Source organism: Equus caballus, chromosome 16, assembly GCF_041296265.1.
Source record: "Equus caballus isolate H_3958 breed thoroughbred chromosome 16, TB-T2T, whole genome shotgun sequence".
Lineage (NCBI taxonomy): Eukaryota > Metazoa > Chordata > Mammalia > Perissodactyla > Equidae > Equus > Equus caballus.
Window position 1 is genome coordinate 47252803 of NC_091699.1, and position 1145285 is coordinate 48398087.

At 46.1% G+C, this 1145285-nt stretch overlaps 24 protein-coding genes, 3 long non-coding RNA genes, 1 other non-coding gene and 1 pseudogene across 158 annotated transcripts; 16 read left to right on the plus strand and 13 right to left on the minus strand.

Moving 5' to 3' along the window:
• Positions 1-21150: 21150 nt before the first annotated feature.
• GRM2 (glutamate metabotropic receptor 2) lies at positions 21151-32671 on the minus strand. 4 transcript variants are annotated; one of them, XM_070237555.1, is made up of 7 exons: positions 31625-31751; positions 29369-29949; positions 26042-26879; positions 24175-25250; positions 22876-23030; positions 21970-22150; positions 21165-21736 (listed from the first exon to the last, which is right to left on the minus strand). In XM_070237555.1, the coding sequence occupies exons 2-7, from the start codon at positions 29816-29818 to the stop codon at positions 21641-21643; spliced, it is 2796 nt and encodes a 931-aa protein (XP_070093656.1). In that variant the 5' UTR covers positions 29819-29949; positions 31625-31751; the 3' UTR covers positions 21165-21640. The 4 variants fall into 4 exon arrangements, with proteins under 4 accessions (XP_005600664.1, XP_070093656.1, XP_070093657.1 ...); XM_070237556.1 differs by having other exon boundaries at positions 29369-29852; positions 31625-31737; XM_005600607.4 differs by lacking the exon at positions 22876-23030 and having other exon boundaries at positions 21151-21736; positions 31625-32671.
• Positions 32672-34550: 1879 nt separating this feature from the next.
• Positions 34551-210771, minus strand: RAD54L2 (RAD54 like 2). Of its 14 annotated transcripts, XM_023621233.2 has the most exons (28): positions 193503-193680; positions 155039-155231; positions 101226-101306; positions 95402-95603; positions 94303-94442; positions 93734-93850; positions 93180-93406; positions 91964-92146; positions 91689-91822; positions 90319-90515; positions 88912-89254; positions 88011-88188; positions 86538-86789; positions 86197-86315; positions 84925-85043; positions 83052-83151; positions 82119-82324; positions 81516-81688; positions 80791-80987; positions 78138-78337; positions 76937-77026; positions 74579-74671; positions 72677-73127; positions 63610-63685; positions 61141-61431; positions 51786-52007; positions 38633-38801; positions 34551-35143 (listed from the first exon to the last, which is right to left on the minus strand). In XM_023621233.2, exons 2-28 carry the CDS (start codon positions 155175-155177, stop codon positions 34851-34853), a joined length of 4992 nt encoding a protein of 1663 aa, XP_023477001.2. In that variant the 5' UTR covers positions 155178-155231; positions 193503-193680; the 3' UTR covers positions 34551-34850. The 14 variants fall into 14 exon arrangements, with proteins under 14 accessions (XP_023477001.2, XP_070093645.1, XP_070093644.1 ...); XM_070237544.1 differs by lacking the exons at positions 101226-101306; positions 193503-193680 and adding an exon at positions 210601-210771; XM_070237543.1 differs by lacking the exon at positions 101226-101306 and having other exon boundaries at positions 193503-194200.
• DCAF1 (DDB1 and CUL4 associated factor 1) lies at positions 209919-288279 on the plus strand. 3 transcript variants are annotated; one of them, XM_070237553.1, is made up of 24 exons: positions 209919-210044; positions 221827-221944; positions 227674-227750; positions 230313-230386; positions 232417-232530; positions 243855-243992; positions 245523-246035; positions 246346-246447; positions 250090-250248; positions 251547-251726; positions 252203-252412; positions 253378-253547; positions 256284-256408; positions 257796-259059; positions 259649-259847; positions 260844-260926; positions 261482-261566; positions 264090-264323; positions 264895-264988; positions 265531-265635; positions 265801-265874; positions 266412-266513; positions 282482-282734; positions 287314-288279. In XM_070237553.1, exons 2-24 carry the CDS (start codon positions 221835-221837, stop codon positions 287370-287372), a joined length of 4524 nt encoding a protein of 1507 aa, XP_070093654.1. In that variant the 5' UTR covers positions 209919-210044; positions 221827-221834; the 3' UTR covers positions 287373-288279. The 3 variants fall into 3 exon arrangements, with proteins under 3 accessions (XP_070093654.1, XP_070093655.1, XP_070093653.1); XM_070237554.1 differs by lacking the exon at positions 209919-210044 and adding an exon at positions 214519-214712; XM_070237552.1 differs by lacking the exon at positions 209919-210044 and adding an exon at positions 214689-214854.
• Positions 288280-291883: 3604 nt separating this feature from the next.
• RBM15B (RNA binding motif protein 15B) lies at positions 291884-295085 on the minus strand. The gene has a single exon (XM_023621239.2). It carries the CDS (start codon positions 294899-294901, stop codon positions 292214-292216), a length of 2688 nt encoding a protein of 895 aa, XP_023477007.1. The 5' UTR covers positions 294902-295085; the 3' UTR covers positions 291884-292213.
• A 2223-nt stretch (positions 295086-297308) lies between these two features.
• On the minus strand, positions 297309-321570 carry MANF (mesencephalic astrocyte derived neurotrophic factor). 2 transcript variants are annotated; one of them, NM_001197315.2, is given in 5 exon segments: positions 297309-297785; positions 299010-299151; positions 299925-300052; positions 300805-300897; positions 321550-321570. In NM_001197315.2, coding segments are annotated over 4 exon segments (540 nt in total). In that variant the 5' UTR covers positions 300890-300897; positions 321550-321570; the 3' UTR covers positions 297309-297600.
• LOC111768466 (uncharacterized) lies at positions 301172-313383 on the plus strand. Its single transcript, XR_002800866.2, has 2 exons — positions 301172-301710; positions 312952-313383. It is a non-coding gene; the product is annotated as an uncharacterized lncRNA (long non-coding RNA).
• Positions 302011-739912, minus strand: DOCK3 (dedicator of cytokinesis 3). 38 transcript variants are annotated; one of them, XM_070237521.1, is made up of 55 exons: positions 739319-739707; positions 675536-675619; positions 668639-668702; positions 636856-636896; positions 612473-612528; positions 603992-604088; positions 526432-526580; positions 516400-516484; positions 505465-505506; positions 504693-504847; positions 437828-437909; positions 432440-432500; positions 431013-431160; positions 410649-410737; positions 405463-405588; positions 394833-394957; positions 393165-393327; positions 392541-392647; positions 391793-391964; positions 391355-391452; positions 389007-389090; positions 387828-387928; positions 382271-382352; positions 377825-377995; positions 375166-375358; positions 372072-372199; positions 369516-369662; positions 367436-367534; positions 357000-357094; positions 354973-355048; positions 354354-354454; positions 354032-354090; positions 351546-351694; positions 344796-344881; positions 342360-342386; positions 342128-342223; positions 337595-337655; positions 336975-337068; positions 334516-334664; positions 330010-330096; positions 328533-328637; positions 324705-324846; positions 323485-323651; positions 323245-323331; positions 322591-322770; positions 321902-321985; positions 321662-321778; positions 319130-319251; positions 317749-317887; positions 317065-317212; positions 311230-311348; positions 310599-310686; positions 306526-306648; positions 305889-305971; positions 302011-305050 (listed from the first exon to the last, which is right to left on the minus strand). In XM_070237521.1, the coding sequence occupies exons 3-55, from the start codon at positions 668643-668645 to the stop codon at positions 304541-304543; spliced, it is 6102 nt and encodes a 2033-aa protein (XP_070093622.1). In that variant the 5' UTR covers positions 668646-668702; positions 675536-675619; positions 739319-739707; the 3' UTR covers positions 302011-304540. The 38 variants fall into 38 exon arrangements, 34 of the variants coding, with proteins under 34 accessions (XP_070093622.1, XP_023476987.2, XP_023476989.2 ...); XR_011426886.1 differs by lacking the exon at positions 668639-668702 and having other exon boundaries at positions 311230-312735; positions 317065-317146; positions 739319-739895; XR_011426885.1 differs by lacking the exon at positions 668639-668702 and having other exon boundaries at positions 311230-312735; positions 739319-739895.
• LOC111768501 (U6 spliceosomal RNA) lies at positions 651722-651828 on the plus strand. The gene has a single exon (XR_002800901.1). It is a non-coding gene; the product is annotated as a U6 spliceosomal RNA (small nuclear RNA).
• Positions 721258-722619, plus strand: LOC100061446 (protein SET-like; annotated as a pseudogene).
• Positions 739913-763778: 23866 nt separating the features above from the next.
• MAPKAPK3 (MAPK activated protein kinase 3) lies at positions 763779-793406 on the minus strand. 4 transcript variants are annotated; one of them, XM_005600613.4, is made up of 11 exons: positions 793187-793406; positions 792637-792913; positions 772339-772478; positions 771017-771081; positions 770479-770558; positions 768546-768669; positions 767262-767337; positions 766797-766921; positions 766244-766329; positions 765889-765969; positions 763779-765154 (listed from the first exon to the last, which is right to left on the minus strand). In XM_005600613.4, the coding sequence occupies exons 2-11, from the start codon at positions 792859-792861 to the stop codon at positions 765002-765004; spliced, it is 1155 nt and encodes a 384-aa protein (XP_005600670.1). In that variant the 5' UTR covers positions 792862-792913; positions 793187-793406; the 3' UTR covers positions 763779-765001. The 4 variants fall into 4 exon arrangements, with proteins under 4 accessions (XP_005600670.1, XP_070094918.1, XP_070094919.1 ...); XM_070238817.1 differs by having other exon boundaries at positions 793172-793328; XM_070238818.1 differs by lacking the exon at positions 765889-765969 and having other exon boundaries at positions 793187-793361.
• A 664-nt stretch (positions 793407-794070) lies between these two features.
• LOC111768485 (uncharacterized) lies at positions 794071-798943 on the minus strand. Its single transcript, XR_002800885.2, has 4 exons — positions 798300-798943; positions 797158-797214; positions 795431-795543; positions 794071-794658 (listed from the first exon to the last, which is right to left on the minus strand). It is a non-coding gene; the product is annotated as an uncharacterized lncRNA (long non-coding RNA).
• Positions 798944-799089: 146 nt separating this feature from the next.
• CISH (cytokine inducible SH2 containing protein) lies at positions 799090-804665 on the plus strand. Of its 3 annotated transcripts, none has more exons than XM_001493420.6 (3): positions 799090-799449; positions 802620-802840; positions 803071-804665. In XM_001493420.6, the coding sequence occupies exons 1-3, from the start codon at positions 799430-799432 to the stop codon at positions 803601-803603; spliced, it is 774 nt and encodes a 257-aa protein (XP_001493470.2). In that variant the 5' UTR covers positions 799090-799429; the 3' UTR covers positions 803604-804665. The 3 variants fall into 3 exon arrangements, with proteins under 3 accessions (XP_001493470.2, XP_005600672.1, XP_005600673.1); XM_005600615.4 differs by having other exon boundaries at positions 799091-799674; XM_005600616.4 differs by lacking the exon at positions 799090-799449 and adding an exon at positions 800630-800877 and having other exon boundaries at positions 802616-802840.
• A 24248-nt stretch (positions 804666-828913) lies between these two features.
• On the minus strand, positions 828914-839642 carry HEMK1 (HemK methyltransferase family member 1). 8 transcript variants are annotated; one of them, XM_001493448.5, is made up of 11 exons: positions 839260-839642; positions 837864-838241; positions 837481-837572; positions 837064-837157; positions 832471-832605; positions 832076-832140; positions 831774-831823; positions 830735-830843; positions 829763-829858; positions 829478-829591; positions 828914-829322 (listed from the first exon to the last, which is right to left on the minus strand). In XM_001493448.5, the coding sequence occupies exons 2-11, from the start codon at positions 838086-838088 to the stop codon at positions 829229-829231; spliced, it is 1074 nt and encodes a 357-aa protein (XP_001493498.3). In that variant the 5' UTR covers positions 838089-838241; positions 839260-839642; the 3' UTR covers positions 828914-829228. The 8 variants fall into 8 exon arrangements, with proteins under 8 accessions (XP_001493498.3, XP_005600674.3, XP_005600675.3 ...); XM_005600617.4 differs by having other exon boundaries at positions 839074-839524; XM_005600618.4 differs by having other exon boundaries at positions 838372-839524.
• A 13-nt stretch (positions 839643-839655) lies between these two features.
• C16H3orf18 (chromosome 16 C3orf18 homolog) lies at positions 839656-849669 on the plus strand. Of its 7 annotated transcripts, none has more exons than XM_023620366.2 (6): positions 839656-841127; positions 842749-843136; positions 843619-843705; positions 846115-846140; positions 846669-846816; positions 848082-849669. In XM_023620366.2, exons 2-6 carry the CDS (start codon positions 842903-842905, stop codon positions 848160-848162), a joined length of 576 nt encoding a protein of 191 aa, XP_023476134.1. In that variant the 5' UTR covers positions 839656-841127; positions 842749-842902; the 3' UTR covers positions 848163-849669. The 7 variants fall into 7 exon arrangements, with proteins under 7 accessions (XP_023476134.1, XP_070094928.1, XP_070094925.1 ...); XM_023620370.2 differs by having other exon boundaries at positions 840842-841127; positions 842884-843136; XM_023620369.2 differs by having other exon boundaries at positions 840880-841127; positions 842873-843136.
• Positions 849670-898353: 48684 nt separating this feature from the next.
• On the plus strand, positions 898354-1039541 carry CACNA2D2 (calcium voltage-gated channel auxiliary subunit alpha2delta 2). 8 transcript variants are annotated; one of them, XM_070238833.1, is made up of 39 exons: positions 898354-898816; positions 925739-925820; positions 970577-970693; positions 1006607-1006666; positions 1014566-1014610; positions 1018379-1018520; positions 1021703-1021834; positions 1022034-1022091; positions 1022808-1022858; positions 1022985-1023084; positions 1023198-1023356; positions 1023589-1023696; positions 1023795-1023873; positions 1024470-1024519; positions 1024706-1024795; positions 1025003-1025074; positions 1025287-1025361; positions 1026609-1026683; positions 1026763-1026834; positions 1026922-1026993; positions 1027078-1027139; positions 1028027-1028103; positions 1029135-1029155; positions 1031875-1031935; positions 1034030-1034127; positions 1034353-1034443; positions 1034552-1034614; positions 1034763-1034866; positions 1035155-1035253; positions 1035346-1035434; positions 1035627-1035677; positions 1035911-1035982; positions 1036086-1036238; positions 1036387-1036439; positions 1036560-1036615; positions 1036773-1036899; positions 1037079-1037187; positions 1037281-1037370; positions 1037488-1039541. In XM_070238833.1, the coding sequence occupies exons 1-39, from the start codon at positions 898602-898604 to the stop codon at positions 1037626-1037628; spliced, it is 3471 nt and encodes a 1156-aa protein (XP_070094934.1). In that variant the 5' UTR covers positions 898354-898601; the 3' UTR covers positions 1037629-1039541. The 8 variants fall into 8 exon arrangements, with proteins under 8 accessions (XP_070094934.1, XP_070094930.1, XP_070094929.1 ...); XM_070238829.1 differs by having other exon boundaries at positions 898535-898816; positions 1037079-1037188; positions 1037288-1037370; XM_070238828.1 differs by having other exon boundaries at positions 898536-898816; positions 1035630-1035677.
• On the minus strand, positions 989944-1041703 carry LOC138918228 (uncharacterized). Of its 2 annotated transcripts, none has more exons than XR_011427281.1 (3): positions 1041583-1041703; positions 1025772-1025861; positions 989944-994830 (listed from the first exon to the last, which is right to left on the minus strand). It is a non-coding gene; the product is annotated as an uncharacterized lncRNA (long non-coding RNA). The 2 variants fall into 2 exon arrangements; XR_011427282.1 differs by lacking the exon at positions 989944-994830 and adding an exon at positions 997213-997348.
• On the plus strand, positions 1041441-1046685 carry TMEM115 (transmembrane protein 115). The gene is made up of 2 exons (XM_023620384.2): positions 1041441-1043211; positions 1045902-1046685. The coding sequence occupies exons 1-2, from the start codon at positions 1042361-1042363 to the stop codon at positions 1046104-1046106; spliced, it is 1056 nt and encodes a 351-aa protein (XP_023476152.1). The 5' UTR covers positions 1041441-1042360; the 3' UTR covers positions 1046107-1046685.
• A 645-nt stretch (positions 1046686-1047330) lies between these two features.
• CYB561D2 (cytochrome b561 family member D2) lies at positions 1047331-1054414 on the minus strand. Of its 5 annotated transcripts, none has more exons than XM_070238854.1 (6): positions 1053415-1054414; positions 1051265-1051450; positions 1050249-1050454; positions 1049364-1049515; positions 1048853-1048890; positions 1047331-1048178 (listed from the first exon to the last, which is right to left on the minus strand). In XM_070238854.1, exons 3-6 carry the CDS (start codon positions 1050293-1050295, stop codon positions 1047675-1047677), a joined length of 741 nt encoding a protein of 246 aa, XP_070094955.1. In that variant the 5' UTR covers positions 1050296-1050454; positions 1051265-1051450; positions 1053415-1054414; the 3' UTR covers positions 1047331-1047674. The 5 variants fall into 5 exon arrangements, with proteins under 5 accessions (XP_070094955.1, XP_070094954.1, XP_023476158.1 ...); XM_070238853.1 differs by lacking the exon at positions 1053415-1054414 and adding an exon at positions 1051714-1051880; XM_023620390.2 differs by lacking the exon at positions 1053415-1054414 and having other exon boundaries at positions 1050249-1051450.
• On the plus strand, positions 1050075-1053413 carry NPRL2 (NPR2 like, GATOR1 complex subunit). Its single transcript, XM_023620381.2, has 11 exons — positions 1050075-1050344; positions 1050836-1050927; positions 1051028-1051196; positions 1051328-1051436; positions 1051802-1051938; positions 1052029-1052126; positions 1052249-1052285; positions 1052404-1052497; positions 1052573-1052690; positions 1052969-1053111; positions 1053197-1053413. Exons 1-11 carry the CDS (start codon positions 1050267-1050269, stop codon positions 1053262-1053264), a joined length of 1143 nt encoding a protein of 380 aa, XP_023476149.1. The 5' UTR covers positions 1050075-1050266; the 3' UTR covers positions 1053265-1053413.
• On the plus strand, positions 1053464-1058611 carry ZMYND10 (zinc finger MYND-type containing 10). Of its 11 annotated transcripts, none has more exons than XM_070238843.1 (12): positions 1053464-1053600; positions 1054987-1055095; positions 1055913-1056029; positions 1056151-1056204; positions 1056325-1056462; positions 1056563-1056651; positions 1056744-1056844; positions 1057162-1057334; positions 1057566-1057691; positions 1057779-1057900; positions 1058021-1058146; positions 1058235-1058611. In XM_070238843.1, the coding sequence occupies exons 2-12, from the start codon at positions 1055024-1055026 to the stop codon at positions 1058308-1058310; spliced, it is 1194 nt and encodes a 397-aa protein (XP_070094944.1). In that variant the 5' UTR covers positions 1053464-1053600; positions 1054987-1055023; the 3' UTR covers positions 1058311-1058611. The 11 variants fall into 11 exon arrangements, with proteins under 11 accessions (XP_070094944.1, XP_070094939.1, XP_070094943.1 ...); XM_070238838.1 differs by having other exon boundaries at positions 1053526-1053641; positions 1057141-1057334; XM_070238842.1 differs by having other exon boundaries at positions 1053529-1053641.
• A 77-nt stretch (positions 1058612-1058688) lies between these two features.
• Positions 1058689-1067841, plus strand: RASSF1 (Ras association domain family member 1). Of its 6 annotated transcripts, none has more exons than XM_070238848.1 (7): positions 1058719-1059120; positions 1061028-1061134; positions 1061584-1061873; positions 1065398-1065502; positions 1065687-1065984; positions 1066109-1066224; positions 1066897-1067841. In XM_070238848.1, exons 2-7 carry the CDS (start codon positions 1061053-1061055, stop codon positions 1067041-1067043), a joined length of 1038 nt encoding a protein of 345 aa, XP_070094949.1. In that variant the 5' UTR covers positions 1058719-1059120; positions 1061028-1061052; the 3' UTR covers positions 1067044-1067841. The 6 variants fall into 6 exon arrangements, with proteins under 6 accessions (XP_014587141.2, XP_070094949.1, XP_070094951.1 ...); XM_070238850.1 differs by having other exon boundaries at positions 1058839-1059120; positions 1061584-1062514; XM_070238849.1 differs by lacking the exon at positions 1058719-1059120 and adding an exon at positions 1060747-1060887.
• An 812-nt stretch (positions 1067842-1068653) lies between these two features.
• Positions 1068654-1071699, plus strand: TUSC2 (tumor suppressor 2, mitochondrial calcium regulator). The gene is made up of 3 exons (XM_001496048.7): positions 1068654-1068985; positions 1070126-1070246; positions 1070418-1071699. Exons 1-3 carry the CDS (start codon positions 1068840-1068842, stop codon positions 1070481-1070483), a joined length of 333 nt encoding a protein of 110 aa, XP_001496098.4. The 5' UTR covers positions 1068654-1068839; the 3' UTR covers positions 1070484-1071699.
• A 1990-nt stretch (positions 1071700-1073689) lies between these two features.
• Positions 1073690-1085837, plus strand: HYAL2 (hyaluronidase 2). 8 transcript variants are annotated; one of them, XM_005600629.4, is made up of 6 exons: positions 1073785-1073920; positions 1076011-1076993; positions 1077486-1077575; positions 1083153-1084076; positions 1084421-1084510; positions 1084689-1085837. In XM_005600629.4, the coding sequence occupies exons 2-6, from the start codon at positions 1076061-1076063 to the stop codon at positions 1085004-1085006; spliced, it is 2355 nt and encodes a 784-aa protein (XP_005600686.1). In that variant the 5' UTR covers positions 1073785-1073920; positions 1076011-1076060; the 3' UTR covers positions 1085007-1085837. The 8 variants fall into 8 exon arrangements, with proteins under 8 accessions (XP_070094935.1, XP_005600686.1, XP_023476144.1 ...); XM_005600628.4 differs by lacking the exon at positions 1073785-1073920 and adding an exon at positions 1074795-1075162; XM_005600630.4 differs by lacking the exon at positions 1073785-1073920 and adding an exon at positions 1075102-1075632.
• On the plus strand, positions 1084422-1089282 carry NAA80 (N-alpha-acetyltransferase 80, NatH catalytic subunit). Of its 4 annotated transcripts, XM_070238852.1 has the most exons (3): positions 1086372-1086504; positions 1087010-1087067; positions 1087978-1089282. In XM_070238852.1, the coding sequence occupies exon 3, from the start codon at positions 1088072-1088074 to the stop codon at positions 1089071-1089073; it is 1002 nt and encodes a 333-aa protein (XP_070094953.1). In that variant the 5' UTR covers positions 1086372-1086504; positions 1087010-1087067; positions 1087978-1088071; the 3' UTR covers positions 1089074-1089282. The 4 variants fall into 4 exon arrangements, with proteins under 4 accessions (XP_023476156.1, XP_014587144.1, XP_070094953.1 ...); XM_023620388.2 differs by lacking the exons at positions 1086372-1086504; positions 1087010-1087067 and adding an exon at positions 1084422-1084510; XM_014731658.3 differs by lacking the exon at positions 1087010-1087067 and having other exon boundaries at positions 1086365-1086504.
• On the plus strand, positions 1086060-1092196 carry HYAL3 (hyaluronidase 3). Of its 5 annotated transcripts, none has more exons than XM_070238846.1 (5): positions 1086372-1086504; positions 1087010-1087067; positions 1090030-1090940; positions 1091335-1091424; positions 1091540-1092196. In XM_070238846.1, the coding sequence occupies exons 3-5, from the start codon at positions 1090047-1090049 to the stop codon at positions 1091801-1091803; spliced, it is 1248 nt and encodes a 415-aa protein (XP_070094947.1). In that variant the 5' UTR covers positions 1086372-1086504; positions 1087010-1087067; positions 1090030-1090046; the 3' UTR covers positions 1091804-1092196. The 5 variants fall into 5 exon arrangements, with proteins under 5 accessions (XP_005600684.1, XP_001493753.3, XP_070094947.1 ...); XM_070238847.1 differs by lacking the exon at positions 1086372-1086504 and adding an exon at positions 1086896-1086924; XM_005600627.4 differs by lacking the exon at positions 1087010-1087067 and having other exon boundaries at positions 1086060-1086504; positions 1090796-1090940.
• Positions 1092197-1092426: 230 nt separating this feature from the next.
• Positions 1092427-1097628, plus strand: IFRD2 (interferon related developmental regulator 2). Of its 2 annotated transcripts, XM_005600638.4 has the most exons (12): positions 1092427-1092801; positions 1094689-1094808; positions 1094895-1094979; positions 1095087-1095211; positions 1095296-1095453; positions 1095616-1095666; positions 1095751-1095929; positions 1096016-1096121; positions 1096449-1096586; positions 1096675-1096803; positions 1096883-1096978; positions 1097116-1097628. In XM_005600638.4, exons 1-12 carry the CDS (start codon positions 1092744-1092746, stop codon positions 1097194-1097196), a joined length of 1326 nt encoding a protein of 441 aa, XP_005600695.2. In that variant the 5' UTR covers positions 1092427-1092743; the 3' UTR covers positions 1097197-1097628. The 2 variants fall into 2 exon arrangements, with proteins under 2 accessions (XP_005600695.2, XP_005600694.2); XM_005600637.4 differs by having other exon boundaries at positions 1092568-1092801; positions 1096883-1097628.
• Positions 1097270-1101289, minus strand: LSMEM2 (leucine rich single-pass membrane protein 2). Of its 2 annotated transcripts, none has more exons than XM_005600636.4 (4): positions 1101133-1101289; positions 1098799-1098909; positions 1098519-1098704; positions 1097270-1098305 (listed from the first exon to the last, which is right to left on the minus strand). In XM_005600636.4, exons 1-4 carry the CDS (start codon positions 1101152-1101154, stop codon positions 1098172-1098174), a joined length of 453 nt encoding a protein of 150 aa, XP_005600693.1. In that variant the 5' UTR covers positions 1101155-1101289; the 3' UTR covers positions 1097270-1098171. The 2 variants fall into 2 exon arrangements, with proteins under 2 accessions (XP_005600693.1, XP_070094977.1); XM_070238876.1 differs by having other exon boundaries at positions 1098799-1098970; positions 1101133-1101263.
• A 1112-nt stretch (positions 1101290-1102401) lies between these two features.
• Positions 1102402-1114167, minus strand: SEMA3B (semaphorin 3B). 14 transcript variants are annotated; one of them, XM_070238855.1, is made up of 20 exons: positions 1114080-1114148; positions 1112534-1112765; positions 1112107-1112322; positions 1109733-1109919; positions 1108867-1109024; positions 1108638-1108700; positions 1108114-1108233; positions 1107940-1108033; positions 1107617-1107736; positions 1106302-1106447; positions 1106099-1106210; positions 1105913-1105982; positions 1105690-1105834; positions 1105142-1105361; positions 1104789-1104880; positions 1104671-1104712; positions 1104273-1104430; positions 1104123-1104178; positions 1103892-1104031; positions 1102402-1103367 (listed from the first exon to the last, which is right to left on the minus strand). In XM_070238855.1, the coding sequence occupies exons 4-20, from the start codon at positions 1109839-1109841 to the stop codon at positions 1102969-1102971; spliced, it is 2244 nt and encodes a 747-aa protein (XP_070094956.1). In that variant the 5' UTR covers positions 1109842-1109919; positions 1112107-1112322; positions 1112534-1112765; positions 1114080-1114148; the 3' UTR covers positions 1102402-1102968. The 14 variants fall into 14 exon arrangements, 11 of the variants coding, with proteins under 11 accessions (XP_070094956.1, XP_070094961.1, XP_070094960.1 ...); XM_070238860.1 differs by having other exon boundaries at positions 1112107-1112268; positions 1112534-1112769; positions 1114080-1114143; XM_070238859.1 differs by having other exon boundaries at positions 1112534-1112769; positions 1114080-1114142.
• Positions 1114168-1118886: 4719 nt separating this feature from the next.
• GNAI2 (G protein subunit alpha i2) lies at positions 1118887-1140550 on the minus strand. The gene is made up of 9 exons (XM_023620383.2): positions 1140248-1140550; positions 1125384-1125426; positions 1124977-1125118; positions 1124645-1124805; positions 1121867-1121995; positions 1121377-1121506; positions 1121139-1121292; positions 1120545-1120759; positions 1118887-1119874 (listed from the first exon to the last, which is right to left on the minus strand). The coding sequence occupies exons 1-8, from the start codon at positions 1140363-1140365 to the stop codon at positions 1120569-1120571; spliced, it is 1068 nt and encodes a 355-aa protein (XP_023476151.1). The 5' UTR covers positions 1140366-1140550; the 3' UTR covers positions 1118887-1119874; positions 1120545-1120568.
• Positions 1140551-1145285: the final 4735 nt, after the last annotated feature.

Here is a 1145285-nt window from a genome sequence, read left to right on the forward strand (position 1 = left end):
TCAGAGACTCTTTCCTCAGCCATGTCCAGTCTACTAATGAGTCATCAAAAGCATTCTTTATTTGTTACATTTTTAAACCTCTTTTCCTTTTTATTGCTTCTTAGAATTTTCATCTCTCTGTTTACATTATCTATCTATTCTTGGATGTTGTCTACTTTTTCCATTAAATCTCTTAGCATATTAATCATAGATTTAAAAAAATTCTTCATCTGATAATTCCAACCTTTCTGCCACATCTGCATATCTGACTCTGGTTCTGATGCTTGTTTGATATCTTCACATTGTTTTGTTTTTGTTTAGGCTTTTTTTTGCTTTTAGTATGCCTTTTAATTTTTCCTGAAAGGTTAACATGATGTACTAGGAAAAGGAATTATGATAAACAGGCCTTTAGTAACATAGTGGTAAGATATGGCGAGGGTCAAAGTACTCTACAGTTTTGCGATTATGTCTCAGCCTTTTGGCGATTCTGTGCCCCTGTGATACTGACCCTGGTATCAGTTTCCCCACCTTAAACCCAGCATATATGGGGTTAAAACCAAAACACTCATTCCCTGCTTACTCTCTGGCTTCCTGCCTCCAGAATCCGCTATCCTCCATGGAGACAGACAACGTCAAGGACAAGCACCTGGACCATCTCCTCCCCACAAAGAGATACGAGCTGGTGGGAAAGGTGCTGACCAGCAAGGTCACAAGCTCCCTCCTCTCTGCAAGTGTCTCAAGGCCAAAGACAGGCTGGTGGGAAAGCTCCGACCAGCAAGGCCGTATGCTCCCCCTCCCCTACCTAAAGCCCCAAATAAAAACTCTTCCTTTTAGCTTTTCGGGGAGTTTGGGATTTGAGCATTAGCTGCCCTCTCTCCTTGCTCAGTGCTGTGCAAAAATAAAGTTCCTACTTTCTTCCACCACACCCGATGTCAGAGATTGGCTTGCTGCGCAACGGGTGAGCAAACTCACTTCAGGTTCGGTAACACCTGGACTGTGAACTTCACCAGTGCTTCTCAGCCTTTTTCCCTCCATGGCTGGGGCAGAATGGTTGGAGGGACTGGGGTTGTGTATTTGTCCTCCCCACGTGGAAAGCAAAAGCAAACTGGAGTTGAGTATTTCTCTTCCCCTGGAAGATTAGGCTGTGATATAACTCCAGCAGGTTAGGCTTTGGTAAAATAGTTTCTTCTGGAGGCAGACCTTGTTAAAAAGAAAAGAATGCTCTTACATATTTCAGAAATGATTCCTTTCCCCTCCTCCTGTCACAAGCACGGGATATATTTCTCTGATATTTACTGTGAAGATCTAGTAGAGCTTCTGGAGGTTAAACCCACAGAGCGTGAAGGTCCATGCACAGCTGGGTCCCCCTGGAGCTTTTATCTTTTGTGCTTGTCCACACTGAGCCTCCAGTGATTCACCAATCATAGCTCAGGTTTTCCAACTCGGGCACTGGTTAACATGGAAGTTTCTGCTCTGATAAATTGTGATTCTCTGTATCCACCTGTCTGCCTCTCCAATTTTGGGGGCAATGGTTTGCCCTGTGATCTCACTTCTCTGACAGAATAAGAATAGTTGATTTTTCAGTTTGTTCAGCTTTTGACTTGTTAGGATGGAGTGAAGACTTCTAAACTCCTTACATGCTCGGCTGGAAACCAAAAATACTATCATTAATTTTTTGTTACAGTTATTATATTTTTTCATTTCTATAAGTTTCATTTGATTTATTTCCAAATCTGCTTATTATTTACAATTTCTTGTTTCTTGGTTAATATTTTATGTTTGTCTTTCACTTATTTAAACTTATTGCATATAGTGACTTTATTTCTGGGCTTGACAAACTCACTATCTGAAGTCTTTGCAGATTCATTCCTGCTAGTTCTCATTTGCGGTGCCTTCTCTCTTTGTGTGTTTAGTAGGTTTTTTTTAATGTGAACTGTTCATTTTTTTAATTTTTAAAATTTAATTAATTAATTATTTAAAAGATTTTATTTTTCCTTTTTCTCCCCCAAACTCCCCCCCCCAGTACACAGTTGTATATTTTTAGTTGTGGGTCCTTCTAGTTTGGCATGTGGGATGCCACCTCAGCAAGGCCTGATGAGCAGTGCCATGTTCGCGCCCAGGATTCGAACCAGTGAAACCCTGGGCCACCAAAGCGGAGTGCACGAACTTAACCACTCGGCCACGGGGCTGGCCCCCTATTTATTTTTGAATAAGATGATTAACACTGAGCTGACATCTGCCGCCAATCCTCCTCTTTTTACTGAGGAAGACTGGCCCTGAGCTAACATCTGTGCCCATCTTATTCTACTTTATCAGGGATGCCTGCCACAGCATGGCTTGACAAGCAGTGGGTATGTCTACACCCGGGATCTGAACCAGCGCACCCTGGGCCGCCAAAGCAGAATTTGCAAATTTAACCACTGCACCACCAGGCTGGCCCTGATCTGTTCATTTTACCTGTGGGAATTACCTGCTTCCTGGGATGCATATAGGTTCCTTCAGAGAGGATTTTGTTGCCTCTTTCAGATGCCCGGGCAGACCATTAGTCCAGAAGGACTGCAAACTAAAATCTCAGCTTGAGTGCTTCTGGACAATCTATGTAGCATGAATTTTGGCTGAAAACCTGCAGCACGGATGGCTTTGGTTGTAAGCCCTCAGGAGTTATTTTTCTTCCTTTGCCCAGTAACAAAAATCTGCTTAGAAATGTTCTCTGCAGTTTTCAAGGATTTGGGGGTCCCAGCCTTATGGGAGAGGATTGCCTAATTGACTTTCCACCTTGGGCATGTCCTCTTGCTCCCTGAGCCCCATAATGCCATGACAAACAGAGCTCAAGTTCACATGTCCTCAAGACAAAATGTCCTCAAGAAAAAAATTAACTTCACAACTCCAGTACCTGTCTGAATTCCCACCTTGATTTGGTTTTGAGCCTGAGTATTCCTTTCTATCTTACCATATTATCAATGCTTTTAAAATGTAGTTTTTAAATTTTATCCAACATTTTTTGTTGTTTTCAGCATGGAGATTATTTAGGATTCCTAGGCCACTAAGTTGCTGGAAACCTAATTGCCTAATGGACATGCTTTTCAAACCCAATTTGACCAGGTCTGTAGCCCTTTCTAATAGACATATCTTGGTCTGCAGACACTCAGATGCAAATATCTGTGTTCTGTGCTATATCTTCTCATACTGATCAAAGCCCATTAAACCTGATCTATTACAAGATGGTATGGCATGAAAAACCTCTGCCCAACAAAGAAGATCTGGATCAGTAAGACTCTCATGAGCTAGAATTTCCCTGGAAATATGGAGAAAATCATTAAACAGCATGTACTGAGGCTGCACATGTCTTAGATTTCATCAAATAGAGGGCAGGCCATGAGCACTCTGAGAAAACCAAAGCTATGAAGTAGAGAAAGTCCATAGAGAGAAGATGAGGACACTACTTAGTTGGTAGGAGGAGACGGTAACAGAAGTTTTTTCTTTTTCCTCTTTTGGGAGTCAGACATTAAAGACTAGGACATTCAAAAGCAACTGTGTATATGGAGAAAATTAGAAAATGACTGTGCTTGCCCAGGGAAAGTTGCAGGCTTAGAAAAGACCTGAGAATACTTAACTTTACACACAGAGATAGCTTACAATAATAATAATAAAAAAACAGAAACAACAACAAAAAAACAGCAAACCCTGGGGAAGGAGGAGAATCTGATTTCTAGAGATACCACATTATTAGATTCGAATGTCCAGTTTTCAACAAAAATTCACAAGGCATACAGAGAAACAGGAAAGGATGACCCATTCAAAGGAAAAAAATAAAGCAACAGAAACTGTTCCTTGAAGAATACCTGATGGCAGATCTACTAGACAAAGACTTTAAAACAAGCACCTTAAAGATGCTCAAAGAACCAAAGGAAGTTGTAGAGAAAGTCAAGAAAATGATGTATGAACAAAATGGATACATCAATAGAGATAGAAAGCCCAAAAATAAATTCTGGACCTGAAAAGTACAATAATTGAAATTAAAAATTCACTAGAGAGATTCAAAGTCAGATTTGAACAGGCAGAAGGAAGAATCAGCTTGAAGATGGACAATGGAAATTATGAAGTTTAAGGAACAGAAATAAAAATGATTCAAGAAAAGTGAACAGAGTGTAAGGGATCTATGGGACACCATCAAGAAGACAACATACACATTACACATATTAGGAATCCCAGAAGGAAAAGAGAGAGAAAAAAAGAAAGAAGCAGAGAGAATATTTGAGGAAATAATGGCTGAAACTTCCAAAATTTGAGAAAAACATGAATATAAACATCCAAGATGATCAATGAACTCCAAGTAGGATGAACACATCAAGATACATTATAATCAAACTGTCTAAAGACAAAGACAAAGAGAGAAAAGAGGGATTCTCAAAAGCAGCAAGAGAGAAGTGACTCATCACATATAAGGGATCTTCAATAACATTATGAGCAGATTTCTTATCAGAAACATTGGAGCCCAGAAGGCAATAAGATGATATATTCAAAGTGCTAAAAAAAAAAAAAAAACCCACAAAAACACAAAAACCTGTCAACCAAGAATCCTATATCCAGCAAAACTGTCCTCCAGAAATGAGGGAGACATTAAAACATTCCTAAATAAACAAAAATATTACCACTACATCTTCTTTGCTAGAAATGCTAAAAGGAGTCCTGCAGGTTGAAATGAAAGGATACTGGACAGTAACTCAAAACTGTATGAAGAAATAAAGATCTTGATAAAGTTAATACAAGGATATTATACACCATACTCAATGGTGAAAGGTTGAAAGCTTTTCCTTTAAGATCAGGAACAAAATAGGGGTACCCACTCTTACCACTCATATTCAACATTGTACTGGAGTCTTAGACAGAGCAATCAGGCAAAAAAAAAAACAAAAAACAAACAAAAAAAAAAAAACAAGAGAGAGATAAAAGACATACAAATTGGATAGAAAGAGTAAAATTATTTCTGTTTCCTGATGACGTGATTTTATATGTAGATTAAGACTCCACAAAAAAACTGTTAGAACTAATAAACAAATTGAGCAAGGTTTCAGGATACAAAATTGACACACAAAAATCAGTTGCAATTCTATACACTAACAATGAGCGATCTGAAAGGAAATTATGAAAACATTCCATTTACAATAGCATCAAGGAGAAAGAGAATAAAATACGTAGGAATTAACACAATCAAGGGCATAAAAGACTTATACAATGAAAACTACAAGACATTGCTAAAAAAATTAGAGCAGTATAAATAAATGGAAACATATCCTATGGTCATGCAGTGGAAGACTTGATATTGGAAAGATGACAATATTAATCAAAGCGATCTACAGATTCAATGTAATACCTACCAAAATCCCAATGACATTCTTTGCAGAAACAGAAAAAGAAATCCATCCTAAAATTCATACAGAATCTCAAGGGCCCCTGAATAGCAAAAACAATCTTGAAAAAGAACAAAGTTGGAGGACTACACTTTCTGCTTTCAAAACTTACTACGAAGCTAGTAATCAAAGCAGTATGGTACTGGCATAAAGACAGACAGATAGACCAAAGGAATAGAAAAGAAAGCCCAGAAATAAACCCTCACATGTATAGTCAAGTGATTTTTGACAAAGGTGCTAAGACTATTCAATAGGGAAAGTACAGTCTTTTCAACCCAGGAAGCTGGGAAAACTGGATATCCACATGCCAAAAAATGAAGTTAGACCCCTACCTAAAACTATATACAAAATTTAACTCTAAATGAATCAAAGACCTAAATATAAGAACAAAAACTACAAAACTCTTAGAAGACTACAAATGAGAAGAGCTTCATAATATTGGATTTGGCCATGGTTTCTTGGAGAAGACAACAAAGGCACAGGCAACAAAAGAAAAAATAGAAAAATTGGACATCGTGAAAACTAAAAACTTTCGTGTGTCAAAGGACACTATCAACAGGGTAAAAAAAAGCAGCTCATGTAATGGGAGAAAATATTTGCAGATCATATATCTGATAAGGGATTAGTATCCAGAATATATAGAAAACACCTAAAATTCAACAACAGAAGAACAAACTGATTCAAAAATGGGCAAAGTCTTGAATTGACGTTTCTCCACAGAAGATATATGAATGGCCAATAAGCTTGAAAAGATGCTCAACTTTACTAATCATTAGGTAAATGCAAATCAAAATACAATGAGATACCACTCACAACCTATCAAAAACATAGAAAATAGCAATCGTTGGCAAGAATGTGGAGAAATTACAGCATTTGTGCATTACTGGTAGGAATGCAAAATGGTAGAGCTGCTGCAGAAAACAGCATGAAAATTCCTCAAAAAAATTAAAAATAGAATTACCATATGACCCGGCAATTCCTCTTCTGGGAATATACCTAAAAGAATTGAAAGCAGACCCTCAAAGAGATATTTCACACCCATATTCATGGCATCATCATTCACAATAGCTAAAACATGGAAGCAATCCACATGTCCCTTGACAGATGAATGAAAAAGAAAAATGTGATACATATGATGGAATATTATTCAGCCTTAAAAACAAAGGAAATTCTGACACATGCTACAACATGTATGAACCTTGAGGACATTATACTAAATGAAAAAGAAAGTCAATCATAAAAATTCAAATACTATATAATTCCACTTATATGAGGTACTTAGTCAAAATCATAGAAACAGAAAATAGAATGGTGGCTGCCAGGGGCTGGGGGGAGGAGGGAATGAAGAGTTACTGTTTAATGGGTATAGAGTTTCAGTTTTGCATGATGAAAAGAATTCTGGAGATGCATGGTGGTGATGATTGCACAACAACAGGAATTAATACCACTGAACTGTTCATTTAAAAATGATTAGGATAGTAAAATTTATGTTACAAGTACTTTACCATAATAAAAAATATGGGGGAAACAGTGAAGGAGAGGGAATACGTAAGTAGGTTGGAAGTCAACACTCCATCCCAGCAGCAAGTAAAAAAATGAACAAACTGAAACAACAATTTTTTGTAGATCTATCAGAGAATCAAGCTCACAGGGCAAACTGATGCCCCCCAAACTGGAGAGACAGGCAGAAACAGAGAATCACAACTTACCAGAGCACAAATCTCTACATGAGCCAGTACAGGGGCAGAAAAACCTAAACTGGAATTGACAAATTACTGGAGGCTCAGTGTAGACAAGTCTAAGAGAAAAAACTCCAAGGAGGCCAACGCTAAGGGAGTATGCCCACATTTTTGTGTTTTACCTGCAAGAGCTCTACTAGGCTCTCACAGTGAAGATGAGAGAAAAATCATCTCATGCTTCTGACAGGGTTAGGGAACAGTAACCATTTTGTAAGATACCACAGCATTCTCTTCTTAACAAAGCCTAATTTTCAGGGAAACTACTTTACCAGAGCCTAGCTTACTGAGGTTTTTTGCTAGATTAACCAACCTAGGGTAAGAAAAAATACCCTACTCCAGCCCCCTCTAGCCTTCCTGCCCCACCTAAAGGGAAAAAAACTGAGCACTTATGAAGTTCATAGTCCATGGACATAGGCTCCTCAAAAACTGAGACCTAATCATGGGGCTACAGTACACTTTGTAACCATCATAGGCCAATTGTACTGACCTTCTTGTATCTTCTTGTATCAATAACAATGTTGTATCAAAAGTTGTTTTTCAAGGGTAATGAGCAAAAACTGCAAGTCATGTAGCTAAACCATGCTCACAAGATGGAAATCTTGTCCTCAGATGGCCTTGAGCTGCCTAGGAACCCGAAGTTCCCCAACTACAGAACTGATTGTAAAGAGAAAGTGGAATGGGGGAGCTGATAAGAAGCGAGGGGTCCCTTGATTTGTGGCACATCGGACTTATAAGGCTGTTAAATTCCCACCCTCCAATCAGTTCCACCAAGTTAGCATTTTTGTATAACCCCTCCCACTCCCAACTCCTTAAAACTCTGTCCCCACTTTGGCTATGGGAGACAGATTTGAGCCTTACCTCCTGTCTCCTTACTGGTCAGCCATGCAATCAAGTTCTTTCTTCTGTCAAAAGCCACTGCTGTAGTATTGGTTTCCATGCACATCAGGCAGTGAGCCTTTGCTCAGTAACAGCTTCACACACACACACACCTTACAACTACATTACTGAAGACCTATTTGTTGCAGTTACTTTTACCCAGTATATTATGTTTACCATTCAACAAAAAATTACGAGTCATATTAAAAGGCAAAAAACAGGGGCCAGCCCCGTGGCCAAGTGGTTAACTTTGCACACTCCTCTTCGGCGGCCCAGGGTTTCACTGATTTGGATCCTGGTGCAGACACAGCACCACTCATCAGGCCATGCTGAGGCAGCATCCCACATAGCACAACCAGAGGCACTCACAACTAGGATACACAACTACATACTGGGGAGAAGAAGAAGAAGGGGGAGGAGGAGAAGGGGGAGGGGGGAGACAGGAGAGATGGGGGAGAGGAGGCAGAGGAGGGAGAAAAGATTGGCAACAGATGTGAGCTCGGGTGCCAATCTTTAAAAAAAAAAGGCAAAAACAGTTAGAAGAGACTGAACAGGCATCATAGCTGGCATCAGCTATGGTAGGGATGTTGGAATTATCAGACTGGGAATTTAAGATAATTATAATTAATATAAGGGCTTTAATGGAAAAAGTGGACAACATGCAAGAGCGTATGGATAATGTAAACAGAGAGATGGACATTCTAAGAAAGAAAAAAGAAAGCGCTAGAGATCAAAAACAATATAACAGAAATTAAGAATGTCTGATGAGTTGATTAACATACTGGACACAGCTGAGGAAAGAATCTCTGAGTTTGAAGTATGTCAATAGGAACTTCCAAAACTGAAAAGCAATGAAAAGAAAACCGAAAAAAAGGAACAGAATATGCAAGAACCATAGGACAGCAGCAAAAAGTGTAACATATGTGTAATGGGAATACCAAAAGCAAAAAAACAGAGACAGGAACAGAAGCAATAATTACTGAGAACTTCTTCTAGGTTAATGTCAGACACCAAACTGCAGATCCAGGAAACTCAGAGAATGCCAAGCAAGATAAATGCCAAAAAACTACATCTAGGCATTTCATATTCAAACTGCAGAAATGCAAAAATTAAGAAAAAATCTGTTAAGAAGCCAGAGGAAAAAAATAGCTAACCTATAGAGGAGCAAAAATAAGATTATATTCGACTTCTCCTCAGAAACTATGCAAGCAAGAGGAAAGTGGAGTGAGATATTTAAAGTGCTGAGAGAAAAAATACCCAACCTAGAATTATGTATCCTGAAAAATTATCCCTCAAAAGTGAAGGAGAAATACTTCCTCGGACAAACAAAAGTTGAGAGAATTTATTGCCAATGGACCTGACTCAAAGAAATGTTAACTGAAGTTCTTCAGCGAGAAGGAAAATTATGCAGGTTGGAAACATGAATCTGCATAAAGAAAGGAAGAATATTAGAGAAAAGTAAGTGAAGGTAAAATAACTTTTATTCTTTAATTAATTCTTAATTGATCTAAGATAAAAATTTGTTCAAAGTAATAATAATGACAAAGTATTCAATGATTATAGCTTATGTATAAGTGAAATTAGTGACAGCAATGATACAAGGGATGAGAAGGAGGAATTAGGAATATGTTGTCATTAAAAGGTACTTGTGCCACCTGTGAAGCAGTACAGTGTCATTTGAAAGTGGACTTGGATTGGTTGTATATGTATATTGCAAACTCTAGAGCAACCACTAAAAAAAGGTTTTTTAAATGTATAACTGTGTTAAAAAATGAGAGATTTTGAATCATATAAAATGCTTAATTAAAAACACAAAAGGCAGAAAAAAGTGTAAGAAAAATAGGGACAAAGAACAAGAGCAACAAACAGAAAACAGTAAAAAATTTGATAGATATTAATCCATCCATATAATAATCACTTTAAATGTCTTGTTTAAATACACCAATTAAAAGACAGAGACTGTCAGTGTGCACCAAAAAACGAGATCCAACTATATGTTGTCTGCAAGAAACTCACTTTAGAGACAAAGACAGAATAAAAATAAAGGAATGCGGGGAAGGAGGGATGAATAAGTGAAGCAAAAAGGGTTTTTAGGACAGTGAAACTACTCTACATGATAACATAATGATGGATACATGTCATCATACATTTGTCCATACCCATAGAATGCACAACACCAAGAGTGAACCATGATATAAACTATGGACTTTGGGTGATTAAGATGTATCAATGTAGGTTCATCAGTTGTAACAAATATACCAGTCTGGTGGGGGATATGAATAATGAGGGAGGCTATGCATGTTGGGAGGCTGGGAGTATATGGGAAATCTCAGTGCCTTCCTTTCAATGTTGCTATAAACTTAAAATTGTTCTGAAAAAATAAGGTCTAATTGTAAAAAAGTAATGGGATGGAGAAAGATATACCATGCTAACACTAATATAAAGAAAGGGATTAGCTATAATTTCAGACAGAGCAGACTTCAGAGCAGGGAAATATACCAGGGATAAAGAGAGGCATTACATAGTGATAAAGGGGTCAATACTCCAAGGAGATATGACAACTTTTAATGTGCATACACCTAACAACTGAGTGTCAAAATATGTAAACCAAAAACTGATAGAACTGCAAGAAGAAATAGATGAATTCATTATTATATTGGAAACTTTAACACTTCTCCATCAGAAATGGACAGAACCAACAGGCCAGAAAATCAGTAAGGATGTGGTTGAACTCAACAGCACCATCAATCAACTGGATATAATTGACATCTATAGTCATCCAAGAATACATTCTTCTTAAGCTCGCATGGAACATTCACCAAGATAGACCACATTCTGGGCCATAAAACACACCTTAACAAATTTAAAAGACTATAAATCATACATTGTCTTCTCTGAGACCATGGTGGAATTAAACTAGAAATCATTGACAGAACAATAGCTGGAAAATCCCAAAATAAGTGAAGAATAAACAACACACAATATGGGTCAATGATAAATCCCAAGATAAATTTAAAAATATTTTCAATTAAATGAAAATAAAGATACAACTTATAGAAATTTGTGGGACACAGCAATAGCAGTGTTTAGAGGTAAATTTATAGCATTGAATGCAAATTAGTAAAAAGGAAGATCTGAAATCAATAATCTAAGCATTAATTTTAGGAAACTAGAAGAAAAGAAAATCAAATCAAAAGTAAACAGAAAAAAATAAATAATAAAATTAAAGCAGAAATCAGTGAAAATGAAAACAGGAAATCATTAGAGAAAATCAACCAAACCAAACTGGCTCTTTGAAAAGATTAATAAAATCAATAAGCTTCCGAGTCTTTGAAGGCAGAGCAAAATGGCGGGGTGAGCTGACCCGGGATTCTCTCCCCTCCAAAATACAACAAAAGATTGGAAGAACTGAATTTCAGAGAATAAACAGAATGCCAGCTCGTTAGAGACCTACAATACCAAGAAGGTGGAGATCGTAACCTTGCTTACACCTTTGGAGGCGCTGGAACGGTGGGAGAGAACATCGCTCCCTTCCCCAAAAGTCTGCAATCGCTGCGGCGTGGGTGGGGAAGGAGTGGGGGAGGGGCCGCGTGACGGGGGATCATCCAGGACTCCTGCCGCTGATTCAGTGGAGACCCGCTGAGGGGAAAGCTTCTGTCCGCGGGGACCCCATAAATCAAGGGCCTTGGGAGACCAGAGAACAGAACTGATCTGAACCCAGACCGGCACCTGTGAGTAACAGCCCCTCCCCCTCCCCCCTTCCCCGCCCCGCAAAGCCAGTGGGCGCAGCCATCTTGCCCCAAGGCGGAGAGCTCGTAACACGCGGCTCTTGACCCCCATCTAGTGGCGACAGGCTGTAACTGCAACTGAATTCTACCACCATGCGAAAAAACCGCTCCTCTACCATCCAGCAATTTATAAAAGCCCCAGACCAGAAGGAAAACAATAAAAACATAGAATTAAGTCCTGAGGACTTGGAAGTAGGTAAACTAAGTGATAATGAGTTCAGAGCAGCTATAATCAAAAAACTCAATGAGGTAGAGAGAAAGATAGAGAAACAAGCTGAGTTCTGGAGTTACTTCACAAAAGAGATTGAAATCGTAAAGAAGAATCAAACAGAATTACTTGAGATGAAAAACACAATGGACCAGATAAAACAGAATACGGATTCCCTGAATGCCCGTGTAGACAACACAGAGGAGCAAATTAGCATAGTCAAAGATAGACAGGCTGAATGGCGCCAGACAGAGGAAGAAAGAGAACTAAGAATTTTAAAAAATGAGGAAAATCTCCGAGAGATAATGGATTCAATGAGGAGTAAGAACATAAGGATCATAGGAATTCCCGAGAATATGGAAAAGGAAAATGGAGCAGAAAATGTGCTTAACGAAATTATTGAAAAGAACTTCCCAAATCTAGGGATCGACGGAGGAATGTGTGTAGAGGAGGGTTTTAGATCTCCTAGATTTGTCAATGTAAAAAGACCTACTGCAAGGCACATAGTAGTAAAGTTGGCAAAAAGGAAAGATAAGGAAAGAATACTCAGGGAAGTAAGAAAAAAAAAGAGAATAACCTATAAAGGAGCCCCTATCAGACTGTCAGCGGATTTCTCTACAGAAACCCTACAAGCTAGGAGAGAATGGAGTGACATATTCAAAGCTTTAAAGGATAAAAATCTTCAGCCAAGAATACTCTATCCAGCAAGAATTTCCGTCAGATATGAGGGAGAAATTAAATCTTTTCCAGACAAACAAAAGTTAAGGGAATTTGTAACCAAAAGCCCTCCATTACAAGAAATCCTCAAGAAGGCTCTCATACCTGAAAAAAGAAAAAAGGGAGAAAGGGGACACAATCCACAGACTACGGAGACCGATGGATAGAACCAGAACAGGATAGCAAATATTCAATTATAGCATTAGGGTAAAGGTAAGGAAACTACCAAAATAAGGACTATCTTAGCACTCTAACTACCAATTAATAAGACGAGTTGGAATAAAAAATGAAAATAATTATTTAGGAGGGGAAGAGCAAAGGGTCTAAATCAGTATTGGTCAAGTAAGTAAGAGACCACCAGAGAATAGACTATATTATACACGAGATTCTAAATACAAACTTCAAGGTAGACACTAAAATAAAGTACAGAACAGAGTCACAAATCATAAATAAGGAAAAATCTAAGAAACCCAGCATAAGAAATTGCAGTATTAAATGGGTAGTCTAAAGCACACAGGAAAAGAAACACAGGAAAACAAGATAATGAGCGACAGATTAATAGCACTAAGTCCACATGCATCAATAATCACTCTCAACGTGAACGGATTGAACTCTCCAATAAAAAGACACAGAGTGGCAAAATGGATTAAAGAACACGATCCAACAATTTGTTGCCTCCAGGAAACACACCTCAGCCCCAAGGACAAACACAGACTCAGGGTGAAGGGGTGGAGGACAATACTTCAAGCAAATAGCAAGGAAAAAAAGGCAGGTGTTGCAATTCTCATATCAGACCAAGTGGATTTCAAAATAAGACAGGTAAAGAGAGACACAGAGGGACAATATATAATGATCAAAGGGACACTTCATCAAGAAGAAATAACGCTTATAAATATCTATGCACCCAACACAGGAGCACCAAGATTCATAAAGCAACTATTAACAGACCTAAAGGAAGATGTTAAAATCAATAAGCTTCCAACTAAGCTAACTGAGAAAAAAGAGAGAAGAGACAAATTGCTAACATCAGAAATGACAGGGGAGACATCATTATAGATCCCATGGTCATTAAAAGCATAATAAAGGAATACTTTGAACGACTCTATGCCCGCAAATTTGAACCTAGATGAAATGAGCTAATTCTTTGAAAGATGCAATCTGGCAAAGCACACACAGGAAGAAATAGACAATCTGAGTAGGCCTATATCTATTAAATGCAAATCAAAACTACACTAAGATATCACCTTACACCCATTAGAATGACAAAAATAACTAAAACAAGTAGTAACAAATGTTGGAGAGGTTGTGGAGAAAAAGGAACCCTCATACACTGCTGGTGGGAATGCAAACTGGTGCAGCCACTATGGAAAACAGTATGGCGATTCCTCAAAAAATTAAAAATAGAACTACCATATGACCCAGCCATCCCACTACTGGGTATCTATCCAAAGAGCTTGAAGTCACCAGTTCCAAAAGTCCCATGCACCCCAATGTTCATTGCAGCATTATTTACAATAGTCAAGACGTGGAAGCAACCTAAGTGCCCATCAACAGATGATTGGATAAAGAAGATAAATACACACACACACACACACACACACACACACACGCACACACAATGGAATACTAGTCAGCCATAAAAAAGGATAAAATCGTCCCATTCACAACAACATGGATGGACCTTGAGGGAATTATGTTAAGTGAAATAAGCCAGATAGAGAAGGACAATATCTGTATGACTCCACTCATATGAGGAATTTAAACATGTGGACAAAGAGAACAGATTAGTGGCTACCAGGGGACAGGAGGGTGGGGGGTGGGCACAAAGGGTGAAGGGTTGCACCTACAACATGACTGACAGACAATAATGTACAACTGAAATTTCACAAGATTGTAACCTATCATTAACTCAATAAAAAATTTAAAAAAAAAGAAAAAACAAATCCAAAAAATAAGTAAATAAATAAGTACTAGAGATGTAACTTACAACATGATGACTGTAGTTAACATTTCTACTTGGTATATATGAAAGTTGTTAAGAGAGCACATCGTAAGAGTTCTCATCACAAGGAAAACAAATTTTTTTCTTTTTTTTCTTGTGAGGAAGATTGCCCCTGAGCTAACATCTGTTGCCAGTTTCCTCTTTTCGCTTGAAGAAGATTGTCCCTGAGCTAACATCTGTGCCAGTCTTCCTCTATTTTGTATGTGGGTCACTGCCACAGCATGGCCACAGATGAGTGGTGTAGGGATGTGCTGGGGAACCAAACCCGGGCAGCTGAAGTGGAGTGCAAAAACCTTAACCACCAGGCCATGGGCTGGTCCCGCTTTTTCTTTCTATTGTATCTATATGAGATGATGTGTGCTAACTAAACTTACTGTGGTAATCATTTCACAATATATGTAAGTCAAACCATTATGCTGTACACCTTAAACTTATACAGTGATGTATGTCAATTATGTTTTAATAAAACTGGGGGAAAAAAGAGATATATAAAAAAATTTTTAAAAGAGGAGCCTACTGGTTGGCAAACTGGCCCCATACACAGAAGACAAGGAGAGACTGAAGAAAAGAAGCAGACCACTCCAGATTGGGAGGTGGCAGTTTTAACAAGCAAGGGAACCTACGAGGTTTATCTTGGGCAGCCACAGAGGAGTAGACCTCTGCGCCTGCCTGCCAGAATCTACGATGTTTACTTAGAGGCCTTAACTGGGTTCAGTCATGTAAACCAGCCAGATGGTCTCGACAACACATTGCTCTCTCAAGGCTGCATCCTTAAAAGAGCTTCCACTGTGGGAATGGTGGGCGGAATGTACATTCCAAGGACAGAGGAGTGAAGGAAGAGCCTCCGATTGCCTGACTTGAGCTCTCGGGTCGACCGGTGTTCAAGTCCTCTCAATGACCTCCTCCAGAAGAGCCTAAGGAGACACGATGACTAACTATCCTGTGGGAGCCTGGAACAGGAAAAGGATGTTAGGCAAAAACTAGGATATCTGAATAAACGAAGGATTTTTAGTTAATAATAATGTATCAATATTTGTCCATTAATTGTAACAAATGTACTATTTGTTATTAATTTACTAACATAAGATGTCAATAAGGGAGGAATCTGGGTGTGGGATATGTGGGAACTCTCTGTACTATCTTTACAATTTTCCTATAAACCAAAAACTGTTTAAAACTTTTAAATAATAATAAAAATAAAATAATACAAAAATTTTTTTTAAAAGAGCGTGGATCCAAAAATACTAAAACCAGCCAATAATTTATTCAAGCAAAAAGTCAAGAGGTTTATCACTAATCTGGATCATGTTTAAATGGTGTATTCACTTTGTGGAAAAAATTCATTGAGATTTATCTCCATGAACTGTGTGTATTTTTCAATAAAAAAATATTTAATATCTGCATAATAGATATATTAATAGAATATATCTAATATGGCTATTGGATTAAATGAAATGATCTAAGTACAATACTCACAATAACATAAATATATAGTAACAGTGTGCAGAACACGGAAAATGCTCAATAAATGCTACATACTATTGTAATTAAAAGGATAAGAGTATCACCCCTAATTTACACTTCAAAAATCCTGGAGGAGATGGGAAGAAAAGAATGGGGGTATATATGAAAGAAATATTAGCCAGAGGTTGATAATTCTAAAGGTGGCTAATCAGTTCATGGAGGTATTCTACTGTTTTATATATAAGTAACATTTTCATGATAAAAAGGAGAAGTAATAATTGGAGGCAAGGGGATCTTTTTATTAAGATGAGTTGTATTAAAATTTGATAAAATAAACTAATAAAGCCAAATCTTTGTAATAACATACACGGCAAAAGGGGGAAAGAGTATTGTCAAATATAAAATAACTCAGAATATGGGTACCATGAGCCCTTCATGAAAAATAAAAACTACTTAACAAAATGCCAATGATTGAAAGTAAATCAAAAGTCAGAACTCAGGAATGGAGAAGCTGAAGTAAAAGGACTGGTAGTGACCAGTGAATACGTTAGATATAGAATGAACATTAAAAAACGAAGTAAATTACTGCTACAGAACAGAATTTAAATGTGAAAAGACTGGCCAATGTGAAACTACTAATAATGCTAATATTCACAATTTCTCAACAAGGAATCAATCAGTATGGTCTACAATGAAAATATGGTTAATACAAAAACATAACGAGGCTGCAAGACCACTGGAGTGAGTTTCAGGTTTTGTGACTCAAACTCAGAAGACACACGAGGCTGTTTCAGCACTAGTTTATTTTGCTTGGAGAAAGCATGCAGAACAAGGAAGCTAGCAGCCCAGGGCCCTCTCAGAGACCCAGACGCAGCTTCTTATGCTGCCATCCCTGCGGGTTTCCTGCGGGAACCGACATGAGTGCACACCACAAGAGCACAGAGAAGCTGCAGGGCCACGGGTCACTCTGCTGAAACACCTTGCTAGCCACCTGGCGCCTGAAGGTGTCTGCCTGCCTCCCTCTGTTGAGTATGGGTACTATTGCGCGAATGACAGGTTAGACAGTCAACAAGTCCCAGGACCAGAAGCAGTGTGTGACAGGCAGGGCTTGAATCACGGGTCAAACTCTCCTCAGATTCCCTGAGACTAAAGGAATGTTTACCTCTAAATGCCACTTCTGTCTCTTTTCTTAAACTTACAGGGAACTTTCAGGGAGAAAAAATATCTTTTTTGGTGAAGAAATGTATGTGAAGTTCAAGAATTTCTTCAGTTTCACTTCAGATTCATATTCTTCAATTAGAATCAAGTAAAATTAAATCTTCACCAAAAAAATAGACATATGGCATGATCCCATTTTTATGAAAGTATTTCTATTTCTCCTTCTATCTGTAAAAATGCATAGAAATAAGTCTAGGATGCTGTACCAGAAATGTTAATGATGGTTATAATTGAATGATGAAACTTGGGGTAACACTTTTCTTTTTCTACTTTTTTGCAATGCTTAAACTGTTTATAGAGAGGATATATTGTTTTCATGGAAAGAACAAAGTAATTTTTCTTTAAAAAAAACAAAAATCCAAAATCCTGACATCTTGGCAAGAGCGCTCAGGGTTCAAAGCTTCCATGTTTCACTGTCTTCCTCCTGCTCCTCTTCCCGGCTCCCACGTCTCCCCCCATGTCTCCTCCATTTCCCTCCTCCCTTCCTTTTTGCCCTCCCAGCTTTTCACTTCCCTTTAACTTCCACCTTTTTCCTTCCCGTGCTTCCTCCAGATTTAGCCGCTCTCCGCCATCTTCAGTGCTTAATGCCCCGCTGGTCCAGGGAGGGTAGGAGTGGCAGGCTCCTTTCCTTTGGCTGTACAAGGTTGGGGTGCAGACGAGGGATTTGAGACCTTCAGTGACCCTTCCTTTCTCCTCTGCCTCCCATGGCCCCCACACCTGGAGAAGAGGCTAGAGCAGCCAGAGTGGGATGGGAGGAATGGAGAGAGAGCTCTGGCATGAATGTAGCTCTGGGGCATGGTTTCCCACAGGATTCAGGGATGTGGAAGAGCTTGAACCTTATTCCTGGCTCTATGCCATCCTTTCAGCTCCATTTCTTGTTCCCAAAACCTTTGCTCCATACATCACCGACTTCTTATTGGATTGCGATTTTGTATCTCAAGGGTCTACTGGTGGAGAGAGCTCACTCCTCCTGACCCCATGCCAGGACGCGGGGAGCAGTGAGTAGGTGAGGCCTGAACCACCCTCACCCAAGCCACAGGGATTCATGGCTGAGTGAGAAAGCCCAGGCCCAGCCAGACAGGCTGAGGGCTACTGTGTAGTTTGCACAGGACCAGTGCAAGGGACAGGTGAAAAGATGGAAGTGGGGTGGGAGGGTCTTTGAACAAAGCCATGGGGAGAAACAACCATGACCCAGGGTAAACTCTGGCTACCCAAGCAAGGCAAACTGGTTTAAAAATTAATACATAAAAGGAAAACATTTAAAATGGAGTCAGGAAGCCCTGTAGCAGGAGCTCTCATGTACACACAGTCTTTTGCAGCTTACTTTACAATTTTGGGTAGAAGTGCAACTACTTTACTACTCCAGTAGGAGGAAGAAAGATATTCTTGCCCAGCAACAGCCCAGCCAATGAGAAATGCCACAGCTCAGCCAATGAGAAGCTGTAGCCATCCTGAACTCTTAATTTCCTCCAATGAACTTTCGTTTAGAACAGCCTTTCCCAATTCCGCCCCCCTCCCCCTTTCTCTATAAAAGCAAGCTCCTTTCCTTTGTTCTCTACATTTGCTTCTGGTCCACCATAGCTGGCATTCCTGAATTGCAATTCCTCTGGCTATTCCTGAATAAACTAATTTTGCTGGTAAGGTAACTAGCTGTTTTACTTTCAAGTTGACCCTGGGGATTATGCTCAAAGACATTCAATTCACCAGGATGGGCAGCTCCCTAGGGTGGGAGAGAACCTCAAATGCTTGGCCTCTCTGCTCTTCGGTCTCCAGAAAGGGCAGGGGTCTCTTTTGAGGACTCCAAGTCTCACATAAGCAAGGTCAGCCCAGCAGGGACCCCTGAGCCCCACCCCCTTCCCAGGCAGAGGGATCAGGCTTTGTGTCAGAGACATGGATGTGGTATTGGAGAGGAGAGCAAAGACATAAACTCAGGCCACTCAGGACTAGGAGAAGAACTGGGGGCAAGGGGAGCTGGAGGGGCCTGATCTTAGTAATACGTGATGAGGATTGAGATTTGAGGAGTGAAGGCCAAGAGATTCTCCACCTACAACACTGTTGGGGATGGGGTAGAGTAGGGATGGCAAGGGAGGGAGAATGAGGCCAGCAGAAGGAAAAAGATGTGGCTGACAGACGAGAGGACTGGCCCTTAGGGATTCTTCACCTACCTCCTGCCCTCTCTCCCGACCCCCAGACCTCTGGATCCCTCCCCATAGATGTGTGGCAGGGATACAAGGAGATTCTTCACTGAATACCTTTTGTACCTTTTTAGCTGTTAATTACATGTTAATTACTACCTTTTAAAAATTAGTATTCTTATTACATTTTAAGGAAATTGCCCCTGAGCCATGCGAAGGAGGGTTGCTTTTCAGGTGCAAGGGGATCAGAGCCCTGTCTTGGCCTGTCCAGGGGCTTGGAGGGTGGGCAAATGTTCCCTGGGTCCAGTTTGGTAGGAAGGCCCAGAAAAGGCCACCCCGGAAGCAGGGAACATCATTGCAGTTCCCATGGGGTGCAGTGCCCTGGTGTCCAGCTGCTAGGGGCTGCATCCAGGCCTGGGTCATTTGGGGCCAGGGATCTGGAACTGACAACCCAATAGGGTTGCTAAAATTAGCAAATGAAAATATAGGATGCCCAGTTAAATTTGAATGTCAGATAAACAACAAAAATATTTAGTATAAGTATGTCCCAAATATTGCATGGGATACACTTATACTAAAAAATTATTCATTGTTTATATGACATTCAAATTTAACTGGGTATTCTGTGTTTTATTTGGCATCCCTACACCCCAAATATTGGCTGGAGAGGAAGAGCCATTCCTTCAATTTTCTTTTTCCAGTTTCCTGTTTTCATTTTTTTAATAACCTAAATTTCCATAACCTCACCGACCTGTAGATGCAAATGAGTTCACTTAAAAATAACAAATGTCCCTGGCCTGCCTGTCTCCCAACCCAGGACCTTGCCTCTCTGAGATAGGCAGTCTAGGGGTTCCCCTGAAGCTTCCAGGTTCTTATGCTCCTGTTTGGGTTCAGTGCCCACTGCCCCCTAGGCCACTGGAGGGCAGCAGATGCCTGGCTGAGCTGAGTGGCTGCGACCGTGTCTCTGCACCCTCTCCTGGTAAGACCCAGACGGCAAACGCAGGGCATGTTCAAGGGGCGCTGGGCTTCACAACACAGTCATGGGCCAGAGCTCCTCCAGGGACTGGAGAAAAGCCCCCTTCTCCCACCTTCACCAAGCCAGACAGCAGCTGACCTCTCCAACTGCCCAGCCTCTGCCCTGCCTCCTTCATTTTCTCCCTCCTCACGAGCTCTTTCTGGCTTAGTATGTGCCACGTGAACAGGCGAAGTTCGGCCCTGTGCCTCGTCTTGGTTCCCTCCATACCAAATGCTCAGACTGGTTCTGTGCTGACCAAGGCTCCTCCAAGTGCCAGGCATGCTAGCTATGGAAAAGCCCACAGTTCTCAGGGGTCACAGTCAGCTGCCCCATTTTCCACACCATCCAGGTCCTCCTCGGACTGCCAGATGAGCTTGTATCCATTTAAACCTCCTGCCCTCACCCCAGTAGTGCCTTGGCCAGTCTGCAGTGGCTCCTTTTAAGAAAGGATGGCTTATTCATTTTCTGTCTCCCATCAGGCAGGGCTGGGTCTGTCTTGGTGGTTGCCAGGTCCTAGCAGGCGGCACAGAGCAGAGTCAACAAATACTGGCAAAATCAAGTTTGGGAGACTGTGGCGGGCATGAGGGGCCTCCCTGGATCAAGAGCAAGGAATGATTTTTTTAATAAAGACACTTTATTTACAGATAATACAAAATAAACCACAGGACAAACTACTGCGCAGGGGGAGGAATGGCCCCCACAACAATCCCCCTCTCATCCCACAATAACTTATATAAAAAATTAAAAAGGTCCTAGGAGGAGGGAGGGGCAGGACTGGAAGCACCTTTGCTGATTGGGGGTTGGGGCCTGAAGTCCTCAGCCACTCTGTTCCAGGGCAGAGTGGACCCTGGCTTGCTCCCTTCCGAGTCCTGGGCCTGGCAAGGAAGGGACACGCTGCAAGAACAGTTGGCAGCTGTTGCGGAGGCTCCTGGGCCAAGGACGCTGACTTCTGACTCTGAAGGGTTGGAGCAAGACAGTAGGTAAGTGGCTCTGAGGGTGGGAATAGGGTTGGTGTTATTGCAGTGTTCCAGCCAACTTCCTCCTGGCCCTGGATGTGGGTCTGCAATGGGTTCCAGGGAGCAGCCAAGTCAGGGCAGGAGTGTGGGGTCCTCAAAGCGATGATGTTGTTGAGTCCACCACCTCACGGCCATTGCAAACAGTGGGGACAAACTGGGAGCCAGACCCTATGGAAAGGAAACCAGAGGTTGGGGCCAATGCCGAGGTCCTCCATGGAGGGCAGGCAACAGGGGAAACAAGCTCTCATCCACTCTGCCATTCCTGTCCGGCCTCATCTAGGAAGCAGTCTGCCCCTAGTCAAGGAATCTCAGCAACCAGGAGTGGCCCCCATGCTGAGGAGCTGAGGCAGGGAGAGAGGGCAGGGCACAGGCGGAAAGGGGTGCTTATGGTATATGCTGACCTTGGCCAAGGCTGGAGCTGGCCCTGGCGGCGGTGCTGCCAAAGCGGCTGGTGGGCGCACGGTGGCTAACCACATTCTTCTGTGGCTGGAAGAGGATGATGTGCAGCTTGGGTGCGAAGAGACAGCCAAGGACCACAGAGCCGCTGAGGCTGACTGACACACACATGGTAGTGGTCTGCACCTGCGATGGGTGAGGTCAATGATGAGTCTGGCCCAAAGGCCTGACACCCTGCCTGAGCTGCAGGGTAGGAAATGGGGTAAGCATCCAACACTGGGCCTTGGTCCATTTGCCAAGCCCCAAAGAATTTCTAGGATGGTTGGGCACAGTCCCAGCGTCAGCCCCAGTGGACCATCCTTCCAGGGAGACCAAAATTGCAGCTGTGGGGGTTGATCATGCAGGAGTGCATGTATGCATGGGAATGTGTGTGAGTATGCAGGCATATGTGTGTGTGTGTGGAGAGGTGCGGGTATGGAGTACATGCACGTAAATGAGTGTATATCTGTGTGGGTGTGGGTACATAGGGGTGGTGAGTGTGTGCAAGTGTACGTGAGTGTAGATGCATGTGTATGGATGTGTGTGTAGGTGGGAAGATCTGTGTGTGTACCAGGCATGCTGGTGTGTGTGCACGTGTGTGTGCATGTGGGGATACACGTATGTGTGTATCTGCATGCATATACACGCAGGTAAGTGTGTGCACATGGATGCTTGTATGGGTCTGTGTGTGTGTCCCAACCGAGTGCTTAGCTGCCTATGATTGGCATGCAAATGCAAATAATATGCAAATGCAGGCTGAATCAGAGCAGAGTCCCTCCCCAGCCCCAGCCTCCACTACCAAGCAGGTGGCCCAGCAGGTGCAAGAGCAGCCAAGCCCAGCCGTCCCTGACCCCCAGCACTGCACACCATACCTCTGTCCTGGGGGAAAGGGCCTTTGCAGGGGCTCTTGTCTCGATTTTCCTGCTCCTTTAATTGTTAAGATTGTCAGTTCAGACCCTGCTCTACACTCCCAAGCTGAGTGAACATAGGCAAGCGATTGAACCTCCCTGAGTCTCCGTTTCTTCATCTGTAAAATGGGGAGAGCCATGGAGTTTACTCCAGAGTCATGAGGATTCACCAAGATGATCCTCTCCCCTTTCAGAACTCAGCTCATCTGTCACCTCCTCAGAGAGGTCTTCTCTGACCACTCCATCTGAAGCAGCTACTGCCCCTTGAAGCTGAGGAGACCCATTGAGACACTCAGCGCCACTTGGAACTTTGCTTGGAAGCCACCAACTAGGGTACAGTTTTCACCTGCTTTAACCTTCTTCAACCCTACACCCCAGATCTCCTGCCCCTCTTTGTTCCATCTTTCCTGCCTTCCCTGGTTTCATCTTTCAACCTCAGAGTTGCATGGCTCCAGTGGGCACCACGCCACACTGCAGAGCTCTGCATCAGAGCGTGGTACCCTCTGGAGCTGTGTGGCTCAATAGCTCTGCCACATTCACATTCCAGCTTTCCACCTTCACTTCTACCTGCCTTTCCACCATTTATGCCTTCCCTCCTCAGCATGGGAGGCCAATGCATACCCTCTGCTCTAATCAGCCTCGTATTGGCTGCCCTCCCCAGTCTCCTCCACCCTACCTATTCAAATCTGCCTGTTCTGCAGAGCCCAGTTCAAGGACTCCTCTTCCAAGAAGCCCTTCCTGATTCTCTACACATATACACACACATGCACACGCCCCACCACCACCATCACCGCATACACATCTCCCTCTTCTGCACTCTCACTGGGGCCTTTTGTCAACCTAAACGAGTCAGCAGCATTTCCTGACTTAGCTCTTTGGTACGTCACCCAGCTAGCCCAGTAGCTCCCCCAGAGCAGAGGCAAGTCCCCTTCTGCAGCCAACCCCTCAGTGGAGCAGGGCAGAGGCTCTGCTCATTTGGACTTATTTTGGCACCCTCATCTCCTCCCAGGTTAGGGGATGACATGTGAGTCCTGAAATTTCTTCTCAGCTCTAATTCCTCCACCTCTCTGGCTATTTCCCCAGGTCCCACTCAGCTTTCCCATCTTCCCCTGGGGTCCAGTCCCAACTGGGCCACTACAAGCTGTGTGCCCCTGGGTGTGCATTTAACCGGTTGGAGTCTCAGAGTTATCAGAAGATTAAATGAGATACCAGAAACAGAAGGTCCAGTGTCCCACCCTCCAACCTCTATAGCAGGTGGCTCACCCGGTAGTCACTGGAGGTGACATAGAAGATGGGCAGGAAGGCCAGCCAGATGATGCAGGTGGTGTACATGGTGAAGCCGATGAACTTGGCCTCATTGAAGTTCTCAGGGCATTTGCGGGTCTTGAAGGCGTACAGCGTGCAGAGCGCGATGAGGAGCACGTTGTAGGCCAGTGAGCCCAGCATGCTTGCATCGCGATGGTTGCAGCGCAATGTCACCACCTCCCGCCGCTCAGGGGCTGTCTCCTTGCCTGTGCCTGGTGCCTCCACCACCAGCCAGGTGGCCACGATGAGCAGTTGGCCCGAGATAAGTGCCAGGCAGATGGCCACCTGCGACGCGGGACTGATGAAGCGTGGCCGCTGGGCTCCCTCCCGGGCCCCACCGAAGATGCGTGCAATGCGGTTGGTCTTGGTGAGCAGGGCTGAGTAGCAGACTGAGAAGGCGGTGCCCAAACCGAGGCGCCGTAAGGTGCACACCACTGTGGATGGCTTGGCAATAAAGATGAAGGTCATGCAGTAGCAGAGGAAGACGCCACCCAACAGGATGTAGCAGAGCTCCCGGCCTGAGGCCTTGACCACTGGTGTGGCATTGTGCCGCACAAAGACACCCAGCACAAAAAGGGTGGCCAGGGCGCCTAGGCAGGCGATGGTGACAGGTCCCACGGCCCAGGCATCGCCCCAACGGATATACTCCTGGGGCAGCTCAAAGCAGCCAGTCAGGCTGGCATTGGGCCAGTAGCCCAGGCCACAGTCAGCACAGGTGAACTCATCCAGCCGGTACTCGTAGGGCTGGCAGGGGATGCAGAGCCAGCAGCAGACCTCCCCTGGCTGTACGCTCTTCACCTCATTCTGGAGGCAGGGCTCACTGCAGCGAGAGGCGGGCAGGGGGCCAGCTGAAGGCGAGGCCCATGGGATGAGGCTAGTGTCCAGGGTCAGGCCTTCCGCCCAGTAGCCCACCTTCTGGTAGCGATAGTGCCCACTGCCTGCCCGCAGATAGGTGAAGATGTTATAGCGACCAATGCCATCACCAAAGCGGTCGAAGCGGACTTCACTGTGGGTGTCAGCTGGGCGGAAGGGGGCTGGGGTGGGGGATGGAAGGAAGAGAGGGTAGGATTGGTGGGTCATCCTGATGTGACCTCAACCTTCACCCTAACATGGAACCCAAACCAAGAACTGGGGCCACTCCTCATCCTTCCGATCCTTACCTAACACTAAAGCCGGCCTTATCCCCAACCATTTTCCTAAATGACAGGCTACAACAAACTTCAACCCTAAACCCCAAATAGAACCCCAACCTTAAATCCAAGACATCTCCACAAACCTAAAGACCACACCATGTGCTTCCTGAAGCACAGTGATGATTCTGAGGCATTCATTTTTCTTAAAGCTGGAACTTTTATTAAAATAACTTTTGCTTTGAAGAGACTGTGGCCACCTTGAGTGGAAAAAAGAGATTAGCAATAGAAATTTTCCCGGAAAATTGTCATCCTGATGTTCGCTCTCAACCCACCCTTATTCTTATTCTCACTGATGTTCTGCTGCCTGAGAACTGGCTTGAGGACCCCTGGTTCCTACTCCCTGCATAATAAAGAGACAGGAAAGAGAGGACAAGGCCCAGGCAGGAACCAGACACCCTCAAAGTGCAGGACCAGGCCAGAGTCTACTCTCTGGAAGGGTCTCAGCAAGTGGAACCTCAGTCCTGGCTCCAGTTGGAGTCCTCTCTGCCTGGCCATCCTTGTCCTGGCTCTGACACCAGTCCCCTTACTTGCTGTAGGCTATGTTTTCTTAGCCAAGTAATGGAACCTGAGGGCCTGCTCCCTCTCACCCTCCGAAGGCCAGCAGCCTGGTGGACACTGGCCAGCACCATTACCATCGAACTTGACATTGAGCACGAAGTCCTTGTAGAGACGGCGCCCGTTGACAGGTTGCATTGCGTCACAGAGGCGGGTGGTGTTGGGGCAGAGGGCTCGGTGCATGTTGTGCAGTGCATGGGCCATGGCATATACTGCATTAACCACAAACATGATCTTGGACTCTTGCTCAAAGGGCACGGCCTGAAGCGAGTGGGCTGCACAGTCTCGCTGCCGGAAGCTGCAGCGGAACCTCTGCTCCCAGAACTCACGGAACCAGGGGTTCCGGCTGTTGTTCCAGGGGTCCAGGCTCCGGAAGTAGGAGGCAAAGTCACTGATGGGATAGGAGGCCAGCTCGATGGTGATGGCACCCTCAGCAGCCCCCTCACTGCCTGCCACCACACTCTCCAGGGCCCCCCAGCCATCACTGGCCACCCAGGTGAAGCTGGCATTGAGGCGCTGGGTGGCAGCAAGGAGCTCGCGGGCATCCTCGGAACGGGTGAACAGGACGGCCACGCGGGCACTGGGCTTCTGCAGCAGGGCTCGCACCACACCCTCGAAAGCCGCACGGTTCATGGCGCGGCCCACCTTCTCTGAGGTGGCCACGCAGATGTTGCGGGCGCGGGCCTCTAGCTCAAAGGCTTCAATGCCTGTCTCACCATAGTCACCCTCAGACGCTACGGTGGACACATAGGTCCAGTTAAAGAAGCGGAGAATCTCGGCCATGGCCTTGGCTTGGAAGAAGTCAGGGGGCACTGTGCGGGCAAAGTAGTCATAGCGGGTCTTGTCACTCAGCTTGGCACTGGTGGAGGCATAGCTGATCTGTGGAATCTGAAATAGCCGCAGGAGATTGGCCACCTGGGGGAGGGGTAGAAAGGGCAAAGATCAGACACCAAGTCAAACACTTGTGTCCCCCACAGCTATCTGACATTGGAATCCAGCATCCACATGGTCAGCCCTGAGGTCTCTGTCTCCCAAAAGACCTATATCCTATCTTGATGTGTCTTCCTCTTGGGGGCAGGGAGCTTTCTACCCCTTTCCAAGGACTGGGAGAGAGAAGACCCAGGGCTGAGGCACCAGGGCCTGAGCCACACCTGAACTCCTCTGCTGTCCCTGTCAGACACATGGGAGTAGGAGAAGTAGGGAGCCAAGAGCAGACCCAAGTCCTAGGGTGGAGCAAGGTTGGCACTTAGCTGCATAGGGGAGAGGGAGGCACTAGACGGCATCTGGGATGCTCAGGGCTCTTAAGCTCTCTACCTGTTTGGGGCGGGAACCCTTTCCCAGAGTCAATCCTATGGAAAAATGGAAAAAGAAGGAAAAGGCTCCCGCAGGAAGGAAGACTCAGATCTGAGGGCACCCACAGCCCTGAGAGCCCAAGGGTTGGTCTTGGTTGGATGCCTGAGCCTGAAATAAACAAGGCGTCCTGCTTACCACTGGCTGCCTGGTAGCCCTTCTCCCATCCTTAGGTCCCGGGGCCTGCCCCCAAGAGTAGGGTCCAGCCAAGGACCCGGTGGGATGGTGAGTAGGTGAGAGCAGGGCATGGTCCAGGCTCCACAGGAGGTCGCTAGGTCCTGTATTTTCAACTGGGACATGGGCTCTTATGCAGACAGTCTCAATGCCCTCTTCTCCCCTACCTTCAACTCTGTGTCCCTAGGCAAGTTAGCAAACCCTCTTGAGCCTCAGTTTCTCATTCCTGCCTTACAAGGCTGCTGAGAAGATAAAAATGATGATGCGCGAGAGACCACAGTACCTGGCATATGGAAGCTGAAAGGAATTTGGGCAAGAGAGAAGGGACAGAAATGAGACAGAATCATTAACAGGCAGGTGTAGCCTAAGGATTAAGGGCTGGGCCTTGTTTTGACCCAGACAAGGAAAAGGCAGACCGACCTTGAGGTGTAGGCCCTGCTATAAGAGGCAGGCAACTTGGGGTGAAAGGGAGGTAACTGGGCTCCTAGAGATGAATGCATGAGGCCCTGAAGAGAATTGTGGAGAGCGGGTTGCTGGAGAGCACCCTAGAGGCCCCTAAAGACATCATCAAGTGGGAGGCTGCCCGCTCATCCCTGCCCCCAGCCAGGGCTGCAGATGTGGGTGCAGGCACAGCCACACCTATCCAAACCACTACTGGCCACCTCCAGTTGCTGGGACTAGCAGGACTAATAATTCACTCCCTGCAGTAGGGGGATGAGCAGGCCTCCCCGACTCCAGGCCAGAAGCTGACTCCATGGTTCAGATTCCTGCTTCATTTCTCCTGAACAAACATTTCAGGTCAGGGGTCCTGGCACTGCCTCTGATGGCAATACCCTCAGCCAGCCTCCTAATGGAAGCTGAGGCCCCAGTCAAAGCCCTCCTGGCAACCCCCAACCCTGATCCCAGTTCTGGACTCATCTTCTAGCAGCCTATGCTGGGCACCAGGCTGGTAAGTGTCTAGGTGAGAGGTGGGGCCCAGTCAGGTAGCAGGAGGATCCTACCTGGGCTAAAGGAGCCAGGCATGCCCAGGGACATCAGCTGGGCCAGTATCCTCTTGCTGACCCATTGTGGGAGAACAGGAGAAGGGAGGGCCTGGTTTCCTCACCTTCCCACCCCTTCAAATCTTGCAGCCCCTGGAGACCCTAGGGGACCCTCCCATACGCATTCTGCTTCTCTTCCTCCTGAGTCCTCCACCCCTGTTTCTCTTCTCTGGGGTGCTCCTATTTTCCACCCCTTTCCAATCCATGGAGAAATGATCTGACAGACCTGGAGGCCGTTGGCCAAAAGCCCTAGGTTCACATCTCCACTTTGCAGGTGCCTTGACTTGTGGCCTGCCTCTCTCCAAGTCTCAGTTTCCTCATCTATAAAATGGGTTAACAATAATAGCTGCTAATTTTGATTATGCCCTTACGAGTTGTGAGGCCCCTGATATATGCTTTTCATGTATTACCATTAAATTTCCACACAACCCTAGAAGTAGCAAGTGTTGGAGTCCTTTTAAGGAGGAAACTGAAGCACAGAAGAGAGAAATAATGCCCAGAGTCATACAGTAACTAAGGGAGCCTGTATTCAAACCTGGAGTTCTGGCTCAAGAGGCCTGGCTATTAAGCTTCTCAGAGCTGTTTAACATCAGGTGTGTGTGTGGTGTGTGTGCCTGTGTGTCTGTGTTGGAAGTGGGATGCTTTCCTTGCACAGTCTCTAAAAGTTGACCCCCATTATGTGACAGGGGCACTGTCTTAGTCTTCTGTAAAAAGCGACTCAAAGGAAGCTTCTAATTTCTCTTCCAATGCATGGCATCCCAGAGACCCTGCTCTGTGGGAATTCCAGGTCCCCACCTCCAGCCTCCCTCCACAGCCCCCATTTGGGCAGCTCCCATGTACCTGGATGGAGACGTCACTGTAGGAGCCGCCAATGACACCAGTGATTGCAGTGGGAGCATCACCATGGGTGGCATAAGAGCCATCGGGGCAGATGTGGCGTGAACCATCGGCGCCACGGCTGAGCGAGGCACGCACGAAGTCAAGTGCCTGCTCCAGCGCGTGTGTGTCCTTGGAGCAGCTGTCGAGTATGTGAGCACCCAGGCGCACGCCTGGCAGCAGGCGGGGGTCGCTGTTGATGCGGTCCAGTGCAAAAAGCATGGCCTCCAAGCGCTGGATGCCACGATGCTCATTGACAGGACCACACTCCTCTGCTGAGCCCCCCTTCTGGTGTACCGGGAACAGCCCACCCAGCACCAGGTCCCCATCCAGGGTCAGCACCTTCTTGGCCGGGCCCTCAGCCACAGCGCCCCACAGCAGCAGCAGTGCCAGGAGGGCAAGCAGTGATCCCATGGCCCCAGAGGGGATGGATGGGCCCAGCAGATGCCTTCAGCAGATGAGGTAGAAGCAGCAAAGGCAAAGAGAGGAGGAAACAGGGACCAGGAAAGGACAGACAGGAAGAGAGATGAGAAGGGACCCAGCTCCTGCAGAGAGAGACAGACAAACAAACGGACAGGGAGAAGTGGAACTGAGAGCAGCTACCCCTCCTGATTCTACCTCCCCCAAACCCCTTTCCCAGGGACTCAGGATTCAGGAGAGGTGGTGTCACTAACTAGGCTGAGAAGCTCTTGGAACACTCCTTTGGCCTGTCTCTCAGCCCTGCCCTGCTCTGGGTCTGGAGATGGGCCCTGTGCCCATCCCAAACTCAGCAGAGAGAGAGGGAGGCAGAGAGTAGAGGCCCAGACAGAAGTCAGCAGAACGCAGCCAACATCTATCCCACTGTGAATCAGAGTGTCCAAGACACTGAACAAACCTCCCAGAACCCCAAGGTCAACAGCCTTGCAGCAGAGGCCAGGTCAGAGTTACAAACTTGGGGGTCCAGTCTCCATCTTGAGCCTTGGATTTCCAGAAAGGGGCCATTGCTGGCTTAGAACCCACCAGGGAAGAGGGAAGGAAGAATCTCTAAAGCGTAGCCTCCAACACCAAGGGAGACTGGAGCCCAAGTGAGCTCCCAAGGTTCCCAGCCTCTGGTTCTTAAAAAGCCATCCCCAGACACCCCCTGACTGAGGAAGTAATAGAGACTCTAGGCCCTGGGAGTTAGACAGCAAGGTGGATAGGCTGGCCCCAGGGAGGGACACCAAAGCGGTCACAGGTCCTAAGTCAACAGGGAAAGTAGCTGTGAGTGTATGTGTGTGTCAGGGGTGGGGGGAAGTTCATCTGATCAAAATCTCAAAATAATGCTCAAGGTGAGACTTTTGGACATCTTAGCTCTACATAGAATGCTATTTAAGAATTTTTGCCTCTGTTTTCTCTTCAGCTCAGAACCAAGCAGAGAAAATCACCATCTCCAATCTCCTCATCCTAAGCCTCAAGGCCCTGTCCACCCCCTCCCTGGCCCTCAGAGACCACTCCCTCCCTCTTCCACTCTGCACCCCATCATTTGTGCCCAGCTGCCCTCCCAGATACCCACTCCACACAGGCTCTCACAATCATGCAGACTTGGGCAGGCTAGGAGAGAAAAACCAAGCCTGAAGAAGGGGAGCAACTAGTTCAAGGACCCCATGTCCTGGCCACAGAGACTGGGGCTCTTCACTTTGACCCCTCAGCTCCCTAGGGTTAATCTCCCTCTGGGGCCAAGGCAGGGGGATTGGGATCCTCCGGGTATCCTGACAGAAGCAGCTCAACCAGACAAACAGGAGAGGCAAGCATGAAGACCAACACAGATGCGGATGGGGACTCAGATGGGGGCTGAGGCCCACAGTGGTCAAGACCACGAACCTCCCACAGGGGCGGCCAGGACCAAAGCTGGGACAGACACAGAACCCCAGAGGCAAGCAGCCCGGGAGCCTGGGCCACAAAATCCAGGCAGGGAGAGATTGAGCCCGAGAGGGTGAGACAAAGACAGACAGAAAGACGGACCAAAGGACAGAGGAGCAGGAGGAAAGAGGGAGAGCGATGCAGGGCTTGCGTTCTCTGGGGAAGAAAGGCGGGACTCCTGGAGCTGTATTCCCCTTTCCCCGAGCTCCTGGCGAGCGCTGTCTGGACGCCCCGGCCCGTCCCTGCCCAGGCGCCCCACAACTCGAGGGCCCGTGGGACTCGGGACGTGGGGTCAGGAACGATAAGGTCGGCGGTGGCCGCCGCACCACGGGCTTACCCTACCTGGCGCGCCCGGCTCTGGCGCGGAGAGAAACGGAGAAGAGCCGGGGGCGCGGGGATCCAGCTCCCGCTCGCTCGCTTCGCTCAGCGGCTCTGCGCTCTCTGCCCGCCCGCTCGCCCCGCTGCTTTCAATCGCGGCCTGCCCCGCCCCCGGCCCCGGCCCGCCCCCAGCCCCTCCTCCGTTCCTCCCCACTCCCGATCTTCCGTTCCCAGCCGGGCCTCCGCCTCTCTCCAGACTCCACCGCTCCTCGCCCTGCGCCTCCGGCTCCCGTTCTTCGCAGGGCCGCTGGCCTGGAGCTGTCCGCCGCGTGGTGCTGAATCCTCCGACACTCCCGCTCTGAGCCGGAGCAGGAGCCTGAGGGAGCCCCCTCCACCCCGCGGTCTGACTGCGTTCCAGAGAGCAGCCGCCAGCATGGGGCACAGGGCTTGGAAGGTCACTGAGCCCCGGCAGGTGCGCACAGTGCTATGGATTCCCATCTATGAGAGAGGCGGCGCTGGCCCTAGGGTCGCAGGGTGCCACTGGGGGATAGGTAAGGGGGCACGTGGGAGATAGGTGGACTGCTTAGCCTGCTGCGACAAGTCTGTCCCTGTATTCACATCCACTCTCCCTACCCATGGACTGCAGTTCAGTCCACAAGCCAGGTCTGGGGCGGGGTCATGTGTCTTTGGCCCCATGCAAGAGTTGGGGCCTGAGTCACCAGGAAGAAGAGACTGGGGGGGGGGGGGGGGTCAGAGGAGGATGGGACCTCCTCTTCCTTCCTTCAGATGACCTGTATATCTGCTACCTTCTTCCACGCACACCCAGTCCTGACCTCCCCCACTCCTGCCCTCCAGTAATCCCCACTCTCACATGCAAAGGACATTTATGGTAAAGAGATATCAACCCGGGGTGGGGGGCTGCAGGGTCAGGGACTAGGGTCAATCCTGAGGGACATGCTGGGGCTGGCAGAGGGAGCTGGGAGAGGAGGGGGCTGGGGAAGAGGCTCCTGAAACTGACTGCTGCGTAGGAGGGAGCAGGAGCTGGAGTCCAAGCAGAGGGAGGACAGCTCTGAGAAGATGCTCTTGACTCTTCTTCCCTCCTGCAGCAATGGGGAAGGACGCCTCTGGGTAGGGAGTGGTAGATAAACTGTAGCAGCAGACTGTGGTGAAGGATTTGAGGAGGGGGCCTACACCCAGCTTTAGCCCCACAGCCTGTCAGCCTGTGCTATCTCCTCCCAGCATGCACAGACACTAACAAGTGCTAAGAAGCATGGCATCCCTACGTACGTCCCCCTGGTGCTGCCCGTTCTTCCCCAGGTATCAGGAGAGGCAAAGCCAGCTCAGACACATGCTAACGAACACATGCCAAGCCCAAGCCCCTTTGGTACACACAGCTACATGTGCATGTGACAGCTGGGGGAGGTGTCACCGAGGAAGAACAGGCTTTTTCCTTGGACACAGAAACCCGATAACCCACTGCTCTGGAAAGAGAATAGCTGTGAAACAGACAAACACATCAAACTCAAAAAAACAAACTCCATCACTAACGGGAGGCAATGCGGCAGCAGAATGAGGGTTCACAGCTGTCAGACAAGGCTGGAGAGACAGACATGCTGTCTTCCAGCTCTGGCTGCTCTCACTCTCTCACTGCCTCTGAGCAACTGTTCCCTGGAGCAGGTGAGTGATGGACTGAGGCCCTGGAGTAGAGGGGTTGACAGCAGCAGGGTGCTGAGGAGAGAAGAGCTGCCCAGCAATCCCAGCCCATTCACCAAGGCAGCCTCACAGAAGAAACTGGGCTTTAAACAAGGTCAGCCCGAGAGGCCCATTATGTGGCTAGTAGCAGGTGGGCTGCACAGTCCCACTGCAGCACACGGACATGCAGGTACACACCCAGCTATGCAGCCACCACTCCCAGCTGTGCACACAAAGACATATGGCCAGCTTTACCCATAGAACTGTACATGTGGACATGGCCACACACATAGCAATACATGTAAACAACCACACACACAGCCGTGCACACTCAAACAGTCATAATACATAGCTTTACATGTGGACACACACACAGAGCTGTACAAATGGACACACAGTCACATACATATAGCTGTACACATGGACATGTCCACACATAAAGAGCTGTACTCATGGTCACACAGCTGCACAGACCTATAGCTTTACATATGGACACAAGGAAAAACACATAGCTTTACACATGAATACACAATCACGCTCACCCAGCTGTGACACATAGCCACACACAGATAGTTGTATATGGACAAAGATCCTAGCTTTCCAGACTCACATCCCAATAATACAAGCTCATAAAGTTAGACACATAAAGTACAGCAACATGTGCACATAGCCACATAGCCATCCACACAAATACAGCCATGACCAACCACAATCACATCCTGATGTCCACATGGGCATAGTCTCACCCAGGACCACTACCAGCAGACCATCCATGGTTACGCTGAACCAAAGGCATGTGCATGTGCGCACACAGACACACATACAGGCACACAAGCACTGGCAAGCACAGCAGAGACGTCCTCACCTGCTGGGCAGATAGCAGCATGAGCACAGGCACACTCGAGCCTCAGATACAAAGGCATCCCTTGGAGGCAGACAAAGGCAGGCTGTGAGCTCCCCACTCCTGAGCCCTGGAGGGCACCCCATGCTCAGCTGTCACACCCTTTGCCTTGCTCTGCCTGCTCTCATGCAGCCTGAGGGAGTCCCTGGAGCTGCTGCAATGGAGGGGCAGCTGTCAATTGAGGCCACAGAGCAGGGAGGGCAGGGCCTCAAATACACCCTTCCTCCCCCAACCCGAGGATACCTAGCCACATTCCCTCCTCTCCTTGGGCTTGGGGTGCTCCTGCCCACTCCACGCCTATCTGCACAGGGCTCCCCAAGGTGGAACAAACAAACAAATGCACAGCCCAAATCCAGGTGAAACAACAAAATCATTTGCTTTATTCTGGGTCCTGGAAGCTCCAATGTAAATCTGAAAAAAATGTAACAGGGGTGGCAGCCCAGGAGGCTGGGTGCAGAAAACAGTCCTTGGCTCCTTTGGCCCTGGGAGCTGAACCGGCAATGAGGAGAAGGCTTGGCTAGAGGCCCAGGGCCGTGGAAGTCAGATCTCCCTGAGATCCCTGGCTCCAGCCTGGGCATGGGAGGTGAAGGAGAAAGAGGGCTGGAGAATCTGCTCAGTTCCTTAGTAAGCACACCACACAAGGGTGTGGGCCTTGGGTTACTCCTCACCCTTCTCAGGGGTACTAGGCTCCCAGGGCCACTTGGCAGTCCCCAGGGGCTCGGCCTCAGGGCTCAGCCTTGGCTCCCCCGGGGGTCCGTCACCCTCCATGTCCAGCTCCTCAAAGGACGAGCCGCTGGCACCCGACTCGCTATAGCTGTGCTCACTGCGGGTGTCACCGTCGTCCCAGCCACGGCTGCTCACCCCAGGGGAGAGTGTGGCAGCGGAAGTCTCTCGGCTGCCAGGACCCACCTCCAGGCTTACAGAACTTGTGTCACTCATCGTGTCAGCTCCTGGGCCAGGAAGAGGGAGCACAGGTTAGCTAGGACCCCTGCCCCCTCCTTCTGGGAGAAGACAGAAGCTCCACCACCATCCAATCAACTCAGCATACACAGTGTGCTCATGAATAATAAAGCTGCCCCTGGCTCAGGAGGCTCATTCCAGCTGCCCTCTGCCCCTGGCTCAGGAGGCTCATTCCAGCTGCCCTCTGCCCTCTGCCCTGATTGGGGCTGCACTGACAGGGCAGAGGGAGAGAGCGGGGAGGGAAGGAAGGAGGGTAGCCTGCTGTGCATTCCTCTCCTTACCCCGAATTAGCCTCAGCTCCCTGCACTCCCACAAAGCCTGCTGCCCACCAACCCCCTCCCCCGCCAACAGTCCATTAAGGACCACTCAGCCCAGAGGTGAGGAGCTGAGGGAAGAACAAAGAGACTCAAGTAGTGTCCCCTCCTCCACTGCCCATTTCAGGCTTGGAGAGAGGTTTGTGCAAGGTCAGCTACAGAACATTGCCCATAAGGCATGAGGATGGAAAAAATGGACCAGGAGGCCTACTCTCCTGCCCACCTCCCTCCATGCAGGGCTCCCCAAGGAACATCCATATCCAGGAAGTCAGCTGGCCCTTGCTTCTGGCTGAGCCCTGATCTGAGGAGGAGGCTGGGGCAGGAGTGGGTTGGAGAAGTCCTGAGAAATGCTCAACCAGTTGCACAGGAGGAGGGTGCTGGGATGAAGCATCTTGGGGGCTTTCTTACCCTGTGCCTGGGTCACCCCAGAGGAGCCCTTACCCTGCCCAACCAATGGTGGTTCCTGAGCCACAAAGTAGCAGAGGGGACCATGAGAGCACTCTGCTGGCAGCTGGAGAGCCCTGAGATGGTCCTGAGCTGGGCTGAGAGTCCAGATCCCTCCCAGCCTGCTCCTTCGACCCCCAACATGTCCACCAGACAAGCAGCCCCCTCATCTCCCCTATTCAGGAGCAACTCCTCAATTCATCTCCCCAGATCAGAGGCACTGACAGCAGTTGAGGGGTGACAATGAGGGGCAAAGAGCTCAGGCCCACTGTGTAGGAATCCAGACTGAGAGAAGGCTGATATGCCTCTCTTCCTGTGTGAGACAGAGGGGGGCAGCTGTTGAATATCACAGAAGGTGAAGGGTGGGCCAGCTTCCCCAAATCCTGTCTCCATGGTGATAGAGTCCTGAGCCAGGCGCAGCTGGGGACTGCTTGGCATTTGGACTTGGCCTGGAACTTTTACTGAGCCTCAGCTGGAGCCTACGGCAGGGGTGGAGGGATTTGGGGTCTGCCCCCTGGATCCCCTTGGCCCCAAGAAGATGTCCTCTGGGTCCTACTGGCAGGGGTATGTTGAGCTCTGGAAGTGCCAGGCTGTTGACCCAGGGCTCTCTTCTCGCTGGGGCTCCAGTCATGGCTCCCAGGGTGGAGGCATTCAAGGAGAGGCCGAGCAATGCCCTGAGTAATACGTAGTTCCCTCTGATTCTGGGGCAGGACTCCAGCCCCTCATTTGCTCCTTAAATGATCAGTGCCCCAGGAGCTGCAGGCCTGAAAGGAACATAGCAAGGGGATAGTTTTTCCCTGGCCTCCTTTAACTGTCATGTTCTACCCACCCACCCACTCACTGGCTCTCTTGGGACTCAGCTGTGGGAATCTGCCTGCTTGCTTCCTCCCTCTCCCAGCTCCTGGGCTAGGAGTGATCAGAGGAAGGAGCCCAGGGGTGCCCCTTCAGGCCAGGGCCCACCAGGCTGGGATGGGGACAGCCCCTAGGGACATGTGGACACTTTCTGGCAAAGGAGTCCAAAGCAGGGAAGTGGCATCCCTCCAGCCCCACCAAGGTCTGCATAGGAGGAAGTCCCAGAGTCCTGGGCCTGAGTCCCAGGGCAGAAGAGGACAAGCAAGGCAGGGCAGCACCTAAATTCCAGGACTGCTGGGGCAGGGAATGAAGCTGCCACCATCACCCCAGTCCCTCCCTCCTCCACTGCCCACAGCCAGTGCAAAGAGATCAAATATTCATCGCCTCTCTGGAGCTAAATAATACATCAATGTAATAACAGGCACAAGGCAGCTAATCATCCCCTTTCACCTCCCAGCCCAAGAGGGGCCTCAGCGGGGAGGCAGGCAGGGTCAGGCCAAGCCTTGGGTGGACAGGCGCCCACCACACACTGCCACACAAGTGGCATGCACCTGGCAGGCAGACACCCGGAGTCCACCCTGGGTGTCAGAGCAGACCCTGTCAGAGGTGGGCAGACCCCTCCGCCCAACAGGGACTGGGCAGGCAGGCTGCTGGGAAGGACAGGCCAAAGAGCTGGGGGCGTGGGAGCTTCAGCTGCAGCCAGCTGTAGTGGATGCCAAGCAGTCCTTCAACACCTCTGGCAGGCAGTGTTTGGGAGGGAAGTTGGGTGGGTGGTCCATGGAGGGGGACGCAGGCAGCAGAGAGAGGTTGAAGGAAGGTCACAGCATTTCCCATTCCTGCCCAGGGGACTGCCTGGGCCTGCTGACCTTGTGCCACGTCCTGTACCCACAGTACAGGCGCTGAAGAGTGTCTGCCGGGCACTACCAGGCGGGTGGGAACAGTGCTCCATGGAGGTAATTAAGTGGCAGATGAAGTTAACTGTGTTAGACATGGCCCTTAGGGAGTGGAGACTGCCTCCCAGTACCCCCCTGCCCCTGCCAACACATGCTTCTCTAGCGTGACCTTGACTGTTGAAGACTGGATGGACAGAGGGAGCTTCCTAAAGGAGGTGAAGAGGGACAGCCGCTTTCCTCCCAGCCCTGTGCCACTCCCACAGGTCATGGACTTCCAGAGTCACACAAGGCTTCACCAGCAGGGCCAAGGGTTGGAGCCCTTTGGACTACTTGGGATGTTACCAGAAGGCCCCCTCATCCTTGGGGACAGCCTAGGGTCACAAGAGGTCATGGCAGGGGGGTGGGCTGAGAGCAGGCAAGCAACTGGCCTGGCCCTGGGGTATGAAAGCTGCACTGGTGGAAGGGCCCTAATCTGGCTCCCCTCTGCAAGCTCCCTGGTTGCTCTCTGGCAGGGCAAAAGCAGCTGGTTCTGGGCAGGGCCCCATACTGGAAAACATCTTGTTCCCTCTTTACCTTCCAGATCCAGTGCCAATCTTATTTCCTGATGAGCCCAACCCAAGTGATACCTTTCCTGTGAAGCCTCAGCCCCCTCCCACGAGCACGTGGAAGCTGTCTGTGATCTGTGTTTCCAAGGGTACTCCTGTTGCATCTGAGGGGGATCTGGACATGGTCTTTGTATCTGTATTGCCAGGGGTAATATGCGTGAATCTACATCTACATGGATTCACATGTCTGGAATAGGCATCTGCATGTGGGGCCTGGGGTAGGCAGGTCTCCTTCCTCCATCTCTGCCAAGCTTAGCCTGGACACCCACAGTGCCAACTCAGCCAGGGAGAAGCCTCCTCAACCATACCCAGCAAGTCCAGAGAGAAGGACTCCAGGCAGGGCCCCACCCTGATTCTCCCATCCTACATACCTGTGCCATCCATCTGGGCATCACTGGCTTCCACAGGCATCCGGCTTTTCCGCTCTGTCTCCTTCATCTCAGGCACATAGAAGTCTCCCTGCCGTGCCAGTGGGCACATGAAATAGATCTGGTCTTGCTGGTAGATCTCCAGTCGAGGGTGGGCACACAGCTTCCGTTCCTTGTCAGAGTGGCAAAAGGTAGAACGAGCCCTATAGGGCCTCTGACCCACTTGTCCCTGAGTGGTCCCAGGAACTGTCTATTGTTTATTCCCTTCCTGGGGGCTGGCTTTGCCTCCTACCCCAATCTCCCTCAAGGAGGGAGGCACACATAGAGCACCCTAAGGGAAGGGCCCCACATTCTAGGTGGCAGTGGTCTGAGGACTCAGAAGTCCTTGGGACAACACCCTAGGACAGGTACTAAAAGAACCCAGGAGCCTGGCATTGCTAATCCTATGTGTATGTCTGGGACCAAAAGGCTGTTCCAGAAAGCCCTGGTCTCATGGAACCATGAAGCTTAGCACCCTGGACTACTCGAGGACAGGGACCCCATGAACTATGGCCCCAGGCACCCAAGCCAAGGCAAGGTCTGATCTGCCAGACTTTCCATCCCAGGATCCCCTGATTGTGACTTCCTCTGCACCCCAAACAACGCTGAGTGACCCACAGATATCAGGAGAGGTCAGTGCCCCTGACCCTGCCCTTGCAGACATGTTACTGAAGAAGCCTGGACAGGGGCTCCAGGCCAGCTAAATCCCTCTTCCACTATTATCCCCCTGCTAATTCAGGTCTACACCAACCTCTAAGACTATCAGATGTGGTTGGTTCCCATCCCTTCTCGCACCTGGGCCCATAGTTTCAGCCAAGGGGGAGGAGGCAGACCCTAGACTGGAAGGGCAAGCAGGACAAGCAGATCTAACACTGGACATTATCCCAACTCCCCAGTGGGCTGAAGTACCAGCTTATGGGACCCCAAGTTCTGAGACAGACACTCCACTCCCCTCAGCCTGGACATAGAACCCAAAGCTCCCCATCCCCCAATGTGTGTGGAAGAGGGCACAGACATATGCCAGAGCTGTGCTGAGGCAGGCAGGAACAATCAGAAAGGGGTCAAGAGCATCTTGCTCCCGAGCCCATCCCCCTTTCTTGTGATGGAGTGCAATTACCCACTAAGATGACTGTGAGGCCCCTGCCCTGTCACTGCTCACCCGCCAACCTTCACAACATGGCTATTTATAGCACCCGCCCGGCTCTCACCACGAGCTCTGAAATGAGCCTTCCACTCATCGGTAATGAGAGACTTATTGCCTGGTGGGGAGAAGTCACTCCAGGACTCTACTTGTCTGCCTGCCTGGCCAACCTTAGAGTTCAGGAACCCCCTCCAATTAAACCAAGTGAAAAGGGGTAAAAATGAACCCCTCAGGGAAAGAGAGAAGGAGGGGTAAGCCTGAAAGGTTTATCTAGCCAGGGCCCTCAGCAGCCGGCTGGAGGCAGGGTGCATCTAGGAGGCCACGTTGGGGGTGGATGGCCCGGCCCAAGGTCTAGCTGCCAGCTCAGCCTCTGACTCCATGAGTGACCCAGGGAAGGCCTTTCATCCTAAGTCTCTGTGTGCTCAAATGCAGAGTGGGACAGCCTAGCCCTGACACCTCCAGGGTCATGAAGGAAAGTTATTATTTTTTAATAGTTTGAGTCCAATCTTTTTTGCCAACCTGGGTGATCTTTGGGGCATCTCATGAGTCCATGCCTCCAGCTCCTCCTATCTTTGAAGAAACCAATGGCTGCCTCTGCTTCTCCATCTGCCCACACACTCACCCCAACCTTGGTGCTCAAGAGGAGTCTAACGTCAGGAAGCAGGAGCCACCAGGTTCTGGGGCTCCTCTAACGCCAGCACTTGTAGGCAGGCATCTGCCAAACTTGAGCTCCACTCAGTGAATTGGGCCAGGTCACTAAGACCAGGGTCAGGGAGGCTCCCTGAAGAAGGTCCAGGTCCTACCCTGGCAGCTAAATGGAAGAAAAGGGCCCCGAAACCCAATCGGGGCATGGCCTTCACCAGCATCCCCACGCTCTGGGCATTCAAAAGGTCCACAAAGGGAAGCCACTGAGCGGCCATCAGCTACCTGGAGGCCCATCTCTCAAGAGCTGTAGACAACTGGCTTTTGGGGATGCTCCCAGGCACCAGAGAGCCTGTGCCTACCCAGAAATTCCAAGGACAATGGGGCCCTACCCCAACCCTGTCAACACTCAGGCCACACACCTAGCTTCCCTTCTAGAAGTAACAGGGATGATAACAGCAATAGTGCTTTCCACCCTCTGCTCTAAGCCGGGCATCAGGGTGGGCAGCACCAGGCAGGCACCCTTGCCACCTGCTCTGCCAGCCCCCTCACTGGCAGGCGGGAGGCAGCTCTGCGGCTGCTCTGCGCATCTGCCTCCTCCAGAGAGCCCGGCTCTGAAGTTGCCTGGCTGTGGACAGCCCCGTTGCCAAGGAAACTACATCCTCCATCCTTGCCGTCGCCTTCATCTCAAAGCCATCGGGGAGAACAGAGGAACAGAGGAGACAGAAGAGGGAGAGAAAACTGTGGCCTGGCTACACAGCCCTTCCTTCTCTGCCCAGTCCTCCCTCCTCACACTATCCCACACGGGGAGCGCCAGCTGCCCAAGCCTGTCCCCCAAGCCCCTGGAGGGGCAGCTTCATACCAGAGCCCAGCCGGGTCCTACCCCTGCCACCTGGGGGCCCCTGGCCCTCCCTGTTGAAGGGAAGCACAGAGCTAATTAAAATCACATTGATGGCTCAGCCCCAAATCATTTTAACACATGCTGGGTCCTGTCAAAATTCAGACTCAGGGGCAGAGGAGAAGGGGCAGGAAGAAGGCAAAGGCATGAACTTCCAATCCAGGCCCATAGGCAGAGGAGGGGCTTGTAGTTGTCCCTGCAGCCTCTCCTGGGAGACCCCTCTCCAAGCTCTTCCCACTGAGCTATGAGTCTAGTGGGGGCTGGGGATAGAGGGTGAGGGGCAGGACTAGCCATATGCCCTGTCCCTAAGAGATCAGGCAGAGAGGACAAGCCCTTTCCCTCCCAGCCAGGTGCAGCCTCTGAGGGAAGCGAGGGTAGCCAGGGGCCAGCTCTCAGGTCCTTGCTCCACAGCAGGAGCTGCAGACTGGGCAACATGTCGATGAGCTGGTAAATATTGGAAAATCATCGGAGGAAGGCAAGGCCAGCTGCCTCTTCCTCAGCTAGCCCCAGGGAGACCTTGGAGAGCACATTGCCAAGGGCCAAGGACACCAGGTCAATGCCATGCTGGGCTGGTACTGCTAGGGAAAGGGGCCTGCGTGAGCCTGGAGGCCTCCCAGACCTGGGCACACCCTCTCCCACAGCCCAGACAGTGAGAGGCTTCTGAAAGCAGCACCAGGACAGAGAATCTGCTCTGGCACTGAAGCCACAGGCTATCTGATGAGGCCACAACCCAGAGCAACTGACTCCCACACACAGACTCAAGGGGACCACAAGGCCCCTCTCCAAGGTGGGAGAGATGCAGACATCTACAACCCTCCCCACCTAACAGGGAGAAGTCAGCTAATCATGCCAAGGTGCCACCAGGAACTGCTAGAAACTGGATTCAGGAATTCTAGTCCCTCTGACACACCCCTAAGTCTTCCCTCCCACCTAGGCCTTCCACAAGCAGACACAAGAGGGGACTTGGGACACCATCTATAATGCAGAGATTTCCAGGAGACCTTAGTCGCCAGCACTTCCTCCACCACCACTCCATGCTGGCGGACAAAGGAAGGAGCAGCACACACAAGGCTGCCATGGTGCCACTGCCTCAGATACCTTGAGGACACAACCCCACACTACCCTCCACACATCAGGTTGAGCTCACCTCCCGGGTGAGGGGCAAGCATTTGGCCCAAACACAGCTCAGAGTTCCTGCAAAGGGGCTAGATTGACATGCTGGGCCAAGGTTTCCCCATAGGACCCACAGTGCCTCTCCTGACTGAATATTTTTACTGAATTAGGGGAGGGGAGGAGGAAGGAAAGAGAGAGGACCTGAACTACCCTTGTTTGGTGTTCTGCTCTCAAAGCATCAACCTACGCCCTAGCTTCAGGTAGGGGTGGGCAGGGTGTGGGAAACAGAAGAGGTCAGGCCCAGATGGAGACTGAGAGTGGATCCCACTCCCAGGCTGCCCAGAGGCTGGGTTTGCTCAGATCTAGGTGGCCTCAAATCCCTAAAAGGGCAAGGCAATGGGTATGGGTCAAGGCAATGGGTCACATATCTCCTACATGAGTTCTAGGCCCAGAAAGGGATGAGATCTGTTCTGTCCGTGTTTACCCTATCACAGGCCCTTACCCTCCTAGGAGGAGGGGCACTTGTCCTGCCTGTCACCCTGAGCTGCCCAGTCTGATCCATCCCTCCATCCGGACAGCCAGGCAGCCACACAGCCAGCAAAGAGCTGTTGCATCCCACCCGAGGTGGTGGCTTCTCCTCACTGGGTGAAGTGAGGCATGCTCATTTTTAATTACACAGACACCAACGTGCACCCGCCTGCACACAGCAGTCCCTGCAAGCGGGGGCTCAGACCCTAGAGGCCCCTTAGGCAGCTGGTCTGCATTGCAAGTGCAAAGTGATGGGGGAGGCGCAGCAGGGGCTGTGGCTGGCATGTGGCACATTGTTATTATTTTGCCCAGGAAACTTCTGTCAAACTCCCTCCCCCTGGCTCCCTCTCATCCCCACTGGGCCTCCCAACAGCCTCTGGCCCAGAACCTAAACCTGACTGTGGGGTGGGAGGTGACAGCAGGAGACAGCTCTGGGGGCCTTGCAGTGCGAGGAGGGAGAGCCTGCAGAAGGGTTGGTGAGCACCCTCCCCCCTCACAGCAGGAGGGCCCGAAGCTCTAAAAATGATAGGCAAAGGAGACAAGAAATGAGGTGAGACTTGCCAGGGAGGGGAGAGAAGGAACAGGAAGTGGTAGAGAGAACTTCAAGCAGGAGCCCAGAGCCTTGGTCTAGATATTGACAAACGGGTGGCTTCTATTCTCTGGGTCTCAATTTCCCCAACTGAAAAATAAAGAGATTGGAATCGATGATCTCAGAAGAAGTGAGGAGTTGGAAAAGATAAATAGAAACACCATCACTTAAATTAAGACAATTATATACTTGAAAAACCCAAAAAGAATCAATGGAGAAACTGCCACAAACATGAAGGTCACAAATGAACAAAAAGCACAGCCCATGTCTCTGTGCCTAGTCAGCCAGTTGGCAAACATAATGGAAGCAAGAGATAAAGGCCCTCCTCGGGCTGGGGCTAGCCCAGGGCTGATCTGGGAGCCCCCCTGAATGGCAGTGGAGGGGATGGCAGAGGAGCCAGGTCTGGGCAGGAACTTGGGGAAGACTGCAGAAAGGGGAAGGTGTGAGAGAGAGTGGGGCAGTGAGGCGGGGCACTGTGCCTGGCACCCCAGCCTGCTGTGCCTCCTGCTGCCATTGCCTGAAGACTTTTCATTTTCACCTCACAGCCGACAGCTTGCCACGCAATTTACACCTCTGCTCATATTCCTGTGCACCCAGGCCCTGGCTTCCTGGGTGGGCCATGGTGGGGGCGGGGGGCGGGGGGGGTAGTGGCACTTGGCAGCAATGGAGACCAGGGTGGGCTGGGGCATTGAGGAGCAAGAGAGGGTGATTTCTTCTAAGCAGGCACAGGGGACACAGGACCTGAAGAACCCTAGTACCTGGGTGGACTGGGAAGCCCCTGACTCTACAGCCCTGCCCAGCCTTTCCTTCCCCAGGGCCCAGATAAGCCAATATCCAACCTCAGCTCAGCCCTGCTCTGGCCTTCCTGTGCCCTTGTGGAGCAAAACCAGTGGGGTGGGGAGTGTGGGACTGAGTGCCCCATAGGGAGCTGGAGGGTCAGTCCTCAGATCCCACCACTCTCCCTTCCAAATCAAGGAGGGGAGCCACGGCCTCCCAGATGCTGCTGCTACCATGGCAGGCTCCACAATCCACCCCCCTCCAAGATCCAGCCACTCTTTGCAGGATCTGTGCAGTCAAGGACCTTGAGCCCTGACCGGCTCAAAAGCTGAAGAAAATGTTGCTGATTGATTACCCAGCAGCAGGAAGGCTGCTCATTGCAGATGGAGCCATGAAGCCAAGCACCTGGGAGCCAGAGGAATCAGGAAGTGCCAGAGGGGAAGGACAGGTGGGCAGGTGAGGATGGAGAGAAGAAGAGGGAAAGGAGAGAAGGTAGGGGAGGAGAAGGCCCTGAATTTGTCATCTCCGACCGGCACCTCTGTCCTCTGCTCGCCCCTCAGGGAAGCCCTTGCCTCTGGAGCCTTAGGCTTCCTGTCTTTAACTCTGTCAAAGGGCAGAGTTTTTCAGCTCTGGAGGGCAAGCCCCCTCCTCAGAATCTCTCTCTCTTCCTCGTTCCCAGAATCTCAAGCTTTCTGGAGAAGAGCAACAGAATTCTTCCTTGGTAAGTCCCATCTGCCTGGGGAAGAAGGCTCCCTCTGGATTGGTGATGGCCCAAACCCCACAGCACTATCCAGACAAGCCTCAGCCCCCAGGGTCCTGCAGGGCTGCCAAGCTACCATATTCAAGCTGGTATTTCGAGAGTGGTGGCTCCCACGCCCGCCTCAGCAAAGGCTGGCTTTGTGCTTTGAGTCCTGGGCTAGAGGAGTGAGGATAGGTGAAGCCGGAGAGGCTGAGGAACAGGTTCCAGGGCCTAGGCCAGCGGAGGGGAAAGGGCGGGCCTCCTGTGGGTCCCCCACACTTCAACATCCAGGGGAAGCTCCCTATGGGGAGTCACGGAAGCCAAGCCCTGGCATGGCGTGGGGGGGCGGGGGGGGAGGGTGGTCTCCTTTTGGCTTGGGGGTATTTGGGACTGGAGAGTCACTGTTATTCTCAGTTATCTTGTTACCCTCATTCAGAGTTCAGCTGTGGCCCTCAGCTCTTCCTCCCCATCTCCCCATGTTTAAAAGCCCAGCCTGGATGCTGTCACCCATCTGCTCACATACCATCAGTGGCTCCCTAGAGCCTGCAAGAAGCAACCTCATCTCTTGGGCCCAAACCCTTGCTCCCCACCTGCACTCCAGCCACAATGGATACACAAGCCATGCCCAGGTGAGTGCCTCTGCCTGACCTGCCTTCCCACTTAGAGAACATTACCCATCCTTCAAGGCTCAGCCTAAATGCCACAACCCCCAAGTCTTCTTTGTCTTTCCCCGTGAATCCATCCCTCCCCTCCCGACCTTACTCCTGTTAGGCATGGCTAAGCCCTGGGGCTGGGGAAAATGGGGAAGAAAAGAGTTATGGGGGCTTGTCACTCAGCCCCAGGTCCTGGTGCCGCTGAGACTGCCCTCCTCTCTGAGCTGGGGCAGGCCAATTAGCAGGTGGCAGCATTGGCAGACGAGCTGGCCCTGGAGCCCCAGTGAGGGAAGCCTAGGAACGGAGCTGTCTCCACCTGAGTGAGGGTGAGGATATGAGGCCCAATAAGGCACCTGCAGCAGCTGCCAAGGCCTCTCTTAACAAGTGCCTGCTGGGCAATGGGCAGCTGGGCTCTTCCTGGCCTTTGCTTCTTGCTCCCCTAGCAGTCTCCCAGACTGGCAGCCTCAGCCCCCGATTCTGCCTACTAGGGCTGGGGACAGAGGGTCAAGTGCTTGTTGGGCCAGAGTGCTGCCATCACAGGCCCACCCTGGGCACCATCCCAAGTGTATCCCAAGTTCATGACAAGTCCTCAGCCTCTTAGGCCCAGCCCCACTAACAGACAGAGCAGAGTGGCAAAAGGCATGTAGCTACCAGAATGATCCTCAGCCCAGGGAACCCAGTCTGGACTCAGCCACTGCTTCATCCCTTGACCCTGGGTAATCTCCCCTTCCCAGGCCTCAGTGTCCCCTTTTGTAAAATCATAGGGATGCTGGCTTTGATTAGGACCCTATGACTGCCTCCTAGCTGGGTCCCCCATGTTCCGAACAATGCCACACAAAAGAGGGTCAGTAAATAACTGGTAAGTAAGTGACTGAGCTGAAGTGCCAGAAGGGCCTTCCTTATTAAAAACAAAGCTTGGAATCCTCCCACATTAGCTTGCAAAGGTGACGGGCAGGGAGAGAGAGATGACCGCAAATTTCACATCCTGTTGGTGCCTCCTCACCTGGATTCCCACTGCCAGGGCCATGCTGCTCCCCACTGGTGTTCTGGCCCCAGTGTGGACTCAAACCATCTCTACCACTGACTCCCTCAAAGTCGTCCAGGCAGGTTAAGGGGAAACAAATACAAGAGATTCTGAGCCACTGGATAGGACCATGCTGCTAGGAGCCTCCAGCAGAACTGGAGAGAATTGCGCTGCTGGAAGGCACAATTAGGCTCAACAGGCTGACCTACTTCCGCAAACACCTTGCTGAAGCCCCTGTTCCTTAGCTCCCAGCTGGCTGCCCCATGACACTGCCATTCTATCACCCACCACTTGAGAGTTCAGTCACAATCACCCCAGGGAGATCTCCACTCTGAGATTCCCAGGGCTCCCTCCAGGTCCAGCTTCCAATCAGTCATGCTCCCCCAGAAACAGCTGCTTCTTCTGGGAGCCCCCACCCCCACCTGCACAAGGGTTGAGCCCTGGTGCCTCCCAGCTCCACTCAGACTGCAGCTGCTGCCACAGCAACCTCAAGATTTGACAACAGACACGCAGTTGGCCAGGGGTGGAGGGAGCAGCTGTCCAGTTGCGCACCACCCTTAGGAAAGAGGTTTTCAAACCAGATAAGTCTTAAATGTCCTCCTCCAAACAAAAGCTCATGAAGTCATCTCGTGTGTAAAACCCAGAGGCAGAGCTACTCTAGTTGGAGCAGGTAAGGGTCCAAGTGCAGCCCTCCTACCCCTGGCTGCCAGCTACGGGGGGACCTCAACACAGTCCCTAGGCTCCTCCCCAGAGCAATCTGAGATCTATGATCTGTGGTCCCCACCCACTCTAAACCCCTGGTAGGACAACTCCATCAACCCAGCCATCCCAGAACTCTAACACCAAGGTTTCCCCACGCTGGCTCACTACACTCACCCTACCCCCAATCGCCCAGCTTCTCTCCAATTCTATGGAGAAAGAGTCAGTGTTTGACTTCCAGGCCCTGTCTATACTTCCTAGCCAGCCAGCCTCCATTCAGACAATGCCCTGTGTCTCCCTGAGCTCAGGAGAAGATGCCCAAACATTTCACAAAGACTCTCCACTGAAAACTCCTGGAAAGCAGACTCTAGGGAAGGGGGTTTATGAAAAAGGTTATGGATCCTGTTGAGAGGAAGTCATGCACAGGGGAGCTCGGCTGGCCAGTCTAACACTCTCAATGACCTCCCCTGCCAATTGCTACAGAGAGATATGAGCCAAGTACTGAGCTTGGGAACCTCTCACACACAATCCCACACATGGGATCCCCAGGCCTCTCACTCAGTCCTGGTCTGCTCTATGTGCCTCAAGCTTTCCCTGGATACTCATTAAAAGGTTCTACCCTGCGGTGAATTTTGGGGCCTTTGCCTATTGCTCTGAGCCGACATCTGGGCCCATCTCCTCTGTGGCCTTACAATTTCAAGGAAGCTCAGTTCCTTCCTGCAGCTGCCAGAAGACCCCCCTTTCTGGGGTTCAGGGAGTGAAGTCTCCTCCTGCCCTGGAGGTCATCTCCTTGAACTCTGGTGGAGAAGCTTGACAAAGCTGGGGCATCTTCCACATAGACTGACAGCCACACAGTACTCAGGGATCCCTCACACACACGCTGTCCCAGAGTGCTCAGCCTGTGGGTCTCCAGTGGTTTACACGAAGAAAGGCAGAATTCCAGCCCCTATAGTTCAGCTTGCCAGGCTGCCAAGATGGGGGAGGCTGGCCAGAGAGCCAGTGGCTGTCACACAGATCAGAAAGCTGGGACCCAGACATCCTTTGCAGAATCCCCACAGATGCCTGACAAATGCTTCTCTTCAGGTTCCTCACAGTGACCCCCATGACCCTTGCTGTCCCATGAGACCAATCCTGCCCTAGGCTCAGGCACATCTGCAACTGCCAGGACAGCAGCTGCTCTCCCTTCCCTCCCCAAAGCTCTAAGACCACTCACCTCCACCACTAGCCCCAGCCTGCCAGGCTCTCCCTTCCTCCTCCTGGCAGCAGGGCTACTGGCCTCCCTCACCCCTCCTGAGAAAGAAAGCCAATGGCTGCTGTCATTCCATTTGAAGCACCTCCACAGTACTCAGCTCAGATCCAGAGAGCAGTCAGAAAGGTGGAGAAAAAGAAGGGCGCATGTACACACACACATACAGTTAAAGGCAGCCAGCTGTCAGGGCTGGGAGAGTCAGAAGAGCCCGAGTCTCATTAGCAGCCCCCTTTCTCTGGTGCCAGGGCATTGGGGAAGAGGGCAGGTGTGGGAGGAAGCCTTATATTCTCTTCTGTCTCTTGGGCTCAGAGAGACACAGGGTCACCTCCCTGTCTACTGCAAGCTGAGATCAACAAAGAGAGGCAGCCCCTTCCTCATCTTTCACTGGCTTTGTTCCCTAGGATGTAAGATCAGGCTAAACACAGGGGCAGAGGTGACCCCTGCCTCCAAGCACCAGCAGAGTACCCTGGGACATGACTCCTCATGGGCAGCCTGGCATCTCTCTCACTCTCTCAGTTGGTGGCCAAGCCCACACCAGCAGGCTCACAGACATGCCTGGAGAAGCCCCTTGCTACCCCCTGACTTCCTCATCCCAGGCAGGAAAGAGGATGGTACTCCCCTTGCTCCAGCCCCCACCCCAGGAGAATTAAGCCCAGAGCACAGCTGACAGGCTCCCATGGGAAGAGGACGAAGGAGGAGGGTTTTCATCAAAGAGGTGACGTCAAAACCAGGCAACCTGTGAAGCTGTCAGGGGCCGGGAAATTTGGACAAAGGTGTCTAAAAATAATCCCCTGAAGCCAGGAAAAGGCTTTGGTGACTGAGCTGCTCACCACCACACCACATGCCACATGTCCTATTCTGAGGTCTGGAACCCAGAGAGTCTCTTCCCAGGAGTGCTCCTCCAGATAGGCCCTTGAGGTTGAGGATGGCACAGACAGGACCAGAGACACCACACACCAGCCCTTCTGTGGGTGAAATGGGTGAGGCCCCCTCAGGAGGCATGTTGAGCAGACCTTGGGCACTGATGTCTCCTTTCCTGCCCTCACTACCAGGCAGCTCCCCAACCTCCTGCCTCACCCGCCCCTCAGCTTCCAGCCCAATCCCACTCCCAGGCAAGCACATCCTCTCTAGCACCCTTCTGGCTGCCACCCTCCAGCTCACAAAGGAAATCCACCTCTATCTTCCCTGTGCCCCTGCCCTACCACGAGAGCCCTCCTGTTTCTTCTGTTCCTGTCCCTGACCACAAAGGCCACAGCTGGTGACTCAGGGATCCATTTATTCATTCCCCAGTTCTAACACCACTCTTACACCTCCTTAACCAGGACCTGTCTGAGTTCCCACTTCCATCATCAAGGCCCTGTCCCTCTCCCCAAGCTGCTCTGGAGAACAAAGACACCAGGTTCCTCCAAATCTGCCAAGTTTACATTCCTGCAGACTTTCTTCTCCTGTTCCCTGACCCCAGCCACACTGGCCACGCCCTCTGTGCAGCCTTTTCTGCCACACGCCATCCCCCAGGGCAAATACTGTCAATAGGCTCATGTCCCCTAACATATCCACCAGCCCAATCTTCTCTAAGCTCCAGACTAAACATGTCATTGCCGACGCCACACCCCAACTTGGAAGTCTCTCAGCCAGCTCTCCTGACACAGCCCAGAGGTAGGTGCCCCCCAAACCCGGTCGTCCCTCAGCTCTCCATATCTCAGTGAAAAGAACCACTACACGCTCACCCACCTGCCCAGGCCAGAGGGGACAGGAGCCTGCTGTGCTCCTCCCACTCTCTCCCTCTCCAACATCCAATCCACCCACAAGTCCATCAGTTCTACCTCCAAAATAGATTGTAAATCTCCATCCTTGTCTGCATCTCTACAGCCACTGCTCCATCCAAGCCGCTGCCATTCACACCAGGATTTATGACAGTTTCCTAAGCACCTCCAACTAGTCCCTCGGATCCATGATCCAGTCCCCCTCTGCCCAGGGATGAAATAGCATATACTTGTACAGGCACGGCCCAGCTTGTGTTACTTTCCTGGCTGGAATACTGCAGTGACTTCCCACTGCCTTTAGATCAAACCCAAGCTCTCACTCTGCTCTGCCTAGAACCTTCTTAGCCCTTCTCCAACGACTCTTCTAGGGTTCTGCCTGAGAGGCTACCTCCTCCTAGAGGCTATCCTCAACCACTCTGCCCCAGTTGGCCCCCTGCCTTTTCTCATCCTGTTCTTTTCTAGCACATCCCATTTTTGTCTGACTTCATTACCTATCTCCACCACCTCATTGCAAATGCTTATTTTACACACCAACATCTCACATTGTGTCTAGCACAGCACCTGGTGCACAGACATTCAGTAAATACAAGTTGAATAGATGACTAAACAATCACTTCCAAGCCCAAACAGGGGTCACTTCCCTAGCACCCAAGCCTACAAAATGTTTTAGAGGAGGAGGGATATGCAACAGAGAAAGTTTGACAAAATCTTTGTGGACGCTGTCAGATCTCCTGGTATCTTGCTCTCTTGCTCCCTCCAGGCAGGCCAGTCTGCCAGCATTGCCAATGACTAGATTAGGAACCGAAGGAGACAGGGCCTGCCTTTGCTGCCCCAGTCCTGGGCTCAGGGAGCAGGTACATAAGCCATGCAGAGGTAGGACCAAGGGCAACACAGGGACACCTGGGGCCTGCCAGCCACTGGGAGCCTCAGGCCCCATGTTCTGTAGGCCTCCATCAGGATGGTGTCAGGGTGGGCCTGTCCATCCATCTGAGCCCAGAGAGGGGTCTGAGCACTAAGGATGTCTCTGGTCCAGGCCAGAGCTGAACTGACCAGGCTAGATTTCTGAACAAGCTCCCCATGCTCCTGGTAAGTACCCTGGTGGCTCACAAGATCTCAGGCCTCTGGAAGAGATGCAAGCAGCCTCTGCCCATCTTCCTAGCTCCACAAGCACCTGCTCCACGAGGGCCCCAGTGTGCTGCCATCCCCAAACCACCTTTTCCTCCCAGCCTGGGCAGCTGTCCCTGGCTCCCACCCAAAGAACTGGCTGTCCCCCAACAACACACACACCAGCCTGTGTCTCACCTTGATGTAGGCATCCAAGGCAGGATGGACACGGCGGGTAGCCAGCCAGATGGACAGGGTGGTGGTGTAGGGGAAGGTGGCTGTCACCACATGGCTGGGTGCCGGGAAGGAGAACACCTTGAAGCCAAATTTCTGATAGAGGTGGATGAGTTCAGGGGAGGGTGACTCCTCACCTTCACTCAGAATGCTGCCCACCGCACAGCGGCATTTCTCAGGGAGCACCTGGGGAGGCAAAGCAGGAGTGTCAGGGTTGGGCAAAGGAAGGAGACCCTTAAATCTCTTGCCTCATGGGTCCTGTGCCAGCTCAGGCCTGGCAGAACCACCAGCTCCAACAGGCCACACAGCCCTAGAAACCAGGATGGAGAGGATTATTTTCCTGCTGGAACCTATTTGTGGCCCCAGCCTGTGGCAACCTGCTGCAGGACTCATCCATCCCTTCATTTATTCCTCCAATAAACAGGCCCTGTGCTGGCTGTGAGTGGCTGTGGGAAGCACTGGTCAGGAAGTGAGATGGCATCAGACTCTGCTGATGAAACTGTGTGAGAGATCCTCTTCCCCAGTCCCTCAGGCAGGGCCAGCCACCATCACCAGGGCCTCCAGACCTCCTCTCCAACCCATGCCCCATCCCAGGCCCTGCCCCACTTCCCAAGTCCCTTCTGGGCTAACCCAGAGACTGCTGGTTCCCCTCCAAGTCTCTCTGGGCCCCTAGTACCATCACTTCACTGCACTCTGTTCTCCCTAGCTGCCCTCCCTCCCCTGGCTCCCACAAACTCCAGCTAGGTGGGGCCCCTATGTAAGTCTCCAACACTTGCTAGGCATGACCCCAGAGCTGCAAGGCCCAGCACTCACTTCTCCTCCTGGCATCAAGGGGCCCCAGTTTGTCTCACCTCCTGCTGCCTAAGTCTGTACGAGTCCTCAAGCTGGGCCCCTAGGAGTACTGGTTTCTAAATCCAAGAGGCTCACCACAAACCTCGTGCTCTCAATCCCGGGTTTTCCTCAATCTGAAGGTCCCTTTCTTCCTCTACCCAGGGCCCACTAACTTCTGAATTTAAATTTCTTCTGCCTCCACGTGCTCCTCTCCCTAGCCCATCTTCGTAGCACCATGAAGTCATTTTTACCTGTTCTTGTCTCTGCCCTCCCATTCTGGCCTTTTCCAAGCCCTGTCAACAATCTTCCAGGGGTTTCTAAGCCCTGCTCTGGCTCTCTACTCTGGCCAACCCAGCCCTGTCCTTGGAGTCTCACTTCGCCTGGGACTGGGGCATTGACTCCAGGCTCTTACCTCTGTGTAGCCCCTGGGGTAACCCCCAGCTCTTTGGGGCTCTGGCCCCCTTGCTGCTCCCTTGAATCCTATGTCATTAAGCCTAGCTCAGGGTTTTAGTGGCAGGCAATATGGTTTAGTGGTCAGGACCACAACTTCTGGAAAGAGACAGGCCTGGGTGTCAATCTTGAGTTGTGTGATTCTGGACAAGTCCCTTGGTTTCTTGGAGCCCCAGTTCCTTGATACCCACTTACAGAATTGTCATATTAAACAAGATACCTCACATGAGGCCTTACCTGGTCCAGCACTCAGCAAGGACTCCACAATTGTTGTTAGTTATTAGTAGCTATAGACACAGACCAAACAAGTGACCCCTGGCCTAGAATGCCCATCCACCCAAATATCTGAACATGCAGCTCCACCCTTTCCACCCTTCAGGTTCAAACATCCTCTTGGGGAGTCTTTCAGGGTGGCTCTGTGGTACCCCTACATACGCACACCAACATTTTGCTGTAAACTCTTGCCCACATCAAGTCTACCTTACAGCACAGTCACTTCTCTCTGCCTGACGCTCCTCCCACCCTACCCAGGCAGAGGCACTGGAGGAGCTCACTGCAGTACCACCTCTTGTCTCTAGGTGGTGCAACTGCCCCATTCACACCCCAAGACTTGAGAAAGGCCAGAAAGGCAGGAGGTTCCAGCAGGCACAGACCAAGGGACAGTGCCTGCTGCCACAAAGCTCGTCTTTCTGTTCCTGACCCTAGCAAACTATACTGTACAAAAGAAACATCCAATATAGGTTAGATGGAGAAATGGATGGAAGGTCATTTGATCTCTCCAACCCCTGCCCTGCCTGGGTTTAGGTCCCAGGGTCTTTCCTGGGATTACTTCAGCAGCTCAACATCCTCCTGAGACCCTAAAAGGCACCAGAACACCTGTGATCATCCTGCTTATAACCTCTCAATGGATCCCAATTCACCTCTAAGATGACATGCCCAAGCCCAGCATGCAAGGCTGTCTTAAGTGGCCCATACACGACTGCCTAGATTTGTCCATACACTCACCTAGCACTCCTTTTCTGCATCCCCAGGCCCCAGCAGGGGCTCGGACCCAGGTGGGCAGGTGCCCACTAAGCATCTGAGTGGCAGAGGGAGGACAAACCCAGGCTCTGGCCCAGCCCACCTTGCCAGCCTCCCACCGCCCCTGCACACCCACGTGCAACTATTTCCCTTTTCGTAAGCTACATCCTCTGCCTGGAATGTCCTTCTTCACTCTTCTCTAGAGTCCCTTGTGCCTGGGAAGCTCATGCCTCTCCTTCAAGACTCAGCTCAACCTTCCTCCTCAAAGCCTTCTGTTGCTCCCTGCTAAGCAGCCTCTATTCTCTGATCCCCAATGCCCACCCGAGGGAGTGGGTCTTGTGCTGCACTGTAACTCATGGCCTCTCCATCTCTCCCCATCACTCCAGGACCCTAGGCAGAAAAATCCAGGCACACAGAAAGTTCTTCAGGTGCGCTCAGTGACAGTACATGCATGCACACATGGGCCCTGCACCATGAGCAAATCTACTCTCCCTCCACCTTGAAAAAGGAGGAGCTTCTGTCACAGGGCAGGGAAGCAGCTAATAAGGAGACAGAGCTCCTGAGCTCCCAGAGGTGTGTGCGGCACAGGTACTCCCTTGCCTGCCTGAGCAACTCTCAATTCCACAAGTGAGGGTACTTCCTGCCCCCACCCCTGCCCTGGCCAGTGGCTAAGGGGCAGCCTAGGATGTTACTCAGGCAGCCCACCACCTGCTAAGCAGCCCTGTACTAAGCTGGAGCCAGAGGGCAGCTGAAACAGGCACCAGCAAGGAGAAGATGGGATAGGCCCTAAGACAAGCCAGGAAGTGACAAGACTGGTCTAGGAGCAGGGGAAGGCTTCCCTGGAGTCCAAGAAGAGCCCAGGCCTACCTCCAGGGGAATGGCCCACTGAGGCTGTCAAAGGCCTATAAGGTGGGAGTGTCCTGATAGCTAGAAACCCCACCCACCTTGGTTCAATGTAACGTTTTTATTGGATCTGACCCTAGGAGGTCAGCCTGGCTCTCCCAGTTCCATCTGCCTGCTCCCTTTCCTCCCGATATCAATTATTCTCTCAGCACCTGTGCCCAGAACAAGAGCTGGACCAGAACTACCACCAGCAAGGAGCCACACCAGGAAGACAGGGCAGTGGTCGGACTTACCACCACTTTGGGTAAAAGCAGGCCAGAATCTGCCCTCAAAGCAAGAGAACTAGGAAAGAGATATCAGAGCACTTCCTTCAGGCTATGAGGATTCCTGAGGTAGACTGCTTGAAACCTAAAGCTTCCAGGTATGAGCTGGCCCCACTGCCCGTTCTGGAGAAACCTCACAGTACCCTGCTGACCCTGTTGTGTGAGACCATAGTGAAGAGAGGGTTCTTGCCTGGCCAAGACTCCCTGAGTCTGGAAACTGGACAAGATCGGTATCTCCCAGGATCCAGGAAGAAAAAATGGTGTCAGCCAGCCCAGACCAAATCCAGCCCTCGGGCTCAATAGAAATGGCCAGCCCCAAGTCCATAATCTCCATAACGTGACAGGGACAGCTGCACTGTCTGCCAATCCCAGGCCAGACTTGACTCCTCCCTGGCCAGTCTATCCAGTTGCCCAAGGAAAGGGGAAAAGGAGGGGAAGTGCCCTTTGCTTGCACTGGTGCCCCCCAGGGGAACAGAGCAGCCACACCTGCCCTTTACTGGAGGGTGAACAGTGGGGCCGGCACTAACCAGGACGTGGGCAACGCAGATGCCCATGCCAGAGGACAAGACCCATATATCAGGCTAAGGGGGAAAGAAGTCAGTAGGTTATCAACCTCCAAAGCGGGGATCCAGGGGCTTTCTGGGAGCGCCCATCTAGAAGTCTTTAAGGGCCTTCCTCTTTTCACACCTAAGCATAATCCTAGCAACAACAGCTGGTATCTGACAAGGTACTCACCACCTGCCCCAGTTATTGCTTTCCACACATCAGCTCATTAAATCCAAACAGTAATGTGCAGTGGGTACTGTAACCAACTCTGAGACCCAGAAACAGCAAAGGTCAAACAGCAAGGCAGTGTTGGAGTCAGGATTCGAACCCAGGCAGACTGGCTCCACACAACCCACAGTCACTTGGGACCCGGAGAAATACGCCCTGGCCAGGAACGGCCTGGAAAATAGCTTCTTCCTATGCTGCACCTCCTCCCACAGCCCAGGAAACCTGCAGGAGGCTAGGCCAGAGGCAGGCAGGCAGGGTTCCTGAAAGTACAAAGTCCCAGTGGGACAACGCCCTCAGAGGCAAGGGTGGATGCCAAAAGGGCTAAGCACCTATTAGGGGCTGGGCATTGGGCTTTATCCTTACTATTTAGTCCCCAGAGAAACAAAAACCTCGAGGTAGGGATTCTCAGAGAGGCCAAGTGTCTTGCTCAGAGTCACACACTGGTAAGTAGTAGAGCCTTGATTCAAACTGAAGAGGAGCCCAAAGCCCTCTCCTCCCACACCTATCCCTTCTCCCTTCCAAAGGTAGCTCTGCTGGGCAAAGAGGGGCTTGCTTTCCCAGGGCTGCCCCATGCAATTAACCTGCTGTGGAGCAAAAGCCTGAACTCCATCTGGCAGAAAATCATCACAGGAAAATCATCCTGGGGGAAAATCATCCCTCAGGAAACATCAGCCCAGCCCACACCCCCATTGCCCTTGTGAAGAGGTCAATCCAGGGAAATCCTTCTCTCTCACCTTTTCCTAGGCTCCATGTAACCTCAGTGCTTCCAGGAAGGGGAGGGAGGCCCCATCCCACACACACTTAAGTGGAAGGGGAAGTATGGCACAGGCCTAAGTCATAACTCTCACCAGCCTCAGCTCCTGCAGACTTGGTGGCCCTGGGCCAACTCTCAGTGGACTAAGGGAAAAAAAGAGCTTCTATGCGGTCCAGCTTACTAAAAGTAGCACCCAAGTGTCATCAGTCCCCCCACCCACTCCATGCCTGTGGCAAGCACCCCCTCCTAGACCTTGGCCAGGTAAACTGAACCAGCTGCCATGCCCCACTTGCTTCAGCCAGGCTCCCCACAAGGGCAGACAGGCAGGTTGCTCAAGCCCCAAACAGCAGTGGAGACAGTGGCAGCAGAGGGTGGGGCACGAGGTGGAAGGCCAGGCTGGCAGACAGAATAGACCCATGGGCACAGTGACAGCAGCCCAACCACTAGAGCCTGTCCACAGGCCAGAGCTGGCCAGGATCAAGTGAGGTGTTCAGGTGTCCAGCTCCTTCCCTCTCCCCAACACCCAAGGCTCCCAGAGAGATCAGGCCCAGATGGGTAGGCTAAAGTCACTATCCAAACCCCCAGGCCCCACCTCAGAAGCAGGGCTAAGAGCAGAGCAGTTCTGACCCTTCTCCAGCTATACAAGGGCAAAGCAGAACTGGATCTGTGTATCTGTGTGCATGTGTGTGCTGGGGAGCAGGGGGTGGGGGGGATGCGCAGAATCAGTGACTGACTCCGGAACTCACCCCCCTCCATCGGTACTTAGAAGAGGAAATGGCCATACACCATGAATGCCCGGCCCTGGAGAGAAGAGGGACACCTATGAACCACTGCCAGGGTCTGTCCATTTGCTGCCATATGCTCCTTCCTTCCTCCCCTCACTCCACCAAGGCCCTCAGGGATGGAAAACAGAATGCTTCCTCCTGCCTCACATGAACCACTTGCCCAGACTTTGCAGTCTCCTCCCATACAGAACTCCAGGATACAGGGCTGACATACATACATTAATCCATATCTATCTATCTCCAGGATATATATACTCAAGCAGCATCTGATATGAAAGGGTCCACAGCAATTGCCACAATCTTGCCTTGCTGGTGCCCTTTCCTGTGTCACTTCCTAGGCCCACAGCCAGACCAGGTGAGGCCTCACCAGGCCTCTCTCAGGAAGCAGCCTCCCCTTGCCTAGGAAGGAGAGTGGCTAGGGACCTGTCATCCCATGCCTCATGGGGGTGAGCAGCATCCATGGCAGGTGGCTGCCTCTCCCCTGCCCCACTCACATAGCCTGAAATAGCCTTACTTCCTCCCCACACTCACAGAGAAACAGGTTATAGCTCCTGTTGTGCTGAGCTGAAGAGGGAGAGGAGGGATGGGACACTCAGCTCAGTTTATCTTTTCCCTTCCTTCTGTGAACCACATATGCAGGGCCCCATGCTGGACACTGCTGGGGGAGGCAACCTACGGAGCAGAAAGCTTGGGTTCTTAGCCTTCTCCAGGACTGGATGGGGCCTCTCCTTCAGGCTCTCGACACCTCCACACGGAGAAGTCCTGAGGGCTGGGTCCCTTGATCCCCACAGTGCCCCAGTGCTCAGCAGAGAGTGGAAGGAATCAGGTGCTCAAATATTTGTTGAATGAAAACAAAAAAGCATGAGTGAACTGTGTGAAATTAGTACCTCAACTCCTGCTATCTAATCCTCAGTCTCCTCCTCTATAACACCAGCAGTGTGAACCCAGAAGTCTCAGGTCCTTATGGACCAAAGAGTCTGTGATAGCCATGAGCACCTGAAGCCTAGGGTCCATGGTTCACTGAACTTTTAGGATCTCTACCAGGAAGGGAATACACTACCCAGCTCCCAGAGTAGGTGGGGACTAAATATCCCTGAGCCATCCCTGATATCAGGATATGACCTAGCCCTGAATGGGGACACAAGTGTCTTCTGGAGTGACCCAGGACTGGGAGGGACAGGATCAGAGGGGCCACTTTGACCTATACGTTCATCCTCTGTGCCAACCAGATGTCCACAGCCAGGCCAAGGGTCTAGGCCCAGGTCATGAGTACTCAGCCTAACCCTCATCACACCTAATTAGCATGAGTGTTTTTTCTACCGTTTTGTTTGTTGTTGTTAAACATCTACTGAGGAGCAAGTGCTGAGGTGAATGTCTCACCTATGTCACTTAATTTAACCCTTGCCAGCCTACCTATGAAGCAGGTATTTTAACACTACTCAGCAGATGAGGAAATGAGGCTCAGAGAGATTATGTGATACGCCCAAGATCACACAGCAGAACAGTGACAAGACAGAATCAGAACCCAGGACTACCAGCCTCAAGGCTGTAGTCTCAGGCCATGGCCCCCCACAGTGGCACCCAAGTCAGGCTGTGCCCAGCCAACCCTAGACACTCAAGGCCCTCCCCATAGGGTCCACCATACCTCTAGGAGAGCTGTATGGTGGGCTGCCTGGAGGCAGTGGCTGGGCCAGTAGGCCATGGGGAGAACACATCATGCCGGGGTTCTTCACTTTTCCATGGACCAGCCTCCAGCACTGACCCTAAGGTATCCTGCTACCTTACCCTTTTCTCACCCTGGAATTAGCACCCAAGAGGCAACATGCTGCTTCTGGAAGAGGCAGACATGCCAACGAGGAAAGAGGCAGCTGCAAGGGCACTCCTCCCTCCTACTGAGGCCTTCAACTAGACCAGGTATGGGAGAGGCAGGGACTTAAACAATAGACCCTTGCAGGGCTAGGGGTTGGGCATCTGGTCTAAAGGCTTCCCACAGGCAAGCACCTGCCACATCCCACTTGGGCCCCAGTGCTCTCAACTCCCACTTACTGCCATCTCCCAGCCATGTGACCTCAAAATCTCCATAGCTACTCTCCCCTCAACTGAGCCATAGCACCTCTCACCTGGGCCCAGCCTAATCTCCTCTTCGATGGCCTCCCTGCCTCATCTCCTTCCCTCTTCCACCTGCCATCTGGTTAGCTCCCTAAATCACAGGTGGCAAACTGTGCCACACCTCTCCTCCCAACCACTGTACCTCCCACCACCTGGCCCAGTGAACACTTCTACTTCTTTCTCCCTCCACTGTATGTCCACTGGCCACACTTCCCATGTCATCTCATGTCTCCAGGCCTTTGCTGTTGCAGTTCTCTTAGCCAGGAGGCCCTTCCCAGCAGAGCAAAATTCTACTCACGGAAGAAGGTCCAGCTGAAATCTACCTCCTCACTGAGCCTCCTCAGCAGACTTGAGGCACCCTCCCCAAACCCACAGCTCAAAGCTCTGTGGGCACTGAGCACAGTTCCTTGTTGGAGATTCATTTGTGGGGCTGACTTGCCAACTACCTAAGCTTCCTGAGGGCAGGGCCAGGTCTGCTGATCTCCAGAGTGCAGGTGTCAAGCAGAACCTGGCAGAGAGACAGAGTCAGCATACCCTTGTTTCAACTGAGTGCCCCATTGAGGCCTGGTCAGCAAACAGTGGGTAGGCTATAGGCCTTGCCTACTTGAGCTCTCCAGGCAAGGAAACCAGAGCCGGGGATTCCAAACGCCTGGTCTGCCAAGGCTCAGAGGTGGAGGCTGAAGAACCCTTGGCAGGGCTGCCAGCCCATGCAGCTGTGGGCAGCACCACCCCCATGGCAAGGCAAGAGGCAACATTGGTAAGCCCTGACTCACCACAGGCTGTGAGTGAAGCCAGACGCCCACAGGGTGCCAGTGATGCTGGGTTAGGCTCTGAACCCAGCATCCTAGGCGGCTCATCTGGTGGTACTTGCTTCACGCCCCCCAACCCCCCTCCCCTATCAGGCAGCTTGACATCCAAAGAAATGCCTTATCACTGGGCCAGGGGCCACCATAATGGCCAAAGAGGTTGGATTCTACCTTCTTTCAGCAGGAGAGCTGAAAGAGGGAAGCACAGAAAAAACAAGATATGACCCCAAAGAGAGGGGAGAATCTGAGCAGCCTGGCCTTAGAGCACTGGCCTCAAGTGGGGATGGAAGAGGGAGGGACAGCAAGAAGGGGACGCAGGGGACCAAAGCCCCGGCAGAGGCTAGGGACTCACAGTGGTATGGCCCCCTGCACTTAGAAGTCCATGGGTAGCCATGAGCCAGGGGAACCAGTCCTGGGCAAGTAGAAAGCCAGCATATGGATGCCTGGGGCAGAAGTCCAGGATAAATCTGGAAGGAGCTTCAGGCTCAGAGAGGAGATGGTCTGCAGGCCCAGCTCAAAAATTTTCCCTCCATTCCTCAGAAACCAAAACACTGCTCCCCACACAAGCTCTGCCCTCTGTCTATCCATGGTGGAACCCCAGCCAGGGCACAGGAGGCTCCTTACCATGTGAGGGTTGTCATAGTAGATGGCGATGGAGCGGAGCTTGGGGGAGACACTGCAGCTCTCAGTGAAAAGCCGCCCAATCTCGCCGTAGGGTCCCATGTGGAACTTGTAGGCCATAGTGACGTTGCGGATGGGGGGTGAGCCAGCACTCACTGCCACCCCAGCCAGCAGCCCTGAGTACCCGGCAAAGGCCAACAGTGTCAGCAGCAGCAGCAGAGTCAGTCCCCCAATCAGGCCCAGTAGTAGCAGGTCCGACATGGCTCTGTGCCTCCACACCGCACCCCAAGGCAGCTGCAAAGGAGACAGAAGGGAGAGGAGGCTATTAGCCTGCTCTGACCAACGTGCCCACCTGCCCGCCAGCCAGTTCTGGCCCAACCTCAGCCCGGGGTGCTCTAACCCAGGAAGGGGAGGGACCAGAGGTGTTTACATATAGAGTGACCTAGAAGGGAGCCACAAAGGATGACTGAAGCCACAAGCCTCTTTATTTCTTAATCACAATTGTTGAGGCTCTCAGAGCAGCTCTGTCAGATGGCAGCCTTGGTCACACCTGGGGAAACTGAGTCATAGAGGGGGATAGGAGTGAATCAGCCAGGGACATACTCCCAGCCCTGACCAGCCTCCCCCAGGATGGGCCAGTCAGCCAGCCTGCCTTTTCCCCACATCGCCTCTTCCTTCCCATAGCTGAGCCACACTGCTCACCCAGCCTCCCCAAGCCTCATGGATCAGTGCCAGGGGGAGGACAGGCAAGCGGCAGGGTCCAAATGCTTATTAACAAACAAGGAAACCATGAGGAACAAAACCCCACTGTGAAAATGTGCCACAGAAGAGATTCTCATAGGAAACTCTCCTATGCTAAGCACCCTTGACCCGCAGAATCTCCCTATCCAGCAAGCTCACCCATCCAGAACCAGAGGAGACCAGATCAAAACAGCCTGAGCAGCCAGAACAAAGTCCAGCACTATGCTTCCCAGACTTGAGCTACTGGTGCTAACAAGCTTCATCCCACTTTTCCAGCCCATAGATTAGAAACTGCAAGGAGGAGGAGGAAAAGGCTGCTAGAAGTTGAGACACACAGCAGGGAGAAGAAGAGTTACTGTACCTGGCCTGAACATTTCATCCAATCGGGGAGGGCAACTCCAGGTATTCAGAATTTAGTTTTTGTGGTTTTGATCTCCCCACCCCACTTCCTGTACTAGGTAGTTCACAAGAAGGCATCCTGGGGTGAAGTGGGGGGAGATCGTTTTTCCTTTTTGTGTGTGTATGTCATTTATCTGACAATTTTCCCTCCTCCCCACTGGCCTTTCCCCATTCCTACAAACAATAAAAGCATTCGTTTCAGGGAAAAAAAAAAAAGCAGAGAAGCTATCCAAGAGCAGGTCCAGGAATACAACACAGAGGCTGGTGTGTGAGCCATTCAAGGCAGACCACCCAGCCCTCCATGAAGCTTGGGACTAGAAGCCTAAGCCTCTTATACAGAGGGCTTGACCTGAGTCACCCAGGAAAAAAAAAAATCACAGCCCAGAAAAGACTGTTTAAAGAGGAAGGGAAGCATGTGACCCACTGGAGGAACATTCCCACCCAAAGCATTTAAAATTAATATTTAAAATTTAAAAGGTTTGGTTGCTGAAAGTCAACACTTCAGCCCTAAGGAAACTTTAGCTCTATGGAATGATTTGTTCCCTGTGGGTTCTGGGTGTCAAAATTTTTTGCTGAAAATTGTCTTTGGAGTCATTGCACACAGCGTTTGCCCCACAAAGAGGCAAAGCAAACTTCTAAACCTTTGGTGTTCTGACACTGACGTGCCTCACACTGGTCTTCTCACCCATCCATGTTCCAGCCCCACAGCTGCACTATCTTTTTTTTTGGACGCATTCCCTGTCCCACTCATCTTGCCTCCAGTTAGTTTCATTCCGTCTTCTCTGATGATAAATCTTTCACTGAGTACTTACTATGGGCCAGGTACTGTCTAAATGTTGAAACACAGCTACTTGATTAATCCTCAAAACAACGTAGGTATGGATCAAGAAACAAATGGTTAGAGGTTAAGAGATTTGCCCAAGGTCACACAGGTATTAAGTAGAGCCGCTTGGACCAGAATGCAGGCAATAGGAACCTAGGCAGTTTGACTCCAGGCCCCCATTTCCACTTTCTCCTCCCTGGTGACAGGGTTTCTAGAAAGCCCAAGCATTGGACATCTCTGAACTGAAGGTTCTCAGCATCTAGGTTTCTCACTTGCCTTGGGAGTGACCAGCCCTCACTCTGACCTTCCCTTCTTGGCTGCACACTCCCTGTCCCCTCAAAAGAATTTAGTTCCCACCTTTCTCTTCCTCTCACTTCCTAAACTACTCAGAACAGTGGTGAAATGACCTGGGGGGTCCCAGAGCTTTGGTTGACACAGGAAGGAGGCCAGGCACTGTGAATTTCCCCAAACTCAAGAAAAAAGGAAGGAGAAGGGCTAGAAAAGCTCACCTGAAAAGCCAGGCTCACTTTTAGCAACTCATGGCATCCAGCGAGGCAGGGACCAAGTGCTCCAAGCGCTCCAGTGCTGGTGGCAGAAAGAAAATAACCACTGAGCCAGGCACCATATCCTGATTGTTCCCTTTTCAGGGAAAGCCCACCAGGGCCTCTACAAGAACTCCCTCCTCGCCATAACGTTGCACCTCCACCACGTTCTCAGACTCCTTCGAGAAATCAGAAGCCAAACCTGGCCTCACAATGTCAACTCTTGACTGGGGCCCTGCTCACGCCCCCGTTCTTGGAAAGCCCTCTTCCTGGAGGGGTCCAGCCACCGCACCTGGCCCTGAAACAGCCCTTGCTGCTGCCCTTGGGCAGGCTGTGCCGCCTCTCAGGCCTCGGTTTCTCCTCTGGTCAGACGCCCGGCGTGGTGGCCTCCGGCAGGGAGCAGGCGAGCTTCAAGGCGGGCTGCCCCGCGCCGGCTTCCTGGAGCCGCTCACGTGCGCCGGGGCGACAGGCCTGGTCTTAAAGGGCCCTGCCGCAGGCAAAACTCGAGCGCTGGCGGGGAGCGGGAAGACCGGGGATGCGACGGGCCTGGGCCGGGAGGAGGGAACATCGCCTCCCATTCTCGGCTCCTAGCCCCTGCTCACCCGCGCCTCGCCTATTTATCAGCCCCCTTCTTTCCAGCCACGACCTCACGAGGCCCCACGCACCTTCGCAACTTAAGGGACGCTAAACTTTGCAGCCACGGCTGTGAGGCGCGGCCTCAGGGAACGGGGGCGGAGTTAAAGTGCGGTTCCTGCCTCGATGTCGTTCCCCACCCCGCCAACCTGGGCTCCACTGCCTCGGGGCGTGCCCTGCACCCGCAGCCGAGGCCGGGGACGGCCTGGGGTGGAAGGGCTGGTTCAAGGTCGCGTTCGGGCCCTTGGACCCGGCCGGGACCAGCTGTGGACAGAGACGAGTTGCAAAGAGTGGCCTGGGCCGCGGGGACCACTGAGGGGACGCCGGGGGCCCGGAGGTCACGCCCGGGTGGATGGAGGTCCTAGGCCCTCGGTGCGCGCGGGGCCGTCCCGACGGGGACACCCAGCCTCCAGCCTGGCCCTCACCTCAGCGGCCGCTCGCCGCGGACGCCGACCCCAGCAGGCGGCCCAAGGCTCGGTCGCGGAGCCTGCGCGCGCCCGCTGCTCACGCTCGCTCCGCCCCCTCTCGCGGCGGGACGTGGCCGTGGCCGTGGGCGCTTGCGCGCCGGGCCCGAAGGGCGGAGGCCTGCCCCACCCCGTCTCCATGACAACCGAGCGTGCTCCTATCCCCCGGAGCTGTCAGGGGCTGAACCCACCGGGCAGCTTCCTGCCTCCCACAAACTTCTGGGATGCCAAGGGTGACTTAGCAACAACACCTTGGCATCTGGGTTGGCGAGAGCACCACGCCTGCCTGGCCCCAGGCGTGGGGAGAAGTCAGCCTGGTGGCCCGCAGCAGAGAGCCAAGCTGGGTCGAGGAAGCCAGCGCCAGAGAGAAGTGTTTGAAGAGGTTTGGGAAGTGCAGCACAGCAGTATCAGCCTCTGGCATTTGTACCACCCTTAGTCCTGCCACTTTCTCTCACTGAGGATTCGCGACAAACCTGCAAACCGAGCAAGGCAGGGCCACTCGCTCCTGTTTTACAGCTCCCGTTTTACAATTGAGGAAACTGAAGCCCAATCTGGGCTCAGGGAAGAAGCTAGTGGATCCAATCTCTGGGCAGTGCAAATATCAGCTTCCTGCCTTAAACGCTCCACCCCACCCCACCCCAAACCAGAACACAGGGGTGATCATTCAACACTTATTGAGTACCACTTCCTGCCAGGACAATTCTAGAGGCTGAAGATGCTGAGTGAACAAAACCGAGGCCCTTTCCAGGCTCCTCCCTCAGTTCCCTGGATGTGGCTGGGATGTGGGAGAAGGAGTTCTAGCTTAAGGTATTCTAGGTAACTCTCAGGTCAGGTGTAAGCTCCTTGAAGACAGGTTCAACCTCCAGCTCATATTTCTGAAGACCTACAAACTACAAAGCACTCTTCTAGAGTCCCAAAGATAAAATCTTGCCTTCGTGGGAGGCCCAGTCTTGCAGTGGAGGGGGTTTGGGAAGGGACAACTATGCTCACAAGCTTGGCTACAAGACAGGCTGGGCCAAGAGCTACCTTGGTGCTCCTAACATGGAGGATTGATGTTTGGGTGGGGAGTCATCTTACTGTGGAGCCCACTACTGCACTAGCAAAGGACAGACTGGGCACACAGAGGCATTCATAATTCTGATTTCCTTTCCTCTACTTCGCATTGTTCCTTCCACAGGCAGGGAAGATTGAACCTCATCCATAGGGCCAAGCCTGTCCCAACCCTCTAGGCAGACTGGCAGAATGGGCAGTTGGCCCCTCACAGGCACTCAGGACTGGGCTGGCAATTCTGATCAGGCACTTGATCAAAACCTTTGCGTGCCCAAGGCAAGTGACCTATACACTTGGAAGCATTTCCTGTGAGACAGGGAAGGGCCACTACACTGGCACAGAGACAGACAGCCTCTGCCTGCAGGGTTTGCACGGTTAGTTCTGCTTCTTAGAAGCTGATGTGCTTCTCCCAGGAAACCGTTGTCCAGAGCTGCCCTTTCCTCATCTTTTCCTCTCTGCTCACTTCCTTTAGCCTGGTTGGGGAACTCCAGAGTCCCAAATCAGAGTTCAGCGTGTGCCTTAGGAGCTTCAGCACCTCTGTCATGAAAGGAGTCAGGCTGTGACTGGGGCAGCTGGCCATCAGCCTTCGTGGCTTCATCTCAGGCTGTTCCCAAAAAGGCAAGCCCCGCCCTTGGCAAGATCCCTGCAAGGCCTCTGCTGGCCACCAGGAGGCAGCAATCAAGGCACGTTCCTCTCCCCCTTGTAGCAAGTCTGAGCAGACCTGCTCACCTAGCTAGCCATCTGCCCCACTTACGCTCCACTCCCAGTCCTATCTCCCAATAGTACATATTCTCCTCTAATGAGCCCAGATTTCACCTTTGTTTCCTCATGTCTTCCCTTTGTCCAATGAATCCCCACAGAGGTTCTCTAATTCACCCTCAGTAAATTTCCAGAGAATGTTTCCCCAGGGTTCCTCCTCTCAAAGGGACCAAACTTTGGGAGCCAAAGAGTGGACTGTCCCCTCCTTCCCCCACCTCTTCACATTCCAAAGCCCTGGTTAGTTCTCTGTGAGGCAGTGGCTAGATCCTCTAATTCAGATGGCAAACAGAGAATGCACATGCAGTGTATGATGCTCTGCAAACCCTGCCACCAGCCATCTCTCACCTTCTGAAGGCACTGATGTTGCACCCAATCCCCAGCCACTCACAAGCCCAGTCAGCTTTCCCTGCAGGACTTGCCATGAGTGAGAACCAGCTAGCCTCAAGTCACTTTGAGTCAGCTTTGCTGTTTCCTCTAGAGCCTATACATGTGGTCCTCTTCAGGTGAGCAAAAGCAGAAAAAAACTAGTGAACCCCACTGCAACAAAGAGACTGCCAGTAGTGTGCCCTCTGTTCCCACCTCCCTCTGCCCCAGGTGCCATCCCAGTGCCCACTATGCTCTAAGTTATATCCCTTTCACCTGGTCAAATGGCTATTCAGACAAATTCCTTGATCAAACAATGCTGCCTTCTTGAGTTTAAATTTTATTTTACAAAAAGAGAAATAAAGAAAACTGATAGGCAGTTATACTGACTTACAATTGTTCTGTTTGCTTTTTTAAAAAAGTGACATGAAACACAAGTAAAAATAAATACGTCATAGAAACAGCCAGTTGCCCAATCTCTGGGGCAGGAGCACCTGCCCTGTGGAGAGAGGAGGGAAGCCCATGATCACACCAGCAGCTGGAGCACCCAGCCACAGATGCTCCTCAAAGCCAGGTGCAGGTCCGAGGCCTCAGGGGGCGTCCTGAGGAAAGAAGATGGAAAACCAAAGCCAGGTGCCAGGTCCCTGGGGCCACCTCATCTCCCCCCACTCCTCCTGGCAGCAGTGTGGCCTTAGTGGTTATCCACTGCAACCCCCTCAACCCACCTGGACCCCCTTTTCCCTTACCCTTCTGGAGAGGGTACAGGAAAAAACCAGTCTTGGGTAGGCTGAGGGGATTCTTCCGGTGAGTCCCCAGCCCACCCTGAGTAACACAACCAGATAAGTCAGTTTACACCCACATGCACATGAGCACACATGTGCATACACACACTCTGTGTCACACTCACACTCACATTCTCACACACACACACACATATATCTGGGCTGAGCTCTCTTCCAGGGGAGAGTCCTGGGTCAGGTCACAGTATGAGGTCCCCTCTCTTTTGAGTGTCATCCCAGTAGTGGTAACAGAGAGTACCCAAGTTTCCCCCAGCCCTCTGCACTACAGACTCTGCAGCCTGCTTGGCTACTTCTCCCCAATGCACTAGATTACTATATAAATAGACCTGCAAGAGAGGAAATGGGCAGATTCAGGTCCCTGAAGAGCAAAGAAGTTGGACACTGCCTGCTCAGGAAGTTCATCGTAAGACTCGGGTATTCATAAAAGGCCTAGGGCCAAGCTACTGGCACAAAACAGACGTTAAGGAGTCACACAGGAATACACAGGGCAAGAGAGAAGTCAGTAGAAGGGGAATGGAGCCTGAAGGTGACCAATGGAGAGAACAGCATTCTCAGACAGGCCTTGAGGTGTGGATTTCTTGGAAATATTCAGCAGAGGGCCAGAATGTCACCTGGTGGCCCACTGGGGGAAGGAGCTCTTCTCTCAGGCATTTTGGTGGGGGAAAAGCCACTTAGCTGGGTGCACAGGAGGCCCTGGCTCAGAAGAGAGAGACTGGTCTTCTGAGAGATCACAGGGAACTGGGAAGTAGGAAGAAGAGGGTCATGGCCAGGATCACCAGGAACAAGGAACATAAAGCCCCCAGAAGACCTTCCCCAGTGGATGAGGACTCAGTTCCAGAGCAATGCCAGGCTTGAACAGACTGAAGCAGAGGGCCTTGCTCTGCTGACAGCTTTGGGAGTGACAGGCCCACCCACACCACTAAAGTTTGGTTGAATGTTTCAACCTATCAGCAAAACTTTACCCCAGTTTCACGCCCTGAAGTGGGAAATTTCATATTTAGTTGTAAATCACAAGTATATAGAGATTCTACACACTAATTCCTAGGGAAGAGAGTTCCAAGGACCAGACAGAATTATCCTTAAGTCAGGGGATGACGAGATAGATGCTTAAGCAGCACAGCTCAAGGGGGTGAGGACTTTGCAGATATCTAATCTGAAGAAACAGATCTGATCCAACATGGTTCACTTACTTTCTTACTTAAATGACTACTCTGTCTCTGTTGATTTTTACCCACAAAGATATTAAGAAAAGGAAATCAAGCATTACCACAAATGGTAATTCTGAAATCATCAAGTAATACTATATTCCCTAGGCTGAGGATTTAGGCTACCCCAGATGGATGTGGCTTGAGAAGCCACTGAAAACATTCTGTGGAAGACAATATTGAAGGAAAATGCCTAGGCCTGATCTTCCGCCCTCCCTCATATCACCATCCTTCCCTCACTCAGGCCTGGATGGTGGGTGGAAGTGACCACCAAGTATTCTTGATCAAAGAAGCTGTAAAACATAGTTCTTAGGCTCTGAGACATTTCCTGCTTCCCTCACATACATGCTCATGTTTGGTGTGCAAGCACACTTGCCTACCACCACACATAAAGAGGCAGCAGAAAAGTGAGAGAAGTGTTTTCAGGCTCATTAAAAAAAAAAAAAAATGAAACTGGTAGCACTCCAATTTCCCATGATCCCAACCCCAACCCCCTATACAATATAAGCTGCGCATATCAAAGAAAGCCTTCTCTAGCTAGGTCAGCCTCCCAAAACTAAGGCCCCTCCCGAGTTGAAGCAAGACCCAGCCCCTGGAACCACTGGGTAGGGAGCAGGCATGGGCTGTCTCTCAGAATACCCATTCACTTCCTGGTACCTTCAAAAGCCCATCCCTCCAGTGACTAGTTTCAATTCCTTGCTGGGATAGTTTCTGGATTCTCAGAGCCTGCTGCTGTGATTTCCTATAGGTGAACACACAAATACCCCTCCTTCCATGACCACACACACACACACACACACACACGCACACGCAGGCGCACAAGCATTCTGGGATCCCAGTGCTCTCAGGCCTTAGAAACATCAGTTGTAGACCAGGTTGCGAGTATGCTCTGCAAATCGGAGATCTAGGCTAGCTCACTCCCGTTGTACTAGCCTCAACCTGAGAGCCCACACCAACTCAGTCACTTCACCATCCATTCTTGGGATGCATCTGAAAGAGAAAGCACTGGTTGGAACTGCTATTTTTAAATTATCAAAATAATTTGCATAGCTAAATTGTAGATCTAAGGCTTCTATGAGTAGGAGAATTAAGTGTCTGACAGGGTGCTTATGAAAACAGAGAAAGAAAGCTCCTTACGTTCCACTTTTGGTATAACTGGACAGCACACAAACATACATGCACGCACCCCCATCAGCCATCTCCTTGTCTCTTCTCTGGGGACAACACCCAGAGTGTTTGCAGGCCCTCCAACAATGGAAACAGGCTGGTCAGAAGAGCTGCAGAAGCTACTACTTGGGGTGACCTGGCTAAGCTGCTTCCAGGGCTGGGAAGAGGCAGGTGCAGCAGCTGCACAGTGAGGAGGGACCCATGGGCAGATGGTAAAGCTCTAAAGCCAGACAAAGTTTGTTCATCATAAAGAACTGCCTAGCAAGGTCTTAGTAGCGGGGGTGGGAAAAGCCAATAGGAAGACAGCCAGTGTTGATGCTTAAAGACTAGACGCCCCCTCCCTTGGCATTGGCAACAAGAAAGGGGAGACCCAGAATGACTGATGTGTTCTTTTAAGACAAAAGCCAGACTTAAGGCTTCTACAGAGGAAGGGCTCCTCCATGTTCCTTCAAAGAGGATGGAGGTAGCAGATACCAGGCCCGCACTGATCATCTGATAAGCTGGGGAAGCCAAGACATTTCCCAAAAGGAAATCAAGAGTCTGTTCCATCAACCAGCAGCCACCAATACAAAGCTCCACTATTCAGCATAGAGAGCCCGCCTCTAAGGCCATCCCAGGAGAAACAGCTCCAAATTTAGGGCCACTTACTTCCCAATAGCAAATTACATGATCCTAAGTTTTAATCTCTATGGAATAAGTCTCACTCTCACTAACTATCCAGTCACAGGATTCCCTGATCTTCCCAAGAGGCCATTTTCTGAAAACATAGTTGTTTCATATAAACCTTGGTCAAGCCTAACTCCCTTTCCTTGGTCAATTCACCATCCACCTGGCATTTATTCACCAGCAGCTATGGGGTCTGGAATATCTTAACATTTCCCTTCCCATTTCCTACCCTCCTTACCCCTAACCTCCCCTTCCACCCCCCAGAACAAAACAAAAAAAAAATAAGACACATGAAAAGTCCAAATAATAAATAATTGCCCATAAGAAATAAATTAACATGGAGCTCTCTAACGGGGAAGGAAAGGAAAGGCCACCAGGATAGGCAGCTGGGGGCTCAGTTCCATCCTTGTGAAGAATGTCTTTTCTGGCCACAACTCCATGACCTCTCACTCACACACTGTAGCACTTCTCCCTCCCAGCCTCGGCACACAGACAATCTCACACTCTGGAAAGGGAGAGCTGCTTAAAGACGGCCACTGGGGAAAGAGACAGAGATTGGTAATGCCCATTTTCTCTCATAATTTCCCCCAAATTCTAAAATAAATGTGGCTGTGAAAACCAGGGACTCAGGTTAGCTGGGCCTTCTCTTCACCCAACTAGAGGAAACTTGTGGTTTCCATGGCTCTTCTCCTGGGCTTACCCTGATGTTCATACTAATAGTTGCCATGAACCACCACACTCTGATTTCTATTTTTAAAAGATAAATTCATTTTTTAGTTTCCCCTATAGTCCCTCCCTCCCTCCATTCCCTCCCACCTTCAACCCTGCTCTGTTACATACATAAGCATACATACATAAACACACACACACACACAAACACACATACCTGGTCTGCTTCTTTCCCACCCTCTAAAAAGACTCCACTTCACATGGAATCTCAGTCTGCTCTTCCTGCCCACCCTCCTTCTCCTACCCTCCCTCCCTCCCCTCCCCTCTCCAGGCCAAGCTAAGTCACCCAGTAAGGCAGCTCTCTTGGGAGAGAATGTTCCCAAAGACAGAAATGGGATATGAGCTTCCACACTCAGATGGGCAAGCAAGCAAGCAGACAGCATAAGCAAGGCAGGCAGGAGGAGAGGCAGGCTGCCCTGCCCCTCTATTCCTGTTGTGGGTCCCTGATTTCCTGCTATTGCTGCTCCGTTGGATTTTTTTTGCCTCTTTCATTAAACAGCAACAGAGCCCTGCCACTATGGTCAACAGCCTTTCTTTGTCCTCTTCCTTTCCCCTCCTGCCAAGTGCCCTATTCTCAGAAAGCCCAGATCACTGCCTTCCAGCTTGGTGGGCAACCTGCTGGAGGCCCCACTGAGGTGGAGAGGAGCTCCCCAGCTATTTCCCAGTGACCTCTATCACATCATCGTCTTTATCCTCATCATCATTGGAGCTGAATCCCACCTCAGAAACCTCATGAGAGTCAAATGGAGGCACCTGGGACCGGAGGAGGCCACCAGCTGGGTAGCCTGCATGTGGGGACATGTAGCCTGGGTAGAGAGACATGCCCCGTGAAAGGTTGCTGGGCAAGACAGGGGAAGGAAAAGGCGCAAACATCCTCGGCTCGGACAGGAGTGGCTGTGAGAATGGGAGTGAGTAGCTGGGTAATATCCCTGGTACAGAGGGGTTGAGCATGAAGGAGGGGTTGCTGGCAGTGACTGAGGTAGCCGTGGAAGAGGAACTGACGGGGCCTGCTGGCACCAGAGGGTCAGTAGTCACTGGAAACACCAGGCGGGCATCTGCCAGCAAATTGGACAGCTGGTAGTAGGAGGGGGTACTGCCCATAAAGAGGGAGTTCTCCCCAGCCTGGGAGGTGAAGGGGGTGGTGAGGTTATGGTTTAAGGAGACGGGTGGCATGGCAAACCCGCCAGAAACTGGATACCCGTGTTCATACGGCTGCACGGGGGCTGGCAGATGGCCCTTCCTGGACCGCCGGCGGGCTGACTCCTGGGCAGCAGATGGTGTGGCCAACTTTCGCTTGTGGCCCCTTAAGTCCAACACCGGGTGCCTGTCACCACAGGGCTGGCCGGTCACCAAGAGGGAACTATTGAGGCAATGACCCCCATGTCGCGGTTCAGTCCCGAGAGCTGTCCCAGGAACAGCACTGCTGTCCACAAGTTGGGCCGGGGGGCCAGGCAAGGCGGCATTGGAGCTTGGGGAGTTCTGACGGGATTCCCGGGCAGCAGCCACATCTGCATACTGCTGGAGCTCACTGATGATCTCTGGGCTGTCTGGAGAGACGGGCCTGGCCAGCCCCTCAGGGTCGGGGGCTTTGGGTGATGAGGCACTGTGTCTGCCGTTGCTTGTGGACTCGAGAGAAGGCCCCTGGGAACCTGGGGACAAAATGTAGGTAACTGAGAACCAGAATGCCCAGGGAAAGAAGGAGGGTATAGGAAAAAATTCCATTAAAAAAAAATCCTGCCCTGTGGTCCCCAAAATTCAAATTGTTTGACGTCCAAACAACATCACTCAGTCAACTTTTCCCAGTCACAAAGAAAGAAATCCTCTGATCTGGTAAACAAGTCTATCGGTGACAAGACACGTAACTTTCCTTACCCTAGTCCTCAATTTGTAGAACTCCACCAAGGTGAATCCTATGAGATAATGGACATGAAACGCTAAGAGATCATTCTTATAATGAGTCAGACTCTTTCTGGGGGCAAAGACACTCAATGACCAGGATGGGAGGAAAGAGGAAGACGAAGTTTAAAAAGCAGTCCATCCTGTTTTAAAAACACAACAAAATCCATGGCCATGAAAGACAAGTGGGACAACTGGGAAATCTGAATATGGCCTGGATAGTAGGTAATATTGTGGAATTGTTAACTGTTTTTTAGTGTGATAATGGTGTTGTGACTAGAAGAAGAATGTTCTTAATCTTAGGAGATGTGTGCTGAAGTATTTAGAGGCAAAATGACATGAGGACTTCAACTTAGAAATAGTTCAAATATTAGGAAGGGAGAGAGAGACAGAAGAAAGTTTATGAGAACAGTAATAGTCACTGGATCTAGATGCAAAGTATATGAGTGCTCACAGTGCTGTTCTTTCAACTTGTCTATATGTGTGAAAATTTCCATAATAAAAGCTGGGAACAAGAGCAGTCTAGCTCTCATACCTCATGGTGGGAGGATAAAGGAGAACCATTCCCATACAGGGGAACTTGGCAAGACTTCCTAACGTTGTTAATGTGCCACACATACACTCTTTGACTTGGCAATCCCACTTCTAGGAATTTATCCTATAGATACACCCACATGACTGTGAACCAGTACTGTAACAGTGGAGTAAAACAATCTAAACCACCAAGGACAGGGAACTAGGAATGCGCTGTGTTATACCCATCTAATGGCATCCTATGCAAACCTTCAATGAGGCACATCTAAAGAAATGATAAGGAACAAGCACTGAGATACACTGATGAGTGAAAAAAGGAGTAAACAGTATCTTATAGTAAGTTAGCATTTGTTTTAGAAATACAAAGAAAAGTTATATACGTATATTTTTTATACACACACATACATGTGCACACACACATCCCTGTACCATGTATATGTATAGAATATCTCTGAAAAAAAACAAATGAGAGCAGCACCTCCAGGAAGGAGCAATGGATGGCAGGGAGTATGGGGAGAGAAAAACTTACTTTTCACTTTACCCTTTTTTGTACCATTTGAATTGTGAACCATGTACACATTATCTATTCAAAAAATAAATTAATTACAAACCACACCAAACCAAACAAAAAAATGCTGCATGGGTCAATGGAAAGTAGAAGCCACTATACCTGAGGCAGCCATCCGACTATCTTCAGGGGCCTTTGGTTTGCTAGTCGCCCGGACAGCAAAGATCCGCCCATCGCTGGTGCGGATGTACGTCCCTAAGACGAAACATGAGGAAGACTGTTAGGAGCAGACATGTAATACAGCTAACCCTGGAAAACTCCAGGCCTAGGCACTGTGGGCTGTGAAACAGCAATAAAATTAGGTCTCACACCCTCTCCCAAGACCCCTGAATGAGAAGTGGAGTGACTGAACTGTGGACCCAATATTATTCATTTATTCCACAAACACTGATTGCATGACTACTAGACACTGTTCCAGACACTGAAGTATATAAGACAGAAAAGGATCTTGCCTCATGGAGCTTACCCCTAGAGGGCAAGACAGACAATTATGCCAGAAAATATCAGGAAAGGTTAAACACACTGGAGGAAATAAATGAGGTACTGTGAAAGAGAATAAGGTGAGTCCCTCTGGTCTGGACCAGGGACTCTGGCCCGGGTTCCTCCTCTTGACCTGGGAGGAAGGAGGCTTATTGCCTCAATACTCTCTCCCTTGGGAGGAATAATTCAAGACCTGCATTCTATTCCCACAGGGCACTAATCTACCTTCTGTTCAGTTGCATATGTCTTTTGATCAATTTCCTGGAATATCAGGGCTGCCTCTAGGCCAGATGTCAGCAAACTTTTTCTTAAAGGGCCAATTAGTAAATATTTTTGGCTTTGTGAGCCATAAGGCCTCTATTGCAACTACTCAACTCTGCTGCTGTAGCATGAAAACAGCTGGGCATGGCTGTGCTCCAAAGATCTTCATTTATGGACAGTGTAAATGTGAATTTCATACAATTTTCATATCACAAAATATTATTCTTTTGATTTTTTTTCAACCAATTGAAAATGTAAAACCCATTCTTAGCTCACAGGTAAAGTAAAAGGAAGCAGGCTGGATTTGGCCTGTGGGCTGCAGTTTGCCAACCCCTGCTCTAGGCTAGGAAGAGCCCAGTAAGGGGCTAGGTACATCTTCTCTGTGCATCATGTATTTCATGGCATCTTTTCCCTGAACCTAATGGTACTTTGACCTACCAGAGGCTGGCATAAAATCTCCTTACTAAACAAAGAGCCTCAGGGAGCCTCACACAGTAAAGGCTGATATGAAAGATAGGCTTGGATTGTGTCCCGACACAGTCTAGCCCAGATTTTTCACTCCAGCAATCTCACCTCTCTCTGTAAGGAGGCCAGAGGCAGTGGACTTTTTAAATTACTACACTCGAAAATTCTGTGGTGTAATCCATGTATACTAATTCATCCACCTAATACATTTCCTAGTTAGAGATTTCTACCCCACTCCTAGCAAGTAGGTAAGACAACACGATAACATACATGTTGGCTTATAACCCATTCCACAGCTCTTTCCCTCCAATTCTGGTCTCCTTGTGTGTAGTGTAAGTGCCAGACATCAAGCTTCTGATTACCGAAGTATCCATTTCAAAGATACCCATCTTGAACAAATTGCCAGCTGTATGACACAGCTACTAGCTAAAGAACTAGACAAGGAACCAGGTTGCCCCCACCCATGAAGTTTCCCTTTTAGAAAGCCCAGGGTGACCTAGATAACTGACCCTTGAGTGACCCTGCTTTTCCCTTGCCATGCCCTAATTCCTGCTCTTAGGTTTTAAATTTGCCAATATACAGTGAACCAGCAAAACCCTAGCCATCTCACTCTTGGACCCTAACAAAGGCAGAGACCCAGGGCTGCACTCGTTTGCTCGCTCTCTCACCCCACCCCACCATGACCTCCCTGTGTGGCCCTTAAGTATGCCGTGCTGTGCCAAGTAATAAACCTTGCTTTTTCTAGGACCTGTCAAGTAATAAACCTTGCCTTTTCTAAGTCCCTTAACAGTTGTTGCTGAGGTGCATCTTATAATCATAATAAGAAGCACAAGGGCCCGCCTACCCACAACATTAGCTCCAAGGAAATGTCTGTGGGAGCTCGCCACAAATAATATGGGACCACATGAGTGCCTCAAACATTTCTAGTTGATAGGCATCACTATAGATAGATTGAGACTGACACAAAATACTGTGTCTATCCAAATGCACCCCAAGATTCTCCATAAAAATGATGGCAAAATACAGGAATGCAGAGACTCTAACTCCTTTGTTTTAAGCCACTGACAGATATCCTTTGGGCCCATCCCAACTCTGCTAAGCTCCTAGAAATGTCATTTTCTCATGCTTCCCCACATGTGACACTTATAGGATGATTCCTATCCCTCTTCTAGCTCAAGCCATATGTATTCTGCTTCCCAGCCCAGCACTCTCAACCAAAAAGGTAGGGGATGGGCCCGTTGTTCAGGCTCTCACCTTTCGTCCCACGGATGATGTGGATGCTCTCACCAGCATTAATTCTTGCCTGTACATCTGTGGAGCTGTTGAGTCCAGGAATAACAATATCTAGTGAAGACAGAGACCTTAGATTTAGATTACACAGGGCCTGACTGAAGGAGGGAAAGAAAAATGCAGAGTTCACATCCAGCCCATTCCTCAAGGGATTCCCTAAAGCCTCTCAGTGGAGCAGAGGTCAGAACCAAGGAAGGTGAAGCAAGGCAGGACCTTTCACAATTGTCTAAATAAAGAATATTGTGAAAACAAGAAACATTTTAGAAATCTGACGATCTTTCTGATCAATTTCCCTTGATCTAATTAAGAATTCATAGAGCTTTTGTTTTGCAAAAAGTTTTAGTTAAAATGGTTATTTCTATGTATTTTTTTTTCTCCTCCCTAAGCTATTTGAATGTTTCTGCCCCACATTACTTTAGGCTCCAAAAGTGGCCTCATCCTCTTCCTTGCTGGCATTACTCCATACCTAACTAAAGAATGAAAAGAAGAGTATTTTCAAGAATCAGCAGAGAAGCAGGATTACAAGAGTCTCTCTTTTTGTTTTTACTCGTTTCAAATTTTTTTTTTACAATGGACATGTATTATTTTCATACTCAAAAAAATCAATTAAGATATTTTCATTAAAATTTATATATCATGAACATTTCCGGTTAACGAGATGAAAAATATCATCATGAAATGCTTTCCTTCTCAATTATCCTGAATCACAGAACCAATTGTAGGGATGGATGGGCTGCCCACCTCCTACCACCAGCCTACCATGCTCGATCCACATCAAACTCACAAAGAAAGAAGCAAGCAACATTCAGGAAGGTTGACAGCTGTCCCTTATATCCAACTGACCGTAGAGTCAGGCCGGACTCAACACATTCACACCTCTCTCAGAAGACCCTGTGTCCCAGTGATATTTCCACAATCTCTACAGTGATCAGAGTCTATCCCACCCACCACATTAAAGAAAACCCAGTTCTGTGTCATTATTCTTAAGATATTTCATTAGAATGCAGCTCTTCAAGATCAGGGATTGCTGTCCTCTCCATTTTTACCTATGGTATCAATGTAGTAAGGCCTAGATACAAAAGGTGTTTGATAAATACTTCCTGAACAAACAAAGTAACTTTAAAAGGGACAGCACACCTACAAGAGAACCCAGGGAGTTCCCAACCTGTTGTGGTGACCACCTTCTGCACAAGGACTCCTGCACGCTGCAGGTAGTTGATTGGGAAGTTCATAGCTGGATTTGTGCTGGAGGCAGAGCTTACGGTGCCTCCCAGTGGGACATGCCGGGGCATCATGGGGATGGGGGTGGACTGTACAGGACGAACACTGGCCACAGGCTTCTCATCACTCTTCAGTGTTGGCTGCCTGTAAGAGAAAGACAAGCATACTAAAAGAGTTCGGCAGAACAGCCCTTACTTACCTTTCTGCAAAGGCTGCAGAGCCTCTCCAGACTTCCCCCTTTCTATAGCCTCAGTTGCTGCTAAGAGAAGGATCAGAAGAACCTGCAGGGTATGGTCAATTCAAAAGGAGACTAGAGGAAGGACTGAGACAGAGCAGAGACAGGGATGCAGTGAGGGATAAAGCCTCTGAGAGTCTAAGAAGAACCATATATCAGTGGAATAATACCTTTTTGGAGATATGAAGCAACATCTGCTCTTCTAGAATTTGGACTGTCTACATACATTAGTAATTAGTCCTTAGAGGGAAGTTAGGAAGAGGCAAAGATGCAATCAGAGGAAAAGTTCTTCAAAACACAATGTATGCTAAATTGAAGACAAATGGGTGGAATTCTCTCATTCACCCAAGGAAAAAGGGCCATGTGATGCCACATGTTCCGGTGATCTTGAGAGACTGTCCAACTTTAACCATCTTTACTCTCTGAAACCTCAAGTTTCAATAAATAATGCAGATACCTCTCTCTCTCCTTTGCATTACTTTTCACTGGGCTCCTGCTGGGGCCAGTCTCCAAAGTGCCCCTCTAGTCTTGACGACCAAAAAAGCAGCAGCAGCCAAAATGCTGTGCACAGAAGCCGGGCTTTTAAATGGCATATGACTGTGACCAGCCTAAGCAATGGCTGTGCAACTCTTACTACCAAAATGCCAAAATGTTACCCCCTGGTGAATGATGTATTCCTGCCCCTTGATTTTCCTTTCAATTGGATATTGGTACCTTGAGAAAGCTACTCTTGATTTAAGATTTTTGAAATTAAGTTCCTGTCTATAAGCTTTCTAAAGTCTGCATCTTTAGTCTTTAGTCCTGGGAAAGAGACGTCCTTGGACTGGTGTGTTCTTCCTCATCCTTCTGAAGATTGGCACATAAAAGAAAACTTTTACACCACTTGCTGTTGGAGTTGGTCAGCATGACTCCTCAATCACACTGCTCTCAGGTTGCTACAGGCCCCCTTGGGCAGCTGCCTGGGCCCTATGGACTCCCAAATTCCCAAATAGGCCAGATAGCACAACAAGCTCACTAGGTCTGGGGCCCATTTCCTCAATGTCTGCCCAAGATGGCTTTTGCAGGAGCTAGGGGCCCCTGCAATGTCAATGGGACTCTTCTCAGGATCAAAAGTTAGAAGTGTAACAGAAACCTAGCCAAAGCTCCATATTCTGCAGGGGCTAACGCAAGGAATTTGGGCAGGAAGCCTCCTCATATGTACCCAGACAGGATAAGAAATCAGTAGGATCATGGTATGGCTCAACAAATCCTGTGAGAGGACCATGCCTCCCAAAGGGTGAGAGTTGGGCCAGAAAAGGAACTGACATCCCCTCACAGCCTAGCCCATTTGTCATATCTTCCCCCCACATGGCTTTTCTCCCCATGGGTGCAGGCTTAGGCCATTTCTGCTGTTACATGGAAAAGCCCAGAAAAGAGAAAAAAAGGAGTAGAGGACAAAAGAGAAGAACATCCCAAGCAACAGTATCTTGGAAAACAACACAGAAATAAAGTATGAAGGCTTTGAAATAGAGTGACTTTCTACTTGAAAGCATCTTGTACATAAAAAGTAGCAAAGTTACTCACCAAAAATTAGAGTCTCACATAAAATTTCACATGGTTTTAGTTCCTTTAGAATCTCATTTGGCAAGTTTTTTTTTTTTTTTACATGGAATCTTCATAAGAAAAAAGTTCTAAATCTACCCTCCTCGTATTAAATAACTATCTTTAATTCAAGATAATCAAACAACTTAAAAATGCAAACCACCCAATCAGGCAGCTGATCTGGTAAGGGCTATGAGGCACTCTGTCTTGAAATAGAAAAAAAAAAATTAAACGTAGATAACTGTTCTTAATTGTAATCTTACAAAGAGCCTCTCTCTCTGCTTAGCACTTGGCTTTCATCCTGTTCATATTCTGAACAGTTCTAGAAGTTGTACTCAAGAAAAAGATCTTTTGCTCAGCATCATGGCACAGCCACAGAATGAAATCCCATTAGGAGCGACAGAATTCCCTGGCTGCAATCCAAAACCCATGGAGGACCTGACCTTTACCCTTGAATTTCACTGCTAAGCCAAGTCTAGGACCAAGGTGCTATGGATAGGAGGCAGCTGTACAGGACGGCTAGGCCTCTGTGTTTTGGGAAGCTGCATCTCCCTGGGAGTCCAGAAGGACTCTCCTGAGTCACAAGGCCAGCAGCTCACTCTTCCAGCCACAGCCACGTAAAACACCAGGGCTGCTTCAGCACCTTGTCCAAGAGCAGAACCTGTCAGTTCATAGCAGCCAAAGAGCAAGTTGTAGGCTCTCCCTTTATCTAAAAAAGGAACCAATTGAAAGATCTGGGCCTGGCCCAGCAGCAGACCTTCCTCTCCTTTCAGTGACTCACCAGTTTCTCTGACTGAAGGCGGGGATGTTGGTCAGGCTCTGGTCACTGGCAGGGTAATACTGTGCATACGACGGGCGGGTGTAGGGGACCGATGTGCGTTTGTCTTCCTCATAGCTTTTCTTTGCTGCTTTTTTCTCAGCCTTGGTCAGCCTGTGATCCTTTCGGTTAAGGAGCAATGACTCATGCTCAAAAGGCTCCTGGGGACACAGAAGGATGTTGATTTAATTACCAGTCTTTGTGCCAACATGACTGATATACAATGAGCCTTACTTTGAAACTAAGAAAGGGCTGGCTGTCTCCAGCACTAGCAAAGAAGCTGCCCACAGACACACAGGCAGGTTTACTGTCTTTCTGTCAAGAGTGTAATTCACATTTCTAACCTACTAGCTTTAGACAACCCATCTGCCTTCTATATCAAAAGGATGAGAGTGTTCAGAGAATTAACAGACTACATTTTCAGAACTTTTGCCCTCTCTTTCTGCTAGGGAAACTCGCAATGGCCAAATTATTCCACCTATCTCAGCTCAGGACTTCGAAGACCAGAGTAGGGGTGGGGGTAGGTGGTTGGGGGTGGAGAGTGGACTGCATGGAGCAAGGAAAAGATCCAGTTGAGTCTAAGTCATCTGAATGAAAAAAAACTTCAGAGGAAGGAAACAAGCTTGCCAGACAAGCCTCCTTTGATGGAGACTGCTGTACCAGGGATTGCATGCATACCAGGCTCTTACCTTGGTGATGAGGTGAGGGTACTTCAAACAGGCAAGTTGCAGGACTGGCTCCTTGATCCCCCTTACGTTCAAGGATGCTTGGGGAGCTGGCTCCTTCTCAACAAAGTGCAGCAGGTTCTCTACCTCCTTCCGGGTAAAGTTTAGCATTGGATTGAGATCATCCACCACCCGATCTAGAAGGGAGAAGACATGAAGAAAGTCAGTACATGGCAAAGAAGACTGCAAAAGCAAATCTACAAAGACATGCAGAGAGAAAAAAGAGAGGTTGTGGTGGCATAATTGTCACTAGTATCTAAACCACCTCAGGCCATCCCATATCTAAAAGTCAAAGACCAGGTCTGAGGCCCTAGTGAAATGGAAATATCCTAAGAGAAACCTGAATAACTAGCTCAGCTCTTATCATTAAACTCAGCTTCAACAAGTTGAGGTCAATCCTCACTTAAGCAATTATTTGAATCAGAACAAGATAGGAGAACCTGCTGGCTTTCTATCATTGAAAGCCTGCCTATGTTCCCACAACATGCCCCTCTCCTCCCACCCTTAATACAATAAGGATAGTAGCCTGTATAAATGTGCCTCTTCTGAGCCTGGAAGATGGCCCACCTGACATGCCCTGCTTGGAAATCTGACGGTCATAGATCTTCTTTTCGAGGGTGAAATCAGCCACAAGACGATAGATGTGACAGGGCTTTTTCTGGCCATAACGATATACCCGACATACTGCCTGGGCATCATGGCAAGGGTTCCAGGAAGCATCAAACACGACCACTCGGTTTGCACCAATCAGATTCACGCCCAAGCACCCGGCCCTTTAAAACACAAGCCGATAATCACAGAGCTTTTAAAGATGGTTTTCAAATTGGTTTATGCTCTGTGACTCCTACCCCAATATCACCTTCTTTTTCCTAAGCACAACATACTGGAGAATTCTGCTGTCCGGTTGATGAACAGTACATTCTTCAAGCACTGAAAAGTATGCCTTGAAAATCCAACATGCTCAGAAAGAAAACCTACTCTCCGCCCCTCTGTGATGAGTAAAGCTCCCACATCCTGGCCCTAAAGTGATGTCACTTGGTGAGGGCAAAACGTCTGCATAGATGTTTCTGGTGTGCTTAGTTTAACAGCTTAGGAGAATGACCGGTTCATACCCAAAGGCATTCTGAAGGCAGAAAGCAGCACAGCCGTCAAGCTGCTTGGCATGAGATAAATAATGCCATCAGCCTTTTACAGTTAGATTGCACTTTCTAATTTTTAAGGCACTTTTACACTCATCACACTGTTTAAGCCTCAGAACACTCCTGAGAGAAAAGTTAATTATGACCAATGTTAATGAAGGTCTCAGAGAACTTCATGACACTATCACAATTGCCCTTCTAACACAGCTGCCTTTTGGGGTCCTCTCTCTGACCCCAAAAATAAGTCACAAACCTGAGCAGATGTCTTCTGACAGAACTTGAATGAGCCTTTGGGGACCTGCTCATGTGGCCAATTGCCCTGAACACAGCCCTCTGACCTCCCCTCTCAAGATCCACTCACCTTGTGGAGAGAAGGAACAGCCAGGTGGTGAGGTTGCTGGGATCATTGAACTGATTAATGAGCCGTTCCCTCTCAAAGGCAGGGGTGCTACCATCTAGCCCTAGGACAGAAGGAAAACCACAAGAAATGGACAGGGGTAGACAGATGAGGGCAGGGGTACACAGCAAAATCACTGGGCAAGTGTGTTTTGAAAACAAAACAAACACACATACACTACGGTGCTCAGATTCCACCCCCTGAACATTCCATGGGTCTACCATGAGACCCAGGTATCTATAACTTAAAAATACTCCCAAGATGATTCTCATGCGCAACAAGGATTATAACTATGTTTCTCCCTCTAGTATCTTGGGCTAATTCTAAGGCCAAGGTTCCTAGACTTGAGAGTGTACTCAGAATCACCCTAAATATGGAAGCTTGGTAACCAGAACTGCCCTCAGTCCTGTGAATCCTGGTGAGTGCAGAAGGACTAAGGGTTTCGTGTTTTGATATTGATGATGTTCCTCCACCAGCAATCTGCATTGTTAACATGCTCCTAAAGCTAAGAACTTGCCATAAGGAGACATAAAAGGAATAGATCTGGAGCACTGAGATGGAACACATGAATGAAAAGAAGGAAGCTCAAAAGTAGGAGAAAAAGTAAGCTTTTTTAAGTTAAGAAGAAGCATGAATAAGAGAGGAGGGGCTATATTTACCACCTCAGGTAAAACAGAGAAAAGGGAAAACTAAGGGCATGAAACACCACATGGAGAACTGAATTACTACTGATGTAGGAAGCATTAGTTTAATTACCTGGTATTAGAGGCCCTCTCAATCAGCACCCCAACCTACCTTTCCAACCTGAGTTCCCACAATTCTGAGCACAGCTCAGCACTGACTCATTGGGCAAGCCTACAATCAACACAAGGCTCAAGGTCAGACCCTGTGCTAGAGGTCTCCTCACCACTGCCTGAATCTCCATTTCTCTAAATCCTTCCTTTAGGCCAGTGCTTCTTAATAAGTGTGATTTTCCCACCCTCTCATCCAATGGGAGACATTTGGCAAAGTCTGGAGACATTCTTGGTAGTTATAATGGGTGGATGCTACTGCCATCTAGTGAGTAGAGACCAGGGATGCTGCTAAATACCCTACAATGCACAGCACCGCCCCTACAACAAAGAATTATTGGATCCAAATGTCAATGTCTGGTAAGTGCCTGAGGTCAATATTTCTCAACTTTTTTTCATTCCACTCCCTTAAGGAGCCTTTTTACTACATTCTTTTTTTCCAATCACCATGCCCCCCGTGAAATTTTAATGCCACAGACATACTGTATATGTTTATTTACTGTATGCAATTTGCACTTTATACGTTTTAAAAGTTAAGATATTTTTTGTCCCCTCAAGAACCAATTTTCACCCCTTTAGGCTTGTGTTCACTCTGCTCCTTCCACCTATAATGATCTTTGGGCAACACCAGCTCTGTATGTTCAAATTCTCCCCATCTTTGCTAATCTAGTCCAAGTTCTACCTCCTCCAGGAAGCCTTCTCCAACCAGCCTCACCACAATGATTCTGTCCTCCTTAGAACCCCAGTTAGGGCACTTGAGCAGTGCTACTTTGTATTTGTCCTCAAGTTTTCACATCTCAGATGAAGACAAGGCCTATGCCTTCTACTTCTCTGCACTCCCCTTATCTCACCTAAGCTCCCCAGCCCCTAGTACGGTGCCTGACACACAGCAGCTCGCTCTCAGTACCTCCCTGTTCCTTGGCTAATCATAGATATTCCTAAGCATTTGATGGAGAAGGGAGTAGGAGAAGAGAAAAAAGAGTAGAAAAGGAAACCCTTAAGCAGACCTTGTCAAGGCTCCAGGAACAAAGCAGCAATGAACTCACGGAAGTAGCTGACATTTCGAACCCACTTCTGTACTCCTTGCCCCTCAGCACCAGGTAGACAGGGTACTTCTCGTTTCCCTAGGAACTCCTCGATGAGAGCCAAGGTGGAAAGGCTCTGGCTGAAAGGGACAACATTTGATTCAGAAGACTCCCAGACCCAAGGGAATCTTTTTCCCCACCATGACCACAATCACACAGCCTTCTGACAGTGGGAGTTCTCACAACCTACTCCCCGTAAGAGATAATCCCATGAAGAACCACCAAGGATTTTCTCTCTAGCTCATAATGGGAGCAGAGTCAGCCACACTTATTACCACCACCTCACTAAAAATTTCTCTATCCTATTACTTCCTTAATTGAAAAATTCTAGGGTTTAGCTCAGTGCATAGTAACAAATAGCATCAGCATTAAAAACCAACACTGCATGAATATACATTAGATCTAATTATAGGCCACAGGCAACATTATGGGTCTTACTAGGAAGACAGAACTACTTGGCTGCTTCCAAGTTATGCAGAGAGCCAGCCTCCTCAGAAGTGATCCATTAGGCTCTTCCCAAGTTAGAATCACTATTGTCCTCTCAAAGTGTGTCACACATGGAAACCCTCAATCTGAGGCGCCTAAGCCAGACTCCTGCAACTTAGCTATCACTAGAGCATAAGCTAGTCAGAAAAAGGAGAAGAAATCTACTTTATGTCTTCTTCTCTGAGGAGTCAGGACTTGAGGGGACTCAAAGCTCTAGCCAGACTGAGAACGTGACTCTGGAACAAAGCACATTACTTATTTGGCCTTACATACAAAACTCAAAAAAAAAAAAAAGGCTGGGGAGGTATAGAAGCAGATTAGCAAATGTGTTCTGTAAAGGGCCAGATAGTAAATATTTTTAGGCTTTGCAGATCACATACAGTCTCTGTTGTATATTCTTTTCTTTTTTTCTTTTTAAACACTTTAAAAACATAAAAACTAGTTCTCAGGCTATAAAAAAAAATAGGCCACAGGTCAGATTTGGCGTGGGCCACAATTTGAAGGATTACACTATGATCTCCAATGTTAGCCTAGAGTTTTGAATTGTTCTCTGCAGAGAAATCAGATTGGGCAAAGAAAGAAATTCCAAGAAAGAAACGAAATGCAAGGTTTTCACAAGAAACCCTGGGTTGCAGAGGCATGGAGAGGAAAAAGGGGCTGGTGTGACCCCAGACAGTCTCCCTCTACGGGGGCTGTGTTACTCTTTACCAAAGACACACAGCATCACTTGGGAATTTCTCTTCCTACCTGAACACAAGGATCTTGTCTCCAAGCTTCACACTTTCCTCAATCAGGTGGAAAAGCAGCACCATCTTGGGAGAGTTCTCTAAGACTCCAGTCTGGTAATTAGTCAAAAGGTCCTTGGCCTGCAAGAGAGAAATGAGGCAGCTTGGAGCAGGTCCACGGCCAGATCACTAGAAATAAAATTCTTTCCCTCCAAGGCAGCAGTTCACGAGCAACCTTTATACTTCCCTGCAGAGACCTTGGCAATAGTGCACTGTGTACCCCCTCACCCTCTCCCCATGTAGGTTTTGCACCATCCATTCTCAGTACTGGTTTATGGCCACAGAAGGAACTGCTTGACTCACCCATTCATATGTGACAATGTTGTTGCCTCGCTCCTGGAAAGGGTTGAAGCCGACCCCTTGCAAGAACTTGCTGTTGGTTGCCTCTCCCATTGAGGAGGCCAAGGCGCTGTCTTCTCCCTTGCCTTTTGTTCCCTGTGATGGGCAGCGGGCACTAGTTCCTGCTGAGCCAAGCTCTTCCACGTCTAGGTCCTGCTCATTGGCTAGGCTCTCCTTCTGAAGGGCTTCATACAGCACATCGGGGTGATTCCAAATCTGATGTTCAAGTGAAAGGAGAGGTGGCATAGGGCAGAGAACAATCTAAAGGTGTCCCAGGGAGTCTGGAGACATGTACCTGCTCAAATATGCAACCCCCACAGCACACACTGTCACACCAGAAATTAAAGTCTCCCAACTCCCTCATAGCCAAAGAGCCTGCACATTCGTTTTCACTAACTAACTCTGATCACCATGACACATGAATGGGAGAGTCCATACCAGAAGGCATGCCAATATGTTTGGTATATTATCAAAAACACCGTGTCCCAAGCATTGCATTCCTATTCAAATAAGAATACAGTCAACTACTTTATGAAACTATGAAACAAAACCAATCTCTCCCTATGGACAAATGTATCTGACTTATAGACGATCAACCACAAGTCATTTCAGGGACTATTCCTGGTAGGAGTTGAGAATTCCCAGGGAGGGAAGTGGGCAGGTAGGAAGGGTATGCTGGCACTGCAGCATCCTCACAGACCTTGTCTGCTTTGGCTTCCTGGCCCTGGTCTAGGACTACGGCTACAAAAGAAATATTTTGAAACCCCACCGGTCCCCAGACACACACCTTCAGCTGACTTATAAAGCAGTGGTCAATTGGGAGTAATACCTAATGGGTCAGCTGACAGATGTCAAAGAAACAGGTCCCTCATGAGGCAACAGGGAGCACTTCGCCAGATCAAAGACAAGTCAGGGTTCATCAACCTGTTCACAAGTCTTAGTGCTAAAGATACCTGGGCCTTGCTATCCACAAACCATCTCAAGTATTATCAGGACGAAAGAGCTCTCAATCTAAGTATAGAATCAAATAGAAGGTACCCTAATAACTTGTCTAAGCTATATATTTCTTGAATCTTGATTATGCTAGCAGTCAAAAGCTCTGCCCCACAATGTTCTCCCTCACCTCCTTTTTCCAAGTGAAAAAACTGGTGAGAAAGAAAGCGATTTCTCAAGTTTGGTATAACAAGTTGTGCAGCTGAGTTGCACAACTGCAAGAGACACCACTTACATTACAGTCTCTGAGTGGCACCCCCAGGAATTGTGCAGTACACAAGCAGCACATTTCTCTTTGGCGCCCCCAATCCTCCAATGCAGTGAATCAAGGTGGCCCCTCTCACTTTATTCTCCCTTTATCAAGGACTCCCAGCAGGAGTAATTCCCTTGGGACCATGTGCATCCTTACTCTGTACCTCAGTATTCCCTAAGACTTCAACACACCTTGCAGCACACACAGAAAGCCTTGAGGGGGTTCAGCCCCAGCCAGCCACTGCTACCACAGTCCCGGAAGCGGTCCATGAACTGTGTGTACAAATCTCGCTGGATCTTGGAGAGCCGCACCAGGATCACATTTTCTTCCTTGGCAGGGAGATGAATCTTCAGCACAGTGTGGCCTCTCCTACAAAGGTAAAGATCAGAACTGACATGGCAGTGTGGCCAGGAGGTGTCAGTGCAGGATAAAAACAGAACCCTGCACTTCTGCCACACTTTCCTCTCGAGGATCTCAACATTCACAGCAGCCTTGCAAAAATAAGGATTGGTTCACCAACAATACAGAAGAAACTCATTTTAAGGATGAAAACTAAGGCAAAGAGGCAGCGTGACGTGTCTTAGGTCACTGACTGGGTGAGAGAAACCAGGGGAACTCCAGGTTCTTACCCTGATCTAGGGCTTCTTCTTTAATCTTTCTCCCATATGCCACGTTAACAAGGGAAAACGAGGGGAATGCTTTAGATTAGCCTAAGCTACATCTATTGAAATGCTGAAACTGGCAAGGCCATATCCCCTAGAACCACCACTTCTATTCTTTCACCCAAGTCAACAGAATGCTAGCTCTCTCTTGCTTCTCTCAACAAGGCAGGTATCCCTAGCAACTGCAAAGATTAACTTCTGAGAGAAGCATTTCTAGGCCAAACTTTCACAGGATTAAAACAGTAGTTACCCATCAACCGCTAGTTATTCAGGAAAAGCGATTCAGGAAAAGCAAAATTTTACTATTGCCCCACTAGGAAGGGGCCCTCTCACTGTTAAGAACATTCTCCTTCAGGATAGCCTTGGCATGCTGTTGTTACACCACGGGATCTCTAAGGATTCAGAAAGCAGAGCCCTGAGGATGGCTCACCTCTGCACAAAACCCTCCAGGAGGCTGTGCAGGACATGGCTCCGGTACCGCATGAGACGGACATCCTGAGGTGTGCTGTCAATACACTGCCCATTCAGGATGGGGCGTTCAAACATGTTGCTGAACTCCTGCCGGGTGCCGAGGAAGTCTGGGCGCACAAAGTCCACCATACACCAGTACTCAATAAGGTTGTTCTGCAGGGGGTACCCGGTCAGCACCACCCGACGGCGAGAGCGAATGTTCTTCAGGGCCTGCGAGGTGCTGGCCTGGCAGTTTTTGATGCGGTGTCCCTCGTCACAGATCACCACATCAGGGCCAGGGCGGCATAAGGCCTTCTCAAACTCTAGGGAGGGAAGAGGATCCGGAGTCAGAGGGTGAGAGGGCCTGCTCTTAGTCAACAATATGAGAAGTAGGGGTGCACCCTGGAGGAGACAGAAGAAATGAAGGAAGCAGGAAAGCAAGAGTCAGCCCCCATTGGTGAAAGGGAGCCAGCCATCCAAGCTCCTGCACATTTGGTATGAGACATTAACTTGGCCTGTTGACTCTTGCAGTAAATATCCCTTTTCTCCCTTTCCTTTCTCTATTTTTTTTTCCTTTAGGCTAAGAGCAAAACTGACTTGCATTCTTAGGGCTTACACTAAGTGGGCAGCAGAAAGCATGACCTTACAGAGTACCAGCCTAGGATTAAAAATGAGTCTAGATGAAACTGATAGGAATAATCCAGACACTTTAGTCGGCTCTCACCATTGGCAGCATCGTGGTGCCACCTGAGGGCCAGCTGGTGTGAGCTAGCTAAAAGACAAGATCTTCTTGGAGTTACTCGCCAGTCATTGCTAAATGGCAAATTCATCCCAGCTCTACCACAGAAACAAACCTAGAACAAACAATCTCATAGATGAAGAGACCTATAAAACGAAACAGCTTGTGAACTCTAAAAAAACGTTTCTTGCCCAAATAGGCAAAGGCCCCTTAGAAGAGCAAGTAGAACTAGAACTATGAGATGAATGGCTTTCACTCAAAAAAAAAACCTGGGATAAATTCTTTTTTTATAAATTCACAAATAATATTATTACTACTCTGTATATTAATGATTTAAATATTTTATAAATACTTTCCAAATGCTATCTCAGAATATCTCTAGGAAGTGGTAAAAGAAGCTGTTACTCTCCCAAGTGTTTTGTGAGAGAAACAGGGCCAGACAGGCAGGGTAGTCTTCCCTGAGCCAGTCTGTGGCCTGGCCTAATCAGAATTCCACTGCCTGCAGAGAAAGCATCCCACTTATCTTGGGGATCAAGATTTCTGTTTCATAACAACACAACTCACATCAATAATGCTTCACTTTTGACTAGGTCCTATTTTTTTTTTCCTGAAACACGCCTAAGAGTACTCCCGGGATAGGTTGCCCACCTCTCCGAAACTCCTGTTGTCTATCTTCCTCATCCAGATCAATGATGACCGGGTGAGAACGTTTCTTGGTTTTCTTCGGTCTACCTGTGGCAAAGGATTTCTTCAGGGTGAGGAGTCTGTACATTTCATACCCCATCAGCAGCACCCCACCCTCTGACACCCAATCAGCCATCACTTTAGCACGAGCTGCCATTGTCCTGCAAGAGTGAACAGAGAGAAAATATTATTACTTCCACTGCTCCCCAGGAAGAATTTCTCACAATCAAAGCTGCTTTGATGTATATTCAGAACTTCTTATTGCCAAATACTTCATGTGGCAGCAGCACAGGGCTAGTCAGCTGCCCAAGAACTCTCCCAGTATCCTAAAGATACAATTGCTCTAAGGATGAACTGGGTCACTGATGAGGGTTAAACAGCAAAAAACAGAAATTCAATGGCACAAGGCAAACAAAAGCGACAACCTCCTTGGATGTACACACATGACTACAATTCTACATTTGAGGGAGAATTTCAAGTCATTCCTATAATAAATACAAGGTAGTAAAAGCAAAGGCAACATTCTGCATTTAACCTGCCCAAGCTGCAGTAAATAAAGAGCCGAAGATAAGCAGTGAAGGAGTTAGAGTAGCAGAGACCAGATTGACATTCAGCACAGTCCCTCTACTCCTCAACAACTGAGCCCTGGCTGTCTTTCATTAACTGCATGAGGACTAACAGTCCTGAAATCTAGGAAAGAAGAGCAGGTGATCAACCACCTTTGGGGCCACTCACACTCTCCTCATTTTGATGTGTGTGACCAATCATCACAAAAGGCAGCCTTTGAAGAAAAGAAAGTCTACCTTCTCAATTATCCATTGAGGTTAGATTTTTGGAAGTCAGGTTGAACTTATGGAATGGAAAAGAAGTTTATTTAAATCCAAAACAAACAAAGGTTTGCACCTTTCAAAGCTTGGAAGTTGTACCATTAAAGGTCAACTGTAGATTGGTGCTTAAAAGAAGAGACTGATGATTAGGTTTCTAAGAAAAGAGAAATGTAAAAGGTGAAAAGTTAGAAAATGGAAACTTTCACTTTATCACGTTGAATTTTATTACTATATACATGGGAAAATGTGACCATGCACACATATATTTCAGGGTATAAAAGCTGCTTCAAGCAGAACACAAGAAATTTCACAAGCTACTTAACTTTGACTTTACTGAGAAGCTAGGTTGAGAAAAAAATGAGTAGCAAGAAGAAAGAGAGGGACACATCAAGAAACCAAAAGGAATCTTGGAGGACAGGGCACATATCCAAACAAACTGCCATGACATCAGGATCCCGGAAGAAGTCTAAAAGGAAAGGGGCAGAGAGGAGGGGGCAAGCCACCTACTTGTGCTCATCATTCAAGATGTGAACTTTAAAGAACCGAGGCTGAACTTCTTCAGGCTTGTTGTCAGCTGGAAGGGCTTCAGGAGCTGGCAGCCACATGTTGAACTCTGCCAGCCAATTCTGAAGAGTATTAACCTGTCAGAAGGCCAAGTCCAAAAAAGAGAGTTTTAAAGAACAAGCTGAGAGCTGAGCTCATCAAGTTTTTCAGTGCCCAGTAAGGCATTAACCCAGAGCTCTTCAGAGGGGTGACTAAGTGGTGCCTTCCCAAACTCTTACCGGCACAATGGCAAGGACAGTTTTGGCTGGTGTGTGGCGGAAGAGGACATCGATGAAGGAGATCACTTGCAAAGTTTTCCCCAGACCCATGCTGTGGGCCAGGATACAGCCAAAGCCACTACTGGTCTTAAACCTCTCCAGGGACTCAACCAGGTTATCATACAGAAACCGGATCCCACCAATCTGACAAGGGACAAACACAGACAAATGTCAGAGGGACTGGCAAAGACCATGGCTCTAGTTTTACTCACTTTGGAACTAGTAGGAATTAAGTAAATAAGCAGACATTATACTAGACAGCTGATGTGGACAGCTATAGAAGTTTCCCTGTACCCTTACTAGTCTATTGGCTGGTGATAATCTTCTTGGAGAAAACACAGAGAAGCAGTCACCTGGTACAACGGCCCATCTGAAACAAGAATCTGTAGTACCAAATTCCTAACAGGGTCTTCTATTCAGCCTTGGGCTGGCTGCCTTTGGCTGCTCATCTTGAGGTAGCCCATTCCATGAGGAGCAATTCTTATTGTCAGAGTTCTTATATTGAGTCAACCTCTGTGTTCATGAAATTTTCACTCACTGGTTCTGGTTCCAGGCTCTGGGTCAACACCAAATACTCTGTTCCCTCCTATCAGAAAGTCCCTCAGACTTCTGACTCTCACAAGTCTTCTGGAGCCACAACTTCCTAATCAAAGCACTGCTCTCCAGAGAGCATCTCAGTCAATCTTGCATATTTCACAGAAGGAGGATCAAGATTATTAAGCAAAGGGGCTGGCCCCGTGGCCAGGTGGTTAAGTTCACACACTCTGCTGCAGGCAGCCCAGGGTTTTGTCAGTTCAGATCCTGGGCACAGATATGGCACTGCTCATCAAGCCATGCTGAGGCAGCATCCCACATGCCACAACTAGGACCCACAACTAAAAATATACAACTATGTACCGGGGGGCTTTGGGGAGAAAAAGGAAAAATAAAATCTTAAAAAAAAAAAAAAAAAAGATTATTAAGCCAAGAGATCCAGTGCCTTCTACATGATAGGGCAAATCTGAGGCTTGACCCTTCCCATTCATTAGGAATCCTAAAGCAACAACTGCTAGAAGGAAGGATCAGGCCTTTCCAATAGCTGCTTGTGGTACCAACAAGTACTTCACAGGCTGCAAAGTAACAACTACCAGCAGGTGATGTCCGCTGAAAAGGACAGGAGAGTCAAGATTTGCAGTACCTGGTGAGGTTTCACTGCCCGTGCCAACTGTGGGGCCAGGAAGACATTCTCCTCCTCCGGAGGGTGGTTCAGGTTGACAAGGACCCGCCCCAGGGCATCACGCTGGTTTAAGACATCATTCACATGGGTGCCACCCTTCTCCTCTTCCTCATCCTCCTCACTGACGGACTCACTGCTGTCCACAATGTGCAGAGTGTCCTCCTCTCCAGAGCTCAGTTCAATCACCTCTGAGGCAACCAACAAAATAAAACAAAATAAAACCCAGGGAGCAAAGATAATTTACTGTCCATTGTTAAAGCAAAAGAGCATGGAAACAAAGTTAGAACTTGTCATCAGTTAGGAAAAATTTGATTTTTATTATTTCTCTCTTTCAACTTCAAGCTAAGACAAGGGAAAAACTTACATTTACCAAGGAGACTCAGGGAAATTTGTCACAGTCAGACCCCAAACTGAATGAGGAAGAACTGAACTCTTTTCTATTCAAAGGTATAGCCAATCTCTCAGGGTGAACATTGGGTCAAGAGGAAGCAGAGGCACCTCTGGCTCAATCTTACCATCTCGACTGCTTTCTTCATCTTCACTGCCACTGCTACTGTCCAAACAAATGACTTCTTGGGCCAAGACCCGAGGAGGCAGTTGGGGACCATCATTTGCTCTTAAGACAATTTCCTCTAGGAAAAGAAAGATGGAAGGGAATGTCAAAACCATATTTAGCTCAAACATATTTCCAAAATTGATTCACCACCCCTCCTCCTTTCTTGCTCTCAGGGGGACTGTCCCCTGAGGAGAGAAGTAGAGGACATCTCAGAAACCTCAGCCCTCATTCCAAATTTACTTCCTGGTATCCACCTGATCACTAGAAAAGGTCCTAATCCTTTAGCATATTAAGATTCAAAGTTACGGGGGGAAAAACCTAAATAAGATCAATTTCAGGCGTATATTTTTATCCCTCTTAACTTTTTAAATGAGACCCTTCTGATTGGGTGCTCCCAAGAAGCTGAATGACACAAAAGGATTCCTGAGAGACCATGATCTTATTCCAGATCTGTCCTTGACCACTGTACATGCCAAGGGCCTCTTCTCCCTGTTCTTCAGGGCCCTTCCTGCCACCTCTACTACCTACCAGGAAGGAATTCCAGGGGAACAGTGGGAATGGGGGCTGCGTAATCCTTCCTCTGCTGCTCCAGGCGTTTCCTTCTTTCCAACTCTTCCTGTTGTGCTGCTTTGGTAACTGGCTCCAATTGATCCTCCCGTAGTAGCTTTCTAAACATTAAAATAAGAGAGAACACTGCGATTCACTTGAGATTTGGACAATGTAATGTCAGGCTAAATAGGGAAATCATCAGTACTGAGCTCAGAGAGCTGAGGTGAGAAGAGAAAAGGAGAAGCCACATCACTCACACTACACCCATGCAATGGGCAAGGTTAAAAAAAAAAAAAAGATACTTTAAGACTCAGGTGGTTCTGGGCTAACATATTTTTCATATTATTTAACTTCCTGACAGATGCTCCTGCCTACTCATCTCTGCACATAACAGATCAAGAATAAACTAGAGTAATGTGAGATTTGTAAAGCTGAAAAGCAGTATTAAATAATAGATTTGTTACATAGGAAAGTAGGATTACGGATTCTACATCCTTATTTCCCAAACTTAGAGTAATATTTTCAAGTTGTCATTATGTTTAAAAACAAAAAAAGATGAGGGTAGAAACAGAAAAAGATATCATTTATCTTCTTTCAGCAGCAAAATTATTTGGTAGAAGGAAGGACTGTTGGGGATTTGGATAGTTAAGGAAGTTCACATCTGCTGATTTCTTAGCTCAAGGAAGAAGCTCTGCTTTGGACCATAGTCCCTGGCCAACTAAAGTTGAGTTCCAAGAAGATGAACTCCTCTTGTTTTGACATAAGGAAAAAATAAAGGAAGAAACGAGTCCAACCAGAGCATCCTATCATCCCTGGGCTGCTTCCCAGGGCCTCCATAGAGTGAGACATTCCCTAGCAGTATTTGAGTGCCATCCACATCCACCACGCATCCTCTGACACTCCCAGACCAGTGATCCTGAGCTGCATTTTCACTATTATTTGGGGCACACAGCTTATACTTTTCTCCTTTGGGAAGAAGAGTCTCCTCCTCATACTAGTCCTTCTGCTACTGACAGCCTTCAAATGAAGGTAATACCTCTATTCTCTCTCTTCTCCTCTTACCCAGAGCACAGCTCACCGTATGTTTCTCCTCATGTGGGAGGGTTTCTGAGCTCTCTTCTTTTTGGGGTCCTCAGAGGCTAGGCTCTTGCCTTGGTGGCGCTTAAGCTGCTCTGAAGGCTCAGACTGAGATGAGGTAGTTGAAGTGCACCGCGGTGGCTGCTGCCCATCTTCCTCCAGCTGGGCACACTCAGTGCCACACATGTCTTCCAGGGATGGGTCTGAAAAGACAAGGGGAAAGAGGTACCAGGGACCAACCTGCACTGGGGGAAAAAATGGGTTCTGATGCCAGACACACCTGGGTCCAAATCTCAATTCAGCAATTTACTAACTGATGATCTAAGGGAAGTTACTTACCACTCTGAACCTCAATGGACTTATCTATAAAATGATGGTAGTGATGCCCATACATCAGAGCTGTTGACAGGACTAAATAGTGTGCATGCCTAGAACCCAGCCTGTCCCAGAGTAGGCTCACAATAAATGATAGCCATCACGCTTGCTATAATTTAGCACTATGATCAGAGTGGCGAAGCTTCTTGGCCTGAGACTGCTCAGAAAGGGACAGCTGGGTTCCAAATACAGCTCACACTCACTTGTGTGACTCCAAGCAAGTCTCATCAGCAAACAGGGAGAATACTCCTCCTTTCAGTGTCTTAAAATGTTCACTCATTCAATTCAGCAATCATTTAATGAGGGCTTACAACATGGCAAGCACTGTCCTAGATGCTTCAAGGGATATTTATAAGACTCCTTCCCTTCAAGGAGGTTGTTTTCTAGACATAATAAAGCAAAGTGTGCTAAACAGGAGGGGTAGGCCAACTGACCTAAAGAGCTTAAAAGTTTAAGATACCACTTTCAGCCAGAGGTAATTAGCTAAACCAAGAATAACTGTGTTAGGGTCATAGGAATATGAAAGAGACTATTTCGTGGGATGATCACACAAGAAACTATAGGGGAGGTAAAATGGGAGTGAGGCCTTGAAAGCTAAGCAGGATGTCTAAAGAAACTGCACTAGGGACAGGGGGAAAAAGGGAAGAAATTCCTGGCAGAGGGAATGTCATTTGTGACATCAAACACCAGCAAGGACTGGGGTTGGAGTAGGAAAGTCGAGTGCACATCCCTCTCCTAAGTCAGCTGAGCAGCATTCTGTTCACTAGATGGGCAGGCTTTGAGTCACACAGACCATAAGCCTGTCCCCAAATCCACCAAAGCCTCCCAGATACACACACTATACAACCAAAAGGTCTTTCCCAAAGGTAAGAAGAATTCAAAACTAGAACATAAATGCTATAACTCAGGTGCTCTAGTCAATGCCACTTGGCTCTCAGTCAGGAAGGACTCGGGAAGTTTGGGGGTTTTTGTTTGTTCATTTGTTTTTTTTATTGAGTTCATAAGAGTTTACAACATTGTGAAATTTCAGTTGTACATTATTACTTGTCTGTCACCATATAAGTGTTCCCCTTCACTCCCTGTGGCAGCCCCCTTCCCCTGGTAACCACTGAACTGTTCTCTTTGTCCGTGTGTTCATCTTCCACAAATGAGTGGAATCATATGGTGTTTGTCTTTCTCTGTCTTGCTTATTTCATTTAATGTAATTCCCTCCAGGTCCATGTTGTTGCTAATGAGATGATTTTGACTTTTTTATGGCTGAGTAGTATTCCATTGTGTATATATACCACATCATCTTTTTTTATTTTTTAAGATTTTTATTTTTCCTTTTTCTCCCCAAAGCCCCCCAGTACACAGTTGTGCATTTTTAGTTGTGGGTCCTTCTACTTGTGGCATGTGGGATGCCACCACAGCGTGGCCTGATGAGTGGTGCCATGTCCGTGCCCAGGATCTGAACCGGCAAAACCCTGAGCTGCCAAAGTAGAACGCTTGAACTTAACCAGTCGGCCACAGGGCCGGCCCCTATACCACATCTTCTTTATCCTGTCATCAGCCAATGGACACTTGGGTTGCTTCCACGTCTTGGCTATTGTGAATAATGCTGCAATGAACATACGAGTGCATAAGTCATTTTGAATTGTTGATTTCAAGTTCTTGGGGAAAATACCCAGCAGTGGGATAGCTGGTTCATACGGTATTCCTATTTTTAGTTTTTTGAGAAATCTCCATACTGTCTTCCACAGTAGCTGCACCAGTTTGCGTTCCCACCAGCAGGGTATGAGGGTTCCCTTTTCTCCACAACCTCTCCGATATTTTTTATTTTTTGAGTTGGTGGTTATAGCCATTTTAACAGGCATAAGGTGACACCTTAGCATAGTTTTGATTTGCATTTCCCTGATTATTTGTGGTGTTGAACATCTTTTGATGTGCCTATTGGCCATCTGTATATCTTTTTGGAGAAATGTCTGTTGATATCCTCTGCCTGTTTTTTGATCGGGTTGTTTTTTGTTGTTGTTATTGTGTGAGTTCTTTATATATTATAGAGATTAACCCCTTGTCAGATATATGATTTGCAAATATCAATTGGTGGGCTGTCTTTTTGTTTTGATCTTGGTTTCCTTTGCCTTGCAGAAGCTCTTTAGTCTGATGAAGTCGCATTTGTTTTTCTTTTGTTTCCCTTGTCTGAGAAGACATGGTATTCGAAAAGATCCTTTAAGATCAACGTCAAAGACTATACTATCTATATTTTCTTCTAGGAGTTTTATGGTTTCAAGTCTTTGATTCATTTTGAGTTTATTTTTGTGTATGGCGAAAGATAATGGTCTACTTTCATTCTTTCGTGTGTGGCTGTCCAGTTTTCCCAATATCATTTATTGAAGAGACTATCTTTTCTCCATTGTATGTTCTTAGCACCTTTGTCAAAGATTAGCTGTCTGGAGACGTGTGTTTTATTTCTGGGCTTTCAATTCTGCTCCATTGATCTGTGTGCCTGTTTTTGTACCAGTACCATGCTGTTTTGATTATTATAGCTTTGTAGTACATTTTGAAGTCATGGATCATGATACCTCCAGCTTTGTTCTTTTTTCTCAGGATTGCTTTAGCTATTTGGGGTGTTGTGTTGCCCCATATAAATTTTAGGATTCTGTGTTCTATTTCCGTGAAGAATGTCACTGGGATTCTGATTGAGACTGCACTGTTGAATCTGTAGATTGCTTTGGGTAGTATGAACATTTTAACCATGTTTATTCTTCCAATCCATGTGCATGGAATATCTTTCCATCTCTTTATGTCATCATTGATTTCTTTCAATAATGTCTTACATTTTTCATTGTATAGCTCTTTCACCTCCTTGGTTAAATTTATTCCTAGATATTTTATCTTTTTGTTGTGATTGTAAATGGGATTGTATTCTTGAGTTCTCTTTTTGTTAGTTCATTATTAGAGTATAGAAATGCAACCGATTTTTATAAGTAGACTTTGTACCCTGCAACTTTCCTGTAGTTGTTGATTATTTCCATAGTTTCCCAATGGATTCTTTAGAGTTTTCTATAATATAAAATCATGTCTGCAAACAGTGAGAGTTTCACTTCATTTCTTATTTGGATTCTTTTTATTCCTTTTTCTTGCCTAATGCTCTGGCCAAAACCTCTAGTACAATATTGAATAAGAGTGGTGAGAGTGGGCATCCTTGTCTTGTTCCTGTTCTCAGAGGGACAGCATTCAGTTTTTCCCCAATGAGTGTAGTGTTGGCTGTGGGTTTGTCATATATGGCCTTTAATATGTTGAGATGCTTTCCTTCTATACCAATTTTATTGAGAGTTTTTATCATAAATAGATGTTGGATCTTGTCAAATGCTTTCTCTCCATCTATTGAGATGATCATGTGGTTTTTATTCCTCATTTTGTCAATGGGGGGGTATCACATTGATTGATTTTCAGATGATGAACCATTCCTGTGTCCCTGGTAGAAATCCCACTCAATCATGGTGTATGATCTTTTTGATGTATTGCTGTATTCAGGTTGCCAATATTTTGTTGAGGATTTTTGCATATATGTTCATCAGTGATATTGGCCTGTAGTTTTCCTTTTTTTTTTGTTTTTAAAGATTTTATTTTTTCCTTTTTCTCCCCAAAGCCCCCCCAGTACATAGTTGCATATTCTTCGTTGTGGGTCCTTCTAGTTGTGGTATGTGGGACGCTGCCTCAGCGTGGTTTGATGAGCAGTGCCATGTCTGTGCCCAGGATTCGAACCAACGAAACACTGGGCCGCCTGCAGTGGAGCACACGAACTTAACCACTCGGCCACGGGGCCAGCCCCTCCTTTTTTTTTTTTTTTTAAAGATTTCATTTTTTTCCTTTTTCTCCCCAAAGCCCCCCAGTACATAGCTGTATATTCTTCGTTGTGGGTCCTTCTAGTTGTGGCATGTGGGATGCTGCCTCAGCATGGTTTGATGAGCAGTGCCATGTCCACGCCCAGGATTCGAACCAACGAAATACTGGGCTGCCCGCAGCGGAGCGCTCGAACTTAACCACTCGGCCACGGGGCCAGCCCCTGTAGTTCTCCTTTTTTGTGTTGTCCTTGTCAGGCTTTAGTATCAGGGTGATGTTGGCCTCGTACAATGTGCTAGGAAGTATTCTTTCTTTCCTAATTTTCTGGAATAGTTTGAGAAGAATAGGTACTAAATTCTCTTTGAAGGTTTGGTAGAATTCTCCAGGGAAGCTGTCTAGTCCTGGACTTTTATTTTTTGGGATGTTTTTGATTACTGTTTCAATCTCTTTACTTGTGATTGGTCTGTTCAAATTATCCATTTCTTCTTGATTCAGCTTTGGGAGGTTGTAAGAGTCTAAGAATTTATCCATTTCTTCTACATGGTCCAATTTATTGGTTAGGAAGTATGGTGTTTTTGGTGGGATTATTTTTGTTTGTTTTTAAGTAAACTTTCAAGTTTATTTGGATTTCACCAGTTTTCCACGAACATCCTTTTACTGTTACAGGATCCTATCCAGGATATCATTTTGCATTTAGTTGTCATGTCTCCTTAGTGTTCCCTAAATTGTGGCAGTTTCTCAGCCTATTCTTGTCTTTCATAAGCTTGACACTTTTTTTGAAGAGTACTGGTGAGATGTTTTGTACTGTCCCCCAGTCTGGGTTTGTTTGATGCTTTCTAATGATTAGATTAGGGTTACGGTTTTGGGGGAAGAATACTACAGCAGTAAAGTGCCTTCTCATCACATCACATGATAGCAGCAAGACTTAGTACTGGTAATACTAAACTTAATCGCTTGCTTAAAGTGGTGTCTGCCAGATTTCTCCACTGTAAAATTACTATTGTTCCTCTTTCTATATTTTACTCATTAGAAGCAAATCACTAAGCCCAGCCCACAGTCAGGGGGAAGAGAATTAAGCTCTAGTTCCTGGAGGAAAGGGCATCAAAGAATTCCTGGATTTATATTAAAACCATGTACAAAAAATTGTTTGGTAAGGCAGGACTTTGAGGCTTTGAGGATGCAAATATCCTGTTTCTTAAAAGGTTCCTCTACTAATGTTAACATTCATCAGTGGATCTTACCTGCAACAATTATTACTACGGTATTGTAATGGTGATTTTCTATTACACTCTTTGCTTTTTACATTTATTACTTGGAAGTCTTCTGTAAGGGAAATTTGTCCCTTCTCCCTCATTTATATATTCAACATTTATGTCAGTATGCATTGAAGTGTCAGTGGGGTGAGAAACACTCAATTCTGTAGGCTTTGATAAAGTGAGGCAGGGTTGCCACAGATCTCAATGAGTGAACCAGTAAACTCATGTCCCCAAACTGAAAGAAAGACGTAAGAAAAGACCTCATCCTAGGCATGCAACCAACAAAAAATAACAAATGGGCCGTCTCACCAGTCAGTGGCCGAGTCAGGGAATCATGAATATACCAGACATTCCGTTACTTCTCACCTTCTGTGGCTTGGTGTGGCCCCCTCCTCGACCTATTATCATTCTGGTTCCTTATGATCTTTTCCATACTGATGCCAGATTCTAGAACAGCATGGAGATGGAAACCAAGAGATAACAGAGCATAAGGGTTCAGTATGGACACTGAAGCCAGATCGCTAGGGTGTGAACACTAGCTCTGTCCCTTACTATATACCTTTCTGTTCCTCAATTATGAAAAGAGAATAACAACTGTACTATTATTACTCAGCCTCGGAGGGCTGTGGTGATGATTATATGAGATAGCCTAAATAAAGTGCTAAAACAATGACTACATACAACAGCTGCTGCTTTTACTATGATTTCTGGTTTCTTATTTCTTTTCTTCCTTACAATAACAGTACAAGGTGAGTTCTGCTCCCCTCATTTTAAATACGAAAAACCAAAGCCGTAAAAAGTTAAAAAGACTTGCCTATGGGTATATAGGAAATAAATGGGGAAACAGGAGCAGACAGTTAAGAGAACAAGCTTTGTAGTCAGGCAGCCCTGGTGTGGAATCCTTGCGTTGAAGCCTCTCTGTCACTTACTAGCTCTGTGTTCATGGGTTCAACTTCTCTGAGCCATAGTTTCCACATCCGTAAAATGGGGATGTCAATAGCACTTTCATGGAAAATATTATTCTTAAACCCAGGTCTGCCTAACTCCATACTCCCAACCACTATGAACAATCTGGGAGCACACAAAGCTCTGGGGCTTAGTCAGCCATACTGGGTAGCAGTATTTATTTGTATAGAGAACTAAGACTTCAATTATATACCCTAATCAAAGATCGGAAATAAGAAAGGAAAGGGGGAAGCCGAAATGACATGTGCAAACTGCATTTTGTTGTCAAAAAATGAGTGTTTCTTACAAACATACACATGCACACTCCACATGAGGCTGCAGACCACAGCTTTATTCTAAACCTCTCCACATGAGATTGCCACAAACCAGCTACTGTTGACTCTCCTATCCCCTGCTTTTCGTTTAGACTAACACACATTTGAGCATCTGTTATATACCAGGCCCTGTGCTAAGGCACAATGGAACAGTCCACACAGGGAAACACGTATACAGTGTGGTGAGTGCCTAAGAGCAACAACACTTTGGGAAAGGATACCTAACCCACCCTTGCCTAGGGCTGGGCATGGAGGCACTTCCTTGGGAAAGGTGAAACATGGATTTAATCTAACAGAATGGGTAGACACCAGCTAGTAAAGAAGGAACATACTAGGCAGATATAGGAGCATAAGCAAAAGGAATAGAGACTTTAAATACGGTGGAATGATTGAGAAAATACGTGCAGTTCAATACCGGCTAAAATGAATTAAGCACAGCAGCAGCACGAGGGGCCTTCCAACCCAATAAACCAACTTGAGTGTAGACTCAAGATCCTTCCTGGATGCTGGCACAGAAGTCAACCCCTGTCCCAGGGAAGACTACTTCCAAGGCCTTTTCTTCCTAGTATTCTACATTCCACTACTTGGTGTTTGGATGGAGAGGGAAGCTAATGTGGCCATTGTAAAAGTGGGTGGTAGAAGGGGATACATGGGTGTGAAGATGTGTGCACACATGCACACACACTCATAGGTGAACGCCGAAGGTGATTCACTCCCCCTGCAGCAGCACTGGAAGCATCTTCCTTGGCTCTTACACTGAGAGACGACTGAAGGTTTCAGGTAGATAACCTTTGCTTTTTGCAGAGCAAAGGGGAAATGGTCAAGGGAGGCACCAGACAGGAATGCTCATGATAGGACACTACAATACCATTAACATGAGGAAGAGGTTAAAACACCCTAGTCCCCTCTCTGTTATCACTGGATCCACATAGGCCTTTTATAAAAGACCTCCCAAAGACAGTAGAGTCCAGAGTGGTAACAAGCATTGGGAATGCAATAAGAGCATGTTCCATCTGCTAGGGAAGCAAGGTGCCACTGCTCACGTGTCCAGCCAGACATGGACACAAAAGCACAGCTTTTGTGGAGACATAAAAGAGAAGCTCCAAAGAGGAGCTCCAAGTCTGACTAGTTTCCCTCCCAGATTCATAACCCTCTTCAAACAGCCCTCTCTCATTTCCATCTGAAGCACTACAGGAGGAAAGTTCAGCAATTCTGTTTTCCTTAAGAAGAACTATCATTCCTTCAGGCCACCCATCCCTCCAAAGAGCTAATACTTCCACGGCATTGTCACATTATACTAATATCACCTTTCTCCTAACTCACAGCCCTGAGTTCTTCCCTCCTAAAAGGGGAAGCCATCAAATTCCCCTCCTCCCAAAGAATAGGTGGCTGGACAGCAGACTCTCTAAGAGGGGATATCCATTGCTAAATGGCCACTTCCACCAACACTGCAGCTTGGCCTACACACCAACTACATTTGGGGCTGGATTAGCACACTTCAACTTGGTGTTTTGCTGGGTCCTCTGACCTGGTCTGATAATGACCTTTGATGCTCTCCTGGCCTTAAGGTCTTTTGTTTTGCTTCTATTTCACAAGCAAATTTATTGAGTAATCACTTGGAGGAATAGTTAGAGGCAAGGGTAGAGAGCAGACAGACAGGACAAAGTCAGAGCATAGAGAGCAGGCTGTGAATGTCAGGCCAAGGGGTTTGAACTTGATCTGTCGGGCAGTGGGAACTGGTTGCCAACTGTTATATTTCTTTCTTCTGGTTTCTGCCTCACAGAGAAGGTTGTTCTTGAGAGAAGGAAGAACAGAACCTGATAGTCTTTCAATATCACAGACAAATTCACTACCAAACATGCCAACTTGTGAGTCCTGGCTATGAATTCCTGTCTGGCAGGGGTTGAATGTGGCCAAGTGCAGTAGCAATGTTAAAATGATCAGACACAATATATACAATTCTCATGCACACTTAGTTCAGACACAAGTTTCCCCTTTCCTTTATATAAAAGACACAGGTCTAAACCAGCTTCTTACCACCCAGCATTCTTGGAATGAATCCTCAGCTCTGGGTTTAACAACTACTGCTTGCTTGCTAAAAAGCTTTAGTTTACAGATGCACTAATATTTAAAGTTTGTTGTCAGGTTTTTACAAGTGCTCCATTGCTGCTTCATGATGCTCATTATGAAGTTTCTGGTTTACAAATAACATTTTAATATATCCCACATCTTAAACAATTCTTTTTTTTTTTTTGAGGAAGATTAGCCCTGAGCTAATATCTGCTGCCCATCCTCCTCTTTTTGCTGAAGACGACTGGCCCTGAGCTAACATCCGTGCCCATCTTCCTCTACTTTAAACGTGGGACGCCTACCACAGCAAGGCTTTTGCCAAGCGGTGCCATGTCCGCACCTGGGATCTGAACCGACGAAGCCTGGGCCGCCAAAATGGAACGTGTGCACTTAACCACTGCACCATCGGGCTGGCCCCTTAAACTATTCTTAATAATAAAATTATTTCAAAATTTCTATAATTTTTTAAGTCAAAATGTAACTTTTTACTACATGCTCTTTTGTACCTTCTGAATACTGAAACGTGAATTTATAACCTAATCCAAATAATTCATCTAACTTTCAAAGAACAGCTCTTCCCCAAATCCTAGAATATAATCCACCAAAAGCCACTGAGGAAAAAAGAGAAAAAGTTCAACAAGGAGGTAAAGAGACATGTATTCTGACAGACAACAAAGGGAAATTAGTGTCTGCATGATTTAAAAGTCAATGACTAACAAAATGAATAAAAATCACATGATCATCTCAACAGATGCAGAGAAAGCATTTACAAGATACAGCATCCATTTATGATAAAGACTCTGAATAAAACAGGTATAGAAGGAAAGTACCTCAACATAATAAAGACCATATATGACAAACCCACAGCTAATATCATTCTCAATGGAGAAAAACTGAAAGCTATCTCTCTAAGAAGAGGAACCAGACAAAGATGCCCACTTTCACCACTCTTATTTAACAGAGTATTAGAAGGCTTAGCCAGAGCAATCAGACAAGAAAAAGAAATAACAGGGAGCCAAACTGGAAAGGAAGAAGTGAAACTGTCATTATTTGCAGATGACATGATTTTGCATATAGAAAATCCTAAAGAATCCACTAAAGAACTTTTAGAGATAATAAATGAGGGGCCAGCCCCATGACTGAGTGGTTAAGTTCACGTGTTCTGCTTCAGCGGCCCAGGGCTTCACTGGTCCAGAACCTAGACACAGACATGGCACTGCTCATCAGGCCATGCTGAGGCAGCATCCCACATGCCACAACTAGAAGGACTCACAACTAAAAGTATGCAACTATGTACTGAGGGACTTTGGGGAGAAAAAGGAAAAATAAATCTTAAAAAAAAAAAGAAGAACTAATGAATAGGGCAAGTCGCAGGATACAAAATCAACATACAAAAATCAGTTGCGTTTCTATACACTAACAACGAAGTAGCAGAAAGAGAAATTTAGAATACAATCCCATTTACAACTGCAATAAAAAGAATAAAATATCTAGGAATAAACTTAACCAAAGAGGTGGGAGATCTGTACACTGAAAACTATAACACATTGTTGAAAAAATCAAAGAAGACACAAAGAAATGGAAAGATATTCTGTGCTCTTAGATTGGAAGAATTAACATAGTTAAAATGTCCGTACTCCCTAAAGCAATCTATAGATTCAATGCAATCCCTATCAAACTTCCAACAACATTTTTCACAGAAACAGAACAAAGAATCCTAAAAGTTATACAGAACAACAAAAGACTGCAAATAGCGAAAAGAATCCTGAGAAAAAAAGAAAAAAGCTGAAGGTAAGACACTCCCTGATTTCAAAATATACTACAAACCTGTAGTAATCAAAACAGCGTGGTATTGGCACAAAAACAGACACAAGATCAATGGAAAAGAATTGAGAGCCCAGAAATAAACCCACACATCTATGAACAGCTAATTTTTGACAAGGAAGCCAAGAACATACAATGGAGAACGCAAAGTCTGAATAAATGATGTTGGGAAAACTGGACAACCATATGCAAAAGAATGAAAGTAAACCATTATCTTACACCGTACACAAAAATTAACTCAAAATGGATTAAAGACTTGAATGTAAGACCTGGAACCATGAAACTTCTAAAAGAAAACATAGGCAGTACTCTTTTCGACATCAGTCTTAGCGGCATATTTTCAAGTACCATGTCTGACTGGGCAAGAGAAACAACAGAAAAAAATAAACAAATGGGACTACATCAAACTAAAAAGCTTCTGCACAGCAAGGAAACCATCAACAGAAAGAAAAGAACCTAACAACTGGGAGAAGATCTTATATATCTGATAAGAGGTTAATATCCAAAATATACAAAGAACTCATACATTTCAACAACAAAAAAACTAACAACCCAATTAAGAAATGGACAAAAGATCTGAACAGAGATTTCTCCAAAGAAGATATATGGATGGGTAATAGGCACATGAAAAGATCATGTTCAACACCGTTAACTATCAGGGAAATGCAAATCAAAACTACAATGAGATATCACCTCACTCCTGTCAGAATGGCTATAATTAACAAAACGGAAGCAATAAGTGTAGGAGAGGATGCAGAGAGAAGGGAATGCCATACACTGCTGGTGGGGGTGCAAACTGGTGCAGCCACTATGGAAACCAGTATGCTGATTCCTCAAAAAATTAAAAATAGTTTAATTTTTTAAATTAAAAATTTAATTTTTAATTTAAAATTAAAGAGGGAGGAGGCGGAGCAAAAGGGTGGGGTGAGCTGACCCAGGACTCTCCCCTCCAAAATACAACAAAGAATTGGAAACAAACTGAATTTCAGCTAATAAACCTAATGCCAGACCATCAGAGACCTACAGTACCAAAAAGACAGAGGACGGAGAGGCTGCAGCCGGCCTCGGAGGAGCTGGAACAGGGTAAGAGAGAATTTCGCTCCCTCCCCTAGAGACTGTGATCACTGCCGCGGGTGCAGGAAGGAGCAGGGAAGGGGCCGCATGACCAGGGGATCATCCAGGACTCCCGCCGCCGGTACAGTGGAAACCCGCTGACGGGGGAAAGCTTCTGTGTGAGGGGACCCCATAAAGCCAGGGGCCTGGGAGACCAGAGAACAGAGCTGATCTGAATCCAGATAGGCGTGCAAGAAAAACAGCACCTCCCTCCCAGCAAAGCGCACTGGGCACTGCCATCTTGCCCAAAGGCGGAAAACTCAGAACATGGGGCTCTCAACCCCCATCTAGTGGCGAGAGGCTGTAAATGCAACAGAATTCTATCATCATGTGCAAAAACCGCTCCTCTACGATCCAGCAGTTTATAAAAGCTCCAGAGCAGAAGGAAAACAATAAAAACACAGAATTAAGTCCTGAGGACTTGGAAATAGGTAAACTAAGTGAAAATGAGTTCAGAGTAGCTATAATCAAAAAACTCAATGTGGTACAGAGAAAGATAAGAGAAACAAGCTAACGAGTTCTGGAGTTACTTCACAAAAGAGATTGAAATTATAAAGAAGAATCAAACAGAATTACTAGAGATGAAAAACACAATGGACCACATAAAACAGAATACGGATTCCCTGAATGCCCGTGTAGACACCATAGAGGAGCAAATTAGCATAATCGAAGATAGACAGGCTGAATGGCTCCAGACAGAAGAAAGAGAACTAAGAATTTTAAAAAATGAGGAAAATATCCAAGAGATAGCAGATTCAATGAGGAGAAAGAATTTAAGGATCATAGGAGTTCCGGAGAACGTGGAAAAGGAAAATGGAGCAGAAAGTGTGCTTAATGAAATTATAGAAGAGAACTTCCTAAATCTAGGGATTGAGGGAGAAATGTGTGCAGAGGAAGCTTTCAGATCTCCTAGATTTGTCAATGTAAAAAGACGTACTGCAAGGCATATAGTAGTAAAAATGGCAAAAATGAAAGACAAAGAAAGAATACTCAGGGCAGCAAGAGATAAGAAAATAACCTACAAAGGAACCCCTATCAGACTTTCAGCGGGTTTCTCTACAGAAACTTTACAAGCTAGGGGAGAATGGAGTGACATATTCAAAACTTTAAAAGATAAAAATCTTCAGCCAAGAATACTCTATCCAGCAACAATATCCTTCAGATATGAGGGAGAAATGAAATCTTTTCCAGACAAACAAAAGTTAAGGGAAGTTGTAACCAAAAGTCCTCCACTACAAGAAATCCTCAAGAAGGCTCTCATACCTGAAAAAAGAAAAAAGGGAGAAAGGGGTCATAAAACACAGAGTAGGGAGACAGATAGATAGAACCAGAATAGGATAGCAAATATTCAACTATAGCATTAGGATAAAGGTAAGGAAACTACCAAAGCAAAGACAATCTTATCACTCGAACTACAAACTCATAACACGAGTTGGAATAAGAATTGAAAATAATAATTTAGGAGGGGAAGAGCAAAAGGTCTAAATCAGTATTGGTCAAGTAAGTAAGAGACCACCAGAGAACAGACCATATTATACACGAGATTCTAAATACAAACTTCAGGGTAGCCACTAAACTAAAAATCAGAACAGAGCCACAAAACATAAATAAGGAAAAATCTAATAAACCCAGCATAAGAAATTTCAGTAGTCAATGGGTAGGCTAAAGCACACAGGACGAGAAACAAAGGTAATGCAGGAAATCCAGATAACGAGCCACAGATTGACAGCATTAAGTCCACATGCATCAATAATCACCCTCAGGGCTGGCCCTGTGGCTGAGTGGTTAAGTTCGAGTGCTCCGCTATAGGCGGCCCAGTGTTTTGTTGGTTCGAATCCTGGGCACAGACATGGCACTGCTCATCAAACCACACTGAGGCGGCGTCCCACATGCCACAACTAGAAGGACCCACAACGAAGAATATACAACCATGTATGGGGGGCTTCGGGGAGAAAAAGGAAAAAAATTAAATCTTTAAAAAAAAATAATAATAATCACCCTCAATGTAAACAGATTGAACTCTCCAATAAAAAGACACAGAGTGGCAAAATGGATTAAAGAACAAGATCCAACAATTTGTTGCCTCCAGGAAACACACCTCAGGCCCAAGGACAAACATAGGCTCAGAGCGAAGGGGTGGAGGACAATACTTCAAGCTAATAGCAAGCAAAGGAAAGCAGGTGTTGCAATTCTTATATAAGACAAAACGGATTTCAAAATAAGGCAGGTAAAGAGAGACACAGAGGGACACTATATAATGATCAAAGGGACACTTCATCAAGAAGAAATAACGCTTATAAATATCTATGCACCCAACATAGGAGCACCAAAGTTCATAAAGCAACTGTTAACAGACCTAAAGGAAGATGTTAAAAACAACACAATAATAGTAGGGGACCTCAACACCCCACTAACATCAATGGACAGATCATCCAGACAGAAAATCAACAAGGAAATAGTGGAGGTAAATGAAAAACTAAAACAATTAGACTTAATAGACATATACAGATCACTTCATCCTAAAACAGCAGAATACATATTCTTCTCAAGTGCACATGGAGCATTCTCAAAGATAGACCATATGTTGGGAAACAAGACAAGCCTCTAAAAATTTTAAAAAATTGAAATAATAACAAACATCTTCTCTGATCATAATGCTATAAGGCTAGAAATTAATTACAAGAAAAAAGCTGAGAAAGGCACAAGGATGTGGAGACTAAACAATACGGTACTGAACAAGCAATGGATCATTGAAGAAATTAAAGAAGCAATCAAAAAATACCTGGAAACAAATGAAAATGATAACATGCCATACCAACTCATATGGGATACAGCAAAAGCTGTATTAAGAGGAAAATTCATCGCAATACAGGCACATCTTAACAAACAAGAAAAATACCAAGTAAGCAATCTTAAACTACACCTAACTGAACTAGAGAAAGAAGAACAAACAAAGCCCAAAGTCAGCAGAAGGAGAGAAATAATAAAAATCAGAGCAGAAATAAATACTATTGAAACGAAAAAGGCGGTAGAAAGGATCAATGAAACAAAGAGCTGGTTCTTTGAGAAGATAAATAAAATTGACAAACCCCTAGCCAGACTTACAAAGAAAAAAAGGGAGAAAGCTCAAATAAACAAAATGAGAAATGAAAGAGGAGAAATAACAACAGACTGCAGAAATACAACGGATTATAAGAGAATACTACAAAAAACTACATGCCAACAAAATGGATAACCTAGAGGACATGGATAAATTCTTGGACTCCTACAATCTCCCAAAGCTCACTCAAGAAGAAGCAGACAATTTGAACAGACCAATCACAAGGAAAGAGATTGAAACAGCAATCAAAAACATCCCAAAGAATACAACCCCAGGACCAGATGGCTTTCCTGAGGAATTCTACCAAACTTCCAGAGAGGACTTAATACCTATCCTTTTCAAGCTAGTCCAAAAAATTATGGAGGATGGAACACTTCCTAACACATTCTATGAGGCCAACATCACGCTGATACCAAAGCCTGACAAGGACACCATGAAAAAGGAGAACTGCAGGCCAATATCGCTGACGAACATAGATGCAAAAATTCTAAACAAAATTTTGGCAACCAGAATTCAGCAATTCATCAAAAGGATCATACATCATGATCAGGTGGGATTCCTACCAGGGACACAGTGATGGTTCAACATCCGCAAATCAATCAACGTGATACACCACATCAACAAACTGAGGAATAAAAACCACACGATCATCTCAATAGATGCAGAGAAAGCATTTGACAAGATCCAACAGCCATTTATGATAAAAACTCTGAATAAAATGGGCATACAAGGGAACTACCTCAACACAATAAAGGCGATATATGACAAACCCACAGCCAACATCATACTCAATGGGCAAAAACTGAGCGCCATCCCCCTGAAAACAGGAAGGAGACAAGGATGCCCTCTATCACCACTCTTATTTAACATAGTACTGGAGGTCCTGGCCAGAGCAATCAGGCAAGGAAAAGGAATAAAAGGAATCTAAATAGGGAGGGAAGAAGTGAAATTCTCGCTGTTTGCAGACGACATGATCTTATATATAGAAAACTCCAAAGAATCCATTGGAAAACTCTTAGAAGTAATCAACAACTACAGCAAAGTTGCAGGGTATAAAATCAATTTGCATAAATCAGTAGCATTTCTATATTCTAATAATGAACTAACAGAAAAAGAACTCAAGAATACAATACCATTCACAATCGCAACAAAAAGAATAAAATACCTTGGGGTAAATTTAACTAAGGAAGTGAAGGACCTATATAATGAAAATTACAAGGCCTTTCTGAGAGAATTGGATGATGACATAAGGAGATGGAAAGACATTCCATGGAATGTACATGGATTGGAAGAATAAACATAGTTAAAATGTCTGTTCTACCTGAAGCAATCTACAGATTCAATGCTATCCCAATCAGAATCCCAATGACATTTTTTACAGAATTAGAACAAAGAATCCTAAAATTCATATGGGGCAACAAAAGACCTCAAATTGCTAAAGCAATCCTGAGAAAAAAGAACAAAACGGGAGGCATCGCAATCCCTGATTTCAAAACATACTACAAAGCTACAGTAATCAAAACAGCATGGTACTGGTATAAAAAACAGGTGTACAGATCAATGGAACAGAATTGAAAGCCCAGAAATAAAACCACACATCTATGGACAGCTAATCTTTGACAAAGGAGCTGAGGGCATACAATGGAGAAAAGAAAGTCTTTTCAACAAATGGTGCTGGGAAAACTGGACAGCTATATGTAAAAGAATGAAAATTGACCATTCTTTTTCACCATTTGCCAAAATAAACTCAAAATGGATCAAAGACCTAAAGGTGAGACCTGAAACCATAAGGCTTCTAGAAGAAAACGTAGGCAGTACACTCTTTGACATCAGTATTAAAAGGATCTTTTTGGACACCATGTCTTCTCAGACAAGGGAAACAACAGAAAGAATAAACAAATGGGACTTCATCAGACTAAAGAGCTTCTTTAAGGCAAATGAAAACAGGATTGAAATAAAAAAACAACCCACTAACTGGGAAAAAATATTTGCAAGTCATATATCTGACAAAGGCTTAATATCCATAATATATAAAGAACTCTCACAACTCAACAACAAAAAATCAAACAACCTGATCAAAAAATGGGCTGGAGACATGAACAGACATTTCTCCAAAGAAGATATATGGATGGCCAATAGGCACATGAAAAGATGTTCATCATCGCTGATCATCAGGGAAATGCAAATCAAAACTACACTAAGATATCACCTTACACGCATTAGAATAACAAAAATATCTAAAACTAATAGTAACAAATGTTGGAGAGGTTGTGGAGAAAAAGGAACCCTCATACACTGCTGGTGGGAACGCAAACTGGTGCAGCCACTATGGAAAACAGTATGGAGATTCCTCAAAAAATTAAAAATAGAACTACCATACGACCCAGCTATTCCACTACTGGGTATCTATCCAAAGAGCTTGAAGTCAGTAATTCCAAAAGTCCTATGCAGCCCAATGTTCGCAGCATTATTTACAATACCCAAGACATGGAAGCAACCTAAGTGCCCATCAGCAGATGAATGGATGAAGAAGATGTGGTATATATATACAATGGAATACTACTCAGCTGTAAAACAGAACAAAATCATTCCATTTACAATAACATGGATGGACCTTGAGGGAATTATGTTAAGTGAAATAAGCCAGTTAGAGAAGGATAATCTCTGTATGACTCCACTCATATGAGGAATTTACAAATGTGGACAAAGAGAACAGATTAGTGGCTACCAGGGGAAAGGTGGGGTGGGGGGGTGGGCACAAAGGGTGAAGTGGTGCACCTACAACACAAATGACAACCATTAATGTACAACTGAAATTTCACAAGATTGTAACCTATCATTAACTCAATAAAAAAAAATTAAAAATAGATCTACCATATGATCCAGCTATTCCACTGGTGGGTATTTATCAAAAGAACATGAAAACATGAATGCATAAAGGTCCATGCATCCCTATGTTCATCGCAGCCTTATTCACAATAGCCAAGACTTGGAAGCAACCCAGGTGCCCATCAAAGGATGAACGGATAAAACATGTGGTATATACACACAATGAAATACTACTCAGCCATAAGAAATGACAAAATCTGGCCATTTGTGACAACATGGATGGACCTTGAGGGTATTATGCTAAATGAAAGATGTCAGAGGGAGAAAATCACACACCATATGATCTCACTCATAAGTAGAAGATAAAAACAACAGCAAACACACAGCAACAGAGATTGGATTGGTGGTTAGCAGAGGGGAGAGGGGAGGAAGAAGGGTGCAAAGGGTGATTAGGCATGTGTGTGGTGATGGATTGTAATTAGTCTTTGGGTGGTGAACATGATGTACTCTACACAGAAACTGAAATATATAACAATGTACAACTGAAATTTATATAATGTTATAAACCAATGTTACAACAATAAAAAAGAAAAAAAAAGAACTGGAAGGCTGAGATGGAATTTGCCTACTTCAGAATTTTGCATAAGGCTAATTATCCTGCCTAAACACATGACTTTGAAGTCATACACACGTGACAACAAAAATGTCCTAATGCTTAAAAAAAAAAGTCAATGACTATAACCACCCAAGTTCAGGATCACAGAATCAGATCCAGTCACAAATACCCCTGAACTTTCCCCTTCACGTGAGCCAGCTACGGGCAGTAATCACCAGAGTTACATAACTATCAATGAACACTTACATAAGCTTCTCAGGAATGAGTTATGAACATCACCATGACAAATACGACTAGGCAAATGAGTAGCTTTGAAAGAAAAAGCCCTACATTTCATTCATCGGGTGTACAGAGTACAAACAGTCCCAGGGCCCTTTCTCCAGCTGTTCCATCTCTTCTTCTTCCTTAATCTCATCTGTATAAACGAAGATCAGTGAATTCCAGTCTTCCACATGCCTCCTGACACGATGTGATAGGATGTATACACCACAACCTATGATGTATGTATGCCAAAATACTGAATCTGAAACTGAACACACCTTGATACCTCACTCCCAATTTGCAAAAATACAGGGGACAAAGGACTATGTTAAACATGTTAAACAAGACCACAGGGATACAATCAGCAAAATCTAGAAATGTGTGAATACAGAACAAGCGAATCCTTTTCTTCTACAAATAAGTTGCAAGTAAAAAAAGAAAACGAAAAAGTTAGAGAAAGTTTATAAATTGAAGAGATTTAAAAGACAAATCAACTAACTGTGGACCTTGTAGGGGTTTTAATAGCCAACCCTGGTGGTCTAGTGATTAAGATTTGGCGCCGTAACTCCCATGGCCCAGGTTCATTCCCCAGCCAGGGAACCACATCACCCATCTGTCAGTTGTCATACTGTGGTGGCTGAGTGTTGCTGTGATGCTAAAAGCTAAAAGCTCACCAGTATTTCAAATACCAGCAGGGTCACCCATGGTGGACAGGTTTCAGTGGAGCTTCCAGACTAAGACTAGGAAGAAGGACCTGGCCACTCACTTTCAAAAAAATGGGCCATGAAAATTCTATGAATAGCAGCAGAGCCTGGTCTGATATAGTGCCAGAAGTGAGAGGTTGGCACAAAAAGACCAGGCAGGGTTCAGCTCTCCTGTACACAGGGTCGCTAGGAGTCGGAATCAACTCAACAGCACTAACAACAACAAAAGGGATTTTAATAAATTAATAGTAAAAATAAATGTTTTAAGATAATCAGGGATTATCTGGATATATTATGGCATAATGAATTATTGATTTAAAAAATTTAGGTGTGATAATGGTATTGTGTTTGTTTTGGTTTTTGTTTCTCTGGGACTTTAAAGATTTTTATTTTTTTTCCCTTTTTCTACCCAAAGCCCCCGGGTACATAGTTGTATATACTTCGTTGTAGGTCCTTCTAGTTGTGGCATGTGGGATGCCACCTCAGCGTGGTTTGATGAGCAGTGCCATGTCCATGCCCAGGATCCGAACCAACGAAACACTGGGCTGCCTGCAGCGGAGCACGCGTACTTAACCACTCGGCCACGGGGCCAGCCCCATTCTCTGAGACTTTAGATGTTAGAGAATAAATACACTCTGAAGTTTTTACAGATAAAATGCGACAATGTTAAGAATCTACTTCCAAATAATACAAGGTTGGAGAGAATAAATAAAACAAGACTAGCCCTGTATTCCCAACTATTGAAGACAGTATTGAGAACACAGGGTTCATTTACCCTTGTCTCTGTTTTTTTTAATCATGTTTGAAATTTTCCAGCACGAGAAATTCACTTTTTAAATTTTAGAAGTTTTAATGAAAAATAAAATGTAACAAGCACTAATCTCTAAACCATTTAGAGCTCAACTTTTCTACATTTGTTAACATATATTTGCACAAATTACACTAGTAATCAATGAATACACATCATTTTATGTTCTGCTTTTGGTCACTTGTTAGATACAAATATTTTTCTGACATAGTCCACATAATTGTCATTTTAATGGCAGAATATCAGTATATCACAGAATGCTTTTTCTTTTCTCCTCCTTGAAATCCTTCCATCACTTAGTTTTCAGCTCAGTAAATTCTACTCTTTTTATGATTGTTCTGTTATTGTTTTATGTATTTTTCTGAACTTACTGGCCTTTCCTTCTCTCCCTCTGTTGCTGACTTCTACTTTTCTCCCAAACCTTTCAGCATTAGTTTTGACCCAGGATGTAGTTCTTGGACTTTTGATCTCAGCAACTCATCCCCTCACTGACCTTATCCAATCTTGTGGCACTTTTTTTTTTTTACTGGATTTTAGTCTTGGAGCACTGACTTTGTACCCTACACATGGTGATCTAGGCCCGCTAAATACATATTTGTTAGATAAATGAATGGAAAATAGACCTGGTAGGAAATATCAAGAAGTATAGACTCTAATCATCGGATAAGATAAGGAAGAGTGTGATCAAAGCTATAAGAGCAGTAAAAATAAACTGGTATTAGGTTCAGAAGAAGAACAGAAAATCTGTACTTTAGACCAACGTGGTGAAAGCTATAAGAGCAGTAAAAATAAATTGCTATTGGCTTGAGAGGAAGAACAGAAGATGTGTACTTTAGACCAAGCTGGTCAAACTCATTGACCACCAACACATAACTGGGACAAAGAATCCTCATCACATATTGATGGCAGAAGCATTGGCAATAGCAGAAGCGCAATTTGTCTTTTTGTGGGGTTTTTTTTTTTTTGGTGAGGAAGATTGGCCCTGAACTAACATTTGTACTAATCTTCCTCTATTTTGTACATGGGATGCTGCCACAGCATGGTTTGATGAGTGATGTGTAGGTCTGTGCCCAGGATCTGAACCCTGAAACTCTTGGCCACCAAAGCAGAGCCCATGAATTTAACCACTACGCCACTGGGCTGACCCGATTAGCATCTTTATTAAAGGGAAAATTTTTCTAAATTCAAAATATACTTCCATGGGAGAAAAAATAGAATTTTAGTACGAGCTACTGTCCCTTTTTATTGATAATTAAAAATACCTCATTTTTATAAAGGTAGTTTACTCCATCAATCAAGATACTTCCATCAATATTTGGCAATTTATCTGACACTTCAGCATATTAATCTATTATTGCTTGGTACATACTTTTACAGATTTTAGACTTACGTATAAGGTAATTGTGCAAGTATTTATTTCTCTTTTGATAAGCAATCTGAAAAGATACCAGAACACAAGAAGCATGATTTGCTTACTATATATTCACTTCTCCATGCTTAAAAATATTTTAGGGGCCAGCCTGGTGGCATAGTGGTTAAGTTTGCATGCTCCATTTCAGTGGCCTGGGGTTCACAGGTTTGTATCCCAGGCAAGGACTTGCACACCCTTCATCAAGCCATGCTGTGGTGGCATCCCACATATAAAAAATAGAGGAAGACTGGCACAGATATTAGCTCAGGGACAACCTTCCTCATGGAAAACAAAAAAAAAATTTTAAGGGAAATAGTACATAAATTTTGCAGTGTGGCTTATAATTTCTTAAAATGAAACAAAGTTTACATAAAGATCAAGATTAGTATTTGAATATTGATACTGAATCACATGTCAGCTGATTTCTACAAAGTTATTTAATGTAACATTCTATTTTTTAAAGATAAACTTATTAGAACCATACATTGCTATTTAAAATTAATTTCCTCTCTATAATTGACAGTTTATTTTGTGATTTTAAATTCTCCCTAGTTTCAATGATGGTGGTATAAAGTTCAAAGTCTTTTTTAAAGCTGTGTGTTATTGATATTTAAGAAAACACACTGTATTCAAGTGTCAATATATTTTAGTTTCTGCAGCACTAGCAAGTCTTTATAAAATTGCTGAAAGTAGTTACATGTTTGCAGTTTTTGACATACTTTTTTGAACAGAAAGTTATAGACAAAGCTAGAATAAAGTGCAATATTCAATGCTGGTGTAGCATGATAACTTATGAAGTAACAGTCTGTTCATGAAATTTAACTACACTGAACAAGAACTTCTGGGCTTATAAACTGCAAGTTTTTATTTTTATTAAAAAAATTGAGGGGCTGGCCTGGTGGTGTAGTGGTTGCGTTCACAGGCTCTGCTTCAGTGGCCCGGGGTTCACAGGTTCAGATCCCAGGCACAGACTTGCACACCGCTCATCAAGCCATGCCATGGTGGCATCCCACATATAAAAAATAGAGGAAGATTGGCACAGATGTCAGCTCAGGGACAATCTTCCTCAAGCACAAAGAGGAAGATTGGTAACAGACGTTAGCTCAGGGCCAATATTCCTCACCAAAAAAAAAAAAAAATTGCTTCATTTTGTTGTTGTTGCTCAGTAACACACCATAGTACCATATATACTTTTTTCTTTTTACCTTTTGATCCCCTTCACCCATTTCTCCTATCCCCCAACCCTGTCTCTGGCAATCACCAATCTGTTCTCTGTGCCCATGAGCTTGTTTTTTTTTTTTTAAAGATTCTACATATAAGATTCCACATGCTATTTGTCTTTCTCTGACTTATTTCACTTAGCATAATGCCCTCAAGGTCCATCCATGTTGTCACAAATAGCAAGATTTCGTTCATTTTTATGGCTGTATAATATTCCTGTGTGTGCGTGTGTGCGTGTGTGTGTGTGTACACACATACCACAATTTCTTTATCCATGCATTCATCGATGGACACTCACAGAATGCTTCATCATTACTGTTGCTGGGCATTTGGGCTGTTATTTTTCATTTGCATCTATAGTGGCATAAGTATCTTTCTACAAATTATTTTTCCTTTTGACTTCTTATTTGTGGCACAATCTATGAGCAAAGAGTTTCTTTTTTTTCGATTGGTACCTGACCTAACACCTGTTGCCAATCTTCCTTTTTTCCCCCTCTTCTTCTTCTCCCCAAAACCCCCCAACACATAGTTATATATTCTAGTTGCATATTCCTTCTGGTTGTGCTATGTGGGACGCTGCCTCAGCATGGCCTGATGAGTAGTACCATGTCTGCGCCCAGGATCTGAACCGGCAAAACCCTGGGCTGCTCAAGCAGAGCCTGCGAACTTAACCACTTGGCCATGGGGCTGGCACTGAGCAAAGAGTTTTAATATTCAGGGCTTGGCAAACTTGTTTTCTGTAGACGACCAGATAGTAAATACTTTAGGTTTTGTGGGCCATAAGGTCTCTGTTGCAACTACTCAACTTTGCCATCATACCTCAAAAGCAACCATATACAAACAAATGAGTGAACAAGCATAGCTGTGTTCCAGAAAAACTTTATTTACAGAAACAGGCAAAAACAATTTTGAAAAAGAGGAAAGTTGGAGGACTCACACTTCCTGATTTCAAAACTCACTACAAAGCTATAGTAAACAAAGCAGTGTTGTACTGGCATAAAGACAGACATATAGACTAATGGAATACAATAGAAAGCCCAGAAATAAACTCTCACATATATGGTCAAGTGGTTTTCAACAAGAGTGCCAATACCATCAATAGGAAAAGAACAATCTCTTTAGCAAATGATGCTGGGCAAACCAGATATCCACATGCAAAAGAATAAAACTGGACCCTTACCTTATACCATATACAAAAGTTAACTCAAAAGGATCAAAGACCTAGATGTAAAACCTAAAATTATAAAATTCTTAGAAGAAAACACAGGGGAAAAGCTTCACAACATTGGATAATTTCTTGGATATGACACCAAAGGCACAGGCAATAAAAAGAAAAAAAACAGGACTTCATGAAAATTTAAAAATTTTGTGCATCAAAAGACACTATCAACAGAGTGAAAAGGGAAACCCATGGGAGAAAATATTTGCAAATCATATATCTGATGAGAGATTAATATCCAGAATATATGGAGAACTTCTAAAATTCAACAGCAAAAAACAAACTGAATAAAAAACGGGCAAAGGATATGAATAGATATTTCTCCAAAGAAAATATAAAAACAGCCAATAAGCACAGATGCTCACTATCACAAATCATTAGGGAAATGCAAATCCAAACTACAATAACATACCACCTCACACCCACTAGGATGGCTACTATCAAAAAAACAAAAAACAAGTGTTAGCAAGGACGTGGATAAATTGGAACCCTTGTGCACTGTTGGTAGGAATGTAAAATGGCACAGCTGCTATGAAAAACAGTATGGTGACTCCTCAAAAAATTAAACATAAAATTACCATATGATCCAGCCATTCTACTTCTCAGTGTATATGTAAAAGAACTGAAAGTAGGGTCTCAAAGAAATATTTATACACCCATGTTCATAGCAGCATTATTCACAATAGCTAAAACGTGGAGGCCACCCAAGTATCCATTAACAGATAAAAGAATAAGAAAAACGTGATATATACATACAATGGATTAGTATTCAGACTTAAAAAGGAAGGAAATTCTCACACATGCTACAACATGGATGAATCTTAAGGACATTACGCTAAGTGAAATAAGCCAGTCACAGAAAGACAAATATTGTACGATTCCACTTACATGTGGTACTTAGCAACTTAAAATCAAAGAGACAGAGACTAGAATGGTGATTCTCAAGGGATGTGGGGAGGAGGGAATGGGGAGTAACTGTTTAATGGATACAGAGTTTCAGTATGGGATGATGAAAAAAATTCTGGTAATAAATAGTAGTGACAGTTGTACAACAATGTGAATATACTTAATACCACTGAAGTAAAAATGGCTAAAATGGTAAATTTTATGTTACATATATGTTACCACACACACACACTTGGCTTAGTCTTTTTTTTTTTTTTTGCTGAGGAAGATTCACCCTGAGCTAACATCTGCTGCCAATCATCCTATTTTTTTTTGGTATGTGGGCTGCCACCACAGCATGGCCACTGACAGATGAGTGGTGTAGGTCTGTGCCCAAGAACTGAACCCAGGCCTGTGAAACGGAGCATGCCGAACTTAGGCCACTGAGGCTGGCCTTTGGCTTAGTCATTATGCTAAATTAAAGAAGTCAGACACAAGATGCCACATAATGTATGATTTCATTTGTAGAAATGCCCAAAACAGGTAAATCTATATAGACAAAAAGTATGATAGTGGTTGCCAGGGACTGGGGAAGAGGGTAATGAGAATGACTGCTTATGGGTAACAGGGTTTCCTTTTGAGGTGAAGAAAATGTTCTGAAATTACACAGTGGTGATGGTTGCACAACCTTGTGAATATACTAAAAACCACTGAACTGTACACTTTAAAATCATGAATAATATCTCAGTAAGAACATATATATATTTTAAAGTTGGCTTAGTGCTTCTAGCTAAGATGAAATAGCTTGAGGCAAACCAATGCTGACACAAACAACAGCTAGAAATAAGTTATCAAATTTAAAAAGACAAACAACAAAAAAATATTTTGAAGACATTGAAGACATGCTGACACAACCAGAAGGTGAAGGGACAAGATTCCAGAGAAGAGGAAATTGAGAAGAGGTAAGCCAACAGTCTACAGCCATTTTTTTCCCCTTTTGCAAGTCTGGGTGCTGGGGCAAGAAGCTGAGAATCTAAGTCACCCAAACAGAGGCCTATTACTAAGAAGCAAAGAAACCAGAAGAATTCTTGACAATTTCATGGTGCTAAAAGGATAAAAGCTGGAGACACCAGGAGCCAAGATCCTGGTGAGAAGGGAAAGGCAGAACTGAGCCAAACCCTCAGCTCATTTTCTGTTAAAGTCATTTGCAGGGGCAGCCCGGTGGCTCAGCAGTTAAGTGTACACATTCTGCTTCGGCGGCCCAAGGTTCCCAGTTCAGATCCCGGGTGCGGACATGGCACTGCTTGGCAAGCCATGCTGTGGTAGGCATCCCACATATAAAGCAGAGGAAGATGGGCACGGATGTTAGCTCAGGGCCAGTCTTCTTCAGCAAAAAGAGGGAGATTGGCAGCAGTTAGCTCAGGGCTAATCTTCCTCAAAAAAAATAAATAAATAAAGTCATTTGCTTCATTCTAAAGCTGAATAAGATAGGAGGCTAACAAGCTAAGGAGAAAACCACTGAAAAGCAGAGCAGATATTTCTGCAATCTCCAGGTGCAGAGAAGACAAGGATTAGTATTTAGGGCCCCCCAGAGCAGAAGGGCCCAGTGAACACCTTGGCTCTCAATTGTAACTGGTAGGACGGCTGCATCCTGGAAGTAGGGGTGTGTAGTATTAGACAAAGACATAAACTACGATCCAGCTTTTATTCAGCTCTGTCCAACTGGATTAAGGTGATCAGCCCCAATGTATCTGCCTAGGAGAGGAAAGGGAAACCCTCCCTAAAAATATCATCCATGGTCTCTACAATTTTATATACAATGCCCAGTATTCAATGAAAAATTAGCAGGTATGCCAGAAGGCAAGATCAACTGATCAAAAACAAAGAGGGATAAACAGACAACAGAACTAGAATCAGTGGTGATCCAGATACGAAAAATAACTCTGATAAAGTGTGCAAGAAAACAAAGAAAGAAATGGAGAAAATAAATGAAAGGATGGAGAATGTTACCAGGTAATCAGAATATATAAAAAAGAGAACCAAAGGGAAATTCTAGAAACAAAATATATAATAACTAGAACCAAGAAGCTCTGTGAATGCTAGGTAGGATAAACACCAAAAAAACCATTCCTAGGGAGATTACAGCAAAACTGTTGAAAACTATAAACAAAGAGAAAATTGTACCAGCAGTCATGGATGCGGGAGATCACATTACCTTCAAAGGAGCAACAATAAGAATGACAATAGATTCCTGAGACATGAAAGACACTAGAAGACAGTGGAAAATCTTCTAAGTGTTGGAAGAAAATAACTGGCAACCTAGAATTTTGTACCAGGTAATTTATCATTCAAATATGAGGACAAAATAGGGGGCCAGCCCAGTGATGCAGTGGTTAAGTGCGCATGGTCTGCTTTGGCGGCCCAGGGTTCGCTGGTTTGGATCCAAGGTGCAGACATGGCACCGCTTGGCAAGCCATGCTGTGGCAGGTGTCCCGCATATAAAGTGGAGGAAGATGGGCATGGATATTGGCTCAGGGCCAGTCTTCCTCAGCAAAAAGAGGAGGACTGGCAGCAGATGTTAGCTCAGGGCTAGTCTTCCTCAAAAAAAAAAAAAAAGGGACAAAATAAAGACACTTTCAGGCAACCAAATACACAGAATTAAGTTTGTTGCCAGAAAAATGCACACAAAAATAAATACCAGAGGGAGTCCTTCAGACACAAAAGAAAATTATCTCAGACAGAAAACAGAAATGAAGAACAACAAAAAAAGACATACGTGTGGAAAATACAAATGAATATTGACTACAGAAAAACAACGTTTTATGGTATTTAATATACATAGAATTAAAATGCATAAGAATAATAACATAGGGGCTGGCCCCATGGCCGACTGGTTAAATTCACGTGCTCTGCTTCAGCAGCCCAGGGTTTCGCCAGTTTGGATTCTGGGTGCGGACATGGCACTGCTCGTCAAGCCATGTTGAGGTGGCATCACACATGCCACAACTAGAAGAACCCACAACTAAAAATATACAACTACGTACCGGGGGCTTTGAGGAGGAAAAGGAAAAATAAAATCTTAAAAAAAAAAAGGGGAGATCTTGTCAGGATGGCAGCGTAAGCAACTCTGAACTCATCTCCTCCCACAAACACAACCAGGTTACAACTATTTTCGGAAAAATTACCCTGGAGAGAAAAGTGAAAACTGGATAAAAAGAACTCCCACAACAAGGGACAGTCCTGACTAAGGCAGAAGAGGCAGAAATTCCTGCTGGAGAGGAAAAACGCCACCTTTGGGAGCATCGGAGCTTCTCAGCTGGCCAGGCAGGGTCCACCCTAAGGTATGCAGCCCTCCCTGAAGGAGTGAGGACCAGAGCAGGGGAGCCGATACTGCTATAAGCATCCTTCAGACTCAGCCCAACTGACACGGGGGTCTTACTGTCAGGCTTTGCTGGCTATCAACTGCAGCGAGGATACTCCCAGAAAAGCTAATGGATGAAAGCTGAAAAGACCTAGGTCTTAAAGGGACCATGCACAAACTCACTCATTGCAGCAACCTAAAATCACCAGAGAGAAAGCTGACAGTCTTTTGGTGAAATGAGACTCACCTGGTGGGTTCTGGGGGCATCTTGGTGAGAGGAGGGACCTCTCCGGAGACTGAGACATTGGTGGAGGCCATTGTTCTGAGCTGGTCCAGGCGTGCTGACACAGACCCCGGTGGGCACCATTGAGGTTCATCCCTTGGCCTGTTAGCCCAGGGGTCTGCCATGCCCACTAGAGCACAGATTTAATCCAGTTCAGCCAGGGCAGGCAACCCACCCTAGGGACTGGCCCCACCTAATAGCAAGCCCTCAGGCTACTTTTCAACCTGCATTGACTGGGTGCCTTGATCCTCTACAGGCAGGCAAGGGTGTCTACCTCTGTGGGGCAGGGGCCTGTGTGAGAATCAGGTGAACTGTGGGGGTCATTGGTGGAGAGGTGGGGGGCCTCTGCAATGTGGCATCAGGGTATGCTCCAGGGGGTTGAGAAGTGTGCAGGACCAGGACTGTGCTGATGGTGTGTGTGGTCCTGTGGGGGGTGAGGCTTATCAGTGGCAGAAGACCTGTGCTTCACAAATAGCCATAAAAAGGATCAGCCCCACCTCCCAGAGCCTGAAAACAACTGAGTGCCTAGGCCAGCCCCACTCAGCTGCACTCCTAAGAGAACTGACAACAGCCTTGTAGGCCTGAGGCCTACAGCAACTATAAGCCCCTGAGCCTAGCAACCAGTTACACTGGGCACCAATGCAATTAAGAGGAAAACTGCAATAGGAGTCTGCTGATAGACTTTGTAGCCAACAGTGCTGAGGTTCCCCAAACCGGATTTACAAACAGCTTGCCAGGGAAGGAAAGACTAGACTCCCTGGGTTCTTGCAGTGGGAGCGACCCTGCCACAGCAGAAAGACACAAGTAGCCCACAAAGGGGTCACTCCTGGATTTTCTGGACTGGTGACAAGAGGGAAGCACATGCTGGGCCTCGTAAGGCATCTCATACATAAGACCACTTCTCCAAGATCGGGAGACAGAGCCGACTCACCTAATACAGAGAAATAAGCACAGAGAACGAGGCATAATGAGGAGACAAAGGAATACTTTCCAAGCAAGGGAACAGGACAAAATCCCAGAAAAAGGACTAAATGAAACAGAAACAAGTGACCTACTCGACAAACAGTTCAAACAAAATATCATGAGGATGCTCACAGATATGGGGAGAAGACTGGATGAACACAGTGAGCACATCAGCAAAGAACTGGAAGACATAAAAAAAAATCAGAAATGAAGAATACAATACTGGAAATGAGAAATTCACTAGAGAGACTCAACAGCAGAGTAGAGAATGCAGAAGAACGGATCAGTGAGCTAGATGATAGACTAGAGGAAATCACCCAAGCAGAACAGAAAAAAGTAAAAAGAATTAGACAGAATGAGAACAGTCTAAGGGAACTCTAGGACAATACCAAGCAACTACAACTACGGGAAGAAAACCAGAAAAGCCACAAAAATGTGGAGATTAAACAAAATGCTACTGAACAACGATTGGCTCAATGAAGAAATCAAAGGAGAAATCAAGAAATTCCTGGAGACAAATGAAAATGAAAATATGACATGCCAAAATCTGTGGGATACAGCAAAAGCAGTTCTAAAAGGGAAGTTCATAGCAATTCAGGCCTACCTCAACAAAGAAGACAACTCCCAAATAGACAATCTAAAAGCGCATCTAAAGGTACTGGAAAAACAACAAAAAACAAAGCCCAAAATCAGCAGAAGGAAGGAAATAATAAAAATCAGAGCAGAAATAAACAAAATAGAGACTAAAAAACAATAGAAAAAATTAACGAAACCAAGAGATGGTTCTTTGAAAAGATAAACAAAGTTGACAAACCTACAGCTAGACTCACCAAGAAAAAAAGAAAGAAGGCTCAAATAAATAAAATCAGAAATGAAAGAGGAGAGATTACAATGGACACCTCAGAAATACAAAAGATAATAAGAGAATACTATGAAAAGCTGTATGCTAACAAATTGGATAATCTGGAAGAAATGGATAAATTCTTAGAAACATACAGCCTTCTAAAACTGGACCAAGAAGAAGCAGAAAATATGAATAGAGAGATCACCAGTAAGGAGATCGAAACAGCAATCAAAAACCTCCCAAAAATAAAAGAACAGGACCAGGTGGCTTCCCTGGTGAATTCTACCAAACATTCAAAGAAGACTTAATACCTATCCTTCTAAAACTCTTTCAAAAAGTTGAAGAGGAGGCAACGCTTCCAAACTCATTCTATGAAGCCAACATTATCCTGATACCAACACCAGACAAGGACAACACAAAAAAAGAAAATTACAGGCCAATATCACTGATGAACATTGATGCAAAAATCCTCAACAAAATACTAGCAAATCGAATACAACAATACATTACAAAGATCATACATCATGATCAAGTGGGTCTCATTCCAGGGACACATGGATGGTTCAACATGCGCAAATCTATCAACATGATACACCACATTAACAAAAGGAAGAATAAAAATCACATGATCATCTCAATAGACGCAGAGAAAGCATTTGACAAGATACAGCATCCATTTATGATAAAAACTCTAGAGGAAATGGCTATAGAAGGAAAATGCCTCAACATAATAAAGATCATATATGACAAACCCACAGCAAATATCATTCTCAATGGAAAAAAACTGAAAGCTATCCCTTTAAGAACAGGAACCAGACAAGGATGCCCACTGTCACCACTTTTATTTAACATAGTATTGAAAGTCCTAGCCAGAGCAATCAGACAAGAAAAAGAAATAAACGGGATCCACATTGGAAAAGAAGTGAAACTGTCCCTCTTTGCAGACAACATGACTTTATATCTAGAAAACCCTAAAGAATCCACTAAAAAACTTTTAGAAACAATAAAGGAATACAGTCAAGTCGCAGGATATAAAATCAATGTATAAAAATTGGTTGTGTTTCTATACACTAACAATGAAGTAGCAGAAAGAGAAATTTAGAATACAATCCCATTTACAATTGCAACAAAAAGAATAAAATAACTAGGAATAAACTTAACCAAAGAGGTGAAAGATCTGTACACCGAAAACTATAAAACATTGTTGAAAGAAATCGAAGAAGACACAAAAAAATGGAAAGATCTTCCATGCTGTTGGAGTGGAAGAATTAACATTGTTAAAATGTCCATACTTCCTAAAGCAATCTATAGATTCAACGCAATCCCTATCCAAGTTCCAACAACATTTTTCACAGAAATAGAACAAAGAATCCTAAAATTTATATGGAACAACAAAAGACCCCAAATAGCCAAAGGATTCCTGAGAAGAAAGAACAAAGCTGGAGGTATCGCACTCCCTAATTTCAAAATATACTAAAAAGCCATAGTAACCAAAACAGCATGGTACTGGCACGGAAACAGACAGACAGATCAATGGAACAGAATCGAGAGCCCAAAAATAAACCCACACATCTATCAACAGCTAATATTCCACAAGGGAGCCAAGAGCATACAATGGAGAAAGGAGACTCTCTTCAATAAATGGTGTTGGGAAAACTGGACAGCCACATGCAAAAGAATGAAAGTAAACCATTATCTTATACCATACACAAAAATTAATTCAAAATGGATTAAAGACTTGAATGTAAGACCTGAAACCATGAAACTTCCAGAAGAAAACATAGGCAGTACACTCTTTGACATTGGTCTTGGCAGCATTTTTTCAAGTCTCATGTCTGACCGGGCAAGGGAAACAAAAGAAAAAATAAACAAATGGGACTACATCAAACTAAAAAGCTCTGCACAGCAAAGGAAACCATCAACAAAACGAAAAGACAACATAACAATTGGGAGAAGATATTTGCAAACCATATATCAGATAAGCGGTTATCCAAAATATACAAAGAACTCATAAAACTCAACAACAAAAAAACCGACTCAATTAAAAAATGGGCAAAGGATCTGAACAGAGATTTCTCCAAAGAAGATATACGGATGGCCAACAGGCATATGAAAAGATGCTCAACATCATTAGCTATCAGGGAAATGCAAATCATAACTACAATGACGTATCACCTCACTCTGGTCAGAATGGCTATAATTAACAAGACAGGAAACAACAAATGTTGGAGAGGATGTGGAGAGATGGGAACCCTTGTACACTGCTGGTGGGAGGGCAAACTGGTGCCGACACTATGGAAAGCAGTATGGAGTATCCTCAGAAAAGTAAGAATAGATCTACCATATGATCCAGCTATCCCACTGCTGGGTATTTATCCAAAGAACCTGATAATGCAAAGGCATAAAGATACCTGCACCCCTATGTTCACTGCAGCATTATACACAACAGCCAAGACTTGGAAGCAACCTAGGTGCCCATCAAGGGACGAATGGATAAAGAAGATGTGGTATTTATGCACAATGGAATACTACTCAGCCATAAGAAATGATGAAATCCAGCCATTTATGACAACATAGATGGACCTTGAGGGTATCATGCTGAGTGAAATAAGTCAGAGGGAGAAAGTCAAATACCGTATGATCTCACTCATAAGTAGAAGATAAAAACAACAGCAAACAAACACATAGCAACAGAGATTGGATTGGTGGTTATCAAGGGGGAAGGGGGGAGGACAAAAGGGTTGATTAGGCTCACATGTGAGGGGATGGACTATAATTAGTTTTCGGGTGGTGAACATGATGTAATCTACACAGAATTCGAAATATATTATGATGTACATCCAAAAGCTATATAATGTTATAATCCAATGTTCCTGCAATTAAAAATAAATAAATAAATACAATTTAAAAGTTAAAAAAAAATAACATAAAAGAAGAAAGTGGTAAACGAATTTAAAGTGTTCTAAGGTCCTAATATAGTTGGGGAAGTAATAAAAGCAATAATTTATATTAGACAAGGATACATACTGTAATCTAAGATAACCACTAAAAGTACAGTAAAAGATTGTATAACAATCCAGTAGGGAGAAAAGTGAATCATTTAAAAATAAGAAAAAACCTTGGGGCTGGCCCAGTGGCCTAGTGGTTAAGTGTGCCTGCTCCACTTTGGCAGCTGGGGGTTCACAAGTTCGGATCCCAGGTGCAGACTATATACTGCTCATCAAGCAGGATGCTGTGGCAGCATCCCACATACAAAAAACAGAGAAAGATTGGCACAGATATTAGCACAGGGACAATCTTCCTCACCAACACATGCATATGTACATACATATATAAAGCTTGATGAATCCAAAAGAAGAGAAAGAACAAAGATGAAACAGAAAATAAAAAGTAATATGGTAAATTTTAACACAACTATATCAATAATTACGTTAAATATAAATGAACCAAATATTCCAATTAAAAGACTAAAACTGTTAGACTGGATTAAAAGAACAAAACCCAACTATCTTGTGCTAGCAGGTGAAACAACTTAAGAACAGAAAAAAAGTTTCAAGTAAAAGAATAAACACTAACTGAAAGCTGGTATCAAGTGAAAGAGACATTAGGGTAAGAAGCATTACTAGAAATAAAAAGGCATAATGACAAAGGGGTCAATATACAAAGAACATACAGTGACAGCAAGTCTATATGCACACAATACCTTAGCTTCAAAATATATTAAAACTGACCAAACTAAAAGGAGAAATACACAAATCTATGATCATAATGAGAGATTAACATATCTCTTTTGATAACTAATAACAGCCAACAGACAAAAAAACCACAGTAGGGCTATATAAGAGCTGAACAAAACACTTAACAAACCTGAATTAACTAACATATTTAGAACACTTCACTCAACGATGACAAAACACACATCCTTTTCAACAGCTCATGCATCATTTATCAAAACTGTCCATACGCTGGACTATAAAGCAAACTTCAACAAATTTCAAACAACTAAAATCATTCATAGTATATATCTGACCACAGTGGAATTAAGCTAGAAATAAAAAACAAAAATATAACCAAAAAATTCCCAACTGCATCTATATACTTTTGAGTAATCCATACACTTCTAAATGATCCATAGGTCAAAAAAGAAATATCAATGGAAATTAGAACATAATTATATAACATTATAGAAACTTGAGGAATAAACTTCCTCTTCCGGCCATGAGAGAGTTAACGGGTCCTGAACTAGCCTTCTGCAGTGACTTTCCTCTTAAATGGTTGCAAATTCTTTGACTCTTCTAACAAGAGCTGGGGTGCCCTCCCCTACCCCACCCCCAAGTCTGGATGAACTCATGACTTCTTAACCCAAAAGAGTACAACAGAAGCGACACTATGCAACCTCCGAGACTAGGTCATAAAAGTCAATGCAAAAGATGCCTCGTGATCTGGAACACTGCATTTTGAACCCTCAGCTACCATGTAAAAAGTCTTAACACTCTTGAGGGTGCCATGCTGTATGAAGGCCCAGGTCACATGGAGTGACTACATGTGGGCACTCCAGTAGACAGAGTCAGCTGAGTTCTCCACCAACAAGCAGCATTAACTGTCAGCTCTGTGAGTAAATTTGGATGTCTAGCCTAGTCGAGCCTTCAGATAACTGCAACTGCATGAGAGAGCCCAAGTGAAAGCTGCCCAGCCACTGTCTTCCAGAATTCCTGACTCACAAAATCATGAGCGGAATACAATGACTGTTTAAGCTGGTAAGTTTTAAGATATATTTTTTATGTAATAATAGTAACTGGAACACCCTCCCTCTGTAAACAATGATAAAATTGGACAAAATATTTAAGGAAGGTAATTTCAGGCAGTGTCAAACAAGCAGTGTAAGACTGCAAATGCTGAAAAGGGAAAACTCACAAGCTAAGTTCTTACCACTGTGGCCCGGGATCATTTCTCAGTCAGGGAACCACACCACCCATCTGTCGATTGTCATACTGTGTCAGTTGCACGTTGCCGTGATGTTGAAAACTATATGGTATCTCAAATACCAGCAGGGTCACCCACAGTGGACAGGTTTCAGTAGAGCTTCCAGACTAAGACAGACTAGGAGGAAGGACCTGGCCACTCACTTCTGAAAAAACTGGCCCTGAAAACTCTATGAATAGCAGAGGAGGACAGCTTGATAAAGCACCAGAAGGTGAGAGGATGGCACAAAAGACTGGGCAGGGTTCCACTCTGCTGTACAGTGGGTCGGTAGGAGTTGGAATCAATTCAATGGCACTAACAACAACATGAGATGAGTCCACGATCATCCAGCACTCTGCCTGGGGACAATTTCCTACTGCAGCATAAACAGCTGGAGCCCAAGTAAAGCACCACTAAGCTGAGGAGGTAGAGATCAGAGTTTGGGGCAGCTTAAATGGCTGAAATTTGGGGGGACGGCGCTGGAAGGAAGAGAATTATGCAAAGAAGGGGGCCCCAGAAGTCCAAATGAAGGACTCCCTGAGTCTATGATACAGGCTTGGCTGTAAATGCACAGGGTGAGACAACCCTAGGCTTACCAGATAGCAGCAGTTACTGGGGTGAGAGCAGAATAGAGATACTAGAAGTCCAGCAGTGCCAGGGGAATTTGGGAGTTCCAGACCTATCAGAGTGGAAAGATTTCATTAACATCTTATTAACCATTAGCCTACCATCCAGCTGAGACAAGAGAAAGGCTGTCCCTAGAAATAAGAACCATACTCTAGAGTAAGACCTATATTAGATCCTCCCTAACAAAGCCTAAAACCAAGCCCTAACAAGATCTGCAGGGATACAGAATTTAGAGGCTGAGTCCTGCCAAATTAGATTTGGGAAACATCTTGGGCTTTTCACAGATTGGTAATGAAAAAGCATAAAACCAAGGCTTCACAAATTCAAAGTGATCAATCAGTAATTGAACTGACTGCCAAAATTAGAATGAACACTCTTCAGAGGAAGATGATAGAACGCAGAGTCTTACAATGTATTATGCACAAAGACCACTATTTAATAAAAAATCACCAGATGTGCAAAGAAATGGGAAAATATGATCCACAGTCAAGAAGAATTCAATCAAGAGAAATCTATATGGTCTGGAGGTTAGACTGCCAGCAAATCCCTTCCTGAATAGCTTACCCACAGTAACCATGAGAAATAATAAAATGAATGCTATTGTTTTAAATCACTAAGTTTTGGGGAGACTTATGACACAGTAATAGTAACTGAAACAGAAACTTGATATCTAGGGTGCTGTCACAATAAAAAATTAAACCATGGCATTGTGTTTGGGATCAAGTGGTGAGCAGAAGCTGGAAGGGCCATGAGGAGACTGGTAGTGAAAGCCTGAACAGCCTCAAGGAGATTACTGATGAAGGCTTAAAGGAAAATGTTATAGGAAGCTAAAGAAAAGGAGACACTGCATCAGAAAGTTTAGCAATTCTGTCACCTGCAGCAACATGGAAAATAGAGCTCAAATCCAGGGTAGACCTGTAAGATCCTTTGTTATAATCTCACAAATATTTAAGGTAGTACCCTCATAGACCTTTTCAAACAGAGAAAAGGCCTCATAAAGATCTTAAAGGCATGCCTAGCAGATCTTCTCCGTTAAACAACAAAACTTAGAAAAATCTTAGAGTATTGTCCCATAGCATCCTCCTAGCAAGGCCAAGTAGAAAAGAGATTATCTCAAAGAGATTTGCGGGTGTGGCTTTTGTCTAATGAAGCGGATTTTATACTGATCCATAGGGTTATAAAGGAATTGTATGAGCCTAAACTGCAAGGGATAGAGACAGTACAAAGTGAAAAAAGGGTTTGGGCCCTCAAACTTCTAGAGGCAGTCAGCAGGCTGAGATTCAGCTGTAATCCAGGCTACTTTTTGTGAAATAGAAGAATTACTCAGAGGGCAGAACTAAGAGCCCAGAGGATAAAGCCAAAAGTCCTGGAGAAATATTGAGTTCCCAGTGAGTAATATCAAATTATGATTAACAACTGCTGTGTGCCTCTCATTCCCTTCTCTTTTCCCCCATACCCTGCTCCACCTTTTGAATAACACTATCTATCTTATCCCTGTACCAACATCTTATATTGGTGGAGAGGCAGATAACTTGTCTCTTTAGTCATAAAAGTCTTCAGATAAGAGAAAATGTACTTAGAAAGTGAACTTAAGAAACTATACCTGAAAGGCACATCTACACATGGATCTGAGTTAGGTGACAAGATCTTGGACTTTGAGCTGATACTGTAATGTGATGAGACTTTAGGGGTCTTAAGGAGAGGGAGCAGTGTATTTTGCAGATGAGAGATGTCAATTACTTTGGCTAGAGGGTGAAATGTGGCAGACTGTTTTTTTCAAAGATGAATCCAACAACATCTTCTATCCCACATGCTTTTTTCTACAGTATGATCTTGACACTCCTCCTATTGAAAAGTAGATCTAATTTCTTTCCCTTGAATCTGGGTGGGCTATGACTTGTTTATAACCAAAAGAATAAGACAAAAGTGACACTGTGTAATTTCCAAGGCTAGATCATAAAAGGCAATGTAGCTTCTACCTTGTTTGCTATTTCAGCTGTGGCCACTATCTGACTGCAAGAGAAATTAACAAGCTCTAAAATTTTCATGAAAATGCAAAGGTCCTAAAATAATAAAGAGAATTTTTAAAAAGAACGACAAAGTTGGAATTCTTGCACTACCTGATTCCAACTACAGTAACTATGGTTTTGCATAAGGACAGACATAGTGATTAATGGAAGAGTCCAGAATTAGACCACACATTTATGGTCAATTGATCCTTTACAAAGGCACCAAAATAATTCAATGGAGAAACACAATCTTTTCAACACACCGTTTGCGATAGATATCCTTATAGAAAAACAATGAAGCTCAATCTTCACCTCAATCCACATCATATACAAACAACAATTCAAAATAGATCAAAGACGTAAATGTAAAAGCTTAAACTATAAAACTTCTAGTAAAAAATCTGATAATATTTGCCACTTTGGAGTAGGCAAAGATGTCTTAAGCAGGACACAAAAAGCTGGAACCACAAGGGAAGAAACTAATAAAGTGTACCTCATCAAAATTAAAAACTTCTGCTCTCCAAAAAAAGAAACTTAAAAAAGAAAAGTCAGGGGGCTGGCCCCGTGGCCGAGTGGTTAAGTTCGCGTGCTCCACTGCAGGCAGCCCAGTGTTTCGTTGGTTCGAATCCTGGGCGCGGACACGGCACTGCTCATCAAACCACACTGAGGCAGCGTCCCACATGCCACAATTAGAAGGTCCCACAACGAAGAATATACAACTATGTACTGGGGGGCTTTGGGGAGAAAAAGGAAAAAAATAAAATCTTTAAAAAAAAAAAAGAAAAGAAAAGTCAAGTCACAGTCTTGTAGAAAACATTAGCAATACATATATCTAACAAAAGACATATCTAGACTATATTTTAAAAAACTTTCATAACTCAACAGGATGAGAAACAACCCAATAAAGAAGAGCAAATGGGGAAGAACAGATACTTCACAAAAAAGACATGTACATATGGCCAATGAACACATGAAAAGATGTTCAATATCATTAGGGAAATGCAAATTTAAACTATAGTCAGATACCACTTGACACCCACTAGAATGGCTAAAATTAATAAGATTGACCATACCAAGTGCTGACAAAGATGTGGGGCACCTGGAACTCTCATGTACTGCTGGCAGGAGTGGAAAGTGGTGCAATCACTTTGGAAAACATTTTGGTCGTTTCTGGGGTTTTTTTTCCCCTTTTCCCCTTCTTCTTCTCCCCAAAGCGCCCCCACTCCATAGTTGTATATTCTAGTTGTAGGTCCTTCTGGTTGTGCTATGTGGGACACTGCCTCAGCATGGCTTGATGAGCAGCGCCATGTCCACACCCAGGATCCAAACCAGTGAAACCTTGGGCCACTGAAGTGGAGCACATGAACTTAACCACTCGGCCATGGGGCCAGCCTCATCAGTTTCTTATAAAGTTAAACATATACCTACCATATGACCCAGCAATTCACTTCTAGGTATTTTATCCAAGAGAATTGAAATCGTATCTCTAATTTTAAAAAAAAATCAACAAATCAACTTTACAGGAATGTTCAGAGTGGCTTTATTCAAAAGATTAAATGTCCATCAACAGGTGAATGGATAAACAAGTTGTAGCATATTCATGCAACAGACTACTACTCAGCAATCAAAAGGAACAAACTAAGAACACATGCAAAAACACAGAAGAATCTCACAGACATTATGCTGAGCAAGAGGCCAAACACAAAAGCACATGCATTGTATAATACCATTCATATGAGATTCTAGAACAGGCAATGCTAATCTGTAATAATAGAAATCAGTTTAGTGGTTGCCTAGAAAATTGACTACAAAGGGGTATGAGAGAACTTTCTGGGAAAAGGGATATTTTCTATATCTTGATTTAGGATGGTAAACACATGGGTGCACACATTTGTCAACAGTCATCTGTACACGTAAAAGATGTGAATTTTACTGTATGTAAGTTACATAATGACATCTATTTTTTAAAATTTTGTGATACTGCTAAAGTTACGCTTAAAGAGAAATTGATAGCTTTAAATTAATATGTCAAAAATAATAGTGTGGGGCTGGCCCGGTGGCAGTGGTCAAGTTTATGTGCTCTGCTTCAGCAACCTGGGGATCACGGGTTCGGATCCTGGGCATAGACCTACACACTACTTGTCAGGCCATGCTGTGGCGGCGTCCCACATACAAAATAAGAGGAAGATTGGCACAGACGTTAGCTCAGGGACAATCTTCCTCACCAAAAAATAATAATAATAATAATAATAATAATGATAAAGAGTGAAAATCAATGATGTAAATTTTCTTCTCACAAAACTAGAAAAAGGACAGGAAATTAAACCCAAAGAAAGTAGTAGGAAGAAAACAATAAGAGCAGATTAATGAAATAGAGAAAAACTACTTTAAGGCAAAAACAAAACCAAAACTTGACTCTTTGAAAAGAAAAGCATAAATGCTACATCCTCAGAGAGCCTACCACCACCACTGCCACTACTCTTGCTAAAACAGGCCCTTCCTCCCTGAGGCTCATTCTCTTCCTTTATTGTCTACATGGTTCTTATCAAGATTAGAAGCTATTTTAGTAATTTGATTCTCTCCTTGTAGAACGTAGCTCCTTGAGGACAGGGATTCTGTCCATCTCTTTCAGGCCTGTTATCTAAAGCCTAACAAAACTGTCTGCCACATAACAGACGCTCGATAAACGTCTGTTGAATTTTTTTAATGAGTTTGATTTTATAAAAATTGCCAATAGAGAAAAATACATATGAATAAAAAAATCCACTGAAGTATATCAGATCTTATTCAATGTTTATTTACCATTTGTAAGCACATACTGATGTTCTCTGTGGACCAAGCTTTCCCTGACTCTATAAATGTCATGGAAAGCCAACATATTTGCCAATAGGCCTAAAAAAGTTAAAAACTCATGCAAACCTAAATGTGATTCACCTTCAAAATAGTCATTAAAGACAGTTTGAGGGAGAAAAAAAATCCTGATCATAGTTGTTCCTCAGGAAGAAATAATTCTTTGTAGCATTAATACTAAAAAGCATTTGTGGATTCCAAATTAAACATATCTTTAAAAACGAGATCTGAGAGCAAGGCGACCAATACCATTCTGACTAACTCATGAAACAACATAAGACATGAAGAAAAGAAACAGCCAGCCTTCTCACTTAGCTCTCACAGGGGAGGGGAACAACTGCAAACCATTTTTAAAAGATACCAAGTCTACGACATGTTTCTCAACCTCAGCACTAATGACATTTTGGACTGGATAATATTTGGTTGTGGGAGGCTGTCTTGAGTGCCATAAGATTTTTAGCAGCATCCCAGGCCTCTATCCACTAGATTCTAATAGCACCTTCCCAGTTGTGACAACCCAAGTTTCCCCATTCATTGCCAAATGTCACCTCGGGGCAAAATCACTCCCTGTTGAGAACCACTACTTTTAGCACAATCAAGGCTAAAATAGTAAAGAAACAATCATTTGTAAACACAACCACATATCTTTTCAACTCATTTGAAATTCTAGTCCTGTGCTGCAGACAGTATAGTGTGTGTGTAAATATACTTTATAAATAACACATATAACAACTGTCTAAATAACAAAGGATTAGTATATCCAGAATATAATAACATTTACAAATACGAAAAACATCACCACCTCTAATAACCAAAATTGACATAATTACTTCAGAAATTTGAGTTGGTTCTAATTTGAGCTAGGAAAGTAATCCCCAACTTTCTCCAACCACTCAACTTTACTATACATCAGCTGTGAGAAAACATCCACTAACTTTGTCTCTCCTTAAGCGAAGTCTTTATGCCAAACATGAATGCCAAGTCACAAACTCAGCTTGATTTCCCCAATTCCTTCCATCTTCCAGAATTCCAGAGGCAACCAACCCTACACCTAGCCATCACTTACACATTAAGGAAGGGAAACCTCATTGCCAACAGAGCAAAAGGTGGAGAAAGAGCCAAATCTATCTAGAAATGGCTGCAGCTCATCCAAGAGCAACACAAGACCCACACCTGGTGACTGTGGCACCTGCTGAGCCGCAGCCAGCTTCCTGTGGGAAGAGTCCTTCCTTCCAGACTTTGCCAAAGGCCTGAAGTGACAATAAGCTGTCCACTCTTTCCTCAAGAGTTCCCCTCCCAATTTAACCTCCAAGAATCTCTCACCTCTCTAGTAAAGTTTTTTTAAAAAGGAATGGGTTAGGGATCTGAATGGGAAAAGAGGCAATGGAATGTTTTCTTGCTTGTTTCCCAAAGTACAGTTGATCCAAACACAGGAGAAATAAAAATAGAATTAAAGACTCAAGCAAATTATTCCTGGAAACTTCAGAATCACTAAAGGGCCAGCGCTTCCTCCACCTGCCATCCACACTAGAGGGAATTAAAGTGATTCTGGACACTGCAAGCTGCTTGATGTCATATAAATAGAGAGAGGTGTTTGGACTAGAGCTGGTTCAAAGGCCTCCAACTGGCAGCCTCTCTCAAGGAGTGAGCCTGAGAGATGAGAGTTAGAGGGGCAAACACAACCTCCACATACCCAAAGTGGAGATTTTAAAAGAAGAATGAAGAGAACAAGCCTGTTTGCAGCCTCGGAGGATTGTGGCCCTTCCCTCTGGAGCTTAGGCAGATAAAGCCCCACATTGCTGGTCCAGTCACACCCATTTTCCTGCCTGGAAATCCATTTTAAATGGTGGCAAAGGCACAGAATAATATACAAATCTTTCCATAACATGCAAACTCCAGGGGCCAGTCCAGTGGCGCAGTGGTTAAGTGCGCACATTCTGCTTAGACGGCCTGGAGATTGCTGGTTCGGATCCCGGGTGCGGACATGGCACCACTTGGCAAGCCATGCTGTGGTAGGCATCCCACATATAAAGTAGAGGAAGATGGGCACGGATGTGAGCGCAGGGCCAGTCTTCCTCAGAAAACAACAAAAAATTTAAAAATTTTAAAATTTAAAAAATTTTTAAAAACATGCAAACTCCACTAGGGGTTTGGACACGGTGTAAGAGTGTCCGCAATAAGCAAGAGGAAACTAGGAGGGCACAAGTGCTGCCCCTTTTAAGACGGAATGGGCAAAGAAAAACACCAACAGCTCATTCTGCTTCTTTTATTTGAGCGAGGACTTAGGTACACACACTAAGGTGATAATCCTCCAAAATGTGTTACTATTGTGTCAACCTAAGAGAGTAGAAGACAGTAAAACCAGTTCATGGACAAACAAAAGCATGGTAGTAACCTGTGTGTGTGTGTTGGGGGTGATCAACAGAAGTCAGTTTACATTTCCATTCTACTGATGATCACTCTGAAGCACTTACTTAGGCTAACCACATAAAAATAAAATCACAAAATTCCCGGAAGTATTGAGCAGTTGAGAAAGGGCTGTGAACAAAGACAGGTTTCACAGGCAGAGCAACAGTCTTTACAGTAGACATCATGCTGGGAAAGCACAGCTGGCAAGAGAGGAAGTAAAACACCTTTGCAAAATCCCAAAATGTAGAGAATACTGCTACAGCACATAATTTCCTCCACAAAATGCATTCACATATAACTGAAACATTTAAATGATCCCTTCAGACTCTTAATGCTGATAAGAATTTCTGATTTGAGAGCAAAGAACAGGGCCAATTGAGGAGCAGATGCTGTGGAGGGCATGGCTCAATGATCAGTTCCCACACCCCAGTCTAAAGATAGCATCATTTAAAGTCATACCTAGGCAAAATAATAAATTTGGATGTCAAAGACCTTCTGAACTGTCTCATTAGTTGAAACCTTAAATGTTAACTCTTTGAATGTGAAAGGCTGAAGAGTATACTCTGGTCAGAGAAAGACAGGTAAAGCCATTTCTGACAGACCATGTTAAAAATAAAACAACACCAATGACACTCCTCAAGGAAACAGAACAAAGAATCCTAAAATTCACATGGGGCAAAGACCCCAAATACCTAAAGCAATCCTGACAAAAAAGAATAAAGCTGGAGGCATCACAATCCCTGACTTCAAAATATACTACAAAGCTGTAGTAATCAAAACACCATGGTACTAGTACAAAAACAGGCACACAGATCAATGGAACAGAACCGAAAGCCCAGAAATAAAACCACACATCTACAGACAGCTAATCTTCGACAAAGGAGCCAAGAACATACAATGGAGAAAGGAAAGTCACCGCAATAAATGGTCTTGGGAAAACTGGATAGCCACATGCAAAGAATGAAAGTAGACCATTATCTTTCACTATATACAAAAATTAACTCAAAATGGATTAAAGACTTGAAGATAAGACATGAAACCATAAAACTCCTAGAAGAAAATATAGTCAGTACACTCTTTGACATCGGTCTTAGAAGGATCTTTTCAAATATCACGTCTACCTGGGCAAGGGAAACAAAAGAAAAAATAAACAAATGGGACTTCATCAGACTAAAGAGCTTCTACGAGGCAAAGGAAACTGGGAAGAAAACAAAAAAATAGTCACCAACTGGGAGAAAATATTTGCTAATTATATATCCGACAAGGGGTTAATTTCCAAAATATATAAAGAACTCAGACAACTCAACAACAAAAAAACAAACAACCCGATCAAAAAATGGGCAGAGGACATGAACAAACATTTTTCCAAAGAAGATATACAGATAGCCAACAGGCACAGGAATAGATGTTCAAGATCACTAATCATTAGGGAAATACAAATCAAAACTACAATGAGATACGACCTGATACCTGTTAAAATGGCTATCATCACCAAGACAGAAAACAACAAATGTTGGAGAGGATGTGGAGAAATGGGAACCCTCATACACTGCTGGTGGGAATGCCAACTGGTGCAGCCACCCTGGAAGACAATTTCTCAAAAAATTAAAAATTGAAATACCATAGGACCCAGCTACCCCACTCCTGGGTATTTAGCCAAAGAACTTGAAATCAACAATTCAAAGAGACTTATGCACTTATGTTCACTGCAGCATTATTCACAATGGCCAAGACATGGAAGCAACCCAAGTGCCCATCGACTGATGAATGGATAAAGAAGATGTGGTATATGTATACAATGGAATACTACTCAGCTATAAAAAAAAAAAGACAAAATTGTCCCATATGCAACAACATGGATGGATCTTGAGGGTATTATGTTAAGCAAAACAATGTAGACAGAGAATGACAAACACCGTATGAGTTCACTCTTATGTGGAAGATAAACAAATACATGGACAAAGAGAACAGATTAGTGGTTACCAAAGGGGAATGGGGCTGAGGACTGCACATAAGGGGTAAAGGAGCACATATATAGGGTGACTGACAAATAACAAAGTACAACTGAAATTTCACAATGTTATAGACTACTATGACCTCAATAAAATAAAAAAATAAAACAACAAACCTTTTCCTTGGGACCACAGAAAATGCAAAGAAAATATCTATCTATCTGAGAGCACACTGCAGCTTTGCTTCCTGATGGGTAAAAGGAACAATTAAAAGAAGAGGGGCTAGAACATAAGTACAAAGTCTCTAAGCTGAAAGAGCATTCAGCAGTGGCTCTCCCAGGACGTTGCAATCTATAGACCTCTACCACATTTGGGCACCATCAACGAAAAAAAATCTCATCCATGGCTTCTCACCTCTCCTCATGTTCAATCACGAATTCTGTGCCGGAAGAAGGCACCTAAATATCCCACTCTTCTCATCTCCATACTACTTTACTACCTGGTCTGGATCCCTGCACCAACCTCCAAAGGGTCTCCCTGCCTCTTGATTGCTCCCCCTCCAGTTCACACTGCAGTAAGAGTGAGCTTGCTGAATATGATCATGTCACAGTCTCTACCCCTCCAGGATCTTTTAAAACACTTTAAAACTGTCTCTTCTGCCCTTAGGATAAAATCTAAAATGTTTAAGGCCTTTTCTGTTTCCTAGCCTCAGCCTTCTGTCTGACTACCAAGTACCTCCCTTCAATCACCTCCAACCACACACCCTCTGCTCCATGCTCTCCAGCCTCAAAAGCACAGGCCTCTCAGGGTCTCTGGCCTTTGCTGATGCTGTGTCCCTTTCCCCCCATCTCTTCAGCTAACAACTTTGTGTTAGATTCTAATGACTTAATTCGAACTCATACTCTCTTTCAGGTCTCCACTTAAAGGTTAGCCTCCAGAAAGTCTTCTCTAGGTTTCTTCCTTTTTATTTCGGCATGTGCCCAACATTGCTAAGCTGCAGTGCCTGTCAATATAGCCACAAAGAGAAAGTTAATAGCTGTTGCTGTCTCTCTTGCTTTGCTGTTTGAGGAATTTCATTCAAACCTGGCACAACCTGCTTCTGTATTCTAAATTGGACCAAAGACTATTTGAAGACTTCAGAAGATGATTCAGAAAATACTTAAAGACTTTCCCTTCAGGAGAGTTGCTGGGTAACTCTGAAGTCAGGACAGGCACAGCAACTGATGAACAGCTGCAGCCCCAGCACCAGGTCTACAATGAGCCCTGCTACATACAGACCCCACCCAATCCCCAGTCATGTCCAAGGCCACCTAACAACTGTTCCAGTCACTAGCTCTGCTCCCGGAAGCACTGGGGTGCAGCCCACCACCAATACTCATTTTCCTTCTTCAGGTGGATTTATTCATGTGACAAATATTAACTCATTCAGTCTTCAAAACAGCCATATTAAGTAGATGACACTATAATTATTCCCATTTTACAGATGAGGAAATTTTCCTCACAAAGCTATAAGTAGTAAAAACAGGATTTGAACCCAGGTGGTTGATCTGGCTTCAGAGTTCATGCTCTTAGCCACCACATTACACAATCTCCCCTCTTCTCCCATTTCCCTGAAAGTTATGTGGCAAAAAAACAGAGTTCAGAAACAGAGCCACATATGTATAGTGACTTGAGTTACAACAAAGGGTACAACAAAAAGGAAATGCAGAGTGCTGGATCAATTAAATAATCATATTGGGGAAAAGGGGGATGAACCCTGACCCCTACCTCACACCATACAAAAATCAATTCCAGATGGATCACAAACCCAAATGTGAAAGTAAAACATTAAAGCTTCTAGAAGATAACAGGAGAATATCTTCATGACCTTGGGATAGACAAAGATTTCTTAAACAAGGCAAAAAAAAAGCACTAAACGTAAAGGCAAAAAATGATAAATTCAATTTCATTAAAATTAAAACATCTAGGGCCGGCCCTGTGGAGTAGTGGTTAAGTTCGGCATGCTCCACTTTAGTAGCCCAGGTTCACAGCTTCAGATCCCAGGCATGGACCTATACCACTCGTCAGCCATGCTGTGACGGTGACCCACATATAATATGGAGGAAGACTGGCATGGATGTTAGCCCAGGGCTAACCTTCCTCAAGCAAAAAAAAGAGGAAGCTTGGCATCAGATGTTAGTTCAGGGATCAAACAAAAAAAAATTAGAACATCTATTCACCAAAATTACAATTTAAAAAAGCATAAAACTGCAAAAAAACACCCCACAATTAAGAAGGTGAAAAAATCAAGAAATATAGAAGGGAAAGATGTGTATATCTGTGTGTGTGTGTGCATATGTGTGTGTGCACCCAACAAAAGACTTCGTATCCAGATATAAAGAATTCCTATAAGTCAATAAGAAATGGATGAAAAAAAGAAAAATGGTCAAAAGAATGTGCTCAGGCATTTCACAAAAGTGAAAATGATCATAAGCATGTGGAAAAGGGTTCAACATCTTAAGTAATTAGTGAAATGCAAATTAAACCCAAAATCAAGCTCCCACCCCCTGGATTATTCAGGAGTGTTAACAATCCTACAAGGTCACTCTGAATAACCGGGGCAACATTAGACTTGCTTTTCTGATGCAAGTTTACAAAACAATTTTCTGTTCCCAGCACACCCAAACTCTCTGCCCCTTTGTGTCTCTAAGCCTGGCACACAGAAAAGAACAGAACTAGTATCAAAATTGGCGCTACTTCATTTCTAACAAGGAGGTCACCATAAACTCTGACTTGGGCTGTTCTGAAAAATCAGTCCAACAACAGATATTCACGTTGTCTCAGGAAAAGGTGATACAACTTTCTGGGGAAGGGGAGAAGGAAAATAGGACAAACACAGAATAAAAAGATCTGGCTTGAATCTGTAATTTAAGGAATGCTGTTGGTCATCTAAGTAGAGAAGAAAATACTGAAATGCAATAGAGAGCTATTAACACCGTCTTGTCCAAATGCACTCAGTCATATGGCCTAACTGCTCCCCAAGGCTGATTCACAGCCCTTTTCTCTGCTTTGGTGATTCCTTTTTGTTCCTAAAAAGATGCCCATCCTTCCTGTATTCATCTGGAACAAGAGAACAACAGATCTAGAGTTCAGGTGACAGACTTTGCATTTTATGGAAGAGAACCAAAGGACTTGGCCAAGATCACAAAAGTTTAGATGAAGATGGTTGGCTTGCCCTGAGGGATGTTCCTCTCTCTATCTATTACACACTAAGGCACTGAGACAAAGGCTCTCCCAGGCCACAGTTGCAGCATGGCTTGAGCCAATATGGACTGCCCTCAATCTCTCCTGCATTATCAATTTCTCCCTCCCTACCTGATCAATTCCACTGGCAAAAAGTTAAAAGGATAAAATCTTTTAACTTTTAAAAAAAAGCCTTTCCCTGCTCTCAACTACCCTGTCATTTACTGCCTCTTTTTTCTGTTTCCTTACATAGCAAAACTCCTCAAGAGTTGTCTTTTCTTGGGGTCTCCAATTTTCAGCTGTTCTTGTTTGAGGCCCTATCACTGCCCTGAAACCACTCATCAAGAGCACCAACGACCCTCACAACACTGTTAAATCCAATGTTCAACTCTTAGTCTCGGACTACCAGGGCTATCAGTAGCCTTTGATTAACACAGTTGATCACTTCCTCTTTGAAATGATTTTTTTTTTTTAAGATTTTATTTTTTTCCTCTTTCTCCCCAAAGCCCCCCGGTACATAGCTGTATATTCTTCCTTGTGGGTCCTTCTAGTTGTGGCATGTGGGATGCTGCCTCAGCGTGGCTTGACGAGCAGTGCCATGTCCAAGCCTAGGATTTGAAGTGACGAAACGCTGGGCCGCCTGCAGCGGAGCACGCGAACTTAACCACTCGGCCACGGGGCCAGCCCCAATGATTTTTTTTTTTTTTTTTTAATTTGGCTTCCTTAGTATCTTTCTCTTGGGTTTCCTACTACCTCGTGGCCATGTCTTCTCAGTCTTCTTTCCTAGATCATCCTCATCCCCTCCACATCTCTGAGTGCCCAGTGCTTAGTTGCTCAGATCATTTCTCTTACTCCTGGGATGATCTCATTCCGCCCTATGATTTAAGCACCATTTATATACAGATATATCCCATGTCTTTATCTCCAATGGAGAGTTCTCCTTTGAACTTCAGCTTTGTAGTCAAACTGCCTTCTGGACTTGAAGGTATAAGACATGTCAAAATTAACATGTCTCCAAAACTGAACTCCTATCTGCCCCCAATCTGTGCCTCTCCCACAACCTTCCCAAGGTCAGAAAATGGCATCTTCAAGTTATTCAATCCAAAAACCTTGGAATCCATCCTAATCTTCCCTCTTTCTCTCTCACAATCTACATCCGTTTCATCAACAAATTCTATCGGCTCTATCTTTAAAACATACCTAGAATCCAAGTACTTCTACCTCCTCCTCCACAAAGCCACTATCACCTCCTGTCTGGATTTTTGCAATATCCTAATTAAGCTCCCTGCTTTTGCCCTTATCTCCCTTACAGCTTGTTCCTTACATATTAGCAAGAGTGATCTTTTAAAAACCTAAGTCAAATCATTTCATTCCTCTTCTCAAACCTTTCAATGGCTCCCACCTCACAGAATAAAGCCCAGCACGGTCTGACCCCATGGCCTCTCTTCCACCACCCTCATCCTGGTATACTCTGCTTCAGCTACCCTGGCTCCCTGGTATTCCTCCTACACACCAAGAAAGCTCCTGTCTTTGGATCTTTGCTCTTGCTATCCTACCTGCCTGGAATGCTCTTTCCCTAGACAACCACCAGGGTAGCCCCCCTTACTTCCTTCATGGCTCAACTCAAAAGTCACTTAATCTAGTGAGGTTGTTCTTGACCGTTCTACATAAAATAGCATCACCCCTCATTCAAACTTTACCTAGTCCCCCTTTCTTCATAGCATTTAACATCTTCTGACATACTGTTTATATACTTACTTATCATCTATCTCCGGCTACTAAAATGAAAATCCCCATGAGGAGAGGCATTTTTATTCCCTGCTGTATTCTCAATGCCTATGACAATGCCTAGCAAAGAGTAGATGCTCAGTAAATATTATTGAATGAATGCATCCCTCTCCCCTTTGCCACGCTCACACATTGTATTGTTCTCCTGACACCCCTGCTCTCTTTGAGACCTGCCACTCTTTTAGGCACTGATACTCACTGGGTTACACAACTTTCAAGCAATTTTGACTCCTAACAGACTCTATTAGGTACCTTTCTAACAAGAACTTGATTTCAACTAAAGTATTTTACAATGTTTACTCTGATAATCTTGTAAATAGATGGTGGTCTGTAGGCTGGAGAATAGTCACTTGGATTCACAGACAGATGAATAATCTTATTCACTGAATGAATGAGTTAATGGTTCAACGGTACATCTAAAGGGAAGTTTCTAGCAAAAGGTCACCAGGTTCTATTCTCAGTTCTATCCAATTCCATGTTCCCACATACTTGGATAGCCAATAGAGGTGACAGAATCCACTATCCAAGAAAAATGAAAGCATATGTCTACACAAAGGTTTGTACATGAATGTTCATAGTGGCTTTATTTGTAATAGTTAAAAAAAAAAAAGGGAGGATACTACCTCCCCCCCAAAAAAACAAGGAATAGATAAACAAATTGGGGTATATCCATACAACGGAATACTATTCAGTGATGAAGAGGAATGAAGAATTGACGTACATACACAACATGGATGAATCTTAAAATAATTACACTGAGTGAAAGAAGCCAGACCCCTGGAAAGACAATGAATATACTACGTGGTTCCATTTATACAAAAGTTACGGAAAATATAAACTAATCAATAACGACAGAAAACAGATTAGTGGTTCCCTAGGGACAGAGTTAGAGGGCAGGGAGGGGAGGGAGGGACTTCAAAGGGGCATAAAGAAACTTTCAGAGGTAATGGATATGCTCATTATCTTGATTTTGATGATGGTTTCAGGGTTATATACATAGCATACAATTAAATCTCAATAAAGCTAAGGAAAAAACATGGAAAAAAAGGAATAAAATCGGGACCGGCCCAGTGGCGCAGTGGTTAAGTGTGCACGTTCCGCTTCAGTGGCCGGGGGTTTGCTGGTTCAGATTCCAGGCGCAGACACTGCACCGCTTGGAAAGCCATGCTGTGGCAGGTGTCCCATGTACAAAGTAGAGGAAGATGGGCACAGATGTTAGCTCAGGGCCAGTCTTCCTCAGCAAAAAGAGGAGGACTGGCAGCAGATGTTAGCTCAGGGCTAATCTTCCTCAAAAAAAAAGGAAAAAATTCCAGGTAACTTTTGAACTATAGAGTACTCTGAATATACACACAGCCTCAGTGGGACATATTAAAAGGAAAGAAAAACTTGAACTTTACTTAGATCATTGTTTGTAGTGGAACTATTTGAAACTATTTTGAGTATACTGTAGGACTGAGCAAATGAGTAAACACAATGATGCTGCTGGAAGCCAGGTTCTCACTATGGAAGAAGGGAGATAACAGATGTGGAACGGAAAAAGAATTAAAATTAAGAATATTGTTATGAATACATGATGTTTAAAATAAATGTATTTCCTAGCTCTACCCACCAGAAGAGCCTACAACCAATAATACCTCAGAGGTAGTGAGCACATGTACAGCCCAGATCTTGGTTTCTAAATAACATTCCCCTCTAAAAGAAACCAGGATTCCTTGGAGAAAAGGCCAATTCCCAGGTTGAAACAGAGAAATATAAGCTGGCCTGGAACATATTATTGTGCCAGAAAGAAAAGGAAGTGCTCACAAATTGTAAGGGATATGTCAAAGGAACACAGAAGTCAGCTGGAAGGGGCTCCCACTAGCTAAATCTGGGACAATATGAGCATCAAAATAAATAACAGGAATGGATTCTACCACATTAAATTTTTTTTTAAAGAATCTGGGACCCTACTGATGTTAAAAAAAAAAAAAAAAAAGTGGGGAAGGAAGTTCATCTACCAAAAAATGCAAATAAATGTAGAAGGTATATAGAATCAGTAAAAAAAATCACAACTTATTACTATTAATATTAATTAATATTAATAACTGATTCAGGCAAGAATCATAAATGAAAGCTGAAAACACTGGGTGAAAGACTGAAGGCACAAAACATTCCCATAGATTTAGGTTCACAGCAAAACTGAGAGGAAGGTACAGAGCTTTTCCATATACCCCCTCCCCCTACACAGGCATAGCCTCCCTCATTATCAATACTCCCCACCGGAGTAGTACATTTGTTACAATGGATGAACCCACACTGACACATCATTATTCTCCAAAGCCCATACTTTACATTAGGGTTCACTCTTGGTGTTGTACATTTTATGGGTTTGGACAAATATATAATGACATGTATCCACCATTATGGTATCATAAGAGTAGCTCCACTGCCCTAAAAATCCTCTGCATGCCGATTCATCCTTCCCTTCCTGCTATACCCCTGGCAACTACTGATCCTTTTATTTTTTTATTTGCTAAAAATAAAAACTTAGAAAAGTAAACATAAATGACATGCCATGAAATTACAAAACAATTTTGATTTTGAAGAATTTTAAATGACACCTGCAAGAACAGATACACAATAGGATTCCAGTTTTGTAAAAATAATGTTTGCATAGAAAAGAGACTCGAAAAAATATAAGAAAATATCAGCACTCTTGCTATTTCTGGCTGATGATATTATGAATAATTTTTGTGTCCTTCATAATCTGTATTTTTCCAAAATTTACTTAATAAGCACATATTACTCATAATCAGAAAGTTATTGCTAAATAGTAAAGTCAACAAGTAGTTTGGCACTATAGATTTTTAAATATTATGCAAATTCCAGACACATTCTCCAAAGGAGGATCCAGGACATTAGACAATCACAGGGTTTGTAATATTAATTTAAAACTATTCTTAGAAGAGGAAGAAATCTAGGCTCAAAATAGGGATGTCTAATACGACAGAAATACCATAATAAATGGTGAAAACTACAACCTCCATAACCTACACTGCCTTGTGAAGGGCCCTGGGGGCTTCCACAGGAGGGAGAAAACATTGGCTGGGATTCCCTTTAGACTGCTGAAACTTCTCCTCCCAGGCGCAATTCTTTATGAAACAAAAACCACCCACTCTGATCTTAGTTAAAAACTCTGGAGGCTCCCCTACACTTCCACTTCCAGCTGCTCAGAGAGCATGACTTTTCCTGCAGACTGCTGCTATTTACTGATCTGTCCAGAACTCACGGTGAGAGTCTGAAAATAGCATCTGTTAGAATCCAAGCAAATAAATCCAGGGTTCCAGGTACATCTCAACCTGCCACCACTGGCCCTACACACGCTCAGGCCCCTGCCTATCTCATCCCAGACCACTCTGCCCTTTGCTCTCTACCTCCAGCTGCCATGGCCTCTACCTTTCTGATTCTTAAACAAGCAAATGTGTTCCCACCCCAGAGCCTTTGCCTTGGCCCTCTGCACAGAACACTTTACCCCTGATTCTTTATATTGCAAGCAAAGAGGACAAATAGAAGAGTTCAGAGAGAAAGCAAAAAGCAAACTCCTTGCAGGAGAGTCAGAGACCCAGGAGTGGAGAAGGAGACCAGCTTTCCTTGACCGGTGGTCCAAGGTGAAGGGGGTCAGTCTGAGGCCAAAATCAACATCCAGGAGGCTAGCTTTCTGCCAACAACATGGCTATGAAGCAGGTTCCAGAATGGACTAAGCATGCTATGCATCTAATTGCAATTCCAAGATCCTAGTATCCTGATACGCCATGTGAAATAGACAAGAATAAAACAGGAAGAAAAAAAACAGCCTATATGTTCTAAAGAGATGTGTCCATCAAGTCAGTCTGTGTCCAGATCTTGATTAACTTAAATCAGGGCTTTCCCACTGAAGGGTTCTAAGTGACTGCAGAGCCAAACAGTTTAGATGAGCAGAGTGCTCTCAGAACAAAAGGGTAGTGGTGGCTCCAGGACCCCTGCTGGACAACCAGGTAAAGCCCAGAGAAATCGGCACAGGTAATGAGGTAATACCAAAGGAAAAGAAATGGGGCATCTAGCTTTTCCTTGCAAATACTCCACAAGAATAAGGGTAGCCTAAAAGAAGTGCTAGTGGTAAGGGAAGAGGGAATCGCATTATTAACTAAGCTTTATTCCACACCTGGAGAACAACTGAAATTGCAGAGTGAAACCAGGAATTGGATCCATTAATCCAGATGAATGTTAACAAGAAAGACATGAAGTTCTAGTTAAATAAATATTAAATTCTAAGCACCTTCCCCACCCCCCAACCTCTAGCACATATTTAGGCCCAGGTTTCTCGTTATTTTTCTCCCATGTCTCCCTGCTGCAGGAGGACAAGACTACCTTGGGGAAACAACGTTAGGATATTTGCCATTTGTACAGACAGAAAAACCCTTGAAAATACCTCTTGATCCAGATTCCTTATCACCTATAGTTGCGAAGACCATGAAAGGAAGAACCTACTGTAGGTTTAAAGAGTGGAGGGGCCAGCCTGGTGGCGCAGCGGTTAAGTTCACATGTTCTGCATCAGCAGCCCAGGGTTTGCCAAGTTCAGATCCCGGGTGCGGACACGGCACCACTTGGCAAGCCATGCTGTGGCAGGCGTCCCACATATAAAGTGGATGAAGATGGGCACGGATGTTAGCTCAGGGCCAGTCTTCCTCAGTAAAAAGAGGAGGACTGGCGGCAGATGTTAGCTCAGGGCTAATCGTCCTCAAAAAAAAAAAAAAAAAAAAAAAGTGGAATGAGTGGCCTGCCCAGTGGCATAGTGGTTAAGTTCACATGCTCTGCTTCGGGGGCCCAGGGTTCATGGGTTCGGATCCCAACCTACCACTGTTCATCAAGCCATGCTGTGGTGGCATTCCACATATAAAATAGAGGAAGACTGCCATAGATGTTAGTTCAGCAACAATCTTCTTCAAGCAAAAAAAGGAAGATTGGCAAGGGATGTTAGCTCAGGGCGAATCTTCCTCACCAAAAAAAAAAAGAAAGAGTGGAATGACATTGAGAAAAACGAATGTGTCAATGAACCATCAAGGCACAGGAAAATCTCCTTACACAGCCATGAAAACATAAGACTCTGTGACATGCATCAGTCATGCCACACTTTCACATCCACTGGATCACATTAAGCAGCAAGTGAAAACCAACTTTTTCTGTAAAGCTAGATTATTCTAGGAATTCCCTTCATCTAAATATTTCAAAGTGCCTTATCTGGGGCAAAAGAGTAGACCTGAAGCTGAGCTAGAAGAAAATACTGAGCCGGAAAAACCACTGCACATGGAAAGCCAATTCAAAGGCAGCAGGTTTTGAACCTCTGCCTCTAATAACAACAGACCCCAAAGGTGCTGACACCCAACTTTCGCCACCATTCCAAACGAACTGAGAAAGCCCAGCACAGACATCAAGAGAAAAGAACAACAGGGGAATGAAAAACCAATCCAAAATGTCTCACAACACACCATAGGTCTCCTAAAGTGTTATAAACAGAAAGTACTGTCTTCTCCACGCTTTTTTGAAGACAAATTCATGGTGCTGTTCCCCAAAAGCCAAAGCGTCCATATTCTATCACAGTCAGTTCTCAGACTAATATCCTACAAGTTAACATTCAAAGGTCAGTGCCAAGGAGGAGACAATGCCCAAATTTAATGTAGCAAAAGTAAATATATCTTTAACTCCTCCATCCACTCCCTATCCTATTCTTCCCATTTCTGTAAAAGTTTCATCATCCTCCCAGGCTTTACCTATTCCATCTTCAACCTGACACACATATCCAATAAGTCACCAAGTCCTATAAACTCTACTGCAACAAACCTGACCATTTACTCCTTCAGTGCAGGTCAACTGACCCAACAGTTCAAATCCTCATTAACTCTTCCCATAAAGTTCTACCACAGACCTAACTGGTCTTCCCTATCTACAGGTCATCTCTTCTATACACTGCTAGAATAACATTCCTAAAGTCAAAAGCCTAATGAATGCTCCTCAGTCTTTTTCATCAATTTCATGCTACCTATAAAAAAAATTCTTGGGGCTGGCTCCATGGCCAAGTGGTTAAGTTCGTGCGCTCTGCTGAGGTGGCCCAGGGTTTGGATCCTGGGCGCGGACATGGCACCACTTGTCAGGCCACGTTGAGGTGGCATCCCACATCCCACAACTAGAAGGACCTACAACTACGATATACAACTATGTGAGGGGGTGGGGGTTAGGAAATAAAGCAGGAAAAGAAAAAAAAAAAAAAAGACTGGCAACAGTTGTTAGCCCAGGTGCCAATCCTTAAAAAAACAAAAAATTTCTAAACTCCTCTATGATCTGACCACAGGCTCCAGTCATCCCCCTATTGCGTTCAGTTCTATAGCAAATAGGACAGCTCTAACTGTCCTAAACTCTCTAGCATATGCCATACTTTCCTTTCTACTTTGCCTTTATTCATGCTATTTCTTCTTTTTTTTCAGATTGGCACCTGCGCTAATATCTGTTGCCAATCTTTTTTGTTTTCCTTCTTCTCCCCAAAGGCCCTGCCCTCACCCCGCCAGGTACATAGTTGTATATTCTAGTTGTGAGTGCCTCTGGTTGTGCTATATGGGACACAGCCTCAACATGACCTGACAAGCGGTGCCATGTCTGTGCCCAGGATCCGAACCGGTGAAACCCTGGGCCACCGAAGCAGAGTGTGTGAATCCAACCACTCAGCCACAGGGCCAACCCCCATGCTATTTCTTCTGATTGTTCTCTCACCTCTGGTCAACAATATCACCAATCAACTTCTTCCCTCAAAGCACAAATGAAGAAAGAAAGCAAACACATCACAGGCAAGGGAATTATATGAATCTATGATCTCAGAGGCAGCATGGGTTTGTAAAAGGAGCATCACCTTAAAAACCAAAAGTGCAGCTTTGCTACTTTCTTGCTAAGTTACACTGAGTAAGCCATTCATCTTTCCGAGCCTCAGTTTCCTCATCTGTAAAATGTATCTGCCCTACCTAACACATACAATTATCAAGATAATCACGTAAGATAAAGTGTGTCAAAATACTTGTGAGGAGATGAAGCTAAAGCAGTAGAGGGAAATTTATAGTTTTAAATGCTTTTATTAGGGGAAAAATGGCTGAAATGAGGTAAGCACACTCTTAAGAAGCTTGGAAGTAATGTGAAATAAACCCAAAAGTAGAAGGAAGAATATCATAAAGTAGAAATTACAAAGAAAACACAATAGAGGGGATTACCAAAGTCAAAAGGCAGTTTTTTGAAAAGGTTACTAAGATGGTTCAGATGTTTGTGTAAACTATGAAGAAGCACTATAAAAGTGAGCTACTGTTATTCAATAGAGACAAAACTTCAAATAAAAGGGCTGAAGTAACAGTTTCCCTTTAGAAAGTGTTTCTCAACCTCAGAACTATTGACAATTTGCGGCCAGATAATCATTGTTTAGGAGGGAGTTGTCCTATGCAATGTAGGATGTTTAGCAGCATCCCTGGTCTCTACCCACAAGATGCCAGTAGCATTCCTACCCCACCCCCCAGGAGTCCTGAAAACTAAAAACGTTTCAAACGTAAACTGTTTCCTGAGAGGCAAAATCATCCCAGGTTGAGAACCACTGCGCTAAGAAAACAAAAGGACTACATTACACTATACCAGCTAAAACAAGATTATTCATAGCTATTACTAATTTTAGCCAGCCCTGGTGGTCTAGTGGTTAAGATTTGGTGCTCTCACTGCCAGCGGCCGGAGTTCGTTTCCTGCTCAGAGAACCAGATCATCTATCTGTTGGTTGTCATACTGCGGCAGCTGCGTGTTACTATGATACTGAAAGCTGTGCCAGCAGTATTTCAAATATCAGCAGGGTCACCCATGGTGGACAAGTGTCAGCAGAGCTTCCAGACTAAGACTAGGAGAAGGACCTGGCCACCCACTTTCAAAGAAATTGGCCAAGGAAACCCTATGAATAACAGTGGAGCGCTGTCTGATATAGTTCCAGCAGATTAGAGGATGGCGCAAAAAGACTGGGCAGGGTTCCGCTCTGTTGTACACAGGGTCACTAGGAGGCAGAACTGACTCAACAGCACTAATAACAACAAATTCCCAATTTTAGAAAGCTGGCTGCTCTGCCCATTAGTACAGTGGGATGACCAGAGGGAAGACCATATATATATATATATATATATATATATATATATATATATATATATATGTTATACTCACCAGCAGCATCTAAAATGCAATCTAAACCTCACAGGAGTTCTAGGGGTGTCTGAAAATATAATTCTGAGGACCCAAATGATAAAAAGCAAGCGGTGATGCAGATACCTGGGGACTCTAATGCCATCTTAGAAACCATGAGAGCCAAGCAAGATAGTCTGAGGGTGCACCCTCACATCACTCTCTTCCATTATTTCTACTCATTCTACTTTACAGAAAGGATCTACAGAACCAGCTTTGGGGAGACTCCAACTGAATAAGCTAGCAGTAGACAGCAAACAATGCTGTCAGGGAAAAAAAGGTGAAATGGTAATTTCCCTGCCAGAGGTGACGTGGAAAAGGGGCAGAGACTTCTAGACAGTATAAATGAGAGAAAATTGATCCCTGAACCATATGGCAGCTGTTAGGATGAATGAGAACTGAACATACTAACATCAGCAAAGAAAGAGAATCAATGTTCATCCTCCTGGAATGTGGAGAATGGCAGGAGCACATTTTCCTATGCTCCTTCAGATCTAAGCAATGATGATCTAATACAATGTTAAGTTCAACTAGGGTGATCTGTTATAAACAAACAAAAACTTTATTCCTCAGTCAACAGGAAGCTTACAAACAACCAAATCCTATACCATGAAAGGCTGGAATTAATTGAGAAGCCCTGTGGCTGGCCAGATGACCTAATATTAGACTGAAGATGAAAAGAAAAAGTCCAATGTCCCTTCAACAAGTTGGGAGCTAAGGAAGGGGTGAGCCAAGCAAACCAAACTGGAGTCCAAAGGAGGTCTATCAGAACAATTTATAGTCATTGGCTGGAAGGCAGAGCAGCACTGCAGGAGAAGCAATAAGCTTTCTGGAGTGGTGAACCTATCTGAGAATCTCTCCCCAGATAATTTCCTCAAGTTCACACAAGCAAAATTGTGAGTGTAACTTCAGGAAACTCACAGACCACTCAAAATTACCCCTATGCCTATCTGTGGCCACCTGATGGTTCCGTGACCCCCAGACCACAAAGTCTCACCACAGGGACTCTGCCACTGATTCCTTCATGACTTGGACAAGTATGCTCCACTCTCAAATCTTTGGACCCGAGTCTGCATGTCTGTCAAATATGAGCTAAATGCTAAAGGTCCTTCCAGCTCTAAGGTGAGGCTTATGTAGAGAGCTTCCTGAGAAGGAGCATACACGTTCATTGTTGCTGTGTTCACAGTCTCTGCCTTCTCATGATGGATGATCTAAGAAATCCAAGTGGAAACACCATGCTCTCCCAGCAAAAATTCCATTAGAAGAAAAGATAAGGAAACCTCTGTCACTCACTAGAGCCACTCACCATCCAGCAGGTCTTCCTCGTCATCCCTGCCATGCCCCTCCACTGCCACCTCCTCCTCCTCCTCCTCCTCTTCCGCATCCTCCAGCTCCACGTCCGGGTCCAGGTCTGGATCGCTCCCTGAGGCGGATTCGTCTGACATGGCTCCCAGAGGTCCTCAGTGGGCATTACCGACTCATGGCCCACTGTAGGGGTTCTAAAAGGAGGACAAGAGGGATTAGAATCACCAAGGACTTCACTTAGGAGCATGAATCTTTCAAAGACAAAATGCCAAGGATGAATTCCCAGGGCAAGCTAACCATACCCAAACCTCAACCTTCTCCACAAGAACACTGGCCCTGAGATATGTTTTGGTGGCTTTCTGCCCAGCTGAAGCTTCTCCTAGCTGCTTGCACAGAAAATATCTTAAAGCAACCAAACAAATAAACACACTATATATCTCAGAATTTCCATTTGATCATTCCTTCATGTATCAACTATTTCCTGAGCACCAACTTTCTATATCTATAGAGAGAGAAACACATATCTATACATATATGGATATATAATCACGGGCACTATACTAGGCTTTGGGGACACAGTAGGAAGCAAAACACAGCATATTGGGGAGTTCTAGGAGACTGGTTTGTCCCCAAAGAAGCTGCTATTTTATATGGTGGCTGGGGGTGGGGGGTGGGGGGTCAGGGAAGTTCTCACTGAGCAGAGGCCAGAAGGAGAAGGGAGCCACATAGATATCTGGAGGGAGTGTGTTCCAGGCGAGTAAGAAGCAAGGGCAGAGCCCTGGAGTGGGAATAACTGGGAGTACTCAGGGAATGGGGAGTGGGTCTTGCTTTGAAGCACTACAAGGAAGACAGTCCACTCTCTAATCACCCAGTGAAGGGCATCCAGTGGGCAGCTGGCTACTCACCACACTGTCACTTCTCTCAAGCATGTCAGGAGTTTCAGGCTCCTCATGGCTCAGAATGACCCTGTGCCCAGCTCTGCTCTCAGGCTCTGCCCTACCTTTTGGCCCTGTTCCAGCTCTCTTTCTTCCAAGAAGCCCTTGTCAACTCACCCTATCTTCTGGGATCATATTCCCTCTTCTGAACTCCAGTAGCCATGCTGAACACGTTGACCTTCACTGAAGGCTTCATATGGGCTACCTGGCAAAGCGGTTTGCCTTCTTTGGTTTCTCACCTCCTGACCCAATAGTAAAGGAATTATCTGGGAGTTGTTTCTTTGTATCTTGGAGCTAGAAGCATGTCCTATTCAGATCATTCATTCATTCACATTCACCCCTCATTTGCCAACCTGCTCTACTATGCCTACTGCATGCCAGGCACTGTGCATGTCTCTCTGTCTGTCTCTCTCCACTTTACTGTTAGCTATACAGGTCATTTCTTCTTGAGGGGGGAAAAAAACAAGGTAAAGAGAAAACTAGATGGCTATAGTAACCGAAACAGTACAGTACTGGCATAAAAACAGACACATAGATCAATGGGACAGAATAGAGAACCCAGAAATAAACCCATGCATATATGGTCAATTAATTTATGACAAAGGAGCCAAGAATATACAACAGGGAAAGGACAGTCTCTTCAATAAATGGTGTTGAGAAAACTGGACAGCCATAAGCAAAAGAATGAAACCAGAACACTATCTTACTCCATACACAAAACTTAACTCAAAATGAATTGAAGACTTAAATGTAATAAGACCTGAAACCATAAAACTCCTAGGAGAAAACATAGGCAGTAGGTTCCTTGACATAGGTCTTGAGGATGAGTTTTTGGATTTGACACCAAAAGCAAAGGCAACAAAAGCAAAAATAAACAAGTGGGACTAAAAACTAAAAAGCTTCTGCACAGAAAGGAAACCATCAACAAAATGAAAAGGCAACCTACTGAATGGGAGAAAATAATTGCAAATCATCTATCTGGTAAGGGATTAATATCCAAAATATATAAAGAACTCATACAACTTAATAGCAAAAAATTCAATTAAAAAATGGGCAGAGAATCTGAATAGACATTTTTCTAAAGAAGACACATAGATGGCCAACAGGTAAAGATGCTCAACATCACTAATCGTCAAAGTAACGCAAATTAAAACCACCATGAGATATCACCTCACACCTGTTAGTATGGCTATTATCAAAAAGACAAGAAATAACATGTATTGGCGAGGATGTAGAGAAAAGAGAACTCTTGTGCACTGTAGTGGGAATGTAAATTGGTGCAGCCACTATGGAAAATAGCAGGAAGATTCCTCAAAAAATTAAAAATAGAACTACCATATGACCCAGCAATTCCACTTTTAGGTATGTATCTGAAGAAAATGAAAACACTAACTCAAAAAGATATATACACCCTCATGTTAATTGCATTATTATTTACAATAGCCAAGATATGGGAACAACCTAAGTGTCCATCGATGGATGAATGGATAAAGAAAATGTGGCATATGGATACACCACGGAATATTATTCGGCCATAAAAAAGAAGGAAATCTTGCCATTTGCGACAATGTGGATGGACCTTGAGGGCATTATGCTAAGTGAAATAAGACAGAGAAAGACAAATACCATATGATCTCATTTACATGCAGAATCTAAAAAAAAAAAAAAGCTCAAAGATACAGAGGACAAACTGGTGGTTGCCAGAGGCAAGGCATGGGAGAGTGGGCAAAATGGGTAAAGAGAGTCAAAAGGTACAAACTTCCAGTTATAAAATAAATAAGTCATGGGGATGTAATATATAGCATAGTGACTATAGTTAATAATACTATATTGCATATTTGAAAGTTCCTAAGAGTAAATCTTAAAAGTTCTCATCGCAAGAAAAAAATATTCTGCAACTATGTATGGTGACAAATGTTAACTAGACTTATTGGGGTGATCATTTCACAATATATACAAATATCGAATCATTATGTTGTTCACCTGAAACTAACATAAGATTATGTGTCAATTATACCTCAATTTAAAAAAAGCTAGATGGATTGCTCTATGATACAGCAAATACAGCAAAATGTTAATACAAAGAGTCACTGACCAATTCTTTCAATTTTTCTGTACATTTCAAATTTTTCATAATAAAATGTGGGGAAAGGGCACAAGATAAATAATTTTTGTTTGTTTGTTTGAGGAAGATTAGCCCTGAGCTAACTACTGCCAATCCTCCTCTTTTTGCTGAGGAAGACTGGCCCTGAGCTAACATCCATGCCCATCTTCCTCTACTTTATACATGGGACGCCTACCACCGCATGGCTTTTGCCAAGCGGTGCCACGTCCACGCCCAGGATCTGAACCGATGAACCCCAGGCCACTGAGAAGTAGAACGTGCGAACTTAACTGCTGTGCCACCGGGCCGGCCCCGACAAATAATCTTTTACAAAACAAACGGTTGCAGACAACCACATTAACAATCAGGTCATCTTAAAATTCCTCCCATCTCCCAAAATAAAAACTGAAAACACAACACAAAAACTATTCCAGAACTGAAATCTCTCATTAAGGTCTAGACACAATTTGAAACAGAACTTCTATGTTCTCCTGAACAGAAAGAGAAACGAAATGAAGGAAAGTGGATCCTCTAGAGTTTTGGAAAACTAGAACTTAAGACTGCTCAATTAAAAACCACAGGAATTATGAGTGTGTGTCCCAGTGAGTCACATACTTAGCCCCTCAAGACAATTAAAACAAAGAACAGCTGTGAAATGTTTAGTAATAAAATTTAAACTTTTGCATTAATAATACACCTCCAAAAACATCTACAACGGGCATTAAGGCACAGGGAATAAAGGTGATCCACAAATACAAATTAATATAACTAATGCTGAGCTACCATTCACTGAGTGACAAAGCAGATTCCAGATCTCTGAGGTAATGACTATCCTATGTTTTTAGTTCATTAGGTTATAGAAAGGAAGTAGTAAATCAATTAGACAGCAGTTTCGGAAGTGAAATTTCTGGACATTCATGGTGAAATCTGTTTCTGAACACTAGTATAATGATAATTCATCAGCAACTCCTCTGTGTTTGGAAGTCAGTGTTCATGATCTGCATAACCCCTGTTTCATCCTAGACTGCTTGAGATAAGTTTTTGCTTAGAGTGTGCTTGGCAGATTATAGAGTGGCTTTTAGAGAACAGTTTTCAATTAGCAAGTACCTCTAAGTAATCTGAATGTCATTTTAGAGAAGAAGTTGTGTAGTGATGGAAGAATGACAATCACTTAGAGGTAAGCAGTAACAAGCAAAAGCCTCCTGTAAACCCTCAGTTAACAAACATCTTCAAAATAACATCAGGGGCCAGCCCAGTGGTGTACTGGCTAAGTTCATGCGCTCCACTTCGGCAGCCTGGGGTTCGCCGGTTCGGATCCCAGGTGGGGACCTACATACTGCTCATCAAGCCACGCTGTGGTAGGCGTCCCACATATTAAAAAAAAAAAGAGGAAGATGGGACAGATGTTAGCTCAGGGCCAATCTTCCTCAAAAAAAAAAAAAAACTCAGCTCCTGACAGACAGAAGCAAACATTAATTAAACATCCAACAACCACACATACTATAAGAATACGGGAAACATTGATCCAGCCCCCTACTCAACACATTTTAAAAACAGACACTTTAAAATAGTACCTAGGCCATCAGACACCCATAACAGAGAAGAAACTGCAAAGTGATAGATTTTTTAAGTCCTATCAAATTGGGGTTTTCTCTTTCCCTCCCTTCCATGAGCCACTAAATTTCTTTACAGAGATGACACAATGAATGCTGTTCTCAGCTCTTTAGAACCATACCAACTACTTAAGGGGCAGGTTTTGCTGTTACTGATCTCATTCAAAACAGCAACAAAGGGAAAATGGCAGGAGAAAAGCTGATTTTAGGGGCAGCAGCACAGTCAATTACACTCTGTCTCTAAGGGGCTCCACCCACACACAGACACTTCTATGTGGGTACAGCCTTTCAGAACACAGGAAAGGCAACCCTGATTCAAGAAATTAGCTCTTAGTAGAACTATCAGACAGACATATGGGAAAAAGTTGATAAGGGAAAAATGCATCTCCCCCATGTGCTCCTCATCACACGTGAAACACTGCTTCAATCTCCAATGAAGAGGAGTTCTGCCTCTAACACAGAGAAACTAGGAGAGTGATTATGGCTGTGCTGTGCCTTACTGAGGACCTGTATTCCTACAAAGCCAATTCTGGGAATCAAATTCTGTTTTCATGAAACTGGAGAACTAGCTATTTAAAGGAACTCTAAAGAAAACCACTCTGAAAAGCAAATATTCAATCCCTAAGTTATATGTTAATGTCTAGAGTTTAATATATTGGATTTGCTAAAAGGAAGCTACAGTTATGTAGAAACCCACAGCCAATCCCAGTCCAGCTCCTCACAGCAATCTTGAGAGTAAAGGAAAAGGTTCTTCTGCCCTGCTAAGTTCAAAGACAATGACACCCATCTATAGAGTGGTGCCTAGCCAAGAATCAGCAGAATTAATCATGTGGGCAGTCTCTAGACACACCCCTGGGTGGAAGAATAAACAGGAGGAAAAATCTACACAAAGACACACAAACACACTATCAAAACTTTTATTTACAAAGCACACCATGCTTGGAAAGTTTACAGTGAAAATCACAAAACTGCGGACATCCATACTGCCTCACCACTGCGGGGCAGCCCATGCAAACTCAGAGATGTCTCTGTGGTCCTCAGCAGCATCCTGATCCAACTCTAATATAAAACAATCCATTCCAAACTGCCATGTCCTCATTAATTTTGGTGACCTTGAGTAGTAGCATATCTCCTCAAATGATCTCAAAGCAATTCCACAGCAAGAGCCACTCACTTTTTTTTCCACTAAGAATATAAACAAAATCACACATTTACACTAATTTACAAAGGGGAAAAAAAGTCTTTTAAGAGCATGAAAACACTCAATCCAAAACTTTAGGCAATATCCCTTCGAAGAAACCCATTAGTGAAAGAATTTATATAATTCAAAGATTTAAAAAAAAAAAAAAAGAGTTCAGTCCACATATAGTATAGTACTAATTGGGTACCCAACAAGATTCTTCCAGTTTGCTGAAGAGATCCACTGCGAGTCTCTAAAGTTATTTCAAAACACCTCTCCTGTGCAATACAAAGACTTGATGTTTACTTCAAACTTCCCTGTAGCCCAAACGCCTTTCGATTATCTGTCAGTTACTTAAAAACACATTTAATACATACAAAGCACCACAGAGCTAAACTGACACAACTCAAAATATTTTACTTGGAAATCTAATGACAATTTGGAACGTAAGACAAAATAAGAAGGAAAGGTGAACAAACACATTCAGGACTCCAAGGAGCAGGGCCACAAGAGACAACTCTCTCCACAAGGCAATGCAGTGGGGCCAGGCCCAGGGGGACTCAGCACCAAGCACAGCAGAGGCACTGGAGCCATGTTTACACAATCAGTCAAGAAACCTAAATTCTAGCCACAGCTCTATGGGAAACTAGCTACATGACCTTGGGCAAATCAGTTCTCCCTCAGCTTCCATGACCCCTCTTATTCTAGCCCAGAAGAAAGATGGGCCTGAGTTCATCTTCAAGATCTCTTCCAGAGTCTATGACAGCAGTTCTCAAAGGGTGGTCCAGGGACCCCTGGGGGTCCTCAAGATTCTTTCAAGGGAGCCACAAAGTCAAAAACATGCATGAGTTAAAGAGACATTCAAAGTGCAAGATAGCCAATGGATTTTAATGTAACAATACAAAAAGTTCCTTGATATAGTTTCAAATTCCATATTACAATTAATCTTGAAGAAACTACCACTTGTCAGAGTTTTGGTATAGTATCAAAGAATATACAAAATTATCTGAAAAGGCTAGTAAAACAGTCCTCCCTTTTCCAACTACATTCTTCATGTACTTCAGCAATATAATAAATCAACAACAAAACAATGTCACAACAGACTAAACGCAGAAGCAGATCTGAGAATCCAGCTATCTCTATTCAGCCAGATATTTTCAAATTTTCAAATGTGTAAAACAATTCTACTCTTCTAATTTTTTTGTTCTGGAAATTATAGTTATTTTTCATTTAAAAAATTTTTAACATATAATGAGTTCATTATTTTTAAAAGAGTATTTTTTTATTTCTCAGTTAATTTCTAATACAGCAAATATTGACCAACATAACCCATATAAACAAAAGCACTTTGGGGTCTTCAATAATTTTTAGGAGTATAAAAGGATCTTAAGACCAAAAAGTTTGAGAACTACTGTTCTAAGATCTAGGGTCTCTTCCCCTAAATTTCAGGTATCAAAAGAAAGAAAAATCAGCATTTTTAAAATGTTCACACTACATGAACATCCTAAAATATTTGAACAGTTCTATACTGCATTCAAATAAAAAATTACAAGATTAATCTGATATATAAACGATATACACCGATTACTTTATAAATGTAATTAACCATCAAGAGCAAACTTTCTCAATGACTGAAGTTAATACTATATTTGCAGTCAAAGTTTTACTTTTACCACTGAATCTCTGCTATTCACACCCCCTTTTATTTTTTTTAAAGATTGGCACCTGAGCTAACAACTGTTGTCAATCTTCTTTTTTTCTGGTTTTTCTTCCCCAAATCCCCCCAGTACACATTGTATATTTTTTAGTTGCGGTTGCTCTAGTTGCAGCATGTGGGACACCGCTTCAATGCAGCCTGATGAGCGGTGCCATATCTGCACTCAGGATCCGAACCAGTGAAACCCTGGGCCACTGTAGTGGAGCACGCAAACTCAACCACTGGGCCACAGGGCCGGCCCTATACACCCCCTTGACATCAGTTTCCCTACATTAAACCCAGCATATATGGAGTTAAAACCAAAACACTCATTCCCTGCTTACTCTCTGGCTTCCTGGCTCCAGAATCCACTATCCTCCATGGAGACAGACACTGCCAAGGACAAGCACCTGCAGTCACTATCTCCTCCCTGCCAAGGAGATACAGGCTGGTGGGAAAACTGCCGACCAGCAAGGCCATATGCCCCCCCTTCCCTACCTAAAACCCCAAATAAAAACCCTTCCTTTTAGCTTTTCGGGGAGTTTGGGATTTCAGCGTTAGCTGCCCTCTCTCCTTGCTCAGCGCTGTGCAGTAATAAAATTCCTACTTTCTTCCACCACACCCGGTGTCAGAGATTGGCTTGCTGCACAACGAGTGAGTGAACTCACTTCAGGTTTGGTATCACCCCCTTTTAAATGGCCAAGGGCTGAGGCTTCTTGTGTTCCCCCTTAAAATTCTCCCGACTTAGGCCCTTCATCCAAGAAGTCACTGAGCAACACATCGCTGCAGGGTCAGTCCCAGGCATTTTGAATAAGTAGGCGTAAAAGTACTAGAAGGCCACTGCTGAGGGGAGCAAATCAAAGACTCATTTCATTCTCCATGGAGTCAGCTGGGAAAAAAAAAACAAGAAGAGAGGGGGGATGGGGGAAGAGAAAGGGAGAGGAAGGGAGGGAGAGAAAAAAAGAAAGAAGGGTAGGGAGAGAGAGAGAGAAGAGAGAGAAGGAGAGTTGGGAAGATATGAGCTAAAGCAGGGATGACAGCTTTGGCTATGAAAAGCCTGTGTAACACAGCCACTGCTCCCCAGAGAAATCTGGGCACTGAAAAATTCTCTCCCTCTCACACCCCCCCCCCACACACACACATATATTAAAACATCAGATCAGTGTAATCTGAGGGTGGTATAAAAAAGAAAGTAAGTAAGGTCCCCAGATCTCTGGACACAAGGGATGCTGCAGAAGTAAAAGCAATTCTGGCTAAACATACTACCATTCAACTTATGAGCCTTGTATCTCTTTCCATACAACTCTAACTTCTTAAAATGGGAATTACAGAGATAAGGGCCCACATGTCAGGGGTGTGGATGACCCCCTTTCCCTAGGCTTCCTGGAGCTCAAGCCAGCCCTGAGCCCAGATCAGCCTAAAAGCAGATCAGATTTATCTAAGACAATGAGACTGAAGAAGCTTGGAGAGAAGCCAAATCATGGTGTCCTCTCTCAAACTCCCCCATCACCATCACCTCCACTCCCCCTCACCAGACCCTTCCCAAAGCCCAAGCCCTCTGAGGCTCTTCCTTCACCTAAGGATTCTATCACAAAGCCATGGAGCTCAATCTGGGTCCCTTCAAACCTAGATAAATACAAGCTGTGCACAGAAGGGATGGTTTGCCCTTCATAGCCCTACAAACATTCAGCATGAACTGTGGTAAAGACTTCTCTGTATCTAGTCAACCTACCCATCAGACACAATTCTGAAAAGCTCTGTGCAAGCAGGATTTCAACAAATCGAACCTTTTAAAAATAAGACTATAGCAGGGACTCTACATGAATCCCTCTATAATACAAAAAATAACCACTAATTTTCTGAGTTGATGCTGATAACTTTAGATTTTCAATTATTCCTTTTAAAAACAGCTCTACATACATGGTATACAGGTTGTATACTGTGGTTTTTCCTGCACTGGTATCTAGTTTATTTATAATTGTTTATAGTAACAAAAGTTTTAGTAGATAACTACTCTTTTGTAACATATATTCAAATTTTCAAAATATTCTAGAAGGAAAATATAATATACTAATATAATTGTATTTATATGGTTACTCAAAGTTTTCACGTTGGCTTTGCCAGTGACTTGGACACTCTGTGCACCTAGCTCTTTAAAGACAGAGATAAACTCTCCTGGCTCCACTTCTCACAGTTCTAAAATGAATGGTAATACTAGTCAGGTGCTGACCCCTTATGATGCCTGTGGTACAATACAAAAATATATTTGGTCCTTGCCCCTGGTTCCTGGCACAAAGCTCCCAAAACTCTTGGAATTTTCTGAGTAACAGGAGTGTCTTTTGCTATTCATATCAAGACTCTTTTGATCACACCTAAATTTATGCTAATGAAGTGACAGGGTGGGGCCCCTAGATAGCCTAGGATGGGACTGGTCACCAGAAAGACCAAGTGACTAGAAGGTTGGAACTTTCAGCTCTACCCACCAACCTCCAAGATGGGGACAGGGAGCTGGAGATTAAGTTCTATAAAAACTCCTGAACATTGAGATTCGGAGAGCTTCTGCATCAGCGAACACATCAAGGTACTAGGAGGGTGACATACCTGGAAAGGGCATTGAAGTTCAATGCCATTCCCACACCCATTCCTTGCACTATATACATCTCTTCCATTTGGCTGTTTCTGAGTTGAATCCTTCAAAATAAACCAGTAAAGATAAGTAAAATATGTTCCTCAGGGTCTAGCCTGGTGGTGCAGTGGTTAAGTGCGCACATTCTGCTTCGGCAGCCCAGGGTTCGCTGCTTCAGATCCCAGGTGCGGACAGACATGGCACCGCTTGGCAAGCCATGCTGTGGTAGGTGTCCCACATACAAAGTAGAGGAAAATGGGCACGGATGTTAGCTCAGGGCCAGTCTTCCTCAGCAAAAAAGAGGAAGATTAGCAGCAGATGTTAGCTCAGGGCTAATCTTCCTCAAAAAAAAAAGTCTTCCTCAGTTCTTTGAGTCTTTCTTGCAAATTACTGAATCTAAGGAGGGAGTCATGGGAACCCCTGACTTAGGCTCAGTCAGTCAGAAGTACGCGTAGTCAAGGACTTATAACTGGTATCTGAAGTAGGGGCAGTCTTGTGGGACTGAATCCTTAACCTGTAGGGTCTACACTAACTCTAGGTAGTGTCAGAACTGAATTGTTGAACACTCAATTGCTATCTGGAGAATCAGAGAATTGGTTACTGGTGCTAGAGAACATCCCAGTGCCACAAAGATTTAAGTGGCAAATCATGGTAAAAAGTTTACATCTGAAAAGTGCAACAAAAAGTCTGAAGATCCAGTATTTCTTGACTTCCCATGTGCAAAAACAAATTGTGGGATTTACTTCAATGCAACAGGTGAGCTGCACCTGTAAACTACTAAATGTGACATTTCCAGGTGACTTAAATCAGTAATTAAATGGTACAGGGATTTGTAAATGGGAATCCATAGTGGTTTACCTCCTCAAATCACAAAGGAAGAAAAGAAGCACAGATCAACCAAATCTGTTTCAGATGCACTGTTTTCAGTATTTCCAATAAAATATAAATAAAAACTGATTATGAGACTTAGGAGTCTACCAGAACCAATGAGGATCATTAGCAATCTAAGCAGTTCAAAATACATAGTCTAACCCAACACCTGGCCATTAGACACCTCCCCTCCCTTGGCCAACAAATCCCCTTAGACTACCCAAAACTATTACTAGCTGCTAAAATGTGGAAGAATTGAAGTACACAAATGAGTTCCATTCAAACACAATCCCTTTCCTCTCAAGGTGGTACTTTTCTCTAGAATTCCATGAGGAAGTCAGGATGAGAAGGAGAATTAGAAGATAAGAATCCTGAGACTGTGTACACCCCATCATACATGTAAAATAATTCTCTAGGAACTGTTTCAGATTAGAGGAGACTGAATGCAATGCCGGATCCTGGGTTAGATGGTGGACCTGGGGAAGAAAACAGCTATAAAAGCCAATAGTGAGGACAACAGTTAATGCAATTGAATATGAACTGTGGATTACACAATAGTATTGTGTCAATATTATATTTCCTGATTTTGAGAATTGTTTTGTGGTTATGTCAGAAAATGTCCTTAAGAATACACGAAGAGGGGCCGGCCCCGTGGCCGAGTGGTTAAGTTCGTGCGCTGCGCTTTAGCAGCCCAGGGTTTCGCTGGTTCAGATCCTAGGCGCGGACATGGCACCACTCATCAGGCCATGCTGAGGCAGCATCCCACATGCCACAACTAGAATGACCCACAACTAAAAATACACAACTATGTACCGGGGGTGCGTTGGGGAGAAAAAGGAAAAATAAAATCTTAAAAAAAAAAAAAAAGAAATACACGAAGAAGTATTTCATGGTAAAAATAAATAAATAACCTTCTAAAAGACAGTTAACAAGAAAGAATAAAATCATCTGTTCTGAGTTCTCCAAAGATTTAAACACTTGAAAACAAAAATATCTCAAAGTACAGATTTGAAACATTACCTAGCTGACCATTCTCTATAGTTGATTAGTAACAAATTAGTAACAAACTTCCCTTCCTTTAAGACCCAGTAACTTAGGGTTAAAAAGGCTAATTAAGCCTCCCAGCATCCCTATAAACAGACAGGATGTCCTCTTTCTAGGGGATAGGCCTCTCTCTCTCTTCCCCTGAGCCCAGCAGGAACACAAACCACCTCTGAGGCAAGTCTCAATTGGGTTCCCTCTGGAAAGCTCTGGGTCTGATCAGTGTCATAAACAAATAACACCCCACAGGCAGGTAGAAAGGTAGAAATTGGACTCGAAAGCTTGCCCTCCCTTCTTTGTGTAGATGTGGCCCAGTTCCAAACAGTCTTCTAAGAAGACTTATGTAATCTATCTAGATTGCATATTTCACTGTTACTTTATGGCCAAAGTTATTCAATCTGTGTCCAGTTCTTAGGTTGTTACACACACACACACACACACACACACACACACACACACAGACACTTCAGCATTGTAGAAATAAGTAGTCTAACACTGGACATAAATACTGAAGAATACAGTGACATCTGGATACTAGCAAAAATAAGTGGGAAACAAAGTGTGCACTTGACCTAAAAACAATAGAGTGAAGTAGGAAAAACGCTTCTTCTTTCAAACTAATACTTCTATAACTTCTCTGGGGAAAAGCATATGGATACTGGACAAAATTCAGGCTATAGATTTTGCAAGTAAGAAGAGGACCTGCAGGAAAGTCTCACTTCTAAAAACAGAAAATTACAGATTTTAACCCTTGGGAAGAAGAGCCATCTGTCAAAGACTGGAACATGGCCTGTGTACGCGCACACAGCTATCTGTGTCTACCTCCTGTCACTCTTCAGATAAAGATACTATACTATGGAGACAAGGCCAAACTTCATTATAACAAATGGGAGGTACAGAGACCAAAATAATTCACACAGGGACCGTATGGCCAGGAGATTTTGTTATGGTAGAGAGGACAAAGGGCAAAGGTTGAGATGAACTAAAAGCTTAAGGAAATATTTTAAAGAAAAAAGTGGGAGATAATTATTTTGGAGAAAGAATGGTCAAACGGAAAGGCAGAAAAGCTACTAATTTATTCAGTCCAAAGCCTAGGTACTTTCTACGACAAAGACACTGTGCCAGGCACTGTGGGAGTGATACAAATACATGCCTCAAAGAAGAAAACTTAGAGGCAGAGCAAGAAGCCATAGGACTATCTGACTCCAAAACAGAAAGAATCAACAAAAATGCCATTTGGGGACACCAAAGACGTCTGTAACATTTGAATAAATATCAAATCCAATCATAATTTAAATTGATATCCCTAATACAAAAATGACAAATGACATTATTATCCCACTAGGAAATTTACAATGCATTTTCTCCCCTAATTACACTAAACATCTACCCTAAACACATCCACACTCTCTTACTTGGTCCCCTGGTGCCCAAGGATACTCAATCACCCTAGTGCAGTCAAGGGTACAGTATGGGGCTGCATGGTTTCTCTCTAACCATGGTGAAGCTGTACCCTAGAATTAAACCTCAAACCTCTGCTTCATCAGTGCTCACTATGCCAACTTTACAACAGTTGGCAACCACCATCCAAGACAATCTAGTTGACTGAGAGTAAAGAATAAAAGTGGAACACCTAGAGACAACTGCAAAATCTCAAAGACAGACTACAGGCCTGCATTTGAGCAAGCAAGTTAATGAAGTTCCAATCTTCAGGTCATTCAGTCAACAAGTAGTTATTAAAGATTCTTGTGACCTGTCTCAGGTGGACATTGCCCCAGCACTGCAGCCAAAATAAAAATGCCCCCCAAAAAAGAAGGGGATGGAGTGACAGTAAAAGGACTGGATGAAAAGCTAATCCTCCCTCCTGCTCACCACAGCATACAAGAATGAGGAGCACAACTCACTGTCACAGAACAGTGAAGCTAAAAAAAACGCCCAGCTAAGTCAACAGTGGCATCTACAGGGCATTATAAAACCATGGCTAGAGGCTGCCACTCATCCGTGCTGATCGATAAACTACTGAACACCCCACATCACAGCCATATCCACAATCTCCTCACCTCTCCTATTAACTAAGCACAAAAAACCCTGACTTCCGGGGGCCAGCCCCATGGCATAGTAGTTAAGTTTGGCGTGCTCCACTTTGGCAGCCCAGGTTCACAAGTTTGGATCCTGGGCACAGACCTACACCACTCGTCAGCCATGCTGTGGCAGTGACTCACATATAAAATAGAGGAAGATTGGCACAAATGTTAGCTTAGGGCTAATCTTCCTCAGCAAAAACAAAACAAAACAAAACCCTGCCTTCCATAAACAATTCTGACAGGCAGGCCTCTTAACATTCAAATGTCCCCATTTTAATACAGTCCTGCTCTTAAGTTATTTTTGTACTAGCTTGGATATGACATATGAGGCAGGCCTCTACTTAGATTTTTGACGTGATATTAGCATTATTCAAACTGTATTTTAATCTTTACAATAATCAAAATATTGAAATTATAAGAATAATTACCTATTTTAAGCTCGGATGGAATTGTAAAAAATGTCACTCACATAAGAGGATGGAAAGGACCCATGCAGTTTTACAAATACCTTTAGTGCTGCTATTTGGATCAAGAACTATGCAATATGCTCCATTTCAAATCTCAGAATTAACTCAAACCAAGATTAAGGGATGCCATTTTATAGCTCCCCCACTGATTCCACTTTTGCAGCAAAAGCCTATAAAATTATTATCTCCAAAAGAAATTAACTGACAGACAGTACTTGAATATTGGGTATACCAGAGTCATAAAGGCAGGACAGCACCAGAGGAAGATTCCAGGTCAATAGTTTTAGAAACTATCCAGTGGAAACCAACAAGATAGCACCACAATGAGCAAGGTACTTCTAACAAGTTGGACAAAGACTTCCTGCCTGGCACCTTGGCAAATGGAAGACTGAAATTCTCCCACTGCAAAACACCTAGAAATATGAATAAAATTATAATAAGTATCCATTTTGAATGCACAGCTGTTTTCACAAAAAACGTAAGAGAAATCATCAAGGACCAAAAATGACAGGCAAACTGAAAACACAGATGAATACTCCTGAGAGCAAACACTAATAGCAGTCCTAGGGGAAGAGAAGGGTGCCAATCTTGGGAAAAGGAAGGGAGAAAAGAGACAATGCCTTGGGCTCAAAGAAGCTAAAAAGGAAGGACTGCAACCTCCACATAAAGCCAGGATCTTGGAGAGCTCTACTCTCGTGACAGAGCAGTCTAAAAAAAATCTGACCACCAACAGAGAAAATAACATAAAAGCTTGTATCAACCTAGGTTGGAGGAGGGAAAAAAGGTATCCAATGGGAGTCTGTAACTATGACTCTGCCCTTGAAATGTATACTCACCTACATGGTCCAAGAAATTAACCATAAGTAAAGTAGTCCCAGACAAGCGATACACCTTGCTTGCCTAGAAGGAAATGCAAAACATCTCTGGAACATACCTCAACATGGGCCATATAAGATTCCCACAGATAAAGCCTTACTGAAGATGAGCTCATAATCAAAATACAAACACATGAGGGACTCATCAAACAAAAGCGAGAGACAACAGGGTCAGTCTCCTAAAAACTTCTGACAATACAACTACCAGATTAAAGGAAATAAACTGCATACTATCTCAAAAGATGCAGGAAAAGCTTTCATAAAATTCAAAATCTATTCATGATTACAAAAGCAAACAAACTCTTAGCAAACTAGAAGAACACTTCTTTCACTGGACAAAGGGAGTCTACCAAAAGCAACCACCATGTTTAGTATGAGGCACTGGGAGCACACTCTTTAAATTCAGAAACAAGACATGGTTGCATACTATCAATATTTCCATCAATATCAACTTAGAGATTCTAACCAACAAATAAGACACACACACCCACAAAAAGCACAGGGATTGGAAAAAAAAAGGAAAATTGTCAACAGTCAAGGATTATATTATTTCAACATAGAAAATCTATAGGTAAACTATTAGAAATACAGGAGAGCTCAGTCAGGTGGTTGAATGAAAGATCAATACAGAAAAATCAGTTTTATTTCTATACAGTCAACACCCATTTAGAAAGTATAATGTTAAAAACAGTATTATTTATAATAGCAACAATAACCATATGGTATCTAGTAATAAATCTAGGGAAAGATATGTAAGACCTTTGTGGAAAAAGTATAACACTTCACTTAAAGATATTAAAAAGAGACCTAAATAATCAGAAAGATGTGACATATTCATGGATGGGAAGAGACTATTAAAAAACGTCGTTTCCCTATAAACTGAATGCACTTCTCATCAAAATCCAAAGGCACAAAATGTACAAACTACAAAGGAAAAGATCAACTTCACTACATCAAAAATGAAAATGTCTGCACAAGAAAATACCATAAATAAAGCAAAAACCAGCCAGAGTCTAGGGGATATCTGCAAACACAGAACCAAAGGATTAGCATCCACAACATATGAGAAACTCTTAAAAACCAGTAAGAAAAAGATAAACCTTAGAGAAAACTAGTCAAAGGATATGACTAGGTAACTCAGAAGAGAAAACTCAAATGGCAAAAAAATGTTTCACACACATTAGATAAAGTTTATGCCAAAGTTTGACAGTACAAAGTACTAGAAAAGCTGCTAAGCAAGGGAGATTCATACATACAACTGTGGGAGTACAAGTTGATACTTTGAATAATTAGGACCATCTAGCAAGTTTAAAAATGCCCATGCCCTACAATTCAGAAATTTTACTCCTAGAGAAATTCTAGAACAAGTACACAAGGAATTTTAAATTAACATTGTATCATTGCAAGGATCAGTGAAAAATAAAAAGCAATCTAAATATTCGTTAATAAGAAAATTATACCTATATTGTACCCCACTCATCCAATGGAATATTACATGACTTGAAATAAATACCTATAGTATAACACAAATCAACATGGATAAACTTCAATGACATAATATTAAGTGAAAAAAAAAAGTTGCAGAAAGATAAATACAAGATGATAACCATTTATAGTTTTAAAATATACAAAATAACACCCAATGCTGTAAGGAAACATACATATAGTAAAAGAAGAAAAACATGCAAACACGCATGGGAATAATATGTAATTCAGAATAGTGTTACCTCTGGGGGGAGGGAAGAAAATGGGACTGAGAAGTTAAATATCTTCATTCTGTGTGTGTGTGTTTTTTTAAGTATAAATATCTGAAGCAAAATTATGGTACAATGCTGAGATATGACAAAGCTGGAGGGCCATGAACATGTATTTGTTATATTATTCTGAATACTGTTCTATATGTTTGAAATAAAATAGATAACAAACAACCCTCACCCAACATAGTAAAATAAAAGTTCTAAAAGGCAGCCACCCCAAAATGCCATTTTGGGGCATTAAAAATTAGTTAAAAAAAAATCAGTTCCAGCTCTACGATGGAAACTTGGATAAGTGGGGGTTTATCACAACATTCCAGCTGGTGACCCAACCCTAAATCACCGTTGTCAATTACTCAGGACACATGCTTGTGACATTTTGATCTGCTGAACAGAGTTCCACAGGAATGCTATGTTTCGCAAATTGTATAACTTCGTAAAATTCTCACACTAGTTCTAACTGGATTAATATGTAATGATGGTTTTTAAAAAGTAACAAGAATCAACATTTGATGGACATAAACACACTGTGAAGGAAGAACATCCTTGGAGGGATGAAACAGAAGGACAGCAAGCTCTCCTCTACCTGTGCTGTAGCCTGTGCTAGATGGGTGATGGGCTAGGAGTGGGAGGACATTATTCCCGGCAAAGGACAGTCACCTGCCCAGGAAATTGACAGTGCTGCTGCTGCAAAGCCTCTTTTCCTTAAAAACAAGAGAAGTGGGGCTTGTGGGCAGTGGTGTTAAGCCACTCTAAAGACAAAAGGTCCTAATCTCAATGAGAAAAGAATCTGAGAGACTGAGGAGGTTCAATATATATACATGTTCCTGAAGCTCAATACTGGCAACTTATATAGGCTTCCCAAAGCATCTGAGACTGACAATTGGACTGAGTAGTGTACAGGAGTGGAAAGACCTCTTTGTTCTCATCTCTAGACACTGCCTGCAGGAGTCCCATACCCTCCAGTGTCATCAACAAAATGGGAAGTAATAAAGCTTCTCTCATTTGGATTTGTAGAGAGGAATCAAACACATGATCCTCAAATGAAATGCTGTTTCTTAACAGCATCTTATTATAAACATATAAATAACATGCACTACACACTCCCACAAAGTTGAACTGCCCTCTTCCAGCACTTTTTTTCCCCCTATTATTCATCATTTCTGGGCTAGTTTCTTTAACAGGCTATATCTGGTTTAGCCAAGAATCCAATATCTATGCTTTACTGAATCCTAATAATATCAATTAGCCCTTTCTTTAGAGGATTAAAGGAAAGGGCGGACCACAAGAGCCTCTCTTATATCTCTTATCTAGTCCCTCTACTTCTAATTCCACATTCTATGTTTACATCAGGTTAGGCATCCTAGATAACAAATCTCACATCTTCAGTTATGTGTAATGGAGGACCCCAAACCTACCGAATTCTGCTAATTGTGGCTCATGGTCAGTATTTGTTGCTTTCCTGGCAGAGACAAATTGCTTCACTGCTTTGGGGAAGATACTCCTGGGTCTGTGGATGTCCTAAGTCCTTACCACACCCTGGCAGCAGCTTCAAACACTTCAGAAGGCTTATATCTATACAACGCATTAACAGCAGGATAAAGAGGCTATAGCCAGGTGACTGGAAACCCTGAAAAGCCGATCGGTAGCTGAATCAATTATATAATTCTGCTTTCCAAAAGTCTCCCTCTGGGCTGCCTCTATACTTGACAGGAAGTAAGTGATTTTTAAGGAAGATGTGAAAATAACCACAGCCTGTTTAGGGAATTATTTGAGAGGAACTTCAGTGAAAGGAAAGGGATTATGATCTGTGGAGGACAAGCTGATACTCTGGATACTCTACCACCTAGTAACTAATCCTCCCACACCTAGGCCTTTTCCTGTGTCACGGAAAGTCAATACTTTCATTATCCGCAGATATAACAATCAGTTACAACTCACTAAATGTACTACCAAATGCTTACACACAGAAAAGGGTTAAAAAGAAATAAACCGTTATTAGCAAAATGATAAAGACATTGCTATGGCATTACTACATTCTAACTGCTGACCCTGGTGATTTTTGAAAAACACACTGCAGGGGAAGGCATGGAGACCATGACTTACAAACCAAGAGGTTCTTTTACTAAAATGCGTATTCTGTGAACCCTGACATAAAGAGCTTCTGAGATCTTGGATCAGGCTATTCTATTCAGAGAAAGAACACAAGTGATAACTGAGAACCAATACTTGGAAAGCTTATAACCATATGAAACCAAAGCTGTTACTTAAGGACACAGCCTCCTAGGGTACCAGTCAACAAAAAATTCTGAATAGCAGTGAAGGTCCAATTTAAAAAAGAAGGAAAAAGATGGTTATACAAAGATAGTTCTAACACATCCAAATGCTAAAATCAGAAAAACCTCAGGCTCTGTCTTTAATAACAGGTTACCTCCCTCATGTCTGAAATTAACCCTTACCTACTTCAAGTTAGTAAAATTAGCAAAACAACTGACCACTGTGGAAGCTTTGGTGGTCTCTGAAATGTCTCTTTCTAGAGAGTCACATCTCCAAAAGTTCCGTTCAGCTCAACAAAACCTCATTAAACAGGGGCTGGCCCCGTGGCCGAGTGGTTAACTTCGCACACTCTGCTGCATGCGGCCCAGTGTTTCGTTGGTTCCAATCCTGGGCGTGGACATGGCACTGCTCATCAAACCACGCTGAGGCAGCGTCCCACATGCCACAACTAGAAGGACCCACAATGAAGAATATACAACTATGTACCGGAGGGGCTTTGGGGAGAAAAAGGAAAAAATAAAATCTTAAAAAAAAAAAAAAGAACTCATTAAACAATGAACATCTATTGGGCACAGAAAGATAAAGAACAAAGACAGGTCAGGTCAAGCGTTAAGAGGAGTGAGGCCTGGGGCTGGCCCCATGGCCGAGTGGTTAACTTTGCCCACTCCACTTCGGTGGCCCAGGGTTTCACCAGTTCAAATCCTGGGCGCAGACACGGTGCCACTCATAATGCCATGCTGAGGCGACATCCCACATGCCACAACTAGAACGGACCCACAACTAAAAATACACAACTGTGTACCAGGGGGCTTTGGCAGAAAAAGGAAAAAGTAAAACCTTTAAAAAAAAAAAAAAAAGCAGTGAGGCCCAAATTGAGTTTTGAAGAAAGAGTTGCACAGAGTTAGATAAAGTCGGGGGTTGGGGGGAGGAGAGAGGACTAGAGGTATGGACTGGAGATGACTGGAGAAGAGGAGGGAAGAGTTCAAAGACAGGGAACTATGAACAACGGTTCAGAGGTGAGAAAGAGCAGAATAAGTTAAAGGAAATCCAAGAAGTTTGTATTACTGGAGCATAAAGCAGAAAGTATGATGAAAGAGTAAAAAATGAGCCTGGAGAAGTAACAGGGCCAAGATTATGGAGCACCCTGAATAAATGCTAAGGAGAATGGATGTTATCCTGCAAGGAGGATTAGAATGACATGATCAGATCTTTTATAAAGATTACTCTGGGGGCCGGCCCTGCGGCCGAGTGGTTAAGTTCACGCACTCTGCTTCAGCAGCCCAGGGTTTCACCAGTTCGAATCCTGGACCAGACATGGCACTGCTCATCAGGCCATGCTGAGGTGGCATCCCACATGCCACAACTGGAAGGACTCACAGCTAAAAATACAAAACTATGTACCAGGGGGCTTTGGGGAGAAAAAGGAAAAATAAAATCTTTAAAAAAAAAAAGATTACTCTGTACTATTGAATGTTGGATAAAAGCATAGGTATATGCAGTTCCAAACGGAAAACAAATCCCAGCTCATTTTTCAGTGTGACCTTGGGCAAGTCACTTAATCTCTCTGGGCCACAGTTTCCTTATCTATAAAATGGAGGTAACTCCTACCTTCACGGATTATTAAGAGAATCAGGTGATGAATGAATATAAATGTAAATTGTACTAAGAAGAGACACAGCTCAGTATTTAGCACATTATAAGTATTCATAACATGGTCTGGAAGAAAAATTTGCTGGAAGAAATGTGGAAGATGGAATAAGGGGAAGGGAAACAGTAGCCAGTTAACATGCCAGAGGAAAGGCCAGATTTGAGAATTAGCTAGGAGGTAAAATAAACAGGGCTAGTGGAGTATTGTTCTGTAAGCCTCAATGAAAGAGTGAAAGACACATGAGATTTCTCTTCCAGGTTTCCCTAACCAGGACCTATGGTGATGCTGTCACCTCCTCCCCCATAGACACCAGCCCAGGCTGGAGACCAGATGCCATGAATTTCCCAGCTTTTACTATCAGCCCTGCTGAAGAGGCAATGTAGTGGGAGCTCTTTAGTGTCAGAGAGGCCCAGGTTAATGGCACCAATTAACTGGAGCAAATTACTTACGTAGTCTTCATCTGGAATAATGACACCTATACGTCAGGTGCTATAAGAGTTCACAGAGCATATGACCCAGCAACATAATAAGCATGCCATAACATAGTACAACACAAATAAACCCTCCATAGATGTGAAACTTATTTTACAGTGTCTCTCATGAAAAACTATAGCCTTATCACAGCACCATCCCATTTGGAAGCCTCAGAAACTGAGACTGCCCAGTATACACTGGTATGTTGGTTCTCACCTAGGCAACCAATGTTCCATTTAGAGAGAGCCTGTTTTTATTTCCAATATGTATGTAACATCTTCCATCATAATATGCGTTATCTGGTTTCCAAGTAAATAAAACTTGTTGTGGAGAGCTCACCTCTGGAAACAGCAGTGGGGATACTATACAGTTTTACCCAAAAGTTAAGTAAAAAATTGGCCCCAAGCCCAGAAAACAGGCATTCCTCCCAGACAAAACTGGTTAAACCAAGTCTACAAACAACGAGTGGATAAAACAGTAAGGAAGGGAAGAGAACACGGAGACAGCCAAAATAATGCATACTTAAAGGCCCACCAACGGTCAAGAAAGCAACCAAACAGGGCTCTGGAATCTATCAGTTCAGATCTGAAGAAAGCCAGGTGAGGCAAAAGTTCCCAAGTATAAGACACCAAAGTTACTAAATGAAAAATATCTGGGACATAGATGTCCTCCCTGTTAAGCCAGGGATAATATTTATGGAAGCAATAAGAACCAAATGCTCTATCCACATTAAGATTCAGGACTCCTTATGAGAGGTTAGGCACCTGGAGAGATATAACCTGGGGAAGGAAGAATATCTGTGGAGACAAAATTTAAACACACTACATGTGAAAGGGTAACAGTTTCCATTTCAGTAGAATATTTTATTCATACTGCTATTTTATAGATTCGATTTCTCATAAGGAATGTATTGATTGTATACTTCACAAAGCATTCTTTTCTACTTTCACTTATAGAATAGTAAGAGAAGTGAATCTTCAAGGGAGAAAAACTTGCCAAAATATCCTCGACATGGAACTGTTAAGATGCTGCTAAAGCAGATGGTTTTGATTGTAAAAAATCAAATCTTCCTCTAAATATCTAAAATGTTTTTAAAAACATTTAATCGGAAATATCCACTGCAGAGTTGGTAGATGGAGAGCAAGTCTAACAGAGGTGATCTGACAAATGAGACCAGATCACAAGTCTCTGATGGAGGAATTTCGGCTGAGAGCACCGACTAGGTCAATCAGTGAATTCTAATTTGCCCTAACCAGAGCTTGCAAAGCAGACCTGGTGAAGTTCATGAACAAATCTACCAATATACGAAACAGATGGCTCTATCAAAGAGGTTTCTAACCTCTTAGAGGAAGAGTCTTTCTCAGAACATAAAATAGATACAGTAGAGCAAATTTCAGGGGAAGATTTTCAAGATTATTTTTACAATATAATGTATAAAGAGCACAAAAAAAACAATATTTAGATCCCAATTTAAAAAATAAAATTACACATGTCCAAATATTTATATATGCATACGGGAAAAAAAAGAAAGACAAGAATGAAATGTACCAAAAAGTTAACTGTTTTTTATCACTGGATGGTAGTTTTATCAAAAAAAAGTTATTATTTTCTTCTTTATTCTTTTGTTTTGCAACAAATATGACTTTATAATTGTAAAAGCAGCATTTTATCTTTATACATGTATTCTCTCTCTGTAAAGTCAAGCCATCAGCAAACAAATCCTGCTTGGCCTCATCATCATCCTTAGCAGCATCATATTTTTCAGGCTGTGACTACCCCTATCCACATCCACATCCAGTGACCAATCAGGGCAAGCTCTCATAGTACCATAGTGTTCTCAAAAGTGGCAACTTTTGCCATAGTGCCAAAGGTCACTGGGTGTCTACAACAAGGGCCCTGTTTTAGCTAGGGCTCACAGGAGGGTCTAAAATCAGCATGTGAAAAAAAATCATCAATATTTAAAGTCACCCTTGAAAAAGGCTTTTCAATTGCCCACGTAAATATAGTATAAATAGTTTTATGTATGTATTCCTATAGCTATATACACCAAAAATAATTCCAAAAGGGTGTAACATTCAGAAATCAAACCCCTCATGTGTTTTGCTGCTTGGATCAGACCAGCAATTTTACGAAGATTTCAGCTTGTAGGCTTTCCCTAGTCATCCTCTTCCCTATCATTTCCAACAAATCTTTGTGAGTCAATAATTCTTTATGGTCCTCAATTCTTCTTATTTATTTATTTTTTTGGTAGAATACTTACCAATCCATCAACACGCCACCTAAACAATTTCTCTTCTGCCAATGAAAGAATTCTTTAAATGTACAGGTCTTGTCAATCATACTAACTGTAACAATGTTGACTGCATCCACGGCCTGTGTGTACTCACTGAGTGAGTAGAAATTACCTCACCATTCAAATCATCATTCTTTGTTCTTGCTCTTTTTCCTTTTGCAAAGCGTATAGTTGAATTTAAGTAAGGTAAAATGTTAGCAGTAATTCCACTACATATTTTTATTGGGAGCGCAAAAAGGGACTCTTAGTGTTCATGGGCTTACTATCAATCTAGTTAAGGACACAGTTAAGACTACATTTATAAAGTGCCAAATGAATGACAGCGACCCTAGATGTACCAGAATTCAGAGAAGAAAGTAATAGAGTCTGAGATTTGGATGCTGTTGGAAGACCTCCTGAAGGAGGCAGACCTTCAGACAATCCCTGAAGCAGGGAAGAATTAGACAAGTGAGGAGGGGAAGAGAGGATATTCCACACAGGAATCGTGACTTGGATCTGAGGAACGCTGAAAGGGCAGAAGTGTCAGGTTTTCTGGAAAGGGAGATAAAATGATTCATCAATAAATACTCATTAAGCACCTACTATTGACCAGTACTGGTAGCCACTGAAGATACACAGATGAGAGAACTCTGGTCATAGAGTGATAATTGGAGCCCTCCAGGGATCATCCAGTCAACTGACACAGATATGTAAATGTATACCATGGGCAATCTTATTAAATATAACAAATGACTAAAGTTCTTCATCAAATCACAATGGATAAACAAAATGTAACATATCCATAGAATGGAATAGTATTCAGCAATAAATAAAGTACGGATACATGCTAATACATGAACGAACCTTAAAAACATTACGCTAAGTGAAACAGGCCAGTCACAGAAGGCCACATTTTGTATGATTCCATTTATCTGAAATGCTCAGAATAGGCAAATCCATAGAAACAGAAAGTAGATTAGTGGCTACCAGGGGATAGGGGGAAGAGAGAATAGGGAGTGGCTGTTTAATGAGCACAGGTTTCTTTTTGTAGTAATGAAATGTTCTGGAATTAGACAGTGGTGATGGTTTCATAATCTTGTGAACATACTAAAAACCACTGAGCTGAACACTTTAAAACAGGGAAATTTATAGTACATGAATAATATTTCAGAAGAAAGAAAGAAAAGAAAAATCAAACCAAGGTTCCATAGGACAGAGAAGAAAATAATTTTGCCTGGAAAAGCTGTTGAAGGTTTCCCAGAGGAGGCAACAAACCTAAATGTTAAAGGACAAACAGAGCTTTCCTTAAGAAGAGAAGGATGAAGTCATTTAGAGAGAGGGAATGACGCATGCAGAAGTATAGCTCCACAGGACTAGAGGTTGGAGGCAATAAATGAGGAGATTGCAAGAGATAAGAAGTGGACGGGCCAGATCATGATCCGGCAGTGTCCTCAGGAACTTACTAGGGAGTCTGAACTTTATCCTATACAAGGATTGGCAAATATACGAGCTGGCACCACTTCCCTGTCTGCACCTCTGCAGACATAACTATTATCCATTGAGCCCTTCTCTGCTGAGCTCAGAAGTGGATTCAATATTCATCCCCATGCAATCCTCTCCACAGTCCCTGTGCCTCCAGTGGGAGCCACTGAGGGATCTCAAGCAGGGAAGTGGCACATCTGAATTCCCAATTTAAAAAGAATATTCTGGTGGCTGTGTAGGGGCAAGGAGATTCAATAGGAAGCCATTGTAACAGTCTGTGCAAAAGGTGATGAGACCATGACCTACGGTAGAGGCAAAGAGAAGGAAGAAAAGAGGAAATATTAGAGACCGAGCAGGCAAAACCAGTAAGACTTCAGTAGCCAACTGGAGCCCCATGAGGGCAGCCTTGCTCACCACTATCTCCCCAGCATCCATCGCAGTACTTGGTACATAGGAAGGGCTCCATAAATATTAACCAAATTGTTAAGTGTTTTATCTACATTCTTTCATTGAATCTTCACAATACCATGAGGAAAGTAATGTTACCCCCATCACACAAATAAGGAATCTAAGGTTTAGAGAGGTTAAGTGACCTGCCGCAAATATACCCAGCTAGAGAGTGGTAGACTTCAATTCCAACCCAGACTTCTAATTCCAGATGCCAAGCTCTTATCCATGGCCCAGGTTTCCAGCTTGAACAACAGGGTAAGTAATAGTGTTGTTAATGGTGAAATGTCAGAAAGAGCTGGAAAATGGATTGAGGTCAGAGATACAGATTTGAGTGTTCCTGCCACATTCAGGTAGCTGAAGCCTCAAATACGGAAGATGCTCGAGAATGTATGTGTAGTGGGGGAAGTGTAGCCAAGATGGGACAAATCATGAGGGAGTGGGGAAAAGGAGCGTACGTAGAGAGTCAGAAAGGCAGGGAAAGAACCAGCCACGGAAGTATGATATCAGGGCATTAGCAAGGTGGGCATGATCAACAGAGTCAAGTGCTACAGAAATTTCAGACCCAATGGATGAAGGGGTCACTGGAACTACAGAAAAAGACAGCATGGGAGGAGGGGGGATTCTAAAAAGAGTTGAAAGCTGCCTGGTGTTTTCTAAACCTGTCATGGCATCAGAATCTAGAGAGCTTGTTAAAAATACAAAGATCCCCAGTTCCAACTAATAGTGATCTTAGGCAGGTGACTCAGCCTCTTTAAGCCTCTGTTTTCTCATCTCTAAACTGGAAATAATAGTGTTACTGTGAGGACTTACATGCTTTAAAGAAGCTCCCCAGGTGACTGTGACATTTGAAAACTGGCTTTTAGGAACCGCAGTACAAGAACCACAGAAGGATTTTTAACTGGAGAGAGATGGGTGAAAGGCAATCCTTTCAAAGGACTGCAAAGATGAAGAGAATTGCGGAAGGAAAATCAACTGTCATAATCCAGGACTAGACCTGGAGAGCCTGGATTAAGAGGAAGGCAAAGTAACCAGAGAGAATGGAGCAGGTGTAAGACATTACCAAGGAAAACTCAGCAGAATCTTCTCTACAGGAACGAAAGAGAGGAATTAAATACGACTCTAAGGCTTGAAGTCTGGGTGACTGCAAAAACAATCGCATACCCTTCACAAAATCAGAAAGAACAATAGAGGGCTAGCTGGTTGGGGGGGGCGGGGGGAGGTGGACAAAGAAATCCATGCAAGATATTTGATGAGGGATAAGTCTAGAAAATAAACATATAAAAGAGCTACTGACAATAAACATGTTTTGGACAGGAAAGCACTACACCAGTTAAGAACACAGACTCTGGGATGAGATAGCCTGGGTCAGACTCCCAGCATTGCCACTTTCTATCTATGGAACACTAAACAAGATAGTTTCTCTAAACCTAAGTTTCTTTATTTATAAAATGAGAATAATAATAATGCATATCTCATATAAGATTATTTTCTACGTTAAGTGAAAAAATAAAGCAATTGGCACAGTGTCTAGCATATGGTAAGTTAGCTTTCAGTAACGTTGACAATTACCTTTAGCTACTTCACGATGACAATAATATTACCAGCAATGCCTTGGAGAAGCTAAATCATATTATCCAAAAGAGTTAGAAAATCTTCCCAACTCTGAGACAGGAAAGCAGAGGATTCTTTGAATTTTGAGATCAAGGAATTAGTATCTGAATTAGTACCACTGGTACCATTTCACAAGCTAGGCCTTCTTCATTTTTTTTTAAAGATTGGCACCTGGGCTAACAACTGTTGCCAATCTTTTTTTTTTTTTTCTGCTCTATCTCCCCAAACCCCCCAATACATAGTTGTATATCTTAGTTGCGGGTCCTTCTAGTTGTGGCATGTGGGACGCTGCCTCAACGTGGCCTGACAAGCAGTGCCATGTCCGCGCCCAGGATCCAAACCCTAGGCCACCGCAGAGGAGCGCGCAAACTTAACCACTCGGCCACGGAGCCGGCCCCTAGGCCTTTTTCATTTTTGACTATGCAATCATCACATCCTTAGAACACCTGGGTTTAAAAAATTTCCATAGATGTTTTAAGTTGAAGCAAAGTCTGCTTTAGTTCAGTCACTTATTCAATAGGTGTTTATTGAAAAACTATTAGTATAAAGAATTGTGCTAGACACTGTAGGGTGCAAAATTACACCCAACGTAAATGTGGTACTCGAGGAGCTTACAAACTAGAAGGCAAGAAAAACTTATGCATACAAATATCCGAAGTACCAGGTATATTGTGAAATGTCACTGATGCACTGCTAGGGAATCAGAAGAGGGAGGACTCACCTCCAATACAGATGAAGCTGTCACCTGAACTCAGCCTAGAAAGACAGCACATAATTTCAACTGGCCGGAACACATGCTCAGGGGAAACGTGAATACAGATGCAAATCTGAAAAGGACCAAAGGTCTGTTCCCAGAAGAGCCAGGAGTCAGGATTAACTGAGAACAAGCCATGTGGTAAGTGGCCTAGTGTTGAGGACAAATGAGAGGAAAGAGCCATAGAATGAAGCCTGGATTCCGAGAGAGGCCAGGCAGGGGAAGTCAGAAACTTGTTTGGGGAGCAGAATGGTGAATGTGGTTCCACATATGCTAAGTAGGACATTACTGAAACCATCTTCTCACAGCTGACAGGCTTTTACAACTGGATAGGACTTCAGACTCTAATCCAGCCCTTCCATCTTTCTGACCGAGGAAATCAAGACCAAGAGAGGTGACTGAATTGTACAAGCCATTAAGTTAGTGGTTGAGACTGAGCTGCAGCCCTAGTCTACAGACTCAGCTCAATGCACTTTATACTCATCCTTCTGGCCAGAGAGAAATGTCCAAAAGCCAGGATGAAATTTGGGTTTGTTGCTTGGTAAAGGAACCAGGGTTACAAAATTGAGTCACTCAGATAGCTTGAAGTGGTGGGAGTAAAAGAACTAGACCTCTGAGGGCCAGACTATGGAGAGAACAGAAGAGGAAAACAACAAACCTGGGTTACATCCACATCCAAGGGGAGCAAAAGGGAGGGATTTTAAAAAGGTACATCTGAGAGGTAGACAGAGAATCAAGATAGGGCAGAATCCTAGAAGCCAAGGTCAGTATCTCCTCTTCAGTTGACACAAACACGTTCAATAATATCTGCTGAATGAATGGATGGATGCATGGATGAATACAGAGTAAAGACAAAAAATGTTTGAGCCTCCACATAGGTAAAGCACTTTGCTAAGCACTTTATGTGGGAGTAAATGAGATAACCTCACAACAACCCTATGAGGTGGCATTATCCACATTATCCTCACCACATTTCAATACAAGAAAACAAGTATATAAATTACCCACATTAAACAGCAGGTATTAGAGCCAGGATTAAAAATCAGGTCCTCGGGGCCGGCCTGGTGGCACAGCAGTTAAGTTCGCACATTCTGCTTCGGCAGCCTGGGGTTCACCAGTTTGGATCCCAGATGCAGACATGGCACCGCTTGGCAAGCCATGCTGTGGCAGGCGTCCCACATATGAAGTAGAGTAAGATGGGCACAGATGTTAGCTCAGAGCCAGTCTTCCTCAGCAAAAAGAGGATTGGCAGCAGTTAGCTCAGGACTAATCTTCCTAAAAGAAAAAAATCATGTCCTCACTATTAAGGAAACATTAAATTTTATTAGGGTAGAAAACGGTAAGGTAATGATGTTATAATAAAAAGTTCTTATTGGAGACTCACTCAGTGACAATTTCTGAGATTTAGCTTTAAAACATGCCAACAATAACAAAAAAGTGGGGAGGATAATTGAAAGAAAAAATTGGGGAAATGTTGGTAATTGTTGAAATTGAGTACATGGGGTTCATTATACTATACTCCCTACTGTTGTACATGTTTGAAATTTTCCATAATATAAAGTCCACTCATGTGTAGCTTCCCTCCCTGAAAAGATGGTGAGGAGTGAGGAGTTAGTCAAAACAAGGAAGAACAAGTAACAAGGAAAAAATCATTGTCCAGGCAACAAGGAATTCACCTCAGAGATACTGTTCAGGATAAATATAGGACCCGAATCCAACCTACAAAGGATTAAGAGATATAGATAAAGCATGTGGTGAGGAAATGGTAATAAAACTGGATTTTAGATAAAAGAGAGGGAAAGGAAGGAGAGGGCTAGGGTAGCACAAGAAGCTCAGAGCTAAGCAAAATTACCTGGTTCTACCTTGTATGTAGGTAAAAACAAAAAGGGGAGGGGAGAGAAGATAGGAAGATGCAAGAAAGGAGATAACTGATTAATCAATTAATTGATTGATCAATTAATATATACGAAATAAACACATGAAAAGATGCTTGCTCTCCAGTAGGAAATATAAATAAAAATTACTTTATCTAGGCTTCAAATTGGCAAAGATTAAAAATTTGATTATGCTCAGCGCTAGAGGAGAAATATAAATTGATACAATCTTTTGAAAGTTATTTGGTAATATCTAGCAAAATTTCAAACATTCATAGCCTTTAACACAGAAATTCCACTTGTAGGAATTTATCCTAAGAAGTATACAAAGTATAGAAAGATGTATACAATGTATACAAAGAGGTATACAAAGATACAGATATACAAAGACGCTTGCAACAGCAAAGAAGCAGAAACAAATATCTATCACCAGAGGACTAGAAAAATTGATACAAATATACAACATAATGTTATATAACTATTAAAAGACAGGATCCATATGTGTCCTAAACATGGGAAAATGCCCAAGATAAAAGCATTAAAAAAAAAAGTTACAGAAGAGTAGATTTAGTGAGATCTCATTTCTGCAAAAAGGAATTACTTTATCTCACACATACACACAATTAGCATACACAGTGGGAAAAAAAATCTAGATAAATATAGACCAAATTCTTAATGGTGGTTAACACTGAGGCAAGGGATTATGGGTTCCTTTCCTTATTTAAAAAAGTCTAAATTTTACTGTGCTCATATATTACTTGTACAATCAGGAAAAACAGTCAAAAAGTCAAAAACTTTCCAAAAGCAAGAGACTCTGAGTGATGAAAGCATCACGAGAGAAAGGAAAGGGGAAAAAAATTAGGGAGCACAATTCCTAACGTGAAGTCACAGGTCAAGAATGAGAGGGTTGGAGAGCAGGTCTAGGGCCTGAGGGAAAAAAAAAGAGCCTTGGGAAACATTCAAGTGGCTGCTGTGGGAAATGGGACCCTGAGAAGGCAGCATAGGGGCACCGTGAGGGACAGAGAACTCAAGTGAGGCAATGGGAACTGCTGCCAAGACAAGCAAGACAGCCCATTTTCCTGACTCCCCAGAAACACTGGACAACCTAGGGTCAGCAAAAGAAGCCAAGGGAGAGAATTTAGGGATGACAACTGGCAGAGGGACAGAGCACAAAGTCAGGCAGGCAAAGGGTTCTCAGACCTAGGGAGGGCAGCACTGAAACTGTGGACCACAACAAACCCGCATTGAAGCTAAGGTGGGAGGGGGAAAGAGAGGGGAAGAGAAAGGTGAAGAGATGAGGTGGGGAGACAGTGGGACTGGAAGGTACAATAAGAGCAAAGAGCCTGAGCTCAAGCCAGAATCACACCTAAAGGATTCTTTCCCAAACTTCCAATTTTCTTCCAATTTCTATAATTACATTAGGTGGAAGACCCCTACTTGTGTCACTGGGTCTCAAGTACGAAAACATCTTCACCTGGTTCTGTCTTGACCACTAAGTGACCTGTGAGGAAGGTGGGGCTCCCGCTATGTTCCTCCCCCAGGCAGCTCTTCCAAAATTAATGGGCTGCTGTTAACGGAGCAGAAACTCTACTCCCTGTGGGGCACTAACTTCTTTGTGTGTATCTTCTACTGGCCAGAAGCCTGGAATAAGGGGTGACTGGCACCCCAAACTGAAGCCCTAAAAGTATCCTATAGGACATAAAAAAGGCTGTAAATTTAGAATCAGAAAACTCAGCATCAAGTCCTAGTTTTTTTTCTTCTTCTTCTTCTTTTTTTTGGTGAGGAAGATTGGCCCTGAGCTAACATCTATTGCCAATCTTCCTCTTTTTGCTTGAGGAAGACTGTCTCTGAGCTAACATCTATGGCAATCTTCCTCTATTTTATGTAGGATGCCACCACAGCATGGCTTGACAAGCAGTGCTAGGTCCATGCCTGGGATTTGAAAATCCCAGGCCACCAAAGTGGAGCATGCAAACTTAACCACTACGCCACCGGGTCAGTCCCTAGCTTTTCTTTTTACTGGTTTTGTGCACTTGAAAGCAAGCCACTTCACCTTTTTGTGTTTGCTTCCTCATCTGTAACATGGGGATATCTTCCTCACAGGGTTGTTGGAAGAGTAAACGTATATGAAAGTGCTTTATAAACTATAGTATCATACATACACAAGGTATATTTATCATAGTAAAGCAAACATTTTTCATTTCTGCCTACATATAACTTTCATCAATGGTGCTAATAAAGCCCTAAGTGGGCAGAAGTACCTCCAAGGTGCCTATACTGCCTGAAATTGTCCACTTTTTTTAAAAATAAAGATTTCCAGGACCGGCCTGGTGGCACAGCAGTTAAGTTCACATGTTCTGCTTCGGCGGCTTGGGGTTCACCAGTTCAGATCCCAGGTGCGGTCATGGCACCACTTGGCAAGCCATGCTGTAGCAGGTGTCTCATGTATAAAATAGAGGAAGATGGGCACGGATGCTAGCTCAGGGCCAGTCTTCCTCAGCAAAAAGAAGAAGATTGGCAGCAGTTAGCTCAGTGCTAATCTTCCTAAAAAAAAAAGAAAAAAAAAAGGTTGGCACCTGAGCTAACAACTGTTGTCAATCTTCTTTTTTTTTTCTTTATTCTTCTCCCCAAAGCCCTCCCAGTACATAGCTATATATTCTAGCTATAGGTCCCTCTGGTTGTGCTATGTGGGACACTGCCTCAACATGGCCTGATGAGCAGTACCATGTCCTCGCCCAGAATCCAAACCAGGAAAACCCTGGGTGCCGAAGCAGAACGCGCGAACTTAACCCCTCGACCATGGGGCCGGTCCCTGAAACTGTCCACGTTTTTACTGCTTATAACCTATATTATAACAATTTCCTTCTCACCATCTCAATACTGCTCTCAAAATGTTTTCAATTTAAGAGTTGCTTGCCACATTAAAGAGCCTTATGCTTTGTCTCAGTTTTCCTTTTTATCTCAGATCAATTTCTATCTTTTATCTTTATCTAACTACAGTTACTTTTCCTGCTTTCCTTTTCTGCAGTCTGTTATGTTTGTCACCTGCATGAAAGAACAACTGCATAATGTAGGCTTCAGTGAGGTTCCTCACACCTAGCCTTCAGTGGAATTCCTATATGATCTGATCAACCATGAAAACTAAATCAAAGTAATTAGATAGTATACTCTCAAGTTATTTTACCACTAAGAAGATCGAAGGGGGTGACTAAAAGAATCAAAATTCCATAATTTCTAGGTTAATAACTCAGAATACACAGCCACCAAACAAAGAATTAATTATCAGTTTCAGTGTTAGTACAGTATTAGGCTGAGCAAAGAACTAGTACAGATGACTTCTATAGTTGTTGAGTTCAAACTCCCAAATAAAGTTTGGGCAAATAATCTTACATCCTAAGTATGGTGCCACTGGGCTCAGCTGGGTCTCCAAAAGGTCCATCAGCCTACAAACGTCACAACATCCCTAGTGTTAAATCCATTACCTACTCCCAGGCTGGCCAGTAGCTGTCTGCAGAACCTGTGGCCCAAATTGACTAGTCAGTTTTCTTTACATGAGGACAAAGTGCTCAGAGCAGTAGATGGCCGATGAGGATCTAGATGACAGTAATGAAGAACTGCAACATTCTCGTCTAAGGGAAACGCTAGCAAGACCCAAGGTGACCGAGAAATGGCCCCCCAGCCTCAAAACCATGAACATACGGAATAAGCAACACATTTTCACGGCAAAATAAACTACTGCTTTTAGCAACCTGGAAATACAAAAGCAGAAGCACTGCTTCAGCCAGGATCAGATCAGCCATAAGATCAGAACTCTCATCACACCACCAGCTCCACAAGGAATGATTTCCTGCTATTTCATATGCAGAGGTCATTCATTTGTTCACCCAACAAACATTTACTGAGTAGCTACTCTGCGTCAGAAATGGTTAGGTACTGGGATATAAAGATAAACAAGACAAAGTCCTGCCCTCAAGTAGGTCACAACCTAGGCATGGAAAACACACAAAAATACCAAAAGATGAGTACTGTGTGATTATGAAAGAAGCTTACACAGATTGCAATGGCCATACAGAGAAGAGGCATTTAGCTTATCTGGAAAGAATCAAGGAAAATTTTTAAGAGATGGTGGTACCTGAAATCCTGGTAAATTCAAGCCTAAGAGTCAGACAAGCACTAGAATGGAGAGGAAAATAGCAAGAGGAATAATCTGAGCATGCTAGGCCCTACAAGGAGTCCACGGAACCTCAAGTACCCAAGGAATTACAGCAGACAAGGGCCTAGAAAGGAAGATACCAAAGAGCCTGGGTCATAATGGTCCTTGTGAGATGTTGAAGTAGAGACATACCAGAATCTATATATTCATGGCATTTTGAGGCCAGAAGAATATTATTTACTTTTAGCTGGAATTAAAGACCACTGGAATAGAGGGGGGATTGGACCAAGGAAGATTAGAAGAGATTTAGGGTCAGTTATTTTGAATCACTTCTATCTGGTTCATACTTATTTTTCTCTTGACTTTTTTTTTCTCTCACAGGGAAAAAATAAAACTGAACAATTCTATAACAAAGCCTGTGAACCTTCTGTTCATCAAAAACATTTCTGAACAGAATGCTAGATTCTATCAAAGTAGCCCAAATTAGAGAAAGATAACAAATCTCTCCAGCATCTGGAGCATTTCAGGCAAAAAGACCAAAGTTAGGTCTCTAATGCCAACAGAAGAAAGCTAGAGAACATTCTGATAAAGGGCTACACAGAACACGATGCTGCCTGGCATACTCTAGCACTCTGTCAATGGGAATGCCCACTGTTTGCAAAACAAGGACATGCCAGTTACCTCCTGGCTTCCCCATTGGAAGTGCCAGGAAAAAAACCTTCCAGTGCCAGGAATGACCTTGGACTTTATAGCATGGACTCCTGCCCACCAATACTAGATAAAGACTGCCTCAACAATTCTCTCACCTGTCCAGGATGCCAACACGTGCAGAGAGCAGGCTGTGCTCATCACTAGAAAAGGAAACTGAGCCACTCATCCATGCATAGCACCCATCTACACTCCTACCACTAATCCTGCTGAGAACAGTGCCCCCATATAATATCACACACTAACTACTACTAACAGCAAGCACTGTCCCCACAAAGCACTAGGCTTTCATCTCCAGTCATCGCTACAACCTGCAGAGAAGGTTATATTAGCCCCATTTTAAAGGAAAAAAATAAAATAAAAAACAAGGCTCAGAGAGGTTAATAGCTTACCCAGGTCAAAAAGCAAGCAAGAGGTAGAGGTGGGATGACTCCAAAGACCATGCTCTTCCCATTGTACTAGGATCCTCAGAATTTTTCTAAAGAAATCAAAAACTCGAAGCCTTCTTTCCAAGAGTTTCTGAATTTGATCCATTTGACTAAGAGTTAGTCAGAAACATTTCTTCCAGCAATCACTTTGCCTTCAAAGCAACAAACAAACCAGTTTTGTTTTCTTTGATCAAGGGAATATTCCAGATGGAAAATGAGAGACATTTCAAAGAATTCATTTATTATCTAAGTACCTTGATTTTAAACTTCTTCATTTATTTTTGGCCAAAATATATACACAGAGAGATATAGAGAAGAGAGAAAGGACAAAATTTCATTATACTAGGTCAGAAGGGAGAATAACAATTAAAGCAAAAAAAAATTCAAAACCTAATTTATATTATATTCCATGCAGTAAAAATTAAGAGGCAAGCAATTTCAAATAGACTGAGCCTTACCTCAATCTTATTCCTCCTGTTCTAGGGACAACACTCCAAGCAATCAGCAGACACTCCCAGCCTACATACAGTGAACCAGACAAAGGGGATAAGAAATGCCTTCACGCTCCCAAAACCACAGTGGGAAGGAAAGTGTGATGGCTTCCTGGGAACCTGAGCATATATACAGTATTTGTAAACACCGTTCATCCAGACACACAGAAACAAAATGTTTACCCTGTGGTTTATCTACAGGAGTACTTAAAGTTAACCGGTGTATTTAAACAAAATAATGCAAAAACAAGCCCATACCAATCTGAGACACCATAGACAAACCTTTTACATGGAAACATATAAAGATAATCAATTGTCACTAGTCAAAATTAATCTTTATAAAAACTTTATTCAATGGCTTTACTGATTAAAAGCTTGATATACCTGAATCACTTCTTTCATAGATCTACAGCCACTTTTAAAGATTTTATTTTTCCTTTTTCTCCCCAAAGCCCCCTGGCACATAGGTGTACATTTTTTTAGTTGTGGGTCCTTCTAGTTGTGGCATGTGGGACACCACCTCAGCATGGCTTGATGAGCAGTGCCATGTCCATGCCCAGGATCCGAACCGGCGAAATCCTGGGCTGGTGAAGCAGAGCACACGAACTTAACCACTCGGCTACGGGGCCAGCCCCAACAGCCACTTTTGAACTAAGAACTACAACTATTAAAATGTCAAAAATACCACCATTGTGGAGGTGGCCAACACAGTGCCTAGTGTAATTCAACAGATACTGGTTTATGAAAGAACGAACTACTTAGGATAGAAAATTTAAAAGAGAGAAAAAGAAACAGAAAGAATACAAGGGAAATACACGATTTTTTTAAAGATTAAGGGAGAACACAATCCCCAGAACTACCAGTACAACTAAAAATAGTCAGAATTACCCCACATCTCACCTGAAAATTTATACTCTAGTATACTAACTAGGCAGTATCTCCTCACACTCTGAATAAACTCAGAAATTGCAATGATCCTGATACTGTTTTCTTCATACAGGGTTTGATATCTCATCTACAGACAACACACCAACTTTTGTCTGAATACTACACAGAGAGCTCTCGTGCACAGCTGCAGGCCTCAGATTCGAAGTTTGCACACTGTCTTTCAATGTACAGATGACACACAGTGTACAGACCAAATTCACTGAAAATGGCTAACACTTCTAGTGAAGACAATGTCCTATGAGAGCTGAAATGACAGTCACTAAGATTTAACAGATTCAATGTAATGACTTCATGGCAGTAGGAGAAAATGAAGTTTCATGGATTTAGGAATATAAAGAACTTTTAAACAAACTGTTAGGGTTTTCGTCTCCCTCTCTAGAGTTGCCACATTAAACAATGACACACAAATTAGTGAAAACAGCCTCTTAAATTAATTTACATTTATAAGGATTGGACTGAAAACGCCTAGAATTTACATATATTATGGTGTCTAAGTTGTCCATCATTACAAACAATAGCCACAGTGCTGAAAAGAAAGTATGAGTCACAATTCAAAAACAAAGCAGAAAAAAAATGAACAGAGGAAAGCTTTGGATCCAAATACCACAAAGAAATTCTTTACTTAAAATATTATCAATGACAGCTACCATCCTGATTGGAGTAAGAAGGAAGGGTCCACACTGTCTTCTACTCAGGAAGTAACTCATTCAGCCCCCAAATGCCCCTTCCAGCTCCAACTACCTCAGTGCCCAGCCAACAATACGGTCAGCCATATCCATGAGCAAGGGACAGGAATTCTAGCAGATCTGAGTCACCCACACCTCCGCAGTAAGAGGTCATTCTCTATCATGAAGCCCACTCTGCAAAGTTCCCTTGTTCATCTCCCAGGCTGCCACCACCATGGCCCAAATAAAGCTAATTCTCCAACCTCAGCAGCCTATCAACTCTCTTTTACACTCCCCAAATCACAACCCTGGCCTCACCCTAACACCAAGGTAGCCAAGACTACTCACCGTCACACTCTTGTGACAAGTTCCCCACCTGAGAACCACTCAAAGGCAGGATGCATCTGGGCCCCAGAGAATCCAGCTCCTTGCTCAACTCCCCTAAGCCCAGCTGAGCTCCTGCCTCTCCAGGAACTAATCACCAGTTACTCCAGAGAAGCTTAACTCTCAATGTCCTTTCTCCCCAGCCAGACCCCAGTCTGCCAAGTTCACAGACCTGGGGGCGGGGGTAAGGCATCCTGATGCGCCTTAGGGACCAGGCACACTGAGGCCCCTAGAATTCCAAACGCGATCCCCCCCCCAACCCCCACCCCGCCATGGTCAGCCTCCTGGTCGTCTGCATCAAGCGCTAAGAACTCATGCCACTAGAGTTAAGTCCCCCTGCCTCTTTGACTCCCTTCTCCGGCTACAAAAATCCTAAATATCAAGCCACCGAGGCCCCGAGTCAAGGACAAAACCCCCACCAAGCCTCCGGCCACTGGAGTTTCCCAGGTCGGATCCAGTGCCCCCAGGCCCGGGTTGCCGGGACCGGCTTGCTGCCCCAGGCCGCTGAGAGCCAGGGGCCCGGGCCGCGTTCCCACTCGGGCTCCATTGTTGCGGGTCCCGGCGGCCCGAGCGGGGAGCCGGGGCCGGCACCGGCACTCACCTCCCGCGCCGCGGCTCCGGGCCGTGCCGGGCCGGGCAGGGCCGAGTGGCCGCGGGTTCTGCTGCGCCCGCCTCGGCGGTGTCTGCGGCGGCGGGGGTGGCGGGTGAGGCGGGAAGCAGCCAGCCAGGCCCGGACGCCGCGGGCTGGCTCCGGCCGAGCGTCGGTCTTCTCCGGCGGCGGCGCTCGCAGCCTCCGCTCGCGGTCCGCGCCAGAAAGCGTCCCCCTCCCGGCCCGCGCGCCGGGCAGACCGGACGGGAACACGCGCCGCCGACAGAAAAGTTCCGCTGAGAGCCAAGCAGAGGCCGTTCTTCCCCGGCGCCAGGTGGACCGCGATTCCTCCCTGGATAGATACTTCTGTGCTATAGGTGACCGTTTGGAGAATTAATGCAGCACGGAAATTCCAGGCCGGAATCCACCTGGGAATGGTTCCAGGGTGGGTCCGACGGAATGGGTTTGCGCCCCGCCAGCCAGCAGAGAGGCAAGCCGGTCACTTAGTGTTTCAACTGAGCCTCTGTTCCTCCTCGTTCCTCATTTGGGGATAACCTCAGAGCCTTGTTAGGATTGAATGGGATGATGCAAGTGTCTGGTGCAGGGATATGGGGCTCAACTTGGGGGCACGGTCATTGCTGATGCTGCCGGTGATGATTGCAGCTCCTCCATCGCCGCCAACAGAGGTTGTGCGCAGTCCTCAAGGATGCCTGAAATTGATGCGCACCTGTAACGCTAGGTTTTCACTCCTCCTCCCTCCCCCCTTCCCCCTCCTGTCCCAGTTCCTGTTGACCGAAGCTGTCTTCGGAATTCCCTGGAAAAAAAGCAGGGACAAGAAAAGGCTTTCTTGATCACTGACTCTCAGGGGGAGGTTGAGGACGCAGATTCTCCTCTCTCAAATTGGGAATTACTGACGTGGGCTCCAATTAAGAGGAAAGTGTTTTTCTGTCAGCTCTCTCCACTACAACCCCAAGTTCTTTCCTCATACCCCTCCTCCTCTTTGTCCTCCTCCTCCTCCAACACTGGCGAGATAAGGAAAAAATTCTGAAAGATTTTTTTTTAATATTTTGTTCTGTTTTCTTCATAAAATCAAGAGGATAAAAAATCCTTTCTCCTCCCCATCTCCCTTTTCTTCTGGGCCTTCACACCTCTAGATATCAGACATAGTTATTTTCAGGTTATAAAAATACAAGGGTGTGTACTCAAACTATCGATGGGAATTTAGATCTACAGAAGGTACTCCAAAAAGAATCACAGCTTTTACATGTTCTTAAATTTTCCATTCTCACTTAGTCCCTTGTCTTCTGAGACTCAGGAAATTTTACCTTGATACCCTTCCCTCTTGTCTGAAGAGACTTTCCAAAAGGCTCTGATATCAGTCACTTGCACCTGAGTGAAATTTTGTCACTGTCACACACAAACTCACATGGATTTCCATTTAGATTGTCCTCTTGAACTAAGGAAATAGTTCTGCCTGTCTGAAGGCTTTTTGTTAACCATCTGGAAATGGCAGACTCATGGGTTAGAAAGCAGCATCCTCAAAACCTCTGGAGGCTCTCTACTCCTGCAAGTAAGGGGACTTCATCCTACATACTTAGAGGACAAAACGTGCCTCAAAAGCTGGTTCACTTCTCTCACCATGCCAATGTCAGATCAGCACTCTGACCCCTCTTTGCTCCAGGCCTTGCATTTTCCCCAATTGACCTCTTAGCTTGGACTAACTGTGTGACACATAAAGCAGTTCTGATCTCAAGGTCGAAGCAGGTTCAGATGAGATAACCAAAGGAAGGAGAAAGAGACCAGTGAAGCTGAGCAGAGACTTGAGAAAAGAGTCTGATTGTTTATCTCCCTACCCCCCCTCAAAAGACCCAATACGCAATCATCAAAGACACCCACACTTACCTTCCTCCTCTGTCATTGAGGTTGGAGAAACTAGGGCCAGGGCTGGCTCCCCTGGTGATGGAAGCCCCTTCCATTCTCTCCTCCCAACATGCCATTGCCCTTCTCTGACATCATTCCTCCCTACCCTCCAGGAGCTTCCCTGACAACTTGGATGATGTTATGCCCTCGCAACCACCTTTGAAGATCATGGCACCCCCCCCCCCCAATTCACCTGTAGGAAAATGGGTTCTATTAGGAGGGAAATTCCTAGAATGATTTACACACACACCTGCCTATTGATAGCTCTGCCTTTAAGAGAGGTTAAAAACTCTGGAATCTTCCTGCTGGGATTAGACAAGACTCGCCAGCAACTTGTTAATCAATTAGAAACTAGAACTAAGCCTTCTCTATCACTGTGAACTCACACTTGGAAAAACACCCTCTTCCTTTCGCCTGTTTCACCTCCTCATTCCATGAAAGCCAGCTCAGTCCTTTATCCACCAGCAACACTTCTAGCCCACCCCTACTTCTGGATGCCAAAGCCATGATCATTCTGAACCAGGTTCCAAGGTGGCAAATAGCTGTATTTCTTTCTTCAACAGCCATGCTTTTCTTGGGATTTGTTTAACTTTCTGCTTGTACACTACTTCTCTCATACTAGATTATAATCTCTGGGAGGCTTTAAAAAAAAAATCCACCACAGTGTCTAATGAAGGCCTGGCAAACTTGCTGCACCATAACATTCCCCACTCAGCAATTTTTTACTGGGTAACTACCTTACCAGGTACTGTACTGCATACTGAGGAATAGTAATAAGACATGTCAAGCATAACTGTAAGCATTTGACAGGTATTAAAGCCTTTAATCCTCACATTGATATTGTGAGGTACGTACAATTACTATCCCACTTCAAAGACAGAAAAATTGAAGCTGGGAGGTTGGGTTTGAGCACAGGATACTTAGGTCCAGAGCCTACTCATAACCATGCACTGAAGTGAGTGAAGAACTATGCTCAAATTTGAATTTGAAGGACTCTGGTCCAGAATCCTTCTATAATTGTAACTAATGAAGTGTAACTAATAAAAACTTGTCCCGTGTGGAAGTTCATTGACCAGATACTTATTGTCCCCAAACTGTGCTTCAGATGCTGATCCAGGCCCTGGGGAGCACAGCACTGAACAGGAGAAAACAGGTCTCCACCCTAAAGTAGCTCACCTCTAATCAAGGGAGACAAATAGTACAAAATAATTTCAAATTTTAATGAGTGCTGAAAAGAACATAAAACAGGGGCCGGCCTGGTGGCTCAGCAGTTAAGTGTGCACGTTCCGCTTCGGTGGCCCGGAGTTCGCTGGTTCAGATCCCTGGTGCAGACCTGGCATGACTTGGCAAGCCATACTGTGGTAGGTGTCCCACATATAAAGTAGAGGAGGATGGGCACAGATCTTAGCTCAGGGCCAGTCTTCCTCAGCAAAAAGGAGGAGGATTGGCGGTGGATGTTGGCTCAGGGCTGATCTTCCTCAAAAAAAAAGGAAAAAAAACATAAAACAGAGGCCTGTATGGAAGAGAGGCTATCAGGAGAGGGGAGGCATTGGGTAAGAACACACTGATGAGGTGACATGTTAGCAGACAGCTGAATGCCAAGAATGCTAAAGAGAAGCATGTGAAGGCTCAGGGAAGGAGAATTCCAGGCAGAAGGACCAGCGCTCAGGCGCAGCATGGCGTGTAGAGAGAACTCCCAGATGACTGCCCTGGAGAGTGGAGAAGTGGCCTTTAGCCCTTCTCCCAGATTTCATGGTCTTGAAGTGGTCACTTTTCAGGCTGGCCCTGGGGAAAGCGTGAAAGATGCTGTTGATCAACTCCTAGGGGAAAAGCACAGATTAATGTACCTGATAAATAACCATGTACATTTGCCAAGGCAATAGATAGATGTCATAGACAGTTGCTTTTTAAAAGTCCTATAGAGAATAATGCCATTCAGTTCCATCAGCTTCCTCAGAGAAGCCCTCCATGACTACCTTACCCAATCTTAAGTAGCTGCCCAGTCACCATTACACCACCATTTTCTAGATCTGCAGAGACCTTAATGCTATCTGATATTTTTCTTTATCTGTTTTTCATCTCTCTCCCCTCAAGATTGTGAGGTCCATGGAACAAAGATCTTGTCAATCTTACTAAGATCCTCAAAATCTAGAATAGTTACAGAAGAGCTCGACAAATATGCTTAACAAATTGGAATGTCTTGGGCCCATTCTTGAAGCAGGCCTGTGAGGCACTGGGAATGAAAGGGAAGGGGTGAGGGTCCCTTGGAGATTTTGGCATGCCTGGGAAAGTTTACCTGAATTGTGATACCCTACAGAATGAGGTCATTTCTTGAAGGATGGTATCAATGAGGGGCCATGGGAAAATGGAGGGAAGAGCTCCCTTGCACAAGGTAGGGGTGTAGTACAAAAGAAGACTTGCTAAAGAAGGATCTTTAAGAATAAGGAGGCCTGGGGCCGGCCTGGTGGCTCAGCGGTTAAGTGCACACATTATGCTTCTCGGTGGCCCGGGGTTCGCTGGTTCGCTGGTTCGCTGGTTCGGATCCCGGGTGCCGACGTGGCACCGCTTGGCAAAAGCCATGCTGTGGTAGGCATCCCACGTATAAAGTAGAGGAAGATGGGCATGGATGTTAGCTCAGGGCCAGTCTTCCTCAGCAAAAAGAGGAGGATTGGCAGCAGTTAGCTCAGGGCTAATCTTCCTCAAAAAAAGAAAGAAAGAATGAGGCCTTAGACAGCAGAACAGCATGGGAAAGGGCATGGATATAGGAAAGACAAGAAAGAGGTAGTCCTAGCTGGACTTCAGGGTTTAGCTAGGCAAGCTGGGATGGGTCATTCCCAGCCTCTCAGTGTAACTGCTGACAGCTCAGTCAGTGGTCACTCCCAGATCAGTTTATAGCCAAAGTTTTGGTGGTTCAGGTTCCATTTAACCAGCTTCATGTGAAGGCTGGGTGGGAAATGTGAGGAGTCCTGGGCTCCAGGGCCGTGAGAATCTGCCCACCCTCACCACATACGCATACTCCCAGAAGCAAGGTTGGCTTTCATGATAAAAACACTCAGAAAACTAGGACAGAAGGTAACTTCCTTAACACGATAAAGGTATTTATAAAAAATCCACAGCTAATATTGTTCTCAGTGGTGAAACACTGAAAGCTTTGAAAGCTTTCTCCTTAAGACCAGGAACAAGACAAGGATGCCTGCCTTCACCACTGCTATTTAAGACTGCATTGGAAGTTCTAGCCAGAGCAAATACACAAGAAAAATATGAAAGCCATCCAAATTGGCCCTTTCCTGATTAAAAAAAAATTCAACAAACTAGGAGTAGAAGGAGACAACCTCAACACAATAAAGGCTATATATGAAAAGCCATAGCTAACATCATATTCAATGGTGGGAAATTTGAGGGAACTTTTTCCTCTAAGATCAGAATAAGACAAAGATGCCCACTTTCACCACTTCTGTTCGACATAGTTCTGAAAGTCCTAGCCAGAGCAAGTAGGCAAGAAAAAGAAATAAAGGCATACAAATTGGAAAAAAAGTAAAATGATTTCTGTTCACAGATGATATGATCTTACATGTAGAAAATTCTAAAGATTCCACAACAACAAAAAAGATCAGAGCTATTAAATGATTTCAACAAAGTTGCAGGATACAAAACCAACACACAAAAATCAGTTGCATTTCCATATACTAACATTGAACAATCTGAAAAGGAAATTAAGGAAACAATTTCATTTACACTAGCATCAAAAAGAATAAAATACTTAGGAATAAACTTAACCAAAGAGACAAAAGACTTGTACACAGAAAACTATAAGACATTGCTAAAAGAAATTAAATAATATACAAATAAATGGAAGGACATCCTGTGTTCATGAATTGTTAAGATGTCAATAGTACCCAAAGCACTATATAGATTTGATGCAACGTCTATCAAATAGAAATACAAATAGTTTTTTCAGGAATAGAAAAATCCATCCTAAAATTCGTGTGGAATCTCAAGGGACCCCCAAATAGTCAAAAAAATCTTGAAGAAGAAGAACAAAACTGAAGGACTCATACTTCCTAGTTTCAAAACCTACTACAGGGGCCAGCCCAGTGGCGCAGTAGTTAAGTTCACAGGTTTTGCTTTGGCGGCCCGGGGTTCATCGGTTCAGATCCTGGGTACACAGGGCACTGCTTGGCAAGCCATGCTGTGGTAGGTGTCCCACATATAAAGTAGAGGAAGATGGACATGGGTGTTAGCTCAGGGCCAGTCTTCCTCAGCAAAAAGAGGAGGATTGGCAGCAGTTAGCTCAGGGCTAATCTTCCTCAAAAAAAACCCAAAAAACCTACTACAAAGGTACAGCTATCAAGAGTATGGTACTGGCAGTAAAGTATGGTTGCTCATAAAATTAAACATAGAATTATGATATGACCCAGCAATTTCACTCCTAGGTATTTACCCAAAAACATTGAAACCAGGGACTCACACAGATACTTGTATGCCGGTGTTCATTGTACCATTATTCACAATAGCCAAAAGGTGGAGACCACCCAAGTGTTCATCAACAGATGAATGGATAAACAAAATGTGGTATATCCATACAATAGAATGTTATTTAGCCATAAAAAGGAATGAAGTACTGATACATACTATAAAATGAAGCATATTGAAAACAATATAAGTGAAATAAGCCAGACACAAAAGGTCACATATTACATGAAATATCCATAATAGGTAAATCCAGAGAGACAGAAAGCAGTTGATGGCTGCCAGGGGCTGAAGGAGGTGGGGGGTGGACAATGGTGAGTAACTGCTTAATGGGTACAGGGTTTTATTTCAGGGTGATGAAAATGTTTGAAACTAGATAGAAGTGGTGATTCCATAACATTGTGAATGTATTAAATGCCACTGGATTTTTCATTTTAAATGGTTAATTTTCTGTTATGTGAATTTTACCTCAATTAAAAAAAAAGAAAAACCTGAAGCTCAGAGAGTTCAAGTTACATAAGATCTCACAGCCAGTAACTGGTGGAGCCAGAATTTGAACCCAGATCTAAGAATTCATACATATATATGTTGCACAGTGAGAAGGTAGGAGTATTTACTTACTTTAGAGGTAAATGACTATTATGCTAGTGCTTTTCTGAGAGCAGGTTTCAATAAGGGAGGAGGGATGAGACCTTCTGCATAGTAGGTTATCAATACCTGTTTTTCTGAGTACGGGAGAAAGAATTGTCCCCACTTATAGACTCTAAGATCTGGAGAAAATCTGAAGTATCTGGGAGGGGCTGTAACTCCCTCCAAGAAGGGAAAGATTCTTCCTCAGGGATGGGGGGGGGGCAGTGGGGACCAGATCCTCTCACACGCTGTCTGAAAATCACTAAAATCACTAAATCACTAAACCTCCCTGAAATGGGTTCTTCATCTGTCAAATGGGATAATATGCTTGCAATGGTGAGAAAGAAATGGAAAGTGGCTGCAAACAGTGTTTGAAAGAGCTAAAGACATGTGCAGGTTAATTTAGTTCAAAGATAATTAGGCTAACATCTTTGCTGTTTTAAGTCAATTCTACCAGGATTGGTAGAGGATTATAGGTTCTTACTCACTCTACATGAGATTGGCTGGGATTCCCCAGACTTAGCTGCACTTTTGCAATTATCTTAGTTATAAATAGCATCTATCTCATTCTTATTGGAATTGTGTCTGACTTCCCCAGATGGGACCAGGTTGGTCCATATCAGTAGCCTCAAAGTCTAGGACAGGATTGGGTTCCTTGAGCATGTATTGAACAGAATATTAGGGTTGTCCACAGCCCCCATTTGCCTTGAGGGGATTCAGTTTCATTCAAAAGACCCTGGGGATTTGTTAGACAAAGACAAAAAGCACACAGCCCCTGAGACTCCTGGGGGACACAGGCACATAAACATAATTATAATACAGCCTTAACTCCTATGAGAACAAACTATCAGCAGCTGTTCAAAGGAGGAAATATCTGGTTAAGACACTCCAGGAGTCCCAACTTCCCTTCAGCTACTCCTCACTCATTTCCAAGTCTTACCCTGTTCTCATAGCTGTCACCCAATGTGTTGTTAATCATTGAGTGCTCAGTAACGTGTGGTTGGACTAATTCAAGCCACAGAGCCACCATCCCCTCTTGCTGAACCTGTCCTCCCAGTTAGGAAACTCAATCTGCTTTAATGCCTGGCCCAAATGTCAGTTCTTCTGTGATGCCTCTGTGCACCTGAAGGCCAGTCCTTTTCTGGGCTTTCTTGGCACTTCATCCCACAAATATTTATTGGGCACATTCTGTTTCATCCCTGGAGACAGAGTTATACAACTTGTCCTCTATCCTAAGAGCTCATGTCCACTGGGGGAGGCAGACCAGTAGCAGGCAGTTACCCCACTACAAGAGGAAAGCACAAGATAAATACCCTAAGAGTTTCAAGAGACATCTTTCGGGTCTACTTAGCCCATACTCCCCTTTGCAAAACTGCCGACCCATTCAGTAGTGAGGCCTGGAGAGTATGTTTGTGCTGTGTCTCAGTACCCTACCAGTAGCTGATGGGCCCAAGGAGAATACATAATTATAGATGGTTCAATTAGATTCTATATGCCAAGAATTTGGAGCCAAGTTTCAAAGATGCAAAGAGCTATGAAGCAACCAGTCAGAAGACACTGGGCTGAGAATCCCAGAGGAGAGAAGGAAGGAAGGACCAGGATTCCTTTCAGTGGAGTCCAAAAGATACTTCCTCTTCTCCTTACAGTCAGTTCATCTTTTGCTTAAAGGAGCTTCATGTGGCTTGGATATTATCAAAATGGCCCTAATGGAGGCAGGTGTGACCAGGCAAGCTCCCAACCTAGACTGGGGTGAGAGGAGAGAAGGGGGCAGGAACAGGAATGGGAGTCGGGTGAAAGATGGGGAGGAAGATTTTCAGTAAAGGAAGAGCAGAGGTAAGTCAAGAGGTGGGAACTGCATGAGTAAGATGTGAAGAAATGAGGCTGGAGATATGACCAGGGCCACGGTCACACCGGCCCTTGTAAACCACAAAAGTCTAAGACAACTTGCATTTCAAATTGCACCAAGACTGGAGGCTAGGAGATCATGCCTGGGGGTAGGGAGAAATCTACAATCGTCCAAGCAGGAGATGTTGGTGGACTAAACTGAAAGGAGGAAGGCACAAATGGACAAATGGAGTCAAAGTTATTTAGGAAATGATATTGTCAGGTCTTGGTAACTGAAAGTGTAGTTAAGGGAAGGGAGGAGTCAGGGTGACACTGCCTACCTGGGGATGCCTTTTATGGAGAGGGAAACTTAGCTGAGAATCAGAGCTAGAGAGGATGTGGTTGTTTAGAGCCTCATTCCTCAAAGTGTGGACCAGAACCAATAGCTCTGGCCTTACCGGGAGCTTGTTAGAAGTGTAGATACTCAGGACCCAACCCAATCTACCACAATAAAATTCAAGAGGCTTTCACTGATTCAGCGCCTGATGAGTTATCAGTGCTGGGCCCCTTCCTTTGCCTGTGCCTTGCTCTCTACCCAGTTTAACCTTTCAGGGACCACTGGGAATTTTAAGCCCTTCAGCACCAAAATTTGTAAACAGAGACCTTTGAGTTTTAGGGGTCTGTGAAGACCCTGAATATGTATACAGACTTTGATGTGTATGGGCAGTTTTCTGGGGAGAGTATCCCTAGCAAGTTAAGGACCAAAAGATAAATGAAATGGAGAAAGTTAGTGAAACCAAAAGTTGGTTCTTGGAAAAGATCAATAAAATCGACAAACCTTTAGCTCAGCTGATCAAGAAAAAAGAGAAGATTCAAATTACTAAAATCAGAAATGAAAGTGGGGGGCTGGCCCCATGGCCAAGTGGTTAAGTTTGCACGCTCCACTGCAGTGGCCCAGGGTTTCGCTGGTTCAGATCCTGGGCACAGACATGGCACCACTTGTCAGGCCATGTTGAGGCGGTGTCCCACATGCCACAACTAGAAGGACCCACAACTAAATAATACAACTATGCACTGGGGGGATTTGGGGAGAAAAAGCAGAAAGAAAAAAAAAAAGATTGGCAACAGTTGTTAGCTCAGGTGCCAATCTTAAAAAAAAAAAAGATGAAAGTGGGGACATTACTACCAGTTCTACAGAAATCAAAAGGATTATAAGAGATTACTATGAAGAATTGTATGCCAACAAATTGGATAACCTAGTTGAAATGGACAAACTCCTTTTAGAAATGCAAAACCTACCAAGACTAAATCATTAAGAAGTAGAAAATTTGAATAGACCTCTAACTAGAAGGAGACTGAATCAATAATCAAAAATCTCCCAACAAAGAAAAGCCCTGGACATGATAGCTTCACTGGTGAATTCTACCAAGCATTTAAAGGAGAACTAATACTAATCCTTCTCAAACTTTTCCAAAAATTTGAAGAGGAGGGAACACATGCTAATCTCATTCAATAAGATCAGCGTTACCCTGATACCAAAGCTAAATAAAGACACTACAAGAAAAGAAAACTATATATACCTTTAACCCTTATGAACATTGATGCAAAAATCCTCAACAAAATACTAGCAAACAATTTAGCAGCATATTAAAAGGATTATATACCACAACCAAGTGTGATTTATTCTTGGAATGCAAGGATAGTTCATCATACTAAAATTGATGTCATGTACTATATTAACAGAATGAAGGAGAAAAAAACACGTGATCATCTCAATTGAGGCAGAAAAGGCATTTGACAAAACTAAACACATTTTCATGATAAAAGCATATGACAGGGCTGGCCCGTGCCATGCTGTGGCAGCAACCCACATATAAAGTGGAGGGAGATTGGCACAGATGTTAGCTCAGGCCTAATCTTCCTCAAGCTAAAAACAAAAAGGAAGATTAGCAACAGATGATAGCTTGGGGCTAATCTTCCTCAGCAAAAACAAACAAACAAACAAACAAACAAACAAAAACCCCATTCAACAAATAGAGAAGAAGGAAACTACTTCTACTTCAACATAATACAAGTCATACATGAAAAATCCACAGCAAAAACCATATGCAATAGTGAAAGTCTGAAAGCTTTTCCTCTACCATCAGGAAAAAAGCAATGATGCCTGCTTTTGCCACTTCTATTCAACATAGTAGTGAAATTTCTAGCTAGAGCAATTAGGCAAGAAAAAGAAATTAAAGTCATCCAAATTGGAAAGGAACGAGTAAAATAATCTGTGTTTGCAGATAATAGGGTCTTATATGTAGAAAACCCTAAAGATTTCACACAAAAAAACCTGTTAGAACTAATGAATTCAGCAAAGTAGCAGGATACAAACTCAACACACAAAAATCAGTTGCATTTCTATACATTAGCAATGAAGTAAAAATAACACGTGTTCGTGACAATGTGGAGAAATTGGAACTCTTGTGCACTGTTGATAGGAATGTAAAATGGTAGAGCTTCTGCTCAAAAAATTAAAAATGGAAATACCACATGATCCAGCAATTCCACTTCTGAGTATGTACTCCAAAGAATTGAAAGCAGAGTCTCAAAGAGATATTTGTACATCCACGTTCACAGCAGGATTGTTCACAATAGCTAAAATGTGGAAGCAACCCAAGTGTCCATCGACAGATGAATGGATAAACAAAATATGATATATATATATATATACACACACACAATGGAATGTTATTCAGCCTTTAAAAAGGAAGGACATTCTGACATATTCTACAGCATGGATGAAACTTGAGGACATTATGCTAATAACTCAGTCACATTATGGACACATAATGGACATTAAGGACACATAATGTCCTTGAGGACATTATGAAACAACTCAGTCACAGAAAGACAAATACAATTCCACTTATACGAGGTATCTAAAGTAGTCAAATTCATGGAACAGAAAGCAGAATCGTGGTTGCCAGGGGCAAGGGTGAGTGAAGAATGAGGAGTTATTGTTTAATGGTTATAGAGTTTCAGTTTTACACAATAAAAAGTGTTAAGAAGATGGATGGTGGCGATGGCTGCACAACATTATGAATGTGTTTAATACCACTGACCTGTACACTTAAAATGGGTAAGATGGTAAATTTTATGTTATGTGTACTTTATCACAATTTAAAAAATGGAAAAAAACATTAGCTAAGAACCACTGGGACCCAGAAAAATGTTTTTACAGGTGGATGTGGGGCTCATAAGCACAACATTGAAGCATTGTGTAAGAGCAAAGTAAATATTTTTTCCTATAAAAAGCATTTATTTCCTACGTAAGCATATCTAGGGTTAGGAAACATAGATTTGGCCTTTAAAGAGCTACATGTCAACTGTTCTGGATGCTCTGACCCTCTTAAGTAGCCTTTGGGGTCCCAGAACATGTTCTTTGCAGCCTTTGTCACACTATATGGCTATTTGTGTAGCTGTCTCCTCTAGGAGCTTGTGAACATGAGGCAGAATGCAATTTCCTGCCCAGCACATGGTGCTCAATGAATGAAGGAAGGAAGGAGCAAAAGAGTAACCAGCAGGAGAGAGATGCACCTGCAGTTCTAAGAAGGCTGAGGGAAATCCCAGTTTGGGTTCTTACTGTGGTCCCCTTCATTTATTTCTTTCCTCTCCTTTGCAGCCTGTCCCTCAACCCACCTGCAGAAAGCCTTCCCAGATTGCGCCCAGGTACCACATTGAAGGTCTGGGCCTGCAGAAGAGCTCTTCGTCCCCATCTCCCTCTCACCTGGAGAAGGATGCAAGCAGGGGGTTCACAAAAAGAGACATGAGCTATCTAAAAAGAGTAGGGTAGGCTAGGGAAGGGAAGATGAGGAATGAGAGCCCCTGCTCCAGCACCTCCAACCCCAGATTCCAAAGGAGGGGGGCTTAGATGCTTCCTCATCCCTCCTCAGAGCAGGTGTCAACAGACCTGGTGGAGTCTGCTGGGCTGCTCCAGGCCCTCTGGGAAGAAGATGTCGTCCTTCAAGATGGCATCTTCATTAGGCTGCTGGGAGGGGGGTGAGTGCTTCAGGCCAAGTAGTCCCTGGGGTGCTGGCTGAATGCTCACCTCCTGTGCCTCCTTTCCTGATGGAGGAGAGAGCAGGAGCTCTGGACTTTATCCTTAGAGCTGAGCAGCCTTGGACAAGTTAGTTAACTTCTCTGAACTGCAGCTTCCTCATTTGTTGAAATGGAGCATGATGCCTACCTTGTAGGACTGTGAGAGAACACTTTGAAGGGCTGAGCATAAGACCTTGGACAAAGTAGGTGCTCAGTGCCTGTTAGGAGTCTGGATTGAATGCAGAACTCAAGCCCCAACAGAGGCTAATCACTGTCACAAGAGGCCTGGCTGTAGCATCACCAGTTAAACCATGTGACTGAGCTAGTGACAAAGCCTCTGGTGCCTCAGCATCCTGAGATAAAGGGCAGGAAGGGCCATCTCCCTCCCATGAGTGGCAGCTGGGAAGGAACCATGAGACAGAGATGGCTTTAGAATAAAACACAAAAATCAACTTATATTGAGCAATCACCTGTCTGTTAGCTCATATAATCCTTGCAAATATCATAGGGAGGGTACTATTCTCTGCATATGTCAGTTTTTATTTATTTTTTAAAATTTATAAATAGACTATTTTTTAGAGCAGTTTTAGGTTCACAGCAAAATTGAGCAGAAAGTACCGGGTTCCTCAAAACCGTCTGCCCCCCCAGCCTCCCCGACTATAAACATCCTCCACAAGAGTGGTACATTAGTCACAATCAATGAATCTACGTTGACACATCATTATCACCCAAAGTTCATAGTTTACATTAGGGTTCACTCTTGGTATTATACATTCTGTGGGTTTTGACAGATGCATAATGATACGTATAGCTCTATTTTTCAATACAATTTTTTAAAGTATTTTTGCTCCTGAGGAGCTTTTTTTTTTTCCCTGCTTTTTCTCCCCAAATTCCCCCAGTACATAGTTGTATATTTTAGTTGTGGGTCCTCCTAGTTGTGGCATGTGGGATGCCACCTCAGAATGGCCTGATGAGTGGTGCCATGTCCGCACCCAGGATCTGAACTGGTGAAACCCTGGGCCGCCGAAGTGGAGCGCACAAACTTAACCACTCAGCCATGGAGCTGGCCCTTCAACACAATTTTATTTTTATCAAAATAGTACATTCTTAGTGGCTACAAAGTTTGAGTACAAAAAAGGCTTATATGGAAAACCAACCATGCCTCTTTCCTGCCATCCCCACCCTTCCTAACCCCAGGTCCAGGCCCCAGGGGTCAGAGTGTCATCCTTTTTCTGTTGTCATCAGCCTCAGGGGGCCGCAACTTTGGCACTGAGGTAAGGAACCTTCTTCTCTGGATCAGGAACATCAAAAGGGACTGAGGATAAACGGCCAATGGGGCCAATTGGCCAGACTGGCTGAACACACCCTCTACCCCAAGGGTCAACCGGGCATAGCAAATAAGACATTCTAAAGGTATTTTAAAATCTCTGCTTGCTTCTTTAGAAGCACCAGTAATTATTTTCAGAGTTTTGCTGGATGAGAAGAGTGGACAGCTAAAGCCCAATAAAGGAAGGCTGCTGAGATGTGAAGCTGCCTGCGTGGAGGGAGATTTGGGTTCCGGCTGGCTGCATGGCCTGGGAAAACTCCTCCCCTCTGGACTTTGAGGTCCTTGCGTGAAAAACCAGGGGCTTGGACAGGTGATCACTAGTGCCCTGACTGTGATGATAGAGGGAGTCTGGGCTGCTGCATTTGCTAGCAGCCCCATCTCTGGAGCTCTTCCTGTGAGTTAGGTGTTTCCTTGGAAACTAACCTCAAAGTAGGCAATATTGCCCCATTTTACTGATGAGGAATTGAGACTCAGAAGGGTTGCCAGGGCCACACAGCTAGAGAAGGGCAGGGTCAAGATTCTAAACCAGAGTGTATGCTCTCCTTGCCTGAGGCTGGATCCCTGAGCCTTCTATCCTTCTTTCCCTGCAATAAGTACTCTGGAGTATGTGGGTGGGTGGGTGGGTAGATAGGCAGCTGGGGAAGAGGGGGATCCCATGGCTTCCAGTAGGAGCAGGGCCCAGCTTACTTGGCCCCCAGGATTTCACACCTCTAGGCCCCACCTCAGGGTGAAGACCCTCATGCCCATATTCTGTTTAATACCAATCTCTCCTCCTAGACCAGTGGTTCTCTGCCTTGGCTGTGAATTAATCGCCTGGGGAACTTTGGAAAACAATGATGCCTGTGTCTCACCTGTGGACCTTGCACCATTACTCTGCTCTTCTGAATTTGTTGTCCTTCTTAGAGTAGGCAAGGCTCTGATGTTTCTCATGGATTCTTTCAAACAAAAGCCCCTGGAATCCAGATCTGCCTGGCATGTAGGGTGGGGAACCCACCTTGCCCAAGTCCCCTCTGCTCTGCATCTTAGGGGAAATGAAATGGGGAGGACAGAGTTTGTTCTCCACCAGGCTTCCCTGGGCATCTTCTGGCTCCTAGGTGAGGCTGGCAGGCCCATGAAATCAAATATGTCCTGCATTCAAAGAAGGACAAAGACAGGCCTGCCCCAATGGCCTAGTAGTTAAGTTTGGGGCCCTCTGCTTTGGTGGCCCAGGTTCAGTACCCGGATAAGGACCTACACCACTCACCTGTCAGTGCCCATGCTGTGGTGGCAGCTCACATTCGAAAAGAGGAAGATTGACAACGGATGCTAGCTCAGGGCAAACCTTCCTCAGCAAAACAACAAAAAAAGGGGACAATTCTAGAGGCTACAAGGGTCTCAGAAGAGAATCAGGCAAAGCTGAATGTTACCTGGAGCAGTCCAACAGGTGAGGGCACTCCAAGGCCATCAGGGCTGCTTATCAATGCAGCAGAATTTGGCAGCATGGAATATTCAAGTAGATAACCATGGACAGGTTGCGTAGAGGGGAAGATCTGGTGCCCGACTTGTGGGTCTTAACCTCTCTTTGCAATGGAACACCCAGAATATCAGTGATCGGAGCTGGCCCCGTGGCCGAGTAGTTAAGTTCGCGCACTCTACTGCAGGCCGCCCAGTGTTTCGTTGGTTCGAATCCTGGGCGCGGACATGGCACTGCTCATCAAACCACACTGAGGCAGCATCCCACGTGCCACAACTAGAAGGACCCACAACGAAGAATGTACAACTATGTACTGGGGGGCTTTGGGGAGAAAAAGGAAAAAAATAAAAATCTTAAAAAAAAAAAGAATATCAGTGATCAGGACCTTTATATATACTCAGTTGGGGCAGGCCCCCCACCCCCTTTGCCACCCCCTGGGTCTCAAGGGATAGGCCCATGGCCAAAGACCACAGACCCAAGCCCCAGCTTTCTTACCTCCTGGCAATGACCAAGACCTGAGAAACTGTCCTCATCACCAGGTCTCCAACAGACCCCCTCACTCTCAACAACCTGAGCATCTCTAAACTTCACATGCCTCTCCAGAGTCCAAAGGCCACTTCTGAAACCCTCTGTCCACCCAAGTCATGCCCACTAGTCCCTGGTTGTCCTGGTCCCTGTTCCTGTGGGGAGGCAGCTAGCTTTTGTGACTTCACAAAAGGCTATCTTGTGACAAGTTTGGGCCTAATGAAACAAGAGCTGGGCAGAGGGGCTCCCCCCAGGAACATCATGTGACTTTTCATGGAGAGACAGCCCCATCTCTGAGAGAATGAAGAGGAACCGCCTCTTAGTAAGAACCCAGGACATATTCTACACTTAGAAACATATTTCCTTGATGACTTCAGCTCCCAGGCCTAACTGGGCACTCCTGGCTATATCAGGCAATATCTCTGGGGGGGGGGGGGGGGGTCCAGGCCCATTGCAGCCAGGTTTGGGGAGGAGCAGGAGGTCGTTACTCCAGGTGGTGGTGGTGGGTCTCTGACCTCTGAATCTGGGGTCAGACCAGCCTTCTCCCATTAGACAAAGCCATTCTTCTCTAGGCTTTTCAAAGTGAAAGAACTGACAGAGTGGTAAGCTTTATCTGACCTAAGTCTTCATCAGGGTGTGCCCCAGTAGCCCCCAGAGTACTTTCAAAGGGGTCAGGCCAGAGATCCCTGAAGCCTGTAGAAAGGTCTTGTGGCTACAGACGGGCATTGCCAAAAATCCAAAGGCTTCTCTCTCCAATGCTGACTCCACTGTTGTTTCCTCCCAGAAGGATTTACAATTCCAGGAACCTGAGACAAAAGAGACTGGGGGCTCTTTCTCCTTACCTTCCCTGCCTCTGTCTCCCTACCTCTAACACTTACCTGGAGCATAGCCTCCGAGAAGGCAGGGCCCCAGGAGTCAGATGATAACTGGCAGTCAGGCTGGGGGATCTGACAGGTCCTGGGGTTATCTGCAGGGCAGAGCTTGGCACTCTTTATGCTACAGCCCCTGTTTGTGCTGGGCAGGTCCATTGTGAGGGTCGCCCAGAGTATGCAACCTCTGGCGACCCCCTCTGGCCTCTACTTTGATTGTGACATCACTATCCTGCCAGAGGACCCCAGGGAAGGAAGTGGGTGTTCTCTGTGTAGGGTTTCCAGATGCGGGTTTCATCCCAGGAGGGAGGCAGGGTCCATGGGCTGGTTTGGGGAGCTTCCCATCCAAGGGGCTCCTTGGCCTTGACTGCTTCACCCTTGATCATTGATAGCCCGCACAGGCATGAGGAGGCCTGGGAGCAGATCCTCTTAAAAGCACCCTCTTCTCTGCTGGGACAGAGAGTGAATAGGTGATCCCCAAGAGTGGCTACTCCACTATTTCCCAGTGCTTCTGAAAATGTGCCCTAGGATTTTTCTGGTAAGCAGCTCATTTCTCATGTAAACAAGGAAAACCTGAGCTCTTCCAGCAGGTAGTACTGGGGGAAAGAGGAACCAGGAAGAGATGAGCTGGTCCTGAAGAAGTGCACTGGAACACCACAGGCTGAGAATAATCCAAAGAGGAATCGCCATCACGTAGCTGACACTTAGTGTGTGCCAGGCCCCAAGCTAAGCACTTTACATGCATTATCACATTTAATCCTCATAACAATGCTAGAAAGGAGGTATCATTACTCCCATTTTCCAGCCAGGGAAACTGAAGCTTGAGAGGTGAAATAATTAGGCCAAGCTCCCACAGCCGGTAAATGGGAGCACCAGTATTAGGATGCAGGTCTGTTTGCCTCCAAAGCTGGACTCAGCTTCTGACCTGTCTCCTGCAAACTCTTCCCAATAAAGAGGAAAAACTATTTTATTATCCCTGATGATCAGGGATAGGGTTAAAGAGAGAAGGGTAGAAAGGAATTTGAGCTTGATATTACCCAGATCATCAGCTTTTAGATAAGGGAGCCTTGACTACTTGGCCTGTCTAATTTTTAATGAGACCTATTGGGAGGCAGTTCTGATTTGCTTCCAGTCATTTTACAGATGATTTAAGTGAGGCCTTGGGGGCCACAGAGGGGAGTGCTTGGGGTCTGTGGCTGAGCAGTGGTTCTGAGGTGGGGTTGCCAGATAAAATATAAGATGACTAGTGCAACTTTAATTTCAGATAAACAATAATTTTGAAAATATAAGTATGTCTTAAATATTGCATGGAGCTCTTCTTGGGGCTCCTTGCTCTAGCTGGGTCCCTGGTATGTGGAAGCTGGGGTGTGGCTGAGGGTCATTGCTTCATTTATCACTTGAGCCTCAGGCCCCTCCATGAAGTTGTGTTGGTGGGAGCAGGAGAGATTGATTTCTGGAGATTGCAGCTGCTGTGACCACTGGACAAGGTGGAGGCTTAAACTGTGTGGAGCCTCAATTTTTCCCTCTGTAAAAAGAGAGTGGTGGGTGTGGATGTAGTCATAGAGGAGTGGTTGCTTTGTACACCTCTTGGATAATGAGCGTAACGTTCCACTTTTCTAGGAGGCTGTTGGGGCTTCTAGGTAGGGAGAGGTCACCCAGTAAATGATTAGAATTTCCTCTTTGTCCAGGCTGGGGTCCCCAGAGCATGGCAGGCCTGAGTCTCTCCTTGGTAGCTCCTGTGACTCCTGGACACTTGCAGTAGCAGTCTTGTTCAGCCAACAGGAGAGTGAAAGTGGATGTGGGACAGTTGGCCTTGCCTCCCGACCCTGTGGAGTTGTAGGTGGAGGCACAGGAGTTATGGTGGCACCAGGGTAGGGATGGGCTGGTTGGGAGCATGTGGGTCTGGGGAGACTGTGAAGTAGGTGATGGGAGAGAAGGGGTGGTGGTAGGGTGAAGAGGGGGAGAAAGGTGAGTAGCATCCTGAGGCCTAGAGGACTTGATGCCATTGATTTTCCTACCTCAGTGCATGGGCATGTTTGAGGGCAAAAGTGAGTAGAGCACCTAAGTCTGTAGCCCTTGGGGTCAGGGCTGGGCAGCTTTTGCCCCCTGCCATTGGGTACTCCTGCAAGCATTACTGCTTGCCCTTTTGATGGTGGCTGCTGCTTTCTGAGGCACATCACAGGGTGGGTGGGCACAGGCAGAGCAAGAGGGACAGAGTCCAGAGATATTCTTCAAAAAGGCCAAGGAATATCTTTCCAAAGATTCAGAGTGGGACTCCCAGAGTGGGAGTCTGGGAGTGCCTGCAAGTGTGCGGCTGTGGGTGTGGGTGTTGGCAGGGATGCGGGCACCTCAGGAGTTACAGAGTAGAGATTCTGGAAGGAGGAGCTGCTAGGCAGGTGCTCTATAGCTTCTACTTTGCTTCTCAGCTTCCTGCGCCCTGGCTTCTCCAAAGCCCTTTGCTGCCTTTACTCAACCAGTGCCCCAGGCTGGGTTTCTAAAGGAGAGTAGTGCCATCTGGTGGCAGGATGAGGTTGTGCCAGGAGCAGGTGAGCTGGATCCTAGGTTCCCACTTTCAGGACCAGCGGTGAAATTCACCATGGCGCTGGCTACACCATGGACATAAGGAGGGTATTTAAGGCTTGAACACTCTATTCTCAAGCATTTTGGGTTCACGGCCTGGGGAGGCGTGGCAGGAAAGTCAGCTGAAGCAGTGCTGTAAGTCAAGCATAGGAAAGTTAACAAGTCCAGCCTCTGGATCCACAAACCTCGTCCCCATTCCTTGGGCTACCTCTCTGCGCTCAGATTTCTCATCTGTATAGGTGGCTAACTGTATCTACCCTGTGGGATGGTAGTGAGGGTTATATGAAAAAGTGTGAGTAAAAAGCTTGGCTTAGAGCTGAGCCTGCTGTAAAGTCAAAGGAAATGGTAGCGGCCATTACTGATATAGGCAAAGTTCCAGAACCATGGAGAGCCCTGTGTCGTGGCAGATGAAAAGGCTGCAGAGATGCGACATGTTTGTGGCGCTGCCACCCCACATTCTGGAATTTTGTGCCTGAGCAGCTGCTCCAAGTTATACACTTAAGTGAAGGAAGGAGATCTCTTTTCTGGAAAGAAGGGGAATGGAGTCTGGCCAGTGGGGAATGGAATCAAGCATCCAGCAACTAGGCGCTGGTTAGTTTCTTACTAGCAGCCAAAGCTGAGCATGGCAGCAGGCTTGCTGTGTCCTCTGTTCCCTCTGTAAAAGCGTTGGCTGTGAGGACTCTATAGAAATGCACAGAAACTTGCTCAGGACTTCCAGGGAGACAAAAGCTGGATAGGATACCGTCAAGGAGAGAGTCTGTTAAGCTGTGGAGTCACGTTTATCTTTCATGTCCCTAAAAAGGGATCCCTGAATCAGAATCGGGAATGATTCCGGTTCTGCAGCTAAGCTAATAGTTGTGTGATGTTACGCAAGTCTCTCATTCTCTCCGGGCCTCATTTTTCCCAGCCGCAAAATAAAGGAATTCAATTAGATGACCTCTCAGGTTAGCCCTGCCTTTTGATTTTTTCCTTTTCTCTGCCTCACATATAACACCTAGGATAAATATTTATTGATCCTACGGGCTAGGTCTTGAACAGAAAGACAAAGAAAAACCAGTGCCTTCTGTTTAAAGAGCGCTGTGATTTCTGATACGCTCGTGAAAAGTATTTTCTCAGATCCTGGTATGTTCTAGATATAATGGGGCAAACGGGAGAATAAAACAAAAGCTCTCCTCTGCCACACAAGGCAGAAGAAGGTACTGAAAAGGTATCAAGCGGTTATAGCCCTAGCTTGGGAGGATCTGGGGACTCGCTTTTCACTTCCGCCTGCCGAAGCAGCCAATGAGTACACTGCAGTTCGCCTTTATCCCTAAAAACTACAAATTCTAGAAGTCAATGCGCGGGGGCGAAGTGCTCATGCGCCAATCAAGATTAGTGGGCCCCGTCCCTAAAAGCGGAACTTCATTTCCCGGCGGCCCCGGGGCTCGTCAATATTCCTCAGTTCGTGCTGGCGTTCTCCTCCCGCCTCCCACTTCCCACCACCAAGCCTCGCGCCAAGTCGGGACGCGCGCGCGCGCGCGCGCGCGCTGGGCACGTAGCACGTGAGTGACGCATAATATGTGTGCCGCGCTGGAGCCGTGGTCGCGCTGTGAGTGAGGGAGAGTGAGTGCGGGACCTGAGGCGGTGTGTGTGAACTGTGGCCGCTGGCGGGGTCAGGGGGGAGCGGCGGAGCCGCCCGGGAAGGTGAGTGGGGAAGGGAAGGAGATGGGTTTCTGGGAGGGGCGCGAGGAGATAAGGCGCGTGGCAGAGCGGGCGGGAGAGTGGGCGCCGGGCTGGGGGAGGGGCGGCACCTGCCTGGGCCGCGGGCGGGGAGGGGGCGGGCCGGGCTGCTGGGGAGGCTGGGCTGGGGGCCTGACAGGACTTTTCCTCCTCCTGATTCTTGGCTCGGGGGCGGGGCCTCCACGTTCTTCCTCCAGTCCGCAAAAGAAGCTTCCCGAGAGTAACTCTTCCGCCCGGAGTCGGGGGTAGGAGGTGTCACCCCTACCTGGAGGAGGGGCGTCTCTTATACCCCTCGTCGCCTTTTTCTTCCCAATCCTCCTAGTCTCTGTTCCGTACGAGCTGAGGGGCTCCATCTTCCTTGCCGTACGGCGGCCCCTTTCCCAGACTCTGTCTCCGCCTCCAGTTCCAGTCACCTGGGCGGGCTCTCCGCTTCCTCGGCCTCGTGCCACCTCCCTCTGCACCGCCCGGCTCTCGGACCGCGGGTGGGGGGGGTGGAGCTTTCCGGGCACTCCTCCCACACCCATGGTGGAGAGAGGTGTGAGGGTCCTGCAGAGTGGAGCCAATCCTCCCACTTCCCAGGACCCTATTCTTGGGGGTTATACTTGTTTTTAGCTGGGATTTCAGAGGCGTTTGCTCAACTCTTTTCTTCCTAGACGATTTTCGTCTCACTTCCTCATATTGCTGTGTTAGCGCTCGGGTTTCGCATTTGTTGAAGTAGTTGTGGAGTGTTTGTAGTAGTTATTTTTGAGTCCCAAATGACTTGTCCTTGTCCTAGTCATGTTGACCTCAGTTTTTCCTTACTCTTTCTTTTCAATGAACACTTTTAGTCTACATGTTTTAGTTATTAATTTGTATTAGCAGCATCTTTCTGTTCTCAACGTTTTGAAAGGTACAGAGTGAGGTTCATTGGCAGTGTCATCCTGTAATTTTCTTTTTCCAGCTTACTGGAGTTTACCTTTAAGGTTTATATAAGCTCGTATATTTAGACTCTTTAGAAATCAACTTGGTATTTTTTTGCTTGATGCTGTCAAGATTTGGGTTTTGTATATAGCAGTTATTCATTATCTATTTTTGAGTGGTGATATATTTTTGGATGTTAAGGAGATAATAGATACAGAATTTGGAGAATATAAAGAAAATCACTTTGCTCAAAATCTCTTGAGTGGTTGCTGAGCAGTGTTTTTACTGTTCTACCTGTTGTACAGTTGTTAAATTTACTAAAGGGAGGATCTGGTAGAATGAACCACATGTTAGTTTGAAGTGATTGAAGTTGGTTTATTACCAATTTTGTTACATTGTTTTTGTAAGGGAGATGGTCATGGACAGTAATAGAAAATAGTTACACATGATCTTATATGTGATACTAATTATTGGATAAATTTTATTTGAAGCTCCAAACTTGGATTTTTTTCCCCTGGTTTTTTTTTGTTTGTTTGTTTTTAGATAAGGAAGAATACTTTCAGACATTTGTTTCAGGATTATAACCTTATGAGAATCTGTCCTTAACATGGACTTTATTTTAGACTTTGGGATAGTTTCTGCCAAATGCCATTCAGTATTGTATGTTAGAAGAGGACAGATTTGTGGTTTAATTAAAAAGTTACAAAAGGTTACAAAATAGTGGAAAAATTGTAGAGCTAGGGTGATAGTGTATAGTGAAAAGTGTTTCTGCTATCTTTATCCCTCAGAAAGTCAATTACCTGTGCAAAGTGATAGATATTATCCTTGTGTATTCTTCCAGGGATATTTTCTTCCAGGGACACACCCCCCCCACACACTCTCTCACACACACACTTTACTTTTCTCACTTGACAGTGTATTTGAGAGTTGGTCCAAATTAGGAAAGGAAATTATTTTCTAACTTTTTAGTATGAAAATTTTCAAACGTTAAAAAGTTGAAAAAATGGTAAAATGAACACTTGTTTATCCATCCAGATTCAACAGTTGTTAATATTTTGCCATATTTTCTCTATTTATAGGTGTGGTGTGTATTTCTTTATTTTGTGGAACCGTTTCAAAATAGGTTGCAGAAACATCGTACCCCTAAATACCTTGGCAGCCGTCCTTTAGAAGAAAAACATTGTGCATATTTTTTGTAGGCCTTTATATTATTCCATTGTATGGACAGTATTATCATTTTACCCTCATGAGTACCATTTCCATTTTACAGATAAGGAAATTGAGATTTGGAGAAGCTAAATAACTTGGCCAAGATCTCACAGGTTTGTCTGCAGAGTTGGGATTTGAATGCTTGAAACCCTTTTCTACCAAGTAACAGTTGATTGGTTTTGGGACCTCTCTGAGCCCATTTCCTCATTTGTGAAAAAGGGTAGGGTGGTTGTGAAAATTCAGAATAACAAGTGAATTGCTTAGCCAAATGTCTGTTCCATACTAATATTTGTTAATTGGTAACTATAGTGTCACTATAGGGCAAGCCATAAATTCTGCATACCACTTAAAGCTCTCGCTTTAAAACATGGTGAATTAAGTGATGCATCTTCATTATCCTGTGCATAGCAAGATGACTGCACTTTTTACATTTTTTGTTAATAGTTTTTCATTGATAGTAAAATGAATTATCATTGATACTGTTACTTTAATTTATTGTAAGTTTATATTTTCCCTGCACAAGTGATTATTCCCAAAGTTATAGTTATTCTCAGGCATAATTAATTGGAAGTTTTGAAAATGACACCAGAAGTATATATATGTCTAAATTGCACTTGAAAATTTTAGTATTTTACTGCCTTGAGTTGACCTTTATTAGAGGTAGTGTTTTCTTTAAGCTTTGCCTTTGTATGTTCCACTAGGCTGATTGCTTAAGTTACCCAAAAGGCATTCTCTCCTGGACCTTTTTTTTTAACCATTAGAAAAATATTGTGGTAAAATCCACATATCATAAATTAACCATGAACCATTTTGAAGTATACAGTTCACTGTCATTTAGTAGATTAATGTTGTGCAACCATAACCTCTTTTAGTTCCAAGACATTTTCATCATCCCAAAAGGAGACTGCTTACTCGTTAAGAAGTCCTTCCCTGTTTCCTCCTCCCCCAGGCCCCTGGCCACACTAGGCAGCTTTCTATATAGATTTACCTATTCTGGATGTTTCATGTAAATAGATCATAAAATATGTGACCTTTTGTGTCTGGCTTTTTTCACTTAGCGTATTGTTTTCAAGATTCATCCACAGCTGTAACGTATATCAGTACTTCATTCTTTTCTATGGCGGAATACTATTGCATTGTATGAATATAACCATATTTTGTTTATCCATTCATCTTTTGATGGACATCTGGGGTTGTTTCCACCTTTTGCCTATTGTAAATATGATGCTTTGAACGTTTGTATGGAAGTATTTATTTGAATATCTTTTCAGTTCTTTTCGGGATATACCTTGGAGTAGAATTGTTGGGTCATATGGTAATTCTATGTTTAACTTTAAAAAAAATCTTTTTGAAGAGCCACCAAGCTGTTTTCCTTAATTGCTGTACCATTTTACATTCTCATTATCAGTGTACGTTCCAGTTTCTCCACATCCTTGCCAACGCTTGTTATTTTCTGATTTTTTGGTTATAGTCATCATAATAGGTATTAGTGGTATCTGATTGTGGTTTTGATTTTCGTTACCCTAATGGCTCATGATGTTGAGCATCTTTTCATGTGCTTGTTAGCCATATGTAATATCTTCTTTGGAGAAATGTCTGTTCAAGTCCTTTGCCCGTTTTTGAATCAGGTTTTTTGTTGTTGTTGAGTTGTAGGAGTTCTTTATGTATTCTGGAAACTAAATCCTTATCAGATATATGATTTGCAGATATTCTCTCCCATTCCATGGGTTGTCTTTTCACTTTCTTTGTACTGTCCTTTAATGCATAAAAATTTTAAATTGTGAAGTCCACTTTATCTGTTTGTTCTTTTGTTGCTTATGCTTTTAATGTCATAAATAAAAATCCCTTGCCAGTTTCAAGGTCATAAAGATTTTCCCCTGTGTTTACCTCTAGGAGTTTTATAGTTTCAGCTCTTACATTTAGATCTTTGATCCTTTTGAGTTAATTTTTGTATATGATGTTAGACAAGGATCCACCTTCATTCTTTTGCACGTGGATGTCCAGTTGTCTCAGTACAATTTGTCTAATGGTGTTTCAACAAATTCTTTCCCTATTAATGGTCTTGGCACACTTGTTGAAAATCAGTTGACCATAAATGTGAGAATTTATTTCTGGACTCTCAATTCTATTGCATTGGTACACATCAAAACAGTACGACACTGTTTTGATTACTGTAGCTTTATAGCAAGTTTTGAAATCAGAAGTATGAATTCTCCAATTCTCCAAGAATTCCAAAATTCTGTTTCAGGATTGTTTTGGCTATTCAGGGTCCCTTGCAATTACATATGAATTTTAGGTTCAGTGTTTCCATTTTTGCCCAAAAGGTCATTAGGATTTTGACTGTTGACCATTTTGGAGAGTATTGCCATCTTAACATTAAATCTTCTAATCTATGAACATAGGATGTCTTTCTGTTCTCTAACTTCTTTCATCAGTGTTTTATAGTTTTCACTGTATAAGTCTTGTGCCTTTTTGGGTTAAATATATTCCTTAATATTTTATTCTTTTTGATGCTGTTGTAAATGGTGTTGTTTTCTTAATTTTATATTTGGGTTGTTCATTGCTAGTGTATAGCAATACAACTGATTTTTTTTTTTTTTTTTTGAGGAAGATTAGCCCTGAGCTAACATCTGCCGCCAATCCTCCTCTTTTTGCTGAGGAAGACTGGCCCTGAGCTAACATCTGTGCCCATCTTCCTCCACTTTATATGTGGGATGCCTACCACAGCATTGGCTTGCCAAGTGGTGCCATGTCTGCACCTGGGATCCGAACCGGTGAACCCCGGGCCGCTGAAGTGGAACGTGTGCGCTTAACTGCTGCGCCACCCGGCCAGCCCCTGTAGTTTTCTTGTGATGTTTTTATCTGGGCTTGGTATCAGGGTAATGCTGGCTTCATGGAATAAGTTAGGAAGTGTCCCTCCTCTTCTGTTTTTTGGAAGAATTTGAGGATTGATGTTAATTATTCTTCAAATGTTTGGTAGAATTTACCAGTAAAACCATCTCTCTCTCACACTTTTAGGATGTGTCTTAAGAGATTAATTTTGCTGTTATTGTATGTTACTACTTTACCCAGTCTCTAGAGCTTTCACTTTAGAATAAAACTTTACCAATGAAAAAAATTCGTTGAATTATTGCTCCATTCTGCCCTCCTGGCTGGTACTTCTCAAGATTGTCAAGGTAATGAAAAACAAGGAAAGACTCAAAAACTGGCACAGATTAGAGAACACTAGGAAGTTATGACAACTAAATGCAATGTAGTATCCTGAATGAGATCTTGGAACAGAAAAAGGACATGAATGGAAAAACTGGTGAAGTCTGAATCAAGTCTGGAGATAAGTGTTCCAATGTTGGATTTCTTAATTTTGACAGTGTACCACTATAAAATAAGGTGGTAGCATTGAACTGGGTGAAGGGTAAATGGGAATTCCCTCTACTATGTTAGCAACTTTTTTGTAAATCTAAAATTAATCCAAGTAAGTTTACTTAAAAAATGCATGTATCGTTAGTAGATTGTAGTAAAAAGTACAGCCAGGGTTTTCTCAAGTTAAGGTCAGAAGTCCATGTTAGTTGGTCACACCTGTAGCATTTCCTTTTTGTGACTTTGGTTAGAAAGTCTGAAAATGTGGATTCTTCTCTGCAGAAAAGAAGCCTTTTAATTTTGTTTCTTTGGAAATACTCTTCTTTGGAGTTATGGGTAGCCCAGGTGGCGTGAATTACTGTCTACTAACTATTAGTATTGACTCTACTTCATTAAAACAAATATTTTACATTTTAGAGGTGGTGTCATCTTTTACATATATTTATTTTGGTCTTATGTTAGATATCTTTAGAAGAGTGAAAAATAATCCTAGATCAGCTAGTAATCCTTTTCTGGTGTGAAACTGTTTTTGTAGAACAGTTTTTGTTTTTGTGAAAATGTACATTTTGCATTCCAGGATCTGGCATTTTGATCGTAAAGCTCCTTTGGCAAAGAATTTGAGCTGTAAATCATCTAAACATTCTGGTCTCATTTATCTCTTCTGGAGTCTGTTATAAACCTCTCTTCCCCATGTGTATGCCTCCTGCGGTTCCTGTAAAGCCTGTCTCAGCTCCCTGTCCCTGTATACTCCTGGGCCAACCAGTTAATCCAGCAGATTTCTCTGTCTCTCTCCAGGCCTGTTATCTTCCTTCCAGGAAATCAGTTGAGAGAGAGGTTAGGAAGCCTGAAGGACAAATGGATTATAATACTCCTTCCCAAGTTTCATGTTGGTAATGATATCTACTTCAGGTCTCAGCCTTTTGTTAAGAATTAATGTGTTGTTTATCTTTCATAGAACTTTCCCTCAAAGACTTAGAAGAGCAAAATATTTTGGGGAGTAGTTTTTGCTACATTTTGTATCTTAAAAAAAGAAATGTTACCCTCAGAGTTTTGGACCTCAGAGATCTAGACCTGGAATTATTCTATGTATGGTATGTAGGTATTTGCATTTTTTGAGGGGTGAAAGGGACCACAACTTCTGTCTGATTCTCAAAGGGGTTCTTGATCCTAGAAAGGTTAAGAATCATTATTTTGATCCCATTCCCTGTTTCATTTGGCAGTTGGGTAAACTGAGATTGAGAGAGGTGACAGGAGTTGTTCATCATCACTTGATGAGGCTCCCAATCCCAGGTTTCCCACTGTACCACAAATAAAATTATCTATAGGGTCCAAGGGTTAAATTTTCTTTGCTTTTAGTTATTTTCCTTGCTTTCTCATCCCTTTTTCCCCCTTCCTCACTTTTCCTTTTGTATGAAGTATATCAGGTTTATTTTCCTGTGGTCATTTATTGTTCTTTTTTTGCTTCCTTAGGCCAAGCCATGACTACAGTAGCGGTACATGTAGACTCCAAAGCTGAGCTCACTACCCTGCTGGAGCAGTGGGAAAAGGAACATGGCAGTGGGCAGGACATGGTACCTATCCTTACCAGGTATGAACAATTACGTTTTTTTAAAAATTAGTTTTAAAAAGAGGAAAAATTGGAGAATAGTATAGGAACGTTTTCATCTGTGAAATGTTCTGAATGCTGTGAATTCTAAATCCATTTTCTTTCCCTTTCAGAACTAGTCTTTATCTCCCTACTTCTTGAAGCTCTTTAAGTTTCTTACATTTCCTTTCAGGCCCTTTGTCCTCATTCTCCTTCGTAGTTGTTCTCTTGCCTGTGTTATAACCCCAGGGTTTTGTGTGTGGTTCTTTTCTCTATTCACCCTAAATATTCTACCTAGATAGTTTTTTCCCTGTCCATGATTTAAAACATTATTCTTAAATTAACTTTCAGATTGCTATATCTGCTTGAGATCCCTCTTTCTAAAAATTTCAGATCCATTTCTCAGCTGCTTGGTGTATACATCTTTACCTGGCTATTCCACAAACACCTGAAGCATACCATGTCCAAAATAGGGCTTATTGTCTTCATCCTCCCTCCCTCCCTATTCACAACTTGTGCTTTTGTATTCCCTGCCTTGGTGTATATGATTTTAAATGAAAAAAACTGAAAACCAGCCTCCCCAGTGTATTCCTCTACCAGCACAATTTAGTCACCAAGCTCTGAGGATTTCTGCTTCCTCCTCTTCCCCATCCCTAATACCACTTCCTTCATTAGATAGCGATCTTGTCTTGACTGGCCCTTTAGGCAGTGTGCATTATCCCTCTGTCTCCAGTTTACCCTCTTCTAATACATCCTCCCCTTTGCTGAAAGATTCATCTTTCTGCCACACGAATCTGATTGTCATACCTCTGCTCATAATTCTTCCCTGGCTCCCTTTTTCCTACAGAAAAAAATGTAAACTTTTTCAGTGGCCTATGCGGCCATTTATGATTTGCCCCACCTCCTTTTTCTGCCTTATTGTGTTGGTCTTTTTCAGTAAGGAATAGTATTATATTTTCTAATATCTGTATGCCTTTACATTTGCTGTTTCTTTGGCCTAAAATGCCTTACCTTGGTAAGCTCTAGTCCTTTCAAGAAGCAGTTCAAGAATCATGTCTGTGAAACTTTCTCTGGCTTTGATGTCCCTAGGTAGGTTTGGGCACTCCTTTTTTTTTTTTCTGTTAAATATTCCTGTCATTCATATATATATTATTATTTCTCCCATTTTAACTCTTACCACATTGTACTATAGTTGTCTTTTTACATATGTCTCCTCACTAAATTGTAAGCTTTTTGAAGCAGGTACTATATCTTTTTATTGGTATCTCCTCAGACAATGACTTGCCCTCTCCCTGGTACGTAGTAACTGTGCGGGACATAATTTTATTGAATGAATGTGTTAAGGAGGAGAAAAAGTGAAAAATAAAGGCTGGGGAGGGGGTGCTCATTGTTTTTCTAAGCAGGAGATCACTGGAACACGGGGATCTTTAACATCTAATCTTTGATATTCTAACAGTGAAAACTTTTTGTTTTTGCAATTATCTATTCTTTAGAGATAAAGAGAACTATGATCCTATAAAAGTTTAAACAGAAATAAATGCTTTGTTCATAACTGCTCTTGATACATGGGGAGCGTGTGAAAGTACAGTTTTTTTTTAGGGACAGGACTGTTGCTGACTGGTGGAAAGTGCATTTTGTAGAGACATTGGAGATTGAAAACTACTAATTGCAAGATTCTTGAAATGCAGCCACAGTCAATTAAAGAATCTAAGTATTGTGCAGTTAACGTGTGGGTTATTGATGTAACTGAAAGTAGGAGAGTCATAAATGGGGATGATGATGTTAGTCGTGTATTTACTTAATTGCTCAAAAAATATTTATTTGCATGTATACTAAAAATACTCAGTTTATTTTCAAGGCTATTTTTACATTATCCTATTTGACCTTCGTCTTTGTCGCTATGCTGTGATATTCAGCAATGCAAAGCCTAAGATAGAGGGGCCCTGTCTTCAAGGAGATAACCATCTGAGAGGCAACTAACAGATAAGAAACACTGCAGAGTAGTACGAAATAATATATAATGAAGTGCTAACTTGGACAATATGGTTCATAAATATTTTAGGGGTTATGAAAATGGAAAGAACTTGAATGAGGGCCAGCACCGGTGGCCTAGTGGTTAAGTTTAGTGCACTCCGCTCCAGTGGCCCACTTTGCTTCCTGGGCACGGACCTACACCGCTTTCTGTTTGTAGCCCTGCAGTGCTGGCAGCCCACATAGTAAAAAACAGAGGAAGATTTGCAGGGATGTTAGCCCAGGGTGAATCTGCCTCAGCCAAAAGAGAAGAACTTGAGTGAGTCAGTTTCTTTTATCCACTCAACGAATATTTGAGGACCTTTTGTGTATCAGAACTCTACGGGAGACTTGTCTGAACTCAACTTGCTCATCTGTCACTAAAAGTATCACTGAGAGCTACAGTGTTAGAGATAGCCACCATCAGAGCTACTTGCAAAAGACTGCATAGCCAGGCAGTGGAAAGCTAAGGTGGTTTTTTGTTTTTTGTTGTTGTTGTTGAGGAAGATTGGCCCTGAGCTAATATCTGTTGCCAGTCTTTCTCTTTTTCTTGAGGAAGATTGTTGCTGAGCTAACATCTGTGCCAGTTTTCCTCTATCTTGTATGCCGGATGCTACCACAGCGTGGCATGATGAGCAGTGTGTAGGTCTGCACCCAGGATCTGAAACCGTGAACCCTGGGCTGCTGAAGGGGAGCATGCAAACTTCACCACTATGCCACTGGGCCTGCCCTAAGATTGTTTTTTTTTTTTTTTTTAAAGATTTTTATCTTTTCCTGTTTCTCCCCAAAGTCCCCCGGTACATAGTTGTATAGTCTTCTTTGTTGGTCCTTCTAGTTGTGGTATGTGGGACGCTGCCTCAGCGTGGTTTGATGAGCAGTGCCATGTCCGCGCCCAGGATTTGAACCAACGAAACACTGGGCCGCCTGCAGCGGAGCGCGCAAACTTAACCACTCGGCCATGGGGCCAGCCCTGTAAGATTGGGTTTTAACTCCAACTCCAGTGGGCTTTCCAGTATAGGATGTGGTAATAGTTCCTTGGAACAGGGACTTGAAAGATGGTAGAATGATAGCTTGATGAAAATCAGAGAGACAAGGTTTTCTAGGAAAAGTGAAAAATGTGACTGAAAAAGACATTAAGGGGAGAAGGAACTGGGGCATGTTTTTGCAGCAGTGAAGAAATGGGCCCCACCAGAGTGGAGGGTGAATATAAGGTAGGAATGGAAAATAAAGTTGTATGGCACAAGATCTTAAAAAGATCTCCAAGGTTAGAGAGTTTAAGAGACAGCAGGATGAATTCAAAGTGTAGTTTATTTTATTATAGATAAGAGCAACTTCCGCCATCCTCCAAATTGTTGAGTCTTTTAGTTCACTGGATATTTCCTGAACTACCTTCACAGTCCCCCTTCCCCCACAACTGGCTGCAGTTTTGAGTGTTTTAGTATATTCTATGGGAAGCAAATATCAATTTCAGGCCTACCTACACTTTTATTGACCGCTATTTTTATGCTCTTTGGGTAGTTTTCCTAAGAAAAAATGTACAACTGTTTATAACTTTAGTTGTCTTTTTATTATACATACACTTTTTTTATTATAATTGAGGCTTTGTCTTGATTCTGTGAAAAGGAACTGGCATTGGGCCAAGCTATGTGAGCTTCACCTAGGTACTGTATTTTTTTTTTTTGATATTTTTGAGATATAATTTATTACTGATATTTTTGAGACATAGTTTATTGTTTTACTTGTAAAACCATCACTCAGAGCCAGCTTGATGGCCTAGTGATTAAAGTTCAACGCTCTCACCACTTTGGCTGTCGAGGTTTGGTTACCAGTCGCGGAGCCACACCATTCATCTGTCAGTAGCCATACTGTGGCGGCAGCTTACAAAGAAGATCTAGAAGGATTTACTACTAGAATGTGCAGCTTTGCACTGGGGCTTTGGGGAGGAGGAAAAAAAAAAAAGATTGATAACAGATGTTAACTCAGGGTGAATCTTCCCCAGCAAAAAAAACCCCACAAAAAACCAAACAAACACACAAAGAAATCACTCAGATCAAGTTATAGAACTTCAGTACCACCTCGAGAAGGCTTCCTCCTGCCCCATCCCACTCAATATCTCTCCTAATTTGTTTTTTCTTTTAGTTATTTTTGACTCCCAGTTTTCATAACAATACCACCTAAATAGCTCTCACATGTCAGACTTTGTTCTAAGCAGAGTACATAACTTAAACCTCAGGGAAGCTATACAGTAGGGACTGTTATCCTCATTTTACAGCTGAGGCACAGAGAGGTTAAGTAGGTTGACCAAAGTCACACATTGTGGAAGAAGTATGATTTGAACCCTGGCCATGTAACTCCAGAATCCATATTTTTAAACCTATACTGTGTGAGATTGCTTAATTTCAACTGAAGATATTAGTAGATTGTACTTAATTCTAAATATTTTTTGTGTGATTGCCGTTTGTGACAAAGAGAATTTTCAGAGTTGAGAGGGAAAAGTAGAAAAAGTAGAAGTACTCTTGAGGCTTGATGGACAAAATATACCAGAGTGAGCAAGAATTTTTGCAGGGAGCTTAACCCTTAAGGCTAGGAAATATGGTTCTGTGAAAATAAAGCATATAGGAGAGTTTGTGTTAGGACAGAGCATGCTAGATATTGGAGAGTGTGATAGCCTTGTATTTGATTGTCACTATAATGATTAAAATGTCAGTCTTGCTTAGGATACTCAAAAAGTGAGTTTTCTTGTTTTGAAAAGAATGCATAAATAAAAAGGAACTATTGATACATACAGCGACATGGATGACTCAAAACATGCTGAGCGAAAGTAGCAAGACATAAAACGAGTATATATGATTCCGTTTATATGAAATTCTAGAATAGGCAAAACTAGCCTGTAGTGAGAGAAAGCAGATGAGTGGCTGCTTGGGGCAAGAGTGGGAACTTAGGTGGGGGAAGAATGTTACAGGCTGGGTTAACAGCACATGGAAAGGCCATAAAGCGGTTATAAACCTGAATTCTTTGAAGAGCAGAGAAGGCCATGTGACTGAAGCTTAATGAAGGATGAGTGGAGCTGTAGAACGGGTCAGAGATGCAGGCTGAGGCCAGATTATTGTGAGCCATGGTAGTACTTGGGTTTAATTCAAATTGCTGTGGTAAGTCATTGGAAGTTGGAGAATGAATTGTGTCAGATCAGGCATGGCAGCAAGAAGCAAGGAGACTAGGGAAAAGGTTACTGCAAGTAGTCCAGGCAGTTCATGATGGTAGTCTGAACAAGGATAGGAATGGTCAAGATTTAGAGAAATGTCAAGAGATATTTTATATTAGAACACTAATCTGTTCTTCTTATCCATGTGAATAAACAAACTTATTGATGTTTGCTTTAGTGTCTTGTTAGCTAAAGTATTCATTGTTAACAGAGCTAACAGGAATTATTATTGTGGAGGATGAGGAGAAAAGGAACGTTTTATTGATGACTCCTAGGTATTTGGCTTCTGAGGGAATGGTAGTGCTGTATTTTGAGACAGGAAAGTAGAGAGAAGAATGAGTTTGGAATTGGAAATTGTTTTATGAGATGGTTGTTTAGATCTTTGTGTTCATCAGGAAAATACCCTTTTTCTAACTTTCTGCTTTTATTTTATACTTTGCTTGTTGAATTGACTATTGTAGATGGTGGTACATTTTTTTCTGTCTTGTTTAGAGTTGACCCTGTCTTCCCTTTGTGCTAGGATGTCTGAATTGATTGAAAAAGAAACTGAAGAATATCGTAAAGGGGATCCAGACCCATTTGATGATCGACACCCTGGTGAGACCTGTGTTCTCTTAAGCCTGGCTCTAATTTTCTTACAAAAGAAAATTGCTTAGTAGGAATACTTTTCAATTGAAATAGCATCTTTCATGCTAAGTTTTAAGACCTTTTATTTGTTAAAGTATTGCTCAAGGTGGGGGCAGTGAGGAAAAATTGAAGTATTTGTAATATTTACTGATCACATAGAATGTAATTAATTTAAAGGAACTAAATTATATAAGTATACCTTATTGACTCAGTTGGTATGAGTACAAAGACTTAAAAAGAGAAAAATGTTCTCCCTGTCTGACTTTTAAACCAAAAAGTGTTATCCTTTGTGCCTTTATCTTTTTTTGGTGAGGAAAATTGGTCCTGAGCTAACATCTGTACCAGTCTTCCTCTATTTTGTGTAGGATGCCACCACAGTGTGGCTTTACAAGTGGTGCTAGGTCCATGCCCAGGATCCAAACCTGCGAACCCCAGGCCACTGAAGCGGAGCGTGTGAACTTAACCACTACGCCACTGGGCCAGCCCCTCTATACCTTTATCTTTTTAACAACGATAATTATTCTTTTACTGATGAGGGAAATGTAGTTGAGAGTGCATTCAGTGCTTTGCTTTTAGCTGTGAAGTTGATACTTGGAACCTTGAATAATAGACAGACTTCTTTGTTAAAAAAATTTTATTTTTTATTTATTTTGTTGAGGTCATATTGGCTTATAACTGTAATTTCAGGTGTACATTATTATATATCAATTTCTGTATGGTCTGTATCATGCTTACCATCAATAGTCTGGTTTTTATCCATCACCATACACATGTGTCCCTTTCTCCCTTTTGCTCTACCCTCCCTTTCCCCTCTGGTAATCACTAATCTGTTCTCCTTATTCATGTGGAAAACAGACTTCATGATGTCTCTCTTAGTGTCTCATCAGCTAAAGTATGCCGTCTCATGTTAATTTGGTTTTATTTTGGGCTGATTTAATTAGAGCCATGACAACCCAGCCTGCTTTGGCATGGAATTTGTTATATGATACAGAACTATATGGGACTTGAGACTTTGCCATTTTATGTTCTCTCTAAGGTAGATTACCAATGGGCAAAGCTTAAGTCATGTATGGGCCCACACTGCATGTAAACTCTCTCTCTAAAGCCAAAAGCAGTCCTTTGTGGAGAGGAGAGTCTAGGATATTGTATGTGGAGAGAGAGTGAGCATGAGTGGGAGTTAGAAAAATAAGAACATTGTATATCCACCTAATGTTCCAGGATTTATTTTTATTTCTTACACATTTGTTCTCAAATGTAAGGAAGCTAGGCGTTTCAGATGGTGTCTAGTTGTTTATATGATGTTACCTGCTGCTCTTGTCCTAGACATCCCCACTTGTGACTTCAGAGGACTATTCACCTATTTAACCCACATCTTCAGTAAAGCAGTCAGAACATGAAGTACGAAAGTGAATGTGAAATAAAAAATTAAGTTAATGCATTATGAAAGGAATTAAAAGAGAGATGATCATGCTTAGTACATTGCCTTGGAATGAAATGGTAATGAGGAAGAAGGGAGAGACAGAAATGATATGCCTTTTTTTAGTAGAAATTTAAAGATAATTTTTTCCTCCCTACCTCCTAATGTTAAGCAGTATTTGTCATTGGGCATAATTTCTGTTAATTTTTATTATGGGTCTCTTTCATCATTTATAAACAGAAAGTTAGGTAGTCGGACTCCTCATTTGTTTTTATTATACTGTTCTCTAACTTTTCTTTTTGTGAATTACTTTGGGATACTAATTAGAGCTTAGTAAAAACTTCTTAGCGGCTTACATCTTTTCTTCATCCGAAATTGTATCGTTTACTAAATTTGCCACTCCAATGCTATGAAAAGAAAATTAAATAAAGTAGATGGTATCTGTTTTAAAAACAAACCAATAATTCTTTCAACCATTAACTAATTTGACTTTAGGCTGTATGTTGAGTAGATCCTAGGTTCCTGGCCTCCTTTCTTTCCCCAGGAGCTCAGAAGTTAAAATGGCCAAGGTTACTGTATCTGTAGAGTTGGTGATTGCTTAGTGGGATTCCCTCCCAATCTGGGGTGTCATTACAGGTTTGAGGATGCATTTCTGCTGCTGTTGGCATTTTAGTTGAAAGAGACATTGGACTTGGAGCCTATCTTCTCCAGGCCGCTCATCAAAAGAAGTTGTGCTTCCTACCTTTTTCTGGTTGGGAAATCAAGAGTTTCCTTTCTTTTAGGCTCCTTTATGATTCTTTTTTAGACCTGTATACTCTTAGTGATGCTGGTCTGGGTCTAGTGCTCATTTAATTCAGCATTCCTGTGTAGGCTACATGCCGGGGACGTGGAAGTTTACAGAGCATTGTCTCAGTTTTATATTGTTACTTTTAATCTTCAACAGTGTGTGTTATGAAATCTAATTCATCAAAAGAATCTTTTCTGTGTTTATGTTTATTTTTGCTGGCATTTTAATAGTACTTATAAAAATCCAGGTGCTTTTCCAGAGGTCTAAGTTGCTTGACTGGGATGACTTACTCATTCCTTTGTTTTTTCCTCCCCTCTTCTTTTGTTAGGTCGAGCTGATCCAGAATGTATGCTGGGCCACTTGCTGAGAATACTCTTCAAGAATGATGATTTCATGAATGCAGTAGGTTTGCTTCTTTCTTTTCTCCAGAGATTATCATCAGCAGATGTTGTACCTTTATTGTTTTTTGTAGTTTGCTTTCTGCTGAGGCCTTGACAAAGTTGGAAATAGAGTGGGTAGATGTTTTCATTTGGTATTGGTTCAATGAGATAAAGAGTAAACGTGAACTACTTTCTTACCAAAGTCCTGGTTGTGGCCAAGGTATTTTTCTTTGGTGTGTACTTCCTCAGTTGAATATTGGTGAGGGCTCCCAAGGTATCTGCTCATCCTTGGGCAAGATAATTTTGAGTTTGGGAATATAGGAGTCCTGTTGGGTTCCTGAGTAGAAAAATAAGAGTGGTGTATGTGGCATGATTCTGCACTGACAACTGTGGTGTGTGCATTGGGCATATGGAGGGAGAGAAAGGTGCTTTCTCGAACTCAGGGCTGTTGAAGAGTAAATGAGCCGGGGAGTAAATATGTATAGCACTCATAGCTCCTGAACATAGTAGTAGAGTAGTTGCTCAATAAATTGCTGCTGTTAGGTTTGTTTTTGGAGGTGGAATGGCATGATGCTTGAGTATGGGGTTTGGGATCCATGTTTGGGATCCAAATGTGCCTCCACTGTTCACTGACAGTTTCATCTTTAGACAACTTAAACCTCTTCAGGCTTTATTTTCCTAATCTACAAAATAGAGATGATAGTTCTTACCTTAAAATGTTTTTGTAATCCTTGAATGAAATTATGCATGAAAGGTGCTTAGCACAGAACCTGGCACATGAGGGCTCAGTAGGTATTAGCTATTATTATTATCTGTATTGTGTTAACTCCCAAATTTATTTCTCTATCACCAGTGTCTTTTCTCAGCTTCACATCACTTCCATCTGCCTTCTAGACATTTCCACCTGGATATCACCCACAGGCACCTTGAATTCCATGTAGCTAATTGTTTGCTCTACAGTGTGTTCTCTAGCTCAGTAATGGTGTGCTTGGTCTAGCCAGCTAGAAGTTATCCTTTATTCCTTCAAGCTATCTTATTCAGTGAACTTATAGGTCTTATCATTCCCTATCCCTTAATCTTCACAAATCCCTCCACTTCTTTCTGCTCTTATTGCCAGACCTTAGTTTAGCCACTACCATCTCATGCTTGGTTACTGCAATAGCCTCTTCACTGGTTTCTCATCTTGTCTTTCTCCAACCCTCTCTTTACTTTATAGCCCAGAAATCTTTCTAAAATGCAAAAAGTGATCATGGCACCCTCTTGCTTAGTTTAGTATATAAATCCAATCTGTCTCTGGCCTTTGTTCTTTCAATTTTCAGTTCTTGCCCTTTGGCCCACCTCTTTTCTCCATGCCTCCATAGCTACTACCCCTTGTCCTTTACGTTCTGGCTTGGAATCCCTTCCTTTCTAAAGCCTTCTCTGATTCCTCTGCAGGGGTTGTGTGGCCTCCTATAGGCTCTGTAGCATCCTGTACTCATGATATTTGTTTTCCCAGCTGTCACCTCTGTTGGATTAGAAATCCTTTGATGGGGGAACGTGTCTTATTCACTGTTGTATACTTAGCACAGAACGCAGTGCCACGTAGTAGTAGAGATTCAGTAAATATTTGATGAGTGCTAAAAGGAAAATTTTATTAATACATTTATTTATATATTATATATATGAAAATACAAAATTCAAGGTTTTCATTTATCGTTGTCAAGAATGTGGAGTGGGGGGCTTATCTTGCCCTGCTTTATCCTTCTGAGAAGTGTATGTGAGGATGGGGGTGATTTCTTGGTGATACCCCTTGAGCTTTAAGTTTTTTATGGTTGCTGAGTTGTTGTTTTGGGGGGATTTGACTTTAAAGCTATAGAAGAAATTATATGTGCTATTATCATGGTTCAGCAGGATCATAACTATAATAATAAAAGGTTTAATTATTAATTGTTATGTACAGTCTTCTTTAATACTCTTTAGATGAGTGATGGGAATTTATTAAGGATTTATTAGACTTCATTAATTTGACAGTGTTAAGTTTCAGATGAAAAGTATTCCTTCTTTTCTTTACAGCTAGTGAATGCATATGTGATGACAAGCCGAGAACCCCCTTTGAATACTGCGGCTTGCAGACTCCTGCTGGACATCATGCCAGGGCTGGAAACTGCTGTTGTCTTTCAAGAAAAGGTACTTACTAAAAAGAAAAGTCATTCTACTTTTTAATTGAATGGTGATCTGTTTGATTGATTTGTCTTTGTTAAAATAATTATTAGTTTTTTTTATACGATAGTAATATATGTTATAGAAATTTAAGAAATCAAGATAAGAGAAATTTAAAAATAACTATTTTAATGAGTACTCACTGCTTGAGTGCTGTAGTATTTTTTATAATTTTAGTATCATATGTTTTTAGAATGGATTTATAATCTTATCCAAACTCTTATTGATGATGAGTGGTGTTCCCCAGTGATAAAGGACTTTCTATTCTGAGGAAGCCCATCCTCTTCTTGATGGTATTTAATATTCCCTTTACTTAATATTTGAAGACCTGTTTTGTGCTGTGTTTTATGCTAGGTGCTGGGAATATTTTATCAGCAAGGTGGGAGCTTACCTTCATATATGTGTTTGGGAGGGCAGATACAAATAAGCTGATAATTTCCACTAAGGATAAGTGCTGTGAAGACCAGAATATGGTCTTAGTTGATAGTGACTGTATGTGTATACTTGAACTGTCAAAAATTAGTTGCTCTATTTTTAGAAATAATATAGGTATTTTGTCTCCTAACATTAAGAATTTGCAGGATGAATTGCGTATGCCATATAGTTTTCCTTGTTTCTAAAGATACTAAAAATTTTCTTCTAAACAATCTGGAAGTATTAGTATAGTTCAGTGTATAAACCAAATGAAAGATCTGGAAATAGATTTTCATTTAACCTTTAAAAAAATTTTATTACAGAATTGTGTCACATAAAATATTTTACAGTATAACATTGTAATTAGGGGCCAGCCAGGTGGCGTAGTGGTTAAGTTTGTGCGGTCTGCTTCAGCAACCCGGGGTTTGCTGGTTTGGATCCCAGGTGTGGACCTACACACCGCTCATCAAGCTGTGCTGTGATGGCATCCCATGTACAAAATAGAGGACGATTGGTACAGATGTTAGCTCAGTGACAATCTTCCTCAAGCAAAAAGAGGAAGATTGGCAGTATGTTAGCTCGGGGCCAATCTGCTTCACCCAAAAAAAAAAAAAAAGTAAAAAACCCATTAATTAATGCTGTAATTTGCAGTATTGTATACAGACTAGATTTGAAAATTTCAAATTAGCTACCACTATGGGAGACCCAAAAAAGTCTATATTATTGTCAAAAATATGTTAATATGAATTCTTTTGAAAACCAGGATGATAAACGAAGTATTTATAACAGGATATTTGATTACTGATTCAATTTCTTTATTAGTTATAGGTCTATTTGGTTTTTTTGTTCATGAATCAGATTTGGTAGATTGTGGTTCTAAGAATTTGTCCGTTTTGTCTAACTCAATTTGTTGGCATATAGTTGCTCGTAGTATTATAATCCTTTTTATTTTTGTAAAATTGGTGGTAATGTCCTCTCTTTCATTTTTGATTCTAGTAGTTTGAGTCTTCTCTCTTTTTTCCTTGGTCACTCTAACTAAGGTCTTGTCAATTTTGTTGATCTTTTCAAAGAAACAACTTTTGGTTTATCTTTTTGTATTTTTCTATTCACAGTTTTATTTATCTCCACTCTAATGTTTATTATTTCCTTACTTCTGGTAGGTTTGGGTTTTCTTTGCTCTTTTTCTAGTTCTTTAAAGTTCATGGTTAGGTTATTGGGTTGAGATATTTCTTTTTTAATTGTATGTGTTTACAGCTATAAATTTCCTTCTTAGCACTGCTTTGGCTATATCCCATAAATTTTAGTACATTGTGGTTTTGTTCTCATTCATATTTTCTAATATCCCGTGTGATTTCTTCTTTGATCTGTTGGTTGTTTAAGAGTGTGTTGTTTTAGTTTCCACATGTGAATTTTCCAGTTTTCCTTGGGTTGTTGACTTCTCGTTTCATTCCATTGTTATTGGAAAAGATTATTTGTAAGAGTTCTGTCATTTTTAATTAACGCTTGTTTGGGCTAACATATGATCTCTTCTGGAAAATGTTCCATGTGTTCTTGAGAAGCATCTGTATTCTCTTGTTGGGTTGAGTTTTCTTTATATGTCTATTAGGTCTAATTGGTTTATAGTGTTGTTCAACTCCTCTGTTTCCTTATTGATCTTCTGTTTGGTTGTTCTATCCATTATTGAAAGTATAGGGGTACAGAATTTCTGTTTGGGATACTGAAGACGTTTTGAAGATAGTTAGTGGTAGTGGTTACACAACATTGTGAATGTACTTAATCTCACTGAATCGTACACTTAAAAATGGTTAAAAATTATTGGATGTAAACACATCAGAACTCTAAGAAAAGTTCAATATGCTGGAAAAAAATGGCCATTTGGAAAATGAACCAAAGAACTATTGGAAATGAAAATTACAATATTGAATTTAAAAACTTAATAGATGAGTTAGAGTGAAGTTTAGACACAGCTGAAGATAGAATTAATCAACTGGAAGATCTGACAAGATAACCAGTAACCAAGTTCCTAAAAATAAGATGAAAAATATGAAAGAAGTTCAGATATGGAGACTAGAATTAGAAATTTCAAACTATCTAAGAAGAGTATTAGAAGGAGAGAACAGATAAGGGAAAGGCAATATTTGGAGAGGTGAGGGTAGGATTTTACAAGTAAGTGAAACACATGGCCACTCAGATTCACGAAGCCCAATGAAGAATAACAAAGATTTTGAAAGCAGCCAGAGTAAAAAAGTTCCAGCAAATGATTAACCAGAGCAGACTTCACCAGTGCAGCAAGAGAAGCCAGATAATAATAGAAAATGTCCTCAGAGTACTCCTGTAAACCTAGCAATATTGACCAAAATAAACAATTTGGAGGGCAAAATGGAGAACAAAAATTCTGAGTAACTTGTAAATGGAAGGGGGGGATGGTTGGAGGTAGTCTTTTAAGTTTCTTTATACCATTTGGAAAGAGAGAACAATAAAAGACATTTAAAATAGAAGATATGGGGCTGGCCCTGTGGCCAACTGGTTAAGTTCACATGCTCCACTTCAGCGGCCTGGGGTTCACTGGTTCAGATCCTTGGTGCAGACCAACACCACTCATCAAGCCATGCTGTGGCAGCATCCTACATAGAGGAACTAGAAGAACCTGCAAGTATGGTATACAACCATGTCCTGGGGGGGTGCTTTGGGGAGTTAAAAATAAAAGAGAGGAAGATTGTCAACAGATGTTAGCTCAGGGCCAATCTTCCTCACACACACACGCAAAGTTAGAATTAGTTAAGCCAACAAAATAGAAGCAAAATAAGGAGGTGAAGAGCATCTGGAGGTACACTGCCTGGATCAGACCCCAGCTCTGCCACTTACTAGTTTTGTGACTTTTAGTAAGTTACTTAACCTCATCGTGACTCAGTTTCCTCTTCTGCAAATATAAAACTAACCCACTCGTATAGGGTTGATAGGAGGATTGAATAAGTTATTATTTGTAAAGCCTTTCTTATGTTGATTGTTAAAATTAGGTGTGGCAATTTCATATAACAATATAGATGAATGTTAAAAACATAATATTGAGTACAAGTTGCAGGAAAATATATAAAGTGCCACGCAATTTATACAGTTCAAAGCATATAATATTTAACAAAAGTTTAACAAGGAAATTGTTAAAATTTAGGAATGTAAGTACCCTTTGTGAAAGGAGGAGGCAGGTAGTACAGGGAGGGACACAGAGGAGGTTTCTTTTTCTTAAGCTCAGTTGTAGATCTTAGGTAATTTTCATTTTATTGACTGGACATGTTTTATATGTATTATATTTCATAAAAAAATACATTCGGGATATATGGAGTTAAATACTTCTTTGATGGAGGATTTCTCAGAGCATTAATAATGTTAATTGTTGTGCATTGTGAACTTTAAAGAGGGACATAGAATTTTTAGCACTCCTCACTTAGTCATAGAACGTTTGGGTCTTAACATCTAAAGTAGGACTGTATTACGTGATTGTTGATCTGTAGCTTGAGTTTTTTAAAAAAAATTATTGAGATTGTAATAATTTATAACATTGTGAAATTCCAGTTGTACATTATTATTTGTCTGTCACCATACATATGTGCTCCTTTACCCTTTATGCCCACCCCTCAACCCCCTTCCCTTCTGGTGACCGCTGATCTGTTCTCTTTGTCCGTGTGTTTATCTTCCACATATGAGTGAAGCCATATAGTGTTTGTCTTTCTCTGGCTTATTTCTCTTAACATCATACCTTCAAGGTCCATCCATGTTCTTGTGAATGGGACAGTTTTGTCTTTTTTTTATGGTTGAGTAGTATTCCATTGTATACATCTTCTTTATCCATTCATCAGTTAATGGGCACTTGGGTTGCTTCCAGGTCTTGGCTATTGTGAATAATGCTGCAGTGAACATAAGGGTGCGTAAGTCACTTTGAATTGTTGATTTCAGATTTTTTGGATAAATATCCAGTAGTGGTATAGCTGGGTCAAATGGCAGTTCTATTTTTAGGTTTTTGAGAAACCTTAAGTCACTTTGAATTGTTGATTTCAAGTTCTTTGGATACCCAGTAGTGGGATACCTGGGTCGAATGGTATTTCTATTTTTAATTTTTTGAGAAATCGTCATACTTTTTTCCATAGTGGCTGCGCCAGTTTACATTCCTCACCAGCAGTGTATGAGGGTTCCCTTTTCTCCACATCCTCTCCAGCATTTGTTATTTTTTGGTGATTATAGCCATTCTAACAGGTGTAAGATTGGTATCTCATTGTACTTTTGATTTGCACTTCCATGATGACTAGTCATGTGGAACATCTTTTCATGTGCCTGTTGGCCATCTCTATATCTTCTTTAGAAGAATGTCATATCCTCTTCCTATTTTTTGATTGGGTTATTTCTTTTTTTGTTATTGAGTTGTGTGAGTGTTTTATATATTTTGGAGATTGACCCCTTGTCGGATATGATGTGCAAATATTTTCTCCCAGTTGGTGGGTTGTTTTTTCATTTTGTTCCTGGTTTTCTTTGCCTTGCAGAAGCTCTTTAGTCTGATAAAATCCCATTTATTTATTTTTTCTTTTGTTTCCCTTGATATTTGAAAAGATTATTTCCCATGATATTTGAAAAGATCCTTCTAAGACCAACGTCAAAGAGTGTACTGCCTATATTTTTTTCTAGGAGTTTTATGGTTTCATGTCTTACCTTCAGGTCTTTAATCCCTTGTGAGTTAATTTTTGCGTATGGTGAAAGATAATGGTCTACTTTCATTCTTTTGTATGTGGCTGTCCAGTTTTCCCAGCACCATTTATTGAAGAGACTTTGCTTTCTCCATTGTATATTCTTAGCTTTTTGTTGAAGATTAGCTGTCCGCAGATGTGTGTGTTTTTATTTCTGGGCTTTCACTTCTGTTCCATTGATCTGTGTGTCTGTTTTTGTAAGAATACCATACTGTTTTGATTACTATAGCTTTGTAGGATATTGTGACTGTGATGCCTCCAGCTTTATTTTTTTTTCTGAGGATTGCTTTAGCTGTTCTGGGTCTTTTGTTGTCCCATATGAATTTTAGGATTCTGTCTTCTATTTCCCTGAAGAATGTTATTGGGATTCTGATTGGGATTGCATTGAATCTGTAGATTGCTTTAGGTAGTATGGACATTTTAACTTTGTTTATTCTTCCAATCCATGTACCTGGAATAGCTTTCCATTTCTTTATGTCATCATTGATTTCTCTCAATAATGTCTTATAGTTTTCATTGTATAGGTCTTTCAGCTGCTTGGTAGACTTATTCCTAGATATTTTATTATTTTGTTGTGATTATAAGTGGGATTGTATTCTTGTTTTTCATTATTTTTATTTTTTTGGTGAGGAAGATTCACTCTAATATCTGTGCCTTTCCCTCTGTTTTGTATGTGGGATGCCTCCACAGCATGGCTGATGAATGGAGTAGGTCCGCAACTGGGATCTGAACCCACAAACCGTGTGTGCTGAAGTGGAACACGCAGAACTTTAACCACTTGGCCCAGACCCTGGGATTGTATTCTTGAATTCTCTTTCTGTTAGTTCATTATTAGAGTATAGAAATGCAACTGATATTTACAAGTTGATTTGTATACTGTAACTTTGCTGTAGTTTTTTTATTATTTCTGGTAGTTTTCTGATGGATTCTTTAGGGTTGCTGTATATAAAATCATAGTGTCTCCAGGGACCTGGCCTCATGGCTTAGTGCTTAAGTTCGGCACAATGAACTTCAGCAGCCCAGGTTTGGTTTCCAAGCGTGGACCTACACCACTCATCAGCAGCCATGTTGTGGTGGCGACCCACATACATAATAGAGGAAGATTGTCACAGATGTTAGCTCAGGGTGAATATTTCTCAAGCGGAAAGAACAATGGCAACACATGTTAGCTTAGGGTGACTCATCCTCAGCAGAAAAAAAAAAATCCTGTCTTCAAACAGTGAGAGTTTCACTTCTTTGCCAATTTGGATACCTTTTACTTCTTTTTCTTGCCTGATTGCTCTGGCCAAAATCTCTAGTATTATGTTGAATAAGAGTGGTGAGACCCTTGCCTTGTTCCTGTTCTCAGAGGTGTGGCTTTCAGTTTTTCCCCATTGAGTATGATGTTGGCTGTGGGTTTGTCATATGTGGCCTTTATTATCTTGAGGTACTTTCCTTCTATACCCATTTTATTCAGAGTTTTTATCGTAAATGGATGTTGGATTTTGTCAAATGCTTTCTCTGCGACTATTGAGATGATCATGTGGTTTTTATTCCACATTTTCTTAATGTGTTATATCACATTGATTGATTTGTGGATGTTGAACCATCCCTGTGTCCCTGGTATAAATCCCACTTGATTATGGAATATGATCCTTTTAATGTATTCGGTTTGCCAATATTTTGTTGAGGATTTTTGCATTTATGTTCATCAGTGATACTGGCCTGTAATTTTCCTTCTTTGTGTTGTCCTTGTCTTAGGATCAGGGTGATGCTGGTTTTGTAGAATGAGTTAGGAAGTCTTCTGTCATCTTCAATTTTTTGGAATAGTTTGAGAAGGATAGATGTTAAGTCTTCTTTGACTGTTTGGTTGAATTCTCCAGAAAAGCCATCTGGTCCTGGACTTTTACTTTTTTGGGAGGGTTTTGATTACTGTTTCAATCTCTTCACTAGTGATTGGTCTATTCAGATTCTCTATTTCTTCTTGATTCAGTTTTGGGAGGTTGTATGAGTCTGAGAATTTATCCAGGGGCCGGCCCTGTGGTTGAGTGGTTAAATTCACACTCTCCACCTTAGCAGCCCGGGGTTTTGCTGATTCAGATCCCCGGTGCAGACCTAGCACAGCTTATCAAGCCATGCTGATGTGGCGTCCATGTAGCAGAACTAGAAGGACCTACAAGTAAAACATACAACTATGTACTGGGGGGTTTTGGGGAGAAGAAGAAGAAGAAAAAAAGATTGGCAACAGGTGTTAGCTCAGGGCTAGTCTTTAAAAAGACAAACAACAAGAATTTATCAGTTTCTTCTGGATTGTCTGATTTGTTGGCATATAGTTTTTCATAGTATTCTCGTATAATCCTTTGTATTTCTGTGTTATCCATGGTAATTTCTCCTTTTCATTTGTAATTTTATTTGAGCCTTCTCTCTTTTTTCTAAGTCTGGCTAAGTGTTTGTCAGTTTTGTTTATCTTCTCAAAGAAGCAGCTCTTAGTTTCAGTAATCCTTTCTACTGTTTTTTTGGTTTCAATTTCATTTATTTCTCCCCTAATTTTTATTATTTCCCACCTTCTGCTGACTTTGGGCTTTGTTTGTTCTTCTTTTTCTACTTCTGTTAGGTGTAGTTTAAGATTGCTTATTTGAGATTTTTCTTGTTTGTTAAGGTGGGCCTGAATTGCTATGAATTTCCCTCTTAGGACTGGTTTTGCTGCGTCCCGTGTGAATTGGTATGGTGTGTTTTCATTTTCAGTTGTCTTCAGATATTTTTTTATTTCTCCTTTAATTTCTTCATTGATGCATTGGTTGTTCAGTAGCATGTTGTCTAGTCTCCACATATTTGTCACTTTCCCAGCTTTTTTCTTGTAGTTGATTGCTAGTTCTGTAGCATTATGGTTGGAAAAGATGCTTGATATGATTTCAGTCTTCTTAAATTGATTGAGGCTTGCCTTGTTCCCCCAACATATGGTCTGTCCTTGAGAATGTTCCATGTGCAATTGAGACAAATGTGTATTCTGCTGTTTTTGTATGGAATGTTCTATATATATCTATCAAGTCCATCTGGTCTAGTTTTTTCATTTAATTCCACTATTTCCATGTTGACTTTCTGTCTGGATGATCTTCCCATTGATGTAAGTGGGGTGTTGAGGTCTCCTACTAATAGTGCGTTGCTGTTAATTTGTCCTTTTGGGTCTGTTAATAGTTGCTTTATTTACTTTGGTGCTCCTGTGTTAGGTGCATTTGTAAGTGTTATGTCCTCTTGGTGGAATGCCCCTTTTATCATTATATACTACCCCTCTTTGTCTCTCCTTGCCTTTTTTATCTTGAAGTCTACTTTGTCTGATATAAGTGTGGCAACACCTGCTGCCTTTTGTTTGCCATTAGCTGGAAGTATCATCTTTCATCCCTTCACTGTGAGCCTCTGTTTGTCTTTAGAACTGAGATGTGTTTTCTGGAGGCAGCGTATTCTTGGGTCTTGCTTTTTAATCCATCCAGCTGCTCTGTGTCTTTTGATTGGATAATTCAAGCTGTTTACATTTAGAGTGATTATTGATATATGAGGGCTTACTACTGCCATTTTATCATTTGTTTTCTGGTTATTCTGTATTTCCCTTGTTTCTTGTCCTGTGTATTTCAGACTGCCAATTCAGCTTGGTGATTCTTATGATAGTTTTCTATTTTCTCTTTATTTATTGTTTGTGACTCTGTTCTGATTATTTGTTTAGTGGTTACCATGAGGTTTGTATGAAAGATCTTGTAGATGAGACAGTCCATTTTCTGATAGCCTCTTATTTCCTTAGTCTAAGCAAGTTCTCTTCCTTTCCTCTTCCCCCTCTAAATTATTGTTGTCACAAATTATTCTGTTTTGTGTTGTCATTAAAATGAAGTGATTATAGTTATTTTTGAGCCTTTCCTTTATCTGTAATATTATAATTGTTTGCTAACTTGTTTTGATGGAGAGCTGCACTTTTCTGATTTTGTCTTTTTATCTCCTTGCTCAGGGCTTTGTAAACCCCACCTTCTTTTTTTTTTTCAGGTATCAGGGCCTTCTTGATCATTTTTTGTAGGGGGAGACTTGTGGCGACAAACTCCCTCAGCTTTTATCTATCTGGGGAAGTTTTTATTTCTCCATGGTATCTTAAAGATAGTTTCACTGGATAGAGTATTCTTGGCTGAAAGTTTTTGTCTTTCAGAATTTTGAATATATTATTCCACTCTCTCCTAGTCTGTAAGGTTTCTGGTGAGAAATCCGCTGAAAGCATGATAGGGATTTCTTTGTAGGTTATTTTCTTCTGTCTTGCTGCCCTTAATATTTTTTCTTTGTCATTGATTTTTGCCAGTTCTAGTAATATATTCCTTGGAGAAGGTCTGTTTACGTTGATGTAATTAGGAGTTAATTTCACTTCTTTTACTTGTAATTCCAGCTCCTTCCCCAGTTATGGGAAGTTCTCAGCTATTATTTCTTTGAATAAGCTCTCTGCTCCTTTCTGCCTCTCTTCTCCCTCTGGGAGCCCTATAATCCTTATGTTACGTTTCCTAATTGCGTTGGATATTTCTCAGAGAATTTCTTCATTTCTTTTTAGTCTTAGTTCTCTCTCTTCTTCCTTCTGAAGCATTTCTGTATTTCTGTCCTCTAAATTACTAATTCTGTCCTTCATAATATCAGCTCTGTTTTTTATGGATTCCCGGTTTTACTTTATCTCATTCATTATGTGTTTCATCTCCAACTTTTTTTTTTAACTTTTAAAAATTTTTCCTTCTTCTCCCCAAAGACCCCCAGCACATAGTTGTGTATTCTAGTTGTGGGTCCTTCCAGTTGTGGCATGTGGGACGCCACCTCAGCATGGCCTGATGAGCAGTGCCATGTCTGCGCCTAGGATTGGAACTGGCGAAACCCTGGGCTGCCCAATTGGAGTGCGTGAACTTAACCACTCTGCCACGAGGCCCGCCCCCTCATTTCCACATTTCTGATTGGTCTTTTTTTATAGTTTCAATCTCTTTTGTGAAGAATTCTCTCTTTTTATTAATTTTATTCTTGTGTTCATTGAATTATCTTTCTGAGTTTACTTGTAATTCATTGAGTTTATTTATGATAACTATTTTGAATTCTCTGTCAGATTGTAAATTTCTGTGACTTCGGGATTGATTTCTGGGAACTTTTCATTTTTCTTTTGGTCTAGAGTTTTAATAAACTTCCTCATGCTATTTGATGTGGTCGACTTCTGCCGTCACACAGCAGTAGTATCCGGTTGCAGTTTCCACCTGCCACCACTGGGGAGGACAGGAGCTGTGTTTTCTGAGCATGCTGCAACCCCTGGCAGATGTGCCTGTCCGTTGGAAGCTGTGCTGACAGGGCCTGTCTGCATTTGCCTGCTGGCTGCTGCTGCTTTACACATGTAGGCACAGGTGTTGTGGCAGAGATCCCCTGCTCTGGCTGACTGGCCAAGCTGGTGCGGCAGGGTGGGGGGGGGGGGTTTCTTTTGCTTGTGCAATTCTGTGTGTTACTGTTCTGCAGTCACTATCTGCCCACTTTGGGCTGCTCAGCTTGGTGGAGATGCCCCCATGATTGCACCCCTATGATTGTGTGGAGCATTCCTTCAGGTTGGGGGCTAACTCCGAGAGTGAAAGTGTTCCTGTGAGAGCTGCCTTTTCTCCTTTCTCCTCTCAGTGTCTTGTGTTGGCTGCTGCGTGAGGTCCCATGCCCTAGATTGCTGCCTGCTACCACTGCGGGAGGGAGAGGAAGTCTGCTTACTTCCTTCCACTGCCTCCTCGGGGGGTCTAGCACCCCCACCTTTAGACATATGGCTGCATGGCTCTCTCAGACATCTGTTGTGTCATGTGAATGTCTTCTGTTGGTTTATGAATGTCCTTTTCATTGTATCTTAGTGAGGAGAGACTAAGGGAATAGTTCACTCTGCCATGATGCTGACGTCACTCCTTATAGCTTGAATTTTAATGGCTAAATAGGATCCTATTTCACAAAAGCACGAATATTTTATTAACTAAACCACCTAATATTGGACAGTTAGTTTACCTACATTTTTTAATCTTAGGAGCAGTGTTGAAATACTTGTTTAAAAATTTTTTTCATGAGACTGAAGTCTTGCCTTATATATTTAATTATGAAAATGGGTTTCTTTTGAATTGTGCTATTTCATTTCCTTTAATATAGGAAGGAATTGTTGAGAATCTGTTCAAATGGGCCAGAGAGGCTGATCAGCCACTGAGAACATATTCTACTGGACTATTAGGAGGTGCTATGGAAAATCAAGACATTGCTGCCAACTACCGGGATGAAAATTCACAGCTGGTAAGGACCATGTTACAATGAAGTTTTTCATAAGATGGGAGAGTATTTACAAGTTCTTTCTTGCTACCTGAACTCAAATAGGTAGATCTTATTACTTTGTACTAGATTGTAGCTATAATTTCAACATATCAAGATTATTTTTCATAAGAGTTGTTTTTTTTTTAAAGATTGGCACCTGAGCTAACATCTGTTGCTAATCTTTTTTTTTTTCCTGTTCTTCCCCAAAGCCCCCCAGTACATAGTTGTATATTCTAGTTCTAGGTTCTTCTGGTTCTGCTATGTGGGATGCCGCCTCAGCATGGGTTGATGAGCGCTGCTAGGTCCACACCCAGGATCTGAACTGGCAAAACCCTGGGCCGCTGAAGCAGAGCAGGCAAACTTAACACTCGGCCACAGGGCCAGCCACGGTTGTAAGAGTTTTGATTTTACTTTTTCTTTTTTTTTCTTTTGGTGAGGAAGATTGGCCTTGAGCAAACATCTGTTGCCAGTCTTCCTCTTTTCTTGAGGAAGATTATTGCTGAACTAACATCTGTGCCCGTCTTCCTCTCTCTTGTGTGTGGGACACTGCCACACCAGGCTTGATGAGCAGTGTGTAGGTCTGTGCCCAGGATCTGAACCTGTGAACCTTGGGCTGCTGAAGCAGAGAATGCAAACTCAACCACTATGCCACCTGGCCGGCCCCTACTTTTTTTTCTTTTTTAGCATGAAAATAGCTCTTTTTCATCTTGTCAAGGATCATGATAATTTATACTAGATGTAGAATAGTACCATTCCCTTTCCCTTCTCAACATTTGGATTATGAAAATTTTCAAACATAGAGCAAAAGGGAAAGAATTTTACAGTGAAGAGCTGTATACACACCACTTAAATTGGTTGTGAACATTTTATTATACTTATTTTATTACAGATCCATCCATCCATCCACCCTTCCTTCTGTACATTCACCATTCTTTTTCTTTAATGCAGTTCAAAGTAAATTGTAGACATAACCTCTCTTTAAAACTAAGCATAATACTACATTTTAGTGTTGGCCCAAAAAATAAGTACTTTAAAAGTAAAAAATAAATAGTGAACTTGAAAAATAGATTATGTAATTACATGTAACATAGATGACGGTATCTAACAGAATACAACTTACAACATATTCAAGTTTGAGAAACTTTCATGCTCGATTTTCAAAGATGATTTTAAAATATCATGAATATCTCTAGTGTCCGCCTCTCTAGGTATGATGGTCCTCCCCAGTTTAATGCAAACAGATCAATTGTGAATGATGTGTTTTATGTGCAAATCTTCTGGTTTTGGGTTCTTTGGTAAATTTCATGGGGAATGATACTTTTAGCCATTGCTTATTTCATCAATCTGTAGGAATCAAGTCAAAGTATTTATCAAATCTTTACTTTCACCAGGCATTGGGATAATTGTGTATCCAGTTCTCCTTAAGTGGAAATCAGAATTATTTATTAAGAATCATTTAAATTATGATGCAGACACTAAGACAACCCCTTTTATTCCAATATCTGTTGATAGGTGGCAATAGTACTGCGAAGACTGAGGGAGCTACAGCTTCAGGAAGTGGCTCTGCGGCAAGAAAACAAGCGTCCCAGCCCACGAAAGCTCTCCTCTGAACCCCTTTTGCCTCTGGATGAAGAAGCTGTGGATATGGACTATGGCGACATGGCTGTAGATGTAGTGGATGGTGAACAAGAGGAAGCCTCTGGAGACATGGAGATCTCCTTTCATCTTGATTCAGGCCACAAGACCAGTAGCAGAGTGAACTCAGCAACCAAACCTGAGGAAGGAGGATTGAGGAAAAATAAGTTGGCCAAACAGGGTGACAGAGAGAGCTTTAGGAAAGCCAAGCAAAAGTTGGGCTTTTCATCATCTGATCCAGATCGCATGTTTGTGGAGCTGTCTAATAGCAGCTGGTCAGAAATGTCCCCTTGGGTGATTGGCACCAATTATACCCTTTATCCTATGACTCCTGCTATTGAGCAGCGACTTATTCTCCAGTATTTGACTCCCTTAGGAGAATATCAGGAGGTAAGCTTATTTGGAAGATTACTGTTCATTCTTTAAGACTACTGTATTTATTTCTGAGGTATTTTATGGTAACATTTTATACATTGATGTGTTTTTACTCTGACAGAAATGTCTTTGCTCCAAACTGTTAAAGTCTTATGCAGGTCACTTCTGATAAGGCCTGTTTGATCAAAGTGTGTTTGTGTATTTATCTTCATAAAGGAGAGGGGAAGAGGCACTCCATTTCTTTACTGTTCTCTCCTCATAATGGAATAGGAAATATGTGAAAGTAAAGCCAAAGGTTAAGACTTGGTTTTGGTTTTCATTTCAGTTACTTCCCATATTCATGCAGCTTGGATCACGGGAGTTGATGATGTTCTATATTGACCTGAAACAGACTAATGATGTCCTGCTTACGTTTGAGGCACTAAAGGTAAAGTTCTTAAAAATATTAGGTCACTTGAGTATTTTATTGAGGTGGATGTGCCTATGTGCTTTAGTATATAGCATCTCTGGGTTTTATTGCTCAGGACTTTCTCTTGCCAGATGTGTCAAAATAGTGAAATAAAAAATTCTTATGTAGATAGAAGAGATGAGGCTTACCAGGTGCCTCCACATAAATTCGGGGTCAGCCCTTAAGGGTTGAATGTTAAGGTAGAAATTGGTTCTAGACCTAGGAGTGGCCTCAGTTATTGTTACTGAATAGGAATGGAAAACTGTGTGTAGTACTTTATGTCATACTGCCATTTAGATATTCCCTGTGTCAGCCGACACTTTTTCTAAATTTTTGACTATAGGTATATCGTATGATGGTAGACTATCTAGGACAAACAAAATATAAACCAGAAAATAAGTGAAGAAACAGAGGGAGACCCAAATTCAGTAAAGGTAATTGATTTCCTAGGTTGCAAAGTGGCTAAATACAGGAGAGCTGTTAAGTCTAGCCCACCAAATCCATACCTATCGATCGTAATTAGGATAATCTGAGTGGAGAGAGATAAGTTGAATGAATAACATTGTAGGTGTCTTACAGTTCTACCCAAAAGGTAACTAATGAATAAAGTACCATTCTGTGATGTTTACAATATTAAACAAATAAATCAGGTCTCTGCTCTTTATGGTTTGGTTAAGAAAGACAGGCATGTAAACCTATGATTTCTTTTAGATATTACAGATGTTTTGTGAAAAAAGTGTGACACAAAGGAAGAAGTAGTCTATTCTTGCTGAGTTTCCAGAAGGGACTTCTGAATAGAGATGATGCTCTCTCTGGGTCTTTAAAATCACAACTTCCTTTTTTGTATTCAAGAGCTATGCTGTCCAATAGAACTTTCTGTGATAATGGAAGTGTTCTGTGTCTGTGCTGTTCAACACAGTGGCTCCTAGCCATATGTGAGCACTTAAAATGTAGCCAGTGCCACAGAGGCACCAAATTTTTAACTTAATTTTAGTTTATTTAGCCATATGTGACCAATGACTACTGCACTGGACAGCATAGTTCCAGAGTATGTTAAAATGAAATAGAAATGAGGAAATTTGCCTTTCAGACTCCAGAAATTTTGAATTTGGAGGAGGTCAGACATATATTGGAGTAACATGTCCCTATGTGTGGGATACGTTTTTTTGTGTGTGTATGTGAAAACTCATGATTATGCTTTGAACATGGGACAAAGCTGGAGGTCAAAGTTGTCTCTAGTGGCCCAAACGTATTGCTTTCAGAAAGATGCAGCATCTAGTCCTGCACAGGATATAGTGGAAGAAGAGATTTGGGCAGTTACTCTTTCTGTAGGTTTTTGTATGAGGAATAATAATGTTTATTATTATTCAACTGTTTCATTGCAAAGTCATATAGAGGATTAAAGAAAATAGGAATGAACAGGGGAAAATCACAAAAGAGATCCTTTTTATGGGGAATAAAAATGTAGAAAGTTATGTGTACTGTTTTATTAAATAAAAGACTGAGTTGTGTAGGAGAAGGGACAGCTGTTGAAGTTAGTAGTAACAAAATGGGTTAAAATAATAAATTGAAGAATTAGGCCTTATATTGAGATACAATGTAAAGAGAAAATGGAATCTGTGTTCACATGAGTGAGGTGAGCCAGGTTCTAGTCTGGGTTGGGCCAAATGGAATTAAGGTTCTCAGTAGAGGTTGAGCCTGCTTGGTCTCTGGTTCCCCACCTACCTATCTGGACAGTGGAACTGCCACTTTGTGGTAGTACGTTGTGAGAAAAACCATATGCAGTGGCATAAGTGTTAGAGGGGGACCATATATGGGTTAGCTGTTTTTGGAGGAAGGACTGGGTGGGAGTGTGGTAGAGGCTTGTGTAACAGAGAAAAAATAGAATAAAGAAGGAAAGGATTTGAATTATAAGCATTAGTCTGAGTCTGGGTGTTGGGAGAACTTCTGAAGAGGGTACATGCCTATTGTTTTTGCCATTGATTTTGGTGAGATCCACACAGGTATCAAATCATGTACAGTAGTCTCCCCTTATCTGTGGGGGGTATGTTCCAAGATCCCAGTGGATACCTGAAGTGCAGATAATACCAAACCCTACATATACTATGTTTTTTCCTATACGTACATACCTATGATAAAGTTTAATTTATAAATTAGGCACAGTAAGAGATTAACAAAAGTAACTAATAATAAAATAGAACAATTATAACAGCATACTGTAATAAAAGGTACTGTAGATCTTAGCAACCTCAGCATATGATTTTTTTTCCCTAAGTCAGGAACTTTCATCTTTTCACTTAAAGGAAGCACTTTATGGCTTCTCTTTGGCATATCTGAATTGCCAGCATCACTACACCTGCATTTTGGGGCCATTATTACATAAAACAAGGGTTACTTGAACACAAGCACTGTGATACCATGACAGTCAATCTGATAACCAAGATGTCTGCTAAATGAGACTAATGGGAGGGCAGCGTATACAATGTGAATATGCTGGACAAAGGATGGTTCATGTCCTGGGCGGGGTAGAGCAGGATGGCCCAAGATTTCATCATGCTACTCAGAATGGTGTGCAATTTAAAACTTATGAATTGTTTATTTCTGGAATTTTCCACTTAATATTTTCAGACCTTGGTTGCCTGTGAGTAACTGAAGCCCTGAAAAGCAAAACCGCTGATGAGGGGAGACTACTGTAATTGTAAATCTGTGTTGTATTGTCTCTACCTTGTGCCTGCGTCATCAGCTGGAAGACACCTTGCCATGAGAAACAGGAGGGGGAGCTCTAGCTCTCTCAAGGCCCTGTCCACATTGGCTTGGGTTCAGAGTCATCCAGCAGCCTGCTGCTTGCATTGCACTCCCTGCCTTTAAAATTGCCCAGGAGATAGGATCCACCCAGAGGGGCTAGTGGGAATTGAACAGGAAGTTAACAAAACTTAAAAGATAACAAACTTTTAAAGATCTATTTAAAGCGTATTTTGATTAGTTCTAAAAATTTACTGGTTTTGATAATTTGCTGAAGATTGTTCTTTGGGGGTATATTGAGGATCACTTTAAAAGAAGGCAAAATTTGAGATCTGTGCTAATCTTCCTCTATTTTGTAGTATGTGGGCACCCAGCACAGCATAGCCACTAACAGAGCGGTGTAGGTCCACGCCTGGGAGCTGAACCTGGGCTGCTGAAGCGTAGCATACTGAACTTAACCACTAGGCCACTGGGGCTGGCCCCAAAATTTGAGAGTTTATTATATGATGAGTTAGTGGCTGAGCCAAAGCTAGAACATAGAGCTGATTATGTTAAAAGGAATAAAATGGGAAGTTTAACAAAAATCTTTTAGGGAAGCTATGTAATAAAAAAATGGTTGTAGGATAATGTCATTATGTATAGCAGTATTTTTCATTTCTTGTTTTTCACCTTCATGAAAACCTTTTGTGTTGGAAGGGAATGTTATGGAATCTTAGTTTTTTTTTTGTTTCCTTTAAGCAGTATTGGTTTTAATTCTGTAATGAGGGAGCTGTTTTCTACTTCAGAGGATTCCTTGTATTTAGCCAGTTTAATATTTTGTGAAGAGATTGTGTGATTATTCTAGATTATTCCACAGTAACATGTGTCCTCTTTGTTTAGCACCTAGCATCTCTCCTGCTTCATAACAAGTTTGCCACAGAATTTGTTGCACATGGTGGAGTACAGAAATTACTGGAAATTCCTCGTCCTTCCATGGCTGCAACTGGTGTATCCATGTGCTTGTATTACCTGTCCTACAACCAGGATGCCATGGAAAGAGTAAGTCCGTTTCATTCAGGTATATGGTAATGGGATTGGGTGGAGGCATGGTCTAGCACATTCACAGGATGACTTTTGGATAAGAAAAAATGAATAGTTGGAGTAAATTTTGTTGGAAGAAGCAAGCAGCATGAATGTCTGGTCTTCACAAAGTATTTTAAAAATTTAAAATTGTTTAGGAAAGGTGTTTTTTCTTCCTGGCTTTATGAAAAAAAAAAAAAGGTGGATTGGGGTCTGGGAGCTTTGTTTAGTTTTTGCCATTTCGGTTGCATTAGGATTAGTCTTCAGGCTTTTTTCAAATGTCCCTCAGTGGAGTTATAGTTTGCATTTTTTTAGTCAATCTGTTACAAAAACAACAGATGATGCTTTGTGTATGTTAACAAATAGTTTGTGGTGGAGATAGTAAAATCATTCCAGTTGTTCTCAGGGCTTCAGAGGTTCCCTGTCTAGTTCTTCTCTTTTACAAGTTAAGATGCTTTTATTTAGTGATTTAAAAAAGGCTTAGATGGGTTGTATGTTTGGAAAGTAATGGATACCCAGAAACCCATAGGAAAGCTCTTGTCATTTCTTTCCCTGGAACATTTTTGTAATATTCTGTGTAATGTGGCTTTTCTGGTAGAGTGAAGTTGGTAAATTCTTTTTGGGCTATGTCTTTATTCATCTTTGCATATTTATTAATAAGATAATGTTTTAATTTTTTTTCTCTTTGAGATCAACATTATGCAGGGATATGTAGTTTTTTGAGAATAGTAACCTAATCTGTGTGCATATATACAAAATCAGTTATGGCTAAGATAGAGGAAAAGGTACCAGGCAAACCTGGGGAATGTTTTGGAATTCGTTGTCTGACTCATAGGAAGCATCAAAATATGCATGAATGAATCAGAGAGCGAATGGATACTAAACTTGTAGACTTTAGTATCAGATTGCTCAGGCATTTTTATCACCTTGGAGAAGTCCCTTACCTCTCTGAGCCTCTTTCTTGTCTGTAGGAATCCTAATACCTATGTAACAGAGCATTGTGAGCATTAAAAGATGGAAACATTTGCAAAATTTGGCACTCACTAAGTGTAGGTCAAATTTAAATAGTTATATAAGTTTAGGTTGTTTTCAGATTTGAAATGGATTGTTGCAAAATTTCATTTGTAACTTAAGCTTTAAACTCAGATTGACTTGACCAGGAATGATTGTTGTATTCTGCAAAAATCTTTATCTTTGCTGGTGAGTTTTTTCATCCCTTTCAAAGGTTCTTTTACTCCCAATTTTTAAAAACTTTGTTGTATTTTTATTTTTTGCAGGTTTGCATGCATCCCCACAATGTTCTGTCTGATGTGGTGAACTATACCCTGTGGTTAATGGAATGTTCTCATGCCTCAGGCTGCTGCCATGCTACCATGTTTTTCTCAATCTGCTTCTCCTTTCGGGCCGTGTTGGAGCTCTTTGACCGCTATGATGGTCTTCGTCGTCTGGTGAACTTGGTAAGGTTCTTCAGTGGCTTCTCTTTGCAAGGAGTGGGGGTCCTGCTTGTCTTGGCTGCTTCTGACTGGAGGAATTTGGCTGTCATTCTTCGTGCATGAAATGTCTTTTTCCCCTTCATTCACAAGTTTCTCTTTCTCTTAGGTAGTTAGGGGACTCTGCCATTGTAGACATGCCTTGAATAAAGTAATCTTACAGGGGGAATTGCTGTCAATAATCTTGATCTTTCTAAGAGCAATGGATTTCTGCCTGTATGGATTACAACATGATTGAAAGCTCTGTACTTCTTCAATATGCATTTTCAATTTGCTTTCATATGGCTGCTCTTATCATGTTGTATAGACAGATGTACTTTGATGTTTGTCAGTCTTGTTGAGCATAAAAGTTTACTGAAATCTTTTTCCTCCTCTTAATTTTCTGTTCTTGTATGTTTCCCCCCAACCCCTTTTGCTCCATTCTTTTGCTGCTTTCTTAATAGATCAGTACTTTGGAGATTCTAAATTTAGAAGATCAGGGTGCACTTCTGAGTGATGATGAAATATTTGCTAGCCGACAAACTGGGAAGCATACCTGCATGGCCCTGCGCAAGTACTTTGAGGCTCACCTGGCCATTAAATTGGAACAAGTGAAGCAGTCACTTCAGAGGACTGAGGGAGGCATTCTTGTCCATCCTCAACCCCCGTACAAGGTGAGAGGGCTTTCTCTTAAAAGGGAAAGTTGTTAATACTCTTTATAGCAATCTCGGGCCTGACACATTCAGATCAGTGGAGTCTATGTGAGATGTACATTGTTGGATTATACTTGCCCTGTGTGGAGGCAGAATGCTTAAAAATGGGTGTAACAGGTGAATTTCAAGAGCTTATTTTATTCCCAGTTGTAAGTTGCTACTTCCCTGGGATACTAGAAGTAAAAGATGACCTGAAGTGTATGCAAAAGGCTTTCTTTTATGAAAAATACTAGATATCCTACCCTCTGTGTAGAATTTCTTTTCTAAAAGGGTATGTCTAAAACTCCACTTCTCTCTCATTTTTGAACTTAAGTCAGTATGGTTTGGGATGAAGATTAGTATCTGCATTTTTTCCCCCCTAGGAAAGATTTGTCCTGAGCTAACATTTGGTGCCAATTTTCCTTTCTCTCTCTCTTTTTTTTTTCCCACTCCAGAGCCCTAGTACCTAGTTGTATATTCTAGTTGTAAGTTCTTCTGTGTGAACTGCTGCCACAGCATGGCTACTGACAGACTAGTGGTATGGTTCCATGCCCGGGAACCAAACCTGGGCCGCAAAAGAGGAGCGCATCAAACTTTAACCACTAGGCCATCAGGGCTGGCTCCGCATGTTTTAAAAATCACAAATTGAAAAGGAACCAATTATTTTACATGCTGCTGCTTTCTCTTCTTAAGCTGTGAGGTATATGCACCAACACATTGAACATTTTGTTACCTTTTTGGGCAAAATGTATTGTGGGTCTAGTTATAAATAAAAGATTAAGCATATATTCATTTTTTCACATGTGGGCTAATGTGAAAAAAATTGTGGAATTTGAAAGCTATTATTACTTAGCTTTATTATTAAAACCTATTGGCCATTGAGCTATACAGGAGAAGGTAGCAGGCAGGTGGTAGAGTTCTTTAATAATACATGTTTTTCCTTATAGGCATGTTCGTATACTCATGAACAGATTGTGGAAATGATGGAGTTTTTGATAGAATATGGCCCAGCACAGCTATACTGGGAACCAGCTGAAGTCTTCCTCAAACTTTCTTGTGTCCAACTCTTATTGCAGCTTATTTCAATTGCCTGCAATTGGAAGACCTACTATGCAAGGTGGGACCAGAGGGAAGTTTCAAATGAAGTTAGATTCTGCTTTTTGCTAAAGTTGATGTTGGTTTGTACATAGAGTACACTTAAACGTTTGTTGAACTGAGGTGAAATTTTGGGCTTGAATCTGAGAAACTAAATTAAGCATGATAGCACTTTTAATTCACAGAGTATTTGTTTATGTTTATGGTCTGGTGACTATAAATACACAATAGGCAGGGATCAACATCTGTACTCTTAGAGAAGTTATATAATTTACGTGGCTACAGCTGCAGAGATGGGGTTGAAGTCCTGTCTCAAGACTGGAGTAGAGTATTCTTTCATACTTAGACTTTAAATGTCTCTCTACTGCTTGGCCACCATATATAATGCTTATCGTACCTTCATATAAAGCTATATTTTTTGCCCTGTGATTTTCACAGTTCAGTTAAAAGCAGAGTAGAGCAGGATGAGGCTCAGAAAAGAACAACTGATAGAATCAGGAGGTTGAGTGGGTTCTATGTGAGGATGATGTAAAAAGAATTAAAACTATTTTGGAAGAGATGGAATCTAAAGAGAAGATAGTATTAAAGTTTGTGTACAGTGGTTCTTGACCTTCTTTCTCTGTCCACCCATTGCCATAAGGACAGGAGGGGCTTATTTAGGGTGCATGTAGCTTGTTTGCTAAATCCCAGGATATTCAATCTAGGGGGATACTTTTGGAGCAGCCATTCTCAAGCTTTTTGGTCTTAGGACCACTTTACTGTGTTAAAAATTATTGAGAACCCCAAAGAGCTTTGTTTTTGTGTTATAAACATTTACTGATATTTACCATATTGAAAATTAAAACTTAGAAATATAAAAATATTTATGAATTTATTTAAAAATAATATGAACCCATTGCATGCTAACATTCTTTATGAAGAATTTCCAAAATAAAACTAGATGATTTCAGCAAGTTTTTAAAGCATCCAGCTTTAATATCTCATATCTGCTTCTGTATTCAGTCTTTTGTGACATCACACATGACAGCCTCTGGAAAGCTCCACTATACACTCATGAGAGAATGAGAGTGAGAAAGGCGAAGAATATCTTAGTGTTGTTATGAAAATAGCTTTTACATCACAGAACCTCTGAAAAGGTCTCAGAGAGACACAGGGGTTCCCTAACCACACTTTGAGAACCACTCTTCTAGAGTATTGAAAGGATATTTTGTCTACTTGGCGAACTTTGCTTATCAGATGATGGAAACTCAGAAGATAACTAGGAAGGTTAGATACATTTTTCAGACAGGTACATCCGTGTTTGGATTATTAAGAAAATATAAGTATGTTTGGAATATGTTCTTTAAAAGTTTATTTATAAAAATAAAATATTTGTTTCTGCTTAGGAGATACAGAACCTTATAAAGAGAGAGGAAAATTACTTGTAACTATTGTTAGTTTCTTCCCAGTTTTTTCCCCACAGTGGATGTAAGTTACATGATTGAGATTATAGTATTTAATCAAATTCATCTTTTTTATGAAATATTTCAAAATACAGAAAGGTACAGAGAATAATATGACTACTACTACATACCCAGAGTTGGCATCTTGCTGTATTTGCTTCTTTCTCAGTTCCTTTCCTTTTTCTGCCTCTCTAGACTGACTAATCTTCTGAATTTGGAGTGCATTTTTTCCTTCATGTTTTTCTACTCCAACATTTGTGTGTGTACATAAACAATAATATAATAGTCTTTTGTATGTTTTTAAGTTATATAAATATTATCTTATATGCATTTTTTTTGCGACTTTTTTCACCCTTATATTCTTGAGATGTATGTGTGTTGATATTTATTTGAACCATTATGTTTTTATACTATAGTTTATTCTCCTATTGATAGATGTTTGGTGGTGGTTTTGTGTTTTATTTTTGCTATCAAATGAATGGCACCATGAACTTCCTTTTGGAGTCTGTCTTGAGGGTATGATATGTACAACCTGGGTTGTAGAGGGTTTGCATTTCTTCTTTATTGGATATTGCTGAATTGCTTGGAAAATGACCATACCGTTTTCTTCTCCCACCAGCAGTATATGGGAGTTTTCATTTCTCTACCTTCTTGCCAATACTTGGTATTGTCAGATTTTAAATTTTATATCTTACTTTTTCTATTTCATTAATGTTATGTTTTGAGTCTTTTTCCCACATCCTTTAGAGTTCTTTGAAAACAATTGTCAGTAGCTGCAGAATAGTTGATCATATGAGTGTACAATAACTTAACACGTGTATTTCTGTTGTCTCTGTAGATTTTTTACTTCTTTTGCTATTTTAAACGAAGTGATAATGGGCATCTTAATACATAAATACTTGTTTATACTTCTGATTATTTCCTTAGGGCAGATTCCTAGAGGTGAAATTTCCAGGCCAAAGGTTATGAACATTTTAAGAATCTTGTTTCATGTTTCCAGATTGTTTTCTAAAAAAAGTATCCTAGTTTCCACCCCCACCAAAAGTTTGAGAGCATTCCTCTCTATACATCCTTACCAGCATTGAGGATTATCCTTTGTTTTTAATCTTAGCAGTTTGATAGGTGAAAATTCCATTCCCACGTATTTTGAAAGTAATGTCATGGTGACTTACAAATCCTCTTGATGCCATCCATGGATAGGGACAGAGCCACACAGGTAGTGGTGTTCTGATCCATTGTATCTCTCTCTCTCTTTAACTGTTGTTTTTTGTGGTTTTATCCTAGTTTCTTTATGACTAATTCTTCTTCCTGTCCAGGAATGACACTGTGCGCTTTGCTCTGGATGTCCTGGCTATTCTTACTGTTGTGCCAAAAATCCAGCTCCAGTTGGCAGAATCAGTGGATGTGCTGGATGAGGCTGGCTCCACTGTCTCCACTGTAGGTAGGTTGTGCCTTGCTATTTTTTTTTTTTTTCCTTTTTCTCCCCAAAGCCCCCCAGTACATAGTTGTATATTCTTCGTTGTGGGTCCTTCTAGTTGTGGCATGTGGGACGCTGCCTCAGCGTGGTCTGACGAGCAGTGCCATGTCCGCGCCCAGGATTCGAACCGACGAAACACTGGGCCGCCTGCAGCGGAGCGTGCGAACTTAACCACTCGGCCACGGGGCCAGCCCCTGTGCCTTGCTATTTTTGTTATTGCTTGGTCTGAATTTGTTTTCCTTTGCTATTCTGGTCATGGTAACTTACCTAATTTTGCGATATTAGAATAGAAGATAGCAGAAGGGAGTACCTTGTCTGTCCCTTCTAAGTCATGCCATGCAGTTTCCCATAAGGGAGACATGTTAGTAAACTCAGGTTTTCTGAGTGGTACAGGTATTTCTACTATAATGGCACATGTGCATTCCTGAAAACCTTGTACTCTGCAGGGTCTTGTGTTAAAAATAGGATTTATAGGAAAAATGGACTGGGACAGACAGTAAACAACTCACGCAACTTGGTAATCTGGGCTCTAAAAAAATCTTATTTGGCAAGCAGCTCAGAACGAATAGAAGCTATCATACAGAAAAACAAAAGGATGATAGACTTTGCTTGAAAATATATTTTATTAAGAGCAGGGCTGATGAGGGCTGCTGCTAAGGCGAACGTGGAAAGTAGTGTGACTGGCTGTGGGTCCTGGGGTGCACCACTCTGGGGAGAAAGTCCAAGGCATAGCCACTTGTTTTTAACGTACTTCATGTATAGCAGAAAGGTTACTGCTGCCACTGTAGCAGCCAGGCTGAGGGCTTTTTCCTTTCTTGCTGAAGGTTTTAATTTATTCCCAGTATTTTTGCTTGTTCCTTACCTAGGAAAAATTGCACACGAAACCTTGGTGACTTCCACATAATATTGACATCATTCCCCTATTTAACAACTTCATATGAGGTATTGCATCATAAAGATACATTGTTGTAGAACTGACTGTATTTTATAAAAACAATTCCTTGTACAGTCATGCCTTGCTTAAGGGTGAGGATATGTTCTGAGAAATGCGTCGTTAGGTGATTTTGTCTTTCTTTGAACATCATAGAGTGTACTTACACAAACCTAGATGCTATAGCCCACCGTACACCTAGGCTTTAGGGTACTAACCTTATGGGACCACCGTTGTATATGTGGTCTGTTGTTGACTGAAACGTTGTTATGCGGTGCATGACTGTAGTTTTACCAAAAGTGTGGTATTTTTTTCAAGTGGAACAAAATGAATAGAATTCTAAATTTTGACTCTGGAACAACTGTTGAAGTTGGCCATTAGTTTTATGAGGAATAATATAATATTTTTTTTCCCCAATAGGTATCAGCATTATTTTGGGAGTGGCTGAGGGTGAGTTCTTTATCCATGATGCTGAAATTCAGAAGTCAGCACTTCAGATTATCATCAATTGTGTATGTGGCCCAGATAACCGAATTTCCAGTATTGGCAAATTTATTTCTGGAACTCCTCGGAGAAAGCTGCCTCAGACTCCCAAAAGCAGCGAGCACACCCTGGCCAAGATGTGGAATGTGGTCCAGTCCAACAATGGCATCAAGGTGCTCCTATCCTTACTCTCCATCAAGATGCCCATCACAGATGCAGACCAGATCCGGGCCCTGGCCTGCAAGGCCCTAGTGGGCCTGTCTCGCAGTAGCACTGTCCGGCAGATCATCAGCAAACTGCCCCTTTTCAGCAGCTGCCAGATCCAACAGCTGATGAAGGAGCCTGTGCTGCAGGACAAGCGCAGTGATCATGTCAAGTTCTGCAAGTATGCCGCTGAGCTCATTGAACGGGTGTCAGGAAAGCCACTTCTCATTGGCACTGATGTGTCCCTGGCACGACTACAGAAAGCAGATGTTGTTGCCCAGTCAAGGATCTCCTTCCCTGAGAAAGAGCTGCTTCTGTTGATACGAAACCATCTCATTTCAAAAGGGCTTGGGGAGACAGCAACCGTGCTGACGAAAGAGGCTGACCTACCCATGACTGCTGCCTCCCATTCTTCTGCCTTCACCCCAGTCACTGCTGCTGCTTCTCCTGTCTCTCTTCCCCGAACCCCTCGCATCGCCAATGGCATTGCAACTCGACTGGGCAGCCATCCTGCTGTGGGTGCCGCTGCCCCTTCTGCTCCCACTGCTCATCCTCAGCCACGACCCCCCCAGGGTTCACTAGCTCTGCCTGGCCCGTCTTATGCAGGCAACTCCCCTTTGATTGGTAGGATCAGTTTTATCAGAGAGAGGCCATCACCTTGCAATGGCAGGAAAATCAGAGTGTTGCGGCAGAAGTCGGACCATGGCGCCTATAGCCAAAGCCCAGCCATAAAAAAGCAGTTGGACAGACATCTTCCTTCCCCACCTACGCTGGACAGTATCATCACAGAATATCTTAGAGAGCAGCATGCGCGCTGCAAGAACCCAGTTGCCACCTGCCCACCTTTCTCTCTCTTTACTCCTCACCAATGTCCTGAGCCAAAACAGAGGCGGCAAGCGCCAATAAACTTTACCTCAAGGCTAAACCGCAGGGCATCATTTCCAAAGTATGGAGGGGTGGATGGCGGATGCTTTGATAGGCACCTTATCTTTAGCAGGTAAGGAGAGGCCACCTCACTCCCTGGGAATTGGAATGATTCTTCTATTTAAATCAAAGTGCTTGGGTAATATCAACATAGACTTATTAGTTCAGAAAGCCATTTCTTGGCCTGAAATACCAGTGAGTGTCACTTTGTGTGAATATATGAGTGTTGGTGTGACTGTACCCCGTTTTGTCAACTATAGATTGCTTGTGTGATCATCGGCAATATATTGATGTGATACTCTGTTTTCTTGTTAAATTAGTGTGTTTTTTAGAACCCATGCAACCTGCTGTCTCTAACTGGGTTCCCAAACTTGTTTCTGTGCTGGTCCAAGTTGTGTCCTATTCTGATTCTTTACAAATCTTACATGAAGATTATGGGATCACAAGTTTTAAACATGGGAATTGTTGTTGTATAAATTTGGAAGTGGAGCTCCTTTTCTCATTTAAAATGAAAATGACCACTGAAGGTCACTGTGATATTTTGTAAGAACCCATTTGAAACATAAATGCTCTGTTTTTTCTTTCACCCTTCTAGCAAAGTTTTCTTTTCTGATTCCCTGCATGTTCTTTGTCTCTGGTTCTCTTTTTTTATTTTTGCTTAGGTTTCGTCCTATTTCAGTGTTCCGGGAAGCCAATGAAGATGAGAGTGGCTTCACCTGCTGTGCATTTTCAGCACGGGAGCGATTCCTGATGCTTGGCACCTGCACTGGGCAGTTGAAGTTGTATAATGTGTTTAGTGGACAGGAGGAGGCTAGCTATAACTGTCACAACTCGGCTATCACACACCTTGAACCTTCCAGGGTAAGGGTCCCTTCCTAGGTTGTTCTCAATCATTCTTCTCAGATGGGTTGATGAAGTATAGGCCTGTGGGCGGGCTGGCTGGCTGGTTGCCTGTATTTGGACATAAAATTTTATTTGAACACAGCTGTTCTCGTACATTTATGTGTTGTCTGCGGTTGCTTCTGTGCTACAGCAGCAGAATTGAGTAGTTGTAACACAGACCATATGGCCCGCAAAGCCCAAAGTATTTACTCTTTGGCCCTTTATGTGAAAGTTTGCCATCTGCTGTTCTAAGACCTAGAGATATATATATATATAGACACACATATATACATACACACACATATACATTTGCAATTTTTTAAAAATTTGCCTGAGTTGGAAACAGAGATTATCACTTATGACCACAAAAGTTTTCTTTCTATGTCAGAAAGAAATCTCAAAGTACTGTGAATTTTTAGGAAAACAAGCATTATATGATTCCAGTGAGTTGTAGTTTATTAATACTGTTCTGTGGATGGAATTGACACCTTTGCTATTTCTAAAAGTCAGGACTATTAAGATGATGGATAATTTTCTTGATTTTAGAGTAAAGAAGGCTCACCCTTTATTGGGCTTTCTCTTTGAAAAACATTTAAGAGTTCTTAGCCAGAAAGTCTAACAAATGCTTTCAGTTTTCTGATATTTCCTATGAAGGAGACTGAGGAATATGGCCAAATATTAAGAAATGAGGAATCATCTTTGTCATCGTTCCAGGTTTTTTTTTCCCCTTACCCTTGGAACTATTGTATTTTATGTTCCTAGTTCAGGAGGATTAAATTTAGTTATTTTTTAGGACAGCACGGATGCACGTACTTAAATCCTAGCAGCCTCTGAGCATTTCTTGGTTCTTGGTAGTTTTCCTATTTTCTTTATAATCCAACAATATTTTTAAGCTTTATTTTAAAATGCCAATGGCAAATAGCAATGTCTGCATTTATTTAAACATGTGGTTATCCATCTCGGGTCTCCTTTTAGGATGGATCCTTGCTACTGACATCTGCTACTTGGAGCCAGCCTCTGTCTGCACTTTGGGGAATGAAATCAGTATTTGATATGAAGTATGTATCTACTTTTACAACCTACTCCCTCTGTTTTACAGTTTACCTGATTTACACTCCCCTTCATGTGATGCTTAGACTTGAAGACTTTTGGGAAAAGAAGAATGCTGTGAATTATTGTTAACTTATCTTTTCCTCACCTGTGGCTCATGTTTAGTAAGATTTTATCTTTCTTAATTCCTGGATATTCTTATCAGGTATATGTATTCTCATCACACAGCAGACTCTTCACTAATTCAAAATGGCACATCTGTATTTTCTCTTGTTCACATATGACAGCTGCACTCTTTGCAGGGCCATATTGCAAAGACACACGCACCCTGTTAGCTATTTCTTTAGCCAGGTAATTCCCATTAATTATTTTGGATCTGCTTGGATAAACTGTTGAGAGAATTTTCTTTTTAATCTTAAGTGTACAATTTTTTCCTCTTTGGGAGCTGAGAATCTTCAGGCGAGTGTCGTTGGGCAAGAGCCTGAGGATCACCTTTATCTTCAGTCACTTGAATGGGTATGTCCTGAAGGTCCATCATCAGTAGTTCTGTTGTTTGTCCATAGGCATTCCTTCACAGAAGATCACTATGTTGAGTTCAGTAAGCACTCTCAGGATCGAGTCATAGGCACAAAAGGAGACATTGCCCACGTAAGTACTTAATGGACTGGTTTGTGCTCATTTGTTTGTACTGAAATCTTCTGGACTGAATGTGAAGACTTAAGTCCTGTGGGCAACTAGAAATTACTCAGTGATATTCTTTACAGTTAGAATTTAGAAGTGTAATAAAGTAGTTCTAAGCTATATGGGAAAAATGTAAAAGGACTGAACATAAACTTAATCTTGCAATTTGAGAATGCTATCACTAGCATAGTAGATATTTTCAAATACTAACTTTTAGATGAAATAAAATCCCTGCCTTTATGGAGCCTCCTTGGGGAGATAGTAAATAAAGAAGCAAATATATTAGTGCTGCCGAGGAAAAGAAAACAGTGTAAGAGGTAGGAAGCGCTTGGTGGTGGTATGGGATACTTCTGTTTTATTTAGGACAGTCACTGTCACTGATTGGGTAATGTTTCAGCAGCATCTTGAAGGAAGTGTGGCTGTAATGCAGAATGGCAAGGGGGTAAGCTCTTACTTGGGAGGTGGAAGGAGAGGAGAGGGTAAGAGCTGAGGTCAGTGTTGGGGACCATACCATGTAGTATCTTGCAGGCTATTGTTAGGACCTTTGGCTTTACCTCTGAGTGAGATGAGGACACTGGAGGGTGAGCAGAAGACACATGACTGGATGTAAAGTTCCTGAAGTGTGAGTCTGGTTTCTGTGAGAGAAGCAAGAGCAAGCTTTCCAGTTAGGAGGGTGTTCTGCAAGCTCACATGTGAGAGCCGCAGTGGAGCTAGGCCCAGGTAGACATGGTGGAGGTGATGACAACTGATAGGGCTGGGCCCTGGGGTTTTGGAAACATGAAGTTTGTGATTCTGTTAGACATTCAAATAGGGAATGGGCAATTGAGTATACAAATTGAGAGTTCAAATGAGAGATCTTGGATGGGAAACACAAATATAGGATTGTCTATATGTTGATAGTATTTAGAGTCATGAACCTGGATGAGATCATTAACGAGGCTAGAGAAGGGAAGAAGTGTGGGGACAGAGTCCTGGCATGTGTCAATATTTAGAAGTTGCCAAGTGAGGGGGAACTTGGGAAGGAGACCAAAGCAAGTAGCCAGTAAGGCAGCAGGAGACCCCAGGAAAAAGATGTGCTCTAGAAGGTAAGGAATGACTCTTTTGAGAAAGGATCAGTCACCTGGGTCAGAAAGTGCTGATGAGGTGCATAAGATGAGAATTGAGAGGTGACCTTTGATTTAACAGTGTGGGGGTCATTGTTCACCATGTCAGGAGCTAGTTCCATACACTTGGGTAAAAATTTAATTAGAGTGGGTTCATAAGAGAACAGAAGGAGAGAAGTGGAGAAACTGTGTATAGCTGTCTTCTGAAGTGTTTTGTTGAAAAACAAAGCAGAGAAGTGAGGTAGTAGGTTGAGGGGGTGGATATGGGGTAATGAAGGGAGGGTTTCTCCTGAACTTTTCATTTGAAATGTTAAAATATATAGAAGAGTTGAAAGAATAGTACATATACCTACCACCTAGATTCATCAATTTAATATTTTCCCATATTTTCTTTCTGTGTAAATGTGTATTTTTCTGAATCATTTGAAAGTAAGTTGCAAATGTCATAACATTTTGTCCCTAAGTCTTATAGCATGTATAGCCTAACCGTAAGGACTTTTTATCACATAATCACACTCTATTATCAAATTTGAGAAAACTTATAGTAATTCCCAAATATCATCTAATAACCATTCCATACTCACTTTTCCCAATTGTTCCTGATGTGTTTAGTTTCAAGTGTTTTTTTTTTTTGAACCAGGATCCAGGCAAGAGTCACATATTGCATTTGGTCATTAGGTCTCACTAATGTTTTAAAGCCAAGAATCATTTCTCCAGTTTTCATGACATTGACTTTTGAAGACACCAGGCTAGTTGTCTTGTCCCATTATCTGGATTTGTCTGATTGTTTCCTTGTGGTGTCTCCTTATTTGTTCCTATATTAGAGGAGGATTTTTTTTAAAGACTGGAAATATTACAGCATGTCTGTAAGCTGATGGGAAAGATCTGGTCTCTGCGTGGGTTGGACATTGTAGACTTTGGAACTTTTTAGTATTGTAGGGCTAAAATATGTGTATTAGGAGATTTTAAGGAGAAAAGGGTATTTCATTGATGCCTGTCTCCAAAAATTAACCCTTAAGAGTATTCTGTGGGTAATTGTTGGTTCATCCACATGGAGAATTTCTCAGTTTCAATCTTGGAAACGTTTTCTGTTTCTTGAAAGGGGGAGAGGAAGAAGAGAGTTTTCTTATCCCTTTTGCAGTCTCACTTCTCATTGTCTTACTTGTGGGAAAGAGACTTTTCAAACTTTGAATGGGAACTAAAACACTTCAGCTTTGGTTGGATGGGTGTGGTATTCCTACTTTCCGGTTATTTTATAATATGAGAGCTTTTGTAATTTTGGTGGGATTTGGAAAGCACGGGACAGATATTTTACAAAACATCTCTTTGAATTTGTCAATGGATGGATTGGTCTGATTTTTCTCTTCCCACCCCTTCTTCTCTAAAGATTTATGATATTCAGACTGGCAACAAGCTGTTGACTCTGTTTAACCCAGATCTTGCCAACAACTACAAGAGGAACTGTGCCACGTTTAATCCTACAGATGATCTTGTGTTAAACGATGGCGTCCTCTGGGATGTCCGCTCTGCACAGGCCATCCACAAGTTTGACAAGTTCAACATGAACATCAGTGGCGTTTTCCATCCGAATGGGCTGGAGGTCATCATTAATACTGAGATTGTATTCTTTACACCCGTCACTTACTTTCCATTTGTTATCTAGTTTGTCATGCAGAAATAATTGATCTTTCTATTAATACCTGGCTAAAGGTTAAAGTATCCACTCAGATAATAATCTGGTGTCTCTCCTTTGATTTGAAGTGTTAGTGAACTCTGGATGATGTTGGTAATTACTGATGACTTTCACTAGCACTTTTCTTTGTACTGGAAAGAGTGACCAGATTCCTCCCTCTCACTTCCGTGAATAGTGAATTGACTTTTATCTTTCTTCAGAAGGATTTTACTTTTGCTCTATAAAACTCAATTGCTAGACATAACAGTAAAATAAAGTGCTACTGTTGAGAGGAAGGGAGCTCGTGTAGCTTTTATGTGTATAAGGATAGCATAGAAGATTTTCAGAAACATATTTAATAATATATATTCTATGCGTTTTTGTTTTACCTTGATCTCATTCACTTTTAAAGCATTAATATCTAGCAGAAGGGAAAAGAAGTGTTATTTCAGAATTTCCCCCATGATGTTAGATAAGAAGTTTTCTGTAAAATAGTTTTCCTTGACCACTCCTCTCCTAGTGGGACCTTCGCACTTTCCATCTTTTACACACAGTTCCTGCTCTGGATCAGTGTCGTGTGGTGTTCAACCACACAGGGACAGTGATGTATGGAGGTAATAAACTTTTTATTTTTCTTCATCATTCTCTTTCTCCCTTTTCTCCCTCCTCACTTAATTTGATACTTCCTTTTTGGACATATCTCTCAAATGTGAATTGGAAAGTTGTAATGTAAAAGATAAAATGATAGTACAAATGGTGACAAAAGAAAAGATGAAAATAATGTTAAGGGTAAAAGGCCACTAGCTTTGAAGATAACAAGTAAATCTTGTATAGAAAGAAAGTTCATGCAGTAATTTCCCAAGTGTATCATTTTGAACTTAAAAACCTTTTCATTGTTGTCTTGCAGTGTTGTCAGCCTTCAGCTGTAATACTTGTTGGGAGCTAGATGAGAGGTTGAGGACATTGTCTATCACAATCATTGGCATATGCAAGGAACTAACTAGAGGCAGAGTGAATTTAGTACGGGGGTGGGGGCCGGGGAAGTGGGGATAGACTCACTGAAGTCTTGATTGCCCATTAACATTTTCTGCACTTGTGAATAGGGGATGTTTGTGATTCCAGTAGTATTTCACTTCCCCCCTTCCTTCCCAACCAGCTATGTTGCAGCCAGACGATGAAGATGAGTTAATAGAAGAGAGGATGAAAAGCCCTTTTGGATCATCTTTCCGAACATTTAATGCAACTGACTACAAACCTATAGGTAAGCATGAAGGGGCAGACCTTATTTAAGGTAATTTTTTATTGAAAAGCAGAGGAGTTACGGAAATATTTGTGAACAGTCACTTTGAATTCCTTTAGAGGAAAAGTTGGTTGTAAGGTCACAGCCATAGTCCAATCCCGAGTCTTGTCATATTCTGTTTTCCAGCAACCATTGATGTGAAACGGAACATCTTTGACTTGTGTACAGACACCAAAGACTGCTATCTTGCTGTCATTGAGGTAAAGGGAGCTAGCAGAAACCCTGTTGTTTTGTTCTGATGTTTAGGATCATTTTCAAGTTATACTACAGACATCTTGTCTGATGTAAGATGGGTTCTAAAATTGATGCATTTCTGATGGTAGATTATTGATAACCTACTCATTTGATGGGATTTGAGAGATATACAGTAGGAGAGAAATAATAAGAAAATCCCAATATAAAACAGCATGGAGAGCCCTGTCTCCTATTATTCTGGACTCACACTATCATCCCTTTCTTAGAAGAGTCTGGATCTCTCACCAGAGCAAGACAGGTTTGTTCCAAGGATGGTGGTCTCTCTTGTGCCTATATCCCTCGTTGCCCAAGACTTCTCATCCTGTTTTTCTTTCCCCCTCTGTGTCCTACGTGTAACATTTTCAGAGTCAGTTCAAGAATTTTGGGTATTGAAGCTTTGATAGTTATAGGGTCAAGGTACATGGGTGCCACTAAGAGCTGAGGTGTGGATGTGGGCCTTCTGAAAACTAACTGCTACTTATGGACTGGATGTTCTGTTTCAGAACCAAGGCAGCATGGATGCTCTGAACATGGATACAGTGTGCAGGCTATATGAAGTGGGCAGGCAGCGTCTGGCAGAGGATGAGGATGAAGAGGAGGACCAGGTCAGTGGTCTTTGAGATTTCTTTCTGCTGAACAATGCTTTATGGAGCTTATGCTCATCTGCTTTTTGCTAAAGGGTGTTTTTAAGATCAGCGTTTGCTACCTATTGACATATTGTGAAGGCCTGTCATGTGCCCTTGATCACTGATACTCAGAAGAAAGCAGATTTTTATTGTTAGTAAACTTTAACCAGTACCTGATGGTCCTGTGAGTTCCATTTGTAGATTAATTTGCAGTTTAGCAATCTCTGATTATTTTTTAGATATTTCCTTGAGCTCACCCTCAGCATCAGTGCCCTGTCTGGCTTTCAGCCTAAGCAGCTGCCATACTCCCAATGTCAATACAAAATGGAAGTCACTCTGCTGAGATAGATCATAGAAATGGCTTAACCTTTATAAAGTCCTGGTTTCCATTTTCTCAGCTTTATGGCATAGTCTATTTTCAGAGTAATAGAGTGGAACTTATAGGTAAAGAGAATATTTTGATGTTTTTGAAAGAGTAAACATTTGTAAAATGTGGATAGATAGTATCCTGTCTCTTAAAGTCTTAGGTCTTCCTTTTTCATAGGGGGTTTTAATTTATGGTCATGTTATGCCAGGTGCTTGCCTGTGTGGTGTGTCAGTATTAGTTCTGAAGAGTTTGAGTAGATCTTTCCTGTTTACTGGGCTCATATCACGTTCTTTTTCCAAGCACACACTCTCCAGGCCAGATTCTTTTGTCTAATCTGAGAAATATTTATTGCTGGATGAGTAACATAAGGTTGAAAATGAATGACCAGCATTTTACTTTCTTGTTGCAGATATTAGAACAGATGAAATGTCTTTTCCACATCTTGGGTTCATTTCTATTTTTTCTTCGTCTTGGTGCTTTGTCTCCTCCTTAAGGGCACAGAGATAACTCTGGGTGATGGGCGGGGCGACCATAGGACAAGAGGAATCACACCTTCCTCTGTTTGCTCTGCCATCGCTCCTACCCTCATTCCTCCCCTGCTTTTTGGTAAATCATGCTCAGTGGTTAGGGCTAATGGAATAGCTTTCTGTTAGCATTCTTCCCAAACAGCTTGTACTTAAGATTTAAAAGAGTTTTTAAAAGCAAAAAATTTTGAAAATGGTAATTTTAAAAGTATTTTTTTGGATGCAAGTCTAATACTATGGTTGAATGAATCATGTTTTTCTCTGACAAGACTTAGTACTGACAAAGCAAGGGTCTTTTGTTCTGCCAGTTTGAGATTTAGATGTGTGTTCCACTGTTGGACTTTACAGGTTATGAACCTGCAGTTTGTTCTCTAAATGGAATCCTTGAATACTCTGTCACCTGGGGTCAAAAAACAAAAACAGAAACTCACCTAACAGTCCCCTGTGTTTGCTCTCTTGATCTCCACTGTCTCTGGTGGAATGTTCTGACTACCTAAGCATGCATTTTATTAAAGCTTAGAGATGATTCACAATCCCCAGAAATGGGTTTCTGAGCAGAGCGAGGAAAGGAGATTCTTGTATGTATTTGGGGTTAGTAGTCACTGTGGGAGCAGCGCAGTGCCTTCTTCAGGGCTGGCTTCTTCACACAGAGGCACCATGCTTTCGGTGCTTCCTTCTTTGGGAGGGGCAGTTTCCCAACTCTGTTTTCTCTCTCCCCTCACACACATGACACGAATATAGTCATGATCCTTGTTGGATACCATAATAATATTATTTTATAAAGCACTTTACTGAAAATGACATCCTCAGGACAATAGTTTTTGTTTTTTCTTGAATAGACTATTTTTTAGAGCAGTTTTAGGTTCACAGCAAGATTGAGCAGAAGGTACAGAGATTTCCCATATATTCCCTATCCCCACATGCATAGCCTCCCCTGTTGTCAACATCCCACATCAGAGTGGTACATTTGTTAGAATTGATGAACCTACATTGACACATCATCATCCAGAGTCCATAGTTTCATTAGGGTTCACTCTTGGTGTTGTACATTCTGTGGGTTTGGACAAATGTATAATGACATGTATCCAGCATTATAGTATCATACAGAATAGTTTCACTGCCTTAAAAAGCCTCTGTGCTCTGTATATTCATCCCTCTCTTCCTTCTCCTCCTGAAAACCACTGATCTTTTTACTGTTTCCATAGTTTTGCCTTTTCCAGAGTGTCATGTAATTGGAATCATACAGTATGTAGCCATTTCAGATTGGCTTGTTTCATTTAGTACTATGCATTTAAGTTTGTCCCATGTCTTTTCATGATTTGATAGCTCATTTCATTTTAGTGCTGAATAATATTCCATTGTCTGGATACACTACAGTTTATTTGTCCCTTCAGCTACTGATCGACATCTTACTTGTGATTTTGAATAGTTTTCGGCAGTTATGTTTTGGCATAATTTTGAATAAAATTTTGGCAATTATGAATAAAGCTCCTATAAACATCCATGTGCAGGTTTTTGTGTGGACATAAGTTTTTAATTCCTTTGGGCAAATACCAAGGATCACTATTGCTGGATCGTATGGTAAGAGTATGTTTAGTTTTGTAAGAGACTGCTATAAGAGTGGCTCTACCATTTTGTATTCCATCATCAGTGAGTGAGAATTCCTGTTGCTCCACATCCTCATCAGCGTTTTGGATTTTGGCCATTCTAATAGGTGTATAGTGGTATTCTATTATTAATTAAAAAATTAATAGACATTTATTTCTTTAGTTGAACAACATCTACACACAATCAAAATGTATAGTTTAAGATCTTTTTTAGTAGAAAGGAGTTTAGGTCTTGAAGTTTTATTAGCCTACTACAAATGTGTTTTTGAAAATCATTTAACTGAGCCTTTTTGAGACCCCTCTTGATGGCTGCTCAAGACCAAAAAGAAGGATACTTTCTCCTACAATCCCTTTTGGGCTTCTCCTCCTCTTCAGGGAGTTTTTTTCTAATAGAAGTCTCTCTCATTGTTTCAATTTGCATTTCCCTGATGACATATGATGTGGAGCATCTTTTCGTCTGCCTATTTGCCCTCTGTATATCTTTGGTGAGGTGTCTGTTGAAAGTCTTTGGCCCATTTTTAAATTGGGTTGCTTGTGTTTTTATTGAGTTTTCAGAGTTCTTTGACTATTTTGGCTAACAGTCCTTTATCTGATATGTCATTTGCAAATATTTTCTCCTAGTCTGTAGCTTGTTCTTCTCATTCTCTTGACACTGTCTTCTGCAGAGAAGTTTTTATTTTAATGAAGACCAGCTTATCAATTATTTCTTTTATGGATTGTGCCTTTGGGGTTGCGTCTAAAAAGTTATTGCCAACCTCAAGGTCATCTAGATTTTCTTATTTTATCTCTAGGAGTGTTATAGTTTTGCGTTTTACATTTAGGTCTATGATCCATTTTGAGTAATTTTTGTGAAGGATATGAAGTCTGTGTCTAGATTCATCTTTTTGCATGTAGATATCCAGTTGTTCAAACATGATTTATTGATAAAACTTTTTTCCCTTGTTTTGCCTGTGCTCCTTCGTTGAGGATCATTTGACTATATTTATGTGAGTCTATTTCTGGGCTTTCTCTTCTGTTCCACTAACTTATTTGTCTATTTTTTCTCAATACCCCATTGTCTCGATTACTGTTGCTTTATAGTAAATTTTGAAGTTGGATAGTTTTGGTCCTCCAACTTTGTTCTTCTCTTTCAGTATTGTCTTGGCTGTTCTATGTCATTTGCCTCTCCCTGTAAACTTTTGAATCAGTTTGTTGATATCCGCAAAATAACTTTCTGTGACTTTGAACGGGATTGCATTGAATCTATATATCAAGTGAGGAATATCTGACATCTTGACAAAATTGAGTTTTCCTGTCCACAAACATGGAATATCTCTCCATTTATTTAGTTCTTTGATTTCTTTCATCAGAATTTTATACTTTTCCTCATGTAGATCTTGTACATATTTTGTTAGGTTTATACCTAAGTGCTTCATTTTTTTGGATGCTAATGTAAATGACACTATAATTTTAATTTCAGCATGTTCATTGCTCGTATATAGGAAAGCAGCTATACTGGTGTACCTCTTTTTATTGTACTTTGCTATACTGCCTTTTGCAGATACTCTTTTTCTTTCTTCCTTTTTTTTTTTAAACAAGACCCTCCACCAGCAAAAAGATTATGACTCTCTGAAGGCTTAGATGATGGTTAGCATTTTTTAGCAGTAAAGTATTTTTAAATTAAGGTATGTGCATTGTTTTTTAGAAATAACGCTATTGCACACTTAATAGACTACGGTATAGTGTAAACATAAGTTTTACATGCACCGGGAAACCAAAAAATTTGTGTGACTTGTTTTATTGTGGAGTTTTTTGCATTATTAAGTATGATGTTTGCTGTGGTTTTTTGTAGATGTTCTTTGTCTAGTTGAAGTAGTTCCCCTTCATTGCTATTTTGCTGAGAGTTTTTAATCATGGGTGTTGGGTTTTGTTAAAGTCTTTTTCCACATCTATTGATATGATCCTGTGATTTTTCTTCTTTAGCCTGTTGAAATAACGAATTACATTAATTGATTTTTAAAATGTGAACCAGCCTTGCACAGCTGGAATACATCCTGCTTGGTTGTGGTGTATAGTTCTTTTTGAACATTATGGGATTTGTTTTGCTAATATTTTGTTGAAGATTTTTACATCTATGTTCATGAGAAATGTTGGTCTTTAGTTTTCATTTCTTGTAATGAGTTTGTCTGGCTTTGGTATTAGGGTAATGCTGGCCTCTTAAAATGAATTAGGAAGTATTCTGTCTGCTTCTGTCTTCTAGAAGAGATTTTAGAGAATAGATATAATTTTTTTTTTTAAATGCTTGGTAGAATTCAGCAGTGAACCCATCTGAGCCTGGTGTTTTCTGTTTTGGAAAGTTAATATTGATTCAATTTCTTTAATAGATATAGGCCTATTCAGATTGTCTGTTTTTCTTGTGTGCATTTTGGCAAAATGTGTCTTTTAAGGAATTGATCCATTTCATCTAGGTTATCAAATTTGTGGGCATAGAGTTGTTTATAGTATTCCTTTATTATCTTTTTAGTGTCCATGAACTCTGTAAGTGATGTTCCCTCTTTCATTTCTGATATTACTAATTTGTGTCCTCTCTCTTTTTTTCAGTAAGCCTGGCTAGAGGCTTTATTGATTTTTATTGATCTTTTCAAAGAACTAGCTTTTGACTTCATTATTTTTTTTCTCTATTAATTTCCTGTTATCAATTTCATTGATTTCTGCTCTGATTTCTGTTACTTCTTTTCCTCTGCTTTAGATTTAATTTGCTCTTTTTCTAGTTTCCTAAGATGGAAACTTAGGTGATTGATTTTAGATCTATCTTCTTTTCTATGTGCATTCAGTGCTATACATTTTCCTCTATTTGCTGCTTTTGCTGCATCCCACGCATTTTTATGTTGTGTTTTTATTTTCATTTGGTTCAAAGTATTTTTTAATTTGAGATTTCTTTTTTGACCTATGTGTTTTTGAGAAGTGTGTTGTTTAACCTCCAAGTATGTTGAGATTTTCTAGCTATCCTTCTGTTAGTGATTTCTAGTTTAATTCCATTGTGGTCTGAGAGCAGACATTATGATTCTCTTCTTTTAAATTTGTTAAGGTGTGTTTTATGGCCCAGAATGTGGTCTGCCTTGGTGAAATGTTTCATGTGAGCTTGAGAAGAATGTGTGTTCAGTTGTTGTTAATCACATAGTCTATAGATGTCCATTGTATCCACCTGGTTGATGATGTTGGTGAGTTAGCTATCTCCTTAATGATTTTCCACCTGCTGTATCTATTTCTGCTAGAGGGGTGTTGAAGTCCCCAGTTAGGATAGTGGGTTCATTTATTTCTCCTTGCAGTTCTGTCAGTTTTTGCCTCTCATATTTTGAGGCTCTCTTGTTAGGTGCATACATGTTAAGGATTGTTATGTCTTCTTGGAGAACTGACTCCTTTATCCTTATATAATGTCCTTCTTTATCCTTGATATCTTTCCTTCGTCTGAAGTGTGCTTTGTCTTGAAATTAATCTACCTGTCCCAGCTTTCTTTTGATTTATGTTAGCCTGGTATATATGTCTTCATTCATTTTTCTATGTGTGTCTTTATATTTAAAGTGGATTTCTTATAGACAACATGTAGTTGGATCTTGTTTCTTGTTCTACTCTGATACATGTCTCTTTTAATTGATGCATTTGGGACATTGATATTCAAAGTAGTTACTGATATAGTTGGATTAATATCTGTCATATTTGTTACTGTTTTCTATTTGTTGCCCTTGTGCTTTGTTCCTGTTTTTGTCTTCCACTCTTTTTCTGCTTTCTGTGGATTTAGTTGAGCATTTATAGGATTCTGCTCTCTCCTTCATTAGCTTATTAGTTATACTTCTTTTTTTAACTTTTTTTAGTGGTTGCTCTAGAGGTTTCAATATATATTTACACCTAATCCAAGTCCACTTTAAAATAACAATCTGCCTCTTCATAGGTAGTTCAAGTACTTTCTGATATGAAAATAATCCTAATGTCTTCCTTCTTGTCCCTTGTTTCATTGCTTTCATTAATTTCACTTATAAGCATACATAAGCATGTGTGTATAGACACACACATACATACACACATCCCACACTTATACATAATTGAATATAGTTGTTGCTGTTATTATTTTGAACAAATAATAACTATTAGATCAGTTAAGATAAGAAAAATAAAATTTTTATTCTACCTTCACTTATTCCTTCTTTAATGCCCTTTATATAGATCACTTTCTGACCTTGATCATTTTCCTTCTCTCTGAAGAATTTCTTTTAATGTTTCTTGCACGGTAAATCTACTGACAACAAATTCCCTGAATTTTTGTTTGTCTGAAAAAGTTTATTTCTCCTTCACTTTTGAAGGATAATTTCACAGGGTACAGAATTCTAGGTTGGTAGTTTTTGTCTCTCAGTTTTTTAAATATTTCACTCTGCTCTCTTCTTGCTTGCATGGTTTCTGAGAAGTGGGATATAATTCTTTTCTTTGTTTCTCTATAGGTAAGGTGGTTTTTTTCCCCCTATGGTTTCTTTCAGGATTTTTTTCTTTGTCTTTGATTTTCTGTAGTTTGAAAATGATATGCCTAGGTGTGGTGTTCTTTTTGGCATTTATCCTGCTCAGTGTTCTTAGAGCTTCTTGAATCTGTAGTTTGGTGTCTGACATTAATTTGGGGGGAAATTTTCAGTCATTGTTGTTTCAAATATTTCTTCTGTTCCTTTTTCCCTTCTCTTCCTGAAATTCTCATTACGTGTATGTTATGGTTTTTGTAGTTATCCCGCAGTTTTTGGATATTCTAGTCTGTGTTTTTCAGTTTTTGTTCTGTGCTTTCAGTTTTGGTGGTCTGTTGAGATATCTTCAAGCTCAGAGATGGTTTCCTTAACTGTGTCCAGTCTACTAATAAAGCCTATCAAAGTCATTCTTTATTTCTGTCACAGTGGTTTTGATCACTAGCATTTCTTTTTGGTTCTTAGAATTTCCATCTCTCTGCTTTCATTGCCCTTCTGTTCTTGCATGCTGTCTGCTTTATCCATTAAGAGCCCTTAGCGTCTTAATCATAATTGTTTTAAATTCCTCGTCTGATAATCCCTGCCATGTCTGAGTCTGGTTCTGATGCTTCCTCTGTCTCTTTAAACTGTGCTTTTTTCCCTTTTAGTATGTCTTGTAATTTTTCTTGATAGCTGGACATGATGTGCTGGGTAGACGGAACTGCTGTAAATAGGTCTTTAGTATTGTGGTGGTGAGGTGGGGGAGAAGGGGAAGTGCTTAATAGTTATATGAGTAGGTCTCAGTCTTTTAATGAGTCTATACCTCTGTACCATGAACTTCACATCTGCTTCTCAGTTTTTTCCATCCTCTTTTGGTGGGACAGGATGGCTAGAGTGGGCTGGAGTTGGGTATTTCCCTTCCCCCATGTCAGTTAGGCTCTGGTTAAATAGTTTCTCCTCTGGGCAGGCCTTATTAAGAAGAACAGAATGCTCTGGATGTGTTTCAAAATGGTCCCTTTTCCCTTCCCCCTGTCAGAAGCACAAGGGGATTTTTCTCTGATATTCAACATAAGAACTTGGTCAAGCTCCTGGAGGTAAAACTCAAAAAAGCTTGGAAGTCCTGGTGACTGTTTATCCCTGGAGTTTTTCTGTCTCAGACATTCCTCAGAATTGTCTCCAGCAATTGATCAGTTATAGTTTGGGTTTCCATACCTTAGCACTGGTTCCCATGGAGGTTTGTGTTCCTGGGGTTCTGCTCTGGCAGGTTACAGTTGTCTGTATTTGCCTGTTGTTCTCTCCAATTTTGGGAGTGGTGCTTTGCCCTATGACCCTGCCTGTCTGTTGATTCTAAGAAGAATTGTTGATTTTTCAGTTTGTTCAGCTTTTTACTTATTGTTAGGGTAGAGTGGCGGCTTCCAACTTCTTACATGCCAGACTGGAAACCAGAAGCAGTACCATAGTTTTTTAAACACTGTATTTATTATAAAGGACAGTTAGGCTTCAGAGTTTAAACCACTTCACCAAAACCTGCCAGAGATTCCCTGGTATAGAAAGGATTCCTTTAATGCTCTCTAGCTGCATGGTCTGTAGGGTCCTCAGTGATCACATGGTTTCATGGATGAGGAGCTGGCAATGTTTTAAGCTCATTTAGTTTATGAGATATGGGTAAAAGGGAGAGGTCTTCAGGTGGATACTTGAAATCTTTGATTTATTTGTGACATTGATCTTCATGTTTTCTTGAGTGCCGTACTATTTAACTTTTACATGTTGATAGTCTGTCTTGGTACTAGAGTTCGCAAGTGGTATTAGATCCTCCTAACGTCATGTGGTTGCCTTGGGTTGGTTTCTTAATAGTGTCTGTTCTTTTATTCTTATGGCCTTTTGCTACCTTAGACACCTATCTCTCCCTTAACGCATGCTCTTTTCCACTTTAGCTGTCATGAAATAGGATGTAGTTTATCCTTGAGTAGATATAGAAGGTGATGTTGTCAAGCTGTTTGTCGGTATATTTCAGTGGTACAGGTGGCTGCAGACTGTCTCCTCCTCCATGAATACATTCATCACTACCCCTATCACTACAGATCACTACCTGGATACCAGTTCTGTGTCATGTTTCTTGGATATTACATGTTGAACTGTAAATCTGAAGCAAAAACTGGGTTTATTTTAAGTTATTCATCATTATCATTATCTCTACCCTCCCACATCCTTGCAGTTTATGAGTAGTGGGCAGAAGTGATTGTCAGCTGGGTCCGTGTGATATCTGGTGTCGTGTCTAAGAGGAGGAGGTCAAGAAAAAAGAAGCTAGCATTGCCCTAGACATCTTGGGAGCTGGAGGGCTATTCTCAGGGTTGGCCTCATTCTTGCAGATGTGGAGTGGTGAGAGGAGACTCTTCGGTGCCTGGCTGTGGAATCAAGCGACCACTATAAAGGAACAACTCAAGTGCTTCTCTCTTCCTATCCTACCCTTTCCAGGGAGGCTTGGGTCAGAGGAAAGGCTGATTCTTCTTCTGTGGTTCTGTTTAACTTTCCTTTTGAGAGATTAAGAGAGAAAGATATTCGAAAGGGGGTTAGGGTGGTTGTTAGGATTTATGACTCTGGTACAGGAAGGAAAAATAGAGGCTTTCTTTGCGTGGCCAGCCAAGGTTGAGAGGGGCAGTCTCAAGAGGATCCTGATGAGTGGCCCCAAAGCCCAGTCTGCAGAAGAGCCTGAAAGCTTTCTAGCTGGGAGAGGATTAGTTGTGTGGGTAGGTGTGCAGTATGGATGAGTTAGCATTGCTTCTGGATTTCCCAGGATCGAGGCACATTTCACTACATATTGATACCACAGTCCTTATGGATCATCTGGTGCATTTCATATTTCAAGGACATCCATTAGAGAACTGTTTTTACGTGTAAGCCCTTGGTATTTTGATTTTTGTTTTAGAGATGTCTTAGTGGGATAATACCATATCTATTTAAGCAAGTTTCCTTTATAACTTTAATTCTGTTGATTCACATGTCCTCCTGGAATCTTGCATTAGTGTTTTGCTATATTTGCCCCCTCTCCATCAGATGTCTCCTCACCACCTCTTTCCTGTGCCAGCTTGATTTTTTTTTAACTCACTTTTCTTAGTGTGCCTAACCTGATTTTAAAACTGGAGACTTCATTTTCATATGAGTCATTTTCTATTCAAAGTTTTGTTGTAGTCTAGATATCTGCTCTCAGGTCTTCTCATATGTTCCAAGTATGACTTACATGGCTCAGGGATGCAGGCACCTGTGACTGATACCTTTTGAATTTGCCTTTTCACCTTAGCAAAATAAACTCAGAAGCCTGATTAGTCAGCTGCCATTTGATAAAATGGTCCAGCATAAAGAGCCTATATATATGTATAAATGGTTGTTATTTATTTATTTAAAAAGTTTTATTGAGTTATAATTTACATACCATAAAAATGGTTGTCTTTTGCCCTTATGTTTAAATAAGTTTGGAGTTTAACAAGAAGAGATGAACTGTACTCCTATATTGTTGAATGAAAACATATACTATGTATTTGACAGCCACAACTGTTTGGTTCCTGGGGCTGCTAGTCTTGGGCATTTGATGAAAGCAGAGATAAACTAGTCACTTATCAAAGCTCATATTATCCATTAGAATTTTGGTATCTGTGTTGTTTTTAAAAATCAATTTCTATCAACTTTGATGTTGGCCTTTAGGAAAATTATAAAACAGAAGATTAGCAATTGAACTTTGTTCCTAGATTTTGAAAAGCCAATACATTTCAACTAGTTATAGTTAACCTTAAATTTATTTTAAAAACCCAAAAAACCAAGGGAATAGTAATGCTCTCTTTTCTCCACTCCATTTTGAAATCTGGGACACACTGTGTGCTGTGCTTCCTGTGTGTTTTCCACTGCCTAGAAGCGGATGGTAAGAGTCTTTACTGATGACACACCTGCTGTAAGCCTGGTCAGTGATTCCTGAAAGACCTTTTTTTTTTTGTCTAAAAAGTTTAAAATGTACGTAAGTTAGATTCTGCCAGTGAGGAGAGAAAAACACAAGCAGTTACAACCCTGAAATGAACCTAGAGCTTTTAAGGATAGTTAACACCAGGAACAAGTGTCAAAGGAGAAAGGAGTTTAAATTTTGCAAAATATGACCTGTTGAAGTGTCAAGACTGTAGGCTCAGGTTTTAATGACATTTTTTGAAAAGCTATCCTAGTTTTTAGGTTAACTGTTCTTAAAGTATGATCAGAGGTTTGGTTTTCTGAAATTGGTTATATTTTTTAAGGCAGCATAGGCTAAAAGCTATTTCTCTTGAAAAAAGAAGAATTTTGAATAGTCTAGAAACAAATTTAAAAAGTCAAATTGTTTAAGTCCTAGACAGCAAGACAGTTTGATGTAGCCAAGAAGGTCAATGGATTCACCTTTTTGGTTCTGTCTCTGGGAGTCTGTGGATAGGGTATATATTATTACAGAAAAGTAGAACTTGAGAACTGGGAGATACTTCAGAGGTCATCTTATGCCTAAGTGGTTCTTCATTACAGATGCATTTCACAATTCCAGAGGAACCTTTCCAAAACCCACCTGTGTGAGTTTCATTTGTAAAGATTGGTTCTATCAGCCTGGACCCTGTATGGGATTTATGCATGTGTATTTTGGAAAATGTTTTCCTAGGTGATTCTGATGGTCACACCCAGTAGGAGCCCCTGATTGAATTAAATCACCTACTTTAACAAGAAATTGAGATTCAGAGAAGTTACCGTTAGATAGATGTCAAGTAAATGGTTATTGCTCCTGTTGTAATTCTGTAATGTGGGCAGCATTATAGAGCTCCTAGGGGTTTTTGATCTGGGAAGGGATAAGACCATAGAGAGATAGAGAGATGAGATGGGTAGGAGGAGGAAGAATGCAGTACATGAGTGCAATGAGAGTGGATAGGAGGGAGTACTGGGGATCCCAGATTTGTGGGTATGAAGCTACAGAGGTTGGAGAATTGAAAGACATTTGATATTTTCATCTGGTAATTTGGAGAAGTGTGGAAAAGGTGCTAGGTGTAGGGGTGCTTTGAGTTCAGTTTTAGAATTTAGAGATTTAAAATTTCTGTGGTACAGATGTATAGAGCTATATAATGAGAGTTCAAGATTTATGAATGAGAGGAAAGATGAAGGCAGAAATAAAAGTTGTAGGAACCCTTATGCCTAGAAGAGGAGATCTGGAAGAGACCAGGTAAAGATCAGTCCAGCAGCCCAGTATGGAGGCCAGGATACATTAGTGTCAGTCACTGTAGAGAAGGCCTGTGGTTGGCCATTCAGGCCTTTGTATTCCTTTAGGAAGGGTTCAGTCATTGTAACAGGAACAGCAAATGAACACTTGTCGAACCCTTAATGTATGACAGGCACTTTCCAAAGAGCTTATATACATATGCGTATACCTGTTTTTTTTCCCTTTTAAATGCTGGTAACAACCCCATGAGGTTAAGCAAATTGTCCCAAAGTCAATCACAGTGCCAGTAGGATTTGGATTCAGTGGAGGCAGCCTGGCTCCAGAGTACACACCATTAACTGCTACACTATGGAGTGATATGGGCAGAAGCCAAACTGTCAAGTGTTAGAGGAAGAGAGACAGAGTGAATGAACGAGTGAGCAAGTTGATGGCTGAGTACCTGGCGGCCAGGAATAGAGTTTAGGTCACTCTTTTCAAAAGTCTATAGGTGGAAGGAATTTGAAGCCTGTGTAGATTGAGAAATTGTTAGGTTTGGGGAGGCTGAACCTCTTCAGAGAAGGTGAGAAGGCAGTGGAGATGTGTGAGGGTAGACTCTGAGTGGGGTGGGGATGAGAAAAGTATAACTGTGGTCATGAGGTCCTGGGGTGGACTGAGGTCCCGAGCAGGAGTGAAAGGCTTGCTTCTTCTTCAGACCAGGGTTGAAGTCAGGTTTAGATGTGAAGAGGGAACCAGAGGGCAGCTGAGGGAGTTCATGCCGGTTGACCTATTCTCTGTACAGGAGGAGAGTGGATTGGTTTATCTGCAGGGGTTTAGGGCTTTGGGTAGCCATGAAATTGACTTAAGGTGGAATTGAGAAGAGTTTTGGAATTCTTTCTGTAGGGAAATTTATTAGTAGTTTAGCCTGGCCCTGGAGTCCTCTAATTCTGTTTCCAAGCCCTTAAAGAGAAATCTTATTAGAGAATTAAAAAAACAATATTCCTAGATCTAATACCTTATCTAAATATTGCCGGAGTTGAGTCAGGTTCTAGCAAGATTTGCTTTTTTCATTAAGTAATTTTTAGTTTTTACTTTTTTTGACCATTAATTAATGGAAGCTTTATTCTTTAGATATGAAGGAGAGGGGCTCATGTTACCAACCAAGTACTTAACCCAGGAAAGAGTGTTCCTAAAATTGCTTCCTAGACTCTCTTTTGGGTTCAACCACATAATTAGATTCTACCACAGCATTTTGGACACATCTCGTGAGCCTCTGTTTCATGATCCAGTTTTCAGATTTAAAATTTAGAAGGTGAGTTTATGGCCATGTCCATGGGTAACAAAATACCCGTTAAACCAGTGTTAGTCATTAAACACAGAGTATAAATCACGAAGTGATGTGTTTTACATGAGATTGAGGTAGATGATCTCTTCCTTCTCATTTCCCTTCCCCTGTCACGGTCACAATATGTCTTCATGGCCGTCTGGGATGAGTAAACTATTTCTTCCGCTGCAAGATTAAATAAAGCTTGGGTTTGTAGGCTCCTGGAAGAATTTGGAATGGTGTCTGTACTTCAAAGCTTAGACCCTGGTTAACATATTTTCTAGGATTGCTCTTGATTTTGGAGCTTTTTCCTTCAGTTCTCCTGGATCAGCTAAGCTTTGATGTTTTTAGAAATGAAAGAGAACAGTCTTCCTAAATTTGCTGGTGAAGAGATGCCTATTTGAACAGTTTAGCCTTTTATATACCCACTCAACAGTAGACCTTTAAAAAGTTATGCTATCCTGAGACACTGAAAATGTATGTAAATCGCCCAAGTTCACACAACATGTAGTTGGCAGAGCCAGGATTCTAACCCTGGGTGTTTGATCCCAAAGCCTAGGCATTTTCTCCTGTCCCATACTCTTCAAACAATGATGAATGTGCATATCAATAACTATGTATTAAGTTAATTTCAGAGTCAGAAATTTAAAAAAGTTAAGATATCTTAAATTTTAAATGTAATTATTCTGTTCCATAGAGGCTTAAGAAACACAGGGCCCTGGATACTGTCTTTTTTAATGTATTTGTTTTTAACTGTGACTTTATTAATGGATTAGAACTAACTTTAGTCGTCAAGGCCATGAAAATATGCCTGGAAAAAAGAGGCAAAAGTTGTAATCTGGTAAGCACTTTGGGTTATTTCCCTGAATTTTGACCCTTCTCCCCTTTCCCAGTTATTTGTATGAGCTGATGTGCTCGTAGGGGCTAGGAGCTTGTCTGTACCTCAGCTTATCGTTACTGCCTTCAAGTACTCTCAGCTCCTTTCAAGTGAGTGGATGCTTAGTAGCTGTCCATGTGGAGGTAATGGGCGGCCAAAGCTGTGGAACGGTCGTCTCAGGTCCTCATCTGTGTGCGTTCACACATGTACACACACGCAAACTCTGGTGTAGAACAAACAGACATTTGTACAGGCATTAGGATTACTAGGTATTTAAAGGGGTCAGTTTTTCCCATATAGCTACTAGATAGAAATTGTTGAAAAGTGTAAATCACTGGGTCAAACAGCATATCAAAAAATCTCTAAATAGTGGTTCCAGAATTATCAAAAGTTCATAAAGCAGAGCTACTCTGCTGATGTGAGCCTAGTTTTACATTACAGCTGATGGACACTAGAGGCTGGATAAGCACAAAGTATTTGGTTTTCAAGTGATTGGCATGCAGCAACACTTTGAAAAATGGTTTTTTAAAATATTTTTTCTCCTTATGTTAGGCTTGTTCTGTCTTGACTTTCATTAGGCTGATGTATTAAATGAATTTTATATTTTATTATTGCAGGAATTAGAATCCTTTTGCTACTGGCAAGGCTGACAGTTGATGTTTGAGCAGAAGGATAAGTGATTGAATGTTGGTCACATTTACTTGGGAGTAGCTGTCATCCTTAGCAAAGAGGTGTCTTTGTGTCTTTTCCTGCTTGAAAGCAAACAATTTGGATTCTAGTGCAAAGTTGAAATCTGTGGCAGATGCCAGAATGTATCATTTACAAAGCCCAGGGTACCTAGAATCAAGTATTTAAATAGTTTTCTGGTAATTTTTCTGCTTTTGGGAAGTTCTCTTAAGAACAGAAGGATAGACAGTTTTTCTAGCATACTTCGTGTGTGTGTGTGTGTGTGTGTGTGTTTGTGGCTTGAAACAGAAAATGTGGATATCCATCAATGTTCTATATTGTAAAAGTCTTTTGTTGGATGTTCAGATCATCGGATGCTTATGATAGCATTGTCAGAGGTTTACTGAAATCCTTGGTTATAAGGTCAAGGGCAAGAACTTGAAGGGCTTAGGAGCTGATGACTCAGCTGCTTTGTTCTTCCTGTGTTTTGTTAAAGCATTGCTTTTTAGGTTCCAGGTAGAAGCTTTTGTTTCAGTGCCTCAGCTGATTTCTCTTGGTTTGGTTGATGCAGCAGAGAGAGAAGAGCCCTCTTGGGTTTGTTATTAATTAGTTAGGAACCTAAAATATTGATGGCAGGGACCTCTGTGAGGTGAGCTGTTTCCTTGGATAAAGGCTGCATGACTAGTCAATGCCTTTGTGGAGTGACCAGTAATCCTTGTCTGAGGGGTGCTTTGAGTGTCCTGGGGGACATATATGTGCCTGTCTCAGCCTTCATTGACAAGTGTGGCTGGCCCATGAAGTCTTTGCTAACCTAGACTACCACTCTCTCTACTGACACTTTCCTCCTCTGTCCTTTGGGCAGGAGGGAAAGACTCCCCATGGGGCCCACATGGGTTAGGCCTTTGTATTTGCCCTAATGGACCTCGTGCTCTCTTACCAGGAAGAGGAAGAACAGGAGGAAGAAGATGATGATGAAGATGATGACGACACTGATGATCTAGATGAGCTTGACACTGACCAGTTGCTGGAGGCGGAGTTGGAGGAGGATGACAACAACGAGAACGCAGGGGAGGATGGGGACAATGACTTTTCTCCTTCTGATGAGGAGCTAGCAAATCTTCTAGAGGAGGGAGAGGACGGGGAGGACGAAGACTCTGATGCAGACGAGGAAGTGGAACTGATCCTGGGGGACAGTAAGTCTAGGGCCAACCATAAGCCTGAGCCTTGGTACCCAGAGAAAGGTCCCTTCCCTGTGCCAGCCCAGCAGGCAAGCCACACCAGGGTTCTGTGCCCCAGAAGTGTAGATTGGCCACTCTAGCCTCTTGAGGAAAAGCAGTTTCACGTCCCTGATCATCTGCTCTGTCATCAGACTATATAACCAAATGGCTGTTACCTCTTATCTTTAAAACAGAGGTTGGCAAACTTTTTCTGTAAAGGCCGGACAGTAAATATCTTATGCTTTGTGGGCCATATGGTCTCTGTTGCAGCTACTCACCTCAGCTGTTGTAGTATGAAAGCAGCCAGAGATGAGATGTAAATTAATGATTGTGGCTGTGTTCTAATAAAACTTTATTTATGGCGCCAGCCTGGTGGTGCAGTGGTTAAGTTCACATGTTTCGCTTTGGCAGCCCGGGGTTCGCCAGTTCAGATCCTGGGTGTGGACATGGCACTGTTTGTCAAGCCATGCTGTGGCAGGCATCCCACATATAAAGTAGAGGAAGATGGGCACTGATGTTAGCTCAGGGCCAGTCTTCCTCAGCAAAAACAGGAGGATTGGCAGCAGATGTTAGCTCAGGGCTAATCTTCCTCAAAAAACAAAAACAGAAACAAAAAACTTTATTTACAAAAATAGGTGATGGGCATGATTTGGCCCATGGGCTGTAGTTTATTGACCCCTGCCTTAGAGGATTAGCCTTAGAATGGAAAGCCAAAGTGTAGTTCTTCCCGAAGGGCAGAGCTGGAATTGTCAGAGGCAGCTGCTAATGGGATGCTGTGCCTGCTCCTTTCTGAAGTTACGAAACAATAAAAGCCCTCTCATGGAGGAGCCCTTTCCTGTCTGCTTTTGCCTAATTGCTCTTAAAGGCCAGGGGACGATGTTTCTCTTAGCTTCTGTTTTGTTCCTTTTTTTAAATCTTTCTTATTCTAAGTTATGAAGAAGAAGATTTCTGAAGTCATGTTGTCTCCTGACTATGCTAACAAATCCTAAATAAATCAACTAATAATAGTTCTAAGAGTCTGCTAGTTCTGCAGCTGTACTCTGTGTGTTTCAAGAAGACTTATTTGGCATCACTGTGATATGTGTCACTGTTGACAAACTCATGCTTGCTGTGGTCCTGGTTCTTCCTAGTGCTGCCCTGCCTGGTTAGGGAGTAATCCCTGTGATACCCAGCTATTTTTCTTGTAGCTAACCCAGCCAGCATTCTCACAACCACGGTAGGTATTATGCCTAATATGGAAGTTGCTAGCCACATGTGGCCGTTAAAATTTTAATTAAATTAAAAATTTACTTCCTCATTTTCATGCTCACATTTCAAGTGCTCGGTAGCCACATGTGGCTACCATATTGAACAGCACAGATATAGAACATTTGCATCATTACAGAAAATTCTGTTGTGCTGGCCTAGGCCCAACAAATGCCAAGCCTCTTCATGGCAGATTCCTGGTTTTTATAATCATTGGTGGTAGGAGAAAGAGTATGTGTGTGTATGGTAGGGGAGGGTGGGTGGCAGTATATAGTTAAGCATATATATGAAAGATTCTCCTATTCCACAGTTATCTGAATCCATTTTCTTTGGGATAAATCTTATATGTGCTTCTAGCCCTCAAGATAGAAGGCAGTTTGCTTAGGGGAGACTGTCTTTTTTACATAAGTCCTCCTGCCAAAGTTGTATTTTGAGGAAGCTCTGGGGGGCGCTGGGAGGGAGTGCCTTAAATCTGCCCATCTGCTGTGTACCAGCTTCCATTTTTCCATACTTGGAGGTTGAGGTGATTCAGTGGAGAAGGACTTGCCTTAGTCCCTAGCCATGGTCAGAGAGCCAGGTAAGAGGGACTAAGGGGCAAGGGACACATGACAGTATTGATAGGAATAAAAGGGCAAGTTTTACTGATCCTTTCTGTCTTCTGTGAATAGTGACACATAGGGCACAGGTTGTATTTTCCTTCAACTACGAGTAGTAAGGTAGACTAGGGGAGCAGCAGGTGGTGGTGCCCCTGACATAAGAGAGTATCACTAATTATTCCATTCTTAATTTGAATATAAAGCCACTAAATTTGTATTTGGCCTGTAAAATTATTAGTCTTTAACTGCTTAGGAAGTTCCTTCTTTTAAGCCTAATAGGTAATCTGGAAAACTTTAATTCTATTAGCAATAAGAATGAATTTTACTTGAACTTGGTGGGAATATTTATGATGTGAAATGCTGTAATAGATGATAACTTGAGGACATTTCAGTTTGGGTTGTAGAACCAAGGTGGTGATGTAAAGGTGGCATCTGTGGCGTGTACTCCATGCTCTTCCTCTGTTTTATAGAGGCCCACAGCAGCTCACAACAGAGCAGACAAAGGGAGCATTCTCTGTACTCTTGGTTTGCCGGTGTTTTGCCTCACACTAATCCTCTAGAGCAGTAGCTCTTAACCTTTTTGGGCTTATGGAGCCCTTTTAGGATATGATGAAAATCATCGTGGCCATAGAAAACCACATCCATGTGCCCCCACATAACTTTGTATAGGCCTTGGATTCCCTGGATAGCCAGTGATTGATTCCACATGCAGAACCCCAGCCCTACAAAGAGAAACACCTTGATTCTCAGGTCTTGGTGTTTCTCTGTTCTGCCTCCCCAAAAGGCCTGTATGTTGTAGAGCAACAGATTAAACATTGCAGGGATTGATTATATCTGGACTGTCTTTGCCTCAGAGGGCCTTTCAGAAAGAGAGGTCCTGACTAGCATCTGGGATTGGATCTCTTCAACACTTGGAGGATGAGAAAAGCCTAAGAAAGGTAGAGAAAGGAGTCCTGCCACCTGACCACCAGGAGAGGAGTCAGTGCCCAAGCCCTGAAGGTTCTCTCTCAAACTCTGCTCCTGACGGTTATTTGCTTAAAGAAGATTGTGCTATGATCCTCGTCCAGCTGCATTTACAGTCCTTAGATGTGAAGCAGAGTTGTTAAGATTGTTAGCTATACAGCTGATGAGCAGACAGGTCTCAGGTAGGTGGGTTTGGCATTGTTGGATCTTAGATCACGTGAGCACTGGAGGATTCTTCGAAGGTCTACCACGGCCCGGCACACAGTGCAGTGCTTGGCTCTGGGCAGCAGGCCCTACTCTTCCCTGCTGGCACTTCCTCCTGGAGCGCTTGCAGCAAGGAAGTTGATGAGGCTCTTTGGTTCAGCTCTGTCAGGTATTGGTTCTTTGATCTCTCCATCCTGTTTTCCCTACTCCTCACCAATAGAATCAGGCCATGCTTGCACCCTTTTAGACCCAGGAACACTGGTTTTTCCAGCCATTTCTTTTGTTTACCGTCAGGACTTTCTTGTATCACAGCCACGCTTTTCTTGGTTTTACTTTACTCACTTCAGTTGTCTTCCTAAAGGAGATTGCAGTGAATGAAGGAAGGTTTGGGAACATGTATTGTTCTTCCTCAGCTTTCCTGAGAGTTGATTCTCTTGTGTATCCTTGGGAAAGGCTGATGAGAGATTCTCCGGAACCAGTGCCTGTCCCTCTCTACATGAGAACGCCAGAGCCTATGGGCATTTGCAGGGCTCCAGCTCAGCATTGCTTTGTCTGCTCACTTCCCTGATGACCTTGTTAAAATCATTTCACAGCTTTCTGAGCTGTGAGAATCAAAATGGGCACTAAGACCTTTCCCTTACTGTCACTCAGCAAATATTAGAGTCCTTGTAAGCTAGGTACTCTGTTTCTCTCCATTTTTGACATGGCATGTTTACCTCATTTTGAGGGTTCCTTTTGCTACTGACAGTTTCACCCCTTGATAGGTCTTTCCAGAGGTGTTAATGTGGTTTGTTCACTGCCCAAGAAGGCAGATGGTCAAGCAGAGGGCTCCTTGTGTGCCAGACATACTGCCACCTTCCAGGGCATCATACTTATTCCCTGCTGGCCTCTAGCCTAGAGTTTCTAGGCTCTCTTTCTCTGGTATTGCTGCAAGCTGGCCAGTAACTTTTTGGGAATTTGTTCCCTGCAGATTATATTCAGAAACTGCAGAGGAATGAATCCTAGGTTGACTATCTCTGCCTTTAAGAGGTCTTCTGAGAAGAGAGAGGCTAAGGAGTTTAAGGAAAGATAAATCTCACTTTTGATGGGGCTCAGCCTACCCTTTTAGTGGTCCTTGGGGTGAGGCAAACCTGTACTCATCACTGAAGGACTCCAGAGGCAAAGGGCTGTGGGGGCTCACTCATTGCTCCCCTCACCCTGCCCCTTTGCAGCCATTCAGGGGTCATGGGTGGAAGCTTCAGAGAGGGCTAGCCTGGTTCCTTTAGGGCCTCCCAGGCAGGAAGAACCTCTAGGAAGCAGAGGGCACTGCATCCAGCCCCTTTGAAAGGTAAGAGAGCAAGAGGTCCCGGGGGTGACCACTGTTGCCAACAACAAGTATATTCTCCAGAGCCAGCTCCAAGGAGTTAATTGATGTGTTTTCTTCTTTCTGAAAACTGGTAATTAGCCTTGCTCAGGCATAAATGTATGTTGTATGCAGGTGCTTCCTTCCTGAAAGCTTCCTATAAGCCTAGTGCATAATCTAGTCTCTCCCTTTTCTTACCTTTCAGCCGACAGCTCTGACAACTCTGATTTGGAAGATGACATCATCTTATCTCTGAATGAGTGAGGAGCCATCACCACATGGAAGCGATTCTTGGCAGGCGAGAAACAGTCAAATGAATTCAGAACACCTTCCCTTCCCTTTCTCCCAGGGCTGTCTGTCTTTTAAGGAATTGCATGCCCTGCATTCAGAGGATTATGGCTTTAGAGAATCTCATTGGACTCTGAGGGTCCTTCCAAAAACAATAACAACCACAAGAAAGACAACAGAGGTTAGGCCCTATTCTGCTTCCCCCTTCTCGTAGGATGGACATATCTTTCCTCAAGGGAAAAAAAAAAAACATGTCTCTGGGGTTATTTCACAATATATTTTCTTTGTATAATGTTCTTTACTTAAAGAACAAGAAGTAGTTTTTTATAAAACTTAAAAAAAAAAAAAACAGGCATTTATAACTGAGGGTATGAACTTATATCCACCAGGTCTCTTGTCCCTGCACTTCATTTTCTATGGAAGAAAATGATGTCTAAAGAACAATACAGAGGCATTTTTACATACGTATTTAAATGAAAAGGAAAATCGTGGTTTCTTAAATTGATAAGGATTAAGAATATTTTATTATAAATATAATATATGATTTTTTAACCTGTTTTGTTGCCTCATATGCTGTCAGGTCAATTTGTTTTTCTTCATGCCAGAGGTGGGGAGGAAGGCACTGCTTATTTGCTGAGTAAATGCCTAGCTTCGCCCACCTTCATGGTTTAGGGGCAGCAAGGTCGCTGTGGATATTGGTTTTGTGGAGTTGAGGGAACTTAGGATATAGGTTCACTCCCTCTATTTTTCTTTGTGATTCAGTTTTTCAAAATCTTTTTTTCTTCCCTTTCTCCCCAATGTGGAAATTACAAATCAAAGGCCTTTTTCTTTAATGTAAAGTGTATTTATTTAAAAAAAATACAAAATAAACTACAAGTCTGTCTTTGTTTGTTTATGGCCTTTCCCTATTCTCTTTTACCAAAGTGGGGTCTGTCCCTTTTGTTGCAGCTCTAGCCAGGCACTAGAGAAGACGCCTTCCAAGAGAGGCAGTCCAGGACGGTGGTGAGAACACGTTCTGCCCAAATAAAGCACTCTGGGGAGGAAAGCAGCTTAGTCACAGTGTCTAACCCTGGTCTGCAGCTCTCCCCCAGAGGGAGTATCTGTTTTTGTAAGAGTACCACACAGCGGGTGGAGGGAGGCGCTCAGGGCATTGTCCACTGTGGACCCATCTCTCTATCCCCAGGTTCTGAATCAAGAAGGCAGCTCCAGAGTACAGATTTGGTGGAGTCAGAAAGTTAGGGTTCCTAAGACGTTTTGAAGGAACGAGCTGGCAAAGCTAAGGAGTGAAAGCATTTTGGCTATACCTGAAGTTGAGCGACTGTCATTACTGTTTCCTGAAAGGGAGTGTAACAGCGGACTTGAGCAGTTCTTCAGTTTTGGCAGTTTAGGGGCAGCTGGGGCTTGGTCAGGCCGGGTTGGCAGACACTTCACAGGCCTCTAAAACTGGCCTGTGGTTAAAGTGCTACTGCTACAGGGAAAGTACCAGGTGCTCTTACCTTTTCGTTCACCCCACCCCTTCTCACCCCCTTTCCTTCCCATAATAAATAGGAGACCCTAGTCTTTCTTCCTTTGAGCTTGCCTAAGTAACAGCTTCTTGGTTTCTACTATATAGGCATTATAATAGCTAAAAAGACTTTTCTCCCCTTGCTGAGAGAAAAAGGGACAAATTTGGTTGTGCAGTAAACAGGTGAGACAAGACGGCTAAAACTCACTAGGGGCTGGTAAAGCCCTGCTGGGCTTCGGAGCACCATACAGTTTATCTCACACAATGAAGTGGACCTGTGTTACAGGTACCTCTTGGTCCTCTTAGAGAGCAGAGATCTCAGCTCTTAAGTTGCTTCATGCCTCGGCTTAAGTGGGTTGCTAACACCTACCCAGTGGAATAGTCTTGACTGCTGGTGCTGAATACATTAGAAGAAAACAGGTTAAAAGTCAAGAAGTAGTAAAAGCGCTATACTAGTCATTAGCTGAGCCACTGGTCTCCCTGAACTCTGCCAGGAGCTCTTGGGAGCACCCACAGGTCTCGGGGGGAAATGGGGACCTCCAATAGGAAAGCAGAAGTCTGGTTGACGGGACAACATACCCTTAGGGAAGAACACTAAGAGGCTAAGGAAACATGAGCCCTCTTTCTTATTCTACTAGGGCTCAAGATCTGAGTCACTTAGGCAGAAACATGTAGAACAACAGCAAACCACCAATGAGACAAATTTCGCCTTAGGTTGGTTTTTGCCTTTGATACCTCAGACAGGACCTAAAATGCAAGTTGGAGGCACTGGACACCTAGTTAAATAGTTTTCTCTCTGAGGGCAGTCTCATAAATTAACCGGGGCCTTGACCACCTGACCTACCCTCACTAGTGCTCGCCAAGGCCTTTCTGAGAGAAGGTCACAGAACTTGCTGTGTCTTAAGAGCCAAAGGAAGGAAGTGGTTGAGAAGAGGGTTCAAGGAAGAGGAGGAGGAAGGCCACTCAGTGGTCTGTGGTTCTTCACCAAAACTCTGTAGCTCTTCTTAGGGCCAGAGAGCACCTATCCCTGAAGAAGGGTGGACAAGGCAAGGGTTGAATTGTCTTCTCCAACCAGATTTTCTAGCAGGTTTCTGTCTGGGATAGCTAGGAGGCATGTTATTCTGAGCACCCACTCTATGAAGAAACAGCCCAGGGGAGTTTTGGACTTCACACGGCAAGGCAGCTCTGGCCTGTGACCTAGGCATTTGTTGAACATTTGCAGGAAACCCTGCAACAACGTGCCTTCAAGCCACCCTACCTCATTTGCTCTAAATAAGAGGAGGCCCACTCCTGCTTCTGGCAGTACCAGCTGCCTCCTGTCCCCCCCCACCCCAACGAACCTGCTTAGATACCTGGCGGTCGTGGCCACAGTTCAGGTACAAACAGACAAACACATTTAACACTTCCTTGTGTTGATGTTTCTGTTACAAACATCTTGTTTCTCTCATGAGCGCCAGCTGAAGCCCAGTGAGCAGGACGTCCCCAGGCACCTTCTGTTCATTTTAAATCTCCAAGGTCTCAAAAAGACACTCTTCACTGTCCTGTGGAGAAGTGTATATTCTCCATGTAGTCTGCAGTGAGCCCAGCCTCCACCTCATGAATTCTCTCTCTCAAAACATCCAGCTGTCACGTGCACAGCAGCCTGATGCCAGTTGGGCTAGTGGACCAGACCTGGAGAGAGGATGGCATGGCCAACAGAACTTGGAGTTCTTGGTCATTTGGGGGCTCATTTCTCTCACTGAAGCTTCTGTTCTCCCTCAGCCCTGAAATCCTTTTAGAACATCCAGCTGCCACACAAACACCTTGAAGAAAGGTGTTTGGGCTGTGTTCTATGGTGACAATTGCTGTATGACTCTGGTTTCCCTCCCTGGTCCCTGACACTGCTGGCTTTATTTGCCAATGCTGGCCATACTACCTTATTAGAGACAAGTGTGGACAGAATTTAAGGCCCCTTCAAGCCATCCTTCTCTCCCAGGTTGAGGATGCTTCCACATTTCCTCCCCTGCGTGGCTTCAACAGTTTACAGCTCTAGCACTACCCAACACCTTAGTGAGTGTGACCTCGCTTGCCCTCAGAAGCACCTACATCACAGTGGTCTCCACCTCCTCAGTATCAGGGCAAGAGGCCTAGGCACATGTTTTCACCCTGCACCTGGGAAACAGTCATGTCAGTTAAAAAGAACATCTTCCTAACCCGCTGCACTCCCATGCAGCATTGCAAAAATTCTTCAGTCCTGGGATTCAGTGTTCCCCACAAAGCTCTAGCGACTGGGCACTAGCCCACTCCATTGACACATCAGCCCCGACCAACCAAAGGCAGAGCCAGAATTCACAAACACCAGGCAAAGTTCAAGAATTAACCAAGGAAAGCTGTCTCCCGCCCTCCATTCCAGGATTTGGCCTCCAGTGTCCCCGGGAGCCTGAGGCAGCTCTGGCTCCAACTGAGTATCCCAGAGCCGCTGCATTAAGGCTAGAAGGGAGGCAGAATGAGAGAGGGAGCCCACACGGATCCGTGGCACCAAGACCCCTGGCACTAATATTGCACTGCTCCTCCCATGACTACAAGACCACACAACTGCTAGGCTTCCTGCTTTCAAAAAGGCCTTAATATTGGGTGCTTTGTCCAGTATCTACAGCTCAAACTGATGGACACACAAGTTGTTTGGGGCAGGATGACAAACCAAAAAGTACCACAGCTGCTGGCTACAGACCTTAGCCTCACCCCTTTCCTTTGCATGGGCTCTGCTCGGGGTGGTATGGCAGGATCCAGAGCCCAAATTGAAGCCTACTTGCTTTCAAGATGAACAACAAATGTGAACACAGTTCTGACTTAGCCCAGAAAGCTGAGGGGCTGAGAGCCATCAGTGGAGCAGGACTCTGAGATATACCAGTGCTGGAAAGGTGACATACAGCATTTTTGTACATGCAGGGGGGAAACGCTTCCATTGAGGAAAAACTTGATTAAACCAGGACTCTGAACAGGATTAAAAATCCATCCTCTGACAAAGGCTTTACTGACAACTTTCCATACAATTAGTCAAAAAATAAAAAAATACAGAACACAGCAGACAGTATCTTGTACACTAGAAATCAACATGACAGGATTCCCTTCTCATCGCTGTAAAAAAAAACACCCCCAAACCTAAGACCTTAGTTTTGGTGGGGAACAGGACTTTGGTCACCCACCAAATGAACCAAAATAACCCAGCAGAGAATTCAAACCAAGGGGATAGGATGGGGGCAGGGGGGAAGATCAGATTTTAAAATAACTGCTTTTGTGACACAAACATGGAGCTGGAAAAGACAGGTTTGGGCTAGGCAGTGTCTCTTACTATCACTATCACCATGTGTTCTTCTTCTAGCTTGCCCAATGTCCTTAGTGCTGACTGGAGGTACTGCTGTGAAAAGTCACAGGGCGGGAAGGCATAGAGCATGCCTGTGCTGTCTCTGCCCTTGGACCCCCCCACTGGCAGGCTGATCACCCCTGCTGCCTGCTTCTGTTTCAAGTAGGAGACTAGGTTCCTGAGAAGCCGCCTCTGTAGGCCTGGCTCCACCGAGGGCATCCCCTCAGTGCTAGGCCCACTGGGAGTTGCCTGGGTGGCTAGGAGCACCGCATAGCCATTCGGGCTCCCCTGCTTGATGCGCCGTGTGACCTCGTCGAGCTTGGGTTGGTCCAGTCGAAGGCGCTGGGCAATCTTCAGCTGGGTCAGCTTACTCCCAGAAGTGTGGTCTTTGAGGAGACCGCTGATAACCCCCTGATCCCCCTCTAGGATGTGCATAGATGTTGGGAAGCAGCTGTTTTTCAACACTAGAAGCCCATTCCAACCCAGCTGCAGTGTCTGGGCATACTCCGAAAGATTCTTGAGCTTTTTGGTCTCGTGTTTTGGCTCTTCAAGAGCCTTGGGCTCAGCCTCAGTGGTCCGATGATTGCGCTCGCTCTCTCGTGTCTTCTTCCCGTGGGAAGAATCTGGAACTTCATGGTGGTGGTGGTGGCTCCGCTCCTCAGCAACATGTCTGCTGTTGCTGAGGGAGTTGCTGCTCAACTCCTTGGTCCCTTCACTGGAGTGGTTTTCCTTGCGGCTGCGCTCAGGGGTGCGGTCAGAGCCTCGGTCTGCCTGCTGCCCACCACCCTTGGTCCTGGTCCGTTCCTCGTAAGGGGAGTGGGTTGTCCTCCCGCGGTCACTGGAAAGGCTCCTCCGCTTCCGCCTCTCCTCCCAGGGCTTGGGTAAGGCCCGGTCCCCATCTCCTCCCCAGCGCTCACCACTCCGGCTGCGCACTGAGCGGCTGTAGCCCTCCAGGCTGTTTCGGCGGTCAGAGCTTTTACTGGGGCTGGTCCAGTCCCCTTCCAAAAAGGTCCGGTCTCGGTCTGAGTACAAGAGGTGTGGGGGGGTCCTATCCCGCACCCGCAAGTCCGCATCCAGGTTTCGGTGCCGGGTATATCCATCTGGGAGAAGCTCGTAATGCACAGGAAGGGGTGAGGGCTGGTACTGCTGGGGATACCGAGTCTCCTCTGCTTTGGCAAAATCCACGCGCAGTCTGCGGTCTGGACCACCCAAGGGAAAGCCCCTCATTTTAGCACAAGCAGCCTGGGCTGCGTCCAAGCTCTCATATTGGATGTAGGCAAAACTATCTCCTTTGACATGATCAATGGTCCGAATGCTCCCAAAGCGATCAAACTCCCGGGCCAGAGCCGCCAATGAGGTGTTAGGTCCCAGGCCACCCACCCAGAGGCGAGTGGTGGGGTTGGCCTTGCCATAACCTATTTTAATGGGGTTGCGGCCAATCACCCGGCCCGACATGGCCACCTTGGCCCTGTGGGCCATGTCCAGGTTCTGGAACTTGAGGAAGGCATATGCCCCGCCCTGGCCACGGGCAGGTCTCTTGATGACCACCTCCTCAATGATGCCGTACTTCTCGAAGGCCCGTCGCAGCTCCACCTCAGACACACTATGATCCAAGTTCCCGATAAAGAGGTTGCGCGTGGCCCGCTGGTCGTCCTCAGGCATCAGGTCCTCCTCACACACGGCGGGGTAGCCGTAGGGACGCCCGCGGTCGTCGTACAGCCCGTAGTAGTCCAGGGCCCGCTCCCGAGATAGTCCTACGGCGGCGGCGGCAGCGGCGGCATCGAGGGCAAAGGCTGCAGCGGCGTGGCGGGCGCGGGGCTCCCGCAGTGGCGGGGCGGCCACAGGGGACAGCGAGCGCTGCTTGTACTGGTAGCCGCCGTGCAGCGGCAGGTAGCCCAGCGGGTCGGTGGGTGCGGGTGGCCCGGGGGGCGGCGTGGAGGCGGCGGCGCTGCTGCTGCTGCTTCGCCGGCTGCTCCCGCCGCCGCCGCCGCCGCCGCCACGCAGGTACACGGGCTCCACCTTGAGCGGGCGGTCGTAGAGCAGCAGCTGGCGGGCTAGAGCGTGCTGGCGGGCCTCGCGCGCGTCCTGCGGGTGCCGGAAGTTCACGTAGGCCACGCGGCCCAGCTCAGGCGTGTGCGACAGGCGCAGGCTGATCTCTCCGAAGCGCTTGAACTGATGGAAAAGCCGGTCCTCGAGGTGCTCGGCGGGCAGCGCAGGGCTCAGGCTGCTGATGAGCAGCGTCTTGTACTCGGGCGCGGCCGCTGACGAACCGGGACCCGCGGGCTCGGCCCCGGGCGGCGGCGGCGGTGGCGGCAGAGGAGATGCGCGGGGCGAAGCACCTGAGGCGCCCGGGTCCCCCGAGGCCTTGCCGCCGCGTCCCCCGCCGCCAGCGCCCGAGCCCGAGGAGCGGCCGCTGCTCACACGGTGATTCGCGTCCCCGGCGCCGCGGCCGTCGCGATGCCCACCCCCGCCGCCCCCGGTACCGCGGGGTTTGTCGCGGGTCCGCGTTGGAACGGGGTGCTTGGCGCCGCCCGAGGCCTTGTGCGCCGCCCGCCGCCCGCCCGCCTCCGCCTCCCGTTCGCGCTCTCGCGGCCGCTTGGCCGACGATGACGAGCCGCGCCCGCTCGGGCTCGAGTCTCGCTCGCTCTGCCTCTTCATGGCGCCGGCGCGGCGGGCGGGCGGGCGGCCCGCAGGCCCCTCACAGCGGCGGCGGCGGCGGCTGAAGAGGCAGCGCCCCCGGCGCCGCCATCTTGGACAAAAGGACTCGGCGCGGTAGCGGCGGGGCGGGGCGGGAGCAGCGACCAGGGGCCGGGCGTCGCGTTATCTAGCTGCGCCGGCCGCGCCACGTGACCCCGCGGCAGACGGGGCGAGAAGGGCGCTGCGCGTACGTCATCGAACTGCGCCGCCCCGCGCCACGTGACCCCACAGCAGGCGGGCAAGCGCGGCCCAGCGGTGAGCTCTGGCGCCACCGCGCGGCCTCAGCTACGCGGAGAGATCGGAGCCCTCTAGAGATGCGGGCTGGCTCGCACCGTCCATGACTCTAGCAGGCTGGGCGGGACCTAGGCCTGCCACTCCTGGCAGGGATCCACGCTGATGGAGCAGGAATGGCAGGGAGTGTCCTTGGGTGCCCCGGTCCCGGGCCTTGACCCAGCGGCCTCTTTACGTGGTATCCCCCCAATTCCAGGACTAGGCTTGGGTGACTCCCATCCTTCGGCCAGGGCACCTCCTGACCGGAGTCTGGGGTTGACAATCCGGAGCACAGAAGCACACCGCTCCCTAGGCCCCGTCCGGGCATCCTCTGGTTCAGGTTCATTTGCAGCAGTCCCCTGAAAGGCCATGAGGACCATGACTACGCATGCACAAGACAAGACCCGTCCAGGCCCAAGCAGAGAAACCTGAGACAACAAATCTGCAGTTTATGGATGGGAATAGGCTCCTTGGCCCCACGGGGCCCCACTCTCTGCTATGGGCATCCAAGCAGACAGCGGGCTGTTAAGGGCAGGGCCACGGAGCCAAGGACGAACAGAAAGCCAAACCCAGCAGTTCCCACAGCTTGACACACTTACCTTTCGGTGCCCGGTGCCCTCTTATCCACCTCCAGAGGCAGCACCTCTTCTTCGGAAGTGAGGTGAAGTGGGGCGAGGGGGAATCCTGCCCAGGTTCCCAGGCCCCTTGGGGAAGCTTGCTTTCTTCAGGGAGAGTTGCTAGAGCATCGCAGAACTTGACCCAGCGTCAGCCACAGAAACCGTGGGATGGGGAAAAGCGCACCATAGCTCTTCCCTCCTCCCACAAGCAGAAAGCAGCTCCTGAAGCAACTAAGGCAGGTGCAAGGGGAGAGGTCTTAGAAAATACACCAGTAACATTGCACGACCTCTTGAAATCTGTTTCCAGAAATAAGGGAGTTAACCTCTCCGTAGATAACCTTGGGAGTCAGCCCTAGAGCAGTAGTAGTTGGGCTGTTTTCCCTGTTCCCCTGTTCCGCGTGGGCTGGAGGACATGGGCGCCATGGGAACATAGACTAGGGTGGTAAGCTGAGACAGCTCCATCTCCTAAGACTTCCGGCTCCAGCCATGGATTTTCCCAGCACCTTTCAGTTTAGGACACTGTACTTGTCAGATCTTAACAGCCCGTCCAATTCCCCCAAATGGGAAAGTCTTGGCCTGCGAAGTGGTTCAACCTTCTTGCTTTCCTCAGAAGTAGCGCTGCAGAGGTGCAAAATGTGGGACTGCTGCCGCCAAGCATTACCAGACTCCACAGTGGGCTGTGCGGTCCCTTCCATAGGCACTGAATTTAGGAACTGCACAAATGATGTGATCTGAGGTCAGAGCAATTCCTCGGAAAGCACTGCTTCTTAGTCCTTCCTTTCAGGTGGTGTCTGCAGGCCCAAGGAGCAGAGGTGTCTCCATCAAGCCGCAGCTCACGCTGACAACTGGGTTTCCCAAGCACCAACCCCACAGAGAGCAACTAACAACCAGACTCTGGGGACAAACCCTCAGGACCTCAACTGTTAGACTTACCTTGGGTAAAAAAGGCAAAAGGCAGCCTCTCACTGGCTCTTTGTGCAAACCGACTCCTGCCAGTCTTGGAAAACCCCAATTAGGCATCAGAGGCTTGAGACTAACACTAGACCACAAACTCAGATGAGTGAGTAGGTGGCCAGATTTGGACAGTGTTTGGTGGAGGTAGCCAGGCCAAGCATCTTTAGAAATATGACAGCACTCAACATACAGTTATTGAAGTCATCATCCCAGAAAACCACAGTCAACACGCCCTGTGCTGCTGGTACCGAGCCCCGAGGTAAGCCCCTCCCTTGTACATCAGACTCAATCTCCTGCGCTTAGCAAGAAGCTGTGCAGCCTCCAGTCCCTCCTGTGGGTGAGACAGTCACTGCAGGGTTGGGTATCAAGCCCAGCCTTCTCCCAGGCTCCCCCGAGTCCTGCACAACCCCACAGGCCTCAGCCCCTGGTCCAGCCCTGGTATCTTCAGCACTGGCAGTTGAGGGACAAATGTGAATATACCTGAAAACTCTTTGTAAACTGCGACGCATAAACCGGTGGGATCTTCATCAGAGGTAAAACCCTGTTTGAGTATTCACTTTAATTCTCCAAGGACAGCTAGAAATTTTCTTCCTTTAATAAAAAAATCCCAGACACACTTTGAAGTCCTAGAGTAAACCAGCAACAGAACGAAGTGAATCCCCCCACGGGGGCGCTGTGGAGCCAGCATCATCAGGAAAGCTCCAGGCTTCACACCTGACATTGTCAGGAGCCGGCCTAAAAAATAAATTACAAAATGGCTGTTTGGGGAAGACCCAGATGAACTGTTTTTTCCCTCAGGTGCAGCAGGGGTCAGGCAGACTACAAATCAGTCCGGGAACTGGCTGCCTTAGGGGCGTATTTAGGCATCAGTTCATTAATCTTCCGGATGTAGTCAGACTTCTCTGCACAGCCTTTGCACGTCTCCCCCCAGTCATCCAGGATCTTCTTTAGCTCTTTAACTCGGAGCTTCTTCAGGTCCACTGTGCTCAGGTCGATCTGCTTGTCTGGAGGAGAGAAAAGGGAGAGCAAAGAGCTGGGTGGGAGCGGCCATGGACCCCCAACAGTCCCAGGTTGGATCACCCCTGCACAGCCACATCACCCCTTAAAACAAGCAGCCCTAGTGGTCGTACGGGGGGAGAGACACATCCAGACACACCTAGGTGTGTTAGTGTCCACTGCCCCCAATACGGGGAACTGGCCCAGGAACCTTCACCAGGGGGGTGGGTCTCATGCTGGCGGTGTCCACCAGAGATACGCAGTGTCGACAGGGATGAAGGCCGCAAGGAACCTTACAAGAGGAATGTAGCTCCTACTCCCTCAAGTGCCTCTTAAAATAGTCACAGTAGAGGTCAAGTGACTGTAGAATGACAACTCCAGGGTGACACAGCAGACAGACCCCTAGCCCCAATTTCCCAACACAGGTCCTGGTCAGGCCCTTGAGCCAGGAGCTTACTCTCCATAACCAGTTGTGACTAGAGAGACCTCGAGCCAACTGTACCTGTCCCAGGATCACTCTCAGAAGCCCGGGCATCCTTGACACAAGTGGGGGAGCGCAGGCTCCTGGACACTCAAGTCACAATAAAATATGTTGGTGCTGTTTACATTTTACAGAAGAGGACAACTATTTCTGGCCCTGACTCCTTCTGAAGACCTGGACTATTTTTTCCACTAGAGACCTATTCAGCCAGAGAGATGCTGCAGTGCCCAAAACTCTCAAGCTTGCCTGTCTGGACACAGCATTTCTTTTCAAAATAATAAAGATTGCTGGGCCTTGAGAGCTTGCAGCCAGGACAAGAGTGTTAAACCCAAGTCAGACCACATCCATTCTCTGCTCAAAAACTAACGTTCCCAACTTCACTCAGACTAAAAGCCAAATCTTCACCAATCTGCAAGGCCCTCTGTGACCTGCCTGCCCAGCTGTCACGCCCCTGGCTGCCTTTGCACTGCCTACTTCCTCTGCCTGGAATGCTTTTCCATTAAATGTCCTCTTGGCTAATCTCCTTCCTCCTTCAAAGTTTGAGGCCTATTTTGACCTCTACCCACCATGGTGCCAGATCTGTGCTCCGGCTCCCCCTCCTGCCCCTTTTTAGCACTATCTACCATGCTATATAACTCACTCCTGACGGCTTTAGTTTATCCCCTGCCTCTCTCAGCTGGAAAGTAAATGCCATAATGCCTGAGCACAGAGGGGGCACAATGTGTGTTAAATAAGGCCTGGCCACACGCACCATACTTTAGCTCACAGATCTGGCTGTCCTTCTTCTTGAGCTTCTCACAGATCTTCTCCACAGGGATGTGGTGGGCCAGGGGCTTTGACACCTCATTGATGATCTTGGTGGCTGCATCATCTGTGGCCCCAATGTAGTAGCACTGCAGCAAGAAAGGACAGTGGCTTCAGGAGGTTCCACTCGCGAGCCATCTCCTCCCAAACATACTGACATCTCAAAACATCTTCCTTCTCTGCCAGGGCCTCGTTTTTCCATGCCCTGCCTGTACTGGCCATCAGATTCAATCAGTGTAAACCCTGGGCTCTTAATACATGCTTAGTCCCAGAGCTGACAGCTACAAGATGAGTTTGAGAGTCACCAGGGTTCAAACCTTTAAACAGAGACAGACAAACCAGAGACTGCCAGGAAATTAAAGCTACAAAAGCCACCATTTCATTAGGGTTCTTGTCCGCAGTTGAGCCCTGGACTGCTCTGTGCACACTTATCTTCGTCTGTCCTCACACATGCCAAACTCATTCTGGCCCTGGGCACTCACACCGGCTGTTCCCTCTGCCTGGGACTCTTTCCCCACCACAATGATGGCCCTTCCTCAGAGAAATTCTTGACTACTCTGTCTAAATCAGCACCTGCCCTCTCTACCATACCATCTGGGTCCATTTTTTCGTGTCACCCATCCCACTGCATCTTTTGTCTGTCCGACTGTCATTTCTCTCTCCTAATACTCCCAGTGCCCAGCACACAGTATGTGCTTAATCAATACTAACAGAATGAAAGACATCACAACTGCAGAATATATGAAAGCACTTTAGTCCCACATTAGTTCACTGACAGACAGCTGGCCTCCTGAATAGACAAGAGGGCAGTACTTTTTATACAGGGACCAAGGCCAGCTGGGGAGGGTCACCAGCTACTCACCAACCGATTCTCTTTGCCTCTTGCTTCACGGCAGAACTTTGTAAGTTCTTTTTCAACAGAAGCTGGTGAGAATGTGACATCTCTGTTTTTGAGGTCCTGGTAAAACCTTCCCAGGTAGGAAATACACACTGGAAAAGAAAGGGAAGGAAGATGCTCAGCAATCACCAAGTTGCACCCCAATCCACCAGGAGGGAACTCCGTCAGCAAATATAATAGGAGACACAGAGAGAGGTGAGTTTTTCCATCACCGGTTTTTCTCAGGTGCCCAGAGGTGGACAGAACCTAGCTCCAGGTTGCTGTGGTTCCCTGGTACACCCAGGGCATGCGGGGAACGAGCATCACCCAATGACCCACAAACCCCTCCCTGCTCCTTCCATAAAGTTTCAGCCAAGACTGAACACGTGTCCTTGAGATGGACTCACTGTGACCTCATAAAGAGACAAACTGGAGGCCAAAGAGAAAAACGATCCAAATGCTGCCCATTTCCAAATATAACATCGAACCCCGACGTGCGGCTTCGCAACCCGACCAGACCCGTAGCGGTGCCCACGGCCGGCCCTCAGGATTGCCGACCCGGGCCAGGGCCGCTCCCGAGAGCCTCTGCCCAGTGATGGGAAGGGACAAAAACTCCGGCGTTATCTCAATTTCCGGCCAAGTTTTCAGCATCACCTAGTCCCGACTTTTCCTCGTCGGACCAATGTTTTCTAGGCCCAGGAAACGTCTTCTGGGCCCGGCCTCTGGCCCTCATCGGACGGACCCCGCGGGGGACAGCCGCCGCCCCCGCCCGCTCCAGCCCCGGCCTCTCGGCCGCTCCGGGCTTGGTTGGGCTCAGCGCCGCCGCCACGCCAACCACAGCGCGCGGACCCCGGCCCCACCGCACCTTCGCAGTCGCCGGGTCGCAGCGACCGACTGCCCGGCAGCACGCTCAACGCCACCGCCACCGCCAGCCCGTGCGTGGCCCACATCCTCCACCGCCGCCGCCGCCGCCCGACTGAACCGCGCCCGCCGCGCTGCGTTGCCTCCAGGCCCCGGCCGCGCGCCGTAGCGCCCCATTGGCGGGAGAGCCCCGCACCCTCCCACACGCCGCACCCTCATTGGTCCACGCGCCCCAGAGCCCAGACGGCCGGCTCCACGCTGCCCTCCCCCATTGGCTGGTGGCGTCACCGCCCCGGGCCCTAGACAGTTGTCGGCCGCGGATTGAACCAGGGCCGGCCGCAGGAAGCGGCAGCTGAGGCGGCGGAAGCGGTAAGGCCCGCCATCTTGGGTAGGGGCAGCAGCTTTGGCCGTGGCCGGGCGCCGCGGGCTGGAGTGGTATTGCGACGCTGCCCGCGCATGTTGAATTGTCCCGCGTGTCCGCCGTTGCGGGCCCCACACCTGTCCGCAAAACCCCGCCCAGGGCCCCGCCCCGGAAGGGTGAGGGGTGCTGGGGCCAGCCGCGACCCAACAGGGCCGGCAGGGTGGGCGGCCGGCCGCAGGCAAAGCTCCGGAGAGGTTTCTCTCCTTTTTCTTTTTTTAAACGATTACGTGGGCGGGGGGAACCAGCCCTGGAGGAGCGTCTGCGAGGCTTGCTGACCCGGCCCGGACTTTCCCATCAGCTCAGGCGCCCACCCGCTTGAACCCCGGCTGACAGGAGCTCGTCTGGCACGGGAGGAGACCTGCAGGCTCTGGGCTGGAGGACCTCCCACCGGAAGGGCTCACGTCCGTGCTGCCCTCCTAGACCCAGGGAAGCGCCCGGGCTAGGTGCCGTGGCTGTGGGATCAGAGCCGTCCCGCCTCGCAGTGGGGAGGTAAGGGGGTTTAGGTTTTTCCCCTACTCTTGGAAGAGTCCCACATTTCCTCACAAGCTCCGGAAGCCTCGCCGAGTTGGCTGGCCCGCCGCCTCCTGCCTCCCAGCTGAGCGCTCGGGGCCTTTGGCTGCCTTCCTTTCAAGTGCAAGGCTTAGCTTCCTGTCCCGGAAGGTAGAACGTGGGAAAGGCTGGCTGGGCTCAGTGTAGAAAAGATTTCTATGGGGCTAAAAGGGCTTGGAGCCCAGCGACCAGGGTTGGAGAGGGGCACCTGTGCTGTTCCCATTCAGTGAATTCAGTGGATCAGTGTCAAGTATTCATCTTTAATTCACATCACAGCAGTCAAAGGAGTGGGGAAAGTGGGAAAAATCAAGTGGCAGATATTTACATCTAAAATTCACATTATTTGTTGGATTTAGAACATGCTAGCACAATATATACAGTAAAATACCTCTTGGGACACTAGTACAAATTTTTTTAACTTTGCTTTCTGGTACAGGTAAGATCATTTTTAAATCACTTTTTTTTAAAACATAAATACACAAAAGAAATGGTTAGAAGTTTTCTTATTTTAAATAAGCACAGAATGCCAGAGGTTAAAAACACATTTATAGGGCTGAATACCAATTGGACATCACACTCTATACATTTTTTGCTCAAATTCCTGTACAAATACACAGCATTCAAATAGGTATTTACAAATAAGCTTGAAAGAATGAAAATCAGTATTTCACCATCTTTTCAGAGGACTCTTATCTCTGGCCTCCCACTTCCCCTCAGACTGGCTGATTCTCCAACAAAAGGGATTTGGAGGATGTCTTTTTCATCTAGGTAGGGAAAATGAACCTGGCTCACCTTGCTTAAAGCAAGGCCAGAGGAACCTACACTCCCCTCCCTACCCTCCAGAGCCACCAGGTGGAGAAGGGAGATGTTCTTATGTGATGACTGCCTTGTCCAGGGCTTGAGGTTCAGAAGTGCCCTAAAATCTAAATGTGCCCTTCTACCTAACAATCAAATCCAAAGCTAGCCCCAGACCCTCTGACACTTGTGAATACCAGATAGTCCAGGCCTGTCCTCCGAGGCTGGTGCTGCCAAGACTGATCCACTCTGCCTGGAGTCAACATTACAGTATAGAAATGACCCCCAAATACTAGTGATAAATGCCCCCAGATGCCCTGAAAGTAATGTGGTCCTCCATCTTCCCTAATTGGTCACTTGCTGGCATTCCTGTTAAACAAGCTGGCATTTCTTTTCAAGAGAAAAACACCTTGACCATGGCCTTGTCTGTTTGGAAAGGGGGGTGTGGGAAAGGGCTGGGGGATCAGGTCCCAGGGCCTGGCCGTGGAGCTCAGACAGGCCAGCAGAAGAGGAACTAGGGGAGAACATACCAGCTCAACAAGGAGAAGCCAGTCTTGTGACCATCAAAATTATGAACTCACGCAAATGGAAGAAAAAAATATTTTGTAGACTTTTTTTAAAGTAACCTAGAAGCACCCTGGTAAAAGACCATTACTACCCCACTCTGTTCTCCCAAATAATAAACCAAGAGGAAAATCAGTGCCCTGATCTGAAAAAGTTTCCTATAAAGACACCACTGCGCTCTGCCCAACAGACTGGGGAAGCTGGAGAAACTGCCCTCCTGCCTGCCCTGAACCCTGAGTGGTGGTCCCACAGGCCTGGAGAGGGGCCTCTGCACTTGGCCACTTGGAAAGGATAATTCAACTGGTGTGGCTCTCTGCTTCCAAAAGGAGAAACTCCTTACTCTCTTTACCCAGGAGCTTGCTGACCCTGACCACAAGTCCTCAGGGCTTGGTAGCCTGGCTGGGCAGCCAACCCCACTGCTCGGAGGTAGTGCTGAAAATCCCTGATTCAGGAGCTGCATGACAGGCATTCTGGCCACTTCTGAAAGCTCAGAGGATTTCTGGCCCCTGCCACACCCCAGCCTCACTCCTATACCAGCTCATCTCTCAACACATAGCCTCCTGGGCCCTGGGGAAAAGGTGGTTAAGGTAGTCCCTCTGGCTCTACACCCTCACTCAAACCCCACAGGATGGGAGATAACCTTTGCAGATCCATTTGCCAAGGAGGCTCCTGCAGGACGTGAGGTGTATTGAGAGTGGGGGAGCAAATGGTCAGAAATAAAAGTGATGGAGGGAAAAATCCAAGGTAGAGTAGGAGGCAGGGCTGGCCCATGGAAGCCTGGCAGTGTGCCCTGGGCGTGCAGCTAGGCCAGGTCACATGCTTGAGCTGGCAGGTTGGCCCAGCCATCCCCTCAGTTGCACACACCTGGATGGAAGAGTGGGCAGGTGGGCATTTGTGCAAAAAGGCTCGTAGTCCCCTTGTCCACCTGTGACATGTAGTCCACATGGGCCTTGCAATCCCTGAATACAACCATGAGCTCTTGTCCACATAGCAAAGGAAGAGGTCCCTAGTGCAATTTCCATTCTTCTGTGCATCTCTACCCTGGAGGCAGGGCTTGGGCTCCTACCCCCAGGCCCTGCAGAGCTGCAAAGCAATTCTGTCTGTGCAATATCTCCATATAGCTCCACGTGGTCTGGAACTGCAGGAGGAAGAAAGCATCTACTGCACGAAAGAAAGAAAACTCATAGAAATAGGTAGAAAATGAAATAAAAAGAAGCCACAACCCTTCATGCTGCTGAGGCCTCTGGACACGGCAACACATGAGTTCACGGCAGTAGAACGTAGACTCGGGGTGGTTCTCTCCTGAGTGCCAGGCCTCTTCTGGCTCCCTGGGGGGGGACTTGGATTTCAGACCTGGAGTAGTTGGGCAAGCTGCTCACCGAGGGCGGCATCCCAGCCGCCTCTCTGCCCCTCACTGTTCTCCTCGGCCATGTTCCCAGGCCATGCGGGCCTGCTCTTCCTTGACGCTCCCAGGAGGCAGTGAGGCCTTGCGGTGCAGGCCCCGAGGCCTCTCGGCCTCTTCCCGCAGCAGCACACCCTCGTCGTGCTCCAGGGCCGGCAGGCGGGGATGGTAGGGCTTGGGTGGCAGCGCAGGTGGGTCCATAGGGTCCTGAGGGATGACGCATCCTGGGGCTGAGTGGCTTCGACACGGCTGGGCCTTGATGGAGTCAAGGACGGCAGACTCAGAGAGGCTGTAGTGGACAGGGAGGTAGGGTGGCTCAAGATCTTCATCAGCGTTCCAGGCCTGGCTTGGCATGGAGTCCATGGTGTCGGTGCGAGGTGGGGCCTCCGAGGAATGCCCAAAGTTACTCTCGCTCAGGGAGGACACACCACTGCTAGCACTGCCGGACAGTGTAGAGTTACTGCCGTCCAGGCCCGACTGGGGGCTCGTGGGGGAGGCTGGGATAGGATGGAGGGGAGACTGCAAAAGAAAGGGTAGGCATGTTAGAATCTTTCTCTCCAGATAGGCTGACTGGCCCACCATGCAAAGAGAAGACCAGGATTCTGCTTATTAATGAACTTTAACTCTCATCAACCGCATGGTTCTTGTTTATTCAGCAGCAGCCCCTTACCTTCCTGCGGTCCCCAGCAAGCCAGTGGAGCCCCAGAATCACCTGCATTTCTATGGGCCAATAAATGGCCCTGCCCTGGCTGCTGGGCATTTATGCCCCCTGGAACCAGGTCCCAGGCTGTTGGATGTGGCTCTAGGGTACTGACAGAAGGGCTGGGTCGTCAGGCCAGAAAGTACGCTAGTGGGCCATGGGCCAGATGAGTGCATTTTGCTGCTAAAATCTGTGATAGAGTCAGTCTTTTCCAATTTGCAGAAGAATTAATAAGTTTTTCATTATTTAAGCTTTGGTGCCTGATACTTCGTACTTGACTGGACTCTAGTTTAAAATGCTCTATACTGGACCACAGGACTGTATCTTTACCTCTTGAACTGTGGTGTGTTGATACCTCATGGCGTTGGCAGAGTCCCCCGGCTTCCCACTGCTTATTGCCTACACACTCCAGGTGCTGTGTGTTGTTGTCTCCAGGACCCTCTGACCTCCCTGTCCCCATTGCATTTGTTGCAGGACACATTGGTCATCTGCATCCCAAGTGAGGTTCTGGCCACCCCCAGCTTCTGCTTGGCTTGGCTCTCAGGGACAGAGGAACAGGGGAGGGCTCAGGTTCTTTCTGTAGACCCCAGGGGTGATTCCAGAGCAGACAAGATGGCTCATCTCACAGCTTGTTGGGGTGTCACTTCAGTACATTACCTTGCGCAGGGTCCGGGCAGGGAGGGCCGGGGGGGTGTCACCCAAGGGGTGGTGGAAGGCGTCAAAGTGTAAGGAGTAATGACCTGCAAAGGGAACAGAACCAGAGCCTAAGCTGGGGCCACTCTTGGGCTGCATGCCAGCACATTTTGCTGAGCCAACTGGGCAGGTGTGGGAAGAGTCTCCTGGGGACCTCTCAGCATTGAAGGCCACAGAAAAACCTCTCTTCATCAAAGTTCTCCAAAACATAGGCTGCTGGAGTAAAAGACACCTACGCCACACAGAAGGTCAAGAAAGTTGAGTGCATCAGAGCCCATGGAACAACAGGTCACAGGCAGTGGTGGCTCTCTAGCCCGCTGCTGGGCGATGACAGGCTGATGAGTATTGGGCTTGGCACAGTCAGTTCTGTTGTCTTCAGCCTCCCTGGTTGGGAGGGCCTCACTGAGTTTACCTGCTGTACTCAGAAACCTCACTGACCCCAAAGCCCAGCAGGATCCTTTCTGTGGCTGGGATGTATTTTCCTTCACTGAGTCAGCCCAGAGAATGGCCCATCTTCTCAGCCTTGAGGGCTGCTGCCCTTGCCCCTGAGCAGAGTCTGAGACCAGGGACTATCTGGGGGACCCGCTGGAGGTCTTCTTACCATGCAGCAGGCTTCGGGGAGGCACTGGGGGGGCCAGGATGCACCCCGTGTGGGCAGACAGGAAGGGCTGGGCCTCTCGGGCTCCGCTATCCAGGCTCCAGCTGCTGGGGGCTGCTGGCACCGCTGAAGGGTGGAAACAGATGGCATGAAGGGAGGTTACTTCTTGAGCCACCCTCTGGGAGAAGCCCATTCTATGGGCTTCTCCATATGCTTCTCCATAGCATATGGCTTCTCCAGGTGTGCACTATGTACCCAGAACATGTGGGGGTGGCATGCCAGCCTGTAGGACAGAAAAACATTGGCTAAGCAAGACACTGTGACCCACAGTGGAGAGTGGCCAGGGATAGAAGCCGCTTAAGAGGATGGCAACAGAGTGAACTGATGTTGAAGAGTACTCAGGATGAGGCAAGCTGACAAAGTGCAGCAAGGAGTAAACATCTGCAGCCTCCAGAATTTGCCAGGAGGAGAAGAGAACAGAAGAGGTGAAAAGAGGAGAGTGGAACAGGTTGATGAGACTGAGAATACAGAGAGAGCACAGGCCACAGAGGTTTTCACCAAAGTCAAGAGTCAGGGCCCTCCTACTGCCCCAGCCCAATGGGAAAAGCAGAGAGCAGGATGGGCAGGAGGCAGAGACTGCCTCCTAGAGCTGGTGCATGGCCAGGGAATGGGCAGAAGCTGCCCTGACAAAGGGCCTGTGGTAACATACAATCTTCGCCTATTTCCATTTCTTCTGTGCCCACTGGCTGGGTTTGGGATACACAGGGGGTTTTTCTAGGTGAGGACTCTTATTCGCTTTGCCCACTGGAGAAAAGAGTATAAAGCCCAGATGTTGTGGTCCAGGTCCAGCTGGACCTGCTACTTCCCAAGAGGAGGCAGGGCTGTGAAGCCCATGGGTGCTTTTGGGCATGTAGAGAGGCCCAGTTCCTAGGATTCACATATCATGGATGCAGGGTAGAGGGGGTCCTGGACAAAGGGGAACATGGAGTGTCCACCTATGCTAAGGAAAGAGTCCAGTGCCAGAATACTGGCCCCTTGGCCAAAGCTGGGGTAAGCTACTTTGCAGGAGGGGACAGGAGAGGAAGAATGGCTGGACTTTGGGATATGAGGGTGCCACTGCAGGAGCAGCAGGGGACATGTGAATCCTGTTGGCCAACTCCTCCTGGAGAACAAATACCACCAAGAAGAAATACGCCCTTTCTCTGATGAACTAGGCAAGCAAAACTCCTTTTTGGGCTGTCAGCAGCAGGGAAGCAGCTCACAATCCAGGGGCCTAGCCGTATTCCGAGGCAGTCATAGTTAAAGAGAGCCTGAGAAGGCTGGGGTTTGGGTTCTTTCTGCTCCAGGTACTGAGTGGGGAATGCCAGGGCCTAATGGGACCTGAGAGGCTCTGGAAGGGGAGAAGCTGGAGTCTAGCCTTTGAGGAGGATGTGGCCAGGAGGGGCTGGGCCCCACATGGTCCAGGTGACGAAGATGTGACGTCCATCCTCTTCCTCCTCATTGGTCAGGAACTGGCGTGGGCTTGCAGCAGAAAATATGGTAGAACTCCACTATCTAAACAGTCTCAATTCTAAGGAAGATTGCTCAGTCTCATGGGATGGTTGATGGCTGGTGACAGGAGGGAGGGTGTAGCAGTGATTGGGTGGGCAGGCACTCAGCTGTCATCTGAAGTGAGGAAAGAATTCTGAATCTGATAAGCATCAGGTGGATTCCAACAGAAGGCCTCCTCAGAGAGCCTGAGCCACCCCAAGATCAGGACAGGTCCACTCTCATGCAGGCTTTCCTCAAGATGTGGCATGAGCTGCCTGGTCCTCAGCACTGAAGCTTCCCCTCTCCAAAAAGAAAAGGTCCATCTCCATAAAAAGCCACCAAATTTCAGGGAATAAGAAGCTAGGAGGTAGGTTTGGGCAGCTTCCCCAAAGGGGTTCTGACAGCTCAAGATCTCACCTGCACATTTAGGCCCTAGAAGAATTGTGGGGCTGCAAAAGTTTACCCACAAGGGACCAAAGGAACTTGCAGGCAGGAAGGCTATGGTGGAAGAAAGCTGACAAGGCTGCACTGGTTTACAGAGGGTGCCTGCCTGAGCCACTCCATGTGAACCAGAAATCATCAAGCTCGCCCCACAGCCTGATGTTTGTGAGCAGTGTGGCTGGTGGACCTTTGCAATGCAGCACAAGTGCATTGGGGCTAAGGGAAAATATAAGATAGAGTGACTTATTCTAGGAGAAGAGGGGCAATCCCCACTGTGTTCTGGCCATTTCTCTCTCTCTGTTTACAATGGCCCAGCACTGGCCTGAGGTCCCTAGTGCATAGCCCATAGCCCTGAGGGCAGGCTTGCCTGGTCTAGGAATCACTGCCTGGCAAAGAAAGATACTTGCAAATAAGAAGTAGAGTCCTTGTGGAACTCAGGATCCTGATAACAAGAGAATGGTGACAAGTATGTACAGTTCCTGTCCTGAAGGATCCAGGTAGAGACTTAGGGAGTTATTACTCTGGCCTATGTGTTCCCACTATGTAAATGTCTAATTTGCTGCCCACTAAAGCACTGGCCTTGTCGTGTGGACATGCTTGCTCTGGGCTCAGCTTCTGTTCTGAGACAACTGTCTTTCCTTCGACACCTGGGGGTGCGTGTCCAGCTTCTTGCTGCAACGTGGTCTGTGGCCTGAGGCTCTTCTGTGTCCAGTTGGCTTAGGGTCCTGGTCTGGTCACCAGCACCCACTGGAGCTCTGAGCCTGTCTGTGCTCTTGGCTGGTTTTCAGATTGCTCCACATCTCAGGTGAAGAAAAGCCACGGATGATTCTGGCCCTTGAGGCTAAAAGGGCACTTTGTTTGGGGGCACAGGTGCAGGGGGGTCCAGGTAAGCCACATGTTTTTGGGATGTGCAATCTTGAGGCTAGGAAAGCATCTTCAGTCAGAATTTCCATGCCCTTTGTGGTTGAGCACCCGGCACCAATGCCGACTAGGCACTGAGGTCATGCACTCAGTATTTGGTCTCGTAAAGAGGATACAGAGACACGTCCTCTGTAATGAGCAAGGGAGGAACAGTGACAGTGGGGACAGCACACAGCACTTAGTGAGGAGATGCAATGACAACAGCTTGGAGGGACATGTTGGTATGGGAACATGGGAGCAGGTTCCCATGCCCTTGGTGGGCAGTTCCCATATGTTCTTATGGGAACAGGTCGCATTGTTGGGGACTGAGTGTACCCTAAACTCCAACAGATGGAAGAGAGGCGAGAGGAACCTACAAGGAGAGGGAATGATACGGGACCAGGTTCTGGTGTGGCAGATAGGTTTAGCATAGTCCCATATAGGTATTGCTCTGTGTTAAAATTAACTCAGGTCTCCATGTCTGGGTCTTTGGGTCTGAGCCTGGTTCTTCCATCAGCTTGTTGGAGCAGAACATAGGGTAAACTCCACTATCCAAACAGCCTCTGTTCTAAGGATTGCCCAGTCTCATGGTATAGTTGGATGGGCTGGCAATGTATAAGATGGACTCAAAGCAGCTGCTGGCCAGAGTGAATAGAGGAGGACTGGACTCCCTTAGGGGTACCCAGGACTTCCCTTGGAGAGGACCGTCTCTGGGAAATTCACTTTGCCATGGCCTGTCCTTCCCATTCTTCTTGGGGCTTGCTGGGCAGCAGACCTGTTCTGAACAACAAGGAGAGGTCCCTGAGGGCTCAAGTTGACAAAGACCAAAGGGGCCACAGGGCCTGCTGAATTCTGGGGCTGGTTGGGAGGATCCCAGGGGAGTAGTTGCCCACGGTTTGCACATAGCAGCCTGAGTTTTCATAAAGGTGGGCTCGGGGCAGGTGGCAGCTGGGGCCTCTCTGAGGGTGGGTCCTGGGAGGGAGAGATACAAACTAGGATCCAAACTAACAGGATCCAAACCTCGGCATCAAGCCAGATGTGGGTTTAGCAGTGAGCATAGGAATTGGTCAGGACTCTGGACAGATAGACAGGCCTAGGTATTGGAGTATGGCTCAGCCTTGGCTAGCTGGTGCCCAGGGACAAGGGTCAGATGCTCAGGATGGGGACAGACATGGGGGAAGGCTGCCAGGGAAGGGGAACAATACCTTTTTCAGCCACAGACAGATTGGGATCACTGCAGGGTTTGCAGGCTCCGACCACTTGCTGGAACAGGGCCCGCTGGAAATTTGGCAGCTGAGGAAAGGAGAAAACATCAAAGAGGGTTAAAACAACCAGTTACACCTTGGGGGCAGTGTTGTGGGCTACAGGAGGCAGGACATTCCAAGATCAGATGGGGAACTCAAAGCAGCGGTACGGCTCATGCGTGAGATGTGTTGAGAACTTCAGGCCAGCTGTAGGAAGACTGTCCAGATGGTCCAAGAAGGCCATCCTCCAGACCCATGCCCAGCACTGCTTTCTCAGGACAGGAAAGAACTAATTTCCTTTGCCAGACTGTTTAGGGATGCAGAGTCCAGGAGGCTGACCAGAAGGACAGAGAGCCACACAGGCAATGTGCTTCCAACTCTGCTGCCATTCTACCCACAACTGTACTCTGTCTGGATTGCTGGTCCTCAGATTCAGTGCAGTCCCCATCTGGGAACTCAGCAGCCTTCTGAGGGTCTTATGGCAGAATGAGAGAGGGATGTAAGACAATGCAGAAAGCCTAGCAAATGCAATGAGGGAAGTCTAGGCCAACACACTTGCAGCAGAGGGCAGCCAGTAGGCTGGGTGTACTACCTGACCATTCTCCAGGATGGCTGCTGGATACATGGCACTGCTTGGGCGGTCCCGGTGTGTGGGCAGCAGCAACATCATTTCCCGGGCGTGGCGGTACTTATCTGGCAGAGAGGGAGAGCCTGTAACCAAGTGAGAACAATCACGCACAGATGACAAGCCACAGATGGAGAGCCCAACGGGCAAGCATCCTCGGGGCCAGGGAGCCAGGTTAGGTGTTCCCTTGCAGTTGGGGTGAGGATGAGCTTGGCAAGCACAGGAGGAATGAAGCAGAGCCTGGTGGTTAGATGGTTGTGGGGGCTGCACCTGGTGTCCCAGCCAAGGCAGACATACTGCAGACTGGGGTGATGCACACCCACTGACAGAGTCCCCTCACCATGCTCAGAGGCAGATCATGAGGAGAGTTGAGGAGTGGAACCAGGCTCTAGCGGCCCCCTGCACCCAGCACTATTGGGAGATGGGTATGGCCTGGATGCTGGGCTCTCTCAGGAGGCCCAGGCATGGGCACAGACCAGCTTGCAAAGAAGCCATCACAGAAACAGAAACACTCAGATAACATAGCAGCACAGTTCTTACTTGACACTTTGTCTCTACACACTTACCTTCTCCAGACACCACTGGCCTTGTTCTCAGTTGGCCCCATACCACCTTTTCCCAGAGGTTTCTCCCTCCCAGATTCCAGGCCCCCAGAACCTGGCCTCTGTCTTCCTGGCCATCCTACTGTAGCCCTAGAGCTAGAGAGGCTGGGGGCCTAGGGCCCTGCATATAGGTGGCTCTACAGGGTTTCTCACTCTGAGACTTGCCCTTCAGTAAACTCGGGGGTCATGGCACTAGTCTGGGAGTTCTGGGTCTTTAACCCAGGCTCTTGAGTTGACTTGGTTCATATTCTTCTCTTGTGAGGCCTCTGCGGTGACTTCCTCTGGTCTAAGAAGCTGTTATGGAGGCCAGACCACGCCACATATGGTATGGCCCAGTCCCCATCAAAGTAAACCATAGCTATAGGCCCAGGAACCTGTCAATCCATGGTCCTTGAGGGGACCTTCCACAGAAGGAGTGAGAATAACTTACTGGCTTTCGCTGGGAATGGATAATTTGGAACGCACTCCAAATGGGCACTAGTCATTGTGCCAGACACCAGATTGTGCATGAAAAACTAGTGGGGTCTTCTGGACCCCTCATGCAAGGGTTACCTAAACCCTAGTGCCCCCTATTTGTCCACTGGCAGCCTCTCGCTGGCTCAAGTGGTTGAAACCTCTCTCTGTGGCGTGCTCTTAGTGAGGCTGGGCTCCATCTGAGAGGTGAACTTGCAGCTCCGGAGGCTCTGTGGCCCTGAAACCCAGGGTCTCTGGGGTCTTCCTTTGACTGTGCAGTGCAGGCTCTATCAGAGCACAACTAAAAAGATATTCTGCAGCCAGCTTGCCCAGGAGTCCTTGAGAGATTCCTCTGGTACTCATTGTAGTCCAAGAAGATGAGGCTTAAATACTTTGAAGAAGTCAGTATAATAAAAACCTGTAATGCAATTATTATTTATGTAAACTTCTTCTACAGCTGGTCTAAGCGATCCTGTTTGCAGAACCTCAGGGCTGGCTTTAAGGTCTTTTTAAGACCTAGTCATAAAAATATCCTTCATTCATAAGGGAATGAGTAAAGTATGCTTTTTTGAAAAACTAGGTTTGAATTGCTACTATGGTAATTTTCTTTACAGATTTCAATGTTTTCTTTTAGAACTTTTGCTCTCAGGGAACATCAAGAGAATGACTGTATAAAGAAAAAAAGAAAAGAGCTCCTAATCCAACTGATTTCTATAGTGCCTTCCCAGCAAGAAACTCCAAATGTTCCCTGAGCCCTGCAAGTCACAGCTCTGGACCGGGATATCCTCCACTTAGCATGCACAGAAACAGGCAAAGAAAGAGATACATCGGGGCCAGCCCTGTGGCCGAGTGGTTAAGTTCCTGTGCTCTGCTTTGGCAGCCCAGCGTTTCACCGGTTCAGATCCTGGGTGTGGACATGGCACCGCTCATCAGGCCATGCTGAGGCAGCATCCCACATGCCACAACTAGAAGGACCCACAACTAAAAATATACAACTATGTACCGGGGGGCTTTGAGGAGAAAAAGGAAAAATAAAATCTTTTAAAAAAAGAAACAAAAAAAGAAAGAGATACAGCACCTTTACACAAACTCAGTTACATCAAACTCATATCTAATACCCGTTCCATACCAGGCACGCAGTTGGAACATGGTATACTGCCTTGCTTAGGTTGGCCATAGTCCCTGACCTCACGAAGCTCACAGCCGGGCTCACTAGGCCAACCTCAGATCTGTGTACCCAATATCCTGATACATATTTGGGGGCTAGGATGGAGGGACAGCAACTTGCAGGCCCCAGGGGCTCTGCTGAGGATGTGCGTCTGTCACAGAAGGCCCTCTGGTGCTATAACAAAGGGATTGTGAATTTTCCAACTCTACCATCTCACTTCCCTTCCACTGCCCTCTGCCCTGGGCAGCCAATCCCATGGTTGGAGAGAATGATGACTACTTTTCATGAAAACACTTCACCAACCACAAGAGCTTTTGTGTCACAGGACTTCTGAACTACTTGAGTTGTAGTCTGGTAAACCCCAGAGCCACCAAATCTCAGATGACTGTTATTCTAGGAGGATCAATCACAATCCCTGTGTTTCCTGGCCCGGATCAGTCTTTTGACCACCAGAGGGAGCTGCCAACATACAAGAGTTTAAGACTGTGCCTTGCCAACCGTTTATCTTGAAGGTTTCCAAAGTAACAGGGACCACAGCTGAGAGCTTCAATGGGCATGGTGAGGGAGGCCACTGGTGTCATGACCACTCCTGGGAGGGGGGGAAGTGACTCAAATGCAAAGAACCCTCCAGAACACCTTCTCCATGAAAGCCTTCCCCTCACCTGTAACACCAGACATAAACCCCAAACAGAGTGGACTGCTCCTTTCCTTCTTTGTGCCCAGTGCATCTACTACTGCATCTACCACATTTATCTGAAAATATCAGTCTTCCTCTGTGATGCTGGGTCACATTCTTCTATCTTCTCTCACAGGGCCTAAGACTGTGCCTGATATATGCTGGGCTCACAGTTTTCTCCAGATGGGCCTGCATGGATGTTGTAGCCTAGAAGTGACTTCCTGCTCTTTCTTAACTGCCTCTGCCCTTATCACCATTCCATGCTTTCTTTCCAGTTCTATTTCACCATTTTGTTTACTTAACATGCCTTGCAGCCCATTCATCTTGAAGGTTTCCAAAGCAACAGGGACCACAGCAGAGAGTGTTAATGAGCATGGTGAGGAAGGCCACTGGTGGACTTAATGTCTACTGTGGGAAGGGAAGGGGCTTCTACTGGCCTCTCGATATATGATAACCTGGAGTTTGGCCCTTGCGATAGCTTGTCTCCAGAGACGGTGACCATCAATGCCTTCCCTCCCAAAACACACATGCCACTCCTCACATCATCAGGTGGAGTCTCGTTCCCCACCCTGGTATCTGAGTTGGCCTTAGTGACTTGACCAGCTAAGAGAATGTGGCAAAAGGGACATTCTGGGACTTCCAAGACTGTGTAAAAAGTAGCCTTGCAGCTTCTGCCTGAGTCTCTTGGAATACTTGCTTTGGGGAAAATCAGCTGCATGCTGTGAGAAGCCCAAGCCACATGGAAAGGCCATATGTAGGGACTCAGGCTGATAGCCCAAGCTGAGCTCCTGGCTGATAGCCACAATCAACTGCCAGCCATGTGAGTGAGCCATCTTGGATGTCTAGCCTAGTTGAGCCATCAGATGATCCCAGCCCCAGGTGACATATGACTACACGCTCATGAGAGAATGCAAGTGAGAATCGCTCAATGAGCCCTGTTAACCCACAGAACCATGAGAGACGATAATAAATTGTTGTTTTAAGCTACTACGTTTTCAGGGGGGTTGTTATGCAGCCATAGATAACCAAGCCATTTGAAATAAAGAGGGATTACTTCCAAATGAGGAGAAAATAATATCTCTCTATTCAACTCTGATGATGCAAGAGCCACGCAGATTCCTCACTGAGCACTTGCAAAAGCTTGATGAGTGAACAGAGATCAGTAAATGGTTAGCTGGAAGGTAACAACAAGCCTATGAGGTCCCGGATGGCATTCTGTCCAGGGCACTGAGTACCAGGCACAGCCTAGAGGAAGTATCTGAACAATGTCAGAGTGGAATTGAGTTAAAATGTCCACTCTTTGCGGCCTTCTGTTTTTTATCAACAATCATGGATCAGAGATCTGTCTTCAGCAAGAACACCCAGATAAAGTCTTAGATATGGCTGAGTATATCTTAGAGAGTTGTTCAAGTTAGAAAATACCCACACAACAGATTAGATTACAAAATCTGGGTTTCTATACCTCTGTTCAGTGTTAAAACACTGCAAATGCTGACCTCCACTACAGTATTTGTGGCTAACTTCTCAGGGTTTCCTTCCTTTTTATCTCCAAAGCCATTTTTCAATGTGCCTTCTTTATAACACAAATCACTGTTCCTTCTTTATGTTTGCAGCCTTCACATATGGACTGATCTTCAACAAGTGCCCCTTTGTTGGTTCATTTGTCTTCTTTAACACTAAAAATGCCTGCTTCCAAACGCTGGCTCCCCTTTTCTGAGTGTTATAATCCATGTTAGGAAGGCAACTATGAAAGTGGAATGGGCATCAGATTGAGGGCTGGAGGGTGTAAAGACTTGTACTCCAAATTCAGCTTGGTCACAAACTGGTTGGATAACCTTAAGCCCCTCTCACTGGTCTTGTTTCCCCCACAGCAAATGAGGGGTTGGGCTGGATGCTTCGGGTGAGTCTGTGGCTGCACCTGTTGCAACCTTATCCCACTCTGCTGTCTCCTGAAGCTTTTCCTGGTTGGCCACTGCATCTCTCCATCACTTTGCCCCTGTTCTCTCTATCACTTCAACTGTGGGCCTTAGAGGTTTGTGTGCTTTGAAGAGATTTTTTTCCTTAATGACTCTCCATGTCATAAACGTGTGCTATTTCTTTGTCTTCAGAATAAGAAGAACAAAGAGATTTTATCCCTCTGAAGCCTGGAAGCAACAGCCAGTGACTGGCTGGCAAGCTCAGACCACTTTCTCCTGTTACTATCCTGCATAGCCAACCCTGGGAAGCACTAGATCTTAGTTACCACAGCTAATTTCCATCCTACTGCAATGATCCTACCTAAAAGGAGAGAGAATCAAATTTTAATGTAGGATCAAGGATCAGAATGTGAAAAAGATGCTGGCTCTGAGAGAACAATATTTATCCAATTGAATAAGAAATCAAGCAATAATTGGCAAAGTAAATAGCTTTTTATAGAGCCATCTCTCTTGATTAAGCCATTCCCACCTGAAGAAAGTGTTTCTGGTTATTATTACTGTTTTAGAATAACATTTTCCATTTTAATTTTAGCCATCAAATTTAATTTTCATACTTTGTCATCATGCTTGATTCCTCAAGACAAGACTCACTTTTGCCTTAACTTTGATCTTTATTCTTCACACACTTCAATGGAAAAGAACTGAGCTCCTAAGCTGTGTGTCCCCTTAACTGAGGTAGAGATGCATTGGCTGGTGACCTCAGAGGCAGCACAGCTGCCGCCAATGCTCAGAGCAGGGTCTGAAGCCAGCCAGAGAGAGAGTTAGAGGTAGGAACCCTGGGTCCTTAGTGCTGAAAGCACAGATGAACATTCTCTCAGTCACAGGACCACTTTCAAAGACACAGCCACAGAGGAGAGGAGGAGGAGTGAGCCCTCATGAGGCTTCCCTCTCCTCTCCATTCTGTAAGCAGTGCCCTGCCATCCTTACCTCGGGCACTGGAAGGGGCAGAGGTAATCATCTGGGATGGTGCTGAGTGAGTGGAACTCAGGCTGGAGGAAGAAGGGCTTGCCTGGGACGAGGACAGAACAGAGACGTTGGTGACTGAGCCCTGGTACCTGGGATTGGGATACGCGAGCTGTAAAGGGAGAAAAATCAGCAGGATAGAGGTCTGAATGGCCAGACTGTAGGACTGGCCCAGAGTTGGCATCTTCATGCCATGAGGTGCCTAGACCCAGTATCTGATGCTGTACCCTGGGACCTGATGGAAGCCAGGCTGATGGACAGCACGAAGGGTCACCCACACCACGAAGGGTCACCCACACCACCCATGGAGCAGAGCTGTTGGGTTGGCTCTAGTGATGGTGCCCATGGAGCAAGCAGGACTCAGCCATCAGGAATGCCAGGCAGGAGGGCAATTTGCAGAGGATCTTTCCTACGAGATCTCTAACAGCAGCCAGGACTGAAGTTGGATTTCTTTCTTGGGAAATAAGGCCTGGGAACCGTGATATGGGATGGTGTGGAGGGTAGGCAGTTTTGTTAGCTCTGGATGTTCTGAATTCAGGAACTAGGGAACTAGGCAGAGTTGCCAGCCCTCAAATCAGACTAGCCAGTAGAGAGGTGAGTCCTCCAGGTACAGGACCCTGGCCCATTCTCTTTAGACAGCTCTGGTACCTGCATGTGGTGGTACAGGTCCTCGGGAGCCTCGCCCATGTTGCTGTCACCGAGCATCACCACATTTCCAGCTTCACTAGACGCGTGTGATGAGAGAGAGGATGATGAATGGCGGCCTGTCCCCATCAAGTTCATGGGGCTGTGAACAAGAGTGGGAAATAGGGAAGAGTCAGGCCTGGAGCCAAGAAACCATGCTAGGTGAGGGGACTATAGAAGGGGGTGGCCAAAACAGTCATTCCCAGCCTCAGTCACCACTGGTTTTGAGGGTTCCATAGCTAATGTTCATATCCATCTGAGGCCTGGAGCAGTCCTGAACCCCACCCTGCTGCTCAGGGGCCCCTGGTCTGGGAAGGCCAATGCTACACTGGCATAGCCTCTACTTAAATTGTTTATGGCTACTCAGTCTGATGACAATCAGCAGTTTCTCAATTAAGAAGAATAAGAGAGAGATGCTGAATCGGGTCAAGAATCCCTGATCCCCCTTCCTATGGGGTATTAATCTGAGCCAGCACCCAGCCCCTGCTGGGATCTGCTCCTAGATCAAGGGTGTCTTCCTCATATGGGGAAGCTATCAAAAGAGCTGACTGTGAACCATCTGTTGGCTTCCTTTCACATCTGTGGCCAGAAGCTTGCCAACTATCAATATTCGGCAGCCCCTCATTCATTCATTCCTTCTCTTCTGCTAAGTGCTCACTCTGTGCTGACTTGTAGCTCACACTGGAAAACAAAGCCAAGTGAGGGGCTCCTGTCGCTGGCTTCTCCCCTGGCCTGACCTTCCTACCCTGGATGCTTTGTGTATCCTTGGTTGAGCTCAGGCAGACCAGGACTCCTGAGTTCAGAGCAGCCACACCTTGATATCCACATCACCATGTTGTTCTCTTCCTTAAAACTGACTGGTGATCCTCATTCCCCTTGGGATCAAGTCCAAAGGCCTGAATGAACAAGGCCCATTCAGAGTTGGTCCTGGCCCCCTTCCATGCCCTTCAATCCTGTACTCCAACCACTTGGTTCTACTTGTAGTGCTAACCAGGCTGGCTTGTTCAGATCTTGAGGCATCTGCACATGTCAGTCACTTTGCCTGGATCTTGCTCCATCACCCTCCTAATCCCAACTGTTTTCTGCCTAGCAAACTTCTACTTACCCTAATGCCCCTTCCTCAATACCACAATACCATGTATACTATCCTGTTACCCAGGATAGCGACAGACAGGATGCAGAGAATGGGTCCTGTGTCAGGAACTGTGTAAGTGTTTGCTCTGTTCTTGGGTAAGAGGGCATGTGAGTGAGTACACATAAGCACTATTTCAGACTTCCTTGCTCTGACCCTTGACATTCAGACTTACCTCTGTGGAGGGGACCTTCCCCAGTCCTAAGGCCGTACCTGTGCCGGTGGGTCATCTTCATGCTCTCAGGACTCATGGGGCTATGGGATGCTAGGACATTTCCCCGTGGGGTGCTGGTGCCTGAACATGCAGGACTTAGCTTGTCCAAACCTGGAAACTCCTGTTGAGAAATGAATACCCCTTCACCAGAGAGTAAAGAACAAATAAGTAATTAAGGGGTGAGAGGGAAGAGCAGACTGGTGGTAGAAATGTAAAAGAAAAAAAAAAGAATTGTATACTGTTGGCTGAACCTGAACTGCTGACTTCTTTTGGGCAATGACCTCTTCATGACTAAAATACCCTCCTAACCGCACTGGAATCTAGACTAGAGGCTGTGAGGCCCTAGGTTGACCCCATTAAGAGAACCCATCTGGAAAAGGCTGATGTTGGTCTGAGTTCATAGGAGTGTGTTAACAGGCTTTCACTGCAGAACAAGTAAAACAAGAGCTGGGAGGCAGGAGAGAAAGAGCTGATTATTAGCTGTTAGTCAGTGGGCACCTCTTACATAAGGACTGGGGTTGGGCTTTATTGGATTGCTAAATGGCCCAGCTCTTAGTGACCTGGGTTGAGTTGTCTGTGACACTGCCTATGGAAGACAGGACACAAAATCCTGATGTAAGTAACTGAAAAACAGTAAGTTCTATTTTAGCATAAATAAATTCTCATTAAGTACATACACATCTTGGCAGAAACTTTTGATCCCAAACCCTCCTGGGTGACAGCACATTGGTTAGTGTCCCTATTTGCGACTCTGAGGAAACAAAGCACAACTGTCCAGGTTTCCTCAAGTCCTTCAAAATCTGGGAACCCTAAGTCTACTGGGGATGTTTCTGAGGGTGGCCTAAAGAAGTAGCAGGTTTTCCATTCCCTCTTCCAAAGCATGCAGAAGGATGAAATGTGCTCCTACAGCTGGAGAGGACACCTCCATGTGCGTCCTGGAGACCCTGACAAACGTGGGCAAGCATCTTGTGTTTTTTGCTGCAGTGACCTGATAGCCTGCATGGCAGAGACCCCCTGAGCGGCCAGGCTCTAGCTTGTCTGGGTCACTTGCTGGGATGGGGAAGTTTGTACACAGCAGAGAGCAGCCACACCGGCAGGAGACACAGTAGAGAGAGAGGTAATGGAATACCCTTCAGATTCAGTGACACTATCCAAGTTCTTTACTAAATGTACATCCTAATTTTAAGGGAAAAACATAAAAGACTTCCTCTGCATGTTTCACCTTTAAATACCCTGGGGAAATCATTACAGAAAGGAGAAATTTCAGGTACTATGGGCTTCCCTCTGGAAAATGTGCCCATTTCTCAAACAGTAGACAAGCTTCTTTTTCTCTTGTTACATTTCATGCTGTTCACACTTGTGCAGGAACAGGCTGAGACATACTCTAGGGGCTTGGAGGGACTGAGATAACCAGAACCTCCAGCATCCAAAAACAAAGCAAGTTGACCCCAACAGGTTAGGCCCACTAAGTCTGAGTAGTCCAGTCTCCCACGGCATCTGTGGCCAGTGGTCATCCCTGAAGGGGAGCTTCTTGTCCATGATGGCCTTGCCCCACACCAAACAGCTCTACTTCCTTTGCCTTCCTGCCACTTCTACCTAGTGGTCCTGGGTGATAAGAAGAGAGCAGCAGGTAACTGGACTCACAACCCTTGAGATCTGGCAGCCAGCCTGTTTAGCAGGTAAGTTTCTCTAGAAAACACCTGGAGTCAACCTCATGATTGAAAATGGGGTAAGGGCATGTGAACAGGGGGCTCAAGACAACTTGAACCCTATTCTCAGCCAGCCAGTATTTCCTGTAAGACCCTCGAAGGGAAACTAGTCCTGGAACACAGGTCTTGCTTCTGCTTGTGTGTGTGAGTCCTTGGGCCAAATCTTGCTTTGGAGGCCTAAGAGCCAGGCCAGAGTCAGGGAGACCTTCCAGGGCCTGGGCCAGCCCCAGGACCTTCCTGATTCCTCTAAGAGCACGAAAGTACTGCCTGCCCTAGGCTTTCTCAGATGTGAGCCTGGCTCACCAGACATATTGGAGGAAGAAGGAGGGAGGGTAGGAAGAGAGCTAGAGGATAAAAGGATAACGGTAAAGAGAAGGAAAGGAGAGAGAGAGAGAGAGAGAGAGAGAGAGAGAGAGAGAAAGAGAGAGCGAGCGCACGCAGAGGGCTGGCTCAGGCTATGCCTTACCTCTGCAGGTTCTTGGGATGAAAAATATCTCCAAAGAGACCCCTATCTGTGGGCCATATACTTCAGCTCTTTTCTTCCTCATATGAAAACCTCTCTTCACCAGCACAATGGCTTGAAAGAGCATTCTTTGCCCTTGAATCTGACTTCTCCTTAGTGAGGGAGTGAATAAGGGGATTCTGGGCATCCTTCCCGTGGATAGAGTACCCACCTCTGCCTTCTGCCCCTCTGTGGTAGGGACAGCTTTTCCTTCACATTCTCCTTCTCCCTCTCCCACCTATCCTGTGGCTTGATGCACAGGTCTGGAGGAAGGGACACCTGCTTCTACTGCTGCAGGGGCAGGACAGGGATCAGCTTACATGGTAGAGACTGGCCCGCATCATCTGGAACTGATCTATCAGTTTCTTATGCAGAGGGCGCATTTCTGGGTGCACAAACTTCTCATGAACTGCCAGTCCGACTCCAAGGATATGGACCTATTAGAGAGACAGACAAGGGCACTCTGTTAAGCCAGGAAACAGCCCTTGAGAACTGAAGCCATCCTATTTTGCAAAGCCTTTCCCTCCTGGCCACTGGCCTCCAAGCCCTGCAAGACATACCTGCTCCTGCATAAGCTCCTTGAGCTGGGTGATCTTCTCAGCATCTCCTGGGTGTTTGGTGATGTAATCTTTATCAAAGAAGGCCTGTGAAAGGAAAGGCCAAGTCAGGAAGACTCTTCCCAGGACTATTAGTTAGATGGGGCCCAGGAAACTTGAGTCTGAAGATGCCACCTGAAAGACAGCTGGGCTGCCTCCTCACAGGTACACACACCAACACAGCTCTAGCCTGGCCTGCTTGAACATCTTGCAATCACAGGTATGCTTTTTGCATCTAAGAAGGACTGATGGTGGCTAAGTCATTTAAGCCTGGATGCTGGTCCCGGTCCCTTAAGACTGGATGGCCTGGGTAGTGGCCAGGGTGTCTAGTCTCTTAGACAGCCCACAGCTCGTTACTTGTAAAGTGCTGGGCTCCAGGGCTCCTCTTGGAGGCCACTTAACATCCTTCCATAATCAGATGGGTTTAATAAAGGAAGAATAAAAAGGAAGAAAGGCTCTACCAGAGAGCTGTGCCACAGAAGTAGAGAGCTTAAAGCCTCATCCCAGGACCATCCTCAGTCAGCTGAGGCACAGCCAGGAGAGGGCTAGTTGGGAAGACTATCCTAGGAGGCTGGAATCTCAAGAAGAGGAGCCTAAGAACCACCTTCCCAGCCAGGCTGCCTGTGTGGGTTTGGTCTAGGGCCTCAGCTCACCTCTTGGTAGCGTGCAATGCCTCCATTAACTGCTGCATCGATGACGCCATTCAGGCACATGCTCAGCAGGTTGATGTTGCTGTGCACCTGCTTGTGTTGATACTGGCTGATCAGGGCCCGCAGCTCCTGGTTCTTATTCTCAACCACTTGGATGGCATTCTCCAGTGGGCTCACCTCCACCTGGAGGCACACAGTGTATAACATCATCCAAGGCACAATGATAACCCCTCCCTCATCACAGCCCTGACAGCAGGGATCTAAGACCTGGGATGCTGATTCCCCACCCTTGTTCCTGTGGACTGGAGACTCCCTGGGCCCTTTCTAATGTTCTCTTTTGATTTGTAGGCACTTAGAAGTACAGCAAATAGTGAAGAGCACCAATTCTGAAGTCAGAGAGCTCTGGCATCCTGAACCTCAGAGAGCAGTTTCTGCATCTGTAAGCTGGGAGATTAAAAACACCTGCTGCTTAGGGGTGTTGTGAGGTTTAAATGAGAGAAGGTATATAGAGCCCCCAGCACAGAATGGGCCTGTGGGAGCCTAGGCCAGGCAGGCGGCCAAAGCTCGCTTTCTTTCTTCAGTCCTTAGAGAAAGGTCCCCAAAGCCAGGGCTGAGGGAGCAGCTGTGAAGATCAGCCCCATCTGAAATGTGTCTCACCAGTTCCCTCCTCTCCACTTCAAACCACCGAGAGATGCCAGGCAAACTGTGGGTCAGGGTCAGCGTGGTACGCTCAATCCACAGGCTCTGTAGGGAGGGCATAGGCAGGTACAGGCCATTAGGCAATTTTTGCCACACCCCACCTGCTTGAAGGATGAGACAGTAAGGAGTTCCCGAGAAAGAGGGGCTGGCCTCTGGCCTCGCTATAAGCCCTCCCTCTGCTTTCCTAGATTTGTTCACCTTGAATTCATTCTCCTTGTCCTTGGGGCCTTTGTGAAAAGGCCTGTCGTACCGGAACTTCCTCACATTGTTGACACGGTAGAAGCTCTTGACTCGATCCGGGACCCTATCCATCTGTAGGACATCCACATAATCTGGAATGGGCGTCACTGCATAGATCTGCAAGTCTGGGCAGGAAGTGAAGGGTAAACCCAGACTTGCCAGAGAGATGGACCTGAGTAGGTGACTCCTGTCATCCCCTCAAAGGAGAGAACACTGTAGCCCTAGTTCTCTACCGGCAGCAGCAGCATCTCAAGGGGAAGATGAGATCCAAGCACAGTTAGACCAGATCTCCCTATCTGTACCTCTCTCTGCTACAGCAGTGAATCTCCTGAGCACTCAGCCAAGGTGAGATGTCAATGGCCAAGTGTTTTTCAGTGCCCCTTTAAGAAAGAAGGGGAAAGGGTTCAGGAGAATGCAGGTGCCCCACCCCTCAGGAGTGAGAAAGCTGCAAGGGCCTGGGCCTGCCCACTGTAGGTAAACTGTATTTACTGCAAAACAACATTTTAATAAAATATTCTTTGGGGTCTTTGTGGGGAGACAACATATGGGAGTCCACCTGCCCTCCCTTCTCTGGAATAAGCTTGCCACAGTCATAGTAACTGTCATAAGGCTTCCAAGGAAGCTGTGTCAGGGGGATGAGGGGCAGGCCAGTGTTTGCATTCAGACTTTCAAGTGCCACCAAGACTACAGGCACACCCCCTATCTCTTTCCCCACTCCCTCTGCCCCTAACCCTGGGGTTCTGCCTCAGTTCTCCTGACAAAGATGAGAGATAATAACAGGTGCACATGGGAGTGGAGCAGGGCACAGAATTTTTGGCATCCCTGTGGCACAAATCATGGTGGGAGTCCAAATCACCCTGTGTAGTGATTGTTCCTGGCTGCCTAGGCAGGTCTCTCAGAGGGCAGGATTGGGGGAATAAGGTGCTGGTAGCAACCAGCCTGAGGGATAAGGGTCCCCCTGAAGCCCTGATGATGACTAAGCCCTCCATGGCTGAAGGCATGCCACAGCCTCCTCTGTGAGGCATGAGTGTGGGCTTAGTGATGAGGATATACTCTGGTTCAGGACTTATGGGTAACCTAGCCTGTAAGGCCAACAACATGGCAGAAGGGCAGCTGACCGGTGGGCCTCACCTCCCAGGGCCCCAGCATTTCTTCCCCCACCAAGTGTCAAAAGATACACTGGGCGTCACACTGCAGGATGGCGTCATCAGGGTGGTTGGGGTGCTGCATGGCGACGGCCTGTGGGAACTCGCTGAGCATCCTCTGCTGGAAGGCCTCCAGCCTCTCGTAGTCGTGGCCACGGCACACATATTCTTTGTTCTGCCGCAAACATGAGAGCACACTCTATGCCTTGCCTGTAGCCCCCAACCTAAACATGGGTGTCAGCAGTTACTCATTTCACAAACATGTTCTAGGAATCCTGTGGCAGGCATGGGGCACAGCACTCAATCCCCGTCCTAAGGGAAATGATGGTTAAGTAGGAAGAGGGACAGAAGAAGGGAGAACTGCACAGTGAGGTGGCAGCCCTGGGGGTGGGGCACATGCTGCAGAAGCTTGGAGGAGAGAGGGCACCTTACCCAGGAAGGGGTGCAAGGTTGGAGGTGGGATTTTAGAAAAAAACCATGCCTGAAAAGAGTCCTGAAAGGTCCACCTGGGTTAGCTTGGTAGAGAGGAGTGGAGAAGGGCAATCTATGTGGGCACAGTGACAACCAAGGGACAACAGCCAAGACAAGAAAAGGTGCAATTGGACGGAGGGTGCACGTGGAGACTGGTGGGAAGGTGACTGAAGAGGCCTGCAGGTGTGTGCCAAAGTGTGTGTGATCACTATGTGTGCCACCAAATAATTTCAGAAAGGGGGGTGATCAGGAGCATGCTTTGAAGGATCCCTTTTGTCAGCTGGGAGGAAGAGTCTAAACGTTGCCCAGTATTCAGTGATTAATTATTGTAGCAAATCCTTTGCAAATCTGTCAGCAGAACAAATTGCTATCATTCTAACTACACATTTCTTAAAATCTTGCGTTACATCATATTTGGTTTGAGTTAGGTTGCAGTTTTTCTCTCTGTGAATTGAAGTCATGACAAGGCACCTTTGATCCTGCTGCTTTGTCTACCTCACAGCGGTCAAGAGTGAGTGGCTAGAGGAGGTTCCTCTGAAGCCTTCTGGTCACATCTGTCTGCCCAGCCAGGTGCCTCACCAGATCCACTTTGACAAAGTGGTGTCAAGCATTGGCAGCCCCTCCTGGCATGCCTTCAGAGGAAGATAGAGAAAGAAGTTCTACAGGGCCAGCCATATGCTTCCTGGTACAGGGATGATCACAGGTCAGGCCTTGCAGGACCTCAGACGTTTTGGGATAGGATTTCTGCTCCCTTTTCACTTCCCCTCTTACTATAGGAGAACTCAGCTAAGGCTGGGCCACATGTCTGGATGGATCAGAATGGAATGGCAACACTAGAAGGCAAGTCAAGGTCAGGGGGAGCAGCCTGGCCTCTCCAGTGGAATAGACCAGTCAAAAGACAGAGGTATTTCTAAGTCCCTTGACTGACATGCAGAACTGACAAAGAAGGTAATTGTGAAGAATCTGTCTTTTCATATCTAGTTGCAAAGGTACAATCCTCACCAGTGTCTGTTCATGGGTCAAGTGAAGAGAAACAGAAATTCCCCCAAGAAGGGAGGGCTGGATGTTTTCCTGTCTCTGTGCAGATTAGTAGATAATCACATTTGTGAAGCGAGGTAGGCAGATGGTCCAGAGAAACCAAGCTGACAAAGTTAAAGTAATAGACGGCCTGTGTGCTCAGGGAAGGTGAGGCGGTAGCCTAGCCTGCTGGAAGACCCAGCAGGAGAAAGGTACATAGTGTTGACCTTGAGGCTGGTTGTCAGTTTCAAGTTTGCGCGAGTGAGAGCTCCAGCATCCCTACACAAGGCAGATCTGGCTGTCACTGCTTTGCACTTTGTCCTTGCCATCTACAAGGTAAACAGCTACCTCCACTGGGACTTACTGTATTTGGCACAAACTGTGACCAGCTGAGGGAAGGGAAGGCAGCATGTGGCTAGACTAGGTAGATTTGCATGTATGAAACATAGCTCCTAGGGACTGCTCCTCATGTGGAGATGTGGATAGACTGATGGGTGACATTTCCTAACACCCATTGTTATTCTTCCTCCATTACTGGCCCCCTTGAAACCATGTCTGAACATTCAGACCGTCACTTGTGAGCATTGTTTGGGTAGCTCAGATGCAGGTTCTATGCCAGATCCTACTTGTCAGAAAGCTCTGAGAGCCCTGAGACACTGATGTGCCTTGTGACATGAACATGAGGTGGGGGGAACCAGGCTGTACTATGATGGAGACCTCCTGTTTGGCAGGGACAGAAATGGGGGACGCCAGGGCCTGATTTTGTAATATCCAAAATAATGATGTTTTAGACTAAAATCTGGTTTATGATGTACAGATTGTGGCACTAAACAAGGAAAATAAAATGACAATAAAGCATAATTTACAAAGACAAAATGAAAAAGAAATAAGTTACAGGGCAAGAATCATTAGTTTGTCAGAAAACTTTCTAAAGATGCTTTTGGTTTCTAATTCTTGTACAATTTATTCCTTCTCTTCTGCTGACCTCTACCTCCACTGCTGTGGTATGATCTATGCTGATGAGGGCAACAAATTATGCTACTTCTGAAATGTCTGGGCTGGACAGTCCCTAGAGAGTGAAGGAGGTCCTCTACTCATTCACATTCTGCTACTAGAAACATTCCTGTGGAACGGAATTAGAAGCTTCCTGGGGATCACAATTAGGCAGAGTGTGCTTGCTGTCCCTGTCAGTATTACTAGTTCCTACTGAAATTATTTTTACTTTTAGATTAGAATGATTACTGCTCAGGAAATGTGCTAACTGACCTGCCTTACATCTGAAATGTGGTTAGTCTGGACTCTGTTGCTAACAGACTGGCTTTTTTAAAGTAACCATTAAGCCCAGTTGCCCTTCCATGTGATATCAAACTTATTATTGCTCACTGGTTAAAGCAATTTCTCCAATAAGACAGGATCCCAAACATATCAAAGGGATCCTATGAACTTTCCCAGCTGCTCACTGAGACTTGTGGACAGTGAACTTTAGTAAGATATTGGAACTGGGGACAATCAGAGATAGTCTTAGGTCTCAACTGCAGCCCCAGGGACCTTTCATCAACACAGCTTCATTTAGGTCATCTGAGAACAATGAATCCCTATGGGCTACAGCCTACAAAAGCCCTTGCTGATTCCTCCTGAAGCCTCTGGCTTGTGCTGAATAAAGAAGAAAATCACAACTATTCAATAGGTGTCAATATGCCTATGCTCAGTCATTCTTTCCACTGTCCCAGTTCAGCTTTCCAGGGAACAGTGGAGAGAAATGGCTGCCATCATCCTGGGCCAGAGAACTGGCTGCATAGAAAAGGCTTTCCACAGCCAAGCCAATATTTGGCAATTCTCACAAGTCCTAGGAGCAAAGGGGACTGTCCTCTGGGTTCTCTCAAATCAGCAGTTCTCCGTCCTGGCTGCACAGCCTACAGTGCAGCCAGTGGGAAGAACCAACATCTTAAATGACAGACCCCAAAAGGCCAGCCTGCTGTCGAGGTCAGGGCTGTACTGGTGTCCTGTCTGGCTGAGAACAGTCACAATGGAGGATTCTAGGCAATGGAGGCAGAAGTTGGAAGGTTTCTAACTATGTCTATGGGACATTCTCAGACTCTGGTCATTTCCTAAAGGAACTTGGTTGATTTGGTAAGAAAACCACCTTCATACACTCCAGATTGTTACGAAATAGTACAGCAGAGTTAAACAGAGTCTAAACTTGGCAGCCAGTTCAGCCAAATAAAGCCAAATACCTTTTGTTGACTGCTCAGTCTTTCAAAACAAGAAGTATTCAGTAGAATAGACAAAAAGGTAAAAAAAAGGAGAACAGGTTATGAATGAATTATGTGTAAAATATGACAGAAGTTCTTATGACTACCTGAAGGAACTCACCCGAAGGAAGAAAGGAAACTTTCTGCCATAGAAGCCGACCCGAAAGAACTCAGGCTCCAGACGCTGCTGCTCCATGATGTTGTCGTAGTAACTGGCCTCCATCTTCTGTGAATGAGAAAGGCAGTTGCCTTCAGGTTGACTTGACTTCTAGTGGTGTCCAAAGCAAGTACTTCTAGGCCCAAGTAGACATTGTTTTTTGGAAAGAGAACATGGTAACTCAGTCTAGATAAAGAGTGAGCCCCTAGCCATGATCAGCCTCTCCCAAGGAAGCCACATGATGGAAGAGGAAGCACTCCTCCTCCGCTGTCATCTGAGGGTGGGGTGGGGACAGGCTTGCCCACTGCAGTCCTGAGAGGCTGCTCTGAGTGTCCTTCCCAGTGGGTGGTCATGGACCCACAGAGACCCAGGCTTCCTGCACTTTCAGTGGCACAAGTTTAACATGGACTTTTTTTTCCTCCAGGAATTTCTGGTTTTGACTGATATTCACTACACCAATTGACCCCTGGCTAGTGTTGCTTAAAGGTGGCTAACAGCAATTCTCAGCACCATTTCACATCAGTCCAACTGCATTGCTCTTGTTCATCTATTATCTGACTAAAGATTGTCAGTGAGGAAGTGAGGAAGCACTCAATTGCCAGCATCACTGGTACTGGTTTCAGTTTAGGACATTTTAAAGTTTAAAAGTTAAACTAAAATCCATGATGTCTGGCATTACCAAGGTCAGGAAGTTTTTAAGTCTTGGCTGACCTGGCTTCACATTCAGAAAAGCTCACTGAACTTTGGGAAGATAGCTCTAATGCATTCAATCAAGCCAGCCTGCCAGGAAGCAGAGGCCTTCAAGGCCCAGTCAAGAAGCCACTGCTAGAGAACCACACAGCAGAGCTAGTCACACTGACAAAGGTGCAGGACGAGGGTGAGCTGACATTTCTGATCTCTTTTTGCCAACGAACGCAGCAGCTGTTATGATTCAGAACCTGGTACCAACAACCAGGAAAAATTTAGTGGAGACCTTCAAAGTGCATGGGGCAATTCGCTTAATTTTTGAATATTTTGCTTCAAAGAAAGGAGTATTAACAAGGTGGTTGAAAGTGACCACAAGCTAAAACAGGGAAAGATTTTACAAAGTTTTCAGATGAAGCATCCCTGAACAGAATCATTTAAGGAAAAGCTTCTTCATGAAGTTGAGCTGCCACCTTCTCCTTGAAACCCCCATCCTATCCTGCATATGTTGCTTCTCCCTTCCTTGAGCACTAGTGTCCTTGAGTCTGGATCATACGATCATTTATCAAGTGTGTGTTTGGTTCCTCGGCCAGATTGCAAGCACCTTGAAGGCAGGAACCTTGGCTTCTGCTTCTGTACTGTCCATACCACTAAACCAAGGGCTGGGCCCGCAAGTGAATGCTCACTTGGAAACTGATGTGAGGAGAATTCTGTCACCTCCAGTTAGGGTTGGGGTTGGGGAAGGGGCAAAGCTCACCCGAATCCAGCTGAGGCTCTGATAATCGTAGAGGCTCTCATACTGACACGCCAGCTCCCTGCACAGTGGGATCCCAAACTCCCAGCTCTGCATCAGAAATAGGAAGAAGGCTTCAGCACCTCAGGCATCCTTGGAACACCCAAGCCCACATCAAACTCATCAGGGAGTACAACAAAAGGCCTCCTGAAACTCATATGTCACAAAGAATATATGGTCAAAACCAATTTGTAAAGCACAACAGACAGCACTGGACAGCACTGTGGCTTTCTAGCTCAAGGCACAGCTTTCAGATTTCTACTCAAACGTCTCCACTTCCAAGAGGCCTTTCTCTATCTCGTCAATGACAGGCACTTCCCCATCCATTTTCTGTTTCATTACTCTGAAGTTATCTTATTTAAAAAAAGTATTTACTTTTTTGTTGTATTAGTCTCAATTAGATGATAAACTGCAGGACAGTAGGGACTCTGTTTATTTACTTTAGCCTCAGAGCCTAGAACCGTGCCAAGAATGAGCAGGCACTTAATAAAGATTTATTTAATGATTCAGTCAGTGAAGGAAACAATGACTTCTAAATTAAAATCATATAAGCTCAGAAAAAATTATGGAAACCAAGCAAGAAGTGGCTATCCAAGGACTTGGTAGTAGGCCTGCCAGTTTCCCTTACAGAAAGCTTCAAATCTTAAAGTAGGCTTCAGATGATCCTTGCCTAGTCAGGTTCCAGGCTGTTTCTGTGGTATGGCTCTTGTTATGGTGACAGGCCCATCTAACAGGTGCCTGAGGAAGGCTGCAGTGGCCTTCACTAAGGGGCCATATTGTTCATTTCCTTCTCTTTTTAATATAGTGCTTTTTCTCTTGGTTAGATTGGGAATCGTCAGTTTCTTGATATTTTAGCCAGATTCTTCTCGCCAGCTTCTAAGTACTAATTAAAAATTTTTTATTATGAAATTTTAAGCATATAGAAAAATAGAATAGAAGAATGAACCCCTAGGTACTCATTACCCAGCCTTAATAATGACCGACTCATGGCCAGTCCTGTATCATTCATATCCCATCTACTTACTCCTCCCCATAGTTTTTGAAGCAAATCTCAGACATCATAGAATTTCACCCACAAATATTTCAGTATGAATGTTTAAACAATAAGGACTATATTTTTTAAAAATACTATTTGAAATAGCATCCAGGAGAAGGACAATACTATTTCATTTGGGACTGTGTTTCTCAAAAAGAGCATATTATTTCTATCCTTTAAAGAAATTAATGCCATATGGATTGAAACTGAACCACTAATAAGATTGAAACAAACCAAAGAGAATTTTAAATAGACCCCGATTCCTTGCCCACTACAATGCCTCTGCCTCCGCAAGCTAGAAAGCCTCTTACATCTCCATATGAAAGCTTTCAAAGGGGCACACATCAGTCCTCTCCCTGGCTCCAAGAGCTGCTAGGGTAGGTTTAAGCCAAGGGCCCACAACAGGGCCTGCCTGGCAGGCAGCTGGCTAAGCAGCTGAGCAGTATGCAGACTTCTGGCTAGCCTGACAAGAGCACCCCACGGAGAACTACTCATTTAGGTGATGAGAGCCCCATGTATGGCTAAAGGCACTCTGCCTGCTGACAGTAGCTCCCAGTAAAGCAGGTCTTCTCCCCTATTGGGATCAATGCTCATCTGCCTTGCTGTCATCTCTGCCCTAATTTGTAACCCCGCTGCTCCAAGCCCTCCCCCAACCCCACACTTATCTTTATAGTGAGCCGGGACTAAGAGTTTTAAGACCCTCTGCCAGCCTTGAGAGGTTGTGTTGGAACACTGGTGGGCTGGGGGCTTTGAGAGCTGCCTCTGAACACTGGCAGGAAATGTGCTGCAGGCACAGTGCATCCCCATCTACACGTTTTCGCTTGTTTTCCTTCCTTCTGGCAGGAGGCAAAACAACTCTAAAACCCCTTACCAGTGTATGAAATCTAATCACTTCTACCAGCTCTGGCAGATGTGTGCTTTTACAAATCCTAGTTGCTCTCTGACAGGGATGGCACAAAAGTTGCAATGACTTAGGCCTCACTTTAATCAAACTGGAAAGGAAGGCAAAGGCCTGGGACTCAAGACTAGCAGTCTTTGTACTTCTGTTTACATACAACATATTAGAAGCAACAGACTCATCATTCCCTCAAAGGAGTATGGGCAATTGCATCCCACACTCCAAGCAGGAAGAGCCCAAGCTTACCCCCACAGAGAAGGCTGGTCTAGTCCTAATGGTCTGTGTCCTAGATACACGGCGGCCAGAGGACTCTGTCCAGCTTCCCTTCCTGTCTGATCCCTCTGCCCTGTGATGAAGGACCAGCTCCCATCTTCACACCTCCCCTTCCTTCTTTCAACTCCCACTCTGCCACACCCTATCCCTTTGAAGTGCCTGTCTCCTTGTTGGCCTGAGAGAGCTGACTTTCCGTGGACCGAAGCCTAGTTTACCTTCGAGCAGTTTCCTAGGTTAACCACCTCACCATTGGAGAGAATGGCTCAGGGTTAGGCTATGGCAATGAGTTGAACTTCTGACTCAGTCCTTCTGGGTACTCAGGAAATAAACATGGGACCAAAGGAGATTAGGTTGTCTAAGAAGATAACAGAGAGGCTGGGAGTGTGTGGAAGAAACTTTAGGAGGGCCTGGCTTGTGAGGCAGGGTGTGCTGGCAGTGCTAGAACCCCTTTATCTGCCCCCTCCCTGGAGCCTTCTCCTTTTCCTGCCCTCCTCCTGCTGCCAAAGTAGCTTTTCTCCGGGTGTCAAGAACCCTACAGGAGCACTTTTCCTGTAGCAGCCAGGTTTTGCTTTTCTGGAGCCATTAAAAAGAACTCTGAATGCTTTCAAGAATTGGTTAGCCCTACTCACTGGGTTCCATCAGGTACTGAGGCACAGAAATAGAAAGTGGGACCTTCTGTATGAGCCCAAGAGAATGAATCTGATAAACATCCCTTTGAGAATGAGCTCAGGAAATGGCTCACTGAGTGGTCTGTACTCAGCACAGAACCTGTTCTCTCAGCAATTCACAGCAAAGGCAGGGTTGCTAGAAGAAGTGGGAGATCCCTGAGGAGATGACCTATGGAGCCTCCCAATCCTTCTTTCCTTCCTGCTCATCCACAATACTCAGGCAGGTTTTGCATTTCATTTCCTTGTCCATACTAAACCAGATTTTCTAAATACTACTGTAGCGTGGGATGAAGAGGGGGCCATTAATGCTTACATGTCCCACTGGTAGTCTCAATCAGATTAGGATAACACTCCACTCTGCACTCTGTGCCCATGGAAAAAGAGAACTAATACACTAAAAGCACTCATGCTCTACCAAGCTCTACCAGGCCTGTGCCATTCCCCCTGAGCTGGGAGTGCTTGCTGGGTATGTGGGTTAAGTTGCAGCTCCAAGTGGCCCAGGTGCCAGGAAGATAGCCCTAAAAGAGTGCTGCCAGGGGGCCCTAAGTCCAGCCCTGGACCAGAAAGGAGAGGGGCCTTTGGGCCAGCACTGTGGATTAGTCACACGTGGCTGGCTGAGAGCTGAGCATGGGCCTCCTTTCTGGGCTAGGTTACACAAGAGCTCCTGGGGTTTTGGAAAGGTTCTTGCTTGCAAGTGCATTCCCCACATGGGTCAACGTTTCTGGCAAATACAAAAGCCTCTTATGTTATGTAAAACTGATGAATGTTTTCTGATTTGTGGGCAAAAATCATTAACATTTAAACCTTTCTTTTTTATGGTGAAAAAACTCATTTTTAAAAACCAATTTCTATTTGAGTCAGGGACTCAGCCACTACAATTCCCCAGATGATCCTAGTTCAGCTTTTGAAAACAAGCTCAAAGCTGAGTAATGAAAGAACAGCCTCAACAAGTTACACAATCTCAGCCTTTCCAGTGTATGGCCCATACTCAAAAGTAGGTGGTGAGGGGGCCCCACAAGGAGCTCCCCTAGAGATGGGAACAGGATGGCCAAGAAGCCCCAAGGAAGTCTGAACCAATGCTGACAATGCCTGCCAATCCTACAGAATTGAGTTTTATGGAGAATAACCCCAATGAGAGAAGCCCAGGCTGTGCTATGAGGAAGGGAAATTCAAGGCAAGAACACGTCCCAGTAAGAGGCAGTATAGGCCTCCTTTGGTTATGGCTAAAATCCATTCATTTTTTCTATGGCAGATTAGAAAGCCACATCAATTCTTTAAGTAAGTCTAATAAATACAAGTGGGGGCCCAAAAGCCTCTGCTGTAGTAGCACTAGCATTTATAGATGTGCAAAGCTGGTATGTGGGGTTGTCTCTTAACCCCTAATCTGGAATTGGCTTTCAAGCCACAGAATTAAGCTGTTATTTTTTTTCCTCAGAGAAAATCATGCTGCCTCCAAATCTGATGCACACACAGGCATCCACCCACTCACCATTCCACACACCACCCTCTGCAGCTGCTGCCATCCCTACAGTGTTGAGATGCCATGCATTACAGCGGAAGCTGAGGGGCTGAAAGACTTGCCTAATGATACCTACCTTGCCTTTGTTGAAGTAGTGGATGATCTTGCGGCACAGTCCCTCCTTCCGCTGCCACTCTGTCTGAGATGGGTAGTGGAGGAATTCCCGCAGTGGCCGTTCCTCCCACTGCAGCAGCTCACAGTAGAGGAGAAGAGTGAATGCAGCCTCTGTGGGGGGAGGCAATATAGAGGTCCAGGGGCTTCTTATCAGGGGTCCAGGAGCAGCCTGGTGCAGGGGACTGGGCTAAGCAGTATGCCAGGGCAAGGCATGTGCAACCCAGGTCTGGGACACTGGATACCAAAAGTGAGATAGAGGGGCTGCCCAGACAGCCAATAACTGGTGACCACAGCATGAAGGAACAAAAAATCCTAGTAGACACCTTCCTCCCACAGCCTGGTCATCTGTTCTGGGCTCCACATAAAGTATGGCCCAGCTACCTGAGAGTCTGCACAGGTTGCCTTGCTTTGGGAGACACACACATATCAGAGAGAGCTCTTGGGCTCCTTTTTACTCACCTGACTAGAGCTTCCTTTCTAAGCTTATCAGAAGTGGTTCTCAGGGGTGAGCACTGATCAAGGCTTCTCTTAGCCCTCCCTAAGCCAGCCTCAATGCCTCCAGCTCCATTTTCTTTCCTTAGCATGAGCCTGGGAATGACCTTTTCTCTTCTTCTCTATTGTTTCTAATAGGACCAGAGAGAGAGTGTGAATGGTGGTAACTGAGTGATGGGCCTGGAGCCAGAAGCTCTATTCCTGGAGGTTGATTCTGGACCCAGGGCAAAGGCCCAGTGACACCTTACCCTACATGTGGAACAGTTAGAGAGGGTTATATAAGACAACAGTAGCTCAATACTGTGGCTTCCTAAATTCCAAGGAATGAGTCACACTGAATTACAGCCACTGCTTAGGATCCTCATTACACAGTCTGTTCTTTCCTGTTCTATTTGCTCATTTTTAGTGGGCATCTCCTACTGGCAAGTTAATTAGTTCTAGTTCTTGCCCAACTTTCAAGGCCCTACTCAAGTCTGCTCCCCATGACCATAAATAATTTTATTTCTAATTTTTTTGTGACCCACTTCCAGTTTTAGCTAGGCCCACTTGCCTGCAGACACTCTCTAGTCTCCTCCCCATCCTTGCCTCTCTGCCTGTGCTCTGGCCACTGGATCCTCCTGCCCAGGGATGCACACACCTTCTCACTGGATCCAGGAAGGCTTTCCTCTCTGAAGACAAGCCCTTGAGGCACTCAGGGCCTCCCTCTTGAGCTTAGAAAGCCATATGAAAGCTTTTCCTTCCCTGCCTATATTCTTTTCAGACGTCATTCCCGAGGTCACCAGAGACAAGGCTCAGCACTCTCTCTGTCTAAATTCCTGACCTAGCCTCTCAGTCGTGGCTCAGTTCTCCAGAAGTTTAGTATATGCCTCTACTGATACGTGGAATTTATCACAGTCTGTCACTTTGCTGCTGTCTCTGAGGGTTGCTGGGATCATGGCTGGAAGTGGACGTGGAGAATGGCAAATTCAGCCCAGTCATTTCAAATTTAATTCTTGCCAAGCTGTGTTGTCAGAAAAGGTGGCATCTATGCCAAACACTCTCTAACATCTAGAGATAAGGAAGGAAGATTCTGTGTTTCTAGAAATCCATCTAATTCTAGTAATGTTTGTGGACAAGAATAGCTTGAATTTCCTGGTCTATCACACAAATTTAAGTCCTATGGCCCAAGAGCTAAGATGTAGTAGCTGGTCACCACAGTGAAGAAGGTGGCTATTTTGGGGGACCTATGGCACAAGGTTATCAAGCAGGACATACATGCATGCACATACCCTCCTGACTCAGAGTGGTGCTCTGTAAACAGAGTGTAACAGGAACATTGAAATGTTTTTAAGTTTGCTCTATTAGAAAAGGCCTTAGTAAGGGTTTAAATTGTAGATAAAATGAAAGGGGCCGACAGAAAGTCAGATGAACACTTTCCATACTCTCCAGTGGGAGCTCAATGTGGGGCCACTGTGCCTTTGCAGGGGAAGAGCCTAGACTGCAAGGGAGGTCTGCCAGCGAGTTCTAGAAGTCCCAGGGTTAGGCATATGTTCCTGTGTTATGACCTGACTTAGCTCTAGCTGTGAAGGTCCTAAGAAAGGCTCTGGTCATGAGGAATGACAGTGAGCTCAGGATGCTCTGAACCTGGCACACCAGAATTTGGAAGTCACCTTTGAGGCCTCAGATGGGAATGGATAGGAGGCAAGGAGAGTGTTACAGCCTCAGGCAGCAAAGGACATGGCACAAAGGCACAAGAGGAAGTTCGGCCTGCTTTCTCTCCACCATATGTTACAAAGGAGTTGAGGGAAAGGAGTGAATTGAGGGGGCAGCAAGGGTCCCAATACTCTGCTAAGATATGGCAGGCACCAGCCCAGAGCATTTGTCTGTCAGCTGTGCATATTTGTCCAGTCTGTCCTCACTGGGAGGCATGGCTCTCTGCTTCCCACTCACCTGTGTAGTTTTCGGCCTGCAAATGCATGTCACAAAGCTTATGGATGTAGCGGATATACATCTCTTCTTTGTTAATCTCAGATTTGTAAAAGTTCTGTAAGAGAGAACGAAATACACATAAAGATGAGAGAGGGTGCCACCTCTGGAGGCCATATCTGAGCTCCAGGCAGCTGGCCAAAGCCCTGGTTATGCTTGGCAGGAGGGAGAGGGCAAGCCATGGAGGCAGTCAGCACCAGAAAGAGAAGGGACCAGCCAGTGGCACACCTGCTGTGAGTGGAACCACTAGCAGATATGAAGGAGCCCTAAGTAGTGAGAAAGAGGAAGAGCACCAGGGCAGAATGGGGATCAGAGAAGACTGGGAATTAGGGTATGTCACAGTTTGTGGGACCTTGCCAAGAGGCCAGGCTAGAGCTCTGTCCAAAGAGAAGCTCATTTCATTCCTTTCCCAAGTGGGAATGTGACTGATGAGGTGCAGGTCTCCAAGAAACCAGTAACAGAGCTGATGCCCTGACTCAAACTCTTAGGCTTACAGCCATGTATTGTAGGAATGCCAAGCCAATCACAGTGCAGGACAGAAACCATGCTACTAGGCAGACAGGAAGAAGAGCCCATGTCCTCACCATCAGGTTAACAGTGCAGCCGATCTTCTTATTCTCTGTTTCCTCTCCTTTCATGCAATCCCTGGAAGGGAAAGCACAGATGAGTGTTCCATGGCACAAAGTGGTGCCTCTGGGACAAGACACAGAACTGCAGTGTCAATGAGGCATAAGTATGACCAAACCCAAGATTAGGATGTTCTCCAACAGGAAGGGATTCCACAGATGAGGACTGTACTGTGAGCTCCTTCTGAGCTTTGGACCCACTCCTAGGATTCAAAGATCTCTGTTCAACTCAACCCCTTGTTCTGGTGGCAGAGTGTAGAGCTACATCAGGGTACTAAGTTATACCTACCATTCTCCTCAGCACAGAAGAGTGTGTCAGTAAAGTAGAAGGTTCACGCCTCAAGTTCCCAAAAGAAGAGGCACAGAGCTTTCCTTAAAGGGTAACTTTCATTTTGTAGGATAGTGCTGAATATAAGCCAAGATGCTCCACTCCAGGGATCTAGCTTGGCACCCTTTGACCAGAGCAACCATGGCATTGGCTGCCACATTCACCACCTCATTGGCTGTTCTCCGTATGGTCTTCTTCCTGTGCACTAGGTTTTGGAACCCCCTCCAACTAGAAGCAGCGGGTTTGGAGCTTCTTTCTGATCTAGGGGTAGCTTCACCCAGGGCTTAGCTGCATTCATGCTGAGCAGAGTTGGGTATGGGGGGGTCAGGGCTGGCCTGTGAGACACAGAACAATGGGAACACTGAGAATGGATCCTTCCCAAGGGAGAGAGGGGACTGGTCAAAGCCAAGCTTCTCTGGGAAGAGCAGAGGCCTGACACAAGGTGATGAAGAAGAATGAGAACCAGACTTGTAAATCTAGCAAGAAGCCTCCTGTACACATAGCCAGCCAGAGTCCCGTCTGAATGCTGTGTCTCCTTCTGTGGCACTGCACAGTGCTCTGGAGAAGATATAGTTCCTCCTGTAGCTGTGTGTTAGCAGATTTTGGGAAAGGCTGCATAAGGGGAGTTTATGGACCACTAGGGTCAGGTGGAGAATGTGCCTTGGCTTTGCTCCACTAACAGGCACAGGGCACACTGAAGAACATCACAGCTGGGAGTCAGGAGACCTAGTCCAAGTCACTGAGCCTCTGGATGGTCATTTGACAAACTCAGTTATCCTCACCTTCCCAGCTGCATCCCAGCACATAAAAGGATGACTTCTTTGAGATGATTCTTTGAAAGAAAGGGATACTGAAAATCCACACCACTCTCATGGTATTCTGCAAAGCCAAGTGTCCTTCCTCCTTTGGAGGGCTCCTGTCAGAGCTGGCAGCTCTGTGGGGTTTGGAACCAAGGCCCTCCTCTCTAGGTGTGCCCTATCAGCACATTTATCCCATAAAGCATCTGGTTCCTTAGTAGCCAGACATGGGTGTGCTGAACATGGCACTGCAGAACCTGTCATTTAAGTGCTAAGAGGGACAGGAAACTGCCGTGACTTTTCAAGAGGAGTCTTCAAGAGGAGTGAACCTAAGGGCCAGATGGCCAACTTGTTCCAAGCAACCCACGAAGTGGCAGGAGGCACCTGTCCCTCCAATAAGTTGGAGGGTAGTGAGATCTCACCTAGCTACTTTGGCATTTAATGTTTTCTTTCTAGAAAGCATCAGAAACATTTCTCAGGCGTCACCTTCTGTTTGGCCATAGCTAGAACTTCACAGCCAAATCAATTTAACAGAAAAGCAGTGGCCACAACCCTGTGATGCCAGGGGCATTCCAACACACCTTTGTGCTCCACGACTGCTTCTCCCATGCACTGCTAACAGCAGACTCTTCTTTGCTGTGTGGCTACTCAAGAGAGGACACCTTTTAAAGCCTCTGACTTGGGTGCAACCATTGCTCCCTCTTTCACTCTTTCTCTGACAGATGAACAGGGAAAACACTCCTGAAAGAGGCTTCTGAAGCTTTCTGGGTGTGGCTATGTGCAGCGAGTGGTGGTGGCCTAGACCAGCGGCCAGGCAGCCCTCAGTGAGACTGGAGGGGCCTGGGAAAGAAAGGCTCCATAACCTCCAGTTGCCTCTTCCAGGTGGAGGTTCCACTTAGAGCCCCAAGGGCTTGGCCACCCTAACTCTGACCCTGTCTGTTCCAGGGCACTAAGAAAACCCTCCTAGGGCTTTGCTTTCTAACCTGGGAAATATAGTTGCTACCACTGAGCATCTTTATATCTGATACACAGTGTCTGGGATTCACACAAAAGTTGAAGACATTAACACAGAAGTTGAAGAGGTACTCCTCTGAGTACCTAAGGTTTGAGCTAGTCTAAAATTGAGTCTCACACTCAAGAGGCTTAGGTCATTCTGGAGTACAAACTATTGATTATTTGTTTAATCAATGTATATATTTTTTAGCTTTCAAGAACTATTTTCTTAGTAAGTTCTTGTTCAACTAAACTGCACTGGGGTAGAAGAAGAGACTTTCTTGGTTCCTTCACGGTCTTCCCAGTAAGTTCATCCATTCAATCAAGACGTATTGCACACCTGCCAGGGGATCATCAAGGCTCCATGCAGGGGCACAGGGAGATAAGGACAAGGTCCCTGTCCTCAAGGAGCTGGCTTTCCTCTGTTGGATGAATCAGAAAGGTGACAAATGATCGCCATCAGTGTGACTCCCGCTCTGCAAGAAGCACGCACAGAGAGCCAGGTAAGCTGCTGGCTGGGAAAGCCTCCTTGATGGGGGTTGGTTGGAAGGTCACAGCATGTACAGAAGTCTGAAGGGAAGGATGTGAGTGGCGACAACATAGATGAGGAGATAGGGCATGGTTCTTGAGTCAGATAGATCTGGTTTCAAATTCTGGCAATGGCACTTCTGCCAATGGTATTTCCTCATTGGTAAAAACAAGGACAATCTTTCAGGGCTGCTTATGAGACTAGAGACAATGTTTGTAAAGCACAAAGCACATGGTATATTTTTAACAAATGAAAGCTATCATAAACATCATGCTTTTTCTTTTTATGCTAACAAGAAGCAGCACTGGGAGGTTGGGATACAGGGCATGGGTATTGGGGATTGGCAGGAGATAGGGCAGGAGAGGTGGGCAAAGGCCAGTTTATGAAGGGCCTCTGATGACACGTGAAAGAGTCTGAACTTTGTTTTGTAGGAACCATCATGGAGACAAGAAATGGAGGAGAAAGAAATTGGTTTTGGCCATGAGTTTGAGTTACTTATGAAAGGTAGGTAGAGAAATCAAACAGGTAGCTGGAACTAGGCCTTGGAGCCTAAGAAATTAATTTCCACTCTTTCTAGTAGGCCACAGCAAATAGGGCTGACCTTTAGTAAATGTTGTAGTGAGGGAGAGGTACAGAGTTTTGCCCACCCCTCTTCCTTGTCTGATGGCAGGTGCAGGAGAGGCTAGGAATATGATATGAATAAAAGAGCCCCCTCTTCTAAAAGGGACCCCCAAAGGCTATCTGTGCCCTAATAAGGCCCAAGAAAAATGGGCTCACACAAGTGCAAGTGTGCTACAGGAAGAGGGGATGCTCAAGACGCGAGCACATTTCTCAGGAATTCTATTTCCATATCAAGGCCAGTGCATTGGACACCTAAGTCTTCTGCATAGCAGATGTCTTGGCAAAGCAGCACCTTCTATTCAGCAGCAATTGGAGGTGACCTAACCTCTCTCATTTCCTGATCCATGGGTTGAAAATGCTCCCCCTTGGCATTTGCATATCTTGTAGCACAGAGAAGAAAACTATTGCTTGGGGCTGGGTTTTCTTTATCATTCCTCTTCATTCCATATTATCTTCCTCTAGGCTCCCAAAAGGCACACTTAGCCACCACCTGAACTCTGATGAGAGAATAATTAAGGATGCTGTGGTAGCTTCATTGTCACTTTTGGACTAATTCAGAAATAGTGATAGGACTGAAAAGGCAGGCTTTCATGAAAAAACTAATTTCACATGATCTATAGGACTGAACATAGCATAAAGATCTCTGAGCTCACAGGCTGCTTCCTCCACTCTTCTCACGACCAGGACCAAGGGACAGAAATAAACAGACTTTAGGCAAAGAATGGAGGCATGGAAAAGTGGGGTCTCTGGTCCCTGGGAAAGCCAACTGAAAGTCCTCCTGGGTCACACTTCTGTACCAAGAGACATTTCCCTGACTATCTACCATATGGCTCTGAGGAAGGCCTGCACTAAGGACCTACACTTGGTTCCATGCTTTGCTCTGGAGACAGCCTTTCTCTTCCCCCCTGCTGTGCCCATTCCTCTCAGCCCTGACCTTTCTGGATGGAAAGCCAGATGGCTGCATGTCCCTGGGATGCCTCCTGGGTACATATGCCCACATATCAGGGGGATCCCAGGAAGCCCTGGTTTACCCCTGGCAGAAGGCTCTCTCCCCTCTCTCTCTTTGGTCATAAGTAGACTCCTAATGACTAGTGATGGCACCCAACACCAGAATAGTCCTCCCCCTGAAAGGCACATCGTCTCAGTTTTAAGGTCAAGGGATGTCCTTGCTGGGGAGAGTATCCTGACCAGAGATGAGGTCAGGCAGGTGTTTGAGTAGATACCTGTAGTCAAGAAGGCGTTCCATGAGGCGGGTAACTGAGGTCACAAAGGAAATGCCGGTCTCACGCCATGTTTCTTGTTCAACCTTCTCCAGCAGACTATTGGTGAAAAGATGAAGGAAGCAAACACAATATACAATTCATGAGCCTTCCCTGGCCATAAAAGTGAGGTTCCAGAGCCCATGGGGCCTGTGATGGATCTGGAGATGGCAGACTTACCACCCTTCAGTCTTACCTGGGGTAGGGCCCAAACAGCTGGGTTCTACTCCATGCAGCAGAAAGCAAAGACAAGGCAATTACTGAACTGGCAACAACAAATGAGCATATCTTCCATTTTCCTGTACAAGTTCCTAAGGATGCCATTGAACTGAGGGAGAGGTTTCAAAGCCCCAGCCCCCTTATCTGTACACAGTAAGGTCTGTTCCAAAAAGGCAGCTGATTAAGAGCCCACTGAGGGTTGGCTCTGGCTTTGCCAATTGGCTCACTGCCTCTATCATTTCTTAGAGCCACCCTCAAGCATATACATCAACTTTTTCACGTAAACCAAAGGAAAGATTCCCACTAGTCTCGAGGGCCCAACATGAGGGACAGTGAGTGAATCCTGGAACTACACACAGCCATCTCCACTTTCAGGAGATGCTCCCATGCAAAATGTGCCAGAGACAAGAGCTAAATGCCCAGGTCCTTTTCTCACTCACCAGCCCCATGCTCCTGGTACCTCAGGGCAGCCTCTGGCTTCTCCAAAGAGCCTGGCTTCTGACATCCTCTGCTTTCCTACAGGTCTCTCCTAGGGAACGATGACCTGACTCCTTCTGCTTGCTCCAGTGATAAGCCCAGGTCCAGGTCTCACTCTTGATTTCTTTCCACACTGTCCCTAGCTCCAGCTAGGGGGCCCAGTACTGAGGACTCACACCCACAGTCTGGCTGCTGTTAATGCTGCTATGACAATGACTCCCTTCCCTGCACAGAGCATCCACCCTGAGCCGAGCCTTCTGGGAAAGTGAGAGTTTGCCATGTGATCCATATTAGTAGAGAGAGAAGGCAGGACCATTGGCTCTGGCCCCTAAGCTACGTGGATAAAGCCACAGCGTCAACATTTCTCAAACTGTGTTCTACAGAGCTCTGCTGTCCTGGAGGACAGGGAGAAGTGTTCTGTGAGCAAATAAGCATGGGAAATACTGGTCACTACACCCTCCTTTTGGAGATTTTTCACATCTTTGTGCACATTAAAGGCTTTGAGAAAGCCTACAATACAGAGGCCTATTCAATTTTGTTTGAGTATTTTCTAAACTGATTAGCCCATGATCCACTTGTTATTTTTTTTCTAGCATACATACAAATATCTTCTCCAAAACACAAATTTGGAAGTGCTGTTCCATGGATATCAGTGGCTTTCAGTTCTCAGACATGATTTTAGAAATTCATGAAAGACTATTTGGTCAGGTAATCAGTAATTGCAAGTTATTTCTGTGCTTTTTCCTTTGTAGTAAAGTCATCTATTAGTAGCTTAGGAATAGATTTCTCTGCCTTATTTCCCAGTTAGAAACAATTCAACTAAAAGAGAAATGCTAAAGTATGGATTAATTTTCACAAATTATAATTATTTAAGTTTCAAATAAATTCATATTTATTGCATGACTTATCAGGGAACAAAGTGGGCATGTTATAGCAGAGAGAAATTCCCCTCTCTTGAAATCAGAACATCTGAGTGCTCCGCCAAGAACTTCTTCTTACTGGTCATGCAATCTAAGGCATGCTAACACTTCTCTGAGCTGAGTTTCATCACCTCTATTCATTGGGATAACATCTGCCTTGCCCACCTCAGGGGTGTATTGTGAGGATTAAATAAGAAATGTGAACACATTTTGTACACTGTAAAGTTCTAAGCAAATGTACAGTATTATTATTGGAAAAATACATCACACGTTTGTCTTCAAAATGGCACTAAAACAAAATCTCAAAGCTGGAAATAATGAGTGAGATGGGAGGGGACTCTAGAGCTGTAACAGTCTCAAGATTTTGTTTTTTAGGAAGATTAAATACCCAACATCGCTATCTATCTGGGAAAACCATGGTTCCTCTGAGTCCTTCCTTTGGACTTAGCCCTATAAGGTCTCTTGGCTTCCATCAACTCAAGACAGACTCCACAAATGGTGGACCTGGGAGAACCTTTGATGCCATTCATTCAATCACCCTGTCTCACAAACAGGGAAACTGGCCTGGAGAGGGAGTATGACTTGTCAAGTCACAAGATGCATGGTAGTGTTTTTCAAGCTGATTGCATGATCTTACAAAGCAGAGATTTAACTTTTTTTCCCTCAGAAATGCCAGCACTGAGCCTTCACTGAGTACCCATGAGCTGTTGCCCAAATGGAAACAGTGCATGCTATGAAGACATGCGATGACCCTTTTCCTATCAGGAAATCTAGGAGCTCGGAGTTATCACTTGTCTCGACCTGTTCAGTCAACTATGGCAATCCCTGAGAGAGCTTGTGTCATGAGGCCACTTTCTTACTGACAGAAGGTGAACACTGCTACTACCAGAAACCACCTGGGTCTCTCTTGTTACCCACCCTCTGAAGCCTACCCAGCATGGGCTGCACCCCTACCCTTCGTTAGCCCACTTCACCCCCTCCCCCAACATGGGGTGCCTGGGGCTGAAGCAGCTTACAGTAGGCCGAAGAGCTCCCTGTAGCTCTCGTCGCCTTTCCCTTCTGACACCATGCTGTCCAGCTTGTCAATCAGCTCGGCCTCCACCTAGAGGGAAGCAGAGACTTTGTAAACCCGAGCTGACCTCAGAGGAAGGATGGGATATCCAGCCCCTGTGATAGGTGAGGATGGTGGGGAACTGCTTCCTGATTTTGTCCTTGTACCAAACAAATCCCAGGGAAGGCAGGATCTCATCTACAGCACCAAGAAACCACCCTGCCTCCCCCAGTCAGAAAGGCCTCCCATTGTAGTCGTTGAAGTATGAGTTGGGACTTAAAAGTCTCAGATACTGTTTTCTTAGTCTAAGGGCAAAAAGCAAGGATTCCCTGGAGAGAAAAGTATTTTGGATTCAAAAGAGACTTTTGTTAAGTATTTTTCTTTCTTAAAAATGTTCATTCAAAAAAATTTGTATGTATAAAATACATTTGGTTAGAACTTTACCCTCTTGTCAGCCAGTCGCAAAGCAAGCTTGCTGGGGGACTGGTCCTCACACTAACAGCTGGCATTAGGCTGGGTTGTGTAAGATGTGAGTGTTTCCTTCTGAGATTCTCCTTCAGGATAAAAGGCTCCACTGTTTGTCCCCACAGGACCTAAAGCCCTTGGGGCTGCTGTCCCTGCCACTGCCTCATCACTGGGGCCCCCTGCATTTGTTATTGGATTACTAAACTGTGAGGCACCAATATTGCATTTGTTCTTATACTGATCAGGAAGGCATTCAGCAATGCTCAGCCATTTTCTAATAGGCCTCACTGGATTTACTTGAGGTGAGAAATTAGTTGCAAGTGATATGAGATAAAGTTTTTTAAGTCATTCCTTTGCCTTAGAAATGTGGTATTGTAGTATCATTTATATGGATTTCATATAAACAAAAAATGTCATGACTGCATTTAATAATGAACTAAAACAGAAGCATTTTCTTATTCCACATAGGGCCAAAGAGTCCTAAGGCGATGAAGTAATAAAAGAATAATTGAATTAGGAAATTCATTGAAGGCAATTATGGTTTCTGAAATCCCATCAGCATAAAATGAGAATGGATGAATAAATATGGCCCTTTTTATAGTGGTCTGCTACATGGCCAGGATGGGGACTGTTGTATATTTATGTTTGGCCTGACGAATCAGCTGCTTGAATATACATTTCAGAGGAAACAGGAAGTCTGACACTAGGGGTCCTTAGGGATCGATGTCATCCAGCTCTCTCTGCATAGAGAAGAGGCATCAGCAGGGACTTGCCTAGAGTCAAGTAAAGTCACGCAGAGTTGGGCTTAGAAGCCAAGGTGTTTCATTCCCAATCCAAAGCTTGTCTTGTCTCACCAGGCCAATCAGCTGGCCACAAGCCTCCCAAGGGGAAAAGGGTCTGTTTATAACAAGTTTCTTCGTTTGTGAAATGGTAATGGTGGTTAACATTCCTCTTCAGCGTCACCGTGCCCTAGGTCTTGGGAAGTGCTCAATGAATGGTAGTTTTTATTTTCATCTCTAGGAACCCACCATGTCTCAGGCATCGTGTTGGGTTCTAAGAAATAAAAGTACAAGAAATAATCTTTGTTCCCAATAGTTCACCATCTGGTATAGGAGGCAAGGACAACAGCTGACACAGCTCAGGGTGGTCAGTGCTTGGAAGGGGCACACACAGAAAGGGTGGCCTGAGGACTGAGAAGTCCACAGACAACAGAGTTTCGAGAAATAGTGTCATAAAAATTTAAAACATGTTTTTGGTCTTTGACCCAGAAATTACAGGTGAGAAATTTACCTAAGGAAAAAATTAGGAATGTATATGTTTTTTGCAATGTTAACAAAATTCTGAATGAACCTAAGTTTCTAAAACTAGGAGCCTGACTAAATATATTGTGGTCCAGCCATGCAATGGAATACCATGTAGCCTCTAAACTGACAGTGTAGTGCAGAGAAGCATTAACTAACAAAAAGAGATAGGTATGACATGGTGCCACTAAAAAAGGGAGATTAAAAACCAATATACACAATGATTCTGAAAAATCAATATATACAATGATTCCATTTTTTAACTTTAAAAACTATGTATTGGAAAAAAAAAAAGTCTAAAAAAGATATACCCTGCCCTCCTCCTCCACAAGTTACTAGTAACAGTAGAATTATGAGTTAAATTTTTTCATTATAGCTTATTTTCATTTTTAATCTTTCTATATTAAATAAGTACATTTTTTTATAATTAGAAGAAGTATTTTTAGTAGGTAGTAAGAAGTAGGGGAGTGGTTAACAGAGCCAAAGCTGTGGAAAGCACACTTGGAATCAAGACCAAAAAGTCATTGGATTTCAGTGATTAGAAGATTATAGGTGACCTTCAAGAGAATAGTTTCCACAAAAGCGGGTGCGCAATATACTCTAGATTGAAATAGGATATTTCAGGAGGGTGGGAAGTGGAAATGTGGGGGTTAGAAGAGAAGACCACTCTTCTAAAGTATTTGATGGCAAAAGGAAGCAGCAGCAAGATTTTTCAAACCAAGGACAGCAAGGTTTACATGGCTTGCTGGATATCAATTACTCATGACAGTCTTATTGGAGGAAAGAACACAGCTCATCAGCTGAGTCTTGAAGTGTGAGACAAACGAACTCCAACCTAGTCTTCCATAAAGCTAACCTTCTTTATTCAGTGTTAGTGATGGTGTGATGAAGCCCAGCCCCTCTCTTAGTAGACTCAGATGACACATGGTGCGGTTCTGCAATGTCATCTACTTCTTAGTAACTGGGTTCTCTCATCAGGCAGTTGTGCATTTTGCAGTTAGAAGGCACAGGCTGTGAGAACATAGAAAAGCAACAGTTCTTTTCTGTTTGAAGTTATTATTTCCTGAAGCTCTGAAGGCATTAGAGCTGCACACTCCAAAAATGTGTTCTTGTCTTAAATACTAATTACCCATGATAAAGAGCATCTATAAAAAAAAAACAAGAGCTAGCATCATATTGAATTGTAAAGCACTGAATGCTTTCCCCTTAGATTAAGAACAAGGCAAGGATGTCCACTCTTATCACTCTTATTTAACATCACATCAGAGGTCCTAGTCAGTGCAATGAGGCAAGAAAAAGAAAGAAGAGGCATACAGATTAGAAAGGAAGAAATAAAATTGTCTCTATTCACAGGTAACTGGATCATCTAAATAGAAAATCCCAAGGAATCTACAAAAAAGCTTTGAAAATAAGTGAGTTTAGCAAGGGTGTAGGATACAAGGTTAACAATATATAAAAACAATTCTGTTTCTATACTAGCAACAAACAACTGGAAAATAAAATTTAAAAGTCAGAATAACTTATGATAGCACCCAAAAGGAAATACCTATAAATCTAACAACATATGTGCACGATCTGTATGCTGAAACTACAAAACATTAATAAAAGAAATCAAAGAATATCTAAATAAATGGAGAGATATACTGTCTTCATGGACTAGAAGTATCATTAAGGTATCAATTCTTCCCAATATGCTCTGTAGATTCAATGCAATCTCAGTCAAAATCCCAGCAGGAATTTTTGTAGATATTGACAGGTTGATTCTGAGATTTACAGGAAAAAGAATTGGAACAGCTAATACAATATTGAAAAAAAAAAGAGCAAAGCTAGAGGATCCACATCACCTAATTCTAAGACTAACTATAAAGCTACCATCATCAAGACAGTGTGGTATTGGTGAAAGATTAGACATGTAGATCAATGGAAAGACTAATGAGTCCACAAAGAGATCCAAATGGTGTTTTTGATAAAGAATAGTCTTTTCAACAAAAAGCGCTGGATATCTATATGCAAAAAAAAGAGCCTTGGGGGCTGGGCCGGTGGCGCAGTGGTTAAGTTCGCACGTTCCGCTTCCCAGTGGCCCAGGGTTCACCGGTTCAGATCCCGGGTGCGGACATGACACTGCTTGGCATGCCATGCTGTGGTAGGCGTCCCACAGATAAAGTAGAGGAAGATGGGCACGATGTTAGCTCAGGGCCAGGCTTCCTCAGCAAAAAGAGGAGGACTGGCAGTAGTTAGCTCAGGGCTAATCTTCCTTAAAAAAAAAAAAAGAGCCTTGACCCATACTTCATACCTTATACAAACATTACCTCAGAATAGATATAGATCTAAATGTAAAATTATAAAACTTCCAGAAGAAACATAAGGGAAAAAGTTTTGTGGTCCTGGGTTAGGCAAAGAGTTCTCAGACACGATCCCCAAAGCATGATTCATATAAGAAAAACATTGATAAATTAGACTGCATAAAAATTAAAAACTTTTGTTCTATGAAAGAGACTGTTTAGTAAACGAAAAGACAAGCTAAAAACTGGGAGAAAATATTTGTAAATCATATATTCAACAAAGGACCTACATCCAGAATATATAAAGAACTCTCAAAACTCAACAATAAGAAAACAAACAACTCAATTAAAAATAAACACAAGTTTCATAGAACTACCATATGATCCAGCTATTCCACTTCTGGATATTTATCCAAAGAATCTGAAGACATTAATTTGAAAAGATATATGCACCCTATGTTCACTGTAGCATTATTTACAATAGCCAAGACATGGAAAAATCCTAAGTGTCCATTGATAGATGAGTGGATAGAGAATATGTGGTATGTATACATACAATGGAATACTACTCAGCCATAAAAAGATGAAATCTTGCTATTTGTGACAATATGGATGGACCTTGAGGGTATTATGCTAAGCAAAATAAGTCTGATGGAGAAAGACAAATACTGTATGATTTCATGCATATGTGAGAGATAGAAAAAAAATAACAAAACAAACAAACACATAGATACAGAAAAAAGACTAGTGATTACCAGAGGGGAAAGGAGGTGGGGGGAAGGCAAAAGGGGTAAAGGGGGACATTTGTATGGTGACAGATGGAAACTAGACTTTTGCTGGTGAACACGATGTAGTCTATACAAAAGTCAAAATACATGTATGTACACCTGAAATTTATATCATGTTATAAACTAAAGTGACCTCAATAAAAAAAATCAAAGAAATAGTAAAGGAAATAGTCAAGAGACAAACACTAAACCCCCCTCCTCCCCAAAACGCAAGTTTTGAAGAATCATTTCACCAAAGAAGATAAAAAGATGGTAAATAAGCACATTAAAAGATGCTCAACAATATTAGTCATTAGGGAAATGGAAATTAAAACCACAATGGTATACAACTATACACCTATCAGAATGGCTAAAATAAACAGAGATATCAAATGCTGGTGAGTATACAGATCAACCAGAACTCTCATATACCATGGCAGCTGGGACTTCAAAATGGTATAGCCACTTTGGAAAAGAGTATGATAGCTTCTTGTAAAGTTAAACATAAATATTTACCACAATACTCAACAATCCTATTCCTAGGTATTTACCCAAGAAAAAATGAAAGTTTATATTCATACGAAAACCTGTAAAGAAATGTTTTTTATCAGATTTATTCATAATCATCAAAAAAGTGAAAACTCAAATGTCTTTCAAATGGTGAATGAAGAAATCGCAACAGAATAGTACTCAGCAATAGAAAAACAGATACACGCATCATGGATGAATCTTGCAAAGGCATTATGCTAAGTGAAAGAAGCTAGTTTCAAAAGGCCACACTCTACATGATTTCAATTACATGACATTCTGGAAAAGGTACACCTATAGTGATGGAGAACAGATCAGTGGTTGCCATAGGTTAAAGGTAGGGGAAGCGTCTGAGTACAAAAGGGCAGCAAGATGAAAGCACAGGAATTTAAAAAGTCTTGACTGCAGCGGTAGTTATATGACTTTCTTTATTTGCCAAAATTCATAGTACTGTAAATCAAAAAGTGAATTTAATTCTTTGTAAGTTTAAAACTAAAAAAAATTTTCAAATTACTGTTTGCCTAGTCTGCTCCTCACTGTTACAGTCACTCACTCTAAGACCACTGGTTTATCCCAGAATCACAAGTTTGGGAGGGAGCTTAGTGGGGAACTGGTACAGTCCCCAAACCAATATGGAAATTTCCCCTAGAGGCCTCCTGGGAGCTTCTACTTGAGAACCACCAGCAAAAAGAAACTCCCCATCTCCCAAAGCAGGCCAGCTTACAGTGAACAGAAAGTTCTTATTGCTGGCAAGTTCTTTCTTTTATTAGCTAAAACCGGCTTCCCTATCACTGAACCCTGGTAGTCCCATATCCTGGAGCTATAGATATAAAGGCAGGGACCATCTCTTATACCATAGGAATGGCAGAAGAATCTCACAGAGGGATAGCCTGAAGCTACTCAGTCAGAAGTCAAGGGCTTATACCTCCTGGACCCACCCCTCTGTGCAGGAATCTGTGGAATTCTGGGCTGCCCTGAGCCATGAAGTCATCCGGTCTGGGCTCCAGCCCTAGAAATGCTTGGACCATGCCTTGGGGATCCTCCAGAGAGGAAGGACAGCACACTCCCAGGGCCTTCTCCTGAGTGAAGCTGGGAGGTTACAGTCTTAGCTATTCTCTCCTTGATCAGAAAGCTCCTTTCACATGATGTTCATTCCTTTCCTCTGATTCTTTTCTGGCTCTAACTTTGTGAAAAAAATCCACAAATCAATTCTGGCCAGCAAGTAAGAGAAAACCCTTGAACAGGATTCAAGATGGCCAAGTCACAGCCCATTCCCACTGGAACCATAGCCTGGCCATCTGCATCACCTGCCTGGACACAAGGGGTCCATTCCAGAGGAGAGCACCCTGAACACTGCCAGGTGTCATCTTACCTGTTTGAAGTTGCCATTTTTCCTCTGCTCCCAGTCCATCATGTCATGAAAGATGGGAATCATGATATTTCGCACTTCTGGCTGTGGGACCAATGTCACGCCCAGAAAAGGACCAATCATTCCCGGAATAAAGTGGATCTTATGTTCACCTGAACAACAAAACCAACAGATATTAATTTATGCTTGCCTTTCTCCTTCCATGGAAGCCTCCAAAATGGGGCCACGGCACGTGTTTTGATCCCTACTGGAAGCATATGAGAACAAAGGAAGCTCTCCCCTACAGTTTTCTGAGATATTCCCTCTCTTGGCTTTTTAGAGTTCATGGATAAAATTGGCCCAGCCCAGTTAAAACAAATGTTCAACAATCACAAACTGCCTTTCCAAAGAATTTACTGTGAGATTCCACAAATTAACTGAAAATCATTCTGAGGTCAAGGAACAGAGTTCACTACTCTAGACAGAATAGGATTTCTGAGTAACCTGTGACAGTTTCAGATAGTCTGTTCAAAGTGTTTATTTATCAAGGAAAATCTATCTATTTATGCTTAAACACAAACCCTATCCCTGGGGTTTCTACCACTAGCTCAGAGGCATTTAAGTGATGGGGATGTTCAGTCCCTGGTCCAGCCACTAGAAGTCTGAAATCCATGGGCCTCTTCATTGTCTACACTCATGTATGCCCAAAAGGCCCTCTCCTGAGTTAGCAGGAGCCTCCTGCACAGCCCTCCTTTGACAGAGCAGCTTAGAGACTCTCTCCGTAACACCTCCCTGCCCCCTGCCCCGTCTTCACATTCCATTTCTGATGGTAGCATTACATCTATTCAGACCAGCTCAGCTCATCCCTCAACTTTCTTAATAAGGCCTTTCCATGGAAGTGGGTGATGTGGGCTTCCCTGTGACTGCATTGCCATCTGGGGCATGTTCCCAGAAGTCAGGGTCAGTCCTGAGGACCCTGGGACAGAAATTTTCTCTTCCTTGCAATGGTGAAACAGAGTGAACCATTTTCCAGAGCTCTGCTTTCAGTCCTTCAGAGACTAAGAAGAAGACAAACTGGGCCTGTATACTGATTGCTACAGCCAAGTAAATCAGTTCTTGAGGAACAGAAAATGCCATTTCCACCAAAAACAATGAGGCAGGAATGGTTTTATCAGACAAATTTGGCATCTTTTTTGATTTCTTTCATTTTGAAAGCCTATTTAAGGAAACAATGTTAGCCCTAAGGCTAATTCTGTATATTCCAATCTTGATAATTGGTACAGTTGCTAGTCCCTTGTGTTCCTGAGAATTTCAGAGTCAGCTTTAAGGTCAAAATCTATACCCAAATTGTGCTAGGTATAGGGAGTAAGAGTACTGAAGCTGGAAAGCCTGCTTGGGGAAATGCATCCCCACTCATCGGCTGGAAGGCCCTAGTGCTTGCTGGCAGGAATGGCTTGTACCATGCCTGCTGCCTCTAGGGTTAGTGACTAGGATAGTCAATGGAGGACTGTAAGATTTTATGACCATCATTCCTAAGGCTTCAGAGCCATGAGCTCAGCTGAAAGCAGACTTCACTAGGAAGAGTAAAAACAGCTTCTCTAGCATCTTGACAGGGCACTCAGAAGCCCAGTTCCAAAGGATGGCCCACCTAGTCACCAGGGCAATCCAAGAATTCTACCAAAACTCTTTTAACAATTTCAGATCCAAAGCAATGGCTATTAGAGAAGCTGTAAAGAGAAGCTGTCGAAAGGAAGCTAAAATCAATCTTACCTAGGGGCTGTAATTCCCCTTTCATACTCAATCTTCATGCAATTGATGTCAGGAACCTGATCTGCATACCTGAATACCAGAGACCCAAGAAGTGTTTCAATCTTTATTAAAATGAATAGCTGCCCTTGCTCATGTGCTGAGTATCTCCAAGATCTAGGCTTTTGAGCCTGCAACATCTGGACTGGGACATGAAGAGCACAGGGGATTTTACAGGCATGAGTTCTCAAACTGGGAAAAACTACTGGAGCCCTCATCTTTTTTTCTCCTTTTGACTTCAGTTCTCAAAAAAGAGATTGCAGGGGCCAGCCCAATGGCATAGTGGTTAAGTCTGCGTGCTCTGTTTTGGTGGCCTGGGGTTGGTAGGTTCAGATCCTGGGTGTGGACCTATGCACCGCTTATCAAACCATGCTGTGGCAGCATCCCATATACAAAATAGAGGAAGATGGGCACAGATGTCAGCTCAGGGTCAATCTTTCTCACAAAAAAACAAAAACAAACAAACAACAAAAAAAGATATTGTGCATATGTATTACGAGGTCTTATTTCTCAAACTAGCTCTTCCTGCCAAGGGCTTTGTGTACATGTGTTCCACTATCCATCTGAGGTGTTATACTAAAGATATGTAAAGATCTCTTGGGTTTGAATTAACAATCATAAAACCTGGGGAAAATTATTAGTCTTATTATTTTTTATTTGGCTATGCAACATGTGGAAGGGAAAAATAGGGAGAAAAGACCTACCCAAATTTTGCCACATGCTGAACAGTTCATAAGCCATCATCACACGCATGTCCCCATACCTGGAAATAGTAACACAGGAACCAGCTGTTAGTGGGAGAAGGTTCAGGAAGACAGGACTACAAACCCACTGAGGCTAGTACTTCAGCACAGTTTCTAATGCTTCCCCAAATACCAAGTCATTTGGTTCTCAAGTGAACTCTCATATGTGGCTCCTTGGGAAGCTACCCAGTGAGAACCTTGTAACTTCTAAAGGAGCCTCTCATGGAAACATAACCCCATCTGGGCATGTGGTAGAGAGACGAATAAGAGACATATGTCTTACTTATCTAGAATCTTCTTCCTCTTGGATGAAGTGATGATTTCTAGCTGGAGGCTTGGCTGATTTATGAACAGAACTGCCAGGCTAAAATAAGAATTCCATACCTAGAGAGACAGAGAAAGAGGAAACATCTGACAGCCCGAGTCCTTAATCTTGCAAGGAGAGATTCTAAATATATGCATGTAGCACAGAATTCATTTTACAATTTTAAGATCTTGATTTTTTTTCCTTTTTATATATCTTTGGAAATAGACTTTTTTTTTTTTCTTTCTTGACTCCTCTGAAGCCAATAGTGTTGATTCTGGACTAGAAAGCATACTCGTGAATGTCTGGCTCCCAACACCAGGGGAGCTCCTAGGTCATATTCCAGTCTCTATCAAGCTTAGAAGCTATTTGATACTATGAACACATTAATAAAGCAAAAACCAGTGAGCTTGCCCTGGCTCCCAGCCCCCAGCCCCCTAGCTGACACCCGGCTGAGTCCTTCTCAAATTCCTGATGTGCAAAGTTGTAAGCGAAATAAAATGGTTGTTTTAAGTAAAACAAAAACAAAAATAGCGACCTTGGTTTTTGGCTTTCTAGGGTTATTACAAAGATAGTGATGGATTTCCGGAGCTCCTACCTTAAAGTCGAAGTCTGTCTCTGTGAAATTCTTGTGCAGTGCAGAAGAAAGGTACTGGACAGTAGTGACTATAATACTGCAGTAAGGGAACAAGGCGTTGGCAGAGTTAAAAGACTAACAATGGCATCCAACAGCTTAGCATCAATTGTCTATGGCTTGTGTGAGAACTTCTTGAGTACAACTTGCTCTTATGTAAGATGTGACTATAAAGGAAAGAGAGATGGCACAAACCCTACAAAAAACCAGTACTGGAGAAATGCCCCATAGTTAGCAGAACAGAATAGAACATCAGTGGGTTCTAGACCATGCTCTGCCATGACCTGGCCTTGGTACAAATTCTCTCTAGGCTCCATTTCCCTTCCTATAAAAGGAGGAGGGTGGGGTTTGATATTTCTTTAAAGTTTCTTACAGTTCAAAGAGTGATTCTAGCATTTTGAGGACTTTTGGGTAATGAACACATATTATGAACACCAGAGGACTTAGAATATAATTTTACTATTTTACTTGGTAATAAGGGTTTATAGTTATTAAGTACCTACTTTGTCATATACTACTCTTTTCATTTATAAGGCATGTGATTTTAGCCTTTGGTCAAGAATATCACTCTCAATTTTAGCCTGGGCATATGTAAGGGGCAATGGGAGCCTCGCTTGCTGGAACCAAGGGCACAGGTTGAGGTAGAGAGGAAGTGAGGTGTGACAGGCAAGTAAGGGCTTGATTACAGAGGGCCTTGGCTGCCTGGCAAAGGAGGTTATGTCTAACAATGACCACCAGGCTTTGTTGCAGAAGAGGGGCAAGGCAAAAACGGTGTATTAGAGAGATCAGCCCATCAGCAGAGGGGGTAACAAATTTGAAAGGTAAGAGACTTGAAAGAAGAGGCTGCTCCTGCAGGATGGGCTGGGGAGCCTGAAGTACTCTGAGTAAAGCTACCAGACAGAAACAAGAGGAAGTCAAATGGAAAATCCTCTATTTGAGAAGCTATCTGTGAAACCTTGTTTATAACCATTCTTCTGTTCTGTATAAAAGGTTTGCAGTTTTGAAAAAAGAAAAAATATCCCTATAAAAGGTACAAAGAGGGGCTGGCTCTGTGGTCTAGTGGTTAAGTTTGGCATGCTCCACTTTGGTGGCTTGGGTTTGCAGGTTCGGATCCTAGGTGCGGACCTAACGCCACACGTCAGCCATGTTGTGGCAGCAACTCACATATAAAGTGGAGGAAGAATGGTACAGATGTTAGCTCAGGACTAATTTTCCTCAGTAAAAAAAAAAAAGGTATGAAGTGGAAAGACCATGCTGATACCCTGCTAATATAGCTAACACAAATAATACTACATTCTGCATAATACCAACATAAAAGGCAGATCCATGGGAGGAGGCAGCAGGTTAGAGAGTGGAGGCCAATGGCCTTCTCCTGACTGGAGGAAGACCAGTTGAGCCAACACTTTACCAGTTGCATCACTTGTCTGGTTTGCCAAGAAGCAGCACAGGTTAGAACTATGAATGAGACAGAAAATTTGGGGTCAGCCTTAGAGCGAATTCTGTGGCTGGAGTCACAAGTGGTCAGAGCCTCACAGCCAGGACTCAAGTTGGTAATTAGCACTAGCTGTGGGAAGCAAGCAGTGTCTGGCAGACAATGCAAATCAAATTAAGAGGAGAGTTTGGGATACCGCCTGAAACTAGAGAGCAACAGAGGCCAACGGACCAGTGAGCAGGCCTTCCTCAAGGAGGAACCCTTCTCTAGGTATTATATTTCACATCCTTAATATTTCCTTCTCTGTTCTTACCATGACACCATCTGCCAGGCACTTAGACTCCATTTTTGAACTATCTTTGAAGCTTTCTTCTTCTTGAACTTATGGTAAATGGTCAAGTCCTAGTGATTGTGCCTCCAAACAGTTTTCACGTTTACCCTCTCCGCTCTTCCCTCATTGCCTTGATCTCTGTCTTGCTTTCTCTTTCACAAATATGCACACTCTCCTTAGTCTGAGAACAGTTCAGTGGATGCTGGTGCAGGGCCCTTCTACACTCACTTGCTTGTGAGAAGTCTCATCACCATCCAGTCCCGAGGAAAGACACTCATCTTCATCAGGTTCCGGAACACACAGAAAATCTTCAGCAGGAATTCCTAATCCAAGAGGAAAAATCTGACATGAGACACCACTACTACCATTGCAGCACACATTTCCTCAACAGGGCTCCCCTGACCTCTAGGCCATGAGAATGGGTGGGAACACTGGGTTAGATTCTGGTTCCCTTTGTGAGTTGCTCTTCTCTTAGAGGACTGCATGAGAGTGAGTTCTAGGTACTCTCACAGGTCAGATGGGGCAGACCCAAACTGGGCAGAACAGAGGCAGCTCTGTAACCACTTAGTCTGGTGTCTAAAGCCTAAAATGTAAGGAAAGCCAGAGTCCAGCAGAACTGGTATCCAACTAAGTCCATGGGTCTCGTTCTTTGGGGCCTGGCCCCTGAGCGCTTGATCATAAGAACCTGCTTTCTTGGACCTTAAGGAAACATTGACAAGAGAAGCACTTTAGGAAAAGCATGGTGAGGACCTCCAAAAGTGTGCTCCTCCATGAAAGCAATGAGAACAGTGGCAAACACTGGTTAATCAAAGGCTTGCAACAATCCAAGGAGTGTTATTCAAGAAAAATAGCAGAATTTCAATAAGAACAGTGAGCGTTTTGCGTTTTAAGTTGCCTATTCCCATCCCTTCTCTTTCCCTACCTCCACAATAACCTTAAAAACAAGCAGCTGTGGAACTACAGTAGTAGTGAAAACCAGCATCCTGGCAGTCACTGGAAGGCACAAAATAGTTTTGGAGCCTGCGAAAAAGCACCATCCCCAGAGATTTGTCACTTTTTGATCGGTTTGGCGGTTCCCTGGGAAAGCATTATTCAGAGGGCTTATTTGACCTGACTCAGAGCTCACTCATTGAGAAAAGCCCTATCCCTAGGAATTTGGTGAAAAAAATCAGGCATAATACTTTAACATCCCAGCTGCATGAAGCAGCCATATCAGCTGGGGCAAACAAGAGAATGACCAAAACACTTAAAAGAAAAACATGGGGGATGAGGCATCCACAGGGGTCTTTGAAAAGCCCTGAAATATTCCTGGGGATATAGGAGCCAAACACATGTGCAGGGCTGTACACATTCCCAGGAAAGACCTAAAAAGACTAATCTCTCACATTTGGCTGACTTTGAGGCTCTATGCAAGCAGGAAGTGAAGGCTAAGGCAGAAATGTAAACTGATGGAACACTGAAGCTGAGCCCCAACACATACACAGAGCCACTTCACAAAATGTGGAAGACATTGATTCAAGGCATTTAAGGAAATCACTCTCCAGTTATTAACTGACTACTAAGCTAAGTGAATAAAGACTTCAGTGACTGCACACAACAAAGAATACAGACATTAAAGAATTAGTCCAAGAAAGTCACTAAACAAGCAAACAAACAAACACCAACAAAAACAAAACAACAAAAAGCAACAACAACAAACCCTGGGGTGAGGGAGGTAATCTGATTTCCAGAGTTGCAACATTATTTAAATTATCCAGTTTTCAACAACAACAAAAATAAGACATAAAATGAAACAGAAAAGTATGGACCCACACACAGGAAAATAAAGCTGATAGACTCTTTCTCTGAGGTAGCTCAAACACTGGACTTATTGGGAAAAGAATTTAAATCAGCTGTTTATAAATATGTTCAAAGGACTAAAGGAAACCATGCCTAAAGAAATAAAGGAAAGTATAAGAACAATATCTTGCCAAAGATAGAATATCAATAAAATAGAAATTATTTAAAAAGCATCAAATAAAAATTCTGGGGCTAGAAAGTACCACAACTAAAATGAAAAATTCACTGGAGGGGCTCTACAACAGATCTGAACTGGCAGAAGAAAGAATCAGGGAATTTAAAGATAGGTCAATTAAGATTATCCAGAGGAACAAAAAGAAAAAAAAATGAAGAAAACTGGACAGAGCATCAGAGACCTGTGGGACACCATCAAGTGTAGAAACATACAAATAATGGCAGTATTATAGAGATGAGAGACAAAGTGGAAGAGATATTGAAGAAATACTGGCCAAAACCTTCCCAGATTTGATGAAAATTTAATCTATATATACAAGAAGCTCAATGAACTCTAAGTAGAATAAAATCAAAGAGATCTACACACAGACACATCATGGTCAAACCGCCAAAGCCAAAACAAAGAATCTTGAAAGCAACAAGAGAAAAACAACTCAGTATGTACAAATGATTCTGAATAAGATTAATACCTGACTTATCAGCAGATATGATGGAAGCCAGAAGGCAGTGGGATGACATATTCAAAGTACTGAAAGAACGTCAACCAGCAATCCTAAATCTAGAAAAACTACCATTCAGTGAAAACTGGTACAGCCACTCTGGAAAGCAGTATGGAGTATCCTCAGAAAATTAAGAATAGATCTACCATATGATCCAGCTATTTCACTGCTGGGTATTTATCCAAACAACTTGAAAACACAAATACATAAAGATACATGTACCCTTATGTTCACTGCAGCATTATTCACAAGAGCCAAGACTTGGAAGCAACCTAGGTGCCCATCAAGGGATGAATGGATAAAGAAGATGTGGTATATATGCATAATGGAATACTACTCAGCCATAAGAAAGGATGAAATCCAGCCATTTGTGACAACGTGGATGGACCTTGAGGGTATTATTCTAAGTGAAATAAGTCAGAGGGAGAAAGTCAAATATCATATGATCTCACTCATAAGCAGGAGATAAAAACAATGACAAAGACATAGCAACAGAGATTGGATTGGTGGTTACCATAGGGGAAGGGGGGAGGGGGAAAGGCAAAAGAGGGGATTAGGTACACATGTGAGGTGATGGACTATAATTAGTTTTTGGGTGGTGAACATGATGCAATCTACACAGAATCTGAAATATACTATGATGTACATCTGAAAGCTATTTAATGTTATAATCCAATGTTACTGCAATAAAAAATAAAAATTAAAAAAACTATCATTCAAAAATGAAGAAATTAAGACACTCTCAGATAAAAAAAACTGAGAGAATTTGTTACTAGTGGACCTGTCCTACAAGAACTACTAAAGGGGGTCTCTCAGACTTAAATAAAATGGCACTAGAAGGTAACTTGAATTCACATGAAGAAATGAAGAGCACCATGAAAGGTGACTACATAGGTAAATATAAAAGACAGTAAATATATATAACTCTTTTCTTCTCCTATTTGATTTATAAGATAACTGCATAAAACAATAATTATAAAACTGTGTTGATGAGAATATAATGTATAAAGATGTAATTTGTATGACAGTAATGCACAAAGGAGGAGGAAGGAATGGAGTTATATTGGAGCAAAGTTTTTGAATACTACTAAAATTAAGTTGGTATGAATCCAAATTAGATTGTTTTAAGTTAAGATGTTCATTGCAATTCTCAGAGAAACCACTAAGAAAATAACTTAAAAAATATACTAAAAGTAATGATGAGAGAATTAAAATGGTACACTAAAAATATTTATATAATACAAAAGAAGGCAGAAATGGAGGCGTATAGGAACAAAGAAGACATAAGACAGATATAAAACAAATAGCAAAATGGCAGGTGTAAATCCTAACTTATGGGTAATTATAGTAAATGTAAAGTGGATTAAACACTTCAACCAAAAGGCAGAGATAAGAAGGGACAAAACGTAAACATAATCCAACTATATGCCGTCTACAAGATACACACTTTAGATTCAAAGACACAAATATATTTAAAGTAAAAGGATTGAAAAATATACACAATGAAAATAGCACCCAAAAGACAACTGGTGTGGCTATGTTAACATCAACAATACAGACTAACAAAAATTGTTATTAGAGATCAAAAAATGACATTCTATAATGATAAAAGGGTCAATAAATCTGGAAGACATAAACACATATGCACTTAAAACAGAGCCTCAAAATACATGAAGCAAAAACTGAGAAAATTGAAAGGAAAAAGAGACAATTCAACAATAACAGAGACTTTAATATACCAGTTTCAAAAATGTATTGAACAACTAAACAGAAGATCAACAAGAAAAAAGAAATCTTGAACAATACTACATACTACCTACACCTAACAGACATCCATAGACTACGCCATCCAACAACAGCAGAATACACACCTTCTTCTCAAATGCACCTAGAAGGATATGTGTTATTCTCGTCTCTAAGATAGACCATATATTAGGCCATAAAGTAAGTCTCAATCAACTTAAAGAATTGAAATAATATAAATCATGTTCTCCAACCACTATGGAAGGGAGTTAGAAATCAATAACAGAAGAAAATTTGGGAAAATAAAAAATATGTGGAATTAAACAGCACACTCCCAAATAAACCAATGGGTCAAAGAAGAAACCACAAGGGAAAATTAGGAAATACTTTGAGATGAACAAAAATGGAAACACATCAAATAAAACTTAAGGGATGAAGCTAAAGCTATAGCAGTTAAATGCCTACGTTAAAACGAAAGATTGCCAATCAATAACCTACCTTACACCTTAAGAATCTAGAAAAAGAAGAGCAAACTAAACCTAAAGCGAGCAGAAGGAAGGGGATAATAAAAATTAGGGCAGAAATAAACGAAATAGAGAATAGAAAAACAGAAAAAAAGTAAACCAAAAGTTGGTTCTTTGAAAAGATCAACGAAATTAACAAACTTTTAGCTAAACTGACCAAGAAAAAAAAAAGAGGGAGAGAGACAACTCAAACTACTAAAATTAGGGATAAAAGAAGGGACAGCATTACCAATGTTCCAGAACTAAAAAGGATTATAAGGGACTACTATGAACAAATGTATGCCAATAAATTATATAATCTGGATGAAATGGTCAAATTCTTAGAAACATACAAACTACTAAAATTCATTTAAGAAGAAAAGGAAAATCTGAATATACTTATCACAAATGAAGAGATCAAATTAATAATTGAAAAGCTCAGACAAAGAAACGTACAGGACTAGACGGCTTCATCAGTGAATTTTACCAAATGTTTAAACTAGATTTAATACCAGTATTTGTCTTTTTGATTATATCCACTTCAAATGCGAAATGGTATTTTACCGTGATTTACATTTCCCCAATGACTAATAATGTTAAAAATCTTTTCATGTGTGTATTGGCTAGCTATATATCTTCTTTGGGGAAATGTCTATTAGAATATTTTGCTCATTTTTAAATTGGGTTTTTGCTTTTTTATTGTTGAATTGTAAGAGTTCTTTATATATTTTGGACACAAATTCTTTATTAGACATATGATTTGCCAATATTTCCTTCCCTTTGGTGGGTTGTCTTTCACTTTCTTGTTGGTGTCCTTTGAAACACAAAAGTTTTGAATTTTGAAGTTTTGAATAGAAGTCTAACATCTATTTTTTCCTTTGTTGCTTACGCTTTTGGTGTCATATCTAAGAAACCGCTGCTTAACCCAAGAACATAAAGATAGTCTCCTGTTTTCTTTGAATAGGTTTATAATTTAGCTCTTACACTTATGTCTATGATCCCTTTTGAGTTAATTTTGTACATGGTGTGAGGAAGGGATACAATTTCATTCTTTTGCATGTAAATATCAAGTAGTCCCAGCACCATTTTTTAAAAAAACTGTTCTTTCCTCATTGAATTGTCTTGATACCACTATTGAAAATCAATCAAATATAAACATAAAGGTTTATTTCTGGACTCTCAATTAACTCCATTGATTTATATATCTATCTTTATGCCAGTACCAGTCTCAGTTACTGTTTGTTGTAAGTTTTGAAACTGGAAAGCGTGATTCCTCCAATTTTGTTTTCTTTTTCAAGATTGTTTGGCTATTTTGAGTCCCTGACATATCCATATGAATTATGGGTCAGATCGTCAGTCTCTGCAAAAAGGCAGCTGGAACTTTGATAGGTCTTACATGAAATCTGTAGATCACTCTGTGAAGTAATGTCATCTTAAAAATATTAAGTATTCCAGGGGCTGGCCCAGGGTGCAGTGGTAAAGTTCATGTGTTCTGCTTTGGTGGCCTGGGCTTCACTGGTTCAGAATCTGAGTGTGGACCTACGCACTGCTTATCAAGCTATGCTTTGGCAGGTGTCCCACATATAAAATAGAGGAGGATGGGCATAGATGTTAGCTCAGGGATGATCGTCCTCAGCATAAAAGAGGAAGATTGGCAGACTGGTGGTAGGTGTTAGCTCAGGGCTAATCTTCCTCAAAAAAAAAATTAAGTATTCCAATCAATGAGCAATGTGTTTCCATTTACTCAGGTATTCTTTAGTTTCTTTCCCCAATTATTTTATTCATTTTGTTGCTATTGTAAATGGAACTGTTTTCTTAATTTCATTTTTGGATTGTTTATTGCTAGTGTAAAGAAATATAATTAATTTTTGTACAGTGATCACGTATCCTGCAACCTTGCTGAACTTGTTCATTACTCCTGATAGTGTTTTTGCAAATGCCTTAGGATTTTCTGTATACAAAATAATATCATCTGAGGATAGACATAGTTTCACTTCTTCATTTCCAATCTAAATGCCTTTTATTTCTTCTTCATGCCTAATTGCCCCGGCTAGATCCTCCAATACAATGAATATAATTGTCTAGAGAGGACCTCTTTCTCTGCTTTCTGATCTTAAGGTGAAAGCATTCAGACTTTTGTTATTAAGTATGATGCTGGCTGTGGGTTTTCCACAGATACCTTTTATCAGTTTGAAGAAGTTCCCTTCTGTTTCTAGTTTATTGAATGGTTTTATCACAAAAGGTTGGTGGATTTTAAAAAAATTCCTTTTTGGGCCAGCCCTGGTGGCCCAGTGGTTAAGTTCAGGGTGCTCTGCTTCAGTGGCCTGGGTTCGGTTCCTGGGCATGGACCTACATAGCTCCATTAGCAGCCATGCTGTGCTAGCGGCCCACATATTAAAAAACAGAGGAAGACTGGCACAGCTGTTAGCTTAGGGCAAATCTTCCTCAGCAAAAAAAAGCCTTTTCTACATGTATTAGGGTGATTATGTTTTTGTCTTTTATTCTACTTAATGATGTATTGCATTGATTTATTGTTATCTGTCAAACCAACCTTGCATTTCTGGGATAAATCCAACCTGATCACAGTGTATACATCTTTTAACATGTTGCTGGATTCAGTTTGTTAGTATTTTGTTGAAGATTTTTGCATTTATATTCATAAGGGATATTAGTCTGTAGTTTGCTTTTCTTGTGATATCTTTGTCTGGTTTTTGTATCAGGGTAAAACTGACCTCATAAAATGTTCCTCCCCTTCTGCTTTTTGAAAGAATTTGTAAAGGATCAGTACTAGTTCTTTAAAATTCGACAGAATTCACCAACTAAGCCATTTTGTCTTGGGCTTTTCTTTGTGGGAAGTTTTAAATTGTTAACTTGATCTTGTCACTTGTGATAAGTCTTTTAAGATGGATATAATCAAAGAGACACTGAATTATACAGTTTAAAAGTGTGAATTTTATGGTATGCAAATTATATTTCAATAATGCTGTCATAATAAAAGAAAACATGTACAGAACTCCATATCCAATGCGGTAGATTGAACATGTTCCCTCATCTCTGCTTCTCCTTAAATCCTCTAAAATGACAGTCAAGCAACAGAAATACATAGGTCCACAGAGACAAAGAAAAGAGGAGAGGAGAATACAGTAATCAAATGAGGTCATCACAGTAATCAAAAGAGATCAATAAATTTTGAAAGTTTTTTTGGTAACTTAGATACTTAAGAAAACCAATAGCTAAGAGCATTTGGAGGTGACAGCACCAGGAAGCAAGAATCTCAGAAACTGTAGGCATCACCAGACACCTCTGTGAGACTGGGGTATGAGGGCTAAAAACAGGAAGATTGGTTTACAGTCTCCCCAAGATCCCCTCAGCCATCTCACATCAGTAGGTGGAGAGCCTTTCCCCATGCTGTCAGAAGACTGAGGGCTGCTCTCTGGAATAGCTGATCCCTGAAGATCTGTTCTCAAGGATTCAGCAACAGCTGAGGGCTGAGATGTCAAAACGAAAACAGGCATTGAGAGAAGGTTGACCTGCTTATCTGGAAGACTGCCAGCCCTTGTTGCTATTTGGTTCCCAAAATACTGGCAGGCTACTCCATCCCTGGGAGGGGTAAAGGATTCCTATCTAGGGAAGTAGACAAAACCAAGAGAACAGGCCAACAGACATAGGAATTAGAGGATGCTCTGACTGAATGACCAGATCCTCTTTGGTCATCTACAGGGAAACCTGCTAGAGACACACACATAAAGCACCAAAGTACCTCACTTTTAGACAAAGACTGACATCCAGGAGTCTCTGCATATAGGAGAAAAGTCTCTAACATGAAAGACTGAGACTGAAACAAATAAAAACAGGGCAAGTCTCCAGGAAAAAAAAGTGACCTAACAGTATCTGACAGATTTGACCATGAGGAAAGTTGGAAGAAGAGGTCTATTACAGAAATGATAGAAGGAGTAGGAAATCCTAGCCAGATTTGAAAACCAAAAGAAAACAAAAAACAAGAAAACAACAAAAGAGGCAATTAATTCCAAGAAAAACAAAATGTTTTACAAGAAAGGAAGTCTAATAGTACAACTCCTGGCTCACCACAGTACTAACCTAGCTGTTTTTTATAAAGAGTTGATTACCAGTTTAAACAAAAATGTATACAAACTGTATTCAAAGAACAAGAGTAAGGACATGTATACATGAGAGATGAACGATTCAGGAGAAACATCCTCATCTTCCATGGGAAGAAGAAAATAGATAATAACTAACAATTAAAAATTTTAAAATGGCAGTAGAAGCTACTCAGAGAGCAGCACAAGAGTTTAAAATGGCTGATCTTGGGGGGCCGGTCTGGAGGCACAGCGGTTAAGTGCACACATTCCGCTTCAGTGGCCCTGGGTTCGCTGGTTTGGATCCCGAGTGCAGACATGGCACTGCTTGGCAAGCCATGCTGTTGCAGGCGTCCCACATATAAAGTAGAGGAAGATGGGCACAGACGTTAGCTCAGGGCCAGTCTTCCTCAGCAAAAAGAGGAGGATTGGCAGCAGATGTTAGCTCAGGGCTAATCGTCCTCAAAAAAAAAAAAAATGGTAAAATGGCTGATCTTGGGGAGTAGCAACTGGATATAGCTCAGGTTGAGGCACGGAACCACCGTTTTATGTTATAAGCTTTGTAATATGCTTTGGTTTCAAAAATTATGTATATATATTGTTGTTATAAAAATAAACATTTAATTAAAAAGTAAGCGAATGATGCCACCCTGAGCTTCTGACGGAGAATCAGTTAGTACGTAAGAAACAAAGACAGAGGATGAAAATGATCTTGAACAGCCAAGACTGGACTTTCAGGCTCCACACCCCAGCTCAAGTACTACTTGGCCTGGATGTGAGCTCCGGCTCTGGCTAACTTTCAGCTTGCTTCAAAGGCTATCAAGTTCACCCTCTGAGATGACAGGCTGGCCTCAGTGCAATGAGTTAATGATAACAACCTGCAGAGACCCATGTCTGTGGAAAGACAGGCAGGATCAGATACTAGAAAGTGACAGCTGATACTTATTAACTGAAACAATATGATTAATAAAGATCACACAAACGAAAAACGGAGTAATGAATTACCAGGAAAAACAAGTGACTTGGCTCTGAATGGAGGCAGAGCACAGACCTAAAGTTTGCAGTAGTTCCTTTATCCAGGGATGAACTTAGTAGCATGTTTTAATGCAGACAAAAGCTCCAGGAGTCTGTCAGAAGCGGATACTGCAAAAAGCTTGGGAACGCTCTCCTGTCGTCTGGATCATGAGCCCATTTCTCTGCACTATCTGCCCCTCAGTGTTTGGATCCAGAGTCTGGCAGCCGATGGGCAGTGCTTACTTTTGCTCTCTACAGGTATCTTCCAGAAATACATTGTAATGAAAAGTTGTCACCATTATTATCTTTTTAATTGAGGTAACACTGATTTATAACATTGTATAAAGTTCAGGTGTACATCATTATACTTCACCTTCTGTATAGACCACAACATGTTCCCCACCAAAAGTCTAGTTGCCACATCATTATTATTATAGTTATTAAACAGTGGAGCCTGATTTGCAGAGACAAAATATAAGGCAACTGTTGAGTTCATAAGAAAGAGAGGAGAACTGGTTTGCTGACAACCAGTGAGGCCCACAGTCTCTCACAGAGGCACATGGTAACGGGGCTGCTATCAGTCAGGGAAAACGTGCCAATGTTACTGGGGTTTGGCTATATGGGGGACATTGCCAGTTTGAGGTCCTGAAAGCCACACTTTCAGCTATAAAGTAGAGCTACACCCTTGGCAGTACTGGTCACTTGCACTCGCTCTCTGGCAGATGAAAAGCCCCTGGGTAGTCTTAGCTGCATGCCTCCCTTTCTGGGTGAAAAGTCAGTGTTTTGCTGCCTACCTTGAGTTCATCTTTGCTCTGGAAGTTGTCCAAGAGGTGCTGGTAATGGGTGTCACACATCTGGCGGAGCAGCGAGAGAAGGCAGGACACATACTCGCCCTGGGGACCAACCAAAAAACCACTTAGCACAGTCAATCACAAAGGCTGTGTCCCCCCAATCCATAGAGGGCAAGGAGAAAAGGAAGGGTCTGAGATGGCCCCAATGATCATGAAAGGGAAAGTGATGACACTGGCCCTGAAAATGAGTTTTCTTTTCTGCTAAGGGAGGCCTGAAGGGCTTGGGAGTTTTAATAAGACCTCTGCAGCACTGAGCTAATTGAAAAACCTTAACCTATAACAAAGAAGTACTTCAATAGTCTAGTTGCTTTTTGCTAGGAAAGTTTTGGCTAAACAGTCCTTTGTCACTATATGTTGCCAGGGCACTGTATTGAAATCTGGAGGGGCTACTCAGAAAAGGGTGCTCAACCTTCTCTGTTCATCCTGTTGGGCTGGAGCAGCTCTTCTACAAGGATCTCTTTGGGGACTTTCCAGAGCTTACATGTGGTTACCAGACATGCAGATGGAATATAGTAAATCAACATAACCATCTGGAAAGTAGAGGAGTCAAAACTGACTTTTATGAGAAGATGAACTACGGGCTTTACAACAAGTAAAAATTTAAGGATAAAAAATAAATTTTCAAAATTTCTTCAAGTTCCAACTGGGGTACATGGAAGAAAACCCTGCTTTAAGGACTCCAAAGACTTTCACTATCTTACAGCAAGTTTTGGCCTGGGGTAGTCAAGCATGGCCTCCTCTTAGAAGGTTGCCTCTTCAAAAGGGATGGAGGAAAATCACTCCATTTGGACAATTTTCAAATGTTTTTAAACTCACGGGGAATTTGATAACAGTTTTTTAGTTTCTCAAATCCTTTCTAGAGCCATGAAATTATTATACCTATATGCATGTAAAGTATATATGTGTACCTGAGCTTCAGTTTTATCTGAAAAAATGGGCATAATAAGCCATAATTCATAGATTTGTTGTGAGGATCAGATGAATTACTGTATACAAAGCAATTAAGTAAAAAGTTCAGTGCATAAAGAAGTGCTCAATAAATTATCATCTTCATTAAATCTATATAAAATGAATTGCTTCATTAGTATTGCTAAATGAGTTAATATTTGTAAAGTGCATAAAGCAAGGTCTGGCCCACAATAAGAACTATGTTGTTGTTGGTTAGAAGGATCGGTTACCAGGACATACAAGGGAGCATATATTTTTACCTACAGCAAGACTGCCCTCAATAGGAGCTCCAAAGGTAGCAGACATTCTTTCCAAGCCCAATGCTCCAGAACACATGCCAGCTCTCTTCTCTCTCTGCTCTCCCTAGCATGCTGGAGCCTGGCTTGCTCCCATAGAGTTTTCTTCAAAGAGATTATTGTAATCTCCCACCTGCCAACTGGAAGATTCCATGCAATCTGTTTATCATATTCCAACATCAGGGCTAATAAGTCCACTCTGGAAACAGGAGACGGGGCTCTGGGGGCTGTCTCTGCCCCTTCTGAGAGGCTTTCCCAGTCTGTTTCTCTTCTAATTAGATCATGGGAGATCATTATCCAGTAAGGCCAGTGTAATCCTATCTCATCACATTTTTCCTGGTGATAGACATTTAGATACAAACACTATGGACAAAAGCAACTACTTTGTTACAAGAAAATTCTGAGAAAATTATTCTGTTGTATACATCATTTAGGAGAGCCTGTTCTTAGAAGGAATAGCCTATTTTTTCACCTTACCTCTTACCACATCTCTGCTTCATTCCACATTATAGAAAGTGACTTGACTCAAAAGCCAATGGAGACAGTGTGCAGGAAAACAGAACAAGAAGCATTCTCTGAATCTGCCCTAAAGTAGACTTCTAGGAGTATGAACCTAGAGTTTTCAGAGTGGAGAGGCAAGTCAGATTCGAGGAGGGAAAAGGGTGGCATGCTGGCAACCATGGAGGAAGGGAGGATGACAGGATGCTGAGATGGAGGTTGGCGTGGAGGAGCCCCAGGTTAGAAAAGAAAGCAAGAAAACCTGAATGTTAGTTACTAACAGTGATCTCGGCTGTGCACTGCGGGCACCGCTGCCCTCTTACCGCCTCCTGAGCGTGCGATTTGCTCATGATGGTGAGCAGAGTCTGCAAGAGCACGTCCAGGAGGCTCTCCACCATCATTTCTACCTCCTCTATGACATCTGCCTCCTGGAGCAAGCAGCGAGAGAGCACACCATTAGCATCAGGCCAGGCTGACATTCAGCTGGCAGTACTTACTAAATCAGTCATGTCAGGAGTGGTCTTCTGACTGGGTTCTCAACACTGAGCTCTCGGCTTCACTAGCATGCAGTATGAAGGAACTTGGAACAACAGCTCTGAGAGGAGGTGAGGCACACCTGTCACTGTTGACTGGTATGGTGGCTGGAGTCTTACCCTAACCTAGCACTACCCTAACATCCACAATTCTGAACCTCAGGCAGATACGTTAATTTCAATATACAGGGCAGAAACAAAGGTCCTGAGTTAAATTTTTCTTTCATTTCCCTAGAAAAGTCAGGGGAAAGCACAACACTGGTAACACTTCGAGAAAATGGTAAGTATTCACACCACAGGGTGTCGTGGTAGCACCTTCACTATTGCTAATGCACACAGAAGTATCTCAGTCTTTCTGAAGACCGTTTTTCCTTCAGGGTTTTCTCCTTGGGTGATCTTAATCTTTGCCAGCCCCGAGTGCTCTCCAGGTATGCCTGGGTCCTGCTTCTAGCTCCTCAGTATTCTTGTTTGTGTCCCCTGGTCCATCCGAAGAACTCTGATCTCAGTGCACCTTTCTTGGGCAGCCTCACAAAAACAATGGAGCATGTCTCCTCACTAAGGGCTACTTCCTAGGTATCATGCTATGAATTTAGGAAGAGTCCATGCCATCCTTTTATAGACTTCTCACATTCAATCTCAAATCCTGCAGCTTGATTTTAATTATCTCATAAAGAGATTCCGATTGCCACCTCTCCAGCCTCTTTATACTGTTACTGGTCCAAATATCCATCTGTCCATCCATCCATCAACCATTTACCATATATCAGTCACTGTTTGAGAACCTAAGTATACAGAGGTGAACAAGAAAGACATATTGCTGCTCTCATGGAGCTAAAACTTCATCTACCCCCTACTCATCCATTCAATATAATTATACTGTGCCCCATTCTAAACGAAGAATTTGAGCAGCTCTTGGGGCAAGAGTCATCTTTCTCATGTGTTGAACTCATCATAACACTCTTATCTGCGTTATCTCTTTGAGTAGTTGTAAACCATTAATTGCACCCAACTCTCTAGCCCCACAAATACAACCAGACCATCTCCTTCAAATTTTTCACATGTTCTCCTTACTCTTCATTCCTCCCTTCCCTTTATTTTTCCCTTAAATTCCTCTCCTTCCTTTAGCAATAAGCCTCCCATCCCCTCAAGTCTGACTTTGGGTTACCAGTAGACCTTATGCGCTGGTCTTGCCTCTCTGAAGCCTGGTGGGAAGGAGAGCTGCTAAGCCCTGCCTGGAGCAAAGAGCAAACAACAGGGTCACTATGACCATCATAGTCACTCTGCCAAGCTGGGTCCCAGTCACCAGATGGTACTTTCAATCTGGACACCAAAGTACCCTATTGGGTCCCTGTATCCTACTCAAACCAAGCATACTCTTCTTTTCAAGCCCCACTTCTGCTCTACCTGGATAGCCTAACCTCCTATGTTCTTATCATCTGGCTATCGGCCTTCATTTTAAATGCATTTGAAATTTTATTCTCTAGAAACCTTATCTCAACTTAATAAGATGATGTAGTAAAAAACTCAGTGTTGCTCTTAATTTATTTCTTTGTACTTTCCAAATTTTCTATAAGAAACGTGCATTTCTTGTTATCATAAATATATAAAATAAGTATCATTAAAATAAATTCCTACCCTATCCATGCACGATACACCTTTTCTTCCCTCTTTTCCTATCCTCCTCACTCCCCTCTCACCACAGATCTCTTTGAAAAAGAAAAAATAAAGATGAAAGAAAATACGCAAAAGCATTACTAGTTGAAACCTGACTCCTAAAGTACACTTCTACCATCCTATGAAAGCTCAGAGCTCTTGTGGGCAACATTTATCTCTTGTACATCCTGACCTTATCTGTCATGGTATAGGAATGCCATATGGGCGGAATCAAGCTGCCATGCCAGGAAGCTGACAGAAAAGTCTGAATGAGCAAGCTGCCTCTCAGCCTGGGCCTGCCTCCCTGTGCTCATGTCTGAGCATCCTCAGAACACTCTCAGGAGCACAGAATCAATACCTTTTGATAGAAAGAGAGCATGGCACAGGATTGGGCTTTCTGGTACAATAGATAACTACGCTTCTGGATGGATTTATGGTAGTACAACTTTTTAAAATAGCAAGATTATGTTGTGCTGAGAAGCCTGCTGGGCACACACAGGCCTCCATTCACTTGGGCACCTTCCTGTCACTGATGCAAGCTTCTCTGACTGAGAAGTGTACAAAGTGATCTTTGTTAGCCTGCCTCTGGCTAAAGAAACACAAGACTGGGGGAGAGGTGGCTCGGGGGTGGAGTGAATATGGGGCCACTACCAGAGAGCTGGTCTTGATGATGGAGAAGATGCTGCCAAGAATCCCTGAGCAGATTAGCAGCTCTTTCTGTTGCCTCAGGTGAAGGTGAATGTGATGGAGAACCACAGGAAGCAGGATGCGGCGGGATTCTGGGAGAGAAAACACAAAGGTGAAGAAGTCCTTTAGAGGAGAACTAGCTATCTCTGGAAGCCAGTGGAACCATGGGACTTAGCTGGTCTCAAAGCAGGTGGGGGTTGGACTGGAGCCAAGCTGAGGACACCCCCTTACCTTATGTGGGCCTAAAAGCTCACTTTCTGGACGTTATAAGATATTTCACAGCATTATCCTTCTATCTCTCTTTCCTGCTTTCTCATTTTAGCCTAGGTATCTATGGCATTTTGTGCAGGATGACTGTCAGGAGATTGCTTCCCCCCAAAAAATCTCTTTTAATTTGGACTAGACTCCAAATTAAAAGCACAGCTTACAGTGAAAGCTCCATTTAAATGACACACCTACTTCTATGAACTACATTGATTGAACTTACAGACTTGATATCGATTATAAATGGCCCCTCTTCATGATGCCCTGGCTATGCCATGAAGGCCTGGCACTTCCACCCCCATGAGCATTTACTTTGTGGTAGCCATGATGCTTCCTTTTCCCCTCAGGCTTGTGGGATGCTAGTAGTGTCCACAGCAATGAAGGGAATAGAAGCAGGACTTTTGTTATAAGCCTTTGATAATTATCTAAACCTTATTGCCAATACACTGCATACATTCAAATATTTTTCTTTTCTTCTCTCCTCAATGTTACCTAAATAGCATTTTCATCAGGAGGTGACTATATTTAGAACGCTGAATTCAGGAAGGCTGAATCCTAGTTCAAACTCCTTTATTAATTCACTCTAAGATCTTAGGCAGGCTGACTCCTCCTATGGGCTTCATTTTCCCTATCTGTAGAATGAGGTGCTAATGGCCTCTTCCACATTTATTTCACAGGTGTGGCGAGAAGCCAAAGTGAAATACAAGCGTCAACATGTTTCTGGTGTCCTACACTCCTATTCATTCAGTGATTGTGTAACTCTGTAGGTACCTTCATACCTGGCCAGCATGATTCAGTCAGATGAACAGTAACACAAGCTACGGCATTTTGGATTTATTGTTCATATTTGCCCATAATTATAACTGTGTTCCAGAAAAAACTCAAAGAAAATCTTTTCAGCCAAAGACAAATTGCATGACATACAAGAGACTTTGGGACTGCCTTGTCAAATACTTAAAATATGTTCAAATAAAATGGAATGACAGCCATTCTATGTTTAAGGGATACTTGGATAAAAGAGAAGTTCATACTGTATTTTGTAGATCAAAACACCAACATAGCAGGATTTATAACAACCAATAGCTGCCTGCAGACAAAACCTAGAACCTGCTGAAGAAGAGACCAAACTGATACACTCTGAGAATATAAGTGTTGATTTAACGACACCATTGGTAAATATCCTTCTGCTTCAGGGAAGATGCTGCAACTCAGGGATTCAATGAAAGTGAGATGCAAATGAAAATCTGGTGATGGTTTGTCATCTCAAAATCCAATTACATAGTTCCACTGCTATATAAAGTTTAAGAAAAATTTTTCTTAAGTGATTATGGGAAGTGGCAAAAATATACAAAAATATTAGAAACATTAGAAATAAAAAAATATTAGAAGTAAACTATGTCAGTGAGGGCAGTCTGCTGTGTCCATTCCTGTATATTCAGAAAGTTCTTCTCTAAGCAGTGCACAAAGCTTGAGTGTGTGCAATGGCCTCAGTGATAGTGTGTCCAAACCAGTGATAAAATCTTCAGTCCAGGAACTGGTGAAGAGAGAAGTGTTTACCATAAACAGTTACTAGTTGAGAAAAGCTGACTTTCTTGGTACAGCTTTACCATCAGCAATATCCTACACTGCAGAGTTAAGTTAAAGGGAACATCTATTTAGTACTGCAAATATGTACAGTACTGGGCTGAGAAATTACTGTTCTCATACTTTAAAAGTCAAACTTAAAAAATTTTCCTACCAAAAATTCTAATTATAAAAATTCTAATAATAATAGTTTTGCTAGCATTTCAGATTTATTCTTATGCCCTAGAAGTGTATTCCACGATAGTGATATTTTGCTTAAAGGATCAGGCTCATATTGATCTTAACACCTGGCCACTGAGTGCTTGGTACCACTGCAAGGTTGCACTTTATCACATTCAATGTGGTTTTGGGTGTGGATCTGGAGTTTCTCTCTGAAAGGCAGGCTGGGTTGCTGATGGTATTTGTTAGGCTGTCCTGACCTCTTGAGGAGCGTGAAGGGCTCCCTTTGTCTAATCCTTTTTGTCTAATCCTTAGAACCTCCTTCAAAGAAAGGAAAAGGAATCTATCTGACTAGTGAGGCAAGGGACCAAGAAAGTACAGTGTGTCCTCAGGGTCCCCTTTTAGGGTCTCCTTTAGTATGTCCTTGACTTATCCATATCCCCTTGGGCTAGATCCTTTTTTCTTGCTCCCCTTCCTTTCCTTCTGCTTTCCTCTCCTGCTGGGGGGTGTGGCAGGCCCTACTCTTGGAAACTGGCTAGACTTGTTGTCTTGAAGGTTGCTTAGCACCACCCCATGTGGGTCCCTCGGAATAAACTGTGAGTGAGACAGCAGGCCTAGTCTTGGCTGCATTCTCTAACATAGTTTACTAAAAACTCTGGGATTTTTTTTCAGTTTTTTCTTTTTGGTGAGGAAGATTCGCCCTGAGCTAACCTCTGTTGCCAATCTTCCTCTTTTTCTGCTTGAGGAAGATCAGCCCTGAGGTAATGTCCATGCCAATCTCCCTCTATTTTGGATGTGGGATGCCTCCATAGCATGGCTGATGAGTGGAGTAGGTCTGTGTCCTGGATCTGAACCTGCAAACCTGGGCCGCTGAAGGGGAGCACATGGAAATTTAACCACCTGGCCACAGGACTGGTCCCCCCAAAACTGCATTTTAAGGGCCACTGGCTTCTTGCACAATGGTTGACATAGCTGATCCTTTGATTACCATTGGGCTAACACCCTGGAAAGGAAGAAAGGTGGGTTTGACTCTCATCCCAACTTGATTTACCTGAGAAAGAAAACAGGCGGCTGTCCACAGTCCTGGCAATGGACTGTAGCTTCACGACATCCATTGACTGCCCAATGTGCACAGTGCTGGGCATGCTCCCCAGAGTCCCTCTCACAAACTCTGCCACCTCCTGCACGGTGAACATTTGCAGCAGCTCATCAAAGATGGTTGGGAAGGAATTGAGGAGTGCAGCCTGCAGAAGCAAGTGAAGTTGCGGTTAGCTCAGAGTTAGGAGTATTTCTATCTTGCATATTCATGCACTGTAGCACCCCTGCCTCAGATGTGCTCCTCCCTGGCCTTTGACCCCATTCATCCCTTCAGCGCTCTTGTGGCATGGAACAGGAAGGATCAAAAAGGAAACCAAAACAAGAGAATTTACTAGCGCCCAGGCCACTTGAAGCTTTCATAACTTGCCAATGCATTTGCTGGCAAGAGAAGGGAATATAAAGAGAAAGCAGCTCAACACGGTTTAATATCCAAAGCTGTTTTTGCTCATGAAATGGATTAAAAGTTTTTGTATGTCTCTAAAACCAAGCTCTTGACTTACCAATTTTGGTTCCAAACTCAAGCCAGGAACCTCTCAAAGCATGTATGGCAGAGATAGCTGAGCACCTCCAAGCAGCACTAGCTGAACTCCACTCACAGCCTTGCAGCCAGCAATTCAGCTCTGAGAGCTGGACTATTTTCCCAGAACAGAGACATTTATTTGAAACCATAAAATCCAAAGACTCTGTAAATTATTTCCTTCATATGTGATGCCTGGCAGTCTCAAGTATAAATGCAAAAGGATGGAGAATGTTTGGATTTAGTCATCCATGAACTCTTGAGGACTGTTGATGGCATTGGGATAGAGTTCAGCGATCTAGATGGCCTGAGAAAATGAAGAGTGTGTGTTCTAAGACTTCTCTTCTAGGATCTCAGCTCTAGTAGACCCATGAGGTGGCCTCTTAAGGACAACCTGATAATAGTTCCAGAGATTTGGGGAAGCAGAGTAGGACAGGAAAAAGAGAATGGGTTTTGGAATTAGAAAGACATGAGTTTGAATCATAGTTTTACCCCTTATCTGCCGTACAACCTTGGGTGAATTACTGCCTAATCTGCAGTTTTCTCATCTATAAAATGGGGACAGTGCTATTACTTCTCTCCTGGTATTGGTATGAAGAAAAATATTAGGTGCCTAAAGTTAGTTTCCAGCAGAGTGCCTGGCACACAATAGGCCTTCAATAAATGCTGGCTCTCATTCTTCTCTCTTAGACAAGCAGAAGCAGCATGAACAAGGCTTTTCCCACTTTTCAGTCCTCTTACACTATTAACCCAAGATTTACAAAGGGACATGGAGTGGCACCTTGAGACAAGAAGGTGAGAGTGTACTCTTCCTAAGTGGCAGGGAGGGGAGGGGAAGCTGTTTTTCTTAACTGCTTCAAAAGGCAGTAATTTCACTCACTCACTGGCCTAGAGTACAGAACCTATATGAATTCTATCTGCAGATTTATAACTCCCTGAGATATCAAACAGATTGTTTTGCAGTAATTAGAACCAGTACAAAAACATATTATTATAAACAGCTAGACACAAAAGACAAGGGGGGAAAAGCAGGCACTTCATAATCAACATGAAGGAGTAGGTGTCCTGGGCCCTTGTTGGCAGGAATAGACGGGCTGAGCGAGAGGAAGGGAGGAGGAAGATGAGTTGCTTGGAGTACTTAGGAGGGGAGACCATGGAAGGAGCCTTTCTTATAGAGGCACCTGGCGACCTTGAGGTATTCTGACTTTTTTATAGAGTCTAGCTCCCAGTTGCTCACTTGTTCTCTGGGCCAACGGGCCTAAGGGCAACTGGCATCAACAGGCAACACAGAGGCAAGTAGAAACAAAAAAGGGACTATTCTAATCTTAAACAAGATATTTAAACATACATTTGCACTAATGACAGACTTGGCAGAAACTGAGTGAACGGACATGAGAGAGGCTTTCTGGTCTTTGCTGACAGGTTTTGATAATTGGCTTCAACAATCAAAGAAGAGTAATCCATTAGATACAATGTTGACATTTATTGTAAGAGAAAATAACCCCCCTGTGACTGGGGTAATGAACAATATCCTTGATCCTTTCTAGGGTGAGGTTACATAGAAAGGTACAGATTAGCTGATCAGACACCTTAAACATAAGGAAGCAAATTTCCTTCCACACTGATATTTCCAATAGAATCTAATTCTAAATCTTAGCAAAAGTTTTATAGTTATTTCTGCTGTTTTTCAACCTATTTCACTCTTAGCTGCTGGAATGGACAAGTACTTATCTAAGGTTTTTTAAATTAATACAGTGACTAGGAAATAAAATTCCATACACATTCTGAATATCCTCTGTAAATAAGATGTTCATAAACAATTAAATAAATTTGGTCTAAAGAGGGGTCCTGAGAACAAAGTTGTGCTTCTTCACCGTAAAGCCATTGAGCTGTTTTCTATTTGGCAGCTAGGGCACAGCTGGCTTTGAAGTAAAAGTAGCGTTTTGTTCTATTAGGTATTTCCTTGTAAATCACCTCTTACCCAACACATAGGAACCTGGCAGGGCTTCTTTGACTTTGGAAGCCAGAGGACAAAGAAACCACCTCCTAAGACAGAGAAGAATCTAGCAGCAAAACTTCCCTGCAGCTCACAAACCTGTGTGAAAAGGAGTGTTTCTGAGTTTCTGCTGTCCAGACTGAGGACAAACCGGATAGACTGGAAAAGTTCTTGGATGCTGGACCGGAATTGCTCCTCTTCCATCCCACACGTGGCCCGTGAATACAGGATCCTTGACTGAACGATGAACTTAAAAAGGTACTCCAAGGCCTGGGGGTATGAGAGGAAAAGGGATAGAAAGGTGTTAAAGATGACTAGGAACACATAGCAGGGAATAAAGGGAAAAGTAAAAGCAAATTCTACACCAAAATCAGGTGATGGACAATTCCAACTATGGAGACAAGCACTTTCTTTATTTTTAAACTTTTTCCTCAAAAGTCTAAATGGTTACCAAGCAGCAGCTGTCTTCTTACTGAGAGAATCATCAAATTATTTCCTGAATGTTTTCTGAGGTTCTGGAATTGAGGAACCATAGACTGGTATGAAAGTAGCTGAATTCAAGAATATATAGGATCAAAATGAAATAAAGTTTCTCTGCATTTTTTTTTCAGTTCTGAAAATAAGAGGCTACAAAGGCAATGATGTAAGAACCTCTTGTGAATTTATTCCCAGAAGGAAGAGTCTTTTAAGGAGTCTTCTGCATATTTGAAAAATAGTTGGAGCCTGACACAGTGCTAGCCTTCTCACCAGGGGTCAAGTCTGGCAAAAACTTGCCCCTGGTTGCACAGCAGCTTGTGGACCTGACACAGCCATTCTTCATCTTCTTCCAGAGCAGGACACCTGCCATAAACAGTTCACGAACAATACAGAAGAGGATGCTCCAATAATATGTTTTGGGAGCAGAATCTGATTTTGAGAGTCCCTGCAGCTTGGCCCATGCTTATGAACAGAGTAATTCTCTTTTAAGAGAACAGATTCAAGATTTGAGATTATGCTTTCTAGTTAAAGAAATGCCACACATTTCCCAGACACTGGAAAGGGAGAAACTTATCCAAGGAAGAAACAAATGGAGCTCAGTTACTTAAAATATATAACAGGAAACAATTCCCAAGCTATTTTTCATGATCTATCCATCTGTCAGGTTTCACAAAGCAAAACTCTTTTTTTTTTTTTTTTGTGGCCCACACTAAACTAAGCTGGCATTGGAGGATGGCTAGTTTAGAAAAATGTGTCTTCCAAGGTTTGCACCAGAAGATTTTGTAGAGTGTGTGGCCTCATCTCCATAAATGCTACAGCCTCCATGCCAGTAGTCTTTTAATGCCTGGCTGTAAAGAACCTAGAAAGTCTGCGCTACATACTCTAATTTTAAAAAGAAAAATGTTTTCTTCATCATCAGTTTTTTTCAGTTTCAAACAACTACCACAAGAGATGTACTGAGTGGCTTGAAACATCCACTAGTTTCAAAGTGAGAGGCAGAATCAGACAGCAAAGTCACATGTACTTCCTGGGCATGAGGGCTTAGTTTCTCCATTAATTTCTAAAATAGAAAATATTGTGCAGAGAAGCACAAGGCTGGTGTCAAAGAGAGCCCTGTGAAAATCTGGACAAGGGCATGGAAAACAGGTCCACTTCTGGTCATCCTTCATCACCTGACTTCCCCCTTTCCCAGTCCTCTTGATTTTTATGTTCAGTACCAGCTTGGCCAGGACCAGATGATGCCAGCTGCCTGTGACAGATGCAACTGGGGTAGGAGAGGAGGGTAGAAGAGTGGAGTAGAAGATAAGGGGTGGATCCTATGGAATTTGTTAAAAGTTCAAGGGTGCTCCCAGCCCTGTGTGGAGATGATGGAACACTTTGTGGCCGAAGCAGCTCCTCTGTCTTTTTTAACTTAAGTTAATAGGCCTGAAAGGAAAAGAGATCCTGAAAGTTATTATAACCTTTCTATCACCAAGGAGATCCATTTTACCTTCTCCTTCCTCCTCATGGCTCCCTGGTAAAGACCAGGTATGCAGCTCAGCAGTGAAAACTGAGCTGTCTTTGGGAATGTCTTGCCAAAAACCTTCCTCAAATCCACCAAGGAGACCTGCTACAGGTCATTCACATGGGAACAAATAATATAACCAAGTAAGAAAATAAAGGACTCTTGATTTTTATCTTCTTTAGTGGAAGAACTTTTTTGGAAAGGTTATGACTCTGAAAGTGAAGGAAGAGATGGAATATGAATGGCAAGAATAAAGAGGAGCAATTAAATAAAGAGCAATAAAGAGGAGGAGGTTTTCTGGTCCAAAGCTTATGATACCAGAATAAGAGGTGCCAGGCTAGGAGATAAGCATCCTGTGAAGAAGGATGAAAACAAGATTGGACAGAGACTTACCAGTTTGGTCAAGAGGACTTGTAAACCAAAATTTGATGAAGAAAGGGAAATGGCCTGATAAAACCTTAGGCCTACATGCATTAGTATTAGATGCCACTCAAACAAGTTTGAAATAGTAAGAAGTAGTATGAAAGTACCTCAGAAAAGTACTCCCTCAATGGAACTCTTCCTTCTCCCCACCCACACCTGATCTCCAGGAATTCTGCACCTCCAGAAGTGATCCTGCCATCAACTCAGCTGATCTAGCCAGACCCCTTGGAACAAACCTCAGATTTCCCTTTCTGTCACGTCCCACATGCAATCTAACATTTGAAAGCCTATGCTTTGGTCGCGTCAGCCATTTTTTGGTTACTAGGAAACTCTTGCTCTTTCCCATTCAGGCTTTTAACCAAGTTGTTTCCTCAGTCTAGAATGCTGCAGCTGTTAATACTGATTTCAGCTCAGAGGTCACCTCCTCAGAGAAGCTTTTGCTAAACTTTTGATCTGAAGTAAACCTTCCTCTCCAGCTAGTCTATTCCATGATCCTTTTAATTTCCTTCGTGGTATTCAACAAGTGTTTTTTTTCTCACTGACTTTGTGTATTTATCTGTTTCACATGTTTATTGTCTGTCTTTCCCCCACTTGAATGGAAGTGCCGTGAAGGCCTCGCCTTTTTGGCTTGGCCCCTGCTGAATTCTCAGTGGCTAACAGAGTGTCTAACACATGGTAGATATCAAGCAATCCTGACTGAATGAATGCTTCTTAGGAAAAAACGACTTCTGTGACGTCTCCTCTAGGATCCTTAAGCAATTAATTTATGGAGTCACCAGAATCTTTTGCATTTAACTCAATTTTTATGCCCTCAAATATTGTGTGAGGCACCTAACAGATGCTGGGATTCAGAGAACAGAACCCAGGCCCGGCCCTCATATCGGACTCCAAATGGTGCTCTACACCTGTGTTTGTACTTCTTCCCCTCAGGACACAGGGGATGTGTTCTTTTAAGGGGAGAGGCCAAACTTACTCCTGTTTGCATCTTAGCACCTGTAACAGATGCTGACTGCTCAGTAGACATGTAATGTATGAAGAAGGACAGAAATGAGACTTGTGGCCTTAGATTTTTACAGAATGTGCAGAGAAGAGACAGGGGAAACACAGACCTATGATTTAATTCTGCCTCTTCAATCTGATGATGCTGATGATCCTTAGAGAAACATCTGTTTCATCTGTTACCATGTGAAAAGAACAGCAAAATCATAGGCCCTGTAGTACTTAGAGCAGATGATGTGATATTAAAAGAGGATAGAGAGAAAGCTGAGCTACTTTGCTGCCCTTCTTTTATTGCTAACCAGAAATGGTGGGAAAGACATAGTTAAAAAGCAACTAAAAGAAAAGTAACTCAAGAACAAGAAAAGACAGGGACAGAAAGAGAGAAAGCATGGATTTGCTTTAAGTGCATTTGCAGAGGATATGACAGCTTTCTTCAAATAGATATCTGGAGAACTACTGAGTAAAAGAGGAATCGACATTCTCATAGGTGATTCTCTACAGTAGAAGCCGTAGCCATGAAAAGAAGTTACCAGAAAGTGGAATTAACTCACAATAAGGACGGTTCCCTGTAAAGCGGAGCTGCCCAGCAATGCAAAGGGCTGTCTGGTCATGGAACTTCCCCAAGAAGGGGTATTGTCATGCAGGACTCTGGGTTCCTCCAAAAGGTCAAGGTTTTAAGATTATCTTCTTCTCAACATATCCATATACAGAGCATCCACTCAGCTCTTTTTACTTATAACAGTTTTAAAAAATAATGTTTAGTAACTACTAAAGAAGGGAAAAGTAACGGAAGATCTTAATTCTAATCAATGTTGCTACCAACACTGGCTTAGAAGGAGATATTATACTTTAGCCAGGAGAAGCAAAGACTGATGCTGTTGGTAAAAACCAGGGAGGAAGGATGGTGAGGAGCCATGTGTACATTATCCCTCCCTCTTCCTTTAAGATAACATTATCAGGAATAAAAATATTCTGGGGCAAAATCGAGGTGAGGAAAGGGGAAATACATGAATCAAGGCGGTCATTCCTGAAAACAAGGCAGTGTACTCGGACGTCTACACTTGTCCAGCACACTACACCACTGAGATTATTCACAAATAACTGCAGGGGTGGGCGCTTGTACAGCAAGCTCAGTATGTTACCCGCATGGCTTCCTGAATGTGGTCCTGCCGAATCAGTTCTGCTGAACAGTCCATGTACCACTTCAAACAGCGGATAAGCTCCCTGAGAAAGAAAACAGTTTCAGAAATCACATTTCAATCCAAAAGCAATGCAGCCTGAAATATCTGCAGCCCTGAATTAGCCACACAGGAAATACTATCCTGCTGATGAGCTAGAATGGAGTAATGGACTCATTACAGCTGTAAAACTCCGATCATCTGAGAACAGACAACACTCCTTGTCCATAAAGAGTTGCCACATTTTTTTTTTAAAGATTGGCACCTGAGCTAACATCTGTTGCCAAACTTCTTTCTTTTTCTTATTCTTCTTTCCCCCAAGCCCCGCAGTACATAGTTGTATATTCTAGTTGTAGGTCCTTCTGGTTGTGCTATGTGGGATGCCACCTCAGCATGGTTTGATGAGTGGTGCCATGTCCGTGCCCAGGATCCAAATTGGTGAAATCCTGGGCTGCTGAACTGCAGTGTGCAAACTTAACCACTCTGCCATGGGGCTGGCCCCCTATAGTTGCCACATTTTAATTAACAACTATAACTATTCTTTCCCACTCTCCCTGACATACATTTCTTCTTTGATTACGAGAAAGTTTTCCCAAAGTCTTGGACTGGATGTGTATTTTAACTTTGTCTAAAACTGCTATGTCTCTAGAACACACAACAATTACTAGTAAACAGCAGCGTCTGAATAAAGATATATAGCCCCATGTGTCCCTCCTTGCTCCACCTCCATCCCATCTATCTTATTTCCTTAGGACCAAGTCATCTGAGTGGAATAGGATTACAGGATCAGAAGTTGCCTGAACGTTTACAAGGCAATAGAGCACAGAAGTCAAGAGTGCAGGCCCTGTTCAGACAGCAGGGTTCACATCTGGGGCCTATCAGTCTCTAGCTCTATATCCTTGGGAATTTATTATATCCCTCTGTGCCTCATTATCTTCATTTAAAATATGGAGGAAACAATTGTACATCTCAAAGTTATTGTGAACACTAATGAGATGACACATGTAAAGCACCTAGCACAGTGCTTGCTCTTGAAAGTAACAATAAAGTGTCAGAGTTCCAGTGACTTCACAGTCTTGCCACGGTTGAGTTTTATTTATGTTTTAAAAAATTGTGCTAATTCCATGGAAGAAAATGGTGACTTTTTAAAAATTTCAAATAGAACTGCCATGATCCAGCTATTCCACTTCTGGGTATTTATCCAAAGAACATGAAAACACTAATCTGAAAAGATATATGCATCCCTATGTTCATGGCAGCATTACTTACAAAAGCTAAGACCTGGAAACAACCTAACTGCCAATGGACAGATGAATGGATAAAGAAAATGTGTTATACAATGGAATACTACTCAGCCATAAAAAAGATAGAATCTTGCCATTTGCGACAATATAGATGGACCTTGAGGGTATTATGCCAAGTGAAATAAGTCAGATGGAGAAAGACAAATACTATCTGATTTCACTCACATGTGGAAGATAAAACAAACACACACATAGATACAGAGAACAGACTGGTGACTACCAGAGTGGAAGGGGTGGGGCAGGGCAAAAGGGGTAAAAGGCACATTTGTACAGGGACGGATGGAAACTAGACTTTTGGTAGTGAACATGATGCAACCTATACAGAAGTTGAAATATAACAATGTACACATGAGATTCATATAATGTTATAAATCAATGTCACCTCAATAAAAAAAAAGATTAAAATACTTAGGAATAAGCTTAACCAGAAGGTGAAAGCCTTGTAATTTGAAAACTACAAACTGTTGCTGAAAGAAATTAAAGAAGATACTAATAAATGGAAAGACATCCATGTTCACGGATTGGAAGGCTTAATACTTTTAAGATGTCAACACTACCCAAAAAGATCCACAGGTTCAATGCAATCTCTATTAAAATCCCAATGGCATTTTTTGCAGAAATAGAAAAATCCATACTAAAGTTCATATGGAAATCTCAAGGGACCCTGAATAGCCAAAACAATCTTGAAAAAGAAGAACAAAGTTAGCAGATTCACACTTCCTGATTTCAAAACTTACTATAAAGCAAAATAGTGTGGTACTGGCATAAAGACAGATAGAAACATCATCAGAATAAAATAGCCCAGAAATAAACCCTTGTATATATGGTCAAATGATTTTCTTATTTATTTATTATTGTAGTAACACTGGATTATAACATTATATAGCTTTCAGATGTACATCATAATATATTTCGAATTCTGAGTAGATTACATCATGTTCACCACCCAAAAACTACTTATAGTCCATCCCCACACATGTGAGCCTAATCACTCCTTTTGCTCTTCCCTCTCCCCTTATGGTAACCACCAATCCAATCTCTGTTACTACGTGTTTTTTGTCGTTGTTTTTATCGCCTACTTACTTATGAGTGAGATCATACGGTATTTGACTTTCTCCCTCTGACTTATTTCACTTAGCATGATACCCTCAAGGTCCATCCATGTTGTCACAAATGGCCGGATTTCATCCTTTCTTACGGCTGAGTAGTATTCCATTATGTATATATACTACATCTTCGTTATCCATTCATCCCTTGAAGGGTACCTAGGTTGCTTCCAAGTCTTGGCTATTGTGAATAAGGCTGCAATGAAGATAGGGGTGCACATATCTTTATGAATGTGTGTTTTCAAGTTGTTTAGATAAATACCCAGCAGTGAAACAGCTGGATCATATGGTAGATCTATTCTTAATTTTCTGAGGATACTCCATACTGCTTTCCATAGTGGCTACACCAGTTTGCACCCCTACCAGCAGTGCAGAAGGGTTCCCTTCTCTCCACATCCTCTCCAACACTTGTTGTTTCCTGTCTTGTTAATTATAGCCATTCTGACCAGAGTGAGGTGATACCTCATTGTAGTTTTGGTTTGCATTTCCCTGATAGCTGGTGATGTTGAACATCTTTTCATGTGCCTGTTGGCCATCTGTATATCTATCTTCTTTGGAGAACTCTCTGCTCAGATCTTTTGCCCATTTTTTAATTGGGTTGTTGGTTTTTTTTGTTGTTGAGCTTTATGAGTTCTTTGTACATTTTGGATATTAACCCCTTATCTGATATATGGTTTGCAAATATCTTCTCCCAATTGTTAGGTGGTCTTTTCATTTTGTTGATGGTTTCCTTTGCTGTGCAGAGCTTTTTAGTTTGATGTAGTCCCATTTGTTCATTTTTTCTGTTGTTTCCCTTGCCCGGTCAGACATGGTAGTTGAAAATATGCTGCTAAGACCGATGTCAAAGAGCGTACTGCCTATGTTTTCTTCTAGAAGTTTCACAGTTTTGGGTCTTACATTCAAGTCTTTAATCCATTTTGAGTTGATTTTTGTGCATGGTGTAAGATAATGGTCTACTTTCATTCTTTTGCATGTGGCTGTCCAGTTTTCCCAAGACCATTTATTGAAGAGAGTCTCCTTTCTCCATTGTATGCTCTTGGCTCCCTTGTCGAATATTAGCTGTCCATAGATGTGTGGGTTTACTTCTGGGCTCTCAATTCTGTTCCATTGATCTGTGTGTCTCTTTTTGAGCCAGTACCATCAAATGATTTTCAACAAGGGTGCCAAGACCAATAAATGGGGAAGGAATAATCTTTTTCAACAAATTGTATTGAGAAAACTGGATATCCACATGAAAAATAAAGTTGGAGTCTTATGTCGCACAAGAAACAAAAATTAACTCAAAATGGAATAAAGATCTAAATGTAAGAGCTAAAACTATGAAACTCAGGCAAAAACATAGGAGAAATGCTTCATGACATTGGATTAAGCAATGATTTCTTGGATGTGACGTCAAAAGCATAGCTGACAAAATAAAAAATAGATACATTGGACTACATCAAAATTGAAAACTTCTGAGCATCAAAGGACACAATCAACAGAGTAAAAAGGCAACAGGAGAAAATATTTGGAAATTGTATACCTGATAAGAGGTTAACATTCGGAATATATAAAGAACTCCTACAGCTCAATAACAAAAAACCAGACAACTTAATTAAAAAATGGGCAAAGAACTTGAAAAGGTTTTTCTCCAAAGAAGATACACAAATAGTCAATAAGCATATGAAGAGATGCTCAACATCACTAATAATTAGGGAAATGCAAATCAAAATCATAACAAGATACCACCTCACATCCATTAGAAAGGCTACTATCAAAAAACTTCCAGGGGCCGGCCCCATGGCCGAGTGGTTATGTTCACGTGCTCTGCTTTAGCAGCCCAGGGTTTTGCCAACTTGGATCCTGGGCACAGACATGGCATGGCTCATCAGGCCATGCTGAGGCTTCGTACCACATAGCCGAACTAGAATATACAACTATGTTCTGGGGGGCTTTGGGGAGAAGAAAAAAAAAAGAAGATTGGCAATAGTTGTTAGCTCAGGTGCCAATCTTTAGAAAAAAAAAAAAAACTTCCAAAATAGAAAGAACAGAAAACAAGTCTTGGTGAGAATGTGGAGATGCTGGAATCCTTCTGCACTATTGGTGGGAATATAAAATGGTACAGCCACTGTGAAAAACAGTATGGTGGTTCCTCAAAAAATTAAAAATACAATTATCATACGATCCAGCCATTCCATTTCTGGGTATATGCCCAAAAGAACTGAAATCAGGGTCTCAAAGAGATATTTGTACACCCACATTCATAGTAGCATTATTCACAATAGCTAAAGTTAGAAGCAACCGAAATATTCATCAACAGGTGAATGGATAAACAAAATGTGGTATATACATACAAAGGAACATTATTCAGCCTTAAAGGAAGGAAATTCTGACACACGCTACCTCATGAATAAATGTTGAAGACATTATGGTAAGTGAAATAAGACAGTCACAAAAAGACAAATATTGTATGACTCAATTTAGATGAGGTACCTAGAATAGGCAAATTCATAGAGACAGAAAGTATAATGGTGGTTTCGCAGGGGCTGGGGTGGGGAGGGGGAATGGGGAGTTATTGTCTAATGGGTATAGAGTTTCAGTTTTGCAAGATGAAATGAGTTCTGGAGATGGATGGTGATGATGGTTGTACAACAATGTGAACATACTTAACGCTACTGAGCTGTACATTTAAAAATGATTAAGATGGTAAATTTTATGTTATGTGTATTTTGCCACAAGTAAAAAAATAAATAAATGAAGTTAAAAAGAAAGGTCAGCTGAATGAACAGTGGTTGCCACTGAGCTTTTTTTAAGCCTTTCTTTTTTTTTAATTTTTTATTTTTTTTTAAATTTTTTTTTAAAGATTTTATTTTTTCCCCTTTTTCTCTCCAAAGCCCCCCGGTACACAGTTGTATATTCTTCGTTGTGGGTCCTTCTAGTTGTGGCATGTGGGACGCCCCCTCAGCATGGTTTGATGAGCAGTGCCCTGTCCGTGCCCAGGATTCGAACCAATGAAACAATGGGCCGCCTGCAGCGGAGCACGCGAACTTAACCACTCGGCCACGGGGCCAGTCCCAAGCCTGTCTTTCTATTTAAACACAAGTCCTATTCATGATATCAAACACAACTTACTTGTATGCCAGGGCTCCAGCAAAGTGCTTCTGGATGTAAGTGTCCATTACAGGCCGGAAGTGGAAATATTTGATGTCTCGGAGCAGGTTGATGATGAATACCTGGGAGAAATGGAGAGTATCAGGGTTCACTGGAGGCCTCAGATGTATCCCCAGCAGGAAACAGAACTCTTGCTTCTTCAAGGAACATCAAACTATCAGTGTTTTCTCTAGTGTTCACCATGGGCAGTGAATGTAATATTTCCATTTTGTGTCTGTATTTCTGTCTTGTCTGTTCTATTCGTATCACCCCCAGCCTCCCAATCCAGCTTTGGGACTCATCTGTTTATGTCAGTGTTACTCTGAGGTTCTCTCTTTACAATAATGCTGGGTGGTAAAATACGGACCAGGGGAAGGTAAAACAATACCTATGTAGGTGGCATAAACACTAAGGTGTCTCAAAAAACTTGGAAAAGAGAGAAAAAAAAGATTGTCCTGTGAGCCAAATCAGCTATGAAAGGCTATGCCTTTCAGAAATGGGGCTGGCTAGCCAGGGAAGCAAGAAAGAAGAAAAGCCAGAGGGGCAAACTATGTAAGTGCCATTTAACTCTCACCTCTGCTCCTCATTATAAGGTAGACTTAGAGTATCCGGTTCTCCTTGAACATACAGCCCTCCTGTGAGACTGGATATATTAAGTAAATGCACTAAACATTCAAATCACTGTCCATTCTCACTAAGGAAACTTCTGAGACTCTGGTTCCAAAATAACTGCGCAGAGGGAGAGAGTATGATGCTCAGACCAGCACGAGTGAGTCTCTGCTTTTCCTGGTGGTTACATCCTACTTTGTAAGTGAAAAACAAGCTGTCTTGTTTTCTATATTAGTTTCTGGGCCTTTTGTTGGTGTAGGTCACTATTTCAGGGGTCAGACAACCTTGAAATAGTGATGAGATTGAATGCCAGAACTACAAAGTTGAGGCCTGGACCTGACCATGCTGAATTTTTCAAACTTGATTTTACAGAGTTCTGCCTGGTAGGTTGGTTAGTTTGTCTTCCTTGGGTGATATTCCTCAGTCTCTGTTCTATTGGAAACATCTACACTTTGTGCTCACTCACCCTAATAAATTTCTTCCCTTAGATTTTTAAAAATATATGACAGGAATAATTAATAAAAATGAAAAGTCAGGAAGGATGAGACTTACCAAAGACTGAAATACCAACAGGCCGTATTTCTCTGTATTATCATCCAAAATCACAAAGAGTGTATCTAAGATGTCCTGCAGAAACTGCAACATCATTAAAATCAGAGGGCTCAAGCTTTAGGACTCTGTACACATGGTCAAACTTGCATATATCAATGAATTTATGTCCCAATAAACAAAGTCAAAGATCTCCTAAGATCTCAAACTACCACTTAAAAATAATCTAGTACCCCACCTCCACCCAGCTAAGGGATAACTAGGTGGACTTGGGGTGTTTGCTTATAGCCCAAAGGACCTGGAGAGAGACCTAGAGAGGCTCTTCCTGTTGGGTAAGTGATAACTCCTAGGGAAAAACGATTACCTAAAAACATAGGACATCCGTATAGAACAGCAATCTTGAAATAAAAACAATCTAAGTGATTCTCACGGCAATTTCATTTTGAGAAAAAGAGCTCACTTTTCTGGGACCCCAAAGAGTTCAGGAGTCCCTTACTCTCTACTATGGCCTAACTCTATAGAGGACATTTGGATGCAGGTGTGGCAAGCTAGGCCTTACCTACAGAAACTATCTTCTGGTCTAGAAACTAGTATCCAAGAAGGAAGAATACAGCTGAGGAGGGCTGTCAATGAGGGTAAAAGATCTAGGAAGCACCGGTTTTTGTTTGTTTTTTTTGAGAATGTGCCTTTTTCTTTCTAAGATGCAAAAACCAGGGGAGAGCATAATAAATATTCAAGGATGCTTGGAGTCTTTAAAACTAAAATTTAACATTCCATTGGTCAAAATACAATTTAATGATACAATGTTTACAATTTATTTCAAAACAATATAAGGTGGAAGGTGTAGACAGAGAGGTTGATGGGCAGGATTGGTCACGGGCTGATGATAGTTCGGGCTGGGCGATGGGTACAGGCAGGGTTCTTTATACTATTTTGTCTACTTTTTTTTTTTTTTTGGTGAGGAAGATTCACTCTAACATCTGTTGCCAATCTTCCTTTTTTTTTCTCTTGCTGGAGGACGATTAGCCCTGAGCTAACATCTGTGCCAATCTTATTCTACTTTATATGTGGGTCACTGCCACAGCACGGCTTGACAGTGGTATAGGTCTGTGTCTGGGATCTGAACCTGTAAACCTGGGCCACTGAAGCAGAGCATGTAGGACTCAACCACTACACCACAGGGCCAGGACCTTGTCTACTTTTCTGCACATTTGAAATCTTCCAATAAAAAATAAAGAAATATTTTCAAATGCTCTTCACATCTCTTCTGGCTGGCTTGAGACAAACCATTGACGCCAAAACCAGACATGCTGGTAGGATGTTCTCTTGTAAGGAATATGACAACTCAGCCTTAAAAAGATCACAAACTTTTCTTAATACATTGTCTGTTTATCGGCTGATAGTTTTAGTTTTAATATGTTTAGAAGGAAAAAATGCCCTGAGCATGAATTTATCTTAAGTTTCAAAAACTAGTATTAGCTTGTTTGTGAAGAGTTCTTTCCAAAACTTATGATACTCTGATAAACTGATTAAAACAAAATTCATACAAGACTTCATAAAAGTACAAAGAGGTACACAGACTAAAATTGCTCCTCATTTGAAGACACCGTGTTGTGCATTATTGAGTCAATGGAGCTGTAAAATGAAAGTATAGACAGTGCATGTGTGCTAACTGATTTGATACTCGCAATGATAAAGCTAAGAATGCTCATCGATGGACAAGTTGCCTTCTTGAAGTTTAATCTCTATTTTATATTCGACTGCTCTTGCTGATCACCAAAAGGACCTCCATTATCCTCTGTAGAGTTCAGTCCATTCTGTAGAATCTACCTGCTGGGATTTCACCATCAGGAAGTGCCTGGGGGGTTTTTTGAGCTAAAACCAGGTGGGAAAATACTCTACACAGTACAAAGAAGTCCTACAGAAAACAACCGGGGACTGGTAGTGTTGCTGTCAACCTGCTCAGGCCATAAGATGGGAAATGTCACCAGGTACCTGAAGAAAGCAGTTGAATCAGGGAGGAGACCTAAAGGAAGGCAGGCAGCATAAAGCACTGGGATTGTTTCTCAGAGGATGCTTTTACCATTAATTATCGTTCTGCTTTCTAAGAAGAAGTAGTCAGAAAATAGGGTTTATAACTTAAACATAGTTTCTAAAAGGTAATAAACCTAATGTGACACCTACTCTTAAAAAAGAAGCTAACTAAAAAAAAAAGAAAAAAACTTTATTCCTACTCATCTAATTATATATCTTGAAAAATGGTCTTACTGGCAGAAATCAAGGGGAAGTAAGGCCTTCTGCCTAGCTGCTGCTCGCTCAGGCAGCGTGTGAAAACTGCGTGAAAGTCATACCTTAACAATTTCTTCCCCATTGACATGACGCAGCCGCCCTAGGATGTCCATGATCCGGTCTGGAAAGGCCTTCCATTTCAGCAGAGCAAGGAGGTCCACTAGAAAGTAAGCCCAAAAGATTGTGAGCCCTGTTATGTCAAGGACAAGTGACGCCCAGACTCTCCCAGACAAGGACAGGTGGGATCTAGAAGAACAGAAATAGCAGTATTACAACTCTTTAGTGCTGAGATCAAGGCCAAAGACACATCTGTGAACTCCAGATGTGCACTCTGGAGCTGCTAAAAACCATGAGAAACCTCACAGGCTGCTACTGCCAAGAGATTTAATGAAAAGAATCCTCTCATTGTGGCATGAAAAAGCAATAAATTCTGTCTCCCTTAACATACATTAGCAAAGTGGAACCAGCAACTGAGGATAGAGGAGGGCACCATCACCTACCATTCTGGGTGAGTTTGGTGGAGGACAGTTGTGTGGAAATAAAGAAAGACTCTTTGGTGCTGCGCTGGAAGATGAGGCTAGAGGGAATGTTAGGGCAGCCACTGTAGTCCTCTTTGCAGCAGGGCAGGCCCAGGTACAGAGCATGGTTGTTAAATGTGCTATTCTCATCACACTGTAGGCAAAAGTAGAGAATACAGAATGTTTCCTGAACCACACCACACATAAAAATCAGGTCCCAGGGAATTTCTGAGTTAATATTTGCTCTCATCTTTCTGAGGCTGGACCTTGGGTCTGAGGTCCTTTTAGAAGAGTGCTTTATGTTTAAGAAACTCACCAGGATGGCTCACATGCCTTTTAAAGAGAACATAGCAGGGCATGTGGTCTCTACCTGGTGCGCAGACAACCCTGATTGGCAGCTACACTGTAACAGCTGACAGAAACATGATCTCAAATAGTAGATCTCCAAATCTACTAGCCAGGGCCACAATGGCACAGAGGGGTTGGTAATGGATTTCTATTACTAGCAGAGTGGGAGGTGGGGAACAAAGGTCCTGCTGGCATTACTGGTAGGAGGAAGGTGACTGTATTTAGAAGACAAAAGGCTTCCCACAGCTGTCCTGCTGTCACCCACCAGTACACTACCCTGGATCCTCTAGCCCACCCAATGAAAACCACCTAACTGAGACTCATGTGTGAGAGTAGCCTCAGAGGGGTGATGGTTGGGATGAGAGATAGCCAGGCCCCATACCTTGTATACATAGAGCTCATGGATATCATCTGAGAGTGTGGTACCATCGTCCCGCATCAGGGGTGAGAATGCAAAGCCAAAGAGTTTCTTTTCCCCTTTGTCCTTTGCTGCAATCAGAGGCAAGTGTTAGTAGTTCTTGCTTTTTAACAGAAATCCCCCTTGTGCTTATCGCCTATGCAATTTACTTCTTTGCCCCTTACTTCTTTCATTAATTAGGTAGCAACCTGATTGCAGGAATGATGAGAAATGTACTGAACTGGATTTCCATTTATAAGTCAAGGTATGTGGGCTACCCAGACCCAAAGAGAAACTAAACTGCTGGTCTTGATAAACCAGGGGCTCTTTAAGAAGTAATTTAACACTTACAAAGGAAACACTCAAAGGGGAATGACATTGGCAATTACCCAGTGTCCAGGTCAGACACTAGGAAGGGTCAATACCAGACCCAAGGGTTTAAATCACTGTCCAAAAAGCAGTCTCTGATGACATCCCATTTCTAAGTGCCTATTTATTCATAACTCCTCATTTTCTTGCCCCAATAATAAGAACCCTCTTAATTCTGTTTCAGAGAGGAAAGAGTTACATTCATATCCTCAAAGGAATGTGGAGAGAAGTCTCACTCACTAGAACAATGTCTGAACTCGAAGCGCAGGTGGGAGCCCCGGAACCGGTCAATGGGGATGGGCAATTTGATAATTTCTCCCCAGCGAGGACTATTACTGTGGTAGAGGACGAAGGAATGGTAGGAACTTCTATTTGGCTCTCCTGAACCCAAGCTGATGCAATCCTGGAAGAGAGAAGCACCATAAGGTGTCATCTTTGTGGAGGGAGTCCCTAGATTTCTGTGTGTCACTAGGACAACTTACTTTCTCATTTTACCACCAGGCCAAATTTATAAGATGAGAAAATTCATTTGACTTAAATTTAATACTTTTTGAAACAACTGTGTAGATGGTATAAGGAATCAGCAGTCCCAATGCTCCTTGTTTTCCTTTGGCCAGAAGTAACCACACACACTGCTCAATAAACTAGAGGGAAGCTGAGGAGTGTATATGAATCACTAAGGTAGGCTCTTCATCCTCACTAAGAAAGGGAACAATAAATTCCATGGGAGAAGTCAACTGCACATGGTACTTTACCAGGTCAGAAAAATAATTAAGTTACAAAGTGGAGAGACCTTTTTTCTAATCTTCCTCAGCCCAATGTTACACTGGCATTTTAGGTCCCTTGGTTGACTGTCCTTGGATATAAACAAGATAGACCAGATTTAGCTTGACCTAAGTTCCTAAATATTGCCATGAAGCAGCAGTCCTGGGACTGTCCATGGCCCTTCTCTGGAGGACAGGAAGCTTCAGGCAATATAATCAGGAGCAGCTCCCTGTCTGCACAGGGGTAGTGTGAACAGCTGACAGCTCTGCTGACCTTGGCATTATTCATGCAAGCAATGGACATGTCCTAGTTCTTGAGGCGGGTTTTTAAAATGACACACAAATCATTGTTTCTACCACCATTTCAACATTCTCCCACATTTCTTTCTAGCTTTAGGAGATGATTTTGATTAATTTTACCTTCTTCCTTCTGTAAAATGTGGATGATCACTCCCATTCTGCCTTTCTCACAAGGCTGTTGTCAACATAGAGAAGCAAGGTTTGTAAAAGACTGATTTGCCTTCCACCAAGTGCCATGCAATTTTCTTGCCACGGACTTCACCATGATATGACTGAGGGAAAAACTACATACTGACAATAGAAATAATAGCACTCCAAGTCTTTGCTTTCAATGAAGAGTGACAGAGGATCTTTGTACTGCATTGGCTAGAAATAATCTTTTAGGGCTTGAGTCTGTTACTGTCCCTTGTCATATGACTTGGTACCAGCAAGTGAGTACCTAAGTACCACCTCTTACCAAGGAACAAACATAACTTTCTGTATTAGCCCAAGGAACAAAAAGTGTGGAACCGAATAAGAGTAATCAAAAGTAGACAGCTTGATGCTAGACGGTACGACAGAGGAAGTAACACGCAGGATAGAACTAGAGGGAATAGGTCTAAATTGGAGAGGGAAGGATTCAGGTCAGACCCTAGGAAGAATTTCTAAAAAGGCTGTATGACACTGGAAGTCATTATCAAAGCATACTGTAGAGTTTCCTTGAAGAAAGGAAAAAGCAGAGAAGAATATGAGGTGATTTGAGTTCAGTCCTGCCTGAGAAGAATGGGTCTTTGAACAAAGTCTACAGAAGTACTAGAACTTTTACAGGGTTAGCCTCTATTCCAAACTGACTGGCAAGCCTTACCTTCAATATTTCTCCATCTGCATAAAGCACATACATGGTCACTTCAATGTTCTTTTGTACACTCTTTCCCCCTCTCTCGAAATCCCCCTTTTCCAGGGTTAGGTAAAGGTCATTGCGGATATCACCTGTGGGGAAAGAAACGCCATGTCTTCATGACTACGGAAGCCACACCGCCCCATCTGCATGGAGGACCAGTCTAGCATTTGGATCCTCCAAGGATAAAGTGTGTGCTCAGGGCATTCCAAGCTTGGTTAATAACAATGGAAATTCTACCAGTATCAGTGCAGCAGCACTCAGGTTGGTTAGTCATGTGCTAAGTTTGAATCCTAAAGGTGTTCACCGCAGCTTGTCCAATGAGGGAAAGGACAGGGCAGAGAATCTTCTCTCAAATTATAGGTGTTTGTTCAGTCTCTCTCCCCTCCAGAATAGCTGTAATCTAAGCCTTCCAAAGAGGAAAGATTTTAGAATCGACAGGAATAATACTTATTTTAATCATGTCTATGTCTTTATTAATCCCTCCTCCTTTCCTTAAAAAAAAAAAAAGTAGTTTCTTTTTTCTCTTATAGGTTTTCTTTTTGTAGCCCTCAACCCTTATAACTAGAGGATAGTACACTACTTCTTCCTTCTGGAGGCTTAGCTCTAAGTCTTATTTCCTGCTGGAGTGCCAGGAGAGGGCAATGGACTGTCAAGTTTTTTTTCTTTTAGTTGCAAATGCTCTGGGAGCAGAGGACTCTCCAGAAGCACAGGTGCTAAAGCACTGCGGTAACAATCTGTTGTGCTTTTGTTGCTTCCCTGTGCTCTGACTCCAGCCCATTTTCCCCATATCTGGTGCTTGAGACTGGGCAGAAGCAACTCAAATTGTAAGTCTAAAATGACCTAAATCACATCTCCCTTTTTTAGCGGGGATAGGATTATCTGTCCATAAGTAAGAAGAGCTTATTTAGGCTGCTCTGAGTTTCTAAATCTGTAACATGACCAGTTTTATTCACATGTTCTAAAGAAGAGCTTTCGACTTCCAACAACAACAACAAAAACATAGCAAAGGCTGTGGGAAAAAAATCTTCAAAGGAAGAAAATGGCAAAGGAAAACAGGTAAGACCAAAGTGAAGATGTGTTAGCAGCCTGAAGAACTCAACTGAGAGGTGATGGAACAATTACCTGGCAAAGCAAGCCAATTCAGAACCCAGATATTCTTTCTGCTTCAGTTCTTAGAAAAACTGGCACATCTAAATATGTTCATTACTTGGAATCACAATGACATAAACAGATTTTGCTTTTGGTAAGTGAGCTTTCTGGTTTGGTCAGATACATAATGACAGCCTTTTTTCTGCACTGACTTTGTCTCTAATTGTGGAAGTGTCTGAATGTCTCTTATGTATGAAACAATGATAGACCAGGACTGGCATGTATCTTGGGCTTTTGGGGTCTTCACGATCAGACTTTCCATTCTTCAGGTCACCTTCCTACTCCAAGACTGAAATCATGGTTATTTGGTCGCATCATGAAGTTCTCAAAATACTTTGGCTCAAGTGAAAGAGCAGCCTGTGAAAAGCAATTAAGTATTCTCTGACAGCCCAGAGAACTTACTCTAATTTGTGAAAGCCATGCTGTTCCCCAAACAAACAGCCCTGAAACTACTATGAGGGGAAAACGAAAATGTGTTCTGAATATCACACATAAGTGCAACTGCTGGGAAGGTGGGACAGCCATTAGGGTGTCCGTCCTTGCAATCCACACAGACTTTCTTCTGGGTTGAGTAGAGCCTTCGCTTTGACTTCTGATGAGTTTGGAACTTTAATCTGCCTCTTTTGGACATCCTGCTTGGGCCCTCATTAAACATCATTAAAATAGCACTCAGGTGTGCAGGTATGGTAGGGAAGGCAAGCAGGAGAAACTCAAATCTATCAGTTTGCTCTGTCAGGACAGAGGCTGAATAAAATCAGTTCTGAAAGTAAAATTCAAAATTAACTGGGAACTCTTTTATGAGTTATTGCTATTATAATAGGATAAATCAGGGGCTGGCCCCATGGCCAAGTGGTTAAGTCTGTGTGCTCTGCTTCAGCAGTCCAGGGTTTCACCAGTTCAGATCTTGGGCACGGACATGGCACCACCCATCAAGCCATGCTGAGGCAGCATCCTACATAGCACAACCAGAAGGACCTACAACTAGAATATACAACTATGTACTGCGGGGCTTTGAGAAGAAGAATAAGAAAAAAGAGAAGATTAGCAACAGATGTTAGCTCAGGTGCCAATCTTTTTTTTAAAAAAAAGGATAAATCAGACATCTCGAATTTTAACAACTGAAACAGACATCTCAAAGCTTTCTTCTGAGAAAAGCCTTTTAGTCACACATTACCTTTTCTATGGAATTTAAATAATCATTCAATTTCTAGGCTGATTTGGCATAAAATAAATAGTCTAGAGAATTTTAATGTCTAATCTAAATAGGTGCTTTATTTAAATATTATCCTGGTTTAAACCAGCACTCTCTGGAAGTTATTCTCAAGATAATCCATGTGGCTTTTTTTTTTTTTTTTTTTTTTTACATTTTAAGAATCATAATCCTATTTGGAATAGTATTAGAACAAATCCAAAATCTTTCCACTTGAGATTCAATGGTAAAAACAGTTATCATCATTATAGATTTTAAGTTTTATAATAATCTATTCAAATGATTTTAGTAGGAATTAGATGATATTGGGCTTTTTTAAAATTGAAGTAACATTGGTTTATAACATTATACAAATTTCAAATGTACATCACCACGTGGCTTTTAAAAGCAGATGCTGACTACCAGCAATAGAATTCTAGCTTGTACAAATATTCCTAATTTCTGTGCCTCTATACACAAGTTAAACATGTTACAATAAACATGTCCTTCAAATGAAATATTGCAAACTTTTCCCAGCAATATATGATCTAGAATACTAATACAAAACTGGGCACTGTCTTAGAAATTGATAATGACAGAATTTGGTCTGTTTTGGTTTTATGGAGTGAACTCATAGTTTCTGGGCAGCTCCCCCAGGGCATTTTAAACCAAAATGCCAATTTCAAATGGAAGGGCTGAGTTAGACATTCCTAAGTTTTCATTCTTTTAAAATTTTCTATTTAAACAGAATGCCTTTGGTCATCATCTAGCTTAGAATATTTATCGATACAAGTAACTGTATCCTCTTGAGTTATAGACCGAAGCCTCTCGATTTCATCAGATCTTTGGCTGCTCTTTATTTGAAGAAGAGATCTGCCTAAATGAGGGCTGTTCTCAGTCAGAAAAGATGTGAGGCTGCCTTATGGGCTGGAATTTTGCAAATTATGGCCTCAATTTTGAGACTAGGACTTTGTGATAGTTAATGTTGCTGGGGTCTTCTTGTCAAAAGTTGTCTGGGGGATCATTTAAATTGAGCTCTCCACTAATCCTCCTGGAACTAGAAGAAAACCCAAGAAGAAGCAAATGTGAAAAGCTCCAGGGCCTGCCTTAGAGATAGTCTCCCAGGGTTCCCTGCTCTTAAGCTGTCCCTATTGCATGTTACACGTTCACAAAACCTACCGGTGGAATCATGCCTTTGGGTTAAGGCGCTGTCTCCAAGAGGCTCTGCAAAGTTTAGCTCTAATTGCCAGGAAATATTACCAGAAGGGGGATGAGGACAGGCACATTACAATGGTGGTGGGAAAGACAAGGCCTGAGCAGTGGTTTTGAGGTTAGTTTGTAGCACATTACAATGGGGGTGGGAAAGACAAGGCCTGAGCAGTGGTTTTGAGGTTAGTTTGTAGACCACTGCACAGCTGGCTATATTTTAATCACCTAGTGAGCCTGTTAAAACTCTATCTCTAGCATCCACCCCTTGAGATTCCAGTGGATCTTGGATGGGGCTTGTGTACATATATTGAAAAAAAAAATCACCAGATGATTCTGATGCTCTCCAGGGTTTAATACCAGGGGACCAGGACCTGGGGGTCTGCTGGGAAGACACTGATGAAGTTTGGCTGGGGGTTGGGGACTGCACAGCTCTCAGGCAGCATGGAGGAATGCTGGAAGGGGCAAGGGAGGAGGAGGCTTTTCTGCAGGGAGTAGGAATAGGTATTGTTGAGGGTAGGCCTCCCTCCCCTTGTTAGATGTCCTCTCCTTCCTAAGTTGGGCAGTGCATCTTACAGCAGCAGCAATGCCTTACATCTCTGAGTGTTTAGTGCTCAGATGACAAGCAACAGAGTTTCTTGAATGCAAAGATGAATGAATGAGGCTGTTCTTGTAAGAGGGCCTGAGAACAAATAGTCTCTGTCCCTTTCACAGTTTCACACAGTAGCCAATGTCAGCTGTTAGTACAGCTGCATGTCAGGGAACTAGGGACTTAAGAGTAGGCAGAGGTTGACAAACTTTTTCTGTAAGAGACCAGATAGTAAATATCTTAGGCTTTGTGGTTCACATAGGTCTCTGTCACATGTTCTTTGTTTTCATAACCCTTTTAAAATGTAAAAAACCATTCTTAGCTGGCAGGTAGTACAAAAGCAGGCTGCTGGCTAGATTTGGCCCATGGGCTATAGTTTGCTGATACTTGACTTGGAGTGCCTGTGTCAAGAACAGGTTCACTACATTGCAACCACAAACCAAAAATCCAGATTCCTATAAGTCTACACAAACAACTGCTGGGAAGGAGCAGCGTAATGAACCTGAAGCCATCTTACTACATCAGGGATTGGCCTGAAACATTCTGGGTTCTTACAGAGTGAGAGGTCTTAGAAGGAAAAAGTGCTTTTCAGCTACCAGAAATCTTAGCAGAGCACTGTGATAGAGCTGCATCCAGCAGTGACAGAGAACTGTAACTCTCAGTGTCAGGTCTGATCCTCTGAAGACCTGCAGCCCAGTATGACTCTGGAGAAACAAAGCTCACAATATCTTTGCAGGTGTCTTCTGAGAGCAGTCTCCATAAAGGTTTCCAAACCTCTGAGGTTCACCTCAGAAACCAAAGCATCTGTTAGCAAGAGACTCTCTTGCCAGACACTCCAGCCTGCCTTGGAGTTTTGGGGCCAAATGGGTCCAGCCTATGTTGAATTCCACCCCAGGAGAAATTATACAGGACAGCCCATACAGGTCTGAGCACTCAGTCTTGTTTGGATTGTTTATTATATTCATACTCCTTTTGCATAAATTACTCACACCACATATTAGGAATCTTGGGGTTTAAGGATAATAGTATTTAATACTACATTATCTATATGTTGTCTACCTCTAGATAGGATTAGGAGGGGCTTCTATGGATAGTGCTTTCTTTCCGTTAAGGCCATATAAAACTAGAACTTTCTTCCAGCAGACACAGCTGCTTGCTCAGGATGGCGACAATTCTATTTCTTGGCAGGATAGGAATGAAGTCTCTTGACAGCATTCATGGAAAAGTGGAGATGTTAACAACCATTCAATTTGAACAGTTTCAGGCATATGACCAATGTTTTATTTTGTTGTAGTTATTATTTTGAGGATGAGACACTTGGGGGGACTTGTTTAGAGTATCCAGAAAAGATAAGTTCTTTATTTTTCTAACCATGTCTTCAGTGTCACACTTCTACTGGTTTCTATTGTTACAAAGTCAGTGATGTTCTCTGCTCTAACAAGATGACAGGCATGGGTATAGTGTGACACTATTATATATAGTTATTCTTTTCTTGGGCCAGGGATGTGATGATCTTCCAACCCATTATGGGTCCGGATGTGATCATTCCTAAACTATCCCTTACAGATATTGCTAAAGCCTCATTTGACACTAAGTCTAACCATGGTCCTATGAATCTACTTGTGGTGCATACTGTCATCACTCCCCTTGAGGAGAGCTTTCTTTCAAAAGTCATGTCTGTATCTGTTTGCCTTTTGTACGAGATGTGTCCAGCAGAACTGAAAAGAGAACCCCTCTGGTTCTTTGTAGCTTGGGATAAGCACTACTCATTTTCCTTTCAATGGGAGTAGCTGATCTATCTCATAAAAATCTTTTCCTGTAGCTATACACCTAGGGTTTATTAAGGTTTTCTAAACATTCCAATTGTCTTTAGTTTCCTCAGATCTTAATGAACACCCAAAGTAATACACAGCCTTCTAGGCTGGGCTGGTAGCTTCTTTTTTTTATGTCTTGTCAGTTACCTCAAAAGGTGAGGCTGATGAAAGATTAATAATGTACATGACACCCCAACCCAGTTTTGCAACATTCCATGAAACAAATGAAGATGGAAACAAAGCAGGCAAAAAGCAGACAGGACATAAAAAAGCAGGAACTTACACCCAACTATCTTCATCTCTGCACCAGAAAGAAAGGGGCGAAAATGAGGGGACAGCACAGAGAGAAACAAGAACAATTAAGACAAACAAGAAAAGAGGAAAAAACATCACTTGCAGGTCAGTGATGAAGCATGCACTTTTTATCAGGGGTCAAAGCAAAGGACAGAGTGTATTTCTGAGTACAAGGGCAAGAGTCAGAGGGTCCCTCAGAGGGATGCCATACCTGCACAGCTGCCTCCTAACGGGCAAGTTCAGGGCAACCCAGAGAGGTGCAGTACTTGTGCCAGGTCCAACCCAGGCAAAGGCAAAGCATCTCTAAAGCAGAGTACTCTCTAGGACATGGTTCTCAAAGGGTGTCCCAAACCAGTAGCATCACCATCACTTGAGAGCTTGTGAGGAATGAAAATTGTCAGGTCCCACCCTAATCCTACTGTATCAGAAACTCCTGGGGTGGGCCTAGCAATCTGTGTTTTTCCAAGCCCTGCAGGTGATTCTGATACATACTAAGGTTAGGGAACTACTGTGTTAAGAAAAACTTAGTCATCAGCTAGACCATACTAAATCAAAGCGCAGATTTCTTCTGACAAGACTGAAGACCATCTAACTAATAGAAACTTAGCCCTTATTGCCCACAATAAATGATAACCTTAAAAATTCAAGGCTTGGGGCCAGCCCCGTGGCTGAGCAATTAGGTTCGCGTGCTCTGCTTTGGCAGCCTGAGGTTTTGCTGGTTTCGATCCTGGGTGTGGATGCAGCACAGCTCATCAGGCTGTGTTGAGGCAGCATCCCACATAGCACAACCAGAGGCACTCACAACTAGAATATACAACTATGAACTGGGTGGCTTTGGGGAGGAGAAGAAGAAGAAAAAAAAGAAGATTGGCAACAGCTGTTAGTTCAGGTGCCAGTCTTTAAAAAAAAAAAAAAACAAGGCTTAGAAAACAAATTAAAACGTAATTTCCACAGAGCCATGACAGAACTAAGTATTTCCTATGACTCCAGGGAACAGACTTTCCAGGAAAGCAAAGAACTAGAGAAAGAAGTAGAAGGTGATGGTACATCTCTGCTGGCTTACACATGGTCTGGAGAAGGGTACAGCCCTTTCTTGAGCAAGAAATTTTAAATCATTCCTTTCAGTTTACAGTCTTTTGGCTGACAGTTTTCTTTAAAGTTTTATTTTGGCTAATTCTGACAAGTGAGTCAATGGGAACAGTGAACTTCATCTTGTTCACCTGGAATACCTGTCCTGCTCCAGTCTTTCCCGCCCATCTACTTGAAAAAAGGAAAGGAGTAAGAGTGTGCTATAGAGTTATTAACTTTTGTACTGAACTAAAATAAGTTTGGAGGGAAGGAGGAAGTATTCATAGAAATACGGTGATCAACCAACAAAAGGCTGTAAGTGCTCAGTTTCAATATTAGGCTTAAATTCCCATATCTATTTGTTCTTCTATAATCTAGAACGGCATTTTCCAGTTTGGCGTGCCTTCTCTGAGACCTCCCAGAATACCAGCAACAGTGCTCTTGCCTCTTGTTCATTACCCTGGGTCATGAGCAGAGCTAGATGGCTGTGAAGTCAGGGCCTCAGATCTCCCGTTCACATTAGTCACATGCTGTATATGTAAATACCCATGGAAAGCAATGGGAGACTATCAGAAAGATCTGTTTTGAAATGGTATTTTGGATATGGGTATGGCTAGAGCCTGTCTGAACTCTGTAACTGTAGAGAGTTATAGCTATTTACCTCAGAGCTATAAGCTATGTCAATATGCTTTGACAAGGACCTATTTGGACCATCCTGACAAAAAAGACCTCTCCAAATGAGTAACTGGTAGTTACTGCTAAATGCTGGGTAATTTTAAAACAAGGATCGTAAGTTCATAAGTAATTCTATTTTTTACGTTTACTCTAATTTCTCCGATTTATATTGAAATGTTTACAGTTACTGATAATTTATTTCCTGTTCATTTCCCATATGTCCATGTGTCAAGAAGAAATTGCAACTTCTTGTAACTTGGTCACACCAGCACTGTGAGGGCTGAGGGACTGTTGCAGCCCAGGTACAACATTCTCCCAGGTGAGGGGTGGACCAGATGCAGCTGGACAGGTGCCAGGACTTGAAAGTCTCACCAAGGCACTTCTTGCCATGTCACGGTTTCCCAAGATAGGTTGACTGCAATGTAAAACACTCCTGCGCATTTTTCCTACTGCTCCAGGAGGACCTGCAGGCCATCCCTATCACCTTGCCCAAGGATGGCAAATCCACTCTGATGGTATTTTGGGGTACACTAAGGGGGCTGTCAGTTGTTAGTGGCCACCTTTGCAAAAGAGCAAGGAAGGGTAGCAGAGGAGACATATTATGCACAAAAAACTGCTTCCTGACTGTGAACCAATCCTTACTTTCAGCTCTAGCACTCAGTACTCAAAGGTAGACAACCCAGGAAGTAGCATCTCACAGCCCTGGCCTAGACCTCCCAGGATTGCCCAGTGTCTCAGCCTTGTGGGGCAAATCATATAATGATCCCATAACTGCCCAGGGAAGGGGAAATCCCCTTAACTTCAGCTTGCCTTACCAATGCCTGATACAGCAGATTTCCACAGTGATATCCAGCATACCCAGGAGTCCTTTATAAACCTGTGTGTCAATATACAAAGAGATACAGAGTGCCCCACAAAAAGATCTATTTCCATAGCTGAGGTTTGGACAACTTAACTTGAAATCAAAGATTGCTTAAAAATATTTTTTGACTGAAACTTGTTCCTTTCTAGTCTCTGCTCACTTGGTTTTAATTCTATGACTGTGTGAAGGCTAACAGAAACGTCCAAATTTTAGACAAACAAGTTCTTAAAATAAAAGAAGGACTTTAAGTACATCTCTGGAATATATGACTGTATTTTATGAACCTGGATCTCTAATCAAAAAAAGATCACCAGATCAATTTTGGTAACCACCTATTCTTTCTTCCATGACACATTGCCAAGAAGCCAGGGACTATGCCTGGGCTCTTATTTTCCCCATAACTAGGGCCACAGAGGGCTGAGGAATGCTGTCAGAACAGATGGGATAAACGTCCTGTGGAGGGCATCACCTCTACAACAGCCAGATGAGGGCCTTTCATAAGCATGAAGTCTCCTTAGCCTTTAAAGATAAACATGGACTCAACTGCGTGACCTAGGTTTCCCATCCAAAAGACCCTCCTGTGTGTATGAACAGGAGATGAAGGCTGTTCACAGCAGCTTGCTCTGCATTCACAGTGTCTATGGAGAGGGAAAGGAGGTGACAGGAAACAAGCCAAGCATAGTGTGGGAAGTTGGAAGCCAGCTGGAATCTACCACATGGGTCTTCTCTATGCTCAGGTCACATTCCTCTTTGGGTATGTGTTGGCAAATAATTCCAACAAGAGGATGAAGAACTCCATGCACGATGGATAACTCCAAAGAGGTGATATTTAGAGTAGTCACAATCAGTTCGGTCTAGCCTGGCTTGGACCTTTTAAACAAAAGCAAATAAGCTTTTCATGGAGCATTAAAACTCAATGGAAAGGGAAGGCTCACTCCTCCTGTAATCCATCCAGACAACCAGCTATTTGCCTGTTCTGATTTTCCATTCCTTATTCACATCTCCTCTGGTTAGCAGACCACCTGCAATCCGTCTGAGCCATGCCTCTACCCTTCCTCACTTCCTATAGTCCCCCTTGGCTCTGAAGGCCTGTTTGGATCCACCTCTCCAGCTGTGCCTGCATGTGCCTGACTAGGAAGCATGAACCTGGAACTGACGTGCTGGAAGCACACCTGAGGGTCAATGCATTCCCACTTTCTGCTCTCCATCAGGCATCAGATGAGGCGGGTAAGACAATTCCTGAGAAACTGGCCAGGTAGTACAATTCACATGCCTAATTTATACCATTTGCCTGATCCATTTTTCTGATACATTAAAAAGTATCTGTTATCCTTAAATGAATTGGGATTGATCAATACTACAGGCACATATTTTGGTATATTCTTCCCCTTAAAGAGGAAGTTCTTGTGAGCCAATTCTCTTCTAAGAAATGTAATGGAAGAGAAGAGTGTAAAAAGACATCCCTATGAAGAGTTCCACGTTGGTTCCTACCAGCCAGCCTCCAATGGAGATAACAAAGCCCATCTTCTGGATTGTCATGTTGCACTGGTGAATGGGATGTGGGGGCTTCTGGAAAAGAACAAATGCTAACAAGAGCCAAAGGAGCCACTGGATGCAGACTGCAGTCAGCAACCTGGCTTGGGATGCAGAGGCTTTTAATGCATGGTTCACCACCTGCTCATGAGAGGAGCACTGAACTCCATCCTCCTAACCCTTCTCCCATCCCAGTCCCAAGAAGTTCTGCCTACCTGGCATGATGACATCAGGAAATCCCAATTTTCTTGTAATTGCCAATCCCCTATTAAATGTCATGGGATTTTCTCTCCTAATCTGTTCCATATCTCCACGAAGAAGCTGCAGAGAAATAATAAGACCTGCAAAAACAAAAGCATTTTCTTACTCAGAACCAAAGTTCCACCCTGTATTGTAGTATTAGAAAAGACATAAAGCCTCACATTTTTTCAGAGGAAAATGTTCCAAGTTCAGCATTTTTCTTGAGAAAAATTTTGATGTAGAAAGCATGTGTTATTCTGAAGAAATATTCTAGAAAGCTAAAGGAATTTAAGTCAAGATTACCTCAATAACCCAGAGAAGTAGTCTATTAAACACAGACTGAGGTCTGGGAGATTGAGTTGCCTTCCTCTCTCTTCGTCAGCATGCAACACAGGGCCTGGTTGGGCCCTAGCGAATACTGAATGGGAGTGTTGAACTACATAAACTGTAGATTTAGGGACCCGAAGTCTATAGAAACAATGGAAGACTAAAAACAAGGGTAACCAAAGAAGACCTTGTGTCAAGGTGTCCCACTAGCTGGAAATGAATGAGCTAAGAGGCTCTGTGTTTTATGGCAGGAGTATGCCAAAATGTGGTAAGCAATTTGCTGGTTCAATCTTGCAATGGCATGTAAAGAAAACAGCAGAGCAGACATTACACTGTCCCTGCAGGGAACCACTGCACTGCAAGGAAAAGAAGGGGTGTCTTATGGGACTAATTGAGCCTTGCATCAGACTCTGAAAGTTTCAGACCCTCCAGATGATTCCAGGCGCTTTGTTCAGAACTTGGGAGAATCTGTAAGCTAGCTACTTGTACCCTAGGGAGTTTTGCACAAAGCAGGAATCTTCTGGAAACCACCTCCTCCCCTGCCCCCAAAGGTTCCCCACTGCAGCCACTGGCTAGAAGGCTGTGAGGCTAGATGGAGTTAGGAAGTGCCTTCTGAGACTTTGTGAATGAGATCAACTGTTAACAGGATGATGAATTTAGGTGCTGATTTATGGGTCAGCAGGCAGCAACCTTGTCAATCTAGAAACTTGAGAGTTGCACAGAAGATGAACATCTAGAAATGAGGACAGATGTTATGAACATTAGGACGAGCAGAAGAGTGGTGCCTGGAATGGAGACAACAATAAACAGAGTTGTAGAATAAGGATGGTCTGGGAATGGAGAGTGAAGAGGGGATGGAGAAGAGGAGAAAGAGAGAGGTCAGAAAGAAGAGCCACAGACATTGCAACTGGCAGATCAAAATATTCTAGTAACTAGGAATATGTACTCTCACAGCTGGGCCAGGGGAGGAAATACAGTTCTACTGCAGCCCAGACAGAACCTCAAGATGATCTCATTGCTTCAGCTAAGCTCACACTCTCCAATAAACCCTGGGATCACACATATGATGTCCCAGGTGTCATTAACTGCAGGATCACAGTGCCCTAAAAAGCTGACATATGGTATTCCAATTGGCATTATGGTTACATAATCACTGTTTGGCATTTGGACCACCCTAAAGTAAGTTTTCCAGCCTAAGCACTTGGTGGACTCAACTACAATCAGTTTATGAATCTGGAAGGTAGGGGGCCAGAACCCATACCACAATGATCTCTGTAGAGAAGAGCAGCTTTGGAGATACTCGACCCTCCCGCACAACCCCAGCTCATTTATCTGCAGTATCCTTACACAGCTATCACATCTTATCCTCTGGGTGAGCAGAAATCCACTGATCTAGGAGATGGCCTAGCTTGGAGTAGACAGGTGAGGATGGGACAGTTTTCAGAATTTGAGATGGTGGTTGGAGGGCAAAGGAAAAAAATCAGCGGGTGTACTCATCATTCTGCATAGGCAAGGATTTATTCAAGAATCCACTGACTGCCTTTCATCTCCTCACTTTCTGGCAATCAAATTGGCTTAGAGATGCAAAGTGCAACTTGTGAGGATGTAGACTGAAAGTGCTGTGAGAGTCACATCTAGCTTTCAAGCTATTCAAAAGGATCCTGAGCAGCTGCTTTCCACCTCTAAATGTGTCAAATAAGATGAAGAGAGCTTCAGTTTATGCAAGAGAGCAAGTGAAAAGGCACACAAAGAATGAAAGAAGTCACCAATGGAGGCTATAACAACTTCATCCTCTTTTGTAGGAGTTGGGATCCTGGAACTTCTGGGTCTTTTTTTTGCTTCTGAAACCCTGGGTGATTGAGGCACATTGCCAAATAATGCTAAAGCAGGACAGAAAAGCCTCTGTGAATAACTGAGAAAAGTGACCCACTCGCCTACCCAATATGCAAACAGTCCCTCAGCAACACTTGGTGTTCTACCTACAAATCATCCAGCTCTCACAAAAAGATCTTGAAAGTAACTAAGTCTATACAATGTCTCTGTTAATATGATCCCTGACACAAGAAAACTGTTTTCTTACTGAATTTCATCTCAGATTAAAGACTGTCGCATAAAAAAGTAACAGGACAAATTGATACCTGTATGGAATATTGGAGGGTTAGCAACCTGTCCCTGTCCCTCTTTACCTCCATCTCTTGTGGAAGAGGTGGACGAAGATTAATAATGTAAATTAATCTTAGCCCAAGATATGTAAATAAATCTGTAGTTAATAGTCCTTTAAAAATACATAGAAAACCAATGTGGTCAATTGCTTTGTTTGCCTTCATTTATTCTTAATGACCTTCATGCTACTGGAATTGCTAAAAGTTAGGTCTGTGGCTACATATCTAAGAGGCCAACAATGGAAATGAGGAGACATATATTAAAGCTGCATTTAAGAGAGTTACTGCTGAATGATACATTTACTCCCAGCATTAAAAACTAATGTAGAAATTCCTTCTGCATTTTTATATGATTTGACTTGAAGGGAAAGCATTAATGACTTCTGAAACAGAATTGCCAAGGCAATGAACTGTCCATGATGTTTAACAAAGATGAGTGACAGTTTACAGCAAAGTAAATTAATTTTTTATGAAGATGTATCTTTAATTAAGGAGACGAATAAAGACCTGAATTATTCCTTGAATAATCTACGAAATAATCTACGAAATTCTCTGACATGAAGATCCCAGGGCCCAGCAGTGAAAAACCCATGCTCAGAAGATTGGCAATAGAGGGGCAACGCCAGTGGCCTGGAGTGTGGAAACCTGGGCTCCCTGTTCAGTGACTAAGTCATTTCATTGAACATCAGTTTCTTCATTTATTTAAGGAGGGAGCCAAAACAGATAATTTCTAAGATCTCAACCAGCTTCCAAGTCAAGCCTTGCCAAGAAGCAGTTAGACACACACTTCAAAGGGAAGCAGCCTAGTTCTCCTCCTGGCTTTTCCACAGGTGCATGGAGACCTCCTCTCATGAGAGCTATCCTAACTGAGGCACTTTGAAGTCTGTGGTGCCCTCAGCAGAGAAGAACAGAAACCTTTCTAACACTGTTTAAAAGGCAAATGTCTGTGAAGTTTGCACAGGAACCACGACATTGAAGATGGCACAGTCCCTGCTCACTCTGGGGAGTGAGACAAAACTCAACATCTGAACCTGGTGAGGTGATAGTGAAAATTGCTCTTTCAGTTGTTTCTTTAATGTGCTATTACCATCATCTCTCTTTTAAAATGTTCTTCCTACTTTAACCATATCATGTCCCAAAAACTTGTAGCCAAGGGTAGCTCCTTATAAATCAACTAAGTAAATAAAGAACATTACAAATAGTGATGTGAACAGTAGTTTAAAAAATTGCTAGTAACTGTTCTGTATTTTAAAAAACAAGATTTATTTGACACTTGCTGTAGCCTAGTTTTAGGTGAGGAGTATGAACTCCCTTTCCCCTTCAAGCACACCGCATGGAGCTCCCTGGCATCCAGGCACATACATAAGTGAAAACAGTTACTTAAAAATTGTGAGAGCAGGGGGCTGGCCCAGTGGCGCAGCAGTTAAGTTCACACGTTCTGCTTTTCGGTGGCCCGGGGTTCATTGGTTCGGATCCCGGATGCAGACACGGCACCGCTTGGCAAAAGCCATGCTGTGGTAGGTGTCCCACGTGTAGAGTAGAGGACGATGGGCATGGATGTTAGCTCAGAGCCAGTCTTCCTCAGCAAAAAGAGGAGGATTGGCAGTAGTTAGCTCAGGGCTAATCTTCCTCAAAAAAAAAAAAAAATAGTGAGAGCGGCCCTGAGGACCCCCATGCTACAAGGTTGTAGAGGAATCAAGTACTCCCAGCTGAGGGTCTCAAACTTTCAGCCTCTGGTGTAGAGCTGCTCTGAGGACCCTCCTAGCTGAATATCTGCTGACCCTGACAGGGAAAAAAAAAGTTCTCCGCAACTTTGGAAAACTGCCATGTCTTATAGTGGCTTTACACTGCTATTTAAGGCCAACTTTTTATTTACAACAAGTCTATGAAAGTTAACACGAAGAAGGTTATGTAATAGAAGTTATGAAATAATTTAGAGGTAAAAACTGTCAGGAGAAACACGGTTCTATGTAAATTTGATAGCTATCTTCAAAAGTATATAAAAGTTCATAGGCTTTTAAATAGCACTTCTAATTTAATCAAGAAATTAAAGTTCAATTGAGAAAATATAATCTTTCTAGTGGGTAGAATTGCACAGGATTTAGATGGAGATTATTTAAACAGGGTTTTAAAAGAAAAGAAGGGAAAAGGAAAAGAAGTTGAGCTAAGATGAAAGAAAGCTGCTTTGAAATAAAGATTTTCTAGTCTAGTTCCAGAATAACTAGATATTGGCAGACTAATCATTGATTCTCATTAGTGTCAGGCTTTCTTGGTGATGCTAACACTGAATAGGAATAGAAAAAGTAATATTAATATTTGTCTTTTTTGGGGGCTGTGTGTGTAATCTTTGTTCAGGAAAACACAGACTTCACAATGTGACAAATGCTGCAACACTTCTGTTCACTCTGGATTTAAATTGGAATTCAGGTTACCTATCAAAGCACATGAATCCGTCATAAAAAAATCAGGAAATGTATTTTGGTGGGAAATAATTTGGGAAGGTCTCAAATTATCACAAAAAGAAAGAATAGAAAGTGCCTGAACAGGAGAATAAAGGTCTGTAGGGAACTGAACTTTATGTATGGCAACTGATCGATACAAATCAATTTAGGTGTGTATGATCAGTGACTACAAATGTAACACAAAGTCTTCTAGCCAGAGAAGTACATCACCATGGCTGGCGCTGGGGGCAGAGTACTTGGCACTGGACTTGCGGATGATATTCTCGTGGATCTGGGACCACTCACTCTCGTTGTTGCACCTGCAACAGAAGGACAGACATTATGACTCTCAAGGGTTTTAAACATCTGGTCTGATGTCCCACTGTGTAACACTAAGTTTGAAGGGAAACTTCAAACTCTCTTTCCTAAAGAAATGAATGTATGTTCTACCAAATTTAGCAAGGCTTCTTTTCTGTATAAGGCACACAGAAGATTTACACTTGGGGAAAGAACAGAATCTCTAAAATGAATCTCTATAAATATTTTTTAAGTGGCAAAATATCCTATTCTCTAAAGTAGCACTCTCCCATGTGACAATTTCTTTTTAGTCCCTTACAAACACACACACACACACACACACACACACGCACAAAACTAGGCTCCAGAGGGAACTTTCTGATACAGAAAAAAACAGTTTTTCTCGACAAGTACTACTTACAAGTTTAGAAACTTCCATACTGGCTTTACAATGTCATTATACTAGCCCTAGAGGAAAACCCTGCTGAGCTCAGGGTAATCTAGATATTTGTTTGTGGCTTTATTTCAGCCAGACCAAGATAAGAAGAAAAGTTTGGAAGAGTAGTAGGTTTGGTTCACTGTGAAAGTCTTTGTTGTCAAGGGGAAGGAAGACTTAGTAGAGAAGGCTGGATGCCTAAATATGTAAGAATTAAGTTCTTTCCTAGGGACTTTGGGATTGGGACAAAAGAGAGAATGGAGGAGCAACACTGCACCTCTAATTCCTGACATTTTAGTCTTCCCCTCTAAAGGGAAATTCCAAAAGGACTGCAACCATGCAACCATTTGGTATAGCTTAGGAAGAGAGACTAGGAATTCCTCATCCTAATGCAGACACCTCAAAGAAATAATTGCAATGAGATTTAGGTCCTCTCTTGAAAATTTTTATGTGACACTGGGAGTCCCCATAGCCTTCACCCCAGCCCTTCCTCAGTTGGAAGGTACAAACCCACTGACCCCAGAAAACAGGACCCACACACAAAGGAAAACCCACAGAATCTTTCCATGGTTACTCAGAAGTGTGCGGTCCAGCACAGCCACTTCCAAGAAGAAACCCCAGTAAGAGTTATATCATGTGCCATCAACAGTGTGAAGCACAACTGGTTTCTAAATAAAAGGTTTGTATAGTGACGATTCAGAGATAAAGGAGGATGGTCACTACCTTAATTTTGTTACTCAATCAGTGGCTGTTCGGACTCCTTAGTCAGTATAAATAAGCTTCACTCATGCAGAGATGTTGCAAAGAATTGTCAAAGATGAGGTTCTCACAGTTCAGAGCTGTGAGGATAACTTCCTGCTTGCAGAATTCTTTCCCAACAAAGGAAGGGGGAAAGTGGTCTTTAAAATGATCACTTGTGATTTAGCAACTCAGTTGGAAATCAAAAGTGAGATGTGCTGGCAGCAGCACATCCAGCCCTTCCTGTCTGACATGCACACTGTCTCATCTCTTCCAACCAGTCAATACATCAGAGAAGTGCCCAGCGGGTGAGGATTCAAAGGCATGTCTTGCTGTCAGATTTTTGTCACTTTCTAGGTTTGCAAGATCAGTAGTTACTTTAACAGAAATCTGACTACAGTTTGTCATAAATAACATACTCCTCTCATTTCAAAAGACGAGTCTTGGAAATTTGCTCCCTCCCTCCAATATATGGTGTAATTTTACTATTTCTCCAACAAAACACTCACTGGCTCCTTGGCAGTACAGTGGAGCTGGTGCTTTCTTGACCACATCGACAGTGAACAATGTGTATTATTCACTCGCATGTACCTTTCTACCCAATACACACATACTCACATATAATTCAGATGCCTGGCAACAGATAGCTTGTTGCTGCCGTTCCTCCCGCTTTGCACACCCTTAACTATTGGTGGTCTTCACAACTCTACCTTCAGCCCATTTCTTTCTTACCCTACAAGCTTTCCTGGGCAATCCCACCCTACTCCATAGTTTCAATCACCACCAGAAGCTGCCAAGCCCCAAAATAGTGTCTCCAGCACAGACGCATGCTAAGCTCCTGACCTGCATGGCCACAGGGGAGCTTATCATCTCTCCCTCACCTGTCTGCTCCCAGAGACTCCCTCTCACTGAGTGGAACACACTAGTTCACTAAACCAGAACACTTCTAGCTGTTGCTATGTCCTACAAATTTTGTTATCTTAAAATCTGCCACATCTGACCCCTTCTCTTCATGCTCTTGGTTCAGCCATTTATCATCTCTCTTCTGAATCAGTGCTATCACCTCCTATCTGGCCTTTCAAACTCCCTTTCCAGAATGCCCCAATGAGCTACTCAAGTCATCTGAAACTAAGTGGATGTGGTGTTATCAGCATATTTTAACCAAACACTAGGATATTTTGTAAGGAAAAGTTATAAATGTAAGCATTTATTAAATAATCTGAGTTGTGATTACAGTGAGGTATGATTATGTCATATCCAATCAAATAAATATTTAGAGCACTATTACTGATGTCAATAGTTTGTCCTCAATCATAAGAAGCATGAGGGATTGTGATCTAGAAGAAGTCTGTGTGCCTCTGTGGCAGTCCACTTCCCCCACAGAGGAAACGACAAGCAAAGGCAATGAAGCAGCACTTCAATACTATGTGTCCAGGGATTTTACCCAAGAAATAAGTCAGAGGGATGAGAGGGTTTTGGTATTCTCCAAGGGATCTCCAAGCATTCAGAAGCACCAGAGTAGATGTGCAGGTTCTGCTCAACAAAGAGAGTTCAAAATACTCTTCTTATTCACTCATGTATCAGAGCACACTTTACTATTTGCCTCTTCCCTAATACCTCCGTATCTTCTTGATTTCTGTGTTTCTGATGGGTATTCACCCAACTTTCTTCTCATCTTTCTCCATGGTGAGCAACTCAAAAAAGTATCCAAGAAATTTTAGATGGTTTGTAACACCTGTAAGTTTGTATTTTTAGAAGATTGCCTACTATAGGCAAATGATGATTGGGATATTTTCCCATATTTTATTTCACTTAATTCTCATAATCCTATAAGATAGGTATTATCATTTTACTGATGAGGAGAGTGAGGTGGAGCTGGAGTCTAAATGTAGGTTTGCCTGGTCCTGAAAGCAGGGCCAGGGGCAGGCAGGCAATAGAGAGGAGAGGCTACAAAGTACCTTAACCCTGAAAACCTTTTACTCCTGCCCAGGTTTCAGAGTACTTGTCTCCCCGCCATCAGTCAACATGCCCATTTTGTCTACTTTCACCTAACTGGAACTATTCAGTCTTGACTATGGCTTAAAACAATTTAGAGCAAAAACTCCAAAATTCCATACAAAATTCTTTCTCTTTGTGACCTGCTTTATTTTGGCCTTATTTGGTTGAAAGTCCTAATAAGCTAGAAAATAGGCAATAACCTACAGACTTAGGAACACTACTGATGCTGACCACCAGTTCATGCAGTCCTTACTTGTAGTGCAAAAGAAGAGAGAAGCATCAAGAAGAATAAAGAAAAACCACATGCATTCTCATAAAAATGGGCTAAGTGAGCAGTCTCTAAGATCAAGCTGATACAATGAACCAATCTGATTCATTCTGGATGGGCTCTTACAGGCTATGAGAAATTGCCTTTTTATTTACGAAAAACTTGAACGATTTCTTATTTTAGTATTTATACATGCTTATTTTAATACAGACAATTGAAAAAAGACAAGTAGAATACATAAAATTATAGTGCTTTAGATACTTTTTTTATTGAGATAGTGGTTTATAACATTATATAAATGTCAAGTGTACATCATATTTTGATTTCTGTATAGACTGCATTGTGTTCATCACCAAAATCTAGTTGATATCTATCACTGAATACATGCACCCCTTTATCCCTTCCACCCACCCTCTCCCCTTCCCCTCCAGTAACCACCCATCTGTTCTCTATATCTATGTGTTTGCTTATTTATGTTCCACATATGAGTTAAATCATATGGTAATCGTCTTTCTTCGTCTGACTTATTTTGCTTGGTATAATACCCTCAAGGTGCATCCATGTTGTCGCAAATGGCATGATTTTGTCTTTTTTATGGCCGAGTAGTATTCCATTGTATATATATGTGTGTGTGTGTGTATATATACACACACATACACACATATATACACATACCACATCTTCTTTATCCATTCACCCATTGATGGGCCCTTAGGCTGCTTCTAAGTCTTGGCTATTGTGAATAATGTTGCCATGAATATAGGGGTTCATCTATCTTTTAGTATTAATGTTTTCATATTCTTTTGATAAATACTCAAAAGTAGAAAAGCTGGATCATATGGTATTTCTATTTTTAATTTTTTGAGGAATCTCAATACTGTTTTCCATAGTGGCTGCACCAATTTACATGCCTATCAGCAGTGTATGAGGGTTCACCTTTCTCCATATCCTCTCCAATACTTATTTCTTGTCTTTTTAATAATACTCACTCTGACAGGCATGAGGTGATGTCTCATTGCAATTTTGATTTGCATTTCCCTAATAATTAGTGATGTTGAACATCTTTTCATGTGCCTGTTGGCCATCTATATACCTTCCTTGGAAAAATATCTGTTCAGATCCTCTGCCCATTTTTTAATAAGGTTATTTTGTTCTTGTTGTTAGTTGCATGAGTTCTCTATATATTTTGGATATTAACCCCTTATTGGATATATGATTTCCAAATATCTTCTCCCAATTGGTTGTCTTTTTGTTTTGTTGATGGTTTCTTTTGCCATGCAGAGGCTTTTTCATTTGATGTAGGTAGTCCCATTTATTTTTCTTTTGTTTCTCTTGCCCAAGGAGACGTAATCAAAAAGATACTGCTAAGACTGATACCAAACAACACACTACCTACGTTTTCTTCTAGGAGTTTTATGATTTCAGGCCTTAGATTCAAGTGTTTAGTCCACCTTGAGTTAATTTTTGTGTATGGTGTAAGTTACTGGTCTACTTTCATTCTTTTGCATGTGGCTGTCCAGTTTTCCCAACATCATTTATTAAAGAGACTTTCCTTTTTCCATTCCATGCTCTTGGCTCCTGTGTGAAAATTAGCTGTCCACAAATTTGTAACTTTATTTCTGGGCTCTCAATTCTGTTCCATTGATCTGTGTGTCTGTTTTTTTGCCAGCACCATGCTGTTTTGATTACCACAGCTTTCTAGTACATTTTGAAATCAGAGTGTGTGATACCTCCAGCTTTGTTCTTTTTTCTCAGGATTGCCTTGGCTATTCAGGGTCTTTTATTGTTTTATATACATTTTAGGATTCTTTGTTCTATTTCTGTGAAAAATGTTGTTGGGATTCTGATTGGGATTGCATTTAATCTTTAGATTGCTTTAGGTAATATGAACATTTTAACCATGTTAATTCTTCCAATCCATGAGCATGGAATATCTTATTTCTTTATACTGTCTCCAATTGATTCCAATAATATCTTATAATTTTCAGTGTATAGGTCTTTCACCTCCTTGGTTAAATTTATCCCTAGGTATTTTATTCTTTTTGTTGCAATTGTAAATGGGATTGTATTCTTGATTTCTCTTCCTGCTAGTTAGCTGTTAAGTGTATAGAAATGTGACTAATTTTTGCATGTTGATTTTGTACCCTGCAATTTTCCTGAATTCATTAATTATTTCTAATAGTTTTTTGGGGGAGTCTTCAGGGTTTTCTATACATATAATCATGTCATCTGCAAATAGTGACAGTTTTACTTCTTCCTTTCCAATTTGGATATCTTTATTTATTTTTCTTGCCTAATTGCTTGGCTAGGAATTCCAATACTATGGTGAATAAGAATGGTGAGAGCAGGTATCCTTGTCTTGTTCCTATTCTTAGAGGGATAGCTTTCAATTTGTCACTGAGTATGATGTTAGCTGTAGGTTTGCCATATATGGCCTTTATCAAACTGAGGTACATTCCTTCTATTCCCATTTTATTGAGATTTTTTTTTGTAAATGGATGTTGAATCTTGTCAAATGCTTGCTCTGCATCTACTGAGATGATCATGTGATTTTTATTCTTCATTTTGTTAATGTGGTGTATCACAATGATTGATTTGCAGATGTTGAATCATCCCTGAGTCCCTGGAATAAATCTCACTTGATCATGGTGTATGATCCTTTTAATGTATTGTAGTATTTGATTTGCTAATATCTTGTCAAGAATTTTTGCATCTACCTTCATCAGTGATACTGGCCTGTAATTTTCCTTTTTTCTGTTGTGTCTGCTTTTGGGAGTAATGGTGGCCCCATAAAATAAGTTAGGAAGTGTCCCCTCCTCTTCAATTTTTTGGAAGAGTTTGAGGAGGATAGGTATTAAATCCTCTTTAAATGTTTGGTATAATTCACCAGAGAAGTCATCTGGTCCTGGACTTTTGTTTTTTGGGAGGTTTTTGATTACTGTTTTAATCTCTTTACTAGTAATTGATCTATTCATAGTCTCTATTTCTTCTAGATTCAATTTTAGGAGGTTGTATGATTCTAAGAATTTATCCATTTCTTCTAGGTTATCCAATTTGTCGGCACACAGCTTTTCATGGTATTCTCTTATAATCCTTTGTATTTCTAGGGTATCCATTATAATTTCTCCTCTTTCATTTCTGATTTTATTTCTTTGAGTCTTCTCTTTTTCTTAGTGAATCTAGCTAAGGGTTGTCAATTTTCTAATCTTTCCAAAGAACCAGCTCTTACTTTCATTGATCTTTTCTATTATCTTTTCAGATTCTGTTTTATTTCTGCTCTGATTTTTATTATTTTCTTCCTTCTATTGACTTTCGGTTTCATTTGTTCTTCTTTTTCTAGTTCCTTTAGGTGTACTGTTAGATTGAGATTTTTCTTGTTATTTGAGATAGGCCTGTATTGCTATAAACTTCCCTCATAGTACTGCTTTTGATGCATCCCACAGATTTCAGTATGTTGTGTTTGCATTTTCATTTGTCTCTAGGCATTTTTTGATTTCTCCTTTGATTCCTTCATTGATCCAATAATTGCTCAGTCTCTACATATTTGTGACTTTTCTAGCTTTCTTCTTGTAGTTGATTTCTAGTTTCATACTACTGTGGTCAGAAAAGATGCTTGACATGATTTTAATCTTCTTAAATTTGGAGACTTGTTTTGTTTCCCAACATATGGTATATCTCTGAGAATGTTCCATGTGCACGTGAGAAGAATGTGCATTACACTGCTTTTGGATGGAATATTATATTTGTATCTACTAAGTCTATCTGACCTAACGTTTCATTTGAGGCCACTGTTTCCTTGTTAACTCTCTGTCTGGATGATCTATCCATTAATGTAAGGGGGGGTATTAAAGTCCTCTACTTTTATTGTGCTGCTGTCAATTTCTCCCTTTAGGTCTGTTACTAGTTACTTTATATACTTGGTGGGCCTATGTTAGGTGCATTTATATTAAGGAATGTTATGCCTTCTTGGTGGAATTTCCCTTTTATCATTATATAAAGTCCACCTTTGTCTCTTACCATCGTTTTCGGCTTGAAATATATTTAGTCTCATATAAGTATAGCTACACCCACTTTCTTTCTGGTTGCCATTTCTTTGGAGTATCATCTTCTATCACTTCATTTTGAGCCTACATTTGCCTTTAGAGCTAAGACAGGTCTCCTTGAGGCAGTATATTGTTGGATCTTGATTTTAAATCTATCCACTCACTCTGTGTCTTTTGATTGGTGATTCAATCCATTTACATTTAGGGTGATTGCTGAGACATGAGGGTTTAATACTGCCATTTTATCTTTCATTTTATGGTTGTTCTATATTTTCATTGTTTCTTTCTCCTTGTGTTTCCGTGTGCCATTTCAGTTTGGTGGTTTTCTGTCACGTGTTTCTCACTTTCCTCTCTTCTTATGTTTCATGACTGCTCTGAATTTTTATTTTGTGGTTATCATGAGGTTTGTACAAAAGATCTCATAGATGAGGTAGCCCCTTTCTTTATTTTATTTTATTTTATTTTATTTTTATTGAGTTAATGATAGGTTACAATCTTGCGAAATTTCAGTTGTACATTAATGTTTGTCATTCATGTTGTAGGTGCACCACTTCACCCTTTGTGCCCACCCCCCACCCCACCTTTCCCCTGGTAGCCACTAAACTGTTCTTAGTCCATAATTTTAAACTCCTCATATGAGTGGAGTCATACACAGATTATCCTTCTCTTGCTGGCTTATTTCACTTAACATAATTCCCTCAAGGTCCATCCATGTTATTGCAAATGGAATGATTTTGTTCTGTTTTGCAGCTAAGTAGTATTCCATTGTATATATGTACCACATCTTCTTTATCCATTCGTCTGTTGATGGGCACTTAGGTTGCTTCCACGTCTTGGCTATTGTGAACAGTGCTGCAATAAACATTGGGGTGCATGGGATTTTTGGGATTGCTGACTTCAGGGTCTTTGAATAAATACCCAGTAGTGGGATGGCTGGATCGTATGGTAGTTCTATTTTTAGGTTTTGAGGAATCTCCACACTGTTTTCCATAGTGGCTGCACCAGTTTGCATTCCCACCAGCAGTGTATGAGGGTTCCTTTTTCTCCGCAACCTCTCCAACATTTGTTGCTATTAGTTTTAGATATTTTTGTCATTCTAACGGGTGTAAGGTGATATCTTAGTGTAGTTTTGATTTGCATTTCCCTGATGATCAGCGATGATGAGCATCTTTTCATGTGCCTATTGGCCAGCAGTATATCTTCTTTGGAGAAATGTCTGTTCATGTCTCCAGCCAATTTTTTCATTGGGTTGTTTGACTTTTTGTTGTTGAGTTGTGAGAGTTCTTTATATATTATGGATATTAAGCCTTTGTCAGATATATGACTTGCAAATATTTTTTCCCAGTTAGTGGGTTGTTTTTTTGTTTCAATCCTGTTTTCATTTGCCTTGAAGAAGCTCTTTAGTCTGATGAAGTCCCATTTGTTTATTCTTTCTATTGTTTCCCTTCTCTGAGAAGGCATGGTGTCCGAAAAGATCCTTTCAATACTAATGTCAAAGAGTGTACTGCCTACATTTTCTTCTAGAAGCCTTATGGTTTCAGGTCTCACCTTTAGGTCTTTGATCCATTTTGAGTTTATTTCTGTGAATGGCGAAAAATAAGGGTCAATTTTCATTCTTTTACATGTGGCTTTCCAGTTTTCCCAGCACCATTTGTTGAAAAGACTTTCTTTTCTCCATTGTATGCCCTCAGCTCCTTTGTCAAAGATTAGCTGTCCATAGATGTGTGGTTTTATTTCTGGGCTTTCAATTCTGTTCCATTGATCTGTGCACCTGTTTCTGTACCAGTACCATGCTGTTTTTATTACTGTAGCTTTGTAGTGTGTTTTGAAGTCAGGGATTGTGATGCCTCCCGTTTTGTTCTTTTTTCTCAGGATTGCTTTAGAAATTCGGGGTCTTTTATTGCCCCATATGAATTTTAGGATTCTTTGTTCTAATTCTGTAAAGAATGTCATCGGGATTCTGATTGGGATAGCGTTGAATCTGTAGATTGCTTTAGGTAGAACGCACATTTTAACTATGTTTATTCTTCCAATCCATGTACATGGAATGTCTTCCCATCTCCTTATGTCATCATCCAATTCTCTCAGAAAGGCCTTGTAATTTTCATTATATAGGTCCCTTCACTTCCTTAGTTAAATTTATCCCAAGGTATTTTATTCTTTTTGTTGCAATTGTGAATGGTATTGTGTTCTTGAGTTCTTTTTCTGTTGCTTCGTTATTGGAGTATAGAAATGCTACTGATTTATGCAAATTGATTTTATACCCTGCAACTTTGCTGTTGTTGTTGATTACTTCTAACAGTTTTCCAATGGATTCTTTGTGGTTTTCTATATATAAGATCATGTCGTCTGCAAACAGCGAGAGTTTCACTTCTTCCCTCCCTATCTGGATTCCTTTTATTCCTTTTTCTTGCCTGATTGCTCTGGCTAGGACCTCCAGTACTATGTTAAATAAGAGTGGTGATAGAGGGCATCCCTGTCTCGTTCCTGTTTTCAGGGGGATGGCGCTCAGTTTTTGCCCATTGAGTACGATGTTGGCTGTGGGTTTGTCATATATGGCCTTTATTATGTTGAGGTAGTTCCCTTCTATGCCCATTTTGTTAAGAGTTTTTATCATAAATGCTGTTCAATCTTGTCAAATGCCTTCTCTGCATCTATTGAGACGATCATGTGGTTTTTATTCCTCAGTTTGTTGATGTGGTGTATCACGTTGATTGATTTGCAGATGTTGAACCATCCCTGTGTCCCTGGTATGAATCCCACTCGATCATGATGTATGATCCTTTTGATGAATTGCTGAATTCGGGTTGCCAAAATTTTGCTTAGAATTTTTGCATCTATGTTCATCAGTGATATTGGCCTGTAGTTCTCTTTTTTCGCGGTGTCCTTGTCAGGTTTTGGTATCAGCGTGATGTTGGCCTCATAGAATGTGTTAGAAAGTGTTCCATCTTCCCTACTTTTTTGATATAGCTTGAAAAGGATAGGTATTAAATCCTCTTTGAAAGTTTGGTAGAATTCCCCAGGAAAGCCATCTGATCCTGGGGTTTTATTCTTTGGGATGTTTTTGATTGCTGTTCAATCTCTTTCCTTGTGATTGGTCTGTTCAAATTGTCTGCCTCTTCTTGAGTGAGCTTTGGGAGATTGTAGGAGTCCAAGAATTTATCCATTTCCTCTAGGTTATCCATTCTGTTGGCATATAGTTTTTTGTAGTATTCTCTTATAATCCGTTGTATATCTGCAGGGTCTGTTGTTATTTCTCCTCGCTCATTTATGATTTTGTTTATTTGAGCTTTCTCCCCTTTTTTCTTTGTAAGTCTGGCTAGTGGTTTGTCAATTTTATTTATCTTCTCAAAAAACCAGCTCTTTGTTTCATCGATCCTTTCTATTGCCTTTTTTGTTTCAATAGTATTTATTTCTGCTCTGATTTTTATTATTTCTCTCGTTCTGCTGACTTTGGGCTTTATTTGTTCTTTTTTCTCTAGTTCAGTTAGGTGTACTTTAAGATTGCTTATTTGGGATTTTTCTTGTTTGTTAAGATGTGCCTGTATTGTGATGAATTTTCCTCTTAATACAGCTTTTGCTGTATCCCATATGAGTTGGTATGGCATGCTATCATTTTCATTTGTTTCCAGGTATTTTTTTATTTCTTCTTTAATTTCTTCAATGATCCATTGCTTGTTCAGTAGTGTGTTATTTAGTCTCCACATCTTTGTGCCTTTCTCAGCTTTTTTCTTGTAATTAATTTCTAGCTTTATAGCACTATGATCGGAGAAGATGCTTGTTATCATTTCAATTTTTTTAAATTTGTAGAGGCTTGCCTTGTTTCCCAACATATGGTCTATCCTTGAGAATGTTCCATGTGCACTTGAGAAGAATGTGTATTCAGCTCTTTTAGGGTGAAGTGATCTATATATGTCTATTAAGTCCAATTGTTTTAGTTTTTCATTCAGCTCCACTATTTCATTGTTGATTTTCTGTCTGGATGATCTGTCAATTGATGTGAGTGGGGTGTTGAGGTCCCCTACTATTATTGTGTTGTTTTTAACATCTTCCTTTAGGTCTGTTAATAGTTGCTTTATGAATCTTGGGGCTCCTGTGTTGGGTGCATAGATATTTATAAGCGTTATTTCTTCTTGATGAAGTGTCCCTTTGATCATTATATATTGTCCCTCTGTGTCTCTCTTTACCTGTCTTATTTTGAAATCCACTTGGTCTGATATGAGAATTGCAACACCTGCCCTTTTTTCCTTGCTATTTGCTTGAAGTATTGTCCTCCAGCCCTTCACCCTGAGTCTGTGTTTGTCCTTGGGGCTGAGGTGTATTTCCTGGAGGCAACAAATTGTTGGATCTTGTTCTTTAATCCATTTTGCCACTCTGTGTCTGTTTATTGGAGAGTTCAATCCGTTTACATTGAGAGTGATTATTGATGCATGTGGACTTAATGCTGTCAATCTGTCGCTCATTATCTTGTTTTCCTGCCTTTCTTTTCCTGTGTGCTTTAGACTACCCATTTAATACTGCAATTTCTTATGCTGGGTTTCTTAGATTTTTCCTTATTTATGATTTGTCACTCTTTTCTGTACTTTATTTTAGTGTCCACCTTGAAGTTTGTATTTAGAATCTCGTGTATAATATAGTCTATTCTCTGGTGGTCTCTTACTTACTTGACCAATATGGATTTAGACCCTTTGCTCTTCCCCTCCTAAATAATTATTTTCATTTCTTATTCCAACTCGTGTTACGAATTTGTAGTTAGAGTGATAAGATCGTCCTTGCTTTGGTAGTTTCCTTACCTTTACCCTAGTGCTATAGTTGAATATTTGCTATCCTGTTCTGGTTCTATCCACCAGTCTCCCTAGTCTGTGGATTGTGACCCCTTTCTCCCTTTTTTCTTTTTTCAGGTATGAGAGCCTTCTTGAGGATTTCTTGTAGTGGAGGGCTTTTAGTTACAAATTCCCTTAACTTTTGTTTGTCTGGAAAAGATTTAATTTCTCCCTCATATCTGAAGGAAATTCTTGCTGGATAGAGTATTCTTGGCTGAAGACTTTTATCTTTTAAAGCTTTGAATATGTCACTCCATTCTCTCCTAGCTTGTAAGGTTTCTGTAGAGAAACCCGCTGACAGTCTGACAGGGGCTCCTTTATAGGTTATTCTCTTCTTTTTTCTTACTTCCCTGAGTATTCTTTCCTTATCTTTCCTTCTTGCCAATTTTACTACTATGTGCCTTGCAGTAGGTCTTTTTACATTGACAAATCTAGGAGATCTGAAAGCTTCCTCTACACACATTTCTCCCTCAATCCCTAGATTTGGGAAGTTCTCTTCAATAATTTCGTTAAGCATACTTTCTACTCCATTTTCCTTTTCCACATTCTCGGGAATTCCTATGATCCTTATGTTCTTACTCCTCATTGAATCCACTATCTCGCGGAGATTTTCCTCATTTTTTTAAATTCTTAGTTCTCTTTCTTCCTCTGGAGCCATTCAGCACGTCTATCTTCAATTATGTTAATTTTCTCTTCTATGGTATCTACACGGGCATTCAGGGAATCCGTATTCTGTTTTATCTGGTCCATTGTGTTTTTCATCTCTAGTAATTCTGTTTGATTCTTCTTTATGATTTCAATCTCTTTTGTGAAGTAACTCCAGAACTTGGCTTGTTTCTCTATCTTTCTCTCTACCTCATTGAGTTTTTTGATTATAGCTGCTCTGAACTCATTATCACTTAGTTTACCTAATTCCAAGTCCTCAGGACTTAATTCTATGTTTTTATTGTTTTCCTTCTGGTCTGGGTCTTTTATAAATTGCTGGATGGTAGAGGAGCGGTTTTTTTCCCATGGTGGTAGAATTCGGTTGCAGTTACAGCCTGTCATCACTAATGGGGGTCGAGAGCCACGTGTTGTGAGCTCTCCGCCTACAGGCCAGATGGCTGCGCCCAGTGGCTTTGCCGGGAGGGAGGGGCTGCTATTCTCGCGCCTGATCTGGATTCAGATCACTTCTGTTCTCTGATCTCCCAAGGCCTTGGGTTTATGGGGTCGCCGGGGACGGAAGCTTTCCCCCCGTCAGCGGGTTTCCACTGAACCAGCAGCAGGAGTCCTGGATGATCCCCGGTCACGCTGAGGTAGCCCCTTTCTACTGATAGTGTCTCATCTCCATTTGCCTATGCAGGTTTCATCCTCTTCCTCTTCCCCTTCTACATTTTTGTTGACCCAAATTATCCCTTTTTCTATTGTGAGTTTGTTATCAAATTGAAGTGGTTACAGTTATCTTTAATGCTTCCTTTCCCTTTAGCTGTTATGTTATAATTAAGTGTTTATTAACCTGTTCTGATACAGAGTTACAATTTTCTGACTCTGTCTACTTATCACCTTGGTTAAAGCTTTGTATACCTTTGCTTTCTTGCTTCAGGCAGGAGAGCTCTTTTCAAGATTTCTGGTAAGACAGGTCTAGTGGTGATGAACTCCCTCAGCTTTTGTTTGTCTGGGAAAGCCTTTATTTCTCCTTCATATTTGAAAGATAACTTTGTTGGATAGAGTATTGTTAGCTGACACTTTTTATCATTCAATATTTTAAATATATCATTCCACTGTCTTCTGACCTGCAGTGTTTCTGCTGAAAAATCTGCTGATAGCCTAATGGGAGTTCCTTTGTAGGTTATTATTTTCTTCTCTCTGGCCACCCTTAATATTTGTTATCATTGAATTTTGACAGAATGTGCGTTGGAGAAGGTCTTTTAATATGATATGTCTTGGAGAAAGTCTTTTGAGATAATTAGGTGTTCTGTTACCCTCATGTACTTGTATATCCAGTTCTTTCCCCAGGTTTGGGAAGTTCTCAGCTATTAATTCATTAAATAAGCGCTCTGCTCCCTTCTCCCTCTCTTCTTCTTCTGGGATACCCATTATCCTTACATTGCAGATAGGTATTTGAGTCAAATATTCTTGTAGAATTTCTCCATTTTAAAAAATCTTAGTTCTCTCTCCTCTTCCATCTGAATCATTTCTAGATTTCTATCTTCAAGCTAGCTAATTCTCTCTTCCACATGGTCTGCTCTATTTCCAATGCTTTCTACTTTATTCTTCATCTCATGCATTATGTTCATCAGCTCCAGAATTTCTGTTTGGTTCTTTTTTAAGACTTTCAATCTCTTTGGTGAAGTACTCCTTCTGTTCATTAATTTTATTCCTGAGCTAATTGAGTCTTTCTGAGTTTTCTTGTAATTTGTTGAGTTTCTTCATGACAGCTATTTTGAATTCTCTGTCAGCTAGATCACAATCTTCTGTGACTTCAAGTTGGGTTGCTGGAGAGTTTTCATTTTCTTTTTGTGATACCATGTTACTGTAGTTTTTCATGGTCCTTGACGAGTTGGTCCTCTGCCGGCACGTTCGTAATAGCAAACAAGTTTCTTATTTGGGTAAGGCTTTGTTTTCTTTGATTCTGAGCTGCCTCTGGTTGTATTTGAGAGCCTGTGCTTCCCACCTTCCATTGCCTCTGCCAGAAGTGTTATTATCAGTGCCCTTGTTGTCCTGCTTGTGCCTCTGAGGTTGCTGGTGCCTTGCTGCTTATGATATTGCTGCAATGATGGGTGTCACCACCAGAGTCAGTGGGCTGGCAAGCACGTCTGCTGCTTCTGGGGTAGCCTGGGTCATGGAATCCCTCGCCATGGCACAGGAAGGAGAAGAGTGGGATGGGAACTGGAGTCACAAGCACCTCTGCCATGTCCAGGTTTGTTGGGTCTGCAGGCACTCTTGCTACAGGTTGGGGAGTCAAAGTTGTGAGCACAGCTGCAGCTAAGGGGGGACTAAAGTTGTGGGCTCTGCTGTTGCTGTTACCTGGCTCTCCAAGGGCTCAGGCACTGCTACTCCCAGATTTTCTGGGGGCACTGGTACCATGCTGCCAGGGCCACTGGGTTCGTAGGTGTCACCACTGCTGCCAGGTGAGCTGGGGTCATGGGCAACAATGCTACTGCCACAGGGGTAGGGCTATCTGGGTTGCAAGCACTGCCAGGGCTCCTGAAGCCTCTGGTCTTGGGTGCCAGCATGGTTCCTAGAACCTCAGGTCACAGACACTTCCGCTGCTGTTGGGGGCCTGGGGTCTTGGATGTAGGAGGAGGCTGGGTTAGAGGTACAGTTGTGGTTCCTGGAGCCTCTGGTATGGGTCCCTCAGCATTTTCTGGTGCCGCTGGGAGCATGGGCTGCCTGGGTTCCTGGGGCCTCCATTCATGGGCATTACTGCAGCTCCTGGGACCTCTGGTTGCAGGCATGGCTGCAGCCCTGGAGCTTCTAGTCTCAGGAGCTGCTGCTACTGCTCCCCTTGTTTCAATGTCTCCAGGAGGTCCAGTCCACCCACCTTCAGATGTATAGATCTATGGATCTCTCAGGCATTCTGGTGTGCTGTGCAGAGAATCTTTTGTTGGGCCATGGATGTCCTACTGGTTGTAACTTACAGGGGAGAAACAAAGGGAACAACTCACTCTGCCATGATGCTGATGGCACCTTTCAGGAATACTTATTTTTACTTTTATTTTCAGGTGGTAGAAGGGCTTCCATGAGTAACACCTCTGTCCCTTCCATCACTTTCCTGGGAGAAGAAGTGACTTCTTTGGCCAGTGCTTCCAGGAGAAGGACCCAGGCATGAACATCTCAGTTCTTCCTCTTTCCTTTTGGGACCAACCTGTTTGCAGAAAGCATACAATCTCTGCACCACCAGGCTCCACAATGATGGTGACTTTAAAAGTCTTTCTAATTCAGGGTTATGTTAATCACAACTTGTAGTGGGTTGAATGGTAAAAAGATATGTCCGTATCCTAATCCCTGGAACCTGTGAATACTGCCTTATTTGAAAAAATGGTCTTCATGGGTGTAATTAGTTAAGGATCTTCAGATGAGGAGATTATCTTGGACTATCTGGTTGAGCCCAAGTTCAACGACAAATGTTCTCAGAAAAAGGCAGAGGGAAATTTAAGATAGACAGAAGAGAAAAAGATACAGACAGAAGAGGAAGCAATGTGACCACAGAAGCAGAGACTGGAGTGATGAAGCCCCAAGTTAAGGCATGCTATGGCCATCAGAAGCTGGAAGATGCAAAGAGCAGATTTTACCCTAGAGACTCCAGAAGGAGTGTTGTCCTGCTGGCATCTTGATTCAGGACTTCTGGCCTTCAGATTGAGATCAAATTTCTTTTGCTTTAAACCACCAAATTTGTGGTAATTTGTTATACTAGTCATAGGAAACAAATACAAAAGTCCACGTGGCTCACAGATCTAGACTATAATCTCAAATCTAAGTTTTGTCACTAATAAAGGTGACACACTTATCTGTACTACTTACATATATATACACACTGCAAATTTATATCTATGCTACTCTACATTGTATAGCCGTTTTTATATACACTTGCTTAACATTCTAATCTCAGAACCAATCTATTGATATCCATTAGCCCCCTCAAACTGCAAAAACAGAATTTTATTCTTAGTTTACTAAGCAGAAATTATTAAATAATGGGGAATGAAGGTTGACTTTTGTCAAGTATCTTTTTTGATATTAGGATGATTGCATAGTTTTTTCCCCTCTGATGTATTCTATGCTAACTGCATGGTGATCAGAAAATGCGGCTTGTGCCTTGTGGAATTTATAGAAATTTTTTCTATGAATAAATTTTGTAAGTGTTCCATGAGCAGCAGAAAAGATATATTCTGTTTGTTGGACAAAAAATTTGCTTAGAGCTGGGAGACATATGGCTTGGGGAGCTGGGATATTCTGGTTATACCTACTGTGCTGGCATCAACATCACTCCTTTTGACTATTACAGAGTCCTGATTTAGATGATAAATTATGCTCACCCTACTTAGAGGTAGGAGAAAAAGTGGCTAAGAGTATGGTCTCTTAACCAGGCTGCTCAGGCACATGCCTCACCATCCTCTGCCCTGTTTCCTCATCTGTAAAAGACAGACAGTAACAGCTCATGATGAGTGCGTAACAATGATGACTGTCATTATCTGTCACATCAATTTTACTCAGATTCTCTCCTAAGTCAGATTTATTTATCTGATTTAGATATTTGTCTCCAACCTTATTTATTTTTGTCTTCTTACCTGTGAAGAGGCATGTTAGTTATATACATAAAGGTCATGACAACCAGATCTTCACCATACATTCCACCATGTATTGGTATAAAAGCTCTTTCTATCCCTGTTGAGGGGAAAAAAAGGGCTTTCTGGAACACAGGTGAGATAGAGGCAGAGATGTTGGCAAGGACACCTAGACTCTCATCCTGCTTTCTCTCCCCCAGTTAAGGAAGTAGGTATGTTAAGGCTGAGTTTGGTCAAGATTTCTTTAAACTGAAGTACATGGACTGTTGGGCAAATGTCTCCAGAATGGAGGTAGGAACCCTGAGTTTAATGGGTAGCATAGAAGTAACCCTCTACTTTGCAGAGACCAAGTAATCAGGGGCTGGTCCTGCTGGGGATTCTGGGGCTGAGGGAGTGAGTGGTGCTGTCATGTGCTGTGTCTGTGCCTGGCCTGAGAAGTCACTTCGCTTCCCGTGAGATCATGAGTTCTTGGAGGATAAATAGGAAATCAAATTTAACCTTACAGTGTGTGTGTTCTTTTTCTATCAATCCCTGATTTTCCTGACACAGGACACTCATTCCATAGATTTTACCTTAATTTATCATTAATATTGTGACATATTTTCATTTTGTTTGTATTTGACTACTATACTTAGCCGGCTTTAATCTTTTTGTGTCTCCCACTATCTTTGTCTCTTACTATATCACATAGATGGATTTTTTTGGACTCTTTTTCCAGAATTTTTATCTAATAGGGTTTTCTTTCATCTCAATTATATTTACTGTTATAATTGATATGGATGGGCTTTCTTCTGTCTTTTGGTCTAGGCATTCTGATTTTTCTCAAATGCTCTTTTACAGCAGCTGTTGTACCGTATGATCTATGTTCTTACATGGACCTTTGTGATGGATGATTATATATGCTGCATTTATTTCTATTTGGGTTTCCTTCAGGATAGAAATGTCCAAATTTTTAGTAACAGAAATATTAATGCAGTTTTCTAACCTAATTTGTGCCTTTATTATTACTGGTTAATAAGAAGTATGATAACCCAACAGCAATAAAAACTAAACATTGACCATAAGGAAGAATTAACATTTTAAAAATAACCTGTTCTATAAAGCCTGTGACATGACTTCTATTCCTAGCATTTTTTGTTATTGTTGCTGTTTTTGAATCACTATAGGTTAAATAAAAGATTAATTTTTTTAAATTAAAATATGATTACTACCATTCTCTTGTTCTTCTAAGAAATGTCATTAATTTGCCGAGTCACTTACTTAACCATGGTGTTGACCATCTCTTCCTCAGTAAGATGGTGAACCCCCACTCAGTGCACAAGATTGGTATAAAGTTTCAATGTGATTATACATCCAGAAGAGCTCTGAAAGAGCACAGAGCACTAAACAAATGTACACTGGTATTACTATTGAAAACAGGTGACATTTTATGTGACCATTATGGAGCAATTAAGATATTATGGATGGAATTATGTAGGATTTATATTTTAGATGTTAAAGTGGAACTTTAATAAAATGTGGTTGATTACATAAAGGTCCAAATTAAGTGTAATTATGAATTAAGTTCATTTCCTGACTGAATCAGATAGGACAGATAATACAGAAAAATATCCATACAATATTATGGTGAAGATATATTAACATGGTGATTGGCAGTATAAGATTTAATTTGGAAAAACAATATTGGGTTGAAACCAAAAGAGGACAGATTTTAAAAAAAAAATCTCACAGTTAGAAATACAGCTGCTTTAAAAACTCACTACGGGGCCGGCCCAGCGGGGTAGTGGTTAAGTTCATGTGCTCCACTTCTGCAGTCCAGTGTTTGCAGGTTTGCATCCTGGGTGTGGACCTAGCACTGCTTGTAAGGCCACACTGTGGCAGCATCCCACATAAAATGGAGGACGATTGGCACAGCTGTCAGCTCAGTGACACTCTTCCTCAAGCAAAAAGGGGAAGATTGGCAACAGATGTTAGCTTAGGGACAATCTTCCTTACAAAAAAACCCAAAAAAACCCTCAAGACTGATCATGTTTTCAGTACTACTATTCATGCCTAAGTCTCTGTAAGCAAATCCAGATGATATGCCTGGATTCTGTGTTTCTTTTCCTTGTTTTTTTCTATTGCTTAACAAGAGTCAGGAGGAAACATACTGCTTCTATAAGGCAGACCCTTTGGCTTATGAACACTAAAAATAATGCCACACCTGGTTGGACGTGTCTTACAGATCTGTGGTGGCAGAAGTGAAGAGTGAAACCTCAGCTCCTCAGAAAAACTGGCTTTTCTTCAAAGATAGGGCACCTTGACTTGTGGTCATTCTTTGAAGAAATCTGCATCAGTAACCAGCTCAGTTACAATAGCTGGTGGGCAAGTATTAGACACGGAGGACTCTTTTATATCCAAAACACATGAGAAATTACATTATTAGTTTTCCTGTGAATATATAAGGTTGGTTAATCCTGGATAGAAGAGGAAATGTGTACTACCAGACTTTTACTTTAGGACAGAAGGTTCCAAATTCAGCTGATTCAGAATCACCTGGGAAACTTATTTAAAATATAGCTGTTTAAGCCCCAACCCAAACCTTATTCGAAGTCTCTGCATTTTCAAAAAACTCCCTATCCAACATATCTTGAAGATTCTGTGTCCCACAAAGCTTGAGAACTGTCAACAGTGCTGGGATGTCTAATGTTGCCAATCATTAACATTTCCAACATCCATTACTCACGTGTAAACCTTAAGAACAAAATCCTTTTCTTCCTTTAATTCTGTGAGCGACTGTAGGACATCCAGGATACTTAGGACTGCACAGCCATACGGTCGCCGGTAGTGCAGGTGAGCAGGGCCCTTCTTTGAGTCATTCAGGAGCATCCGGCCTGGCGTACAGCAGAAAACACCAGTCAGATTAAGAATTCCAAATTTCTCTTCAGCATCACCTGATTTTCATCCAAGGATGCCAGAGCTATAGGCAGCTTAGAGATCCTCTAAACTGGAAGACTAATTTAGGAGTGAAGGGAGTCATCCAAAGATGCAAGGATATTTATGTGGAGGAATGCAAAACAGGCCTTTGGCCAGGGATCTTCCCCTGCACCACATTCAATCAATCGTCCTTACAATGTACCTCAACACCAACAGTCCATTTATTAATCATATAAAAATAAAACAGTGGTTTCATGAATTTCTTAGAAAAAATAGTGTGCTAACAGTTAAACTTTTTAGGCATATTAAAGATACAAAGTTTAGTATTTTAGCTGCCAGGTAAAAACTATGTATGCACAGATAAGGAGGACAATTTATTATTTTTCCAACCAAATTTTGTGCCAAAACTGCTCCAAAACCACTCTGGGAGTGAAAGCAGTCTCAGAAAGTAGACGAAAGCTTGATTTTCCAGCTTACCAAGGTTGTACCTACAGTAGCAAAAGGACTTACAAATGCAAAACTTGAACCTCAACAAATGCTTTATTAGGTACAGCAAAACAAAAATGAAAAGTACAGCAAAACAGTTGTTTTGTTGGCAAAGCATTAAAAAATATCCTTTGACAAAAATGTACAAGATACGCCAGAGCCTAAATCTATGGAGGAAGACTTGGTTAGTCACAGCCCCCCAGATTATGTCATAAACTTGAAATAAGGCTGGGAAACCAACCACAGAGCAGTAACAAAAATCACTTTTTTCATCTTGAGTTGGGGTATAAGTGAGATACCTTTCACCTACTGCAGTAAGCACAGTAATTTTGTAGAAAATAGCATAGATAGACACTTGTGGATATGAAACACAGCAAAGCAATTTATCACCTGTTAAACTGGTAACTCTGGCAACCTTCTATAAGATCTCTGAGATGGAGGGCTGGTACAGAAGCAGGGTATTGTGAGGAAGAGAATGTCAAAAAGTAGACCACTTGGAAAAAAGAGTTTGGGTACGAAAAACAAATAGGAAGCAGAAGATTTCAAGTGAAAAAAATATGCATTCCTTTATATCAAACTCAGCTATGACAGTAGCTGAGCTTAAAGAAGAACTGTAATACAAGCTGAACTCTACTCCTGAGACCTGACATAACAGGTAAGATCTAGGGAAAAGACAAAGCTCATACATAGTAGATACTTATCCCAAGTTGGGCTGGTCTTAATCATGTGAATAGACAAGGTGGACAGTACCTATTCGTATCACATGGGCAATTATATATAAATCTCTCTTCATATCTTTGCTGCTCAGATCCTAAGAGAAGAGAAAAAATAAGTAAATTAAGGCAATGAATACACAGAAAAGAATTAAAATTTCATTTTGAACCTCATAATGGTTTGCTTTTGTCACTTTTAGTGTATGTTATAGGTGGAGGAGGGGGATTCATAGCAGTTTAATGTTTATAAGATTGCTGCAGTGAAAGTTTGGATATCTTATATGCCTTGGGAAGTTTATTTTATTGACCATATTTTTCCAGCTCTTATTTAGAACTAACAAATATCTATAAGTGTTTTCACATTAGAAATCTTCACGATATTGCCTTACCCATGTTTATTCTAACATCACATAAAAATATTTTGTGGGGCCAGCCTGGTGGCATAGCAGTTAAGCTGGCATCTTTGGCAGCCTGGGGTTCACCTGTGTGGATCTTGAGCGCGGACCTATGCACCACTTATCTAGCCATGCTGTGGCAGGCATCCCACATATAAAATAGAGGAAGATGGGCACAGATGTTAGCTTAGGGCCAATCTTCCTCAGCAAAAAAAGAAGAGGATTGATGGCAGATGTTAGCTCAGGGCTAATCTTCCTCAAAAAACCCCACACATTTTTTAACAAAAGAAATGTTCAATGCAGAGAAAAGTAAGAAAACACCAAAAAGCTCATTAACAACTGAAAATCTACAAGTTTATCCGTTACTAATTTTACATTTATTCTGTTGTCCACAAATGATTATTATACACTATCACAGCAGCTGAGCTTAATTTGATCTCCATTTCTACCTTTAGACATTTACCATTTGTACTGAAGTATAAAGCTGAAAATAATGTTATCTGGAAAATTTTAGGGGCTTCCTTTAAGTAAACAAATCTGATTCAGAATCAGAAACTTTTAAAACTACAGTTATGGAAATAATTTTATACATTAAATTATTTGTTCAGAAGGCATTTTGAAATAAAATGTTTGTTTATGGGTACTTATACTTTAACACACTGTACTTCAATTAATAAAACTTTTTAAATATATATCCTGTTTCACACTTTTCACCAGATCATTAACTTGCTGCTCACTCCAAGCCATTGTTGTGAATATGGAGTAACCTCCAAATCAGGTTCCCATTATTTCCTTTCTGCTTCTAGGAAAAAGTCCCTTAGTTTCATTTCCTTCCCATCTTTCATCTTCTGATTGGTCCCAGATGTTTTTCTCTCTTCAATAAAGCAGGAAGAGGGACAATCAAGTGGCAGTCAAAATTTCGAATGAGCTTTGAGATCGAGTCCCCATGTTTGCTTTATTTTTATACCTTATTGCAGGGTTAGGACTACGGCAAGACAAGCAAAACAGCTAAGGTGCAAAATTTAAGGAGGTCTCACTCTCAGGATTCTGTACTTTGGTTATCTCACCTTAGTCCCAGCTCTGCCCTCTAGAGTGGTCTCAAACATATGAGAGCAAAGGAAACATTAAAAAGTAATGTGTAATGGTAAAATTGAAACTTTTAGATTCTAAATGGTTATAATATTTCACCAAATACTTGATAGAACAATGAAATATGCTTACAATAAAATACATTACAAAATAATTTACATAAATTGCTATCTCTGGAATCACAAAGATACATTTTTACAAAAAAAGCTGTCTTTTGATATTGAAAAAGGATGTTTCAGGCTCCATTTAACTAATTCCTTTAATTTAGAAATAGAATTTAAAATGATATTCTTAAAATAGCATTGTATTTTGAAACTTATTAAGAGAGCTACTAAATAACAAATAGAAATTGAAAAGCAGATTACCATTTTCATGTGCTTTGGGGATTGAAACATGTCTATTACTGAAGGATACAGAAACATTTGACACATATCAGAGTGAAATGGTTCCTTCTACATACTAGATTGTGTTAATCCAAACTATCAAATGACCAAAATAATTATCAATCTCAATAAATCTAGAGAATTCAAGCCAGTTACCAAAGATGAACAAACACTAATCAGATGGGTTGCATATAAGAGCACAGGATCTCTGCCTCGGCTCTGTCTGAGTGAATAAAAGAAAGAAGGCTTAAATATCATTTATGGTATTTTCCAAGTGGCTGGGTAGGGGCTCTTTCTGACCATGTTGTACATGGTACCCAGAACTCTCTATGGTGTTTATTTGAGGTCAACAAACATAATATGATAATAATCAGTGCAAGAAAATATTTGAACTAAAATTATTACTTGTGAGTCCTACTTAATTTCAATGCCAAATTTCAATGTAAAAGCTATCTTATTAAATATAAGTGCATGGTTAAACACAGTTACCATAGAATTACTAAACATAAACTCTTCCAGACTAAGAACCAGGTGTGGTTATCCATGTTAAAATACTCACAAGACTGTAAACCAAGAAGGGAAGAGGGGTGACTCAATTCATCATTCACCTGGTGAGCAGGGTTTGAATTTAGATTTACTCACTGAACCATACTCTCCAGTCCTATAGAACTAGAAGCTGGTTCCCAACTACACAGTGGGTAGACAGGGCAGTGACTCAGGGCTCAGCATCTTAGACTCAGTTATTGATATGCCATTTGAAACATGGAAAAGTCAATTTACTTCCCTGTGCCTGGACTGCTCTTTTTCTGTAGAGATAATGGAATGTACAAATACAAAACAGAGCCAATTTATTCATACTAACGCTGCAGAAAAGGAGGCAATACTTTAACACGTGATGTTATTATACTAATAATCAACTTCATTCTTAATTCCAAGGAATTACTACCTAAAATTCTATTTTGAAATGTGGAAGAGTGTAAAAAAATGTAGAAAATAGACTTCCAACTAATGCAGAGAAAACAGCACAAGTTCATTCTCTGAGTTGGTCACTCAAATATAATAAAATATAAACATATATTTATTTATATAACAAATGATTACTGAGGCTTTAGTATTTGCCAGGCACTATGTGTGAGGCACTAGATATGTAGTAATGAGTGGATACACAGGCATGCTCTTACACACTCATACACACAGCCATTGTTTCTAATTTGAAAGTCAGAAAAATCTTCACTGTATTAGACATTCATAAATATGAAACATCTCCCTTTTGGATAAAACTCTTCCTGCACAGGAAGCTCTGAAATCTAACAAGGTTAGAAAAACCAGGCTTTACAGAGAACAAGGTTATGCCATGGATAATGTGACTGTTTGTAATATGGCTCTGAAGTCGGTTTGAGTAATCCTGCAAAACTGCTCAGTTTGTATGGTCCTCTTTTCCTGAAGCTATGGTAAGCTAAGAGGTTGGCACTGACCACAGCTGTGGTTGCATTTTCTTGCATTTATTCTGAAACTTTGTAACACATATATACCAATCTGGAAAATTCTTTTAGCCCACAGGAGGAATTCAAGTCTTAGATAATCAGAAAACAGGTTCCACCAAAATTATTATTTTTTATAGCTTAAAGTAAAACATGAAAATCTTGGCTAAGACAATCTTATTCAAAAATCTTATGCGCTTTGTAAAAATTCCTCAAATCACTTTTGGGATCTTTTTTAAAAAAAATCCAGGGCTGTACTGGAAAGTGGACTATAGAAGTGGTATTTTTAGCAGCCTTGTGCCTTCTCATTGTGGCAGAATAAGAGCACATTATGAGTGTTAGGTGTATCTCTGATTTATAAAGTTGGAGCTACAGCTTAGCCCTCTGGGCCCATACAGATAATTAAAATGCAGCAAAATGAAAGTTTTGATTTACTGTAATTATATTCAAATATTATTATAATGAAGTTCATTTTTTAAGAGACAAAGTCTGCACTCATCAAATTCAAGGATAGCACATGCACACAGCTCTGTTGCCACAATGCCAAAGAATAAGGAATCAACAATTTCTTTTGCTGCTTTAACCAAATAATACCAGAAAACCAGGATCTAGAAAAACCTAAGGTGACTGAGACATTCTAGACATACGAGTATCTCATTTCTTTCTAATTCTGTTTCAGAAAGGCGGCCCCAGAGAACTATCTCAGTGTTTAGGCACTCTTACTTCAGAAGCTCTCTCCCAATACTCTAACCTAAATCTCATTAAGTGCACTTTGAACTCTTTCCCTTGTTCTTTTCCTATTGAAGAGAAAGCATTGATCTTCCCGGACTAAACTATCTCAACTCCCTTAACCAGCTTCATGGGTCTGCTTTTCTTGCTCTTTCTTCCTGTGTTGTCTCCTAAACTTTGAATGCTGAGCTCAAAGATGGACAAAACATCACTGTAGCTTAGATAGATTTATAAATATTTCTGTACCTCTGGCACATTTTCAATAAAAGCTATCCTTGTGAAAGTGGTTTCTGATTCTCCAGTAATATTGTTTGAGATTTTGAAAGACAAAGTTGTAGTAAACAAACAAAAAAGTGAGGTAAACAAGTCCAATTTTATCTTTAAGAGAAAATCACATATCAGATCCCGAGACATTCCATTTTTCTTTAAGAACTCCACTGTAAGACTTTGACACTCCACTTTAAGACACCCTACTATCAATTGTGCAACTCACACAAGGGCAGTGGCATTGTGAGACGATCACACCTCCCCACACTCAATGGGTCTTGATCTATCTCAGTATCACTAAAGCAGATAAAAAAATCCACGATAGTCCAAAAAATCCACGATAGTCCAAACTGGTTTAAAATTTTGACACAGTCTTGTTTTCTTTTTCAGCAAATAAATCAACTCAAATAAATAAAGCTGAGCATTTAGTTTTTTAACTGAGTAGAAAAAATTTAGTAAATCAGAAGCAACATGAAGAATACACAAGGCAATGTGGTATTGTGAGGCTTAGCACATTCCAATAAACAGATTACCAAGCCTTCTCTGGGCTAATGAATCCATGATCTCAGAGACTATGAGCAAAAGCATGGTTATTCAGAAAAAACTGACGTACAGATTATCGCAGGAAAAGACCCTCTGTTTGGTATTTGAAAGATAAGAACTACTTCATTTGTCTCTCTTTATATGCACTCACTAAAAAACTGCACAGCGGTAAATTTGGCGGATGCCTTTACAGAAACTACACTTAGACATCAGGGATGTCCACCGGTCTTGAATAAGAATAATAAGAAAGACTTTTCTCAGACTTTAAGTGATTATCATATAAAGTAGCTTCTAAAATGTATGTCAGTAAAAGGCACTTGATTATATTTCTTTAATAAAAAATTCAATTAAAAACTGAAGCTAATTTCAGCTGTCTTTAAATATTTCATTGAAACCTGAGAGAAACATAAATTAAGTCCTATTCTCCCCAATGTGTGGGGAAATAAGAATAAATGCTCGTTTCCATGGTGACAATATCCACATAACAGGCCCCTGGTTAGAGTCAACAGCAGAGAAGGGAAAGAAAATTTGCACATACTGTAAAAAGGGCACACATTCGTTCTATCTTCTCTGGGTTCCTTGGCCCACCATTCTTGTTCAGTCTCACCAGAAACCGCTCACTGAAATGTAGGAGAGAAAGATAGAGAAATGTAAGGGATTGCAGGCTCCAGAACAAATAAAAAGGGCATTTATAGATAAACCCTAAACACTTTCAGAACAGCTTGCAGTGACAGGCAGGGTCAAAGATACATGTCTAGTGGCAGGACACTATTTTTCTTGCCAAGCAATATGCAACAGACACTACAAACTGCTTGACAGATGTTGCTGTTTACTTGCTGGTTGTGGCTCTCATCTCCCCTAAAGTTGTGTGCCCCCTGAGGGCAGCAATGAAGATTGTGTCTTAGATATTTTACAAATAACCCCAAAGCTCCAGGCATAATGCTAAGCCCATAAGAAGTATATACATTCTTTGATGTGAACACTCAGTTCATAAAAATAGTCATCATACTGGATCCAAAAGAATCTACATTACCCAGTTTACATCTTCCTATATTACCCTCGAGAATCATTTTAGGGCTAAGAAAAAAATGTTACAGGGACTTAGAAAAATTTGGGTGAAAAGTCAAAGAGAAATAATGTATTATAACTAAAGCTGCAATGAGAAATTAATAGGGCCATTAAAATATTTTATTCCCCAAACAAGAGAATTTAATTCCTGAAGGAAATTATTGGACTAAAAAAACCTGAGAAACAGTGTTTGCAACATCTGAAGAAATGTCTCCTTGCTCTCTCATCTCATTCCTGGCCCCTGGCCAGGATCTGATTCCCATCTCTTCACCCCAAGATTCCCTACCAACTGTAAAAGGAAAACTGAGCCATGGCAAAGACAAAGTACATGATTCTAAAAATAATTTACTTCTCCTGTGGCCATAGTTATATACTCACTACATATATTCGGTTTTATCAGTAAAAGGGCCAATATTAAAATACTGTACTAGAATTATATCAACTGCATAGGTTGCTTACTTTGTTCATGTATTCATTTGTTCATTTAGTCAACAAATAGTTATGAAGTCCTGTGTGCTAAACATGGGAATAGAAATGTGAACAAGATATACACAAGGTACTTTTCTTCATAGAGCTCATGGTCCTGGTAGGCAGTCAAATATGCAGAAATGAAGCTCAGAAAAGATTTAGGCCAGATATAAATTTGAGATTCTTCAACAAGGGGATTAGACGGGAATAAGGAGAGAATGTGCATAGAATGAGAACTAAAAAGGGCTTTGGTCAGAATCCTGAGGGACGTTGATGTTTAAGAAATAGGCAAAAGAAGAAGAACTAGCAAAGCAGACACATAGGGACAAATAGAAAAACAGAAGAAAAATAAGCAGGATGGTGGGATGCTACCTTAGTCAAGGGAAGAAAGTGTTTGAAAGAGAAGGGAGGGATCAATGAGGCCACTGAGAATCACATGAGACAAGAACAAAACAGTGTCCACTGGATGTCAAAACAGAGATTACTGGTGATTCTGGCAAGAACTGTTTTAATGGAATGGTAGAGACAGTCCAGTGAGGAATAAGAAGTGAGGAAGCAGAAATAGTGAGTCTAGAACACTCTTTAAAGAACGGCTATGAAGAGGTAGAAGTGATGAACTTTTAGTTAATGGGCATGTTGGGTTGAGGGAGGTCTTCGCTAAAAGATGGGATAACCCACATGTGTAGACTCAATTTTCAATAAAGCTATCAAAATTCAATAAGGGAGCATCGTAGTTTTAACAAATGCGGCTGAACAACCCGTATGAAAAAAACTGAACTTTGATCCTTGCCTAAAAATATTAAAGTCACATAGTGAATTTTTATTATTTATTAATTATATTTTCTTTTGTTAAAAATTTAAGTTAGAATATAGCTGGAAATTAAAAAGGATTTTTTCATGAAAAACTTGGATCTTTCATGCAATTAACTAGATTATTCCAATCATCCAGAGAACTCTGTAAAACTGCTTTTATTTTAGGCTCTACTGTTATCACTAGTAGCAGAATGAACTTGTTAACAAAAACAGACAAAGTAAAACACACACACAAACAAAAATTAACTCGAATGGATCATAGACCTAAACATAAGAGCTAAAACTATAAGAAGAAAACACAGGGAAAAAAATGAAGACAAGTACCTTTGTATATTTTGTTCACATTTATATTTCCATATTTAGCACACAAAAGAAAAATCTTTGTGATCTCAGATTACTAAGCAAATATCATCAATCACAACAAAATGATAAATTGAACTTTGTCAAAATTAAAATCATCTTCTCTTTGAAAGACACTGCTAAGAAAATGAAAAGACAAGCTATAGACTGGGAGAAAATATTTACAAATACTCGTCTAAGAAAGGAGTGTATTGAGAAGACATAAAGAACTCTCAGAACTCAATAATAAGTAACAACTCAATTAAAAAATGGACAAAAGATCTAAACAGATCCTTCACCAAAGAATATATAGGGCTGATAAATAAGCTCAAGAAGACTTCATCAGTCATTAGAGAAATGCAAATTAAAAGCACAGTGAGATACCACTACACATGTATTAGAATGGCTAAAATGAAAGATTAAATATACCAAGGATTGGCGAGAATGTAGAGCAACTACAACTCTCACAAACTGTTGAGGAGAATGCAAAATGGTACAGCCAATTTGGAAAACAGCCTGACAGTTTCTTATAAAGTTAAACACACACTTACTATATGACCCACCAATTCTACTCCTAGGTATTCACTCAGGAGAAATGAAAACACAGGTCCACGCAAATACCTGTATGTGAATGTTTACAGCAGTTTTATCCCTAACAGCCAGAAACTGTAAAGAACCCAAAAGGCTATCAGGAGATGAATGGATAATCCATACAATGGCATATTCATGCAATGGAATATTTCTTCATGATAAAAAGAACAAACTACTGAGATGTATAATAATATGGATGAGTTTCAAAAGTATTATGCTACGTGAAAGGCCAATCACAAAAGACCATATACTGTATGTCTCCATTATAGTACATTCTAGAAAAGGCAAAACTAAAGGGACAGAAATGAGATCAAGGGTTTCCAGGGCTGAGGAAGGAGGGCAGGGATTGAGTGCAAAGGTGCATGAGGGAACTTTCTGGAATGATGAAATGTTCTATTTTTTTTACTATGGTGTTTTCACAACTATAGATTTGTCAAAACTCACTGAACTAAGTAAGCATTAAACAGGGTGAATTTTACCATAGGTAAATTACAGTTCAACAAACCTGACATGAAAAAAAGATGGGGTACAGCTAAGAACATTTACATCTAATGAGACAATGCTTTTAAAAGGGGAGATATGGAAGACAGAAGAGATAGAAAAAATAATTGGGAAAGGAAAAAGAGATTTCCACCTCCTCAGGGAACTGAAAGAATTAAGGAAATAGTAAAGTAGGAAATGATAGATGTAGATACAAATAAGTTTGTAGTTTTAGTAATGGAAAGTTGAGGCTTACGAGAGAAATAGGAAATAAGAACATCAAAGTAAAGTTAAAAAAAACAGGAAAAATTCTGAAGACCACCTGAAAGAAAGTATAACAAGGGAAAGTAGAAATGATGGTTGTTACATGGACAAGTGGAAAAGTAGCAATAAACAACATTCAGCTGAGTCAATGCTCTCCCCAAAGTATAATCTTGAAACTATAAATCTTTCCATCTCCTTCACTACCACTAGACTAGGCCACCACTGGACTCTAGCTGGGATTATTATAACAGCTTCCCAGTTGATCTCTCTACTTCCTTTTCACCTCTTTATAACTCATTCTTCGGAGAGATTGATCCTTTTCAAATGTGAATCAGATCACACCAGTTCCCATCTTAAAATCTTATCCTATGGTTAATTGATTTTTTTATATAAGGATGTCAAGACAATTCAATGGAAGAAATAATATTTTCAACAAGTGGTGCCGAGGCAATTAGATAGCCACATGAAAAAGAATGAACTTGGACCTCTATTTTGTACCATATATAAAAATTAACTAATAATAAATCATAAATATAAATGTATGCATGAAAACCATAAAACTCTTAGAAGTAAACATAAGCATAAGTCTTCATGACTTTGGATTATGCAATACTTTCTTAGATAGAACACTAAAAGCACAAGTAATGAAAGAAAAAATAGATAAGGTGCACTTCATCAAAATTAAAAACCTCTATGCTTCAAAGGGCAACATCAAGCAAGGGAGATTCAGAGAATGGGAGAAAATATCTGCAAATATTATATCTGACAAGGGACTTGTATCTAAAATATATAAAGAACTCTTACAACTCAATAATAAAAGGACTTGAATAGATATTTCTCCAAAGAAGATAAACAAATGGCCAATGAGGACATGAAAAGATGTTCAACACCATTAGCCACTAGGGAAACACAAATTGAAACCAAAATGAGGGTACTATTTCACTTCCACTAGAATGGCTTTAATCAAAAAGACAGATAATGACAAGTGCTAACAAGGAAGTGGAGAAATTGGAATCATCATATACTGCTGGTGGGAATGCAAAATGGTACAGCCACTTTGGAAAACAGTTTGGCGGTTCCTCAAAAGGTTAAATACAGTTTAACATATAATCCAACAATTCTACTCCTAAGTATATATCCAAGAGAAATGAAGAAATGGCCATACAAAAACTTGTACATGAACATTCACAGCAGCTTTATTAGTAATAGCCAAAAGGTGAAAGCAATCAAAACATTCCAACAACAAATGAATGGATAAATAAAAAATGGTAAGTATATCCACACAACGGAATATTATTAATCCATAAAAGGAATGATGTATTGTTACAGGCTACAAGATAGCTAAACCTCAAAAATATTATGCTGAGTGATAGAAGCCAGTCACAAAAGACTACACATTGTATGATCTCACTTATATGAAATGTCCAGAATAGGCAAGTCTATAGAGACAGAAAATATATTAGTGGTTGTCTAGGGGCTGGGATTTGGGAGGAAATGGTGACTTCTAGAAGTCTGTGACTTCTCGAGGGTATGAAATTTCTTTTGTGGGTGAAGAAAATGTTCTAAAATTGACTGTGGTAATGGTTGCACAACTCCAATATACAAAATTAACAAAATTATACATTAAATTGTACCTTTTGAATGGATGAATTCTATGGTATGTGAATTATATCTCATAAATCTGTTGCAAAAATCAAACAGCAACAACAACAACAAACCTTTTCATAGCTTACTCTTGCTCTCAGATAAAATAAAAATCAGATCTCCAAGATCTTCAAGGCCTTGTGTGGAACATTTGGCATATCTTTACAGTGCCATCTCACAGGAGCCTTTCTTGTTTACTACTCTCCATACAAATTGGTCTCCCAGATAGAAGTTTCTTGAACAAGCCAAGCTCATTCTTGCCTTAGGACTTTTTGCATGTGCTGATACCTCTGCCTGGAATGCTGTTCTTTCAGCCCAAGTGGCTTAGCTCAAATGCCAGTTTCCCAGGGAAGCCAGCTCTGACGATGTTAGCAAAAGCAATACTCCTTCTCCCCTCCTCATTACCCTCTCTCTTCTTTACAGCACTTGGCACAAACTAATTATTTATCTTTCTCTTATGTGAGAGAATAGGCTCCCCAAGAACAAGGGCCTTTGTTCACTGCTATTATTTCTAGTACTTCAAGAGCCTAACCTACAATAGGTGCTCAATAAATGTTGAATAAACAAAAGTGGAAATTCCATGAAGGACTGCTGTATGGTGTCTGGAAGCAGGCTGATGAAGGTAACCATAAATTGGATGGGTAACATCACCATCATACTATGCAGAAAGACTGATGAACTAATAGAGAGCAAACAAGATGGTCAGCACAAATCAACCTTGGTGGCCAAGGACTGAGAAGCATCAAATATGTTGTGGCAGACAGAGTCTTCCAGCTGCTCACTAAAACCCATGCTTTCTTTTTCTTCTTGGGAAGCCAGCTAGACCATACTTCTTAGGCTCCCTGCAGCTGGGTATGGCCATGTGACTGAGTTCTAGACATTGAAATGTGGATGGAAGCAATGTGCGCTATTTCTAGACTTAGCCCTAAAAAACTTTTACACATGTACCCTCATGCTCTTTCCCATTTCAGATGCCTGGAGTGGAGACGACCACCTGGGCAACCTTGGGGCCATGTATTGGTGATGGTAGAGTATCCATTATTCTGAGTCCCTGAATGACTGTGCAGATGAGGATCATCCTACTTACTGCAAATTCACCCACCCAGTGCTGTTATACAAGCAAGAAATACACTTCTTTTTGTTTGGGCCATTACACATTTTTCTGTCTGTTTGTTACAGCAGTTGATCTATCCGAATTAATATGTATACATACATATAATAACCACCCAATTACCAATATGTATACATACATATAATAACTTGATATATGAGTATGAAAACAATTTCAGGAAGTTTCTGTTTTTCAAGAGGATTTATTGTTACTTTGTACTCTTCTTTGGAAGGAAGACATACAACTGCTCTCACCATCACACTACCACTCTCTGTGACTCTCTTAAGGGCAGACATCCACTAAGCAGGCTGTCATTTGGAGCTGCTAGATACCCACACTGAGGGGTGCTATTTGGAGGAGCTACACCAAGCTCTGGGCCAAAGATAAAAGAGTAAATACAGCAAATTCCTGGGTGGACATGGTTGCTGGCCCTATCAGAGCCCAAGAACTTCTCTTTCTCCTCAATAGGGAAAGAAGGCTCCTACAGCAGTTCTCACAATGCCTAACCCGAGCTTCACATTTCCTAGTCTTTCATGCTTCTGGTTTTACCTGGCTTTCTTCACAATTTGTGAGACTCAAAATAACTGTTTTCTCATTTCACAGGGCTTGGGTATACATCTAAGTATTTCCTGTTTTGCTAGCTTCTCCAATGGGTATGATAAATAAATGCTGCTTTCTGTTAACATTCAAACCATCTGAAGGCAAATCCAATGTTTCCTGATGTGGCAATAGCTATTCTGCAAAAGAAGTGGTCAAATATTGTTGGGAAATACTGCATTAAACACAGAAGGTTTCTACCCTCTAGGACCTCACTCATATTTCCAAAAGGTGTGAAAGGAACTGTGGCCAAAAGAGTAAAATTTATTCATGAGGTCTGACAAACATTCACAGCTCTATATGACAGCAACAGGTCAGTTGTTCTCTTAGACAATCTGAGTGAGAAAACTCTAATTCTTTCAAGAGAAGAAAAGAAATTGTGTTAAATTCTTACTGTTCAATAAGCCATGTCATAAGAGAACTGTTCTACATTTAGTTGTCTTTATGATGAGCTATGCATGAACACTATATGAAGGTACATTAATTTCATATTATTGAGCAAGTTCTTACAAATGAATTCCATAATTTGAATCTGTGACAAGTCTATTAGTGTCTTAATTTTAAGATCATTTGCTTTTATGAGAGTTCTAATTCACACACTTTACACACTTCTCCATTGATAGTAATTCATGCATCCCTACAGTAAGTGTTCAGTGATCGCAATGAGGTGTTGTTCAGGCACTGAGGCAAAGACAGAGTCTCTGATCCTCAGGGAGGCTATCCTGAAAACCTCTGTTTTGGAAATATAGGCACACTACTCAAATAAATACAGAGGAATTCTCTCAACACTTTCAATTTAATATTCATGTTTCTCATTTGGTCCTCTGTAGAGATGGATGACAACTACTTAGCATCTCTCTCACGATAAACTCCCAGGTGCTTAAAAACAGGCAAGTAGCCCCAAGGCCATACTACACAGATTAGGTAATCTCTAATATTCCCTCATAGATTTATTTTCCAATTTAGATCACTTGGCTTTATTTCTCAAATTCTTCAAGTTTTCTCATTTCATTCTAAAGCATGGAGAGCAGAAATGCATAAAGCAGTTTCATAAAGACAAATCAGTGCCGTGGTTTTCAAATTTATTTTTAGTATCAGCTTTTCCCTTCTTTTAAACAAAACCTTACACTACTCACCAACATATGAAAAATTTAAAAACAGAGCTACTTTGGTTGAATCAGGTGGTTGGGAAGCAGAGGCAGGAACCCTCCCTACTTAGGCCTCTCTTTTAACCATCAACTGTCTCTGAACACTTAAGGGCTTCAAAGAATATTTTTATAACTACTAGGATAATTCCAGGTTCTCTTCAGGCTTCCTCTCTCCTTTTTATTCATCTGACAAATATTCATGAATTTCTACCTTGTTCTACAAACTGAGGTAGATGCTGGTAATGTAGAAACGAAATGGTCCCGATCCTCAAGGTTCCAAGTCTATTGGGAGAGAGATAGACATAAACCAAAAATTTCAACACAATGTGAAAATGCTATAACTGCATAGAAAGGGGCTGACAAGCTTTCCTGGGATGAGCGTAGGCTGCCTGAATGAGATACTAGAACAGATTCTTGTAACATTGCTAGGTTTCTAGCATTTGGTAAAGGGTGTTAGAGATGAAGAAAAGGGGATTCCAGGAGGGGAGTGCTCCACGTACAGACTCTCTGAACTATGAGGCAGCTTGACGGTAGGGGAGCTCAGAGCATGAGTTAAGAGGGCACTGGAGAGCCGGGGAGTGGTCAAAGGCATCATGCAACACAGAATCATCAAATCCGCAGTGTGAACTTACATGCAAGGTTTCTCCAAATTTGGCTATCATCCGGAGTTTCTGGAAGCTTATTAAAAATGCAGATTCCTGGGTTCCATCCCATATCTTCTGGATCAGAATCTCTAAGAGACAACTCCTGGAGGGAGTTCAAGAATCTGCATGGTTTTTTTTTTTTTTTTGAGGAAGATTAGCCCTGAGCTAACTGCTGCCAATCCTCCTCTTTTTGCTGAGGCAGACTGGCCCTGAGCTAACATGCATGCTCATCTTCCTCTACTTTATATGTGGGTCGCTTACCACAGCATGGCGTGCCAAGCAGTGCCATGGCCGCACCTGGGATCCGAACCGGCAAACCCCGGGCCGCCGAAGCGGAACGTGCACACTTAACTGCTGTGCCACCAGGCCGACCCCAGAATCTGCATTTTTAAAAAGGTCTCAGTTGGCTGTTAGGATTAGGAAGTTTGGAAAACCTGATTATGGGTGTTATGAGAAGCACTGTTGATCTCATAAGTCTTAAGAATGATTGCTTGGGCTACAGTGTGGAAGACAGGTTGGTAATATAGAAAATACTCCGAAGACAACTGAAGCAGCCCCAGCAAACTAAGAGGCAGTTGGGGGCTGAAGAGACATGAATGGATGTGAGATATATTTAGGATACAGAGCTGACCAGGTTTAGCAGTTGACTGGATGTAGTAGTGTCAACCAGAGAAAATACAAGGGAGGAAGACAGCAAGTTCAGATGTACGTGTAGAGTCCGAGGTCTCTGTGGTATATGTAGGTGAACAGAAAACAAGCAGCTGAAAGCCCAAGTCTGAAGCTCAGGGAAAAGATGTGGGTGGAAGATATGGTTCTGGTACTCATCAGCTTGCTACAGCAGCACAGTAGTAGCCGCTTAATGAGTGTCTTCTGTATACCACAGATTGTTTAAAGTGTTTCTTTTCTTGCCTAATTGTATTTAATTCTCATAATAGGCATTTCACCTTTGAGGAACTGAGAGTGAGAGGGGCAAAGTTTCTGGTTTGAGATCAGAAAGTAGAGAGAGAGTTATGAAGTTGGAATTCTAATCTGCATCTGTTTGAATTCAAAGCCCAAGCTTCATCTGTATTTCATCTTATGAAATGAGCACTGAAAAAAAAGTCTGTGGTGGGAAGGTAGGGGAGGGGTTCCATGGGCAAATATATCTGGGAAATGCTGCAAACCACATCTTGCCCTAGACATGCACAGTGAGTGTCTGTGTCACACAGGAAACCCAGCTAGCCTCAGGATCTCTGTTACCCACACGGAACACTCCGACCCTTCTGACTACAAAGTCTCTTGCCAATCCCCTATTCCAGCTCTGCTGGTGGCATGTAGTCTGTTTGAAGTTCATGACACTCCCACTGAGGAAAATGAGAGATGATGGGGGCAACGCTTTGCCTGATTTGGAACAAGCAGAGATTCTTGAATGACAAACAATCCGAGAAAATAGATTCATTTTTCTCTAAAGCAAAAGAGACATGAGTAAATCTGTTATCACATATTCTCAAATAGTTATAAAAGCATTTTATAATCATACAGCCCCTATAGGGCCTTTAGAAATCATGCACTTCTCATGAAAATGAAATAAACAGTAAATTAATGATCAGTTATGGGGGGAAATACAGTTGTTTTCACTCTAATGATTTATGCTCTCACTCTGGGATCAGCTTCTCAATTCTAACAACAAAAAACACAGAGATGAATAAATGGGAGTGAAGTGAGGATGAAGCTCTGATGACAGGATAGTATAATGCTGACTCAGTTCATCTTTGACATCACCAACATTCAAGTCATAATGCTTCTAAAGAAGGTGTACACTTATATGGGGAAGCTGGGGGGCAGGGAGATTGACCCTGCCTTCTATGTATTTTGCTAATCATGCCTATGGAGACTAAAAAATGTCACACTTTTATACTTCTCAGCTGAAGGTCAAGTAGTCTGAAGTGTTATGGAAAAGTAACCATGCTAGCCCATGATGCCAAAAAAGCAGCATTTGAATAGTGGCTGCTTCTCTGTATTCCATAACAGCTCTTTTGTCTGGCATAGACAAATGTACCCTTTATAGATGGGTCCTTTGAAACTTCCCAATAGTAACCCAGATCTAACAGTTCTGCAAGAAATGCTGAACAAATCAATTCATGAATGAAGGGTGAAAAAATCAATTTAGCTAAGAACTCTTTCACCAAGTGTATAGAATGCTACCTCAATTTATCTGACTATACTTAGATAAATATATGACTAAGCACTACCAGAGAAAAATAAAGCATTTAAAAGCAAGTCACTGCTAACAAGATGTAATGTTTTCCTATTTACTTATCATAATATTTTCCAATGTATTTACTATGCAAACTGGAAAGATTTTAACAACTGCTAAAGTGTGTTTGCTCTCTAAGGCCTCATGTAAAAACACTGTCTTGGAAATAATATATAGAAAAATATATGTCTTTTATGAAAAATCACACCCAACATAATCCAATCATGGCATTTCCTAACGGATATTCTAATAACTGCAAAAAGATAACCTCAAAAATTCATACTTTTACTAGTAGGATCTGGTTGCAAGTAAAACAAACTTTGAATGAGAAAATATCACTCTCCAGGAATTCAATGCATAAGACTTTCCACAGTATTTACAGTGAGGCTTTGGAACTTCTACATAGCATAATGGAAATGAAACACATGCCAAGGTTTTGAACAGGATGACAGCAATTAGCAACACATGTACTGCACTTTAGATTTTATCAGCATTTTCTTGCATAGTACCTCATATGATAAATGGGAACCTGGCAGGAATACTCCAAGTTTTCATTGGAAAGAGTATCCTCCTGATCTGCTTCCTTCTTCCCTCATTATCCACACTTACACTGATAATCTTTTGTTCTGTGCTTTCTAGTTCGTTGTTCAGAATGTGAACATTTTTGTTCTTTTTAATTTAATTCCTTTACTCACTACATATGTTTTTCTGTTCGGCGTGATATAGGGTAATAGGAATATATAATGACAGATGGAAGAAAAATCACAGTATTTGTCTAAGGTTTTTCCTGATCTTCCATACAACACACACACACCCATACACTCCTACAGATCTGGCCTGTTTGAACTACCTAAGTCCTCTAAGTTTACCAGAAAATACATTATTTATACTTATTAACTTGTTCTTGTCACTATTTCTGGTATCAGAGATTTCCCTACCAATGCTGTGCCTCAATGAGGTAAAGTCTTTTTTTTTTTAAAGATTTTATTTTTTCCTTTTTCTCCCCAAAACCCCCCAGTACATAGTTGTATATTCTTTGTTGTGGCTCCTTCTAGTTGTGGCATGTGGGACGCTGCCTCAGCGTGGTTTGATGAGCAGTGCCATGTCCGCGCCCAGGATTCGAACCAACAAAACACTGGGCCGCCTGCAGTGGAGCCCCGCGTGAACTTAACCACTTGGCATGGCGCCAGCCCCTCAATGAGGTAAAGTCTTGCTGTTTAATATGATATTATGTGTCACGAGGGAGTCCTGATGGGAATAGCAGAGCTTCTAGAAACCAAAATAAACATACACAGGAGAAATAGAAAAATCTTGATTGTTTTCTGAACAGAAGCTAGAAAATTCAGCTAACCTGAAAGCCAAATAAATATTTAAATCTGTCAGACATTTTACTGGCTATTTTCTAGGCTTTTAAAATACAAGACTAAAAAGCTCAGGAAAAATCTCAAGCAATAACAGCAAGTAAAGATTTCACAAGTACTAAAACTTTTAAAGTATTTATGAATTCTAAATTTTTTAAAAAAGTTTAAAATATAGGAACAATGTTCACTGCACTATGTCAAATTCTTTTTTACTCTCTCTTAAAATATGGAAAAAATTGTTGATATTATTTTAAAAACAATATTATAGTAACATAGCTAGTAAGGTATAGAGACAAGATTTCAACTAAAGTCTGGATTTTCCAAAGTCTGCAATCATTTCAATTGTCTTTCACAATATAAATTTAAGTGGTGAAAATAAGATTTAATATTGATGAAAAAGAAATAAGCCAATTTGAAAATAGCTACATGTCTCTAAATACTACACACCTATAAATGCACAAATGGATACATTTGAGAACACGAAAAACTCCCTCATTCTTAATTTTCCTCTTTTGCTTCATGTCTTTCCCTCCTCTTAATATCCTATGCACATGGACTCAGTCTACTCTTTCTGCCATGGCCTTGCACAACCAGTTCACCAGATCACTCAGTCCACCAGGTTCTATGCTATGCTATACAACATGGTAGCCACTACAGCTACATGTAGTTATTTATACTTAAACTTAACTGAAATTAGAAACTCAGTTCTTGGTCGCACCAGTCACATTTCAGGTGCTAAATAGCCACATGTAGCTAGTAACTACCATGCATACCATAATGTAGATAATGATAGATTCTATCATCCTAGAAAGTTCTATTGGACAGCAAGGCTCTATAGGGTCTGTGGAGGGTCACTGAGACAAAGGGCTCTATACTACTGCATAGCAGTACTGTTCCAAAGTACAAAATTAATATGCTGGCAACCCTAGGATCAGGATACACAGGTAGGGTTTTGGGGCTGGAGGAAAGATGTTCAGAGGGCCTGGTCTAGGAATGGCATTCTCTGGGGCAGGCATTCCTGGTCTCTAAGATTTAGAAATGGGCATGAGACGCAAGTTGACTTATGAAAACCTAGCAATCAAAGCATAGACAAGGAAGCCTGTGGTCATCACAAATACGCTGGATCAAAATTCTGTGAACCAGGAGCATAGGGCCCAAGTGAGGCAGTTTGAGATGTCCATGGCCAGGGATCTGGCATAAGAATCCAGGAAGTCAGATAGAATCTAAAGAATTGCCAGTGAGCAGGTCCCATGTGGTCTGTCCTCTGGCCCCTTCTGAACCTTTTGATGAGAGTAGAGTGGCCTTGAAACCCAAAAGTGTGCATAGAGTACTTGCAGCTTCATAAAAGAAGGTGTACTAAGGCAGACATTGCTCTACTGATGCTTGGGGCTGGGACAAGACAGCCAGATATTTGTGCAGACTTGGAATGAGGATTTGGCAGTTTCCGAATACTCTGATCAGTGCAGGCTGCACAGTATTTTGTTGTTGTTAGTGCCATCAAGTTAATTCTGACTCCTAGTGACCATGTGTACAGCAGAGTGGAACTCTGTCCAATCATTTGGGCCATCCTCTCACCTTCTGGTGCTATATGAGACAATGCTCTGCTGCTATTCATAGGGTTTTCATAGCCAGTTTTTTTAGAACTGGGTGGCCAGGTCCTTCTTCCTAGTCTGTCTTAGTCTGGAAGCTCTGCTGCAACGTGTTCACCATGGGTGACCTTGCTGGTATTTGAAATACCAGTGGCATACTTTCAGCATCACAGCTACATGCAGCTGCCACAGTATAACAACTGACAGACTGTCGGTTCCCTGACTGGGAAATGAACCCAGGCCACAGAGTGAGAGAACTGAATCTTAACCACTAGACCAGCAGGGCTGGCACAATATTTTTAGGTAAATACAATCTCTTCTCTGCATTTAGAACATTGCAGCAGTAGGCACAAATTCACTACACACGTTAAGACAGGCTTAGTCACCTCTGGCCTGACAGCAAAGGTACTATAGGGCACTCATAACACAGACAAAGACTTTACCTTCCCCATTTATTTCATGTATTTCCTATAGACTGAGGTGGGCCATAAATGAGTGAGCATATTCTGAAGCCCAGGCTCTTTGAGAATATGCCCAGGTATCTTCAGTAGCCTTCCACCTCTAGATACTCCAACCTCCAGGTCAGCTATCTACTATCCCCAGATACATCTTCTGCAAACACAGCTTGAACCATATGACTTCCTTTCTTAAATAGAAACCTTCAGTAGTGTTCCATCTCTGTAGAAGAAGCCCACAAACCTCTACCCTGCAGTCTAGGCCCTCCAGCATCTGTCCTCTCCCTGCCTTCCTAGATTCTCCTACTTCCATCAACGTATCTTGTTTCAGGCCAGATGGGCCTGCTTGCCTTTCCCTAAAAGTACTTTTTGCTGACTGCATCCTGTCTCCCTACTTCTTTCTGCTGCTCAAACCCTGCCTATTCTTTGAGGTCCAGCTCAAACATCCAGTATCACGAAGGCTTCCATGACCCCACCAGTCAGAAGGGAACTGTTCCTTCTCTAACATCTAAACAGTTATGGCAGTGACTCTGACAGGCTAGGACTAGAGCTGGTTGTGTACATATGTGACACCTTCTCTGTGCAGAAAAAATTAGCAGGCGTGATACTTCTATCCTTAAAAAGGCCTGCTTGTAAGGTTTGCCTTTGGCTGGCATCTTGGAATACAGCTCTTGGAGTATTCCCAGCAGTTAAAGGTGACTCACTGCCCAGACTGTTTGCGTGAACAATATGATTTATGCTGAACATTTGCTTCCCTTCTGGGAATTTTGTGCATGCTCATCAGAGGGTGTCTATGTGACAACTGCCAACACACAGCGGGTATAGGGTCTCTAATGGGCTTCCTGGGTCAAAACACGACACACATGTTGCTGCATTTTCACAGCTGGAAGACTATGCTGTGTGACCCCTCATGTAAGGGAGAGAGCATAAGGAAGCCTACACATGGATTCCTCCAGACTCTGCCTGTGTCAGTCTCCCTTATGATCCAGCTATGTATCCTTACTATGTCACTGTAATAAATCTCACCTATGAGTACAACTATATGCTGAGACCCATGAGTCCTTCTAGTGAATGAGCACTAGGGGTTGTCCTGGGGATCTCCAACACACGCTTTAAGTCCACTTTCCTTGTTTGTAAAGCAGCAGGGAGTGTTACCTCCTACATCTCTGCTATCCTCAAAGAATCAAGCAAAGAGGCTTACAGTTTATAGATACTTACTAAATAAAAATAAATTTCACCTAATAAAATCTTCTTGACTTCTCATGACTTTATAAGGACAACACAATTAAAATACCAAGGCAGCTGAGAGCAAAATGAGAAATAAAAAAGGGGCAGTTTTCCCAAAGAAGGCTCCATCTGTACACACACAGCTTTTTCCTGCTTTAAAGGCTCCCAAGAGCTTAACAGCAATAAATGAATATTCAGAATGTGCTTGCTGCTGCCACGCTGCTCTGATGACATCTTGGCTTGGTGGAATCTCTCTGCTGCCCTGCAACCCAGGCAAAGCTGACAGAGATCCTGTCACTTGAGGGTGCAGGGGAGGCTGCTTGCCAGCAAAAGCAGGGTGTCCAGCAAAAGCAGAGCCTCTGCGATAGGAAGAATCTTTGCAGTGGCAACTGACCTTTATTTGCCATTCTTGTCTTTCAGAAGCCCAACTAAAGCATATAATGAACACTTACGTTTGGACTCAAGAGCGAAGCTCCAACACATATAATAATGATGATAACTGTGAATATTTGAGATTACCTATCTTCCAGAGCCTATTCTAGGGGATTTGTTGGAGGGATCAGTCACTGGAGTCATGAGAGGTTCAGTGATTTAATATGCTGAGGAGACAGTGTCATCTCTTTAGAGGGGTCTTCCCTAAGCACCTCAATTTTAAAAGTGCCATGTCCTATTTCTGTGATTCTCAATTGCTTCATTTTCTTCCTGGCTTTATAGTATATATTTATTTACTGTCTGTTTCCTCCTCTAGAATGTAAACTACAAGACGGAAGGGATTTTCTTTGTCTTGTGTTAAATCCCTGGCACCTGGAACAATGTCTTACACATGGTAGGCGTACAACATATGTTGAATAAATTAGCAAGAAGAATACTATAATTATTACCTCAAATCCACTCTAATTTACAAAAAATAATTTTCAAATCAGTACTGTAACTATATTACTGACAAATTATTTCTAACACCCTCCTACTGCTTTCTGGGTGTAGTAGCTCTACACAAAATCTGACAGATTCCTTAAACTCAGCTGTCCCAGTTGGTAGTGCTCAAAGTTCCCTTCCCTGTACCCTGGAATCACTTAAGAGCTCCTGATTCAATTAATCTGGTGAGTGGCCTGGACACTGGGAACTTTAATTCTAACATGCAGCCAAGGTTAAGAACTACTGGTCTAAAACCAGTCCCCTTAAACCTGTCTACTCCTTTTGTATTCCCTTCCGTGAATAATGGCCTCAACATACATTCAATAGTCACTCCAAAAAGTAATTCAGAGCTAAGTCTGGTAAAGTTGGATAACCAAGGAAGATAATACGATTTTTGTCCAATAAACAAAGGATGACTATAAGACTTTTTTTCCTGTGCAACTTACAAACTAGCTTTGCATTCACTTCACCAGGTACTGGAATCTCTTTTTTTCTGGTATTCCCTTCTTCTGTACAAGCATCTTAGTTTAGGCTCTAGCTCTTGGGCCTCCACTATCATTGGTCTGGTGCATCTGTTATGTGTATCCCTCCCTTCTGTCTTGAGGTACTGAAATATTTCTATTTTCCATTAAAATTTCTTGTGAGAATAGGCTATCTTTTTATGCGTTTAGGTTCAAAACTTTAGGGAAACAATCAGGTATATATTAATGGTTTTACAACTTTGATTTGAAGAGTCCATATAAAGTATATTATGGCTTTTGGGGGAGCACTAGGAGTTTTAATAATAATTAACTGAGTTCAAGGTAATCAGGTGGCAGAATCTATTTCCACATGAGTGTCTCTTCTAAATGTGCTCAGAGGGAAAGCTACTTGGAGTGTTCCCTCAGAAAGTACAGCTACATCTCTAGATGCCATATTAAGATAAAATAAGTTTGTATAGGGAGTGATATCAGTTTCCTCACATTAAACCCAGCATATATGGGGTTAAAACCAAAACACTCATTCCCTGCTGACTCTCTGGCTTCCTGCCTCCAGAATCCACTATCCTCCATGGAGACAAACACTGTCAAGGACAAGCACCTGGACTATCTCCTCCCCACAAAGAGATACGGGCTGGTGGGAAAGCTGCTGACCAGCAAGGTCACAAGCTCCCTCCTCTCTGTAAGTGTCTCAAGGCCAAAGACAGGCTGGTGGGAAAGCTCCGACCAGCAAGGCCATATGCTCTCCCTCCCCTACCTAAAACCCCAAATAAAAACCCTTTCTTTTAGCTTTTCAGGGAGTTTGGGATTTCAGCATTAGCTGCCCTCTCTCCTTGCTCAGCGTTGTGGATAAATAAAATTCCTACTTTCTTCCACCACACCCAGTGTCAGAAACTGGCTTGCTGTGCAACGGGTGAGCGAACTCACTTCAGGTTCAGTAACAGGAATGTTGTGACAAAACATTCTCCACTGCTGTCTACCGAAGAACTCATTTTTTAAAGCTCGTAACTGTATATATTTTGTATTTGAAATCCTAAATTTCCATTTCTCTCATACCATTTACCTTTGTCTAACAAGTCACAACTGTGGACTGTCCTGGTTCCCATCTACTGCAAAGGATCAACCTAGACTCACAGTTTCCTCTCATTTGTGCTATTTTGTCCACTATTTCTTCCCTTCCTTTGTGCTTGATTTCTAGTTACCCTAACAAAAGCCATACAGCTTGCTTCATGGACACCAAGCCTACACATCTAATGCTCAGTTTCCCATTCTCTTTCACCAGTCTCCATTCTTTGCTTTTAAACAGCATATAGCACATCCTTCAAAACACAGTCCTGATGCACTGACTGATCTGGTGACAGGATCCAGTACCTAGTGTTTTTCCACTTTCATGTGAGGATTCAAAGATTCCATTTTAAAGAGCTTGCTCTGTCTTCAGATGATATCTAATAACTCCAGATCTAAAGCCAGGCAGATGTTTTACATTGCTTTGTGAAGACAAACAATATAAGCCCTAATTCGTGAAGAAACGACTCTGGTTCTGACAGAAACACTTCCAATCACTACAAGTTGTGTCTCAGGGAATCTAGCCTCAGAGATTCTCCAGGATTATGACTCTAAGGACACCAGACACAGGCTTTACAGTTAAGCTGTTTCTCTAAGCATCTGGTTTCCAGGGAAACACCAATTAGCTGAAATCTCCCCAAGCCAAGTATATTTTAACAATAATAAAGCTTTTTGAAAGAAACACAAGAAATATAGTAAACTTCAATCCTGTACCTTCTTCAATCTCTTTGTATTTTCCTGCATCTGCTACTCTGGAGTATCTTTAGGTACTCTGCAAACTTGAGATTGGGACCATAAAAGAAATTAGTTTGTACTGGTGTCAGGGTTAGCAAGGGCAGCAAGAAAAAGGGAACATTCAATGGGCTCAGAAAAGAGCAAGCCCTAGCTGACACTGCATGTGTCTGAAGAGAAAAAGTCCCCTTGCAAAGAAAAGTATGCACACTTCTCCTGAAGAAAGGGCTCTTAGCCCATTGTCAATTCACTGAAACGTGGGACTTCTGCTTCCATATGCCAGAGCCTTTAAATGCTTCCTGACAGCTATCTTCTGAGGTTTATTTCGCAGTTTTGCTCATCTCCTGGATCAAAAGGCCTTCACAGAATACTTGTGGCTATGGAATTTCCTCTTAAAAAGCCGTCTCCTTAGCTATAAAACTATCTTGTTTAAATGTTTATCACAGGGGCTGGCCCCGTGGCTGAGTGGTTAAGCTCATGTGCTCCGCTGCAGGCAGCCCAGTGTTTCGTTGGTTCGAATCCTGGGCACGGACATGGCACTGCTCATCAAACCATGCTGAGGCAGCGTCCCACATGCCACAACTAGAGGGACCCACAACGAAGAATATACAACTATGTACCGGGGGGCTTTGGGGCGAAAAAGGAAAAAAAAAATAAAATCTTAAAAAAAAAAATGTTTATCAGATGTGCTTCCCAGAGGGCAGGGCTTCTCTTATCAGGAACACAAGAGGTGCTGGGTCAAGACCTGCTGACTCACTGATGGTCAGACATTCTTTGACCAAACCCAGACTATACAGTTTGAGAAGGAAGCTGACAGAGATTCTCTCCTTGACCAAACTCTAGTCAGGCTCCTCTGAGCTTTTTTTCCAACTAGGCCTCAACTTTTAGATTTCCATTTCCTTCTCTGCATTGTCTAATTTAGCAAGAATACTGCTAAGCTGATTTAGCGAGAATCCCCCACCTTCAATGTTTGATCAACCTCAATATCTATCAGGCTCCTCATTCCTCATCACCTCCCAGGTGATGTCTGATCACCCTGGCCTGCCTTCAGCAAGAATCTGGTTAGGCTGGTCTAGCCAGTATCTCCCCTTACCTGATTTTTTTTTTTTAAGTAATTTTCCATCCACCGACTCCCACCCTGCTCTCTGGCTATAAATTCCCACTTTTCCTTGTATTCATAGTTAAGCCCAATCTCCCTCCTCTACTGCAAAATTCCACTGCAGTGGATCTTACACCTATCACAACGGTCCTGAATAAAGTCTGCCTTGCTATTTTTAACAAGTGTCTGAATAATTTTTTTTTTCCTGAGGAAGATTACCCCTGAGCTAACATCTGTTGCCAATCCTACTCTTTTCTTTTTTTTTTTTTTTGCTTGAGGAAGGTTATCCCTGAGCTAACATCTGTGCCACTCATCCTCTATTTTATATGTGGGTCGCTGCCACAGCACGGCTGATGAGTGGTGTAGGTCTGCACCTGGGATCCAAACCCACAAACCCAGGCCACCAAATTGGAGCATACCAAACCCAACCACTAGGCCATGGCGCCAGCCCCTGAATAATATTTTTCTTTAACAAAACCCTTAGTGGTGACCAGTGGATATTCCAACCTGGGCACTGACATCGCTGGCAGAAGCTCTCTGCTGGTTTTTAACAGATTGTGATCTGCAGTAGAAGTATTTGAGAAGACTATAGCGGTTATTTAAATGATCTGTAGGACCAGGATGGATGGTGCGGATCCTTTGAGACTATCTTCTGCTGACTAGTACCTAGTAGGAATCAGCAGCCAAAGGGGTGGAGCCAAGTGGATGGTGAGGATAGGAGAGGGAGTGACTAATCTACTTGAATCACTCTACCTGTAGCTTTGGCCTTGAGGCAGAAGCAGAAATGGCGGAAAGGAGAGAATGCCTTTAATCTGAATTCAGCCAGATTCTACACAAAGTCATTTTTGCAACTATAGACAATGCTGAAAGACCATCTTGAGAGTTTATAAAAAGTCATTCGTTCATTTGATAAATGTTACCAGCTAACTGCAGGCTCTTTAACATCTTTGTGTGCACACATAATACTCTAAAGAAAAAGAACTGAAGGAGGAATCAATGAATGCACATAATGGCAATTTTCTAGTTTTCAACTTAAGTTGAAAAACTTTACCACCACTTAATGGTAAAAAAGGATTTTCCTTCTACGACAGGTTATCTGTTTTCTTCTATGTCTTGATGATTTTGACCTCTACTGTCAGGCAATTTTCTATCTAAGAAAGATTAAATTTAGCCACTGAAGCAACTCATTATCATTTTGAATGATATCTGAAACTGTACTCTCTTAATGTGACTTGGCTTTTAAGCACCATGAACATGTACTTTAGAATGTGAGGATAGAACCAAAATAGTTCCAGAAATCTCCCATTATTGGGGATATTTTAGAATTCTATTTATCTATTGAGCATTTTAGCTACACCTCTTTGCATTATTTTATACATCCTTAACTTTTTGTAGTGAATTTAGAGTTAATATTTCCCTATTTTACATAAAATGTAGAAATCTTGCAACTGTAGAGACTAAATTACACTCCCCCATCCTTTCTGCTATATAGTTCTCATATGCACATGTACATATATAACAGCCTCAAGAAAATATTTTTGCTTCATACATCATGTATTTTTTTCAAGTTAAGAGGACAAATAGGATTTTATATTTACCCATATATGTACCATTTTCAGTGTTCTTCATTCATTCCTGAGGATCTGAGTTTCCCTTCAATTCTTTCTTTTACCCTAGAGAATTTCTGTGAGTATCTCTTGAAGTACGATTCTACTGGTGACAAATTCTCTTAGTTTTTCTTTATCTGAAATTGACTTTATTTTGTCTTCATTCTTGAAATATTTTTTTCAGCAGATATATAATTTTGTATTTGTTTGTCCTTCAATACTTTAAAGATGTTTTTCTATTGTCTTCCGGCCTCTATAGTTTCTGATAAAAAGTCCATGATCACTCGAGTTGTTGCTCCCTGTATGCAAATACGTCATTTTTTACTAGCTGCTTTTAAGATTTTCTTTATTGGTTTTAAGCAGTTAGGCTATGATGTGTCATATTTATCCTGTTTGTTGTTTGATGGGCTTCTTGAACCTGTAAATTTATGTCTTCCACAAAATCTTAGAAGTCATTTGCCGTTATTTCTTCAAATGTTTTTTCTGCTCCATTCTTTTTCTCTTCTCCCTCTGAAATTTCTTTTCTTTTTTTTTAAGATTGGCACCTAACAACTGTTGCCAATCTTCTTTTCTTTTTATTGCTTTTTCTCCCCAAATCCCCCCAGTACATAATTGTATATTTTAGTTGTGAGTCCTTCTAGTTGTGGTATGTGGGATGCCACCTCAACATGGCCTGATGAATGGTGCCATATCCACACCCAGGATCCCAACAGGCGAAACCCTGGGCTACCAAAGTGGAGCATGTGAACTTAACCACTTGGTTGCGGGGCCGGCCCCATCCCTCTGAAATTTCAATGGGCCTTTTGAAATTGTCACCCAGGGGCTTTGTTGTTTATCTTGTTTTGTTTCAATATTTTTTCTCTCTCTTCCTTAGACTGGATAAGTTACATTGGCCTTCAAATTCACTGATTCTCTCTGCTATCATCTCATGGTTCAATTAATCTCATCCAGTTATATTTTTATTCCAGATATTCTTAACACAGATATTATATTTTTCAGTTCTAAAATTTCCACGTGGTATTTAAACAAATATTTTCTATTTTCCTGTTGAGATTTTTACTATCTTTTTAGTCATTGAACATGTTATAATCACTGCTTTAAAATCTTTGTCTGGGGCCAGCCCCAGTAGCCTAGTGGTTAAGTTCGGTACACTCTGCTTCAGTGGCCTGGGTTTGGTTCCCAGGCAAGGACCTACACCACTCTGTTAGTGGCCATGCTGTGCTGGTGGCCCACATACTAAAAAATAGAGGAAGACTGGCATGGACATCAGCTCAGGCTGACTCTTCCTCATCAAAAAAAAGTCCTCCTCTAATAATTCCAACACCTGAGTTATCTCAGGATTGGCTTCTGTTGATTTTTTCCCTTCAGAATGGGTCACACTTTCCTAGTTCTCTGTACATCCCATAATTTTGGATCGTATCTTATACACTGTAATTCTATGTTGTGAAGCCTCTAGATTCTCTTACATTCTTCTGAAGACGGTTAGTTAGTATTTTTGTTTTAATAGGGAATTAACTTGGTTAGACTTAATCTGTAATCTGTTCCTCCTGTGATTGATGACTGTTCAAATCTTAGCACTCATTTAGCCCTAGTTGCTAGCTGCTTTGAGTTTGCCATGCCTATGTGTGGTTCAGGGATCAACCAGTGACATGGGCGGAGTTCATATATGGAATTTGGGATTCTCCATCTCCTACTCTCTCCTGTCTAGGAATCCTTTCAGTGGTCACGCCTGCCTGAGGCTCCATCTCTTGGTTCCTCATGCTAAAAATACGGCAGGCTTTCTGGTGGAGTTTTACTAACCCCATGCTATGCTGAGACTACAGATCGTATCAAAACCATAAAAAAAGGAAACTTACCTTGTGTTAGTCCCTTTCTCCAAGTTTTTACTCCCCTCCAATATCTGCCTGCTTTTGTTCAATCTGAAGAACCAAAGGTGGTTGTTTTTTAGATTTTACTCAGTGTTAATATTTAATTGTGGAAGCACTGCTCTGTTAGGAGCTCACTCTACCCTACCAGAAAGGAAACCAGCATAGTCTAGTTTCTAGTTCTACCTATAAAAAGTAGCCCAAATCCAAGCCACCATCTTCTCTCATCTGGATTACTGCAAAGTTTTTATATCTAGTTTACTTATTTATACTAAGTGACCACAAGAGTGAGAAGGCTGACTGTAATTTCATCCCTTGGCTCCACCTCATTAATGTGGAAGTCATTTTGAATCCAAGGATGAGAGGATAGTAGAAAAGAGGTCTCTCCCATGGAAGACAGTCCCATGGTATGTTCACCTTCTCAGTAAAGCCTACCCTGACTACCTTATTCAAAATAGCAAATTCTCCCTCATACTTTACTTTTTCTATTCCATAATATTTATCCCTCTAAATATATTATATAATTTACTCATTTATTACATTTGTTGAGTGACTCTGCCAGAATGTAAGTGTCATGAGGGCAGGAATTTGTGTATTGTGTATTTTATTCACTGTCAGATCTCTAGAGTCTATAAGAGCGAAAGCACATAGTCTACACAAAATAAATATTTGATTCATAAACAAATGACTATATCAATCCACTATAACTTCTATCTCTGATATCACCTAATTCTCCACATTTCTCTCTAGGCAGTAGATTTTTTACAGCTTATATCAGAAGTATTAGTCATTCTATTCTACTGTGTACTGTGTGTTATGGTCCAGACAAAGCAGAAGGCAAATTTCTTGTAAACAACTTCTTAAAGAACCTGATAATTTTGTTTACTGTTTTATCCAGACTCTGTAGGATATTGTCTTAAAAATTTTCTCCAGCCTGACATCTAGACTCAGAACATAATGAGAAATGCTGTACATAGGAGAGAACTTCTGAATGTATTCTCAGATGAAAAAAGATATAGGTTTAACCATGGGCCAACGTATATATCTAAAGTAAAAGTTTCACTTTGCCTATCTCTTAGCAGATTTCACTCTCTTATTTCTGAGCAAGATCTAATGCCTACGTAGATGTGTTGGGTTAGCTTAGACACTGGAATAAAAGATATTTAGCTTTAAACTGTATTTGCATTCATTCTGTCTATATTTTCATTTTGAGTTACATAAGAAATATTAATGAGAAAACTTATAAGACAAGAGGATTATAAATAGTTTCACTTAAATATCAGTGTGTTATTTTCTCCATCCATAGGGCAAAGATCCCTGGCTTCCTTTGTGTGAGAGAGAGTAAGCTAATTTTTAACTTCCCTAGACTTTTGTAATTTCTAGGGAAAATATGCATAAAGATAATGACAGACTAGAAAGCAGGGTAGAAAAGAAAGTGATATTGACAGTTACTAGAGCCATATACCAGCTCCTCTTACTCCTGTTGGTAGTCACATGAAATTCTTGGGGGAATGTTGGGTAGTGAGCTGGAGTGTATGTCCCAGACCAAGATCAGACAGCTTGTGGGGCCCTGAGTGGAAGAACAAAGACTGAACTGCAGGTCTGTCACTGCCTGCCTGAGCTCCTGCAGATAACCTCCAGTTGTATTATAAGACACGACATCTTTTGCAGAGGGAAGAAAAACTGATTTAATACACAAAGTTCTCATCCAGCATTTTAAAAGAAAATTTCCCTCCAGGGGCATTCAAGATTTTCACAGAGGCAGCTTATCTCATTTGGGTAGAATGCTTGACTCTCAGGCAGAGCCCTCTACTTCAGTTACAGAAGTAACTGATTTTCAAGAAAAAGTTAATTCTACACAAGGGTATTTTGAATGCTGAGTGAACTCCAAGAGAATGAGGCTCTTTAGCTTACTTTTGCACAACATCCATGAAAAAATGGCTAACGTAAGTGTTTTCACATGATAATCAAGAGAGATTAAGTTTTTGAGGGCAACTTTGTATTCCCAAGGCCTTAGAGGAAAAGTTGGCATAGAGTAGACCCCTTAGAGAAAGCCAGTTGAGTGATGGAATCAATTATTGGCACACCGAAGCTTTAGAGCACTCTGCTAAATTTGTAGAGGGCCATTGAGAGAACCAGGCATATTAACAAGCACAACAGTGGTGTAGAGAAAATATGTTACACAATGATACTCCTCCTATGAATAAGGAAATTCACATAATGGAAAAGATAACTATATCCATACAGAACCAAATGCAGATTATAATACAACTTCTATTCTCAGAGAACATTTTGTATTATTTTGAGGTAGTAATTATGTGGTAATTATTAAATACATTAAGATGATGGTTAATAATCATAATAAATGTGTATACAGACAAATTTTTCTTAAAAAGAGGCAATGAGTTCCTTACAGAAGGGGAACCCATGGTATTAGGAAAACAATACATAAGATATTTTCAATTCTGGTCATTTACATGATCTATTCTTCTCTTACCCCCTCAGCACTCAAAAGCAAAGCAGATGTTTGTTCCACACTGCCAAGGTGGCCATTTGAAGAAGGAGAGAAGCATAACTGAAAAATGTTTGGTGTATTTTTCTACTCACACAGGAAAGCCAATATTTGCTATAATTTGCTATAACTGTCTTTTCCTTAAGATTGTTGCCAGCTACTTTAAGAAAGAAATTATTACTACCAAAACTTCAAATATCTGTCAGTTCAAGAATTCTTTCTCAAAATTTTAGGAGTGATGTCAGCAACATGGCAGAGTAAGATATTCCCTTTGTTTTACCCCCTCTGAATTACAACTAAATGGACATTCACTGACCAATGGAGGATACATACACAGCACAACAGGAATCCCGAGAGAACCTCACAGCTATACACCTAATGGTGGATGGACTGGGTCCTCAGGAAGCAGTGGAGAGAGCTGGGCGCTCCCCTACCCCTCCCTGGCAGCATCAGCCAGGTTTCAGGTCTCTCACAGCAGCTGGAACTACTCTAAGAGCACACAGGGACAGCCCAAACTGTGGGCAAATGCTATCCTGGCCCACAGAAGAACACACTGTGCCGCTGAGGCCCTTTCAGTGGGGATGTGCCTTGGTGCAACTGCAAGAAGAGGCAGTGGCAGCCCATGCATGAATGCTTTCCCAGCCTGTGGGAGTGCCCACCATGCTGCCGTAGCCCTGCCAGTGGGAACACTCCCCAGCGTGACTGTAAGAGGAGGCAGTGGCAGTCCTGCATGCAAGCACAAATGCTAATCCAGCCTGCAGGAGGCCCAGCGTGCTGCTACGGCCTGAATGAGTGGCCCCTTGGAAGAAGCACTGCTCACCAAGCACAGTGGCTGGTGTGACTGTAATAAGAGGCAGTGGCATCCCAGCAGACACTCAAATGCTATCCTGGCCTGAAGGAGCATCCACCATACCTGCACAACTTCCAGTAGATGGGGTGGGTTCAGAAACAGCTCCTGCTTTCCTCCAGCAGTAGCAGGTGGAGTCTGTGACCTGATACTACCACAAATATGCTGGGAAAGGATCAGTCCATCGAACACCATTAAAAATTACAGTAACAATTTAGACCACATGGAAAATCACACGTCTCCAGAAACCAACCCTGAAGTCACAGAAATTTACAATCTAAGTAAAAGAGAATTCAAAATAGCTATCATAAAGAAACTCAATGAGTTACAAGACAACTCAGAAAGAGGGTTCAATGAGCTGAGGAATAAAATTAATGAGCAGAAGGAATAACTTCACCAAAGAGACAGAAACTATAAAAAAAAACCCCAGAAATTCTGGATATGAAGAACCCAATTAATGAGATAAAAAGCAATTGAGAATACTCAAAAAATAGAGCTGATGTTATGGAGGACAGAATTAGTGATTTAGGGGATAGAAATATAGAAATGCTTCAGGTGGAGGAGGAGAGAGAACTAAGATCTGTAAAAAATGAAATAATTCCTCAGAAAGTATCTGACTCAATTAGGAAAAGCAACATAAGAATTACCCGTATTCCAGACAGAGGAGAGAGGGAGAAAGGAGCCGAGAACTTGTTCAAAGATATTGTAACTAAGAACTTCCCAAACCTGGAGAAGAAACTGTACTTACAAATACATGAAGCCAATAGAACTCCTAATTACATCAATGACAAAGACCTTCTCGAAGGCATATAATAGTAAAACTGTCAAAAGTCAATGATAAAAAATATTAAGGGCAGCAAGGAACAACAATAATCTACAAAGGAACCCCTACCAGGCTTTCAGTGGATTTCTTGGCAGAAACCTTACAGTCTAGGAGAGAACAGAATGATATATTCAAAACACTGAAAGATAAAAACTTTCAGCCAAGAATACTCTATCCAGTGAAATAATCCTTCAGATAAAATGGAGAAATAAAAGCTTTCCCAGATAAACAAAAGATGAGGAAGTTCATCGCCACTAGACCTCCCTTACAAGAAATAATAAAGGAAGTCCTCATACCTGAAACAAAAAGGGAAAGGTCTACAAAGCTTTGAGCAAGGAGATAGATAAAATCAGAAATCTGCAGTTCTCCATCAGAACAGGTTAGCAAACACCTAATCATAATATAAAAGATAAAAGGAAGGAAGACAAAAAAAAACTATAAACACTTCAATTTAGTCACAAACTCATAACACAAAACAGAATAATTTGTGACAAGAATAACTCAGAAGAGTAAGAGGAAAGGGACGGAATCTGCTTAGGCTAATGGAGATGAGAGGCTATCATAAAATGGACTATCTCATCTACGAGATCTTTTATACAAACCACATGATAACCACTAAACAAAAAATGAGAGCAGAACCACAATTCATAAATAAAGAGAAAACTGAGAAAACCAACAAACTGAAAGGGCATTCAGAAATATAAGGGAAGAGAAACAATGGAAATATAAAACTGGAAAACAAGAGATAAAATGGCAGTATTATACCCTCATATATCAATAATCACTCTAAATGTAAATGGATTGAGTTCTCTAATAAAAAGATCCAGAGTGGCTGGATGCATTAAAAAACAAGATCCAATAATATGCTGCCTCGAGGAAACAAATCTCAGTGCTAAAGACAAACACAGGCTCAGAGTGAAGGGATGGAAGATGATACTCGAAGCAAACGGCAAACAAAAGAAAGCAGGTGTTGCCATACTTATATCAGACAAAGTAGACTTCAAGATAAAAAAGACAATGAGAGACAAAGAGGGGCAATATATAATAATAAAAGAGACAGTCAATCAAGAGGATATAACACTTATGAATATATATGTACCTAACACAGGAGTACCAAAGTATATAAAGCAACTATTAACAGACCTAAAAGGAGAAACTAATAGCAACACAGTAACAGTAGGGGACCTCAAGACCCGACTTACATCAATGGACAGATCATCCAGACAGAAAGGCAACAAGGATACAGTGGATCTAAATGAAACACCTGATCAGATGGACTTAATAGATATATATAAATCATTCCATCTAAAAATAGCAGCATACACATTCTGCTCAAGTACACATGGAACATTCTTGAAGACAGACCATATGTTGGGAAACAAAGCAATCTTCAATGAATTGAAGAGGACTGAAATCACATCAAGCATCTTTTCTGACCACAATGCTGTGAATCTAGAAATCAACTACAAGAAAAAAGCTGGGAAAGTCACAAAAGTGTGGAAAGTAACAACATGTGACTGAACAACCACTGGATCAATGAAGAAATCAAAGGAGAAATTAAAAAATACCTGTACACAAATGAAAATGAAAATACAACATACCAACTCATATGGGATGCAACAAAAGTGGTTATAAGAGGGAAATTCATAACAATATAGTCCCACCCCGACAAATAAGAAAAACCTCAAATAAGTAATCTTAAACTACACCTAAAAGAACTAGAAAAAGAACAAACAAAGCCAAAAGTGACCATAAGGAGGAAAATAATAAGTAGACTAGAAATAAATGAAATAGAGACTAAAAAAAAGTGGAAAGGATCAATGAAAGTAAAAGCTGGTTCTTTCAGAAGATAAACAAAATCGACAAACCCTTAGCCAGACTTACTAAGAAAAAAAAAGAGAAGCCTCAAATTTAAAAAATTAGAAACAAAAGAGGAGAAATTACAGCAGATACCACAGAAGTACAAATGATTACAATAGAATACTATAAAAAATGATGTGCCAGCAAATTGGATAACATAGAAGAAATGGATAAATTCTTGACTAGTACAACCTCAAGAAACTGAACTAAGAAAAACAGAGAATCTGAATAGACTAATCACAAGTGAAGAGTTTGAGACAGTAATCAAAAACCTCCCAAGAAACAGAAGTCCAGGACCAGATGGGATCTCTTGACAATTCTACCAAACATTCAAATATTTAATATCTATCCCTCTCAAACTATTACAAAAAATTGAAGATAACGGAACACTTCCTTATTCATTCCATGAGGCCAACATTACCCTGATACCAAAACCAGGCTAGGACAACATGAAGAAGTAAAACTACAGGCTGATATTAATGATGAACACTGATGTAAAACTTCTGAATGAAATATTGACAAACCGAATACAGCAATACACTGAAAAGATCATACACTATGATCAACCGGAATTTATACGAAGGATGCAAAGATGGTTCAACATCCACAAATCAATCAATGTGGCACACCGCAATAACAAAATGAAGAATAAAAATCACATGATAGTCTCAACGGACGCAGAGAAAGCAACTGACAAGATCCAACATCAACTTATGATAAAAACTCTCAATAAAATGGGTATAGAAGGAAAATACTTCAACATAATGAGGTAATATGTGAGAACCCTACAGCCAACATCATACTTAACAGTGAGAAATTGAAAGCCATCCCTCTGAGAACAGGAAAAGACAAGGCTACCCACTCTCACCACTCCTATTCAACATAGTAATGGTGGTTTTGGCCAGAGCAATTAGGCAAGAAAAAGAAATAAACGTATCCAAATTGGAAAGGAAGAAGAGAAACTTGCTGTTTGTGGATGATTTGATTCTATATATAGAAAATCCTAAAGAATCGATCAGAAAACTATTAGAAATAATCAACAACTACAGAAAAGTTGCAGGGTACAAAATAAAACTAAAAAAATCAGTTGCATTTCCATACACTAATAATGAACTAGCACAAAAAGAAGTGAAGAATACAATCCCATTTACAATCATGACAAACAGAATACAATATCTAGGAATAAACTTAAACAGGTGAAAGACCTATCCATTGAAAACTATAAGACATTATTGAAAAAAAATTGAATAAGATATAAAGAAATGGAAAGATATTCTATGCTCATAGATTGGAAGAATAAACATAGTTAAAATGTTCATATTACCTAAAGCAATCTACAGATTCAATGCAATCCTAATCAGAATACCAATGACATTCTTCATGGAAATAGAACAAAGAATCCTAAAATTTATATGGAACAAAGAGAGACCCTGAAGAGTCAAAGCAATCCTGAGAAAAAAGAACAAAGCTGGAGGAATTACAATCCCTGACTTGAAAATATACTACAAAGCTACAGTAATCAAATCAGCATGGTACTGGCACAAAGACAGGCACACAGATCAATGGAACAGAACTGAAAGTGCAGAAATAAAACCACACATCTATGGACCGTCAATCTTTGACAAAGTAGTTAAGAACATACAAGAGAGAAAGGAAAATCTCTTCAATAAACAGTTTTGGGAAAACTGCACAGCCACATGCAAAAGAATGAAAGTAGACCAGTATCTTACACTGTACACAAAAATTAACTGAAAATGGATTAAAGACTTGAATGTAACACCTGAAACCGTAAAACTCTTAAGAGAAAACACAGACAGTACATTCTTTGACATCCGTCTTAGCAGCATCTTTTTGAATACCATGTCTATTCAGGCAAGGGAAACAAAAGAAAAAATTAACAAATGGGAATACATCAGATTAAAAAGCTTCTGAACAGCAAACGAAACTATCAACAAAATGAAAAGGCAACCCACCAACTAAGAAAAAATATTTGCAAATCATGTATCTCACAAGAGGTTAATTGCCAAAATATATAAAGAACTCACACAACTCAACATCAAAAAAACAAAGAATCCAATAAAAAAATGGGCAGAGGAGAGCATCAAAAAGTAACTAAAGGACATGACAGAGTGAGCTCACCCAGGACTCTCTCCCCTCCAAATTACAATAAAAAAGAGCAACTGTTTTCCAACCAAACAAAAATCCTAATAACGGAAATCATCAGAGACCTACAGAAGACAAATGACAGAGGGCAGAGAGGCTGAAGCCACCCTCGGAGGAGCCGGAACATGGTAAGAGAGATCTTTGCTCCCTCCCCTAGAGACTGGGATCGCTGCTGCAGATGAGGGAAGGAGCGGGGGAGGGGCCATGTGTCCACCAGGACACCGACTGCCCCTGCAGCAGAAACTCTCTAACAGAGGAAAGCTTTTGCCTGGGGGTACCCAATCAAGCCAGGGCCCTGGAAGACCAGAAAGTGAGAGCTGATTGGAATCCAGGTCTGCATGTGAGAGAAAGTGCCCCTCCTCCCTCAACCCGTGCTGCACACTGCCATCAGGGCTGAAGGTGGAGGGCTCAGAATGTGCGGTTCTCAACCCCCATCTAGTGGTGACAGGCTGTAACTGTAACCAAATAATAGCATCATGCACAAAAGCCACTCCTATACCATCCAGCAATTTATAAAAGCTCCAGTCCAAATGGAAAACAATAAAAACACAGAAGTATGTCCTGAGGACTTGGAAATAGGTAAAATACGTGAAAATGAGTTCAGAATAGCTATCATCAAAATACTAAATGAGGTAAAGGGAAATACAGAGAAACAAGTCACCGAGTTCTGGAGTTACTTCACAAAAGAGATTGAAACTATAAAAAAGAATCAATCAGAAATACTAGAGATGAAAAATACAATGGATCAGATAAAACAGAATACGGATTCCCTGAATGCCCATGTAGACACCAGACAGGAGCAAATTAGCATAACTGAAGACAGACAGGCTGAATGGCTCCAGACAGAAGAAAAAAGAGAATTAAGAATTAAAAAAACTGAAGAAAATCTCCAAGAAATAGCTGACTTAATGAGAAAATGCAACTTAAGAATAATCGGAATTCTTGAGGGCATGGAAAAGGAAAATGGAACAGAAGGTGTGCTCAAAGAAATAATAGAAGAGAACTTCCCAAATCTAGGGATTGAGAGAGAAATGTGTGTGGAGGAAACTTTCAGATCTCCTAGATTTGTCAATGTAAAAAGACATACTGCAAGGCATATAGTAGTAAAAATGGCAAAAATGAATGACAAAGAAAGAATAATCAGGGCAGGAAGGCAGAAGAACACAACCTACAGAGGAACCGCTATCAGACTTTCAGCAGATTCTCTATAGAAACCCTACAAGCTAGGAGAAACTGAATGACACATTCAAAACTTTAAAGGATAAAAATCTTAAGCCAAGAATACTCTATCCAGCAAAAATATCCTTCAGATATGAGGGAGAAATTAAATCTTTTCCAGACAAACAAAAGCTAAGGGACTTCGTAGCCACAAGACCTCCAGTACAAGAAATCCTCAAGAAGGCTCTCATACCTGAAAAAAGAAAAAAGGGAGAAAGGGGTCAAAAAACACAGAGTAGGGAGATAGATAGAATGAGAATAGGATAGCAAATATTCAACTATAGCATTAGGATAAAGGGAAGGAAATCACCAAAGCAAAGACAATCTTATCACTCTAACCAATAACTCACAGCACAAGTTGTAATAAGAGATGAAAATAATAATTTAGGAGGGGGGAGGAGAGGGAGTGAATCAGTGTAGGCTAAGGAAGTAAGAGACCACTAGAAAATGGACTATCTTATACACGAGATTCCGAATATAGACTTCAGGGTAGCCACTACACTGAAAAACAGAGCAGAGACACAAAACATAAATAAGGGAAAATCTAATAAACCCAGCATAATAAATTGCAAAAGTCAATGGGTAGGCTAAAACACACAGGACGAGAAACAAAGGAAACACAGGAAAAGCGGAAAACGAGCAACAGAATGACAGCATTAAGCCCTTATGCATCAATACTCACCCTCAATGTAAACAGATTGAACTCTCGAATAAAAAGACACAGAGTCGCAAAATGGATTAAAGAACAAGATCCAACAATTTGTTGCCTCCAGGAAACACACCTCAGCTCCAAAGACAAACACAGGCTCAGAGTTAAGGGGTGGAAGACAATACTCCAAGCTAATAGCAAACAAAAGAAAGCAGGTGTTGCAATACTTATATCAGACAAAACAGACTTCAAGATAAGGCAGGTAAAGAGAGACATAGAGGGCCAATACATAATGATCAAAGGGACATTTCATCAAGAAGGAATAACACTTATAAATATCTATGCACCCAACACAGGAACACCAAAGTTCATAGTGCAGCTATTAACAAACCTAAAAGAAGATATCAAAAATAACACAATAATAGTAGGGGACCTCAACACCCCACCAACATCAATGGACAGATCATCCAGACAGAAAATCAACAAAGAAACAGTGGAGCTAAACAGAAAGCTACAACAGTTGGACTTAATAGACATATATGGAACACTCCATCCCAAAACAGAAGAATACACATTCTTCTCAAGCTGCCAGGGAATATTCTCCAGTATAGACCATATGTTGGGAAACAAGATAAGCCTCTAGAAATTTAAAAAAATTGAAATAATAACAAGCATCTTCTCCAAACATAATGCTATAAAGATAGAAAATAACTACAAGAAAAAAGCTGAGAAAGGCACAAGGATGAGGAGACTAAATAATATGCTATTAAACAAGAAATGGATCATTGAAGAAATTGAAGAAGACATCAAAAAATACCTGGAGACAAATGAAAATGATAACATGCCATATCAACTCATATGGGATACAGCAAAAGCCGTCTTAAGAGGAAAATTCATCGCAATACAGGCACATCTTAACAAACAAGAAAAATCCCAAATAAGCAATCTTAAACTATACCTAACTGAATTAGAGCAAGAAGAACAAACAAAGCCCAAAGTCAGTAGAAGGAGAGAAATAATAAAAATCAGAGCAGAAATAAATGCTATTGAAACAAAAAATGCAGTAGAAAGGATCAATGAAACAAAGAGCTGGTTCTTTGAGAAGATAAATAAAATTGACAAACCACTAGCCAGACTTACAAAGAAAAAAAGGGAGAAAGCTCAAATAAACAAAATCAGAAATGAAAGAGGAGAAATAACAACAGACTCTGCAGAAATACAATGGATTATAACAGAATACTACGAAAAACTATATGCAAACAGAAGGGATAACCTAGAGGAAGTGGATAAATTCTTGGACTCCTACAATCTCCCAAAGCTTCGTCAAGAAGAAGCAGACAATTTGAACAGACCAATCACAAGGAAACACATTGAAACATCAATCAAAAACATCCCAAAGAATAAAACCCCAGGATCAGATGGCTTTCCTGGGGAATTCTACCGAACTTTCAAAGAGGATTTAATACCTATCCTTTTCAAGCTATATCAAAAAAGTAGGGAAGATGGAACACTTCCTAACACATTCTACGAGGCCAACATCACGGTGATACCAAAGTCTGACAAGGACAGCATGAAAAAGGAGAACTACAAGCCAATATTGCTGATGAACATGGATGCAAAAATTCTCAACAAAATTTTGGCAACCCGAATACAGCAATTCATCAAAAGGATCATACATCATGATCAAGTGGGATTCATACCAGGGACACAGGGATGGTTCAACATCTGCAAATCAATCAACGTGATACACCACATCAACAAACTGAGGAATAAAAACCACATGATCGTCTCAATAGATGCAGAGATAGCATTTGACAAGATCCAACAGCCATTTATGATAAAAACTCTAAACAAAATGGGCATAGAAGGGAACTACCTCAACATAATAAAGGCCATATATGACCAACCCACAGCCAACATCATACTCAATGGGCAAAAACTGAGCACCACCCCCCTGAAAACAGGAACGAGACAGGGATGCCCTCTATCACCACTCTTATTTAACATAGTACTGGAGGTTTGGGCCAGAGCAATTAGGCAAGAAAAAGGAATAAAAGGAATCCAAACAGAAAGCAAAGAAGTGAAACTCTGGCTGTTTGCAGGTGACATGATCTTATATATAGAAAACCCCAAAGAATCCACTGGAAAACTGTGAGAAGTAATCAACAACTACCACAAAGTTGCAGGGTATAAAATCAATTTACATAAATCAGTAGCACTTCTATACTCTAATAACGAAATAACAGAAAAAGAACTCAAGAACACAACACCATTCACAATCACAACAAAAAGAATAAAATACTAGGAGGCGGGACCAAGATGGAGGAGTGAGTAGTCTTCTTTGTCTCTTCCCCTTTCAATCTACAACTAATTGGACATTCACCAGTTAACAAAAGATATCCAGATAGCATCTCAAGATGCCAGAGAGATCCGTGCTGCTATACATTGGAAGGCGGACAGACTTCCCCCCTGCAGGAGGTGGAGATAGGTGAAAACTCTCTGACCCCCAACCCCCGGACAGCCTAGTACCTGCAACAGGCTCTCTTACCGGGGACTCCCCCATAGCATCGCCACGCACCAAGGGTGGGAGTTTACACTCACGGGCAGAGCGACGGTGGAAACAGGTGACTACAGCCCTACCTAAGCCCCCCACAATTACACCTAAGCCCAGGGGGAAACTCCAGGGTCCCGTACACACCAGCAGGGAAAGCCTCTGCTCGCCATTAGCAGAGAAGCCCAACCCAGCATTCAGAACACCAAGAAGCTCCCAAAGAGCGTAATCCCCGGCAGGGCACCAGCCAACCAGCCGCTGCCGGGCCCATGGACTCTGGCTGTGCACGGGATGGTGCAAGAGGTGCCCAGAGTTCCCGTGGACGTGCTTGGGGGCTGGGTGGAGCTCCAGCACCCGGCTCCGTGGCCCAGGGGGAAACTCCAGGGTCCCGCACCCACCGGCAGGGAAAGCCTCTGCTCGCCATTAGCAGAGATGCCCCGCCCAACATTCAGAACACCAGGAAGCTCCCAAAGAGCGGAATCCCCAGCAGGGCACCAGCCCACCAGCTGCTGCCGGGGCCACGGACTCCGGCTGTGCACGGGATGGTGCAAGAGGCACCCAAAGTTCCCATGGATGTGCTTGGGGGCTGGGTGGAGCTCCAGCGCCCAGCTCCGCAGCTCAGGGGGAAACTCCAGGGTCCCACACCCACCAGCAGGGAAAGCCTCTGCTCGCCATTAGCAGAGAGGCCCCGCCCAGCATTCAGAACACCGGGAAGCAACCAAAGAGCGGAATCCCCAGCACGGCACCAGCCTGCCAGCCACTGCTGGGCCCATGGTCTCCGGCTGTGCCCAGGACGGTGCAAGAGGCACCCAGAGTTCCCGTGGGCGTGCTTGGGGGCTGGGTGGAGCTCCAGTGAAATGGCTACATGACCCAGGGGGGAACTCCAGGTTCCCACAGCAGCCTCAGCGAAAGCCTCTGCACAGTACTAGTGGAGAGGTGCCGACCGGCAATCACAAGGCTGGAAGGCCCTGGGGCAAAAGTAGCACAGCTAGGTGAGCTAACCACAGACTGCAGAAGATACCCATAGCTCTGCTGGGACCTATAGTGGACAAGTGTGATCTTGTGGGCTCTGACAGTGACACAGCTGCGATTATACATGGTCCTGCTCCCAGCTGCTAGGAAAGCCCATAACACCGCTGCAGACCTCAAGGAGGGAGCGTGTCTAGGTGGTCTGCAACAGTAGGCACCAGCAGCCTGAGACCCCCTTGCAATTGCCCCCACAACTGACGAGGGACCCCACAGGACCACTGTGACTACAAGGAGGGGCCCAGGTCCAGTCAGTAACAGTTGACAGGGTTCCTGGCTGGTGCAGTCTAAACAGTTGCTCTCCCCTGACACCAGTTGCAACAAGTGGAAGCAGTAACTAAACTCTATCTCTACGTGAAGGCACAAATCCATGCCATCCAGCAGTATGAAAAAATATATTAAATCTCCAGAACAGAAGGAAAATGATAAGTACCCAGAAAACAATCCCAAAGACAATGAAATCTAGAACCTAAATGATGATGATTTCAAAACAGCCATTATTTAAAAACTCAACGAGTTAAAAGAGAATTCAGGTAGACAACTCAACGAGTTCAGGAGCTATGTCACAAAAGAGAAGAGCCAATTAGAAATAGTGGAGATGAAGAGCACAATGGAGGAGATTAAGAAAAATCTGGACTCTCTGAACAGTAGGGTCGATAATATGAAGGACAGAATTAGCAATTTTGAGGATAGGAATATAGAAATTCTGCAGACAGAAGAGGAGAGAAAATTAAGACCAAAAAGAAATGAAGAAACTCTCCGAAAATTATCCGACTCAATTAGGAGATGCAACATAAGGATTATAGGTATACCAAAGGGAGAAGAGAATGAGAAGGGGGCAGAAGGCCTGTTCAAAGAAATAATGGCTGAGAACTTTCCAAACTTGGGGAGAGAGATGGAACTTCATGTGACAGAAGCCAACAGATCTCCAAACTTTATCAACGTAAGAAGACCAACCCCAAGGCATATAGTAGTGAAGCTAGCAAAAGTCAACAACAAAGAGAAAATACTAAGGGCAGCCAGGCAGAAGAAAATAACTTACAAAGGAACCCCCATAAGGCTATCAGCAGATTTCTCAGGAGATACCCTACAGCCTAGAAGAAATTGGAATGAAATATTCAAAACTCTGAAGGACAAAAACCTGCAGCCAAGAATACTCTACCCAGTGAAAATATCCTTCAAATACGATGGAGAAATAAAAACTTCCCAGATAAACAAAAGTTAAGGGAGTTCATTGCCACAAGACCTGCTCTTCAAGAAATGCTCAGGAAGAACCTCATACCTGAAAAATCAAGAAAAGGAAAGAGGTTACAAAATTCAGAACAAAGGAGATAAGCAGAAGGACAACAACAGAAAGTAGCAGCTCTCCATCAGAACAGGTTAGCAAAAGTTAAATAAAACATTAAAGATAAACAGAATGGAAACACCAAGAATAAATATAACCTAGTCATTATAACCACAAACTCACAACACAAAAAGGAAGAGGAAAAAAAATCTGACAATAACAACCTAGAAGGGGAAGAGAAAAGGGATGGAATGTTTTAATTTAAGGAAATAAGAGACTATCAGAAAATGGACTATCTCATCTACGAGATGTGTTATACAAACCACCTGGTAAGCACTAAACAAATAACAAGAATAACAAATAAGAAGAAAGCCAATACAGAAATTTACCTACTTGAGTGAGGAATCCAAAAATCATGGAATGAGAAACAAAGGAAATGCAAAAGAACTGGAAAACAAGTGATAAAATGGCAGCAGAAGGCCCCCATGTTTAAATAATCACTCTAAATGTAAATGGATTGAAGTATCCAATCAAAAGACAGAGAGTGGCAAGATGGATCAAAGAACAAGATCCAAGAATATGCCGCCTCCAGGAAACACACCTCACCCCCAAAGACAAACACATACTCAGAGTGAAGGGATGGAATACAATACTCCAAGCTAATATTGAACAAAAGAAAGCAGGTGTTGCCATACTTATATCAGACAAAGTAGACTTCAAAGCAAAACAGATAAAGACAGACAAAGAGGGGCAGTATATAATGATAAAAGGGACACTCCACCAAGATTACATAACACTTATAAATTACACACCAAACACAGGAGCACCAAAATTTGTAAAGAAACTATTAACAAAACTAAAAGGAGACATCAACAACAATACAATAATAGTAGGGGACCTCAACACCCCATTAACACAAATGGACAGATCATCCAGACAGAAAATCGACAAGGAGATTATAGAATTAAATGAAAAATTAGACCAGATGGACTTAATAGATATATATAGAACACTTCATCCAAAAAAAGCAGGTTACACATTCTTCTCAAGTGCACATGGAACATTCTCAAGGATAGACGATATCTTGTGAAACAAAGCAAGCATCAATAAATTCAAGAGGGTTGAAATAATATGGAGGATCTTTTCAGATCATCAGGCTATGAAACTAGAAATCAACTACAAGAATAAAGCTGGGAAAGGGGCAAAAATGTGGAGACTAAATGACAAGCTACTGAACAAACAATGGATTAGTGAAAAAATTAAAGAAGAAATCAAGTATTATCTGGAGACAAATGAAAATGAAAACACGCCATACCAACTTATTTTGGACACAGCAAAGGCAGTCCTAAGAGGGAAATTCATTCCAATACAGGCTCACCTCAATAAGAAAGGAAAATATTACATAAACAACCTCAAACGACACCTAACAAAATTAGAAAAAGAAGAAGAAACAAAGCCCAAAGTCAGTAGAAGGAGGGAAATAATAAAAATTAGAGCAGAAATAAATGATATTGAAATAAAAAAGACAGTAGAAAGGATCAATGAAACAAAGAGTTGGTTCTTCAAAAAAATTAAAATCGATAAACCCTTAGCCAGACTCACTAAGAAAAAAGGAGAGAAGTCTCAAATAAATAAAATTAGAAATGAGAGAGGAGAAATCAAAACAGATACCAAAGAAATACAAAGAATCATAAGAGAATACTATGAAAAACTATATGCCAACAAATTGAACAACCTAGAAGAAATGGATAAATTCCTAGACTCTTACAACCTCCCCAAACTGAATCAGGAAGAAATAGAGAATCTGAATAGACCAATCACAAGTAAAGAAATAGAAACAGTAATCAAAAACCTCCCCAAAAATAAGAGTCCAGGACCAGATGGCTTCTCTGGAGAATTCTACCAAACATTCAAAGATTTAATACCTATCCTTCTCAAACTATTTCAGAAAATTGAGGAAGATGGAGCACTCCCTAACACATTCTATGAAGCCAACATCACCCTGATCCCCAGACCTGACAAGGACGACACAAAGAAGGTAAACTACAGGTCAATATCACTGATGAACACAGATGCAAAAATCCTTAACAAAATTTTGGCAAACTGAATACAGCAATACATCAAAAAGATTATACACCATGATCAAGTGGGATTTATACCAGGGACACAGGGATGGTTCAACATCTGCAAGTCAATCAATGTGACTCACTACATTAACAAAATGAGAAACAAAAACCACATGATCATCTCAATAGATGCAGAGAAAGCATTTGACAAGATCCAACATCCATTTATGATAAAAGCTCTGAATAAAATAAGTATAGAAGGAAAATACCTCAACTAATAAAGGCCATATATGACAAACCCACAGCTAAGATCATACTCAATGGACAAACACTGAAACCCATCCCTCTCAGAACAGGAACAAGGCAAGGGTACCCACTTTCACCACTCTTATTCAACATACTACTGGAGGTGTTGGCCAGAGCAATTAGGCAGGAAAACGAAATAAAAGGAATCCAAATAGGCAACGAAGAACTAAAACTCTCACTGTTTGCAGACGACATGATCTTACATATAGAAAACCCCATCAACAGCTACAGCAACGTTGCAGGGTATAAAATCAACATACATAAATCAGTAGGATTTCTATATGCTAACAATGGACTAACAGAAAAAGATCTCAAGAACTCAATCCCATTCACGATCACAACAAAAAGAATAAAATACCTTGGGATAAATTTAACCAAGGAAGTGAAAGATCTATACAACGAAAACTACAAGACTTTCTTGAAAGAAATAGGTGATGACATAAAGAGATGGAAAGACATTCCATGCACATGGATTGGAAGAATAAACATAGTTAAAATGTCCATTCTACCTACAGCAATCTACAGATTCAACGCTATCCCAATCAGAATCCCAATGACATTCTTTACAGAAATTGAACAAAGAATCCTGAAATACATACAGGGCAACAAAAGACCCCAAATTGCTAAAGCAATCCTGAGAAAAAAGAATAAAGCTGGAGGCATCACAATCCCTGACTTCAAAGCATACTACAAAGCTACAGTAATCAAAACAGCATTGTACTGGGACAAAAACAGGTGCACAGATCAATGGAACAGAATTGAAAGCCCAGAAATGAAACCACACATCTATGGACAGCTAATCTTCGACAAAGGAGCTGAGGGCATACAATGGAGAAAAGAAAGTCTTTTCAACAAATGGTGCTGGGAAAACTGGACAGCCACATGTAAAAGAATGAAAATTAACCATTCTTTTTCACCATTCCCTAAAATAAACTCAAAATGGATCAAAGACCTATAGATTAGGCCTGAAACAATAAGTCTTCTAGAAGAGAATATAGGCAGTACACTCTCTGACATCAGTTTCAAAAGAATCTTTTCGGACACCATAACCCCTCAGAGGAGGGAAACAATAGAAAGAATAGACAAATGGGACTTCATCAGACTAAAGAGCTTCTTCAAGGCAAAGGAAAACAGGATGGAAACAAAAAAACAGCCCACTAATTGGCAAAAAATATTTACAAGTTACTTATCTGACAAAGGGTTAATCTCCATAATATATAAAGAACTCACACGGCTCAACAACAAAAAATCAAACAACCCAATCAAAAAATGGGCAGGGACATGAACAGACATTTCTCCAAAGAAGATATACAGATGGCCAATAGACACATGAAAAGATGCTCATCATCACTAATCATCAGGGAAATGCAAATCAAAACTACACTAAGATATCACCTTACACCTGTTAGAATGGCAAAAATATTCTAAACCAAGAGTGACAAATGTTGGAGAGGCTGTGGAGAAAAAGGAACTCTCATACACTGTTGGTGGGAATGCAAACTGGAGCAACCACTATGGAAAACAGTATGGAGATTTCTCAAAAAGTCAAAAACAGAAATACCTTATGACCCAGCCATCCCACCACTGGGTATCTATCCTAAGAACCTGAAATCAGCAATTCCAAAAGTCCCATGCACCCCTATGTTCATCGCAGCATTATTCACAATAGCCAAGTCATGGAACCAACCTAAGTGCACAGAAACTGATGATTGGATAAAGAAGATGTGGTATATATATACAATGGAATACTACTCAGCCATAAAAAAGGACAAAGTCGTCCCATTCACAACAACATGGATAGACCTTGAGAGTATTATGTTGAGTGAAATAAGCCAGAGAGAGAAAGACAAACTTTGTATGACTTTACTCATAGGTGGTAGTTAACACATAGACAAAGAGAACTGACCGGTGTTTACCAGGGGAAAGGGGGAGGTAGGGGAAGGGCACTAAGGGTGAAGTGGTGTACCTACAACATGACTAATAATAATGTACAACTGTAATTTCACAAGGTTGTTAACTATCATAGTCTTAATAAAAAAAATAAAATAAAATAAGATACCTCGGGGTGAATTTAACTAAGAAAGTTAAAGACCTATACAATGAAAATTACAAGGCTTTTCTGAAAGAAATGGATGATGACATAAAGAGATGGAAAGACATTCCACGCACATGGATTGGAAGAATAAACATAGTTAAAATGTCCATTCTACCTAAAGCAATCTACAGATTCAACGCTATCCCAATCAGAATCCCAATGACATTCTTTACAGAAATTGAACAAAGAATCCTGAAATTCATCTGGGGCAACAAAAGACCCTGAATTGCTAAAGCAATCCTGAGAAAGAAGAATAAAGCTGGAGGCATCACAATCCCTGACTTCAAAACACACTACAAAGCTACAGTAATCAAAACAGCATGGTACTGGGACAAAGACAGGTGCACAGATCAATGGAACAGAACTCAAAGCCCAGAAATAAAACCACACATCTATGGACAGCTAATCTTTGACAAAGGAGCTGAGGGCATACAATGGAGAAAAGAAAGTCTTTTCAATAAATGGTGCTGGGAAAACTGGAAAGCCACATGTAAAAGAATGAAAATAGACCATTCTTTTTCACCATTCACAAAAATAAACTCAAAATGGATCAAAGACCTAAAGGTGAGACCTGAAACCATAAGGCTTCTAGAAGAAAATGTAGGCAGTACACTACTGACATTAGTATTAAAAGCATCTTTTCAGACACCATGTCTTCTCAGAGAAGGGAAACAATAGAAAGAAAAAACAAATGGGACTTCATCAGACTAAAGAGCTTCTTCAAGGCAAAGGAAAACAGGATTGAAACAAAATAACAACCCACTAACTGGGAAAAAATCTTTGCAAGTTGTACATCCGACAAATGCTTAACATCCATAAGATATATAGAACTCACACAACCCAACAACAAAAAATGAAACACTCCAATCAAAAAATGGGGAGGAGACATGAACAGACATTTCTACAAAGAAGATATATGGATGGCAAATAGGCACGTGAAAGATGCTCATCATCGCTGATCATCAGAGAAATGAAAATCAAAACTACACTAAGATATCACCTTACACCCATTAGAATGACAAAAATAACTAAAACAAATAGTAACAAATGTTGAAGAGGTTGTGGAGAAAAAGGAACCCTCATACACTGCTGGTGGGAATGCGAACTGGTGCACCCACTATGGAAAACAGTATGGAGATTCCTCAAAAAATTAAAAGTAGAACTACCTTACGATCCAGCTATCCCACTACTGGGTATCTATCCAAAGAGCTTGAAGTCAGCAATTCCAAAAGTCCCATGCACTCCAATGTTCACTGCAGCATTATTTACAATAGCCAAGACGTAGAAGCAACCTAAGTGCCCATCAACAGACGATTGGATAAAGAAGATGTGGTATATATATACAATGCAATACTACTCAGCCATAAAAAAGAACAAAATCATCCCATTTGCAACAACATGGATGGATCTTGAGGGAATTATGTTAAGTGAAATAAGCCAGATAAAGAAGGGCAATCTCTGTATGACTCCACTCATATGAGGAATGTAAAAATGTAGACAAAGAGAACAGATTAGTGGCTACCAGGGGAAACGTGGGGTGGGGAGTGGGCACAAAGGGTGAAGGGGTGCACCTACAACACGACTGACAGACAATAATGTACAACTGAAATTTCACAAGATTGTAACCTACCATTAATTCAATAAAAAAAAATGGGCAGAGGACATGAACAGACATTTTTCCAAAGAAGATATACAGATGGCCAACAGGCACATGAACAGATGTTCAACATCACTAATTAACACAGAAATGCAAATCAAAACTACAATGAGATCTCACCTTACACCTGTCAGAATGGCTATAATGATCAAGACAAAAAATAACTAATGTGGGAGAAAAGGGAACCCTCATACACTGCTGATAGGAACGTAAACTGGTACATCAACTATGGAAAACAGTATAGAGATTTCTCAAAAAATTAAAAACACAAATACCATATGATCCAGCTATCCCACTACTGGGTATTTATCCAAAGAACTTGAAATCAACAATTCAAAGACATCTATGCACTCCCATGTTTATCGTAGCATTATTCACAATAGCCAAGACGTGGAAGCAACCCAAGTACCCTTGGGTTGATGAGTGGATAAAGATAATGTAGTGCATATACAATGGACTACTATTCAGCTATAAAAAAAGACAAAATTGTCCCATTTGCAACAACGTGGATGGACCTTGAGGTTATGATATTAAGCGAAATAAGCCAGACAAGAAAAAGACAAACATTGCATGATTTCACTCATATGTGGAAGATAAACAAACACATGGATAAAGAGAACAGATTAGTGATTAGCAGAGGGGAAAGGGATTGGGGAGAGGGCAAAATGAGTAAAGGGGCACATATGTATGGTGACAAATAAAAATTAGACTATTGGTGGTAAGCACAATGCAGTCTATACAGAAACTGATAAATAATAACGTACACTTGAAATTACACAATGTTATAAACCATCATGACTTCAATAAAATAATTGAAAAAAATTGCAGTCTCTTAAAAAATTACTGGAGATTATAATATATATATATAATATGCATATACATATATAATTTTCCCCCACAAATACAAGTCATACCATACACACAGTTGTAAATTTGCTGCATTCACTGAACAATATTTCATTAACTTTCTTTTATTTATAGAATGTGGTTAGGTAGAAGCAGTCCCTGTTGTAGGCAGAATTCTAAGATGGTCCTCCAAATCCGTGCCCCCCAATCCTAGGGTTGCATAATCCCTGCGACTGTAAATATGGTTGCTTTTACTCCCATGATTAGGTTATGTTACTTGGCATAGTTGACCATCAAATAGGGAGATTATTTGAATGAGCCTGACCTAGTCTCAGGAGTCCTTTAAAAGCCAGAATTTTCTCCTGCTAGTTGCAGAAAAGGAAGTCAGAGATTGAAAGTATGGAAAGGATTCATATCACTGTTGCTAACCTGAAGATGGAGGGGGCTACATAGCAAGGAAAGCAGGTGGACTTTAGAAGCTGAGAGGCTCCCAGCTGACAGCTAGCAAGGAAATGGGAACCTCAGTCTTACAACTGTAAGAGACTGAATTCTGCCAACCACCACCAATGAGCTTGAAGCAAAATTTCACCTAGAGCTTTCAGACTAGAATGCAGCCCAGTTGACACTTTGATTTCAGCCTTGTGATACCCCGAGCAGAGAACCCAGTCAAGCCTTGGCCATCTTCTAGCCTATAGAACTGTGAACTTAAAAGATGGGTAAGTTTTTAATACATTAAATTTATTGTTAATTTGTTATGTAACGATGGAAAACTAATTTAGTCCCTCTCTCACTTCTTTTCACCTCAGTCTTTTCAAGCATTACACTATTATTTATTTAGTCATTTCTCTACTACTTAAGGACATTTAGATTGCCTTAAAATATCTGCTATTACAAAAATAACATTCTTCTACATATGAGCACAAGTTTTTTGGTATCAAATTGTTCACAATACATGTACACAAATTTAAAAATGTGTTCTATGACACCAACAGCATCTTCAATAAAAGAAAAAGATAGACACATTGGACTTCATCAAAATTAGAAACTTCATCAAATGACATTATCAATTAAGTAAAAAGACACAGAATAGGAGAAAATATTTGCAAATCATATATCTGATAGGGGTCTACTATTCAGAAAATATAAAGAACTCTTAGAACTCAACAAAAAGACAAATAATCCAATTAAAAATGGGCCAATGTGGCCAGTCCCTTTGGCCTAGTGGTTAAGTTTGGCACACCCCACTTCAGCAGCCTATGTTTGGTTCCTGGGCATGGACCTACACCACCCATCTGCCAGTGGCCATGCTGTGGCAGTGGCTCACGTATAAAAAGAGGAAAATTGGCAGCAGATGTTAGCTCAGGGCGCATCTTCCTCAGCAAAAAAAAAAAAAAAATTAAATTAAATTAAATTAAAAAATGGGCCAAGGACTTGAACACACATTTTTCCAAGGAAGATCTACAAATGGTCAACAAAGACAAGAAAAAATGCTGACAGCATTAGCCATCATAGAAATGCAAATCAAACCACAATAAGGTACTAATTCACACCCAGTAGGATAGCTAGAATAATGAAAAAAACAAAACAAAAAAAAGAAAATAGCAAGTGTTGATAAGGATGTGCAGAAATTGGAATCCTTGTACCTTGATGGTAGGAATATAAAATAGCTCAGCCACTGGGAAACAGTTTTGCAGTTCATCAAAAGTTAAACACAGAATTACTATATGATCCAGCAGTTCCACTCCTAGATATATATCTAAAAGAATAAAAGACCAGCACTCGAACAAATACATACACATACATGTTCATAATAGCACTAGTCACTATAGCCAAAAGGTAGAAACAGCACAACTGTCTATCAATGAGTGAATGGATAAACAAATTGTAGCATATCCTGACAATGGAATGTTATTCAGTCACATAAAGAAATGAAGTACTGATGCATGCTACAACGTGAATGAAGCTTAAAATCATTATAAGTTAAAGAATCCAGACACAAAAGGTTACATATTGTATGATTCCATTTATGTGAAATACCTAGAACAGATAAATCCATAGAGATGGAATGCAGACTGGTGGCTGCCAGGGGCTGGGAGTGGGGAGATGAGGAACAAGTGTTTATTAGGTTCAGGGCTTCCTTCTGGGTTGATGAAAATATTTTGGAACTAGATAAAGATGGTGGTTGCACAATATTTTGATTGTATTAAATGCTACTCAACTGTTCACTTTTAAATGGTTAATTTTATGTTATGTCAATCTTACTTCAATTTTAAAAAATGTGTTCCATATAATTTTTAATATTTATATGTTATCTATGTATTTTTTCTTGATTACTCTTGCTTCTGGTACGTCTATTATGTTAAACTTTCTTTTTTTCAGAGAATTGGCTTTTATTTTATTGATCCTCTCTGGTTTATTTTTTTAAATTCTATTATTATATTATTGTCTTCCTTCTGCTTTCTTTAGGTTTACTTTGTTTTTCTTTTTCTAGAATCCTAAGATAAAAACAATACTCATTTTTCTTCATTTGGAGGCAAGGGGGCTGCTTGGCAAGGACCTGGTTTGTTGTCAACTGGAATGTAAACATGGAGGAGGTGCTCAGCACAATTGAGGGGCACAGAAAGGCAACTATCTGCTGACAAACTCTCAGGCAAGGTTGTGACATGTTTCAGCAGCTACCCCCAAAGGCCAGTGTTTGGAAGCAGCTAAAGGAACAGCTGTACCGTAGCTTTCCCATAAAAGCAATTTGATGTCACAGTAGTGCTTGACCTCATTTAGGATCACATCTGACTCTAAGTTGGGTTAGGGAATCTAAGGGTTCTTCTGTGAATACCTTTATTTTTAAAATTTATATTTTAACTGTATCCATGTGGAAGAGTGCTTAAAAAGTCACATAGTGCAAAAATTTTGTTGTTGTTGTTGGTGGTGGTGGTGGTGGTGAAACCTTCTTTAATCAAGACACCATAAACCATCAGTGGGCCTTATGTCTTTTCCCAACTTACACTATATTTGTTAAGAACAAAGAATTCTGGGCCAACTTGGATATTCTAAATTCACCATTACCACAGAGTGACTTGGTGGGAATGAGGACAAGTTCTATTTAACAACTTCAGCTTTTCCATCCTCTGACAATTGTCAAAGACTGCATTGCTCCAGAGGAAGACACTTGTGAGAGCAAAGCAGATAAGCAGCCTTATACTTGTATCTTCATGTCTTTCATCAGTGATGAAAAATTATTACCCATTTCCTCATGGAGAACATCTTCTCCACTCTTTACTCTTTTTCTACGATTCTAATTAGATGTTTATTACCCTTTATCATTCTATTCTCATGTCCCTTAATACTTCTTTTATATTCTTCATCTTCTTATATCTCTTTGTTACATTTTGGATAACTATACTCATTTATACAACAAATATTTATTGAGCACTTACTAGGTGGCAAGCACTGTTCCAGGCACTTTGGTACCTCAGTGAACAAATTAAATACACTCCTGTCCAGGAGCCCATATTTTAAAAGACAAAATGCAGACACAGACAGTAAGCAATAAACACAATTACTAAGTTATGTAGAATATAGAAAGTAATGAATGCCATTGAAAAAAGAAAAAGGAGATGAAGATAATTCCTTCTCTGTTTTTTTCTCCAAAAGAAAGACAATTTTATCTGCCTGTAATGAGATCAATGATTACCTTAGAAAATTCTGTTTCACAGCATAAACAAGGCAAATCTGCATAATGTTTGTCATGTTGGTTACGTGATGACATAGAAAATACATATACATTTTAGTAAGCTGTGCATTGTTATTAGGTGCAACACCTGGCAGAAGAATTCACATCTCCCCACACTACCTTTTTTTTTAAATTTTTCCTTCTTCTTCCCAAAGCCCCCCAGTACATAGTTGCATATTTTAGTTGTGGGTCCTTCTAGTTGTGGCATGTGAGATACCACCTCACCATGGTTAGATGAGCAGTGCTAGGTCTACACCCAGGATCTGAACCAGTAAAACCCTGGGCCACTGAAGCAGAGCACGCAAACTTATCGAATCAGCCACAGGGCCAACCCCACTTCCTTTTTTTAGAACCATTTTAATGAGGTATGATTGACATACAAAAAAGGTACACGTATTTAATATACACAACTGGATGAATTTGGAGATAAGTATACACCTGTGAAACCATCACCACAATCTACGTCATAAACATATCCATCGTCTTCAAAAGTTTCCTCCTTCCCAATTTATTATTACTATTGTTAGAGTGTGAAATAAGAGCACAACATAAGACTTACCTTCTTAGCAAATTTCTAAGTATACAATACAGTATTGTTAACAGTAGGCATTATGTTGTATGGTAGATCTCTAGAATTTATTCATCTTGTTTCATAACTGAAACTTTGAGCCCTTTAACTAATACCTCTCCACTTTCCCCTCCCCCCGGCTCTGAAAACCACCATTTTACTCTCTACTCTATGAGTTTGACTATTTTAGATTACTCATATAAGTGGTAATATCAAATATTTTGATATACATCACATAATATTTGTCCTTCTATGTCTGGCTTATTTCATGAAGCATAATGTCCTCCAAGTTCATGTATGTTGTTACAAACGGCAGGATGCCTTTCCTTTTTTAAAGCTGAACAATACTCCATTGTATGTATATACCACATTTTCTTTATCCATTCATTCAATGATGGACATTTATGTTGCTTCCATGTCTGGGCTTCTGTGAATAATGCTGAAATTAACATGAGAGTACAACTATCTCTTTGAGATCCTGATTTCTTATTTATTTATTTTTTAATTGCAGTAACATTGGATTATAACATTATATAGCTTTCGGATGTACATCATAATATATTCTGAATTCTGTGTAGATTATATCATGTTCACCACCCCAAAACTAATTATAGTCCATCACCTCACATGTGAGCCTAATCACCCCTTTTGCCCTTCCCTCCCTTACCCTATGGTAACGACCAATCCATTCTCCATTGCTATGGGTTTGTTTGTCGTTGTCTTTATCTCTACTTATGAGTGAGATCATATGGTATTTGACTTTCTCCCTCTGACTTATTTCACTCAGCATAATACCCTCAAGGTCCATCCATGTTGTCACAAATGGTCGGATTTCATCATTTCTTATGGCTGAGTAGTATTCAATAGTGTATAAATACCGCATCTTCTTTAATCATTCATCCATTGATGGGCACCTAGGTTGCTTCCAAGTCTTGGCTATTGTGTATAATGCTGCAGTGAACATAGGGGTGCAGGCATCTTTATGCTTTTGCGTTACCAAGTTCTTTGGATAAATACCCAGCAGTGAAATAGCTGGATCTTATGGTAGATCTATTCTTAATTTTCTGAGGAAACTCCATGCTGCTTTCCATAGCGGCTGAACCAGTTTGCACTCCCACCAGCAGTGAACTAGGGTTCCCTTCTCTCCACATCCTCTCCAACATTTGCTGTTTCCTGTCTTGTTAATTACAGCCATTCTGACCAGAGTGAGGTGATACCTCATTGTAGTTTTGATTTGCATTTCCCTGATAGCTAATGATGTTGAGCATATTTTCATATGCCTGTTAGCCATCCATATATCTTCCTCAGAGAAATCTCTGTTCAGATCTTTTGCCCATTTTTTAATTGGGTTTTTGGTTTTATGTTGTTGAGCTGTATGAGTTCTTTACATATTTTGGATATTAACCCCTTATCTGATATATGGTTTGAAAATATCTTCTCCCAATTGTTAGGTTGTCTTTTCCTTTTGTTGATGGTTTCCCTCGCTGTGTAGAAGCTTTATAGTTTGATGTAGTCCCATTTGTTCATTTTTCTGCTGTTTCCCTTGCCGAGTCAGATATGGTACTTGAAAATATGCTGCTAAGACTGATGTCAAAGAGCTTACTGCCTATGTTTCCTTCTAGAAGTTTCATGGTTTCGGGTCTTACATCCAAGTTTTTAATCCATTTTGAGTTGAGTTTTGTGCATGGTGTAAGGGAATGGTCTACTTTCATTCTGTTGCCTGTGGCTGTCTGGTTTTCCCAACACCATTTATTGAAGAGACTCTCCTTTCTCCATTGTATGCTCTTGGTTCTTGTCGAAAATTAGCTGTCCATAAATGTGTGGGTTTATTTCTGGGCTCTCGATTCTGTTCCACTGATCTGTGAGTCTATTTTTGCGCCAGTACCATGCTGTTTTGGTTACCATGGCTTTGTAGTATATTTTGAAACCAGGGAGTGTGATACTTCCAGCTTTGTTCTTTTTTCTCAGGAATCCTTTAGCTGTTCGGGGTCTCGTGTTGTTCCATATAAATTTTAGGATTCTTTGTTCTATTTCTGTGAAAAATGCTGTTGGAACTTTGATAGGGATTGCATTGAATCTGTAGATTGTTTTAGGAAGTATAGACATTTTAATGATGCTAATTCTTCCAATCCAAGAGCACAGAATATTTTTCCATTTCTCTGCGTCTTCTTCGATTTCTTTCAACAATGTTTTATATTTTTTGGTGTATAGATCTTGCACCTCTTTGGTTAAGTTTATTCCTAGATATTTTATTATTTTTGTTGCAATTGTAAATGGGATTGTATTCTTAATTTCTCTTTCTCCTACTTCATTGTTAGTGTATAGAAACGCAACTGATTTTTGTATGTTGATATTGTATCCGGTGACTTGACTGTATTCCTTTACTGTTTCTAAAAGTTTTTTAGTGGAATCTTTAGGGTTTTCTAGATATAAAATCATGTCGTCCACAAAGAGTGACAGTTTCACTTCTTTTCCAATGTGGATCCCTTTTATTTCTTTTTCTTGCCTGATTGCTCTGGTTAGGACTTCCAATACTATGTTAAATAAGAGTGGTGACAGTGGGCATCCTTGTCTAGTTCTTGTTCTTAAAGGGATAGCTTTCAGTTTTTCTCCATTGAGATGGTATTTGCTGTGGGTTTGTCATATACAGCCTTTATTATGTTGAGGTATTTTCCTTCTATACCCATTTTATTTAGAGTTTTTATCATAAATGGATGCTGTATCTTGTCAAACGCTTTCTCCGCATCTATTGAGAAGATCATGTGATTTTTATTCTTCATTTTGTTAATGTGGTGTATCACATTGATAGATTTGTGGATGTTGAACCATCCCTGCATCCCTGGAATGAAACGCACTTGATCATGATGTATGATCTTTTTAATGTATTATTGTATTCGATTTGCTAGTATTTTGTTGAGGATTTTTGCATCGATGTTCATCAGTGATACTGGCCTGTAATTTTCTTTTTTTGTGTTGTCCTTGTCTGGTTTTGGTATCAGGATAATGTTGGTTTCATAGAATGAGTTAGGAAGCCTCCCCTCCTCTTCAATTTTTTGGAAGAGTTTTAGAAGGATAGGTATTAAGTCTTCTTTGAACGTTTGGTAGAATTCACCAGGGAAGCCATCTGGTTCTGGACTTTTCTTTTTGATTGCTGTTTCAATCTCCTTACTGGTGATCGGTCTATTCAAATTTTCTACTTCTTCTTGGTCCAGTTTTGGAAGGTTGAGTGTTACTAAGAATTTATCCATTTCTTCTAGATTACCCAATTTTTTGGTGTATTGCTTTTCATAGTATCTTCTTATTATCTTTTGTATTTCTGAGGTGTCTGTTGTAATCTCTTCTCTTTCGTTTCTGATTTTATTTATTTGAGCCTTCTCTCTTTTTTTCTTGGTGAGTCTAGCTAAGGGTTTGTCAATTTGGTTTATCTTTTCAAAGAACCAGCTCTTGGTTTCATTAATTTTTCTTTCTTTTTTTTTTAGTCTCTATTTTGTTTATTTCTGCTCTGATTTTTATTATTTCCTTCCTTCTGCTGATTTGGGGCTTTGTTTGTTGTTGTTTTTCCAGTACCTTTAGATGTGCTTTAAGATGGTCTATTTGGGATTTTTCTTCTTTGTTGAGGTAGGCCTGAACTGCTATAAACTTCCCTCTTAGAACCGCTTTTGCTGTATCCCACAGATTTTGGCATGTTGTATTCTCATTTTCATTTGTCTCCAGGAATTTTTTTATTTCTCCTTTGATTTCTTCACTGACCCAATCGTTGTTCAGAGGCATTTTGTTTAATCTCCACATTTTTGTGACTTTTCTGCTTTTCTTCCTGTAGTTGATTTCTATTTTCCTACCTTTGTGGTCAGAAGAGATGCATGGTACTATTTTGATCTTCTTAAATTTATTGAGATTTGTTTTGTAGCCTAAGATGTGATCAATCCTGGAGAATGTTCCATGTGTACTTGAAAAGAATATGTATTCTGTGGTTTTTGAATGGAATGTTCTGTATATACCTACTAAGTCCATCCGGTCTAATGTGTCCTTTAAGGCCAGTGTTTCCTTACTGATCTTCTGTTTGGATGATCTATCCACTGGTGCAAGTGGAGTGTTAAAGTCCCCTACTATTACCGTCTTATTATTTCTCCTTTTATGTCTGTTAATAATTGCTGTATATATTTAGGTGCTCCTATGTTGGGTGCATAGATATTTACAAGTGTTATATTTTTCTTGTTGGATTGTTCCCTTTATCATTATGTAGTGCCCGTCTTTGTCTCTTGTTACAGTTTTTGTTTTAAAGTCTATTTTGTCTGATATAAGTATTGCTACCCCTGCTTTCTTTTCTTTGCCATTTGCATGGAATATCATTTACCATCCTTTCACTTTCAGTTTGTGAGTTTATTTAGGTGTGAAGTGTGCCTCTTGTATGCAGCATATACATAGGTCATGTTTTTTTATCCAATTCGCCACCCTATGGCATTTGATTGGAGCATTTAGTCCACTGACGTTTAAAGTACCTATTGATAAATATGTATTTATTGCCATTTTGTTACCTTTTTTTTGGGTGTTTTAGTAGTTCTCCTCTGTTCCTGTCTTTTTCTCTTGCTCTGTTCTCTTGTGGTTTGATGGCTATCTTTAGTAATAGGTTTTATTTCTTTCGTCTTACTTTTTTGCTTTCTTATTATATGTTTCTGACTTGTGATTACCATGAGAATCCTATATAATATTCTATGTATATAACAGTCTATATCAAGTTGATACTCTTTAGCTTGACCTTTTTCTAAAAGCTCTACTTTTTCACTCCCTTCCTCCCACATTTTATGTTTTTCAAATCACATATAGTCTCTTGTTTAGTGTGTGTCCACCCATTACCCTCTTATCATTGAAATAGGTGATTTTACTACACTTGTCTTTTAACCTTCATATCATCTTCGCAGGCAGTTAATCTGCTAGTTTTACTATATTTTTACCTTTACAAGTGATTTTATTGCCTGGTTTTGTTGTTGCTGTTGTTGTTTTGTTTTTTTGATAATAATTTTTTTATCTCTATTTGTGGTCATTGCTTTCCCACTTAAATAAGTTCCTTCAGCATTTCTTGTAGAACTAGTTTCTTGGTGATAAACTCCTTTATTTTTGCTTGTCTGGGAAGCTCTTTATCTCTCCTTCCAATCTGAATGACAGCCTTGATGGATAGAGCATTCTTGGCTGTAGGTCTTTTCCTTTTAGCACTTTAAATACATCATGCCATTCTCTTCTCGCCTGTAGGGTCTCGGCTGAGAAGTCCACTGATAGCCTGATGGGCTTCCCTTTATATGTTGCTTGTGGTCTTTGAGATCCCGATTTCAATTCCTCTGGATATATACCCAGAAATGGGACTGCTGGATCATATGGCAGTTCTATTTTCTATTTTTTTCTATCTTATTTTTTATTGAGGTTATGATGGTTTACAACCTTGTGAAATTTCAGTTGTACATTATTACTTGTCAGTCATATCAGAGGTGGATCACTTCACACTTTGTGCACACTTGCTACCCCCCCTTTCCCGTGGTAACCACTCATCTGTTCTCTTTGTCCATGTGTTTGTTTATCTTCCACATATGAGTGGAGTCATACAGAGATTGTCTTTCTCTAGCTGGCTTATTTCAATTAACATAATACCCTCAAGGTCCACCCATGTTGTTGCAAATGGGATGATTTTATCCTTTTTTTCTGGCTGAGTAGTATTCCACTGTATATATATACCATATCTTCTTTATCCAGTCATCAGTCAATCGGCACTTAGGTTGCTTCCATGTCTTGGCTATTGTAAACAATGCTGCAGTGAACACAGGGGTGCATGAGTCTCTTTGAATTGCTGATTTCAAGTTCTTTGGAATAGATATCCAGTAGTGGGATGGCTGGGTCATATGGTATTTCTATTTTTAATTTTTTGAGGAATCTCCATACTGTTTTGCATAGTGGCTGCACAGTTTGCATTCCCACCAGCAGCATATGGGGGTTCCTTTTTCTCCACACCTCTCCAACATTTGTTATTTTTAGTCTTAGCAATTATAGCCATTTTAACCAGTGTAAGGTGGCATCTTAGTGTAGTTTTGATTTGCATTTCCCTGATGATCAGTGATGATGAGTATCTTTTCACGTGCCTATTTGCCATCCGTGTATCTTCTTTGGAGAAACATCTGTTCATATCCTCTGCCCATTTTTTGATCAGGTTCTTTGATTTTTTGTTGTTGAGTTGTGTGAGTTCTTTATATATTATGCAGATTAACCCTTTGACAGATATATGATTTCCAAACGTTTTTTCGCAGTAGGTGAGTTGTGTTTTTGTTTCAATCCTGTTTTCCCTCGCCTTGTAGAAGCTCTTTGGTCTGATGAAGTCCTATTTGTTTATTCTTTCTAGTGTTTTCCTTGTCTGAGAAGACATGTTGTCTGAAAAGATCCTCTTAAAACTGATGTCAATGAGTGTACTGCCTATGTATTCTTCCAGAAGTCTTATGGTTTCAGGTCTTACCTTTAAGTCTTTGATCCTTTTTGAGTTTATTTTTGTGAATGGTGTAAAAGAATGGTCTATTTTCATTCTTTCACATGTGGCTGTCCCGTTTCCCCAACACCATTTGTTGAAGAGACTTTTTTCCCTCCATTGTATATTCTCAGCTCCTTTGTCAAAGATTAGCTGTCCATAGATGTGTGCTTTTATTTCTGGGCTTTCAATTCTATTCCATTGATCTATGTGCCTTTGCAGTTTATTTTGATGTCAGGGATTGTGATGTCTCCAGCTTTGTTCTTTTTTCTCAGGATTGCTTTAGCAATTCAGGGTCTTTTTTTTGCTCTGTATGAATTTTAGGATTGTTTGTTCTATTTCTGTGAAGAATGTCATTGGGACTCTGATTGGGATTGCATTGAACACGTAGATTGCTCTAGGTAGTATGGACATTTTCACTATGTTTATTCTTACAATCCATGTGCATGGAATGGAATGTCTTTCTATTTCTTTATGTCCTCATCAATTTCTTTCAGGAAAGTCTTGTAGTTTTCATTGTATAGATCTTTCACTTCCTTGGTTAAATTTATTCCAAGATATTTTATTCTTTTGTTGTGATTCTGAATGAGATTGTGTTCTTGAGTTGTCTTTCTGTTAGTTCATTATCAGAGTTTAGTAATGCTACTGATTTATGTAAGCTAAGTTTGTACCCTGTAACTTTGCCATAATTGTTGATTACTTCTAATAGCTTTCAATGGATTTTTTAGGGTTTTCTATATATAAGATCACGTAGTCTGCAAACAGTAAGAGTTTCACTTCTTCATTGCCTATTTGGATTCCTTTTATTTCTTTTTCCTGACTAATTGCTCTGGCCAAAACCTCCAGTACTATGTTGAATACGAGTGGTGAGAGTGGGCACCCTTGTCTTGTTGCTGTTCTCAGAGGGATGGCTTTCAGTTTTTCCCCAATGACTATCATGTTGGCTGTGGACTTGTCATATATGGCCATTACTATGTTGTGGTACTCTCCTTCTATACCCATTTTATTGAGAGTTTTTATTATAAATGGATGTTGGATCTTGTCAAATGCTTTCTCTCTGTCTATTGAGATGATCATTTGGTTTTTGTTCCTCATTTTGTTAATGTGGTGTATCATGTTGATTCACTTGTGGGTGTTGAACCATCATGGTGTCCCTGGTATAAATGCTACTTGATCATGGTATATGATCTTTTTAATGTACTGTTGTATTCGATTTGCTAGCATTTTGTTGAAGATTTTTGCATCTATGTTCATCAGTGATATTGGCCTGTAGTTTTCCTTCTTTGTGTTGTCCTTGTCTGGTTTTGGGATCAGGGTGATGTTGGCTTTGTAGAATGCATTAGGAAGTTCTCCATCTTCCTCAATTTTCCGGAATAGTTTGAGAAGGATAGGTCTTAAATCTTTGAACATTTGGTAGAATTCTCCAGAGAAGGTATCTGGTCCTGGACTTTCATTTTTTGGGGGGGTTTTGATTGCTGTTTCAATCATTTGTTGAGGCTTGCTTTGTTTCCCAACATATGGTCTATCCTTGAGAATGTTCCATGCACACTTGAGAAGAATGTGTAACCTGCTGTTTTGGGATGAAGTGTTCTTATATAGATCTATCAAGTTCATCTGGTCTAGTTTTTCATTTAATTCTACAATTTCCTTGTTGACTTTCTGTCTGGATGACCTATCCATTGGTGTTAGTGGGGTGTTGAGGTCCTCTACTATTGTCGTATTGTTGTTGATATCTCATTTTAGTTTTGGTAACAGTTGCTTTACATACTTTGGTGCTCCTGTGTCAGGTGCATATATATTCATAAGTGTTATGTCTTCTTGGTGGAATGTCCCTTTTATCATTATAAAATGCCCCTCTTTGTCTCTCTTTACATGTTTTGCCTTGAAGTCTGTCTCATATAAGTATGGCCACACCTGCTTTCTTATGTTCACTATGAACTTGGAGTATCATCTTTCATCTTTTCACTCTGAGTCTGTGTTTGTCTTTGGGGCTGAGGTGTGTTTCCTGGAGGCAGCATATTGTTGGGTCTTGTTCTTTAATCCATCCTGCCACTCTGTGTCTTTTGTTTGGATAATTCAATCCATTTACATTTAGAGCAATTATTGAAATGTGGGGGCCTAATGCTGCCATTTTATCGCTCGTTTTCTGATTTTCCTGCATTTCCTTTGTTTCTCGTCCCATGAACTTTGGACTACCAATTCAGTTAGGGAGTTTTCTATGTTGGTTTTCTTCTTATTCGTAATCTGTGTCTCTGTTCTAATTATTTGTTTAGTGGTTACCATGTGGTTTGTATAAAACATCTCATAGGTGAGATAGTCCATTTTCTGATAGCCTGTTATTTTGTTAGACTAAGCTGGTTCCATCCCTTACCTCTTCTTCTTCTGGGTTGTTACTGTTACATATTTTTTTCTTCTTGTGTTGTGAGTTTGTGGTTAAAATGACAAGATTATATTTATTCTTGGTGTTTTCCTTCCCCTTATCTTTAATGTTATACTTAAGCATTGGCCAACCTGTTCTAATGAAGAGCTGCAATTTTCTGATTTTGTCTTTCCACTTATCTCCTTTGCTCAGGGTTTTGTAACCACTTTCCTTTTTGTGTGTGTGTCAGGTATGAGGGCCTTCCTGAGCATTTCTTGTGGGGGGAAGGGGTCTTTTAGCGATGCACTTCCTTAGCTTTTGTTTATCTGGGAAAGTTTTTATTTTTCCATCATACTTGAATGATATTTTCGCTGGATAGAGTATTCTTGGCTGCAAGTTTTTGTCTTTCAGAGTTTTGAATATATCATTCCACTCTCTCCTAGCCTGTAAGGTACCTGCTGAGAAATCTGCTGACAGCTTGACAGGTGTTCCTTTCTAGGTTATTTTCTTCTGCCTAGCTGCCCTTAATATTTTCTCTTTGTCATTGACTTTTGCAATCCTCACTACTATATGCATTGAGGTTGGTTTTTTTACAGTGATAAAATTTGGATATCTATTAGCTTCTGTCACATGGATTTCCAGCTCCCTCCCCAGGTTTGAGAAGTTCTTAGCTATTATTGCTTTGAACAAGCTTTTTGCTCCATTCTCCTCTCTTCTCCCTCTGGGATACGATAATCCTTATGTTGCATTTCCTAAGTGAGTCAGATATTTCTCAGAGAGTTTCTTCACCTCTTATTAGTCTTAGTTCTCTCTCCTCCTCTATCTGAAGCATTTCTATATTCCTATCCTCCAAACTGCTAATTCTGTCCTCCATATTATCAGCCCTACTGTTCAGGGAGTCCAGATTTTTCTTTATCTCCTCCATTGTGTTTTTCATCTCCAACATTTCTGATTGCTTCTTCTTTATAGTATCAACCTCTTTTGTGGTGTAGTTGCTGATCTCATTGAGTTGTCTATCTGCATTCTCTTTCAACTCATTGAGTTTTTTAATGATAGCTATTTTGAATTCTTTGTCATTTAGATTATAGATTTCTGTGTCTCCAGGATTGTTTTCTGGGTACTTGTCATTTTCCTTCTGTTCTGGAGAGTTAATATATTTTTTCAAACTGCTTGATGGTGTGGATTTATGCCTCTGCATAGACACAGAGTTTGGTTACTGCTTCCACTTACTGCCACTGGGGGGGGAGGGCAGCAGCTGCATAATCTGCACCAACCAGGATCCCTATCAGTTGTTCCTGACTGAGCCTGGGCCCCTCCTTGGGATCGCAGTGGCCCTGTGGGGTTTCCCATCAGCTGTGGGAACAATCACACAAGGGCTTTGGGTTGCTGGTGCCTGCTCCCACAGAACTGCCTAGACATGCTCCCTCCTTAGGGTCTGCAGTGGTGTTATGGGCTTTCATGGCAGCCGAGAGCTGGTTTGCCCAGACTCACAGCTCTGCCACTGTCTGGTTGTGCTGGATCTCATTTGTCCACTCTGGGCTGCAGCAGAGCTATGGGCATCTAATGCAGCCAGCAGTTAGCCAACAGTGTACAAAACTGCAGAAAATATTTCTAAATCAAAAAGTAAGTATCAAAAGTATACTTATTCTCTAAATCCTCCATAACACTTGTTATCTTTTTGACAGTGATCCTAAAAATTATGAGGTGATATAGCATTGTGGTCTTGATTTACATTTCCCTGTTGATTTGTGACACTGAGTACCTTTTCAAAGACCTGCTGGCTATGTATATGTCTTCTTTGGAGAACTGTCCGTTCAGTTCCTTTGCCCATTTTTTAATTGGGTTATTTGGGTTTTTTTTGCTATTGAGTTGTAGAAGTTCCTTAAGTATTTTGGATATTAACCCTTTATCAGATATATGGCTTAGAAATATTTTCTGCAGTTTTGCAGGTTGCCTTTTCATTTTGCTAATTATTTCCTTTGCTGTGCAGAATAAACTTTTTTAGTTTGATGTAATCTCACTTTATTTTTGCTTTTGTTGTGTTTTTGGTGTCATATCTAAAAAGTCATTGCCAAGGCCAAAGTCAATAAGCTTTTCCCCTATGTTTCCGTCTAGGCGTTGTACAGTTGCAGGTCTTACATTAAGTCTTTAATCATTTTGAGTTGATTTTTGTATATAATGGAAGGGTAAAACTTCATTCTTTTGCATATGGATACCCAGTTTTCCCAACAATCATTTATTGAAGACTACCCTTTCTCCATTGTATATTCTTGGCACCCTTGTGAAAGATCAGTTGACCATATATGCATGGGTTTATTTCTGGGCTCTCTATTCTGTTCCACTGGTCGTTATGCCTATTTTTAATCCCTTACCATACTGTTTTGATTACTGTGGCTTTGTAATATATTTTGAAATTAAGAAGTGTGATGCTCCCAGTTTTGTTCAATTGTTTCTTCTCCTGTACTTCTTTCTCAACCTTAAATGAACTAAATTACTTGGCAGCACATTGTACATGTTAGGTACATAAAATTTTTTCTTAATGACTGAAATATTCCCTATGTTTTAGCCTTTGCTCTCTTTACATGCTCACACTTTTTCAAATAACTTTGTTTCTGCATGAAGGAACTATCCCCATGAAAATTCTCCTCTTCATCTGTGGCATCTCACCTGCATCCCAGCTGTTCCCACCACATGGCCTGTGGGTTGTTTAGCTATCACTTCAAACTCAAGATAGCCAAAACTGAACTCATCATTTCTCTCATTCAGCTGGCTTTCAATTATTGTAGCAGCACTCTCCTTGTTTCCAACATCAAAAACCATTGAGTTATATGTATTAAAAAGAGAAAGAGATAAAAGGAAGAACTAAGTTTGTCGCTAATTTTGCAGACTACTTATCCATTCAACAAATAATTACTGAGTACCTACCATATGCCAACACTCTCTTAGGTTTAGGAGATTTTCTGGTGAATCAGATAAAAAAAATCTCTGTTCTCATAGAGCTTACAGTCCAGCAGTGGGACACAGAGAATGAAGAAGACAAATACGCAAACTATTTAGTACGCTAAATGGTATTAAGTGCCTAGGAAAAATATAAAGCAAGGAAGGGACATTGAGAATATGTATGTGTATTTGGGAGCTCACATTAATAATGGTTTCAATTCTAGACAGGGTGGCCAGGAAAAGCCTGAGAGGGTGATATTTGAATAATAACCTAAAGAAGGTGAGGATTAAAGTACCATGAGGATATCCAGGAAACAACTGGTGCAAAAAAAGGGCCTAAAGTAGGAACACGTGTCACATTTTCAGGGAACAGTAAAGAGGCCATTGTAGAGTGATCAAGGAAGGAACGATGGGAAATTAGGTTATAGAGGTGATGAGGCTGGGGTCAGATCTTATAGGACAAGACGGCCTTTCATCTCTAACCTTACTGCTAGCCCCCTTATCCTGGGGTCTTATCACTTCATGTCTGCCACAGTTTCTAACTCATCTATTTTCCAGTTTAACATATATACTACCACTGTGATCATCTCAAATCACCACCTTCAACATGTCATTCTCCTGACCAAGGACTCATAAGGGTTACCTAACGTATTAAGTCTCAATTAGTATACAGGGTTTTCAGGGCTATCCTAGACATATTTAATCTTGTCTCTAGCACTCGTTTTCTGATTGGATGTTTACTGTGCTCTCTCTTTGTTCAAGGGACCGTGAACAGTCAAAGACAGGTAAGAAACAGGTTCAAGACTTGGAGTTTACTGTCAACAAAATTTTTCCTAGCTCTAATAGCTTCTTCTAACTTCCTGCACACATACACTGATGTCTTTACTGTTTCTGACTCATGCTTTTGCCTCTGCTACTTTTCATTCTTGAATATCCTCTCTTCTTGAATTTACAATAAAATCCAAAATCATTCCCTGGTTATAAGGCTCTGCATAATGTGGTCCCTGATTATCTCTTCAACTGCCTCTTGTGATATCTTTTCCTTCTCTCACTTACTACATTCCAACAACACTGACCACTCCTCAGTTCTTTGAACGTACCAAGTTTTTCCCTGCATCTAGGCCTTCTTCTGCCTAGATCACATTATCCACTCTTTCTGCTTACTCATATTTTGAGCCTTGGCTTGGAAGCCATGAGAGCTTCCCCTCACTCCAATCTACATGAGATTTCATAGCACCCTGCATGATTTTCCTTTTAGCACTTATCACAATTTTTAAACTATACACTTATTAATGTGATCATGTATTTAATAATCTCTCTACTAGAGAGAGTTGGTCTCTCTAGTAGATTGTAAGCTCCAGGAAGACGAGCAGATATCTCTCTTGCTCACTCTCTCTAGCATCTATCCCAATATCTGGCAGATGCTTAATAAATATTCACTGAACAAATGAATTAAAAGACTCTATCCTGAATCTCGGATACTCTTTAATTGAACTACTTTCATTTTCTTCCAGAGCCCTTTCTGGCTTCTCAGTCTCTCAATGATCCTCTTCTTCCCTGACTACTTTTTCCTGTTTTTAAATAGTTCCCATGAATTCAAAACCCTGCTGACAATTGATCCAGCTCATCATGACAGGAAAAGCCATCTCTCTCAGTATATTACGTTGTAAAACTAACTGTATCTCTTTCCCAAACTATACAATTTAATCCTAAATATAAAACAAAGTCTGAAATGTAACTGATTAGAAAAAATATATAAAACCACCAGGATTTGGAGAGGACTTCCTTTTTTTAGCTTAGAAAAACTCTATAAAAGTTTCTATCTTAACAGGTTGTATTTCTTGTTTGTTTTTCCCTGATTTCTTATTGTGCTTAAAGTCTTACCACATGTCAGTAAGACATGTTCCCACCTTACTTTTCCACTCAGCTTGTTTGGGTATCAAAAATCAGGAACAACATGTTTCACATCTTTTAGGAATCTTATAATGACCTGTCCAAACCTCCTCAGGATCAGGGACATTTGTTTTTAACCTCTAAATCCCTCGCAGTTATTGCAAGGGCCTACAAACAAGAAACCCTCAATAAAAGCTACAGTTAAACTGTTTAATTACATGAAAATTTCTTGATTCATAGGTGATTGATTGGTACTTATTTGATAGATGCACTGATTCATTCATAAGCTCAATAAATATTTATTTAATGCTCCAATATCCAAAGTCCTGTGCTTAGCACTAGGGAGAAAATGGAACAAAAAACACACAAAGAAGCTCACATTCCAGTGGAGGAAGTCTATATGCATGTGTACAATTACAAATAATAGCTAGTAATGGGATAAAGCTAGGTACAGGGTGTCATCATGGGTGCAATGAAACCCCAGAGCCTGATCCTACATATAGACTGAGGAAAGTTTCATAAAGTTGAGTTTTAAAGAATGGACAGGAGTTTACTAAGCCAACAAGAGTAGGGCATCATGAAAGAGTAAGGCATGTTTAGGGAAGCTGAATAAGTCATCAGGAGTAAAAGAGGATTCATGAAAAAAGATTAGAGAAATAGGCAGAATTATATCATGCTGGTCCTTTTATGCCACACTAAGTAACAAGGGCTTTAAGTTAAGTGGGAGCTGACGTGAACAGTTTGCATTTTTAAAAGAGAAGTAATAGCGATGGTGTGGAGAATAACTCAGGGTAGGAAGACAGTAGATTCAGGGAGTCTACATTTGGGGAGAAATGTGAAGGATCTGGGGTGACAGTGGGGATGGAGTGGGAGCAGTGATTTGATTAATATTTAGAAAATAGACAGAATACAGTGATTAATTGAGATAGAGAGGGAGAAGACTAAGAAGACTCCTAAGTTTCTGACATGGATCTCTGAGCAAATGATAATGTCCTTCACTTGATTTAAGGAGCACAGGAGGAAGTATATGTGTCAAGAAAGAAAATGCATTTAGTTTAGACATGTTGAGGTAGAACTGTCTGGGGGACATCCAAGGGCAGATGTTTGGTAGGAAAAAGGACATGAAGACCTGAAGCTCACGGGAGAGGTCTTCATTGGAGATTTAGATCTCAAGGCTAAATATTTATGATTCTGTTCAGAATGATGAAATGTCACAAAACATAGAGCTACCAAGGCCTTGCCAGCTGCTGCTTCTTCCCTCCTGCAGATCATCTAATATTCACACATCAGTCAACATATGTATAAGAATGCAGTATGTGGGTTTGCAATTTGTCATTCACTTTAACTCCTCTAGATTTGCCTGTGGAATCAGCAGTGAGACTTAAAGTGGAGGAATATCTGGTCTTCTCTTTAGCCTGCTCCCTCTGCTCACATGTACTGTTTGGCACAGAGGTGAGAGTGTTCTGGTAATGCTTAACAGTAGACTAGCACCATTTGATTGGAGACTAGACTAGCAATATTTGATTGGAAAGAGAGTCACTCAAGGACTTCTCTTGAGGGGAACAAACAATTAAACCAATTGCTCTGTATCAATACTCTGTGTACCTGATGAAATACATCCCTAACCTTTCATGACTTCTGACAACTGCTTCAAGAAAATAATACATGACCAATTTAATACCTAATCATAATGAAAGCGTAATTATCTGGTAATTTTAGCTCAATATCAGCTAAAATTTTTGAGAGCTTATAGAACTACATAAATCCTAATGGAAAGAAGAAAGAACATTTATTGATTAAACCCAGATCTAAAATTCTGCTTATTACTTCACTCTTAAAACTAAAGAAAGTGGATGATATTTTCAACTAAGGATCTTATATTTATATTACGTGAGTGGGAAGGTGATATAGTTCTGTAATGTCGAGGGATTTTTAAATGACCTACATACACATTTCCAGCAACTCCACAAAAAAAATTTTATTTTATAGTTCCTCTTTTAAAATGTTTTTTTATTTATTAAGGCTAAGTTATAAACAATAAGTCCAAAGATAAATCAACTGGTGCAATGCATGGATTACAAACCAGAGCAGCAGGGTGCCTCTGCTGGGCTGGGAGCTTGTCTGTGCAATAAGCCCAATAAAGCATGTACTGGACACAGGCACTGTGTGAGGTACTAGGATCACAGAGAGAGAAGGCACAGTCCCTGGCACTCAAGGATGACAAAGTGGTGTGCTCTGGTTTTCAAACTGCAACCCATGGACTTTCAATGGTTCCACAGAATATTGGGTGGGCAGGAGAATAGTGAGATTCCTATTATTTCCCCTTTCCCTTCAATAGTGGAGTAGTTCTATTTAATTTGTTTCATACACTGAACTTGCTCACAAAATTTAGCTTGAAGAAAGAATTCTTCCAGACACAAAAATAAACAATAAAGTTTACAAACCTTCAGTCTAATAGAAAAAACAAGAGCAGGCAAAATCCATACCCATGCAGCCCTGGCCTGTAGTCTTGCCTGTGTGTAGCAGCTGTTGCTGCCATCACCGCCACTACTACCTTCTCTACCACAGTTTTCCTAGAAGCACATATTGGGAGCCATTGGTGACAAGGAAAAACCCACATGCCCTCATTAATGAGTATATCATTTTATTCCTATGCCAAAGTGAAACACAGTCCTTTAACTTTGGGGTGGGTAGTGGTCAAGACCAGAGGCACTGTGGAGCATGCAAATTAACTGCTTTCCTTTTATACTCTGTTATAACTTCCATTTTTAATTTTCCCACATGTAACACAGAACTGGAAAAGTGAACAACTGTTTCACAGTTGTTTTCAAATTTTAAGTAAAAAAACAAAACAAAAAACCCATAAAGCACTCTTAACACAGGAAGCCACCAAACAATATAAAATTATCCCAAGATTTATTTTCTCTCTGTCCCACCTAGACGATGACTACAGAGAAATGTTTGGACTTCCTAAAATTCCAACTTAGCTACAAAGGTCATCTCATCCCATCATAGCCTTGCTGGCCTCCAGAAGAAGAGAAGCCTAGAGTGTCTCCTTGATTCCTCCCTACCTTTCAAGGACAAAAGCACTGCTGCACTTGCTCATGCTTTAAGGCCTCAGTGCTCTGCCAAGCTATGTGTCAGCTCCTTTCTGCATCCCCTCCTCCAATCTAAGGCAAAGATGAACAACGGAGTCAGGCCAACCTTCTCTTCTTCTTAGAAGATGCTCTCCCCTTCACAGGGCTGGAAAGGCATTGAAGGCTGGGGCTACCCTCAGACAGGACACCATTAGCTTATTTCCCTGTGACTCCTCTCTCCCAGTTGCAGAAGGGAGAGTCCAGGGCTTCCTGCATTCTAGAACTTGCCCTCTTTGCTGGTGTTGCTTTGTTTTATGTTTCTACTATGTGTTTTCTCTGGCAGTTTATCTTCTCTGAACACATGCATCCTTTTCTCTCCCTGAGGTGATGATAGCCAAGACTGGGATTTGAGCTTCGATGTGGAAATAGGCATAGAACAAAAAAGAGGCCACATGTGCCTTCAGGGTACACTGGGATTTGAGGCAAAACTCCCAGCTAAGTAAGAGGAGGCCACTTTATCTTGTTTTGCCTCCTCTGTGTACCTATCTTCTCTGAAGGCCAGAGATGCCTATGACCCAGGCCATACCATACTAACACAGTCTCAACCTCACCAGAACATCTAGTAAATTTTACCTGATCTGCTTGCCTTCTCTCATATCATATAAGGAAAAGAAGACATCAGTATCTTCCCCAATGGTATTGTAGGTGAAACTCTTCAGACTGAGAAAGAAGTGATGTGGCACTGGCATCCGACAGGTTTCCCCATGACGTGGGCGCATTGTATCTACCTAATAAGGAATGCAAAAGACAGTGATTTCTGTTGTTCATTACACTAATCATAAATAAAATGAAAACTAAATGACTAACTCTCCTCATATTGCTGAAGGGGATCATTTAAAAGAGAGACTGAAGGTGTTTTCTCTGCTAGTAGAGGGTGCTGCATCAATATGCTTGGTTTGAGGTGGACAAATAGGCAGCTGGGAGAAGTAAACAGAGTGAAAGAGACATGGGAACAGTAATTCCAACTTACAGTGAACTCAAAATCTCCATCAGGTCACAAACATCTAAATTCTTCAGGGAACCATTTTCAAAGACATTTCTTGGACCCCGATATACCTGATTTACACTGTCAGATGGTAACAGTTACCATTCTAAAAGACATTTTTATTTTCTCCCAGACTAATTCATTTCAGTCTCTCAGTCTGCTGCTTTCAATTGTGCTTATGTAAATTTGCACAGAGGAGTGGAGACTGGCCAAATCTGCTTGGAGGTCAGGCCTCCTTAGGTGAAAGGCACCACACATTCAAGAAGTCAGGGGTGTCTGTCATTTCCTGGTACATCCCTATGTTGTGATCTCTTGAAAGAGTTGAGGGAAAAGACTGGGAGGCCTGATTAAACTGCTTACCTGGGATGTGCTTTGCTGTACACTCTGCCGGCTAGATAAATGCTATGGAAAGAAAGAAAAAAAAAATTCACTCAACTAGGAAGGAAACTAGTTTGTATTAAGTACCTTCTATATGTTAGAGATTCTGCTACATCTTTTATACATATCATTTCATTTAACTCTGATAACTTTGTTAGACAAATGTTATTCATATTTGATGGAGACAACGAAGGCCTAGTGTAAGGAAGTGATTTGCAAAAGGTCACACAGCAAGAAAGCAGCAAAGTCTGGGTTCAAACCCAAGCCCCTCCAGCTCAGAGTACCAGCCAAGTCACAGGTGGGTGCTTGCTACTGGATTTCTGCTTTGGTACTGTCCTCTCCACACAGTGTACCACATCCTGAGCTGCATGATCCAGCTTCTTCAGGCTCTCTGAAAGAGGAGGAGGTGTTGCCTTTAGCCAAAAGGGGCTTCCTCCCAAACATCTCTTCATACTGTTCCTGTGCTGTTGGCTGAAGTTAGAAGAAGCAAGTTCCAATCCCAGCTTTACGCAAATGGGTTGTGAAGCTTTAGACAAATTGCTTACTCTCTCCAAGAGACATTTCCCTCAACTTTAAAACTGAGATAAAAGCTTTTATTGTCTTCCTCATAGAGTTATTATGAGGCTCAAATTGTGTAATAAGAAGTACCAGGACATAGAAGTTAGGGACCTAAGCGCAGAAGCCAGGACACATAGCTTTAAATCTTGACTCACACTTGTGCTTCCTCATCTGTAAAGTGAGGATAACATTTTATGCTGAACTCAACCTCATAGGGTTTTGTGCAGACTAACCCAGTATAGTACCTATCATAATGTAAATGGTTGATAACTGTTATCTATAATTATTTCCTCTTACTATTGGTATTCTTCTTCATAATTAGTTATTATAGAAAACTCAGCCACATTTAGAAGTAAACCCTAACCAGGAAGAATGGTGGGTTCACAAACATTCAGTCTCTGATTTTGGTAAACTCAATAATGAGCTATCCTGCTCCCTTCTGGGTCCTGGAGATGTGAGACAGCCTCATTTGGTGAACTGTTGCATATCACGTGTGTAAGAAGAATGGCTGTTGAGTCGAATTGTTTCATTTTTTCCCCAAATACACACACATAACCCTAAATAAAATGGAAGTACAATTGAATATTAATTTAAATGTCTTAATAGCTATATCTGATAATTATTAAATATTCATGTGCATATTAGCTAATTATTATTGACTATTAATGCTCATTCATAAGACTATATAGTCCCATGATACATATTAAATATAATTAAAAACAGGCCTCCACTAGCTGAGGACATCATCACATAGAATGTATATGTACAAAACAAACTTCATATATAAAATAGGCTACAAAAAAGCTCTTAAAAAATCAGTCTTTAAAAAAAAAGTCAAGCTTTCTACAGTTTACTGATCATATTCCACTGGGAAGGTTACTGGCCTAAAATGCTTTCCATTGTTTTATTTTACATTCAGGGGTTGCACTAAGTCATTCTTCTCAAGTGGATTTACTGACTAACTCTTAAAAATGACTACCAATCAAAAACATATATATTCAACTATAACTATATACAAGAGTATACAGTTAATTTCAGTATAAAACATCCCTGTTGACAATAATAAATGCCATTCTAGATTTCAGAGACATCAAATTTTGGGAGAACTTTTCAACCTAGTCTGAAAGCAAACCAGAGAAAGGCATGAAAACTGGCATTTTGAACTGTCTTTCAACGGCACTGTAAGGAAAAACCACTACCCTGTTGTCAGGCTGCCTTTAGCTGGCCGGTTGATACTTCCTTCTTCAGAGCCATCATCAGCTGTATTTGAGCTACAATGTATTATGTTCTCATGTTTGCTACCCAACTCTAGACTTTTCCCTCCCAGGGAGCAAAGTACTTGTCTTAATCATCTTTATATCCTAAGTCTCTAGCAATGTACATCAAAAATATAAATTAATTAAAAAATGCATGTACTACATTACTACCTTTGCCAAATGTTCCCCTGAAAAGAAGTTGTTTTCAGCCCTTTGAAGCCTCTGGTCCCTTTAGTCTACAAAAGTCTACCAATATGGAAAAACACCTGTGCAGCTTAGACATTCTATTCAACTGAATAACACAATTAATTGCCTGTTATATATGTTGGGAATTGTGTTAGGTACTGTGGGCCTTACAAGGAAAAACAAGCCATATCTAGTCAGGATCACCAATGAAACGATGCCTGATTGTTAGTAAACAATCTAATCAATTGACTTAAATCAGGAAATGGAAGTATAAACATTGATCTACTAAAAATATTACTTAGCACTAAAAGATAACAGACTAACACAGTTCCCAACACATGTTAATGTGGAAGGATAACAATAAGGCAGGAGGTTATAATGTGAATGTTCTGTTAGATCTTCCCACAATTTAGAAGCTCTCATATTATGTAATCTTCAAGTGTCTACATTCCCAAAAGAGGCATAGCTAATTAAGATTAACACAAATACTCTGTTGTTGGCCTTTGAAATGCCTTCTAGTTTCGGCAGTACCAATTCTCTATTACTGAAAGTGTTAGACTTGTTATTATGCAGAAGTAAGCACTGAGGAGCATTAGCGTATTCCTTTGGTTCTTGTCATATAGAATAGAAAATCCATCTGTATATTTAAAGAGATTTTTATCAGTCATTATCACTCAACATTTGTGTAGGGGCTTGATTTTTTTTTAATAAAAAACAAACTGCTCTAAATGCAAACTTAAGGTATAATCCTATATAAACAGGATAAAAAGTTTTCTTATAAAATGTGTGGCAAGGAGTATTATTACAATCAGAGTTTCATATTGAGTCTTTGTAATCTCCCGCAACAGATTTAAATGTTAATACAAAAAGATTTTAATAGGTTATTCCTTTGAACCTTGTTGATAAATTTAAGATTTAACCAAAACATTGACTATGCATTTACTGTATGCAATTCAATGTAAAAATAAGTGGTTTTCAATGAATTTATGGATTCTCAAAATCAGTTTTTTGGGGCTGGCCTGGTGGTGCAGCGGTTAAGTTCACATGTTCCACTCCGGTGGCCCAGGGCTCACTGGTTTGGATCCCAGGTGTGGACCTACGCAACACTCAGCAAGCCATGTTGTGGCAGGCATCCCATGTATAAAGTAGAGGAAGATGGGCATGGATGTTAGCTCAGAGCCAGTCTTCCTCAGCAAAAAGAGGAGGATTGGGGGCAGACGTTAACTCAGGACTAATCTTCCTAAAAAAAAAAATCAGTTTTTCCTTCATCATATCTAATTCTTTCTAACTAAAAGCAAACACATGGGATAAAAAGACAGAAAAATCAGGGGCTGGCCCAGTGGCGCAGTGGGTAAGTGTGCACATTCCACTTCAGAGGCCTGGGGTTTGCCGGCCCGGATCCCAGGTGCAGACACGGCACCACTTGGCAAGCCATGCTGTCGTAGCCGTCCCACATATAAAGTAGAGGAAGACAGGCACGCATGTTAGCTCAGGGCAAATCTTCCTCACCAAAAAAAGAGGAGGATTGGCAGATAATAGCTCAGGGCTAATCTTCCTCAAAAAGAAAAGAAAAGAAAAGAAAAAGACAGAAAAATCAGCATAAAATAAAAAGAGACTTGAACTTTAGGCTTTTTTGATAAATCAACATTTTTAATTAACATTTTTATTTATTAAAAGAATATTAGCACATAGTTTTAAAAGTTAAATAGCTCTAAAAGGCTTCCAATAAAATTATCAGTCCTCTGTCCACCCTGTCCTGTTCCCTAGAGATAAGTACCTTCAACTCTTTACCATTTTTTTTTCTAGAATTTATCAAATATTTCTAAATGTCATATTTAGACTGCTCTCTCTTTATCCAATTTTATATTTATCTATTGGCTTCTTATTATGGCAGCTGAGGACTTCCGCATTTGTTTACATTCATTTCCCTTCATCTACCTTCCTAATAGCTCACAAGTTTTAGCTAAAACTTGTTTATACTACTATTGTAACTTTTAAATAATATTTACTACTGAGTAAAATAGTGCACTTAATTACATTTCCTATCTTCTCCTACTTTCTGCTTTTATATTGGAGATACTTAGTTCTATTTAAATTATAGGGCCTTTTCCTATGCCCTCCAACAGCTCTATAAAATACTTTTCAATAACATTCTTCATATGATACAAACTACCAGATATTCTATGAAGTGGTTTTTCTCCTGGAGATATCCCTCCTGGCTATCCTTCTCTGCTTTAATCTGGACCAGTTACTCTCTAGGCCTATGGCACAAATGTCATCCTGGGATTTCCCTCTGATGTTAACCTGAGGATTCTTTGCACCTCTCACTTGAGTCAGAATCCTTTTCCTGGGCACATAATAGCATCTTTTGGTTTACTCCATCATTTTAAAGAAATAATTTATTCTTCAGTAATTTCCTGAAAAGGGGTTGAAGAGAGAGATTTTTTTGAGACTTTGAGTGACTGAAATTTTCTTTAGGCTACTTTCTCAAGTGACTGATAATGTGGCTAAGTGAATAAAGAATTCTAAGTTGAATTTTATTTTCTCTCAGAATTTTAAAGGCGATGCTTCATTATTTTCTAGTTTTCAATGTTGCTATTAGGAAGACAAGTGCTATTCTTACAACAAATCCTTAGTAAGCGACGTATTTTTCTCTCTGGAAGCTTTCAGCTTTAGTGAACTGAAATTTCACAATTAAGTGCTAAATACTTGTTGGGCCCATTCAATCGGGAAACTCGTAACTATGTTCTGGGAAAGTTTTTTTCCCCAGCTTTATTGACATATAAGTCTAAGGGGTACAATGTGATGATTTGATACATATATATACTGCGAAATGAGTAGCACAATCAGGTTAGTTAATACATCCTTCACCTAATATAATTACATTGTTGTTGTTGTTGTGAGAATATTTAAGATCTATTCTTTTAGCAACTTTCAAGTAGACAATACATCATTGTTAACTACAGTCATCACACTGTACATTAGATCCCCAGAACTTAATTCTCTTATAACTGGAAGTTTGTACCCTTTAAGCAACATCTCATTTCCCTCACTCCCCAGGCCCTGGCAACCACCAATCTACTCTGTTTCTATGAGCTCAGCTTTTTTAGATCCCACATATAAGTGAGATCATAAAGTATTTGTCATTCTCTATCTGATTTATTCCATTTAGCATAATGCTCTCAAGTTTCATCAACGTCGTCACAAATGGCAGGATTTCCTTCTTTATTATGGCTGCATCATATTCCACTGTATATATACACCATATTTTCTTTATCCATTCATCCACTGATAAACACTTAAGTTGTTTCCATGTCTTAGCTGTTGTGACTAATGGTGCAATGAACATGGAAATGCAGCTATCTCTTTGAGAACCGGATTTCAATTCCTGTGGATATATGCCCAGAAGTAGGATTATCGGATCATATGGCAGTTCTATTTTGGAGTTTTTGAGGAACCTCTGTACTGTTTTCCATTGTGGCTGTACAAATTTACATTCCCACCAACAGTGCACAAGAATTCTCTTTTTTCCACATCTTTGCCAGCATTTATCTCTTGTCTTTTTGATGACAGGCATTCTAACAGGTGTGAGGTAATATCTCATTGTGGTTTTGATTTGCATTTCCCTGATGGTTAGTGATATTGAACACCTTTTCATGTATTAGTATGTCTTTGGAAAAAGTCAGATCCTTTGCCCATTTTAAAAATCGTATTATTTGGGCTTTTGCTGTTAAGTTTTAGGAGTTCTTTACATATTTTGATACTAACCCTTTGTCAGATATATGGTTTGCAAATATTTTCTCCTATTCTGTTGGTTGACTTCATTTTTTCGTTCCTTTTGCTGCACAGAAACTTTCTGGGGTCTTGATTCTGTTCCATTGGGCTCTGTGTCTGTTTTTATGCCAGTACCATGCTGTTTTGATTAGTAGAGATTAGTAATACGGTTGGAAATCAGGAAGTGTGATGCCTCTAGCTTTGTTCTTTCTCAAGAACTATTCAGGCTATTCAGGGTTTATCATGGTTCCACACAAATTTTAGGGTTATTTTTTCTATTTCTGCGGAAAACGCCCTTGGAATTTTGATAGGGATTGCACTGAATCTACAGATGACTTTGGGTAGTATGGACATTTCAATAATATTAACTTTTCCAATTCATTAACATGGGATATCTTTCCATTTATTTGTGTCTTCTTTAATTTCTTTCACCAACGTCTCACAGTTTTAAGTGTACAGATCTTCCCTTCATTGGCTAAGTTTATTCCTAAGTATTCTATTGTTTTTGATGCTATTGTAAAAGGGGTCGTTTTCTTTATTTCTTTTTCAGATAGTTTGCTGTTAGTATATTCTGATTTTTACAAATGATTTTTGTATGTTGATTTTGTATCCTGAAACTTTGTTGAATTTATTAATTCTAACAGTTTTTTGATGGAGTCTTCAGGATTTTCTACACATAAGATCATGTCATCCCTGTAGCCTTGCTAAGTTGTCTGTACATTTGAAGAGCAGTCACTTCTTCCAGACTTTATGGACTAACTTCAGTAAGGAAAGACCTTCACCTCTGAAAGGAGACATGCTAGAGCATGCTGTGACTTTGTGTCTAGTGGTGCAAGGTGCCAAGTGTGGGTTATATGGCAGCTCTGGGTCCAGAGGTACACGGTTGTCTCATTAGCTCAGGCCACATGGGTCCACAACATCAACAACTACATGATCCTTGGGGAGAGCTGTAGAGGGTCCACAGTGGCTGCAAGGGATGCTAGGGTCCTTGGTGGTTCTTCTAGACGCAGCAGCTAGGGACCAGGGCAGGCAGCAGTGGTGGCCAGAGCTGGTGGTGTGTACATGCTCAGCTGCAGGGGCCATCTGCAGGTGCCTGCAGAGTGGCACGGTGAAGCTGCAAACAGGTAACAACAGCAAGGGCCAGAACCAGCAGGAGTGCTGGTGCCAACTGCAGATGCACTAGCAACTGCAGGGGCCTTGGCTGTAGGCATGCATTCATGCAGCTGTAAAGGCTAGCCATCAGTGCATTTATGGCAGTGGAGGCTGGGCTGGGATTCACGCTGGCACTGTGGAGATGCACAGTTGCTTTAGATGAGCCCAGCGATGCAGGCCAGTGACAAGAGTCAAGGCTAGATCTGGGCCAACAAACAGCTGTGGGGGCCATGGCTGTTAATGTACACTCCTGTGGCTACTGGGGCTCACCATGGTTGAAGGCATGGCAGTGGAGGTCAGTGATAGGAGTCAGGCTCGTGGTGCGTGGGTGCACAGCTGCAGGAGCTAGACATGAGCACATGCACAGTAGTGAGGGTCAGTGATAGGCCCCTAGGCTGGCATTTTACATGCACACTACCGCAGAGGCTGGGGCTGGCTGCTGTTGCATATCTCATTCTCTGGCAAGGGGTGGGGAAGGAACAGGGGAACTTAGGTGGCTGGCATCTGTGAACACCACTACCTGTGGGGTGAAAACTTTACGAGCAAAATCTGCAAGGGTTCTATGGTTGTTGTGCTGGCCATTGGTTTCTTCAGTGATGAAAGATGTGGGGGTTCTCTGTGGAGCTGTCTGTTGGAGTCCATGATGAGGTCCTCGGTGACAAAAGCTAATGGTGTCTGCAGTGTCTTCAAGGGTTATTGAGGTCCTCAGCAACAAATGCTGCTGGGATCCCATGCCAAGCAGGCCACTGGGATCCATGGTGGCTCTTGCTGCATATCCGATACTGGTAACCCCTGCCCTTCTCCCTTGTTCCTAGCTATCTCTAGATGTTTCAGCTTTGCCAGTCTCTAGGTGGGGTAAAACTGAAGCAGGTCCTTTTTCCAGTGCCCTGCAGGCCTGAGGAAGCTGGTTGTTTACTCTGCTCTCCTTTTCCTGGAGAGGGGAACTCTTTCAGGCCAGGGAATTCCTTCTTGGTGCTGGCAGTGCCAGCCTGGAAATAGGGGATGATGCAGGCAAAATGAAACTGTTCTTTTTACCCTTTTTGTATGGTTATTCTCAGGGTTTTGCTCCACTGTGTTGCTGAAGCTTCTTAAGTGGAAGATTTCTACTGAGCTCTCCCAGAGCTATTTTTGTTCACGGATAGCTGGCTAATTGTTGATTTTTGTGGAGGAACAGAGGATGGGTTCTCCTACTTCTCCATCTTGGTGGTATCACAACCCTGGGAAAATTTTTTAAGTGATTTTTTTAAGTAACTTTCCTTCTTCTTTCCCTCTATTCTTTCTTCTGAAACTCCATTATGTGGATATTGGACCTCCTGTATTGAACCTCTAATTTTGTAACACCTCACTCCAATTGTTCATTTATTTTGTTGTCATCCTGTTTTCAGGGAGATTTTCTCTACTTTATCTTCTAATCTTTATACCAACTTTATTCCAGTTATCTCATTTGTAATTTTCTAGCACTCCTTGGATTGCTTCTCAGAGTGCTCCACTCTATTTCCTGGTTGTTTTCCTCATTTCTCTTTGAGGACAGGAATCACCATTTTTCTTTGCTGAGTTTGTTCCTTTCATATGTATTTGTTTTGGTCTCTAACTTTCATGTGGGAGGTTTTCTCCAATGTCTATTGATGCTTGGCTGTCTGGAAGTGCTGGGTTTCACAGTATGGAGGTTTAGGAAAGAGAGTAGTCATCTCATCCAACAGCTCTAAATACCTCATATACTCTGATGATTCTAAAATATTTACATCTGAACTTCACTTCTGACTTTCAACATTTCAGTTTGGAGGTCTAAAAGGCATTCCTGACTTGAAAAGAAAAACCAGAACTATTGATCCCTAACTCCCAAATCTGCTTCTCCCATAATGTTTCCTATCCTACTTTTACCCAGGTCAAAGTTGGGCAGGTCAAAACACAGGAGTCATTCTTCTCTGGCCTTTCTTTTTTTGTACATACACGTACCAATTCAACCTATCAACAGCTCTGACTGGCTCTATCTACAACACATATTCAGAATCCAACAACTTCTTACAACTTCCATTGTTCAAACTTTAGCCCAAGATACTGAAATTAAACTCTTTTGCTTGAATGATTGCTCCCTGCTTCCATTCTTGCCCCACTCCAGTCCTTCTGCACTTATCAGCTGGAGGGATTTTTTTAAAATGTAAGCCAGAAGATGTGATTCCCCTGTTGAAATACCTTCACAAGCCTTCTGTCACACTTTAGAATAAAACTCAAAATGTTTACCAAAAATAGCATCCTCCAAGCCACCATTCTGAGGGGAGTTCTTAGCCTCAAACTCCCATTCTCCCTCACTTTCCACATGTAATTGATCATCAAAATTCATCCTTTTTACTTAATAAGATCTACATTCTCTATTGCATTTCTTCCATTCCTATTACTGCCTACCTATTATTTCTTGCCTGAATCACTTCCATGGTCTCCTTCCTCTCTGATTCCAGTTTTCTGCATTTTATACTCTCTATAGACAGAATCAGCATTTGAAACCCATATTCGATCATGTCACTCTCATGCTTCTATCAGACTACTGGACAGACTTCAATTTGGGGCTTACAAAGCTCTTCATGATCTGTCTCTTGCCTACTTCTTGGTCTTATCTCCCAATCACTAACATATACCAGCATGCCTAAGTTACCAAATATCTTACAGTTTCCTGGAACTACCACTTTTCCTATGCTGTGTGCCATCTTGGAATGTCTTTCCTTCTTGTTTGTGTTCCTGGTGAAGTGCTGCTCATCTTTCAAGACTCACCTTAAGTATTATTGCCTCTTGAAGCTTTCACTGATTTTTCCTAGGCCCAGGAAATCAGTCACTCCCTCTGACAATATGAGTGTATCTCTTAATTATGGCATGCAACACATAAACTGCAATTGTTTGTTTGTGGTCTACCTGACCTCACTAGAGTAGTTTCTAAACATGTGAACCATTTATGGGCTTCAGGGGCAAGCATTGGAAGGAACTGGCCATCAATTCCCTAAAATGAGTGTAAAACTTTGTATGCAAAACCACTTGCATTGAACTGAGAAGAAATTTCGTCTGATCCTCCATGACCCAGAAAGTGTTAAGAACCAATATGCTCAATGATGATATTCTTGAGGGAAGGGATAAGTCTTGTTCACCTTTAATCTCTATGTCTCACACTTTTATCACATTGTAGACAGCATAGTTAAGGCAACTATACACAAATGCTTTGTACATTAGCAAATAGACATAAGCAAATATACAGAAGCAACTGATATGTTATTTGTATATTATTTAGGCAAATCTCCTAAGGTCCTCGACCAGGTAAAACACTTTATATCTTCTATGTTCCCTAAAAAATTACATTTTCTTAAAGAGAAACTTGTAATTCTTTCTAAAACTTGTAATTCTCACCAATATATATAGACCTAAATATATACTCCTCAAAATTAGGTTTTACTCATTCCCTTACTCTAAGCTTAACAGTCACCTGAGGTTTCCGATGTTTATTTGTTTTAGTTTAAAATTTTGTACCTTTCTTTTAATTACTTCTTCTCATTTAACCTGTAAAGTGTAATGTTGGTCATTAGTCAACTCAATACATTTTTATAAGGTTCTGTCTCTCTTAGAAATACTGGTACATTATTTCCAGGTTTAATCACTACATTAACCAATAACTGGTTATTTTCAGCTTCAACTACCTTGTCTTCTTAAGACGTGGGGAGCTACAGAATTTTAGTTACTGCTGCAGGCTGAAGAAGCTTTGTTTACCAGCAAAACCAACAGAGAAATGACCTGTAGACATTACAGTAAGCCCAGCAGTTCTACACAGTAACTACAGTTACAAAGCAAGTGTAATAGCAACTGTCAGAATAAGGAAGACCCCTTAAATACATTGGGACAAACACAAAGGAACAATTTTAGCAATATTGTTTCATAACATAATTAGGGATAATAAACAAAGAAGCAAAAATGAAGTGTACAGGAACAAGCTACCCTGTGTTACATTTCTTACCATTTTATAGAGATCTGAGACACTAATCTGGTCCGAATCCACCACTTCAAAGTCCTTTCGAGGTACCAGGTCCAGGCCCAAATGCCTAGTAAAGAGAAAGACCACACTCAGCATGCTGTGTTCTCAGACTACTCATCTCTCTTCATGTGCCTGGGAGACTATACCTGCCACGACCCTGTGGACAAAGGTTCAAACACTGCCCCAGCAGGGACATTCTTTTATCCAGTAACACCTAATTGTGCTCATCTTTAGGTAAATAAGTGAGGCTAGGGATTTTAAGGCTGTGATAGTTTCAGTCATCAAGCAGTTCCCCCTTGTGATGGTAAAAAGATTCATTCAAGATAAACAAACATATAGATATGGAGAACAGATTGACAGGTACCAGAGAGAAAGAGAGGGGAGAGTAAAGGGGCAGATGTGTATGGTGATGGATGGCAACTGGACTTTTGCTGGCAAACACGATGCAGTCTAATAGAAGTCAAAATATAATGATGTACATTTGAAATTTATATAATGTTACAAACCAAAGTGACCTGAATAAAAAAAAGGGGGGGGGGGAAGGATTCATTCAGTATCATGTTTATAACAGAATGTTTGAATTCATTAAGGATGGGTTTTCTATAGATCATTAATAAGTCATGTTTATTTTTCTATTTCTCTCTATCCTACAAGAATGTTCAAGGTTCAGTCATGCATTACTTTCATTAGGATGAAAAAATTATTCAGGGTCCAAATACATTTGTAATCCAAAGTCAAACACATAAAAATCACCTCCTGAAGATATTAAACTCAAAGAAATGTATGTTTTGGTTGAGTTTTATCTCATTCTCAATTAATACTGAATTGGGTTATAGTAAAGAACTCACCACACATTATCCAATATCTTAAGAAACTTTAGATGGAAGTTTAACCAAGAAGCACTAATGCTAAAGAAAACAGTATTTAGAAGATCTAGTATAACCTGGGCAGGAAGAAATAAGTGATGGTGATTAATGTTTGATTGGGAGGCAGTATAAGGGAGTGGAAATAACTCTGGACAGTCAGAACTCTTGGGTTTAAATATGGTACATGATTTATATTCAATAAATGTTAGCTCCTTTCTCACTCTTTATAACAACAGCTCTAAATCTGGAGTCCAGTGGAGTTAGGAGGTTGTGGACCCCTGAAACTGCTTACAGCAGTATATGTGTATGTTCACTTATGATTTTTTTCTGTGGGGGGGGTCTATAACTCTCATCAGAGTTTCAGAACTGCTCTGTGATCACCCTACTCCAAAACAAAGGTTATGAATTACTGCATCTGGCAAAAGTATTCCATAGACAATGGAAGGAGAAGTATACATTTTTTTTCTCTTCAACTAGACTATGAAGTACTTTTAGAATATGCTAGCATAACTAAATCTGTAGGCTCTTTCTGTGCATAAAACTCCCACTCACTTAAAATAAAGCCATGTGTATATCCAAAATGCAGATTTTATTTTCTTTATAATTTGCACCCTATTTATAGAAAAGATACGAAGAGGTTAAAGAAATTGCAATAAGACTGCTAAAGTAAAAATGGAAAATCAAACCTATATGAAGAAGGTAGAAGCAAATATACTAATCATGTGGCTAATATGATTACTATGATTAAGAATTAAAATTTAGATGTGTTCTTTTTAGCACACAAAGAAAAGAGGAGAAACCTATTTTTTCTTTTAAAGGATAAAAACCCATGGTTTTCTATTATCTATTATTTTAACTTGCATTATCCTTTAATAAAAAAATGAGTTTTTGAAGATGAAATAATTTTTTGGTAATAAATGCTGGGAAAAAAAAATCTTACCGTTTTGCATGATGAAATCAGTAATATACTCTTGGCCTTAATTACAAGAATTTACAGTTTGATGGTAAAACTATGCCATTGAATCTGATTATTGAAGTTAATGCACTTAAATCTACAAGAGATTTTATTTTTCTTCCACTGGGATACTGTCTTCCCATGTCAAAGAAATACTCCTTTTAGTCACCTCTTATTAGCTATTCTTAATTTCTCTGAAATCATTTCAGGCCTCTGGCTTCTAACACAGCACGTAAAGGAGTAGTGTCACGGAGAGCTAAGAAAGAGCTGAATTACATCTTTTCTACCTCTCTTGTCATAAAAAGCAATTTACATTATAAAGCTAATTTTGCATATATGATCTTGAACATTTAAAATGCTTTTATATGCATGTGGAAAAACAGTAGAAAGATCACAAAAATGATATTAGTATTTGTATTAGGGAAATGGAATTACACAACTAATCATTTAAAAAATTTTCCAAGTTTTCTGTAGCCATTCTATTGAAATTTTTTTAAATACAAAAATGAAGAGACAAAATTTCATACATATTCTTTAACCACTGGTAGTCAAAAAATATATAAGATAGTCTAAATATTACAATTAAGTAACAAAAAGGACTGTGTAAATAACCCAATAAAACTAGATTTTTTTCAGTGCAACAGTTTAAGAAAAAAATCCAGATGAATCTAACTCAATAAGGCCAGGATTGAGTGTATGTGCTCTATGGCAGTGTGCCACACATAGTGATGGACCTTTCTGGAGACTGGCATCTAGCCAAACTCTCTCTCAGCACTATGACACCCTTTGCTTTTTTTGCTTGTCCATTCAACTATCTAAACATATACCCATCCACTCACACCACAGAAACTCTCTAGGACCTGTCATGTACCACCAAGGGTGCTGGATACAGGGAATACAGCAGTTTTGAGTCAAGCAAATGTTCGTATTCATCCCGCCAATTCTCCCCTGAGAGCAGAGTGTTTTCCCTCTCCTAGACATTGCTAGAGCACAGTATCTTTTAGTTTCTTGATTTCGTTATCTCAAGAAATAAGAAAATGATTAATGGGTGATCTGACAAAACTGAAGACTGAGTTCCTTCTACTAAGACTGTCTCTATGAAGGAAGAGTAGTTTTCAAAAGTTAAATTGGAGGATTGTCCTCATTGGGAGAAGGTAGAGATGCACAGTGAGAAGCAAGACAAGTTCACTACAAATTTCAACTCTGAAAAAGAGGTTCCTGGCTATTTCTTCCTATGGTTTACTCTAAGAATAGTGAACAGTAAGCGCAGGGAATGGTCAACTTAGTCTCTTTCCTATCTTCACAGCAAAGGGAGGCAGTGCAGCACAGCAGTTAGGAGCATGGGTCTAATAGGAGCATGACACCTGATGACAGATTGCCTGGTTTGTATATTGGCTCTTTCATCAAGTCACATTGTCTCAGCTACTATCATAGGCTGTTGTAAGGATTCACCCATGTAAAGCACTCAAAATACTGCCTGGCATTGTGAACTGCTACTGCTGTTATAATTATTATCATTATGTATTATGCCATTAGTCAAATATGGCTTAAAGTATAGGGATGGTGATCAAACAGCTATAGTGTCTGAAAAAAAGACTCAAACAGCTAGACACAAGCAGGAGGCATACATCTATGTACAGCTACATACAGATGTAGTACAGAGCTGAGTTTTCAAAATCGGTCTTAGTTGAACAAGCTTTACAAAAATATTTAGTCTCCTCTCACCACCTGCCATTGACCATTCATCCATCCATTCCAGTAATTCCATAAATATTTATTCCAGGCTCTTGTGTTAAACTTAGGGACAAAGCAGTGAATAAGAGACATACTCCTGGTCCTACGTTCTTTCAGGTGTACCTCTGTAAGGGCCCAGAATCTCTATATCAAATTCTTTGAATTTTACATTTCTTTTGAATATTCTATATTCTATTCTATGTTCTATTTGTATCTTTTTCTTCTAGGGTTCCTTATCTGAACCACAGAACAGAGAAAATAATTTGAAATTAATTAATTACATACAATGGATGTTTTAAGACATTAGGACTTAGTTCTCCTCCAGAATCATTGAGAAAGGCTGGATATACTAAGATTTCCTGTGGGCAGTGTCCTTTTCTAATACTTATAGTAAAGACAGCATACAGATAACTACACTAACAAAAGCATGGTATATTTTATATTTATATAATAAAAATATAATAAAATATAATTAGTAATAGCTACCCTTTACCAAACATTTACTTGGAATAGGCATTCTATGTATATCATCTCTAAGCATTAGGGAAGTAGACAGTATTAGACCCATTTCATAATTGAGGAAACTGAAGCCCAGAGAGGTTAACTAGGTGGCCTAATTAAGGGAGCAGAGTTGCGTTTGTCTCAAGCTAGATCTGTCTTACTCTGAATCTACAGTATTTCCACTACACCTGCTGCCTTTCTACCAATAACTATGAAAGTTAAGTACTAATGGCTGCAAGTGATTGTGATCAATTAAGTCATAATATTTTGAGGAATGATTCTGTGTCAATACATCAATCTAGAAGGAAACAAACACAGATTGGTGAAAGAGTAGCCACCAGGTATAAGAACAAACCCCTTTTATTACTTAGATACATTTGCATAGTGCCTACCAAGTGCAGGTGTTGTGCTAAGTGCAGGGTATGACAGTAGGCAAAACAGATGCAGAGTGAGTGAGTGTCTGTGTGTGTGTGTAAGGTAATCATTTGAACATGATAACTTGACAGAAGGATTCTGACACACACACACTTTAAAACAGTTATCTCAGACTTCTTCAGTAGGGCAAGATACTGATTGATGGGCACAACACCCTGTATAAGAACAACTCTAAAAAGTCTTTGGAGACTTCTGCTACTTTCAGATATCCTGAAGCTGGAAAATATCACCATGCCCTTAAAGGGAAAGTAGTGAGCCATAAATTTTTCTGAGTCCTAGCTAAAAATCTACTCAGAGGAAACTTGTTGGGATGAGGGGTAGGGTGGCAGAATTTTCTGCATACTACAACCCAAACTACTGCTTGTGTTGCTTCCTCCAAGAGCAATTCCTTGGCGAGGGACATAAACTAAGCAGGAAGAAAGCGATAAGGGTTGGTTAGGATATATGAAAATCTGAGAGAGAAGGTACAAAAGAGAGGGGAAGCAGGGAAAGAATATGATGGAGGGAGATGGAAAGAACAAAAAAACTAGAATTACATATTTATTGATGATTTGTTTTAAACATTGTGACTGCACAATAAAAAGATACCAATTATTTCATTTGATATTTATAATCTATAGAAACATAATTCTAATTCAACAAAAGCTTATAAAATGTTTACATTTTATTCAACTCTGTACTTTCTACCTATAGGAGAAATACAAAAATCCTATAAATTATTCCAGAAATAAAATATTTCTTACTTAGATATTTTTCTAAGGCAAAAATCAATTAGGTTGTGTCAGTCCTAGGCTAATGCAATTTTAACTTAGCTATGCTATATTTACTATAGCGATGTGGTTAGAGACTGAGAAGAAATTTTTAACATCTTTAGAGAAGATGTTGAAAATATTAAATCAACCCATTAAAATTACATTGCTAGACAAATTATTTAAAATTCTCTTGAAGAGGATGTAATTAACTGATAATATTATTCTTTGAACAGGAGACCCGAGCAGAGATAATGGCTAGTTAATTTGAACACAACTTTGCTCATGCCCTTCTTGTATCTTAAGTTTCTAAAATTTTAGGAACATAGTAAGTGCTGATTTCTACCTGATATTATTTTAATAATTTTCACTTATGAAATGAGTGTACACATATGCAAACAGGCCAAGTTTAAGCCACATAAATTTAATCCCAGACTCTTCCAATTTTTGGCCAGATAAATAATAATTTCTAATCTCGGGAAACAAAATAAAAATTATTGTTATGTACATATGTAGAGCTCTGCATTTAATGCAAACTCTAAAAGTTTAGTTTCTATCCTTGGAAGTTCTAACTCAGTGCTAAATCAGATGGGACACACAGTATTCACTCTAAGAGAATAGAACAAAGACGAAATAACTCACGGACTAGAAATACTGGCAATAATTTATCTGGTTTTAAGACTCACACTTAAAAATAATCTGATGGGGGGGGGAGCCAGTCTCATAGAGCAGCACTTAAGTTCACATGTTCCGCTTCAGCAGCCTGGGGTTCGCCAGTTCAGGTGCAAATCTACACACTACTTGTCAAGCCATGCTGTGGCAGGTGTCCCACATATAAAGTAGAGGAAGATGGGCATGGATATTAGCTCAGGGCCAGTCTTCCTCAGCAAAAAGAGGAGGATTGGTAGTAGGTGTCAGCTCGGGGCTAATCTTCGTCAAAAAAAAAAATCAGATAGATGGTCAGGTTCTACATAAAGTATAAGTATCTGAGATCATATATAAGTATCTGAGATCAGTTCGGGGTGCAAACAGCAGCTCTACCACTCACTATGCAACGCTGGAAAAAGTACTTCTGAGCCTCAGCTTCCTCGTTAGGTAAAATGGAGCTCCTGTCTAGGAAGAGCACAATAGCATTTCATTGTAACAGTGCATATAAGTTAGAATATGCACTTGCTACAGTAATATACAGGTAGAGGTACTGAATAAACTATTAAAAGCTGTTATTAGTAACTTCTGAAATAGGTTCTGAAAAGGCAGAGCTATAATGTCTGTGTAAGAGCTTACAGAAAAGGCATAAAAGTTTAAAATGATATATAATTAATATTAATTATATCAGTCAAAATGTAAAAATACATTTAGCAAACACTGCACATTCACCACTTGCAAACATATGCTAAGCTTCAATATTTTATGGCATTTATAAAAGTGGGGTGGAACAAGAAGTGTGGAACTATCAGGGCATAAAATAGGAACAATGGATATGTTTATCAGTGTTCAGGTGTTGCATGGAACAGTCTCCTTTATGTAACCTAACGGTATGAAATGACTATTTTTTGCAGTATACCATCTCTTCTTTCAATGTAAGAAGGAAAATTTTTTAAAAAGTTAGTTCAAGTGAGAACCAGATAGAAGAGTCTTATCAGTTTTGGGGACAATATGTCTTTTTTCATTAATAATGACAGACCTACAAAGTTCTCATTTAAGGTTTTAGGTGATTATATTTTCCACCTGTGGGAAAAGGGGAACATGGAAAGAAGAGGAAAAGAGGAAGGAAAGAAGTGTAAGGGGAGGGAGAAAGGAAGGAAGAAGATACACAGAAGGGATGAGGGGAACAAGGGAGAGGGGAAGGAGAAGGAAAGTTGGGGAGGGGCATGAAACTATGTTCCTAATTTTTATTTATTAAAATGGACATATAACTGCTCCTCCCGACACACACACACACACCCGCACACACACACACTCTTGTTGAGAAAAATTTATTAATGAAGGTGGAATAGCTGTTTAATTTACTGGCAGGTATTTATAATGGTCTTTGACTTTTTCAAATATAATTTGAACTTGTTTTCAAGCTATCATCTTTATGTTTTCAGATTTGACTGCAAAATCTGATTGGTCTGTTTTCCAAGTTTTACTATAAAGAGGTATTGATATTTCTAAAATATTTCTCTTCTTTAGTTACTGGTATGTATAGCTGTAGTTAAACTGCAACCTAATGACTTATACCACTGTGTGTCTTCAGTTCAAGTATAACAATTTGTTTGGTACATAGTAAAGTTATATTTGCAATTATTACTATTATTGATTTTTTAAGTAAATGAAATGATCCCATTTTATAACATAGTACTGTTTGAAACCCAGGAGACAGCATCAGTAGTTATGCTATAAGTTAACATACTCTATTTTGCTAAGATTTTTATTGTCCCAAGATAGATATAGAGAATACTGTCTTATCTATGGTACACCTAAATCCATGTAATATTACACATGAAGTCTGTGGTGTGTGCCAAGCAACCCTATTAACAGTCAAGAGAGGGTGTAATTTAATGAAACAAACAAAGATAGGATGTTATCACTTCAAAAGGTCACAAATAGCCAATTTACTTTTCCTCTCTACTGATGAACAGTACCACTCTTGGTTGGATCCACTGCTTATTAGATTCTGTGTTTCCTCTTTCCTGATTTTCTCTTCCACTTCTACAAGAACACATTCTCAAGTCCCTTCTAAGAAAGGGGCTGTGAAAGGTAATTTCTGCATCCTTGAATACTTTAAAATGGCTTTATTTGGCCCTTACACTTGATTAGATAATTTGGTTGTTTATAAAATTCTGGCTGGCAAATTATTCCCCTACAGAATTTTGAAGATATTACTTCATTAATAGCATCCAGTGTTACTAATAAAACTTTTGAGACTGGTGTGATTCTTATTCTTTTGTAAGAAGACCTGTTTTTCTGTCTGAAAACCTTTTAGTATTTTCTCTTCATGCCTCGAATACTGAAATATCCTAACATGCCTTGCTGTGGTTTTCTCCCCCCGACCCATTCATTATATTAGGTATTTGGTGGTTTCTTTCTATCCTAAAGCTCCTGCTCTTTGGCTCTGGGAAATTCTTTTCTGTCATTTCTTTAGAATTTCCTCTTTACTGCCTTTGTTCTTTTTCTAGAAATTATAATGTCTGATATTGGACCCCCTGGATTGAACCTCTGTATTGCTCTTCTTTCCTCAACTATTTCCCATCTTTTTGTTTTATTTCCCTAGAGATAACATAAAAATTATCTTTCTGTTTTCTTCCTGAATGCTTTATTTTGGAAATCACGTTCTCCATTACTTTTTCAAAGCATTTCATTCTACATAATGGATATTAATTCTCTTTGAGGATACTCAGAGATTTTTTTTTAAAGTTCTTTAGTTCTCTCTGAGGTCAGGTTATTTCCTCTAGGGGAAGCTATTTTGTTTATACTGGTCTCTCTTGCCTGTGGAAGGATTTCTTCAAATACCTGATGATATTTGATTGTCCATTCAAGTTTAAAAGGCACTAGAAGAAGTGTGGGGAGTTTTTTGTACATGGGTGGGTGACTAGCAAGCTTCTCCTTCTAGTATGTGGAAGTGATCTGGTCATTACACTTTGAAACCCTTAAATGCCACAGTATGAAGGGCTTTGCAATAAGCTCCCAGTTCAAACTTTCCCAGTATCCCCCCAGGCAGTTGTTCTGTGTATTTGTTTATCTGAAAGAGAAACACCTGGCTGCCAGGCTTTCTGCTCATGGTGGTAGATTATTCCTTTTATATACTTAAGCAATTCCCCTTTGTTAAGTTTCAAGGCACACTCCCATCCTCCATGATTCTGGAACCTGCAGGGCAGACCAGTTGGTTAATTAGCTAAAGTTTCCTTCACATATACTGGGGCATCCTCTGTCACTAGTTATCTACTTTCCAGGTTCTAGAAATGGGTTCATCTATCTCCATCATTGCTAGGCTCCCTCCCATTTTTTAAAATTTTCTATAATTTAAACGATGTCTTGAGAAGGAGAGGAGCTAAAGACTTGTACTAAAATACACTTGAGGTATGTGTAGGGGTGTGTGTGTGTGTGTGTGTGTATCTTAAATAGGAAGCAACCTGGTCACTTCAAAGTTCAATGTACCCGATTTTAAGAGAATGACAACAGCTCCTGAAAATTATATCAATATTAAATCTAGAAAGAAATAAAATCAGAAAACTATCTACTCTAGTTTTCCATGCCAAAGTCTTAGAATTTTACTTTTATGGCAATAGCAAATAATCATACACACTGCATAACACAGGACTATTTTTGAATGACAAATTAGTTAAGAATATCCTAAAGTACAGATGTAGACAGTTTCCCATTTGTAGTATATGCTTATTCATATTCATTGTATGGCTATAAAATGTAAAGGACACCAAATTCACGTGGGAAAAAAAGGTACTAAAAGATGAAATAAAAATGTATTCTGATTACTGAGGTCTAGAATCAAGGAATTTGCGCTAGAAGAGATCTCAGAGGATAATATAGTCCAATTATTTAATTTTCCAGAAGTGAAAATAGAGGCTGAGAGAGTTTCTGTGAGTAGAAACAGTGAGTCTCCTTTGCTAAACTAAAAGAAACAGTTACTTATAATAAAAATGATCAAAGTTTAGTGGAGAATATAACAACATCTTTTAATCATTAAAGAGAACCTCTGATCAGGTACAAAATCTATGAGAAATGAGTTATCAGAAATGAAACTAAGAGATGCCCAAATGATACTCATACTTACTCATTACCCCAGTCCAGGCGTACGGTGATGTGCCGCTTAACCTCCCTCACCTGATCCTGAGTCAGGTGACCAGACAGTAGCTGCCTTCGAAGGTCAATAAGTTCATTCATCACATGGCGTAGCTTGTAGAAAAGATCTACTTTGTGTTTCTGGAAGGGCATTTTTGGTATTGGATGAAATAAAAAAGGGATACAGGAAGGGAATGAAAAAAGAGAAAGAAGTAGTTAAAATATGGAAAGTGCTCATTTCTCTGAATCTCTTAGGCAATGTAAAGAAGAGCTTATTTAAGAGTCTTAAAACAAAGCCCTTAGTTCCTAATGTCTAAAAACCTCCACACAGTGACATCTAATAAGCAATATAATTGATCTGGATCATACAAAGTATTGTTTGTTTATTTTTACTCCATCCTGGACTATTCATTTTCCAGTAAATCAAAGTTACTAAACTTAATCAGAATGGAACGTTACACAGAAGCCTAGAGCTGTTTTGCCTGACAGAAGTTACTCTGTATGTAACAACAAAGATTTCACCCATCCAGTAACATCTCTGGTTTCCCCAAGAGGGATACTCAAGTTGAGGGAAAGAGAGAAAGAATCACTTGCCCTATTTTGAAGGAACTAAGGTTTCAACACAAAGCTGCAGTCTCTGGAGTGATATTCACTTCAGGTTTCCAGGCCTTATCTAGCTTTAATTAGCTTTCTGTAAATAAATGGTGTTCCTAGTGTCACAGATTTCCACCTTTTCAGTTTAATAAAAAATGTCTCCTTTTTAAGAGTTAAGTAGAAACATCTTAAGAAGCTTAATTATGGACATCATAGAGATTTTAACCTTACAAATAAGAAATGTAAGTGCCATGACAGTAGGAGCTTGAGCAAAAATATTTACTTAAGAATATAGATTTAAAAACTAAAGCCCTATTTGCTCACAAGTGAAATCTTGATTTTGGAATTTTAGGTTTCTGTTATAGAGAAGCATATATTTATATGATAATTAAAATTCTTAGAATTTATCTATAAAGAATGCTTTTAAAGGCAGATCAACCTGTACCACAGTGTTAGTAAAGTTTCTATCTGAGATTTCCCCTAAAAAAGACGCTTGCCAAAATAAGCTTGATTTAAGCGGCTATAAATAAAACTAATTATAAAGCAAATTACAAACCAGTAGAAACAGTTTTTATGTGGCAATGATCTTATGAGTAAAATGTTTAGAACACCATATTACTTAAAAACCATCTAATAGACATTAGACTTTTAAAGGTCCATCTTAAAGAAAAATTTTTAACTAGAAGATCTTAGAAATCAACCACTCTAACTACATCATTTCAAATAGCATGCTGCCCTGTCTTCACTCAATGAACATATGAAGAAAACTTAAGCACCTTGATGGTACACAACGCAGGCAGAAGGTCAGAACTCACAAATTCTTGCCACCTCAAAAAGCAACAAGCCTAAGCAAATTGTATCATCTGGAAAATTGAGATCTTGAGGATAAGCAATAAAGGCAATGTAGTGTTTGCTTCCAGTACATGCATTTCTTTTTGATAAAACAGGGCCACCTGTCTAGGTTATAGAAAGTCAGAATTATTTTTTTCCCATCAAACCATATACAATAATCCACTGCATACATACACAAACATTGATTCACTCACTCAATTAACAAATGCTTCTGGAGCACCTGCTGAGTGCTTTCACTTCGTTGTGATCAAAAATCCCTACCTCTTATGGTGCTTTTATTCTGGAGAGCAGAGACAGACCACAGGCAAATATACAATGGCAGCAATAAGTTCTACGAAGGAAAATTAAAGCAGAGTAGGGACAGTGGGTGGCTAAGGGTGGACTGGCTGGAGAGTGGAAGAAGGTTATCACTTCCAGTAGGGTGGCCAGGGAAAAGTTTCTTTGGGAGCTGAACTTTAAATAGAAACCTGAATGAAATAAGGCGTAGCCATTTTGGAAAACTGGGGAAGTTTTAGAGGCATATGAAACAGCAAGAGCAAATGCCCTGATGTGGAAGTGAACTCAGCATTTTCATTGAGAACAGAGAGGTCAGTACACCTGAAGCAAAGTGAACAAGGAAGATGCAGTCAGAGAGGCAACAGGGATCAGATTAGGCAGGGCCTTTGTAAGCCATGTTAAGAGGTTTGGTTTATATTCCAAGCAAGATGGGAAGCCACTGGTGATTTGGAGCAGAAGAGTGGTGTAATATGACTAAAGTCTTGAAAGTATCACTCTGAAGCTCTGTTGAGGATAAACCAGAAAAAGACAAAGAGAAAAGTGGGAATTCCAGTCAGGAGGCTATTTATTACAACAACCCATAGGATGATGGCTGACTGGATGAAGGTAAGAATGGTGACGGTAAAAATGTGGGGGCTTGGAGTTTTGACAAGTTTTGAATGTAGACCTGTCAGGATCTGCTGATAGATGTAGAATATGAATGTAGTAAATGATCACTCTTTTTCCTGGCCTGGAGAGCATGTCTGAAAGAGGGAAACAAGGTTCAATTTGCACATGTTAAGTTTGACATTGAGTTAGAGGTCACAAAAGTGAGAGTATCTAGCAGAGGAAAGTAAGGAGTAACCAGTGAGGTGAGAGGAAAAACAGGAGAATATTGGAAACAGGGTTTTAAGGAGGACTTTGTCAAATGCACTGAGAGGTTAAATAAAATATAGACTGAGAATTGGGCACTGGCTCTGGTACTGTAGTGGCCATCAATGACCTCTACAAAGGTAGTTTTGATAGAATGGTTGGAGTGAGTTCAAGAGCAATGGGAGAAGAGGGAATGGAGACGGAGCACAGAAAACCCTTCTGGAGAATTTTCAGCATTTCCAGCAGAGAAATGTCGCAGCAGAATGGAGTTGTGTGATGAAGGGGAAGTTTTTAAAGATGAGACAAAATTTCAGGCTGTTTGTATGCTAAAGGGAATGATCTAGAAGAGAGGGAGAATTTGATGATGCAGGTGTTAAATCTTTGAGTAGCCAAAAAGAGATGGGTCCTGGGCAAGAGGGGAGGTTTTGCTTAGGCTGGATACTCTACCTATTGTCACAGAGAGGAAAAGCATAGAATACGGGTAATAACACAAGTAGTTGAGAGGTTTGGTGATAGGAGAACTAAATTTTTTCTCTGGCTGCTTTATTCTCAAAGAAATAAAAAGCAAGGTCATAGCTCAGAGTGAGTGGGGTGGGAGGGGGTGTTAGAGGTTTGAGACTAGAGGAGAATATGTAAAACAGTTTCACAGAGAGTGGTAACGCAAATTGGTAGGGGAAAGTTGATTCAACTGCCAGATGGTTTTGAGATTTGTGAACACTAATTAAAAGTGCAGTTGTTAAGCAAAATAATCCACACAGAGAAAGACAAACTGCATGATTTCACTCATATGTGGAAGATAAAAAATACATGGATAAATAGAACAGATTAATAGTTACCAGAGGGGAAGGGGGTTGGAGGTTGGGCAAAAGGGACAAAGGGGCACAAATGTATGGTAATGGATAAAAATTAAGACTAATGGGGTTGAGCACAATGAAGTGTATTCAGAAATTGATAAATAATAATGTATACTCGAAATTACACAATGTTATAAACCATTATGATCTCAATAAAATTATTTGAAAAAATTAAAATAAAGTACAGTTGTTTCTTTTTAAGCAAAGTATACTGAAGTATGTCTGATATATTGAAATTGATACTGAAATATCATGTTTATATGTATGTGTGTATATATATATTTATGTGTATGTGTATATATGCACACACACACACACAATATCTATGCAACACACATATATACAATATCAATGCAAGAATATACTAATATAATCTTTTAAGGCACTATATAGTTATTTTTTTAATCAAGAGTTTCTAAAGGATTATATTTTCCAAAGATGACTATAATATCTCCACCCCAAGAGATCTTCTGCAAAAATGTGACCTTTACACTCCTCCAATATGAGGTAGAGTCTATTTCTTCACACCCTTGCATCTGGGCAGGTCATGAGACTGCTCTGACTGACAGAACACAACAGCAGTGAGCTAGGCTAGTTCTAGGCACAGCCCTTAACTAGCCTGGCAGCTTCTGCTTCCTGCCTCTTGGAATACATACTCTTGGGAGGTTCCCTCTCAGAATCCAGCTGCCACGCTGTGAAAAGTCCAAGCTACATGGAGAGGCCACAAGGAGACACTCCAGTAAGCAGTCCCAGCTGAGTGAGTGAGCCAGCCATTTTAGATGCCATGCCTAGTCTAGTCGAGCCTTCAGAGGACTACAGCTCCTACCAACATCTGACTGCAACGGAATGAGAAACCCTATGTAAAAACTGTCCAACTAAGCTCATTCTATCAAGAGAAGAATGAAATATAATAAATAGTTGTCTTAAGCCACTAAGCTTTGGGGTAGTCTGTTATGTAGATAACTGGAACAATTGTACAGTATTTTTTTACAATAGACTATGTTACTATTTCTAATTATATAAAGCTGGGAATGCTATCCCTGCACTACAATGAAATGGATCATAAAATCAGAAAGCAGCACTATTATGACAACCAATTTGCTGCTAATTTATTTGTCCAGGCCAACCTAACAAGCTCTTTGACCAGAAGCCCTAGCACTAAAGGCTCCACCAGCACTGCTCTGACACCACGCTGCACTCTTGGGTTTATTAGCAGGAGAGTTCTCTTCTCTAATAGTAACACATACTATTCAAGGTGAGCAATCTGGGTGACTGGCCAAAGAGCACACAATTTACCTAGGATCACTTGATGCCACATGACAGCTGAATATCCCACTTAGGCTGAACAATCCTTGTCTACTAAAAGGTCTGCTCTGAGGGGATTAAAATAACAGTATAATTAGGTTGGGCACTAACGTTCAGCTTTCCTGCATCCCTAGTTCCTGTCACTGATAAAATAAAAACAGGAAAAAAAAAAAAGGAGATCTCATCAAGATGGTGGTGTAGGCAGATTCTGAATTAACCTCCTCCCACGAACACAACCAGGTTACAACAATGTTTGGAACTATTACCCTGGAGAGAAAACTGAAAACTGGATAAAAAGAACCCTCACAACAAGGGACAGTCTTGACTGAAGCGGAAGAAGGAGAAATTGCTTCTGGAGACAAAAAAAGCCACCTTCATGAGCCACAGAGATTCATAGGCAGCCAGGTGGGAGCCACCCTAAGGTATGTAGCCCTCCTTGGAGGAATGGGGACTTTAGTGGGGGTACATTACCACTATAAGCATGCTTCAGACTCAGCACAACTGAGATGAGTGTCCTGCTCTCTGGCTTCGCTGGCTATTAACCACAATGGGGAATACCCCTAGAAAAGCTATCAGAGAAAGCCGAAAAAACCCAGTTCTTAAAAGGCTCATTCACTAATTCACCCATCTCAGAGAGCAACCTAAAATCACCAGAAAGAAGGCTGAACAGTCCTTTGGTGAAGAGAAACTCACCTGGTAGGCAGTGGGTGCATCTCGGTGAGAGGTGAGACCTCTCCAGAGACTGAGACATTGGTGGCATCCATTGTTGTGACCTAGTACAGGTGCGCTGACACAGACACTGGAAGACGACATTGAAGCTCTTCCCCTGGCCCATTAGCCCAGGGGTCTGCCACACTCACTAGAGCACAGATTTAATCCAGTTCAGCCAGGGTAGGCAGCCTGCCCTAGGGACCAGCCCCATCCAACAGTAAGCCCTGAGGCTACTTGTCGGCCTGTATAGACTGGGTGCCTTGATCCTCTAGAGGCAGGTGAATGTGTCTGCCTCTGTGTGGCAGGGCCTGTATGAGGACCAGGTGAACTGTGAGGGGCACTGGTGGAGAGGCGGCAGCCTCTGAGGAAACTGGATACACTCAAGGGGGTTGGGAAGTGTGCACAGGCCAGGATTGTGTTGAGAGTGTCTGTGTACCTGTCGCAAGTAAGGCTTATCAGTGGCAGAAGACCTGAGCTTCACAAACAGCTACAAAGAGGGTTAGCCCCACCTATCAAAGCCTGAAACAATTGGGTGCTCCTGTGCCTAGGGTCAGGCCCACTCAGCTGTAATCCTAAGAGTGCTGACAACAGCCTTGCAGGCTGAAGCCTACAGCAACTGCAAACCCCTGAGCCTGGCAATCAGTTACACTAGGCACCTACCCAATTAACAGGAAAACTGCAACAGAAGTGTGCTATTAGACCTTGCAGCCAACAGTGCTGGGGTGCCCCAAACCTGATTTACAAACAGCCGGCCAGGGAGGGAAAGACTAGACTGCCTAGGTACCTGCAGTAAGAGCAACCCTGCCACAGGACAGGGACACAAGTAGCCCAAACAAGGGTCACTCCAGGATCATTTGGACTGGTGATGAGAGGGAGGCTTACTGCTGGGCCTCAGAAAGCTTCTCTTACATAAGGCCACTTCTCACAGATCAGGAGATGTAGCTGACTCATCTAATATATAGATATAAGCACAGAGAAAGAAGCATGATGAGGAGACAAAGGAATACATTCCAGGCAAGAGAACAGTACAAAACCTCAGAGAAAGAAGTAAATGAAACAGAAATAAGCAACCTACCTGACAAAGAGTTCTAACAAAACCTTATAAGAATGCTCACTGATATTGGGAGAAAGCTGGATGAACACAGTGAGAACACCAACAAAGAATTGTAAAATATAAAAAAGCACCAATCAGAAATGCAGAATACAATACAGGAAATGAAAAATGCACTAGAGGGACTCAATAGCAGAGTAGACAATACAGAAGAACAGATCAGCAAGCTGGACAAAAGACTAGAGGAAATCACCCAAGCTGAACAGATAAAAGAAAAAAGAGTTAAAAAGAATGAGAAGAGTCTAAGGGAACTCTGGGACAATATCAAGTGCACTAACATTCATATTATAGGTGTCCCAGAAGGAGAAGAGACAGACAAAAGGGGCAGAGAATCTATTTGAAGAAATAATAGCTGAAAACTTTCCTAACGTAAGGAAGAAAACAGACATCCAAGTACAGGAAGCACAGAGAGCACCAAATAAGATACGCACAAAGAAGTCCACACGAAGACACATTATAATTAAAATGTCCAAAACTGAAGATAAAGAGACAATCCTAAAAACGGCAAGAGAAAGGCAACAAGCGACATACAAAGGAAAGCCTGTAAGGCTTTCAGTGGACTTCTCAGCTGAAACCCTACAGGCGAGAAGGGAGTGTCACGACATATTTAAAGTGCTGAAAGGAAAAAAACCTAGAGCCAAGAATACTCTATCCATCAAGGTTATCATTCAGAATGGAAGGAGAGATAAAGAGCTTCCCAGACAAGCAAAAATTAAATGAGTTTATCACCAAGAAACCAGTTCTACCAAAAATATAGAAGGGACTTATTTAAGTGGGAAAGAGAAGACCACAAATAGGGATAATAAAATTATTTTTTTTAAACTTGGCAATAAAATCAGTGGTAAAGGCAAAAATATAGTAAAGGTGCCAAATCAACCACCTATGAAAATAATATGAAGGTTAAAAGACAAAAGTACTAAAATTATTCATTTCAATGATAAGAGTGAAGTGGATAGAAACACACAAAACAAGAGATTAGATACGATTTGAAAAACATAAAATGTGGGAGGAGGGGAGTAAAAGAGTAGAGCTTTTAGACGTCAAGCTAAAGAGACTATCCCACTCAATACAGATTGCTATATAGGTAGGATATTATATAGGAACCTCATGATAATCACAAACAGAAACCTATAATAAGGAAACAAGTAAGAGGAAAGAAATCAAACATATTACTAAAGAAAGCCATCAAACCACAAGGTAAGAGAGCAAGAGAAGAAGAAGGGAACAGAGAAGAACTAGTAAAATACCCAGAAAAAAAAAAAGCAAAAAAAGGCATTAAATACATTTTTATCAATAGCTACTTTAAATGTCAATGGACAAAATGCTCCAATTAAAAGGCACAGGGTGGCCAATGGGACAAAAAAACAAGACCCATATATATGGATAAAAAAATAAGACCCATATATATGCTGCATAAAGAGACACACTTCAGACCTAAAGATACTCACAAACGCAAGTGAAAGGATGGAAAAAGATACTCCATGTAAATGGCAAAGAAAAGGAAGCAGGGGTAGCAATACTTCCATCAGACAAAATAGACTTTAAAACAAAAACTGTAACAAGAGACCAAGAAGGGCACTACATAATGATAATGGGAACAATCCAACAAGACGATATGACACTTGTAAATATGTATGTACCCAACATAGGAGCACCTAGATATGTAAAGCAATTACCAACAGACATACAATGAGAAATAGACAGTAACACAATAATAGTAGAGGATTTTAACACTCCACTTACACCAATGGATAGATCATCCAAACAAAACATCAATAAGTAAACATTAGCCATAAATGACAAATTTGACCAGATGGACTTAGTACATATATATACAACATTCCATACAAAAAACCACAGAATACACATTCTTCTCAAATGCACATGGAACATTCTCCAGGATTGATCACATCTTAGGCCACAAAACAAGTCCCAATAAATTTAAGAAGACTGAAATAGTACCATGCATCTTTTCTGACGACAAAAGTAGGAAACTAGAAGTTAACCACAGGAAGAAAAGTCACAAAAATGTGGAGATTAAACAAAATGCTACTGAACAACGCTTGGGTTAATGAAGAAACCAAAGGAGAAATTAAAAAATACCTGGAGACAAATGAAAATGAAAATACAACATGCCAAAATCTATGGGATACAGTAAAAGCGGTTCTAAGAGAGAAGGTTATAGCAATTCAGGCCTACCTCAACAAAAAAGAAAAATCCTAAATAAACAATCTAACAGTACACCTAAAGGTACTGTAAAAACAACAACAAACAAAACCCCAAATCAGCAGAAGGAAGGAAATAATAAAAATCAGAGCAGAAATAAATGAAATAGAGACTAAAAAAAATAGAAAAAATTAATGAAATCAAGAAGTAGTTCTTTGAAAAGATAAACAAAATTGAGAAATCTTAGCTAGACTCACCAAGAAAAAAAAGAGAGAAGGCTCAAATAAACAAAATCAGAAATCAAAGAGGAGAAATTACAACGGACACCTCAGAAACACAAAAGATTTTAAGAGAATACTATGAAAAGCTATACGCCAACAAATCTGATAATCGAGAAGAAATGGATAAACTCTTAGAATCATACAACCTTCCAAAACTGGACCAAGAAGAAGAAGCAAATTTGAATAGACCAATCACCAGTAAGGAGATCAAAACAGTAATCAATACACCACGATGTTATACACCACATTAACAAAGTGAGGAATAAAAAAAAAACCATGATCATCTCAATAGATGCAGAGGAAGCATTTGAGAAGATCCAAAAGCCATTTATGATAAAAACTCAACAAAATGGGGATAGAAGGAAATTACCTCAACATAATAAACGCCATATATGACAAACCCACAGCCAATATCATACTTAATGGGGAAATGTCCATACTACCCAAAGCAATCTACAGATTCAATGCAATCCCAATCAGAATCCTAATGACATTCTTCACGGAAATAGAACAAAGAATCCTAAAATTCATATGGGGCAACCAAAGACCCTGAACTGCTAAAGCAATACTGAGAAAAAGGAACAAAACTGGAGACATCACAATCCTTGACTTCAAAATGTACTACAAAAGCCAAAATGATCAAAACAGCATGGTACTGGTACAAAAACAGGCACACAGATCAATAGAACAGACTTGAAAGCCGCGAAATAAAACTACATATCTACAGACAGCCAAAAATTACATGATCATCTCAACAGATGCAGAGAAAGCATTTGACAAGATACAGCATCCATTCATGATAAAAACTGTAAATAAAATGGGTATAGAAGGAAAATACCTCAACATAATAAAGGTCATATATGACAAACCCACAGCTAATATCATCCTCAATGGAGAAAAACTGAAATCTCTCTCTCTAAGAACAGGAACCAGACAAGGATGCCCACTGTCACCACTCATTTAACATAGTATTGGAAGTCCTAACCAGAGCAATCAGGCAAGAAAAAGAAATAAAAGGGATCCACATTGGAAAAGAAGAAGTGAAACTGTCACTCTTTGCAGATGACATGATTTTATATATAGAAAACCTTAAAGAATCCACTAAAATCTTTTAGAAATAATAAATGAATACAGTCAAGTCGCAGGATACAAAATCAACCTACAAAAATTGGTTGCATTTCTATACACTAACAATGAAGTAGCAGAAAGAGAAATTAAGAATACAATTTCATTTACAATCACAACAAAAAGAATAAAATACCTAGGAATAAACTTAACCAAAGATGTGAAAGACCTGTACACCAAAAACCATCAAACATTGAAAGAAACTGAAGATGACACAAAGAAATGGAAAGATATTCCATGCTCTTGGATTGGAAAAACTAACATAGTTAAAGTGTCCCATACTTCCTAAAGCAATCTCTAGATTTAATGGAATCCCAATCAAAGTTCCAACAACATTTTCACAGAAGTAGAACGAAGAATCCTAAAATTTATATGGAACAAAAAAAGACCCCAACTAGCCAAAGGATTCATGAGAAAAAAGAACAAAGCTAGAGGTATCACACTCCCTGATTTCAAAATATACTCTAAAGCTTTAGTAACCAGAACAGCATGGTATTGGCACAAAAACAGACACACAGATCAATGGAAAAGAATCAAGAGCCCAGAAATAAGCCACACATTTCTGAACTAATTTTCGACAAGGGAGCCAAGAGCATACAACGGAGAAAGGAGAGTCTCTTCAATAAATGGTGTTGGGAAAACTGGACAGCCATATGTAAAAGAATGAAAGTAGACCATTATCTTACACCATGCACAAAAATCAACCCAAAATGAATTAAAGACTTGAATGTAAGACATGAAACCATGAAACTTCTAAAAGAAAACACAGGCAGTATGCTCCTTGAAATCAGTCTTAGCAGCGTATTTTCAAGTACCATGTCTGACCAGGCAAGGAAACCAAAAGAAAAAATGAACAAATGGGACTACATCAAACTAAAAACCTTCTGCACAGCAAAGGAAACCATCAACAAAACGAAAAGACAACCCAACAATTGGGGGAAGATATTTGCAAACCACATATCAGATAAGAAACCTGTAGCCCATCTTAGCAACCCACTCATTCTCTCCAAAAGCTCTATAGCCTGTATTTGTCAAGAACAGTCACAGAGCATTTGCAAAGTATACTAAAGAGTCAGCAGAAACCAAAAATTTAGAATAATTAAACTACTTCACAACCGCACGTCAAGTAGAATTTGCCTCATCATTGTGAAAGAATCCCTGGAACTCTGTAGACATATTTTGAGTTTTAATACTCCTGATTTAAAAATTATTTTTACTAAACTGCTTGTAACCCAATGTGGAAAGAAAAGTTGTGTTGTACTGATGCCTCTGAGTTAGTAAATGAGTATCTATCATAAAGTACGCTACCTTTATTTTAAAACTACATATGCATAAAGACTGGTTAATATATGCTAATATAAGATTATGAAAATCTAATTAAAAGAAAATTACATCAAAAGTACTGCTCTCCTCAAAGAGAACAAATGTCCTGCCATGAGTACTAAAAACTTTAGGTGAAAATCAATTTTATGGAAGTTAAACATTGCATCTAAAGTTCAAGTTGTTAACGGAAGATTCCCAGATCTCTCTCCATTTTACCTCCTACTTTTGAACATTCCTTTATTTATATCTAGGTAGATGGCTTATTTTTTATTTTTTGTTAACAAATTAACTATTAAAAACTTGAATTTATTCAAACTTCTCCAGTATTCCATTTTTATTGCTATTAATAATCAAGTCTCTTACCTTGAATCCTATTCAAAATGTTTATACTATGCAGCAAAGCTCTAAGACTCATTTTCAGGGGTTCGCAGGTTCGGATTCCGGGCGTGGACATAGCACTGCTAGTCAAGACATATTGTAGTGGCATCCCACATATAAAATAGAGGAAGATGGGCATAGATGTTAGCTCAGGGCCAATCGTCCTCAGCAAAAAGAGGAGGATTGGCAGCTGATGTTAGCTCAGGGCTAATCTTCCTCAAAAAAAAAAAAAAAAAAAAAGGACAAGTTGGAGGGGGCAGTTGTGGGAGGGATGTGGGTGTGGTTATAAAAGGGCAACACAAAGCATCTTCATGGTTATGGAACTGGTTATAATGAACCTATACATCTATCTCCCAACATGATCAAGCTAAAATTGGATAGAACTAAATACACACACACGTATGAGTCCAAGTAGAACTGGGGAAACCTGAACAAGATTGGCAGATTGTATCAATGTCAATATCCTGGTTGTGATATTGTAGGTTGTTTCAAAACATATAATCACTAAGGAAAACTGGGTAAAAAGTAAATGAAATCTCTGTATTGTTTCTTAAGACTGCTTGTGAATCTATAATTATCTCAAAATAAAAAATTTAATTTAAAAAAGGGAGACTATGAAATAAAATGCTCATAATTGGAATGACTTGACATTGTAAATAAATTAAATATCCCCCCAAGTAATGTCTAAATTCGGTGACATTCCATTATAAATTCCAGAACATATTTTTATAAACGAACTCTGTAAACTCAAATATAATATGTATTATAGATGAATACTACAAAGCCACTTGATAAAAATTATCACATTACACAACAAAAAGGAGAGCCCAGAAACAAACTGATGTGTATATGAGAAGCCAGTAGATAAAAGAGATGGCATTACAAATCAGTGGAGAAGAAACAACTTGATTAGTAGGTGGTGTGAGGAAAACTGACTTACCATATTGAAAAAAGTAAAGCTGAGATTCCAGATTTCCATCTGGAGAGTGAGTTCCAGATGGTTTAAAGACATAAATGTGAAAGGTAAAACCATGGAGCTAATAAAATAAAAAGTAGTATGGATATCTTTGTGACTCTGAGATGGGATAAGATCTGTTAAACAGAACCTAAGGCAAAAACCATAAGGCAGAAGTCTGGGGGTGATTATATTACTGTTCAGGATTTCTGTGCAATGAAGGAATCACAAAGGAAACACATAGATGATAGACTGGGAGTAGACAGTAGATATATACAATAGCAAAAATTGGCAATGAAAGATCTAAAAATTATAAAGAATTACTACAAATCAATAAGAAAAGGACAAAAACCAAAAGAAAAATAGACTAAAGGATATGAATAATAATTAACATATGGGGAAATCCTAAAAACAAAGGTATAAAGCAATGGTGAGCAACACTACTGATCAGAAAAAAAATCAAAGGAAAATGACAATAAGATACAACTTTACATCTACCAGAATTGCAAAAATCATGATAGTAGTACAGCCCAGTCAGCAATTTGGGGGAGTAACCTGGTAAAATTAAATAGGCATATACTTTACAATACAGCTTATCTCAGTGATATCCCAGGGAAACTCACACACAGAACTTTTAGGAAACATTTATAGGATGTTTATCACAGCACTATTTATAGCATCAGGAAGTTGGAGGCAAACTAGGAACAACGGCAAGAAATAATAACCTAGATGCACATACAGAAACATTATATTGCTTGGGTAAATATAAATTTCAATGCTTTTGCATAAATTACAAATACATATATAGGGGCCAGCACCGTGGTCAAGTGGTTAAGTTGGTCAGCTCCGGTTTGGTGGCCCAGGGTTTCACCCATTCGGATCCTGGGCCCGGACATGGCACTACTCGTCAGGCCACGCCGAGGTGGCGTCCCACATAGAACAACCAGACGCACTTACAACTAGAATATACAACTATAAACTGGGGGACTTTGGGGAGCAGCAAAAAGAAAAAGAAGATTGGCAACAGATGTTAGCTCAGGTGCCAATCTTTAAGAAAAAAATTTTTTAAATACATATATAAAATCTTTGGGGAATAATATATCCATTAAATATACTAAAGTGCCCACAGCAGTGATGGTGGGAGAATAAAAGGAGGTACAGGGAATGGGGATAAAGGGAAAAAAAGTATATTTATAAATAAACAAGATAAAAAAGGAGTTTTAAATGCACTGATGACAACAGTGTGCCATGAACCAGGGAGTATGACTATCTCAACACTCACTTAAGGTATTTAAGAAAATATAATAAACAAAACAATATGCCAAGTTATCACTCCACAATGAGATATAGTAAAAGAGCCTGCTGTTGGCACTGGCCTTACCAACACAATACATAAAGAGTCAAAACATCAAGGTTACACACTTGGAATGGACCCTAACAAGGGGAAATGGATGGGTCATTTGGATATTCAAAGTATAGTCTGATAGTCTTATACGTGCATCTCCAAAATGTAATGAATTCAGACCTCTCTCTGCTTATAAATGCCTCTCTTCTTCTATAGACTGTGCCTCATGAAATCTCCACTGGCTCTGATTATTCTGATTAGTTGATTTCTACCGCAGTACCTGGATTTACCACTTTCTGGGTCAAATCTTAAATTCCACTTTATGTCATAGCTGACTCCTGAATAATCAGTTGTCTCCTGCCTAGATCCTAGCCAACGTATTGCACGTACACTCCAGCTTACCAGAAGGGATGTGCCCCCAAAATGGAAGGGGTAGGGCCAGCCTAACAGGACTCCCTTTTCCCTATACAGTATCTGGATGGGCAGTACTAACATTTGACTCTGTGATTCTCCCTTTTTTCTGTCTCTCTTATTTAAAAATCACTCTTCTAGCTGATACATTCTTCTTTAGATAAATTCATAATAGTTCCTAAAACGTCTGGTAGGCTGCATTCCTTCTCTAAGGTAATGAAACTATGCTATAAAGAATTATAAATTGCTTTTTTATTAACTCCCAGACACAAAACTTATTTCCTTATTTCAAAAGTTCTTGGAGATGACAACCTCATTTTTACCTTCTTTTACTGCCTTTAAGGCCAGATCTAGCGTGTTAGACCTGGCCTCTAAATTGCCTCTTAATGACATCCCCTAGAGTCAATGACATGCTTGGTGCAATGAATTTCTCCCCAATTCAAGCCTTTTCTCTTAATCCTTAGTATGTGTCTCTTATGGGACCCTTGACTCTGATCAGATTTGTTAAGCTTATTGCAGCTTTATGTCATAGTTCAAGGGTCATGGACAGAAAATCAGAGTTCTCCTTTAGGTGAAAGTTTAAAATACTTTGGGACCAGAAATTTGGTAAAATGAAATGATATTAAATGTCATAAAGTTGTCATTTTAACAATACTGCTATTAGGTAATAAAATACAACAGATAATAATAAGCTTTGAACTATTATTGTCAGTATGGTCCTTGTTTTAAAGACAGAATCAATCTACTTGCATCTTAAGAAAGAAATCATGTCATGTTACGATTATCTGTAAAAAACTGAATTTAATTCATCAGGAGTATCACTTTCAAATACAAAGGAGAATAAACAAAAGTGTATTTTGGAATTAAACCTGGGTAAAGCTATTTCAAGGCTCAAATCCAAGGAAATGACATATGCAAAGGAATGGTACTAGAAATACTAAGTCTCAAAAAAAAAAAAAAAAAAACCCTTTTCTTCCTGTATTAAGAACTACTGTCATAGACTAAGAGAACGGTCACTAATACCCAAACCTGTTACCACTACACTATATAATTAACAACGAATCAACATATGCCCAACTTCTTAGCTCCCCTCAGATATTTGGTAAGAGAAATAAAAGTTCAAGAGATCTATGCTACTCTTCTTTCCCCCATTAAAAAGAACACTAGTTCTCTTTAGTATTCTTATGGTTGCTTTTCACTTACCTAGACCAATTCTCTTTCTTTATAAATATTCAGCCTTAGAAATGACTGACTTACATAGTTGGTATAATACTGTTGCTTTGAATAAGTTCATCAATGCTTAAGGACGAGGAAGAAGAATAAAAAGTCAGTGTTCTTTTTACATGTTAAGATAATGTCTTAGTCCGTTTGGGCTACTATGATGAAATACCATAGACTAGATGGCTTATAAACAACAGAAATTTATTTCTCACAGTTCTGGAGGGTGGAAATTCAAGATCAGGGTGCCAGTCTGGTCAGGTTTTGGTGAAGGCCCTCTTCTGGGCTGCAGATTATGGACTTCTCACTGTATCCTCACATGGTGGAAGGGGCTAGGGAACTCTGTGGGGTCTCTTTTATAAGAGCACTAATTCCATTCATGATGGCTCCACTCTGCCTGCTAATACCATGACAATTGGGCATTAGGTTTTCAACATACAGATTCTGGGAGGACATAAAATTCAGACCATAGCAGATAATGATTTAGCTTAACACTTGAATGACAGATTCGTCAGATGTTGCTAAACTGAAACAGTTGGGGGAATCATTCCTAATCTGTAAATTGTCTTCAAGAAAGAAAATGAGATTCCTTTACCAACATGTTTATAAGGACTCGACTCTTTCGTCAGTTTTTGCTGATTACTGTATTCTATGGCATAACACAGTTCCTTTAAGTACACAATAAATACTTGATCAATGAATACAGAAATGAGACAAAGGGGCCAGCCCAATGGTACAGTGGTTAAGTTCGCATGCTCCGCTTTGGTGGCCCAGGGTTTGTGGGTTTGGATCTCAGGCGCAGACCTATACATTGCTCATCAAGCCAGGCTGTGGCAGCATCTCACATACAAAATATAGAAAGACTGGCAGAGATGTTAGCTCATGGCCAATCATCCTCACCAAAAAAAGAGAGAGAGAGAGAGACAAAGAAGAAAAATAAATGTTACTAATGGTCTACAGAGATGATGCTACACAATAAATCTTCTTACAGGTTCTCTAAGAGGTATTTTAATAAAATTTACCACAAAATGTAAGTTCGATCACTAGGGTGTAAAGTTCATGAAGGCAGGTATTAACGTCTATTTCATTTACTGTGGCATCCCTAGAATCTATAAAAAAAAAAAGTACAGTGTAATAAATGATTAATATTTCTGGAATGAATGAAAAGCTCACAAGTTCTTCACATATGAAGAAAAGTCAAGGTAATGGCCATTTTAGCAGGGAAGGCAGCACAGGGGCCCTCTAAAGTACTGGCAATGTTCTATTTCTTAACATGGGTGTTATTACACAGCTATGTACATTATGTACTTTTTCTACTAAAGAGTATATACATGATTTATATACTCTTCTGTATGTATGATATGTTTTGTAAGTTAAAAAAGAAAAAAAATTCACCAATTTTTATAGTGCAAGTTTGGTGATGATGTAGTCTGTTAGTTACAGGTCATCAAAAATACAAATGTTATGTTCTGTTAAAGTTTTTTAACCTAGTCTTGACTCCAAACAAATCTAAATTAAGGGAAAAAAGAAGTAAGTGAAGCTAGGAAAACAGCTCAGGGCACAAAGTCCTATAGGATATATTGTGAAGTTTTGAATTATATCCTTACACATTAACCATAGCATTAGTTAAGATAGCATTCTAGAAGGTATTTAAATAAAAAGTAAAGCAAAGGATACGTATGATCATGGCAGAGTAACAGGTATGAGACTTACAGCATAAGAGAAACCAGTCAAAGGTAGAATGTTCACCTACTTATAATAATCACCTCTCAGACTGTCAGGCAAAGAGTAATTTGGTCTCTAGATTTAGAATTGGTTAACCAGAAAGACAAATTTTGTGAAAGCTTCCTTTTTTTTTTTTACAAACACAGAGTGCCAACAATCAGTGTTCTGCAGATAACTGCTCTAATTCATTCCAATCTCTCAAGAAGAAATACAGTATTAGAGTTCCACTTCCTAAAAAGAGGAGTGACTATCTAACAAACCATTCCTCCCACACAAATAATAGCTATCAATTCTCGGAAAAATACAAAAAAGAAAAACTATGTGAGAGTTCTGGAGAGTGAATGAAGGCAAACAGATTTGGGAAGGGAGTCAAATGTGGAGTAAGTGATTAACATGGAGTAACTCACTCCCCACTTCTTTTGTTAAGATTTTGCTCTGAGGGAGACTGCAGTGTTCACGGCCACTAAAACCTGGATAAAAAGCCAGTCATCTTTCTGGCCGAAGGAAACAGGAAAAGATGCTGAGCAATCAGGGCCCTAGTGAGAAGAGAGAAAACACTGGAAAGGAGAAAGCCTGATAACAGTAACCCTGAATTACGTGTTTAAATACAGACCGAGGTTCTGGCTGACCCATTAACCATGCCTGCATAGGAAAAGCTGAAAGTGGCTTGCACCTGAGGCTTAGAGAACTGAATAAGATCTGAGCCCCTGCCTGCCACGTGCATAACAGTGTGCAGTTTCAGTCTAGCCAAATTAATTGACTGTGTTAACACATAAAAACATCAACATTCTTAGAAGCAATATAAGGGAATTCAGATTCCCCACCACATAACATTCAAAATGTTCAGGATACAATCCAAAGTTACTGGACATGAATCTGATGAGCCAGGAAAATGTTACCCAGTCTCAAGGGAAAAGATAATCGACAGATGCTAAACCTAAGATGTTGGGATTATCAGACAAACACTTTAAAGGATCTACTGTGACTGCCCTCAGTGAGGTAAAAAATTATATATATGCTCTTAATAAATGACAAAATAAGAAATCTCAGGAGAAAAATGAAAAATATAAAAAACTATTTGGAAATTTTAGAACAGAAAACATAATATGAGATATTTTAAAAATTCACTGAATGAGCTAAGGGCAAAATAAAAAATGATGGAGGAAAGAGTCAGTGAACTTGAAGACAAATCAACAGAATTGATCTAATCTGAAAAGAGAAAATAAAATTGAAAAACAAAATAAAGTAGAGCCTCAGAGACCTGTGGAGCAATTTCAAAAGTTCTAACATTTAGAACCCCAGAGACAGAGAAGAGAGAGAATGAGGCAGAAAAAATATTTGTAGAAATAATGGCAAAAAATTTTCTAATACTGGTGAAGGACCTAAGTTTAGAAATTCAATAAGCTCAGCAAACCTGGAAACTAAAAGAACCCACGCATAGGTATACCATAGACAAGCTGCTAAAAACCAAAGATAAAGACAAGATCTTAAACGCAGTTAGAGTAAAACAGTAAACTACATTCAGCAGAATAATGATTCACATTTCCACTGACTTTTCATCAGAAACTATGAGGCCAGATCACAATGGGATAATATATTTAATGTACCAGAAAAAAAGTCAACTCAAATTCTATATCCAGAAAAAATATCATTCAAGAACTGAAGATGAAATAAAGACATTTTAAGAAAAGGGAAAACTAAGAGACTACATCATCACCAAACTCATACTACAAGAGATGTTAAAGCAAATTCTATAGACTGAAGGGAAACGACATCAAAAGAAAACTCCTGCATCTCCAGAAATGAATAACATTGGAAATGGTAAATATATGGGTAAATATTAAAGACTGTTTTTGCTCCTAATTTCTTTTTACTGAATAAACGACATGTAACATAGTGTAAAGTGTACAATGTATTACTTTGATGTATTTATATATTGTAATGTGATTGCTGATGTAGCAATATTTATCACAGTACATAATTACAGTACAGTATTATTGTCTATATTCATTATACAGTGCATTAGATCTGTATGGCTTATTTACTACTTGCTACAAGTCTGTACCCTTAAATACTATCACTGTTCTTCCCTTCTCCCTCATCCCCTGGAAACTGCCATTTTACTCTGGTTTTACAGGTTTAACTTTTTTAGATTTCACATACAAGTGATATCACACAGTACTTGTCTTTCTGTGTCTGACTTACCTCACTTAGCATAATGTGCTCAAAGTCTACCCATGATGTCTCAAATGGGAGGATATCTTCCTTTCTCATGGCTGAATAATATCCCATTGTGTGTATGTACCACATATTTTTTTATTCTTTCACCCACCGATAGGCATGTGGGTTGTTTCTACATCTTGGCTATTATGAATAACACTACAATAAACATGGGAGTGCATATATCTCATCAAAATCCTGTTTTCATTTCCTTTGGGTACATACCCACAAGTGTAAGTGATGAATCATATAGTAGATCTATTCAATTTTTTGATGAACCTCCATATTGTTTTCCATGGTGGTTGGACCAATTTATATCCCCACCAACAATGTATAAGGGTTCCCATTTCATCACATCCTCACCAGCACCTGTTGTCTTGTCTTTTTTTTTTTCAGTTTGCAACGAAGGATTTGCCCTGAGCTAACATCTGTTGCCAATCTTGCTTGTTTTTTTTCCCCTCCCCAAAGCCCGAGTGTATAGTTGGATATTCTAGTTGCAAGTTGTTCTAGTTGTTCCATCTGAGGCACCACCACAGCATGGCCACTGAGAAGTGGGTGGTAGGGTTCCGCAACTGGAAAACAAACTCAGGCGGCCAAAGTGGTGAGTGCTGAACTTTAACCACTAGGCCACCACGGCTGGCTCTGTTGTCTTCTTGATGATAGCCATTCTAACAGGTGTGAGATGATATCACATTTTGGTTTGGATGAAATCACATGGTGGTTTTGATTTGCACTTCCCTGATGATTAGTGATGTTGAGCATCTTTTCACATGTATATCAGCCATTTTGATGTCCTCATTGGAGAAATGTCACTTAGTTCTTCTGCCCATTATTTAATCAGATTATTTTTTATTATGGAGTTGACCAAGTTCTTTATATATTTTGGACACAACTCCTTATCTGATATATGCTTTGCAAAAATTTTCTCCCTTTCCGTAGGTTGTCTGTTCATTTTAATTGTTTCTTTTGCTGTGCAGAAGCTTTTAAGTTTGATGCAGTCCCATTTGTTGATTTTTTCTTTTGTTGTTTGTACTTTGGGAATCATGCCCTAAAAATTATTGCCAAGACCAAAGTCAGTGAGCTTCTTCCCCACGTTTCCTTCCAGGAATTTTACAGTATCTGGTCTTATGATTAAGTCTTTAATCCATTTTGAGTTAATTTTTGTGAGTGGTGTGAGATAGGGGTTCAATTTCATTGTTCTGCATGTGTTTCTCTAGTTTCCCCAGCACCATTTGTTGAAGAAAGCATCTTTTCCCCATTGGGTATTCTTGGCTCCCTTCTTGAATATTAGTTGACGTATAGGCTGGGGTTTACTTCTGGGCTCTATATTTTGTTCCGTTCGTCAGTGTGTCTGTTCCTGTGCCACTAGCATACTTTTATTACTACAGCTTTGTAGTATAGTTTGAAATCCAGAAGTGTGTCACTTTCAGCTTTTTTCTCACGACTGCTTTGGCTATTGAGGGTCTTTTGTGGTTCCACACAAATTTTAGGATTGTTTCTTCTATTTCTGTGAAGAATGCCTTTGGTATTTTGATGGGGATTGTGTTGAATCTGTAGACGGCTTTGGGCAGTATGGCCATTTTAACAATATTAATTATTCCAATCCATGAACATGAAATGTCTTTCCATTTGTTTGTGTCTTCTTTGATTTCTTTCAGCAAAATTTTGTATTTTTCATTGTACAGATCTTTTACTTCCTTGGTTAAGTTTATCTCTAAGTATTTTACTGTTTTTGATGTTATTATAAAATGGGATGGTTTTATTTTTCAGATGTTTCCTCATTAGTGTAAAGGAATGCAATTGATTTCTGTATGCTGATTTTGTATTCTGCCACTTTACTGAAATCATTAATTCCAAAAGTTTTTCGACTGACTTTTTGGAATTCTACATACATAGGATCATACTATCAGAAAATGACAATTTTATTTCTTTCTCTCCAATTTCAATATTTTTTATTTCTTTGTCTTGCCAATTGCTCTAGCTCGGACTTCCAGTACTATACTGAATACAAGTGGTGAGAGTAGGCATCCTTGCATGGTTCTTGATCTCAGAGGAAAAGCTTTCAATTTCTCTCCATTGAGTATAATGTTACCGGTTATCTTTATTAATACATTAAACTAAACTTGAAAAGATCAAGGATGATAAATTTCTAGAATATATTCTTTATTTTTATCAATAGAATTTCTAAATATTTATCAGTGCAAAAAGAAACACTTGTTACAGATTCAATACATCAATCCCACCAACGTACATTCAACAGTAGAAAATCAGTACTGTGATAAAGAGACTGTAAGGAAATAAAAGAAATTATGAATGCAAACATCTCCTGTCATGTGGCCATTTGGAGATAATCACAAAGAGAAGCAGCAATTTTTGCTAAACTATTAAAATTTCTATGGCTGAAAAATCAAGACATACTGGAGATTGGATAAGGTTGCCCAGGGAAGGGACACAGCTGGTATCTGGTTGCCAGGCAATGAGTTTCTGGGCTTCAGCACCTTATGGTTACAGCAGTATGCTGTTCTTATAAATGATACTTTTACCATAAATCAAAGCGTTATGCTTGAACAACTTTTAGGATCCTTCTGTAATACCCTTTCTTGTAAGATATAAACCTGAGCTTACACTGATGACATACAGAGTTCTATGTAAATATGTATTGTTTTTATGCTATGTAATTTAATCTGCCTCATAAATATTTTAATAATATTCTTTTAAAATAAAAACATGCCAGATGTAATACAGAAAGAACAGATGTAGCATAATTCCAAGAGTGAAAATCCAAAAGAATGCGATTATTCAAAACATTCAGAAAGGCAATGCAAAGTATAATAAGGTTTATTTTGAAATCTCAAAAGATATTCTACTAAGAATGGGAACCACCCTAAGAAAGACTATGCCAAAATCATGTTATTGTGTAACTGAGTGGGGACAGAGTGTGCGTGTGCATGTGCGCGCGTGTGTGTGTGTGTGTGTGTGAATTTGTCATATTTGCATATTGGACATGGCATTTATAGTAGCCAAACTCAGCTTCACAGTTGAATATGGAATTTGTCATTCTCGGTGATATATGTCACAGACAAACTCAAACAAACAGGACTAAAGGGGTTTATGATAAGGAGGAATGAATGAACATAACATATTTGGGTTTTATTTGAGATTGCAATTTCCATACTTGCATAGTTTTTTTTAATACGGACTTTTTTTAAGTAACAATTTTAGGTTCACAGAAAATTAATGGGAAGGTACAGAGGTTTTGCACACTCCCCCTGCCCCCTCACATCTATATCCTCCCCCCTTATCAAATCCCTCACCAGAGTGGTACATTTGTTACCACTGATGAACCTAATTTACACAATATTATCATCCAAAGTCCACAGTTTACATAAGGATTGACTTTTGGCGTCATACATTCTATGGGTTTGTAAAAATGTATAATGACATGTATCCACTATTATAGTATCATACAGAGTAGTTTCACTGTCCTAAAATTCTCTGTGTTCTGCCTATTCATCTCTCCCTCCCCAATAACCACTGACAAGTTACCCTTTTACTGTCTCCATAGTTTTGCCTTTTCTAGAATGTCATATAGTTAGAATCATTCAGTATGTACCCTTTTCAGATTGGCTTCTCTCAGTAATATGCACTTAAGGTTCTTTCATACCTTTGCATGGCTCAATAACTCATTTCTTTTTAGCACTGAATAATATTCGATTATCTGGATGTACCACAGTTTATTAATCCATTCAATTACAGAAGGACATCGTGGTTGCTTCCAAGTTATGGCAATTATGAACAAAGTTGCTATAAACATCCAAGTGCAGGTTTTTGTGTGGACATAGTTTTAAACTTGCATAATTTTTTAATCAGCTTATTCATCTAGCTCCTCCAAGATTCTTTAAACTCTCTAGGGTAAAGATCTTAGGTCATTTATCTTTCTAGTCCTAAGTCCTAAGACAGGGAAGGTTTGGGCATATGGTAGGTTTCCAATAACTGTTGGTTGAACTTGATAGAGACTAAATCAAACCAACGCTATTAAGGTAAGTATGCTATTGGAAGTAGTGAATCAAGGGTACAGAGTCAAAATATTTGGTAACTAGGGAGTGGCAACATACAGAGTAGACAGATATTTAATAAAGGTAAGCACAAGATAAACTACACCGGGAACAAAAACAGCTACACTGGTATAGGATTTAAAAAGTTATTTAAAAAAAAAGGATTAGCAAAAAATATTGGAGGAAAGCCACATGGGTATGTTATGGGAACAATACATCTCTGGCTTACTAAATGAATTTAAAATATTTTGTCTCAATAGCTCTAAAAATACATTCATACTTGGAAAAAATGTTAACCTTAGGTATGATAGAGGTTTCTGAGTTCAACACCTGTCTTAATCATTTCTATATGTTGAGGTGGCCAGTACAATGCCTGGCACATCATAAAAGGTGCTTAATATATCCTTGTTGAACTAACTATAGGCAGAGTTATCATTTTAAAGAGGTAACATGATGTATGCCAGTCCAGTGAATAAATACATCCTCTCAAAGCCCACGGCCATGATAACTGTACAATCAGAACCAAGTAAAGCATCTCTATGATGCTTTTGTTAAAATCACCTGAGACCTTTTACATATATTAAATGGAAAACAAAAAATACTCATGTTTAATGTTAGTGAGGATGTGGGAAGAAAATCAGATTCATCTGACACATAGGTAAGAGTATAAATGGAAAAATATTGTTGAAAAGCAAAAATTCCTCTTCAACACATATACTCAAAAGGACAATTGAAGATATAGTTCAAAATTAGCATACCTCACTAAGGGCTTTTAATAGTAATTGAAAGTTAAGAGCATATGTCCAATACAGTAAAAAATTAATGTGTATCCATATGATGACATATGAATGTTCACTGTTTAAAACTGTTTAGTGATTGAAAAAACACAAGATTTATATTTAAGATTATTTTAGATAACAAGGTTTGTAAATATTCTGACAACTTCGGAGTATAAAACTGAAAAAAGCAAGTCTCATAAATATACATATATAATGTGATTCTATTTCCATATATATTTAATACCTGTACATTTATATGTACACACATAGGTGTATGTATGTAATGTGTACAGGTTACATATTATTTTGTTTGATACTGAGGGGGCCCTTTAGTCTGAAGTTTTATAACAGGAATTATTTTTCCTACTGCTTCTAGCTATCTATTTTCACTTTTATTTCCTACTAAGCAGATATTGAACCCCTGAATATGTTTTCTGTATTTTCTAATAATTCTCTGATAATTTTCATCTGTATTTTTGTTGTATGTTGCAAGTGATTTTTCTTGCTGTTGGTTTCCAGATTCCTAATTTGCTTTTTAGCCATATCCATTTCGTTATTCTCCTGTTCTGATGAATTGTTTAAAAATATTTTTATTGTGAACTAAAACACAAATACAGAAAACCACACAAATCAAACATATGGCTTAATGAATTATTATAAGATGAACACTTTCCACGTCAAGAAGCAGAACTTTTCCAGCCACCCCAGAAGATCATCCCAACCACAGCCCCCCTTCCCTCCCACCACAAGTAACCATTATCCTAACTTTTTTTGTGTGGGTCGCCACCTCAGCATGGCCACCAACAAGTGGTGTAGGTCCGTGCCTGGGAACCAAACCCAGGCCACCAAAGCAGAGCACACCAAACTTAACCACTAGGCCATGGGGCCAGCCCCCCATTATCCTAACTTTTATCGTAATCAGTTCCTTTACATTTTCTTCTAGTTTTATCACCCATGTGTACATTCTTAGACACTAAAGTTTAATCTTGCCCACTCAAAAAATTTTGTCTTTTAAGTCTCTCCTAATCTACAGACTTCTCCCCACCACAATCCCGTCATTTCCTTAAAACTTATTTGTTGGAGAACCTGGTCTATCTGACTTACAGTTTCCCACAGTCTGGATTTTGTTGATTGCATACTCTTGGTACACTTCAACATATTTCTCTGTATTTATTGCAAATTGGCAGCTGGATTCAGAGGCTTGATCAGATTCAGGTTCAATCCCTTTGTCAAGACTATAGATAGTATTTGGCAAGACTGAAAGAAGCACATCATGTCTGGTTAAATATTTTTTTTGTGATCTTAGCAGCTGTTTATGTTTAATACCTGTATCTATTCAGTGCCAGCTGAAAATGTTGATGTTCCAATATTCCATTCTATTTCCATCATTTCTTCATTTACTAGTTAAAATAATTTTATAAAGAGACACTCCTTGATTTCGTTATTTATGGGTACAAGTCACAGAAAAAAAGGCACTATAAATATTTGAGTCTGTCTTCAATTTTCAGGAAACACTTGTATAGATTTGGTACAACCTCATCCTTAAATGCGACACAAAGTTTACCAGTGAAGCCATCTGGGACTGAAGTTTGATCTGACAAGACGTTCAACTACAAATTAAATTTATTTGATAAATATAGGACTATTTAGATTATCTATTTCTTCTTGAGTGAGCCTTGATAATGTCTTTCAAGGAATTTGTCCATTTCATCTCAGCCATCAAATTTACTGACAAAGTTGTCAATACTCCTCTATAATCCTTTTAATAACTACAAAATGTGCAGTCACTTCTCTCTTTTCTGATACCATAAATTTGTGTCGTCTCTTTTTTTCTTCCTGAGCATTCTGGTTAGAGTTTTATCAATCTTATTGATCTTCTCAAAGGATGACCTTTGATTTCACTGATTTCTCTATTTAGTTTTTCTATTTCATTCATCTCTACTATGATCTTTATTATTTGCTTTCTTTTATTTACTTTGGAATTCATTTACTCTTGTTTTTCTATTTTCTTTTTTTTTTTTTCTCTTTTCTGCTTTTTATTTTTTTTTATTTATTTATTTATTTTTTTTTTATTAATGTTATGATAGATTACAAGCTTGTGAGATTTCAGTTGTACATTTTTGTTAGTCATGTTGTGGGTACACCACTTCCCCCTTCGTACCCTCCCCCCACCCCCCCTTTTCCCTGGTAACCACCGATCAGATCTCCTTCTCAATATACTAATTTCCACCTATGAGTGGAGTCATATAGAGATCGTCTTTCTCTGACTGACTTATTTCGCTTAACATAATGCCCTCGAGGTCCATCCACGTTGTTGTGAATGGGCCAATTTCGTCTTTTTTTATGGCTGAGTAGTATTCCATTGTGTATATATACCACATCTTCTTTATCCAGTCATCAGTTTCTGGGCATGTAGGCTGGTTCCACGTCTTGGCTATTGTAAATAATGCTGCGATGAACATAGGGGCGCAACGGACTCTTGAGATATCTGTTATCAGGTTCTTAGGCTAGATACCCAGTAATGGGATGGCTGGGTCATAGGGTATTTCTATTTTTAACTTTTTGAGAAATCTCCATACTGTTTTCCATAGTGGCTGTACCAGTTTGCATTCCCACCAACAGTGTATGAGGGTTCCTCTTTCTCCACAACCTCTCCAACATTTGTCGTTCTTGGTTTTGGATGTTTTTGACAATCTAATGGGGGTAAGGTGATATCTTAGTGTAGTTTTGATTTGCATTTCCCTGATGATTAGCGATGATGAACATCTTTTCATGTGTCTATTGGCCATATTCATATCTTCTTTTGAGAAATGTCTGTTCATGTCCTCTGCCCATTTTTTGATCGGGTTGTTTGTTTTTTTGTTGTTAAGCAGTGTGAGTTCTTTGTATATTATGGAGATTAACCCTTTGTTGGATAAGTGGCTTGTAAATATTTTTTCCCAATTAGTGAGCTGTTTTTTTGTTTCAATTCTGTTTTCCCTTGCCTTGAAGAAGCTCTTTAGTCTGATGAAGTCCCATTTGTTTATTCGTTCTATTGTTTCCCTCAGCTGAGGAGTTGCAGTGTCCGAAAAGATTCTTTTGAAACTGATGTCAAAGTGTGTACTGCCTATATTCTCTTCCAAAAGACTTATTGTCTCAGGCCTAATCTTTAGGTCTTTGATCCATTTTGAGTTTATTTTGGTATGTGGTGAAAAAGAATGGTCAATTTTCAATCTTTTGCATGTGGCTGTCCAGTTTTCCCAGCGCCATTTGTTGAAGAGACTTTCTTTTCTCCATTGTAGGCCCTCTGCTCCTTTGTCGAAGATTAGCTGTCCATAGATGTGTGGTTTTATCTCTGGGCTTTCTATTCTGTTCCATTGATCTGTGGACCTGTTTTTGTACCAGTACCATGCTGTTTTGATCACTGTAGCTTTGTAGTATGTTTTGAAATCGGGGATTGTGATTCCGCCGGCTTTGTTTTTCTTGCTCAGGATTGCTTTAGCAATTCGCGGTCTTTTGTTCCCCCATATGAATTTTAGGATTGTTTGTTCAATTTCTGTGAAGAATGTTCTTGGGATTCTGATTGGGATAGCATTGAATCTGTATATTGCTTTAGGTAGTATGGACATTTTAACTATGTTTATTCTTCCAATCCATGTACAAGGAATGTTTTTCCATCTCTTTATGTCATCGCCTATTTCTTTCAAGAAAGTCTTGTAGTTTTCATTGTATAGATCCTTCACTTCCTTGGTTAAGTTTATCCCAAGGTATTTTATTCTTTTCGTTGCGATTGTGAATGGGATAGAGTTCTTGAGTTCTTTTTCTGTTAGTTTATTGTTAGTGTATAGAAATGCTACTGATTTATGCACGTTAATTTTATACCCTGCTACTTTGCTGTAGTTGTTGATTATTTCTAATAGTTTTTCTGTGGATTCTTTGGGGTTTTCTATGTATAAGATCATGTCGTCTGCAAACAATGAGAGTTTTACTTCTTCGTTACCTATTTGGATTCCTTTTATTTCTTTTTCCTGCCGAATTGCTCTGGCCAGCACCTCCAGTACTATGTTGAATAGGAGTGGTGAAAGTGGGCACCCTTGTCTTGTTCCTGTCCTCAGAGGGATGGCTTTCAGCTTTTGTCCATTGAGTATGATGTTGGCTGTGGGTCTATCATATATGGCCTTTATTATGTTGAGGTACTTTCCTTCTATACCCATTTTACTGAGGGTTTTTATCATAAATGGGTGTTGGATCTTGTCGAATGCTTTCTCTGCATCTATTGAGATGATCATGTGGTTTTTGTTTTTCATTTTGTTGATGTAGTGTATCACGTTGATTGACTTGCGGATGTTGAACCATCCCTGTGTCCCTGGTATAAATCCCACTTGATCATGGTGTATAATCTTTTTGATGTATTGCTGTAATCGGTTTGCCAAAATTTTGTTGAGGATTTTTGCATCTATGTTCATCAGTGATATCGGCCTGTAGTTCTCCTTCTTTGTGTTGTCCTTGTCAGGTTTGGGGATCAGAGTGATGTTGGCTTCATAGAATGTGTTAGGGAGTTCTCCATCTTTCTCAATTTTCTGGAACAGTTTGAGGAGAATAGGCATTAAGTCTTCTTTGAATGTTTGGTAGAATTCTCCAGAGAAGCCGTCTGGTCCTGGACTCTTGTTTTTGGGGAGGTTTTTGATTACCGTTTCTATTTCCTTACTTGTGATTGGTCTATTCAGATTCTCCATTTCTTCCTGATTCAGTTTGGGGAGATTGTAGGAGTCTAGGAATTTGTCCATTTCTTCCAGGTTGTTCAATTTGTTGGCATATAGTTTTTCATAGTATTCTCTTATGATCTCTTGTATTTCATTGGTATCTGTTGTGATTTCTCCTCTGTCATTCCTGATTTTATTAATTTGCGATTTCTCTCTTCTTTTCTTGGTGAGTCTGGCTAGGGGTTTGTCAATTTTGTTAATTCTTTCGAAGAACCAACTCTTTGTTTCGTTGATCCTTTCTATTGTCTTTTTTGTTTCAATATCGTTTATTTCTGCTCTTATTTTTATTATTTCCCTCCTTCTACTGACTCTGGGCTTTGTTTGTTCTTCTTTTTCTAGTTCTGTTAGGTGTCGTTTGAGGTTGCTTACGTGAGCTTTTTCTTGTTTAGTGAGGTGAGCCTGTATTGCGATGAATTTCCCTCTTAGGACTGCTTTTGCTGCATCCCAAATGATTTGGTATGCCGTGTTCTCATTTTCATTTGTCTCCAGATAATATTTGATTTCTTCTTTAATTTCTTCAATGATCCATTGTTTGTTGAGAAGCGTGTTGTTTAGTCTCCACATTCTTGCACCTTTCTCTGCTTTTTTCTTGTAGTTGATTTCTAGTTTAGTAGCGTTATGATCAGAAAAGATGCTTGATATTATTTCAACTCTCTTGTATTTATTGATGTTTGCTTTGGTTCCCAAAATATGGTCAATCCTTGAGAATGTTCCATGTGCACTTGAGAAGAATGTGTAACCTGCTGTTTTTGGATGAAGTGTTCTATATATATCTATTAAGTCCATCTGGTCTAATTTTTCATTTAATTCTATTATTTCCTTGTTGATTTTCTGTCTGGATGTTCTGTCCATTGGTGTTAATGGTGTGTTGAGGTCCCCTACTATTATTGTATTGTTGTTGATGTCTTCTTTTAGTTCTATTAAGAGTTGCTTTACAAATTTTGGTGCTCCTGTGTTGGGTGCGTATATATTTATAAGTGTTATGTCTTCTTGGTGGAGAGTCCCTTTTATCATTATATACTGTCCCTCTTTGTCTTTCTTTATCTGTTTTGCTTTGAAATCTACCTTGTCTGATATTAGTATAGCGACACCTGCTTTCTTTTGTTCATTATTAGCTTGGAGTATTGTTCTCCATCCCTTCACTCTGAGTCTGTGTTTGTCTTTGGGGCTGAGGTGTGTTTCCTGGAGGCAGCATATTGTTGGATCTTGTTCTTTGATCCATCCTGCCACTCTGTGTCTTTTGATTGGGGAGTTCAATCCATTTACATTTAGAGTGATTATTGAGACGTGGGGGCCTACCACTACCATTTTGTGTCTTGTTTTCCGGTTTTCTTCAGTTTCCTTTGTTTCTCGTCCCATGGTTTAATCTGTTCTGATGTAGAGCTGCTACTCTCTGTTGTTGTCCTTCTACTTATCTCCTCTGCTCTTGGTTTTGTAGCCCCTTTCCTTTTTTGGATTTTTCAGGAATGAGGGTTTTCCTGAGGATTTCCTGAAGAGGAGGTTTTGTGACAATGAACTCCCTTAATTTTTGTTTATCTGGGAAAGTTTTTATTTCTCCATCGTATTTGAAGGATATTTTCGCTGGGTAGAGAATTCTCGGCTGTAGGTTTTTGTCCTTCAGATTTTTGAATATATCATTCCACTCTCTTCTAGCCTGTAAAGTTTCTGCTGAGAAATCTGCTGATAGCCTGATGGGGGTTCCTTTGTAGGTTAGTTTCTTTTGCCTGGCTGTCCTTAATATTTTCTCCTTGTCGTTGACTTTTGCTAGCTTCACTACTATATGCCGTGGAGTTGGTCTTCTTGCATTGATAAAGTTTGGAGATCTATTGGCTTCTGTCACCTGAAGATCCATCTCCCTCACCAGATTTGGGAAGTTCTCAGCCATTATTTCTTTGAATAGGTTTTCTGCCCCTTTCTCCTTCTCTTCTCCCTCTGGTATACCTATAATCCTTACGTTGCATCTCCTAATTGTGTCTGATAATTCTCGGAGAGTTTCTTCATTTCTTTTAAGTCTTGCTTCTCTCTCCTCCTCTGCCTGCAACAATTCTATATTGCCATCTTCCAAATTGCTAATTCTTTCCTCCATATTATCGGCCCTACTGTTCAGAGCATCTAGATTTTTCTTAATCTCCTCTATTGTGTTCTTCATTTCCAATATTTCTGTTTGGTTCTTCTTTATTGTATCAAACTCTTTTGTGACATAGCTCCTGAACTCGTTGAGTTGTCGGTCAGAATTCTCTCTTAACTCATTGAGAATCCTAATGATGGCTGTTTTGAAGTCATCATCATTTAGGTTATATATCTCATTTTCTTTGGGATTGTTTTCTGTGTATTTGTTACTTTCTTTCTGTTCTGGAGATTTAATGTATTTTTTCATATTGCTTGATGATGTTGATTTGTGCCTCCGCATGGAGATAGAGTTTAGTTGCTCCTTTCACTTGTTTCAGCTGCTGCGGTGGGGGGAGCAGCTGTTTATACTTCACCAACCAGGAACCCTGTCCGTAGTTGCTAACTGGGCCTGGGCCCCTCTTCGTAGCCACAGTGGCCCTGTGGATTCCCTCCTCTGCCGTGGGGGCCGTCACAGGGGGGCTTCAGGCTGCAGGTGCCTACTGTTGTTGCCCACCTAGATGCGCTCTCTCCTTGGGGTCTGCAACGGTGTTATGGGCTTTTCCAGCGGCCAGGGGTGGGATCACTTATATTTGTCGCTCCGTTGCTGTCGGCACCCACCAAATCTCACTTATCCTCTATGGGTCGCAGGAGAGCTATTGGCATCTTCTACAGTCTGTGGTTAGTACACCTAGCTATGCTGCTTTTGCCCTGGGGTCTTCCAGCCTTGTGGCTGGCGGCTGGGTGCCTTCTACTGGTGCTGTGCAGAGGCTTTCCCTAAGGTTGCTGTGAGCCTGTAGGGTTTCCCCTAGGCTACTAAGCTGGGTCTCTGGAACTCTCTCCAGCCCCAGTCCTCTCCGAGATCTCTGGCAATCCCTAGCCTCACGGGGTGGGCAACGGCAGCTGGGGGTCGCCCCGCCCTCTGGGCTTCTCTCCGGGCCTCTGCCGGGAGCCCTGAATGCTGGGCGTGGCCCCTCTGCTAATGGCAGACAGAGAGTTTTGTCTGCTGCCTGGCGGAGCTCCGGCGCTTCCCCTCCGGGTCGCCGAACCGGCCTTTGAAAGTTCCCCCGCCCCGGTCCTCTCCGATCCTCTCCGAGATCTCTGGCAATCCCTAGCCCCACGGGGCGGGCAACGGCAGCTGGGGGTCGCCCCGCCCTCTGGGATTTTCTCCGGGCCTCTCCCGGAGCCGTGAATGCTCAGCGTGGCCCCTCTGCTAACGGCAGACAGAGAGTTTTGTCTGCCGCCCGGGCGGAGCTCCGGCGCTTCCCCTCCGGGTCGCCGAACCGGCCTTTGAAAGTTCCCCCAGCCCCGGTCCTCTCCGAGATCTCTGGCAATCCCTAGTCCCACGGGGCGGGCAACGGCAGCTGGGAGACCTCCGTGCCCTCCGTGTCTCTCTCTGGGACCCTGCGGGCGCCCCGAGCACCAGGCTGGGTCTCCCCGCCAATGGCGGGGAGAGACTCTCCCCGCGGGCTCAGGTGTGCAACTCCAAAGTTTCCCTCTGCGTTTAGGAGTAATTGCGGGGGGTTTAGGTAGGGTTCTGGTCACCTGTTTCCACCGTCGCTCCTCTGTTGTGTTCTCGCTCCTGCCCTAGATGTGTGTGGATCCTCTGGGGGCGTCCGTTGGAAGAAAGCCGCTTGCGGGTACTAGGCTGCCCGTCGGGGTCAGAGAGTTTTCACCTATTTCCACATCCTCCCGGAGGAAAGTCCATCCGCCTTCCAATGTATAGTCGCGTGGGTGTCTCAGACGTCCTGAGATGCTGTCTGGATATCCTTTGTCAAGCGATAAGTGTCCAAATAATTGTAGACTCGAAGGGCGAGAGACAAAGAGGACTACTCACGGCGCCATCTTCCCATTGTCCTGTTTTTCTATTTTCTTAAGGTGGATTCTGAGGTCACTGAGGTCATTCTTCTTTCCTACTATAGACATTTAGTGTATAAGTTTCCCTCTAAATACTGCTTTAGCTGCATCCCACACATTCTAAAACATTGTGTTTCTATTTTTATTCAGGTCAAATGCTTTCTTATTTCCTTTTTGACTCCTGGATTATTTAGGAGTATGTACGTTTTTAAATATTTTGTGATTCTCTAGATAAGTTTCTATTATTGATTTATAATTTAATTCCACTGTAGTCAAAAAACATACTTTGTATGATAGGAATTCTTTCAATTTTATTGAGACTGGTTTTATGGCTCAAAATATGTCCTACCTTGGTAAGTATTCGGTGTGTATTTGAAAAGAATGTGTATTTTGCTGTTGTTGGCTTGAATGTTCCATATACCAGTTAGGTCAAAGTTGGTCAATACAGTTGTCAAGTCTTCTATAATTCTTCATAATTTTCTGTCTAGTTATATCACTGACTGAGACAGAGAGAGAGGTTGAATTCTCCCACTATAATTGTGGATTTGAGTGTTTCTCCTTTTAGTGTTATCACTTTTTCTTCATGTATTTTGAAGTTCTATTATCAGGTGCAAGAATAGGTGTTTAGGATTTACATCCTTTGGGTGAATTGATCCTTTAATACTATAAAATGACTCTCTTTATCCCTTGAAATATGCTTTGCCCAGTAATCTACTTTGCATGATATTAATACAGCCATTGCAATTTTCTTTTTTTCTTTTTTTTTTTTTTTGAGGAAGATTAGTCCTGATCTAACATCTGCCACCAATCCTCCTCTTTTTTGCTGAGGAAGACTGGCCCTGAGCTAACATCCATGCCCATCTTTCTCTACTTTATCTCTGGGATGCCTACCACAGCATGGCTTGACAAGCAGTGTATAGGTCCACACCCAGGATCCAAATCAGCAAATCCTGGGCCACCAAAGCAGAACGTGCGAACTTAACTGTTGCACCACTGGGCTGGCCCTCATTTCATTTTTCTTTTGATTCATGTTTGCACGGTATATCTTTTTTTGTCTTTTACTTTTAACCTATTTAGGTCTTTATATTTAAAGTGGATTTCTTGTAGGCATTATATAGTTGGGCTTTCTTTTTTTTTTTAAACCAATCTGATAATCTCTGTTTTTTAATTGGGATGTTTAGATCTTTTAATTTCTGCCTTTTAAATTGAGTGTTTAGACTATTTACATTTAGTGCGATCATTAATATGGTTGTGGTAAAATCTACATCTCGCTATTTGTTTTATATTTTTCCCATCTCTTCTTTGATCCTCCTCTTCAGCCTATTTTTGGATTAATTGGGAAATCTTTATAATTTTATCTCCTTTATTGGCTTATTAGTAATAACTGTTTTGTTGCTTTAGTGGTTGCTTTAGTTATAGTATATATCTTTAATTTATCACAGTCTACCTTCAAGTGATATTATATCACTTTTTGTACAGTATAAAACCTTACAAAAGTATAATAGTACACTTCCATTTCTTCCCTTCCATCCTTTATGCTACTGTTGTCATTCATTTTACTTAGATATATGTTATAAGCTCCACAACACATTGTTAATACTTCTGTTCAAACTCTAAGTTATCACTTAAAGGCATTTAAGTAATTAAACTGCTACGTTTTCAAGTTCACTAATTTTTTTTTCAATCTCCAATCTGCTGTTAATCCCATCCAGTATACATTTCATCCCAGACATTGAAGTTTTCATCTCTAGAAATTCAACCTGGGTGTTTTTTAATTTCTTCTATCATCTCATCTTTGTTCCTGGAAAAAAACCAATGTGTTCCTGAGAGCTTTTGAACTTGTTCTTTCTCTGACTGGACCACTTTCCAGATAATCGCCATGGTTCATTTCCTCACCTTCTTCAAATCTCTATTCAAAAGTCACCTTACCTAGAAGGCTTCCTTTCATCACTCTTTATAAAATAGCAATGCAATACCAACTCCAGAACTTCCTATTTCTCTCACTGCATTCTCTCCTTTGTATGTATCATCACTTGATATTTTACCATATTCACTAAATCTATGATATTAGTCAGTGTAAGTAACATCACTATGAAAGAAAAAAATCTGCCTATTACAGTCATAAGAAACCATAAATTATGTTTCTGGATTTCTTTGACAAGCTACTCCTAAAATTTATATGAAGATGCAAAGGACCCAGAATAGACAAAATTTTGAAAAAGAACAACAAAGTTAAAGGACTCACACTTTCCACTTGTAAAATATACTATCAAACTATAGTAACCAAACCAATGTGATATTGGCATAAAAACAAGAATACAGATCAATGCAACACAATTGAGAGTGCAAAAGTTGTCCCTTATACTTTCATTATATTGATTTTTGACAATTATGCCAAGGCAATTCAATGAAGGAAATGACAATCTTTTCAACAAATGTTGGAACAACTGCACATCCATATGCAAAAAGATTAATTCAGACTTTTACCTTATACCATACACAAAAACTAATTCAAAATGGACATAGGTGTAAACATAATGTCTAAAATTATAAAACTCAGAAGAAAACAGTGACTTTGGGTTAGGTAAAGAGTCTTAAGTATGACACCAAAAGTACAAGCCATAAAAAGAAAAAAATAGATAAATTGGAGATCAAAATTAAAAGCTTCTCTACTTCAAAAGACTTCTTAAGAAAATGAAAACAACAGCCACACACTGGGAGAAAATATTTGCAAATCATATACCTGATAAAGGACTTATATCTAGAATATATAAAGAATTGTTACAACTCAACAAGAAGGCAAACAACCCAATAAAAAACTAGGAAAAGATTTGAATAGACATTTTACCAAAGAAGATATTATGAATGGCCAATAAGCATTTGAAAAGATGCTGAACAACATTAGCCATTAGAGAAATGCAGATCAAAACTACAATAAGATACCATTTCTCGCCCATTAGAACGGCTATGATAAAAAAGGCAGACAATAACAATAACACGCATTGCCAGAAATATGGAGAAAATTAAACCCTCCCACACTGCTAGTGGTAATAGAAAATGGCACAGCCATTTGGAAAAGTTTGGCAGTTTCTTAAAAAGTTAAACAGGGGGCCAGCTCAGTGGCATAGTGGTCAAGTTCGTGCACTCTACTTCAGCAGCCTGGGGTTTGCAAGTTTGGAACCTGGGCGTGGACCTACACACTGCTCATCAAGCACAGCATCCCACATACAAAAAAACAGAAGAAGATTGGCACAGATGTTAGGTCAGGGCCAATATTCCTCACCAAAAAAAAAAGTTAAACATAAATTCACCCTATGACCCAGAAATTCTGCACTTAGGTATCTATCCCAACTCCTAATGAAAACATATGTCCACATACAGACTTGTACACAAATATTCATAGCAGTATTATTCATAATAACCAAAAAATACAATCCAAATAATCACCAACTAATGAATGGATAAACATAGTGCATATCCACAGAATGGGATACAGTTCAGCAATAAAAAGGAATGAACTACTGATGCATGCTACAAAATGGATAAACTTCAAAAATATTATGCTAAGTAAGAGAGGTCAGATACAAAGGATTACATATCATATGATTCTATTTAAATGAAATGCCAAGAAAAGGCAAATCTACAGAGACAGAAAGCAGACAAATAGTCACTTGGGCCTTGGTGGAAGTGGGGACTGACTGTAAATGGACACAGTCTATTTTTGGGGTGATGGAAATATTGTAAAGCTGGATGTGGCGATGTCTGCACTACTCTGTAAATTTACTAAAAATCAATTAACTGTATACTTAAAATGGATAAACTTTAAGGTATACAAATTGCAAAGCTGTTTTTAAAAAGATGCTTCCCAATTTCTGATATTAATCAGAAACATGAAACACCCTGTATCTCAGAATATATTAAATACATTTCTTGTTTGTTCATTATCGGTTTTCCCACACTAGAAAGTGAGCTTCAGAAAGACAGAAACTTTACCTTTTCTGTTAACTGCTAAATCCTCAGTAGCAATGTGGGGAATATTGTAGCATACTGAACACTGAAAGCATTCAATATTTGTTGAATGAATGACTGAATAAATTATTGTATTTCTCTGATGAGAATATAAATTTCAAACTTGTGTTATGCTCAGCACTGTCCACCATTAATGTTATACCCTTTCACAAATGCATTCCAAACAATGATTATCCAGGACTTACATAGGTACTACCATAGTTCATCCTCACAAGAGCCTGATGACACAAAAAGGATGAGAGAGCACAGAGGCCAGAATGGACATGTTGGCCTTGAGCCACCTGGAATACATCTAGGCAAATATAACTAATAAGCCAAAAGGCAGTTGGAAATAGGAGTATGCTCTTTAGTGGAGTGATCTGGCTCATCACACTTTGGGAATCATCATTTTTGTGAAACTATGAGACTGAGTGAGCAGAGGCAGTGTATACAGGAGAAATGAGTGTGCAGCTATTCTTCCTGCAAAAAACCACCAAGTCAAGGAGAGCCTATGGGTAGAGAAACAACATAACAAAAAAAGAATGACATGAATAGTTTGAAGGAGGAAACAAACTAATTCTATCAAAGAGGATGAATTTCCAGATGACAAGAATGGGACTGGATAAAAAGAAGTTGAAAGACATATCAAAGGAAGAATTGCTATAAGCGAGAAAAACATATGATGTCTGCAGGGTAGGAGAGAAAGAGAAGAGAAATCTACAGGAAAAAAAGAGAGGCCATAAAACACAAACAAAAACCTGTGAAACTGCAAGTAAGCTTTCAAACAGACAAAATAAAGAATAAAGTGAGGAAATTATGGAGTGGAAAATTTGGCTTTAGATAATTTAAGTAAATTAGAAGGAATATTTCTTTCTAAATTAACCCAGTGAAGTCAATGAACAAACAAAGAGAACTAGTTATTCTAACGCATTGCTCAGCAGAATATTTTAATACAAATATTTAAAATTTAATAAAGACATTAAGAGAATAATACAAGGAGACTGTCACACATCAGAAGGTTTCTGCATAAAAACCTGAAAGTATCTGTCTGCTATATTCTGGTATTATGGCTGGTGTTCAACAATGTAAGCATTCCTTAAAATATTTACCTGAGTACACAAATTTAGCAAAAAGAAAAGCTATTTGTCTAAGGAAAAAAAAGCCTCCTGAAACAGCTTGTTCTATTAAACAAGGTGTTGCTGTATAAGTGCTCAGAATGAGGAGTCAAAAAGAAGCTGGCACTTTGTTTTTATGGTAATAACACTCAATGGAAAATTGTCCCAGTATTTGGTTCTGACAGATTAGCAGAGTAATTTTCAGTGTGAGGCAGTCCTAAAAACATCCAAGATTTGAAACCCCAAGTAGGTAATTCTAGATTATGGAGGCTAAGGGAGTTAATTAGAAATGAAACCTAATGCTCATTAAATGTCAGTTTAAAAAGTTATTTTATATTAAATATCAATTTGAAATCAAATTAATTTCAATATTAATACCTAGCTACAAATATTTTCCTCTCTGTTGACAGAAAGGTTTTGTTTCAGTATCTAAACAATAGCTATTTATTTGCAATATTATGGATCAAAATTTTCTTATTTTAAGCACTTGAAATATACAAATATTAAAGAAAATTTTAGTACAAATAGTTACTATTTGTACATGTATTAGTATTATCCAGACATTACAATAAAAAATTGATTAAAGTAAAATATCAACTTTTTCATTTTAAAATCTTTACAATTAATGGTTTACAAGTATTGTGAATTTGTTCAATTTAACTGAGTCCAAATCTCTCAGAATGGAAAACTTTGGAGTCAAAGTAGGACAACTAGATCTAGTTCCATTTTGCCTACTAAGCTAGACAGAATCTATCTCCTTCAGCTTGGTTATGATACTCCAATTCTTTAATCCTCAGTTTCCTAATCTATAAAACAGAAGGAGAAGGAAAAAACAATCTTTCCTGCCTACCTTATGGGATGTAGTGAAGATAAAATGGAAAAATGGATGCCAAGCACTCAAGCTGAAATATAGCAACCAAACATACGGTGGTATAATTATTACCAAAATTCAACATGCATTTCACAGAATTAAATACTAGGCTGCTTTTTTTTATTCAACTTCATATCATAAATAGCCAAAATGATAAACCTAACTTTCCTATGACTCACAAGGTAAAGATAAAGGATCTAATTATACAAGGAGTTACACTGAAGACACAGACAGGGAATCTTGATTTGTAAATCTGTGGTTCTTAAAACATCTGTGCTCACCAATACAATCTTCTAACAGCTAATCCATGGGCACTATAGTTTCTTATTTTTTATTGGAGTTGTTCTTCAATCATGGACTTTTTCCTATCCTCACATATTTCCCTATAATATGTTCTATAAAAGGCAACTTGAAATGCAGATCGATTTGGTGTATCAGCAGAATACTACAAAGTGAGTTGACATGAAATTCTGACTTAAATGCAAATGGAACAGTGGCTGACGAATTGACCAGCTAGGAAAAAAAAAGTGGTGCACAATAACCAAAAGACAGCTGTCCTCAGTAAAAAGTTAGAATCACAATCAAGGCAGGCTCAGTGTGCATGAAGGTAAACGACTAAATACTGACTTGGAATGATAATTTGCAATACTAGGGCCATCATCTTCAGAGGGCATGGAGAGGCTAACAGCAGGCATACATCAGAGTCACCACTTAGAGCTGGTCATGGGGATAACAGCAACAGCTAGCCTTGATTGCCTTCTGTGGGCCCATCACTGTACTGGGTGCTTTATATAAATAATGTAATTTGTATAGCAACCCCATCAAAAAGGTTTTGTTTTTATTATTCTGTAAGTGGGGAGACTGAGACTCAGAAATTATAAATCTACATCAGGGTCACGGAGCATGTGAGTGGCCTAAATAGGATTTGAACCTAGTAATATTTAACTCCCAAATCCATGTTCTTTCCGTACTGTTATGTATGCAAAGCTCAGATTCCACATAAACATGAGATCCCAAATATCCTAGGTAAAATTAAGGAAAAAATATTATAAATAAAAATACTAAATCGTAGAAGAATTATACTTTTCTGATGAAAACACACAAAACTGAGCTAAGCCTATTGTAAGGTAGAAAGCTGTTATAGTTTGAATGTGAAACATGGACCTCAAAGGCTCGAAAACAGGGAAGCAGATCCTACCACTCTTGATGAGCAGAATTTCTGACAACAACCACCTCCACTGTGCACCCACAGAGGTTACTACGGCAAGATATCCCGCCTGCTGCTGCCACCTGGCCATATTGTGAGCACACAAACTCCAACATAGATTCAATTATTCCCTCATCTTGAAGACAATTTCAAACACTAAATTATACTTAAAGACAGCCAAGTACCATTTCTGAACAGTTGTGACCAAATCTTTTGGGCATCATAACTTTACCCAAGAAAAAGTGAGTAAGATCATTCCTAAATTGTGCTTGGAGATCCTCAGGTGAAGAAGATTATGTCTGGGTAATACAATTAAGGAATTTAAGATTTTGACTGAGCTAGAAAATTACCCAGTGGCCCTGCCACTGATTCTTAGAAAGAGAATCATCACCATTAGCAAATAAAACCACAGCAGACTGTTAAAGCTTTAGAGTTTAGCGTTCTCAAACTGGAGAAAGTGCAATACAATGGAAATGTAATAAAGGCAACATTTGTTGCCCCTTTTAAAACATGTTGGAAACGTGCTATACTGTGAAATGTCTTTCAAGATTATCTCCTCTAGCTTTCAGCACACAAACATATTTGTTTCTATCAAAAGAAGCAGTCTCCTTCATCAAAACAATCCAAAGGTGGATTAGAAGCCACAAATGATGTCATGTAAACAACAAGCCAAATCCAAATGCTCTGACATTCTGATTGTTAGCAAACAAGTTTCTAGAGTTTCAAAGTTCAGCCAGAGGTATAAATCTTTCTTTCAGCTTTAAATAATGAAACATCTCAGCAATTTCCCCATCTTAGAGCCACTACATCTCTCTCTCTCCATGTAGCATCCTCCTATTTCATCTGTTTCCAAACTCCCACATTATAAGCCTCACACTAGGGCTTGCACTAAATGCTAATCCCAAACTCTCTGCTTTATACCATGCACACAGCTTGTGCAATTAGCCAATCCTAATCACAAGTGGCTTTGGACAATCTCCCTCAGAAACTGACTGTGCCTGGTATCTGCTGCCTCATCTTCTCCTCTCCAGTCTTTTAACTTTTTTTCCTTATCTTTAACTTTGAGTTAAAAACTTTAACAAGATCTTTATTTGTTCTACATACTCTCTCGGGGTTTTCTGCTGTACTGTAAACCTAACATTACCATCACTTTCTCAAAAACATGTTTACTTTAGGTTTTCCTGGCTTCATTATTTCTTTTGATCTGTTCTTTTTTCTGAGCCATTTCTCTGAGTTATAGACAATAGGTATCCTCTAACATAGTGTGGACAAAATGATAATTGCTTTTCAAACCAAGACAGTCTAGATAAGCCTGAATGGTTACCAGGTTTAAGATAGCAACAACACTGAGTAAGCAAGACAATTAGTCAGAACTGACTGCTGAATGATATGGTCTTCAACTGTTAAAGCTCAAAAGAGAAAACTAATAACTTAAAGCAAGGAACAAAGATAATATAGACCAAATAGAGATGCTTGCGACAGCATTATTCCAAGTTGCAAATAAGAGGAAACCAGGCAAGTAACCAACAATAGGAGAAAAGTTAAACAAATTACCATGTATCCACGCCATATAATATTCTACAGCCATTAACAAAAAGGTATTTGAACTATAAACCCACTATCTCTGAGAATTTTAATATGTATATGTATTTACGCTTATGTGCATTTTTTGTGTATACCATATGTATAGACTGTTACATAAGCAAGGAAATTACTACTGGTTCCCAAGTTTAAAGAATGTATATCTGATCAAACAAGTATCAAGAATGTGACCTCATAATGTGAATTAAGAAAGACATCAGAAAATTTTATCAATAATGCAATGTACATTTACCAGTGCCTACTGTGTTCCAGGCACTGCAGATAGAAAGGTTTTCCCTTACCTCAGCTTTGGGTTATCTGTTGACGAGCTTTGAAAAACAAGTATCAATAAAGAAACACAGAGAAAAGGGGAACAGATCAGTGGTTACTAGAGGGGAAGGGTATGGGGGAAGGGCAAAACGGGTAAAGGGGTACATACGTATGGTGATGGATTAAAAATCAGACTAATGGTGATGACCACGATGCAATCTATACAGAAGCTGAAATATAGTAATGCACTGAAATTTATACAATGTTATATGCCAATATGACCTCAATAAATTAATAATAAAAATAAATATTGATAAGTAACTAACTTTTATGTTGTCCAATTATTTATAAACATTCAATGTAGAATATCTAACCTTCAATATTTACCAACAAACTTGATAATAAGTACCATTTTTGCCCACTGCCCCAAAATCTGTTGCTCATTTTGGCCTTTCTGGCAATTAAAAAAGTGATCATATCATATAAAAACTATTTCAAATCAACCCATTGGCATACTTACCTGGATTTTGTGTAGTGCCAAGGTATACTTGGAGTCTTCCAGAATTCCCTCTATGCCTATCAGAAGTGACCTCCTCCTGCTTCAAAATCTCAAGCATACCATGCCCCTGTCACCATAAACCAAATGCCGGCTTGCCCTAACTTCTGGCAGTGGTCTGTGGTATGACAGAGGGTATATGTGGTCTTTAAGGTTAAAGACTCCTCTCCACCATTAACCAGCCACAGGACTGCGTGTCAAGCACTTTACCTCTTTGAAATTCAGTTTTTTCTCCTCTTAATGTAGAGTACTGATAATACCATCTCCTCTCCGAGAGAAGGTGGTATTAAATGATACATGTAAAAAGTTTTTAAAAAGTTCTTTTTAACTCAAACCTAGTGAAACTATCTTGAGATCAGAGTCTATCTCTCTATCCCCATACCACCACATTTATTAGATCAAATAGTTATCTATTATCTACTATAATTTTATTATAATTTACTTAGAGCACTAAAGAAATCACGCCAATAGCAGGCACATGTAATCAGTGGCTATAGTTCACCAATGAGTTACCAGGAACAGCCATCACTATTGAGCCAGTAAAAGCTTCCTAAAGCCTAATGGGGAGGTGTGAGTTTTATATACATACACATCAAGTGCCAATGGCAGCCATAATATTTTGTATGGTACCATTTATTCTATTAGATCTATTCATCTAATAAACCCAAATGGGTGGTGTAATAACTATCCATAAGAAAATCAGCAAGCCTAAGTTATATTTCTTAAACTCTATAAATTTCCTAAATAGCCATCAAAAAGAAATTATCTTTAAATATTTAAATGCTTTTTTTATTGCAGTAACATTGGATTATAACATTATATAACTTTCAGATGTACATCATAATATATTTCGGATTCTGGGCAGATTACATCATGTTCACCACCCAAAGACTAATTATAATCCATCACCACATACGTGTGCCTAATCACCCCTTTCACGTTCTCCCCTCCCCACTTCCCCTCTAGTAACCACCAATCCAATCTCTGTTGCTATGTGTTTGTTTCTCATTGTTTTTATCTTCTAATTATGAGTGAGATGATATGCTATGTGACTTTCTCCCTCTGATTTATTTCTCTTAGCATAATACCCTCAAGGTCCATCCATGTTGTCACAAATGGCCGGGTTTCATCCTTTCTTATGGCTGAGTAGTATTCAATTGTGTGTATATATATATATACCACATCTTCTTTATCCATTTGTCCCTTGATGGGCACCTAGGTTGCTTCCAAGTCTTGGCTATTGTGAATAAGGCTGAAATGGACATAAGGGTGTATCTATCTTTATGCATTAGTGTTTTCAAGTTGTTTGGATAAATACCCAGCAGTGGAATAGCTGGATCATACGGTAGATCTATTCTTCATTTTCTAAGGATACTACATACTGTTTTCCATACTGGCTGCACGAGTTTGCACTCCCACCAGCAGTGAACAAAGGTTCCCTTCTCTCCACATCTTCTCCAACACTTGTTGTTTCCCGTCTTGTCCGTTCTGACCAGAGTGAGGTGATATCTCATTGTAGTTTTGATTGCCATTTCCCTGATAGTTAATGACACTGAACATGTTTTCATGTGCCTGCTGGCCATCCATATATCTTCTTTGGAGAAATCTCTGTTCAGATCTTTTGCCCATTTTTTAATTGAGTTCTTGGTGTTTTTTTGTCATTCAGATGTATCAGTTCTGTATATTTTGGATATTAACCCCTTATCCAATATATGGTTTGCAAATATCTTTCCCCAATTGTTAGGCTGTCTTTTCCTTTTATTGATGGTTTCCTTTGCTGTGAAGAAGCTTTTTAGTTTGATGTAGTCCCACTTGTTTGTTTTTTCTTTTGTTTCCATTGCCGAGTCACACATGGTACTTGAAAATATGCTAAGACCGATGTTGAAGAGCATGCTGCCTATGTTTTCTTCCACAAGTTTCATGGTTTTGGGTCTTACATTCAAGTCTTTAATCCATTTTGAGTTGAGTTCTCTGCATGGTGTAAGGGAATGGTCTACTTTCATTCTTTTGCCTGTGGCTGCCCAGTTTTCCCAACACCATTTATTGAAGAGACTCTCCTTTTTCCATTGTATGCTTTTGGCTCCCTTGTCGAAAATCAGCTGTCCATAAATGTGTGGGTTTATTTCTGGGCTCTCGATTCTGTTCCATTGATCTGTGTGTCTGTTTTTGTGTCAGTACCATGCTGTTTTGGTTATTATAGTTTTGTAGTATATTTTGAAATCAGGGAGTACGATACCTCTAGCTTTGTTCTTTTTTCTCATGAATCCTTTGGCTATTTGGGGTCTTTTGCTGTTCCATATAAATTTTAGGATTCTATGTTCTATTTCTGTGAAAAATGTTGTTGGAACTTGGATAGGGATTGCATTGAATCTATAGATTGCTTTAGGGAGTATAGACATTTTAACCATGTTAATTCTTCCAATCCAAGAGTATGGATTATGTTTCCATTTCTTTGTGTCGTCTTCAATTTCTTTCAACAATGTTTTATAGTTTTTGGTGTACAGATCTTTCACCTCTTTGGTTAAGTTTATTCCTAGGTATTCTATTCTTATTGCTGAGATTGTAAATGAGATTGTATTCTTAATTTCTCTTTCTGCTACTTTGTTGTTAGTATATAGAAACCCAACTGATTTTTGTATGTTGATTTTGTATCCTGCGACTTAACTGTATTCATTTATTATTTCCAAAATTTTTTTACTGGATTCTTTAGGGTTTTCTATATATAAAATCATGTCATCTGCAAATAGTGACAGTTTCACTTTTACATCTTTTTCTTGTCTGATTGCTCTGGCTAGGACTTCCAACCCTATGTTAAATAAGAGTGGTGAAAGTGGGCTTTCTGTCTTTTTGTCTGGTTCCTGTTCTTAGAGGGATAGCTTTCACTTTTCCTCCATTGAGAATGATATTAGCTGTGGGTTTGTCATATATGACCTTTATTATGTTGAGGTATTTTCCTTCTATATCCACTTTATTTAGAGTTTTTATCATAAATGGATACTGTATCTTGTCAAATGCTTTCTCCACATCTACTGAGATGATCAAGTGATTTTTATTCTTCATTTTGTTAATGTGGTGTATCACGTTGATTGATTTATGGATGTCAAACAATCCCTGCATCCCTGGAATGAAACCCACTTGATCGTGATGTATGATCTTCCTAATGTATTGTTGTGTTTGATTTGCTAGTATTTTGTTGAGGATTTTTGCACTCATGTTCATCAGTGATATTGGCCTGTAATTTTCTTTTTTTGTGTTGTCCTTTCTGGCTTTGGTATCAGGATAATGTTGGTTTTGTAGAATGAGCTAGGAAGCCCCCCCTCCTCTTCAATTTTTGGCAACAGTTTTAGAAGGATAGGTATTAAATCTTCTTTGAATGTTGGCAGAATTCACCAGGGAAGCCATCTGGTCCTGGACTTTTATTGTTTGGGAGGTTTTTGATTACTGTTTCAATCTCCTTACTAGTGATTGGTCTATGCAAATTCTCTACTTCTTGAGCCAGTTTTGGAAGGTTGTATGATTCTAGGAATTTATCCATTTCTTCTAGATTATCAAATTTGTTGGCTTATTACCTTTCATAGCATTCTCTTATTATCTTTTGTATTTCTGAAGTGTCTGTTGTAATTTCTCCTCTTTCATTTCTGATTTTATTTATTTGAGCCTTCTCTCTTTTTTTCTTGGTGACTCTAGCTAAAAGTTTGTCAATTTTGTTTATGTTTTCAAAGAACCAGCTCTTGGTTTCATTAATTTTTTCCATTGTCTTTTTAGTTTCTATTTCATTTATTTCTGCTCTGATTTTTATTATTTCCTTCCTTCTTCTGATTTGCGGCTTCATTTGTCCTTTTTCCAGTTCCTTTAGGTGCACTGTTAGATTATTTATTTAGGATTTTTCTTTTTAGTTGAGGTAGGCCTGAATTGGTACAAACTTCTCTCTTAGAACCGCGGTTTTACTGTATCCCATAGAGGTTAGCATGTCGTATTTTCATTTTCATTTGTCTCCAGGAATTTTTTAATTTCTCCTTTGATTTCTTCACTGACCCAATCGTTGTTCAGTAGCATTTTGTTTAATCTCCACATTTTTGTGACTTTTCTGCTTTTCTTCCTGTAGTTGATTTCTAGTTTCATACTTTTGTGGTCAGAAAAGATGCTGGGTATTATTTCAATCTTCTTAAATTCATTGGGACTTGTTTTGTGGCCTAATATGTGATCAATCTTGGAGAATGTTCCATCCGCATTCAAAAAGAATGTGTATTCTGTGGTTTTTCGATGGAATGTTCTATATATATATCTACTAAGTCCATCTGATCTAATGTGTCATTTAAGGCCAATCTTTCCTTATTCATCTTCCGGTTGGATGATCTATCCATTAGTGTAAGCAGAGTGTTAAAGTTCCCTACTATTATTGTATTACTGCCTATTTCTCCTTTTATGTCTGTTAATGATTGCTTTACATATTTGGGTGCTCCTATGTTCGGTGCATAGGTTCTATGCATAGGTTCAATGCTTCTTAACGAAAAGGACTGATTCCATAAGATGGATACAAAAGTGAGAAGGGTTTTTTAAAAAACCATTCAAAAACTTAGTTTCATTGATTTGAACGCAAGAATTTTAAAATGCTTCTAACCTAAACTGACCCTGATAATCTATGAATAAAAAGGTTTATGTAGTAACATTTACTTTCAATACACTATGAAAAAGCATAATTTGGGACTTGTTCATCTTATGAGGGGATAGTTTTCAGAATACAGATCACAGGGATTAAATGTTGTCCAGAAGTAGACTCTAGTATTTTATTAGAATGCAAAAACTATTTTCATTAGAATGTAAAAAGCAAAAACGCATTTTCCAAAAGTAGACAGTTTGCTCTTTATGTCACATGGTAAGTCATAAACTCAAAATTTTATTTCCACCTCTGCAAATAACTATGGACAAGCAATTGAACTTCTCTGCATGTCAGCTCCCTTGCCCCTAAAATAGAAATTGGCCACCTCTCTTAGGGGTAGTGTGAGGATTGATTAATTCATTTCTAATAACCTCAGCTTCCTTAAGGAATATACAATAGATACATATGTTAATAAAGATCATCTATAGGTATGCACATTTAACGTTACAGGACCTTTCACATGTGGCAGTGACATGATTTTTGAAGCAACCTAAATAATTGAAGATGCTTTCTCCTTTCAAATCAAATCACCAAAATATACACAGGCAATCTGCAAGAAGAGAAAGCATGAGAAGCAAAAAAAAAAAACTAAAACCACAGTAAATAATTTTCATTCCAAAAATATATTTGGTGATAATCTCTCTCTCTCTGAGGTTTACATCTACTTTCTCTTTCATTTAAAATACAAAATCCTGAAGGACAGGAGGCATATCATAAACTCTGGTACGATATTTTACCCAGGATCAAAAATACATGGGTTTTGTTAAAAGATAGTGACATGAGAGGCTCCTGAACTCACCTCCTCCCATGGACACACCAAATTTGCAGCTATACAGGGAACCATTTCCTCCAAAAGAAATCCAGAAACTAGCTGAGTGACTCCTCTACATTGCTAAATGAGAAAAAACCCACACTGAAACAGGTAGAACAGGCAAGACAAATAAACCCCACTCCTGGCACAGCAACACACAACTGGGAGGGAACTCACACCTCCCAGATTCTCCCTAAAGAATGAAGGGTTTGGATCCCACATCTAGCACCCCAACTTTTAATACTTCCACCTGAGAAATAGGCCCCCAAAACACCTATCTCTGAAAGCCAACAGGGCTTCTGTCCACAAGACCCACCAGACTATAGCAAACAAAGAAACAGTTCTTAATGGGCTTACAAGGATTCACTGTGGTTGTCCCCCCAGGGCTCAGCACAGAGGGAGTGGACTGAAATGCCCATCTCCCAGTCTTTCCCTAGAGAGGCCTACTTGCATATCTTAAAAGCTGTAGCCTGAGGGTCAGGCTAATTTAGCACATATTTGGGACTGACTGCCATCCTCTCCAGAGACCAGGGAAACTTGCTGGTACCACTTATGAACTCTCCCTCTGCCCCACTCCAGGTCACCAGTATCTCCCTGGAAGAAGCATGTGCACGCATCTGGTGCTCTAGTTTTTGTGGCTGCCAGTCAGAGGATGCACACCTTGATCACCCGGGTCTGGTGGTTAGTGAGGCTTGTGTTTGTGGGTCCTACATGATCGTAGCAAAAAACCATAATTCTTAACCAGCTATCCCCCCAGGGCTCAGCATAGAGGCTGTTAGTCAGAAATGTCCAAAGCACAAAGTTATTAGAAGGAAAGAAATATCAGGATCAGAGCAGAAATAAATGACATAGAAACCAAAAAGGCAATAGAAAAGATCAATACAACTAAGAGAAGGGTTTTTGAAAAAATAAAACCTTCAGCTAGATTACCAAGAAAGAGAACTCAAGTAAAACCAGAAATGAAAAGGAGATATTACAACTTTACCACAGAAATACAAAGGATAATAAGGGACTACTAGAATAATTATATGCCAACAAATTGGACAACCATAAGAAACTAAATGGATAAATTTCTAGAAACATACAACCTACCAAAACTGAATCATGAAGAAACAGAAAATCTGAACAGCGCAATTACTAGTGTGGAGATTGAATCAGTACTCAAAACTTCTCAACAAAGGAAAGTCCAGGACCAGATGGCTTCACTGATGAATTCTATCAAACATTTAAAGAAGAATGCATGCCAATCCCTCTCAAATTCTTTCAAAAATTAAATGAGGAAGTAACACTTACAAACTCCTTTTATAAGAGAGCATTATCCTATTACCAAAACCAGACAAAGACACTACAAGAAAATCAGAAAATTACAGGCCAATATCCCTGAGGAATATAGATGTAAAAATGTTCAACAAAATATTAGGAAACTGAATTTAACAATACTTTAAAAAGATCATACACCACTATCAAGTGGGATTTACTGCAGGAATGCAAGGATGATTCAACATCCACAAATCAATGTGATACACCACATTAATAAAATGAAGGATAAAAACCATCTGATCATCTTAATAGATGCAGAAAAAGCATTTGACAATATTCAACATCCACCCACGATTCAACAAACTGGGTATATAGGGAATGTAACTCCACACAATAAAGACCACACCTGACAAGCCCACAGCTAATGTCATACTCAACAGTGAAAAGCTCAAGATCTAAGCCTCTAAGATCAGGAATAAGACAAGGATGTGCACACTTGCCACTGTTATTCACATTGTACTAGAAATCCTAGACAGAGCTATTAGGCAAGAAAAAGAAATACAAGGTATTCAAATTAAAAAGGAAGAAGTAAAAGTGTCTCTGTTTGCAGATGACATGATATTACCTATATAAAACCCTAAAGGCTCCACCAAAAATATTGTTAGGATAAATGAATTCAGTAAAGTTTCAAGATACAAAATATACAAAAATCAGTTACATTTCTATACAGTAACAATGATCAAAAAGAAAAATTAAGAAAATAATCTTGTACACTTGAGACTAACATAATATGTCAATTATATCACAATAAAAAAATAAAACAATTCCATTTATAAATGCACCAAAAAGAATTAAATACTTAGGAATAAATTTAACCAAGGCGGTGAAAGACCTGTACACTGAAAACTATAAAACATTGATCAAAGATACCAAAGAACACACAAATAAATGGAAACATATTCTATGATCATGGATTGGAAAATTAATATTGTTAATTTATCGACACTACCCAATGCAATCTACAGATTCAATGCAATCCCTAAGAGGATTCCAATGGCATTTTTACAGAAATAGAAAAAACAATCCTAAAATTTGTATGGACCCACAAAAGACTCTGAAGAGCTAAAGCAAACCAAAGAAAGAAGATGATGCCAGAGGCATCACACTTCCTGATTTCAAACTATATTACAAAGCTGGAGTAATCAAAACAGTATGGTACTGATATAAAAACAGATACATAGATCAGCAGAACCAAATAAGACAGCACAGAAATAAAACCACACATATATGCTCCATTAATTTATGACAAAGGAACCAAGCACATACAATGGGAAAAGGATAGCCTCCTCAATAAATGGAGGTGGGAAAACTGGACAGCCATATGCAAGGAATTAAATTGGTCTCCTATCTTACACCATACACAAAAATCAGCTCAAATGGATTAAAGTTGTGAATGTAGAACTGAAACCATAAAACTCCTAGAAGAAAACATAGGGGTTAAGCTCCTTGACACTGATCTTAGAAATAACATTCTGGATCTGACATTAAATGCAAAGGCAATAAAAGCAAAAACAAAACAACAACAACAAAAAAAAACAAATGGGACTACATCAAACTAAAAAGCTTCCACACAGCCAAGGAACTCATCAACGAAACAAAAAGGCAACCTACTGATTGTGAGAAGATATTTGTAAATAATATATGCGATAAGGAGTTAATATTTAAAATACATAAAGAACTCATACAACTCAACAGCAAAAAACAAACAACCCAATTAGAAAATGGGCAGGGGAACTGAACAGACATTTTCCAAAGAAGACATACAAATGGCCAACAAGTACATGAAAAGGTGTCCAACATCACTAATCATCAGGGAAATGCAAATCAAAACCACAATAAGATATCACACAATTGTTAGGATGGCTATTATCCAAAAAAAAAAAAAAAAAGAGTTAAGTGTAGGTGAGGATGTGGAGAAAAGGGAACCCTTGTGCATCTTGGTAGGAACGTAAATTGGTGCAGCCACTATGGAAAACAGTATGGAAGTTCCTTAAAAACACAAAAGTAGAACTACCATATGATCCAGCAATTCTGCTTCTGAGTATATATCTGAAGGAAATAAAAATCACTGTCTCAAAGAGACAGCTGCAACCCCATGTTCACTGAAACACTATTTACAATAGCCAAGACCTGGAAATACCTAAGCATCCATCAAAGGATGAATGGATAAAGAAAATATGATTTTATATACATATATATATACACACACAGGAATATTATTCAGCCATAAAAAACAAATCCTGCCATTCGCGACAATACGGATGGACCTTGAGAGTATTACGCTAAATTAAATAATCCAGACACAGACAAATACTGTTTAAAATCACTTATATGTGAAATTTTAAAAAACTGAACTCAGAGAAACAGAAAACAGATTGGTGGTTGCCAGAGGCAGGGTTTAGGGGGTGGGGAAAATGGGTGAAGGCAGTTAAAAGGCACTTTCAGTTACAAGATAAATAAGTTCTGGGGATGTAATGTACGGGATGGTGACTAGAGTTAACAATATTCTTTGTGTATCTGCAAGTTGCTACAAGAGTAGAACTTAAAAGTTCTCATCACAAGAAAAAATTTCTAACTATATTATGTGAAGCAATGGATGTTAACTAACTTGTGGTAATTTTTTGCAATATAATATATATAACAAATCATTATGTTGTAAACCTTAAACCGATACAATGTTATCTGTCAATTATATCTCAATAAAACTGGAAAAAATATAAAAAATAAAATCAATATATGCAATTTAAAAAAAGTAGTATAAGATCTCATAAGCTTATTTTAAACCCCCCCAAAATAAGTGTCACGTGTAATTCTAGTATCCAGAGAAAATAACAGACATAACTTTTGAGGATGGGAGACAAACTCCTCAAAAATTCAGAGGCTTACACCCAAATAAAGTTTCTGGGCGTTCTAATGGTCTAGGTATGCTGCGATATCCCCTCCCAAGTGAAAGACAAGTTGCTATACTTTGTGCCATCTACCGTGAAAAATGAGCCACAATTCTTGGTAGGCTTTTTGAATTTTGGAGGCAACATATACCACATTTGAGTATGTTACCTCAGCCCATCCATCTACAGAGTAACCCATAAGGCTGCCAGATTGGAGTGGGAAGCAGACAAAGAGAAGGCTCTACAGAAAGTACAGACTGCAGTATAAGCTGCTTTACCACTTGGGCCTTATGATCTAGCAGTCCGATGATTCTGAAAGTGTCCATGGCAAATTGGAATGCTGTATGGAGCTTCAGGCAAACACAATAGGAAAATCATAATGCAAACTTTAGGATTTGAAGCAAATCTATGTCCTGTTCTTCAGGTAACTGCTCTCCTTTTTAGGATTGCTACTGAGTCTGAACATCTAACTAAAGAACATCAGACAACCATGTGACATGATCTTCCCATCATAAACTGGGCATCTTCTGACATACCTAGCCATAAAGTTGGTCATGCACAGCAGCAATATATTATCAAACGGGAAGTGCATATAAGAGACCAAGCTTGGGCAGGTCTGAAGGATACAACTAAGTTGCATGAATAGGTGGCTCAGACTTCTTCAATACCAAATCCAGTCGTACTGCCTCCTCTCCCTTAATCCATGCCTATGGGCTCCTAGAAAGTTCCTTTTGACCCACTGACTGAGGAAGAAAAAAATGGATCCTGGCTTGCAGACAAGCCTGCACCATATGCTAGCACCACACAAAAATGGATAGCTGCAGCATGACAGGCCCAGGGGTGACCCCAAAAGACACTAGAGAAGGAAAATATTCCCAGTGTGCAGAACTTTGAGCAGTATATTTGGTTGTTAACTATATCTAGCGTAAGAGACAACCAGGAGTACAGTTATACATTCATTCACAGGCAGTTGCTAAGGGTTTGGCTGGATGGTCAGAGACTTGGAAGGAACAGGAATTGAAGTCTGGTAACAAGGAAGTTGGGGGTAAAGGTATATGGATGAACCTCTCTGAATGGTAAAAGAATATGAAGATATTTGTGTCCCATGTGAATACTGATCAAAGGACCAGTGGACAAAATGACACATTTTATGGCTATCAATCAGTTTTTTTCCTCAGCCATCCCAGCATTTGCCCAATGGGCCCTTGAACAAGCAGCTATGGTGAGCAAGGACGAAAGCTATGTATCGAGTCAACAACATGGACTTCCCCTTATCAAGGCTGACCTGCCTAAAGCTACTACTGAGTGCTGAATATGCCAACAGTGAAGACCAGCATTGAGTCCTCAATATGGCACCATTCCCTGTGTGGACCTGGTCAGAGGCTAATTACATTGGACCTCTTCCATGATGGAGGAGCAGAGATCCATCCTCACTGAAATAGATTCATATTCTAAATAAGAATTTGCCTTCCTTACCTATAATGCTTCTGCCAGCACCATTATCTACATACTCACATAATGCTTTATCCATCATAATGGCACTGCATGCAGGATTGCACCTGATTAAGGAATTTATTTCAAAGAAAAGGAAGTGCAACAGTGGGCCTGCCCATAGAATTCCCATAGAATATGTGGTCTAACCACATACTCAATCACTCAGAAGCAGCCAGCCTAACTGAAAGGCAGAATGCCTTACTGAAGACTCAGTTATAGAGCTTGTTGGGAGACAACACCTGTAAAGATCTATTTTACAGGATGTAGCATATGCTTTAAATCAGAGCCCATTATACAGTGTGGTCTTCCCCATAGCCAGAATACATGTATCTGAGAATCCATGGTTGGAAGTGGGAGTGACTCCTCTCACTATTACAATAAATAACCCACTCACAAAATTTTTAATTCCCATCTCAGCAAATCTGAGCTGTGCTAGTTTGGAGATCTTAGTTTCCAAAGGAGGTATGTTTCAATACGGGACAAAACAATGATTCCACCAAACTGGAAGATGAGGTTTCCACCTGGTCATCTGGGGCTTCTTATGCTATTGAATCAACAGGCAAAATAATCACTGCTGGTTGGAGTTACCAAGTTCCTAGGAAACTGAGCTGCTTCTACACATGGAGGCAAGGAGAACTATGTCTAGAACCATATGGAACCACTAGTACTTCCATCCCCTACCGTAAAAGTTAATGGAAAAGTACAACAACCTGAAAAAGATAGGATGATTAAGAGACAGATCCTTCAGGAATGAATGCTTAAGTCATTCCACCAGGTAAAGAAACCTAACCAGCTGAGGGTCTTGCTGGGAAACACAGACTGGATAGTAGAAGAAAGAAGCAATATTTATCAATGGTGACCTCATGACCAATTATGGAAACAAAAACTGTTGTACCTTTGCATGTTTTCTATTGCTTGTCATGTTGCATATGTTTATTTGTATATGTAACCATTTTATTCTTCTCTCCTTCCCATTTTCATTTTATATACAAGTTGGAAGTTCACTGTATAATTTAGTCTTTAAAGAATATTCAGTAGGACTGTACTCCAAATTTGAGGAGGAATTAATATGGCCAGCAATGGATGGATAAAATTACTTTTGGGGGGCTGGCCTCATGGCCAAGTGGTTAAAGTTCCATGAACTCCACTTTGGTGGCCTGGGTTCATAGGTTCAGATCTTGGGCATGGACATACACTACTCATCAACCATGCTGTGGAGGCGTCCCACATACAGTGTAGAGGAGGACTGACATACATGCCAGCTCAGGGATAATGTTCCTCAAGAAAAAATAAAAGGAGGAAGATTGGCAACAGATGTTAGCCCAGGGCCAATCTTTCTCACCAAAAATAAAATAAAATAAAATTACTTTTGGGACTGTGTATCATCTTGTATCTCCATTTTGGGGAAAAGGTGAGAACTTCCTTACTGTAAGAATAGGTAGAAAACATATGGTAATTCCTCAAAAAATGAAAAATAATTATCATATGATCCAAACATTCCACTTCTGGCAAACCCAAAAGAACTGAAAGCAGGGACACAAACAGGTAATTACACACCCATATTTATAGCAGTATTATTCACAAAAGCCAAAAGGTAAAATAAACCAGACTGTCCATCAACAGATGAAGGGATAAACAAAATGTGGTATATACATACAACAGAATATTATTCAGCCTTAAAAAGGAAGGATATTCTGGGGCCGGCCTGGTGGCGCAGCGGTTAAGTTCACACACTCCACTTCTCAGTGGCCCGGGGTTTGCCAGTTTGGATCCTGGGTGTGGACATGGCACCGCTTGGCAGGCCATGCTGTGGTAGGCATCCCACATATAAAGTAGAGGAAGATGGGCATGGATGTTAGCTCAGGGCAAGGCTTCCTCAGCAAAAAGAGGAGTACTGGCAGTAGTTAGCTCAGGGCTAAACTTCCTCAAAAAATTTTTAAAAGAATTTTTTTTAATTTAAAAAAATAATAAAAAAACTTTTTTAAAAAAAGGAAGGAAATTCTGACACATGCTATAAGGTAGATGAACTCTGAAGACATTATCCTAAGTGAAATAAGCGGGTCACAAAAGGACTGTGTGATTCCATTTATATGATGTACTTAGGGCAGTCTAAATTACACAGACAAAAAGTAAAATGGTGATCGCTAGGGGTCAGTGGGGAGGGAGGAACAGAGAGTTAGTGCTTAAAGGGTACAGAGTTTCAGTCTGGCAAGATAAAAAAAGTTCTGGAGATGGCTGATGGTGATGTAAATGTATTTAGTGCCAATGAACTGTACACTTAAAGATAGCTGAAATGATAAATTTTTGTTATGTGTATTTACCACAAAAAATATTTTTAACGCCAAAAAAATATGTAGAAATATATAGTTGCTTTGTTTTTGTATAAGAGTTATATGTGTAAAATACTGTATGTGGAAGCTTAGGAGTCAAAGGAGTGGATTTTGCTAGATATCAAAGAGGTGCCTCTAGTCTCTAAATTCACCCTTTTTGCTTGCTCTGAAACAATTAACACAGACCCCACAAATACGTTTTCTTTGCCAGCTGGCATGATGTTAAGCTTTCTCAGTAGAGAACACTGAAGAGACATTTTAGGAGGAAAGATTTTTTGCTGCTGCGTTCCAAGTATGTATGGTCGGCAGGCTCCTATATCACCTGCAGCTTCGCCATTACCTGGCTCCTGCGCATACAGTGGCCAGTAGAACCCAGCAGCTGGCAGCTTGCCCTGACAGTGCCCCTCATCCCACCCTAGGCAGCTCTGTAGTAGAGCCTGGAATGAGACACCTTCCTATGATCAGCTTTCCTAACACCCTAGAGCAGGGGATAGCAAACTTTCTTAAAGGGCTAATAGTAAATATTTTAGACTTGCAGGTTATATGATCTTTGTCACAACTACTCAACTCTGCCACTGCAGTGTGAAAGCAACCGTGAACAATTCATAAACAAACGGGTGAGACTGTGTTCTAGTAAAACTTTACTTACAAAAACAGGTGTCCAGCCTGTACGTTATAGTTGGCCAATTCCTATCCTGGAGGGCAGATTTCCACCAAATTCCAGAGGGTGGATTTCCAACAAGTTTTGTCAGAACAGCCACAGTAACTTCTCTGCATTCCAGTGAGCCATGGCCAAGCCTTCCCCAACAAGGTCAGGATCTTTGCCATGTTGGGGTCCTTTTCCTTGGGTCCTCTAATCTCAGCCAAAGGGGTTGTACCTGATTCTTTTATTACTTCTATATCCTTTAGAGATCTCTTTACTTCTTATTGTCATCCCTTGTTACTCCAATCCCCTGTTTTAGTGAATATATCTTTATATTACATGTTCTCCATTCCAAATACTATGTGGTTTCATTATCCTGATTGGACCCAACCTCAAACAAAGGCACAATGCTAAGTGCTAACTGTCAAGACTAAACAAGACTAACTCTGGCTCTTTGCCTTGGTGGATCTAAAAGCCTAGTGGTAAAGACAGATAATAAATACACAAACACAAATAATATACAGTGATAAGTGCTAACAAGAAGAAATTGAATAAATGAACAAGAGGGAAAAGACAAGGGCTCTTCAGACAGGGTGGTCAGAGCAAGCCTCTCTGAGGAGAAGAAATGTGAGCTAAGACCTAAATGATAAAAAGACAGCCAAACGAACTTTAACATATTACCTCTCTCATTCTTCCTAAAATATTCCAGGAAGAGCTTATCTGTGTATATATATATACCTGCATACATATTTATGTCTATTGTCTTTCCCAGGAAATATATTCTTCAGTTGAGAGTTGCCCACATGCATTTTATATTCAATGTACTGAATTTTCCAGAGGTCTCTAGTCATTCAAGAAGTAGAAATTTCTAGTCATGCAGGAAATGATCCTTTCTTGTTTCTATGAAATGAGTTGTCAATTGGCAAGCCAATGTCCTAACACGGATGGCTGTAAACTGGGAGTGGGAAGTGAAATGGGATCATTCATAATACTCTTCTAGGATTCCTTGAAAACCAAGAAGGACACAAGCTCTGCTATGTCCAATCTCAGACTACTACTAAATGTAGATACGTCTTCTCTACTTTTTTACTTTTCAGTCATTTAATAGATTAACCAGGCATTCACTGGAAATCAAATCTTGGAAATCGAATGCCATTTTCTAAATAAAAAGAAATTTGAATTTTTTAAATCAGATTTTAAGACTAGGGTCTTTTTCTTTACAGATTGCTTGATTCTGCTTAATTTCAAAGGAATGTTTTTCTTAAAGAAATATTAATCAAGTTTCAAGGAAATTATTAATGAATATACACCAACTCTTTAAAAATACCTGAAAATTTTAGAGATTAAGAAGCCAGAGAATGGTTTTAGGAACTATGACATCTGAGGAAGAAGAGCTTCATAAGCAAAAAGCAAAAATTTTAAGAAAATTACTTAAGTTTGATCAACCTTTAGCACCTCCCACACACAGATAGTCTGCAAGGGCCCTTATATACTGTTATTTATTTCACTTCTCTTCATGGGCTGGCTCTTGTTTCAATTTTACAGCTGAGGAAATCAAGACTCAGAGTGTTTAAATAACTTGCACTAAGCCACAAAGCTAGAAACTTGGGGAGTTGGGATTCAAGCCCAGGTGTATGTCAAAGCTCATGTACTTTCCACTCTATCAACTATTAAGTGCAATAAAATTGGTATGGTAGTTGATGACTACAGCCTGCCATGGAACCCAATGAGGCTCTGTTTCTTAGGTGGTAGGTGTGACCTGGGAGCAAAAAGAAGCTGGCCATTTGGGGAAAGATCAAATTGTCTATGTAACAATAAATAAGTAAGTAGATTTATTAAAAGTAAGAAAATATATACCGCTTCTAAAAGCAGGTTTCTAAAAAATGGGCTCTTCTTTAAGAGAGAATTTTGAGAAAAGCAAGGCATTTGCTTTCCTAGAAATACTATTTTCTGTGAATACAGAATTTCTTAGCCTCCAGTTTAGTCTTTTAGGGAAGAAACAAAGATTTATACCCTTTGAATCATCTCTAAACACTGCTGTGTTCCTGCATGTTCCTGATCCATAGCTTTACAACATTTCACACCTGAAACGATCACTTTCAGCTCCTCATAAGGTAAAAACATTTCCTGGAAATTAGGAAAATGTTATAATACTTTAAGCTTTTTAAATATGTTTCTGGCATAACTCAAATTTACAAAGCAAGCCTCAGAGCTGGTTGTGTCTCATCAAAAGAACGTCTTTGGGTATAATTTGCTCACCCAATGCTCTGCACACAAATGTAAGATGACATGCAATTCTGCTGGGGCTGCCTCTGAGAGAACTCAAGCTCCCCAGCCAATTCGTCACTGTTTATCTGAAATATTAAATACATTTCTATTGAAAGTGCACTTAAAAGAAGCCTAATAACTCAGCTCAAGCTACATTTAAACAGGAGGATGCCATTTCTCACTGAAAATTCATTTTTACAGAACGTTGGAAATGAACATTGTGATATAACTGCCACAGTTCATAACAGTATCAAAGGGTAAGAAAAATTAAATCAAGTACCTTATGTCATCATAGCATAGTGAGATCACAGGTACCATTTTTTTGGTCTTATTTTTGAATTGCATAATCTCCTCTTACAGTTTTTATGAACAGTGTTCTCTCTCAAGATTGTTTTAAAACAGGACAATAGTCTAAAACACTCTTACTAAAATTATGGATAACTATTAGAGAATTATCTGACAACCCAAATAGTCTTAGTGATCCTAATAAGAATGAAGGAAAAGCTCTAACAGCAAATTAGACAAAATCATACATCTTTTACATCCATTGTCCTATTGACATAGATCAAGATTTATCAAGCCAGTGGATCAAGATTTCAATAACATTCTTACTCTGACACTATCTCTAAATGGGTTTAAAGAAAAGCCATTATTTAGTCCATAAAGAATTCATATGGGAAGAAGATACTGGCTTTTCATTTGTGAACTCACATGAAGCCGAATATGGAGAAGTAATGAGGATTAGTTAACGTAGCAATATGGTGAATCTTTCTGGGATTTGGCTGGAGACAAGGTTTAAGGCAAAAAGAATAACTCAGATTTATTCACCCATCAATTCCTATCCAGTAAAATCAGGCCCAGGGAAGAGGAAGAAAGAGGGAGGTAGTGTGTTACCAAGTCACCTCAGTCACTTCTTAGCTGTGTGATTCATCACAGTATGAAGTGAGAATATGAATGCCATCTCACAAGGCTGCTGTGAGTACAAAATGCTTATAACTGTATAAACAGCACTGCATCCATAGCAGACCATCAATAAATGATGGCCATCTTTTATTAAAGGAAGAAAACTCTTGGAGAGAATTGTTTTTAAAAAGAAACAGAAGCTTTCAAGAACATAGAACACTTATCCTAAAATGTGGGAATATCATAAATCAGATAACCCCTTCACATAAAATGAAATCTATAATTGAAGGATAACATCAAAATGAAAGCAAAATATCTACTATATGGTTGAATGGATAGGAAAGGAAGGCCAGAAACTACTATAACATCACAATAAGGAGCATTTGCTGCTGCATCTGCACTTGCCCTGTGGGCACCTGCCAATCCCTGGGTTTTAGCCAAGTATCTTAGGCCAGAGCTAGGCTGGAAGGCTAGAATTCTACAAGGCAGATACCCTCAGTGAATGAATTAGGAGAAAAAAAATCCCACCAAGCACAGAGAGACACTGAGACTAGGTATGTGTCTCAGCCTTGGCTGCGGGTGGGGTGAGGAGCAAAAGGAAACAGTAATTGCAAATAAGCACTCCCAGAGGTCTGAGGAGGGAATCCACACTACTGTTATAGCCTAAGAAACCTCAATCTAAATGTTAATGTTTCTCCAGATAGGTAACACCCCAAGAACCCGGCAAAATCAAATGGAAATCCTCTCTGAGAAATGTTTTAACCCAAGCTTTAAGGAAATCCTACAGTTAGAGTTCCAAAAAACATCAGCTAAAAATAAAAAAACACCAATAACAGAATTAAAACAAGCTAATATGAACAAGAGTTAGAAAATAAAAAGACAATTGAGGGGCCATGGCCTAATGGTTAAAGTTCTGTGCACTCTGCTTCAGCAGCCCAGGTTTGCAGGTTCGGATCCTGGGCACAGATCTACTCCACCTGTCAGCCATGGTGTGGCAGGGACCCATATACAAAACAGAGGAAGAATGGCACAGATGTTGCCTCAGAGCTAATCTTCCTCAAGCAAAAAAAAAAAAGAGGAAGATTGGCAATAGATGTTAGCTCAGGGCGAATCTTCCCCAGGGGGAAACAAAAAGGCAATTGAATCAGAACAACAAAAACTGAAGATTGAAATGATAAGACAGAGAATATGAAAAGGCTATATACAATATATTTAAAGAAATAAATGAGGATAGTACATAACAGGAAGAAAAGACTGTCAAAATTAACCAGGCAGACTTAAAAAATAACCAAATAGAATTTCCAGAAATGAAAAATGTAATCAATGAAATATGAACTCATAGATGGTTGAACAGCAGATTAGACATGTCTGAAGAAAGAATTAAAAACAAATGAGGGGGCCAGCCCCATGACCAAGTGGTTAAATTCAAACACTCTGCTTCAGCAGCCCAGAGTTTCACTGGTTCGGATCCTGGGCATGGACATGGCACCGCTCATCAAGCCATGCTGAGGCGGCATCCCACAGGCACAACCAGAGGGACCTGCAACTAGAACAGACAACTGTGTACTGGGGGGGCTTTGTGGATAAAAAGAAGAAGAAGAAGAAAAAAAAGACTGGAAACAGATGTTAGCTCAGGTGCCAATCTTCCAAAAAAAAAAAAAAAAATGAGCTAAGTATACAACTTTATAAGGTGGGAAAAGAAAATCTGGATAGACTCACAAAAAAATGTGGAAGGAAATAAAAATAAGAACACAAATTAAATAAATAGAAAATGAAACTATAATTGAGGATCAGCAAAGCCAAAACATTACCTGAACAGTCTACTAAAATAGATAAACCTCTAGCAAGTCTGAGTGAGATGAATAAGGTGGCACAAATAAACAATACTAGAAATGAAAACAGGAAATAACTACGGAACTCCAAGAAGGCAATTTTATGTCTTTACCATTAAAAACTCAAATGAGGTAAAAAATTCTTAGAACAAAGAAATTTTCAAACTTGACCAAAAACTCCCAAATGATTCCAAAACCATTAGAGAAATGAAATCATTAATTTAAAAAAATTATCTCATGAAGAAAACACAATCCTAGATAGTTTAAAGGTGAGTTCTACCAAATATTCAAGGAACAGGTATTCACAATGTTATACAAACTCTTTTAGAAGATAGAAAAAGTGAGAAAACTCTCCAATTCATTTTATGAGGTTAGTATAATCTTGATATCAAAATCAGAAAAGTTCATTGGAGAAAGGGAAATTATACACAGTCTCTCCTGAACATGGGCAAAAAAATGTCAACCAACAGTAGAATGGATAAATATGGTATAACCATATGGAATACTATATAATCATGAAATGAACTACTAATACAACAACATGAATAAGTCTACAAACAATTTTGGGATAAAGTAAAAGGAAGCTGTAGAAAAATACGTACAGAGTAATTATATCCATATAAATACCCAAACAAATATATTTAAGATTCATACTTATTATTCTATATATATGGAAATATATATATTTATATGTATGATATTTATGATATATATGATTTATAGCCAGCCCTGGTGGTTTAGTGGTTAAGATGTGGTGCTTTCACTGCCTTGGCCCAGATTCATTTCCCTGTCAGGGAATCATACCACCCTTCCTTTGGTTGTCATACTGTGCTGGCTGTGTGTTGCTGTGATGCTGCAGGTTATGCCACTGGTATTTCAAATACCAGCAGGGTCAACCTTGGTGAAGACAGGTTTCAGTGGAGCTTCCAGACTAATACAGACTAAGAAGAAGGACCTGGCCACCCACCTCTCAAGAAAATAGGCCACGAAGGGGGCCGGCCCGGTGGCGCAGGGATTAAGTTCACATGTTCCACTTCCGTGGCCCAGGGTTCGCCAGTTCTGATCCCGGGTGCAGACCTGGCACTGCTTGGCAAGCCATGCTGTGGTAGGCGTCCCACATATAAAGTAGAGGAAGATGGGCATGAATGTTAGCTCAGGGCCAGTCTTCCTCAACAAAAAAAAAGAGGAGGATTGGCGACAGAAGTCAGCTAAAGGCTAATCTTCCTCAAAAAAAGAAAAGAAAAGAAAAAGACAATAGGCCATGAAAATCCTATGAATAGGAGCAGAGCACTGTCTGATATAGCACTGGAAGGTGAGAGGAAGGCGCAAAAAGACCAGGCAGGGTTCTGCTCTGCTGTACAAAGGGTTGCTAGGAGTCAGAATTCACTCAATGGCACTAACGATAACAAATATATTGTTGATATATATTTATAAAGAAACAGAGAGGGAAATTAATACAAAATGCAGAACAGTCATTAACAGTGCAGGGCAAGAAGGGAGTGTGATCACAGAGGAGTACAAAAGGGGCTTGAAAGATTTTCAGATTGGTTCTATTCCCTAAGGTGAGTAGTAGGTGCTTGGACTGTTGTTGCTGTTGTTATTTATGCTGTGTACATGAGATATACAAATTCATGTGTGCTAAATTACAAATGTAAAACCACAACAGGAAAACAGGTGCTCATTCAGAGTGAAAGTCACCAAAATAAGTAGGTTGCTTTATGACTCAGAAAAAGGTACATCGATGGGATGATCCCCTGATGGTAGAAACACAATTACTCTCAAAATTTCTAACAGTAAAAAGAATATTCAATGTTTGGGATATGACACGCACGTTTATTCTAAATAAAATAGTTCCCAGGCTAGAACTATATTCAGTTGTAACCTAAGTGATGGCATTAATTGAATAAACTGCAATGCTGACTAGAGAAACTGACCAACTCAAACATCTACTCCTTTTGCTTAGAAATTGGTTTTTTCACGATAGAGTATTTCAATACGTCTTTTTCTTTTAAAAAATCTTTTTTGAAGTTTAATTTACATATAATAAACTATACCTATTCTAACTGTACAATTTAATGAGTTTTACAAAATCTATATACCATGCAACTGCTACAAGAATCAAGACAGACATTTTCCTCATCCTCCAAAGTTTTATACCATATCTTTGCATTTAGGCCCAGCTTCACATCCAGCCCCAATCACTGATTTGCTTTCTATGAATAAACATTAGTTTTATCTATCCTAGAACTTATTAATGAAATCACAGAGTATGTACTCTATCTCCTTTTATTCAGTATGGTTTTTTTTAAACATTGCCACCTGTGCTAACAACTGTTGCCAATTTTCAGTTTTTTTGCTTTTTCTCCTCAAATCCCCCCGGTACATAGTTGTATTTTAGTTGTGGGTCCTTCTATTGTGGCATGTGGGATGCCGCCTCAGCATGGCCTAATGATTAGTGCCATGTCCGCGCCCAGGATCCAAACCAGCGGAACCCTGGGCCACCAAGGCAGAGCACACGAACTTAACCACTCAGCCATGGGGCCGGTCCCTCAGCATGTTTTTAAGATCCATCAATGTTACATCTATGAGGGGTTCATTTATTTTTATTGCTTGGTATTCATTTATATGGATATACCAAAATTTGATTATTCTTCTATTTACAGACATTTGAGACGTCTACAGTATTAACTATTACAAATAAAGCCATAAATATACATTTGTATACAAGTCTCTGTGATAATATATGTTTTCATTTCCCTTGGGTAGATGTATATATCTAACTGCATAAGAAACTGTCATATCATTTTCCAAAAGTTGCACTATTTTACCTTCCCACCAACAGTGTATAAAAGTTGCAGTTGCTCCACATCCTTGTCCACACTTGACACTAAGTCTTTTTAATTTTAGCCATTCTAATAGATCCATAGCGATATCTCATTGAAGTTTTAATTGGCATTTCCCTCATGATCTTTTCACTGTTTACTGGCCATTCATACTTCTTCATCTCTGAATTGTCTATTTAAATGCTTCCCCCTTTTTGGTTGGGTTGTCTTATTATTAAGTTGTAAGAGTTCTTTTTTCAGGATGTAATTCCCTTGTCAGAAATATGTAACAAATTCTTTCTCCCAGTCTGTACTTACCTTTCATTTTATTCACAGTGCATTCCAAAGAACAAAAGTTTTTAATTTTGACAATGTGTGATATGTCAGTTTTTTCATTTATGGTGTGTGCTTTTAATGTCCTATGAAATCCAGACTATCCCTACGTTGCTAAGATTTTCTCTTATGTTTTCATTGTGAAGTTTTATAGTTTTAGCTTTTATATTTGGGTCTACTGTAGGGTATGAGGTAAGGGTCAATGCTCATCTTTCCCCACATATGGATATCCATTTGTCCTCACTTGTTAAAATGACTTTCCTTTTCCTCTTTTAACTGCCTTGTCACCTTTGTCAAAAATTAAATGACATCAGCAAGATGGTGGTATAGGACTTTCCAGCACTTGTCCCCTCACAGAAACATCAATTTGAACAACTTTCTATGCATGAAAATACCTTCACGAGAGCTAAAGATTCCAGGTGAGGGATTACAGCGCATGGGTGGAGCACAGAAAGAACAAAAGATACACTGAAGAGAGTAGGAAAGAGTTTCACCTTACTCCTGTCACTCTTCCGAAAAGCCCAGGCAGCCCAGTGCAGAGAGAGATACCCTTTCCATAAGGGAAGGAGAGTGAAGTGAGCACCTTAACTCCACCGCAGACACCAGCACAAGGCCAACACCAGTGCCAACTGAACCCCATGACCTAGATTCCAGGCAGACTCCCACAGTCCCAGGCTCCAGGCTCACCCTAGCACCACGCTGGCTCCCATGGACCAAGCATCAGGCTGGGGACGCCTCCACGGGACGCAACCTCCAGGTGGGTACCCACGAACCAAGGCTCCCAGCCTGCCCCTGTACCACGCCAGCTCCTGCGGATCTGGTCTCTAGGCCTACTCCACAAACCCAGACTGCCAGCCCCAACCTGCACCAAGCTGACCCCCACGGACCTAGATTCCAGGCTCAATCCTGCACCAACCCAGGTCCAGCCCTCCCATGGGCCCAACCTCCAAGTTAGCACCCACAGACCCAGGCTCCTGGCCCACCCTAGCTCCAAGCTGGCCTACATGGCACCAGCATCCAGACTACCTCACACAGCCTAAAGCTCCAAGTCCACCCCAACACCATGACAGACTGGAGACCAGCTCCAGACTGGCCTCTGTGGCCCCAGAGTCCAGTGTAATCAGGGTACAGGCACGCTCTGGTGAACTCAGGTGACACCAGGCCAGTAACTCCAGATCCACGCTCCAGGACTGCCCCCACAGACTAGGGCTCTAGGTCCATTACAACACCATACCAGTCTTCACAAACCCAGGGATCCAGGCCCACCCCTATGGATTCAGGCAGTCCCAGACACTAGGCTTGCCTCTGTGCTCTCAGGCACCAGGCCTGCCCACAGTGGACCCCAGTGCCAGGCTGGCCCCTGCAGACTCACAACCAGACCCATCCATGTGGACCTAGGTACTAAGCCAACCCCAGTCCCAGATAAGCCTGTACAGATTCAGGCTCAAGGCCCACTGCAGCACCAGGTCAGCCTTTGTGGATCCAGGCTTTCGGCCAACCCCTAAGGAGACATGCTCCAGGCCCACACCCACGGACATAGGATCCAAGCTGGCCCTCATGGACCCAGATGCTAGGCCTGCCCCCATGGACACAGTCACCAGGCCTACCCCAGTTGTGCTCAGCACCTTGTTGGCTGCCATGGAACCAAGATTCAAGCCCACCACTCAAACCCAGGTCCCATACCCACCACTGCAGACATAGGTGCCAGGCCTGCCCCAGTGGACCCAGGTTCCAGCCTGCTCCTATGCACCCATGCACTAGGCCAGCCCCTGTGGACTCAAGCACCAGGTCTGCCTACAAGCTGACCCAGGAACTATGCCTGCCTGCCCAAGGACTTCAAGAGCAAGTCTGCTACCAGAGAGCCCACCCAGAATCTCTGGAACGGCTTTCCCTGAAGAAGCCAGTCACCCAATAAGTTTCAACCCAAAAAGATGTTCTCCAAGGCATATTATAATAAAACTGTCTAAAATTGAACACAAAGAGAAAATTTTAAAAGTAGCAAGAGAAAAACATTAGTCACATACAAGGGAACCTCCATAAGGCTATCAGTGGATTTCTCAGCAGAAACTTTGCAGGCCAACAGATAATGGGCTAATATATTCAAAGTGCTGAAAGAAAAAAACTGTCAACCAAGAATATTTTTCCTGAGAAAGTTGCCCTTCAAAAATGAAGGAGCAATAAAGACTTTCCCACATAAACAAAAGCTGTGGGAGTTCATCACCACTAGACCTGCCTTACAAGAAATGCTAAAGGGAGTTCTTCAAGTTGAAACAAAAGCATACTAACAAAATTAAAACATATGAAATTACAAAACACACCGGTAAAAGTAACAACATAGTCAAATTCAGAATATGCTAAGACGGTATCAGTGGTATGTAAATCACTTTTAACTCTTGTATAAAAGTTAAAAGACAAAAGTTTTAAATATAATTATAGCTAAAATAATGTGTCAATGGATACATCATATATAAAAGATAAACTTGTGACATCAATAACCTAGAATATGGGGAGAGAATTTGAAGTGTAGAGTTTTTGTCTGATTAAAGTTAAGTTATCAGCTTAAAATAGATTGTTATATCCATATTTTACGTAAGCCTCATGGCACCACAAAGCAAAACCCTACAGTAGGTAGGTTACACAAAAGATACACAAAAGAAAAAGAAAAAGGAATCAAAGTATACTACTACAAAATATCAAATCACAAAGGAACACAACAAGAGACCAAGAGAGGAAGAAAGGAACTACAAAAGAGCCAGAAAACAATTTTTTAAATGGCAACAGTAAATCCTTACCTATCAATAATTACTTTAAATTTAAATCAATTAAATTCTCCAATCAAAAGACACAGAATGGCTAAGTGGATAAAAAACAAGATCCAAGAATATGCTACCTATAACACACTCACGTCAGCTTAGAGGACACACATAGGCTGAAAGTAAAAGGATGGAAAAAGATATTCTACACAAATGAAAATGAAAAGATGCAGAGGTAGCTATTTTTATATCAGACAAAATGGACTTTATATAAAGTCAAAAACTGTAACAGAAACAAAGAAGGTAATTATATAATGATAAAGGGGTCAATTCATCAAGAATAAACAACAATCATAAACATATATGCACTCAACATTAGAGCAACCAATGGTAATACACCATTATAATGATTTTTCTCTCCATTTATCTAGGTCTTCTTTAATTTCATTCAGTAATGTTTTGTTGTTTTTAGTGGAAAAGTTTTGAACATATTTCATAAAATTGACCTAATGCTAGCCAAACATGCTTCACAGTTTCCTGGCATATCTTGCACATGGGTAGTAGTGGGGGTAGTTCTGGGGCTCAAAATAGGATATAAGTCTATGTAAGATATAAACAGTCCAATTTTAACATTTTGTTCCCATACAACTATTCTAACAATTCCCCAATGATGATACAAAAGTAATCTAAGAACCCTGGTAAATCATTTCTTCTGCAAATACTTTCAATAAGAACACTGAAAGGAAAATTTACTTCACAAAGAAAATTTAGCCATATAAGAAAAGCAGCATTATAAAATGAAATATCAACTACTTAGTTTATCTTTTACTTAGTTATCATGTCTTCATGGAGACTATAAGTTTTCAAATTAATCTAAGTTGAGTACGTCTGGTATAAAAGCTATATATTATAAGATTAAAATAATCAAATCACTGAAATTTCAACTTGAAAGAAAAAGTAAATTTAAAAATATATGTTTTGGGGCCGGCCCCATGGCTGAGTGGTTAAGTTCATGCACTCCACTGTGGCGGCCCAGGGCTTCGCTGGTTCGGATCCTGGGCACAGACATGGCACTCCTCATCAGGCCACGCTGAGGATGCGTCCCACATGCCACAACTAGAAGGACCCACAACTAAAATATACAACTATGCATTGGGGGGATTTGGGGAGAAAAAGCAGAAAGAAAAAAAAAGAAGATTGGTAACAGTTGTTAGCTCAGGTGCCAATCTTTAAAAATATATACATATATATATGTTTTCATATAAGTAATTTAAAAATCAATTCCTCTCCATTTCAATGGATACAGACAGTAGCGAAGGTAAGTCCACTATTTTACAGAAAAACAAATAAAATTAGTAAATTAAAAATATTGGGAATCAATCATTTAATGAGTCAATTCCCCATTCCTTCAGTGACATCTCATAAATCAATTAGATTTGTGTTTGGCTGCATTTAACAAATCTGATAAAAGGGTTTAACTAAATAGAGGAGGATTATTTTTTCACATGAGAAAAAGTTCAGAAGTAAATAAATCCAGGGCTTTTACAGTGATTCTACAATATCAGCAATATCTTAGACATTTTCCATCTTTGTGCTCTGTAACCCTTGGAAGGTGATTTTTAACTTCATAATCATCATCTCTGGTAATAAGATGGCAGCTCCACCATAGGCCAATGTAGTAAAGTCACTTGTTACAAGAAAAACAATGGCTTTTCCAGAATGTCCTTGTAGAAACTTCTGCTTATAGCTCATGGTCAGAAACACATCACACAGCCTCCCCTAGTTTGAAGGGAGTCTGGAAAGATGGATACTTTAGCTGTACACACTGCCAACCTAAATAGTTTGGACCTCTTTTAATAAGGAAGAAGAGGAATCTGGATACTAGATAGCTACAAGGATATCTGCCAAAATATTCTTTCAGATTTTAAACCTAGCTAAAATAAAATACACTAAAAGTTATCCTCAACTGAAAAAAAGAACCAGCCTTAAATCACTAAAATACTGATTTACATAATATATTTTGAGAGAAAACCCTTTAGAACTATCATTTTGTTATGTACAAAATATATTTTAAAATGTAGCAAGAAAAAAGGCTTGCCCTCCTAAAGATTAAAAATTTTAGGGGCCAGCCCTGCAGTGTAGTGGTTAAGTTCAGCACACTCCACTTCAGTAGCCCAGGTTTGCAGGTTCAGATCTTGGGTGCGGACCTACACCACTTGTCAGCCATGCTGAGGCAGCAACCCACATATAAAAAGTGGAAGAAGACTGGCACAGATGTTAGCTTAGGGCTAATATTCATCCAGCAAAAAAGAGGAAGATTAGCAACAGATGTTAGCTCAGGGCTACTCTTCCTTGGCAAAAAAAAGTAGGGTAGGGTGAAACAGGAGGCTAGGATATATCTGAATATATCTGGAAAATAGGACTAACAGAGGTAGAAAACTTGCTTGAGAAATAGACTACTACAATAGTAAATACCATTCTTATTAAATAACAAAAAAAAGGAAATAAGGAGTAAGCAATTAATTAAACACTTAAGATGTGCCAGGCACTATTCTAAGCTTTTTCTATTTTAAATGACATGATAATCCTAGGAGATACCATTATTATCTCCTAGGAGGAAACCAAGAGGTATAAAATCATGCAGCTAGCAAGCTGTATTTGAACTCATCAGAATCTGAACTCAGAAAGTCTCTTTCCAGAGCCCACGCACTTAGGCACTATATGACGTCCCTCTGCTGAATTCCTCTTATATGCACCCTAAATATACGATGACGTAAGCAAATACGTTCTCAATGTTTGGCAAATCAATATTCTTGGGATGACCATAAAAATAAATTTTATATCTTCTATTCTTGAGGTGGGGCCCCAATATGACATGCCACCTTCCAATTAAAAATTCAATCTTCCAAAGATTAAAAAGACACTATACCGCAGAATTTAGAGAACTGTGCCTTAGTTCCAGTAAAATCTAGAAATTGTTCATTCCTTAGGGATTCCTGAAAAAATAACTTCTCACAGCAATACAAAGTAGAATTGTTACAAAGCATATCATCTTCAGTAACTATGTTCTAGTAGAAATGTGTTTGATATGTTCCCAACATGAAAATATTGCTCCACTAAGCTATATTCCATCACAAAGGAAAAGCAAACTACAAGGTAAACTTTATCAAAGATCTCTGCTTAACTAAAGGTGAGTTTTCAACAGGAAAGCAAAAATTCTAATACTACGTCACCCTAAAATAGTACAAATGATGGAAACAATTTAGCTACAATTATAAATTGCTTCAGTTACACACTTGAGGGAAAATTTATAGTCAAAAATTAATACCAGTACACATACATACCTTTACTATTTATAGTGTCCTATTAATAGACACTATAATTGGATGTTAAACCCTCTTATGGAAAATGCAAACAATTACACAGATTTTTGATGAAGATTTCTTAGTTGTTGGAAAATTCTATTTTTCTCATTGCTGTGATAACTCTAAAAATGAAGAATAAGGATAATTCTGAGTAAAAATTAATCTTCTAGCTTTATTAATAATTGGCCTCAATTGTTATCTTAGCAAAAGGAGGAAGATACCTTCTGTGTGTGATTTATAATGTGCTTTTGGTTAAAAAAACAAGCACTTGTAGCATAAATATCTAAAATTTGAAATCTTTTTGACAGGAATGAGTAATGATGTCATTTTCCACAAATGATGGTTCTCAGATAATCTTTTTCAAATCAAAATAGGATTAGTAGATGGGGAGATTATGGTTTTAACTGCCTCTGAACGATGGGGATTTTCTCTCCTAGCTCAAGTATACATACACTCTTATCAAATATCCCATTATACAAATGAAGGTCACTTCATTGAATCTATTTCTCTCTTTTATAAAGCAGCTTCTTAAGTGATGAAACTACTATCATTCTAAATATCACCTATATGAGAGAATACACATCGTTATGCATACCTGGAGAGACATATAGTTAATATCAAAAACAGGATAATGCAATTAACATTGATTGTTTGAAGCTTTATATGTAATTTTATTTAGTCTCTAACAATCCTCTGAAATAGTTTTTTGTGCTAGAAATGAGTATTATAAAGTTAAGACCTAATAACAAGCCCAACATAGAAGGTAAAACACTCAGATTAAAGACCAGATCCAAAGCCCTTTCTCTAGTCATACTTACTTGCTGTGATAAAAGCTAAACATAGCAAATAAAGTAGTATAATCTCTTACCTTAAACTCTTGTATACACATCTTACTCACTTAATACTGGTAGTACTATTTTACAATATTATTTTTTTAATGAACACTTTATTTTATTTTTTCCTAACAATTAAAATAATATATATTCACAATTCAAAATTTTGAAAACAGAAAGGTAAGAAAAAGAAGACATCTAACATCTTAACCCTTCAATTAATGTCCATTAATATCCTGGTGCATTTTCTTAATTTTTCTTCCAAATATGTTTTCAGAATACAGGTGAGAATATGCTTTATACATAATTTGTGTATTAATTTTCACTTTATTATAAAACACACTATTTAAATTTTTCTAATGGCTCTTTAGATGTAAGTCTTAATTGGACCATAGTTGGCACATTCAGCGAAATAAATTTATTTTTGCTATTGCAAATAATGCTTCAATGGAAATAGTTATGAAATAGAAATTCACCCCCTCCCATACTTAACATTATCTTAAAACAAATTCCAAGAATTAGAATTACTAAGGTCTGAAGAATTTTAAGGCTTTTCCTAAATCGTTTTTCAAATATGCTAACCAAACTGGATTATCTACCAGCAAGTATGGAGGTATTCATTTCAGTAGAAATTCAATGGCAGAGGATAAGTCCCACCTTCTCACCTGTTAATTGGAAGGAGAATTTATTATTTTATTGATTTAATTTGCCTCTCTTTGATTATTACTAAGACTGAATATTTCCTTAATGTAATGTTTTATGAATGGCTTGTTCGTATCCTTTGCTGATTATCTATTGGTGTCTTTACTGGTTTTCTTATTGATTTTTATGCACTTTCAGAGAAATGTATTAATCTTTATAGTCACATATGTTGAGACTTGTTTCTCACAGTTTACTGTTTGTCTTTTATTTATATCAATTTCCAATTGTTTTCAAAATGAAATAAACTAGACTTCAGAAGTTGTCAACCTAGAATCATTCTGGCTCTTAAGTATACTCCTTCTCAAAGAACAGCCATGTAATTAATTGCCTCTTAGTAAAGTTAGATTAAGAAAATAACTATAAGGTTTGAAATGAATTAGGAAAAAAAGAATATTTAACTCTCTGACTGAGTTTAGTAATGTAACAGACGTTTATTCTCTTCCAATAGAAAGTCATTTGGAGAAGACTTGTATTTGTTTTTAATTTAATTGGCTGCATGTCTGATCTCCTACATGCATAATAGAATAAAAACAACCATTTGACATTTGCCATATTAATAATAGGTTAAAAAGAATTAACCAGAAAGACTGTGATTTGTTAAAATGGCAAAGAAAGACAACATTCCATTCATCAAAGGGTAAATTTCAAAACTATAATGGTAATTTCAAACTCTGAGTATAAAACATAAAAATCATTGGTTGCAGTAGTCGTCTTTTCAATACAGCCTCCAACTTTCAAGTTTTTGCGTATCTCTAGAAAATTGGTAAGTAAGTACGTAAGTCTCAAAGCACCCCTAAAAGATTTTTCAAAATTTAAATGTTCTAACCTAATGTACCAAATAGCAGCTCCAAATTATCCAGAATATTTTTTAGGAGGATCAGCTACTATAAAAGAAGACATTATATTCGCACAATTTTAACCTTTAGGCACAATATATTTATCTTCACAAATGTATATCAAGTTATCAAAACATTTTAAAGGGAAGTTTGGGTGATTCTAATGATTCCTACCAACTTCACTACTTTTTCATGTTTTACCTAAAATTCACTTGTCCACATAAATAATATGTTAAAGTGATAGTGAACGCATAATTCCACTATTTCACAGATTTGGCAAAAGAAGACAAATACATTAGAACTTTACACACAATTTCCACAATTGCTATGGCAGAGATTGCTAGTGATCCCCTCAGTATTCACTCCTCCCTCTTCCACAGTAACAGAAGTGCTGATTTTCGGTTAGTATATGGCCATCTGGAAAAAAGATCAATTCTCAGTCTCTGTTTTAGCTAGAGGTTACCCTGTGATTGAGTTTTGACCACCAAGAAAGTAGGCAGAAAACATTTTGTGCAACTTGCAAGAAGAGTTTTTAAAAGGAAGGAGTGTGCTCTTTTTCTTTCCCTTGCACCATCCTACAGCTGCAGTGCAGGTGTGCTATCAAGAGCAGCCATTTTGGGCTACAAGGCTGAAGCATTGTAATGAAAAAAGTAGAGCAAGAGGCAGAATGAGCCTGAGTCTTGACAACTGCAGAGCTGCCATACCGAATCCAGACTGCTTGTGCTTACTTGAAAAAGAAATAAATGTCTATTGTGTTTAAGACACTATTAATTTTTAAGGGAGTGTCATTCCAGATAATCTTCACCCCAATTAATGCAACTTCCATAGCAGAAGATGGTAATAAGCAACTACTAAAATCACAATAAATTGTATGCTAGATGTATTAAAAGGATTTAATTCAGAAGATAAAATAATGTACTTATTAAGAGCCCTGGAGTCTAACAAACTTGGATTTGGGCTATGGCGGGGCATTTATTACTTAACTAACTGCGGGCACATTCCTTATTCTCTCTAAGGATCAGTTTCCAATCAATAATATGAGAGAGTTATAGTAATTGTAGTGATAATTAGAATGAGATAATGTATGTACAATATGAAGCACAGGCACAACGTACGCACTCGAATATGTTATATCATCATTCCTATGAAATAAATAAATAACTTATCATTCGTGTTATTTTTAATGAGTTAACATAGGAACTATATCACTCCCCAACAAAGGCTTCTCTTATATTAATCAGAAGTGCTCCTGAGTTATGTAACTTTTCAAAATTGTTTTCTTGATGGAGAGTAAAGAAAATTTAAGGAGATTAAGAGGAAGTCCATCTGTAAAATGTGTTTCTATTTCATATACTTATTATGATTTAAGAGTACTACCAACTTAAGAAGTTGTTTATTAACTATCAGTGACGGACTCAACTTTACACCAAAAAAGTGCTACCATTTATATTTTAAATCCAAATGTTAGAAAATGTGTATCTTCCTGTAATCTAAATTCAGATTACTTCTTCCTTGCATACAGAAATGAGTACCATTAATTTTTTAAAGAGTTGCTAAACACTCTTCTCTATGGATTTTATTTATTCTGGTTTTTAAAAATTCTTTTCCTTTAGGGTCTAAACAGTTAAGTATACACATGTCATTTATTTTCTTAAATACATTTTATTTAACCTAATATATGTAAAATATCATTTCAACATATAGGAAATATAAAAAAGTATTAACAAAATATTTTCCATTAATTTCTATGTACTAAGTCTCAGAACTCTAGCATCTATTTTATACTTAGAGCACACCTCACTTCAGATGCTAAATTTTCATAATAATATTTCATCTGTATTTATATTTCATCAAGTTTACAGTTAGAAAACATATACTAAGATACTCAAGTTGTTCCAAATATACTTAAAAGTTTTCCCCAAAACTGAATTAAGTACTAAAAAAATGCTTCTCCTTTCATATTTACATTCACAGTGACAAAACCAGTTCATTTCTTTTAGTATAATTCATTTGACCTTCAGTAATCAGTTATCCGATTCTGCAGTTATCAGTGTAGAGACTACATCTATCCAAGTTAAGTTAATCACTCTTATGTTAAATCAGCAGTATTAACATCGAATCCAAAGAGGTACTGCATAAATTGAAAAGTAATTATAAATTAATCAATATCAAAAATTGTTCAAATGTATGTTATAGTGTCTGTAGTCAATTCAAATAACATTGTCAATTATAATTAAAATCTGCATATTAATTCATGTTAAAATCTGTAAAATCATTATTAGTGATTTGTTTTACAAAATGTTTGTTTTCACAAAAATTCTTGGGTCTATCTGTCTACGTCACAAATAAGGTCTTTCCTTCCTTGGAGTTTCAAATTTAATTTGTTCACAGAGAGTACGATATCAGGGAGAAAATGTAAAGCACACCGAGATTTTTTGTCATTTCAGCAGGACAAGGATGGAAAGCAGAGTTCTGTCCACACAGTGTACTACAGAGGGGCGCTGCCACAATAATGTGTGAGGGCAGGAGGTGGCAGTGTGGAAGTCAGATTCTCCCCGCACAGGTTCAGCTGGGGAGAACACCACCTTATTACTGCAGAGGCAGTGGAAATCAAGAGCTCCAACCACAAGTTCCTCTGTGAAAGGATGCTTCTTCCTTACTTCAGAACACAGGAGGAAGTCAGAGTTTTGCCCACAGAACTCTACAGGGCAAGGGAACCACCTTGTTAATATTGAGTAGTTGTGAAAGCCAAAGTCCCACCCGCAGGCTCTGCTAAGGAGAGGTGCCACCTTGTAACTGCTGGTGGGGTGGAAGTCAGAATCCTCTCTACAGACTCCACTGAGGAGAGGTACTGCTATATTACTGTAGAGGGGAGGGGTAGAAGCCAGAGTTCAGCCCACAGGCTCCAATGGAGAGGGACATCTCCTTGTTACTGCAGGTGGGGGGAAGGGTGTGTGTGTAAGAGCTCTGGCCACAAATTCCACTGCTACAATGCCTGTTGGAGTGGGAGGGAGCGCAGCTTTTTTGTGACATTCTCCTAGAGAATAGGCAGGATAAGTTAAAAGGTTTCTGTCTTGTTGGGTCATCCTTTGGCTAGAGAGAACAGGCTTTCCTTGGTGCTATTTTTTTGTCTGCACCCAGAGCATTTCCAGGTTGTAGGATTCTCTAGAGCCCAGGCCAGGACATATGGGAGGCAAGAAAAAACAACAATCAGGGAATTCCCTTAATCCTTAAATCCCAAGGTCCCTAGTCAGTCCACCTTCTTTCTCTAATTTTCAGAGTTTTCATGGGTTTTATCCATGATTTTTGTTTTGATGACTAGGAGGAGTAAAATAGAACGTATTTACTCCATCTTGTTCGAATCCAACCCTGTCACTTATTTTTAATCTAGATTTTTTGTCTCTTACCACTCTCTGTAAATTTCCAAAGCATATGGACTGGGTTTTTATCAATCTTTCTATTAATTGTTAGCCTAACAAAAAGTGTCATACATGATGTATCCTTTAAGCTTAGTAGCTGCTAAGAAACTGTTGATACAACTTCTTGGCCTTTACCATGAGGTTCACAATGTAACTCTCATGTTTGTTCACTCATTCAATAAATACTTGTTTTATGAAAGCTTCTGGGGATACAGCAATGAGTAAGACAGCTAAAATGCCTGATGGTATGGAACTTACATTCTACTGACTGGGATAGGATAGAAGGACTGCAGGCACATGAATAATGTGTCCTCTTCAGGTTGGACAAAGCTCAGTCTACTGTGTTTCAGTGAATATTAGGAACATACATTTGAAAAACTGCAAATATTCAGAAATCTAAAAATCTGCAATTGGCGTAAGTAAGATAATTTTTTTTTCACTTGGTACAATGTAACTCTAATGCTCTAGTAAACTAGTTATCGACTACTTACCACGTAAAGTTGCTTCCACAGACTGGCCCATTCCTGTAGAGTTGCTGTAACCTCAGTCACAATAGAATCTTCGAGTGGAACCACAGTTTCATACTGCCTAGAACCAGAGCACAACAAACAGCCACATTATCTTTGATAAAACACCAGAACACTATCTACTGCCCTTTCCAATCTGTGTAACTCAAATTTTAAATTCATGCAAACATAGAGAAGTACATCTAATTGATTAAAGACGCTTTTGCAGTAATACACTGCAATAGTGTCAATGAACTGAATAAATATAAAAACATTTCGGTTTTACTATATAAATCCTCAATCTTACTTTTAGAAATACTGTCTTTAAGAGGAAGTAGTTCAAGATTAAAGCATAGGAAGATCCCGAACTCACTTCCTCCCACCAACACATCAAATCTGTAGCAACGTATAGAACAATTTCCTCTGAAAAAGATCTAAAAACTAGCTGAACAGCTCCTCCACAACAAAGAATAAAAGGGCCACATCAAGACTGGTTGGAGAGGTAGAGACACTGTCTTACCAAAAACCCCACCACCCAGGGCAGCAACCCACAATTGGAAGAGATCTCACAAGTACGGAGCTTCTCCCTGAGGAGCAAGGGGTTCAAGCCCCAACATCAAGCACTCCAACTCTTAAGACTTGCACCAGAGAGATGAGACCCCAAAACACCTGGCTTTACATCCAAAAGACCTAAAGGACTGTAGGAAACAAATTCCACTCTTAAAGGGCTCATGCATAGACGTACTCACTCACTCGCACTTAGCCCTAGCACAAAAGCAGCAGTCTGGCAAGCACTTAGACCATATGTGAAGGAGAATCATTTCCTAATCTTAAAGTGTTTGCAGAGGGACAGGGGTGTGTTGGACCTCTCTCCAGGGACAAAAGCACTGGTGGGCAACATTTTTACATTCTCCCTCTACCCTGCTCGCACAGGCAGTCTGGCTCCACCCCTGCACTCTCCCACAGCCTGCTAAATGCCATAAGCTTGCCCCACCCCTGTGTTATCCCTAGAGCCCTGCCAAAGCTGACAGGCAGGCACATGCCAGCCTGGTGCTCCCCTGTGTCCTTGCCTGAGCCAGGAGACACCCTTTGAAGGCCTGGCTCTGGTGGCCAGTGGGGCTTGCATTTCTGAGTCCCACAAGACTGAAATAATCAGACAGTTATTGGCAAGCTACTACCCCAAGGGCACCACAAAGACAACAAACTAAAACACACCCCCAGTCCTCCTATGATTACTTCTTGAAGACTGGAAGAGGTAGCTGTTTCACCTAATACATAAAGACAAACACAGAGAGTCAAGCAAACAAAGGAATATGTTCCAAATGAAAGAACAAGATAAACTCCTGAAAAAGCCCTTAATGAAACAGAGATAAGTAATTTACCTGACAAAGAGTTCAAAGCAATGGTCATAAAGATGTTCACAAATCTTGAAAGAATGAATGAACACAGAGAGAACTTCAATAAAAAGATTAAAAGTATAAGAAAGTACCAAACAGATGTCACAAAGCTGAAGAACACAATAACTGAACTGAAAAATACACTAGAGGGAGGGGCCGGCCTGGTGGCACAGTGGTTAAGTTTGTGCACTCCGCTTCGGCAACCCGGAGTTCATGGGTTCAGATCCCGGGCGCAGACCTACACACCACTCATCAAGTCATGCTGTGGTGGTGTCCCATATATAAAATAGAGGAAAACTAGCATAGATGTTAGCTCAGGGACAATCTTCCTCAAGCAAAAAGAGGAGGATTGGCAACAGATGTTAGCTCAGAGACAATCTTCCTCACCAGAAAAAAAAAACAAAACTACTAGAGGGAATCAAAAGCTGATTAGGTGAAGCAAAAGAAAGGCTCAGCGATGTGGAAGACAGGGCAATGGAAGTCACCCAAACAGTAGCAAAAAGAAAAAAAAAAATTTAAGTGAAGATATCTTAAAGGACCTCTAAGATAACATCAAGCAGAACAATGCTCACATTATAGGAGTCCCAGAGGAGAAGAGACAGAGGGACAAAACCTTACTTGAAGCAATAATGGCTGAAAAATTCCCTAACCTGAAGAAAGAAAGAGACATGTAGAACCAGAGAGCCCAGAGACTTCCCAAAAGAATGAACCCAAGGACACTCACACCAAGACACATTATAATTAAAATATCAACAGTTAAAGAGAGAATCTTAAAAGCAGCAAGAGAAAAACAACTTTTTACATATGAGGCTACTCCCATATGACTATATAGGAGATTTTTCAGCAGAAATTCTGCAGTCCAGAAGGGAGTGGCATAATATATTCAAAGTGCTGTAAGCAAAAAACTTCCAACCAAGAATACTCTACCCAGCAAGGCTATCATTCAGAATTGAAGGAGAGACAAAGAATTTTCTACACAAGCAAAAGCTAAAGTAGTTCACCACCACTAAACCAATCTTACAAGAAATGTAAAAGGGCCTTCTTTAAGCTAAAAAGAAAGGACACTAATTAGTACAAGAAAACATGTAAAAATTTCACTGGTAAATATATAATAAAGGTTGTGCACTAATCACTTACAAAGCTAGTATGAAGGTTAAAAGACGAAAGTGGTAAAAATAACCTTAAGTACAATAATTGGCTAAGGACACACAAAATAAAAAGATGCAAAATGTGACATCAAAAATATAAAACGTGGGAGAAGAAACGTACAAATGTAGAGTTTTAGACTGCATTCAAACTTAACTTGCTATCAACTTACAATAGACTGTTATATATATGGGTTATATATGTGAGCCTCATGGTAACCACAAAGCAAAAACCTATAGTAGATACACAAAAGATAATGAGAATGGAATCTAAACATAACACTAAAGAAAGTCATCAAACCACAAGGGAAGAGAGCAAGAGAAGACGACAGGAACAGACAGGATCTACAAAACAGCCAGAAAACAATTAACAGAATGGCAGTAAGTACATACCTATCTATAATTGCTTTAAATGTAAATGAACTAATGCTCCATTCAAAAGATACAGAGTGGCTGAATGGATAAAAACAAGACCCTTCTATATTCTGACTACAAGAGAATTGCTTCAGATCTAAGGATACACACAGACTGAAAGTGAAGGGATGGAAAAAGATATTTCATGCAAAAGGAAACCGAAAGAAAGCTGGGGTAGCTACACTTGTATCAGACAAAATATACCTAAAAACAAAGACTGTAATAAAAGACAAAGATGGGCATTACATAATGATAAAGAGATCAATCCAATAAGAAGATAAAACATTTGTAAATATTTATGCATGCAAAACAGGAACACCTAAATATAAAAAGCAAATATTAATAAAACTAAAGTGAGAAATTGACAGCAATACGGTAATAGCAGGGGACTTAACACTCTGCTTACATCAATAGATAAATCATCCAGATTGAAAACCAGTAAGGAAACATAAGCCTTAAGCAACAAATGAGACCAGATGGACTTAATAAATATATATAGAACATTCTATCCAAAAGCAGCAGAATATACATTCTTCTCAAGTACACATAAAACATTCTTCAGGATAGATCACATGTTAGGCCAAAAAACAGGTTAAGGTGATACATCACATTAACAAAATGAAGGATAAAAATCATATGATTATCTCAATAGATGCAGAAAATGCATTTGATAATATTCAACATCTATTTATGATAAAAACTTCCAACAAAGTGGGTATAGAGGGAACGTACCTCAACATAATCAAGGCCACCATATACAACAAGCCCACAGTTAACATCTTACTCAACAGTGAAAAACTGAAAGCTTTTCCTCTAAAGTCAGGAACAAGACAAGAATGCCCACGCTCACCACTTTTATTAAACATAATACTGGAAATTTTAGCCAGAGCAATTGGGCAAGAAAAAGAAATAAATGGCATCCAATTTGGAAAGAAAGAAGTAAAAATGTCACCATTTACAATATTTAATTCTTAATTGGATCCTGAACCACATCCTCTCCCTCAAGAAAACAAACAAAAACAGCTATAAAGGACAATTCTTGGGAAAATTAGGGACATTTGAATATGGACTATATATTTTACAGTTCTATTGTACCAATGTTAAATTTCCTGAGTATAATAATTATATTGTGATTATGTTAGAGAATGTCCTTTTTCTTAGGAGCTATGTACTGAAATATTTAGCAGTGAAGTGTTAGGATACCTAAAACTTACTCTCGTGTATAAAAGCAGGGCTGGGAGGAGAACATGAGTACAACACAGAAAAATACTGGGAACTGGTGAGTCTAAGGGAAAGGATATGGGTGTTAATTTATATTATTCTTGCAACTTGTAAGATTTAAAACTTTTCAAAATTAAAAAAATTAGATTAAAAGAGTCAGATGTTTTTAAAGGATTACATAGAAGACATTCCAAAACCAACTATGTTGCCATCTGCCATTCAGTTATGGTTATGAAGGCTATAACTTGAGTCTTTTACACTGTATTCTACTTCCTCTTCTTTCATTCTCCCTCAAACCTCTGATCAGTTTTTCACTCCTACCACTCTACCCAAACTGCTCTTAACAAGATCTTCAATCTTACTCAATTTCAATAACACAAGACATATTTGATTAGTCCATCCTCTAAATATTTTCTTTGCTTGGTCTCCAAGATACTCCTGTTTCATTTCTCCACCTACCTCATTGTCCACAACTTTTCAGATTCTTTTGACTGACTCTCCTCTCCCCCATCTTTAAACACTACAGTTCCCCAGTCTTCTGTCTTCACTCACTTCATCTCTATCTACAGTAACTCCTTTACTGTTATCCACCCCGATAGCTTTAAATACTACCCAAATGCTGATGACTTGCAAATTTATGTCTCTAGCCCCAGACCCTCCCCAGAACTCCACATTCATATAGCCAATCGCCTACCCATCATCTCCACTTGAATATGTAAGAGATTTCAAATTTAACATGTCCAAAATTGAATTCTTTTATTTCCTCCCCAAATCATATCCTTCCCAAACTTTTGCATCTCAGTGAATGGCAACTAAATTCTTACAGTTATTAAGATCAAAATCCCCGGAGTCATCTTCAATTCCTCTTTTCTCTAATCTATATGCTATCAGCAAATCGTGTCAGCTCTAACTTCAAAATATATATGGCACCTTATCACTTCTTATCACTCCAGTGAACACCTGAGTCCAAGCTATCACGTCATCTTCCATGGACTACTGTAATTCGCTCCAGGTGTCCCTACTTCCGCTCTTGCACCACTAACAGTTCTAGTCTCAACAAAGCAGCCCAGAATAATCCTTTTAAAATTAAACAAGAATATGTCCCTTCTCTTTTCAAAGGCCTTTAGTAGCTTCCTGGTTCACTCAGTAAAAGCTAATACCCCTCACATGGACTACAAGGCCCTACAATATTCATTCCCTTGCTGCCACTCTGGGCTTATCTCCTTTTATTGCCCTCACCTCTAGGTACAGCACTATAGTCAAATTGTCTGCCCTACTATCCCTGAACAGGACAGGCCAATGCTGCATGTAAAGGAAGAAAACAGAGTAGGGAGAAAACTCATGAATTAATAGTACTTAAGGGCCTGGGAAGCAGAATAAGACTCTGAATAGAATACAAAGTGAGGCCAAAGAGGAAGATGCAAAAAAAGAGAAGTTCATCAAAGTAATATTTATTAACAGTGAAAAAAAGGAATAAGGAGAACTAACTCACAAATATAATAGGGAACAGAGTAAAAATATCATGCATTAAAAAATAGGACATTAACCCATTAAAGTGGTTATTTCTGTATGAGAGTATCATGAGTGCTTTTATTTCTTCTTCACACATCCCTGGTATTTTCAGAGGTTTAAGCCTTGTTAGGACTGGTCTATTTCAATTTTGCCCAAACTCCTATGGTTTGGTCCTTGCTCTAAGGGCATGGCCCTCACTTACAGGGTATGGGTCTTCAGGGGTTTCAACAGAAAGCCCAAAATATTTTACCAAGGCCCCTACAATGCCAGCCCTTGAAGTCTACTATTTTTCTCACCAGTATTAGGTGGCTGGTGAAGTCTACTCAGTTTTTTAGCCTGCTAGCTGTACTCTTCTACTAAGATTCCTGGAGTCTTGCAAAGCCCAAAAGAAGCTAGGACTCACTCAATCACATATGGGGAATTTGTATGCAAATTAAGGTCCTAATTCTCTGGGATTCCCTCCTCTATGGGATTTTGCCTCTTAATTTCCAGCCTCTTTGAGAGTTCCAAACTCCAATTCATGTTTCCTCAGCCCTAAAAGACTACCACTTTCTGTTCGGGGTCTGTTCCACCACATCACAACAAACTGAAAAGTTCTGTAGGAAAAAAAGCCAAAGTAAATATGAACTCTCCTTGTGTGCATCCCTTCCCTCAAGGATCTCAGTCCCTCAACGTCCTGCCTACACTGATTGCTCTTCAGCACCTGCAGAAAAATCTTTTAAAATATTTTCTTCAGATCTTAGAAATGTTATTCTGGACCATCAATCTGCAGGAGGTTTATATACTGAATTAATTCTGGGTAGTTTTCTAAGATGTACAACTGAAAGACTATTTCTCTGCTTCCAATAAATACAGCTTCTCTGTGTAATTCTTTACAGCCATATCTGCTCTGCATTGCTGAAACAAAATGAATCCAGGTAGGGATTCTTCTGCTAGCAAAGTGTTCCCCAACTGCCTTTATGACTGTTATAAATAGAGTAGATGGCTCCTGGATTTAAGATGAGTCCCTTGGTAATAGGAAGCGTATTAATTGTCTGGCACTTCCTGAAGCACTCTATTTCTGGATCCCTAGACACTCTCCTTTTCTCAACTCACCTCCATGCACCTTCTGACCAGTTCAGCTCTCACCAGCCCCATTACTGACCAAAATGTTATAAACCAGGGGTATTATTTTTGCATTTGAAGGTGGGCCATTCACATTCACAAAATGTATTTTATTAGCACTTTCCTAAATATACGCTTTCCTGATCCTGGTCTAGATACTCTCTTTTCCTTTTTCCACACAACTTCTATCCAGTCTTGATGCTTTAGGCAGTCCTTACTTATAAACTTGAGGTGGCATATTATTTGTTGCAAAGGTTCACTAACAGGATTTTCAAGTTTTCTTTCTCTCTATCTTTCTGTCTTTGATGTTTTCTAAAAGGAGAAGGGGACAAATAAGAAGTATGCTGGTCACGCATTCATCTCAGAATCTTCTCAGTTATCATCTTACTATGCCCCAATAACAAATTTTATCTTGGAAAGCATACCAGTCATTTACTAATAACTCTCATCTCCAATCTGCCCTTCTAGGAACTGATTCTGCGGCTGGGATTTGCAAACTTTTGTTTCACACACTTCTTTGTCAGCACAGGGCACTAGAAAGACATTGGGAAAAGGGAGGTAAGGAGAAGTGTTTCTTGCTGTTCCTATAAAAAATTCCTCACCAGAGAAAAATGGTTTCAGTCTCTTGTTGCTTTTGGCATTCTCAGAAACAGCCTCACTGCCCTTCTTCATACACACTAGCAGCAACCATGTGACATCCCCTCCTCAGACGTTTGAGCTCCAGCGTCTCAAGACCCATCTTCCAAGTTCCTGGGTTCTGGTATTCCCGACCTATTATCTTTTGCATTCCCAGCCATTAAAATGTAGACTGCTTTCCACAGTTATTATTCTGGTTTATATCAGTATTTCCTCTTTTTTTCTTTCACTCCTCAAACATGTATAAAGAATTTCCCATATTAAATTCTACCTTGTAAACTGACTCATAAGTTTCTTCCTCCTGACTAAATCCTAACTTACCACAAGGTTACTCTGATGTTTACTCAACCTCTGGTACTAGAAACATAATTTCTAGTACCAAAAGCTATCATATTTATATAGTAACAATAAATGTTATATTTTAAAATGAAAATTTTTAAAAAATAAAATCAATTTTATAATACATATTTATAACTTTAAAAATAGGACATGACAGAAGAGAATTTTTAAAAATCACTCACAATCCAAATGTGCAAAAACAACAAATGTTAACATTTTGATATATTTACATTTTGTTTCTCAAATGTGTGATCAAACCATGTATCCATTTTGTACACTGCCTTTTTATCCCTAAGGTATGCCTTTAATGTTTTTTGAATCTCTATTTGAAAAAAGAAAAGATTTTAAAAGTCGTCCTCACTTCGGCATATAGAAATTAAATGCCAAATTTATCATTTACTTCTATCCTATCAAGGACTATTCTCAAAACAGTACATAATTAAAAAAACATACTGTATGCATAATTGTTTTTATAAAATTCACAGCTCAGGTTACCTTTCTAGTATATAGGAAAAGAGATTAAAGTTGTCAGTATTTTAAGAAAAAATTACGTCCTTGGAATTTTATATGATAAAACAAGCAAATTTTTGGCAGGAAAACATGCCAATAATATATTTACACAATGAACCAAAAAGAAAAATGTCTTTCTCTACAACCCATAAAAATTGTAAATAAATTTAGTATGGCCAACTACTCACCCCCTATTACTGACAATTGCCTTTTTCAAATGAATGTAATTTGCAGGGAAGATCCCCTGTAAAAAAGAAAAGATTTCCCATTAGAAAAAGTAATTTATGATTAACATCTCATATATACTAAAATAGCAGTCAGCTTTTAGCAGAAAAATACTCTATCAACAATATAGTATATCTCTCAATGTAGCACCCACTTTGCATATTAATTAAAAATGCAAAGTTGTACAACTGTCTTAGATAGGAATTTCATTGTCATTTGTAATCAGAGTCTATCCTCAGGGAAAACTGTGGTCCTAAGCAACTACAAACAATTTTTTTAAGTTACAGATTGGAAATGTTCCATCAAATCATTCTCAGGATATAGACTTATATACAGAGCCTGACACGAATATACAAAACCAACCACATAATCTAATCAACAACTTACAGATTATCCAGCTCTGAGCTAGAGAAATAGTTCTCAGACTCTGACTCAAACATTTGTATTCACAAGAATGAATCAATTTGGGAGCTCCTATAAATATTTCTTATTTTACTCTTTTCAAATGGTTTCCACTTTGATATCTGCCATAATTTGATTTCAATTCCTAAGGAATAAAAAAAGTATTCTGTTTTAAAAAACAATTAAGTTTTCCAATCAATGTTTCACTCCATATCATTATGTATGAAACTCCCTTCAAACAGATCACAGATTGCCTAAATTTTTTTTTATACTCAGGCCCACACCACTACCAATAATAAACTCAATTTATACAAGACCATCAGCAGCTGCACTACAGTAATGCATTTTAAGGTTTTCAGTGAACACATCTTTTAGCTCTTTGGTTAAAATTTTTCCAAAGTATTTGATTTTGTTTTGATGCTACTGTGAATGGGATTGTTTCCTTTATTTCTTTTCCAAATATTTCATTGTTACAAGTGTATAGAAACAACTAAATTCTGTGTTAATTTTACATTCTGAAATTTTACTGAATTTGTTGATTAGTTCTAACCCATTTCTGGTGAAGTCTTTAGGATTTTCTACGTATAATAGTGTATCACCTATAAACAAATACAATGTTACTTCTTCCTCTCCTATTTGGATGCTTTTTATTTCCTTTTCTTACCTGATTGCTCTGGCTATGACTTCCAGTACTATGTTGAATAAGAGTGGCGAGAGTGGATATCCTTGACTTGTTCTTCATCTTAGAGGAAAAGCTTTCAATCTTTCACCACTGAGTATGATGTTAGCTGTGGGCTTGTCATACCTGGCCTTTACTACGTTGAGGTATGTTCCTTCTAAACCCAATTTGTTGAAAGTTTTATTCATCAACGAATGTTGTATTTCATCAAATACTTTTTCTGCATCTATTGAGATGATCATATGATTTTTATGTTTCATTCTATTAATACAGTGCATCCCTTTTTTTTTTTTTTTTTTAGGAAGACTGGTCCTGAGCTAATATCTGTTGCCAATCTTTTTTTTTTTTTTTCCTCCCCAAAGCCCCAGTACGTAATTGTATATCCTAGTTGTAGGTCATTCTAGTTCTTCTACATGGGATGTCACCACAGCATGGCTTCATGAGCGGTGCATAGATTCATGCCCAGGGTGTGAACCAGTGAACCCTGGCCCACTAAAGTGGAGTGCACAAACTCAACCACTCAGCCACAGGGACGGCCCCCCAGTGTACCACATTTACTGATTTGCAAATGTTGAACCATCTTTGCATCCCTTGGAAAAACCCCACTTAATCATGGTATATGATCCTTTTAATGTGCTGTTAAATTCAGATTGCTAATATTTTGTTGAGAATTTTTGCACCTATATTCACTAGGGATATTAGCATATAGTTTTCTTTTCCTGTAGTTTCCTTATCTAGCTTTGGTGTCAGGGTAATGCTAGCCTCAGGAAATGAGTCTGGGAGTGTTCCTTCCTCTTCAATTTTTCTGGAAGAGTTTGAGAAAGATTGGTGTTAATTATTCTTTAAGTTTAGTAGAACTCACCAGTGAAGTCATCTGATCCTGGATTTTTCTTTGTTGGGAGATTTCTGACTACTGATGCAATCTCCATGCTTGTTATTGAACTGTTCAAATTTTCTATTTCTTCCTGATTCATTCTTGGTAGAGTGTATGTTTCTAGAAATTTACCCATTTTTTTCTAGGGTTCCAATTTGTTGGCATATAACTGTTTATAGCATTCTCTTATGATCTTTTGTATTTCTGTGGTGTCAGTTTTAATGTCTCCTCTTCCATTTCTCATTTTATTTGTCTTTTGTCTTTCTTAGTCTATCTAAAGGTCTGTCAATTTTGTTTATCTTTTAAAAGAACCAGCTCTTAGTTTCATCAATCTTTTCTATTGTTTTTCAGTCTCTATTTTATTTATTTCCACTCTGACCTGTGTTATTTCCTTCCTTTTGCTAAATTTGGGCATAGTTTGCTCTTCTTTCTCTAGTTCCTAGAAGTATAAAGATAGGTTGTTCACTTGACATCTTTCTTTTTTGTTATTGTAGACATTTATCCCTATAAACCTCCCTCTAAAAACTGGTTTTACAGTCTTCCATAGGTTGTGGCCTGCTGTGTTTCCATTTTCATTTGTGTCAAGATGTTTTTTATTTCCCTTTTGATTTCTTCTTTGACCCACTGGTTGTTCAGGAATGTGTTAATTTCCACATATTTGTGAATTTTCCAGTTTTCTCCTTGTTACTGATTTCTAGTTTCACACCGCTGTGGTCAGAAAAGATACATGGTATGATCTTGTAAAATTTGCTAACCCTTATTATATAACCTATCATGTAATCTATTCTGAAGAATTTTCCATGTACAATTGAAAAGAATGTGTATTTTCCTGCTGATGAATGGTACATTCTATACGTGTCTGTTAGGTACACTTTGCCCAAAGCATTCCTTGTTGATTTTCTATCTGGATGATCCATCCATTGCTGAAAGTAAGGCAATGAAGTCCACTACTCTTATTGTATTGTTTTCTACCTCTCCCTTCAATCTGTTAGTATTTGTTTAATATATTTAAAGGCTCTGTTTTGGGTGCATATATATTTATGATTGTAATATCTTCTTAATGAGTTGACCCATTTATCATTATATAATGATCTTTTTTATCTTTACTTACAGTTTTTGGCTTAAAGTCTATTTTGTCTGATATAGGTATAGTTATCTGTACTCTCTTTTGGTTTCCACTTGTACAAAGTCTCTTTTTCCATCCCTTCACTTGCAACCTATATGTGTCTTTAAAGCTGAAGTAAGTCTCCTGTAGGCAGCATATAGTTGGGTCTTGTTTTTTTAAATCCATCGAGCCACTCAAGGCCTTTTGATTGGAGAATTTAATACATTTATATTTAGAGTAACTATTGATAGGTAAAGACTTACGAATGCCATCTTACTAATTGTTTCTGGCTGCTTTATAGTTCCCTTATTCCTTCTATCTCTTTTGCTGCTTTCCATTATGAATTGATGACTTTCCATAGCAGTATACTTCTTTGATTGCCATATCTTTATCTTTTGTGAATCTATTGTAGGTTTTTGCTTTGTGGTTACCATGGTGCTTACATAAAACATCTTACAGAGATAACAGCAAAAGCTTCTGATAAATCCTTCACTATGAATTTTCTTGGGAGTTCTTCTTTTTCTTGTCTTTCTGTTTCCTTTTCTCTTGCCTCTTCTTCAGCTATGCATTATTATTCCAGTTCCAACAACTCCTCATTTGTCACATCCTCAGGAACCACCTCTAGGAGTGCCTCAATGCCATCCTCATCCACACTCAGGTTAAAGTTGTTTGCCATCTCAACCACAGCCTTGTTGATTTTTGCAATCTCCTCATTCTTGGAAAATCCTCTGAAGTCATGGATGAACTTCTTGAGTGTCTTCTTTCAGATGCCATTCATACACTCCTTAGTGACATCACCCCAAGCCCAAGCAAGGTTACTGATGCAGTCACAGATGTCACAATCCTTCCAGAAATACATCAGTGTCTTCCTCAGTTGCAGCAATAGTCTGGACAAAGGTCCTTCTCAGGCAGTAGGCCTTAAAAGCTGCTATAACCCCTTGATCCATTGGTTGAATCAAAGAGGTGGTGTTTGGAGGGAAAAACACTGCTTTGATATTGGGATGAAAATCACCAATAAAAGGAGGATGTCTGGGAGCATTATCAACAATAAACAAAATCTTGAGAGGTATGTTACTCTCCAAGTAGGACTTCTCCATGTTGCTAGCATAGCAATGCAAGAGGGCATCTTGGAAGAAGAACTAGGTCATCCATGACTTCTTACTGCTCCTGTAGAACACTGGCAGTGTGTGCTTACTGACATGCTTGAAGGTCCTGGGGTTCTCACTGTGCCAGATCACAAAGGGTTGCAATTTGTAGCCTGCAACATTGCCCCCACACAAGACTGTTATCTTGTCTTTAAAAGCCTTGAAACCTCGCATTGATTTGGCCTCCTTATGGATGAAAGTCCTTTCAGGCACCTGTTTCCAGCATAGGGAGGTTTCATTCACATTGAATATTTGCTCTGGCCACATAATTTTTCTCCACAATCAGCTTATCTAGAGTTTCAGCTGCCTTCACATCAGCACTCGCAGATTTACCACTCACTTTCACATTATGTAATTAATAATGATTCTTGAATTGTTTAAACCACTCAGAGATAGCAGTAAGTTCAACATCATAGTCAGGTCCAGGCTTTTCTTTCAACATTGCAAACAAACTTTTCGCTTTGGCCATGATTGTCATGGTGCTGAGAGGGATATGCTTTTGCATCTGGTCTTCACTCAAGCTCATTAGAAGTTTCTCCATGTCTAATATAGGTGCTTCTCACATTTTTGTTAGTCTCATTGCCTTCAATAAAGCAGATCCTTTAATAGCTTCTGTCAGTTTGTTCTTGTTCTTCAAGATCGTAGCTATGGTGGAATGAGATGTGCTTGACTGACAAGCAATAACCGTCACTGATTTTCCACCTTCATAGTCCTTAAAATCACTTTTAATTTAATTTCTGGGTCAATCATTTGACATGGCCACTTACTGGCAACATGTGCAGTGAATTTTGTATGCTTGGGGCCATGATGAACAAAACAACACAAGATTAAATCAAGCACAACAGGAAATGATGAAGTCAAGAGATGCTATAAGCACAAGATGTATGCAGCTGCTGCCAACATACACAGCATAATGCTTTACAGTAAACTTTTTTTATAAGTAGAAAGAGTACACTCTAAAATAATGATTAAAAGTATAGTATAGTAGGGGCCTGCCCCATGGCTGAATGGTTAAAGTTCCATGAGCTCCGCTTTGGTAGCCCAGGTTCACAAATTTGGACCTACTCCGCTCCTTGGCCATGCTGATGCTGTGGAGGCATCCCATATACAAAAATAGAGGAACAATGGCACAGATGTTAGCTCAGGGCTAATCTTCCTCAAGTGAAAAAAGAGGAGGATTGGCAATGGATATTAGCTCAGGGCAAATCTTCCTCACACACACACACAAAAGAAACGTATAATATAGTAAATACATGAACCAGTAACACAGTTGCTTATTAGTATTATCAAGTACTGCTCATCACTGTATGTGCTATACCTTTATACAACTGGCAGTACAGGTTAGTTCACACTAGCATCACCACAAACGTGTTGCACTGTGACATTACAATGGTTATAGTGTCATTAGGCAATAAAAATTTTTCAGCTCCATTACAATCTTATTGTCATATACGTGTCCACTGTTGACTGAAATGTCATTATGCAGCACATGACTGTACAATTACCTTTACCAGCGTGTTTTATATTTTCATATTAGTAATTAATTAGCATCCCTTCATTTCAGCTTGAAGAACTTGTTTCAGTATAGCTTGTAAGGCAGGTCTAGAGGTGATGAATTTCCTTAGCTTTTGTTTAACTGGGAAAGCTTATGTCTCTCCTTCATTTCTAAAGGATAGCTTTGCTGGATAAAGTATCCTTGGTTGGAAGTTTTTTTTCTTTCAGCACTCTGAATATATATTATCCCACTCTCTTCTGGCCTGTTAGATTTCTGCTGCAAAATCCACTGATAGCCTAATGGGGGACTACCCTGTAAGTTACAAACTTTTTTCTCTTGCTGCTTTTAAGATCTTTCTTTATCTGTGACTTTGACAGTGTTATTATAATACGTCTTGGAGAGGATTTCTGTATGCTGAGTTTGCTTGGTGACGTATGAGCTTAATGAAGTTGGATGTGCCAATCTCTCCCTAGATTTCTCAACCATTCCCCACCCCTGCCCTGAGAAAGATTCACCCTAAGCTAACATCCATGCCAATCTTCCTCTATTTTTCAGTATGTGAGCCACCAGTACAGCATGGCCATTAACAGAGCAGTGTAGGTTCATGCCCTAGAACCGAACCCCAGCCACCAAAGTGGAGCATGCTGAACTTAACAACTAGGCAACTGGGGCTGGCCCCAGCCATTATTTCATTTATGTGTGTGTGAGGAAGACTGGCCCTGACCTAACACCTGTTGCCAATCTTCCTCTTTTCACTTGAGGAAGACTGTTGCTAACATCTGTGCAAATCCTCCTCTACTTTATGTGGGATGCCACCACAGTGTGGCCTGATGAGTGGTGCCAGGTCCACAACCAGGATCTGAACCTGTGAAGCCCGGGCTGCTGAAGCAGAGCATGCAAACTTAACCACTACGCCACCAGGCCAGGCCCCAGCCATTATTTCTTTAAACAAGCTTTCTTCCTCCTTCTCTCTCTTTTCTTCTGGAACTCCAATGATTCACAAATTTGTCCTTTTAGTTTCCATAGATCATAAAAGCTTTCTTCATTCTTTTTCATTCTTTTTTCTTCTTTTCTTCTGACTGGATAATTTCAAATTTCCCATCTTCAATCTCACTTATTCTTTTTTCTGCTTATCAAGTCTGCTACTGATGCAGTCTACTGAATTTTTTTATTTCAGTTACTGAATTCTTCAACTACAGAATTTCTGTTTGGTTCTTTTTTATAACCTCTCTCTCTTAAATTTTTCATTTTTTTAAGTGTTGTTTTCCTGATTTCATTGAATCGTCTTTCTGTGTTTTCCTGAGCTCACTGAATTTCCTTAAAACAGCTATTTGAATTCTTTATCAGGTAAATCAAAGATCTCCATGTCTTTGAATTCAGTTACTGGAAGATTACTGTCACCCTTTGTTGTTGTAGGTGTCCTTGATTTTTCAGGTTTCTTGGACTTTCACGTTGCTATCTTCACGTCAGAATTAGCAGTCACCTCCTCCAGTCTCTACTAACTGCCATCAGGGGAGAAATACCTTCTATCAACCCTCCCAGAGATTCTTCATATTTCTCAGACCTATAGATACACCTGCTCCATTCTTCTTGCTCCTTTTTGTGGCTGAATTCTTCAGTTTATATGCCTTCCATTGATCCTGCAATGCACTAGAGGCTGAGTGCTGACAGGCACTCTTCTGTTTTCCCAAAAGTAGCACTACAGCTCAAGTTTGTGGTCTCTCTGGACTGCAGATGCAGGTCTTCTTTCTGTGTGTGCTTCACTTCTGTGTGTGCTCACTTCCAAAGACTGCTCTTGCCACCACCTCAAGAAGTATGCACAGTGATCCAGCTGCAGCAACAGGGTATATGTGGGTAAGGCACACAGAGCACTGGGGATGCCCATGGACCAGTTAGGGGGATCTATGGGTGGGCTTCTTGATGGAGTCTGCCATACAGTTAGTAGAATCTGCATCTATTTAATACCCTCTAAGAATCATACATCCCATTTTCCCAAATTTATTCCACCCCCTAGTCATGGAGCACCCTAATATTTAGTACTCTGGATTAGGCGAGAGAGAAATGAGCCTCTCTGGCAGCATCAGCAGAGCTAGAGGAGTCGGATGCTCACTAATATGCTCTCTCTTTCCCCACTGGATTAATCACAGGCCTAGGAAGATGTCCCGACTGTAATCTATGCCACTTTGGGAGACAGTTGACATGGGTAAAGTCAAACTGTTCTTACTACCCACTGCAGTGTGTTCAAACTCTTAGTTTTTTGCTCCAACAGAGTGCTGGATCTTCTCTGCTAGAAACCTGGATTTCCCAAAAGGCTCTCTCTTTTGTGGGTGATTGTCTAAGTCAGTGTTCTCCAGAGGCTCACAGACTGCATTCAAGAGAGGCTGGAGCTAGTTCACAGGTTACTTCAGGGTCCACAGCTGGGACTGAGGTCTGCCTGCCTATTAGTTATGCACAGGTGGGTGAGACTTCTCCTGGGTCCATTGGCATATGATGCTAGATCCTACAGCTCTCACAAAGGCATTTCTGTTTGTGGATGGATGCCACATGTTTGTTGGTGAGAATGAGGACAAAAACTAGAGACGTCTTATACCACCATAATGCTGACATCAAGACCACCAGTAACACATTTTATATACTGACTTGTAATAAAAAATAACCTATACCACTAGGGAATACTAATAAGAGAAAATATGGAACTTAAAATAGGATAAAACACACAACTGCATGCAACCAAACCTAAATAATGAGAACTGGTTATCTATAAAGAAAAAATTAATAGTAAAAAGTTAAAAAGACACAGGATTGGCATATACTTCCAGGAAGATGGAGGAGACATAATTTTCACTATTCCTCCTTTGGTGTCAACAGAAGCTGAGTGGGGGAAAATGGACTTCAACCCCAACTTGGCAGTAATAAGGCAGAACTGCTTCTCCTGCAGAAGCATTAACACATAAAGGTGGCTGAAAGAGAAAGGTTAAATAAGATGCAGTATCTGATAACATAATACCCAAAGGTCCAGGTGTCAATTGAAAATCACTCGCCACACCAAGAACCAGGAAGATCTCAAAATTAATGGGGAAAAAAATACATGCCAACACCAAGAGGACAAAGGTGTTAGAATCATCTCACAAAGATTTTAAAGGAGCCATCATAAAAACGTTTCAATGAGCAATTACAAACATGCTTGAAACAAATGAAAAAAAGTCTCAGCAAATAAAACAAAAAGTCTCAACAAAGAAATAGATGTTGAATGGGCTCAATAGCAGAATGAAGATGACAGAGGGAAATACGCAGTGAACCAGAAGACAGAAAAATTAAAAACAACACATCTGAATGTGATATAATAAGAAATATATATTTCTTCATCCCGAGTCCCTGCCATAAGAGCTTTCTAAAACTCTTGGAATTTCTGGATAGGGCTAGAAGAAGCATCTTTTGTTATTCATAATAAGCCCCTTTCAACTGTTCCTGAGTTTCTGCTAACGAGGTGACTCTTGCTAGCTTCAATCCTAGATAGCTTCAGGATGGGAGATGGTTGCCAGGGGAATCAATCATGTGATTACAGGAAGGAGAGAGGGGCTGGAGACTGAGTTAATCACCAAGGGCCAGTGATTTAATAAATCATGTCTTCATAATGGAACTCCCATAAAATCTTAAACAATGGGGTTTAGAGAGCTACCAGGTTGGTGAACACATCAAGTTGCTGTGAAGTTAACGTGCTGAGGAGGGCACAAAAGCTCCATGCCCTGGTTCACATACCATGCCCTGTGCATCACTTACATTTGTTTGTTCCTGAGTTGTATCCTTTATAATAAACTGGTAATAGTAACTAAACTGTTTTCCTAAGTTCTCTGAGCTTTTCTAGCAAATTATCAAATTTGTTAGAAGGGGAGCATGGGAACCCTCAGTTTATAACAGGTTAGTCAGAAGTATGGGAAACCCAAGACTTGAGATCGGCATCTTGTAGGACTGAGTCCTTAACATGTGCGGTCTGACACTAACTACCCAGAGTTAGTGTCAGAACTGGATGGAATCATTGGACACTCAGTTTTTGTCCAGACAGTTGGATAATTGGTTGTTGGTTTAGAAAAAACCCATGTGTTTTGTGTCAGAAGTGTTGGGAGTAGAAGTACATCAGACTAAACAATAAACAGAAAATTGAAAAAAAAAATGAACAGAACCTCAGGGACCTTTGTGACTATGGCAACAACAAAAAAATATCTAAATCACATCATCAAGTCCTGGAAGGAGAAGGGAAAGAGGGCACAGGAACGCTTAAAATATACTTGAAGAAATCCTAGCCAAGGTATAGAGAAATGAACTCTCATTCACTGCTTGTGGGACTGCAAAATGGTAGGGCTACTTTGGAAGACAGTCTGGCAGCTTCTTACAAAACTAAACATATTCTTAACATACAACCTAGCAATTACACTTCTTGGTACTTACCCAAATGAACTGATAACTTTTGTCCACACAAACATTTATAGCTGTTTTATTTATAAATGCCAAAACCTAGAAACAACCAAGATTTCCTTCAATAAATGAATGGATAAACAACCTATAGTCCATCCAAACAATGGAATATTATTCAGCAATAAAAAGAAATGAGCTATCAAGCCACAAAAAGACATGGCAGAATCCTAACTGCACACTGCTGAGTGAAAGAAGCCAATCTGAAAACACTACCTTCTATATGATCCCAACTAAATGACATTCTTTAAAAGGTAAAATATAGAGGCAGTAAAAATATCAGTGGTTGCCAAGTGTCCTGGAGGAGAAGGAGAGAAATGAATACATGGAGCATAGAGCATTTTTAGGACAATGAAACTATTCCTATGATACTGTAATGATAAATACCTGATATTATGCATTTGTCAAAACCCAGAAAACTGTACAACACAAAGAGTGAACACTAATGTAAACTATGAATAATATTAATAGTGTATCAACATTAGTTCACTAAATGTAGCAAACGTACCACATTAATGTAGGACGTGAATAAAAGGAGAAACTGGGGAGGCTCTCTGTACTTTTTGCATAATTTTTCTGCAAATCTAAAACTTTTCTAAAAAATAAAGTCTAATAGAAATTTTAAAATAAAAACAGAAAGAAAACTTCCCAAATTTGGCAAAAGACATAAACCTACACATTGAAGAAGCTGAGAAAACCCCAAACAGGATAAACCAAAAGAAACATACACTAAGACACAACATAGTTCCAATTGTGAATACTACAGGCAAAGAAAAAAATCTTGAAAGTAGCAAGAGAGAAATAACACCTTGTCTCTACAGTGAAAAAAACTATTCAAATGACAGTGAATTTTTCACCAAAATCAGAAAGGACAGGAGCACTCTTTACAATAGCCAAGAGGCAGAAACAACCCAAATCTCCACCAACTGATGAGTGGATAAACAAATTGTGATATATCCATACAATGAGTGTTATTCAGCCATAAAAACAACTAAGTACTGATACATACCACACCAAGGAAGAACCTGAAAACATTACACTGAATTTAAAAAGCTAGACACAAAATGTCACATATTACATGATTTCACTTAAATGAAACATCCAGAATAGGCAAATTCATAGAGACAGAAAGTAGTTGTCAGGAGCTGGGGAATAGGGGAATTGGTTTCTGTTTGGGATGTTTAAAATGTTTTGGAATTAGATAGTGGTGATGACTGTAAAACACTATGAATGTACTAAATGAGAAATATTTTTGTGCATTTTACCATGCACTTTTAAATTTTTAAATATAACTATAAAATTAAAATGTTTGTAATAGGATATATATTTTTTTAATTTAAATTTAAAAACACAGAAAACAAAATGAAGTGGTACAAAAGTTTTCAAGTGCTGAAAGAAAAGAATTGTCAACCTAGAATCCTATATCCACCAAAAATATTCTTTGGGAATGAAAGAGAAATCAAGAGATTGTCAGATGAAGGAAAACTCAGAGAATTTGTTACCAGCAGATCTACCCTGAAAGAAAGGCTAAAGAAAATACTCTAAACAGAAGAGCTCAAGAACAAGGAATCTTGAAACATCAGGAAAAAAGAAAAAAGAAAGTAAGCAAAAATATGCATAAATACAATAGACTTTGCTTCTCTCGAATTTTTAAAATTATGTTTGATAGTTGAAGCAAAAATCGTAACACTATCTGATATGGTTCTAAATGTATTAGAGAAATATTTAACAGACTTATAAACAGAAAGGTGAACAAATATAAATGGAGATAAGGTTTCTACAATTGACCCAACTAGAAAAACGGGAACACCAGCAGACTGTGATAAGTTCTGCATATTTAATATAATATCTATGGGTAACCACTAAAAAGCTCTACAATGACATATACATCAAAATGGAATTCTTGCAAAATGTTCAAGTAACCCACAAGAAGGTAGGAAAAAGAAAAGAAACAAGAAAAATAAGAGAAAAGAAAAAAATGAAATAGAAGACTTTAATAATTATGTTAAATGTAGATAATCTAAATATACTACTTAAAAGACAGAGTTAGGCAGAGAAGATTATAAAACTTGACCCAATATATAGTTATTTACAAAAAAAAACTCACTATAAATATAACAACATAGGCAAGTTGGAAGCAAAAGAATGGAAAAACATATCTTATGCAAAAATTAATGAAAAGAAAGTGGAAGTTAATATTAGATAAAGTGGACTCCAGAGCAAAGAAAATTATCAGACACAAAGAAGGACATTATGTGGTGATACTACCAAGAAAACACAGCAATCATAAGTGTATACCCACTAAACAGAGCTACAAAATATGTGAAGCAATTCTCACAGAAACGAAAATAGACAAATCCACAATTACAGTTAGAGACTTATAGAACAATTACACAGAAAAACAGCAATGATAAAGAATAACCTGACAACACTATTTACCAATAAGATCTAATGGCATTCACAGAACACTCCACTCAACAAAAGCAAATACACACTCAAGTGCCCACAGGACATATACCAAGATAAGCCACATCCTGGACAAAAAGACAAATGTCAACAAATTTAAAACAACTGAAATCACACACAGACTGATTTTTCTAACCACAATGAAATCAAACTTGAAATCAATAACACAAAAATAAAAGGAAAATCTCCAAACACTTAGAAATAAAACAACTTATTTCTAAATAATCCATGCATCAAAGAGGAATTCTCAGAAAAAATAAACAATTACACTGAACTGAATGAAAATGACAATAACATATACCAAAATTTGTGGCACATAGGTAAAGAAGCGCTGAAAGGAAAATTATTGGCATTAAATAAATATATTATTAAAGAGGAAAACTGCAAATCAATAATCTGAGCTCCCTCCTCAAGAACCTAGAAGAGCAAAATACAACCAAAGCCAGCAGAAAGAAAAAAAAAAAAAAAAGATGAGTAGAAATCAATAAAAATAGAAAAAGAAAAACAGAGAAAATCAGCGAAGAAAGCTGGTCTTTGGAAAGATGAACAAAATTGACTAATTTCTAGCAAGACTAATGGATAAAAATACAGAGAAGACACAAATCATAAATATCAAGAATGAAATGGGGTATTATACAGACCCTGCAGACATCAAAAGGATTAGAAAGGAATACTACAAAAAATACTCCACACATAAATAGACGACATACACAAAATGAATCAATTCCCTGAAAAACAAACTACCACAACTCAACCAATATAAAATATATAATTTGAATAGCCCTATAACTATTAAGGAAATTGAATTCCTATTTTAAAAACTCCAAAAAAAGAAATCTTCAAACCCAGATGGCTTCACTCCTTACTTCTACCAAATGACTGAAGAGTGAAAACTACTTTCTTAATTCATTTTCTGAAGCTAGTATTACTCTGATACTAAATTTTCTAATTCATTTTACAAAGCTACTATTACTCTGATGCCAAAATCAGTCAAAGATAGAATAAACAAAGAAAACTATAGACCAATATGCCTCATGAATATAGATGTAAAAATCCTTAACAAAATGTTATCAAATAGAATTCAGCAATAAGAACACTTATATGTACCATGAAGTTTATTTTAGGGATGCAAGGTATTTTCAATACTCAAAAGTCAATCAACGTAATCTACCATATTAATAGTCTAAAGAAGAAAAATCACATATTTCTTATTGATGCAGAATAAGCATGTGACAAAATTCAACACCAATTCATGATAAAATTCTCAGAAAAACAGCAATAGAATCACACAGGAGTGACCTAAACAAAATGGCGGAAAAGGAGTTTTCTACCATTTTCCCACCAAAGAACACCAATTTTGACAATAAACCATGGACAAGAGTGACCTTGTAGAAGTCCAGGAGTATAGCAGAAAAGTTCTAGCACACTGTTGGAGAAAAAATAAAATCTGAGATTGCACACATTGAAGAGGTTAAGAGGAACAGTTTCACTTCACCTGCATCATCCCTCCCACAAGGCAGCACAGCTCAGTGCCAAAAGAGACCTTCTTGGCCTGCGATTTCTCCCATGGGGGGATGCGAGAGCACACAAGTAAGCACCTGGCTTTCCTGGCTACACTGGATGCTGTCAAAGAGGCCCACCTCATTCTTACCCCATCCAGAATGCTGAGGTGTGCTGCACAACTGGGGGCCACAGGGAGTGGCTAAAAGAACAGCAGCCAGAACTCTCGAAGGGCAGGCATCAAAGGGACATGGATCCTACTAAGCACTTCACAGACTCCATGAGGAAGCCTGTCCATGAGCCAATGGCGATGTCTTGCCTGCAGATCTCCCCAACTGGACCACAGGCACTCACAGTGCTCAGGGGAATACACCTTCCCCACAGAATCTCCAATTCTATGACCAGCTCCCTGTGTGCACCCCCGAGGGCAGCAATGAGTGCAAGCCTTTGTAGATGGCTACTAAGCATATACAGAAAGCTGCCCAACTCTGCAGGACTGGGAGAAAGCAAGAAAACTGGAGCATTCAGCAGTGCCCTAGGTAAAGCAAACAGGAGGCTGTCAGTATCCAGCCTGACTTTGTGGGTTTGAGAGAAAGCATACAATCTTAAGAATTAAGCCCCAAAATGGAACAAGAAGTGTGCAGCAGGTGCATTCAGAGTAAAGGTCTAAGAAAGCCTCAGAATATCCAGCAAAGCTGACAAAAAATATTTACCAAAGACAGTCAGTAAAAATGGAGGAAGTGACTACTTCTTCAAATGCAAAGACAGCAATGAAAGACTTCAAGGAACATGAAAAATGAAGGAAGCATGAAACCACCAAAGAAACAAAATAATTTTCCAGTAACCAACCCAAAGAAACAAGTCTGTGATTTATCCAATAAAGATTTCAAAATAGTTGTTTTAAGGAAGCTCAGGGAGCTACAAGAAAACACAAATCATTCAATGAAATCAGGAAATCAATACCTGAACAATATGAGTTTAAAAGATATATAGAAATCATAAAAAAAGAACCAAACAGAAAATTCTGGAGCTGAAAATTACAATCAATTTAATGGAAAATGCAATAAAGAGTGCCAATAGCTGACTTGATCAAGCAGAAGAAAAACTCAGTGAGACTGAAGACAGGAACTTCAAAATTATCCAGCCAGAAGAGAACAATTAAAAAGAATGAAAAAGAGTGAAGAAAGTCTATGTGAATTATCGGATACCATCAAAGGAAATAATCTATACATTACTGCAGTTTCAGAAGGAGGTTGGAGGGAGAAAGAGATGGAAGGCTTATTTAAAGAAATAATGGCTGAGAACTTCCCAAATCTGGGGGGAGATTTGAACATCCAAGTTCATGAAGCTAGGTCCCAAAAACATTCAAACCCAAAAAGATCAATTCCAAGACACACTATAATAAAACTGACTAAAATCAAAGACAAAGAGAATTTCAAAAGAAGCAAGTGAAAAAATTTATGTGTAACTTACAAGGTAACCCCCGTAACGCTATCAGCAGAATTCTTGCAAGCAGAAACCTTGGAGGCCAGAAGAGAGTGGGATGATATATTCAAAGTACTGAAAGAAAAAAATTGCCAACTAAGAATGTTTTACCCAGCAAAGATGTCTTTCAAAAATAAAGGAGAAATAAAGACTTTCCACGACAAACACAAACAGAGAGCGTTCATCACCACTAAATCTGCCTTATAAGAAGTCCTGAAGGAGTTCTTCAAGCTGAAATCAAATGACACTAATTAGTAACATAAAAAAACATGAAAATATAAAACACACTGGTAAAAGTAAGTATATAGTCAAATTCAGAATACTCTAACACTATAATATGCTGGCATATTAATTTTAACATAAAGGTTAAAGGAAAAAAGTATTAAAAATAACAATAGCTCCAACAATTTCTTAATGGATACACAATATAAGGTGTAAATTGTGACATCAAAAATATAAAATGTGGGTAGGAGGAGTAAATGGGTAGAGTTTTTATATGGGATTAAAGTTAAGGTGATATCAGCATAAAATAGACTGTTTACAAGTTTATGGAAGCTTACTGGCAACCACAGAGAAAAAAATTACAGTAGATACACAAAAAGTAAAGAGAAGGAAATCAAACTATACCATTATGGAAAATCAACAATTCACTAAGGAAGACAACAACAGAAGAAGGAAGGGACACAGGAATTATAAAAGAGCCAGAAAACAATTAACAAGATGGCGTTAGTAAGTCATTACCTACCAACAATTTAAATAAATGCATACGTAAATAAATACATTTAAATAAATATAAATGGAATAAATCCTCCAATCAAAAAGCATGCAATAGCTGAATGGGTTAAAATAATATAATCCAACTTCATGATGCCTACAAGACTCATTCTACCTTTAAGGGTAAATATATGCTCAAAGGGAAGACAGAAAAAGATATTCCACATAAATGTAAACTAAAAGAGACCAGGGATAGCTATACTTATAAAGACAAAATAGACTTCAAGTCAAAAACAAGAAAACAAAGAAGGTGATTATGTAATGACAAAGGGGTTAACTCATCACAAGGCTATAACAATTATAAATATATATGCACCTAAACAACAGAGCACCTAAATAAACTGAACAAATACTAACAGATCTGAAGAGAGAAAAAGACAGCAATATGAAAATAGCAAGGGATTTCAATACACCACTTTCAATAACAGATAGATCATAAAACCAAAGAAATAAATAAGAAATCATTAGACAAATTATACTTTAGACCAAACGGACCTAACAGACACATAGAGAACATTCCACCCAATATCAACAGAATACACATTCTTCTCAAATACACACGGAATATTCTCCATGAAAGATAACATATTAGGCCACAAAACAAGTCAAACTCAAGAAGACCGAAATTATATCAATTATCTTTTCTAATCACAATGATACAAAAGTAGAAATCAAGAAGAAGAAGAAAGCTGGAAAATTCACAAGTATGTGGAAATTAAACAATACCCTCCTGAATGACCAATGGATCAAAGAAAAAATCAAAAAATATCATGAGACAAACAAAAATGGAAACACCAACATACCAAAACTTATAATATGCAGAAAAAGCAGTTCTGAGATTGAAGTTTATAGTGATAAATGCCTACAATAAGAATAAAGAAAAAGAAAGAAGAAAAAAAAGAACAATGGAATACTACTCAGCCATAAAAAAGAGAAATCTTGCCATCTGCAACAACATGGACAGACCTTGAGGATATTATGTTAAGCAAAATAAATCAGATGGAGAAAGTTAAATGCCATATGATTTCACTCATAAGTGGAAGATAAAAACAACAAACACACACATAGATACAGAGATCAGATTGGTGATTACTAGAGAGGCTGAGGGGAGGGAGGAGGGTGAAAGGGTTGTTAGGGCATATGTATATGGTGATGGATGGTAATTATTCTTTGGGTGGCAAACATGATGTCGTCTACAAAGAAATCGAAATATAATTTTGCACACCTGAAATTTATATAATGTTATAAACCAATGTTACCTAAAGAAAAAAAGAAAGATCTCAAAAAAAAACAACCTAACCTTATACCTCAAGAAAATAGAAAAAGAAGAATGAATTAAGCCCAAAATTAGCAGAAGAAGGATAAAGATCAGAGAAGAAATAACTGAGATAGATGCTAGAAAAACAATAGAAAAGATCAATGAAATTAAGACCTAGTTATTTGAAAAGATAAACAAAATTGAAAAACCTTTAGCTAGACTAATGAAAATAAAAGAATAAAATAAACAAAATTAGAAATGAAAGAGGAGACACTACAACTGATACCACAAAAATACAAAGGATCATAAGAGACTACTATAACAATTATACACCAAAAAATTGGATAACCAAGAAGAAATGGACAAATTCCTAGAAATATGCATCCTACCAAAAACGAATCATAAAGAAATAGAAAATCTGAACAAACAAATTATGAGTAAGTAGATTGAATCAGTAATTTAAAATCTCTTAACAAAGAAAAGTCCTGTGCCAGATGGTTTCACTGGGGAATTCTACCAAAGATTTAAAGAAGAATCAATACCAATCCTTCTCAGAGTCTTCCAAAAAATTGAAGAGGAGGGAACACTTCCAAATTCATTTTACACAGCCAGTATTACTTTGATACCAAAGGCAGAAAAGGACATTACAAGAACAAAAATTATAGGGCAATATCCTGATAAACAAAGATGGAAAACAATTCTCAACAAGTATTATGGACACATCTACGGATGGCTAATCTTTGACAAAAGAGCCAAGAACATACAATGGAGAAAGGAAAGTCTCTTCAATAAATGGTCTTAGGAAAACTGGACAGCCACATGCAAAAGAATGCAAGTAGACCATTATCTTACACCATACACAAAAATTAACTCAAAATGGATTAAAGATTTGAATGCAAGATCTGACACCATAAAATTCTTAGGAAAAAATATAGGCAGTACACTCTTTGACATCAGTCTTAGCAATATCTTTCCGAATGCCATCTCTACTGAGGCAAAGGCAACAAAAGAAAAAATAAACAAATGGGACTACATCAGATTAAAAAGCTTCTGCACAGCAAAGGAAATCATCAACAAAACAAAAAGACAACCAACGAACTGGGAGAAAATATTTGCAAATCACATACGTGGCAAGGGGTTAATTTCCAAAATATATTAAAAAAAACTCTTACAACTCAGCAACAAAAAAACAAACAACCTCATCAAAAAATCGGCAGGGGACATGAACAGACATTTTTCCAAAGAAGATATACAGATGGCCAACAGGCACAAGAAAAGATGTTCAGCATCACTAATCATTAGGAAAATGCAAATCAAAAACTACAATGAGATATTACTCTACACCTGTTAGAATGGCTATAATTACCAAGACAAAAAACAATAAATGTTGGAGAGGATGTGGAGAAAAGGGAACCCTTGAACACTGCTGGTAGGAATGCAAACTGGTGCAGCCACTATGGAAAACAGTATGGAGATTTCTCAAAACAACTAAAAACAGAAATACCATATGATCTGGCTATTACACTACTGGGTATTTATCCAAAGAATATGAAATCAACAATTCAAAAGCTTTATGCACCCCTATGTTCACTGCAGTATTATTCACAATAGCAAAGCTGTAGAAGCAATCCAAGTGCCTATCAACAGATGAATGGATAAAGAAGATATGGTATATCTATTTACATATCACATGATCTTAAATATAGAAAACCATAAAGCCTTCACCAAAAAACTCTTAGAACTAATAAAGGAATTCAGTAAAGTTGCATGACACAAAATAAACATATAAAAAAATGGGTTGCAGGGCCAGCCTCATGGTATGCGTTCAGCACACTCCACTTTGGCAGCCCAGATCTGTGGGTTCAGATCCCAGGTACAGACCTACACCACTCGTCAGCCATGCTATGGTGGCAACCCACATATGAAGTGAAGAAAGTCTGGCACAGATGTTAGCTCAGGGCTAATCTTCTTCAGCAAAAAATTTTTAAAAAAAGGTTGCATTTCTTACACTAACAACAAACCATCAAAAAGAGAAATTAAGAAAACAATATCTTTTACAACAGCATCAAGAAGAATAAAATATTTAGGAACAAATTTAACCAAGTAAGTGAAATCTGTACACTGAAAAGCATAAGACATAGATGAAAGAAACTGAAGAAAACACAAATGGAAAAATATCCCATGTTCATGGATTGGAAGAATTAAGATTGTTAAAATGTCCATACTACACAAAGCCGTCTACATATTTAATGCAATCCCTATCAAAATTCCAATGCCATTTTTCATAGAAATACAAGAAACAATCCTAAAATTCATATGGAACCACAAAAGACTCTAAATAGCTATCTTGAGCAAAAAGAGCAAAGCTGAGGCATCACACTTCCTGATTTCAAACTATATTACAAAGCTATAGTAATCAAAATAGTAAAAGCATGCCTAGACTGGCCATTATTCTAGGGTTGTTTGACTTTACTCTTAATATGCAGTCAAACTGGGTCTTTACTGAAGACCCATGTGTTCACCAAGTTCTTTCCACTCTGGCTAATTAGAATGCGTACCTCCATTTCTCAGTCTCTCTGTGCTAGTTCCTTTTTCTATCCTCCAAGGTGTTGGCAGTCTTTAAAGTCTCATTTTCAGCCCTATGCTCATAGTAGTAGCTGTTATAGCAAAAGAAGCAAATATTTACTGTGCTGTTATCATGTGCTAGGCACTGTGTTAAGAGCTTCAAATAAGCTCTTTGATTCCTCATAAGAATTCTATAAGTAATCATGTTATCCTCAATTCAAATATACAAAAAATTAGAGAAAATAACATATTGAACCTCCATGAACCTATCATTCAGCTTCAACAATTATCAACATTTTGTCAATCTTGATTCATTAATCCCCACATACATATTTTTACCCATTGCAGTATTTTAGAGCACATATTAGAAATCATCCATAAATACTTCAATATCTATCTTTAACAAGGTGCTTACTGATTCTCTGATAAACTCTATTTTATAGTTATAGAGTGTGGCAATAGTGGATTCGTGCCTGTGTTGAATAACAGATTCCCTGTTGCCAGAGACACAAAATCCAAATTCCTTAGCATTCCTTATATTCTTTGGCATATAAGACTCTTTCAATATAGATCCAACCTACCTTTCCTGCCTTACCATCCATCACCATACTATGCCCTAGTCAGTCGGACTATTTGCCATTCCCTAAACATGCCTTGCAATTTCATGCCTCTATATTTCTGCTTTTGCTATGCAAAGCATTCTATAATACCCTGTTCCTATCTGGCAGAATTCTAGGTATCCAGTAGACAATTCTTGTATAAAAGCTGATCCTGAAACAACAAAATGGGAGTAAATATAAACTCTCTTGAATTTCATTCTTTTCCTCTTGAGTATATGTTTTATAAAAAGCACAAAATTGTCATCAAATATCTGTTGTCCTTTTTCTTAATTTTATCTTATTCTCTTATTCTTTAGTTCTTTATGTATGTTCTTAAGAAAGCTAGTATTTTGGCAAGCCTAACAAATAAATAACATGACATATCACCAGAAGATAATACTCTGTCTCAAAAACTTTTGATCTCTAAAATTATAAAGCTAAAATAAGTTTTACCCTAGAAGTGTATACTGCAAAAAAAGTCTTCAAAAAACTGCAAAAGACAAGAAACTATCATTCTTAAAATAATTTAACATAAAATTTAGTAGTACATATTTCCTGCATATAATGCTTCTCAAACTGTACAATTTTAACATAGGGTTGCAAAAATATATAACTGAAAGGGTATTTTATAATCACCCCAGTTTCTCCTTCACAATGTTCACTATATCTTACTAGAAAGTATTTACAGAGATGAAAACAATTAGGCTTTGAGAGTTCTTTTTACACTGCTTGATAGAAAGAAATATTTTACCATTTACTAATATTTCTGAATGGTATATTTGCTATCTAGTCCAGAAATCATTTTATTTGGGCTAATTCAAGTTTTATTTATTAGTATACATCATACATAACTAAAGATATACTTTAATAAGTCATCTTTTTTTTCTTTAACCACTAACAGCTATGAAAAACCTATTGAAATTTTTTACTTATTGTGACCATAACATTAAGACACATAAAATACGAAATAAGAATGCATTTTTTTTAAATTTTAAGTTTGTGGAATCATTAAATGATTATCTTTTACAAATAATAAAGAATTTTTACTGTGGTTCCACAAAATATCACTACTACAAGAAATGAAATTCAATTATTAATACTGTCTTTCCATCTGTTAATTTTTTTAAGTTTAGGATTTAGGAATACAAATACAAGCTATTAAGAGGTATACAGATATGTTTCGTTAATAAACGCTACAATAATCTGATTCTAGAGTGGAGTTGGTATTACCAAAATATACAATCTTAGAAGTACCACATTAGCCCAAAATAAAGAAATTAAAGGAGTCTGATCAGACAAAATGAGTTCCAACACTTTAGATTAGTGCAATTTGGTTTCTTCAATTTGATTAGCTTGTCAAATCATTGCTAAGAATAATCACAAAATGGCCTCTCCCACAGACTCTAAACACCTTTATTGTAGGAAAAAGAACTTAGAAAATAGGTATCAGGTTCTGAGCACTTTTCCTTAACTCTAAAATAGAACTCTGATTACCCTGCTGGAGAAGCTAAATGGAGAGGGAGAGACCTTGAGACTAGATGGCGAAGCCTAGCTATTTCGGTGGTCTGGCTGAGGACAGCATTCCAGCCATCCATGCCAAGATGCCAGACATGTGAGTAAATACTCTTGGACATTTCAGCCAGCTGAGCTCCCAGATGACTGTAGCCACAGATTATATCACATGTACCAGAATAACTGCCCAGATGACCTCAGTCAAGGCACAAAATTATGAGAGAGAAAATGGTGACTAGTTTAATCCACCAAATTTTGGGACACTTCATTGTACAGTTAACAGAAAATATTTTAACATTATCATCATTCACGTCTCACTCAACTAAGGTTTTCAGGCCACACACTGTGCATCAATTTGATATGGTAATCACAAACACACAATAATTTCAATGACCATGGTTCTCCACACTGATCCCCAAACACTAGTATTAGAAGCAAGGTGGTGGAGTGGTCAAGATCACAAATATTACTAAAATTAAATAAATAAATTAAATGCATGTAATATCACAAATTACAGCTTCCCAATCATTTATAAGATTTCTTATTTATTCAAGTTCCAAATTTCTGACAATTTTAAATCAAGAAAAAAAACAGAGGGGCCAGCCCGGCGGCTCAGCGGTTAAGTGCACACATTCTGCTTCAGCAGCCTGGGGTTCACTGTTTCAGATCCTGGGTACGGACATGACACCGCTTGGCAAGCCATGCTATGGTAGGCGTCCCACATATAAAAAGTAGAGGAAGATGGGCACAGATGTTAGCTCAGGGCCAGTCTTCCTCAGCAAAAAGAGGAGGACTGGCAGCAGATGTTAGCTCAGGGCTAATCTTCCTCAAGAGAAAAAAACACAAAGTACAGATAGAAATTATTTCCACAGAGGCATTCCTGAGATGAAAATAACACCTGAAAGTGTGTTTTAAAACTAGAAATACAAGGAAAAAATTACCTATGAACAGTGGCTCTCAGCCAGGGGAAATTTTACCACCACACTTCCTGCCCCAGGACCTTTGGCAATGGTCTGGAGACATTTTTCATTGTCACAACTTGAGGGAGTAAAGTTACTGACATCTAGTGAGTAGAGGTCATATATGCTGTTAAACATCTTATATAATGTACAATACAGCCCTCCACAACAAAGAATTATCTGGCCCAAAATGTAAACAGTGCCAAGCATGAGAAGCCCTGGCTATGAGGAATTAAAATTTGAAAATACTGTCTTTTTATAATCATTACCTTAGAAACTTACAAAATGAGTGATTCTACTGGCAAAACAGGTGGTTAGAACCCTGAGCAATTTTCCTTTTTAATAAAAATAATGCGATAATTCTGATATTTTCCATACAATAAAAAGCATAATATATTAATTAAGCTACGGAAAATATGAAATAAAAGCTGATAATATTAATTATATGAAAGAGTAAGCAGAAATAAATTTTTGGAAATGCATTACTGGAGAAGAATGTTCCTACATGTATTATGACTGCCAACTAAAATATATTTTGTTCGATCAAATTAACATTAATTGGTAACAGAATAAAACAAAATCTAGTTTATTAAATTAGTATCTGCACTTACAAGTCTTGTTTAAATTCACATTTTAACAAGAATATCATAATCACAAACACTTATCTAGTGGAACATTATTTGAAAGTTTTTTCCATTTTTTATTTTAGAAATAAATTCATCTAAATAATCACATGGCTCCACAGGACTAGGCCTATGAATAAGTCAGTGTACTTTTTTGTCAAATATTTGAAGGAAAAAATATTAAATGTCTTAACTAGACTTTTTCAAAATAAGCTTTACAGCTATGACCATACATGCATCTTCTGTCCTGTTAAAAAAAAAAACATTTTAATACTGCTGAAACAGAGCAGAGTCTGATACAGGTCTGTAAAGGAACGAATGAGTGTGGCTATTGTAAAAGATTAAGAGATGAACATGCAAGAATTGTTTTTATATCAAACGAACATACTAGGCAGCTTCCTACATTACAAAAGGTAACAACAAACTTTTCATTACCTTTATATTTGGTTTCTTTGTTGAAACTCCTCTGTACCAACCTAAAACAAAGCATACAAAGAATATTAAAATCATACTGTTGTCATTTTTCTATAAGAGACATAATGAGTATTTCTAGGAAAAAAATTAATTAATGAAAAACTTTGGAGTATTTTATTCAGGAAAAAACCCAGTCTTACAATAAATACAACATTCCCAATTTTCACCAAAAGGCACAAAGCCCTTTCAACTGAATAAGGCACAACAAATTAGAAAAGACCTCAGAGGACATGTAATCTAACTCTAGGAAAATTCCCAGATGAAACTGTTAGGGGCAGGAAAATGCCAAAACCATATCACTTTTTCAATGGCAGATAGGGAGTACAGCCCAGACTTTCTGTTTCCTGATCTCATTCAATCTCTCATGTACTAAATTATAGTATCCTCACTTCTTAGCTTTCCAGCTGCTAAAGTTGACATTCGTGCTTCATTTATTCCCTCTCAGCATTCATACACAGCAATAATGATGAAAGTCAACTACACAATAAAAACAATTTTCAGAGAAAGGAAATTTTATTGCCAACTTTTCTCAATTCCAAACTATTATCTGCAGAGTTTTGCTATAGTTTCTCTGCTTGGGTTTAAGAGGAAACAGCTCCAATGAGATAGAAAGGAAGGCAAGAATTCTATTTAAAAGAGGAAGATGAAGAAGAAAAGAAAGAGGAGATTATTGATAATAGCTAATATTAATTGAGAGCTTACTGTTCTTAATTCTGTGTATTGGAATTGAGAAGTTGTTCCATGTATTAACCTTTAAATCTTACAACAAAGCTGAGGAGAACAATCCACTTTTTCTCCCCTGAACTCATAACAAACATCCTTGCTTCTGTTTAGCACAACAGCTGAGATCATAATTTGAATGACACCTTGAGTCTCAATATCTTCATTTATTAAAAAATAATTTCATTTTTGGGGCTGGCCCCGTGGCCGAGTGGTTAAGTTCGCGCGCTCCGCTGCAGGCGGCCCAGTGTTTCCTTAGTTCGAATCCTGGGCACGGACATGGCACTGCTCATCAGACCACGCTGAGGCAGCGTCCCACATGCCACAACTAGAAGAACCCACAACGAAGAATACACAACTATGTACCGGGGGGCTTTGGGGAGAAAAAGGAAAAAATAAAATCTTTAAAAATAATAATAATAATTTCATTTTTAAAATAAAATTAATTTATTAAATACATATTAAATAAAATAAAGAAATATTTAAATCTTCATTTATTAAAAATTTTAAAAGTGATAATAACCTTATCAACGTGATACTTTACAGTGTCTTAAGAAACAGAATAGAGAATGACATCAGCAGGTATGGCAGAGTAAGGATCTCTAAAAAGCCTCTCCTCAAGAAAGAAAATTTAGAACTCTGGAAGTAAACCAAAGACTTGAAATAAGCCAAAGCGTATTTATTCAAGAAATCTGAATCTTGATAAGAACAATGACCTTTTTAACTTGCCCCATCCCATCTCCCTTTCTGCAGCCCTGTGTTAAACTTGAAAACCAAAAGCCCTGCGTTCACGGTGAAAATCAAAAATACCTAATGGCCCCTGAAGAGGATAGAACAGGGGAAATCAAAGAAGACCTAAATAAATGAACAGGTTTACCATGTTCACCAATTGCAAAATTCAGTATTGTTAAGATGTCAATTAACCCCAAATTGATCTACAGATTCAATGCAATCTCAATCAAATCCCAGCAAAAGTTTCGGTAGGTACTAACAAGTTCTTTCTAAAATGTAAATGGAAAGGCAAATGACTACTAGAATAATCAAAACAATTTTGAAGAGGAAAATAAATTTGAATGACTCACATAACTTGATTTTAAGACTCTATATAAACCTACCATAACTGAGATAGCGTATTACTGGCTAAAGGATAGACACACAGATCAATGAAATAGATTGGAAAATCCAGAAACCCACACATAAATGAACAATTGATTTTTAACAAAGGTGTAAAGGTGCTTCAGTGGAGAAATGATAAGTCTTTTCAAAAATTGTGCTGAAACTACTGGACATATATATACAAAAAAAAAGAAAAGAAAAGAACCTCAACTTATACCTTTGCACTATAAACAAAATTACCTCAAAATGTACATTAGACCTGAACAGGTACCCAACCAAAACAGATATACAGATGGCAAATAAACATATGAAAATATGCTCAACATTTTATGTGATTTAGAATTGCAAATTAAAACAAGATACCACTCGAGGCTGGCCCTGTGGCCGAGTGGTTAAGTTAGCGCATTCTGCTTCGGTGGCCTAGGGTTTTGCTGGTTTAGATCCTGGGTGCAGACAGGGCACTGCTCACCAGGCCATCCTGAGGCAGCATCCCACATAGCACAACCAGAAAGTCCTACAACTAGAATATACAACTATGTACTGAGGGGCTTTGGGGTGGGGGGAAGGGGGAAGAAGGAAGGGAAAGAAGAGGAAGAGGAAGAAGAAGAAAAAGAAGAAAAAAGAAGAAGATTGGGGGGCCAGCCCCGTGGCCGAGTGGTTAAGTTCGCATGCTCCACTTGCAGCCCAGGGTTTCACAGGTTCAGATCCTGGGCACGGACCTGGCACCGCTCATCAGGCCATGCTGGCGTGGCATCCCACATGCCACAACCAGAAGGACCTGCAGCCAGAATATACAGCTATGTACTGGGGGGGCTTTGGGGAGAAGAAGAAGAAGAAGAAAAAAAAAGACTAGCAGCAGATGTTAGCTCAGGTGCCAATCTTTAAAAAAAAGAAAAGAAAGGAAGTGGAAGAGTTAAAAAAAAAAAAGAAGAAGAAGAAGAAGACTGGCAACAGATGTTAGCTCAGGTGCCAATCTTTAAAAAAAAAGACAAAAAAAAATTAAAAAAAAAATAAAACAAGATACCACTACACACCTATTTGAAGGGCCAAAACCCAAAAACTCTGGTAACACCAAATGCTGACAAGGATGTGGAACAACAGGAACTCTCATTCATTGCTGGTGGGAATCCAAAATGGTACAGCCATTTTGGAAGATAGTTTGGCAGTTTCTTACAAATCTAAATATACTTTTACCATATGATCCATCAGACTCACTCCTTGGTATTTATTCAAATGAGTTGAAAATTTATGTCAAAACAAAAACTGGCACATGGATGTTTATAGCAGCTTTAGTCATAATTGCCAAACTTGGAAACAACCAAGATGTCCTTCAGTAGGTGAATGGATACATAAACTGTGGTACATCCAGACAGTGGAATGTTACTCAGCAATAAAAAGAAATGAGCTACCAAGCCACAAAAAGACATGGAGGAACTTTAAATGCATATTACTAAATGAAAGAAGCCAATCGAAAAAGCCACATACTGTATGATCCCAACTATATGACATTCTGAAGAAACCAAAACCATGGAAACAGTAAAAAGATCAGTGCTTGTCAGGGGTTAGCAAGGATGGAGGGATTTTTAGGGCAATGAAACAATACATTTATCCAAACCATAGGATGTACAACACCAAGAGTGAACTGTGATGTAAACTATGGACTTTGGGTGATAATGATGTGTCAATGCAGGTTCATCGATTATAACAAATGCACCCACTCTGGTGTAGATGTTGATAGTGGGGGAGGCTGTGCATATGTGGGGGCAGGGAGTATGGGAACTCTCCATACTTTCTGCTCAATTTTGTTGTGAACCTAAAACTGCTCTAAAAAATGAAGTTATTTTTTTAGTGCACTTAGTACTACATGAGCCAGCAATCCCATCCCTGGCTATTTACCCAATAGAAAAAAAAGTCCACACTAAAATCTATGCCCAATGTTTATAATGACTTTATTCATAATCTTCAAAAATAAGCAATTCAAATGTCCACCAACTGCTGCAAGGATAAATAAAATGTGGTTTAAACCTATATGACAAAATACTACTCAAAAAGAATAAATTACAGATACGAAATGAAGGGATTTCAAACGGATTATATTAAGTGAAAAAAGCCAGACACAAAAGACTATATGATGTATAATTTCATTTACATGACACTCTGGAAAACAGAAAACTAGAGAGAGAGAGAAAATAGATCCATGGTTCCCAGGGCTGGGGGAAAGGGGCGAGGAAGGAAGGTTAACTACAAGGAACATAATGTTATATTTTGGAGGTAATGAAAATGTTCTGTATCTTGACTGAGGTGATGGTTATAAGATTATGCACTTGTCAAAACTCACAGAACTGTATTCCAAAAATGGTGACTTTTACTGTATATAAGTTATACTTAACCTGACTGCAACATACATACATACACACACACACACACACACACACACAAAATAGCCTAACATTTCATATCTAAGACATTGGTTAGAATTTTTATTTTAAATTCTAACTGCATCAGGTGTTGGCAAGAAAACGTGGAGCAATCACATACTGCTAGTAAGGGTGACAATAAATGGTCCCCACTTTCAAAAACAATGCAGTGTTATCTGCATATTGCATGACACTGAAATTCTACTTCCATATATTATCCCTCATACACTAACACTGAACTGGGGATACTATGGAACTCTAGAGGAATTTTTGGAAATCTTGGGGTGGTCTGAGTTGCTAGAGGAAACACTATAAATATTTATAATTTCAAAAGGCAAAGATTCTTAGAGAAAACACAGGCATAAATCTTCATGACTTTGGGTTGACCAATGGTTTCATATGCAAGCAACAACAGAAAAAATTTAAAAATTTGACTTCATTAAAATTAAAAGCTTTTGTACTTCAAAGGACACCAAGAAACTGAAAATACAACTCACAGAATGGGCGAAAATATTTACAAGTTATATATCCAAAAAGAGACCAGTATCCAGAAGATATAAAGAACTTGTACAACTAAATAAAAACATAACCTAATTTTTCCACTGTTCTGTACCTTAACTCTTCTGTTTTAAATTTATTTTTACTTTATTGATATCATAATAGTTTATATAACATTGTGAAATTTCAGTTGTACATTACTACTTGTCAGTCACCATATATATGTGTCCCTTTACCCCTTATGCCCACCCCCTAACCCCCTTCCCCTCTGGTAACCACTAATCTGTTGTCTTTGTCCATGTGTTTATTTATCATCCACATATGAGTGAAATCATACAGTGTTTGACTTTCTCTGTCTGGCTTATTTCACTTAACATAATACCCTCAAGATCTATCCATGTTGTTGGAAATGGGACAACTTTGTCTTTTTTTACAGCTGAGTAGTATTCCATTGTGTGCATGTGTGTGTGTGTGTGTGTGTATATATATATACACCACATCTTCTTTATCCATACATCAGTCATTGGGACTTGGATTGCTTCCACATCTTGGCTATTGTGAATAATGCTGCAATGAACAAAGGAGTACATAAGTCTCTCTGAACTGTTGATTTCAAGTTCTTTGGATAAATCCTCAGTAGTGTGATAGTTGGTCATATGGTATTTCTATTTTTAATTTTTTGAGAAATCTCCATACTTTTTTTCACAGTGGCTTCACTAGTTTGCATTCCCATCAGCAGTGCATGAAGGTTCCTTTTCTCCACATCCTCTCCAACATTTATTGTTTTTTGTCTTGGTAATTACAGCCATTCTAACAGGTATAAGGTGATATCTCATTGTAGTTTCAATTTGCATTTCCCTAATGATTAGCGATGCTGAACATCTTTTCACGTGCCTGTTGGTCATCTGTACACCTTCTTTGGAAAAATGTCTGTTCACATCCTCTGCCCATTTTTTGATGGGGTTGTTTGTTTTTTTGTTGTTGAGTTGTACGAGTTCTTCACATATGTTGAAGACTAATCCCTTGTCAGATATATTATTTGCAAATATTTTCTCCCAGATGGTGGCTTGTTTTTTCATTTTGTTCCTGTTTTCCTTTGCCTTGCAGAACCTCTTTAGTCTGATGAAGTTCCATTTGTTTATTTTTTCTTTTGTTTCCCTTGCCAGAGTAGACATGGAATTCAAAAAGATTCTTCTAAGATCAATGCCAAAGACTGTACTGCTTATATTTTCTTCTAGGAGTCTTATGGTTTCACATCTTACCTGGAAGTCTTTAATCTATTTCGAGTTAATTTTTGTGTACAGCAAAAGATAATGGTCTACTTTCATTCTTTTGCTTGTGGCTGTCCAGTTTTCCCAGCACCATTTATTGAAGAGATTTTCCTTCCTCCAGTGTACGTTCTTGGCTCCTCTGTTGAAGGTTAGCTGTCCGTAGATGTGTGATTTTATTTCTGGGCTTTCAATTCTGTTCCACTGATCTCTGCATCTGTTTTTGTACCAGTTCCATGCTGCTCTGGTTACTATAGCTTGGTAGTATATTTTGAACTCAGGGATTTTGATACCTCCTGGTTTTTTCTTTTTTTGCAGAATTGCTTTAGCTATGTGGAGTCTTCTGTTGCCCCATATGAATTTTAGGATTCTCTGTTCTACTTCCATGAAGAATATCATTGGGATTCTGAATAATCTAATTTTTTTAATGGGCAAAGGATTTAAATAGACATTTCTCCAAAGATATACAAATGGCCAATAAGGACACAAAAAGAAGTTCAACATTACTAGTCATTAGAGAAATGCAAATCAAAAACCACAGAGAGAGGATGACATCAGCATCACGGCAGAGTAAGCTCGCCTGTGAACTCTCCCCTCAAAGATACAATGAAAAGCACATTAATATTCCAACAGAGGGCATCCATGCAACACAAGACATCTGAGAGACCCATGAAGCCATATGTCAGAAGGTGGAGGAGCTGAATGGCATGAGGTAAGAGAACGCTTCTCTTCCTGGCTGAAGTAAAGCAGCCCAGGGACTGCACACTGCCTCCAGGAGGAAAGCAGAGGATGGGAGGGAGCAGCAGTCCTCTGCAGGAACTCCGTAGATCTCTGAGGTCCTTTGCAGCCTGGGGGAAAACCCCCCACAGAAGGGACTAGCTATCGTGGAGGTGTCTTCCTCAAGCCAACGGCTCAGGAGAGCAGATAGCGAGGGCAGAGCAAGAAGCCCCAGAGATCACACAGGAGAAGAAAGCACTTCTCCCCCACACCCAGATCCACAGCCCAGTACCATGGAGCTGTCCCTGTGGATGCCACTGGTGTCAGGCTACACAGCACTTGACCCCCATCCAAAAATGTGGAAGTGGCAATCAATACTACCACAATGCGAAAGTACAAATCCATACCATCTGACAGTATGAAAAAACATATTAAATCCCTAGACCAGAAGAAGAGGGATAAGTACCCAGAAATCAATCCAGAAGACACAGAAATCTAAAAAGCTAAATGAGAGAAAATTCAAAATAGCTATCATTAAAGAAACTCAACGAGTTTAAAAGAGAATGCAGATAGACAATACAATGAGTTCAGGAGCTACTTCACAAAACAGATTGAAACTACAAAGAAGAGCCAATCAGAAACACTGGAGATGAAAAACACAATGGATGAGATAAAGCAGAATATAGATTTCCTGAAAGGTAGAGCTAATACCATAAAGGAATGAATCAGCATAATTGAGGACAGAAACACAGAAATGTTTCAGAAGGAGGACAGAGAACTAAGACTAAAAAGAAATGAAGAAAGTCTCCAAGAAATATTCTACTTAATTAGGAAATGCAACATACAGACTATAGGTACTCAAGAATGAGAAGAGAAGGAGAATGGAGCAGAAAGAATGTTAAAGAAATAATAGTGGAGAACGTTCCACACCTGAGGAAGGAGATGGAAATCCATATGAAAGAGGCCCCCAGATCTCCTATGTCTATGTAAAAAGACCTACTGCTAAGAAAAGTAAATAACAAAGAAAAAATACTAAGGACAGCAAAGGAGAAGAAAGTAAAACTTAGAAAGGAACCCCTATCAGGGTTTCAGTGGACTTCTCAACAGAAACCTTAAATGCTAGGAGAGAGTAGAATGATACATTCAAATCTTTGAAAGATAAAAACTTTCAGCCAAGAATCCTTTATCCAGCGAAAATATCCTTCAGACATAACAGAGAAATAAAAACTTTCTCAGATAAACAAAAGCCAAGGGAGTTCATCACCACAAGACCTCCCCCAACAAGAAATCCTCAAGAAGGCCCCCATACCCCCCCCCCCCCAAAAAAAGAAGAAAGGAGTTACAAAGCCCTGAGTAAGAAGAGGAATAGGTAGACAAAATTAGAAAACTGGAGCTATCCAACAGAACTGGTTAGGAAATACTCAGGTAAAACATTAAAGGGAAGGAAAACATCAAAAACAAAGATAATCTTGTCATTTTAACCATAAACTCACAACACAAGATGGAATAAGATGTGACAAAAATAACTTAGGAGAGAAAGAGGCAATGGACTTAATCAGCTTAGTCTAAGGAAATAAGAGGTCATCAGAAAACGGACTATCTCATTTACGAGATTGTGCATACAAACCTCAGGGTAACAACTAAATAAAAAAGCAGATCAGTCACAAATAACAAATAAGGAGAAAACTAAGAAACCCAGCATTAAAAACTACCTAACCAAATTCACAGTCTGAAACACATGGGACAAGAAACGAAGGAAATGCTGCAGAATCAGAAAACAAGTGATAAAATGGCAGTATTAAGCCCTCATATATCAATAATCACTCCAAATGTAAATGGATTTTATTCTCCAATAAAAAGACATGGAGTGGCGAGATGGATTAAAGAACAAGACCCAACAATATTCTGCCTCCAGGAAACAGAGCTTAGCTCCAATGACAAACATAGGCTCACAGTGAAGGGATGGAAGACAATACTCCAAGATAGTGGCAAACAAAAGAAAGCAGGTGTTGCAATACTTATATCAGACAAAGTAGACCTCAAGAGAAGACAGGTAAGATAAACAAAAAGGGGCAGTATATAAGAGTCAAAGGTAAACTCCTCCAAAAAGACATAGCACTTTTATAAATGTCTGTGCACCCAACACACCCAACACAAGAGCACCAAAGTACATAAAGCAACTATTAACAAACCTAAAAGGAGATATTAACAACACAATAACAGTAGGGGACTTCAACACTCCACTCACATCAATGGATAGATCATCCAGACAGAAAGTCAACAAGGAACAAGGAAACAGTGGAATTAACTGAAAAGCTAGACCAGATGGACTTAACATATATATAGAACACTTCATCCAAAAACAGCAGAATACTCAAGTGTGATTGGAACGTTCTCAAGGGTAGACCATATGTTTGGAAATAAGGCAAGCCTTAATAAATTTAAGAAGATTGAAATAATAGCAAGCATCTTTTCTGACAAGAATGCTGTGAAACTACAAATCAACTACAAGAAAAAAGCTGAGAAAGGAACAAAGACGGGGAGAATAAACAACATGCTACTGAACAACCAACAGAACAATGAAGAAATCAGAGAAGTCAAAAAGTACCTGGAGATGAACAAGAATGAAAACATACCATACCAACTCATATGGGATGCCACAAAAGCAGCAGGAAGAGGGAAATTCATCAAAATACAGGTTCACCTTAACAAACAACAAAAATCCAAAGCAATCTGAAACTACACCTAACTACAAAAAGAAGAACAAAGCCCAAAGTCCAGCAGAAGGAGGGAAATAACAAAAATCAGAGCAGAAATAAACGCAACTGAAACAAAAAAGACAGTAAAAAGTATCAATGAAACCAAGAGACGATTCTTTGAGAAGATAAACAAAATTGACAAACCTTAGCCAGACTTACAAAGAAAAAGAGAGAGAAAGCTCAGGAAAAAAAATAGAAATGAAAGAAGAGAAATTACAATGGATACTACAGAAATACAAAGGATCATAAGAGAATACTATGAAAAGCTAGACACCAACAAACTGGACAACCTAGAAGGAATGGATAAATTCTTAGACTCTTACAACCTCCCAAAACTGAATTGAGAAGAAATAGAGAATCTGAATAGACTAATCACAAGTAAAGAGATTGAGACAGTAATCACAAACCTCCCCAAAACAACAGTACAGGACTAGATGGCTTCCCTGGTGAATTCTACCAAACATTCAAAGAAGACTTATTACCTGTCCTTCTCAAACTATTCCAAAAAATTGAGGAAGACGGAAAAATTCCTTACACATTCTATGAGGCCAGCATCACCCTGATCCCAAAGCCTGACAGGGACAACACAAAAAGGAAAACTACAGGCCAATATCGCTGATGAACATAGATGCAAAAATCCTCAACAAAATACTGGCAAACCAAATACAGCAATACATTGAAAAGATCATACACACCAGGCACACAGGGATGATTCAACATCCACAAATAAATCAATGTGATACACCACATTAACAAAATGAGGACTAAAAACCACATGATAATCTTAATAGACACAAAGAAAGCATCTGACAAGATTCAATAGCCATTCACAATAAAGACTCTTAACAAAATGGGGATAAAAGGAAACTACCTCAACATGATAAAGGCCATATATGACAAACCCACAGCCAACATCATACTCATTGGGGAAAAACTGAGAGCCATCCCACTGAGAACAGGAACAAGACAAGGGTGCCTACTCTCACCACTCGTATTCAACATTGTACTGGAGGTTTTGGCCAGAGCAATTAGGCAAGAAAAATAAATAAAAGGAATCCAAATAGGCAATGAAGAAGTGAAACTCTTGCTGTTTGCAGACAACATGATCCTACATATAGAAAACCTTAAAGAATCCAGAGGAAAACTATTAGAATTAATCAACAATTATAGCAAAGTTGCAGAGTACAAAGTCAATTTAGAAAAATCAGTGTACTCCAGTAACAAACTAAGAGAAAGAGAACTCAAGAATACAATCCCATTTATAACCATAACAAAAAGAATAAAATATCTAGGAATAAATTTAACCAAGGAGGTAAAACACCTATACAAGGAAAACTATAAGACATTATTGAAAGAAATCGATAGTGACATAAAGAAATGGAAAGAGATTCCAGGCACAGGGATTGGAAAAATAAGCATAGTTAAAATGTCCATACTACATAAAGCAATCTACAAATTCAACGATATCCCAATCAGAATCCCAATGACATTCTTCGCAGAAATAGAACAAAGAATCTTAAAATTCATATGGAGCAACAAAAACACTTCAAATAGCCAAAGCAATCCTGAGAAAAAAGAAGAAGGCTGGAGGCATCACAATCCCTGACTTCAGAATGTACTACAAAGCCATGGTAATCAAAACACCACGATACTGGTATAAAAACAGGCACACAGATCAGTGGAACAGAAGTGAAAGCCCAGAAATAAAACCACACATCTACGGACAGCTAATCTTTGACAAAGGAGCCAAGAACCTACAATGGAGAAAGGAAAGCCTCTTCAATAAATGGTCCTGGGAAAACTGGACAGCCACGTGCAAAAGAATGAAAGTGGAGCACTACCTTATGCCGTACACAAAAATAGACTCAAAATGTATCAAAGACTTCTGAAGGTAAGACTTGAAACATAAAACTCCTAGAAGAAAACATAGGCAGTTCCACTCTTTGACATTGATCTTAAAAGGATCTTTTCGAATACCATGTCTACTAGGACAAGGGAAACAAAAGGAAAATAAAGAAGTGGGACTTCATCAGACTAAGCTTCTTGAAGGCAAAGGAAACCAGGATCAAAACAAAAAAACAACCCATCAACTGAGAGAAAATATTTGCAAATCGTATATCCAACAAGGGGTTAATCTCCATAATATATAAAGAACTCACACAACTGAACTACAAAAGAAAAACAAAAACAAAAAAAACAGCCCAATCAAAAAATGGGCAGAGGATGTGAACAGACATTTCTCCAAAGAAGATATACAGATGGCCAATAGGCACATGAAATGATGTCCAACATCACTAATCTACACTAAGATATCACCTTATGCCTGTTAAAATGACTATAATCACTAAGACAAAAAATAACAAGTGATGGAGAGGTTGTGGAGGAAAGGGAACTCTCATACACTGCTGGTGGGAATGCAAACAAGTGCAACCACTGTGGATAACAGTACAGAGATTTCTCAAAAAACTGAAAATAGAAACACCATATGACTCAAGCCAACCCACTACTGGGTATCTATCCAAAGAACTTGAAATCAACAATTCAAAGCGACCTATGCACCCCTATGTTCACTGCAGTACTATCCACAATAGCCAAGATGTGGAAGTAACCCAAGTACCCATTGACTGATGATTGGATAAAGATGATGTGGTGTATATATATACAGCAGAACACTACTCAGCCATTGGTATTCATTGTAATTTCTCCTCTTTCATTTCTAATTTTATTTATTTGAGACTTCTCGATTTTTATCTTAGTGAGTCTGGCTAAGTTTGTCAATTTTGTTTATCTTCTCAAAGAACCAGCTCTTAGGGCCAGCCCAGCGGCACAGCAGTTACATTTGCACACTCTGCTTCGGTGGCCTGGGGTTCACCAGTTCGGATCCTGGGCATAGACATACACACGGCTTATCAAGCCATGCTGTGGCAGGCATCCCACATATAAAGTAGAGGAATATGGGCACAGATGTTAGGTCAGGAAACGTCTTCCTCAGCAAAAAGAGGAGGATTGGTGGCCAATGTTAGCTCAGGGCTAATCTTCCTCAAAAAAAAGAACCAGCTCTTTGTTTCATTTATCTTTCTATGGTATTTTTTGCTTCAATTTCATTTATTTTTGCTCTAATTTTTATTATTTCCCTCCTCCTGCTGAGCTTGGGCTTTATTTGTTCTTTTTTTTCTAATTCTATTAGGTGTAGTTTAAGATTGCTTATTTGAGCCTTTTCTTATTTGTTGACGTGGGCCTGTATTGCTATAAATGTCCCTCATAGGACCACTTTTGCTACATCTCATATGAGTTGGTATGGTGTGTTTTCGTTCTCATTTGTCTCCAGATATTTTTTTATTTCTCCCTTTATTTCTTTGATGATCCATTGGTTGTTCGGTAGTATGTTGTTTAGTCTCTACATTTTTGTTCCTTTCCCAGCTTTTTTCTTGTAGCTGATTTCTAGTTTCATAAGCTTATGGTCAGAAAAGATGCTAGATATGATCTGAATCTTCCTAAATTTCTTGAGGCTTGCCTTGTTTCCAAATATATGGTGTATCCTTGAGAATGTTCCATGCACACTTGAGAAGAATGTATATTCTGCTGTTTTTGGATGCAGTCTTATATATATATATATATATATATATATATATATATATATATATATATATATTAAGTCCATCTGGTCTAGTTTTTCACTTAACTCCATCATCTCCTTCTTGACTTTTTGTGTGGATGTTCTATCCATCAATGTAAGTGGCGTGTTGAGGTGCCCTACTATTATTGTGTTATTGTTAATGTCTCTGTTTAGGTTTGTTAATAGTGCCTTTATGTACTTTGGTGCTCTGATTTTTTTTTAATGGAACTTTTTAAAAAAATGTAATCCCATTAGGTTAGAAAAACAATCAATAAGAAGGAAAATACAAATTGAGAGGAAAAGCTGTTTGGGAAAATATTCTGGGTCTCATGTGTGAACATATATATTAATAAAATTAATTCCTCTGAAAACTACGATTATTTAAACATATAGACAAAAAATAGTGCTTACCAGTCGCTGTGCCATGCTCTGTGCCAGGTGTTTTTACATCTATGATCTCAAACACTGAACACGACTTGGTTAAATATGCATTATTATTTAGACTGTGAAATGTCCTTGCAATGTAAGTGAGGCTATACCATCAAAAAGAGCCAACAGTCCCACTACAATTGCTATTGACAGAGAGGCTGCAGGACAGTGTCAGCAGTGTTAACCTAAAAGAATGAAGCCTCTATATTGATCAGGACATGTGATGATCAGCAACCAGCAGTCCTTTAAAAAGATTCCAGGTGCAAACCAATCAAGCCAGATCAAAAGAAGTAAATGCAATCCAACAAAAAGTACCCTTCAATACAAAGTTTCAAACTTTTTACTTCATAGGTATAACATATTCTTCACTGACAAAAGGGGAAAAAAATGCAAATTTATTTACCCCCTCCCCCAACCCCAGGTAATAGCTGCACCAGAAGTACAGACAGGTAGACAAAAAGCACAATTTCTCTTCCATACCATATCATGATTAAAAATAGTTTAATAAAAAATCATGGCTCATTATGAATGGCAGACTTGCATGTAGATCCACTCAGAGATCATTTAAGTAACCAATTGTAAAGTCAAGGGCAAAAAACAAAATCTACAATCTTCTAAAAATATCTCTTTGGTACATCAAAAAAAATAGGCACAACTCACCCAATTCTTTATCCTTTTCCAATTATATAACTAATAGGCAGGAAAGAAAATGCCAACCACTTGCAAAAAAAAAAAAAAAGAAAGAAATGAAACTTATGTAAGGAATTCAGCCCAAAAATGGGGAAACATAATTATTCAAAAGGTCTATATTGAAAATCCTCTTCGTATTATTTTCACTGAAAACTATTAAAGAATAATCTGTATTTATTTGCATAATTTCATGCTAGTTTAAATCTTCACTTGTAAGCAGTAAGTAGAAAAGATATTAACTGGCAATAAATAAATACACATTAAAAAACTAAGAACTTTTGGGACCGGCCCCGTGGCCAAGTGGTTAAGTTCGTGCGCTCCGCTTCAGCGGCCCAGGGTCTCACCACTTTGGATCCTGGGCAAGGACCTAGTACCGTTTGTCAGGCCATGTTGAGGCAGTGTCCCACATAGCAGGACCAAAAGGACCTACAACTAGAATATACAACTATATACTAGGGGCGCTCTGGGGAGGAGAAAAGAAAAAAAAAAAAAGATTGGCAACAGATGTTAGCTCAGGTGCCAATCTTTAAAAATAAAAAAAAGGTGAGAACTTTTGCTTCCCAATGAATTATTGTTCCCTTAAAATCAGTCACTCTGGTGCTCGCTTCGGCAGCACATATACTAAAATTGGAACAATACAGAGAAGATTAGCATGGCCCCTGCGCAAGGATGACACGCAAATTCGTGAAGCATTCCATATTTTTCACTAATTGGGAAAAAATATTTACAAGCCACTTATCCAACAAAGGGTTAATCTCCATAATATACAAAGAACTCACACTGCTTAACAACAAAAAAACAAACAACCCGATCAAAAAATGGGCAGAGGACATGAACAGACATTTCTCAAAAGAAGATATGAATATGGCCAATAGACACATGAAAAGATGTTCATCATCGCTAATCATCAGGGAAATGCAAATCAAAACTACACTAAGATATCACCTTACACCCGTTAGATTGGCAAAAACATCCAAAACCAAGAGCGACAAATGTTGGAGAGGTTGTGGAGAAAAAGGAACCCTCATACACTGTTGGTGGGAATGCAAACTGGTACAGCCACTATGGAAAACAGTATGGAGATTTCTCAAAAAGTTAAAAATAGAAATACCCTATGACCCAGCCATCCCATTACTGGGTATCTAGCCTAAGAACCTGAAATCAGAAATCTCAAGAGTCCATTGCCCCCCTATGTTCATCGAAGCATTATTTACAATAGCCAAGATGTGGAACCAACCTACATGCCCAGAAACTGATGATTGGATAAAGAAGATGTGGTATATATACACAATGGAATACTACTCAGCCATAAAAAAGACAAAATTGGCCCATTCACAGCAACGTGGATGGACCTCGAGGGTATTATGTTAAGTGAAATAAGCCAGTCAGAGAAAGACGAACTCTATATGACTCCACTCATAGGTGGAAGTTAGTATATTGATAAGGAGATCTGATCAGTGGTTACCAGGGAAAAGGGGGGGGGGGAGGGCACAAAGGGGGAAGTGGTGTACCCACAACATGACTAACAAAAATGTACACCTGAAATCTCACAAGGTTGTAATCTTTCATAACATTAATAAAAAAAAAAATCAGTCACTCTGGAGAGCCATAAACAAATTTCAATAATACTGTCCATTTATTAAGATATTTTTAAAACTCTTTTAGAATTCAAATACATATAAAACACCTTTACAAACTTCCAGCTCTAGCCCTGACAAAACACTTTGCATTGGACAAATATAAATCTGAACAAAATATATGAAACAATTGTATAAGAGCATTGGAGAGCAATAGACTTGAGGCAGTATAATCCTTAAGAAAAGAGAATTGCATTAAAGTGAGCTCCTCATTCACGTGACTTCTTCCCTGAGGGCATCCCAGCAAAAATGACAGTCCAGTTAAGATAAGGAGAAAAGGGTTGACATTGAGAGCTACGAATACAATCTCCACTCTTGGGATTGCCCAATTCTTAAACTGGCACACAGGGCAAGACTAGAAGAAGTCCAGCAGACAGCAGCAACTGAGGGGCTCAAGAGCTGAGCAGAGTCACATTACCTTTAGGGGAACAGTAACAACACTCACAGTGACTTTTCAACAGAAACTTCAGAAATCAAAAATTAATGAAGTAAGGCGGCCGGCCCCGTGGCCGAGTGGTTAAGTTCTTGCGCTCCGCTGGAGGCAGCCCAGTGTTTCGTCAGTTCGAATCCTGGGCGTGGACATGGTACTACTCATCTAGCCACGCTGAGGCGGCATCCCACATGCAACAACTAGAGGGACCCACAACTAAGAATATACAACTATGTACCAGGGGGCTTTGGGGAGAAAAAGGGAAAAAAGAAAAATTAATGAAGTAAAATCTTTAAAATGATAAAAGAAAATATCCATCAATCTAGAATTCTACACTCAGGGAAAATATCTTTCAAAAATGATAAATTAAAAACAGATTCACATAAACAGAAGCTGAATGAATGTGCAGCAAACCTGCACTAAAAGAAACATTACTAAAAGGAGTACTTGAGGTAAAAAGAAAATGATCCCAGATGGAACCATAAAAAAGCAGAAAGAGGGGCTGGCCCCGTGGCTGAATGGTTAAGTTCCCATGCTCCACTGCAGGCGGCCCAGTGTTTCGTTGGTTGAATCCTGGGCGCGGACATGGCACTGCTCATCAAAACCACGCTGAGGCAGCATCCCACATCCCACAACTAAAAGGACCCACAACGAACAATATACAACTATGTACTGGGAGCTTTGGGGAGAAAAAAGGAAATAAAATAAAATCTTTAAAAAAAAAAAGCAGAAAGAAAGGAAAAGTTTTGAAAAGGGTAAAAAATGTAGGCAAACAAATGAATATAGACAAAAGAAAGAAATATGACAACACTGGTACGAGAGTAGTAAATGCAATAAAATGACTGTAAAGTTCATGCGTTCTTGGGAGTGGTAAAAGCATAAATTTGAAGTAGACTCCAACAAGTCAAAGATCCGTACTTTAAACCCTAGGGTAACCACCAAGGGACAAATAAAACACTTTAAAACCAACAAGCTAATTAGAGGAAAATAAAATAGAATAATAAAAATGCTAGGTTAGTTTAAGGAAGGCAAGAAAGGATAAATCAAGAGATAAGGCACAAAGACCAAGGTAACAAACTTAAATCTAACTAGCTCAATAACCAAATGCAAATAGACTAAACAATTAAGCTTGTCAAACTAAATAAAAATAAATCCCTATTACATTCTATTTACATATCCTCCTCTACACTCACAAATTTAAAAATAAGAATGCATAAAAGTTAAAAGTAAAACAATGGGTGACTTCTACTTGGCCCTAGAATAATGGCAGGCATTAAAACTCTCCATATAGCCCACAGAAGGACATACAGATCAAAAAAGAGAGCAAATAAAGTCATATATAATCTGTGCCTTCAACATTACTAGGTGTCAGAGAATACTATGGACTTTAAATTACATTGATGTGGAGAAAAAAACACCAAATTACAACAGAGTTAACTCTGGAGCTCCTGCAACTAATGTATAGCTCTTCACACCTCAAAAGGGTGCCTCCCTTCTAATTACCTATTCCCCCTCCACATGCAACATCTGAGACTGCCACTTCATTTTCACATAGACTCTTCAGACTACTTGCACTCTACATACAGGCTTACAGTGGTAGAATGAGTATTGTCAGCTGATAGATGCAGCAGAGTAGGAACCTTGTTAAAACAAGTACATATAAAATCCTGGGACAACTCAATTGGTCATTCTATCCTCAGATTTAAAAAGTGATACAATGGCAGCAAGGAATATGGTGATGACAGCCTTCAATATGTCTCTGTCTCTGTCTGTCTATCTGTCTCTCATCACACAGTTCTAATTTGTCCTGATTACTTTCTACATCTAGTACTCACTCCCCATCCTGATTATCGCCCTTTACATTCAGCCTAGGGATTACCTTCAACAGTCTCTCCTGTGCTGGATTCTCCTGTTTCCTGAATCCCATGTCTCCCTATTCTTTACTTTATTGCTTTGTTTTAAAGGAAAACATCTGCTAGTAGCTTCTTGAGGAAAGATATAGGAGGAAAACTGAGACCTTTGCATCTCAGAAAATATCTTTAGTATATTCTCATATTCAATTCATAGTTTGGCTGGGTTACAAAATCCTAGATTAGATATCATTTCCTGTCAACATTTTGAAGACACTGCTCCACTGTATTCTACATTCCATAGTTAAAAATCCAATCTTTTGCATATCCCATGCTTTTTCCTGTCTTTGAATGCCTGCTGAATCTTCTTGGTCCCACTATTCTGAAATTTCACAAGAATATGGGTCTATTTTCATTCATTTGTCTTGGGTACTCGGCTGGGTCCTTTCAATATGGAAACCCATGACCTTCCATTCTGGAAAATATCCCTGAATTATTTCACAGTTAATTTCTATCCTTCAGTTTCTCTCTTCTACGTTTTTGAATCTCCACCAAATGATGCACCTCTTGAAGCTGACCTCTAATTTTCCTATCTTCTCTAACTTTCTATGACTTGTATTTTTGCTCTACTTTCTGGGAAATTTCCTCAATTTTAATATCTCCTACTGAGATTTATCATTCCTGCTATCATATTTTTAATTTCCAAGAGCTCTTTTCTGTCATCTGAATGTTCCCTTTTTTATAACATCCTGTTCTTATTTCATGGATGCAATGTCTTCCTTTCTCTCTCAGAGGATATTAATGATAAGGTTTGTTTGTTTAAGTTTTCTTTACTGTATGTAGTCTCTTTTCCACAAGTTGCTATTTTTTTTCCTTTTTCGTTTCCCTTTTTTGGGGGGGAGGACAGGAGTCATCTTTCACATTAGAGGCATCCTCAAATATCTTGTATGATTGGTTTCCTGCTCATATTTAAAGGAAAGGAAATAAAAAGTTAACTGGAGTTAGAGGGGTGGAGCAAAATGGCAGGGTGAGCTGACCCAGGATTCTCTCCCCTCCAAAATACAACAAAAGATTGGAAGAACTGAATTTCAGAGAATAAACATAATGCCAGCTCATTAGAGACCTACAATACCAAGAAGGCAGAGATCATAACCTTGCTTACACCTTCAGAGGCGCTGGAACCGTAGGAGAGACCATCGCTCCCTTCCCTAGAGTCTGCGATGGCTGCGGCGCAGGTCGGGAAGGAGCCGGGGAGGGGCCGCGCGACCGGGGGATCATCCAGGACTCCTGCCGCTGATTCAGTGGAGACCCGCTGACGGGGGGAAAGCTTCTGTCCGCAGGGACCCTATAAATCAAGGGCTTTGGGAGACCAGAGAACAGAACTGATCTGACCCCAGACCCGTGCGTGTGAGTAACAGCCCCTGCCCCCCAGAAAAGCCAGTGGGCGCAGCCATCTTGCCCCAAGGCAGAGCGCTAACACGCCGCTCTCGACTCCCATCTAGTGGCGACAGGCTGTAACTGCAACTGAATTCTACCACCATGAGAAAAAACCGCTCCTCTACCATCCAGCAATTTATAAAAGCCCCAGACCAGAAGGAAAACAATAAAAACACAGAATTAAGTCCTAAGGACTTGGAATTAGGTAAACTAAGTGACAATGAATTCAGAGCAGCTATAATCAAAAAACTCAATGAGGTAGAGAGAAAGATAGAGAAACAAGCCGAGTTCTGGAGTTACTTCACAAAAGAGATTGAAATCATAAAGAAGAATCAAACAGAATTACCTGAGATGAAAAACACAATGGACCAGATAAAACAGAATATGGATTCCCTGAATGCCCATGTAGACAACCTAGAGCAGCAAATTAGCATAATCAAGGACAGACAGGCTGAATGGCACCAGACAGAGGAAGAAAGAGAACTAAGAATTTAAAAAAATGAGGAAAATCTCCAAGAGATAATGGTTTCAATGAGGAGTAAGAACATAAGGATCATAGGAATTCCCGAGAATATGGAAAAGGAAAATGGAGCAGAAAGTGTGCTTAATGAAATTATTGAAGAGAACTTCCCAAATCTAGGGATCAACGGAGAAATGTGTGTAGAGGAGGGTTTTAGATCTCCTAGATTTGTCAATGTAAAAAGACCTACTGCAAGGCACATAGTAGTAAAGTTGGCAAGTAGGAATGATAAGGAGAGAATACTCAGGGAAGTAAGGAAAAAAAGAGAATAACCTATAAAGGAGCCCCTATCAGACTGTCAGCGGATTTCTCTACAGAAACCCTACAAGCTAGGAGAGAATGGAGTGATATATTCAAAGCTTTAAAGGATAAAAACCTTCAGCCAAGAATACTCTATCCAGCAAGAATTTCCTTCAGATATGAGGGAGAAATTAAATCTTTTCCAGACAAACAAAAGTTAAGGGAATTTGTAACTAAAAGCCCTCCATTACAAGAAATCCTCAAGAAGGCTCTCATACTTGAAAAAAGAAAAAAGGGAGAAAGGGGACACAATCCACATACTAGGGAGACCGATGGATAGAACCAGAACAGGATAGCAAATATTCAATTATAGCATTAGGCTAAAAGTAAGGAAACTACCAAAACAAGGACGATCTTAGCACTCTGACTACAAATTAATAAGATGAGTTGGAATAAAAAATGAAAATAATTATTTAGGAGGGGAAGAGCAAAGGGTCTAAATCAGTATTGGTCAAGTAAGTAAGAGACCACCAGAGAATAGACTATATTATACACGAGATTCTAAATACAAACTTCAAGGTAGACACTAAAATAGAGTACAGAACAGAGTCACAAACCATAGATAAGGAAAAATCTAAGAAACCCAGCATAAGAAATTGCAGTATTAAATGGGTAGTCTAAAGCACACAGGAAAAGAAACACAGTAAAACAAGATAATGAGCGACAGATTGACAGCATTAAGTCCACATGCATCAATAATCACTCTCAATGTGAATGGATTGAACTCTCCAATAAAAAGACACAGAGTGGCAAAGTGGATTAAAGAACACGATGCAACAATTTGTTGCCTCCAGGAAACACACCTCAGCCCCAAGGACAAACACAGACTCAGGGTGAAGGGCTGGAGGACAATACTTCAAGCAAATAGCAAGGAAAAAAAGGCAGGTGTTGCAATTCTCATATCAGACCAAGTGGATTTCAAAATAAGACAGGTAAAGAGAGACACAGAGGGACAATATATAATGATCAAAGGGACACTTCATCAAGAAGAAATAACGCTTATAAATATCTATGCACCCAACACAGGAGCACCAAGATTCATAAAGCAACTATTAACAGACCTAAAGGAAGATGTTAAAAACAACACAATAATAGTAGGGGACCTCAACATCCCACTCACATCAATGGACAGATCATCCAGACAGAAAATCAACAAGGAAATAGTGCAGCTGAATGAAAAACTAAAACAATTGGACTTAATAGACATATATAGATCACTCCACCCTGAAAGAGCTGAATACACATTCTTCTCAAGTGCACATGGAACATTCTCGAGGATAGACCATATGTTGGGAAACAAGGCAAGCCTCTACAAATTTAAAAAAATTTAAATAATAACAAGCATCTTCTCAGATCATAGTGCTATAAAGCTAGAAATTAATCACAAGAAAAAAGCTGAGAAAGGCACAAAGATGTGGAGACTAAACAACACACTACTGAACAAGCAATGGATCATTGAAGAAATTAAAGAAGAAATAAAAAAATACCTGGAAACAAATGAAAATGATAGCATGCCATACCAACTCATATGGGATACAGCAAAAGCTGTATTAAGAGGAAAATTCATCGCAATACAGGCACATCTTAACAAACAAGAAAAATCCCAAATAAGCAACCTTAAAGCACACCTAACTGAACTAGAGAAAAAAGAACAAATGAAGCCCAAAGTCAGCAGAAGGAGAGAAATAATAAAAATCAGAGCAGAAATAAATACTATTGAAACGAAAAAGGCAGTAGAAAGGATCAATGAGACAAAGAGCTGGTTTTTTGAGAAGATAAATAAAATTGACAAACCACTAGCCAGACTTACAAAGAAATAAAGGGAGAAAGCTCAAATAAACAAAATCAGAAATGAAAGAGGAGAAATAACAACAGACTCTGCAGAAATACAACAGATTATAAGAGAATACTACAAAAAACTATATGCCAACAGAATGGATAACCTAGAGGAAATGGATAAATTCTTGGACTCCTACAATCTCCCAAAGCTCACTCAAGAAGAGGCAGACAATTTGAACAGACCAATCACAAGGAAAGAGATTGAAACAGCAATCAAAAACATCCCAAAGAATAAAACCCCAGGACCAGATGGCTTTCCTGGGGAATTCTACCAAACTTTCAGAGAGGATTTAACACCTATCCTTTTCAAGCTATTCCAAAAAATTAGGGAAGATGGAACACTTCCTAACACATTCTATGAGGCCAACATCACGCTGATACCAAAACCTGACAAGGACACCACGAAAAAAGAGAACTACAGGCCAATATCACTGATGAACATAGATGCAAAAATTCTAAACAAAATTTTAGCAACCAGAATTCAGCAATTCATCAAAAGAATCATACATCAGGATCAGGTGGGATTCATACCAGGGACACAGGGATGGTTCAACATCCGCAAATCAATCAACGTGATACACCACATCAACAAACTGAGGAATAAAAACCACATGATCATCTCAATAGATGCAGAGAAGGCATTTGACAAGATCCAACAGCCATTTATGATAAAAACTCTGAACAAAATGGGCATAGAAGGAAACTACCTCAACATAATAAAGGCCATATACGACAAACCCATAGCCAACATCATACTCAACGGGCAAAAACTGAACCCCATCCCCCTGAAAACAGGAACGAGACAAGGATGCCCTCTATCACCACTCTTATTTAACATAGTACTGGAGGTCCTGGCCAGAGCAATCAGGCAAGAAAAAGGAATAAAAGGAATCCAAATAGGGAGGGAAGAAGTGAAACTCTCACTGTTTGCAGACGACATGATCTTATATATAGAAAACCCCAAAGAATCCATTGGAAAACTGTTAGAAGTAATCAACAACTACAGCAAAGTTGCAGGGTATAAAATCAATTTGCATAAATCAGTAGCATTTCTATACTCCAGTAATGAACCAACAGAAAAAGAACTCAAGAATACAATACCATTCACAATCGCAACAAAAAGAATAAAATACCTTGGGGTAAATTTAACTAAGGAAGTGAAGGACCTATATAATGAAAATTACAAGGCCTTTCTGAGAGAATTGGATGACGACATAAGGAGATGGAAAGACATTCCATGTACATGGATTGGAAGAATAAACATAGTTAAAATGTCCATTCTACCTAAAGCAATCTACAGATTCAACACCAACCAAGAATCCCAATGACATTCTTTACAGAATTAGAACAAAGAATCCTGAAATTCATGTGGGGCAACAAAAGACCCCAAATTTCTAAAGCAATCCTGAGAAAAAAGAACAAAACGGGAGGCATCTCAATCCCTGACTTCAAAACACACTACAAAGCTACAGTAATAAAAACAGCATCGGACTGGTACAAAAACAGGTGCACAGATCCATGGAACAGAACTGAAAGCCCAGAAATAAAACCACACATCTATGGATGGACAGCTTATCTTTGACAAAGGAGCCGAGGGCATACAATGGAGAAAAGAAAGTCTTTTCAACAAATGGTGCTGGGAAAACTGGAAAGCCACATGTAAAAGAATGAAAATTGACCATTCTTTTTCACCATTCACCAAAATAAACTCAAAATGGATTAAAGACCTAAAGGTGACCCTGAAACCATAAGGCTTCTGGAAGAAAACGTAGGCAGTACACTCTTTGACATCAGTATTAAAAGGATCTTTTCGGACACCATGCCTTCTCAGAGAAGGGAAACAATAGAAAGAATAAACAAATGGGACTTCATCAGATTAAAGAGCTTCTTCAAGGCAAATGAAAACAGGATTGAAACAAAAAAACAACCCACTAACTGGGAAAAAATATTTGCAAGTCATATATCTGACAAAGGCTTAATATCCATAATATATAAAGAACTCTCACAACTCAACCACAAAACATCAAACAACCCAATCAAAAAATGGGCTGGAGACATGAACAGACATTTCTCCAAAGAAGATATACTGATGGCCAATAGGCACATAAAAAGATGCTCATCATCGCTGATCATCAGGGAAATGCAAATCAAAACTACACTAAGATATCACCTTACACCCGTTAGAATGACAAAAATATCTAAAACTAATAGCAACAAATGTTGGAGAGGTTGCGGAGAAAAAGGAACCCTCATACACTGCTGGTGGGAATGCAAACTGGTGCAGCCACTATGGAAAACAGTATGGAGATTCCTCAAAAAACTAAAAATAGAACTACCATACGATCCAGCCATCCCACTACTGGATATTTATCCAAAGAGCTTGAAGTCAGCAATCCCAAAAGTCCTGTGCACCCCAATGTTTATTGCAGCACTGTTTACAATAGCCAAGACGTGGAAGCAACCTAAGTGTCCAGCAACAGACGAATGGATAAAGAAGATGTGGTACATATATACAATGGAATACTACTCAGCTGCAAAACAGAACAAAATCATTCCATTTGCAATAACATGGATGGACCTTGAGAGAATTATGTTAAGTGAAATAAGCCAGTGAGAGAAAGATAATCTGTGTATGACTCCACTCATATGAGGAATTTAAAATTATGGACCAAGAACAGTTTAGTGGATACCAGGGGAAAGGTGGGGTGGGGGGTGGGCACAAAGGGTGAAGTGGTGCACCTACAACATGACTGACAAACATTAATGTACAATTGAAATTTCACAAGATTGTAACCTATCAATAACTCAATAAAAAAAAAAGAATGAAGAAATATTCTGAACAAAAAAAAATAAATAAAAAATAAATAAATAAATAAAAGTTAACTGGAAGCTCTAAATGCATGGATGAAGCTTGCTGATCTTACGAATCACGGTATGGACATCTGGCTACCATTTGCTATGGAAACCGACATCAGGGAATCAGCTGGGGTCTAGCCAGGAGACAGAAACTATAACGAACCTTTCAAACAGGGAAAATTTAATATAAAGAATCATTAAATAAGATAGTAAATGACTAAAAATGAAAAAAGGACTCTAGCATGTAACTGAAATTGCAACACCATCAAAGGCAAATCTGCATATAAACTGCGATTTTCCTGCTAAAACCTCAAGGATATTAGTTAACTTGTCCACTTAAAATTTCCATGAAAAAACAGCTATCTTGCATATCTTATAGAAAGCAAACTTGAGGCATCACCAAGACATGCTCACTGTCATAAATGATCCACTACAGTGCTAGAAATAGAGGCTTGGTCTCCCAAGATCCACTCCATTATCCTCTCCAGTAGTGTACAAAAACCAGTGGTATATCTTGATAAAGGTACACTAGGAAATGGTAGTGAATAGGAAGGACTTGAGAATACAAAGAGAAGAGACAGAGCAGTCTGAGGTGGCTGGGGCCATTCAGCAAAGGCCATGTGAGACTTAGATTATCAGCATCACTCTGAACACCTGAGAAACTTGGTTTCAAATATGTTCACAAAACTACAAAAAAAATTACAGCCCTCCTCTGCTCACCATCGGCCATCTTCAGGACCCAGGGGAGGAAAACACATATCTATATAAAACTTCAAACACTAAGGCTTCTTTTCTATAGTCCACGGTTTACTACTAATTTAACAAACTCTCATATAATATTCCATGAATAAAAACTTTCCTAGTGACCAGAAAACTGTGATTTAAAATTACCTCTATTGCCCAAATGTCCAAAAATAGAAAACCTCATAAATGCATCTGTCGTGTTCATTCATTCACTTATTAAAATAACCTATTAGGAGAAATAACAAGCCCCACAGAAACCAACAGACTTTAGAAATGGATCTCGAGAAATAGTGGTTTTTCCAAAATTAGTGTCTCAATGAATTCCAAATAGCTTAATACTCAGGGCAGATAAACAGAATCCTCTTTCTGCCACATTCCAGCTACGTTCCTTTCAATCTCTTGAGCTTCAATTTCCTCAACTAAACATGGAGATAGTAATGTTTCATAAGGTTATTTTGAGGATTAGTTGAAATAACGAATGTGCAATATCTACTAACATTGCCTACAACATGGTAGGTAGAGAGCAAATTATTATTATAAAACTTTTTTTTTACTTTTAAACATTAAGTTGCAAGCGTAACGGAAAATTCGCCAAAGCATTTAAAAGTAACAGTATTAAGTGTTCAAATCTATATTACACAAATGTACACTAAGTACTCTAAACTGAAATTCTGTGACAATTTTCAGACATAAAATAAATCATTTCCTAAAGTTAACAGAAATAAAGTCTTTACAATTACAAGAAGCCTTTCTTCTTATCAGAAAGATGCAAATTTTTACTATCGATATAACTTCATTAATACTTAAATTTGGGGGGCTGGCCCGGTGGTGCAGTGGTTAAATTCACACACTCCGCTTTGGCAGCCCAGGGTTCATCAGTTCAGATCCCAGATGCAGACTGATACATGGTTTATCAAGCCATGCTGTGGCAGGTGTCCCACAAATAAAATAAGGAAGATGGGCACAAATGTTAGCTCAGAGCCAATCTTCCTCACCAAACGAGGAGGACTGGCAGCAGATGTTAGCTCAGGACTAATCTTCCTCAAAAAAAAATCCTCAATTTTTAAGCGCCATTAGTGGTACGGAATATTTATCCAACAAAGTACAGGAGAGATTAATAAAACTGATACTCAACCTAGGAGTCTCTTTACTACATAATTTTTCAATAACATTAGCAATAATGAACCAACCTCTTTCATTTCTATATGTGTATCAGAAATTTAACACTCTTCTGCTGATGCTGATACTGATTCTTAGTCTGAATATTATAGTAAGGTAAGATAAGAAAAGGAAAAACAAATTTAAACAAATAGAAAGCTGGCACAAAACAGTTTTACTGGTTGGAATATACATGAATCAAAAGCTAAAAAAGGAAATCAGAAGATTTCTAGATGACTTAACCTGGTTGACCTTGTCTACTCACTGATACATTCACCTTGAGCAACATGAAAAGTGAATTAATTATTTCTTTTCTCCCTCTGCAAACAAAATAATTATGGCAATATTTGGATTCATTCTGGTCAGAGAGACACTAAAAGAATTAATAAATATTTATATTACTTAGATCACTTAGAATAAGAGATTATTTTTTTAAACTTTAGCTAATTTTAGAAGTAGAATGGCTTTTTAATGCCACTTTAAAAGAGAAACCTGTTATTAAATATGTATGAAACTATATCTATGACATAATTCAGGAAAAAAATAGATTTAAACTCTCCAGCTTGATAGTGTAAGTGTTCTTACAGAAAAGCCAGGATCAATTTTAGGGCTATGGACAACTAAGTCAAATCAGACTAAGAGAATGAGAAAGGGATAGATGGTAGAAATGTTCAAGGTAAAGCGGAAGCTGGAATCAAGTGAGAAACCTACAGCAGGAGTACATGCAAGATCCAAAGTCAAGACCCCCTGGGTCTTGCATGTACTCCTGCTGTAGGTTTCTCACTAGATAGTAAGGCAAGACATGAATAAGATGGCTTCAGAGAGCTATACACACAACAAATCAGCAAACAGATACAATGTGGATAATTGGTATGAGTCTTCCAGCACAAAGCATACGTCAAAAGCAACAAATAGCATCTCAGTATTGAAGCCAGGGAATTTTTTACATACTTCATTTAGAAGCATAAGCCCAGCAAGTGAATTTAAGTGGAATTCCTGGCTTAGAGTTGACATACTAAAGACAGGGTGCCTACTTGAATTGGCTCTTGAAACAATTAGATTTTGATATTACTTATAACAGGGAAAATTACATTAACTAATCACCCACATCAAGCAATAGTCTGAGGCCACCTGACTGCTGCCATAAAACAATTTCTAGGGGGCCGGCCCCGTGGCCAAGTGGTTAAGTTTGCAAGCTGCGCTGCAGCAGCCCAGGGTTTCACCGGTTCGGATCCTGGGCGCAGACATGGCACCACTCATCAGGCCACATTGAGGCGGCGTCCCACATGCCACAACTAGAAGGACTTGCAACTAAGATATACAACTATGTACCAGAGGAGATTTAGGGGCGATAAAGCAGAAAAAAAAAAAAAAAAGATTGGCAACAGTTGTTAGCTCAGGAGTAAATCTTTAAAAAAAAACAAAAAACAACACTTTAAACACTCAACAACCTCTCAGGCCTGGTAAACTTCTCCTCTTTCAAGGCAGCTCAATACCGAAATATTTATAAAATCATCTTCCCTGCTCCTCTCTCCTCACCCACTTCCTGTCCTAGTGAAGTCAACAGCTCAGGCATCTGTGCAGCCATAACACCTTGCACTTGACCTCTATCTAACGTGTTCTAGTATAAATACACGTTCACATATCTTTCACCCCAAGCAAACACACAATCCTTTCAGGAAGATAGAGGAAATAAAACATTGTACTTCTGTATCACCAGAGCCAATCCAGGAAGGGCCTGCACATGGCAGGCATCAGTAAATGACACATGCCACTGACCCACATGGGCAACAGTACAATATTAAAGCTACTCTGCTCATGTACCAGGGGCCCTTTAGTCACTGCATGCTTGGGACATATTCTCACCATGATATTCTCCAGAACCTACAGTAACGTAAATACACTTCTTGTACTATTTTTGTTATTTAATTCTAGGTACTCACTATATGTGAGATTCTCCATCTACCATCTGTCATTTGTTTTCAAATAAATAATGGAGCACTAACTAAAATATGTGGAATGGCAGATGCAAAAAGAGAACTTAAATATTTAAGGAAAAACAAAAATATGTCCTGGAAGAAGACCTCTGTATCAAAAACTAGCCAGTAATTAATCAACTCAATAAATATACATTCAATTTAATTTCAAATGTTAGATGTTAGCTTTAAAAAGTAGATTAAACAGGGGCTGGCCCCGTGGCCGAGTGGTTAAGTTCGCGCGCTCCGCTGCAGGCGGCCCAGTGTTTCGTTGGTTCGAATCCTGGGCGCGGACATGGCACTGCTCGTCAGACCACGCTGAGGCAGCGTCCCACATGCCACAACTAGAGGAACCCACAACGAAGAATACACAACTATGTACCGGGGGGCTTTGGGGAGAAAAAGGAAAAAATAAAATCTTTAAAAAAAAAAAAAAAAGTAGATTAAACAAAACTGTTCATCTCTGTTCTCTCCCAAAACCTCAATAAATTGACAGTGAGTAAAAGACTAAAAATGAATGAATAAACCCACACAGCCTAGGAAAAAGTAATTTAGATTACAGCAGACGATAAGCACTTAAAACATTTGGAAGCTTGAAAGCAAACAGACAAATAGTAAAACTTAAATGTACAAGCAGAGAAGCCAACAAGAGTCAATTCCCAAGACAAAACCCTAGCAAATCATAGGAATTCAAGGTATCAGGTCAAGAAGGCCTGCAGATGACATGATCCTACATATAGAAAATCCTAAAGGCCCCACCAAAAAACTGCTAGAATAAAAAATTCAGTAAAGTTTCAAGACACAAAATTAATATTAAAAAGTCATTTGAGTTTCTATACACTATAAAGGAACTATCTGAAAAAGAAATTAAGAAAACAATCCCATTTACAATAGCATCAAACACAATAAAACAGGAATAAATTTAACCAAGGAATGAAAGATCTATACGCCAAAAACTATAAGACATTAAGGAAAGAAACTGAAAAAGACCACAGGATAAATGGAAAGATATACTGTGTCAATGGATTCGAAGAGTTGATATTGATAAAATACCCATACTACCCAAATCCATCTACAGATTCAGTGCAATCTCTATCAAAATTTCAATGAGATTTTTCACAGAATAGAAAAAATCCTAAAATTCATATGGAATCACAAAAGATCCAAAATAGCCAAAGCAATCTTGAGAAAGAAGAACCCCAGAAGCATCATGCTTCCTGATTTCAAACTATATTACAAATGTGAATATAATTAACAATAATAATTGTACTGTATCCTTGAAAATTGCTGTTAAGAGTATAGCTTTAATGTTCTCACCATAACAACAAAATAGGAATTACATGAGGTAAATGATTTGTTAACTAACTTTATTGTAGCAAACATTTCACAACATATATGTGTATCATCACAATCTACACCTTAAACTTACACAATGTTATATGTCAATTATATCTCATTAAGATGGAAAATGGAAAAAAACAGAAGGCCTGGGTATGGCATGGGGTTGAAAACAAAAGAACTAGTTAAAACTCCATAAGAAAAACAGCCAAAATTCTGCAGTTCTTTCTCTGTTCTGCCCACCAAGCAGGACTAGATATGCCTCTACCTCTCCAAACTATCAGAAAACCACAGGATCACTCCCTGGAGAATTTGGAGCAGGCAGGCTCAGGGTTCAGGAAGCCATGCTTTGTTAAGGACAGAGATGAGCACCAAACTGAAAATAGATCCCAATCCTTACTCCTACTGGGCTGCCAGGACAGTGGCATAAGCTTCTAATGCCCATAGAAAATATTGGAGGATTAGTCCTTCAAGGTAACTAGCTCAAGAGAAAAAATCTTAAGGGCAGTGGTAGTTGGGCTGGGGGCAGGATAGTATCCTCTAATGAAACACAAATGTCAAAGAAATCACCTGATTAGCCACCAGTGTGAAGCCCTCCCCTCCTCAGTGTCACACACGCACAAATAAAGCTCACCAGTCACTTAAGGAAAACCTCTAACACAGAGCACAAAGATCAAAACAGGAAAGGGGGGCAAAGGGAGGAGATTCACAGGAGAAAGAATACAGGAAGAAGAATAAAGGTTAAAACAAAAAAAATTTTAACGATAATAGCCTCAGAGAGAAAACATAGATTTACATTCATAAAGCAAGAACAAGAAGCTATTAACATTTAGATAGCAAGAAATGCTCTTGGAAAAAGAAAATATAAGAGCAGAAACAAAGACTCCAGCAGAAGGTTTACAAGATAATATTGCCTATATATCCCAAAACAAAGAACAAAAAGATAAAGACACAGAAAGATGAGGAAAAATTATCAACTGACAGATTCAGCCTAGATAGGAGAGGCACCATTCAAGTAACAGGATTGGAAAAACAGAAAAAACAACAGGGAAGAAAATAATCCTAAAAATAATGAAAAAATTTCCTAGAATGGAAAAAATATTAGCTTCAAGATTAAAAAGGTCCAGTGAATGCTCAGCACAACAAATGGGGGAGAAGACGAATAATAACATACCCAAAAGCATGCATAGGATTGTAAAATATCAGAATCCTGAAAATAAATACAGCCTAAAGGCTTCCAGAAAATAAAATGATTAAAAATCAGAATGCCATCTTATTTATGCAACAGCAAACGGAGCAATGCCTTGAAATGTATGAAAACAAATAATTTCCATTCTAGGATTCTACACCCAACCAAATTATCAGTCAAGCAGGAGAGCAAAATAAAGATTTTTTTTCATGCATTCAAGCTCTCAAAAAAAAAATTTACCTTCCATAACATTTTTTCTCAAGAAACTTTTAGAGGATTTCTCCTCCACAAAAATTAGAATGTCCTAAAAAAAAAAAAAAAAAGGATAAATTCAGATCTAGGAAACAGAGAGTTCAACATGAAAAGAAACAAAGGTTATTCCTAGGATGATCATGAAGGAAAATAACCAAAACCAACATCTGAGACATTTGAATGGTCCAATAGTTTCAAGTACTATTGAGAAATTTGGTGATAAATTGATAGGTACATGGAAAACTAAGCAAATTAAAAAATAAGTTAAATAATTCCAGAGATAACAAACGGTACTACAAGATACAATGACAATATACTATACAGATCATCTATGAATTAATCAAAATAATATAAATACCAAATACTAATTTAACTAACAAGTATAAGAATGTAAGAAGTATGTTTGCATACGTTTGAAATGCAAAAGGATAACAGAGCTAAAATCTTATCTTCCACTGCACAGAGTGAACATATAAGAATAAAATGGAAAAAATTAAGAAACAGAAATACAAGCATGTTTTTCCATGTTGTTTTATTTTATTGCTTTTATTTTTTATTTTTTTTCAGCTTTATTGAGATATAATTGACATATAACATTGTGTAAGTTTAAAATGTACAATGTGTTGATCTTATATACTTATATACTGCAAAATGATTACCACCAGAGTGGCTAGCTAACACCTCCATCAAGTCACATAATTACCATTCCTTTTTTTGGTGAGAACATTTGAGATCTACTCTCTTAGTAACTTTCAAGTATTTAATATAGTAGTATTAAGTATAATCACCATGCTTACATTAGATCCCACAATTTATTTCTCTAACATTCTCTTGTTGCTAGACATTTAAAATGTTATCAATTTTCTGCTACTACACACAATGCTGTAGGAATTTGGTGTCTTCATGTGTACATATGTAGAAGTGTCTCCAGATGAATGGCGTTCAAATATTTTTTACCATGGCCCAGACTTAGAATATATTTTAATCCCATACACATAAATTGAAGCAAAACTCATGAAGAAAAAATTTAATAATGTTACATTGCAATTGTGCCAGTTACCAATTTACTGCCCCTCAGCACCAAATCTACCCTTCTTTATCCTGCTTTTTAATACTCCGAGTTGGGCCCTGTGATGGTTAATCCTATGTGTTAACCTACTGTGCTGCAAAGTGCCCAGATTTTTGGTTAAACATTATTCTGGGTGTGCCTATGAGAGTGTTTCTGGATCAGACTGACATTTTAATTGGTAGACCGAGTAAAGCAGATTGTCTTTCCCAATGTGGGTGGGTGGGCCTCATTCAATTCACTGAAGGCTTGAATAGAACAAATAGGTGGAGTAAGATAGATTTTGCTCTCTCTGCCTGACTGCCTTCAAGCTGGGACATCGGTCTTCTTCTGCCTTCAGACTTGGACTCATTCCGGAACTTACACCATCGGCTCTCCTGGTTCTCAGGCCTTCAGAGTCCAACTGGAACTCTACCATTGGCTCTCCTGGATCTCCAGCTTGCCAACCACAAACCCTGAGACTTCTCAGCCTCCATAACCATGTAAGCCAATTCTTTACAATAATCTTTATTTACATATATACTTACATATATCTTCTATTGGTTCTGTTTCTCTGGAAAACCCAGACTAATATAGACTGTATAAACATTTCTCCTTTGCCAGCTCAGTGTCAGGCTTTGCAGTAGAGGGTACTAACAGGACACGGAAGGCCACAGCAGGAAAATGGGGTTTCCCTTCTTGGTTCTGGTGTGTTGCTGTTTTATTGCCAGCACCCTAGCCAACTGGCACATTGGAGGTCCTGTAGAGCTTACCTCAGCCACCTTCACAGAGAAGTTATGGCTCTTACTCTGCAAATTTCTCCACCATCTGAGGAGCTGCACCTATGGACAAGCTCCGGCTCACTCGTGCCTTTCCATAAGTTTTTCGGCTACCCAGCAGGTTGCTCCTACAGACCAACTCCAATCCATACCCTCTGCCAAGTTTCTTTATCATGCGCAGGCTACAAATTCCTATGGCAACCATGCCCTTTTCAAAAGGGTCTGAATCTCAGCTTTGAGATGGAGAGGTGTTCTTTTAAATTCTTAGTTCCTTCTTTGTCAGCTTTTCCTCTGCCCTAGAAGTAGCAGTTGATTTCTGCATTTGCTACTTCTACATCCCTTTCAATCTTCTTTCACTCCTTTTAGTAGTTAACCACTTTTTACTAGTTAACAATTATTTATATTAAATATTCCCTATCCAAATTATTAGTGTGATTTCTGTCTCCTGATTGGATAATGACTGATAGAGCAATGTACTACTGATTATTTTTTATTCTGTTCTTTTTGATTAACGTTGATTGTGAGCCACTAAATGGATTTTGTAACTCCATAATGATTTGATAAGGATAGCTTAAAAAACATTTCTTTAAAGTATAAACTTAGGAGTTAAACTGCTAGGTCACAGGAAATGCACATCTGACTTAATAAGCTATCAGCAGTGTATAAGCATTCCCACTGAAACACATTTGTACCAACATCTGGATATGTCAGACATTTTAGTCTTCTCAAACTAATGTGTGTGGCACTGTCCATCATTCTCATTTTAACTCACTATTCCTTGACTGCTGACAAGATTGAGCATTTCTGTGAAGTCCCTGGTCATATTTTTGTTCATTTTTCTATTCACCTATTGTTTATTTTTATTGGTTTACAAGAATTCTTTTATATTCTGGTTGTTTGTCAGTTATATCACTGTGACAAACAGAAATGGCAAGCAATAGGATATACTGGAGTACATGAGGAAGCCATTTGGTGTAAACCTAATTCGGCTTGACTTTGTTTTCCCAAAAGGGCCGGACTGTGGCCATTGAGCACGCATTGTGTATCTGCTTTAAAACATTTACTACGGCAAGAACAAATGGCCTTAAGATAAAGGTGCAACTTCCCGCTACATTGGCATTTCCTTAAGGATAAGCATCTTTCCTTAGGCTAGGAACTGATTGTTGTACTCACCTTTGACCAGCCAGCTCAACTGTGACCACCCGGCTCGAGACAACAGACCTGCCACCCTGCTGTGTTCACCAGACAGTAGACCTACCTGCTGTTTCCATCAATCGCTGTGCCGACAGAGCAGTCTCGCGACTATTGTAAAAGGACATTTCAATCATATGTGAAACATCCTGTTTGGGGGTATATAACCACTCTGTGCACCCCACTTCTTTGCTGCCTTTTCTTCCTTTGGCAAGAAAGGCCCCGGGCCATGGTCCTCAGATTTTAGCTCAGAATAAACTCTCCCAAATTTTCATTTATAGATTGGTTATGGATTATTTTCGTTGACAACTGAAAAAAAATTTCAGTCTACAATTTGATTTTCTTCCTTTTTTAACATTAATCCATTTCATTGATGCATAACTTACATACAGTGAAACGCACAGATCATGAATGTACAGTTCTATGAGCAATGACAAATGTAACACCCACGTAACCCATATTTTTTCAAGATGTAGAACTTTCCAATCATCCTGAAAGTTCCCTCATGTCTCTTTCCAGTCAATCCTCTTCCTGAGGCAACCACTATTCTGATTTCTATCCCCATAGATTTGTAGTGTTGCTTGTTCTTTAATTTCATAGAAATGGAATCATAGAGATTGTCGTCTTTTATATCTGGCCCTTTTGTTCAACATAATATTTTTTAGATTCATCTATATTGTTGCATCTTTGTACTTTCATCAATTTTTTACAAAGTTATTTTATTTTCTTAAGTAAATTTTTTATTGATACATAACATCCATAGTGTGCAAATCATTAGTCTACAGCTAAATAAATTTTCAAAAAGTATATGCCTGTATATACTACATACACCTGTATGCCCACCACTCAGATAAACAAAATATTACCAGCTTCCCAAAAGCCACTCGTGCCTCTTCCAGTCACTAAAACACACACACACACACACCCTCTTAAATTGAATGTGATGCAGAAAGGAACATGGATGAATTGTTACTATATACAATATACTCTTAGCAAAAGAAGCCAGATCTAAGCACTATTCTGACTAATATCAGGAACAGTGAGTTTTACCTCATTCTGCACTTTATGTACGTGGAACCATAACAGCATGAACACTTACATCTGGCTTCTTCTGTCAAGAGCGTATCTGTGATACTCATCTGTACCGCTGTGTGTAGCAACAATTCATTCATTTTCCCTTCTGTATCACATTCAATTGTATGAATATACCACAATTTATTTACCCATTCTACTGCTGATGAACATTTTGGTTTTTTCCGGTTTGCAGCAATTATAAATAAAGCTGCTACTAAAATTTTATATATGTATTTTACTGTTGGATTTAAACCTATGAGTAGAATTGCTGGATCATAAGGTACATGTACATTCTACTTTAGTAAATAGTGCCAGAGAGTTTTACAGTGGTAATCCCATTTTCTCTCCCACCAGCAGTGTTATGAGACTATCAGTTGTTCCACATCCTCATCAGCACTTGGTATTGTCGTTGTTTTCATTTTAGTTATTCTAATGGCTGTGTAGTGGTATCTCCTTGTGGTTTTAATTTGCATTCACTGATGATTGAGATTAAACACCTTTCCACATGTTTATGAGCCATTAGACTACCTGTTTTGTGAGGAACACATTCAAGCCTTCTCTGCCCATTTTCTATTGAATTGTCTTCTTATTTTTGATTAGTAGTAGTTCTTTATATACTTTAAATACAAGTCATTTGTCAAATACTTCTCACTCTGTAGCTTGCCTTTTCCCTCTCCTTGATTATCTTTGGAACAATAGATCTTCATTTTAATAAAGTACAACTTATCAATCTTTTCCTTTATGGTTAGTGCTTTATGTATCCTTACAAAAGATCTCTGTCTACCCTAAGGTTAAGAAGAACATTTTCCTATGTTTCCTTCAAGGTGCATTATTGTTTTACATTTCACATTTATATCTATGATCCACCTGAAATTTGGGGTAAATGCTGTAAGGTAAGGATCAAGATTCATTGCTTTCAATATTGACCCAATACCATTTATTGACTAGGCCATCATTTTTAATTCCAATTGGCCCAGCATCACATATTGTAAAGAAGATCAACTGCCCACTGCACTGCAATATCACCTATTTCATGTATCACTGGATGATATACATAATGGTCTGTTTCTGGACCCTCTATTCTACTTCATTATTCTTTCTTTGCCCCAAAACAATGTCTTAATTTATAATAAATCTTGATATCTGGTAGTATAAATCCTCCAGTCTGATTATCTTCTTCACAATTGTCTTCGGCTCTTGGTAACCTCTTGCATTTTCATATAAATGTTACAATCAGCTGCTCAATTTCCATACCAAAAATTTATTTTAAAAACCTGATGGATTTTTATTGGGATTGCATAATACCTAGATCGATTTGGGGAAATCTGGCATCTTTTGACAGTAAGCTTTTCAATCCATAAACATGGTAAATCTTTCCATTTGTTTAGATTTTCTTTAATTTCTATCAATAATATATTTGTAGTTTTTAATGTAGATATCTTATATTTCTTTCATTAGATTTATTTCTGGGCATCTGATGTTTGGGATACTATATAAACAGCATTGTTTCTTTAATTCATTTCCCAATTCTTTGTTGTGAACACCTCGAAAAATAATGTATATTTAAAATACTGACACTGTAGCCACCAAGCTTGATAAACTCCCTTATTTATTTTCATAGTTTTTTCTATAGATTCTACTGGATGTTCTACATACACAATTATATCATCTACAAATGATAGTTTCAATTTTATCTTTCCATTCCTTACGTATTTTCTTTTTCTTACCTTACTGCACTAGCTAGTATTGCCAGTACAATGTTCAACAGATGTGGTGATAGCAGTTCTCATTTTGAGAACTCAGTGGGAAATCTTTCAATATTTCACAACAAATATGATGTTTGCTTTAGGCTTTTTAGTAGATATCCTTTATCAGATTAAGAAAATCCCTTCTATTCTTATTTTGCTAAGAGTTTTTATCGTGAAGGGGTGTTGATTTATATTTCTGTTTTATGAAAATTTTAAATGAGTGCTGCGCTAGAGCTCTCTTTCCAGAAAGTGCACTCCCAAACTTATATGGTTCCTAGGTTATGGCAGGTTGCCTTACTCCCATATCCACCTTAATAGGAGCCAAACGGATGAGAGCTCCACTTCCATGTACATTGTCTTCATGTCCACACAGCAACATTTCCACTCTGTTACTTTGAGATGGCTGCTAGCCATGCTGAACTGCTAGTCTAGGCTGCCCAGGTTATTTCCCATGGTATCAATTTTGTTTTTGTCAATGCTTTGATTTTGCATGATTTCTTCCTAACTTAATTTTCCCCATATATCTTGTTGATTTGAGTGTATGATTTTTGAAGAATGTAGTACTTTTCAATAATGCATAAATGTTATAGAAGAAATACCCATATATGTCACAGAAGAGAACAGTAGTCAAGCGAAACTTCATTTGAGCGTATTTACTCCTTGTTTTAATTATGACTGATCATGTCCAGCCAATCAGACAGAAACATACAAATAAACTGATTACAATTCAATTCTATTCAAATGCGGCTAAGCCTGGTGGAAGATTATCTATACGACTGTAGGAAATCAAAAATAGTCATTTGACATAGTATACAAAAATCATGTTCTGACAGCCAATGAGTTACTCAATGATTGCTATTAGATTAGAGTCAAAATAGCTCATACCTTTAGGATGAACATAGATCAGGAAGGATTTTATAACAGTATACCATAATGTGGTTTAATTACGGCTTCAAGATGACTGCTTATAATCTATTACTACAAAATAAATGTATATAATACTGCCCCAAATTATCACTATTTGTGTGCTTTATAGGTTCATACTTACCTTCACATTTTTCAAGAATCTGGACCGTTTCTCCTATTTCTAAGACCAACCCTTGAGGGACAGATCCCCGAAAGCTGCATATCACTAGAAAAATAAAGATAAACACATCAATTAGCATTTTTATATAGTGAGACAGGGTCACTGTACTGAAATCAAGCATTAAATTTTCTTAAACATATAATCTCCCTTCCCCACTAATTCATCTTTCAAATATATAAGCCCCTTTCAACTTAGTTAATTTATATTTTGAAAGGTAATATTAAATAGTTCAGAACACTGAAGTACATTTTGGCACAATTACTATTCCTAAGTGGTGTGTGTATGCGTGCTGTGGGTGAAAACATTTCTGTACACAAAGTCTCTCTTTCCCTCAGCATGACTTGTGTTCATGTGTCTTTTTTGGGCAAATATGCATCAATTACTTACGAAAAAACTAACATTGGAAGCTTCTTATCTACTATAAAGAAATAGATATTTTTATAAAGAATTACCAAATAATTGTTACTATTCTCTGAAAAAGAGAATCCTCATGATAAAAATGGAAACAGAAATTAATGAAATAAAAAGCAAATATACAACAGAGAAAATCTATAGATACTAATCAAAATCCATGTCTTTTTTTTAGAAAAGTAATAAATTGACTCCAAAATTTACACAAGAATACAAAGAACCAAGAATAGTCCTGCCAACCTTAAAAGACTTACATTATCATATATCAAGCCTTATAATCTAAAATTGGTTCTTTGAAAACACTAACACTGATAGACACATAGGCAAGATTAATCAGGAAAAAAAGAGCAAAGGTACAAATTATCAATGTCAGCAATCAAAACATTAAAAACATTAATGTAATTAACAATTAAATGATATATAAACAATATTACAAAAAACTTCATACAGATTTGAACATTTAGAATAGATGAACAAATTTATAGAAAGATAAAACTTATAAAAACTGACAGAAGTTAAAAATTTGAATAGTCTGATATCTACTAAAGAAAAGTGAATCTGTAATTAAAATCTTCCCACAAATGAAATACCCGGTCCTGATTATTTTACCCGTGAATTTTCCAAACATTTGAGGAAGAAATAACACCAATCATAAATACTCTTCCAGAGAACAGGGAAAAGGGGATTCATTTTGAACTCAGCATGATAATAAAACCTAACAAGGACATTATAAGAAAGGAAAATTATAAGCCAATCTCTTTCAAGATTACACATAGAAAAATCTTTTTAAAAAATAAAAAAACAAATCAAATCCAACTGTACATGAAAAGGTTGATCCATCATGACCAACTTGCATTTATTCCAGGAACGCCAGATTGATTTAATATTAGAAAATTGATGAAGGAAAAAATCATATGATCATCTCTATAAATGCAAAAAAGGGCATTTGATGAAATTCAATAGCCACTCATAACTAAAATTCTTAACAAACTAAGAATAGAAGGGAACTTCCTTTATCTAATAAAGGTTTATACAATGTGTCTATAGCAAACATCATACATATAGGTGAAATACTGAACATTTATTTTATCACTAAGGTTAGGAACAAGAAGAGGATGTCCACTACCATATATATTCAACATCACACCAAAGGGCCAGCAGTGCAAACAAAGAAGAAAAAGAAATACAAGATATAATGATTAGAAACAAAGGAAATTGTCATTATCCACAGGTATGAATATGTATGTAAAAAATCCAAAAGAACCTAGACATAAACTATTAACAGAGAATATGTGAATATAGCAAGGTCACTAGATACAAGGTGAATTTTTCTAAGTCTATATAGGAACAAAGAATTAGAAAATGGAATGTATTAGAAATATACCATTTATAACAGCATCAAAAAATGCCACGTAACTACAAATGAATCTAAGAGATATACGGAAGAACTCTATATAGAAAACTACAAGACATTAAAGAAATTAAAAGCCTAATAAATGAAGATATACATCATATTAATGGATTGCAAGACGGAAAAGGATAAAGATATAGATTCTCCCTAAATTGATCATTAGATTCTATGCATTCCAAACCAAAGGCAGGTGTATTAATACATTAAATTATATAGAAAAATAGCTATTAACCAAAGCAAAGAAGTTCTAATTTTAATTACAATGTTTATACATCCAAAAACTATTAATTAAGCTTTCATTAGTGCTTGATGTAAATGACACAGTACAAAAAAATTTAAAACTTATGTGATTCTTGCTTTCATTTCACACTATAAAAAAGAGTGATATTTAAATTTCAAAAACACTTATCAAAAAAGACCTAAATGAAAACTTAGAACTGAAAATTGAATATTATAAATTTCATATTCATTGGATGGGCTTAACAAGAGAATGAATAGAACTGAAGAAAGTATGAGTGAACTCAAGGATAGGAGAATAGAAATTACCCAAACTAAACTACAGATATAAAAAAGAATAAAATTAAAAATATATCATAAGAGACATGTGGGCTAACAGACATCTCCAATTCATATATAAGTGGAGTCCCAGAGGAGAGGAAAGAGAGAATAAAACACAAAAAATATTAGAAGACATGATGGCTAATAATTTTCCAAAGATGAAAAGAAGATGCTAACATTAGGAAAAAAGAAAAACTCAAATCAATTATCTAATATCCTACTTTAAGAAACCAGAAAAGAAGCAATTTAAATTCAAAGAAGAGAAGAAATGAAAAAGCAAAGAGCTAAGCTCAGTGAAGTAAAAAAAGATCAAACAACATGGAAAAAAATAATCAATGAAACCAAAAGATGGTTCTTTGAAATGATTGATAAATCCCTAGCCAGACCGGAAAAAAAAAAAGACTTCTACAAGAATGTTTACAGCAGCTTTATTCACAATAGTCCACGAGTGGAAACAACACAATTGTTCATCAAGAACAGATAAAATATGCAACATTCATACAATGCAATACTACTTAGCAATAAAAAAAATAAAGATCCACTGATACAGGTAACACAGTGGGTAAATATCACAATCATTATGTGGAACAAAATAACTTAGATGCAAAAGTATACATACTATATAATGCCATTTACGAAAAGATCTAAAAGAGGCTAAAGTAATCTAAGGTGAATAAAATCAGAACAACGCTTGCCTCCAGAGGAATAGGGATTTGATTGGATAAACATAAAAAGAATGTTCTGGAAAAACAGAAATTGTGTTTGAGAGTGGGTTACATAAGTGTATACTCAAAAGTATATAACTAAGACTTGCGCAATTCAATATATTTGAATTTTACCTCAAAATTGATCTAAGACTAATTAGAGCTAAACTATAAAATTCTTAAAGAAAATACAGAAGTAAACCTTCGTGATCTTAAATTAGTCAATGGTTTCTTATTTATGATACCAAAATCATAAGAGACAAAAAAAGAATAAATAAATTTCACTTCATCAAACTTAAAAACTTTTGTGCTGCAAAGGACACCACCAAGAAAGTGAAAAAAGACAACTCAAGGAATGGGACAAAATATTTGCAAATCATATCTTATAAGGGGTTTGCATCCAAAATATATATAAAGAACTTTGAAAACTCAATAATAAAAAATAAGCTAATTTTAAAATGGACAAAGGATCTGAATAGACATTTCTCTAAAAAAGATACACAAACAGCCAATAACCACATGAAAAGATGCTCAGCATCATTAATCATTAGTGAAATGCTGATCAAAACCACAATACACCACTTCACACCCATTAGGATGGTTGTAATTTAAAAAGACTGACAATAAAAATGTGGGAACATATTACTGGTGGAAATGCAAAATGGTGCAGCTGCTGTGGAAATAGTTTGGCAGTTCCTCAAAAAGTTAAGCATATAATTATCATATGATCCAGCATTTCCACTCCTAGGTATACACCCCAAGAGAAGTAAAAACATATGCTCACACAAAAACTTATACACAAATGTTCATTAACAGAATTGATAATAGTCAAAAAGTGGAAACAATCCACATAGCCATCAACTGATGAACAGATAAGCAAATTGTGGTCTGTCCATACAATGGAATATTATTCATCCATAAAGAAAATGAAATACTGATACATGCAACAACATGAAACCTTGAAAACCCATGCTAAGTTAAAGAAGCCAGATACAAAAGGTCACTTATGGTATGATTCCATTTATATGAAATGTTCAAAATAGGCAAATCCACTGACACAGAAAGCAGATTAGTGGTTGCCATGTCCTGGCGGGGAGAAGGGAATGGGGAGTGACTACTATTGGGTACAGGGATTCTTTAAGGAGTGATGAAAATATTACAGAATTAGATAGTGGTGATGGTTACACGACCTTTTGAATATATTAAAACCACTGAATTGTATACTGTTTTTTTAAAGGCAAAGGACTGTAAGTGGTTTTCCTTGACCCTTGATAAGTTAACAGATGTTACTGATACTGCTTAGTTATAGTCAAGGAGTCAATGCCAAGTCTGAAGTGACTAGACAAGTTGAGACAACACTAACTCAGTACAATCTGAAGTGAAAGCTACTAAGATGCATTATAATTAATGGTGGTGGAAAATATATATGGAGCAGAAAAAGGTTTAGTTGGACAAATTTACTAATAAGCTTATGAAAATGTGAGATGTTTAAAACCTATGGTTATTTACTGTATTATTCATCAAGTGCTCTGCAGAAATTATATGACTCTGTCATATGTTAGTCTACCATTAGTCAACAAATTAACTTCATTTGCTCTCATGGACTTGACCATCTTTACTTCCCTGAATTTTTATGAGAAACAGAAGCTGAATATCCTGACTTGCTCAAGTACACAGCAGCAAGATGTCTTAGTAATGGTCAAGTTTTACTGCAATTTTATTGAGCTTAGAGTTATGACAGAAATTTTTCTGAATGAGAACTGCCTTCAACCACTATTATCAAGTAATAAATGGCTTTGAAAATTAGCTTTTACATCAGTCTTGATGTTTCTTAATGAATGCAACTTAAAGCCATGCTTATTTGTGAAACTTACACCTATAGTAAAGTCATTTCAATGACAACTTGAATCACAACTAATGTCAAGCTGCTTTATACACTTCCCATAGTGTCAAAAGTTAAAATAAGCAGTAGGATCTCCATTCTCACCCAAATTTGCAGCACATACATTTTTGTGCTCAAAATACAGTTCCCACGGAGTTTTTTAAACTTCAATGCAATGGCAAAGGAAATTTCCATATTTCAAAATCCATTTAATGGTGCAACCGAGGAACCTCCACCTAACATCAGTTGGAAGTACTTTAATCAGCAATGTCATGACATGCTAAATGGCAAATAACAAAAGAAGACACTAATAAATTCCATAAATGTCTTCCAAGTGATGAATATTCTCAAATTAAAATATTCCCCTATGGACAGACATCAGTATTTGGCAATACCTATCTGTCTGAAAAGGTATTTATAAAGATGGAAAACAAAATCTCATTACAGATTAACATTAACAGATGATTTGCAACTGATTTTGATCATAGGGAATATTAACATTGAACACCAATTAAACAAAATGTTAATTCAAAAAAAAACTTCTATTCTTCTCATTAGATGTATATTACAAAAAAGCCTGTGCTTATTACCACATTTTGAATTTCATCAAAAAATATGTGAAAATTTGTTTCCTTTCTTGTGCTATAAGTACGTATATAATATCCTCAATTTTGCCTCTTGGCCCTTAAAGTCTAAAATATTTACTATCTGATCCTCTAGAGAAAATATCTGCCAACTCCCAGTCTAATGCAAAAATAGTACCAATGTGTTGTGTATTTGTAGTATTTTGAAAAGTCAAATGTGTGAAAAAAGTAGGACCAAATATGGGAGGGAGAAATCTATGTAGTGTTGTAGGTCATTTCACTATATGAGAAGTAGTTTAAGACTAGTTCCCTGATTGCCTCCACGTTATGATGACTGAGTAGTTTTTTATCTCTTTACTAAGTCTATTTTAAAACTACATTACACACTCTTCTTATGAAGAATTCACAAAGCTTCCTACGAATTATCATTTTCCATTTGACAACTTCCCCTTGAAACACAAAGGAAAAGTACAACAAAAAAATTCTTATGGTACTCTGGTTTACTTCAAATCATCAAAATATTAGAATGAACATGCGTGTTCATTACTGCTATTGTGCATGTAATTAATTGCTGCTATTTCATGGTATAATAATATCAAGATGGAAGGACTACTATGAATTTCACTTAACATTTATTTACATGAACTGTAATACCTGTGTATCCATTTCACCAAAACTGCTTATAAAAAGTCAACTCTTTTTAAGCCTCTGCAACAATCAAGTTACAGGTCCAAGGACACATGACATAATCACCTCAAGGACTTTTTTTTCCTTAAAAATAGTTTTAATGCAACAAGTGTACCACATTATCACTCGGTACTGCTTTAAGAACCCACAAAAATATTATGAGTCCCTTACACAGTTTATGGAGTTTTTTCCTTATTTCTAGGTTTAAAAATGTATCAAAAGAGTTTGCATTTGAAGCATTATTGCACTGCTATTTTAATTAGTCCTAAAATGATTACATTAAATGAGAAGCCATCTCAACAATAATTTTTGTATTATCTATACCAGTGAAAGGAAAAAGAAAAAAATATGGTTTAAACAAAAAATAATTTGTTTAGCTTTGCAATACATGATCCCTTAGAGAAGATTCATCTCTTAATTAAGTTTTTCTTGGACTGATAATGAAATTAATTTGCATTCCTTGAGCTGGAAAAGGGAGTGACACACCCTAGGAGTAAATGGATAGCAAAGGAAATCTGGCTTAAGGCACACAAAATTTGGCCATGAATAATGCGAAAGTAATCCACCCCTCTTTCCCAACTGATAATGAACTATTATTTTAGCATGATGTCATGCAAAGCAAGTGAAGCACTGCAATATAAAATAAAAGGTAGACTGTATATTCCTTAAGGGCTAGTCGGAAACTGGGCAAAGGCCAATGTGTATAATGAATTGAGAAGAGAGATGGAAATAAGATAATTAACCATGGAGCTAGGCTCCAAAGAAAATATTGTCAGTTAAATGGCACCTTAGCACACCTGGAATGATTAAGTTTACAGAAATGGTCCAAGACTTTTTTCTGATCTTCACTAGAAAGTAAATATACCAATTTAACCATAATTTGCTTCTAGATAGACTTCCCTACCTTTCTTTTTAGAATAGTTACTAGGTGATAAGGAGCCCCTATGATACGATTTTTCTATAAGCCATGCTTAATCCATAGAGGTAGTCAAAGATGATGTCCACTGGGGACTGAGAAAAATAGGAATAAAAACAAGTTTAGAAAGAGATATTGACTACAGATTGATTCATAAAAACATCTATCCTTAAGAAGTCACTCCAGCCTTACACCAGACAACCAAACAACCCACTTTTACAAGTAAGCTAACCACCTGAAGCTATTTCAAGGCCAGGTAGAGAAGAAAATCATAGGTTTTACTTCTTTTCTTTCTTCTTCCTTCCTTATTCCTATTCCCCTGTGCTGTACTACACACTACAAATGTACTTCCAATAGAACCTAAGTGATAAAAAGCATTTCATCTTTAACTATGCAAATATTAAATGTTAAGTTGTTGTAGGCTGTGGAAGCAGAACAAGGATTAATTACATATTTGGAATAAGGGAAGACTATTTAAAGCTATATCTACAAAGGCTATATAGAGAGGAGGTGAGTGTTGACAGAAAGAAACTGATGAAGGCCTAGCACTTTCCTAGGCATATCACACACATCACCCAATAGAAAGGAGGAAGGGGAGAGGAGAGAGAGAGGAGGGACGGAAGAGAAGAGAAAGGGTGGGGAGGGAAGGAAGGAGGAAAGGAAGGAATCAGCAGGAGAAATGTAGGTGGCAGTCCTCTAAGAGACCTAAAAGACAGCATTACTTATTACAATAAATGAAAAGGTATTCCAAGAGAGTTCATCTGATTCATAATAGTCACCCCAATCTAGCCCTCATAATCAATTCCAAAACATAAAAATTAAATTAAAAAGTAATTAACTTTTTAATGTAGAATTTTCTTTCCCAGCATGCAAGATGCTGATGTCTACTATTTAAGCAATACTACTGGTAGTAAAATATACTACAAGTGTATCAGAAGGCAGTTTGGTAAGAAAAAACCATTGTGAAAGGGGGTGGAGAGTTTGAAGGAGTTGTTTCATCAAAGTCACGCAAAGCCTAAAAGCACCAACCTTGTCCCACCATAAAGCACTATTCTCCAGAGTTTGCGTATTTAGTTCCAAAAAACTCATGTCTCTCTTCTTTGAAGAGCACACAAACACAACCAACATCTGGCCCTTTGGAGCTCTTTTCCACAGTTGTGACCACACTGCAATATTTGCTCCCTGGAGAGGACATCCCAAACCCTTTGGCAACCTACATAAGCTCTTGATTTTCCCTGCAGTGGTGAGTGACATCCACTGTGGGAACTCATTAGTTTAATTTTCAGAAGTCAACTTTATAAGACTGAATCCTTTCCCTCTAAGATCAGGAAAAAGAAAGGATGTCCACTCTGACCACTTTGAAGGCTGTACTGAAGGTTCTAGCCAGTACAGTCAGGCAAGAAAAAGAAATAAAAAGCAACCAAATTGGAAAGGAAGAAGTAAACCTCATTTGCAGATGATGTAACCGTCTGCACAGAAAATCAAATGGAATCTACCAAAAAAGTTACTAGCTAAGTTTGTTAGTAAGGTTACACATTACAAGATCACTATACAAAAATCAATCATATTTCTATACACTAACAGAAAATGAGATTTAAAATAACATCAAAAATATGAAATACACAGGGGTAAATATAACAAAATGTGAAAAATTTGTACACTAAAAACTATAAAATATTCCTGGGAGAAATTAAAGAAAACCCAAATAAATGGAAAGATGCATTGTTCATTGATTGAAAGACTTCATATTGTTAAAATGACAATATTCTCCAAATTCATCTATATTCAATGCAACCCCAATCAAAATCCCAGTTTTTTATAAAAACTGACAAGCTGATTTTTAAAATCATATAGAAACAAAAGGATGCAGAATACCCAAAACAACTCTGAAAAAGCAAAAAGTTGGAAGACTAACACTATCTGATTTCAATTATTATTATAAAGCTACAATAATCAAAACAGTGTGGTATTAACATAACGACAAAGAGATCAGGGGAACAGAAGAAACAGTCCAGAAATAAACTCACACGTATACAGACAGCTGATTTTTTACAAAGATACACAGACACTGCAGTGGGAAAAGGATAGCCTATTCAACAAATGGTGTCAGAACAACTGGATATCCATATTTAAACAAATAAACTTAGATCCATACCTTGCACCATATTAAAAAAAAAAAAAAACATGAAATGGATAACAGACCTAAATATAAATCTAAAACTATAAAATTTCCAGAAGACAATCTCAGAATATCATTGTGACACTGGGCTAGGCAAAGATTTCTTGGATAAAACACTGAAAGCATAATCCATAAAAGAACAAAATGTTAAATTGGACATGATCAAAATTTAAAGCTTCTCCTCTTCGGTATTAAGCTAAGTGGAATAAGTCAGACAGAGAAGGACAAACACTGTATGACTTCACTCATATGTGGAAGATAAACTAATAGATGGACAAAGAAAACAGTTTAATGGTTACCAGAGGGGAAGCGGGGTGAGGAGTGGGCACAAGGGGTGAAGGGGCACATTTAAATGGTGACTAACAAATAATAAAGTACAACTGAAATTTCACAATGTTCTAAACTATTATGATCTCAATAAAAAAGAAATGAAAACATACACACACTTCTTTTTGAAAGACACTGTTAAGAGAATGAAAAAACAAGACACAGACTGAAAGAAAATCTTTACAAAGCATATATCTGATAAAGGACTTGTATCCCAAATATATTTTTTAAAAACTCTTAAAATCCAACAAGAGTGATGTCACACACAATGGCAGAGTAGGAAGCTCTGTGAGTTAGTCCCTCCACTGAAGGAACCAGTAAACTGGTAACAATGACCAGAATCAACTATCTTAGAACTCTGGAACCTAACTGAACACTTATAACAGACGAGTGCTCGGTAAGAAGGGATGAAGGGAGAGGTTGCTGATTCTGGGTAGGAAAACAACATGTGCAAACCAGCTATCGTAGCCCATTCCTCAGCCCCTGCTCCACAATGGGAATACCAGACTGCATTCCTGGAGCAGCTAGCTGGTGCCAGAGCAGACAGTGTGGACCTTGTCCTCCAAAAATTCAGTGTTACACACTTTGGATGATCTGGTGGATCCCTGAAGGACCAGTGCAGACTTTTGCCTTGATTGTGACCCAATTCCATTTACAACAGCATCAAAAAGAATAAAATATTTAAGAATAAATTTAGCCAACAAGGCCTAAGACTCGTACACTGGAAACTACAAACACTGCTGAGAGAAATTAAAGAAGATCTAAATATGTGGAAATACATCCTGTGTTCATGGATTGACAGAATATTGTTAAGATGACAATAATACTCAAAGCAATCTATAGATTCAATGCAATTCCTATCAAAATCTGAAAGGTATTTTTTGCAAAACTAGAAAAACCCATGCTAAATCATCTGGAAACTCAAGGAACCCCAAATAGCCAAAACAATCTTGAAAAAGAAGAACAAAACTGGATGACTTACACTTTCTAGATTCAAAACTTACTACAAAACTACAGTAATCAAAATAGTGTAGAACTGGTATAAGGATAGACATATAGATCAATAGAATATAATTAAGAGCCAGAAATGAATCCTAACACATGTAGTCAACAGATTTTAACAAGAGTGCCAAGACTATTAAATTCAGGGAGGGGAAATTGTTCAGCAAATTGTGCTAGGAAAACAAAATCCACATGCAAAAGAACCAAGTTGGATCCTTACCTTACACCATATACAAAAATAAACTCAAAATGAATCAAAGACCTAAATAAAAGAGCTGAAACTATGAGACTCTCAGAAGAAAATATAAGGGCAAATATTCCTAACATTTGATTTGGCAATGGTTTCTCAGATATGACACCAAAAGCACAAAAAAAGAAAATAAATTAGACTTCATCAAATTAAAAGCTTTTGTGTATCAAAGGACACTATTAAGAGAGTGAAAAGACAGTGCACAGAATGGCAGAAAATATCTGCACATCATATGTCTTAAAAGGCTTTAATATACAGAATATATGAACAAGTCCTATAGCTAAACAAAAATAAAAATAAAAAATAAACCCAATTCAAAAACGGACAACAGACTTTAATAGACATTTCACCAAAGAAGATATAAAAATGGCCATAAGCACATGAAAAGATGCTCAACATCATTAGTCATTAGAGAAATGCAAATTAAATTCACAAGATACCACAATACACCCACTAGGATGGCTATTATTTTCCCCCCCAAAAAAAACCCAGAAAATAGTAAGTGTTGGCAAGGATGTGGAGAAATTGGAACCCTTGCACATTGCTGGTGGGAATATAAAATGGTGCAGCTGCTATGGAAAACAGTTTGGCGGTTCCTCAAAAAGTTAAACATAGAATTACCACATGATCCAAGAATTACACTCCCACATATTACCGAAAAGAACTGAAAACAGGGACTCAGATACTTGTATATCAATGTTCATTGCAGTGTTATTCACAATAGCCAAAAGATGGGAACAACCTAAGCGCCCCTGAGCGTCCTGCAACAGATTAGTGGATAAACAAAATGTCACAAAGACACTTAACACACATGGAATGCTATTCAGCCACAAAAAGTAGTAACGTTTTGATACATGATACAAGATGGATAAACTTTGAAAACATCATGCTAAGTGAAATAAGCCAAATACAAAACAAGTACTGTATGCTTACACTAATATGAAATATCTAGACTTGGGGTAGGGGACAGATGGAGAATTATTGTCTAATGGGGTTGGGGTTTTGTTTGGGATAATGAAAAGTTCTGAAAATAGATAATGGTGATGGCTACAGAACATTATGAATGTACTCAAAAAATGGTTAAAATGGTAAATTTTATGTTAGATTTTACCACAATTTTTTTTTAAAAGCTATTACAGTAAAAAGAAAAACCGAGATATGGGGCATGACATTTTAAGACCAATCGAAAGCATGGCTTAAATAAATTAATGATTCCACAACTTCAACAACAACTAAATAAGACCAACAGTAACAGTCTAATTTTAAACAGGCAAAAATATTTCAACATTCACTCCAAAGAAAGTAAACAGATGGCACATAAAAAGATGCTCAACATCATGAGTCACTAGGAAATGCAAATCAAAGCCACAACGAGATATCACTACACACCTACAGATGGCTAGAATTAAAAAGACTGACCATACCAAATGTTGGCAAGAACATGGAAAAATTGAAATTCTCATATACCGCTGATGGGGATGTAAAATGGTACTATCATTTTGGAAGGAAGTTTGGCAGTTTCTTAAAAAGTTAAGCTCAAATTTACCACATAATCCAGGCATTCCACTCCTATGTATTTCTCCAAGAGAAAAGGAAAAAGACAACCATTCCAAGATCTATACAAGATCTATACCTTTATTTGTAAAAGTAAAAAACTGGAAACAACCGAGATGTGCATCAACAGATGAATGGGTAAATTGTGGTATGTCCAAACAATGGAATACTGTTCAGCAAAAATAAGCAATGAACTATTAGTACATGCAACAACTACAATGATAAATCTCAAAATAACTAAGCAGGCAAAAGAAGAGTACGTATAGTATGACTGATTTATGTAAAACTTTAAAAAATGCAAACCAACCTACAGTGACAGAAAGCAGATAAGTGGTTGTTTGAAGATGGGGGAATGGGCAAGATGGGAAAGGAAGAATGAAGGGCTGGGCATAAAGAAACTCTGAGGGGTAATTACAGGGATGGAGTCAAGGGTAATTAGATATGTCAAAACTTACACTTTAAATAGGTGTAGTTTATTGCATGTCAATTTTAACTCAATACAGAGGTCTTTTAAAAAGCAGTCAAGGTGAACTAAGACGGCTCACTTAAAATACAAGTTTAATTGTCAGTCATATAGAGAAGGAAACAGGTACCAGGTTGTTCAATTGGCCAGAACTAGGTCACAGAACTAGTAGGAAGTAAGGTCACAGAACTAGTAGGAAGTAAAACCAGGATTCAAATCCAGGACTGTGTAGTAATCAAGACCTTCCTTTTTTTTTTTTTTTTCCAAAGATTTTATTTTTTTTCCTTTTCCTCCCCAAAGCTCCCCAGTACATAGTTGTATATTCTTAGTTGTGGATCCTTCTAGTTGTGGCATGTGGGACGCCACCTCAGCATGGCTTGATGAGCGGTGCCGTGTCCGCGCCCAGGATTCGAACTGACGAAACACTGGGCCGCCTGCAGCGGAACGCACGAACTTAACCACTCTGTCACGGGGCGGGCCCCAAGACCTTTCTTTTTATATTTCTTTTGAAGGAAGAGAAGCATATGAATGGATAACATCCATTCAACAAATATTTACTAAATCCCAGCACTATTCTACTCTGGGGATATAGCAGTGAACAAAAACTCTTGCACCTGTGGAGCTTAAACATTCTAGAAATAGAAAGGTTATAAACAAAAATGTATGATACGTCAGACGGTCAAGTAAAGGCTAAGGAGAAAAACAAAATGAAGTGTTAAGCAACATGTGGTTCAATTTTAAAAGGCAGAAATGTTTGAAGGAAGATACTGCAGAACAATGCAAAAGACACAGTCACAAAGGTGAAAAGGACAAGTATGGAGGAGCAACAAAATGACTTGGTTGGTCTATAAATAACATAAAATAAAAACAGTTAAAAAAAAAGAAAGATAGGGGGCCAGCCCAGTGGCACAGAGGTGAGGTTCATATGTTCCACTTCAGGCGGCCCGGGGCTTGCAGGTTTGGATCCCTGGCGTGAACCTATGCACCACTTATCAGGCCATGCTGTGGCAGCTGACCCACATATAAAATAGAGGAAGATAGGCAGAGATAGGAGAGCAGGGCCAGTCTTTCTCAGCAAAAAGAGAGGATTGGCAGCAGATGTTAGCTCAGGGCTAATCTTCCTTAAAAAACAAAAAAAAGGCAAAAGATACATTGGTAGACTGACTTCAACCTAAAAATATATTTTTTTTTAATTTAGTGCAATTCCCTGGTCTACACCTGTTCTGCATAAAGGAGAGTTATCCCATTCCCCATAATAGGTCAATGAGAAAATAAGACAGCAAGATGATACAAAAAACTGAAAGAGACGAATATTAGAGAAAATTACTAGGCTAGAGGATATTTTAAAGTCTACAATACTAAATCTAAATAAAATCCCCAAAAACTCAAGCATAAGAAGATGACTTAAAAAGTTGGTACAATAATCACAGCACACAATCTCAACATGCTGTTTATTTAGCGGGCAAACTGTCATTATACAGTAGCATAATTACAGAGAACTGTTTCTGTCTGGAAGTACAAAAAATATGATTTAAAAAAAAAACCTAGCAACCATACACTGAGATCTGAAATATGATAGTGTAAGACAAGGGATGCTAAATCACAAACCTAGAAAATTAACACAAACCAGGCTCATTAAGCACAGCAGATAGACTTAAAATAAGCAATAAAAATAAAGTGATACTTTAAGGCAGGAAAAAAGAACCTACAATTTTCTATTGTGATTTGTAAACAGTCCCTCACCGTAACTAACTGCATTAAACGCCAACAATGACAAAATGCTGGGATTCAAAGGGTGAATCTAATCTTCACCTATGACAGAAAACAGGATAAATCCCCTAAATCACTTCTCTTTAAAATCTAACTTCGTGCCTCAAGTAGAGAAAAGCGCCTGAGAATTTGATGAAAGTTATGGCCACTCCTTGAGAACAATGCACATTAAGTTCACTGATATCCATACAAAGCAGCCACTGATTTCTAAAAAGATCACAAGTATTTAACACTCTTGATCTTTAATTTCTGGGTCAAGCATTCAAAAAACAAGGCTTCGTGGTTCTTTACAGGGAAAAGCTCTTCAGAACCTACACTACACAGATATTGTATGAAGCTTCCCAACACCTGAGAAGGAATTCCTTCATGAATTACTGGGTTTGATAGGTTGGGAAAGTTAAAAATCCTCACTTTCTCTATTCTAACACACAGTTGAGCCACAAAATATAAAAATTTAAATTCCAAAGGAAGCTAGCCAAATACAAGTATCTAATTTCACTCTCTCCTAAAATCTAACTGAAACCACAGTTAAGAAAAAAAATTGTTTTTAATTCTGTAACCCATGAAGAAAATGGAAAAGGAAACAAAACCTAAATAACTTTAAAAGCTGAAAAACAGATGGGCAAGTCTGAGAAAATCAAACTCATACCAATAGTAGAAAGAACCAACCCAATTTACACCTCAAAATCCTTAACAGGCTCAGTAACAGGTGACTGGAAGTGGCAAGAAGGAGGAAGGGAGGACTTCAAAGGAGGCGGTAAAATAAGAAAAGACTGATTTAAAATTGTCCAGACAGCATTTAGATCATTAAATTCACCTCTATCAATCTATATCTCAGTGTATCCCTTTTCCTCCACTCAGGAAAATGACTAGAAGTTTACTCTCTGGGAGAGTAAGTGGATTTTTACTCTGGTTTGGATGACACCAGGCGCATCTGGGGATGAACACAAAAAGCAGAAGGATTATGTGAACATACACAGAAAAAATTCCAGCCCTCTTCCAACTCTGGCTCTCAGAATTCTCTTATCCAAGGCTTATACCCTTCAGGCCTTCTCATGCTATCCATTTAGAGTTAATGGAAAGGGCCCCCAAGGACCCAATATACTGCATGAAAATAAGCCCACGCTAAGGAACATGCTGAGAAATTTGTGAACATATTGTGAAATCCCAGAACACTGGGAGCAGAACAATGGTTCTATTAATAAGTTCCCAAATAGAAAAATAGATTGTACCCAAAAGATCAGGAATCACAGACTTTTTTATACTAACACTGCAAGCCAGAAGACAATGGAACAATGCCTTGAAAATACTGAAGGAAAATGATTTCTAACTCAGCATTCTATACCTAGCTAAACTACAAATAAGGATTCAGGATAAAATGATGACATTTTCAGACATGCAAATAACTTACACACTGTAGAAAAAAATGTAAACTGAAAACAATTTGACATTATCTTCTCAAATTGGACTGTGCATATACTAGAACTCAGCAATTCTCTCCTACTCACATACCCTAAGAAAAATACACATGTATGCCAGGAGACAACACAAGAAGGTTCAGAGCAGCACCATTCTCAGTAACAAAAGAGTGGGAAAAAAATAGTATCAACTGACAGAAGAATGGATTAATGAAGAATAACACATTAGAGCTACACACAGCACTGTTGAATCTTAGACTTACATTAATTTTTTATTTTTAAAATTATAAGTTGAAATTTTTTTCAGCACATAGTTCTATGAATTTCAGCACATGCATATATTTGTGTTACCATACCCACAAACAACATTCACAACAGTTCCATCACCCAAAAAAAACTCCCTCATGCTATCTCTTTATAGTCACCATAGCAATCACTAACATGTTTTCTACCACTATAGTTTTGCCCTTTGGAGAATGTCATAAAAACAGAATCATATAGTCTGTAACCTTTTTGATTGACTTCTTTCACTCAGCATAACTCCTTTGAGTGGTTGCATTTATCAACAGTTCATTCCTTTTAATTGGTGAGTAGTACTCCATTCTATGGACATACCACACTTTGTTTATTCACCCAAGTCCCAAACTGACCACTGAGTGATGCAGACATGAACAGATTTGATACCAATGGCTCAGCTCATTGACTATTGGTATGTCTTCCTTTGTGAAGGCTCTGTTCAAATCTTCTGTCCATTCCTTTTAATTGTGTTATTACTGAGTTTTGAGGTTACAAGTCATTTACCATATAAATGTTTTGCAAATATTTACTCCAGGACTGTGGCTGCCTTTTAGTTTTCTTTACTGTGTCTTTCAAAAAGCAAATGTTTTTAATTTTTATTAAGTACATTTAACCAAGTTTTTTCCTTTTATAGTTCGTGCCTCTTGCGTGCTATTTGTCTTAATCTTTGTCTAACTCAATGTCACAAAGATATTCTTCTGTATTTTCTCCTAGAAAGTTAATAGTTTTAGCTCTGACACATTTCAAATTAATTTTGCCTTGAGAAAAGATTGAGGTTCTTGCTTTATACAGAAACCCAGATGTTCCCACACCATTTATTGAAAAGACAGTTCATTCCCCCACTGATTGCCTTGGCACATTTGTCAAAATCAATTGAGCATATAAGTATGGGTCTAATTCTAGATTCTATCCAATTTCATTGATCTATATGTCTATACTTAATGCCAATACTACATTGTCTTAATTTACAGTAGATTGATAGTAAGTCTTCAAATCAGGTATTCGAAGTCCTACAATCTTACTTTTCCTTTTCAAGATTGCTTTTACTGTTCTATGTCCATTGCCTTTCCATATAAATTTTAAAATCAACTTCTCATTTTCTTAAAAAAAAAAGTCTCCTAAGGGTCAACATCACTCTGATACCAAAGCCTGACAAGGACAGCACAAAAAAGGAAAACAACAGGCCAATATCACTGATGGACATAGATGCAAAAGTTCTCAACAAAATTTTGGCAACCCAAATTCAGCAATACATCAAAAGGATCATATGTCACAATCAAGTGGGATTCATTCCAGGGACATAGGGATGGTTCAATATCCGCAAATCAATCAACGTGATACACCACATCAACAAATTGAGGAATAAAAACCACATGATCATCTAAATAGATGCAGAGAAAGCATTTGACAAGATCCAACAGCCATTTATGATAACTCTTAACAAAATGGAGATAGAAGGAAATTACCTCAACATAATAAAGACCATATATGACAAACCCACAGCCAACATCATACTCAATGGGCAAAAAACTGAAAGCCATCCCTCTGAGAACAGGAACAAGACAACGATGCCCACTATCACCTCTCTTATTCAACATATACTGGAGGTTTTGGCCAGAGCAATTAGGCAAGAGAAAGGTATAAAAGGAATCCAAATAGGGAGAGAAGAAGTGAAACTCACTGGTTGCAGATGACGTGATCTTATACATAGAAAACCCAAAAAAATCCATTGGAAAATTAATAGAAATAATTAACAACTACAATAAAGTTGCAGGGTACAGAACCAACTTACAAAAATCAGTTGCTTTTCTATACTCCAATAATGAACTTACAAAAAGAGAACTCAAGAATACAATTCCATTTGCAACTGCAACTAAAAGAATAAAGTACATAGGAATAAATTTAACCAAGGAGGTGAAGGACTTATACAATGAAAACTACAAGACATTACTGAGAGAAATTGATAATCACTTAAAGAGATGGAAAGAGATTTCTTGCTCATGGGTTGGAAGTATAAACATAGTTAAAATGTCCATACTACCCAAAGCAATCTACAGATTCAATGCAATCCCAATCAGAATCCCAATAACATTCTTCACAGAAATAGAGCAAAGAATACTAAAATTCATATGGGGCAATCAAAGAACCCAAATTGCTAAGGCAATCCTGAGAAAAAAGAACGCAACTGGAGGTATCACAATCCCTGACTTCAAAATGTACTACAAAGCCATAGTGACCAAAATGGCACGGTACTGGTACAAAAACAGGCACACAGATCAATGGGACAGAACTGAGAGCCCAGAAATAAAACCACACATCTACAGACAGCTAATCTTCGACAAAGGTGCCAAGAACATACAATGGAGAAAAGATAGTCTCTTCAATAAATGGTATTGGGAAAACTGGACAGCCACATGCAAGAGAATGAAGGTAGACTACTATCTCACACTATGCACAAAAATAAACTCAAAATGGATCAAAGACTTGAAGATACGTCCTGCAACTATAAAACTCCTGGAAGATAATGTTGGTAGTACACACTTTGACACTGAATTAAAAAGGATCTTTTCAAATACCATGTCTTCTCAGACAAGAGAGACAAAAGAAAAAATAAACAAGCGGGAGTTCGTTAGACTAAAGAGCTTCTGCAATGCGAAAAAAAGTAGGATCAAAACAAAGAGACAACACATCAACTGGGAGAAAATTTTTGCAAATCATGTATCTGACAAGGGGTTAATCTCCATAATATATAGGGAACTCACACAGCTGAACAATAAGAAAGCAAACAACCTGATCAAAAAGTGGGCAGAGGATATGAACAGATTCTTTTCCAAAGAAGATATACAGATGGCCAATAAACACATGAAAAGATGTTCAACAACACTAATCATCAGGGAAATGCAAAACAAAACTACACTAACATACCACCGTATGCCTGTTAAAATGGCTATAATCACTAAGACTAAAAATAACAAATGCTGGAGAGGATGTGGAGAGAAGGGAATCCTCATACACTCCTGGTGGGAATGCAAACTGGTGTAGCCACTATGGAAAACAGTATGGAGATTCCTCAGTAAACTAAAAATAGAACTACCATATGATCCAGCTATCCCACTATTGGGTATCTACCCAAACAATTTGAAATCAACAATCCAAAGTAACATATGTACCCCTATGTTCACTGCAGCACTATTCACAATAGCCCAGACATGGAAGCAACCCAAGTGCCCACAGACCAATGATTAGATAAAGAAGATGCGGTATATAACATTATCCTGATACCAAAACCAGACAAGGACAACACAAAAAAAGAAAATTATAGGCCAATATCACTGATGAACATCGATGCAAAAATCCTCAACAAAATACTAGCAAATCGAATACAACAATACATTAAAAAGATCATACATCATGATCAAGTGCATTTCATTCCAGGGATGCAGGGATGGTTCAACATCCGCAAATCTATCAACGTGATACACCACATTAACAAAATGAAGAATAAAAATCACATGATCATCTCAATAGATGCAGAGAAAGCATTTGAAAAGATACAGCATCCAATTATGATAAAAACTCTAAATAAAATGGGTATAGAAGGAAAATACCTCAACATAATAAAGGCCGTATATGACAAACCCACAGCAAGTATCATTCTCAACGGAGAAAAACTGAAGGCTATCCCTCTAAGAACAGGAACCAGACAAGGACGCCCACTGTCACCACTCTTATTTAACATAGTATTGGAAGTCCTAGCCAGAGCAATCAGACAAGAAAAAGAAATAAAAGGGATCCACATTGGAAAAGAAGAAGTGAAACTGTCATTCTTTGCAGACGACATGGTTTTATATCTAGAAAACCCTAAAGATTCCACTAAAAAACTTTTAGAAACAATAAAGGAATACAGTCAAGTCGCAGGATACAAAATCAACGTACAAAAATCGGTTGTGTTTCTATACACTAACAACGAAGTAGGAGAAAGAGAAATTAAGAATACAATCCCATTTACAAATGCAACAAAAAGAAGAAAATAACTAGGAATTAAACTTAAGAGGGGAAAGATCTGTACACCAAAAACTATAAAATATTGTTGAAAAAGATCAAAGACGACACAAAGAAATGGAAAGATATTCCGTTCTCTTGGACTGGAAGAATTCACATCGTTAAAATGTCCATACTTCCTAAAGCAATCTATAGATTCAACACGATCCCTATCAAAGTTTCAACAACATTTTTCACAGAAATAGAACAAAGAATCCTAAAATTTGTATGGAACAACAAAAGACCCCGAATAGCTAAAGGATTCCTGAGAAAAAAAGAACAAAGCTGGAGGTATCACTCCCTGATTTCAAAATACACTACAAAGCCATACTAACCAAAACAGCATGGTACTGGCACAAAAACAGACACACAGATCAACGGAACAGAATCGAGAGCCCAGAAGTAAACCCACACATTTATGGACAGCTAATATTCGACAAGGGAGCCAAGAGCATATGATGGAGAAAGAAGAGTCTCTTCAATAAATGGTGGTGGGAAAACAGGACAGCCACAGGCAAAAGAATGAAAGCAGACCATTCCCTTACACCATGCACAAAAATCAACTCAAAATAGATTCAAGACTTGAATGTGAGACCCGAAACCACAAAACTTCTAGAAGAAAACATAGGCAGTACGCTCTTTGACATCGGTTTGAGCAGCATATTTTCAACTCCCATGTCTGACCGGGCAAGGAAAACAAAAGAAAAAATGAACAAATGGGACTACATCAAACTAAAAAGCTTCTGCACAGCAAAGGAAACCATCAACAAAACGAAAAGACAACCTAACAATTGGGAGAAGATATTTGCAAACCATATATCAGATAAAGGGTTAATATCCAAAATATACAAAGAACTCATACAGTTCAATGACAAAAAAACCAACAATCCAATTAGAAAATGGGCAAAAGATCTGAACAGAGATTTCTCCGAGGAAGATATACGGACGGCCAGCAGGCATATGAAAACATGCTCAACATCATTAGCTATCAGGGAAATGTAAATCAAAACTACAATGAGGTATCACCTCACTCCGGTCAGAATGGCTATAATTAACAAGACAGGAAACAACAAATGTTGGAGAGGATGTGGAGAGAAGGGAACCCTAGTTCACTGCTGGTGGGAGTACAAACTGGTGCAACCACTATGGAAAGCAGTATGCAGTATCCTCAGAAAATTAAGGATAGATCTACCATATGACCCAGCTATCCCACTGCTGGGTATTTATCCAAAGAACTTGAAAACACAAAGGCATAAAGATACCTGCACCCCTATGTTCACTGCAGCATTACACACAATAGCCAAGACTTGGAAGCAACCTAGGTGCCCATGAAGGGACGAACGGATAAAGAAGATGTGGTATTTACACACGATGGACTACTACTCAGCCATAAGAAATGATGAAATCCGACCATTTGTGACAACATGGATGGACCTTGAGGGTATTATGCTGAGAGAAATAAGTCAGAGGGAGAAAGTCAGATACCATATGATCTCACTCATAAGTAGAAGATAAAAATAACGACAAACAAACACATAGCATTGGAGATTGGATTGGTGGTTACCATAGGGGAAGCAGGGAGGAGGGAGAGCAAAAGGGGTGATTAAGCTCACATGTGAGGGGATGGACTGTAATTAGTTTTCAGGTGGTGAACATGATGTAATCTACACAGAATTCAAAATATATTATGATGTACATCTGAAAATAAACAAATAAAGGAAAGAAAAAAGAAAATAAATAAGTATACGTGTGTGTGTGTGTGTGTGTATACACATACATATGTCTATGTATACATACATAAATTTGTTTCTTGGGCTGTAGCTTCAGTCTCAGTTCAGATCTTTTGTTTGCTGAGCTGCAAGGAATCCGCAAATGCTCAGTTCAGGGACCAGCGAGGATTGTGGAGAGAATTTCAGGATCATCTCTCTGGATCTTTCCTTTCACAATTTCCTCATTTTACTGAGAGACCATAATTATCATTACTCTGCTTTACCCAGCCGGTAAGACTGTGATTTTTCTACCAGGACTCCCACTACCCGACTAAAAGTCATGAAAATGAAAACATACTTCATAGAGTTCTCTCCTCAGAGTGTGTTCTCCACATCAGCCTGCTGACTTCTGCTCACATTCCAGTTACTTTAGGTAGCTGATTTTTTTTACATTGAAATATCATAGTTTTTTTTGCAACACAGTCATCTATAGGGGTCTTATTTGTCATTATTGAAAACAGAAGCTCTGGACTACCACTACTCTGGTTTTTAAAGTGGATTCATGAATGTTTGTTTCATTACTATGCCTCATAATCTACATATACATTACATATATTCTCCTGTGTTTATAATATTAAGATTTAGAACTTGTTGAAAAATAAAGTTACTGTCAAAATGTTCTAAAATACATTATAGTAGGATGAGATAAAAGAAGAGGAATGAAACTAAACAAAAAGGCCAAGCTGGTTTCTTTTCTCACTTGGGAAATTGGTAAAATGCTTCATCATCTACCATGAGAGAAATATAAGGTAAACGCTCTTTAAAAATTTTATATACAGGGGCTGGCCCCATGGCCAAGTGGTTAAGTTCGCACTCTCCCCTTTGGTGCCCCAGGGTTTCGCTGGTTCAGATCCTGGGCGCGGACGTGGCACCACTAATCAAGCCATGCTGAGGCGGCATCCCACACACACAACCAGGAGGACTTACAACCAGCATATACAATGATGTATTTGGGGGCTTTGGGGAGAAGAAGAAACAAAAAAACAAGATGGGCAACAGATGTTACTTCAGGTGCCAATCTTAAAAAAAAAATGGAAGCAATGGCTGCGGAAGGGATTTTTTAAAAAATTTATATACAAATTGACATATTAAAAATTACCTTTATTTTCTACCTATAAGGAAAAAGAGAAACCAGTAGGAAAGACTTTACTAATCATCGTTAGAAACCTAAATTCACTTGCTACGTCAGCTTTATTCATCACTCACTTACCACTAAGCTTATTAGTATGAAGTGAAGGCTTGCAATTCTGACATACTTCTATTGGGTTTTTGCTTGTAGTTTCTTTTTCACTAATCCAATTTTAAAGATTTAACAAGATTCGCCACTTGGTTGTAACAAATAACTGTGAACACAGTCTGAGAAAATCATATAATTAAAACAATCTAAGAAAATAACATAAAACAAGTTAGTTTTTATTCAAGTATAAAAAGATTCCATTTCAAAGTTAATTTTACTTCTATAAAGAAGTATATATTTGTCTATGTATTCTCAGTTCTATATGGAAAAAAAGCTATAAACATTTTAATCCACACAACAATATACTAAAAAGCAAAAGATTAACACATATATCTTTAAAAAGGTAGGAAAGTTTTGTGGCATTTTCACTTCTCTTGGCCCACACTCTACCCAGTGCCATAAGGTTTTGGCATTAAAGATAGAGTAGAACAGTTCCCAGTTCCTTTCCTGAATCCAAATAGAGCAGAACAGTCCTTATTTCAAATTACTATTTACATCTGTTCTAACTCGTCTGGGAGGTAGCTGAAGGACTGATGGAAGGCACTCATCTCTGTTTTGCCTAAACCAGAAGGCAGGCAGAAGCAGCAGTGACACTAATTGTAAAAGCTGAAAAATGACTATATACCCACAGAAGCCTGGAGCAAGAGATTGTGAGTAATGAGACACACAACAGACCATCTAACATACAACATGCGTACAACAGACAGACATATAACACCCCAGAGAGAAAGATGGGGTGAGAATATTTAGGGAAATTAAGATACTCAAAAGTAGCCATAGATACAGAAGATTTAGAAAGACACACGCATGGCTAAGGAAGATGGATGCTCAGAGAAGACCTCAAAAGACTTTAAGATTTTACCTTTGGCTGATTCCTAGTCTCAGAAAAACACTGTCTAAGTGTTGTAAGTGTTCAAGATCACAAATCTGAAAAAGCCAATTCGAAAAGACTGGGGGAGCTCATAGCACTCAAGGAAATTTGTCGAAGTATTAGCTGACCACAGGCTAAAGGAACAAAGATTTGGGTGATTACACACAACAAGGAATAATCTTTGCAAAGCAACTTGAAAAAGTCTCAAAATAAATGGACTACCACAGCTTTCAATGATCAAAAACAAAATAACAACAAACCCTGGACAAGAGGAAGAATGTGATTTCCAGAGTTATGACCTTACACTAGTAAAATAGCCAATTTTCAACAAAAATCACAAGGCATACAAAGAAACAGGAGAATTTGGCCCAGTAAAAGGAGCAAAATGAACTAAGAGAAACTGTCCCTGAGGAAGCCCATGTCAGACTTACAAAACAGAGTAAAACAACTGTCCTAAGTATGCTCACAGGGCTAAGGAAAACATGGACAAACATATAAAGGAAATCAAGAAAATAATATACAATCAAAAGGAGAATACCAACAGATAGATATTTTTAAAAATCCTAGAGCTGAAAACGATAATAAAAATGAAAAATTCACTAGAGGGGTTCAACAACAGAATTGAGAAAGTAGAAAAAGAATCAGTGAACTTAAAAATAAGACTACTGAGGGGCCAACCCAGTGGTGCAACAGTTAAGTTCGCATGTTCTGCTTGAGCAGCCCGGGGTTAGCTGGTTCGGATCCCAGGTGCGGACATGGCACCACTTGGCAAGCCAAGCTGTAGCAGGCGTCCAACATATAAAGTAGAGGAAGATAGGCATGGATGTTAGCTCAGGGCCAGTCTTCCTCAGCAAAAGGAGGAAGATTGGCAGCAGAAGTTACCTCAGGGATAATCTTCCTAAAACAAAAATAATAATAAGACTACTGAACTTAATCAGTCCAAGGAGCAGAAAGAAAAATGAGCAGATCCATCAAACAGACCAACACAGGCACTACAGGAGCCCAAGAAGGAAAAGAGAAAAGGGTAGAAAGAATAGATGAAGAAACAATGGCCAAAAACTTCCCATATTTCACAAAAGTCATGAATCTCTAAATGTAAAAAGCTCAAGAAACCCCCAGTAGGATAAAAATAGACTCAGATACTGACACTATAATCAAACTATCAAAAGCAAAATACAAGGAAAGACTTGAAACCAGCAAGAAAGAAGCAACTCATCACATAAAAGGAATCCTCGATAAGATTATCATCTGGAAGCTTGTATCTCTTAATTGCCTTCACCTATTTCATCATTATAAAAAAGTCATGAAAATGTAACGTACAGCATAGGCAATATAATCAATAATATTGTAATAACTTTGCATGGTGACAGATGGCAACTAGACTTATCCAGGTGACGATTCTGTAATGTATATAAATACTGAATCACTATGATGTACACCTGAAACTAACAGACTATTGTATGTCAACTATATTTTAATTAAAAAAAGATTGGAGTGATGTCAGCATCATGAAATGAGCTCTTCCCTTAATCCCTCCCCACTAAGATACAACAAAAAGGACATTCATAAACCAACAGAGGACATTCACACAACACAACAGATGTCTGACATATCCATGCAGCCATACTTCTGAAGGTGGGGCTGCTGGACCCCCATGAGAGGCAAGTGAAGGAGGTAAGCAGATCTCTTCCTCCACAGTGGCAGTGACCTAGGGCACAGGACCTCACATGGTGGCTGTTGCATGACTCTCAGAGAAGGGAGAAAAGGCACCCCTCAGCAGAAACACTTGTGCTGTGGGAACTGCTTCCCAGCCCAAGGTACCAATCCATGACAGGGTGGCTAAGCAATCATGGGGGCATCCCCACCAAGCAGAGCAGCCCAGGGGACAGTGAGTGCAGAGTGGGACTGCACGGGAGCAAGCAAGCGAAATAAAGTGCCCTTCCACCCGGACCTGGCACATCAGCTTGGCTGGTTGGCCAGAGCAGGGGATCCCCACCAGAGCACCTGCATCCATACGTGTGACCTGCAAGCCAGAGGTGGCCAGTGGTAAAAGACACACAGGCCCTGTTGGCATAGCTTCCAACAGACAGGCACAACTGCCAAGGGTCGTGTTGAGCTCAGAAAACACAGCTGCTGCCCATCCCCCATGAAAGCAGGTAGAATCTGCAACCAGATATTACCACTATGCCATGGCAAAAACCCACCCCATCGAATAGCATGAAGAAGTAGATTAACACTCCAGACCAGAAGGAAAATGACAAGTACCGAGAAATCAATCCTGAAGGCACAGAAATTCACAATCTAAATGACAGAGAATACAAAATAGTTGTCATAAAGAAACTTAATGAGTTACAAGAAAACTCAGAAAGACAGTTTGATAAACTGAGGAATAAAATGAATGAACAGAGAGAATTCGTCACAAAAGATATTGAAACTATAAAAAAAAATCAGAAATGTTGGAAATGATGAACACACTGGATCAGATGAGGAAAAATCTGGAGTCCTTAAAAAACACAGCCGATTTTATGGAGGACAGATTTAGTAATTTACAAGACAGAAATATAGAAATGCTTCAGATGGAGGAAGACAGAGAACTAAAACTAAAAAGAAATGAAGAGATTCTCCAAGAAATATTCAACTTAATTAGGAAATAAGGATTATAGGTATTCCAGAGGGAGAAGGCAGGGAGAAAGGAGCAGAGAGCTTGTTCAAAGAAATAATAGCTGAGAAGCTCCCAAACCTGGAGAAGGAGCTAGAATTAAAAGTAAATGAAGCTAAGACAACTCCTAATGACATCAATGTAAAAAGACCTCCTCCAAGAAATATATTAGTAAAACTGTCAAAAGTCAATGACAAAGAAAAAATCTTAAGGGCAGCAAGGCAGAAGAAAATAATCTACCAAGGAACCCCCTCCCTATCAGGCTTTCAGTGGATTTCTCAGCAGAAACCTTACAAAACAGAAGAGAGTGGAATAATGCATTCAAAATTCTGAAAGACAAAAACTTTCAGCCAAGAATACTCTATCCAGTAAAAACTATCCTTCAGATATGATGGAGAAGTAAAAACTTTCCCGGATAAACAAAACTTGAGGGAGTTCATCACCACAAGACTTCCCCTACAAGAAATGATCAAGAAGGCCCTCATACCTTAAAAAAAAAAGAAAGAAAGAAAGGGTTTACAAAGCCTTGAGCAAGGAGGTAAGGAGACAGACAAAACCAGAAAATTGCAGGTTACCATCAGAACAGGTTAGCAAACACTTAACTATAACATTAAAGGTAAAGGAAAGGAAAGCATCAAAAATAACTATAATCACTTCATTTTAATCATAAATTCACAACAAAAAACAGAGGAAGTTGTGACAACAATAACTTACAGGGGAAAAGGAAAGGGATGGAACCACTTAAACCAAGGAAATAAGAGGTTATCAGAAAATGGACTATCTCATCTATGAGATCTTTTATACAAATCTCACAGTAACCACTAAAAAAATAATGAGAATAGAGACGCAAATGACAAATAAAGAGAAAACTGAGAAAATCATCATAGAGAATCACTAAACAGAATGGGTATTCCGAAATACACAGGACAAGAAACAAGGGAAATACAGAACAACAGGAAAACAAGTGATAAAACGGCAGTATTAAGCCCTCATATATCAATAATCACTCTAAACGTAAATGGATTGAATTCTCCAATCAAAAGCCACAGAGTGGCTGGAAGGATTTAAAAACAAGACCCAACAATATGCTGCCTCCAGGAAACACATCTCAGCTCTAAAGACAAACACAGGTTCAGAGTGAAGAGATGAAAGACGATACTTCAAGCTAATAGCAAGCAAAAGAAAGCAGGTGTTGCCATACTAATATCAGACAAAGTAGACTTCAAGATAAAAAAAGGCAATGAGAGAACAAGAGGAGCAGTATATAATATTAAAAGGAACACTCCACTGGGAGGATAAAACACTTATATATGCACCCAACACAGGAGCACCAAAATACATGAAGCAACTATTAACAGACCTAAAAGGAGAAATTAACAGCAACACAATACTAGCAGGGGACCTCAACACCCCACTTACATCAATGGGTAGATCATACAGACAGAAAGTCAACAAGGAAATAGTGGAATTAAATGAAAAAGTAGACTAGATGGACTTAATAGATATATAGAGAGCACATTCCAGCCAAAAACAGCACAATACACATTCTTCCCAAGTGCACATGGCACATTCTCAAAGACAGGCCATATGTTGGGAAACAAGGCAAGTCTCAACAAATTTAAGATGACTGAAATCATATAAATCATCTTTTCTGTCAATAATGCTAGGAAACTAGACATCAACTATAAGAAAAAAGCTGGGAAAGAGATAAATACGTGGAGACTAAAGAACATGCTACTGAACAATCATGAATGAATAAATTAAAAGAGAAATAAAAAAATATCTGGAGACAAATGAAAATGAAAATACACCATACCAACTCACATGGGATACAGCAAAAGTGGTCCTAAGAGAGAAATTGGTAGCAACACAGGCTCACCTTAACAAACAAGAAAAATCTCAAATTAGTTACCGTTAACTAAACCTAACAGAACTAGAAAAAGAAGAACACACAAAGCCCAAGGAGGGAAGGAGGGAAATAAGAAAAATTAGAGTGGGAATAAATGAAATAGAAACAAAAAAAAAAAAAAACAGTAGAAATGATCAATGAAACTAAGAGCTGGTTTTTTGAGAAGATAAAACCGACAAACCCTTAGCCACAATCACTAAGAAAAAAAAGAGAGAAGGCTCAAATAAATAAAACTGGAAATGAAAGAGGAGAAATTACAATGGATACCACAGAAATACAAAGGATTATAAGAGAATACTAGGAAAACCTATACGCCAACAAACTGGACAATCTAGAAGAAACGGAAAAATTCTTAGACTCATACAACCTCCTAAAATTGAATCAAGAAGAAACAGAGAATCTGAACAGATGAATCACAAGTAAAGAGATTGAAATAGTAATCAAAACTGCCCAAAAAATGAAAGTCCAGGACCAGATGGCTTCTCTGGAGAATTCTACCAGACATTCAAAGGCAACTTAATACCTATCTTTCTCAAACTATTCCAAAAAACTGAAGAAGAAAGAACACTTTTTTTTTAAGATTTTATTTTTTTCCTTTTTCTCCCCAAAGCCCCTCAGTACATAGTTGTATATTCTTCGTTGTGGGTCCTTCTAGTTGTGGCATGTGGGACGCTGCCTCAGCGTGGTTTGATGAGCAGTGCCAGGTCTGTGCCCAGGATTCAAACCAACGAAACACTGGGCCGCCTGCAGCAGAGCGCGCGAACTTAACCACTCGGCCACGGGGCCAGCCCAAGAAAGAACACTTCTTAACTCATTCCACAAGGCTAGCATCATCCCAATCCCAAAGCCAGACAAGGACAACACAAAAAGGGAAAATTATAGGCCAGTATCGCTGATGAACACAGATGCAAAAATACTCAAAAACATATTGGCAAACCAAATACAGCAATACATTAAAAGGACCATACACCATGATCAAGTGGTATTTATACCAGGGACATAGGGATGGTTCAACATCTGCAAATCAAGCAATGCCATCACCACATTAACAAAATGAGGAATAAAAACCACATGATCATCTCAACAGACTCAAAGAAAGCATCTGACAACATCCAACACCCATTTATGATAAAAACTCTCAATAAAATGGGTATAGAAGAGAAGTACTTCAACATAATAAAGGGTATATATGACAAACCCACACCTAACATCATAGCCAATGGTCAAAAACTGAAAACTATCCCTCTAATAACAGTAAGCAAGACAAGGTTGCTCACTTTTGCCACTCTTATTCAACATAGTATTGGAAGCTCTAGCCAGAGCAATTAGGCAAGAAAAAAGAAATAAAAAGGATCCAAACCAGAAAGAAAGAAGTAAAATTGTGACTATTTGCAGATGACATGATTTTATATGTAGACAATCCTAAAGAATACACAACAAATAAACACAGTAAAGTTACAGGGTACAAAACCAACATACAAAAAACAGTTGTGTTTCTATATACTAACAATAAAATACCAGAAAGAGAGATCAAGAATACAATTCCATTTACAATTGCAACAAAAAGAATAAAATGCCTAGAAATAAACTTAACCAAAGAGGTGAAATACATGTACACTTAAAATCATAAAATATTACTGAAAGACATATAAGAGGACACAAAGAAACGGAAAGATATTCTGTGTTCATGAATTAGAAGAATTAACATAGTTAAAATGTCCATACTTCCTAAAGCAATCTACGGATTGAAGGCAATCCCTACCAAAGTCCCAATGACACTTTTCACAGAAATAGAACAGAGAATCCTAAAATTTATACTGAACAACAAAAGACCTAGAATAGCCAAATCAATCCTGAGAAAAAAAGAACAAAGCTTGACATATCACACTCCCTGATTTCAAAGTATACTACAAAGTTGTAGTAATCAAAAGAGCATGATACTGTCAGAAAAACAGATGCACAGATCAACAGAACGGAATTGAGAGCCCCAACATAAACCCACATATTTATGAAGAGCTAATTTTTGACAAAGGAGCCAAGAATGTGCAATGGAGAAAAGAAAGTCCCTTCAATAAACAGTGTTGGGAAAACTAGAGAGCGACACGCAAAAAAATGAAAGCAGACCATTATCTTACACCATACACAAAAATTAACTCAAAATGGATTAAAGACTTGAATGTAAGACCTGAAATCATAAAACTCCTAGAGGAAAACATAGGCAGAATGATCTTTGATATCAGTCTTCACGGTATCTTTCTGAGTATCATGTCTCTTCAGGCAAAGGAAACAAAATAAAAACTAAACAAATGGGACTACATCAAACTAAAAAGCTCTACATGGCAAAGAAAACCATTCAACAAAACAAAAAGATAACCTACTAATTGAGAAAAGATATTTGCAAATCATATATCCAATAAGGGGTTAACATCCAAAATATATAAAGAACTCATACAACACAACAACAAAGGAACCAAACCACTCAATCAAAAAATGAGCAGACAATATGAACATTTTCCAAAGAAGATATACAGATGGCCAACAGGCACATAACAAGATGTTCAACGTCACTAATTATTAGGGAAATGCAAATCAAAGCTACAATGAGATTGTAGCCCATCAGAATGGCTATTAGAAAGACAAAAAATAACAAATGTTGGAGAGAATGTGGAGTAAAACCTTGTACACTGTTAGTGGTAGTATAAACTGGTGCAGCCACTATGGAAAACAGTATGGAGATTTCTCAAAAAAATTAAAATAGAAATACCATATGATCCAGCTATTCTATTTCTGGGTATTTATCCAAAGAACATGAAAACACTAATTCAAAAAGGTACATGCACCCCAATATCATAGCTCTAATATTCACAATAGCGAAGACTTGAAAGCAACCTAAGTCCCATCAACGGATGAACAGGTAAAGAAGATGTGATATATATATATACAACAGAATATCACTCAGCCATAAAAAAGACAAAAATCTTGCCATTTGTGACAACGTGGACGGACCTCATTGAGGATATCACACTAAGCAAAATAAGTCAGATAGAGAAAGACAATTACCATATGGCCTCACTCATACGTGGAAGATAAACAAAGAAACATACATACAGAGAACAGATTGGTGGTTACAAGAGGCGAACTGCGTAGGGGGAGGGCGAAAGGGGTAAAGGGGCACATGTGTAAGGTGACATGACAATTAGACATTCGGTGGTGAACATAATGCAGTCTATACAGAAGTTGAAATATAATGATGTACACCTGAAATTTACATAATGTTATAAACCAATGTGACCTCAATTTTTAAAAATTACAAAGTTTTTGTCTAGTAATTCTAATCTCCAGGTTTCCTCAGGGACAGTTTTTGTTTCTTTTTTTCCCTGTGAATGGGCTATAGGTTTTGTTTCTTTGCATGTCCTAGAAGGTTTTTTGTTGAAAACTGGACATTTTGAATATTATAATGTGGTAACTCTGGAAATCTGATTCTTTCTCCTCCCCGAAGCTGTTTGTTCTTGCTTATTGTGGGTTGTAGTTGTGTGTTTAGTGACTTTTCTAAACTAGTTTTATGAAGAGCGTACTTCTTTGTGGTATGTGGTCACTGAAGTCTCGGTTCCACTGGCTTAGTGCTCAGCTTGTGGTTTTACAGAGATTTTCTTAAAGGCCTGGAGCCAAAGTGGAGAGAAAAAATTACTTTCCTGGCCTTTATAGATTGGGCTGAGTTAAGGCACACCTCCAATGCTTAGCTGGGCCATTCACAATTCTCCCTTAACCTTTACTTCCTGCACACACAGTACCTAAAGATCAGACAGAAGTACAAGTTTAGGGTCTTCTCAGGTCTTTTTTGAGCGTGTGTCTAGCACTGGGTAGGCAGATGAACTTTCAATTCCCTGGTATACCCTCTGTAAAGCACATTATTCCCCAGTGTATCTCCTTCACCAGCCTATCCCTTCCTAGGTTTTTCAGTGTGTCTTCTGCTTGTCTCTTCTGCCACCCCTTGCCGCAGGTGGCTGCAGATAGTATATGCCTTTAAGTGATTTCAACAAACATTGCCCTGGAGGCTACTCCAGTCCTGAAGGAGTTCTGAGTGGGGCAAAACAAAGGCAAGCCCCTGAGCCAGCCCCTCACAGTACTTCTAGACAGGTCAAAATGCACAACGACAATTCTTTGAGAATAAAGTCCATATTGACCCCTCTGGCACTAGCAAGCCACACTAGGAATGTGGGCTACTGACCTCATAGCTGCTAACAGCTAGGGAATGAGGGATGGTAGGTGGGTAAGCAAAAGAGTCACAAAACTCTTACCAAAATTTAGCAGCCTCTTTCTTCATTGAGCATTTACCTGGTTGTTCTAAATTTTTTATTAGATTCCAGAGTGCCAAAAAAGTTCATTATGACAGTTTTTGCCAGCTTAATTGCTGCATCAGTAGAAGAGTGAATCCTTGAAGCTCCCTACTCTGCCATTCTTGGTGACTTCATGTCCCTTTTTTGTTTCTGGTTAATAGAGAACATTTTAAAATTTCACTTGCTTCTTCTACTGACTTTTAGGCACGCTATTTGATGTTTTCAGTACTTTGGTGATTACAATATGTATCATTAACTTACCATGATCTTTCCCTAAATAATATTTTAATACCTCAGAAACAATGTAAGAACTGACTTCAGCATCTCTCTTTCCCCACCATTTGTGCTCCTGTTGGCATATTTTACCTCTACATATGTTATAAACTCTATGACACATTATTATCATTCTTTTTGTTTCTCCCCTAAGTGCCTTTTATCTCTGGCTAATCTTAAGATTTTCTTTCAATATAATTTACCTAGGTAATCCTGTGTGGGTTGCCCTGAGCTTGTTGGATCTATGGACTGGTATCTTTCGTCAATAGTGGAAAATTCTTGGCAATTATTTTTTCAATTATTTATTTTCTTCCATTTCCTCTCTACCTTACTTTTGGGACGCCAAGTACCCATATGTTACTCTGATTTTATTCCAGAGATCTCAGAAGTTCTGTTCAGTTCATTATCCAACTTTTTCTTTACAGTTCAGTATAGATAATTTCTATGGGGCTGTCTATAAGTTGCCTCATCCTTCCTACCTCTACATCCTGTCTGCAGCTAAGCCCACCAAATGAATTCTTGACTTCTGATACTGTACTTTTTGTTTCTAAAATTCCTATGTGGTTCTTTTTCAGTTTCTATTTCCCTGGTGACATTCCCCATCTCTTCATACTTGTTATTCACTTTTATCCTATATCCTTTAGCATATTTATTATAGTTATCTTAAAGTCCCTATCTGCTGATGCAAACATCTAGGTCATCTGTGAAACTGCTTCTATTGACTATTTTGTCTTTTGATTATGAGTCATTTTTATCTTCCTTCATTGTGTGTATCATAATTTTTTACTGTATGCCAGACAATTTTGTGTAAAGACAATCGTTTCATGCCCTTTCCTTATCAGCCCACTAGGCTGGGAGACTGAATCAATCTAATAAACACTTAAGCGGGGTCTAGTTTTGTTTTCAGCTTAATCTGATTTAGTTCACCACTGCTTCACAAATGTTCTGGATGCAGAATCATAATTTTTCCTTCAGCAAGGTTAGGAATCTAAGCACCAGCAAGATTATGAATATCTATGGTTTTCCAGCCCAGTTGAACCACAAGAGACTTCTCTCTCTGCTTCACAAACCACCAGAGAACTCAATCTATCTCATGCTGTGTTTCTCTCTGATTTATAGCCAAGCTACCAGCCTTTTAGGTCCTTGGCTTTTTATATCTTGGGAAATCACTTTCCACCTACCTGCCTTACTCTCAGTCTTCAGCAAGTTGTTGCTATGCTCTTGATGAAGATCTCATGTACCTCAGGGAGATCTCTCTCAGTTTTCATGTCCTGTCACCAGTCACTGGCACACCACTGCCATGTACTTGGTAAAGACCCCATGAATCTTGGGGGTTTCCTCACAGTCCTTCTGCACTTTCCTCAGCCTCTGGCACACTCCCAACCCATACTAAGTGAAGACACAGTGGAAAATAATTGGCTAGTGAGTGCAAACTTGCTCTGTGACTCGGGGTTCCATGGGATTCTGATCAATCACTAAAAGTTCATTGAAAGTTCAACCAGCTTCTTCCTATCCTGTCTGTGACAGTTTCTCACCACCTCCCACCATTCTCCCTAGGATAAAAGCAGCCAGCTACGGGTCTTTTTTGTCCTAGGATATATTTGTCTCTCTCTGTAATTCTGTATGTTTGGGAATACTACTCAGCAATAAAAAGGAAAACATTACTGATATGCACAACATGGATGAATCTCAAAATAATTATTCTGAGTGAAAAAAGTCAGACCAAAAATTAAGTGCATGCTTTTAACTCCATTTATATAGAATTCTAGAAAATGCAAACTAATTTATAGTGACATAAAGCAGAGCAGGGTTTGCCTAAGAATGGACTGCAGAGATTCAGGAGGGATGGTTTACAAAGGGAACTAGGAAACTTTTAAGAGTAACTGATATGTTCATTATCTTGATTGTGGTGATGGTTTCACAAGTATACACATATATCAAAATGTATCAAATGGTACACTCTAAATACGTGCAATTCATTGTATGCTAATTATACCTCAATAAAGCTATTTTTAAAAAGCAACTAGAATAGCATTGATATAAACAGACTAAATGAAAAATGGTGGACAGTAGCAGCAAAATGTATCAACAGACCAGGAATATTCATGACTGTTGCAATGAAGCAGATAAAAGTTGTGATCAAGCATTCCACCATTAATTTTAAAAACACAATAAAGCCTCCATGAAAAAGGACCAGAAAGCATAAGCACAAGAACTCAAAAAATAGATGATAGAACAATAGAAGAAAATGAGACAAAAATTTACACAACTCAGGAAAAGAGGAAAGAAAAAACAAACCATAATAAAAATGAAGACAGAATTTGAACAGGCAAAGGGAAAATAAACACTGTAGAATACACAGTAAAAGAGAATAGGAATTAGAAAAGTTAACACAAAACATAAATTACAATACAGTTAATTGTAGTAGCAGCTGGCTAACGTTACTACAACAATTAGAAAAAGCTGAATAAATTTAAATTATCATATTTCTAAAGTCATTAGAGAACTTGGGAAGTAACAAACACCAGATGACCCAAAATTCCAGCGAAGTGAGAACCTTTCCAAGCTAAGCTAACAAATGCCAGCTGATTTTCTTCCTTGGGAGTGTTTGCCAATTATGCATATAGGTTGAAGTTTGAGTTTGATCCAGACAAAGGGTTGCTGCTGAAACAAAAAGAAACCAGCAAAGCATTTAGAAGTTACACAGAAATGGTGTAATAAACTGGAAACCTGAGAGGGCTCAAACACATGACCCCACACATTTGCTGAATTATGGAGCCATGCAGAAGATTAAGGGGAAGAGATGCTAAAATCTCTCTATGAGAGAATGAAATTTCCTGAAGTCTTGGAGTGTTTTGGAAACAAACATCTGCCAAAGGAAGAGACCAGCATCAAACAGAAAACCAGTCTAATCCTCAAGGTATTTGCCAAATTTAGCAGCATGCTAAGATAATAACTTCTCAAGGACATAAATGAATCTGTTACAGTGTTTCAGGACTCAAGAGACCAATCTCTCAAATAAAAGCCCAAGAAAGCCTTACCATAGAAACAAGGGGAAACAGACACCACTCTTACTAAAATTGCAACACAGATCTGACCACTTAAATCCCTGACTGGAGAGGAGTGATGTCAGCATCATGGCAAAGTGAATCATTCCCTTTGTCTCTCCTCTCTAAATTATAACTAAATGGACATTCATTAACCAATAGAGGATTCCCAACACAACAGGACACCTGAGAGAATCATGCAGCTATACACCTAAGGTGGGTGGACTGGATCCCCGGGAAGCAGTGGAACTATGTGAGTGGACCCCTCCTCCTCCCTCTCCCTGGCAGCAGCAATCCAGGTCACAGATCTCCAGACACGGGCCAGTGGAACTGTGAGTGGAGGCAGGGGCAGCCCTGGCCACACACAAACACTTTCAGAGTGATGGCCCAGCCTGCAGGAGCACCCACCTACTGAGGTGGCCCTACTTGTGCAAACACCCACCACCAAGCAGCAGCAGCTGAGCCTGTGCAAAGGCGCCCTGCCCACCAAAAACAGCAGCTCAGCCAGACTCGCCAGGGAGCACAGCACCCCACTCATGCAAGTGTGACCCACCTGCCAAGCACAGCAGCCCAGCCCACACAAAAGCAACCCTCCTACCTAGCACAGCAGCTCAGCCAGACCCACCTGCCAACTGCAATGGCCCCGCCTACAGGAGCACAACCTGCCCACACAGCACAGCAGGCCCAGCCACAACCCACGTGCAAGCATGGAAGTCCTGCCCAAGTGAGCACACCCTGCCAAGTGGGCTGCAGCTGGCCCATGCCACTACAGGGTGGCCTGACTGGCAGAAAAGCAGATGGGACAGGATCAGAAAACACAGCTGCTGCACCCCTCACCAGCAGTGGCAGGTGGAATCTGCGACCTGATACTACCAAATATACGCCAAGAGAGGATCAATTCATCAAACACCATGAAAAACTACAGTAACACTGCAGAACAAAAGGAAAATGACAAGTCTCCAGAAACCAATCCTGAAGTCACAGAAAATTACAATCGAAATAACAGAGAATTCAAAATAATTGTCATAAAGAAACTCAATGAGTTATAAGAAAACACAAAAAGACAGTTCAATGAGCTCAGGCATAAAATTAATGAACAAAAGGAACACTTCACCAAAGAGCCTGAAGCCCTTAAAAAACATACTATACAGAAATTCTGGATATGAGGAACACTATGAGATAAAAAAAAAAAATAATGCAGAAGCCATAAATAATACAGCAAACCTTATGGAAGACGAAATTAGTGAACTAGAAGATAGAAATATAGAAATGTTTCAGGTGGAGGAGGAGAGAACTAAGATTTTTTAAAAATGGAGAAATTCTTGAGGAGTGATGTCAGCATCAAGGCATAGTGAGCTTTCCCAGTAATCTCTCCCCTCCAACATACAATGAAAAGGACATTCCTACTTCAAGAGAGGACATCCAAACACAAGACAAAAAATGGTGGAGAGACCCACACAGCCATATGACTCAGGGCAGAGAGGCTGGAGTGCCCCTTGGAGGAGGTGGAACAGCGTAAGAGAAAACTTCACTCCTTCTCCAAAAACTGCAATCTGGACAGAGGGAGGCCTCGAAGAGGGAAGGAACGGGGGGAGGGGACATTCATTCATGGGAACATCAAGGATGCCCGGTGGGCCCTTGCAGCCTACAGGGAAGCCCTCTACTGGGGTGAAAGCTTTTGCAGGGGGTGACCTTGTCAAGCCAACACCCCAGGAGAGCTGATGGCAAGAGCAGAGCGAGAAATCCGCAGGAGCACCCAGGAGAAAGCACCCCTCCCCCTACCCGCCCTGCCCAGTTCCACTGCCTGGGATCTCAAGGAAGGCAGAGGGCTCAGAATATGAGGCTCTTGACCCCCACCCAGTTGCAATAGGTGGTAACTGTGACCAAATAATACCAGAATGCCAAAAACAGTGCCACTCTCTCTACCAATATCAAACATTATATTAGATCCCCAGACGACAGAGAAAATGACAAGTACCCAGAAACCAGTCCTGAGAACACAAAAATATGGAATCTAAATGAGAAAGAATTCAAAATAGCTATAATCAAAAAACTCAACAAGTTAAAAGAGAATGTAGAGAAACAATTCAATGAGTTCAGGAGCTACTTCACAAAAGAAACTGAAACTATAAAGAAGAATCAATCAGAAATATTAGAGATGGAAGACATAAAACATGGATTCCCTGAACACTCGAGAAGACATCATAGAGAACTGTACCAGCATAATGGAAGATAGACATGTTGAAATGCTCCAGATAGAGGAAGAAAGAGAACTAAGACTAAAAAGAAATGAAGAAAGTCTCCAAGAAATATCTGACTCAATTAGGAAATGCAACATAAGAATTATAGGTATTCAAGAAGAAGAAGACAAGGAGAATGGAGCAGAAAGCTTGTTCAAAGAAATAGCAGCAGAGAACTTCCCACACCTAGGGAAGGAGATGGAAATCCATGTGGAAGAGGCTACCAGATCTCCAAAATATGTCCATGTAAAAAGATCTACTGCAAGGCATATAATAGTGAAACTGCCAAAAGTGAATAACAAAGAAAGAATACTAAGGGCAGCAAGGCAGAAGAAAATAACCTACAAAGGAACCCCCATCAGGCTTTCAGCGGATTTCTCTGCAGAAACCTTACAGGCCAGGAGAGACTGGAATGACATATTCAAATTTTTGAAGGACAAAAACTTTCATCCAAGAATACGCTATCCAGCTAAAATATCCTTCATATAGATGGAGAAATAAAAACTTTCCCAAACAAACATAAACTGAGGGAGTTCATAGCCATGAGATGCCCCCTGCCCAAAAGAAATCTTCCAGAAGGCCCTCATACCTGGGGAAAAAAAAGGGAGAAAGGGGTTACAAAGCACAGGGTAAAGAGATAAACAGGTAAACAGACTAAGAGGAAGACAGCATATACTCAAGTATAGCATTAAAGACAAAGGGAAGGAAAACACCAAAAACAAAGATAATCTTGTCATTTTAACCACTAATTCATAACACAAGATGGAATAAGATGTGAGAAAAACAACTTAGGAGGGGAAGAGGAAAGGGACTGAATTGCTTTAGTCTAAGGTAATAAGAGGCCATCAGAAAGGGGACTATCTTATCCACGAGATACAAACCTACAAACCTCATGGTAACCACTAAACAAAAAATCAGAACAAGGGCCTGCCCCATGGTCTAGCAGTTAAGTTCCCGTGCTCTGCTTTGGTGGCCCAGGGTTTCGCCAGATAGAATCCTGGGCGCGGATATGGCACCACTCATCAAATCATGCTTGCCACATGCCACAACTAGAAGGACCTACAACTAAAAATACACAACTATGTACCTGGGGGCTTTGGGAGAAAAAAGGAAGAATAAAATCTTTAAAGAAAAAAAAACAGAGATACAAATAATAAATAAGGAGAAAACAAAGAAACACAACATAGAAAACTACATAACTCAATTGGTAGACCAAAATTCACAGGAGAAGAAACAAAGGAAACACAGGAGAATGAGAAAATTAGTGATAAAATGGCAGCATGAAGCCCTCATGTATCGATAATCACGCTAGACATAAATGGATTGAATTTTCCAATAAAAAGACACAGGGTGATGAGATGGATTAAAGAACAGGACCCAACTATATGCTGTCTCCAGGAAACACATCTCAGCTCCAATGACAAACACAGGCTCAGAGTGAAGGGATGGAAAATGATACTCTAAGCTAATGGCAAACAAAAGAAAGCAGGTGTTGCAATACTTACATTAGACAAACTAGATTCCAAGATAACACAGGTAAAGAGAGACAAAGAGGAGCAGTATATAATGATCAAAGAAACATTCCATGAAGAAGAAATAATATCTATGCAGCCAACATAGGAGCACCAAAGTACATAAAGCAACTATTAACAACCTGAAATAAAACATTAATAATAATAATAGTAAGGGACCTCAACGTTCCACTCACATAAATGGATAGATCATACAGACAGAAAATCAACAAGGAAACAGCGGAATTAAATGAAAAGCTAGACCAGTTGGACTTAAAAGACATATATAGAACATTCCATCCAAAAACAGCAGAACACACATTCTTTTCAAGTGCACACAGAACATTCTCAAGGATAGACCATAAGTTGGGAAACAAGGTAAGCCTCAATAAATTTAAGAAGATTGAAATAATAACAAGCACCTCTTCCAATCACAATTGCTATAAAGCTAGAAATGAGTCACAAGAAAAAAGCTGAAAAAGGGACAAAGATGTGGAGACAAAACAATATACTATTGAACAAGAAACGGATCATTGAAAGAATTAAAGGAGAAATCAAAAAATATCTGGAGACAAATGAAAATATACCATACCAACTCATACGGGATGCACCAAAAGCTGTATTAGGAGTGAAATTCATCACAATACAGGCTCATCTTAATAAACAAGAAAAATCTCAAATAAGCAACCCCAAACTACACCTAACTGAATTACAAAAAGAAGAATAAACAAAGCCCAAAGTCAGCAGAATGAGAGAAATAATACAAATCAGAGTAGAAACAAATGCTATTGAAATAAAAAAGGCAGTAGAAAGGACCAAAGAAACAAAGAGATAGTTCTTTGAGAAGATAAATAAAATTGACAAGCCCCTAGCCAGACATACAAAGAAAAAAGAGAGAAAGCTCAGATAAATAAAATTAGAAATGAAAGAGGAAAATAACAAGGGACACCACAAAACTACAATGGATTATAAGAGAATACTATGAAAACCTATATGCCAACAAAATGGACAATCTAGAGGAAATGGTTAAATTCTTAAGACTCTTACAACAGCCCAGAGGTGAATCAAGAAGAAATAGAGAATGTGAATAGATCAATCATAAGTAAAGAGATTGAAACAATAATCAAAAGCATCCCAAAGAATAAAAGTCCAGGACCAGACGGCTTCCCTGGGGAAGTCTATAAACTTTCAGAGAGGATTCAATACCTATCCTTCTCAAGTTATTCCAAAAAATTAGGGAAGATGGAACACTTCCTAACACATTCTATGAGGCCAACATCACTCTGATACCAAAGCCTAACAAGGACAACACAAAAAAAGAACACTACAAGCCAATACTGCTGATGAACATAGATGCAAAAGCCTCAAGAAAATATTGGCAACCCAAATACGGCAATACATCAAAAAGATCATACATCATGATCAAGTGAAAATTATATGAGGGACACGGGGATGGCTCAACATCCACAAATCAACCAATGTGATACACCACATTAACAAAATGAGGACTAAAAACCACATGATCATCTCAACAGATGCAAGATCCAACAGCCATTTATGATAAAAACTCTTAACAAAATGGGAATAGAAGGAAATTACCTCAACATAATAAAGGCCATATATGACAAACCCACAGCCAACATCATACTCAATGGGGAAAAAGTGAATGCCATCCCTCTGAGAACAGGAACAAGACAATGATGCTCACTCTCACCACTCTTATTCAACATAGTACTGGAGGTTTTGGTCAGATCAATTAGGCAAGAGAAAGGAATAAAAGGAATCCAAATAGGGAGTGAAGAAGTGAAACTCACTGTTTGCAGATGACATTACCTTATATATAAAAACCCAAAAAAATCCATCACAAAACTAATAGAAATAATTAACTACAGTAAAGGGACAGGGTACAAAATCAACCTACAAAACTCAGTTGCATTTCTGTACTCTAATAACAAACTTACAGAAAGAGAACTCAATAACACAATTCCACTTACAATCACACCAAAAAGAATAAAGTACCTAGGAATAAATTTAACCAAGTATACAATGAGAACTATAACACACTATTGAAAGAAATAGATAATGACATAAAAAGATGGAAAGAGATTCCATGCATGTGTATTGGAAAAATAAATGTAGTTAAAATTTCCATACTACATAAAGCAATCTACAGATTCAGTGCAATCCCAATCAGAATCCCAATGACATTCTTCACGGAAATAGAGCAAAGAATTCTAAAATTCATATGGGGCAGCCAAAAACCCCAAATAGCTAAAGCAATCCTGAGAAAAAAGAACAAAGCTGAAGGATCACAATCCCTGACTTTAAAATGTACTACAAAGCCATAGTAATCAAAACAGCATGATATTGGTACAAAAACAGACACACAGATCAATGGAATAGAACTGAAAGCCCAGAAATAAAACCACACACATACGAACAGCTAAGTGGTCAAGAACACACAGTGGATAAAACACAGTCTCCTCAACAAATGGTGCTGGGAAAACTGGACAGCCACATGCCAGAGAATGAAAGAAGACCATTATCTCACACCATACACAAAAATAAACTCAAAATGGATCAAAGACATGAAAACAAATCTTGAAACCATAAAACTCCTGGAAGATGATATAGGTAGTACACTCTGACATGAAATTTAAAAGCATCTTTTCGAATACCATGTCTTCTCAGACAAGAGAAACAAAGGAAAAAATAAACAAGGGGGAATTCATCAGACTAAAGAGCTTCTGCAAGGCAAAAGAAACTAGGATCAAAACCAAAAGACAACACATCAATTGGGAGAAAATTTTTGCAAATCATATATCCAATAAAGGGTAAATCTCCACAACATATAAGGAACTCACACAACTGAACAACAAGCAAACAGCCCAATCAAAAAATGGGTAGAGGAGATGAACAGACATTTTTCCAAAAAAGATATACAGATGGCCAATTAACACATGAAAAGATGTTCAACATCACTAATCATCAGAGAAATGCAAATCAAAATTACACTAACATATCACCATATGCCTGTTAAAATGGCTATAATCACTAGGACTAAAAATAACAAATGCTGCAGACGGTGTGGAGAAAAGGGAACCCTCATACACTGCTGGTGGGAATGCAAACTGGGGCAGTCACTATGGAAAACAGTATGGAGAGTCATCAAAAAACTAAAAATAGAACTTCTATATGACCCAGCTATCCCACTACAGGGTATCTACACAAAAAAACTGAAATCAACCATCCAAAATAACATATGTGTCCCTATGTTCATCACAGCACTATTCACAATAACCAAGACTTGGAAACAATCCAAGTGCCCATCGACTGATGATTGGATAAAGATGATGTGGTACATATATATGATGGAATACTACTCAGCCATAAAAAAAATCATCCCATTTGCAACAACATGGATGGACCTGGAGGGAATTATGCTAAGCGAAATAAGCCAGACTGAGAAAGATAAACACCAGATGATTTCACTCATTTGTGGAATATAAATAAACACATGGACAAAGAAAACAGTTCAGTGGTTACCAGGAGAAGAGGCGCAGAAGGTGGGCACAGGGGGTGAAAGGGAGCACTTAGGTGGTGAAAGACAAGAAATAATGTACAACTGAAATTTCACAATGATGTAAACTATTATGAACTCAAATTTTTAAAAAACGAAGAAATTCTTTGAGAAATATCCAATTCAATTAGGAAAAGTAACCTAATGACTACAGGTATTATAGAGGGAGAAGAGAGGAAGAAAGGAGCAGAGCACTTCTTCAAAGAAATAATAGCTGAGAGCTTCCCAAACCTGAGGGGAAAAATGGACTTACAAGTACATGAAACCAATAGAACTCCTAATTACATCAATGCAAAAAGACCTTCTCCAAGGCATATAATATTAAAATTGTCAAAAGTCAATGACAAAGAAAAAATATTAAGGGCATCAAGGCAGAAGGAAATAACCTACAAAGGAACCCCTATCAGGCTTTCAGTGGATTTCTCAGCAGAAACCTTATAGGCTAGGAGAGAATGAAATGATATATTCAAAATACTGAAAGACAAAAACTTTCAGCCAAGAACACTCTATCCAGTGAAATAATCCTTCAGATATGACAAAGAAATAAAAGCTTTCCCAGATAAACAAAAGCTGAGGGAGTTCATTGCCATTAAACCTGCCTGACAAGGAAAGATGAAGGGAGCTCTTCTACCTGAACAAAAATACAAAGATTTACAAAGCTTTGAGCAAGGAAACAGACAAAATCAGAAAACTGCAGCTCTCTATCAGAATATGTTAGCAAACAACTATAATATAAAAAGATAAAGGGAAGGAAAGCATCAAAAATAACTATAAACACTTCAATTGAGTCACAAACTTACAGCACAAAAAAATAATTTGTCAAAACAATAACTCAGAAGAGGAAGAGGAAAGGGATAGAATCTGCTTAGGCTAATGGAGATAAGAGGCTATCAGAAGGACTATGTCATCTATGAGATCTTTGATACAAACCTCACAATAACCATTAAAGAAAAAAATCAGAGCAGAGCCACAAATCATAAATAAAGGGAAAACTAAGAAAACCATCACAGAAACCACCAAGTTGAAATGGCAGTCAGAAAAACAAGGGAAAAGAAACCATGGAAATACAGAACAACTGGAAAACAAGAGATAAAATGGAAGTCTTAAGCCCTCATATATCAATAATCACTCTAAATGTAAATGGACTGAATTCTCCAATTAAAAGACACGGAGTGGCTGGGGGATTTAAAAACAAGATCCAACAATATGCTGCCTCCAGGAAACACATCTCAGCTCTAAAGACAAACATAGGTTCAACACAGTACTGGAGGTTTTGGCCAGAGCAATTAGGCCAGCAAGAGAAATAAAAGGTATCCAAATTGGAAAGGAAGAAGAAGAAAAATTATTGCTGTTTGCAGACATGATTCTCTATATACAATAAACCCTAAAGGATCCACCAGAAAACTATAATCAACAACTACACCAAAGTTGCAGGGTACAAAATCAACATACGAAAATGAGTTGCATTTCCATACACTAACAATGAACTAAAAGAAAGAGAAGTCAAGAATACAATCCCATTTACAATTACAACAAAAAGAAGAAAATATCTAGGAATAAATTTAACCAAGGATGTAAAAGATCTGTACACTGAAAACTGTAAGACACTGAAAGACACTGAAGAAGACATAAAGAAATGGAAAGATAATCCACACTCATGGATTGGAAAAATAAACATAGCTGAGAGGAAGAGAAGAGAGTGAGCAGGAGCTGGAGTGCAGAGCGTGAGGGAGGGAGCTGAGCTGCCTGCTGAAGCCTCCCCTCCGTAACCAGGAGTCCGGCCAGGGGCCGTGAGCATGCTGCCCCAGCCCCTCCATCATTGCCAGGCCACGAGGGCAGTGCGTGCATGGGAGCCAAGAGGAGAGATAGAGAGAGCGAGCCCCAGAGTAGACAGACAACCAAGCAAGCACCCCCTTCCCTTTCCCTTCCGCCTCCTCCCCACTCCCCACCTCACTCGACCACAGAGTAGCACCACATCTGCACCAGTGGCCAACGTCAGTGAAAAGGAGCTCAACTCCAACTATGGTGGGGCCGACAAGACCTCAGAAAAAGAACAGCAAGAAGCAATTGAACTTATTGATGAAGTACAAAACAAAAGAGACTTAATGAACAAGCTAGCGAGGAGATTTTGAAAGGAGAACAAAAATATAACAAACTCCGCCACCATTTTTTCAGAAGAGGGCAGAATTTATCACCAAAATCCCAAATCTGGGGGTAACAACATTTGTCAACCATCCACAAGTGTCTGCATAGCTTGGAGAGGAGGATGAAGAGGGACTGCATTATTTGAAAAGAGTTGAAGTGACAGAATTTGAAGATATTAAATCAGGCTACAGAATAGATTTTTCTTTTGATGAAAACCCTTACTTTGAACATAAAGCTCTCTCCAAAGAATTTCATCTGAATGAGACTGGTGATCCATCTTCAAAATCCACTGAAATAAAATGGGAATCTGGAAAGGACTGGAGGAAACATTCAAGTCAAATGAAGAATATAGCCAGCAGGAAGAGACAGCATGAGGAACCAGAGAGCTGCTTTACCTGGTTTACCAACCATTCCAATGCAGGTGCAGATGAGTTAGGAGAGGTCACCAAAGATGCTATTTGGCCAAATCCATTACAGTACTATTTGGTTCCTGACATGGATGATGGAGAAGGAGAAGGAGAAGGAGAAGATGATGCTGATGATGATGATGCTGATGATGAAGAAGTAGGATTACAAGATATTGATGAAGAAGGGGATGAGGACGAAGGTGAAGATGATGATGAGAGGAAGGAGAGGAGGACGAAGGTGAAGATGATGATGAGAGGAAGGAGAGGAGGATGAAGAAGATGACTAATGGAGCACTGATGGATTCCAACCTTCCTTTTTTCATTTTCTCCAGTCCCTGGGAGCAAGCCGCAATCTTTTTTTTTTTCCCCATCTTCTGCTCAGTTGTCCTGTTTTTGAGGTTTCTTTTCTCTCCTTTATACCATGGTTCTTTTCTCTCCTTTATACCATATTTGGGGGGGAAATACCTTGAGCAGAATACAGTGGGAAAAGAATCTCTACCCCTTGCTGTTCCAAATTCATTTTTATCCCTTCCTGTCTCAACAAAAACTTTATGGAATCACACCACCATGCTCTTTGGGAAAAAGAAAAACCTTCTGCTCCATTAGCTCTCCCGGAAGCTGGAGGTTGCTAGGCTCCTGTGTATAGTGCACAGAATTCTAGCTTTCCTCCTTCTTTCTCTGTACATTGGGCTCAGAGATTACACTGTGTCTCCATGTGAATATGTACAGTTAGCATTTACCAACATATATCTGTCTCCTTTCTCTTGTGCTAAAAAAACTTTAAAAAATAGGGTTATAGAAGGTCAGCAAAGGGTGAATTTGAGATGTTTGGGTGGGTTAAGTGGGCATTTTAACAACATGGCCTCTCCTTTGGCATGTTTAATTGTGATGTTTAACAGACATCCTTGCAGTTTAAGATGACACTTCTAAAAAAAATTGTCTCCTAATAATGACCTGAGCCCTGCCACTCGATGGGAGAATCAGAAGAACCTGTAGGATCTTATTTGGAATTGACATTCTCTACTACAATTTTGTTCCTATTTATTTTTAAATGTTCTTTTTGTTTCACTAGAAAGGAAAGATGATCAATTTTAGAAAGCTCAGTTTTAAACATTAAAAGTGTACAAGGTGAGGGCCGGCCCGATGGCTGAGTGGTTAAGTCCAGGTGCTCTGTTTCGGCAGCCTGGGGTTCATCAGTTTGGATCCTGGGCACGGACCTACACACCACTCATCAAGCCCTGCTGTGGCGGCATCCTACATAGGAGAACTAGAATGACCTAGAACTAGGATCTACAACTATGTATGGGGGCTTTGTGGAGAAAAAAGAACAAAATTAGAGGAAGATGGCAACGGATGTTAGCTCAGGGCCAATCTTCCTCACACCACCCCCCCAAAAAAGAATACCTTTAAAAAAAGAGTGGACAAGTTGCTTTGTTATAAGAAAACTAAATGTGTATACAAAGGGGGGAAAAAAGAATAAGCATAGTTAAAATGTACATGTTACCTAAAGCAATCTACAGATTCAACGCAATCCCAACCAGAATCCCAATGACATTCTTCATGGAAATAGAACAAAGAATCCTAAAATGTACATGGAACAACAAAAGACCCCAAACAGCCAAAGCAATCCTGAAAAAAAAAAGAACAAAGTTGGAGGCATCACAATCCCTGACTTCAAAATATACTACAAAGCTATAGCAATCAAAACAGCATAGGACTGGCAGAAAAACAGATACACAGATCAATGGAACAGAATTGAGAGCCCAGAAATAAAACCACACATCTATGGACAGCTAATCTTCAACAAAGGAGCCAAGAAGATACAATGGAGAAAGTCAAGTCTCTTCAATATATGGTGTTGGGAAAACTGGACAGCCACATGCAAAAGAATGAAAGTAGACCATTAGCTTACACCATTCACAAAAAATAACACAAAATGGACTAAAGACTTGAAACCAGAAAATTCCTAGAAGAAAATACAGGCAGGACACTCTTTGACATTGGTCTTAGCAGCACCTTTTCGAATACCATGTCTACTTGGGCAAGGGAAACAAAAGAAAAAATAAACAAATGGGAATTCATCAGGGCCGGCCCCATGGCCGAGTAGTTGGGTTCACGCGCTCTGCTTCAGCAGCCTGGGTTTTTGCTGCTTTGGATCCTAGGCATGGACCTAGCACCGCTCATCAGGCCATGCTAAGGCGGTGTCCCACATAGCAGAACTAGAAGGACCTGCAATTAGAATACACAACTATATACTGGGGCACTTTGGAGAGAAGAAGAAAAAAATGGGAATACATCAAACTAAAAAGCTTCTGCACAGCAAGGGAAACCATCAACAAAATGAAAAGACAACCCACCAACTTACCAAAAATATATGCAAATCACATACCCAACAAGGGGTTAATTTCCAAAATATATAAAGAACTCATACAACTCAACAACAAAAAAACAAACAACCCGACCAAAACTGGGCAGAGGTTATAAACAGACATTTTTCCAAAGATATACAGATAGCCAACAGGCACATGAAAAGATGTTAAATATCACTAATTATTAGGGAAATGCAAATCAAAACTACAATGAGATATCACTTCACACCCGTCAGATGGCTATAATTAAGAAGACGAGTAATAAGAAGTGTTGGAGAGGATGTGGAGAAAAGAGAACCCTCACACACTGCTGGTGGGGATGCAAACTGGTGCAGCCACTACGGAAAATAGTATGGAGATTTCTCAAAAAATTACAAATAGAAATACCATATGATCCAGCTATCTCACTACTGGGTATTTATCCAAAGAACATAAAATCAACAATTAAGAGAGATGTATGCATCCCTATGTTCACTGCAGCATTATTCACAATAGCCAAGACATGGAAGGAACCCAAGTACCCAACAATGGACAAATGGATAAAGAAGATGTAGTGTATATACACAATGGAATACTGCTCAGCCATAAAAAATGATAAGATCGTGCCATTTGTGACAACATGGATGGACCTTGAGGGTATTATATTAAGCAAAATAAGTCAGACAGAGAAAGACAAATACCATATGACTTCACTCATGTGGAAGATAGATAAACACATAGATAAGGAGAACAGATTAGTGGTTACCAAAGGAGGGAGGGGGAGGGCAAAAGGGATAAAGGGGCACACATGTATGGTGATGGATAAAAACCAGACTCTTGGTGGTGAGCAAAAATGCAGTCTATACAGAATCTGAAATATAATAATGTACACCTGAAATTTACACAATGTTATAAGCCAATGTTACCTCAATAAAAAAAGAAAGACGAGACTCCAAAGAGTTCTCTTGTCCTTTAAGTCATATGAAGACACAGAGAGAAGACAGCTGCCCATGAACCAGAAAACAAGCTCTCACCAGACACTAAATCTGCCAGTGCCTTGACCTTGGAATTCCTAGCCTTCAGAACTGTGAGAAATAAATTTCTGTGGTTTACGAGCAAAAAATAACAATAACGCACAGCCAGCATCATACTCAACAGTGAAATACTGAAAGCTTTTCCCCTAAGATCACGAACAAGACAAGGACGCTTGTTTTCACCTATTCAACATAGTGCTGGAAGTTCTAGCCAGAGCAATTAAATACGGAAAAAAAACCAAAAGGCATCCAAATTGGAAATGAAGAGGTAAAAGTATCTCTCTTCACAGATGACATGATCTTATATGTAGAAAACCTTAAAGAATCCATACTCCCTCCCAAAAAAACTGTAAGAGCTAACAGTTGAAGGATACAGAGCAACACATCAGTTGTATTTCTATATACTAACAATGAACAACACAAAAACAAAATTAAGAAAACAATTCCATTTAAAATAGCATCATAAAAATAAAACACTTAGGTATAAATTTAACCAAAAAAGTGAAAGACTTGTACACTGAAAATTACAAGACACTGTTGAAAGAAATCAAAGACAACTTAAATAAACAAAGACATACCATGGTCATTGATTGGAAGACTTAATATTATTAAGATGACAATACTAAACAAAACAATCTATAAATTCAGTGCAATCTCTATTAAAATCCCAATGGCATTTTTTTGCAGAAATAGAAAAATTCATCCTAAAATTCATATGGAATCTCAAGGGACCCAAATAGCCAAAATAATCGTGAAAAAGAAGAACAAAGTTGGAGGACTCACAATTCCTAGTTTCAAAACATACTACAAAGCAACAGTAATCAAAACAGTGTGGTACCATCGTACAGACAGACATATACACCAACAGAACAGAACAGAGAGCCCAGAAACAAATGCTAGCATACATGGTCAAACAATCTTCGAACTAAGGGACTAGGACCATTCACTGGGGAAGGACAGTCTCTTCAACAAATGGTGCTGGGAAAACTGGATATCCACATACAAAAGAATGAAGTTGGACCCTTACCTAACACCATATACAAAAATTAACTTCAAATGGATCAAAGACCTAAACTTGTAAAAGCTAAAACCATAAAACTCTTGGAAGAAAACATAGGTGAAAAGTTTCATGATGGATTTGGCCATGATTTCTTGGATATGACACCAAAAGCACAGGCAACAAAAGAAAACATAGATAAATTAGATTTCATCAAAATTAAAAACTTTTGTATATCAAAGGACACTATAACAGAGTGAAAAGGCAAATCATAGGATGGGAAAAGACATTTGCAAATCATCTATCTGGTAAGGGATTAATATAGAGAATATATAAAGAACTACAACTTAATAAGGACAAAAAAACTATTTAAAAACAGGCAAAGTACTTGAATAGACATTTCTCCAAAGAAGACATACAAATGGACAAAAGCACATGAAAAGATACTCAACATAGTTAATTATTAGGGAAATGCAAATCAAAATCACAATGAAATACCACTTCACACCCATTTGGATAGCTATTATAAAAACATTTTTTAGAAAATAGAAAATAAGCATTGGCAAGGACATAGAGAAGTTGGAATCCCTGTGCATTGCTAGTGGGAATGTAAAATGGTGCAGATGCTATGGAAAACAATATGGCAGTTGCTCAAAAAATTAAACATAGAGTTACCATATGATAAGTAATTCTACTTCTACGTCTACACTCAAAGGATTTGAAAACGGAGTCAAACAGACACTTGTATGCAAAATGTTCACTGCAGCATTATTCACAGTCAAAAAGTAGAAACAACTCGAGTGTCCCTCAACAGAGAATGGATAAACAAAATGTGATACATATATACAAGATAGTATTCCTCCAAAGAAGATATACAGATGGCCAATAAGCACATGAAGAAATGCTCAACATCACTAATCGTTAAGGAAATGCATTTCAAAACCACAATGAGATACCACATCCATTAGGATTGCTATTATCCAAAAAAGGAAAATAGTAAATGTCGGTGAGAATGTGGAACCTTTACACATTGCTGGCGGTAATGTAAAATGATACAGCTAGTGTGGAAAACAGTTTGGCAATTTCTCAAAAAGTTAAACATTACCATTTAATCCAGCAATTCCAATCCCAGGTATCTACCCAAGAGAACTGAAAATAGGAACTAAGGAACTAAGGAACTAAGATACTTGTAAACCAATGTTCACAGCAGCTTTATTCACAAGAGCCACAAGGTGGAAACAACGCAAATGTGCATCAACAGATGAATGGATAAACAAATGTGATATATACACATACAATGGAATATTATTTAGTCATAAAAAGGAGTGAAATTTGATACATACTACAACACAGATGAACCTTGAAGACATTATGCTAAGTAACATAAGCCAGAAACAAAAGGACAAATATTATATGATTTCATTTATTTACGGTATCTGGAATAATCAAATTCATAGAGACAGTAAGTAGAACAGAGGTTACCAGGAGCTAGAGGGAGGGGTAGAGTTTATGTTTGGGATGATAACAGAGTTCTGGAAATAAACAGTACAGATAGTTATAGTTATACATGTATAACTATAGTTTACATATAACTATTTATATAACTATGTAAACTATAGTTATACACGTAGTTATACAACAATTTGAATGTACTTAATGCCACTGAATTGTACACTTAAAATGGGTAAAATATACATTTTATGTTTATTTTACCAAAATAAAAATAAATAATTTTTAAATATTGAGGTGAAAAATTAACCAATTAAAGCAGATCATTATTCTACATACCTAACACAGAAACCTGCCATAGTTTCCGAAAAAGCAAATCAATAAAAACAATGAGTGCTTCATGGGACAACTACAGTACCATTACCTACAGTCATATACCACTGGCTCAGTGCCTAAATATTTCAGTACGTTTAGATGCATCAGAAGATTTTTTTTTTTTTTTTTTGAGGAAGATTATCCCTGAGTTAACATCTGTTGCCAATCCTCCTCTTTTTCCCTGAGGAAGACTGGCCCTGAACTAACATCCATACCCATCTTCCTCTACTTTATATGTGAGACGCCTGCCACAGCATGGCTTGACAAGTGGTACGTAGGTCTGCACTAGGTCCGCACCCGGGACCCGAACCAGTGAACCCCAGGCCACTGAAGCAGAAGGTTCAAATTTAACCACTGCGCCACCTGGTCAGCCCAAAATATTTTCTTTTCAAATGATTCCTTCCCTCCATCCATAGTGCTCCAGGCACCCTTAAGTGCTTCCTCCCTTTCCCATAGCAAAAAGTAAAACAAAACCCTCTCCTTCTTGGCTTTCCTCATGCAGATGTCATACCCAGAAGAGAAACTGCCCTCTGTACACACCAAATTTACATCAGGTTCTATCACTCCCAGAGAACTGCTTCTGTTCCAAAGATAGGCATTCCTACAAAGCTTAGCCTTGACCATGAGTCAGAAAGTTCTTTTAACAGGAGTGAGTCCATTATAAAGGCACTGAATCTCCAAAGGAGAGGAAAGGAGCTGCTTTAGTTTTTCACACAGCTGATTACCCAGTTTTCCCATGAACAAGTTCAATTCAGGTCTAGCTTGGAAATGTATGACCGAGGAGAGAAGCAAACAGCAATGAGCAGCTGACAAACAGGAAAAGGAAAAGGATGACACTCAAAGTAGCTACAGAGAAAAGAAATATACAGAGAGAGAAAAAATACACAGAAAAAACAAAAATGTCATTTCAAGTCATATCAGTGAGTCAGAGTCCCACATATCCCCCCAAATTCCCTGAGAGCATCACAGCCAGATGAGAAAAGAATAAACAAACAATAGAACCACTAACTGGAATCAGTCATTTTTCTAGGGACTTCAGTGAGGAAGCAAACAAGTACCACAGTACTAATATCATAATCACTCGTTTGTATTAACGCCCAATTATCAGAAAGTTCAGTTAAACAATTGATGCCCAAGAAGTTGAACGTAGTATGGGACATTTTGTTTTTGTAATGCTTGAGGATTTATTCCTCTCAAGCATGTATCAATTTTGAAATTTTTGAAAATACAAATCTGTAGAGGAAATAATGCCCTATGTTGACACGGATGCAGAGAAACAAGTACCCTCACTGTCCTGGCAATAGTTGATTTCAAACAACCAACTACTCAGAAGTAGGAGACTAAATTACAGTACATCCATATTATGGAACAGCAGTCATTAAAACAACGAACATTCCAGACATAAGAACATGTTTATAGTATAATATATTTAAAAGATTCTAAGACAACATATACAGGATGGTCCTAAATTTATTTTAAATGCCTACTTAAATGTATACAGAATAAAGACTGGAAAAATATACTAATACACTGAGAGGGTTTATGTCTGGGTAACAAAAAGAAGATATCATCCTTATTCTCTTTTTTTGTGTTTTTTTCCTATATTTACTGACATTTCTATAATAAGCATGTATCTTATGTAATCAGAGGGGAAATGTTACATAGAAAAAGAAAAAACTCAAATGTATTCAGCATATTAAATTCACAATACAGGAAAGAATAGAATACGTTATACTTTAGAAAAAATTTCAAGAGAAAAAGACAAAATCTTTTCTTGATGCTTTTAAAGGTTTAACCTTGAGTCCTCTGGAAAAGTCACTCATCCAAAACACAACTTCCCCAAAAACGTCAAATGAAAGAGATACTGTTGTGGTAAGTTCAAACTGCATCCCAATTACCTGCTACAAGATTTCCAAATCCTTGTTGTAATAACTGTGAAACTCAAGGTGAGGTGAATTCATACTGGAATCCTAAAGCTACCATCCAAAATCAGTCATTTGATCTCAGCAGTAAACCTTCCTGACAGGCTCAAAAAAAGAAAGGCCAAGAAAAAAAGTGTATTCATGATGTCACAAATTTCTAACAACTAAGTATTGTTAGATTTACAGCCCACCTTTTAAAATACTGTAAGAATTAACAAAGCAAAATGAAACTCTTCACTAGGTTGGACTCCTAATTAAGCATTTATTGATCACACACTATCTGCTAGGTCCCAGAGTTACAAACATGAAGAGAAAGTTCCTATCCTGGAGAAGCTCAATCTCCTGAGGCAAAGAGATGCAATTAAGTATGATCTAAACGGATAAGCGCCATACTGGAGACTGGTACCAACTGCTGTAGGAGCAAGAAGCAGTGCTTATTTATATTGGGCAGAGCTGGGGAAGGCATCAAAGAAGAGATGACATTTGAGCTTTTTAAGTTGGCACTCCCCAGGCAGAGAAAGGTAGTCACTGCATTCCTGTCATATTATAACAACCTGAGAAAAGCAACAAAGGTAGGAAAGTTACAGGCCTGTCTGGAAAACGGTGGAGTTGTCCAGCATATCTAAAGTGCAGGGAATGTAGAGAGGATGTCAGAAACAAAACTCAAGACAAGTTTGGTGCCACCCTTCCTCCTGTACATAAAGATGAAAATGGACTTAACATCTTTTCAATGCTAAAATTTGTCACTCCCCACACTTAAAATTAAGGCCACAGAGACCTCTTAGCAGCATCTCTCCTCCTTGGCTACAGACCATGGTCTGGTCAGGAGCCGACCCTAACCCCAAACACAGTCAGGTTCACAAAGGTGGCACAGCTAGCACTGCCATGAAACGTTCAATAAGTCAGCCAGATAATTTGTATTCAAAACACGACACAACAAAATCTAGTTTTTTATAAACTGGACACTTCCCTCTAGATAATAAAATTTTTTCTGATTCTGTCAAACATTTTCATCAGCCACTTGGAAAAAAGACAGAAGACAATTTTATCAATTGTGTAGCTAAAGGTTCAAATAAAAGATAATAATATGTGGGATAACAAACTCAAGCTTCAAAAAGACTTGACAGGATGTACTGACGAGCCAAATACATCTAGTCGCCACCTCCCCCAACTTAGACCAACAAAGGCAAGCCAAATATGCTCCCCCTCAATGAAATGTAATGGAAATGAACATAAAATCTTTAAAAAAATGAAACTTTTACATTTATGAAAAACTAAAATTTTACATTTATGTTTATTATCAATCATACAAGTTCAAGACGGAGGAGATCTAGCTTGACTTCAGTTCATATGAAATAAAACCTACAATTTAGTTGTTATAAATTCAATCTGAGTAATTAGTGTGAAATGGCAGCTCAAAAGTCTCCAAAAATCAGGTTTTATGCCACACTGACAAAAAATGTCCAATTCAATGCTATGAATATGTGTATAAGACCTTCTACATGCCTGGTACTGAGTTATGTCCGTCAAGAATATACAAACATAGGGGCCAGCCCCATGGCCGAGTGGTTAAGTTCGCGCACTCCACTTCGATGGCCCAGGGTTTCGCCAGTTCAAATCCTGGGCGCAGACATGGCTCCACTCATCAAGCCATGCTGAGACGGCATCCCATATGCCACAACTAAAAAAAGGACCCACAACTAAAAAAACATACACAACTATGTACCAGGGGGCTTTGGGAGAAAAAGGAAAAAAATAAATAAAATAAAATCTTAAAAAAAATACAAAGATAAATATAGCACAATCCTTAATTTTAAGAATTTATAGCCTAAAGCAGTGTTTTTTTAACCATGGCTCACAAAATCGAGTGAGTTGCTACCAATATTTTTTAACGAAATAGAAATGAACAGAAAATATCAGAGTACACTGTACAAAATACACAGTACTATATCATGAAACTTTAACTTTTTCATATACATCCATATATGTATATTTATGTGAATATACATATGTATATACATAAGAGATCATTTTAAATGTATTTCTTATTGTAGATTATAGTCAAAAGTTAGACATTAGTCTAATGGAAGAGGATAAAATAAATATACCACTGTAAGGTACAAATTATAGAATTTAAAAGAATAAAACCCATCTGGTTAGAGATAGAGAGGGGTATGGTCAAAGGCCTAGAAAAAGATATACAAAGATAGCAATATATGAAAGGAGCCTTGACAGATAGGAAAGAATTTGAGAGATGAAGACAGGGTAAAAGCCCCCATATAGAAGGAATATACGAACAAAGACATGAAGCAGCAAATAACAAGTGTTTAATAGGTGACAAATAGTCCTGGCACATGGCAGCACTGGTATAATGAAGTCCACACAGAAGGACTTGGGGAAAGTTAAGTTTGGCTAAAGTGTAAAGTACAAATAGGTCAGCAGATGAGAGAGAAAGCAAATTTGAGCCATAACATGAAAGTGCTGGACACACAGTAAATACTTAATGATTGTTAACTATTCCAACTAGCCTTACATAGTTCTGGACTCTTAAACCATATTATCTCTAAGATCCCTCACAATTCTAAAATTTTATGAATTACTGAAGGGCTATGATACAAATTATTTATATGTAGACACAGAACACGGACTAATAAGAAATTACAGGGAGTCTATTGTATTCAATAAGGAAGAACGTTCTAATCACAACTGTCTAACAATAAAATGAGCTGTCCCAAAAAGTGGTGAGTGCAGTGTCATTAGATGTATTTGAATAAAGGCCAAATGTACATCTGTTTGAGGTAAGAGATTAAGTCTATAATAAATAAAGTTCAGCATTTATCATATGCTAATTCTTCCATCAATTTTGGTCCTCACTCATCAATCAGCAAGAGCTCATGAATGAGTTTTGAAGAGAGAGGGAGAAACAAACAGATGGTAGCAGGAGGTAGGAATTTTATTCCACTGTAGATAAGTAGGAAAACAGGAAGCTTCTGAATGACATTTCCCAACATAGTAATTATCTCCACTAGAGTATCCTAATGTGTGATATAGCAAATCAACTCCAAGTACCTGGGCCATAGCTAAAATAATCTGGCAATGTATTTATGAAATTTTTTTACGTTCCCAGAGCCTTTACATGAAAAAAAATCTTGCTTTTTCATACAAAATCTGTCAAGAGACGTTATGAAAGCCTTGAGAGCATAATCATAAACAGGTTTGTTCCTTAAAGCAAAAGCACAACACTGGAATTAAAGCCCTAATATAGTATATCCAATAACGCTTACACATTGGGAATAATTTCTTGTCATCAAGAATAAAGACACAAGGGGGGCCGGGCCCATGGCTGAGTGGTTAAGTTTGCACACTCTGCTTCAGCAGCCCAGGGTTTCGCTGGTTTGGATCCTGGGCGCGGACATGGCACCGCTCATCAGGCCATGCTGAGGCAGCATCCCACATGCCACAACTAGAAGGACCCACAACTACAATATACAACTATGTACTGGGGGGCTTCAGGGAAAAAAAATTAAAAAAAAAAAAGATTGGCAACAGAGGTTAGCTCAGGTACCAATCTTAAAAAAAAGAAAAAAGAGAATAAAGACACAAGAATTCAAAAAAAGATCCAACTTACAAACTATTAAAAATTAAACTTAAGTACCAACGTAAAAATGTGGTATGAATACAAAGTACTTTCAATTTCAATGATTCTTTTAAGACTGTCATGCCTCCAAATGTGTCTAAAAATGCTAGACAGAAAATGGTGTCATGTTTACAATTTAGCTTAATGTTTATAAAGCACAATCTTAGAACCTGTATGATAAAATGAACTGTAACATTTGAACAGTCTATCAAATACTGTTGCAAATTGACTTTTCCATTAAAAATGCTGATAATTTCCAATTGATTATTTCCTGTTTGCTTTACAGAATGACAGATCAAAACAGACCTTTTGGGTTGAGAAGGCACTCAACAAATGTTTGCTGAATTTAACTTCTTTCCTCCCTACTAACAGTATCTTAAAAAGAAAGCAATAGTACTCAACATACTCCTCAGGACTGTTTAAAAACCTGCCTTCTGACTTGTCATGCCTTGAATCTGTATTCATTACCAATGCAAATCATCACATTCAGAAGCAGAACAACAAAAACTAAGTAGTCTTATAAAAATGTTTAATATAGACATAAAATTCCTTAAATCTAACTATGCAGTTTAAATTGAAAAGTCTGTAGAGAATGTCTTATCTTTTGAACCAGAGACATACAGTACTGACAAATTCCTTTCAGGGGCAACGTGGTGTAATGAAAGAAGCTTTGCCTTAGAATCCCCAAGTCCTGAGTTCAAATCTCAATTCAGAATTTATTGGCTTAAGTACCTTAAATCAATCACAACTTCTCTCAGCTAAAGTTTTTTTCTCATCTGCTTAAAAAAGAAGGGAGAGGTGGTATTATGGTGTAAAGCTCAAGCAGAATCATGATGTGAAAGTTTCCTGTAAACACTAAACTCCTGATCATAAAACAGAGAATACATCCTCACTTTTCAAAATAAAATGAAGTCCAGGGTGTATGACATCTTCTCTACCCCTAGTGGATATCTTTACCTCTCAGACGTATGGAGCCCTTTCAGAGGCTTCAAAGGCTCGGATTTCCTCATGGAGCACATAACTAAAGCGCCCACTGCCCTCATCCTATTTCAATCAGTTGTAGCCCATTTATCAACAAACTTAGTGAAATTTTCTGAACACTGTTTCTTTCAGATCTGGTTTCACGGATCTATTCCCTCCCCACCTTCAGATGCCTCTGCACCACAGCATCTTTATAAGTTAAATTTCTTTTAGGGACTCAGGACTTTTTTTTTAAGTACTTTCTTTTTTCCTATCTGGGGAAAATCAAGCAAAATGAAATTAGGTAAAAGTAGGGCAGAAAGGATGCATTACTTTTTAAATTAGGAAAAAATATAACATTACAAAACTAAATCATAAGGTATTCTGGTTGGTAACGTGGAAAATATTTCATGGTCTACTAAGTGGGGATTAGGAACAATTAAGCAACAAATGGCCTGAATTATTAAAAAATTTACTTCATGACAGAAAAATAAACAAGATGACCTTCTTTTTTTTTAAGATTATTCTTCCTTTTTCTCCCCAAAGCCCCCGGGTACATAGCTGTGTATTTTTAGTTGTGGGTCCTCCTAGCTGTGGCATATGGGACACTGCCTCAGCATAGCTTGATGAGTGGTGCCATGACCACGCCCAGGATTCGAACTGGTGAAACCCTGGGCTGCCAAAGCAGAGTGCGCAAACTTAACCACTCGGCCACAGGGCCGGCCCCCAAGATGACCTTCTGAAGTAGCTTCCAATTCTAAGATGCCAAAAAATAGATATGCACTCAAATCTTTGATGCTATTCTATTTTAGGAGTTTAATTACAAACATTCATGTTTTATTTGCTATTGGTGTTTGCTGCTGCTGCTGCTGTTAGAAGATGGGAAAAGTAGTGGCCGGCCCGGTGGGGCAGTGGTTAAGCGCGCACATTCTGCTTTGGCGGCCAGGGGTTCGCTGGTGCAGACATGGCACCGCTTGGCAAGCCATGCTGTAGCAGGCATCCCACATATAAAATAGAGGAAGATGGGCACGGATGTTAGCTCAGGGCCAGTCTTAATCAGCAAAAAGAGGAGGACTGGCAGCAGATGATAGCTCAGGGCTAATCTTCCTCAAAAAAAAAAAAAAGAAGATGGGAAAAGTATTTTCTTGGTCTTCGGTTTCTATATTTAGTAGTTTGGGTGCAATCAATATGGGAAAAAGATGTTTCACAAAAATGGTTGGATTTTTCTCACCAAATGCACTTCAGGACAGGAAGCTTCTTAGAAATGTAAAATAAAGAATGGAAGGATGCAGGGCTTTCCAAGCATACATGGCAACAGAAAGGAAAGCTGAGAATCTCTAAGAGGGAAAGAGACATAAGGAGTCAGAACACGGGCTAAAGGGTTGAGTAAATAACAGCTCTTTGTACTATCAGAGAAGGACAGGAAGAGAGTCAAGTATATCACAAAATACTACCCATCGCCAATAAGAAAATTAAGAGGAATATTCAATTGTTGAAGGACAAAAAGGACTAAACAACCTCTGAGATCCAGTTTCTTTATCTGTATAATGAAGATAGTATTAGGACTGCTCTGGGAATCTACATGGTATAACACGAGTGAGAATCCCCAGCACACTGACAGGGCAAACTTTGATCCTCAAAAAAGGGTAGTTGCCTCCCCTCCCTCTAAAGTCAATCACAGAATATTACAAAGGACAGCAAAGCTCAGATATCACCTAGTCCTAAGTGAATAAACCAAATAACTTGAAAATGTTATAACTTGTACAGAATTCCTATATTATAAAAAGCCTAAAAGGCAGTAACATATTACTACAGGATCTCCAAAACCTTACTAATGTCAAATAAAAATGAAGAGCTTCAGTGGAAAAAACTCCTTTGCACTGTTGCAACAGGGGACTTCTTCCCTCACCAACATCCGAGCAATTTCTCCAAATTGGTGGGAAGTAGGTATAAGTTTTCCCTCCTTGCTGTAAAGGATTATGGGTTAGCAAGCAGAGAGAAATCTGTGCTCCAAGTTGGTCATAAAAATCAAAGTTGGAACTCAAAACATTTTCTCATAGGAATAACGATAATGGTTAGCTCTTCAAACTAGCAATTAAACAATGCAGCTAACATACCATTTTAATTGACTATTTTTCTCATTGTAAGTACAATATTTAAGCTACTTGATAGATGGAACTGGATTTTATGAAAAGGCCTGGGAGTGTAGGCCTAACATGCTTACAAAAAAAATGTATCCTGAGTTTTTTCTGTTTTTTTGAGGAAGAGTAGCCCTGAGCTATCATCTGCTGCCAATCCTCCTCTTTTTGCTGAGGAAGACTGGCCCTGAGCTAACATCCGTGCCCATCGTCCTCTATTTTATATGTGGGATGCCTGCCACAGCATGGCTTGACAAGTGGTGCCATGTCCGCACCCGGGATCCCAACTGGTGAATCCTGGGCTGCCGAAGCGGAAAGTGCACACTTAACCGCTGTGCCAACAGGCCGGCCCCTAGCCTGAGTTTTGAACAATTTACATAAGAACTTTCAGACCATAACTGAGGAAGGGACAGTGGAAGAAAGCTCCGAGAGAAGTAGGAAGAGTTGCCTCATTTGGCAGAAAAGGCATCTAAATTACACTAAATCACAGCTGCTGATGTCTTCAGAATAGCTCTCTCTCCCATTTAACAAGCATTTAAGTCCTGCCCTGTGCCCAACACAGTGCCCCTCCATAGGAAAGAATTTTTCTAAAGCTGAACCCACAGTCCTAGGAATGCAAGAATTTCGTTCCATCTTCCTGAATAAATCACACACCAAATCCCAGTACTCTGAGATTCACATATGCCTATCTTGAGTACCTTATATTGCCCCCTCGAAACTAACAAACCTGAGGAAACATCTAGCGTTATTATTACTCCAAGTACTAAAGGGAAAAGAAAGAATTAACATGTATTAAGCACTTGGTATGCTCTCGTTTGATTTTCACAACCCTGTAGGTAAATATTATCCCTAATTTACACATTAAGAAAATGATGTTAAGTAACTTGCCCACAACAGCAGCAAAGAGGAGCCAAGACTCAGAACTCTGCCAACTCCACTACTCAAGGATTCCTCCCCAGAAGGAAAGAAATTATTACTTAGGTGCCACTGGATAGGTGACCACTTTCACATCAATTATTTGTTCTTATAGCTAAGCAGTTCTGAGAGAAAGTTCTGGAGAAGACAAACCATCAACTTCTCATTTCACAAAATCTATTTAGTATTTAGGGAATGCTCTAAGAGAAAGGGTAAAATGTCCCCAGAGGTTAATCACGGCTCTTTGCATCGTTTCCCAATTCCTTCTCAACAGAAACTAGGGCTTCTATTATCACTTCCATCCTAGCATGTTATCATGCCGTTATTGCATAGCTAATTAAAAACTTCAGAAAGGTATCTTTCAAAACAACATTTTCTACCAGCATAGAAGCTCTCTCTGCAGGTCCCTAAATTTAAATAAATTCAATTTCACATAACTTGCCTGACAGTATCCATAAACATTTGTTACTACTGCCAGTTTAAAAAGTTATTTTGTAGTGAACTGTGAATTAAATCTTGATTGAACCGCAGTAAAAAATGGGGAACAAAAATCTATGTTTAGACAGATTCCCTATCTACAGTTTTTCATCACAAGCTTAGGGGGAAAAAACCCTATACACTCAATATCTTAAATCTGTTTCTAACTGAACATGATGACAGGTGACTTACAATAATGCAATGTGGGTGAACTCTTCTACCATGTAATTGCCACAAAACACCAACATTATAAAAGTAAAACTAACATTCAATCCCTCAAATTATCGAATATTCTTATTAAGAAGTTGAATGTTATGAGAATTATTTAGCTTCTAGAGTTTTACACTTGTAACAGACAAAAAGAACATTCTAAGAGGAATAATGGTTTCATCTGAAAACGGGATTTTTTTCTAAATTGTGACTATAATACACACTAAACATTGAGACATGGCCAATAACACTTCCCACTGTAAGGTAATTAGTTTTAATACTGAAGACAAATCAGTACTGACTGCAAATCAAAATGGATCAAACATTTGTAGTCAAATGTCTGCAAAATTTTGAACAGGGAAAAATGATGTCAACGTTTTTTATCCTTTTATTTGTAAGGTTCCAGCCCAAAAATAAACAGTCATCCGGCTCACCAACTCAGGTGCGGAAACATTAAATCTGACGTTTGGGAGTGGAGGAAAGAGACTCCCAGGATTTGGCTTCTTGGGTAAAACTGCCCTGCGCCCCACACTAGAAACCTCAGGCAGCCGCTGGGGCCTCGCCGGCCCCTCCCGCCGGCCGCACCTGCCGAGGCCGCGCCGCCAGCGCCCCCTGCCGCCCTCCCGGCGCCCAGAGAGCCGCTCCCTCCCCCGCGCCGCGCCGCGCCGCGCCCGCGCCGCCCCCGCCCCGCGCTTGCCCAGCGCCCGCTCCACGCCGAGGCCGCGCAGCCTGCGGGCAGGGGCGGGGGCGCGCGGGCGCGAGGTGAGGCGGGGCCGATACGGGGCCGAGAGCACGGGCGCGTCCCCGGAACCCCCGCCGCGGCCAGGCCCAAGCCTCACCTACCTACGCCGTATTTCTCTTCCTCCGTGGGGGTCCACATGGCCGGACGCGGCCCCGCGGGCGCGGCGGCCAGGCGACAGCGCGGCGGGGACGACCGCGGGCCCGGCTGTGGCGCACCGCGAGCCGAGGCGGCGGCGGTCAGGCGGCGCGGGGCAGTGGGCGGCGCATCCCTCACAGGCCGTCCGGGATGCAGCTGCCACGTCCGGACCGCGAGGCTCCGCAGGCGACCCAGCAGTCCCGGGCGGTGCGGGTGCGGATGCGGGCTCGCCACCTGTCCGGCGCCGCCGCTCAGTTCCTCACAGCTCCGCGGCTCAGCTCCCAGCGCCGCCGCGGCTCGGATCTCCTCAGCGGGCTCGCAGGACGCCCGCGCATGCGCCGCTGCCCGGGCTCGCGCCGCCCGAGCCCGCGCGCGAGCCCACGCGCCACCGCCGCGCGCCAACCGAGGGAAATCCGCGAGAGGCGATTGGACTGCCCCGCGGGGGTCAGGACTAGTTCCTCGGCGCAGCGCGGGCTCTTGGTGACAGCAAGCTCTGGAGGAGGCAGGGCTGGACAAGTGGGAGGCTCTCGCCTCCCCTCCACGGGCTTCAGCGTCCAGTGCCTTCTGCCAGGCACGCCGAGTTCGTCGCGGGCCCCCAATCTGAGAGGGGAGAGCTGGGAAGAGAGGGAACGATGCCCTTTTCAGACCCATCCTAGTGTCACCCACAGCGCTGTCACAGCCTCATGCCCGGAAAGGTCCCGCGAGCCACCCTGAGCATCTCCTCAGCCCTCAAGGTGGGGCCGTGGCGGGACAACCGGGTAGGGCATATTCGTGCCCCTCGCTCTTTGGTCTCTGGGACGCCTTCTAGGCGAAACAGCTGACGTCTCATTGGTTCTTGTTTCGGTGAGTTGGCCTGCGCCGTAAATATTTGGGCCTGAACAATCACAGCAGCCTTACTAGAGGGAAGCACCTCCTCGCTGGGATCCCGGGTCCCTACCCTGGGCACCTTCTCTGCTGCTCCTAGGTTTCTGCTTCCCAAGTCATTGTGAGTCTCTGGCTAGGGCCTGAAACTTTACTCCTTTCTCTCCTCCCTAAGAATCCGGTCACTCTTACAACTACAGCTATCACCTTGTGACCCTAGGTCAACCACTCATCAAAGACCAGGATAGTCCTGGCAACTGCAGGACTTCTCCTTTCCACTTATATCTGGACCACATGGTGTTCCCAGCCGTAATCCCAGCAGATCCATCCATCTCTGTCACCAGCACTACCAAGTCAAAACCCTGGTGTCATCCCTAGCTATCACTCTTGGACACCCCACCTGTTTAAAGCCCAGCTCATCACCTCACCTCCAGGAAACCTTCCCTGATTCTGCAGCTAGCAGACTGGATCCTTCGCTCTTTTGCCTGTGATTCCAGCTATGCATTTGTGTCTTATTTCTCCCGTAAGACTGTCAGCTCCCAGAAGGCAAGCGCCAGGCTAAAGTCACCTTTCTGGTACCTCAGCACCCAGCCTAGCACCTGGCACACACTTGTTGAGTAGGAAACAAGACTACTATAAGAATATCTTGGTAATCAATAAATCTCGTTGATTCTTCCTTCGTGATGTCCTTTATGATTGGTTAGTATTCCCAGGCTTAACTGTGCTCACCTGGATTATTGCCACAGACTCCCAGCTCCTGACCTATAGACTCCTCCCACCAATGAAGGCTGCCCAATCCTGCCCCAGGAAAATGTTCTGGAAGTGACTGAGTTTCTCGATAACTAGATACATTTTTTTTTTTTTTTGGTCCAAGAAATAATAAAAGAGAGATCCTTGTTTATGTAGCTAACTGTTCCAGGAAGATAGACCCCTGCCCAGTGGCCACTATGGAACATGGACCATGGAAAGAAGTCACATTCCCACAAAGCTTTCTCCAGGGAGCTATCCAGCAAGTAGGGCCAAGTTACAGAGACTTTCTAAACAACCTTAAAGCTCATATTTCATCCTCTAGTTGCTCTCCATTGGCTGATGTACGTGATGACAGTTTCAGAACCTAAGGACTGATTTCCCCAAAGTTTACTCTTTTATTCTCAGTCTGAATCCATCTTAGATGATGACTTCCCCAGATGAAGACAGTCCCAATCCACAACTGCACACCTCAGCTCAGGAATGAGAGGGCATTAATCCCAACCAGCCAAGGAGAAAGAAAGGGGATCAAGGTAAGAAGGAGGGCGTCTGATAAGTCCTAGACTCCTAGAGAGCCTGTTTGTACTAAATTTAGATTGTTTTCTTGAGTTGAAGCAAAAGGGCGTAGCACATGTTGTGGAGAATCAGCCTTTGGCAGGGCTATGCACCCACTCTCCTACACCTACAGCATCTGTTCTGAGCTCTTTCTCAGGCTCTCAGTCCACTCAACTGAATGAGGCTCTTAATCTGCTCTCACCCCTCCCAGCATGTGAGCCGACCTCCACCTTGCCTCTGAAAATCAGGAGCCTCACTGCCCTGCCCTCCTCTCCTTTCCACTCACTCATCGTAATGTTCTCATCACCACTCAGGTTCATTGCCTGCTCCTTCTCAGGATCCCCAGGAACCCACTGCACCAGTGTTGCTCCCTGTGCCCCATTTTCACCCTGTTCTGTTCCACAGGCTCCTTCCATGATCCCAGGAACACCTGCCTTGTGGGTATCCTCATCCCCCATTTCCTCTCTCTTCCCCTCTCTCTAACTTACTTCCAAGGAGAATTATCCACTCCAGATCCCTTATTTCGATGAAATTTATTTGACTCTCAGTCTCTGAAGGTCTGGTTTCTGATTCTGTCACCTCCTGGAAACTGCTCTCCTAGAAGTCCCCAGGGCCATTCCAACTCCAGACACAAGTGTCGGCTATTCTCTGGCTCTGGCTGGGCCTTACATCCAGTATTCCTCAGCCCATATAGTCTCCTCTCTCAAAACTCATGGGTCCTCCTCACCCTCCAAGGTCAGCTTTCCCCGTGAAATCTTCCCCAACTGCCTTTGGCTAAACGATTTTTGCTCTCCCATGAGGACCTTTCCTGTAGCGCCTACTTGTCCCCCTCTCCTCCAAGAGATCAAATGTGTCCACTTTGCACATTGACAAACATCTGTTTCCTTCTTTAGTGGCAAAGATTGCTTTTCATTTATTTTTACCCCATGCAACATAGTGCCTGCCACCTAACAGGAATTCAACGTATACTCTTGGGTGAATGATCTGCCTGTATGTTTCCTGAGACCATAATGAAATAGGTTGGAAAAGAGAACTGAGAAATTTACTTCTGCAAGTCACAAATCTCCAAATTCAGAAACTTGAGTTAATTAGAGTAAATTTCCATGATATAGGCACATTGGCTTTAATTAAAAATTCATTGAGACATCTTATTGAGTAGCTGTATAAAAGATAAACATGGTTGAGCTACGTATCTAAGAAACAAAGAAGTCTGCAAATAGTTTGACTTAACATGTCACTATTACTTTTGGGTTAAACTCATTGCCTCAGATGGTAAATTGCAACTTGATGAGTGAGGAAGGAATCAAGTTTTCAGCAACAAATTCTTTGAGACTGGTGACTATTAAAAATAGCCCAGGGGCTGGGCCGATGGCACAGCCGTTAAGTTCGCACATTCCACTCCAACGGCCCGGAGTTAGCTGGTTCAGATCCTGGGTGCGGACATGGCACCGCTTGGCACGCCATGCTGTGGTAGGCATCCCACATATAAAGTAGAGGAAGATGGGCACAGATGTTAGCTCAGGGCCAGTCTTCCTCAGCAAAAAAAGAGGAGGATTGGTGGTAGATCTTAGCTCAGGGCTAATCTTCCTAAAAAAAAAAATAGCCCATAAATAGATTTTGCATATAATATACAAGAAATGCAGGTGGTATCATCTTTTTGTCTTAACTGGAACTTAAGTTAATCAGTAATTTTTAACATAAACAAACTTCATAATGATAAATCCCCCATCCCCTTTGGAGAATGGGACTGGCCCTCTACAAAGCTCAATGAGCTATGCTTCATATCTTCTCTCCTTGTTTTGTGCTGCCTGGAGAATCAGACAGCAGCTTTTAAGGAGCCAGCCAGTCTGATGACTCAGCTCATAAAACAATGTGTGGCCGCAAAGATGATGTTTATCCAGGAGCATCCTGGAGGCTCTTGCTACTGAAGTCAGCAAGCAGTAGGCAAGTGACACATGATGCTCATTCTCCCAAGAGTTTCTGGCCATGGTGCTAGAGTAGCACTCACTTCTTCTCCTAGCAGGTGATCTCATCTGAAGCTCTGTCCAAGCAGAATAGTGGGAAAACTTCAGAGAAATGCAGTGGGTATAGAGGCAAGTCCAAGTGCAGGTGATAGTGGTGACATTCTGCCTTCTTGGGAGGTGCCTGCATCTAGAGCTTATGCCCACATGCAGGCCAAGGGCAGGTGGATAGGAGGCTCAGGAACACGCATTACCCAACTCATCTCTTCTCCGCTGGGTTCCTCTAGAAGGGGGTCTGCTCTGGTTAAGAAAGCATCTGCAGAGGTAGTTTTCTTCATGGCAGAGAGACACCCAAGCTAGTCTCACTTCACTAACACCCCTTATGTTCCCCTAAAGCAGTACCTTTTAGGAAACCTCCTCTAAGGAGGCAACATTGGAATAAAGGTTAACACAGAGATAGCTGACAAAGTTAGGGTCCTTTCAGGTGAAGAGACCCAGGTGACTAAGAAGATTATTATTAATATTTTGCTTTAAATTTTGTTGCATCTGGATATCTTTGTGGTGGGGAAGGGATAGGGAAGAGTGTGAAAAAGGAGACAGATTAAGCAGTGCAATATTTCATTATTTTCCCTAAAATGACAAACTTTAACCATCTGTTCCTGTTTTATCAACCCATTCAAAATATTGTTAAAATGCAGATTCCTTGCAGTTAGCCAGGGTTTTTCAAATGAGAAGTGACCAACGCTTCCCTTATTTCAACCGCTGGTGACTAACGTGGCACTTCTGGATGGGCTATAGCTATCAAACCCCACCATGAGAAGCACCCCCGGATATGTCACAGGCTTCTCAGCACTTCCTTCCTGCCCACTCAAGACTGTGAGCTACCTGGAGACAGTGTCATACTGTATTCTTTTTAGTGTCCTTAGTGCCTGTCACACAGGATCTAACATATAGTAGGCACTCAGTAAATATTGCTTGAATGAATATATTAGTGAATGAGTGGGGTTTTTTTCTTTTTGCAGAAAGTTATGTCTTTGTTCCAATATGGTTTTTGTTTGTTTGTTGTTTGTTTCTGGCAGGAAAATGGGAAGAGATAGAGTCAAAAACAACATACCCCATGGAAGGAAGGGCAAGTAGATAGAAACTTGGCATTACTTAGTCCTCCTTTCCCTTTGGGGGAAATAACTGTGCCCTTGAATTTCTGCACTAAGTCACCAAGGAGGAATTGAAATTAAAAACCTTGGAGAGTAATTAGCAACAAAACGTTCTAACGTCAAGAAGTGAATTTTATGGGACCATATTTGTAATATTAATTGGGCCTCTGCGTAGCCAAATGGTGAAATTATTGCTCCAATACAAATAGGTCCAAAAGAGAAAAACAACCCAAAATAGCACAGATATTGCAAATCAGGACAGAGGTAATTTCTCTACACATAAAAAGCAACCAATTGCAATGCCTTCACCAATTCACTTGAGTTAAGTGCAAAACAAAGCCTGTTTGTTTGGTGTAGCACCACCTACCCCATCTCTGAATTATTGTGGGGCTGGGACTAGAAAGGGAACTGAGGCTCTGTTACCACCAGTTCCTCATAGTATTCACCTTGAAGTGTGGGAAATTTTAATTATTCATTTGCCAAATATTTATTGAGTGCCTATTCTGGACGAGGTCCAGAGCAGAAGATGTTCATTGTCTTTCCTGTCACAGAGTTTAACATCTAGTTAGTGAGAAGAGGCATTAAACCAATTATCACACAAGTGAATCTCTAATTAGGGACATAAGTACTAGGACAGAAGAGTGCAGAGTACAAAGAGAGCATCCACCAAGGGGCCTGCCCTAGTTTGGTAAGTCAGGGAAGACTTCCTGGAGGAAATGATGTTTAAACTAGAACCTGACAATGCAGCTGAATCAGTCAAGTAAAGGGGAGAAAGTTCTCTAGGCAGAGGGAACAGCATTGGGGAGGTAGGTCTGGTGAGGAAAGAGCTTGATGTATCCGAGGAATGGAAAGGCCAGTGTGACCAAGATGTGATGAGTAAGTGAGCAAATAAGTGGAAAGTGGGGAGAAATGTGGCTGAAGTGGGAGGCAGGACCAAGTCTTTGGGGTCCCATAACACTGGGGCACCAACCATTGCCAGGCTTTGGGTCAGAAGCAGAGATGAGAGAAGTGAGTAAGACCAGGCCCATCCAGGAGATCCTAGGCTTGTTAGAGGAACAATCTAGGCAAAGGCCCATCCCCTTGAGTGCTGGTCTCAGAGGCAACACTGCATGTTCCCCATTTCTCCCAGCACCCAACAAAGGCTATGCCAAACCACTCCAGGCTTCCCTCTCCTCTTTGAGCCAGTCCTTCCTTGATTCTCAAGATGGCACACCTGAGCATAGGCTCAGCCTTCATCTCCCAGTCTCAGAGAGGAAGAGTAGCTTACCTCCTGGCAGAGCCAACTCTCCTGAGTCTAGGAAAAGTTCTGGGCCTCACTGCTTCAACTGAGATCTCAACTCTTTGCTTATCACCCACAGACCTGCCCATGCTAAGGGTCCTGAGAAAGAATATCACCAAACATAGCAAGAAACAACTGGCTCTGAATCCATTCAGGGACTACTGCCAATCTCTTCTTTGAGAAAGATTTAGTAAAGGATACAGAAAAACATCTTCAAAGACCTCTCTCCTGAGACCATACCTTGATGTGTACTCAGAACATGCATGACCATGACCTGGGGAGCAGTAGGACCAGTACTCAACCTGTTGCCATTGAGGAGGAGAAACTCTGAGAAATGGAGACTGTTTTGTTCTCCAATTAGCAATGAAGGTGATGGATCAGAATTTATAATATGCGGTCATGAATTACAGAATGATCAGGAAAGTGATCCTGATCCAAAACCTGCCATGCCAGGAGCCATGGCAATTTTTCATGAGAACTCATCACCAGGCCCACGTTGAAACCACAACCCACACTTAGCCTGCCCCAACCCCAACCTGTCACTCTAGGCAACTGCCAGCCCTTGGGCTTTTTCAAGTTTTAAGTGACCCAGCAACAGCGAATAGAGCTTGAAGATTATGGGTTCATATCCAGCTCCAGACATTTTCCAGCTGGGTGATCCCAGGCAACTAGCTTAACCTCTCTGACCTCAGTTTCCTCTTCTGTCAAGTGGGAATGATAATGGCTTTTACACCAGGGATACTTATGAGGATAATGTGTACAAAGCTCTCAACACAGAACCTAGCACAGGGTAGATATTCACTCAATTAGAACCTTGCTTCCCTCCCCGAGGGCTCAGATTGCTTCCCAGAAATGCTGGGTCTCACATTTGGGGAACCTGCCTCTCTTCTGAGCCAGCCTGTAAGAGCTGGTTTGGTCACCCCCATCCAGCTGGGCTGGCCTCCCACATCCGCCTCTCACCAGCCAGCGCTTAGCTCAGCACCAGCCCCTTCTCTCTATTTAATACCAAAAGGTATTGATTTCTCTGGGATATTTCCATGATGCAACACTCTTGAGAACTGCATATCCCATCAGTTCTGCTCCGTGACCATCATATCCCCTGCTTATAGCCAGTTTCCCCAGATCCAAAAGGTCCTCAGCTGCCAAGGCTTGGATCTGTTTCATTTTGCACTGGTTTAAAGGTCAAACATGAATTTCTCCCCATTATTGTACTGTGTCTTGTCACATAGACTCTCTGTTTCATACATTAGTCATAGTCTTGCTATCAAATTAAATATTCCTCGGTGGTTATTTTTAGAGAAATCTTTTTCTAACTCTACATGGTGCAGTGATGTGTGTGCACCCACAGCTCTGGAATCCAGGCATTACCAGGTGGGCTCCAAATTCTGTGAGGGCTCAAATTCTTCTAGAAAGCAGCAGCCAGTGGAGCAGTGGAGTTTGTAACCTGGCTCTGTCCATGGGAAGCCCTGCTTAGCCAAAAATAATTAATCCCCCAGGCCTTGAATGACCCAATCATTCATCAATCAGTTCAGTAAAGGCCCAAAGGAGGCTCTCAGCACAACTGTGAGTTAAACAAGTCATGCCTGTGACATCCCAACTGCTTGTCTGGCTCTCTTCTCATTCCTAGTACAAGGGCACCAAGAGTAATTGTGCCCCCATGCCCTACATCCCCTTGGAATCCTGCTCTCAGGAAAGTGCCTATTACTCTCCTGACTGAGGCCTGAGTGAATGACAATGGTGACATCCCTGCCTGCTCCCACAGGGTCTCCATCTATTCAGGCCAGTATCCATAGAGAAATGAGGCTCTCAGAACAGAATTTCAGACTTAGCTGGGATGGGTATGCATGGAGGAGGAGGGACTTGCAAAGAGCAAGTCCTCTTCACCCACTTGGAGGCACTGCAAGGATAAGAAGCTCTGCATACCTTAGTCTTAAGGAGCTCACAGCGGAATTGAAGCAACAAAACCCACTGTAAGTGACTACATAATAATTCAAGACAGGATTCAGCACTTCTCCCTGGGGTATGGACTGGGGGTGGTGGATTTCTCATTCCCAATGCTCCCTTCCATGTGCTAGTCTCCATTGTCTGTGATACCCTGACCTCACTCACCCAGAGCAAGTGAGACTAGGGGACAGAGAGGGAGTCACATAATTCTGGGCTCAGTTCACAAGCCCATTTGGCCTCACACTAAGCTGCTGTCTACCCCTAGCCTTCATCAAGGAAGAAGGTGATGCTTTGGCCTCCATATGGGTTTTTATCTCTCAACTTGTTCTAAGTTGGATTGGGGAAAGGGGACTACTTATTGAGAGCCCTCTGAGAGAGCCCTTGTAGACTATAAATGCTATGGACATTCAGGGGCAGGGATGCCAAGCAGAACAGAAAAATCCAGGAAGGCTTCACTGAAGAGACAAGGTCCAAGAGGATGAGTTTGGTTAAATATGGTTCAGGAATAAAGGGGGGCACTCTTGATGGAGGTCTCATGAACCAAGGAACGGAGAGAAGCAAGAAAGTCCTATGAAAGGCAGCAACAAGGCCAGTGTGACCAGAGCCTGAGATTTCCTTGGGGGAGGTGGCCGGTGGATGGAGGCAGACAACAGAGAATTCCTAGCAGTCAATAGAGACTACATTGGTCAGTCAGTCAAGGTGTGTTTCCCAAAGGCTCTTCTAGGCCCAGGGGAAGTGGCCGGAGGCAGAGTCAATGATAGCTTAGAGGAGAATCTACTGGGCAGGCTAAGAAGCTGCTGTGACTATTCCATGGTTCCTTGATATGAGGATGTGGGTCTGACCTGAGACAGTGGCACTGAAAACTGGGCAGAAAGGATTACATGAGGTCTTCCGGAGGAAGAATGTGACCCTGAAAATTGGCTGGTGGGAGAGGGAGTAACAGTCCAGGAAGACACAAAAGTTTGACCTTGGATCACTTCAATGGGTAAGGACGGTCCTGGCAGGGCATGGTGAGCCTTTGGGAGAGGCCACTAGGAAAGGGACAAGTGCAGATCACTTGATGGGATCTGTTCCCTCCCATGAGGGGAAAAGAACCAGTAAATGAACAAATGGGAAAATGAGCATCTTCTCTAACCATCAAAGACAGACAGATTGAAGCTACAATGAGATCCTTTCTTTGGCCTATTAAATAAAAAGAAAAATTTTAAATGACAGTGTGCAGGCAGTTAGGAATATGAGAGTAGGCTGCCCCATGTAGCGTTTCTCAGTGGAGTGGGTCTAGTTGACCCGCTACCAGCAATGTGGCAAGTTGGTATCACAATCACCAAAAACGTTAGTTCTGTGAAAATGGATCGAGGGAAAGCGCCACTCACATGAATGTTCAATGCAATACTGTCTATAAATATTGAAAGTAACCGAAATAACCACTAGTAGGGGATGAATTAGTTGAACATGGGGCATTACCCCATGCAATTAATAACAACAATGAAAGCTACATGTATCAACATGGAGAATGTCTATTGTGTAACGTTCAGTGAAAAATAATCAGGCCCCAAACTCTGTTCAAAATATGGTTATAATTATGCAAGAACAATCGCATGTAGAAATAAGCCAGAGTAAAATATATCAAGAAGCAAACCTTTCCCTCTTTTCTGCAATTTCCCAATGAGTCTGTGTTGCTTTTATGACAAACTTGCCTGGATAAAGCAGTGCAGCTTTCTCAGGAAAGTAACCCATATAGGCAGGACGTGGAGCTGGGCTGCACTGGCTGCCCTGTACTCTGGAATCAACCCTCCCACCCTTCTCAGAGATCCTCCCTCCTGGTGATGAGCATGGAGGATTTTTTGAAGCTGGGCACGCATGATAGAGAGCCGGGGACAGTATTGGGCATGGATTCTTGTGCCTGCTTCACCCTCTTCTTTCTCCCCAGCCTGTCTCATCTACTCATCCACCCTGGCTGGCCCAGGCCCTGATTTCCAGACACAGGGCCCATTTTTCTCTCTCATGGCCAGTGAGGGCTTTGGTCCCTCAGCAGATGCCTAGTGCTCCTCAAGGCTCTTCACTGGGTGCTTGGAGAAAGGCTGCCATTCCCCTTCACTGTGCTCACTGCCTCCACTTCCATATCTTCAGCTCCCATCTCTCCAATTGAGCTTCCAGCCCTATCACTGCACTGAAATACCCATATTAAGGCCACTAAGGATGTCTGTGATGGAAATCTGATCATTGTTTCTCTGTCCTTGTCCTACTTTTCCTGTTTAGCATCATCCACACAGTGACCATCTCTTTCTGGGAACATTCGCTTCAAGAGACTTCCAAAAAACTACTCTTTTGGTGTTTCTCCTACCTCAATGTTCCCTCTAAGTTTACTTTTTTGGTTCCTTCATGCCTCCCCAACCTCTGCTCCCAAATTAAGTCTCCGTTTCATCACTCTCCACATTCTCTCATCTCCTGTCTCGTGCTGTGGCTTTGGATTCCATCTAAATCATGATGTCTCCCAAAAGCTGTGCCTCAAGCTTCATCACTCCAGCTGTCTCCTGACACTTTGGATGTCTAATAGTATCTTGAAAGGATAGTGGGCAAAGCTATACCCCCTAAAGTCTCCTCGTCTCAAGATACAGCACCTCCATCTCCCCAGTACCTCAAGGCAACACTGTAACACTCTAGCAGTCATCTTTGGTGCCCTTTTCCTTCCCCTACCTCCATCCATAGAGTGAGTTCTAAGACTCCAACTCCAGATACATCCCAGATCTCCTGTCATCCCAGGCCAAACCACCTCCCTCTCTCACTTGGAATTCTGCAGTCTTCTTGTGAGTCTCCCTGCTTATACTTTTGCCCCTGCAATTCTTCCCAGGGGGCCAGAAGATTTTTTTAAAGTGTAAATCACAGTATGTCATTCCTCCAGTCAAAAGAAAGGCCTCCCAGGAAACAAAGCCTCAGCTACTTATTCAGTCTTACTCTGCTCTTGCCACTGCTATTCTACATTGTATTAGAAGTCCCAGCCAGTGCACAGGCAAGGAAAATAAAGGCATAAAGATTGGAAAGAAAGAGGTAAAGCTGTCATTATTCACAGATAACATTATTGTGAATATAGAAAACTGCTAGAGCTAATAAGTAAATTAAACAATGTCACAGAATACAAGATTAATACATAAAAATCAATTGTATTTCCACAAACTAGTAATAAACTACTGGAAATTTTTTAAATTTTTAGATTCTACTTACAATAGCATCAAAAAACTAAAAATATTAGCAATGCAAGATGTGCAAGACTACAAAATAATGCTAAGAAAAACTGAAGACCTAAATAAAGAAAAAAATACACCATGTTCCTGGACTGAATGTAATCAAGGCAGTATGATATTGGCAAATACATAGACAACCAGGAGATCAATGGAAGAAAATAGAGTCCAGAACTAGATCCAAACATACACAGTCGAGTGATTTTTGATGAGTGCCATAGCAATTCAATGGGGAAAGGAATATTTATTTTTCTTCAAAAATGGTGCCGCTTAGATATCCATATAGAAAAATATAAACCTCAATCCTGAGCTCCAACCATACAAAAAAAATCAATTACAGGTGGATCATGGCCCCAAATGTAAAAGCTAAAATTATACAGATTCTAGGAAAGAAAAAAAAAAAACATAGAAGGATATGTTTTTGACCTTGGAATAAGTACAGATTTCTTAGAGACAACATAGAAAGTATTACTCATGAAAGAAAAAAATGATAAACCAAAAAACCAAAAAACTCCTGCTCATCAAAAGCACCATTAAGAAAATGAGCAGGTTGGGGGCCAGTCTGGTGGTGCACTGGTTAAGTGGGCACGTTCTGCTTCGGCAGCCTGGGGTTCGCTGGTTCGGATCCCGGGTGTGCACATGGCACCACTTGGCAAGCCATGCTGTGGCAGACGTCCCACATATAAAGTAGAGGAAGATGGGCATGGATGTTAGCTCAGGGCCAGTCTTCCTCAGCAAAAAGAGGAGGATTGGCAGATATTATCTCAGGGCTAATCTTCCTCAAAAAACAAAAAAAAGAAAGAAAGGAAGGAAGGAAGGAAGGAAGGAAGGAAGGAAGGAAGGAAGGGAGAAAGAAAATGAGTAGGTAAGCCATGGAGTAGGAGAAAACATTCCCAACATATGTATGACAATGGATGTGAATCCAGAATATATAAAGAACTTCTACAACTTAATAATAAAAAGGCAAACAACACGGGGGCTGGCCCCGTGGCCGAGTGGTTGGGTTTGCGCGCTCTGCTGCAGGCAGCCCAGTGTTTCGTTGGTTCGGGTCCTGGGCGCGGACATGGCACTGCTCATCTGGCCACGCTGGGGCGGCGTCCCACATGCCACGACTAGAAGGACCCACAACGAAGAATATACAACTATGTACTGGGGGGCTTTGGGGAAAATAAATAAATAAATAAAATCTTTAAAAAAAAAAAACAAAAAAAAAAGGCAAACAACACAATGTTTGAAAATATGTTAAAGACTTGAACAGATATACAAATGGCCCCAATAATCACATGAAAATTCCCCAACATCATTAATCACTAGAGAAATGCAAACTAAAACTACAATGAGGGGCTGGCTCGGTGGCCGAGTGGTTGAGTTCACGCGCTCCGCTGCGGCAGCCCAGGGTTCGGATCCTGGGCGCGGACATGGCACTGCTCGTCAGGCCACGTTGAGGCGGTGTCCCACATCCCACAAATGGAAGGACCTGCAACTAAGATATACAACTATGTACGGGGGGTTTAGGAAGATAAAGCTGGGCGGGGGGGGGCGGGGGGGCGGGGGGGGGGGAAGATTGGCAACAGTTGTTAGCTCAGGTGCCAATCTTTAAAAAAAAAAAAAACTACAATGAAATACCATTACAAATCCATCAGAATAGCGAAGACTAAAAAGACTGACACCACCAGGGGCCAGCCCCATGGCACAGTGGTTAAGTTTGGCACACTCCACTTCAGCAGCCTGGGTTCACAGCTTTGGATCCCAGGTGCAAACCTATACCACTTGTCAGCTATGCTGTGGTGGCGACCCACGTATAAGGTGGAGGAAGATTGGCACACATGGCACAGATTAGCTCAGGGCTAATCTTCCTTGAGCAAAAAGAAAAAGGGGAACATAGGCATCAGATGTTAACTGAGTGCCAATCTTCCTCAGAAAAATAAAAGACTGATAACACCAAATGTTGAAGAGGATGTGGAGCAACAGGAAGTCTCATAAATTGCTGGTGGGAATGTAAAATGATACAACCACTTTTGAAACTTGGAAGCTTCTTAAAAAGTTAAACATACACTTAATGTATGTCCAGAAATTTCACTTCTAGGTATTTACTAGCCTTTTCATTCCCAAGAATTTACCCAAAATAAGTGAAAGCATATATCCACAAGTCCAAAGATTTATATATAAATGTTCATAGCAGCTTTTCTCATAATAGCCAAAAACTGGAACAACCCAATAAGCACCAAATTGTGGTATATTCATAAAATGGAATAAAAAATAAAAAAGAACAATAGAAAGGAAAGAACTACTAACACAACAACATAGATGAATCTCAAAAAGAAGCAAAAGAAGCCAGACACAAAAACCTACATACTTCCATCCTGTATCATTCCATTTATATGAACTTCTTAGAATAGGCAAAAACTATCTCTTGTGATAGAAATCAGATCACGATCCACAGTGGGGGATTACTGGGAACTTTCTGAGGTGATGGAAATGTTCTATATCCCTGACTGGAATCCTCATTACCGGAGTATATTCGTTAGTTTAAAATTATCTAACTTTACACTTAAGATTTCACTTTTTATAAATTATACCTCAAAAACAAACTTTGGAAGCTGCTTGTTTGACCATAACAGTGGCCGATTGACAAACCTATAGTCTGTTCTTAGAACCTATCACAGACCCAATGCTATTCCTTGTGGGAATGAAGGTGTGGATGTTTCCATAGCTCTACCTCTGGCGTGGTCTGGAGGGGTTGGATAAGTCAGGCCTAGGAGCATACTGCATGTATTTGATCTGATTCATTCATCAGGTCCAAGGCAGGTTCTGGCTGCTGGGCTCAGAAATCTGGCCCTTCAGAGCAGGAGGGCGTGTAGATCTGTGCTCAGGGAGATGGACCAAGACTGCCAGGGGATAAGGCTGGAACAGGGGGCTGAAGTCTTCCCTCCTTAAGCCTAGAACCAGATAGTACCTTCAAGGTTTGTCTTGTGTTTGGGAGGTGGTCCTTGGCCCTCACCAAATATGAAGGCTCCTCATCCCTGTCAACTGGTCCTGGGGGCAGAGGGTGGGAGACTGACTCCCAAACACTCAAGGCCTGAGGGATGACTCAAGTTCAGGAGCACACGTGTGGCCTTTGGAGAAGAGGAACGCATCTCCTTCTCCCTCCACCTACCCTCTGTTTCCTCTAAGCTGGCTGCTGGCTTCCCAACATTGTTTTCTCCTGGCTCCCTGGACCCCAAGCTTTTGACTGTTAGAAACTCTTCTGGGTAAATTGCAGACCACCCTCAATGTCTGTACTGCAGAGGCCTTGGCAAGGCAGAGGAGCCTCTGGATTCCTAGCTGACCTAGCCCTTTCTGTCAGAACAGATGCTACCTCCCCTCTAGACCCTTTTTCCTTCCTCACACTAGAAATGGTCCAGCCCCACCCCCACTCCCACCAGTTGAGTTGGAGTAACTCAACTCTTTGAGCAGCAGACTCTGATTATGGTGTTTTCTCATATGTTCTCACGCTGAGCCCTCCCAAGAACCCTGTAAGGATCACTGCGGCCATTTTACAGGCAAGGAAACTGAGATTCCAAAGAGGAGAAGAGACTTGTTTCAAGATCACACACAGCAGCCAGCCACAGAGCTCCAAGTGTTTCCTGACACAAAAACCCCTTCTCTTTATCAGGAAAGAGCAGTGGCCAGAGTCTTTGAGGGGCTAAACTTCAACCTTCTGCAGAACCTATAATAGACAGTGCCAGACCTAGGACCGTGACATTCGTGAGGATAAGTCTGGAAGCTGTGGAAGAGACTTTGGAAGAGAAGGCAGTAGAGGAAACTTTCCTCTCCACCCCCAACACCTCTAGGGTATGGCCTACATTTTTGAGCTCTTGTCTAGATTCAGAGAGAATCTCAAGGGCTTCTTGAGCAGTGGGGAAAGTGTCAGCAGCCATTGGTCCTGGCACCCACTGGCCAGTGAGAGACTGTTAGGAGTGCCCAGCTGGGGTCAAGGTCCCCAAACTAAGCTGTAGCCGCATTACTCAAGGAGCCCGTAGTAAAGGTAAGTGCCATCCAGACTGAGACAGGTTCTGAAGATGAAGGCCCCAGGGAACTTCTGGCAGCACCAGGGGCACCCTAGGGTCAAGGGACTAGCATGGGCTATGAAGCCTTAGCAGACCTGGTTCATCAGAGGGAGTCTCAGCTGGGAAATGGGTGAGAAGGGCACCTGCCTCTTAGGATTGCTGCCAGGGTCACATGGACTGAGGGTTCTAGCATCCATAACGTGAGTTTTCCTTCCTCTTTCCACTGGATAGGAAATCCCAGGGCAGGGGCAACCCAAAGGGCTTGCCAGCATGAGAACTGCTTGGCTTCCCTGACAAAGACCTGGAGCTTGTTTAAGAATGCCCCAGGGAGGTCTTGTCAAGGAGAAGACTCTAACCAAGGATGGATGTGAGCCAGCGCTGATGGTCAGTCATATCCCCTAGGCCTTCAGGCTCTCTAGACACTGGCAGCCCAGCACCCCCAGCACCGCCTCCCTGCACACCTGTCCTTCTCTCTGTGCCATGGCAGAGCTCCTTATACCTGATCCCGGGGCCAAGCACTGATACTCCCTTCACCCAAAAGCCTCTGGAAAGGAAACCCAAGGAAGCCTAATTAAGAGGCATAGAGGCCCTAAGCACAGTCACTGATAAAGTCCTATTTAGAAACAAGCAGAAAGGGAAAACAGCTCTGCAGAAGAAGGTGAGAGCCAGGAGGACCTGAGAGGGAACTCTGAAGCTAGGGAAAAGAAGGTGAGCACACTAGTGGACAAGCAGGCTGCACGCATGGGAGCAGACAGTCTAGGCTGAGGGGCTGGCTTGTGAGCCTCAATTTTCTCTTTTATAAAATGGAAATTAAATGTGATAAGGCACTTTCTGGCTCTGATCTTCTCATATTCTGACTAGAACCGCCTGCCCATCCCACCTGTGTTGATTTTAGCTGTTCCTGGATCCACTCCTGTCCTTGGAGGGCTGGATTTGGCCAATGCAGGAGGACACACACAGAGGAGAGAAAGTGCAGAGGCCCGAAAAGCACCGCTTTTCCCTCCATGTAATTGGTCTCTGAAGAGGAAACATGAGAATCCCTGAAGCTGGAACCCACGTGCTCTTCTAAGTCCCTCCAGTCATGATGGCTTCTTCCCTGCCCCCAAACTTAGGGCCATCTCCAGGGAGCCTTCTTTTGTTCACAGCTCCACTACTAACCTTCTGTGTGACCTTGGATGAGTCAGCTAACTTCTGGCCGCCTCGCTTCTAGAGGGCAGAACCTGGCTGCCTGCCCCTCCCCTAAACCTCCTCCCACCCAATACATCTTTGCCTCCTCCAGGCAGCCCTCCCAGTTTCAGGTGGGCAGGATTTATTCCATGGAATTAGCCCTCTGAGGAAACCCACCTGACCTCCAAAGCAACAGAAGGAAGAAAACCTTCCAAGGGCAGGCTCTGAAGGGCAGGCGTAGGAGGAGGGGTGCCTGTCCTGGGAAGAACACCTTGGGGTCCCCTCCTCCCTTGTCAGTGCTCCCAGCCCCGGTTCCCGACTTGTATTGACACATGGACTAGGAAAAGAAGGGTCTTGTCTCCTACCGGCTGAGATTATGGTGCATAACTATTGCTGAGAATCTCTACACAGCCCTCACCCCAAGATCTTCCACCCAAACATTTACATAACTCCAATAAGATGAACCCAGTTACAGGAGCTCACTAAGAGGAATTGACACCCCTCTCTCCCAGGCCCAGAGGGCAGGGCCCTATCTCTATCTAGATCAGAATCTATCTCGAGGTGAGTTATATCTTATTGCATCTTCTCAGTGTGGAAACAGACACAGCCACTGGCTTTGCCGGTGTTAACAGCCCCAACGAGCTTTGCATCCACAGTTTAGTGGGTTCAGTTTATTGCCAACGATTAGATATTAAAGCCACCTCAGGAACTGACGTTCCATCTGTAGAATTGAGGGCCAGGTGAGGGCTGATTTACATCTGGCCAAGCCGTCCTGAGCCATAGGCCAGACCCTGTTCAGGGTGGTCAATGGCAGGGCATAGAGAAAGACACTCCAAAAATCCAAATTTCCTGGGGCCCCATAAGGCTGCCCACACACTCACTTCTGTCCAAGGGAGGCTGAACCAGACCAGCACTCTCCAGGCATATTGTGCTCCTCAGGTACTCAAAGGTCTTTTCAGGCCCAGGGCCTTTGCTCTTGCTATTCTCTCTGCCTGGAATGCCCTTCTTCCTGCTCTTCTTACAGCCAACTTCTTGTCATTCATCCTCAACTGAATGTCCCCTTCTCAGAGACCTACACTGACCCTCGTGTCCTTGTCTGATACCCCACTTTGGCTATGGGCTCTGTCACTGGAGAAGGAGTTCATCTGCCTAGCTTGCCCCAGCCCATAGCCCAGGGAAGCCTGCTCAGAGCAGACACTCTGGGACAGCCCATCCTCTCATCTGGTTAGTGGGTGACTAGCCCTGTGCCCCACAATCCCTGGATCCCTTCATGACCCTGTGAGGAGGGATTCTCTGGACCTGTCTGGCTGCTATTGGGCAGAGCCTCCTCTGTCTCACCTATCACCCCTAGAAACCCTGGCCAGCCTCACTGCACAGCCCACTATGCCCTGGCCTGGCAGGGACCTTCAGAGAAAGAGGCCCCAAGGGCAGGTGGGCAGCTTGATCAGACAGGAACTGACTGAGCTTTTCCCAGGAAGACAGCCTCCTTTCTGAAGACTTTTAGCCTACAACTCAATACTTCCCAATATACCACCACACCCCACAGTGACATTTTTCAGGACCTCTAAGCTCTGCAGGGCATCGTGCCTTACATTTCACAGTGTCATAGTCCAGGGTAGGTGTCCCTGTCCACACATTCTAATGAAGAGATGGGCTCAGAGAAGTTAAGGGAGTTTTCCAAGGTCACAGGGCAGAGCTGGGAGGGGACCACAAGCTATGTGAGCTGGCCCAATTTCTCTCTCATCTGCAGGGAAGTGCTCTGACCTTAAAACATGCTGAGAGGTGCCCTGCACTCCCTGCTCAGGTTCAGGGGCAGGAAGGCATGGGAGGTCACCCCCAAGAGCCCTTCCTCTGGCAGCCAAGAGCACAGAAGATCAGGGGAAATGAGGGGCAAATTTGTGACACCTCTAGCCAGGCCAGATCAGGGAAGGGGTCAGACCTGGGTTGGGATTCTCTGGGCAGAGACTGCCTTCCTGTCAGGGAGGGGAGTATAGAGCCCCATGCTTCTGAGTTCAGACCCTGGCTCTGCCACACCCCACATGTAGGAACCTGGGCACTTTATCCCAGTGCCTCTCAAGCCTCAGTGACTTTGTCTGCAAGGTGGGCATATCCCCTGCCTAGGAGGACTAATGGAAGAGCAGAAGTGTAAACGAGGTCTTGTGTGAGATGTTCCTGGCTCATTCTAGGTGCTTAAAACATGGGCTCCAGTGTGTGACTGGAGCAGGCCAGGCCCAGAGCTGAGTAGGCTGGGCCCTCACTCACCTGGCCATTCCTCAGTGGACCCTGAGATCTCCATCAGCTCCAGCAGCCCAGGTGGGGAGAAATGGCCCATGAGGCAAGGTCCCATCACCTGGAAGTGAGGCTGCGCTGGGGAGGGTTTCCACACTAGGGGGCTGTTCCAGGGAGTAGCTGAAGGGCCTGCCTCACCCCTGCACAGAGAATCTCTGCCAGGTCTCAAGGTGGATTGGCTTGCTGGTCTCCCTGACTTCCTGTGAACACAGATGAAGGCTGGGATGGGCATGTAATCTGCTTTATCCACACTGCTCCTGCAGCAGGGGCAGGTTTTGGGGGATAAGACAGGCTCCCCAATGCCTCTTGATCCCCATAACCTCCTCTTTGCCCCAATTTTCTCTGAACTCCCCACCAGAAAAAGGAAAGCAAGCCTGCCTAAGAGAACCATGATCACCCAGCCATCTCTGTTCCTCTCATTAGCACTCAGTTGCAGTGCAGACAGCGCAGGAGGCTGTTGTCCGCCTGTCCTCAAGGAGTCTGGACTCTCTGGGGGCAGGGACAAAGGGAGAAAGGATAATCTTGTAGCCAGTTTGCCATGTCAGAGCCCAGTCGTGGACCTCAGCAAGCTACTTAGCCAGTCTAAGCCTTGGTTTCCCATCTGTAAAATGGGATCATAATGCCTACCTGCAGGATTTGAGATAAATTTCTCGAAGTGTCTAGTTCAGTGGTCCACAAACTTTTTTTTAAAGCACATAAACTCTTGTTCAAATTAAATCTCAGGAGAAACTCCAATATACAAAATGGCACTATTAGAAGCAGGGGTGGAGGACCCTGGGACTCCTCAATGACATTCTGAGGGTCTAGGGAGTCCAATATGAAAAGATCTGGCCCCCGACAACCAACTCTGGAACCACCTGAAAATGCCACAGCAGCAAGAGGAGGTAGACAGATTGTTTGACAAATCAGCATTAAAAGCTGGGTATATCTTTAGGGGAGGCACATGTGTATGCGGGGAGGGGAGAATGCATTCGCCACACATGAGATTGCCCTGGAGAACTAAGAAGGAGAAGCTGCCACCGGATGCCCACTGTCTCACCCCTGAGATTCCCACCCTGACTTCCTGCAGGAGATGGGATGACGAAATGAGAGAACTTCTTGCCATGGCTGCCTCTCACCCAGTAAACAGACTTGTTTTCTGTTCTTCACACAGGTACATCCCATTCCTGCCTCCTCTCCTTGCCTCACCTTATACCTGCCAGCTGGAATCCCTTTTCTCAAATCTTTGTCTATCCAAATCTGGCTTGCCATTCAGATTTGCATGTCACCACCTCTGGGAAGCCTTCTATGATTGTCCCCAGCCAAAAGAAGCATTCCTTCCTCTACTCTCCTCTAGCAAAAAGAGCAGTAGCTTGAGCTTCGGTTTCTCCAGGCATAAGATGGCAATGTGAGGACTAAGTGGGATGACCCATGTAAAGCCCCAGCAAAGCCCGAGCACACAGTAGGTACTTAGTAAATGGTAGCTGTTCATTATGAGATTGTGGTCTTCCCCCCTACCCAGACAGTACCACAGCTTCCTCAGGCTCCGGCACACAGTAGGCATCTACTGAATGCTCACCCGGGTGACCAGCAGGTGGCCCTACACCCTAATTAACCTGCTCTGATCAGCTGCTCTGAGCTCCAGGAAACTGGTTCCTTGAGTCACCGTCTGCCTCCTCCTGGTCAGGAGAAACGGAGTGAAAGCAGAACTGGCAGAGTGCTGGCTTCTTGGTGTGTCAACTAGCAGACACTTGGGCTGTACTAGTGACCAGGGCCTTTGGGCTTGGCCACCCTGTTCCCCTTCTCCACTGCAGCCCTGCCTACTGTCAACACAAATAATCCATTACCAATCTATAAATCAAAATTGGGATGAGTTTATTATGAGCCAGATTTGAGGACCATATAGCCCGAGAGAGTCCTTCCACAAAGGAATGGAGCACTCCAAAGTGAGGGTGTCCAGAGTGGTTACAGTCAAAGAGCATGTATCACAAATGATTGAAAAGTCACTTTTACAATAGTCACAAGATTGCCCTGTCAGCACAGTGATTGATGGACACAGCAGGTAGTAGTTCTGCTATCTTGATGAACACTGCAGGTAGCGGGTCTGTTGTCTTGAGCTGAGTGGTCACAGGTGAGTGCAGCAATCAATTTCTAGACTAGGGGGAGATGCTTATCCTCAAGGAAATGCCAATGTGGGGAAAGTTGCACCTTTAGCTTAAGGGCATTTGTTCTTATCTTTGGGACATAGCAAATGCTTAAAGCAGATATACAATGCATGCTCAACTTAGGCCAAATTAGTTTTACACCAAATGGTTTCCTCATATACTCCAACACATCCTATTGCTTGCCATTTGTTTATCACCACTCTTGTAAGGTTTATTCCCATTTTAAGAGATAAGAAAACTGAGGCCCCTCCCAAAAATAAAATTTAAAAACAAAAGAAAAACGAAACAAAACTGAGGCCCAGCAAAGTGTGAGACCATACAGCATTCTCATAATTCATCAACGGGTGGCAGCATGTCTGCCAAGGATGCCAGAAGGATCTGGCCTTGATTAATCGATGTCTCATTTTACTGATGGGGAGCCTCAAAAATCTGTGGAACAGCCTTGCCCAAGGCCTCATGTAAACCAAAGCTCAAGTCTCCCAGCTCTAAATAACCCCACCCCACCCCACACACAGGGTGGGAGGTAGGCTTCCCAAAACCTTCCCTGCCTGCTGGCCTCCATTCCAAGGGGTGAACATGCTGGCTGCCCAGTAGGACAAAGGGAAGAATTTTACCCTGGGTTTGGTGGCAGCTATGAGCTGTGATGCAAAGGCATAGCCCAAGGCAGCCAGTTCCAGGCACAGCTACCCAGGTCCTGTGCTTCATCCCCATGCTCGCCAGTGAGAGAGAGTTTCAAGCAGGCCTGGAAGCATTGAGACCCCTGCAGAGGTTGCAGCAAGCTGCATTTTGAGACTCAATTCTGATGCTGCAGTGGAGGGGCTGAATTGAGGGCGGAGAGGAGCTGGTGTGGAATAGCAATAAGCCAGGCTGCTGGAAGCCAGCCAGCACCAGGTTTGCAAGACAGAGAACTCTGCTGTCAGCTGGGTCAGGGGGAGTATCACTGGAAAGAAATGTCACACACACATGCGCACACACGTGTATTTGCCTCTTATGGATTCTTTATTGAAAGTTCCCAGGGAAGCTCCATGGAGCCCATGAAATACCTGTGTCTGAACAGGTGGATGTGAACGTGTGGCCATTTGGTTTCTTAGTTCACCTGATACCAACTGATTGTCAGGAATTTGCTCCCATTTCACAGCAGCCACACTGAGGCCTTGGCTTGTGGGAGCTGCACCTGATGCCAGAGATCAAGGGGTCAGGCCCTGGGTTGGGCTTGTCGCTGGGCCAGACTCCTCATGGGCTCCTAGAAGTGGCCACCAAGCAGATGTGGGAGACATGGGGGCAATCCTTCCATCCTCTCCTCTGCTAACTATCTCTGTTTCCAGTCACAGGAAGGGGCATGCCCCTCCCCCACAACAGCAATGGGCCAAATATGGCCGATAAGACTCTTTCCCTGGGACTGGCATGCAGACATCTGAGCAAGTGCCTCCCTCTGAGGCTGCTGCAGCCGTGGTCTTGCACGTGGAGAAGGCTGTGCAGGCAGAAGATCCAGGCCAGCCCCAGGGAGAAGCACAGACAGGCAGAGCTGAAGGGTGCACAGAGTCCCTCTGTCCCTAAGGCCCTGGTATCTGCAGTTCTGCCTTCAATCCTGTAACCTATCAGGCACCCTCCCTAGCCACTGGGGTGCATAAATTCCCTCTTTGGTTTAAACTGTCCCATGACAGCTCCTTCTCAAGCCAATTCCTTCCTTCACAGACCATATCAAGCCCATGATTCAATACTTACTTGTGTGATATTTTGTCCTTCTCTCCCATGAGTGGCCTGCCTGGCACCCAACACCAGTCTCAGGCAAAGTGGTGCTCAGTAGCCAAGTGAAGGAGTTTGTCTGCTCCCTTGCAGCTTTGTGACTAGAGAGAATCTATCTGCCTTTGCATCTGGCCAGCATTTCACTGGATGGAGTACACGACAAGGGCTGGTTTGAACCACAGGCTTTGTAAGGCCCCTAGAATTCATCTGGGGAGCCCAAGGGCCCTTCAGAAGAGTTGCCCCTCTCTTTAAAGCCCAGGGCTGGAACTGAGGCCCAGGAAACCCATATGATGCTGCTCTGGAGAGCAGGCCCTTGGGAGTGAGACCCCATGGGTAGAGAAGACCTAATTTTCCAGGTGGAAAGTCCCAGAGGTAGATTTGAGGCTGGATTGCTTCTCCCTTGAGCAACTTTAGGTATTTCTCTCCTTCCTGATGGCTAAGGATGCTGGGGTTGCAAATGGGTGCTGGATGCCAATTATGCACCAGGCACCCCGCTAAGTACCTCACACACATCATCTGCCCAGATCCCCCTGATGATTCTACCGGGTGGGCACTATCATCCCCACTATAGAGTTAAGGAAATTGAGTTGGGAAAGTTGGGGGACTTATCCAAGGTCGCCAGGCTAGGAAGCAGCACATCTCAGGAGTGTGTGCCTATTCCTGCCTTCTAACATCACCACACCCTCCCCCACACCCTGAGGGGAAGTGGGTGGAGAAGGGAGTGCTGTGGGTGCCAGATGAGCTCTTGGAAAACTGGGAGTTTTCGAGATAGGAGCTGGGGGAACATGCCACAGTCAGGGCCCCCCTCAAGGCTGCCCACAAGGGCTCCCCAGGGCTGAGAGTGCTCTGTTGCTGGAGTAGTCAAAAGACAGTCTCCAGCGTCCCGCCTCCTCCCCTCCCCGACATTCTCGCTGCCAAATGAAATCTGGCAGCTTCTGAAAATAGCTCAGCGCTGCAGCAGGCACTCTGCCCGCCCTTCAGCAGGCTGGCACGCAGCTGAGAGTGGCCACTGTGGGCAGACGCTAGCACACACGGGGCGGGGGGGTGGGTGTCACACACACAGTGCACCAGAGCGGCGCAGAGCTGGTGGCATCGGGCAGCTGCCATCCCTCAGCTCTTCTGACCTTTCCATGCCTGGCGAGGCCACAGTGGCCCTGGACTCAGCCTGGCATGCTTACTAGGACTGAGGCACCCTCTCCAGGAGGGGTGAAATCACTAGTAGGCATGAGCACCTGCTCTTGGGCCACTTTTGTCCACTCACGTAAACAAAGAGAAACCCAGGAGGCAGAAGAAAATGCCAAAATGGTGTTTATTAATATCTGGATGTAAAATTCAGCAGTGTTGTCCTATCTGATGTGGTCTGGGGTTTCCCAGCCAGTGTGAGAGGGGTCAGGAACCAGAAACCTGAGTGTCAGGCACTTATCAGGCCCATATCAGGCACTTAGCACTCGAAGGCTACCCTGGGCAGTGGGGGGCTAGGTAAGCCTGAACCAGCAAGGAAGGGACCCTCTCTGCTCTGACTCAGGCTGAAGCCAGGGCCAGACCTTCTAAGCATCAGTCAGCAGCCTCAGGTCTCACCCGGAATATAGAAAGAGACCCCTGATTAATGGGGAGCCTCTTGGCCCTACCCCCAGCCATCCACTCTCATAAAAATACACCAAGAGACAGCCCCTGTCATCCATCAGGACAGGGTGGAAGATGAACCATTATGGAGTCCTGTCTGGGATCCTGTGATGGCTTTTGTCACAGTAACATTTTCCACAGTAGAAAAAGGTTAAAAATACCTCCCACCCTCAGTTGAGATGAGAGGCCACTCTTTGGGTAGGGGGTAGGTAGTAACAGGATGGCTGGGCCCAGGGACTCCATGGAGGGAGAGCTCCAAGGGCCCTGTGGGATGGGATTGCAGCAAGACAGGGCTGAACCACCCAGGAGGCAGGCAGACTAACCCTATTGCCTCAGGGACACCAAAGAGTGGGGAGCCTGAGAGGGGCAAGCAGTGTGAGGGAGATCAGCCTCCCCGAGAAGACAGAGGCAGAACCTCAATTGCCTCTTCTCTCTCCCTTGCTCACTCACTCAGCATTCACAGACAGCAACTCTATCCCTGGTCACCATGGCAACCAATGGCCGGATGCCTTTCCCAGGGCCAGGCCCATCTGCCTACCCTACATGGGAGTGTCTCCATGGAAGGAGGGAAGCCACAACTCCCACTGGCCCAGAAGTCTAAGGCCATGCCCCAGGGCGGGACTGAGCCCTGGCTCACTCGGGCCACTCTGGCCAAAGGGGCTACAGCTACAGCAGGTGGCTCCCTGGCCCCCAGGCTCTGGCCCCTCTCTGGGGTTCCCAAGGAGGTTTGGGGTCATGGTCCCCCATCCTGAAGTTCCAAGTGACACATTAAAACACAACAAAATAATCCTTTTGTTAAAAAAATGACCCTGGGTGCTGGGGGGTCAGGGCTTCAGCACACTCCAGTCTGTTCCCCAGGCTGAGAGGCCAGCTCCTCCAAGGCCCCATGAGCTACTGGTTGTTGCAGCCCTGTGAGGCCGAGGAGCTGCCTCCCTGCTTCTTCCTCCGCTTGTTGAGGAGCCGGTTGTTAGAGGTCTTCAGGTCCTTGATCTTCACCTGGTCATAGTCCACCCGCATGGTTGCCAGAGCACTGGTCATCTCCTCCTGGCGACAGGTATAGGGCAGGTCAGGATGCACTGACGTCAAGAGCCATCACCCTCCTGCCTGGGCACCACTTAGTAATGACTGTGATGGCAGTGACAACCTTTGCTGCCCAAGTGCCCACTGTGTGCCCAGTGCTGGGCTCATCTCTTTGAGTCACATAATCCTCACTATAGTCCTTTGTTGTGGACACTGAGTTTATCCACTAAGGCACAGAAAGTATGGAGACTTCCTAGGACACACCAAGGGTAGATAGGGCAAGGACCTAGATCAATGTCACCTGTTCAGAACCACAAGGCCTGCAGGGAAGGCCATCTTGTTGGGCACTCAGGGCACTGGGGCCTGAAGATTGTATGTGGGTGCCCTGGAGCTCTGAGCTGCTGCTCCATATGCTCAAACCTGGTCTCTGCTGAGCCTAAAACCAGGCTGACCACCCTCCCAAATGTCATAGACTATAAGAGGCGTTATGGCCAAAGCTTGGGACCAAAACCCCTTCAATGAGCCCCTGGCCCAAAGCCCCTCTTCACTGAAGGAGTGAATCAGGAGCACCTCCCTGAATAGGGTAGTGCAGCCCAATGCTTTGAGTGCCATGGTGGACCACTGGTGCAGTCACTGACACCTTGTGCTCCAGGTATGGGGGAAGGGCCGAAGACCCAAGCTCTGGGTAGCCATTACCCTGGAGTCACTTTTTCCAAAACCCTGGAACATACAAGGAGACCGGGGCAGAGTCCACCCACCTTAACTTCATCCCAGTGGTCTTTGTCTTCCTGTAGCACTCGGGCCGTGTGAAGTGGGGTCTGCGGCACCACCATTGATTGCTGAAAGCAGCCCCAAGCCCATGGATTAGAACCTGCAGGCACCTGGGACAGCACTAGCTCCTCCACCCACTCCCTTTCTCCCAGTCTCAGATGGGGAAACCAAGGCTCAGGGAGATAAAGGAGCTTGACTGGAATAGTGGCAAAGTCAGGGTGTAGGTGGGGCACTACTACACATCTGTGGCCCATGCCAGGGCCTCCAGAGCCATCAACCTCCTGCCTGGCAGCCCTGTTCCAGCTCTCCACCCTGCCAGCCACAGGATGAGGAGGAGCTCACATTGATCCAAGGATGGTTCATGAACTGTGTGATGGTCAGCCTCTCTGTGGGGTCCGTCTTCAGCAAGAGGCGGATCAGCTGCTTGGCTGGGGAAGAGAGAGGAGTGGTGAGGTTGCAAAGTTCCTCAGAGCCAGTCATCACCCCATCTCTCCACGTAGACCACAAGCTCTGCATATGCTCCCAAATTCCTAACCCACAGAAACAATGGGCTGGTCATTGTTTCCTGTTTTAAGCCACTAAGCATTGGGGGTAATCTGTTAACCAGCAATAGATAACTGACACAGGGCAGACATGTTTGTGGTCCCCAAAGGGAAAATAAGAATGAGCAACAGGAGTTAGAGGAAGTTTTGAGGAGGCAAGTTTTGAGCCCATTTAGCAGATATAGAAACTGAGGTTCAAAAAGATTAGGGTCTTTTTGACCCTAGGGTCACACAGCTGGGATATGGGGGATCCAGGATTTGAACATAAATTAGTTTGACACCAAAGTTGTATCTCCCAGAATGAAGGCTGATGGGGTTTAATGGGCCAAGCTGGGGCAGAGAGGTTCACTCACCATCCTCAGAGACCTCCGACCACTCAGGATTGGGGAAGCCATACTGGCCCAGGCGGATCCTCCTCTTCATCCCTGGGGAGATGGCCTGGCCCGTGTTGGAGTAGAAGGGCGGGAAGCCGCACAGGCTGGGGAGGGGCGGAGGTCATTTGGCACAGGTGTGGGGGCAGCGTCAGAGTGGACCCATTCTCCTCCCCAAGTCCCTGACTAGGGAGACAGACAGCCAGAAACCACAGGAATAATAGCAGCCCTCTGGACTCCCAGGTCATCCTAGGAATGCCATTTGCCTTTGGCATGGGGAGGCCTTCAGGCAGCCTGAAGGAGGGGTGTCCATGACCAAAAGGGAAGGGCAGTCTGCATGAGGAGTGACCCACTCAAGGCCCTCACCAAGGTTGGGGGTGGGGGGGAGCAGCAGAAGTGGAACTGAGGTTCATGGGGGGTGCAGGAGGTGGAGGTGGTGGTACTCACAGAATGTACATGATGACACCCAGAGACCACATGTCACACGACTTGTCATACTTCTCTGGACCCAGGACCTCAGGAGCTACCAGGGCAGAGGGCACAGGAGGGCTCTCAGCCCCAAGGGTCTTGGAGGCCAGGCGGGAGCCTGAAGCCTGAGCAAGGTGGGGAGTAGGTGCCCAGGCTGGGGGTGGGTGGGGCAGAGCAGACTGGTGTCTGGCACCTTCTGGGAAGGCAGCATGTGTGTGAAGTTGGGGGAGGAAAAATAGCTCCCAGAAAAAATAAACTCACTTTTAGGCTGGGCTGTAAGGAATGATACCCTCCTAGCTCCTTTGGGCCAGACTCAGCCTTGGTGAGGGAGGAGAGGGAGAGAAGGCCAGTCTGGGGCTTGGAGGGGTCCTGCCATAGGCGAGAGGGCCTCAGCCCATCAGCTTCCCTGAGTCCCTTGCCTCCCTAACCGCACAGCCTAGGTCATGGCAGGGAGGGGCTGGAGGCAGGGCTCTGGGTTCCAAGGTCAGCTTGGCTACCATTCCATGGGGCCTTGGTCTGGTTTTCCCAACTGTGCAATGAGATGAGTAGGCCAGAAGATCTCTAAGTCAAAATATTGCAAAACTTGTCCTGGTAAAAGGAGCGCAATTTCAGCTGTCTCAGGGGGCTTCCCACCCCATTAAGGAGCTTTCTTGGAAGGCCTCTCCTGTGGGAAAAGAGCCCTCTGTAGAGTGAGTCATCACCCCACTCAGGTAAAGGGCACTTTCAGCAGGGGCTTTTCCAAGTCTGGGGGCTGCCCACTTACAGGGCACCAGGGAGCTTTCCAGGAAGCATGAGAATGTGTACACCCCCAAGTCCCATCCATGCCCTGGCCTAAGGGACTCTCTCCCACAAGGCAGGTGGCTGGTGCCCTGTATCCCTCTACTGTAGGAGGAAAGGCCTGCCCACTTTCTGAATATGAATCCCAGGAAGATAAAAACTGGAGAAAAACAACCATGGTTGGGCTCCGTCCCGAGCTGATGGCAGCCTTTTATCACGTATATATTTAGAGCTGCTGTGATGTCATTCAGCTCACAGGCCACAGCCAGAATTTTCCTGGATCTATTTTCAAAAGCAGAAGCTGAAGTTTGGGAGAATATTTTTGCAGCCTCCGGCCCCCCACGTCACCGCCTCCATGCAGTCAGAGTCCTCCCCTCCCTCCTTACTGGGCTTTAACCCTTTGGCTTCTGCAACCCACCAGCTGTCCCACACCACAGCAGGGTCCACTGGGGGTAGGGAGGTACAAACCATGTCCCAAGGACTCACCCACATAATAAGGAGTGTAGCAGGGTGTCTGCAGCGCATTTTGGGTAGTCTCCTTGGCAAAGCCAAAGTCAGTGAGCTTGAGCACTGCATCTTTCTCCTTGGACGTGTAGAGCAGGTTTTCAGGCTGAGCCAGGAAGAGAAAATATTGGTCTAGAGTTAGCCACCAGGGTGGCAGAGTCCCAAGGTGATCTTCAGCCAGACTTCCTCCCCATCTCACCCCAATCGATGCAGGAGGATCCAGGTCCGTCTCATTAAAAAGACCTGGGCCTTGGCCACAAACAACATGAGCCAAATATGGAAGACCAAGGTGGCTGGGAGGTAATACTGCCTTTCCAAGAGGGGAAACTGAGGCAGGTGTTCAGCCAAGGCTGTGAATAACCAAGTGTCACAGAGAGCCCAGGGACAGGAACTTCTGAGCCCAAGTTGGTGATGCTGCCATGAAATGCCAAAATGAGGGTTCTAGGGGGAAGGTAGGCTGCTCACGAGCCAGTGTTGCCAAGCATATGTTCTGCACCCAACCCAGAATGAGCCAGCAGAGCATCCCCACCTGAGGTTGCTCAAGGAGAAGCCCCCACTGCCTAGGCCCCAGGAACTGCACAGAGGCAGTTCTTCGTTGCAGAGGAAAAAGAGGCCTGAGAAACAAGGGCAGTGGGGAGGTCTGCATGGAGGAGGCAGCCTTGAAGCTGGTTTTTAATGAATGGGTAGACCTAGGCCCATGGAGAGGAGCAGGAGAGACCCTCAAACAGAGCTGGGACAGAAGGACGGGGTGTCAGATGGAGTTCCAGTCTGGAGCCAGTGAAAGCTATTTCTTAGGCTTTATTTGAGATGATCTGACCTTGGACTGGGATAAAAACAGGGAAGCAGGTTTGGTCTACACAAGGGAAAATATCCTCTCCAGAAGGCTTTGCTCCCCTTGGGAAAAAAAGGAAACCATGGCCAAAATAAAGCAAGATTTCCAAAGGTGAGTATGCCGTGGTTCCACGTCTATCAAGAATCAAAGGATAACTGTATGGGTTGGCAATGCTCAGCCAGGTGAAAGACCTGATGTAGCAGCTGGACGCTCAGCTCTCCTCTGCCCAGGCTCAGGAGGAAATAAGCCTAGGGAGGTAATGCTCTGGGTTTGGGGCAGAGGGCCCAGGACTTGCAGATTCTGCTCTGATGATGACTGGCATGTACACGCATGTGTATACGGGGCTGCCTCAGTTTGCATTTCATCTGTCTGATCCTGATGACCTCTAAGACCCAGTGCTCTCTGGACAGGAAATTTGGAGAGCTGAGCTTCAAGAATATCTCTGAAGCCCATCCACTGAAAGGGCAAGCAGGCCCAGGGACTGCCTCTGCTCCTTCCTCCTTGCCTCCCAGCATGGCTTCTTTCCCTTAAATTGCTGGCAGTAGAGGGCCTAATCTGTTGAAACTATGGCTGTTACTTCACAGAAGCCCCAACAGTGTCCCAGGCAGCCCCAGTCTGAGGCCTGGCACATTACATGTTCACGATGTAATTGTGAATGAACAAATGAATGAATGAATCCCAGCACAACAACTGCAGCCTTAGGCAACACACTTAATACTTAATCTCTGAGCCTTAGTTTCCTCATCTGTAAAATGGGTAATAGCATATATCTCATAGGGTTAGGTGAGGATTAAATGAGATGCTTGTCAGGGCCTACTGGCTTGAGGTAGGCACTCAGTTATTCTTATGGCTATTGGGATTACACAGTGTTTGAAGGAAACAAGGAGACCCATCTGGCAAGAGCAGAATGAGTATGCTAGAACCATGGGAGAAGAGGCTGAGAAGAGCAGTCTGAGCCAGGAGGCAGAGGCCTTGAGTGCCAATCAAGGAACTTGGCCTCCATCTAGTGGGTGCTGGAAGCCATCAGGAATTGTGGATGATACTCCCCTCCTTGGTCCCCCAACCTGGGTCCTGGAGCCTTACCTTGACGTCTCTGTGGGCGATGTTCTGGCTATGCAGGAACTGAATGGCAGTGCCAATATCTCGCATGATCTCTGCAGCTTCTGCAGACAGAGAGGAGGGAGTCAGTGATGCCAGTCAAAAGTCAAGCAGCCTGGGAATCCCCACTCTATCATCTCCCCTGTGACAGTGTAAGATGGCGACAGTACTCCTGCCACCCAGGACCCCCATCCCATTCCCCCACCCCAGTCACCCTCATCTCCTCTGGGGACGTTCCCAGCCCACCTGGACCTCTTTCCTCAGACCTGGGCTACCTCTCCCCAGCTCAACTGATAGTTGGCACCAAGAGGCTTTGAGGCCTCCATCCCAAGGCTGTGGAGAGTCCATTTGCAACAAGGTGTCACAGACTTACAGAACCCCTTGGGGTATGGGCACTCTGTAACACCCTCTCTTATTCAGCTGAGGAGACTGAGGCATAGAGAGGAGCAGGGCCTTGCCCAGTATCACACAGTAACTCTGTGTGATCTATCTCAGCCCCACTGGTCCAGCTGCATGCATGTACCTCTCTCAGTGAAAGCCTGGTCGCCACGCTCCTGAATCCTGCTGAACAACTCACCACCTTCCATGCTGTAAGAGAAGGTGACTGTAAGCAGGGAGGGGGAGAATCAGGCATCAACCTGCCCCTGTCCTGAATCATGGGGCCAGGCCTCAGGCCCTGCAGCTCTTTCCCTAGAGAATAGTGACTGTCAGCCTTCCTGTACCTTGCAGAGCCTGGTGCATGGGTGTTTGTCAGCTTGGGTGGGTTGAGCTGAACTCTTAGAACTAGGGAAGGGTGGTGGGCTCAGATCTCACCAGGGAGCCCCTGTGTTCCCAGTGGCACTGCCCCCACCTGGCTGGAGCTTGGGTACCCCATCCCCAACCAAGTTTCAGTTTACCCAAATAAGGAATGAGATGTCAATTATCGTCATCATGACCACTGTTTTCTGAGCACCTACCATGTGCTGTGCCCTGGGCAAACACTTCGTGTGCACTGCTATGTGACCCTGGGATGGTCCCTTCACCTCTCTGTGCCTCAGCTTCCTCTTTTACAAAATGGGGATTATGGCATCAACCTCACCGAGTCGTGAAGTCTGAATAAGCAATACACATGGAGCACTTAGATTGGAGTCAAGCATACGGTGAATGCTACATTAAGATCTTCTTCCATATTTTACATGGGAGTTACAAAGATTCAGAGAGGTTAACAGCTGCCCAAGGTCACACAGCTAGTGGGGAGTAGAGCCAGGATCTGAACCCCAAATCTGACTCAAGAGCTGCTAACCTATAGGGTGAGGGGAGGACTTGAAAGGCAGATGGGGGGGAATTGGAGGCCCAGACACAGGACCCAGGGTCTGAGGAAGGCTAGAGCTAAGCCACAGCGCTACAGGAGAAGCCCAGGGTGAAGGAGGCTGCTGGCTCCTGGTTCTAGGCCCTGATCACCCAGCATCTGATGGGACCATAGGAGCGCAAATCTGGGTAGGAGGGAGAAAGCTGAGGGGACTATATATGTCCCTCTCTTCCCCATATTTCCCCCCACCCACATTCAGGGCTTGGTGGCCTTCTCTGACAGCTCTTCAAGCCCCTCCTCATAGAGTGGAAATCACACCTAGGGAGGCCATATTAGAGCCCCTGTAGTTTCCTTCCCGCCTTTGTGGGAATGCCCTTGTGGCCAGCTGCACAGCTCCATGGACAGGGCCTGCAGCTGTCCCTTCCACTACCCCTCAGGGACTGGGGTGCCTCCTGAAGCTGCTATCTGAAGAACAGGGAGGGCCCCTGGAAGAACGGCGGGAGCCTGGGGGCCACAGAGGTAGCAGTGAGGCGTGGAGGCAGGGTGGACCGGCATACCATTCCATGACGATGAGGAGACAGCGCTTGCTGTGATGCATGTTCTCATATACGTCCAGGATGCGCACAATGTGGGGGCCCCCAGAGGCCTGCCAGTGGTGGTCCACCTCCTGCCGGGCCTTGGGGCTGTCATACAGGAGCTGAGGGCAGGTAGGCATAGAAAGTGTCAGGTCATAGCCCACTTCCCCCACAGCCACCCAGATGGTGCCACTGCCCTCACTTTCCGGACAAGGACATGTAAGTTCAGAGAGAATTGTGACTTGCCCGAGGTCACCCAGCTTATGAAGGACAGAATAAGGATTTAAATCCAGGTTTTCCTGACTTGTGGTCCAATGAGCACATTGGACCTGTGCATATTGGAGCACGGGACTTGACTGAGGGTCAGCTTCAAGCAGCTTGGCTATTAGCTCAGGGAGGCCCTGGGAGGTGGCTCACAGCTTGGAATGGCTCAGAGGCCAGAGAAGTCCCTGCCCTCCTCCCCGGGGGCAGCAAGTGAAATGGAAATTGAGTGAGTTTTGCAGTCAGATAAATATCAACCGTGGGACCCCAGGCCAGGGACTCCACACACACCTTGAGCCTCATTTTTACAATGGAATGGTCCAAGGGTTGTGGACCCAGAGGCAGAGTCTAGGGACAGAGAGTACCCTAGTTGAGAGAGGTGATAGCTTAGTGGAATGAGATCTGGGTTTAGGACTGAATTCCTCCAATGACTTGGTGTGACCTCAGGCAAACACTGACAGCTTCAAGCTGCAGCCCACAGCTCTGTAAAACGGAGTAATAATGGAGTCATCCCCACAGGATGCATCACAGCAAGCCAGGCAGCAGGTGGGCGGGTGTCAGAATCCTTGCTCAGGTTAACTCAGCCCTGAGCTATGGCTGCCAACCATAAGGCCAATCACCGGAAATGAGCAAGGCCCTGGAGTAGTCCTGCTCAGAGGAGGCGTTGGGGGAGGAGGAGAAGTCAGCATGCAGGGGGAGGTGGCCCAGAATGGGGAGAGCAGGGACAAGCCATCCCCTGGCAGGGCTGCTTACCCAAGGCCCAGCCACATTTGTTTCCTAGCTGAGCTGGGCTGGGGACCAGGGTTGACACCCAAGACTGGGGCTCAGATCAGCCATCTTGCTCAGTACCACAGGACCCTGGGTCACCCCTGGACAGGATGGTTTCCCCTCTGCCAGGGCACTCTGTGGGGTAGGCTCTGGGATCAAGCTGTCTAGACAAAGGTAAACTGGGCAGGGAGGAAGGCAGTGGGCTCTCACATCTGCTGCCCCCTGGCTGTTACCTCTACCTCTGGCACTGCTCCCCTCAACCCTAGCCTAGCAGTACAGGTAGCTGGGGAAGCCCTTCCACCAGCTCTGGAGTCCCTACTCCATTACCCAGTCTGGGACAAGGTGTGCATGGAGGCTGCTGTGGGCAGACACTCCCAGCCTGGAAAGCACAGATCCTTTGCTCGTGCTGCCTTTGCCTCCCAGAATGTCCCTTGGTTCCATGCCCACACTACTCCCAAGCACAAGGTTTTTGCTCATAGCACTGGGGGCAGAGGCTCAGTCACCTCCACTTACCACATCAGCTTGCCCCCACAGTGTCCTGAGGTGGCTCTGGCCAGGGGTACCCCAGTCCTTAGCCACAAGACCCAAGATGCACTGTCCACCCCCTCTGCTCTGTGCTCTCTGTATCGCTTTTCTGCCTGGCCTCCTAACCCTTTTCCCTGGCCCTCACTACCTCTTCCCCAGCCGGACATGACTGTGTCCTGTTGGGGCCCCCAGGCTGGCTTCTGAACCCCCTCCTTACTCTGCCCTACTTCTGGCATCTCACCCATACACTGGAGTCCTCTCTTCTCACATAAAATCCCAAGCCCACAGCTGGAACACTTTTGATGGGGTCCTCAGCCCCATCTCTCCCTCTCTGGCCCTTCTCTACTTTTAAATACCCACCCCAACCCTCCAGATAAAGGCCACCTCCTTCCCTGGCATCCAGGGCTTGCCTCCCTTTCCCACCTCATTTCCTGCTACCCCTGGCCCCAGAACACATTTTGATCTGGCCAGAACGACATACAAACACGCCTCACTCTATGCCTTTGCCACGTGCACTCTTGCCCTGTTTCCTTCTCCATTGTATCAACTCCTTCCTTTTATTTCTTTGGTGAGGAAGATTTGCCCTGAGCTAACATCTGCTGCCAATCTTCCTCTTTTTCCTCTGTTGCCATCTGGTTCCTCTGTTCCGTATGTGGGATGCTGCCACAGTATGGCTTGATGAGTGGTATGTAGGTCCATGCCTGGGATCTGAACCAGTGAACCCCAGGCCACTGAAGTAGAGCACACGAACTTAACCACTATGCCACCAGACCGGCCCCAACTCCCTCTTTTTCAGAAAACTTCCTGCCTCAGTTCAGATGTCTCCTCCTCTAGAAAGTCCCCCAGCAAACTCCTCCAATGGTTTTTGCTTCTGTACCTCCCACTAGGCTGGAAGCAGCTTGAAAACAGAAGCAGGTCAGGTTAACCAGGTCCCTGGCTGGGGCCTAGCAGAAAACATTGGGCTCCTGAACAATCAAAGGATGGGAGGTCATGGGGCTGGAAGGAGACAGGAGATGAGAGATGAAAAGGAGGAGGGAGGTGAGGCCAAGGAGGGGCCAGAGAGGCTCCTGGCCTGGGCCTGCACCCTGTGCCTTGCTGAGGTTAGAGCCTCTCAGCACCTCCCATCCCACTCAGTCCATATTTAGGAATCCATTTCCCACAAGGATTAAAATAGTCCTTCCCTGTGTACCAAGGCCCTGAGAACAGGCACAGAGGCGGGGAGAGGGTTGCTCCCAGAAAACACAATAAATGTCCCCCTCTGGCCTCTCTGCAGGGAAGATCACAGGGGCCAGAGCCCTGGACCTGACCCCACCCAGACCCAGCTGCCAAGAAATCTCCTGGGCTGTCATTCTTGATGTCTCAGGTTGACCTCAAATGTGGCCCCAAATCTATGAGAACCTCAGTTTCCTCATCTTTCTTCCCCACAGCCAGAGCCTTCTCCTCTTCCAGGAATCATCCCATGTCACCCCCTCTCAGAAGCCCCCCTGACCACTCTGTCTAAAGAGGACCTCAAGCGTCTCTCATTCTCCCTTCTCTCTTTATTTTTCTTTCTTTATATATATGCTTTGTTTATTGAGGTATACTTTACATGTAGTAAAATGCACAGCTCTCAAGAGTCCAGTTCAATGAGTTTTGACAATTGCACACACCCCTGTGACCCACACCCCCATCAAGATGGAAAACATTTCCAGCTCCCCAGAAAGCTCCCACGTCATCGCCCTTTTTATCTCCCCCCTGTGCAGCACTTGCTCACAACCTACTATTAGCTTGTTCCTTTGATAACTCTTTAAACAAACACACACACACATACAGATACTGCATTTTCGATGTGCCTGGCTCTGTTGTGAGCACCTTATAAATATGAGAAGGAAGGGACTTCATTATCACCCCTCTTTAACTGAGAAATTAAACCACAGAGAGGGGAAGTAATTTGGAAGTAATCCCAAATCACATGGCTGTTTCCCCAGTTGAGCCAGCACCATGCTGCCTCCCTCTTCAGACTATGGGCCCACAAAGGCAGGGCCAATCTGCCTGGTCACCTCTGGGTCCCAGTACTGGGGCACAGGGCCTGGCACAAAGCACTGACTAAGCTAATATTTGTAGATTCAGTGAACAAATTGATAAAGTGGGGACAAAGGGAAAAAACCCTCACAACTCATCATGAGGACAGAATAAGATTAAATTGAGGAGGACCCTGAAAGGCTCAAAAATTGAGAGACATGACAACCAGGCCAAACTTGCACCCCACTGTACCTCACCCACCCCTCTGGTAAACCAGACTTAACTTCCTCTTCCAAGGAGCCCAGCCCAACTGCTCCAGCCCACAAGGCCATTGCTACAAGTTGGCTTCATTCATGCAGATACATGAGTCCTCACTATGCTTCATAAAAGGTACCCCCAAGGAAGAGCCCCATCTTCTTAGGCATGGGAATGAGCAGAGGGCTAGGAGACAGGAGGTCTAGGTTCTACTATTCTTGGTGTGAACTTGGGGTGGTCCTTTGCCTCTCTGGGTCTGTTTCACCAATGTTAAGCTGCAGGGCTTGGGCTAGATTGGTGGGAGGGGGACCACAGGGGGATCTCTGGTCAGGGGCTTCTTGCAAAGTACTTACTGTAGCCCCATTCCTACATCACTGCCCCCATGGAGCAGCCGCTGGGTCTCCACGCCCAAATGCCTGAACCTGATGAGGGCCACCTGGTACCTTGGTCCCCAGTCACAGCTGGGAAGAAAAGAAGATGGGATGGCCTTCTGACAACCTAACAAGATCCCCTCCCTTGCCACACTCCTACCCTACATCCCCTGGGACCCCCCCCCCAGGGGTCCACCAAAGCTGGAGAGTCTGTGATGGCTCCTGGGCAGCCCCAGGGCTCCAGCCAGTGCCCAACAGGCACCCCCACACCCACCTGTGAGACAGAACCCTGGCTTTCTCCTAGGGGAGGGGCTCCCAGCTGTACTTGAGATGTGGGCCCCACTGAAGTTAGACAAGCATTCAATTTGAGATAACATTTCCTTGAACACATGACACTGCTCTATCCTCAGGCTTTGATGAAGTGGTTTCCCCCTCTCCCTTCTCCCCTCACTCTGCTTTGCCAAATTCTCTTACCTGCCCAAGAGTCCACAGCCAGATGGCAGACCCCTGCCAACCCCATCAGACAGCGGACCCCAGCAAAGGTTGAAGGCAGAGGGGGCCCATGCCTCCACAGACACCTGCCTGTGCCCTTCCAGCATCACTAGGTAGAATGAGAGCCTCAGAAGTGGCCAGGTCTCCTCACTACCTCCATGCTGTGTTCCTTCCCACCCAAGAACAGGGTTTACACATAGGTGGAGGAATTCTTAAGTTCAGAAGCTGGGAAAACAACAGCAGCATTTGACTGTCTGGAAAACAATTTGCAGTTTACAAAACACTCTTTTCCCTTATCTCATGGGAATGCTCTGTGCCACCCTGTGAAGCAAGCAGGGCAGGGACCATCAGCCCCAATTTACAGATTGAGGAAAAAGAGGCTCAGGAGGATGAAGTCATTGCCCTGGGGCCACCCGGATGGAGTGTGGCAAGGCAGGAACAGGGAGGAGACAGGACTTTTGAGAGAGCATCCAGACAACCCCTCCCTGAGGGGAAATGAGAGGAGGGGGTGGCCCCAAGTCAGGGAGGCACTACCAAAACAACAGCTTGCAAGACTCGGGAAACTTGTTCCGAAATAAATGTGTGCATAGGCGCATGGGTGTGTGCACAAGCAGGGGGGGTGGGGGGGGGGTGGGGGAAGAGTGTGTGCATGGGAACATGGGTAGAGGTATACATAGGGTGTGTATGGGATTAGGGAGCATGGGCGTGGGGGATGTGTATGAGTGTGTGGACCATGGGTATGTATGCATCTCCAGCCTCTGCAGTGTTGACTTTGAACCCCCAGAGAGTGGGACCCATTCATCTATCTACTTATTCATCCAATATTTTCCATTTCTCTGAAGTGCCTCTGAAGTAAAAGCAGAGAACTGGGCACAGAGAGGTGCCCAAGAAAGACTGGGGGTCTTGCTGCCACAACTCAACCTGTGACAGCCTTACCCAAGCAGCTGACCAAGCCCAGACGCCTCTGCTCAGACCTTCTTTCCCAAAGGCTCCATCTCTGCCGCAGGGCCCATCACCTCGTGTTGCCTAGAGCTGTAAAAGCACCTTCTCCATCTTCCTAGAGCATCAAACAGAGCTGGGATGTCTGCAGCAACTCTGTAAAGACACAGCTTTGGGACCAGCCCCCAACACCCTTCTCCAGCCACCTCCCAGCCCAGGAAGGGCCACCTATGCAGACCCATACGCCTGCCCATACATATCTAGTGTCTATATTCCAGCTCATCCCAGGGCTGAGCTCTTCTCAAGCGTTCATAGTATGTCCATCTGTCTCACACACACAGGAGGCCCTAAGGCCACCAGCCTGAACAGGCATCCTCCCCCACCCCACCCCAACTTCCATACCCCCAGTCAATTAACCTGCAGCCCAGGCCAAGCTATTCGGTGACCTCTCTCAGAACACCCATTCCTTCTGGGGGAAGAGAGCTGGCTTGTAATTTCTCCCATCAGCAGTAAATTAAGATATTTGAACTCTGGATTTCATGACAACCCACAGCCTAAGAGACATCATCCCTATAGCAAAGGGAACCTCCTGGAGGCCAGGGATCCAGTTCCTCTCACTGCCTCATGGACCACTACAAGTCCTATTATTTCTACATGCCCTGCTCACTGACAACAGGATTTGAGGCATTTTATAATTCTAAAGCATGATAGAAGCCAAATAAAAGAAAAAACATCAGATTCTCTTTAGAATGAAGAGAAAGATAAAATGTACCAGAAACCCATGTAAGTTCATAACTATAATCAAGCACACATTTTAATTCTGAGCTTGCTGGCAGTCTTTTTTTTTTCTTTCAGGAAGATTAGCCCTGAGCTAACATCTGCTGCCAATCCTCCTCTTTTTGCTGAGGAAGACTGGCCTTGAGCTAACATCCGTGCCCATCTTCCTCTCTCAACTTTATATGTGGGACGCCTGCCACAGCATGGCTTGCCAAGCGGTACCATGTCTGCATTGGGGAACCCCAGGCCACCAAAGCGGAACGTGCACACTTAACTGCTGCACCACCGGGCTGGCCCCTTCCTGAGAATCTTGGCAAAGAAAGAAACCAGGTAGGCTCTGCTGCTTTTATCCCCCCAATGAAGACATTCATTGAACTTTTTCCAAGACCAAATTCTAAAAGGGCTTTAGCATCAGACCTTATACGAGAGAAAAATATAAGATTCTGGCAACGCCTTCAACAATAATTTTGCAAAAGATACAGAAAGGTTCAATTGAACATATCTAACACAGATTCTGCCATAAAGACTGAGGCCAGCACTGGCAATGCAGCCTGGCACGACTGTCAGGAGGGCTGAGATAACATCACCAGGCCCTCTACTTGCTTGGGATTCCAGCTTTGATCTGAGCCAGAGTATGGAGAGGACAGAGGCAGGAAGGGCTGGTATGTCCCTCCAGTACCTTTTCTCCCACCCTGGGGGTGTCATCCTAGCCTCAGGTGATCAGCCAGAATGCTTGAAGAGCTGCATTTCTGGGCTGTGGATCACACCACAGCACACATGCTCAGTGCCAAACACTCAGGCAGCAGAACTGAAAAGAACGTTATAGGAAAATAGAGGTTTGTCATTCATTTTTTTTTTAAAGATTTTAATTTTTTCCTTTTTCTCCCAAAGCCCCCCCAGTACATAGTTGTGTATTTTTAGTTGTGGGTCCTTCCAGTTGTAGCATGTGGGATGCCGCCTCAGCATGGCTTGATGAGCAGTGCCATGTCGGCACCCAGGATTCGAACTGGAGAAACCCTGGGCTGCCCAAGCAGAGCACACGAACTTAACCACTTGGCCATGGAGCCGGCCCCTGTCATTCATACTGTTTTCATGTGGGGAAGCCCTATTCTCTACAGAGGGAGGTTGCAGATAAGAAAAGCACTTTGAACCTACCATACTCCTTCCTTGACAAGAGCTTTCAACTCAGCCTATCTAAGGTCCCTTCTGGATCCCAGTTGTAGTTATTTGGGATTATTTTCCCATGGAGATATATTTCTAATTTTATGAGAGACACCATGGCAATAGAAGGATTCATTTTACAGTCAGCTCTTGAGACTACCCCTGCCTATGCTGTTAGCGCCAGTGAGGGTTATTAACATGCTTCACCCTGTCCCCTGGCCACGAGTGTGATCCTTGTTGGCTGCTCTGGCCACTCAGAGCAGAGCCATAGCTTCAGGGATGGGGTGGTATAGACTGACCTGAAATTCAGGGTTCAGAAGCAGGAATTTCCTTTTGAAGACCTCAGTATCTTCTTCATAAAGCTGGAGTCGTCCCCTACTCACTGCCTTCACCCTCCCCCTCCCCACAAGGGGACTAGTGCTATTTGGAGAGCTGCTGGTAGTGTCAAATCTAACTTTTTAGCCACAGTTTCAACTTAGAGCCTCAGACATGTGCCATTCTTCTCACACACGCTCATTTTCCTAGCTTTTGTAGCTCATTAAGGAAGCTAATGGAACCAATTTTGCAGCTAGGGATTAGTTGGCCTTACGCCAGATCAGACCTCGCTTCATTAAGTTCTAACCGTATCCTGTCCTCTATCTCACCCTCTCCATTTACCTCTCACCTGAGAGGCTAAATTCTAGGGAGGTTGGCTTACATGATACCACTGACCCCAGTGCCCATGCCCCAGCCAGATTCTCTGGACTGAAGGCATCAGGTCAGTGTTAGTGCCCCCTTTATAACAACTGTCTCTCCCTGGTGCTTAGCCAGTGCTGTGCTGGCCACAGTGCTTGGTCACAGATACCACCTCATTCAGTGTTCACCATATCCTGAGAAGAACCAGCATCATCTTTTTACCTGTGGGGAAACTGTGACTCTGAGAGGTTAAGCAACTTGTCCAAAGTCACACAGCTGGGTGGTCAGAGTCAAAACTTGAACCCAGACTTGTTGGCATCTAGGCAGAGGGGATCATGCATGTAGCTGCTTTGCTCCTTTTATATGTGGAGCTTGAACCCACACCCGTGAGTCTAGACCAGGCTCTGCCACTTCGTGGTTATTATAACAGTGGCAGATGTTCATGGAGCCCCTGCATGTATCTGGCATATGATACCTGTTAGCTCTTGCCCTTCAACAACTGCATCATTAGCCACCATTTTCAGCTGAGGAGACTCAGCTCAGGGAGGTTTTCTGGCTTCTTTTGGTCACGTGGTTCATACGTGGCCACCTCTGAGTCTGGGGTGGCCTTTGGGAACCAGGATTCAACCCTCATGCCCATGGACGCCTGCCCATTTTACAGATCCCTTCCTGACTCCTGCAAACATTCACTGGCCCTGCTGGGAGCCAGGCCCAGAGCTGGGGCTGGGAACGCTGCCACAGGCATTCTGTCCTCAAGGATTTAGGGGTCTCTGGATAAATTACTGCCAATTAGGATGCTTGATGAGAACACAGGCCCTATGGAACTGGTCCTGTCTCCTTCTCTTCCCTTATCCTTTCTTTCCAGCCAGATGCTGTCAGAGCAGGCAAGATGGGGAAGATTAACCCCTCCTAAGGGAACCCAGGAAAAGAAGGTCCCCCAAACAGCTGATCCCCTCCAGGCCAAGGCCCCAGTACCTGATGGCAGGGGGTAGGGGGTAGGGGTGGGGACAGCTAACAGGATGGGGGCTTCCCTGACCACCTCCCACCAGAGTGCTGAGAAAGGAGGGAGCAGCTGAGGCTCAAAGCCCACTGTCTTCTCAGGAAACTCCGCCCTTCCCAGGAAGCTCTGCTGACAAGAAAGCCAATATGCATTTTGAAACTGTCAAGTCTCAGGAACACAAGACTCCTTCAATTTGCTAAATTTCGGTGGCCTCAGTTTATCTGCTTCCCACCAGTCACAGACAATCTGGAAACAAAGCCAGAAGTGCCAATCTGGGGAGGGGTAGAGGGGAGTCAGGGAGGCGAAGAATGCTTCCAGAAAGAGGGAGCTGAACTGGGCTCCCAGGCAGGGAGGGAACAAGACAGTGGGAACATGAGTGCTAACTGGGGCACCCCTGGGTGGGTCCCAGTGCCCCAGGTCAGGAACTATACACTATAAAGGACCAGCTGTGACCACAGGGCTACAGGTCAGACCTGGATACCAGGTGCAGAGGCCATCCTCCACTTGCCTGTGGCTTTGGGCAGGCCATACAACCTCTCTGAGCTTCATTGGCTCAATCTGGAAAATGGAGACAGTGACAGTACTCACATTCCCAGGTGGCCATGAGGATGGAATGAGAACATACAGCTCAGATTAGCACAGTGCCAAGTGCATGCAGAGTGGAAATGGGCTTCAAGGTTTGCTTGGCTTCAGGATTCCCCTGGGTCTTGCCCTGAGGTGGCCTCACACTCTTCACTTCCCTGTTCTCCAGAACTTGGGGAAATCCAGAAATCCAGATGCAGCCTCTGGGACCCAGGGGAGGCAGATCCCCTCCAATCCAGCAGCTCACAGGAAATGGTCTCAGATCCTGAGAGGGGCAGGATTGGACTGGGCTTTGCAAAAGTGGACCAAGAATAAAGAGTCTATGGATCCTGTTTTGCTGTGAAAGGCTCAGTGAGGAGGGAGCAATCCCTCCAGGGTGGAGAGAGTGGTAATGGCTGATCTCAGGGAAGGGACCCTGGTGGGTGGGAAGCAAGGCAGACAGCTGGGGACTGAAGCCAGGGAGCTAACCCAGCTCTCAGCTTTGGCAGACTGGAGAAGAGACACATCTTTCCTCTCTCAGGTGGCACTTTTATACCCCTCAACTCCTCCATGCATCTTTTTTATTTTTTTTGCTGAGGAAGTTTCGCCCTGGTCTAACATCTGTTGCCAATCTTCCTCTTTTTGCTTGAGGAAGATCTGCCCTTAGCTAACATCTGTGCCAATCTTCTTCTGTTTTGCATGTGGGTGGCTGCCACAGCATGGCTGCCAACAAGTGGTATCAGTCCACGCCTGGGAACTGAACCTGGGCTGCTGAAGCAGAGAGCACCAAACTTAACCACTAGGCCATGGGGCTGGCCCCCATGCCTCCTTTTGAGCAACGTGCCCTTCTGCAAACTATGTGGTGACCATGGGCCAGTCCCTCAACATTCCTGAGTCCCAGCTCCCCAGCTGTGAAATGTGCATGCACTCTCCTCACAAAGGGCAACAGAGGGGAGGGGAACAGGCAGCATCTGCTGTACAGGTTCGGGACAAGGCCTGGAGAGAGCTCTGACCTCCCGGCTTTCCTGGAGGTTACTCACTGAGTAACTGGCAGGATCAGAACTCCCTCTGTGACAGGCAGGTGCCAGATCCCAGCATTCTGCCCACAGCCTTCCCATAGGGGGCTGAGGAGAGGCCACACAGGTGCCTTGTCAGCCCCCTGAGTACACACACAGAAGTCCAGCTTATATTATCCTCCTTTAACTTCTCAGAGGAAAAAAGGATTTTTCTGTCAAAATCAGCTACACCGTTGGTAAAACACTACCCTAGATCTATTTCTTCTATGGTAGTATAAAAATAGGACATTGCCATCATAAGACTGGAAAATTTTAGCAAACACAAGTAGAATAAGACAAGCGTCTTATTCTAATCTCAAAAATAATATCCCTTCAATGGTCCCTCCTCATGAAGAGACCCCACCGCAGCCACAGTCTGTTCCCCAACTGTGCTGCTGTGATCCCTGCATAACTGGTACAGGGCTACAGAAGGCAGTGGCCACCTTTCCTAAGCAGGGAGTGACCAGGGCCAGTGAGGTCATGCCCAGGCAACCCCTGCTGAAGCACCCAGCAGGCTGTGCCTCTGCCCAGCTCTGGAGAGATGGGACCTGACAGCCTCTGGCTCTCAGAAGAATGACAGTTGGTCTCTCTCCCCCTGGAGATGTCACAAAGATAACAAAAGAATAAGAAGTGGGGGGTCGGGAGGATTTACTGGACCACTCCCAGAGGCATGGCACAGGGACCCTAGGGAAGCTTCTGACTCCACCCCTGACCTCTCTTCCTGAAGCCAACATCATATCTGCTTGGCCTCTCTCTCACTTCCCTTGGCTTCATCCACGTCCCTGTAGCTCCCCACACAGGCCTGGGTGAGCACAGGCAGCCATTGCCCTACTCAAGCTCCTCCCAGGGGAGGCAGGGACTGGCTTCCAACTCCCTTGGCCGTTGGCTCCTGGCCCCTGTCTCTCTCCTGCTCTTGTTCAGCTAGAGGGCTCCCAGGGTTCCAACACCAAGACAGCTCCTGGGAAACTTTCCTGGTCTCTGATCATGTCATGGAGCCACAACCATGAGGAAGAGGAAGCTGGGGAAGAAGGAAGGACTGGCCCTCTGGGAGACCAGGGTGGTAGCCTGGCAGCACTGAGGGACATTCCTGCATTGGAATGGGCTGCAATGACTCATCCCCACTCTCTCAGGCCTTCCTAGGGTAAAGACGCACCCTGGTACAGGCTCAGCCTGACTCAGGATTTAACTAGGCCATGGAGTACAGTGGAGAGGAGTCTTTGAACCTGAGTCATAACCCCAGAGCCCCTGTCCCTAGCAGAACATAGACCCTGCTAGTGCTGTCACCACAAGCTGACTGTTTCCCTGGCAATACCACTTTCTAGCTGGCTTAGGAGAGGCATCTTGTGGCACCCTCTAGCCAGTCTCCATGCTGCCTCTCTATTTGCAAGAGCAGCCCTAGCGAGAGGCAAGGTGGACCCCACCACCTGCCTGCTTCCCTGGCACTGCCCAGGATCACTGTCCATCAAAAAGGGTCTTCACAGCCAGAAGGGCTCTTGTCAAGCAAAACACTCAGCACCTCATCTTACAGATGGGCAGACTGCAGCTTTGGAGAGGGACCTGGCTCCTGATCCCTGGCTGAGCCTGGTACACAGGGAGGGACGGCTGAGAGCCATGACTTGGCTGGACATGCCCCTGCTATGTGACCCTGACTGAGTTATTCTGCCTTTCTGAACCTCAGTCTCTGCATCCATGACATGGGGGTGAAAACCACCCATTCTTAGATTCTGCTGTGTTCGTGTTTAGCACATGGGAAGCACTCAAGGGATAAGCGGATGCTCTTATCCCCATGCCCCACCCCAACCGCACCCCATGTGCCACTGCCTAACAGAAAGCATGGAGAGCACCTTCCAGTCCCTCTGCCACATCCTGAGAAGGGGGCTTGTTTACGTTGGAGGAACATCCACAAAACAAGCTATGAGTCCCTCGTGGAGGCTGAACACTTAGGAATGGGGCGATGGGTGTAGCAGATCAAGGCCCTAGCCCATCACCCCTGAAAACAACCTCTGAGCTTCACTGAGGTGAGGGGGGTCAGGTGCAGGGTGCAGGCTAGAGTCAGCTGCTCTGGGGTGCTCATCCCAGCTCGTGTGGGGGTAGTGCACATGCAGTTTTGCCCTCCAAAATGGAGGTAGATTGCACCTCATGTCTCAAGCCCTCCCAGCCCTTCCACAGGTTCCTCTGGCTGGCTCTGAGGCTCGGTTCAAGTCAGACCCCAGATTCTCCAACCTTAGCCAGGGAATCCTCAGGAGTCATAATGCTCCTGGTCTCGCACCACTGTCCCAAGAAAAAGTCTCAGACCATTGAGGCATATAAGGAGACCCAACAACAGGGTGGCAGCTGAAGCTGACTTCCCACACTCCACAGGGGATGCCTCGGGTCACGAGTTTGGCCCAAATGCTCCTGACTCCGCTGCTCCATCTGCCAAGGCCACCAGCACCTGATCAAGGCCCACAGCAGGAGAGGACACTGTGACTGGCATGAATACAGCCAGGTGCTCCTCCTTCCTGTCCTACCCCCACCCTGCCTTGAGAGAGGGGAGACTTTCAGGTTGACTAGAATGAATCCACAGCACCTGACCAGCCCCGCATGTGTCCTCCGCCTGCCCTTAGCCTGCAGGCTGCTGAGAAGAGGCCCAGCAGAGCCTGACCTATGAGACAAATATTAGTGGCAAGGCCTGAGAGGGGAGAGACTGAGTGACAGCAGAAGAAAGAGACGGGAAAGAAGAAATGAGAGGGACAAGGAGGCAGAGAAGATAGAAAGATAGAAAGTGCCACAAGGAGAAAGCAGCAAGGACAAAGCCCTAGCCTGAAGAAAAAGGAAACTCTAATATCAAACCCACAAAAAAACCAAAATCAATATTCTCAGCATCTCTGGCCTGTCCAGTGCTGAAAAGGCCTCCTGAGGCTCCTTGTTCCCCCAAACAGCTGCCTTGTGCTCGCGCTCTAAGCAAACCCTCTTGGTTCCCACACAGCAGCATTCTAGTCACAATTACACAGGACCTAATCCACTTAGTTCCAAAAGGATGGGAGGGTTCCTTTCACACCATTCTTTCCCACCCCACAAGGGGCTGGCTTCCCCAGGTGCTGAGTGAGCCCAAGTGAGTTCTCATAAAGCCCAATAATGTGCCACCAAAGAAAATGCACCCAGGAGGCCCCAAATGAGAACTCCGCCCTCTGAAAGTGTCTGCTGGCCTGTGCTAACTCATAGCAGAAACTCGGGGATAGTTATGGCCTCCGAGACTGAATTCTGCTTCCTGTCACATGCTCAAACCCAGGGTTTAACTGCACCACAAAGACAATGGTATTGCAATAGATTCTGAAACTGCCTTTTGTCCAAGGTCACTCAGGGAGAAAGTGGCAGGAAGAATCTCAAGCCCAGAGCCCTGCTCCTCTCTCAACCTCAGGGAGCCTCTTACGTGGGGCCACACAAGATCTCGAACAGATGGGAGTGAGGGCAGCAGAAAGCAAAGTTCTCCTGGGAAAACACAGGAGCCCCTGGGAGCCATGGCCTCACTGCCCTGAGAGCAGCAGACTCACCTATGCAGGAAGGGTTTGGTGCACACTCTTACGGCAAAGGTATGCTGGGAATGCCCCCTCACCTAGGGATCACCACCATCCTCAGCTCTTGCCTGGTGGCTGTCATCTTTGGACACAAGGCAGCCAGTCGCCAGGCTGAGGCCAAAGGAGGATGGGGGACTGCAGAGCCAGATGCTCCACCTGCTGCCCCTTCTCAGAGATCTCTCATGGTGATCTCCCAAGGAGGCTCTAAGAGAGGAAGATGAGGGATCCAAGTGGGAAAACAGCTCCTCCAAGTGCAAACCTTGGCAGAGATAGAACAGACCTCTGTTGTCATGGAGACCAGGCCCTTCCTGAACTGAACAATGACAGCACAGGAGACCCAGAAGCCCTATACAGCACCTCCAGCAATAGCCCTCCACAAGGGTCCTGGGGATGCTACGAAAGAAAACTCCGGGGGAAGGAGGAAGGATTTTTGCCCATCTAGTGAGGGAGAGCACCAAAGACAGACAGAGGCCTCTGGTGGGGTGAGCTATGACTCTGAGCTGTGGGCAAATGGAGAGGCAGAGTCACTGACAACCTTTTTTCCTCATCCTTCAAGGTCCTACGAGAATGCCTCTTCTTCCACAGAGCCCTTTACTCCTTCCATGGCTCCCCAGGGTTTGTCAGGGCCTGGACACCAGCCCCGCACTGAGACCAGCCACATCCTGCTGGACACAAGACTATGAGTGGGGAAATGGTACTCCACAGCAGGTACTGAGCTGTCCAAACCAGGGCATGTTGTCCTACACACCCTGTGCCCTCCTCTGTCACCCACATCCTTCTCAGACTGGAAACCTGGATGAAAGCTGGCAATCTCTTCCAGGAAACCTCCCCTGGCCAGCCCAGCCCTGCAGTTTCCTCTCGCCCACTTACCAACTTGACTTCCTTCCTGTGGCACTCTGGATTCTGCTGAGCTGGACCTGTCTGCAACTCACAAGGCTTGAGATGAACCACACAACCTTTCTGAGGCAACCCCATAGCCATCATGGTCCTTGCGTGCTGGCCTTGCAGGACCACCACCCATCCACTTAAACAAGCACAGAGTCCCAAACAGTGAGGAGAGTTGGGAAGATATAGACAAACACCAGCAGCATCACGTGGGGCCCAGCTGGGGCTGCCAGAGCTCCCAGTGGATCCATGGAGGACAATGCCAGCATCCTTCCAGAGGCCAAGTCTCAGAGATCCTCCCAAGTCCCCATAAACTTGCATGAGGCAGGGGATGACTTAGATGCTAAGACTCTAGCATCAAACTGCCTAGGTTCACATCCCAGCCGTGCCACTCACCAGCTGTGCACCTTGGGCAAGTTGTTCACCTCTCTGAATATCAGTGTCTTCATCCATAAAATGGGAACGACAGGAGTTAGGTAAGATAACACGTGTTTTGCACTGGGGACCAGGCCTGCCAGACAGAATGCTCTGGAAAACTGTTAGTCATTTATGAGAACATTAGAATCCACAACACCAAGGCCTGAAGCCTGGAGGGGTGACATCAGCTCCTGGATGGGATGGGGAAAAGACCCTGGAAGTCCCAGCAGAGCGTATCTTGACAGTAAGCTGGGAGCACAGCTTTGAAAGTTATGAGCAAGGCCAGCTGGCCAGGGTGGAAACATCTCAAAGCAATCAACATCTGCTGAAAAGTGCGCTAATTGCATTTCTTAGGGTTTGATGCTTTCCCTAGGATCCACATTTAAAAGCAAATTGCCCGCCCCTGGCAGTTCAGAAGGTTCCACCAGCATGGTAGCACAAGAGCATCTCAGATTCTTTCCTTCCAGGAGATGGGGAGCCTGGGGAGAAGCTCAGGTGCAGCGAAACCACTACTGAGGATTCTGCTGTAGAAGGCCGCCAGTCCCTCCACTTCCTGATTTGTTGACTCAGTAACAAGTGGGCCCACAGAGGCTGATCTGACCGGTCTAGAGAGGGTAGGTGAGGGGGTGGCAGCTGCCAAATGAGAAAGTACCTGGCCTGCCAGACAGCCCCACCCACCCTCAAATCCAGCTCCATAGCACCAGCTCAAACAGGCCAGCCCTGCCCATGCAACAATGCAGGAATCTCCTGGGCATGTGGATCCAGCACTCCTCCACTCCACTGTCTTTGACAAAGAAGGGGAGAGGAGGGCACTGGTCCTGGAGCCTCCAACATGCTCCAGTAGTCAGAGAAGAGGGCCCCCAGCCCCAGAGCCCAGAGAGCAGAGGCAGAAAAGAAGACTCCATCTCTCCTCCCACACGCAGAACCCCTCTGTCTCTTCAAGTCCTCTTTTTTTTTTTTTAAAGATTTTATTTTTCTTTTTTCTCCCCAAAGCCCCCCAGTACATAGTTGTATATTCTTCGTTGTGGGTCCTAGTTGTGGCATGTGGGACGCTGCCTCAGCGTGGTTTGATGAGCAGTGCCATGTCCGCGCCCAGGATTCGAACCAACGAAACACTGGGCCGCCTGCAGCGGAGCGCGCGAACTTAACCACTCGGCCACAGGGCCAGCCCCTCTTCAAGTCCTTTTATTGCTTTTATTCATGTTAGCGCCATGGTCACTTCTGCCTGCCAGGAGGCTGAGGACCATAAGTGGGCTGGGCAGGAAGTCAAGGGAGGCAATTCTGGCCTCTACTATAATCCCCCATCCCAATCAAGCCACATGACTTCTGACCACTAACTTCAGGTCCCAATTTTTTTAATCTTTTTTTTTAGTGAGGAATATTAGCCCTGAGCTAACATCTGTTGCCAGTCTTCCTCTTTTTGCTTGAGGAAGACTGTCACTGAGCTATTCCTCTATTTTGTATGTGGGATGCTGCCACAGCATGGCACGATTAGCAGTGCATAGGTCCGTGCCTGGTATCTGAACCCGTGAACCCCGGGCCGCTAAAGTGGAGCATGCAAACTTAACCACTACACCACCAGGCTGGCCCCAGGTCCCAATTTTCATATATGTGATCAGGAGGCAGGGGGTGGGTCTCAGATGTGGTGGCGTGACTGATGGGGGACAGATCTGCAGAGCTGTGCCCAGTTAGGAGTGAAGCCAAGGGGTGCCAATTAACCAATTAGGCCTGGGAGGGGGCACAAGCAAGATCAGTAGGAGGCGGTCCCCTGCCCCCCATACTCGGCAGGCAGTCCTCCAGTTCCTGCCAAGGGAAAGGCAGCGAGTGCTTAGGGTGGACTGGAGAGTAAATGACTGTACTAGAGGCAGAAGGGAGGGACCTGCTGAGTGTGAGTGAGGCGGAGACTGACCAAGCCAATGGTCAGGGGCTGAGGGAAAGGGGAAGAGGCCCAGCTCCCTGGGAAGGAAGAGCCTGCTCCTCTAGGGCCCCCATAGAACGGCAACAGCTACAGGGACAGTGACCACAGCTCTTCCTGTTTTATGAGTGCCTGCTGTGTTCTAGCCTTCATGCTAAGCACTATCTGCCATCTTGAGCAACAGGGCTGAGAGGACAGGCATAGAGAGAGGCTAGGACACTGGGCCTGGACCACCAAGAAGGGCAGAGATGGCCTGAACAAGTCCACGCTACAAGACAAGGATGGCCCAGCCTGGGAACCTGAGATGTAGGTCTGGGAAGGCAGAAGGACACAGAGACCAGGGCCTCAAACTAGGCTGACCTGAGGCAGCTAGGGAGAAGGCTAAGCAGAGGCAGAGAGAGGATTAAGACTCATTCATGGACTGGCTGAGCTCTCTGGGCTTAGGTGTGTCCATATGCTGAGGTCTCTAGGCCCTGGGCCTCCTGTACAGGGAGCAGAGGCTACAAGCAAAAAATGCCCCCTCCCTCCTCAAGGCTAGAGTCAACACTCACAGTACAGGTATGATGTGCCAGAGGTTGTGCTAGTCCCATCTCAGAAGATAATGAGGACCTGTGTAGCTGGATAGGGACTTCCAGGCTTGGTCGTTGGAGGGGGAGTAGGAAAGGGCAAGAGGAGGAAGGTGCTGGGGTGAGGGCCACATCTAACCCATGTACCCCTTGAGGGCCAACTTAGGACCAGGTCCTGAAGGCCCAAAGCCATTAACCCTAGCCATGCTCACCCATAAAGCCTAAAAGGGTAGAGTAGGGGGTCTGTTCTAGGCCCGCCCCAGTTCCCAGTTGAGCACAGAGAAATCACTGAGGCCCTAGATTCAAGAGGAGGTGCTCTGGAAGTTGGTATAGTCAGAAGTTCCCCAAGTCACTTGTGAGACACAGCACCTATGGGGAAGGGCCTAGGCCCAACTCTGCTTAAAGCTGGTGCTTCCTGGTCCCACGAACTCCGGCCTCCCACTCTACCTGTGCCTCACTCAGCATCTGGAGCACCACAGGGGCTGGTCAGAGCTCAGCCCTGGCTCACAGGGCTAAAGCCTTGGTATTAAGAAGAGGTTCCCTGGCTTCAGTTGGCCCCTCACCCACCCAGACTGCCCCTGGACCCCGGAACAAGTGAAGGGGCTGAGATGGTGCTGAGGGAGGGGGTAGAGACTCTCACTTCTCACCCCCTTAGCCACTATCCCCCTCAGAAGAGACACCTTTTCCTGAAGGACTCAGAGAATCCTTTCCCTGGAGCTCCAAAAGGGTCTCCCAACCCGAACTCCACTGTTGGGTTAGTAGGTAAAGGAGCTGTGCCTGGGACCCAGCCTCACCAGTCCAGCCCTGAGCCTCCTCTGGACTCACCCTCGTGATCCCCTCCAAGACCACCCAGGGGAGATGATCCCTCTATCAGCCCGAGTGCCCCGGGAAAGACACAGGGAGCTGGGCTCAGGTCCCTGCTCAGATACTTGCAGACCCTGTGGCCTAAATAAGTTCTGTAGCCTCTCCAGGCCTGCACCAGGCCCTGAACCAATTACTCTGGGTGTGTCATCTCATTCCAAGCTCACATCAACCCCTTATCTTTCCCCCCCGAACAGAGGCAGAAACCTGGTTTCAAGAGTCCAGGACCCAGTCGAAGGTCATGGAGCTGGCAAATGCAGGCCAGAGATCAGAGCCACATCTGCAGGACTCTGAGCTTAGGCTCATAATTGCAGCACCTATAAAATGGGAAGATTCTTTGCTGTATTCCGACCTCCAGAAGCCACTCTCCTTGCCATGCTCTACCCATCCAGGTGGCTGCTGACACAAGCTGCAATTGAATAAAGTTCCCAGTGATGAAAAATTCAAGGGATTCCGGGTATAGGGTAGGGTCCCGGGCCCAGACCCAAGTGACTTAGGCCAGAACTACATTGGCTGGATCAGCCACCCCCAGAACTCCCCGGATTCCACCTGTATCAGTGAGGTCTTAGCCAGGCCTCCAGGGAGCCTGTGGTGTGACATGGCTAGATGGCTGGCCCACCCTCTGCCCAGGAACCAGGGTGAGTCAGGCTTGGGGCAGGGCCTGCCTCTTTCAACATGGGGTCAGTGACTCAGCTGGAGCCTATCAGCAGCCTCCTGCCCACAGGTGCGATGGGCACAAGCCCACCAGCCAGCCCTAGGAGGTTCACACCATTTCAGCCCAGGCAGGCAGGGGCCACAGAAGAAAAGTAGTTTCACCCCAAATCTTGGTGGGGACTCAGCCTCAGGGAGAGGGAAACTCAGACCCATTCCAGTCAGAAGATCTTCTCATGGAAGGAGCAGCTAAACTGAGCCAGGTCCCCCCTTAGGGCCCAACACATAGGCCCAGCCAGAACCTGAGTCAAGAGCCACTCCTTCCCTGCTTCCGGGTACAGCAGGTTTTACCCATCCTGACTCCACCCCTTGCTCCGCGGAACACCCTGAGTTTAGCTAGGCTAAGCCTCAGTTTCCCCATCTGTAAAGCAGGAAGGACCAGAAGCCTGACCTTACAGGGGAATATGAAAATGAAATGTGATACTGTGCATAAGAAGCTTAGCAGGGGCCCCGGACATATCGTGCACCCACAGGCCTCTGCTGTTGGGCCCTCTGGGTCACCCCCGCAGCGGTGAGGGGTCACTGACCTTCAGAGCACACTTCTGCCCTGTGCGCCGGTGGTAGCACTCGAGCACCTTGCCGTTCACGCCCAGGCCCAGGACCTGCTTGGACAACTGGTAGTCATCGGTCACTGCGTACTTCTTGGGCTCCCGCCGCCCCCCGAGAGCCGGAGCACCGGCTGAGCCGGGTCCGCAGGATGCACCTGGCGGGGGCGCGGGGCCCCCCTGCTCCTCTGCTGTCTCGACATCCATGGCCCCCGTGGGGCGCTCAGAGGCGGCCCCAGCCTGGCGCGTCCAGGGCCACCTAGGCGAGAGGAGAAGAGTGAGTTCCGCTCAGATTCCTCCTCGGATCGCCTGAGCCAGACTGGGCTGCAGGCCGGGGACAGGGCTGGGAATGTGGAGCGAACTGCCCGAGAGTGCGGACGCGCGGCAGGGGGCAGTGGTCGCGCAGCTGGGCGCAAGCGAGTCCAGCCCAGGCACCTGTCAAGAGGGAAGGGCGCCGGGAGCAGAGTGGCCGCGAGGTCCCGGGAGCGGGAGGTGGAGGGAACCAGCGAGGGCGTACCTGCCGAGAGCGTACCTGACGGCAGTGCACTTGGCTGCGGCGCCGGCGAGGGGCAGGGACGGCGGTCGCAGGAGCCGGCAGCCACGAGCTCCCTGAGCGGAGTCGCGCCGCCGGTGGCCCACGTGACCGTCCCCCCTCCCCCACTCGTCCCCGACTTGGGGCCGGGCTAGGTCAGCCTTAAAGGGCCAGGCAGGCCCCGGCAGGATGGGGCGGGGCAGAAGCCCTCGCGAGGCCCCGCCCCAGAGACGCGGGACAGAAATAGGGGGCGTGGCTTATCGAGGGGCGGAAACCTCGTAGGCTGTAGCAGCAGCTGGGCGAGACCGCGCGAGCTCAGCCAGGTCCCCCATGGGCAGTGCGAGCCTCAGATATTACTAGCGACCTAGCAAGTGACAGCGCAGGAAGTCTTGTTTCTCTTGGAACCTCAGGTAGCCATTTGAATTGGGTGTTTTCTCTGCACGGTGCCAGGCGGCCCTCCAACACTGGCGTGTGAGGCTTGCGACTTTAGTGGTGGCCCACCGCCCGCGTACCTGAAGTCTCAATTTTTGCCAACATGCCCCAATGAAATGGCATTTCGTTGTGATTCGCGTCTCTCTAGTCCCTGGTGGCTCTAGGCGTCTCCCTGGCACTGACATCTCTCCCCTCTGTGCATCTCCTTCTCACATCCGTGGCTTATTTTTCCCCTTGGGATACAGCGTTCTTAAACCAGAAATCCTAAATTCCCATTTGGTCAGATCCATCATTTTTTCACCTTATGCTGTGGGCTTTTGGTGTCGTGTTCACAAAGTCTTCTCCCCCCACTCCAGTGACAGATATTCTCCATTAGCTATGTGTTTCCCTTCCACATTTAGGTCTCTATTCTGAGAGACTATCTTACATATTTTGACCATATTTCGAGCCAGTTTTCCCATCACAGGCTGTTAAACAACTCTTATTTCACAAATGAGGAAACTGAGGCCCCCTGAGAGGAAACAACTCATCTAGAGCCGCAGGGGGTGTTGCTGTCTCCTGGGACAAATCTGTACTACCACTGCACATCTCTCCCACCCCCCTGAATTAGGTGGCTCGACTGGGACTGAGAAGGGGCAACTCAGGCAGGATCCCTGAGTGGGCCTCTGCTGTCATCTACAGGCCTCCAGCAGGACTGCAGGCACTGCGGCCTTGGTTTCACCCATAGGAGTCTGAGCCATTCTTCTAGCTTCAGGATTGGGGCCTGGTGATGTGGCGGTGGATGCCTGGGCTGCAGGTCCTGGAGAGTGGGCACCCACTGTGTGCAGACGTTGAGCTGGATGAGAGTGTGGGGGCTCTGTCTTGTCTCCTTGAGGTGACTTTCAAGCTAGCAGGGTTCGGTGAAACAGAAACCCTGATGATAGCCTTAACTGACCGTATTGAACCTTCTTTCAGATCAGATGCTGGGTGGGTGCTCTGCCTGGGCACCCCATGACCTCAGTGGGACTTGAGGAGGGAGGGTCATACGCATCCTACATGGTCTACAGGACAGACAGAAAAGACAAAGAGAAGCCCTGAGAGGTCAAGCCCTGCCCAAGGTCAGTAGTTATCACAGCATAGCCCCCATCCCAAACCCCCAAGAACAACCCCAGGGCCCAGCTCTCACCCTCAAACTATGCCCTCCTGTCATGTGCCTCCTTGCCCCCCTCCCACATCCACATGTAGAAACATACTCTCACGCACGTTCACATATGCACACATATATACACAATCATATGTTTACACCACACATGCACACACATTTATGCACAGCTGGACCCAGAAATCTCTGTCCCTGAGCCCCACCTGAGAATCTGATCCAAGATCTCAGAGCCTTGGAGGAAGCCCTGTGATCCAGAAGCATCTGCGGCTTAAAGACTGGAGACAAACCCTCCCTCTGGAGGCCACTGGTTTGGGCCAGGCAAACCTGAAGCTAAGCAGGTATTATTCTGGACAAGCAGGGTCCCACTCATAGCAGAGTGCTAGGCAGCTGAGGATGGAGGCTGGCTCCTTGTTCCTTCCAAGGGCAACTCAATATATGCTGTGGTCTTTGAGTTATCTTATTTTATAAAAATGGAGTTAGATTACAGTTGTCCTAAAAATGTTGTAATTGTATTTTTTAACTGGTCTCTTTTTTATATTAAAAAAATTTTTTTGAGGAAAATTAGCCCTGAGCTAACATCTGCTGCCAATCCTCCTCTTTTTGCTGAGGAAGACTGGCCATGAGCTAACATCCATGCCCACCTTCCTCTACTTTACATGTGGGACACCTACCCCAGCATGGCTTGCCAAGCGGTGCCATGTCCTCACCCGGGATCCGAACTGGCGATCCCTGGGCTGCCGAAGTGGAACGTGTGCACTCAACCGCTGCACCACCAGGCTGGCCCCTATATTAAAAAAAATTTTTTTTAGGAAGATTAGCCCTGAGCTAACTGGTGCCAATCCTCCTCTTTTTGTTGAGGAAGACTGGCCCTGAGCTAACATCCGTGTCCATCTTCCTCTACTTTTTATGTGGGACGCCTACCACAGCATGGCTTTTGCTAGGTGGTGCCATGTCCACATCCAGGATCCAAACCGGTGAACCCTGGGCCGCCGAGAAGCGGAAGGTGCGAACTTAACTGCTGTGCCACCCGGCTGGCTCCATAAATTTTTAATTGCATAAAACTTGCTTGTTATAATAAATTCAAACTATACAGAAATGTAAAAAGTAAGCAATGGCGATGCCTCTCCTCTTGCAGTCTCCATATCCAATGCCAGTGTTTACACAAGCACCACGTTCCCCACATGGGCCCATCAGAGATGTTTTACAACTGCTCACTTAACCTAGAAGAGTCAGGATGCATGATTTCCCCTCGCTACTCATGTTGCAGTAACCATCTGCCACATCCAACTGCACACTGATGGGAGGATTCAGTATTTGGGATGGCTAGGTTGGGGCAGGGGTGGGTTCATGGTGGCAGACTCTGCCACACAACCCTCCGTGATAGCTTTATGTCCAAGGGGATGGGGGCCAAGGCCTTTGGAATAGCTTACAGAGATGGGGGGTGGGGGGTCCAATGCGTGCCTAAGGGAGGAGGTACTGAATATACACCCCCAACCCCCCCATACATACACCTATGGACTATCCTTCCAGGAGAGGAGAGGCTGCACATGGTGAGAATGTAGAAACCAAATGAGCCAGACTTGGAGGAAGGCACTGCTGTGTATTCTCATGACCCATGCTGGGACTGTTCTGGGTAGGGAGGGGTAGGAAGATCCCGCAAGGCCAATCCCTGGAGTGCAGGGGAGGAGTTATCCTGGAAGGAAAAAATCTATGGTTGGAGCCGTCCCGTGGCTGAGTGGTTCAGTTCATGGATCCTGGGCGCAGACACGGCACTGCTCACCAAGCCATGCTGAGGTGGCATCCCACATGCTACAACTAGAAGGACCCACAACTAAAAATATACAACTATGCACCAGGGGGCTTTGGGGAGAAAAAGGAAAAATAAAATCTTAAAACAAACAAACAAACAAAAATATCTATGGAGATCTGGCAAGTGAACCCACAAGAGGAACTGCCACTAGCTGGAGGAATTGCCACTGGGTGGCAGTGTGGGCCCAGCAGTCAAAGCAGGGGTGCCAGCAGAGCAGCTAGGGCAGGAGAGGCGATAATGAGATGGCCAGAGGGACCCACAACACATGGGGCAGGCAGGTGCCTGGGGCAAAACAGGAGCACACCACAGGTGAGGTGCGTAACACTCAAATTCACAAAGGGTGGGTGGAGGGCAAAACGCTTGGGACCCTTTAGTTTACACACAGAACTGTGCAATCACTGATTTCTGTAGGGGACACTTTCAAGGGGACACCCATGGTGCTCTGACATTGACTGGCCTGGGGCAAGGAAGCGTCAATGAGAAGGTTAAAACTGGATCCTGAAGGACGCCTAAGAGTTGGCATGTCGCAGGTGCCTCAAGAGGAAGTGGGGGTGGGGGAAGGGCCCTGGGATCCAAGCCCCAACTCACCACTGGCTAGCTGTGAGATCTAGGGTACGGTATAACCTCTCTGTGCCTCTTCCTCACCTGTAAAGAGGGGACAATATGTAGTAGTTAGACAATGAAATGAAGCTAGAAATTCCTGAGAGTGCCTGGCACATGGTAAGCATTCAGTAAAACAGTCAAAGTTAGAGGGAGGTAGAAGAGTCTTGGGGTAGAGAGCTTGGGATTTGGCCCCATAGAGACCCAGGTTCAAATCCTAGCTCTGTTGCTTGGCAGTTGTGAAGCCCTTTTTTCTTCATTGTAATAGGACAGCAGACTTCCTACTGGAGAGACAGCACCTTACACAGAGGCCCCATGCTGGGCTCTCCAGGTGCCCCAGCCATCAAAGTGAGTGATGAGGTCTCCACATCAGCCCCCATCCCAAGAAACCACCTTCTGGCCTACTCAGAAGGGGCTCACAGGGCTACACTGAAGCTCAACTTCCCTTCTGGAAATTTACAGAGAAGTTGGTCCCCTGAAGTCATTTCTCATCTTAATTAATTATTGTTTCCTGTCTCACTGGGTTTTGCTGCTGGATCCCCTCTGTCCTCCTCCTCACCCCAGGCAGGGCAAGCTCAGCGCTGTCTGCCCTGGGAAAAGCCTGGATACTATCATTCAGGCTTCTGAACACTGCCAGGAGTCTGTCATCCTTGCCAGGGGAACCTGACGTTTACCTTCTTTCTGGGGAACCTGGGGGTATACACTGGGCAGTGAGGGGAAGTGGACCCTGCCACCTGCCCAATTCTCTCCCTCTCCTTTTGGCCTAAAGACTTGGAGGAGGTGTGCACAGCCCCTATGGCCTTTCCAGATGCTCCCTGGTGAATGCAGTGAACTGGGAAAAGGTGGAGTGGGTGGGGGGTAGAAGCATGCACTTCTGACTTGGCATTGGGATCAAACTCTGGCCCTGTTATTTCCTAGCAAGGCATTTTGTTCCTCGGGGCTCAGTCTTCTCATCTACATAATGGGGGCAATAACAGCTGTTGAGGATCAAACACAGCAACTGCTTCATGTAGATTGCAGCAGGTGTCCTTGCTCCATCCCTCTATCTTTATCCTCCTAACTTCAGTTTATCTCTGTGTGTTTGGAGCTCCAGGTCTCTTTCTCACATTTGGGGGCAGGGGACCACCAACCCAGAGACACATGTGGACTGTCCTGTGGGGTCAGCTAGAGCTGACCATCCGTGCCTGCCTCTCCAAGTCGGTAGTCACTTCTTCCCTGGCTGGCGGCCGGCCAGAGGCCAGCGTGGGGCCGAGACTGGATGGCCCTGCCTGGTGCACAAGGTTGGGATGTGCCTTCACACCCATCTCTTTCAGAGAAATCGTTCTCTCCCGGATTCTTTTGGCTGTGGTGGCCGCAGGCTTGACCCCCGTGGATCTGCTCAGGGCCATCGTTGATCTAAGGCCTCCCCCTGCACTCCTCCCCGGGCCGTGTCTCTCTCCAAACCCCACCCCAAGCCACCCACTTTCCCACCGTCCCACAAAGAGTACGGGGGGCGGGATCCAAGCGCGGCCCAGAGGGGGCGCTTCACACCAGACAGACCGCCTTGCAGTAGCCGCTAGCTGGGAGGACAGGCCCACGACCCCGCCCTCGCGCTGCCACTGGTTCTGCAGAGAGATAAGGGGCCCTGTGCCCGACGAAGCGGAGCGCCCAAAGGAAGTCTGGACTCGGGGTGGGGGTGGGGGTGGGGGGGAGAGGTAGGACCCCTGCCCCTCTCCCTCCCCATCCCTGGCCTTCTTCAACTGGGTCTTTCACTACTGGTCTCTTGGTTACGCTCAACGCCGCTGGGTCACGTCCGCCTCGGATTCACGCACTGCAATTGGCCCGCCCTGGCCACTTGGCTCCGCCTCCTCCGAGGCGATTGGTCGGCGCGTGTGGCCCCGCCCTATTTTCCTGGAAAGTTCTTGGAAATCTGTCAAAGGTGTTTCCTTTAGTCACCCTCCGCCCCAGACGCAGGAGCTGACACCTCCCCACCGCGCCCCTCCCCAGTCCGGCAGCACAGGCGGCGGTTCTAGGAAGACGTCGCTTCCGGGAAGGGCTGGGACACAGAGGACAAAAGATTAGGTGGCTCGCCCAGCCCCGCCCTCCCGGCCCTGCCCGCCCCCCGCGTCCTCCTGGCCCGCCCGTGCTGCCGCCTCTCAGTCCCTGCCCGCCGCCTGTGCGCCCCGGGAGCCTGCCCTACGAGTGCGATCCGCGCCCGCTGGCTCCCTCCAGCCGCCGCCGTCCGGCCGAGCCCCAGCTCCGGAGCTGCCGCTGCCGGGACATGGTCCTCTGCGTTCAGGGGTAAGCGCGGCTCTGTGCTCCCGCCCAGCCTCCGCGCCCGAACACCGGGGAGTACCGGCCTCATGCTAGCTGCCGGGTATTGAGAGGACTTGACGGGTCGGAGATGACCTGGCGCGGAAGGACTTCGGGAGTGACAACAGGGAATGGTGACAACACCGTCACCACCTCTACTCGCACTGTGGGTAGGGCAACTGTGAGGTCGGCTGGCGACAGGAGGAACACAGGGTGAGCTAAGCCTGGGTTCTGGCTGGAGCAGGTGGACGCCAACGGCAGCGCGTCCTCCAAGACGTGGCTCACCTGCCCAGACCCCCTTCTGGGCTCAGAGCGCTCTACCCTAGCCTGCCAGCCACACGACCTAGTGGTGACCTTGGGCCAGCCCTTGCCCCTCTCTATCCTGTCATCCACTCTCCTGCCGTGGGCTAGCAAATTAGGCTCTTCTTGGGAAGCCAGCCTGAGATCTTTGCCTCTCCCCAGGCTGACCTACTGACCAGCAGTTCTTGGAAAAGTCTGGATTTGGCCTGGTCCTTCCTGGGGTACCCCTACCATCGCCTCACCCCACCTCTCAGCCCAGCCTGGGATCCCATTGTGAGAAAGACTTCAGCTTCTGTCTCCCTTCTCCAGTTTCCCAAAGACTTGTGGAGGTGGGGTGAGAGCTAATAAGACAGAGTCTTGGCTTCAGCTGAGCATTCTTGGCATATTCCTTCCACCCAGAGCCTCAGCGTCCCCTTCATCAGAGGAGTCTGATGCTCTCCAGACTGATCTGACAGGAATTCAGAAAACTCCAGGGAGAGAGAAAGGAGATATGCCTGGGTGCTCCACACCCAGGGAGAGCCGGGTGGCCCAGTGGCTGCTATCAGAACTGGCGTGGTACCGAGTGAGGAAGGGTGGAAGGTGGGGCAAGGCTGAAGTGCCCCTTGCTCTGAGCAGTCCTGTTTCTAGGGAGGAAACCTGGAGGTGCCAGGAAAACTGTCCTGTAATTCTCCCTGATTGTCTCCAGCATCAACCTTCCTCCTCTCTGAATTTCGGGACTCCTGAACACTTCCCCCACTACTGCCTTCCTCCTCGGACCCTCCCAGTTTCTGGGTCCCACACTCTTTTTCACTTTGCTCCAGCTGAAATTCCGCTTGGAGCCTCAGAGCGCATGTTGGGTGTCAGGGAGTAAGATTTTTAAGACCACACACAGAGCCACAGACCAGCTGGTGCCCTCTTGGGGTAGCGGGCAGGGATTCCCAACTGTAGGTTTGGGCTGCTAGCTTTGCTGAGGGTTCCTCCCTCGGGGTTGAGCGTGCCCCACTGGCATGCGTCCCCAGGCAGGACTCACAGGCTGGGCTCCACAGCAGGCACACACACGTACAGGCCACCCACACCTGGAACACACCAGCCACCTCCCCTGCCATGACGATGACACAGCCCTGGACACACCTCTCCTCAGATACACAGTCACTCACCAGGAGCCTGTGGAGACCAATATAGCCACTCACACACCTACACACCGTATCGGCCCCAGAGGTGCCCAGGCCCTCATGTGCCCTGCTAAACTGCCTGGACATGGCTACCCCCAGAGGTTCTGGCCTGACCACCTAGCTACTACCATGCTCCTGGAAGGCTCCTGGGCCTGAGCTGAACTCTGGGCCCCAGCAGGCAGGCCACAAGTCAGTTCCCTGGAACTCAGCCTCCAGCTCCCCGAGTGGGATTCCAGAGCTCCCATAGTGCAGCCAGGTTGGGTGTGGAAAAGTATTAGGCAGGCTTTGGTGTGCCAGGGTCTTGCTGCCCCTTCTCCTCATGAGTGGGCATGGGGCCCTGATTTGTTAAAATCTTCTAAGGGTCACCTATAACCTACACTGTCAGATCTGACTCCTCTATCTGGTTCCTGCCATCAGTTCCTGCCTACCTCTTCCTGCCTTGTAAGCACTACCTGGGACCGTTTACCCTTGTTGTCATCTCTGCCCAGAATGCCTCCCCCTCCTTCCTTTGACCTGGCAGACTCAGCTCAGGAGCAGGCAGACCCTGACTCCCCAATGACACTTTTGCTTTTCTCACTTGGGTTATAAGTTCTCCTTTAGGGCAGGGCCCATGGTTTCATTATCTTTGTTTTCAAAGGCCCAGCAGGGGACCAGCCTGAGGATGTATTTTGTGAGGAGGGAGGGAGGACCAGCGCTCTCTTCCTTGGCAACCAGGGCCATGCCCTGCTTCTCACTCCCAGGAAGCCCCAGGATCACCATGCTGGCTGGGTGGGCTTACCCTAGAGGGAAGCTACTGCTCTGTTTGAGGCCAACTCAGCAACCCAGGCGTAGCCATCTAAGAATACCAGTGGCCGCACCCGTCAGTATCTGGGGTGGTAGGACCCCTCATTGCAGGGTGGAAATTGAGGCCTAGTGAAGGGCAAGGTGTGTAAAATATCATAGAGCCTAGTACAGCTGACTTGCCAGGGTGGGATCTGGAATGTAGGATGAGTACCCTGCCCTTTGGTGGGAGCTCATATTTATGGGAGGTGGGACTTGCCAGTGCCTTTATAGGCCACTGTCCACCTCAGAGCTTGGGCTTGGAGGAACAGAGAACAGGAGTCTCCCCTGTTTGGGGAGATTGTTCCAGCCTCTAAGTCCTGGCCAGTGTGGACCCAGGTCCCTGTGACAGATACTCTTATCTGTGGGGAGGTAGCAGCATGTGACCTCAGGCCTCCTACCATAATCTTGAGGCCTCTCTGGAGGACCCCACACAGGCCCATCCCATGACCCAACCAGAACCAGTGCCATTTAATCAGCCCACCTCAGCCAGGAGGGCACCAATGTGAGGCTTCTTTGCACTGGATCCTATCAGTGTGGTGGGGACGCTAACTGGCCACTGTGAGCTAGAAATGCCTATAGTTAATGATCCGTGTTTTTGGTTAGTGCAAAACAGAGAAAGAGAGAGTACTGTTTAATAAATGCAGGAGGGTGGAGAAGTCTCTTTCAAAAGAGGACAACATGTATGGGAAGCCATCAAGGGGCCTTTTGTGATGACAAGTAGGAGGTGAAGTACTGGTCTCATTGAGCCCCTGGGTGGGCAGAGGGGAAACAGGCTCAGAGTAAGATGAACTGGCCAGATGTCATGTGCCAGTCTTGGGTGTAGGTGATTTCTGGAAATGGGGAGAGAACCGGGCCTCCATTCACTGCCCATCCACCCTCTTCTAGACCTTGTCCTTTGCTGGCCGTGGAGCAGATTGGGCAACGGCCCCTGTGGGCCCAGTCCCTGGAACTGCCTGAGCCAGCTATGCAGCCTTTGCCTGCTGGGACCTTCTTGGAGGAGGTGGTAGAGGAGACCCCAGCCCAGCCAGAGAGTGAGCCCAAGGTGCTGGACCCCGAGGAAGATCTGCTGTGCATAGCCAAGACTTTCTCCTACCTTCGGGAATCCGGTGAGTCTGAGGAGGGAGACAGGCCTTGCCCTGGGAAGTCTGATAGGGGAAGCTTGGCTTTGCCTGTTGAGTCTGATTTGGGAGGCATGCCCCTGCCCAGGAGAGTCTGCTGGAAGAGGTACAGCCCTGCCTAGAAAGTGGGAAGGGGGAGACAGAGCCCTGCCCTGGTTTGGTGTCCCCAGCTAATTTCCACTGTGACCAGTCTCTCGGTCCCCTCTTCACTTGCCTAGGTTGGTATTGGGGTTCCATTACTGCCAGCGAGGCCCGGCAACACCTGCAGAAGATGCCAGAGGGCACATTCCTAGTACGGGACAGCACTCACCCCAGCTACCTGTTCACTCTGTCAGTCAAAACCACTCGCGGCCCCACCAATGTGCGCATTGAGTACGCCGACTCCAGCTTCCGTCTGGACTCCAACTGCCTGTCCAGGCCACGCATCCTGGCCTTCCCAGATGTGGTCAGCCTTGTGCAGCACTATGTGGCCTCCTGTGCTGCTGACACCCGAAGTGACAGCACTGAGCCTGCACCCACCCCGGCCTTGCCTACCCCTAAGGAAGATGCACCTGGTGACCCAACGCTGCCTGCCCCTGCGGCCACTGCTGTGCACCTAAAACTGGTGCAGCCCTTTGTGCGCAGAAGCAGTGCCCGCAGCCTGCAGCACCTGTGCCGCCTTGTCATCAACCGTCTGGTGGCCGACGTGGACTGCCTGCCACTGCCCCGGCGCATGGCTGACTACCTCCGACAGTACCCTTTCCAGCTCTGACTCAGCCAAGCATCCGCCTAGCCTTACCCAGCCATCCCCTAGAGACACTGGGCCCAGCTGGACTTGGGCTCCCACTGTCCCTCCTCCCGTCATCCTGGTGCCTGCATGGATCTGGCAGGAAGAGCCAGCAGGAGCAAGGCTGGAGGTGAGGGGTAGGGGGAAGTGTCACACAACTTGGAGGTTGTGCCCCCAGCTCCCATGTGGCTCCATTTTGGTGAGCCATGTGTCAGAAGAGAGGGAGACAGGCAGGACCTCGTCTTACCCTGTGGGCTGGGCACAGGTTTGCTGTGGCCTCCTGAACTATGTGGACTTTCCTAACCCTGGTTTCTTAGTCCATAGGGTGGGGCGGGCCCCCTCCTTCCAGCCAGCCCATCTCAGGGAGGTTGGCAGCCAGAGGAACTGAGGTTGACAGTGACAGTCCCCTGGAGCAGGGGAGCAAGCCGGGCTGGGGACTGCACAGTTATATAGTATTTATTTATTTATTCTTGGGTTGGTCTCAGGGTAAGCCAACCCCACCTCTCAGCCCTGAGCCCTGAGTGCTCTGGAGACTCCAGCTCTGCCCCAGCTTCTCTGGTTCCTCCCTACGGAGAGCCCCATCCTGAGACATGTTGCTGGACCCAAGGCAGTCCTGGAAGTCCTGGCACTGACCCACCTGCCTGTCAATGTGTCCACCTTCTTCTGCCCGCAGCCCTGTTTTAGGAGGGTGAGTGAATGGACAAGAAATTGGAACCAAAGTGTCAGTTTCCAGCAGAGCCTGCCTTCCACCCTCTTGCAGGGCAGAGCTCCATCTGCGCAGAGCTGGTCTTGCTGGGGTACAGGCCCCACGTGAGCGCATGTGCTGTGTCAGGAAAGCGGGTGCTGGTTGAAGGGCTGCCGCTCGCGCTCTGCTGGGGCTGCTTCCTGCCCGGGAAGGTGCCTGCACGTGAGAAAGGGGAAGAAATACATACCTGATAAGATTTTATAAAATAATTATTACAACAAAAAAAAGTTTGGTAGTCTTTTTCTTCCACTGATTTTTCTGTAATCACAATAAAACCGTACCTTTCATTTAAGGAACACCCATTGGGGCCTCTTTTGAGTTCTGTACATAGTTTGTCCCCTTTGATCTTATTATCACTATCCTCAGCTTTACATCTGAGTCAGCCGAGGCCTAGAGACCTTATATGGCTGAGCAGGCCCTGCCGGGGGAACCATTATAAAATAGATGGGACAGGGAACAGCCTTCCTCTCATTCCCCTTTGTTCCCCTTGGAGGATGGGAGGCAGGAGGTGAAGGCCAGTTAGATTTCCTGCAGAGTCACTGCCCAGGTCACTGCCAGGTGGCGGGTGGACAGAGGAGCACCAGACCTGAAAGATGTGTAAACAGGAGATGCCAATTAAAGATTGAAAGTAGAGAATTCTGGGGGATGAGTGATGTGGACCACTCCTGGGGGTAGCATATTTGAGATGAGGCCAACAGTCAGAGGAATCAGGGCCAGCCATTCCGGGGAGAAGGTACAGGTCATGTGAAATCACCAGGGCGTGACTGGGAAGCTCATATTCCTGACCATAGAGAGGCCTGGGGAGGGGTCATTCTGTGCTGTGGGGAAGAATAGTTGAGTTGGGGATAGTGGCCAGTAAGCTGGCAGGGCCTGGCCTGAGGTGGAGGCTGGTGGGGTTCTGGCCCAGGCTGGTTGGAGTTGGGGGACCCTCTTCTCTCATTCAGGGTCCTGCACACCAGAAGTGGGTGGAAGAGCCATTAAAATGAAAACTCTCCATTATCTGATGATCTGACTTTGGAATACTTCAGCCTATAATCCCACTACATCCTGAAATTTTCTGCAGCTTTACTTAAATACATCATAAGAAAGCTCCTCTGAACCTCATTCATAGCCTTCTAACCCTTATTTTAGAAATGGTTCTAACCTTCCTGTTTTCTTAGCCCTTAGATAGTTAGAAGTTGCAGATTAGAAAAGGCAAATCCTGGCAGATTGAGAGCAGGGAGGTGTGAAGAGTGACATGTTGATAACAAGGAGGAGGCAGGAAAGGATAAAAAGCAAGAACTATGGAGGCACAGCACCTTGGGGGACATGGAGATAGTCATGGCAAAGAATGGAGTTGATGCTGGGGGAGAGTGAGCCAGAGGTAGATGAGGGCTGCTTTTACTGGGAGTGGTGCCCAGGCCCCAAATATCCAAGCTGGCACTTTATCTGCTGCTAACTGCAGGGCCTGATGGCACACTTCCTCCAGGTCACCGTGGCCCTGCCAGGGATGTCTGTGGTTCTTCATTGCTTCAGCCTGGATCCCAGCCCTTTTCTGACTCCCAAAATGCCTGAGTTGGCCCCTCAGTCTGCTCCATTCCCAGATCTAAGTCACCCAGAGGGCGAGTAGTGGACACAGAGGAGCCAAAGGCAGGCTGTTCCCTAGCTGGTGCTGTGTAGCCTAGACAGAAAGCTGCTGTAGCAAGAAAAGCCCAGAAACTCTTCATTGTCCATAGAGGGGGACACATCTCAGGAGGCCTGCCAGGTGCTGGCAACGGACAGTGCTTTACACCCTCTGTAGTGCTCACCACAACCCTGGGAGTGGGTCTAAATATTACCCATACTCCATGGGTAAGGAAACTGAGGCCCAGAGAGGGCAAGGGACTGGCTAAGGAAGTGAGGCACAGAACAGAGCTAACCCTGAGGGGTCCCAACTGCCCATCTGCCCCTGGCCTGCTACATGAGATGGCAAGAACAGGCAGCCACAGTGGCAGCTTTCAGGAGAGTTGCTCTTGGACATTGGTTTTATGCCTGTGTCCCTGCATGCTAGGGTCTCTGGAGCCAGTGGCATGGCTAAGAGAATCCTATCCTCCTCACCCTTGCCTCAGCTCAAGCCAGGGTCCAACTCTTGCCTGGGGAGGGGCTGCCAGCTACTTCTGACCTCTGATATTTTTCTGCTTCAATCTTCTTTTCGTGTTTCCCAATCAGGGGAGTGAGTGATGCCTGCCTAGGACAGGGGCAAGTGAGGGCATGCCTTCGGGCCCCAGACCCAGCCTAACAGATGCTGAAAATCCGCTAGGCAATGCACTTACCCCTGGGTGGTTCTGAGCTAGGAAAAGGGGCATGCCCTGCTGACACTGGCTGGGGAGAAAGAGGAGCCATCTGGTGGGCTCACAGAACCCTGCACAACATACAGACGGTAACTGATGGCAACCCTTTACTGACTGAGTCCTTTACCAGCACACATGTTCCTTGGGCACCAATTGGGTCAGACTCCAGCTAGACCCTGGATGCACAGCAGGGAACAAGACAGACACAGTCCCCATCCTTGTGGGATTCATGGGCTGGTGGGCAAGAGACAATGAACAAGTGAACAAATGGGCGCTCAGGAAGGTTTTGAGAGTGTGACAAAAGCACACCAGTGGGCAGGGCAGAGAGTGGCTTTGGGTGTGGGGACATTGCTGCAGATGAGAGGGTCAGGGAAAGCTGTGGAACAGAGTGGCACTGAACCTGGACGGACAACTTAGGGAAAGGACATCCCAGGTAGAAGGAACCACCAAAGCAATGGCCCCGAGGCAGGAACAAACCTGGTGTGATCAGGAGTAAGGAGTCTGGAATGGCTGCCCAGGAAGGCTGAGGAGGTAGAGGAAGGGTGGAGAGGATAGGGGGGCACGTGGATTTTATTCTGGTGTGTGGAGCGCCTCTTCAGAGTTTAGCAGGGAAATGCTGTGATCCAATGCTCATTTCTAAGGGGTGAACCTGTCAGTTGGGCAGGGATGGCCCCACAAGGGCCTGGGGGCAGGAGGCCAGACAGGAGTTTAAGAGGTATGGGATATGGCAGGGTAGGGTGTGAGAGGGAGGAGGAGGTGAAGGCTGCAACGTTGTGATCCTGGGCTGGCTTCGTGCCCCTTGAGTTCTCACGCAGGCTTGCACACCAGCAGAGGTTGTCCCGATTCACAGCAGAAGAGGTAAGACTAAGAGATGTGGTGGCTTTTTCAGGGTCACACAGCTTGTGAGGGGGAGAGCCAGGGTTCAAACCCTGATTCAAGACCTTGCTTGTGTAACCACTGCTCTGCTCTGCCTCCCAGGGGCTGGCATGCTGAAGCCTTGGCCCCCGCAAGGTGCTGAGAGCATGCAGAAGGGGCAGGGTGATTCAGGAGGGCTTTCTGGAGGACAGGGGCTGGGACTGGAGGATTCTACCAGACCACAGGGAGGAGAGTTTGGCGTTTGATCCTGCATGGTGTCCCTCCCTGAACTCACAACACCCTTCTGGAATGACTTTGGAACAGAGATGCCACTAGGTCATCCAGGTTTCTCTCATCAGTGAGAGGTCTTGCTGGGATGCTTCGACCACGATCACCAAGTGTCCTAACACCCCCTGGATCATCAGGGCCCTTGCACCGGGGCCCTTGCACCTGGGCCCAGCTTTTAATCTGCCCACTGAGCAAGTCTTGCTGGGCTGAACACAGGTCTGAATAGGGCCGAGGGCATGACTGGGCTGCTTCCACTCTCAGCTGGGAGCCGTCTCACCCTGCACAGCTGCCCACAGTAAAGTGGAGGGGCAAGGGGCCTGAAACAAGGCCTGAACAAGAAGGCAGGAGGATTCTGGGGACCTCCCAAAGGACTTCTTCCTCCAGCAGTGGAGCCTGTGCAGGTTTGGGCAGCCCTGTCATACCAACCTGTTAGACCAGTTTTAATATAAAGCAGGTTTGGGCTTTGCCAGAAATTCAACAGCCTCTCATGGCAAATGTGTCCTCCCCACCCCTGACTGCAGGGTGTGGGGCCCCGTCCCCAACTGCCAGCTACCCAAGGGGTCACTCCAATGGTCACTCTGGGCAGCAGGCTAAGGCTCCCACATCTGAGACTCAAGATAGAGGAAGTCCCTGGAGGTTCAAACCTGGCTAGCACCCCCAATCCCCACCCCTGGTTTTACCCCAACCTCCCCTCCAGTCTGGGCTATGAACTGTGCACTTGGTTCTAGGAGTTTCCTTCAACTTCACTGAACTTCAGAAGATTCCTTGCCTGTGAAGTGGGGAGAGTGACAGCACCTCTCAGAGGGGGGATGGGAGGCCCAGGAGGATTTATGAGGTGGTGCTGAGGAGAGCCTGATAGGGTTCAACCTGGCAGCTGCTGCAGCTGTCATTGTAATATTCCTTGTCCACTATTTTAATCCCGTTTGAGAGGTGGGCCTGGCAGGTGTCGATGACCCTTGAGGTCCCCATGGGGGCTGCAGAGGAGCTGGGCTGGAACTCCCCTGAGCTATAAACAGCCCTTCTCCCCATCAGCTCTAATGCTGCCCTCCAAGCCCATCCCTCCATCCTCAGGCATCATTCGTCAACTTAGGGCTTGGGTTCTAGTCCTGGGGAACAGACACTTTGGTCTGGTCTCTGCATGGGCTGGAGTGGAGGTGAGGCCAGCCCAACCTTCTAGCAACTTCTCTGACAGCTCCAGTAGAGAGTAAGCCATCTGCTACCCTTGCCCTAGACGTTGGGGTGGGTCTCCCTCAGGCCTATTACTCTCCCAGCTCTCAGTAGTCTGTGCCCTCAGAGATGAGTTACAGGTGAAGGAGGTAAGCTGGGCAGGTGACTCTGGGTCTGTCCCTCATTTCAAAGATGCAAGCCTGAGACCCATAGAGGCAAAGTAGCTTGTCCACAGTCACCCAGAGAGGAAGTGGGCATATGGGGTTAGAGCCGGGGTCTTTGAATCCCAGGCCAGGGCTTGTCCCCCTCATCCTACAATTGTGAACTGGAGTCTGCTGCCTGCTGGCTGGCAACATGAACAGCCTGGTGCATGCCCTCCCAGACTCCCTGTGTCCAGACCTGGACTCTTCATTGCCCCCTACACATGCGTCCATGCTCTTCCCATCTTGGAGACAACCCTCACAACCCCCACTCCCCAACCTGTTGTTCTCCAAGTCTGTCCACCTTGCCCCTAGTCCTTCCCAAACTGCCCTCCTGCTGCTTTCCATGGCTGCCTTGCCCGATCTAGCCTTACCATCACTCACTCACCTAGCTGGACCATCCTGATGGTCTCGTCCTTGGCCCCTCAGCCCTATCACCATCTCCAGAGTGAGTTATTTACAAACCCAACCTTGCCCTTCCTCTCCCACTTAGTGATATTCACAGGATCCTCCCATATCTTGCCCATGCCTTACCCCAGGCTTCGGGATTCCCAAACTCCCAAGCCAATCCATTCTGCCTCCCTCCAAACAGCCCACCACACTGTATCAGTCATCCTGAAATGTCCTTCTTTCTCAGTTCTGCCAGGGCAAACTCTTACTCACCCTTCAAAGCCCAACTCAAATGCTCCTTTTTGAGAAGCCTTCCCTAACTTCCCAGCATTTGTTCATGCCTGCTTTAGGCACCCACTGCATCCTGGGGAATCTCCCTGGAGCCTGAGTTTTCCCCGGTCTCTCCAGCTTGGGGAACAGAAAACATACTTTCCGTAACGAATTCAAAACTGTCATTCTTTAACTTCTTGTGAAATTTCTCTCTCTCTCTCTCTGTCTCTCTGTCTGTCTGTCTGTCTCTCTGTCATACACACGCACACACGCCATGCTTCCCATGAAAATTCCCTGGGGAGGTCTTTGAAGAGGCAAATCAGCCAAGTGGAAAGAACGTAGGCAGGGTTCACATCTCAGCCCTTCCAAAATCACTCTGAAACTTTAGGCAAATAGTTTAGCCTCTTGGACCCTCAGTTTCCCCATCTGTCTAACACAGATAGTCATAGTGCCCATGCCACAGAGTGGTTGGAAGGTGGCTGGGCCTGGCTTTGGGGGAACGCTGAGCGAGTGGAAGCTGATGCTCATCTATGAGCAGGAGGAGAGGAGGCAGGCCCAGAGCAAGAGGAGCCTTTCCGGTGTGGCCAAAGCTTTACGTTCAATAGAAAGACAGTTGCTTCTATGACCTAGGCCTAGTTGAAACAAGCAGGGCCCAGAGCACAAGAGGTGGCCTCTGAGGGCTGAGGGAACTTGGGACTGCCACGATTCCTCCAGGCAGTCCTCTAGGACTGTTCCACTACACAGTCCCCACTGGTGAGACCCACACTCCGATGTTGTGGCTGGAGGTGGAATGGTACCCAGCAAATGTTCCCCAGGCATAGCCCTGTTGTAGGGACTTTCCCCACACCCAGCACCAAGGAGCCAGACTGGGCCCTTCCTGTCACCAGAGCTGGGCTCCTCTTCCATCAGGGGTGAGGATTTCACTCATAGTCTGGGTTGGGCCAAAGCTTTGTTCTTAAAAGTGCCTCTCGGCCCGCAGCCTCCTCCCAAGAAGCACTTCACCACTCCCCACCCCCACCAGCCCCACTTCTGAGCAACATCACTGCGTGTGTGTGTGTGTGTGTGTGTGTGTGTGTTGACCTTTCCACTTGGCCAACATTTCTTTGTTTTTCTCAGCTCCTTCTGGTAGATGGCCATGGCAGGAGGAACTGTTAGGAGGGCAGGTTCTCAGGAAACCTATTCTCCAAAGCCCCAGAGACATGGAGCCCAAAGAGACACCAGAAAACAAAGGCTTGTCCAGAAGGAGACAGGGTCCCAGGGCAGTCAGAGAGTTGGGTAAGAGACAGGAGGGGCCTCCTGTCAGAGAGCACTCTTAACTCCTGTGTGAATGTCTGTGTGGACTGGCCCCTGGGCATCCTTGCCAGGTAAGCGTTATCAGCCTGGCATCTAGTAGCAGGCAGAGCTTAGGCAGGCAAAGCTGGGTGACGCTGGGCAGGTTGCTTTATCTCTCTGAGCCATATATGTCTCAAAATAGACCAAAGTCCTGGGTTTGCTGTCAGTGCAGTCCGCTCGCTCTCTCCCTCCCGGAGAGGTGCCCAGGCTGGGTCTCTATAGCTTTTTACCTCTTTACTCAGGGCCAGTGGGTGCCTGATTGGGGACTGTGGGCTTTGGGGGCAGTAACACCCCCTCTCAGCACCTTAACAATCACCCCCTTTCTCCTCTGGGTCTCAGTGGGTGAACAGGGGCATGCTAGACTCCAGGAGGATTCCTGGGCCTTGCAGAGGGCAGAGAAGGCGAGGTGTGGGCACCCCCCGCCCCCACCCTGGGTGAGGTGTTTTCACTAGAATTGCAGCAGCTGCGGCTAGAGGCCTCTTCCCAGGAAGAAAGAGCAGAGTGCCTCTTCCAAGAACTCGGAGGAGGCCCACAGGCAGGGGAGGGGGAAGCGGGGGAGTTAATTTTAAACCAAACAGCCTTCAACGCTTCTCAGGAACTGGTTGCTCAACGTGATCTGGCAGGTCCCAGGCGGGTGAGCAGGCCTGGTGCCAGCTCAGAGGTGGTGGCGGGTGGAGGACACACCCCAGAGGGGAGGCCCAGTGACCTTGAGGGAAGTTGGGCTCTGTCCTTGCCCATGAATCACGGCCTGTCACCCCCAACCCCCACCTACCCAACAGGACTTGCTGGGGGTGGGGGTGGGGGTGGGGGTGACTTCCTCTACCCTAACCAGGCAAGGTGAAATTATAACAGGATTAATAATAGAGGTGTCACGTCCTTCAAAGGGCCCCAAGACTGACAGTCCCATCCCCCCTTTCCTGCTCAGAACCTGCCACTCCTGTCCCCTGGCCTGTCCACCTAGAGGTTATCTGATGAAGGCCTGCTCTGAGGCCAGAGTAAGGCCTGTGCCATTTGCCTGTGGGATGGGCCGCTAGGATGCTGGGCTAGTGGGAAGAGGGGAGATGGGGGTGGCGTGCACAAGCTGGTGGAAGTTCTTGGCCCGAGGAGTGAGCCTCTCGTGTCGCAGGGAGGCTCTGAGCTGAACCCGCTGGGCCTGCCCCCCATCACTGACTGGTAGTCAAAGCTCTTTCACATACACTGATCCCTTGTCCCTCACACTAGTGTGACCACCCTCTCCAGGCTAACAGCCTGGGCCCACCTCTCAGTGTCTGGTCCCTACAGAGGCCCCTCCCAGGGTACCCCCTCCTCCACTACCTCCATCAGCTGCCCAATGAGACCCCAGCAGCCTGGGCGGGGCGAGGCCTATGTTCTAGGAAAGGATCCTGAGCAAGCACTGCCAGGAGCTGCAGTTCTTGGAACCAGCACTGCAGGGTGAGGGGACGCTTCCTGGAACTCGCTGGCTACACCAGGGAGAGAAGCTCAGAGGACAGGCAGTGACCTAGGTGAGGGGGAAGGAATGCTGAGGCCTCAGCTTGGGTCCTTGCCTCCAGGAAGCCCTCCCTGACTGCAGGCACCTCTTTAGACTCCCCCATCTTCAGCACTGAGTCTGCTAGGCCCCTCTAAGCATTCTGCCAGGACAGGCTCAGGTCTGGCATGATCTCAGCGATACTCAGCATTCAGTCCAGGGATAGGCACAGTGTGGACAACCAGAAACAGTAGGGGAAAAAAGGGAGCATGTGTGCTTGGGGGAGGGGCAGTGTGTGGGCGTGGGTACACAGGTGAAAGTGGGATGTTAGGTGTGAGTGTATTGCCCAGGCCTGTGAGCAGCCAGGGGTGTGAAGGGCTAAAGGAGTGTAAGAGGGAGAGCATGGTTGGGTCAGCAGTGCCGGGCCCTGCTCACTGAGTCCCCCTTGCTGATGGATCGGCAGCCTCTGGCCAGGACTCCTGTGGCTCCTTCAGGCCAGTCTTTTCCTACAAGGCCTTTCCCTCAGATCCCTGTCCCGCAGCCGAGTACAGGCCCCAGCTTCAGCATCAGGCTACCTAGAGTAGTCCCAGCACCAGTGCCCAGCTGTGCAGCCTTGAGCATACATGTGGCCTGCTGGAGCTCCAGTTTCCTACCCAGAGAATGAAGAGGAGAAGCTGCAGGGCCCCCAGGAAGGTCGTAGCGGGTGTGACCCAGGTCTGGGACTGGGCTGGGGCCCAGCCACATTTTGAGAGAATGGCCATGAGTGTTCCTGTCCCAGGGTCCCAGGGTCAGCACCCTCAGAGCAGGGGCCTCGAAGTTGGGCTGAGAGGCAGTTCAGAGTCAGCACAGAGGGGAAGTAAGGGCCTCCCTCTCTGGCAGGGTGGCCTTGGGCAAGCCTTTTAACCACTCAGGACCTGTTTGCTTTCAGAAGCGTGGAGAACCCTCCCTGGCCAAGACTGGACAGAGGTATGGGCAGGGACTTGTCTCTCCCTTCAGGCCGTCAGGTCACACCTTGGCTCCCTCTAGCACAGTTCCAAGCCTGCTACCCACCCCCTCCCCACAACATGTCACAGAGAAGGGGGCCCCCAAACCATCCTCCAGGGGCCAGTCCAGGGAGTGAGAAGGGCTGAGACTCAGTGCCTGTGTCACGTGAGGCAGAGGTGTGACAGAGAGGTCCTTTGACCCCTGTAGGAGGATGATGGGACAGCCTAGGGGGATAGTTCACCCCTGTGCTTGTACTTTGGAGCACTGGTTCTCTGAGGCCACCTGAGGCAGCTGGCAGTGGGTGGGAATGCTACATTCTCCACCACTTAGAGGCCCTGGCACCTGCACACCAGTCAGGCTGGCCTCAACTGGAAAGAAACTTCCACGGGAGAACTGGGCCTAGGGTCCCCAGCCTGAGTGGGAAGAGCTGCTGGGTAGCATCGACCTGGTTTTCAGGGGATACTGGTGCCCTGCTGTAGGTGGCTCCAGAGCCAGGCAACCGGTGTGACTTGAGCCAGTCACAAATCCTCTCTGAGCCCCCCTCTGTAAAGTAGGGTGACGGAATTATGGTAAGGAGTAAATGTATAGATTTGGTGATTTTTCTTTCTCCTTGGAGTCTCCTCCCTAGTCCACCCAACCCCTCCAGCTCCCCCTTGACCATGAGGCCATGTAGACATGACCTTCAGAAGCACTCTTTCTCTGGCCCTTATTGCAACAAGAAGTACCCGTGGCCACATCTGCTTTTCCCACAAAGGCACAGGCCCTAACGTTTGCAGTGCTCTGGGCAAGAGGACAAATGGAGGCCCATATTACAGAGTCTAAATATTTAAAAGTCATAAATCAAGTTACAAACTGCTAATTAAACGTTTTATCCTCCTACTCAGCAAATAAACTTTCGTAACAATAAAAAATCTGTAAATACGTGGTTTTTATGTCTGAAAGTCATATAAAAATATCAGAAAGTCAGTTATCAAAGATGATTGAATTTAATGATTATTGCTCATTTCCAGGTGTTCAGTGATGTTAGGTGAGTAAGAAAATAAAGACACACCTAATTCATAAGGTATTATATGCTAATTATGTAACATTTACTGTTCTTGCTTTCATTCCAGTAAAACTATTGATTATGTTGTTATAGTTAAGATTTTCACATATTTACTATTTTATTAGCAGTAATGATTTAAAAGATTAAAATAAAATATTATGTCCAAAGAGCACAAAATATAAATTAAATTAAATTTAAAATATAAAAAAGCTAAAATTATTTAAAATATATTCCAAAGTTACTTTTTAAATAATCAAAATTAGTAAAATTAAAAGGAAAACACAAAGTTCTAATTAACTAATATCAAAATTTAAGTCAAAAATATTTAAAACTAGGGGCCGGCCCTGTGGCCTAGTGGTTAAGTTCACACGCTCTCCTTCGGTGGCCCAGGGTTTCGCCAGTTCAGATCCTGGGCGCGGACATGGCACTGCTCATGGGGCCATGCTGAGATGGCATCCCATATGCCACAACCGGAAGGACCTACAACCATGTACTGGGGGGATTTGGGGAGAAAAACAAACAAAAAAAAGATTGGCAACAGTTGTTAGCTCAGGTGCCAATCTCTAAAAAAAAAAATTTTTTTAACCAAAATTTTATTTAACTTCTTGAAATTTTTATTAACTGTTAAATATTTTTATAGAAATAAACCTTCCCAATTCACATTCAAATCCTCTGTGAACTTTGGGGCAGGTTCACAACCTCCCTGCACCTCCCGAGGCTTAGATGGTATCGTCAGGAGTGGATGTTCTCACAGGTTTGTCTCACGCTGTGCCAGCGCTGAGTGTCAAATCTCCAATGATGGTGACGCCCATGTGTTCTTTAGTCCACTTATTGTGAACTCATCTTTTGTGTGTCTGTCATATGTTCTAAATAACAGATCTCAGGCAGATTAGAAGAGAGTGGTGACAGGCCAGGCACAATTTCCAATAAACGATATTAGACCAATTCAGAAAAAAATAACTCCAATGTCCACCACACACAAGATACCACCATAAATTCTAGATGGACTAAATTTAAACCTGAAAAATGAAACCCAAAGAATCCTTTGGACCACCTCCCTGGGAGTCACAACAGTATCGATTCTGGGTGAGAAAAGCTCTTCTTCCTTCATGTGGCTCCCCGGCATTCTTTGCAGGACAGGTCTGAAAAGAGGAGAGTCACATCAGAAATCCACTAATGCCCACTTAGCGTCAGCGCCCCATCTTGGGGGATTTCCCCCAGAAGCAGGCTCTGGTACAAGGATCCAAATAGCTTATTTGAGAGGTGATGCCAAGAAGTACCAGTAGGGTGTTGGGACACAATTCCCCATGGGTCTTTCCCATTTCTGTACACTTGCCAGTAGAAGCACTGACTAACCTTGTTTCAAATCCTTTCAAGGGTGATTATTATAGTGAGCAGCCTTAGAAGAGAGAGATAGCGTCTCCCTCCGGGGAAAAAGGCAGATTTGTTTATTGTCCAGTGTAATAAAGATCATATCTCCATCTAGGGCAAAGGTTGGGCAGGTTTGCTTGAAGCCTTATTATGAAAGATTTGGGTTCCCTGAACTCAGGATTCTCCTCCTGTAATGCAACCCACTGCATGTACAGGCATCATCTGGCCCTTACTGGGTCATCCTGTGGGAACTGGAGTTCAGGAAAGTGGTACAGGAAAAAGCTGATCCTCTGTCTACTGCTATTACTGTGGGTAAAAAACTGATGTTTATTTCTGAACCAGGAGTCTGGTGTCTTCTGCCAGCATCCTTGGGAATATGGCAGGCCAACTTGTTAGCTTGCAAGTTGGGTAAAATCTCAGAGCTTTCCCAGTTCCTGACATAGAGGAGAGGGGAAGTGAGACAGGAAAGGGAAGGAAGCCAAAGCAGGTGTGTTAAGGGCTGGGTTCCCTCTGTGGGCACCTGAGGCTCAGTCCTCAGTTGAGAGATAGTATAGAACACACCTCAGGATTGTCCCACCCAAGGGAGGAAGAAGGGATGAAGAAGCTCGGGTGTGTATCCACCAACTCCCACCCTTCACTGGCTTAGGGCTGCTCCACAGGGTGAGCTCCTGGCACTTTTGGTCACTTACCAAGCTGGTCTCTGCAGCAGAGAAAGCCTCGGGCTGAGCACTGTAACTGCTATATGGAAACTTGAGTGCGAGGGGATGTGACCCCATCAGACTGTGGGCTCCATGTGAGCAGGGCCTTATCTGAACACTGCCCATCTCCAGTGCCTGGCACAATGCTGAGCAGACAGTGATCAAATGCATGCCGCATGGCCCAAGAATAAGGGCCTTTTTACTTACCTCTATCCTCTACTAGGCCATGAGCTCCTTACGAGCAGTGTCTGTGTCAATTTTTCCTTCATGCTCTAGTACCAAGGGTAGACTGACAGTCAGCAGATATTCACTGAAGGTTTGTGGCATGAATGATGCAAATAACTAAGCTTCTAAAGTAAACAAACAAAACTGAGTCAAATAGGACTAGACTGAGCCATCTTGAACTAGAGAAAGCCTCCCTGTCCAAAATCAATAGCAAGTGTACTATTAGAAGGCACCAGAGGCATCCCTGCATACATGAGAAACAAGATACAAATGCTCTAGCCACTACTATTTTTCAATATTATATCGAAGATCTTAGCAAAGCTATAAGACAAGGAACACAAATAAGAGCTACAAAAATTAAAAAGGAAAAGACAAATTTGTCATTATTTTCAGGGGTAAAACATCAATGTAGAAAATCTAAGAGAAGGAACGAACAACTCCAAGAGAAACCAAGAAAGTGGCCAGTTATAGGACAAACCAACATAAATTAACAGCTTTCCCATGCACCAGCAAGAACCAGTGAGGTCATCTCTCTGTACGATAAATAACAACAAATATTGTATAACATCTGAGAAGAGATAAGCAGCAAAGCTCACTTTTCACTAGGGGCCTGGGCCTGGTGTAGCCTGGGGAGCAGGAAATGAGGCGTGGGGAACCAAGAGCCATCTTCCTCTTGGCTATGAGTTTTACCCTCCCGCCCCCTGATAACCCACCAAACCTTCTACAGGGCCTGGAGCCAGGTGTGCAGGCAAGGTCCTGATGTCCTTCCCTGAACTGGCCCTGTACTAGGGGCTGCACATAAGCTGGTATTCCAGAGAGGGGATCCATTCCCTGAGACACAGCAAAGCCTTCAGCTGTAGCCTGGGACAGGGTTCTCAGGCTCCCAATCAGGGGTGGGGGAGCAAGGGGACAGCCAGGTAATGATGGAGCTCAGAGCCTTATGGGGCAAAGGCAGCTTCTCTGCCTCCTTCCTGAGACCCAGTGGAAGGGAAGAGCTCTGCAAATGAGCAGAGAACCCCGTCTAGGGTGTTCTAGTGAAAGGGCAACACTCAACAAACCTGAGGGTTCTCGACAATTTGGCCCCCACCCTTGCTCTGCCAAACACAGGCACGGGCCCAGCACACAGCTGAGGCATGCTCATGGTGCAGAGGAATAACCAAAACCTGGAGTGGTATACTCCTCAGGGTCAACCTTGCCTGGAGGGCAGTGCTCCAGGCCTTGTCTGCTAGCAGAGTTGGGGCAGGTGGTGACACCTGGCAGAGGCGCTATTTCCTCCCCCACGTCCAGGGCCCACACCAGTGCCTAGCAAAGTCTGAAGGGCTTGCCTGGCCTGGGTGTGGCTCCTGCTGTCCCAACCACCAAGGGCCCTCCACCCCCAGCCTAGGGCTCTATGGGTTAATTTTACATTTAGTAGGTGGGTGAACAGTGGGTGGGAGTGAGGGGGACAAAGGCCGAGGGGAGGCTAGAGACAGGGGAAAGTTCCAGGGGGTCAGAGAAGGTGGAGGAAACATTTAAGCAGAATTTGGAAGTCTGGATTGTATTCGAAGAATGAGAGAGAGCGATTGATTGAGATGGGGGTGTCATTCCAGGCAGCTAAGACAGGCCAAGCAAAGGTGTGTGAGGGAAATATCAGGAATGGTCAGTAAAGCTTGGGGGGACCCTGTGGTTGGTCCGCAGGTGGGTTTGCTAGGAGAATCACCAGCCTCATCTCCCAGAGTTTGATGTAGCGTGGTCAGCAGGGGGTGTCAAGCCCCAAGTGCCAGGCCAGAAAGGTCAGGGATGTGGACAAGGTGCCCAGGTCTGGCTCATTCACCTCCTAGATCTCTCCCAACTTGCTATGAGACCCTGGGCAAGTCATGGGCCCTCTGCACTTCAGCTTTCTTTTCCATTGAATGAGGGCAGTGTTCAAGCTCCCATGGTCTCCCCTGACTCAGAGGCAGTAGTTTGGCCTCTAAGACAGGGTGACACTCCCACATATGCAGTCCTGACCTGGTTTCCAGAGCCTAGAGCTCCCCCTTCCAAGGGAGACCCTGTCCAGACACCTGTGATCATGGACATGGACCCAAGTGCTCAAGTCCCACACCTGTGCACATGCATGTACATGTAGGTACCTGTGTAGGGGTGTGCAGTCTCTGTGATGTGTGTGTTACGATGTGGCCTGGCTTTCCCAGAGCCTAAAGCCTCCCATGGCTCCCCATTGTTGACCAGAGCAAGCCTAAGGATCCAGCCACTCATTAGGGGCCTGTCAGAAGTCTATATTCAAGTCTACGAGTTCCTCAAGGACGGAACCTCACCTGAATCACCCCACCTTTCTAGGCCTGGCTTACAGTTGGTGCTCAATGCCTGTGGATGAACAATGGATCTGGAGATGGCAGGGGAGACAGGACAGATAAGGACCTCAGTCAACCCTTCCCCAGGCTTGGGAGGTAGCCTCAGCCCTCAGCAACTGGGGCCTTCACAGAGGATGTTGGCAAGAAAAGAGGACTTATCCCAGATGCTGTGTCCTCACATGACCCTGAATTCGACCCCACTGGGGTGGCCCCAAGAGGAGGCTGAGTGCTGGGCTCTTGGCTGTGACTCAGCGGAAGGAAGATAGAAAAGGGGAGGGGCAGGGGTGCTGGGGCCCCAGGGTTTTGCTTCTCATTTCTCTCTTTCCAAAGCATAGCAAGTTCCCAGAAATGAAGGTACCCAGAACTACCGAAACACCAGGCTTTCAGGAGCACTGGGTTCCCCAGTACTCCCACCCTAGGAGGCATTACCTTAGACCTGGAGGAAGCCCCTTGTCCGTGACCCCTGCTTGGGGGCTTCTTGCCTGCCCCAGAACCAAAGTTTGAGTGCCTGAAAGGTCCACACCAGAGCCAGGAGTGGGCCATGGACTCCCAAGACTTTTCAGGAGCATGTGGCTCAGATCACTTGCTAGGACAGATGGGTGAGTGGAGACACTGGGGGCCTCCAGGCTGCGTAGTCAGGGCTGGCTTCCTGGGAGAGGCAGAGGCTGCCTATACCAAGAACCCAAGGGAGGGCCTCCCCAGATAACCCATGTGAGTTCCTTCTCTCTCCCTTCCTTTCTGTTTCCTTCCCTTCCTCCTTTCTTTCCTCTTTTTCTTTCTTTCATATTTTTAACAACTGAACAAAGCCTAATTAAAAAACCACATGCAGACTTAAATGGGCATAATACCAAATTATGACACATTAGAATCCTCCCCACATGTCCAGAGAACCGAGTTTGTGCTGAGCTTGATATAAGGCTTCTCCTGCTGTCCCTGTGAAGGAAAGAAACTGCCACCATCTGCAACCACTTATCTGTGAGAACCAGGGGTCACTTGGCCCTGTGCCACCAAAATCAAACACTGAAAGAAACTGGATGCTGAGGCTGACATAAGACAGCAACCCCCATCCTGGCCCCCAGTTCAAACATTTGTGCTCATCGTTGTTTGCCTAGATGGACTTAATACTAAGAAAGTGTTGAGAATGTGAACTCACAAAATATGTGTATGTTTAAGATGCTTCTTTTACATTTTTTTAAACACATATTTGAGTTCCACATGAAACTTGGTTTGAAAGGATGAACTCCACAGCTCTAGGGGGCTGGGCAGAGTGAGGAAGAGACAGTGGACTTCCGTGCAGGCAGAGTGGGATCTATGGTCAGCTCTTCAGCTGTGGAATACCTTCAATAAGGGTTTAGGCACATCCACCCAGTGCCTCCTTCCGGAACCTCCCAGGCCTGGGGACCTGAAATGATCCCCCTGACACAGCAGGTTTCATATCCCCTTATGCTAAGATGGAACTCACTTTCCTCAGGTACCTGTCAGCTGAGAACCAGAGTCTGGGTGTCTCTCAGTCCCACCCCACATCCGGAGTACATCAGTCTCCTTTCAGTAGCAGCCACTTTCACTGCCCTCCAACCCCACCCCCACCCCCCAGGGCTCTTTGCCCAGCTCCTCCGCTGTGGAGTGTGAAAGATTGGCACTCAGGGGCAGCTGGGAGGGGAGGAAGCTCCCTCCACGTCTGGTGCTTTCTGTTTGACTTACCCCTTTCCCCTTTGCCCTGGATGCCCACGTCAGTCCTGGGGGCACCCCACCAGGGGATTGGGGACCCCTTTGGGAGTTGAGGCCTTGGGCTGCAGTCACCCTCTACAGCCTGCTCACTCCCCTTCCAGCTGGGATGTCAGAGGACTGGGTTCAAACTCTAGCATGGCCACTTCCTGGTTGTGTGATGTTGGGCAGGTTAAGCCTTAGTCTCTTCATCTGTCTACCGGGGCAAGGAAGGTGTTCCTGATGTCCAGACAGAAGGATTTATGACAAAGTGTGTGTGGCACCTAGCAGTTGCCTACACACAGAGATGCCCGGTTACTGCTGTTGACAGCACTCAGGCTTGGGAAGGACTGACCAACTCCACCTCAAGGGCTGCCTCTGGGCAAGGTCCCCACATGGTTGCTTTTGGATCTTCAGATGACCCTGTCCATTACCCCTGACACTGCTTCTGGGATGTCTCGAGGGCATTCCACACTCTTAAGCTCACTGACTGTCCCTAGCATTCCAGTCCCCAGCTTAGGGTAGCCCCAGGACCCCCGGGTCCCAGTTAGAGCCCTGGGCCCCATCGTGGTCCTGGCCACCCCCCTCCCCCACCCTACATCTGAGCCCTCAGCAATGGTTGTGAGTCAGTTCTGTTCCAGAATGCCTGATGCTACATGCCACTGCTATAGCCCCTAGATGCCTCCAGACTCTGGCCCAGATACAGCGTCCTGTCCCAGCTCCCTCCTCCTGGCAGCTAGAGAGAACATTCTCAATGCCTACCTGACCCTGTAACTCACCTCAAAACCCTTGTATTATGTTCCTGGTACCCAGAAATGCAATCGGAGCTCATCCAAGGGCACCCACCACCATCACCACCTTGCCCCTACACATCCCTGCCCATCTGCCTCAGGCCTCTGGGCTTTTGCCCAGACTGTCCCTACTGCCTGCTATACCCTTGTCCTGTGCCTTACCCTCTTCAAGCCTTGTGTGAAGCTCAGGCCCTGGGTCACTCAGCCTGCACTGGAATCCCAGTTCATCCAGCATATGAGCAAGTTCCTTAGCTTTTCTCAGTTTCAGTTTCCTCATCTGTAAAATGGAAGGGTTCACAGCGTCTGCCTCATAGGATGTCATGAGAGTTGAGTAAAATAAACCCAGAAGCACTTGGTTCAGGGTGCACCATTCAAGCACCATGTTTTACAGGCCCTTCTGGCTGGTGTCGTCTCCCCAGAGCCTGGCACATAGTTGGGCTTGGGAGACTGAGGTCCTGGGCTTATGCTGCACACACCTCAAGAGAAGGGCCCATTAGGGTAGCTACTGGGCTTCTAGAAAGCCCTCTGGGGACAGCCATGGCAACTCCTGCTCCCAGGATCCATAGGCCCAGGTGGACCTCTGCACTGAGCTCTGCAGGGGGCAGCCCAGAACCTAGCTATGCTGACCTCAGTGTCTCTGACAGTCAAATGGGCACCAATGGCAGCCTCACTCTCCCTTCCAGTCCAGCTGTGCAACCTGACCCATGACTGCACTCTGCTGAGCCTTGGTTTCCTCATCGTGGAGAAGATTAAAAACCCAGTCTGCAGGGTTACATAAGGATTCAAATAAATGCAAAGCAGCTGCTTGGGGCCCAGTGTCCCACAGGAGCTCAGGAAATGATGGCAAGGAAGTGGAGGAGGAGGAGGAAAGCTGGGGGGACTGCCAGATACTTCACTCAGCTGCAGGGTCCAAGGGCAAGCAAGGCTCAAGCAGCTCCAGCTCCAGGTTTTCTCTGCTCACCCACGTAGCTCTGCCTCACACAGACTTCTAGGTATGGCAGAGGGACTTGGCTCCCTCTTCGGGCAGACAGGACTGTTCTGGAAAGCAAGGCAGAGTAGGGGTCTGCTGTTAATGATGAGCCAATGGCTGCGAGCCAGAGAAGAGACCTGGGCTTGAGCCCCAGCCCTGCCCTGCTCAGCCTCAGTGTTGTCATCTGTAGCACAGGGATCTTTCTGGGGGCTCCAAGCCCCAACAATCTGCTCCCTGGGCGCAGTAGGGCAGGATATCTGGCCTCTCCACCCCACAAGACGCATGCCTCAGAAAGGGCTACAGACCCACTACAGCAGGGGCAATAAGGTGGCATTCCCTGTTTTGAGAGGTAGTCTCTGGGAGACACCCCAGCCCCTGGAAAGGGGCCACTCACCCAGGCCTGCCTACCACGGGGCAGGGATGCTCTGAGCCATCTCATCTCCCTTCAGCCATGGCTGGGGCCATGTGGAGGCCAGCTTAGTTCAGGGCTCCCAGTGAGGCTGAGATAGGCTCCCCTTGCCTCTCCCACTCTGTGAACTGTAAAATTGACCTTTCCTGACCATTCTCCTGCAGGATGGTTGGGGGTGCGGTGTCTTTGGAAGGAGAGGGGTCTCAGGATTTGAAGCTCTGACACATTTGATTTCTGGTTATAAGGCCAAAGATGCCCAAAGGTCCTTTGTGGGGTTTCCTCAAAAGACGAGGTGCTCACTCATTCTGCAAGGGGAAACCCTGCTCTCCTCCCAGCTTCAGATGGGACCCAGATCTCTCCACACATCCGGTGGCTATGGTTGGGCTAATGTGGCTGACATTAGCCCATGAACTTGGCCCAAAGGGCCTTCTGAGCCAAAATCCCTAGGTTTAGGAGCTACATGAAGAGCCACACTGCCCTTAAATGATCACACACCCTTGGAAGCAATGGGGACTGAGAGCACTGTACTGATAGTCAGGAGCCAAGTGCTGTGTGACCTTGAGTAAAACCCTTCCTTTTCTGTTTGGGAAGAGGGAAGATCAGGGATTGGACGGGAGTCTTGATACAATCCACCCCTTCCAGTACAAACAGGCCCTCTTGGTTTCATCCAAAACATATTTAGGAGATTTGGGGTTAAGCTGACCCTTGAACTCAGGTGTCCAGACTGTCTATCCCCCAGATTCTCAGTTTTCAGACCCAGCATGAGGCACATCAGCTCATGTCTGGCCTACCAGTAGCTCTCCATGTGGCTCCTGAGTTGGGACTAAGGCTTCTAGGCCTTGGCCAGGTGGGATGGTGTCTTCAGAGCCCCTGAGTATCCTTCACCTTGAAGGGCATCCAGGTCCCAGCCTGGACAGGGACAGGGTCACAGGCTCCAGTTGGCCACTTCAGCTTTGGGAACTGTGAGACTGAGAATCCCAGGGATAATCTGATTCTATCTCAGAGACAGAGTGGTGACACAGCCCAGTCCAGGCTTGGAGCAGGACTCAGCACTGCTTGGTGGCTGGAAGGAGCCCAACTCTCCACAGCTCACAGGGAGGGGTCAGGTCTACCAGCTCAGGGTCAGGAGCTGCCATGCTCATTTCACAGAAGTGGCACCTGCAACTCACAGAGTGTAGGGCCCCTGCTCACCCTCACAAACTCAAGGGGGTCAGGATCAGTCTTGGAGCAGTCTCTGAGATCCTCTTTTAAGGCCTAGGTGGCCCCCATGCCATTAGAGATGGGCTATGGAGGCCAACCTTGTTCCCTCTCCCCTGGTCTCAGTCCCATTCCCGCTCACCCCCAGGCCCAGGCCAGCCTCTCTGGGGCCCACCGTGGGCAGGCTTCTAGTCTTCTCACTCCAAGAAAGGGCCAGCTCTACCACATGTTAGACATGTGGGTAAGGGGCCTGGGCAGCTCAGGTCCCCAGGTTGAGGAGGGTTCCCCAAACCCCACCCCCAGCCACCTCGCCTCTCAGAAAAGAGGTATTCAAGGCAATCTATCACGCACCTCAAAATTCTTCCAGCTTCTGCCCATTTCCAAATTCCAAAGCCACTTCTATTTTTAGGTATTTATCACAGCAGCACTTCACTTCAGGTACCAAAATCTGTATTAGTTTCTTATTGCTGCTGTAACAAATTACCACAAATTTGGTGGCTTAAAACAACATACATTTATCATTTTATAGTTTTTGGAAGTCTGAAATCCAAAATCAATTTTACTTGGCTAAAAACAATGTGTTGGCAGGACTGCATTCTTTCTTGGGGCTCTAGGGGAGATTCCATTTCCCTGCCTTTTCCAGTGTCTAGTGGATGTCTGCATTCCTTGGCTCATGGCCCCTTCCTCCAGCAAACTACATCATTTTGACCTCTGCTTCCATCATCACATCTCCTTCTCTCACTCTGATGCTCCTGTCTCCCTCTTACAAGGGCACTTGTGATTACACTGAGCCTACCTGAATAATCTTGGATATTCTTTCCATCTCAAGGTCCTTGACTTAATCAAATCTGCAAACTTCCTTTTGCCATGTAAGGTTAACATATTGCCAGATTTGGGGGATTAGGATGTAGGCATCTTTGGGGCCATTATTCTCCCTACCACAGGATGGGTAGGGATGCTTTACCAGTCCCAAGCCCCATCCAGAGGGCTTATCCAGGACTGAGAGTCATGAGGGGGGATCAGGCCACTGTTCTGGCCGACACTCTGGCTGGGGGCTAGCTGGGGCCCAGAGCTCCAAGAAACGGGCGCCTGCCTCTGCTGCCGCCAAGGACAGCCTGTACTCCTGGCATGGCCGCCATGTAGAGATCAGGTGCACTTGAGCCTGAAGTGGCCATGGCTCAACTAGAACAGCTGCCTGGCTTGGGTGGGAGGCCAGGCCCTCACAGCTTCCTCTCCCTGCTGACTGGAAAATGTGACAGCTGCTGTCAGTTCAGATGTGAGCCACACGGGAAGTTCCAGCTCCATTCTAGAAAATGCACCCACTGTTGGCTTATTGGTGGACGATTACTGAGCTTGAGGAATGCCAGACCTACATGGAGCCCCAGAGAGATGAGAAGGACAGGAAGGTTTCCAAATGCATGCGGCATAATATCACTGGTGCTGGCAGAAGCATGGGCTAGGGGCTGGCCAGGAGAACACAGCAGTCAGGTGAGTGTTCCAGAGACAACAGCATTTGCTTTGGAGCTTGAAGGACAGGATGATTTGGACTGGTAGTGGTGGGCAAGGGCATTTCTGAGGGGTGCACTAGGTGGGCAAAAGGAGGGAGATGTGTTTAGGGAATGGAGAATTCTACAGGGAGGCTGGAGTCTAGGGCAGTGGAGAAAAGAATCCAAAGGTGGATGGGGAAGAACGTGCTGGCCTACAGAAGTTGAAGTTCTCAGAGCCAGTCAGCAGTGGAACACTTTGTCTGATGGAAGCTTACTCAGAGCACGGATGGGGCCTTGGGAGGAGTCCCCAGGGCCTTTCTCATAGTCACCCTCCCCTACTCTTCAGGCCTGGACTCTGCAGGACACAGAGACAACACTCAGGTCATGGGGAGCCAACCAAAAGTTTAGGGCAGGGATTGGGAGCAGTTAACGGCCCAGAGTGCAAGAGGGATGCGGGAGAGCAGAAAGAGTTTGGGCAGCACATTTCAATAAAGCAGCTAGATGGGCCCCATGGAGAAACACACAGGCAGCTGGGAAAAGCATCCAACTGTGAGGGAAAGTCTCAGTTTCCTCCACTGTGGAAAGAGGGGATGAAATTGTTCTTCCAGAGTACATTGATCAGGACCCCCCTGCCCCCTCTGCCATGCTCAGGGCTCTGGTTGAAGGTGGCTGGGTGGGCAGCAGACACATCCCTCAAGACCTCAGGGCCAACAGAGCCTGGACTCAGCCCCAGATCTTCCTGCCATTCTGCCCCCAGGGCTCCATGACACATGTTAAAGGAGGCAGCTGGCTCTGGCTCTGGCCCCAGGAAGGAGGGAGGAGATAGGGCAGGTGAGCCTGGCTTTCCCTGGGCTGGAGCCACTGGCTGATGTGGCCTGGACCTCAGGGCACTCAGGCCCTGGTAAGGAGGGAGAGCAGGGGCTGAGGGAAGATCTGGGCTGCCAGGCTATTAGCCTCTTGGTGGCTCCATCTCCAGAGAGCAGAGAGAAGTCAAGAGCTTAAGATAAATTCCTGCCTTCCCTCCTTTCTAGACTGCCGTATCTATGTCTGCCTTGTGTTGCTGTTGAGCACCAGACAGACACATGAGGGGACAGGGCCCTCCCTGTGTCTGCCCTCCAAGGGGGGCAATGGAAACACTCTCAGTGCCCCATAAAAGGTGCAGCCCATGGGCTCCTCACAATCATCTTATTAAGATAAAGCACTCAGTCCCATTTCTCAGGCTTGGAAGCCAAGGCTGAGGGAGGTGAAATCATCTGCCCAATGTCACATCCTGGTGAAAGGCAGATGCCAGGATCTGCACCCAGGCTGACATTGCTCCAACACTGGAGCTCAATGTCCGAGGCCCAATCAAGCCAGTGGCTGAAGGCTGGAGGCCCTGCCCCACCAGTCTCAGGAGAGTCAAGCCTCATAGTTTTCTGGGAAGGAAGTTGTGCCCAAGCGTGGCTCCTGATTCAGTGACCCCCGCTGCTCCTACACTGTCACTCTCCATCATTATGCTCTCTTGGGGTGCCATACCCTCATGCTTGCCAAGGCCTTTCCTCACAATGGGCCTGCAGCCAAGCGGGTGAGACCATCAGGGAAGCCAGCACTGGCTGAGGTGTGGCCCAGGCTGTGTGACAAAGGGGCAACAGACTGCTAGGAGATCAGGGCAGCTGCCCTCGATGCCACTGAAGACAGCAAGAGCCAAAGGGCACAGGCAGAGGAGAGGAAGGTCAACAGGGTGATGCCCTAGGCAAGACAAGGTCTGAGAGCACAGAGGGGCTTGGAAACCCAGGAGCTTTACTCTGGCTGTGCCTCACCTCACCTTCTCAGGTTCCTTCTGGAGCAGCCATGAGGGAGAGGCCCTGGCTCCTCTTCAAGGGAAGCCAGGGGCAGCCTAGGGTCCACGCAGCTGGGTCTGGGCAGGGGGCAGGATATCAGGGCTCTAGCAGATGCAGCGTAGTCTCTGCTCAGGCAAATGCAACCCCTAGTCACGGTGGAGGAGTCACTCAGGCCAGGAATGATTCCAGCAATATAGACTTCCCAAAGGCAAGGACCTAACTTCCCATTTTCACTTGGCCACCTCCCACCACGCTACCTCAAGCAGGCCATATCTTCCCTTGGGGAGTTCCTGCCTGGGGAGTGGCACTCTGAGACTAAAATGAAGCTGCCACCTTGTGCTGGCCTTGGAGCCAGAAGAACCAGCTTCTCGCAGGGAAAGGAGATGCCGAAGGTCCCACTGCAAGACACAGCCCTGGAACCCAGCATCCTGGCTCTAGAAGAGGATGCTGCCCACCAGACCACACTGCCTCTGGCCACCGCACCACCAAGTCAGGCCCTTGAAAGTACCAGGGTTGGGAGTGGAGGAGTCTGGAGGAAGGAGCCAGCCTGGTCTGCTGTGTTCCCCAGGACTCACCCTGATGCAGGCTCACATTAGCATTTGCCCACCTGGAGGTTTGCCGTCACTGTGGACAGACAGGCTGAGCCTTGAGGGCTCCTGGTGGCCGCAAGTCTGCAAAGAGTAGAGTTGGAATGGAGGTCACAACCCGGTGCCCACTGTCTCAGCTCTTCATTCTCCCCAGCTACAACCAGGGACAGATGGGTTATCTGAAACTCCAAGTTGACTTGGAAGGGATGTTTTAGCTAAAAGGTATAGGAGTAAAAAGTAAACACAAGTCCTGCTCACCTCTCACTGGCTCAAGACTCAGTTACATGAATGTGGACATATGACCCCAGAACTGTGCAGCAAGGACCTTCAGCCCCAACCCTCCAGGAAGTGGGCAGCCATCCCTGATGAGGCTCAATGAGGTTCCTGTGCCCACAGCCTAGACCCAGTCAGCAAAGTGGCGGGAGCACCCTCAGGGCAGTGGGGGGCTAAGTCAACCCTTAAAGTGAGATGTTTAGTGCCAGTCCCCAGCATCCAAGGCCAAAAGGAGCACCCACATGCTTTCCTCCACACTGCTCTCGCACATCTCCACCAGGTGGGAGACTGACCACCAGAAGGAAGCCCTTACCCCCAGCACTGCCTGGGGGAAAGGGGTCAGGGGACCCACAAATCATGGTAACAAAACACTAGGTCACTACTTGTCGGTCTCTCCACACTTTATTGACCATATCTCCCAACATGCCCAGAGCATTTCCACCCACAGAAATAGCTGGCAACCTGCCCTTGGCCATCATGTGATGTGATGGGGCCAGACTGGGAATCTGGGTGTGCTCAGCTTCTGAGCAGAACTATGGATGCCCTTGCTCTTCGCCACCCCAGGAAGGCAGACTACTCCTAAGTCTCCTAGAAACATAGAGCATGTGGAATCGCAGAGCCATGGGAAATGCCACAAGCATCTGGGGTTCTGGAAGGTGCCATCCACTTCCTTCCAAGTAGCATTCCAGGAGGAAGTGTCAGCCAGGCACTCTGGGAGGCTGGGGCCCTGGCCAGGCATCTGTGGGGCAGCCATGCTGTGGCCCAGACCTCTGGATATGCAGGAACCGGGGCCTAAGGAGACAAGGACAAGGGGCTAGTTACTGCCTGGGCAGTGGGGAATGAGCAGAAAGTGGAAATAGTACACTCTCTCCACAGCCGGAGCTGTGGATGATCTGAGTGGAAGGACCAACATACCTTTCGGGGCTTGGGGGTGGACAGGGCCTTACCTCCCACAGAAGTCCCTGCGCACAGCCACAAGATCAAGAGATAGGTCAGGCCGGCTTTGAAGCCAGCTGCCGATGAGCTCTGGGTGTCTTGGGTCCACTTCTAAGAAGATGCTTCTACATTAGGGAGAAATGGGTCAGCTCCACGAGGCAGTGCTGGGACCTGCATTTCTGGGCTGCCCAGGCTGGGAGGGGTAGGGACAGAATGACTGCCAGGGTAGGCCCAGTACACAGTGGGAAGGGAAGAGGCTGCTGGGGACAGACCAAAGAGACCTGCTCCATCCATACCCAGAGTCCTTCAGGAGCCAAGATGCCAGTGCCAGGATGTGGGTAATGACATCCATGCCCTCCTCTCCACCATCCAGGGCTGCTGGGTCTTCATAGCTGAAAGGGAAAACAAGTGGGAGGTGAGAGCCTGGATAGGGTACGTCTGAAAGGCTGGGAAAGCTAAGCAGGGCCCTCCCCAAAGAGAGTCCCATGGAACTTACACTCTGGCCTGAGAGGAAAGTCTGAGGACTCAGAGGAGGGGGCCCTCTAATGATGGCAGTTCTTATTCCCCAACCTCCTATAGGCAGCACCTTACCAGGAAGTGCTGGGCATGCTCAGTGACTCTCACTGACTGACAGCCCCCAGGACATGAGGGTCTCCCCACAACTAGGCTGTTCCTGTTCATGGTCTGGGAAAAACAATGTGTGTATGCTGGAACTGGCCCTGACATGCGTGAGAGTCCAGAAAGGGGGAGCCAGTACCTTGACCCACATTACCGCTGCCTCGTCCAGGGGCTCCTGGGCTACCCCTGGTTCTTAGCCCGTGTTTGGGAACAGGATGGCTCAGTGCAAAGCCTGGAGCACTTAGGCCCAGCTTTCCTGCTAAGCCCCCACACAACCGTCGACAAGGCACCTTCCCTCTCTGGGCCTCAGTCTTCTGTAAAATGATGCACCCATTTGAGCACCTTCTATGTATGCTGCACTGCATCTGATATTTCAGTCATCACTGAGTCTTCCCTATGGCCCTGCAAATCTCTATCACTCCCCTTTCAGAGGTAGGAAATGAGGCTCAGAGAGGTCCAGTGGTCTTGTATAGGAAGGCAGAAGCTGAACCCAAGGAGGTCTGTGAGCTCCAGAGTGAGCCTCTCTCAATACCACTGGCCCTTTCAGCACCCCCACCCTCCCTGTCCCTCTTGATGGTGTGTCCTCCAGGGCCGACCCATTCCATTAGGCCTTCTCAGGCCTGGTCTCCCTGTCCCATGCCACTCTGCACCTGCGGATCTCAGGGGCCAGCTGCTCCATGTCCTGGTGGAAGACGTAGGGAGGGTTGCTGACAACGAGGTCCATGGGGCCCCAGGGCACAAAGTGTGCCCAGCTCCCCTCTGTGGGCAAAGGGAACACAGCAGAGAATGAGAGGTAAAGGGTGGTAGCTCCACCTGCCACCATGTCCCTTGGGTAGTCCCTCTCCCCATGTTACACTGTGGGTCTGTCTCTGGACCTGAGGAGCCAGACTTACAGACTAGTGCTCAAGGTCCCCAGCCAGCAGCCTGGCTGGGAATGTGTATGCTTTGACACCCCAGCCCTTCACCTCGAATGTCTTTGCCCTCTCTTCTTCCTGTCAAAAACCTCCTCAATCAGCAAGACTCAGCTCAAGTGTCACCTTTAGGAAGCCCTCTTGATTGCCTGGGCAAATCAAGAGCCTCTGTCCTCTGCAGCCCCACTGGGCATGCCACACTCTGCCTCACAGCCAGCATGGATTGAGTGTATGCAGGGCAGGCCCAGCCTCACTCAGTCGATTTCTGGTGGCTCTGTTTACTGGTCCCACCCTTTGCCAAGTGCTATACCAGGTATTATCACACTCCATGGAAGGGACACATGAGGCTCAAGGATCCTGCAGGTACATGATGGAGCCAGAACCCCAAGGACACTCTTTAAAGGCCATGGCCAAGCTGTCATGCCTGGGTCAGGTGAGGGCAGGGATGGCAATCAAGTACTTTGGTCCTAAAGGCTTTCTCTTGAGCTTCAGCTTATCTCTTAACACCATCAAGCCCTAGTTAAACTCATTAGTTATGGGGCATTTAGAAGATAAGAAAGACCCTGTGGCTGGTCCCCTTATGGGTCAGGTCAGCCCAGGAGGCAAAAGGGACTTGCCTGTCCTCAGCAAGGATTGGCCTGAGATACCCCTTGCGTGTGCATGTGTGTGTGAATGCATGTTGGGGAAGCCCTCCCGCCATCTCTGCAGAGTGCCTCATCCACCCAGCAGCACCTATACCCAGGATCCCCACCACAGGGAAGTTGGGTGGGGAAGGTACCTAAGGTCACATCGAGGAGCATGATCCGAATCCTGTCTTGCAGCTGAAGCCTGGAGAGATGGGAAGGTGAGGGTGAGCATGGAGGGCAGACTCCTACCCCTGGCTACAAGGACTGGGAGAATAAACCCTTCTTGGACCAGCAAGATACCTGGTACTCACCGTCCATTTGTAACCCTGTGGAACCCATGTCAGGCTACACCCATAGAGTGGAAATTGGTGGGTTTGATACCTGAATAGGGTTGATCAGGCCCAAAAGTCCGACTCCCCCTACCCTGACCCTCTGGTCCCCCCAGCCCACCTACCTCTGAGCGTTCTCATGGGTCAGGCAGATGGCAGCTTCTCCCTTATCCACAGCAATGACTCGGCTCTGCCCCAAGAACAAACCAAGGGTACGTGGGATGCAAGGTGATGGGAGAAGCCAGGCCTAGGGACCAGAGTGCTCCTCCAACCCCTACTGGAAAAGGAGGGAAATACCCAACAGCTTTTCCCACTCTGTGGCCAGGGCCTGGCCAGACAGAAGTGGATGGGAGTTAGAGGCTATGATCATGGTGCCTAGGGACAGCCTGGTCCCCCTATTTCTAGTCACTTCCCCTCAAGTGCTTCTAGCAGAGACGGGTGGGGAAGGGATCAGCAGGAAGGACAGTAAGTGCCAGTCAGTCTACCCAGGGTGGGGTGGAGGGATACAGAGGGGGCTCACCTGAGGGAGCTGGCTCAGCAGGCTGAGAGAGATGGCTCCTGATCCGCAGCCCACTTCCAGGATGAGGGGCCCACCTTGGGCTCCCACCACGTGGGACCTCTGGGTCACCTCCTCTAGTACCCATTCAACCAGCTCCTGGGTGGCAAAGGGGTCTGGATCAGAGTTAGTGCTGACCTGGCCCCTGGAAGTCTTGGCACAGAGGCTAAAGCATAGATAGCCTTTGTGTCAATGTAGGAGTGGGGGTAACCAAAGCCAGTCTGAACTACATGTCAGCTGAGGCCACGGGCAGGTCACTCTGCCTCTCCATGCCTCCGTTTCCCCATGTGTAAACATGAACACAGTTGAGGATAACCCACCTCACTGGCAGGTGAGGGGGATTAATCAGAACTGCATTTGTGAAGCACTGATCCCATGCCGGGTACATGGTGAGTGTTCAATAAACCCCAGCTAAGCCCTTTACAGATATCCTCCTGTTTTATGCTCACAACAATGCTAAGAACCATACCTGATGGTTCCTGGCCACTCCCTCTGTGCCTGGCCCTGCTTCCAGAGCTTCCCCTGTACGAATCTGTTGGATCCTCACAACCAGCCCCTGAGGAAACTGAGGCCTAGGGGTCAAGGTGCCACCTGAAGCCTGGCCTGCAGCTCATGGTGGCCCAGAATCAGGGGCCAGTGTGTCCCCAGCTTCTTCACAGAGAGAGCGTAGGAGGCCCCCAGAGAGGATCCTAGGCCAAATGGACAGGGAATCCCCATGACTGGGGGAAAGGGAGAAAACAGTCCTGCCTGAGCCCCGGGTCTAAAGGGGGCTATGGCACACACAGGGCATGGGGTAAGGTGCATGGCGTGATGGGAGGTGCCTGACTGCACCACACCTGCCTTGGCAGCAGGGGAACAATTTCAGACAGTCACTTTGTAACCAACATGGTTTCAAGTCTCACCTGCTCATCTGCCACCTCCACAGACTGCATGGGAGTCAATATAGGGTAAAGGTGAAGGCGGAGGGTTGCTGCTGCCCAAAGGCCAAAATGTTTTTTTTTCTTTTTTTGAGGAAGATTAGCCCTGAGCTAACATCTGCTGCCAATCCTCTTCTTTTTGCTGAGGAAGACTGGCCCTGAGCTAACATCTGTGCCCATCTTCCTCTACTTTATATGTGGGATGCCCACCACAGCATGGCTTGCCAAGCAGTGCCATGTCCGTACCTGGGATCTGAACTAGTGAACCCTGGGCCACCAAAGCAGAACGCGCACACTTAACGGCTGTGCCACCAGGCCGGCCCTGGCCAAAATGTTTCTAACCAGTAGTGAGTAGGGGCCCAAGTAGCCAGATATGGAGCAGGGAAAGAGCAGTGTAGTCCCTTCTCAAAGGCATCCCTTTGGATGAGGGCAGGAGAGGCTCCCCAAGAGGCTCAAGACACCTGGGGTGCCAGGAAGGGCTGGCTCAGGGAACTGGTGGAGGGGTCAGCAGGTGGGTGCTTCCCTCATCTGAAAAGAGGTCCACTTCCTCCAGAAGGCTTCCTCAACCTCCCACCAGGCTCTCTCTACCATGGCTTTCCTCACTGGGAGCCTAAGGTCTAGGATGGGGTTTGCCTCTCCTACCAGGCTGAAGACTCTATGATGGCAAGACAAGGGATCTAACCTACCGCAGTGTCTCCCACAGCCAGGGCTTGGCCCACAGAGGGGCCTCTTGGCTACTTCTCAAGTGCTGAGCAAGCTCTCCATGGCTGTGGGAAGCTACTCTCTGAGTCTCAGACCTCCAGGTTCCCCCAAGCCCCAAATATCAATAGTCAGGCCCCAATGGAGCAGAAGGCTCCAGATCACTCAGATCCACTTTTCACATAAGCTCCTCAGTGCTGAGTCCCAAAAAGCATTTCATCCTTATGGGCTCCCCAAATCCCAGGGTACCAAATCCAAGACAGGTAGAACTTAGCCATTGGGTCCAACCGTTCCTGTCCCAAGCCCCTTCCTCACCAGACAAACTATTGCCTATGGGTGAGGGAGCCTGGCTTCAACTAGAGAGGGCTTCCCCTCACTCGCTCCCAGGCACTACTGGAGACTGTTGGGGTGCTGGCAGCAAGCTGGGCCCACAGCACTGGGACTGGCACAGAGTAAGCAATCTAAGGCTGTGGCCAAGAGCCTGTGGTTTCAGTGATGAGGCCATGTACTAAGCAGCCGGCAGGATTAGCTCAGACTTGTCAGCAGTGTGAGCTTCTCTTGGTTTCCGGGCCACAGACAGACCTACTCCGGCTGGAGAATGACCCTTCAGCCAGCCATGTTGGCCAGCCACCTCACAGAGACACCCCCAACCTCAGAGACACGCCAAATAAGTGAATGGCCATCCTGGGCAGGGTGTGAAGGTAAGAGACTGGGCAGGGTATGAAGGGAGAAGCCTCTCCCCTATGCTTCAGACCATGGGAGGATCATCTTGGTTGTGAGACCACCTGGAGGATAGGGAGGAAGACCATCCCCAAGAAGTCTAGAAACTCTCTCTTCCTTACCCAGTGAAGGACCTTCCTCAGCCTAAAGCTAGAGGCTCCTTAAGGGAGGCTGAAAGCCAAGCTTGTCACAGATCCAGGGCACCTTTTCCAGGTGAACAAGGGAAGAATCCAAGAACATAGTGGGGTGGGGGCAGATGGGTATGTGGGAAGGAGGCAGGGAGCAGGCAGTTGTCAGCTCTGCCTGGAGCCAATGCCTCAACAAGACTCCACAACCCCCTCAAGAGGTTGGCCTAAGGCCTCAGCAGGACCTGGGTGCCATGAGCACCCTCCATGATGATTATATCCCTGGTAGGACAGGCCCAGGAAGATGGCATTGCCTCCCTCAATCCAATCACATACAAGGCACTGAGTCTCCCACACCCCACAGTGCCTCACCTCACCAGCCTGCGTGGGAATGGCTCACACTCCCAGCCTTGGGTTTCCCACTGTATACACTGCCAGGCAGGGGACTGAGCCACCTTCCCACCCCCAGGGAAAACCCAACTCGTCAGGCCACATGCCACCTACAACTTTGCATTTCAGACTTCTGCACCTATCATCAGAAACCGCCCTTCAATGGATAGAGAGAATGCAGGCACTGTGATCCCTCCCCTGCACCCATTCTCCCCACTCCTGCCACAGGCCACGTCCTCTCAAGTTCTTGGTAAGACACCCCCAATGCGGCTTCACATTGGGGCGAACCTGGCAAGTTCTGAGAAATGTCTGTACAGTGATGTAAGGACCCGGCTTCCCAACCGCAGCCTCCCTCCTCCCCACTCCCTGCCCCTTGCAGCAGAGCTACTTTCTTGGTCCAGACCTACCCAGGAAAGGTGCGGGGGGGCCCACATGGGAGCTGGAAGTCCACACTCAACACTGGAACATATGGCTGGTGCCAGGTCAGCTCTGAGAGGACTTAAAGGTCATCATGGTAGCTTCCCTCCCATGCCCTGCCCCTTGGCAGCCTTAAGGGATAGTGAATGACCTCCTGGCTAGAGGTCGCGTGCTTGGGGGAGCCCACAGGATGGCCGCTCAAAAGTCTGTAAGTGGCAGGCCACATCCTTCTCTGAGTCTCTGCAACCTATTCCAGCTCATCCAATGCCAGATGGGGCAGCCCCATGTAAAGCATGGGGCCTTGACCTGGGAGTCAGGATGTCCAAGTGCTGTCCCCATGCTCCCCGCTCAGCAGCCTTGTGACTTCAGCAAGGTCTCAGGCTTCCTACTGACACTGGGCAGTGAGGTGAGGACCTGGCGGCCTCCCAACTGCAAGATGTGGGGGTGAGTGGGGTCTGAGGGTTTCTTGGCTGGAAAGTGAAGAAGGCCTCTGTGTCCCTGTCTGGGGCAGATGGATGAAACCTGATCCTTCCCAGGAATGTCTGTGTGACTAGGTGCCTTTCTAGAAACACTCCTTCTCAGAACCAGACTTGCCCACCAGCCCCCACCCAGTCCCATCCACCTGCTCTGCTCTCTCTGGCTCCCAGCTCTGCCACCTACCAGGTCAGGCAGAAGCCCAAGAAGGGCCATAGAAAGCATCTCTCCCAGGATCATGGTGCCTCACCAAGGGACAATATTCTGGGGCTACACACTCCCCAGTCCTAGTAATTTGAGGGACACAATTGATTACTGACCAGACAGTGGATTTAAAAGGACCACCAAGTCACAGATTCCCTGGTGTGAAGGCCCAACCCTCTCATCATCTGGGACCAGAGAGGGCAGTGACCTGCCCAAGGTTGCAAAGCTGTACTAGGCTTCCAGATGTCCAACTGGAGGACTCTCAACTTTGTTCAGGCCTCCTGAGGAGGAGAAGGGCATTTGTTTCCCGTGGGTTAGGCAGGCCATGGGCCCACAGGACAGCTCCTAAGGAAATGACAGGAACAAGCTAAGCACCTGGTGGGCAGCACTAGTTGGGGCACCCTGATGCACTGCCAGCCCTGGGGGCTTGGGATGTGAGAACAGTCAAGAAGGCCAGCAGGAGACCTGTCTTCTTAGCCCAACATACCTAGCCAGTCAGGAGACACCACTATGGAAGGGCACTGCCTCTAAAAACAGCAGTCATGGGGCCCCACCGCCCCCTGGAGGAAGTCTGGGGCAAAACAGGTGTCCTAGCCGGGTGGCACACCTACCTCTGTTTCTGGCCGAGGGATGAACACTGGGGGCGCCATCTTCAGACTGAGGCCCTGAAAGTCCCACTCACCAAGGATGTACTGCACAGGCATCCTACAGAGGGGGCAGCAGGGTGATCATCAGTGCCAGAGCCTAGACCAACAGGACCATCCCTGGATCGAGGGATACCACTTGTGGACAAAAGTGTCAGGTAGAGTCATGTCTCCTGTGGCCTCGGACTCCTAGACAAGGTCTTCCCTCCTCCCTTCCTTCTTCCTATTTACTATCCTGACTCCCCTCTCTTCACTCTGTCGTCTCAACACCTCCCTGGTCCTTGGACACTTTCCTCCTCCCTGACCATGAACTTGGTGGGGCTGGGGGAAGCTGGACCCCTGCTCCCCACACAGAGCCTTCAGGTCTGGCCCATGAATGCTCACCTTTGCAATCGGCAGCTACTCAGCTCCTCGATGCACTGTAGCTGCCAAGGGGTCAGGGGCTGGGTCCAAAGTGCTGGCCTCAGGCTCTGAAACTGTCCCACAGAGAATGTGAGTGGCTGGTTCCCCGGACCCAGGTTTCTTATGTGGATAATGCCTGTGGGCCCAACACTGGCCACTTCTAGTCATCCTTGAATCCCTAATGCCTGGCACACACTGTAATAGTTTGTTGGGTGAATGAATAAGTATCTGCCTAAGACATTCCTTCAGAAAAGTCCCATGGCTTTCAACTCAGCACCCTCAGTGGGGTAGAAAAGCCTGAATGTCTCTTCCCCAAGGTCCTCTCTCCCCCTCCTTCCTACCCTCTTGACAACACTGCACTTAACTGTTTTGGCTCCAAGGACATGAGCCACGATGTACTCGCTGGATTCCCGGGCCTCAGGGATGCCCCTCTTCTCAAAGACTGCCGTCCAGTGGCTGACCAGCTCTGTGGCACTCAACCCAGCCAGAGGCAGATGGGGTTGCCATGAGCTGGAGGCCCAGCCCCGAGTACCTCCCCTCTTCCCCGAGCCAGAAAGGAGGGCCCACAGCATTCGGCCCCAAAGTTTCATGTCTCAGGGGAAGGCTCCTCTGAGCACTCCCAGGTCCCCAAGTCTTCCTGGTGATGTCAGATGCTAGAATAGTCACTGGTCCCAGCTGGACCAGCAGAGGTCACAGATCCTGGCTCCTCAAAGTGGCTCTCGTCCTCAGATGTGGCTGCCACCCTGGAAGGGGGAAGGAGAACCAGGAAAGCAGCTGAGTCTTATGTGACCCATTCCCCTCGTATCTGCTGCCCGAGAGAGGGCATACTCTTGCTCTGTCACCTCCTTGACTCCATTTTAGACCCTCACCCACCTATCTGATTCTTCTTCTCTTGGCCAGTGGTGTTTTCTTCACATTTTTGGCTGAAGCAGTCCCTGCTAATAAATGGGCTGGTGGTGGGTCAACACCGAGGCTTAGGGGTTGGACAGATGTGTGTGATCTTTGGAAAGTCACTATTTCTGAGTTTCAGTTTCCTTATCCATAAAAATGAGGAAAATAACATCAATTCCACAGCAAACAGTGCATTAGTCAACGAATGTCAAGGGCCTGGGAGCCAGGTGAACACTCAGGAGGGACTCAGTGTTATATGCTCTTAAGTAGTAATTCAAGTGGGAGGAGATCACCTTTGCTTGGGAGTTTCGCTTTTGACATTTTGCATGCCCTGTCACTGATTTGTATGCTGAAACACCACCTCCCCAATTTAACCCATAATCTGAAATGTTAGCATAAATTGCCAGCTAAAAAATTTACAAAATCTGTTCATTTTATATTTAAGTTATAACAAGCAAGTTTAACTGAAGGTTTAGAATCAGTGGTCCCCTTTCTTTTCACACTGACCAAGGTCCAAACTAGCATTTATTGAGGATCTGCTAGGGGCCACATTTTCAGAGACAATAAAAGAGGGAAAGGAGGCTCCCAGATGGGAGGCGACTTGTCCAAAGTGATCCAGGTAGGTAATGTGCCAGGCAAGACCGAAACCCAGGTCCTCTGGACTTCAGAGGCGGTTCTGTTCACCTGAGCGCTGCCCCAGGAGGAGGTGAAGCCTGAAGTCAAGGGCCCAGCTTCCTTCTCAGTCCCGAATGGCTTCGTTAATGACCCAGGCGAGGTCGCCTCTCTCCAAGCCTGTCTCCCCACCTGTCCATCGGGGGATAGGGCGTCTCGAGGGTGTTGCAGTCCAAGCGTCCCCGTTCCAAGCCCCACCTGTAGCGCATAGTCGCCTGAGGGTTCCTCCACGCGTCCGCGGACGTGGAGAACCGGCCCGGAGCTCCGGGACGGGCGTGGGTCCGCGGCGAGCTCCCTCCGAAGCCCTGCTTCCGGGGTCGGCGCAGCTGAGAAAGGGCTCGGGCAGACCCCGTGGCCCAGCTCCAGGGTTCCTAGGGCCACTGGGTTCCACTTGGGAGGCCTCGGCGGGCAGTAGTGGAGGCTGTGAACGCCACGCCCACCACGCCCTTAGGAACAGTGGACCGGAACGTGCATGGACGCGTGTATGGTTGCTCCCTCAGGACCCGGACCAGCGAGTCTTCCTGAAGGTCTTGGCAGGGATAAGGCTTCCAGCCTGCAGTGACTGCTCCGAGCTGGCGTCTGGGTACCCAGCCGAGGCGGTGTGTAACCAACCCGAACCGAGACCTGTCATCAGCCGGCCCTGGGTTCCACTGTTGAGGCGAGACGCCCAGGGGCGTGACCTAACAGAACCTGCGAGCTGGTAGAGCTGCACGTGGGCGGGTCCCAGTGTTGGGGGTGGGTACCAATTTGGGGGCGGGACCCAGTATCCAAGACCTGGCTGAGGGAGAGTCCCGAGCTGCGCTGAGTGCGGGCGGGGACAGGTGGCGACTGGACCTCAGCGTCGCTCTTGACTCTAGCTTGCCTTTTAGGATTTGGAGCAGGGAGCTCGAAACCGGACGTAGGAAACTAGGGTTTGAATGCTGACTTTGTTGACAACTCGTCGCGAGGCTTTGTCCAGGTGCCTGGCCCTCGATGGGCCTCAGTTGCTCCTTCTATAAAATTCATGGCAGAATCCCTCAAAGTGTGGCCTGCCAACGCCCCCTGCCCCCAGAATCTATTGTTAACTAGATCACTGATAACTAAACTACTATTAAACATGCAGTTTCCCGGACTCCATTCCAGACCTGAGGCCCTGCGGGGATCTGTGTTTCTAACAACGTTCTCCAGTAATCCCCATGAACTCCTTTGAAAACCTGAGGATTAGATGGTATCTGAAGGCCCCTCCCCTCAGACGATCTCGCCCTGGATCGAGGCTGTGAGGCGTATATGTAGACTTGCCTGAGTTGGGGTGCCCAATAATACGACTCCAATAATAATACCATCCCGCTCCCAACTTCTCTGAAGATGCCCCATTTCTAGTCCGGGGTGGGTATCATTATCACGAGCCCATCTGAGCAGGGAACCGAAACCCAGGGAGAGAACGCATCTTGCTCTAGATCACAAAGCCAGTAGAAGGTAGAGCCAGAGTTCAAAGCAGGCCTGAGGACTCCCAGTCCAGTGCTCTCCCCAAGCCTCGCGCGTCCGCCTGCATTATGGGAGGGCGAGTGTCCTGGCGGAGGTGGAGCCCCTGCCGGCCGGGGGCCCGAGTTCTGCCCAGGAAGGGGCTGGCCACCCACGGTCCACTGCCCTACTCCGGCACAGGACCCGGGGAGTGAGGGGTGGTCGCCGAGAACTGCGACCTGGCTCCCGGCTCCTGCTGGGGACGGGACCAGATCCGAGCGACAGGCGAGCGGGCCAATGCCGGGCGGGTTCTGGGCCTGACAACCAATCGGAGGCCGGGGCCAAGGAGCGCGCAGCGAGGAGGGGCGCTGGAACGTCGCGGACCCGCCGTGGGTCCCTGCCCTGCCTGCCCCGGCCCAAGGTGGCACAGCAGGTGCTCGCAGCTGCGGGCGGTGGGCCGTAGCGAGGCCCAGCCCGCGGATTGGAGCAGACAGAGAGGGCGGTCCTCTGGTTGGACCCGCCACCCCTCATCCTGGGGCCTGGGGGTTACCCCTCGCCCCGGCCTCCTGCCGGTCACCACCACCCCTAGCCTCTCCGGCTGAGCTCCGCGCCCCAGAGAGGATTAAGTAAGTGCTGAGGTCGCCGCTTCTGTGCAAGAATGGAGAAATCACAGTCGCGGAACCGGGATGGGGATTGGGGCAGGGAGGACTGAGAAACCCGGTGGAGAACGGAATGCGGGTTCTCAGAGGTCGTTCCGACCCCTTTCACCCTGGCTTCCTTCTCTTGCTGTTTGAATCCTGAGACAGTCCCGGACAGTGATGAGCAGGGCCTTTTCTCTCCTCTGGATGGAGGAGTAAACTGAGCCCCAGAGCAAGAGTTAAGGGGCTGCCCCAAGGTCACGCCTGGGGTCAGTGGCAGAGCCAAGAAAGAATCTGGGACTCCTGGTGTTCCCAGACTAGCTGGAGGGAGAGGGCAGAGAGGGATGAGCCTCTCCCATCCCATGTCCCTCTGTCACGCTTGCCCCTTCCTAAGGGGCCGTCATGGGTGTGTGCACACCTCACACATACCCATGCACCTGCACAGGGAGGGACCCCACATATACCCACGAGCTAGCACAAGGAGGTATGTGTGCAGCATGAGCTGTGTATCCCTCCTCTCCCTAGGCTTGCCATTCTGCAGCTTGGCTGGGGCCCCTTCCCATCCTGCCTTACCCGGGCCCTCTGGCCTGGGAAGACCTAAGCCACATCCTGGGCTGGATATATCTCCCATATTCTGCTCCTGAGGGAGGAGGGAAGGGGAGGAGAAGCATGTCAGAGTTCCATCCCTGATGGCGTTCCATCCCTGCCTCAGAAGATATGCTTCTCTTGCTTTTCTCCTTGTCCCTGGCAGCCCCTAGCTCTCCTATAGGGGGTCCAATGACCCCAAGAGCCTGCAGAGAAGCCTTGCCAGAGGAACTCACTTTAACCTCCCTCTCCTTCCTGTCTTCTGGTCTCTCCGCACCTGTCCCCACCCCCACTCCAAGCACAGCCTGGACCACACAGCGGGCTGGGTCCAGGGGCTTGGTGGCTCCCCCTTTCCTAACTGGGTTGGACAAGAGGGAAGATCTGACATTTATTGGGTGCTTACTGTGGGCAGAGGCTATGCTGAGCTACGTCTTTTCTGGGGACTGGTTCATCCTGACATTTCAGTGACGCTATGACCCTGTGAGGGAGGCATTCTTAATATCCCCACCTTGGACTCAGGAGAACTGAGACATAGAGTTGGAGACACTTGCCTAGGGTCATCCAGTTAAGTGGCTGAGCTGGAATTCAAAGATAGGCCTGTCTGCCCCTTGGGCCAGTGTTTCCCTCCAGAAAAGGAAAAAGCTGCAGTATTTTTTTCCCCCGGGCAGGAGGTGAGGGCTATGGGGGGCAGGGAGTGAAGAGGGGAGGAGCGTGGGGAGTAGGGGGTGGAGGTGGGGTATTACACAGGGAAGAAACTTTTTCTTTCTAACCTCCCCACTGCCTTTCATATCTTCCAAGTCTGTTCACTATGATCATCCTACCCACAAAGAGGGAGCAGGGCTTCATTTTTGTGTTCCTAAATCCACATGGGAACCATGGATATGTAAAGCACATGTCTTGATGTTCCCTGAACTTGCCCTTGCCCTCGAACTTTTATTTCCCCAGTGCCTTCAGAACTTAGGGAGACTTCATCTCGCAACCAAGTCCCATCCTCAGGCTCATGTTTTTATTCTTTCCTTTCTAGCACCCACGGAGGCAGGGAGTTCCCTTTATCCAAGGAGGTGGCTGCCAGCATGGGTGGTGGGGGCCACAGGCTGGAACACTCCTGATGTCAGAAGTGACTGGGCAGGCTGACTGACCACAAGCAGTCTCTCAGCAGGGGCCGTCTCAGAGGCAGCATGAACTCCAGGATTCCGTCTGCTAGGGGCTGGTTCAGCAGCCGCCCACCCACCTTGGAGCCTGCCCTGGAGCCTGCCACAGATGGGCCAGCCTCTGAGACCACCACCCTCAGCCCAGAAGCCACCAGCTTTAATGACACCAGAATCCCTAATGTGGCTGGTGGCTCGGCCGGCGTGGGCACAATGCTTCTGTCCTTTGGGATCATCACAGTGATTGGCCTGGCTGTGGCCATGGTGAGAGCTGGGGCAGGCTGGGGCTGGCCCACATGGCCCTCAGTTGGAGGAAGGTAGTCAGTGTTTAGAAATTAGAGATTCTAATCAGAAGACAATTGTCTGTTAATGATAGTGCAATCTTCCCCTCCCCCAGGGATTTGTGCATTGGGGCCCAGAGACCAAAGAGGCTGCCTCTGACTGGAAGAACCAGAGAAGGTGCTGAGGAATACATGGCATTTTGAGCTGGGCCATGAAGGTCACAGAGGAGTTGGGGAGGAGGGTGTTCCAGGTGGGGGGTTCTGATGGGCAGAAGTTTAGAGCAGATAGGAGGTTCTGTGAGCAGCAGGCAGACAGTGAGGTGAGTGAGTGTGGGATGCAATAAGAGTAGAGGCCAGAAGGTGATTGGGATAGATCGTGGGCTGCAGAGTCTGGGTGGGATGCTCCGGACATGGCAGGCTGCTGGCAGTGTTCATTCCTTTATTTACTTGGCAATTATTTACTAGGCACCTGCCCTGGATCAAGCCTTTGGGACCACAGGAACTAGGGAGAGAAGCTCCTGCCCTGTGGTTCTCTCAGGGAGTGGGAGACAGGTAAAACCAAGGGTGCCCAGAGAAGCCCATGAAGACTGGGTTGGGGAATTGGGCAGGGGGCCTTTCTAGGCTCGGCAGTCAGGGACAACTGAGGAGGCAACATTAGAGCTGAGACCTCAAGGTGCAGGCCTGGCTTCAGTGTCATGAGAAGGGGCAGAGTTGGGCAGATATCAGGATGGAGGTGAGCTGGGGTGAGAGCTGCACCATCCCGATGGTGGATATGATGCTTCCAGATCTGGTGTCTGCCCCTGAAGATACAGGCTTTCCCCCTAAGATGATACTTGGACACTCAAAATGTCACTGAGGGATCACTGGAGATCATGCAGGCTGAGACCAGGAAGGGTAGGGGTGCATCTGAGGTCCCCCAGTGGGCCTGGCAATGGTGGCATCCTGCCTACTGCCCCTCACAGGCTCTGATGGCTGGCCTTAGGCTCAAAAGCATGTTGCTCTGACAAATAGGGGTATGGATGTTCCCTCCATGGCCTGGCTGGAGTTGTTGTTAAACCGAGGTCGCCATATGGGCCCTGCAGTTTCCAGATTGCTGCCAGGGAACAACTGCTGGCCAGCAGACAGGGCCAAGATGCAACACGCAGAGTGAGGCTGGGGCCTCAGCAGTCTCCTGGGTAGGGGGTGAGGCAGAACGCCAGTGTTTCCCCTGCAGCAGTTAAGCAGACCAAGACATCCTAAACTCAGGTGCAAAGCAGGGCCTAGAATCTGCCCTTGTAACTCTTGGTGAAAGATTTTGTCCCAGGAACTTGAGGGACTGCCTTACTCTTTGTTCTAGAGGAAGATTTGAAGGGCCAGGGTGGACGGCCTTGTCAAAAGAAGAGAGGCAGGGAGTTAAAGAGGCAAAGGCAGTGGAGGGCAGGAAACAGCTCCTGGGTACCAGGGGACAGGTCCAGAGATGTTTTCTGAGTGCTGCTTCCTCTCACCTCATGCCAACCATGAGCCAGGTCATGCTGGGTACAAGGAGGAAAAATCAATACCAAGCTGTGTGCCTCACACAGGAGGAGCATGGAGGGCTTCCTGGAGGAGATGGGGCTGCAGCTGAATGGTGAGGGGTAGGGAAGATTTGAAAAGGAAGGTATGTGTGTGGGGGAGGTGTAAATAGTTGGGGCAGAGGGGGGCAGCAGAGGCAAGGCGTAGAGATTGGATAAAGGTTCTGGCCTCTCTTGAAGATCCTTCTGTACCACCGGGCCAAGGGCAGGGAGGAGGGTTTGGGGCAGGGCTGAGAGGCGAGGGAGTACAGGGTGCTGGGCTGGAGCCACTGGTTCAGAGTGGGTAGGGGCCAGGCAAGAAACCTGAAGCTCCTGTTGTATCATCCCACACAAAGAAGAGCAAGGGGCACTGCCCACATGTGACCCCTTGGAGGGGATTGGGGAGCAAGGGGTACCTCAGTTTCTTTCCAGGGCTTTGGGGTCCCTCAGAAGTGAGCAACAGAAGGAGCTCTGAGTCAGGCTGGAAACCAAACCAAATTCAAGCTGTGAGTGGGCCTGAAAGGGTGTGGGAACCACAGAAGGTTTGGGACAGACTCTAGGGATGTGGCTTTCCCCCAGACAAAAGTGGTCATGCTCCTGGTAGTCAGAAACCTCCAGTTTAAGGAAGAGCGAGATGGTGGCAGAGGTCCCTAGAGTCCCTGCCAGGTGGTCACCTGAGTCTCACCCTCTTCCTCCCTCCCCTCAGTGCTTTGTAGCCAGATTTCCTGCTCCAGCCCAGAGCTCCTGGGCTTTGGATGTATCTCAGACTGCCTAGGCCTTTATCTTCAAGTCGGTACAATGGGGGTTAGGATCCAGGGGCCTTCCTAGGTTCCTCCAGCTTCAAGGTTCTGGAGTTAGGTCTGGGCTGATGCCCAGGGCCTCAGGCCCTCCTCTCCAGCCCCTGTCCACTGAGGGCCATCAGCCTCCCATGGAAGCCCTAGGAACCCAACCCAGAGCCTTGCATAGTCACTGCCCTGCAGAGTCTGGCCACTGCCTGTCCCTGTTCTTTTTGCCAATACATGACTTTGGGCCTGGAGAGAGTTGAGAGGAGGGGGTGTGCCGAAGACTTCCCCTCTCCCTTCAGTCCTGAGGAGCCCCAGGTAGGTGCTGAGTTCCTGGGGCTACAAGCAGTATTGGCAGAGATGGGGCCCACCAGCCCCCCGGCAAGGCCTGACTGTGTGGTTTTCCTATGCTGAGCTCCTCGAGGGCAGGCCTGCTCCCCACCTCTGAGTCTAGGCACTGTCAGTATCTAATAAACATCAAAGGGAGGCACAAATGAAGGATGTATGTGTTTCTGGGGTGAGGTTCCTGAGGACTTGGGGAGCCACAGTTCTCCTGTTTATTAGCCTCAGAAAGTCCCCTGTTCTGGGGGACTGCTGGGTTAAACAGAGCCTCCTTTCCTGGCCATTTGATGCTGCTCATTCTCTTGCAGGTTTTGTACATCAGGAAGAAGAAGAGGTAACTCCCCAGCTGCCACTCCAAACTCCAGCCCATGGACAGTCCCAGGGATGCTGGTGGGAAAGGACAGTCCCCCACCATCAGGGCCCCCTCCCTGGTCAGGGCCTCTTCTGCCCACTCTGGGTTGGGGATGACCACTTTCCCTTGGGGAGGGCTGAGCCACACTTGCCCCATTGCCCTGAGCTAACTGCCACCAACTTCCCTCCCCCAACCCAGGCCTCTTGGGGGCTGTGGATCACACAAGACCCTAGTCTAGGCAGTCCCCGTGCACCCTACGGACAACAGCTCTGTGGCTCATGGGCCCTTCTGGTCCCAGGAGTGCATAACTATCCCTCGCAGGCCACTCATCTGAGAGGTCAAGCTGGTACTATGGGTATGAAAATGTCTTTTATTTAATCCCAAGGGAAATCTTAGGACCCTAAACATGTTTGTGTGCTGTGGCTCAGCTGGTCAGCAGGCAGGGCCTGGAGGGCTGGTGGGAGGGGAAGGGGCTTCCCTGTCCCCAGCAGCCTCTGCCCCTACCCCCAGGCTTGAGAAGCTACGCCACCAGCTCATGCCCATGTACAACTTTGACCCCACGGAGGAACAAGATGAACTGGAGCAGGAGCTGCTGGAATACGGGCGGGACGCTGCCTCTGTGCAGGCTGCTGCCTCCGCGCAGGCCACACAGGGCAAGGTGGGCATGAGCAGGCTCCCCACCCAGCCTGCAGCCTGCTCAGGACTCTCCCACCCCCACCCTCCCTCCTTTCTCATACAGCTTTGCAGCAGCTGCCATGTGGTCAGGTGACAGCTGTCGGGTATATGGGTTTTGTCAGGTTTGTTTAGAAATTGGTAGAATTTCTCCATGGCCAGCCACGGACTCACTGCACAAGGCTAGGCTGGGGCAGCCCTGGGGTCCAGCCTGGCTGTGCCCAGATAGCCTGGTGATCTTGGAAACCCCATTGGCCTCTCTGAGCCTCAGTCTTCTCATCTACAAATGAAAATCCTAAATCTTGCCCTATGTGCCCCCATGTACTGGCTAGGAAAGCAGGAGAGGACTGATGGGAGAGATTGTTGGGGGCTGAGACCCTGGGTTCCTCTGCTGCCTGAGGGTCCCTGGTCCTGAATGGGTTGAGGTTGGGGTCAGACTCTGGGGCAGTGGTATCTCAGAGTAGACTGGTGGGCTCCTAGTAACTGACAGATCCCTGGCAGGTGGAGACCCCAGTCAGACTGGCCTCCTATGTCCAAAGGGTCAAGTACCTGTGTGGTCATCTTGCCAGAGCCACTGGGCTGCCTGGCCACCTGCCACCAGTCCCCAAAATCCTCAAGGGCCAGAGCATGAGGAGGCCTGGTGTTCCCAGACCCATAAAGCCCCTTTACATACCTCCTTGCCCTGACCCCACAGGTTGTTGCGGGGTCTGGCCCTTCCAGAGACAGATTTGGGAGACTGGATTCAGAAAGAGTCCAGGCTGGGAGTCTGGAGACCCCCAGTTTTGCCACCAAGTTCTGTGTAACTTGGATCAGGACGTGTTTCCCCCTTGGGATATTCGGGAAACTGGGCTGAGAACTTTGGTCCATCCAGCCCATGGGACTACTGACCATTTGACAGTAGTTTCCTATGTACCTCCCTTGTGCCAGCCCTGTGCTGGGGCTTGGGGGTGCAGAAGTGAGCCCCCTCTGCTGGAGAGAGTGGTGTATGCATAATTAATCTAGCCTCTGGGCCCACAGGGTAAGTACTGCAGCCACCTGAGGTGGCAGGGTAAGCCAGGGATGGCTGTGGGGGGAGGAACCTTGGGGCCAGGTCATATTTCTAGGCTGAGCTTGCAGGGAGGGCATTCCAGGCAGAAGGTGTAGCTTGTGCCAAGCACAAGCAGACACCAGGAAGCAAGGGAGGAGGTGACTGGGCCAGGGAGTGCATGGCCTTTGTCAAGGTCCCTGAAGCCCCTGACTGTCTCTCTGCAGACCACTCTCCCCTCTCAAGGCCCACTGCAGAGGCCCAGCCGGCTGGTGTTCACTGACGTAGCCAATGCCATCCATGCATGAGTGGCCTGGGAACAGGCCTGGACCTCTGATGAAGACACCTGCCACAGTGCCCACAGAGCTGCCCACTCCGTGATTGTTAAGACCTACTCTCAGGACCTGCAGTGCCAAGGCCCCAGCTGTTCCGAGGACCCACCTGCTGACTCTCCAGGCTATAAGAGAGGCCCTTGGCCAGGCTGGGCATGTGGCCAGTGATGATCCCTGATCTGAGGGCCCTGGCATGGAGGGCATCCCTTATGTCAGGGAGGTTGAGAGTCACTGCTGGCTTCTTTGTGTCCTGCCCAGACCCCTCACATCAGGGTCTGCTCCTCTAATGTAGAGGAAATGTGTGGAGAAATTTGGAATCTAGAGCCTCCTCTGGGATGGGGAGAGGCAACCACCCAGGTCTTGGGGACAGGGTGTGGTGGCACCCTGGGAGAGGCCCAGGGATGGAGCTAAAACTGCCCAGTGGGCAAGGATGCCAGGAGGAGGGCTGCTTGTACCCAAGATCCATCCATATTCCAGAGGGCCCATGAGGTCTCCCAGCCACCCCTCCCTGGCAGCCAGCTGTTAGCTGGACCCAAGCTAGGCTGGGAGCCGAGGGGGAAGAGGGGGAACTGGTGTGGAGGGATGCAGTGCCCAGACCTGCAGAAAGGCCTCATGCATGTGCATGAATGTGCCCACTTGCCCGTGTGGGCCTGTCCCAGCACAGTGGCCAGGATGGAGACCCTCTGCATTGGCTTTACCCTCCAAATCGACCCCCACCCCATGGTATGTGGAGGAGCATCAGGGTAGCCACCTTTTCTGCCTTTGATGTTCAGGGACGGAAAGGAGAAGGACGCAAAGGCAAGGCTTCTGCTGCCCACCACATCTCTTCTCTGGGCTCTGAAAGCCAGGGAACCTGCTTCTGAAAACGGTTCCCTGTCCTGGCGTATATTGGAGATCTGGGGTTGGGGGAGAAGCTATTGGTCTGAGGGCAGTAGTCACAGGCTGTGGGCCAGCAGAGGATGTTCTGACTACCTGAAACGGGGTGGGGATGACCCCTTGGGAAACAGCTAAAAAGTCTAGTCTGTTTTTTGATCACCCAGCCCACCCACCTGTTGTCTACCCACGCCACGCCCCTCAGGAATTCTACCAGTCTAGGGGATCTGGGAAAGGCATTGGGCCAAGCCAGACCCCAAAAGCTGGGCACTTTTTCTATGCTGGGCATGCATGCGCACATGAGCATGCACAGAAGCATGCCCCTATGCCCAGCCTCACCACCTTCTCGGTCCTCCGCTGGTTGGAGGGGACACGGGGGCGGCATGTACAAATCTTCTGTTGGGCAAATACCACGTGTCAGGATGTGAGGGCCTAGGAGGCCCACATGGGGAAGATTCTGGATTTATTCCCTCCTCTAGATGCTATAAATATGTTAGCACTTGAGCCAAGTGGAGGGCTGTGGGTAATTTAGAATGCACAGAAGCTGTAATTTAACTCACAGCATCTCCATGTGAAAGCATTAAAGATGTAATTAAGATGTTTACACGAAGAGAGTGTGAGCCTGTGACACTTGGGGTGTGAAACCCCAGGAGTAGCAGGATGGGTGAGGGGCTCTGGGGGGCAGGGGATAGTCACTTGGATCCCAGCTATGAGGTGGCAGCCCAGTTGGTTTCCCTTGATCTTTCTGATGAAATGCCTCTGGTCCTGAGTTCAAGGCTGCTCTGGAGCCTTGCATCTTAACTGTGGAATGGGGTCACAATGCCTGCCATCCCCTTGGGTGGTGAAACCAAGTGGACAGGACCTTGTGGGACCAGAGGAGGGAGAGAGCATGATCCCTAAGGGCCAGGGGGAGGTATGGCACCTCAGGACCCAAAGGAGCTGGGTCTGAAACAAAAGGGAACTAAATAATGTGGTCTTTCCCAGAACACAAGGACACACGGGATGGGTAGGGTGGGAAGCCATAAGGGTTATGTGTGTGGAACCCACCTGCAGGGTTCAGAAGGGTTTGGAGGAAAATGACACTAGGGTGACCAACTGTCCTGGTTTTCTCACAACTGCCCAATTTTAGAACTGAAAGTTCCACAAACCAGGACTCTAAGTGACATCCAGACCCTCCCCTAGAAAGCTGAGCCTTCAGGCAAGCATAAATGGAAACAAGGAGGGAGTGAGCCCCCCAGTTCCATGGTGGAGGGCTGGGCTGGAGGTGGGAGCTGTGGGACAGGGCCTTGGGTAAGGATGAGAGCCCCAAGCACCCCATGGGCCACCCACACGTGTGTGTCTAACCACACCCACGGTTAGATAGCCGGGCCTGTCAGCAACAATCCTGGTCTTGGGGAGGGGTCTCCTTCCCTTAACGGACTGGCGGAAGGGTTTCTGAGGGTATGGAGGGAGAGGAGAAAGGGAGCATGGGCTGTGTGCCCCCATGCTGTTGGATACCCCTTCAGCCCAAGAATGTGGAAGCTGCAGAAGACCCAATGTTTGAGGGGCCCTAAAAAACCAGGGCCTGCAGAGTAAGGTTGGCACCCAGGGACCAGGGCTGGGGCTGGGGGCTCCAGGAGGACCCCTGTCCCCATTCTCTCCCACTGCCTGCCCCATGTTCCTTTCCCTGAGGGTGGGCTTGGCTAGGTGATGGACAGCAGGCAGCTTTCTATGGTGATGGGGACCGCTTCTTCATCTCTTGTCGCCTCACAGTCACCTCCTCTTCCCTCCCACCCACCTTCTGTTTTCTAGCTCTCTTTCCCAGTCCTGGAGGAAACCCAAATTCCCCACAAGTTCCCAGGTCTTCCACAGAGTGTGGGATCAATAAATACTGGGGTAAAAGGTTCTGGTTGACACGTCCTCCTGTGACTGTGGACCTGGCAGGCTGACCAGGCCTCTCCTCACTGCCCTCAGCCAGGCAGAGGGAGAGCCACAGAGCTGCTGCCATTATGGCCCCTGAAATGACTGTTAGAGGGAGCCCTTGGGAAATGCCCCCTACCTGACACAGACACACAGGGATAAGGGAAACCCCTCCTTATGAATAGTGACCCAGGCTTCAGGGCAGAAGCTGCTGCGGTTTGCAGTGGGTGGTGTCAGGGTGGATGTGGATGGGCACCTTCAGAGGAGGCCATCCTCTAGTTTAATATGGTGAAGTGTCACCTTTGAGTCGAAGTGAATAGAATAATCCCGTTGCCTGGCTGCAGGCAGACACCAGGGACACCTTCAGAATGTAAAGGAAAGTCCTTGTGGGGGCGAGCCCAGAAACTCCAGTAAAGCAGTCTGACCTTGCTGTGGATTCCTTCCAGAAACATCACCGAGCCCCAACGTGGGCCCAGCACCACAGTCCTATCAGTGAACCAACCTAGTCTCTGCATCTCCATTTGAGATGGGAGAAGACAGATGTCAAATAGGAAAAAAGGTTGAGTGTGTGTACGTGTGTGTGTTATACACACACATACACACCATATGTCTATATCTTTATATCTATATCTATATGAAAAGGAAGGCAGGAACAGGGGCCGGGTGTGCCTGGGGGTGTTTGGGGGCTGGGGCAGACACCTCCTCCCTGTCTTGTCCAGTTGCACCCATAGCAGGCCTCAGTGTGGAGGGCCTTGGCTGAGGATGTCTGAGGGAACCCCAGGAGCTGCTGGTCCGGCATCCCCATCCCACCTGGCTTCTGAGGGCTCGGGATAGAGGGTAGCTGCAGGCAGGGGCATCTATGGCCATGCAGAGGACACTCTTGAAAGGCCAGAGATGCTGAGAAATGAACAAGAAGTGTGTGAGCATCAGGTGTATGGAGACCCCTCAGGTCGGGTGGAGCAGGGTGAGACGAGGATGCCATCCCACCTGGGCCCGGGTCTGCCTTTGGCACCTCTCTCACCCCCACCTCAGAGTCCCTTGGCAGGGGTCCCCGTCCCCCACCCCACATCCTGGGAGCTTCGGTTCTGCAAGTGGAAGATCAGGGCAGGTGTCTGTTCTCCCCAGGGGGCAGACCCCCCCTACACACCCAGACCTGCGAGAGCTAGAGGAAGGACAGCAAGTCTGCAGGAGGAGGAACAGGAAGCAGGGGTGGTCTCCTCCATCGCAGAGAAAACCCCAGGTCTAGAGCCCTCATCTCAGGAGGGGGTCTGTGTGGGGAGCAGAGGGGAGGTGGGGCTGAAATCTGTCTGGGAAGGGGGTTTTCTTTTCCCAGCCACTGTCCCGGGGAATGTGGTCTGTGTCAGAGATCTTCCATGCTGGGCAGGGGAGGAGGCCCTGCTTCTCAGATTTCCCTTCAGCTTTGAGGGGCTCCCTTCTCTCTCAGGGTTCAACTTGGAAGGTGACTCCCTGGGTGCCTGGTTGGATCCACGAATGTGGTAAGCTGAGGGTTCCTTTGTGGGTCGGGTGTCAGGGAAAGGAGGGAGGCCCAGAGCTTCTCTCAGCTCGGGACTCACACGCATTATCTCTGATGCCCTCAGTGGCTAGGGAAGGTGGGCTGTCTCACTCCCATTTCATAAGTGAGGACCTTGAGACTGAGAGCAAGGGGAAAGCAGCCCAGGACTCCATGTACAGCCGGTGAAGGGCACATCAGGGCCGGGCTTTGAACCTGGTACAACCTGGGCCCAGGTCTCACAGCTCATGTGGCCTGGGCAGGCCTTGACATGGAGTCTCTCAGGAAAGCAACACTGCCTGCACCCACCAGGGTGGCCCAAGTTGCTCCAAGACCCCACCTTCCTGGTCTCTGGCCTCCCTTTAGCCTGGCAGGAGGCTGGGCATGTCCCTAAGCTCCCTGCACCTAGGCATCTCAGGGAAAGGGCCACAGATTCAGCTCAGCTTTCCAAGGCCAGGGCTAGGACTGGGTCACTTCTGAGCTTCCATGGCAGCCTGGATCCTAGCCCTGTATCCTCCAGGTGTGTGTGTAGGGGGTTGAATGGGAGGGCCCACAGCTTTGCCTGCCAGCCCTCTGTTCTGATGTGCAATTGCTGGATGCCAGCATCTCCCACCTGGGGCTGCCAAAGTTCCACAGATCACTGCCAAGGAGCACCCAGTCTGCCAATCTCTCACACCACTAGTCCAGCTCCTGCCGTCCTAGAAGGCTTCGTGGATGAATGTGCCCACCTGCTGGCCCCTCTCCTGTGTCTCCCAGTGACATCCAGGCTGAGGCCCAGCCAGTCCCCTCAGTGTCTTTTACACCCAGCTGCCCCCGGGGTCTGGGCTGGGAGAGTGTAGAGAGGGGACAACAGCAGATGTCTTGGCCCTTACAGCTGACGGGCCTCCTGTCCCTCTGTCCACTGGTCAAACAGGAGAGGAGGGATGTATTCACCCTGGCCATTCCCACCCAGCCAGCCCTTAGTGCACTTCTGTTGGAGGCCTGGAGGCCTAGGTTAAGAGGAGTAGGCACTCCCTTGCTGGGGTGCAGCAGGAGATAAAGGAGCTCAGGGTAATAACAATGCCCATAATACTAATAGTAATAATAATGACATGTGATTTATTGAACTCATGCCATGTGCCAGACACAGTGGACCAGCTCGTTGAGGGAAGGCCAGGTCAGTCTTCCCCACTGTCAGTTGCAATGCCGTTCACCTCACAGGTATGCACAGCTGGACAGTGGCCAGAAGGGGACTTGGAAATGGGCATTGGGCTACCTCAAGGGCCAGAATCCAGTCTTAATAACAGTTACCCTTGAGTGGCGCCATCCTGGCACAATCTCATTTTATTCCCAGTGTCATTCACAAGGGCATACCGTCACCCATCTTACGGAGGAAGAGATCCAGCACTCAGAGAGTGGGGTCATCAGGCTCTGAGCCAGGGGCTCGATTCTTCTCCTACACCATTCCGGAAAGGAGTCTCAGATAAGCCCCAGAAACGGGAGGATGCTGGGGCCCAAAAGGGCACCCAGCAGGCACTGCCCACCTGGCTGCCCAATCTGCCTTCCGGCCTCCAATGCTGGCCTGTGCTGCCACCTGCTGGCAGCTACAGAAACTTCAGGTGGCCCTCCTGTGCCCACCCTCAGCCAAATCACCTGTCTGGTGGTTCCCCAGGTTTTCTTCTGGCTCCATCCTGGGATCTTTCTCCTGCACTCAGTCTCTCCCCCATGTGGCATGGAGAGCAGCCTTCATACCACAGGCCCTCCCGTGGGGGCTCACCTATTAGAGCCAGGAGTAAGCTAGGGTGAATAGGGGCCTAGGGTTCAAAAAGTAAGGAGCCACTTACTCAGGTGCTGACACTGCACTTGTGCCAACATGAGCACGAGTGCCTCCTTCAGCTTGTGCCCTGGGGTGCCTTACTCACCTCATCTTAGTCCTGGCCCTGCTGCGCAGGCCCCACTCAGTCAGGGCCCTGCAGGCAGACATTGAACCCCCCACCCCACCCGACTCCCACGCCAGCAGGTTGGAGACCCCAGCCAAGCAATGAGCATGTGGGCCCTGGTGGAGATCCTCAAGATGCTCTTTACCCAGAGAAGGTTAAGAACACCAGATCATGAGAGACATAAGGGACTTAGCAACGACTCGATAATGGGTCAATAATGTGACGCTGAAGCCCAGGGTGAAGGAGGAGGGCAGAATTCCTGCTGTAAATCCCTGTAGGTTGGTCAGACCCGGAGACTGTGGTGTGAACCTCCTGAGGCACTCACAGGCAGCATCAGAGCCCATTTAATCTCCCAGCAACCCCAGAGCGTGAGCACCACTTGTGCCCTCATATTACAGATGAAGAAACTGAGGCACAGAACAATAAGGTTGCTTAGCGTGCAGCAGGCCCTGGATTTGACCCCAGGTGAGTTAACCCCAGAGTTTACACTCAAGACTCCCAAAGAAGGAAAGAATGTTCTCTGAAGACAGAGCTGTCCTCTCCTCTCACCACTCATTCATTCTCTTCAGATGTTCCCAACTCTTCCACACCAGGCCCTCAGCTGACTCTGGAGCTGAGGGGCACTCAGATCAGGCTGGCCTTGGAAGAGTCCCACCCGGCGTGAGAGCCAGAACAGCAACACTGACGACAGCAACACACCCCTCACTGGGAGGTGACAAGAGACACAGGTGAGGTGACAGGAGAATTCAGAGGGGGAATCATCACTTCTGACTGGGCGCAAGGCTTTCATTGTGCTGGGCCTTGTGGCTGGGTTTAGACACAAGGTAATGGGGACATTTCAGGCTAGGCAGGGGACAAGACGTAAGGGATGATGGGCTTCCTCAGGGCCAGGACTCTAACAGTGGAGATCTTACCCGGTGACCTCGCAAACATGGAGTGCCTATGCTGCACTAGGCCAGCCCCGCGTGCCACACCCATGCTGCCTCTCTACTGAGTACTCACCTTATCTTCCAGGCTGTTGCTGGGGGTGGGGTGGGGTGGGGATCTGCGTTGTGAGAATCACCAGGCCAATGGTGCTGCTGAATGACTCCCCCAGAGAGACCACACCAATCTCCACTCCTTCCAGAGGGACCCAAGAGGCTTGTTCTCACGCCCAAGAGGTGATCTCCCCAAGCTTGAGTGGGTGGAGTGGAGGCAATTTCCCTTGGTGGAGGGAGGCAAGGGAGCTCTGTTTGGAGCACTGCCTGATATGACCACCAGGTGGCGGTGCAGGCCCAGATTATGGGGTGAGGGCGTGAGGCCACGGGGTGGGGTTGGTGCCCTGAGTGAAATTTGGCCTTGAGGTCTTTTTCAGTAATCCAGGAGGCTGAGTGGCTGGTGCACAGAAGCTGTTTCCTTCCCACCTGCTGGGAGCAGGTCTGGACCGGGGCTGGGTCAGGGAGACTGATCAAGGCTGGGGCCTGAGCCTCCAGAATGGAGCGGGCTGCATAGTAGGTAATCCGGGCTACTCATGAGTGGAGAATTGATAAATGGATCTTCCCTCATGGAGATTAAATGAGTTAATATATTAAAATCACGTGAAGAGTCTTCAATAAATGTGTGCAGTTACTTGTACTTTTATTATGGAGGTTGGTTCTTCCCAGTGCATGGACAGGGCCCCAGAGCCCCCACCCATCTTGAGCTCGAGGGGTCTAAGCCGTGGGCCCCACCCTAGGATCTGCACAGCCTCTCCCAACTGGGGATGAAAACCGAACTCCAAGGCTTCACCATTCAACGCAGTAGCCTTTGTTGACATTTGGGGACAAGTGAGGTCTGTACCAAGCCCTGAGGGTGGCAAAAGGACCAGGCCTCCCCACACTCACCAGGCAGCTTCCATAGGGAGGAGACGGAGCCAACCTTCTCCTGTCCCTGACGAGGCTGGCCGGCTGGCAGGTTCAGCTGGCTGGAGGTTGGGCAGGGGTGAGGCTCGGGGGCCCTTTTGGTGGTCATGGCCCAAGCTCACAGCATCTACAGATCCCTCGCTACTGGGACTTTCTCACCGCCACCGATGCCCAGCCTGGGACCTCCACTGTACATACCTCTCTCATCTTTACCTCAAATCCTAGCTCCTTTCAGTGCCCACCAGGGCATCACACAGAAAGAAGATAAACGTCTCTCCCTTCCCCCTACCATGGAGGCTTCTTTCCACTAAGCTTTCATGAGATCCATCAACTGTCCCACCTGCAGCCAAGTTTCAGTGAGGCTGAGTGACTTGTCTTAGGTCACACAGGATTTGAACCCAGCTCTGTGGGACTCAGGCCAGATTCTGAATGGGTCTGTTTCATCCCTGCATCCCTCATGGCGTTCCAGCTTCCGTCCTGGACTCTGGGTAGGTTCATGGGTGTGTCACCGAGAGGCCCCCTCCTTTTAGTTCCTGCATCCCCATCAGTGAACACGTGAGATGGGGCATTTGCTGCCTGTGGCAGCAAAGCTCCATGGCCAGGGAGGGCAGGAGCTGCACCATCTCCTCCCCATACATCATCTCCAACAAGGCAGATAGCAGGAAACGAGCAGCTCCTGCAAAGTGATTCCTCGTGATCGAGTGCACAGGCGGCCTGACTCCGAGGAGGTGGTGGTGCAACTGGCCCCAGACCCTCTTTCAGCTGTCAGGAGGAGGTGTGACTAATGGCAGGTCAGCTCTGCCTTCCAGCATCGGTGCCGGTGCCAGTGCCAGTTGTCCCAGAGACCCCTGCCCAAGGACCCTGTGACAATTAGACTTACCTCAATGCCCCTTGCTGCATGAATGAGCTGGTATGAATCCCAGGTCAGCCACCATGCCACCTGAGGCAAGTCCCTGAAACTCTTGCCTCAATTTCTTCATCTGCAAAGTGGGGCCAGTCCTCCCCACTTGATAGAATTGAGAGTCCATATTTGTAGACGGGCTAGAGCAGTGTCCGACACATAGGAAACGCTAGGTAAGTATTTGCTAAATAAATATCACACTAAAGAGCCAAATGGTGGCCTGGAGGTACAGGGTCTTCTCAGGAGCAGGAGCCTCTGAGCTCCATATAGGCTCAGCCTTCCGGCAGCCCTGGGGTCACAGGGGCTGCAGGCCCACCTGGTTCAGGTCACACCTCCTGGCTTGGCCTCTGGTCTTACCCCCCAAACCCTCCTGAGTGGCCCAAGTTCTAAAGTTGTCTCTGCCCAGCAATGAATGTGTCTCTACCAAGTCCCCCAGTGCCAGGTACAGGCAGGGCCATAGGGCAGTCCCCTGCTCCAAACCTGGCCTGAGTTGGGGCCTCCTGGAAATACAGCCCAGACTCTGGGAAGGATGAGTAGGAGCAGCTGGGGCAGGTGACAAGTCTAGGGCAGGGCCTGAGCTCGGGGGTCAGAGAGCCCCTGACCTAACTCCAACTGGCCACCTTGAGTATTCTTTCACTGGAAGGATAGGGTCCCTCACGTTCCTGACAGTTCCTGAGAACCAGCAGATGGCAGAGGCTACTTGGTGGCCTCCCCAATCACTCCTAATACAAGAGCCACAGACAGGTTAGGGCCCAGGAGTTCTGCAGTCCACAGGCTGCAGGGGAGGGGCTGGCCCTTTGCTCCATCTTGTTCTCTGTCTGGCTCTGGGATGCCCACTGCCTTCCCAATCCCCAGGCCAGAAACTGAGGCCTTCCCCCAGCCTGCAGCCCCGAAGGCCAGTCACCTCCCTCCCCCCAAGTCTTACAAGCATGCCTACACAGACCACCTGGTGATCTTTTCCTGGGCCTCCCAGCCACCCAAACAGGGCTTCCAGCCATGCCCCACTTGCCACTGGCCCCATGGCTCCTCTGTCTTCCACTCACAGGCCTGCAAGTCTTCCACTGAACCCTGGAACCCCCAAGTCTGGCCTCCAAGGCCCTCAGTCTGCTACCTCCCATCCTGCCCAAGTCACCTGTTCAGATTGCAGCCAGTCTCCCACCTCTGCCCTCTCACCCTATGCCTGGGCCAGGGCTATACCCCACCCTGCCCCTGGCTGGGCCTTGCCCCTGGTGGGCAGCATCCTCCCTCCCTGGCAGCTCTCTGGCAATTACCCCAGTGATTCATTTGGTAATTAATTTGGTAATTAATCACGCTCCGGCTGCTCAGGACGCTTCTCTTCGGATGGTCTGGCCTGGAATGTAGATCTGCTCAACTTTACTTTTCCTGGGGAAGGAGGCTGAGCCCTGGAGGCTGGAGGAATGGAATCTACTCTGAAATCCATTGCCTGGTCTCTCCCAGGCCCTGTCAGGCACATAGGGGCTGCTCTTAAAAGTGGCCAGGATGAGATTTAGCTGAAAGAGAGAGAGAGACCCAAGTTGTGCCTCTGGGGAGGTCTCAAGGGTGCCCTAGGATGCTCTTTAGCACCGCTTCTCAGCCCGTCTTCAGCCACGGGGATCTCACTACCCCAGGAGCAGCCCCCTGCCCAGCTCAGCCTTCACTCCTCCTCTGGGCTCCTAGGGGAGCTCAACAAGGGATGCTGAGGTTCTATGTGCTGGGCACTGGTGGAGAGCCACAGTCCTGGGCCTCAGCGAGCTCCCAGCCTCTCGAAGCCTCCAGACAGACCAACGCCCCCATCTGACCGGAGAAAAAGGTGACCTCCTGACAGAGGTACCATTGCAGACGGGCTTTGATCAGAAGCAGGATTTGGCGGCCGAGGAGAAACCCTGTCCTGGTGCCTGGTGGGGTTTGGGGCAGCTCCAATCCAGGTGGCCCTGACCTTGCTGTGGGCCCCAGGGGGGCTAGTCACCAGATGTATGCCCTGCAGGTATAGCTACCAGATGCTTACCAGGATGGGGTCCCTGTGGAGCCAGCCCTGTGGCATTGATTGAAATGCCCCCCTGCCAATTAGGATTTTTTAAAGAAATGTATAATGATTCCTAATTGGCACCCTCATTAGGTGCCAATTAAACACTTAAGCATTTCTTACAAGTTTAACACATTAATAAGGCAGCTCATTACGTGGTAACGAGATTTATTTCTCATATTTATTATATTGTTTCACCACGGCTGACAGCAGTTATTTTTAAAAACACAGCTTCTTACTGATTGCACACAGCCCCTTCCTACAGCCAGGCCTTCCAGGGCTCTCCCCTGAGCCTTAGTCTCCAGTCCCTTGGGTCCTCACTGGCTTCTTTTAGTCCAGCCTCCCAGAGATGAGTCAAGCAGGACAGCTTCTTCCCAAAGTCCAGGAGGACCAGAGCTGGGCCCTGCAACAGGACAGTCTCTGAAGGGTTCCAGAGGCCAAGAGCCCTGTGGAACCTCTGTCCATTTAGCCAAACTTCACATCCCAGGAGCGCTAGCAGAGTGCAAGGGAGGAGTGCTCCCTGCTTTCAGCCCTTGGTAAAGTCCAGCCTGGGGGCAGGCACTAAAATGGAAGGCTGACACTGTGAGGGCAGGAACACAGCAGCCAGAAGAGGACAAGGAGGTCCTTTGAGGCTGTCCCCTGAGACGGGAGGAGGGTTATAAGCAGAGGGAACTATGCTGAGACCAGGAGCCTGGGAGAGGTTTGGATACCTAGAGAATAGGCAGCCAGCAGGAGCAGACCCTCAAAAGCCGTGGTAAAGCCTCGTGGTCCATGATGGGGATCCGGCTTCTATCCAGAGGGGAATGTGGAGCCACAGAGTGTTTTGAACAGGGAGGGATGTGACCAGATCTCTGTTTAGAAAAAGAAAGAGAAGGATGGACTGAGAGGGACCAAGGGAATAAACACGACGTCCCCCTCCTGCCTGCTAAACTCCTGGGGGGCTTCCATTGGCCAGACTCAATACCAGAGAGCAGAGCCAGGTGGATGCCGCCTACAATGCTCAACTTGGTGGGACAGGGTAGGGGAGATGGGGGTTGAGAGGTCTGGAGGTACCAGCAGTATTCCAGAACACTTATCCTCCTTTCAAAGACCATGAGGTTAGCATCCTATACACATACTACCCCTTGCTCTTATATCACTGCATGTGGCACTACCTCACCTTCATCCGTTTTAATAGCTGCATAGTATGTATGGTGAGGATGCCCCACATTTACTCACCGGGCTCCTCAGGGTAGGCTGTTTCCAGTTGATTACTCTCAGAAACATCACCCAGTGAACACCCTGGGGCATAATTTGTGAGTGAGCTTATAACATATGTGTGGGTTTATCTGTAGGATAAATTCCTAGAAGTGAGGAGTGCTAAGTCAAAGGATCTGTGCATTTTTAATTTTGACAGATATTGCCAAATTGCTTTCATGGAGCTTACACAATTATGCTCTAACAAGCAACTACAAGTTTCTGCTTCCCCATGCTCACCTCGAATGTGCACGGACCTTTCCCGGCTTTGCCTATTTAATCTGCATTTCTCTTAGAGGAATGAGGTTGAGCTTGGTTTCAGTGGTTGAATCTTTTGGATTTCCCTTCATGTGAACTATATGTTCCACTCCTTTGCCCATTTTTCAGTGGGATTGTTGGTCTTTTCCTTCTAAACTTATAGAGGCCTGTTATATATTATGAAATTTGTAATTTTTTTCCTCAGCTTGTTGTTAGTCTTTAGACTTTGATTTTTATGTAATCCAATGTATACATTTTTTCTCTTGTGGCTTTTCTGGTTTTTGTTATACTCAGAAAAGGCCGTATCAAAGTAAACCAGTACAGAAATCCCTTTGTTTTCTTCTAGGATTTGTTCTTCATTCTTTAGTCCCTCCAGCTTTGATCCAACTGGAATTTGGTGTTTGTTTTAAGATGTGAGGTAGGGGTCAAAGATAATTTTTTCTCCCCAGATTATCATCCAGTGATTTCGACACCATATCTTCTTGGAGGTTATTCTTTCTTTTTTTGTTTGTTTGTTTGTTTGTTTGTTTTAGGAAGATTAGCCCTGAGCTAACTTCTGCCAATCCTCCTCTTTTTGCTGAGGAAGACTGGCCCTGAGCTAACATACATGTCCATCTTCCTCTACTTTATATGTGGGATGCCTACCACAGCATGGCATGCCAAGTGGTGCCATGTCTGCACCTGGGATCCGAACTGGCAAACCTCAGGCCTCTGAAGCGCAACGTGTGCACTTAACCACTGTGCCACCGGGCTGGCCCCTTGGAGGTTATTCTTGACTGAATTATTGAGACTTTGGGAAATGTACCAACGGAGCAACATCATGTCCTAGGGTTTGGTGGGTGGAAAGGGGCAAATCACGTCATGAGACTAGGCCCATAGGATGGAGTGGCAAGACAGTGGCAACCTGGAGGTTGAGAAAAGGGGTGGAATGCCCACATGAGGGGCTGCCTTTGATCTTTTCATTGGACTCCGGGAACAGTCATTTTTGGTACCCAGTTTTAGCTTTGCCTGCCATGCCGTAACTCCTTCAGTAGAGTTTGTAACCTTGACATAACCTTGATACAGGCAGTGTAGTGGGGAATTGAGGGGTAGCAGAAAGGGAAATCTGTTCCTCCCTAAGAACCCTCTGCTGGGACCAGTTGGCCAAAGCCTCCCGTCATTCTGCAGCAGCGAGGGAGGTTATTACAACACAGTGGGCGACTGCACAGTGCTGAGGAGAGCCTCATGGGACTCACTTCAGGTCCCGCAAAGAGAGAACCAGCTGCATTCATGAGTAAAGCAAGGACAGGACAGGCAGAACTTGGCTGGGCTGTACCCACCTCCCTGCTCCCCTTTCTCCCTGCTCTCCCTTCTCCCTGCTCTCCTCCTGGCTCCCACTCCTCCCCCTCTTCTCTGCCATCAAGAGCCATTAGCTGTGGCTCTGGATGTCGAGGACCTGGAGGCCATTGGTCCTCTATTTAATACAGTGAAGACCAGACAGCCCATCTCCGATGCTAGATCTGCCCTGAAGGCATCCTGAAAGGTTCTGGTGGGCACATGTCTGATGGTACCTGGGATGGTGCTGAACCAAAGCAAGTGAAGGCCCAGGTTCCCAGCCAAGATGTTAGTGGGGGTTGGGGGAGTGCATATCCTCTTCCCCTGTGCCTCTCCCCTAACCCTGAGGAGAGTCCTTCCACCTCCTTCTGGAAATTGGAATAGCAGATGCTTTGCCTCTTTCAACCACCAGGTGGCAACAGTGGAAGTCATATTCTGCCTCACTCCCTTGGGAGCTGCGGACTTGACCTCCAAAGAGACTCTGAGGTTATCTGGTGGCTCTGGATCACCAAGGAGCTGAGGAAAGATGAGGCCACACCCCGCCAAGGCACAGGACCCCCATCCATCTCAGATGAATGGGAGACCTGTGGCCCTACTCTTTTCCCAGCACGACCCATGCAGGGACTGCGTGGGGCAGTAGCTAGGTGGGAGGAACAGAGACTGGGGGCTCCTGGGGTGGATCTCAGGAGCTTGGCTACACGAGACACCCACAGCCATGGCTCAACATAGCCCACTGATTCTCAGAATGTAACCAGAGAGGACTCTTCCTGGAGCCCAAGGACACTGGGAGGGTAGAGGGAAAGAAAGAGGGAGGGGCAGGTGGGAAGAGGAGCCAGGACTGGTGGGTGAGGTTTCACTGGCCCATTCCTGGTCTCCTACCCAGGTTCAGCACCGGGTTGGTATTAAAGACTCTGGCATTGCCCCTCCAAAGGCTGAGGCTGAACTGGGCCCCCTCCTCTCCATGGATGGCGGTGCCCTGGAGGGTTTATAGATTCTCCCAGCATCTCATCCCCCACTGCCTTGTCCCCCTCCCCAAGCCCTGCATCACTCAGCCTGCACCAGCCTCCTTGTCATCTGCTACAGCTCCAGACATCTCTCGTTTATCTCCATCATGTTGGGGGCGGAGGTGCCAGACTTGGAGCCAACCTCCATATGCACCCTCTTTGGGCTCCAGCCACAGGGCTTAGCCCAGGCAGGGCTCAAGGAACCTAATTTCTGGGTGTGTAGGCTCCTTGGAGGTCCTGGGTTCAAAGCCTTAAGCTTTTACATGGAACCCCCAGGGATGGGCAGCCCATTGCCCTGGCAACTGTCTTCTTGCTCCTGGTCCATGAACAGGGCCTGCCTTACCTGGCCCTGAGTGGCTCTGGGGACCTCTGGGCACTCATGGACCAGCAAGGAAAGCAGCTGGGACCTTGGCCCCTAGGACTTGGTGAGGTGATGTCTTCTTTGGGCTCCCAGTGCCTGGGGGAGACAGTTGATAAACAGATGGACCAATAAAAAAGATATTTTTTGGCTCTGAAGGAAACACACCAGGGCTGTATGGAAATAAAAACTGGAGGAGGACAGCTTCAGATGGGTGCTCAAGGAGGGGAAGGCATCTAAAGCCCTGGGCCAACACCTGAGTGTCAAGAGTTGCTAGCCATGAAGGCGCCTGGGGCAGGAGAGTTCCAGATGGAAAAACAATACCAAAAGCAGAGGTCCAGTGACTTGTTGGAGAAACAGCGGGAGGCCAGTGTGACAGGACGAGAGTGGCATGAGCAAGGCGATGCCAGGGCAGAGGGAAGGGCCTGGCCTCCCTGAGTGCAGAGGGGTTTATAGCAGGCTAGAGAGGACACCAGGGGTAGGCATGGGAATGAATGAACAAATGAACAGACGAATGAGGCCTGGGATCAGGCCCCTCCAGTGGCCCAACCCTTGCCCTAAGGTCTTTGTGAGGAGGGTCTTTGTCCACTTGACAAACATGCCCAGGAAAACCCACTGCTTCCTGCCCTGGCGGGGCTTGGCCCACTGGGCAGTAGAGGGCCCCACGGGGCCTCAGCTTCCACACCTGCTATAGGGAGGGTCCAGCCCCTCCCCTACCCCATACTCTCAGCCCTTGTGGAGGTGGTCTGAGAAGACCGCGGCCAGCTGAGTTCCTGCTACCCAGAGAGATCCATTGCAGAAGGCCTCCCTGACTTCTTGGCACAGCCCTGAGTCATCTATCAGGCCCAAGGCTGCCTTACCCAGCCCTGACCCCTACCCCTGGACAGGGACCATTTATCTCCATCAGCTGCTCCCAGCAGCTAGGCTCTCAGCCAACAGGTCCTATTTCCATCCCATGGGGCTGATGCTGGGCAGCCCTTCTCTGACTCTCAATCTCATCAGTTGGACTCTCCCAGGAAGGAGGCCACCTCAGGCAATTCCCTGCACAGTTCTGGGCCCATTCCCACCAAACCTGAGGGACTCAGCTTTTAATAGTTCAGGAGTACACACCAGACATGTGTGAGTGCCCATCACATGCCCACATGTGTTGGGTACTGGGTACAGCACGGTAAACAAGGTCAGCATCCCACCTCCACCCACACAGATCTGTGTTCCCCTGGCCAGGAGGGACTTGGTTCCCAGGCCCAGCCCCATGACCAGGGCAAACTCAGGGAGTCTCAGGCCTGAACTCCTCCAGCTTGGGGCCTGGGACTTCCACAAGGGACTTGCCTCACTCTGCTTTGGGAGGCGAGGACAGGAGTGTTCTCAGAATCTAGCCCTGAGAGTGTCAATGTGCCATACAGGGCTCTCCCCTCACGTGCCATCTGGTCCCTGCCTGACTGGTATGGGCATGTCCTCACCTGCCCCAGGTGAGAGTCCACAGGCACCAAGCTGAGTGTGGGAATCCAAAAGACGGTGCGTGGCCATGAGTGTGTGAGGACATAGCACACGTGTGAAGGGTAGCCAAGTTCTACCAGGGCAGGGAGAGTTCCTGTTGCCTCCATGGGCCGGAACACATGCCTGCCAGAGTATGAGCATGCCAGGTTGTCGTGTGGGGGATGGGCCATAGCCATGAGTTGTCTTCTTTGATTGGAGGAGAGCCCTGGGCCCTGGGGCTCTTCCATGCTGCCTTGTCCCTCCTGGCCCTGCCCGGGTCCAGAGGCCTGGGCCTGCTTTGATAGTTCACTGGGCAGCCAAGGTGGAGTGGAGGCGGGGGCTTTTTTCATTGCTCCCCAAGGACACAGGGGTCCCCTGAAAAGGGATCTCTCTTCTCTCTCTTCCCTTCTTGTTAGGGTGCCCTCCCTTCTTCCTGAGTTTCCACCCACAGGCCCAGGACAGGTCCTTGGAGCCCCTAATCCCTGCGCTCCCATCAGCGCAGCGTCTTTCTCCCCAACCTTATCTGTCTCCTGCAGCCATCGCTGACTCCCCTGCGGCCAGCCTCCCCCTCCCTCCAGCCTCTCTGCAGGTCAGGTTGGTATGTCCTCCTCCCTCCCCTCCCCTCACTCTCCTCCCTTCACCTTCCCCCTCCTTCCGTCTCACCTCCCCTTCCCTCCCCCTCAGCCTCCTCCCTCTCCCTATTTTCTCTTGCCTTTTACCCTCTCCTCTTGCTCCCCCTCTTTCTCCTCCTTCTCCCCCACCCCATGCCCTCCCTTAGAGAAAGAAAGGAGTTGGGGGGCTGTGGCCAGCGGCCACTATACTCACTCATCCAAGGTCAGCCTTTGAGGGCAGCTGAACAAAGACCCCTTTGGCCGCTTTCCTCCAAAGGGGAAGAAGAGCTAATGACACCCCACAAAGAGGCCCCTGGAGGCTGTTTTACAGTGGAGATAAGAGGGCCTAGAAATGGGCAGCACATTACCAGATGCAAATGTGAGCTGTGACCTGGAAGGATTTGCATCCTACCCCCAGCAGCCTAAACATGCTCCCTGCAATCTGGAGTCTAATCCTTGGGAAATCCTCAGGAGGGAGCTTTGTCCTCCAGTTCCAGAAAGAATACCATGCATGCTGCAGCACTTGGGGCCACCATGTGTCTTCCTTTCCTGGCCTCAGGGCTTCAGTCTTCCCCTCTGTATCAAAGGTATGGGGTGTCAGCCAGCCCAGTTGATGACCTGACCCAGGGTCAATTCCTGCCTCAGTCACTTCCTACCTGTGAGCTCCCTAGCAAGTCACCTAAACTCTCAAAGTCTCACTTTTCCTATCTATAAAATGGGGTCATGAGGCTTGCCTCTGCCATAGGGCATGTGAGGACCTCAGGAGTTGCCTGGCTCTCAGTCATTGCCCATAGGAGGCAAGACCAGAGAGGATCATGGCTGAATGCGGCCGGATGAACCTAGGTTAGCAGTGGACAGAAAGGACAATGAGGCCCACTCCCTCCCGACCCAGGCTCCTGCCCGGCCCAGAGAAGAGATGCAACTGGGATATATCCCTCACCTTGCAAAAACTGCCAAGGAACATGAGAGAGGGTCAAGCAGACCCGATGTGACTTGGGAAGGGCATTCCCTGAGGAGCTCATTCTGTGAGAGGAGGGGAATGGAGGTGTGCGGGCTGAGGATGACCAGGATTGTGATCAGGACCAAATGCAACAGCGATGTGAAATCGCCAGCACACAGTAGTGCTTGTGAGAGCTCATCTTCCTGTGAGTCCTGCCTCCTCCAGAAGTGTCCTCCCTGCCACACCCGCCCCCTTCTCCAGTGCCTAGGACAAGCTCAGGGCAACTCAGAAGCCAGGTGCTGCCCAGGTCAGCGCTGAGAGCGAAGGGGAGAGATGGTGTGTGGATGGGAGGCCTGGCCGGGACCTGACCACCTGTAGAGGGGCACTCAGAGTGTCTAACCTGGGGACTCTCCCAGAGTGACTGATGCCTACACAGACACACAGACAGATTGATGGACAGAGATGGAGAGCCTCCCCTTCTGTGTCCAGGGACACCTCGAGGAGGTATGGCTGGAGTGGTCCGCTGAGGCATGGTCATGAAGGCCTTGAATGCCAAGCCCAGGAGAGAAGGTAAGAACATCTGTTGGCTGCAGCTGGAAGCACAGTAAGCTGGTATGGGTGTGTGTGAGGGAGACAACGGTGTGTGTGTGTGTGATGGGGTATGTGTGTATGTGTGTTGTGTGATGATGTGTGTGTGTGTGATGATGGTGTGTATGTGTGTGTGTGAGTTTGCATACACAGGATGGCCATATGAGGGGGTGGGGGCATGACTGTGTGCATGTGTTTATGTGTGTGGAAACTCAACAAGGTGTTTATGTGTGTGTGTCTGTGAATGCATGTGTGGGTGGGTGTGGGCACTCCTCTCCTGCTACCCTGCACATCTGCACTGCTATGCTCCCAGCTGGGCAAGCAGGTGCCCCTCTAGGCACTGAGACATCCCAGGTGTCCACCTGCCTGCCACCTCAGCCACCTCTGCTAAGGGGCCACGTGGGCGATGAACACATTGGGTAATTAAACAGCAGATCAATTCAGCTTAACTTCTAAGAGGAAAGCAGCCATACTTAGCTGATGGAGGGCAGGGCTGTAGGAGAGGTAGGTTGTGCGGGGAGGGGAGGGCAATGAAGAGTTGGCAGGGCAAGGTGGAGGGGTGGCTGCTGGAGACAGCTGTGGAATACCCCTGGGGAGGAGAGCAGATGCCAAGGGGAGGGGAAAGGAACTATGACCAAAGCCACTGACCAAGGGGGCCAGGTGGGACTGGGTGATGGCAGACAGAATGGGAAGGATGGAAAGGAGACACAAGGTAGGCAAGAGGACGAGCTTGTGTCCCTTCAGCTTCCCAGGGGTCCTTTCCTAGTGGGACAGGGGCCACAGTCAGGTTGCAGACATATTAGCTGATTTCTAGGATGCCTCATGACCCACTCCTCGGAGATACTGGTCCTGAGTTCTGCCAAGGGTGCCTAGTCTTTTGGATTGACCACATCCTGCGTGCAGGAGAACTGGTCCCATGTGTGAAAGCCCTGACTATCACTGGAAAGTCACTCATTCATTCATTCAGTGACGTGCACTGAGCACCCACTAAGCACCAGGCTCAGGGTTTGGTACAGGCTGCCACCGAGAGGAATCACCCACTGTCTACCCTGAGGGGACAGAGTGTTGCAAGAAGAAAATGCATACATGGAGAAGTATCCTATAGCAAGGGAGGAGACAGGGACAAAAGGAGTCTGGCTTGGGGGACGGGGCACAGAAGGCTTCCTAGAGTTGGTGACCCCTGAGCTAAGGCTGAAAAACAAGAGCTGTTAACCAGGGAAAGGAGTGGGCATAGGGGGAGGACTGGGAGGGAAGGCACTCAGGCATTGGAGAAGGCAGCGGCATGGGGAGAGGGCTGACAAGAACACCCTCCAGAGATGGCACCTTGTCTATCTGTAGGAACAAGAGGCCAGGGTCAGGGCATGTGCTTTGGGTTGGAGAAGTCAGCATAGTGGGTATGGGAGGGCCTGGGGGCCCACTAAGGAGCTGGGGCTGGTCTTGAGAACAATAGGGAGCCAAGGGTGGTTTTGAGTAGAAGAGGGATGGGAAGGCCCACCTGGGAGGCTGGGTTTTCCAGACCAGAGTGTTGTAACCTGGTCTCCATAGGGGCTGCAGGGCTGGGAGGAGGGATGGATTGGATGAGGTGCGGGGCAGCTTGTCTGGGGACAGCCCCTGAGCTCGGCATGGACCTGCTGGGTTCCAGGCATTCAGGAACACCCAGGGGAGGTGCCTATAGGGTGATTGGAGGCAGAGGTCAGGGACCTAGGAGAACAAGGTGTGCAACAGGGCCCAGGATGGGAATGAGGCCGTGGGCAAGCATGGGCTGGGAGAGGAGGTGTGAGACCAGCAGTGAGAGAGATGGTCCCAGGGACAGCCATGGTGCAGGGGCGGCTAGAAGAGGACATATCTGAAGGGACCGAGACAGTGTGGCCAGGGGGCAGGAGGGGAGGCAGGTATGTGATGTGGACAGCAGTCACTGACAAGCCACATGCTGGTGAGGGGCTGCTCTGTGCATGTCAGTGAGTGGGGGGCTACCAGGGCCTTGGAGGGAGTCCAGCTGGGCAGGAGCTAGCAAACAGCTGCTCTAGGACTGAGGAAGCAGAAAACAAAGTGTGGACACTGTGGGAGGAGTTTAGGAGAGATCAGTAAACAGACAGGCAGAGCTGGACCCATGTTCAGGAATAGCAGGGGTTTTAGAGAGGGGAGACGGATGTGGGAGCAGTGGGAGGAGGGTGGCAGGAGGGATGATGGAGGGAGTGATGAAGATGACATGAAGGGCAGAGCATAGAGCATCTTAGCACGAACAAGGATGTGTGATCTTGGCCAAGCTCATGCCTCAGTTTCCCCATCTGTAACATGAGGGGATCCCCCTCACTCATGGGTACTGGGGAACCCAAGATGAACAAGACAGTGTGGTTCTTGCCTCCGGGCTCTCAGCCAAAGCAGGGCCAGACGAGAAGAGAATCACCCCTCCCGGAATTAATCAGGGAAAGAAGAGTTAAGGCGCTGCCATAGGCTCAGCAGAGGCCAGGCCTGCTCAGGTGCTCACTCCCAGTTGTCCATGGGGAATCCCTGAACCCATCACACTCTCTCCATGGGTTGAGGACAAACACATGCCCTGCCCCTATCTCTAAGATGCTGGGATTCTGCTAGAGGGACAGGAAATGAGGTATACCGAGGGGGCAGGACATGGGAGAGCCCGGCTGGGCATGAAGTTCACACTCAAGGAGATACAACAGGATAGAGGGCTGTGCTCTGGTAATAATGTTTGAGCACCTGTATCCAGATATGCCTGAAGCTCAAAGATCTGGACTTTTAGTTACTTGTACCAATAAATTCCACTTTGTGACTGCAGTAACATGAGTCATGGTTTCTGCCTCCTGATTCATGACCTGAAGGGTGAGAATAGCCCCTGTGCTTGGTCAGGCCAAGCAAGGGGAAAAACTTTCTCAGCAAAGTGAATAGCATGAACAAAGGCCCTGGGGTTGAGAAAAGATTGATGCTGTTGAGGAATTTAAAGAAGCTACTGGGGCAGGGAGCACAAGAGTGGAGGCAGGAGACAGGGAGCTGCCGGAGCTACTGTCTTGGTGAGAGATGAGGGAGTCTGTGGAATGAATGAATCAGGGGTTGAACTGAGCAAGGGGGGATGGTGGGGTCAGCAAAGAGTGAAGAAGACCAGCCAGCAGGGGCTTCCATTTGGGGCTTAGGAGGGAGTCTAGGAGATCCTAGGAAGACTGGAGCCTGGGAGAGGCCAATCCCAGGGAGAGGAAAGGGAGTATGGGAGCAGGCCCAGGATAGAATCCCAAGTAGCAGCCAGACATGGGGCAGGGGGAGGGCAGTGGGGACTGGAGAGGCAGGCCACCTCATTCACTGTGTGATCTTCCCAGTGGGGTTTTTGGTGGCCCTGGCCTGACCATTCCCGGGGTGTGGAAGGGTTCCAGCTAGAGCTGGGACAGGGGAGAGAATGGGGGTGAGAAGCATGAATGAGACTATAGACACCTGGGCTCAGCAGAGAGCATCAGAGAGGCTCAAACAGCACCTTCCAGGCATGGGTCCAGGGAGGGTCTAAGGAGTCCCTCCTCACCCCTCCACCTCTGATGGAGCAGATGAGGCAGTCAATAGGATTTACTGAGCCCCCTTCCCCACCTCTGCCATCATGCCATGTGGGGCTGGGTACAGGCAACACAGGACTGGTCAGGAGGGGCCAGGAAATCACAAGGGGGCATGGAGAGGCTGAGGGGAGGGTGCTCAGGGGAGGCACCAGGTCCATTCCAGGCTGTGTGGCAAGAGCTATTGAAGTGAAGAGGGGCATTCCAACAGTCAGGGGACCAACAAGAGGGGAGTTGAAGTGGTCAGCCTAAAACATCAAGAGGCAAGGTGGGATGCAGACCATCTGCTGAAGTCTTGGCCTCCTTCTCTCTTCCTTGAGATGTGGGTGCCCCTGGGGCTCCTGCGGGAGGGGCAGGAGACCCAAGCCCCGCCCTGAATCAAAGTTCCCCTAGGCCCCACCCCACCCTACCCCGTGGCTAAAAATAAAAGCAACGATAATTTCCCTAAATGAAACCTCCACTTAAACACTTAAAAAGCAATAAAAACTCAATTTTCTTTCTCTCAATTATTTTACTTATTCCATTTTCCAAAAGGTTCACCCTGTTATGAAGATGTATTTTTCCCCATCAGCGGCAGCGTTCTCCGCCATTACTCAAACTGACTCAGCCTCCCTCTGCCGGGAGGGTCGCCTGGTCTCCGCGGCAACCGGGTGCGGTGGAGGACTGTGACTTCACCACTGCTGCCTTGTCGGTGGGGACGCCAAGGGGGCGATATCTGCTCCCCTCCAGCTCGTGCCTCAGATTCCTGGCCTCCCAGCTCTGCCCCTCAGCACTGTCACTCGGCCTCCTTTCCTTCAAACCTCCCCACCAGCCCTTGCTCTCTAGCCCCCGCCCCTCCATTCAGGCCCCTCTGAAGTGGGTGGAGGGAGATGAAGCCTCACGGCCCTCAGACCGGACCGCATGACGCCTGTTTCAGAGGAGCAGGCCCAGTGCTTCATCACGCAGTCCTGACACCGTAAAAATTAGGTTTCCCACGTCATTAGTGTTTTGTGATCAGCTCCATTTGTAACGTGCCCACCCTGTTGCCTCGTCTCTGCTAATTGTTTTTACTCACTCCTTCCATTTTTAAACTGCTGTCTTGTTGGCTTTTAATTTTTAATTATTGCTGCTTCCCCTTCCTTCCTAATTGGTCCAGGCCCCTACTGAGGTTCCCTGTGCTGTGGCTGCAGCAGGCTCCTTCGGGGTGGCCAAGGCTTGTCCACCACCTGCCCCAGGTTGACCCTGGGGAGTCACAGATTTGCTCCAGAGGCCGGCCACACACCTCACTCCCGGTGCAGTGAAGGCTTCGTGGTCAGGCTCCATCCTCTGAGCACACAATGGGCACCAGCTATACAGGTCTGTGGGGCAGTGATCCTTGGGGGATAGGAGCGACTGGACCCCCCCCCCCCCAAGAACTGTCTTTGTCCTGTTGTGGGAGGGCTGCCTGTGGTCAGCAGTGGGGTGGAGGGAGACACGCACCCCAGCCCTGCTTTCCTCATGGCACTGGGCCTCTGAGATTCACTGTAACAGGACATCAACCTCCTCTTCCACTGCCCAAGGCCCAGAGGTCACTGTCAGCCTCATCTCCAGCCCTTGTTCACACAGGTTCTCCTGCCAGGGAGGCTCTTCCTCCTCTTGGCTCTGCTGAATCCTGCTTAGTGCTCTCTGTCTGTTCATTGGTCTGTCCATTTGTCTATCCATCTGTCCATCGTCTACTCATCTGTCTGTGCATCCCTCTATCTATCCATCTGTCTGCCTGTTGTCAGCCTGTCGGTGGGTCTCCTGGCCTGGTTTTTTGTCCCTCAGTCTGCCAAGGCCCTCTTTGTGTCTGCCCAAGCCTTGGTCCTTCCCCTGGTCTCTGCCCCCTGAGGCCTCATGTTTCCCCTTCTCCATCAGGCACAACTCCATGGAGGCCCTTTCTACATTTTTCTTGGTTACAAATGAGCCAGAGCCAAGTTTCTGGGAAGTTTCAAAATTGAACCTGACCTTCATTTCCCCCAGCCTGAGTCACACACATGTTCCTGCCTCAGGCCTTTGCTCCCAGCAGGTGTCCCTGCCAGATGCACCCTCTCTTCCCCTTGACCCATCCAGTGACCACAGACCCCCCAACTCAGAGCCAGTCTGGGCCCTATTCTAGGTCTGCCTCTCTCTTGCTGTGCAACTTGGGCAAGATCCTTCCCTTCTCTGAGCTCCCAATTTTCTCATCTATAAAATGCAAACAAACCACAGTTTCCACATGGCCTCTCATAGGGCTATTGTGAGGCTCATAGTGGTTCTGGATGGACATGTAGCCACACAACCAGTGGGCAAGGAGGCCAGGGACCCAGTTTTTATCCATCCTTTAGGACCTCTCATCCAGGCCCACCCTTCCCTTCTCTGAGTCCCTCTACCCTTTCCGCCAATGAAGTCATTACTGGACTTCAGGAACTGGGCTCCCTGGTGCCATTTGATCCCCTGCACAACCCTATGAAGTAGGGACCATCAGTAGCCCCAGAGATGTGCCCAAGGTCCCACAGGTAACAAGGACAGAGTAGAATTTGAACCCAGGGCTGCTGCTGCTGGTCTTGGGATTGGTCAGTAGGTGCTGGTAAGCCTGGGTGCTCCAATTGGGATGGGCAGCATCAGCCTTGGTCAGCAGTGTTAGTTCACCTGGGCACTGGACCCACGTTCCCGATGGAGACACACAGGCCCAGAGAGGGAAGAGACTTGCCAAGGTCACATGTGAATCCTGGTGTGGAAGGGCCTCCATCTGCCGGGCTCCTCAGCTCCCTGGTGGCAAGGAGATGGGCCCCCACCCTGCAGGAGAAGGCCTCTCACCGCTGGCTGGCCTGGGGAAGGCATGAATCAGGCTGCGGCCACAGGCGACTGAGGTCTTCTCACTCAGTTTTCCTTTCTCCCTGCCCTGACCTGTTTGCTTCTTCAGTGGGTGAGGGGAGGGCAAGGCCAGGATGGAAAGGAAATGTTATTGAGCAGCTACACTGTGCCAGGTACAATGCTGGGCAAGGCCACACTTAATCCCCAAAACCACCCTGTTCAGGAGGAGCTATTATAATCCCGTTTTGCAAATGTGCAGCCTGAGGCTCAGAGAGGGGCAGTGACCTGCCCAGGGCCTCCTGCTGGGAATCTGATGCTCCCCCCACCCCTCACAGAGCCTCTCCTCCAGTCTGAGAATTATCTCCACTCTAGCCCCTTCTGAGGAGAAAGCAGTATGGGGCCCCTGGTTAGAGCAGAGACGTCACCTGTCTTGCACACCCTCCTCCATGCCAAGCCCCCAGCACAGAGCGTGGCTCAGAGCAGGTACTCTGACACCTTTGGTGACTGAATGCATGAAGGAAAGTAGGAATGAATGTCCCAGCCCCACTTGGCCACTACTGAATACAGCCCCAGGCATTAATGGGCCCCTCATCCAGAAGCACTCGAACTTCAAAGGAGAATCTGGAGGAGGTGAGGCACTGCTAATGAAATTGCAGACGAAGAGTTGGGAGGGGGCTTGAACAGGTTGCCTTCCCGGTACCACTGCCACCAGCACTCGCAGCAGCCCCAGACGACTCAGGCTTCTCCCTGATCGGGCTCTGCCGGCCTGACGTGTGCCCCCACCCGGTGCCGGTGTCCAAGACGTTGGTATCCTGCGGGCACCGGGCAGCCGTGCCGGTGGGGCCCGGGAGGCCGCAGGGCAGTGCCACCTGGACAATGCACATGCGCCGAGCAGCCGCCTGGCCCTGCCGCAGCAGCCGGCGCCCCCCGCCGCCGCCCGCGCCTCGAACGCGCGAGAAAAGCAAACAAAGACGTATTGGTTTCTGCTCTATTAGAGGCGCAGGAGGGGGGAAATCAATGTTTAGTAAATGGGAAAAGAGAAAATCGTTCAGGAAAGACAGTCTATTTCCAAGCCGGAGAGGGGTTCGTAAACAGCACAGACCATTGCGGAGGAAGCACCGCGAGCCATAAAACTCCCCGAGCGAGCGGAAGAATGTTCACTTGGCGAGCCGGGCGTTGGCGCCAACGCCGAGCCTGGGACCCCTGACAACCTGGGCCGGGGCTCCTCACACAGGCTTAGGATGGAGAAGGCACCTGGCAGCGCCTTTTAAAGCCCCGCCCAGGCACCTCACGTTGGCTGTGCTGCTCCCCCTTAATCCCTGCTGTGGCTCCCCATTGCCTGGGTTGCATTTGAGGCCCCTCTTTGGTCTGCAGGGGCCTGCGCAGTGGGACCTAGACAGATCTTCTGGCCTCCCTCACCATGTCCGGCCTCACGGCTCTAGCCACCCTGACTTCCTGGGACTTGGCTGTTTCCAGGAGGGTCAGGGCCGGCTTCCTGGAGGAAGGGCCTTTGAAATGGGCTTTGAATCATGTGGAGGAGTTCTCCAGGTTAAGGAGGGAAAGAATGGCGATCTGGGGTGAGGAACAGTTTATGCAAAGGTCAGGGGTACTTGGGAAGTGGCCACAGGCTCAAAGAGCGTGGAGCGCAGGCAGGGATACAGGAACTGTTTCAGAGCGGGTGGCTGAGGGAGAGGCTGGGGATGGAGGAGTGGAATTGAGGTGGGTGCTGGCATCCAGGTAGTTGGAGGGGCCTCAGTCCACTCCTAGTCAGGCTGCACTGGCCCTGAAAAGGTCCAGAAAAAAACACAGCATCAGAAAGGGATATTCTGAACCCCTGGGAGGCTACAGATGGGAGACTGAAGTCAGAGTAGTTCCTACTCTGGCTCCACATGGGTCTCTAGACTGTTACAAGCCAACTCTCGGGATCCCTGGGACACTGCACTGCCTTTCCATCCCCACTGGGCCCCTCATGGCTGGTGGCTGGTGTTTCGTTGTTCCAGAGAGCAGGGTGCATGGGATGGGGCCTTTGTCCTCACCATTTATCAAGGCCTGGCGAGTTGCAGCAGGAAGTATTGAATTTTAGGTTAAGACGGATGGCAGGAATGGAGTCTCCTTTACAAATGAATTATATTCTGTTTACCATTTGTGCATGCGTGTGTGTGAGCATGTGCGAGTACCATATGGGGGTGTGGATTTGAGGGACATGCTCCCACCAGTGGCCACATGTGTGTAGGAGTATGTGCGTGGAAAGGAAGTGGCAGCCGGGGTGCAGGCAACTCTTGCAAGAAGTTTAATAGAGAAGAAAAGATCCTCAAATGTGAGGCCAGGGGGGGATGCAAGGAAGGGCAGCACATTTATTATTATTGCTGCTGTTACTGTTATATTGGTATAGGACCCTGTTCTCTGCCCTAAGTCCCTTCCAGATGAGTCTTTCAGATTCACAAGATCATGTGAGGCTATGAGGTCAGCTCTATTATCATCTTCATTTGCTGAGGAAATGGAAACAGAGAGGTGAGGTGACTTGCCTGAGGTCACAGAACAGAATTGTGGAGCTAGGAGTCCAGAGCATGGCTAGGGCTTGAGATGATTTTCCTGATGGGGAGGTGGCCCTGAGAGAAAGCTGGGGATAGAGAGGAGAGGATGGAGGGCAGGGGTTGAGGGATGTGGGGGTGCTGGAGAATGTGCCCAGGTGAATGGCCCTGCAGAGAGAACTGTTTTCAAAACAGTGAGGGAAACCAACTGGACCCCAGCCCCTCTCTAGGACTTTCCAGCCCCATGTCCCACCTGGGACACCTGCTTCCATTCCACCCCTCTGGGCCTGTGCTTTCACATCTGTACAACAGGGTATCTGGACTGGGTTAGGGGAGGGAAGGACTTCTGGGATTCTATGGGCTCTGACTTTGTGGAGCTCTGTGTTGGGCACATGCACAAGTATGTGGGTACATGTTCTTGTGGGGGAGTCTGTGCATGTCCAGAGGGAAGCACAAGTACAAAATGGGGATTCCAAAGGAATGTGGGCCTGTGCTTGTGTGGATCCCAGCCCATGGGGTAGGGGGAACATGTTCACACAGGGGAGGGTGCATCCTAAGTGTCTACTAGGTCAGCTCTGCCCAGGATGAAAGAGGTGAGTGGGTTGGGGAAGAGCAGCAAATCTTTGTGCCTGGGTTCACGGGTGGAGAGCAGGGATAGGGTCCAGGCACAGGAAGAGGGGGAAGAGGAGGCCCTTGGATCTCAGGAGTTGAGTTTCCACCATAGCTCATTCCCATCCCTGCACCCACTCTGGCCCCACTGCTCAAGGCAGGCACAGAGAAAACAATTTTGCTCCAGCTAAGGCCAAACAAGAGATGGAGACTGATAAGGGAGCTTCAAGGTGAAATCAGCCGGCGTGACCCCTGGGCCTGGCAGAGGAAGGGTTCAGACGGGGGAGGGGGTTAAAAGGAGGGGACTCAAAGAGGCTCTGGGGTGAGGGAGCCTGAGGAAGGAGGGATGACGGAAAAGGTCCCTTGGGGGCCAAGTTACAGGGAGGGGAGGATGGCTCAAGGACACCAGAGGTGGATGCCCATGTCAAGGAGGAGGCATCGAGGAGGGGGCTTTTAGGCCTGATCCTTGTAGGGCCCTGGAGGAGTCACCCACCCCAGGCACCTCCTGAGTCCTGGAGTTGTCATCCAGTGTGGACATCCAGGACAGCTGGACATAGAGTACAGAGTCAGGGGAGCCCAAGTGGCAAGAGGAGGCCTGGGCTAGGCTTTGGCCTTGAGTGCCAGTGGAGAATCAAACATGGCCAGCCTCAGGGCTACTGAGTAGGAGGGTGGGTAGGGGGTTCCTGACACCAGAGGCTGCTTCCCTCTTCTCTTCAGGAAGGCAGGTACCTTTCATCCCAGGTGCTTGGTGTCAGGTGGGCACCTTCACCAGAGGAGGTGTTCCCAGGCAGGAGCCCAGGCCATAGCACACCTGGACCCACTTGCTAATGGAGGAGCAGGTGCTGAAGTGCAGGCTGTGCCAGGGCCTTTCCAGCAGACCTGCTCCAGTGCCCCATCCTGCCACACTTCAAGGTCAAGCAGGACTGGGTCATGGGCTCAGGAAGTAGGAGCAGCCAGATGTGTGGGGCTAGGGGCTGCAGGTGAGAGAGAGAGGAGAAGTTCAGGTAGGTGCCCCTGGTGTGAGGTGTCTCACTTCCAGGAACCCCTCCCCCCACCTCTGGCAGGATCCATCTCAAACCTTATCCAACTTCCCAGCCCTTTCTGTGACCAGTTATCTGTCCCTCATTGCAAGCACCCTACAGATGCCCCTACTGTGACCACTTTCAGAATAGGAAAGAGAGCATGGCAGGGCTAGCTTGGAGCCTCTGTCCCATGGCCATGGTAGGTGAGTGAAGGACCCAGAGGATGTTGCTGGGAGTGGGATATCCTTTTACTGCATTTTTCTCATTGAAGAAACAAATGGGTGTCCCAACCTGAGGCCCAGGGGCCTCCAAAAAATTTGTCCTGGACACTTCAAGGGGGGCCCCTGGAAATCTGAAGTTCCAGGAAATCTGTGGTAGTAGGGGAGAGGTGCTTTCTGCCACTCCAGCCCTTATGAGCTAAGACTTCCAGGGGCTCCTATCTGTCCCATTGGCCCTAACACCCCCTGATATTCTAAGTGTCCTCCTTGCCCCAGCCTAACCTCACAGGCCTGGGAATGCAGGGATGCTGAGTACCTAGCCTTGGCCTCAAGGTCCCGCAGGTCTGGGATCTGTCAGATTCCAATGGGAAATGCCCCCTGCTGCAGAAATGTCATTGTGGACATGGTCCACCTGCCAGGCAGTCAGAGCCTCTGTCCATCCTTCAGTCTATATGTCTTTTGTTTCTGCCCTTACTGAGGCAGGCTCAGGAAATCTCCCTGTCTTTCTCAGTGAGAGAGGAGAGGAAGAAAGTGAGGAGGGACCAGAAGAGGAGTATTTGTGGAGGGGGAACTGTGGGGCAAGTTGGGCTCTGATGTGGGCCTCCCTCCAGGCCCCAGACCCAGGCAGAGAGGGAGGGGCCTGGGATTCTCCCTGGGCTGGGTGGGCAGGATGGGCAGTGGCCTTCTTACCTCGTAGATGGACTTCAGCGCCACGGAGAGCTCCTGCAACCTTGCCGGAGACCAGCTGCCCATTCTACCTGTGGTTCAGTGCCTGGGGTCCCTCCTGGTGAGTCTCATGGGTCTGTTGTCTCCCCAGTGAGTGGTGTCACATCTTGTCTATGTATTCTCCACATCAGCATAGACAGGCCAGGATCTCAGAACCAACATGTTTGATGACCAAGTAAATCATGGTCTCCCAGACTACCTCCACCATGCCCCAGGCTGCTCTTCAGTCCTAGGGACCATCTTCCTATACTCTCCTTCCTCTCAAAGTTTTAATTTAACCAAGCAATCCTTTCTTTTCTCTGAAGGATCAATATTTTCTCTGTCTTTTGACATTTATTTTATTTTATTTTTACATGAGGCCTCCCAAAGGCTGTAATTTACAGCTAATACCATGCAATCAGAGACAATGGCTGGGCGCCTGTGAGCGAGAGCAGGCAGACTCCCTGCCAGGTGCCCCCAACTCCCCACCCCTACCCACTCACAGGGGTGCCCATGGCTGTGAGGCCTCTGGGTGCAAGGTCCACAGGGAGCCTGGGAGAAAAATGAACCATGACTTCAGCCGTTATCTGGAGGGCACAAGGGATGGGTCCTCAGCTGGGGAGGGCCCTGGAGCAGCCCAGGGGTATGGGGCTTCTGTGGGGGACTGGTCCAAATGGAGGGACAGGCAGGACACTCAGAAACTCCCTGCTGGGCTGACCCGAGTGGCAGAGAGCTCCCCCCCACCCCACTGAAATGCTAGAGCAATGGCCATATCTCCTTACTCCCTTCCCTCCCCTTGTCTGCTTCTGCTGGGCTGTGCCGCGTGGCTCCCGTGCTGTAATCTATGGCGCTGTTACTCTGTGTCAGTGATTTAAATCCTCTGATGGAGCTAGTGACAGCTTAAATGGCTGCCATCCCCTCCCCATACCCGCCGGGCCCTGACGAGGCCCCATAGAGGGAAGGAGGGTTTGCTGAGGCGGGATTTAGACAGTATTTTCCAAGCTCAAGGGTGGCCAGGCTGCTGTTCCTTGCCCCTCTGGAGGGGAGGGAGCCAAGTGTGCCCTCTCCTTCCCCTCACCGGTAATCAAAGAGGGAAGATAAAACCCTCCATAAATTCCTGGGAAATGAAGTGTCTGGAACACGCTCAATTCCACCTGCCCGCAGGTGAGAGGCACAAGGAGGGAGGCAGGGTGCCCCCCGTGCACAGCAGTCCTTCTCTGTGGCCTTGTGACTTGTGACAATAGGGGGCGGGACCGGTCTGGAATCCAACCCTGTGCAGGAGGCCCAGCGCCAATATCACCAGTCACCCCTAATTATGCTGATGCTCAAACCCCAGCCCTGCTCCAAGGTCCTTCCTATCCTGGAGTCTTCCCCTCCATTCAGATATTTTTTCCATCCCTATTCAGCTAATGGGGTAGGGGCCATTATATACACAGGGGAAACTGAGGCACAAGGAGGCAGAGCTAGACAAGGTAACCCAGAAGTCAGTGGCAATGCAAGCCTTGGCTCCAGCCCCTGCCTCATCCTGGGTTTCTTGGTGGCTATAGGGCATCCTAAGAGTGGAGCTGGCTTCCCTCCCCAGCTCCCTCCTTGGCAACAAATCCAGAGTGGGCACTGGGGTGGGGTAGGGGACAGAGCTGAGAGGTCTTGCTGCTGGATGGGGTCTCTCAGCACTGGATCAAGAGAGCCTATGAGGGCCCAGCATTGTCTGGTCCTCTGACTCTGGGGTCCTGGACCCTTCCAACACAGCCCCAGAAAGAATGACCAGCACGGTCCAGCAAGGTCCAAGGCTAGGTCAGGCTAGGTCTCATGTAGAGAGAGGGCATGAGGTCTCCACTCTGCTGGTGGATGTCAGGGACAGGACTTGGCCCTTCTGGGGCCCATACCTCATGGGGGCAGACAAGGCCCTGGTCAGGCACTATGTGATGACAGGGAGCAGCCCAGGGGCCTTGGGAACACCCACATGCCTCGTTCAGATTTGGGAAGGTCATTAAAGCAGAGGCCTGAAGGAAGTCTGGGTGGAATTCTTCAGCAGGAAAACCTATGGAAGGAGATAAGTAGTCCAATCAGAGGGAATAACATGTGAAGTAGCCCCTGAGGGAGGAGACAGGACTTTACCTTGATGGCAAAGGAGCAGAGAGGTGACATGACCGACTTCCAGACCAGGAGAGACAGACACAGATCTTATCACCTCCCTTGTCGTGTGTGAGGAGACAGGCAGCAGCACCCCCTTTTTCCAGGAGTGCAGACTAAGGTGCAGCAAGGTTAACTGACTTGTTCAAAGTCAAGTTTGCATGCACTTGAGCTCTGAGTTGAGTCCAGGTCCTGTTGCTGCCCATCAGCTCCCACGCCACCCAGGACTCAGGCTAAGCTGGGCTTGTAGCTTGCCAGCCTCCTAAACCCCTGTAAATCCCTCCCAAGAGTAGGAAGTGTCAGAGGAGTAATTAAATGATTGAGTGAGCAGGGCCAGCGACTGGAACAAGGCACTTGGCCATACCAGGTGTCCTTCCAAATAGCCACATGACCCCACCTGGGGGCTCCAAGGGCCTGAGCTGGTAGCAGGGGCCTGTCTCCTTGCCAGGGATGGGAATCAGATGGACTCTCAGCTCTCTGTGCAGGACCACTAGAAAGTGGGCTCAAGGCTCAGTAGGCCACATTGTTCCCAGAGGGACCCTTTACTGCCACTGCTCTGTCCTATGGAGCTCACGGTCTGGAACGGGAGACTCTGGATGGCTAGATAGGCAAAGGCACAGGATAGGGATGCTGGGGTGGGGTGGGGGCAGGGGCTGACTTCCCAGGGTCCCATTTCACCTTGAACCGCCCCCTCGGATAGAGCTGGGCTTAGGAGTGAGACAGACCTGAGGTCTCTTCTTGCTTGCAGAGCCCCCCTTGCCTACCAACACCCCCAGATCCACAACCCTGACTCAGCGGCTTAGCCCAGCTCCCCGCACCTCCCACCCCAACTGCCTTAATGACTTTTTAATAAATTGAAAAATTGTTTCAATACCAAATGCGATTCCGGAACATTGTTCGTGACTGTATTGAGCTTAAGTCAAATGCTTTGCATCCCCAAATCCGACTGATTAATAATTACAAGGAGCAAGTCTGTCTTTACTGTAATGTGTTTAGGAAAACTGATGGATTTAATTTTTTTATCGGCCAAAGTAAGAAAATGTAATCTTTCTGAAAGTATCTAATACAACAATGCACCATAATTAGTTTCTCTGGAAACAGGCACAATGGAATAGAATAATAAATCACTTCTCCTTTCTTCCCTTCCCTCTGATGGAGAGATTTCCCCTTCGTGGGGCTGGGAATAGGACAGGGCAAAGCACTGGGGGGATTGAGGTGGCTATAGTTGTGCAGCCCTGGCTCCTCTCTGCTGAGTCAGCAGCCCTGGGCCTGCCTGGGTCTCCAAGGGGCTCGAGTACAGGTCCTCCATTCCCAGGCCAGAAGCCGAGCATCTCTCAGGAGCTGGGACCCAGGTTCCAGAGTGGTGGTCACTCCTGCCTCCCCCACGAAGCCAGACTCATACCCACTGCCTTTGACACTTGGCTGCCTGGGCAGCCTAGACAATGTGCCCTCAGGGACAGTGATGACAAGATTATTTTGGCCGAGTGTTTAGGGATCCTGAGATGGGGCAGGTGGGCATAAGAGGGTTCCTAATTTGTGCCTGGGATTGCTCAGTTACCACCTTTCCTGATCTGTTCCCTTCCCCAAGCTTAGGCTGCTCAGGGAGAGACACTAGAATGAGGGGAGTAGGTAAGAGGGTGGGGCCAGCCAGCCCGCTCAGAGTCGCTTCCTCTGTCAGTGGGATGGGGACTGGCCTGCCACCCACCTCCTTCAGACAGAGCTCACTCCCCCTGCTTTGCCAATTCTGGGCCCTGCCTCCCACTCCCAGACAGCCCTGCCTGTCAGCCTCCACAATCCTCATCCCCTGCCCCCCTCAACCTGGGCCAACACCCCAGGTGTGGGCTGTCCTCATGAGAAGCTCCCCCAGACCCCAAGTGCTCCGCCCTCAGCTGCTGCCCCCACCCCAGGCTTGCAATCAGTAATGACAGGATAATTGTTTGTTTTATTGATCATGATCAGCCTTCTGTAGCCCAGTGATGGATGATGTAGGAAGAGCAACATTTGGCCTGGCACAGACACCCCAGCACCAGAAGAATCATATGTGGCCTCACCTGGATGCAGACCCTCCCCATCCTGCCAGCTCACTGCCCCTCTCCAGCCCTGGCTTGTGGGGGTGGAGCAAAATGAGCACTAAATTCGGAATCTGGAGCCCTAGGGCTGAATCCCAGAATTCCAGACCCAATACTCAGAGCCCCCAAGCAGCCCTCTCCTCACTAATCTCTAGTCTCAGATTTACTCCTGCAGCCCAGCCCCTGGGAGGCCAGGCTGCATGTTAGAGGTTTGGAGGATCAGCGTGTAACTGGGGTACCCCAGATGGTGCCTTATTAATGCTCGCACAGACCATGAGGCTCACAGCCCAGAACCAGCTAACCAGCTGGTCACCCAGAGCCGCTGGAGGCCTCTCTGGCCACTTCACTCATCATTCTCCTCTGTCTTGGCCTCTCTACTGAGGCTCCCACCCTCAGTTTGCCCATCCTCTCCCTTTCTGAATCCTCACGGGACTCTACTGGCTGGCCTCTGCCTTAGCCTTTTTCATTCCAACCCTCACCACACCCCTGGCCAGAGTCACTGCCTGCAGCCCAGCTCAAACCCTCCCTCCCTTTCCACAAGGCTCCAGTGGGACAGGACAGGATCCCAGGTCTTCTTGGCTCACCCAGCCTCATCCCCAGAGGCATACTTTCCTGAAGCAGGAAGTCCAGCCTGTGATCCCAGGGGGACTAAGGAAGCCCCATCTCAACCCTCGAAGTCCTGCTGGGCCAGGGGCTAGAGAATGTGGGCACATGGGTCTGGGAGATGGAGGCAGGGAGTGAAGGAAGGGGAAATCCCACAGCCACTGTTGGCAGTTGCCGAATTCCCCTGTTCTCCCTGCTTCCAGGCTAAAGGTAGAATTGCAGCTTCCTGCCCCCTGGTGGTAAAGAGGGGCTGCACGTCTGGTTCTGGCCAATGAGTGACGAGCAGAAACAATGCTTCCAGGCTAGAGCAGTTAATTGCTAGTGTGAGACCTTTCAGGCCCCTCTCTCCCTCTGCCATGACAGTTTTCCAGACTTTGGCTGTTTGGTCAGTCTGGTCTCAGTGTGAGGATGACGTGGAGCAGAGCCTTGGCTGACCTATGAAGGACATGTATCGGTGAAACAAAATAAACCTTCATTATTTGAAGCCACTACATTTTAGAGTTTTTGTTATTACAATCTAACTGAGCCCATCCTGACTGGTGAAGGGGAGGAAGAACATCTCTTTGAGCAGGTAGTACTAGGAGAAAGAAGGAGAGGGATGGTAGTGATGGTATGTATGGTATGTAGGCTGTATGCCAAGGGCCAGATTCTCACGCTGGTTTAGCCACCGTGGCCCTTCCCCTCTCTGTGCCTCAGTCTCCCCACCAGCAAGCCACCTGTGTATCTTTTGGGACTGAGGAGAATTGAATGAGGGGACAGTGTGAAAGTGTCTTGAATTGGGAAGAGTAAGCACAGGTAAGTGTGGATGGGGATGGTGACAGTGAGTCCCTGGTTAGGTGTTGATGCTACTGTGAGGGTGACAGCAATGTTGACTGTGATGGTGACAGCAACACTGAGCTGCTGGAGGTAGTATTGGTGATGGAGTTTGTGCCAGCAATGGGCATGCTGACAGCAATCGAGTCCATTCCTGTCAGCCTGGCCCCAGCCCTGACTTCACAGGCAGGGCACAGGCAGGGGAGCAATCACAGCAGACCTGGACGGAAGGCCTTGGATGTTGATTAATTGCCTCCTCTGGGGCTGGCTAATTGTCCTCTGATCTCTGCTCATCAAATGCCCTACCTGCCTGACCCAGGCGAGCCTTCCAGTGCAGTACTGCATGATATTGGGGCAGAGGTTTCCCAGATATGCCAGGCCCAGAGGTCTCTTCATTTGCCTTAACTGAGCACTCCCCCACTGGGCACAGCAGAGGCTCCTCCCGGGGAGCTGGGTGCCGGGCTGGGCAGCTGTACAAAGCGTCAGATGGTGTTTTCCTGACTCTTGATTAGCACAATATGGAGTTGCCATGTGTCAATGATATGTGCGGGGTGCAGTGCTGGGGGGACTCTCAGGGACTTGGCTAACGGAGTCTTCTCTTGGACACTCCTCACAGTTGTCAGAGAAGTAGCCCTGGCTCCATCAGCAAACATCTGTGCCCCTTCCATGCAGGGCTTTGCACTGGCCACTGGGGGTATCATGGACTCAGTGATGACTCTGCCCTGGCTTGTCCTTTGGGAGTCCCAGTCTAATGTCTAATGGAGAAGGCAGTTCTTTTTTTTTTTTTTTTTTTTTGAGGAAGATTAGCCCTGAGCTAACTGCTGTCAATCCTCCTCTTTTTGCTGAGGAAGACTGGCCCTGAGCTAACATCCGTGCCTATCTTCCTCTACTTTATATGTGGGACGCCTACCACAGTATGGCTTGCCAAGTGGTGCCATGTCCGCACCCAGCATCCGAACTGGCTAACCCCAGGCTGCTGAAACAGAACGTGTGCACTTAACCACCGAGCCACCGGGCCAACCCCCCGAGAAGACAGTTCTTGACCCAGCCACATGCAGCATGATGAGTTTGATGTGGATACCCGGGCAAAGGCCAGGGCAGAGTAGCTCTCTGAGTATAAGGACCTCCAGCCCACCAATGGGCAAACTGAGGTCAGGAATGGGTGAGGTAGGTCCTGGGTCACACAGGGACTTGGGGATGAGCAAGTCCAGAGCCACCTTCCCGCCTCCAGGCCAGGGCTTCTCACACCACACCCTAGCTCTTCATTCTGAGCTCTATTTTTGCTGGAAGGCACAGATGAAGATTTAAAAAAAAAAAAAATCCTCCATTTTGTTTTTGCTGAATCGGCACTTCTGTCATCCCAATCTGAGGGGCTTGGCTTGTCTGCTACGAGGGGGGGAAATGCCTCCATTTAAAAGCAGAACTAAAAGAAAAACATCCACAGGCCCCATTTCGCTGCAGCAGACATGATGAGCAAACCATGGTCGTTAACATGATAAAAGTCACTTTGTCTGGGTGTAAAATTCATTTTTCCCCATTTAGCACATGGTGCATTTGCGTCGTGCTGAGGTTCCTAGGCTGCAGTCTCCTCCCAAGGATGCCCTGAAATTGTTCCCATTCCCTAGGTAGTGTCCCCAAGATCTGGGCCCAGTGAGGCTGGGGCCATGGCGCTGGGAGGGGCCCGTCATGTGGGTGTTCCCTTGGCCCACAGAAGGCCACCCTGCCAGCAGCTTCCCATAGTGTCCCGTCACTCCTGCAGCTCTAGAAGTCCTGACCTCAGAGGCAAGGCCTCACGGGGCCCCTGACTCTCAGAGAGGGAAGGGAGTTTCCTATGATCACCTGAGCAACAGAGGCAGGGCTCATTCCATCCCACCACACCAGGGCCAAGAGTTCAAATTGCATCATCACCTGTGCCAGGGCCCACAAAGGTCAAATGCCAAGGCTGACACAGACAGCTGATCCTGCCTCCCATCCTGTCTTAGAATTCAGCCTTGGAGCTTCCTCTCAGTTGGATTCTGTTTCCCCAACCACACAGTGACAGGTTCCATGGACCAGACTCTGAGGTCCCTTCTAAGTCTATCCTTCCCTGAAGAGTGTTCCAACATCTGCTGTTCAGCCTGAGCCTTGAGGGGGCCAGTGCCATGGGGCATCATCACTGTCGGCTGAGGGGCAAGCAGACAGAGAAGGCAGGAAGGCAGAGCCTTCTGACCCTCTGCCCAGCAGGCCAAAGAGGACACAAGGCTTCCCCCAAAGCCCTGCCCCCAGCTCCTCCCCACAGAGACAGCGCTGGCCCCAGGGAGGAGGTGGCATTGGGCTGTTGCCCAAAGTGGTCCAGGTGAGGCTGACTGCTGATGCAGGGGGCTATGGAAAAGATATAGCCCCAGAGCTTTGGGAGGCAGGAGCTGAGAACCCCTTTCTACAGAGCGCTGCCAGCAAACATGGGAAGGGGGAGAAAGGACAGGATCCCCAGGAGAAAACGGACAGGACCCCTGCCCTCAGCTCTGAGGTCTTAGACATTGTTACTGATAAAGCTGCCAGCTGTGATAAGCAAGGAAACAGAGAGAAGTTTCCTTCTAGAGAGAAGAAATGCAGGGGCCTGTGAGTGGGAGTGGAGGAAGCTCCAAAGAAGGGGTAGCAACTGGCCCCAAGAAGGAGGAAGGTGGAGCCCTTAGGTAAAATGCTCACTTGGCCCTGGGGCAGGCCTGGGCAGAGTGGACTCAGACACGGTAGTCATAACCAGGGCTGCAGTAACTCTGCCCTGCCCCCTTGACTGGAGAGACAGAGAGGCTGGGAAAGCCTGAGCAGTGGATGGGAGTCCTGTCAGTGGGGGATATGTCTGGGTCACAGGGCAACAACGGGGCTGGAGGCCCTTTAGAGATGACATTGGAGCGCCCACATAGGCTTTCCTGGGAAAGGCAGGACTCCAGCAAGGTCATGGTCCAGCTGCACGGGGAGGTCTAAGCTGCCCCTCACCTCCAGCCTGGACAAGGGCGCTCTGTGCCCCACACCCCGCAGCTTACATCTTGTGCCGGAAGAGGGGTCCCTGACTGCCAGCCAGAATAGAGTTCTCAGGGACTCTGGGGTGCCTGGGGAGGGGAGAGAGGCCCCCACCTGGTGAGAGGGTGTGGGAGGCGCAGTGCGCATGGCGGGTGGAGCCCGGCAACAGCTGTTCACTTACTGAAGCTATTTTATAATATTGCCAGAGCTTTTAAAATAATCCCATTTCTGCAGAATATTCCCAGCTAATTGGAGCTGTCTCTTTCTTATTAAACAGAAAGGTTATAAAAATGTGTGTTGAGGGTTTAAGAGCAATACCTCTCGGCTGCTCTGATTGTTATGACAAGGATAACGTACCGGAAGCCTGTGCTTGGCGGGCTAGGCAGCAGGCTCTGGTGGCTGGGCAGGGGTGGAACAGGAGCCAGGCCAGGCCAGGGCAGGGCTGGGCTCTCTCTCCCCCTGGCTCCTTGCACAGCACAGGCTTGAGGAATGGCAGCCTTCCCCAGAACAATTGCTCTCTAAACACTTAGGCTGCTGTGACAGGGCTGTCCATCACCCAGGCCTCTGACTGGGGGAATTCGCATAATTTACTGAGAGGCAGAGGAGAAGGGGGGAAGAGATTCCAATTAGCTGGGCCAGGAGGCAAATGAGTTCGCCAAGACCTCAGCGCTTCAGGAGGATGAATAAATACCCCCATTCCTTGATGGGGGGCAGCCCAGGAGAGAAAAGTCTCTGCCCCTCTTCCAGCAACTGAGGGGCAAGCTGATCTGGGGGACCAAGAGCTCCCCATTCTGCAGATGTGGACATGAGTCCCACGGCTGTAAAAGGCCTTTCCCAAGGTCATCCAAGGAGGTCAGAAATGACAGTCGGACCCTGTTTGGAGCTGAGGTCTTGTGCCCAGCACCTGTTCCTCCCTGTGTCCACCTCTGGCATGGGGTGTGCACCCTAACTCTGTTCTGGGAGCCTCTGGACACCCCCGCCATCCTCCATCAGAGCAGCCTCCACTTAAATCTGACATATATTGGGGATCTGCATCAAATTTGGTCTAAAGCGAACTCCCTGTTGCTTAAAAAGATAGTTGGGGTTGGGGGCCAGCCCCGTGGCCGAGTGGTTAAGTTCACGTGCTCTGCTTCGGCGGCCCAGGCTTTCACTGGTTCAGATCCTAGGCACAGACATGGCACCACTCATCAAGCCATGCTGAGGCGGCATCCCACATGCCCCAACTAGAATAACCCAACTAAAAATACACAACTATGTACTGGGGGGCTTTGGGGAGAAAAAGGAAAAATAAAATCTTAAAAAAAAAAAAAGACAGTTGGAAATCCAGTGTCCTGGACAAGGCTGACAGGACTTCCATGGACCCTCTCTGCTTGGTGGTTGCCCCCATCTCACCAATTTAATGGGCAAATCTGTTTAGTCCCTGGGATCCTTCCTGGGACCTCTCTAACAGAAGGTAAAATTTCAGATTGACCTGGGCCACCCACCTCCTGTCCTTACCTGTCACATTGCTCAGTGCCACCCCCGTGCACCTCAGCAGCTGCAAGGAGGCCTCTGCATGTTGCCCCAACCTCAGTGACCCATCACTCTGAAATGTGCTCCAGTCCCAGTCCTACCCCTGGCTTGGGGCTCAGTTCCAAGCTGTCTGCGGCAGTCCTGGTATGTGTTGGGCCTGGCTCATTGCCTCAGCTGGGTGGTGTGTAGGGGCAAGGGTGGCACTCTTGCCCCACCTCCCTCCATGGGCCTGGAGGGTACCACAGGTGCCCTTCAGCGAAGGCTTATGACTCAGCAATGGATCAAGCCCCCAGTGGCTTCCCAGCAGCTCTGAAAGGAAGACGAAGGGGCTTGTTGGACCCATTTTACCTTCAAGAAGACTGAGGTACAGTGACATTAGATAATGAACTCAATGTCACCTGGGCCCAGTGGATGTCTGCTGCCTCCCCAGCCATGAATCAGGCTAAGGAGCTGGGATGACTGTCCTTTCCACCCTGTGCTCATGGGACATTTCTCCCATGATTTGTGGGCACAGCTTTATCTAGCCCTGCCGCCCGCCTCCTGGCCTCCTGGCCTGCCTACTCCAGTGCAGAACTAGGCTCTTCTATCATGGATAAGCCTCACTTCTCGCAAGAGAACAGACCTTAAATGCTTCACTGGCTTTCCCTGGAGCAGATCCTACCTTGACACCTTTTACTGGTTTTCCAATGTTTGCTTCGTCTGGAATGTCCTTTCCTCTACCTCTAGAAAGTCTTCCCATAATCACGCAGCAGAAAGCAGTCCCTGTCCTGGTGCATCCCAAAGGACCTCTGCTGGGCCTGGAGTCCATGGAGGGAATGGGAGAGGGTGGGGCAGGGAGCCCTTGCCTCACCTCTGAGATCTGAGGCCTGCTCACTGGCCACGGGGAGACAGATCTCCAACTGCTGCCTGCAAAGCCCTGCCTGGAGGTACCTTGGGTGGAGCAGGCAGAGCAGAGAGGTTCAGTCCAAGCAAGAGAGAGGAGGTCTGACTATTGGATGTTAGTCAAACCCAAACGCTGCACTGCCATCCTGGGAGCAGGCAGGAAGGGCTAATTTGCATTCCATGTGCATAGTTTTGCATATTGAGATAAGATGGGCTTATTAAATTTTTTTAAAAGATGACAATATGCTCCTCATGCCTCAACCCAGGAGGAGCTGGATTGAGAGTTGGATCCTATCTTCACTGCTTTCCACCCAATCGAACAACTCACTCGGAACTACTGGAGCCTCAGTTTCCTCATCCACCTAGTAGGGCTAATGCTATTTATTTGGAAGGCTACTGTGAGAAGTAGGCATCCTTCTGGCCCCTTGCCTGGCATGTAGAAGGGAAGGAGGGACTAGAGGGGAAGGGGAATGATGATGGGGGTTATGATTCTCACTCACTTTCAGGAGGAAACATCAAGAATTCTCACTTGGAAATCACGGGGAGCAAGCCCTTTTCCTCTGGACAGTGAACATAATGTTCTGAGTCCCAGGGGAGGTTGGGATAGGGCCACTCCTGTGGGGAGGTCGAGCACCCTCAGAGCCCAGGGGGCGTTTTACCTGCAGTTTACCAGGAAGCTGCAGCAAACTCTCAGTGAGGTCAAAATGTGGTCCCCAGGCTCTGCCAAGAGCAGGTATAGAGGGCTACGGGGTCACCAGAGCCTTGGGTGAGGAGATCCCAGACCTGTCCAGTTTTCTATAAGAGCAGCTAGGCTAAGCTTCTTCAGCGTGAATGAAGAGCAGCTGTCCTAGAGTGTCCAGCAGAATCACTACAATGTGTGTATAGGGAGGCGGTAAGTGGCTGGGGTTTATAGGGAGCCCTCAGTCCAATCAGAGCATGTGCCTGGCACAGAAGAGCACAGGAATCCCGGAGAAGGTTATATGGAGTTCTGAGGGCAGGGTCCATCTCACTCCCAGGGGTCTGACCTGCAGGACTGGCAGGTTCACATGGAGGCCCAACCACAGACCCCAGCATGATGGAGGTGGTATACCATTATACAGTCATTTAGTTATTCATCGACACTTAATAATGCCCTTCCCTCCGAGGGGCCTGAGCATGCCTGGCATACCTACTACCCCTGGGTTTGAGCACCATCCCCTCTCCTACCCCATGCCTGACTCACTGCCAGTCTTTCCTGTCCATGGCCTGCTCCCAGCCACTCGATGGCAGCTGGCTTGGATTTTAGGCGAGACCTGAGTGGCTTGTTGCAAACTGCTGAGTCCACATCCTCATCCTCCCAGAGGTCTTTCTCTGTCTCTGTGTGTCTCTCCCTCCGCCTCTGCCTCTCCAAAGCTCCTCCTCACTCATTTAGAAATTAAGACCTCAGCAAGATGGTGCTCTGGAGCTGCCAGACCAGGCTCAGGGAGGCCTTGGTGTAGGTGTTGGGGAGAGCCCTTCCAGCTGGTAGGAACATAAGCAGAAGCCTCCTCACCCTCCTCCGGACTCTCATTGGCCTATCCAGATGCAGCTTCCCAAGCATCCCCTTCCGCCTGCCTTGAGCCCAGTGAAGCTCTCCAATGGCTCTACTCTACAGGGAGAGGGCTTGACTCTGCCTTGGGGGGTCCCCAGACCTCCAGGGTCTGTTTCTAGGCCACCGAGGGGTCCCCTGCTCTTTGCATTTGTCCTGGCACCTGCCTTGCTTTGCCAGCCACAGTACTGGCCCCTAATCAGCAAGTGGAAAACAGACACCCAAGATGAGGACATGGGCCAGCTCTGACCACAAGAGAGTGCCATGGATGGCCCCAAGCAAGGATCCAGAGGGCCTGGATTCTGGTCTCAGAGGTGCCACTGTTAATTAGGTGACTTTGGACCTGGCCCAGAGTATCTCTGAGGCTCAGTTTGCCATTTATGGAATAGAGTAATGGTCCACAGAGGTCCTGCTGTCTTTTGAAAGGGGCTCTGGGGCTCAATCATCTCCAGAACAACCAGGTTGTTTCCTACTTGCCTAGACCCTGGGCCCAGCTGGGAAGGGATCCAGAATCCCTGCCAGCCATGGTCAGCCGTGGCATTCGTTCTCTGGACAAAGGGGAAGCCTCCTCTTCCCACTCCACACCTTCTAGGCAGTGATGCCCCTCCCTTAGCTAGCCCCTCTGAGGGACAATGGTCCCAGGCCAGCCTCTGCCATGCCTGTCTCCCTGCCCTTGTGTCCTGCACACAGCACAGGTTGTGCCCTCCATCAAGACCAGATGCTCCCTTCATTTGCCTAGCCCAGTATGACTTCATGCTGGCAGAGGAGAAAGAGGAGCATGTTTCCACCCAGGCTAGGGAGAGAGACAACACTACCTGCTTTGCCCCTTTGTGTGGCCGGAGGAGCTGGAGCTCCCAGCCCTGCTGCCTGCCCACCTGGGCCCATCCCTAACATCCATTGTGCTCCCAGGCAGAAGAGTAGCCTCCAATCCAGCATGACCTTCCTTAGCAGATCCTAAGAGCTCACCCATTCTCCCTTGGTCAGTGCCATTGAAGATTTCATAGGGGACTGGTGGGGGGACATACCCTTCTCCCTCAAGGGCCTGGGTAGTGCTGAATCCTAAGTGCACTTGAATTAGGTTTGAGGCTAATAGCCTGGCATCTGGGACAACAGATCCAGGCTGAAAGGGGCTCCTCTGTGGTCTACATACCCAGTCCACTCTATTCAGCGGGAAGGAGTCTATGCACCTTCCTCCAAGCTACCTGCCCCATCTTACCTCAGGCCCAGGAACAGGCAGAGACCTCCAAGGCCCTATACCAGGGAGAGTGGCAGGGCCACAGATGGGGCTGTGATTCAGGGAGTGAGAGATCTGAAAGCTGATTGGTTCTTGGCAGAAAGCCTCCCTTCCCCTCCCTGCCTGGTGTCCAAGGAACTTAGAGGGAGGGTCCCGGGTGCAAGCACCACCCCTCAGAAGGCAGAGGCCTCATGAAATGGGGCAGGGCAGCCTCTCTGGAGCTTTCCAGCCTCTCACCACACGGTGCTCCTACTGGCCCTGCTGCCACCTCACACAGCATCAACCTCTCAGTAATCGAAGAAGAAGGCATAGTCTCATCCATCTTCCAGGCTCAACAAATGAAGTGCTAACTGCCCCTCAAAGGAATAGCAGCCATCAGTTAAATTAAGTGATGGTGGAGCCAGGTTCTGCTCTCCCCTCAACTGCTTAGCGGAGGCTAATCCACTAAAGGGTTGATAGGCAAAAGCCAAGAGATGCTTTTAGGAGAAACAGAAGAATATTCTAGCATGTTTCTACCCAGGCCGGGGAGAGGGACAGCCTGGGTGGAAACTCCTCTGGGAGTTTCCCCAGCCCATTGCTCAAGGAGGTGCTTCCTGGAGTCTAGCCTTGATCTCTCCCGTTATTAGAGCTGTCACTTAAGGGCCTTCTGCTGTTGCAGAGGGGAAGGTAGATGGCATGAGGTGGGGACAAGCCCTCTGAGGGCTTGCTCTCAGGAAAGGGATCTCTCACACCGCCCTCACATTGAACAGAGCTAACTCATTCAGGAGACACATCCCTGGCCTGCTAGTTTCATTCACCAAACAGCCAAAGCTCTCTGTGCCTCAGTGTCCTCCTTTGCAAAATGAGCAAGTTAGAGACAGGTTGTTTCCAGAATTACCGACAACTGGGTCCCAGCAATGGCAGAGAAGGGAACTGCCCTGGAAGCTCTCTGGTGGGGGAGGCCAGCACCGCGCCTCTCTCCTCTCTGAAGGCCTGGAGGGCGGCTATCAGGGGAAGCAATTTGCCGTGGCCATTTCGCGAGGTGCTGATGGGGCGTTAAGCAGTGATGGAAGGCCGCCTCCATCAGAGCCCGACTTAGCCCACCGCTGACACTCTTCACTTCCACCTGGAGGCAGAAAAACATGTCTCGTGGAGAGTTAGAGCCTCCGTCATGCTGGCTGGGGGCTCTGGGGAGACTTTTATTTATTTGGAAGGCATTCAGACACCTAATGCTCTTCTGAGGGGAGAATTTCTCTCTTTTACTTGTCCTCATTTTCTCTTGCCACAGTGGGATGAAGGCTTCTGGGGAGGGGGCAAACCCAGCGTCTGGGACAATGTGCCACACACACCACTGTGCGTAGGACACAGCAGTGGCACCAAGGGGCTTCTCACTCCCCTGGGGCAGATGTTCAGGTCAGGATCCTCCCAACGTTCTGAGGACTCTGAAGGCCCCAGTGCCTGGGAGGGGGCACAGGGGGCACAGAGGACAGAACCTAGACCTTAGCCTGAAGCCTGAGTCTCTTCGTTCACCATAACCCTGAGACAAGCCCTGCCCCACCCTGGGCCTCCATTTCCTCATCTGTAAAATGAGCAGGTGGACCAGACCTCCCTGAGGAAACCTCCAGAATGTCCAGGACAGTTACTGGTGGGAATGGGGACCACCAAGACAGGGGCTACTGGTGGGAGAAGGCCCTCTGGTGGGGCATTCATGCCTGAGCTAGGAGGACTCGAGCTTTGTAGGGGCAGCCAAAGCAGGGAAGGTCATGCTGTGCTTCCCTGTACTCACACAACCGACGGTCCTTCTCCAGGGATGAGGCCACATGGGCTCCTAGAATCCTGGGTACAGGGGCAAACAGACTGTCCTGACATCCTGGCTCTTCATCACCTCTGAGCTGAGGTGCCTCATGCTGGCTGTGAGGCCACACCACCCATCTCCCTGCCTCTGCCAGGAGCTCCCCCAGGGGGCCGCGTTCCTCCTCTCCCGCCTAGTGAAGAGGTCCAGCGAGTAAGAGGCTGGGGCCTGGGCAGACAATCTCCCACCGTTCCCTGCACAAATCCAGCTCAGGCTTGCCTCAGGCCTTTGCTCAGACCCTCTGCCAGAGACGACCTTTCCCCCTCCTCCTGCCATTCACTCATCTAAGCCTTCCCTGTCCTTCTGTGTCAGTTTCAAGGCCCTTTCCTCCAGCAGGCGTTCCCTGACCACCTAGGCCTCACAGCGCTGAGCGACCACCTGCTTTCTTTCACCCACACAATGTGATTATGCATGGTTTGAGGTATTCACTGTGCTTTTCCTGTGTGTCGTATTCCCCCACTAAGTGGAGAGTTCCCAGGAGCCAAGTATTGAGTCTTTTACACCTGCCAGAACCTACCAGATTAAACCAATGTCCTCACTCAGTCAAATAATCTGAGTTCACTGACCCTCATGGTGATGGAGGTCTAACCAGGAAGTTGCCACTGCAGTACAAGGAGGCCTGGTTTCCCCCAGAAGCCCCATGCTGAATTTTCGGCTTCTCTGATGTTGGAGGCCAGGATGGGGACACCAAGGCCCAAGGTCTGGGGGCTCTGACTAGCCTCAGTCTTGGTCATGGAGAGGCAGATCTGGGATAACAACCCAGGTCTCCAGACTCAAAGCTTCATGTCCTGCTCTGCACTGACCACTGGATGGCCTCGGGAAAGTCTCCTCCCCTCTCTGGGCCTCAGTTTCCCCTTCTAACTAACAAGGGGGTTCAACAGACCCCAACAGTCTATAGCCTAGGACTTGGCCTTAACTTTGGTGTGCCGGCAGTGACGACTTACCACCTGCCTGAAAAGGTTAAACTCCAGCTCCTCCAGTTTTTACAATAAATGGCACTAAACTGACTGTGGGTCAATTATTATGTGGAGGATCCTTGAAGGGTTCTTGATGCATTTGGAGGTGGGTTTCCTATCTGACTGTACCTGGACCCCATGCCTGGATCTGTGCCATTCTCAGACAGAGGCATTTGTAGGACTATCAGATCCCTGGATGTCCCCAAGAAACTAGTGGGTGAGCTGCAGGAGCCACTGGCAGGTGCAAGCACTGGCAGTCAGCCCATACCAGAGTGTGTCCTGGCTGGGGACCCTGGGGGACCACTGAGTCCAGCCTGAAAGGGGGAGAGAATAGGTACATCAGAGGGGGCTGGATGAGGCAGGGACGGCCTCCTATTATAGAAGGACACTAGCCAAGGCCAGGGCCAGCTCGACTGACCCAAGTGGAGGCAGAGCTGGGTCAATGGGGCTTGGAAGGGCAGGTCCTAGCTCAGCTCGACACTTCCTGTGCCCTCCCAATGGCCAGGCTCTGTGTGGGGCCCTGAGGGGGTGACAGGGACAAGAAAGACTTGGGTTCCAGCTTGACAAGAGTCCAGGGTGCAGGCATTTTCCTGAACCAAAGGTAGAGTCTTGTGTGCATGGCAGGGGAGAGGGGGCAGGAGAGTGGGGACTGGGATGGGGACCTGTATAGTTGAGGGGGGATCCAAGAAGGCTTCCTGGCATAAGTGATATTTATGGATCCATAAATATCCTGGGTTCAAGTGGTTGAGATGAGAGAGGGTGATCCAGGCGGAAGGAACTACATGGGTAAAGCCCTAAGTAGACAGGGGGCTGTCCAGCCCACTGAGCAGGCTGGAGTGAGGATCTTGCTTCCCAAGGTGTCCCAGATGTTCTTGATGTACTTCCTCTCTCGAGTGGCATAACTGAACTCAGGACTTGCTTGGCACATAATAGGTTTTCCATAAAGACCTCTCAGTCTTGTCTGATCTGCTCAGCTGACCTCCCCTTGGGTGACATGCAGAACTGGCACCTGCCACGCCCCCTACTAAGACAGGCCCCTCTCTGTGGGCTGCAGCTTGACTTGCCCCTGCCCAACCCCCATGAAGTCCAGTACAGGCACCTCTGGCCAGGTGGGTAGCCAGAGGCCTTTGCTGCCAAACCTGTCAATGTGCCTGCTGTGGAAGGCCCCTGCTCCCTGGGAAGGCTTGATTTTTTTCTCCCATAATCTTAACCTGTGGCTGGAGCCAGCCGTCAGAGATGGAGGATGTCGTTAGCCTATGAAGTTGGAATGCGTAAACTCTTACTACCCGTTTACTCTTAATTACCTCCCCTCCTTATTTGTCTTTCTTTAACGGCCTGTCAACCAAAATCTCCAGCCTTTCCCTCGGCGCCAGCGGCCTCAGTTCGGTGCACATCTGTGAAAGAAGGCTGGAACTGAAATGCCCAACTACCAATGTCCAATCGCTGCAGCCAGCCTGGACACAGGGGCCTGATGGCCCAGGGATTCTTCTGGGACAGTACTGCCATCCTGGTGTCCAAGGGCACGGAGGATGCTCCTGACATTTCTCACTCTGCCACTGTAGAGTCTGCCTTGGGAAGGTGCCCACCTAACCCCAGAGGGAACCCAGGAGGCGACACCCTATGTGCTGGTTCCCTGGGGCCATGAGCACAGACATTTGTTCAGCAAACAGATGGGAGAGGATACTGCCTGCCAGCCCTGCCCTGGGCATAGGGGAGACAAAGACGCTAGAGACAGGTGTCAGCAGGAGGGGCTGAGAGGCAACTGGTTAGCTCAGGCTTATTGACTCTTCTGTGCAGCAGCCCCCTCCATTCTGTCCTGCCTGGAGGGACTGCCCTGCTCAGGGGTGGGGGTGCGGACATCTGGTACAATCAGGTATCTGGCCCTGCTTGTCCCCCATAGAGCTGGCCTGGCTTGGCCTCCCAGAGTTCACCAGATTCCTTCTGGTTACCAGGCTCCAGGCCTGTCAGGTATTTGGGGCCCAGGGCACTGCCTTCCTCTGATAATGGTTTTGGGTCTTATAGTTTGGGCCTATTGGCAAACCTCAGTCTGGCCCCTGAAGACTCGCTCAGGTCAGGGGAGGAGGAAGCTCGAGAGCTGTCCCCTTGTCAAGCCTTGGCTTATGAGGGTGGGGCTGGGGTGAGGACAGCCCAGGCAGGACTAAAGAGCAAGTGAAGGTTGTCCTGAGTCCTACTTCCAGCCCGTGACCTCTGCCCTTCTCACTCCAGGGGCCCCCACTCTTCCCTCCTCAACTGTAAATCCTCCTCCGGCTGACTTGTGAGTAGGTGATGGAAGATTCACTCAGACGTCATAAGGTGAGGGCTCTTGCCCAGGTGGTAACTGTCTTTTACTCCTCACATTAAGCACAGAGTCTGTGGGCAGTTACTGCTAAGGGAGGCCTGCATTCTTCCATCCTATCTGCACCAGGGGCAGAGCAGGGTTCCAGGGCAACTTCAGGAGAATCTCAGGGATGCTCTCCCCCAACCATGAATGTTTTGGTTTACCAAGCAATTCACTGCCCTTCTCACCTCAACCTGGAAATGGCAGTGGACATCCATATAAGTATCCACACAGGAGGAAACTGAGGCTCTGAGAGGCCCACAAGCTACAGAGTCAGAGCTGACATCAGCCCAGCCTTCTCCTGGCAGCAGAGGAGACTCAGGGGCCTCCAAGACAGAAAAGATTGGATTGTGCAGGAGTGAGTTTCCTGGCACTGGAGGAGTCTAAATAGATGCTGTGCAAGCCTTGGGAGCTGGGGCTTGGGGCTGGTCTGCACACAGTGCCTGCTTAGCCTAGGGAAGCGAAATGAATGGTTGCAGAGGGCTGCATCCTGCCCTTCTCGGCCCCTCACGACTGTACAACTGGATCCAGGTTCCTGCTCAGGGAGCTGGGAGACCCAAGCCCTTTCTTTCTGTCAGGGGCTGGGAATCCAAGTCCCCCCAGAGATAACTCTTGAAGGTAGCTGGAGCCACTGGAGCTGTGAGTTCAGCACCGTTGCCCTCTACTGCGGTCTTGGCTGAAGCCTGCCATTCCACCATTAAACCTGTGACTCCAGTCTTAAGCCTGTTGAAGGTCGAGCCCCCAGAAGGGTCACATATGTGCCTGCCCTGGGCCTCGGGGCGGGACACTCTTCCCGCGGGCGCTGCAGAGAGGAGCATCGGGGTCTTAGGGTATGGGCAAGGGCGCACATTGGCAGCTCGGACCGCGACTGGGGCGCAGGACGAGCGCGCCCGGGCAGGCTCCGGGCTGCGCGGGGAGCTGGGGCGCGCAGGCACGAGCGGGCGCGTGGCCGTGGCGGGGGCGCGCGGGGGCGGGCCGGACAAGGAGGGAGGGAGGAGGGCGGCGCCGGCAGGTTAGCGGCTGCCGCTATTTGAGCGCCGGTCCCGGGCCAGGCGCTCAGAGCGCTTCGAGCCAGCGCGGCGGAGAGATCGTAACGCGCAACCCGCAGAGGCGCTGCGGTCGGTGCAGCCCCGGAGGCCCCGCGCGAAAAAGGCGGCGGCGGAAGAGAGGCCGGATTGCCGCCCGCCGCCCGCGCCCCCCCAACCCCGCCGCCGCCGCCGCCGCCGCCCCCCCCTCCCCGCGGCGCCGCATCTTGAATGGAAACATGGCGGTGCCGGCTCAGACCTGCGGCGCCTCTCGGCCCGGCCCGGCGCGGACCGCTCTCCCTTGGCCCGGCCGCAGCCCCCGGCCCGGCCCCGGCGCCCGGCGCCCGGCGGCCCGGCCCCCGCGCCCACTGTTGCTGCTATTGCCGCCGCTGCTGCTTCTACCGCTGCTCGCCGCCCCCGGCGCCTCTGCCTACAGCTTCCCCCAGCAGCACACGTAAGTGGCCTCGGCCGGCTGCGGGACCCCGGCGGAGCCCTGCGCCCCCTCTTCGCCCCCAGCCTGCGCCGGTCCCTTCCCGCGCCCCGCACCAGTGAGGGGGCGCTGGGTCCCTCTGCCCGCTGCTCCCGGGGGCGACGGCCCCAAGCCCAGAAGGCGAGCAGACGCGGTCCCGGCGCTTCTGGCTGCGTCGCGAAACTTCCCCGCCGTGCCCCTTCTCTCCCCAACCCCTCAAACAGGGCAGAGCAAGATCTTCAATCCTCTGGGTGGGATGGGGTGGGGTGGGGGGTCCAAGCTTGCCAGCTGATTCCCTTGCCGCTCTCCCGGTGAGAGGGGGACCTGGGGTTCGGTGAGGGGGGCGGCCAGCGACCCCTTCCCAACGGAGTTGGAGCCGCGCCTCTGCCCCACGTTTCCTCTCTGGTGGGAACCTGGCGCTTTCCAGCCAGAGGTGGGGGGCACCTCCAACCTGTCTTCATTGGCCTTTTCCTTTGAGGGGGAGTGCTGGATGCAGAGGATGCTAGCACCTTCTTGTTGTGGCCAGTGCCACAGAGGGGATCATTGTCCCCTGTTCTTGCCCGCCCCCTCCATCTGGGAGGAGTCTGAGCCTTCTCTCCCTCTCCAGGAGCCCACAGACTCGGGCATCCTCCTCAGGGTGAGCTCGGCCAGATGTGTCTTGGGCTGAAAGTGCATGTGGCCTTTAGGATAGCAGCTATTTCTCTGGGCACCATGCCCCAGCTTTATGTCAGTGCCCAGAAACCCCTCCCCACTGTGGCTTTGGGGCATGGGGACCACCTTGCTCTCTGTTTCCTGTCTCTGGGTCTGAGGAACCACCTGTCCCTGGACTCCTTCATCAGTGACCAAGCCGGGGATCTGGGAAATGAGTAGCTGGGCTGCTAGTGGCCAAGGGGAAGGGTCTGGTCTCAGGGAATGGGAGGGGCTGGCTCTGCGTCCTTAGACCAGTCCTGCTCAAGGGTAGGAGCCCCTGGTTCTGCCAGCTCCAGCTTGTAGGTTCTCCCTGATGAGGGAAAAACAAACTCTGAACGGCAGTGCTCTGAGTCTCTCTCCGTCTCGTCATCTCTCTCCTCTCACAGCCTGGCTGTGCTCAGGCGGGTGATCAGTTGGCAAATTACAGGTGCCGCACGGACGTGTCCTCTGTCAGCCGTCTGGATTTTTCGTGTGTGTATGTGAGGGGTGCGCAGGGAGAAGAGAGTCATATGGAAGTTCAGGGCTTGTGGGTGTGTTTTTTTTTTATTTGCTTTGGTGAAAATGGACTTAAGTCACAATGTTTAAAAAGAGCAAAAGCATTATTTTTTTGTTGTTCTTTTTTCCTCAAAGCCAAGCCACAGTTATTCTTGCCCTAGCCGTTTCATAGCTCCTTGAGTGCAGCTGTAAGGAACCGTTTCTTTTCACCACTTCCCACCGCACTACCTCTCCTTGCAGCCTGCAGGGGGTCAGATGGCTGTTGGGTCTACATGGGTCTCCTTTGAAAGGCCATTGTGAGACCCTGACCAGAGTGGACACCTGTCCCTCTGTCCCCAGCCAGAAGATAGTGAGGCGGGTGTGATGACAGCGGCACATTTCCAGCTGGACGCGCTTCTCTTGTCGATATAGTTGGAGCTAATTTGAGGGTTTGGGACATGTCTTGCAAACCGTAATTAGAGAATGAGAGTGGGGGCGGGGTGGGGGCTGCGCAGCTCTCAGGGTCTAGGGGGAGGTGACTAACGGTGCGACGACACGCAGGGTTTGCCATGACAGCCAGCGCCCTTCAGCTGCCCTGGTCCCGCAGATGCGGATGCCCGTTGATCCTTGGAGGGAGGAAGAGGAGGGAATCGACGGAGGGTCCCCTTGCAGGACCATGGCTAGTTGGAGTTTGGCTTTTGTTGAGCTGACATGAAAGGCTGAGGCTGCTGCCGCGGGGCTGCTCCGGGGCGAGCAGCCTCTCTGAACTCTCCTGGGTCAGCGTGGCCAGGCTAGCATGAGGCTTTGATACAGGTGGCTTTTTGAAGTGGGAAGTGGCACCCTCAGCCTCATGACACTGGCGTGACGACCCCTCGGTGGAGAGAGCCCTTGACGAGAAAGTCATTTCCTCGTTAGTGTCTAGCAGTGTGACAGGGCCCGGCTTTGCAAGCTGCTGGGTTTTAAGCAAGTGTGGGGTTGGGGTCCAGTGGCTGTTGTTTCTGTCATTGCTCTGGCAGCGTGGCTGTCTGTCCACCAGGTGAAGTGGACCAAGGCTGCCGCTGGATGGAGGAGGGCAGAGGAGTTACGGTTGGAGGGAGGACAGGGCTGTGGTTTGGGGGTGGGGGGCTCTCTCACCCCACCTGGACCTGGATCAGGGTTTCAAACAAGGAGGAGACCACGTGTGTGCAAACGCATGTCTGTGCATACGTGTACTCATGTGTCTGGGGGTGAGTGGTGGAGATGGAGTCAGAGCATACACACTCCCTTTCACCTGCTTCCTCCTGTTCCTATTTCTGCTCACCTCAGGTTCCTGCTGCTGCTGGCTGAGGGGCAGCCCTCACTGCTTTGCCTGCTTTGTGTCTTTTCCTCTCTCAATCCTGTCATCTCCTTCCTCTCCTGCCCCCTTTCTCGGGTCTCTCATCTGTTCTCCCCCCATCACCTCCCCCACGCTTCCTCGCCCATCCCTCTCATCTCTCTGTGCCTACCCTGCCTGCCTCTTTTGTCATCTCTTGGACCTCTGTCCCCTGTTCTCTGGCATCCCTGGGTTTCTCTGTCCTCTGCTCTGGGGGTTCCTGGCTGAGTGCTGGGGGAGTGCCTGGCTGACTGGACCTTCTTAGCCCGACTCTGCCCCAGTGATGATGCTGGCCAGCACCTCCCTTCCTCTGGGGGTGGGTGGGTAGGTGGAAAGCAGAGAGGGGCCTGAGGGGTCTGGAACCCCCAGCAGATTAATGACAGCCAGAGTACGTGCTCCTTTTCCTGAGTGCCCACGACAGGGCATGCATCAGTCTAGCTACGGTTAATGGTGGGTGACGTGTGTCTGTCTGGGCCTCCGAGCCTGCGTCTTCTCCTCTCTGTGACTCTCCCTATTAGAGGGAGGCAACATCACACATCTGGGTCCCCCATCTCCCCAACAACCTGCCACAGCTTTTGCAGGAGGGAGGAGGGGGTGAGACTTCTCAGCCTGCTGCTGCTGCTGGTGGCATATAGAGCTGCCAGGTGCCCCCATCCCTCCTAATGTTGAGGATTCGGGAGTGGGACCCTTGGCTGCTCTCCCCCTCAGGATCCACCTTTATTGGGCCAGCTCTGTCAGGCTAGCCCTTGAGAAGAGTGGGAGCCTGTTTTAAGATGTGTCCCCTCACAGTCTGCTGGTGGGTCTTACTCTGGATTCTCAGTCACACTTGTGTCCCCAAAGGAGAAACTGACTCATGAGTGGAGCAAGCACTTCTGTACTCAGCGCCTCCTTCTCCCCTCTGCCGGTGTGCAGGTGGGCACAGCCAATTCTTGGCACCTCAGATGTGTATGGGTGGACCCTGCCATCTCCTGGGAGGAGGCAGTTTGGGGACATGCTGAGTGTCAGGTATAGGCCCTGCCAGCTCAAGCTTTGGTCTCCAGAGCTGATCCTCTCCATTGGGATGACCTTGCCTCAGTTTCCCTAACTAAGATAATAGAATCTGCTTAAGAGCCTGGTGGTGAAAATTAATAGGAGAGGGTGTAGCCTCTGGTGGGCAGGGAGGGTTCGATGGGTGAATGCCATGGCAGCTGTTATTAACATTAGCATCAGACCCTGATGGTGCAGCCTGATGGGCCCCCACTACCATGGGCTGAGCACCTCCCTATCTCTCTGCTTTGTTTATGCTGTCCCCTCATGAATGCATACATTTCTCCGGGGTTTAGATCCTCTGTAAAGGTCTCATACCCTCACCGCCTGGAGGCCTCTGGGTTGTGCCACTGGTTTAGGCTGTACTCAACCACGTGGGATATCAGCTTCTTAAGGACAGACACTGGGCCACCTCCCTCCCTCACTTCCCGAGGCCCCACTTGACCATGGAGGGGAACATCACGAGGCTAATGATGGCCTCCCCTCACGGAGCTCAGGCCAGGCCTCTTACCCACATTACCGCCTTGACCTCAGAACCCATGGCCATGCCCATACCACAGATGGGGACACTGAGACTCAGAAAGATGAAGGGACCTGCCCAAAGCCCCACAACTACTGGAGGCAGGGCTGGGAGAGGACTGATCTGTCAGGTACTTAGCTGCCCTGCCAGGGGGCTGGCACATCTGGGCAGTGGGCCCAGGAAGTTGGGGGTGGGAACTCAAAACCTGGGTCTTTGGAAGAAAATGAAGAGGCCTAAGACATGTGAGGCACACCTGGGCCTCCTGGCTGTCACCTTTCCTGCTCTGTCCCTCTGTTTTCTTCTGGGTCTCAGGTAACCCTGAGAGGGCCTTTGTTGGCCCAAGGCTGTCCTGCCAGCCCCACTGCTCATGGCCCCCATGCCCACCTCCACCCCCTCCCACATATATGCAGGCCATCATAGAGCTCCTCTGCCCCCAGCCCCTGTTTTTCCTTTCTCTGAGGCTTTGAATCTTGGGTCAGGCTTGCCTGGAATGGAGGAATGGGTGGGAGGGACTGCATCTTGAGATGCCGAGATGCCGTCTCCCCCTCCAGATTCCAGTATGATTCCGGAGAGAAAGGTCATGGAGGTGGGGGTGAGTGTTGTTAATGGAAACCTGAGGCTGGATCCTATAGTCCCTCGGCAGCTGTGTCAGGCCAGAGAGGACTTCAGAGAACTCGGACCTTATGGATGCTTGGGTTTTCATGCTGTCTGGACAGGTGGGGCCTGGGGTGGGGGGTGGCAAATCAGGGCTCACATTCCTAGGGAGCTATTCAGGGAGCAGCTAGAGGTTTGGAAGTCAACGCAGGTAGGCATGTGGCATGGGCCTATCTGGCAGTGTGGTGTTGTCTGTGGGTGGGGGATGGTCTCTTTCTTTCTCCTCCCCCTTCTTGTACCCCACCCCCTGCTGCTGTCCTCACAGGCTTCCAGATTTGAGATCTGCCTAGGGCACTGGGGACCTGTGTCTTTGAGTGAGTGGGCTCAGGGCCTCAGGCCTGGGGAGGGAGCCCCAGGCCTAGGGTACTCTAAAGGCAAGGGTGGGGGGCTTCCCCATGCTGGCTGCATCCCTCCAGCCAACTGGGGAGCTTCTCTTCGTGTCAGGTTGGTTTTTTCCCCTTTCTTCTGGTGCTTACTGTCTAAACAAGAAGCTACAGAATCAATATTCGTATTCCCAGAGGGAGGTGTATATGTGGTTTTTGCTTTTTTTCCTTTCCCTTCCTCTCTTGTCCTGCGTAACCTGAAGAGCCTCCTGAGCTGCCTGTGGCTGAGGGCGGGGGGAGTTGGCAGTACAGGTGACCACACAAATTGAGATGCCCCTGGGGGGCTTGCAAGGTCCCCACAGGGATCTCTTGGAGCCACCCTAAAGGAGTCAAGATGCTGTCATTCAGGCCTGCAGAGTCTGACACTGACCTTATGTGGGCAGGACCCGGGGGCAACACTCAGCCAGGCCCTGCCCTGCCACCATGGGGCTTAGGCTGTTGGTTTGGTGTCCCTGGACCTGGTCCTGTTCATGGACCACCTAGTGCCCCTCCCACCTTACCTGGGCCCCATCCCTCTGGCGCTGGGCTGGGCGGCTGGGCCCCTGGCCGCTGGGCTCCTGTCTAGCTGGGATTAAGTGGGGGAGAATCTTCATCATGCCTCTGTCAAAGGCAGTCCCAGCCCAATTCTCTTAGCTGGGTAGCTTGCATGGTTGTGACCTTGGACAAGGCCCCTCTTCCCCCTGGGCCTCAGTTTCCTCTCTTCCAGGGCCCTTCTGACTCTGACATTGTGGTGTCCTAAGAAGACAGGTCCTGGGTCTTCCTGCTCCTCTCCACACTCTGCTCTAGCCGTAGGGTGACTCCTGACCCCCAGCCCAGCTGGGCCTCATCCCCTACAGTGTGCAGAGTCTGCAGCCCCTGCTCTGGCCTCTGGCCACACCTTGGGCTTCCCAAAGCTGCTTCTCAGACTGACCCACTTTGAGCTCTGATCAACCTAATTGTTTAGCAGACAGGGAGGGGCGTAGGAAGTCTTTCCTGCTGATCCTTAACCATCTCTCCCCACCCTGGACACAATTCTCATTAAATGAAGGAGAAAGGAGTGGGTGAGAAGGTGAAGTGGCCCTCTCTACCCCTCTTCCCTGCCCCTCTTAGACCCTGGGCCCCTTTCTCCCACCTTGATGTCTTCCTTCCTGCTCGCCAGTCTTTCTGAATGAGTCCCCCGTCTTGATGCACACTGAGGCTCTGCTACACCTCTCACCAGCTGTGTGACCTTGGGAACTTCCTCAGCCTCTCTGGGTCTTGAGGCCTCATCTGTAAAACAGGGTTCCCTTGATTGTACTACCTCATAGGGTTGGGGTGTAAAAGATCAGGAGGGATGGGCCTGGCCCACAGGAATGCATGATAAGGGTCTGTGGATCGTAACTGGACCCATGATGGTTCTCAGCCCAGTGGGACCTGCACTCCAAGTGCCAAGCACCTGTCCCGTCATACATAGCACCCACTGCCCAGCCAGGCTGTACAGGCATATGTGACTCAATGGTGGTTTCTGGGTCTTTCCTCCTATGCTTGGCCTTTGCCTTGGCCTGTGTGCACATGTAAGCTTGTGTGTGGAAGTGTCTACATGTGTGCTCTTATGTGTGTTTGTGCACATGTGTTGGGTATGTTCATGTGAGTGCACTATCGTATGAATGTCCATCTGTATATGAAGATGCTTGTGTGGGTGTGTATGAATCTGTGTTCCCGTGTGTGTGCATGCTTGCATGTTGTTTGCATTCACATGTGTGTACGTGTATGCTCATATGTATACATGAGTGTAGGTTGTGCAAGTGTGTACATATGAATGTGAATGTAGGTGTGTGTGCTTGTGCGTGTGTGCACATATGTATGTGCAGACACGTCTATGGTTTATCTCTCTGCGCCCAGAATGCACTCCGGATGCCCACCTTCTGCACCCGCCTTTGAGGTTAATGCCAGGGCTCCACTGGGAAAATGCTGGCGGTGGGAAATAAAGCCGCCTGGTTGTTAGGACCCGTGTTTTACAAACTTTTATGTCGGCAACAGCCTGAGTTAAGGCTGAGCTGGAAAGTTTGATCATCTACCAATTGGCTCGATGACAGCCTGCAAAGGAAACACACAGAGGCTGCGTCCTTGTAATTCAAATTTTTGCAAATTGGATGGTATGTAGATGCACTGGAGGACTTGCGACTCAGAGAAGCTTGGTAAGTCCTTTGTAAAGCGAAGCATCTTCGCAAACAGCCCTTCCTGTGTGGAGAGTCCTAGGGTAGGTGTGGAGGTTGAGGCTCAGGCAAAGTGGAAACTCTTGCTGTGTGACCTTGGGCTGGCGTTTTCCCTTCTTGGAGTGAGTGCTTTTCATTTGCACACTGCAGGGAGGGAGACTGGCATCCCCTGAAGTGTCTGCTGTAGGTTTGGGGTTCTCGCTCCCAGCAAGACATTCATGCAGTCAGCTGTAGGCACGATTTGGGGTAAAAAAATCTTGGGTCGATGGTCCCCACATGTTCCTCTGTTTGCGGCACCTCCAGCAAAGCCTTTTCTTTTCAAGGATGAATTTTTGTTTCCTGGGTCTTTATAAACAAAGCTATCTAGGTGCACAGTGCTGGCTGCCGGCCCCTTGGGGCTGTGTGGGCCCTGATCTGGTGGGTTCTGATGTCTGAGAGAACTGTAAATTTTGCTTTCCTGGCATTCTCTGGGCCTATGTGTTGTCAGTGCTGGGATGGCCCACATCCTCGGCGTTTCAGGAGGGGGCTTCTGCAAAGGGCAGAAATGTCTTCCTGTTGGGAACCTATAAGGCCGCTGAGGGTTCCTTTGGGGCAGAAAGCCTGGGCAAGACCATCTCCTTGGGCAGTGTGGGCTTTGCATGGTTCCCAGACTTGCGAAGGACGCATCCTAGCCACAGAAGCCCCTGCGGGCCCAGATACCTCCATTGTACAGACAGGGAAACTGATGCCTGAGGTGACGGAAAGGAGCCTCGGGCCCCACATTTCTACTGGCCGCACGCACTCTGTGGGCAAGGCCCAGTCCCCAGGGCTCAGTGCAGGCTGCTTGAAGAGTGCTCCCCGTTCGGCCATCCTTGCACTAGGACTTACAACAGGTTCTCATAAATAAACACATTCCTGACACGGGAAGCAAGACTGGTTTGAGGCCTCCTGTGGCAAACCCCGCAGAGCAAGATGCCTGTGAGGTGTGAGGCCAGCTCCTGGTGTTTCTCTGGGGCAGACGTCGATGCCCTGTGCCATTTTGGAGTCAGCGAGGCTTTCAGGGTGCCCTGAGAAAGGACAGCTCTGTCACCGGGTGGGCATGAAAGTGAATGGGCTGGCGTGTTCCTGAGATGGGTAGAATTTCCAGGCTGACGTGGCATTTTAGCCTTGATCACTTCCCTCGGCAGCCCGTGCTCTCCTCCTGCCGGTGCTGCCTGAAATGCTGCGTTTGAAGCCTTAAAGGTCAGGCCTGGTGCTGCCACCAGTTCCAACAAACAAACAGCAAAACAACCCACCTCAGCCCTGCCCCCCACTTCATTTCTTAGAAAAGAGAGATGAGTTGGTGCAACAGGCCTCTGCGCTGAGGGCTCTCACAGACGGATGTTTCTCCTTTCTCCCTGTGAGCTGAGGCTGGGGTGGGTGTGGTGAGAAGGTGGGAGTCTTCCTTTCCTTTCCTGGACCCCCAGGCGTGCTACACTGTCTCCCATTGAGGGTTAGCTATGACCTTGCACCCTAGAAGCCTGTTGTGAGCAGAGCCCCACTTCTCAGCCTAGCATTCAAGGCCCTGTCTGGGCTGGCTTTGGTCTCTGGCCACTAGCTCTGTGAGTATCCAGGCTCCATCCAGCCAGGGCAAGCCACTTGCAGGTCCTAGTAGGAGCTCTGGCCTCCCCACCTTCTGGCGTTTGCTCACAGTGTCTCTCTACCAGGCTGCCCTGCTGGGCCTGAGTACTGGGACAAAGAGCCTTCCCAACAGATGCCCTCCTCTGACTCCCTACCCCCTTTGGGCCTCTCCTTCAACCCTGTGTCCCCTCCCCCAGCTCTGTGCCCAGTTTGCAGGAGCCTTCTAGGAGTGGGCATTGACCTGACTACTGCCCCCTCCAAAGCTGAGTCCAAGGAGTATACTTGGCTACGAGGAAAAGACGTTGCTTCTGGTACATCTTGGCAACCCTGACATCATGATTTTTTTCTTCATGGTTAGGCCCTTTATTCTCTGACAGGGAGCCTAGAGGTGAGTGAGTGTAGGCTGTCATTGAGGACCAAGTCCTCACCTGCACTCTGCCTGGCTGGCCTCACTTTTGGTGTGGCTAAATGTCCTTGGCTGACTTCCCTCATTGCAACAAGATGGCTGCCACAGCTCCAGGCATCACATGTACCAGACATTAGGAGTAAAAGAGATGTTTCCTCTGGGTTCCTCTTAAGAGGCTAGGAAACCTCTCCGAGAAGCCCCTAGCCAACTTCCCCTCATACCTCATTGGCTAGCACTGGGTCACATGGCCACTCTAAACCAATCACTGGTAATTGGAAAGGTGCATTGTGATTGGCTCAGGCTAATCAGTATTTACCCTTGAGCTGAGGATAGGGTCACCTTGAGGCTAGAGGTGGAAGAGATTCTTGCAGACTTGGGTTTTGTTAGCAAGGAGGCAGGGAGTGATGGAGAATGGAGAGGCAGTATCTGCTGCAGGCTCAAACAAGAGGCTTGAACGTAGTGGTGGGGGCTGAGGAAGAAAGTGGGAGGGAAGGCATGGGAGGGTGTCCATACTGGAGGAAACATTTGTAAAGGAAGTGTAGTTATTTTAACCACATCATCAGTCACTATGAGCTGGGCCCTGGGTTGCATATTTCACATATGCTGTCCGATGAGATCAGTCCATTTTCATTCCCGTTTCACAGACAAGAAAAATTGAGGCTCAGCACAGCTTAGTGATGCTGAAATCACAGAGATGGTGAGTGTTTGAGGCAGAATTCCCACCCTGGTGCTTGGGTCAGAGCACTCAGCTGTTGCCTCACACAGCCCTTCTGCAGCTCCCCTCCTCCAGCCAGGTCCCTGACCACAGGACCCTTGGGGTGCCCCCATACTCCCACACTCTTGCATCATACCTGTCCCTCTGCAAGGGCTGCCTCTCTCATCAGGCTGAGGTCCTTGGAGCATGGTTTCATGGGGGCCACTGGCTTTGTCACTGGGCCTGTCCACCGCCCCCTCCCCCCCAGGGTTCCTTGGAGGGCATGGGTGGATTAAGAGGATGCTGGCAGAGAGGCATGTCCTGCTGCTGCAGAGCAGTGCAGCTGACTTGGCCTTCATGACCCACAGCTGGGGAAGTGACCCATGGACATGGCCAAGGGGAGGGCCTGAACTTGGCTGGGTGCTGCCTGTGAGGCTTCACTCTCATCTTGGGCAAGGGTGGCTGCAGAGTGGGTGTACTTGCGTCCACTCACTACAGAGAGGACTGGGTGTCATTGGTTGGCTCCCCTGTAAGCTGGTACTATAGAGACCACAGCCAAGGGGGCTGCTTCTGGTGGGCACAGGGGTAGGCACAGGAAGGGATCTCTGCCATTAGGACTGAGGACCCACCGGGGCAGCACCCGTCTCCTTCCGAGGGGGTTTAACAAGCACGTACTCTGCACTGACCATAGAGTAAGCAGGGGAGGCATTGGCGGGTTGCAAAGGCCCTGCCAACCCCGAGCAGGACCTGCCTGTGGTCCAGCTGACCTCTGCCTGTCCCTTAGTTCTTGGCTGGGAGTCACTGTTCCCTGAAGCCTCCCCTCACTTCCCCATGTGGGTCAGGGCCTTCCTAGGCTCCCTGAAGTCTCCCCTATTCTTTTTTTTCTTTTTCTTCTTCTCCCCAAAGCCTCCCAGTACATTGTTGTAGATACTAGTTGTAGGTCCTTCTAGTTCTGCTAAGTGGGACGCCACCTCAGCATGGCCTGATGAGCAGTGCTAGGTCCGCATCCAGAATCCGAACCTGTGAAACCCTGGGCCGCCCAAGCAGAGCATGCGAGCTTAACCACTCGGCCACGGGGCCGGCCCCAGCTCCCCCATTCTTGTCCTGCAATAAACCTTGCTGCCTCCCCTTCAGGGGTGTGTGCCTGGAAGGGTCAGGGGCAGTGGCCACTTGTCCTTGGCTGGAGCTCCAGGCTAGTGCACACCAAGTGCTTAAAAAAGTGTTTGCTGAGCAGAGAGTCTGCGCAGGTGTCTGCAGGCCAAGCTGGTTGCGCCTGTGGAAGCTAGAGCAGCTTTTCCATGGTCTTGTACAGGGCCCCATAGGGGCCTGGCTTCGCTGGTGCTGCAGGGCAAAGGCCACCCCACGTACCCTCCTGTAGCTCTCTTTTAAGGAGTGTAGCTCTCTGCCTTAAGGGCTGCCCCGGGGAGAGAGGTGAAGGTGGGGTCTAGGGCCCCTTAGGCTGTGTTATTTAATTGGGTGGGGGCAGGCCTGGGCATCAGCATTTTTCCAGAGCCACCCAGGTGAACTAAGGTAGAGAACCATGGCTGTTGGGAATAGGAAGTTAAACACAGGACTGTCCCCTGCCCTCGCTCTGCCGGCAAGCAGGACTGAGGCTCCTAGGGAAAGGGGGTGGGGGCCAGAGTACTGGTTCTGGGGAGTCTCCTGGCTGTGGTCCCTGTGGGAGCCAGCTGTTCCCAGATGCCTGTGCATGTGGCCAGTGGCCAGAGTCTACAGCCTGTCCCAAGGAGATCACCAGGCCTCCTTAGCTGCTTACCTGACCCCTTCCTGACTGCCCCTCCTCTTTGACATTTGCTCATGCCCTGTCCACCCTGCTGACTGCTCCACAGCCTGCCCATGTTTCAGGACCAGCCTCCTGACTACCCCTTCCCTGACCGGGTCCACCCCACACCTTAGCTGTGTGCCAGGCCTGCTCTCAGGGAGCTCACGGTATGTGGAGGAGATGTCAGTGAAGAAGAAATGAAAGCAAGGCAGAAGAAATAATAACCATGCATGGTCAGTGCTCCAAGTGTCATCTGATGGGTGATAAGATGCTGCCCTGGTCAGGGTGGGGAAGGTGGGGCAGGGTTCATACTCAGAGTTCTGACAGGCCCTCTCAGGGACCCGGCCATTCCCATGGCCCTGGGCCTGCCCCAGTTAGGGCTATGAAGGCCCTGGGGAGAGCACTGGACCCACCTTCCTCTGAGGGTAAGCCACTGATGGCGGGGACAAGGACAAGGGGCGAGGGTGGGGTTGGGGAGAGGCTCACCGATATCAGTCCAGCCCTAGTTCCGAAAGCTCCAGGCAGGCCCTATCCGCTTCCTGCTGACATGCTCCCCGAGGCCACTGCAGCTCTGGGCAGTGCCTCTAGCAACTGGGTTGCCTTGGGCTGCCCACAGCTCATGACACACCCCGCCTGCCTGGTGCCCCACAGCCCCAAGTTCCCTGGCACCGAGCAGCTGGGGAGGGTGGCGGGGAACAATCCCAGAGGCCATTAAGCTGGGTGATTTACATGGCTCCTGAGCCAGCGCCGGGGGAAATATATTTCACAGGTGATTTCCAGACTGGTGGCGTATGGAGGAGGCCATTACTCTAAAAGGGAGAGGGTGGGGACTTAACGGGCCGTCTAGAGGGACCTGGAACTGTGGGCTTTGTTGGCCTTGCTGTGTCTGCCTGCTGTCTGCTAGAAACCCTGGTCCAGGGGACAGAGGTGGGGGAGGGAGGAGCTGGGCGTCATAAAGAGAGCCCCAGAGGTGACCTTGTTTGAGTCATTTTGTACCTGTTTCCTAATCTTTAAAATGGGATTATATTTCCTATATTTTGTGATTGTGAAGATGGAGCACCAATCATTTTTGAACCCCTGCTGTGTGCCGGGCCCTGTGCTCAGGAGATGATGTTTTAGTGACACTATCTGTGTCAAAAAATACCAGGAGGGGCCGGCCCAGTGGCCCAGCACTTAAGTTCGCATGTTCTGCTTCGGCAGCCTGGGGTTTGCCACTTTGGATCCCGGGTGCCTACCTACGCACCGCTTGGCAAGCCATGCTGTGGCAGGTGTCCTACATATAAAGTTGAGGAAGATGGGCACGGATGTTAGCTCAGGGCCAGTCTTCCTCAGCAAAAAAGAGGAGGATTGGCAGTAGATGTTAGCTCAGGGCTAATCTTCCTAATAAAGAAATAAATAAATAACCAGGAAAATGGTGAGTGCTTTGCACTTGCAGGTACCTCTGGCTCAAGCAGCAGCAGGAGGGTCTTCCTGCTGAAACCTGCATCTAGCTGGGGGGAATAATAGTACTATCCTCAACCTTTGTTTTTGAGCTGAGGCTCAGTGTTCTCTGCTGCCGCCAGCCTTGGGGGTCAAGATCACAAGTTACAAACCACGGGGCAATGTCAGGATGCCCAGGCCAGGAGGCTCTGCACCAGGGCTCGGTTGGAATGGGCACCAATTAATGACTGTGGAGTGAATGAATGAGTGAATGAATGGAATCAGTTCCCAAGAGACTGAGCACCTCCCTGCCTGTCTGATTCCCCTTTCCCTCAGGTGGAGGGCCTACCTTCCCTGGATGCTCCCATACTCTTGCAGCCCGGGGCCTCCTCTCCCCAGGTGGAGAGCTCCTGGAGCTAGGAGCCATGTGTTAAATTCATCTCCCAGCAAGACGAGCAGTTGGCAACCTTGTGTTATATAAAGTTTACAAAGTTGATGGCCAGCCATTCACAGCCTTGCTTTCCCCATCTGAGGAACAGGGAGAGGCAGCCTGTCCCATCGCCTTTCTCACAGACAGGGCTTGGGGACATGTGAGCTGGTCTGGTAAAGATAGGTCACATGCCATGGCAGGGGTGGCCTGCAGGTCATTGCAAGGCAGACAGAAGGGCCTAGAGAGGGCTGTCCTTGGGTGTCAGGCAGGGCTGTGGGGCAGCCCATGGGTTTGACCACAAAGGCTGTGCCCAGAGAAATCCTGGTACAGCCTGAGGCGCCCACCTAGTTCATCCTTTTCCAGTCGATGCCTCCCCCAGTGTGGACACATTCATTCCATCCATGGACACTCCCACAACCTGCTGCTCCTTCATTCTCTCAACACTCATGAGCATCTGCAGTGTGCCAGGTACTTGCAGGGGATAGGCAGACAGCAGTCCAGAGAGGCGACACTGACAGAGGACATGCTGTGTTGGAAGGTGATAAGTGCCATGAAGAAGAGACAGGATAAATTAGGGAAAGCAATTAGCTGGGGCTGGGGGAGATCAGAGTGGGCCTCACTAAAAAGGAGACATTTGCACAAAACCTGGAAGGAGGGGAGGGTGGGAACCATGTGGGTATCTGGGAGAAGAGTGTTCCAAGCAGAGGAACAGCCAGTGCAAAGGCCCTGAGATGGGATGTGGTTAGAACAGGAGAAGGAGAGAGTGGGAGAAGAGGAGATTAGAGGGCAGTGGGGGCCAGGTCAGGCAGGGCCATTAAGTTAGTGTGAGCCTGTGGCCATCACTTTGAGTGAGGTGGGAGCCGTGGGAGGGGTGTGAGCAGAGTAGGATAAGGGTGGTGGCCATTGTAGTGGTGAGACATGCTGCTGGTCTGGGTGTGAGAAAGGGAAAGATATTCTAGGTGACCCCAGGCTTTTGGCTTGAGCAGCTAGAAGGACTGAGTTGTCACCAGCTGAGCTGGAGGAGGCTGGGGAAGAGGGGGTCCAGGACACGATCAGGTGTGAGACACTTTGAGTTTGAGGTGCGGACTGGACATCTGAGTGGAGAACTGTCAGAGCTGGATGTGTGCCTCTGGAGAGGCGCTGGCTGAGCTGTGCCTGCCCAGGCTGGGGGCCGAGGACTGAGCAGAGCACCCTGCTCTTCCAACCTTAGTTTACCATCCACTGCTTGTGCCCACTCTCATCTCCCCACTGTCGGGAGCCTACCACCCTCCACCAGCCAGTACATGGAGGTCCTTGCTTACTGTGTCCCTGAGGTTGGAACTCCACAGGCCTCAGTGTGGGAGCAGCATGCTTTGGTGCCCATGGTCTGTCTGTGGGTGCTCATAGGGCATCGCCATGTGCAGAGCTCACTGCTGGGCCTTGCAAATGCTGTACCCTTTGTCTGGACTCCCTCCAGCTCTGCAGTGCCGCCTTCACCTGGCCAGACACCTAGGCTGGGTCAGGTCCCTTGCCATGCATCCTACCCCTGGGCTTGCTGGCCTCCTCTTCCCTCCACTCCTGGAGTCTGGATCAGATCAGATGTCTACTCTGGTTGAATTCCAAGCTCCCGAGGGCAAGCCTGCATCTGCGCTGCTCACTGCTGTATCCCTGCCCAGTGCCAGCCTGGAGCCTGGCTCAGTAACTGTCTGAATGAATGAATGAGTGAAGGAATGAGGGGTGAGTGGGCTCGTAGGGGATTTGCAGAAGGCTGGAAACATCTGTAGAGTGTTTTGTCTGCGATAAGCGCTGCTGGGTTTGGCAGACCTGCCTCTCCTCAGGCTAGCCCTGAGGGCAACACAGGCTCCCCAGGTGGTGGCTCTTCTTGGCCTGGCCACCACCTTGGGGCTCCTCAGAAGGAGGTGGGGCCACTGGGGTGGCACCTGAAGCCCCTCCTCGCTGCATAGCCCGCAGAGGGGATTTGCATTGCTAAAGGATTCGCCACAGAGCACCCAGAGTCAGCAGCCCACGGTGCATGTCGAGGCGGGCTGAGCACTCACATTCGATTTACATGCAGCTTTGGCTTGCTCTGAGGAGGCGGGCACTAGCTAGGAGCAAATCCCCGAGGAAGTGGGCATCTCCCCCTACCTGGGCCAGGCTCCCTAGCGGGAGGGATTCGAGGGAGCTCTGCATTGCTGAGACAACATTCTCACGGCAGGGCAGCTCTGGTCAGGTAGAAGGAAGGACTTCCTGATTATAACTGGCTTTGCCTTGTCTCGGGAGGCACTGGGGGCCCTGATGTAGGGGTGGACCCCTCCTCAAACCAGGAAAAGGTCATAAATGAGGGATGGCCCTTATCTGCACCTTATTTTCTAAATCTTGGCCATCAGAGTCCACCTTGGGATTAAGGAGGCTTTATGGCCCGGGAGACAGGGCCTGGGCTCCGGAGCCATAGTTTGCTGAGTTCAAATTCTGGTTCAGCACTCACTGGCTCTGTGGCCTTGGGTGCATTGCTTCACCTCCTAGGCCTCAGAGTCTTCATCCATGAAGTGGGCCTGAGTTGGTCCACACCTAACCAAGGGTGCTGTGTGACTTTGGTGGGATTCGCACAGAGTACCCAGCACACAGTAGGTGCTCTGAGTCATCGGCCCCTTTCGTTGGTGCTCTGCTGCCCGCTGAAGTTGGAGGCCCTTTCCCAGCCCTGTCCTCCAGCCCTCTCCCACTGCAGAGGGAGGTGGGCAGGGCAGGCACCAGTCTGATGAGGGGAGACTGTTCTGGTAAATCAATCCTCAGGTGTTTCCAGAAGACTTTTCTTTGCCGAGCTGCAAGCCAAATTCTGCAGGGAGCTTGGTGATGAGACCCTGCTGCAGCCCCAACCTAAGGCAAGGGTCAGTAAAGTGGGGTGAAGACCATGATTTTGAGAGGGAGCATGGGGGAAATCCAGGAAGACTTCCTGGCAGAGGTGACTTGGTCAGGTAGAGGAGGAACAAGTCCAGAGAACAAAGCTGGCCTTGATGTGTTGAGTTCTTTTCTGGTCTTTGCTCCACCTCTCCTCTGTACCTGGGTGTCCTCTGGGGGCCTGCCAGATCCCATGGGGGGGGGGGGGTCTCTGCCCTGAGGAGGAATAGAGGACCCTGAGGGGGGTCTCTATCCTCCTCAAAGCAGGAGGCCATAGTCAAGGACACACACAGAGGACAGCTATTTGTGGCTCAGCAAGGATTTGACTCATGCTAGGGGGTGGGGAGGATGAGTGGGAGGGGAGATGGGGACGTGTGAATCACAGTATCTGACCGGAATGGTTGGTGACACGTGGACAGGGTCTATCTTGCCACCTCCAGTCAGGCTTCAGCTACTGATGTGGGGCTGGAACAGGTGGCTGGAGCTTCTGGTTTCCTCCTGACACACCTGGTGACCTCTAGGGTGCCTCAGCCCTGCCGTGCACTTCCTGAGACCAGGCTTGGACGTGGCTTCCCCATCGCAGCACCTGGCTAGGTGCACAGGGGCTAGGTCAATATATCTACCTCCTGAGAGCCAGCCTTGCTGAACCTCAGTTTACCTGTTTGTTATTTAATGGGCCTGGGCAGGAGTTACATTTGCATTGTGCCTGACTACCTGGGGAACATGCTGGGGGGAGAAGGAGGTGCTGCAGACCCCAAAATGCCCACGATCTATGTCAGTGACTGGGGCAGGTGGCTCCGGACCTGGGGATCAGATGGTGGATCCTGGGCATAGTGGCTGCAGATACCCTGTGTCCCTGGCCTGGACCTTTTGCTTTGCTCTGGGGAGGCCTCAGCTGGTTCATGAGCTCCTCTTGCTCATTGCAAAGTCTCAGTTCTGGATTGCTGGGAAGTTTACAAATAGTGACACATGGGTGTTGGCACCTTGGAGATCCATGAGCCTCAGTTACCAAGGGAATGGAATAGGTGATTCTGCTGCCACTGCAGTTTGAAAACCAGCAACTCCATCAGTTCACAGACGGGAAACTGAGGCACAGAGAGGGAAGTGGGTGAGCCTGCACGAAGCCCATGTCCTCTGGCCCTGGGAACCAGAATCCCAGTGTGCAGGAGAAGGCATCATGGGGCAGGGGTGGGTGGAAGTGCTGCACTGTCTGAGATGGAGACAGGGTGACAGAGAGGGTGGAGGACAGCCCAGGTGTGGGTCACTCCTTCCCCGCACTTTCTTCTTGCTTCCTGGAAGAAGTGGCTGCTCCAGCACTCGGCTTTTCTGGGAGAGCCATGAATTATGCACGGAAGCCACAGGCCTGGGCAGGCCCATCATAAATGAGCTTTAATAATTCATACGGAGAAGAGCCAGGGAAAGGGAGGGCCTCCTGGGTTGGCCCTGGGGCAGCCACTGCACTTCCAGCCCGTCCGCAGACTTCCACTGCACACCCCACCTGCCTGTTCCTGTGGCTGGCCACAAGCAGGCTAGGGCAGGATGGTGGGGACATCAGCCTCCACTCTGGGGAGGTGCATTCACTCAGCAAAGGGCCTGCTCTTGCAGGCTGGAGAGAGGAGCCCCCCAGGGCAGAGGCAAACAGTAAACAGAAAAGAAGAGTTCTAACGGATACCAGCTAAAACAACAACCCCCAGGGGGCACCTGGAGATTAGTTGCTGCTGTGGGGGTGCAACTTAAAATGGGGGGGGCAAGGTGGACTTCACTGAAGGAGGTGAGGGAGGGGCCCCGTGGACTCTGGAGGAGAGGCTGATCCAGGCAGAAGGAACGGCATGTGCAAAGGCTTATGCAGGGAGTGCAGGGGTGTGTTCAAGCCACAGTGAGGAGGCCAGTGTGGCCTGAGGAGCGAGGTCAAGGAGGCCATTGGGAGTACAGCCACTGGGCAGATTTTGCCTTTCCTCTGGTGCCATGGAGCTGCAGCGTGACTTTGACAGAGGAGGGACACGATTCCAACAGGATGCTTTGGCTGCATGTGGAGGTGAATAGGCCATGGGAGGTGGGTGCAAGGGCAGAAGCTAACGACCGTGAGCTGGCGACTGCACTTGTCCTGGAGAGAGCTGGTGGTGGCCCAGGCCAGGCTGGGGGCCAGGGAAGTGGTAGGCAGTGGGCAGATTCGGGCACATTGTACAGGTGGAGCCAACAGGACTTGCTGAGAGCTTGGATGTGGGTGTGAGAGAAAGCGGGTTCCAGGTCACCCTGAGGCTTTTGCCTGAAGAGAGGGAGCTGCCGTCAGCTGAGGTAGGGGAGACAAGGCGTCAGGTAGAGAAGGGGAGTGAGGATCCAGAGGGAGGTCAAGCTCTGGGTTTTGGATACATTCAGTTTAAGAGGCCTGTTGGACATCCAAGTGGCCATGCCACCCCGGCAGCTGGGCATTCAAGACTGGCATTCTGAGGAGAGGTGTGTGTCATCCTGATTGGTGTTCATTAGCTGTGTGACCTTGGGCACATCACTCAATTGCACTGTGCCTCAGTTTTCCCTTTGAGGACTGGGGATGATGATCTGACTGCTGTGAGGATGAATTAAGGCAGTACAGTGAGAGCCTTGGCCTGTCACTGCTATGATGCAGGCCCCAGGCAAGAAGGCCCCAATCAGACCCCTTGGGAAATAGACCACCAAATGGTCTGTAGAGGCTTCAGGCCACCCTTCCTTGTGCAGAGAGGGAAACTGAGACCTGGAGAGACCAAACCACAGAGTTGGGTGTGGGCCACAGAGCAGGGCTGGGTATGTGGCAGGCACTGGAGGAGAGACAGCCCTGGGGCGCCTCCCCGCCCAGGGCGTCACCCTGGCCCAGCCCTCCAACCTGGGTCTGGGGTCTCTGTCCTGACCTCTCCCACAGACCGGCGTTTTCCATCCTGCTCCACACCTCATTCTGTCTCCCTTGCCCCTTGGTGTCTTCTCTAGCCACTCTCCTAGTCCCACACAGGCTGCTGGGGCAGAATTCACTCCCACGGAAGAGCAGTCTCCCAGAGGGGCTTCTCCCTGCTGCTGGAGAACCCCAGGCCAGGCTCGGTGAGGAGGGTCGTGCTGAGGGGCTGCGCAGGAACCCTGTGGCTGTGGGTGTGACATACCGACATACAGTCACCTTGTACTGCTTCGGTTCACTTTCTAGACAAGTTTCCTGAGGCCTACAAAGCTAACCATGGCAGAAACAGAAGTCAGGCTTAGGTGAGCCTTCCAAGCTGTCCTCCTAACCACCACTGGGAGACCTCCTTCCCCTTCTCAGCCCACGTGTCCCTGGCTTGCCTCATCTACGTCGTCCTCCCCGACTGCTGGTGCCTCTGTGCGCCTTCGATCCTGCCCTGATGGTGGTGAGTGAGGCAGAGTGCTGTGGCCTTTTCCTGTGTGAGCCTGGACACTCTCCATCCCTCTCTCGGCCAAATGGGCTGCCTGGCTCTCCCAGACCTGCGTGATGCTGCTCTCTGGCTCCAGGCCTTCTCCTCCCCTCAGCTCCTCCCCTCCCCGCATCAGGCTATTAGGAGTAAATACTGGGCTGGACCTGGCGCCCTAATTAAAGCTGGATGACTATTCACTGTTAGTCTGATGGGGGAGGCACAGGTTTGCTGCCTCCCAGCCGAAAGCCAACTAGAAGGAAAAGCTTTTTCCCCGGCAAAGAAAGGGAAGAGACAGTCCCATCATTAATAACCTCATTAAGGAGCAGTATTTGGGCAGGGTCCCAAGACACACGCAGTCGAGGCTGATGGATTTGGACTAATTCGAGCTTCAGCAGCACCAGCCCCTCCCCAGCTCTGAGGATCCCCTGTGAAAAGTGGGCTGCCTTCATCCCTGTGTGCATGGGATGAGCGGGCAGGGGTGGGGACGGTGCTCCTGGGGGCACCATGTTGCTCACACTAGGAGTCCTTTTAGCTGAATCACAAATCCACTGAAGGTGAGCCAATCCCTCTGAGTCCTGCACCTCAGTATACGGCTTGTGAAGTGCTGGATCACCATGGATCACCATGAATCAGCTGAGCCAGCATGCTCCCCTTGCACCCTGGCCTCAGTTTTCCCTTTGTGGTTTATGCAGTGCGAGGCCAGTGCCGACTGGTCTCCACGCCTCCAGGCACTCTATCTCCACAGCATGAAGTGGCTTGGCCAAGTTGGCCTCATGGGAGTAAGTGACCTTGGCTAGACTTGCCCTCTGCCAGGCCTGTTGTTCTTAGAAGGCTGTGATCAAATTGGGGTCGGGGGCCCTACCCTGGACTTTGAGCCCTGGAGGATGCTGAGGCCCAAGAGTTCGTCTCTCCTGAGTGGACAACCAGGAAGGATGCTTTGATTACGGGAGGTCCTGCCCTTCCTAAGGGGTCTCCCCTGTGTCGGGGTCTCTGAAGCACTGCATGGCGGGGCTGCAGCCCACCTGGAGGCCCCAGTCTAAGGAGGAGGCACAGACATCTCCTGCTTAGTGAGCTGCAGGTCTGAGGAAGGAGATTAGACTGTGGGGAGAGCAGCCCTGCTGTCTGGATGGGTCTGTGTGCACACGAGTGTGTGGGGCAGTCATGATTGCTAGGACCCCTTCCGTGGAGCAGTGGTTTCCACCTGCCTCCTCTTTGGGTCCTGGGGGGTGGACAAGTGGTGAGCTTTATCTCTATTTTCCAGATTGGAAAACTGAGGCCTAAGAGGGTACATCTGGTACAAGGTCTCAGAAGAACCAGAGCTGTGTCTAGGCACTCAGTCTAGGTAGAGAGGGACATCCACCTGAGTGGTCAGGGTGGACCCCCCCCCCTCCCAGGGGAGATGCCATGATCCTGGGTGCAGCCTTCAGCTTCCTGCCATTTGCAATAGGGCTGTGGCCTAGGGGAGGGGCGGGCTATGTCCCAAACCCTGCTTCAGCAGAGGCCACAGCTGCTCTCTGAGCTTCCAGTGGCTGTTGGGGGAGGCACACCCTCTCCAGACTGGGATGGGGGAGTGGCCCTCTGGCCCACCCACCAGTTATGCTCCCTTGGGACAGGGTCAGCCTAACCTGGAGACCCTCTAGCAGGGCTCTCTCGGGCTCTCTTCATGGCTGTGTCTCTCCATCTGTCTCTCCCATATCTGCCCCCTCCTGCCCTATCTTTTTTTCTTTCCTTTTCGGTAGACTGCGAAGGTACCAAGGTGGGAGGTGGCAGGCCAGCTAAAATATAATCAGAATAATTAAATAGCACTTTATTTTAAATTGTTGCCTCCCCCAGAGCTGGGAGAATAATTGGCCAGCCTGTCACGAGAGAAGCAGGAGACCCATGGGCTCCCACTATTGCCAAGTTTGGTTCACAGTGCCCTTGGCAGCAAGTGGCCTCCGCTGTGCCCGCTCTCCTACTCCCCTCACCTGCCCTAGCATAGTCCTGTCCTGCCATCCACCCCTCCTGCTTCACCTGCTGTTCCACCCTCAGCATCCACCCCCCCCCCCCACAATGGCTGCCTTGCTGAGCTGTGGGGAGGGCTGTAGACTGTGTGTAGGCCCCCAGTGGGATGAATGGGGTTTATCCAGGCAGTCTGCCTGGTAGAGGCAGCCTGCAGCAGGGCTTTGATGGCAAAAAATGCCTCCTTGGGAGTGGCGAGAAGGCCTGCAGAGGCAGAGTTTGGGGGTCCCGAGGCCCTCCCCACTCCTAGGCCGTGGCCTCCCCTGGGCCTGCCCCTTCTGCTCTTGAACAAAGCCCTCTCCTCCCCTTCCTGCCCCTCTGCAGAGTCCGGCTGCCCACACCCACTCGTGCCCTCTGAGAGTGAACCTGCAGTGTCACCTGTCTCTGGTTTTTTGATTTGTTTAATTATAGATGAGTTTTCTGCATAATTTATTCCAAAAGCCTGGATTATACTGTACAATTAAATCACATTCTGATCAACAACTTCACGTATAAAATTAACAACTGGCAGCAGTTTAATCTATGCTGCTGCATCTGCACACAGGCTTTCTCCCTCCCCCACCCTTTCCCCTCCTCCTCTCTCCTATGCTGTCCTCCTGGTCCTGCCCCTCCCCTCCAGGGGAGCCTGTGCTGCTGACCTCAGAGCTGGAGGCCTCCACTTGAGTGCTCTGTAGTTTGACATGGGGCCGCCCGAGCCTTCTAGCTGGGGTCTCAATGGTTCTGTCTGCTAAAGGGGGTCCTCAGCCCCGGCTTCTCACCCCACACATGAATGGCTTTGCTCTCTTGCCTGATGGTGACAACCCTTCTTCCCTCACGTATACTGCTTGATTCTGAAACGTGCCCTGAAGACTAAGGCTGGCATCCCACAGCACCAGGTGGTCTTCTTCCTGCGGGGCTGCCCTCAGCCCGCTGGTCCTGGGACGCGTGCATCTTTGCCCTGTGCCCAGTTCTGGCCTTTCTCAGCCTGGGGAGCAGGGGGTTGAAGAGAGCCATTAGGGGAATCCTTTCCCACAGCACCCTCCCTCCGTATTCCCTCCCCCCAAGTAGTGGCATTCATAGGAGATTTCCTGAGCAGTGAGGGGCTTGATTGGATGTGCTTCTGGCTCTCAGGGGACTGCTCAATAGTAATACAGCCCATCAAGGTTGCTACGCAGATTTGGCCATGAAAAATCTTTAGCCAGTGATCATTACCCCTGTTTACAGATGGGAAAGCTGAGGTTCTGAGGGGAACCTCTGAGGTCAGAACTCTCCGAGGTCACACAGCTGGCAGAGGTAGCCTCTCCCTGAGGCTTCCCAGAGGCTGTGTTGCCCTGGAAGGGTGGGATGCTGGAGCTGATGGAGCCAGGAGGGCAGGTCTGGCTTCTCTCTGTGGTATGTGGCCCCACACCTATCCTTGCCAGGGGCCTCAGTTTTCTTGTTTGTGAAGTTGGGGCACAGTGCCTGTACCCCCTACATTCGGGCACATTGGAGGACATGGTAGTGCGAGGCTCTGTCCCCAACTTCTCGTGCCCCTGCCAGTCATCGTCCCGGCTGCAGCCCCCGGCTGCACGTGCCTCCTCCCAGACACTCTCTCCTCACTGTCTTGCTAATTTGGCACTTAGAGACACTTGGAGATAAGCAGTGTCTTCTCAATGAAGAGCATGGAAAATCACAGGGATGTGGGGAGCCAGCAGGTGGATCTACTCCATTGGGAAGGTGACCTATGGATCACACTATCTGACCAGGGAGGCACTGGCAGAGCTGGGCATATGGGCTCAGGCTGGTGGGAACCCAGGCAGGACTTGGTCGGTTTTCCTTTGACCCTTCAGGGCTGGGGATCCTGATGTGTAGCTGTGTCCTTTCTCCCCATGCCCTTCTGCTGAAGTGATGATGACCGTGCCTGTCCAGGGTTATTCTTGGTTTAGTGGGTGGTTTCTCTGGCCTCAGGGCGGGAATGCTGCAGGTGCATAGTTGACTCCTGGCCTCCTCGGTCCCACGTGTCAACCCTGGGACTCAGCACTGGGACACCAGGCAAACCATGGAACCCACAACTTATGTGTCTGTGATGATGAAATGAATGATCTATCATGTTCTTTTAAACTCTCGGTCACACATATTGCCTTCCTAATTGGGTTTGCTTTAGGTGAATAATCAGAATAACTTGTTTTCCAAGCGCTGTGCTGATGGGCGGTGCAGCTGGGGTCTACCCTCAGGCCCAGCGTGCCAGACCAAGGGCTAGAGCCATCCCTGGACCCCAGGAGGGTGTGTGTGTCCTGATGTGTCATGGGTCAGCCAGTCCCTGTGGCCCATAGCAGAATCTAGAGCTGCTTGGCCTGGGGTGGGAGTGGGAGAGTGTGTGCACAGGCACACGTGCACATGTGCTTGTGTGTGTGAGAGAGAGAGCACGAGAAGTGGGGAAGGAGAGTGAGTGTGTGTCTTGGGAACAGTTGGACTCTATCCTGAGATTTGGCTCTTCTAAAACTTTTTTTTGTGTTGAAATAGCTTTTTTGGATGAAATGATGGTAATTATAATAATAATGTGTTATCTGAGCAAAATAAAAATTTGGCATCCGTGTCTGTTCTTCCAGTTAATTTTCTTTTACTTATGTGTGAAATCCTTGAACCCAAGACCTATAGATACACTAGAAAAGAGTCAACAGCCTGGGGTCAAATCACTGCCGTGCTAGTAAATGTTTACAATTTGCTCTCCAGGCAAAAAACCGATTGATGGCATTTGCCGATTTCTGTGGTATAAATATTCCCACTATGGAGGATTTCAAGCTCCTAAAGTGATGACTCTGAATGCAGAGTTGGTAAGAAGTGTACATTCTCGACTCTTGCTGACTTCAGCACACCCCTGGGCCTAGTTCTGTTTTCACTTCTCCCTGGGGGAGTGACCTTGGACAGGTCACTTAAAGCCTCTGTGCCTCAGTTCCCTCATCTGTAAATTGGGGATGATAATGTTTGCTTCTTTGTGAGGATCGAAGCCAGAGAGAAGGTGACATGCTGGCACCATACCTTGGGTGCCCTTGTACATGTTAGTCCCAGGAAGGATTACGAGTGGCATTCTGTCCCCTAGACCAGTGAATGGCTGGAGTAAGGGTCAGGGCCAGGGCAGAGCTAATGGTTCACCTTGGAGATCCGCTCCGTGGCCCTACCCATTCATGTGCCACCTGCCCCACTGGACACAGGACTGTGCAGCAGCCTATCTCAACATTAGTGCCCCCTGCCCAAGCTCTGTCTCAGGAGCACAAAACAGCCACCTGCCACACTGCCCACCCACAGCCAGGGCCAAATGATCATTGCCTGGTGGATAGGAGCCGGGGGCCAAGCGGGCTCTCCATTCTCCGCTGGGCTCTGCCCTCCCCTGGCTGGCAGCTGAGGCCTGATTGCCTTTCATAGCCTGGCCTGCAGCCTGGCCTCCGCCGGGGCTCGGGGTTAGCTTTTTCCCTGTGGTGGGGAGCGGAGGTGGGCATCAGGCTGTGGCTCAGCCAGCAGCAAGCCAAAGCTAATACTTCTTTCTTTTGATGTTGACTTTTTTTTCCATCATGGTCCTGACATTCAGCTTGGCAAATTGCAATTAGTGATCTGCCCGCCTCCTGTTCTGAGTTCCCATGCCAACCGACCGGGGCGCACACAATGGCATAGGCCCAGCCCCCCAGCCACAAGCCTGAGGAGGGGCCTGGGGCAGGGGGCCAAGGTAGAGCCTCAAGCTCTTCTGATCCAGGGAACTAGAAGAATCCTGGCCCTGAGTGGTACTAGGGGAGGTAGGGGAGGTGGCAGGCCCAGAGCAGGTGTTGGGGCCAGGTGAAATCTCCCAGACCCCACGTCTCCTGGGGTACCCCTCTAGAGGCTGAGGGGCTGGCGTCACCCCACCCCTCCCTTGCTCTGTGGGGTATGCTTGACTCATGGCATATTTAAATCTTTGTGGTAATTCTGCTGTGAGCCCTCCCAGGAAAGGCCTCATTCTAGGTCTGGTGGGATGGGGAATTTGAGGTACCCTTCAGATGCAGTATGGTGGGGGCCTTGGTCACAGCAGAATGCCTTTGGCAGTATGGAGAATGTCTCTGTGGCCAGCCCCAGGCAGGGACTGGTGTGATTTTGCTTACCTGATCTAGCCCTTCCTGAAGCGGGGGTCACAGTTTAAGCCGGGTCAGGCCTCTCCCCAGATGCCATCCCTATTCATGGGTGTGGGCCGAGAATACAGGGCTTTGTGACCACCTGTCCATCCTGTCTACTCACAAAGATCCCTGTACAGCCCCTTTGACCCATCTCTTCTCATGTGTCCTTCTCATACCCTATGAGGTGGTCCCAAATTATCCCGTTTCTGGAAGAGGAAACTAAGACACAGATGGATTGAAATGAGCTCAGGGTGACACCAGCACGAAGGAGACCTGCTCAGGCTAGTGGCTCAGGTGAAGGACTCGTGGGGCTTGGTGGGCCCCCGGAAAGGGGTAGAAGTTCTGAATTGGACCCATGGGTGGGCAGTTCATAAGCATCTGTTTACCAGATGCTGGAAAGGCGAGGGCCATCTAAGCCGGAAACTCTCCATGTCCACTGTCCAGATGAGATCCAGAGGGGCAGGGACCGCTCCAAATTGCACAATGACTTGGTGGTGGCAGCAGTGACTGATCTTCTCCCTCTTTCCCCAGGACCCACCCAGCCTTGGGGACAGGAGGATCCGAGATGTAGCAGACACTGCCTGGCCCACTCACGTCTCTGTGCTCCCTGGTGTCCAGAGTCCCCATGTTTAAAGTAGCAGCATCAAGGCCTGGCTCTTCACAGTGAAAAATAGCCTCCCTGCAGGCTGCTGGCCTCCCTCAGTGCATTTAAACTCCAGTCCGCTCTCCTCCCTGGCTGTCCGACAGTACATGAGGAGAGCCGAGCCACTGGGTCTAGACTTCAAAGGAAGTCACAGGCGCACTCTGAGTCCTAGCCTCTCTTTCTCTTCTAGTGAAAATTGGACTCTGAAGGGGCAGTGGCTACTGGTCAGCCCTAGGTGGCTGGGGTTAGGCTGTTCCAGTACCAGGCAGGTCCTCTGACATCTCTCTCCTCTCTGCACAGGATGCAGCACTGGGCCCGGCGCCTGGAGCAGGAGATCGATGGTGTGATGCGGATCTTTGGGGGCGTCCAGCAGCTCCGTGAGGTAAGCCTAGTGCCACTGGCTTTCCCTTTAGGGACCCTCTTCTAAGTGGGAGTGGGGAAGGGCTTCAAAAATAAGGAGTGAGGAAGGTTTGGTGTTGTTGAGGACCTGGTGTGGTGGGACACTGCTGGACCCATGGGGCAGGTGGGAAAATAACTAGAAAAACAGCAACTCCTTCAGGTCTTGGCCTGCTCTTCCCAAGGTGACTGTGGACCCAGTCAGCTCTGATGTCAGGGTGTTGAGCTTTTCAGATTTTCAGTTAGATGAGGTCTATGTTTGAGGCTGCGCCCAGGATGGGAGCCCAGGCCCTGGATGGTCCAGTGGATGCGGCTGTGCACGGATGCCAGAGGGAGTGTCCGTGCACTGAGTCGGGTGGCCGGGCCAAACAACTCCAGAGAGCAGTGCTGCCCGCTCAAGATGCTGCAGCACGAGACGAGTTGAAAGCCTGTGCTTGGCGAGATGAGGGATCAAGGGATGGGAGGGGTGATTGATTAGGTGCGAGCAACCACATTCATCCTGGGAGATTATGTTAATGTTTGAAATAGTGATGTGAAGAGCAGGCCATCCGTCACCCCCAGAAGGCTGCAAAATGTGTCGCTGTCAGGGCACGGGCTCCTGAGCCGTCGGTCGCTCTTTATGTGGAAATTCAGAGGCTCAGGGAGCTGAGCTCTTGGAGTGGTTGGGGTGAGACCCCTGGGTATGTGCAGGACTTCGAGGAGGTTGTTGCTAGGGGCTTGGACCAGGAGGTACAATCATAACTAAGCAGGGAATTAATGAGGACCTCTTGCCAGTGGTGGCCTGGGAACGGCAGAATAAATGGAGTTACCGTTGGTGGTTCAGCCCAGAGTCCAGGCCCGGGGCTTGGTGAATAGATACTCCACTGGGTTCCTGCCATCCCTCTTGGTCACAGCCAGGGTCAGCAGATGTAGCCTTCCTGGGGCAGCTACCATGGGGTGTTGTCCTTGGTCCTGCCCCCATGCTTAGCTTATAGCAGGGGCCCAGGAAATGGGGGTGGCAGGGAGTGTGTTGACATTGGCTGTGGATATAGGAGCTCTAATACAGGCTGGAGCTGATCAGAGGTGGCTAACGAGGTGGTGACATGGTGGGAAGGGAAAGTCCAGGTCCGGAGGTCTGAGCCATCACCTTGCTGAGTGTCCTCCCCCTGGTAGCCCAGCCTCTCTGAACCTCCCTTGCCTGGTTGCTGGGCTTGAATTGCAGTAACCCCCATCCCACTCTCTTCCTGTGAACTCTGAATGACTCAGCCGTGCTCGGAGGCCAGCAGAGCTTTCCAGAGAAGGCACTGTAGGAAAAGCTGTTCCGGAACAGAAGTCAATTTATGCTCAAGAATAGCACCCGGCACTAACTAGGTTCTAAGTGGGCACTGCCAAGTGCAGCCATGTAGGTTACTGAAGAGATGATAGTTCCCTTGGAATGTGCGTCGTGTGTCTTTCCAAGTTTCGTATTGGGACATAAAATGTACCCCACATAAGGAGTTAACTGTGCACCTCCAGTCAAGAATCTTCCATGCTTTGAATCCTCAGCTCGAGGACATTGTTTATTTTATAGTCATGGGCAACTCAGACCCTGAAAGTTTGCCAATGAGAAAATAATATACACGTTTCATGCCTGAGAGTCAGGTCTGTCTGAGCAACTGAGCTTCCTGCACGGTGAGGATCAGAGATGGAATCCTGGCTCAGTGTACGCACTGTGTGTTCCTGAGCAAGTCCTGGACCCTCTCTGGTCTTCATTCTTGGTCCATGGTGTGGCTAGGAGGTCTGGCTGGAGGATGAAGTGGTGAGAATGGCAGGGACAGGCTGATGCAGAAACACCCCCTTTTCTAGAAATCAAATTTGAGTTTTCCTCATTGATCATTTTCACTCCTAGGATGTGTTGTTCCCTTCCTTTCTGATGGGAGTTGAGCAATTCCAGATAGTTTCAGCAATGAGCAAATCTTCCCCTACCCCCACCCACCCAGAGGTAACCCAAGTCATGCAGCTGGCTTGTGGCAGAGCTGCTGGGGCTTGGACCCAGGGCTCCTGATTCCTGTTCCAGGGCGCTGCTCTTCCTCTGGCTTGCTTCCCAAGGGAAGGGTGGGCAGGATGAGCCTGGGAAAGTGGGGAGCTGGGCTGGAGCGGGGGCCATGCTTGGTGTGGCTGTGGCCAACCTGGCAGGCAGGCGGAGGAGTGCTGACCTGGCATTCCTGGCTCCTCATGGCATCCTTCTGCCAGCGACGGCTGCTGGCTCTCTGTCCTGCTCCAGTTTTTTCTCACCTGCTTCCTCAGCCTCTTATTTCCTGCTGACAGCTCTGGGGCTGCTTCTTGGCACAGGGCACTCTGGCAAGGTGGGCAGCAGGGGAGCAAGTGAACAGTTCTAGAAGAAAAGGACAACCTTGTGGGAGCAGGAGGGAGCCAACCAGTCGGTACCCCATCCCCCACAACCCACCCCCAACCCTGACTGCTACCTTGGCTCTGCTTCAAATACATGTGAGAGGGTCATGTGCTCGGCCTATGCGCCACTCTGACGGGTCAGGAAGATACTTGCAGCAGATCCAGCTGCCGCTGCTCCTGTGGACCCTGGCACCAGCTCTGCCCAGCTCACAGCTTGGCCCTCTTTGGGGCCAACCCTCCCCAGGCCTCCGTGAGCTGATTCCGAGCTGCCCCCAAACACTTTGCATCTGGAGTGATCCTGGCATCTGGGTCCCCTTGGCCTTCTCGCCGTACATGGCCGCCCTCTCTGCCTGCCCCAGTCCTGGAGGGTGCCCCACCCCCAGAACCTGGGAGCCACAAGAACTGGCAGCTGCGAGAGTTCACAAACTGCAGACAGTGGCGTTCGGGAGCATTTTCCTCGCCTTGGCACTTTCCTCCTCCAGACCTCACCACAACCCCAGGGGGCATGGCTAGGTACAGAACGTGGCCCATTTATAGGTCAGAAACCACGGTATACCTCAGCAGGGTGTGTGGGCTGTCCACGAAGTCCTGATCATGTTTCCTCATCTAACCCCAGGGCCAGCACATAGTAGAAGCTCCCACTGTGGCCTGGTGCTCATGTGCCATCCCCACCCCATGCTTAGCCAGACAGTCCTGAGTCATGCCCCACTGGGTACCCTAGCCGCACCTCCCCCCCAACCCTGGCCTACTCCTGCTGTGAACCGGCCACAAAAGTGTGGACCTACTGTAGTCTGCCCCCTCCAGAGCTCCTGGAGGCTGAGCAAGGTCTCTGGAGCCTTCTCTACCCTCCCCCATCAGCACCATATTGTCCCCATCCTGGAGAGGGAGAGCAGAGAGCATATGCTTGGGCTCTGAGCTCATTTACATAATGAGACTGATCAGGATGAATAATTCATCAGGTGCCTGGGGGTGCATGGGGGGAAGATGTGGAGACGGCTGGTCTCCCCACTCTGAAGCCCAGGTCATTCTGATGGGTATAACAGGGCTCTACCTCCTTCTGACTAGGTGTCAAGGGTAGAAGGGGAACAACTCTGGGGACCTTGTGAGAAAGCAAAGCAGGAGAGATTATAGTCAGACGTGAGGAAGAACCAGTGGCTCATCAGGTGCACCAGCCCTGAGATGGGTTCCTGACCTGGTGAGACACCTTCTTTGGAAGGAAGTGAGAAGATCCTCTGTCTGGGCAGGGGGTCAGAGGTGAGACAAGGCTGCCTGGGATGGGCCTGCTGGTCTGGGCAGAAATGGCTTAGAGCCCTGTCCACTTCCCTGGCCACCTCAGCCGCTCTGATAGCCTTAGCCCAGCTGCACGCTGCTGGTTATGCCCGTGGTCCTATCATACAAATGGGGAAACCAACGCCCCAGCCACCTGTCTCCACCAGCCAGTCCCATGCTGGAGCCCTAACAGGCCAGTCCTGAGTGGCGGTGGGGTTGAGAAGTCTCGAGGCAGAGGTGTAGGCCTGGGGCCTGCCTGGAGGAGCCATCCTGGGGCAGCCCCTCCCCTGGACTGCTGAACTGGGTCTACAGAGACCAGGACCCCAGGGCTCAGAGATCCCTGACCCTAATCTCCCACTCCCCTCCCTACTGCTGTGCTTCTCTGGACAGTCATGGTGGTTCAGACCGATAGCGTCTGTTTGTCCCTACTTCTATGGGTAGCCAGGAATGGCATTTCTGAACCAGTGACAGTGCCGCAGTCCCAGCCCATCTTATCTGCCCCTGGCCATTCCCACACCCCATCTGCTCAGTGCTCCCTGGAAATGTGTAATTAATATTTGCAGAGTGCCACATCTGGAGCTGGCTCCTTGCAAGGACCAAAGTCTGGCCATGTCGAGGGCCCTTCTCCTGAGAGGCTCAGGGAGGCGGGGACAGGGCCTCTGTAGGTGCCTCTGAGACGGGCCTCTCCCTATCCCCCCCCACCACTCCCCACAGCTGGTACCCCCAACTCCCAAAACACATACTACTCACACACTGGCTCACAGGGTGCTGGCCAAGGCTGTGGTTGGCCCTCATTTGGGGAGGGTCCTCTTCTGGGCGTCTGGTCATCTCAGGCAAGATTAGTATTGTCCAAGACAGCCAGAGAAGCTTAGAACCCTCGAGGGGCTGGGGAAGAGGAGGAGGAAGGAAGCTGGGGTGGGAAGAGGTGCCAGGGGACAGAAGCAGCCCTGGGAGGGCCAGGAAAGGGGATCTCAAGCAGTTGTGACCCCAAGACCCCACAGTGGGTCCTTCTGTTAGAGCACTGTGGTTCGCACGTGCCCCAAGTGGCAGGCCTGCAGCTCCTTGGCTAGGTAGACCCCCACTCACACAGGACCAGCACAGCTGTCCCAGCCAATGTGCTGAGTCAGGTGAGGGAGCCCACTCAGGCCTGTCCCAGCCCCTCCCCATGGTTCCTGGAGCCTCAGAACCATTGTCCTAGGGGCTCTGCATTTGCTTCTCGTGCAGCCCTGCCCTGCTCCAGCCACCTCCCAGTGAGGCTAAGCGGTGCCCTCTTTTCTCCTGGTGTAGATGATCAGGATGTGGGGCGTGTTGGAGTGTGTGTGGAGGGGGCACGGGTGTGAAATATGCCGCTGGGTAGGGACTGCTGCCGCTTGCCTCCCTAAAAACCCACATATATTATTCTTTAATGGAAAGTTAATTGTCTTATTATTCCCTCCATATGGTCCTCTTGCTCGGCACCCAGCGGGGATGCATGGGGATGGGCGGGGTGGGGGGGTGCTCCTGAGAGGGCGTCTGAAACATGATGAGGCCGCCGCTTGAGCGTAATTGGGTACACAGAGGTAGATGCATGGGAGCACGGCTGAAGCCCTGCCCAGACCCCCTCTTTGTCCCCCCAGCCCAACCTGCTCCCTACCTCTTTCCTTCCCAGGCCCTGCCCTGGGGGTGGCCTCTTCTGGCACACCGCCTCCCGCCCCCCCGCCCTGCAGGGTCTGGGAGTGCTTTCTTCTGAGCACTGTGTGGGGAGACGTAGGGTTGGGGGGGGTTGTTCCCCTCCTGCTTGCCCCCTCCTCACACACACTCCATTGTCGCCTGCAGGAGAAAATTCCATTTTTGAGAAGCTTTTCAAAAGCTGTTTCATCTGTGGCAGGAGCTCCTGCCTGAGGGCCAGCTGACTGGCTTGGGTCTCCAGCACCCCTTCCACACACACCCCTACTAGAGAAGGGATATGGGGAGGTCAGTGTCAGGGGGAGGGCTGCCCCAGGACATCTGGCCCAGGGGCCCTGGCTCATGTTGGCCATGCCTACCATAGGCACTAGCCACCTGGAACTTCCCCCACACTTTCAGCTCCTTGGGAGCTGCTGAGGCTAAGCCAGTATCCATGCCGTTCTTAGCCCCTGCCCTTTCCCAGCCCTTCCCTCTTCCTGTTCCACGGGCCTCACAGCAGATGGAGGATGCAGTGACAGGAAGGTCCCCAGAGGGGCATGAGTGAGTGGTCACATCTGTGGCTAATTTTCAGAGCCCCTTGCTCCTGGAGTCTGGTGGGGGAAGGCTGGGGCAGGGAGCCCACTAGGTGGCTCCTGGGGTTCTGGGAGAACCTCAGCAAGGAGTTGCTGCCCAGGTTCCTGTTGAGGTTGTGGGTGTGGAGGGGATGGATCTGTGGGAAAGGTATCTCTGGGTGGGATCAACAGACCCATGGCTGGTGGTACAGGCATGGGAGAGGGGCCACCAGCTTCCAGCTTGTGGGAAGAGGTCACCGTGGGGCCATATCCAAGGTCTGTTCCCAGGGAATAGGGAATGTCTCAGAGCAGGAGAGAAGACTGGGCCTTCTGAAGGCAGGACCTGCCTGAGGTCCCACAGCTGGTACATGGCAGAGCTGGAATTTGAACCTGGAGCCTGTGCCATGGGCAGCAACTGAATGGTGGTTGGCAGTGGAAAGAATGAAGTGGGCAAGAATGGCAAGGCTGGGCCTTCCCTCTCTGTAGGACCTAGGCCATGTTGTCCTGCCTCTCTGAGCCTTGGTTCCCCATCTGTGAAATGGGAATCTGAACAGCTCTATCCTCATGGGAGACGTGAGGATCTCAAGGAAGCAAGGGCAAGGAAAGGCTGCAGACAGAGCCCTGCAAATGTGGGGTGGCTTTGTGCCACCCCCACTATCAATTGCCTGCCCTTCCAGGAGTTGGTCACAGTTTTAGAAAGTTCAAATGCCCAAAGTGTCCCCTTTGCTTATCTCAGCTCAGGAGTTTGGAAATAGATTCCTCTTCCCTGCTGTCTTAGTCTGTTCAGGCTGCTATGACAGAATACCATAGACTGGATGGCTTATAAACAATAAAAATGTATTTCTTATGGCTCTGGAGGCTGGGAAGTCCGAGGTCAAGGTGTCAACAGATTCGGTGTCTAGTAAAGGGCCATTTGCTGGTTCATAGACGGCTGTCTTCTCGCTGTGTCCTCACAGGGTGGAAGGGGTGAAGGAGCTCTCCAGGGTCTCCTTTATAAGGGCACTAATCCCATTCACAGGGCTTCACCTTTATGACCTAATCATCTCCCAAAGGGCCCACCTCCAAATACTCTCACACTGGGGATTAGATTTCAGCATATGAATTTTAGAGGGACACAAACATTCAGTAGATAGCACCTGCTGACCATACATCTTTTGGGGACCTTGCTGGGAGAGGCACAAAGGCCACCAGGGCTTGAAGAAACAGAGCCTGTGGGCCAGCTGCAGAGGCTCTCCTGGGGAGGAGATGGGTGGAGGTGAAGGGAAGGGCCCCCACCCCCCAGAAGAGGCCTATCAAATCAGTCAACCAGTCGGCAGCTTGTCTCCCAGGCCCCATGGGCTCAGACAAGGGTGTGGGACTTGCTTGGCAGTGGAGTAGGGATGGTAGGAAGCCACTGAGCTCTGGGCCAGCCCCATGTATTGGCACTGGGCATGGGGAGGTTAATGGGTCAGAAAATGGAGTGGCCGAGGCCAGGGCTGAGGATCAGGGCTTCCTGAGGGATCTCTGGAAGGTTCTTTGACTGGGGTCCCTCGGTTTAAGAAAGAGACAATCTCACAGGAGTGGTTAGAACCTCGCCGGGGAGCAGGCAGCATCGCTGTCTGTGAAGTCTTGGTTAAGAACCTGTGGCTTTGCTGCAGACCCTTTCCCTGAAGTCAACACCCCCCAATCCTTCCATCTTGGGAATCTGGGATATTTGTCTGTCAAATTTTCCTAAGGCAAGACTCCCCTTAACCATGGCACGTGTTCTGATGAACGCCCTGGCTCTCCTTTAGGGTCCCCAGAGAGGCTAGCCTTTCAGCAGGACGGCTGGGGGTCAGCTCTGATGGGGACCTAGTGCTTGTTGAGGAGAGGCCAGAGTCTGCTCTGCTGTCCTCCCCCCTGGCCTCTGCATCCACCTCTGGAGAGCGATGGCCTGCATATCCAGACTGAGGGCTGGTCTGGATGATCAAGGGTGAGAGATGAGAGATGGAAGATGGGGGGTGGGGATAGAGGGCCGAATGGGTTTCCATGCTGGGCCCCTGGGGATGGCTGACCTGATCTGCATTCTTCGCCCCTCCTCCTCTCCCATCCATTGCTGGATCAGTGGCAGCCACAGGGACACTTCCCTGAAATTCATGGAGCCCCAAGCATTTGGCAGAGGCAGAGAAGTAATTGGTTCTGACAAACCACAGCCGGCCCCAGGGGCAGCATGAGCAGCATTTACCACGACCAGGCAGAAGACGGAGTCTCAGCGTGGCCTCCCTCCACCTTCTCTGAGCATGGCTCCCCTCTCCTTGTGAGCTGAGATCTCACCTTTGGAGAAGGTTATAGGGTCCCAAATCGCCTGTCTTTCCCATATCTTTCTCTGAACCCTGAGACCTGGTGTCTCTGCAGGGGGCTGGCTGGCTCCTTCGGATGGGGCTGGGGGGGAATGAGGCAGGCCGTGGATCCTGGGCAGACTCCCCAGGCCTTCTCCTCGTCCATCCTTCTCATGAATCAGGGAACCAAGTGATGGACCCCAGGGCTTGAGCACTCTGGCCTCAGGGTGTGGGGTTGGGGGCTGGGCCCTCACCTGAAAGGATGTGCAGTCTAGGTAGAGAAGCAGGCTACACACACACACAGGGGTGCACATATGCATGCATGCATGCGGTGTACAGTCATGCATATATGTGCCCACAAGGACAACATAGAGTAGATGCTTAGCTGGTAACTGTTGAGTGGATGGATAAGCAAAGGGGCAGGCCTGTAAGCACTGAGAAGGGAGAGATGGGGCTCTGACTCTGTCCCCCAGGACCACGGAAATCATCCGGCTTCACATGGGGAAAGTGAGACCCTGTACATCAAGATAGAGCTTTGGTGCCAGATGCCCCGGAGGAGGTAGGCTTGCATGGGGTCGGCCAGGATCGGCCCCACATAGAGGGTCCCTGATTGCTCTTTGTGAGGATATTGAGGGTGTGGGGGCCATGGAGCAGGGCCCAGGAGAAGAGCTGGCTGCGCAGTGTGCTGGCACCCAGATGTCAGGCTGGAGTGAGAGAGGCTGGGCTATTTCCAGAGTGACTCCAAGACCTGGCCAAGGTGTGTGGCCTAGGCAGGGGTGTGGGGAGCCTTTGGGCCTCTCAGCCATCTCTGTGCACTCCCTGCCCCTGCTAGACTTCCCAGCTTCTTCCTCCTAGTCCACTTGCCACTCTCCTCACTCACCCCCATCTCCTCCAGGCTTCTCCCTGGTTTTAAACCCAGCCCATAGCTCCCCCCCACAGGAAGACCTCCAGATCAGTGCTGAGGCCAGTGGATTCTGATGCTCCCCACTCCCTTCTGCTTTTGCATCCTTTGGGTACACATAGAAGGCAGGAGCTGCCAGGAACCCCAGTCCAGTCTCCCCTTCATATGGGGTGGGGAGACCGTGACCAGAAGGGAACATCATGCCCAGGCCTCCCGAGAGTCCACCTGAACACAGGCAGTCAGACCTAGAAGGCAACTAACCTCTGGTGATTCTTGGTCCTGTGACTCGCTGGGAGACAAAATCTCTGACCTGGAGGCTTGTATGAGGTGGACTGTGGCTGATCATGTGTGGGAGAGAGAAGAGAGAAGCATGATGTTGTGTGTGGGAATGTGAGCATGTGTGTGCATGTAGAAGAGAACATGTGAACCTCTGTGTGTGCGTGCTGCAGGTGGGGGCAAGAACAGGTGAGCGTTTGTGTCTCTGCAGAAGGGAGCGGTTGAGCCTGCATGAAATACCGAGGGTGGGGGCATGACTAGGCATGCATGTGTGTGTGTTTGAGAGTGTGATCCCACATGCATGTGTGCTGTGTGTGTGTGTGTGTGGGGGGGGTGACCAGGTGAACGTGAACATGCATGTGTGTGTGACTGAATGCACAGTTCTCTGTGCTCCATGAGGAGGTGTGAGCAGGCATGCTTCCGGGGCAGGGTGGGTCTTCGAGAAGGCAGGTGCCGGGAGCTCTGTGCCACCTGAGCAGGCGAGAACTACTTCACTAATTAATTGGTGAAGCTGAGAAATCTCAGTTGTCGGGGAAGAGCTCACATTCACACATACATACACCATGTCCCCAAGCATGGTAAACATCCCCTAAAGTGACTCTGCCAGACACTGTGCTCAGCAGCCCTGCAAGGGGTCAAGGTGCCAGTCAGTTATGAATCTGTGTCCTCACGCCCCTGTGTGTCTGCACCCTGGGATGCTTGTTGGACCCAGAGACTCTACTGTAAGAACATAGGCCTTGGGCAGGCAGTCTTCATTGTCCCCAATCCAGTGCTCACAGAGGCTGGGTGGTGAGGACACCCAGGACCTTGTCCCCATTTCGCGGATGAGAGAGCTGGAGCTGGTAAGGGGCACCAGGCAGGAGCTTCATTTCCAGGTTCTAGGCCTCCTTGTGAGGGGGAGCAACCCTTCCTGCCCTGGGCTTGGGTCCACCGAAGTGTTACCTTCTGGAGGTAGGGGGAAACAGTTTGGATGCCTGCTGGCTCAGAGCAGAGGTGGAGTCCGTGGGGAGCTTCCTACAGTGCAGGACAGGCCGCTCCCACTTTACAACTCCCAAGTGCCTTGTCACCAGTCAGCTTCCTCCGCGTGCCCTGCAGGCAGGCCTGGGGCCCTATCCCCCAGAATCCTGGTGAGTTCCTCCCCTCTCCTGCCCCTAGAAAGTGAGGGCCTCTGTGCTTCTCAGCTCCCGCAGCTCCAGGTGTCTCCCTCAGCATGATTGTAGCTGACCGTGTTCTGAATACTTCATTCGAATGCAGCTCCTGGGGTGCCAGTGGTGTTTGTCGGGCTTGGCCCTGAGGCCCAAAGTCTTGCTTGATGCTCACTCTTGGCAGGCAGACCTCCCATCCCCTCCTGCTGTCCCTCACAGACTCCTGGGCCCTGCTGCTGCTTGCATCATTGTGCAGGGAGACCCGGAAGCTAGGTCAAGTGGAAGCCACTTGCCTCTTGATCAGTTGTTGACAGAGGAGCCATCATTATGCTCCATCTACAGGCACAGAATAAATTGGTGTGCAGTGAATTTATTCTTTTTAAAGAGGGACTTTCACACTGGGGAAAACTTTTAAAAAGAACATTTATATAAAAAGCAATTACCGTACAGTAATTTTTATGTATTCTCCCCCTTCCGTCGCTGCCTTTGTTTGAACGTGACCGCCTCCCAGGCAGCTGCAGCCTGGCTCCTGGGCCTCGGCTACAGCTTCCCGCTTGCTGGAGTACCTCCTTCTCCGAGAAGACTCTGGATGCAGGGCCCAGACCCAGCAGGGGTGCAGGCTCCAGGAACACGGCTGGGTGAATTTATGTTCAAAACTTGGGTGCTTTGGACATTTCCTCCCTTGTGCATCTCTGTCCCAAGGTTGCTCCATCTGCAGGGCTGCTGCGGCCCTTCCAGGCCTCTCTTGGCAGCAGCCAAGCACTTAAAGACACCTGCTTCCTGGCAGCCTCGCGGCCCCGTTCCATGATGGGGGAGGCAGTGGTGTGGAAGCAGGTATTTTCCTTCCCAAGAAGCCACTAACGGGCACCCTGCTTCCCCAGCCATTATTGCTCTCACATTCGATGCATTATGTAAATTGTCTCCGTTGCTAAGTGGTAGAGGAGCTGCTCAGGGGGAATGGAGGTCTGGAGCCTTCTTGGGAGGAGGCAGGAGACTGGCCCTGAAAACTCACTGCTCCGCATCAAGGAGGGTCTGGCAGCCTCCCGGCTCAGACTAGGACCCCCAGGGCTTGCCCACTGTCTCCCACTCAGACCACAGCTTTGTGAGGGTGGTCACTGCACCCCACAGCAGACTGGGAGCTCCCAGGAGGCTGGGTGGGCTTCCTGCCTCATTGCACAAGGCTGTCAGACTGGGCCATTGCCTCCCACCTCAGACTGGCTCCCAGGGTAGGACACATGCCCCTCTGCTGCCTGAGGAGGCATGCTTTTCCCATCTGCACGAGTTTCACCAGCAGGATTTTTGCCCACAGAGCCTCCTTGGAAACCCCTGACAAAGCTGGAAAAGGTCGTATCCATCCATGGAGTTGGGTGAAATGCCGCCCACCTCCCAGGGACCCTAAAGCTCCTTCTGCAGTGAGCGCCCAGTGAACTTGGGATATAGAAGGGTGAATTTTGGAGCAGCACCATGCCCTGGGGCACCAGCAAGTTCTTGGGTCCCCTGGGGTCTGGGATCTTGATGGGGTATGTAGGAGCGTGAAGGTTCCTGGGCCTGGGCAAGGCCTGGGTGACAGAGGGGCCTCTCCTGGGTACTTGCCTGGCTTTCCATCTTCCCCCCTTTTTTTTGTTTTTTGAGGAAGATTAGCCCTGAGCTAACTACTGCCAATCCTCCTCTTTTTGCTGAGGAAGACTGGCCCTGAGCTAACATCCGTGCCCATCTTCCTCTACTTTATATGTGGGATGCCTACCACATCATGGCTTTTTGCCAAGTGGTGCCATGTCCACACCCAGGATCCAAACCAGCAAACCCCAGGCTACCGAGAAGCAGAACGTGCGAACTTAACCACTGCACCACCAGGCCGGCCCCTCCATCTTCCCTTTTGAGACACAAGACCTGCCAGGGGCACCCAGCCCACCCAGGGAGTCTGGGTCCAAAGGCTCATTCTCCAAGGAGCTGAGCGCTCTGGGCTTCTTCCAAACTGAGCCCAACTCCTCTCATCTGAGCTTGTATTTTGCATGAGGCTTGTCGGTGCAGGCCTCACACTTGTCCTCCCTCCCTCCCAGAGGGGCCTCCAGGACAGGATATTTATCCAGTGCAAGGAGGCCACTGGTTTGAGGAGTCGCAGGTTTGTGCGTTTCCTGGAAATTGCACGAGGAATTTGGGATTCTAGGGAGGATGTGAGAGTTGGCAAGACATTTGCCATGCACCCAGCCCTACTTCTGGGGCAGCCTCTTCCTGCCCCATCCCTCCCCAGGCATGGCCACCTGACCCTGACACAGGTTTAAACAGAGGTTGGTGCAAAGGCAGTGAGTGTGTCCAGGCTGTGCAGACATTGTGGAGGACTTGGAGCTTCCTCCTCCCCACCTGGCCCTGTGCCCCATCGCCCCCAGGGTGGGCAGCATTATCTCTCAGACCCCTGTGGGCTGCTGTCCCTCAGCTTGCTTTCTGATTACCCCCAACTTTTGGGAGAGGTAGGTGTGGGGGTGAAGGGTCACCCAGAGCAGGAGTCACCAATACCAGATTGGTGTTTTGGTCTCAGGAGCCTAGACAGTGTGCTCAGCTGATCAGGAATTGAAACCTCAAACTGCCTTCCTTTGAGGCAGAGTAAACAGACGATGGTGATGTCAACAGAGCATAATATGGGCTGCTGCCCTTTGGGGGTCCCTGTCTGAGGCCAGAGGCTGGAGTCAAAGCAGCAGTCCCCTGACCCTGACTCCTCTGCCTACATTGTTCTTTCTCCTTCCTCCCCCACAACCCTGCTTTTCTCCCTTTCTTATTTTTTTTCCCCTCTTTCTTACATTTCTAGATGGATTTTTAAAGTTAGGGTTCTAGAATCAGTGTCACACATATACATGATGTAGATATAGTTTTACCAGGCGTGTTGTGTTAGGAGCACAGCAGCCCCCTCCTCTCCATTTCCAACTCCCCAGAGGCTGTCACTTTCTAATCTCAGAGCTCCATATCTCTAAATGACATACTTGTGTCACTACGTCATGATTGTTCAGCTTTAGGCACTATCCATGGACATCCTCTGGGGGAGAGGAGGACTTAGCTCTCTCTGCGCTCCCTCATGCACAGTCCTATCCCTCCCCCTCCCAGTGTCATCACATCGTGATATGGTTGGATCAGGACTCGGTATTGACATTGTCCTGACTGAGCAAATGCTATTCAGAACTGTAACTCATAGTATACACTTTTGGGTACAATTTTTACATTTTTTTTCCTGCAGGTAACAACTGTCTGATGTTTGTTTGCTTAGTTTTTTGTGAACCTTTGCTAATTCTGCCCCAAGCCCCACCACTATTCTATCTGACTTCCTCTCATTCATGCAGATGCATCTGGGGTTCTGTCAAATTCACCTCCCAGGAAAGTCTTGCCCGACCTGCTCCCGTGAACACAGCCTGCTCTCCCAGCCTGCGGCTCGGGTGCGTGCCTGGGATTTCCCTCACCTCTCCTCTGGGTTGGAGGTCCCTCTTTCCTGGATACTGTGGGCTCCTCTTCCTCGGTTTCTGGTTTTCTCCCTTGGTTGGGTAGAGAACATTTTCAACTGGCTTCCTGAGAAAAGGTACATGGGAGCCAGACTTTTCAGACTTCCGTGTCTTAGAAAGCGTGCCGTCTGCCCTACACTTGGCAGAGAGTTTAGGTGTGAAAGTCCAGGGTGGAAACTGTTTGCCTCAGGGTCTCTAAGGCCGCACTCCATTCCTCCCAGCTTCCTATGGGAGAGGTCCAGAGTCATTTGGATTCCCAATCCATTGTACGTGACCTGATTTCCATCTCTAGAAACATGTAAATTTTTTCCTTGTGCCCAGTGTTCAGAAATTCCACACTGATATTCCTTAGTGGGGTTTATTTTCATTCCTTACCACTCAGTGGACGCTTTCAAACCTTCAGTTCTGGGAAGTTTTCTTAACTGATTTTTTGGACTATTTCCTCACTTCTCTTTTCTCTTTCTAGAACCTTTAACTCAGGTTCTTTTATTTTTTCTCTTTTCTCTCCAATTTTCCATTTCTGTGTCTTTTTATCAGGAAGTTTGTCAATTTTGTCCTCCAACTCTTTCTATTAAGTTTTACATTTTGTTACCATATTTTTAATTTCCAGGATTTCTTTTTGGTCTTTTTAAAAATAACATCTTGCTCTTGTTTCATTGTTGCCATGATGTCTCTTAGTTCTCTGAGGATGATAATATTATAGCTTTTTTTTAAAAAAAAAAACCTTTTCATTTTAAAATAATTTTAGACTTACAGAAAGGTTGCCAAAATAGTACAGAAATTCCCTAACCCAGTTTCCTCTCAAGTTATCATCTTGCATAACCGTAGTACAAATATTGAAACTAAGAAGAAATTGACATTGGTACCTTACCACTAACCAAAGTGAAGACTGTATTTGCATTTCACCAGTTTATGCACTAATGACCTTTTTCTATATCAGGATCCAGTCCAGGATCCCACATTGCATTTAGTTGTCTGTCTCCTTAGTCTCTAATCTGTCACAGTGTCTATGTCTTTCCTGACCTTGACACTTTTTAAAAAGTACCGGGTCAAGTTATTTTGTTTAATGTTCCTCAGTTTGTGTTTGTCTGATGTTTTCCTCCGAATAGGTTGAGGTTATGCATTTTTAGGAAGAACACCATAGAAATGTGTCCTTCTCAGTGCATCGTATCAGGGAGTATATCTTACTGTTGGTGATGTTAACTTTGATCATTTCGTTAGGGTGGTGTCTGCTTCGTTTCTCCACTGTAAAGTTGCTATTTTTCCCGTTGTAATTAACAAATTTCTTGAAGGATACTTTGAAGCTATGCAAATATCCTGTTTCTCTCAAACTTTTGCTCATTAATTTAGCATCCATTGGTGGATCTTGCCTGCAGCGATTATTACCGTGGTGTACTAATGGTGGACTTTTCTATTTCTCTCATTCCTTCTACATTTGTTAATTGGAATTCTTCTGTAAGGAAGAACTGTTCCTTCTCCCCTGTTTGTTTGTTTATTCAATTATTTATTTGTATCAGTATGGGCTCATGAATACTTATTCTTTGAGTTATAATTCAATATTATCATTACTTATTTTCTTGCTCAAATTATTCCAGCTGTGGCCGTTAGGAGTTCTTCTAGGTTGGCTCCTATGCCCTTCTGATATGCCTCTGTCCTTATTTGAGCACTTCCTTACTTTCTGTTACCACAAGATACTCCAAGGTCATCTTGTATTTTCCCTGGAATCAGCCACTTGTCCAAGGAGTTCTGCTTCCATTTATTGGTGAAAGGTATTTAGAAATCAAGATCTGGGTGCTGAGTGTGCTCATTGCTACTAGGATATTACTGCTTCTAGGCTCTCTCACATCAGAAGTAGGAAATATATGGATGTCTACTAACCCACCGATACACACGATATAGTTAAATCTTTATCTGTCTGTCCATATATATATTCAAAACTGTGAGTCCATAACACTGAAACCTCTGACTCCAGTCCAGCACGAAAGGGCTCATTCACTCTTCCTCCTTTCCTTTTTGGTGACTTCCTTCTCCAACAGTGAGAAATCCAGTTCTCATTATCTACAATATATTTACTTATTTCTTCAACCCTAGTATACACAATTTATAGCATTTTTTACATTTGCATCTCCCTGTGAAACTCAGGTTCCTATGGGTTCTCTTTGTTTTGGTCTCCGACTGCTGTGTGCCTGTATCCCCCGCAGTGTCTGGGGTTCCACACGGTCCGCTCATATTTAAGCAGACAGAGAAGATAATGTGCTGGAGTTGAGGAGCGGGACTAACAACCCGCTGGGCCTCAAGTCAAAACACCACCAAAGAGCAGAGCACTGACTGTGGAGGTGGGGACTCTGGGCATGATGGAGGGAACTATGGAGTTCATTGTGGGTGACTTGGACAAATTGCCCCCCTAGGCTGCATGTTCCCCAGAGAAGTTTCTCCCAGTCTCCATTTGGGGTTTCAGGGTTTAGTCTTTGGTATTCCCCAACATTCACCCACTGCCAGCAGAGGTGAGCCTTCCAGGGCCTGCTGAGTCAGTCTCCCACAGGTCATCTGCTTCCAGCTTCCAAAATGTTGTTCCTGCGGCCTCCTCCACATTTTCTTTGACCCTTGGGTTTTGCCATTTGGAATAGCCCTTTGTTGTTGTTCCAGGGAGTTTTGAGAAAGAGTGAAAGTTCAGTCCATCAGGCATCACTGCTTTCACTCTCTTGTAGCAGCTGAGCCCTTACTACTTATTTTGTGAAACCCATGCAGGGCCCTGGTCAGTGAATGGATGAACAGGAGGTTCTCTGACAGAGAGGCAGCAAGCCTGGGCTGGCCTCCTGACCTCCCTCTCACTACCCCTGACCCTCCACATGAGCCCAGAGACCCCCTACCTACTCCTAGGGCTCCAAAGAACACAGTTGGAGAATTGCTGCCCTGTGCCCAAGGGTGTGTCAGGCCCAGGGCTTTGCTTAGGGTTAGCAGTAGGGAGCCTCTGGGAACACTGTGGGGGGTTAGAGAGGAAGTAGAGAGGCAGGGGGCTCAACTGGCATCACAGGGAACTTGAACAGCCTGGTTCTCTCCCTGTGATCAGGTGCCCCTCATCCCGAGCCTCAGTTCCCCCATCTGTGCAGTAGGCAGCCCTGGCTAGCCTGGCTTATACAGTCAACAGTTGGGGAACCTTTGCTGATAAAGTTCTGCCCTGGTTGACAACATGCCAGCTATTCCTGGGTGCTACCCCCACAATGCCTTTTTTGCACTCAGGTGGGGTTTCTCAGATGGAGGGTACCAGCAAGTAGGGTTACCAGGGCTCCCATGACTAGGGCAGGGCATCACCCTGCTCCTGGCTGGTGGCTGAAGGCTCCTCCCTCTGGGGCAGCTCCCAAAGACTCAGCCTGTTCTGAGTGAGTCAGGGTCCTATCTTCAGCTCAGCCCAGGTCTCTGAGCATCCCCAGGGCCATGCCCTTGCCCTAACTGTTCCATCTACTTGGGGTGCCTTCCTCAGTCCCCACTTCAACTTGTTGAAATCAAGTTCCTTCTCTTGAAGCAGGGTGGTGGGGCCCAGCCAGGGCTTCAAGGGCAATCAGACCGAAAGAAGCCCCTCACAAATCTGGTGACGTGGGCCCCAGTTTCCTCATCTGTAAAAGAGGGAGGGTTGTCTCTGCCCTCAGGGTCATGTTGAGATGATAAAGAAAGTGAAGTTGCTGCAGGTGACAGAACAAAGCGCACATATGTTGAGGCAGTGATAGGGGATCATGGAGCTGCAGGGGCAAGAGTTGGATTAGGGAGCAAAGGCTGGTTGAGGGGAGGCAAAGATTGCACTGGGACGAGCAGCAAGGACTAGACTGGGGGCCAAAGGCAGGAGGAGGCAGGGACTGGGCCTGAGGGCACAGTTGGATGAGAGTACCAGGGGGTCAGGAGTGGCCTGGGGAACCAAAGCAGAGGGTCCCAGGGGCTGAAGGGAGATGGAGCCACATTCCTCACCCCTACAGATATGGCTGCACAGTGCAGTGCCTTCTAGAAGTAGGCCCACAGGCTATTTTTGAAAAGCTCAGACTGAGGTTATGGAGTAATTTTTTGCAGGCCACCGCTGGTTACCAAGAAAAATATTTACTAGGAAAGGAGGCCTCAATTCCAACTTCCCAGACGGCAGTTTGGGAGATTGGGCAAGCTGGACCACCTGCCAGAGCCCAATTTATTGTTTCATGTCTTGGCTTCATTCTACAAAGGATGGGGGGAATGGAGAGAAGGCACTTCTGAACTCTGAGGAGACTGCATCGTTCTTGGGAGGCCATGAAGAATATCGTGAAGGGCACAGGACTGGAATGGAGACTGGGTCCTAATCTTGCCTGTGCCTCCTCTGACCTCTGCAGGGTGGCCTTGGGCACATGACTTTACCTCCCTGTATTTGAATTTTCTTCTGTAAAACCAGATTGGGGGGACAGGACACTGTTTATGTTCCTCATTTGGGGCAGATAGGCACGGAGGAAGGGCAGGTGGACGTAGGGTGAGAGGTAGGACTGAGTGAGGAGGGGCAGAGTGTGTGGGGCAGGCCTGGGAGGGCAGCAGGGTTCCTGGCAGGTCCTCAGTCCCTCAGGTCATCTTGGCCACTCTATGGGGAAATCAAGGCCTAGAGAGGGCAGGGACAGGCCCTCAGCCACAGAGCAAGATGGTGGCAGAGTTGGGGCCAGGACACAGGTGTTCAGACCAGATCCCAGTCCAGTGGGTGAAAATAGTGAAATCACATTGTTCTGACCACATAGACAACACATATCTATGTGACAGACCCACTCAGGCTTGCAGGAGCTAGGTCCATCCCCCAAATGTGTGAGCCTCTCCTGTCCCCCACCTTACCAACCTTTCCCCTTCTTGCCCTGGGCAGCTTTTGTTTCTTGGGAGCCAACCACAGAGACTCAGGTTAGGTGTTGATTAAAAGCCACCAGCCTCCTTTCTGCAGAGGCTGAGACTCCCTCCATTAGGACACAGCCCAGGCTAGCGACAAGACCTGGGACTGAGTCCTTCTCCATCATTCCTAGCCTTGGACAAATGACTCAATTTCACTGTGCCTCAGTTTCCTCATCTGTAAAGCAAGGATAACCCTCCCTATCCTGCCTCCCTCCTGGGGTGTCACGAGTTTTAAAGGACACATACCATGTATGTAACTTGGTCCGGGGCTGCAGACACAGGGAGTCCTGGACCATGGGCAAGAGATGCCTTCCTGGGAGGGTCGCAGGATGTTGCCCAGGGGTCAGTCAGGAGTTGATGCTGCTGGGCACTGGGGACAGGCATGGATGGATAAGGGCAGAGGATGGTGAGGCTCGCAGGGGGAGCATGCGGCCCGCGTGTCTGTTTTGCTGATTGCTCCTTTTGCTTTCAAGGAGATTAAACTATTTTTAGTCTGCGCCACTGCTGGTGAGACGCCGGAGGAAGCCTTTCCATCGCCGAGATTTTCTGGAAGCTGCCAAGTGTGGTCTTCAGCTTGATTCTGGGAGGCTCCCCAAGCAGACAGGAGGGGACGTCACTGTCTGGGGGCTGTGGGGACAAGCTGGTGTGTGGTTGCTCTCCTAGGTCCTTGCTGCACTGGCTTCCGGAGCTCTGTGGCCCTGGACTACGGAGAGCAGTAATCTGATGCGCCCGATGTTTGTAGCACCGTGTTTAAAAAAAGTAATTTATTTTCTAATTATTCCTTGTCTTGCATAACCGTGCATCGCCAAAGTGTCGCTATTTAAAATATTTATCTCTCCACGCCGCAGGAGCAGCTCTGGAGCGTGGAGGGGGAAGAAATAAAAGTCCGCTTGCTGGTCGCAGGCATATTACTTTGACTCGTCCTGGAGGCTTTGACGTCTCCCTGTAAATACATTTATTTTTCATTAGGATGTTTCTGAGCTTGTGGCCCCTGGAGAACCAGCGTGATTACGCTGCTCATCTGTGAGAGATGCAGTACAGGGATGCTTGAGGAATGAGCCCCGCCAAACGCATCAAGCGCTCTTCTGTGCCGGGGTGAGGGTCTGAGCGTGCGCATGTGGCCTGGGGTGTGCGTGTGCAGAGGGTGTGCAGTGCTGGGCTGCATGGTGCTCAGGGTGCCAGGGGGCCAGGGGCTTTGGCCATTTGGTTTGATGGGGAAACTGAGGCCCAGAGAAAGTCTGCTTTGGAATGGAATCAGCCTCACAAAGTAGGCAGCACGCTGGTAGCCTGTCCTATCCCAGGGGCCCAAGCCTTTCTCTACAGCTCGGCAGACTTTGAGGTTGGGGTCAAGGAAATCCTGGGTGGCTTCAAGAAATATGCATATTCTAGAGCCTTGAGCAGAGAGCCCATGGGTTCCCAGCACACAGGACGGGGACCTGACTCTCCTCCTTTCTCTGCCCCTCTCTAGGCTGTAGGTTTGAGCCGTGTGCAGGGACCATAGGCATCTGGGGCCTGGAACGGCACCCCTCCGCCAGCTACCCGGTGAGCAGGGACCGGACCTGGCTCCTCCCTCACTAACAGGCTCTTTTCCAATCAAAAAAAATTTTTTTTTAGCTCACTGAGTCTAAGAGAGAGTTTTATGCTGAATTTTAAAATACCTTATTTTTTTCCAGTCTCTAAACTGCTAATCTCCCGGGCAGAGGGATTCTGGGACAAAGGCAAGGCCTCGAAGTGGAAATCTGTAAAATTAGCTTCAGCGGTATTAGTGTTTGCAGTTGGAGATTGAAAAATTGCTTTCCCGGGGTCTGATTGGAGGCTCTGCTCTCCTCAGGGAAGAGGCAAGAACTCGGCACACAGACACCCGGGGGGGGGCAGCTGGGGGTGGCTGAGGGACAAATGCTGTCAGGCTGTTGTGGGGTTCAGAAAAGCTTCTCCTAAGGGAGGCCCCCTCCTAGAGCCTGTGAGCTAGGCCTGTTCTGCAGAGCACGTGCTGGGGTGAGTGTGTCCTCTGCCTGAGCCTCCCCCCACAACAGTGCATAGCTTCTCCAGAGCTCTGGGTACACAGCAGGTGCCAAGTAAATGCTATGGGGTACAGCTGGGTCTCTTCTCCTTCTCTTCCTGAGGCCTCCTGGTTCCCCGACCCCCACCCGAGTGCCTGTACCCGAGGAGGGGAGGGAGGCTTCCGGAACCTGACTGAGGGGCCAACTCTGGTGCCTGTGGATGCACCCGCCCGTGTGGCCCATCAGGCCTCTTGTGTGCTTGATTGCCTCTGATTGGCTGCAGCTGAATTCAGCAAAAGCTATTATTTGCCCTTGATGAGCCAATCAGATGGCCTCATTGGCCATTCAGAGCAGGCACCGGAACGTGGGGGGAGATGGGACACAGTGAGGCGGGGGCAGGGAAGAACAGACGCAGGCCCCAAGCCTGGTCTCTGTCCACCCTGACCTTCACACAGATCACACCTCCCTTCCCTGACTCATCACCCCAAAGCAGGGCTCCTCACCCCATTAGGCCTTCACCCTCACTGTTCCCCCTTCCTGCAGCACCTTTCCTTGCACATTTACCTGCCTGAACCCCTCAAGACCTCCTCCATGGAGTCTATTTCCACCTCTGCAGGCCAAGGTGAGCTGTCTCCTCCAAGCTCCCAGAGCCTGTTGCCTGCCCTTCTCTCTTGCTCTGCCAGGAATTACAGAAGCCGTGGGGATGGTGGTCAAGGAGATTCACACAGGCTGGGGTTCATCCTGGCCAGCCCCTTCCCAGCCCTAGGACCTTGGACAAGCTACTCCTCTAGAGCTTTGGTTTCTTTACCTGGAAAAGGACCTAATAATCATATCTCCTTGAAGGGAGTGGGGCCTGAACACAAGGAGTGAGGGGTGGGAAGGCAGGCCTGTGGGGCTGGAGGTCCAGCAGCTGCCATGGGAGGGCTTTCTTGAGCCTCTGTAGGCTGGCCTAAGGTTTGACATTGGTGGGGGCAGACAGCCTAGGTCCCTCTCTTTTAGGTCATGTTCCTGGGAAACAGACTCCGAGATGCTAGGATTTGCACACAGAAGGTTTATTTGCAGGGAAGGGGATGCTCTGAGGAATAGTACTTCTACGGGGATGTATGGGCTGGCTTGGGCAGGGAGAGAAGCTGACCACAATGCAATTGAGTGGAGGTCTCAGCCAGGCCCATGGGGAGCTCTGGGGCTGGGGTGGCTCTTTAGAGATGTCCTAAATTGAGGTCAGGGGTGCTGGCCTTTGTACGCTGTACTACCCAGTCACTGGATGCAGGCTGCTGCTGGGGAGGGGCATGACCGTGAGGTGGCTCCCTTCAGTCAGGGGAGAGTCCCAAATAGACTCAGCCAGGGACCATCAGCATCTTGGAATTGGGGAATGAGTGCAGATCCTGAAGGGGGACCTTCAGCAGTATCCACAACAGCCCACCTCCTGAGACCCTTGGACCTCTTGCTTCATATAATAAGTTTTCTCCATGTGGGAACTCAGTTGCTCTAGAATTCTGGCTGGTCCCTTTGCCTGGGAAACTTGCAAGAGGAAGGATAGTGGGATGAGCTATGGCCTCCAACACAGAGGCCACAATTGGTACACATCCTCTCCTTCCTCTACCACCCATGCTACATTCCCATCACCCTGACCCATATCCTCATCCCTGACAGGTCTGAGCCCCTGCGCACCGTGCCCTTCTCATGGCTTATGCACTTGTTCTAGACAGCGGAGTACCAAGAGATACCCAGTGTGTCACTTGGGTGTTTGACGTATTTTTCCCTGCCCCCGCATCTCCTGATAATGAGACTCAATTGCTTTTCCCTGACTGCTGCTCTCTTGGCGTGAAGAGCCTGAAGTGAGCAGCCAGCATCTGAAACCTCAGGTCCCGTGGGATTCTCACTGTGTCCCTTGTGAAAACAGTTCCTCTCTGGGAACCAGGACTTATAGATTCATAGAGCCTAAAATTGAGGGGATTGGAAACCAAAATTCCCCCAAGTGAAAGACTGGGAGTGATGGGGAGTGAAACCACTCTTACTTCTACCTCTTGGTCACTGGATCTATGTATTCTTGCCTGTTAGGGTCTCAGTACTGGTACTGGTAATGGTCATAGATTTAGGGTGTGTGCTGTGATCTAGAAGATGGCTCCCCAATCTTGCTGGATATCGTCTCCAACCTGGCTGTGCTTCAGAAAGACATTCCACCCAAGAGAATTGAAAGCATATGTCCACACAGAACATTGTACACAAATGTTCATAGCAACATTATTTGTAATATTCTTTTAAAGTGGAAACAACCCAAATGTCCATCAACTGATGAATGAATAAAAAATGTGGTATATCCATATAATGGAATATTATTCAACAATAAAAAGGAATGAAGTTCTGATACGTGCTATAGTGTGGACAAACCTTGACAACATTATGCTAAGTGAAAGAAGCCAGTCACAAAAGGGCACATATTGTATGATTCAATTTGTATGAAATGTCCAGAATAGACAAATCCCTAGAAACAAAGTAGATTAGGGATTGCCAGAGACTTAAAAGCAGAAGAAATAAGGTGCAGGGTTTCTTTAGGGGTGATGAAAATGTTCTAAAATTAGAGTGTTGATGTTACACAACTTTGTGAATAGATGAAAAATCATTGAATTGCATACTTTAAAAAGGTGAATTTTATGGTACATGAAATATATCTCAATAAAGTTATTATTAAGGAAAAAAGTCATTTCAACCCTCTGTCGGGCTGGTGGCTTCAGGGTGGTGAGGTAAGTGACAGGACCAGTGGATCCTATATTCATATGCCCACTGAAGCACCTCTTTTGCTGTAAAGTGGGTTCCTTGATCCAAGGATTCAAGGAACCCATGGGATGCCATGTCAATAGATCAAACACTTGTTAAGCTCTTGGATAGCCAACGCTCTGCATGTGGGAGAGGAAAACTGTGCTTAAATAACAGCATATGTGGCAGTCCCAGTCAAGGTGAATCACTGCCCCTTCTAAGGTTGAAGAGGTCCAATGTAATCAACTTGCCACCAAGTGGGTGGTTGATCTCCTCGAGAAATAGTGCCCTAGTAGGGGCTCAGGATTGGTCTCAGTTGCTGGCAGGTTGGGCATTCAGCTGCAGCAGTAGCTAGATCAACCTTGTTCTTGGGCCCATGCATAGTCTCTGTTCCTGCCATCATGGCTACTTTTTCATGCTTCCATTGTACGAACACTGGAGTAGCTGATGACACAGGCTGACTGATGGCAATTGGCCAAGTCATTTTGTCTGGTTTTTTGGTACCTCTTTCCTGGTGGTACTATCTGATAGGCATTAAATACACAGATCTTCACGTTTTGTGCTCATGCCCATAGGACCATCCACATGCCTCTTTATCAGGCTTCCTTGTCCCTAATCTTCCAGACTTTCTTTATCCTGACAACCAGCCAAGCCATTTGTCACTTCCCATGAGTCTGTATATATTCTTGCCTCAGGCCCCTTCCCTTTCCATGCACAGTGGATGACCGGGTGTGCTTCCCAAAGCTTTGCTCTTTAGGAGGATTTCTCCTTAACGCTATCTTTCAGGGCCATCCTCCAGTGGGTCTGTAATGTAGCTGCCATCCGTTTTCAGCTCGCATCAGCATATCAAGCTGACCCATTTGAGAATAAGCTCAGTGTTTTTCCTCCTCCATCAGCTGGTCATGAAGCACCCCACACACACTCCGTACAGTCTTAGTTGAGAGAGGAGCTCTCATGCAACAGTAGTGAATGAGTGGAGTCTGAACCATCTGCTCATGCAGCTTCTTGTGCCTCTGACCAGGCTCGTACTTAATCAAGGTTCATCCCTTCCTTCTTACAATGGATTGCTCTTGGGCTCACAAGACTTCATGACTTTGTGGGTCTGACAGAAGCCAGATCGTTTAATATGCCTTGGTTATTTAGTCAGGTGCCATGTGCAATCTCTACGAGGGCCCAGTCACAATCCAGGAGCTGCTTTTGAAACGGTGTATAGTTTTCTGTTGAAGATGGTCTGGACCCTAGAGCTGTACTGTGGTTCTCCTATTAGAACCAGCTATGAACTCCACACAGCATCTTTTCCCAAAGCAGATACCTCTGGTACCATTGAGCTTGCTGGATCATGTAGCCAAAGCTGCAGGGCCACCTTCACCTCAGCCTGAACCTGCTGCAAAGCCCTTTCTTGCTCTGGGCCTCACTCAGAGCCGAGATCCTTCCATGTCACCTGTTTATGAGATGGAGCAATATTCCCAGGTTGGCCTACAGAGGACAGCCCCCACTGAATTTCTCTCTGATGCTTGTGCCCTTCTCACCAACACATTTCTTCTCACTTTGGTAAACAATGTCCTCTGGGCCCTCCCATGGAACATGGTCATAGTGAGTTTTCTGGCCTTTTGTAGTAGAACCACTCTGATATGTCCGCTTGCCTCAGCCTTTGATCCCTTTCTCAAGCGTTTGCTATGGGAGTTCTGGCATCTACTTCCCTTAGTGTGGGCCATTGCTTTTTCCAGGCTTCCAACATCTACTGGGGTCCTTGCTGAGGTGTTAGATCCCGTATCATGGGAAGGGCTCCCATATCAATAACCTCTTCCATATCTGATCTTATCTTCTGCCATCTTCAATCCGTCATCCTCAAGGTCCCGTCCTAACTGTTGGCTAGATCCTATAGTCCCTTCAGGATATAGTCCTTTTTTCTCCCTTAGCAGGCCCAGCATTTCCTGGGGTTGGTTATGTTCTGACTTGACCCTAGTTTTTGGTTTGGTGGCTGGGAAGGAGGACTCCAGATCCTGAGGAGAATGTGTTGTTTTGTAGCATGGAGGCCTCTTTATCATCTTTAAGCAAGGTAGGGTCCTAGCCTTTAACAAGCAGGAACAGCCAATTCTGCAGGCTCAGAGAGTTTAGGGGGTTCTGCGGTTTCAAGGTTCTTGAGTGCAGTGACTCAGATGTCCCCATCCCACAAGTCAGGGCCCCACTCCTTCCCAATCAGGGTCCTGACCTTGAGGAGCCAACCTGCTAGGATTGAGACTGTAGCTCCCTCGGTTGCCACTCTTTTGATTAAGTCCTATGCCTGACCCTCAGCTTTTTCTGCCTCTGGCTGTAGGAGATGAGAGTTTTTTTTATATCCTGCCAAGTGGGCTTCTGACTTTCACACTTCACCTTAAACTTGTGATTAATCACACACAGCCTTTCATTGTCTCTCTCCAAAGCATTGATAGCCTTCAGCAACAGCCATCCCATTCCATAGTCCTTATAATTACCCTTCCCTGAAACTCTCAAACACCTGAAATATTGCACCCATCCACAAGTATCCCATCTCAGTTTGTGATGGGTGAACATTTCATCAGTTGCACCTTTATCACATACCAGGATTGTCAGCGGTCCACTTACCACTGTGGTGAGGCCCTCAGTGCCAGCAGGACAGCACCCACTTTAGAGAGGCTTTCTGGGAGCACTCCCGGCACCAGCTGTGGCAGGGTCAGTTCCCTGGAATCAGACTCTGATGGAGGTTTGTGTGGAGGTGTTTACTGGGAGAGTACTCTTAGGGACCACACCTGTGAAGGGCGAAGGAGGCAGGATTGGGCAGCAGAAGTTTGGCTGTGATGCAGTCATAATAGAAGCCTCAACCAATTCCACAGAGAGCGCTGGAGATGACCTCGCCCCTCAGAGTTGTCTCTAGTTGAAGCTGGGCCTTTGTATTCCTCCAACCAAACTGGTGTCAACCAGAGCATAGGTGAGGCAGTTCCCTTCTGCTCAAGCCATAGCCAGGGCAGGGGCTCAGCCAGCAGCAGCCAGCAGGCAGCATCTTGGCAGCTGGAGGATTGAGGGCCTCGTTCTGAAGGGGGAGTCTGGGTGGCACACCACAGCATTCATGTTGTGATGCCACACAACTCAGATCCAGGTTCTAGTTGTGTCTCTTACCAGCTGAGACCTCGGGTGAGTTTCAAGAGCCCCCTGAGCCCAGTGTCCCACCTGGAAAATGAGGCATTGCCAAGCCCCCATGTCCCGGGACTGTGAGGGGTGGGATCTGAGGATGGCTCAGATCAGTGAGAATTCAAAGGCTACACACATGTGGGGCAAGGCCAGGTCATCATCCAGGTGGGGCCTCCAGGCTCAGGGGCCTCCAACCCCTAGAGCCAGCAGGCTCCCCATCCTCTCCTTCAACAAGGAAACCAAGGCCTGCGCAGCCCAGGTTTGAAGAAATGGGAAACATGGGCTAAGTCTGCACTGTCGATAAAACTCCTTCAAGTCTGACTGGCTCCTGGTGATGAGTGAAATCAACCCAGGGCTTGATCAAGGGGTCAGGGGTGAAAATACTGTTTCTTCTGGAGGGGCAATCAGAGGGTGTTTGTTCAGCCTATTCAATGGGTTAATAAATATTTGGCGCAAGGTGTCAGGCTGGGTTCCTTTGGCTGGACTTCAGGATGACTAGTGTCATTTGTTCAACAAAGTGACCAGCGAGGGGGGCCATCAGGCATCTATCCCCTCGCGGAAGGGGATAAACTGATGATGGGGATGAGCACAGGCAGCGTGGCTGTCCATGGCAGGGGCACTGAGGAGGTAGACAAGGAGCCCTTGCAGAAGCTGTGGGCTGTCACTTCTGTTGAGGCCTCTGTAGGCCAGGTGTTCTAGGCATGCCACAAATGACCCCTCATTTGCAAGGGCTCCATGCCAGTGGGTATGGCTCAGAGGCAGGTCCCGTGTCTAGGACTGGCACCAGGTCAGAGACTCCGGGTCACGGTGGCCAAGAACACCCCTGATGTTAGCTGTGTAGCTGGTGTGGTGGGGGCAGACGCCTTGTGGGTGTGGCTGTGGGCAGGGAGGAGACAGCAAGCTGAGAGGAAGGGAAAGCTCTGAGATGGGCATGCGTGTGGCGGGCGTGCCTTTTAAAACGATCATCAGCCTTAGTGTTCCAACAGCCTCTTTCACTTTGTAAAAGCCTTTTCTTTCGAAAAATAAAAGAAGATTGGAGGCAAGTACAATATTTGGCTGTGGTGGCTGCTAATTTGGCACTGAATGTCACCTCCGCCTTTCTCTTCCCCGATGCCAAGTACTCCTTCCCTGGCTCTGGGTGGGCGGGCGGGGTGATGGGGGTGCAGGGCGAGCTCCCCGAGCCTCTTAAGATGCAAGATTCATTTCCTTAAACACACATTGTCTCACTCCAATTTCACGTCCGAGCAGTTCTGGCAAGGAATTAGCAGCCCCTGGGAGACAGCAGGCGGGTTCTGTTTACACGGGGCGGGGGCGGGCTGGGGGGGTGGCAATGCAAGCAGGGGGGGTGGGGCTGTTGGGACAAGGAGCCGAGGACCTGGGTCAGGGGCTGCCTCACCTGGCCAGACAGCTCTCAAAGGGAGCCAGGCAGAGCCTTTGTCAAAAGAATGTGTAAATCCTGCCCCATTTTAGATGTCCTGAGTACATGGAGGCTGGGGACTATACAATGATTTGGGGGGCAAAGTGAAGATATTGGGCTCTCAAGTCAGAAAGGACACTTAAGATTGTTTGGCCCAACCCTCCACCAGAGAGGACTGGCTGAGGCCTGGGGACCAACTTTTGCCGACCCCCTCCTGTGATAGGGGCTCACTAACCCTGGAGGCCGCACTTTGCTTTGAGTCAGGATCCCTGGACCCGTCCTCGACATGGCCCTTCACCTCTGCGTGTGTGTCTCCTCTGTGGCCCTGTGAGCTTAGGAGGCTACAGTCCTGTTGTGTGGGAGAAGCAGCCCTGCTCTGGGAGTGGCCCCCCAGGACCCAGCCTCAGGTCTCTCCCTGTCCTGGTCAGTCCTCAGGGCACAGGCTCCCACGCCACAGGCCTCCTCATAGCCCAGCTGCCTTTCTCTTCAAGGTGTTCAGGCCATTGTGTGTGTGGTGGTGATGGTCTTAAAGAGGAGTCTGAGGAGGGTGACGGTTTAAACCCCTCCTCAATGGCGCCCTTCAGACAGCATGACATCAGCCCGGGGAGTTCGGGCCTCCCAGCTTGGGCTTGTTCTGGAACGTTCTTTGTGGCTGGGGCTGCTGTTTTATGCCCTCTCTGCCCTCCCGCTGTCCATACCCTCAGCCCCCGCCCAGCCCCCATCCCCCACCCCTGCGGAGTCTCGGGCCTGGGCTGGACACCCCATAGATGCCAAATCAGGGCGGAGCCTGAGGAGTACTGTGGGGGAGGTGGCCCGTCCCCCTGCTCTCCTACGCGGCTGCTCATTCATCACCTCTTAGAGGGGAGACCTGCTAATTTGTCAGCCCATTAGCTGGGCACGAGCAGCATATGGAGCCAGTTCCTGCTGCCCTCTTCCCTCCTGCCTCGGATAGCATCATCTGGGCTCACTGCACAGCCCAGGTCTGGACTTGGGTCACGGGGGAAGGGGGGGCACCATCTTGCCCCAAGGCTAAGCCCCTTGGGAGGCAGCCGAGGGTTGAGCGGTCTCCGCTTCTCCACAAATCTACATTTGGACTTAGCAGCAAAGCCTCTCTAAGCCATGGGCTGAGCAGGGCCCTGCTTTTAGGAAATTGGGCTTTATTTTTAGTGTTCAGGGAAAGATAATTTTTTCTCACCCACTATCAGCAAGAAGATCAATTGTTTTCTTGGTATTTCTAGATCCTCTTGTCTGCAGGTGGGGGTGGGCAGGAAGGATTGCCTTGTCTGACAGTTCCATTGTGGCTCCCACACGCAGAGGAGGGAATTTGTGCCCTGGGACTCTCTCTGTTGCAGTCTGGCACTATTGAGAGGGATCTCCATGGCTGTGGGTCAGTGGCTAGAAGGAGACACTAGCCCAGTGTGACTGGCCCGAGACCAGTTCTGGGCTGCAGTCCCTCTGAGATGATGGGCAAGGTGGCAGGGAACTGGGTCTGCTTAAGGGCGCCCTGTGTCTGTCACACGGACGTAGATGTTCCCTGAGGCCTGCTGTGTGCTGTACTTGAGCAGAGGGACCCAGGATTCCTCAGGCCTGTGCTCAGGAAAGGATGCACCCCACCTCATTCGAGCCTTCCCCCTACATGCACATGTGAGCCTAGACGAATGCACACTGGGATGTGTGTGCCTGGACATACACACCAGAACACACACATATGCAGGGATACACATACACCAGGACACGTGCGTGACTGTACATTGCACACTCACAGGAACACCATCACCCTTCCCATGTGCATGATGGTGAATATTTGTGTACACACACCCTGCTGTGCACTGCACACAGTGTCTCCCAACATACAGGTACAGACACACACTCAGGAACATATACTGGCTCCTGCATCTCCTGGATTTATGACAGGAGATAAATTTGCAGTTTAGCAACCCTAAACTGCTAGCACCATAAACTCGGAGAGCCTGATTGCTAGAGCTTCATGGTGTGTCGGCAGCCCAGCAAAGCATGATACCATATAGGAGGGGTTTCCCAGCCAGCTTTGCAGGCCAGCCCTCCAGGGCAGAGTATATCCAGGCCCAGCTGGCAGAGGAGCCTATGCAGGGACTGCTTCTGCCAGGGAGGGGCAGAGAGGGAGGGCACCACCTTGGGGCCTTGGCCTGGGGCATCTCCAGTGCTCCTCAGGGACCCTAGGTTGGGGGAAGGAGACAGCAACTCGGAGGGGTCCAAGCCCTGGGCTAAGGGTGGAAGCTAGCTGTGTACATGGCAGGGGCAGTCCAGAGACCATGCTGAGGATGTGGCTGATTTGGCATCTTAGCCTTGTTCTGGAACCTGAAGGAGGGGGCTTCCTGTTTGAACCCCTATGGGGCACCTTGAAGAGCAGACTGAAGCCATGTTCCAGTGATGGGATAGCAGGGCAGGAACTGTAGTTGGATTCTGGAGGGGCTCAGAGTTTCCCATGGCTCCCTGGCAGCCAGGCCAAGGGAAAGACCTGGGATGTGGAGTTCTGGACACACAGGTAGGGAGGCTGCCAACCCCAGCGTACAGACAGGAAAGCTAGAGGGGTGAGGGTACATTCAGAGACCCTCAAGGAACAATGACTGGACAGGGTCAACTCAGCCCTCTTGCCCTTATTCCACCCTGCAGGCCCTAGGAAAGGGCCCAACTGGAGTTCATCCCCAAGATCCTTCCCCAGCACCCCAGGTGACCTGGGCCCCCAGACCCTGCCTGCGGAGCCCTCTGATTGGACCCCCTGTGAGGGGTCTCCCAGCAGGCCCAGTGATACGGGTGAGGGTGGGGGTGGGGAGGAACACAGCTTCCTGGCTCTCCTCTCCCTGCTAGGAGAAGTAGGGCCGCCTTACATAATTGGGGCAATTTGTTCCACTCTTGTCCTCCTGGCGTTGTTGCCCTCACTGCCTCCTTGCTCAGGGAGCCCTTGACGGAGCTAGAAGCTCAGGCGTCCCTCCCTCCTGCTGGAGGTTGCTGAGCAGCGGACGCTGGAGCCCAGAGCATCATCACTGCTAAGACCTAATGGGTGTCTAGGCCTGAGGAGAGTCGGGGGCAGGGGGCACAAGGTCACACCATGTGCAGGGACCCAGGCCTCCTGCCCCCAGCCTGCCAGGTGACCCCACGGGTTCTCAGAAAGTTCATACCAGTAGACCATCCCCCAAGACCCCAGTGAGGGGTGGGGGACAAAGCTGCCTCTGCCCTGCTACTGGACGCCTCCCAACAGCTTTCGTCACAGGCCCTCGGGTCTAGCTGCCCATTCACCTCCACCTTGGCTTGCTGTTCCACTGCCAGGTGGGCACTCTTTCTTGGCCCATCCATTCACACTCCCTTTCTGGAAAGTCTTCCCTGACCTCCCTGGGTCTTCCTGGCCCTGCCCTGCTGTTCACCCCTCCTTTTGTGGCCTCAGTTTACCCATCTGTATCCTGAAGTCCTGGACTTCCAGGCTTGCAAGGCCAGGATGGTTTTCTGCGGGTAGGAGGACTTCCTTGGGGCGTGCCCACCTGCTGGGCCCAGCTCAGATCTGTGCTTCCTCTCAACAATCGCCCTGGGCAGACGGGTTGGGCAATGACAGGTAGGCCTCAGGGCCAGGTGGGTTCGTTGGGCGCCAGTGAGGCCACTGAGCAGAGGGAAGATTCGATTGGCACCATGAGTCGATCTGAGTGGATGATCGCAGGCAGATGAATTAAGGTCTCGTTGTACAGAAGAGACTGCGCTTCCTGGGAGGATTCGGCCAGGTACCTTTGAGAGATTAGCTCTTCGGGGACATTCAAAACAGGATGAGGTTGGCAAACACCCAACTCAGCTGACCCCCACTTAAACTTTCATAGCCCTGGGGGCAAGCAGCCCCATGGACATTGCTGAAGGGCCAGTCAGAGGGGCTTCCTGGAGGAGGGGGCCTGGGGCAGGGTTAGGGATCAGGAGAATCACAGGATCCTGTGGAATGGAGATCAGCTGCTAGGAGGTGGGGGTGGGGGTCTGGAATGTGGGGTCTGTGGTCAAGTGTGTGGTTAGTCTGTGTAGTCATTGAATCCCAGCTCCACTAATTACTGCTGCCTCAGTTGTCTCATCTGAGAAATAGAGAAAATAACTAGGGCTTCTGAGGGTTTGATTCAATGGATGACCAGCATGGAAGCTTGCTTGGGACCCACTGATATTGGCAGCTGCTCCTGTGGCAACCATCACCCCATCAAGCAGCCCCCAAAGCTGGCCAATGAGGAGGTGGCCCACCTGGAATGGGAGCCCAGGCACAGCAGCTGCCTCCCCTGAGCACAGCACACTTATTTTGAAGTTCGTGACTCTTCAGACCAAGGGCTCTTGCAGCGTTTGCTGCAAGGCAGTGGATCCTGTTTGCACAGTTCGTTTGCATGGCAAACACTGTACGCGGACACGGTGAAGGTAAACGTTGGCCCCAGTGGCCGCTGGGATTTTTCATTCATGGAAAGAGAACCTGGAGCTGGGAGTGCCAGGGATTGTCCCTCTCTCCCCACAGTGAAATGAGGGGAAACTGAGCCAGGGCCTATTCAGGAGCACCCAGCTGGGAATGGGCGTGGAGATCTGCGACCTCCCAGTTCTGGGAAACCCTTGGGTGGTGACCACCCTGATTTTTTCAGGCCCAAACATGAGTTTTCCCATGAGAACCCAGGAGAGCCTGTAAATGATGGGAGAGAGCAGGTCCCCTCTGGGCGTGTGTCCCCAGTATGTGCATATCCTTGGTGCACGCATGTCCCTCATGTGTACCTGTCCTCAGAGTATCTTTAGCATGTGCAAAGCCTCGTGTCTGTTTGTGTCTCAGTCCTGTTTGCTTATTTATTCATAATTCCAACTTAGTCTATGGAAGATTTAAGGGCACTTACAAGGATACATAAAATTTAAGAAGAGCCTATAAATTGAAAGTAGGAGAAAAATAAAAGAAAAACTAGAGGAAACCTGAGATGGAGCTGGAACGTGCTGACAGAGAATGTGGACAAGATGGCCCAGGTGTGGGTGTGCTCCCTCATACGCTCACTTGCACACTCACCTGGGCCTGCTGCAGCTTGGCTGTGGTGCCTACTGCCTTATCATCGCCCAACACTCGGGTCTTGTGATCAGAGGAGGGAGCCCAGCCCTCTGGGGACCCTAATCCAGAGGTCACTGTTGGTCAGGCCATGCCCTTGCCCCAACCAGGCCCACCACCCCTGCTGTTAGGAGCTTCTTCAGAGGCATGTCCAACAGGAGAATTTAGGGCCATGACCTTTAGGTAGCCCCAGCCATCTGGGGCCAGAAAAGTCCCACTGCTTAAAACATTTCAGATGGCCGCAGACCACCTTTTGAGGTGTAGATAGAGACCCACAGAGCCTCACCCAAGCCTGGGGCTGCTAGGCATCCAGTGACAGTGGACAGGTCTGTCTGGGCTGTGGTGCTTTCTCTGTGAGCCAAAGTGTGAAGCATGGGCAGGGTCTGCAAGCGGCTTCCAGGGCACAAAGTGTGACTGTGGTGAGGTCAGTGTGTGTGAGTTGGTATGCAAGGTCAGGTGCGTGCGCTTGGAACTACAATGTGTACACAGGTATGGGAGAGGACCCTAAGGAACTTTGCCCTGAAGGGACCCTTGATACCAGGGGAGGCCACAGCCACCTCCTAGGCCTACTTCCATCTCTGTCTTTATCTCCTATACCTGACATGCCACCATCTCGTGTTTTCACGAGAGCACCCAGCCCAGGGGCCTCTCATTGTGATCAGTGCTGTCACTATTTGGCAACATTGTCAGCAGCAAGTCTCAGCAACAAAGGTCAGACTTCCAGCCTGCGAGGCCTGGAAAGTCGGACCCTGCAGGATAGCATAGGGCAGGGAAAGCTCTCGGCTTCAGGAGCAGCCCTGGAAGAAGACTCCATGGGAAGCCGGCAACACCTTGCATTTGACCTTTCGTCTTTGAGGAATGCTCCAGAAAGCCTGGCTGAGACAGCTCAGGGCTGTGTGGATGCCGAGTGTGAAAGTTCATGCCACACCATTCGGCTGGTGAAGAGCAGGGCAGGGATTCAGACCCATGGCTTTTTAGCCATTCTTGGCTGCAAGTGCATAGGACCCAGGGATGGGAAGCTCTCCCCTTTGGACAGATTCTGACCCTCTTGGCACTTCAATTTCCTCATCTGTGAGATAAGAAACCAGCCAGCTGCTGAGCTCCTCCTAGCTTTTGTCACAGGTCAGGGAGGGGATGGATAAAGAAAAATCAGGTCCACCCCCCAAAAAAAAGCCTGCCTGGGAACTTTCGGGGCAAGGTCGGTTTCTGGCCACTCTGGCATCCCTGGAGATCTCCCCAGCCCCTGAAAAGGCTTGCCTGCCCTGGGCTATCAGTGCTGGGAGGGTTGGAATGGAGGTGGTGGGGGCAGAGGAAGCAGACTTTGTCCTTTGCTCCTTGGCCTTCAGAACTGTCTCAGGCCCAGCCTCAAATCCATCTCATGAGGGTCTTTATGGGGGTAAATTTCTGCTAGCTCTGGGCTGAGGGGCAGTCATCTTAGCTGAGGTTTCGATAACAACGCAAGCTGTGAAACGATTAGGAACCCTCCCTGGCCTGCCAAGGATCCACGGGAGCCACTGCCCACCCTGCTCCCAGAGCCCCTCGCCTCACCCTGCCAGTGCTCTCGCTCCTCACAGAGCCGAAGACAGGCTCAGAGGGTGAAGGAGTTGAAGACGCCAGATGGCAGGCCAGTGACCAGGCCCTGGGCCTGTTGTATGAGGGCCAGGGCCCTTGCTCTGAGGGCAGAGTCCACGTCCAAGGCCACACTGGGCCAGGGCTGCTCAAAGTGATGACCCAGGTAAAGGGCAGACTGGGCTTGTCTGGAGGACAGGGGTGCTGAGGGGCACTGAGGACTGGAACTGATGGCTGGGGTCTGGGAAGCCCAGAATCATGGGCTCCTCCACTCACTGCCTGTAGACTCCAGCCAGTTTCTCCACCTTCCAGAGCCTTGGTTTCTTTTTTTTTTTTTTTTAAAGATTGGCACCTGAGCTGACAACTGTTGCCAATCTTCTTTTTTTTTTTTTTCTGCTTTGTCTTCCCAAACCCCCCATACATAGTTGTATATCTTAGTTGCAGGTCCTTCTAGTTGTGGGATGTGGGACGCCGCCTCAACATGGCCTGACGAGCGGTGCCATGTCCACGCCCAGGATCCAAACCCTAGGCTGCTGCAGCAGAGTGCACGAACTTAACCACTTGGCCACGGAGCCAGCCCCAGCCTTGGTTTCTTCAGCTGTAAAATGAGGACAATAACTAGACCTGCCTTTTTAGGATTGTTATGACGAGGACAACTCAGTGGGTTGTGCGCTGAGCCCTATCTGGCTGCAAGGAGGGGACGCCCTGTCATCACTCTTGTTGTCCTTCTGCGGTTGAGAGGCTGGGGAGTCTTGGGGGAAAGAAGGCGGGGCCCACTGGGTGGGAAGGCAGCAGGAGAGAGCTGAGCCAGGCTGGGTGGTAAGGGGGCCCAGACGCTGGCACACACAATCTGTTTGCCATAAACATGGGCACCCACACCAGCCGGCTGCCACCCGGCGACTTCTGCGAGTTGGGAAAGTGCGGGTATGTTTACTCACACTCCCCCGTGCCAGCTGGTATGCTGGGCACAGCTTCCCTCCCAGCTGCCTTGACAGCCGGCAGCTCCCAGCTCAGGGAGTGGGGAGAAAGCAGGGGCCCCTGGCTATTGCCTGTAGTTGGATTCACTTCGGGCTCAAATCCCCAGTTCCTGATGCTATTCTGGACCAAATCAAGAGGACAGGGGGCCCTGCGGGTCTCCACAGCTGGTGTCCACTTGGCTGGGCGATGACACAGCTCCCCTGCTCTCCAAGATCACCTGAGTAGACAAAGGGCTGGAGGCCAGAACTGTCCAGAGACCCATGCCTTGAGTTTAAGCAACAGGTATCCCTCTGGTGGGGTCCAGGCCCACTCCCTCCCCACAATCCAGCTGCCTTTTCTGTAAGTGCTTCCCTTCACTGGGGTGTAGACAGTACCCAGACACCTCAGCACACCCAGAACTGATGGGTACACATTCCAGGTAGGTGCGGTTGCAGGGGCCCTGGTGCTCCAGGGGCCCTGGGATGCTGGAGGCTGCGAGTCTCAGGTTCTGTGCTCTGTGAACACCTTGTCTGAGCTCAGCCGTGGCAGCTGCAGGAGGTGCACATATCACCCCCATGAGGTCAGGGCAGATTCTTGGCTGGGAAGGAGTCTCTGTGGCACTGCACCACCCACCACCAGGCCTGGGTCAATCATCTTGAACTCAGGAGTGGTCAGAGCTTGGAGGCAGGGACTTGGAGAAGGGCTTCTTAGGCAGGCTCTGAACGGCCCATGCTAGAGCTTTAACGTGTGACCTTGGAACGTGTGACCTGGGTCATGGGTGATGGAAACCTGGCCCTGAAGCATTTGCTTTTGAGGTACACAGGAATGTATCCAGTGCTGACATGGGCAGTCAGGGATTCCGGAGTGTCTGCCCTCCCCAGCCCCCGTAGACTTGATCATTTGGCATTGTCACCTCTGTGACAGGAAGACACCCCCTCCATCAGATTCCTTTCTCATCTCCCACCTATCCCCAGAGTATCCCTTTGACCACCAAGGGAGCCAGAACTTGGGGAAACTAGAGTCACAGACTGCAAGCTTCATGATGATACACAGCCATGGGGATGCTGTTATCTAATGATGGCAGCCCAGAGTCCAGCTACTGTGCAGAGTGACCATGAATGAATCCCTCCTCAGCATCCCTGACAGCTGGGCTTGCGTTCTTCCTGTGACAGAGGCAATGCTCCCAGGGTTTGGGATCCTTGAGTGTAAGAAAGTTCTCCAGTTTCCCCTGAGCTGGAATATGCCCCTCTCCTCACAGGTGCCATCAGTAACCTCAGAGTTCTGCCCTCAGGAGCCTTGGAGAAAGTTCCTCTCACACTTGGGGCTGGGTGGAGGCCATGTCCCTCCCAGACTGCTCTCACCTGAAATATACAGGCCTTAATGCTGGAGGCCTCATTCCAAGTCAGGTCTGGAATAATGGATAGATAATCAGGATTGCCACGGTTTAGTCCGTTTAGAAATTCAGATCTGTTTCAGAAGAGCGAAGATGGCCACACCCAGCAATGGGCCATGTGATCAGTGCTCCTTTGTGGCAGGTCATGCGTCACCCCAGGGCGTGTGCGGGGCAGGCCTTGCAGAAGTGGGGGTCTGCATGGGAGCAAGTGCAGGGAGGTTGGCACAGACTGGCCCTAGCTCAACTGGGAGGATTTGGTTTATTGTTCTGTGTTTGGGTTTTGTGTCTTTTGAAAAACAAGAGATTGAGCCTTTTTATGACATGGGTTTTACAGCGTAACGAGGCAGCGTAATTTCCCATTCTCAGCAGCAAGTGCACTTTTTACTCTAATTGCATAATTAGACATAATGTACTAATTGCGGTAATGGATGACAGTCAACTAAACTTTAACTTTAAAAACAGGGAGGCGTTGCTGGGGGTGGCGGCGGGCCTTTGTGCCCCTGTGAGTTATTGAAGGGAAATCTACTGGTGAGAGCTCCTGGCAGCTGCCTCTTGGGGGCCAAGGGGCCACAGAGCCACCAGGGTCTTCTCACCTTGTGGTCTAGGCCACGCCTCCTCCCCTGAGGACCTCCCTCCTGCTTCCTGGATGTTTACCTCCCTTCCCCTCAGAACCTGTTCCCCAGCTTCCCTTCTGCCCCCCACAAGCTGCTGGGCTCCTGCCACTGAGCAATCCCATCAACTTTCCCTCCTCCCAGCCTTTGCACCTGCCGTTGCTCCTGCCTAGAGTCCCTTATCCCCCGTCCACCTGTATGTTTGGCAGACTCCTCTCCAGCCTTTCAGACTCTGCTCAGATGGCCTCTCCCCTGAAAAGCCATCCCAATCTTTTCCTTGATGTCTCCTCCCAGCCATACCCAAGCAGGCCAGCCCAGGTGGTCCTGTACACCTCTCCCGGCTGTCACCCCTCTGCCATTTGCAGTCTGAATGGACATCTGTTTCCTCTGGGTGGCAAGTCCCAAGAGAGGAAGGACAAGGTCTGGTCCATCTCTGCTGCCCTAGGCTCAGGAGGGCCCCAGTAGGAGCCTGTGGCATGAGTGTGGAGTGCCCTAGTGGGAATGTAAGGACATGTGGATGGGGGTGGGGAAGGAATGGGGCTGTTAATGGGCCACCAACCCAGGAGGGCCACATCCTTACCAGGTCCTGGAAGCCAAGCCAGGAGCCCTCCTCCCTGCTCCCACACTGCCTTTGTGTCCTCCTTCGTAGCCCATGCAGGGCCAGGTTGTAATGGCCAGGATAGATGTTTGTGACCCCCTCTAAACAAAGGGTTTATGCCAGAAAATCCCTACTCGACATGAAGGTTAGTTATTAATAATGTGACAACCAGCATCACAGTGTACAAACGCTGCTTGCGACATGACACCATATATGGCTGACTAACTATGGAGCCACCCCACCACAGGATGGTGGCAGCATGGCATGGCTGTATGGGAACCAAACGTGGCAGCTAGTGGATGTCGGCAGCTGATGAAGCTTGCAGCATCTGGCCCATATCTCCCTGCCTGTCCACCGACTGTGTGCTCTGAGGGCTCCAGGGCCCCTTGCCCTTGCCCTACTGTAAGTCCCGCACCAGGCAGGCCAAGGAGGGGCCAAAACCCCTGCCCTGGGGAGCTCTCAGCCACACACACAGTCCAGGGCCTAGTATGTCCCAGAGCAGCTGGGGTAGGGTTTTCAGGCACCCACTGTAGGGCAGTCTCTCAGTCCCGTCAGGAGCTGCACTGCGGGGCTCAGGGCTGGTTGGGTGAGGGGAGAGCCCAGGAGGTGCAGCCTGTCCTGGATCTGTCCTGAGTGCTCTCAATGGGAGGTCCCCCAGGTACCCAGCTACTCCATTGATCCCATGGTTTTTAAGGGTAATTAGCAGCTACGTCAATACCTTCAGTTTTCCCTGCGAAGGCAGGAGACAGGGGCAGCAGCCTGGCAGGGGTGGGGCCCAGGCCCGGGACCCAGCTTTACTCTGACTGACTGGGGTCCCTGAGCTGATCGTTACCAGTCCCCTATCCCTCCATTTCCCTCCTGGCTCAGTTTAGGGTCCCTGAGCCACCATGAGCCCCCTATCCCTATCCTTCCACCCAAGGTTCCCCTGATCCCTGGCACAAGTGTACCCCATTCCAGCAGCTGACCCCCATCTCCAACCCCAGACTCTGTAGCCTTTCCAGTGCTGACCCATGCTGGCCAGCCTAGGGAGGCCCAGCTCACCATCTCTAGTCCATTTCTGCTCTCCTTTTAGGTGCCTGTTGGCATGAGGGCTGGGCAGGCAAGATCCCCACCGGCTATTCCTTTCAAGACCAGGGACCTGACACCAAGATGTGGCTAGTAGGGGTTGGAGAACAGCAAATCCCCCAGGGTCATGTCATGAAACTCAGCTCCCACCACCCAGCGTGTGTGCTGCCCAGCACACTGGGCAGGGGGAGGGGCTGGGATGCTGGAGCCCCTAACTGAACCCCCACCTGAGCCTGGGCCTTTGAGGAGACAACCAGCAGCAGGGCCAACCTGCGTCAAATCTTTCTCGTTCCATTTTCTTTCTGATTTAATTTTCCAGAGATTAGGACTCGTTCACCTTCGCTGCAGAGAGGAGCCTGGCACGCACGCCTGTTTTTACTCCCAGGTTGAAGGGTGGTTAGTCGATCAGGCTGTTCTTCCAGTCCTCCCCTCTTCCCTTCCAGATTGGCATCACCCTGGATCCTGCCTTCAGCATCACCCTGGGTCCACCCCAGGCCCCTTTCAGGCCCACCAAACTCCAGCTTATCCCTGATGCCCCTTTACTGTTTGCCTCACCTTCAAACTTGGGGATAAATGCAGGGAACAGAACTACACAGAATGTGACCTAAAACAAGGGCTTTGGATCAGACAGACCCGGTTCGAATCTGGAGCGCTGCTATGTAACTTAACCTCTCTGGTCCTCAGTGTCCCATCGGCTAAATGGGCACGATCAGAATGATCCCTCCTCAGAGGTTGTCGGAGATCAGTGAAGTCAAGTGTGTAAAGCACCTGCCCCCGGGTGGCCAGAGCTGACACTCTGTGAATGGGGCTGTTCCTGCGGCTGGCCCCACTGCTTGCTGGCTTTCTGGGACTTTGCAAAATGCTTCTCCAGTCTGACTGAGGCTTGTCCAGGTCACTGGTCCTGGGGCCTTTTATCTCATGTGGTAGCTGTCTCTGTGTTACAGACACCTCAGAGCTCGACACCCCTCCCAATCCGGACTGTTGGGAGCTGTGGGGATGAGGCTGGCTCCATCTGCCCCTGTGAGCATCCAGGCTTCCTGTCCAAGGTCACCATTTCTCCAAGTGTCCTTCAGGTCACCTCCCCTTTATGTGGAGCCACCTAGGGAAGCAGGAGGCTGGGCAGAGGGTCTGGGACCCCTGAGAAGGCCTTGGCCTCCATAGGCCCTGGAAATCCCCAGGCCAGAAGGCTGGCCAGACATACTGCATAACGAAAGAGTTACTAGAGCTGAGAGATGGTTGGGGTTGGGGCCAGCACTGGGGTTGAAGGTGGGGGAAGGAGGTAAGGAAATGAAGGGAGAGATGGAGGGACAGGTCTTGGTGGGGATTCCCTTAAGGGGAGGAGGACACCCGGGTAAGCAGTGGCCACAGGAACATGGTACAGGATGGGGGTGTCAGGGACTCCTGGGAACAAGGAGCTGCAAACTGTCTCCTGAATTGTCCCTCGGGGCCTCAGCCACCCCTCCTCTTCCTGTTCCTCAGCCCCTCTGTCACTGTGTCTCCTGCCCTCTCCGACATGCCCACTTGGCTCTAGCTAGCCTGTCCCCTAGTCTGCTGCTGTGGCCCACTACCATTCACCATCTCGTCTGTGGGATGAAGCCCCTGCCTCTTCCTCACACATCACAGCTGGCGTAGAGCTGCAACAGCCTGTAGATCTGCTGGCCCCTGTCTCTCTCTTCAGTCCAACTGCCTGTGCAGAGCTGGGGGCCATGCAGGCTGTACTGCTGTGAGAGCTGTTGGGTTTTTCCAATTAACTCACTGGGCCAAGGACACCAGCGGGCATGCAATCATGCTGTGGTTGTTGAGGCCCTGCACCCGGTGTGCCCTAGCCTTTCTGTTGCTTCTGAGCTGGCCCCAGGGACCAGGGCTAGAGGCTAGGGTTCAAGGGGAACCAGTCCTGGGCATGTTCCAGAGCTGCCCCGGACTCTCCCGGTCTTCCTGCTAGGGCTGAGGGTGGAATGCACCTCTCAGACCACATCAGTGGAGAGATGACCTATCCCCCAGGGTGGGACCATCTGCTGGACTGTGTCACTTGGATCTCCCTGGGTCACAGAGCTCAGCTCAGGGCTCACCCCAGGGAACGGGGCAAGTGGAGCAGTTCTAGGGGAATGTCACGAGGGGTGAGGCATTTGGGATAGAAGGAACAAGGACTTTGCGATTGGGATTGGGGGATGGGCTTGGCTGGAAGCTCAACCAGCCCCTGCAGTTCTGGAATTCTTCCCTCATCTTTCCAGAAACCCTTTCTAGTCCATTTCCCCACCCTCACTCGGGAGGATTTACATAGGCAGGGAAAGGCGGTGGGGAAGCAGGCACAGCAGGAGCAAAGGTGTAGCAATGGGTATCAGAATGGACCAGGGACCCAGAGGTCTGCAGGTGCATGCCAGGTCATTGGGCTGGTGGGCCCTTGAGTGCTGGCATCAGGAGCCAGTGGGATGATATCATAGTGGGTCTTTGCGTAGAAGTGGGGCAGGAAAAAAGCATGGCAGATGCAGCCCCAGGCTCTACAAGGTAGCACAGCTGCAGGCAGAAGTGGAGGAGTCAGAGCAGGTCCAGCTGGCCCAGAGCTCCTCTTAACGTAGAATTGGGCACGTGCATTTGCTGAGGGTCCGTTACACACATGCCTGGTGCTTAGGGAGAGATGGAAGGGAGCTGGCTGTGGCTGTGCCCTAAGACTGGCGTCCCTGTGCTAGGTTCTCCTATTATCACCTCCTGGGCTAAGGCTGAGGTGTCGGAGACAAGGACAGGATGGCTGGGGAGGGGCTGCCCAGGAAGGCCTGGGAGGAGGGGTGGCACTGGAGGTGGGCAGACCCTGGGGAGACAGAGGCTGCCTGCTCAGGAATGGTGCCGATGGCTTTGTATCCTAAGTGTGTGGACCTAGCAGGGAGAGAGTGCAGGCAGGAAGGGGACTGTGATTCCTTCTGCAGAATTCTGGTCATCCTAAACAGTAGCAGTAGTGACAGTAATATAGGTTCCTCTTGAATGAACCTTTTGGTCCTTGGTCAGCCTGTGAGGTGGGGACTGCCATTCTCTCATTTAATAGATCAGACACTGAGGTTCAGAGATGGGGTAACTCTTGAGGTTCAGAATTAGCAGGGCATTTGCTTTCAAGTCTTGTGTCACCTGTCAGGGCCCTGGGGTGTGACCCTGCCACCTGGAGATCCACTCCGTCTGAGGCCCCCAAGCCCTGGCCCAGTCACGATGTAAGGCTGCAAAGGGCACCCTGGACCTGGCAGGGAAGGACTCCCTGGTTCCTCAAGGAGAGTTGTCAGGAAGCCTCATGTTCAAGCCTCCAATCCCTGGGCTGCCACTGCCATGGACAGCTCTGATTGGGGCACCTGGGAATGAGCTTGACCAGAGAGTCAGGTATGGTCACTTCATTCCTTGCCCTGAGAAGACAGGTAGCTGCACCCCCTGTTGGCACAAGTGTTCTGGGGGTATGCTTGGCCGAGGCTTCAGCCAGTGTAGCTGAGACATGGCCTCAGCACACCCAGGGGCCGTAGTCCAAGGTCTGGAAAGGGTGTATTTTTAGTGTCCTGAAACCTGGGAAGGAGGGGTCACTGAGGATGGGGGACCTGGCTTTACCATTCACAGTCATGTGGCCTTGACCTGTCCTCTCCTGTTTCTGAGCCTTAGTTTCCCCAACAGTGGGCACTGGGCTCCAGGCTCCCTGCATTTCCCAGTGACCCCCAGGCTCTGACCTCTCCTGGACCTCTGTCTCCATCACTGTCTTTCATCTGGGGGCCTCTGTCCTCAGGCAGGGCCCCAGGGGGACCCAGGGAACAGCCTGGGCTGGTGCCCACTTGAGGCCTCCATCCTCCCCAGCCCTGCATCCAGGCCTCGTGAATCGCCCTCTAATCGCCACTGCTCTGTGGGAAGGAGTGACTTCACCACAAATTATTTTGTTCTAAGAGAAGGACAAAAAGAAAAGAGGCTGAGAAGCTGGGAGGGATGGGGGGCGGCGGGAGGAGGAGATTGCCTGAGCCAGCTTTGTGCCGTGCTTTAACCCTTGGACTGCCAGATGCTGGTTGAGCAGCAGGGCAGGGGCCCGGGAGGCACCAGGTCCCCCACCTCCTCCCCCTGTCAGATGCCTGAGGCCTTATCTCCCCACATCTCTTCTCACTGTCACTCTGCTGACCTTATCTCTGCTGCCTGTCTGTCTTTCATCAGCTGCCTCTCCCACCTCCTTATCTCCTCCTCATCACCTCCTCTCTCTGTCTCTCCACATCCCTCCGCTTCTGCACAGGCTGATGGCACAGCCTGGTGGTGGCAGCTCAGTCGTGGCAGTCCGACCTCTGACCTCTGGTGAAGGAGCCAGCTTGAGGCACGCATCTCCTGGGGTCACCTGGATAGACATATGAACCCAGTCAGGCTCAGAGACACACGCAGGAGTGTGTGATGCATACACACATGCACCTGCACACACCCAAGACTCTAGCCATGAACAAAGACACCCATAAAACCTTGCTTCTACTACTCACCTAGAACCCCCAGGCTTCATCTAGAGGCCTTAACCCTGCCCTACCCCCATCGTGGAGGCATGTACACACAGATGGATATGTGTTGAGCCGTAACACACACTCACACACACAGGTACAGACTGTCAGATTTATACCTCCCCCCCCCCCCCGCCACTGTACGCATGCGCACAGGCCCACCCCCAAGGAGAAGGGAGAGGCAGATTCATTCCCTCCACATGTCTCTTCTTTCCTGGTCCCTGCCCCCTCATTCTGTGCCCCAAATGATAGAGGAGTCCCTAGGGGCACCCAGAGCTCCCGCTACAGTTTCTGCCCTGGGGCAGCGCCAGCAAAAAAGGGTATGGATGCTTGAGCTCATGTGGAGGGTAGCTGTGTATGTGTGATGCACATGTGGGTGTGTAGGTGTATGTACATGTGTGGGTGTGAGAGCATCTTCATGTTGTTGTGTGGTGTGCAGTGTTGCTTCCTGGCTCATCTCCTCCTGACACCCTGCCTCCTATCCAGCCCACCCTTTCCCCTCTGCTGCTGTCAGCCACTCTGAACTAGTCATCAGGGTGCTGCTTATGGTCCCTGGAGGGGGAACCCTGAGAGGGCAGTGACAATCCCATCTTACCAAACCATACACAATCAATGCAAGCAGGAGAACCCATGGCCTTGCTCTTCCTCCAAGTCTGTGAAAGCACTAGGGCCGACCCCTAGACTGCCATGCTCTCTTTCAGTGGCCAAAGCCAGGGTTGAGGTGCAGGTGAGAAGTGCACTGTGGTGAGCTGTACAGAAAGGGTATGCAGCACCATGGCATGGGAATGTGGGACCACCTGGCCTCACCCCAGGCTTCTGCTTCTTTCCAGATCTACAAGGATAACCGGAATCTGTTTGAGGTGCAGGAGAACGAGCCTCAGAAGTTGGTGGAGAAGGTGGCGGGAGATATTGAGAGCCTGCTGGACAGGAAGGTGCAGGCCCTAAAGGTAGGTGCCATTGTATGTGTTGAGGGAGAGCCAGGCAGATTGGTCTGCACTGCGAGTGCAATGTCCCAACCCACCAGGAAGGCACGGCCCTCCTGGCCCTCTGAATTCAGGCTGGACCATCATTGGCAGGGCTGTGCCCCTGTGGACTGTGGGCAGCTATGGCAGGAGCAGGATGGTTGTAGCTGGAGTAGGCAGCATGAGGGATGACCTGGGGTCTCAGGGGCCCTGTATGGGCATGAAGGTAGGACCAAGACAGGTCCCCCTCCCCCCCCCCCCATTGGGCTTGGAGTCCTCCCAGTCCTCTGCTCTGTGAGTGTGCCCTGGGTGAGCACCTGGCCAGGATAGTGACCTATTGATGGCTGGGAGGGTGGGCTGCAGGCTCTGATGGGGAGGGAACATGGAAGGGCTCTGAATGCCCCACAGAGAAGGCTGTGGTCATGTGATGCTAGGGGTTGGAGCCCCTGCTCTGCCCATGACTTTGAGCATTTCTCTGCCTCCCTCTGGGCCTCAGTCTCTCCATCTATACTCAAAGAGGCTGCACCTGTCAACTCCAAGGCACTGCGGTTTTGTGAGGTGACAGAACCTGCTGGGCTGCCCTCACTGGTCTACAAAGCCAGCAGACCCCTGGTACTCTACCCAACCCAGAGAGAGCAATGGGGAGGGGCTTCTGGAGCTGCAGAGTAGCCTGGGCGAGTTGTGCAGTAAATGAGGAGGGGGTCCACGTTGCCCTCAGATCAGAGGCCCAACTGCAGCTGCCCCAGCCTGTGTCAGAGAGACGAGTCCAATAAAATGGCCTGAAGTACTAATCCATGTGATAACACGGATGAACTTGAAAACACTATAGTAAGTGAAAGAAGCCATTCACAAAAGACCACCTATTGTGTGATCCGATTTCTGTGAAATGTTCAGAATAGGCAAATCCATAGAAACGGAAAGTACATTAGTAGTTGCCTAGGGCTGGAAGTGTGGGGCTAGGGAGTGTCTGCTAATGGGTACAGGGTTCTTTCTGGGAGTGAAAATATTCTAAAATTAGATGGTAGTGATGGTTGCACAACTCTGACTATACTAAAAAACCACGGAATTGTCTACTTTATGTCAGTAAATTTTATGATATGTGAATTATATCTCAAAGCTATTAAAAAAAAAAAAAAAGATGAGCAAGTCCATACAAGCCACACCCAGGCTTAGGCCAGGGGCCTGGCAGGGTCAAGTTAGGGCTGCCACCGAGTTCAACCCCCCCTCTCCCCCATCCAGGCCCCAGGAGAGAACAAGGATCCCCTTCCCCAGGAGCTGGGTCTCCTGCCTGCCCCTGTGTGCCCTGAGGTCATGGAATAGGGAGAGACTGGTATCCTGGGACCAGAGATCCAGAGAAGGCGGAATCTGAGAACCTCCCACCCAATGTGGACCAGAGGACCCAGAGCTGGGCCCAGCTCAGCCTGACCTTCGGGATCTCCTAGTCACAGGTGGGGAGAGAAGTGGGGAAATGAACTGTCACAGGGAGGAGGCAAAGCTAAACCTTCAGCTGTGACAGCAGTCCCCATTGGACCCAATGGTGTCTCCCCTGATTGTGGGAAACATCCACTCACCTCCCCTAGCCAGCACATCATGTCCACCCCCTTGCCTTTTCTAGAACTGGGCCCAACCTGGACGCTCTCCCTCCTTTCTCTGATTCTCTGTCTCTCTCTCCCGTTCATTGCAGACCCCTCATTCGCCCACTGCTTCCTTGCTTTATTGCGCTGGCCCCCCATCCCATTTACAAAGTGCAGGCCACTAGTCCTGAACTTGTGTCAACTGTCTGATAAATCTGGGAAGGGGCACCCTTCAGGCCTTTAGACCTGCTACCCACCAGGCTTTAGGGCCAGTCGCCTCAGTGGAGGGTGCTGAGTGGTGGCAGTGACAGATGCTTGACCTGTACTCCACACATGGAGCCCAGGGCCCAGCCCCTGCCCATCCTTTCTGGACAGCATAGGGCTGGGGTCCCTCCCCAGGCTCCTTTCCTCACTCCTAGAGGAAGTACAAACCCTGACAGCTTGAGGGAGGAGGGAGCCCAAGACCTGATCCCAACCCTCTCCCTGCACCCTGCATGCCAGACCCTGCCCCATGAGGCAAAACAGATGTCTGTCTCCTGCTGCTGCATCTGCAGCCCAGCCCGTGGCCTGGTACACAGTTGGTGCTAAATACAATTATTTTCAATTGAAAAATGGTGGAAAAAGGCCCTCACTGTTTGGGACTCCCCATATGCTGAGTCTGTCACACATCACTCTCACAGCAACCCCATGATAGAGGCCCACTTCACAGAGGGGGACACTGAGACTCAGCTGTGCCATGCATAAGGCCGGGATGTGGCAGAGCCAGGATTTGAACCCAGGTCACTCTGACTCTGAGCCAGGCCCTTGACTCCCCACGTTATTCCTGAGGTGTGCATGGAGCCCAGCACTGTCCTCGCCAGTGAACTCCCCCTGCTGCAGTGTCCCCTGGCTCCAGGTCCTCGGGATGCTCCTGTCCATATCCCCAGAGGAAAGGGAGGACCATCCTTCCCCTGCTTTGGTCCTAATTTTTCAAGATGACCTTTGGTCTTAGTTATGTTTTTGGTTTTGTTTGTTTGTTTGTTTTTGAGGAAGATTAGCCCTGAGCTAACATCCGCTGCCAATCCTCTTTTTGCTGAGGAAGATTGGCCCTGAGCTAACATCTGTGCCCATCTTCCTCTATTTTATATGTGGGACGCCTGCCACAGCATGGCTTAATAAGCGTTGCACAGGCCCGTGCCTGGGATCCCAACTGGGGAACCCCGGGCCGCCAAAACAGAGCACACAAACTTAACCGCTATGCCACCAGGATGGCCCCTTAATTATGTTTTAAATTTGCTTTTAATCAAGTTTTGGCCCTTTTCTCCTTTTCTATATTTGTTTGTAGCCTGAATGCATATAGAGTGAGGGATGTTGAGGGGCTGGACCCTATCACCCACTACTCCAATAATCCCCTCTCTCCCTGGATCCCATCCAGTAATCCAACTTGATTTCCTTACTCTGGTCTGGAATTTTAATTTTAGGCTTGCAAAATGGGATCTGAACAATGCAGGACAGAGTTCATTGTCTCATTTAATCGGGGACAATCAGATGTTTGTAATAAGTTCCTCCAAGCTGTACAGGGTGATTTATGGGGCCAAAAGTCAGGCAGGAGCAGGCCAGCTCAGGGGCCATGCAGTACAAGCAACCAGAGTCCCCAACTCCAGGAAACCTCCTGGGGCCTCAGCTTCGGAGACATGGAGGGGACCTGACTTGGAAATTCTAGTACCCAGGGAGATGGGTCCTCTGAGCCAAGGCCCACTCTCTTAGGTCTTGAGTCTCAGGAGGGGTAAGGAGGTGCCTAAGTTCTTATAGCACATTGGAGGCCGAGTTGGAACTCTCCTGTCCTTCCAGCTGGGACCTTGGCACACAGGTCCTCTCTCAGAAAGGTCATCTCTTCGTGGTTGTACTCCTTCCTTCATCTATTCATTAACATTCAGTAAGGGCCTGTTGTGTGTCAGAGCAGTGCTGGGGTGCAGTGGGGAAGGATAGGCCCTGTTCCTGCCCTCTTGGAGCTCTTTGTCCAGTCTCATCCCAGGCCTTAGTTTCCCCCTCCATAAAATAGGGACAGGAGACCATCCTTGCTCAGTACATCTGCTTTCACAGCTCCAGGAGCCACCTTTTATAAAGGCCACAGTGAAAACAATGTCCCTGAAGTTATGCCACCTTCAGCACCATCCTTGGCACCTCTGCTGTGTGACTCAGAGGAGAGGCGGTGCCTTGGATAAGGAGAGGGGTGACCCCAGTGTGGGGGATTCCAGCTTTCTCTCAGGGACAAGGCCAAGGGCACTGTGGCTCAGTGGGCTTGGTTCCTGGAGAATGGGAAGCCCAGGGCCAGGGCAGCCAGGCCAGAGCAGGTTCTTGAGGGACATGACTGTGGTATCTAGAAGCCTGCTCTCGAGGTAGTCCTCTCACTTCCAACCCCGAACAAGCCAGAGGCAGTGGAGAAGCCTGGCTTGGGATCCTGGACCTAGAGACCTCAGCCCTCAAGCTCGGCCCTTCCTACTAGGCTCATGTTCCCCACGCTCCACCTCAGGTATTTCCCATTGTCCCGTGGCCAAAACCTTTCCAGATGCTGCGCCTTCATACCTTTGCCTTCTTGGAGTGTTTTTAACCATGTTTGCATCTTGCTGTCACCTGAGGAGCTTTTAAGTCCTGGTGCCCAGGCGCCACCCCAGACCAAATGCATCAGATTCTCCAGGGCTAGGCTGTGCTTCGGTATTTTTCAATAGACCACAGATGATTCCATGAAGATTCAGAGCTCAGGACGTTTCCCCTAAAATGGCAGAAATAATTCCTTCCCATGATTACTGGAGTCTTTCTGAGCACTTGCCAAGTGCCTGGCCTAAGATGAGCTGAACAGTCCAGATCTCTCCAAATCTTTGCTACAAGCCAGGGGTTACTTCTTGTATCCCCATTTTACATTTGAGAAAACTAAGCCCCAGAGAGGTTAAGCCACTCCCCGAGGTCTCACAGCAAAACCAGGCTTTAGATCCAGGCACTTGGGCTCCAGATCCCACAAACTGCCCCCCGACATTGCCCTCTGTGCTACTACTAGTGGTCACATGGTATTTGCTCTCTACAGGGACACAGGGCTGAGGGAAGAGGAGACAGGGCTCTGTTCTCCTCTGACAGGGTCTTGCTCTGGGATGACCTAGTGACCTTGGACAAATCCATGCCCCTTCAGTTTCTTCCTTGGGCAGTGGAGATAAGAGGCTGAGCCCCCTGTCCCACCCCTCCTCCGTGAGGCCCAGATGGTTGGAACAGGAGGAGGTGCAGCTGCGGCCCTGGTTCTGGGGGCTCCAGTGGGCAGCATTCCCCCCATCAGTGGCCTCTCTGGGGAGCGAGCATCATTTAAAGAGTAAATTAAAAAGGCTTCTGCACATAGCCGTCCTGCTTTTGTCGCTAATGGCCACTTAACCCAATTAAACTGATGCGTAGTTGGCAGTGTGGCCGGGTCTGTTCAGGAACTGGGCTCTGGGCTGGGTGTTTAGAGGAGCAGGAGGAAGAGCCAGAGAAGGAGCCTGGGGGCTGGGGCCTGTGGGGCAGACCATCCTCTTTGTCAAGAAGGAGAACATTCTGCCTAGCTCCCACTTACTCGCTGCCTGCTTTCTTTCTCACGCTTCATCTGATGCAGGGTTTCTTCATGTCAGTACTATCAACATTTTGAGCAGGGGCAGCTCTGTGCATTGTAGGGTGTTGAGCAGCATCCTTGCCCTCTACCCACTAGATGCCAGTAGTACACCACTCCCCAAGTTGTAACAACCAAAAATTTCTCCAAATATTGCCTAATGTCCCCTGGGGGCAAAGTTCCCCTGGTTGAGAACTACTGGTCTAATGAGACAGAGAGATGCAGCCATGGTGAATAGAAGCTCTGCTATCAGAAGGACGCTGGGGACCTCAGAGAGGTGCAGATGGAATGGAGCAGCCCCAGCAGGAAGAAGATCTCTTCAGTTCAAGGGGGTAATAGTGAGCTTGGGGCTGCCTGCAGGAGGCAGCAAGGATTTGGGGGAAAAGTTTGGCACTGAGACAGCTGGAGGCCAGTTCAGAATTGGATCCCCTGATGCATTCATTGATGAGGGTTGGACAAACAGATCGACCCTGGGAACACAAGACCATGGGTGTCACTACTGCCGAGGCCTGGCCCAGAGTAGGAGCCTCATGAACGTTTGTAGAACAGATGCCAGGGCTATGACTCTGGTTTCTGCCTAGAGGTCAGCCTCTGGGGTCTGACTCTAGAACAAAGAAGCTCTAAAAGGAACACTAAGAGTGGACAGACAAGCAGGGGATTCTGTAGCATTGGCTGCCTCCACCCACTCTCCTCTGGGCAATTAAAAGGTGTTTATGTGGGGCTGGCAGTGGCTTCTGCCTCCCCTCCATTACAAACATTAAGAGATCTTGACCCTTCCACTTTCCCGCTCTTGAAAGGAGCCGCAGACCTGTGGAGCCAATTAGGCGCCTGCGTGGGCTCCAAGGGCCCGAGCAGCCTTTTCTCCCTGATTGCAGCGTTTATGGCTGATTATTCTCCCCTCACCCAAACAGTGCTGCTGCTTCCTGGCAAGCTGTCACTGCCACCCAGAGGAGCCGACTGAGGCCCCCAGGGAGGGGAGAGTGTTGATTAGTGAATGGGCATTCAGTGAGTGCCTATGTGTGGGAGCCCTTGGGGACCTCTGCCTACAGAGGGAGGCCACTGGCCAGCAAGGAAACAAGAAAAGGGACTTGGGGGTGGTGAGCACTCAGGAGAGACCAGGTAGCATGCGGTGTTAGAGAGCAACCACACAGAACAGGGGTCAGAGGGAGCTCCTTGGAGGAGGTAGCCTTCTGTCCACTCCCCATGCACCCAAGGGTCCTGGGAGTCAGCGTGAACCTTGGGCAAATACACGCTGCTCCCAGCAACTGGTGGATATGTGTGTGGGGTCGGCCTCGATTGCCTGCATCCATACCAGGTGGCCGAGAACCCAGAGACCCCTTGAAGACCTCCAGACTGAGCTGGTAGTGCAGGGAGCTGGCCTCCCTGGGAACAAAGAGAGAGACAATGCAAGTGGGATGTGGCCAGGGCATGGCGGAAGGATCCTCAGGGGAAACATATTATTCCCTCCTCTTCGCCCACCTGCCCGCCCTAGTGGTGGTCAGACAAGGGCCAAGTTTGGCCTGTCAGGCCTCAGGAAAGCAAGCTATGAACCCAGGGCCTGAGCTTCCCTGCTCCCTGGGATTGCCCCTGAGGAGGAGGCCCCTCTCCTGGCTCCTCCTCTAAGGTGCAGGGGCCTCATGAGGAGTCAGAAGAGCTGTGGTCATCCCTTAGCATCTGCTAGTCAAAGGAGAAGTCTAGGGCCCTGGAGTGTAATGTCCCTGAGGCCCACAGAGCTTGGTGGATCAGCCTTACACCTACTCCCCTACCGCTGAGTTCTCCCCAGTGGCTGAGGTCAGAGGGAAAGGGCTGAATGCAGCCACCTGTCAGGCCAGGAAGCTCAGCATCCTGCTTGCCATGACCAACTTCACCCACCTCCTGTGGGGACACCTTGGCCAAGGTTCCCCAGGCCCATGTCTCGCCCCAAGAGGGGATGTCTGAGCCTCTCCTGCCTGATGGTCCTGCTCATGATGCCAGGCGCATCCCCTGGGAGTACCATTCAGTCTCCCTGTTGTTCACTTGCTCATTCAGTCTTTCAGCAAACCCTCTCTACTGTCCCCAGCCTGGCCCTACATGTGGTGCCAGTCTCCCCTCATTGGGGCAGAATTTCCATTTTACAAATGGGGAAACAGAGGCTCAGAGACAATGCCTGCCCAGCCACTGCCTGGCTGAGACAGGCTCACAATTCCCCCTGCTCACCCTGGCTCCTGAGCCTGTGTGTCTGCCCCTCCCAGAGCTCCCAGGGACTAGGGCAGAAAGGGAGCCCAGCGTTGGGGAGGGAAAAGGTGAGGGTCTGCCAGGCAGAGGGCAGCACACAAACAAGGGCCCACAGGCAGGACCTTGATCACGGGACACGGGGGACAGCTGGAGAGGGAGGCTGGGCTGGAGAGGGCTACAGACGCAGACTGGCAGCCATGGCCCTGAGATCCCTACCCACCACAGGAGCGGGAATCTAGGGTGTGGGGGCGGTTGGCCAAATGGGGGAAATGAACCCTTGGCCGGAGGGAAACACACCGGATTCCACTCCCCAGAGAAGCCTGCGCTGAGGAAGGATCCTCTCCTGCATCGGCCCACCTCCGTGGGGGGTCCTAGCTGGCAATGGAGGGAAGATGCTAGGAGGCAGAGTAAGAGGACCTGCGGGTGCCACAGGGACAAACCAGTCTAACTCAGGATCAGAGAAGTGAGAAATTTAATTGAGTTTTAATAGCCTCTGGCCCTTTGTTCTGAAATCTTCATGTGCAAGGGCTGGGGGACGGGGGAGGTGTATCTAAGGCAGGGTGAGTCAGTGGCCCAGGTAGCCCCTGCCCTCCAGGACCCCAGATTTTGAGGAGACAGACAACAAGCTATGGGGTCCCAGCGTGCAGAACAGCTGACATGGGAGGGGCAAGTCTAAGAAAACAGCTTGGCAGAAGTGATGTTTGAGCTGAACCGTGGAAGGTGGGTACAATTTTCAAAGGTGGAGAAAGGGACGAAGGAACGCATTGAGCCCTGGCCTAGCAGGGAGTGTGAGCAGAAGGGACTCAGGCTGAGTCTACTGAGACTAGTCTTCTGGGCTGGGAAGGGAACCCAGTAGGTGCAGCCTGTGCATCAGTGTTTCCACTGGAGGGGAGAGGGGACGGGAGAGGTGACAAAAGCCGAGAGCAGAGCTCACTGCTCAAGTTCTGTGGTAGTAGCTGCACATCTTCAGGCATGGCCCCTTCGCAGTGCAGGCAACCCTGGGAGCAGCCAGTCACCTCTCTCCTCCATTTTCTGTGGCTTAAAATACATCGCGAGCAATGCCTCTGCTGTGGCAATGGGCACTGTGGGAGAAGTGAACGACGGCTCACAAGGGGTATGGGTGGGGAGGGTACAGGGCCGTGGAGCCAGCCCCAAGGGGAGGGGCTTAGGGTGATGAGAAGGCCCTGTGAGGCCCCTCATGGACCTCTCAGCTGTCTTCTCCAAGCCCACACCTGAAGGCTGGACCCCAGGCAGGGCCCCCAAGGTTTTCCTGGAGGAGGCCAGTTGACCTGGCTTGTCTCATCTTGGGATACCAGGTGCCTCAGATGCCCTTTGCTTCCCTCAGCTTCTGTTTACTGAGTGCTGAGTACCGGCTGGGTACAAGTGCTATACTAGATCTCCAGGTATAGGGACAGCAGGAATAGACCTGCGGGGCCCTGTCTCAAGAAGTGCAGTCTGCTCAAGGTGACAGTGATATGACCCGTGCCACAAAGTATGGAGTCAGGGTGGTAAGCCTGTGGGTATTGACCAGGTGTAGTGGACCTTGGGATACAGGGAGGGTTTGCTGGGGATTTAGCCAGGCAGAAGAAAGTAAGAGAGGATGAGGGTTAAAGGCAGAGGGCACGGCAAAGTCTAAAGGCCAGAGGTAGAGAGAATGCATGCGTGTCTGCATGCATGTGGTGGTAGCGGGTCTTGCCTGCTACCTGGCTCTGCTGAGCATGTGTACAGACGCACTGTGAGGTGGGTCTTGAGCAGAGGTGTGCGTGGGCTGTGCCCAATGCAGATGCCATTCCTTGGAGTCTAGCTGAGACCTTGTCTAGTGACCACAACCCACACAGTCCTGTCCTTGCACTGCTCTCAAAAAGAACCTTTGGCTATGAGTTCCCCTCAGACAGGTACAACATGGTACATGGTGCATGTGACCAGGCCCGGAGCAAGAAGGTGGCCAAGAATCGGGCCTCACCCACTGCTGTGCTGCAGCCCCAACTCTGCACTTGAGCAGCCCTGAGCCCTTGGAAAATCTTACATTCTCTGGGCCTCAGTTTCCTTACTTGTGCAGTAGGAACAAGTGTAGCCTCACAGATCTGTCATCAGAGTTTATGCCTGGGTCTCAGTGACACCAATTCAGCAAGGGATGCTCATGAGTCAGGTATCACATGAGTCAGGCCACAGGAACTATACTGACCTGTGCCCCTTTAGCTCCACCCAGCCTGTGGAGCAACCTGGGCTGAAGGACCTTGTACCAGCCCGCCCCTCTCTAGATGCCTCTTTCAGGGCCCATCCCCAGCTCCCACCCCTGTGGGCCACGCTGTCCAGGCTGCTCAATGCCTCCTTCCTCCTGGCACAGGCCTTGGGGCCCTTGTTTGAGAGGCTGATCACGGCTGTTGGGCCGTTTGTTCCAGCCTTCCTGTGTTTGCCCACTCTGAGCCTTGGCGAATGGGAGTCGCGGCATGTTTGCTGTGTCAACACCAGCTGGAGCCCGGTTATCGAGATAGCTGAGGGTGTAAGGCCCCATCCGCCAGCTGCCCAAGTGCCTGGGGTCTAGCCCCTCCCTGGGCGGTTGGGGTGGGTGGGCAAGTGGGCAGCTCCCTACCTATGACTCACATATTCACCCACAGGTCTGCCAGGCCTAGGCTCGGCAGGTGTCCAGAACCAACAAGGGCAGCCCCAGACAGGAAGCAGGACTTAAGAGATCAGGGGGCCTTCCTGGCAGAGGTGGCCTTCCTGGCAGAGGCAGCCTTCCAGCCTTTGAAGGCCAAGTTTGGGGCTTCCCCACCCCCTATGCAGAATCCCTTTGACCTCCCCAGCCCCAGCCCTCTCGTCCCCTGTGTTCCCAGTCATCAGATTCAGCAGCATCCAAGGAGAGGATGCCTGAGCAGTCAAGCACATGGACAGATGGAGAGACAGGCAGCGAGACAGGATCAGAACAGGGAATCAGAACTCCAGAAGAGGGGCCGGCCCGGTGGCGCAACGGTTAAGTGCGCACATTCTGCTTCTCGGCGGCCCGGGGTTCGCCGGTTCGGATCCCGGGTGCAGACGTGGTACTGCTTGGCACACCATGCTGTGGTAGGCATCCCACGTATAAAGTAGAGGAAGATGGGCACGGATGTTAGCTCAGGGCCAGGCTTCCTCAGCAAAAAGAGGAGGACTGGCAGTAGTTAGCTCAGGGCTAATCTTCCTCAAAAAAAAAAGAACACCAGGAGAGGACTCGAGGGGACCTGACCCAGGCAAGCTGACATCCATGCGTGAGCTGTGCAGGCATGGGCTGGGTGGAGGAGCCACAGCCCTGGGGAGGGCAGATGTGGGTAGCTTTTGGCTGGCAGCTGGTACTGAGGGGCAACTGTCAGAGACACAGGGGAATAGAGGCTCAGAGAGGGGGAGCGACTTGTCCTGAGCCTGGAGAGAACCTGGGTCCCCACCCTTCAACCAAGGCTGTTCTACCACTTGGGGGCCGGGCAGTTGGCCACATGGCAGAGCCGTGCCTCTGAGTCCTATTTACTTCCAGAATGAGACCCCCACCCACTTCATCAGTATGTTTTCCAGAAATGAGCTTTTGAGGGTTACTCACCCAGGAGACAGAGGCCTCCAGGGCAGCTACAGCACTGATGCACCTGCTGCATGGCCTTTGCTGGTGATTTCCTTTCTCTGAGTCTCAGTTGCCCTGTCTATAAAATGTGGTGATGAGCGTCCATATGGCAGGATTGCCGAGAGCTTGGCCAGCTCATAGACATGCGTGTGCCATGTGGTTACCCCTGTTACAAAGCCGGCGGGGGGTAGCACACGGTTGAGCCACAGGGAAGATCCTCATTGCTTGACCTCACTTTGGGATTTCATGAAAAAGCATCCCAGTTACCTGGAAGCACAGAAAAGTAGCACTGAGACTGAGGCTGGAGGGAAGGAGGAGTTTGCCTCTCTGAGGGTGGGAAGAGCATTCTGAGAAAGGGAACAGCATGGAGGGGGAATCTGGGGGGGATCAGACAGAGTCCAGTGTAGCTGCTGGAGTAGATTGGAGGAGGAGAGCAAGACTGGACCCTCCGATTCTGGATTAGGGTGGGGAGTTATACTCCAGCCCACAGGGTGGTCAGGCTTAGTTGTGGTTGTCAGGAGAGGGGACAGCGGCCTGTACCAGGGGCTGGGAGCAGAGGGGAGAGTGACTCAGGATCAGACGAGGCAGCAAGGTAGGTTAGCTTTACCAGGCTAAGGGAGGAAGAGTCTGGGAGAACTCTTGCTGAAGAGGAAAGTTGGTGAAGGTGGCACTTACAGGGACAGGGGACCTTGGACCGGACAGGCTTCAGAGTAAGAAGGCTGAATTCTAGGAACCAATGGGGATTGTCAGCAAGTGGGCAACACTCCTGCCTGCCTCCTGCCTTCTATCCTCAGATGTTTGCTGACGCCTCCTCCAGAGGGAACCCAGGTGAGCTTGGGGTGCAGCAGTGGGAGCTTGCAGTCACAGGGAGTGGCAAGTGTGGCCTTCCACCGAGACCCACTCACATCCCGATGTCCCTGTGCAAGTTTAGCATCAGTTACTCCTTCCTGCCTGGAGTTCTGAGGGGTTTGAAGCTTTTCTGGGCTTGCATCTTGGACCCTTGACTCTGGGCACTAGGGTTCTCAGGGCCCTGTTGGGAGCGCGATTTTGGACTACTTGGGCTTGAGGTCCCAGAGCATCTTTCTGTGCACCTGTAGTGCCAAGGGCCGAGGAGTTGGGGTAGGGCACCATGGAGTGGGAGGAGCACCCTGGGCTGATGCAAACCCACACCAGTCAGGTGAGAGGAGCCTGTCCCCAGAGTCAGCAGATAAGTAATGGTCATTTAAACAGAGAAATTGGACCTATCTGTGTTGAGCCAATGGACAGTAGTGACAGCCAGTTAATGACATGGCCTCAGCTACACTGTCCTCTGTCTCAGTTGTTTATGTGTGGGACCCCCACCATAAGCATAAGCCCCAACCCCAAGACACAAGCTTTTAGGGGACGAGGGTGTAGAGAGGAGCACACGAGAGTGTGAGTGTTCTTCCTTCTCCTGGGCACAACATGTACATGTATCTCGTGGAGGGGCGTCTGTGGACGTGAGTGTGTGTGTCCTCTCGCACATGCCCATGCCTGCTCCTTTCCCTGAGGTTGTGACTCCCACATGGTCCAGGACTGAGCTGTGTGACCTAAGTGAGTGAGGGGGCTGCTGTCCCCACTCCACAGGGCCTGGGCAGAAGCACCAGCTCCACAATCTCCCATTGGTGACACTGACCTTTCCCCACCACTCATGTGCATACCTAGGCCTCCTTTTATTAAAATATTCTTTTGCTAATCTCATCTCCCTGTGTGACTGCTGTGTAATTAGTTCATTTTGCAAAATATTTCATCTGTCATATTTTCCTCTTGCTTTTTCCTTTTCCCAGGAAAAGGTAGGAGGAGATGAGGTAGAGGAAGATTTCTGGTGTGGGGCCACCTCACACAGGCTCCCCCATGTACTGATACATGCCCCCTTGACACACATCCTGGACCCAGGGCCTCCTGAGCGGGTGGAGGTCAGTGGGCAGGGCCTGAGGCTATCAGAGCCCTCCTGGTCTCAGGAGGGAGGGACAGCGCATGCCTGACCAAACCCTGCCCCAGGAGCCCCTATGCACACCTGCTCAAACCCAGGAACTGCTCAGGCCCAAGCTGAGCTCAGACTAATGAGCAACTAAGTGGCATTGCCCATGGTGGGCATGTTTATGGCAGACAGGCTGGGGGTGAGTAGGCAGGGATGACAGGGCAAGACACCGGATGACCTCTGCTCAGCACACTTGACCGTGCATGGATGGGCTGAGCCCACAGCCAGGTGTGCAGCAAATGCTTGGTTAATAGGAACCCCAATGATCTTCATTATCATCTTTGTGCCCACCCCTACCCATTGGACACGGTCCCACAGTGAGTGAGCTGCTCTGAACACCACACCCTCCCTCTAACCCACCCCAAACAGGGTCTGGTCCAGCTGTGAGGTGGGGGCTGCTTGGGACAGTGGACTGTGGACAGGGCACATATGGAGCTCCCCAGTGGGTCACATGTGACCAAGGCCTTGGCCCTGACCAAGCATGACAGCTATAGCCAGGGGACATCAGGCCTCATCCTCCTCTTGGAGGGAGCAAGAATGTCTGTTCTCCTGGTCCCCAGAGGTGAGGCCAGGCGGAAGGAGCCATACTACTGAGTGCCCTGCCTCCGCCTCCCCCACCCATTCCCCAGATGGAAAACCAGAGGCCACCAAGGCATCATCTGCACAGGGAGCCCTCAGTGGCCCAAAGCCTACTGCAGCAGTGGACCCTGGGTGGCTGGAAGGCTTGAGCTGGGAGCCTTCAGCTGGCGTGGCCTACTTTCCCTCGCCCCATGACTGCCTCCTCTGTCTCCCCGCCTTCTCTTGCTTCGATTCCCTCGGGATGTGAATTCTGTTAAACTTTTAATTAAAAACATTCTCCTTTCTCCCCCTGAGGTTTTCTTCCCTGTGATTTTCCTCTTAGAAGGAGAGATGGAGGAAGGGTGAGGACATGCAAAGAGTGGAGGTCAGGCCTTCCTGGGTCTCCATGACGGACCCCGAGGAACCAGGGCCTGGCCCAGAGAAGGCTGCTGGATGCCCCTGCGCTGTGTCACCCTTCCTGGCTCTGTAGGGGAAGATTTCTGAGGGCTCCAACCCTGGGTGTCCAGATTTGAGGAATGGCGCCAGCTCCCAAGGGCCCTGCACGCACTCCCACAACATCCCACATAATCACTCAAGAGTACGGCAGCACATGCCCGTTTTCATCAAGTAGAAGGGGCCCCTGCTTTCCTGTGAGAGTGCTGTTAGCTCCACCAGCCTCGCGGTCACTCCTGAGCCATTGGTCACAGGTTGGGGAAGTGTCCCGCAGGGTTACTTATCGGGCAAGATGCAGCCCAGGGTCGTGTTGTGGGCCTGAAGGTCACCAACTTGGTCTCTGAAGCCTCACATGTAGCATTCCCAATTCAGCTCAGGGCCACAAGGTCAGGTCCTGGCTCAAAAGATCAGGGCCCCAGGGATGCTGGGGACACAGGTCCTTGATGTCAGGGAACCAGAACAGCTTCTCTAATTATGGGGCTGGAGGGGGCCTGGCCCATCCCTCCTCCCCCAGGCAGTGGCCCATTTGCCTATCCCTGACTCTGGAGGGAGATGCCACCATGCCCTCAGGTTCCCATTTTAGAGTGGGAGCCCACTAAATTCTGGAAGTTCTTCCTGTGTTAGACTGTGATTCCTCTTGCTGAAGCCTAAGCTTCTTTCTTTGGCTCCTCCTCTAGAGAACTTTGACTTACACTTCCTTGCCTATAACCCCTCCCTGGCCCAGGAGACAGGGACTGAATCACCACCTCCCCATGTTCCTGTCACCTCCCCCATTCCTCTACAGGCTAAGCACCTCCATCCCAGGGCTTTCGGGAAGCACCCCACAAACTCACAGACTCATCCAGACACATCCCTATGTCCCATCCTCAGATGCCCCCACCACAGGTTGTGCCTCTCCCACCCCAAGGGGCCGGGCCCACTCCAAGCCCCCAAAGGCTCAGGGTCTCAAGACTCCAGCCAGGCCCGAGCCCAAGGGAGGAACAGGGACATCACTAGCAGGGCCCACGCCCCACAGAGCCACACCCCTTACCCCTCTGCTTCATCTCCCCCTCCAGCCTGCAGCAGTGGGCAGGGGACATAGCTGGCCCTTGTGGGAGCATCAGGATGCCCCAAAGAAGGCTCTATGATGGGGGCATTGGCCCTGAGGGGCTAGAACAAGGGTTCCCCCAGCACCCGTCTCCTGGGCTGCCCTCAGCACCTCTCCTGATGCTCCCTGCATGTGTCTTGCTTCCTAGACCCAGAGGCCACCCTGACCGGCCCTGGGAATGCTCAGGGAGACATCTCCACAGAGGCAGGTGGGGTCATGGCAGGATTTGGGGAATTGGCCAGGAGGAGGGGCGGGCAGGCAGGCCAGATAGGGGCACAGCACAAGCAAAGACAGGAAGGGGCTCTGGACAGGGACTGGTGGAGGAAGGGACGGTGCAGGGCCAAGAAGGCAGAAATGGCGGTGGGAGACCTTGAACACCACACACATGGATTTAGACACCAGGTGTTGGAGGCCCTGTCAGCCTCTTGAGTAAGGCAGGGGTATTATTCATTTTACAGACACATGTTGAGCACCTGCTGTGTGCCAGTGCCTATGTCATGGCCTGGCCCCAGCCCCAAGGCAGTGCCCACCTCCCCAACAGGTGCTCTGTGGCTCTAGGGGCAGCAGGATGAGGATGATCCTAGGGCAGGAGCCTGTGCATCCCCCATAGGGCAGGAGGCTGCAGCCCCTTCGGGCTGATGAAGTGCAGGCACCCCTCTCCTAGCGCTGCTGTCTCCTGGTTGGCTCCTCCACAGGGCCCAGTAATTTCCAAAGCTGATAGGGGCAGTGATGAGGGGCTCTTCCTCCCACTGCAGCACATCTCGGTGCTCCCTGAACCCCTTTGTGCCAGGCCCCACCTATCCATTCATTCCCCAAGTACACACTGAGTGTCTGCTGTGTGCCAGGCCCTGTGCTGGTTGCTGGGGACTCCGCAGTGACAGAGGCAGACCTGGTCCAGCGCTTTGGGACCTTGTGTCCAGATGGGAGGCAGAGGGTAGACAAGAAATGTGAAGGTGTGTAATGGGGTATCAGAGAACAATCACAGCAGGGAGTCAAGGAGTGGGTGTCCATGCCCTCCACCCACCTCCATAGTGCCAACCGGGAGCCTGAGCAGGGGTGAAGGCAGTGAGTAGGAGGAGACAGCCCTTCCTCCTGCCTCAAGGTCGAGTCCCATCTCCCCACTGCCCAGCCCTCCCCCAAGCTCTGCAGACACCCACTGTGCCCAGCAGTGCCTGCTGAGTGGTGCCTCTGAGCAGATGGTGAGAGGCGCAGGGTGGGCAGAGTGGGCAGCACTGGCTCTTCCTCTCTCAGAGCAAGGCCCATGTCTTTCTCAGGCCGGCAGGAGCAACTGGGCGTTTGGGGCATTTCACTGAGCCTCAGTTTCCCACCACAGAATGGGACCATGATTCCTGGCCTGCCTACCTCACCGGGCAGTTGTGAAAGTGAGGAGTGCTGGCTCCTGGTTCCAGAGCTCTCCAGGAGGCCTTTCTGCTGGGGGACGTAGGGCTGCCTGCCAGCACAGCAGCAGGGCCAGTGGCTGGCTTCCCCTCCTCCTCAGTGGCTCTCAAGCCATCCGTCACTTACGAATTCTCTTCATTTCTAAATAAAATGATTTGTTAATTTGAGTGAGTGATCACCACTCGTCCGAGCCTCTTTGCAGGCCTGGGAACAGCTTGTGGGCTCCCGGAGCCCTGCGCCGCCGGCCTGGCACAGACTTGGAGGGGTTGTTTTCGATTTAAATGTGAATTGAATGAGGAGAAAAATGTTTCTCTTGGCAATTCCATAGGAGCTCGCTCTTCTGACAGATGTTGGAGTTTATTATCCCATCGGGCCAGTGTTTTGTCGAGCAGAATTGCTAATTATTTCAGAGGCCCGGCCACAGCTGAGGAGGGGAGGGAGGTGGCATGCACGGCTTTGGGCGGCATCTGTCAACAGGCAGGCAGGCAGTGGGATGCAAGGCCCAGCCCGCCACCTCTCCCCTCACCTCCCAGGATCTGCAGAAGTTTTGGGGCGGGGACTGCCCTGCCTCTTGGTTTCTGATTCTTCTGATTCGTGGAGTACCCTGGAGGAGGCAGCACCCTGGAGGAGGCAGGGGGCCTATTCTTGCCAACACTGCTCTGACCTCATAGTGAGGACTCTTGAAGGTCACTTTGGGGGTCTTGAATTGCTTGTGTGTGTGGTGGGTCCATGGGTGGTAGATGGGGGAGGCTCCAGAGAGGCCGGTGTCCTGTGCGTGGGCAGAAGTTGTTGATTGCTTAGGCAGAGGTTATGCTTACTCGGGCGTGTGCCTGGGTGTCTTCATAACCGTGGGCTCTGTGTGGGCACGTGGGGGTTTGGTGTGACCATGTGTGTGTTTTTGGGTCACGAGCTGCCTGGCGTGACTGCCTATATCTGCGAATGAGATGTCTGTGGCTGGGTTGCTCGAGCCTTCGAGGTATAGCTCTAATTCATTTCTGTCCCCAGTTCCTGCACTGCAAGGTGAGGAAGGCCTTGGAAGACAGATGACCAGAAGGGACTGGACCCCAGGAGAGGTGTGCCAAGCCTGGCCAGAATACCACTTAGCTACTGTGGAGGTGCCCTAGGTTCCAAGGGGCTCCATGGTGAATAGACTATGGGAGTGGGTTTCCTGGTAAAGATGTGGCCCTGGTAGCCAGACCCCTGGCTTCTTGGTCCATCTAGCCTGGGCATCTTAACCTCACTGAGGACAACTTAGAGCAGAGGGGCAGCATCAGTCCCCCTGACATCCAGTAGAGGACCCAAGATTCCTGTAGGACTGGGTCTGAAGGCCTCCTGACTCCACACAGCCTGGGTCTGACTCCAGTTCCTCCTCTGACACTGAGGGGACAATTTCTCCTGCGTTATCCCCTGAGAACCACCCCACTGAGAACCCCCCCACACACACCTCTGCCCCTTTCCTCACCCCACCTCTCCTTCCTGAGCCCCTAGACAGGGGCTGGATGCCCTGACTGCCCCTAGTCCTGGCCAGCTCAGGATTCAGCATTTCACTCTCCCCATCTTTGGACTCCCATCCCCTCCCCCTCTCTGCCTCCACCACCGTGCTCCGCCCCTACCAGCCAGGCCAGCCAAAGCTCAGCTCTCCAGGCTTAACACAAAAGCAGCAGCAGCAGCTGGGCAGGATTTTATAACCCTAATTAACACCAGATTCCCTGGGGGCTGGTGGTGCTAGAGTCCTGACGCAGGCTGAGGTCACCAGAGCACAAGGCAGGGAGGGTCTACCCTGGGGCTGGTCAGGGAAGATGGAATCTCAGTCCACAGCAGCTGCGCCCTGGAAGGTGACATGGAGCCCTATGGCCTCAGTCTTTCCCTGTCCCTGGCAGCCATCCTGATGGGGGACACTGGGAGGCTGGGGAGGGGGTGCCCATCCACCCCCAGGCTGAGATCCTGCCAGGCGTCTCTGATTGACCATGTGTCCCTGGGAACGAGACCCTTTCTCTCCTCTGGATAAAACTACACTGTGACATCCTTCCATTAAATAGGGCATGTTCAGAAGAGAAAATTGCTACTATTTTCCCCTTTTACTTCACTGTCATCAAAAATTGATCCCATATTGCATCCTTATTTCAAAGAATGAGCTAAAAAAATAAAAAATAAAAATTCCCACTCCTCAGAGCAGCAGCTGCATCAAGCTTCCCATTCCCCCCACCCCCACCACCCCCTCTCAGAAAAGAGAAAAAAAAGAAAATCGTGGCCATGGAGGGAGGGTGCAACTGCTGACCCTTCTGGAACTGTTGAACTGGCCAGGCCGTGGCTTTGGAAGTGAGAGGGGCGGGGCATATAAATGTATGGGCAGAAGGGGATTTCGATCTGGTGAAATGTGGTAGAAAATGGGGTAATTGGGGGAAGTTAATTTGGATCTAAATGGAGCGATTCATTCTCTCAATAAGAAGCGTCTCATTTTCCAGGGAGATGGCTGTGCCTGCCAGATGCCGGCCTGCCCTCTGGCTGGCGGGGCAGTGGCTCAGCCAGGGCCCGGCCCCGCCGCACCCCAGTCAGTCTAGCCTCACAGAGTAACTGGCCCTGCCCAGTTTGTGGGGAGGGACGTGAAGATAGGGATACAGGACAAGGAAAACTGAAGCTGGGGAGAGCAACTGGCCTGACACCCCACAGAGCACTGGGGCCTTCTTACCCCTGTCCAGTGTTCCTCTCTGTGGGTCTAGCTGCATCCTGGAAGAGGAAAGAACGAGCAGGTGGGGAAGTACAGTTTAATTTGATTTACTCTCCAATTCATTCAGCAAAATATTGAGCAACTTTTCACAAAAGCTCATGTAGTAAAACACAGATTATGAGTAATAAGGATGAGACAAAAGAGCCAAGGTAAGCAATCTCAGGATCAGGCACTTGGTCTAGTTGAGCCCCTAGGTTAACCCTGAGCCTCCTGGTAGCCAAAGGAAAAAGGGAGACCCAGTGCTGTGTGTTCTAACCACAGTAGATGACATTTAGATCAACTCCACGTGGAAGCCAAGTCCAGCTTCCCATAGAATGGTGTTTGGGGGGACTTTCACAATGGTGCCCCTCAGCCCCTCTCGCCTTTACTAGGAGCAGGGTTTGGGAGGTGGCACTTGGGCTCCAATCCTGAGCATGTCCCTCCTCCCCAGGTCTCAGATCTCCATTTGTTCTTTTCCGGGGGCTACAGGCAGGAACTTCCAGCAGTGCTAGGATCACTGGTCACACAGGTGTGGTCAACACGGGCTACAGTGCTGCAGGCCTGGGCTCAGCAGCTGAACAGACTTAGGTTTGGTCCTGGTTCCTCCTTCTGCCAGTTTCCTGGCCTTGGAGTATTCAATCAACTACATTGTTCTGAGCCTCCTTCTTCTGAAAAGTGAGCCAGTAGCACCAGCTTACCCACCATGGTTGTGTTGGTCACAAGTGGACTGTAGGCCCCCATAAGTGGTAACTGTAATCGCAGTTGGTTTAGAGCTGGTGCCCAAGATTTCCTTGGTCCAGATGTGTGTCTAGCCTGCTGTTGGCTGTACTGTGACGGCGGGTGGGGGGTTGGGGTAAGCATGGAGATGAGTGGAAGCCCCCTCCTCCACTGTGAGCTCCGTGAGAATAGGGTTGGATCCGATTCATCCTGTGTCTCTGGCACCCAGCAGAGGCCACAAACATGCTTGTTGAAAGAAGAAAGAAGAGGAACCCTAGGGGCCACCTTTTTATTTATTCCCTATTGAGGTGCTCGTTGGATAAGATCACATAACACAAAGTGAGCACAGACCGGGTGAGGGCTGGGAAGAAGATAGACCAGTGGACAGACTCAGGGTGTATTTGAGGAGGGGCCCATGGCATGAACAATGCAGGTGGAAGCCAGAGGGGTCCGCTTGGCCAGGCGTGTGTGGGGCCTGTGGATCCGGGAGCCATGGGCCCAGTGAGCCACCACACACCCAGCCACAGCAGGAAGCAGCCCTGCTCCATCTGTGCTTTAGGAGGTGAGTTCAGGACGTGAAGGTGAGGACCCACCCACCATATGTGAATGCACCTGAGCACATTAGCATAGTATGCATGCATATACACATGTGTGTTCCATGCTCACATGTGCACGTGTCTTCACATACACATGATTTCTTATTTCTGCCCTTGTGTACACATTCAAGTGCAAATGTACACACATCCTCCTTCTCTAACTCCAAGCCCTCCATCCCCAGAATTGCAAAGCTGTTGACCACAGAGTCAGATGGAAGAGGCCTCCTCACTCACCCCCTGCTAAAGCTGAAGCCCCTACCTACCGAACTCCTGCTTGGCAGACCCCCCTCAGTGGAGGCCCAAGAGGCCCCAGTCACAGGGGTCCTGCTTACCCCCCTTTCCTGTTGGGGAGTGCTATGGGGGAGCTCTGGGGGCAGGGGAACAACGTATGCTGGGGAGGGAAAGCCACCATGGCCACAGCCCAACTCTGGGGACGTGAGCATTGGCCGGGAATCAGGTGGCCCAGAGGCCTTGAATACTTTGGTGGGCTGAGGCCAAACTGGCACTAGGGCACAAAGACCCTCACTGCCCCAGAAAGCACCCAGCTCTGTGGGCTCAGGGAAGGGAGCAGACCCAAGTTCTATGCTTAGCGTCACTGCTCACCCTCACCCTAGGGGAGCCCCACCTCTTGCTCTTGTTTTGCCACCTATGAAGTGGGATGAGGATGGCTCACAGGGGTTCTGTCTTGATGGATGTGGAAGGGTGGTCCTCAGGCCTATCCAGCTGGCCCAGGACTCTAGGTCTGCTCCTCTAGGGCATGGGCTGGGCCCTGACCTTCTGCCCTTCCGGGCCCTTATCTCAGACAAGTCTCAGATCTAGGCAGAGCCAAGCACAGCTGTCTGCTTAGGGTCACTAGGCTCAACACTGATGAACACAAACCCATAGCCCCATCCTTGATGCCGTGAGGGTCCCAGGCTGAGCCTGGCAGCAGTATGAGAGGCTCACCACAGGTGGAAGAGGGCTCCTGGGAGCCAGAGCCACTGGGTGACCTTGGGCAGAGCACACAACTCCCCACCTTCTTTGGCGACCCCTCCTGCCTCCTCCAGCTTCAGCCTGTGCCTTGGGAAAGGGGCAAGAACTCCAAGGCCACCCAGGATAATAAGTACAAGGCCATGCAGTAAAGCTGAGGCTGAGCTCAGGCCCACTCAGGTCTCTTCCTACCCCTTGGATCCCTTCCCAGCCCCATGGTGTCCCCCATCCCATGCTCTCTGATCCACAGCCAACTAGAGGCCCACTCCCTCCTCACAGGGGCCTCAGGGTCTTAGAGAGGGCTCAGGGTGCCTCATGGGTGGATCAATGAGTAACAGAGGGGGATTAGTTACACGGCCCCAGAGACAACCCTGCAACCTGCCCTCAGAGAGCCGTGACTGCAGACAAACTGAATAACCACCTTTGAGCCTCAGTTTCTTCATCTGCAAAATAGGATAGGAATGGGACCTGCTTTGTAGGGGCTGCTCTAGGGATTAATGAACAGTGCTGGGGCACAATGAACACTCAGTGATGCGGCCTGTGACAACAGGTTTGTGTGAAGCATAGACAGTGCTAGTGTCAGGTCCTATTAGTGTGCTTCCAGTTCCTGTATATTTCAGGGACACTTTTTACTCAAAGCCCTGCCTGATCACCTTGCCAGGGTATCTCTTCCCTGGAAAACCTCTGGCCCTTCACTGCAGTTTTCTCTGGCCCCTCCTCCAGGAGCTACCCCCTCTTTACGCAGCCCCGGAGCCCACACTCCCCCACTCCCTGGTGACATCTGACTCTCATACAGACCCTTCCTACTAAGCCCAAATGCCGCTGGGCTCCACATCGCCAGCATTTCAGTGTCCTCCTGTTTCATCAGTGATGTAGCCAGTCTGCCTGGGTGGGTGGTGCCATTCTCCCATTTCACAAGGAGGAAAACTGAGGCCAAGAGAGCTGAAATCACCCAGGCAGGATGAGTCCATTGTGGGTCTATCACTGGAGGGGTCTCTCCCACACAGAGTCCAACCCAAAGGGCTGAGGAAATCAGGGACTGAGGAGGCCTTAGCCAGTTGGGATTTGGGAGTCCCTTTCCTGGTAGATGGCATGGTAGAGAACAGACTTCCAGACCCTTGTCCTAGGGGAGAAGGGCTGCAGCCTAAATGGAGGTGGGGGTGGCAGAGATGCCCCCAAATAGGCAGGCACATGCTGCATGGCTGCAGCCCCACCCTCCCCAGCTGGCACCATGGCTCTGTGGCCATTGCTAGGCATCAGATGGGCCCAGGTGGGCCCTACCTGTCGTGGAGCAGCCACACAGCGTGGGGTGGGCACAGGGCCCGGGCAGGAGTAAGGCCGCCTCCGCCTGCCCGCCCTCCTCTCACTTGGCAGCAGCAAGCAGAAGCCATTAGTGCCTGGCAGCCCGTGTCCCACGGCTCTGACAAACGCCTTAAATGTTGTCGCCAAGGCTCCAGCTGTCCCACCGGCCGCCTTTACTCCTCCTAATAACCAAGTGTCGACGCTGATTGCAGCAGCGGGATGCAGCCTGTATTCAGAGGAGCTTTTACCCTGGGCATTTCTACCAGGCAGCCAGGCTGTGCCCACCCCACCCTTCACCTCCAGCCCTTTGTCTGCCTGTCACCTCTTCCCAGGCCCCTAGCATTGCCCCTGGGCCAGCCAGTGCCAAGCTTTGTGTCCCAGGTGGTGCCCGTGCTGCTGCCGCTGAAGCTGGTGGGCAGCAATGGAGTGGAATCTCAGGCATCTGCACGCAGCAGAGTGTCAGCCCGAGTGCAAAGATCGGGCTCCTAGTCCCACTCTTCCAGGTGGCTTCTGTTGGGGAGCCCCTACTCCTTCTTGGTTCAGCTTCATCTCTCAGCCTCGATGTCCTTGTCAGTGGAGTGGAAATAACGATTGGGCGATTGGGCTTCATGGGACTTAGAGGGAACATCTGTGTGAAGCATGGTGTGAATCATGATGTCCTGTGGAAGAGGCTTGGCCACACTTGTGAGCACAGACACCCTTCATGGAGGGAGGCCCAGGAGGGGTGAAGGCCTGCATCAGCTGCCCTGGCCATGAGTGCCTCCCTCTCTCCCCACAGAAAAGCCCGCTTGCCCCCACCTCCACAACTTTGCCTGGCTGAGACTCCCACTTGGAATCCCCTCCCTTTTCCCCTCCATCTGGCCTTGTCCTTCAAGTTTGGCCTGCTGTTCCCTCTTCCCAGAAGCCCCTCCAGCTTGATCTAATGGCGCTCCTCTCTCATAGGTTTTATATGACCTTCAAGTGGGTCCTAGATGCTCAACATTCTCCTCTCATTGTCTGCCTTCATCCTCACACAGCTTTTGTGAGGTTGGGACTATTAGAAACCTCATTTTAGAGATAAAGTAATCAAGATTCAGAGAGGGGCGAGCATCTGTCATCCATGTCACACATACAGCTCCTGGCTCTGCCCCATGGGGCACTGTGGCTGCTGATCAGGGGAGTAAACCAAGCCCCACTCTCCTGGGGGCTCTGCCAGAGTGGGCAAGGACCCCCACCCTACCCCCCCGCCTTGAGGGCTTCCTTCCTGAGACAGCCAGTTACCAGCACAAGTGTCCAGGCCAGATTTGGGTGGTTGGTTTATGAGATCTCTGATCACGGGATCATTTGTTCACAGGTTCCACAGTCTCCCGATGATGCTGGAGGGGGATGGGCAGAGAAAGGTAAAGAGTGAATGGTCTCTGCCTGTTCATCAGGCTTTCCTCAGGAATGTGGAGGTGATGGGGAAGGTGATGCTGAGGGCAGTGATGGTGGTGATGATCATGACAGATGTGAGGTGCTAGCAGAGGTGCCATAGTGGGCTAATGGTTGTAGTGGTGACGGTGGTGATCGTGATGGTGGAAATGACATTGATATTGAAGCTGATGGTGGATAGTGATGGTAGAGGTGATGGTAATGGTGTTAGTGACTGTGATGATGGGGATGAAGATAGCGATGGTAGAGCTGATGGTGATGGTGGTGATGGAGGTAACTCTGGTGATTGGTGGTAGGAGTACCACTGGGGATAACAGTGGCAGTTATGATGGGGATAACTTTGGCAATGATGCTGGGAGTAATGTTGACAGTGGTGACAGGGAATGTTAGTGGTGGCCATAGGAATGTTGATGATGGTTATGCAGGATCAGTGGTAATGATGGAGGGAACAGTGATGGTGGTGATGGGATTAACATTCTGGTGGTGGCAGGGGTAGTGGTGGTGGTGGCAATGGGGGTGATAGGGCTGGCAGGACTCCCTGTGGACTATAGCTCATGGGACAGTCCACTAGGCAGCCCTGTCCCACATGAGGGCTATGTCCTAGCTGGAGCCAGGACACAGTGGGGCTTGCTTGATTCTCTTTTTTCTTTTAACCTCCAATGAGCACAGCCTTCTGGGTAATGAGATGCAAATTGACAGAAAAGACAATGAGCCAGCCTGCGGCCAGTGGGGCAGCTTTTAAAGTCAGGCTGATTGCCTCCGTGCCAATTTGCATGGCATTAGTTGTGTACATCTCCTCCAACAGGCTCCTGCATTTCATCAGAGGTCACCTGGATGGTTGCATCTGACAAAGGATGGTGACCTGTGACCCAGACCAGGGTAGAGGCAGGGCTACTCTGACCCTGACCTGACCAGGGATCCAGGATGTGGCCCCAAAGAGTGTGGAGCTGTGGGGAAAGCCACTGGACGGGAGGGTTCCATGGTCACCCAGGGCCAGGGACAGGTCAGGGGTCAGGATTTATGCATGGCAAGCCTAGGAGGTCTGGTTTGGCCAGCACCATGGTTCCATCTGAGCATGTGATGCAAGATGACAAACAAGCCTCAGGCAGACGGGAGGCCTGGCCCTAGCCTGGGATACCTCAGTGCAGGTCCAGGCTCTGCCTCTAAGTGGCATCATCACCTACGTGGTCCCTCCAGGCCTTGTGCAGTGGCCCCCAGCCTCATTGTCTCCACATTGAAGATAATGATCATCAAGCCTGGCCCTACCTATGTTGTGCTCAATGAGAGTGGCCTGGGCCAATTCTCCATGTCAAGGTCACATATTGCAGCCCTCTGAGCAGACCCATCCTGTCACTGTCCCCATCACTCAAGGTTATGCCAGAGATCATTCCTGGAGTGGGACCCAGAGGGGTAGGGTGGGACCCAAGTGTTTGCCCAAACCCTGTAGGCCACCTGCCCATCCCTTTCACTTCTATCCATGGTGCTGAAACTCTGGGCCCAACCTGCCCTGGGGTCCCTGTTGCCAAGTGGTTCAGGGGCTCCTTCCCTGCTGTCCTTGCTCTCTGACCCCTGCAACCCCTCTGACCCAGTGCAACCCAAGACTCCACCCCACACCCTCCCCCAGGACAGACAACAGTGGGGCTAGGGGCTCTTCCCCTCTGCCTGCCACCCCTAGCCCCGCCAGTGCCCCCTCAGGCACATTCTGGTGCCCCTCTGGCCCTGCCTCCCTCCTACTGTCCCACTCCCTCTCCCCCCCGAAGTTGGGCCTAATCAGAGCTAATCAGAAAATTATGAGCTGCCTGATTACTGATTAGATTCCTAATGTTAATAGAGTCGAGAAGGGCCCGCTCAGACTGTTTTTTAAGAAAAAGTATAAAAATAACATCATGGGAAGGGAGCACGGCGGCTGGGCAGGGGCTTGGGCTCTGCTGTCCTTGCAGGCAGGGGCTCAGGTTTTGCTGTTTTAGTTGGTAGGGGTCTCTCAGGCTCAGCTTTCAGGTGGAAATATATTTCATAGCAGAGGGGCCTTCTAGCACCTCTAAATTCTGCCAGTGAAGTTGCTACCTCAGGCAGCTCTTACTGCAAAGGCCTCTATCAAGTTCTGTACTCAGGACAGTGGGATTAAATTGCAGTGGGAAGATAAGTGGCATATAAAGAAGAACTTACACCACGTGCAAGCAGAGCCATGTCTGTACTGCTCCCTGACCTACTCAGGCCTACCACAGACCAGGCACACAGTAGGTGCTTAATAAGCATTTATTGACAGGAAAGAGGGAAGGTCATATCAACCCCTTCCCACTGGAACCACCACCCTCCCATGTTCTGTCCTTCAGCTGTGGTGGGATACAGTGACATCTGAGAAGGCTTCTTGGAGGAGGGTGTTTGAGCATCTCAGGAGAATGCACTGGTTTGGGGCCAGGGTAGGTGGTGCCACACTCCACAGGGATCCAACTCCTGGCTGACCTGGCCAGATGAGAGACCCACGTCCACCTCCTCAGCCTCTCCTTCCAGCAGGGCTCCAGTGGCTTTTTCTTCACTGACTTGGCACCAGCTGGGTGGGACTGGTAGAGGACATTGTTACGAGGTCCAGAGTGGGGCTGGGGTCCCAGTGAGAAGATGTCAGTGGTTCAGACCCCTGAGGCAACCTCTTAGACCCGTCTGTGTGGGGTGCCCTGTGAGGCCCATTCTCAGACTCAGCCTTACCCTACCCACACCTTTACCTCTGTGCCATCTTGGATCCCTCTAAGCAGGCAGATCCCTAAGGACACTTCCTAATACCCCCACTCCCACCTCATGACCATGGTGGACGCCTGTGCCAGCACTGGGGCTGCCCAGATCCATAAATCAAGTCTCTGCTCTTAAGAGACCACATCTTGGAGGGAGTCAGACACAACAGTGATGGACACACCACAGGGGATTCTGGAAACGCAGCCTGGTAGGGGCACCAGGCTTCCTGAAGGAGGTTGGCTGGGCACTGACTCCTGAAGGATGAGGAGGAGCAGGGGGATGGGGGGAGAAGCAAGGAAGGTCAGTCCAGGCCTAGGGCACAGCACAAGCAAGTGTAGGGAACCTAAGCATGGCAGGAGGGAAGAGTTCAAGGTCAGCATGGGGGGAGAGTAACAAGATTAGCAGGGCCAGGCCACACAGGGCCCTTAAAGGATGGCAACAGGAAAAGGAGGAGTGGTCGGGGCATCTAGGAAGCACTGGACAAGGGGCACAGAGGCCTTTGTGGGAGGCCTGAAAGTGTGGGGGCCTGAGACAGATGAACTCATGCTAAATGGCTTGGGTGGGAATCTGAAGTTGGGTTAGGAGGTTGCTCTGGAGGGGTCTGGTCTGGGGAGAAGGGGATCATGAGAGTAGGGGACTTTGGAGGGGAGCAGCTTCCCAAGGATGACCTTGGGGAAGTGATGGTCCAGTTTGGGTGGGGTTGGTTGAATAGGACACCCAAATGGACCCTTGGTCCCTGCCTGGGGCAGGGCTGGACTTGAGGCCAGGCCAGAGTACTGGGGGCAGTGGACAAAGGTGATACTGAGAAGGACAACTCATTGGCATGAGCTTCATGACCTGCAGGTCCACATCAAGCCAAGGTCAGAAATCCTAAGAGAGGAGCCGAGTTTGGGGGCAGCAGTCAAGAGCTCCCTGAGGTGAGGCTGAGAGAAGGGGCGACGCAGGCCCTGGGGCTGTTTCTCCAGTTTCCAGAGTGAGACTGCATCCTGCTCCTTGTCCATACCTTGTTCTCTGTCCACATCCCCACAGCCGAGGGAGAACCAAGGTGGGGTTCTTGTCCCCATTATACAGGTGAGAAACCAAGGACCAGAGAGATGAAAGCAATGCTTCCCAAATTACATGCTGGTCCAGTCACCAAGTCGTAGAGCTGAGGCCTCCCAGCCCCAAAGGCAAGGATATTGTCACAAACAAGCAACCACGACCACATGTGTGTGTCTCTAGAACATGGCCTGATCAGGGGAGAGGAGGCAGTGCGTGTTCCATGGTACACTTGAGTGTATAACACGCAATCCTGTTCCCCTAGCTAGAGAGTGGCTGACAGCCCTGGACCTGATACCCTCACCTGATGCTATCTGTGTATTTTTTAAAAGGATGAAAGAAACTTTGATGAATTGTACTGGGTCATCATTCAGAGGGAGGAAAACTGACAAAACTGGCAAATTTACGAGAAATTCCACCTGGCTCACCAGGGACTGATTCACCTGCAGAGATGTGCAGGTTTCATGCTGGGGACTGGGGGCAGTGCCAGCTAGGTCAGTGCATTTTCACCCATGTGAGCCCCCTCAGGGATTGTGCTGGGCAGGGCAGTACCTTGGAAGAAGCCCCAGCAGCCTCAGAGTCCACATGGCCCAGCCTTCGGCCACACTCTTAGGGCCTGGAGATGACTCCATGTGGTTGGGCTCTGAGGACACAGCCCAAATGCAGACCTGATGTTGTATGTTGGATTTATTGGCTTATTTCTCATCGGAGAACATCTCACAAGTCTGAAATTCAAGCCTCTGGGACACCAGGTTCCCCATCGCCATCTCCATCTTCATCACAACCACCCCTCACTTCTTCATATTTTTCCTGGGAAATTAAAACACAGGCTGCCCCTTGCAGGGAGGACCAAGGGGGCGCAGGAATGAATCCATAACCAAGCCCGAGATGCCCACAGGGAGTGAGCAAGCCCAGGCCCAGAGGTGGAGAGGCGGGTGCCCCCTCCAGAAAGGAACCACAACTCAAATGAGTTTTTCCATGTTACATGTATTCTGACCTTTTTTTTTTAAGTAAAAAATCCATTTTACTAATTTTTTTTATCAGCTCATTGAGGGCATGTGCAGCTGGTGAGGGAAAAGGTCAGGGAGCCTGTCGCTGCCAACAACAGTGCGAGCCTCACATGGTGGCTTTCCCCGCTGAGGTGCCCTTTGCGGCCAGGAGTGGTTGTTATTTTCCCTGTGGTTTTGGCTTCTGAAATTTTGGTCTGGGGTTTGGGTGTTTGTTTTTCATTATTCTGGTGGTTGTTTTGTGTTTAAGCTGGAAGCATGGTTAATACAGAAAGGGTGGGTCAGATGTGTCATAGGACGGGATCCAAGTATATCCAGTATGGATGCAGGAAGGGGTGAAAGGAGGGGCCTGGGAGAGAAGGGGTGGAAAGGGTGGGAGGGCCAGGCCTAGCTGGTCCTGCCCAAGAGGTGCTGGTGTCAGCAGTGCACCTGACCAGAAGGCCTCTCCATCACTTGCCATGCTTAAGTCATGAGTCCTGGTTAGCCCACTCTGCCCATGCTGGTGAACTTTTCTTCATCCCTCAGAACCCACCTAAAGGGGATCGGGACAGGACCTGCCCTCAGGAGGTCATGGTGAGCAAGGTTGTGCCCATAACTCTCTGAGTGCATCACGTGCCATGGATGGCAGCAATCAAAGAGTCGTGGAAGCAGCCGTCACTCATGAGCAGGCACTGTCCGTCCATGGGTGCATCTCCTCCAGGCCACAAGTTGTACAAAAACGGGTCCAAGTTGGGATTCTCCTGGTCCCTGACTGTGACTGTACCTGCTTGGAGCAGGCAGTGGACAGACAAATGCCCACTCAGGCCAAGGTGGCAGGAAGGAGAGACCTACAGAGCCAGGCCCACCCACCCTGCCTGCATTCTATCCCTATTGTCAGCCCTGGGGCTCTAGCTCACTCCTTGCTAAGATGCATCTTGCTTCATTATTATGCAGATATTTTAATTATGCAGATATGTTTTTAGACAGTTTTAAATATGTATATTATTTACTCATTAGACCATAACAGCTCTGGAAATTGGAAATCTGTATTTAGTATCTATCAGTGCACAATACAGAGCTATTCCAGGGCCAGAAGGTGGGGAGGGACACAGGGTGGTGATGGCAGCAGGGCTGGGCTGGGCAGGGGTGCTGGTCACCCTGGGGCTTACCCCCTCCCAGGTCTGAGCCCAGTGACACCAAGGTTGCGGGGGGGGAGGGACTCAGAGCAGCACCTGGGAGGCCAATTACTGATCCCCTCTCCTGGGGTAAAGGCAAAGGAACCATTCTGGGGAACAGGTGGAGGGCACCTGAGCCCAACTAGCTGGGCCCCACCTGGCTAAACCTGGTCCTTCCCTGGGACGTTCACTGTCCAACACCACTGGTAAACCTAGGTTTGATGCCCCTTCCACCACTTCCTCACTGGGGCCTGGGACGGTGGCACTAATGCTCTGAGCCTCAGTCCCCTCACCTGTAAAAGGAGGGGGAACAGAAGAATCCACCTCTCAGGTGTCTTGCTGGGGGTTGGGTGGGGAGGGCAAGAAAGAGACACAGTCTCCCACCAGTCGTTGAAGCCCTGACCCAGGGGTGGTGCCAGGGGTGGTGTCTCGTGTCATCTTGTCATCACTGCCTTCCTTGCAACCCTCCAGCAGTGTTCTCAGGGCATCTCCTCGTGCTGGGACTTTGCTGCCCCCAGCCTCCAGCTCAGAGCCCCCCATCACAGCTTCTACTGGGCTCAGCCCCAGTGGCCCAGATCTCAATATCCTGTGCCCCATGGGCTCAGGGCCTCTTATCCTAAGCCTCTCATATCCTCTTGGAAGAGGGAGTAGCTGTAACTAATTAAGACCAAAAAACTCATACAATCTTTCCCTCTGGGCTGTACAAAACAAATCCTATTTGATGGGCAGCTGCTCCCCAGGCCTTTTTGGACTAGACCAGCACTGGGGGGAGGGGCTCCCAGGTGAAAGGGTGCGGGGAGGAGCCAAGGAGAAGTGGGGGCACCCAGCCTGTGGGGAGGAGCCTGAGGGCTCCAGCCCCACCTCACCCTCCCAGCATGCAGTAGGGCCTTACCCTCCAGGTGCTGGCCTCTGAGGGGCAACCATCATGGCCCCAGGTCCCTTATCTCAGGGCATCGTCTGTCTCCACTCCACGGCAATTGAAAGACATTTAACTTAGTGAAATTTGAAGGTGTCTGTGGAGGGGCCTGCTCCCCAGGGGAGCTGTGTGCCCAGCCCAGCACATCACCTTCCTTCTCTTTCTTGCCTTTTCCTGTAAGAACAGTTTCCAGGGCTGAGGGAAATTGATTGTTAAGTGAAATTCTCTGATAATTGCCTCTGAAATGCCCACTGTTATTGTGATGGACTTGGCCATGAGCAGCCCTGCTCAGCAATCCCACCAGGGTTCCCCCCAACACCTTGGCCTTGATGGGGACATCGCGTGCCAGGCAAGCCACCATCAGCAACTTCATAGCAGTGTCACCCTCATAGGCAGCTCTAACCCTCCAGGATGTGATGAAGAAAAGAGGCTCAGAGACATTAAACCACACACATGGGGTCACACAGCTGGCTGACAGGGTCAGACTCAAGCCCAGGCCTCTGCCCAGGTTCAGAGACACTCTGACCTTGATTTAGCAGACATTCATTCTGCACCTACTGTGTGCCAGGAGCTGGGTTACTGTAAACTCCACAGCACCAGATATGGCCCCCACCAAGCTCAGAGCTCAAGGGAGAAAGCAGACAAGGCAGAGGGTTCTCTGAGTGCTGTGAAGGGGGCAGATGGGGCTTGTCAGGGCTCAGGGAGTGGTTGGGAAGAGAATGAGAACTAAACTAACCCCTCAGGGGTGAGGGAGTGAACCAGGCTAGAGGAGTCTGGGCAAGAGTGCACAAGAAGGGAGCAGGACGTGCAGGGAGCTGCAGAGCCAGAGACTCTCCAGGTGCCACTCAGGTGGCTCAGAGCCCAGAGCCCGAGCAGGGAGCTGGTCCTAGGGGAACAGGCACGCAGGTCTGGGGAGGGAGCATATCTCCCCCAGACAGGCAGGAGCCTGGAGATGGGACGGAACTGCGGCCCCACCTCTGTGCCTGCTCTGCTGGGACACTTGGTAGGTTATCCCTTCACTGCTGGGCCTCAGTTTCCTTCCCCATCCTGCTAGCCTCCATCCCATCAGGAGGGCCCAGGAGATGGGGGAGGGAAGCGCTAGGAGGAGGAACCTTGGGGCAGGGTTGGGGCAGAGCTGTGAGCACATCTCCATCAGCCCCCAAGCAGGCCTGACTGCTGTGGGCTCTGTGGAGGCAGGAGCCCCAGGCTCTGAGTGCTGACAGGGGACGGAGCCCGTGGACTGGACAAGGGCGAAAGGCGGCTTCCAGAGTAGGTAACACAGTCTGATAGGGCTGACTGAAATGAAGGGAGCCACGTTCCAGGCAGAAAGAGTGGATAACAGAGGAAGGCCCAGAAGTGGGCAAGAGCCTTGCGTGCTTGGAACCAGTGAGAGAAACCCCAGGGGACTGGTCCCTATGGGCAACTTCTGGGGGTTGGAGCAAGAGGGCTGCCAAGAACCTACCCACCCTCTGAGTGAGTACAGTTACTATCTCCAGTTTACAGGCTGGAAATTGAGGGTCCGGGGGCAAGTGACTTGGTCGAGGAAGTCAGGATTTGAACCCAAGGCTCCAGGGTCCAGGTCTGACCCACCTCATCAGGTCCCGGCCCTCCCACCTCTCATCCTCAGGCCTGACAGACCGCATGCAGCCACAGCCTGCCCTCTCCACCCCCCGTTCAGCTGCCTCGGCCCTTCCTCCCACACCTCCAAGCCTGTGTTTTTAGCAGTTTCCACACATCCAGCGCCCGGGGATGGACTGATTGATCTGTAACACCGAAAAAATAATAATGGCTTGATCGTTACTGAGGATTAAAAGTAATCCTTTCGCTGTGGCTATTGCAACTCTGTTATTCACGAGTCAGCGGCTGACCTGGGTCCTGGAGCCTAAGGGACTCCCTGAGTTCAAGAAGGCTGGGGGCTGGGGGCTGGGGCCCCACCCCGGGTCTCCCTCATGTTGGCTACTAGGCTAGGGCACTAGAGGGACTGCAGCCCCCGTGTCCCTGGGGCCTCTGAATCCCAGGTCAGAGCTGAGCTATGAGAGGGTAAAGGAGCTTGCACTCCCAGCCAGCCGGGGACGGTGAGGGGGGAAGATGGCTCCTCTAGGCTGTGGCCCAGTTTGGAGACTTTAGCTACTGGCAGTTTGGTATTTGCAACTCCATCAACCCTGTGGCTTTTCTGCATCAAGAGAGCTGATGTAGTTGTTTCCACGCCCTGCCCCAGCCTCATCCCTGGTGAAGGAGCCCCACGTGAGCTCCAGGCCCACTCTGAGAAAGGTGGTGGGCCACCAGGTAAAGAAAAGGGGATGCAGTGATTGCCCAGGGCTCACCCCTCAAGCTGCAGCCCTGGGGGCTGCTCTCTAGGCTTCACTTCCTCATCCAGGCTAGATGCTGAGCTTGCATAGTAGGTGCTCAATTAACAGAGTGATAAGTGTTGTCAACCATACATGTCACATAGTACCGTCCTCTGCAGAAAGGCACGGCAAGCTCGTGAATCAGGGGCCTCACCCACTCTGGGAGTTGGGGTTGAGGTGGGGTATTTGTGGTTTAGGCCAAGAGGGGGCCCCAGGATGGAAAGAGAGGGACAGGAGTTGGGTGCAGGTGGGCCCCTCCGGGCCTCAAGAAAGCTTTGCTTTGTATATGCAGAGCCACAGGGAGGGGCGAGGGGCAGCCACATGATCACATCCACATTTTGAAGGCTCCAGGTGCTGTGTGGAGAATAGATGGCAAAATGCAAGAGAGGACATAGAAGCCTAGGGAGAATGGAGCCTGGCTGGGGATGAACAGTTGATAGTTTGAGTGATATCAAAGGTGAGATGGAGGAACAACGGTTCCAAGGTAGATGGACTTATTCCAAGAGGGCATGAGGTGAGCTGTGGTGGGCCTGAGGGCCACCCCAGCAGGGGTCTAGGAGCTCAAGAGGAGCCAGGATTGGAGGCAAGACATGGGAGGCGTCTGGTCCCTGGATTAGAGAGGCCTCTGGTCCCTGAAGCTGGATAAGGGGGTGGGGCCCACCAAGCAGGCACTGAAGTAACAGGTGGGCAGATGACAGAACCTACAGAAAAGACAGTTGGATATCAGGGAAGGGAAGCGGAAGCCAGGAGGAGCTCAGCATTGTGAAGTGAGGGGGTTTGACTTCCAGAGGGACTTTCCCGCCCTGCCCCCAGGACTCCCAGCCTCATAGCCTTCCCGGCATTCAGTGCTCTTGTCCTGAGGAGGAGGGGGAATGAGGCTCAGTGGGAGTGGGGGTGGCTCTGGACAGCCCAACTAACTGCCAGAGGTGGCATCCTGCCCCAGAGAGTGGAAGTCACAGCTCTGCAGGGAGTCCCACCATGCACCACCTCCCCCCTCACTGTTCATGCTGAGAGGGAGGAAAAGCTGGTCTCCCATGTCCTGACTCTTTTCCCCCTAATGGGCAGCTGCCGGGCCTTGTTAGAACCTCCCCTCTGGGGGCATGTGTCCTGAATACCAGGAGGCCAGGGCCTTTGAGTAGGGGCTCGACCCAGGAGGCAGGATGGTATGGAGCAGGGAGGGGACCAGAGCCCCTTCCCCACGAGAGCTGCTCTGTCCCTCACTGGGCATAATGGGCCCTGTGGAGTGTGCCTTCAGACCCTGGTCATGGGCTGAGCAAGGCAAAAGCAGTGATGGGGGCCAGGCTCAGGGGTCTGGCCCAACTCAGACTCACCCTGTGACCTCGGGCAGACTGCTCACCATCTCCATGCCTGGGTATCCTCATCTGAGGAGGACATGTCAGGCACATCGTGAACGGTGACAGGTAAACATGATGTGTCGCTGGCCTGGGGCCAGCTCGGCATGCAGTAGGTGGCCGGTTCGTAGTGACAGTTGTCATAACGATTAACAGGACTTCACTGCACTCAGTTCTGCGAGAGGCCCCAGAGGGCTGTCTTTGGGAGCCCCAAGACTTCCTGGAGAGACAGGATCCATGGAGGTGCAAAATGAGAATCTCTGGGCAGCCAGGGTTCAGACTCTGAGGGTGGCTGAGTACAAGTGCCTCCTCCAGGAAGCCTTCCCTGATGTCCCAAGTTCTCACAGCACTGAGCTTCCTCGAAGCACCTCAGCTACTCCTGCCTAGTTGTTCTGCCCAGTTATATGTCTGTTTCCCTCTCTGGACTGTGACAGGGCAGGGCTGGCTCTGCCACATCTCCACACATCAGCACAGTCAGGTGACAAGATGTGGGTTGGATGGACACACAACTGTGCTCACAGGGACAGGGGCCTCGATGGAGGAGGCTGCAGGAACCAGCCCCAAAGACAGGCCAGGCTTGTGTGGACGGAAGGCTTGGAGAGCCCTGCTGGGGAGAGGCTCAGGAAGCTGGGACAGGGACAGTGGTGGTGGGCCTGCATGGGCAGAGGTAGGCTGTGAGCGCCTCCTGCTGGGCCCTGAGCAAGCTGGGGGCAAAGGCATGTCAGCGAGCCTCTGTCACTTGTGGCAGCTCACCCTTGGCTGGGGAGGACCTTCTTCTTGGCGCTGGGGTGACACTGATTTGTGGAGGGTAGAGAGTGGCAGTGGGGCTTGGCTCCAGGGCCTGGGTCCTGCTATGTCCTGGGGTCCCCCTGCCATCCTGTGAGCAGGAGATGTGGCCAGGCTGAAGTACAAGGAGTCCCATGGAGATGCCACTCAGGTCACTTTGTGCAGGCTTCACCTTTCCACACCTGTGTGAACCCAGCTGTGGAGGTGGGAAACGTCCACACAGCAAGCTGGGGATTGTCTGGGCCAGGGAATCTCTGGGGTCTGGCAGGATGGGGGCAGGGAGTCCCTGAGTCAGCCTGGCCCCAGGGAGGGCTGGGGCTGGAGAAGGCTTTGGGCTGGGCAGGGGCAGGTGGCCTTCCCCAGCTTCTGAACTCCCTGTGCTCTGTCCCTCAGAAATTGGCCGATGCTGCAGAGAACTTCCAGAAAGCCCACCGCTGGCAGGACAACATCAAGGTAAGAATGGCAGTGCCCTCCCCAGCCCCTGGGACCTGCCCACCCCCAGCAAGGGTGGAGGTGGATGCAGGGGAGGGTGGAGGGGAGGCTGCCAGACCCACTGCAGGGGTACCAAGGGCTCTGCAGAGTGGAGCCAGGAACCTCTGTCCAACATTCAGTGAACATTTGAAGTCCCCCTGGTGCTGGGCACAGGGTGCAGATATGAGCCTCTCATTCCACCCCCAAGGGGCTATGGAGTGCCCTGTGAGCAGACAGTCTGCTCTTAAGTAATGCTCCCCAAAGTTGCTGTCACCTTGGTGGTTAAGAAGGTGCCCAGATTCCTTAGAGAACCCCTGGACAAAGAAGCCTCTTGACTCCAGGACTTTTCAGACTTTAATATGCTGACCTGGAAGAGACGTTGGGAGAAGGGGACTCTATCTGCTTCCTAGGACTTCCCTGAGCAGTAGCCTGTCTTCCAGGAGGCCCTCGGGCTGGGATCGGGGACCAGGCTTCCACAGCCACAAAAACCTCTCCTTCCACCAGCAGAGCTCAGAAGGAGCCCGGGTTCCAAAGGAGTGGAGGTGTGAGAAGCCGATATAGGACTCTTCTTGAGGGCAGAAGGGCCCAGAATGTGAGGGAGGGAAGGGAAGCCTCACTGACCCCCAGCCTCAAACCCGAGAGGCCTCACAACTTCAGGCAGCTGTGTTTGATTTGGGCTGGGTCTGGATACAGCTGCACCCTTTCTTTCAGGCTGACGTCTCAGAGGATCACAGTAAGCCAGAAGAGAGACTGAGGCAGGGTTCCTCTCAGACCTCAAGGAACCCCCAATACCAAGGGTGATGGAACCCTCAGGGACCAGACCAGTTGGCAGGGCCCACTGTGTCCTCTCCAGCTGCTCAGGTGTCTGGGCCATGCCTCCTGGTGGTCTCTGTGCTAAACACAGGGAGAGGCACCAAGAGCTGCCCGCTGTGACCCAGGGACCAATAAGGAGGGTGGAGGTGAGGCTTGATCACTCCCGCTCTGGGCCTGGCACATCTAGGAGGCAGGAGGGATCATTATCCCTATTTACCTGACGAGAACACTGAGGCACAGAGTGGTTAGAACTATCTGAGGTTACCTGTTGATGGTGGAGATCCACAGCTGGGCTGTCAGGTGCCAGGGGGTTCATGCCTATGATCCAGGCCCCCTAAATCTGTTCCCATCCCCCCAGGCCACCTTGAGCCCTGCCCCACCTTGCCCACACGATGGCATTCTTCCTTTGCTGCCTAGTGGGTGCTGGGGGCTGCCCTCAGGGAGCTCACATGGGGTTAGGGGGAACATGATTTTTTACAGTGAACACATAAATGAGCAGTGACTCCCGAACCCATCCCCCTCCCCAGGAGCTCGGGACTGGCCCTTTTTTCCCTCCTCATTCCAGCGCCACCACAGATCACTGGGCCCCATGCCTCCTTAGCTCCTTGATCAAAAATACAGCAGCAGCCACTTGCATTTACTCACCGCTCAGACCATGCCCCCACCTGCAGATAACCCCTGCCTGGCAACTCTCTTGCAAGGCCCAGCCCTGAGCCTGCACTCAGTACCCCAGGATCTGGCTCTTCCTGCCTCTCTTGTCAACCTCACACCTCCCTCCCCTCCTCCTGTCTCCAGCCACACTGAACACCTCACTCCAGGCCCCTTCCTGATCTCTCCACCCCGAATGCCCTCTGTTCCTCCTGGAGGCCCAGCTTGTCTGTCCCTTCCCAGTGAGGCTGCTCCCACTCCCCAGCCCATCAGCCCCTCCACCTTCTGGGCATCCAGGACCCTCAGCTCCTGCTCTGGCCCTTCTTTTGTTCCTGACAAATCTGCTTCCTCCCCCTGCCTCCCCCCAGCCCGACCCCCCCACCCCAGGATAGGTGTGCAGAGCAGGCGCAGGAGAGCCAGCAAAGGAATCAGGGAATGAGGGAATAAAAAGACCTGCCCTCAGCTTGGCTTTCTCTCCCTTCCAGTCCAGGCCCCAAACAGGAAGATGAAGAGGCTGCCTTGGCCCCAGACTTGTTTTTTCTTCCTGGCTTTGCACAAAAACCAAGATTTCCAAGGGACATCCTGCCAGACCCCTGACTCCTGATTTTCAGCTACTCCCTGAGACAGGAACAGCTTATCCCAGGCCAGAGTGGGCACCACAGGGCCTGCCAGGAAGGAGGGCCAAGGTCTCAGAGGCCTCCAGTGGGTGCTGAGACAGGTGCTGCTGGAGGACCTGCTCCCTACACACTGGGTCACACTCCCTGTGGGACCCAGCAAGGGCTTGTCCCTCTCTGGGCTTCAGTTTCCCCATTTGGCAAAGGACTGGCTGGCGTTGGTGCTACCTGTCAGCTCAGGTATGATGTGTGAGAGGGTTGGTCCACATGTCAGGCCACATAGGCACCAAGTCAGTTAGGATGTGGATGCATCTCTGGCCACACCAGGCCGTGGCCCCCGGGTGCTCCTGTCCTGAGATGAGGTGGAGTGGGCTCTGGCTGGCCCCCTCCTCCTGGCTTGACTTCAGACGCCCCCAGCTTGCGTGTGACCACAGGGACAGCTAGGCAGACTTGTTTGCCCTATGCTCAGCACCCACACCCCCGTCCATCAGTCTGCCTGTCTGTCTGTCCCACTGGTATCTAGGGCAGGGTGGAGCTGTAGTGACGCCCTCCTTTCCAGCTGCAGGGTCAGGGCCCTACTCTTCCCCAGAAGCACTGCAGCTGCCCCCACCGCCAGGCTGAAAGGCATTAGTGCTAATGGTGGCCCATTAGCTGACACACCAGCCAGCCCTGCCTGTGCTGCCAGGGAGAGCTGGCAGCGGCTCCAGGTGGGGACTGTCCATGCCAGGTTGGGGGGTGGGGGGGATGTGGGGACTTGAGGCCGGAGAATAGATGGTGTTTTTGTCCCTTGAAACCACCCACCCTTGAAACCATGTCCTTCCCAATGACCTTCAGGAGGTGACCAATAAGGAGCCATGTTCCTCAGGAGAGGCACTCGGCCTGTGCCACAACCCCACCCTCGAACTCAGGCCCTTTACGCAAGGCAGGCCTTCTCCCGGGTCCTTACCTCCTTCTTCTGAAGGGTAGTGCCTCCCCATCTCCAGTTAATTCCCTAGGGCTCCTCTTTCTGGCCCCAACCCTCAGATTGACCCCCACTGCCCACAGCACCCACCGTTGGTGCCTCCATCACAGGTAGTTCCCAGTGCAGGCTGCCCCAGGCCAGTGTCCCCAGTGGGCTCATCTGTCTGCTCCACTCATGGCTTCTCTAGACTAGAAGCAGTTGGGCCTGACTCAGTGCTGTACAGCCAGGTGCCCTATGAACAGAGTGACCAGGAGCTAATGGGCCTCCGTCTTCTTACCTCTGAGAGGGGGAGGGTGGCACCCAGCAGTTCTGGGCAGAGGAGACGCTTGGCCTGTGAGACCAGACCGGAAGCCACTGCATGATCAGTAGGGTGTGGCCCTCCCTGTGTCAACAGCACACAGTAGGTCTGCATGCAGACCTCCGAGAAACAGACAATGGTGAACCCACATGCACACACACACACACACACACCATCCACACTGGCCTGGGTACTTGGAGGATCCTGGAATCTGCAGGGTCAGAGCTAGGACAAGAGAGCAAAGAGGAGATGTCTGGGCATGAAGCCCCCCTGCTCCCCTCCCTAGTCCCAGGCCATGACCCCACACACCTGGCCATGGCAGGAGCAGGGAACCTGTAGCCACAGCCTTGGCCGCAGCCCTTGGACACCAAGGAAACCATGGTCCTTGTTAGCAGGCAGCACCTCTCACAGCCCCTGCAGACAGGCAGCAGGTGCTCTGGTGCCCATAACACTTAGGGTAGATGAAGATGGCCTGCCTGCTGGACACTGTGCCTGGCGCCAGCACCTCAATGTGCCAGCATTATCTGCCATCTAAACTGCCACCAGGGAGGAGCTGGGCCAGGGCATGGGTGAGGGAGGCAGGAGAGGCCATTGGCCCCAAGACCTCAGTGCCACCCCCAGGGCCTGCAGGACACAGAGCCCTGCCCCGTGAATCTAATGGAGGAAGCAGCCCTACCTGGAAAGTCTGACGGGAGAGGTAGCTCTGCCTGGGAACCTAAAGGGAGGGCCATGAAAGCTGGTCCAGGCCAGAGGAGCTGGCTGGACGGACAGGTGGCCTCCTTGGCCTGAGAACTGCCCCAGCAATCAGGCTGGCTGCCTGCCTCTCTGCCAAGCCAGCGACAGACGGCTCTCTCAGAAACCAGTCCTCTTGGCTGAGCTGAATTGGTGGTGAGCCAGGGCAGGAAGGCCAAGCGTCCTCACTGGTGCAGCCGGGTAGCTGGCTTGGGCCCTGCACAGGGGCCTGGTGGTCAGGCGGCAGTCAGGACTTGCCAGGCCATGCTGCCACCTTTCACAGCACAAATGTAGATGCCAACAACCATTCCCCATGCTAACCCCATGCTCACTTCCTCACCCTCTTCCTCACCTGCCAACACCTCTTGTGCCCTCTCTTGGGCTCACTCCAGCTAAGGAGAGTATATACATCATCTATACAAGGACTGTGTGGCCTCCAGCCCCACCCCTCGCATGTCATCTATGTCCAGAAATCCTCATGGGGGGAGGGGCAGGTGTGTGAGTTCAGAGGGGATGAATCCCCCTACTCCCTGCCTAGTTCAAGCAAAACGGCCCCTAAAATATCTGTAACACAAGGGGGTGTTAGGGGTGTGGACCCCAGACTTTAAGGATGCCAATTTCACCCCAGCCATGGGGTTTCTTCCACATTCAGGCACCTCCCAGGACTGTGGAGTTATAGATATAAGGGGGCCCACCTGTGGGTAGGATTGGCTCTGACCTCTGGGGAGTCCCAGCTCCCTGTCCTCAGAGCACCCTCAGAGGATGGAACATCACACTCTTTTATTTTATTGACTTTATAAGTAGGAAATCAAGACCCTGAGGTAAAGCCTCATTGAGGCTAAGGGATTTAACAGCCATCCTTGTCTTATCGGTGAGATGGGGGTGACCCCTGGGAGTCCTCATGGGGCCACTGAGGTCTCCACTTACTGCTCAGGAGTTCACGTGTTCAGGTCAGTATTTGAAGCCAGGATGCTTTGCCAAGGCCCCTGCATGTAATTGCTAAGGTGGTACTGCCTCCTTGTTGTGTAATGCAGAGGTGGGGCACTAACGATAGACACTAGGGAACTGTACAGGCCAAAGCAGACACACAGGCCTTTCCAGGGTCCCTCCCACCCTGACCCTGATGGCCCCATCCTGCCCCACCCCCAGCTCCATATCACATCAAGCATAGCGACCATAGCCGTGTTTACAATGTATTTCCACACATGACCTTGCCCGCCGACATCCCATGCTACTCTCTACCCAGGATGGCACATGGCCTGGTCTCTCAAGGTGGGAGAGGCAGGAGGGTTCCTGCCCACATGCATCCCAGCCCCTGGGGTACAAGGACCGCATACAGATTCCTGAGCCTCACCCATAGTCTGCAGGGGGCTGGAATCCTGTATGACACATTCCCCCTGTTTCCCTGATGCCATCAACATCTGATCTTCTGCTGAGACCATGAAACAGCAAGACAAAGAGACAAAAGGAGCCATTGGAGCAGCTGGAGGTGTGGCCCACGTGAATGCCAGGGTGTCCCAGGGACGGCCTAGGTGTAGGCAGGACCCAGCCACAGCCTGTGAGGGGAGCCCAGGCTCCTGGAGGCCTGAGAGTGGCCATCCCCCACCCATGCCCTTTCCCGTCCTTGTAGAAGGTTTGCCTAAAAAGTTGGTGCTTGAAGCCCCGTGTTCTAATCTGCAGTCCTCCCACCGCGCCCGCCTGTTTTCATTACGGAGGGAAAGAGCATCAGAGCCGTGTTTATAACCCCCTTTTAGATAACAAATCACATTTTCTTTTTGCCAGCGAGTGTGTTGAATTGATATTTTTTTCCCTCGGTTTAATGGGTTTGTGTGTTCAGGAATGATCTTCATCAACCGAAACTCCTTATTGTGTTTGATGTAATGTCAGCTTTCATTATGCGCTACGGTTGGAGCCAGGCGCAGGGAAAGGCCGAGCACCCTGGAGCCTGAGCCCCAGCCCCAACCCCTGCCCTGGGCCCACCTGGGCTCCCGTTTTCCTGGACTGGTGGGTGGGCAGGTGTGGGAGGGGTTGGAGGCGAGTCAGGAAAGCAGGTTGGAGCCCTGTCATAGTGTCCTCGTCTGCAGGATGGGGGTCACAGGGCTGGCGGGAGAACCCTGTAACAATATGTACGAAGCTCTAGCTATGGCAGATGACTCAGATGACTGAAACTATCAAGTCATCTTTGCTCTTACATTCATCAAGACGTTGTGGTCTTGCCCAAGCATGGTGCCGGGCATGTAGTCAGCGTTCCAGAATGCTTGGACTATGCCTACAGGTCCAGCCAGTGGCCTGCACCCCCGAGACCTCTGGTGGGAGACAACCCATGACTGTTCCCCAGGAACCCCAATACCGACCACTTCAAACCATGGCCTCAGACCCAGCACCTGGGCAGCCACCAAGGCCAAGCTCCTCCCTGAAGCATGAGGAACCTGAGCTCAGAGAGGGAACGTTGCAGACCTGAGGTCACACAGCAAACAGAGCCAGCCAGGCCCGGGCAAAGAGTGGCCAAGGTGACTTCTGCCCACACTAGAGTAAGTGCAGGCTCTGTGCTTGCTGTTTTACAGCCAGATCCCTGGGAGCACACTAGATCATCACCCCCATTTGCAGACCACAAAGAAACAGGCCCCGGGGCCAGCCCAGTGGTGCAGCAGTTAAGTGTGCATGTTCCACTTCAGTGGCCCAGGGTTCACCAGTTTGGGTCCCAGTTGTGGACCTATGCACTGCCTATCAAGCCGTGCTGTGGTAGGCGTCCCACATAAGATAGAGGAAGATGGGCACAGATGTTAGCTCAGGGCCAGTCTTCCTCAGCAAAAAGAGGAAGATTGGCAGCAGATGTTAGCTCAGGGCTAATCTTCCTCAAAAAAAAAAAAGAAAGAAACAGGCCCCCAAGCCTCACAGGCAGTGAACAAGGGACTGCCAGGGCCATGCTGCAGGTTTTACTGTACAACACAGGCCTGAAGCACACAGGGGGAGGGTAACTCAGACAGTGGTCCTGTCCCATGCCCTGGCCCTAGGGCCCATCAGGGCAGGGGTAGGGTGGCCCCTCCTGAGTAGGGGTCACTTGATGGCACCAGATTCACCTTCTGGCAGCCTCTGTTAGCCATGCTCAGTTCTGATTAAAGATCATTAAACATGAAATTAGCCCGTTTGTGTTATGGGTCCCTGGGGTGGCCGGTGATTATGACGTGCAGATGGCCAAGAACCCAGGCGGCAGGCAGGCGGGCGAGGCCAGGACAGGCGGGGCGGGCACAGGCAGGCAAGGGCTGGGAGGCAGGCACTGGGGCCGGCTTTGTTTTCTCCCGCTCCTGTTGTGTAAACCCCCTTGCATTTCACAACAAATCACAGATAATTAATAAGTACATGCCCGTAATGAGCAGGCTTTTTAATAGAAGAAATTGGAAGATGTGGTGTCGAGTCATTATTTCGCTCTAGCCCAGACTCGGCTCTATTTTCCCATCTTCCTCATTCCCCCCTGCTACTGCCTCAGCCGGAGGCTCTGCAGACAGGCTGGCTCTGACCCTACCTTGCAGCAGAGCTACAGTGAGATCCTGGTCCTGGAGTCAGGGGCCCCCGGGATCCAACCTGGGGTCCCACATCCCCCTGGAGCCTGTGAAGGCCCCTGAGTACGGCTGGCTGGGGGTGGGGCATTCCCAACCTGACTCATCCAGCCCTCCCTGGTGGCAGCTCTGGGTGGGGGAGGGGCTGTCTCTGCCTGGAGAAATCTGAGGGGACTGTTCCGGGCCTTGGGCTGGGGGTCCTTGCTGTACCTCAGGAGACCTTGAGCTGTGAGTGATGAGGCCTCTCTCCCCAACCAGGAGGAAGACATCATGTACTATGACGCCAAGGCCGACGCTGAGCTGGTAAGTGCCGCTGCCTACGCTGGGTCGGGGAGCTGCCAGAGCCACACCCACTCTCTGGGCCTAGTGGCCTCAGCTGTAAAATGAGCATTAGGACACAGTGCTATTCAGCAATCTGAGCTCCCCCCTGCAGAGTTGTGGTGGCACAGGTCCCCACCCTACACTTCCTACAACTCCTTAGAGGCCTTGACCCCTCGAGGGCTGTGTCTCTGTGGCACTAAAGGGCACAGCCTCACTGCACAGGGTGGGGTAGTCCCTGGGCAGGGTGTTGAAGTGCATGGACCTCCTCCCATAGGTCACTTCAGATGCCAGCATCAAGATGGCTGCTGAGTGCCACGAGAGTCAGGGAGAGAGGGAGCAGAGGGGGAGGGCTTCCTGGAGGTGGGCAGGCATGGCCAGGATGCAGGGTAGTGCCGTCCAGATGTATTTCAGATCAGTGCACCCTTCCCTGACTCAGGGGAACAGCAGCTTCAGTGTGCTGAGCACCCCACAGCCTGGCCCCATACTCATCTTGGCCCTGAGCTCAGTCAGTCTCGCCCCAGCTGCAGAGGCAGCCCCGTTCCTGTGCCTGTTCTTCAGATGAAGGAGGGGGCTCCGGCTCAGCTGGGGTTACCACCTCGGAAATGGTGGTACTGGGACTGACTGGGGGACCCAGAGCTACACTGCGCTTCTGCCTCCATGTCACTGACCAGCTCACATCTATTTGGGCATCTGTTTGTGAGATAGAGGGGTCCCCATCACCAGGGGACTCACATGAAAGATGTATGACCATTTAGGTGGCAGGTGCCTACAGAGGAGACAAGAGTGTCCAAGGGTACAAGGCACATGGTGTAAACAGTGTTTCATAAACCTGTCAAGGTCCAAGTCCATCTGCCTGCCTTTGAGGCAAAAGTAGTTGAACCAGGGACCAGCCCCGTGGCCGAGTGGTTAAGTTCCTGTGCTCCACTTCGGCAGCCCAGGTTTCACTGGTTCGGATCCTGGGCACGGACATGGCACCACTTGTCCGGCCATGTTGAGGTGGTGTCCCACATGCCACAACTAGAAGGACCCACAACTAAGATATACAACTGTCTACTGGGGGGATTTGGGGAGAAAAGAAAAAAAAAAAAAGAATCCAGGTGAAATAAAGAAATTAAAAAAAAAAAATAGTTGAACCCAACTGTCTCCTCTGTAAACAGGGGTGTCACAATTGCTCGGTCTCTAGGATCCCCCCTGTGCTGGTTGGTGCAGGAGACCCCAAATCCCATCTTCCTCTCCCAGGCCTATTGGTCTGAGGGGTTTCTTGGCACAAGCAGGAGGTATCCAATGACATGAGGTGGGCAGGCAGGAAAGGATTCTGCAGAGGGTCTATGGTGCCAGGCTGGTCTGGGTAAGCCTTCAGGACGGCAGGCAAGCAGGGGGCCCAAGAAGGAGGCAACGGTGGGCTAAAGCAGGTGTGCCTCCCTCTTGGCTGGGCCTCCATGGCTCCCAGAGAAGTTACTAAAATTAAAGCTGGAATCTGAAATTCAAATGAAGAGTGAACCTTTAATTAGACCCTGAATCTAATTCCTTACCCCCCTTGGCAGCGGGCTATAATTTTAGCAATCAGTGCATTAAATATAAACCAGGAGACTGCAGTTGCCCACAGTACAAAGCCCCCAGGTGTGGGAGTGGCATTGAGGGTCTCCTTGGCCAGTCTGGTGCCAGGCCCCCTACCACAACACCCTGAACTCCCTACTCCTAGCGCCCCCCAACTGTATCCAGGACCCCCAATTCCTGGCTCTAAATCACTGATTCCCTGCTCTCGGCCCGGCGGATACCTGCCGGGGGGCTAGGGACAGCCCAAGGAGGGAGATTCACGGTGGCTGGGGCTGGGCTGGGTTCAGGTAGGCCAAAAGCCCAGCCCAGCCCCGGTGTAAATATCAGCACACACACATGTGCCGACTCCACTGCTTGTTGTGTTGTTTTGTTTTTTTAATCTTTGCCAGAGGTACAGTTAGAGATCTTTCTAGACCATTTACTTTTAAATTACCAGCCAGAAGGTGGGGGTGGGGGTGGGGGAAAGAAGGAAGGAAAAAGTTCGCCAGCTGATAGCTTATCAGAAGGGAATCCAAATGTCACATTAGTTGGGAAAGTTGGGAGATTAAAATTTCCAGTGCCCTTCATCTGCTGCTGACATTTCGGGGGCTTTCTTCTCCCGCGCCTCCCCCTCCTCCTAGCAGAACGTGAGTGGCTCACGCCTCAGAGGCGGCCGGCTTCCCACTCCGGCCTCCGTGCTCGGCGCCTGCCTGCCCTGGCTTTACCCAGCATCCAGGAGCTTCTGAAGGTCCTCCTATGGCGTGCCGAGGTGGCCAGAGGGGTGGCACAGTGGGTGAGGGGGGATGGGTGGGCAGCAGGTGGCTTGGATCTTGCCATACAAAACCCTCCTTTGAAGAGAGGAAAAAGGGGTTTGCTGCAGGCCCTTCAGAGCCGTGCCAGCCCCAGCACAGGCCAGCCCCCTGCACCTCTCATCCAGGCAATAATGCATTCCCCAGGCCTGAGGGTGGGCCCAGAGCACTCCCAGGGTGGGGAAAGCATATCTGGCTGGGTGAGGAGGCTCGAGCCCCCTCTCCCCAGACAAGAGATGGCCTGGGCAAATGCCGGAGGCAGGAACACGAGGGGTATGCCCAAGACCCAGTGAACAGTGGGGTGGGCTGTCACGTGAGATCCACAGGCGAGAGGAAATGAGCTGAGCCTGGTGCTAAGGGTGGTCACAGGGGTCTTGCGGGGCAGTGAGGGGGCATGTGGATGGTTCAGCTGCTTACTCTAGTTCCTCCCAGAGCACAAAGCCCCCCCAGCTCTGTCCCCTGCCCCACCTCCATCTTCCCTTGCCTTCCCTTCTGGCTTTTCCCTGTCTTCCCCTTCACTCTGTACCACTATCTTCCCTTCCCCCTTGCACACCTGCACCCGTGCCTGCCCACCCCTCCTCGCCTGCTGCATCAACACTGTAGTCGCAGACCCACTCCTGCCAGCCTGTGGTGGTGGGCGGGGGTGCACGGCACATGCCCTGCCTGCTCGGCCGAGAGCTGCCATAATTGGCACCTGTCAGACGGCTGCAGCTCATTTTAGAAAGTCAGCGGGGGCCTTTACAGTCCTGCTGCTAGCAAGCGCCATAGACCCTCCCTCCGGAGGTCACCAGCTCTCAATGCTAGCTCCTACCCGAGGCCAGCTCTCCCCAGGGGTCTCCCGCAGCTCAGCCCCTAGAGCCACCCTGCTGAGGGGGTGATGCCCCTCCCCCAAGATAGGGCTATGGCCCTCTCCCTGGTGCCAAAGGAACCCCATGCAGGGGAAGAGCAGGGCCCAGAGGCAGGTGTGGGTTGCAGAGCTCCTGGGAAGGGCTGTGGAGTCCTCCTTGTGATTGCACAAGGCATGTCCTGGTAAGCAGAGGGCTGCAGCCCGCTCCTCACTGGCTCTGAGATTTGCCTCCTTTGCTGATAATTGGTTTTCAAGGATGTGGGGAAGGGGAGAGTTTGGTTTTGGTTTTGAAATTTGGGTTTAGCAAACGTGGGGATGGTGGGTGGGGTGGGCAGAGGCAAGTGGGAGTCGCAGGCCTCCTGGGTGAGGAGTCCACACCCTGTGTCCATCTGTTCCTTTGTCTCCATCTTTCTCTTTGGCTCTCACTGCAGTAGTCTCTGATTCTGAGATGCCCTTATCTCCTAGACTCTGGCCCTCCCCTCCCTGCAGGCCTACCCCACTCCTCTCCACCATATTCCAGCCCTGACACTGCCATCTTTGGGGGTCCCCTTTCTGCAGGACGACCCTGAGAGCGAGGATGTGGAGAGGGGGTCCAAGGCCAGCAATCTAAGGCTGGACTTCGTTGAGGACTCAAACTTCAAGAACAAGGTCAACTATTCATACACGGCCGTGCAGATCCCCACGGATATCTACAAAGGCTGTGAGTGTGCAGAGCAATCGGGAACAGCCCCCCAACCCACCATGGCGGCAAGACCCATTGCCCGGGAGTGCCAGGTCCCAGGTGCCCAGCTAGCGCCATCCACCTTCAGCCCCCTGCCCCAAGGTCACCTCTCAGACTTGCCTACAGGCAGGCCTCAAGCCATTCTCAGGTGCAGCCTCCCCTTGACTCTTAGCAAACTACAAAACACCAAGCCTCTCCCCCCCATGCATGCACAGTCTTCTGCCTATGTGTACACACATGCCCACACAAATATGTGCACACAACTGTTTCCCCACATGCTGGGCCAAGTCCCCACCTGCTCCCAGAGCAGCTCCTCCCCACACTCCCCCTGGCCCCAGGTAGGAATGGTTGAAGAGCTACCACATCAGATGGACACAGGGGCTGGGGAACAGGGAGTAACTCCTTACTCACAGACACCAACCCTGTAACACCTCCCTTCGGGGGAGAGGGATGGTCAGCAGGGGGATGTGGGTAAGGGGGATTGGGTAGAGGATGGTTGAGATTCCAAGCTCCAGGGATGGGGCAGCTTTGCGCAATGAGGAAACCAGGTCACTAAAGCTAGAAGGATTTGAGTCAGACATAAGGAGGAACTTCCTGAAGATCTTGGGAGGTAGAGGGGGAGGAGGCCAAGAGTTAGACACTGGATGGGGAGCTCTAACAGCAGGATTTAAGGCCTTGGGGTCTGTTGGTTCTAACATAATTTTGTTGGCACTTACAGTGTAGCCTCAGAATCTAAGGGGCCCACTGAATGGAGGGTCTTGGGCCAAACGTCTCAGAGCTTCTGGGTAATCTCCAGAATGCATGGAATCCTCCAGGGTCCTCATGGAGGCCCCCTCCACCCTTAGGGCCAGCCAGGCCTCCTGATCAGCCTTGGGGCAGTCGGGGGGAGATGAGAGTAGATGTTCTTCCCACGTTCCCCACAGGCCGCTGCAGGCCACCTGCCCAAGCCAGTCGAGGGGCACTATCACAGGCAGGCACGCTAATTAAAACAGGAGCCACACTGCCCTCCCCAGTCACCCCTCGCTACCCACACAAATTACATTTTATATGTTTTTTATTTACTGTGTCACTTTTAATTAAATCTATAATCGCCTGCCTGAGGGGGCATGGTCCCCGTTTCCCAACTCAGTGTGATCTGAAAGTGTGTGCTTGTGGGCGCGGGTGCGTGTGCCTGGTGCTGAGTAGCAGGCCCTTTGCAGGCCGAGGTGGGGGGAGTCCTGCAGTATTTGCACAAGTGTGTCTTGCAGGGAATGCATGTATATGCATGTGGTCATGGATGCCTGCAGGGACCGCCCAGCCAGGGCAGAGGTCTTCTCTTGGCTCTTGACCTGAGTCAGGAACACCCCTCTGTCAGCAGCTAGAGGGCCTTCCAGGACAGTCTACTCTAAGCCTGTCAGTGTGCAGATGGGGAAACTGAGACCCAGTGAGGGGTGAGACTTGCCAGATAGACCATCCCAGGACAGACAGTACTGTGTGAAACATTTGAGAGCTTGACTTTATTTTTTCCTTAAAAAGAAAAATAGAAATTTTTCAACTCACTAAGTTTCTAAATTAGGAACAGGACCATAACATACTGTTCAATAGGCACAACCAATGCTAGAATGTGTTTTGTTTTCACATTATGGTCAGTTAAGGGAAGCTGCAGGGACAGAGAGAAGGGAGTGAGAGCAGAAGGGGAGGGATTAGGTAGCAAATAAGATGCATCAGGGGCCCCATACTCTGGAAGGAGAGAGCAGAGGGAAGAGTGCCCAGGAATGTGTCGGCTCTCCCTAGGCTATGGGCAGAGCCTTGAGCATTTCTATCTTTAAATCACAGCTCTTCGTCTGCTCTAAAGGTTGCAGTGTTCAGAGGCTCTGCTCTGAAGAAAAGAGCAGAGCCTTCAAAAAGCATTATCTGGTTCTCATTTGGGGTGGACCTTTGATAGGGTTCATGGGGGGTTGAGTAATGGTGTCAGGCTCCACCTGGGAAGAAAGGAGGAAAGAAACTGGAGGAAGACAGAGCCGCTAGGGGATAGGGTGAGGTACAGAGGCCTGGCAGTAGCAGGTGTCGAACTCCTGCTGGTTTTTTTTAGTGTCCCACATGCAGGGACAGGTACACTGCACATGTGAGAACATGTGCCACGCACACACGCAGGTCAGATTTAGGGCTGTTCTGCCTTGGGGTGTGGGGTACTGCTCAAGCCATCCTGAGTCTCCGCCCAGGTGGAGGGATCTGCAGGCTTCAGTCCATTCATCTGAGAGGAGCCTTGCTCTGTGAGTGTGCATAGGGGTGAGTCTGGCCACAAAGGTCGGGGGAAAGGGAAGGTGGGGGTAACTGGTCATGGGGGGTTGTGAGAGCAAGACCCATTGGTGTCCTCCTGCAGACTGGTGTGTAGGTATCAGCATGTGTGCCTCTGTGCCCATGGCAACAATCAGGCTACTGGGCAGGTAGGTTTGGGGGCGAGGGAATCACACACCTGTTTGGAAACACAGAGGTTAGAGGCAGGTATACCTGTTGGGGAGTGCAGCCTGTGTGTGTGTGTTTGTGTGTGTGTGTGTGTGTGTGCACGTGCACGAACACACATGCAAGTGCATGTGCCTGTGTTGGAGCAGGATCACGACACAGCCCCTGCCCCTCCAAGAGCCCCTGCCCCCACCCCTGCCTGCTCCTGGCCCCAGTTGATTAATCATGGAGCTGAGTGGCTTCCAGCTTATCAAGTACCTTAATAGCTGAATAATTCCAGCCCCATAATCGGGCCCTTAATTGCTTTCTTGTGGCTGTGGCCTGGAGTGCATGCTGAGTGGGTGAGCTCCCCAGGGACCAGCCGCAGGCTCCAACTAAAGCATGCTGGATGGGCATCCCAGCTCACAGCTCTCTGCCACTTGGGTGGTCCCTCCGCAGGAGCCCCAGGCTACAGCTGCCCTGCTTGATCATGTGGGGCCTGCTGAAGGGTAGGCTGAGCTGTTTCTTTAATGACTTGGGAGAGGGTGAGGACCAGGAAGTCTTCCTGGAGGAGTTGGTAAAGCCTCAGCTGAGCCCTGGGGAATGAGGGAGGTCCTGGCGAGGCAGAGAGCAGGTGAGGCTTTTTAAGCAGGCGGCACACACATGGGTGTTGTTGTGGTGAGGTTCAGCAAGGGGCCAGCCCAGGCACCTCCCACCTCAGCCCCCTGCTTCCCCTTTAGCCACCGTCATCCTTAATGAGCTCAACTGGACAGAGGCCTTGGAGAATGTGTTCATCGAGAACCGCAGGCAGGACCCCACACTGCTGTGGCAGGTCTTCGGCAGTGCAACGGGAGTCACTCGCTACTATCCAGGTGGGTGCAGCCCATCTCCCCTGTCCCCTCAGTACCCTACCTTCTTCCATCTTCCAGCCAACTCATCCTGGGGTGTGTGGGGTGGGATGGTCACCGTGTACTCTGTGGCGTGGCCTGGCCACTCCTTCAAGGCCTGCCTGACTGGGCCAGGCCCAGGCTCTTCCCTGTCAGTTCCCCCTCACCTCTTTTCCTCCCACAGCCACCCCGTGGCGAGCCCCCAAGAAAATCGACCTGTACGATGTCCGAAGGAGACCCTGGTGAGTGAGAAAGGAGGGGCTGGGCAGGGACACCCTCTCAGCTCCCCTCCTCTCCTCTCCTGCCTGCTCCCCTCCCTCCTGCTATTCAGGCCTCCAAGCAGGGCGCAGCCAGCTCTATCCAATTTTCATTTCACACATCGTTGCCACTGGAAAATGGATCCCATCACCCCAGCAGGCCTCCCAGCTGCCTCTGCCCCCAGTCTACTGCCCAGCTCTCCACCCCCTCAGGCCCAAGGGATTGGGCCATTGGGGGTTCCCAAGGGTGGATGTATCCTGTGTGGGGTTGGACAGCCCCTGCACCACCCATCTGAGCCCTAGACACTGCTACCCTCTGCTCTGCCTCTCCTGCAATACCTTGTGACCTCCTCCCTGCCACCTGTTCAATCTCATACACAGGTAGGGCTCTGCCCTTGGGACCTCAGCCTGGGTCAGGAGACATGACAAGCCCCGGAGGCCAGGGAATATGCCTCCTGCCTCCGCTCTGGATCACTTGCTCACCCATTCTTGGGGTTGTTCATGTTCTGAGGGACCAGGTCACTCATGTCATAGGCAAGGACTGGCTGTTCTATTAAACACGGTATTGTCAGTGCCAGGAACCCTGCCTGGCCCATGCAGTGGATGCTTAATAGGAAAATGTTGAATCAATATGTGGGTGAAGGAAGGAAGGACATAAGGTCCCAGTGAGGCTAGCTCTAACTGATGCTTCTCCTGAGCAGGTATATCCAGGGGGCCTCGTCGCCCAAGGACATGGTCATCATTGTGGATGTGTGAGTGAGCAATGCTGGCAGGTGGGGTGGGGGTGGGGCAAGGGCTGGAATCTGCTGCCCAGGAACATCATGGGCGAACAGCAGGAGAACACCTGAGGCCTACCTGCTGCCTCCATGACTCCCCAGGAGTGGAAGCGTGAGCGGCCTGACCCTGAAGCTGATGAAGACATCTGTCTGTGAGATGCTGGACACGCTGTCCGACGATGACTACGTGAATGTGGCCTCAGTGAGTGCCAGGGGGGCAGGTGGGTGAGGAATGGGTTACCTCCATCTGCCCTGTGCAACAGCTGCCTGCCCTGGCCAGCCTGAGGCCACTCACTGCCCTCACTGTCACTGCAGTTCAACGAGAAGGCGCAGCCTGTGTCATGCTTCACACACCTCGTGCAGGCCAATGTGCGTAACAAGAAGGTGTTCAAGGAAGCTGTGCAGGGCATGGTGGCCAAGGGCACCACAGGTTACAAGGCCGGCTTTGAGTATGCCTTCGACCAGCTACAGAACGTGAGCCCCATGGGTGGGCAAGCAGGCGGCTGGGGGCGGACGAGGGCCAGGGCTTGGTGACACCAGGGAAATCAAGACGGATGGCCTTGTTAGCGCCCAACAGGCAGCTCAGGCAGATAGCACCATCTGCTGTTGGGGAGGAGGGCCAGAGGGCCAGGTCTGCCAGGGGGAAGGCCTGCCTGGACCAGGGAGGGGCCAAGAGCCGCCTGACCCCAGCCCTACTCCTGCCCAGTCCAACATCACTCGTGCCAACTGCAATAAGATGATCATGATGTTCACGGACGGCGGTGAGGACCGCGTGCAGGACGTCTTTGAGAAGTACAATTGGCCTAACCGGACGGTGAGGCTCAGCCCAGGCGGGGGCTGCCCTGACCTGGGCCCAGTACAGGGGAGGGTTGTCTTCTGGCAGCTGCAGCAGTAACCTCAAGCCCCAAACAGGTACGCGTGTTCACTTTTTCCGTGGGGCAGCACAACTACGATGTCACACCCCTGCAGTGGATGGCCTGCGCCAACAAAGGTACCTCATCCAGGCACCACTGCCACGGGGCCTGCCTGCCATGTCCTGCAGTCCATTGGGTTGGTTGTCCACCTGTCCTTCCTTATGTCCAGCTAGCCAGCTGCTTATTTATCCACTGTCTATCTTTCCATCTATGTGACTGCCCATCTGTCTATCTGGCTTCCTAACTTCTCCGTCTGACTGAGCATCTTTCTGCCCATTTGTCTGTCCATTGTCCATCCATCTCCCAGCTTGTCTGTTCCTGCATATGTTGGCTGGTCAGTTCATCTCTCTGTGCATTTGGGCCTGGCCCTGGGTGGACTCTTGAATGTCACTGCCATCCTAGAATAAGGAACTTCAGGCCTCAGGCTCCTCCCTTCCACCCAGCTCTGCTTCCTTATACATCTGCATTCATAGCCTCTTCCATAGCATCAGTCCCATTGACAGGCAATGGCAGAGAGCACTAAAGGGACATGAGTTTGGGGTGAGTGACACCAAAAAGAAAGGAAGCCTGAGCGACAAGTCAGGGCTGCAGACACAGCCTAGGGTATAGGGCTCCCAGTGCCATGGGTCCTGAGCACCACTCAGTCCTACCTCTGCCTCCCCTACCCTCACAGGTTACTATTTTGAGATCCCTTCCATCGGCGCCATCCGCATCAACACGCAGGTGAGACTGTGGGGGGCCCCCATCCTCCTCCCAGCCTCTTGCTTCCACGGGATGGCGGGAAGGATGGGCTGCTGTGGGGTGAGTGCACCCCCTGGTGGCGTTCTGATGCAGAGGGAGGCAGAACAGGGACGGTGCCACAGGAGGGGCAGGCCAACTCAGGACCCTTGCCTGCCACTCCCTCCCCAGGAATATCTAGACGTATTGGGCAGGCCCATGGTGCTGGCAGGCAAGGAGGCCAAGCAGGTGCAATGGACCAACGTGTATGAGGATGCACTGGTAAGGTCTCTGGGCAAGGAAGGGGTGGGGCTCATGACCTTCCCCCAGGGATGTACCCACAGTCAAGTCCTTTGAGGACTTACCTTATGGGGGTAAACCAAACAGAGGAGAAAGGGAAGTGGCCTATGCCTGAGCCCCTGGTCTGAACACAGGGTCGGGGCATGGCTGGCCACAGGAGACTGACCCCTCATCCTCCTCTCCCTTCAGGGACTGGGGTTGGTGGTAACAGGGACCCTCCCCGTTTTCAACCTGACGCAGGATGGTCCTGGAGAAAAGAAGGTGAGGTCCCCCACTGGGGAAGGGCTAGGCATACCTGGGGAGGATTGGCCGTGACCCTAGCAGGTCTGGGATGGAGGAGGTTATAGGCGGGCCTGCACACTGGACAGGGGCAGATGCTTGTGGGAGCACCTTGAGGCCTTGGGTGTGGAGGGTTAGATAGTGGGGCCCCACGGAATTGAGCCCATTGCAGATTCCCATGCCTCTGCTCCCAGAACCAGCTGATCCTGGGCGTGATGGGCATAGATGTGGCTCTGAATGACATTAAGAGGCTGACTCCCAACTACACGGTGAGTGTCCACTTGCCCATCAGCCCTGCTCTGCCTCCCACGTGGACACAAACCAGGCTCAGCAGAGGAGACTGATGGGGATTACATGGAGACCACTGAGCTTAGGCAGTCAGGGAAGGCTTCCAGAGGAGGCGACCTTGGGCCTCCAGCTGAGGTCAGCAAACTTTCTGTAAAGGGCTAGACTATGAATATTTTAGGCTTTGCCAGCCTAAATATTCATATTCATACTTAATTCTGCTGGGCTGTGAGAAAACAGCCAAAGACAAAACAAATAAATGGGTATGGCTGTGTTCCAACACAATTTTGTTTGTAGATACTGAAATTTGAATTTCAGATAATTTTCATGTCATGAAATATAATTCTTCTTTTGATCTTTTTCAACCATTTAAAAATATAAAAACCATTCTTACCTGACAGCTGTACAGTAACAGGTGGCAGGCCAGACATGGCCCATGGGCTGTAGTTTGCCAACCCCTGGACTATCTGTAGGCAGGAGTGTCCTAGGTAGAAAGGAGGGAAAAGCGTGCCTTGGAGGCAGAGCGAACTCCCTAGGCAAAGGCCTGAAGGTGAAAAACAGAATTATAAGCCAGGGAAGGGGCAACATCAGTGTGGCTGGCCCAGGGCCATGGCAGAGGGAGTTTGGGTCTTGGCTGTGAAAGGGGTGGGGGATGAGGCATGTGTGACAGCATGCTTAAACCTGAGCCACATGAAGGCCCCATGTCATTGGCCTCCATGTGCAGTGACAAAACCACCTCAGAGAGGTAAGGCTAAGTCCAGGGTCCCACCTAGTTTCCCTTCCGTTCCACTTGGAAGGGTGGCCCCAGGGGTTCCCAGGGTGTACTCCTCCCCCTGCACTCTACTGAGATGGGGAGCAAGAGGAGGCAGTAGTGTGGGGGGAGGGGATGGGAAGGACAACAGCAGCCTTGTGGGGCCAGTGGAGTGGAGCAGTCCAGCTGACTGACAGCTCCATGAGAACCAGGGAATGGGCAAGAACTGCAGAAGGTCAAACTGAATTGTGGTCTCGTGGAGTTGGTTGGCCTCAGCAAGGGCTGGTGCATGAGGGGTACCAGCCTGCTGGGCTTGGCTTGAGAGGCAGGTTTGGGGCGGTGTGGCATGTGGGGGCTCCTGGCCCAGGCAGGCAAACAGCACCCCTCAGCAGCATGGGAGGCAGGACGAGGAAGAGCTCCAGAGCCCGGGGAATCCCTGAACAGCCCTCCAGGCCCTGAGCCCCCAATCTACACCCCCAGCTTGGAGCCAACGGCTACGTGTTTGCCATTGACCTGAATGGCTATGTGTTGCTGCACCCCAACCTCAAGCCTCAGGTGAGCTAGATGGGTGGCCTGGAGTGGGGAGTGACCCTGCAAGATGGGGATTTCTGACTTCCTGCCCTGCCTCCTGCAGACCACCAACTTCCGGGAACCTGTGACTTTGGACTTCCTGGATGCAGAGCTGGAGGATGAGAACAAGGAGGAGGTAAGGAGAAGGAGGCTAGTATGGATGGGGTGTACCCAGAGCAGAGGAGGGTAGGGGCCCTGCCTCTCACCTCTCTGTCCCTTCCAGATACGTCGGAGTATGATCGATGGTAACAAGGGCCACAAGCAGATCAGAACACTGGTCAAGTCCCTGGACGAGGTGAGAATGTGGTAGAGGGAGGACAGAGAATCAAGTGGGCACCTGCCAGCTAGCCCAAGTACCTGACCCAGCCTCTTCTTTTAGAGGTACATAGACGAGGTGATGCGGAACTACACCTGGGTGCCCATAAGGAGCACCAACTACAGGTGAGTGGGGCCAGCACTGGGCCGACAAGGAGGGGCAGAGGTGGCCCCAGAGCCCAGAGTCTGAGCCCAGGTGCCCCCTTCCTTTCCCATCCCAGTTTGTCAAATCCCAGTGGGGCTGCTCACTACTCACCCCAGGACCCTCAGTCCCACCAGGGCCTCTCGCTAGCCCTTCAGGAACAAGCTCCATCTCCTGGGAGTGCAGAACAGAGACAAAACAGTACATCTGACATTTCCCCAAGGCCTGCCACCCTCTCATGTCCCTCTCGCCTGGATTGTATCCCTGGGTATCTGCACCCAGGATGTCATCCTCAACACATTCACAGGCCTGCTCTCAACAGGCACCACAGCCTTGGAGCGGGTCCCCTTGTAGGTTAGGCCCAGGCAGTGCAGGCCTGTGTTCCCTGGAGCTGTTCTCATTCACACCCCCGGGACTGCCCTTCTCCATGCTAGTGCCAGCCCTGCTTTCAGCTGGCTCTCATATGGCCTGAGTCTCTGGGGACTGTGGACCCCATTCCCATGGCTGCACGCCCCCATGGCCTAGCTCACTGATAGTGTTCTGCCCCTTGTGAGTTTGCTGCTGGTCAGATGGAGGAGGCTGGCTGGGCAGGTAGTGTGTTGGGGGAGGCTGCTGGGGGTGAGGGGTGGGTGGATTTGCTTTGAGGCTGGGATTTTTGAGGCCTCCAGGAGAGTTTGGGGAGTGGAGGTCCAGGCCCCTAGACCATGAGTCTCCCACAGCTAACCAGGGAAAGCTGTCCCTGGTGGTCAGGGGAGAGGATGCCACACCCTAGGCCTCTCCACCCAGCTCCAAGGCCATGGGGAGGGGGGTGCCAGTGTGGCCCACTTCTCCCCAGCAGTGACCTGCACTCTTCCCCTCCCTTCCTCCCCAGCCTAGGGCTAGTGCTCCCGCCCTACAGCACCTTCTACCTCCAAGCCAACCTCAGCGACCAGATCCTGCAGGTTAAGTGTAAGTGGTCCAGCCCCTGCCTGTGCCCTGCACCCCTGCCTCTGCCCCACACCCTGGCCGGCCCCAGGCAGCATAGCCAGCCGCTTGCGGCAAGGTGTCCAGTCTGCCCACCCCCAGGCACCCGCAGGCTGGGGCACGGGCCATGGCCATCGGAAAGTCTGTGGAAATCTGCATGCTTGCCTTTTCTCAGATTTGGTTCCAAACCATTCTCTCATGGTTTCCGTTGAGGTTTTTGTTTTTGGTTTCTCCTACTCCGTGTCTTCCCTCCTTAGCCTGCCTCTCCTGCACACCCCTCGGGGCTGCATTCTTGGAAGACACCCCCTCCTCTCATCTATTCTTCCCCCTGCTCAGCTCTCTCCCCCATGGGGCCACCTCCCAGGGTCTCTCCCCTTTGTCCCCCTCACTCTTCCTCTCGCATTCCCTCCTCACCTCCTCCCTCATCTTGGACCTCCCACCTCCCTCCCACCCCACTCCTCCCTTACTCTCTTTTTGCCCCTCCTTCTTTCTCCCCCCACCCCTGCTTCTTCCTCCTCTCCCCACCCCTTTACCCTCTCTGCACCCCAGCCTCTCTGTCTCTCTCCCTCTTTTCCCTCTCCCTTCTGCTAACTCCCTCCATTTCTCTCTCCCACCCCTCCCTCCCTCTCCCCCTCTCTTGCCCTCCCTCCCTCCTTCTCCCTCTCCTCTGCCTGTGGCTCATCCCTGCATGTCCCCCTCACCCGGGCCTCCCCCAGGGCCTGCCCCGCCGAGGTCACTGGGAGGGAGGCCGGGGTCCGGCCCCACCGGGCGCCCCCCACATGCCTGGCTGGCTGGGGCTCATCTACTTTGAGTTTTCTTGCTCTCTCTTTCTCTCTCATGTCGTTTTCTTGCAAAAAGTTTCCTTTTGGTATGATGATGAGACACAATATTTTCATTCAAACAGCCATTGAATAAAATATTGTTTGTGCCCCCCCCTTCCCCTCCCCCTTTTCGTTTGTTTTTGTGTTTGTGTTGTTTCTGTTTTCCTCGCTTTCTCTCTTGGTGGACTGTCCCAGTGCCAATCAGCAAACTGAAGGGCAAGTATATTCAGAACCAGTGCACCCTCCTCTCCCCACCCCACCCACCCTCACGCCCCTGCTTGCCCCCCACCCTGCCCAGGACCAGCAAAACCCCTGCTCTCCAGGGTCCTCCCAGCATCCCCTTGGCTCCTCTAGTTCTTGCCTTCCCTCTGAACGTAAACCCCATTAAAGCCATTAGCCCTTCCCCTGGCCCTGCCCGCAGGGTGGTCTCCAGCGTGTTCTGAGAGCTCAGGCCCCCTCCTCATCCTCCTCGCTCCCTCTGGGGAGGCCCCTGCTCTACCCTTCTCTGTCTTTCCAAGACAACTCAACAGTGGGGACAGGGCTGGATGCCTCTCCACCACCTCCCACCCAGCAGGGGTAGATCAGTCCTCAGAAGGGCTTATGTGAGGCTTATGGGAAAGGGCCAGGCACACGAGGCTTCCTCTGGGATAGTTCTCCCTCCTCTCATCTCTGGCAGTGGCTCTAGAAGCTGGCAGCCCTCCCAAGGGGAGACAGAAGTCTTTGGAAGCCTCACACCCTGATCCTGGGGCATGGGCAGGATAGGGGAGCAGCCAGGCCACTGGGAGAACAGGACAGACTGGACCATAATGGGCACTGGCCTAGATGTTGAAGTTCCTGTCCCCTGCTGCCTCCACTACTCCCAGAAACCATGCTAAGGTCCACTGGCCCAACCCTACCCTGGGGTGCTCACTACTCTTGGGGAGGGTAGTCAGGTATGCAGAAGGTCTTCCTCCAGGAAGTAAAAGCAGACTTGGGGACCAGGACCCTGGCCGGGAATGGAAGTGGATCTGTCTGGACCCCAAGGGCCAGCAAAAGAGCTTGGAGGAAATCAGCTGGGTGTGAAAAAAAAGGTTCTAGCACTCAGAGATGCCCAAGCCAGAGACTTCCAGGAAAGGCAGGAAGTGAACTCAGACCCTGGCAGAGAACAAGGGGAGTGAGAGAGGACAGCCCACGAGGGTCTCTATCACTGGTGCACAGAGATGCCCCTCCTAAGGAATGCCTGGGCAGATGGAGCATGGAGAGCCATAAGGGAATGTCCTGTCCCCAGTCCCCATGGAGGCACGAGCTCCTCAGGAAGCCCTCGGGGCCCTGCCCAGCCTAGTCCAGTAAAGGGGATACAGCTTACCCCCACTAGCCGGGGTGGGGATGGGCCCTACTCCCACTGGCTTGAGTTGCCTTCTCTCCCCCTCCCACAGCCCTCCCAGTGACCCCAGAAATGCAGGGCCATGGTAACAATGACAACCATAGCATAATCTCCCTTCCTTCTCCCCATCTCCTTTTTCTTTCTCCTCATCCTCTTCCCCCCCTTCCCTGTCGGCTTGTGTCCAAACCCTGCCTCACAATCCTATCAGAAAGCAACAGTCCAACCAGTGACTGCCCAGGCACCCCATGTCCGCTGTCCCTGGAATCTTGCAGTGCATTGTGGGAATATTTGGGAACAGGGGAGACCCCTCTTCTGCAAAAATAAAAGCCTAGGGTGACAGAGAGGTTAGAGTCTGGGTAAAGGATGAAAAGGTGGACTGCCCAGAGTGCGACAGGCTGAGAGCAGAGGGATACCTCCCAGATGCAGACCAGGGAGGTGGCTGGTCCAGCTGAGCAGGGAGAGGCCACAGAGGACTCCCCAGTGGCTACATCCCTGTGATGTGGCCACATCACTCACAGACGCACACAAAGACACTTGCACACACATACACACTCATGCAAACACACACACATGCTCTCACATGCACTACACACTCATGCATACGTGCTCACTCTCATACACATGCACAGGCCCAGTTGGTGGATCCCTCAGTAGCACCCCACACCTTCTCTGGAGGCCCAGCATTCCTCCCTGGCTGCTCTGAGCCCAAATGGGTCCTAGAAAGGGTGGAGACCCAGCCCTTCTTCCCCACCTCCTCTCATGCCCCAGGCCCAAGAGGGCAGGTATGCAGGTTCAAGCAGTGCTCTTGTCCCCTTCCAGCATCCAGGCTCTCCTCCTACAGTGTAGGAATATTCCCAAGCACCTCAAGGATCTCCCCTCACCCAGCCTCTTACCCTAGGGAGGACTGCTGAACTCCCACAATGCACTGCAGCCCACCCCCAGCTGCCCACACTGTCTCTGGTTGGACTGTCCATGCCCGTGAGAGACCCCTGCGGTTTGGCCATGTTGATGCCTGACACAGAATAAAAGCAAGACCTACCAAAATGCAAACAGCCGCAGCAAAGAAAGAGAGATAAAAATCCGCAGCCAAAAGCCAATTCCCTTCCTCAAAGTCTCTTTGGAGGCAAAGGAAGCTCAGCATGCGGTTTTTTTCCATTACGGATGTGATAAGAGTGAGACTGGCGCCTCCCCCAGACCATGCATATATATAGCAGTGTGTGTATATATATATGTGTGTGTGTGTGTCCGTGTATATGTGCTATACAGCCGTATGGAAGCATATACAGCTACGCCAAGGGACTCACTGCCGACAGAGGACCAGGCCCGGGCAACATATTGGCTATAACTGCCCTCCTCCTGCGATGCTGTAGTCTCCACAGGCCCTCCACCCCACCCCGCCCATCCCTTCTCTCTGGCTCGAACTTGAACGTGGAAGTGGCGGGTTCCCTCTTTGCTGGTGTCTCCCCTCCCTCAAGTCACCCTCTTCCCTGTCCCTCCAGCCCCATCAGCTCTGAGCCCCCTGGCCTCCCACCTCCCCAGCCCCCGCCGGATAACCCCCCGTTTCTGTTGCAGATTTTGAGTTCCTGCTCCCCAGCAGCTTTGAGTCTGAAGGACATGTTTTCATTGCTCCCAGGTAGCTTGCGTGTGGCCTTGCTGAGGTGTCCCCCCAACCCCGATCGCCCTGGCCCCGCCTCCTGCACTGCTGCCTGGAGCTCTGTGTGTCTGTGTCCTGTGCAGTGTCGCCCCCACCCCATGCATAGCCCTGTATGTGCGGCCGTGTGCATACCTGGGCCATGTAGCCACACCAGGCAGCAGTGGCCAGCTGCCCACAGCTCTAGCTCCCACCAAGCCTTAGAGGAGGGCTCTGGACTCTCTGCTGACCTTCTCTGCCCTCCCAGGCAACCAGGAAGAAGCCCTTTCTGCCCTGGGCTGTTTGACCACAGCACACCCCTCCCTGGGCAGCTGCTGCTCTGGTTTGTGGTGCCCTCCCCAACCCCCACCCCATCCTTGTCCTGTGTCAGTCAGTGTTTGTGTGGGTCTGGGAACCGAGCTAGCCAGAGCCCCTGTCGGCAGTGCCGAGTCTAGGTGTGGTGGCTCACTGAGGATGGGGGTGGGGGAAAAGATGCGATGGGGGCTCTGAGGAGCTGCCCTGACAAGCAAGGGGTCAGGGCCCAGCACAGACCCAGGCCTGGACCATCCCTGGAGCGCATGCTCAGCATGCACACACACATCCTCATGTGCACACCCTCTGCCTGTTGTACCACATCTGAGGAGGCCAGCGGGCCCCCAGATGGTGAAGCCCTCCCCTGTGACCTGGGCTTTAGATGAGGGCAGGTGGGTGCAGCTGACAGAGACCCATGGGCACTCTCAGGCACCACACGGTGGCTCTGGACACACCTAACCTCCGTGTGTGCACGTGCGTGCATGTACCCACAAATTTCTCTGTGAATCTCTGTAGATGTGTGTTTGTATTTGTGAGTCATTGTGTACATTTGTATGAGTCCGAGTGTAAATGTGGGGTGCGCTTTGTGCATTAGTGACTGTGGAAATGTGTGAAAAGGCCTGTACGGCCCACATGACACTGAGGGAGCTTTCTGAGGGCAGGGACTGTATTCATTTTTGTCACCTCTGTATCTTTGACTCTGGAGAGTTTGACAAATACTGTTGGGTGAATGAATAAAGTAACCCATAAATGTAAATGTACACATTGTGGGTGGTGGGGGCTGCAGGTGACTTGTATCTCAAGCACAGCTGTGTGGGTGTCACTCTGGGTATATCAGGCTGTGGCCTCCACACACAGAAGTGCAGGCTGTACACTGCACAAAGGCCTTGGGGGCCAGGGAGCAAGTAAGGGCAGAGACCCAGTCCCAGGGGCCCTCACCAAGCTGTGGGCCTTAGCACAACCTGGGCAAGCAGTGCATTTAAAAAATTCCCACAAAGCTGCTGCCATACGGGCCAACGGGGAGGTCTCTGGTGGCAGGGGTGTGCATGAGGGATTGGGCAGGAGCAATAGCTCCATCTACCAGGGTAGAAGGACTGCTCAGTGAAGATTTCTGGAGAGCAGAGCCCCAAGCAGGCCTCCCTATACCCCGCAGCCCCCATGTTCTCTGGACCCAGAGCCTGAGCCCAGCAAGGGTTTGAGGAGGTGAGGGATTTGGCCTGTCCACCTCTGGGGGAAGAGCATTCTAGGCAGAGGGAATAGCCACTGTAAAGACCCATGTGTTCTCAGTGACTTCCTGACATAGTCTGTGGTATGATGAAAAAAATTGAGGCTCAGGAAGCTTGAGTGAGTTTCCCAAAGGTGCACAGCCAGGACGCAGCAGGATGAGGTGTTAGACGCAGGCTGACTAAGCTGGTGCTGGTGCTACGCCCACCTTGTGCCCACGGGAACGCTACAGCATGCACATGGATGAGCTGGCCGGCCGTGAGGCAATTCCTGGAGCCTCCCAGGTGCACCCTCTGGGTCCAGCTGCACAGGAGAGGTGGGAGGCTCTGGAGGGAGAACCAGGGTAGAGGGAGCAGACCTTCATTGCCGTGTCAGCTCTGCCCCTACTCAGACCTGGGAGCCTGCCAGGCACATAGTGGCTGTAGCCTGTAGGGATACACCTGTCCCTCCCTGAGGCCTGGGCTTCTCAGCAAATGGCCAGGCAGGCCTGTTGGGAAGCCTCCACCCCACTTCCCTATCCAGCTCCCCAAGCCCACTCTTCTTGCCCCTCCTCACCCCCAGAGAGTATTGCAAGGACCTGAATGCCTCAGACAACAACACCGAGTTCCTGAAAAACTTCATTGAGCTCATGGAGAAAGTGACTCCAGACTCCAAGCAGTGTGAGTGCCTGGTGGGGCAGCCGGGTCTGGGCAGTGCCCAGGCAGCATGGGGGCAGCCCAGAGGAACCCAGAGACCAGGCAGGTGTGGAAATATGCAAGCCCAAGCCTCGGGCAGGGCTTGGGCCAGGTCATGGGGAAGGCTACTATTGGAGCCTTGGGGGTAGGGGAAGAGTGGGCAGGGAGCCGCATGAAGATGCCCCCTCCACCCCTGCTGTCCCGTTCCAGGCAACAACTTCCTTCTGCACAACCTGATCTTGGACACAGGAATCACACAGCAGCTGGTGGAGCGTGTGTGGCGGGACCAGGATCTCAACACGTAGGCACCACCCAGCCTGTGGGGGGCAGGAGGCTGGGATGGGTCCAGAGGCCCTGGCCCTGCCCTGCCAAAGGCAGGCCTGTGACTGCACCTTCCTGTTGTCCCCAGGTACAGCCTTCTGGCCGTGTTTGCCGCCACCGACGGTGGCATCACTCGCATATTCCCCAACAAGTAAGTGACCTACCCCCCACCTGACACCCTGCCCCTGCCCAGGACCCTGTTTCTGTCCTGCTGCCCAGAGGCCTCTTTGCACTTGCTGAGACCACTGTCCTCCACAAACCACCCCTTCCACAAACCTCTGCCTGTCTTGGGTGACCAGGGCAGCTGAGGACTGGACAGAGAACCCTGAGCCCTTCAATGCCAGCTTCTACCGCCGCAGCCTGGATAACCACGGCTATGTCTTCAAGCCCCCACACCAGGATGGTGAGTGTCCTCCCAGGTGCCCAGTAGCAGGTGGGAAACTGAGGCTTCCCTGTCTACTCAGCCAGGGCTAGGCTCTGCTCTCTGAGGCCCCTCTCAAACACAAGGCTGGCTGAGACTGAGGCAGATGAGAAGAGAGAGCTAGGCTGTGCCAAATGCTATGCTGGGTGCTGGGTGCTTAGGCTGAGGTCAGCCTTGGCTTGGGCTCCTGGGTCTGCAGGGCCCAGCATAGAGTGGTCAGTGTGGCCACCAGCCCCCACTCCTGACCACCCTGCCCCACCCCACCCCCAGCTCTGTTAAGGCCACTGGAGCTGGAGAATGACACAGTGGGCATCCTCGTCAGCACGGCTGTGGAGCTCAGCCTGGGTGGACGCACACTGAGGCCAGCAGGTGAACACCCATGGCAGAGGCGGGGAAAACGATAATGGGCAGGGTGCTGCCCAGGCAGGCAGGCGTTGATGGCCCCCTGCTCTGCTCCATAGTGGTAGGCGTTAAGCTGGACCTAGAGGCCTGGGCTGAGAAGTTCAAGGTGCTAGCCAGCAACCGTACCCATCAGGACCAGCCTCAGAAGGTACTTGGGGTAGGGGCAGTAAGCCCAGCAGTACCCATTCTGGTGTCGCCCTACCAATCCTCCCACTCAGATTGGCTCTGGTACCTATGGGGAGGCAGGGGCTGTTGCACAAAGCTTGGGGACCCAGATGTATGAAGGGTGATGGGAGGGAGAAAACTGGTAGGCACCTTACAATCCTTGCTCTCTGCCCAGCAGTGCGGCCCCAGCAGCCACTGTGAGATGGACTGTGAGGTTAACAATGAGGTACGTGTGTCCTGAACCCTAGCTCACCCCACTCCCAGATTTCTCATTCTCAACTGCAACTCCTAGCTCATCTCTTGGCCTCTGGGTCTCAACATCCCACCCTGACTTCACAACTTTACCAGAACTAGAGGGAATGGTGCTCCCTCCACTCAACCACTGGACTGCCAGGGTCTGGGGAGGACGGTCTGGGCCCAAGCCCCTCCCTATCTTCTTCCTCCTTCCCCACCTCTCAGGACCTGCTCTGTATCCTCATTGATGACGGGGGATTCCTGGTGCTGTCAAACCAGAACCATCAGTGGGACCAGGTGAGGGTTGGGAAGAGGGTGGAAGGAGGAGGTCTGGATTTGAGCTTTCTTGGGGTGTGGCACTGCCAGCCCTGTGACTACTGCTCCCTCCCGGCATCCCCAGGTGGGCAGGTTCTTCAGTGAGGTGGATGCCAACCTGATGATGGCACTCTACAATAATTCCTTCTACACCCGCAAGGAGTCCTATGACTATCAAGCAGCCTGTGCCCCCCAGCCCCAGGGCAATCTGGGTGCTGCACCCCGGGGGGTCTTTGTGGTGAGCCCCAGCCATGCCTGCCCTGGAGATGGGGGGTGCTGGGAGACCTGCCCACAGATGACACCCTCCCCCACCTCTAACAAGAGAGCTGGGGGTGACGCGGGTCCACGGGCAGCAATGGTAGCCCATGCCCCTCTCTCCCGTGCAGCCCACGGTTGCAGACTTCCTTAACCTGGCCTGGTGGACCTCAGCTGCTGCCTGGTGAGTCCTAGAGGGGAGAGGGGGAAGGGAGGGTGCTCCTTGGCCAGGAGGGCTCAAGAGAAGCGGCGCAGGGCACTGGCTTCTGCTGACCACTCTCACTCAGTGACCCATACCCTACAGGTCCTTGTTCCAGCAGCTTCTCTATGGCCTCATCTCCCACAGCTGGTTCCAGGCAGGTAGGCAGGGCTTTGGAGGCCCCTCCTCAAACCCCCTTCCCCAATCTAAGCAGAGACCGACTTCAAGGGTAGTGTGGGGCTTTGGGCTGGGCCAGGCTGAGGCCTAGGACGCTGCCAGGAGGTATGGATGGGGCTGAGGCACTCTGGGCCCTCGCAGACCCCGCGGAGGCCGAGAGCAACCCCGAGGCGCGCGAGAGCAGCTGCGTCATGAAACAGACCCAGTACTACTTCGGTTCAGTGAACGCCTCCTACAACGCCATTATCGACTGCGGAAACTGCTCCAGGTGGCCGGGGTGGGGGTGGGGTATGGACCAGAGGGGCAGGGTGGGGCTGAGGGCGGAGCCCTTGGGGCGGGGCCTGCCAGGAGGACGCGGCCGGGGGCGGGGCCGAGGCTGCAGGGGGCGGGGAAGGGACGGAGGGGAGGGGCGAATCTCAACGCCCCGCCTCTCCACGCCGCCTCCAGGCTATTCCACGCGCAGAGACTGACCAACACCAACCTTCTCTTCGTGGTGGCGGAGAAGCCGCTGTGCAGCCAGTGTGAGGCAGGCCGGCTGCTGCAGAAGGAGACACACTGTATCCTGCCCCGGCCGCTCCCCGCCACCCGCGCCCCCTCCCGCCCCGTGTGCCCCCTCCGTGCCGCTGCTGCCTCCTTGACTCCCCACCCATGCCCAGCGGACGGCCCGGAGCAGTGTGAACTGGTACAGAGACCGCGATACCGGAGAGGTCCGCACATCTGCTTCGACTACAACGCAACGGTGAGGAGGGGGGTGACGGATTTGACATCCCGCTCCCCTCCCCAGAGCTGGTGAGGCCCTGCGCCCACCCATGCCCCAGGCCTACCAGGCCGACCAGCTCCTTCTGTCTTCCTGCAGGAAGATACCTCAGACTGTGGCCGTGGAGCCTCCTTCCCGCCGTCGCTGGGCGTCCTGGTCTCCCTGCAGCTGCTGCTGCTCCTGGGCCTGCCTCCCCGGCCACAGCCTCAAGTCTACGCCTACGCCTCTCGCCGCCTCTGAGCGCCCCCCAGGCCTCCCTGCCTCTTCCCCGCTCTCCCGCCCCACACTCCCCGCCTTAGAGCCTCGCCCCCTCCCTCACTCAAAGACCTGGGTGTGCCAGACCCCGTGAGTCTGCGCCTTGGAGTGGAGGGTCCCAAAGGAGGGCGCCACAGGTCTTTGGCCCCCAAGCCACGTCTCGCTGCTGAACTGTCAAAGTGTCCTCAGACCCCTCATTCCCACTGGACTTACCCACCGCCGAGGGCTGGGACAGGGAAGCCACAGTACTGGTGTCAAACCAGGCCTCCACTACCTGCCCTGCCCGGAGGCTCCCTTTGTGTGGGAGACCTAGCCCCTGCCCCAGCTGGACTCCTCTAACCTGGCCCTTCTGCCCCACTCAGGACCAAATCTGGGTTTCCTGGGAATAATGGAGGAAGTTGAGATGGGCAGTTTGAGGCCTGTGCATCCCAGCTTCAATCCTGGCAGGAGAGAGGTCCTGGGGCAGCCCCCAGTGGACTCCTGTCCCTCTCAGGCCTACAGCCACGTCCCCCACCCCAAGCCCTACAGGTGTCAGGGCAGTGACAGTGACACCTGCTCAGACACAACCATATACATAATTGGAGTCCTGAGGGCAGAAACTGGACTCACATTAGACATATCCCGGAGGACACATACACAAACACATGCACACACCATGGGGTGGGGTGGGGTGGGGTGGGGGTGGGGGCTCACAAAGCCTTACACAGGGCGAGGGGTTGGTGGGAGGGTTGGCACATGCACACTCCATCTCCTGCTCACCACCCACCTCTGATCTGACCTGCAGCCCAGCTGGTCCTCTGTCTCTAAAGCTGAATGTCAAACAGTGCCAAATGCTGGGGCAGGGGATAAAAACCCCTGTCTCACCCTAGCCACCAGTGTCCCCTAAATGCCCTTCACCCCGCCAGGTGCTCATTGTAACCATTTCTCACTAGTGTCAGGCCCCCAGTGGGATCAAATGCTACTGCCTGCACCCCTCGGCAGAGGAACCCTCACCACACATTGCCCTTTGCCTTAGCGGGGGTGACTTAATCACTCCTGGCTGGACCATCCCATCCTCAATCTGGCCCTTACACACACAGGCCTATGCCACTCCCCATCTCCTTCCCACTTAGACACTCCCTGTCCCCAGGAGGCCAAACTGCTCCTCCCCGCTGAACACACACTTGCACACATACACACATATACACACTCTGTGCACACACACAGGCTGGGCCCAGGCATATCTCTTCACACCATTCATTGTGGTCATTTCCCTCAAAGGCATCCCAGCCTGGGGGCAAGTAGAGGACTGAGGGCAGGGGAATGTGGCCGTGGGGCTCAGATGGACTGGGAGGAGGGGGGAGGGTGATGCATTAATTAATGACTCCGTTAATTAATGTCATGTTGCTTGTCGCTTTCTCAGTGTGTGTATATGGTCCATGCCCGCTGCTGGTGCCAGGGTGGCCGCCCATGTTGTACACCCAGCCTAGATGCCAGCCATGTCTTGCGGGGGCGTGTGTATAACTGTAGTGTAGTCAGGTGCTCAATGGAGAATATAAAAATAAAAAAGAATCAAACATATACAGAAAAATATATATTTTAAGTTTAAAAAACAGGCAAAATCCCCATCAGGTAGTTGTCCAACCCCCAGCTGGGTCTTATCCTTCTCATCACCCACCCGACCTGGCTGCCCCCTCACCTCGGGCTCGGGGGATCTGTGGGGGACTGGGGGGCCATTTCCTTTTCTCTGCCCTTTTTTTTGGTTGTTCTATTTTGTACAGACAAGTCAGAAAAACAACAGTGACAAAAAACTCAAGAAACTTTGTAAAATATCGTGTGTGTGATTCCTTGTAAAATATTTTCAAATGGTTTATTACAGAAGATCAGTTATTAAATAATGTTCATATTTTCACTTCAAATGGTTCCCATCCACTCTGTCTACCCAGGGGTGAGGATTGGGTAGCCTGAAGACAGGTGGCCATGATCTCAGAGTCCCACCTACCACTCTCCTGGGAATGAAGGCCATAGCGATCTAGGTTCCTGGTGGGTGTAGGGCCTGACACTTCCCAGGCCTCCTAAGTACCAGATCTTTGACATCCTTTGTCTCTTATAATTGTTTCAAAAGCCTCTAGGAGAAACTACCCTTAAAGAAAGAGGTCTCCCAGAGGCTCAAGGCCAGGAGGGTGGAGGAAAGAAGACAGAGATGAGAGGCAGGTTTAGGCAAGTGTGCAGCCACAAGGTCAGACCAACCAGGCCTAGCAGGCAGGTCCTCCAGCTGGGGTGAAGAGTGAGTACCTGGCCCAAGTCTAGGACCTGGTGCTTGAGGGCCCACTGCTGTTGTCCAGAGCAGGCCAGGGTCTGGCCCACCCACAAGCACAACCACTGCTCCTTCCCAGCCCAGGGGAAGCTGGAAGCCCCATGCTCTCTGTGGCCGCTGCTGCTCACACTGGAACCCAAAGCTGAGCTCAGTTTACAAGAATCCCCTCGGGCCTCCTTCTGGCCTGCCTTATGCCCATGTTCATTTTAATTCCAACTCTTAATAGTCAACCCTAGTTCAAGTGACCTTCAAGTTCTTTTCAAGGGGAAAGACTCATAGTCACCAGTGCAGAGATTTCCCAGTGCTGCTGACACTCGCTCTCTTACAGTACACACTTGGCACTCACCCAGCGGCCAAGTCCTCACCACAACCTTAGAATTGGGTACTAGTTTATCCCCACACTACAGATGAGTAAACTGAAACTTTGGAAAAATCCTTTTACTACAGATGAGCAAACTGAGAGTTACAGAGGAGAAATCCTTTCTCCCCAGATGAGAAGGGCAAGAAATCAGCCAAGGTTTCAGAGAGGAGATGGCCTGTGGCTGGGGGCCCTTAGATGCTAAATAAATGAAGGAGGGCATTCCAGGCCTTAGCGAGGACATCTTTCTTTCCTCACTCCTCTGCAGGGGTTGGCCATAGAGCAATGCCTTACTAGCAACCTGAGACAGCTCCCATGCCTGACAACAGTGACAGAGGTTGTAGGGTAGAGTTGCCAGATAAAATACAGAACATCCAGTGTCAAATTTGAGTTTCAGATAAATAACAAGGATTTTTTATTATGTTTCCAATATTGCACGACATATAACTAAAAAAATTTTGCTTACACTAAAAAATTATTTGTTGTTTATCTGAAATTCAAATTTGACTGAGCACCCCATATTTTAATTTGCTAAATCTGGCAACTCTACCCTGGGTGGCATCCAGTGGAATCCAGACCCCAGACAAAGATAAAGGGTGTCAACACCCTTTGTAACCTGGAAGGCTATGCACACATCGGCAGTTGTACTGAGATTAGTGGCTGAAAGGAAGGGATTCTGCATTTATAAATGTATTTTGTCACAGAATTATTTTAATTATATACATATTTTTAAAAAGCAACCCAATATACAAAAAAAAAAATCAGTTTGCACAGGACACAACCTGCTGGGAGCCACTGTTGCAGTGAAGTAGGGGTCCAGGGCCAGCCTGGCCCAAGTGTTGGGGGAGATCTCTCTTCTTTGGGGCCAGCAAGGGAAGGAGAGTCACTGAGAACAGCCCAGCCTTGCTCCTTTAGGGACAGGAGACCTGAGTTCGAGTCGCGACTCCACCTCACTTCTAACAACGGCAGCCTGAGCACCCAGGTGGACTGGCATTTTACACCCAGTCCCCTTGGACCCTCACGGTAGGTCTTGTCATTTCCATGACATTGAGTTTCAACGAAGTTCAGGAACTTGGCCAATTTCACACAGCCGCCCAATGGCAGAACAAGAATTCCAACCTGGGTCAGGCCCACACCCCGCCCACACAACCGGGGTCAGCAGACACCAGATCGCGGAAGTTCCGGGAGTTCACGCACACCAAGACCATTCAACATTCTTACCCACACACTTGCTCACAAGGACACACCCACTCGGATATACAAACACAAACAGAGCCACAGTTACCGGGGAATTCAGCAAGTATTCGGCCTGCAGTTCTGCTGCCACCGGTACCCGCCGCTTTCCCGAAGTCAGCGATGCTTGTTCACCGTCCTCCCACCTCCTAGCGGGACCGTTTCAGAGAACTACAACTCCCAAGCAGAGCCTCTTCTCATCACCAACGGGAACGGCCCGTGCGCACAGCTTTCTGGGACTTATAGTTCTATCCAGAACGCTGATTGCCGCTTGTCCTCAGGCTTCCGCGGAGGACTCCGTGTCCCAGCATGCTGCAGAGCCGGAAGAACAACACTCAGAAGGCATCCCGCCGCCGCCTGGGGCGCGCAGGCGCAGCACAGCTGTTTGTCGGCGCCAGAGAAGGGAGGAGGTACGGTCGTGGCCAAGACCGGGGCAGCCGGAGCCGACCAGACCTGACTCGAGCCCAGAGTTAGGCTCCAGTCCCGCGCGGACCGTAGGGCCCCAGAGTGGATGGAGTAGGCCGAACCCTGAGATCAACCCCAGCTTGTTCGGCCTGGCGTGGGGCCGACAGAGCGGGCAGGCGTGCCGAAGCCTCCCAGGGCCTTTCCTTCAGGTCCCCGGCGAGGGGCCTAAGCCCCGGCCCCGCGACCAGGCCCGGTTTGGCCCTTTGGGACCAGAGCCGATCCGACCGGAAGTGGAGCCTTCACCGGGGCCATAGGCCAGTGACTAGGCCAGACCCGGGCCTCCCGTCGGGGCCGGACGGGGACGAGGCCCCGGGGAGGCCCCTAGCCCGCTAGACCTTTCCCTCAGGCTGACGCCCGCCAGGAAGATGCAGCGCGCCCTACCGGGCGCCCGCCAGCACTTGGGGGCCATCGTGGCCAGCGCCAGCGTGGTGGTGAAGGCCCTGTGCGCGGCGGTACTATTCCTCTACCTGCTGTCCTTCGCCGTGGACACGGGCTGCCTGGCGGTCACCCCAGGCTACCTCTTTCCTCCCAACTTCTGGATCTGGACCCTGGCTACCCATGGGCTAATGGAACAGCATGTGTGGGATGTGGCCATCAGCCTGGCCACAGTGGTGGTGGCTGGACGTTTGCTGGAGCCCCTCTGGGGGGCCTTGGAGCTGCTCATCTTTTTCTCAGTGGTGAACGTGTCTGTGGGGCTGCTGGGGGCATTCGCCTACCTCCTCACCTACATGGCTTCTTTCAACTTGGTCTACCTTTTCACTATCCGCATCCATGGCGCCCTGGGCTTCCTAGGTGGTGTCCTGGTGGCACTCAAGCAAACCATGGGGGACTGTGTGGTCCTGCGAGTGCCCCAGGTGCGCGTCAGCGTGGTGCCCATGCTGCTGTTGGGGCTGCTGCTACTGCTGCGGCTGGCCACGCTCCTCCAGAGCCCAGCTCTAGCCTCCTATGGCTTTGGGCTGCTCTCCAGCTGGGTGTATCTTCGCTTCTACCAGCGCCATAGCCGAGGCCGAGGGGACATGGCCGACCACTTTGCTTTCGCCACCTTCTTCCCTGAGATCCTGCAGCCTGTGGTGGGGCTGTTGGCGAACTTGGTACATGGCCTCCTGGTGAAGGTAAAGATATGCCAGAAGACAGTGAAGCGCTATGATGTGGGTGCCCCATCCTCCATCACCATCAGCCTCCCAGGCACAGACCCTCAAGACGCAGAGCGGAGAAGGTACTGTGGAATCTTCTGAAACCTTGTTGAGCTAGGAGAGTATTTCTTGATGGAGTCAGGTCCCATTTGTTGAGGTGCTTGTTGTATGGAGGCGGGCAGCCTAGGGTCAGGCATTGGGGCAGATTCAGACAGAGGTAAAATCCAGTTTGTGGCCTTGAGGAACTCAGCATTTTTTATTTAGGTAGCTGGGCTCCAGTAGGTGTTTTCCAACATTAGGGGGTGAAACGTGCTTTTCTCACCAATCAGGCCACTTAACAAGTTTCAAGAAATGCCTAGTTTCTTTTGGTGCTGTATGAGGGCTAATGGAAAAACCGGGTACACATAACCTTGGCCATGTCTCAGAATCTCAGAATCCTGGATACTGGGCTTGTGGAAGCCAGAAACAGCTTGCTGGTTCTTTTTCCCCTGAGAGGGAGAGACAGAAAAGGCGATCTGGGATGCTTAAGAAGCAGTCTTAGGCCACCGCAATTTCCAGATGCTGAACCATGTCCTCTTCCTGGGCCTTAATTCAGGTGCTGTGCTTCTCTGCCACTTATTGAGAGGGAAGCTTGGGGTCTTACTAGACTTAACCCCGCCCCTCCAGCAGGAATGTGTCACCAAACCCAGGGGACATGCCACATGACCCAAGGGAGACTGCTGACCACACCAGCGAGTGGAGACGACCTTATCATTATCTGTAAACCAAGCCATCTGCACCATCAGGAGTCCTGGCTGAATTATTCACTGGACACACCTTGGCCAGGGCAGGATAGATCTTTTTTAATCCAGCTCTTACTTTCCTCATGCCCCCCAGGTCTGTGGACTCACCAACGTAGCCTTTACAGCTCCGTTTCCAACATTATTCTTGAGGTTTTTTGAGGTAGTTACTTGACTGGTGAAATCGGGAGCAAGCTCTGTTCCTACTTCCTTCATTTGCCAAAGGCTCTTGCTTGTGTTAATCTGTGAAATGGGTTCTTGACGGGCAGCTTTATGAATTCAGCTGAGTTATGCCTGTGCTTACTCTCCATTAGAGCTGTGGAGTTGAGTGTAGGACACATGCTTTTCTTAAAGGAGTTTCCAGCTGGGAAAGGGCCACAGATTACTATGGTCCAAGGTGGCAGGTGTCTAAAAGTACACACAGCATGCTTCAGGCCATAATTCTGGGCCCTACAGTTTGTATCTCTATGGTTAAAGAGTCCTAAAGACGGAGGTCTGTCTTAACCTTAGCTGGTGGAGGAGATGGGGCCAGGACGTCTGGGACTGGTAGGAACTGAGCTGCTTTCAGAGCTATTCAGGTGGAGCCAGGCCACAGTGGTGGCCTTCCTCCAGTGAGAAGTTTTGCATTGTTAGAATTGGCTGAACATTCAAAAACATTTCTGCCCAGGGCCAAGAAAATGGATAGGTGGAGGGAGGATGGTGTGGGGGTGAGGGGGTATCAGGAGGTGGGTTCTTGGCATAGTCTTGTGGTTGTTAGCTTACTTGGGGGTGGGGGTTACTCCCCCAAACAGTTTGACATCTGGCTGCATGCCACTTCCAAACCCAAAGGGCTGCTAGTAGTGGGAGGCAGGGTTTCCTATTTTTGATCCTTGTGAGGAAGTGATTAGCATGCCACTGCCTCTCTGCCTTGGCAGGCTTTAGATAGGATTAACAAGGGAATCTCCAGGATGGGAGCCTGGATAGCAGCAGGGAAGGACTGTCCCGTCTATGCCAACTTGCCATGTGCCAGGCTGGAGGATAGGGTGGAAGTGTAACAGGGTTTTCTGTGCCTGTGTCCTTGTTGCCTCTCCTGTCATGTTCCCTGGCGTGGTGGAGACTTTAGTTCTCTGCTGAACTTGGAAGGCTATATGGGCTACCCCCCAGACTGGTGGCACGGAGAGGTTGAGACATAAGGGGTCCACAGTGGCCACTACTGAAAGTGTTACTGGCAGCATGGGCATTCCACCTGTTGGTGGGCCAGGGTCCCAAGTGCATGTATATACCTGCTTCTAGTGCACTTTCCCACCTCCCCCCAGAGTAGGGTGTCCAAGGATCTGCCTCCAAGGATATTGCCAACCAGTAGTTTCTAGCCTGCACCCCAACCACATGGCCTGTTTCTCCTTCCTCTCTTCCTGCAAGCGTTCAGTGTGTCCCTGCTGTAACACATGGCCTGGTGGCCTTGGAGATTCTTCTAGGAAGGAGAATATTAGAGTCAGTTAGGAGGGGTGGGCTGACCCAAGGTCGCCCTGCTTCCCACACTGAGAGCCAAGGCAGGTGCCTGAGTTCCAGCCTTCCCTACACAGCCTTGCCAGGAGGCTCAAGGCATCCCTAATAAGAAGGGGGGAAGTAATAACCCTCTCCTTGGATGTGATTTCAGTGCCCAGGCAGAAACTCACTTGCCCTTCCACCTGTCTGCACTTGGATACCAGCTCTGCTCACCTTTAAGCCTCAGAACCATTCCTGGGGCTGGCCTAGTGGGCAGTCTAGCAGACACCCAGCCAGCCTTCTCAGCCTGAAGGTGCTCCAGCTATGGAGGGAAGGTTCTATAGCCTTTGGTCCTTATTCTGATGGCAGAGTAGGCCCTAATCCAATCCCCGGGGAGCCCTGGGCCCTGCGTGGAGAAAGGGAACACATAGAAGTATGAGGGTAAGGGGAATCAGCTTCATGGGGCAACAATGCAGGGCATGAGCCAAGTCCAAGCCTAGAGTGACCTGTCATCTTTCCTCTGGCCCTAGGCAACTGGCCCTGAAGGCCCTCAATGAGCGGCTGAAGAGAGTAGAGGACCAGTCCATCTGGCCAAGCATGGACGACGATGAAGAGGAGGCTGGGGCCAAGGTGGACAGCCCCCTGCCCTCAGACAAGGCCCCCACACTCCCAGGGAAGGGGGCTGCCCCAGAATCCAGCCTGATCACCTTCGAGGCTGCTCCTCCAAAGCTGTAACTCCAAACCACCTTGAGTGTAGCACCTCCTCTCCCAAGCCCCCCTTGACATCCTCTCAGCTACTCCAGGGCACTGACTGCTCTGAGGAGAGGGAAGAAGGCATGCTAGGGGTTTCCACAGCCTTCTGCTATTTCTCGCCAACACTACCCAGGACTCTTGCTACCTGGTTCCAAGTCCAGACAACCACTATGCCAGGCATGGGGCCTCTGAGGCATCTGCCAGCCCAGGCCACCTGAGGTAAGACTGTATCTCAGCAGGCAGCCCCAAGCAAGTGGCTGCAGAGACACTGGTGCCACAGCTCCTGGGCCAGCCCTTATGCCTGAAATTGGTTGCCGAGAGCCCTGAGCCAAGGCAAGGGATTTGCCAAAAACATTCTGGGGGTCCAGCCAGTGCAGGGCTGTGCATCCCCCCCCACCCCCAGAAAGACTATGCTCATATCAAGATTCCTGAGTCCCTCTGCTGTGGCCATGGCTGCTTCTGAGCCAGAATAGCCACAGCTTCCAGGTATTTTCTACAGGACCACTTGAGTGGGCAGCCAAGCCCAGCCTCGCAGTATCAATAAAGCAGTTCTTTGAGGTACGGCTCCTGGGCTTTGTCAGACCACCTTGTGCAGCCCCCTCATCATGTTCAACTACAAAGTTAGGAACTTTACTCTAGGTTCAAGGACTCAGTCCCCATGGCAACTCCAGCTGGATAAGAAGCCCATTGCCCCCAGTCTTCCCTGCCCACCCTCCCACCCCCCGACCACATGCCCACTGTCAAGCAGCCTTCCCAGAGCTATCACCTCAGATCCTCACTTGTTTTCTCCCTCCAGTCCCCCAGTCAGGGAGGCCGTGCCCGGAAGATGTAACATTTGAAGGCCTCTGTCTCATAAGGAGTTGTTCTTATCCATGGCTCACCTTCAAGACAGTGCTCAGTGCTTGACACCTATGGAGACAACCCATCCCTGGTTCCCATCCTGTCATTCTCCAGATATAACCACCACAGACTAAGGTGGTGAGACTCCAGCACAGTGAGCACCTGGGAGACTGAAAGGACACACAGCTGTACCATTCACAGCCCCTAGGGCCTGCCGAGGACGCACAGCAGCCAAATCCTGAGGGCTTGTGTGTTGGGAGAACTTCAGCCTCTCAGTGAGCAGCCAAGGAGAGGGGTCCCCATCTTGCCCAGCTGCCTGTTTCTTCATGCTGATCGCATTAGCAAGAACTATTCCCAACTCTGGGGTATTCTTCCCATCCAGTATTTTCGGTCACTTTTTTATTTTTTTCTTGTCCGTAATTTCTGGACATACCAGTACAAGTATGAGTTCAGTTGCTGGGGAGGCAGTCTTGCAACCCCAACTGCATCCAGTCACATGATCCATAGGCTTCTCTGGGATGATAGAGAAGGAAAGGGGAGGCACTCCAGTGTGAGGAGCAAGCAAAGATGTCACACACAGGGCCCCATCCCTGACTGCCCCAGTGCCTGAGGGCTACTTGTGACCTAGTCAGCTGAGAGAGTCCAGAAGGTCCCTGCCCCAGCTCCTACACTGAGGGGCAAATCCAGGCTTCCCCAAGGCTGGGAAGAGCTCACGGCTGGATCCTTTTGCGGTACAGGTAGGCGTTGCTCACCTGGTTCATGATGACCAAGCTGGTAATGACAGGGCATAGCATGGCCAGGTACCAGACCCCACCGGTGACTGTGGCAGTGAACCAGAGTGAGCACATGCCCAACAAGAGGCTGGCACTACCCAGAAGGTAGCCCACGAGCCCAGAAGTGGCATGGTACAGCTTGAGCTTTGCCAGGGGCCATCTGGGCAGCAGTTTGGGGTAGAGCAGCCCCACCCCGCCTAAGCACTGCAGCCCAGCCCACAGCACAGCTAGCAGCCCTGCTCGCCCATGCCATGTGGCCAGGTGGGCTTTGCCAAGCTGTTCCTTGTGGAGGATAACAAGGCCCAGGCCCAGCAGTGCACACAGCAGGGCCACCAACTGCAGTACCCAGTGGCAGCGTGCTCGGCCCTTCCGAGAGAGGGAGCGCAGCAGCGAACTCTCAGGAGAGAACACCAGCAGTGCCTCGGTCATCAGGAAAGAGAACTGGGGAGACAGGGACAGGAAACTAAATAAGGGCATTGCCCAGAAAAGGGCTTAAGATAACCTAAGCTGCCAGACAATCTGAGAAGATTCCCCTTCATTTTCTCTCCACTGACAAGGGTATCTATTTGGTGGGGCAAGATTAGAGAACTCCATCTAGGACCCTGAGTAACCAGCGAGAGGCACCTCTCCACACTTCTTCCTAGGTGCTATTCTGAAATGTCATCTCTGCTACATTACCCAGCAAACACAAAGTTTGAGAAGTTATAAATGATTATTCACAAGCTTTGTTTCCCTGACATGGGACTGAATACAATTTCCTGGCAAGAGCTGATCACGTGGGTGCACAGTTTCAGGGAAAATTAGATACATCACTATAAATTAAGGTAAAAGGGACACAGGTACACCCAAATGCATTTTCTAAGCTTCCTGCCTATATGTGGGTGAAGCCTCATTTTGTGCTTAGACAAACCCCACCCATTTGCCCTGGATCTTGAATACTCTGGTTCAAGTCTGGAATATATGCCATGGGCAGGAGTTGGAGCATGCAACTCCTCCAATCCATCCCGTCTCTCCAAATAGATATCAAGTGTCCATAAGGATTCAGAGGCTGCCAGGGCCACCACCCATACTTATGCTCCCTCCACCCCTAAGAGCTGGCCAGGCCCACTACTTACGGCCAGAGACATAAGCACAGGGTGCCAGGAGAACAGACCTAGAATGAGAAGAGGAGGCCTTGTGAGGCTGAGGCAAGGAGAACCCAGCCACACCAGTCCCTAAAGGCTGAAGAAAATGGGCAGCCCATTGTCCAAGGAAATGCTGGCAAAATGTGAGCCCCCTCTTGCTGCAACAAGCTGATCCCAAACCTGTCCTCTTCCTCGTCCCTCCCTAGATCAGAGGCCATGCTTTGCCACTCCTCCAGTAGTCCTTCTCCCTTCCCCTAACACTTTGCAAGAGGCAACCAAGTGCAGACCAAGACAAGGAAGGAGAAGCCAGGTACTCCGTAGAGACCTGGCCAAGCTGGCAGAGCCCCCACAACCATCTACTCCACCTTATCTCTCCAGCATAGCATGTCCCTCAGCCAGCCAGGCCTGTTTCCAAGACTCAGGCCCAAAGCTTCCTATTGCCCCTGCTTCCCAAGAAAAGTGGCACTTTCCTTCCCAGATGTCAGCTATGAATTCTACTTACTGGAGCCAGGCCTGGCAAGCACAGCCACGAAGATGGTGAAGCCCAGGGCCACAAGGTGGGCAGCAGCCCCAGAGGCAGTGCGCAGAGCTCGGTAGATGTGCGACTCGGTCTCCACAGAAAGGGCCATGGTCAACCAAGCCGGTGGCTGTAGCCTGAAAGCATAACAGAGTGGGCAAGGGTCTCAGGTGCCCACTGTCCCCTCCTCTCACTGGAACAAGGGTTGCAGGACAGGAATGCCACCCCCTTCCAAGAAGTTAAGGTAGGAAGGAACAGTACCAAGACAGGCACCAGGAATGCTCGAAGACCGGCGTCCTGTCAGCGTGTCCCCGCATGTGAACTGACACTGATCACTGGCCCACCTTCCAGGTAGGAGGCACAAGGCCATGTAATAGACTACAAATCCCAGCGTGCACCACGCCGTCGCCGGGCGGGAGAGCCAGCAGGAAGAGCGTGAAGTACTATGGGAATTGTAGTTCCCAACTGTGGCCGTATGACACCGTGAATCCCTTCGCGCACAGCCTCCCCACATGCCGCTGGCATGCTGCCCCTATACGATAGGGATTCGCGTGTCTCACCCGCAGCGCCAACCCGACGCAGTGGTTTCCTCCCGAGAAAACGGGATACTCAGGGCTTTGCTGCGCGCGCCACCGCTGCGTCGCGGAGCCGCTTCCCTTCCGGGTGCGACGTCTCCCCACCCGGACATCCTGGGACGAGGCCCCCCCCGCCCCCCCCCCGGCCACACCGCCGAGTCGCGCTGCGCAGGCGCTGTTGAGCATACGGCTTCATGAGTGTGAGAGTGCGCATGCGTGAGTGACCCGGCGGCCCAGACTTCTGGGCTGTTTCGGACAGGTGTTCCCAGGGGTCGGAGCGCCTGGAGCTACAGACCTGGGCCCCGCTAGCGCCATGGGCAGCGGCTGTCGCATCGAATGCATATTCTTCAGCGAGTTCCATCCCACGCTGGGACCCAAGATCACCTATCAGGTGCCATCTGGGCTCGCGGGACTGGGAAGGCTGGGAGAGGGTCGCTCTCGGGAGCTCAGTCGGCTGCCTGGAGGCGGTGGATCCCCTTGCTGCACGCGGGCACGCCACTCCTTCATTCACGGAGAATCGTGAACCAAGAAGATAGTCAGAACCAGGTCCCCGGCTCCCGGTGTGCCGGGGCAAACAACCATCACATGGCAGTGACTGTGGGAAATGAGGCTGTAGGGGAGAGGTGGGGATGGGTGGTCCACTAGTATCCCTGGACGCATAGGAATTTAGGTGAGTGTGTGCCAGGTAGAGGGAACAGCATATGCAAAAGCCAGGAGGCAGGTGAAAAGAGCATGTGTTTGGAAACACAAAGTAGCAGTAGCCTGGGTAGATGGGACAGAGGAGAAACGCCGGAGAAGAGGGCTTAGGCCTTGGGGGTCACCCTGTGTATTCTGCGTAGTCTCAAGGACCACTAAGGGACCTCTTGCCACTCCCCTCCCCAGGTCCCTGAGGACTTCATCTCCCGGGAGCTGTTTGACACAGTCCAGGTGTACATCATTACCAAACCAGAGCTGCAGAACAAGCTCATCACTGTGTGAGACTCTAGCTGGGGGGTGGGGGGGCCCCAGGAGGAGTGGACAGGCTTGGGGACAAGAAGAACCTGACTCTGTTCCCACCTCTTTTCCCCCATCCAGCACAGCTATGGAGAAAAAACTGATTGGCTGCCCTGTGTGCATCGAGCACAAGAAGTACAGCCGCAACGCCCTGCTCTTCAACTTAGGCTTCGTGTGTGATGCCCAGGCCAAGACGTGTGCCCTTGAGCCCATCGTCAAAAAGCTGGCTGGCTACCTGACCACACTGGAGGTCGGCAACACGATGGGCTTGGGGGAAGTGTTCTCATGTCCCAAAGTCCTCCAGACCTGCGAACCTACCAGAGCAAAATGCCAGCCAGGGGTACTGAGGTGTGCCCACCATGCTTTCCATCCTCTATCCAGCTAGAGAGCAGCTTTGTGTCCACGGAGGAGAGCAAGCAGAAGTTGGTGCCCATCATGACCATCTTGCTAGAGGAGCTAAACGCCTCAGGCCGGTGCACTCTGCCCATCGGTATGGCCCAGCCTCTGCAAGGACAGCAGAGGGGTAGAGGAGGGATGGGAAAGTGGCAGGGGAAGATGAGCCCAGCCAAGGACAAGACTCATGAACAGATTTCTGGCCAGGAAATAGCCATGAGCTGGGCTGATGATGTCCAGGATCCAGTGCATGATGGGGCTGGGATGGGGAGGCGAGCAGAGCTCTCCAACTCTGCTCCTTAGCCATATTTCTTCCCTTCTCTGGACCTCAGTCTCTTTCTGAATAAAAGGGGAAGATTGACCCTACCACCTGCCTGCCTGAAGGGTGCTGGGAGCGCTGGATGGTAATTGAGGGCCTCTTGGAAGAGATGGCACTGAGGATATGGGTGGTGCTCCCTGCAGATGAGTCCAACACCATCCACTTGAAAGTGATTGAGCAGCGGCCTGACCCTCCTGTGGCCCAGGAGTATGATGTGCCTGTCTTTACCAAGGACAAGGAGGATTTCTTCAACTCACAGTGGGACCTCACCACACAACAGGTATGCCAGCCCGCCTGGGTATCATCACTTGGGACTGGCTACAGCCCTGGCATCATCCCACCCCTACTGACCCTGCCTTGCCCTGCCCAGATCCTGCCCTACATTGATGGATTCCGCCACGTCCAGAAGATCTCGGCTGAGGCAGATGTGGAGCTCAACCTGGTGCGCATTGCCATCCAGAACCTGCTGTGAGTGGGGCAACAGTCACGTCCAGAATAGGGTTGCCAGCCAGGGAAGAGCCCAGGGGCCCTGAGTGTGGGGGCTGGGAAAGCAATGGCTATCAGAAGCTGAGAACAACTATGTCCCTCAGGTACTATGGCGTTGTGACACTGGTCTCCATCCTCCAGGTGGGTGAGTCTGGGGTCTGGTTAAGTGGAGAGTGGATCATGTGGCTGGGCCAGACTGGGGTTGTATCAGACTTCCAAGCCCCTCACTCTTACCACTGTGCCTCCTGCTACCCTCCAGTACTCCAATGTGTACTGCCCAACACCCAAGGTCCAAGACTTGGTAGATGACAAGTCCCTGCAGGAGGCGTGTCTGTCATACGTGACCAAGCAAGGTAGTGGTGGGGTCTGGGGGAGGCCATCTCAGGGAGGGCAGGGCCACCTGGAAAGCTGACCCCTGGTGCCTACAGGGCACAAGAGGGCCAGTCTCCGAGATGTGTTCCAGCTGTACTGCAGCCTGAGCCCTGGCACTACTGTGAGAGACCTCATTGGCCGCCACCCCCAGCAGCTGCAGCGTGTTGATGAACGGTCAGAGGGGGATCCCCTGGGGCATGACGGGTTTGCCTGAGGGCAGGTACACTCTCTATGTCTCCCCAGAGCCCTGGGTCAGAGAGGAAGCCCAAGATTCTCAGTGAGCAGAATCATGTGGCACTGCTAGTCCAGACAGGCTTCCTGGAGGTGACAGGTTTGGAGACCAGTCTGGTCACTGAGACAAAATTGCAAGGGAGACTGCAGGAAAGGGTTGGCCTGGCTGGAAGGAGACCTGGCCAGGGCATCACCCCTCTCTCCCTTGACTGCCACCTCAGGAAGCTGATCCAGTTTGGACTTATGAAGAACCTCATCCGGCGACTACAGAAGTATCCTGTGCGGGTGTCTCGGGAGGAGCGGAGCCACCCTGCCCGGCTTTACACAGGCTGCCACAGCTACGATGAGATCTGCTGCAAGACAGGTAGAGGCAGACAGGACAGCTGAGGTAGGTCAGGGCAGGGTGGCCAAACCAAGGTTACTGACCTCACCTCCGCCACCCCACCCAGGCATGAGCTACCATGAGCTGGATGAACGGCTGGAAAACGACCCGAACATCATCATCTGCTGGAAGTGAAGCTGGTTGGGACTGGACCCGGCACACAGCTGTGGCTTCTCTCTCCTGCTAAGCTCTGCCTGGTGCGTGAGGGCTAGACCAGCAGACTAGTCCATATTGTCTCAAGGTTGACCCTCACCTCTGTAAATAAAGTCATCCATTTCAACCTACCTTTATCGAGTACCGCCTCTGAGCCAGCCACGGAGAACCATCAATGAATGAGATAGGTAGCCATGGTCCTGGCGCCTTGGAGCGCCATCTGGTGGGAAAGACTGACAACGGACAAGTAAATGTGCCTGCTAACTATAAACTGAAACAAACACCCAGAAAGAAACAATGAGGAAGCTGTGATGAAAAGTGAGTTGGAATGGGAGCTGGAGGTGCTCTGGATTAAATGGGTAAGGAAGGCCTCGCTAAGGTAACTTGAACTGAGCGCTGAAGGAGGAAGAGTATTCCAAACAAAGGAAATAGGTGCAGAAGCCTTGAAGCAAAAACCGCTTTGGGATGTATGAGGAACCCAAGGGAGGCCCGTGGGTCTGGAACATAGGAGGCAAGGGGGAGAGAGGCAAGAAATGAACTCCTGAGGTAGGAGAGAGGGCAAGAGTCTGATGCTGCAGAGCTGCTGTTCACCTGCTTTGTACATAGTTTTTGAAGGCCAGAGGCAGCCATGGAGTCACCCTCATACTAGGGAATGATATCTAATGCACATCTTTTAAAAACTCCTGGCTGTTTAGGAGGGTCAGAGAGAAAATGGGTCCAGTAAAAAGGCCACAGCAGTTAGCTCATGAGAGGTGATAGCAGCCTGAATTAAGAGGGAGAGTTGTGGGCCCTGTGCAGTATTTCGCGGGTAGAGCCAAGAGGTGGAACTGGGCGCGAGAAACAGTGGAGCGAGGAAGCCACGGAGAGGAGCATCTGTTTGGGCCGAGCCGGAACAAGTGCAGGAAGAGCTGGTCGGGGGCGGGATGACCCCATCCCTCTGCGGGACGATGTGACGTGCGTCCCAAGAAAGAGACTAGGCCACAGGCGTCTGGGACTCGGGAAGACCTTTGAGCCGCAGACAGTTGTGAGTTGTGAGGGAGAAAACTCCAGGAGTCCAAAAAGGGTTGCTACCCGCAGCCTGGCAGGAGCGGCGGACTGGGGCTGGCCCAGCCCCGCGCTCGCCGCGGGTGGGGGCGGGCCCAGGCCGTACTGCGCAGGCGCCCGCCGAGCTAACCGTTTCCATGGCGGCGAGGACCCACGCGCCCCAACCGCTCCTCAACCGTCGGGTCTCAGTCTTCGGCCCCGCAGGAGACGGTCGTGCCCGAGCGTGTCAACACCCTCACCGCAGCGCCGGCTGCTGCCCGGGGTCAGCCGAACCCCGCCTTCCCCCTCTCTGTCCTGGGCCTCGACATGGGCGACCTGGAGCTGCTGCTGCCCGGGGAGGCTGACGTGCTGGTTCTGGGACTGCGCAGCTTCCCGCTGCGCGAGATGGGCTCCGGAGGGTGAGGCAGCTGAGTCAGGGGTCTGGTGGAGTCATGGAGTCAGAGTCCTTGAGGTGGGCCTGACATTGGAGGGAGGGGTTGCCCAGTATGGAGGGGCCTCCAGGTGGGGAGTCAGAGCTCTCAGAGATAGGCGTATGTGGTCCTGAGCCCCCTCTGGCCGCTCAGGATCAGGTTAGGTTCAGTAGGACCCAGCTCCCCCTCCCGTTCCTACTGCACACATGTGCACCCAGATCCACACACACACACACCCCCTCTGGAGCAGGTGGAACCAGCAGCATGAGAACCTGGAGAAGCTGAACATGCAGGCCATTCTTGATGCCACGGCCAGCCAGGGCGAGCCGATCCAGGTGCTGCTGGTCACCCATGGGAAGGTACGCTGGGGTGACAGGCAGGATTTCTGCCTTCCCACACCACCCCCAGCCCCCACCCCACCACTCTACCCCTCAGGAGCACCTGGATGTGGGACATGGGTTGATTAGGGAGATAGTTGTGGATCCTAGAACAACCTAGGCTGCAAGGGGAGAGCCCAAGTTCTAAAGCCATTCTTGAATAGACTGTAAGGCCAGAGGGGCTCCACTGATGTGGGGGTAGGACTTTGGCAAGAAAAAAGGCAGCTTTCCCAACACAAGAGAGAGGGAGTTAGAAATCAGGGATTGGCTTGGCTGGAACATGAGCCAAGATGCGGCACCAGCAGATGACCTGAGATATCACTTGACAAAAGTGTTCCTCTCCAAGGAAAAGGTGGAACTCCATACTGAAGGGTGGGGTAGGAATAGAGCACTATGGAGGGCCCTGAGAAAGGGTAAGGCCAAGGCACACAAGAGCCTTGGAAGGCCAGCGGACAGGGACAAGAGGGAGGACATGAGATAGAGAGCCAACCTGAGAGGGACACCTGGATGGCGGAAGAGGGGACAAGCGTGTAGGTGCAGGGGGAACAAGGCAGCCTGGGGAACAAGGCAAGGGTCAGTCACAGAAAGCATGAGGGATGTCCCCACAGAGATGTCGGGGGCAGCTGGAAATGAAGGTCTAAGATGCAGGAAAGAGGTTAGGAAGGTCCTCATGGGGTGTGGGAGAGTCTAGGGCCCCAGGGGAGTTTAGGGAGAGCTGGGTTGGGCTGAGCCAGAGATGGGAGGGTTGCCAGGCCAAGGTAGGCCAACCTCATTCCTGTCCTTTCCCTCCCCCTCAAAGATCCCAGTGCTGGTGGAGGAGCTGATTGCAGTGGAGATGTGGAAGCAGAAAGTGTTCCCTGTGCTGTGCAGGCTGGAGGACTTCAAGCCCCTGAACACTTTTCCCATATACATGGTGGTGAGCTAGGCCCCTGGGTCACCCTCCCACCCACCACTTCAGAGAGCCCTGGACTGCAGAGGATAGCTGGTAGCCCCTATCCCTCCCTCAGCAGCCCTGGTCACTGTCCTCTATCTGACAGGTACACCATGAGGCCTCCATCATCAACCTCCTGGAGACAGTGTTCTTCCACAAGGTGAGGCACCAGCCCTGCCCACAGGCTACTGTCCCAGGCCAGGACATGGCAGCAAGGGGGGTTGTGTCTGTATGGGGAGGGCATCAGAGACAGAATGTTTCTCCTGCTCCTGCCTCCCAGGAGGTGTGTGAGTCAGCAGAGGACACTGTCTTGGACCTAGTGGACTACTGCCACCGCAAACTGACTCTGTTGGTGGCCCGGAGTGGCGACAGTGGCCCCCCTGAGGATGATGAGTCCCGATACAGCACTCCTATGCAGGTGGGCTGAGGTTCCCTGGGGTTGGCATGGGCTAGCCGTAGGCTCCCTGAGGCCTGAACAGGCAGGGGGTGGCCAACTTGAGCACCATGTGGCCCCCCAGGAGCTGCAGAAGCAGGCAGAGCTGATGGAATTTGAGATTGCACTGAAGGCCCTCTCAGTGCTACGCTACATCACAGACTGTGTGGACAGGTGGGCATCCCTGCTGGGCCTGGGGCCTGCAGTGGAGGGCTGGAAGCCTGGGCCTGTAGCCTTTGCTCACCTCTCTCCACCCCCATCCTCAGCCTTTCGTTGAGCACCTTGAGCCGCATGCTCAGCACCCACAACCTGCCTTGCCTCCTGGTAGAGCTGCTGGAGCACAGTCCCTGGAGCCGGCGGGAAGGAGGTAAGGTCCTCCCCCACCTGCTTCGAGGACATCTTCCAGGATTGATGGGGGTGGGCAGCTTACGCACAGGCAGACAAGCTCTGCCCCTAACCCACAGAGGATACCAGGATGCCTCACCCAAGGTGGGCCTAGGCCTGGGTTTGCAGCAGGCAAGGCCTTTGTGTCCACTACCAAGGACTCACCCTGCTATAGAGCAAGCAGCACTCCAACCTGGGCAAGTCCTGTGCCCAGGCAGTGGTCAGTCCTCCAGACCATGCAGCTGGTTCACTCAAAGTATATGCAATGCCTGCACCCAGTGTGCTGGTTCCTCTCCCCAGGCAAGCTGCAGCAATTTGAGGGCAGCCGTTGGCAGACAGTGGCCCCCTCAGAGCAGCAAAAGCTGAGCAAGTTGGACGGGCAGGTCTGGATTGCCCTGTACAACCTGCTGCTAAGCCCCGAGACCCGGGCCCGCTACTGCCTCACAAGCTTTGCCAAGGGACAGCTACTCAAGGTAGGAAACTCCTCCAACACCAGTCTCAGCACTGTCCTACCCCATCCCTGCTGTTTGTCTTTGCCCACTCTTCTCAGCCCCAGTCCTCTTTCCAGACCTTGAGCCCTTGGGTGACACAACAGCTAGTGGGCTCCTCAGGCACCCTCAGTCCAGCCTAGCCCAGGCCCTCTGTGTTCCTTGACCCTCTGGTCAGCACTGCTTCACACTGGCCTCCCCTGGACACCCTTGCAGCTTCGGGCCTTCCTCACAGACACGCTGCTCGACCAGCTGCCCAACCTAGCAGACCTGCAGAGTTTCCTGACCCAGCTGGCCCTGGCTGAACCCCAGCCCCCTAAGAAGGATCTGATATTGGAACAGGTCAGCAGTAGGAATTTAGTTGCTCAGAGGAAGTTAGTTGCCCACTTTGCCAGCTTCTCCCTGACACTCTCCAGTTCTTTCTCCCAGATCCCAGAAATCTGGGAGCGACTAGAGCGAGAGAATAGAGGCAAGTGGCAAGCTATTGCTAAGTACCAGCTGCGGCATGTATTCAGCCCCTCAGAGCAGGACCTGCGGCTGCAGGCACGAAGGTGAGGCCTGCTGAGCTGGCAGAAGGGGTGGAAGGGATGCAGAAGGCCTGGATGTGGGCAGGGGTGTTCCTGTGCTCCCACTGGCCAGGCCCAGCCAGGCTCTCCTGACCGCTTCCCCAGGTGGGCTGAGACCTACAGGCTGGATGTGCTAGAGGCAGTAGCTCCAGAACGGCCCCGCTGTGCCTGCTGCAGTGCAGAGGCTTCCAAGCGCTGCTCACGATGCCAGAATGAGTGGTATTGCTGCAGGTGAGGGTATCCTAGGACGTTGGACCCCTAAGCCCCACTCCTATACCCCCTACAAGCACTGCATCCTCACCTGGCCACCTGCCTGCAGGGAGTGCCAAGTCAAGCACTGGGAGAAGCATGGAAAGGCTTGTGTCCTGGCAGCCCAGGGTGACAGAGCCAAGTGAAGGCTGCAGCTGCTGAGGGACGACCATCCATGCCATACAACCCACCCAGAGTGTGCCCCTGAACCTAGGGATCTCTGCCAGAGCCCTGGCCTCCCAGGTGGTGAACACACTGAGAGGGTAGAGCTGCTAACCTATCTCCCCCAGCAAAGCGCTCCCAGCTTCCTGCCCGACCCGGCGGGTAGGCTGAGGGCGCTGCCTCAGCAAGCTAGACAGGAGGCCTGGGTGGAGGGCAAGGGCGAGGGCCAGGGCCGGATGTGGGGACCCTCTTCCTCTAACACTGTAAAGCTGGCCTCCAGAAACATGCCTGTCTCCGCGTGGTCCTTTGCGGTCGTCGTCATTGTTAGGGGAGGGGAGGAAAGGGAGGGCGGGGACACCGCGCCCTAGCCCCCCAACTCCGCCCGCGGGCGCACACAGGTTTCCATTGCGCCGCTCTCTTCAGCTCTTTCCCGCCGCTCTGCCTGGACCCCGGGGGCGGCGCTGCATCGAGGCCGTCCCACAGCCCCGCCCGCTCCGCGCTTGCTCGCGCCCAGAGCCGGCCGGAGTCCGGGCTCGACTGGGCCATGTCCGCTGAGCCTGAGCTCATTGAGCTGCGAGAACTGACACCCGAGCGGCGCGCCGGCCCGGGCCGCACCCGGCTGGAGCGCGCCAACGCGCTGCGCATCGCGCCGGGCACCGCGCGCAACCCAGCGAGGCAGCTGGTCCCAGGCCGCGGCCACCGCTTCCAGCCTGCGGGGCCCGCCACGCACACGTGGTGCGACCTCTGCGGCGACTTCATCTGGGGCGTCGTGCGCAAGGGCCTGCAGTGCGCGCGTGAGTAGCGGCCCCGCGCGCTGGCGAGAGCCAAACCGGCGGCCAAGGGGCAGCACTGTCGCTGCGGGTCAAGTTGCGACGGAGGGGGTAGAGTTAGGGATGGTCCCTGCTGACCAGGTCCGTTATCTTTGCCCCATCGCGGAGGAGAATTCGGGCAGATGGTTTTATATCCTTGCTGTGTTCTGCCTGCGTCTGGGGCACAGTTGGGCAGAGGTTATTGCCTGTGAAAAACAAGGTACTGATTTCACATTTCTTTAAAGTGACTTGGCCCTTCTTGAGAAAGGCTTTATGCATACCAGTCTCAGAGTCCACATTCCCAGGCCTGCCCCTTCCTAAAGATTCACTCACCTGTGTCCTCTCCAGAATCGTTGGGGTGAAGGGAATTTGCCCACCTATGGGAGGGGGCCTGGAAAAAGTTAGAACCTTGGGTGGGCCCCCTGCAAGCAGGAATTTTGTTGTCTTTATTTAGCAAATACCTATTGCAGGCCCAGTCAACCAGGTGTTAAAATATGAAACACAGCCACACACTAGCAGCCCTTCTGCCCTCCCAGGAATCACCAGCAAGCAGAGGTTGCTCTCCCACTGAATCAGCTAGAATCAGTTGGGATGCTTTTACAGCCCTCCAAACCGCTGTGCCCGGACTCTACCTCAGACCTGTTGAATCAGTCACTGGGTATATGAGTGTATTAGTGATTTTTAAACACTGATCATTATAGTGTACATCCTGGGTTGAGAATCATGCTCTGGCCCATTTAGGAATTTAGGGAAGGTGTCCCAGGCCTGTGTGGGTATGGAGACCCTCTCATCCAGTACAGGAGTCTGTCCTGAATTCTGCTGGGAGGAACGGGAGTTGTGACACAATACAAAGCACGAACAAGGTCTGGGACATTGCAGTGTTCCCAAAGAAAAATAAAGTGGCCATGGAAATGAAAAACAGGACAATTTGGGTGTGTGTCAGAGGCAAAGACAAGGGAGGAATCAAGGATGCGTTTTTTGCCTCAAACAACTGTGAAAATAGTAATGATTTTTGCTGAGATGAACTCTGGTGAGGGTAGGGTGAGGTGGAAGAAAAGTGAGTTAAATTGTGGCCATTTTGGGTTGAAATGTCTATTAGACATCAAAGTGAATATAGTGACACATAGATTTGATCTGAGGGGAGTCATGGAAGCCTTGGACCTGGGATAGGTTAGTGTACAGAGAGGAGGGCAGTGATCAGGACTGAGCCTCGGACACTCCACTTTTAAATCTGGAAGTTGAGACAGAACCAAAAGAACTGAGCAGGAGCTGCAGGGAGGTGGGAGGAAAACCGGGATAGTGGGAGCCCCTGGGAACCAAGGGGAGCAAGCATCAAACGATGCTGAAGAGGTGAGGATGGAGAAGGGACTGCCGGATTCGGCAGTGCAGTAGGTTGCTGAGGACTCTGACCAGGGCAGCTTCCTGGAGGGAGGGGCAAGCCTGACTGGAATGGGTAGAGGTGAGAGTGAAGGCACGGAATTAAGAGTATACGTAGACCAGAGTTGATAAGTTTTGGTGTGAGGAGAATAAGACATGAGAACTAGAGGGGACATGGGCTAAAGATTTTTGGTTTTTTCCCTTCAAGTAAATGGGCGGAGGAAGGGGGGCTGACAATGCGGAAGAGGGAAGTTCTGCGCTAGGCGCTAGAGATCCAACTGTTGAGCAGGCCTAGATCCCTAACCGCCTGAAGCCTTCCCGCGAGGTTCCAGACGCAGGGCGACCAACACTAGAATCTGTGTGTAGCAGTGGGCGGTAAGTGGGCCTGAGATAAGGCCGGTCATGCAGAGCCTGGCAGGCAACGGCCTGCACCCTGGGGATTCTCTTCCGTCCCCGGGACGCTTCTCTGAGCTGGAGCTGGGGCTCCTCCGCCTCACGGTCAGGCCTCTCTGCAGATTGCAAGTTCACCTGCCACTACCGATGCCGCGCGCTCGTCCGCCTGGACTGCTGCGGGCCCCGGGACCTGGGATGGGAACCGGCGCTGGAGCGGGACACAAACGTGGTGAGCCGGGGGGCCGGGGGACGTATGGGCGAGGCAGGGACGCGCAGACGAGCGGGACACATTGCTGACGTTCCTAGGACCGCCCGGCATTACACGCAATGGGCGTTCTAATAGCGGATTTCCTTGCGGCAGACAGTAGCTAATTCCGTGCGCGGGCTCGAATAGGTGCGGGGCGTGCCGACTCGGCGCGGACTGCTCGGAATCGCCCGGGCTCTCCGCGGGTGCAATTTCCGCACAGCTCCGCATCCGGTCTTGTGGCCACGCTGGAGCACATGCGCACACGCTCTCACTTGTGCCCAACTGGAGGCGGGTTAGCTCCTGTGAGGCTGAGCTGAGCTGAACTGCCTAGGCGATGAGATCATTCCTAGAGGCGAGGCGTGTGTGACCCCGCCCTCCGGCTTTCCTCCCCCAATGAGACGAGAGCTAGATCCTGGCTGTCTACGTTTCAGTGTTAACGGTTGAGGCACGGACACTGGTCCCGGCGCACGCGCACACTGACACGCGCGCGCACGCGCACACGCGCCTGGGGCGGTGGTTGGAGGCTACCGGCTCACACGACTCAGGGAGCTGGCGGGCGGGCGCGGCAATGGGCGAGGCGGACGCAGGGACGCCTTCTTTCGAGATGACCTGGAGCAGCACGACAAGCAGTGGCTACTGCAGCCAGGAGGACTCGGACTCGGAGCTCGAGCAGTACTTCACGGCGCGTACCTCGCTGGCGCGGAGGCCGCGCCGGGACCAGGTGGGAGCCGGGGGTGTGCGGGCGGCGGGCCGGGGGCAGTCGCTGGAACCCTGCCCCTCCCCGGTAAGTTGCCGTGTCCAGAGTTTGTGGGCAGTCCCGTCCTCCCGTCAGCGTAGATCCAGGACCGGCCTGGGGCCAGCACGCGGAACCGTGTATGGGGCTCCCAGCGCCTCGTACTGGGTGCCGAGGCCTCCCTGCTGTCTCTGTCACAGACCAGTTGAACCAGGGGAAGCAGCTACGTGCCTTGGGGTTGACCAGGGACGGGCATTATCCACCTATGACTAAAGCCTACTGCGCAGCCTGGACTAGCACTTCAATTTCCGCGTTCGGGCCGCTCCCACCGCCTCTCTGGGGGACCAGGAGGAGGAAGTGGAGGAGGAGGAGTCCTCGCCGGGAATTGAGAAGTGTGTTTAGGAGAAAGGCGAATGAAGGTCCGGGCTCCTGCATATACACTCCTAGATGGAGCCAGCTGAGTCCCCACTTCTTGCCCGTCCTGGCCTGTCACCAGCTGCTGGAATGTGAAGGATTCCGACTCCCTGTCTGGAGTGGACTAGAGTACTCGCTTCTGCAGCACTAAAATTGGAATGAACCTGGAGAAAGGGGATTTGGGACTGTATGGGAAGGAAGCCTTGTTTTGGATTGTAAGCATCCAGGAGCACTTTATTCACAAGAGGCAGGGAAGGCTAGATTGTAAAATGCCCTGAGAGGGGTCAAGAGAGATCGAGGTTACTAATCCAGACTATAAAGTGTGGTGCTGGAGTAGCTGTGCCTCTTGGAGTCTCCTAAGTGTCCCCATTATCAAAGACCCCTGTGCCGTGTGCCATGAGTGTGACCACTAGCCTCAGATAATTATTCTGGATGTGGTACACCTCAGGAGAGCACCCTGGCCAGGGCGTCAAGAAAAAGAGATGGGGACCGTGAAGCTCAGTATACCTGGCAGCAATGGGGCAGAATTCCTTGCATGCGCCAAGGAGAGGGAGTTGTGGGTGATTCTTTAGATGAAAATTTTATACCTCAAAAGCTGAACCCGTAGCTTGGGTGCAGTGTTTGAATATGGATCCCTGGGACTCTCTCTGTGTCACTCAGACGGGAGCCTTTTTCCATTTTGGAAAGGTGGAGAAAACCACAAGACCCTAACCAATTGAAAAGGAGACTAGGGGGGCCGGCTCTGTGGCAAAGTGGTTAAGTTCACGTGTTCCACTTCCCTGGGCGCAGTTCAGATCCTGGGCGCAGACCTAGCACTGCTCATCAAGCCATGCTGAGGCAGCGTCCAGCATAGCAGAGCCAGAAGGACCTACAACTGGAATATACAACTATGTACTCAGGGGGCTTTGGGGAGAATAAGAAGAAAAAGATTGGCAACAGATGTTAGTTCAAGGCCAATCTTAAAAAAAAAGAGACTAGAGAGTCCCAAGGTATATGTAAAATAAAACCATCAGTCACTCTGGACAGTAGCAGAGTGGAGGGTGGGTTGCTTTGTTGCAGGAGGAGGGAAATTCCATGGTCCTGCTGTGCATCCCTTTGGGATGGCTGTTAGACTCCTCCTCCAGCAGGTAGCTTTGGAAATAGAAAAGGAAACTCTTCCCTCTGGAATCCTGGTAGGACAGTGCAGTGCCACCAGTCCAAGTCTCTTGTTTTATGTGCAGTGCCACCAGTCCAAGTCTCTTGTTTTATGAATAAAGATACTGAGGGAGGTGCACCTGGAGAAAGGAAGGGGCTGGAACCAAGGTCACTGCATCCCAGTCCAGGGCTCCTGGATAACCAGGGAAGGGAAGAGAGAGGAGCAAGTTTTCTCATTCCCAGGCTGGAGCTCAGAGCCATTACAAGGAAGGGGAATAAGTTACTGTCATCCCTGTACCCACCTGCTCTGTAAACAGAATTCTCTTCGTTCCTGCCCTGGCACTAGAGTCTGCTCAGCTTTCCTCCTGCCCCTAGCATCCCTCCCATCCTGGCACTCCTTCCCATTGAGGCACTCTTTCCTGTACCAAGCCCTCTCCTTGGGCCTGAACAAACACATCCACCCTTTATTCCCAGCCTCCAGCGCTCATTTTACCCCCGGGTCCCCTATTTTCCAGAGCCCACACTGTTTGTTCTTACCAGCCTTACAGGATTTCCCACTGTCCCCAACAAGGTTTCTGCTAGAGTTTTCACTTCTCAATGCTCTCCTCCATCCAGGAGGCCTTTGCAAACTTGAGGAAGTAAATAGGCTTCCGTTACCACCCCTCCCCCATACCTTTTTCCTGTGAGGCCCCAGCCTCAGTCCTCAGTGCCATGTACTTGCTGGCTGCTGAACAGCAGCAGGTTCTAGGTGAAGACCATGCTGCTAAAAGGTCGTGAACTCCACCTTACTCCCTCATCTGTCCTCCTTGTTCCCCATCAGATGGTTTAAGCTTAGGGGGCTCCAAGGCAGCAGTCAGGGAGAAACTCAGGTTGTCCTGAGCTCAGAGCTGGGCACAAGGTTATTCTGCAGGAGACCTTCTGGTGAGAACTCCCCTGGGGCAAAGCATTGGTCAGCAATGATCTCAGCTGTGTCTGTGACACTCCCATTCCAACTAGGGCCTATCTGACGTCAACAGGAAGTAAGGCTGATGCAATGGGACCAAGGGAGTTTGGCAGAAAAAAGTTAATTCAGAGCCCTGGCTACCCTGGTCCATATCCCACCCTTCCAACAAGAATCCAGTCCCTGGAGGACTGGGGGAGGGGCTAAGTGGTGGAGCTAAAATCTTTGGGCTAAACCTCCAGACAGCAAGGGGGACGTGCAGAAGCCTACCTGCTTGGACCTTGTGGGACAGGCTCTACCAGGAGGCAGCCTGTGCAACTCTGCAGATTGGAGCCTGGCCTAACACTGCCTCTTGTGTAACTTGAGTCAAGATCAAATGGCATGTCACAGTGGCAGACACATGCTTCACTATGTCTGAGACATGCAGGGCTGGCCCCAAGTCCCCCACCAAGGGGTGTTGACATTGTAGAGGTGGCCCTTCTCCTCTTGCCCACTGGTGGCTGGGCTCCTGGTGTGCACCAGGTCTTACACCTCTCACCCTGCAGTGCGTCCTGGCCCTTTGTCAGGGCAGAGTGGCAAAGTAGCTGCCTTCTCCCGGACAGACCCTGACCCCACCCAACTAGGGTGCTGGGATCAGGCTGTGCAGTTGAGAGGTGGTTTAACTGTAAACAAGAGCCGCTCCTCAGAGTCCCCCATCATTTCCTGGTCCCTGGCCTCATGCCTTCAGTTGCTTTGGTTTTAAGATATCTTTAGGGCCTCACCTGATGTTGAGGAGGCCCCAGGCAGGTGGCAGAGAGAAGCCAAATGATTCTGCGTTTGCTGTCTTCACCCGTAGCATACAGAACCAGGAGCAGTGATGGGTTCTTCTCATCAGGCCTCGAGCTTTTTTGTCAGTTTCCAAAGGCTGCCCCAGAGGCCATTTTTTCAGAGTGGCTCACCCAGGGCTCACCTCCCTGCCTGTGACATGCATTGCAGCAGGATGGGTTCCTTAAGGGCCCTATGTCCATGCTGGCCCATCTTTCAGGACGAGCCTGTGGAGTGGGAGACACCTGACCTTTCTCAGGCTGAGATTGAGCAGAAGATCAAGGAGTACAATGGCCAGATCAACAGCAACCTCTTCATGAGCCTGGTGAGTTGACAGCTCAGGGAGGGGGTGGGGGGAGAGGCAGAAACCCAGCTGTGTGCCTGATACCCAAAGGTTGGGCACAAGCAGTGATTTAGTCACACCCAGCCTAGCCTTAAGCGGACTGGCAGTGCCTGAATCTGTTCCATCTCACCTGGAACCTAGTCATGGTTTGGTTTCTCCTCTTCAGAACAAGGATGGCTCCTACACAGGCTTCATCAAGGTTCAACTGAAGCTAGTGCGCCCTGTCTCAGTGCCCTCCAGCAAGAAGCCACCCTCCTTGCAGGATGCCCGGCGGGGCCCAGGGCGTGGCACAGCTGTGAGGCGCCGCACTTCCTTCTACCTCCCCAAGGATGCTGTCAAGCACCTGCATGTGCTGTCACGCACACGGGCACGCGAGGTCATTGAGGCTCTGCTGCGCAAGTTCTTGGTGGTAGATGACCCCCGCAAGTTTGCACTCTTTGAGCGGGCTGAGCGCCATGGCCAAGGTGGGCTTTCTACCCCACCCCACCTGTGTGTGAGGGTATATATGCATGCACCTGTGCATGCAGGGGCTGAGGGGGTTGGGCCTGACTCCAATCAAATACTCTCTTCCCCCTGACTGGCCCTCAGTGTACCTCCGGAAGCTGTCTGATGATGAGCAGCCCCTGCGACTGCGGCTCCTTGCAGGGCCCAATGAGAAAGCCCTAAGCTTTGTCCTGAAGGAGAATGACTCTGGGGAGGTGAACGTGAGTACACAGCCTTCCTTAGTTTCTTGGTGGTCACTGGCCCAGGCTAGTGGGTTACAGCTACAGGAATACTTGGAGGAGGAATGGGGCTGGAGGACAAGCCTTGCAAAGCCTTTCCAGGACTATGTGAGCCTCGTAGCTAGAGTAAAGGCTTCACGGCTCTCATGCCAAGGTCTAGGACTTGCCCCAAGAAGCCAGGAAGAACTGTTTTGGTGCTCTGCTCTTTCCCATTGGGGAAAGTCCTCAGGAGATGCAGGAGTCCATCTGATAGCATGGTGATCCCAGGCTAGATCAAAGCCACACAGGTAGGCCCAGGACATAATGGAGGCCCCCACTTCAGGCATTAGGACTTTTTATCTAGAAACTTTCCAGCTGCAAGGTACTGGGTCTGTAGAGTAGGATTAGACTCAAGAGTGCGGGCATGACCTGTCCACAGGTCACTGGAGAATATCTGGCTTGGTTGCCTGTCTGCAAAGTGACTGCCCTACTTTGTGAGGCCCATCTTCTATACGGTCTGTCGTCAGGAAACCTAGCACAGACCATTCAGACAAGAAGCTAACATTAGAAAGTCCCATCCTAATTGTGTGACCATGATGTGCTGATCTTTTCTGGGGAGGGCCTGCTGGCTTGGCCATGACTGTGACAGCCTATGTCTTCCCTCTCCCCCTCCAGTGGGACGCCTTCAGCATGCCTGAACTACACAACTTCCTACGCATCCTGCAGCGGGAGGAAGAAGAACACCTCCGCCAGATCCTGCAGAAGTACTCCTATTGTCGCCAGAAGATCCAGGAGGCCCTGCATGCCTGCCCCCTGGGGTGACCTCTTATAACCCCTGGGTGGAAGGAGGAGAGTAGGCAGCGCCGAGGGCATGCCGTGTGAGTGTGACAGGGCCCGTGTGGCCTGAGGAATGAGTGTGCATGGAGGCCCTCTCTTGCTGAGGGAACGAGCCAGAGAACAGTGAAGGAGCTGGCCCCCTGTGTCCACCAGTGGGTGTAGCAGAGTATTGCTCTGGACCCTTCTGCGCTTCATGTACTGGGTCATGGTGGGCCAGGGTTGCCCTGGCAAGCTGCTCCAGGCTTGCAGCAGGGGTAGAGCAGACAGAGTCTCCTTAATTAGTGGTCTCAGGAGAATCTTGGAGATCTTACAAACGGAATAGGGTCATGTTTGCAGGGATGAGGGCCCTCATCTATGGGGAAAGGTTGTATGTTTTGAGACTTAGATGGGGTCTCAGGACACCCCTATCAGAGCTAAGGGTGGGTGTTCAAGATAAGGCAGGCATCAAGGAAGAGTCTAGGTTGCCCTCTACAGTGCCCTCAGACTCCTCACACACCTGGCATCAGGGAGTGCTGGCTCACAGTGCCTCAGTGCCTCCTCCAAGGAGGATGTCCCTGGGCTGGGGTTTGTGTGAGTGTGGGCACTGGCCCAGGTCCGTGCCTTGTTTGCCAATCAAAGACAGGGTCTTTCCCTTGGATATTTTTGATAATGTGTGTGAATGTATGTAATATTTTGTGGCCTCAGCTGAATGCCTCCTGTGGGGAAAGGGGTGGGTGTGACAGTCATCATCAGGGCCTGGGGCCTGAGAGAATTGGCTGAATAAAGATTTAAGAATTCTCTCTACTTTTGGACTCTTTATTATGGGCCCTCAGATGTAGTTGCCCCTCATGCCAGTGGCTGCCATGGGTGATGGACAAGCTCACAGAGCACCTTTTCGAAGTCACCATGAGACCAATTTCTGAAGGATGTGGAGTTATGGCTATGTAGTCAGTCATCACTCAGCACCCTGGGACTCAGGTCGTGGTGGGGGCAGGAATATCAGCTGCAGCTAGAGCTTAGGGAAACCAGACACCCCCAACACATACACACACTTACGCAGACGCACCCCCAAGCTGTGGAAGGCGCTTCACCAAATATCTATTGGGGTCCTACTGTGCGCCAGACACTACTCATGGCACCGAAGGTATAGCTGTTAATTCTCTCTTCAGGAAGCGTGCATTTTGGTGGGTTTGGAAAGAACACTGAATTTGAAAGCCTTTCAGACCTGATTGTAGCTATACAACATTTGGCCAATTCCTTAATTTTCCTTCGGTTCCCTTTCTTCTCCACATGTGACAATGATGATCGCAAAATCGGTGTAGGAACAGCACTAAGCTAGACAAGCATCGTGCGGCACGGCCTGTGGTCAGGCCCGCAAGTGCTAGTTTGGGGGGACCTAGTGGTTGGGCAGGCCCACTGGACCTGACCTCTGGGGTCGGGGACGTCGGAGCTGCCATACACGAAGAAAAAGCGAGGAGGACACAGCCACTACTTTCCTGGGTAGGAGGTGCCCCCGCTGGAGAGAGCGTGGCCTGCTGGGATCTGACTTTTCATAGTGCATGCTGGGATGTCTAGCATCCGAGGGCGGCTATTGGTCTCGCCCCACTGACCGACGAGAGAAGCAACCAATCAGAGGGAGCATCATGCGGAAGCGGAAGTGAGGTTTCCGTGGAGACAACCGAGCCTGCGGAAGGCGGCGGCGGCGGCATCTGCGAGCAGAGGCCGAGGCAGGGCATGGCGGCGCCGACAGCCTTGTGAGAGCGAAGCGGCCGCGGGGCCCGCCATGCGCCGGGGGCGCTGACATGGGCGCCAGCGGCTCCAAAGCTCGGGGCCTGTGGCCCTTCGCCTCGACGGCGGGGGGCGGCGGCCCGGAGGCGGCGGTCGCTGAGCAAGCTTTGGTGCGGCCGCGAGGCCGAGTCGTGCCCCCCTTCGTATTCACGCGCCGCGGGTAAGGGCGCGGGTTTCGCCCCGGGGAAGACAGGCAGGTACTGGGCGCCCCGCGTCATGGGGAGCTCCCGCCGCCGTACCCCTACACCCGAGCCAGGACGACTTCCATATTTCGAGCCCCCACAGGAGCAAGGGGTGGGGGAAGCCGGGCAGTCGGTTCTTGGCTGTCTGGCTGCTCTGAAGCTCTCCCTAGGGGAAGAGTAGGCCTGAGACTTGTCCCTGGGTAGGCTGTCTGCACGGTAAAACTAAGATAGGGTCTCCTTGAGACTTCAGGACTTCTTCCTTTCATCTCTTCCAGCCCAACCTGCAAGTTGAAGGCTTCTAGCCTCCCCTTCCCCAGTTATTTTTAGGGGAGAATGACCCTCTGTTTTGGCTGTTTGCGTTCCCCATGGTGGCGGGGTGGGGACTTCTGAGGGTAGTGGCCCGGAAAGCAGGACTGGGCCCCAGTATTGGGGATGGAGCCTGGGAAAAAAGACCTTCACCCAGATATATTCTCCAGATGTGGAGCAGTGACCTCCCCTCTGGCTCCCAGGGGGCCAGACAGGAACACTAAATTGGCCTGGCCCTAGTGGGCCTCTGGGGACTGGCGCTCAGATGATGCTGGAGATTTGACTGTAGATACCACTGAGACCTAACAGTGACAGTTTGACTACACCAGCCACCTGGGGGTGGGTGAGGAGAATGCAGCTTTTTTCCTTTAGGCTCCCTCCTAGCTCAGGCATCTGCTATCTCAGGCTTTGGCAGCAGTGTCTTCTGGAGTGAGACCAACATGCCAGGCCACCACCCTGCCCACTCTAGAAGTCCTGGGTGAAGGCAAGGCCCCAAGTAGTTGGAATAGTTACTCTTGCTGAAGAAACCAGTGATGAGAACTGGTGTTGGCTGCCTGGACAGTGTGCTCTGGTATGGTCTCTCTTCTTGGGGTCTGACAGAGTAGCACTGGCCACCACCTGACTTCCCACTTCCTTCTAGTAGACCCCAGACCCTAAGCAAGGGACTCTCCAGGCTTATTTTCTTTCCTTTCTCTAGCCAAGGTTATTCCTTCCTTCCCATTTGGGGGTGGGCACACTTCCCTGTGGTCTGGCATTTGCCATGACCAGGTGTGGGGCTCCAGCCCAGCCTGTTCCCCTCTCCCTCTACACAGCTCCATGTTCTATGACGAGGATGGGGATCTGGCTCACGAGTTCTATGAGGAGACAATCGTCACCAAGAACGGGCAGAAGCGGGCCAAGCTGAGGCGGGTGCATAAGAACCTGATTCCTCAGGTGAGGGGCTGGGCAGTGGTCATAGAGCCTGTGTTGAGTGTGTGGAGGTAGACCCAGAATGGGGTCTGCTGTCATTGTGGGGGCTCTTCTGGGAGGAGCTGGGAGGAATAGGAAGGCTTCCTGGATTAGGGGCCCTGAGCTGACCCTCACTAGCCTCTGTTTCCGTGGCAGGGCATCGTGAAGCTGGATCCCCCCCGCATCCACGTGGATTTTCCTGTGATCCTCTATGAGGTGTGAGCCTGGAGGGTGGCAGGCATAAGCACCCTCTGCCCCAGCAAGAAAACCCCAGGCTCAAGGTGTGGCTTCCACTGAGGAACCTAGGCTGGAGCCACAACCCTGAATAAACTCCACTGGCCTGGAATCTTCAGCTGTGAGCAGGGCAGTCCTGCAATGTTGGTCAGGTTTTGGTTTGTACGTGGACAAGAGGTGGCTGGTGGTTGGCGAGGGATAATGGCGGAGTTACCAGCCCACCTTCCCCAGCAATCTCTACAAGGAGCATGGCAGGGCATATACTGGTCAGGAATGTCTGGTTCCTGTGCCCTTGCCTGGCCTGCTTTCTTCCAAGCTTGCCTAGCGCCCAGCCCTGCTAGGAGCTACAGCACTTTACAAGCAAGGTCTGCCTTCTTCCAGCCCTTGGGCTGTGGGAGCGGTACACAAGTGGGAACTTCCTTTCCCTCACTTCCCTTACCCCCTTGTCGAAGCATTTCAGCCATTTGCTACCTCGATTCCTCCTGTGTTGGACAGAGGCTGGGGACAGCACAAGCCTGATTCTTCCTGCCCTCCTGGTCATCTGTTCCCACCCCCAGACAGATGGACAGTTTGCTGGCTGTTAATAGGAGCAGGGACTGGTGTGGAAGGCTTCTCCCTTCACCCAGGGCTGGGCTGGGCTGATCCCTCCCCACTGCAACTAGGTGTTGTCCCCCACCCCACCCCCGCTTGAGAGGGCATAAGATGGGATCAGGAAGGGCTATGGATCGCTATGCCTATGGGGAGTGGACTCAACCCACCTACTCTGCCTAATCCCCTTTGCCTTTGCACCAGCCCCACCATGACCCCCACTGGGAGGAGACCATCTACCACCCTGTGGTGAGGAAGAACACGCTAGGGCTGGTGCCAGTAGCTCTGAGGAGACCCATCACACCCTCCCCTATAGTATACCCATCCCTTCAGGATCACTCAAGGGAAAGTACTGGAGACCCTGGGTAGGGACAGAAAGGAAAGAACAACCATAAAAGGAATACTTAAAATGTGAAAGTTTGTAAATAGTCTATTCCATGATGTTATTGGGGCAGAGTCTGATTTCTACATAGAAATGACTTGTTTTTTTAAATTCCTTACTGTGCAAGCTCTGTGCTAAAAGATTGTGGGAAATGGCTTGGGGAGGGTGGCCCCCAATCTAGGAAGGCTGTTGTGTTTTTTGTTCAGTTTCAATAAAATTATTTGTAGACCCCAAGAGTGGCAGTCTCTGGAGCTGTGACACCCAGCCCACCACCTAGGCTCAGTAGGTAGGCCTGGGCCCAGGATTCTGGTGGCCCCATCTCCAGCAAGGCCCAGGGTAAGCTTGAGCCCAGCCTCCGGCCATCTCAGCTATGACCAGCAGGTGGCAGTGTATTCACACAGACCTCAGGATAGAGGGCCACTCACTGGTCTATTGTGTTCAATAGTTGGGGACCCCTGGAATTGGAAGGCTTTGGGATACTTCACTAGGGATTGGCCCCACCTGTCTGAGCTGAGGTGAGAATGTAACCTCAGATAGGTGTGGAACAGTTTGCCTGCCCCCAGCAGTGCTAGCTGACCCCATATGAGGTCACAGCCTGAGCCCCGTGGACCTCCCAGGCCCAGTCTTAGGTGGACAGCAGCCAGATGGGTGCCACCACACCCTTGGCCTACTGCCAGCCTCTGCAGCCCAAACCCATCTGCCTCCTCCCAGGGCTACCTGTGGACACCAGCAGGAGAGTGGGCTTGGAGCTTCTGTTCCAGCAGGCAAAGCTCAGCCACTCAATACTTCCTTCTGTTCCCTGTTGCCCTTGTCTTCTCACCTGCAGCCTGCCCTCTCTTGACTTCTAGCCTACACTTCTCAGGGCTCACTATGAGAATGGTTCTCTGCTGGGCCTAGCCCTTGGCCATCAGCCCAACTCCCAGTTAGGGAGGAGGGAGTTGAAGGACCCAGACTTCTGGGTCTGGTGAGTTGGCCTGCCAGTCTTTCGGAGGCTTAAACTTGTCAGGTCCAGAGCAGGATCATCCTGTGCAGCCTGGATTTGCAGTTCTTTGGGCACCTTTCCATTTTCCTGATAAGAGGCCAGGCGTAAGGCTCTGTCATCCTCCACTATCCCCCCCACTGACTGCCCCAGGGTCAGATGCCGTCCCATCTCCCATCTCCACTGTCCCAGTGTGAGGGAACTCCCTGTGCTGGGCCTGCCCCAGCTGACCCCAAAGCTGGAAACAATGGGGGTCAGGGCAGTGCTTCCCCACTCCCTCCCACTGGGCTGTGCTCACTTCCTTCCTGCTGGCTGCCTGAGGAAGTGTCCCTGCCCTGTGACAGTCTGGCCTGGCCTTTGTTTCCCCAGGGGCCCCCACCCTTAGAGCTTCTAAGGCCTGTGTGTCCCTTGTGGAGCCAGCACGGTGGTGCAGGGACACCACCCTCCCACACCATCTCCTGGACTCCTTGGTCGTCAGGGACATGTTCCAGGGTATGTCCCCACCTCCCCCAGTCCCCCAATTTAACAAAGCCTGTTAAGAGAGAGGCCCTGGGCATCAGGGAGGTGGCCCAGTAGGGTGAGGGGGTAGGCTCAGGGTGATTTGAGGATGTGCAGGTTTGTCTGCACCTCTGGAGGGGTCGGCTGGGACCCTGCTGCAGCCCTCCCTGGGGCCAGGTGCATTATGGGCACCCCCTTTCCTCACTCATGTTGTAAGGAGACCCCTGCTCTGCAGTGTCGGAGACATCCACCCAGGAACATCCTTCAGTAGGATAGCACCCTGCAGAACCCTTCTAGCCCCTGCGCCACCCCCCACCCTGCACAGTCACACACATTAACACATTGTCCACTCTGTCATACTTGGGACGTTTCCGCTCTTAGTGGAAAAAAATTGACTCAGCTCCTGGAAGTTCCCCCAGCCCCCCTCTAGGGCTGGTTCCCTTCACCACCTGCTTTGGGGGACCATCAGCTGAGCATCCCCCAAGTAGTTTGACTCCCCAAAGCACCACCACCGGAGCCCCTCCACTCACATGCTACTGGGTTTAAAGATGGGCCTCAATCCCAAGGGAAGGTTGGGGAGAAGAGCTTTCAGTATTAAGCTGACGGCATGGAGGAGGCTGGCACCTAAGCTGGGTCCCACAGCCTTCCTGTCACCTGGGGCAGTTTGCCAGGCCAGGGCCTACTCAGGGGAAGGGTGGGGAGGGCAGCCAGCCAGCAGGGCAAGCCAGCTGGAAACAGGGTCAAGGCAGTCCCCTCCCCCCCGTGCCTGTTCCTGGTCCTTTCCTCTTGGAGGGGCAGCAGGAAGTGAGGAGAAAGGGCTGGGGTGGGAGGCGGGAGCGGGTGGGAGGGGATGGGGTTTATCAAGTCGCCGGCGGGCTGCCCAGCGGGCAGCAGCTGGCGCGAGTAGCTTGGCTGGAGAGGCTCACCCCGGGAAGGAGGGAGGCCGGCGACTTACTGGACTGACAGACTCCCACACAGGTGAGCCCAGCACAGAGGACTGGTCTGCACTCCCACAAATGCGCTCCCAGCAGCGCTCCCTCCCTGGCGGTGCAGACAGACCTGGGCCCTTCGGGGAGCTAAACCCCACATGGGGGAGCAGATCTAGGAAGAGGCGAGGAGGTCTTGCTCCTGCCCAGCTCCAAGCCTGCACCCCAGCAGGAGGGGCTTGTGGGGTGAAAGGGCTCAGGATACCGGGTGGAGGTCCGAAGGAGCTGTCTTTTTCCGCTGTCCGGCCAGGAACTTCTGCAAGGTGGCAGCCTCCCAGAGTTGAAAGGTAGCCCTGGGGGCTCCCACAGGCCCCCCAGAGACTGAGCAGGAGGAGACCCGGGAGCCTAGGGATTGGCCTGTCCCTGATCCAGGTATCGGGCAAGGGGGCGCCCTACCCTCAGGCCTCGCTGGGCATACCGGCACCCTGCCCAGCTCGCCACGCTGCGATCCACAGCTCGTGTTGCCAGGACAACCACTCCCTCGCCCCAGCCAGGGGATGGCTGAGTCGGCTGCTCGGTCCCCCCTGCAATCTGGGAGGGGGCGGGGCTTCCCTGCAGTCCAGGGACGGGGGGAAGGGAGCCCTGATCCATAGGGGCCTGGGAATTACTGTCCCGGAAGGCCGGAGATCGGTTCTGGTCACCGTCCCCCTTTCCACACAAAGGGGCCCCAGGACTAAGGGCTACACTCGGGTGCAGAGCCAGATCCGCTGCTGCCCCCAGCCAAGGCCTTGGGGTCCCACAGCACCTCCTTATGGCCAGGCGGGGAAACGCCACCGCCTTTATTCCCTCCCTGACTCCCGTCCTTATGCTGTCCCTTTAAGCGGCTAGTCTCGCCGCGAATCCGGGAGGACTGTACCACCGGCCTCGGGCTGCGGGGGGGAAGAAAATCTCGGGCTGTCTGGTGTTCGCGGCTGGGAGTCCAGAAGGAAGCCCCTTTCGGAGGGGCCTCACGATCTTGGATGGGTGGCCACGTTCCTCGGCGGAGGACCTGGGGACCCTGGAGCCCGAAGCGCGGCACTGGCGGCGCGAAAGTCGGGGAAACCTTCCCGCCGCTGCCGCAAGTCCTGTCCCGAGCCCACCTCCGCGCTGGATTCTTAAGGGGCCCGCGGGCCGGGGGGCGGAGCCAGCAGAGGCGCCGAGCCGGGGCAGTCCCTGGGCGAAAGGCAGGAGCGTGCCGGGCTGGGCCGGGGATGGCGGTGGCCATGGCGCAGGTCCCGGCGGCGCCCCGCGCGAGGTGAGGGCGGGCAGTGCAAGCCTGACGGCTCTCTCTCCGTGGGCTAGGTTCTGAACTCCCGGGGATGCGCCCAGGGAGGCGGCCCAGAGGCCCCACCCCCCACCCGGCCGGGCTCAGGCCCCACGTGTGGGGCGGGGGCGGAGTCCCGCACAAAGGCCCGGCGGAGTGAGCTCTACCCCGGACCCGCCGGGCGGGCGCGCGCATTCCCGGTGGCTGTGGAGGGAGTGAACCGTCTCCTGGCGCCGCCGTGGGAGGTCCGCTGCCCCTTTGTCCCCGCGGGGCCTCCATCAAACTTGGGAGAGTGTCTGCGCTGGCGACAAATTCCTGACAACTTCCCTCTTCTGCCGGGCGGGTGCTACACAGATACCAGCTCCGAGGCTATGTTCCAGATTCCTAGCCGCTGCATGAACTGTGCCTTGCCTTACTTAACCAAATGCTATCATTTCTCTGGACCAAGAGTTCTTCACGGGGTACAGAATGGGCTTCTGGTTCGCGGTTCTCCGAAACCATGTGCTGGGTGGTATACACGCATGTGTGTCTCTGGGCAGCGAGTCCACAGCTCAATTCGTCTGATTCTCAGAGAGGTCGCAGACCTAACAGGTCCTTGCCCAGGCGTAGGCCACCTTCTCCAGGAAGGAGCCTACGCTCCTGGCAGTGAGTTCCCAGGGTGTCTTGCCTGCCCCTCAGTGGCCTGTGGTCTCTCAGACTAGTTACAGCCACGTAATAGGGTCTGAACAGTCCTAGGCATGGTGCCCCACACAGCATGGGCTTTGGGAGTGCGGGTGGGTTTGGGGTGGGCACCTCCAGGATTCTCTAGACTGACTGGTTCTCTCTCACCCTTCCTGCAGTTCCTGAGCTGGTGCCAGGCAGGTGACACCGTCTGCCCGAAGCCCCCAGCATGTGGGCAGGCCCGGGCCCCGCCGTCACACTGGCCCTGGTGGTGGTGGTGGCATGGGCCACAGAGCTGAAGCCCACAGCGCCACCCATCTTCACGGGCCGGCCTTTTGTGGTAGCATGGGATGTGCCCACACAAGACTGTGGCCCACGCCTCAAGGTGCCCCTGGACCCAAAGAAGGACCTGACTGTGTTCGATGTGCAGGCCTCGCCTAATGAGGGTTTTGTGAACCAGAATATCACCATCTTCTACCGTGACCGGCTAGGCCTGTATCCACGCTTTGATTTGGCAGGGAGGTCTGTGCATGGTGGTGTGCCACAGAATGGCAGCCTCTGGGCACACCTGAAGATGCTGCGGGAACATGTGGAGCACTACATTCGTACAGAGGAGCCTGCAGGGCTGGCAGTCATTGACTGGGAGGACTGGCGGCCTGTGTGGGTTCGCAACTGGCAAGACAAGGACGTGTACCGCAGGTCATCACGCCAGTTAGTAGCCAGTTGCCATCCTGACTGGCCATCAGACCGTGTAGTCAAGCAGGCGCAATACGAGTTTGAGTTTGCTGCACGGCAGTTCATGCTGGAGACACTGCGCTTTGTCAAGGAAGTTCGGCCTCGGCACCTCTGGGGCTTCTACCTCTTCCCGGACTGTTATAACCACGATTATGTGCAGAACTGGGAGACCTATACAGGCCGCTGCCCTGATGTTGAGGTCTCCCGAAACGACCAGCTGGCCTGGCTGTGGGCCGAGAGTACGGCCCTCTTCCCCTCTGTCTACCTGCACGAGACACTCGCTTCCTCCACCCATGGCCGCAACTTTGTCAGCTTCCGTGTTCAGGAGGCCCTTCGAGTGGCTCACACCCACCACGCCAACTATGCACTCCCGGTCTATGTCTTCACACGGCCCACCTATAGCCGCAGGCTCACAGGGCTTAGCGAGGTATGTGCTTCTTAGGGCCCCTCAGGGAACCACTGCAGGTTTGGATTCCCAGGGAGCCTCTTGCCCCGTGGTTCACTGGCTGCTTTACATCAGCTCACCTCATTCTCTCTGGAACCTTGTGAAAGGGAGACATCATTATCTCCATTTTGCAAATGAGAAAATTGAGGCCCAGAGATTATGAGAAATTTGCCCAAAGCTTCCCAGCAAATCCAGGGCAGAGTAGGGACTTGGGCCTTCTGACTTTGGAGTCCACCCTGATAGATACATCCTAGGCTCAAGTGGGCCTTTGACTTGGGAAGCAGAGGCCCATAGTGGGGGTAGAAGTGGCTTAAATATTTAACGAGAAAGTCAAACAGCCTCCATCTAGGAGTGAAAAGGGAGGACTGGGCTGAGGGGACAGCAAGGTGCAACAGGTTGGGGCCTGCCCACCCTGTCTGCTCTTCTCACTCTGTGGTCTCAGTCTTCCCCAGTGACCATCCCCTTCCCACACAGATGGATCTCATCTCCACCATTGGGGAGAGTGCAGCCCTGGGTGCAGCCGGTGTTATCCTCTGGGGCGATGCAGGGTACACCACCAGCACGGTAAGTAAGACCCACCCAGCCTACTGGAGCTCAATCTGCAAGCACAGGCCGAGAGTGTAGGCTTTTGGCTCCCGACCTCAAGGTGGGCAAACCTAGTCTGGCCCCCTTATCTGTCTCCCATCCAAGTCATCCCTGATCCCAACAGGGCCCCTCCCCTGCCCCCAGGAAAGGGGACATGCTGTCCTGAACAGCTGTTGAGTTCCACCCTTCCCTGCCTGTCCTGCTGGGCTCCAAGATCTGCCCTCACTCCCTTCTCAGCAGGAACAGGCACAGTGAGGGCTCACGCACGCATGTGCATGTACACATGTGTGCACTGTTAAAAGAAGGTATGGTCACCGCAGTGTGGACAGAGTTTCTATCTGGGCCTGTGGGCTGAGGCAGCTGATCCTCATCCCTGGCCTCTGCCCCCAGGAGACCTGCCAGTACCTCAAGGATTACCTGATGCGGCTGCTGGTCCCCTATGTGGTCAACGTGTCCTGGGCCGCCCAGTATTGCAGCTGGGCCCAATGCCATGGCCACGGGCGCTGTGTGCGCCGCGACCCCAGCGCCAGTACCTTCCTGCACCTCAGTGCCAGCAGCTTCCGCCTAGTGCCTAGCCACACACCTGGTGAGCCCCAGCTACGACCAGAGGGGGAGCTCAGCTGGGCCGACCGCAGCTACCTGCAGACGCACTTTCGCTGCCAGTGCTACTTGGGCTGGGGCGGTGAACAATGCCAGTGGGACCGTAGGCAGGCAGCTGGGGGTGCCAGTGGGGCCTGCACAGGGTCCCACCTCACTAGCCTGCTGGCTCTGGCAGCTCTGGCCCTCACCTGGACTTGGTAAGAGTCTCTCACCCGGCTGCCAAGCAAGCTGACCTCTGCCACAAGGGCTCCGCCAGGCACATAGGATCCTGCAAGGGGTGGACGAACTGGAGTCCGGAGGGGCCAGAGCCCCTGGGATGCTCAGGAGGGCATCCATGCCAGGTCTCATCCCCCTGTTCTAAGGGGGAGGGGCAGTCCCCTGGGAAGCCCCTTCTCTCTCTGCCAGAGAAGAAGAGGGGCACAGCCGGGCCAGGGAGTACCTGATCCTACTCCCCTGCTTCTGGATAGTTTATTATTATTATTTTGGGATCTCTTTTGTAAATTAAATATGAAACAACCACTTCTGTGCTTGGACTGTCTACACCTGGGCCAGGGCATGTGAGAGAGATTCCAGAGTCTTCCATGAGATTTAAAGATTTTATTTTTTATTTTTCCTTCTCCCTGAAGCCCCTCCAGTACATAGGTGTATATTTTAGTTCTGGGTCCTTCTAGTTGTGGCATGTGGGATGCCGCCTCAGCATGGCCCGATGAGCAGTGCCATGTCTGTGCCCAGGATCCAAACTGGAGAAACCCTGGACCACCAAAGTGGAGTGCACAAACTTAACCACTTGGCATGGGGCCAGCCCCTTCCGTGACGTTTAAACTCAGCTCTGTCTCTGTTAGACTCTGTGCTGGAGACTTCTTATCTGTAAAATGCATTTACTGAGACCTGGGGGCCCAGAGATGCCCACTCTGCAGCTGTCCTGCTGGGGCAGGAGCCACTGGGAGTACAAGGACTCACATTCCACCCCAACACCAAAGACCTTGCTCTCTCCATATTGATTAGAAAGCCTTTGGGCCCAACTTTCTGTGAGAGACGGGGCTCATTGTGCTTCTCCTACTTGCCCCTGTCTCCCTAGTTGGGCCAGTGCCAGTCACCTCGCCTTGCCCACCCAGGGAGAACAGCGGAAGTAGATGTTGATCTTCCCTGGCTGGGCAAGTAGCCAGACCACCTCTCCCTCCTGTTCCCAAAGACAAGGGCGTCTCCTCCACTCCTCACTCCCAAGGGTAGTAGACTCCAGCCATACATCCTCTCTCCATCTCGGTCACAGTCCTCCACTGGGTATAGTGGGGTGGGGGGCAAGCAGGAGATTGGGATCTGAATCCTGAGGTCCAGTCCCTGTCCCACTGCAAAGACACAGAATGGGGCAAGAGCCAGGCATCCTCAAAGGTCAGTGCTGTCCTGATCGTGGCAGAACATGGCTTGTCCCGAGCTGCCCCAGGGGAGAGCAGTAAGACCAGCTCTGACCTGCTTCATTCCCCTTGCTTCTGAAGGGAGTCACCCTAGGTGGGTCTCTGCCTTTCCTCTCAGCCATCAAACCCACCCCTGGGGACCCCTTGTCCATGTCAGTGAGGACTCAGCCCCTACTCTCAGGAAACGCTGGCTCTGGAGAGACAGACTCAAGAAACAGCTGAGTTGTGAGGAGGCCAGCTGAGCTGCAAGGACCCAGGGGAGGAAGTGATTTCTACATTGAGTTTTGAAAGGTGAGGGAGAAGCTTGATGCTGTGAACAAATCATGGGCAAGACTAGAGAAGGTCAGAGCACAGTTGGGGTCAGGGAGTTTGAGGCTGGGGTGTAGCTGGGGGTCTGCTGCAGGCAGAGGCAAGAAGGACAGCCCTCAAGTGGCATCACGCCTGACTTTGGTGGCAGAGACTGTTCAGTAAACACGCTGAGCACACACATGTCCCAGTGCTGGGCTGGGTGCTAGGGATGCGTTCATGAAGCACACCAACAAAGACCCCTGTCCTCCTGGGGATGACACTGTTGAGGGAGATGCATACAATTCGAAGAGCGAGTCATGCTAAAGACTGGAAAGTGCTCCCCAGAGCAGCATGTGAGTGAGGGGGTGGTGTGGTTAGGGGAGCAGAGCCTGGAGAAGCAAGCCCTGCCAAATCGCTGTCAACTCAGGTTGCAAAGTGATTCCTCATCCCTTTAGCTAGTGATGGCAGAGAATGGCTGGGTGGTTGCACTGGGAGGGCAACGTCAGTTCATGTGGTGGAGGAGGAGGCCGGGGTGGACCAGTTCCTTGGTGCTCTGGCCATAGTGGGGAGAGGCCTGCTAGAGAGAAGATTCAGGTGTTGGTCAGTAAGTCCGTGAGATGATGGAGCCAACAGAGGGAGCACAAAGAAGGAGGAGCTATGACCTTTCTCTACCACACTTGTGACTTTCCCTACCCAGCTGTGAGCCCACACACATCTGTGACCTCCCCACACAGATGTGACCCACGCACACCTGTGAGCTACCTCACCCACATCTATAACCTCCCAACACACAGGTGATCTAGGTACACCTGTGACCTCACCCACACAGCTGTGACCTTTTCTACTACCTGTGACCCTTACATTCCTGTAACCCACTATGTGCAAAGCTGCAATCACCCAATGTGTGACTTTACACAGCTGTTAGCTTCTCTGAACAGCTGTGACCTCCTGTACACAGCTGTGACCTGTACCCACCCAGCAGTGACACCTCCATACAAACCTGTGACCACCTCACGTCAGTTGCCCCAGGAAGACCTGGAAGACAGCCCTGGGGAAGGTGCAACTTGGGGACAGTCAGAGCTGTCATGTGGGTGGATGGGTGATTGGGGGTAATGGGGAATGAGGTGGCTCAGGTGCCTGAGGTATATACAACCAGAGAGAGCAGGGCTGGACCATGGGGCTGGACTGACTCCAGACACATAACACTACTTGGACCAATCCGACTAGACCAGCCCAGCAGGAACAGGCCTATGGGCACGGCCCTGAAGTGGTAACAGCAGCTTATTCCCACTGTTCCATCATTAGAGTTTCTCCCTTAGACTGAGGTCAGCTGGAGAAGGCTGGCCTGCTGGTTGGCTGGATTATGCCAGTTGCAGAACTAGGTTTCTGGGGGCACCAGGAGGCAGCATGGAGCCTCAGGCAGAGGGGGTCAGGAGCTGCCTTACTGTTGTCCTGTCCCCTCAGCCCTTGCAAGTTGTGCCAGGCTCGCTGAGCCTAATGGTCATCATCTGGGACCCTACTTCCTGAACAGGATCAGCAGCTACCACCTCTGTGGCTAGATTCTGTTCTCAGGCCGTGGCTGATGTACCCACAGCCCCCAGGCTCTCCTGTCCTTTAGCCCTGCCGGCTCCTCCATCCTAGCCCACTTGGGGAACCAAGCCCAGATGGTAACCATCTGTGTCACCATTCCACTGACCGCCATGTCCGTGGGGGTCACTGACTCAGGCTCAGATTGGGCTGTAAATCCAGGCAGTACTTTCACCTGGGCCAGGAATGTGTTTCCTTCACCCCACCCCGGTAGGCAAGCCTGGGCCTGAGCACCTAGCAGGTCTCAATAACCAGCTTCTGAATCAGAAACAAGTGAAACCACAAAGGAATGAGCAAGCATGTGGTCACTAGACACCCGTGCTTCTACCCGTGGTCACACAAACATGGTCTCATGGTCATGAGACAACAGGGTCTCTCACACACACCCAGTCCCAGGAACTGGGGGTCCCACACTTGCACATACACACTACTGGAGTTTGTGCAGAGGCCCAGATGGTAAGTAACTGGGGCTTCACAAAGATACAATCACTGACCTGGCACCTATACAAAAGGTCATAACACAGCCCTGACTTCAAGAACACAGTACCTTTCAGACACAATCCTTGAAACCCGGGTGACTTATCCAATAGGCACAGGGCCTAGGGCCACAGTACTTCTAAGGGCCCACAAACATGTTTTAATTTTATTTTTAATCAGAAAAAACTAATATTAGTAATAAATATATAATAATGAATTCAGTCTGGATTATTCTGTCTTTATACCAACATATTTGTAAAATACATTTTAAAATATTTTTTTAAAGAAGGAGCCCACAAATGTCATAATGCAGCCATTCGAGGAGACAGTCCCGAGACACCAGACTCCAATACCACAGGCAGGCCTGCCCAGCTGTGTCTGCCACCCAGACTGCCGCCCCACACCCCACCCCAAATAAAGCACGGAGCCCTGCCCTAGTGCTGACGGGGTAGGAGAGGCCACTTCCGGCCCAGCCCCACCCCTTGCCAAGGGCACTTTGCTAGCGGTGCAGAGGTGGCTCTGCTGCCTGGCCCTGCCCTCTAGCCCACGGCCCGCCCCTCAGCCCGCCCCTAGACTGGGTGGGGTGACCCACTACAAAAGCTCAGAGTTTCCAGCAGCAGCTTTTTCCTCCAAGAGCATGGTGCAGCTGGAGCCAGAGTTGAGGAACAGAATCTTGCTGAGCCCTGCCTAGGCCCTCACCACGGGGTCAGGAAGTCTGGAGGATGAGGCCCTTCAGCCCTGAGGTCAGCAGGGACAAGTGGGCTGACTGGTAGGTGTACAGAAGGGCTGTGCTGACCTGTCCTTGGTCACTGAGCATCCTCCCTCCACTGGCTGGCCAGGATTCTTGGGGGAAGAGACAGGAAAGGCCCCTTGGTCAGTCTGGGGGCTGAGGGCCCGGCTTTCAGCTGTTCTGCTCAAAACAGGTGTCATGGCTTCTGGGGCCTTTGAGGAAGCGGGGTGGGTGAGCTTAGGCCAAGGCAAGGCCTGCTGGAGACAGAGGGCAGAGGCCTGGCCAGAGAGGCAACTCGGTTGTGTCCTCCAGTGGCAGTATTCCCCTCCATGCCTCTCCTTTGCCCTCTGACCTCCCTGAGCCATGCAGGCCAATCTTTACCTGAAGCCAGAACAGTGGTGGGTTAACGAGTGGGAGTCAGAGAGTTCCAGGCCTGCTCTCAGCTCTGCCTCCTCTGGCCAGGTTTCCCTAGACCTGCCCTGTGCCATGGCAGCCCACCTGCTTCCCATCTGCGCCCTCTTCCTGATCTTGCTCAGCATGGCCCAAGGCTCCAGAGGCCCTGTGGTACCCAACCAGCCCTTCACCACCATCTGGAACGCAGACACCGAGTACTGCCTGAAGAGGCACGGCGTGGATGTGGATGTCAGTGTCTTTGATGTGGTGGCCAACCCGGGGCAGACCTTTCGCGGCCCTAACATGACCATTTTCTACAGCTCCCAGCTGGGCACCTACCCCTACTACACGTCTACTGGGGAGCCAGTGTTTGGTGGCCTGCCCCAGAATGCCAGCCTGGTTGCCCACCTGGCCCGCACATCCCAGGACATCCAGGATGCCATGCCTACATCTGACTTTTCAGGGCTGGCAGTCATTGACTGGGAGGCATGGCGCCCACGCTGGGCCTTCAACTGGGACACCAAAGACATTTACCGGCAGCGCTCACGGGCACTAGTACAGGGGCAGCACCCTGACTGGCCGGCTCCTTGGGTGGAAGCAGCAGCTCAGGACCAATTCCAAAAGGCTGCTCAGGACTGGATGGCATATACTCTCAAGCTGGGATGGACACTGCGGCCTCATGGCCTCTGGGGCTTCTATGGCTTCCCTGACTGCTACAACTATGACTTTCTAAGCCCCAACTACACAGGCCAGTGCTCGCCAGACATCCGTGCCCAGAACGACCAGCTGGGGTGGCTGTGGGGCCTGAGCCATGCCCTCTACCCCAGCATTTACATGCCTGCAGTGCTGGAGGGCACAGGGAAGGCACTGATGTATGTGCGGCACCGTGTGGGTGAGGCATTCCGTGTGGCTGTGGGTGCTGGGGACCCCAATCTGCCCGTTCTGCCCTACGCCCAGATCTTCTACGACACAACAAACCGCTTTCTGCCCCTGGTGAGTCTCCTTGACCTTGTAACCTACCTTGTCAGGCAATAGGTCCTAAGCAACAGAGGCCACACAGCACTTTCATCCATTCATTCTCCCGCTCTTTGAGCACCTACTGTGTGCCAAGCTCTGCGCTAGGCACAGATGATCCAGCATTCATCAGAAAGATGTAGTCCCTGCCTGCATGGCACTCACAGGCTAAGGTGGGGACAGGCTTGCCTTTGGCCACCAGGGCCAGAGCAGCCCCAGGTGGGGGTTATGAATTATTGGTCCCATCTAATGATGGTACAAGAATCTGCTGTGGGGAGGGAGGGCGGCCCTATGAGCCAGAATGATGCTGTCCCTTTCCCCAGGATGAGCTGGAGCACAGCCTGGGGGAGAGTGCGGCCCAGGGAGCAGCAGGAGTGGTGCTCTGGGTGAGCTGGGAGAACACAAGAACCAAGGTGAGCTCAGGCCCAGGGTGGGGACAGGGGCAGGGGTGGTGCTGCCAGGCTGACTGGGGAGACCCTGGGCGGCCCTTTCTACCTCTGCAGTCCTGACTGGCCAGCGGGTGAGTGCCTCAATGCCCCAGGTGGGCCCATGTATGGCCGTGGTGTCCCTGACACTCCCCCTCCCACCCAGGAATCATGCCAGGCCATCAAGAAGTATGTGGACACCATGCTCGGGCCCTTCATCCTGAATGTGACCAGTGGGGCTCGTCTGTGCAGTCAAGCCCTGTGCTCAGGCCATGGCCGCTGTGTCCGACGCCCCAGCCACCCTGAAGCCCTCCTCATCCTCAACCCTGCCAGTTTCTCCATCAAGCTCACGCCTGGTGGTGGGCCCCTCACCCTACAAGGTGCCCTCTCTCTTGAGGATCAGGCCCAGATGGCTGTGGAGTTCAAATGCCGCTGCTACCCTGGCTGGAGGGGAGCATGGTGTAAGCAGCAGGCCATGTGGTGATTGGCCACACACCAGATGCACACCCTGAGCACCTAATGCACTCTGGGCTTAGCCACAGCTTTCTAAGTGCAGCACAGTCACACAGGTCATGGTCAATCAGTACACTCAGCCGCCATCATGAGCATATGCCTATGCATGCACACATGCTTACAGACTGGGATAACTGCATATAGAGTTAGAGCCTCCGGCACCCACCCAGCAGGCTCATAAACATTTCCTCTAGAGACACTGAGCCAGTCTTTATCTTTTTCTTTTATTATTTTTGTGTGTGTGAGGAAGATTGGCCCTGAGCTAACATCTGTTGCCAATCTTCCTCTTTTTGCTTGAGGAAGATTGTCGCTGAGCTAACATCTGTACCAGTCTTCCTCTATTTTATGTGGGACGTCACTTCAGTGTGGCTTAACTAGCGGTGCTAGGTCGGTGCATGGTCAGAACCTGCGAACCCCCGGCCTCCAAAGTGGAACGCAGGAACTTAACCACTACGCCACTGGGCCGGCCCCTGAGCCAGTCTTTAAACTGCAGCAATCACAAGAACTGACATTCACTGAGCACCTATTCTTCGCCAAGTCCTGTGCTAAGCATTTTAAGTAGGCTAACTCATTCAATCCTAACACCACGCTATGAGGAAATGGAGGCACACACGAGGAGGCTAAGCCGTTTGCCCAAGGTTGCACAGCCAGAAAATGGAGAAGCTGAGATTCGAACCCAGGCTGTCTGACTATAGAGGTAGAGCCCTTTGGCTCCTACTCTGTGTTGATGGTAACCAGCCATGCACACACCTGAATTCGTTCAGAGGCAACAGCCACACAAATAAAGCAGACTTGATTCTCACTTCAACAGCTATTTATTGAGCGCCTAAAACGTGCAGGCGCCAGGATCCAGAGGGCACAGGAAAGGTTCCTCTCTCACTCAGATCTGATGTCTGTCCGAGGGTGGCTGTTTCCCAGGATGGGACCCAAACTCCACGCTGGACTGGGGCAGGAGGCCGGGGGAGCCGAGACTGAGCCGAGCGGGCGAGACCGGGGCGGGGCACTGTGAGGCGGAAGCGGAGCCAGCTTGAGGAGGGGCCTGCGCCCCGCCAGGTGGCTGTGGCACGGTGGGCCCTGGCAGGGCCTCGGCGGAGCCAAATCGAGGGGACCTAAGCGGTGACGCACGGAGCCAAAGGAGCAGCCCGTATGGGCGGGGCAGGTGGAGGCGGAGTCAACGGGAGACGGAGCCTGCGACAGGTCGGGGCTGTGACGCTCAGGGTGCAGGGGCAGGAGGGGCAGAGGCGGAACCAGAGCAGAGACCGAGTCTGCGTCCAGTCGGTGTTATGACGCATTGAGCGGGGGCGGGGACTGCGGACCAGGGGGTGAGTGGCGAGACGCGACGGCTGCAGTGCGTCCGCCGCACCGCTAGGGGACAGCGCGGGCGGTCCGAGGAGTCCGAGCCAGAGACAGCGAGATACCCATCCGTGCGGAGTGAGGACACGGAGCAACCCGGAGCCCGGCTTCAACATGTCAGTACCGCCTCCTCCCTACGCGTGGCTTGTTCGTCCTCGGTGTCCCCCCTGCTCCCCGTCCGCTCCGTGCGTGCAGTCCTCAAGTGGCTGTGCAGCCCCGCACGCCCGCCCTGCGTCTTTCGTTCCCTCTCAGAGCTTGCTGAACCACACTCACCCAGAGTCAAGCTCTCGAAGCCCCTACCGCCCAAAACTCCACGGTTTGTCACCTACTAGGAGGGAGGGGGAAACCGAGGCACCAGAGAGACTGCTGCCCCTCTCCGAGGACCCAGGAGCCCCGCCCAGAGTGGGTGGAGTCGGCACTGACAGGGTTAAGCACGCAGGGACGTCTGGGGCTCCAGGCCCGGGGGCGGATCCTGGGGCTTCCTCCCTCCCGGTCCGGGGTTGTGGGCGCGGTTGCTGCGGCGGTGGCTGATGCAGGTGAGGGGCTTATAGCCCTCTGAGTGGGATGTGGTGTGCGGGGAGGAGGCTGCCTGTTAGTAACCAGTGTGTAATTGGCGTCAAGCTTCGGGGGCCTTCCTGAGGAGGTGGGGAAGGGGAGCCAGAAGTCCCCTCTGGAGCAGGTGAGTAGAAGGTGGGGCCCAGTAGGCCCCCCACCATCAGAAATCCCCCAGCATAGACCCTCCTGCCAGCAGGGCCTGGGGCAGGATGGGCAAACAATGGGATTTGGACGCAGCTGCTCTGGGTTCTCAACCTGATGGCCGTTGGACACCCCTGTAGACATAGGAAGGAAGCTGTGGTCCTTATCTAGAGTGGCTGCAAAACTCAGGCCAGTGGGGAACCAGGCCCACAGGAGCCACGTTGTTGTGTAGCTGAGCTAGGCCCCTTGCTGGAGCTGCTGGGGCTGCATCTGAGGGGACAGTTGGGTCCATGCCCAGTCAAAGTGTCAACTGAGCAAAGTTGAGGAGGAGTTCTGTGCCCCAGGCGGAGAAGGCAGTCCAGGGAGGGGAAAACAGCCTGATGGGTGGGTGAGTGTCACCCTACGATCAGTTAGGTGGCAGGTATGGCCCAGGTGGTCATAAAGGCTGGAGCCTGGAATGTAGGGAGAAGGGAGGGACAGGGAAACTCCTAGGGGCAGCTGTCTTTGCTCTTAAGAGAGCCTTGGGTGGGTTCAAGTTCTGATGACCAGCCAGCCACGGTGGTATGGTGCTGGATCAACTGTCCTGACAAAGTTGTAGCTAGAGCAGGCTAGGACCAGGGCTCTCGGGTTTTGCCCAAGCCTATAGCCCTCAGCCTCTGTCCGATGTGGGGCAGGACACCCTGGACCCATTCCCTCTGCTCTTTACCTGAGTCAGCTCCCCCAGGTTTAGAAGATGGGTCTCCTCCAGGTCACCTGTGCCATCAGGTGAGTATGGGGACAAGGTGCAGCCCACCAGTTCCAGGATGCATGGCCCCCCCAGTATTGTGTCAGCCCCTCCCTGCCCCAACCCTATCCTTCCTCCTGGCACAGCCCAGCATGGCTGTTGTCCACAGGAGGCGCACCCTTGTGGTCTGAGGAGATACCACTACCTGGAGACTGTGGTCTAAACCCCCAACCTGGCACTGACTACCTGCAGCCCAGCAGGAGATGACCTTGACTCCCAGCCTGACTCAGCTGAGCCTGGATCCTACATGTAGGCAAGAGCTGATTCTGAGCCCTGGCGCAGCCGAGCTGACCCCTACCCTAGACCCTACACACCGGATGGAGCTGATCCTGAGTACCAGCCCAGCTGAGCTGACTCTGGATCCTGCATGCCAGCCAGAGTTGACCCTGAAATCCAACCTGGCCAAGCTGACCCTGGATCCTGCACACCAGCCAGAGCTGACCCTAAGCCCCAGGCTAGCTGAGCTGACCCCAGGTTCCACATGCCATCCAGAGATGATCCTCAGTCCTGGCTCAACTGAGCTGACCCTGGAGCCTGTGCACTGCCGACCTGAGCTCCTGGATGCCTGTGCGGACCTCATCAATGAGCAGTGGCCCCGCAGCCGTGCCTCCCGTCTGCACTCCTTGGGCCAGTCCTCAGATGCTTTCCCCCTCTGCCTCATGCTGCTGAGCCCCAACCCCATGCCCGAGGCAGCCCCCATTGTGGTGGGCCATGCCCGCCTGTCACGGGTGCTAGACCGGCCCCAGAGCCTCCTAGTGGAGACAGTGGTGGTGGCCCGGGCCCTGCGGGGCCGTGGCTTTGGCCGCCGCCTCATGGAGGGCCTGGAGGTCTTTGCTCAGGCCCGGGGCTTCCGCCGGCTACACCTCACCACCCATGACCAGCTGCATTTCTATGCCCACCTGGGCTACCAGCTGGGTGAACCTGTGCAGGGCCTGGTCTTTACCAGCCGACGGCTGCCTGCCAACCTGCTCAGTGTCTTCCCCAGAGCCCCCTCCCCCCGGCCACACCGCAAGGCCCCTAGCCTGACTGCCCAAGATGCCCCAAGAGCCCCCAAGGGACCATCATTACCACCACCTCCTCCCCTGCCTGAGCGCTTGACCACCTCACCCCCACCTCCAGCAGGGCCCCCTCCACAAAGTCTGCTGGAGACACAATACCAAGACCTGAGAGGATGCCCCATATTCTGGATGGAGAAAGACATCTGAGGGCTACCCAGGGCAAGGCACTGTCCTTCTGGATCAATTGACTGCCCAGGACAGTACTAGCCTCAGCCCACTGGCCGTACCTCAGCCCCTGGCCCCTGGGGGCAGCTTTAGCTTGGGTGTGTTTCCTGAGTGCCAGTGGGACCAGGAGATGGTTCCATGGCTCTGGCTCTGAGCTGTCAGTGTGGCTGAATAAAGGCTTCTGTCGGGTGTGGCTGTGACAGTTTATTTGTTAACCCCCACCCTCGCCTCTCAGCCTCATCGTAGGTCCCCTATCCCTGCAGGAGCCCCCAAATCTACTTTGGCCCTGGGACCATGGGTAGAGGGACACCTGCCCTCTGCCCCTTCTACTCTGCTAGACCCAGCGGACAGGGTGTCTGTTCCCTTCCACATTTACTCATTCATCACTACTCACTGACCGCCTACTGTGTGTCAGGCCCTGAAGTAGACAAGACAATGGGGAACTAGACAGACAGATAGGGTCTCAACCCAAGGGGACAAATAGACAGGGATACAGCACAGGATCAACTCTGGGACAGTGGGAGCCCAAGTACCCTCACTCTGTCTGGAAATCCAGGAGACCTCCTCGGGGAGGTGAGGTCACAGCAGACATCTGAGTGTTGAGTAGGAATTAGGCCAGGTAAGGTGGGGGCTGAGTGTTCCTGGGACAGGAAACAAGATGGGCAGAGGAAAGAAGGGAACTTGTAAGACCTGTGGTTGGGGGAGGTGTCAGGACACAGTGGTGCCATGACAGAAATGGACAACATGGGAGGGGAGCTGCCCAGGCCAGCTTGAGGTGTAGCTGCTCTGAGAGGCCTCTGGGAGCCCTTGGAGACCAGGCTTTCCCCATCCCCGATCCTTGTGGGGACGAGCTAGGGGAGTTTTCCCAGCTTTCCCTGCTATATGGAAGGTGTGGCCATGGCCAGAGACTCTAAGCTCACACTACCTCTCTCCTGCAGGTTTCTGTCCCTGGGGCATGACCATGCAGCTAAGCTCAGCCCTGGTGCTAGGGGTAGTTCTGTGTCTGGGATGTGGCCAGCCCCTGCTGCAGGCCCCTGAATGCCCCTTCTCAGTACTGTGGAACGTACCCTCAGCACACTGTAAGGCCCGCTTTGGCGTGCACCTTCCACTAGAGGCCCTGGGCATCACCGCCAACTGTGGCCAGCGTTTCCATGGCCAGAAGATCACCATCTTCTACAAGAACCAGCTTGGCCTCTATCCCTACCTTGGGCCCAGGGGCACAGCTCACAATGGGGGCATCCCCCAGGCTGTGCCCCTTGACTGCCATCTGGCACGGGCTGCCTACCAGATCCACCACAGCCTGAGACCTGGCTTCACTGGCCTGGCAGTGCTGGACTGGGAGGAATGGAGTCCACTCTGGGCTGGGAACTGGGGCCGCCGCCGAGCCTATCAGACAGCCTCTTGGGCTTGGGCACAGCGGGTATTCCCCTACCTGGACCCCCAGGAGCAACTCCACAAGGCCCAAACTGGCTTTGAACAGGCAGCCCGTGCACTGATGGAGGACACGCTGCGGCTCGGTCAGGCACTGCAGCCCTATGGGCTCTGGGGCTTCTATCGCTTCCCAGCTTGTGGCAATGGCTGGCGTGGTATGGCTTCCAATTACACAGGCCACTGCCATGCAGCCACCCTTGCCCGCAACACCCAACTGCATTGGCTCTGGGCTGCCTCCAGCGCCCTCTTCCCCAGCATCTACCTCCCACCCAGGCTGCCACCTGCTCACCACCAGGCATTTGTCCGATACCGCCTAGAGGAAGCCTTCCGTGTGGCTCTCACTGGGCACATACATCCCCTGCCTGTCTTGGCCTATGCCCGCCTCACACACCGGAGCTCTGGGAGGTTCTTGTCCCAGGTGAGTGAAAGTGATGTCTAGGGGTCTGAGTGGGGAGGCATGGCCCTATCCTGGGAAGATCTGCGAAGACCTTGCCCAGGAGAATTTGAGGGGGAGGCCCTGATTTAGTTATGAGAGGGGAGGTCTTGTCCTGGAGCATCTGACCAGGAGGTATGGCTCTGCCCTGGAAGATCTTGAGAGGGAAGGCAAGGCCCAGCCTTTGGAGCCCTAGTCTGAGGGGAGGCAGTCTCCAAGCAGAGGGCCTGAGAAGCCTCTCTAAGACTCAATGCCAAGGGGCCTACTCTAGAGGTGGAATCAGATCATGGCAATGAGCCAGGAAAGTTTCTTGAAGGTGGAGATAGGCCCAAATGGATCTGGCCAGCCCAGTTCTGGCTTAGCAGCTCTCTGCCTCCAGGATGACCTCGTGCAGACCATTGGTGTGAGTGCGGCACTGGGGGCAGCCGGCGTGGTGCTCTGGGGGGATCTGAGCTTCTCCAGCTCTGAGGTAATCATTGACCCTGCAGCCTGCCATGCAGCCCACGCTGGGGTCTCAGGGTTGGGGAGAGACCATGTCAGGGCCATGGAGCAGGGGAATTGATACATCTCTTCCCTCTCCTCAGGAGGAGTGCTGGCGTCTTCATGACTACCTGGTGGGCACCCTGGGCCCCTATGTGATCAATGTGACCAGGGCAGCCACGGCCTGCAGTCAGCAGCGGTGCCATGGCCATGGGCGCTGCGCCCGGCGAGACCCAGGACAGATGGAAGCCTTTCTGCACCTGCAGCCAGATGGCAGCCCTGGAGCTTGGGAGTTCTTCAGCTGCCGCTGTTACCAGGGCTGGGCTGGCCCTACTTGCCAGGATCCCAGGCCTGAAGAAGCAACATAAAGCCAGGAGTCATCTGCCCCTGACCTTCTTGTCCCTGTCCCACTCTTGTTCTATTTAGCTTACAGTCATTCTTCCAATACACACACCCCACTTCCCATGGGATCCCTGCGGATTGGAAGGGGCCAGAAAAATAACATACCATTTTAAAACCAGAAGCCCCCTGAGATCACCTGATCCCTCCTGACAAGGAAGCAGCCTTAGGGAGAGTCAGGGTTCCAGATGGTTAGCATTGCTAGCCCAGGACTCTGTTCCTACATCTCACTGGGTCCATGGAGAGGTTACAGGAGACCTGTCCAGGGGCAGGTGGGCCCCAAGAAGATCTTGGATGAAGTCTGTTAAGTGCTAAGTTGTCTGTACTCTGCTTTCATCATAAAGTCTTTTTCTTTCACTGCCTCTGGTTTGGCTGTTCCTCCTGTTCTACCAAGCCCCATGCTCTTCCTGTCGCTAGTGTCCAGCTGCAAGTCCTGCCATGAGATGCCGGTCCTGCCATGGTGGGCAGCTCCAAGGGGGCAGCTTTAGAGTTAACGACTGTGCACGTGTGCACGTGCTGGAGGGGACTCGGCATTGTGGGTGCATAGTTCAGCTAGAGCGTCGTGGGCTCATGGGTCCAAGGAGTAGACTACAATTCCCGAGGTGCTCTGCGCCCAGGGGCCCGCGGTAATCTACGCGCACAGCCCCCTGGGAATAGTAGTTTCAGCCACGTGGATAAGGGTCTGAACCGAATGGCCGGGAACTCGCCTTCCCGGCGACCCGTTTAACAGGGTGGGGCGCTTCGACCCGTTTGGCAGGGCGGGGCGCCTCGTGAAGATGGTGGCGCGCGAGGCGTGTGGCTCCCGTCGTCTGCCCAAGTTTCAGCTCAGTGCACCCGCCAGCGTCTCGCTGGTCTGGAGCCCCTGCCTGCCGGGCCTCTGACCCCGCGCCCCCACGCCCGATTCCCGGCATGCCCCGCGCCCGTAAGGGCGGTGCGCCCCGCAAGGGCGGCCAGCGCCGCCGAGGGGGTAAGTAGGGGGCACTGGACAACTGATGATCGCTGAGCGGTAGCCCTGCGTGGGTCCCTGTCGGTGTCCCCGAGGGTCCTGGGTGGGGACTCCTGCCCCGACCAGTCTGGCGCCGGCCCCCCGAATTCCCCCGCGGCCGGCACGTGTCCCAGGAGGCAGGGGCCACGTGTGTGCCCAACTTGAGCGCGCAGATCGCTCGTCTGGAGCCCGCGCTCCCAGCCCCGGTTTCCCCATAGCCCCTCCACCCCAATTGCCTGCTGTGGTGGACAAACCTGCCGGAGGGAGCAGGAAGCCCGACCCCTGCTAATCCCTGATCGTTTCCTGGACTGGACTAGGAAGTTGCTGGGGCGGGGAGGTGGGGCGCTGGCTTGTCTGGGAGAACTGAGAGAGGGGGCTTTGGGGAAGCTGCAAGATTCAGGCCTTGGCGAGCCTGGCCCTAAAGGGTGGATGAGTGTCCTGGAGCCTGAGGCAGTCCTGAGAGGCTTATCAGCCTCAACCAGGAGAGTGTCCTAGTGCAGTAAACATGTATGTTTACTTTGCAGGGATGAGATGCCTGCTAGGCACAGCTTAAACTTGGCCACCGCCCTAATGGTCTTGGGTGGAGGGACATCTAAGAAAGTAGCAACATTCCAGAAGGACTAGTGCTGGGGAACAAGTTCACTGAGTGGTATAAGCCCAAGACTTAGCAACCAGGGAAGCCTCAAGGGAGGGGCTTCTCAGAGAGTCCTGAGCAAGTGAAGAAGAGAGTACCATGTGGAGGGAACAAATGGTACATAGGCCTGGCATCTGGAGGGACCATGCCACAGTGGAGCGAATGAAGGAAGGCTGGGCTGCTTTGGCAGGTAGAGTAGTGAGAGAGGAGGTGAGCAAAGGCCTGCAAAGCACAAAGTCCAGCAAGCACACAGAGTATATAGTTTCTGAGAAGTAGGGCCAGCCTGGTGACCAGAACCCATCAAAGTCAGCCCGAGGCCCTGGGCAAAATCCACACACAGGAGTATTCCAGATCTGCTGACCCTAACAATCCCCTGTATATACCTATTTTCAGGGTCTCATGCGGTCAGAGGTAGCTCTGCTTTCTGCACTTTCCAGGGTCAGGAGGAGCCTGTGTGTCCATCCATCCAGGGCTGAAGGCCTGGGATGGACCAAGGGCAACTCAGAAGACAATATGCTTGAAGCCTCAGGCACCCCCGCACATCCACTAGGAGCTGGGCTTCTGCTCCCAGGGCTAATGGGGTGACCTGGTGAGCTTGTTAGCTCACAGAAGAGCCATAACTAGTCACTTGTTTAGTCATTGTCTTCACTTGCCCTACCAAAAGAGGTGCTTTTGCATCTCTGATTTGCAGGTGGAGAAACTGAGGCTTTAAATGCTAGACACCTGACCTAGTTACACTTCTGTTAATATATGGAGCTGAGATTTGAATCCTGGATCTGTCTGAGCTTATGAGTCCCTGACCCTTGCCCTAGCCATTTTGGGGCATAATCTGGGTTGGTGACTGAAGTTCCCCAGGATCTTCCTGGATGTGCTCCCACTCCAGGCTGGGCCACTGGCCTAAGTGGGGCCAGTGCAGCACCTTCTACCTCTACCTGGCCAGCAGTCTCCTCCTTAAAGCAGACTCCGGTCTCATGGAGGCTCTGCTCACCAAGCCTGCCAGGTTTTCCTAGGCTGGGCCTAGTGCCTGCTGCTCTCCAGCAGATAGACCTCATTCTCTTTCTCCTGCTTCCTGGTTCAGTGTCCCCTGCAGCCTCTGTGCCTCCTGCCTCAGCCTCGGTTTTCTCATCCCTGAGAGGGATAGCATTCTGTCTCGTGGGGTCATAAGGCTGAGTGAGGTACCCCCATCATCACTCATCAATGAAAGCAGGCCAAGTGCCCCGTTCCACCCTCCCCAGGTGCCTGCAGCAGTACCCAAGCTGACTCAGGTTCCAGTGAGGATGAGGCAGCCAGTGAGGCCCGCAGCACCACCAGTGAATGCCCCAGCCTTCTTAGCACCGCAGCAGAGGACAGCCTTGGTGAGAGTGGGTGGGACTTTGGCAGGGACTCAGTGGGGGCTCTGTGGGCTAGGGCAAGAAGCAGGGCTGACCAGCTGGCCTTGCAGGGGGGGATGCCATGGATGAGCAGGGCCAGCAGGAAGACCTTGAGGAGAAGTTGAAGGAGTATGTGGACTGCCTCACAGATAAGAGGTACCCCTCACTGCTGGCCAACCCCTCACCCATGTCCCTGCTCAGCCCATGCCAAATATGACGCAGGTAGGGCTGGCCCACAAGAACCTCCCTTCTTCATCCCCCAGTGCCAAGACCCGGCAAGGTGCTCTTGAGAGCCTGCGCCTGGCCCTGGCATCCCGCCTACTCCCCGACTTCTTGCTGGAGCGCCGCCTCACGCTGACTGATGCCTTGGAAAAATGCCTCAAGAAAGGTTAGGCCTCGGGGCAGAGGGGGGACCTGAACTGGCCAGGTGCTGACCTTTGCTGCGTGGGCTCACTGGAAGGCATTCCTACAGGGAAGGGCGAGGAACAGGCCCTGGCTGCTGCTGTGCTGGGCCTGCTCTGCGTGCAGCTGGGCCCTGGACCCAAGGGCGAGGAGCTGTTCCACAGCCTGCAGCCCCTCCTATTCTCTGTGCTCAGTGATGGTACAGCCAGCCCTGCCACCCGGCTCCATGTGAGTGTTCCATGCTCCGTGACACCCTTCCCTCACCTAATCCGTAAGCAGAGAGATGGCTTCCACCTGCTTCTGGGCTCCCCTACTCTGAGGGTGAGCCCCATGACTGGGAACCCAGGCTCACCCTCTGACTATGGCCTGGCTTTGCCTTCTTCCCAACAGTGCGCTTCTGCTCTTGGCTTGGGCTGCTACGTGGCTGCCGCCGATGTCCAGGTAAGTGGCCTTTGGGCACAGGTAGTAGAGCACCTAGGCCTAGCTCTGCCCCTGAGCCACTCCCCTGCCTCCCTGTGCCCCTAGGACCTGGTCTCTTGCCTCACCTGCCTGGAAGGCGTCTTCAGCCGGCCTTGTGGTGTGGGTGGCTCCACAGCCTCTGTATTCCCTGTCAGCCTGCATGGTCTGCTCTGTGCTGCCCTGCAGGCCTGGGCATTGCTACTCACCATCTGCCCCAGCACCCATATCAGCCACATCCTGGACAGGTAGGGCTGACTTCCCACTGGGAGTGGGAGGGAAAAGGTGAAGAGGCCTGAGCCCACACATGTAGCTCAGCCTGCCCCTTTCCCAGGCAGCTGCCCCGTCTGCCCCAGCTCTTGTCCAGTGAAAGTGTGAACCTGCGGATCACTGCTGGCGAGACCATCGCACTGCTCTTTGAGCTTGCCCGGGACCTTGAGGTGTGAGGGAGGGTGGAGGCAGAGGGAGGGTGCCTGCTGACACTACCTGCCCATCCCAGGCTGGGTGCAGGGGATACCACAGGAGACAGGGCAGCCTTAGATCATTATGGAAGAGGATAGCCCCAAAACAAACTCAGATGCCAGGTGCTATGACGGGGGCCCTAAGTAAGGGTGTCCAGCCCAAGCAGGGGCCAAGAAGGGATTCAAGGGAGCCAGGCAGAGAAGAAAATGACTTCCTCAGTGAAAGGAAAGGTTTGGGCAGCCCCATGTTGGGAGCCAGCAGAGCTCAGGCTTCTGCTCACATGCCCTCCCTCACTCCTGCTGCAGGAGGACTTTATTTACGAGGACATGGGGGCCCTCTGCAGTACCCTGCGCACTCTGGCCACCGACAGCAACAAGTACCGTGCCAAGGCTGACCGGCGGCGTCAGCGCTCTACTTTCCGTGCTGTGCTGCACTTTGTTGAGGTGCGTATGAGAATGTATGTATCCTAGCCAGAATGCATCCCCAGGCACAGCCACCAGGCTCAGACATGTGGACCCCTATACCTTGCAGGGCGGCGAGTGTGAGGAGGAGACCATCCGATTTGGGCTCGAGGTGCTCTATGTAGACAGCTGGGCTCGGCGCCGGATCTATGCCGCCTTCAAGGATGTGCTGGGATCAGGCATGCACCACCACCTCCAGGTGGGGAGGTGGACAGGGAGGGGGCACGCAGGTTGGTTGCTTCAGACTGGCCCGAGCTCACTGCCCTCTTTGCCCCCAGAACAACGAGCTACTCCGTGACATCTTTGGCCTGGGCCCTGTGCTGGTGCTGGATGCCACTGCCCTGAAGGCCTGCAAGATCTCACGTTTTGAGAAGGTTTGCACCCTTGGGCACCTTTATCTTCCCTCCATTCCTGCGGCCCAGAGGCCTGGAGCTCTGCAGGGGCTGGAGGAGAAGCCCTGGGCCTCCCCGTCCACAGCTCACTAGATCATCACTCTTTGCCCCCACTCCAGCACCTATACAACGCTGCCGCCTTCAAAGCCCGGACCAAGGTGCGCAGCCGCTTGCGGGACAAGCGGGCAGACATCCTGTGAGGCAGGACCAGCTGAAGAGGAGAATGTCCGCACCCTTGCCCGCATTTTTAACAGAAGACAGTGCAACAGCTGGTCCCCGCCAAGAGTTGTTGCTTTATTTTTTTAATGACAAAACCAAAAACAGACATGGGGGTGGGTGGCTGGAAGCCAGGCCCTTTGCCCCTGCAGTCAGCCCTGTGGCCTCTTCCTGCCCTGTCTCAGGCCAGGCCAGGTGTGTGCCTGTCCCAGGGCTGTGGGGCAGCCAGTAGGAGGCCTATCCCTTCCTTTCTCTCCTTTCTCAGGCCTTGCTCCCCTTCCTTGGGGTGGGGGTGGAATGGCATCTGGACAGATGCCACCTCATCAGGTGGGGAGGTAAGGCTACCTGGAATGGATTTATGTGCTGACTTTTAAAGATTATTAGAGATAATTAAACTGAATGCTCAGCCCTCTGTGGCCCTGGCTCCTAGGTGTTTCTGCCTGCCATCCCTCCCCATCCACCACCACAGACTTGGGTCCAGCTAGGTCCCCCCCTCTCTATCTCACTTCTGCCCTCCCAAGACATTCTCTCCCCAGGTGGGCCTTCTCCCCATACTCAGAGCCCAGCCTGTCTTTTGACAGCTGAAGCTGGACCCCCACTGGGAGGCCTGGCAGAGTGACTGGGTGACTGGGTGGGGGCAGCTATTTCTAGACTTCTGAACCTGCTATCCGGGGGAGGCCACAGGGTGCTGACAGGCCACAGGAGGAGCCAAAGAGGCTGGTGTTGCTTCCTCTGACCTTGGGCCACCCAAAGCAGGGCCTTGGCACCAGAAGGCTTGGCTAGGCCTGGCCTGAAGAAGTCAGGAGAGGTGGGCAGGCAGCTATGGGGTCAGATCAGGCTCTTGTACAAAAACCTCACCAAGGAAGTAGTGTAGATCAGCAGTGGGAGAGGAGAAACCTGCCAATGGCCACTTTATTCCCCCCTACACACACCCCCAGGCCCCAGGTCCAAGCGGCATCTCAACTGGGTGCCCGGGCCTCACTGGAGTTGAGCCTCCGCAGCTGGCTGAGGCTGGCGAGCCGGAGTTTGAGTAGCATCTCCTCCTGTGTATGCAGTGTGTGCGCCAGCATACGTAGGGATTCACTCTGCAGCACTGTGGACAGGCAGATAGGAGTAGGGGATTATCAGACCTCATGCCACCCCACAACTCCTCACCCACTCAGCCTGGTGCCAGAGGGTGCTCAGACCCCCTACCCGACCCTTCACTGCCTCAACCTCTGCAGTTGCTCCCCCCTACCATGCAGAAAGGCCTTCCAGTTCTACTTCCTTGCCTTCAGTTCCTGCTGCCTTCCTGCACTGTCCTTACCGCTCAGGTAGACAGCCAGGACAGCAAGCGCCAGGCAGGTGAGCACCAGCAGTGCCAGCAGCAGCAGGAAGCCCCCACGGCAGTGCACAGGGCTGCAGCTGGCCTGGGCACACAGCGATGGTGGCAAGATGCTCAGCAGCTCATCCCATGGCTGTGCCTCCTCAGCTAGGTAGGGGCGCAGCGAACCTGTGGGGCAAACGGGGCATCAGGAGGGTGGCGGATGTGCCTGCTTTCCTCCCCTCTCCCAGTTCTTCCACCCTGCACCTCTGCCCCACCTCACCTCCACTATGTAGGTCGCTGATGGACTCCACGCGGTGCAGGCACACCTCCTGCACGTGATTGGAGGCCAGTGGTGCCCTGCTCCTGGAGCTCATCGTTGGTGCCATAGTGTCTGCAAGGGCAGCATGGAGCTGATTCAGCCAGCGGGTCACCCTCTCCCTTCTCCTAGGTGGCTTCCAGCAACAGCAGGGACTCAGAAGATGGGGACAGGACAGAGGGGCATTTGGCTCCTAATCCCCTAAAACTAACTCAGGAATGACCCTTGATTTGGAGCCAGGACAACCCCAGAACCCCATAGGCCTGTTCCATCCTCAGCAGCTGGAGGTGTACCTGACTTGCTCATGTTGTTTCCTTCCAAGCACCTCAAGCACTGTCTGGCGTTCCTCTGCCTGCTCACTTCTAGAGAAGAGTTTATCAGCCTTGCAGGACAAAACCCGCAGTGCATGAAATTCATTCCTGCCTCTTCTGTCAGTCTTCCCTGCAGACCCTGTGAGTTAGCCATCAAGCCAGACACAGTGCCTGGTGCCTTCTGGTCCCCAACAGCAGTGGTCCCATTCTAGCCAGCTAGCGCTGGTTCCTCCTGGCCTTGGCTCTGCTTCTTTAACATACTCAGGGGGATCCAGATGTACTTCTGTGACCCCTGCTGCTTTCACTCAACATCAGAACAGGAGACCTGCCTTTGTTATCAAACTGTTTCTGAGCCTCTGAGGTCTCCCTTCAGGCATCCCTTTGAGGCTGCCTGGGCATTGGGTTCCAGTTCCCTTCCACAATTAATAACCCCTAGAAAAGGAGATGAATAATTGATTCTGAAGGTTTTCTCCAATTTCACAATAGTTATTTAGAACAGATTCCCGGAAGAAGAATTACTGGATCAAAGAGCAGGGACTTTTTTTTAAACGCTGTCATCAAATCGTCCTCTAGAATGGCTGTCCACAGCCCCCAAAAGAGTACAACATCACCACCATTAGGCATCTCCAATGAAAAAGAAAAAATTGGCACATGTGCACACATGTATGTACTAAATTGGGAGATGAGAAAAAGTCTTGACCCATTTGGTTGGATTTCTTTCCCTGGGGTCCCTGACCAATATGTGTGTGGCCTCCTAATTACCTATTCGCAGCCTCTGCCCATTTAGTCACTGGGGTCTCTATACTTTTCTTGTGATTTTAATTACTTATTTTCGGACCCATCAAAGTGTTTATTTTGTGATTTCTAAAACTTATATTTTCTTCAAGTTGTTCTTTGACTTGATTTTTAAAAAAAAATCTTGGCCCTTTAAGCCCTCCAGATACCCAACTGGAAGCTAGATAACAAAGTCGGGGGCATAGAGGGGCCGCCACCTGATTGAGGCAGGACCATTGGACTCTCTGGGTCTGTCACTTTCAGAGCAGTCACACAGCCTTCCCGATTTGCTTGAAACTGGCCCTTGATATGCTCAAAAGTAAAACAAGCATGCTGCCAGTCGTTTCATCAGGCTGGTGTTGGGGGTCATATTAAACTCCCTCTTTGCACTTGGTTGTCCCTTTCCCACACTTTCTAAATTGAAAGTGAAAATCAGATTCTGTTTGTTACCAGGAAAAATACACAGTAAATGTCATTGTTGAGACCCCATGAGGAGGGAAACATCCCCCGCGCACCAGGCCCAGGCTCCTCCTACCTGGAGTAAAATGTTGAAAATGTGATGGGAGTTGACCAGCTGGGCCAAGCTGGAGCCCTGGAGCAGCTGGTCCTGCATCCCAGCCAGCACCAAACCTGAAGCTCCCTAGGTCCCCTGCTCTGGCCCCCTGAGCTTCTACTTGCATGTGGTGTGGCAGTTACCTGGGCAGCCACCAAGGTTGTAACTAGCAGTCAGTCTGGCCAGGCTAAGGGACCTCAACTTTTAGCCAGTTGGGGCCACCTAGTCCCAAGTTGGAGGAGATCAGAAGCCTATCCATTCCCAGTCCCTGAGCCATGTGGCCAAATGCTTCCTGGAACCACTGCCTACCCCTAATCCCAGCTTCCTCCCTGAAGGGAGAGCAGAATTGGCCAGGCATCTGCCCCACCCATGCCCACCTGGGCACAGCTTATAGTTGACCCTCCCCCAACTGAGTGGCTCCCCCCAGTCCCTCCCTGCTATCCCTAGCAGGGGAAACAGGCAAGGCCTGAGGTGAGGAGGGGTTCCAGGCATGGTAAGCCCTATCTCCATGTACAAGGGGCAGGTCCCCATACTTGAGCTGGGACATGGTGACTGATATCTAGTCAAGGAAGCGAAGTCAGTGGGACAGGGGGCAGGTTTCTCCATGATCCATAGAGTCACAGGCCCGGGGCCTTGCCCTCCCTTACAGTCCTCTCCTACCTTCTCTGGTCTCCTCAGGCATAGCGGGTGGTGGGCAGTCAGGGGGCTGATGATAGCGAGCGTCCAGTAGCAGGACAGGATGGAGGCAGCAGTGGCTCTTCTGAGAGCCTAGGGAAGGCCTGGCCACCTCCTAGCCTGGGCCTAAAATAGGCCTGAGCTCAGCCCACTGGGCTATATTTAGAGGAGACAGCTCTCAGCCATGGGAAGGGGAGGAGTGACCCACATGGGCCAGCCTGGACTATCTACCTGGTGATGGAACCTAGGCAAGAGTGCACCTTCACTAGTGTGTGTGCCCAGGGAACCCTGCCACCCCCACATACACACAGGCCTCGTCTTCCTCCAGACAAGCCACCTCAGGCATACCTCCAGCAATGCCTCACACAGCAGCTTTGCGTGGGACCCTGTGTATCTCCATTCCTAAAGACCCCACTCAGCTGGGTCATCTCTTCCAAGCAAATGTGGGACAAGCATCCACCACTGTGACCTGTTGGCTCCAGGGATTGGGGGATTGGGGGTGATGGACAACCGGAGCCGAGTGCCATGAGGGCTTTGGGAGCCGTGAAAGGGGGCAGGCCCCCCATACACGTAGGCATCCATGCTGGTCAATGAGTGGACCCAAATTGAAGGCTGGCATTTACAATACTAAGCTTACAACCTTGAATAAAAGATTGCTCCATTTCTGACCTGTTTTCTCAACTGTAAAACAGGACCAAATGGTTCCTCCCCAGCACAATACATGTGAGAATGGAAATATAACCATGTGTCTGAAGTACTTGGCACAATGCAGTCTTGATCCTTCTCCCTTCACAAGTGTATAGAAGTTGTGTGAGGGTGCATGGCACCCCTTGCCCTTGAAGGAAGTGGTCCAGCTTAAGGCCCACCCTTTGCCCCTCTGCTGTTGGACCCCTGTGCCCCTCCTTCCCAAATGGGACAAAGCAAGACAGTGGGCTCTACCTCCTAAAACATCCCAAATCCATCACTCTACTATATTACACTGGCCTCCTTGATGATTCCTCAAACACAGCAAGCTCGTTCCTACTGCAGGGTCTTTGCACTGGCTGGTCCCTCCTGGAATGCTCTGTCTCCAGATATTCCCATGGCTGGCTCCTTGCCATTTAGCTCAAATGTCACTCCCTCAGTGAGGCCTTCTCACATTCTTTTCCACATCATCCAATTTTATTTTCTTCATAGCACTTAGCCCAGAAACTATATTATTGAGAATATACTGGACATGTCAGTATCCCCAAAGGCCCTACAGAATCCACTCAGTCAAATGGAAACCACCTTTAATCCTCACCACAGCATCCTTGGACAGAAGACACTGAGTTCCTGAGACAGCTAGGAAGGTGCCCAAAGCCACAAAGCAAGATGTAGGACCAGCAGTTCTCTGCTAGAGCCATTCCAGCTTCAGCTGATAATGTGTTTATTGCATTAGTACAGTCGGCCTGCCCCACCCCCGCCAGCCCAGCCTGTTCACAGCTTTCTACTCATTGCCCAAGGAGGAGATCCTTCCCCCAGGGTGGGCACTCGGGGGCACCTCCCCTGCCCAGGTCGTGGCTCTGGAGCCTTGCTTCTCTGCCTCCTCCATGCCAGGCACCAGCTGCACCCTGTGCCCGGCCTGGGCCACCCCTCCCGGGGCTACATTCAAGGGTTATTTTCTGTTAATAAATAAGCCAGTGCGGCTGCCCCTCGGCCAGGGCCTGTCAGTCGGTGTCTCCGTAGGCCGGAGACGGCAGTGTGCCCGGCCCCTAACTGTCCGTGTCCCAGGATCTGTCCGCCCCCTCTCTCCCACCTGTCGTCACCTCCCCAGTCCCCGGCGTGGGGACGGCCGAGTCACTAGTGCGCTGCGCTGCGCGGACCCCGCTCAGAGCGGGTCTCTGTGGCATGCGTCCGCCGGTTGCGGCCCTTCTTCCGCAACTCGGGAGGCGGCGGGCGCGGCCCGGGCTGTGGACGACACATTCGCAGGGAGCTCGCGCCACCGCCGCCTGGCTCCACCAGCTGCAGGAAGTCCCGGTACCAGAGCTTGGGGCCCAGCGGCGCGACGGGCGCAGCATCCTCCGTCCGGGCCAGCCTTTCGGCCTGCGCAGCACTCAGCACGTGCAGCGCCAGGCGACGCAGCGGCTGCGAGAAGCCCTGCTCCACTGCTGCGCACAGGTACATGCCTGAGTCCCCGCGCCGCAGGCCGCGCAGCAGCAGCCCTCGCGTAGTGCGCTCGGCACGCTCCTCTGCAGGCACCTGCGAGCCGGGGCAGCGTGAGGGCGGGGCGTCAGGGTCCCGCACAGGGCTCCCCATCCCAGCGTCAGAACCGAGAAGCAAAGGGGCAAGGGCTGCCCAGAGGGAGCGGGGAAGAGGCGCCCACAGGTGCACATTTGAAGGTTGGGTGCATGGGGGCAGGGAGTCTTCAAGCGGAAACCCGAACGGGGGTAAGGGTTCACCTAAATGTGGGGGGCAGGTCAGGGACCTCAATAAGGGGGGCTAGGAGGAGGGTTTCTGTCGGATGCGTGTTGGGGGTGGGGGCGGGAGGTGGATCAGGAGCCTTGTTGGACAGAACGGGGCCTCACCAGGATGTGGAGTGCAGGTAAGGGACCAAACCGGACGAAAGGGGTCAGGTTGGGCAGAGCCTCACTGGGCGGAGCTGGACCTCATCTAGATGTGGGGAGCAGGCCAAGGGCCTCATTAGTCAGGGCTGGGTCTCTCCTGGATGTAGGGGGCAGAATAAGGGTCTGGTTGGGGCAGAGACGGGGACGGGGGAGGCTCACCTGGGTGCTGGCCGCCTCCCCTGGGCGCTGGAAGGTCCACTCCACGCGCGCCTGCAGTGAGCGGGGCTCACACTCCAGGAAGGCACTGCCGCCCTCCACACCGAACACCTTCTGCTCCAGCAGTGTGGGATGGGACGAGTCTAGGGGCAAGGGGAATGTCAGATTCAGGCAAGGCAGGTCGTGGTGGGGCGTCTTCGAGGGCTGAGAGGTGGGGACAGCTGGGGCACTCACCCCCCGAGCATAGCGTGCTGGGATCCCCATTCCTTACATCTTGCCGCCGGAACCGCCTGGGGAGAACGTTGGAGCCTCTGTGAGCCCTTCTTCTTTTATCCAGGAGCCACGAAAGACTCCCTCCCAGCGCCTGCCCCTGACCCTGCCCACCTTTTGCCACTGGGCTGAAAGCGCGTGCACGCAGCCCCGTCCCAGGCGCAGTAGGGGTCACGCGCCAGGCAGCATTCGGCGCAGGCGTGGCCGTGGGCAGCACAGCGGTGCAACGGGATCTGGGCCACCGCGCTCCGCGAGGCTATGTACAGCTGGTGCTAGGGGGCACGAGGGGCTCCGGGCTGACCGAGATCGGCCCCATGCCCGCCTCCCATTGATCAGGGATCCCTTCCCCCACTTGACAGATGGAAACACTGAAGTGTCAGATCACACATTCTAGCGAAGGTAGAGCCTATCACTCAAACCCCAGGGCTTTGAACTACCAAGGGAGGCATGAGGGTGGGGGTGCCCGGGAACGCCCTACGTCCATTCTGTCCCCAAGCCTTCTGGTCACTTACCCTCTTGGAGGAGATTTGCATGCTGGTGACAGCCGCTGAGTCCTGAGAGGGAGGAGCAGCGCTGGGATCAAGGCTCAGTGGGGTGGGGGTACCGCAAAGGACGAGGACTAGGCCTCACCTCAAACACGTGTAGCTCCTCCAGGAGCAGCCCCTCGGCGTTAGGCCAGCCGCCTTTGGGGACTGAGATCACCTTCAGCACTGTGCCAGCGTCTGCAGGGTGAGAAGGAGTGAGTGACTCCTTATATGCCCTGACAGGCAGGGCCAGGGGTCTCTTCACCTCTGAGGCCTAGGCCTCCACACTCAGCATGGTGGGGTCAGGGAATAATGTGCGTTGGAACAAGCAGACCATCACCCAGGAGAGGAGGGCACAGCCCAGGCAAAGATGTGGAGATGAGACTGAACAGGGGGAGCTTCCACTAACAGGCCAAAGAGCCTTGTGGATCTTGTGGGTGGTCATGACAGGACCCTGACCTGTGCCAATGAAGAGGACGTCATAATGTCCGTCAGCAGCAGCTACACGGTCCGCAGTGATCTGGGTGAAGGTATACCCGGCACCCACTTGTAGGAAGAGAGGGCGTCCCCCCATGGGCAGGACTGAATTGTACATGAGGGGGTGGTTCCGGGCAAACTTGATGACGTCATCAGGAAAGTCCTTGGTGGAACTGAAGGTGCCAAAGGTCTTGCTGGGGCACTGGGGGGTGGGGAGGAGGCACGACAGGGATGTGGGTATGAGGGCCTGGTGGGCGGCCCTCCACAAGAGACCTCCCGGAACCTGGACTGAGCAGGGAGAATATTGGACAGAGCCCTGCCCTGGGAATCTGAAAGAGGAGACCCAACCTCGCCCTTAGGAGTCTGAGGGGAGAAAACGTGGCCCTCCCCTGAGGAGCCCTGTCTGAGGAAGGTGATGCTTTTCCACCCATAACTAAAGTAAGAAACCACATTCACCAAGAAGATCCAGGCCAAGTTCTCTACCCCTGAGGCTTTAAGTGGGTTGTAGTGAGAGTCCCCAGGCTACGCACCATGCCAGGCCGGGGGTAGGGGACACGGCCCTGGTAGGACACCCACTGGTGCATGGGCCCCTCCTTGTGTGCAAAGGGTCCCAGGAAGGCCCGGCGCACATCATTCATGCTGTACATGCACACTGCGGAGCCCTGGAAGATGCCGCTGCAGGCGAAGACATGAGCAGAGTGAGGCGCTCAATGGAGCCCAGCAGGCCCTGCCCTGCTACCTTCCACCCCTCACCTGGAAGTGGAGAAGACAGCATAGAGCAGCGGGGTCCAGCGGTCCCGTGAGGACAGCAGGAACACGTCCTCTGCAGAGACAGGGTCTAGTTGGGGGAGGGCGCACAGCCCTGCAAGCCAACCAGGCTCCAGGATCTGTGCCCCTGCACTGCCCCCCCCACCCCCATCCTCCACTCTTGGCACTCACGGAGCTGGTCGAAGTGCGTGTCACCCTCAACACCAGGCACTGAGCACACCAGCCGTGCCTTCAGGAACGTTGTCCACTTGTTGACCAGGCTGCGCTGGCCACCCACGTCATTCTGTGGGGTCAATCAGAGGGGATGAGGGTGAGGCCCAGATGGGCAAAGGGGAGGGGGTGGGGTCACCAGAAGTGACCCAGGGACTCCTCACCCTGCAGATCTGGCCAACACGGGAAACAGACAGGCGTCCTAGTGCCGGCGTGGCCTCCACTGCCAACTCACGGAAGAAGAAGTAGATCTTGTCATCATCTGGGTTTTCACTCTCCGGGATCCAAAACACCTTGACGAACTTGGGCTCTGGCCACAGCAGGAAGCATGGGGTCAGTGAGGTCCTGGCCCCAAACCCCGCTCCGAGAACCTTGAGCTGCCTCCCCACTAGCTACCTCCCCTTTCTCTTGTGCCTGTGGAAGCCCCGGGGCAGCATCTGATCATCCAGCCTCCAGACCAGGTTCAGATGGTGCTCCTGGGGCTGACCCTCTGGCCGAGTGGTTAAGTTCGCGCGCTCTGCTTCGGTGGCCCAGGCTTTGGCCGGTTTGGATCCTGGGCGCAGACATGGCACCGCTCGTCAGGCCATGCTGAGGCAGCAGCCCACATGCCACAACTGGAAGGACCCACAACTAAAAATATACAATTACGTACTAGGGGGCCTTGGGGAGAAAAAGGAAAAGTAAAAATCTTAAAAAAAAAAAAAAAAAAGATGGTGCTCTGCAGGGACAGAATCCAAGGGATCAGAGCCTGCGAGTCAAGAAGCAGCCATGAGAGGGCAGCAGAGACCATGGCTACCTGGGCACACAGGCTGGGGACCCTGGCCAGTGCAGGGCCTCTCACCTCACTCCTGACAGTTCTCCAGGCCAGTGAGCCAAGAAAGGAGGGAGATGGGTTATCGCCTATACCTTCACTCGTAAGTCTTCCTCTGTATCAGGAAGCGATGCCCTCACTCCTGCTTTAGATACTCTGCTGGGTCCCATCACGCTTGGAATAAACTACCCTGGCCCCTGACAATCCAGACCCCTTATCATTACTCCCTTCATGAATCTGTTCTTTGGCTTGTTCTTGCCCCAGGGCCTTTGCACCAGTTATTCTCTCTGCCTTCAATGATCTTCCCTCAGTCTTGCTGTGCTTTGGGAATTAGCTCACACTTCTCCTCAGCAGGGTGGCTTCCTTTCCCCAACCCTCCCACCACCACCTAATCTCCTTTTCCCTTCCTCTCTTTTCTCCCATTGGTCTCCTGGCCATTGGAACTGATCTTATCATGTATTTGTTCTGAGGTCTGTGAACTCAAAGAGGGCATGGGCCATACCTGCCTTGTCTGCCCTGTGACCCTAGTGCCTAGCTCGGGGCCTGATGCATGGTGGGCACTTGGTGAGACTTGGCTGTGTCCATTGCTCACTTCTTTTATGGGCCTTGCTCAGCTCCTTCCCTGCTGGGGAGGAGGGCCCCTCTGGACAGCCCCATCAGCCTTTTACCGTTGAGCCAGCGGGAGTCGTGTGGCTCTGTTCGGAGACTCGGACGCTGACCCAGGCTGCGGAAGATGGTAAAGTCCCGTCCCATGAGGTCTGCAGCCACCCCTGAGTACAGCTCTTCCCCTGCAGACAGGGCAAGGGCTGCTTAGCCAAGCTGAAGGCTCTCAGGGTAGGGGGAGCCTGTGGAGCTCTGGGGGATCTTGGAGAGTCAAAGAGGCTAAGGGGAGGGTCCCCGAAGCTCTAGGGAGGGTCTTGGGACTTTGAGAGGTTCTAGAGTCTCTGAGGGGTTCCAGAAGTTCTGTTGGCATCCCAGACTTTGGACTCACCCACCAGCACGGAGGCAGCCCGATGCCTGGGGTCGTAAGGACTCTTGCCCTTGCCATCCTCAAGCCTTCGATGGTCCAGCCGGAGCATGGGCTCCTGGGAGGCAGCGGGGAGTTGTTCTAGCCAGGCCCTTCCTTACCCTCCCAACTCCCGTCTCTGCCAAGACCTGGCCTTACCTCCAGCCGGTGGCCCACCTCCACAAACCCACAGGTTGGGTGGAAGGCCCCTGTGCCACAGGCCAGCAGGTGGGTGCGGTTGTACGCATGCAGCAGCTTCACGAAGTTCATGCACTCAGTCTAGTGTGCAGGCAGGGGCAGGGACAATGAAGCTTCCCCCAAGGAGGCAGCCTTAAGGGGTCCCAGTTCACCAATGGCACCCCACCCCCTCTTCTCTTCCACATCAACCCAGACAAGTACCAACATGGGCTGCAGGGACCTGGGTGCCCTTGGTGACCAGCCCAGCCCACCTCTCACCAGAATGAGTGCATGGGGAGGCACATGCCTGCATTGCCCCCTATGACTCAGAGGCCCCCCAAGAAAAATCATGAGCCCCCACCCTGACTCACTACCTCCAGACTTCAGCCACCTCAACCCCTCTGCCCCCGTCCCAGCCAGAACAGGGAGGCCTCTGTTTTAGCACTGCCCTGTCTAGAGTGAGGGGCTGACCCTCCCCGCTCCCACTCCGGGCAGCCAACACTCACACCAATGTCCTTCCCCGCCCAGTTGCACTCCTCTCGCCATTCCACAGGGGCCGGCCAGGCGAGCTATAGGGAGGGTGGGGGAGGGGGAACAAGGTCAGGGACTTAGGATGTTCTCCACGCTGAGGGTGTCCACTCAGGGGGCCCATCACCCTTGGTCTCTCCAGGCAGTCTGGAGTGGGGTCCCTGGGCTCTTTCCCTGGGCAGCACTGAGGCTGGGGGTCCCTGGCACCTTCTTGACCCGCTTGCTGATGTTGTCCAGGCTGAGGGAGGCCACATGGTTCTCGGCACCCACGAACAGGCGTCCACGCTCCTCATCCACCAGCAAAGCTTCATAGCAGCAGGTCCTCTCCAGCCTGAAGGTCTGGAGACCATGCCGGGCCTGGAGCTCTGCAGGGTGGGGATTCCACTGAGGATTTGCCAGCTAAGCTGGAGGCTTCCCCCAAGTCCTCCCTGTTGTCTTTCTCACAGGCCAAGGTTGTACATGTGACCTGGCCCACACACATGTGAATTTTCACACATGTTGAGTTTACACTTATGAAGGCAGGCCCACCCAGGTGCAAAGCTTCCAAGGTGGGCAGTGCAGCACCCCCAAGGGGAAAGCAGGTTGAGTTCCTCAGGCGTGCTCAGACAAGCAGTGTCTCCAGGTGGGCACACTGGGAGGCCAGGGTTCTAGGGGAGGCTGGGCGTGTAGGGAAAGCCAGAACTCTAACCCCAAAGTCAGACTGAGGGTTCTCTGCCACCCTGCCACCAGCCTGAGCTCAGTGCTATTCCACTGCCTAGTAACCACCCTCCTGTGTAGAGGGTGTGGGAAGGGGGCTCTAATGGCCCCTACACCTCAACTTCTCTAGGGGTAAGGGATGGGATCAAGGCAGGCTCTGTTGCCATGGGAACAGGGGTCTTCCTGGGAAAGCATGAGGAGAATGTGGGCTGAGGCCAGGACAGGGTTAATTGGAGATGGCCTGAGAGTGCCCCCAATCCAACCCAGGTCTCATGGCACACACATGGAGCAACAGCAAACACAGTACCCCCTACCCACACTGGGCCCCTTTTCTGCCCACCCTGAGCTGGGCCCTTCTGCCTGCCAGGTGCACCTACCTTGGAAGGAGAGCCGAAGGCGTGGGGGGCTGGGGGTGGCACCCCCCAGTACTGCTGCCCAGAGCAGAGCCAGGCTCGGGATCATGGCGGCGGCCTCAGCCCGCCCCATCCCAGCGGCTCAGGGTGCTCAGGGTTCAGCGGGCGTGTGCGGAGGAGCCTTGAGCCGCCCTGGACTCTGCCCCGGGATCTGGAAGAGAAGGAGTTGCAGCCAGGGCGAGGGCGGGAGGCTTGGGGGGGGGGGGGGGGGAGTCCCCAGGGATCAGATTACGGCCCCTAGGGGAAAGAGGTTGGGGGGTCGCATTTCACTTCCGAGCTCTCCCCTCCCCTCCCTCCGGAGGGTGCCCTGCCTGGCCACAATCACAGACACACCCACGCTGGGCACACCCTCAGGGTCACCCCCCCCCCCATGCCCCGCACTGGCAGGCGCCCGCCCCACCACGTCACCCTCCCAAGGAACCCGCCCTCGCGTATCACGCTCAGAGATATTAATTCACAAACTCTGTGTGCCTACTTCATGCCAGCCTGGGACTGGGGCTGGGGACACTGGGGGACACAGACAAGGTCCCTACGGAGGAGGAAGCAGAGTGCCAATAAGGACTCAGATCTCAGATCGGAACAGTCATTTCAGAGGGCGGCAAGTGCCATGAGCAAAACAAGCCGGTCACGGGAATGGGACTAACTGGAGGGGTCAGGCCTCTGGAGGTAGTTGTGCACCCACAGGCCCAGACAAACAGAGGCACTTCTGGGACTGGAAGCAACGGTGTGGGCGCCTCTGTGAATGTGTTTCTGAGGGTCCCTTTGTGTATCTGTATTGCCTGTGTGTCTGTTGGTATGTATGTATTCACATGTGTACATGTCTACATGAGACCATGTGGCATGCATGTTGTGTTGCACATGTAGACATGTGGCTTGTGAACACACATGGCACTGTACACATGTCTATGCAGTGTGTACACATCTGTGTGTGCACTGTGTATACATATGTATATTTGAATGTCATGCACATGTATGTGTGCGAATGTGTGCACATGCAAGTGTATGCATGTCTCTCTGGACATGCAGGTGAGCAAATACAACCACAGCATCAGTCATTGCCTTCAGCTCTGAGACAGTCCTGAAACCCATTTCTCAGAGGGAGAAGTGCTGCTGCCCAGGAGACCCAGGGCCTGGGCCCCTCAGGCTGGGCAGAAGCCTCAGCTGCTGACTTGGGGGCTGCTCCCACTTGGATCCAGCAGCCCAGATTCGGGCTTGACCTCTGTCTACCCACCCCAGAGGGTGGAAGGGGCTGGTCACACATAGAAATTCTGTGAACTCAGACTTCAGACCCAAGAGGATTCAAGTGGGGAGAGCCAAGGGCCTGAGGCAGCCTTTCACCCCCATCTCGGGTGAGCTACCCTTCCGTCTCTGAGCCTCCAGTCTCCCTGAGCCTCTCCCTCTTCTGCCTTCACTCTCAGGGTTTTACCATCTTTGAGCCCCTTCACCTCTCAGAGCCAGAGCCCTTCCCTGGACCTCTTAGATGGGGCCAGGCTCTGGCTGCAAAGCCCACCGTCCTTCCAAGAGCTCGCTGGGCAGGTGCTGGGCACAGGACCCCTGGCATGGGGTGCGATCAAGTAAGAGGCACAGCTGCTGGGGCATGTTCCAGACCACCACCCCCATACCCCTGCCCAGCTCCGCAGCTCCCAGCCCTCCCGTGCTAGGACTCCCACCTCCCTCCTTCCCTTTGCTGACACTTGCCGCTCCCTCTTCTGGGCCAGTGAGGTCCGCGATGCCACAAAACACTCGGCTGCCTTCCCACACTCCACCAAGAACTCCAGCAGCAGTGCCTCTGCACCCTAGCCCCTTCTCGCCCTGGAGAAGGGGAGAAGCCTAGGGGCCGCTGGGCACCCTCTCACGGCTCCTTTAAGGAGCAGCCCCCGCCCCCACCAAGCCAGCCACCGCCCCACCCGCCGTCAAGTTTATGGGGCGGGCGGATCGGGTGACGGTGACCGGGCAGGCAGCCTGACCGGCTGGAGGTGGTGTCCGGGCAAGAGTGGAGTGGGCACAAGGGAGGGGCAGGTAGGGAAGACCCCTCCCCTGTCGGGCCTCACAGCAACAGGATGCCCCAAGCAGCGGTCTTGGAAGTGGGGTGAGCAGTCAAAGCAAAGGAGGAAGAAGCAATAGAGACCCGCAGATGCAGACAGCACTATGCAGCAGGCAGAGGGAACAGCTGGGCAGGGCACTCCAGGAACTCACTTGTCCCTCCACAGCTGTGGAGCTGGAGGGGTTAACAAGGGGTTCAGCTGACACCTCAGTTCCCCGGAGCAGGCTGGGATGGGAGGGGTTCTCAACTGGAGGTCTAATGGGCCCCCAGGACCCAGCCCGAGCCCTTCCTCACCACTTGGGCCACTTAGCACTTCTGCCCCCTGGCAGTGGCTATGATGACAGCTAGTCTGGGGCAGGAAAGGAGGTCCAGAGAGGGGCAGGCGGGGCAGTCTGACTTCTGCACTGTAGGGGCTCGGCCCATCCAGAGCCTGTCCTGAGAGATGGTCCCGCGTTTCTGATGGGAGGTGAGAGGCATTCTTTGCAATCTTTGTGACTCCAGTCTTTCTTCCTAAGTTGAAAAGCATGAGGTACCTGAGGGGCTTCACAGACAGGAGGGAGTTCCTACACCTCGGAGCATTAGCTGGGAAGGGTCTGGGGTCTCAGCCTGAAGCTGGGTCTGGTGGACACACCCTATTGGTACTGTTAGGGGAACTTCTTTGGAGGGTCTGAATGTCGACAATGGAGGAGGGGGACCCTCAGGTCCACCTGGGTGAACATACCAGGGCTAGAGGGTGGGCTTTCACTCCAATCTCCCCAAAAGGCATTCTCCCGCAAACTCCTCAAGGCTGACCAGCGGCTCCTCAGGGGTCAGTGAGCAAGGCTGTATGGGCACTTCTAGTGCTGCCCATCTCCTGCCAAGTTCCCTGGAGTAGAAGTGTCTGTGCCCAGCCAGGGTGGGGCCATGCCCCTCTTTCCTGAGCCTCAGGACCTGGTGTTCCTGGACTGGCCTGGCTGGCTGGCAGGCGAAGGGTGTGGGTCAGTGGGAGGACCAGGGGCCTTCAGGAGGGGGAGTAGAGGGATTCACCCCTGCCTGAGCTCCTGGGCTTCTAGGATGTGGCCCCTCCCTCCTCCCAGGCTCTCCCACCTTGGACCTGGGCAGCTTCCCCTGGCCCCATGCAAGCAAACAAAATTCTTCAGCTGTTTACAATTTTCCACCCAAGCAGCCAAGATCAGCAAGTGCCTTTGAGGTCCCCACCCACCCCCGCTGTGCCCCCTACCTGCCCCCACTATTTTTAGTTCTTCAGACCCAGGGTCCCAGCCTGTTTCATTCCCCCAAAGCCCTGTGTCCATACTGGAAAATAGGACCAGAGTTCCCCATAGTCTTTCCAACATCCTGGAACTCAACCCCTAGCCAGAGGGACCAGGCTCTCCCTGGCCCGCTTGAGCCCTTTGATTGCCTTCCCTCCTCCAGATGTGTCCCCTCCCTGAAGCAGGAAGGGAGATCCGCAGGGGTGGGAGGTCAAGTTGTCCCTGTCCCACAAGGTCTCCTTTCCGCTCCTCAGCCCCAGGTCCAAGTGTACGCCAGGCCCTGGGTAGTGGCCTCCCTCATGAAGTCAGCACTCTAGAAGCAGAGTCATTGGCTGTGGTTCACACTGGGCACGGAAGTCCCCAAGGATTCTAGAATCAAGCGTCCAGGGCCTGGGTCTCAAAAGAATGAGACAAACCAGGGGAGGTAGCTGGGGTCCTGGGGTCCCTACTCCTGCCTGTGCCTCTGCTCTAGGGCCACCCCAGGCTCCTGGGCCTCTACCCTTTGCCAGGGTATCCACGGGTTCTTGCCCTGCTGCTGCCTGTCAGCAGCACAGCCTGCCAAGGCCATGGTTTTTCCTTCTGGAAATAACTGGATTGTTATGCCAAGTTCCAGCACCTGCCTCCCCACCCCTCATCACCACTGGACTCTGCCTGGACTCTGTGGTGTGGCTAGGGTAGGTCATCCATCTGAGAAGGCTACAGCCAACCCTCCTAATGCCCAGCCTGGGCTGGGTCAGACCTTGGCTCCCCACTCACACCTGCTTTAGCCATCAAGTCTGTGGCTCCAAAGTCACAACCTTTCCCTATTCTGGCCACGTAGGTACTAGGACGTGCCACCCTGAGGACTCAGGGGGAGGGGGGTGGTGGGAAGTGGGCCCTGGAGAGCCTGACTGAGGTCGAACTTCCCTGACAATCTACCACCCACCCCATGGGGATCTCCCCAGAGAAAGTCTGTCGGGCACTTCCCCCAGCCACCCCCAACCTGGTCTCCATGCTCCCAGGGGACCCCTGGCCCACCTTTTTGGAAAGATCAGCTCCTCCCCTCCTTGCCTGTTCCCCTTCCCTTCTGAGGGCCCTGTCAGAGCTGAGATGGAGGGGCTGAGGGAGGGGCTACCAGGAACCCTGGGCCTCTGGCTGTGGCCCTACCCCCACCGGCTCCGCCCCTGCCCTCCGCCTCCTGCACATTCCTCCCTGGCTGAGGTCAGCCCCTCTGGGATGGGGGAGCCCCCCCCACCAGCCACATCACAGCTCTTCACTCACTCCTGTTTTCTTCATTGCCCAGCAGGGGAGGGGAGGGGGGGCTAGGAGTGGGGCCTCCCTCTCCCCTCCTTCTCCCTAGCCTGGAGGAGGGGGAGGGGAAAAGGGGAGGGCGGTACCAGGAATGCAGCGAAAGCAGACTCTGGTGGCACCCTACACTCATTAACATACATTAACATAAATGCTACATTCCCTCAATCGGCTCCAGGAGAGCCTCCCAGGAGTGCTGGCTGTGGGGCTCTGGATGCTCTCGAGGGGGTGGGCGGGAGCCTTCCCCAGGAATCAACCCCCTTAGTAGCCCAGGGAGGGGCGGGGTTGTATTCCGACTCTGCTGCCCACCGGCTGTGTGTCCCTAGGGAGAGACTGAACCTCTCAGATCACTCTTTCCTTGTCCTGCAGTTGTTAATGGTGGGCCAGGCAGGTCTGGCACACTGGGGGGGTAGTACACAGGTGTGCACTCTTGTTGCCACCTCAGCACTATGCATCCTGTGGCATCCAGGCCTGAGGGCCTCGATCGAGCAAGATCTTCACTGCTGCATCTTCCAGCCCAGCTTCATGGGGCCCTTTCTCAGGCTCTGATCCTCTCCTGTCCCCTTCCCTCCACCACACCCCTACCACCCTTCCTTCCTCGCCCCTACTGCCTCGGTCCGCAACACAATGACCTCCCCTACCCTCCACCTGAACCTCCTTCCCTCCCCAGCCCCTGGGGACTGCTCAGTCTTCTTACTCCTCCAGTAAGTTACTTCCTACCACCTCTACCTGTGCCTAAGCCCACCCACTTCCTCCCCAAGAGCCTCTATTTCAGGGAAGCCTTTTGGTTTTGTTCAAGACAGGACAAGGCCCGGCCTCCTCCCCTGTGGGGTGAAGACAGACCCCTTCCCCCGACCCCCAGGCCTTGTCCCTGCGGTGTTTCTGCCACTCCTCCTCCCAGTGCCTCCCCTCTGTAGGACCCTGCCCCCCCAGGCCCTGACTCAGCTCGCTGAAGCTATTGGCCTGGCATCCACACCACCCCTCCCTAGCTCAGCCCTGGCTGACTCTGCCAGTGCTCCAGCTACCCCATTTCTGGGAGGTGGCAGCTTTTTCTTCGCCAGGATTTTGCTTGGACTGTGCCCTCCACCTGTCAGGCCCTCCCCTTTGCCACCTGCTGGACTCTTCCTCACCATTCCCTATCCACCTCTCCAGTATCACACTTCCTCAATGAAGCCCCAGTCATGTGACACCAGGTTCAAGCCTCTCTGCAGGGCTCTGGGTCCCCAGGGCTATCATCATTGGGGGCCCCAGGACCTGGCAGAAGATAGGCACAAGGAAGCAGGAGATAGAGCACTTCTAGGAAGCCGTTCCACCTTCCTGGGCCTGCTGAGCCTCAGTGGGGATGGGGGACTGATGAGAAGGGGCACTTCAGGCCCCTCCTTGACCCTGCATTAGCCCCCTAGGCAACTCCCTCCACCCACAATGAGGTCAGAAAGCAGTCAGTGGGAAGGGATGTCAAACTGATTCTTCTCCTAAATAAGAGCACTGCGGGGCTGCATCTCCTGCAAGGGAGAAACAAAGGCAAGGAGGAGAAATGGATCCATGGCCTTGACCCCTGCCCCCTTGGACACTGGTGCCCATCACTGTGTGATTAACTGAGGAGTTGAGTGGCTGAAAGGCATGGACAGACTTGTCACACAGCTGCACACATACCTCACCTGGCTTGAGGCCCTCCTTGGGTGTGTGGTGGGGGCTGGCTTCCCTTCCGGGTGTCCAAGGGGGACTTGGGGGAACGCACAGCCCCATGGCAGGGATGAGGGCCCCTAGGATCTTTTAGGGCAACAGACACAAGGAACACAAGGATTGGGGTCAGTTGTTTGGGAGTGGGCCTGGACCCAGAACTCAGCCAAGAGAAGCTGCAGTCCTGTCCCAGCCCTCTCCCTGACTCCCAGGGCAACTAGGACCTGGCTGGCCATGCCATAGGCCAGGTGGCTGGAGTCAGGGATTGTATTCTCCAGCCTTGGGGGCTGGCTTGGCACTCTGGGTGTGTGTGTGTGTGTGGGGGGGGGGTGATTCTGAGGGGCTCTGAAGAGAATAGATTTTCCTGATGTAAGGAGGAGCCATGGGGCTGCCCTGGAACACAGTGAGGGATTCCTCCAGACCTTGGAAGCTCCTGCAGCCTCAGAGACCCCAGTTCTAATGGGACCCCCTCTTCATTCTGCACCTGGCATCTGGGCTTACACCCACCTGCTGGGGGGAGCTGGGAAGTGGTCACCTGCCTGGCTCCTACCCCCTCCCCTCTTCAGGCCTCTCTGACTCTCAGAGCTTGCCTCTTTCACTCATCCTAGCTGTTTCCCTACCCCCCAAACAGGTTAAAAATACCAAAGCTGCCACCACCACATCAGTAGTCTGAGCCACTGTTTGGAGTAGGGCGGGCCCTCTCGGAGATGGGTCAGCCCTGTTGTGGTCCCCACTGGCTAGAGACAGCCCACTTCATACCATGACCTGCAGGCTTGATCTGGAAGCAGAAGCCTGGGTCCCTTGCCTGGCTCTGCCTGTCTAAGGATCCCAGGCCTCATAGCTGCAGTTGCCTGTCCATGGGTGGGCCAGGAGGATGGGCCTTCCTAGGCTGGGAAAGCTCTGGGGGACACAGGGCCAGGGAGCACTGAATCTCTGGCTCCCCTCACCCACCTGCTCCCAGGGATGAGGGATGGCTGAGATCCAGCCCTGGACAGCTCAAGGCAGTGGGGGATCAGCAAATCAGCAAGGAGTTAACTTCATAGAGTCCCTCCACTGGGGTACAGGACACCTGGGATGCCCCCCCTGCCTGCCACCCCCACATGGTTGGGAATTTCCCAATTTGCCAAAGACAAGGAGGAATTGAGAGGCCGCCCCCGCCAGTGCTGGGACAATGAAGCCTTATGCCCTAGAAATCAGAACGGGGGTAGGAGGGCCAAGGGCAGGTGGGGGCCTAGCTGTCTGCACTCAGGGAAGTCTTGCTTGCCAGGACCCCACCCAGACTCACTGCCAAGTCGGGCACAAGGGGATCCTGGCCAGAATCCTGCAAGGCCCACCCAGGGAGGGAGGCACTGGGTACGTCAGGCAGACAATGCCAGGCCCTCAATGGTCTCTCTGTGCAGGGTTCCCCTCAGGACGGAAGGAAGGAACTATCTGTGTGCCCTCTTCCTGCTGGGCGGGCATCACAGCACCGGCCCCGCCCGCATGTCTGGGGCTCAGCGGGGTCCAGTCCTGACCGCTGAAGGCAGGCAGGGATCCTGGGTTGGGTGCGCGGTCCTGTTCTTGTCGCTGGGGCCTCGGAGGCAGAGGTAGCAGGAAAGGACCGCGGAACTGGGGCGGGGACGGGTGCTGGGGGCGTTGGTCTCCTTCCGATGGCCCGGCCACAGCCTCTCATCTCCTGCCAGGACTCGGGGCCGGAGGCCGCGGGGTACTGGCAGGTGTGCGGAGGCGGGGTCTCGGGTGCCCGGCTCCACCCTGCCTCCCCTCGCTCTCCCCTCGCCCTTCCCGCCTCCGCGGCGCCGACCCCAGCCCAGGCCGCTTGGTCCCGCGGCGGGCGCGGAGCCGCCGCCGCCCCACAAAGCTGCTTTTGTGCCCCGCGGCCTGCACAGGACCCGATGACGTCAGCCTCCGTGACCAGCCCGGAGGGGCCGAGCACGGGCTGCGGCGCCCTCTGGCGGTCGTAGGCGGAAGCGCTCGCTCCGAGCCCAGCCGGGGAGACGCCGGCCTTCACCAAGCCGCTTCCCACAGGCTCAGCCTCAGCCGGCTGCGGTCCTTTCACGAGACAAAGTGCAGGCGCCTTGGCTGGCGCTCAGGTCCATCCCATAGGCACCCTGGCTTTTGTCACCTGCCTGTCCCTTCTCCAGCAACGCACATGCACTTCCCACAGCCTCCTGGAAGCCTATGCATTCTTAGAGGTATAGTCCCGATGCAGCCCTCCAGGAACCCTGCCCATGGCTCCCGCCTTGCTGAAGTGTGGCTACTTGCCTGTCTCTCCTTCCCTCAGGTTTGGTGGGACCTCTGGGGCAGAAACCTTTTTGAACATGCCTCAAGGCGCCTACTGTTCCCAACTTTTTGTTTAGTCAAGCCCAAGGGCCTCAGTTCTGGGCAGGGCTCAGCAACATCTCAAATTGGGAGAAGGGAGGTTTATGTGAGGTGCTGCGGCCTCCTGGCTGTGTGACTTCAGCAACTCACACTGTCTCTGGGCCTTGGGCCTAGGAGGTCACAAGTCATATTTTTCTTCTGCACTAGACTCACTGGACACCCCTCCGGCTCCCAGTGTGGAAGAATCACTTAGGAGAACAGCTCCTTTAAGAAATCTGCCCTGCTGCTCCAGCAACGCTCTACCCCAGACCCAAGACTGCAGAGTCTGTTGGGAGGAGAGGGGCAGACATACAGGCCTGAGCATGGAAGATGACTAGTCTAAGTGGGAAAACTGAGGCGCTGAGTATGGGCCTGAACATGACCTGGAGAGTGAGCCCCCAGGGCACTGCCACGACTAAGGATTCAGGTCCTGGATCACTACCACCTTGGCACATCTTAGCCTGTGTCTCTGCCCCCAGGAGAGAAAAATGTTGAGCAGTTCTTGGTATTTTTTCTTTCTACATTTTATTATTTCAAACCAGGTGAACAATTCCATAAAACATGTGAAAAAAGCAAGGAAGTGTTCAACGCTGAAGGACCCGGGCCTGGGGCGAGGGCATGAGGGGCATGGCCCCTCAGCAGGCAGCAGCGGTTCCTAGGTTAGCGCTAAGGAGCTACATGTGGGTTAATGGAGCCAGGGCCCAGGGCCGCTGGGGCGGGGCCCTCAGTGATGTTGGCAGTTGTCTGGAACAGCCCTTGGAGCCCAATTCTGTGGAGGGCAGGGCAGGGGTGCCACCCGCACAGGGGGCAGCCAGCGGAGGGATGGGTGTAAACACGCAGACACACTGAAGGCACGGAATCACTGGAAGGGGGTTGGGTGGGTGCTGGTCAGGATCTGACAGTTTTAAATAGTTTTTCTCTAAAAAGTTTACTAGGTCTGCAGTTTTCTTTTTTTTTTCCTTTACTTTCATTTTTTTAAAAAGCTACTAGAATGGACTGTGGTCTCCAGGAATGGTGGCGTCTCACGCTTCTTGTGCTTTTTCCTTTGGGGCCTCCAAGCGGCTGGGGAGGTGGGGTGGGCAGGAGGCTCCCTGTAAACATTTGGACTCGGGCTGGGTCAGGGGCTGGTGTTGGGTGAAGCCAGGGGTCCCAGGCTGGAGAAGTGGGTGCCCCTCCAGACGCAGGCCTTGGGAGACTCAGCATGTGCTCCCCTCCCCCATGAGAGAACAAGACAACAGTTAAAACCAGAACAGATGCCCAGGAGGGGGTACCCCAGCCATTCCTGGCACCTGGACAAGGGCAGGCTTCAAACAGGTATGGCTGTGGCAGCCCCTCCCCCAAGTCTCTGGAGGTGAGGGAGGGGATGGGGGAGCCAAGAACAGAGAGAGGAAAGAGGGGAAAAGCGGCCAAGGGGGGAAAGGTGGGGAGCGTAGTCCTCTTGCCCACATCTTCCTCAGGGGCTGGGGGGAGCAGAGTCAGCGGTGGCCCTGGAGGTGGGGGACAGTGAGGGCATGGGTTGGGAGGTAGCCAGTGTGTGTCTCTCCTCCTGCCTCCCTAGACAATGACCCTCTCCTTTTTCCCACCCACTCGTTACCACGGACACAGTGGCCATCCAGGAGCCAGTGTCTGTTGCTGGGTTACGTGGGGGAGGGGAGTCTGTAGCACTGGCAGGGTCCTCCCCACCTCCCCCAGGGCCAGTGGGGCCAGCCTCAGCCTGGACTCTCAGATAGGTCCAAGGGAAAGACGACAGGGATGAGCGCAGAGCAGGTCACACTAAATGGCAGGTGGCTGGGCCTCCCTCTGTCATCCAGCTTCCTCAGGCTAGGCAAATGGCCTGGTGGGTGAGGAAGTGAGTTTTCTCCAAGTAAGGTTGGGACAACCCCTAGTTCTGTCCTAGCTCATGGCCAGGCCCTCCTGCTGTCTGTACCACTGGGCAGAAGGGAGCCCAGGTCAGCCTGCGCTACCTGCTCAGTGCCCTGCACTCAGTCGTCCTCTGATTCACCACCCTGTGCTTCCCTCCTGTCCTCTGGTCTCCTACAGGCCCAGGCTCATCACCACCACCTGGACCCTCCCCTGACCCAGCCCCGTCCCTTCTCAGGGCTCAGTGGCCCCACTTTGTTCCTCTCCAGCCCCCTCCCTGGGCCCCCTCTGGCTCACCATCCTGCCAGGCCCTGCTGCCCCTCAGAAGAGGCCGCAGTCCTTCAGGTTGTTCTTGATGATGACGTCGGTGACGGCGTCAAACACGAACTGCACGTTCTTGGTGTCGGTGGCGCACGTGAAGTGCGTGTAGATTTCCTTGGTGTCCTTGCGCTTGTTCAGGTCTTCAAACTTACTCTGGATGTAGCTGGCCGCTTCGTCGTACTTGTTGGCCCCTGTGGGAAACAAAGTGATGAGGGCTTGTGCTGCGTGTGCAGCAGGCAGGCCCGTCACACAGTTCTGTGCACATGAACGGACAGGCATATAATGTGTGCATACGCATATGTACAAGATGACAATGTGTGTGAATGCACACGTACATCTAAGTGTGTAAAGATGGGCACCTGATTGTGTGAGGAGGAGGCCCACGTGACATGGAAGTGGTACTTCCCCAAGTGTGTTAAGAAGGCCCTGTGTGTGCAGGCAAAAGCATATAAGCCTGTGAGGCACCAGCCCCTGCATGAGGGTCCACAGTTACTCTCTGTCCAGCAGGGGGCGCCTGGGGGCCACCTGGTCTCCTCCACCAGCTCCTTCCCAGAGGCCCAGTCCCCACACCTGTGTACTCGGGGAAGCAGATGGTCAGGGGGCTGTGTGTGATCTTCTCCTCAAACAGGTCCTTCTTGTTGAGGAAGAGAATGATGGACGTGTCCGTGAACCACTTGTTGTTGCAGATACTGTCAAACAGCTTCATGCTCTCGTGCATGCGGTTCTGGGGGCGGGACAGTGCAGTCAGCACCAGCCACAAACCCTCCACTCCCACCCCCCTGCCCCCAGTGGCCTCTTGGCCTCTTACCATCTCCTCATCCTCAGCTAGCACCAGGTCGTAGGCGCTCAAGGCTACGCAGAAGATGATGGCTGTGACACCCTCAAAGCAGTGTATCCATTTCTTCCGCTCAGACCGCTGACCACCAACATCAAACATCCTGCAGACAGAGTCGCTTGAACTCCAGAGAAGGGGATTCTGAGGGGGTCTCTGCCCCATTTCACAAGGTGGCTGACTGAGGACAGAGGCCTACTCAGAGTGGGGCAGCTGCCTTCATGGAATCAGCCACGTCTGCCCACCTTACCCCTGGTTCTGGGCCAGGGCATGTCTGGACCGGCAGGGTCAGGACTGGTCAGCAAGGCAGGGTGTAGCCACATGTGTCAGGGTCCACAGACACTGTGAGACACTGGCAACCACACAACCTTGAGAAACCTCAGAGTGGGGCTGGGGCACCTGGACCGGCCCCTCTCTCTGTCGCTGCAAAGGCTGACAGGTACTGCCCCTCCACCCTCCCACTCACTTGAAGTGTAGGTCCTTGAAGGTGAAGTGTGTCTCTACGATGCCTGTGGTCTTCACGCGGGTTCGTAGCACATCCTGCTGTGTGGGGATATAGTCACTCTGGGCGATGCGCTCCAGGTCGTTCAGGTAGCTGGAGGTGGGGGTGGGAGGGTCAGTGGAGGTCAACATGGGGCCTCTTTAGCTGGCCCTGGGCCACCTGGCCAAGGCCCCTTTCCTTCCTGTCCCCTCATCTCTCAGACATAGTCCTTGCCTCTTGAACCCTTGCCTGCATGACAGTCACTGCTCTGATGAAGAAACCTGGACTGGAATCCCTTGCCTCCTGTCTGCAGAATGGGCCTGGAAGGAGGTACAGCTCTGTGGCTGGCCAGCCAAGCCCTAGCACCCAGGTCTGAGCCAGGCCTTGGACAGGATCCAGGGTGGTGGAGCTGCAGACAAGGCAGGTGAGAGGGGGCAAATTAGTCCTTCAGTGAGGGATTCAGGATGCTAATCGGTGCAATTATGGTACCCGGCAGAGCAGCCCGGCGTGTCCCTCGATGCAGGGCCAAACAGGTTGGGGCCTGCCAGGCCCAGTGGGCTCTTTGCCTAGTGCCCAGTAAAATTTGGGCTCCTCAGGGGGAGGGCATGGACACCTGCTTGGCAGGGGTCCCAGGGGCTCCTCCTTACCAGCTTCCTTAAAAAGGATCAATGTCACCCCTGTTGGGCCCTGGGCTCAGCTCTGCTGCCTGCCTCAATATCCTTGCTGTGTCCTGGGAGCTGCGTCCACACCTCCAAACCACTGCCCAGTGCCAATGTCTTGCTCCTGGGGCAGGGCTACTAGGGCCAACCCTTGGCTTCTACCAGCAGCTGAACCAGAGGGAAATGACCTCAGAGACACAGGGGCAGAACAGAAAAACAGGAAGGGCCATAGGGGACCATGACGCATGTGCTGTGACCCGCATACTGTGCCCCGCCCCCTACTGAGAGCCTCAAGCCTAGAGGCTTCATGGTGGGTTCTACACCAGCTTCTCCCTTCTCTCCAACAGGTAGACTCACCCCAGGGACCTGCTGCCCCATGACAGCCTTGGAGGACTGCTGGAAGAGGGGTTGGCATAGCCCTTTCCCTGTAGTGCTCCAATCTGCTCCCCACCCCAGGGTGATCTGGTCATGGCACAAACCTGCCTCAGAGAGCAGTGCCCATGTCCACTGCTGAATCCCCAGACCCAGAACAGTGCTGGGCACACAGTGGTGCTTAATGTCTGGGGAATGAAGACCAGGATGATGGAGGAGTAGGAGATGGCCTGGAAGGTGGCTCTATCCCCACCCTCCTTAAGTATCCTGGGTGCTGAGGTGGCAGTGGTTGATAGGGCCCACCCCTCCCTGCCTCGGGACTTGCAAGCACCCCTGGCACTGCGTCTGTGACCTCTGGGAGGGGAAGCACTGAGGCCTGGAGGCCCCCAAGGTGTCTGGCTGTGATTCTACAGCTCCTGGGGGTGGGGGAAGCACACACAAGGGCATTCAGGCCACTGCAAGGAGGGTAGGGGGAGGCCATCCCTGTGACTGGGGGCCAGGCAAGACCCGTGTCCCACCCACCTCACCAAGGTCCAGCCCTCTCTGGGCCAGCTCAGGATTAGATGGGCAGTGGGAGCGGGAAAACTGTTCCAGACAGGGTTAAGCAGAGATAGGAGAGGGCAGGTAAGAGGAGAGGGCAAGTAGGAGAGGGTAGGATGGGTGGCACCATCCAAAGCCTGTGGATGTCCCCTGCAGCCATCAGAGCTGGCCACTGGCCCATCTGTCCTGTTCCCCACGGGGAGCTCAGCGCCCTGCACCAGGCCTGGTACATGGAAGGTACTTTCAGGGAAGGGGTTCAGAGCATAACCCTGTGGGCTGAGCCTCTGGGACTCCTGGAACCCCCTGTGATTCCCCAGCTGAGGCCTGAGCTTAGCCTGGGGCCAGTAAAGGTCAGAGCTGAGGTCCAGGGCTCCAACCTACAAACATATGTCACCTCCCAGACAATCTCTTCCCCCTGTGTCTCCCTTTCCAGCCAGCCTGAACATCCTCCATGACCTCAAGCACAGCCAGCATGCTACTACCCCCAGGACTGTGCACATGCTGCCCTGCCTGAACCCTGCCCTATTCCTCCTGTAACTCTCACGCAAGGCTCAGCTGAGGCAGTCCCTCCTCTGGACCTGTCCCACTCCCAGCATGACCCTAGGTTGTCACTGCTTGGGGACCTGTCTGCTCCACTCATCACTGTGTCCCTGAAGCCTTGCACAGGACCTGGCACAGAGCAGGTGGCAGCAAATGTTCTTCAGAATGATTGTGTCTAGGGGCCAGCCCCGTGGCTGAGTGGTTAAGTTCGCACGCTCCACTTTGGCGGCCTAGGGTTTTGCCAGTTCGGATCCTGCGTGCCGACATGGCACCACTCATCAAGCCACGCTGAGGCAGCATCTCATATGCCACAACTATAAGGACTCACAACTAAAATACACAACTATGTACTGGAAGGCTTTGGGGAGAAGAAGGGAAAAAAAAAATTAAAAAAAAAAAAAAAGAATGATCGTGTCTAATGATTGGGTTGATAGATTCAACTAGCCTAGAGGGGATGTGCTCTGCCAGCTGGCTGTCCTTCCTCTGGGCCTTTCAATACCATGCGGCCCCCATCCCAAACCAAAAATCACCAAGGCCTTGGTTGACAGACACCAGCTTCATAAACAGAGACTAGCAGTATCTTTCTGATAGTGCTCAAGCCCACCTGTAGTCCGCACCTCCCCCACCCCGCCCAGTCCCTTGGAGTACTCACTAGGCGGCGGAGTCGTTGAGCTGGTACTCCCGAGAGCGGCCAAAGCAGGCCTGCACACCATGGTCAGCCCAGAGCCTCCGGATGACGCCGGACAGGTCCTCAGGGAGCACGCCCTGCTCCTCGGCCGTGCAGGAGAGCGCAAACAGCTGCCTGGCGTCGTCCTGGGCACAGCAGTGGGTGGTCAGGCAGTTGCAGGAGTACACCCCCACCCCATCTGTCAAAGGCAGGGAGGCCTCTCAAATGGGGCCCAGGCTGGGGTATTTTCAGATTCCCAAGAACAAGACTTGCCCGGAAGACTTTTGGGAGGCAGGCAGTGGGGGTAGTTCACATACCGCACGAGAGGGGTCGGCAAAGTCAATCTGCAGATTGCCCATGGCTTTGACAATGGCCATGATGGACTGGATGGTGTTGCTGTAGACGACTGCCCGGTACTGCCGGCATTCCTCCTCTGAGTAACCATCCTCATGGATGATCCTGGCAGCCAGAGGTCAGGGGTTAGGGTCCAAAGGGCACAGGGACCTCACATGGACACCTGGGGCTGGTGGGGCCAGCAGGGCCCTACTTCAGAGAGAAGGGAACTGCCCCAACCCACTTGGACCTGAGGATGGATGATTGCCTCTGAGAAGGTCCTGGGCCTGACTAAGGCTGGCTGGGCCTGTACTTGGAAGGCAGTACAGGCCGAGAGGAAGAAAAGGGAAAATCAAGGTTTGGAAAATCAAAATCCGCACACAGCACTTACTTCATCTGCTTGACAATGGTGCTCTTTCCTGACTCCCCAGCACCTGGAACAGAGGGCAGAGGCAATCAGGGAGCAGGCCCAGTGGGCGACACAGGCATCAACTAGCGGCCCAGCCCCCTGTAGCCCCAGAAGCAGAACTCACCCTCCCCATCAATCACATGCTGAGATGGAGGCAGTTGAGCCTGGTGGGCAGCAGAGCTACCAGGGGTGCAGCTGGCAGGGCCACAGTGATCAAGGCAACCTAGACCACCTGTGCCCCATGGTGGACTCACCCCAGGCCTTTGCTTCCCACAAGCTCCACTGCCCGCCCTGGCACTCCACTGCCCTGGCTGAGTTCAGGGGCTTTGGCTGGAGACTTGAGGCCAGCCCTGCAGGAGTCACCCTGTTATTCTCACATATGCAGGCTCAACACTCTGTGGCTGGCACTCACCAACATACCCAGGCGGAGTAGGTAGGAAGGAGCCCTGCAGACTCCAGCAGAGCTGCAGCCCCTCTTCCCCACAGTCTGAGCCACGGCTGCCAAAGGGCTGGGGCTGGGGCACAGCATCACACTATTGCCTCCCAGGCATGACCCATGGCCCAGCTCTCTGCCCACCGTGCTCAAGTCTGCCCTGAGCTGATGGAGACCAGGACCTGGGAGACACACAATGTCACACACACACCCCCTCCCATAATGACTCAAGGTGCTGCCCTGGCCTGGCAGAGCCCCACCCTGTATTTCTCCTTGACCAGTGCTGAGGGACTTGCTGGTGCTTTTTCCTGTGACTGTCAAAGCAGCCCCACATAGAGGCAGGCCCCATGGCCGAATGGTTAAGTTCCTGCATTCCGCTTCGGCGGCCCAGGGTTTCGCTGGTTTGAATCCTGGGCACGGACATGGTACCGCTCATCAAGCCATGATGAGGCGGCATTCCACATGCCACAACTAGAAGGACCCACAACTAAAAATACACAACTATGTAGCGGGGGGCTTTGGGGAGAAAAAAAAAAATTTTTAAATCTTAAAAAAAAAAAAAGCAGACCCACCCACAAACAAATACTGTTTCTGTTCCCATTTTACAGACGAGGACACTGAGGTTCAGAAAAGTAGTCTTGACACAAGGTCATGCAGCTAGGATTCAGAAGGGCAGGGAGATATGCAGGACCATGATGCCTGGTCTACCCAACCCTTCTCAAACTGTGGCTCGGACGCTGTGGGGTAATGCCCTGGGAGGGTGTTAAAGAAGAAAAGCAGATTCCCAGGTCCCATCTTAGACACACAGAGCCAGACCACAAGGGTGCAGCCCAGAATCTGCATTCCCCAGGGCGTCTATGCAAGGAAGTGTAAAGACCAGGAGGGCTTCTCCTGGCTGGGGGATGGATGGGGTGGGAGCAGAGCCTCACCTCTTCCCTTTGTCACTCCCTGTCCCAAGCTCCAGGCAGAATGCACCTCAGCTGGGCAGGGCTTTCCCTCCCAGCCTTTGCCCAGACTGCCCCCTCTGCTCCTGCCCCATCAGTGCCAGTCACACCTGCCCCTGCCAGGCACTGCCTCTTGCCAACTCCAGGCCTTTGTCCACGCAGTTTTTTTGCTGGCCATACCTGCCCCTTGCTCCCTTTACATGTGTCCCAACACTCCTGACCACTGTGGCAGGTCTGTCTTTCTGAGCAGCTCAGCAGGATGGGTGGGGAGGTCTGTAGGGAGGTCACGCTTGGGGACTCTGGCCCCTACATCCCTCAGAGTTGGTCAAGACAACCTCAGAGGATGACAGGACTAATACACAAACTAACATGAGCAGCAAGAATAACGTCAGCAATAATAATAATGGCAAAGCCCTGAACAATGCCCACTACGTATCAGACGCTCTTCTATGCCTGTCACGTCCACTAAGTAATTCAATCGCAGAGCAATCCTAAGGTAGGTTCTATTCTCACCCCCATCTAATAAATGAGGTCACATGATTATAATCCCCTCTGTGGGTAGCCCGCCTTGCCGTTGTGCAGAGCCTCCTAGAACTGTCCTAAGTGTCCTGTACTGCAGCTGGGCTGCACTGTCCTCACATCCCAGCTGCACTTGCCCCTGGGTTCACTCCCTGCCTCCCAGCAGATGCTGGTCCCAGTCTCTGCAGTGCCCTCCAGGCAGCAGCAGACCCTGCCAAGGCCCCTGGCCACTTGCCTCCACCCTGCTTCCCACCTTACCAGGGGAAACAGACCTAGCTGTGGCCCTCACAGGGGTGGGCCTGGGTATGTCCACAACCCAGAAGCCTCCCTGAAGAGGAGGGTCTGAGCTTTCCTCCCGAATGCCACCAGCTGCCTGGAATCACTGGGCTTCCGAGTGTCCCAGGCCTGCTTCCCAGGATAGGGGAACGCTGGCAGTGGCACATATGTGCAGGCTCTGGACAGGCAGGGGGCGGGGGCAGCAATTCCCTCTACCGGGTCAGTTCCTGGGCACAAGAGGCACCAGTCCTGGTGCATTCCCCTGGGTGAGGGCTGTGGTCAAATGGCAGCACCCCTCCCTCTTCACTGGGCTGTGCATGGCAGAGGAGCCCCAGGATCACTCACACTAACACTCCCCACTTGCTGAGTGGGGACATGAGGAGACAGCCTAGGAAGGCTAGATGGTGATGCCCAGTCACTGAGGTCAACCCCCAGGGCAGAGAGGGCAGCACTGGACTGGCTAACCACAAGGGCCAGGAAACTGCCTGGCTGTCCTTCGCACCTAGGCACTTATTCCCACAGAGCAGGAGGAAGGGAACATATCCTGGAGCAGAAGAAGTCCCAGGAGCCACGAGTCACAGCCAAGACTGGAGGTCCAGCTGGGGGAGCAGAGGCCAAGGATGTAAACTGGTCAAATCAATCGTGCCATCCCCAGCCAGGTAAACTGAGAAACTCAGAATGGGTGGCTGTCCAACGCACAGGGGACTGGAGGTTAGGGTGAGGGTTGCACCCTCTTGTGTGACTTTGGGACCCCTGTCCAACTGAGGCACTAGTTTCCATCTGGCCCTTTGACCACTCTCTTGGTAAGTGATGTAAGCCACTCCGTGACCCTGCCCAGTGATGGAGATGACAGCACAAACTCGCTTTACATCTGATTTTCCTAGTAGCGGCAGGCGTGGCAAGACTGAGGCAGGCAGCCCCTGGGTAAGCTGGCTGGTGCTAATGCCTGCTCCCTGCCCCAGCAGGCTGAGGGCCCACTTCCCAGTCCCCTCAAGCCACAGTCTCCCTTCCTCTCACATACTAAGAGTTAGGAGGACATTCTGTGCTCCCAGCAGGGGTCATTGCAGAAAGACTCCCATTTCACAGGTGGACAAACCAAGGTTCTGGAGCCCCCATCCCTGGACTCAGGGTGGTCCCTTTGTCCCTCTAGCAGCTGTGATTCAGGCGGGTAGGAGTGAGGGGCAGAACAAGGGCGTGGTGCTGGCAGCCAGGCAGGAAGCAGGGGAAACACTGGGACAGAACCAGAGGTAGGGCCCAGGGGCAGCTGGGGCAGATCAGGGAGCCAGGGTCAGAGGTGGATGCGAGCACAGCATGACAGCCAGGTGGAATGAGCTGGGGGCCCTGGGAGCTGTGGGGAGCTGTCTCTCTCTTCAATCTTGCAGTGACTCCCTTCTCCATCAGGGCCTGATCGTGCACCCCTATCACATAAGCTGGTACTTGGCTCAGAGTCTGCTTGCACCTTGCTGATCCTGGGCACCAAGTTCCCCCACCAGCCCCTGCGCTTTCCCCTCAGAGGAGGGGGCTTCTTTAGCCAGCTCTGGATTGCTCCAAAGGTGCCAGGTGGGGAACTCAGCCAAGAGAAGGTGGCAGGAGCCTCCAGCCCCCAGAGGGCCCCAGCAACTACTCTATCTCCAGCTGAGTGAAACCAAAGGGGCCTATAGAGACTTCCTGGGGAGGCCTGTGTTCCCACTGGGCCATACCTCTTCCTGTGGAGGAAGAAACCTCTGCAGCCCTTGCCCTGGGGCGCAGCTGCTGGGCCCCCAGCAGGCAGGCAGTAATTGCTGTGATGTGCTGGGTAACAGCGGCTGCTCTGCATTAGAACATCTGCTTCCACTCTGGGAGCACAGGGCTCCAACAGAGAAGGGAACAGATAGGGGAAAGGAGACAGTACCACTCCACCTGCCCGAACAAGGCCAGGAGGAGCCCTGCAGTAGAGATGTGGCCACTGATCCGGTTGCTTGACGCTGGACCACTGCTGTCTGTCCATCTTAGACCCTCTGCCTCCTAGATAAGGCTTTGCTCTGCTGGGAGGCGCTGACATGCTGCTGTCCTCTCTGGCCTCAGTTTCCCCTCTGCAGAGGCTGCCAAGGCTTGAATGGCCAGCTGGCCCATTCCTCACTCTCAGATCCTCTCCGAGAGGGAGGCCCAGATCTGCCACAGCCCTGGTGCCCACCCTGATCCTTCCTGAGGTCTCCAAGAGCTTTGGCCTCCTTCCTGCCCTTTCTCTGGCATCTCTTCTGTGAAGGAGGACACCACCATCTCCTCGGAGAGGGGTGAGGACCAACACAGCCAGGGGCAGAGGTGGATGCGAGCACAGCATGACAGCCAGGTGGAGTGAGCTGGGGGCCCTGGGAGCTGTCTCACTCTTCAATCTTGCAGTGACTCCTTTCTCCATCAGGGCCTGATCGTGCACCCCTATCACATAAGCTGGTACTTGGCTCGGAGTCTGCTTGCACCTTGCTGATCCTGGGCACCAAGTTCCCCCACCAGCCCCTGCACCTTCTCACAGTGCTTGGCACATGGTGAGCATTCAGATAAGTTATTACCATTATTTTTCTATCCTTTGGAAGACTACAGATTCCCCCCGCCTCTCATTTCCTGCAGCCCACAATGACCACACTGCATAGGTTACTGCAACTGCAACCTGCAGAGTGGCCTCCTGCGGCCATTTGAAGCAGAGTCTCTGAGGCTTTCAGACAAAGCGCAGTGGAGGGCAATGACCAGTGGCTAACAGGCTGACTCAGCAGTGGAAGTTCTCTGCTGGGACTTGTGTAACCTGGGACAGGAATCAGAGCTACTCACTCCTTTGCTAGCTTTTTGCTCTGAGTTGAGCACTTCCCTTCCACACAACCTGGCACTCCTCCACAGCTGGGGTCTCCTTCCCACCCAGGAGCCTCAGGGCAGACACTGATCACTGACTCCAGCACTCAGAAGGCTGGGCAGGGGTGAGCCCTGTGGCCGAGTGGTTGAGTTTGTGTGCTCCACTTCGGCAGCCCAGGGTTTTGCCAGTTCAGATCCTGGGCAGACCTAGCACTGCTCATCAGGCCATGCAGAGGTGGCGTCCCACATAGCCGGAAGAACCTACAACTAGAATATACAGCTATGTACTGGGGGACTTTGGGGAGAAGAAAAAGGAAAAAAAGAAGATTGGCAACAGATGTTAGCTCAGGTGCCAATCTTTAAGAAAAAAAAAAAGAAGGCTGGACAGCCTGGGTAAAAGGCCCCCTGCGGAGGCTCCTGTGCTGGTGGGCTCCCCTGGAACATGTGGGGCGAGGGAGAGCGGCCAGCTGACGTGGCAGGCCTGAGGGCAGAGATTCTCATAAGCAGCAGTGGCTGGGACCACAGGGTAGACTTGGGCAGCAGCCCAGCTCAAACCCACAGCACCAGGCCCGCCCCCACTGCCACAACGCCTGAATCTACCCAGTGGGGCACCGGGGGAAGGTGGGGGTGATCTCTGGGAACCCCAGCCCAAAGGCAGCCTGGGCACCACCTCCCACTCTCATCCCAGAAAGGTGCCACGTCTCCAGCCTAGCCCGTGGTTCCGGGCCCCATAGTTCCCGCCCCTCTCCTGTAGCCTCAGGGTCCCAGGGTCTGTCACCACCAGGGGGAGCCCAGCAGCCAGAGACCCAGCGGAGGAGGTGGGGGCTGGGCAGTGCTGGAGAGAATTTGTTTCTGAAAAAGAAGCCTCAGCGAGGGGCAGCTGGGGGAGGTGCATGGACCCCCACTCACAGCCCCCTCCTGAGTCTGGGAAGCTCTCCGCCAGCGGAGACGAGGCACACAAGGGAACAATGGGAATGGCAGGGAGGGGGAGAGGGCCCCGCCAGACAAAGGCCCTCCAAGCCCAGCCCCTGGCGTCTCTTCCTTCCTGCAGGTGCTACTCTTTGGTCCCCTCACTCCCTCCAAGGAGGCTCAGCTTGGGTCTGGCACTGTAGGGGGCAGGGACACGGGTCTTGGAAGGGCCCTGTGACACCCCCATCTGCATGAATGGCCTAGCCTTATCCCAGGTGCCCCAACGAACCCAGAACCTCCCTCCCTCCAGTCTTTGCCACTTGGGCGGCCTCCAGTGGCTTCGAAGGGTTCATGATGCCTATCAAGGAGGCAATGACAACCAGGGCCTGGCCTGCTACTGCCAAGTCAGAGCTCTCTGTGCAAGGGAAACAGGCCTGGGGCCTGCCAGACAAGGAGAGGGCTTTCCTTCTCCCTCAGTGGGGCCTTGCCCATGTACACAGGGGAACTGAGGCACTGGATAAGGAAGTGCAGCCTGGAGGAGACGAGGCCCTGACAGCTGTTCATTGTTGGCCCTTCAGGCTACAGGTCTCACCCTCTACAGGAGCCAGGAGATGCTGGACAAGGGCCCAGGTGACACAAAGAGCCAGGCCATTTGGCACACCCTTCTTCCTGCATGCTTCTTCATTTAAGGAATCCCTTTGCTGTTTTCAAAGAATCTGAATAATCCCCATCTCTCCTCTTCTGATTCATTGTGGTGGACCCTGAGTGAGATGCCCAGCACCTGGGCCTCAGCGTCCCCATCTATGAAATGTTCCCTCAGGGGAGTGTGCCAAGCCCAAGGCCTGCCCTGAGCAGCCTCCCTCGGGTCCTCATACTCACACCAAAATACCACACGGTCCAGCCCAAGCCAGCATCTTGTCTCTGTGCACACAAGCCATCGGACCATGCTGAGAATCATGACAACACAGGTCCCAACACTGGGCACACAGAAGGAAGAAGACAGCCTGAGGTCACACAGTGAGGAAGGCGGGGGAGTGGGTCCTCTGGGGCTCAATGTCTTGAGTGGCCACGAGGGTGCATGTTCTCTGCTTTGTGTGTTGCCTCATGGCCCACAGAGGCCTTGACCCTCTGCTCTGACTCTCCTAAGTCTCTCTCCGGCTCCTCAGCCCCTTAGGGCTTGGCCTGCCAACACAGAGCAGAACCCCTGGGAACCTCCGTGGGGGAGGGCAAGGCCACAAAACTCAGATCTGGAGGCCAAGGATCATGAGGACCAGCCTCACCACCCATCATGCTGTTGCCAGCCCACACTGTGGACACATTCAGTCACCATACAGTCCCATACATGAGCCCACCAGAGTTCACAGTGGGAGCCCTCTACAGAAACACCCTTTCCTGCTCCTCATCTGGACAACTCTCAGCCTTCAGACCAGGCTCAGGGGCCCCCACCCTTGACTTTGACAGCCTCTGAGCCTTCTTCAGGCCTGGTCTCAATCCTCCTAAGCCTAACAGTTGCAGGAAGAACCATAATATTAGGGGAAAAGTGAAGTGCTAAGTTGCCTGACCATGACCTGAGTATTACTGTGAGGGGACACGGGCTGGGAGAGAAGGAGGGAAGCAGGTGCATAAAAACGGGGGCAGCTGCATTAGGATGAGGTCACCCCATGGGCACATGGCAGATAACTGGCTTTGAGCAGGGAAAAGATTCATGCACAGAGTCTTGGGTCCACCCTCCAGGGCAGACAGCCCACTTTCAACCTCCTAAAAGAGGAATTGAGGCCCCCAGAGACAGTTCCTCAGGCACATGCAGAACACACGCACACACAGCATCTGCCTGTTGTCCTGACTGATCAGTTTTTGCCAGCTGGGCACAGACTCCTGAGGGGCCACGGTGGTTGGGGTCAGATGCTCAGAGTCACTACCTGGTCATATCTTGGTGTCTCCATTTGTGGGTAAGTTATGTAAGGTCTCTGAGCCTCAGTTTCCCCATCAGTGAAATGGGTGTAACATCAGTCCCAGCCTAACAGGGTTAAATAAAACAAGAAAACCCAGAGTCCAGCCCCACAAAATAGTTAATGCTCAATCAGAGGCAGCTGCTGTTATCCCTAGAGGGAAACTGAGGCCCAGTGAATGTACCCCCAGGCTCAGTGTTTAGCAGCAGGGGGAATCCTGAGGTTGCACCAAGGGCTCCTCTGTCCACCCCCAGGCGGGGAAATCCAGAGTGAGCTAATCCCAGGGCTGCTGCTCCATTTCCGGGCATTCATCTCAGCCTGCAGCCGGCCTTCCGGCTTTGGAGAGCAATGGCCGCTCGGGAACATAAGAGTAGCCCTCTGCTTTCCTGCTGGCCCTCCCACCAGCGTCCCTCTCCCAGCCACCACTTCCTGTGGTCAAAGGAGGGGCCTGGAATCCTTCTCAGAGGCGCCACCTTCTCTGGGATCCTGGGCCCAGCGATTGCTGGGGCAGGACAAGGGAAGGAGCTGCCTGGACAGACACCAACCCAGTGACTCCCAATAGGGTGGCCATGGGAGTATGCAGATGAGCCTAAGCAGGTGGGGCTCACCTTCTAGATCCCCCAGTTGACAGGGCTCACTGCCCCCCTACCAGTGCACAGCAGGAGCTGCCCTCTGGCCTCTTCCTCTTTTGGGCTCCTCCTCCTCCAGCTGCTTCCTCCTTTTCCTCCGGTGTGGACACTTCCCCGAGAGGCCCAGCCCTGCCTTGCAGACTTCACTGCCCCTCCTCCTGCCTGGGGCACAGTCAGTGCTGCCAGTCTTGGCACCCTGGAATCCTCCATGCCATGAGGACACTCTCAACAAGTCTTCTACTAGCCCACCCTTAGGCTTTGGCTCAAACTGGCCTGGCAGTTGCTGCCAAGCCTTGGAAGTGCATGCAGGAGGCCAACACTGAAGGCCCAGCTTGGCCCTGCAAATGTTTGGTTATTCCAGAGTGATTATCCTCCCAAATCACCAAGATGGCCACAGCCCCAAGAAACAGGTGAGGGTGAGGGTGGGGTTGGGGTTTAGTAAGAACAAAAGCTCCAGGCTAGAGGGGCTGGGTGGGGCTGGGTGGAGGGAGCCCCACCCTGCACTTGTGGCTGAGGGAGGGGCTGCCTGAGAGCATGAGGTACCAGGGCCACTATCAAGGGGCCTAGTCCTCTGCTCTCCCCAGAGCACCCTGCAGGGCATTCTTAAGCAGGACACATGAGCTGCAGCCTGGCCAGAATCTGTTGACCCCTTCCCCCTCATTAAATTCCTAGATTGGGACTCCTGCCCAAAGATGTTGGGAAGATGAGACAGATGCTGTCCTGGGCCCTGCCCCTCTCTGTCTAGTCCTGCCTCCTGCACAGCACCAAGGGGTGTTGGGGAGGCAGCACTCAGGCTCTGTGTCAGACTGTCTCATTCTCTGCTGGGGGTGTGGTGGGATGACACCCTGGTCCCTCAGTGGCTAAGAGCTTATGTGAACAAAGTTTCCTCCATCCTGTTCCTGCCAAGAGAATGGGTGGCTTTTAGAGACAGAGGCCAAGAGAGAGACAGTCGGGGACTGAGATCAAGGGCAGAGTGGACAGGACCGGTGTGCCTGCCCCTGCAGTGCTGAAAGTCTAGGAATTTCACTGGGATCCAATCAGGCCCCACTCCCAGTACTACCTGCTGTCATTTGCTGGGCAACACTGAAGACCTAGGACACCAATGATGTTACCCAGGCCCTGAAGCTCAGGCCAGTCCAGGGCCAACCCGACAGGTTGCTCAGCCCAAAGGGGTCTCTGACCATGCCAGTCCCCACCTGGCAGCCTAGGCTCCAACTCAAGCACAGTGGGTGGCTCAGGGCCTGGCATGGAAGCCTGTACTCTCCAGCTGGCTCGACTTCCACCTCCAGCCACAGTGGCAGCTCATTCCCTCTGTCTTTACCACCTGCTCTGCCCTCTGTTTAGGATTCTCCACCCCTACCCCTCCTGGGATGCCCTCAGCTGAGCTCCAGTGTCCATTTCCTTTGTAAAGCCACCCTGATTCACTCAGTCTCCCAGCTCAGGGGTATCCCTTGAATCTTGAAGGATCCAGTCTCACTCCTACCCTAGAGGTATGACTTCTCATGTTGGCTGTACCAACACTTGGGTCATGAGTGGGAGCTGAGCCCAGCGGGACTGGGCAGGATGCAGGCAGAGGGGGTTAGAAATGGCTTAGACCCCTGCTCATTCCCTAGTGTGGGAGCTCCAGCGCTGCCCGCTCTCGAAGACAAAGCCTTGCCGAGCCTGGGGGAGGGGTGGGAAGAAGAGACTTGGAGGCCCAAGCTGCCCCGCCCCCCATTCAAGTGCTAATGAGCTCCAGCCGGGATGGCGGGATGGCAAAGGCTGTGGAGAGAATGGGGAGGCTGGAGGCCAGCCTGGGTACCAGCCCACCTGGTGCCCAGGGCCCTGCCACACCCCCAACCCTAGACCCCCAGGAAGGCGCTCAGCCCTCAGAGGTTGGACCTACAGTCCCCAGGACAGTCTGTCACTCCAGCTGGCATCAGCTACATGACTTGGTCTCCCCACTTGCTGTGAGAAGCTGCCAGAGGACAAGGGAGGGGGTTCCCCAGTGCCTCCATACTGAGGCCAGGCAGCCACTAGGCTGGGGAGATCCCTCCCACCAAACTCTCAGCTCTGCAGGAGTCAGCAGAGGGTCCTCCATTTTCACAGCCTCTAAGCTTTGGTATACTGTCCCCACAACACCGGTGGCTGCAGGCAGGCACCCCTGGCCCCAGGTGATGGATGGAGATCAGGATCTCACCTGTTGCTGGGTTTCTCAACCAGTGTACCAGGTGGAGCTGGGATTTGAACCCAGGGCTGTGTGACCCCAGGAGCTGGTCTAAGGAGGGTGAGTCCTCCTCCTCCAGGCCAGGAAACACCCACCCTAGGGCTTGGGAAGCTAGGCCAGGCCTTTCTACCTCATTGCCCTTGCTGAATTGGTCCCTCTGACCCCAATGTCCTAGCAACTGTTACTCATTTGTCGAGGTCACCCAGAGGACCCCTTCTCCAGGAAGCCCCCAGCCATTTACAGGCACCATTAGACTCTACCCATTACCCAGCCAGCCAGGATCTCAGGGTAGCCTTCCCCACTATCTCCAGCTAGACCAAGGCCCAAGCAGCAGACCCAGAATTACTTATCCCTGTTCATGGATGTGCTCAATAACTTCATTCTCTCCATACACTCTTAACAGGCACCCACAGTGTGCCAGGCCCTTTGCTAGAGACACAGATAGGAGAAAGGCCACCAAACTCTCTTTCCTTTTAGTAAACCTAACTGAGTCCTTGTATATGCAGTCTCTGTGCTAGCCAACAGCTCCCGCAGCACTGCTCCGGTCTGAGCCCTCTGGCTGTGGGGCAGCCCCAGCACCCAGAGCTAGACAGACTCTACTGTAGTGACAGAGACAGCAGGCCTGCAACAGTCCTCAAACAGCCTGAGCTGAAAGGAAGAATGCTAAGCCAGTCTCCCACATTAACAGTTTGAGCTGCTACTCAGTGCTGTGGCCTGTGACGGCCTACAGACTGCTCAACAAGAGTTCTGTACGGAGTAGCGCAAGGGCTGTCTCTGAGGAGCCAGCATAGCCTGTGGTGAGACCCGGGGGAAACAGCTGGAAGAACTTCTCTCTCTGTATCCCCCCTGATTCTGGTCATTGGTCCTACACTGAGTTCTTGTCACCTGCCCACAATATGCCAGGCTGTGGCTCAGTGACCATCATCTTACTCCTACATCTACCCATCCCCAAGAAGAGCACTTTATTCAATAAACAGACAAGAAGCACTCAATAGATGCCAGGCTCCATGCCTGGCATGGAAGGCTCAGAAATAAAGGGGACACAGCCCTGCCCCTGCAGTCTCAAGAGAGGGCAGCTGTGACCCAGGCAAATACCACACTCTACCAGGGAAAGCGGTAGCATTGGGAGCCAGAGGAGGTGTTTCACCAGCCTTGGCGAAGGGGGTTTGTCCAGGAAGGATCCTAGGTGGCGATTCCTGAGCAGAGAGAGTCTTGAAGATCAAGTAGGAGTGAGTGAGATGGAAACAGGGAAAGCACACCAAGCAAATGGATAGATGCAAAGTCCCAGGGGCAGAGAGAACTGCTGTATCTACACCCCAAAGCCTTCATGGAGCTAATGGTGGACACTGCCTCTCCTTTCTCTGTAGGCTGCCCACAAGGCCCATCCCAAATCAGAGAAACCCCCCAAACACAAGCTTTGGCTTCCTTTCCCCCAAGTGCCAAGGCCAAGGCCCCAGATTCCACCTGGTAGCTGATGGAATATGACCACCAGTGGGAATGACCAGATACCTGGTCAGTCAAACAGAACTGGGTAGGCGTGGGGGGTATCCCTAGAGCAGGGCTGGTATCAGCAACTCTGCTCCCCCCACCAAGCTGCTATGAAAAACCCTCTCACCAGCGTGTATCACATCTGCCTCTGCCCCAGTGACAGTGAGTGGGCCCGCCTGCTGGCAAGGCTACCCAGATGGGAAGGAGGCAGTATGCGGGTGGGGCAGCAGGCGTGGTTCTGGCTGGGAGAGAAGGTTGGCAATTGCCCAGCCCGAGTCCCGTTGCCTGGACAGAGTCCTTTCCGCTACATGGGACAGGCGCCCAGCATGCTGAAGCTGCCCCGGCTGGGCTCCCATCACCTCTTTGTACCTGGATGGGAAACGAATGGCCAGCCACAACTCCTCCCCAGGCAGCCACAGCAGGTTGGGTCCTGAATTTCAGGCACACTTGGTCTCCCAGCCCATTGCAGTGCACCCTCTGCAGGGTTTCAGCCCCCACTCCACACTCCCAACAGGAACCTCCATGAGGCCCCTATTCTTCCCATCCTGGACCCAGGCACTCCTCTGGCTCTAACCCAGGAAGCCCATTTCACAGAGGAAGCAAAGCCAGAGAAGCAGGATGCTGAGATGGACTCCCCCGCCTAGAAAATGCTGAGCCAGACCCTGCACCCCTGGTTGCTGCCAGCCCAGCATGGGAGGGGTTGCCAGGCTCAAAACCTGAGCTGGGCTCCAAGGAGCAAGACTGATGGGATAGGGTAGGGCCACAGAACAGGACAGGAGCCCTGTGCCCCCAAGCCCCATGGGCCATTCCCACATCTCCTCAGCCGTCACTATCGGCCTGAGGAGCGGCTGGCTAGAGTCCTCTGGCCGGGCGCGGGGAGCAGCAGTCCCGGAAGCACCTTCTCCAGGCCCAGCGGGAACAGCGACGGGCATTCCACCGCGGCGCGTCGACACCCACTCACCGCCGCTGCCGCACTCGCAGCAGAGACAGGAAGAGGCAAGCGCCCAACGCAAAACAGCCCAGGAGGCTGGGCCGCCGCCCCTTCCCGCCCCTTCGCTTCCTCCCCGCAGCGGCGGCGGAGCGGATGCCATTTTGAAACCTCCGGGGCTGTGCCCCCGAGGCCAGGCCCCCAGGGACGGTCAACAGATGGGCCCCATGATGGAAGCCATGCTGACCCTCAGCCATAGGCCCAGCATGAAAAGCTCTGCTTTTCACAGCCTGGGGACCCCATAGCAGCTCTGGGGCGAGGGGCCACACCCCCCCCAACATACGCTGTCCAGTCTTCCTACGCTGCTGCGAGGGCCTCCCTCCCCCCAACCCTTAAACGTCTGCAAATCACGCTGCCACTGGGCACCACACTTGCTCCCAGTGGGAAACTGGAGGGGACAACTACGTGGCCCACAGTCTTTGCAAAAGTCCACCATAGATGCCCACCCCTAGCAGGCCCCCTCAACTCCTCATCCAGTTGGTCACTCCCCCTCACAGGGCCTCAAGATCCAATAAGCCCACACACTCCTAGAGGCCATGTCCCAGACTTTTCAGCCTAGAAGGGGTGCGGGAAGCCCAGCACTGCTCAGCGGATCTACTCTGCCTGCCGGGACAGCAATATGTCGGCTGTCTCACCACTTCCACTTCCCCCCACCCCTCAAGCAGCCACCATCTTCCCTGGCCTTGGACGCACGGCAACCCAAACTCCTCCACACACTCTCCTACTCCCCAGACCACCCGCCCCTCACCGGGCCTAACAGGGCTTAGAAACTGAGAAACACAGAGCCAGTGGGATCTCCCTGGGAAGCTTAAGGCCTGGCCCCCTTCCCTAGCATGACCCGTGGAGCCTCAGTCCAGCCCCTTAAGGGTCTGGGCTCCCTCCTCCCAGCCCAGCCCAGCCCAGCCCACCCGGTGCAGGAGGGGTGGGGTAATCTGGGGAAGGCCAGAGCGTGGGAGAGGATTTAAGGGAGAGGGAGCAGAGGATTTAAGGAGTGATGCCTGCAGAGAGGGACTTGGTAGGCCAGATGCAGGGAGCAGGGGTCTCTAAAGGTTTGGGGGTTCCAGCGGGAGGGGGTGCTCATGAGCAGTCATGGTTACCCACTTGAGAGGTCCTATGGAGTCAGGGCGCACAGGTGGAGGATACACGGTCCAGAGTAGGGATGGGCCACAGAGGGGGAAGGAAGGAGTGGGTGGGGGCCTGGCAGGGGCCCCCGGGGATACTCATGCCCAATAGGAATAGAGGGAGCAGGTGAGGGAAACAGGTGGTGCCTGAGGGTAGGGGCCGCGTGCGGTTCTGGGGCTTTGGGTAAAGTCTACGGAAGGATGGAAGGACACGGCAGGGGCTCTGAGGGTCTGTGAGTTGATGAGCAAGGGTGGATGGTCAAGCAGGGTTCTGGGCAGCTAGTGTTGAGGCACTGGTGTCTGGGTTTGAGGGTTTGGGGTCTGGGATGAATTGAAAGTCTGATCTAGAGTCTGGGCTATGGATCAAAGGTCTAGGCCAACCCAGAGTTTTGAACCACTATTTGGGTGTCCTGGCCAGGTCAGATCCGGGGATTCACATCCAGGTGTGGGAGTTCAGACAGAGTCTGGGAGTTCGAAGCCTTAGTCTGGAGGTCACAATCCTCGTCTGGGGATTTAGGCTGGGAATGGGGGGGGGGGGGGTCCCAGCGCTGGGCGTGGCCTCACCCAACAGCAGCAACTTCACCTCCCGCGCCGCTTTCTCGCCGTCTTCCCGCAGATTCTTGTCGATCATCTTGGAGCGCTCGGCCGCCGCCTTGTCCTCGGCGCTCACAGTGCAGCCCATCCCGCCGTCCGCCGGCCCGGCCGCCGCCCGGCCCCTACACGGCCCACGGCCCGGCTCGGCCCCGCCCGACCCACTCCGCTCCCGCCGCCGGCCCTCTACGGGTAGCTTTCGAGTCGGCAGTTCCGAGCGTCTGCGGGCGGTGCCTTCCAGGCCTCAGCGCACCGACGGCTGGGCGGGCCGGGGGTGGAGCCGGAGCGAGCCAGGCCGGCGACTGGGCTGGGGCGGGTCCAGAGGCGGGGCTATAGGAGATCTGGGGACGGAGATTGGCTTGAGGGCGGAGCGAAGGAGCAGTAAGGCGCAGCTCAGGCTCGGGCCCGGGCTGGAGGCGGAGCCACGCGAGGGATAGCTGTAGGGGTAGAGCCAAGCTCAGAGGGATAGGGCTTGGGGCGGGCCGCAGGCTGGACCGGGCTCCGATTGGGTGTGGAGCGCCTGGAGCTCCGCAGCCCGACGGCGGGGGCGGGAGGATCTCGTAGCCCGAGGGTGGGGATCCGGTGCACCTCGCGGGCAGAGCAGGAACCAGCTCTCTGCGCTTCTGTGAGTTGGGCTAGCAGGGTGGAGAAGGCGTGCCTTCGTAACTTGTTAAAAGTTAATGAACCTAATAAACTTGTTTCGGGATCTACAGAGCCCCCAGAGCCTCTCTGGACTGGGGCTTTCTCCGTCTTAAGGCAGGTTTGGCCCCTTCTCTCTCTATGTTGCAGTTTTGCTTTTTTTTTTTTTTAAAGTCTCTTACTACCTCTAGACCTTTGCCCAGTCTGTCTCCCTCAGCTGGGGTGCCTTCTCTAGTCATCGAAGGCTTATCCATCCTTCTCTGATCTTCTAGGAGGCAGCCCCATGCTGGTAGCCATCCTGGACTTCAGCCTGGGACCTGGCAACCAGGACAAGACAGAAGGAAATAGAAAGAAAGAGAGAGAGGGAAAGGGATATGCCACCTGACTTCTGGAAACATAAGTGGCCGTGATCTTATGGCTGTCCCCACTGGACAGTTGGCTGCAACCCTAAAGCTGGGCAAAGGTAAGGTGGAGGCAGCAGTGTTTCCAGCAGAACATTTCGTCTTTCCAATCCTGTTCTCTGGAAGGAGCCTACAGCCCCAACCTCTCATGGATATTTGAAGGGACTGCCAAGGGTTACCCAGGAAGGTGTCCTGCGTGGCCCCAGTGCCATGAGCCAGGGAGGCCCCAGCCCAAAGACAAGGAAGTTCCACAAAGCCAGGAGGGGAGCTGGCCACCAATGCTTGGTCAGCAATGCTTGGCCATCCACAGCTCCCTGTTCAGCACAGACTCCCTCCTTACCACACTGGCATACATCTTGTTTCAGCTCCCAGTCCTCAGGCTGTCAGCTCTCCCTGCAGTGTCTGTGTATCCCTATCTGAATGGTTCCTTTGTTGAGGAGCCATTGCTCTGTAAGTCTTCCAGTGGTGCCCCTAGAGCTCCCTCCTGCTTAGAACCAAGGCTCAAGCAGGCCCTGCCACAAGCATGTAGCAATCGTGGTGAAAACACATACTGCCCGCCCAAGGACACAGACACTCAGAGATATGCTCTATCCATCCATACACAGGCCCAGCCTCCAACATGCCTCAAATCCACACTGTAAAAATGGGTGCACATAGCCAAGAACACAGCCTGTCCACACAGAGACTACAAACCCAGCTCCAAGACTGGCTTCTTCCCCCACCAGCCCCACCCGGTGCTTGATCCTCCCTCCTCAGGCCTCCCCAGCCTGCTCCTAGCAACAGCCAACAGCTCCTGCAGTTGCTGGGCAACAGGAGAACCTGTCAGCCCCTTGGAGGCCAGGCTCACCAGAGGTGGGCAGACACAAACCCCAATCAATAGAGGCAGGGCAGGATGGGGCCACTGGGAAGCATGGCCTCCCCCAGCCCCAGGCCAGGTGGTGTGGTCCTTGCACCCTTCCCACCAGTTAGCCACTCCCTGCTAGTTATGAGTTCTTCCTAGAGAGTCCAGCTACCCCTGCTTCCACCCTCCAGCTGCTCCCTCTCCTCCATGGGGGTCCCCAGGGCTATGGCTAGGCCTCTGCTTGCTACTCCAGTCACATACCTCCTATTCCAGGGGTTCAGAACCCCACATGGTCATCTCCAGCCCAACTTCTCCCCTGATCACCAGCCCCATGTCCACCACTACTCTGACGCTCCCCCAGACATTTCCAGTACCCCCAATGGCCTCTCCTCCTGAGCTCTCTACTTTGTGGCCTCTCACCAGCCAGAGCCATGACCCCCCACTTCCTATCCCTACATCCTATCAGTTTCTTCCCCTCCTCAACTCCCCCTCAAATACATCCCCATTCTCCAGCCCTACTGTTCCTTATTCTAGGCCTCCAGGCTTCTCCCTGGCTCTCCTGTTTTCCCTACAATCCATCCTTTACTGGGCGACCAAGGGGATCCTGCTGAAAGAAATCACATCACTCTCTTGCTCACAGACCTTCTGTGGCTCCCCAGTGACCTGGGGATAAAGTCCATACACACTGCTTTGGACTGTGCAGGAGGCAAAAGTGGTTGAGTGGCAGTTGACGACAAGGACTCTGGGGAGCAGTCTGCAAACTTGCCTGCTGCGTGTTACTTTGAACAAATACCAGAAACTCCTTGTGCTTCAGTTTTTTTTCTTTTCTTTTTTTTTTTGAGGAAGATCAGCCCTGAACTAACATCTGCTGCCAATCCTCCTCTTTTTGCTGAGGAAGACTGGCCCTGAGCTAACATTCGTGCCCATCTTCCTCTACTTTATATGTGGGATGCCTGCCACAGCATGGCTTGATAAGCAGTGCATATGTCCACACCCGGGATCCGAAGCAGCGAACCCTGGGCCGCCAAAGCAGAACATGCAAACTTAACCACTGCGCCACCAGGCTGGCCTCATGTGCCTCAGTCTTCTTTTTTTTTTTTTTCCTTTTCCTCCCTAAAGCCCCCCAGTACATAGTCGAATACTTTTAGTTGTGGGTCTTCTAGTTTGGGCATGTGGGATGCCGCCTCAACATGGCTCAATGAGTTGTGCCATGTCTGCGCCCAGGATTCGAACTGGCAAAACCCTGGGCCGCCATAGCGGAGCACGAACTTAACCACTTGGCCATGGGGCTGGCCCCTCAGTTTTCTTATCAGTAAAATAGGCCTCACGGTAATATCTAGCCACTAATGCACTAGGTGAGGTCAAGACCAAGGGAGGAAATGTAGGTAAGATGTTCAGAATGTGCATGGCACATGGAAAGCCCTCAATAGGGGTGAGTTGTTATAATAGCGATTTCTGCAAGGCCCTGTAGGGGCTGTCCCTGCCCAAGGTCCACCTCATCTCCCTCCACTTGCCACATACCAGCACTGCAGCCTTGATTTGCCTTGCTCTCCCCATCCTCTTGCTCCTCCTCCCCCCATTCTTCCTTCCCATCTTTCATTCCCTGCCTGTGAGCTGGGCCTCTCTGACTCCCATTGTCCTGGGGCTTTGCACTCCCCAGCCAGGTCCCACTATCCTGGTGATGAGTCTCTCCCCTCCTGAGTCTCTGATTCTAGACCTCTCTGCAGCATAATTCTTGAGGATGGCAGGTAAATATTTGTCAAGTTAAATGAATAAATCACACCAACTCTACCCCACCCTTCCAGAGGTGCCCCATCCTGGAGCTGGGAGAGGTGTAAACAACTAATCATGCTGCCACTATAAAAATATCCGCCATGGTAGTGTGTGCAGAGAAGGGAGAAACTAATGGTGACTGGGAAGGTCAGGGAGTCTTCCTGGTGGAGGTGATGTGGGGAGTGCTAGATGGGGAAAAGCACTGGAGCAGAAGGTTCCAGGAAGAGGGAACAGGGAGGTGGGACTGGGAGAGTGGGTTGGTGAAGGTCCAGAGAGAAAATCAAGCATCAGAGCTGGAGAAACCGCTTGCTCTGAGGCAACTGAGGCTCAGAGTGGCCAGGACCCATCCAGGTCATCCAGTGAGGGACATCACAGGCATCCTGCTTCCTTCACACTTGGGAACCCAGGAATCCTTTCGAGAGATGTAGTTTTTGGGGCAGAGGATGGCTACCTAGCTAGGGCCTCATGGGCACCAGAGGAGGCATGACTTGTCCTGTGCATGCTGGTCCAGCATCACCTGAACTAGACTATAACGGACAAAGAAATGACATCCAGCAGAATTGAGGGCTGCACCATGGCTGGAATGGAGAAATGGCAGCTGCCAGCTCACCCGGACAGCCAGAATAGCCTTGGGACTCACTAAAGGCCACAGGGCAGGTCCAGCTTATCCTGAGTTCCTATGTGCACCAGGCTGAGCAGGGTGAGGAATGGAGACCCCCTCAGTGGACTGTGACACCTCAGCCCACAGGCTCCAGAAAGGGGAAGCTGCCAGTACTTCCCCAAAGGCAGTTTCGGGGTCTGTGTGTCTGCCCCCCCCCCCCAGAGTTGAGGAACAGGCAGGACTCCACAGGGATACCCAAAGTCCAGGATCCTGACCACACCACCTCCATGCCTCCCAGGTGGCAGGGAATCCTTGGCAAGACCCTGTGACCACCAAATCACAGCCTTGCAGAGAGGGCCTCAGCAGCTGCTGCTTGCAGATCTCAGTGGCTCCCTCCCTGCAGCCCTGAGCCAGGCTCCACCTCCTGGTACATCCCCTGCACTTCCCCCTTCCTACTTCTAGCCCAGCAGCAGTTCTGAGAGTGGAGTCAGCTATCCTGCCCTCTCAGCTCCTTCCTCCCAAACCTCTCTTCCCAAGCTTCTCTTCCCCCCGGAAGGAACAGTTTCAAGCCTTGGAGGCCTTGAGGTCCAGGGTCTCCCTTCCTGTTCATCCACCTCCTTCAGAGATAATTGGCTTTGACCTGGAGAACTCAGGCCCCAGCACTCCTTGCTAGAAGTTTCTGGATGTGCTAGGGGGCTCTACGTGACACAGAGGCAGGATGATCTGGGAGGAGGAGTCATCTGGTCAACTACTATT

Bases quoted from the DNA above. Each gene is read 5' to 3' on its own strand.
- GRM2 (XM_070237555.1), bottom strand. From the start codon at position 29,818: ATGGGATCACTGCTTGCCCTCCTGGCACTGCTGCTGCTGTGGGGCGCT. The intron at 23,031-24,174 runs GTGAGCCACCTG...CCCATTTTACAG, and splicing joins TCACCTCCAGTGACTACCGG to ATGAAGAAACGGAGACTCAG. The intron at 22,151-22,875 runs GTATGGTGTGCA...CACCCATCGCAG, and splicing joins CCCTTTCCCCCAGGACAGAG to GTGCAGACCACTACCATGTG.
- RAD54L2 (XM_023621233.2), bottom strand. From the start codon at position 155,177: ATGTCAGACGAATCCGCCTCAGGGAGCGATCCAGACCTGGACCCGGAC. The intron at 86,790-88,010 runs GTGTGTTGAAGT...CTTGAACATCAG, and splicing joins CTTTCTGTGTGTGCTGCAAG to ATTTGGAATCACCCCGATGT. The intron at 86,316-86,537 runs GTGAGTCAAGCA...TCTCTCTTGCAG, and splicing joins ACATTGTCACATATGAATGG to GCCAAGGACCTTTTGACTAA.
- DCAF1 (XM_070237553.1), top strand. From the start codon at position 221,835: ATGACTACAGTAGCGGTACATGTAGACTCCAAAGCTGAGCTCACTACC. The intron at 246,448-250,089 runs GTAAAGTTCTTA...CTCTTTGTTTAG, and splicing joins TTACGTTTGAGGCACTAAAG to CACCTAGCATCTCTCCTGCT. The intron at 259,848-260,843 runs GTAAGGGTCCCT...GTCTCCTTTTAG, and splicing joins CACACCTTGAACCTTCCAGG to GATGGATCCTTGCTACTGAC.
- RBM15B (XM_023621239.2), bottom strand. From the start codon at position 294,901: ATGAAGAGGCAGAGCGAGCGAGACTCGAGCCCGAGCGGGCGCGGCTCG.
- MANF (XM_005600483.4), bottom strand. From the start codon at position 300,889: ATGTGGGCCACGCACGGGCTGGCGGTGGCGGTGGCGTTGAGCGTGCTG. The intron at 300,053-300,804 runs GTGCGGTGGGGC...TTTCTTTTCCAG, and splicing joins GCGACCCGGCGACTGCGAAG to TGTGTATTTCCTACCTGGGA. The intron at 299,152-299,924 runs GTGAGTAGCTGG...TTCTTGCTGCAG, and splicing joins GAGGCAAAGAGAATCGGTTG to TGCTACTACATTGGGGCCAC.
- DOCK3 (XM_023621216.2), bottom strand. From the start codon at position 739,355: ATGTGGACCCCCACGGAGGAAGAGAAATACGGCGTAG. The intron at 322,771-323,244 runs GTGAGACACATT...GTGTGCCTCCAG, and splicing joins AAGTGGAGAGGAGGGAACTG to GTGGAGGTGAGCCCACTGGA. The intron at 311,349-317,064 runs GTAAGGATGGCA...ACTTGGTTACAG, and splicing joins TGCCCCTTCCAGTGCCCGAG to GCTCTCCCTCTCTGCCAGAT.
- MAPKAPK3 (XM_005600613.4), bottom strand. From the start codon at position 792,861: ATGGATGTCGAGACAGCAGAGGAGCAGGGGGGCCCCGCGCCCCCGCCA. The intron at 766,330-766,796 runs GTGAGTGAACCT...TCTCTTCCCCAG, and splicing joins GTCGGAGGTCTCTGAGGATG to CCAAGCAGCTGATCCGCCTC. The intron at 765,155-765,888 runs GTGGGTGGACTC...ACCTGTCGCCAG, and splicing joins ACCACTGGGATGAAGTTAAG to GAGGAGATGACCAGTGCTCT.
- CISH (XM_005600616.4), top strand. From the start codon at position 800,748: ATGCGTCCCCAGGCAGGACTCACAGGCTGGGCTCCACAGCAGGCACAC. The intron at 800,878-802,615 runs TCAGATACACAG...ATCCACCCTCTT, and splicing joins AGCCCTGGACACACCTCTCC to CTAGACCTTGTCCTTTGCTG. The intron at 802,841-803,070 runs GTGAGTCTGAGG...TCACTTGCCTAG, and splicing joins CTCCTACCTTCGGGAATCCG to GTTGGTATTGGGGTTCCATT.
- HEMK1 (XM_001493448.5), bottom strand. From the start codon at position 838,088: ATGAAACTTTGGGGCCGAATGCTGTGGGCCCTCCTTTCTGGCTCGGGG. The intron at 832,141-832,470 runs GTGAGCCCCCTC...TTCTTGGGGCAG, and splicing joins TGCTGAGCCAGCTCCCTCAG to AGCCGAGTCATTGCTGTGGA. The intron at 829,592-829,762 runs GTATGGATGGAG...TCCCTAATGTAG, and splicing joins TGGCTCCTGAAGGACTCTGG to AAGCATCTTCTTAGAAGTGG.
- C16H3orf18 (XM_023620366.2), top strand. From the start codon at position 842,903: ATGAACTCCAGGATTCCGTCTGCTAGGGGCTGGTTCAGCAGCCGCCCA. The intron at 843,137-843,618 runs GTGAGAGCTGGG...ATTATTTACTAG, and splicing joins TTGGCCTGGCTGTGGCCATG to GCACCTGCCCTGGATCAAGC. The intron at 846,817-848,081 runs GTGGGCATGAGC...GTCTCTCTGCAG, and splicing joins CGCAGGCCACACAGGGCAAG to ACCACTCTCCCCTCTCAAGG.
- CACNA2D2 (XM_070238833.1), top strand. From the start codon at position 898,602: ATGGCGGTGCCGGCTCAGACCTGCGGCGCCTCTCGGCCCGGCCCGGCG. The intron at 1,022,859-1,022,984 runs GTGAGTGAGCAA...ATGACTCCCCAG, and splicing joins ATGGTCATCATTGTGGATGT to GAGTGGAAGCGTGAGCGGCC. The intron at 1,026,994-1,027,077 runs GTGAGAATGTGG...CTCTTCTTTTAG, and splicing joins TGGTCAAGTCCCTGGACGAG to AGGTACATAGACGAGGTGAT.
- TMEM115 (XM_023620384.2), top strand. From the start codon at position 1,042,361: ATGCAGCGCGCCCTACCGGGCGCCCGCCAGCACTTGGGGGCCATCGTG. The intron at 1,043,212-1,045,901 runs GTACTGTGGAAT...CTCTGGCCCTAG, and splicing joins CAAGACGCAGAGCGGAGAAG to GCAACTGGCCCTGAAGGCCC.
- CYB561D2 (XM_001495830.4), bottom strand. From the start codon at position 1,050,066: ATGTCCGGGTGGGGAGACGTCGCACCCGGAAGGGAAGCGGCTCCGCGA. The intron at 1,049,516-1,049,938 runs GTGAGACACGCG...TTATGCTTTCAG, and splicing joins GCGTCGGGTTGGCGCTGCGG to GCTACAGCCACCGGCTTGGT. The intron at 1,048,179-1,048,852 runs GTAAGTAGTGGG...CTGTCTCCCCAG, and splicing joins CTGTGCTTATGTCTCTGGCC to TTCTCTTTCCTGATGACCGA.
- NPRL2 (XM_023620381.2), top strand. From the start codon at position 1,050,267: ATGGGCAGCGGCTGTCGCATCGAATGCATATTCTTCAGCGAGTTCCAT. The intron at 1,051,197-1,051,327 runs GTCGGCAACACG...TCCTCTATCCAG, and splicing joins GCTACCTGACCACACTGGAG to CTAGAGAGCAGCTTTGTGTC. The intron at 1,052,286-1,052,403 runs GTGGGTGAGTCT...GCTACCCTCCAG, and splicing joins CACTGGTCTCCATCCTCCAG to TACTCCAATGTGTACTGCCC.
- ZMYND10 (XM_023620377.2), top strand. From the start codon at position 1,054,633: ATGGGCGACCTGGAGCTGCTGCTGCCCGGGGAGGCTGACGTGCTGGTT. The intron at 1,054,725-1,054,986 runs GTGAGGCAGCTG...CCTCTGGAGCAG, and splicing joins CGCGAGATGGGCTCCGGAGG to GTGGAACCAGCAGCATGAGA. The intron at 1,057,901-1,058,020 runs GTGAGGCCTGCT...CCGCTTCCCCAG, and splicing joins CTGCGGCTGCAGGCACGAAG to GTGGGCTGAGACCTACAGGC.
- RASSF1 (XM_070238848.1), top strand. From the start codon at position 1,061,053: ATGCCGCGCGCTCGTCCGCCTGGACTGCTGCGGGCCCCGGGACCTGGG. The intron at 1,065,503-1,065,686 runs GTGAGTTGACAG...TCTCCTCTTCAG, and splicing joins GCAACCTCTTCATGAGCCTG to AACAAGGATGGCTCCTACAC. The intron at 1,065,985-1,066,108 runs GTGGGCTTTCTA...ACTGGCCCTCAG, and splicing joins GGCTGAGCGCCATGGCCAAG to TGTACCTCCGGAAGCTGTCT.
- TUSC2 (XM_001496048.7), top strand. From the start codon at position 1,068,840: ATGGGCGCCAGCGGCTCCAAAGCTCGGGGCCTGTGGCCCTTCGCCTCG. The intron at 1,068,986-1,070,125 runs GTAAGGGCGCGG...CCCTCTACACAG, and splicing joins TTCGTATTCACGCGCCGCGG to CTCCATGTTCTATGACGAGG. The intron at 1,070,247-1,070,417 runs GTGAGGGGCTGG...TTTCCGTGGCAG, and splicing joins ATAAGAACCTGATTCCTCAG to GGCATCGTGAAGCTGGATCC.
- HYAL2 (XM_005600629.4), top strand. From the start codon at position 1,076,061: ATGTGGGCAGGCCCGGGCCCCGCCGTCACACTGGCCCTGGTGGTGGTG. The intron at 1,076,994-1,077,485 runs GTATGTGCTTCT...CTTCCCACACAG, and splicing joins GGCTCACAGGGCTTAGCGAG to ATGGATCTCATCTCCACCAT. The intron at 1,084,077-1,084,420 runs GTGAGTCTCCTT...CCCTTTCCCCAG, and splicing joins CAAACCGCTTTCTGCCCCTG to GATGAGCTGGAGCACAGCCT.
- NAA80 (XM_023620388.2), top strand. From the start codon at position 1,088,072: ATGACCTTGACTCCCAGCCTGACTCAGCTGAGCCTGGATCCTACATGT.
- HYAL3 (XM_001493703.6), top strand. From the start codon at position 1,090,047: ATGACCATGCAGCTAAGCTCAGCCCTGGTGCTAGGGGTAGTTCTGTGT. The intron at 1,090,941-1,091,334 runs GTGAGTGAAAGT...CTCTGCCTCCAG, and splicing joins CTGGGAGGTTCTTGTCCCAG to GATGACCTCGTGCAGACCAT. The intron at 1,091,425-1,091,539 runs GTAATCATTGAC...CCCTCTCCTCAG, and splicing joins TGAGCTTCTCCAGCTCTGAG to GAGGAGTGCTGGCGTCTTCA.
- IFRD2 (XM_005600637.4), top strand. From the start codon at position 1,092,744: ATGCCCCGCGCCCGTAAGGGCGGTGCGCCCCGCAAGGGCGGCCAGCGC. The intron at 1,094,980-1,095,086 runs GTACCCCTCACT...TTCATCCCCCAG, and splicing joins GACTGCCTCACAGATAAGAG to TGCCAAGACCCGGCAAGGTG. The intron at 1,096,804-1,096,882 runs GTGGGGAGGTGG...CTTTGCCCCCAG, and splicing joins GCATGCACCACCACCTCCAG to AACAACGAGCTACTCCGTGA.
- LSMEM2 (XM_005600636.4), bottom strand. From the start codon at position 1,101,154: ATGCCTGAGGAGACCAGAGAAG. The intron at 1,098,910-1,101,132 runs GTAGGAGAGGAC...CTGCCCTTGCAG, and splicing joins GCCTGAGGAGACCAGAGAAG to ACACTATGGCACCAACGATG. The intron at 1,098,705-1,098,798 runs GTGAGGTGGGGC...TTTGCCCCACAG, and splicing joins CAGCGACCTACATAGTGGAG to GTTCGCTGCGCCCCTACCTA.
- SEMA3B (XM_001915996.5), bottom strand. From the start codon at position 1,109,841: ATGGGGCGGGCTGAGGCCGCCGCCATGATCCCGAGCCTGGCTCTGCTC. The intron at 1,108,034-1,108,113 runs GTAAGGCCAGGT...GCTGCCTCCCAG, and splicing joins AGGTGGGCCACCGGCTGGAG to GAGCCCATGCTCCGGCTGGA. The intron at 1,107,737-1,107,939 runs GTGAGTCCAAAG...CCCTGTCTGCAG, and splicing joins GGCTGCCTCCGTGCTGGTGG to GGGAAGAGCTGTACTCAGGG.
- GNAI2 (XM_023620383.2), bottom strand. From the start codon at position 1,140,365: ATGGGCTGCACTGTGAGCGCCGAGGACAAGGCGGCGGCCGAGCGCTCC. The intron at 1,121,507-1,121,866 runs GTGAGTGGGAGG...CTCTGTCTGCAG, and splicing joins TTCAAGGACCTACACTTCAA to GATGTTTGATGTTGGTGGTC. The intron at 1,120,760-1,121,138 runs GTGTGGGGACTG...TGTTTCCCACAG, and splicing joins CTGCTTCCCCGAGTACACAG to GGGCCAACAAGTACGACGAA.